Source organism: Carcharodon carcharias, chromosome 3 (assembly GCF_017639515.1).
Source record: "Carcharodon carcharias isolate sCarCar2 chromosome 3, sCarCar2.pri, whole genome shotgun sequence".
Classification (NCBI taxonomy): domain Eukaryota; kingdom Metazoa; phylum Chordata; class Chondrichthyes; order Lamniformes; family Lamnidae; genus Carcharodon; species Carcharodon carcharias.
In genome coordinates, this window is record NC_054469.1 from 159,673,092 (window position 1) to 160,826,524 (window position 1,153,433).

Genomic DNA, 1,153,433 nt, shown 5'->3' on the forward strand with positions numbered 1-1,153,433 from the left:
CATCACACTCCTGAGTTGTGCCATGTAAATGGTAGAAAGGCTTTGGGGATTTATAAGATGAGTTACATTCCCAGCCTCTGACCTGCTTTTTAGCCACAGTATTTATGTGGTTGATATAGTTAAATTTCTGCTCAATGGTGACCCTCAGGGCATTGGTGTGGGATTCAGCAGTGCCAATGCCATTGAATAATGCCACTATGTGCCATGAATGTTACCTGCCACTTATTAACCCAGGCCTGAATATTGTTCAGCTCTTGTTGCGTGCAGGCACAAATTACTTAATTATCTGATTACTGCCCAATCATCAACGAACATCCCAATTTCTGATGTTATGAAAATTTCAATGTAATCAGGGAAAATCAACATGGTTTTGTGAAAGGGGAATCATGTTTGACTAATTTATTAGAGTTCTTTGAGGACGTCACAAGCAATGTGGATGAAGATGTGATGTACATAGATTTCCAGGAGGCACTTGACAAGGTGCCACATCAAAAGTTACTACATAAAGTAAGAACTCATGGTGTAGAGGTTAACATATTAGCATGGATAGAGAATGGTTAGCTAACAGGAAACAGAGAGTAGGCATAAGTGGGTAATTTTCAGGTTGGCAGGATGTAACAAGTGGAGTGCCACAGAGGTCATTGCTGGGACCTCAGCTATTTACAATCTATATCAATGATTTGGATGAAGGGAGTGAATATATAGTTGCTAAAGTTGCTGATGACACAAAGACAAGTAGGAAAGTAAGTTGTGAAGAGGACATAAGTCTGCAAAGATATATAAATAGGTTAAGTAAGTGGGCAAAAATTTGCCAGATAGAGTATAATGTGGGAAAACGTAAATTTGCCTGTGTTGGCAGGAAGAATAGAAAAGCAGCATATTATCCAAATGGAAAGAGAGATTGCAGATCTCTGAGGTACGGAGGGATCAGAGCGTCCTGGTACATGAATCAGGGAAAGTTAGTATGCATGTACATCAAGTGATTAGGAAGGCAAATGGAATGTTATAATTTATTGCAAGAGGAATGGAATATAAAAGTAGGGATGTTTTGCTATAGTTGTACAGGGCATTGGTAAGGCCACATCCAGAATTCTGCATATAGTTTCAGTCTCCTTATTTAAGAAAGGACATAATTGCATTAGAAGCAGTTCAGGGAAGGTTCACTTGACTGATTCCTGGGATGAGGCGGTTATCTCACGAAGAAAGATAGGACAAGTTGGGCCTGTATGCATTGGAGTTTAGAAGAATGAGAAGTGATCTGGTTGAAACATGCTCAGTTTCTGATCTCATTACAGCCTTGGTTCAATCATGGACAAAATGCTGAACTCAAGCAGTGAGGTGAGAGTGACTATCCTTGCCGTCAAGGCAGCACTTGACCGAATGTGTCATCAAGGAGCCCTAGCAAAACTGGAGTCAATGGGAATCAGGGGGAAAACTCTCCGCTGGTTGGAGTCATACCTAGCACAAAGGAAGATGGCTGTGGTTGTTAGAGGTCAATCATCTCAGTTCCAGGACATCACTCCAGGAGTTCCTCAAGGTAGTGTCCTAGGCCCAACTACCTTCAGCTGCTTCATCAATGACCTTACTTTCATCATAAGGTCAGACAGAAGTTGGGATGTTCGGTGATAATTGCACAATGTTCAGCACCATGCGTGACTCCTCAAATATTGAAGCAGTCCATGTTCAAATGCAGCAGACCCGGACAATATCCAGGCTTGGGCTGACAAGTGGCAAGTAACATACATGTCATACAAGTGCCAGGCAATGACCAACTCCAACAACAGAAAATCTAACCATGGCATTCAATGGCTTTGCCAATGCTGAATCTCCCGCTATCAACATCCTGGGGGTTACCATTGACCAGAAAGCGAACTGGACTAGCTGTATAAATACTGTGCCTAAAGAGCAGGTTAGAGGCTAGGAATCCTGCAGTGTGTAACTCACCTCCTGACTCCCCAAAGCCTGTCCACCATCTATAAGGTACAAGTCAGGAGAGTGATAGAATAGTCTCCGCTTGCCTGGATGAGTGCAACTGCAAGAATACTCAAGAAGCTTGATACCATCCAGGACAAAGCAGCCCATTTGATCGGCATCCCTTCCATAAACTCACTCCCTCCACCACCCACGAACAGTGGCAGCAGGGTGTACCATCTACAAGATGTGCTGCGAAAACTCATCAAGGCACCTTAGGCAGCACCTTCCAAACCCACGGCTACTACCATCTAGAAAGACAAGGGCAACAGATACATGGGAACACCACCACCACCTGGAAGTTCCCCTCTAAGCCACTCACCATCCTGACTTGGAAATATATCATTGTTCCTTCATTGTCGCTGGGTCAAAATCCTGGAACTCCCTCCTTAACAGCACTGTAGGTGTACCTACACCACATGGACTGCAGCAGATCAAGAAGGCAGGTCACCATCACCTTCTCATGGGCAATTAGGGATGGGCAATAAATGCTGAATTTTAAAAAATAATATCCTGAGGGGACTTGACAGAGTGGATGCTGAAAGGATGTTTCTCCTTGTGGAGAGACTAGAACCAGAGGACACAGTTTAAAAATAAGGGGTCTCCCATTTAATACAGAGATGCAAGGAATTTTTTTTTTCTTAGTGGTTCATGAGTTTGTGGAACTCTCATCCCTCGAGACCAGTAGAGGCAGAGCCATTGAATATTTTTAAAGCAGAGGTAGATAGATTCTTGACTAACAAAGGAATCAAAGACTGGGTAAGCAGGAAATTGGTGTTGAGGCCACAATCAGATCAGCCAAGATCTCATTGAAAGATGGAGCAGGCTCAAGGGGCTGAATGGCCTACTCTGCTCCTAATTTGTGTGTCAGTATGTTTGTATAATGGAGGGAAGATCTTTGATGATGAAACATTTAATGATGGTTGAGCCTAGGACAATGCCCTGAGGAACTCCAATGATGATTGGCCTTCAACAACCATAACCGTCTTCCTTTGTGATAGGTATGACTTCAGCCAGTGGAGAGTTTTACCTTTGATTTCTATTGACCTCAATTTTATCAGGGATCCTTGATCTCACACTCGGTCAAATGCTATTCTATGTTAAAGGCAGACATTCTCACCTCATACCTGTAATTCAGTTCTTTTGTCCATGTTTGGACTAATACCATTATGAGATCCTAACTGAGCATCGACAACAGAGTCCTAACTGAGCATCAACAAGCAGGCTATTGGTTAGTCACCATTGCTCACCATTGAAGAGGAAATCCACAAAGAATCTGCTGTGCCAACATAGCCTTCCAAAATTCCACAACCGGGTTTCCATAAGAAGACAGAGGTTTTAGTCTCCAAGGCTATTGTCACCATCCTTCTTTATGGCAGTGAAACTTGAGTCACCTACCAAAGGCACCTCCAGATGCTGGGAATTTCTACCAGTGCTGTCTCGCCTAGACTATTCAAAGTGGGAAGCAAGGCAAACAAACTCGAGCAGCCTCACCGAAGCCAATTCCTCCAGCATTGCAACCATAATGATACAAAATCAGCCCTGTTGGTCCGGACACAGCATCTACACGCCAAATAATCGGTTTTTGAAACAAATCCTCTTGTCACACTTAAGGATGACAACAATCTCATGGAGAATAAATACACTCTGAAGGCCTAAATGAAAAGGGGACAAATTGACATTGGTTTATGGAGGGATCTTGCCATAAACTGTGCCGTGTGGCAGCACCTCCTCCAACAAGCCATAACACAGTCGGAAACTGACCACATAAACTCTGCTGTAGAGATGTGACGAAAGCTAAAGGAAAGAGAGCAGAACCTTGGCTCGCGAGCCGCCCCCCCTCCCTCTCCCCCTCCCCTCCACAGCCATTCCACAGGACAAGTCTTGTCCTCTCTGCCCAAAGACCTGTAGCTCCTGGATTGCCTGTGAGTCACCTGAGGACACACAGATCATGAAAACTGATAGACATCATCCTTGGTTAGACGGACTGACGATGACCATGATTAGTTAGTCATTGCCACTTGATAGCACTGGTGTTGACTCTTTCCATTACTTTGTTGATGATTGAAAGTAGGCTGATGGGATGGTAACTGGTCAGGTCAGATTTGTCCTGCTTTTTGAGGGCAGAAGGTCAAAGAGAGGGTATGAGAATAGATTAGTGGCTAATATAAAAGAGAACCCAAAAGTCTTTTATGGACACATAAATACTAAAAAGGCAGTAAAAATAAGGCTGGGGACAAATAGGAACCAAAAATGAGTTCTTCTTGTGGAGATAGAGGGCATGGTTGAGATGCTAAAGGAGTACACAGTATCTGTTTGCACTAGAAAACCAGATGCTGCCAATGTAGCGTTAAGGTCACTGTTTTTTTTCATAGACATGAGGGGAATTGAACACAAATGTAGGTACGTTATGCTTCAGTTATACAGGGAACTGGTGCTGTGTACAGCATTGATCTCTTTATTTAAGGAAGGAGGTAAATGCGTTGGAAGCAGTTCAGAGAAAGTTTACTTGTCCAACACCTGAAATGGGCTGGTTGTTTTACAAGGAAAGGTTGGACAGGCTAGGCTTGTATCTGCTGGAGTTTAGAAGAATAACAGGCAACTTGATTGAAACATATAAGATCCTGAGAGGTCTTGACAGGGTTGACGTGGAAAGAATGTTTCCTCTCGCAGGAGAATCTAGAACTGGATCACTGTTTAAAAATAAGGGGTCACCATTTTTTTTTCATTCATGAGATTTGGGCATCACTGGCTAGGCCAGCATTTATTAACCATCCCTAATTGCGCATGTTCAGAGGGCAGTTAAGAGTCAACCACATTTAAGGCAGAGATGAGGAGAATTTTTTTTCTGTCAGAGGGTCATGAGTCTTTGGAACTCTCTTCTTCAAAAGGTGGTGGAAGCAAAGTCTTTGAATATTTTTAAGGCAGTGGTAGATAGATTCTTCATAAGCAAGGAGGGGAAAGGTTATTGGGGGTAGGCGGGAATGTGGAGTTGAGGTTACAATCAGATCAGCCATGATCTTATTGAATTGCAGAGAAAGCTGAGGGGCAAAGTGGCCTACATCTACTCCTAATTCGTATGTTTGTATATTCGATATTCATGACCTGGACTTGGTATAATTTCAAATTTTGTAGATAACATGAAAGTCAGACATTTAGTAAACGGAGAAGTGGGTAGTAACAAAATTCTGGGCATCACACATTAGAAACAATGTCAAAGCCTAGGAAAGGGTGCAGAGGTAATTTATAGAATGATACCCCAGATGAGCGACTTCATTTATGTGAAAAGGCTGGAGAAACTAGGGTTGTTCTCCTTTAAGCAGAGGAGATTTAATATAGATGTTAAAAAGCAAGGATGATTTTGATAGAATAAATAAAGAGAAACTGTTTCCAGTAGAAAATGTTTTAGTAAACAGAGGACACAGATTTAAGGTGATTGGCAAACAGACCAGATTCATGAGGAAACATTTCTTTTACACAGTGAGTTGTAATCTGGAATGTACCGCCTGAAAAGGTGATAGAAGCAGATTCAACAGTAACAATCAAAAGGGAACTGGATAAATACTTGATGGGAAAATTACAGGGTTATGGGAAAGAGGAGGAGGGTGGGATTAATTGGACACCTCTATCAAAGAATTGGCACAGGCACCAGGGACCAAATCACCTCCTTCTGTGCTGCATCATTTTATGAGTCAGCAGTAGATTTTTGTTAGATAAGGGTACAAGAGGTTTGTAGAACAGATGGATAAATGAAATTGAAGTGCAGATTAGCTATGATTTCATAGAATGGTGGAACAGGCTCAAAGGACTGAATAGCCCCTCCTCCAGCCAGCTGCTGAAAACTAAATGGAGGAAAAATTTACCCAATTACATTTTATTTGTTTTAGCAAGGAACCTAAAACAGAAATCACTTTCAACAGCCGTAAACATAAGCATGCTATGCTTGGGAAAAGAGCGGGGAGTGAAACTAACTGGATTGCGCTTCAAAAGAACCAGCACAAGTTCGAAGGGCCAAATAGCCTTCTTTGGTGTCATATGATTTCTATGACTTCTGAATATACTTTTATGATTTGTTTAAATTCCTATTTTTCCACACTTCATTATTCAGATCACATTTTCAACTGTTACTTTGTGCTGAAAAAGTAGCCATGCTTAATTTGCCTTCCCCAATTAACTCATCTGTGATAAGTCTGAGTTTTCTTGTTGGTGAACCTTCTATGTTTTGTTACAAACATAGGGCTAACAAGGGTTAGTGAATCACATAAAAGAACAGCAGCTTGAATTCTGTCGTTGCATAGTGTTCATTATGTGTAGGCAAAAAAGCCCCTTCGAATTTAGTGATTAGGAAAATGCATTTCCAAATTATGGCTAATCTTCATTTGTGCCAAAACTGGAATAAAGGTTTGGATATTTATACCTTTCTGTATCTTTTGTTGGGAGATAACTAATGATCTAGACTGAATTTGATTCTTAATTTGGTTTAAAAATTACACTTTTCTGAACTTTGGGCGGTATGTCATGACTCCTGGGAGCGGGCTGGCACACTGGGGCGTTTAGTCGGGCAGATGGAGAGCCCGATAATAAATGCCCAGGCTCTATGCAGGTTCTGGTAACAGACCTAACAATAACACAGTACAGTACTGTACCTGTTTTCACCCTGAGCCCAGCTAACCAACTCAGCAGATATGGAATAGGAATCCTGGATGACATCAGCTGCCTCTTGTAACGTAGCCTGCGGGCTAGCGTCGAGCAATTATGACGTCACGGAAGGCCTAAGCGAGCCTCTGATGGCATTGAGGCAGCGAAGGAACAGCAGTTCATCGGGATAGAAAGAGCAAAAAGGGTTAGAGTTCGTGCTGACAATGTCACCATGGCCATGATCAAGGCTGTCTCAGAAAGTAGCTCAAGCTGAGAAGGAGCCGGAACTCGCTGCGGTCGGGTACCTGTAGCTTAGCAACCAGTGGACGTCAGAAGTCCCGGGCCGCCGAGCTGGCACCTGCCTTGCCTGTGTAAAGAGGGAAATAAATCCAAGGGACATGGCGGAAATAACCAAACGCTTAAATAAGAACACGCCGCTCTCTGCCTTATCTGGCTTCAGTTTCATTCCAGAGAGAAGAGACCCCAACGAGCTAACTTACTTCGGTAACCAGAAGAAGGTGAGTGCTCGTTCCAAACAGAAACTTTTCCATAAATTCTACCTGTCACCGTGCCTAACATGCCCCCTGCAGACATGCCAACTCCACCGTCTCATAAATCAAGGACCCCTAAAAGGGGATTTGGTATAAAAATGATGAGCTGTTTTTCAAACATTAGCCTATATGGTCCGAGATTTATAAACTTCCTTAGTGGTTTAATCCTTGACATGCCAGAACTCTACAACATCGAGATGAGTGTACCTGAAAATGCTTTCAAAAAAAACCCTATTTATTATATGGGTATGATCACGAGTATCCCAATTTGTTTCCCTATGCTGCATGTCCACCATATCCCTGCAATTTTCTCTTTTCCCGCCCAGTCAGTCAATATAAAGGTGAGTGAGTAAAGCACTCACTCGGTTTGAAGAAGGATTAATGCACACTGCAAACCAGAACTGGGTGGGACAGAGTAGAAGCCCAGATGGAGTACATGAAGATGTTGAAATTGGCTGTTGGTGAGTTTGGATATTTAAAGCCTGTAGTGTCAGGGAAAGGGCAGAATGGGGGAGGAGGGAGGCGCCCCCAGACTGCTGGTCAAAGAATGTTATTGTTCTGTGTCGCTTTTGTGGTAAATACTGAAGTCAAAACTACCCCCAACAGTCTGAGAGTTGAAGTTGAGGATCCAATTTTCAGAGTGAGAGTCAGCGCTTTTGTACAGTCACACCTCTGAGTGAACATTGGAAACCTAATCGTGTAAAAGGCACAATGAGTTACGGGACAAGATCGATATTCCTTTGAAAGGCAGCTTCACTCGGACTCCAGGTTCGACAAACCAATAGGCTTCAGCAGAGGTGCGCCTCCGATTTCTCCTATATTCGGCTCTCCGGAGTTTAGACGCATGCTCGGCTGTGACCAAATGGGTGTGCATGCTGCAGCGCTCTGCATATGCAGAAGGAGTTAAAATCTTGAGTTTTCAGAACCCCCTTGCGAAATTTTGAGTAAGGCTAAATTTGACTGAGAAACCATGTCTCAGGATTAATTCATGAAAGTTGCCATGTGTGCCCTTGATTGACTGTTAATAATAGGATCGTAGAATGGCGCAGCACAGAAGGAAGCCACACATTCCTGTGCCAGCTCTATGATAGAGCTATCTAATTAGTCTGATTTCCCTTCAAATATTTCTCCAATTCCCTTTGCAAGTTATTAAATCTGCTTCCATTACCCTTTCAGACATTGCATTCCAGATCATCATAACTGGCTGCATAATTTATTTGCACCTCACACCACCAATAGTTCTCTTGCCAATTAACTTTAATCTCTGTCATCTAGTTGCTGACCTTTTGCCACTGGAAACAGTTTATCCTCATTTACATTATCAGAACCAGGGGTCAAAATAACTTTTTCATGAGGACAGTTCTTGAAATTTTCTCAAGGTCTACCTTTTGAGTTTTGGGAGCTCCTTTTTCATTTTCACATGAGAAGTTCAGGATTCCATTCTTCCTTAGCTTCTTGGCATTTTCTCCCATTTGTATTCTAAATACGATTCCCAATTTACAATAATAAACTAAGATCAGATTCATCTCAAATTCCAGCACACAAGGGTCACAATGACGAGACAGTACCCCCCTCTTCCCTAACCACCATTGAGATCCTGGAACTGGCCGTCAACACGGCCTAGGACAAGAAGACCCGCATCATTCTCTGCCATCTCCAGCTCACCAGCCACAATGACGAGGAGCCCAACAAGCTGCTGGAAGGATTCACCATAGTCTCAGGCGGGGTCCTGCCCAACACCCAGCCTGTGCTGCTACCCAAGAAAATGGACAGTTGAAGGCAAAAGAGACAAGATTGGTGGTGGGGGGGGTGGTAAGGCAGAAGAAGGAGATTTGTGAACTGGAGCAACAACATGGGAGAGACAGAACTATGACTGGAGGCGCAGCTCCTCCGAGATTCTGTCTCCTGCGCTCATTGCTCCTCCAACCAAAATGCATGGGGACAACCTTTCATGATTTTTTTGCTCCCATCATTGAGTTTACAGGGCTTTTTATGAAGTTTCCAGGGTGAATTTGCCTGCCTCTGTCATGTAATTTGAACCCTGATCACAACACTTCATGATTTTGTACACCGCTAACAAATCTCCCCTTAAGCTTCCACATAAGAAATAAGAGTTGGAGTAGGCTAGTTTGCCCCTTGAGCCTGTTCTGCCATTCAATAAGCTAATGGCTGATCTGAGTGTGGTTTTAGCTCCACTTTTCTGCCTGCCCCCCTTAACCTTTATCTCCCTTGTAGGTCAAAAATCTGACTAACTCAGCCTTAAATATATTCAATGACCAACCTCCACTGCTCTTTGGGGTAGAGAATTCCAAAGATTAATGGCCCGCTGAGAAAAGAGCTTCCTTCTCATCTCTGTCCTAAATGGGAGACCCCTTATTTTGAAACTGTGCTCCCTAGTTCCAGAGTCCCCAATGAGTGGAAACATCCTCTCAGCTTCTACCCTGTCAAGCACCTTTAGAATCTTATATGAGTTATATGATCACCTCTCATTCTTCTAAACTCCAATGAGTATAGGCCCAGGAATCAACCTGGTGAAACTTCTCTGAACTGCCTCGAGTGCAAGTATATCCTTAAATAAAGAAATAAAAACTGTACAACGTACTCTAGGTGGGTCTCATTACTGCCCTGTACAGTGATAATGAGATAACCCTACTTGTATACTCCATCCCCCTTTCAATAAAAGTCAACATTCCATTTGCCTTCCTAATTACTTACCTCATCCTCAAGCTAACTTTTTGTGATTCATGTACAAGGATACCCAGACTCTCCAATCAGGTCAGGAGGCAGTATGTGGAGCTCTGATTTTGAGCAGAGTCCTCATTTCCATTTCTGCTTTCACGGCCACCCTGCACTTCTATGCTAGCCATTTGTGGCACACCACTCACCTTTCGTGCCTAGCTGAGACCATTGAACCTTTTCCAACATTATACAGGAGCAAGGGACCATACACCTACTTGTTTGAGAGGCAGGATAAACAAGATAAATAAAGCAGGTTGAGTATTGCTGAAAAAAGACAAGTCTAAGCTTTTTGTCTCACACTCATCAGGACGAAAAGCTGTGACGTGTCTCTCTTTTCTCAGCAATACTCATATTCTGCACTACTAAACGACTACCTCTATTACCATTATAATCTTTTTATAATATGGAAACCAGAACTGTTCACTGTATGCCAAGTGGCCTAACCAAGGTTCTTTGCAAGTTTAACATAAGTTCTTTTTTTTCAATCCTGTTCCTCTAGAAATGAATCCTTTGTTTGCATCTTTATAGCTCTGTTAACCTTCGGTGCTACTTTTAGTGATTTGTGTTTCTGTACTGCCAGATCCTTGTCGCTCTACCCAACTTAATTGCCTATTTTCCGTGGAGTACGTGGCCTCCTTATTCCTTGTTCTTCCAACCACACTTATCTATATTGAATTTCCTTGTCAATTGCAGGCCCATTCTGAAAGTTTATTACTCTGTCTTTTATTGTGACATATTCCTCCTCTGTATCACCTGCACCTCCCCAATTTAGTGTTATTCACAAATTTTGAAATTGTACTTGCATTTCGCAAGTTTACATCATTTATGTAAATGGTGAATAGCCATATTCCAATACCAGTCCTTATAGAACACTACTTCCCACTTTTGACAGCCTGAGTAACTATATTTAACTTTAAAATCTTAACCTGCGTTGAATGTTACCTCATTTTTAAACACGTGGATATGGAATTTTGGCCTGTATTGCTAGGAGTTTGGAGTTTAAAAATAGGGAAGTTTTGTTACAACTGTACAGGGTGTTGGTGAGGCCACACCTGGACTACTGCGTACAGTTTTAGTCCCTGTATTTAAGAAAGGATATACTGGCATTGGAGGCAGTTCAAAAGAGATTCACTAGGCTGATTCCTGGGATGAAGGGGTTGACTTATCAAGAACTGCTAAGCAGGTTAGGCCTTTATTTATTAGAGTTTAGAAGAATGGGGGTCACGGGGAGGTGATGGCATAGTGGTATTATTGGACTAGTAATCCAGGGACCCAGGGTAATACTCTGGGGACCCGAGTTCAAATCCCATCATAGCAGATGGCAGAATTTAAATTCAATAAAAATCTGGAATTAAAAAAAATAAATTAAGATGTCTAATGATGACCATGAAACTATTGCCAATTGTTGTAAAAACCCATCTAGTTCACTAATGTCCTTTAGGGAAGGAGATCTGCTGCCCTTAACTGGTCCGGCCTACATGTGACTCCAGACCCACAGCAATGTGGTTGACTCTTAAATGCCAATTGAACAAGGATAATTAGGGATGGGCAATAAATGCTGCCAGTGATGCCCACATCCCATGAAGGAATTAAAAAAAAATCTTATTGAAATGTACAAGATTCTGAGGGAGCTTGACAGGGTAGATGTTGAGAAGATGTTTCCACTAGTGGGGGAATCTCGAATTAAGGGACATAGTTACAGAATAAGGGACCACTCATTTTAAAACTGAGATGTGAAGGAATTTCTTCTCTGAGGGTAGTGAATGTCTGGAATTCTCTACCTCAGAGAGTTGTGGAGGCTAGATCACTGAAAGTATTTAAAGAGGAGGTAAATAGTTTTTTGAAATATCGGGGAGTTGAGGGTTATGAGAAGCTGGCATGAAAGAGGAGTTGAGACCTGGGGCAGATCAGCCATGATATCATTGAATGGTGGGGCAGGCTTGAAGGGCCAAATGGCCTACTCCTGCTCCTATTTCTTATGTTCTTAACTCATCCGGACCAGAGGGTTTTATTCTCACCAAGTTTGAAAAGTTCTTTTTCAGTTACTTCCCTTTTTCTGTCAAAAAGTGTCTTTATCTGTTTTTGATCTCTTCTCTAATATCATGTCCATCATGTTAATTGCTCTGGTAATATTTCTGTCATTTTGCTATAATTATCTTTTACTTTATCATGTATATCTCTTAGCAGCCCTTTCTCCAACTTGACTTTTCTTTTGTTTTTTTTATGTATCTTTCAGGATACTATGGTATGGACATGTTGCCCCAACAGTCCAGGTGTTTAACTTGTTATGATACGTCAGGTAGTATTTGCCAGGCTGACCAAGTCCACAAGGGAAACTTGGCCACGCTATCATAACAGTTTTGCAAGTTGTACTTATTACGAGAAGATTTGTGCACTGAATTCAGAAATAAGGAGTCCACTAACATCTTTAGAGATTTTAAACATTAAATTAAACAGTTATTAACAGAAGAAAAGAATAAAATACATAAACAAGATTACAGTTACATAATTACTTAATATTATAACAATTACCAAAATTCCTAGTTAACCAGACTACCAACTACACACCCCCTTTAAGGCAACAGTACAAAATAGATTTTAAATGTATAGCAACTATCCAGCAAGGTTACCACAAGCACCCATTCGACAGTGAAATTTCAAAGGCTTTCAACACAACTTTGGTTACTGGAACAGTAGACTCCTGCAGTGGCTAGAGGCTTTTCCCCAAGTCTTTTTCACAAGGTGCACCTTTCAGATATTACACGGCCACACACCCATAGCCTTCCAATCATTCTTTAAATATATTCCTTCCACTTTAATCTGTAAATCTCATTGTTCCCCAATGTCTTTGGAATTTACTTTTTCCATCATATAAAAATCTTTCATGTTGTCATTATGGCCAGCAACATAATAACCTGCCTTATTTATCTTGTTAGTTGTAAACATCCTAATATGTCTCTTTTAAAACCAAATATCTCTCTACTTATCTTAAAAGGCAAATTCCATTTGCACCCTATCTGCTGAGACTTTACCCTAGTTCAGTCATTAGCACCTTTTACACCTAACTCTTTTGATAATTTCAATCTTGCAGTCTGTCCATCTCTAATTTAATTAAATCAGCCTCAAAGACAGAATCATCCACATACACACAAACCTAAACCTACTTTACAATGCCCCACAATATTTTATGAAGAATATGATCATTTTGTGACAAACCTCACTATTTTGTGGGAAGACCATGCCTTTTAGTTTCTTTCAGTTGTAGCTTTCTAGTTTCGTTGTACCCAGTTGTCCCTATCTCCTTATTTGTTCCATTGTTTAGCAGTTGCTTCTTCAGAATTATTCATACAAACTACCACCTTTGAGCTTCCATAAACTTCAACTTATCCCAAACTCTACTGCTTGTATTCTTTCCTCCACCATGTCCCATTGCCCATCACCTCATCCTCACTGACTGTATTGGTTCCCAATGCCTTAGTGCTTCCCATTTAAAAGTCTCATGCTTTTGTGTAAAGCCCTTCAGGGCCACAACCATCCATACTTCTAGCCTTTTAGCCTTGCAACCTCTGCCCATCTTACTATATGGCCTCTTGTGCATCTTCAACCCCATCTGCCCCATCCCAGCACTCCACCAATGGTTGCCTTGACCCGCTATTTGGAATGTTGTCCCTAAACTCTTCTGCTTTTGCATCTTCCTTTCCTTTAAGACACTTCTTAAAATCTATCCGTTTGACTAAGCATTTTGTCACCAGTCATTATCTCTCCTTCAGCTCAGCATCCATTTCCTTCATGCTTTTTTAAAGTAACTTGGGATGATTTCCTATGTTAAAAGTGCTATACAAATGCAAGTTTTTATTGTGAAAAATTTTCTGAGCCAAATAGAGAAAGCAAGCATAGAGAAAGAAATAACAAACAGAAAATGGATGATAAACGAAAAGACATAAGCCTGGATTTTCCTTGGAGCTGCTTCTATCCTATCACCAAAGTTTCTCTAAACGTGCAACACAAACTCTACTCATCTCCATATTTAGGGGTTGAGCTGCATTCCTCATGAAGTTACAGTGACAGAGCAGGTGCAGCTCCAAGGAAGTTCAAGGTCATTGAGAGTCATAAAGATTATAGTGGAAAACTAAAAGAAAGGGGTTTTTTGAATGAAGGGATGCATTTAGTTTACATTTGCCCATGAGCAGTACTATGGGAAATCAATTGATGATTATATATTTCTAGTCAACCAAATAATTTGAAGTGGTATTATACTGCAATGCAAGTTGAACACGTTTTTATGTAGCTATTAATCATTTCTTTCAGGAAGTATCCATGCTGCTTTATGATCAAGTTTTTAAAGTACAACAAGGGTATGATAATAAGATTCATCGTGATGATAGAGAACACAGCTTTAGCCAAGGTCTTAATGTAAATGCTGAGGTATGTTACTAGCTTTTTCAGATAAAAATGACAGTGCCATTCTTCTATTCATTGAATTGTTATATTCCAGTGAATGGATATTATCCAGCTTGCAGGACAGTGGGAATAAAAGATGCATCGTCTCTTCAAAAGATGAGTGCCAGTAATGTTGTTCTGATTATAGCAACTCAGTTCTTTTTGTCCCATCATCAGGAGCAATTTATTCTTTTGTTAAAATATGAGGAAACGTTCATTATTTGTTAGAGTTCTTCCATTATTAACTGTATTGAATGGTTTATAATGACTTAGAAAATATTGTAAATCTTTATTTAGGCTCATTGAGAACACAATTATTTCCCTGCTAACCTAACCAAAATCAGGTGGGATAGTGGGACAGTGGGGCAAAGGCCTGCTGTTGCTTCCCCTCCCCTACTTACCAGATTCCCCTTCCTTGAATTTTGCTTCTTACTTACCTTGTTTTCAATGGACGTGGGCAAGCCCTGAATTGCAGACCTACAACCAAAAATGGGGGCAAATGAATTTCACACTCCAGTCCTATACAAGGATGCACACCAATGGTTCCTTTCAGCTTCTTTTCAGATTGAATACTCATTTTCACTCAAAGAATTAGTAACAGCAAAAGCAAATTCAACACTTGACTCTGCTTGCATTGATGATTTGAGAAAACATAATTTAAATATAATTATGTAAAAATTCCTGGGTGATCCTCTTATCGAAGCAACTGAAATGAAGAGAGTGTGGCTGTTAGAAATATACAATTTTTCCTTCAGCTTTCAGAATTGAGATTATAAAAGCTGAGAATTCTCATGAATGCACGGTTCTCTTGTAAGTTAAGCACACATTTAGAAGCAAATTTTTAAAAATGCAAGTTATACTGTAGATATTATGAGATACATTTTTACATCCAGTTAAATGCATTCTAACTTCTGTCAAAATGTCAAAAATATTGAAATATTTTTGAAAATGCCAAATAAATCTATTTGTGTGAATCTGTTAGCAGAACATACATTGGTTCCCTGATCCCCTAGAGAGTGAACACATTACCTGATGCAGTCATAAGTTTTACAGAATGCAAGGTCCTAGGTTTAATTTCTGGTCTCCAATGAATTAGCTGATCTTGCCTAGGAAAACTGTCAGGTTGTTACAATTGGCTTCAATACCTTTTGAACAGGGCAGGGAAAATTCAGCCTGAGTGCCCATTCCTTAGAGCTTTCCTGTAGTTTGGGTTCCGCCAGGGTCTCTCAGCTTCTGACCTCATTACAGCCTTGGTTCAAACATGGACAAAAGAACTGAACTCCAGAGGTGAGGTGAGAGTGACTGCCCTTGGCATCAAGAAGCCCTAGCATTGACTAGAGATTTTTTATATTCGTTCATGGGTTGTTGGCGTCGCTGGCTAGGTCAGCATTTATTACCTTTCCCTAATTGCCCTTGTTCAGAGGGCATTTTTTAAGAGTCATCCACATTGCTGTGGGTCTGGAGTCACATGTAGGCCAGACCAGGTAAGGACAGCAGGTTTCCTTCCCTAAAGGACATTAGAGAACCAATTGGTTTTTACGACAATCAACAATGGCTTCATGGTCATCATTAGGCTTTTAATTCCAGATACTTATTGAATTCAAATTCTACCATCTAACTGGGGCCCAGAGTATCACCCTGGGTCTCTGGATTACCAGTCCAATGACAGTACCACTATGCCACTGCCTCAATCGTCTCAGTCCCAGCTTATCACCACAGGAGTCCCACAGGGTAGTGTCCTAACTTCATCAGTGACCTTCCTTCCATCATAAGGTCACAAGTGGAGATGTTCACTGATGGTCGCACAATGTTCAGCACTATTTGCGACTCTTCATATACTGAAGCAGTCCATGTCCAAATGCAGCAAGACCTGGACAATATCCAGGCTTGGGGTAACAAGTGGCAAGTAACATTCACACCACATTGACCATCTTCAACAAGAGATAATCAAACCATCGCCCTTGACATCCTATGGCATTACCATCACTGAATCCCCCACTGTCAACATCCCAGGGGTTACCATTGACCAGAAACTGAACTGGACTAGCCAGCTACAAGATCAGGTCAGAGGCTAGGTATCCTGCAGTGAGTAACTCACCTCCTGACTCTCTGAAGCCTGTCCACAAGATAGTGTGATGGAATACTCTCCACTTGCCTGGATGAGTGCAGTTCCAACAACATTTAAGAAGCTTGATACCATCCAGGACAAAGCAGCCCACTTTGTTGGCACCCCTTCCACAAACATTCACTCCCTTCACCACCACCGATGAACAGTGGCAGCAGTATGTACCATCTCCAAGGCTCCTTAGGCAGCAACTTACAAACCCACAACCGCTACCATCTAGAAGGACAAGAAAACAGCGGATACATGGGAACATCACTGCCTGCAAGTTCCCCTCCAAGCCACTCACCATCCTGACTTGGAAATATATCACCGTTCCTTCACTGTCGCTGGGTCAAAATCCTAGGACTCCCTTCCTAACAGCACTGTGTGTGTACCTACATCACATGGACTGCAGCAGTTCAAGAAGGCAGCTCACCATCACCTTCTCGAGGGCAATTAGGGATGGGCAATAAATGCTGGCCTAGCCAGCGATGTCCACGTGCTGTAAATGAATTTTAAAAATGCTGCAAATTTGTGAATGTTAGATTGGACAGGATTGGGGATAGCTGCAATGTTCTCCACAGGTGAATGGTTTGATAGTCATCTTGGCTTATTGGATGTCTTGCCACCCAACACCCCATTGGTATCATTTGTCTACAAGAGACTCAAATTGGAACTGAAGAAGCAGGTCACTATTATATCAGAGACTTTGACCTCCTGTGCTACTCCCCTCATGCTAAACACGGCCATGCCACCTACGTCTGATCTGACATTACCGATCTAGCTGCCCTGTCATCAACCACATCCTATGACAATTCAGGTCACAATTTTGTGAACGTGTACAAGCCTCCAAATGCCATCTGGGAACAGCAAGTCCTGTCAATACTGCCCCATCCATGTACCCACCTGGGAGACTTCAACAGCCACTCCTGACTGTGGTTATTCAGCACCAGACAATGATAGTGAACAGCTCCTACAGTGAGTGTCCAGAAATGATGAACAACCCCAAGTAACGTGGAATGACCTATACAGCCAGATGGGGTCGGAATCACTCATCTGACCTGTGCTGAGTCATTTCCCTTGATGGTCACCCCCAACCAACACAGTACCTAGTCGTGGATGACTTCCCACATAGTCAATAAGACCATCGCTCATTCACATTGGCCTTTGCCTTCCAGTCATCAACAGTGTAAAAGAGGTGTGATGGAACTTCGTTAAAACAGGCTAAAGTACAGCGAGACCTTGGACCGCATTACTGTAACTATCCCTATTCATAATATACTTATGTAAGCATTCTTGAAGCACTTTTTGTAGTGCCATTCATAAAGCTGCTCGCACAACCATCCCTCGTGCCTATTGACCCATCCACGTCCCATGCCTTGATGCAGAGAGTGCAGCATTCGCCGTTCCTTCACTGTCGCTGGGTCAAAATCCTGGAATTCCCTATCAGCATTGTGGGTGTACCTACACCACATGGACTGCAGCAGCTCAAGAAGGCAGCTCACCACCACCTTCTCAAGGGCAACTAGGGATGGGCAATAACTGCTAAATGCTGGCCCAGTCAGCAATGCCCACATTCTGTAAATGAATTAAAAATATATATAAATCATCTGGTGAGCCTGATACTGCTCATCAAATCTCTCAATGCTGCACATCTTGCCAGATGGGAGGAAATAAGAGCAGGGCTCAGTTTCACTCATTTCAGTCGGAAGCTCGGAAGCCTGACTTGCTGCCTTGGAGCAGCCCAAAAATCACCTACGTTAAATCACCTGAACCAATTGCTATATTAGGGATGGGCAATAAATGCTGTCTTAGCCAGTGATGCTCAGATCCCATGAACGAATATAAAAAAATTAACAAGACACCATTAGAAAATAAATTAAAACGCATCACTTATAATAAACTAAAACAACAACACCAGCAACGTACAGAACACAGCAGTCCTGATCCCTTCAAGATCACAGAACTGGGGGAAGCATTAAGGGGCCTGAAATGTGGCAAAGCAGCAGGATTTGACAGCATCGCACCAGAATTTTTTAAACAACTTCCGTGAATGAATGAAAAACAACTCTGGACCAGAACTTTAATAAGGACCTTACAAAGTCGATGGACTACTGCAGCACATGGCACCTCATGTTGAATCCCTCTAAAATCATATCCAGTGTATTCCACCTCCACAATGCCAGTGCAAAAAAAATTGCATATCCACATGGATGTCCAGAGACTAAAACAAGATTAAAGCATGATTCCCAACTCAACATTCTTGTGAGTGACTCCAGATAGGATTCTATCCTTCTGGGCATATCTGAAGAAAACAGGAGCAAAGGTCAAAACCAGAAACAACCTACTAATCAAACTTGCTGGATCTACGTGGGGTGCTACAGCCACAGCATTCTGGACATAAGCACTTTCCCTATCCTACTCCGCAGCAGAGTATTGCACACCTATCTGGCAAAGGTGATCACACACACATCTCAATTGAATGCAATAATGCGCATCATAATTTGAACTCTCTGCTCAACATGCCTCCCCTGGCTTCCTGTCCTTACAAACATCACCCCCCCCATATATATACGACCACAGACTAAAACCCACAAGCTGATTGAAACCATCTGTGCTGCACCTCACCACTTCCTGGTGACCTGTTCAATCAACCCAGTGCCCAGCTTCCATCTCGACACCTCATATCCTGAGCAAGATCTACCAATAGACATCTTATGGATCAAGGAATGGAAAACACGGGAAGTCACTAACAAGTTCCTTGTGACAAAACCCTCTGTCAAATGGCAGGCTTTGAACTTTCAACAGTAAACCTTGCTAAATAGGTTCAGAACAGGCCAGAGCCCCTGTTCAGCCAATCTCCACCACTGGGGCCTCAGTACAAACCCCTTATATACTCTTGGAAAGACACAAAAAATGCTGCACATTACTGAGAAATGCCCCCTGTACAGATGAGTAGCAAACTAATCACCTTAAACTCAGCAAATGAGGAGGCTTGGCTTCAGGGATTTGCATTTGCTAAATAAATAAAAACCATCTGGGCTGATGCATGAAGAATGTTTATTTGGGTATAGTACTTTTGGAACCATACTCCAGCATGTTATTTGGGGTCATTTTTATCTTCAGTACATCAGAAGTGATCTGAGAGAATTGATTGAATGGGACAGCTTCTGCAAATAGGCAGGTGATCTGTTCTGCCAGATTACCATCCAGGAAAATTATTCTCAATGTGTTTAGTAAAGGCAAGGAAATAATTGACAAATAAAATTTGAATAATAATTTTACCAAGAATGATTGTGTAATAAATTGTGTTCTTGCATCTTCTCTCCTTGGGCCAAGCTAAATTGTTCCTTCCTATCAGAAAAAATGGCTTTCACTTATCAAGAGTTACAAACTATTTTGAACTGAAAGATAAATGTGTTTACTAAGTTAATGCAGGAAGTATGAAAGATTTCAGAATTAGTTTTGTTTTCTAACTTTAGAGATTTTAGGAGAAAAATCTGAAAAGTTATTACATGCAATGATAACCTGTTGAGAAACATATAACTTGTTTTAAATAATCATTAGTTCAGGATCTAGTTCAGGATCTATTAGCATTCTAATTTTATTTTTCAAAACTTTTGAGTAATAACTACTTATCTGTCTTTCAGGAAAATGCTCGAATAGTTCCAGTCTTGACATCATCATACTATGGTAAACGCCCACCGCTTGAACCACCAAATCGAACATTTGTCAGAATTGCCCGTGTCCAAAAAGAATTTTACAGAAGAAACGGCATTGCCAATTATTTGGAGGAGGATCAGCAATGAGAAACGAGAATAAAGTCAGACTGATATGGTCTCCATTCCTCTGCAATTTTAATATATCCCTTTTTAAATGTATGTTTCGTTTTTTTTATAAAAAGAATTGATTAAAAATTGAAACTCAGTTCAAGCTTGAAAATTTTTTTGAATTTTAGACTTTTTTTACACTGGGTAATTGCTTCACAGATGGCGAGGTCATCTATGTATGTTATCTGTAGCAAGCCATCATTCCAAATACTGTGGGCCAGATTTTGTGAATAACAGTGAAGGAATGTTGTCAGCCATTCATTCCCCTTACATTTTGCATATGGTTTTTATGGACTTTTGCCCTGTATGTTCCTGTCAGCCAACTATCGAAAAAGCAAAGTTCCCTCTGCAGGGTATCTGAACAGTGAGAGCAGGGCAAGGGTCTGTGTATCTCCTTAACCGATCAAATTGAAAGATCATTAATAAATTGGGATGGGCAAGTCCTAACATCTCCTGGTGAGTTTCTCACTTGCTACTGTCTTGAGTCTATGATTTGTGCCTTGGTGGTCAACTTTTGTGCTAAACATGACCTGGTGTGGCTCAGGAGCTGAACAGTGGCATGGTGGTCTCTGCCACACTTCTAGCGGATCAAGGCCGGGGCTGCAAAAGTGCAGGATTCATTGACCTCTGTTTTCTCTGTGCACCTCTTCTCAACTAGCTAAGTTATTTTGTTTCCCGTCACTTCTTCTAATGCCCTTCAAATAACTAGTCAACCTTGAGAGGGTCCAGCCATCAGTGACTGGGTCAATGTCTGCCTTCTTCATACCACGCTTGCAGTACCTTGTTGTGGAGGTATGAGTGTCCTGCAGGTCATTTATATATATCTGTTAAGTAGAGGAACCTCACGTTGTTCAATACATTTGAATGGTGAGTCTCTCAGTGAGGAGCAGGGCATTTCGGACAGCAACTTCTTGATTTCTGTGTTTAACTGTGGTAGCGGGAATTTGCCTGATTTCCACACAACCAATGGAGGGCCCTGTTACCCTCATCATTATTTCTACTGCAAAATACAGCCCTATACAAATGCAAGTTAAAGGTTTTTTTTTGGGGGGTCAGAGTGGTGGGTGGGGGGAAGAGAATAGACATGGTGTGGTGTTAATGTTACTCGACTAGTAATCCAGAAACCTCAACTAAGTTCAAATCTCACCACAGCCAACTGGTGGAATTTAATTTCAATTAGCTAATCTGGAATTTAGGGGAAAAATATAGCTAATCTCAGTAATGGTGACCATGAACCGACCAGATTGTCATTAAAAACCCATCAGATTCACTAATATCCTTTTGGGAAGGAAATCTGCTGTCCTTACCTGGTCTGGCCTGCATGTGACTCCAGACCCAGAATAATGTGGTTGACTCTTAACCCTGAAATGGCCTAGCTAGCTATTCAGTTGTACCAAACTGTTACAGAAAAATCAAAAAAGAACAAAATCAGTCAGGCCATGTGGCATCAACCTAGGTATCAGCAAAGTCAATGGCCTGTCGATCCTGCAAAGTCCTCCTTACTCAAAGCTGGGGACTTGTGCCAAAATTGGGAGAGCTGTCCCACAGATTAGTCAAGCAACATCCTAACATGGTCATATTCTCAAAATCATGCCTTACAGCCAGTGTCCAAGACACCTCCATCACCATAATAAAAACAAAATACTGGAGATCTGAAATAAAAACAGTAAGTGTTGAAAAAAAGTCAGCAGGTCTCGCAACATCTGTGGAGAGAGCAACAGAGTTAACATTTTGAGTCCGATATGACTAATCTTTGGATCTCCATCACCATCCCTGGGTATGTTATGTCCCACTCGCAGCAGAATTACACTAGAGGCTGCAGCACAGTGCTATAGAGTCAGGAAGGGGTTGCCCTGGGAGTCCTCAACACTGATTCAAGACCCCATGAAATCTCATGGCATCAGGTGAAATATGGGCAAGGAAACCTCATGCTGATTACCACCTTCTGCCCTCCCTCAGCTGATGAATTAGTACTCTTGCATGTTGAATACCACTTGGAAGATGCACTGAGGATAGCAAAGGTACAGAATGTACTTTGATGTCAATGCCCATCACCAAAAGTGGCTCGGTAGCACCACTATTGACCAAACTAACCAAGCCCTGAAAGACAAACCTGCCAGATTAGGCATGTGACAGGGGGTGAACAAAAGAGGGAAAAGACTGCTTGCTCTCATTCCCGTCAATCTACCTATTGAAGGTGCATCTGCTTATTACAGTATTGGTAGGAGTGACCATCCATTTTCTTGTATGGCACTACCACCGTGCTAAATGGGAGAGATTCTGAACAGATCTATCAGTTCAAAACTGGGCATCAATGTGACACTGGGCCATCAGCAGCAGTAAAATTGTATTCAACCACAATCTGTAACCTCTTAGCCTGGAAATCGGAATCAGGGAAAGCTCCCCATTGGTTGAAATCATACCTACCACAAAAGAAGATGTTTGTGATTGTTGGAAGCCAATCATTTCAGCCCCAGGACATTGCAGCAGGAGTTCTTCAGTGGAGTGTCCTCAGCCCAACCATCTTCAGCTGCTTCATCAATGACCTTCCCACCATCCAAAGGTCAGGCAAGGGATACAGCCGTTGATATGAAGAAGAACATGAGGCACAAATGGAATCACTCTCAACTCACACACTCACAAACCCATCACACAGTCACAGGGATCTCATACCTCAAGGGACAACACCACTAACTCTCACATACACCCTCACATCTCCATCAGGCTCATATCCTCTCAAGCTTGTGTCCTCATCCCATCTATTGCTCCGCTCACCACACAAACTTTCCACACAGCACCATGCACCCTGCTCACACTCTCTCCATCTGTTTTCATGCAGGAGAAGCTGGCTCACAACAGCAGGGAGAGGTCGCAGACCAGGGGTGGAGTGGCCTACATTAGGCCCCTCACTCACTTTGAGGAGGGTGCCATTGCGCTGACTGGTGAGGATATGGACCCTCCCTGTGGCGACGCTGAGGTCAGCGGTGAACACCCACGTGAGGACCCTGCACCCATCATCGCTCCTTCAACACAACTGTGAGTGCTCTCTCTCCTGCTTTTGTCTCTGCTGACATGAACTAATTATCTCTACTTTGGTTCACAGGGAGCTCTGCCAAGTGACCGACACCCTCAGCCAGACAGTCTCTCAGCTCCATCCATGTCCTCACCTTCAGCCAAGAGGACACATCCTCCATTGAAGAGCTGGAAATAAGTAGCCTGGAAGGCCTGTCACAGTGTTTACCCACACCCTCCACCAGCACAGAGACACACACCTCAGTGGGACCTAGATCTAGAGCAGGCTCAGGTTCACAATCTGGTGGCCACTACATGGACACGTGCCCACAGCAGGAGGAGGCAGGTTCAGCCGAGCTCCCTGACACTCAGAGGATTGCTGGGGAAGAGGCATCTGTGTGATCCGAGTCAGATGACAAGTCTCTGGATTCAGCTTTCCAACTCATCGTGAAGAGTCAGCAGGATGCGGGGGAACATTAGGCAGAGCTGTCAGAAGCCCTCAAAAGTGGCTTGCGAGTCAGAGAAGTGCATGCACCTGCCCTCTCATGAAGTGGTGCCCACATGTACATGTATGGAGGTCTTCATGGGGAGGATGGTGGACACCATGGAGACCCTGTTCCAGCAGAAAGCGGAGATGTGTGCAGACCTGCACTCCCTTGCAGTAGCCATGGGTGAGTTCCTGCAATGGTGACACAAGAGGGAAATGGGGCACCTCAATGTCCCTCCAGGTGCTCCCTCCCCTCAAGGAGTCAGGCCAGGGGCTTCGGGCACCCGAAGGGAGGAGGAGCAGCAGCTGGATGCTCCTGGGTCATCCACTCAGGAATCTCAGAGGCTGTCCGTTCCCTCCTAGTCCCCTTTGTCTGTCTCCCTTTCCAACACGTCCTCTGTCACCACAGAGAGAGCAGCGGGCCCACAGGAGGACAGCCAAAGCAAGCCAGGGCTCCTAAGGCCTCGGCTCTCCAAAGGACGCATGGCAAAGTCATCAGAGGCAAGAGGGCCAACCATTGCACAGACTGTCTCCACCCCTGCTGCAGCTGTCAGAGCAGAACCTAGAGGTCTAAGTTGTTCAAAAGTAAGAAATTTTGATCACGTTGGTTGCACGGGTGAACACATTTTGCCACTTCACAATCTGAAAATATATTCACTTCCACTGAATAATGTGTAATGGTGTCTTTTAGCTTTATTGACAGGCTTCATGAATCATCCCACTGCATCCCCCCCCAACCATTCCCCCACCCCACCATTCCCCCACCACCCTCACTAGCAGTTCAGCTGCACGAAGCCGGCCCACAAGTGATTCTGGCAGGAGAAGTTTGTATGTGGCAGGGCCTTTTTGAGTCTCGTACAAGCTCTCCCCCCACACACGCAGATCCTTCTCGCACCACACTCATCTCAATGTCCTGAGCATTTTCAATGCTGCCTGCTGCAGGTTAGCTTTCAGTTGACCATCTGAGCCGACCTGCATCTCCGCCCACCCCTGATCACACTCCCATGCAGCACCTGTTCTCACCCACCACGATTCTCGTTTCACTTTTGATTTAGCAAGCATGGTGCATCTAACATTTTTCTTCAGGCGCCTCATTCTTCCCCATCCCCCAGTCACCCATTTCCTTTCCCCCATCACAGTCATATCCACTGGCATGACCCTTCACCTCCCCACCATCACCTACCAGCTACAACCCTTTTCCTTCGGGAATGTCCAGATGAACATGCATGTTCCCTTTGTTCCTGAAAATCCCACCCCTGTTCATATTAACCCCCCCAACCTCCTCCTTCCCACTCCCAGGGTCTGCGCCTGCCTCTGAGTCCTCAACCACCACCCTCGCCATTCCTTCTACCGATACTGTCACACCCTAAGACTCCCACTCTACCGCCTCACTCTGCCCTCGGTATTCTCACCATTCTCTCCTACCATGCCCACCTTCAGTTCACTCCCCGGGAGGCAGTCATAGACTCAACAGAGCCCTGCCTTGCATATTCACCTGGACATCGCCCCTCAGGATTCCTTCCCCCCGTTGGAACTCCTTCCCACCTTGGACCTCCTTCCCCCCACCCCATATTCCCTCTCCTCCACTTGGAACTCCTTGTCCCCCCGGACTCCCCACTCAGCCCCACCGGACTCCACCGTCTACTCCTTCCCCCTTCCTGACTCCTTCAGCCATCCTTTGTCCTTCCCCCTTCCCGAATCCTTTCTCTACCCTTACTTCTTCCTCTACACTTACTCCTTCCCCTCTCCAGAATTCTTTTCCCCCCTTGGCTCCTTCCTCCTCCTAGACTCCTTACCTGCTCCGGACTCCTTCCTGCCTCAGGACTCCTTCCTCCTCCTGCACTCCTTCCCCTCTCTGGATTCCGTCCCCCCTTCGAACTCCTTCCCTTCCACCTTCCTATCCTCTTACACCTACCTCCCTAGTTGCTGTCTTCTCCCCCATTAACCCCTCTTACTCTGTACTTCAGCCCTCCCAACCTCACCTCCCCGGACACCTTCGTACCCCTCACCCCAACTCACCTCCTGACACCTTTGTTCTCTCCCTCTCAATCTTACCCCCCACTGACACACCTTCCTCTCCCAATCGAACCTAAACCTTCCCCTCCAGCCTTCTGGTGTATCTTCCTCTCCCAAACATGCTGGGCCTTCCTCTCCACACCCTCGATGATCATCCATTGTGAGCAGACCCTCAATGGTCTGTGTACTGCTTTGGGGCAGAGCCTGTCCATGAGAATACACCCAGCATGCCATGGACATTCCTCCATGATCCCTTTGCTGTCGGGGTCCAGCATTTTCTGCTCCTCGGATGTCTGTGATGTGAGCGACGCCCTGAAGAGAAGTCTTAACTCCTGCATGTCACACTTGTCAAGACGTGTTCTGCACCAGCATGTTTTCCAGCTGATGTGCTCATATGATCCAGCGTGCAGCGATGATCCTGGCCAGGTAGGCTTATAATGATAGGCAGAAGTATTACAGTGAGATTTCTGACGTCCAACGGTGGGAAATGCAGCCCGCCATTGATGGGCAGAGCGGACGATTGCAAACTGGTTTCACAACATTGCAAAACTGATTTTGGCCTTCTCACTATATTGTCTGCTCATGCTATCAAATACGCCTGACGCCAGGAGGCACAGAAAATTCCGCCCTTATAGTTTTTCGTCAATCACTGATTGACTCTCCAATTCCTGTTCCTGATCACTAAGCTTGAGCAGTGCAAAGTATCAGGCAGCCATTTAGAATGATATCTAAAGAAATGCTTAAAGGAATTTTTTTTGGCAGTTGCTCATGGGTTTCATGCCTTAATGGATTTGAAACCTATGCAGTTGCTAGCATAAGCACTGAACTCATATTTCCTGCTGTTGTAAGGTGCTGCTACTCACTGTTTCTGCTCCAAAATAAACCTCTTTAAGCTACTTTGCGGGTCCTTGACAACAAGCTGTACCACCCGATCTCCTAGCTCTTAATCGATGAGATGTGTATGAGTAGCACATTTCCCCTGGCAACTCACCAATCACTTGTAAATGTAAATGAGGGGTGAGCCAGGAATTCACACAGTTCCCCCAGTGTCACCTCCAGGTTGAAGCCACACTTGCTGCATCCACTACTGACCCATTTACTGTATACATATGAGAAGTGGCACCCATGAGTTATTTTAAAGAAGAATTAGAATTAGTTTAAATAAAATGAATAGTAATAGTTATAGTTATGGAGATATTGAATGAAGTTGATCTTTCAGACACCTCCATTCTCCTTCCAAGTACCTTCATTGTCTTACTCATTTTATTCTTGTACAATACCGCAGAACTGTTGCTGTGACTATCAGAAGCACAACAATCTGAATACACTTAGGGGCAATTACAATCAAAGTCTATGGCAGCAATAGAGTACCTTTGGAAAAAATATCTGGATGGTGTAATTATGCTTTAGAGACAAATTGTTGATAAATGGTCCTGTTCGTTTCTGTTGTGGTGTGAAAGGGTAGAGGAAGGAAATTACATTAGTTAACACCAATGGGACATTAGAGATGCTATTGTATTCAACAACACTGGGATAGTGGTACTTCAAAAACAAACACTCATTTACAAGAGCAAGATCAGCTGGTATCAACCAGTTGTTAATATAGAGTGAGGATGTTTCTTGTCTTATTTAAATCAGGAAATGCAAGATAACTGGTGGGAAAAAATTGTCTTTTCACCTCCACAACTGGTTTAGAGTCACTGCGAGACTCCATCAAATTTTACTGAGAGTCTTTCATTCAGTTCATCATTATTACCAAGGGAATTCATAGTTCTTTCTGCAACAGCCCTTTATTTATTTACCATGCAAGTCCAATATTATTTACTGTTAGAATCCTTCACCTTTTACTGGAAAAATTCATTACATGCAATAAAAACTGATCATTTGGCCCAACTGGTCTGTACCTGTGTTTGTGCTCCAAACGAACCTCTGTCCACCCTATTTCATACAATCCTAACTGCATATCTTTCTATTCCTTTCTTTGTTCTGTCCTTCTGTTTGTTGTAACCCCTCAGTCCTGGTATATTTGTAAATCTCTTTTATACCTCTCCGTATTCCTTTGCATGATTAATGACAATCAATTTTGAAATTGAGAGTGAAAGCCAGCTTAAAACATTGCCCGAGCATAACTACAACCTGTGACACTCTATGAACTGATAGGGTTGCCTTACCACTAACATACACATGTATATCTTTAAGTTTTTCTCCCTCTGTTTCAGAATTATTTGCCAGCATCCTTGGCAGAAAAAAATGCTTGCAATTATGCATCCTGTGTATAGCTGTCTATGCCCATGTGTGCTGATGATGCCATGGGCAGTGGCAACTAATCTCAAGGACATGAGGGATGTCATCAAGAGCCAAAGAAAAACTTAAGTAGTTCTGGAACAAAAATGATAAAGACAAGGGAGAAGGCATAAAAATGATTTACAAGGATACCAGGACTGAATGGTTATAATTGTCATGAAAACCTGAACAGAGGGTCAACATGTTCCCTCTAGGGCGATAGGAAGGAGTAACAAACCCAAAGAACCATGGATGACCAGAGATATTCTGGTTACGATAAGAAGGAAAGAGGTTTTTAGCAGGTACAAGGGAAGCAAATCATTAGACGCATTAGTGGAGTACAGAAAGTGCAGAGTGGAGCTTAAAAAAGCAGTTAGGAAAGCAAAGAGGGGATATGAGAAAGCTCTGGCTGGTAAAAGTAAGGAAAACCCCAAGATATTCTATAATTATGTCAAAGGGAAGAGGGTAACCAGGGAAATAGTAGGGCCCATAAGGGACCAAGGGGGCAATCTATGGGTGGAGCCAGAGCACATTGCTAGAGTGTTGAATGACTATTTCATATCTGTCTTCACCCAAGAGAATGAGGATGAAGGTATTGAACTCGGGGAGAGAGACTGTGAGGTTCTTAAGCAAATTGATATAGGGAGTGGCAAGGTATTGGAGACGTTGGCAGGTTTAAAAGTGGACAGTTCTCCAGGTCCAGATGATTTGTGTCCCAGACTGCTGAGGGGCTCTAACCCAAATTTTTAATTCCTCTCTGGCCACGGGGGAGGTGCCAGAGGACTGGAGAACAGCTAATGTGGTTCCGCTATTTAAGAAGGGTTGTAGAGATAAGCCAGGGAACTACAGGCCAGTGATTCTCATGTCAGTGGTAGGGAAACTATTGGAGAAAATTCTGAAGGAGAGTATCTATCTCCACTTGGAGAGGCAAGGTTTGATCAGGGATAGTCAGCATGGCTTTGTTAGAGGGAGGTCACGCCTAACAAATTTGATTGAATTTTTTGAGGAGGTGACCAGGTGTGTAGATGAGGGTAGTGCAGTTGATGTAGTTTAAATGGATTTCAGCAAAGCCTTTGACAAGGTCCCACATGGGAGACTTATAAAGAAGGCAAAGGCACATGGGTCACAGGATAATTTGATAAGGTGGATTCAAAATTGGCTTAGTTGTAGGAGACAGAGGATGATGACAGAAGGATGCTTTAGTGACTGGAAGCCAGTGTCCAGTGGCGTACCACAGGGATCTGTGCTGGGCCCCCTATTATTTATCATTTATATAAATGACATAGATGACTATGTTGGGGGTAGGATTAGTAAGTTTGTGGATGACACAAAGATTGGCTGGGTGGTTAACAGTGAAGTTGAGTGTCTTGGGCAGGAAGATATAGATGGGATTGTCAAATGGGCAGATAAGCGGCAGATGGAATTTAACCCTGAAAATTGTGAGCTAATACACTTTGGAAGGAGTAATTTGACAAGGAAGTATTCAATGAAAGGCATGACACTAGGAAGTTCTGAGGAACAAAAGGACCTTGGCATGTGTGTCCATAGATCTCTGAAGGCAGAGGGGCATGTTAGTGGGGTGGTGAAAAAGGGATATGGGACACTTGCCTTTATCAATCGAAGCATAGATTACAAAAGTAGGGAGGTCATGTTGGAGTTGTATAGAACTTTAGTGAAGCCACAGCTGGAGTACTGTGTGCAGTTCTGGTCACCACATTATAGGAAGGATGTGATTGCACTGGAGGGGGTGCAGAGGAGATTCACCAAGATGTTGCCTGGGATGAAACATTTAAGTTACGAAGAGAGGTTGAATAGACTTGGGTTGTTTTCGTTGGAGCAGAGAAGACTGAGGGGGGACCTGATTGGGGTGTACAAGATTATGAGGGGCATGGACAGGATGGATAGGGAGCAGCTGGTTCCCCTTAGTTGAAGGGTCATTCATGAGAGGACACAAGTTCAAGGTGAGGGGCAGGAGGCTTAGGGGGGATGTGAGGAAAAACTTTTTTACCCAGAGGGTGATGACAGTCTGGAATGCTCTGCCTGAGAGGGTGGTGGAGGTGGGTTGCCTCACATCCTTTAAAAAGTACCTGGATGAGCACTTGGCACATCATAACATTCACGGCTATGGGCCAAGTGCTGGTAAATGGGATTAGGTAGGTAGGTCAGGTGTTTCTCACATGTCGGTGCAGACCTGATGGGCTGAAGGGCCTCTTCTGCACTGTGATTCTGTCCCCCATTTTGAATCTGTTATTTTACCCCGTGCCAGTTTGGATCTTGTTTTTCATGTTTTTGCTTTTGGACAGAGCCAGGGCATTTACACTCTCTATGGACAAAGGCGTTGTTTCTTTACTACAACCATGACCACTCCCTTTGCCTTTTGTTCCATGACATCTTTGTCATTTAATCTCTCCCACCCTCCACCCTATCCCAGACCTTCCCTTTTGTTTTTCCTTCCCCTCCCCACTTTCGACTGTTTTTAGCCCAACACATTTCTACCTTCAGTTTTGATGAAGAGTCATATTTGACTTGAAATATTAATTCTGTTTCTCTCTCCACATATGTTGCTATGCTATACGAGATGAGTATTTCCAGAACTTGATGTTTTTATTTTAAATTTCCAGCAGCCATGGTATTTTGCTTTTAATTTACTGGTACAGACCATTGGGCTGAATGACCTAGCTTGTGTGTTGTGAATTCTATATAACAATGTAACATAGAATCCCACATATTGATTATTCATCATAATAGAGCCAGTATTAAGGGAAATTATGGCTATTTCATACCTGTATCATGCCCAATAAAGATATATCTGATTCCTAATTTTTAAGATACAAACTTTATTCATTGTGAACTCTTTGAAATTAACTTTTGCTGGTTACAATGAACCATATGCTGCTGCAAAGATGCCACTGAAAGTCAGCTGACTTGGCTTTTGTGTACCAGCACTAACTCATATCTCTGGACAGTCATTAAAAGGCAATTGTCTGTGGGTGGAATCCCCTCCTTTGAAAAGGCATTCTGCAAAATCACTTGTGGAATGTACAATTCCTATTGTCTGAATGTTTACCAAAACTCAAATATAAAAGCCCTCCTCTCTGCCAGACACAGTGTTGGCGAACTTGAAACTTAACAAAAAGAGGAATGAAGAAGCCAGTTTATCACAAGCAAGTGTGGACAGCCAACACACATTCCCACATCAACACAAAAACAGAATTACCTGGAAAAACTCAGCAGGTCTGGCAGCATCGGCAGAGAAGAAAAGAGTTGACGTTTCGAGTCCTCATGACCCTTCAACCGAACCAGGTCATGAGGACTCGAAACATCAACTCTTTTCTTCTCCGCCGATGCTGCCAGACCTGCAGAGTTTTTCCAGGTAATTCTGTTTTTGTTTTGGATTTCCAGCATCCACAGTTTTTTGTTTTTGTATCTATACATTCCCACATTGTGTAGCAATGGCTTCTGACTTTAAATCATGTGTTTGGAAAATAGGAGTATTGATCATGTGGTCACATGATCAAAACTGACTTCAGATAACATATCTTGTTATTCGAAGGACCAGCTAGGGGCAGTTCGGTCTGCAGGTCAACAAATACAAGAGGGACCATTAGTTCAGCAAGAAGAACAGAACTCTGTTGAAACAACCAGTCAACCCAAGCAGCGCAAGGGGAACTAAGTTGCCTTCATTTGCAAGGTTTCATCTCTACAGAAACTCAGCCATAATTTCATGTGGAAATGCAGAGACTTCCAACTTTCATTCATCCCAGAGAACCACATGAGAGAACCCATGCAGGCCTGCAACACTGAATCATAGAAAGGATTGATTTAAACAAATGATTTTGCTTCTTGTTATTCTGTTAATAGCCTTGCTTTGTCTTTAGAATTCAACTTTTCTTGTGTGTGTCTGAGCGTGAGAGTATTTTTGTTATGTTTACATTTCAGGGTGTTGTGTGAATACACATTTGTCATTTATTTGATTTAAACTTACCAAGAAGCCTGTTTCATGTCTATTATTACAAGTCATAACACCCAAAAGGGGTTTAAGATGCTCCGTCTAAAAATATAGATCTTGTTGCGAACAACTGAGAGATGAGGGAGCAAGAGAACACCTTTAACTCTCACTGTCCATAAACCTGAAGATAAATCTGGATGAGGAGGAGTTGAGTAAATATGAAGTCAAGCACCACATATGTGTATATGTCTAATGTGACATAGCATTTATTTCTTTTTGCTGCAAATATTGTTGTTTCCCTCTTTTTTGGTATTCTTGCAAAGTGTCCTGATGAATGCAAGACAAAAGGCTTTGACATGTCTCTTTTCCAGCAATACACAAGTTCTGTACTACCAAGCGACTATTTATTTCATAGGTTAATACCAGGAAATATGCTTTGAATGTACACTGTGCCAACTAGCCAAACTTTCTTCTATCTCTGGCATAAAGAGCTAACAGTCCCTCCTAGTGCATCATAATGTACAAAGAATTCTCTAAAGTAATACTTCAAAAATTATTAAATTGATGACACATTTGCTGATTAACATTTCTCTGTATTTTACATTAAAAATTTAATATCAGTGAGATTTGATTTTTCTTCAAAAGATATTGATATACCTATTTGATCTTCTGATGATTATGCCCGACTGCATAAGTTTATATAAATCAGTATGGGATTGTGACTTTAGCTAACTTTATTATATCTTTCAAATTAAACTTCAAATGTTCAAATCTCTGAATTAATTGCTGTCAATGGTAGCAATATCCATGATTGCATTAAGTAGTTTCTGAAGTAGATTATTAAATGCAATGTTCAGCATGGAAATACTCTAATAAATTTTCATACTGTTTTGTGAATTATCCACCACTGATGAAAATCTATTTTGGTTTGTTATTTCCATGAAGGAGCTTTGCTTCACGTCTTTTGAACATGCGTCATCAGTTCTATTAGTATTTTCGTGAAAAAAGTGGTGTCAGTTTTGATTCTCTTTGTTCCATTTCCCAAGCACATCCATCAGGTCTTCATTCTGTCATAATGCTGTGTGATTTTTGGAGTCCACTAGAGAACAGAATTGGGCCTGCAATTGCTGTCGATCATTGCAAACAAAGGATTCTCAGCTTTTGGAGGGGGCCAAGAAAATCAGATCCAGTATTTTCTAGCAACACTGAAATGCATCTCCTAGCTGCACTGATGACAAGGAGATAGATTTTTGCCAGGGGCTGTTTTCTGATCAATCAGCAGATGCCCCAACTGAAAGGCCAGAAAATCCATCAAAATTGGTCCTTGGGCTTCATCAGCATACTTGCAGAAGCTGTTGGCACTGGTCAAATCTCCTAGGCAGCTCACCCAAGTGCAGAAACATAGAAAGATTTATGGCACAGAAGGAGGTAATTTTGCCCACAGTGTCTCTTCTAGTTCTATTGGCTATCAATGTTGGGCTGCCTGTCTCACTACAAGCAGCCCTCAGCTAAGTCCCGGGGCAGGAAGGGGATTATTTTGACCTGGGACACTGAAAAGAAAATGTCCCCCACAAAAATTTAGTAGTGGTGCCAACCTCTGTGCAGATTGGGTGCAGGTTTACCTACTGCTAAATTGATATTATTTGTACCAGTTTACACCTGAAAACAGGCATAGACTTGTCATAGATTAGCTATTCCATTGTCTGTGAGTAAGTTGACTTTTACAAGTAGAAGAGGGTAAGATACATGCACTGAAGTTTATTTAAGAAGCAGAAAAAACAATTAAAACTTTCTTATATGAAGCTAGACTAAAGACAGTTTTATCTTGCTGCAGTGACCTTTATATCTTTGGTAGTGGGTTCTTAGAATGGCACTTGCAGACTTAAATGAGGGTTTTAGCAAAGTACATTTGAACATTTATTTCTGGAGCTGAGTTAACCTTTCACATGCTTCCAATTTGGAAACTCATTACAAAACATCTTAAAATGCTTATGTTTGGTTTAAACCTGCAGATTGATAAGAAAAAGTGCCTCGTTACACATATCCTCATTACACATTATTTTGACTGAATGCTTTTTTGACTTTTACAGTCTTTTTCTATTTTGTGAACATGATTGAACTTTTCTAAGGAGTCTTATCGCTCCATAAATCTCATTTGCAGATTTTACATACACAAAGAATGAAGCAAAATTAAACTTGGCATTTATACCAGGGTCACTGTTGGCAGATTCACAGACCCCAATGAAAATATTTTTGCTGGTGAAGTCAAAATTATGAAAATATCCTTTGGATTTTACATTGAAATTTAATTTATAGCCTAGTTCATCAATGTCCTTGGCTCATCAGCCTGCTCCTATGGATAATTTAATAGATTGTGGCAACTGTGCGTTACATATTCAGGGTGAGGGTTGCCAACTGTGATTAAATATATTCCTGAAGGTTTCAGCACATGACTTGTCCCACACTCCAGCCATTAGTCGGCTAACACATCCATCTTTGAGTATTGCTGAAAAAAAGAGGCATGCTGTTGAAGCTTTTCACCTTGCACCTATCAGAACAGTTCGCAAGAATACCAATAGGAAAGGGAACAACAATTTATACTGCTGATTGGTTGGCAAGTGGACTCTGATTGGTAGAGATGTTGCCAGAATGCACCCGGGAACAGTTAACTGCCAAGCTTTTGTTCAAATTCAGACCGGGCAGGTCGACTTTGAGTGAAAAGGCATTGTCATGGGGAATGAACCAGGGAAACAAGCTTTTGTTTACTTGGAAAAGGCACAATGCATGGACATGCTCCTTCTATCTGCAGAAGACAGGGCTGTGTCTGTGAACATATGTAGTTTTTAGCACACATAAGTGAGCCACACTTTGATCCTGACCGATAATCTTAAATTGGTTTTCAGTTATTCTCGGCACAATCAGGATTGCTTAGCAAATGCTGTCCAATCATGGAATTAAATCAAGAGGAGAATTTTCCACTCGTCAGGCGGGCGTGCGCTCGACCCGACCAGGTGTAAAATGACGCGCGGTGATGTAAGTCGAGCGCCCTGACATCATTGTGCGACATCTCCTTTGGTGGGCACGCGCCAGAGACAGCATCCTATTAGTGTAGACTGCCACCCATGTTACTACAGAGTAATCTGAGGTGGTCTGTGCACTTTTCAGGACTGAAGTTGGCAGCTGTAGGCCCATTCATGAGTTTGCACAATATACAACGAGCAATGCTTTGATGGTCATTATTAAGCTGGATGGCTTTGATGTGCTCTGTTTCAGCACCAAGCTTTCACGGTGAGCAAGTGGCTCGGGCCCTATCTGCCGATAAGGCTAATCTTATAGCGCTTGGAAGTGTAGAAAGCCCAACACGTATATTGAAGATAGGCTTGTGATAGACAGTAGTAGAGAACTATCTGTTTTATTAACACTGTTAATTTCACAATCCTTCAACCTGATTCGTTTAAGATACTTGCCCTGTTGACTGAGGCCCCAGGCTCCCTGTTGCCTTTGCTATGCCATGATCAACTCACACTTTCAGTAACTTATTGGGAAAAAGATATTGAGCTTAAACGTTTCAGGGCAAGTCCAGCTAACAGATGACACCACTAGATGCTCTGCTACAGCAAAATCTGGCCAATACTGGGGACGGATTTCTTCACTTACGTGGACAGACTGGAAAAGCTGAGGCCATTCTTGACAGAGCACAGAAGGTTAAGAGGAGATTTGAAAGAGGTGTTTAAAGTCATGAACATTTTTTATTGAGTAACTAAAGAGAAACTGTTTTCAGTGGCAGAAAGGTCGGTGACCAGAGGAAAGGTGATTTAAGGTAATTAACAAAAAGGCAACGTGAGCAATTTAATTCCTCGCAACAAGTAGTTGTGATCTGGAATGTGTTGCCTACAAGTGGGTGCATAATAACTCATCAAAAGGATGTTGGATAAACTTGAATGGAAAAGTTTTACCAAGCTATGGGGACAAAGTTGGGGAGTGGTACTAGTTGGATATAACAGGAGTGATGGGCCAAATGGCCTCCCTTGTGCTACCGCATCTGATGATCTTACAGCATCTAAAAAAAAAATGTTTGAATAGAACCCATTGGCAGATTTCTCAACCAGCATGTCAAGGAAAGGAAGCTCATTTGACTGCTTCATTTCAAGGTGAATTCAAGTGCAGGATGGAGCCCATTAAGGTGTGATGCAAGTAAGTCCTTACATGTCCAGTCTACCTCAGATTATCCTGGAACGGTAAGGTGTCTAAAAGATTTGAATAACCGATGAAGCTAGCCATTTCATGCTGTTACGATGCAATAGCAACACAAGTGGTATTCTCCACTATCATTACTGTCTATTCACTGTCTATCATCATAGATGAGTAATGTGGTGTATGAAGTTGAGTGTCAGTGTGATGCTAGGTATGTAGGCCATACATCCCAACGACTGGAGGATCGTATCAAACAGCACGTGTTTTCAGCTGTTCGCAACAGGCAAAATACAGACCATGTCTAGCCAGCCCGTACTTGCAAAACACAAATCTTTGGGCAGAATTTTCTGCCTGTCGGGCAGGCTGGTTGGGAGTGGGCATGGAGCTGATCGCCACCCGTGATCGGCTACGTGCCGCCATTTTACATGGGCGGGCCAATTAAGGCCCGGCCAGTGTGACACACAGCCGGTAGCTCTCAGCACTACCTGCGGGTGGGGGGAGGAGGGAGAGTTGGGGCCTGCGTGTGAAAGAGCGTAGAAATCTTCTTGAGGCACGGGGCTGCCTCAGGGAGATTAAGTTCAAATTGAAGATTTCAAATAAAGAAAGATAAAAATTATTTAGACATGTCCCCTCATGTGAGCTGGGCATTATTTATGAATTGTGGAAAAAATATTTATTCATTTAATAAAACCTTCAGGAAGCCTCATCCTGCCCGTAGTTGAGGTTTCCTGAAAAACGCGAAGGCTACTTGGGCCCTTCACCTGCCTGCCAACCTTAAGGTTGGATGAGAAGCATTGATAATTACTGTAATTGGTTTTTAATGGCCTTAACAGGCCTTTGACAGTTTGGTGGGCACAGAGCCACCTCCGGAGTGAATAATGCATGGTAACGTCAGGATGCATGCCCGACGTCACCCCGCGTCATTTTACAAGTCGGTGACCGGGGCCCACCCCCACACACCGACGTGAAAATTCTCCCAATAGTGTCCAAAATTACATGTAATTCTGTGATTGGACAACATTTGCGAAACAATTCTGATTAGGCTAAGAATTACACTGAACACCAATTTAATAGGATCTGTTGGGCTCGCAGTGTGGCTCAGTTACGCATGCTAGATGCTACATATGTTCACACACAGGGCCCTGTCCTCTGTAGACAGAAGGAACATGTCTATGTATTGTGACTTTTTCAACTAAACAAAAACCTGGGGGGAAAGCCATTCCCTGGTTCATTCCCCATGGCAATGCCTTGATCAATCAGAGTCAAACTGCCTGATTTGAATTTGAACAAAAGCTTGGCAGTTAACAATTCCATGATACATTCTCCATGGCAATGCCTCTATCAATCAGAGTCCACTTGACAACCTATTAGCACTCTCTTCTCATGCAGTATAAATTGTTGTTCCCTTTACTACTGGTATTCTTGTGAAGTGCTCTGATGAGGGCAAGATGAAAAGCTTCAACAACATATCTCTTCTTTCAACAATACTCAAGTTCTGTACTACCAAACCACTACATCCATCCTTGTGATGGATAGGCCTCCTACGTCAATTGGAAAGCAAAATGACTCATTACCCAATTGCATGATGCTTGACTGTCAGCCAAACAGCCTCTTTTTTCCAATTTTCAATATTTTTATATCTGGTAAAGAGAAGTGTTCAAAGAAAATGACAACAATTCCAATCTTTTAAAATGCCTCTTATGAGTTTTCTACAGGGTTGTACACAGCAGTGTTCTGGAGATTGATCTTCAATTCCTGGAGACTCCAGGCCAATCCTGGAGGGTTGGCAAACTTATAAATTATATCTTGCTCTGTCCATTTTACAGGCATAATACGGCTGTCTAAGAATCCAAAATGGCAGGCGGCATGTGCTCACGGAATCTACTCTGGAAATGTTCTGCATGCCATGTTAGACTGGGCTACTCAGTAGATGTCCAGGGCATATGCCTGAAACTGACTGTGGTGCTGTGGTTAGTTTTTTAGGGGTGCATGGCTGAAGGCTGCCACTTAAAAGCTAGGTTTCAAGTTTTTCACTTGTACAATCAAGAGGGGCGCTCCAGACATGGCTTGATCCCTTTCCGATTGCCTCCCCTAGACTCTATTGAGGTATTTGCCTTGCACCTAAATTGGGCTGATCTTGCTGCATGTTCCCAACACCCACCCCTCCCACTCCCACCACCACACTCCTCCAGCCCTCACCCCCCAACATGCCTCTGGGGCTGTGGCTGATGTCTGCAGTTTTCTGATACTATCTGATGGATCAATTCATCATCTTGTTGTCAGCCTTACTAGTCAAGAGCAGTGTGACCCACACAGGTATCACAACTTGACTTGGACTTGATCCAATTTTTAGACCAGTTGTTCTTCCCTATGGATATTAGTTATCCCAATGTGCTTAGAGATGCAAAGACAATTTGCAATCGATTTAACCAGTGGAGAAAATGGAGGGAAGGGCAGTTAAAAGTTGACCCCTGGTGGTAGAAGCTGTGGTCCACATATCAAGGTAAATGAGGTTAACCTTAATGCATAAAACATTACGTTTTATTTTTTCCATGGAATAACAACAAATGACAGATTCTGTAAATAAAAGAACATACAAACTTTTAATGAATTAGTTATTACAAAACAATGTAACTTTAAATGCGTAACACATTTGTAAAAACTGGTCCTTGTAAGTGATTCTTTTAGTTTGCTCAATTGAAGGAAATACGGTGTCCACAGCACATGTGATTGTTTCTAAACCTAAGTGTTTAGATATAAGTAGCTCTACATATCCAAAACATAGGCGATGTATGTGCAACTATGGACGTAATCAAATCTATGTACAAACTGTATTTATTTAGAATATTCGTTCAGAGGCTGGTCTTACTTTGCCACTGAACATGTAATCATTGGTGCTGAACATTCTGTTTCTCAGGTCATCAGATTTCCTTGCGACAGCGACCGTGTCATTTCTGTATTTACAAAGTACGTTTTCAGCTCTCCTTTCCCTTTGACATTTATTATTCCTCTACATGTGCAGTTGTAGCCAAGTGTTTGTAAAATCTTACTGGTTTCTTCTGTTATCTAGGAATAATTAAAAATGAACAAAAGATCATTACTACAGTAATTTATCCTACACAGGTAATGCTCTATATTGCTGTAGGTTTGTGTCTCTAACTTAGGGCAGAATTCTGCCGTCGGCGAGCAGGGGGCGGGGCCCGCTCGCCGACATGTACCATGACGCGGGATGACGTTGAGCGGAACCCCCGACGTCATCCCGTCCCATTTAAATTTTCAGGAAGGTGGGGGTGCAGCAAAACCAGCTGTGGGCCCACCGACCTATCAATGGCCAACTGAGGCCATTGACAGGATCATTTAAACAATTAAAGGACCTGCCCATCCAACCTTAAGGTTGGCAGGCAGGCCAGGAGCCCCTGCGGCAACTGGAAAAAACATGAAACCTCATTCATGGGCGCGATGAGATTTCATGCAGGGTTTTAAAAATTTTATTAAAGTTATTCTGTAAATTAGGACATGTTAGGAATTTTTTTTCTATTTTTAATATTTTTCAAAGTGGAAGTGATCTCCCTGAGGCTGCACTTAGCCTCAGGGAGATGTGAAGTCTTTCGTGCACATGCGCGAAATAACGCACTCTCACTTTTAGGGAATGCCCCCCACCTGCACAGGAAGCGAATAGTGCTTCCCAGCGGATGTCACGCTGGGCGGGCCTTAATTGTCACGCTGGGTGGGCCTTAATTGGCCCGCCAACGTAAAACGTCGGCGTGGCCCGCTTCTTCGGCGGGGATCGGCTCCCCACCCACCAGAGATACTTTGCTCTGGGATTTCCTTCTAATTACTGCCCATTTTCCGATGGCTCTATCTATCTATCTATAACTCCAAAGAATTGCACTAAAATTGATGTCCTGAATGTATGCCATTCACTTTTAATGCCTCGAAACTACTCACCACAATTAAACGGTGGTGGATGAGTGTGATCAACATACCTACTCCATTTCCTTTAGTTTCTATGACAAATCTGACACAAATAGGAGTAAATGAGCAATCACAGCTGTATCCTTGAGGCTGACAATGCATTCAGGGGCCATTTTGTTTGCTTGAGCTGCACAGTGATTTCTCTGTTACTCTGGAAGTTCTGTCAACACCCTTCCTGTCACACTAGATATGGATTTCCCAATGGGAATTCCTTTATTCTTATCATTTGAAGAGAGGTTGAAAATATGGAAGAGGCAGTTAGAGTGAGGTATCACAGATGTCATCAGGGTCTCAGTCCTAGTTTTTGCAGTATATCACTTCCTCAGAAGGCTGCACTTCCTCTCAGAGACAACCAAAGACCTGTCACCTATTTCCGCTAGAGGAACAGTACTGTCTCTACTGAAATCAATACTGCCTTAGATTTCTTCGCTACCATATCGTTCCAACAAAAATAACAACTTATATTCATATAATGCCTTTAATGTAATAAAATGCCTCAAGGTCCTTCACAGGAACATTATGAAACAAAATATGACAGCGAGCCACATAGGAGACATTGGGCCACAACGTCCGAATTCCCAAGTGTCATATGGGGGCGGATGCGAGGATAGTGGGGAGTACCCCAAAGATGTGCAGGGGAATCCCCTTCAGAAGTTCTCAGGTAAGGTTTGCAAGATAATTGTCCAGAAGCGCAAACTTCCCCTGGGCAATGAATTTCAAAGCCTGAGGCATGAACCAGGTGAGCCTGTTGATACTTTCTTAATAATATTGAGAAATGTAGCCAGCATGTGTAAATTCAGGGAAACAGATGAAAGACTGGTTAGTTAGCTCATTTGAGGCTCTGTACATATTGGTGTATAAAAATATCTGAGTGGAAAAGACAAGCTCATAATTTCGCAGGATGTTGATATTACCAGAGCACATGCAGCCATGAATAGACAGATGAAATTGTTGACTACCCAAATGGTTAGCCTTCAGTTAAGTCATTGGAAAGGCAGCAAAGTTGATGCAGTGGAACTGCAAGAAAAGAAAACACATCAGAGATAGAGAGAAAGATGTGCAAGAGCTGTGGATCACCACATGAGTTCACAGGCAAAAGGAAATGTCTTGCATACAGATAAAACTATAGAGAATGAGAAATTACCCTGCTGATGAGGAATCCTTCCTGCTGACACCATTCAACACACCCTTTGGACTATACAAATTCACACATCTACCTTTTGGCCTTAAAGTGAGCCAGGATGTTTTCTAGCAGAGAGTAAATGAGACAAATGGGGACAGAAAGGAGCAGTCGGCACAGCTAATGATAACCAGGTCTATGGTGTAAATGACAAAGACCATGGCTACCATCTACACAAAGCCTAGAGAGAACCGGGAAAGCCGTGATCAAACAAAACACAGACAAATGCATAGTGAAGGTGACAAAATGCCAGTTCTTCAGAATGGTGTACACATCTAATGGAATTAAGTCAAGTTATGAAAAAGTCACGGCTATCTCTGAGATGGAAGCTCCAAGAGACAAGAAAGAGCTGGGACGTTTCCTTGACTTGATCCAGCACATGAGTTCTTTCATTCCTCACATGTCAGAACACATGCTAAACCTACGAGAGCTGACGAGAGAAAATGCTGAGTACCAGTGGTCAGAGTCACATGAAAGAAGTTTCAGAAACTTAAAGAAGTAATATGCAAGGAGACAAGTCTGTCTTACTGCAACAGAAGGAAACCTGTCACTCTGCAAGTAGATGCTTCTACAAAAGGACTGGGAGCAGCCCTGGTACAAGAGGGAAAACTTATAGCATTCACATCCAAAATTTTAACATCAGCTGAGGCCTGATATGCCAAATGAGCTTTTGGCAGTTGTGTATGAAGGCAAGAAATTTCATACATATCTTTATGGGAAAGAGTTCATAGTGGAGAATGATCATTGACCACTAGAGCAGATCTACAAGAAGAATCTGTCTAGAGCTCCAGCAAGACTGCAGAGGTTACTCTTGAGGCTTCAGGGTTAAGATTTCACTCTGAAATACAAGTGAGGAAGAGAACTAGTGCTAGCAGATGCCCTGTCTTGGTTTTCATCACATGAGAAACACAAGATAAAATATCTAGCTGTAACGGCCCATCAACTAGTGAACATAACACCACTGAAACTGAGTCAAAGTATAGAGGTGACCAACAAAGATGAAGAATTACAGATGCTTTCTCAGCAAGTGATCCAGGGATGGCCCGAAAAGATACAGCAAACACAGCCAGCAATATGGCAGTACTGGTCTATCAGGAATGGCACCTCATGAGAGGATGGTATTCTTCTAGCCAGATCCAGAACCGTGGTACCAAAAATAAAATGCAAAAGGAACTTTCCCAGAAGATACATGAAGGCCATATGGGAATGGAGAAATGTAATCTTAGAGCCACACAGCTGTGTACTGGATAGGCATCTACAAAGATATCAAACATATGCAGAGCATGTCAGAAATATTGAAATACATATCAGAAATGGAAGATAATAACCATTGAATTACCACCTAGGTAGTGGCACACTGAGGGAACTGATCTATGTGCAAACAATTGTTATGGACAGGAGAGAGAGAAACAGGCCAAAGGCACTTGTTCCCTCTTGCCACTTGACCGTAAGCAGAAGTTGTTTTGAATTATTTTTAAAGCATGTAGTGGCATTTTTTCCCAAACCCTCAGTTTGAGTGCTCCAATTTACTAATAACCCACAGCAAACTCACGTTATAGTTAACTCAGCAGGTTAGTTTATTTCACATTCAAAACCCGGGGTAGGAGTGTTTGCAACTTCCCACTCCACCACAAACACACGTGTACGTACACGCACACAATAAAAGGGGGGATAGAAAAAGGAGTGCTATAACTATGGATAGTGATAGTATAAGGACCACAGAAATGAATATTAGTTCACATGATTTTCAGAGTCCAAAGTCAGAGTCTAATGAGGAATTCTTTCACGTAGTAATTCGACCAGAGTTGTACAATTCGCTTTACAGTTACTGTTTTACACCTCCCATTAAGGGAAGGTGGTGGCATAGTGGAATTGTCACTGGACTGGTATCTAGACACCCAGAGTAATGGGGACCTGGGTTCAAATCTCATCACAGCAGATTCTAGAATTTGAATTCAATAAAAATCTGGAATTAAAATGTATGATGATGATCATGAAACCATTGTCATAAAAACCCATCTGATTCATTAATGTCCTTACCTGGTCTGGCCTACATGTGACTCTAGACCCAAAGCAATGTGGTTGACTCTTAAATGCCCTCTAAATGAGGGCAATGAATGCTGGCCTATACTACAAGGTGAAGTAGGTACACAGAGACTGGGTTGGTTCTACATGTGATGGTAGGAAATCTTCCAGCCGAGACTGGTTGAAGAGCAGGTTGTTGTTTTGCCTGAGGGCTGCTTCTTGGTAGTTCACCAGTTGGATGTTAAACAGCAGACTGTTTGTGAAGCTAAAGATGTAATGTTAAAACTGTCCAAAAAGGCCACAGTCTTGGGTCATGTAGTGTGTCACATTAATGGTTATTTGCAGCTTAACAATCAGTTTATATGCTTCTGGCTGGAATTCCATTGGTCCTCCTTAGGAGAGAGACAAATGATTATTAGCACATCTTCCGGTATACTGAGTTTTGATCTCTTTCTTTTGTGATAGTTCTGGTTGGGGGAGCCAGTTTGCCTGCACTTCCTCTTCTTTTGTTGATTACAAGGGATCTGTACAATGAGGTGTGAGATTCCACAGGCTGAGAGAAGAATTCTTTTGTTCTTATAACTCCTCGTGCTGGCAAATTTATAGCAGCCAGGCTTTTTGGTTCAGCAGAAAATCCATTTTAAACAATGGTAAGGATAAAGTTTTGAACCTAAAATGTTGGAATCCTTTTCGTGTTGTAGGAACTGAATCAAGGATAGTATCTCATAATAGCAGACTATGTCTCAAAGTTCCCATTCATCAAAAAGATGAACTATTTGAAAGCTGCAACAATTGCTACAGCAGTACAAGTTCTGTTTGCTGAACAAGCGGTTCCAGAAGGAATAATATGACAATGAAATTCAATTCACCTCCAGAGAATTTGAGGAATTTGCTCAGCAGTAAGAGTTCAACATCATCACCTCATCACATTACCCAATAGGAGACGGTTTTATAGAAAGACACATCCAGTTGGTCAAGGGAACCTTTATAAAATGCAGAGAAGCAAAGGAATACCCTAACCTTGTCTTATTGTCACTCAGAACTACACCTCTCAAGGCTAACATGAAATAACTTACAGAGCTACTCAATGGCAGAAAGTAAAAGACAACTTTGTCAAGCTAGATGTGCCCTCCAATTGACTAAGAGGAAGTAAGGCAACAATTCGGGGGTGGGGTTGGGACTGGGGGAGTAGACGGGGGCTAGTCAGGGAGTGGGGGGTGGGTGGAGTGTTGGGGGATAGTCGGGTGGTGGGGGAGCAGTCGGGGAGTCAGGGAGGTAGATGGGGGGTCAAGCGGGGGCTTGGGGGGTCAGTAGTATGGTTACCCAAGATTTAGAACTGGTATTAATTCTTCTAACTTTTCCTGGGTAACTATTCTGCTAAAAGAGTCTGAACCAAAAGAGGTCTCCTAACTTTAATTTGAAGTTTCGGAGGGTTTCTGATGCAGGGGAATTTCCCAATGGAAGTTGAAACTTCCCAGGCAATTCCCATGCAGTCTTTGGGTGGGGACCTCCAAAGGGTCTCCAGCGCATCTTCCAGGGTACCTCCAGGGCATGACCCCCTGAGGAACGGAAGATCTGGGCCAGTGTTTAAGAAAAAAGAAAACAAGCTATAAAAAAACTCTTTAAGGTGTTCAGTTTAATTATAGAAGTTGATTGTTAATTTTCTTTCATTTAGACACAAAAAATTAATAACTTGAACAGTTAACGTTGATATAGATGCATTATATATTTTAAAGAGGAATGTTATATTGTTATATTATTCCAATATGATTTAGGAACAATGTTATAATGTGTAGGTGAACACACATATCCAGAATGCCACATCATTCACTGCTGTGCTACATCAGTATACCAAAGCAACAATGTATCAGTCCACCAGCAACATGGAGAGCTGCAAGCAAAACTCTGTATTTGTGTCTAAAAGTGTGATTATTTCAGGCTTCTGGGAACCACAAGACATATATCTATCACTGAATGACCTGCAGGATAAGTTAGACCAGGTGGCCCATGGGTCAGAACATGTGTATGCAGCCTGCCAAGCATTGTCCAAGATACATGGTAGAACAGTTAAGTGCATTTGAAAGAAGCTGTGGAGCTGCTCGTCCAATCGCAGGCTGTTTTCTCTCCACATTTGCTGGTCAGCCTATCAGCAGCACATGCTGGGAGAAGACAGCATATAATAAAGGCAAAATACTCTGGATGCTGGAAATCTGAAGAAAAACAAAAAATGCTGGAAAAACTCAGCAGATCTGACAGCATCTGTGGAGAGAGTGAGACAGAGATAACGTTTTGAGTCCATACGGACCCGAAATATTATCCCTGTCTCTCTCTCCACAGATGCTGTCAGACCTGCTGAGTTTTTCCAGCATTTTTTGTTTTCGTTCGCGAAGACAGCATATGATTGGATAAGCCGCAAGCTGTGGGAAGGTAAGTAGCAGCAATCAGTTTTCAATTTCCAGAGCACTGGAGCATGGTGGTGAGTCTGCAGGGTTGCGATGCGAGTGGGGAAGGGGGAGGGCAGAGAGAAGCCCGCTGGCTGGATGCTGGAGAGATGCAGGAGTGGGGGAGGGCAGAGAAAGGCCCACATGGCCAGAGGCTGGAGAGATGCAGGAGTGGGGGAGGGCAGAGAAAGGCCCACATGACCAGAGGCTGGAGAGACGCAGGAGTGGGGGAGGGCAGAGAAAGGCCCACATGGCCAGAGGCTGGAGAGACGCAGGAGTGGGGGAGGGCAGAGAAAGGCCCCTGCGAGCGAAGAAAAATTTGAAATGTAGTCCCTTATGTGAAAGTGATGGGCAAAATCAAGATCACTCCTGACATATGGGCATCTGTCCGAAATACTCCGTGACGCCACATCAGACGTGCTGGCAGGCATTGACTTCTTGTGCAAGTAAAACCAATGCCAGATATCATCAGTGTTCAATATAGTACAGAAAATGTGAGGTGATAAATTAGTCTTCTCATTGAAGTTTGTTCATAAAGATGCAGATTTTTGTTGTTTGGATTCATAGTGAGATAAATTTTCATTGATCTGATTCTGTTTCCTTTTCTTCCCAAAACTTGCACACCAGCCTCCACAAATGAAAAAAATTTAAATGTGGCCCGTCACACGAAAATTTTGGACAAGCCTGAGTTAGGCCAATAATGCTCTTTGCCTCTTTGTTAGAGCCCCTCACATGACAATCTATATTAAATTGTTAGTGATGATTACTGTCAGTATTTGACTTTGCCTAAGGTGGCTGACACACTTTAAACTGCCACAAAGGTCTTTGTACCACCCTGAATGCAGGGATCTGTCATGAAGCTGATGAGGAAATACTGAGGGGTGGATTTTATGCGGGGAGATGATATTATTCGCCTCCCCCTCCCTGCCCCCCCGCACCCCCAACCAATGCCAAATCTGGCAGCCCTGCCCAGCAGGAAAATACAGTTTAGATCAGTACTTTTATTTCCCAGTTTTTATTGGTGTTCCATTTTAAGGTATATTAGACCATTTTGGACCAGTATTCTTATTTCCCAGTTTCTACTGTTTTTTCCTTCTGGGTGGGGTAGCCTTAACTGAATCGGAGTGGAGCTTCCCCCAACTCAGGGACTGGAATTCCGCCATAGTGAGCTGCTGGCCAATCTCATTGGCCTGAAGAGAATAGTGGCCACTGCTGGGACTACAAGCAGTCCCGAGGAAAAAGTGAAGGTGGATACCGGATTTAGGTACGTCCGGGGATTTTGGGCAGGCACAGCTGAGAGATTCCATCAAGGTGGGGGGAGGGGATGGGAAGTCAGATTAGAGAGGCCAGTGCGAGGAGAGGCAAAGGGGAGGAATACCGTGGAGTGGTGGAGTTAGCCCCCTTCCTGCCTGCCAGCAGTCTTGCAGTGAAAGCTGCCGGGTTGTTCGCCATATCCCTGCCTACCCCACAGACTGAACAATTGTGGCGGAGGCGGAATGAAGCCCTTAAGTGGCAACTAATCATCACGTAAGGGGCCTCAATAGGCATAAGGACAGGTGGGCTGTCCAATGCCTTCATATGGGGGGGGGGTTCAGGTCCGGATTGGAGGAGGGGGGAATGGGGCAAGCTGGCAATCTGCATAATTTTTCGTTCCTCTCTGCCTTCAAATACACTGGAAGGGAGCCATAAAATTCGCCCCCGAAACTTCAGATGGCTTATTGACTGAATTTTCCAGTAGTATATCAAATGGTGACTATTCTCAGTTATCATAAGTTACTTTGGTGTTGGATGCCACTGGCTTTTGCTCATTGTAATGCAAGCTACATTCTCCAATCCATTAATTCCTTATAGAAATAGTGTGTCATTAGAAATCATTCACAAAGCTTTCTGCTAATATTTATGATGATAATTCTGAATGTGATATTTTGTTTGTAGAAGTTACTTGAGTTTATATTGAAAGGTAAAATTACTAGTTGATGCAGGGAGCCATGCTTGAAGGAAGCATGGATCAGAGACAGCGCTAACTTCCTGCTAAGAGTATGGGATAGTGGGCAGCATTTTCCCCCCGTCGGGGGGGTTGTACGGCAGTGGGCACAGGCGGGTGGGTTCCCAATCGGCGCCCCAGATTGGGGGCACGCTGCCATTTTATGTGGGTGGGCCAATTAAGGCCCGCCCAGCGTGACATCTGCTCGGAAGCGCTGAGCGCTCCCTGTGTGGGCGGGTAGGGATTCCCTGAGCTGGGAGTGCACTCTTTCGAGTATGCGCGCAAAAGAGCGCACAGATCTCCCTGCGGCAAAGTGCCACCTCAGGGAGATCGGTTGAAGTTATAAAAAACTTTTAAAGCCTAGAAATAATTTTCCTGACATGTCCCCTCATGTGACACTGTCACATGAGCTGGGACATGTCCGTTACTTTTATTTAAAAATATTCTGAAAATTTTAAATCTCTCATGAAACCTCATCCCGCCCATCCTTAGATAAGAGGACCAGAACTGTTCAGAGTATTCTAGGTGTGGTCTAACTATTGCTTTGTATAGTTTTAGCAAGACTTCCTTATTTTTATACTCTACTCCCTTTGAAATAAAGGCCAACATTCCATTTGCCTTCCCTATTACCTGCTGAACTTGTATGCTAGCTTTTTGTGATTCATGCTCGAGGACCCACAAATCCCTCTGTGCTACAGCTTTCTGCAGTCTTTCTCCACTTAAATAATATTCAGCTCCTCTATTCTTCCTGCCAAAGTGCATAACCTCAAGTTTTCTCACATTATATTCCAACTGCCAAGTTTTTGTTCACTCACTTAACCTGTCTATATCCCTCTGTAAACTCTTTGTGTCATCCTCATCACTTGTCTTCCCACCTATTTTTATGTCATCCGCAAACTTGGAGATAGTGCATTCACTTCCCTCATTCAAGTTATTAATATATATTGTAAATAATTGTGGCCCGAGCACTGATCCCTATGGCACTCTACTAGTTACAGGTTGCCATCCTGAAAATGTCCCATTTATCCCAACTCTTTGTCCTCTATTAATTAGCCAATCCTCTATCCAAGCTAATATACTACCCCCAAAACCACGGGCTCTTATCTTATTAAGTGGCCTTATGAGTGGTACCTTATCACACACCTTTTGGAAATCCAAATATATTACATCTACTGGTTCCCCTTTAACTATCCTGCTTGTTACCTCCTCAAAGAATTTTAATAACTTTATCAGGCATGATTTCCCCTTCATGAAGTCATACTGACTCTGTTTGATTATATTATGCATTTCTAAATGCTCTGCTACTACATCTTTTATAATAGATTCAAACATTTTCCCAATGATGGATGTTAAGCTAACTGGCCTATAGTTACCTGTTTTACCTCTCCCTCCCTTTTTGAATAAGGGTGTTACATTGGCAGTTTTTCAATCCTCTGTTTTTATGTGGGCGGGGCAATTAAGACCCACCCAGCATGACACGTGCCCAGAAGCACTAAGCGCTCCCTGTGCAGGTGGGAATTCCCTGAGTAGCTCCATGCGTGCGAAAGAATGCAATAATCTCCCTGAGACACGAAGGGAGATTTGTTTAACTTATGGAAATTTGAATAAAGGTGGCAAAAAAATTTAAGGACATGTCCCCTCATGTGAAACTGTCACATGAGTTGGGAGAAGTCAATTATTTATTTCAAAAATTTTTATTTAAATAATAAACCCTTTATGAAACCTCATCCCGCGCGTGGATGAGGTTTCATGAAAAATGTGAAGGCCGACTGGGCTCTTTGCCTGCCCGTCAACCTTAAGGTTGGATGGGCAGCTCAGTTAATTATGTTAATTACTTTTTAACAGGTCTTAATAGGTCTTTGACAGTTCGGCGGGTGCGCAGCTTACTCGGCTGTGCACCCACCAAACTGGCAATCTCAACAACACACGGTGACATCGGGACGCCCGCCCGATATCACCACGTGTTATTTGACGTGTCAGTGAGTGGGCCCTGCCCCCCCGCTCACCAATCCGAAAATTCTGCGCCATGTCTCCATAATGGCCATAATATCATACCCATTAACCTATGTTTGTGCTGTTAATTCATTTATTTTGCTCCGAATACTGCATGCATTTAAGTTAAGAGTGGATGAGAATACCTGTATCTTGCCAAGGACTCCTGTGCTGTCCATTCTGCTTGCCACATTGACACTATTTCCCCAGATATCATACTGTGGTTTCTGGGCTCCAATCACTCCAGCAATAACAGGGCCATGGTTAATACCTGCCAGAAAATTAGAGGATCACTTTGCAAGTGATAGTGAAAATAATATTTTCTCACTGTTACTAAAGCTGGGGCAAGAGCAGTGACAGGTAAGTGTGCAACAAAAAATATTTTATCTATATGGCAGACAGGACTAGCGGAAAACCTTTAATTTCTCCATCACAATTACATTGTTACAGCAGGCATGTGCAACTCCAGTCCTTTGATTGGATGATTTATATTTCAGCTACCAGATAAAATAAACATGCAAGCAATTGATTGGATATTTTCAATCAAAAAGGAACACTCTATATTAGGTTAACTGATTATAGGACATAGCTATATTTACAAACATAATGCCATATTTTCTTTTCTCAAACAGCTGTTTTTGGACAGTGTGGGGAAAATGGGTACAGGGAGATCTATCAATGCCCTGTTCCCCATTTCAGGACATAAAAACTTTACCGCCTTGTCATCAGCAGAGATCATGGCTACTTGGCCTTTGGCCATCCTACTACATTCAAAAGATGGTGTGGAAACAAGACTTTACTGCTGCAGTTCCACCAACCCATAACTAGACTGCTACCAGGGTGGCGGTTTACTGACTTTAGTGACAGAATGAGCATGTGATCCAGTAAAGGGGGAGGGAAAGAAATATTTTTGTCCACCTCTCCCTCTCTTAAGAATCCCTACAATTGACATGTCTGTTTTGAACAGTCTTCTTTAAAAGTTGCCTTTTTTAACAGTTTTCTTGATTTTCCTAGGTTGCTGTGCTCTATTCCCTCTGCAGAGAATCAATAATTGATCCTGATTCGGGAAAATGAAATGTCCATCCCCAACTTAACTTCAGCAGCAAAAGCATCCCAGATGAAAATTCAGGTTTATATATCAGAGGATTAAAAGCTCTGCCTAATAACGAGTTGATGAAAGAACAGATCTGTGATTCAATATTTTGTTTACCTGACTGTCATACTTATGGTTAACTTCTAATGAAGCCTTTCTGTCCTGAACAATTTCAAACTGGGTGCTGCAAGTACTGGCTGTACCAATTAAAGTCAATATTAGTTACAAATCCAGAATGAAGAAGCCCTTCTATGTGTGTAAACATTCATGCGTACAGCTTCATTTGTCGATCAGAAAGGGATAAGCAATGGAGTGTCACCAGCTCGTTAACATCTTAAGCAGGTAGCGGTCTCAAATCATAACTGCAAAGCAGCAAAGAAGTACTTTGTACAGGCAGTTTCACCATCACATCATGGAAGCAGACAATATAAACATACATACCAATACGCAGCTTAAAGTCATTGAAAGAATGCTTGTTGATCACATCAAGTTTTATCATCAGTGCGAATGCAAACTCTAACATGGTTCCAATGTGTGTGTACTGTCTATCTGCCTCCTGCCAATCAAGGGAAACTTAGGATCAGGTTAAATTTCATCGTAACAACTCATAGTTTACAAATGAAAGGCATATTGATTTAGAACTGAGCAAAAATAAATCTATGGATGTGAGTTAAAAGTGCACAAAATGCTATTAAGCAACATGATTTTTTTGAGGGAAAATATGGATCAACATTCACGCTAATGGCCAAGTGCTGTGCAGCCTGCATAATGAACAATATGGATGGAGTGATAATGTATAATAAATAATTTACCAAAGGACATTGATCCATGCGGCTCTTCAACCTGAATTTAAATATTTTAAAGACTACCCTGCTTCAAAGTTGTTTGACATTATTTTCCTCTTGTAATTGAGAATTTTTTAAAAAAAGGTAAAGCATTTACTAGGAAACATGTAAATGATTATATTTTTATATTGATGATGTGGCTAACAGTTCACAAATCAAAGAGGTACAATTATGTTAGTTTACTTGTTTTGTCTGCAAAATCTTATATGTCTTACCTGCAGTTCACCTGTTTCTTGTGGTCTCAGTTGCTGAACTTTCCTGAAAATCACCACTTTATCTCATAAGTTGGGAGGATTTCAGATTCATGTTAATTTACATTATTTTGCCTTATTGTGCTTTCCAGTCCAACCAAATTGGTCTGACAGGTTTAGTTAAAAATCATTTAACTGCAAGATTAATGGCAGAATGGAAGTTGCATTCCAATTTGAATTAGATTGGAAGAAAAGAACAGTGCAGGTTTGATGGTGGAAGGAGAAGGACAAAAGTGTCAACTTGAATTGGAGCAGAGAAGGTATGGCAGGCCAAATTGAGGAGGAAGGAAAAGAGTGTTGCACTGAAATGAGATGAGGGGGGAGTGTAAAGTTAAACTGAGGAGACCGAAGCAAATAACATGAACTGGGAGTGTTTGAGGAGGAGCGAGTTGGCTGGATTTTCCTATTTTCATAGCAGGAGATGGATATCACCAGACTTCTACCACTGCCCTGACCTTGCCACGAATGCAATTGATTTTCCTGAGTCAGGCGTGATTAAAGGTTCTGGTAGGATCTCCACCACAGGAAGGGAGCTAAAACATATCTCTGCAGCTAAATTTTGGCCAGAAGAAAGATAAGCCAGCATTAAAAGTGGCACAATCACCTCAAATATTTCAAAAGCAATCTTTACAAAAGGACCTGAATGAAGAACAAATGTTCCAGGAATGGGACAGAAGAGAGGAATTGCTGTCCACAACCAGCTCCTCTCTCTTCTTCAGGACCTCTATTGGTCTTTGTGCCACTGCCCCCATGTTATATGGAAGTGGTGGTACTGCAGCAGGAAGGCAAAGAAATAGAATGGTTCTGTTGCTCTGGCCATCCTGATTTTATTCATTTAAGTGTTGTGGGCCTGAGGCGGGGGTGGGGGTGGGAGGACTTTGGTGGTGGTCAAGATAGGGGGGTCAGTAATTCCAGACCTTGTAGGACTGGAAGGGAATCGTAGGCCTCGGCATGGGAAATTGCAGGGATGGTGGGGTAAATGGAGGTTGTAAGTTGAGAGAATGGGAGTGGGCTATCATAATCTTTGTGGTGGAGGAAACTCAGAGAGTGAAGGGAGATCAGAGGTCAGGTTGGGGGTTGGGGGAGATGCGGTGGTGATGAAGACTTTGGAAGCCTTATGGTGGAATCGGAAGCCTCAGACGAAAAGTCATGGGGGCCTACCAGATCACTGAGGCTCCTTGTATTAAAGACACTCAACTCCTGGATCTGCCAATTAAAATCCTTACCTTGATGAAGCTACTGGGCTTTCAGGTGCTTAGGAAATTCAGCACAGAGCAGTTTAATTCCAAAAGTAGGATGACAGTGAAGCTCACATTATCAAACTTAAAGTACCAACTCACCTACTTTGAGCAGGCTGGTTGCCTGCCCACCTCCTGACCTCAGTTAGAGTCAGAAATTGGTTGGTTAAAGGAGAGTTTGGCTTGAAAAACAGATTTCTCAGATTTTAAGCACCCAACCAACCCAAACTGGCTTGTTTTTTAGGTTTAAATTCCCTTCTCTATTAGTCAACTTTTTCGAAGATATCAATCACCTTTTGCTATTTTTTCTAGTTTGGCAACTATTTATGTAACACTGTTTCAACTAAACAACACAAGTTTATTCATTTTGATATAATTCACATGCAGGGTAAACAAATGATTTCACTTGTATGACAACCATTTTAGTGGAAATAATCTGTATTCATAATAGATGCTATACAGACAAAGCTTTGAAAAGCAAAATGTCAAGTACCTTTTAGCAATGAACAGTTCACTATTGGGAAGATTACAGTGTTTTTTTTACACAACAGATTGCATCACTAGCAATACTGCTGAGATATACTAAACCATGAAGAGGGTGAATAAGGCTCTTCACATTATTTGAATTCTAAGAAACGGCAATAACTAATTTTAATCGGTTGCTATCATTAACACATGAATAAATTTCATATTTAGAATTCTAATTACCAATTCAAATTGATGATGCAATTACTTAATTAAACTCATTTACAGATTCTAATAACGCGCTTACACTTTGAAGTTTAGGTGTCAAAGCATGTCATTCATTTTGTAAAATGGGCATAGATATAGCAATTCCAATGTAACCACGACAATATGTTTAATAACCATACAGACCAATATAATTTGCTCTTGTTTAGTGGAAGTTTGTGCTGTAAATCATAAATAAGAGCATGTCATGCACTTCACTATGTTGGGGAAAAAGTTCAGATGTTTTTGAAAATGCTTTACAAGACAATCATGTCAGGACTATCATAGAACTTTTGCAGTAAAATTAAAGTCAAAAATGATAGTGCATGTGTGGAATTTGACTGAATAAAACTGAACCGATCACTCCTTTTCCATTCTTCTCTTTCAACAACATCATGTGCTCTCTCGTTAATCCTTTATTTATCAACCATGTGCTCCCTGGGCTATCACTCTACCAGATATATCTGAAATTACATTATATCATTTGAAACATTACTATAATTCTTAATTTTCATATCATTTCTATTATACAGAAATTGTGTATGTGATATATACTTTACATTAAAGTGGAAATTGAAGATCAGGTGAATAACAGTCATGCTGATACAATTGTGTTCAGAAAGATCAGTGTTATCCAATGCATTCCCCAGTTGCACATGATGAAGAATAGAAAAGGAGTGATCTGTTCAGTTTCATTCAGTCAAATCTCACACGTACACTATCATTTTTGATTTCAATTTTACTGCAAAACTTCTATCATTGTCCTGAAACTATTTCTTGCAAAGCATTTTAAAACATCTGAACTTTTTCCCAAACATAATGAAGTGCAGGACATGCCCTTGTTCATGTGATAAATCAGCCACAGACAAGTGGTAAACTTGTGTTGTTCATTTTTTGACCTTACACTACAGAGTTATGTTAAAATTGCACCAGTGTGCATGAGTATGGGTGTCATTCATTAGACCATCCATCCCTAATCTAGTAAGGAAGAATCAACCATGTCCTTGTTAGACAAGAGTCAATATCAGTTAGATCTCAGCTGTTTATCAGGATACAAGGTAGTTTAGTTGTCTGGATTCTAGTGACCTGGAAACTGAAGGGCTACTTGCTCAATGAAATAAGAACAATAGTCTGCCTTTTGTTACCTTCTCTGTTCCTGTTTTCTCTGGGTGCCCCTAAATATTGGTACATTTAGATCTGCAGGGCCACTCTGTGAAGCTGTAAAAACAGGGCCGGCCTTTGGAAGGGTAGCAGTCCAATTGCTATCAAAACATTCTTGGGGGCATGAATGAGGCAGTGGATGGTAATTTGGTTTTGTTTAGCTGAAAGTTGGTGGTTTCCACAAGACAGTTGAGATGCTTGAGCATTACTTTCTTGCCGAGAGTTGAAATGTGCAATTGTGGCAAGCTCAGAAGTGCAGCAGTGTTGTGTTCAACCTTCACCTTAACGGATCTTTTGAAACAAGTCACTGAAAGGAATAGGGCACTATTGAACTAAAAGGAGAGATTTGGAGTTTGGCCATGAGCCAATCTTCTATTAAATGCCCAGATGTTGTGTTCGGAAATAGCAGGTGACAGAGCTTAAGCGAGGCAACAGTCAGAGTGCATAAGACTGATAGTGATCTGTTGATTCCTTCCCCCGGGGCCTGAATTTTCGCCATGACAGAGAGCCTCTTCATCCTGGTGAAAATAGCGACCACGGATGAGCATGAAAATCCTAAGTCCTGCCCCTGAACACGGTACTTTATATTTTCATGGATGCTGGCTGGGGTTTGCACGTGCTTGTTTCGCGGAGGTAGCAGGTCATTTGAATTATCAGCTGCCTCAAATTGGATTCTGGCATCCCCGCAGAGTGAAACCTGGCATGTGCAGAGTAGATCCGGTCAGAGCAGTTCTGTTCTTTGTGCATTTCCTTGAATAGCTAAGGTATCCCTTTGGAGAGATAAGGTGCCTCTATAGAGTTATCTTTAAATTTGTATTTACTGCCCCAGCAGTGTCAAGAACTTAACTCCAACTGTCTTCAGGTCACCTAAGGGTGTTGGAGGGTGGGGCTGCAGGTCTCCCAGGGCAATGTTTTGTTGCCCCTACTGAAACTTGCATTGAAGAACTTGGTGCCTTTGAAGGGCACATTGGGCTTCATCCAAGGAAGGATAAAGGATGGGCATGGCATCCTCTCAAATAGAGGCTGTAGAAACCAGTCAACGTGAGCAGTCAGAGTCCAAATGGAGGGCTGAAGGTCAAGAGGAAGAGGCTGTGGCATGAGCACCAGGAAAGAGAAGCAGGAGAGCGATGACAACCAGGCTCTGCCCTGGGGGAAGAGTGTACAGATCTAGGACATCATCCCTTAATATGATGGAAAACCAGTGCCAAAGGAGACTTATGTTGAGCTGTGATGTTGTGACAGAAATCTGTTGCACGGTACAGCAGAACTGGAACCACAATCCATCAACCCCCATTCCCTGCCAGTAGCTGTAACTATCACACTAAACTTCTATGCTTCAGGATCTTTCTAGGGTTTATCCCAGTCAGCAGCACCCAGCTGCATTAAGGATGTAACTAATGCCCTGTTTGCCCATGTAGGGGAGCACACTAGTTACCCTGTAGATTTGGGGCTGCATTTTATGTGCCCCCTCCATGCGTGTTTCCAGTGGGGTGTCATGTAAAAGAAGCAGATGCCCAACCCACCCCTGAGCTCACCCCCATAATACAGGGTGGGCACCGAAATCGGCAGCCCGCCTGCCATATTCAAATAGGTAATCAAGTGTCAATTAGGCTTCTTACCAAGCCAGTTGACCCTGATAATACACTGCCCACTCCATAAATTGTTTGGCGTTGGCAACCGAGTGGAAGCAGGCAACCCATTTTTCAACTACCTTCTTCAAAGGGTGGGAAGGAAGGAGGAATTCAATCTTCGGGGGCTGCCATTTGCCAAATAAGGTCGAACTCCTCCCTTCTTCCTTACCCCCCCATTGTTAAACCCAAACACTCCCATCCCCCGCTCCTCTCGCTGACCAGCCAAGACCATCTCTGGCCAAGGCCCTGGACTTACTGGCTTTGAAAAGCTCTGGGCCTTCTCCGTCAACATCTTTGCAGTCCTGGCAGTGGCCATTAAGGCGCTCCTGGTGCTGCTGGGACTGATGGTGCTGTTGGCCAATTGGATTGGCCAGCAGCTCCAAAGGATAGGACTTCCTCAAGAGTGAGAGGCAAAAGTTCCACGCTGGTTTTGTTAAGCCTGTTTGCAGCATGTTATGGCTGTGGGGCAGGCTGGCATGAAGCGGGTTAGCTCCATGACGACTCTACTTCCATAAGGGTGTGAGCCGCCTGGCACCCCCCCCGCAATGAAATCCGCCCCCCACCACCCCCCCCAACCATTGGTGTCTCAGATGCAGACAGCCATGACCTTTGCTCAAATTGCAGGTTTCCCTCAGGATCAAGGTGTCATAGATTGTACTCGTGTCGCAGTAAAGGACCCAACTTGACATGTGGACACCTTTGTCAACCAGAAGCCCTTCCACTCAATCAATGTCCACGTGGTTTGTGATGTTCATGTGTGTACAAGGTTCCCTGGCAACTGCCATAATTCCTTCATCCAAGGTAGTTCTCAACTCCCTCAGCTATTTCAGCCACCAATACAGGTCTGAGGCTGGATCCTAGAGGACAAGGGCTATCCTTGTCTACAAGGGGTGGTGTGGGGGGGTGGGGGGGGGGGGGGAGGGGGGTGTGGGGATGGAGGAGGGACGTCAAGATCTAAAGTTGTTGAATTCAATATTCAGTCCGGAAGGCTGTAAAGTGCCTAGTCGGAAGATGAGGTGTTGTTCCTCCAGTTTGCATTGGCCTTCACTGGAGCAATGCAGCAAGCCAAGGACAGACGTGTGGGCAAGAGAGCAGGGTGGAGTGTTGAAATGGCAAGCGACAGGGAGGTTTGGGTCATTCTTGCGGACAGACCGCAGGTGTTCTGCAAAGCGGTCGCCCAGTTTACGTTTGGTCTCTCCAATGTAGAGGAGACTGCATTGGGAGCAACGGATGCAGTAGACTAAGTTGGGGGAAATGCAAGTGAAATGTTGCTTCACTTGAAAGGAGTGTTTGGGCCCTTGGACGGTGAGGAGAGAGGAAGTGAAGGGACAGGTGTTACATCTTTTGCGTGGGCATGGGGTGGCGCCATAGATGGGGGTTGGGGAGTAGGGGGTGATGGAGGAGTGGACCAGGGTGTCCCGGAGGGAACGATCCCTACGGAATGCCGACAGTGGGGGTGAAGGGAAGATGTGTTTGGTAGTGGCATCCAGCAAAGAGCAGCAGATATTGGTTGGAGTTGTTTATAGGCCACCAAACAGTATTGGTAATGTGGGGCATGATATTATTTAGGAGATGAGAGAAGCACGTAGCATAGGCAATACAGTAATCATGGGTGACTTCAATCCGCATATAAACTGGGTAAACCAACTAAGCACTAATGCTGTGGAAGACAAGTTTCTGGAGTGCGGTTGGGATGGTTTTTTAGAGCAGTATGTTGAGGAGCCAATTAAAGGACAGATTATTTTAGATCTAGTATTATGTAATGAAAAAGGGCTAATTAATAATCTTGTTGTAAAAGAGCCTTTCGGGATGAGTTTCCATAATATGATAGAATTTTACATTATGTTTGAAAGTGAGCTAGTTCACTTTGAAGCATGTGTGTTAAAGTTGAATAAAGGAACTTATGAAGGCATGAGGGACAAATTGGCTGAGGTGGATTGGGAAAATACATTAAAAGGTATGACTGTACACAGGCAATGGATAGTCTTCAAAAAACTATTACATAGCTTACAGCACCTATACATTCCCTCAAAGTGCAAAAACCCCAAAAAAGTCAGCCAACCATGGCTGACAAAGGAAGTTAAGGATTATATAAAATTATAAGAAAAGACTTATTAAGTTGCCAGAAGTAGCAGTAAACCTGAGGATCGGGAGGTTTTTCAGAATACAGCAAAGGAAGATCAAGAAACTGGTAAAGAAAGGGAGAATAGAATATGAATTCAATCTAGCAAAAAACATAAAAACAGACTGTGAAAGCTTCTATACGTATGTACGTAAAAAGGAAATGTTCGGCTAAGACAAATACGTGTCCATTACAGATAGAGTCAGGAGAATTCATAATGAGGAATAGAGAAATGGCAGAGAAGATAAATGATTACTTTTTGTCGGTTTTCACCGAGGAAGATACAGGAAATCTCCCAGATTTAGAGATCCAAGGGACTAGGTAGAATGAGGAGTTGAAGGAAATTAGTATAAGTCAGAAGGTTGTATTGGAGAAATTAATGGGACTGAAAGTTGATAAGTCCCTGGGACCTAAAATTCTGCATCCCAGTGTTGGAAGAGGTTGTTATAGAGATAGTGGATGCATTGGTGATCATCTTCCAAAATTCTATAGATTCTGGAATGGTTCCTGAAGATTGGAAGGTAGCAAATGTCACCTCACTATTTGTGGAAGGGAGGGAGAGAGAAAACAGGGAACTACAGACCATTCAACCTTACATCAGTAGTGGGGAAAATGCTAGAATCTCCTACCCCACCCCTGCCACATGGAGAGGCCATTAACTCCATGGATGTAGCCTTCCAAGGGCTTTTGGTTTCTGGAGATTCCATGACCCGAAGAGTAGGCTCCCAGCAGCAACAGTCACCCGTGGCTCGACACTGCCACTAGAAAAGTTACCCGTCTGACCAGCAGAGCCTGCCTGCATGGCCCTGGCACAGATATTAATTTTGCAGCCTCCCTGTGAAGGCGCCTCTTTCCCCACGGCTACCTCTATCTGAGCGCTATTGAGGCTGCAGAGTTTCCTGGCCTCTGATTGGACTGGCAGCTCGGAGTGGCTGCCCGCTGTCTTTAACTGGACGGCAGGCCGAGTGGCAGCCTCTTAATTAGCCACTGACGGGAGGGTTGCTCCCTGCAGTGATCTCATTACCCGCTCATGGAGCCTCAGGAAGCACAATGAGTCCCGTGTCAGGAATTAACTTGTGGGAAAATGGTGGCTGTATTCTTTAAAATCAGAGGCCATTCATACAACAAGGCAGTAGAAATCTGAAACGCTCTCCTGGGAAAGGCTGTACATACTAGGACAGTTGGATCTTTCATGACAGAGTTAGATTTTTGTGAGGTAAACCTTTCATAAGATATGGAACAATGGTAGCAAAATAGACCTGAGGTACAGATCAAGCATGATCTAATTGAATAGCAGAGCAGGCTCAATGGATTGAATGGCCGACTTCTGTTCCCAACGGATATATGATCCTAATTATGCAATGAGGATCCATGATCCCTAGCATGGGAATGTAATATTATACCATCCTTAGCTTCCAAAGAGCTAATTATGAGCTCTCAGCACCATCTCACTTACAACCCAAGAATGACAACACCTTCCTTTTAAGAGTGGGGAGCAGCAATCCAGAGAAAGTAGAGTCAGTGGCAGTGACCATGCAGTTTATTGGTTGCCTGCTTGGATCACAGGAAATGTGGTTCCTCAGATTTTAATATGTTTCCACTAGCCACAGCCCCAATCTCCAAGATGCTGCACCATCTCCTTTGCTGCTACTCATGTATAAAAATGTCAAAATATTTTGTGAAAGATTGTTTATAAAATTATAGTGTGCCTTTTTTATGTTTGAATTTGATTACTGATTGGCATCAAAAGTATACCATTAGAAATTAATATTAATGAAAGAGAAAAGAATATATCTTACTTGACTGTACTCTTGAACTGTGGCAGCACTTAACCCAGTTGCTGCCATATATGTGCTCCCAATGGTTTTGATTTTTTCTACTCCACTGAATTTAGGCTTGGACAATAACTGTTGGAAAAAAACAATATTTTTCTGAACATCTAAATGGTAATTTGGGTAATCAGATATTTAATATAATGCATATATTTAAGGGGTTAACATGCTATGATTATTTTAGCACAACAAAAGCAAGAGATTGTTTTATTATAGTACGAAATAAGCTAACAGACAAGCATGATTTCAAGCACATTAAAAATATTAATTTCAATTTCAAACCGACATATTGCAAAAAATGGAGAAATGCAGCAACAACACAACGGACTGTTTAAACGTTACCTTTATCCAACTGAAAGCAGGAATGTACTGAATAAGGATGAGCATTGACAGTGCTTCAAGGCTATTCTGAAAGCAAACTTGTAGGGTTGATGAATCCCCAACATGGTCTGGGAGAAGCAAACTGAATGTTGCATAGCATAGAAAAGATAACCCAAAGTATCTGAATAAAAATGCACACCTTAACTAGCACAAAAAAAACAGCAAAAGGAAAAGAAAAATTGATCACCAAGGACCATATATAATGAATTTCTCCTGCACAAAATCATACAATGGTTACAGCACAAAAGGAGGCCATTTGGCTCATTAAGTCTGTTCCAGCTCCCGTAAGAGTTATTTATCTAGTCCCATTCCTCCGCCCTACCTGTTGTCCTGGAATTTTTTTTCTCTTTATATCCTATTCTCTTTTGAAAGTCATAATTGAATCAGCCTCCACTACCCTCTCAGACAATGCATTCCAGATCCTAACAATTCATGGTGTAAAAAAAGAATTTCTGCATGTCACATTTGGCTCTTTTGCCAATCATCTTCAATCAATGCCCTCTGGTTTTCAACCCTTCCACCAATGCAACAATTTATCGGAGGATCCCATTAGATCTTTTGATACCCAAAGGTCTTCCCCTCCCACCCCAATCATCCACCCCTCCACTCCTCCCACACCAGTTCCCCTCCCAGTAGGCCTGTCCACCCAGTTCCCAATCCCCCTTGCCCCTCTTGCCAGGGCCTGCCAGCCAGATCCCAGTGAGACCATGCATCACCCCCACCACTAACCTCTCACTCTGGCTCTGCTCCTCAGCATTGGGGGCTGGATGCTGTCATAGCTGTTGCCACCACTCCTGGGGATACTGCTGGGACTGGAGTGCTGTCAAGCATTTGAATGGTCAGCAACTCTCAGAGGCAGGGGCAAAAATCTCGCCTCAAGGCAATCAACACTCCTCCAAATGTTAAATGCCTAAAGGTGAGCTGCCAGACTTTTGTGCTGGGTTGCTGGGGACACCAGTGCCCTAACAAGTCCATCCCATTGAGTTCAACAATTTCAAATCATAACCCCCGCCCTTTTCTTTTGCATGTTGTTTTATTGTTTTTGTGAATGCCAGCTGCTGGTGATGATTCTGCTGTCCCCATTTCCACCTCCTTCTTTGTTTCTTCACTTATCCCATTAAAATCTTCTTTTGCATTGCAACATGATATCTTTTGTCATTTAATCTCTCTCCCCTCCACTGTATCATAGTGGAATTCCATTTCAGGTGGAATTTTATGGCAGTGGGATTTTACGTTTCCACTGATGCCAATGGTGTTTAGAATGGCTCGCTGCATTGTACAGCCGCATCCCTGCCGCGATGAGGCCATAACAGTCCGGCCTTCCCCTTGTTTTTATCCCTTCCCATTTTCCCTACTTCTATACTTGATTAAAACCTGTCACATCTCTAGCTTTTCCTGTGTTGCAGCCAGACAGAGTGTTTCTACTATTTTCTGATTTTAGATTTCTAGTGTCTGCAGTATTTTGCTTCTGTGTTAATTGTTAATTCATCTGTCTTATATAAATAAAAGCACTTATTCATTAAAGACTTGGGGCAGGGTTTTCTGGCCCCGCCTGCTGCTGGGATCGTCTGGTCCCACTGAAAGTCAACAGACTTTTGGCTGGGCTATCAAATCTCCCACGGCAAGTCCACCATGATGGGGCCAGAAAACCCTGGCCTTGGTCTGGTATAAGTAGATATTCAGTCTACTTTTGAAGAGGACTACTATATGCAGCAGCAAATGATAGATTCTATTAACTGGGAATGCCTGTTACAATGTGTGGATCTTACCACCAATTACCAATTTCCTAGACATTGGGCTAAAAGAAGAGGCCCTCTGAATCACAGGGGATCCAAGTAAGCAAGGTTTGCTTTCAGAAGTGGCCAATGAAGCTGAAGAACAACTAGTTATTAATTGGTGCCTTTAATGTAGAAATCATCTCAAGGCACAAAAAATGGAGAAATTGGGATAACTGAATGCTTCCTCAAAGAATTAGGTTTTAAGGATGGTCGTTAAGGAGTAGAGAAGGGGTTGAAGTTATGAAAAGGTTTGAACATGACGTTCAGAAAGTTAAATTGGGGGTATGGCAGGGGGGGACTAAGAGCCAATGGGGGTCAGTAATTACTGGAGGGATGGATGAGCAGTATTTGTTGCAGATTAGGATACAGTCAGCAATTTTGAATGAGTTGATGTTTATGGAAGAGAGGGAGGATGGGAAGTTGGCCAGGAGAGCATTGGAATAGTTGAATCTGAAGGTAACAAAGGCATGCATGCATGATCAGATAAGCTTAAGCAGAGAAAGAGATGGGTCATGTTACAGGGAGCTTTATGATGTCAGAAGCTCAACTTGGGGTCAAGAAGGAGACTGGGTGAAAATCACATTCAACCTGAGGCAAGAACAAGAAATGGGGACAGAAATTATGGCAAGGGTATGGGGTGTGGCACATTTGAAGATAATGGTTTTGGTTTTCCCAATATTTAGCTGGAGAAAATTGTGACACTTCCTGGACTGGATATTGGACAAGTATTCTGACAACACAGATGCAGTGGAAGTGGTGATAGAGATTGTGGAGAAGTGGAGTTCAATGTCACCAGGGTAGACCTAGAACCTGATGCCATGTCTTTGGATGATGCCACTGAGGGGCGGTATGTAAAGAGGAATGTTAAGGCTCCATGGATAGATCTTTGGGGACTCCCAGGATACAGAGGCGGGAAGAGCAAGCATTACTGGAGGTGCCCTGGTAACAATTGGACAAAAAAGAGTGGAACTGAATACGCACTGTCCCAGTCAGCTGGATAATGGAAGAGAAACATTGGAGGAGGATGGTGTTGTCAAAAATGGTTTAAAGATTGTAGCAAGGTCAAGAAAGATGAGGAGGATAGTGCACCATGCTCACAGTCATAAAGAATGTCATTGTTTCAATGATTTGGATGTGGTAGAAACCTGATTGTAGAGAATCTACCACTGAATTGTGGGAAAGATGAGCATGGATTTTGTAGGCAACTGCATGTTCTAGTACTTTAGAGATGCAAGGGAAATTGAAGATGGGGCAGTAGTCTACAAGGACTTGAGGGTGGGTTCTTTGAAGAGGGGGAATGCTTTTATGAGTGGGGGATAGTACCTGAGGAGATGGAAGCAATTAGCGATACCTGCTAGCACGGAGACTAGAACGGGAATGTGGGTGTCAGCAAATTATAAAATAGGGAAGAGGGAGCCGGGGGTGGGTCTCATGACAAGATGAACTTGAAGTGACCATAAGGGGAGATAGGACACAGGTTAGAAAAAGACCCGATTCAGACTAGAGCTTGGGAAGCAGAAGTAAGTAGGGTGGATGGGAGAGAAATCCTTTGGACATTTTACCACACCACCCAACCCTCAACCTCCCTCAACCGCATACAGTTGGTAGGATAGGTGAGAAGAAATCCCCATGGGAGCGGACAGAAGGAAATTTCAATCAAGGTTGCGGTTGGCCTTATTGCCCATCATCGTCCTCTGTGATTCCATCCAGTTTGAGATGGGATTGCAGAAGGTTGTCTCAGCTACAACCTTTAATCTTTAACATTATTTTTGATCACATTCCTCATCCAATGTTTCTCTTTTATCGCCTAGCTGATTTGGATAGCCTTCCCTTGGTTCCACTTTTTCTTATCCAATGATTAACAGAGCATCTCCACTAATGGCTTTATTTCCTGCTCTCATATTTTGTACTTGTCTCTAAATTTACAATTACCTTTTTTCTGATGTTGTTAAAAATAAAAACATGAATAAAAAATGGCTTGGGTGAAGAGATTTGCAATGTAATAATTTAGATTAATGCACTTTCTCCACGCAGACTATCATTAGAATATTAATTAAAGATTCCTTGTGTTTGGAAAGTTTACATCTTAATATGTAAAGGCTGACGATATTGCTGTATACTTACATCATCAAAGTCAGCAATTATTTCATTCAGTAACCGTAGACATTCTAAGCCTTCTTTATTTACATCTGACTCTGTATAGAATTCTTTGAAATCTGGGATGGATGCGAACATGACGCAGACACATTCATATGATTGATGGTAAAGGTCCTGCCAAGCAAATGAGAAATGTACAGGCTTATTCTTTTCCACTGAAACTTTAAATCCACCATTCAGTCCAAATATTTTTCATGTCTAACCACAATCATACATTTTTTTCCTGATGTAATAGTTTTTAAAAAATTCTTTCATAGGATGTGGGCAGCACTGGCAAGGTCAGCGATTGTTGCCCTTGCTCAGCCATTTCAGAGGGCAGTTAAGTGTCAACCACATTGCCGTGGGTCTACTGTCACACGGGACATTATTGAACCAGATGGGCTTTTACAACCATCGATGATGGTTTCATAGTCACCATTACTAAGACTAACTTTCAATTCCAGATTTATTTATTCAGTTTAAATTCCACCAGCTGCCATGGTGCAATTGGAAATCATACAACCCCTCACCACCCAACCCCCACCACCCAGATAATTAGCCTGAACCTCTGGATTACTAGTCCAGTGACATTACCATTATGGCACCGTCTCACTTGTTAACTGAGCTTTATTTTTCATTTGATTAAATGTATTTATGTTTTGTGGAAAATGCCATAAAATGACTGTATATCTCTCTAAAGGATCCATGCCCTGAAATTCAATGGAGTTCTGCCTGTGAATGTAATTTAGTGCTGACCATAAGAAGTTTGCAGAATGATGGGGTGGGCATATCACTAACCTAAGGCAGATGGATATAAATGGGTGCTTTTCTGATACTCCTCCCATGCTCACAGAAACTTAGGTGGCCCTCTCACCATTAGACAGGTGGATGGGGTAGGGTAAGTGTTGCCCTGGCTCTTCCTGGCCCTCAAGCAAAGAAGCCAATCTCCAATATGTTTTATAAAACATTCTGGGGTGGCTTCAGGGTCGCAGGCTGCTTCTGTTCCTTGCAATACACTGATGAAACCCACATACCCTTGTAGCAACCATACATTAGGTATATCAGTGACCACATAAACAACAGTTCTGACTGTATATCAGGAATGGAGAATCCCCACTGCAGTCCCTGCCCCTTGTCTGTTATTTTCTTGGTAAGCATTGAGAGAGGTTAGTGATGAAGCCTAGCATAACTGGGTCCTACTGGTTTTTTTTGGAATTCCAGCAGGGATACAGGAGACCCAAGAATCCTAGTAGAATTTATGGCCATAACATTTTGGACTCCCATTTGATCAGTGCAGATATAGACTTTGGAATATGAAAGTGGATAATTGGCAAATTTTACACGTGAATATTACATTCCTCAGTGTACTATTTTCAGGCAGATGTCATGCCTAGTACAGGCATGTCATATTATGAACTTTTGGTCAATACTTTTAAAGATTGGACACAAATGAGCATTTAAGATGGCTGCAGCAAATCAGCTGACTTTTGGCATTTGGGCTACAGACAGTATCAAATCTCTGGGGAATGCTTAATTAAATATGGACATGGGTGAGGGTACATCACAACCACTTGTGGAATTCATGCATCTCAATGTTTAAGGATGGTTCAACACCTAAAGACAATGGGGGTTCCAGACTGCTTGTTATGTTACACACTGGAGAAAAGGGAAGACTGAAACTCAATGGCTATCAACTTCCCGTTTTATCATAATGGCCTCTCCCCATTCAAACTAGGCTGAATGGGCCTCAGATATGTTAACTCAGCTGTCATGTGATTGAAGCTGGTGTCAAGGACAGCGCATTTATTATCCCAGCACCAGCAGATCCATCAGAACAATTAGTCATCAACCAGTCTGAGAACTAGACTCTGAAACTAGCTGCAAGTCATCAAGAAGCCAAAGTGCTTAACCCCTGTTCCAGTTTCAAAATTCACCTGTGAACCAACCTCCTACATATTTGACCAGAAGAAACTTTGCAAACTGCTGTGAACTGTTTGCTTTACAAGACTTTAAATCATCAAATCTATTCAAGAAGTCACAGTCCTGCCAGGTGGGAGACTAGAAATGGTAAATCAGAGACTGAATTAACTGTAATCTGTAAAAGTGCGCAATCTTTATCTGTATCCCACCATTGTGGGCAGAATTTTTCAGTCAGCTTGCAGGGGCGGGCCTGACACACCGACATGTAAAATGATGCGCGATGATGTTGGGTGTGCGTCCCAATGTCATTGCGCTGTCTCACGATGTTTCATTCAGCAGGAGCGCGTTGGAGTTGGCTGCATGCCCACCAATATTTAAATAGCCTATTAAGGCCATTAGGGAAGTAATTAAGGTCATTGTTGACGCTGCCCGTCCAACCATAAGGTGAAAAGGCCAAGCAGCCTTCACATTTTTTAGGAAACCTCATCCATGAGTGGGATGAGGTTTCCTAAAGTTTTTATTAAATAAATTTAAAGATTTTATGAAATATAAAAATATCTCATCTCATGTGACAGTCACATGAGGGGACATGTTTAAACAACTTTTTGATCCATTTATTTATTTGAAAACTGCTTTAATCTCCCTGAGGTACGGAGCATGCACGCGAAAGAGTGCTGGCCCCGAATCTCTCTCCTCCCCTCGCTCGCACAGGTAGCGTTGAGCGCTACAGCTTGCGTCTTACGTTGGGCCGGCCTTAATTGGCCCACCTGCGTAGAATGGTGGCACGGAGCTGATTGTGGGTGGTGACCACCCTCGCCCGCTCCCGCCAAGCCCACCCGCTGACTGAAAATTCAGGCCTGTGTGTCATGTGGCCAGAATTTTCCCATCGACCCCGCCCTGCACGACAATGCATAGAATGACATGCGGTGACGTCGGGCCAGCGTCCCAACGTCACCGTGTGCCATCGCAATATTTAGGTGGGCGGGCGCATGATGTTCTCAGATGTGCGCCCGCCATTAATTAATGATCCACTTAAGGCCCTTGCGGCAGCAATTATTGGGGATCTCTCAGGGTCCGTGAGATCTTCAGGACATCGCATGGGCGCAATGGGCAGGCGGGGAGGCCACATTTGTATAAACCTCATCCATGAGTGGGAAAAAAGCGGTGAGTGAAGTCGCGGGTGGTATTTGGCAGACATTTAATTGTTAAAGTTATTGATACTTGCCTGTGTGAGCAGGATTATTTCAAAACTCTTCACAGCTGCTTGGACAGGAGTAACAGCCTTTAGGTCAGGACACTTGAGTAAACATCATTTCTGGGGCCTTGCGAGTTTCAGGAAGCCTTCCCTTAGCCTGGAAATGGGAGTTGTGCTCTCCACTGGAGGCACCTCCTCTGAGGAGAAAGGGAGGGCCAGAAGGGAGAAGAGGCCAGGAGTCCACATTCAGCCTCCAGGGAAACCATCTTTGGGAGGAGAAGCACAGGCACAAGGGGCGCAGGGCCAACAGGAAGCCCAAGGCGGGAGGGGCCATAGAAGACGTCACTATCCTGCTGCCAGGGACACAGACGGTGAAGCAGCTACCTCAATATGTCTGAGGTGCAGTGTTGAAGGAGGCTCCATCCCTCAAGGGACACAGTCATATCCATCTGCCAGATGATAGGCCCTGAGATCTGTGCCAACTGTGTGGGTGGACACCCCATGTCAGTGGCGCTGAAGGTCATGGATGCCCTCAACTTCTATGCTTCCGGCTCTTTCCAGGGGTCGGTGGGTGATCTTTGCAGAGTCTCCCAATCAGCTGTCAAGCAGGTGATAGATGCTCTGTTCTGGCGTACATTGACTTTCATTCACTACCACTGGGACGAGGCCAGCCAAACAGAGCGAGCCGGAGGCTTTGCAGCGATTGCTGGCTTCCCCTGCATCCAGGGTGCAATTGACCGCACACATGTGGCCATCAAGGCGCCAGCGGGTGAGCCTGGTGCCTTCGTCAACAGGAAGGGATTCCACTCCTTGAATGTGCTAGATGAGATTCTGCAAGTCTGTGCAAGGTAACCAGGCAGCTCCCATGACGCCTACATCCTCAGATGCTCCCAGGTGCCAAGGGTCTTCAGTGCTCTAGCCCGGCTGGACGAATGGCCGCTAGGTGACAAGGGCTATTCCCCTCAAAAGGTGGCTTATGATGCCTCTCCACCATCCAAGAGCAGAGGCCAAGCAGGAGCCAACAGAGGCCAACAGGAGCCACGCCTCCACAAGGGCTGTGGTGGAGAGAACCATCGGTCTTCTCAAGAAGCGTTTCCAATGTCTGGACCGTTCAGGGGGTGCACTCTAATACCCCCCAGATCGTGTGTTGCTGATAGTTGTTGCATATTGTGCTCTCCACAATCTGGCTCTGGAAAGGGCTGATGCAGTGGACAAAAAAGATGTAGATGCAGTTGCTCCAGCTGCACAAGATGAATCCAGTAGCGAGTCCAAGGATGAGCACACACAGGAGAATGCTGAGGGGGTAGATGCTGACTTGGGCATACTCCAGGGAGGCAGGGACACCCAGGAGGCTTTAATCCAGTGAACTTTCAGCTAGCACACCACAGATGGCCAGGGCTCTAGGCTCCATACTCCATACCTGAGTGCAAAATCTGCCTGGGTAGGAAGATTTAATAAGGGCCTTGTCAATAAAGCTCAATGTCAAACAACTCACTCATAACATCGTGGGTAACTGTCCATTTGCAGAAGTAAGGAGTCACCCTGAGCCATGCTCACATAACAAAATTTAATGATTTTACAAAATGAAGAACAAAAAAAATAATTACAAAGGTGTCACACCAAGTGGTCATGAACTAATAGCGGAGCAACATAAAATTACCAGTGAGAAACCCATGGTGTGCCTAAGGTGCCTTAAGTTCATGCTTGTGGGTGCAACGTCTAGGTGGTGCCCCCTCACTGGGAGTGGCATCTGAGACAGCTTGCTCACTGTGCTATCCTGTTGCCCTCGATGACCCTGGCAGCTGTCCTCTGGTCTGTGGAGCCTTTGATGGCCCTGCCTGGGAGGGAGCAGCCAGTTCCACAGCTGACATCTCCCCAGTTGCCTCAGCCTCACCGGATCCCATGGTCACTGGAAGAGGGGCGGAGAAGCTGCTGCCCTCATCATGAAGCACCCTGAGAGGAGCACGCAGAGACAGAGGCAGCTGCTGCATCAATGTGAGTTCACTTTGGACCTCATTGCTCACCGTTGATGGATGGGCACCGAGCTGGGATACTCCGTGCCCAAACCATCTCCCACACTGGCAGTGACAGCTGAGGTCAATGTCGATGTGAGTGCTTGCTGGTCTGTGCGCATCCACAAGAAGCCCTGATTGGTCTCCTGGAGGAGCCTCTCCACAAGAGTCGCCACTCTCTCCATGGAGGAAGCATGGCACTCGGCCATGAGGCTCATTGCATCGGTGATGCTCCGCGTGGACTCCTCCAGCACGGAGACCATGCCACGCATAGCCTCATGTATCTCTGCCAGACCCACCCGCACACCCTGCTGCACTTCCGCCATTTGCTGCCTCACGGACAACTCCAGAGGCACGTCATCTGCCACTGACTGAGCATATGCCTGGTCCCCAGCAGTCCTCTGGCTGCCAGCGCCATGGGCACTCTCTGCCTCCGCCTGCACCTCAAGCGAGTGTGAAGTGCCCTCACCGCTGTGCCCCAGGACAATAGCCGATGATCTAATTCTCAACGAGGTGCTAGTATCTGCGCTGGTGACTGCCTGGTAGGGATGGTGTGACGCTGGTGAGTCCAATTGTTCAGGGGCCTCAGGTGTGAGAGGTGGCCCCTCTGTCTGCTCTTCCCGGCCATGCTCCGGTGATGCTGAAAGGAAGAACAAGGACATTTCATTAGTTAAAGTGGAGACAATGTCAACGTGCACGTCTGTTCCCCAGATCATTATGCATTCATCCTTCCATAACCAGTGGTAAACCCATGTTGCAAGCTTCAATCACTGAGCATTCAGCAGTGCCATGGCTGCTGGAACACACATGGTGACCTCAGTGCTTGGCAATCATACCTCCCCATGCTACCCCTGCCTCACCACCACTGGTGGACCTGGGCGCATGGTGCCTCTTCAGATCCATGGCCTCCTGCTCTAATCTAGTCACGATGGCCATCTGGGCCTGGCCTCCGCCAGTCTGCATCCGCTCTGCGGAATCGTGTGCAGTCATCTCCTGAAAAGGAGAGAGGAGCATTGATTAGTCCAGCCTGTACCTGAATTCCCATTGCATCCCGGCCACCCCAAGCAGAGTGGGACATTATAGGACTCCAGTGCTTCGTCACCCCGCAGCTGCCGCACACTCACACAAAGAAGCCAGGGCTGAACTCCCTCTTGCCCACATGCTGCCTCCAACACATTTGGCACCACACAGTCTAAGCTTGCAAAGCAAGGAGGCACATGCACGTGGAACGCAGATGGATTTGTGCCCCGCCACCTGGAAGCTCCCCTCCCAGCATGTTAGCACCCTGACTTTGACATGTTTCACAGTTCCAGCACTCTGCCTGGGTGCAGATCCTTGAGTTTCCCTCTGATTCTATGCTCCGGGTGTCAGTGTCACACATGCTGTGGGTGCAGAACCCATCTCAGCACAACCCTCTCAGGGTGAACTAGGCATGGGCAATATCTGCCAGCCCACCCAGCGAGGGATACATGCTGTGAATAATTCAATGCTGTAACTGCACTCAGAGTTGCTTGGTTGGTGGGGGGGGGGGTTGCAGTTTGTGGGGAAAGGCTGACGGCTGTATTAAGTGACCTCTGCCGACATGGTCCTCACCCTTCCCGAGTCCAAGTCACTGAATTGCTTGCGGCACTGGACCCATGTGCGTTGCAACACGTCATGGGAGCTGACTATCTGCCTCCTCCTCCCAGGCGCGTTTGATCAGGTCTGGGGGCCTTCGCCTCCTGTCCCACAGAACGAGGACCTCCTGCCACCTTCTCCAGGGGGGCAGCTAGGCACTCATTGAAAAACTGAGGGGCACACTGCCCCCCTGCCCTACCTCCGGCCTGGCCTGCTCTCCAGCAGCGCTTTAGTGAGCCTACTACTGGCTATTATGATCAGCCTTTCCAAGGCTGCCAGTGCTTCATTTAAACAAGCTGCCGGGTCACCATTGGACCCAGTGGTCATTGCACTCCCGCTGCCACCTGCCCACTCCCGCTATCCTTGGGAGACACGCTTCACGCCGGGAGGCCTTAACTGGCACGGAGACGATCACGGGTGGCGAACCACTCCACGCCCGATTTGTGTGTGTGTGTGTGTGTGTGTGTGAGATATTGTGTTAATTTGGGGTAAATGAGTGAGAATAAATAACCTTTATTATAAGCTACAAATGCATGCTGCTGACTTATTTAACTGGAATACACACTCCAAGGGTAAGCAAAGGTACACTTCTTTGCATGCAAAACATACTGATTATGGGCAATAAAAGAGCAAATACATTCTGTCTGTGACTTAGGCATTAACCATTTTATGGGTACATTATCATTTCTACTTGAACTTCATCAACCAGAAAATATAACTAATTCAGACAAAAAGATTTTAGGATCTCTATGATGTTGCAATTGGGCAATAAAAATCCTTAATGTTTTAATTCCCATTTGCATCCAGCAACATTGGACAGCTAAAAACTATGTTGATGGTGGTCTCCAACATGGCATGGATTGTGAATATGTTCTGTGCTGCTTCTGAACTGGTTAATAATTGAGACAAGAATGAATGGTCCCTTTAAGTATTGATAGGTTGTATGGGTGATAATCTCTTTCATACTAGGTAAGTGGTTACATTGTGAAAGTACTCTGGAGGTACTTGTAAATAACAATTTGCGGAGTTATCTATAGTGCTATTTAATGCAAGTTTCTGCCACTACATGCATGACATCCATTTCCATAGTAAAAAAAAAATCAAATGCATTTCTGTTAATACCAACCCTAACTGTAAGTGTAGAATCATGTATAATAAATCTCAAATAAATAACCAAGTCTTGGAAAAAAATAACGTAATATAAATTAAATGCTAAAACTTAGAAAACATTGTTACATGTTTTTTTTCACTAAGTATCTTCATTTTGTTCAGCATCATACTCAAACCCATAAGTCAGTACTTGATCCTTATGACTGTTGCCTAACAGCTAGGTAAGTGCTCTGAGCACTTGGTCCCAAAAAAGATTGCTTATCATTGTACTCTAGGTAACGTGTGCTGCCATGAGACCCTGTCAACTTCAGAAAGAAAAATATACATAATATCAGACCATGGTTTAGATTATAAATAGCTAAGCTGATTTATTAAATAATAAACAGTTAGATGAACAGTATTAAATAGCAACAATAGGTCTATAGTAATAACAAATTTTATTACACCCCTCAAAATCTTGAAAATAACAAAAATTCTGTGCATTATTTCTTCACTTCCACAAACTCTCTGGCTTGATCTACCATTGGCTTCAGAATGACTGCTAACCAGGGAAAAATTAGCCTCAGTTAAATCAATCAAAGTCCTTTCAAAATGCATAAATATTGAAAATATTTAGACATTTGAGTGAGAAATTAGAATCTTTTGTGCTCAGCTCCTGGTGTTGAGTGCTCTTAGGACTGCAAAATGGTGTTCACTCACAAGCGCTTTTGGGGAGAATCATGCCAGATGCCATAGAGGTTAGCATGTACGTAGTGAATGACTGTTGAAAGTACACTGATTAGGCAGACCAAGACATCAATCATTGTGCAAAGCTGATTTAACACCAGAGGGGCCGTTTTGGAACTCAACTCTCCAACTTAAGCCTTCTCTTAGTCTCACTCAGCTGAACACACACTCAGCAAGAGGTGTAGATTAATTAGGCTCCAATGGTGGGAAGAAATTGAATGGAATGAATTGCTTCATCATTTAAAAGTTATTTAAATAGATTTAGCTTAGTTCTTAAACTGGAAGTCTTTTTATTATATTGCATTGCAATAATATATTCTATTATAAGGCTGTAAAATGCTGATGGTTGACATTTGTCTAAGTATTAATAATGTACTGGAGAAAGTAAGAAAGGAGGTGGCTTGAGACTGGAAAACAAAAAAAACTTAAGCAGGTCCCCGCACAAACCAGAGGAGAGAGAGTAGAAAGATCAGCCACATTCTTCCCAAGCTTTTTGTTCAGTGTTGCAGTTCAGGTAGAATAGTTTCCAAGCCAGCAGTGCTTTAAGTGGAGTCAGGACCTGGAAATGGTCCCAGCTCACAATTATTTCCTAAGTCTAGGAGAGAAGGAAAACCCAGGCTGAAAGGCAAATGGCTAACGACCCCTACTTTCAAGGTCAGTTCAGAGGCGAATGTGAGGTTGGTGTTAGTTAAACCAACACTTAGCTCGGCCCTCGTCTCCTCCTGCTTCCCTGGTGGCAAGGACTTGGGGCCTAGTCTGTCTCTCCAGTTCTGCTTCTTAAACAAAAAGGCTAAAAAGGTTTCATTAGTTAGCACTTTTTAATAGTATTTTTAAAAATTAATTACTCGTTTTTAAAAACGATCAATTTATTGCTTTAACATTGATTTTTGTTTTTGCTTAGCAAGTTGTTTATGTTTCTTCATACCTAACTTTTTAAAAAAATCATGTTTAACGTTGCGCCAAACCAGATCTCAGGCAGCTGCTGCTGGGTTTCTTGCTGAAGGGGAAATAAGAGGTTCACAAGGGCTTTGATTGCATTTTGGAAGGCTGGCAAAAGGGGTTATTTTCACTTCAATAGAAAAAAGAAATGTTGGAAATGCTCAGCACATCTGGTGGCATCTGTTCAGGGCAAAACAGAGGTCAGTGACCCTTCATCAGAATTAGTGCAGATCATGGATCTGAAGCATAACTGTTTCTCTCTCCAAAAATGCTCGCTCGTCTGCTGAGTATTTCCAGAGTTTTCTGTTTATATTTCATATTTCCAGCATCCACAGTACTTTACTCTCCTATTACAAGCTCTATGTTAAGTGTGGTTGGTATTAATTTAAAAGGATAAAATATTTATCACTCAATGCAAAGTGTATTTTTTCTGTTAAAGCCCACTTCTGTAGATAGAAGTAGAACACTAGAACAGATGAATAGTTGGTGCTAAATTGCTGAAGGTTGTGCCATTTTTAAGCTTGGAAGTGAAACCAGGAGTTATGCACCAATCGAACATGTCACTGTGAGTTCAAGATATTCTCTTTTGTACATGGGATTGTTGTTTGTGGTGCTTGTGAGGTTCAAGTCTGTTGGATGTTGCTGACTGGAAATTGCGTAGGGCCAGGTTCAAAGGAATAGAGCTGGTTGCATAATATGAATGACGAAGTTGTGTGTAATTGTCTGACAAAGCTGTGTATCAGTGTATCATACTGAAACTTGTACTTTCAATGGGCTTTATAAATAGAGGCATAGTGGACAAAAGCAAAGAAGTTATGCTGAACCTATATAAAACAGTTTGACATTACTATAACTATGGTTTCCAATTCTGAGCACTGGAAGGATGTGAAGGTTTTGTAGATGATTCAGTAGGGATATCCTCCAATGGCTTCAGAGATGAGAGATTCCAGAGAAGCTGGGGGTGTTCTCCTTAAGAGCCAAGAAGCCTGAGGAGATTTGATGGAGGTGTATAAAATTATGAAGGGTGTCACAATGACATGACTTGTGCATGAGTGACAGTAATCTTTAATTTCATTGGCTGATCAAACATATTTTGAACTGCTTAAGAGGGACTTATAAAAAACCAAGCAAAGACACTGACTTAAGATGGCTGCCACAAGTCATCTGACATCTAGTTGATCAGTTTCTGGAAGGTTCAAATATGAATCACAATTAAGCCACAACATTCTTCTGTGGAATTTCACACCTGTTGATGTCTTGGAATACTTCAAAAGGTTTACTGAAATTGTACTGGACTTCACATTTGCATTTCAATAAAGCCAGCTCTCAAGTGAAGACAGAAAGTCCACCGGGATAATAGCTAAATGGAAGGTGTTCTTCCTATCTCATCAAGATAGATGATAGATCATTCAGGAATTAATGGCTGGGAAATTACAAAATCTAATCATCTAGGTCATGGGACAATAGCCTGAGCTAATCAATTACCTTCTGAAATCATTGTGGAGAGGTGGGTCATGTGACTGGAGTACCAATTTTGAATGTCTTTTATTACAACACCTAGCTGCTAAGCAGGAGTCTCAAAGAGATCTGCCAATGGAGTGGTAACAGTTTCTCCCTTCTCTCTCTCGCCCAAATTCAAGACCCTTTCACTATTACAGCTTGACACCCAGCTTAGAGGTAGAGAATTTTCAAAAAAAGGAACATCAGGTGCAAAAATCACTGATTTCTGGAAAAGACAGATGACATTTAAAAAAAGGAGACTGTCTCCAGAAATTGCAGTTTACATGGGCTTCAACTCCACTGCATTCTCAAGACATCATGAAAAGATTCTGTTGCAGCCATGGATTCCAGCAAAGGACTTATAAGCACTGAACTCTCTATTTTTTTTACCTTTTAATATTGAATTTTAATCTGGCCTAAAAGTATCCTCCTACTGTATAACTTGTTAATTTTGTGCATGTGTGTGTGTTGAAAAGGTTGGGGCATGGGTTTACCTTTTAAATATTTTTATATTTTTACCTGAAAGGGTATTTAACTCAATAAAAATGAACCCCTTTGTGTTCTAACCTCAAGAATGCCTGCCAGTCTGTCTTCTTTGCAATTAGCACATAAATAATTAAGCACAGACATTGAGTAATAGGTTCATGCTTATAAGTTCACAAAAAAAACTCTGCAGTGGCCAGACCTGGAGTGGTAGAATAGGGGAGTCATATCACCCCTCCTTACATGGTGCTAATAAGGGTTGGATAGAACAAATAGAACTGTGGCTGAAGGATGACCCAGATTTAACACCATTTAAGTTGATTGGCAAAAGAACCTGAGCTGATACGAGCAAAAAACTTTCACACAAAGAGTGTTTAGGATTTGGAATGCACCCCCTCCTTGATATTGTGGTGGATATAGATTCAAATTCAAGTTCAAAAGGAAATTGGATAAATGCTTGGAGAAAGAAAAAATATAGGGAAAGAACAAGTTGGGAGGTTTGTGTGATGATCGGACTGACAGTGTCTCTTGTCAAAAGAACCGACGCAGATTCAGTGGATGAATGGCCTCCTATGCTGCACTATTCTATTCGATGGGGCTCAAAGCGCATTGTGAAGGCACCTAACAAAAGTTGTCGAAGGTTAAAAGGAGGGGCGGGGGGAGGGGGAGGTGGTGAAATAAGGGACCCAGAAATAGGGGAAGTATCAGGGCCCATGATTTCTCTCCCTGTCCCTGGTGATGCTCAGGATGGCATTCCAGCCATCACCCAAATTGACATCCCGGCTGCTTCCCACCCAGCCTCAATTTTGAGGTTACAATGCTCAGGCCTTGGGTGGGAAAGGGGGGGGGGGGGGGCACATCCCTCAAGGAGCCCCTTTTCACATTGTGCACTCCCTCCACAAGGACCTCAATGGGTATTCCTGCCCACCAGGTCTCTCCATGAAGACCCCACCCTCTCTCCCAAATCCCCTGGGGCATCACCTCCCCTTATCTACCATATTGCTGCAAGATGCCCCCCACCCCCCAGGCCAAATTACCTGATGGTGGACTCTGTGGCTTAGGATGGAATTTTCTGTGCCCGTTGGCAGCGGGCATGTTTGACGGCTCAAGTGGACAATATGGAGAGAAGGGCAAAAATTGGTTAAACGACATCGTGAAACCCTTTGCAATTATCCGCAATGTTTGTAATTGTTTGCAATGGTGGGCTGCATTTTTCACTGTCGGACATCGGGAACTTCATTGTAATACACCTGCATATCATTAAAAGCCCAGCCCGCAGGAATCATCCCCTCAGGCTGGATCATCTGAGCATGTCAGCGTGATTGTACACTGACGTGTTTCACATCTGTACATAAGTGACGTGCACCTGGCGAGCTGCACTTCGCTCGGGGCTTCACTGTTGTTTGCCTACCTTGCTTCGGTCAGCACTCGCAGTCATTAGCACCAGGCTTCGCAGATAGCACAACACCACTTTTAGCAGGGCTCTGGAACAGGTCTCCATATACCAGATCAGCTATAAGACAGGGGTGGCTTTTCGACAGTTGCACGGCTAGAGCTTGCTTGGGCAAGGGAGGGTAGTGGCCTTAGGCAATGGAAGAGACTGCAGGACGAAGGCTGTACAGGAGAAGGGGTATCATAGGGTGTGTGTGGGGACACACATCGATCTGTGCAAGTGGCCTCAAGATGGTGAGGGCTGAGGAGATAGTCTCCAGAGGAGATGAGGCCAGATGGAGATGTGAAGGTGCGTATGCGAGAGTGAGTGTTGATGTCCTTTGAGCTGGCAGTGAGTGAGATGCCAGCGAATGTGTGATGGGCTTGTGCGTGTGTGAGTTTAGAGTGATGGGTTGTTGCCATCCCCTGGCTGCATGGTTGAGGTCATTTGTCCTCTTTCTGCATTGGATGGCCAACCTCTTCTGTGCAGCACTGCCACTGCCATTGCCTGCCAAGCTGGAGTGGTGAGATTGCTGGACCTCCTGTGGCCAGAGCCCATAGAGGACATCACAGTGGGCCTCCACTCATCCAAAAGGCATCCCAGGGACGTATCACTGAGTTGAGCGGCTGCAGTCTTCTTGCCTTTCAGGGCCATGTTTTCTATGCGGCAGTCCTGGGCTGAAAACACTGAGAGGTGTGTGCGCGTGGCTACACTTTAAATGTGGTGCGCGGAGTGAGTGAGCGGCAAGGTGATGGCGTGGCAAGCAAATGAATGTCCGCCATCCATCGAAATGGCTTGTTTCCAGGGAATGCATGATTAATGAGGTGGGATTGGGTCAATGCAGCGTGAAAAGCTGCCATTGTGGCTAGCGGATAAAACGTTCTACCCGCTACCGCACTTAGTGCAAATCTGGGACAATTCTACTCTTAGAATCTGGGGACTGCTTGTAGTCCCAGTCCTAGCTACTGCTCCACCATCCCTGCTGGGACTACAGAGCTGCTGGCCAATCAAATTTTTTGGTAGCTCTCTGAGGCAGGACTTCCACCCTAGTGAGAATGGAAGTCCCGTCTCCAGTCAATTAAAGCTCCTCGGAGTTATAAATGGCTGTGGGGTTGGGCAAGGATGCGTTCCTCACTGGCTCTTCACATGGTGGAGCGGGAAAGAATCCTGCCCTCCAAGTGTTTGGTGCATTCTATAGTTGTTTAATGTTGCATAAGTCTATATGGAATGAACGGTCTGACAGGCGCTAAAGGACTTTTTGCTGAATTCAAGGTCTTGCACAAATGGGTTGCTCCCAAATGTGGACACACCCCTTGGAATACAGAATGGCTTGGAGAATGACTAGATGCCACAGCGAGCAGGACAAGTGGCTGGGTGACAGAGGAGGTGAAGCAAGGAGAAAAAGAGCTCTTCGCTGGGGGTCATATCTGGACAGGGTGATGGGGAGCGTGTTGGCTGCATCTCAATCAATGGGCATGGGCTAACTTCACATTACAATCCTCAAGCCGGTTTTTGGGGGCTACGGAAAATATCCCCCTCTCATAACCCCAATTAGGTGGCCAGCCACTCACAGAGTTCAAGATGGTGTTTGTCCACACACATAGAGTTGCCATTTACAGGAAGGTTCAAAGACATCTCTCAACCTGTTTCTTTGTATCTGACTAAGATGTCAAGCTCATCAAATTGAATGGAATGATAACTGAGCAGATTAATGTTAGGAAATTGCTTTTAGGATTAATGAAGCAGATTTTCCTTCTCTTGTTGCTGAATGCATTGAATAGTCTAGACAGTGCATAGAGGAAAATTGGGAAAAACTGGGCATGCTCACAAGGCAGCCTGTCAGTCTGATGGGCTCCATTTTGGGCAAGTCATCCTCCCTGTTCAATTTTTCTCTATGCACAGTGCCCAGGCAATCTAATGTATTCATGTGCAGCAACAGGAAAATATAGCCCAGTGTCTTTAAAGTGACACAAAAACAGAAAATGCTGGGAAAACTCAGCAGGTCTGACCGCATCTGTGGAGAGAGAAGTAGGGTTGATGTTTTGAATCCGTATGACTCTTCATCTGAAGAAGTAATAAGTCCACCAAGACTTCAGAGATTTTTTTAAAAAACTAAAATTAAAATATTTATTAAGAAAAGAAAGGATTTCAAGCACATACATTGGTCTCCACTATAATAATTCCTAAAATTCCTAATTAACCTTACTCTCAGTTACATCCCTTTAAGGCAACGGTCCAAAAATAAATTTTTAGATTTTAAACAGATCCAACAAATTAACACAATACCCTGGATAGTGAAATTCAAAATGGCTTTCTTCAGCTTTGGTTTCTGCAGACAGCAGCTTTATGTACAAATTATGGAGGCTTCTCACACTTCTGTTAGATCTTACAATGCCTTCTCCTGACACATAGCCTCATTCTCTTTTACACATGTTTCTCCCTTTTTAATATGTAAATTCCATTGTTTCCATATGTCTTTGGAACTTTACCTTCCTTATAATATAAATCTTTTCATGTTGCCACTACTCTCATTAACCTCTTTGAAATTCAAATCCCCCTTCACCTATCTAAAAATGCAAATTCCCTTTATACCTTACATGCTAAGACCCCAACCATCTTTACTCATTAGCATATTAAAGACACTTCTACACCTTACTTCTTTTGATAACTTCAACTTACAGTCTGCTTGGCTACAAAATGTAATTAAATCACACATATAGACAGAAAAACACAACACCCCATAAATCAACTTTACAATAAACCAGAAAAATATTATGAAAATGATTATACTCATGACAATAATATGCAAAAATGTCTGATAGGGCTATAAACTAGACAACTAGAATGACTGTAAAATTTCACTTTCGTTCTGCTTTTCCACAAGAAATATGAAGCTTTCAGGTAAAGCCAGTACTGGTGGGAATCCTTCAGACCAACATCATGATAGTGACGATAATTGTTACAGAATACAATACTAAATAGTACATAGAAATATATGGATTAAAGGAACTTCATTACCTCATTGCATAGTTGTTGATTAACAAATATAAGTATAGCTTGTCCTGAAAATTCAGGTCATTATCTGTCATTTTGGTCAGAGCAAAGTGTTTGTGCTTGACTAGTCTTAACTACAGCTACTTGCTTTTAGTACAGCGCAAAATTCCACAATGCTTCAGAAGCATTTTATACATGCAGAAGTTTTAGAAAAAAATTGCAGGAGTTGTGGCTGGTGAAAGCAATGATCACCTTGTTGTTATGGTAAGGTGTCTTTGCAAGACAGTATTGCCAATCAAAAAGGTGCATAAAATTGGATTGACAAGGCATGGCGGTCACACTTCATGACCTGCCTGCACTCCATGGTATTGAGGTAAGTAGCATGCTAGGTGCAGCATGTTCATTTACTTGATTGTAACATTGGCCTGAGTGGGGTCCATGTGATGGCTGCTAGAGTGCTCAGCAGTGTGCGTTTATAGTGTGTGATGCAGTCAGTCTGCTCATCCCAAAGGATGGCTGTTCCTCTTAAAGGGAAGCTGCACTGAATCATGGAAAGCTGCTCCTAAATTCTACTGCTGCAATTCTAAACAAGAAAAATGGAACACTTGCAGGTTCACAGGTGAGGCACCTGAGGCCTTATTGCTGGAGATGGACAGAAGGAGAGAGGCCAGTTTTTCATGGAAGAGCCAGGACACCCTCAAGGACAACCCTTGGGAGGGAGTTGGAGCAGGTGAAGAGGGAGGTCAATGCAAATAGTATGATCCCAAGGACCTAGCAGCAGTGCCACATGAAGTGTAATTACCTCATGTGGGTGTTCAATGTCAGGGAATGCATCATCATGTGGAATCTCCCATTCATTGCACCACCAACCTCTCACACTGCTCAATGATCCATACTTTCAGCACTCACCCAGCAGCACTTCCTGGCACACAGGACTCACACCTAACATTCAGATACTCCATCTCATCCTCACACACATTCTATTGATGCCAGTTTCATTCTGACCTCTTGTTGCCTCCGCATACCTCCAGTTACTCAATTCTGGTTGGCACATCGCCCAGAGTAGAACTAGTGGGGACAAGGACGCCTGTATCTCTTCAGCTGTCCGGGGGAGATGGCTCATGGGGCCGTTGCATCTAGCATCACTGAGACCATTGAGAATGTTCCTGCCCTATGCCTCTTCCCAACTCCCAGTTTAACCTTATCCTTTCATCTGGCATGACGTGCAAGCTGCTGATAGTGTGACCATGGATCCTTTGCTTTCCACTCCACGCCCTTTGTCTCACCTCAACCTTCCTTTCTCTGACTGACTGTCTGCTTTCAGATGAACTGCCACCTACCTAGCTACAGGACATCCGGGAGGAAGAAAGAGAGCAACACCCAGGTACTGATAAAGAGGCCCAGACACCTGATCTGACACTCAGGGTGGAATGTTCTGTGCCCGTTGACCTCGGGCGTCATGGCAGGCATGAGTGGACAATATGGTGGGAAGGCCAAAAATCGGTTTCACGACATTGCGAAACAGTTTGCAATTGTCCCTTCCAGCCTTCAATGACGGGCCGCCTATCCCACCGCTGGACGTCGGGAACTTCATTGTAATACATCTGCAGATCACTATAAGCCTTGCTTGCAGGAATCACCCTCTCCGCCACCATGCTGGATCATCCGGGCATGTCGGCATGATTCCATGCCGATGTGCTTCACAACTTGGCGAGCTGCACTTCACTCGGGACTGTGAAGCTCGTTTGCATACCTTACTTCTGGCAGCATTCGCAGTCATCAGTGCCAGGCTACACAGGCAGCACCACATCACATTTAGGGGGCTCACAGGCAGGCCTCTTTCAGCTTTTGTTGAAGCTTTTCAATGGCTGCAGGGCTATGGCTTGCTTGGCGAAAGGGGAGAAGTGGCCTCAGGCAGGGGAAGAGGCTGCAGAGCCAGGGCATTTCTGGGGAAGGAGGGTATTCCACGGTCTGTGCGGGGGACACATGTTGATCTGTGCAAGTGGCCTCAAGATGGTGAGGGCTGAGGAGGGAGTCTCTAGGGGAGATGAGGCCAGAAGGAGATGTGAGGATGTGTGAGAGAGTCAGTGGTGATGTCCCTTGAGCTGGCAGTCAGTGAGACGTCAGTGAATGCGTGATGGCCTTGTGAATGTGTGAGTTTTGAGTGATAAAATGGTTGGCTTACCCTAGAGGCACAGATGTGATCATTCATTCTCTTTCTGCGCTGGATGGCGAATCTCCTCTGTGCAGTATTGGCACTGACCACCACTGCCACTGCCTCCGAAGCCAGAGTGGTGATACTGATGGCCCTTCTGCAGCCAGAGTTGGGGTAGAAGACATCACGGCAGGCTCCAACGGTGTCCAGGAGGCATCACTAAATTGGGGTGCTGCAGTCTTCTTGCCTTTCTTCTGTGCAGAAGTCCTGGGCTGGAAGCATTGAGAGGCTTGCGTGCGGCTGCACTTTAAATATGGTGCCCTACGTGAGGAAATGGCGAGATGATGGTGTGGAGCCTGCCCATCAGTGAAATGGCACATTTCCCAGGAATACATGATTAATGAAGCAGGAATGGGACGATAAGGCATGAAAACCCACCATTGCGGCCAGCGGTAAAATGTCCTTTTTCCTGCCCGCTACCACACTTAGTGCAAATCTGGGATGATTCCGCCTTCAGTCATCAGTTCAACTACTGGCACTCCATGTAACTTAAGAATTACTGGGCACAAGTGGGCTGTGGTTAGACCAGAGGCTAATGATATTTGTGTGCCAGCTTGCGTGCAGGGCGTAATTGCTGGTCTGCCAGACACCCTCCTGCCCTGGAGGAGTCCAGCTCTATCTTGGCAGAGGGTATTGTACACACCACTCTCCACACTTTCTGTTCCATCTCCCTGTGATGTTGTAGATTCAGAGACGCTGCAACTGCAACCCTCATATCTGTTGTAGTCTTTGGGTGGAATCGTGTGCTGCTCCTGGTAGCGGAAGCAAAGTGGGTGGGGCAACTTAATTTAGCGGGAGGCCAAAAATCAGCTTCCCATGGCGGGATGAACTTTTGTAATTAAGTTCAGGGAAGTTTGAAGGCGTGTCAAACTTCCTGATGGAGTGAGCCAGGAAGCACATTTGTATGTATCTGAATATCATGCATGCTCATTAAAAGGTCAGCTCACCAGAATTAAGTTCCCCTTCCCAAATAAGTTATCGGCAAGTGAGCAATACATGCCCTCAGATTTACAACTGCAAAAAAGTGTTGTGCAGCACACAAGATAGTCAACTTGCTGGAGTTGGAGTGAGTAGCCAGTGTTTTTGGGGACCGTTGTTCATTGAGGCGATGATGGTAGCAGTCTAAGGGGTTCAGGGAGGGAGGCTGGCAGAGATAGAGAGGGAGTCTGGGGCAGGGAGGTAGCCAAGGAGAGAAGATGAGGGTGCAGGGACGTGGGAGGGAGGGAAGGACCTTGCATGTTGGGTGTGGAGGTCCTGTGAATCGGTTGGGGGGAGTTTCTGGGCAGGAATAGTGGGTCTGAGGTGGTCCTAAAGGGCAGGGTTGGTGCTGTCTACATTGGGGTCCTGGAGGTTGAACGGAGGATATTGCACAGTGGAAGGAACAGTCACAGTGAGATGGGACAGTGGTATGCGGTGTGCTGGCAGGCTCAGGGTCATGGTCAGGCAGCAGATAGTCTCATTTCGGGGGGTGGTGGGTCACAGAAACGGATGAAACAGATGGCACAGATAATGGGAGGGGTGAGAGTCAGGGTGGGCATGGGGACAGTAATAGGTGTAGGCTCAGTGGGGACAGAAGGCATGTGAAGCGTGATGGTTATAGGCTCCAGAATAATAGGGAGAGGTTCAAGGGTAACTAAGGGCAGAGTGGATTGAGTGGGTCAAGGGTGATGGGTGTTGGTGGGTGACAGTAGGAGGGTAAAAGATGGTGGAACATGAATGGAATATTACATGCACTGTTTTCCCAAGGCTTTCCTTCACAACAAAGTTGCTCTGTACGTGTGAATCCTTAAAATGGGAGGAGGGTCTTTTCAGGTTGATGAAGTTAAAGGTGAGCACAATTGGTCAAATAAAGGGATACCCTAATCATCATGAATCACCTGTGTGAGAACCATACTCAGATGTGTTCTCCTTCTCTATGCTGAAGCCCACAAGGTTTGCTCCCTGGCTCATGGGTCTCATAACATCGAGATCACAGCATGTTCAGGTGCTGCAGTAAAGTCTGCGCTGAAGGACAACTCAAGTTGACCAAGACAGGGAGTGGTGGGGGGGCTGTCAGGGAATCGAGAGGGAGAGAGAGAGAGGGAGGGAGGGAGGTAGGGGTTGGCTCCCCTGTGCCCAGGGAGGTGGGGAGAGGCTGACAGCAGTATACTGATTTAGAACCTTGAGGGTCCCAGGTAGATGGTCATGCCTGATAAGGGGGTGGGTGGTACATCTATGATGGCAAGGCAAGTGCCTCTTCAATGCATCTCAAGGGTGATGGAGAGAAGCCCAATAATATTTGAAGGAGGGTCTGCAGACATGGCTTTCATTACTCCGATCAATGCTGCAGTCTCCATGTACATTTGATGTATGAATGAGAGAAGATCTCATCTGTGGCCTCCAGAATGGGCTTCACCATGGTGGGGTGCAGGGAGGCCAGGAGTACATCAGTGCTAGTACAGGGTTTCCAATTGACTGAAATGCTCAGGGCTGGAAGGACAGTTTCAAAGAATATGCTGACTAGATGGGTCACTCCAATTTGTTCACAGATCATCTCAGGCATACATAATGCTGGCTACAGGCAACTCTACACTTCTACTAGCTGTGGTCCAGCTGAGGAAGAAGCAGTGGGGACGTTGACTTCCCGCCCACCGTGCCACAAGATTTGTTGTGTTCCTCATGCATGTGTATCTAAACAGCTGACTAGTGCAAGATCGCACATGCCCAGCCATTCCGCCCCGAGAGAAAATGTCTCTCACTTCTGCTCCCACCTCCCAATTTATACTCCAGACTAGAAGATTCCACCCTTTGTGTGGACAGGTCACGAAATCCTCTGCCCTCCCTATGAGAATGCAGCACACCCCCTGCCAAATCCAGCAACTCACCACAACACCTCCAAAAACACTCCAGAGACTTTGCAATAGCAGTAGTTTCTGTAAGTCAACTTACTACAATTTGGATGCTTGGCCCTTTAAATAATGCTAGTGGCGGGTATCTCTTGCACCTTCATGCCTGTTCTTTTGTGAGTGACAAGCATGGACCTGCATGGTACAGGTTTGTAAATCCTGCATCAAATCAGCTGGTATGGTTGTTTGATATATGACCTGGGCAGTTGGTAAACTTCTAGCACACCCTTGGGACACCATGTGAGTGCCCTTCCCAGCACAGGACACTGTGCAAATCATGCCAGAATTGGTTGGAGAGACTGCAAACCTCACTTAAAGGACCTCCAAATTCTGTTGCATGTGAATTTTGTGCTCTACTTTTTTTGCCCTCTCATTTTCTCGACTTACTTTGTTCGGGTGTTGAATCTTGCTGCAGAAAAAAAAAACAAAGAAATAATTTTTCACATATGACCCTGGACATTGTCAGTGTAACGAATCGCTGTGAAGTTTGATCAAGTCTACACCAGCACAGGACAGCCAAAAGATCCAAGTGGGATGTTAGTGGTCTGCATAGTTTGGTTCCATTTCATATATTTATCCATTGAGCCAGCCACCTTTGATTTTGTCTAGTACGTAAACACATGCAAGAAATATTTTTGTGTAAGTCTGAAGAAACACTTACTTCATTTTTCCAGTTTTCAGCCAAGAAATGTTCAGCTACGTGAGCAGGAAGCACATTTTCCAACAACACTCTGTTGAGGTTTTCCATGGTTTCTATCTCCTCACATTCTCTTTTAAATTTGTTCTTCCACAGGAAATCTAACCTACAGTAATATTCATTCTGTTACAAGAGGACACAAAGGTAAAGAAACAATAGACCACTTATCATCTGACCAAATTACATATGATATTAAAAAGATTCTAAGGCAAATTGAATGCATGTTAACACACATCAGTTAATAATACGAAAGCACTGATTGTATAAGGTCAATGATAGATGCCACAGTGAAACTCATGTCTTTACAGCATATAGGCAGGATGATGCCTTACAACAAATGGCTGTCACTTATTTTGTTTGACTGATACAGGCACAATGCATGTACATGTCCTCTCGGCCTACAAAGAACAGGGCCCTGTGTATTAATATATGTAGCTTCCAGTACATGTAAATGTGCCACACTGCGAGCCCAACTGATAAGCTTAAATTGGTTGCAAGCATAATTCTTAGCACACTAAGGATTATTTAGCAAATGTTGTCTAATCGCGGAATCACATCTAATGTTGGATGCTGTGTTTTGAGTTTTGTAAGCACAGGCTGGTTGGGTACGATCTGTACCCTGCCCGTTGTGAACAGTGGCTGGGACCTACCCTTTGATAAACAAAGTAAGTGACAGCCATTCACTGACGCATTCCTCAGGGCAGTGCCTTGACCAATCAGGGTCAAGCTGCCTGGCTTAAATTTCTGACAATGTTTGGCAGTTAACTGTGAGTCACCATCATTGGTGCATTCTCCAATCAGCACTCTTTTCACATACAGTATAAATTATTGTTTTCCCCTTATTATTGCGAGTGTCCTGATGAGTGCTTAGACATGTCTCTTTTTTCAGCAATACTAAAGGCAAATAAGGTTTTTTGAATAGTTTTTTGAAAGAAGAAAAGTGAGGCAGAGGAAACTGGGTGGGTAAAGAGTCCTAGAGGGCTGTATCACAGAGTGAGAAATTACCTAATACCCGACGAGGCATGAATTGGCAGCATTATTCCAATGTATGCACCAAGAGGTTGGTTTAAAATCCTCAGGCCTCATTATTGTTGTAGGGTATTGGAGACCATTCAGTAGGTCTTAATGAAGTCTTTAAAGTCTTAAGTAGGTTAACTCTATGTATTTATTAACTACAAGAACTGGTACATATACACAGTAAGAGGGTTCAAGCTGGGAGCTGTCCCCATACTTACTTATGCACACAGCTCACTCCAACACTAAACTAACGCTAGATGTGGATCATGTGTTCTCTTACATCACCCTGTGGGTGGTACTGTACTTATCCCACAATAACCCACTACGTGCCAGGCTACATCTCTCCCCAAGCCTTTAACCGGTGCATTTCAAGTTATTCTAGTTTACTTCATGTATTTGCATTATTATTACTACCCCATCAGCCCCTTTCAAGCCTCTGAGTTCATAGCTTCAGTTGGTCTGGAGGCCTCATAATCTTTCCATATCTCATTCATGCTACTCTTCGTGGAATGGTAGGCTCTGTTGTTGCAGGTAAATTCTGATGATTTGGAGGTTGTCCTAGCATCTGGGTATCTTTCCATCCTCTTTTTCCATTCCTTTGTATTGAATCACTCTTTGTCGACTCAGCAGTTGTGATTTTAGGTGGTTGTTGTTCCCTCCTATTTCTTGTGGGATGTACAAATATTGTGCTTGTCATTACAACAAAAGTCAATATCTGTTCAAAATTAAAATATGGCCCAATAGTTCTACCAATGTGGTTTAGAGTCGAAAGCTAACTGGCGTTTGAGCCAGCTATCCTTATTTCTTCAAAGGGTCGAGATCCAATTTTTGCCAGTAAGGGAAAGGGGGTAGGAGGTAATTCACACAGGAGGGAAATCCAAACTCAGCAGACAGATTTGAACTTAGTGTTGAGCTCAAACAGATTCCATTTTGGCTATTTCAAGGGCTTTAACCCACAGCGTGGGAGTTACAAATTGATGGAAGAGCTGTAGATGCGCTTGAAGAGCTGATAAGGTCTGTTTAAGTATCATGATCTGAAGTTTTTAAAGCAACTGCTCTTTAAACATTAATAAAGAAGTCTGAAGCTGTCACTGAGAGTTAGAAAAAAACCTCTCCTGGACCGTTTTGATTGTCAGGCCATCAGGCGTAGATTAAAAAAACAATAGCATCAGATTGTACAGTTTAATGAATGGGAGTTTTATTCACAATCAAGTGTGTATAAGTGGGAACTGTGTTAGATTGTTAGGAGTTATTTTTTATTTCTACATCTGAGGTCTGCCCATGGGAGATACTGGTGTATGGCTACAGAGGTGTCATGGGGGTTATGAGAGGACATGGGGGAGTTGGTGGGTGGGTGGGAGGAGTGAGGGAATAAGGGCTAGGGCTAGGGGGCCTAACAGCTTTTAAAACAACTGTGACAAAGTCCCACAGAATCAAAGTGGGCCTTCTAACCTGCCCACCTCAACACTCGCCCACTCCTATGAATGCCTATACTCTGCTTCTAGGGTTGGTGGGTCTGACTCTATTTCTCCCCTGATTCCCTGGAATGAAAATAGCTCATATTGGGATACTTTTTACTGAGTCATGTCCAGTGAATTGAGAAATTTTCTGACTTGAGCTACCCACCTCGGCAGTGAAAATTCAGCCCATAATGTTCCATTTGGCAACATAACCAACAACAGGAACAATCTGATCAATGAAGGTTAGAATTAAGACAGTGGGCAGAATTTTCCATTCTGGAGACTAAGGTGCAGTGGCAGGTCGGAAAGTCAGCATGATTCCCACTGGTCAGTGGGTCACCTTAATCTATGCAACCTTCTGTTTTCAGCTCTTTAATTATACATCAATGAGGAGCTCGTTGAAGCTTCTGGTGGGACAGGCAGGGATTTGTCCACCTCCCCATTACCCTATAGGGCCAAAGGTCCTGGCATCATATTTAAACAGCACCCGCACAGCCATTCACTCACTACAGGCCAGGGGTGTTGTTTTGTTCTGGTTCTCAATAGCACCCAAAAGCACCAAACTCTCCGCTCCATGGTTCAGCGAGGCATCCCTGGGGATTCTCCTCCAAGTTGTCTAGGAAAGGCGGGAGGTCCTCTTTTCTCAGGATGGGAGCTGGAGGTCCTCCCATCTGACCACATTGGGCTGGGAGGAGGTCGCAAGGGAGGTCAGCACCTGTGGCCAACAAAAATGGACCACCGTGCAGTACAGGAAAAGAATGATTTGCTCTGCCAGGGTAAGTGAAACTTCTATTCACTCCAAACTCACACTCTCAAAGACAGTTGAAGGGTTAGAGTCCACAGGGATATCACACTCTACCAGCAAATGGGATATCAGCATTGTTTGCTTGCCAGCCACTTTCAGCTCAAAATCTCATGTAAGTTCTTGCACCAATGGCTTCTTAATCCCTTACTGGGAAGGGTTCAGCACAGAGAACAGGCATGCATGCTTCTGAACTGTCCTTTCATCCATAGTGCTCACAGTCAACCCATCTGTCTTTATGCAGGACAAGATTGCCTGCAATCAGAAGAGAGAGCACAAAAACCAGAGGGGGACCCCAGAGTTGAGGACGCTCCCCACCCATGAGGAACAGGAGGCAGAGCTCGCTGGTGGGGATAGAAATCGTTCCTGTATGGAAGGCGAGATCAGCCTCCTCCAACAAGTCAGTGAGGATCCACTCAGTATACATGTGGACAATGATTGTGCCTAGTGACCTTTAATGTTGGAGCCTGCCTAATTCTCTATTCTAGCTACGAGCAAGAAAAGATGAAGGCTATCTTCAAGCAAGCGCCTCAACCCCAGCCCCAGACCAGCTCAGGTGAGGATACTGAACACCCATCTGATGAAGATCCATCACTGCATTCACCTGCACCCTCCACCAGTGCAGATACATGCACCTTGGTGGGGCCTAGTTCTAGAGTTGGCTCAGGTTCACAATCTGGTGATCACCTCACCGACTCGGGTTCACAGCACGAGGACTCTGATACTCAGAGGCCTGCTGGAGACCAGGATCCTGCTGATTCCAAATCTGATGATCAGCCTCTGGAATCAGCCCTGAGAGAAATGTTGGAGATGCAGAGACAGAGGAAAATCAGGCAGAGTTGTCAGGGGCCATCACCAGACTGGAATGAAGGATGCATGAGTCTGTCCACGTTCTGTCTGCTGTGATGGCACCGGCATGTAAGCACATTTAAGTCTCCATGGGAAAGATGGAAGCTGCCTTGGACACCCAGGTCCAGCAATTCCTGCCAGATTTGCAGTCAGACCTGCACACCTTCACTTTAGCCATGGATGAATTTCAGCAGTGGCTAGGCGAGAGGGGGATGCAGCACTTCAACCTTCTTCCAGGTGCCCCTTCTCCTCAAGAAGTCGTGGATGGGCCCTTGGACACTCAAAGGGAGGAGGAGAAACACCAGCCAGGCACCCTAGGGGCATTCGCCCAGGACACTACAAGAGTGTCCTGCCTCTCCAAATCCTCTCTGCCAGAGACCCCAGCAACTCCAGCATGACAGGCTGAGGAGTGGGCATCTGCCCCTCAGCAGGAGATTCTTAGCAGGCCAGGGGCTTCCAGGTTTTGAGCCACCAGAGGAAACCCACCTAAGTCATCACAGACAACAGGGCACAGTGGTCAGGAAGCTGTCTCTACCTCTGCTGCAGCTGTCAGGGATGCAGCTAGATGTAGAGGTAGGGTTAGAAAAATTAAGAAGTTTTGAATGCACAATGGTGGAATGAGTGTTCATTCACTGTATATACTCTTTACTATTATAAATATAGTTTGCACTTATCCCTCGCCAAGTCTTAGGTATTCAATGGTTAATTGATGTGACGCATTCATTCAAGGGTCCAAAATGTACACCCCTCAATTATCTCCCATCTGGATTTGCAGTTCCATTAACTCTCATTCAATCTCATCACAATGATTAGTCTTTTTTTCCATATCTGCAAAATTAACAAAGGCACTTCATATGTGAAAATGATGGCTGGACAATATACCCGTGACCCTTGGATCTCAAACAGACATTATCTGGCCTCAGGAGAATTGCTCATAAAGGTTAGCAATTATCCTGATGCTGACGCACTGAAGTCTGTAGTTTGTGAATGCAACAACTGTTTGTCATGACCAGTTTTGGAATCTTATCACCCAAGTGTACTTGTGGTGGTGTTTATTTTGTGACAGTGAGTTTTCGGGAAAAGTAGTATCCGTCATCGAGCAACATAGCCTTTCATGCCTCTCTGCATTGTTTTTTTGTCTCCGCGTTTAAGGCTGAACATTATTCCTTTCTTGTTCCCAGTCACCCCATGCATGACAGTGAACAATTGAAGTATCTTCCATTCAGTGACATTAGAAACGTCTGCTAGAGGGGAATGAGTGTGTGCTGTCAGATGTGTTCTCATCCTGATGAAGCCATCGAATAACCTCTGGGCTTCTTCCTTTGCTCCTAAATGGCTGCCTAGTGGTGCTCTATGGATCTTTCTTTAAAGTCATAGTACACAACTCAATATGAAATTCATTGCATGACTATGCACTCATTGACTTAGGGTAGACCACAAGAGCATAAGACATAGGAGCAGAAATTAGGCCATTCAGCCCATCGAATCTGCTCCGCCATTCAATCATGGCTGATAAGTTTCTCAATCCCATTCTCCCACCTTCTCCACATAACCTTTGATCCCCTTACTAATCAAGAATCTATCTATCTCGGTCTTAAATACACTCAATGACCTGGCCTCCACAGCCTTCTGTGGTAATGAATTCTGTAGATTCACCACCCTCTGGCTAAAGAAGTTTCTCCTCATCTCTGTTCTAAAAGGTCTTCCCTCTACTCTGAGGCTGTGCCCTCGGGTCCTAGTCTCTCCTACTAATGGAAACATCTTCCCCATGTCCACTCTATCCCAGCCTTTCAGTATTCTGTAAGTTTCAATCAGATCCCCCCTCATCCTTCTAAACTCCATCAAGTATAGAGCCAGAGTCCTCAAACTTTCCTCATATGTTAAGCCTTTCATTCCTGGGATCATTCTTGTGAACTTCCTCTGGACCCTCTCCAGGGCTAGCACATCCTTCCTGAGATACGGAGCCCAAAATTGCTCACAATATTAGGGTAGATAGAAAGGATTGGCCTTTGTGAGATGGACAATGTTGAGAACGGTAAAGCTATGAAAGCGATGCTTTGGCACATCTCCTGAGTGCTCTGCAGAATCAATGAAGGGAGGAAGTTGTTAATGACTGCTGTGTCAATACTGACTGGGCCACATCTCTCCAAAATGCCAAGACAATGCAGGGCATAGGGTGGAATCTTCCCAGATTTGCATTAAGTGCAGTAGCGGGCTGGAAAAATCCCAGCGGGTTTTTGTGCCATATCGACCCAATCCAGCATCATTAATCATGCATTCTCAGGAAACACGCCATTTCGTTGGTTGGAGGGAACTGATTCACCTGCCACGCCATCACCTCGCCACTTCCCCATGTTGGGTGCCTTATTTAAAGTGCAGCCACGCACACATCTCTCAGTGCTTCTAGCCCAGGACTGCTGCGCAGAAGACATGGCCCCAAAAGGCAAGAAGACTGCAGCACCCTGATTCAGTGACGAATCCCTGGAATGCCTTCTGGACACTGTTGGAGCTTGCAACGATGTCCTGGCTGCAGGAGGCCCATCAGTGCCGCCACTCCAGCTTGGGAGGCAGTGGCAGTGGTGATCAATGCCAATGTTGCATAGAAGAGATTAGCCATCCAATGCAGAAAGAGGATGAATGTTCTCATCTGTGGCGCCAGGGTAAGTCAACCATCTCATCACTCTAAACTCACATTCAGAAGGCCATCATATTTGCTGGCAACTCACTCACTGCCAACTCATGGGCATCAGCACCCACTCTCTCACACACATACCCTAACATCTCTATCTGGCCTCCTCTCATCTGGAGACAGCCTCCTCAGCCCTGACCCTTGAGGCCACTGGCACAGATCAACATGTGGCCTCACACACTCCCTGGGGCACCCCCTTTCCCCAGTAATGCTCTAGCTCTGCAGCCTCTTCCCTTGCCTGAGGACACTTCCCTTTCCCCAAGCAAGCCATAGCCCAGCGAAAAGCCTAGTGAGAAGAGACCTGCCCTTGATCCCCCCTGAAAGTGATGTGGTGCTGCCTGCGAAGCCTGGCACTGATGACCACCAGTGCTGCCTGAAGCAAGGTAGGCAAACAAGTCTCAAAGTCCCGAGCAAAGTGCAGCTCGCCAGGTGCATCTCACTTATGTTCTGTTCTGAAACATGGCTACATGATGTGCCCAGATGATCCTGTGTGGAGGGATGATTACGGTAAGCTGGGCTTATAATGATATGCAGATGTTTTACAATAACGTTCCTGACGTGTGGCAGTGGAAATGCGGCCTGCCATTGATGGGTGGAGTGGACAATTGCAAATTGGTTTCACAACGTCATGAAAATGACGTTTGGCCTTTCCACCATATTGCATGCTCACGCCCACCATGACGCCCCACATCAGCGGGCAGTCTTCTGGCGAATGCAGGGTCGTAGTGTTTGTAAATAATCAAACAATGGTCCTGCTGAACCACTCTCTGAGGACAATGCTAAAATAACACACAGCTTTAGGTGACTGTTGTAGAATAACAGGTCACTGCATCTTGATGTCTGAAGGCATATTGGGGCTCAGTAGCAAGCTGATACCTCTGCATTATTCATCCTTGAGAGCTGATGTTTGGAGAGATGGGGCTGTCCAGATGTTGAGATGGCCAAGCACTAACCATTGATGAATGTTTTTCCTGTTAGTGCTGCCTTGCTTAGCTGATGTCATACTGTCATGGGTGTATCCATGTGTGCAATGGTGTTTCAGCTGCTTGAAGGCTGCCATGCCATTGCCTTGGTGACAACATGGTTCAAGGGCTGTACTATGTGCAGTTGATTAAGCAGATATGCTAGTGGAGTGTTAATCCACAGGTTCCCTAAGCTACTCCACATTCCAAGGATGACCCCATCGTTAGGGAGGAAGGTGAGATATGCTGCATCCATTGACATTGTGAGGTTGATGACCTTTCCTGATATGTTGGCACTGGCTATCAAATTTTGTTGTGTCCCCTGAATCAAAGCCTGAAGAGAATTTCGATCATAAAATTGTCTTCACCTTAATAGTTTTGAAATGTTGTAGAGGTTGCAGCGGATATGTCTGCCGCGTCCTTCCTGTGCAACAACATCCTCATGTGGCTTGTCTGAATCCTCCCCCTCTTCAGATTCATCCAATTCCAAGTCCTCCGCATTGAAGGAGACGTTCAGCTCCTGAATGTCTCCCTTTAGCAACATGTCTCCCCTTTGCAGTGCAAGGTCGTGCAGGGCGTAGCAAACAGCGATGATACAGGACACACTCTAAGGACCTGAAAGGTCCAAACATCGAAAATGCATCTTTAAGAAGCTAATAGTTTGCCCCATTAAGGACCTTGTGGTGGAACATGCAGCATTGTATCTCTCCTCAGATGCACTCTGTGGCTGATGAATGCGCAACCAAGCAGCCAACTTATCACCGAGGAGCCAACCCTCTAAGTGCTGAGGTCCCTCAAATATCTCTGGCACCTGGAGTGGCTCAAAATGTAAGAGTCATGGGAGTTCCCTGGGTACCTAATACAAACATGCTAGATCTGCTCTCTGTGATCACAAATCTGCTGGATGTTCAGAGAGTGAAATCCTTTTCGATTAATAAATCTCACAGGCCATTGCCAGAGAGCTCTCAAGGCCACACATGTGCAGTCGATGGTGCCCTACACTTGCGGGAAGCCTGAAATTGCAGTGAATCCCACAGTTCTGGTAGCCTGCCTTGCTTCAGCCACGCACAACAGCATGTAATGGTGAGCTTTGCATGTTGATGATTGCAATATTCTGCAAAGGTCCCCAGTGAAGCACTGGAAGGACCCCCAGGCAAAACAAAGTTCAGTACAATGGTAATCTTCAGAGCAACTGGCATTGGATGTCTTCCAAGTCCATGTAGCGTGAGTTCCTCATGGAGTATGTGGCAAATATGAGTTATCACATCCCTAGACAAGCAAAGGCACCTGCGGCACATCCTTTTGCTCATCTCCATGTATGAGCTTCGTCTTCTGTAGACCCTTGGTTGTGCCAAACATCTTCATGGATTTGGCCCCTCCTCATCAGCCTTCGGGAGTTCCTGGGGCCCCGTTGGCTCTTGATCCTCTGTGCGATGGTCATCCCTGAGCTGTGTCAATTTGGCGAAGGGCCCTTCTTCTCTTCATTCTATCCATAGCTATCAACAAGACAGCGGTACATGCAGCCTGCATTCTCCACTCCTCCTTGTATCTGTGAACAGATACAGTTGAGCAATCAGTGGTAGTTCCTGTTGAATGATCTCCCTCCATATACAAGGCAGGAATGCAGTCTCTGGGTCTTGACTTACCCTCAGTCTGTACATGGCACTATCCTGGAGGATGACAGGTGGCTGAGATTTCCCCTCAGACGTGCCTGAATATTCACAATGGGGGTCTTAATTAGGGTCAAAAGACCCATGTTCCATAACTCACAGTCAGGTTTCTGGCAGTTGTCCTCAAGTTGCCTGGACAATAACTATCGAGACCCAATCTTTGCACTTACATCATTACTGCAAACAGGGTGTCCTTGAATGCCATGAGCAGAACACTGGGAACATTAAGGCTTGTAGGGTCCATGCTGCCTCTATGCTGTGGCCGTGGCTCTTGATTGTTTGACCCTACATCCATTCTCACATGCCTCTGTAAGGGTCAGATACCAATTTGTAACATATGGACCGCAGCACCTAAGCTTAATGGATTCTTGCCTAAATGTACAACATTAGAAAAAGGAGCCAAGCTCGTTCATTGTGCATTCGACCCTCGAGTCCAGCGGTCAGCTGAGCCATTCTCTGCATGGTTTGAGCAGGAGATTTAAAGGATGCCCCTTCAATCAGCCAAAAGTTGCTGTGCTGAACTCCTCCCACACACCCAGTGATCCCTCTCTGATCGATTTTTTCTAGCTTGTTTTCTAAACTGCATCATTCTCAGGTGAATGTGAAAAGTCTGCTGCCTTTTGTGCTTGAGACCAGCTTCCAACCCCTATCACCTGAAAAGTTCCTACCATCCTCGTCCATACTCACCTCCTACTAATTCCCATTCCCCTTGTCACTATCCAGCCTCCTGTTACCTTTGGCCACATCATTGTTCATGTGGATATTCCTGTTCTCTCCCCTTAACATTTTAATATTGATGTCCCCATGCTGATTGTCAACCTGACCCCTCACTTTCTCGAGGCCACATGGAACCTTTTCTTTTTGGACTCCCCCTTGAGACCATCCAATAATCCCCCTTGACTTTTCATTTACCAACTTACAGGATCCAGATGCCTCCCCTGAACATTACTGTGCCCTCTGCCTCATAACACCGTGATTAGAAAACCTAGGACCAAATGCCTTAGGTGACTGACCATGCCCTGCACACCACATTGTGATCGACTGTCACTGCCCAGAGAAGCCTTCCCCTACCCAAGACTGGGATGGAGGCATGTGTGCTACGCAGAGCCCTCTAACATGGCCCTAACAGCTCCAGGACAGTCTCTTCAATATGTGGTTCCCAACATAGGTCAGCAGGAAACAATGAAAAACAGTTTACGCGATAATATACAGAATGTGGCTAAAGCCAAAAGAGTTGAAACTTGGGTACTGCTAAAACAATTATCAAATGGTGGTAAGCTGCTCAGGAAAATACTATTCCCTGTATTAATCACCTGAATGTCAACAAAATCAAAGGTGTCCATATCATTGAACTCTGTTTGTTACTATAGTTTTAACTTAATAGTCTTTAAACTTATTTCTGTACATCTCTACAGTTTAGCTCTTTCTGTCTGTTTTGCTTTTATGTTAAAAGAATCAAATGTTTACAGAATGTTTTCCTCACCTGTCTAGCCAGGACAAGAAGTGTGATGAAGAAAATAAAAAGAGAAATTACGCCCATTGTCTTCAGATCCTTCAGCACACCAGGTCTAACAAAGGAGTAGAAAATATAATTCTTAATACATTGAATCAATACGAGAATAAAATTCTGGCACCAGATCAGTGTATAGCTGTTACTATATATATATATATATATATATATATATTGACTTCTTTTTTACCTCACGTTCATTTTCTTCCAGTTTTTAAATGTAATATTTATTGCAAGTTGTAACATTCCAACTGTCTCTTTTCAAGTTATTGTGATAAACATAAAATGATTGAAAACATCATCAAAACTTTAATGTTTTTCATATTCACCACAAAATATATTTATTTCAAGTTGTTCTAAACTTATTCCATCATATTCAATGTTTCAAAATATCTATAACTTCTCTGACATTTTAATTTAAATTTTTTTTTCTTCAACTTTTTCTATCCATGAAATAACGTACATAATATGCATAATAATAGGATGCATAATTAGAGTTCTTTACTTCCTTGAAATAAAATAATGGTAGTAGGTTTAATTCCTTAATGGAGTAGAGGAAGCTAAAAGATGATTTAATATATATTTTAAACATTTTGACCAAGTGAATAGAACAAGGATAATTAATCTGGTTAAATATTCAATGACAAGGGGATTTTAAAAACAATCGTTACCACAAGGCAGAATTGAGGTAGCACTTCTAATAGAAAAGTGGATAAATATTTGAAGCAGAGAAAGGTGTAGGGTTTTGAGGAGAAACAGAGGCCGTTGAATTAGTTTTGGATTTCCCTAGCAAAGAGCTGGCAGACAAATGATGGACTAAATGATGGACTACTTTGCAGTAAACTTCAATGCTGAATGATTCACACATATAACAGGAAAAACTCAACAGACAACTTGCAGAGAATTTACCTTTCCATCTTTACAGTTGTGTATAGCATTTTGCTATACTCATCAAAGAGCGAGCAATGGGTTTGCAGAAGAATTACATTGTAAACCACCACAGCAATCAGCATCATCACCATCTTCAGCTCGTAGTTTACTCGCAGGAACACAGAACACGACATCAATCCCAAAATACAGCTGTATAGAAAATACTGTGGTAGAAAAGTAACACATTGAAACCCTATTATAATGAGCTCTATTAAAAGTAAATTTCCTTAAAAGGTGGAAATCACACTGTATGCTTCTGATATAGTAAAAAGTCTCTTCAAGGAAGATGTCTCTAAAAGATCAAGATTGGTGCTGCAAGACTGAGAATATTTGGATGTATTGCTAGCCCAATCTAATATAAAAGGAACAGCACCATAGTGTCCTTTTACAATTAGCATTGTGGCAACCCCAAGAAAAAAGGGCGATGCTGACAGAAGAAGAAGGAGAAAGTGCTTTTACAAAACCTGAGTTAGAACTCACTTAGAAAATTGCCTCAAGTTATAATCCACTCACATGGTGGGTAACAGAGGCTCTGGAAAAGATTCAGAGGGCTAATAGATTGATCCCTCATTTAAAAGTTCTTAGTTATGAAATGCCTAGAGAGATGGGCCATTTAACTCCAGAAAAGCATAGATTTCGAGCAGATATCCTACATGACAATGCTGACGACAATTCAAAGAAAAAAGTACTTTATTGACTGTGAAACACTTTGAGATGTCTAGTGGTTGTGAATGACACTATATAACTGGAAAGAAGTCTCCTTTTTGTTTAGATTTGACGGTGGTATTTAAAATAATGGAAGAACTACAATGTGTTTGGGTGAATAAATTATTTGAACTTGAAAGGTTAGAGAGGACCAGGCATCATGCATATGAGTTATGTAACCATTGCACCAGATTAGGAGTAAGGTTCTTTTTGCAGAGAGGATCAAGCTACCTGCTTGTGCAGTGAGTGTGGATTCATTGCAAACATGCAAACAGTAGGTGGATGAGTTCTTGATTGGGGCTGATGTTGCTGTGTACAATGTGTAGGATGGATTGGATGATTTGTCTCAAGGCCACTGTAGTCTGGGGAATTGGTTTTGACTGCCTTTGGGAATAAGAGAGGAACTTACCAAAGTGTTTCCCAACTCCCCACCCCTGAATTGGCAGAGAGTTTTAAAAAATCTGTTTTTTTTTGTCTACTGGGCGGATTACCATAACTTCCGGTAGTTAAGAGCAATGAGGGTCAAGCTGCTTAATTGTCTTGATGTGCCAACTGGTTTTTTCCTGCCCATCAATTTTGTAATTTGGAATAAGCAGGATTTTGTTGTAAGAGAGGTTTTACTATGGATGTGCAGTAGAAACATATCTTTAAAAAAGAATTTAATAAATAAATTAAACTATATGACAAAGAATCAGAAATAAAATAGTTACTCTTTTTGACTAGTGTTGTCAACATAAACAGTTGAGTGCTACCTACAAATTGAGGTTTCAAAAATTTTAATGTGCTTAATATGCAGGATTAAAATCAAAGGCAGCAGCAAGTTAACAATATTACTCTGATATTTCTGTACAACCACTGCTGTGTACACCAATCCATCAGTTACCATCAGCTAGAGCTGCAAAATTAATATTGGCCCAATTTTCGCAATGATGGCGAGCTTCTCCAAAATTTCTAAGTCCTGCCACCGAACCCAGCATTTCCCATCTTCCCAGCAGCGGGACTGGAGTTGGGCCAGGGTTCGCACATGTGTGAATTGCCGAGGCAGCTGGCCATTTAAATCGCTAACTGCCTCCCCTGAAGTGGGATTTTAGAAGACCAAGAGTGTGAAATCTGGAGTATGCAGACTAGAACAGGTAAGAAGAGGTTTTAACTTGGTGGATTCATTTGGAGAGCCTACATACCCCTTTGGAAATGTAAAGTACGACTTTGGATAGGGTCCTGAGATACCTTTGGGAGAGGTAAGGCACCATTTGGCAGAGGTAATTTACCCTTTGAGATTGTTGAAAGTCAACATGATTATGCACTTTTTATGCACAAACTCATTGGAACTATGCAGTTGTGAAAGCTATCCAGGAAGTGTCAAAGCTGGTCAAGAAATGTCCAAGGTTACTAGGTGAGTAGGCCAGGAGGGGGTAAGGGCAAAGGGTTGTGGGTGGGAGGCATGGGTTGGCATGAGTTGGCACTAAGTTGGCATAGGGGTATGTGGACAGTGGGGGTGGGCCAAGGGGCATGGGTTAGCAGAGGCGGTGTGAGGGGACAATGGGAGTGGTGGGGGCATGTGTTGGTATAGAGGGGTGAAGGGCCATGAGGGTTGGGTGGGAGACATGGATTTTCGTACATTGGCAAGAATGGGGCATGGGAAGAGGATGGGGTGGAATGGGGGGGGGGTGAGGTCTCGAGGGATGTTTTTTGTTTTATTTTTAAAAATTTTTTTAATTTATTTGAACACGGTGCTGAAACACAGAGGCAGGCCTTGTGCCCAGCCTGCCCCTGCACCTGGCAGCCTCTGCACTCATTCTAGGGTCACCCTTCCTGAATTCTATTTCAGTCCACACCTCAACCCTGACCAAAATCCAACCTGCAAGTGGCCATTTTTAAAGTGCGGGTTCGCCAAGCCGGTAAATCTCCCAACTCTGTGAACCTAACCTCAGTCAAAAATATGGGTCATTACGTAATTTCTCTGAAATGTTGCTACATATGTTCATGGTAAAAGTAAACAAAGGCAAGGGGTGAAAAATGGCCATTCAGTCCATTTGCCTACATCTTGCACAGAGTCTCGATAATTATTTTTATAGTGGACTCTGTGCAGACTATTCATGTCCCCGGGGAATCTTTATCCCTGATTTCTAAAGATAATTGAGCAAAATTGAAAAACATCCTTTTGATGTTATGGGCTGTGAAATTTCTTCACAGCAATAGACAAGTCTACAATCCTCAGGGATATGTAAACATATAACATTTTGTCTTAAATTTCATCCAAATAGTTCTAAAATTTGTCAGCTAATCTCTGAGGAGCTTTTTTATAAATAAAAGTGTCTTTTTTGTGCAGTATGATGTAAGGATTTGTGCTAGGAATAATCTGATGGATTTTCAAGAAGGAAGATAATCAGAGCATGAGTAATGGATGTTCCACTGAAGGTGAAAAATAAGTATAACTCTACATATTTCTATGTATTGAGCTGGTTCTTCTTTTCTTGATTAGAAGTTCTAATATCAAGATGATAGAATAAATATCAAACATGGCCTGCCGGCCACACCAAAATGCACCTTTGAAGGATGGTAAAACTATTAAATTGTAGTTTTTGGTATCCTTTAGTTCAATTAATCTTGAAGCATTTCATTAAAGGTACATTCTTAATATATTTGCTGTCTCTGCTTTTGTTCAGAAAATGGCAATTTAATGCCAACTATCACCTATTAAAAATACTCACTCAACACAATAATGAATGAAGTAGCAGCATATAAAGCAATCAATACATGAAATTTAAATTTTTTTTTTAATCCTTTCATTGGATGTTGGCATCGGTAGCAAGGCCAACATGTGTTGCTCATCCCTAACTAACCTTGAGAAGATGGTGTGAGTCACCGTCTTGACCCTCTGCAGTCCATCTAGTCCAGGTACACCTATAGTGCAGTCAGGAAGGGGGTTCCAGGATTTTGATCCAGTGACAGTGAAGGAACAGCAATATAGTTCCAAGTCAGGATGGTTTGTGTGGTTTGGAAGAGAATTTGCAGGTGGTGGTGTTCCCATGTGTCTGCTGTATTTGTCCTTCTAGGTGGTAGAGGTTGCAGGTTGGGAAGGTGGTGCAGTGCACCTTGTAGGAGGTACACACTATTGCCACTGTGTGCTGGTGGTGGAGGAGTGAATGTTTACGTTGATGGAAGGAGTGAATGTTTACGTTGATGGAAGGAGTGACAATCAAGCAGACTGCTTTGTTCTGGATGCTGTCTTGCTTCTTGAGTGTTGTTGGAGCCGTACTCATTCAGGCAAATAGAGAGTATTCCAACACACTCCTGGTTTGTGCCTTGTATACGGTGCTTAGGCTTTGGGGTGTCAGGAGGTAAAATATTCACCTCAAAATTCCTAGCGCCTGACATGCTCTTGTAGCCACAGTATTTACGTGGCTGGTCCTGTTCAGTTTCTGGTCAATGGTAAACCCCAGGATGTTGATACTGGGGGGATTCAGAAACAGTAATGCCATTGAATGCCAAAGGAAGATGGTTAGATTCTCGCTTGTTGGAGATGGTCATTGCACGGCACTTAAGTGGTGCAAATGTTACTTGCCGCTTATCAGTCCAAGCTTAAATGTTGTCTAGGTCTTGCTGCTTATGGAAGGACTGTCTCAGTTTCTGAGGAGTTATGAATGGTGCTGAACATTGTGCAATCATCAGCGAACAGCCCCAATTCTGACTTTATGATGGAGGGAAAGTCACTCATGAAGCAACTGAAGATTGTTGGGCCTAGGACACTACCCTGCAGCGATATTCTGGTACTGAGATGTTTGGCGTCCAACAACCACAACCATCTTCCTTTGCACGAGGTATGACTCCAAACAGTGGGGAATTTTCTCACAGCTTCCCATTGACTTTAATTTTGTCAGGGCTCATTGATGCCACATTCAGTCAAATGAAGCATTAGCCATTAATACATTTATAAACAGTGAATACACCAACAAATCAATGAAACAATAGGGATAAGCAAATTAATTAATGCAGCATTAGGCACTAGTGAATTAGTAAATTTATACAGCTGCAATCAGATCAACAAATCAATAAAGAAATAGAGCAGATACAGCAATCAAATAATGAAATAATGCAGCAACATGCACACCAACAGATCAATAAAAGTATGAAGGAACAAATACACCAACAAATGAATAATTGGCACACCAACAAATCAAAAAATCCATAGAGCAGCAGACAGCATTGAACTAGTGCAAAACAAATTATTAAATGAATGGAACAGTGCTAGTCAATGATTTAACTGCAGAAGTGAGTATCAACTTATGAATAAATGAATAGAGGTGCAGATACACCAATAGATCAATGCATTAATGGAAAATGGATAGTATATCAGGTGGCAATTAATTCATAGAGCAGTGAGCACACTGAAAAATCATGTATTAATTAATGTAGTTGTGTGCAGTAGTGTTTAATTAATGAAGTAGTATGTACACCAAAGAATCAATAAACTAGTGGAGCTACAAGTGCTGGTGAATTAATATATCCTTCCCATTTTGCAACTGCTGCTCCTGTAGCTGCTAATTTCCTTTCATTGGTTTCACCTCTAGTTTATTTTTCAAAGCACTATTATGTGTAGTTTTATGGAATTGGCACATGTAACAGAAAGTTAAGGAAACTGCAAACCTCTAATATTAAACTAAGAAGAAGCTTTTAGTTTGCCAGGGCACTTGGGGTAATTATCACTACTTAATATGAGGTATGAAATAAGGTGCACCCAAGTCACCCAGAGGTGGGGGCAGTGATGCCAATGGCTAGGGGGTCCCAAGTGCACTGTTTATTGGGGGTGGAAATGTGAAAATTAGGGAGGAGTAATTTTCATCTTCATCCTTTGAGGGCTAAAACAGTGAAGTGGATTAGCCACCAGTTTACAACTCATCCAATTTTATTTTATTGAAATCAAAGAAAACAAGAAGTGAACAAACCTAATAGGTTTGGGAAAACTGTTCCACCCAAGCAGTGAAGATAGAAATTACCCTATTGGTTTTAAATACCTTATATGCAGAGAATCATAGTCTAAAAATAAGTAAAAAAATAAACTGGTGAGTGAACCTAATGACTTTCTTTTTTAATAGGGGGTGGCGATTGCTGGTAAGGCCAGTATATTAGCAAGTAACTGATCTTTAAATATTACACAAACAGTCCTTTATTATTTTTTTCCTGTACTTCCTTCCGTGTCAGCTCCTGGAAGAGGGGAACCTCCCAGTTCAATGTAATTGCACTTTCAAAATCCCAACTATACAGCCTTTGCTCTCCATTGCCTTGTCTCCATTAACACGATTACTCTCTTACCCTGAACATTCTCTCAGTATGGCCCTCAATTTTGCTCCCCCAATTTTGCTCTCTTAAGTCCAAGGGGTGTAGACTAATTTAACAATCTATTGCCAGATCTGACTGTACAACATTACATAATTTCAGGTCCTGCTCTTATCTGACAAAACTGCTCACCAGTGCCAAATGGGGGTGAAGGGGGTTTGGACTTGGTGTTGTAATGGCGCCCAAAGTCAGGAGTCAGACCTGAAAGATTGTTTTTTTTAAAATGGGTACCAGCAGCCTGAGAGTTCTGATTTTTTAAAAGCCAGTTTTTCAGCTTAGTTTCAATCAGCTGCTGCTTCTGACCTTTGGGCAGCTTCGTGGTCCTGATTTTGAAAAACCCACCCAAAAAATACCCCACAAAGTGCCCAAAAGTCAGAAGCAGCAACTGAGGGATGGCATGGGAAGGACAGGATTGAAGATGTGTTTAAAATCTAGTAAGCCCCTTCCAATCATTCTAGAACTAATTAGATGCTGGGGGAAGTGGGGCGTGTGTTTGTGTGTGTGTTGGGTGGGGGGGGTTGAGGTGAAGGGGTGGAGGTGTGTGGGAGTGTGGGGGTGAGGGGAAGGGGGTGGGTGTGAGGTTATTTGGGTGGGGTGTATGGGATGGGGGTGAGGTGAGGGGGTGGGTGCGTATGGGTGAGTTGAGGGGGTGAGGGTGGTGAGGTGAGTTGAGGAGGTGGGATAGGCAGATGAGATGAGGGGCCTGGTGTGTGTGTCGGGGTGAGGGGTGGGGGTTGTGTGGGTAGGTGTCGGGGGCTAGGGTGGGGGTGTGGGTATGTGGATTTGTGGGGGGGGGGCGGTTGGGTGGTGTGGGGGTTTGACGGGTCATCTTTAAGGTTTGGTATCACAAAATTAAATACTGTACATGTCTCAAAATTCAATTTTAAATTTAAACCAACAAACAAACAACAGTCTGAATTTTCATCATGCGCTAAAGTAGACACAATTCTGATGACTTGCTGTGTTGATGTACCAGAGGCTTGAGAATCTTGGGCTTCATCAAAATAAATGTAAGAAACTAAAATCCTGGGGTGATGCAAAACAGGGTGTTGATTCACTATCGCCCATTTTATTACTCTTACAAAGTCTGGGAGTGACTGGGAATCCCTATTTGTCACTAGGAGATTGCTTAAAGAAAGGTTTTACAAATCTCTACTCCATCCTTGGTTCACCCCAGATAGGCTGTAAATTCACAGGGCAGAATTTTACAGCAGTGGGATTTTACGTTCCCGTTGAAGTCAATGGGGTTTATAATGGCTTGCCGCATTTTACAGCCCCTTCCCCGCCAAAACAGGGCCGTAAAATTCTGCCCACAGTGTGCAACACAGTGGCGGGAAGGGAAACAATCCAGTTATTGAGTTAAGGCTGTACTGAGTACCATGTATCATTCTTTTTTGAAAAACTCAGACCAACAATTCAATCTACATTTTTCCTAAGCTGCTAGTACACGTCTGATTGACAAATGACAAATCCTGTGGATAGGGTCTTTAGCGTAAAAGGGACAGATGCCATTTATGGCATATAGTGAGCTGGTGCCAGAGAAGTCAGAATGGTAAGGTATATTAGCTACAGAGTTGAATTGTTTTGTAAATGCAGTGATTTCTTTGTAGCCACTTTCCTAACATCAATTGATTGCTCTGTAATTAATTCTCCTTAGGGAGTCATCACTGGGCCTCCAATTTCACCATTACCATGGCCATTCTGCCAACTCTATGCAGGTGTAATAAAAGAAAGACAAAACCTCTATTTATACAGCACCTTTCACAATGTCCCAAAGCACTTTATAGCCACTTAAGTATTTTTGAGTTGTAGTAGTCACTGCTATAATAGACTCATAGACATCTACAGCACAGAATGAGGCCATTCGGCCCATCATGCTCACGCAGTTCAACAAAGATCTGACTACACTAATCCCATTTTCCAGCGCTTGGCCCATAACCCTGGATGCTACAGCAACACAAGTGAATATCTAAATACTTCTTTAATGGTACGAGAGTTTCTGACTCAACCACCCTTTCAGGTAGAGTTCCAGACTCCCACCACACTCTGGGTGGAAACATTTCTCCTCAACTCCCCTCTTAGCTTAGCCTTCTCCCTCTCACCTTAAACCTATGCCCCTTGCTTATTGACCCCTCTATAAATGGAAAATGTGCCTTCCTATCCACCCTATCCATGCCCCTCATAATCTTATACACCTCTATCAGGTCACCTCTCAACCTTCGTTGCTTCAAGGAATACAACCCCAGCCTATCCAATCTTTCCTCATAGCTCAGACCCTCCAGCCCAGGCAACATCATGGTAAATCTCCTCTGCACCCTCTCCCATGCAATCACATCCTTCCTTTAATGTGGTGACCAGAACTGCACGCAGTACTCCAGTTGCGGCCTAACCATTGTTTTATACAATTCCAGTATAACCTCCCTGCTCTTGTATTATATGCCTCGGCTAATAAAGGCAAGTATCCCTTCTTAACCACCTTATCTACTTGCCCCCTGCTACCTTCTGGGATCTATGGTCATGCACACCAAGGTCCCTCTGATTTGTAGTACTTTCCAGAGTCCCACCATTCATAGTGTAACCCCTTGCCTTGTTAGCCCTCCCCAAGTACATTACCTGACACTCTTCCGGGTTGAATTCTATTTGCCACTGGTCTGCCCACCTGACCAGTCCATTGATATCTTCCTGCAGTTTACGGCTGTCCTCCTCACTATTTACTACCCTATCAATTTTCATTTCATCTATGAACTTCTTGATTATACCCCCTACATTTAAGTCCAGATCATTTATTTACACTACAAACGGCAAGGGCCCCAGCACCAAGCCTTGCAGAACCCCACTGGAAACAGACTTCCAGTCACAGAAACATCCGTCTACTGTCAGCCTCTGCTTCCTGCCTCTCAGCCAATTTTGGATCCACTGTGCCACTTTGCCTTGCATCCCATGGGCTCTTACTTTTTTGACCAGTCTGCCATGAGGGACCTTATCAAAAGCCTTGCTAAAGTCCATATAGACCACATCAAATGCATTACCCTCATCAACATTTCTGGTTACCTCCTCAAAAAATTCAAAAATTCAAAATTCCAAAAATTCAAAAAATATAATGTAGACAATGTTATCAAATGGCAGAGCAGGTTTGAGGGGCTGAATGGCTTACTCCTGCTCCTGATACGTATATTCGTATGTCATTTGCATGGATGAGATGAGCTGGGCTAGATGGTCTTTGTCATCCATAATTATCTTGCAAACAGAGGCTGGAATCATGACTGGAGTTCTGTTTATTTTGTTGTTAATGGATGTTTACTGTTAACAGGTTTTATGGAATTAAATTGACAGAACAGGAGTGCGCAATGGGCTCATAGTAAATCAGTAACCTGTTTTATCCAGCACATGATCCTCAAGAGTCTTTTCCATTGACTGCAATCTTGTCATTTTGTCTACTTACCTATTATCCCATTATATCTTGGGGCTTTTATAAGTTTTTTGAGGTACTGAAACATCATGATAAAGTTGTGTCACGTTGTAGATACCGAAAATATATTATAGTGAGAAGCAGCAATCAGCAGAGTCTTCAGACTTGCTGATCAAAGAAACACAGATACAATTGTGAACCATTCAGTCTTTGTCTTCTAGCCTCTTAAAAGTTGTGTTGCACAGAGACACCTGAGGGCTCCAAATCTTCCGACTGACAGTGAAGACCTATGCTGTTCAATCGTTCCACTTTGTTGCTCAGGAGTCATTTGATCTTTCTACCCTGTGAGATTACTGATAAAACAGAAGCCCTTGTATGAAATAATTATTTTGAATAATATCATGCACCCAGGCAGGAGAAGGTCTTCTACATCTTCTACAGAATGGAAAAGATCTTGTACAGTTTATCTGGGTTGCAAGTATTAATCTTTCCCCAAATATGAATTTACTGTCATCGTGTTCATATGGTGCAATGTGCAGAACATGTTAATGAGGGCTGAGGCAGTCACCAAAATCAGTGTTGTCATCTGCTTGGTGTTATAAATAACTGATGGGATATTTTCCTGTCAAATTGCTAATATCGCATGATGCTGTTAAGATAATATTTGTACTCTCTGGTTTGTTTAATAGTCATGGTGGGATCACCTATAGGGTGCACACAACGCTACATTCATTATATTATTGCTGCTCAATATTGTGACCCATGCTCTCTCTCTCTCTCTCTCTCTATATACATATATATATATGGCATTATCATTTTACTAGGACTTTTCTATGATTGTTTGGTGAACTGATTGATGAATCTGGAAAGGGGAAAAAATATCATGCATGATTGAAGGGGAGGGTTAAAAGGGCGATGGGAATGTGGGCATTGGGGGGGGTGGTGGTGGGCACGGGGGTGTGGAAATAAGGGGCCTGGAAACTGGAGAAGCACTAGGCCCCATGATTTCTCTCCCTAGCCATGCTGCTCACTGTCCCAGGATCATTCCTGGAATGCAAAGATACAACCCGGTTTCTTTTCTCTGTTATAAACTATTTTTTAAACCTTTCTCCCCTGTCTCATCTACCCTCTCCTCCAACAACAAGTGCAAGTGGCTCATGGACGTCTTTGTCACTAAGACCGAGAGGATCTAATGAGCTGCCTCTGTTGCTTCCGTCTTTCCCCTAGCCCACTGGAACAAAATTTCTTTAAGATTCCCCACTGTCCTACCTCTGAACTCACATGTTTAGTTTCTATCTACCCTCATTCCCTCTTCAAGCTCATCTCATCCATGAGACCCATCTCCTGATCCCTTGAACTTATTCGCATTAAACTGTTGACCACCCAACTTTCCTTCTTGGTTCCAATGTTAGTTAATATTGTTGATAGCTCTTTCTCCTCAAGTCTCTCTCTCCTTCAAATCTGCTGCCTTCGCTCCTCTACTTATAAAAGAGAACCTTGACCTCCTTTGACTTTTCAACTATTACTCCATCTCTAACCTCCCTTTCCTCCCCAAAGCCCTTGAATGTTTGTTGACTGAAATAATAAGAATCCATCTTTCCTGGAACACCATTAAGTTCCTCTCATCAGGTTTCCACACTTGCCACAGTACTGAAGCAGCTTTTACCAAAGACATTCTATGCGAGTCTGACAAAGGTAAACTATCCCTCCTCATCCTTCTTAACCTGTCTGTAGTCTTTGACATGGTTGACCATGCTATCCTCTGCCAAATGCCTCTCCATCATTGTCCAGCTGGGTGGGACTGCGGTCACCTGTTTCCATCCTTATCTATCTAATTGTAGCCAAGGAATCATCTGCAATGGCTTCTCTTCTCGCTTGGACACATGACCTCTGGTGCCTCTCTAGGCCTCCTCCTATTTCTCATCTACATGCTGTACGTATGCAATATCATCTGAAAACACAGCATAGTTTCCAATCACAATGATATGCTCAATGATGACACCCAGCTCTACCTCACAAATGGCTTCAATGGATTAATGCTTTTAGCTAAATACTTGGCATTCATATATAAGGTAATTCATAAGGAAGACAGCTGTCAGCAATACTTGTACTTACCGGCAGGAAGAAATAATCATTATGCACAAACCACAGAGCCTTTCCATTTATAAATTGCAAACTTGTATTCGTGCTGTTAACGGAGGCAGAAGGTACCACTGAGTTCTTCAAGAAAAACTGAAGAAAAACATGACAAAGACATCAGCAACAGTAGATAAAAACAGAAGTTTTCATTTTCAACATTAACATCTCTTAAGGCTATTGATGTAAAACATCTCTCTCTATACCTCTATTACATTGTGGAAGCAAGGGAAACAGTTGAATATTTTTTGATCAATTATCCCTCAACTAAAAATTCAGTGAATATATACAGTGAATAAACCTTTTGTCAATGTTTTTAATTGGTATTATATCTGTGCATATTTACATCATAAAGCTGTATTTTTTTCCCTATTTACCTGAATTTCCCCCATCTTATTCTATGGCACATCTATCAGGTTGCAGTTCAATCCAGCCTGGGGAATGATGCGGTGATGCTCCATAATGTATCATCAGAACATGTACAAACTATATAACTTTGCTTGTTGATCATTTGACTGTTTGAGACTCATGTTGTTATTAATGGTGTTTTGTGAGATTTGAATGTACAAAGTGGCTTCTTCAAATGGAATAATCCTTAGGTTAGCCATTTGTTCACTTATAAGAACAAAGTAATTATATGCTAAATAAAGTTAAAACTTGAATGAATTCATCCTTATGTTCCACCAAATTCGTTGAAGTTTTTGAGGCAGTTACTAAGTTGTTGGATTTAAAAGCCGAACGACAAAGTGCAACTTGATATTTAGAAGATCTTTGACAATATGCAGTGTAAAAGGCTACTAAATACGGTTATGTCCTGTGATTGATGGGTAGATATTGGATCAGATAAGAAACAGGTTGCATTCTTATAGTCAGAAAGCAGTTATGAGTAGTGACAATTCTGTTATGGGGGTCAGTCATTAGTGGAATCCAGATGGAATCATATTAGGGCTGTCATTCTTCACTATCATTATCAATGATATGGATGAAGGGAACTGTCCAAGAGATCATGGATGACATATAGACGTAAAGACCTTGGGTCGGATATTCGTCGCCCAATGGAGGTGTAAATTGGGTTGTGAAATACTGAACTTAGTTTTTTTCGCTGGAAAAATAATTTTCCCCGCCTTTCTGACCCTACACCATTTTCATGGGGCCTTTGGTGAGATGGGAAGGCCTTGAGTGCAAAGTGTACATGCACCTCTTCCAAGGTTGGGGTCCCCATTTGAAATCTACAGGAAAATTATATTTCCTCCTGCACATTATTTTTGTGTGTTGGTGTGGATTCTGGAAGCCCTATAAAAATGCACTTCCTTGCAGAGTTCATGGGGGGAGTGAGGAAGCCTGCTGAGGAGTCGGGAACTTTCTGAAAGGTAAGTGTAAAACATTCATATGTTACTATTAGATGCTATATTGTAAAGCATTTGTACATGTGTTTTTAATCCAGTGATTCATCATAGGCATCTATCCTGAAAAGCTAAATTGACCCTTACATTGACAACAATTGTGTAAATGTGGTCATGCATTACAGCACTTTTTCTATTGGAGAAAGTGCCAAAATGCATTAAAAATGTAAAGAAAATGTCCTTTTAGTCCCTTCTATCATGTTTTGTTCTGTGATTTAAATCGACTAATAGCTCTCCCTGTTAAAAAAAAACTCTTGCTTTTCAAAGTTGAAAATAATCTCTGCCTCTGCTCCCCTCCATTAATTGACAGCTTTCAAATGGAAATGAGACACCATTTCATTCTGTCCGTTTCAGACACTGTAGCTGGAAGCTTTTATTCTGATGGCTGTGGCTATTATGAATGTTTGGTGCATTTCAAAAGCTCATAATGGCTTCAGCTCAGCAAGTGGTCTATTGACCCAAGAACCATTGAAACATTTACGAGGTTATAATAACAGAATATGCCTCTGAGGTGGTTATCTGTTTGTTTACAAATCTAATAGGTACTTAAAGGATTACATTTTTTTCACCGGAGTAGTATTTTTTTCCAAGTATCATCGATAGTGTGATTTCAGGATTTTATTAGATTGTTAGAAGCTTTTTATTCAAATGATTTTAAAATAATTCCCATTGCTATTGCATGGCTCCTGAGGACTGTGCATAGTGCATAATGGCTGAGTGGCTATGAAGGATAAATGGATGGCATGAAGGTGGCATGGGGGAATCTGAGGGGACATGGGATGGCATGGGGGTTGATGGGATAAAGGGGCATGGGATGGCATGAGAGATCTGAGGAGGCTTGGGGTGGCATAGGGTGGGTAGGGGGTGAAGGGTGAAGATTAAAAAATGTTGGTAACTAGGCTGCTGTGCTAGAGAACTGAGGCTGACCTAACCAGCCTGCCCCTGCATCCACTCTCCTCATGCGCAGCTTACAAAATGAACTGCAAACCCGTCCCTTGTGTGAAAACACGAACACTTTGGACAAAGCCACATGTGTGCAGGTTGGGTTTTCTCAAGCCCAGATAAAAATCCGGGCCCTTAGACGAGGAAAATAAATTGCAGGCAGGCTTAGATGTGATGTGGGAATGTGCCAATATCTGTCAAGTATCTTTTAATAAAGGTAAATGAAGTGCAAAGGACTTATGTTGGGGCAAATCTAAGCAAACATGATGCAGAGCTACATGCTCAAGGCTGTTTGACTAGTGAAGATGCTGTGTGCTTTAGTGCATGAGTTGTTAAAGGTGCATGATTAATGCTGTGAGGCTACTGATCAAGCAAACCGGATATTTGAATGCATTTCCAGGACAACTAAACATAAAACAAGAAATACTGGAAATGGACAGTTATGCCCTGCATGATATTCTATTAGCTCACATAGAGTGGTTGTAATTTGAGTGCAGCCTAAACAGAATGTAAAAGTTGGGAACTTGGTGCAGAGGGAAAGCAGGTACTGCCTTTTTCTCCCAGCACTTATAAGTTTGTGTAAGCTTGAGGCAGTAAGTGTTTAAAACTTTTTTGTCTGGTGTTCTAGTGCTTAGCACAAGCTAATGTGTACAAAAGAAAACTTACAACAAACTAAAATGTAAATATAAATAATCTGAATTGAAATATGACAGGGCAGGTTGTGTGTCTGGACTACAGTACATGGGAATTTGTGAACAGTTTATCCTGAGGGAATGCATCTGGGGTAGGTTTCTCCATATTGAATCACTCTAGCTCAGAATTATTGAGTTGGAGTGTGAGTTGGATATCACAGAATTACAGAATTGTTATGGCCCAGGAGAAGGTCATTTGGCCCTTTGTGCCTGCACTAGCTCTCTGAATGAGCCACCCACCTATTTCCATTCTCCTTCCTTCTCCCCATAATCCTGCAGATTCTTTCTTTTCAAATAACAGTCCTATTCTCTTTTGAGCCCAGCACATAAGGGAGGGACAGAAGAATCTGAACTGATTTCTGCAGACTTTGGCCACACCTTGTGGAGAGGTGCAGGCTCACAACAGGGTTGGTGTGACCGATAGTGTGCAGAGTAAAGGAACCCAGCTAAGTTAGGGAATGATAATTCACAGAAGCTTGATCCTATTCAACAGGTGCAATGTACTTGCTACCTGTGAGGAAAAAGATAAAGATTGTTGGAAGGACTGCAGAATGTGGACCATAGAGCAGGACAGTGTCCAATGGGGGATACAAGGAGAAAGGGAAGCATAATATGGTAGTTGTAGGGGATTCGATCATTAGAGTACCACATGATATGTTGCCTACTATAGTATATATGATAACAAAATCATCATGCTCTTACTGTAATGGAAAGAGATATCAGGGAAAACAGTATGTAAGGATGGAATTTTCTCAGAACTGCACTAAATGCGGTAGCGGGAGGGTAAAATGGAGTCCTACCCACCGACGAAAATGGCGGGCTTTCATGCCGTATCGTCCCGAGTCCGCCTCATTATTTATTCATCCCCACAAAACACACCATTTCCATGGTGAGTGGGCTCTCATTCGCCCTCCTGCCATCACCCCACTGCTGCATCACACCGGCCACCATCTTTAAAAGGCAGCCACCTGCACACCGCTTATCGCCACCAGCTCACCACCGCTGCCCAGGAGACATGATCAGCAAAGGAAAAAAGACCACAGCCCCCCAGCCTCAATGATGGGTCCTTCGAGTGACTGTCGGATGCCGTGGGGGCCCGCCGGGATGTGCTCTGACCCCGCTCTGGCTGTAGGGTGGGCAGTAAAGTCACCAACCTGGGTTGGGAGGCGGAGGCAGCAGTGGTCAGCGCAAATGCCCTCCAGAAGAGGACAGCCACCCAGTGCTGCAAAAGGATGAATGACCTCCACCGTTTCGCCAGGGTAAGTCACTTTTTACATCACTCCCAACTCACACACTCATAAACCCATCACACATCCACAGGGCCCTCACTCACTGCCAGCGCAAGGGACATCACCATTCACTCTTTCACACATACCTTCATTGTCCTCATCCTGTCCATGGGACCACTCACCACCCACACAGACCAGGCATATTTATCTTCTGGCCTGGCAGGCGCGTCCTGATACATTCTCCCCATCTCCATCCATGCAAGACAAACTGGCTCATAACAGGAGGGAAAAGTTGCAGACAGGTGGAGGGATGCCGGAGATCAAAGTTCTGACAGAATTCGAAAACAGAGCCACCCAGCTGGCTGGCGATGACCAGGACTGGTCCTGTGCTGATGGTGAGGTTGGCGTTGCTCTATAAAGTGAGGATCCAGCAGTGCAACATCCATCAGACAACCATGCCGTGAGCGATGTGTCCTCTTTCACAGGCCAGTGCCATGCACTAATTATCTCCCCTTGTTTTCGCAGGCACATCTGCCAAACAGCCAACAGAGTCCATGACCCAGGGCCTCCAATCAAGCCCCGAAGAAACCTCTGAAGAGGAATCTGAAGGCACCCTCACTGAAGTCTCATCACAACGCACACCCACACCCTCCACCAGCACAGAGACACACTCCTCGGTGGGACCTAGCTTTAGAGTGGCCTTTGCATCACAATCTGGTGAGCATATCGCACTTTTGATCCACAGCAGGCAGAGACAGGGACTTCTCATGTCCCCGGCACTTGGAGGGCTGAAGGCCAGAACGTTGATGAGTCCGAGTCAGATGACAAGTCTCTGGAATCAGTCATGTCACAGTTGTTGGAGCTGCAGAGGCAAACTAGGGAATATCAGGAAGGGATGTCCACTGCAGTTCTCAGATTGCAAGGCACAATAAAGGGGTTCATCCACCTTCAGTCTGAGGTGAGAATGCCGGCGTTGCAACCCACCATGGTCAACACTGGCAGGATGGTGGCCTACATGGAGACCTTGGTCCAGGATGTCACTTCTGCACTGCTGCGCAGGCTTAACTCCATCGCTGATGCCATAGTTGGCCTCCAACCATGTGTACATGAGAGGGGTGCTGGGCAGATTGATTTCACTCCAGCTACCCGTTCCGCTCATGAAGTCAGCCCTTGGGCACCCATAGGGAGAAGGATCAGCAGGTACACTCTCCGGGGCCATCCACCCAGGTGACTCTGCGACTGACTGGCCCATCCGAATCCCCTCTTCCTGTAACCTCTGCAGCTCCAGCTTCACAGGCCGAGGAGGGGTGCCACTGCCACACAGCAGGACCCCGGAAGCAGGCCAGGGGATGTCCACCAAGTCATCGCAGACAGGGTGTCATAATCAGCAGGCTGCCTCTACCTCTGCTATGGATGCTCCAAAAACACCAAGACATAGCAGCAGGGTTAGGAAAGTTAGGTAAAACTGGTTGTGCAGCCTGGGCATGAGTGTTGATCACTTGTACATAATGTTCACTATTGTCAATAAACTCCTAAGAGTGTCTTCCTGCCTATGGCTCCTTGTTCTGATGAGCAGTGTTCTTGTCGCTCAGATGTGAAACCTTTCTGCACAAGATAAAAGGCAGGTGTCCCAGTCCAGGGTCTATTTCCTGTTATCTGTGTAACAATTCAGTACACAGTGATGGTCCAGCCTCACACTCCTTGGAAACATTACTGATGCCTGCACCTCGGCAGTGCTGTTCATTGCTACCTGAATGTAGTGTGCAGGCATCATAGAGTTCTCTCATTCTCTCTGTGTGCACTCAACACATTTAAGGTGGGGCTGGCCGCCATCACAGCAGACCAGTAATGCTGTGCACCATCTGAAGGGTTGAGGTGCTCAACGTGGACACAGCATCAAATGTATCTAAAGTTTCATGGCTGCATCTCTGGGAAGGCCTTGATCATGGTGCGCAAGCGAGCTGCCCTCGGCCAGACAGGAGTTAGACATTCTCGGAGAATATCTGAAGATCTATGGATTGACCTCACTGCATGTTGTCACCATCCTCCTGTGATCGAGCAACTATTAGGGCTTCCACTGCATCTCCATGACAGGAGCATTCTCATAGAGGATATTGGGGCTGCCATAAACCAAACTGGAGTCAAACATTCACAACTGTGATGTGAGGATCTATGGAGACACCTCACTGCATGTCGCCATCAGCCCCAATAAATCTGGCAGCTATGAGGGCCTCCCAAGCATGCCCGCCTCTTCTAGCCAATGCAGGAGCCTCATCCACTCATCATTAACACCAAGGACTCCCTCACCTTCATCCCTGTCAGTGTCAACCTCATCTGAGGAGACCTCTAGCTCCTCCATCTCCTCCTCAGCCAGCTCATCTCCCCATTGGACTGGGTTATAAAGGATGCAGCAGACGATGACGATGCGTGACCCCCTCTGTGGACTGTATTGCAGGGCTCCACCAGACCGGTCCAGGCACCAGAACCGCATCTTCAGCATCCCGATGGTCTGCTCCATCAAGTTGCGAGCTGCTGCATGAGCCTCATTATAGCGTCACTGCTGCAGTCTGAGGCCGCCGCACTGGTGATATCAGCCACAGCCTCTGCGGGTAGCCCTTGAACCCAAGGAGCCAATCCTGCTGCCTCTATGGACCCTAGATGACTGCAGAGATCTGTGAGCGACTCAGGATGTAGGCGTCGTGCGCACTCTGTGGAAACCATGCGCACAGCTGCAGGTTGTGTTTCTGGTGGTCGCATACCCAGCTGCACGTTCAGTGAGTGGAAGCCCTTGCAGTTGATGAAGTCCACTGAGTGTAGCGATGGAGACCTGAGCGCCACATGAGTGCAGTCAATCACACCCTGTACCTGTGGAAACCCCAAGATCAGGGCAAATCCAATAGCACTTGCATCCTGGCTGTCCCGCTCCCGGGCGAAATGCACAAAGCTGTGTGCCATGGAGAAGATGGCATCTGTGATCTCATGGATGCATTTGTGGGTGGTGGACTGTGAAATCCCACAGAGGTCACCTGTGGAGCCCAGAAAGGAGCCACTGGCACAGAAATTTAGCGCCGCAGTCACTTTCACAGTCACTGGCAGTGGATGCCCCCTCTGTCCCCTTGCACCAAGTCCTGCAGTAAATGGCAGATGTGAGTCACCAGGTCCCTAGACATGCGAAATCATCAGCGACACTTGCTCCCAGTCATCTGCAGGAATGGCAGGTGGTGTCTTTCGACCCTGGATGTTGCTAGGCGCCAACCAGCCACGGCTCGCTGTCACTCCTGGTTAGTGTGTGTGGGAGCCCCTGCTGCCCCTTCTTCATGAGGTTCTTGCTCCTGCCTTTGCACAGCCAGGAGCCCCAGTCACTCTCTCCTCCATCTTCTACATTCTCTATAGGCCATCAGGCATACAGCGAGGTCACCAGGATCCATGATCCTGATGTGGTCCTCCTGCAGCATGAGAGAGAGAGAGATGTGGTTATCATGGCTGTACTTAGCACCTTTTCTGGCCCTGTGTGACCGCCCCGGAAGGCCAGAGATGAGTGTGCTGCATGGTTGCCCTGTCAGCCTGCAACATGGGGGACACTAGTCCAAACCAGGATGCTGAGATTGCTTGGGGCTGTGAGCGCCTCCAGCAGTGACTGCTACATGGCCAGTGTTGGTAAGGAGATTGTAGAACATGTGCAGTCCAACTGCTCTGTGGTCCAATAAAGTGGTGGCAGACTCGAAGTTTGTGCCGTGGGTTGGAGGCGGGGGAGGTGGGGGGTAAGGTATGGAGTGTTTTGTGGCCCTTTGGTGCCTCCGCGTAGCTTGCATGGGCAAGCAGGTAGGAGTCTGACCTTAATCATATCACTGTGGCTGCACCTGATCTGTCTCAGTTGCAGAGGCATGGTCAGTTTATACAAGGTGTCCCTAATGAGAGGCCATTTCCCCTGCTTCCCCTGACCCCCACCTTGATTGCCTGTAGGCAGGATGCAGTGCCGGGTCAGCACTTGAACCTCCCACCCCCCACCGACATTGGTCACCTCCAAGGCTGGCCAGCACTTGCTGCAGGACACCCCACTCCCCCTCAGCAGTCACCTGTGGGGCCCGGCATCAGGTACCCCTGCCCCGGTGCCCCTGAGGCCTGTAAACAATGGGTGAGCTGTGGGAGAATGCTCTTGCTCACTCACCTCGGTTCCCCCAAAGTGAAGGCTGTCAAGTGCACGTCACCTGCATTCTGTTGTGAAACACGTTAGCGTGCTTTCCCGCCAATGTGGACGGATGATACGGCAGGGTTCCAAGAGCCTGGCAGGATGGCATTTTAATGATATGCTGATGTATCACAATTAGCTCCCCGCCGACCAATGCCAGGAAACGTAGCTCACTATCGGCAGGCTGACCGGATGATTGTGATCTTCCTTCATGCCGTCGTGAAGCAGGTTGCACCATATTTTCTGTGTACGCCACCTATCACACCTGCCGTCAGTAGGCTCGGTAAATTCTGCCATAAGATTATGAAGAAAGGTGCCAGTAACTGGTGCATAGAAATGTACTTTGTTCTAGGCTTGACTGATCCATTGCATTCTTGGCTGGCCTCTCATCTTCCAGCCTTTATAAACCTGAGATCATCCTAAACTCTGTTGCCTATATCCTAACTCGTACCATGTCCCATCATCCTATTAACTGCTGACCTACATTAGTCTCTGGCCCAGCAATGATTCAGTTTTAACTTTCTAGTTAACTTCCTAGTTTTCAAATCCCTCCATGGTCTCATCTCTCCCTGTCTCTGTAAAATCCTCCAGCCCCACTACTCTCCAATCCCGGCCTCCTGTGCATCCCATACTATGATCATGACCATGCCTTCAGGAGCCTTGACCCTAAGCTTTAGAATTTCTCTAACTTATTCTTCCCTTTTAAGATGCTCCTTAAAATATACCTTTTTCACCAAGCTTTTGGTGCTTGTCCTAATATCTCCTTATGTGGCTCAGTGTCAAATTGTTTCATAATGTTCCTGTAAAGCATTTTGCGAAGCTTTATTAAGTCAAAAACATTATATAGTACAAGTTATCATGGTTGTTGCATATTGGGTCAACATGTGAATTTTCCCAGATATTGTCAGTCTGTGTGGAGGTGAAGGTATGTGTCCTACGCTTGAAACAAAGAGAGTTGTGAATTTAATTTTCTACTTTCCATGCCCAGTGAAATCATTGAGCTTCTGGTAACACTGTAGCCAATTATTTGGAACAATGCTCCTGGCATTCACATGGATGGCTACCTCTTGCCAAGAATCATGCCCAATCATGTGTGATGCCTCTGTAGGGAAGAAAATGCCCCTTTCTCAGCTGCAATTGTGCAAGTAGTATTTCCAAGGCTTTTAAGACTTGCAACAGCAAGAAATTTCCCAATCCCTCATGGATGTGCTGTCAATCCCAAGCATAACTCATGCCTACAGCTTGCCTAAATTATGATAATTGTGTTAATAATAATGAATTTAGAAGCTTAGCTGGATTCTGCACTCTGACATTGGTGTGTGCTGTACCTGTTAGAGGCCCCTCCAGGATTAGATATTTAAATCAGCCTAATATTTTCTCAGAAATTCAGTTGGATGTTTCATTTTGATGAAGAGAAGCTCAACAGATCTGAAGGGATTTAATTCATTAAAACCAAATAGAAAAATGATTTATTTTCCTATCCTCTTTTAAAATGAGGGAGTAGAATCTTATTCAGTTTGCCTCATCATGTACTTTTTATGACACCATAAATAAATGTACTTTTGTTAAAATTTTTAACCATAATGTTCTCATCTTCAAAGAAGCTTCTGAGGCACTAATTGCTCAGCTCAGTGCAACAAAAACTTATTGGAAACTGCTTTGAAAATGTCAGCATTCCCTGTGCTTTCAATTTGGTGCTAATCAAAGTTTTCTTTTACCAAAATAGTGGCATATTAAGAGACTTTGCTGTAAGCAAGGACAAGACAGCATTTTCAGATTGCAAGCTTTTCTTCTGCTGGTGGAGTACTATGTGCACAGGCAATTATAGCTTTCTAGCATACTTCCATAATAATTTTGTAGAGTTACAGAGTAGTGATCATGGGTCTTCAATCATCTTATCTTAGACTAGGAAAATAATAGTGTTAAGGGGAAAAGAGGGAGGAATTCCTGAAATGTTTACAATAGAACTTTCTCAATCAGTATGGTTACAGCCTAACAAGGAAGGGAGCAATGCTGGATCTAGTTTGGAGAATGAGGTGGGGCAAAGTGGAGCATGTTTCGGTGCGGGAGCTTGGGAATCATTAGTCACAAAATCTGGCCCAGTCGTGGCTCTGATTGCAAACCTATGGAAGACAGACAATTTTTAAAATGGTGGGTGATGTTCCACTCCTGACAATTTCAGGCACATTTCATGCCGATTGCCATGTTTTGAGAGCAGTAGCAGGGCCATCCCTATGTGTGCACCAGAAGCACACAGAGTGGGCAGGTCATGAAGACAGCCAAATGCTGATTTGGCACCTTACCTGCCATTTTGGACCTCACAGATCCTGTTAATGCCAGCACTTTAGCACACGCGTGAAGGATGCCCTCCACCAGCTCTTTTTTCAAGTTGGTAGACTGTAACTAGTGGAGCGTTGCCAGGACCAGTTTCTGAAGCATCAGGTATTTACGATCTATATTAACAACTTAGACAATGAGACTGAGTGTAACATACCCAAGTTTGCTGACAGTGCAAAGCTGTGAGGAGGATGCAAAAAGACTGCAGAGATCTAGACAGTTTAAACGAGTGTGCAACAAAGTGGTAGGTGAAGTATAATGTGGGGAAGTGTGAGGTTATTCATTTTTGTTGTAAGAATGGAAAAGCAGAATATTTGCAGAATACTTTTTTAAAGACATGAAACTTCTAAATGTTGATGTTCAGAGGGACTTGGGTGTACTTGTACAAGGAATGTAGAAATAATTACAATAAAAGCAAAAAATGTTGGAAATACTCAGGTCAGGCAGCATCTGTTTCAGGTTGATGATCTTTCATCAGGTCTCTCTGCCTTTGGCCGTCTGCAGTTTCCTAATGAAGCTCAAAGTAAGATCGAGGAACAGCATCTCACCTGTCGGTTAAGCTCTTTGCAGCCTTCAGGAATCGACACTGAGTTTAACAATTCGAGCATAATCTCTGCCCCTATTTTGTTGCCCTTTTCTTTGCAGGTTTTGATATCACTCTTGTTTTTCTCTTTTATCATTCTACCATTTACGCCTCCTCTAGACACATCATTTGACTTAAGCATGTTCCATTTTTACTCCCATTGTGTTTGTACCACCATATTTTTTGTTATTTAATCACTTCTATCTTTCACCCTAACACAGATTTTGCATTTTGTTCTTTTTCCACCCGTTCCCTTTTTACTTGCTTAAGACCGATTAAGTTTCCAACTTTTCCCAGTATTTCCAGTAGTTTCTATTTTTCTTTCAGATTTTCAGCATTTGCTGTATTTTGCTTTTGTCTTACAGAAAGTTAAGATGCAGATGCATTAATCCATTAGGAAGGTTACAAAGGGATTGGAGTACAAGAATAAGGAAGTACTAACAATTGCATAAGGCTTTGGTAACACCACACCTGGAGTGCTGTGCAATATCTTCTTTTTATTCTTTCATGGAATGTGGGTGTTGCTGGCTAGGCCAGCATTTATTGCCCTTCGCTACTTGTCCTTGAGAAGGTGGTGGTGAGCTGCCTTCTTGAACCGCTGCAGTTCATGTGGGTAGGGCCACCCATAATGCTATTAGTGAGGGAGTTCCAGGGTTTTGACCCAGTGACAATGAAGGATAGGCGATAGAGTTCCAAGTCAGGATGGTGAGTGGCTTGGAACTTGTAGGTGGTGGGGTTCTCATGCATCTTGTCCTTCTAAGTGGTAAAGGCTGCAGGTCTGGAAGGTGCTGTTGAGGAGCCTTGGTGAGTTGCTGCAGTACATCTTGTAGAAGATTGTACACACTGCTGCAGCTGTGCGTCGATGCTGGAGGGAATGAATGTTTAAGGTGGTGGATGAAGTGTCAATCAAATGGGCTGCTTTGTTCTGGATGCTATCAAGCTTCTTTAGTGTTGTTGGAGCTGCACTCATCCAGGCAAGTGGTGAGTATTCCATCACACTCCTCACCTATGCCTTGTAGATTGTAGACAGGCTTTAGGGAGTCAGGAGGTGATTTACTTGCTGCAGAATTTCCAGCCTCTGACCTGCTCTTGTAGCCACAGTATTTATATGGCTGGTCCAGTTCAGTTTCTGGTTAATGATAACCCAGGATGCTGATAGTGGGGGATTCAGCGGTGACAAGAAAGGATCTAAGGAGGGATATGTTGCACTGGAGCTGGTACAGCAAAGGCTCCCTGGTTCCTGCAAACAGAGTGTTGTCCTACAATGACAGGCTGAGTAAATATACTCTCTGGAGTTAGAAGATTGAGACGTGATCCAATTGAAACATAGAACAAGGTTGTTATTTGCACTAGAGGAAGTTATATGGTTGAGTTCTTCCAGGGTGGGTTTTTAGGACCACTGCTTTGCTTTGATCTATATTAACGACCTGGACTTGGGGTGTGCAGAACACAATTATAAAATCTGCAAATGACACAGAACTTGGGCCTGAATTTTTTGGATGGCAGGGTCTCGCTTCCCGCCATCCAAAGAGTCAGTGGGGAACACATACTCTCTGACTGAGTGTCCCGCAGACATCTCATGCTCGAATAAAGTGGCTGCCAGTAGGACTTCTGCCCCTCACTCAGGAGGAAGCCCTGCCTTAGCGACCTGCCGGTCAATCTGATTGGCCGCCAGGTCTCCAGTCCCTGCAGCGACAGTGCTGCAGTGGACTGAATAAGAAATGCAGGAAGACTTCGGAGCCCAAGTCCGAGCACTGGAGGACCTACTAAGTTCAAGGGGTCTCAGGTTGGGGAAGGTAGGGAAGGCCTGGAGTGGTGCGAATGGGGCGATCGGCATCTCAGGGGAAAGGCCTGGTGGGGGGCGGAGGGAGGCCTGGAGGCTACCGGACCTTAAGTGGGAGGTGCCCCCAGTCAGAAGGGGGCTTCTGATGGATGCGCCGCATCCCCCCACCTTCCCGCTCGGGAACTAACTATTCTTTTTTTGAGCTTCCCCCATGGACGTTCAATCCTCCAGCCAGTTTAAAAATTGAGACTGGGTGGGAAAGAGCCCTTAAGTGACCAATAATTGACCACTTAAGAGCCTCAAATGGGTTAAGGGTGGGCTTCCCATCCAAGGCCTGTCTGTCCCAGTGTAAAATCACTGTGTAGTTGGGGTGGGCGGGAACCCAGAGAGAATCTCGTCACTTCAGTATCACGCTCCACCCCTGCCTAAAACCCGCCAGTGAGGGAGCATAAAATTCTGGTTAAGGAACTTTTGCCAATTGTGAGGAATATAGTAACAGACTTCAAGAGGATATAGACAGGCTGGTGGAATGTGTGGACATGGGGCAGATGAAATTTAATGCAGAAAAGTATGAAGTGATTCATTTTCGTAGAAAGAATGAGAAAAGGCAACATAAAATAAAGATAAGCTGGTGCTGGACCAGAAGGCCCCGGGGTTATATGTGACAAAACATTGAAGGTGGCAGGGCAATTGAAAAAGAGTTTAATACATCAATCATTTAGGATCGAGATGAAAAGAAATTTCTTTATTCAGAGGGTGTTGTGAACCTTTGGAATTATCTACTCAAGAAGTTTGCAGATGCTCCATCACTGAGCATGTTTAATGCTTAGCTAGACAGATTTTTTTTGTCTCTTGGGGAATCAAAGGATATGGGGAATTGTGGGACAGGGGAGTTGAAGCAGAAGATCAGCCATATTCCTAACGAACGACGGAGTAGGCATGAGGCGCCATATGGTCTACTGCTCCATTTATTTTGTTCTTACTCAAAAGTCTCACCATTCAACTTTCAGGTGAGGTGCTTTTGACTATCTTTGTGCTGCTGCAGTCAGTGGAAGCATTGTGTACTATGTTGTTGGAAGGAGTTGACAGCAGTTTTCCATCGTAAGGGAGTGATGCTGGCTTTTAGGAATTAACGTTTTAACAGTAGAAAATGGGGATGTCTAGTTGAGAATCAGGTGAAAACAACCCTGAAGTAAATGAAATGCAAACACGCTTGGTGTTCATTATACTTAAAAGGTGGGGCCATGTTGACTTAAGAGGTTAACAGCTAGAAGGGTAAGAGTCATAAAACAGCAGGTGAAGAAACTTAAACAATGGATGACCTATCTGTGGGCCTTTTGGTGGAGACATGATGTCTGCAAACCTTGTAGTAAGGGCAGTCCAGAGGGATGTTTTGTTTTGGGAGTTGGAGTTCAATTAATTTAAATGCACGCGCTAAACCCTGAAAGTTTGTAAAATCCACTTTTTCTTCAGATCAAAGAAGGAATTTTAAATGAGGGATACTTAACCTAAAGGTCTGTTTGGGCATATGCCTGAGCATGTCACGTTGTCGTAGAGATGGATGGAGTTTAGGAAGATGGTCTGGTTTCAATTTATCTGGGTGTTTGCTGAGAGAGTTTGTTAACTGTAGCTTGGATTTTGTGTGGTGCAGCTCACTGAGATAACATTGCCAAAGTAAATGACAGTTAGTTAGGCCTGCAATGTAGGCAGAAAGAAAGCTAACTTTATCATTTGCCACATGGAATGCAGCTTAATCTCAGTTTGGATTTCACAAGGGAATATAAGCTGGAAGATTGTCTAGTTTGAAGCTAGTGGAAAAATCTACAGTAGTCCTCACAGAGTCCAGTGGCAAAAGAAAGCAACCAGCAGATTAGCTTGGAAATAGTGAGAAAGTAACCAGAACAAGGGACTGAGGTGCCCACAGTCAAGAAAGGTAAAAGTAGATTTTCCCTCTGAGGATAGCTGGAACACAGGAGAATTAAAATAGTTTCCAGAGAACTGTGGCATATTATTGGGTGGTTTTGACAGAAATAAATAACTCTTAAGATATCACAATGGTAGAAAAGAATTCTTGGGGGAAGTAAGAAGTAAAACTGAATGCATAACATACACAGTTATAACCTATTATATTAAGGCTGCCTGTTTTGTTTAATTATTTAAACACAATATAGCTTGTGTTTTGTTGGAAAACATGGAATCTTTTGGTGTAGTTCTGTTGATTATATTACTGGGTTTTCAGATTTCTCCTTAAACGTTATCGGCCCCTTATTGGGTCATAATAGGCTCCAGCCTGTAAGGATCTGCTGGTGGAGAAATTGAGTGCTGAGTGACATTGTCGACCACTGGTAGTTCTGTGATCACATCTGTGATGAAGCCTTGCTGCCAAAGACAATGTCCTGGCCTGAAGAGATTTATGTTGGTCTGCTGCATTTACAACCACCTTCACCCAGAGGTGCTAGGTGGATGATCTATCTCAGCCTCCTCCTGAGTTCCCCAGCATCACAGATACAAGGCTTCAGCCAATTCAATTCACTCCACATGATATCAAGGAATAACTGAAGGCACTGGATACTGCAAAGGCTATGGGCCCTGACAACTTTCCGGCAACGGTATTGAAGACTTATGTTCCAGAACTAGCCATGCCCCTGGCCAAGCTGTTCCAGTACAGCTACTGGCGTCTACCTGGTAATGTGGAAAATTGCCCAGCAATGTCCTATCCATAAAAACTACAACAAATCCAACTCAGCCAATTACCGTCCCATCAGCTTACTCTTGATCATCATGAAAATGATGGAAGTTGTTAACAACAATGCTATCAAGTGGCACTTACTCAGCAACAAATTGCTTACTGATGCTCAGTTTGGGTTTCTCCAAAGCCACTCAGCTTCTGACCTCATTACAGCCTTGGTTCAAACATAGACAAAAGAGCTGAACTCCAGAGGTGAGATGAGAGTGACTGTCCTTGACAACAAGGCAGCATTTGGCCGAGTGTGGCATCAAGGAGACCTAGCAAAACTGGAGCCAATGGGAATCAGGGGGAAAACTCTCCATTGGTTGGAGTCATACCTAGCACAAGGGAAGATGGTTGTGGTGTTGAAGGTCAATCATCTCAGTTCCAGGACATAGCTGCAGGAGTTCCTCAAGGTAACGTCCTCGGCTCAACCATCTTCAGCTGCTTCATCAATGTCCTTACTTCCATCATAAGGTCAGAAGTGGGGAGTTTCGCTGATGATTGCATAATGTTCAGCACCATTCATGACTCCTCAGATACTGAAGCAATATGTATCCAAACGCAGCAAGACCCGGACAATATTCACACTTGGGCTGATAAGTGGCAAGTAAAATTCATCCCACCAAGTGCCAGGCAATGACTATCTTCAAGAAGAGAGAATCTAACCATTTCGCTTTGACATTCAATGGCATTACCATCTCCGAATCCCCCAAAATCAACATCCTGGAGGTTAACATTGACCAGAAACTGAACAGGACCATCTGTATAAATACTGTGGCTTCAAAAGCAGGTCAGAAGCTGGAAATTCTGTGATGACCAGTCAACTCTTGCCTCCCTAAAGCCTGTCCACCATCTACAAGGCATAAGCCAGGAGTGTGAGGGAATACTCTCCATTTGCCTGGATAAGTGCAGCTTCAACAACATCAAGAAGCTCAGCACCATCCAGGACAAAGCAGCCCACTTGATTGGCACCCCATCTACCACCTTAAACGTTCTCCATTCCACCAGCAATGCACAGTGGCAGCAGTGTGAACCACCTCCAAGGTGTAATGCAGCAACTCACTAAGGCTCCTTTCAAACCCTGACATCTACCACCTAGAAGGGCAAGGGCAGCAGATGCAGGGGGCCATCACCACCTGCACATTCCTCTTCAAGTCGCACACCATCCTGACATGGAACTATATCACTAGTCTTTCACTATCACTGAGTCAGTCTTAGAACTCCCTCCCTAACAGCACTGTGGATGTCCCTGCACCACATGGACTGCAGCGGTTCAAGAAGGCAGCTCACCACCACTTTCTGAAGGGTAATTAAGGATAGGCAATAAGTGCTGGCCCATGAATGAATAAAAAAAAATCCTCCACAACCTGGAATTATCAGGGTGCAGCCCTACCTATCAGGGTTTACTTTACTGTATCAAGAGGTAAAAGCAGGGAAGAAGAGGAAGAAGAGAAGGAGAAAGAAGAGGAGAAAGAGAGGAGGAATCCAGAATGTCCTCACTACAGATGAGCTGTATGTGGGCACCTAATCAACCTCTGGTTTCCCTGAAAGAAAATTCCCATATCACCATTACTCCACACTTCTCCACATTTCCATCCCTCTGCTTTGGATCATCACAGTGTCCCCTTGGTCAAAATCTTAAAGTTAAAGATGCTGCAAGAAAACCATTCCATATTAACTTTCTTCAACTTCCAATAACATATTCAATACTCAACTGCTCACTGTTGAGCTTTTCCTTAGTGCCTGACTTATGAATGGCCTTGCTTGCAAGTGGTCTACACAGTGCTACCTAAATGGTTGCAGCATGGCTGGAGGAAGACCGCTGACTTTCAATGGGCCAGACTGCAGATGGTTTTGCAACTCAGGGTCTTGTGGTTCACGATTTTGCAGCTTTCTGGGCTGGCTGGCTGACAGGCCACAGTACTGGTGGGATATCAGTGGTGTGAGCATGAGTTCTGTCCTCCTACGAGAAAGGACAGCAGAACATGTGCAGTCCAGAGCCACTGCCACTCCCCCGGGGAGCAGCTTTCAATCCTTGAAATCTGCTGGAGCACAGACTACTGGACTGCTGTGTGACCCTGCATTTGCCTTTGAGTACTGGCAGTCGCAGCCATGATGGTAGCAGTCAGAGCCTGCATGACACCAAGCTGGGCTTGCAAGGACAGAGGCAAAGATCTCAAGTCCTTGATTTGAACTTGTGGCACACAGACATTGGGTAGTCAGTCACTAGATGCTGCATCACAGCTGGGTCCATAAATGTTTTCATGGAGTTGGCCAGGACTTCCAAGCTGGAAAGAACGGGTTCAAGCTCTGCATAAAGCTCTGTGTCAAATTGGAACCAGAATCCTCCTTGAAAGTGACAACAGGCTTTCTGTTAGGCCAATGCACCAAGAATTTTGGTGTGCACGTCCATCAGTCTTTTCCTATACGCCACCCCATCCTCATCAAAGTCATTCAGAGCACATGTCTGCAACGTTGCCCTCCAGGAAATTGGCACAAACACTAACCATTTCCTTGGCCTTGCTACAGCTCATCCATGCCTGGTCATATACCAAATGTATACCCCACCTCGATATTACCCTTCGGTATCTGAACTGGCGGCTGTGAGTATTAGACAAGGTGACCATGTTTCTTCATCAGATCTACTCTTGTTCGTGCCTTTCATCATCAGGCTGTGCAGGCTGGCTGGGTGGCAAGTGTTGAGTATCTGATGGCATAAACTTACAATGGGAGGGTTGGAGTGAAGAAAGCAGGGTTGCATGAAAAGCAAGGGGTGTATGGTTACACTATCTGCAATTAGTAATCATACCAGAATACATGTAGTGGCATTTCAGAAGGTGTATAAGGCTGGAACATACCATCATCCTTGAAGACTTTAACAATGCTGGTTGCCACAGTCTCAAGGATGGTCATGCCAATAATGCAGAGCATCATCTCCTCCAAAGGGGTGAGGGCATGCAACCTGCCTGTTTCCTTCTGGTTCTTTGCTGCTGCTTCCCATATGTACTAATTTGTATCACAAGAGAGAGGAATAAGTGTAAGTATGTGTGTTGCAATGTGTTTGGGTTATATGCCTGCCTTAGTTGAATAGCTGAAAGTACGTGAAAGCTGTAAGATGTGTGAGGCAGGCAGCTGTGTAAATTTGTGAGGGTGAGTTGGAACACATCAATATTAGGCACAAGCCCTAATTGGAAGACATTGCTAATGGGTGAGTGTTGGAGGTGTGATGCATTGAACAGTGTCTGATGTTCATGATGCAGTAGGTAGGATCTGGCCTTTGCATTCACTGACCTTGACCATTTGTGTCTGCCCTTTGAGCTTCCTGGCCACTATGGGAAGATGACCTCTCTCCTCCTTTTCACTTCCTGCACTAAAGCCTCCAGTGCTGCACCTGAGAGCTTCTCTCCCTGCTTGCTGCTCCATTGTTACAGTTCCATCCTTCTCAGGAAGACTTCCCAGCTATTTCCAACACCTGCTGCAAGTAGAATGCACCTCTCCTTTAAGAAATGCAGGCTGGTTCGAAGAAGTGCAGGCTAGCTTTAATTGGTGCTAGCCTCATACAAATCTGAGCCCTTGTTGAGTATGCAGCCATTCAGCAGCATGTTGAATGCTGGGCTACACACGAATACCATGGAAATGAGCTGGCAGCATGAAGTTTTCATGCTTCCCGCTTCACTTCCATTGGGTAATTGTGCATCAGATTCCCAACGCCTACTAACAGGCCTGATCAATTTTTTTCTTCCATTACTTTTCCATTGGCTGTTCCAACATCAAAATTAGGTAACTAATGGGATGGCCTCAATTTGATCTCTGCCTGCATGTCAACAGGGTTTATTGTCTTCGATAAAGACTGAGAGTTATTATACCTCTGCTTGGTCTTCTGGAAAAAATGATTCCTGGGATGGTAGGATTGTTATATGAGGAGAGATTGGGTTGACTAGGCCTGTATTCACTGGAGTTTACAAGAATGAGAGGGGGTCTCATTGAAATGTATAAAATTCTCACAGGGCAGATAGACTGGATGCAGGGATGATTTTTCCTCTGGCTGGGGGGTCTGGAACAAGGGGTCACAATCTCAGGATAAGGAGTAGGCCATTTAGGACTGAGATGAGGAGAAACCTCTTCACTCAGGGGGTGGTGAACCTGTGGAATTCTCTACCACAGAAGGCTGCAGAGGCCAAGCCACTGAATATATTTAAGAAGGAAATAGATTTCTGGACTTTAAAAGCATCAAGCGGCATGCGGAGAGAGGGGGAGCACAGCGTTGAGACAGAAGATCAGCCATGATCATGTTGAATGGTGAAGCAGGCTCAAAAGGCCGAATGACCTACTCCTGCTCCTGTTTTCTATGTTTTTATATCTCTATGATCAAATTCCTTGATGGGATAGGGCCTGACAGCAATGTTTATCCTCATCACATCAGGTAAAGTAAAAATCACTTATAAGAAAGCCATAAAAATACTTATCTGGAGGAGGCTTAATTTCAGTGAGTTTAAAGAAGATCTGAATAAGGTGGATTGGAATCAAGGACTGGCAGGTAAAAAAGTAATTGAGCAATGGGAGGCCTACAGGGGAATCTGATGCACAATTACCCAATGGAAGTGAAGCAGGAAGCACGAAAACTTCCATCCTTTCTCAAATTGTTATGATCCCCGTGGAGACCACTAATGTTTAAAAAGAAATTTTAAATTCTAATTAATAGTTGAAAAGGATGGCACGGCAAGATTTCACATTTTAAACTTTTTACTGTAACAATTGACTAGAACTAAATGAACTAAACACTATTTTTATAGGCAACGTATACTTTAAACACAGAAAGGAATGTTCCTCTTCTATACTTATCACACATAACAGGAGGAATTTTCTGTGCCCTCTGGCAGTGGGCGTGTTTGGCAGTGCCTTGAAACCAGTTTCCAGTTGTCTGCTATGCCCGTCAATGGCGGGCTGTGTTTCCCACCATCGGCAACTTGTTGTAATACACCTGCGTATCATTATAAGCCCAGCTTGTGGGCATCATCCCCCCATGCTGGATTATCTGAGCCTATCGGCATGATGGCACTGTAAAGTGTTTCACAACAGCATATATCAGGCATGCACCTGGCAAGCTGCACTTCGAGGGTAACTCAGAGATGAGTGCAGAATAACATTGTGCAGCGTCGCGGGGGTTACCTGTTGGCCTTCAAGGTTGATGCTCTATGCATTCAGGTGAGGGCAAGTTGCTTTTTCCCAGCTGGTTGGCAGTGCAGTGCCAGGGCAAGGGCTGCCCTGCATTTGAGGCAACTTGAGCAGGGGAGGGGGGCAAGGGCTGAACAGTGGTTGAGGTGGCTTGGGGGTGGGGGGCAAGAGCTGCACTGCAATTTATGGTAGGACACAGCACATGTGGGGCTGGGGGAGAGGGAAGTGGTCATGCATTGAGGAAACCTTGTGTAAAGTGACCATTCCTCCGCAGCTGAGACAGATCAGGTACAGCCACATTGACATGCTTAGAGTTGGGCCTCTAGCTTATCTGCCCAATCAAGCAACACAGAGGCATTAAAGTGCCACCATATGATCCAGAGCTTTTCACCCCTCGGGCACAGACTGCAAACTAATGAGTATTTTAGTGGACCATAATAAGGCCATAAGACATTGGAGCAGAAGTAGGTCATTGGGCCCATCGAGTCTGCTCTGCCATTCAATGAGATCACGGCTGATCTGATAACCCTCAACTCCACTTTCCTGCCTTTTCCCCGTAACCTTTGATTCCCTTACTGATTAAAAATCTGTCTATCTCAGCCTTAAATATACAAAATGACCCAGTGTCTACAGCCCTCTGTGGTAAAGAGTTCCATAGATTCACTACCCTCTGAGAGAAGAAATTCCTCCTCATCTTTGTCTTAAATGGGTGACCCCTTATTCTGAGATTATGCCCTCTGGTCCTAGATTCTCCCACCTCTCAGCATCTACTCTGTCAAGCCCCCTAAGAATCTTTTATGTTTCAATAAGGTCGCCTCTCATTCTTCTAAACTCCAATGAGTACAGGCCCAACCTACTCAACCTCTCCTCGTAAGAAAATCCCTCCATACCTGGAATCAACTTAGTAATACTTCTCTGGACTGCCTCCAATGTCAGTATGCCTTTCCTTAGATACAGGAACCAAAACTGTTCAGGGTATTCTAGGTGTCCAACTAGTGCCTTGTATAGTTTTAGCAAGACTTCTCTATTTTTATACTCCAATCCCTCTGAAATAAAGGCCAACATTCCATTTGGCTTCCCTATTATCTGTTGAACTTGTATGCTAGCTTTTTGTGATTTGTGCACGAGGACCCCCAAATCTCTCTGTGCTGCAGTTTTTGCAGTCTTTCTCCATTAAAGTAATATTCAGCTCCTCTATTCTTCCTGCCAAAGTGCATAACCTCACATTTTCCCACATTTATATTCCATCTGTCAAGTTTTTGCTCACTCACATAATCTGTCGAAATCCATTTGTAGGCTCTTTATGTCTACAGAACAATTGGAAGACTGGGCAAGTTGTACAATCTTTGCTAGAGTTGGCCATGGAGCAGGCACTAGTGGAGACTTGCAATGTCATCATTCAGGTTTGGACCAGTCCCCCATTGTTCAAGCTAACAGTGCAGCCTTGCACTGCGGGTTAGGAGAATACCTGCGCCTGAGCTGAGAGCACAGCATGCAGCCCAGTGGGCGAAGCTGCTGCCAACTGGTCAGACGGAGGGGGGAAGTTGGGTGGGGTCCCAGACAGCCATGCAGCGCACTAAACTCTGTCCATCCAAGTGGTGGTCAGCACTGTTTAGAATGCATTAAGGCGCCTTCAGACTTAACCAAGAGGTTCTTAGAACACCCAAGTAACATACATGTCTCTCTCTTTCATCCTACAGGAGGAATACATCAGGAGCATGGAGCCTGGTCATCTGGCTGTATGCTTGATGGCTTACAGAGAGTGGAGACGAAGTAGAAGAGCGCAACGGAGGTGCCTGGCTGGGCAGATGTGGGAGCAGCACCCTCAAGAAGAAGGGGAGACTGGGGTCGCTACACACACCGCTGAAGAGCCACAGCGAGCCGTCATTGGTTGGCACCTAGCTAGACCCAGGATCTATAGATGCCATCTTCCATTCCTGCAGATGATCAAGAAAAAGTGTTGCCAATGACTGCGCATACTCAGGGAACTGGTCGGTTACATCTGCCAGCTACTGCAGGATTTGACAGCATGGGGACATTGAGGGCATCCATTGCCTGTGGCCATGAAAGTGACCACAGCACTCAGATTTTGTGACAGGGGCTCCTTTCACGACTCCACAGGTGCCCTCTGTGGGATATTGCAAGCCTCCACCCATAAATGCATCCATGAGGCCACAGAGACCATTTTCGCGAGGGCACACAATTTTGTGCATTGTGCCCGGGACCAGGAAAGCTAGATGCAAGAGTGCTGGGATTTGCCCAGGCCTCGGGGTTTACACAGGTGCAGAGTGCCATTGACTGCACCCACATGCTGCTCAGATCTATCGCAACAAGCGGTCAACTATGTCAACCACAAGGACTTCCACTCGCTGAATGTTCGGCTGGTGTGCGACCACCACAAACGCAACCTGCAGGTCTGCATTCGGTACCCAGGGAGTGTCCACAACTCCTAAATTCTAAGTTGGTCTGAGATCCCTGACGTCTTCCAGGGTCGATACTGGCTGCAGGGATGGCTCCTCAATGGTGTGGCTATGATACCCATGTGGTGGTCTCAGGCTGGAGCAGAACGAAGATACAACAAAGCTCATGCTGCAACTCGCACCTTGGCGGAGCAAACCATCAGGATGCTGAAAATGAGGTTCCGGTGCCTGGACTGGTCTAGTGGAGCCCTGTAATATAGTCCACGGATAGAGTCACATATCATCATCACCTGTTGCGTTCTTTACAACCTGGCGCTGCAACAGGGAGAGGAGCTGGCTGTGGAGGAGATGGAGGTAGTGAAGGTCTCCTCCGATGATGAGGACGCTGACAGGGATGAGGGTGACAGAGTCCTGGAAGGCAACGATGACCAAGATGAGGCCATTGCACTGGCCAGGCAAGACAGGCATACTCGGGAGGCCCTCATAGCTGATAGATTTGAGGAGGATGATGACAACATGCAGTGAGGAGACACCATAGATCCTCACATTGTATTTCTGACAGTTTGACTCCAGTCTGGCTTATGACAGCGTGAATACCCCCTGCGATAATGCTCATGTCATGGAGATGCAGTGGAGGCCTGAATAGTCGCTCGATTGCAGGAGGATGATGACGACATGTAGTGAGGACACACCATAGAGTTTCACATAGCCTCTGAGAATGTCTGACTCCTGTCTGGCCAAGGGCAGCTTGCTTGTGCTCTGTGATCAGGGTCATATCATGGAGATGCAGCCACGAACTTTTAAATGCACCTGATCCTTTGTCAGCCTTCAGTACCTGACCCCTTCCAGAGCATAGCGTCACCAGTCACAGATGCAGGTGAGATAGGGGGCCAGCCCCACCTTACAGATGCTGAGAGCACACAGAGAGAATGACGGATCCCTGTAATGCCTGCCCACTACATTCTGGCAGCAATGACCAGCACCATCGAGCTGCATGCATCACCAATGTGTCCAGTGAGTGTGAAGCCGGACTATCACTTTGCTCTGAAGATTACACACTGCACAGGAAAGAAGCCCAGGACTGAGACACCTGCCTTTATCTTGTGCAGGAACCAAGGTTTCACATCTGAGTGACATGAACACTGCTCATCAGAACAAAGAGCCATAGGCAGGGAGACATTCTTGGCAGTTTATTTAGGATAGTGAATATTATGCACAAGTGATTAACACTCGTGCCCAGGCTGTGCAAAACTTGGAACGATACAGAAAAGATTAGCATGGCCCCTGCGCAAGGATGACACGCAAATTCGTGAAGCATTCCATATTTTTCTGGAGCAGGACCAGCCTCCTCTACCTGGGGGTCCATCTCTGCCCCGCTGAGGAATCCTGGCTGGCGAACTGGCAGGAACTGGAGACGAAAGTCAACGCTCACCTGCGGCGCTGGACAGGACTGCTCCGAGTGCTGTCTTACCGGGGTTGAGCTCTGGTTATAAACCAGCTGATCGCCGCCATGTTGTGGTATCGGCTGGTCACTTTGACCCCTCCCCCGGACTTTGTCACAAGAATCCAGAAATTGTTAGTCGACTTCTTCTGGGACAAAAGATTGCACTGGGTCGCTGCTGAGGTTCTGAGTGTCCCGCTTAGGGAGGGTGGTCTGGCGCTAGTGTGCCTACGCACACAGGTGGCGACTTTGCGCCTTCAGACCTTGCAGCGATACCTTTACGTCGAGCCTCCTACGAGATGGTGTGCCCTGACGACGTATTTCTTCCGTCAGGTGCACGGCCTGAATTATGACATGCAGCTCCTGTTTATAGAGCAGAGGGGCCTCGGTGGCTCCTTGCAGGCGTTGCCCATCTTTTACCAGGACCTGATCAAAGTCTGGAATGTGGTCGCCTCACGACGCAGCTCTCACCCTTCAGGAGTAACGGCTATCGTCAGAGAGCCGCTGCTCAGGAATCTGCCCCTCCGTCCTTTTCAATGGTTGGCGGAGAGGAGGGCTGTGGCTGCAGGGGTGACCAGGATCGGGGACGTGCTGGGTGGCGGAGGACTAGGCTGGATGCTCCTGCAGGAGTTGGCGCGTCGCGCGTCTGTGAGTGTCCAGGTCGCAGCCGATGCCATCCAAGACCTGAGAACGGTCGTGCTCGGACCCGATGTAATTTTAGGTCTTGAGGTGGCCCAGGTGTGCGGTGGTCTTCCGTCTGAACGTTCCCCTGTTCGGACAGAATTCCACATTGGCTCCAAGCCCCGAACCCTCCCTCGGGTGCTGGTGCCCCGCAATATGAGCCGCCTCGGGGACATGCCCTCTGTGCCATTTGGCACGGCAAAGAGGAACTTTTTGTACGGACTGCTGCTGCACACCTTCCATTTTCTCGCCCTTGTCCGCCGCCTGGACACACCCTGGCGTGCCTTGTTGCCGTCCGGCGGCAGAGGCCCCCGATGGGAGGCCCTCTACGGAGGTGTCCTCCCCCTTTCTATCGGGGACCTGGGTTGGAGGGTGTTGCATGCAGCAGTCCCTTAGGATGCATAGGTTCACGAACTCTCAGGACACATGCCCTTTTTGCGGTCTTGTGGAGTCCGTGGACCATGCATATATAGGGTGTGGTAGGTTGCACTCCCTTTTTAGTTACCTGAAAAACCTGTTATTAACTTTTTGTTTGCACTTCAGCCCCACGCTCCTGATCTATGGGCACCCGGTGCGGAAGGGGGTCGGGAAGGAGGAGGACCTCCTCGTGAACCTGCTCCTGGGTCTGGCCAAGTTGGCTATTAACAGGTCCAGGCAGTGGGCGATCGACAGGGGAGTCCCGCCCAATTGTTTGTCCCTCTTCCGCGGCTATGTTCGCGGCCGGATGTCCCTGGAGAGGGAGCACGTGGTGTCTGCCGGCACTCTTGAGGCCTTCAATGCTCGGTGGGCACCGCGGGGACTGGGGTGCTTTATTGACCCCTTTAATTACATTTTGGTTTAAAGTTTGTAAGTTTCCTTTAAACTTTGCTCTTGGTTTTACAGCTGACCTAAATTAGGGGCTGTGCCGGATTTATCCCAATTTTGTTAATTTGGTTTTATTGGTTTTAGCTCGAAAGAGTTACATCTTCTTAACCCCAATTTTGTTAATTTAATTTAATTGTTTTGACTCTATAAGAGTTACATCTTCTTAACCTTCCTAACCTTGGCGCTAAGTCTTGGTGCTCCCCTGATATCCACAGCAGAGGTGAAGGCAGCCTGCTGACTGCTACACCCTGTCTGTGATGACCTTGGCGCGTGTCATCTGGAGGGCCAAGGCTGGGAGGGCCCCGGTCTGCTTTTGATGTTCTGCTGTGTGGCAGTGGCACCCTCTTCGGCCTGTGGAACTGGAGCCCCAGGATCACAGAAAGAGGGGATTTGTATGGGTCGGACACTCCCGGAGTCACCTGAGTGGATAGCCCCGGGAGCTGCTGATCCACTCCCTAGTGGGTGCCCAAGAACCCCTGGCTGACTCCTTGAGGAGAAAGGGAAGCTAGAGTGAGATTGAGCTACCCTGCACTCCTCTTGCGTTGACACTATTGGAGGCCAACTATGGTGTCAGCAATGGAGTTCAGCCTGCGCTGCAGTGCAGGACCAATGTCCTGGACCAAGGGCTCCATGGCGGCTGCCATCTTGTGTTGATCTTGGTGCATTGGCATGCTGGTGCTATCACCTCAGACTGAAGCTGGACGGATTCCTCCATCGTGCCTTGCAATCTGAGGAAGGCAGCGGACATCCCTTCCTGATGGTCCCAAGCTTGCCTTTTCAGCTCCGGCAACTGAGGTACAACCGAGTCCAGAGGCTTGGCATCTGACTTGGACTCGGCAGATTTCTGGTCTCCAGCAGTCCTCTGAGTGCTGGAAACCTGGGAAGTCCCTGCTGCTGCCTGTGTGGTTCAGACAGTGTGATGTGCTCACCAGATTGTGATCCCGAGGCTACTCTGGAACTAAGTCCCACCGAGGTGTGTGTCTCTGCGCTGGTAGAGGATGAGTGCTGTGATGGGTCTTCAATGTGGGTGCCTTCAGATTCTCCTTCCAATGTGTCTTCAGGGCTTGATTGGAGGTCCTGGATCATGGACACCCTTGGCTGTTTCCCAGATATGCCTGTGAAAGCTAGGAGAGATAATTAGTGCATGGCAGTGGCCTGTGAAACAGGACACATCACTCACAGCATAGTTGTCTGATGGGTGTTGCACTGCTGGATTCTCATTTGGTAGAGCACCACCAATCTCAGAGGGCTGGTCCAGATCCTCGCCAGCCAGCTGAATGTCTCTGTTTCCAAAGTCCGTGAGGACCTTGATTTCTCTACCAGTCTGTCACCTCTACCCCTTGTGTGCCAGCCTGTCTTGCATGAATACAGATGGAGAGAGTGTAAGCAGGATGCCTGCCAGGTCAGTTGATAAGTATGCCTGGCATCTGTGGGTGGTGAGTGGTCCCATGGATGGATGAGGACAATGATGGTGTGTGTGAAAGAGCAAATGGTGATGTCCGTTGAACCAGCAGTGAATGAGGGCCCTGTGGCTGTGTGATGGGCTTATGAGTGTGAGTTGAGAGTGATGAGAAGAATGACTTACCCTGGAGGAACAGAGGAGATCATTCATCCTCTTTCAGCACTGGGTGGCTGTCCTCTTTCGCAAGGTGCTGACACTGACCACAGCTGCCGCTGTTTCCCATGCTGGATTGGTGACGTTGTTGCCCCTCCTGTGGTCAGGGCGAGGCGTAGGGTACATCACGACAGGCCACCACGGTGTCCAAAATGCACTCGAGGGATGTGTAACTAAACTGGGGGAGGGGGTGGGCTTCAGTCTCCTCGCTTTTCGGGGCTATGTCTTCTTTGCAGCAGTCGTGGCATGGAAGCGGCTGCACTTTAAATACGAAGCAGGGAGGTGACAGTGTGGTGGGTGATTCGGAGGCCACCTGCCACTGAGATGGCATGTTTCCCAGGAATGCATAATTAATAAGGTGGGATTGGGTTGATGCAGTGTGAAAAGCCGCCATTGTAGCCTGCGGGTAAAACGTTCTTTTTCCCGCCTGTTACAGCACTTAGTGCAAATCTGGGACATTTCTGCCCTTAATCTGCTCTGCTCAAACAATGACAATTTTCTGCCCCTGGATTAGCACTCATTTTGGCTATCTTTTTTTTGAAGACTTTAAATCAGCAGTTACAATAAATGATGGCTTCCTGCTGTGCTTCCAACAGCTGTGCACTAACAGTTCATTTTTCTACTTTGAGCGCTTCCAAACTTTTAAGCATTGCCAGACAATTCGTTTTTCCTGTTTGTCCCTTTGAAAATTTCATTTTGTTCCTTTCCATGTTGTTAACAATCTCTTCAATGAGCTTAACAGCAAGTTAATTGAAGGCTTGCGGGTTGCAGCTACTCCCCAACCCTCACCCCAACTGCTCTCCCTTTGAAAATTGCAGCGCATCATGGGGGCATTGGAAGACTGACAGCCATCCGAGAGCACGATTTTCAAAGTGTGCCCACACCCAATCTCAACCACAGGGGCAATTGAAAATCCAGCCTCAGGTGTGACCCTCCAGTCATTGTCACCATGGCCACTGCAGAGAAGGCTGTGTTGGAGATCAACAGAGTGGCAAAGTGCTTGGCCATTGGCGATGACCTTGTCAACAACACTTGGTACTGGTGCTCATTGATGTCCTGGAAACTGGTCCTCTTTCTTTATATACAGTGTTAGGGGTTATTGCCTCTTGTGAGCTGGAATTCTGTGTTCATCCCTTCTGTCCTTTGGAGTGGCAGGTGGCAGAGAAGAATACTACTGCTGCTGTTATTCCTGCTGCTGGTGATTTTGCTGGTTCTGCTCCACTTGTGCCTCATCAAAGGTCCAGGGCAGGGCTGTGTAAGTGGCTCCCATACTGATGAGAAAGCTGACAACTGGGAAGTGCAAATCAAAATAAAAAACTTTCCAAGGTGGCAGAAATGACATCCAAACTTTTGGAAATTACTTCTAAAGTAATGAAGGCATACTCTCAGAACTTGTTCTGCAAGGCAAGGACTTTCACTTAGGCAAAGAAATAGCTGTCATAGTTCATTTAAAGGCTTTACAGCCAGTCAATTTCAGTGCCCTGTCAATTCCCACTGTGCTCTTGCCTTGCTGACCCTCGCAATTACAGACACCCGAGGAAATCTGCACTGGCAGTTAAAGCTAGGTCTCAAAGTAAATCTTCAGTTAACTGGTTTTTTGCATATGTAAGATTGCAGACCTTCAGGTTCCATGGTGTATCCCCACTAACTTATAAACTTGAACTAATTAAAAGTAGAAGTAAGCATATTCCTGCTGACTTCCCAACACACAAACATGATGTTTTAATCCCCCATCCGCACTAAGACCCAACCCCTTGCAGGTTAAAATTCCCCCCACAAAGATTGAAATGAAACATAACAAAGAGGCTTATCATAAATATGAGGTTTATAATGCAGTAGAGAACCAATCTGTAGAGGAGAACTGAAAAGGGCAATAAGAATTGTAATGTGGAAGTTTGGCAATAGATTAGTGGGCCAACATAAAAAATTGTCCAAAAGTCCTTTATAAACACATAAATGATAAAATGGTAGCCAAAAGAAGTGTGGGGCTGATTAGGGACCAAAAAGGAGATCCTCATGTTGAGGGAGAGCACATGGCTGACATACTAAATGAATACTTTGCATCCCTCCAACATTAAAGAAGATGCTGTTAGTATCATAGTAAAGGTGGTGGTACCTGATGATTTGATAGGATAAAAATAAACAAACAATACTTAAAAGCTTGGAAGGGCTCAAAGTAGATAAGTCGATGGGATGTATCCTAAATTGCTGAGGGAATACGGGATGGAGTGAGCGAAAGCTCTGATCACTATCTCCCAATGCTCCTAAGATATGGGAGTGGTGTCAGACGACTGGCAGCTTGCAAATATTCCACCCCTGTTCATAAAAGGAGAGAGGAATAAACAGAGCAACTGCAGGCCAGTCAGCTTAATGTCAGTGGCGTGGAAACTTATAGAAATAATAACCCAAGATAAAATGAATTGTAACTTGGAAAATTATGGTTTAATAAATGACAGCCAGTGTGTACTCATTAAAGGCAAATTGTGTTTGATTTCAGTTCTTTGCTGAAGTAGGGGCAGGAGTTGACGAATGTAACAGTGACATCTATGCAGGCTTTCAGAAGACATTTGACAAAGTAGCACATATAGATTTATTAGCAAAGTTGATTAAAGTGGGCAGTGACAGCATGGTTATGAAACTGGTAGCAGACAGAAAGCAGAGTACTGGTGAATGGTGTTTTTCTGTGAAATGTATAATGATGTCTCCCAAGGGCTGGTATTAGGACCTCTGCTCATTTTGATATATATTAATGATCTGATATATAGGGCATAACTTCAACTCAGAAATATAATGTGAGGAAGATAGCAACAGACATTAGGAGGGCATAGACTGGTGAAAAAGACATATGGCAGAGGCCATTTAACACAGAGAAGTGTAAGGTGATGCATTTTTGTAGGTAGAGTGAAGAGAAGCAAAATAAACTAAATTGTATCATTTTGAAAGGGATGCAGGAACCGAGAAACCTGGGAATGTACATAAACAAATCTTTGAAGGTGCTGGGACAAATTGAGAAGACTATTCAAAACCGGGCCCTTGGCTTTATAAGCAAAGGCATAGAGTACAAAAGCAAGGAAGTGATGCTAAAATCATAGGAAATAAGAGCAGGAGCAAGTCATATGGCCACTCAAGTCTGCTCAACTAGGGTGGTACCAGGGAGGAGGAACATCATGTACCTGGAAAGACTAGAGAAGTAGGGGTTGCTCTCCTTAGAACAGAAAAGGATGAGGGAGATTTAATTGAGGTGCTCAAAATCATGACAGTTTTGTTAAGAGTGAATAAAGAGAAATTGTTTCAATTAACAAAAAAATGGTAAGAAGAAAAGATATTTTTACACAATGGCTTGTTATGGTATGAAAAATACTGCTTGAAAGAGCAGTGGAGACACATTCAACAGTAAAGGCTATTGGATAAATACTTAAAGTGGAAAAATTGCAGAGAAATGGGGAAACTGCCCAGGAAATGGGACTAATTAGTAGATGTGTTATTCTACAATTTAACTATTTCATAGAATTTTTTTTGGCAGAGCTCTGTAATTTTATGTCCAAAGGGCTGCATCCTTTGGAAATGCAAGAGAATGGCAATTATAGGTGTTTCCCTCAGGGACAGCAGCTTCATGAAATGAGAATCACTTCAGTTCTCAAGCATTCCAAAGGAATTATCTCTGATACACATGTCTCTCTCCCATCACTAAAGGAATAGCTCACTGAAGTACCTGATTAAGAGCTAGAACAAGGACGGTAGCTAGTTTGAAGGGTAGACACTCTGGTAAGAAATAGCTGCAGTTTTGGCACAGGAATTATACTACTGATGAATTTGCTCTTCTTGTAAGTAAAATTTATTTGACCACAGATTTCAGAGTGCATTTCTTTAGATGTCTACAAAATAGTGGACTACAACTTATGTGAGAGTGTGACTTCTGTATTATGGAAGTAAAGTACAGACCATTGGAAATGCAAATTTTTAATGGCAATTAAACAGAATGCAGAGGCACAGGCAGATGATAGAAGCACTTTTATTGGGTTTCACAACATTTATTAATTGAAATCACTCAGTTATAAGTCGCTGCCTCCTTTCTCTGGTTGCAGGCTAATAGCTCTCTTGCTCTACCTCCTCTCCTTCCTGTGCACTCTATTTCTGATGTACAGAAAGTAGACCTCCTCCATTTTCTTCATTATTATTATTCTATTTCCAGCAAACAACAGCTCTTGCTGTATAAAAATATTGTATAGGGTGCAATAACCCAAGTGCTTTTGGAAAAATTTTGTATTCTCTTTTTTGCGATGTTCCTTTTAAGACCAAAGTGGATTTGGGGGGTATTCTGAGGGAGGGTTAAATGGTTTCCTGATTGTGACATAATTAGATTCCAAGAGATGCCCATATGACCTGAGGTTGCCATGGGGAAGAAAGCTAAGAAGCAAAGTGTTAGTAGAAAGCTAATTGCTGAGGTGTTGGGGTTTCAGTCTGTGTTCGGCAGTTCAGAACACACTAAGAATCATGTAAGACAAAACAAGCAAGATTTTCCCAGAATGGAAGTTTTCTCCTTGGTAGTTTTTGAACAGAACCTTGTGGTAAAGCAAGTCTCTTAGAATAGAGCAGAGACTGTGTTGCTAAGTGTTTTCCAGTTGGAAAGAACAGAAAACTGAAGACAGGAAGGTCCAAGGGACTGTGGATTGGATATGACCCATTGCTGCCATTTCAGTGTCGCTAGAGCCAGCAGACCATTTAAAAGACCTGGAGAAGGGTGTCTCTGGGGATTCCGTGCCATTGGGACTGTTGTGACCTGAGAACGGGTTTGTAGACGTGCACTTTGTTGGTAGTAACCATGTCCAGGGTCTTTGGATGAAATGCAGAAGCTGCTGAATGCTGCTCAGGGGCCAAAATGACTCAGTAGGAAGTAAAAGATCCTATGTAGTAGAGTCAAATTGGAAAGACAGAGATTGCACATGGAACCACATTTGTGAGGGAAGTAATGTGAGTTCTTGTAATTACATGAAACATACCTTTGTTGTATCAACTGCTTAAAGTGAAATTTATCTCTTTATTTGAAATATCCTTCACCTGGATAATTAATGCTTGAATTCTATTGATTTCAGCTGGTTTGTTAAAGTAGAAGTTTTCAAAAATGAAATCTTGCTAGTGGTTTTCTTTCCATTGGGGCCATGGGGATTCCTTTCTTTTTGAGAAGTTATCGGTCTCTATGAAGATCGTAACAATGGCACAACAAGCTAAAATTATTCTGGAGGCCCATGCTGAGCAGTACTGCAGGATTGTACCAGATGTATCCAGGCACTTAAAACAAAACTTCAAAAAGTGCCTAAAGTCTGCTCGTAAAATTCTTGGTTGAGCTAAAATTTGCTCCAATTAAATATTGGTAAGACATTTTACTCCTAACACAAACTCCATTCCTTAGCCTCAAATTCCATCCTATTGCCTGGTCAATACCCATATTTTTGTTATCTCCAGGCTCAATTATTCCAATATCCTCCTTGCTGGTCTTGAATCTTGCACCATCCAAAAACTTAAGCTTATCCAAAACTCTGCTGCCCGTATGCTATCTTGCATCAAGTTCCTTCACTCCCCACAGCAGTACTCAATGACCTACATTGGCCATCACTCCATGAATCCCTCGATTTTAAAATTCTTATTGTTGAGTTTCAATCCTTCCATGACTTTGTTCCTCCATTTCTCTGTAACCGCGCCATAACCGTAATGGATCTCTGCATTCCTTCCATTTGGGTTTCTTATGCATTCCCCCCTTCCTTCTTTCCACCACTCGTAGATGCCTAGTCCCATGTTTTGTAATTTCTTCCTTAAGTCACTCCATTTCTCTACCTCTTTCTCTTCCTTGAAGATGCACTTTAAAATACACTTCTCTGACTAGGTTTTTTGCTCAAATACATATCTCCTTTTGCTTGGTGTAAAATTTGTGACTGATTACATTCTTCTGAAGCATTTTAGCATTTGGAATCTGGGGTGAGGCTTAAAGAGGGTGTATGATCTTGGGGGGGGAGGGGGTTCCTCCAATGGGCACAAGGCATCTCCCAAAGGAGGGACCCCCTTCCTGCCCAACACTAGCCTGCAGAGCGAAAGCTTCTGGCAGCCTGCTTTGCCTCTTCCTTCCCCTGCTGCATGTAATATAGTGGTGAAGGTGGAATAAGACGCTTAAGTGCCTTTGATTGGCCACTTAAGGCTCTCAATTGACCCAAGGGTGGGCTGGCTGCCTGATGTCTGCCCACGCACCAGAATATGGGATATATTCTGGAGGAAGATGGAAAGGCAGCAGGCAGGCCAACCATTCTATTTTATGAGCACCCCCCACCTTCAAATACACCAGCGGGGGGCTGTAAAATCTAGCCCATAGTTCTAAGTCAACAAGATTGGTGCAGGGATTGTTGCAATGATAAAAGCATCAAGACAGCATTCTAGGTAACAGGCAGGTGACTGGCATCACACAGTAGCTAGATACTAATTAAATAAAAATATTTTCTATTCTGGAAATCACATGGGAATTTCAATACCAAGTGTTCCATCAATTGTTCCTTGAATCAGTAGGAACATTGGCATGCTCGCCTAGCTCCACTTACGTTCGTGGGAGTGAGTGGATGCCAATAACAATTTGTGATCTTGTTGGCATACTTTTGAGGGGGGGGGTCTGTGGCAGTTAACCACAATCGCCTCATTTTACTTAATGCCTCAACATTGCTTGAAAATGGGTGCTTTTTCAAAGAAAAATCTAGGCCATTTTCTCCCCATAAACATACCCTATCTGTAGCACATGATGTGATCATTGACATACATACTCCAGCATTTTGTGTCTAAAAGTGTGATTACTTTGAACTGCTGGGAATCACAAGATATAACAGCAGGCGTTACTAGCTGAATGATGAGCAATTGTTGTCCAAAAGTAAAATCAAAAGAGAAACAAGGGTAAGACCAAAACATGCAAAGAAAAGGAAACAAAATGGAGGAAGAGGTCATGCTCTGAAATAATTCAACTCAAATTTCATACTGCTAATAATTGCAAAGATTAACTAGTTGGATTTCAAAGAGCAAACAGATGGCACAGCATGTGAGAACACCTAGACACCATGAAGTGATAGAATGTAGGTTTACCATTTCCCAAATTTCCAAAATCAGTTGTGCCAAGCAGATGCAATATGTTTTTCTACTGGCAGTGAAAACAAATCAGACAGTAAGTCGTTTGTGGCTCATTCATACACAAACCTTGATGACCGACTCAATATTGATTCTGGCAGAAGCCTGGGAGCAAACATTTGTTTATATTCTCAACTATGAATGCTTCATGATACAAAAGGGAAGCAAAATAAATATGGATGATTTAATATAGCAGTAGAAAAATGAATTTAATAAAGATTAATCCGCCAATGTTTAAAAGAATTGAAGGTTTCATTATATAACGTACTTACCATGTTAAATATGGCCATAACTAATATAACTGTGGTGGTTGTCATTGTGAGTGTAAGGCGTGGCAAAGGTCTGTTTGCAATTATCTCTGATGATTTTAAAATCCACAACAACGATGTTGAAGCCTTCTTGCTACAATGCTAGATGCAAAGGAAACAGTAAAATTAAAATTCTTGAAAAGAAAATTGCATTTCATGCTTTCAGCCCACGTTAACAATTTTTGTCAGCATACATGCTTTTGGTTTGGAATGATATGAATTATTTCCAGCAAACGTAGAAAATTAGAAAACTAATTTGTCAAATAAACAATTAGTTATATACTTAATCAGACCCAAATGCTGTTCAAGTAACAGCAGGAAGAACCTCCAACCTCTTTTGATACCAATTATTATTTTTGTATAAAAACATATGACCACTTTAAAACTGTGCCAAAAACGTCTTTTAGATAACACTTGTTGTAAACAATTTTTTTCAAGAAGGCAAAGTTTTAGGGCTAACTTACTTCCTGAAAAGGTGAAAAAAGCAGTAAAGTCTATTTTTTTTATATCTTTGCATTAGTGAATCTAGTTAATTATCAGACCCTAATGTTTCAATTTGAACTGCAGCTCCTACATGCTGCTCACTCAAGCCCACACAACATTGACAGGTACTCAAACCATGAAGATGTGCCCAAATATGCAAAGGCAAGAGATCCATTTGTTTGTACAGTAATTTATGAAGCCCACATTTTCCTGCTGACACCCTGTTCATCAGAATATTCACCACATAGAATCCTAAAATCATAGAATCATAGAATAGCACCAGCATATAAGGAGCCTATTTGGCCCAATGGGTCTGCACCAGCTCTTTAAAGAGCAATCTCAGTCCCCTGCTCTTTCCCCATATCCCTGCAATGATTTCTCCTTCAAGTATTTATCCAATATCTTTTTGAATGCTACTATTGAATCTGTATCCAACATCCTATCAGGCAGTGCAATGCAAATTCTAACTACCTGTTATGTAAAAATAGGTTTTCCTCATTTCACTTCTGGTTCTTTTGCCAATCAATTTAAATCTGTGCCCTCTCATTTTTGGTGCATAAGTCCTCGGAAATAGTTTCCCTTTATTTATTTTATCTAAATTGTTCACAGCTCTTAGCTTTCTCTGCCTCAAGGTGAACAACCTCAGCTTCTCTAGTCCATCCACATAAATGTAATCCTCATCCCAAGAACCACAGTAAATCTCTTCTGTATGTCCTCCAAAACCTTCACATCCTACCTAAAGTGTGTTGCTCAGAATTGGATACAGCAGCTGGATCTGAACTAGTGTTTTATATAGGTTTACCATAAGTTGCTGGCTTTTGTACTCCATGCCTCTATCTATAAAGCCTAGGGTCCCATGTGCTTTATTAACTGCTTTGTTGCCCTGACATGCCACCTTCAGAAATTTGTCCCTAGGTTTCTCTTGTTACAACTGGTCCCTGGGCAAGGTCCCCCAATTTATTATGATCCCAGGCAAGATATCTTAAATTGTTAGCTTCCTGAACGGGACCCCAATTTTGTTATGATCCCGGGTGAGGAGGAATGAGCTGGCTCCCCTTCTTTATTCAACCCCCTCAGTTGGTCGCAAGAAGATTAATTTAAAAAGGATCCCTTCCCTCATGGATACCTTTTCCCAGTCCAAATGTATTTGTTTTAGAAGGAGCCAATTTAACCAGGCTTCCTTGAGTCAAAGAAAGAGTAAGTTTATTAGTTACTTAAAACCTGAGAAGAAATAATAAAAATGCAACACACATACACGCAGATCAGAAACGAGGAGTTGAGTCCAAAAATAAAAGTAAAAAAATATATGAATCAGTCTTTGGCTTATACGTGAGGAGTAGATGGTAAAATGTTGCAGCCATGAAGTTAGGTGATTCTGGTAGAACTGACTGGCAGTTGAGCAGTTGGTTTGGAGACACTTGATTCTGTAGGTTAGCTGAAGGAGTTGTCCTGTTTCCTTTTTGACTGTGGTTTTGCTGACTTGTGACTTGCCTGCAGCAACAGAAAGAGACATTTACCTGCAAGCTGCAGGGATGCCTAGTTGCAGTTCTTCAGCTGTGACCTTCACAGCATACACTAACACACCAGGCCTAGAACAGCAGAACCAGCACACATAGATCAGGATTGCAGCTGGCTTTTTAACCCCTTTTCTTGTGTTTTCCTGGAAGGGGAAACAAACATGTCCTTCACTCAGAATCTGCTTTCTTTCAAATCAGATCACGTCCACATTCTGAGATATAAGTTAACAGGAGATGGCTTCTGCTGAGATGTGGTAATCAGTCTCCATTGTCTCCGCAACCACAGGAGATTAAAATTCATTTTTTTGCATTGCATATCTTAATTTGAAGTGTCTATGTCTGAAATAGGCCTTGACACATTTTTAGGTGCCACATTCCATTCTCTCTGGGCAAGTTGGTCAAGTATAATCCACACAAGAATTTTCCAGAAAGTGGTGGCTTTACATTCTCAGCCAGCTTTTGCTTGTAGGTCTTTTAAATCACGTCTTACTTAAAAGTTCAATACGTCCGTAAGTAATTCAGGCCATGATCCGCTGTTGTGACACCCTCTTCTTGTACCCTCTTTAAAATTATACTATTTAGTATGTATTGCTGAACATTGTGCAATCATCAGCGAACATCCCCACTTCTGATTATGATGAAAGGAAGATCATTGATGAAGCAGCTGAAGATGGTTGGGCTGAGGACACTACGCTGAGTAACTCTGCGGTGATGCCCTGGAACTGAGATGACTGACCTCCAACAGCCACAACTATCTCCCTTTGTGCTAAGTATGACTCCAACCAGTGGAGAGTTTTCCCCCTGATTCCCATTGACTCCAGTTTTGCTTGGGCTTCTTGATGCCACACTCGGTCAAATGCGGCCTTGATGTCGGGAGTTCAGCTCTTTTGTTCACGGTTGAACCAAGGCTCAGGAGCTGAGTGACCCTGGCAGAATGCAATCTGGGTGTCAGTGAGCAGGTTATTGCTCAGCAAGTGCCATTTGATAGCACTGTTGATGACCCCTTCCATTACTTTACTGATGATCGAGAGTAGACTGATGGGGCGGTAATTGGCTGGATTGGATTTGTCCTGCCTTTTGTGTACAGGACATACCTGGGCAATTTTCCATAGCCGGGTAGATGCCAGTGTTGTAGCTGTACTGGAACAGCTTGGCTCAGGGTGCGGCAGTTCTGGAGCACAAATCTTCAGTACTATAGCTGGAATATTGTCAGGGCTGTGCGCCCTGACAATATTCTGGCAATACATAGTGCTAAACTAGGTGAATATATAGTCTCTTGTGGCTTTTCTACTCTTAATACTACATAGTAGTACAAATCCATTGCTCTCTTATATTCTAAGTTCTACAAATTTGCTTGAGCTGTTAGCGAATTATGCTCTCCCTTTGCATTGGTTGAGCTCAACTGTGATTTTAGCCTGTTGGCAATCATTATGTAGACTGAGATCTAAACAATGCCCATTTGAGAACCATAGCATCATTATAATAGCATCCACTGATTTGTAACCCACTTTGAGTTACCAGCTTCAGAAAAAAATGAAAGGAGAATATGATTTTTTAAAAAGGAGCAGCTTGTCTAAAGATGCCATTGTTACTTTTAGCACTGGTTTCTTCAATCAATGATGCATTACATTTTAAGAAAATTAATGTTTTTCTATTTTTGGTGATCTCTTCTTCATAGTCATACACGCACACACAAACACATAAATATATATGAGATATTATCTAACTAATCAATCACACGAATATAAATAGCTGCCTGTTAATGTATTATTTTACACAAATGATTTTTTCACACTAAATAAACGACATGAACACTCACCAGGAGCTGTCCTGCAAAACAGGTAAAGAGGATGAAGATAAGTGTAAGGAAAGCTGTTCCAAATGAAATCCCAAGAATAGAAGTCCTACAACAAATCAAAACAGTTAATTTAAAATAAATGTATTTTTGGTCATTTAAATAAATAATATTAATAGTTTGAGAATTAACCAGTGTGTGTTTCAACTTTTGCCTGCTATCAAAACAGCACCACACATCTCTCAAGATATCCTAATGTGTGCCATAGACCTTTGCATTACCTTTTGAACTGCAGTTACTTTTGTTATACAGATGAATGTGTAACCACATTGTACACAAGGCTCTACAAATAGCAATAATGATGAAATGAATGGCAAATCATTTACTTTTGGTGGTGTTGGTTGAAAGAAGAATGCTGGCTGGGAACCTGCTCATCCTTTGATACTTCCATAGGATCTTTAAAATCTCCCTGAACCACTGCACTAGGTAGAAAGAACCTTGGTTTAATGTCTCATCTGAAATACACACCTGCAACTACATAGCATCTACTGTGCTGAAGGTTATGCAGTCAACAGCCAGAATAGAGCTTGAGTTCACAATCTCCTGACTAGGTGTGAAAATAATTCTAAGTAAGCCAGTTAAAACTTAAAGAGCTCCTGCTAATGGGTAATGGGGTAGTCTAACTTGCTGAATCCTTAAATTGCAACACTATAGAATGGTGTGAATATAAAGTCATGATTCCTCACTTCTCTAAATTCCAACTGTAGCCACTGTGGCAAAGCATTAGCCATGGTACAGCCTTCCTCCAAAAAGGGAAAACTTATTGAAGAGCTGTTCCAAGTTGCTCTCAACAGACTTTACACTTTCGAGCACTAAATTCAAGTGTGCATGGGTGGATGCTGACAAGGTTGGAAGTCGCACTCCGAATTGTTGCTGGTGGCCACATATGGCATGGAGAAGGTAAAACAGAAGTTTACACTCCTACTTAAAACAAAATAGCTCATGTTGACTCTATTCACATGAAACCAAATTTATAACAAGCACGAGATCCCATTTGTAATGTGAGCCTTATATTAAAAGTTTAGCAAATTTCATAAGTAACTTTTCAGATGCACGTAGTCATGCAAAATAGGAAAGCATCAAACAATGCTACCAATCCAATTGAATATATTATCACTGAATAAAAAACAAAGACATAGGCCTGAATGTTTAGGGTGGCGGGGAACACATTCCCGCCACCTCAGAGTGCCCTGCTGCCATTTTATGCGCAAATGAGAATTGATTGGCAAGAGGCAGGATTTCTGCTCATCATTCGGGAGGGAGAGCTGCCGGCCAATTTGCAACAGTGCTGCAATGGCCGACAGGTGAACTGCATGGAGCTGCCTGAGGCTAAGTTCTGGGAATGGGAGACCCAGGTAAGTGTAACAACCCTTTTTATTTCAATCTTATTCCATTCACATTACTATCTTTCCATCAGCATATACCACATCTATGTTTCATGCAGACTGCTTCAATATAATTCGTTGGTTCACCTGCCAGGTTTGGAATCAAGTCTCAAGAAATTTTGTGACAGTTGTCAAGCCTACTAGATTTTTCCTAGAATATCAACAGTCTAGTCTGTTTGTTGGATTGATGTGGGTAGGGAGTCCATGCTGTTTTCCCTTTTCTCAATGACACAGTTGAAATTAGCAAACCAAAGTCAGCGTATGGAAAGGTTAAACCAAATGATTGTTTAAAACTATGGGTGGAATTTTACAGCCCCCACATGGAGGGGGCGGGGCTGTAAAATGAGGTGAGCTGTTCAAAACTCCATTGACTTTGGCGGGACCGGAAAATCCCACGACAGGAGGGGCCAGAAAATTCCGCCCTATGATTTGCACTCAGGTTCATTTGTTGCGAATTAAAATCTCCAGGATCGTAGCTGCTCAATCATGATTAAATCAAGTTTACATATGAAAATTATACAGATTGCTTAAAGCATGGTCAATCCCAATCACTGACCTTATTGGGAGAATAGAATTGGCCTGCAGCTTTGAAAACAGGAAGATGTCTGTGCACTTCCTGGATTTTAAAGATACCAGCACCATTAAAGAGGAGAATTGGTTAATGCTTCATGGAAAACCCAAAAGGATTTAGTTTTTTTAAACATGTAATGGGGAAAATGTTTTATCTGGACACCACCTGATGAAGAAGTTAATAGGGGTCATTTAAACCCCTTTGATAGGCTTGAGAGAGTCAAAGGTTAAATTGGCAAGTATTTGAAACCTAACACCAGTATGTTGCGAACTGCCTACTTCCCTGGTGTGTGTTTAACCACAGGAGGTCCAGAGGTATCTAAGTGCCATGCTGTAAAGAGGAGAATCCATCCTCAGATTTTGGCAGCCATTTTCTTTTAACACTGACCAGCCAGGTTTCCCACAGCTTGGAAAATCATGCACTGGACCAGCTGCAGTATTTAGTTTTGAGAAGCTTGCTTCTGAACTGTTACTCGGCTGCATATGAGTGCAAAGGTCTATGATATTCATTCTAATGTAACTTTTATTGCTAAGCAGTCTTTAGACGCAGCCTTTATAGAAGCCTGGCAGATGGAAACACTGCAGCAGTGCGAATCACCACTGGATACTCACTAAAAAGATCAGACAGAAGCCTTCAGCATTGATTTATCCTTGGAGGTAAAAATAGACTAGACTTTGGCCCTGTTGTCTTTGGTGCCTGCCCCTCCATGATCATTGATTGGAGAATGGCTAGAACTTATTTCCACTGGATGCCTTTGGAGAATGGCCCCCTTTCAGGGTTGGAGAGGAAAATGAAGCAGGAAGGCCAGGAAAACCCCTCCTGTCTTAATACCATGGCAGCCCTTAGCCTGCACCTATTGTGGGCAAAGACACCACTTTTTGGGGAAAGCTCTGAAGTCTTGGAGGAATGTAAAGGGGCAGAGAATAAGCATCTCTGCAGGTAAAGCCAAGGGTAAACGTCCCTCATATCTTAAGCACATTATTACATTTACAGAAATAAATTGTGTACACATACTTACTTTGGCAACACCAGAATCTGAACGATGAAGATACAGAAAAATATGAGACAAGCACAGGTGACATAGTACTTGAAGGCTGGAAGTGTAGTTGCTCGATACTACAGGAGTTAATATAAAAATATTAATTAATCAATGTGATAATGTGACAAAACCCTCCACCGTACTCTAAACTGTTATTTTTCTAAGTATAGGCAGTAAGATAATGGCCCCAGAATTCATGAGGAAGCCCTTGAAAGATCATTCTGGAGTAAATTGTCTACCTATGAAACAATTTTTAAATGCTCCCGAGCAGTCATACAATAACAAAGTACGATGGATGCTGGGGATCTGAAAGAAAAACACAGAGTGCTGGAAATACGCAGCAGGTCAGGCAGCAGCTGTGGACAGAGCAACAGAATTAATGATTCAAGTTTGTCATTAAACTTTACTACAGAGAGCTTTTTAGATGCTACATGCTTGAACCAGGTCCTCGACAAGATGCCCGCCTCCCCTCCACACCCCTCACCCCAACGAATTATTCTCACTTAGAGCTCATTGGTTGGAGCCTCCAAGAACAATCACGTGACCCCTGATAGAGAATAGGGAACGCTATACCTTCGGGTACTACATTTCCTCCCGGTATTAATCATAGTTTTGGGAAACATAGGACTGGAGCTTTAAGAATAATCCTGTGTTGTAAGATCGCATGATCTGTGGAAACCAATGTATTAGCAGTACAGGGGAGCCTCGAAAGGGGAGTTCTTCTTCAGTTATAGAGTTGGATGCACGCACATTGTTGCTGTTGCTATCTTGTAAATAAAGTTAAATGTGTCTACCAAGAAAAGTTGCCTGGAAAAACAAATCTAAACAAGCTGGCAATGAGGATAAATCAGATCCATTGCTGTACCTCACACAGCAATCGTGAGTATCTAAGTTCATTAAATATAAAAGATATACTCATCCAAAACGCCACAGTTTGGCTGAATTGATCCCTTTGAGTTAGCCACAGACAATCGGTCACAATATATAGAATGTCTTGCCCTCTTCTCTCAAGCAAACAAAATCACAGGGGGAGGAAAAGAGGAGAGCGATTCTCCTGAGTATCTGTGGGAGCAAGACCTACAGTTTAATTTGAACATTGACAGCCCCCAGTGCCCCAGATTCATAGGCTTACAGTGAATTAGTAGACCTCATTAGGGACATTTTCAACCCAAGCACTCAGTCACAAAGATTCAGGTTCAATTGGTGGAATAGAGCCCCAGGGGAGACAATTGCTACCTATGTGCTGAAATTAAAATAACTAACAGAACATTGTGATTTTGGTGAAACCCTGAATTACATGCTCAGAGATTGTTTAGTATGTGGCGTGCAGGAAGACACTATACAGCGAAGATTGCTAGCTGAAGTGAATCTTGATTTTAAGCAAGTGTTAGAAATAGTGCTGTGATGGACAGTGCTATAAGGGATTCACAGGAGATTCAAGGAGCCCAAAATGGTGCGGTTCTCCTAGTTGGGTGGGAATAGTCAGTCAAAAGTGGCACAAAACTCCAGGGCTCCGCCACGAAGCGGGAAACAGCCCCCACTAACCAAAAATTGAGAGCAAACAGCTTAGCAACTAAATCAAAAAATAACTTTAATTGATGTGGAAACAATAAGTCTTCTAGCAATTTTTAAAAGTAGAGTGTTATTTTTGTCACAGAAGTGGACACATGATGAGACAGTGCAAATCGAGATTTAAATAGGCCTCCAAACAACAAATGAAGTCTATAGTGTAGAAGAGCCAGAACAACCAATTCAGACATTTTATTCACTATTCAACATGAAAGTTGGGAAGACAGAGCTGATATTTATTACAGTGCAAGTAAATGGTAAACCATTAAAATAGAAGTAGACATGGGAGCTTCTCCCACTGTAATAGGAGAACACATTTTCAAATATTTAAATAAAGGTGATGAACAATTAAATTTGGAACAAACATTTGCCAAGTTGAAAATGTACACAGGTGAAGAAATCCAAGTAAAAGGTATCACTAGAGCAAATGTTCATTATAGACACCAATCAGCATTTCTACTCATGATGCTATTACAAGGCAGAAGACCAAGCATGCTAGGTTGAACTTGGTTGAGGGAAATTAACCTTGATTGGCCAGTGATATTTCAAAAGGAAGCTGGAAGAGTTCCTGTTTTGGAAAGGGAACAAGGTAAGGTACTTCCAAAAGAACCTGGAGAGTCCAAGGACCGCAACAGGATGAAAAAGGAGTGTGTAAGGATTCAACAACCTGAAGAAATGAACACTGTCTTCAGCAACGACATGGAAGAACTGCAGAAGAAATTCAGGGGGACTCTGCTGAATGCCAGAGTTCAAGATGAAGTGAATGAGATTTGCAGAGAAAAGGAAAACCTGTTGAAAGACCTTCACATACTACAAGATTCCCTCAGGTCAAAGTTTGTGGCTCTGAAAAAGTTTGAAGGGAAACAGAAAGAATTTAACATCTTTCTGAACAAACTGAAGAACCAGTTGGCAGAGAAGACACAGCAATGATCAAGTTTCCAGGAGGAAGCCAACAGATATAAGAGGGGGACAGAAGAGCTGAAGAATCAGCTAAATTAAGCTAAAGAGACCTTGAAAGCAAAAGTCGAAGAACTTTCCAAGATGCGAGTAGATAATGAAATTGTGGGTAGCTCAACTACTGAATTAAGACAAGTTGAGATTGCATCTGAGAGAAATCTGGCCGACAGTGAAGTCAAAAAGAAGGCCAAGACTAAATTCTGTTGTAAAAAGAAGGCACGTAGAAAGAGCTTGCAGAATTACTGATAAGGCACCGACTTTAAAAAAAAACATACTGTGTGGGTTTCAACATTGCTCAACGTACTGATTTAATGAATCACTCTAGAACTCTGGATCAGAGGCAACCTATGGCTTTGCATGTATTCACTTGCAACTACCAGAATTACCATACACGAACGCTGGTCAATCACAAGTCAATCCAGCAATACAGGTGCCGGTTCGCACCATTTGCTTACCCAGGAGTTCCAAATATGCCTCTATCTTTTCATCAAGTCATCGTCTTTGGACAAGGCTAGGCCTATTACTTACCAATTTGGAGGGGAAGGTGGATAATAGTCAAGGGAGCCAAAAAACGACTCATGATATGCATAGTTGTGAGCGACAATTTACTGTTGGAGAAGCAGTATATGTAAAGAGTTTCGGAGGAGGGCTGAAATGGTTACCTGGTAAAGTAAGTCCTGTGACCGGACCATTGTGATACCATATGGAAGTGGAGAGCCGGATCACCCGTAAGCATGCAGATGATTCAAGAAAAGAGAGATACTCCAACTAAACGATGTTTCACCTGTAACTATTAGTGAACCAGTGCTTCCTGTTGAAGTTAGTCAACCAAGGACAGACATGCCCGATGTCTCTGTCAGAGTGAAAGACACTGAACTGCAAATGCCTAATGAGGTACCTGATGTTAATGTGGTTCCATTGAATGTGTTCCCTACAAAAGCATCTGAAGTTGTGGAGCTGCGACGTGCCACATGGATTAGGAAGCCACCTGAAAGACTGAACTTGTAATTTTGTGACCTGTATAAATATTATAATGTCATGAGATAAATATCCTTATAAATACAAAATGTACAGAAAAACTTAAGGGGGAGGAATGTAGTAATTATAGTTTTGGAAAACATAGGACTGTAGCTTTAAGAGTAATCTCGTGTTGTAAGATCACTTGATCTGCGCAAACCAATGTATTAACAGCGTGGAAAACCTCCGCAGAGAGAGTTCTTTTTTAGTTATGGAGTTTGATACACATGTGTAGTTGCTGCTGCTGTCTTGTAAATTAAGTTAAATGTTTCCACTAAGAAAAGTTGTCTGAAGACCAACTCTATAACACTCCCCCTTTATTTTTTTTACAGTTTCTATTTACAGAGAACATTTGAATATCCCACAACATATACATGTATACAGCTCAGGTGATTAAAGATTAAATCTCTTAAGTGCTTTCCTTATTCAGTTAGAATCACTTGAGGTTCTTCCACAGAATCGACATGATCAGGATCTACAACACCAGATACATCATTAAAAATTGGAAGTTCAGGGTTTGGCAACTCTACAGAGACATCGGGCATGTCTATTCTAGGTCAATCTGTCACCTCAAGGATTAATGACTTGATGTTAATCACAGGTGGAATAGCTGGCTGTTGGAATGTCTCTTTATCCTGAAGATGGTCGACATGTTTTTGAACAATTTGATCTTCTACTTCCACCTGGAAGGACAAGGGACCAGTTTCGAGACAATTGCTCAAAGTACCCAACAAGGTCCACTTCCAAAATTCTGCATGAAAACCGTGTCTCCAACAATGAATCTGAAAGCTTTGCTATGGATAGCGTGACTCAATTTTTGATTACTCTACTTATTCTCTACCTTCCCCATTAAGTTTGGAAACACCAGACTTAACCTTGTACATAGATGGTGTTTTATCGATAATTCAGACGGTGTTGAACCCATAGTTGAATGAGGCATCGTATGATAATTGAGACAAAAATGGGAAAGTCGAGTTTCTAGAGTACCTTCTGATAACCTCTACATTCCAGATTTGAAAGCTTGCACAGCTCTCTCAGCTAAACCATTTGATGCAGGATGATGTGGTGCTGTTTTAATATGTCTGATTCTATTTAAACTCTGTACTGATAAAGACCATAAGACATAGGAGCAGAAATTAGGCCATTCGGCCCATCGAGTCTGCCCCGCCATTCAATCATGGCTGATAAGTTTCTCAACCACATTCTCCCACCTTCTCCCCGTAACCTTTGATCCCCTTACCAATCAAGAACCTATCTATCTTGGTCTTAAATACCCTCAATGACCTGGTCTCCACAGGCTTCTGTGGCAATGAATTGTACCATTATCAGAAATGACTATTTATGGTAGGCCATGTATGCTAAAACACTGACACAGCTTCTCGATAGTTGAGCTCGATGTCGGTGATCTGACTTCATACGCATCCATCTGTTTAGAATACGCATATATGATCAATAAAAACATGGTACCTAAGAATGGTCCTACATTCTCAGTATGTAGTTTAACCCAGGGTCGACCAGGCCACTCCCATGGATGCAGTGGAGCTGAAACAGGCAACATCTGTTGTTGCTGACAATGGAGAGAGTGCTTGATCATGCTTTCAATGTCACTGTCAATGTCTGGCCACCAGATGTAGCTTCACGCAAGCATATTCACCTTCAATATGCCTGGATGCACACTATGAAGCTCTGTCAATAATAGTTCTCTTCCTTGCGAAGGGACAACAACTCTTAATCCCCAAAACAAGATTCCATCTTGACAATTTAGCTCTGTTTTATGGACATGGAATGGTCTAATCTCTTCAGACACTGGTGAATTTGACCACCCTCGCAATACAAAGTCTCTGACTTGCGACAAAATTGGATCTCTGTTTGTCCAATTTCTAATTTGCTTTGCGCACACAGGCAAAGAATCCAAGAAATTCAGTAATAGCACAACTTTTTGTGGTGTTGGAGTATGTACAATGCTATCTGGTAACGGGAGACGATTGAGTGCACCCGCATTTGCAATATGTAAGCCAGGACGATGCATAAAGGTATACTCACATGCAGATAATATCAAAGCCCAACATTGAATTCTTGCTGGTGCTATTAGCAGAATGGCTTTATCCTCATTGAATAAACCCATTAATAGTTTATGGTCCAACACAATGGTGAAATGTCATCCATGAAGATACTGGTGGAATTTCTTCACTCCAAATACTACCAATAAACCTTCCTTTTCTAGTTGGGAATAACACTTCTTGGCTGTGGCAAGGGTTCTTGACACATAGTCAAATGGCCTTTCTGATCCATCTTCCAGCTGGTGTGATGACACAACTCCCACACCATAAAGAGAAGCATCACATGTTAAAACCAATTCTTTCGATGGATCATAGTTTACAAAACACGATGAATGTAATAGCTTCTTAACCTTCAGAAAGGCTTCTTTCTGTTGTGAATTTCATGACCACGAATCCAATGATGATTTTTTTTGACAACAAGTGTAATGGTGCCAACACTGTTGATAAGTTTGAAAAGAAGTAGCTATAATAGTTCATCATACCCAGAAAAGACATGAGTTTGGTTACACTAGACGGAGATGGCGCATCTTTGATTGTCCTAACTTTCTCTTCTACCAGATGCAAGCCTATGGTATCCAACCTGTGACTCAGTTAAGTAACTTTTGACACTTGGAATGCACATTTCTCTTTGTTTAATCATACGCCGGCTTCCTAGAATCTTCTTAGCACCTTTTCCACGTTGGCCAAGTGTTCAGCTTCAGTTGACCCTGTGATCAGAACACCATCTAGGTATACTACTACTTGGAAGTCCTTGCAAAAGATTCTCCATTGTCCTTTGGAAGATAGCGCAGGCAGATAATACTCGAAAGTGTCAGTGAGCGTATTCAAAAAGACCCTTGTGTGTGTTGATGGTCACGTATCCTCTAGACATGCTATCCAGCTCTAATTGTTGGTAATCATGACTCATATCCAGTTTTGTGTAGGATTTGCCACCAGCTAGCTTTGCATATAAGTCGTTTAGCCTCGGGATAGGATATTTATCTAGTTTGGCTGCCTTGTTCAGGGTCAAGTTATAGTCCATACCAATGCGTATAGTTTGGTCAGGCTTCACCACTGGGATTGTGGATGCTGCCCATTCCAAGAATTGGACTGGTTGGTTTATGCCTAACTTTTCTAATCGGCACAGTTCTGCATCCACCTTCTCCTTTAAGGCATCTGGCCTTGAAGAAACAGGGTGTTGCCTGAGAATCCACATATATTTTTGCCTGCAAGCCTTTTAACTTCCCTAATTCATCATGAAATACACTGTTGTATTTCCTTAGCAGTTCAGGAACTCCTCCTGTTCTCAAGTGAAATATTTCAGACCAGTCAAGTTAGGTTTTTTGTAACCAGTGCCAGCCAGGATTTTCTGGCCCCGTCGCTGGCAGGACTTGCCATAGGCGAAGCAGCACCCCAGCCAGAAGCCCATTGACTTGTGGTGGGACTGGAAGATCGCGGCAGTGGGCAGGTGTGGGATATCCTGCCCTAGGTCCTTCACCTGTCACTATGGTCACTGGAAGCTGAGCTGTCTGTTGCCTATAAGACACAGGTACTGTGGCAATGCCCTTTACGTGTATGTATTCTCCAGTATATGTCTTCAACTGAGCGGTTGTCTGCTCCAGATTTCAATGGCTGGGTACCTTAATTTATATATTTAAATGTGTGCTCTCCCACCACAGTGGCTGAGGCTCCCATATCTACCTCCATTATTAGTGGCTTCCTATTAATGTGGATTGTGATAGTGATTGGTTTAGTTTTTACAGGGTGATGTTATACAGGGAATAGATGTCGGTATCAGCAGCTTCAGGTTCTCTTGTATTATTCAATTCAATCATATTGGTTTGCTGCTTAATGGGCTGTTTAAGTTTCGCCCTGCATTGCTTTACTACGCGACCTTTCTTACGGCAGTAATGGCATTCTGCCTCCTTGAATCTGCAGGTATCCATTTCATGGTCACCCCCACATCTACAACAGATTAACCTTGAAGTCACTGCTGAAATGTTTCTACTAGGCCTTTCCATGTATCTAACAGCAGACATTGCCTCTCACTTAGTTGCTGGGTCTCTGGTTTTCACACCACACCCGGCGGTAGGTTCCCGCCCCCACAGTAAGAACAGCGCCATGCTATATGTGTTGCAAAGCTTATGAGTCTCTCGGGATAGTGCTATTTCCAGGGCGCGCTCCAAATCGATGCCGATTTCTGTGAAGAAACGGCGCTGGATGGCATTGTCGTGAATTCCACAAACTAATCGGTCCCCTAGTGTATCATTTAGTGTGTCTCCAAAGTCACAGTGTTCTGTCAACTACTTCAACTTCACTATACAGGTTGCAATGGACTCTCCCGGAGCCCTAACTCTGGAATTAAACTTAAACCTCTATTATTACGGATAGCTTCGGCTGGCAATGCATTTTCATGAGGTCTACTAATTCATTAAAGGTCTTTGCATTGGGCGCATTCACGGCTGTCAGGCTGCGGATGAAATTGTATGTCTTGCTACCACATACACTGACAAGGATTGCTTTCTGCTTTTCACCCGCGGTAATTTTGTTTGCTACAAAAAAAACCAAGGCGTTCTACATACTGTCTCCAATCTTCCATAGTCACGTTGTGAGGATCAATTCCGCCAAAAAGTGGCAAGACTGGCGAGTAATCTTTTCTTTTTTCTTAAGATTCGATGTACTCACGTTAACAAGATGAAGTACGACGTCGGAGCTATTCTACCCTCATCACCAAATGTAATGACTTGATGTACTGGAGAGGTTTTAACAATGAGGTGACTCGTTAGACAGTAGGAGAGGCTATACCTCAGTTATTACATTGGCCTTTCATTGGAACTGCTAAAGTGTATCAATAAGAATAGGGCGACTGAACAGCTTGAACATTTTCAGCTGATCAGAGACAGCCAGCATGAATTTGTTACAGGTTTGATATGCCTGATAAACCTGACTGAAATTTTGAAGGGATGGTCAGTATGGATAGCGGAATACCTATGGATGTTATTTTTGTGCTCTTCTAGAAGGTATTGGATAAAATCCTTCAAAGGATACTGTTAGGCAAAGTTGAAGTTGATGGAATTAAAGACAAATTATTCACCTGGTTAAGAAATTGGTTGAGCAGAAGGAGACAAAGGGTATGGATAATGAACAGATACTCTAATTGGCAGGATGTGACTAGTGATGTCCTGCAAGAATCTACATTGGGCCCTCATATGTTCACCATTTTTATTGATGAATTAGATGATGGAATAGAAAGCCACATATCCAAATTTGATGATGACCTAAAGATAGGCGGCACTGTAGGCAGTGTAGATGGAAGCATAAAATTACAAAGAGGTGTTGATAGCTTAAATGACTGGATAGAACTGTGGCAAATGGATTTCAATGTATGCAAATATGAGGTCATCTGCTTTGGATCTAAAAAGGATTGAACAGGATAGCTTCTAAATGACGTAGACAGAAGAGATCCAAAGAGATGTGGGGGTCCAGGTACAGTGACCTTTAAAATGTCAGTAACAGGTAATAATCAAAAAGGCTAATGGAACACTGGCCTTTATAGTTAGAGGACTATAATACTAGGAGATAGATCTCATATGTTATCTATTCCCTTGGTTAGGCCACACCTGGAGTAACGTGAACAGTTTGGGGTGTCAAATTTTAGGAAAGGTATGGTTTTGAAGGGAGTGCAGCATAGATCTACCAGAATGATACCTGGACTCCAAGAGTTAAACTACAAGGAAGGATTACACAAACTTGTGTTGTATTGCCTGGAATTTAGAAGGTTAAGGGGTGATTTGATTAAATTTTCCAAGAAATTAGGGGGAACAGATGGAGTAGATGGAGAGAAAATAATTCTGCTCGATAGGGAGCCTGGAACTTTTAGAAAAAAACCAAAAAAACTGCGGATGCTGGAAATCCAAAACAAAAAATAAAAAATACCAGGAAAAACTCAGCAGGTCTGGCAGCATCGGCGAAGAAGAGTGCAGTTGACGTTTTGAGTCCTCATGACCCTTCAACAGAACTAAGTAAAAATAGGAGAGGGCTGAAATATAATCTGGTTTGGTGGGGGAGGGAGCAGAGAGAGAGAGAGAAGGCGGGGGGTGGTTGTTGGGACAAGCAAGCAGTGATAGAAGGAGATAACCAAAAGATGTCACAGATAAAAGAACAAAGAGGTGTTGAAGGTGGTGATATTATCTAAAAGAATGTTCTAATTAAGAATGGATAGCAGGACAAGCAAGGTAGCTCTAGTGGGCGTGGGGTGAAATAAGACTAAAAGGGCATAAAAGGTATAGATAAATGATCGGTGGAATACATTAAAAATAATGGAAATAGGTGGGAAAAGAAAAATCTATATAAATTATTGAAAAAAACAAAAAGGAGGGGGAAGAAATGGAAAGGGGGTGGGAATGGAGGAGGGAGTTTAAGATCTAAAATTGTTGAACTCAATATTCAGTCCGGAAGGCTGTAAAATGCCTAGTCGGAAGATGAGGTGCTGTTCCTCCAGTTTGCATTGAGCTTCACTGGAACAATGCAGCAAGCCAAGGACAGACAAGAGAGCAGGGTGGAGTGCTAAAATAGCAAGCGACAGGGAGGTCTGGGTTATGCTCGTGGACAGACCGAAGGTGTTCCACAAAGCAGTCACCCAGTCTGCGTTTGGTCTCTCGCATTGGGAGCAACGAATGCAGTAAAATAAGTTGAAGGAAATGCAAGTGAAATGCTGCTTCGCTTGAAAGGAGTGTTTGGGCCCTTGGACGGTGAGGAGAGAGGAAGTGAAGGGGCAGGGCGTTCGCATGGGGAGGTGCCGTAGGAGGGGATTGAGGAGTAGGGGGTGATGGAGGAGTGGACCAGGGTGTCCTGGAGGGAACGATCCCTACGGAATGCTGCCGGGGGCGTTGAAGGGAAGATGTGTTTGGTGGTAGCATCATGCTGGAGTTGGCGGAAATGGCGGAGGATGATCCTTTGAATGAGGAGGCTGGTGAGGTGATAAGTGAGGACAAGGGGGACCCTATCATGTTTCTGGGAGGGAGGAGAAGGCATGAGGGCGGATGCGCGGGAGATGGGCCAGACACGGTTGAGGGCCCTGTCAACTACCGTGGGTGGAAAACCTCGGTTAAGGAAGAAGGAGGACATGTCAGAGGAACCGTTTTTGAAGGTAGCATCATCAGAACAGATGCGACGGAGGCGAAGGAACATACCCCATAAAGAGACAGGCATGACCCCACCACTGAACATCACGCCATTGTTTCCAGGACTGTCACTGACCTCATCTCCTCTGGAGATCTTCCTTCCACAGCCATCAACCTGATAGTCGCCAACCTCGGACGGCCTGCTTCTACCTCCTACCCAAAATCCACAAACTGGACTGTCCCGGCAGACCGATCATGTCAGCCTGTTCCTGCCCCATGGAACTCATTTCTTGCTATCTTGACTCCCTTCTCTCTCCCCTTGTCCAGTCCCTTCCCACCTACATTTGTGATTCCTCTGACACCTTACGTCACACCAACAATTTCCAGTTCCCTGGCCCCAACTGCCTCCTCTTCACCATGGACGTCCAATCCCTCTACACTTCCATCCCCCACTGGAATGGTCTGAGGGCTCTCAGCTTCTTCCTCGAACAGAGGCCCGAACAATCCCCATCCACCACTACTCTCCTCCGTCTGGCTGAACTTGTTCTCACACTGAACAATTTCTCCTTCAACTCCTCTCACTTCCTCCAAATAAAAGGTGTGGCTATGGGTACCCGCATGGGCCCCAGCTATGCCTGACTCTTTATGGGGTATGTGGAACATTCCTTGTTCCAGTCCTACTCCGGCCCCCTCCCACAACTCTTTCTCTGGTACATCGATGATTACTTCGGTGCTGCTTCATGCTCTCATTGGGACCTGGAAAAATTTAATAATTTTGCTTCCAATCTCCAACCCTCCATCATTTTCACATGGTCCATCTCTGACACTTCCCTTCCCTTCCTTGACCTCTCTGTCTCAATTTCTGGTGATAGACTGTTCACCAATATCCATTACAAGCCTACCGACTCCTACAGCTACCTCGACTACAGCTCCTCACACCTCGCTTCCAGTAAGGACTCCATCTCATTCTCTCAGTTCCTTCGCCTCCGTTGCATCTGTTCTGATGATGCTACCTTCAAAAACAGTTCCTTTGACATATCCTCCTTCTTCCTTAACTGAGGTTTTCCACCCACGGTAGTTGATAGGGCTCTCAACCGTGTCTGGCCCATCTCCCGCACATCCGCCCTCACGCCTTCTCCTCCCTCCCAGAAAAATGATCGGGTCCCCCTTGTCCTTACTTATCACCACGAGCCTCCGCATTCAAAGGATCATCCTCCCCCAACTCCAGCATGATGCCACCACCAAACACACCTTCCCTTCACCGCACCCCCCCCCCACCCCGCAGCATTCCGTAGGGATCGTTCCCTCCGTGACATCCTGGTCCACTCCTCAATCACCCCCTACTCCTCAACCCCCTCCTACAGCTCCCCATGCGAACGCAAGATACGCAACACCTGCCCCTTCACTTCCTCTCTCCTTACCGTCCAAGGGCCCAAACGCTCCTTTCAAGTGAAGCAGCATTTCACTTGCATTTCCTTCAACTTAGTCTACTGTATTCGTTGCTCCCAATGCGGTTTCCTCTACATTGGAGAGACCAAATGCAGACTGGGTGACCGCTTTGCGGAACACCTTCGGTCTGTCCGCAAGCATAACCCAGACTCCCTGTCGCTTGCCATTTTAACACTCCACCCTGCTCTCTTCTCTTGTCCACACGTCTGTCCTTGGCTTGCTGCATTGTTCCAGTGAAGCTCAACGCAAACTGGAGGAACGGCACCTCATCTTCCGACTAGGCATTTTACAGCCTTCTGGACTGAATATTGAGTTTAACAAGTTTAGATCTTAAACTCCCTCCTCCATCCCCACCCCCTTTCCATTTCTTCCCCCTCCTTTTTGTTTTTTTCAATAATTTATATAGATTTTTCTTTTCCCATCTATTTCCATTATTTTTAATGTATTCCACCGATCATTTATCTATACCTTTTATGCCCTTTTAGCCTTATTTCACCCCACCCCCACTAGAGCTATCTTGCTTGTCCTGCTATCCATTCTTAATTAGCACATTCTTTTAGATAATATCACCACCTTCAACACCTTTTTGTTCTTTTATCTGTGACATCTTTTGGTTATCTCCTTCTATCACTGCTTGCTTGTCCCAACAACCACCCACCCCTTTTCTCTCTCTCTCTCTGCCCACCTCCCCCCCCAAAACAGCTTATATTTCACCCCTCTCCTATTTTTACTTAGTTCTGTTGAAGGGTCATGAGGACTCAAAACGTCAACTGTACTCTTCTTCGCCGATGCTGCCAGACCAGCTGAGTTTTTCCAGGTATTTTTTATTTATTTTTTGTTTGGGACTTTTAGATCTAGACCTTTAGCAGTGAACTAGAACACTTCTATACATAAGGGATGGCAGAAGCTTGGAACTCTCTTTTGCAAATGACAATTGGTGTTTCATCAAATGTTAAGTTTAACTTGAGATTGATAGGTTCTTGTCAACCAAAGGTATTAAGGGATATGGGGTGAAGGCAGGTATATGGAGTTAAGTTACAGATCAGCCATGATCTCATTGAATGGCAGAACAGGTTCAGGGGACTAAATGGGCTTCTCATGTTCCTTCTATTTCTATATGTCTCAAGGGTCACCAGTCACCCAGCCCCAACTCCCCATCCACAGATACAGGATGTCCCTTCTTTTTTCCACGTCTTGCAGCGATGCTTTTCATGCAGCGTCTGAAAACCTTGGTGCAAACTGTCTTGTATGTACAGTCATTCTCCAATATATCAGTCCAGTTTCAATTCACAAAGGACTGCCTCCATCTCTTAAAACCACAATGCACTTCTCCTTTTAAGAGGTGCAGACTGCCCGCTCACCAACCACAATATCGCATCCCCCCCCTGAACTGCGTTCAGTTAATGAACAACATGGGTAGCACTCAGCACGTAGTACCCATTTAAAACAGCAGGCTTTATGAATTTAACATGTGCCTTCAATGCAATGAACAGGTGCCAGTTAATTGTGTACCTCAATCTCCCAGCTTGTTTTTGGGGGTTATCCAATTTAACTTCCAATATATTTCATTTTTGCATCCATATTTGAATAAAAAGTGACACTTACCTCTTTCTCTAATTCTTGATTATGAAAGAAAAGGGAAATTCTTTTAATATCATCAGATTTTAGCCATTGCCTGTAAAACAAATATATTTTCTATAAACTGTCCATTAATTCTCAAACAAATGCCATCTTTTTTTAAATTGAAGTGCAGATATTGTGATCTGGAATTGATTCTAGATAAATGCATAATCTGATCCAAACAAAGACACTAATGTAGTAAACTAAGAGAGGCTAATCCAAGACTACTAATGTTATCTGGTACATGAAGCTCTAACCTTTAACAAAGCTCTCTAACTAGGCCACTGCTAAGTGCAGTGGGCATGTTAATGAAAACATGCTCCCTCTTGAATTCCACAGAGAGAAACAGCCGATTCAAGTGAAATTTAAAAATTTAACAAAAAAACTAGTGCCTTCATTGCTGTAGCAGACTGACAGCTCTGTTTCCAGTAGTAATGCTCTCCACACCTGAGTAACCTGTGCAGGAGGAATCTGTTAAAAGGCAGAGTTCCACAAGCTGGATAAAAGCAGGGAACAGGTTGGATTCGAAATGTGGGCTGAGGATTGGACACCATCACTAACACACGCCAGGATTCGAATGCCCTGAGTCCTGGTGCTACTGTCTCTAACTTGCCTGTTGACCTTAGTCCTGGTTGTTCTATGCACCTTCCTGAGATTCCACCAGATGCTGCTGTCCATCAATTGCGTTGCTGCACTGCTGCTTCTATCCACCTACCCAAATCCCCTACTGATGCTGCTCCATCTAACACACTTGCTGACGTGAATCACTATGCTACTGTCTCTCATTGACTGCAATTTTAGAAAAAAAGGAGGGTGTCAAAAACAGAAGAACGAGAAAAAGTGATAAACGAGAAAAGAGAGTAAAGAGAGGGGGAGAGAGAAGTGAAGAAGCCTGTTTTTTCATTGCACTGGGGAAGTGCCATAAGTCCTTACTCTTCCTAGCCCTGTAAAAAATGTAGAAGTACATAGGATGTGAATTTCATTTCCGTAGTGCTGCCTTTGCTGCAGGACTTGTCTGATACCTTGCCCTCTCGTGAGCTAGCAAACAAACCCCCTGGCCTGGCTGTGGGTCACTTGAGTATGGATGACTCACCACATGTTGATTCCAACCCTATGTTTGCTTCTAAAGTATGTGCACTGCCAGTATCTGAGCTGGTGGATGCTAGTGTCACAACAAATGATGGGGCCTCTTCAGTTGTTCTATACTGTTGCCCTCTGGGGCACCTGCAACCTGTACAGGTGGTATTTCTTGAGTGTCTGGAAACAGGAAACTAGAAGGGGAAGGTTGCTATCAAGAAATTTGGGTGGTGTGCAAAGCAAGAAGTCCATGGTTGCAGTATCTGCAGCTTGCTCATTATGCCATCAGTGTTGTGAGTGGAGAAGAGGAAAAAAGCAGGAACATACTATCACCATCAATGTTCTCAATGATGCCAGATGACACAGGTTCCATCACAGCCGGCCCCATGGTAATCAGAGCCTTCTACTCATTAGGGCTCAGGAGATGTGGGCATCGGAGATGCAGGCGTCCTTGTTCCATGCCTGAGGTGCTTTTGAGGGCCTCCTGCCACCTCATCCCCAATCTCGACTGTGAGACAATGGTATCTCTCCTTCTGCACACCTCTATCGCTAATGCTGCCATCATTCTGGTGTTCCATTTTCCAGGTTTTAAATTCCATTAGTTTTTTTTCAGTGCAGTTTCCCTTTAGGAGGGACAGACTGTCTTTAAGAAGAGTAGGCTATGTGCGCTAAGTGCTCTCACTACAATACTCTTCGGCCTCCTGTTGAGAGCAAAGGCAACCATCAGTCGTGCAGAGGAAGCCAGTAGCAAGGAATCCATTTGGTCCCATGCTACAATCATGGCAATGAGGTGGTAGCAACAAATGTATGTGACTCCTGTGCTAAAAAAGCAGGGAAGACAAATTTTTAGCCGACAAAGTGTGAAATTAGGCTTGGTAGTGCCTGTTGTTTGGCTGCTAAAGGTGCCCTTAGGATTTCAAAATAGTGTCCATGGTGTCGACACTTTTGACAAGAAACATGGTGGACACTGTCATAGTAAAGGGCTTAGTCAGAAGTATGCGGAAATGTGTAACTCTGATTTAAAGCTAGCTCTACCATTTTGGAACTCGACAATCCAGCCAACGCTCTCCATAGCATCATAGACTGAACATAACATTAAACACCATGGACGACCTCCACAATGCTATTTAAAAAGGATTATCAGCTTTCAACATGATACTTGTTGGTTTATTTCTCTTGGCTCTTGCTACAATTTTATATATTTTGGTGTTTTCTGTAGCTGTTTCAAGTTTCAAAAGTCCACAGGAAGTGATGTGGCAACTGCTAAACCTTTTGGGGACTCATCTGTCTTAAATGAATGACCCCTTGTTTTTAAACAGAATAAATGTTATTATTTATTGTGAGGGGAACTGATTACAAAAGTAGGGAGGGTATGCTTCAGTTGTACAGGGCATTTGTGAGACCGCATCTGGAGTATTGTGTACAGTGTTGGTCTTCTTATTTAAAGAAAGATATAAATGCGTTATAAGCAGTTCAGAGAAGATTTTCTAGGTTAATACCAGGAATGGGCAGGTTGTCCTATCAGGAAAGGATGGACAGGTTAGGCTTGTATCCAGTGGAATTTAGAAGAGTAAGAGGCAACTTAATAGAAACATTTAAGATCCTGAGGGGTCTTGACGGGGTGGATGTGAAGAGGATGTTTTCTCTGTGGGAGAATCTAGAACTAGGGGTCACTGTTTAAAAATAAGGGGCCGCTTATTTAAGACAGAGATGAAGAGAAATTTTTTCTCTCAGAGGGTTGTGAATCTTTGTGAATCTCTTCCTCAAAAGCAGGTGGAAGCAGTCTTTGAATATTTTTAAGGCAGAGCTAGATAGATTCTCGATTAACACAAGGGTGAAAGGTTATCAGGGGTAGGAAGGAATGTGGGGTTGAGGTTACATTCTGATCAGTCATGATCTTATTGAGTAGCAGAGTAGGCTCGAGGGGCCAAGTGGCCTACTCCAGCTCCTAATTTGTATGTTCGTATGTATTTGATAAGGTGCCACATCAGAGGATATTGCAGAAAACAAAAGCTCATGGTGCAGGCAGTAACATATTGGCACAGAAGATTGGTTTGCTAACAGTAAGCAGAGAGTTGGCATAAATGGGTCTTTTTCTAGTTGGCTGGGAGGTGACGAGTGGTGTGCCACAGGGATCAGTGCTGAGGTCTCAACTTCTTACAATTTATATAAATGACTTGGATGAAGGGACAGAAGGTATGGTTGCTAAATTTGCTGGTGTCACAAAGATAGGTAAGAAAATAAGTTGTGAGGGGGATATAAGGAGGCTACAAAGTGACAGGTTGAGTGAGTGGGCAAAGACCTGGCAAATGGAGTATAATGTGGGCAAATGTGAAACTGTCCATTTTAGCAGGAAGAATAAAAAATAAGCGCATTATCTAAATAATGAGAGATTGCAGAGCTCTGAGATTCAGAGGGATCTGGGTGTTCCTGTGCATGAATCACAAAAGGCTAATGTGCAGGTACAGCAAGTAATTAGGAAAGCTAATAGAATGTTAATGTTTATTGCGAGGGGAATTGAACATAAAAGTAGAGGGGTTATTCTTCAGCTTTTTTTTATTCATTCAAGGGATGTGGGCTTCACTGGCTAGGCCAGCATTTATTGCCCCTCCCTAATTGCCATTGAGAAGGTGGTGGTGAGCTGCCTTCTTGAACTGCTGCAGTCCATGTGGTGTAGTACGGGGCATTTGTGAGACCACATCTGGAGGACTGTGTACAGCATTGGTCTCGTTATTTAAGGAAGGATATAAATTTGTTGGAAGCAGCTCAGAGAAGGTTTGCTAGGCTAATACCAGGAATGGGTGGGTTGTCTAATGAGGAAAGGCTGGACAGGTTAGGCTTGTATTCACTGGAGTTTAGAAGAGCGAGAGGTGAGTTGAGTGAAACCTTTAAGATCCTGAGGAGTCTTGTCAGAGTGGATTTGGAGAGGAGGTTTCCTCTTGTGGGAGAATCTAGGACTAGGGGTCACTGTTTAAAAATAACGGGTTGCACATTTAAGACAGAGAGGAGGACAATTTTTTTCTCTGAGGGTTGAGAGCCTTTGGAACTCTCTTCCTCAAAAAGCAGTTGAAGCAGTGTCTTTGAATATTTTTAAGGCAGAGCTAGATAGATTCTTGATTAACAAGGGGTGAAAGGTTATCTAGGGTAGGTGAGAGGTTACAATCAGATCAGGCATGATCTTATTGAATGGCGGAGCAGGCTTGAAGGGCTGAGTGGCCGATTCCTGCTCCTGGTTCGTATGTTTGTAAGTACGTATGTTCGTATGTAAGGCTTCCTCATAAAACAGTTGCTCCCAGTATTTTTTCAGTCACTCAAGGGATATGGGTGTCGCTGGGTAGGCTAGCATTTATTGCCCATCCCTAATTGTATTTGAAAAGGCAGTGGTGAACTGCCTTCTTGAACCGCTGCAGTCCAATGTGATGTAGGTACACCCACGGTGCTGTTAAGGAGGGAGTTTCAGGATTTGACCCAGTGACAGTGAAGGAACGGCGATTTATTTCCAAGTCAGGATGCTGAGTGGCTTGGAGGGTAACTTCCTCGTGGTGGTGTTCCATGTGTCTGTTGCCCTTGTCTTCTAGATGCTAGCAGTTGTGGGTTTGGAAGATGCTGTCTAAGAAGCTTGGTGAGTTCCTGCAGTGGATCTTGTATACGGTACACACTGCCGCCACTGTATGTTGGTGGTAGAGAGAGTGAATGTTTGTGGATGAGGTACTAATCAAGCAGGCTGCTTTGCCCTGGATGGTACCCAGCTTCTTGAGTGCTGTTGGGAGCTGCGCTCACCCAGGCAAGTATTCCATCACATTCCTGACTTGTGCCTTGTAGATGGTGGGCAGGCTTTGGGGAGTCAGGAGATGAGTTACTCATCGAGAATTCCTAGACCTGCTTTTGTAGCCACAGTGTTCGTATGGCTAGTCCAGTTAAGTTTCCAGTCAATGGTAACCCCCAGGATGTTGACAGTGGGTGGTTCAGCAATGGTTATGTCATTGAATGTCAAAGGGCAATGGTTAGATTCTCTCTTGTTGGAGATGGTCATTGCCTGGCACTTGTCTGTTGCAAATTTTCCTTGCCACATGATAGCCCAAGCTTGGCTTTTATCCAAGTCTTGCTGTATTTGGACATGGGCTGCTTCAATATCTGTGGAGCAGTGAATGGTGTTGAACATTGTGCAATCATCAGCAAACATCCCCACTTCAGACCTTATGGTGGAAGGAAGGTCATTGATGAATAAGTTGAAAATGGTTGGGCCTAGAACACTACCCTTAGAAACTCCTGGAGTGATGCCCTGCAACTGAGATGATTGGCCTCTAACAACCACAGTCATCTACCTTTGTTCTCGGCATGATTCCAACCAGCGGAGAGTTTTCCCCTTAATTCCCATTGACTTCAGTTTCGTTAGGGCTCCTCGATGTCAAATGCTACCTTGATGTCAAGGCAGTCACTCTCACCCCACCTCTGGAGTTCAGCTTTTTTTTTACATGTTTTAACCAAGGCTGTGATTAGGTCAGGAGCTGAGTGACCCTGGTGGAACCCAAACTCAGCATCAGAGAGCAGATTTTTAAAAATTCATTCATGGGATGTGGGCATCGCTCGCTCGGCCAGTATTTATTGCCCATCCTCAAGTGCCCTTGAGCAGGTGCTGATGAGCTGCCTCCTTGAACTACTGCAGTCTATGTGGTGTAGGTACACCCACAGTGCTGTAAGGGAGGGAGTTCCAGGATTTTGACCCAGTGACAGTGAAGGAACGGCGATACATTTCCAAGTCAGGATGATGAATGACTTGGAGGGGAACTTCCAGCTGAAGATGATCCCATGTGTCTGCTGCCCTTGTCCTTCTAGATGGAAGTGATTCTGGGTTTGGAAGGTACTGTCTAAGGAGCCTTGGTGTGTTCCTGCAATGCATCTTGTAGATGATACATACTGCTGCCACTGTGCATTGATGGTGGAGGGAGTGAATGCTTGTGGATGGGGTGCCTATCAAGCAGTCTGCTAAGGAAGTGCTGCTTGATAACACTGTTGATGAGCACTTCCATCACTTTACTGATGATCAAAAGTTGACTGATGGGCTGGTAATTGGCTGGGTTGGATTTGGCTTGCTTTATGTGTACAGGACATACCTGGGCAAATTTCCACATTGCCGAGCAGATGTCAGTGTGGTAACTGTACTGGAACAGCTTGTCTAGGGGTGCAGCAAGTTCTGGAGCATAGGTCTTCAGTATTATTGCCGGAATACTGTTAGGGCCCATAGCTTTTGCAGTATCCAGTGCCTTCAGCCGTTTCTAGATATCACATGGAATGTATGCCAGTTGGAGTAAAGGAGGTTGAAAGGAGATTTGATAGAGGTGTTTAAGATTCTGACAGGTTTAGAAAGGATAGACAAAGATATGCTGTTCCAATCCTTGTTGCTATAAGGACTAGGGGACATAGATTTAAGGTTTTGGGCAAGAAATGCAGGGGGGCATGAAGAAGCTTTTTTTTATGCAGCAATGGTAATTACTTGAAACTCAATGCCTAAAAGTTAATGGAAACAGTGATGCTGAATGATTTCAAAAGGAAATTGGATAGGCACTTGAGGGAAATAAACTTGCGGGGTTATGGGGATACGGCCAATTAATGGGACCAACTAGATTTCTGTACTGAATGCGGCAGGGACTCAATGGGCAGAATGGCCTCCTCCTGTGCCGTAATGACTCTATGACATGAGTGCGCTAGTAGACTTTCCTCTTGGAAGTGAGCCTGACTGGGAGGATCGACAGAGGCCACACAGAACAGGGCAAGCTAGTAGAAGAGGGTGGGGTGGTAAAGGAGTGTTCTCTGCAGGAGTCTATATCAGCCCAGGGTTTTTAGGGGACAATTCTCCCACCTAAACCTCATTGACGATCAATGTTTGAGCCATCTGTGCTTCATGAAGAAAGTCCTCACTGAAATCTTCCATCTGATGCCAAAACACTAATCTCAGAGCAGGGCAAAGACTGTTGCCAGTGATTGTGAAGGCAGTTATGAAATTTTATGAACCTGGCTTCTTACAGGCTGGTGCTGGAGGTGTTAATGACATCTTGTACTGTGCAGTGCACGATTGCATAAGAGAGCTCTCAAAGGCCCTCTGTTCAAAGAGAGATAACTCTCTTGCATTACATCTTGCCAGAGAGAAGCAGGCAAAGTGAGCAACAGGGTTTGCAAGTATTCCAGGTTTCCCAATAGCACAGGCTGCAACTGATTGCACTTATATTGCTGCAGGCCCCACCTGCCAGCTTTTTCATGTACTGGAACCAAAAGAGATTTCATTACCACAACGTGTAGCTGGTGGTAGCTGCACAGCATGCAGATCAATGCCCTGTATTCCTGGGCAGTCAAGATGTGTTCATTCTGCAGTTGTCTGCTGTACCAGCTATATTTTAGCTGCACAGCAAACCAAAGGTTGGCTACTTGGTGACATAGTCTATCTGCTCATGAAATGCCTGATGACTGGTGTGAAAACCACACACATGTGCACAGAATGCATATAATAAGAGTTGCGCTGCCACAAGAAATATGATATAACAGGCCACTGCCATGTTTAAGCAGTGATTCCACGGCCTGGAATGCTCGGGAGGAGTCTTTCAGTACTTGGTTAAGCAGGTCTCAATATTTGTGATGGTATGTTGCATGCTGTACAATCTTGCCACAAATTACTGGATGAAAAGTTAAGGAGCAAGAGACTTGGATGAGGAGAAGGGGGAAGAAAAAGAAGAGGAATGGAGGCCATTACCGAGAGAGCTCCTTTCTGCCTGGGCTGTACCTAAAGAATTAATTCAAATCTGATACCAGCAGCCTCAATCGCAATTCCTGATTCACCAGCAGTCCCACATTCCTTACCTACCCTCTATCACTGACCATCACATTGCCCTCTTGGCCATAATTAAATTACAGCCAACACAAAATGTATATTTAAACTAAGCTAATAAATTAATTCTCGCCTTATTGCATACAATCTTAAACTAATCATCCTTGTGCATTTCCTTACTGCAAGTCTTCTCCATGTGCTTGCCGACAAGGTGCTACTTCTGTGGCTGCAGCAGTGTTGGTGGAAGGATGCTAACTTTGGCCTTGGAGGATGGCCTCAAGCAGCTCCTGATCTAGAAGGCCCAGCTTCAGACTGCATCATCTCACCCTGGGCTGCAGTAGTCTGTGCTGGCTGGCTGACAAGTGGCTAAGGCATTGGCAAATGGGATCATGGATGTTGACTTCCTGAGAGAGGACAGCAAGTCTGTGCTCCATGGAGCCATGACCGCATATTTGGGGCACCACTTCAGCAGTCCTGTTGAAAAACAATTTACTGGATGACTGTGGCACCCTGCAAACACTTTTTCACACTCTAATCCTCATCCATGATGGAAGCAGACTAAGCTGGCATGACAGTAAGCTGAACTTGAACTGCAGCACTCAGACTTTTGGTGGAAGATGCTTGTGCTGCAATTGAGACATCAGCCAGCAGATGCTGCACTGTTGGTCCACAGGTGTGTTGATAGATTTGCACACTAATTCTTTGCTGGAGACAATGGGCTCCAAACTCTGCACAAAGCCCTGTGCCAAGTTGGTGCTGGACTCCTCCATGTTTCTTGGCATTAAAAGCAGCTTTTCTTGCAGGCTCCCCAATACACCAAAAGAACCAAGCATTTTATTGTGTATGCCACAGTCATCTTCTGTTGCTTGGCCCAATAAAGTTCTGATCTGCATCTTCTACAGCAGAATGTGTGTGTGACCTAGCCCTCCAGTGAGCTGGTACTTGCACCATCTTTGCCCCATGATCTGGCTGCAGTCCACTTATGCCTGATGTCTCAACACATGCAGGTCCTGCCTTTATACTATATATTGTCAGCATCTGAGCTGCAGTAATGAAATCAAGTGACAGCTGTGTGTCTTCATATAACTATTTTCTTGGTCCTCCTTCACTGCCTTGACAGACTGCAATTCTTGGGTATCTGAAAGGAAAAAAGGGACAAAGGCAAGATTGTGTTGAGGCGTGAGAGGGAAGTAAGAGGTGCATGCTTACACCATCTATAGCTTGTAAGTCAGAAGAGATTGTAGGATGTGTGAGAAGCGAGAAGTAAGATTATGTATCCTAATACTATCATCTTTAACAGATTCAGCCCTACCACTGGCTACGGCTTAAGCAATTGCACTTCTCAAAATGGCCATCACTGTCTTCTCCATGGGGGCTAGAACACGCAACTATGCCTGGTGCCCTCCAGTTAGTGCTTGTTGCATCCAGAAACCTGCTGTCCTTACCTGGTCTGGTCTACATGTGATCCAGATCAATAGCAATGTGGTTAACTCTTAACTGCCCTCTGAAATGGCCTAGTAAACCATTCAGTTCAAGGGAAATTAGGGATGGGCAACAAATGCTGGCTTTGCCAGTGACACCCACATTCCATCAAAGCATAAAAAAAATCCTCCAGTCTAAAAGGTAACCATTTACCAAACTCACTGTTTTCTGTGCTTAAGACCATTTATTTTATCCAAGTTTAGCCCTTCTGTTACATGAGTCTCAACTTTGTTAACCAGCCTTTTTATGTGGTACTTTGTCAAACACTTTCTTAAAATCCATACAGACAACATCCACTGCATTCCCTTCATCAACCCTTCATGTTCATTAAAAAATTCAATTAGTCAAGCATGATCTACCATTTACAAATCCATGCTGGTTCTCCTTAATTAACTCAAACCTCTCCAAATGCCTGTTGATTTTTTCCCCTGATTATTGTTTCTAAAACATTACTCCTCTTCTGATGTTAAACTAACTGGTTTCTAGTTGCTAGTAGAGTCCTTACACTTTTCTTGAATTAAGATGCCACATTTGCCACTATACAATCCTCTGGCACCTCATCCATATCTAGGGAAGATAGCAAGAATACAGCAAGCCCTTCTGTTATCTCCCACTTCCTTTAGCAAACTAGGATGCAAGCCATCCGGACCAGGTAATTTATCCACTCAAAGCACAGCCAGCCTTTCTAGTACCCACTTCCTTTCAATTTTCACCCCATCCATTACTTTTACCACCTTCTGTTGCTTTGTCAGATTCCTCCTCCTTAGCAAACACCAATACAAAGAAGTCAATGTATATTCTAGCCTTGTTCTGTGCCTCTAAATGTATAACACCCTCTTTGTTCCTAAAAGGGCCCACTCCAACTCTTACTGCACGCTTACTATTTACATGCTGACAGAAGATTTTTGAGTTCCTTCTCATGTTGACTGCCATTCTATTCTCATATTCTCTCCTGCCAGTCTTTGGTTCTATTTTCCCTTTGCATCCCATTGAAATGAACTGTCTTCTAATTTAGACGTTCTACTTTAGATTGTCCCTTGCTTTTCATTGCTAGTCTAAACCTTATGAACTTATGGGGCAGAATTTTGCAGTCACGAGCATGGGGCGGGGCCTGCTCACCAATGCATAAAATGACGCGGGATGATGTTGCGGGGAACTATTAAGGCCCACCCACATAAAATGGCGGTGCGGTCCGCTTGTCCGGCACAGATCGGCTCCCCACCCACCGGAGATTGGGTCGGGCCCACCTGCCCGGCAGGCAGAAAATTCTGCCCAGGATCTGCTGATCAAAACCAACTTACTCAAGTGATCCCCCGAGACAATGGGTTCACTCGGCCCAACTCATTCCATAGCACCAGATCCAGCGATGCTTCATTTCCGGTTGGGTCATGAATGTACTGATCAAGGAAGTTCTCGTGAACGCATTTCAGAAATTCCTCCCCCTCCTTACCCTTTACCCCAACACTACTCCATTTGATATTTGGGTAATTAAATCCCTCCATTCCATAGTTCTCGCACATCTCTGTGAATTTTCTGCAGCTTTGCTTCTCTATCTCTCTCTCACTAGTTGGGGGCTTATAGAATATCCCCATTAGCATAATTATACTCTTTTCGCTTCTCAAATCTAACCAAATGTCAGGTCATGTGAGGTCCTTAAATTTCTTTAGCACTGCATCAAGGTTCTTGGGGCTAAATCACTGGTATTGGTCTCTGCAGCTACCTGTTCCTGCTGCCTTCACATCATGTGTCTGGAAGATCTCCTGTCCACCTATGCATTCAGGACATCTCTCCTCTTTTCCATCTTTGCCACCTAGACCTTCTGTGCAATGTCATAAAACCTGAGTGTGTATTCTGTCCATTGGTAAGCCATTGTTTTTTGTTGCACAAAATTATTCCCAATGAATGATCTCAGCACCTTTAGCAGCTACAATGCATCTTCCCTTTAAGTGGTGCAAGCTAGCTTCATGTAGCGCTAACAAGAAACAACAGTGGGTCCCCTGCTGATGCATACCATCAGTGAACAATGTGATTCGTGTGACTACACACAGCAATCATTATAATGCACAGGCAGCATGAAGAGGGCGAACTGCCTACGTTACATTGAAAGGGCGCATGCTAATTGTGCATTGTGATCCCCACTGATTCAGGTGTCCAATGGTGTCACTAGATGCTGATCTGATATTTAAAGAAGGATTCTGCCAAAACAGCTGTGTAAATTTGGAACCTGTGGGATCAGTGTGAGATGTTGGCAGGTGAGTCCTACAAGTGATTTAAAAGGCCAGTGAAAGAAATTGCTGCAAAAGTAGAGAAAGGAGGCAGAGTTAGGAAAGAGAAAAATAGACTGAAATAGAAAGAGACACACTGAAAGAGGAGGAAGAGGAGACAGGCAGAAGAAACAGAAATGGAGAAGAGATATGCAGACAATTGTAAAGGGAAAGGAAGGAAAAACAAATAGAATTGAACATATGTGAGGGAGAAAGAGTGGGCAGAAGAGATGGAGATTAATGGATTGGTCCACAGGTTACAAGAAAAGCAAAATAGATTAGCAATTGGATGTAACATCTAATTATGATTACACATAACTCAGAAAGAGTTTAATCAGATTGGCCTAGTCATTAATTATGTCACAAAAAAACTAGTGCTTTGATCCAAAGATGTGTTGTTTGTACTAAACTACTTCTAATCACTTACAAGATAAATAATCATGCCTAAAATGGCCCCTGCATGATCCAGTTTTTAATGTTCATTGACATTCCATGACTAGATTTTACCAGGTGACGATACTTTAGTTTTGCAGTTCAAATTCCTTTTTTGGGAAACATGGGCCCTGACATTTACAGAGGCAGGTTTTGTGAGTGTGTGGGAGGCATTTTGTTAGGATAACAAGTGCTGTAAAGGTACTTAACTTTTCCACAAAGCCGTCCTGCCCACTCAGACCCACTGCCCCTTTTAGTTGCCAGGTTTCTCATGGCCTGGGTTAAACCAGGGTTATTTCTAGAAAATTGGTTAAGTTTCAGGAACACAGGTTCATTATAAAAATGAAATAACTAAACTGCCTCCTGGGAGCAGGTTGACTGCTTGCACTCCCTTTTCACTTCCATTAAACCCAGAAGTGGGTTGGTTGGAGATGGGTTGGAATTGGGTTTGAGAATTTTTTAAACTTTCACATCTCGCCTGACTAAAACCCATCCATTTTGGAGTCTAAATTTCCATGATCAGGATTCTTATCTGAACATTGGCTGTGCACTGCATTTTCCTGATGTGTTAGTATTGGGAATTCTGTGGTAGCTCAAGGCAGGAGTCAAAATATTTATTATGCCCAAGTACTCTGCTTGAGATTTTCCCAAGAGCTACTTTTTGATTTTCGGTGACTACTTTTTGATTTTCAGGGACTCCTTTTTCATTCTTGCTAACTTCTGATGCTGTCAAGTAGTAACATTACCTTCGGTATTTGTGTTGACATATGGGGTATTTGGACTCACACAGAAGCAGATTTAGAATAATTCATCAATATCCTCAATAATCATCACCCCTCCATTAAACTTAAAGCTATAATACACAAAGAAAGCATTAATTTCTTCGATGCCACAGTATTTAAATTGGCATAAGAAAACAACAGGCATAATTTAGCAACAAAAGTTTTTTACAAAATACCTAACACCAACTTCTACACACAAAAAGCCATCATCCTAGACATGCCTTCTGCAGACTGGTAAGGTCATACTTTATGCATTTTCATCACACATGCACAAATCTGGAAGATTTTCACCAGGCAGTTATACCTTTTTTAGTGCATCTCAGATTTAAATTTAACAAATGATCTAGCATTGATATTGATCTAGCATCAATCGGTGTTTACAGAAAAAAGTTCTAAACTTCTACCAAACTTTATTTGTAGATGTGTTTCCTAATTTCACCCCTGAAAGATCTGGTTCTAATTTTTAGATTATGCTCCCTAGTCCTAGACTCCCCTAAATTACTTGATCATTTGTCTCATGACATTTCCTTTATTACAACAGTGACTACACTTCCAAAGTATTTCATTGACTGTAATGTCCTGAGGCCATAAAACACACTATGAAAATGCAATTTATTTAATACTGTTTGGGATCTTGGTATATGCAAATGGTTGCATGTTTGTCTCTAACACTGCATCTCACGAAATTCAAAGAATGTGAAATACTTTGAGATGTGATAACACATAAATGCAAATCTTTCTTGTGAAATAAAATTATTCAGTATTAAATTATTCAATTAATAGCGTTCATTAAAATAGTATCCACTACATTTTTTCCCATGCAGTAGCACTAGCTCCTGAACTTATGTAGCCTTAAGCTCTAGAGACTTCACATTCATTTGTGAAGAATTCATTACCTCAGTGACTTCAAACTTTTCTGGCTGCCATTTAGCTGAGCATTACCTTATTGACAGGTTTAAAACAGTTCCATCTCTCTCAGAGCCTCTCCCCTCCTTCGCAACCCCTTGCCCTTGGTACTTTCTCCCTCACTTCACAGCCTCTCCCCTCCACAGCTCTTGCACCTTTGCAGCCTCGTATCCCCACTGCAGCCTCTCCCTCACCATCTCTACCCCACCCCCCCTGCAGCCATTCCCTTGCTGCTTCTTCCCTCCTGCAGCTGGTCCCTCGCTGTATCCCTCCTTTACAGGCAGCTTCTCCCTTGCCGCCTCTCCCCCTGCTGCAGCCATTTCCTAGCTGTCTTCCCCTCTCCTGCTGCAGCCTGTCCCTCACCAACTCTAAACCCCATTGAAACTGCTCCTTGCTCCCTCTCCACCCTTCTCCCCGCACACCACCCCTCCCACCTCATCCTTCACAGCCTCTCTCATCGCTGCTGCTCTGCTGCTCCGATTCACGTGGTCAGACCTCAGGCTGAGCCCCACCACTCATCTTCCCACTGCTCACTGCTCCTCCAATCTCAGGCTGTTTCTCTCCCATGTTTGCTGCTGATAGGCTCATTATCAGCAGCAAATGCGGGAGTGAAACAGCCTGAGATTGGAGGAGCAGCCTTTACACAATCTCTCACTTGCATGTACTGATTTTCCTCTGTTTGATCACCCCATGATTGAATTTTCCCAGGTGTTTTGGGGACTTTCGAGGGGAAGTTAGCTTATCTGATTCAAGGTCAATTCTGGTGTCAATACCAAATTAATTGCCATTGAGTCATATAGTCATAGAGCTTTACAGCACAGAAAGAGGCCCTCCGGCCCATCGTGTCCACGATGGTCATCAAGCCCCTATTTACTCTAATCCCATTTTCCAGCACTTGGCCCGTTGCATCATATGCTATGGCGTTTCAAGTGTTCATCTAAATACTTCTTAAATGTTGTGAGGGTTCCCACCTCTACCACCCTCTCAGGCAGTGTGTTCCAGATTCCAACCACCCGCTGGGTGAAATTTTTTCCCCCAAATCCCCTGTAAACCTCCTGCCCCTTACCTTAAATCTATGCCCCCTGGTTATTGACCCCCTCCACTAAGGGGAAAAGTTTATTCCTTTCTACCCTATCTATGCCCCTTATAATTTTGTACAACTCAGTCAGGTCCCCCCTCAGCCTTCTCTGCTCCGTTAGCGTGTGTGTCCATAGATCTCTGAAGGCGGAGGGGCATGTTAGTGGGGTGGTGAAAAAGGCATATGGGATACTTGCTTTTATCAATCGAGGCATAGATTACAAAAGTAGGGAGGTCATGTTGGAGTTGTATAGAACCTTGGTGAGGCCACAGCTGGAGTACTGTGTGCAGTTCTGGTTGCCACATTATAGGAATGATGTGACTACACTGGAGGGGGTGCAGAGGAGATTCACCAGGATGTTGCCTGGGATGAAATATTTAAGTTATGAAGAGAGGTTGGATAGACTTGGGTTGTTTTCGTTGGTGCAGAGAAGACTGAGGGGCGATCTGATCGAGGTGTACAAGATTATGAGGGGCATGGGCAGGGTGGATAGGGAGAGCTGTTCCCCTTAGTTGAAGGGTCAGTCACAAGGGAACATAAGTTCAAGGTGAGAGGCAGGAGGTTTAGGGGGATGTGAGGAAAAATTTTTTTACCCAGAAGGTGGTGACGGTCTGGAATGCATTGCCTGGGAGGGTGGTGGAGGCTTCACATCCTTTAAAAATGGATGAGCACTTGGCACGTCATAACACTCAAGGCTATGGGCCAAGTGCTGGTAAATGGGATTAGGTAGGTAGGTCAGGTGTTTCTCACGTGTCGGTGCAGACTCGATTGGCCGAAGGGCCTCTTCTGCACTGTGATTCTGTGATTCTCTAAGGAAAACACCCCCGGCCTATCTAGTCTCTCTTCATAGCTGAAACGTTCCAGCCCAGGCAACATCCTGGTGAATCTCCTCTGCATCCTCTCAAGTTCAATCACATCCTTCCTATAGTGTAGCAACCAGAACTGCACACAGTACTCCAGATGTGGCCTGACTAATGTTTTGTACTGCTGTATCATAGCCTTCCTGTTCTTGTATTCACTGCCTTGATTAATAAAGGCAAGTATCCCATATACCTTTTTAACCACCTTATCTGCTGCCATCAGGGATCTATGGACATGCACACCAAGGTCCCTCTGATCCTCTGTACTTCCTAAAGCCCTACCATTCATCATGTACTCCCTTGCCTTGTTAGTCCTCTCAAAATGCAACACCTCACGCTTTTCAGGATTATATTCCATTTGCCACTGTTCTTCCCATCTGACTATCCCATCTATATCATCTTGTAGTCTAAGGCTTTCCCCCTCTCTATTTACAGTGTCATCAGTGAATTTACTGATCATACCTCCTACATTCATGTCGAGATCATTAATGTACACTACAAACAGTTAGGGACCCAGCACCAAATGCTGCCACTGGACGCAGGCTTCTAATCACAAAAACAACCTTCAACCATCACCCTCTGCCTCCTAACCCTAGGCTAATTTTGGAACCAATTTGCCAAATTGCCCTGGATCCCATGGGCTCTTACTTTCTTGACCAGTCTCCCGTGCGAGACCTTGTCAGAAGCCTTACTGAAGCCCATGTAGGCTACATCAAATGCACTATCCTTATTTACACATCTCGTCACCTCCTTGAAAAATTCAATCAAATTTGTTAGACATGATCTCCACCTGACAAAACCATTCTGACTATCCTTGATTAATCCTTGCCTCTCCAAGTGGAGATTAATCCTGTCCCTCAGAATTTTTTCCAAAAGTTTCCCCATCACTGATCTTAGACTCACTGGCCTATAGTCCCTTGGTTTATCCCTACCACCGTTCTTGAATAATGGTACCACATTAGCTGTCTTCCAGTCCTCTGGCCTGTGGCCAGAGAGGATTTGAAAATTAATGTCAGGGCCCCTGCAATCTCCTCCCTTGCCTCCCACAGCAGCCTGGGATACATCTCATCTGGGTCTGCAGATTTATTCACTTGTAAGCCCACTAAAACCACCAACACCTCCTCCCTTTCAATGCTAATTTGTTCAAGTATATCACAGTCCCCCTCCCTGATTTCTATATCTACATCATATAGTGAACACAGATGCAAAGAACTCATACCTCATCTACGTCCTCTGGTTCCTCACACAGATTGCCACTTTGCTCCCTAATGGTCCCTACTCTTTCCCTGGTTATCCTCTTGCCCCTAATATACTTATAAAACACCTTTGGATTTTCCTTTATTTTACCCACCAGTGTTTTTACCCCTCTTTGCTCTCATAATTTATTTTTTAAGTAACCCCCAGTACTTTCTATACTCCTCTAGGGCTTCTGCTGTTTTGAGCCCTTGGTATCTACCATAAGCTTCCCTTTTTTCCCTTATGCAATCCTGTACATTCCTAGACATCCAGAGTTCTCTGGACTTGTTGGTTCCACCCTTCACCTTTACAGGAACATGTTGTCCCTGCACTCTCATTATTTCCTTTTCGAATGACTCCCACTGCTCTGATGTAGATTTTCCTACAAGTAGCTGCTCCCAGTCCACTTTGGCCAGGTCCTATCTTATCATATTGAAATTGGCCTTCTCCCAAATCAGAACCTTTAGTTCCAGTCCACCTTTGTCCCTTCCATAACTACCTTAAATCTTACTGAGTTATGATCACCAAACTGTTCCCACACTGACACTTCTATCACTTGTCCGGCTTTGTTCCCTAAAATTAGGACTTTCAACGTACTGGCTTAAAAAGCTGTCCTGAATACATTTTAAGAATTCCGCCCTCCTCTAAGCCTTTCACACTTTGTCGATCCCAGTTAATATTGGGGAAGTTGAAATCTCCTATTATTACCCTATTATTTTTACACTTCTCTGAGATTTGCCTACATATCTGCCCTTCTATCGCTCTCTGACTTTTGGGGGTCTATAGTACATTCCCAGCAATGTGATTGCTCCCTTTTTGTTTTTAAGTTCTACCCTTATGGCCTCATTTGAGGAACCTTCCAATATATCATCCCTCCTCATTGCAGTAATTGACTCCTTGATCAATATTGTTAATCCTGCCGCCACGTCTTGATACTACCCCAACATCTACAGTGGAGGTGGAGGCAGCCTGCTGACTGCTATATTGGCAGGAATCCTCTGGAGGCCTGAGACCTGGAGGGCCTGGCCTTCTTTTGAGGGCCTACTCTGTGGCACTGGCACCCTCCTCGGCTGTGGAGCTGGAGCTATTGGGGTTACAGGAAGAGGGGCTGGACAGTGCCGGAGTCACCTGGGTGGATGGCCCTGGGGTGTACACCTACTGATCCTCCTCCCTATGGGTGCCCGAAGGCCCTGGCTGACTCCTTGAGGAGAAGAGGAAGCTGGAGTGAGATTGAGCTGCCCTGCACCCCTCTTGCGTTAACACCGTTGGGGGCTAACTATGATGTCAGTGATGGAGTTCTGCCCTCGCAGCAGTGCAGGACCAACGTCCTCGGACCAAGGTCTCCATGGCAGCCGCCATCCTGCCAGTGTTAACCTAGGTGCATTGGCAGGACGGTGCTATCACCTCGGACTTTAGGGGGATGGACTCTTCCATCGTGCCTTGCAATCTGAGGAGTGCAGCACACATCACTTCCTGATGTTCCCGAGCTTGCCTTTGCAACTCCAGCAAATGAGATATGACCGAGACCAGAGGCTCCTCATCTGACTCTGACTCAGCAGATTTCTGGCCTCCAGCAGTCTTCTGAGTGCCGGATACCTGCGAAGTCCCTGATGCCACCTGCTGTGAATCAGACAGTGCGATGTACTCTCCAGATTGTGACCCCGAGGATACCCTAAAGCTAGGTCCCGAGGTGTGTGTCTCAGTGTTGGTGGAGGGTGTGGGTGAGCCCTGTGATAGGTCTTCAATTAGGGTGTCATCAGATTCTTCTTTTGAGGTTTCTTCGGGGCTTGACTTGAGGACCTGGGTCATGGACCCCCTCGGCTGATTCCCAGATGTGCCTGCGAAAGCAAGGAGAGATAATTACTGCATGGCAGTGGCTTGTGAAACAGGACACATCACTCACGGCATGGTTGTCGGATGGATGTTGCACTGCTGGATCCTCACTTAGTTGAGCAGCGCTGACCTCACCGTCAGCACAGGAATGCTCCAGATCCTCGCCAGCCAGCTGGATGGCTGTTTTCAAAGTCTGTGAGGACCTTTATTTCAGATATTCCTCCATCAATCTGCAACCTCCCCCTTTAATTGTGCGCCAGCTTGTCATGCATGAACAGAGATGGAGAGAATGTAAGCAGGACACCTGCCAGGCCAGATAACAAGGATGCCTTGTATGTGTGTCGGTGGTGAGTGTCACCATGGACTGGATGAGGAAATGATCTGCAGAGCAAATGAAGTTGTGTGTGTGAGAGTGAATGGTGATGTCCCTTGAACTGGCAGTGAGTGAGGATGTGTGATGGGTTTGTGAGCATGAGTTGAGAGTGATGAGAAGAGTGACTTATCCTGGAGGAACAGAGGTGATTATTCATCCTCTCTTAGCATTGGGTGGCTGTCCTCTTTTGCAAGGTGTTGCCACTGACAGGCACTTACCACTGTTGCCACTGCCTCTCATACTGGTTTGGTGATCTTGCTTGCTGGCCTTCGCCCAGAGCAAGAGTAGAGGACATTGTGTTGGGCCTCCACTGCGTCCAGTAGGTGCTCGATGGAGGCATCACTAAATCTGGGGATAACATGCTTCGTCCCTTTGGCAGCCATCAGTTTCCAGCAACTTCCTATACCTTGAATAGTGGTGGTTCTGTGCAGGGGAGGTCTTTAAATATGGCGCCCAATTTACTGAAGGCCTGAGGTAATGGCAAGGCATCCGAATCAGAGGCTGCCCTGCCAGTGCTTCCCAGGAATGAATTATTAATGAGGCAGGACACAGCGGGAATGGAATGATGCAACATGAAAACCCGCCATTGCGGCTGGCAGGTAAAGCGTCCTTTTTCCTGCCTGCTGTCACACTTTGTGCAAACCTGGGATGATTCCACCCATTGATGACAAAATTCATCATCACCTCCGATGAGTCAGTTCAACCTTCGGCAAACTGAGGAAAAGAGTACTTGAGGACTAAGATTTCAAACCCGAGATTATGTTTATGGTTTGCTGGGCAGTAGTGATCCCCGCTCTCCTACATGTCTTGGAGGCTTGGACAACCTATAGCAGACACCTCAAAGCACTGGAAGAAGGCGGTTCAACTGCATAATCCTCTCCCAAGCCAACATGCCTAGCATGAGATGCTCATAGTTGCTCAAAAGCAGCTCCGTTGGGCAGGACTCTTTATTTGTACATCTGACACCAGACTCCGTCTCAGACTCAGAACTCAGTCGTGGCAGGAGACTCCCAGGAGGACAGCAGAAATGCTTTAAGGATGTCCTCAAAGTATTTGTGAACAGGTCAAACATCCCTGCCGCCTCATGGGAGTCCCTGGCTTGTGACCAGCCAAAATTGAGAAGGTTCATTTGGGAAGGCACTGAAACTTATCGATAGACTTTGTTGGGAACCAGCAGAGATGCAGTTGAGGCATTGAAGATAGTGCACAAACCATCAAACAAGTCAACGTTCTTCAAGGACCATCTGCCCACATGTGGCAGAGTCTACAGATCATGCATTGGACTTATCAGCCATCTCAGAACCCACTAAACTGGAGTGTAGGTGAGTCATCTTCGATCCTGAAGGACTGTCTAAAAAGAAGTAGGCCACTCCAGGGAGTTCAACATTGATGTAACACTGAAATTTCTAGCATAGTCCTTGGGGACAAACAGTGCTGTTTATCTTTGAATCATTTCCAGTTTGTTTATAAGGTGGGCTTGAGAGGGGTCCCAGTTTGGGACATGCCAAAGCTTTGTATGCAGCAACCTTGATTGCTTATAGTCGCATTTGATTAGATTTCTCCTTACAAATCATTGGATTTTGTTTGCATCATTTACAGCATGATTTATGGTATGCATATGTCACCTGATAGGAAGATATTGAAACTCAGCTTAACCAATGTAAGTTTGACTCCCATCATGCTATATGTGAAGGTCCTAGGTTGTCTGCATCTTGTTGCATGCATGGTGTGGATTGAAAGTGATTTTCTATCTATGGGACTTCTCTCAGTGCATCTAAGTACTTCTGTACTTGGTTGTCTTGCCCACAAATTTGGCAGTTGTCTGCAAAGAGCTTGATCTTGGCATCAGGGCTGGTTCTATCTCCTATGTCATTTATGTACAGCAGGAACATCAGAGGATTGATGTAACTGATACTGAATGTGACTTCCCCATTATTACCATATTAACTTCTCTTGGCTAGTCAAGTTTCTATCCAGTGTAGGGTTTCACCTCTTTCGCTTAATGACTGATTTTACGCAGGACCTTTTGGTGAGCCATAGAATTCAATGCTTTACTAAGGTCTAACTTCTGCATATCTATTTGTGCTTCAGGTTCTTGGTCAAGGTAATTCATGACCTCTTCCGCAGTGTTCACAAGTTGCAACTCACAGGCACATGTCTTCAAAAATCCACACTGATGAGTTTTCAAGTGTTCTTCTACATGGACCATGAATTTGTGGGAAATTATGTGCTCTAATATTTTACAAGAAACTGAAGTGAGTGAGACTGATCGATAGTTACCAGGAGGTTGTCTTTTTTGAAGGTGGAGCAGATGTTAGTGGTTAACCAATCTGCTAAGAACCCCCTTTCTTTTATTGACAGGTGTATATCTTAATAAGTTCTGACGATAGTTCTTCAGCAAATTTCTTTATTATGTACATTTGTATGTCATCAAGTCCACATGCTTCGTGCTGGTCCGATCTCTTTAGGGAGAGAATTTTCAGCCTGTCAGGGAGAGTGGGGGGGCGGGGGGGGTGTGTGTATGTGTGTGTGTGTGTGTGTGTGTGTGCAGGGGCGGGTGCAGACCCGATTGGCACCCCCGTTCGGGTCCAAGCCACCATTTTACATGGGCGGGCCAATTAAGGCCTGCCCAGCATGATGTACGCCCAGAAGCGCTGTGGGGGGAAGGGGTGTTCCCTGAGTCAGGAGTGCGCATGTGCGCAAAAGAGTGCAGAAATCTCCCTGAGGTACAGAGGTGCCTCAGGGAGATAAGTTTTAAGCTTTAAAAATTTTAATTAAAAAAAATTTAAGACATGAGCTGGGACATGTCACTGAACTTTAATGGAAAAATTTATTTAATTTATAAACCCTTCATGAAACCTTATTTCACCCATGGATGAGGTTCCAAGAAAAATGCGAAGGCCGCCTGGGTTCTTTGCCTGCCCGCCGAACTTAAGGTTGGGCGGGCAGTTTTCTCAATAGGGTTAATTAGTTAACTAATGGCCTTAACAGACCTTTGACAGTTCAGCGGGCGCACAGCCGAGTCGGCTGCGTGTCTGCCGAACTGAAAATCTAAGTGACGCGCAGTGACGTCGTGTCGCATGCCCAACGTCATCCCGTGTCATTTTATGCCTCGGCAAGCGGGCCCTGCCCTGCTCGCTTAGCTGGAAATTCTCCCCAAGGAGTTTTAATGCTCCAGCAATATCTTAATCAAAGTTCAGCATGTTTGGATTGGCGAGACTGGAGGGGGGGTGGGGGAGGGTGTATTAATTGATGGAATTATTGTTGGGTCATTCGGGTGAACATTGATCCATAGTGTTTATTCAGGGCTTCTGTTTCCCCTGAAACATCTGGTATAAGATTAGCGCTGCAGTGGAGGTTGCCTCAGAACTGCCCCTAGTTGCAGGGCATGGGAGGAGGGAAGGCAGGGCACAATCCTGCTTCTCCAGGCCCACAAGGAATCTTCACAAAAAATGAAAAAAAAATGACTTAAGTTGACCTCTTAGGATCATTGCGTGAGCCTTCTGTGATTTTCAGTTAAAAGAGCAGTGTGGTGTCAATGACGTAATGGACCTGCAAATTTCACGTTTCAATTAGGCCCCCTCTGGCCTGGGGCGGGTTGCCTCCATGCCACTTGAATACTGGTAGTTAAAATGACACAGGGTTTTAATGCAGTAGCATATGCTCAGCAATCATTCTGACTCCATCCCTGCCAGTTCCTTTGGATGAAAAATTCGACTATAGGTTCTGAGGCAAGCTTATACGGGGAGTGAGCATATTTCAACTGGAGTTTTATGAGGATTTTAATAATGTAATAATTTAGGATTGGCTGCTTTTGCGAGGCATTCTAAATGATTTAAAAGCATTACTGCGCTTAGCTTTGGAGACCTTGTGCTGCTCAGCTATTAATAATTAGGCTACCACTTAAAAAATAGCTATTCTTGCCAGATAAGAACAATATTGGGTGTACCAAAACCTGGGCAGAATTACCTGAGGACCCTTGCCATTGCACACAATGGGTGATTTAACTGAAAATAGTAGCTACACTGCCAGTTGTATTCCATGACCAGAAAATCTTAGACACCTCCCCAATTTTCTAATTAGCCTCCTGCTGTGAGCAAAACCCCACTGGTGCTTTTGGACCTTGGAAAATTCTGCCTGTAGTGTTCTGAGTCTGAATTAAATCAATCTGCTAATTTCCATTTATTAGCAGCTCATTAATCCTCATGTATCTCACACCTTGCATCTTTCACCTGCTAAACTAGATGCAGAGCATTTGTGGAGCCAATCAAGGAGCTGAGATAGACAAAATTACATTAAATAACATACAGTGTGAAATGCAAGGGGACTTAATGAGTTGTGAATCAGGGGATCTGGCAGAATGGTTTCATGTGGCACCATTTGATTTCCGCATTCAAATTGGGAAAATGGTGGGGGAAAAAAACAATAAAATCCACTACTGACTTCAAAATTCTGTAATAATTTCCATGGTAGTTGAATTGCAGAGCAATACAGGTCCTGGGGAGAATGTATCAAATCAATAGAGGAGAGTGCTTTTTGATTTGCTAATATAAGTATTTTTACTGCTTTAATAGATAATCTGATTCTTACCCATCTGGCTGGTCTCAGCAGTCATTCCCTAATCTCTGCTGCACTAGATGCTATTTGGGGTATGTGTGTGATTTCTGACAGGGCAGTGGCCATACATACAGCTATGCACTCATCTTTGAGAATCAGCAGCACATTGATGACTTTCTTTTCCATCTTCTTACAGTAATTTTAGCTATTTTTGCCCTCCATGTTACACTTCAACAGAGATGGTGAGGGAAGCAAAGCTTTGAATTCCTCCACAGCTGTTAAGGGTATTCTAAGCATCTCAAATACAAATTTACAGTAAATTGTGCAGCATAAATATTTAATTCTGGATTTTAAATTATTAATTTGTCAGCCTCCTCTATTTTTGAAGGAATACTTATTTTCTTTAATGTAAACTTACTTTTGTGAATTAATTCCGTCAATTGCTCGAATCATCCTTTCATTTAATTCCTCCTCAAATCTCCTTTTCTGCGACTTTGTTCTGCAACATTAAAAATGGTCATCTATAAATGTACAGCATGGGATAGTTTTTATCAGGCAAATGTAACACCAAGTATTTCAGAGAAAGAGTCCTAGGATTCCCTTCATGTTTTCTTTATCACCACATGCACAGAACTCTTGCATGTAATTACTTGCTGACATACACTGGCCTACAAATTATGCTCCAGGATATGAAGAGCCATAACTTCAAAAAATGGAGCAGGCCCCTGATACATCAAGTCTTTGCTTGTGCTGCCAGTTAGTGGGGGGCCTTGTGGAGGATAGGAGAGGGACAGAGAGGGAATTGGAGTCCCTGTGACTGTGGGCTAACAGAAGCTGAGGGTATTTTCAGAGGCCAGTGCACCAGAAGAGATGTAACTACCACTTCTGTAGCAGAAGTGTGTGTGTTTGTTTGTGTGTGTTGGGGGATGGGGATGTTTGTGAAATCTAGGTATTGATGATAGTTGGACTTTTGAAGAGATCGTGTGTAGGAATTATTAAGCATTTCACCTGTTTTTCAAGGTAAAATGGGCACAATTTCTGGGCGAGGTCTTCTGTCCCATTAGCAGTGTTGGATTGACCAATGACATGTTGAAATTTCAGGTTTTTCAGAACCGTTGTGAACAAATGCTTAAGACTTTAAATGAAATGTCTCCTTGCTAATTTAGTGGAGATACCAGTTAGTTGGAGTAAATGGGTTAATTCCTCCACCAAATTGTAGTTAAGTAATTTCAGATGAATATGTTAACCATTCCTATGCTAACATCTCATAGCATAATTACAGAACTTCAACAATCCTGAATATGAGAGAAGAACAGATGTATGCTTTGGCAGAGTGATCAAGAAAACAACCAATGGAAGTAATGGATAATAAGCTGGACATGAAGGATGATAGTTGACACTGACCTTTCTGTGCGTCGATGGAAATGGTACTGAACCATAGGTACATCCTGCAAAAGTGGAATATTATTTGATCATTGTTATCTGGAAAAAAATCAAAACAGTAAGAAAACACACCATTTCATGGTGTTGTCAGACAATTGACAATGTTTCACTGCGTTTTTAAACATTCTCAGCTTTATGGGGCTGAAATTTGCGGCAGAACCTAGATCCATTGTTTTATCACTCCATTTCAACGAAGTGTCAAATTCCACTGGGGAAGAGGTGGGTGAGCTGACTACCTGCCCCTATGCTTTGAGAGCATATCTGTGGGAGTTCAGGAATACCTGTGAAATCCATCGATTGTAATCCCATTAGGTCCAACAGAGCTTTCATCGGCTGAGAGCTGGCATGACTTCCATTTTGGGATTAGCAAAGGCTCAGGACTGTATTGATGAAGGGTAAACAATCCCAGAGTGGGTAAATTACCTCATTAAAAATAGCCACTTGCACCATTGGAATCACTAAATTTTAACAGTATAGAAGGAGGCCTTTCAGTCCATCGTGTCTGCAGCGGCTCTCCAAATAAGCATTATGACCTAGTGCCATTGCCCTGCCATTTCCCCGTACCCCTGCACATTGTTTCTATTCAAGTAACCATCTAATGCCCTCTTGAATGCCTGGATTGAACCTGTCTCCACCACACTTCCAGGCAGGGCATTCCAGACCCGAACCACTCGTGGTGTGAAAACGTTGTTCCTCACATCACATTTGCTTCTTTTGCAAATCACTTTGAATCTGTGCCTTCTCATTCTTGATCCTTCTACGAGCGGGAACATCTTCTCTCTATCTACTCTTTCCAGCCCTCTCATGATTTTGAATATCTCTATCAAGTCCCTCTTAGCCTTCTTCTCTCCAAGGAGAACAGACCCAACCTCTCCAATCTATCTTTGTAACTGAAGTTTCTCATTCCTGGAACCATTCATGTAAACCTCTTCTGCACTCTCTCCAATGTGTTCACATCCTCCCTTTAATATGGCGCCCAGAACTGTACACAATACTCCAGCTGCTGACTAACGAGTGTCTTGTATAAATTCAGCATAACCTCCCTGCTTTTGTACTTTATGCCCCTATTAATAAAGCTCAGGATACTATATGCTTTATTAACTGCTCTCTCCACCTGTCCTGCCACCTTCAACAATCTATGCACATAAACACCCAGGTATTTCTGCTCCTGCACCCGCTTCAAAATATCACCCCTTATTTTATATTGCCTCTCCATGTTCTTCCTACCAAAATGCATCATCTCACAATTCTCCACATTGAACTTCATCTGCCACCTATCTGCCCATTGCACCAATTTGTCTATGTCCTTTTGAAGTTCTACACTGTCCTTGCAGTTTACAACACTCCCAAGCTTTGTTTCATCTGCAAACTTTGAAGTTGTCCCCTGCACACCAATATCTAGATCGCTAATATGTATCAGGAAAAGCAAGGGTCCCAATACCGAATCCTGGGGAACTCCACTACAAATTTTCCTCCAACTCGAAAAATATCCATTGACCATTACTCTCTGCTTCCTATTTTTCAGCCAGTTTTGTTTCCACAGTTAACAAATAACGCTAGCATTTTACCTTTGGTCTTTTCTGGACCTTGCTCCCACCACTGATCCTGCATAGCTCCTCTTCAAATTTCCTGGTAGATATTAAGCAGCATCTGTACAGGTGTGGACCACTAGCCTGTAGTATTTAAATAATCTCATCCGCATGATTTGGGACAGGCTTTACAGCGATGGATGATGGCAGACAGGAGTCCTTCTCCATTGCACTTCTACTGTCGAAGTGGAATTCTTGGAATTTTGGCTTTTATTTGTCAGTCTTGCATGGATAGCTTTATTTTGCAATGATCCTTGTCTGTAGCCATATATACAGAAACTTGTCTTTGGTCCTGAATTCACTTAGAATCAGTATTACTTTGTCCTTCGTATTTTTAAATTTAGACTTCACTCTCCCTCTGCCCCCAAACCCACAGCCCCATGCTGTGCATTAATTCCTAAGTGAGAAGCAGGCAGACAACATACCATGAAGCTACTCATTTTCCATACATAACCTGCAGTACTTTAAACAAAACCAGAAGCTTCCTGTCTAGGATTCATAAGTGAAAATGTGCATCTCATTGCTTCACAGCATAGCATGAATAGAAGCCTGCTGTTACCAAAATGAAGCGGCACACTCATATATTTATAGTTTCAGTTCATCAATAGGTTGAAAGTCATTTCATCTTATATTATTTGTAGCTCTCCAGAAGAGAAACAGATTTTGTAAGAAAAGACAAACGGACCTAGACAGATCTTTTTACTTAAACATCATCCTGCACTTTTAAAATATTAATTTCAAGGTGATATGATTAAATTTCTGACAAAAGCTTATCAATATTGTTTTTTAAAGCTAGTATTTCTCTCACTGTATTCTTCTCAGGAGGTTGGGGATATGCTAAACCTGAGTAATGTAGTAGCAAAATTTAAATCCTGGCTCTGGGGCTTTTCGGGTCCCACTGGGGGCAGGCGTGGAGTCAGGCGAGACTCTAAAATACTGGCACTGGCTGGCATTCCTGACACCATTCCCAGAGCCGGCCATGTTAACCAAAGTGTGCGGGGGAAAGCAAAATCGCAATTCCCTCAACTCCTGATATAGGTCAATTAAGCCAATAAGGAGCTCCTTTATAGTTTGTCAATGGATCAATGGGATGCAGTGAGACTGCGGTGAGTTGGGGGTGGGGGGTGGGGAGAGGAATGTGGCAAGGGGATGTTGTGATTTTCATGGGATCACATGAGCTGCACTACTTGTCTGGGGCAGACCAGGTGCAGGGAGGCAGGACACAGTGGGAGCCAGACAGGACCATGCCAGGGAATTAGCTGAGCCCCATAAAAGGGCGAATGGCACAGCGGTTGATTTGGCCATTGACAAACAGGTGTTTGATAAAGTGCAGTTGGAGCGGAGAATGAGTGGTAAGCGCATAGACAGTGCAGGGGGTCCTCACCCACCTGGCATCACAGGACCACAGAACAGAGGGCAAGGATGCCAAGGACAATTGGTCAGCTACTTGATCACAAGAAAGGCAGCAGCTGGTAATGGGGGAATAGTTCTTAGATTTTGGGTTCAGTAGTGATGAGGGGCAACACCCTTCACAGAAAGGGCACAGCCCTGGGCATCAGGGTGGCAGGAGAGAGGGACAAGGGGCAGGGAGGACACGGAGGCCATACTCTCAGCACAGAATCCACTAACGAAGAGGGAGCTATTTGGAGATGACAAAGAACAAGTGCCACAAGAGACTGTCTCTCCAGGCAGATGGTCATAGAGATCCGTGACCTCATCCTGAAGACTTCTTACCTTGCAGTACTGCTCATTACGCTCTGCCAGTAGCCATCAAGGTCATCATAGTCTTCAACTTCTTTGCTTCTGACTCCTTCCAAGGATCAGCTACATACCTTGTGGAATCTTGAAAATGGCAGAACAGCAGTGCATTTCAGAGGTCACTGATGCCCTGTTTGTGGGAGCTAGACAGAACATTCAATTCACAACTGAGCCAGTCTCATAGGCACAGAGGGCAGTAGGTTTCACTGCCATTGCTACGTTCCTCTAGGTGCAGAGTATCATCATAGGCCCATGTGACCATCAAATCACTCAGTGACTAGCCAGTGGGATTCATCTACAGGAAGGGCTTTCACTCCCTCAATGTTCAGCTGATCTGCAACCACAACAAGAGCCTTCTCTATGAGTGGGCTCACTTTCCTGGCAGCTGCCTGACTTCTTTATCCTCGGCCAATCCAGGTGGCTGCAGCTTTTGACTGCAACCCCTAAAGTCTGTGGCTGGACTAGGGATATCTCTGAAGAGATGGCTAAGCATTCCTACAAGAGCCCCAGACAGAGGTGCAGAGGCAATACAACCAAAGCCATCTGCTTACTAAGACAACCTTTGAGTAGGCTATAAGATTCTCAAGATGTGGTTCTGGTGCCTGGACTGATCAGGTGGCACCCTGCAATACACTGCTGCAAATGTCTTGCTCATTGTGGTACTCTGCTGTGTTCTTCATAACATGGCCCTCCAGAGAATTTGGAGCTTGAGGAGAGTGAGGTCCTGGAAAGAGACAGCTCATTGGAGGAAGAGGAAGAGCAGGATATTGTAGTGATGGAGGAAGAGGAGGTGGAGGGAGAGGGTGCAGATCATTTAAATGCCATGGCCGTACGGGGAGGTGGCCTGGTCCAGCATGGGGCAAGCATCCTGTGTAGTTTAGTGAGCAATTCCTGCATGTAGTCTGACATGAACGCGTAGGGCAGAATACTGAGTTCAGTGGACGGGCGGGCATGTGCCCAACCCGGCCGCGCGTAAAACGACATGCGATGACATCAGGCAAGCGTCCCAACGTCATTGTGTAGCCCCCGATATCTCGTTCGGTGGGTGGGCGCCAGAGTCGACAGCGCGCCTGCCAACAATTAAAAGGCCTATTAAGACCATTAAAAAGGTAATTACATTCAAATTTACACCGCCCGTCCAAGCTTATGATGGCCTTTGCACTTTTTAGAAAACCTCATCCACGAGCAGGATGAGGTTTCCTAAAGCAATTAAAAATAAAATAAAAATTTCACACTTGAATTAAAAACATGTCTCTGCTCATAAGACAGGGTCACATGAGGGGACATGTTTTATGACATATTTATTTTGTTCATTACTTTTTTTAAACAGCGCTTCATTCTCCGAGGCAGCTTCGTACCTCAGGGAGATTGAAGTGCTCTTTCGCACGCAAGCACAAAGTTCCCTCCAGGCCCGCTCGCCCTCCTTCCCCCGGCCGTACAGGCAGAGCTGAGCGTTGCTGCTCACATTCCACGCTGGACTGGCCTTGATTGGTCCACCCACATAATATCGCGGTGTGGTGCCAATCGCTGGCAGTGGTCGGCTTCCCCCTACTCGACCCCACCGAGCACCCCCGCTAAGGGCAAAATCCGGCCTGTAGTTATGATATTATAGTATTTTTTAAAAAGCTTAACTTCCTTTTAAGTGGACACAAGAAACCTTAATTATGGCTGCCAAAAGTCACCTGATTTTTTAAAACTGCAATGTGGTCAAGCTCTAAAAGGCTCCAAGCGGATTGCAAGTAGACAGATCCAGACATGTGGAGACATTTGAACTTCAATTCAGATTTCCACAAGGGTAAACAAAAACTCATGTGGCTTCCCTGGAGGTGTGAACAGCCTTTTCCTATCTCCTCAAACCTGGGAGAATGGGAACCATTCAAGTTAATGATGGAGACATTTAAATAATAATTACATTGGCTAAAAAGACAATGGAATAAAAATAAAAAGACTGTGCCCCCCACACTGGGACTGACCCAATACCTAAAACAAAAGCAAGGTTCAATAGTTTGGGATAGCAGACATTTTAATTTTTGGAATGGTATAAAGTCCAGCTGAGAACTGTAATTTTGTGTGCAGAACCCCAGGAAGAACTGTGAGAAAAATCATCAGAGAGAGTTCTTGGCCAAGAGAGAACAAAGAGGAATGTGTAAAAAAACAACTGCTCATTTGCTGAAAGAGTCCAGACAATCTGCAAGTGCTGTAACTGCAGTATTAGCAAGGAATAGGAAACCTCTCTCTCTCAAAGCCTGCTGACCTGCTGAGTCCACCTGCAAAGGAAAAATTCCAAATGGTCGACTGCAGAATACATTGCAGCTACTAAACCAAACCTCAAGTTTCAACTCCTTCACTTGGGAAAGAAGGAATTCGAGAATCGGGCCCCCAACAATGTCTCACAGGGATTAATTTGAAATCTCAAATTAAGTATCTTATATCTTTATCTGCATTCTATTCTTTGTAATTGTATTTTAGTTAATAACTTTATCACTTATATTTAAATAACCTGCAGCAGTATTTTTTGTAATAAACTAACCTATCTTGTTTAAGACTAAAGCTTGTCTGCTGGGCTATTTTTAAAATGAACCATCTATAAAGTAAAAAGGGGCTACATACACATACAAACTCTTAGCTCACATATAAATTCTTAGCTCATGGACCACTTTAAGGAAATGCATTTTATATGGTTGTGACAACCCAATGCTGCTGCCTAAGGCTCTTCATGAGATTGGCCACCCTCTCAGTGAACTCATGCATCCAAAGCCCTGCGCCATGATGGGGCACATGAGCTGGATGGACTTCTCTATTCTATGCCCATAATCTCGCAAATACCTCAGGGAACTCTGGTGTGGTAACATTTTGTTGTTGTTGGTCTAGGTAGAACCACTTTTCCAGTGACTCTGAGGCCCTGCAACTATGGCCAGCTGAGCAGGGTTGTGTCTATCTTGCCTCATTCGAGTAGAACTGCCCCCAGCTGCTTCTGACTCTGGCAACTCCTCCTCCAAACTAGTGCCATGCTACTCATGCAGTGTTATCCTGTCAAACTGCAGATGAGGAGCCACCAAGGTGAGTGTATAAGGTGTGATGATGTTTCTTCGGATCACTGCTATTCCTCTTGGCCCAGTGATGGTGAATGAGAAGCTGTCCTTGGGTTGATGTCTGCACCTGTAGGTGAGACAAGACAAGCTCATAAATGTGAGCCTTGGAGAGCAGAAGCCTTTGCAGTGCAGAGGCTTCACAATGCATCTCAGTGTTCGGCTTGCAATTGAACGAGATGGAGAGCAATGCACTGTCTTGATGAACGCATTGCCCTCTGTAATCACCATCTCCACCATGAGTATCCATTTCACCAAGGTCAACTTGCTCATGAGTCTGTGATCCTGGCTATTTCAATCGCTTCCTCCTTCATTCATGTGACAATCTGAAGCCAGGGTTTCTGTGCACCTGTTTGCGCCCTCTTCCAGGCATTATGTTGTTGTTTCTCCTTCAAGGCAAAAGAGAATGAAATATGGCACTGCAGTCCTCTATGGCTAATGGCAGCTGTTCAGTTCATTGGAGAGTGAGCATTTCAGTGCTGGCAGGTCATCAGTAGCAATATGGCCTTGAGCCATTTTGAGGGGTCAGTAAGTGATCTGTGCACACACCCTTCCCATGTTCAGGAGCAGCATGTGCCCTGAGATTCCACAACTGATGTGTCTGTTGCTGGGTGAATACCCAGTTGTCTGTCCTGAGGTTTGAGGGGTCAGCTTTCACCTTGCTAGGTTGCATCAGGTATTTCGACCTTTTCCTGCACTAGGTCCCGGCTCTTCTCACCATACTTTTGTCGCTGATAGTGGCAGCAATGTCCATCCATACCTGCTTGTACTGTGTAGATGGCCTTCTTCTGCCACCTTCCAGGAAGAGAATCTACCCCCTCTCCCCCGTGGCCTCCAGCATCAGCTCCAAGTCGACATCTGAAAAAGAAGTGGTGTCACGCCACAGGTTCAAGGCCTCTGGCTCTTTTGAAATATTGTGGAAATGAAAACTCTAGTTTCTAGATTCTAGTGGGAATTAATTGCTGCCATGCCTGTCTCCATTTATTCATATCAATTAAGTGACCATCCCCTTGAAACTCAGGGTCCGTTTCTGTTTCCTCTCAGGGCCAGGTTTAGGACCAGAAATGGTCCTGACTTCTATTTCCCATGCCCACACGGAAAATTCAGCCCTAGGATGGAACTTTACGTAGAGGCAGTAGACCCAAAGCCTGAAACTAAAAAAACAGACAAGCCTGCCTCTGCTTGGCCAAGAAGCCCTAAGTCAATTTTATAGCCATTGGCCTGTTAATTAGCTCAGGTTGAGATTTCCGCCCCCATCTGGGAGGAAGTCCCACCTCTGAGAATTGCCAGCCAATCAAATGGCTGCAGCTCTCTGGCCCTAGTAGGGCCACTGGGCACAATGACCACTGCTAGGACAGCAGTCAGTTCCCAATAATGAGTGTCCTTGGAGACAGACACTCCGATAAGTTGGCAGATCAGGGGTGGGGGATGGCAGTGTTCATTGGGGCCAGTGTGGTAGGCTTGGTGAGGGAGAGTAGGGGCACGGGTTTGAGAGGGCAGGGAGTGGGGTGCACATGAGTGTGAGGTGGAGGGGGCCTCCGCTGGGTACAGGTTGTCTGAACAGGAAGGACCCCGTCTAGGTTTAAACTGGTGGCCCACCTCATGGCTGGGCATCTCCTCGCCACTTGTAAAATACCAGCGGCCATGGGCGGAGCCTGTTAAATGGACATTAATCAGTCATTTAAGGGCAGGCCAGCCAATGTTTCCTGCTGTTGGTAAAAAAAAGCAGAGACTGCTAGTGATAGGCACGATGCCCCTGCTATGCCACTTGATTTTATGCCCCTCATACATGCCAGCCCATTCCTGGCAGGGAGTGTAAAATACCATGCATAGTATTTTAATTAGCTTTTAACTAAGGTGAGGTATCTTCTTTTGTTCTACAATTTTTCAGATACTCTGCAAAACTTATAATCATGATTCAGTGCTGCACAATTATTCAATTGCTGACATCTGATTTAAGAGGATAGAACATTATTCCAGAGAAGCCACATCACAATAACCTCTCATAGATTTCAGTCTTTTCCATTTAATTTAGAGTAGTATGAAAACTGCAGCTACAAATTATGGATTGCAGAGATGCACTTTGCAATTCAGCATTCAATAGCACCCATAAAGCACTCATGTGGCTTAAGAGGGTTGTATAAAGCACTAGAGACCTTTTACACCATCACCAATCCATAGCTGTCGCTATAATTTTAAACAACATATAAATAATGTAGATTAATCTAGAAAACTGCTGATGTTATGCCACAACTGTCCAGCATTAAGTGCCTGAGAGAGTGATGCTGAAGAATGAATTGGTTTTCAAGTTTTTTTACATTGTCAGCATCAAGCACCACAGGCCAGGGACAACATAAGTGAGATATTAATGCAAATGTCTTCATATTCCAACAATATTCTCATCAAACATATACTGCCTTGGTGCGATATTGTAGGTCTCCCACATTCTGTGGCTTCTCTGAACAAGAAGGTCAATTTGGTGCAGAGTAATGCTGAATTATAGATAGTTTTAAACTTGTGCCTTTTACCAATGTGAGTTGTATTGAGATGAATTTAAACTTGCTTCATGTTGCAGGGATAGGCTTTGAGCTGGTGGAGGGTGGGGAGTGGCCACAGCCTCCGTAAAAAAATTTCAACCCAAGCTCCTTTCCAGTAATTGTTCAAATTCTCTGCAACCATGGAGCTCTCATACAAGCCTGACCTAAGTTGCTGAAAGTGAAAGTCGCTTTAGTCCCAGAGGACCAAAGGCTGGTCTCTCATTAGACAGCAACAATTGGTGGTGAGTTTAACCTGGGGGTCATCACACTTCAGATGAGGGCAAGGTTGAGAAGGTGGTGCCTTCATGAATGACCCTCAGCCAGTATGGGAATTGAACCTGTGCTCTTGGCATCACTCTGCATCACAAATCAGCCAACTGAGCTAGCTGACCCTCTACTCAAGTTGTTACTCTTGATGTCATGGATGCATCTTCACAAACCATGTAAGAACTACTACAGTTTTGCATATGTTCATTCCACAATATAACTAAATATACGTGTGCAACACATTCATGGTGCCGTGGTCAATAAATACGTTCACAAATGAAACTTATGGTTTTCTTGTAACAGATATTTTCTGTAATAAGCTTTCAATGATAGTAAAACTTATAGAAAAACCTCTCAAAAAATACACCAGCTTGTCCTTACAACGGTGTTGATTTTGCCATTTTCAGTTGTCATACTGTCTCGATGGTGTAAATGTGCAAAGGGTTTGGCTGCTCCCCAGGATTCTAGGTATCTGGTCATACGGACAGAAGCTCTCATCTTAGCTCCATCTGCAGTGTGTCGATGTCTATAATGGTGTTGAGGGCTACGTTTCTCCACCTATAAATTTTAAAACAAAGATACTAACATCAGTGCTTCCTACAGGGCACATAACAAAGATATTCTACAGCTTGCATGAATTCACATTTCAAATACACATTATTAAAGTGATCTCTACAGGGGCATGCCCACCTCAAAGAATTCTCGTTACCAGCATTCTTTCTCAAAATCAAACTGTTACAAACAATAATTATTAACTTTCACTTTTCATGTTCTTTCATCTTTGCCATGAGTCACCTTTGCTCACAAACGGAAAATTTTAAAAACTGTAAGCATGTCAGGAAGCCAGCAGGAACTTGTCAACTTCAGCCTTTAACCTGAATGTGTTCTTCAGCACGCAGGAAAGCCTTGTGGACAGGCAAGTCTACCACTTAAATATGCAAAGTGCTCATTAGCTGCTCTTTTCACTCAGGATTCTGGCTTTAATTCTGTGGGCACATAGTTCCCAGACTTCGTGGAGCTGGTCAGTGACCACAAGTGGAGTTTGACAGAGCTGAGCAATAGACAGGAAAGAAAGACTTTAAATAATGTGATCTGATGTGTGCTTTCTTTTCTGAAAGGATTTTGCTCTCAAAACTTGTTCTGAGAGTGTGCTTTCACTGCTTTGGAGGTGATTTTCCAATCTTTGAAAATCATTTCTGCAATCTTGTGAATGTTGCATTTGATCTGAACTTCCCATTTGTCACCCTTCACAGCAACACAGAGCCACTTATGCAACTCTACCTTGGGCCTCAGAAAAGATATGAGGAACAGCATCACTTTTTTTCTCAACCCATCTATTCATTACCTATTTAACAAACATGTAGCCAACACATTGATATTGCAGGTGATCCATATTCTCGCATGAAAGGAGGCAGAGGCAGAAAAGTTAACAGTCCTGGTATTAGTTACCATCCACCACAGGCAAAACTGTCCTTATGCAAGAGATTGTTGCATGTATCCTTACAGCTGATAGCACAATTATGTAACTAGCCTCAGGATGACCCACAGACCTTTTGGACAGGCAGCCTCAGTCATTACTTGGCAGGTGTCACATGGCAAGCAAATATGGTTGGTGGGCATAACAGGAGCTTTAGGAAGTCCAACTCTGGTAATTGGTTGTTCTTGGTTCGCCTTTTTCACCTTGTACAGCTCAACTTTAAAGCATTCCTTATTGTACTAATTTGTACTGAAAACTGGCACAGCACTCATGCATGTCTTAGATGGTTTGTTACTCCCTGAGCTGGAATGGATTTTTGTGTTTCCATGTCCACTGTTCCTTTGCTAGATTCCTGTTCCCCTGAACTTTTGTAAATGCTTCAAGACTGACTAATTTGTAATTGTATAGTATCTTTCATGACCCTGAATCTCTTAAAGTGCTGTATATCCAATGAAGTACAGCCAGTCTAGCCACTGTTGCAATGTAGGAAACATGGTAGGCAATGTGTGCACAGCAAATTTCCTCAAACAACAATGAGATAAATGACCATTTTAGTGATGTTGGTTAAGAAAGAACACCCCTGCTCTTCTTTCAACAATGCCATAGGATCTTATATGTTCACATGAGGCCAAGCTCTAATGTCTCATTCGAAAGACAGCACCTCTGACAATGCAGCACTTCCTCAGTACTGCACTGGAGTGTCAGTCTAAATTTTATGCTCAAACTTTTGGAATAGGACTTCAACCCAAAATGTTCCGATGTTGTATATGAGTGTTCTGTATAACAGAAAATATCATAAGGAATGAAAGTTACTTTCTCTGCAACTAAATTTAGAACAACTTTCTAGATTCTTTTGGATCAAAATCTTGGAACTCCGATCTAACACCTACACCACATGGACTTCAGCGGTTCAAGAAGGTGGCTCGTCACCACCTGCTCAAGAGTAATTAGGGATGGCAATAAATGCTAGCCTAGCCAGCAACGCCCACATCCCGTGACAGAATTAAAAATATAATTTAAGCTTTCAATTTAGCCAATGTTACAATCCCTGTAGAGAAAGAATTCAAACTTCCAATTAATAGCTGAAAGGATAACATGGCAAGATTTTGGTTTAAGACTTTTACTGTAATACCAGATTTAAAGCACAATGACTAAACACTACTTTTGGAGGCAACTTAATTTTTAGCACAACAGAAGAAACACACCGCACACATGCTATAAACTGTCATTTAAGTAGACATTCAATTCTCCAAGAATCATTCCAAAATGATCCTTAGCTCCCAAGGATTTACTTCCAATCTTTTCCTTTTCCAGCCTGGGAACTACTAATCTCAACTGTCTTCCACAGTTTTTTTCAGAAGTTTTTTCCCCTGGGGATTCTTCTTCTAGGGCAAACTAGGTGAATCTTGCAGCATTGTTTTAACTCTTCATGAATTTGGTCTTTTCAATCCAAGCACAAACTCCCACACACATTCCTGCATGATGAACAACAGTGCCTTGCTGTCCATAGCTGCTCTCCCTCTTCTGTATCCTGGCAGACTGTTTGTGATATTCAGTGGTATTTTAGGGCAGCCTGTAACCCAATTTTTAAAAATTCATTCAAGGGATGTGGGCTTCGCTGGCTAGGCCAGCCTTTATTGTCCAAGCCTAATTGCCCTTGAGAAGGTCACAGTGAGCTACTTTCTTGAACCGCTGCAGTCCATGTGGCATAGGTACACCCACAGTGCTGTTAGGGAGGGAGTTCCAGGATTTTGACCCAACAACAGTGAAGGAACTGCAATATATTTCCAAGTCAGGATGGTGAGTGACTTGCAGGGAAACTTCCAGCTAGTGGTGTTCCCATGTATCTGCTTCCCTTGTCTTCCTAGATGGTGGTGGTCCTAGGTTTGGAAGGTACTGTCTAAGGGGGCTTGGTGTGTTTCTGCAGTAATGGTATACGCTGCTGCTACTGAAATTGGTGGTGGAGGGGGTGAATGTTTGTGGATGGGATGCCAATGAAGCGGGCTATCACAATGACTTTCTCTGTACTCTTCCTATTTCAAAGCCAATCACCATGGCAATTTGAATCATGTAGTCCTTGCATCAGGTAGAACTGCTGATTAGCTATCCTCTCTTTTATCTAGGAAGTAAATGGACAGATTAAAGCATAACTGTTTCCAACCCGACATCCTCAACACTCTTCTGTGACTTTAGAGACTCAGTCTATCCACTGTTAGTACACAGGCTGCTGCCATTGTCTTCAAGTGTAAACATCTTGCACGTGCTTCCCAGTAAAACAATCTGGGCTCCCTTTAATCTTTAACCACCCAAGCTGGCTGTCAGACAAGCATCAGAACAGGTCTCAAGACCCCTTTCTTTTATCTCAAACTAATTAACAATCTTAGAAACCTCATGATTGTAACAACAATAGATTGAATTTTAGCAGCCAATAATTGTATCAATTATATTTTTACTTCACTGGAAGAAAATTCCACAAGGAATACAACTCACAACAAATCTGTCCAACCATTCTCTTTGTGGGTTTCATGGAACCTCAGGGGTCACACAAAAATTTGAGATCATCGCCTCGAACAATCTCCAGCTTTTGATGTCAACGTATCCTGGTACTTTGATTTAAGATTTGTACACCAATGAGTCAACAATGCTAAGTAAAGCACTTCTCAAACCTCTAGGCTCATAAAATGCAAACAGCATAAACAAATAAATAAAAATTGTAAGTGCAAATAGAACAGAGCTCCCTAGGCTTTGAGTGCCATATTGCCAGAAATTGATGGTCATGTGTGGTCGAAGTCAATGGTTTTGAAAAAGATGATTTCAAGAATTCTACCATATAGAGGAGAGGAGGACAATTAATTAACACTTACCTTTGGGTTAATCACCAAGTGGGTCCTGATGTTGTGCTCCTTCAGATAGGGGTCTCTGATGTGGCCATTTCCATCCTCCACTTTATAAGCTCCATTTAAATGTTCCAGTGTGACAGAAGTGATATGCACACGTCTATCATGGTCAAGAATAAGACAAAGTTGAAAAGTATAAGTGTAAGATTGCATAGTGATGTGGAAAGTAAACGTTAAGAATTAAAGACGTACTAAATAGCTGTGAGGTAGTTCAAACTTAGCTTTTAGGCATACATGGAACATAGCCATTAATTTTTGAAAATGGGGCAGACTTTCATTTTCCAATGGAGATGTGAATTGGGTCATGAAACAATTAAATTGGAAAGAACAATTTTTGTGTGCCTCCCCGACCCTACACGATTTTTCTGAGGCCTTTTGGCTGGTTGGTAAGGCTTTGGCTGCAAAGCACACATGTACCTTTTCAGAGGTTGTGGTCCCCATTGTGAGAACCACAGGAAACTTATATTTCCTCCCGCACACTACTTTCATGTGCTGGTATGAGTTTTGCAAGACTTAAAAAAAATGCATCTCTTTGAAGAGTTTGTGACCACTAGGGAAAGCCTACTATGGAGTTTTGAACATGTTGAAAGGTGGATGTAAAATGTTTTGACACCTTCGAATGTCATTATTAGGTGCTGCATTGTAATGTAGATGTGTTTTAATGCAGTGATTCATCATAGGGGTATGCTATGCAGATTTACACTGTGTAAATGTTTTCATGTATTACAACACTTTTCAATTGTCAAAAGTGGCACAATGCATTAGAAATGTGGAACAATTGTGCTGTCAGTCTCTGCTGTCATGTTTTGTGTTGTGGTTTAAATTGACTGACAGCTCTCACTGTTAAAAACACTGCTATTGAAAGATAGAAAAATTCTCTGCACCTGCTCAACCCCATTGATTGAGAGGTACTCTTCTTTGAGATGGAAGTAGGATATCATTCTGTTCTGTCAGATTCAGGCAATGGAACTGGAAGTTTATGTTATGAAAGCTATGGTTATTATGAATGCTTGGCTGGGTTTCAAAACCCAAAGTGGTTTCGACTCTGCTGATGGTCTATTGATCCAAGAACAATTGAAATGTTTAACAGCTCATAATAAAATAATATGCCTTTGATGTAGTTTCTTATTTATTTACAAACCTACTAGGAATTAAACATAGAAGCATAGTAGCTAGGAACAGGAGTAGGCCATTCGGCTCTCCGAGCCTGCTCCACCATTCATTATGATCATGGCTGATCATCCAACTCAATAGCCTGCTCCCATTTTCTCTCCATACCCTTTGATCCCTTTTGCCCCAAGAGCTATATCTAACTCCTTCTTGAGAACATACAATGTTTTGGTCTCAACTACTTTCTGTGGTAACTAATTCCACAGGCTCACCACTCTCTGGGTGAAGAAACTTTTCCTCATCTCAGTCCCAAATGGTTACCCCATATCTCAGATTGTGACCCCTGGTTCTGGACTCCCCCAACATCGGGAACATCTTTCCTGCATCTACCTTGTCTAGTCCTGTTAGAATTTTATAGGTTTCTATGAGATCCCTCCTCATTCTTCTGAACTCCAGCGAATATAATCCTAATTGACTCAATCTCTCCTCATATGTCAGTCCCGCCATCCCAGGAATCAGTTGGGTAAATCTTTGCTGCACTCCCTCTATAGCAAGAACATCCTTCCTCAGAGAAGGAGACCAAAACTGCACACAATATTCCAGGTGTGGTCTCATCAAGGCCCTGTACAATTGCAGCAAGACATCCCTGTTCCTGTACTCGAATCCTCTGGCTATGAAGGCCAACATACCATTTGCCTTCTTTACTGCCTGCTGCATCTGCATGCTTACCTTTAGTGACTGATGTACAAAGACACCCAGGTCTCATTGCACATTCCCCTCTCTCAATTTATAGCCATTCAGATAATAATCTGCCTTCCTGTTTTTGTTACCAAAATGGATAACCTCACATTTATCCACATTATACTGCATCTGCCTTGCATTTCCCCACTCACTCAGCTTGTCCAAATCAAACTCAAGCATCTCTGCATCCTCCTCACAGCTCACCCTCCCACCCAGCTTTGTGTCATGTGCAAATTAGGAGATATTACATTTAATTCCCTCATCTAAATCATTAATATATATTGTGAATAACTGGGGTCCCAGCACCAATCCCTGCGGTACCCCACTAGTCACTGCCTGCCATTCGGATAAAGACCCATTTATTCCTACTCTTTGTTTCCTGTCTGCCAACCAATTTTCTATCCATCTCAATACACTACCCCCAATCCCATGCGCTTTAATTTTACCTGCCAATCTCTTACGTGGGACTTTGTTGAAAGCCTTCTGAAAGTCCAAATAAATCACATCCACTGGCTCCCCCTCAGCAACTCTACTATTACATTCTCGAAAAATTCCAGTAGATTTGTCAAGCATGATTTCCCTTTCATAAATCCATGCTGACTCTGTCCGATCCTGCCACTGTTTTCCACGTGCTCAGCTATTAAATCTTTTATAATAGACTCTAGAATTTTCCCCACTACTGACGTCAGGCTCACTGGTCTATAATTCCCTGTTTTCTCTCTGACTTCCTTTTTAAATAGTGGGGTTACATAGCTGCCCTCCAATCTGTAGGAACTGTTCCAGAGCCTATAGAATCATGGAAGGTGACCACCAATGCATCCACTATTTCTAGGGCCACTTCCTTAAGTACTCTGAGATGTAGATTATCAGACCCTGGGGATTTATCTGCCTTCAATCCCATCAATTTCCCCAACACCTTTTCCCTACTAATACTGATTTCTTTCATTTCCTCTCTCTCACTAAACTTAAAGGATTTCTTTTTGCACTGGATTGGTTTTTGCACTGGAGAATTATCAATGATAGTTGTTTGAATTCAGAGTTTGGTTAGGTTGTTACAGATTTATTTTTTTTCCAATGATTATAAATAATTCCCATTGCTATTGAGGCCTGTACATCCTGCATACTGGTTGAGTGGTTATGGAGGCTACATGGCAGCAATGGAGGTTGCACTCATGGCATGGTGGATCAGAGGGGGCGTGAAGATGGGTGGAGGGTAGAGGGGTGAGGAGGCATGTAGGTGGAATGGGTGATACGAGGGGAAATAGGGTTGCATGGGCATTCTGAGGGGGCTTATGGTGGCATGGGTTGGGTGGAGGATAAGAGGGCATGGAGGTGGAATGGGTGATCTGAGATGGCATGGGGTAGAATGGGTGATCTGAGGGGGAAGGGGCTGGCATGGGATGTGATGTTAGGAGCTGAACTGCTGTTTTGGAGAACCGAGATGTGCTTTCCAAGCAGCCCACCTCTGCCGCCGCCCCCCCCCCCCACCCCACCACCCCCCACCCCCCACCCCGCCCACACCCCCACCTCAGGCGCTCCAATATGGCTTGCAAAATGCACTATGAACCCGACTCCAGTGTGGAAAAAAAAACAAAGGCAAAGCCACACATGGCTAGGATGTACATTTGGGAAACCGCAATAGTATGCATGTCGAGCTTTCCCAAGCTCATATGAAAATCTGGGCTCATGTGTTCACTGGCCCAGGCACCCACGTAAGGAGATTAAATAGTAATGGAGATATTAAGCAGACGAAGATCAAGTTCTACAATTTAGAATTATTTACTAATATTTGAAAGGAGGCCTTGGGATGCAGTGGTAACGTCCCTCCCTCTGAGCAACAAGCTCTGGGTTCAAGTCCCATTTCAGGACTTGACAGTGAAGGAAGACATGTTCATAACATGGCTAAACAGGTTGAGTAACAACTTGTAAATCCTTCCAACATGCACCAATCGCAGGCAGTGAAAGCAGGAGAGATTCCTGGTCAGCCATGTGAAAGAAATTGTAGCCTCTACTACCAATATCCATAGCTCCAGGCTATAACAAGCGTGTAAAAGTGTATGTTGTCGCAGCAACTCGGACCCATTGGGGGGAGGTGGCCTCAGTTGGCTGGATGGCTGGTGTGGATCTGATTGGTACCAACAGCATGGGGACAGTCCCCTTCCGGCTGGGCTGGGGTGGATTCGGCACCTGTATCCTTGCCCTACCCATGGGTGGAGATTGTGGTGCTGTAGGTTGGGCCTGCCTTTGGACAGAGAACTGAAGAAGAAATAGAATGGTTGAAAGTTATAGATCCTGGCGAAAGAGAGAGAAAGAAAGAATGGGAAATCTTGTCAACTGTTTTGGTAAATGTTGATTATCAACATATTGCATACTTCAAGTTTTAAATGCAGATGTAACCTCTGAGCTTTGTCTTTGTCCTGTGACTATCAATATGGTTCAGTTGATAGCACTCTCAGCAAAGTCAGAATGTTACAAGCCCAAGTTCTACTGCAAGGCTTGATTACATAATCTAGGATGGGACATCAGTGTAGTACTGAGGGAATGCTACAGATGAGATGTTAAACTAAGAACATGTCTACCATATCAGGTGGACATAAAAGATCCCATGGCACCATTCGAAAAAGAGCATGAGAGGCCTGTCACCCTGTTTCCCAGCAAAATTTATCCCTCAGCCAGTACCCCCAAAACAAATTATAACATTGTCATTTGTGAAGTCTAGCTATACAAATTGACTGCCACATTTGTCTGTAAAACAACAGTGACTACATTTCAAAATAAGTTTATTAGCTTTGAAACACTTTGGAACTGTAAAAGTTATATGTTAGTTTTTTCCTTAAAGTGCTACTGTCAGCCCATGTTATATCCTGTAAAGCTTGAGAAACATTGCACTTGTAAGTGAATATGTTACTGCATATGGAACAGAAGAAGGCAATTTTGTTCCATTAAAACTAGTTCATCATTTTGCTATGACAGCTCTAACATTTTTGTCCAGGTTTTCATGAGTGGTTGAGACTCTCCAGATCTTTAACAATGGTAGGAAGAATCAAGATTTGGAAGTTGAACCCCCATTTCTGACAGATCCCATTTTCACCAGTTGGAGAAAGGGGTTGGGGTGTGACTCACACATAAGGGAAACTCAAACTCAGCAGGGCCATTTGAACTTCATTTCAACCCGCTGTGTTGGAGTCACAATTTTTTAGAGTAGACGTAAATATTCGTAAAGAGTGGATAAGGGCTGTAGAACTGTCAAACTGACAAGTTATTAAATCCACAGCCCTTTAAAATTAAAGAAAAAACAGTCTGCCTGTGTCAGTGAGAGTTGACAAAATCTGTTCTAGGAATTAGAATAGCTGTTTGTTGACATTTTCCCAAGGGCTATCATAATGTCATTATTAATGCTTGGCTGCTTTCCACAACCTACAATTATCTCAGCAGGTAGTCCTTAGTTCACAGTTTGATGACAGCTCCAAGGTGTTAGTGAAGGAGTAGCTGCCTTTGATGTGGTGTTATCAATACAAGTCTCCTTTTAAAGAAATTAAGTACTTGAGGGTATTTACAAGTTTTGAATGGGCTTTCATAAATGGGAGTTTTTTAAAAAAATATAGTAAAGACTGTAATAAATATTTAGATCTTTATTTTATTTCATCTCATCATGGCTCCTGATATTTGCCCATGGCAGATACTGGGTGAGTTGGCATGAAGGGTGCAAGAGCAAAGGGTGGTGGCTAGGGGTCATGGGCTGGCATGAGTTGACATTATGTTGGCATGGGGGCTATAGAGGACATGGGGGTGTGAGAGGCGCATGGGTTAGCTTGAGTTGACATGGGGTCATGGAGGTGGCATAGGAAACGGATGGGAGTGCTGATAGGCTGTGAGGATGAGGGATAGAAGACCTAAAATGTATGGAAACAAATGGGCTGAAGTCCCTGAGAACTGAGGTGGGCCTTTTAACTAGCCCATCTTGGCATTCGGCAGCCTCTGTGCTGCCTCCGATCTGCTTCCAGCGGTGTCAGGCACATCTCCCACCACCTTGGACTGAAAATCAGGTCTGAAGGGGCATTTTCTCTGGAGAAAGGTGTGGCAAGCTGGAATACTTCCTCGACATGCGCTCCACGCCTTGGGAGTGAAATTCCAGCCCTTATTGCAGATTCCCAGCCACTTCTTCATATTCCTTAATACCCATATCCCATAATTAAGTATCTCCCTCCCTTTTAACCATATCAATTGATTTAGCAGTCAATAGAGTGGAAGAAACCCTGAGGAAATTAAACTATTACAATTTTCTTCTTAATTTCTTATAATTTCATTAAATTGAAAGCATTGGACATGGCAATTTGCCTTTCTTCATTAATTTACAGTCATAAACAATTAGTTTAATTCTAACAAGGAAAATTCAAATGGATAAACTAACTGAATTGAAAGGTTCCTTTACTTCTCTACCTTTGTTAGTGTCTCTTGTATCATACTTTCCTTTCACATTGTGAAGCAACATAGTTATTTAAAGATTATGTGATGTCATCTATCTTTTACTGAAAAGAAATAAATTAATCTGTTTTAATGGATCACCTCCTGCTTTACCAGTTTCATTTTCTTGATGCATTTATAAAAATCTTTGCTATTACCCTGATTGATTTTTCCCTTGATATTTTGTTTCCCTTGGCCTTTCATTTTGTAATATGTTTAAAATGAGTAATTTGAATAACTACTTATTATAGAATTTAACACAAAATCAAAATGTTTCCCTAATTGCTACGATAAACAGACAAAAACATTGACAAGTCTAATCATGGATAAACAAAATTTCATCCATTACTAGCAACTAAATTATTTATGTTGTGCTATTACAAGAATCTTGTTTTGGAAGGCTATAGGATTTTACCAGTTTTTTTAAATTGCAGGATAGTTTGGTACAAACAACAGTGGAGGTATTTCATTACTCCATTTTCCTTGTAATAGGTAGCGAACATTAATAGTTCACAGGGATTTTGCCAGATCCTCTGTGGGAGAATGGTACAACTTACTAAAAATCACAGGGATCACACTTGCACTGGATCTCTGCTGTTCCCCATACTTTCCAGCCTCCTGATCCAGGAACCCCTGCTTTCCAGGCTGATTTGGAACACAGCACAGTGCAGAATCCATTACACTGAGTCAACTGAAGCTTACTGGCTGCGAGATAGGCTATCCTGGGTGGGTATTGGACAGACAATTGTTGAATGAGGCTTTATTTAAAATATCTGGTTGAGCCCTCTTAAATTAGTGTCTGAGGAAGACTTGGCTATTCTCCACAGAGGACAGAAGCAGGATATTCCTACTGCATGGGCAAGGCAGGTACTGGAGATGTGGCCATAGAGGTGCAGCCAACTGCCCCACAGAAATTAGTTGCGTGTAGGGTACATGTCAAATTAAAAGTGCAATCAAGAGAAGAAAAGAAAATAGACAGCCAAAAAGAACCTTCAGCAAGCTCAAGGATAAATAATAGTTTATTTTCAAAATATATTTAATTGTTATAATTTATATACAAATTATATATCTCCATTATTATTTGTATCAAGCTAAGTTATGGCATTAAAAATGATAATACTTACAGCCTTTTAAAACAGATTCTATAATAGCATAAATAATTTAGTTGCTATTTATTAGTGGATTAATTCATTTTTATTCACTATTAAATTCATCAGCATCTGTGACCTACTTATTGTAACACCAGGGAAACCTTTTGGTGCTGTAATAAGTTCTGCTAAAAATATTTTATCTCAATTTTTAATATTATTGAATTAAAACTCATTAGGGTCATATTAATAAAAATCTGGATTCCACATTCTTTAACTTGCCAACTTGTTTCACCTATGGCAATATTTCTTTTGGGCAACTGATTCATTACCCTTAGAATATCGCAGACTAGGACTAATATATGAACTTCATATGAAATTTTAAATCTAAGTCATACTGCAATTTAGCTCTTGGGCTGCAAATAAGTTTCTTGAATAAAGTACCATTAAAAACATCATGTGATTTCTAAATGTTCAATGAAGCATTTTTAGAGGAGTCCTATTGCAATGAGTTGGACAAGACATGAAAGTTTCATTAAAATGAAAACAGTAAAACTTCATAAACTCTTTAAGAACCCACTAAACATACAGATCTAGAAAGCTTAACATATGGCAGGATCTTCCCCCCCGTTGGGGGTGGGTTGTACGGGAGCAGGCCCAAGATGGCAGGTTCCCAGTCGATGCCCCGATTGGGGGCGCACCGCCATTTTATGTGGGCAGGCCAATTAAGGCCTGCCTAGCGTGATGTGTGCCAGGAACCGCAATGGACTCCCTGTGCGGGCGGGGTCCTCTGAGCCGGGAGTACACTCTTTCACGCATGCGCACAGATCTCCCTGAGGCAAAGTGGTGCCGCAGGGAAATTGGCTCAGGTTTCAAACAGAAGCAAAGATGAGAAGAAAAATTCCTGACATGTCCCCTTATGTGACACTGTCACATGAGCTGGGACATGTCAATTTCTTTTATTTCAACATTTTATAAACATTTTAAATCCCTCATGAAACCTCATCCCGCCTGTGGATGAGGTTTCATGTTTTTTTGGAAGGCCGCCTGGGCTCCCGGCCTGCCCGCCAATCTTAAGGTTGGACAGGCAGGTCCATTAATCAATTTAATTACTTTTTTAATGGCCTTAATAGGCCTTTGACAGTTCGGTGGGCGTGCAGCTAATTTGGCTCCGCGCCCACCGAACTGAAAATCTAAACGACAATGATCATTTTACGTGTCGGCGAGCGGACCCCTCTCTCTGCTCGCTGACCGAAAGATGCAGCTCATAAGCATAGTAGGGTTAAAAATCCTCGGAAATAATATTGGACTTGAATGCATTGAGTTTCAACCTACAAAACATAAGTTTTTGTAGGTACTTCTAAAGAGCAGAGCCTCTACCTGCCCCTTACATGGCCAGTGAGTTGGAGGGAGCAGGATTTCATTTAACTGGGAGTCTCCATGATTTCAGTCCTGCAGTCCCTGCCAGATCACTGCATCAAGAAGAAACGCTCTCTCCAGGAATGTCAGTTTTGAGCATGATGCTGAGTTCTTTTTCTGCCGCCTTTGCCTCCGCACCCACATTTTTGGCTAGGAGACATCACCATGCATAGCAGATCCTTTTTTCCTGTCTTCAAAACTCCTGTTCCACCTGGACCCCTCCCTCAGGTCTCTTATGTCTGCCTGATCTTTTAACTAAGGGCTTCCAGCGTAATGTCAAACGTATCAGTTTCTTCACTTGCCTCACTCAAACCTATTTCCCTCTGAGCTTGTTCGCTCAAACGCAACTTGGAGATTGTCATCAAAACTGCTGACAAGGGAAGCATTGTTCTGAGTATAGAAATAGGAAGTTAGTTCAAATGAATGTGTGACTGGAGAGATGGTGAAGGAGGGAGGGCTTTAGATTCCTGGGACATTGGGGCCATTTCAGGGGGCGGTGGGACCTGGACAAGGTGGACGGATTGTACCTGAAGCGGAACGGGACCAATATCCTTGTGGGGACGTTTGCTAGTGCTGTTGGGGAGGGTTTAAACTAACTTGGTAAGGGGGCGTGGGGTCCTGAGAGGAGTTTCAGCACGGGGAGATGCACAGCCAAAATTAGCAGAGAGAGCAAGTGAGTCTAGAAGGCTTAGAAAGTATCAGCCAGCTAAGGCAAAATGGAGTTTGGCAAGGTTGGATGGCATTTATTTTAATGCAAGGAGTCTGACAAATAAGGCAGATGAGTTGAGGGCACAAATTAACACATGGAAGTATGATGTCATTGATGTCACAAAGACATGGTTGAGAGAGGGGCAGGATTGGCAGCTCAATATTCCAGGATATAGGGTCTTCAGGCGAGACAGGGAAGGAGGTAAAAGGCAAGTGGGTATCGCAATATTGATCAAGGAGTCAATTACAGCAGTAAGGAGGGATGACATCTTGGGGGGCTCCTCAAATGAAGCCATATGGGTAGAACTGAAAAACAAAAAGGAGCAATCATGTTGCTGGGAGTGTACTGTCGGCCCCAAACAGTCAGAGAGAAATAGAAGAGCAGATGTATAGGCAAATTTCAGAGAAGTGTAAAAATAATAGGGAAGTAATATTGGGGGATTTCAACTTCCCCAACATTAACTGGGTTAATCATAGTGTGATAGGTTTAGAGGGAGCAGAATTCTTAAAATGCATCCAGAAGAGCCTTTTAAGCCAGCACGTAGAAGGTGCTACATGAGACGGGGCGGTCCTGGACTTAGGGAATGGAGCCGGGCAAATGATATCAATGTGGGAGCATTTTGTAGAAAGTGATCATTACTCCTTTAGATTCAAGTTTGTTATGGAAAAGGACAAGAATGGGCCAGAAATCAGAGTTCTAAATTGGGGGAAGGTGGATTTTAATGAGATCAGATGTGATTTGGCCAGAGTGGACTGGGAGCAGCTACTTTTAGGTAAATCTGCATCAGAGCAGTGGGACTCATTCAAGGGGGAAATAGGGAGAGCACAGGGCCAACATATTCCAGTAAAGTCAAAGGGTGGGACCAACAAATCCAGGGAACGCTTGGTGTCGAGGAATTGGATTAAGAGAAAAAGGAAAGCTTATGGCAGATACCAAGGGCTCAAAACAGCGGGAGCCCTAGAGGGGTATAGAATGTGTAGGAGGGAACTTAAAAAGGAAATTGGGAGAGCAAAAAGGGGGCATGAAAAATCATTGGAAGGTAAAATTAAGAAAATCCCAAGTTATTTTACAAGTACATTAAGAGTAAGAGGATAACTAGGGAAAGAGTAGGGCCCATTAAGGACCATAGTGGCAATTTGTGTGTGGAGCCAGAAGACGTAGGTAGGGTTCTAAATGAATACTTTGTGTCGGTGTTCACAAGTGAGAGGGACAACATGGGTAAGGAAATCAGGCAGAAGGACTGTGATTTAATTAAAGAAATTAGCATAGAAAATGAGGAGTTCTAAGTGGTCTGGCGGGCTTAAAAGTAGATAAATCTCCAGGCCCGGATGAAATGTATCCCAGGCTGTTCAGTGAGGCAAGGGAAGAGATATCAGGGGCGCTGGCAATAATTTTCAATACCTCACTGTCCACAGGAGAGGTGCCAGAGAACTGGAGGACAGCTAATGTGGTACTGTTATTCAAGGAGGGAGGAAGGGATAAACCAGGGAACTACAGGCCAGGCAGTCTAACCTCTGTGGCGGGTAAACCATTGGAAGCAATTCTGAGGGACAGAATTAATTTACACTTGGAGAGGCAGGGATTAATCAAGGACAGTCAGCGTGGTTTTGTTAAGGGGAGGTCATGTCTGACCAATTTGATTGAATTTTTCGAAGAGGTGACCTGGTGTGTTGATGAACAATGCATTTGATGTAGTGTACTAGGACTTCAACAAGGCTTTTGATAAGGTCCCGCATGGGACATTGATAATGAAGGTAAGAGCCTACGGGATCCAAGGCAATTTGGCAAATTGGATCCAGAATTGGCTGAGTGGCAGGAAGCAGAGGGTGATGGTTGAGGGGCGTTTTTGTGACTGGATGCCTGTGTCCAGTGGGGTTCCACAGGGATCGGTGTTGGGTCCCTTGCTGTTTGTGGTATATATAAATAATTTAGACTTGAATGTAGGTGGGTTGATCTGTAAGTTCATGGATGACAGTAAAATTAGTGGGGTGGTAAATAGTGAGGAGGATAGCCTTAGATTACAGGAGAATATAGATGAGCTGGTCAGATGGGCTGATCAGTGGCAAATGCAATTTAATCCGGATAAGTGTGAGGCGATGCACTTGGGCAGGACAAACAAGGTACAGGAATACATGATGAATGGTAGGACCCTGGGAAGTACCGAGGATCAGAGGGACATTGGTGTGCATGTCCACCGGTCCCTTAAGTTAGCAGGACAGGTAGATAAGGTGGTTAAGAAGGCATATGGGTTACTTGCCTTTAGTAGCTGAGGCATAGAATATAAGAGCATGGAGGTTATGCTGGAACTGTATAAAACCCTGGTTAGGCCACAGCTAAAGTATTGTGTGCAGTTCTGGAATCCGCATTACAGGAAGGATGTGATTGCACTAGAGAGAGTGCAGAGATTTACCAGGATGTTGCCTGCGCTGCAGAGTTTTAGTTATGAGGAGAGGTTGGATAGGCTGGGGTTGTTTTCCCTGGAGCAAAGGAGATTGAGGGGGGACATGATTGAGGTGTATAAAATTATGATGGGCATAGATAGAGTAGACAGGAAGGAACTTTTCCCCTTGGTGGAGTGATCAATAACCAGGGGGCATTGATTTAAGGCAAGGGGCAGGAGGTTTAGAGGGGATGTGAAGAATAATCTTTTCACCCAGAGGGTGGTGGGAATCTGGAACTCACTGCCTGAGAGGGTGGTAGAGGCAGAAACCCTCATAACATTTAAGAAGTATTTGGATGTGCACTTGTGATGCCATGGCATACAAGGCTATGGGCCTAGTGCTGGAAAATGGGATTAGAATAGTTAGGTACTTGTTTGACCGACACAGACTCGATGGGCCGAAGGGCCTTTTTCTGTGCTGTAAACCTCTATGACTCTATGGGCTGAATTTTTCCATCGGCGAGCAGGGGGCGGGGCCCGCTCACCAACGCAAAAATGATGTGGGATGGAGTCGGGGGGAACCCCCGATGTCATCCCACCCCATTTAAATTTTCAGGAAGGTGGGGGCACAGCAAAAGCAGCTGCAGGCCTGCCGACATGTCAATGGCCAATTAAGGCCATTGACAGGATAATTAAAACAATTAAAGGCCCTGCCCGTCCAACCTTAAGGTTGATGGGCAGGCCAGAAGCCCGGGCGAGCTTCTGAAAAAAGATGAAACCTCATCCACCAGCGGGATGAGGTTTCATGTAGGGTTTAAAAAAGTTTATCAAAGCTTCAGTGAAATTTATTAACATGTCCCATCTCGTGTGACATTGTCACATGAGGGGGACATGTTAAGGATTTTTTTATTTTTCTATTTTTAAAGTTTATGAACCTGTTAGCGATCTCCCTGAGGCAGCACTTAGTCTCAGGGAGATGTGCGCTCTTTAGTGCGCATGTGTGAAAGAGCGCACTCTCGCATTTGGGGAATCCCCCCCGCCCGCCTGCGGGCAGGCATTTTTCAATATCAGGTTCGCTGAGCTGGGAAATCTCCTGACTTGGTGAACCCGACCCAGGGATGAAAATCTGAGCCTTGTTTTATGACAGAAAAATCTTCCTATTTGAGTGCCAGGCTTAGAAATGTGATATAGCTGCTGACATTAGGACTGGCATTACGAAAAGGGGAAACATTTTGCTTCTGTGTGTTTAAGAGATAGAACATCAACTGGGAACAGTTGCACCTTCTGTTAAATATTTATATGGGTTCCAAATTTAATATAGTACAGTTTTTGATAAACTATTAATCAGATAATTGGGTACAATTGCAATAACGTGGTATTTGACAGGTAGCGAAATAATGAGCAGGATTTTTAGGTCGGCATGCAGATGCGATCGGCGGGCCTGGAAGCGGTCGGGGAACGGATCTCCGTCCATGAACGGCCCCCGACCACGATTTCATGCTGGCTGGCTAATTAATAGCCAGCCAGCATAAAACGCGCACTGAAATGCTCAGCGCTGCCGGAATGGGGGCGGAAGGAGGGCGGGCGCTGACGTGAGCGTGGGCGCAGGGGAGCGCGGAATGAATGCTCCCTGAAGGCAGAGAGCTGGCTCAGGGAGCTGGAGAATTTAAAATAAATAGAGATTTTAAAATCTGGAAAACATCCATGCAATGGAATCAGACACCTGAGCATATACATGATGAAAATTCTGCCAATACATTTTTTTAAATTTAACAACAGAAACCTTATCCCGCCCTTGGATGAGGTTTCACCAAAAATGCAAAGTCCGTCTGGCAGATTTGCCGTTTCGCCAACTGTAAGGATGGAAGGGCCACGAACATTCTGCCCAATGAACAGTAACTAGGAAGTGACTGAGTGGTATTCACTACTTATCCTTAACAACCTATAGCTGAGTCTTCCGAGGAGTGACAATCACCGTTGGGTTGCCACCCCACTCCCACTTTTCTGCGCCATGCCAGAGCTCCTCATTTCTGGCCGAGGCTTCTGCACCTGGCTTCTCCAGAAATGTAGAGCATGCCTGAAATGGAACTGCTTCCTCACAAGCCATGCTCCCTTTTGTGGCACTAGCTGGCCATATTCTAGTAAGTAAAGAGTTTAAATGTCCCAAAGCTTCTTTGAAAATCTATAGAGAGAAAGTAAATGGGTAAGGGGGTAGGGTGGGTCAGGGGATGAGATCAGTAGGTAAGGGGGTCGAGTGGGTAAGAGGGTGGGGTGGGTAAGGTAAGCGGGTAAGGGGATAGAGTGGGTAAGGGTGTAGGGGGTGAGGTAAGTGGTTTAGGGAATAGAGTGGGTAAGGGGTAGGATGGCAGCTGGGTAGGTTGCTGAGCTTGGGTTAGATCTGGTCAGGAGACTCAGTGGGCAAGGGGCTGGGGGGGTTTAGGAGAGTAGATGAGTGGTGGGAGATGGTCAGGTCAGGTCGGGGGTAGAAGAGGGCATCACGGGGGGAGTAGGGCCATTGGGGGGGAGTCGAGGGAATTGGGTGCTGGAGTCAGGTCAGGTTGGATTGTGTGGCGGGGAGTTGGATGGTAGATTGGGGGCTAGTTGTTTAGTTAACCAGTAGTTAGACTAGAATTTTTCTGTCTAATATTTCCTGGGTAACTGTCCGGGTAAATAAGTCAAAACTGTCTGAAGTCTTCAATTCAAACGCAGATGGGAGATGGGAGGAAGGTTAATATCAATGCTACTGTGTCATCTCCTGATATGGTGAAACTCCTGTAAAATGCAATTTTATTTTGATTGCAAACATTATTATAAAAGTAGCACATCCAAAAATGATTACGTATATGTGCCTGAAATGTAACAATTTGCACACAGTAAAAGAAATTAAAATATTTTGCATTCACGCATTTAACTTATTAAACATTAATATATTGCCATACATCAATTACACAGTGTCAAGCATTTCAATTATTCAGATTTAGAAAGTCTTTGAATTACCAAATTACCTAAGTATGAGGCAGCCCACATGTAAGATGGCCTACCAAAATTCCATCATAAAAAATGACCCTTCTGTCAGACAAGAGCCAACACAAGTTTTCTTTAACAAAATTTCACCTTTATATTAGCTGGTTTACACAAACATAATTTTCTCTTCTATTTCTTTACAACTAGTAAAACTGATTAACTGGCGCTCCATTCTTCCAGTGCAGCAATCTGCTCTCCAATTTCAGTACTGGCTTCAGCTGCTGAAGTTAATTTTCTCTCACTGTGTCTATCTATTGCCTTCAATTTTAAACCAGCAGCATAAGCTTGGATTGAAGTTGGTAGCTGAGATAAAAAATTGTCATTGACATTGCAATATTGAAGGATTAGCATGGAATAGCAAGTGACAGCAACAGATGATCAGAATGTATTGGCATTGTGGTGTTACTGGGTCCAGCATTTTTGAAGCAATTGTTTCACTAGGAGGAAAATTATCCAGGAGGGAACCCGTGTGTGGGATATGAAACTTGCATAAGAAAACCTTGGTTGTTACTTTCCAACCCAAATGAGGATATAAGTAGACATGAGAAAATATATCTGGTACTTTCATATTTCAAACATATAAATTAGTGGTGCACTTGCTTACCCTGGAACACCTCCAGCTTCCATGTGATTTGCAAGAGTAACATCATGTGACCAGACATCATATTGCCATTTCTGTAATCCAATGACTCCACAAAGAACATTCCCAGAATGTACTCCAACACGCATGTTTATGTCAACTCCTGTGGCATCCCTTACCTTCCTTAAAAATAAAAGATGAAGATAACTATGAACAACTTTTGTTCTAGAATGAGAACCACTTGCAAATTAAATCCCAGCTATCCATTACAGGATTCTAATGATCAAAGTTCTCTTCAGAGCTGTTAGGCAGACACTGCTAGATGGAAAATGGGTAGGTGTGTTTTTACACCCTCATGAACCCCAGCCCATTTATCTGTGGGCTGACTTGGCAAACCAGCCAGACGATATTGGGGGCTGCATTGTAATGCTCTGATTGCCATCTGCAGCTTGCCAGTGTTGCATAGATGAATCCCAAGAATCAGCTACAAGTGATCTTGGGCCTCCATTTTCAAGACGAGATCCCAGATTTTCCCATTTTGCTCCAGTTTTTGTCTTGGTGCCAATTTCCCAGCCAACATGTTTTTGCGCTAAATATAAACAATTTACATGAGTAGAGCCACTTTTACTTATTCATTCCACTAGTGTTTCCTGGAAATGGGCTCATCAAATAATTACTATTGAGATAGAATGACTTTTTGACTTTCATGTGCAAATTGCTTCTGAATGTCAAGTTTTTTTAGGAAAGTAATGACCTGATAGAAACATCACACATCAACAGTTTGTAATGATTTTATGAAGTATTTATTCATATGTAAATCACATTATATCACCAGTAGTCACTTTCCAATTTTATACCGACCTCAAAAACTGTGAATTTCCACATGGCATTCTGTTTGATCTAACTTAACATGTTAAACAGTTCTGAAGAAAAGAGGAACTTTCTCTCATTTGATGATCTGCAGCTTTTTAATCAGTTGTTCTGGAGGCAGTGATCAAATGTTTAAAATGCTAATCAAAAGGAATGGCACAGCAAGTAATGGAGCCAGAGCCTTCATTGTCAACATAATGTGAAACTACTAGTAAAGTAGCAAAAAGATCCAGGTGACAGTCAGTTATAAGAGGTCAAGGCTGTATCTGTTATTATCATAAATAGCTTGCCATCACCACCTGCTTTCAGACTAAAGAACAAGCAATGAAAATTATTATGGATCTTTCATTCATTTTTTCATCTCACACTTAACTATGGATCTACCTGTTCCCATTACAAAGGATCAAGCAGGATGCGGTACAATTAGTAATCAACTTTAAAAACAAAATAAGGCATACTGAAATCATATGGTATCACATATTAAAATAAATTCTTTCATATTACACAATCAGTATCATATTTTTGTTTCATAGAATCATTGACTGACACAGCACAGGAGTCCTTTTGTCCTATCGTGCCTGTGCTGGATCTTTGAAAGACAGCCTGCTGTTGGGCTCCTACAACATGAGAAGAACTCCAATACCATATCTTCCAAAGTCTATCCTTATTGTTATTTTTAAAAATGGACTTTTTGCCAAACCAAAAAGATGGCTGCTACAAGTCACCTGACTACAGGGGTTGGCCCTTTGTCTGAGAACCACCAACAGGAGTTTCAAGAACAGAAGAATTTTTTCTCAGCTCTGGAATCTCATAACTCATTATACAAACCCCTCGTGATCACAAAAGACCAGGAAACTTGCACTTTAGAACTTGCTATGCCTATACAGCTGCTAACAGACTCATATCACACCTGGGATGGACCAGGCCCAGTTCAGAAGGGATGTCATTTGTATCTGATAAGCTCACCTTGTTGGAGGAGTCAGTGGGTCTGCCTGGACAATGGCTTCCCAAACAACAGGTCCTCAACATAGATGGCAGCTCTTTCAACCACTAATAACTGGTACATTATCAGCCCTGAAATTAAAGCCAGTTCCAGATGTTGGATAAACATATCTTTTGAAGTCATTATAGAAAAGGAAGGTCACATGACTCAAGTGACCACTTTGAAATCCTCATATGGCTTTGAGAACTAAGAAATAGTCAGTCTGCTGTTTTAGCATCCAATTGGTGAGCCACCAAGAAACAAGCTCATCCAGGCATAACAACAGCCTGCTCATCAAGCCTGTCTCTGCTGGAAGATTTTGTACTATCGCCTATGGAACCAACTCACTCTCTGTGTACCTACTTCATCTTGTGATATCAGCACCAACTGAAAAGCAAATACTATAACCCCAGTCTTCAGCCAGTTGAACTTAAACACCTACATGAAAGAATTCCTCATTAGACCCTGACTTTGGACTCTGGAACTCATGGGAACTAATATTCATTTCTATGATTCTTGTACTGTAAAATTCATTTCTACCCCCCCTTACTGTGTGTGAGTGGTAACATTTGGAGTGGAACATTGCAGACACTCCTCCGCTGGGTTTTGAATGTGAAAATAAACTAACTTTCTGAGTTAATCCTAACACAAGTTTGCTGCGGATTATTAATAAACTGGATCACAGAAACTGAAGGATTGGGAAAACACACCACCGCATATTAAAAAAAATTCAAAACACTTTCTGCTTATGGACGGGTGGTAAGAGGAAATAGGTACAGTTTGCCTGTCTCAGTCCTGTCCGTAACACTGCCCTTCTCCATAACCCTGTAAAATGTCCCTTTTCAAGTTTTCATCCAATTGTCTCTTGATAGTAATTGAATCTGCTTCCTCCAAGCTTACAGGCAAACATTCCAGATCAGAACAATGCTCTGTTTTTTTTTATCCGCATGTCACCTCTGGCTCTTTTGCAAATTATCTCATATCTGTACGCTTTGGTTATTGACCTATCTGCCATTGGAAACAGTTTCTCCTTATTTACTCTTTTAAAAACCTGCATAACTTTGAATATCTCTATAAAGGCTTCTCTGCTCTAAGGAAAATAACCCCGGCCTAGTCCCTCTACTTAACTGAAGTCCAAGATTCCTGGTACTATTTTACTAAATCTCTTCTGCACTCCTCTCAAAGGCTTTGCCATCCTTCCAAAAATGTGGTGCCTTGAATTGGACAAAATATTCAAGCTGTGACCTAATCAATAACTTATAAAGATTTAGCATAATTTCTTTGCTGTTGTATAGTAAGGGGGAATTTTAATCCAATAAAATAAGTTGGGGGGACGGATGGTGGTTAAAGTCTTTAAAACAGAATCATGACCGAAAGTCATCTACTTCTGGCTTTAACTGTGGCTGAAAGGGGACAGGCAACCAACCCATGTGTTAAATGTGGAGAGAAAATTGCACGTGACAGAGCCCTTTAATATCAAAAATAAAAATACCTGGAAAAACTCAGCAAGTCTGACAGGATCTGCGGAGAGGAATATTGTTAACGTTTCGAGTCCGAATGACTCTTCAACAGAATTAAGGAAAAATTTATTGACAAAAATTCATTGACAAAAGGACAAAGAGGTGTTGATGGCGGAGATATTACCTAAGAAATAGATGACATTAAGGGTAGAAAGCAGGACGAGCAAGGTTCAGTTAGCCCTAGTCGGGGTGGGGTTGGGGGAAGGGATTGAAATAGGCTAAAAGGTAGAGATAAAACAATGGATGGAAATACTTTTAAAAATAATAGAAATAGATGAGAAAAGAAAAAATATATATAAATTATTGGAAAAAAGGGGGATTGGAAAGGGGTGGGGATGGAGGAGAGATTTCGTGATCTAGAGTTGTTGAACTCAATATTCAGTCCGGAAGTCTGTAAAGTGCCTTGTCGGAAGATGAGGTGCTGTTCCTCCAGTTTGCGTTGAACTTCACTGGGCCTCAACCGTGTCTGGCCCATCTCCCGTGCATCCGCCCTCACACCTTCCTCTCCCTCCCAGAACCATGATAGGGTCCCCCTTGTGCTCACTTATCACCCCACCAGCCTCCGCATTCAAAGGATCATCCTCCGCCATTTCCGCCAACTCCAGCATGATGCCACCACCAAACACATCTTCCCTTCACCCTCCCGGCAGCATTCCGCAGGGATAGTTCCCTCTAGGACACCCTGGTCCACTCCTCCTTCTCCTCCTACACCTCAACCCCCTTCCACGGCACCTTCGCATGCAACCACAGAAGGTGCAACACCTGCCCCTTTACTTCCCCTCTCCTCACTGTCCAAGGGCCCAAACACTCCTTTCAAGTAAAGCATCATTTCACTTGCACTTCCCTCAATTTAGTCTACTGCATTCGCTGCTCCCAATGCGGTTTCCTCACTGTCTCCCTTGAGAGGCAGAGCCTCCTTCTGCATTGCACGTCAGACATATTGAGGTAGCTGCATCGCTGCCTGTAAACCCTGGCAGCAGGATAGTGGCACATTCTGCGGTCCCTTCCACCTTGGACTACCTGCTGGCTCTGTGCCTTTTGTGCCTGCGCCTCTCCTCCCACAGGTCCCTCCCCTGGAAGCTGCATTGGGACACCTGGCCTCCTCTCCCTTCTGCCCCTCTCTTCCTCCTCAGAGGAGGTGCCTCCAGCGGAGACCACAATCCCTATTACCTGTGTAACGGAAGGCTGTCTGATACCTGAAAGGATCCACATGGTCTGAATCCTCTGGGGGCCTTGGAGACACCAATAAGTCCCGAAAAGAAGCCTGGAAATGCTCAGAATGAAGCCCTGAACAGAGATGAAGCTGCCAAGAACCAATAAACATCCAGCAGCAAACTATCTCCAAAACACCTCACTACTCATACTGGCAATGCTGCTGACCCTTTTTATCCTGTCTTTGGATGAGGTTTTTGAAATTGCCAGCTGGCTGCCTGCCCATTTTGCCCATGCGACAAGCACAAAATCGCACAGGCAACGAAAAATCGCCGTCAGTTGGACTGTTAAGGGTCTTAAGTGGCCTGTAATTAATGGTAGGTGCGGCTCCGGCACCCAACGGTCACCCGATGTCATCAGGTACAATTTTACGCCCGACCACGTTGGGCGCATGCATGTCCGTGGGACGTAAAATTCTGCCCATGAAGATCGTCTCTGGTGTGGGACCTAGTCTTTGGATAGCCGACTGGAGAAGAGATCGTAAGTGGAGCCTGCTGAAGTACATTGCCTTATCAAACCTAGAGCTTACATTCAAAAGCTGTTTGCTGCCTACCATATGTGGGTGTGTGTGCTGGTGGTAGACCACCATGTGGTTGGAGTGTAGGAAGCATCTGCTGTATTCCTTGTGGTGAAAGGGCTTCTTACCCATACAGATGCACCAAGGATCACACAGGGCGCCTGACTTACTGAAGCTCTTCCTGCAGTGGAAGGAAAGGCTCCTTGCCTGTGTAGCTGCATTGGTGCACATGTCTGATCAGAAGGTCCACTCACTTCTGTGGCTGCACCTGTGCCAAAACAGCTTGTTGGATTTTAATTAATGTTACTGCTTTAAAGTTGAATCTTGACCATGGCCTCTTCATCCTGATTTTATTACACCCAGATGGAAAAAAGTCCAATAAAATTCGAAAGAAGTAACTCCACTAATTACGGTATGAAGTCTTTTACTTCACCAGCCAAGGACACTGTAATTACAACGGTAAAATTACACTGTAAAAACAGGATATTCCCAAAGCTAACTACAGCTCCACTTTTTGCATTATACCATATCATCGCTTACACATGCTATACCTTCCTCAGCCATGCTGTGGAATCACAGCAGGTCTGTGAGCTCTGAAATCTGCTTGTCTGTCTGACAATGATTGAATCAAATGACACATTGCAGAGGAAATTGAATGACTCCACAGCAGACAGGATCAAATTACACATTCCAGGAAAACTGTTGGTTGAGCCCTGTCTTTGAAGGGGATCAGTCAGAAATCTGGTCCAATCTTTTAGTGTTGCAAATAGACACAGCCTTCAAACTTAAAAGCTCCAACGAGATGTATTTTCTTCTTTCAAGCACCGTCTTATATTTCATCAATGTTTTGACACAGGTCCAAAATTGTTGCAATCCCAAGCTTCTTTCAGTATGGTGTCATGAAGAGGTATTAATGTATAATGTTATTGGAAATTATTTTAAATTGGACTTGGAGTAGGGCCTGTGTCTGTGGGTGTGAGTGTGTGTATGTTAACTGGATTATGGACATGTCTGGGTGCTTTGGTGTATCATAGTTTTCAGATGTTAAACAGTAAGGTAGAGGGTACATTTGCATTTTGTTGAATAAACCATTCAAAAACTGGGGGTGAAATCATGCACCTAGCTAGGGGACACCAAACAATATGTTTATAATACTAATCAAACTGGTATTATAAAAGGGGTTTTATTGTTAGAGGAGGTGGAGTTAAATGAGCCTGGTGATACAATGAGAATTTGCATTCAAGGGGAAGGCTAGGTATATACAGAAGAGTTTTTAGTGTATGGATCAGAGGCACATGAGATCTAAGCCGCCTGTAAACCTACAACTGTCTGCAAAGGAAACAAAGTGCAAGGGACCTCATTTTGAATTCGTAAGATAAAATGTGCTTTACCTGGTGTCTGTTTAAGTTTATGGGTTATTGTTGGGGAAGATTACCAATGAGTGAGTAATTTGGGAATTTGTTTAATCATCATTATGGTAGTAATTTGTAGATGTGTATGTGTTTAATACCTTGTAAAATTAATAAATGTTTAATTTAATTATAAAAACCTCTGGAGGCTTGGTGGTTTCATTTCTGAATTCAGAGTTGCATCTCAAACATTCCAATTGAAAGTGTAGGTTATGACAGTTGTAGGAGACAAAGAGTGATGACAGAAGGATGCTTTAGTGACTGGAAGCCAGTGTCCAGTGGTTTACGACAGGGATCTGTGCTGGGTCCCCTATTATTTGTCACTTATATAAACAACATGGATAACTATGTGGGGGGTAGGATTAGTAAGTTTGCGGAGGACACAAAGATTGGCCAGGTGGTTAACAGTGAGGTTGAGTGCCTTGGGCTATAGGAAATTATAGACAGGATGGCCAAATGGAAGATAAGTGGCAGATGGAATTTAACCCTGAAAAGTGTGAAGTGATACACTTTGGAAGGAATAATTATAAAGGAAGTATTCAAAGAACGGCATGACACTAGGAAGTTCTGAGGAACAAAGGGACCTTGGCGTGTGTGTCCATAGATCTCTGAAGACGGAGGGGTATGTTAGTGGGGTAGTGAAAAAGGCATATGGGACACTTGCCTTTATCAATTGAGGCATAGATTACAAAAGAAGGGAGGTCATGTTGGAGTTGTATAGAATCTTGGTGGGGCCACAGCTGGAGTACTGTGTGCAGCTCTGGTCACCACATTATAGGAAGCATGTGATTGCACTGGAGGGGGTGCAAAGGAGATTCACCAGGATGTTGCCTGGAATGAAACATTTAAGTTATGAAGAGAGTTTGCATAGACTTGGGTTGTTGTCGTTGGAGCAGAGAAGACTGAGGGGTGACCTGATCGAGATGTACAAGATTATGAGGGGCATGGGCAGGGCGGATAGGGAGCAGCTGTTCTCCTTAGTTGAAGGGTCAGTCACAAGAAGGCATAAGTTGAAGGTGGGGGGCAGGAGGTTGAGGAGGGATGTGAGGAAAAACATTTTTATCCAGAGGGTGGTGACGGTCTGAAATATGCTACCTGGGAGGGTGGTGGAGGCGGGTTGACTCACATCCTTTAAAAAGTACCTGGATGAGCACATGGCACGTCATAAAATTCAAGGCTATGGGCCAAGTGCTGGTAAATGGGATTAGGTAGGTAGGTCAGGTGTTTCTCACATGTCGGTGCAGATCGATGGGCCAAAGAGCCTCTTCTGCACTGTGTGATTCTGTGACAGTTGTTTAAAGTTTCCCTCTGGGATTTTAAATAACTCAGCCTTTACCAACTGCTGTGTCATAACAATTGGGGGCTCTTGGCAGGATAATATTTATAATTCCTTGATTGGTTTGGAATTGGTCAATCTTAAGGTTACAAGTACGAGAAAAACATTTTGAATTCAGGAGTTGGTGAGGTTTTTTAGAAGTGGTGAGACTGCAAGGCATTGGCAATTGCTAAGACTTGTATGGAAGTAGAAGACATAACTCTGTTGGGTTGCAAGAAATAACCAAGCATAAGTTGACAAAGTTGGCAGATAAGTTAAAATTGGGGTTACCTGTGGGGCTAGGACATCAGATATAATTAAAAGTATAACACAGCATCTACAGTTGTAAGTGATACCTGACACTAGTGAGTCACAGCTGGAGTGAAGACACTTGAATTTGAACAAACAAAGGAACTGAAAAAACTTGAATTAGAAGCAAAGGAAAGAGAAATTACATTTAAAAGGGAACAAGCAGAAAGGCAGGACAAAGAAAGGAAGCTAGAACTGGAATTTCATGCAAGAGAGAAAGAGAATACCTGCTTAAAAGGCTGGAAGTTAAAAAAGAGATCTGGGATTCTGAGGAGAGTTCTGATGATGAAAAAACCTTTAACCTAAAACCCAGTGGGAAGATGTTTAAATTTGTACAAGTTCTTCCAAAGTTTGAGGAAAAAGATGTTGAAGTGTTCTTTATTTAATTTGAGAAGATAGCTAAACAGATGAAATGGCCACAGGAGTACTGGACATTATTATTACCAGCTAAGTTGCTGGGTAGAGCACATGAGGTATATGCTTCACTGTCTGAAGAGGTATTGGTGAATTATGATGTGATGAAAAAGGCTATTTTGAGTGCACATGATTTGGTTCCTGAGGCAAACAGGCAGAAATTTAGGAAAATGAGAAAACAGCCTGGGCAAACTTATATTGAGTTTGAGAGAGTAAAACAAAGTACTTTTGACTGATGGGTATGGGCATTAAAAATAGAGACAACATATGCAGCTCGTCAGCAGAGATAGCTGATGATTATGAGTTAGTTCATAGAGCTAAACCTTTCTTTCATCACTCTTTTAAATCAGAAAAGGAAGTTAGTGGAATAACAGAAAAATGATTTGCAATTAAAGCAGTTATATCAGAAAGCTTATTCAGAAACAGAAGCAAAATGTGTTCCAGTATGTTATTACCTTCAGGGAGATATTTTAATGAGAAAATGGAGTCTAGATCATGTCTCAGCAAATGAAAGCTGGAGTGAGGTGCATCAGATTGTTATCCCGTTAGAGTTTGGAAATGAGATTCTGTGGATTGCTCATGGAATTCCAATGGGCGGACATTTAGGAATTAGGAAAACAGGGAAAGATAGAGGTTTTTTTGGCCAGGATTGCATAGGGATGTAGTCAAATGCTGTAGAACCTGTCATACATGTCAACTAACAGGGAAATCACAAGCAGCGATTAAGCCGGCACCTTTAATCCCAATACCAGCATTTGAAGAATCTTTTACCAGGTTCATGATTGATTACGTAGGACACCCCCCTAAGACTAAAAGTAGAAATCAGTACTTATTAACAATAATGGATATATCTACCAGGTTTCCTGAAACAATACCTTTAAGAAATTTTACAATTTAGAAGATTGTGGAGGAGTTAATTAATTTTTTGACAACCTATGGTTTACTTAAGGAAATACAATCAGATCAGGGGTCAAATTTCATGTCAAAGCTGTTTAAGGAAGTAATGAACAGTTTGGGGATAAACCAGTTTAAGTTAACAGCTTATCATCTGAATCACAAGGAGCTTTGGAAAGATGGCATCAAATTTTAAAAACTATGATGAGAGCCAGGATTATCCACAGGATTGGAATACAGGAACTCCATTCTTGTTATTTGCTGTTAGAAATGCTCCTAATGCATCGACTGGTTATAGCCCTTTTGAACTAGTTTATGGTTATGAGGTAAGCGGGCCACTGAAATTGATTCCTGAGAAATTGATGGGTCAAAATTCAGAAACTATTCTCTTGGATTAAGTATCAAATTTCAGGGAAAGATTGAACAGAGCAAGTGAGTTAGCTAGAGAACATTTAAAGATATCACAGCAAGTGATGAAAGTGAAGGCAGATAAGAACGCTAAAACTCAGTTTTGTTTCTGGAGTGAAAGAATTAGTTTTGTTACCATTGTTAGGTGATTCATTAAATGCAAGATTTAGTGGGCCTTACAGGATTGAAAAGAAATTGAGTGAAGTAAATTATTTAATAAATACTCCAGATAGAAGAAAGAAGCAGAGGGTGAGTCATTTAAATATGCATAAAAAGTACTTTGACAGGAAAGAGGAACAAAAAGAGATATTAGTGATGGTGGATGATGAGAAAGAAGTAGAAGTGCAGGACTCTGAAATTGATTTTTCTCTAATCAAATTTGATAAGGCGGGGGGGGGGTGGGCGGGGGGTGCTTGAAAATTTAAATGAAATATTGAGTTACCTTCCAAGCAAGTGTTAAAGTAACTGGAAAAGCTATTGCAGTCACACAAGCCTATTTGTGGGAATAAATTAGGAAAGACACATTTAGATATGCAGAATGTCTCTGTACAGGTTTCATCATCAAAAGGCAAAATCCTTATTGATTAAATCTGGAAAAGTTATCACAAGTACAAAAAGAAATTGATTTCCTGCTTCAAAATTATATCATTGAGTCTAGTTGCTGTAACTGGAGTTCACCTATTATTCTGGTAGTGAAACCAGATGGAACACAAAGGCTGTGTGTGGACTATCGAAAGGTGAATGCGGTGACAAAAGCAGATTTCAAGGTTAGAAGATTACATTGAGAAAGTGGGACAATCGAAATTTATCACAAAGATGGACTTGCTAAAAGGATATCGGCAGGTACTATTGTCAGAGATAGCATAGGAGATATCAGCTTTTGTAATGCCAAATGGACAATATCAGATTAAAGTCATGTTGTTTGGTATGAAGAATGTACCTGCGATATTTCAAAGACTGCCAAACAAAGTAACTGTAAGTCGAAGCAATTGTGCTGTTTATATTGATGACTTGATAGTTTTCAGTCCTACATGGGAGGAGCATTTACAGCACCTGGAAGGATTATTTTCTTGATTACAAGAAGCTAATTTGGGTGATGAATTTGGCTAAAAGTGAATTTGCAAAAGCACAAGTTACGTATCTAGAACATACCATTGGACATGGTTGGGTGGATCTGAACAATGCAAAAGTCAAGGCTATCATGGATTTACCAACAAAACAAAAAGTTTTGAGATTTCTGGGCATGAGTGGGTTTTACCAGAAATTTGTACCAAATTTTAGCTATGTGGTTGTTCCACTGATTGAGCTATTAAAAAAGAACCAGAAGTTTCAATGGATACTGGAGTGTCAGAAGTAATTTGCTACTTTGAAAACTGTATTAACTATGACACCAGTTTGGCAGGACCCAATTATGCCAAGCAATTTAAGTTGGCCATTGATGCAAGCAATATAGGCATTGGGGCTGTACTGTTACAAGAAGAATTGAAAAACCGATAGGGCATTTTCCACAGAAGGTAAATGTACCACAGAGAAGATATTCAATGATTGAAAAAGGAGACTGTGGCTTGGTGTTAGCATTGCAGCATTTTGAAATTTATGTTGCCAATAATTCATCAGAAACAATTGTTTATACAGACCACAATCCTTTCAAGTTTTTGGACAAATTTCAAGACAAGAGTGCAATGGTTTTCAGGTGGACTATATTATTACAGCCATTTAATCTACGGATTATACATATTGCTGGAAGAGAGAATTTGTTCGCAGATGTGTTATCAAGAGTTTGAAACTTAAAGGAAAATTGGACAGAAAAAAAAAACCTGGACATTGAACTGAAGTGATTTCTGTTGATATCAAGGACTAGTGTATATATATATTGTTATGTTAATGCATGCATCTGATAATGTAATAGTGTAATAAGCATAGGAAATAGTGTGACCTGGGTTATTAAAAATGAAGCCATCTTTTAGAATTATGATGGTTAATTTTTTGATAGGGAAGGGGATGCCATGAAGAGATATTAAAGTATATAACGTTATTGGAAATTATTTTAAATTGGGCTTGTAGTAGGGTCTGTGTCTGTGGGTGAGAGTGTGTGCGTGTTAATTAGATTAAAGACAGCTCATCTGGGTCATCTTTGATGTATAATAGTTTTGAGATGTAAACAGTAAGGGGTAAAGGGTGCAATTGCATTTTGTTGAATAGAACATTCAAAGACTGGGGGTGAATTCTTGCACCTAGCTAGCAGACACCAAACAATATGTTTATATTACTAATCAAATTGGTATTATAAAAGGGGTTTTATTGTTAGAAGAGGTGGAGTTCAATGGGCCTGATGATACAATGAGAATTTGCATTCAAAGGGAAGGCTAGGTATATACAAAAAAGTTTTTTTGTGTGGAAGTCAGAGGCATGTGAGATCTAAACCGCCTGTAAGCCTACAACTATCTGCAAAGGAAACAAAGTGCAAGCGACCTCATTTTGAATTCGTAAGATAAAATGTGCTTTGCCTGGTGTCTGTTTAATTCTATGGCCTGAATTTTCCCGTTGGCGATTTGGGGGCGGGGTCTGCTCACGGGAAAATGACGTGGGATGATGTCGGGAGGAATCCCCATTTAAATCCTTAGGAATGTGGGCAGACAGCGAAATCAGCTGTCCGCCCGCCAACCTGTCAATGGCCAATCGAGGCCATTGACAAGGTAATTAAGATAATTAAAGACCCTGCCCACCCAAACTTAAGGCTGCCGGGCAGGCCAGGAGCCCAGCGGGCTTCTGTTAATACATAAAACCATATCCACTGGCGGGATGAGGATTCATGTCCGCTTTAAAAATGTTTAATAAATTTTATGTGATATTTATTAACATGTCCCATCACGTGTGACATTGTCACGAGGGGGATATGTTAATAATTTTTAAAAATTTTTATTTTTTAACTTTGTAACACTTTCACTCATCTCCCGAAGACAGCACTTAGTCTCAAAAAGCGCACTTTGATAGATGGGGATTCTCTCCCCCACCCCTGCACAGGAAGTGCATAGCGCTTCCTGTCGGGAAGGCCGCTGGGCGGGCCTTAATTAGCCCACCCACTGAAAATGGCGGCGGGGTCCGCTTCCGTGGCAGAGTTCAGCTGCCCGTGGGGCCCGCCTGCCAACTGAGGGCAAAATTCTGCCCTATGGGTTATTGTTGCCTTGGGGAAGATTACCAATGAGTGATTAATTTGGGGATTTGTCTAATGATTATTATGGTAGCAATTTGTAGATGTGTATGTGTTTAATACCTTGTAAAATTAATAAATGTTTAATTTAATTTATATAAAAACCTCTGGAGGCTTGGTGGTTTCATTTCTCAACTCAGAGTTGCATCTCAAACGTACCAATTGAAAATATAGGTTATGACAGTTGTTTAAGGTTTCCCTCTGGGATTTTAAATAACTCAGTCTTTACCAACTGCTGTGTCATAGCAACAGGCATTGGATAAGACTGCAGTTCCGATAAAGCAAGTGACATATTGGGCCGTAACTTCCTCAGACTGGCAATCAGTGTCGAATTGCCACTCTGTGTCCACTTACCAACATAAATTTTCTTCAGTGCCTGTCTCGCTTCAGCCTCCCACCTCAGGCTGGGCAAGATCCAAGCAGCACAGCTGTCTCTTAAGTCCAGCGTCAAAGTCCACCACCGTTGAATTGAAGGGGGGCACACCCCATTTTTTACTGCATGAGCTCCATAAAGCAGGGAAGTTTAAAGGACCCATTGAAATTGACAGGCTAGGGAGAAGGTAAGTGCCTAAGGCAAATGAAAAGGGTTTGAGAGGTGGGGGTGTTTGAAGGTCAAGCGGGGATGGGGTCAGACATCGGGAGGGGGTGCAGTGGGCTAGACATTTGGGGGGTTGGGGAGGTCAGATATTTGGGGGATCAGATTTCAAGAGGGGTGCAGCGGTCCAGACATTCATGGGGTTGCGGGAGGGTCGGACATCAGGAGGGCTGGGGGTCGGACATCGGGAGGGGTGCAGTAGGTTGGACATACGTGGGGGTTGGCGGCTCAGATATCAGGAGGGTTGGGGGGGATAGGAAATTTGGGAAGGGGATGGGGGTGTTAGACATTTGGTGGGAGCTGGTGGGTTCAGACATTCGGGAGGGGGCGGAGGGATTGGGAAGTGTCCTGCATTCAGCATCATGGTGAAGCAGTCTGGGAAGAGTGTACTGCAGTCAGCATCGTGGTGAAGCAGTCTGGGAATAGTGTCCTGCAGTCAGCATTGTGGTGAAGCAATCTGGGAAGAGTGTCCTGCAGTCAGCATCACGGTGAAGCAGTCTACGAAGAGTGTCCTGCAGTCAGCATCACGGTGAAGCAGCTTGGGAAGAGTGTCCTGCAGTCAGCATCATGGTGAAGCAGTCTGGGAAGTGTGCCCTGCAGTCAGTTCTTGTTGAAATTAACAAGAGTGACATCACGAGAGAGCGACAGAGAGATCAGAACCAGCGAGAATGTGGGGAAACTTCAAAAAGTGACATCAGCGCAAAGGTGAGAGCTGATTGCTGAGTAGTGGGTAAGTGTTTTTCTCCAGTTTAAAAAAGATTAAGCTAAGGAAAGGTAAGGGTTCAAGTTTTTATTTAAACTACATAAATAATTTAACTTTTTTTTTACTGTATTTAACTTAAAATAAGGGTTTTCTTTCAACTGGAGGCATGGCAGGGCAGCTCAGTCCCGTATTATGTATCACCTGCAACATGTGGGAACCCCGAGATGCTCTTTGTGCTCTGACTGACCACAAGTGCAGGAAGTGCCACCAGCTGCAGCTACTTGAGCTGCAAGTTTTGCAGCTTGGGCAGCAGCTGGAGGCACTGAGGTGCATCGGCGAGGCTGAGAGTTTCGTGGATAGCACGTTTTTAGACGTGGTCACCCCACCGCTTACGGAAGTGCAGACAGAGTGGGAATGGGTGAGCATCAGTTAGAAGGACGGTGTCAGACAGGTAGTCAGGAAATCCCCAGGATGCATCTCACTTGAGAACCGTTTTTCTATGTTGGAAAACAGTGAGAGTGATGGGTCCCCTGGGGAGTGCAGAGACGTTCATGGTTCTGTGAGTGGCTCAGCTACACAAGGGAACAGGAAAATGAGGGGAAGAGCAATAATGGTAGGAGACCCGATAGTAAGGGGAACAGACAGGTGTTTCTGCAGCCATAGATGTGACTCCAGGATGGTATGTTGCCTCCCTAGTGCCAGGGTCAAGGACGCCACTGAACAGCTACAGGGCATTCTAAACAGGGAGGAAAAAAAGACAAAGACCGTGGTACCAAGGACATAGGTATTAAGAGGGATGAGGTCCAGCAAGCAGAATTTAGGGAGCTGGGAAACAGATTAAAAAACAGGACCTCAAAGATAGTAATCTCTGGATTACTTCTGGTGTCACACGCTAGTGAGTATGGAAATAGGAGATTAGTCCAGATGAAGGTGTGGCTCGAGAGATGGTGCAGGAGGGAGGGCTTTAGATTTCTGGGGCATTGGGACCTGTACAAGGCGGATGGGTTGCACCTGAACCAGAATGGAAATATCCTTGTGGGGAGGTTTGCTAGTGCTATTGGGGAGGGTTCACACTAACTTGGCAGAGAGATGGGATCCTGAGAGGAGGTTCAGCATGGGGCGATGCATAGCCAAAATTAGAAGAGAGAGCAAGTGAGTCTAGAAGGCATACAAAATATAGGCCAGTTAAGGGACAAGGGAGTTTGGCAAGGTTGGATGGTATTTATTTTAATGCAATGAGTCTGACAAATAAGGCAGATGAGTTGAGGGCACAGATTAACACATGGAAGTATGATGTCATTGCTGTCACAGAGACATCGTTGAGAGAGGGGCAGGATTGGCAGCTCAACATTCCAGGAGATAGGGTCTTCAGGTGAGACAGGGAAGGAGGTAAAAGAGGAAGGGGTATCGCAATATTGATCAAGGAATCAATTACAGCAGTAAGGAGGGATGACATCTTAGAACGCTCCTCAAATGAAGCCTTATGGGTAGAACTGAAAAACAAAAAAGGAGCAATCACATTGCTGGGAGTGTACTATAGACCCCCAAAACAGTCAGAGAGAAATAGAAGAGCAAATATATAGGCAAATTTCAAAGAAGTGTAAAAATAATAGGGTAGTAATAGGGGGGGATTTCAACTTCCCCAACATTAACTGGGTTAGTCATAGTGTGATAGGTTTAAAGGGAGTGGAATTCTTAAAATGCATCCAGGAGAGCCTTTTAAGTGAGTACATAGAAGGTCCTACAAGAGAGGGGGGCGGTCCTTGACTTAATTTTAGGGAATAAAGCCCAGCAAGAGGTAGAGATATCAATGGGGGAGCATTTTGCAGATAGTGATCATAACTCTGTTAGATTCAAGGTTGTTCTGGAAAAGGTCAAGGGTGGGCCAGAAATCAGAGTTCTAAATTGGGGGAAGGCCGGTTTTAATAAGATCAAATACGATTTGGCCAAAGTGGGCTGGAAGCATCCACTTTTAGGTAAATCTGCATCAGAGCAGTAGGACTCATTCAAGAAGGAAATAGGGAGAGTACAGGGCCAACATATTACAGTAAAGACAAAGGGTGGGACCAACAAATCCAGGGAATCCTAGATGTCGAGGGAAATACAGTATTGGATAAAGAGAAAAAGGGAGGCCTATGGCAGAGACCAAGGGCTCAAAACAGCAGAAGCCCTAGAGGAGTATAGAATGTGTAGGAGGAACTTAAAAAGGAGAGCAAAAAAGGGGCATGAAGAAACATTGGCAGGTAGAATAAAGGAAAATCCAAAGTTATTTTACAAGTACACTAAGAGTACGGGGATATCTAAAGAAAGAGTAGGGCCCATTAAGGGCCATAGTGGTAACTTGTGTGTGGAGCTGGAAGACATAGTAGGGTTCTAAATGAATACTTTGTGTCGGTATTCACAAGTGAGAGGGACAACATGGGTGTGGAAATCATGCAGAAGGAAAGTGATATAATTAAAGAAATTAGCATAGAAAGGGAGGAGGTTCTAAGTGGCCTGGTAGCTTAACAGTAGATAAATCTTCCAGTTGAAATGTATCCCAGGCCGCTGAGTGAGGAAAGGGAGGAGATAACAGGGGCGTTGGCAATAATTTTCAATATCTGTCTGGCCACAGGAGAGGTGCCAGAGGACTGGAGGACAGCCAATGTGGTATCGTTATTCAAGAAGGGAGGAAGAGAGAAACCAGGGAACTACAGGCCAGTCTGTCTAACCTCAGTGGTGGCTAAACCATTGGAAGCAATTCTGAGGAACAGTATTAATATACACTTGGAGAGGCAGGGATTAATCAACAACAGTCAGCATGGTTTTGTTAAGGGGAGGTCATGTCTGACCAATATGATTGAATTTTTCGAAGAGGTGACCAGGTGTGTACATGAGGGCAATGCATTTGATGTAGTCTACTTGGACTTCAGCAAGGCTTTTGATTAGGTCCCGCATGGGAGACTGATAATGAAGGTAAGAGCCCATGGGATCCAAGGCAATTTGGCAAATTGGATCCAGAATTGGCTGAGTGGCAGGAAGCAGAGGGTGATGGTCAAGGGGGGCTTTTGTGACTGGATGCCTGTGTCCAAGTGGGGTTCCACAGGGATCGGTGTTGATTCCCTTGCTGTTCGTGGTATATATAAATGATGTAGACTTGAATATAGGTGGGTTGATCAGTAAGTTCGCAGATGACACTAAAATTGGTGGGGTGGTAAATAGTGAGGAGGATAGCCTTAGATTACAGGAGGAAATAGACGGGCTGGTCAGATGGGCTGATCAGTGGCAAATGGAATTTAATCAGATAAGTGTGAGGTGATGCACTTGGGCAGGACAAACAAGGCACGGGAATGCACAATGAATGGTAGGACCCTGGGAACTCCCAAGGACCTTGGCGTGCATGTCCACTAGTCCCCTAAGATAGCGGGACAGGTAGATCAGGTGGTTAAGAAGGCATATGGTATACTTGCCTTTATTAGCTGAGGCATCGGATATAAGAGCAGGGAGGTTATGCTGGAACTGTATAAAATGTTGATTAGGCCACAGCTGGAATATTGCATGCAGTTCTGGAATCCGCATTATAGGAAGGATGTAATTGCACTAGAGAGAGTGCAGAGGACATTTACCAGGATGTTGCCTGGGCTGGAGAGTTTTAATTATGAGGAGAGATTGCATAGACTGGGGTTATTTTCCCTGGAGCAGAGGAGATTGAGGGGGGACAGGATTGAGATGTATAAAATTGTGAGGGGCATAGATAGGGTAGACAGGAAGGAACCTTTCCCCTTGGTGGAGGGATCAGTAACCAGGGGGCATAGATTTAAGGTCAGGGGCAGGAGGTTTAGAGAGGATGTGAGGAAGAATGTTTTCTCTCAGAAGGTGGTGGGAATCTGGAACTCACGGCCTGAAAGGATGGTAGAGGCAGAAACCCACATAACATTTGAGAAATACTTGGATGTGCACTTGCAATGCCATGGCATACAAGGCTATGGGCCAAGTGCTGGAAAATGGGATTAGAATAATTAGGTACTTGTTTGACCGGTGCAGACTTGATGGGCCGAATGGCCTTTTTCTGTGCTGTGGATCTCTATGACTCTATGATTATCCAGATAGGGGGGGCGGGGGTCAGACATTGAGGGGTTTGGAGGGGTGGGGGTCGGACATCTGGAGGGGGTGGGGGATTTGGACATTGGAAGAAGGCGGGCTCTGGATATTTTGGTGGCTGAGTTTCGGACATCTGGGGGGCTGGAGTGGTCAGTCATAGGGATGGGTTGGGGGTGTTGGACACTCAGGAGGCTGTGGAGGGCTGGAATTTCGAGGGGGTGTGGGTCGGACATGGGGGGGAATGAGGTGTTGATTTGTGGGGTGGTGTCAAGTGAGGAATCCCGTAAGGGCGGGCAGAATCCCATGGTGGTGGTGGGGGGGTGGGGGGGGGGGGGTGGTTAGTGCGTGCGGAATACCTTAGGGGGTGCAGTTAGTCGGGGGTGGTGGAGTCCCCTCGGGAGGTTGGGGCTCTGGGGAAGTCCTGTGAGGGGAATCAATCATGGTCTTTACAATAGTTACCCAGAAGTTAGAAGTTTTAACTCTTCTAATTTTTTCTGGGTAACTATTGGCATAACTCTGCCGGAACCATCTGAAGTTTGCAATTTAAGCCACATTTTTGCAGCACAATTGTCCAGAGGAAGTGTGTACTTCTGGGCAATTGCCACGCAACCCTCACCTGGGAACCTACCAGAGTTATTCCCCAGCACATCTTTGGGGAACCCCCCAGATCCAACGCTGGGAGGCTCAGAGTCTACACACCATTATGTTTGTTCCTTTTTTATGTATTTTAATGCTTGAATGCAATAAATAATAAAAAAGAAAGCACTTTCATTCTTGCTACCGAAAATCATTATTCACATTATTTTCATTCTTATCCAATGAGTGCTTTTCAACTTTCAAAGCATAAATGTTTTATGCAATAGAATGGGGACAATTATAGAAATGTAAAAAAAGGATATTTATGTTTCAAAACTAAAACTGATCAACTGTTTTTTTTCCCCTCTGAGGCTATCCTTCTGTGCTCATTCCTGTTTCTCTGGCTTATTTTGTTTTCTGCTCAATTTTTGTATCCAGACAATAGTCAGAATGTTTCCTTGGAAACAAAAAAAATGTTGAATATTAGGGTAGATTTTACTAACTAGTCCTCCTGGCAGAGTGCTTGCTATAATTGCACACATGTTTGCATTTCTACTGCAGAGATCAGAGCACCCTGCAAAATGTTCTACTAATTTGCTTGAAACATCTCTGTTAAGTGCTCTTTAACTGAAACAGAGAAAAGGGGATTATAACAATACCCCAGCTCAGGATGAGATAAGATATCTAATGTTAGCCAGCAGCAGGTCATCTGAAAATGAATGCTGGGGTTACTCTTTACATGCCAAAATTGCACTACTTCATCATTGAAATGGTCCAAGATGAAAGACGACATGTCAGATCCATCAGAAGGCTTCACAGCTGGGCCCCTCCATTATACAATCAACCTGCAGAACCTGTAACTCTTTCGAGTACAAACACGTTTCCATCTGTTTCAGATGAAGTTACATTATTTCATAGTTTGCCATTGTGAGATTTGAACTCTTGATCTTGGGGTCCACTTGGCTATTCAGGCCAAGCTCTGCAGAACCTGTATTCTTACCTGACAATGACCAAGGATAATCAGCACCACTTCATACAGCTATACGTCAGCTGCAAGAACACTTGTAGCCAACATAGAGAAGGCCAGTGGCAATCAAGGTCAGCATTCCCTTCAAGGATTCTGCCTTTTTATTCACTTGAGATATCAACCATTGTGCTGACCACACATGTGGCAGATGGTGACCTAGACATTGGCTCAGATTGTTAGCACATTCATCCACACACTGTATAAGAATGTAACAATGATACTACTGCTAAATGGCCCAGCATTGCTGTATTTTCCAAAGTAAAGGTGACCATTGATAACAGGAGTATAACCACCTGGTCAATGTGAATGCGTTGTCTGCTTGAGTTTTGGTACACAGGTGTACGTGATGAGGCAGCCCAGGTATTAGACTTCATGCCCAATTATAATAAAGCACAATTGGAGCTAACAGCTGTGCAAAAACTGGCTGTTGCAAGGTAAGGGTTTCCAGCTGTTGGTAATGTCCTGAATTGGGGGGATGGGGGTGGCAGGGGTTTGGCTGTGTTTGGTTCTGGAAGCTGGGATCAGTTCTAGAGGTTGGTTTGGGTTGTGGTTTGGTTCAGAGATTGGGTTCAGGATCAGGATAGATCAGCAGTTGGGAGTGAGGGACATCAGAGGTCAGGGGCCAGGGAAATCATGGGTCATGAATGAGAGACATCAGGGACAGGAGTGAGTGGGGTCAGGAGTGAATGGGTTCAGGGATCAGGAGCAAGAGAGATCGGGGGTTAGGAACAAGGGAGATTGTGGATCAGGGGATCAGTGATCAAGTCTCAAATGTTGGCAATGTGGGTCTTGGGAAAGACCAATCTCTTCCTTTTCCCCCAGATTCCATATTCATGATTAACTGACTTTACTTCTTGGCTAGACCTAGGAGGTGATCCTTCACCCAGGTTTCCTTGAGTGCAAACAGTGTGGTCAAGTTTACAGGGCCCGGAATTGTAGGCCCCAGGCCCAGAATTGTCTGAATTCAGGGCTGGAGATGGGTCAAAACGGGGTTGGATCAGATTGGTTTCAGCTCCTGGAGATAGGGTTGGGGCTGGTATCATTGGGGGTCTGGAGAGTGGGAGATTGGGGACTGGGGCTGGGAGATCAGGGGTTGGCCTGAATGGAGCTGGCATTACCACCAGCCATATCAGGACAATCTAAGCTTTGGAGAGGGGGCCTCAAAAAGGCATTAGGCTAAGTATTTGCACATCCAAAGAGCCTAACTCATTCTTAACCTGTTTCAGACATGGGTGAAAGATGCATATTGTTATAACCGGTTCCCAGGTGAGGTTCCCCCAGTTTATTATGATCCCAGATAAGGTACCCCAAATTGTTATACTTCCGGGTGAGGAGGGGTGAATTGTTTCCCCTTCTATGTTCAACCCCCATAGTTGTTTGCAACAAGGTTAATTTTAAAAAGATCCCTTCCTTGATGGATACCTTTTCCCAGTCCAAATACACTTATGTTTTAAAGGGAGCCCATTAACCAGGCCTTCTTGAGCTAAAGAATGACTGAGTTTATTACTTACTAAAACATGAGAAAAAAATAAATAAAAACGCAACACACATACACACAGATTAGGAATGAAAAGTGAGTCCAGAAATAAAAGTTAAAAAGATATACGAATCAGTCTTTGGCTGGTCCATGAGGAGTAGATAATGAAATGTTGCGGCTGTTAAACTGTATGTTTCGGGTTTGGGGCAGGTGAGCAGTTGGTTTGAAGATTCTTGGTTCTGCAGGTCAGATGAAAGGAGTTGCCCTGTTTCCTTCTTGACTGTGGCTTTGCTGATTTGTGACTTGCTCCCACAAATCAGAGAGAGATTTTTTTTTTTACCTGCATTTGATGCCGAGTTGAAGTTCTTCAGCTGTGATCATCACAGCACACCCTCACACAGCACACACTAGAACAACAGACTAGCACACAGAGACCAAGGTTTTAGTTGGCTTTTAACACCTTTTCTTGTGTATTACTGGAAGGGAAAAAACATATCTTTCACCTAGATCTGCTTCCTTTTCAACTCACATCATGTCCACAATCTGGGATATAACTATAGGAGATGGTTTCTGCTGAGATGGTAATCAGCCTTCATTATCTCCACAACCACAAGAGATTACAGTTCAGTTTTTGCATTGTGTCTTTTCCTTTGAAGTGTCTCTGTCTGAAGTAGGCCTTGACACCTTTCTAGGTATGACATTCTGTTATCTGGGCTCATTGATCAAGTGCAATCCACATAGGAATTTTCCAGTAAGTGGTTACTTTACAGACTCAGCCAGCTTTTGCTTGTATATTCTTTTCTTTAAAAAAAAACATGTCTTACTTAAAAGTTCTATATGTCCATAAGTAATTCGGAGCTATGATCCATAGTCATGACAATATCATATTTCCTTACCAAATATGGCAAGCACCACATCCTGGCCAAAAATGTGCATATGCTTCCTTCCCAACTGTACTAACTTGACAGAGCAGACAGGTTTCCACAAAAAACGGAGCTTTTTTAGGTGCTACATGCTCAATCAGGGTTGTCATCAGGAAGCCCCACCCCCTGCTTAAGGCTCATCGGTTGGAGCCTCCAAGGACATCACATGACCCTTGATAGAGAGCAGGAGAGACTATACTTTCAGATATTACATTCCCCCACTTTAGGTTATTTACCGTTTCTATTAACAGGGAACATCTGAATATCTAACAATATATACATATATACAACTTCAGGAGATTAAAGATTCAGTCTCTGAGGTGCTCTCCTTATGCGGCTAGAGCAGCATATCTCTACCACTTGAGATTCATTAACAGGATCGTCACGATGAGGAACTGCAGCAATTCTGAGTTTGGCAACTCTACAGAGGCATTGGGAATGTCTATTTTAGGTTGATCTGTCACCTCAGGAATTGATGGTTCGACATTAATCACAGGCAGAATAGTTAATTGTTGGAATGTCTCTCTATCCTGAATATGGTCCACGTGTTTACGAATAATTCTATGTTCCAATTGCATTTGGAAAGATAGTGGACCAGTCTCTGAGACAAAGGTTCCAGGAACCCAATAAGATCCACTTCCAAAATTTCACACGAATATGTCTCCCATACTGAATGTGCGAGCTTTGCTGTGAATATCGTGATTCAATTTTTGATTATTCTGACTCCTCTCTACCTTTCCCTCTAAATCTGGAAACACCAGACTTAACCTTGTATGTAGGCAGTGTTTCATCAATAATTCAGATGGTGTTGAACCCGTAGTCGAATGTGACATTGTACCATAACTGAGAAGAAAATGGGGTAGTGAAATTTCTAGTGTACATTCTGATAACCTCTTCATACCAGACTTGAAATTTGGATAGCACTCTCAGCTAAAAACCATTTGATGTGAAATGGTAAGAGGCTGTTCTAATATGCCTGATTCTATTCAGATTCATGAATTTCTGAAACTCTGTGCTGGTAAAGGCTGTACCGTTATCAGAAACAACAATTTCAAGGTATGCTAAAACAATGATGCAGCTTGTCGATAGTTGCACTCGATGTTGGTAATTTGACTTCATATACATCCATCCATTTAGAATGTACATCTGCAACCAACAAAAACATGATCCCTAAGAATGGCCCTACATAATCAGTACGCAGTTTAACCCAGGGTCGACCAGGCCACTCCCACAGATGCAGGGGAGCTGAAACAGGCAACTTCTGTTGTTGCTGACAATGGACAGAGTGCTTGACCATGCTTTCAATGTCACTGTCAATGCCTGGCTACTAGGCCAGGCTTTGCGCAAGGATTTTCAACTTTGATATGCCTGAGCACTGTGAAGCTCTGTCAAGAGTGGTTCTCTACCTTGTGAAGGGACTACAATTCTTGATCTCCACAACAAAATTTCATCTTGACAGCTTAACTCTGTTTTTCTGGCATGCAATGGTCTTAACTCTTCTGATGCAGGCTGTCAAGAAGGTATAATAATTCTCATAATGTTATTGGAATTTATTGTAAAATAGAGTAAGAGTGGGATGTGTCTATATGTGTCTGTGAGAGATTTAATTGAATTAGAGGCAGCTGGTTTGGGTGATTTGATCTAAGAAGAGGTTAGGTTTGAAATGTTAATTAGATAAACAGGGAAGTTTAGAAACATAGGTGTTGAGGGAACATTTGCATTTTGAAATAAACCAGACTAGATTGTTTTTGAAGGAGGAGTGAAATGTGTCACCTAGCCAGCTGAAATTTATAAATGGTGTGTTTATTTTTTCCAAAGATTATTGGTAAAACTCAGTGCTATGAGAGGGTTTTATTATCAGGGAGATAAAGTCCAAAGACATAGTGAAACAAGGGGTATTTGCATTCAAAGAGAAAGATATATATTAAGCAGGAGCAAGGGCTGTGTGTAAGGGAAGGAATTTTTAAGATCTTACAGGTGTGTAAAAAGCCTTCAGCATCGATGCCCCAAGCTGCTGCCTTCAAAGGACTGAAGTTCAGAAAACTCACTTGGAAGTCAACTTGTTCAGGGTATTATGTTTCTTTGCCTGGACCTTTTGAAATCTATGTGTCTTACTGTTGCCTTAACAAAAGTATAACTGGGAGTTAGATTAATTAGAGGATTTAGAAATGATCATAGTAGTAATTTGTAGATCTATGTATGTATTTAAAGTCATTTCTTTTAATAAATGTGTAATTTAGTTCTGTAAAAACCTATAAGAGTTATTACTACTACTATAAGAGTTATTACTACTGAATTCAGGGCACGTATCTCAAAATTTATAAAAATTGCACAACAAGTTGTAGCAGTTGTTTCAAGTTTCCCTTTCATATTTGAACAACTCAGCATTTACACAGGCAAATTTGACCATCCTTGCAAAACAAGATCTCTGACTTTCGACAAGGTTGGATTACTGTTCGTCCAATCTCTAATCACAGGTGAATAATCCAAGAATTTCAAATCTAACAGCACTTCTTGTGGCACAGGAGCACGTGCTATGCTATCTTGTAATGTGAGATGACTGACTGCGTCCGCATTTGCTATTGTAAGCCAGGATGGGACATAAAAGTATACTCATACACAGATAATATCAAAGTCCAACATTGAATTCATGATAATAGTATTGGCAGAATATCCTTATCCTCACTGAATAAGCCCATTAATGGTTTATGGGCTGACATAATGGTGAAATGTCATCCATGCAGGCGGGGGGATTTCTTTCCTCTGAATACCCATAAACCTTCCTTTTCTAGCTAGGAATAACCCTTCTCAGCTGTGGAGACATAGCCAATGGGCGTTTCTGATCCATCTTCCATTCTATGTGATAACATGGCTCTTACACCATAAGGAGAGGCATCACATGTTAATACCAACTCTTTTGATGGGTTGTAGTGTACCAATAAACTCAATAAATGTAACAGTTTCTTTACTTTCACAAAGGCTTCTTTCTGTTGTGAATTCCACGACCAACAAGTGCAATGGTACCAACACATTGATATGTTAAGTAAGAAGTGATCATACCCAGGAAGGACCTGAGTTTGGTTACATTGGACGGTGAGGGTGCAGCTTTTATTATCTGAACTTCTCTTCTACTGGGAGCAAACCCATGGCATCCACCCTGTGACCCAGGTAAATAACTTCTGGCACTTGAAATGTGCATTTTTCCTTCTTTAATCACATGCTGGCTTCCATGAACCTTCTTAACACCTCCTCCAGGTTGGCCAAGTGCTCAGTTTCGGTCGACCCTGTGATCAGAACATCATCTAGGTTTACTAATACTCGGAGAAGTCCTTGCAAAAGACTCTCCATTGTTCTTTCGAAGATTGGACATGCAGACAATACTCCAAAGGGTAGATGAGTGTGCTGATAAAGACCCTTGTGTGTGTTAATAGTCACGTATTCTCTAGACGTGCTATCCAGTGCTAATTGTTGGTAGGCATGGCTCATATCCAATTTTGTACAGGATTTGCCTCCAGCCAGCTTTGCATATAAGTCATTTACCCTTGGAATGGGATACCTATCTAGTTTGGCTGCCTTGTTTACGGTCAATTTATAGTCCTCACAAATGCATATGGTTTGGTCAGGCTTAACCATTGGAACTATGGGTGCTGCCCATTCTGAGAATTGGACAAGCTGGATGATGCCCAGCTTTTCTAACTGGCAAAGTTCTGCATCCACCTTCCCCTTCAATGCATCACGCATAGGTTTGGCATTAATAAAATGTGGTGTTACTTGAGGATCTACATATTTTTTGCTTGCTAGCTTTTAACTTCCATAACTTGTCCCGAAATGCATTGCCATATTTCTTTGGCAGTTCAGGAACTTCTCCTGTTTTCAGCTGAAATATCTCAGACCAGTTGAGCTTGATTTTCTGTAACCAGCCTCGGTTTGGAAGACTGCGTCCTTCTCCTTTCACTATTATCACAGGTAGCTCTGGGATGTCTGTTGCCTACAAGGCACTGGTACTGTGGCGATGCCCTTTACCCGAATAGATTCTCCAGTGTATGTCTTTAATTTAGCAGTTGTTTGCTCCAGGTTTAGTGGCTGGGTATCTTCATTAAGGTATTTGAATGTGTGCTCTTGCACCACCGTCGTTAAGGCTCCCATCTCCACCTCCGTTATTAGTGGCTTCCCATTAACTTAGATTGTGACTGTGGTAGGTTTGGTTTTTAAAGTGGTTACGTGATACAAATGTCGTTGTCAGCAACTTCAGGTTCTACTGTATTTTTTAACTCAACCATATTGGTTTGCTGCTTTATCAAAGTTGAAAATCCTTGCGCAAAGCCTGGCCTAGTAGCCAGGCATTGACAGTGACATTGAAAGCATGGTCAAGCACTCTGTCCATTGTCAGCAACAGCAGAAGTTGCCTGTTTCAGCTCCCCTGCATCTGTGGGAGTGGCCTGGTCGACCCTGGGTTAAACTGCGTACTGATTATGTAGGGCCATTCTTAGGGATCATGTTTTTGTTGGTTGCAGATGTACATTCTAAATGGATGGATGTATATGAAGTCAAATTACCAACATCGAGTGCAACTATCGACAAGCTGCATCATTGTTTTAGCATACCTTGAAATTGTTGTTTCTGATAACGGTACAGCCTTTACCAGCACAGAGTTTCAGAAATTCATGAATCTGAATAGAATCAGGCATATTAGAACAGCCTCTTACCATTTCACATCAAATGGTTTTTAGCTGAGAGTGCTATCCAAATTTCAAGTCTGGTATGAAGAGGTTATCAGAATGTACACTAGAAATTTCACTTCCCCATTTTCTTCTCAGGTATGGTACAATGTCACATTCGATTACGGGTTCAACACCATCTGAATTATTGATGAAACGCTGCCTACATACAAGGTTAAGTCTGGTGTTTCCAGATTTAGAGGGAAAGGTAGAGAGGAGTCAGAATAATCAAAAACTGAATCACGATATTCACAGCAAAGCTTGCACATTCAGTATGGGAGACATATTCGTGTGAAATTTTGGAAGTGGATCTTGTTGGGTTCTTGGAACCTTTGGCTCAGAGACTGGTCCACTATCTTTCCAAATGCAATTGGAACATAGAATTATTCAAAAACACGTGGACCATATTCAGGATAAAGAGACATTCCAACAACTAACTATTCTGCCTGTGATTAACATCGAACCATCAATTCCTGAGGTGACAGATCAACCTAAAATAGACATTCCCAATGTCTCTGTAGAGTTGCCAAACCCAGAATTGCTGCAGTTCCTGATTGTGTCGATCCTGTTAATGAATCTCAGAGACTGAATCTTTAATCTCCTGAAGTTGTATATATGTATATATTGTTGTATATTCAAATGTTCCTTCTTAATAGAAACGGTAAATAAACTAAAGTGGGGGAATGTAATAACTGAAAGTATAGTCTCTCCTGCTCTCTATCAAGGGTCATGTGATATCCTTGGAGGCTCCAACTGATGAGCCTTAAGCAGGGGGTGGGGCTTCCTGATGACCACCCTGATTGAGCATGTAGCACCTAAAAAAGCTCCGTTTTTCTGTGGAAACCTGTCTGCTCTGTCAAGTTAGTACAGTTGGGCAGGAAGCATGTGCACATTTCTGGCCAGGATGTGGTGCTTGCCATATCAGGTAAGGAGATATGATATTGTCATGACCATGGATCATAGCTCCGAATTACTTATGGACATAAATAACTTTTAAGTAAGACGTGTCTTTTTTTAAAGAAAAGGATATACAAGCAAAAGCTGGATGAGTCTGTAAAGTAACCACTTACTGGAAATTCCTATGTGGATTGCACTTGATCAACGAGTCCAGATAACAGAATATCATACCTAGAAAGGTGTCAAGTCCTACTTCAGACAGAGACACTTCAAAGGAAAAGACACAATGCAAAAACTGAACTGTAATCTCTTGTGGTTGTGGAGATAATGAAGGCTGATTACCATCTCCTTTGGTTATATCCCAGATTGTGGACATGATGTGAGTTGAAAAGGAAGCAGATCGGGGTGAAAGATATGTTTGTTTTTTTCCCTTCCAGTAATACACAAGAAAAGGTTTTAAAGCCAAGTAAAACCTTGGTCTCTGTGTGCTAGTCTGTTGTTCTAGTGTGTGCTGTGTGAGGGTGTGCTGTGATGATCACAGCTGAAGAACTTCAACCAGGCATCAATTGCAGGTAATAAAAAATCTCTCTCTGATTTGTGGGAGCAAGTCACAAATCAGCAAAGCCACAGTCAAGAAGGAAACAGGGCAACTCCTTTCATCTAACCTGCAGAACCAAGAATCTCCAAACCAACTGCTCAACTGCCCCGAGTCAGCTCCACCCGAAACATACAGTTTAACAGCCACAACATTTCATCATCTACTCCTCATGGACCAGCCAAAGACTGATTTGTATATCTTTTTAACTTTTATTTCTGGACTCACTTCTCATTGAAAGTTGTAACCAGTGGAGTGCCATAAGGATCAATGCCACAGCCTCAATTATTTACTATATACATAAATGATTTGTATGAAGCGACCAAATGTATGATTACTAAATTTGCAGATGACACAAAGATAGATAGGAAAGTAAATTCTGAGGAAGACATAAAGAGTTTACAGAGGGATTTAGATAGCTTAAGTGAATAGGCAAAAAATTGGCAGATGTAATATAATGTGGGAAAATGTGAACTCATCCATTTTGGCAGGAAGAATAGAAAAACCGTATAATATTTAAATGGAGAAAGATTGCAAAACTTGGCCATATGAGGGATCTCGGTGTTTTGGTACATGACTCACAAAAAGTTAGTATGCATGTACAGCAGGTGATGAAGAAGGCAAATGGAATGTTGTCCTTTATTGCAAGTGGAATGGAATATAGAAGTAGGAAAGTTTTGCAACAATTGGATAGAGCATTGGTGAGACTGCATGTGGAGTGCTGTGTACAGTTTTGGTTTCCTTACTTGCATTAGAAGTAGTTCAGAGAAAGTTCACTCGACTGATTCCTGGGATGAGAGGGTTATCTGATGAGGAAAGGATGCACAGGTTGGACCTGTATCCTTTGGAGTTTAGAAGAATGAGAGGTGATCTTATTGAAACATATAAGATCTTAAGGGGAATTGACAGGGTGGATGCTGAGAGGATTTTACCCTTGTGAAAGAGATTAGAACCAGGGACACTTTAAAAGTAAAGGGTCTCCCACTTAAGAGGGAGATGAGGAGAATTCTTTCCTCCCATGGGGCCTTTGCCTGTGGAATTGTCTTCCCCAGAGCGCAGTGGAAGTAGGGTCATTAAATTTTTTTAAGGCTGAGTTAGACAGATTATTGATTCACAAGGGTGTCAAAGGGTGTAGGGGGTAGGAGGGAAATTGACATTGAGGCCACAATCAGATCAGCCATGATCTTATCAAATGGCAAAGGAGGCTTGAGGGACCAATTGGCCGAATCCTTCACCTAATTTGTATGTCCGTATGTGAGAGATGATCCATACCAGAGGCTGAGTTGGAAAGGCTGTGCAATTGCACATGGTGTGGGGAGTGTTGCGGGTGCTTGTGGTTGCGTAAGATGTATCTTTGTTGGGTCTCCAATGAAAGTGAAATTTTCATTTTTATTTGAATACCGGTTGCCTGTTAATTCATGTATAATTTGTGTTGGTTCTGATTCCTGTTAAAGTAAAAGCTACAAAAAGTGGAATCTTGTTGGTAATTTCTTCCTTTGGGGTTCATTCAGTAAATTTGGTTATTTTGGTTTACGTTCATGGCCATGGCGATCATCGCAAAGGATTAATCAGTTGCCTTAATATTATGAAAAATTGGACATTTATCTCTTTGCTGTTGTAGGATCACATGAAGAATTGACTACCACATTTCCTACTCAACAATTACCACTACATGCCAGAAGTGCTTCACTGGCTGTGAGCCTCTTTGGGATGCTGAAGGCCATTGAAAGCATTATATAAGTGACAGGTATTGTTATTTTGCTGATCAGCAAGAAAGAGGGTACAATATTAAAGTAATCACAAAGAGAGGAAAGCAGTGGTTTAGACAAAAAGTCTTTGAGAGTAGTCAAAAAGTTGAGTCTTCTGCCATACTTGAAAAACAATAATATTAAAAGTAGCTAGTATGAGCAGAAGAATGGGTTTAGATGAAGTGGTGAGTGTAGAAAAAATCTGAAGAGCAAAAATTCTTAATTTCTTTGTTAAATCATTCTCTCATTCTTGAAGGGTTAGCCGTCATATACCAAAATGATATTATGTTATCATCTCATGAGAAAACATGTTAAATACTGTCCATTCAAGAAATCCACTCAGATGATCCTCCTCTGCTCCTAAATTGTATTTCTAGCTGTGAGAGTCAGACCACTTATAATGAATGATAGGCTATTGCCAGAAATGGAGAAAGAGAAGACAAAGAAGGGAAGGGAGAGTCAGAGATGGACCAAGCATGTGAACCTGGGAGTTGGGTGGAAATTGGAAGCAAATTTGATTAACTTTTCCAATTCCTATATCAGAGGTCATTGGCCTGAAACATTAATTATGCTGTGAATTTTATGCCTCCCCCCACTCCCACCAATGGGTTTTTAGGCGGGTTGGGGTGGGGAATTGAAGGGATGGGATTCTCTCTGGGTTCCTGCCTGCCCTGACCTCACAAGGACTTTAAGCTGGGGTAGGCAAGGCCTCAAACAGGAAGCCTGCACCCACCCCAATTGAGGCCCTTAAGTAGACAATCAATGGCCACTTAAGGGCTGTTTCCTGCCCAGCTTTAATTTTTCGGCTGGTAGGGAGATTGAGCCTCCATGGGGAAAGCCTGAAATACATTGAAGTTACATCCCGGGCGGGAAGGCCGGGGTTGGGAAGGCGCCTCCATCAGAAGCCCCCTTCTGGGCATGCCTTACACCATTAAAGTCTGGCAGCCTTCAGACCTCCCTTCCCTGCCCCTGGCCTCTCCCCCAAGACCCCAATCACACACTTCGCCCAGGCCTTCCCTACCCTCCCTGCCCTGGGACTCCCTGAACGTACCTGGGCCTCCGGTTCCTGGACTTAGAGGGGAATCGTCCTAGACTTACAGTAGTGGGTGGGCCGCAATGGCGGTTCTGATGCTGTATTGTCCCAAACCCGCCACATTAATTATGCATTCCAGGAAAACACCTTTTTCATGGTGGGCAGTTTTTCATTCGCCCGCTATGTCATCACCTTGCCACTGCATCACGGTGAACGCCATATTTAAATTGCAGCCACGCACATACCTCTCAATGTTTCCAGCCCAGGACTGCTGCATGGAAGATATGGCCCTGAAAGGCAAGAAGACTGCAGACCCAAGTTCAATTATACGTTCCTCGAGCACCTTTTGGACGCAGTGGAGGCTCACCGTGATGTCCTCTATCCCTGCTCTGGCCACAGGATGGGCAGCAATATCAACAATCCGGCTTGGGAGGTGGTGGCAGTGGTGGTCAGTGCCAACACCCTCCAAAAAAGGACAACCACCCAGTGCTGAAAGAGGATGAATGATCTCCTCTGTTCCGCCAGGCTAAGTCATTCACCTAGTCACTCTCAACTTATACATTCACAAACCCATCACACATCCACAGGGCCCTCACTCACTGCCAGTTCAAGGAACATCACCATTCATTCTCTCACACACACATTCTTTGTCCTCATCCCATCCATGGGATCACTCATCACCCACAAATGCCAGGCATACTTATCATCTGTCCTGGCAGGTGTCCTGCTTGTGCTCTCTCTGTCTCTATTCATGCAGGACAAGCTGGCACACAAGAGGGAGAGGTCACAGACTGGTGGAGGAATGCCTGAAGCCAAGCTCCTCATGGACTTTGAAAACAGAGCCAACCAGCCGGCTGGCAACAATCGGGACCATTCCTGTGCTGACGGCGAGGTTGGTGATGCTCTACAAAATGAGGATCCAGCAGCGCAACATCCATCAGACAACTGTGCTGTGAGTGATGTGTCCTGTTTCACAGGCCACTGCCATGCACTAATTATCTCCCCTTGCTTTCACAACTGGGAAACAACCAAGAGAGACCATGACCCAGGGCCACCAATCAAGCCCCGAGGGAAGCTCAGGAGAGGAATCCAGTGAAACCCTCCCTGATGTCCCGTTACAGTGGCAGAGGCACACACCTCGGTGGGACCTAGCTTTAGAGTAGCAGGTGGTTGCAGGGAGTTCCCAGGACATGGAGGACTGCTGGAGGCCAGAAATTTACTGAATCCAAATCAAATGACGAGCCTCTGGAGTCGATCATGTCAGAGTTGCTGGAACTCAGGACCATCAGGAAGGGATGTCCGCTGCACTCCTCAGATTGTAAGGCACGATGGAAGAGGCCCTCTGCCTTCAGTCTGAGGTGATAGCGCTGGCAGGCCAATGAACTGAGGTCAACACTGGGAGGATGGTGGCCGCCATGGAGACCTTGTCCAAGATATTGGTCCTGCACTGCTGCGCGGACTGAACTTCATCGCTGATGCCATAGTTGGCCTCCAATGGTGTGTATGCGAGAGGGGTGTGGGGCAGTCCGATCTCACTCCAGTTTCATTTCCTCCTCAAGGAGTCAGCCAGGGGCTCTCGAGCATGCATAGGGAGGAGGATCAGCAGGTGTACCGTCAGGGTGACTCCAGGAGTGTCCGGTCCATCCGAAACCCCTCTTCCTGTGACCGCAGCAGCTCCAGCTCCACAGGCTGAGGGGGTTGCCACTGCCACACAGCAGGATCTCAAAAGCAGGCTGGGACCCTCCAGGTCTCAGCCCTCCACAGGATGCCTGCCAAGATCATCACAGACAACAGAGCTTTGCAGTCAGCAGGCTGCCTCCACCTCTGCTGTGGATATCTGGGGGAGCACCAATAAGTAGCGGCAAGGTTAGGAAAGTTAAGGAGACGGGTACGGGCATGGGTGTTACTCACTGATGCCTGCACTTCGATGTTGTTTGTCATTGCTGCCAGAATGTTGTGGGCAGGCGTTACAGAGTTCCGTCATTCTCTTTGTGTGCTCTCAGCACCTTTAAGGTGGGGCTGGCCCCCATCTCTTCAGCATCTGTGACCAGTGACACTGCTGCTGAAGGCAGGCAAAGGATCAGGTGCTTTTAAAGTTTCATCGCTGTGTCTCCATGAAATGACCCTGATCACCAAGTGCAGGCGAGCTGCCCTCGGTCAGCCAGGAGTCAGATAGTCTCAGAGGCTAACTGAAGATCTATGGAGCTTCCTCACTGCATGTTGTCATCATCCTCCTGGAATCCAGTGACTGTTAGGGCGTCCACTGCATCTCAATGACAGGAGCAATATCACAGAGGGTACGTGTGTTGCCATAAGCTATATTGGAGTCGTGTTCATAGGTGCAATGTGAGGATCCATGGTGTCTCCACACTGCATGTCGTCATCATTCTCTAGCAGCTATGAGGGCCTCCCAAGCACCTGCCTTGTCTAACCAGTGCGAAGGCCTCATTGCCATCATCCTAGCCTTCAAGGACTTCCTCGCCTTCATCACCATCTTCCTCCTCATCAGAGGAGACCTCCAGCTCTTGCATTTCCTCCTCAGCCAGCTCCTCTCCCCATCGCAGTGCCAGGTGTAAAGGGCGCAGCAGACGGTGATGATGCGTGACACCCACTGTGGACTATATTGCACGGCTCCACCAGTGAATCTCCACCAGAAAATCTCATTTTCAGCATCCCGATGGTCTGCTCCACCAAGTTGCGAGTTGCAGCATGAGCCTCATTATACCTTCGCTCTGCTGCAGTCTGAGGCCACTGCATGGGTGTCATCAGCCATGTCCTCTGCGGGTAGCCCTTGTCCTCTAGGAGCCAACCTGAAGCCTCTGTGGACCCCGCAAGATGTCAGGGATCTGTGACTGACTGAAAATATAGGAGCCGGGACACTCCCTGTATGCAGGATATGTTTGTGGTTATCGCACACTAGCCGCACATTTAGCAAATGGAAGCCCTTGTGGTTGACATAGTTGACCCCTTGTTGCAATGTCGATCTGAGTGCCAGATGAGTGCAGTTGATCGCACTCTGCACCTGTGGGAAACCCAAGACCTGAGCAAATCAAATTGTTCTTGCATCCTGGCTCTCTTGGTCCCAGGCGAAATGCACAAAGCTGTGAGCCCTTATGAAGACGGCATCCGTGACCTCATGGGTGCATTTGTGGGTGGCGGCTTGTGAGGTCGCCTGTGGAGCCCTGAAAGGAGCCACTGGCATAAAAAATTGAGTGCCGCTGTCACTTTCATGGCCACTGGCAGTGGATGCCCTCCATTTACCCATGGCACCTAATCCTGCAGCAGCCAGCAGATGTGACTGACCAGTTCCCTAAACATGCACAGTCTTCGGCAACACTGGTTGTCAGTCATCTGCAAGAATGAAAGGCAGGGTCTATAGACCCTGGGTCTAGCTGGGCATCGACCAATGATGGCTTGCTGTGGCTCTTCAGTAGTGTGTGTGGACCCCCAGCTGCCCCTTCTTCCAAAGGGTGCTGCTCCTCTCTCTGTGCAGCCAGGCACCCCAGTCGCTCTCTTCTGTGAGCGCCTCTTGTCATGAAAATATAATAATTTTCATAATATTATTGTAATTTATTGTAAGGGTAGGTTAATAGTGGTTTTTGGATTAATGTGGGTGTAGGTGTGTCTGTGGGGGGGTTCAACTAAATTACAGACAGCTGGTCTGGGTGCTTTGGTGTATCAGAAGGGAAACTAGGCTTGAAGTGCTAAATACATAAACATGGCTGAAGTTTTAAAATGGGAGGGGTGAAGAACATTTGAATTTTTAGCTAAAACTTAGTAGTGATTTTCAAAGAGATGGTAAGGTGTTACACCTAGCCAACAGAGGCTAAGCCAAACAGTGTGTTTATTTTTCCCAAAGATTACTGATAATATGAGTACTATGAAAGATTTATATTATGGAAAAAGTAAAGTTGCAAAGACATATTGAAACAATGGGATTTACATTAAAAAGGGGGAAACGTGTATAAAGGGGATGAGGTTATGTGTGAGGAAGAAGGCATTCTAAGATCCAACAAGTATGAAAATCTCCAGCCTCTATGTACCAAGCTGCTATCTCCAGGAACCAAAGTTAAGAGAATCCATTTTAAATATCACTGACCAGGGTATTGTGTGCTCTGCCTGGGTGTGTTGAAATTTAAGTTGTTTTACTGTTGCCTTAACGGAGGTGTAACTGGGAGCTAGGTTAATTAGGGGATTTTGGAGTTATTATAGTAGTAATTTGTAGACCTCTGTATGTGCTTAAAATCATTTCTTTTATTAATAAATGTTTAATTTAGTTTTGTAAAAAAAAAACTTCTCAGAATCAATGGACCTATTACTACTGAATTCAAGGCACACATCTCAAAATAAAAATACAAATTGCAAAACAGTTGTGGCAGCTCTTTCAAGTTTCCCTCTGGGATTTCAGCAGCTCAACATTTACCATCTGCTGTGTCATAACACTCCACCAGTGATTGCTCCAATGGCCAGCTTTAGCAAAGAGATTGTACAATTTACCCAGTCATCCAACTGTTCTGCAGTCCATTAAAATGCTCATTAGTTTGCAGTCTGTGCCCAAGGGGTGAAAAGCTCTGGAGCACTTGGTTGCACTTTCAAGCCTCTGCGTTGCTTGAGTGGGCAGATAAGCTAGAGGCCCGACTCCACGCATGTCAATGTGGCTGTGTCTGAATTTTCCCAGCTGCAAAGGAATGGTTGCTTTATACAAGGTTTCCCAAATGCGTGGCCACTTTTCTCCCCCCCACCCCACGCGTGTTTGTGCACTACCTTCAACCGCAAGGCAGCCCTTGCCCCTACCCCTAAGTCACCACAACTGCAGGGCAGCACTTGCCACCATCCCTCAACCTTGAAGTCCAACAGATAACCTGGACAGGCAGTCCGCAACCGTGTACTCACCTTCGAGTTCCCCTCAAAGTGCAGCCCGACAAGTGCACACCTTATATATGCTATTGTGAAACACGCAGATGATCCAACGGGAGGGAGGATGATTGCGGCGGGCTGGCTTTTTCCTGATAATGTAGGTGTATTATAGTGAGATTCCTGACATCCAATGGTGGGGAACGCAGCCCGCCATTTTTTTCTCTCTCCCTCACATCTTAAATAGTGGGGTGACATTTGCTATCTTCCAATCTTCAGGAACCATTCCAGAATCTATAGAATTTTGGATGATCACCAATGCATCCACTATCCCTATAGCAACCTCTTTCAACACTCTGGGATGCAGAGTATCCCGGGGACTTATCAACTTTCAGTCCCATTAATTTCTCCAATACAGCCTTCTAACTTACGCTAATTTCCTTAAACTCCTCATTCTCCCTAATCCCTTGGATCTTGAAATCTGGGTGGTTTTCTGTATCTTCTTCAGTGAAAATAGGCACAAAGTAATCATTTAGCTTCTCCGTCATTTCTCTATTCCCCATTATGAATTCTCCTGACTCTATCTTCAACGGACCCACATTTGTCTTAGCCGAACACTTACTTTTTACATACCTACAGAGGATTTTACAGTCTGTTTTTATGTTTTTTGCGAGATTGCATTCATATTCTATTCTCCCTTTCTTTATCAGTTTCTTGGCCTTCCTTTTCTGTATTCTAAAAACCTCCTAATCCTCAGATTTACTACTACTTCTGGCAACTTTATAAGCCTTTTCTTTTAACCTTATACAATCCTTAACTTCTTTTTCAGCCACGGTTGACTGACTTTTTAGGGTTTTTGCATCTTGAAGGAACGTATAGGTGCTGTAAGTTATGTAATAACTCTTTGAAGACTATCCATTGCCTATGTACAGTCATACCTTTTAATGTATTTTCCCAATCCACCTCAGCCAATTTGTCCCTCAAGCCTTCATAATTTCCTTGATTCAACTTTAACACCCTTGCTTCAGAGTGAACTACCTCACTTTCAAACACAGGGCAGAATCTTCGGCTCGGCAAGCAGGGGTGGGTGTAAAGTGGCGCGCAGTGATGTCGGGTGTGCATCCCGACATCACCGCGCGTCATTTGGATTTTCAGCTTTGCTGGCGCAGCTGAGTCAGCTGTGCATCCACCGAACTGTCATAGGCCTATTAGGCCATTTAAATATCAATTAAACTAATAAATTGAGCTGCCCTTCCAACCTTAAGGTTGGCGGGCAGGTGACGAGCTCAGATGACCTTTGCATTTTTCATGGAACCTCATCCGTAGGCGGGATGAGGTTTCATTGAACATTTTTAAAGTGTTTTAAAAGTTTTTAATAAAATTAATGGACATGTCCCAGCTCATGTGACAGTTTCACATGAGGGGACAGGTCTAAAATTTTTGTTTACCTTTAATCAATGTTTCATAAATGAAACTAATCTCCCTGAGGCACATTGGTGCCTCAGGGAGATTTCTGCGCTCTTTCGCGCACATGCACAAAAGCGCGCACTCCCGCCACAGGGAACGCCCCCTCCCACCCACACAGAAAGTGCACAGCACTTCTGGGTGCGTGTCACACTGGATGGGCCTTAATTGGCCCGCCAACATAAAATGGCAGAGTAGATCCGATTGGGGGCGCCAATTGGGCCCGTGCCCACCCCCACACAACCGCGCATGACGGGGGGGAAATTCTACCCATTATGTAAAATTCTAACATATTATGGTCACTCATCCCTAAAGGTTCTTTTACAACAAGATTATTAATTAGCCTTTTTTCATTACATAATACTAGATATAAAATAGCCTGTCCTCTAGTCGACTCCTCAACATACTGTTCTAGAAAACCAAACAAAGCTGAGATTGTCAACTCAGAGACATGGGAAAATCAAACTTGCAATCCATTACTATGCAGGTGTTGCAGATTGGCATTCCAATGGATTGTGTCATCTTATCAATGCCAAAGCTCATAATAACTTATAAAACATTACCTGAAGGCACTTACCTCTGTCTTGTGTATATTTTCAGTTCATTTATTCAAAAAAAGTTTCATAAAACACATATTACAGAATGAAGTTTGAAAGATGACACCCTCGAAACAGAGGTACATACTTCCTACCAAGTACATATACAAGCTTATAACAAGCAGCAAAGATTACCATTTAGGAATCCATATATACTTTTAGTAGTAAGACAATTGCTGCAAAATCAATTTGACATTATTTCTATTCCTAAAAATGGAAGAGCTTAGCTGTAACTTACTTTATGGCTTCGCACATGTCCAACCCCATTTTGACACAGTTTTTGGCATGATTTGGTAGGGATATTGGTAAACCGGAAACACAGTAGTAGCAGTCCCCTAAAATCTTGATTCTCATACAATCATTTTCCTGAATAAAGCCAAGGGTAAAAGTCACTTGTCAATGCCAATGCATGATAATGCATGTAACTTTCAAGGACTCAGATTCACAGTAGAGCCCTGCTTGTCAGGGTATGAGCTCCTTACCTTTGCAATTTGATCAAACTTGCCAAATAGCTCATTGAGTGTGTGCACAAGCTCCCCAGGTGAACACTCACTGGCCAGACGTGTGAAACCCACAATGTCAGCATACAGTATACTGTAAAAACATAAATATTTGAAACATTTGAATTTCATTGCAAATCAAATTAGTAAAGTAGCACTACAGCATGCTCTGCCTATTAATGGAAAAATCTAGAGAAATTTAAGAGTGCAGTAATATATAGGCTGGCTGATCCAAGTTAGACTGCTGACTGCATCCCATATCGGACTTTGTGACATAACATGTGCAGTTAGATGCATGCTCAGAACTCTGCTTCCTGAGTGTTGTAATGGTAGAGCAAAACCCGCTTATTCACCTGTGCCCACACCATTTCCCATGGACTTAAACACTCTTTTCCTGTGAGACAGCCATTCACTTATGCTTCCCCTTACCTAGTATCTTGTACTTGCAGCTCAATTTGCAGCAACTCTACACTGGGGAGAGCAACTACAGTTTGGAAGATTACTTTTCTGAATGTCATACATGTGTCACCCTGATCTCCTTGTAGCCTGCTGCTTTAATGTGTCATCTCACTCTTGCTCTGGTTTTGGCCTCCAATACCGTTTCAACCAATCTTAACAGAACCACAATTACATCTTTCTTCTGGGTAATTCTTCTGGCAGTCCTCTGATCTGATCATAGGTATGGGTGGGGTTGCTGACATCCAGGGAGAGTGAGGTGAGTTGTAATTTCAATTGTAGGTTATTTGGTAGTTCTTAGTTTTGCCTGAGAAGTGGCAGTGGTGGGGGTGGGGTGGCAGTTGTGGTGTGCCCATTGTGTTGACCTGTCTGATCACTTTTTGAAAATGGCAGATCCTCTTTATATTCTCACCAATTCTATTTTCATTTCAAACCTCCTGCGTCTAAAATTCTGCCCAATCTTTTTCAATCTCCTATAATGTTCCCATCTTTTCTTTTCTGTTCACCAATCTCATGCCTTTGCTCCATTTTAGCTATTTGCATATTTTGTTTAATTAATGGCCAAGATTGTTCTGGAGTCGGACATCTTACAGTAATGCCATATCAGTCAAATTGCATTGCATATGTTTCGGCTTTGAAATCTTTTGACCACAAAATTTCCGGAAGTGCAAGGCTGATTACAGCATGAGAAGGGAGGTTATTTAGGGAGGTCAAACAGTTACAGGGATTACAAAATAAATGGGAATATATTAAGAGGGGTAGATGAAGTGACAGATCTTGGTGTACAAGTACACAGATCCCTGAAGGCAACAGTTCAAGTAGACAAGGTTGTAAAGAAGGCATATGGAATGCTCTCCTTAATTGGCAGAAGTATAGAATATAAAAGTAAGAATATAATGTTGGAACTGTATAAAACATTGGTAAGGCCACAACTGGAGTAATGTGTGCAGTTCTGGTCACCACATTACAGGAAGGATGTAATAGCTCTGGAGAGAGAGTGCAGAGGAGGTTTACAAGAATGTTGCCAGGGTTAGAAAAGTGTAGCTACGAGGAGAGATTGGATAGGTTGGGGTTATTTTCCTTAGAACAAAGAAGGCTGAGAGATGACTTGATTGAGGTGTACAAAATTTTGAGGAGAATAGATAGTGGAGAGGATAAAATTGTTTCCCAGGGTGGAGAATTCTAGAACCAGGGGACATAGATTCAAGATAAGGGGCAGAAAGTGTAGGGGGGACATGAGGAAGAACATTTTTTTATGTAGAGGGTAATGGGCGTCTGGAATTCGCTGCCCAATTGGTGGTAAAGGCAGAAACTCTAACTTTTAAAAAGTGCCTGGATCTGCACCTTAAGTGCTGTAAACTGCAGGGCTATGGGCCGGGTGCAGGAAGGTGGGATTAGAAAGGGCACCTGGGTGTTCTCGGGCTGGCATGGACACGATGGGCCAAATGGCTTCCTTCTGTGCTGTAACTTTTCTATGGTTCTAAGGGCATGAGGCATCTTGGATCTTGGCAAATGGTGGGGCAGAGAGTGTATCTCTTTAGCCAATGAGATTAAAGATTGAAAAATAGAAGGACAGAGAATGTGTGGAGGTGTGAATTAATGTGGATTAATTCCATGTCAAATCCTGTAAAGAAAGAGAAAGAGAGCAAAAGATTGGATTATAAGGGAGAAAAAAACAAAGAAAATTGTACAAATTTAAAAGTTGACATTTTTCAAATTTCAAATAATAATTCACAATCTGAAGGAATAAAACTTTAGGCTTTTAATTATTCACTTCCTGGTCAGGAGAAATGATTGGCAATCATTAACAATTATCACATTGTTAAAATTGTACTTACGTCGTTAGTTGCTAGACAATTGTCTGCAGTGAGATTAATAATCAACTTTGTGACTGTCATGGGAGGTTAAGAGCAAAATGCCATTTTCACAGATTATCTCTTCCTTACCACAGGTTGCTAGCTGATTTGAACATTAATAATGGTGTGGGTTACTGCAGGTGTTCCTCAGGGTAATGTCCAACCATCTTCAGCTGCTTCATCAATGACCTTCCTTCCATCATAAGATCAGAAGTCAGGATGATCACTGATGATTGCACAATGTTCAACACCATTCATGACTCCTCAGATACTGAAGCAATCCATGTCTAAATGCAGCAAGATCTGGACAATATCCAAGTCTGGGCTGACAAATGGCAAGTAACATTTGTATCACACAAGTGCCAGGCAATGACCATCTCCAACCAGGGAGAATCTAACCATTGCCCCTTGACATTCAATGGCATTATCATTGCAGAATCCCCCACTATCAACCCCCTGGAAGTTACCATTGACCAGAAACTGAACAGGATTAGCCATATAAATAAAAACTGTGTTACAAGAGCAGGACAGAGGCTAGGAATCCTGCAGCGTGTAACTCACCTCCTGGCTCCCCAAAGCTTGTCCACCATCTACAAGGCACAGGTCAGGAGTGTGACGGAATACTCTCCACTTGCCTGGATGAGTGCAGCTCCAACAACACTCAAGAAGCTTGACACCATTCAGGACAAAGTAACCCACTTGATCAGCACCCCATCCATAAGCCTTCACTGTCTCCACCACCTACGCACAGTAGTAGCAGTGTGTACCATCTATAAGTTGTACTGCAGGAACTCACCAAGGCTCCTTAGACAGCACCTTACAAACCAACGACTGCTGCCATCTAGACAGACAAGGACAGCAGACACATGGGAACACCACCACCTGGAAGTTCCCCTCTAAGCCATTCACCATCCTGACTTGGAAATATATCGCCGTTCCTTTACTGTTGCTGGGTCAAAATCCTGGAACTCACTCCCTATCAGCACTGTGGGTGCACTTACACCACATGGACTGCAGTGGTTCAAGAAGGCAGCTCACCACCACCTTCTCAAGATTAATTAGGGATGGGCAATTAATGCTGGCCTAGCCAGGGATACCCACATCCCATGAATGAATTAAAAAGAAGGCTGTACACATGGTGTTTCCATCAGCAAATTCTTTGTCAATGACTTTTCATTCTCTCTTCAACATGATCCTTAAAACAGTTTTCTATTTTTCCTGCAGTTTGCAGGTCATTAAACCCATTAACTTCTTCTTTGTGATTGCACTGCCTGTTGTATCTTCCCCACCCTTTTTCCGCTAAAGTGTTGGCTTATTTTTTCCATTTCAGTTCTGACAAAGGGTTACAGCTGAAGTACTGACATAAGGGGTGGAATTTAATGTTGGCATTGGAGGCCCTGCCTGATGTCTAGGAACCCTGCCCCTCAGGCGCTTTGCTAGACACTATCGGGCCTTCCCTGGGATTTGGGGCCCCGGGGGCAGATATCCCTCCCCCTAGAGTTGCCAACCAATCAAAGGCCATCAACTCTCCATTGCCTATCAGCACCACAGGAAATGGTGGCTGCTGCTGGTAAGGCGACAGCAGAAGCCTAGGATCACCGAGGGACCCAGCCCACATGTGAATGAGGATGGGATGGATATCACAGGGAGAGGATTTCTGGTTGGGATTAGTGGAGGGGGTCAGAAAATAGGGAGGGGGGGTGACTCTTAGCTAGCTCCCCCTTCCCAATGCCGGGTCCCCCGATCAGGCACTGTGTGCCTTTGAACGAGGGACCCTCCTCACCCTAGAATACTGCAAGTAAACCCAATGTGGTCTGCTTTTTATGGCCTCACTGCATGGAGAACACCCCCTAACCCCCACCAGCCATGTTGGGATGAGGCCCTTAAGTGGGCATCGATTGCCTATAAAAGACCTCAATTAGCGTCCCGGCAGAAAGGTCCTCCACGAGCCTTCCTGCTCCAGACTTAATCAGGCAGAAGCAGGAAGGCAATTGGGTCCCACGCCCCATCCTCACACCCAATTAAATGACCCCCTGCCTCCAAGCTCGCTGCTGGGGGTCATTAAATTCTGCCCATGATTTCATATGGCTTAATGTGTATACAGAAATTTTCCAGAATTTGCAGGTTTTTCTTTTACTTGTCGTCTCTCTCTGCCACTTCTGTACACTCAAGAATCATATTGCTGACCAAATTATACCACCACTTTGTGCCAATGCAAAACTGAAATTTCTTCCAATGGTGTCAAAGTGCCAATAGAAGTGTCATACCTAAGTTCAATTCATACACATGTATACAAAGCGATAATGATGTTAAACTATTTTCAGTGCAATTGCTTGTATACTACAGAATGGTTCATTTTCTGCTTTCTTCCAATTACTAAACCAAATAAAAATATGTAGACCTTTCAGTATTTTCTAACATTGCCTGAGCTGTTGACCTCCTAAAAGCACAATAGCCTATTAGCCTAGAAATTACTGTAAGTGTTAAGCCTACACATATCACTACCAATTAGTAATACATTCTGTTCCTTTAAATGCAATAGATGTTGCAGGCGAGGATGAGGTGGACAAATTGATATCTTTCAGGTAGATTTTTTTTTACAAATTAGCACTTATGACACAGAGCTTCAGCATTAAACTTCACAGATAGAAGAATCAAGTGGGGTGTCATGACTTCTGTAGCAATGTTTCTGATAGGCATTTCTAGTGTATGGAACCTTTTGCTCGGAACACTAATTTGTAAATTCTAAAGGAGGGTGCTGCAAATTTTCTGTCCATATTCTTGAGTCTGCACACTGTGGGAACTGCTTTCAATGCCTCTCAGCATTGGATTTGGCAGAGGGAGAGCTGCGAGTGTAGGAAAAGGCTGACCATGATGTCAGGTAGCACAAAATCTGAGCCATCAAGCCTTGCCACTGAAGCAAATCTATCTTAACAGGCAAAACTATCTGATGATGATGATGAAGATGTGCATAAGGAGGCTGAGGTTTAGTAGGGACAAAGTGACAGATTTGTATCATCTCCTTTAGTAAATTCTCCAGACAACATGTAATATCTGTTTAGTATCATCAAAGACATGTGGCCTTCAAACTCTATTTGTTGGACTCATCCCGGACTAGCTTTAAGCACTACTCAGCAGTTTGTCACAGCTGCATTATTTAGCAGGTTCAATTATTTCACTTTCCCCATAAACCAATAATATCAAAATGAGATGCCAACTCAATACAATAGAAATTCTACCTTTCCTTGGGTCCAGAGAGGTACGCTCTGAAGGAGTCATACGGTCTCTGCACAGATGCTGCCAGACCTGCTGAGTTTTTCTAGCCTTTTCTATTTTTATTTCATATTTCTAGCATCTGCAGTATTTTGCTTTTGTCTTAACAGTATTCATATTGTCATTCAGGCTTTTGTTTATAATTTTCAGTTATTCATGACCTAAAAAGGATTTTATTCTCTCCATGTTCAAAGTTACACAACCACCATCATTGGACATAGAGAAAGTTCCATGCTGCATTCATTTAAAGAACGCATCAGCGCCACTCTTTTTGAATATGATTAAGAAGTGCAAGCATGATTTTAGCTAGACCAATACTACTCTATGGAGCGCCCTGTGGATACTCAATGGAGAGACAGTGCATTAGTAGTGGGGAGACTGAAAGTCTAATGTGGTGGGTGAGATGCCAATCAAGCCAGATGCTTTGCCCTAGATCGTGTCGAGCTTCATCAGTGTTGTTGGTGCTGCACACTTCCAAGCAAGTCAAGCAATCTCCATCACATTCTTGACTTGTGCCTTGTGTATGATGGACTGTCTTTTGTGAGTCAGGAGGTGAGTTACTTACTGCAGTATAGCCAGCCTCTGACCTGCTTTTGTAGCAGTATTCATGTGGCTGGTTTAGTTAAGTTGCTTGCCTATGGTGGTTCCTGCGATACTGATGCTGGGAATTTGGCAACAGTAAAACTGTAGTCCAAAGTGAATTAAAAACCATCTCCATTCCCAGTTCAGTTAAAATATATTAACGCCAGGAGGATTTTTGTGAGATTTCCTGAATGGCTACCTTAACTTTGGCTGAAGATTAATGTCTATGCTTTTGTCTAGAATTTCCAAAAGTTTTTGCTGATGTTACATTTGGGATCCTGATTTAAATGTAATAGCAAAACAGTGGGAACTGCCACAGAAGGAATGCCAGAAGCTAAATAGAGACAGGAGTATCTAGATCAAATAAGTAAGTGCTTTTTACGATTCCTTGTGAGCAGATTTACTTAAACTGAACCCTTAACCAAATCTTCTGATCACAACGCCCTCTCGTCATGACAAAGGCAAAATACTGCGGATGCTGGAAATCTGAAACAAAAACAAAAAAAAAATGCTGGAAAAACTCAGCAGGTCTGACAGCATCTGTAGAAAGAAAGACAGAGTTAACATTTCGAGTCTATATGACTCTTCTTCACAGCTAAGAGAAGTAAAAATGTGGTGAAATTTATACTGATTAAGGGGGTGGAGCAGGTGAAGCTGGATAGAAGGCCAGCGATAAGTGGAGGCAAAGGAGAGATTGCCAAAGATTGTTATGGCATTCCAGACATTGTGATGAGTGACAATAGCCCTCAGTTCACGAATGAAGAATTCAGCTGCTTCACAAAGGATTGGGAAATTAAATACTACACATCATCTTTGCACTATCCCCAGTCAAATGGAAAGGCTGAGGCGGCAGTGAAAATCGCCAAAGGAATTATCAAGAGATTGAGCAAATCAGAACACACCGACTGAAGGCATGGAAAGTAGTCCAGTCCAAAGACTAATGTCATGCTGCACATAAACTACTCTTCCAATAGTAAAAAGGCTATTGAAACCAAAAGTAGTAACAGGCGTGAGTGAAAAAATCAAGGGGAAATGGCAGAAAATCGCAGGAATTAAAGGCTTAACATATGAGGAACGTTTGAGGACTCTGGGTCTATACTTGATGGAGTTTAGAAGGATGAGGGGAGATCTGATTGAAACTTACAGAATACTGAAAGGCCTGGAGTGGACCTGGGGAAGATGTTTCCATTTGTAGGAGAGACTAGGACCCGAGGGCACAGCCTCAGAGTAAAGGGAAGACCTTTTAGAACAGAGATGAGAAGAAACTTCTTTAGCCAGAGAGTGGTGAATCTATGGAATTCATTGCCACAGAAGGCTGTGGAGGCCAGGCCATTGAGTGTATTTAAGACGGAGATAAATAGGTTCTTGATTGGTATGGGGATCAAAGGTTACGAGGAGAAGGCAGGAGAATAGGGTTGAGAAACTTATCAGCCATGATTGAATGGCGGAGCAGACTTGATGGACCAAATGGCCTAATTTCTGCTTCTATGTCTTATGGTCTTATGAAAAGAAGAGGGATGTTGATGGTGGTGGTACTGGCTAAAGGAGGTGCTAATGGTGACGTTAAGAGTAGAAAGCAGAATGTGATAATAGCCAGACCAGAGTAAGCACTCTGGAAAGAACAACATGAGCAAGTGACAGATAGTCCTAGTGGGGGTCGGCTGGGGGGAGGGGATGGCATGGGAAAAAAGATCAAAAATAGGCTAAAAGATGGGGATAAAACAATGAATAAAAATGAAAATGAATTAAATAATAATAATAATAAAAATATGAAAAAAATAAAAATTCAAAAATAAAAGTGAATATTGAAAAAAGAGGATAAGAAAAGGGATGAGGATGGAGGACAGAGCTCATGATCTGAAGTTGTTGAACTCAATGTTAAGTCTGGAAGGCTGCAAAATGCCTAATCAGAAGGTGAGGTGCTGTTCCACCAGTTTGCACTGAGCTTCACTGGACTAGTGAGGGCGACTCCCTCACTGGAATAGCCCTCTCATCATGCCCTGATATCCAGCCTGCTCAGTGATGGCCTCCTCTCCTCCCTCCATGTTGCCTTCTTTGCCTCCTTCCCTCATCTGTGATCACTGCAAACGCTTATTGCAAGTGTGCACGAGATTTCTAGGAAGCTGCCATAACTCAAACAACTTTAGGCAGTCCCAATTGTCTCAGTGCTTGAAGCCTTCTGAGCACCTTCCTGGCTGGATCCTGGGGGACAAAGGGTATCCACTGAAGTCATGGCTTCCGATACCTGTACATAACCCAACACGCAGACAGAAGACAAATGTATTCACTGCCATATGACTACAGCGACAACCATCGAGCAAGCCATTAGCCTCTTGAAGATAAAGTTTCGATAGATCTGAGGGAACCCTGCAATAAGCACCCTCAAGATTATCCTGCATCATTATCAACTGCTGCATAATGCACAACCTGGTGTTCTAGAGAGGAGGGGAGTAGTGTTAGAGCAAGAGGAAGACAATGAGTGATCCACATCCTCAGAGGAAGAGGAAGATCATGAGGCTCCTTAAGAGGTGCCACTCAATAAACTTGGTTCCGGGGGAGCCCAGGCAACAGGAGGCTGACAAACATAGCTGGGAGATTTGTGACTCTCTGATCATTTCACTTGAGCACAAACATTATGGCAGGCGGATGGTAAATGCCAAACTGCCCAAATCCCAGAGTGAAACTTGAAGCAGCTGCCACAACTATTTGCAATTTGTACTTATTTCAAGATGCATGCTTTGGCCATCAAGTCTTATAGGTTTCTCACAAAACTAAATTAAACATTTATTAGTAGAAGAAATTATTTTAAGCATATATCGAGATCTACAAATTGCTACCATGATAACTTCTAAATCCCCAAATAATCTAAACCCCGGTTACATCCCTGTTAAGACAACAGTGAGATGCATATATTTTAAAAGACCCAAGCAAAGTAACACACAATACCCTGGACAGTCAAATTTAAGGTAAGTTTTTCTCAGCTTCAGTTCCTTGTAGACAGCAGCTTGAGGCTTAGCTGCTGGAGACTTTTCACACTTATGTTAAGTCTTAGGATGTCTGCTCTTATACACAACCTTCACTCCTTTATTCATGTTTTCCCCTTTGAATGTAAATTGGGCAGAATTTTTGGGTCAGCGAGCGGGGGCAGGATCCACTTGCCGACGCATAAAATAATGCGCGATGACGTCGGGCATGCGTCTTGATTTCATTGTGATATTTGTTCGGTGGGCGAGCGCCGGAGTCGGCTGTGCGCCCACCTTAATGTCAATGGCCAATAAAGGCCGTTAAGAAATCAATTAAAGCAGTTAAGAATGCTGCCCATCCAACCTTAAGGGTGACGGGCAGGCAAAGAGCCCAGGCGGTCTTCGCATTTTTCATGAAACCTCATCCACGGATGAGATGAGGTTTCATGAAGTGTTTATAAATTGAATAGAAATTTTTTTGAATATTAATTGACGTGTCCCAGCTCATGTGACACTGTCACATGAGGGGACATGTTTTAAAATTTTTTCTTTCCTTTATTCAGCTTTTTAAAACTTAAACTAATCTCCCTAAGGCACCTCTGTGCCTAAGGGAGATTTCAGCGCTCTTTTGTGTGTGCAGGCCCTGATTCAGGGAACCCTGCCCCGCCCGCACAGGAAGCGCTCAGTGCTTCCAGGTGCGCGTCACGCTGGGCGGGCCTTAATTGGCCCACCCATGTAAAACGGCAGCGCAAACCTGATTGGGGGCGTCGATCAGGTTCGCTCCCGCCCCCGCACCACTCCCCCAAGGGGGGGAAAATTCTCCCCTATGTATTTGTACTTTACCTCTCTAATAATAAAATCTATCATAGTACTATTTTACCAGTAATCCTTGGGAAAAATAAACACATTGGGTTGAACTTTTTGCCTGTCGGGCTATGCGCTTCCTGTGCGGGTGGGAGGGAATCCCCAAAAGCGAGAGTGCGCTCTTTCATGCATGCACACGAAAGAGCGCACATCTCCCTGAGACTAAGTGCTGCCTCAGGGAGATCACCGACAGCTTCATAAACTTTAAAAATAGAAAAATAAAAAAATCCTTAACATGTCCCCCTCATGTGACAATGTCACACGAGATGGGACATGTTAATAAATTTCACAAAAACTTTAATAAATTTTTAAAAAACCTAAATGAAACCTCAGCCCGTCGGTGGATGAGTTTTCACGTTTTCTCTCTTCCCCGCCAGGGCTCCTGGCCAACCTGCCAACCTTAAGGTTGGATGGGCAGGTCCTTTAACTGTTTCAATTATCCTGTCAATGGCCTCAAGCTGATCGCGCTGTGCCCCTGCCTTCCTGAAGATTTAAATGGGATGGGATGAGGCGGGGGCTCAGCACTTAGGGGGTTCCCCCAACGTCATCCCGAGTCATTTTCACGTTGGCAAGCAGACCCCGCCCTCTGCTCGCCGACGGAAAAATTCAGCCCATTGTTTCTTAACTTCTCCTAACTAGGTGTAACATTTCACCCCCTCTTTTGAATTCAAGCTAGTCTGGTTTCTTTAAAAATGCAAATGTTCTCTTTAAACCTTACATTCTAAAACATTCCCCATGTTTACCTATTTAACATTTCAAATCTAGCTTATCTTCTGATACAACAAAACCTTCAGACCAGCTGCCTTTAATTCAAGTAAGATACACACGCGCACACATGCGGAGGGGGATAATGTGCCAAAAATGTCCCTCCCAGAGCCACCGGCTTGTGACCTATCATTGGAGACTTTCATCATCAATGTCTGCCCATGACTACAATGCACAAAGACCATCATCAAAGCAGGTATTATTGAGTGCCTCGTCTTTACAGGCCAGACCCTCGTTGTATTTAACATCTGGCTAATGTCAACTGTTGTATTGAAGCAAATAAACAAATCATTTCAGTTCACAGTTCAACAACATTTTCTTTCATTAAACCATCACACAAATTTACATGTAACATATTAATATCACCCAATGAACCCCCAGTTCTAGACCATGCATTTCAGCATATGCTTACAATAATTTCCATAAGGTGCTCCTCCTGTGACTCGAGTTGATGTGGAAAAGGCTCTTGCCTTTCTTGTTCCATTGCATTAGATGTCCTTGGCCTCGGTCTTCGGGGTGCCTGAACTTTACTGGAGTCTGGCATATTTGGGACCACTTGCATCTGTGCAGGGACTGCCTCAGTCATCAGAGAAATATCCAGCATATACGTCACTATTGAAGGGATTAAGGATGTGTCATTAGCTGTAGAAACACCATGAGAGGAGCACCCATTACCTGAAGCCTACCCCTCCTCTTTCCTTTGAGACGTCACATTCCCTCCTGTGGTCATCTAGAGTGGTTGAGCTCCTAGCTTCACCAACCATTGCTCCACTGACCTTATGGATGAGGCCATGCTCTGGATGTCACCCTACAGCTACTGCATCAATTTGGTGTTACGCTCCATGTGTGTCTCCATCAGGGTCATCAGTCTCTCAATGGAGGATGCCATGTCAGAGATAGGGAGCCACTCGTGTCATGGATGAGTTCGTCAATTGTTTTCTTATGGGACTTCACTGCCTCAGGAAACACCAACAGATTGACAGATTTTATGCATCAGCCGGAGGCCACTTTGCTGATGATCCTCGAGGTTCACCATCAGCGTTGAACGGAGCATCACTGGGCCTCTCCTCAATCCTCCAAGGGAAAGTGGCCGAAGCTGTCACTACCTCTGCTACCTCCTCTTACATACCTGCACAATGCTCACCAGCAAGTGCCACCAATTTTACACGCACAACAGAACCCTCCAATGTGTGTATGTCTGCGCTGGTGCAGGATGCACTGAAATGAACTGATTCTATGTCTTCTGGTGGCATTGCAACCTGTGAGCTTTCCAGTATGGATATATCACTGGTGTGTCCTTCATCTGCTGCTGGACCCGGTGGAGTTAAAATATTAAAATGAAACAATGGGATCTTCAATTGAGGTCTCCGGCCTCCCATTAGTGAGGAGCTTCCAGTGACAGGTTAAGGCCCTCACAGGTGCCTCATGCCATTCAAAGTCTGGTGAGGGAAGTCCTTGTAGAGACGAAGTCCGTCCAGTCCATTGAGGATACCCTCCATTGTATTGTGAGGCACAACCACCATGCTAAATAGGATAGACTTTTAACAGATCTGGCAACTGAAGAATGGGCAACCATGACGTGCTGTGGGCCATCAGTAGCAGCAGAACTGTACTCAACCACAATCTGTAATCTCATGGTCTGGAATATCCTTCACTCTTCCATTACCACCAAGGCAGGGGATCAATGAAAAGTGCAGGAGGACATACCAGGAGCAGCACCAAGCATACCTAACAATGTACTGTCAATATGGTGAAGCTGTAACACAGGACTGCTTACATAAGCATAAACAGCATAGGCAGCAAGTGATACACAGAGCTAAGCAATTCCACAACCAACGGGTCAGATCTAAGCTCTGCAGTCCTGCCACATCCAGCTGTGAATGGTGGTGGACAATTAAGCAACTCACTGGAGGAGGCGGCTCCACAAATATCCCCTTCCTCAATGATGGGGGAGCTCAGCACATCAGTGCAAAAGATAAGGCTGAAGCATTTGCTACAATCTTTAGCCAGACCTCCTCCGGAGGTTCCCAGCATCGCAGATGCCAGTCTTCAGCGAATTTGATTCACTCCACGTGATATTAAGAAACAGTTGAAGGCACTGGATAATGCAAAGGCTATGGGGTCTGACAATATTCCAGCAATAGCACTGAAGACATAAGCTCCAGAAGTTGCCGCCACAAGATGTTCCAGCACAACTACAACACTGGCATCTACCTGGCTAGGTTGAAAATTGCCCAGGTATGTCCTGTATACAAAAAGCAGGACAAATCCAATCCGGCCAATTAACGCCACATCAGTCTAATCTCGATCATCAGTAAAGTAATGGAAGGTGTCATCAACAGTACTATCATGGGGCACATGCTTAGCAATAACCTGCTCACGGACGCCCAGTTTGGGTTCCGCCAGGGCCACTTAGCTTGTGACCTTTTTACAGCCTTGGTTCAAACATGAGCAAAAGAGCTGAACCCTGAGATTAGGTGAGAGTGACTGCCCTTGATATCAAGGCCACATTTGACCAAGTGTGGCATCAAGGAGCCCTAGCAAAACTGGAGTCAATGGGAATCAGGGGGGAAACTCTCCAATGGTTAGAGTCATAACTAGCACAAAGGAAGATGGTTGTGGTTGCTGGAGGTCAATCATCTCAGCTCCAGGACATCACTGCAGGAGTTCCTCAGGGTAGTGTCCTTGGCCTAACCATCTTCAGCTGTTTTATCAATGACCTTCCTTTCATCATAAGGTCAGAAGTGGGGATATTCGTTGACAATTGCACAATGTTCAGCACCATTCATGACTCCTCAGATACCGAAGAAGTCCATGGCCAAATGCAGCAAGACCTGAACAATATCCAGGCTTGGGCTGACAAGCAGCAAGTAACATTCGCGCCACACAAGTGCCAGGCAATGACCATCTCCAACAAGAGAGAATTTAACCATCATCCCTTGACGTTCAATGGCATTAGTATCACTGAATCCCCCATTATCAACATCCTGGGAGTTACCATTGACCAGAAACTGAACTGGACTAGCCATTTAAATACTATGGCAACAAGAGCAGGTCAGAGGCTAGGAATCCTGCGATGAGTAACTCACCTCCTGACTCCTCAAAACCTGTCCACCATCTACAAGGCACAAGTCAGGTGTGTGATTGAAAGCTCTCCACTTGCCTGGATGAGTGCAGTTCCAACAACATTCAAGAAGCTTGACACTGTCCAGGACAAAGTAGCCTGATTGATTGGTGCCACATCCACAAACATTCACTCCCTCCACCACCGATGCACAGTAGCAGCAGTGTGTACCATCTACAAGATGCACAGCAGGAGTTCACCAAAGCAGGCAGTACCTTCCAAACCCATGACCACTGCCATCTAGAAGCACAAGGGCTGCAGACACTTGGGAACAAGACCACCTGGGAGTTCCCCTTCAACTGACTTGGAAATATATCGCCGTTCTTTCACTGTCACTGGGTCAAAATCCTGGAGCTCTCTTCCTGTGGGTGTACCTACACCACATGGACTGCAGCATTTCAAGAAGGCAGCTCACCACCATCTTCTCAAGGGCAACTAGGGATGGGCATTAAATGCTTGCCCAGCTAACGAAGCCCACATCGTGTGAATGAATAAAAAAAAGAAAGCCATGTATTGGCAGCCACCTTTTTCATATTTACATGCTGTCCCTCAGCACATCATCCAAAAGCACAGTGTTAAGTTTTACAAGTACACTGCCAACACTCAGCTCTACCTCACCATCACCTCTCTTGACTTCTCCACGATCGGGCTGCTTATCTGACATCCAGAACTGAATGAGCAGAAGTTTTCTCCAATTAAATATTGGAAGACAGAAGCCATTGCTTCCAATTCCATTTCCAAACTTTGGTCCCTAGCTACCGACACCATCCCTTGCTCTGACAACAGTCTGAGATTAAACTAGTCTGTTCATAACATTGGTGTCACATTTGACCCAGAGATGAACTTCCAACCTCAAATTCATGCCATCACAATTTCCACCTACATAACATCCCCGCAACTTCACCCTTGTCTCAGTTCATCTGGTACTGAAACACTCATCCATGCCTTCATTACCTTGGCTACTCCTAGCTGGACCCCACAATCTACCCTCTGTAAACTTGGGGTCATTCAAAACTCAGCTGCATGTGTCTTAATCCTGTTTACTATTACCTCTGTGCTTGCTGACCTGTATTTATTTCTAATCAATCAACGTCTTGATTTAAAAATTCGCATCTTTATTTTCGAATCTCTCCATTTTTTGTAACCTCCTCCACTTTCACAACTGTCCGAGGTATCTGTGCTCTGCTAATTTTGGCCTCTTGATCCTCGATTTTAATCACTCCACTAAAGACCGTCCCTTTATTGTCTCGGCCCTAAGCTCTGGAATTCCCTGCCTGTACCTCTTTGCCTCTCCTTAAAACCTACCTCTTTGATCAAGTTTTTTGTCATCTGACCTAATATCTCGTTATGTGGCTCGGTAACATATTTTGTTTTATAATGCTCCTGTGAAATGCCTTAGGACATTTTATAGAGGCACTGTGTAGATACAAGTTGCTGGCGTTGTTGAAGAAAGCATAAAGCAGGAATGCTCTTTTGTTCTCAGGGTCAGAGGATGTGCAATTTTATAGCAATAGCAGTGTTATGGCATAAGGTGCCAATATGTTGGTGAACAGAATAGGATACTGTCTTAGTGATAATGCTTTTTACCACTTCTTTTCCAAAAAAAAGTGTAATTACATACTAGCATAAAAAGACAACAGAAGAAAGTTTATGTTGCAGAAGAAAATGTAGTGGAGTACAGTTTTATTTCACAGAATCACACAGTGCAGAAGAGGCCCTTCGGCCCATCGTGTCTGCACCGACACGAGAAACACCTGATCTACCTACCTAATCCCATTTACCAGCACTTGGCCAATAGCCTTGAATGTTATGATGTGTCAAGTGTTCATCCAGGCACTTTTTAAAGGATGTGAGGCAACCAGCCTCCACCACCCTCCCAGGCAGTGCATTCCAGACCATCACCCTTTGGGTAAAAAAGGTTTTCCTCACATCTCCCCTAAACCTCCTGCCCCTCACCTTGAACTTGTGTCCCCTCGTGACTGACCCTTCAACTAAGGGGAACAGCTGCTCCCTATCCACCCTGTCCATGCCCTCATAATCTTGTACAATGTGAGGTCGCCCCTCAGTCTTCTCTGCTCCAATGAAAACAACCCAAGTCTATCCAACCTCTCTTTATAACTTAAATGTTTCATCCCAGGCAACATCCTGGTGAATCTCCTCCAGTGCAATCACATCCTTCCTATAATTGGCAACCAGAACTGCACACAGTACTCCAGTTGTGGCTTCACTAAGGTTCTATACAACTCCAGCATGACCTCCCTACTTATATAATCTATGCCTCTCACAGACAAAGTGAAATGCCGACCTTTAAAATTGCCATCTGCACATCTGTCTGCATTAAAAATGTAATCATCTTTCTGATATGTGACATTTACCATAAGAGGGAAATTTCTTTTTTGTGGGTGGGCACACAGGTTTCCCTTTCCATAATTGTTTATGATGTTCTGTCTGAGTGAATTTTTCAGAATAGGCTATTCTTGCTCATTCGAGGAACATGGAATACTCCAAACTGATTTCCACACAAATATTTGCTGTGTTACCCATAGTAGTTGCTGTCCTTACTTATAGTGTTATACGGTCTCATTTTTCTGCTATCTATCCATTCTGATGTGTGCAAGCTCAAATTTAGTGGAAGCTATGCAGCATTTTAAACCTTGTCACTTTATTAAAATTGCTATATTTACATTATTAATATTTCCATGTGTGCATCTCCACAATGGAGATGCGCACCATTTTTAAAAAAATATTCATGTAGTGTGGAGATCACAGGCAAGAGTAGCATTTATTGCCCATTCTTAACTGGCCTTGAGAAGGTGGTGGTGCGACATCTTTTTCAACTGTTGTGCTACATGCATGTAGGTATACCAAAATGCTGTAGACAAGTCCAGAATTTTGGCCCAACAGCAGCATATTTCCAAGTTAGTATGGTGAGTGACTTGGAGGGGAGCTTGCAGGTGGTGGTGGTTCTACATGCCCACTGCCCCTTTTCTTCTCAGTGGTAGAGGTTGTGCATTTGGGAAGCATATTTGAAGAAGCAATGATGGTTGCCACAATGTCTTGGTGGTGAAGGATCGGAATGTTTAAGGTGGTGGATTTGGTGCCAATGAAAGAGGATGCTTTGTCTGGGATGATGTTGAACTTTTTCTTGAGAATCGCTGGACTTGAGCTCATCCAGTCAAATGGAATATATTCCATCACATTCCTGGCTTGTGCCTTCTATTGATGGAAAGACTTAGGGGTGCCAGGAGCTGAGTTACACAGACCTGCTTCTGACCTGCTCCTGTAGCCAGAGGATTACTACAGCTGTTTCAATTAAGCTTCTGGTCAATGGTATCCCCCTGTGATGTTGATGGTCGGGGATTCAGTGATGGGAATGCCCATTAATGTCGTGGGGAGATGGTTCAGTTATCTCTTGTTGGAGATGGTCTTTGCCTGGCATCTGTGTGGCACTAATGTTAGTTGCACTGGTCATCCTCTAATATCTCAACCAAATAGGAACTATTCATATATGAGCCTTAGTGTCAACTATGATTGCACACCAGCTGTACATTGATGATCTGGAAGCCCTTGCATTTGACAAACACTTCTGGGTGATCCATGGATACCTTAATTGTCACGTGTACTGTCAATGATGCCTTGCACAGAGGGAAGCCAGCCAGAGCTGCAAATCAAGTGCCACTCCTTGCGATTGGCCTCATCACTGATAAAATTCACAACAATGACAGCTGTGGCTCAGATGGCACCAGTCTCGCTTCTCGAGTCACAAAGGTGTGGGTTCAAGTTCTATTTCAGGACTTGAGCACAGAAGTCTAGGCTGACACTCCAATAGGACGCTGAAGGAGTCCTGCACTTACAGAGGTGCCATCTTTTGGATGAAACTACATCTGGCTCTCAGGTGGGTGTAAAAAATTCCATGGCACTATTTCTAAGAAAAGCAGTGGAGGTCTATTTCAAAGAAGAGCAGGGGAGTTATTCCTGGTGGCCTGGCCAATACTTAACCCTCAATCAAAATCACAGAACAAATGATCTAGTCATGATCACTTTGCTGTTTGTGGGGAGCTTGCTGTCCACAAATTGGCTGTCACATTTTCTACATTATAACAGTGACCACACTTCAAAAGTACTTCATTGGTTGTAAAGTGCATTGGGACATGCTGTGGTCATGAATGCACGATACAAATGCAAGTCTTTCCTTTTCATAATTGCCCATTGTGGCAAATAATTGAGCAGTCACGTTTCTTAAGCATTCATGTGCCTTCTGAGAGATCCTGCAAATGTCTCTTGCAAACACCTTAAAGGATCCACATGCAACACAGTTGAGGGAGATGGTGACTTTGGCAGCAACTGGTAAAGTGTGGCTACCAAGTCCAGATGGCAGCAGATCTTGCTGCTATCTGACATCGTTTTGAATTTTATCTGTGATGAGGCCAATCACAAGGAGTGAGCATTCAGCTTGCGGCTCTGGCTGGTTTCTCACAGGTACACAAGATTACCTGCCAAGATAAGGCAGATCTTATTCCAGCAGGCTACAAATATCTGCCTGTACCTAACGTAATACCAAGCCTCAGGCACTGGTGTCCCGACATGCCTAGGGAAGTTTACTCACTGCTTGCACAACCAATGTGCTACCTTTAGCCTCCTGCGAGCTCCACCTATGTGTTGATTCCCTCACTCCTGCAGGGCTGCAGTTCTACCAGTGGCAGATTGGTGCTTATTGTGCACACCTGTTGGTGCATACCCTTCTGCTCCCGCTGCTACTGATGGGCAGCTGGTTGTCACCTTGATCCTCATCTGAGGTTAGCAGTAACACAATGTAATCAGCACTCATACTGTTCTCATAGATCAGACCTCTGAAATGAGACCTCCAAAGTATGTACATTAACTAATTGGCACTTCTTGCAAACAAACCTCCTCACACAAGCAGGTAAGAAGGCAGCTGTGAGTACCGAGTATTTAATGGTATATTTCCATTATGACTTCACCCCCTCAACTGCTGCTGTTTTCTGGCCTTCCTTTCACTAATGAGTTCCAGGAGGCCAGGGAAACTCATAGAGTCAAAGTTAATCGGCAAAATCCATATTAATAATGCTCAAATTGAATGATTAACATATTGAAATTGACAACTCGCTTGTCCGGAGATGATTGCACACATGCAGTCTCACCGTGCCATGTCATTCACCACCTCCTACCCAAATGAAAGGAGGTAATGAAGAAAAAGACAGCGACATATGCTCAATCGGAGAGACAGGGAGAGAAACAGGAGCGTCACTACAATGTCACAGGGGTCCAATAGTATAAAGTATCATTTAAACCTCGAACATGGACTACTCAACATTGAATGTCACATAAAAGATCATAAATGGCTTTAACTTTACACAAAAATGCAACTATACAAATATAACTAAACAGATTATTCAGCTCTAAATTCCACCCATACTTTTGGTCCCAGTTCTATTGAAAGGAGAAATCTTGGGATAAAAATTAGATTGTGTTGTTATTCAGGAATTTGAAGGGGGTGATGAATGAAATGCCCATACAAGTGCCAGTAGAGGTAGGCAACACACAAATGTAGTGCTGCCATCTCATTTCCGTAATTTTAGCCTAGGACTGAGCATCTGCCACACAACTGGCTGCCAGCTGCATGCACCTGCGTTCCCTGCACTCAGCAGGGAGCAGAGTACCACTTGGTGATAGCATGTGCTGCAGCCAGCTTTCTGCTCTTAAAGGCAGTCTGCCCCTGTTAACTGACGTGCACATTACAGGAGGCTTTTGCTGTAATTCTTAACAAGCAGAACAGAGAGATGGTTTCATGCTTACAGGTCTATCCAGGACAGGCAGAAAGGATGATTTGTGTGCCAGCTCCCTGAAGAGTGAAGTCACAAATGAGTTCTGCGTCAGAGGACAAAGATGAGAGCCTCAGTGGAGTGACACACAGGAGAATGCTAATCTGCATTCCAAAATGCTGGGTGAATTGATTAACCTGGCAGACACCCTCCTGTCTCTGTCAAGAGGCACGTAGCTGATTCTGATTCCAACTCAGCAGAGGACATCATGCAGGGCTTGCCCTCTCTGTAGCCTCTATTCCATCTCCCTGTCATGCTGCAGACCCAGAAGCAATGCAAATGCAGCCTCCATACCTGTTGTGTGATTAAGACTTATCCACATAAAAGCTACACAACTACTCCTCTGACCTCTCTTTGAGGATGCAGTAAGATTGCCTAATCCAGGAACCAACCACAACACCTCCAGAAACACTCCACAGTACTTCCAAATGTTCTTCAAAATCCCCTTACCTGCAAGGTGGGTACCTGACTCTTTAACTAATATGAGTGGGGTGCTCATTTTGCAGCTGAAATCTTGACGATTTGCTAGTGGCAAGTCAATTAATCTAATTGAGCTGTGTGCTCCGAATTTAGAAAATAGGCCTTCAAATCAGCCAGCTGGGCTGTGTGATGTAAAGGTGAATTCAGTTCCTTCTGGTGCATGCAGGGAATTCCTAAGTTGATGTGCTATGCAGATTGCTCTGAAAGTGGCTAACGGTGCAGCACACAGCCCCAGGAGGGTGTTCTACTTCAGTTGAACTGTTTCTAGTGGCACTACTAATAGAAATATCTCACCTTTGAGCACAAGTGCTCAGGGTGCAAAACTTCACATAACACAAACTTTGTCATATTCCTAAGGCATGAAAGAGATCACAAACTGTTTAAATAAAACCTTACCTTTTTGGTTATTTAAAAATTGAACCTTGCTGAACCAAAAGATGGCTGCTACAGATCACATGATTCACAAGTTGGTTATGGTTTATGGATATTTCCAACAGTAGTTACAGGACAAAAGCTCAACCCTCATCCTTTTGGAATCTCACACCTCTCATTGTGAGGACACATTACAATCAATGAAACTAGGGACCAGCAACCGATTTGTCTTCCCAACGTGGTCCTACAACAAAGGGAGAGCCATCAAAACTTATACTTGCAGAGGAAGTAATAGCCATCATATATCTCCTAAGCTGAACAATGGATTTTGCACAGAGGCATAGAAACTGCTTGTTAGCCTGAAACTGGCTCATTAATGGGCAACAAAACATGACCTAAGCTTCTGGCCTTCGGAAAGTTTTCGTGTTACATTCCTAGACTCGCAACTCAGTCTGCTGTTTAACCTCCAGCCAGCAAAGACCACAGCAGGATTCCAGGCTGACCAACAGCCTGCATCAAGTCTAAGCTTCCTCAAAGCCTGTTTCTCTGGAAGATTCCTGCCATTGCCTGCTGAACAGGTCAAGGCCAGGATTTTATAGCCCCTCCTGCCCAGTGAGATATTACGATCCCACTGAACTGAATGGAGATTTAAATGGCTCGCCACATCCATAAATTCCTGGCCCAAGTCTCTGTATGCCAACCTTATCTTGCTGCATCACCATCAACTTTAAGGGAATTCTGCAACTCCTCTGTGAAGGAACCCTCACTGGATCTGACATTCTGCACTCTGACAGTCATGTGAATGGATATCCATATCTGTGGTTCTCTTTTTTTTAAAGTTATTCATAATTATAAAAACTCCTCTTTCCTATCTTCTTATGAAAATAAAGGAGCTCAGGTTTGCCTCTTTCCCCTGTCCCTAATTGAAATGTATCAGAATTTGGTCATGGAAATAGTTATGCCTCCTAATACCTTCATGGAAGGAATTCCTGATTTTTCCTTCCATGCTAGCCATTTTGGAAGGGTCAATCAGTTCCTACCTTGTAAAGGAGACTGAACAATAGGCTGAAATCTTTGAAATCCAGACCAAAACCTAGGTTGGGAACTATCTTCGGACCCTAGATCTGCCACTGAATGGGCAGATGCATCTACTTTATCTTGGCTTACTGACCACAAGGTGGATCCCAAGATACACCAGTGATGAAGGAATGTTCAGAATGCTCATTAATGTAATATTATTCTAATATTCTATATAATATTACTCTGGACCGAGCCCTGACAGCATGTATTGAGGCAATACTCCTGACAGCCCAGCTGTGCTGGGTAGGGCATGTAATTAGAATGGAGGACCCATCGCATTCTGAGATAGCTGCTGTATAGAAAGCTAGCGTCTGGCAAAAGAAACCAAGGTCAGCCAGGCAAGCACTACAAAGACAGAATTACCTGGAAAAACTCAGCTCTCTTGCCCACATGTCTGTCCTTGGCTTGCTGCATTGTTCCAGTGAAGCCCAACGCAAACTGGAGGAACAACACCTCATCTTCCGACTAGGCACTTTACAGCCTTCCGGACTGAATATTGAATTCAACAACTTTAGCTCTTGAGCTCCCTCCTCCATCCCCACCCCCTTTCTGTTTCTTCCCCCTTCCTTTTGTTTTTTTCCAATAAATTATATAGATTTTTCTTTTCCCACCTATTTCCATTATTTTTAAATATTTTTAAATCTTTTATGCTCTCCCCACCCCCACTAGAGCTATACCTTGAGTGCCCTACCATCCATTCTTAATTAGCACATTCGTTTAGATAATATCACCAACTTTAACACCTATGTGTTCTTTTGTTCTACTGTCTGTGACATCTTTTGATGATCTGCTTCTATCACTGCTTGTTTGTCCCTACAACCACACCAACCCCCTCCACTTCTCTCCCCCCACCCAACCGCTCCCCCCCCAACCCCCGACACACCTTAAACCAGCTTATATTTCACCCCTTTCTTGGATTCACTCAGTTCTGTCGAAGGGTCATGAGGACTCGAAACGTCAACTCTTTTCTTCTCCGCCAGTGCTGCCAGACCTGCTGAGTTTTTCCAGGTAAATCTGTTTTTGTTTTGGATTTCCAGCATCCGCAGTTTTTTTGTTTTTAAGCACTACAAAGACATGCTCAAGGGAAATCTGAAGTGCTGTGGCATCAAGTATAATCAGCTGGAAGAATCAGCGCAAACAGGAACTTGCTGGAGAGCTCTGATCCACAGGGCTTCTACCACTTTTGAAAAGGATCGATATCAACGTCTCAGTGCTGCCTGTGAACAACGTCATGGAGCAGCATCTGACCATGTCACAACATATAAGTTCCAATGCTCCAACTGTTTCTGACTCTCTACATCGAGACTGGGACTACATAACCATCTCCTTGTTCATTGTTGATGAATCTGCACATCCATCATCTTCTTTGAACTTGAAGGACAACAATCATCATTATATTATTGAGCAGATACATTGCACTGATTGAATTCAATGGATCTGATTATAATTACTGCTCTATATGTTCACTTGCTGTGAAATAAAACATCCTAATGATTCATACTTAGCTTTATCTTGGCAGGTATTATCATTGAATAAATTAGAAAGGCGCATGAGGACATATGTAAAAGTTACAAAATATGGTGCAGATCAGAAAAGGTTAACACTATTCCATGTTATGCTGTTGTATAATTACATATACAGCAGCATGAGTCTACTCCAGCACATAATGGGCATGGGATCCACTTACGAGAGAAACTGACTTCACTGAATTTTAGAAGGTATCTAAGGTAGACCCAAATTAGCAACAGTTGGCAGTAGCTCCTTGGGATATGGAGTAGACTGATGATAAAGGGTTAGGGTTCCGAAATTCATTCACATTATGCAGACTTACATTGATTCCCCGGTGTCAGGCAGTGCTGTAGACACATACGGCGTTCATCATTGCTATCACCGAGGCAGCCATAGGAAATGGATGTAGTCTGTGTAGTGACCAAATTGCTACCTCTACATGTTTAAAGTTTTAAAGTGAATGAAACAGAAGCTATGACACTTAAAAAGGTAACACTGAACTAGGCAGGTTTGTGACCAAAGAGAAAATCAAGGTAGGAGAACAATCCAGACAGGAAGAGAGAAAATATAAATGGGAAGAACAACCAGAACAAGGGCAACACAGTGGGGCTTGCATTGATGAATGAAGATTATAGATTGTGAGAATAGTGGGGAAGGACGAAATTCAAAGGCAACAAATGGGAGGAAAAAAACAGCACTGCTCTCTTGAACTGACAGAGAAACAGGCATCGGTGTCCTATGGTAACATGCTTGTTTAAACTGGGTGGATGAATTCCAAAACCACCATTTTATTAAGTCAAATCTTATTTCAAATTATATAAAGAGAGCTGATACTGATAGCTTCATCCTAGCATCTGACCTGTTAACCGTAATTGGAGCTAAAATAAATGGGCCAGCCAACTCTCAAAATGACAAAGCAGAAAAATGCTCTCTGCATATCATTATTTTAATCTTGATAATAGTTTGGATTATGATATTCTAAAGTTTGCTATTTTCAAGTTTCATGATTTAATGCATGAAGTGTACAGGCAGAAAACATGTGAAAAATAATCATCAGCAACTGGAATGACTGAATAATTTTATGAAGTGTTCCTTGTTACATAAGAGTACAATATTATTGTCAATACATGTTTTTCTTACATCTCTCACACTTTTAAGAAAAAAATGAAAGTACCTCACATTTGTGTGCCTCTTCACATACAAATTGTGAAAGTTATTTGTATTTTCTAGTTGGCAATGACCAGACTTAGGTCCTTGTAATCGCTGGATGATTTCAGCCTTCATCTCCATGGCAATATGTGCAGGAAGCAATGACAGTAACAGGCGTTCCTTTGGAAAGACAAGGAAGAAAAAATACAAATTAAAACGTTATCATGTTATATTTTCTCATCTCTTTTGCTTAACTCATGTGAATAGAAACAGAGGTGGCAAAATTATGCTCCCTAGCGATGGTAATTTCAGGACTATAGGTGCTGTTACAGCATCAAAATGGCAACTGCTGTGCTTCTGCACCTTCCTGAAGTGGTCCATGCTGAATACCATTTGGGTGAGGGCATTAACATAGGCATTATGTGTGTGCACTGGAAATATGCAGAAAAGGCAGATTGTGATGTCAGTTGGAATCTGATGATGGAATCTGCCATTTTGGAAATCGCTGTTCGAGTTAATGCCCTCAATTCAATGTGCACAGCTGAACATTGGTTCAACGGCACAATGGGCACCCCACCAGAGCAGGTAAGTTTCTGATTTTAGATGCGGGTGGTCTAGAGCCAATGCCTTCTGATTTGGCAAAAAATAATCACTTGGTACCTAACTCTAGTGAGGAAGGGGTAGAGTTGCATTTTGTGTCAATTGAGAAAGTTGCCACAAAACTGAAATGGCCAAATGGAGATTGGACTCCCACAGAGTGTTTTCATGGGAAAAGCTTTGAGGTGTACTTATCTCTTTCAGGAGAGCAACAGGTGACTATGACAAAATAAACAATTCTGGCCTCAATGCTTATGAGTTAGTACCAGAAGCGTACAGACAGAAATGTAGAAATTTGAAAAGAACATAAAGTCAAACATTTGTGGAATTTTCTAGAGAGAAGGAAATGGTGTTTGATAGGTGCTGCCTATTGATAATGGTTGAATAAGGCTTTGAGGGACTTAGGGAAAAGATTCTGGTGGAAGAATTAAAAAATAATATTCCTTTGGGAATAAGGTCCCAACAAGATGAACGTAACGTTTGTAAAATAATGGATGCTGCAGAAATGGCAGATGATTACGAATTGACCCACAAGTATATTAGTAATAGGCCCCAGTTTGGAAACTCACAGAGGAATTGGAGAGATAGTGAGAAGAGTGCTGGTTCTGGTGAGAAATATGGCAAAGGTAAAGACACATGCATTCCTCAGTTAGTAAAAGCGAAAGTCCCGAGGGTAAATTTGATTTGAGGGACTAACCTGTTATTTTCTTCATAAACAAGGACATGTAAAGGCTAAATATTGGAAATGGAAAAGCAAGCCTGTAGCATTAGTACGAATGGACAGTGATCTTCAAGAGAATACTGTCCTAAGGGAGTTAAGATTATGACCAGCTGATAAGTTCACCTGTGTTTACTGATTGAGTAAATCAAGGTGCCGGAAATTATAGAAGCTTTTTTGTCTTAAGGGTGAAGTGTCCCCAGTTTTGTTTGGTGAGGCAAGCAAGTTGATTGTTATCTTTAGAGATACAGGAGCAGTATAGTCACTGATGGTGGCAGATGATATTAAACTCTACACAAAAAGGTCACTGAGTAAAGACGTCTTGATACAGGGTATTGTTGGAAATTGTTTACCCTTTCCTTTGTATAAGGTTAATTTAAAATGTGACTACATTAATGGTCTTGTCACCGTGGGAGTCATTCCTAATTACTTATGGAAGAGGTGTAATTTTTATTGGGAAATGACTTGGCTGGGGGTGACTGTTGCTACATCCAATGGTTTAGAGAAAGTCTGCTGAGGCTACTGAAACTCCGAAGTTAAAGGGAAATCTGAGAGGTTCTAAGAATTCAAGCAGGTTGACCTTTAAAACCTAACTGTTACATTTGATTGGTTCTGTTATGGGTTAAGCCTTACAATATTACCAATATAATATGTGTAATTGTAAAATGTGAAAAGGGAAAACATCATCAGTACAGTGTGTAATAAGATAGTTGTTCAGGCGTTCATTATTTTAAAAGGCATTGTATTTTGAAAGGGTTGTGAAAAGATCCAAAATTCAGTCAAAGCTTTTCTCTTTTGAGGTGTGTGTGCGTACGTGTGTGTGTGTGGGGCCGGGGGGTGGGTGGGGGGGGAGGTGGAATTTCTAATGACCTATTTGCTGTATGTGCTTTTTGTGCAATGACACCTTTGAGACCAATGGGAACTGAGAAGTATTCTGAAAGAGAGTTAATTGGTTTTCTGATTATGACATCATTAGGTTCCAAGAAATTCCCATGTGACCTGAGGTTGCCATGGGGATGAACAGCCAGGAAGAAAAGGGTAAATAGAAAGCTAATTGCAGTGGGTTAGGTTTCAGTCAGTGTTTTCAACTTAGCAGTTCAGAACACACTGAGAATTTATGTGAGAGGAAAGAAGCAAGGTTCTCTCTGAATGGAGTTTGGTAGTTTTCAAACAGATCCTTGTGGTAAAGTAAGTCTCTGAGAATAGAGTAGGGACTATTTTATTGTATGCATTATACAGTTGGAAAGGGCAGAACTGAAGACAGGAGGGATATGGAATTGTGGATTGGGCAAGACCATTGCTGCTGTTTCATGTTGTCAGAGTACACCAGAACAGAGAAGGGAATCCCTGGGGATCTAATGCTATCAGCATTGTCATGTCACGAGTGAGAGAATGTTCATAAACATGCGCATTGGTGGTAGTAACCTTGTCCGGGACTTTGGATGGAATACGGCTGCTGGTGAATCTAATTCAAGGGCTGAAACAATTGAGTGGGAAGTGAGAGATCCTACAAGTTGGAAAGACTGTGAGATTGCATGCGGTTCTCCATTTATGTGGGAAGTGATGTGAATGTTTACAAATACGTGAGGTTTACCTTTGTTGTGTCGACTGTTTAAAGTGAAATTTGCCTCTTTGTTTGAAATATCCTTGGCCTGTTAATTAATGTTTGAATTATGTTGATTTTAGTTGGCTTGTTATAGCAAAATTTTTAAAGTGAAATCTTTTCCAGTGGTTTTCTTTCTATTGGCATGGTGAGGATTCCTTTCTTTTTAAAAGGTTATCGGTCTCTACGTGCACTGTAACATTCAAGTAAAATATTGCGAATGGTTTAGATGTTAGTTCATTCAGCGAGCCTGAGTTCTTGTGGCAACATGTATTTTTAATATGCATGTTGTAATCTGGAGCTATGGATAGGGATGGTAGAGGCTCCAACATTCTTTCTTTCCATCACATGGCTCGACAGGAATCTCTCCTGCTCTTATCGCCTGCCATTGGTATGTGCTAGAAGGATTTGCAGGTTGATATTCAACTTGCTTGGCCACATTACAAACACACCTTCCTTGGCCATCAAATCCTGGGGTGGGACTCGAACCCGGAGCTTCTGGCTCAGAGGCAGGAACACCACCCACTGTGCCATAAGGCCTCCATACTATGAATGATTTAGCAATCTAAATTTGCTCTTTTATGTAACTTGGATCACATTCTAATCATTTCAGTATTGAATGGATAATAATATTTTGTTTGAAAAAGCACATTTGCTTTCTTCTTTCACATCACTTTTGATCTTTCCCTCCACTTGGAACATTTTTGATGTACTTATAAAATTCAACAATGGAAAGGCCGGTAAGTATTTGCTTCAACAGCCATCTTTCATCTTAACACAGAAACTGCACCAAACAGACTTATGTACTGAGAATATGATATTACATTCTATGACTTAACATCAAATCAAGGTTATCTTTTTCATGTGGCTGTTAATGATGTTGTGCATCCAAAACTGTTTGATCTGACACAAATCAATATCCTATGTTGGTTCTTTACAGTTTTATTCAAAATTTTGAATTAATTTTCTAGTATATCAATTCCCATTGTAATGCCCGGTAAACAATAAATATGTGGAACAAATAAGAATAATTCCACCTTTATTGCAACCACTGACAGAGTGGACTAAAAATTTGATGGCAATGCAATCATTTCTCAATCACTTATGTTTCCAAAAATGGTGGGCAGGAAGCATCCGCTCATTATGGGTGGAAATACAGTGTTATATTGCTATACTATTCCAGTATGATTTAGAAACAAAATGTTCATGCATATGTATACATAAGCATACAAAGTATCACATCACTCAAAACTGCACTACAGTCTGTGTCAAACTAACAATGGGCAGAATCGTCACAGATTTGCACTAAGTGTGGGAGAGGGCAGGAAAAACGTTTTACCAGCCAGCTGCATTGGCGGCTTTTCACGCCCACTCCCACTTTATTAATGATGCATTCCCAGGAAACACGCTGTTTCAATGGCAGGCAGGACCCAATTCACCTGCTACACCATCACCTCGCTATTTCATCACGCCAGGCGCTACACTTAACTTGCATTCACGCACACATCTCTTGGTGATTCAAGCCCAGGACTGCTGCAAAGAAGACATAGTCCGGGAAGGCAAGAAGACTGCAGTCCTCTGATTTAGTAATGTATCCTTCCAGTGCCTTTAAGATGCCATGGAGGCTCCCTGTAATATCCTCTACCCCATCACTGGCCACAGGAGGTGAAGCAACATCACCAATCTGGCTTGGGAGGTGGTGGCAGTGGTGATCAGTGCCAATGCTGCACAGAAGAAGTTGGCCATCTGATGCAGATAGAGGATGAATGATCTGATCCAAACACAACTGGTGCAGGGCCAGCCACATCGTGAAAATCAGGTCTATATGTAGCCTACCCAGTGCCTTTAAAGGACCCGCTTGAGGCCATCACCAAAAAGTTTTAAGTTTTAAAAAAAATACTTATCTGACTTTGGAGCTGGATGGAGCAGAAATGCATTAAAAATGTAAACCATCATCCTTTCTTTATCTGCCTGCAGTTTGGAACTCTCTATTACCCTGCCTTCAATTATAATCAGGTGGTTCAGCACTGCCACCTGCTGTTGCAGTTTGTATAATGTGTCGGGCTTTTCAAAAATATTTATTTTTGAGACTTCGGAATGTTCTCTGCCTCTCTGGTGCCATCGTGTCGTTTGCTTGGGAATTGTCTTGCACATTTTCGTAGCTTTAATAATGGTTTTCTATCCCTCTTTTTAAGCTCTGCGCACTCCACAAGTGGAAGGTTAAAGTATTTGTCAAAGGCTTTTAAAATTTCATCAAAGCTGGTTGAGGATCCATCAATGCACTGCATTCGGATTACTTCATCAGTAAGTTCACCAAATAAGTTTAAAAACATATTGGCTTGGACTTCTTCTGATTTCCTACTTAGGCCTGATGTACTCAAGTAATTTAAAAAAAAAAATTATTCCAGGATGCCCAATTCTGCATTAGGTTTGGCCCTTGCATGAACCCAAACTGGTCTGGTAAGGTAGATTTTTGACCCATGGTCATTAAATTTTAAATGTGTATATAGCTTTAAATGTTGTTAGGAAATCTAAGATGGCACTGCTGTATGCCTCTCAATTAACTTTCCTGCGCTCGTCAGGTTTGGCACGCTCCTGCAGTGATGGTGTTTACGATTTCTATGTTTCAAAATTCTCAGCAGTTACTCCCTGAATCAACCTTTCTGAGTCTTCCCCACAGTATCTAAATGTTTTTGGGTCATGAAACTGTTGATTCCCAGCTCTTTCTGGGACTTTTAATTGCTGATTATTTGTTATTTACTTTCATTTTTTTTTCATTTGGAGCGAGCTTGGCCACCACATAGTTAGGTGCCTATTTGGAACCCAGTGCTGTTTGCGGCGCTTTTTAAAATGGCAATCTGACTGCTGTTGACCTAAAAGCTTTTTTAAACTTGTTCTGGCCAAGAACTTATATTTTTTAGCTCACCCCTGCTAACTGTTCTGACTCTGCACTCTTTGGGTATTGAAGCTGGACTTCCACAGGATTCGATGATGTTTTCTGCTTCAGTGTGGAATTTTATTTCTGCCTTCTGCTTCCCATCCTGCTTTGGAGCTTTTCTCTGGTGATCTCCTTATGTGGCTTTGCTTCTAGTGCTTTTAACCATTTCAGAATGCTGTTTTTTCAAACTTCCAGATTTTAAATGTCTTCTCCTATTTTTGAGAGATTCTGGGTTGTTCCAAATGCTGCCACCACGTTATAAGATGATGTGTGTAATTCAGTAGGTCTCATAAAGAGCTTCTGAGTCTTGTATAGTTTAACAGTAAGTGTTTATTAACTACTAGTAACAATATACGTATAAAGAGTATAAGATTTAAGCTAGGAGCTGTCTCCACGCTTACCTCTTCTGCCAGTACAAGATGGCTCAAGCAGAAGGCAGAAATAAAACTACACACTGCAGCAGAAATCGCCATTGACTGCCCTCTAGACTTGGGTCACGTCTTGCTTTACATCACACTGTGGCAGTACTGTACCCAGTGCTACTTTAACCCTTTCAATGCCAGACCCTTATATAACACAGATCACTCTTTGGGCGGAATCATCCCAGAATTGCACTAAGTGCGGTAATGGGCATGAAAATGATGTTTTGTCCATTGGCTGCAATGGTGGATTTTTGTGCCATGTCATCCCCTTCCTGCCTCATAAGTTATTCAGTCAAAGGAAACATGCTGTCTCGCTGGTGGGCGGTCTTCAATTTGCCCGCCAAGTCATTACCTCATCACTTCCTCAATCCAGGCACCGTATTTAAACTGCAGCTACGCACGCACACTTCTCAAATGCTTGCGGCCCAGGATTGCTCCAGTGAAGACATAGCCCCAAAAGCTAAGTAGAGAGCAGCCCCTTGATTCAGTGACACATCCCTGGAACACCTTTTGGATGCTGCAGAGTCCTGCCCATGGGTCTTCTACCCATTCTCTGGCTACAGTATCCCCACTTTGGCTTGGGAGGCAGTGGCAGAGGTGGTCAGTGCCAATGCTGCACACAAGAAGTTGGCCATCCAGTGCAGAAAAAGGATGAATGATCTCATCATTGCCACGAGGGTAAGGCAACCATCTCATCACTCTAAGCTCATACGCTCACAAGGCCATCACACATTCACTGGCATCTCACTCATTGTCAGCTCAAGGGACATTGCCACTCACTCTGTCACCCTCACTCTCACATCTCCATCTGGCCTCATCTCCTCTGGAAACTACCTCCTCAGCCCTCACCATCTTGAGGCCACTTGCAAGATCAACATGTGCTCCAACGCACACCCTGGGTTATCCCCCTTCCCCAGTACAGCCCTTGCCCTGCAGCTTCTTCCCTTGCCTGAGGCCATTTCTCCTCCTTCCCCGAGCAAGTTCTGGCACTATAGTCATTGAAAAGCCACCCCTGCTTTGGTCTGGTTGGTAGACACCTGCCTGTGAGCCCCTTTAAAAGTGATCTGGTGCTGCCTGCAAAGTCTGGCACTGATGAGCGTGAGTGCTGCCCAAAGCAAGGTAGACAAACAAATCTCTAGGTCCCAGGTGAAGTGCAGCTCACCAGTGCACATTGCCTATGTATAGTTATGAAACACATCGGCATGCAATTATGACAAAATTCCCGGATGATCCAGCCTGGGGGATGATTCCGGTGAGCAGTGCTTACAATGAGATTCCAAAAATTGAAATTAGGTTTCCGATGGGTGACGGTGGGAAAAGTGGCCCGTCACTAACGTAAACTGGTTTCACGATAGTGTAAAACTGATTTTTGGCCTTCTCGCCATATTGTCCATCACGCCACCAAACACACCCACTGTCAATGGGAGTGAAAAATTCCGCCCTTTGTCTTCTGGTTGCAATCCCTTCCCCAAGCAACGCGAACTCTTGCAAATTTGTCACAAGAGACTTGATATCACAATCAAACCTGCCTCACTTGTGATTTTGCAGGGGCGGGGGGTGGTGTCAGAATGGCTGGCAGCTCTCTGAAGCGCGACTTCCTCCCAAGTGAGGGGTGGAAGTTCCATCTCCAGCTAATTAACCCTTGTTGGAGGGTTAATGGAATGGGGCAGACAATAACGGCGATTCTTCTCCATCAATTCTTCAGATGGCGGGAAGGGCAACCCCGCCATCCTAAAAATCCTGGCCATGGATTCACAGAACAGTACAGCACTTAAGTAGGCTTTTCAGACCATTAAGTCTGCACCAGCTCTTTTGAGGAACAATCTAATTAGTCCAACGTCCCTACTTTCCATATATCCCTGCATTTTTTTCTCCTTCAAGTATTTATCCAATTCCCTTTACTATTGCATCTGTATCCCCCAACTTATCATGCAGTGATTTACAGATCCCAACTACTTGTAGTGTAAAAAGGGTTTTCCTCATGTTGCTTCTGATTCTTTTGTCAATCACCTGAAATTTTTGCCCACTGGTTATCAATCTTTCAGTTATTGGAAACAGTTTCTCTTTACTCACTCTAAACCTTTTATTTTCACATTATCAAATTCTCTCTTAGTCTTCTCTGCTTTAAAGGAGAATATCTTGTATCTCAACTCCACTTGCCCACCCCATCCCCATAATACCTTGATTCTCTTAGTGTAGAAAAGCATATATTTTCTAATAGTTGTACTGCTGGGCTTCAGTTTCCAAGCATGTGCATAGGCCTGGCAGGCAAAGCAAGACAGCTTGAGGCTCAGGCTCGGTTAAGGCAACATTCTTCGGCAGGGTTCACCTCCTATTTCCCCTGCAGTCAACTCTCCAGACTCCAGGCACAGTGCAGCTGTGACTGATCGAGTGCACATTTTCAGTCCCAAATGGGTATGCATGTGCGAAAGGACTAATTTACCTTGCAAATAATCTCTCTGCCCAATTTCAGGAAGATTTTGGATAATCAATCAAAATAAGATATTACCCAGAAACATGCCTCATTCACCAACTCCACAAACCAGAGATACAAGACTGCTCAACATGACGCTCTGCCTGTTGAGACAGAATATACAAATGATAATATGTAGAATAAAAAATTTTTGTAAAGCATTTTCAGATGCAGTAATGTAGGTTTTGTAAGGAGTTCTGACCCATTAGAGATTAAATAAGTCACTAATGAGTTTAAAAACCTCAATGTACTATTGATTTATGTTAAAAAAAAATGCAACATGTTATTTTTATACCAAACCTCTTATTTTTAAGAGTTTATTTCTTGATTTATAAGACCATGGGGTTGGCATCTCTGTTCCACTTAAACAATTTATTTGAGGGATGCTGCTGGTGATGCAGCAGCCTGAAAGTCAAAACCTCTTCATTGGTGAGCCATCTGGGGTTGCTCAGCAGATGCCCACAGCTCATTGGTCTCAGATAAATTAGGTCTTGCCCATTCACATTCAGTGATTGTTCCTTATGCCCAGCTCATTCTAGTCTAGGCCACTAAGTTGAAACCAGTTCAAATATCATAATTCATATATATCAACACTGGGGGCCTGGATTTTGTAGTCCCAAAATGGGATCAAATAGAGGCAGGACAGCCAAGCGACGTGGATGGAAGTCCCACCTTAATTTCCGGCAGTGGCCATTTTGCGGGGCAGGAGGAATGCCCACCGCTATCAATACGCCCAAGGTCAAGATATTTCAGGACTTTCACTGAGCTGGGTGGGCTTCAGAGGCCCACCATGACCCCACCAAATGAGAAGAGGCAGGTGTTGTAATATTGGTTCTTCAGATGTCTCAAGGATGTGATCTTGAGACTTGTATATTTAAACGTGAACCATTTATTGTTAGTCTTTAACTATTTACAGTTCCTAGGTTATTGTCATTCATGGTGCTGTTACCTCTTTGGAGGCTGGTTCCAGAATGTTCTCTCGAGATTGTTCTCTTAATCCATTACCATGTGATTCTATGCATCATACCGTCCCAAGTTAACCTTGCTCTACCGAGCACCTTTACTTTAAAATGACATGCAAGCATATCATACAACAGCAGGAATGGTCATGCAGGCAGGACAGAAGGCCAGGAAACTTCTTGAAAGGTAAGTTAGAGGATTGTTAGGGGCTTTAGAGTGGCAATGGAGGCAAATGACTGTTGTGGGAAGTCAGTAAGGGAGAGATAGAGGCAGCAGGACAATATCATAAAAGGATGAAATTTTGGGCAGGCATCGATTCTCATATCTGCCTTTTAAATGCCAGCAACTGAGGCTGAGACATGTTGCTAACACTTAAAAGGGATCATTGGAACTCTTGAAAAATATGACGGCTGAGACAGGGCTTTCAGCGGGCCCCTCTGGGGCCATTCCACTTTGGTTCCCACCTCAGGTTTGCCGATTGAGATGGCAGACCCACCTCCAGTGCAAAGTGGGGCCTTCCACCAGGAAATTCCTATTTCCTGGCAGCCCAATGGGATTAGTCCTGCATCCTGATTCCCGCCTCTGACATGAAAATACAGGCCAGGAATGAACTCATTCCCCATTAACCTGATATTAATCTACTAATTGACAGGAGAGAAACCAACCAGATATTCAATGCAAATCATATATTTATAATTTTCCTAACTGAAAAGTTTAAATGCATCCTTTCTTTTAACACAGAACACAGCTCATGATTCATGTTACAAGATTGAATGAGACAAAATTGTCATGAATATGAGCTGCTATAAATTATGCAGAATAGTCATTTTCATTTATTGAAACATAAACTACATGCTAGTTTACTTTTTCAATTCCCAGAAGACTTTGGTCTTGATATCTAAGGGATTCTGTGAGGGTATGGTGGAAACTGAAAATGGTCGAAGAACCTGGATGTGGAGGTCCTGTTGATCTTAAAGGCAGGACCTCATTATTACTTTTCTGTTCAGTTTTCTGCCCAACAGTTGACCAAATTGACAGCCTGGCTGGCAGCTAGGAGGGAGAACCAGCGGCACGAGATCACAACACGGGACTCTTGGGGATGGTCCTAGGCGATCAATAGGGATGGTTGAGATAGGATGGGGAATAAGGAAGCTAAGAGATTGGTCAACTTTTCAACTCCCAAGCCCCAATGGTCAATGTGGCTTGTGTGGGAAAGAGATTGGCCATTGTCGCAAGGAGATGGGAAAGGGATCAGACATCAGGGCTGAAAAGGGTCAGTGAGGCTGGAGTGGTTGGGAAGGTCAGTGGGGAAAGAGAAACCATGTGTGTCAGGGAGGTGGCTGACAGTTTCCTTGAGAGGCTGACGGGAGCATCCCTGCTCCTCCAGACCGTTGGCTTGCTGGAAATAGCCCAAATCTCTCAGAACCAGTAATTCCCTTTCACTGTCAGATTTCCCAACTCTGAAAACATTGGCAGCAGCCGTGAATTTTAAGTCGGGCTCCCAATTGCACTGTAGGAGCCTTATTTACATATATTAATGAAGTATTGACCTCTCCACAGTGGGACACTCGGACACCTGACATCTGTTGCTGTAAAATGGGGGTTGGTGAGTGTGTGGTGTACTGGGCACACATTCCCATGTTTAAGTCTTTAACTGTCCTGCCCCACCCCTGATGCTTTCTGCCAATTATGCGGGTCTCAATAATGAGGTCTGCTACCAGAGGACGCAGATCCAGGCTGTTCATGCATCAGTACAAGAGGTACAGTCTACAACAGGTCCTTTCAAGGAATTAGCTGCTGTAAGACCACTTTAAAGCCCACAAGTACCTATTGAAGTGCAGCAGCCAAGCACTTCACACAAGTCAGGGACCATTTAGAAGAAGCACAAAATTCGACTTAACGTGGGACCCATCTTTTGTTTATTCTTTCAAGAGATGTAGGCATTGCTGGCTGGGCCAGCATTTATTGCCCATCTCTAATTTCCCTTGATAAGGTGACGGTGAGCTGTCTTCATGAACCACTGCAGTCCATGTGGCACAAAGGTAAAGCAAAAAATAATTGTACCTATGTATCCAGGAGACAAATAGCTTAGTCATCCATCACCAGATTTCGCTGAACCACATCAAATTCTTTGAGGGCTCACCCTCCTTTTGCCACAAATGTCCACTCCTATCAAATCATCCCAACAAGGATAACCCCATGGCTTCTTATCTCCTTCCATCCATCACCTTAAACCTCTCTCTCTGCTCCTTCCATTTGTTCATCTGTAATAAGCCATAGTCTGCATGGAATAGTAGGCATCTATCTCTGTTTCAGAGGGAGACGTAGTTATAGCTTCAGGGGCACCACTCTGCATCAAGTACAAATCCAGAATTGAACCCAGAGCTTCTGACTCAGAGGAAGAGGCGCTATCCACTGAGCCACAGATCTCCTCCTCCCCATTCCACCTTTAACAATACAATAAGCCCTCACTGTAAGTTGTGGTTGCATTCCTGAAAGTCGTAACTTTAAATGAATCATGGGTTCCCATAGGAGTCAATGTTAAAGCCAGAGTTAAGTTCCTTTGGACATTTCTTGTCTGAAAAACCAATACTGTACCATACATATACATACTGTGCACTCCTAGCTGGAACAACTTGCAAAGTAAAATAAATCACTGAATATAACAGAAGTACTATATACATTGAAATTAAAATAACACTAAATTGCCTAAACAAGTCCTGAGTAACACAGCTTCGTGTCTCACCCACAGCACTCCTGAAACTCACCTCAACTTCTTGCTTGTTTTCCTTTCCCACTCTGTCTTTCTCTGTCTCCCCTTTCCCATTCTGTCTGTCTCTTTCTCTCTCTCTCCCTCTCCTTTTCTGCTGTCCATTTCTCTCTCTCCTTTCCCATTGTCTCTCTCTCTCTCTCTCTCTGTCATTTTCCTTTCCCACTCTGTCTCTGTCTCCAGAGCCCGGACCTTCCTGACAGTTTGCAAGGGCCAAACTCCTGTCCCGTGGGGTGCTTTGGAAGAAGCTGAGGGGAGCGGGACAATGGAGCCGGGGGAACTGCAGAAGGAACCGGGGGGGAGGGTTATGGAAGGAAAGTTAATGTTGCAAGGACATGAATGCTGTGCAGGAAGAAGTTTAATGATCTCACACAAGTTATTGAGTTCGTCTTCAAAAGGCATATCCTACCAACTGCAACACTAGCCTCATCCACTGCTCTGTTCATCACACCGCCATCACCGGCCTTCCAGCAATCTCTATGAATCATTACTTAACCCTAAAATTCATATACTTCAGCTTACCCTCACACAATTAACACTCACACCCAGCAAGCCTCACACCCAAAACTTGCAGCTCACATTCACTGGCAGCTATTTAACCATGACAGACATATCAGCCAAACAGATTATAGATTACTCATCAACACACTTTCCTCTTGCTTTTAGCAGAGGGTGGAACATAAGAGGCAATGGCAAAGAACGAAAGGAGGACAAGCACGAATGCACATTTGGCCCTCGTGGCGGAGACAGTGTTGGTCACCATGGGAAGGAGCATCACTGAGGCCACTGCCACAGGCAGGACTGAAGCAATCAATGATGAGGGATCTGCATACCTAATCCTCCTTTTCTTATCCCATTTCTCCCCCATCCTCAATCTCTTCTGACATAGAAACTGTAGATGATGTTAGCATGCACATTTTACTTTATCCTCCTTATCATAACCCAACACTTGATCCTTTTTCATTTCAGATACCTAAGAACTAGAGCCTTCCCAGCTAGTGAAGGAAGTGGAATAAGGCAGTGAAGATGAAGAGACACTATCATACAACCTTTTCCAGCCACTAGCTCACATACTGGCACTGTGTGTTTATTAAAGATGAAGGTAAAGGGGGCATCTGAACATGGTGAGTCACTGGGCACAAGTGTGCAGTACCAGGGCTGTGGTTAATAATAGCACAAGTGCCACCTCAGCAGCCGATGAGGTCAAACACAAGTTATGTTGCAAGGGACTCAGAAGAGGATTTTTTTTGGCCAGACACAAAATAATGTTGATGGGTGTGTGTAACCAAAGACTTGGTGTACTGGACAGCCTATCAAAAAGCTTATGCTCAATGTCATCAACTTGGTGCAGGTCTTTGAGCAGAACCTGGAAACCATTTTTTTAAACATGGAACAGGCATCAACAGACAACCTGCATCAATACATCTGTGGAACCCATCGAGATGCAGAAGCTGATAGCTGATGTCAGAACTTCTTATGCAGGACAAACAGTGTAAGCTAGACTGCTCATCAGGGCTCTGGGTACAATGTTTAAAGGGGCTTCCAGGGCATCACAGCAGTCCATCAATCTGTTCTCAAACAAATCAGTAGGATTGCTGCAGTACCATCCTAGGCTAGTGGCAATGGCACTATGGAGCATGAACCTGCTGTCCTGTGTCAGGATGACAGCATTCATATTCCCACTCCTGCCACTCTGCCAGTGTCCTTTTAGTTGCCTTTTAGCTCCTGCTGCCCAGGCCAAAATGGTACAGTCTGAAGCCGGGGACTGAGATCCCTGTCCGCAGCCCCCTCTTTTTTACATAAACCTTCCTTCCCTTCACTGCTGGGAAGACACTCAATTTAGCTAGTGGCCTCCTCACGCCACAGAGGGTTGGCCTGCCATGGGCGCTGTGAAATGGCAGCCAATTGGGCCTTTAAATATGGAAATTGGCTGCCCTTACCTTGGAAAGTGCAGCCTGCCTGCCTCTGGTCCTGCTGTATCTAAAAAGCTCAACAACAGGACTGCATTGAGAAGTAAATCTAATGTGTCTCCTGTAATTTTACCAGCCTTCCAGCAGCTTCCCAGGAGCCAGTAAAATTCAGCCTGTGACATTCAAAAATGGCAGTGTGGCATCATATTAGTGTTGCACAATGATTGATGTCATAATCTGCCTACTCTGTCTGTTGCTGGTGGTCATTAGGTGCATGCATACAAATCTCTTTATCAAGATGACATCTGGTGCAGATCTTGCTGGAAGTGAATGGATGCCGTTTTTGTATACTAGGAGGCTGTATAGCAACTTAAGACTGGGATCTACAGACCGCAGTTTCTCCTCCAATAGTTTCATTGAAATCATTTATAAATATTGAAAACAAAAGATACCAAGATTAATCCTTTGGTTGTGCTGCTAATTGATGGTTTTCCTTAGTTTCCTATTAATTACCCTGACAAGTGGCAAGTAACATTTGTGCCACACAAGTTCCAGGCAATGACCATTTCCAACAAGAGAGAATCTAACCATCGCCACTTGACATTCAATGGCATTACCATTGCTGAATCCCCCACTATCAACCTCTTGGAGTTACCACTGACCAGAAACTGAACTGGACCAGCCATATAAATACTGTGGCTACAACAGCAAGTCAGAGGCTAGGAATCCTGTGGTGAGTAACTAACCTCCTGACTTCCCAAAGCCTGCTCACAATCTTCAAGACACAGGCGGGCGTGTGATGGAATACTCTCCACTTGCGTGGATAAGTGCAGCTCCAACAACATTCAAGAAGCTTGACATCATCCAGGACAAAGCAGCCCGCTTGATTGGCACCACATTCACAAACATTCACTTCCTCCACCACCAATGAACAGTAGCAGCAGTGTGTACCATCTACAAGAAGCACTGCGTTAATTCACAAAGGCTTCTTAGATAGCACCTTCCAAACACACGACTATTACCATCAAGAAGGACAAGAGCAGCAGACAGATGGGAACACCACCACCTAGAAGTTCCCTTCCATGCCACTCACCATCCTGACTTGGAAATATATCGCTGATCCTTCACTGTCACTGGGTCAAAATCCTGGAACTCCCTCCCTAACAGCACTGTGGGTGTACCTACACCACATGGACTACACCGCCACCACTTTCTCAAGGGCAATTAGGGATGGGCAATAAATGCTGGCCTGGTCAGTGAAGCCCACATCCCTTGAATGAATAAAATAAATGCATGGAAAAATTAAATCCTGCAGTCTCATCAATTCTTGAAAAATGTTACCTGGAAGGACTGCTCCTCACAAGGAGCACCCAATCTGAAAAACAGTTAATAGCTACCAATTATGTTGTAGCTTTAAAAGGTTCCATTCAGCAGGCAAGGCATGACTTTATCTAAGACTGCAGCTATAGCATGTTGACTAATTTGAGACTTTTCTTGCAAAGCAGACACAAATGATTTTTCTACTAGTAATTTAAAGCCAATATATCTGCAATTAAGTATCACCTTTCAATTTCATAAAACTACAATATTAGTTATTGTATTGCCTTCTGGCACTGCCCCTCTAATTAATTGCTCAAAATTTCAGGTACAACTTTCCTTTCTTGCTTTTGATTTCTAAGCAATGCAGAAAACACCAATCTCTCCGGCCTTCTTCCCAAATCCACATTATTGACTTTCCTTTCTCAAGTCATTTCCACCTTTTGTTTCTCCTAGAATAATTAACTTTATTAAAAGAATTAATACTCATCCTGACTACAATGCTGTAATTCTTAGAAATCGATTGTTTCTGTTAGGGGAACTAATTATTTCTATTTTATTTTTCAATGTCACAATTTTTTGTGTGAAAGGTGCCTGTGAATCAGATTGCTTTTAACATACAAATTATTGCAAATCTTAAACTGAATACTGAACTAAATAATAATGGGTTAAAACATAGAATGGAATTTTGTGCTCTCTCTTGTGACAAGTTTGGTGGCGTTTGGGCATTTAATCGGGCGGGAGAGTGGTGGGTATGGGCTAGATGCAACTTTCCCGCCTCCGCCCCAATTAAGTCCATGCCAGTCAAACCTGTGAACGGCCTTCCTGACTCACCACCAATTGAGATTTCACCTATAGTTTCTGGAGGTGGGATGGGCGTGCAGTTGACCTCTGGCAAAACTGCCAGTGGGCAGCCCTCCATGCTGGAAGCGAAAATACTTGAACTATTACTTCACAGGAAGCTAAATAAAATGGAAAGTTCTGGTCTATTAGTTAATTTCAAGTATAGATTGAGTTTACTAACGGAACAAACATTAAGAATTAATGACTGTAAAAAGCTGATTAATGGTGGGTCATTAAATCATGTTACAACAGCTTTCCTGAAATCAATTTCATTGTACATATTCAAGGTTACATGCCCATCTCTCTTTGAAGTACTCTGTAAAATTTCACCCCCAGCACATCCATTTAGAAAAACAAAACTTTTATTAGGTGGACAAATGTTTGTAAAGCACAGCTGAAACATTGTAATACATTTTAGCCTAAAGCAATGCAACCAAGGCCTGCTTCTCATGTTCAGTCAAAGATGCTAACAAATTGGGGCTGCATTCACTCTACTGTGAAATGAGCAATTGCCTGTAATTAGCAAAGCAACACTGTTGTAGCCGCTGACATATTTTAAAACTAAAATTATTTGAGGTAGAAATACCTTTGCATTTTATAGGCTTTTGGGCAGGAATTCTACTTACCAATTTTGTAGTGGATCCTCATGCTGGAATTGTGCACAAAAATTGACCACTACACTATTGGTTCAGGTACACATTAGGTATCCTTGGAGGCTGCCTGAAATGAACACTGGCAACAAAAAATGCAAATAGCACCCCTGTGCTTGAAATACAAATCCTTTTGGAAAATAGCACCTGAGAACATTTTGTTCGCTCATTCTTATGCCGGCTCAGAGAATTATTGAGCCAACACTCGAGAAGCTAGCTGCTGCAGTGATACTTGAGATCCCACCTCCACTAAAGTAACTCTCTGGAAAGTCAGTTTTGTTTACTGGCAATTCTTGGAGATTTTGTTTCGTTGGTTTTTGGGAACTTTGAAGATTTTCTGGAGAAGAAACACTGAAGGAAGCTGAGAAGAGACTCTATCAGAAAGAGATGGGGCTGTTGAGCTTATTAGGATATTATTCCTAAAAATAATATATATAGATACATGCAAATTAATGCCTTAGACTTGGGTGTACAGGTTTCAAATTTTACAGATGAAATTTAACGCAGAGGTGTGAAGTGATACTTTTTTGGTAGGAACGACGAGGAGAGGCAATACCAACAAAAGGATACAATTCTAACTGAGTGCAGGAGCAGAGGGACCTGGGGGTATCAACGCTCAAATCGTAGAAGCTGACAGGGCAGTTTAGGAAAGCGGTCAATAAGGCATACAGGATCCTGGACTTTATATAACAGTGATTCGACCTCAATTAGAGTAGTGTGCACTATCCTGGCCACGGCAGAAGAATGGATGTGAAGGCTATAGCAATGGTGCAGAAAAGGTTTATGAGAATGGTTCCAGGAATGAGAGACTTCGGTTACATGGACAGATTTGGGAGTAGTTGGAGAAAAACTGTTTCCATTTAACCAAAGGAAACCGATATAAGGCAAGTGGAAGAAAATGATGAGATGAGAAAAAACATTTTTTTAACGCAACAAGCAGTTAGAATCCAGAATGCACTGCCTAACACTGTGGTGGAGGCAGATTCAATCATGGCATTGAAAAGGAAATTGGATAAGCACCTGAACAGAAACAATTTGCACGGTTACAGGGCGGGGGAGTGCGACTTGCTTTATTACCCTTGCTGGGGGTTGGCATGGATATGACAGGCCAAATGGTTTCCTTCTCAGCTGTATCCATTCCATGATTCTATGTTAAGAATAAGCAAATTTCCAGGTGTGAATATGGAGCCAACATTGTATGGCCTGAAATTTTAATGCTCGCCGTGGAAGTGCATTTCGTGCCAATTCTACCTCATCAGACAGCAAATAGATTGATCTGAAGGAACAAGCCTATTACTTCATTTTAGTTAGGAATATATTATTTCCCATGATCAAAGATAGTATTAGAGAATAATTCGTCCAGGAATCCATTCATCCCATCATGCCTGTGCTGGCTCTTAGAAAGGGCTGTCCAATGATTCCCATTCCCCTGCCTCATCCTCATAGCCATGCACTTTAGTTAGGGTCAAATTGGTGCCTATAGCTTGCTGGAAGTATGATGATGAGGCCCGAAATCAGTTTAGGACAGTAATCAGACCTCTCTGAATCATGGTGCTATCCAATTTCTGCTTCAACTGCAGAATATTGTACTCTCTCCACAACAGGTTTTGTGACGGGGTGGGGGCATTTAATCAGACGGGAGGGTGGCAGGTGGAGACCACACCACCTTCCCGTCTACACTCCAAAGGGGGAAGCAGGACAAACAAATCCAAGCAAGTTTATGTCTGGACTCCCAGCAGGGCTGGGGCGAGGGTGGGGTGGTCCCTGTTCAAAGACACTCAGTGCCTGATTGAGGAAACTGGCATTGAGAAGGGTGGAGGCCTGCTGGAAGCCACCCTCCTGCCCTTGCATCACATCTCCTTTCCTTGCGATCCCCTTCCCACCATCACTCATCTCTGCCTGAGTACTCCCTCAACCCTCGGCCTCAGGTGGGAGTCGTATCGGGAGAAGCCACCACCTCCCAGGTAGCGCTGGTGAGTACAGAAGAGCTGCCAGCCTCTGGTTGGCTGGCAGCTCATGGTGGACGGGACTTCCTGCCCCCCGGGTCCTTGATCCTGGGGGAAGTCTTGCTGCTGGCCTTTCGAGTGCCTGTGTGACACAAGATGCAGCCGGCTTTCCCAAAGAGAGGTGACACAGGGCTCTTGAGCAGCGGCTGAGACCCCTGTCACCTCCACAAGATTCCACCCAATGTTTGTGTTTTTACATCTTAATTCTAATGCATATTAGCCATGCAAATAAAATTACTGAAAATTGGATGTACATATTAAAAGAGGACAAAATGTTCAAGAAGTATTTCAATGCCTTCAGGTTAATTAATACATTTTCACAAAAAATTGTTGCATTTTTATTTTTGGCTCCATGCATAATTAAGAGACAAACTTAAAATTAAACTGCAATTTGGCAACTTATCAGAATATTCAGCCTCATGGTGGAATACATAGATTCTTTCAGCATTTAGCCATATTATATCAATGGTGCCCACAGTGTCAAGGTTCAAGTCATTCTTTATAAGGTTCCAAAAACCTGAGTGGCAGATGTCCTGGAGTAATTTTTGGAATATGCTAATCCTGTGACCTCCTGCATTGACTTCACAGGTCAGATATCTGCTCCAGGAGGCCACAAATGGAGCAAGTGGTGTCAGCAATTGCACCGCCCACAACTGCCCCTCCCTTTTTCTTGTTTCATTGAGGGTCCCAGGTAGGCTCTACATTAGTTTTGGGATGGGCTCGTAAGCACATTTTTTCTTGGCACCCTGGACCGTTGATATTCTGCCAGAATGTGGATGTGGAAATCCTTGCTGGGGAGATCCTGCCTCCCCTGCTCAAGCTTGACTGTGAACTCATATTGTGTTAATTGGAGGAAGAACGAGGGTAAGTTTGCAAATAAGTATTACGATGGTTGTGTTGGGAAGATAACAACTTAAGAAGTAGAACAAGATTGAACATACGGCTTCTCAAACCTGCTCTGCCATTTATTATGATCATGGTTGATCTTCCATCCCAATTCCACTTTCCCACCCACTCTCCATATTCCTTGATTCCCTGAGAGACCAAAAATCTGTCTACCTCAGCCTTAAGTATATGCAACATAGTGTAAGCAAATTGTCTATTGCTAGTCTATTAAGACTAGCTTTTTTCCCTGTCTGATTCCTATCACCTAATACCATTAATAGTTGTCTACCACTCTGATCAGAAACATCAGTGGCTGAATTTACCCCCCATCGGGGGCTAAGTTGAAGAGCGGGCGGGCACAGTTGTGCTTCCGATCGGTGCCCCTGATTGGGGGCATGGTGCCATTTTACATGGGCAGGCCAATTAAGGCTCGCCCAGCATGGTGTCTGCACAGAAGCGCGATGAGCTTCCTGTGCGGGCTGGGGGGCTGTGGGGGGGGAAGGTGGAATCCCAAAGTCAAGAGTGCAGCCTCAGGGAGAGCGGCCGTAAATGTTAAAAACCAAAAAATAAAATTCCCCTAACATGTCACCTCATGTGACAATGTCACATGAGTTGGGACATGTCCATTATTTTAACAAATGATTTATTAAAATTTTTTAAAAACCTACATGAAACCTCATCACACTCATGGATGAGGTTTCATGCTTTTTCTAATTCGCACTGGGGCTCCTGGCCTACCCGCCAACCTTAAGGTTGGACGGGCAGGTCCTTTAATTACTTAATTGACTCTGTCAATGGCCTTAATTGGCTATTGACAGGTCGGCGGGCGCACAGCTAATTTCGCTGCGCCCCTGCCTACCTGAAAATTTAAATGGGGCGCAGTGACGTTGGGAGTTTGGCCCGTGCGTCATTTTATGCATCGGCGAGCGGGCCCCGCCCTCGCTCACTGACGCGTAAAATCCTGCACCAGGTTTTGTTAAAGGGATATAATAATGTTCTGACTGGGTTAACTGCAGTTTCACTGACTTTGCAAAAATAATTGGCATATCACACTCTATGTCAAGTTTCATTTACGCCTTTTTCACAGAAAGTTGTCAACAGCATAGGTATCTCACTAAAGACTACATCAGTACTTATAAAATGGCTTAATCTGGCTATCTTACATGGAAATATAACTCGCTTTAGTAACCTGAATGTGTTATCATTACCAAGCCTAAAGCAAGTAATACTTTTATATCCCTTCACTTTGCGTCAATCCTATTTAGTGAATTAAGTTAACAATTTAGCCAATCTGTTCCAGGGAAGGAGATAGAAAGCAGGAAACAATGGGCCAGTTAGCTTAACATCTGTCATAGGGAAAATATGGGAAGCTATTATTAAAGATGTTATGGCAGAGCACTTAGAAAAATTCAAGACAACCAGTCAGAGTCAACATGGTTTTGTGGAAGGAAAATCATGTTCAACCAATTTATTGGAGTTCTTTGAAGGAGTCACATGTGCTATGGATAAATGGGAACTGGTGGATGTACTGTACTTGAATTTCCAGAAGGCATTTGATAAAGTGCTACATCAAAGGTTATTGAGGAAAATAAAACCTCATGGTGTTGGGAGTAACATATTGGCTTGGATAAAAGTTTGGCTAGCTAATAGGAAACAGAGGGTAGGCATAATGGATTTTTTTCTGCTTGGCAGGATGTATGACTGGTATGCCACAGGGATCAGTGCTGGGGCCTCAACTTTTTATAATTTATATAAGGTTGGACAGGCAGCTTATTTAACTATTTTAATTCGTTTTTAACAGGCCTTAATAGGCCTTTGACAGTTGCCGACTCAGCTGCGCGCTCGCTGAACTGAAAATCTAAATGACACGTGGTGATGCCAGGACACCTGCCTGATGTCACCACGCGTCATTTTGCACATCGGCGAGTGGGCCCTGCCCCCGCTCACCGACTGGAAAATTCTCTCCCTTGTGTTATTTTGAGAATCCTATCTCTCCTCTTTGCACACTTCACCTCAACGATATTTTGAGTCTCACCTGAAGCATCTATTAATTGTTCCTTGGGCATTCCTGGGATTCCTTCAACTATTATTGGTGTTCAAATTCTATCTTCTGCTATAATAGCCAGATCTGCTAAAGTTGCTTTCAGCCTCATTCTGCCTGTCATTAATCCTTCCACTGAATTGATGTCTGGGTCCAGTATCAGGACCATTTCATAATCTGGCAACCATTGAGTCCTCTATTCTTTGTGTCACTGGTTTGTTCCATATATCCCATTTGTTCCACAAAGGTTGAAGGAAATGTTGTGCAGGATTTTTTCAAGGCAGTAGACATCTGATCTAACAGTATTTTCCTCTTGAGAACTGAACACCAGTCATAATTAGTTGCCCGTCCATATGAGATGTCTTAGCACAATCCAGAAAATTAAAGGCTAATGCTGATCATCCGATTCCCAATTGAATTTCGTCAATCTTTTATTCAATCCTTTAAAGTCCGTGGCATGTTTTTCCATGGAATAACCATCTGTGTTCTGAAATCTATCAATACTGACCATGCCTCATTGGCATTTTGTAGATCATCTTTCTTGTAGATTTCATGCAAGAACTCTAGCAGAAGGTCCAAACCTTCATCACTGAACAGCCTCCATTTCACAAAATACTTTACTTCTGATTTTACTTCTTGTAGAAAGTGACAATGTCAAGACCATACCTTATTTCCTTGTTAGGTAGTAATGTAACCTGTGTCCACAGACCCACATCATGCTTTTACTGGTTATATGGTCCTGACTCCATGAAAATTGGAGGATAATCATACCTAGAAAATTTATACTTGCTTTCTGCCATCTTCCACAACGGTCACTGACATTGTGTGATTTTTTTCTTAAGTTTCCAAACTTCACTTTTAGGCAAACACACTCTGCTACCATGTTATATTATAGAAAGCCAGCTAATGAAGGATTTATTCACAGAATTACACATTAAGAGCATACACTTCCTAACCCAAGAACTGCAGTTTCAAGTCTGAGGCACATGTGATTCCTCACCAACTGCATGCAATTAAACAGAATTGATGTACAATTAACAGTCACATTCTGTTAACACACATCAGAAAATAGATTTTCCAATGTACACTGATGGTTTCCTAATACCGACACAAACATATAAAGTTACCCATATACATGCAAAAGACAAGATTCAATAAGGCAACTATGGATGAAGGCCATAAAACTGATTCTTTACTATCAGTTTTATTAGTGAAATGCATGTTGGTTTGCCTCCAAAAATGGCATTTGCAATGCACATCCACACTTCTGATGCAATCTGAACAGGACGCCATTTTGGTGAGGGCATTCGCATCTGCATGTGCGCAGCGGCTGTCTGCTGCCAGTCTGCAGAGTAGATAGGTTGTTATGTAAATTAACATGTAACACTAATTTGACCCCAGTGCGGCTACTTTGCGCTTAATTTTCCAGATAGCAGATCATTTTAAAAAGGCACAGTTGAATGTACATTCAGAACAGCAATGATCCCCTACTAGTGGTATTGAAAAGGCACATCAACTACTTTTAAATTAGTTCATGATTGTTTTCCCTTGTCTGTTGCTACAATTGTATTAATGCAGAGTGGATTCTTGAGTTGGTTAAAGTTGCTGAAATACATTTGCCAACTTCTAGGATTCTCCAGAAACCATTTTCTTCCAGATATGGATGCAGCAGTATGTATCTCCTTGGATTCCAGCATGACAGGAAGAATGAGTAGAGGCAACACAAGCTGCTCAATGAGAAGAGGGGGACAGGGAGAAGTGTTCTCAGCGGGAGGTCTCATCTGCCCAGAGGGTTCAGTGAGCAATTCCCCTACCTAAACCTCAACAAGGAACAGTGTGTCAAATGTATCTGCTTCACTAAAGAGGTGCTCACTGAAATCTGCCCTTGGCTAAGAAGATGATCGGGGTCATGAACTACCATGCACCTGACTTCTTGCAGGCTGGAACGGAGGGTATTTGCAACATCTCCTAGTTTGCATAAGGGAGGTCATTGAGACATATTTAATTCTCTCTTGTGAGAGAGAGGCAGGCAAAGCAAGCAATTTCATATACATTGCAGGATCTCCCATGGTGTAGGGTGCCACTGACATCACTTCTTGAGTGCTGCATGTCAACTCCAAGATGTACACAACCAAAAGGATTACACTCCCTTCACATGCAGCTGGTGTGTGACCATGCACACTGTATCATGCAGGTCAATGCCTGTATCCTGGCAGCAGTCATGATGACTTCATTCTACAGCAGTCCACTGTGCCATCTGCATTTGAGTCAGTATGACAAATCAGAGGGTGGCTACGAAGTGATAAGGGTTATTCTTTGATGACAAGGCTTATGACTCACATGGGGAAACACACACATGGGCAACCTGCATGTAACCAAAGCAATGTTGTCACACAAAATGTGATAGAGCAGAACACTGGAGTACTTAAACAACATTTCCACTGCAGAGACTTCTAGACGAGCCCTGCAAAAAATGGTATGCAGGTGTCAAGACTTGTGGTAGTGTGCTGCAAGCTGTACAACCTCACCATCATGCAGGGACAGCTTTTGACACCAGCTATATGGTGATCAGCTGAGAAGGAATAGGAGGAGGAGCAGGAAGAGGCAGAGAAAGAGGAGGAGGAAAAGGAGAAGGAGGAGGAAGGGAGGGGGAACCAACATTGTTCCTTTCTGGTCATGCTGTCTATGATTAACTCATCCAACGACAATGCCAGTGAAAGTACCTAATGCAACAGTCCACATCTTAGCTTTCCTCTGTAATGGATCATCATGGTGTGCACTTGGTCACAATGCAATAATAAAAATTACCACAAAATAAACATTACAAACCAAATTGATGAATTAAACAATGCAATATTGCATTTAATTTCAGCTATCATTCTTGTGCATCCTCTTGGTGGTCATTTCCATATGCCTTTGGTCGTTCCTATTATCCTACACAGTGCTATCTCTGTGGCTGCAGCATAGCTGTTGGCAGACTGTTGACTTTCAGGGGGAGACTGCAGATGGCCTTGCATGTTGATCTGGAGCATCTCTGGCCCTTGAAGACCTAGCTTTGGACTGCATCACTTAAGCATGAGCAGCATAGACTGGGCTGGCCAGCTGAGAGACAACAGTAAAGGCACAGGCAGATGGTAGTAGTTAGAGGAAAACAGATGTCATCCTGTGAGAGGGAATAACGGTGTTCCTTCATCAATGCTTTCATCGATAAGGGAGTTAAAGGCTATGAGGAATAGGCAGAAAAGTGGAGTTAAGGTCACAATCAGCTCAGCGAAGCATTACTGGCACGATGGCCTACTCCTGCTCCTATTTCTTATGACCTTACGAACTTTCTTCCTGCTCTTCCTTCACTACCCAGCCAGTTTGCACTTCCTGTGTGCTGAAAGGAAAAAACGCACAGTGTACCCTATGTAGTGAGTGGAGGGCAGAAAAGTAAGCACATGCTGAAACTACCTGTAGATTAGGAGGGATTGTGCGATGAGGGAATGTGGGAAGTGGGGAAGTGGGAAATGAGAAGGAAGATTAGGTATGAGCATACCGTGACCTTTGATGGTTTCAGCACCGCAATTGGCCATGGTCTCAGCCCTAACTGGTCCAATGGTAGTGACCATCATTCACTCCATGGGGTTAAGGACATGCACCCTTACCTGCCTAATGCTTAGGTCCTGCAAATTCCATTATGTTACCTTGTCCTGCAAGAGAGAAGTAAATGTGTCAGTGAGTGTTTGTGGTTGATGTGGTTGTCATTGTTGAACAGCTGGAGATGTGTGCAAAAGTGTGGGTATGAGGCTTGCAGTATTGCTAACTGTGTGAGGGTCAGGTGAACCTATGTTTTTTAGAAAAGAGTCATGATTATGGAGATTGTCGGTAGGTAAATGATGGGGCTATGATGCATTGAGCAGTTTGTGAGGCTTGTGGTGCAGTTGATGGATTATGGTATTTGAGTATATGTTCACAGAGCTTGACCATTTGTGTGAGGGCACGGAACCTATTACAGCACCGTATAGCAATGGCTTTGATAAAAAGGGTAAGGTCCTGTGGGGAGATTGTAGAAAGCTAGGAAATAAATTAAAAGGTAGGACCTCCAAGATCTGAAAACTCCCAGATTCAGGTGGGAGTACAGAAATAGGTGGATAGTGCACATTAATGTTTTGCAGGAGAGACAGTACAGCATGCAGGACTTTAGATTCCTAGGGCATTGGGACTGATTCTGGAGAAGAAAGGAAATGTGCAAACCAGATAGGCTGCAACTTAACAGAACTTGGGAGCAATATCATTGTGGGGAGGTTTGCTCATGCTTTTTGGGAGAACTTAAACTAGCTTGGCAGGGGGAAGTGAGTCAGAGGCCTGAATTTTCATTCCAGAGCCAGGAGTGCAGAGTTGGGAGAATTCCTAGCTCCGTGAACTCAACTCCTGAAAACTGCCCCGAATGGTCAGAGTTTTGTTCTGGGGAGGGTGTTAGGGAAGACAGGCCTGGCGACCCCAGAGACTGCACAGGGACTGTTGGGTGTGGAGGCGGGCTGTGCGAAAGGCTGGTCTCAGCGATCTGGCATGTTGTCCCAGCTGCAAAAAAAGCAATAAAACAAAAAACAGCCCTCTAATCCTCACCATCTCACACCTCCCTCACCCCCCACATGCTCCCCATGACCCATCTATGCCAACCCATGCCACCTCATGCTTCCCATGGCTCCTCATACCCTCCATTCCCCCACCCATCCCTCAATGCTCTTTATAACCTCTATGCCAACTCATGCCAAGCCATGACCCCACCCACCACTCTTTGCCCTTACACCCTCCATGCCACCTCACCCAGTATCTACCATGGGCAGACCTTAGGACCCATGCTGAGAGGAAATAAACTAAAGGTCTAAGTATCTATTGATGAATTCACTTTTAAAAAAAATCTCATTGATAAAAACCCATTCACTACATTTAAATCCTTTCAACTACTTAATCCCTCATAATAACAAACATTTCTATTCAAAGCCCCAGAACAAAGACTTTATAAGCTCTTGAAGTTGTCAGTCAAACTGTGAACTGACAGGTACCCTAAGCAAACTGATATGTTGTGAAATCATTCAAGCAGCATTTTTTTTAATCCATTTACAAGCTGTGGGCATTGCTGGCTAAACCAGCATTTATTACCCACCTTTAATTGCCCTTGAGAAGGTGGTGGTGAGCTGCCTTCTTGAACTGCTGCAGTTATAGTGCTAATAGCATTAAGTGTTAAGCCTTTTACTGTAACAAACTAAAAGCAACATTGATTAACTATTTTGTAGGCAACTTATATTCTAAATTCATAGATGACCAACATGGCCAAACTTTTTGAGGATGTAACAAGGAGAGTCGATGAGTTTAGTGCATTTGATTAAATATTGATTAACTATTTTGTAGGCAACTTATACTCTAAATTCTTAGCTGACCAACATGGCCGAACTTTTTGAGGATGTAACAAGGAGAGTCAATGAGTTTAGTGCATTTGATTTATCTATAAATGTAAAACTTTTGACAAGGTGCCACATGACAGACTGTTCAGAAAAAGGTAAGAGGCTATGCAGTCCAAGGGTAAGTGGCAAGTTGGATCCAAAATTAGCTCAATGGCAGGAAGTGAAGTGTAATGACTAATGAATGTTTTTGTGACTGGAAAGCTGCTTTCAATGGGGTTCTGCAGGGCTCAGTACTAGGTCCCTTGCTTTTGTGTTACATATCAGTGATTAAGAGTTAAATTTAGAGGGCAGGATTAAGAAGTTTGCAGAAGTTTGAAAGTGATTGTGAGTTCGATGGTGGGGCATAAAATTGTGGATTATATGAAGATATCAATGGACTAGTCAGGGAGAGAGAACAGTGGTAAATGGAATTCTATCTGGAGAAGTGTAAATTTATGCATTTGGGGGGAGGGGAGGACAAACAAGGCAAGGGAATACACTTTGAAGGATACTTTGAATTGTAGAAGAACAGAAAGATCTTGGAATGAATGTCCACAGATTCCTGAAGATAGTATGGCAAATGGATAAGAATTTGGAAGGGCATTGCATTACTTGGACACTTGGGAGCTGACCTAGATTTTTTTTAAAAGGGTCATAAGTTCATCTTGGACTGAAGCAAGCGTGCCTTTTCCAAGAAATCACATGACATCAGCTAAATGACCAGATTGGTAATTGTGGAGGAGAGCTATTTGCTTATTTGAACTGAAATTACTTTAATTGATGGGGAAAAACTGTTCTAAAGGCAAAGGTCTGGTGATTTACTGGAAATCACCTAAAAGAGGAGCTTTATGTTTTGAACTTGTTAGGTGAACTGTTAGGAATGAAAGGAGAAGGGGAAAAGCTGCCCAGCTTGTGCTCTCCTTGCCTTGCTTGAGTTACAGTGTGATTATTAGTATCTAGCTAGGAATCCTCATCACAGGAGAACTTGTCTGTGTTTGGAAACCTGACGGGCTGAGACGAGAAGGATTGATCCAGCTCTATTGCCCTCCAAGCTGAAGCTCCGTTGGTGAGAACCTCCGGACAGCTACTGGGACTAGCGACCTGTCCTCGCATGAGGGAGGACTAGATCAACAGCATCAAAACCCTGCAAACTTAATCCATTTTATAAAGTTTTCTTCTTCAACCGTCCATCTCTGCAGAGATCCTATTTGTTAGTCCTTATTTTGTGTGTGTGTGTTGGGGAGTTTTAAAAGGGATAGGTAGTAACACTTACAGATTACAAATTGTGTGTTACTAGTTCTTGCAATTTGTTTTAAAAAATAAGTTTTATTTTATAATAAATAATCATTCTGAGTTTATTGAAAGAACCCTGGTTAAAGTATCTTTTATTCTGGGTCTAACAGTAGTGAAGGTAAATAATTGGCCATTCTGGTAAGTGAATGAAACATTCACACTAATGGTGTGATCTGTGGAGTAGTGGGGCTAGATAAACTGCGCGCTCCTCCTATCCTGGTCATAACAATACTGTATACTTTGTTTTGTCAGCCAAAACATACATATATAATACTAGGTCGTATATGCTAGACCTGTATAAAACACTAGTTAAGCAACGGCTAGAGAAATGTGCATGGTTCTGGTCACTGCATTATAGAAGGGTGTGATTGCACAAGAGATGATTTAAAGAGACAAAGAAGATTTAACAGGATTTGCCAGGATTGGAGAATTTTAACCATGAGGCAAGATTAAATAAACTGGGATTGTGATTTTTCCCTTTGGAACAGAGGAGGCCAAGGGGAGATTTAATTGATCATAAAATTATCAGGGGCCTTGATAGTGTGCAAAAGAAGGAGCAATTCCCTTAGCAGAGATTAATAACCTGGGGAAAAGTTATCCCCCTTGGAGCGGGCGCGGGCGGGCGCTCCTCCAATCAGCGCCCCCAATCATGGGCACACCGCCATCTTACGTGGGCTGGCCAATTAAAGCCCGCCCATCGTGATGACTGCCAGGAAGCGCTATGCACTCCCTGTGCAGGCGGGGGGGATGATTCCCTCAGCCGGGAGACTCAGTGCTGCCTCAGGGAGATCGGCTCAGAATTAAAATTTGTAATACAAGTGATAGAAAAATTTCCCTGATATGTCCCCCCATGTGACACTGTCACATGAATTGGGACATGTCCGTAACTTTTATTGAAACCTTTATTAAAAATTTAAATACCCCCATGAAACCTCATCCGGCCCATGGATGAAGTTTCATGCTTTTTCCGAAGCCCGCCAGGGCTCCCGGCCTGCCCGCCAACTTTAAGGTTGGACGGGCAAGTCCATTAATGATTTTAGTTAGCTTTTTCAATGGCCTCAATAGGCCGTTGACAGGTTGTTGGGCACAGCTGACTTGGCTACACCCCCACCGACTTGAAAATTGAAATGACGCGGGGTGACGTCGGAAGTTCTACCCGACATCATCTCGCATCATTTTATGCGTCAACGAACGGACCCCGCTCCGAAGATCCTGCCTCCGGGGTCAGAGATTCAAAGTAATAGCTAGAAGGTTTGGAGAAGAGTTGAGGAGAAATGTTTTCACACAGAGGAGGTCTGGAACTTGCTGCCTGAAAGGGTGGTGAAAGCAGAAAATCTCATAACATTTCAGATATACACTTGAAGTGCTGTAACCTACAAGGCTATGTACCAAGAGTTAACAAATCAGATTAAGCTGGTAGCTGTTTTTTGGCTGGTACCGACACAATAAGATGAATGGCCTCCTTTTGTACCTTTCTGTTTCTCTGCATCCAGGCTCCCGGGTTATTACACCTGGTATTGACCTCCATCTCTATGTGGTCCCACTGCCTTTTCAAAGTTTGGCTTTCCCATTGGAGATAGATAACATCTGTCCTCCTCTCCACCTCTTTCAAGACTTGGGGCCTGATTTTCCATTGCCCATGGGGGCAAAAACAGGAATGGGTGGCTTCAAAATTAGTGCTCCCTGATGGCAGGTCAATGTTCTGACACCTCTGGGCCACAGTGTAATTTGAAATCGAGGGTGGGCAGGGGAGTGTTGGTGCATGAGATGGGAACCCGCTCGACTCCAATTAACTGCCTGTTTAACTCCTTGAGAGTCTGCCTTTGAGAATTGTGCTCAGCAGTCAGTTCTTGCCTCCTGGCAGTGCTTGGCATCAGTAATTGGGTGCTGAGTTTGTCTCCGGCCCAATCAGGCCATCTGCATGTTAAAGTTGTATCGCTTAAGCGACACAGATGCAGCACTAGTTCAAGACCCAAAAATGATCCAAGCATCAGGTTCCCAATTCCAGATTTAAAATAGTGGTCTTGAATACAACATCTGGGGTCATACTCCAGTACAATACTGAGGGAATGCTGTAGTGCTGAATGTGTTGTTTCTCAGATGAAATCTTAAAATCGAGGCCACGCCTGCTCTCTCTGATGGACATAAAATATCCCATGGCATTGTTTTGAAGAAAAGCAGCAAAATTCTTCCCAGTGGCTTGGCTAATAAGAAAACATTATCTAGTCATTATCATACTGTTGTTTGTGGGAGTTTGCTGTGCACAAATTACCTGCTGCATTTCCTACAACAGTGACTACACCTCAAAAGTACTCACTGGCTGTAAAATGGTGTGGGATGTCCGTAGTCATGAAAGAATATATATAAATGCAATGAAGCTGACCCAATATGCCACTCTGTGCTATGTAACTGCTGTGAAGCTGCAATATATTTGAAAACCCAACAGAGAATACTTTGAAAATATGGACCTGAATTCTTTTTCTGGTACTCTGGCATAAAAGTTATGTGTAAACTTTGATTTTTAGCCCTCCCTGTGCATAACATTTTACTCCAAAAGTAATAAAGACAAAATTTAAAACTGAACTTTGCTCCCATCACTGGTGCAATTGAAATGGAAATGACAACAATGGGAAATAAAAGATGTATTATAGCAATGCGGATGAGGCATTAGTGTTAATCATAGCCTAGAATATCCAACTCATATAAAATAGAAAGCAATTTAAAGATTACAAATTTGAAGCTGGTTTTAAAGTAGGAATTGTTAAAAGAACTTAAAAGAAAATATGCTGAAGTTAATTAAGACAAATAAATCACCTCCAATCTCTCCATATGGGCAAAAATAAAATGTTGTCCAAACTTACTGTTTTGTGCTATGCATTTTTTAGGAAGGGGAAGGGATGCTGGACAATGGTGTATATAAAATGCATTTGCTTCGGAAAAAGAAAAAAACTTACTCATGGGGAGAATGGTTTCTTGTCAGCAAAGCGGAAAGATTACAAAGCCTTTTCTATATCAATATCTGTTTCTAATCAAGCAGCAGATGTACATAAAAAAAGTTGGATGTCATGAATGTCTTGGACCAGGTTTTGCCAAAAGAAGTATCTGAATAACATGAACCGTCATTATTGTACCGAGGAAGCAATACTCCGTGAATTTTGAATCACCACTAGATGCTGTTAGCTTCCAGAAGGCGGAACTTCATACTTAACCTCCTTGTTGTTAGGAAGTTGTTCCATTGCACATTGATTGCCCATTAAAGTCTCCACAGAAACTAACATCTAGAAGTCTTTCAGCACTGTGCGAATCAACTACCTTTGCCCAAATTATGAACAACTAAGTGTGGAATTTATTTCTGTTTCTGAATTCGATTTGACAATTATGCTCTTCCTCAGTCCGTACTCTGTTTAGTTCTCAATTCTTTAATCTGATTAGTTAAGGAGTTGCATTGTTGTTCACCAAAATCCCTGATGTCCTGGTGCCCTCACAATGCATATCAATTTGCACTTGCAGCAACTTAGTAGGCAAAGATTTTTAAATTTTAAATTTGCATAAACAAGTCTAACTAACAGGGTATGCTGTAAGACGCCCCACTCCAGCAAAATCTGGACACTTGATATAAATAAAGCAAATTAACATCCATTGCCTCAATATTTATCATCATTTACCAAGTGCCAACTTCTTTTACTCAGAAGTAATAAAAAAGATTGCTCTAAATGGATTATAAGAAGATAAGCATATGAGTAAAAATTTGAAATAATGATATTCCTTTGCCAACATTTTACTGTCTGTGGTCAAATAATTTTCATGAAGTTGTGCTGAATGCAATTGGGTACAGGCTATGAACATTTTCTAGTCATCAAATTACAATTTTCTGTACTTCTACTTCAATTTATTAAAGTTCAAACTGGTCTTGGACTGATACTAATGATTTCTTCAGCTGAATATGGTATTTGCCTCATTAAAACGCAACACAAAATCAGACCAGAAAAAAAATGAACAATTACCCAAATTGTACTATTTAACAATACAGTGGGATAGAACACAGACTGTGCTACTGAACCCGTGACTTAAAAAAATATACAGGTAAAAATTGCTGTGTGTTTTCATGCACTGCCCGGATCCCTCTCTTGGATTGCACGTTCAATTATGTGGATGCAAAGAAGGACCCAAGTTTATGCCCCTCGTAATTAAAAGAAAATAGGCAGGCTATCAGCACTATTCAAATTCTTTATTGGTAGCTTGCCTAATCAGGGGCATCAATTGCACACGTTGCTGATGACATTTAAAGGGAGCCTGTACCTCTTAAAGGGCAGGTACTATGGCTGCAGCAACTGTTATTGAAGACTGCACAATGAAAGGCACAGTAGATGCTGCAAAAGTGCCTCTGGTGTTAGATTGGAAGTTTTGATGGAGGAGGTTGACAGAAAGATGAAGATATTCGATCCACCAGAAATAGGAAGACATCAAGACGAGCATCATTAATGGCAGAGGTGGTTGAGTGAAGGAATGCCAGCATTGCCCCAGGACAGGCTAGACTGTTAAAAAAAGTCACATGACCTCACTGGGATAACTAAGTTGGTTTTCTAACCAATATCTTTTAACACTTTTAAAAAATACAGCTCTAACTCTTACCCTAGCACTTTGAACACTTTACCCCTTCACGATCAGCACTCCTCAATAATTACTATAGTATTCCTCATGCCATTGTCTTGCAGTTACCCTCCTCACTGTTACTTCCTTTACCTCTTCTCACCTCAGCCATCCTTCACATACCAGCAACATTATTCAACCCTGGTATGTACATCCTCAAAACTTTTTGCTACTCTGACCATGACACACTTGCTTCAATTTTTCAGGACAAGCTTGCACGCAATAACAAGGAGCAGGCCACAGGAGGAGTGCAACGATTCATCAATGTGCTGGATGCACCTGCAGAATGGGTGATGGACACTGTTGGCAGAGAGTGTCAGGTGTCAGGCATGCAGTGTGTATGCAGCCTGGAGGAGAGACCCTGTGGGGTTTTAAACCACCTATCTCTCCTCACTTAACTATTATCCTTGCACATGATGCACAACATGTCTTTCTTTCAGAAGTCAACCATCTGTCTTTGCTCACTCGTGCCACTAAATGTTAACTCTTGTTCCTTTCATTACGGAGGAAGTTCAGGATCACTGGGAGATGTGGGATTTCAAAGAAAAAACATGAACCTGCTCTCCTCGCATAACAATGGAAAGTAGGATTTCATGGCATTTTCCTTAGTACAGCAAGGTGGGGCTATGGGAGGCTACAAGGATTGGCAGGGGAGAGCCATGTAAGGACTGGAAACAAAGATGAGAATTTTAAAATAGAGGCACTGCTTAACTGGGGACCAATGTATGCCAGCAAGCATAGGGATGATGGCTGAAAGGACCTGGTATGAGTAAGGATACAGCCAACAGAATTTTGGATGACCTCAGCTTTATGGAGGGTAGAATATGGTGGGGTGGGCAGACAGAAATACATTGGAATAGTCAATTCTAGAGGTAACTATGGCATGGATGAGGGTTTTAGTAGCAGATGAACTGAGGCTGGGGTGAGCTAGATGTTATGGAGGTGAAAATAGGCTGTCTTAGTGATGAAAAACAAGAACAGAATTACCTGGAAAAACTCAGCAGGTCTGGCAGCATTGGTGGAGAAGAAAGGAGTTGACATTTCGAGTCCTCATGACCCTTCAACAGAACTGGGTGAATCCAAGGAGAGGGGTGAAATATAAGCTGGTTTAAGGTGGGAGGGGGAGGTGGGTGTTGGGTGGGGGGAGAGAAGTGGAGGGGGGTGGTGTGGTTGTAGGGACAAGCAAGCAGTGATAGGAGCAGATAATCAAAAGATGTCACAGGCAAAAGAACAAAAGAACACAGAGGTGTTGAAGTTGGTGATATTATCTAAACGAATGTGCTAATTAAGAATGGATGGTAGGGCACTCAAGGTACAGCTCTAGTGGGGGTGGGGGGGCATAAAAGATTTAAAAATAATGGAAATATGTGGGAAAAGAAAAATCTATATAAATTATTGGAAAAAACAAAAGGAAGGGGGAAGAAACAGAAAGGGGGTGGGGATGGGCTATCCAACTAGGCACTTTACAGCCTTCCGGACTGAATATTGAATTCAACAACTTTAGATCTTGAACTCCCTCCTCCATCCCCACCCCCTTTCTGTTTCTTCCCCCTTCCTTTTGTTTTTTCCAATAATTTATATAGATTTCTCTTTTCCCACCTATTTCCATTATTTTTAAATCTTTTATGCCCTCTCCCACCCCCAGTAGAGCTGTATCTTGAGTGCCCTACTATCCATTCTTAATTAGCACATTCGTTTAGATAATATCACCAACTTCAACACCTCTGTGTTCTTTTGTCTGTGACATCTTTTGATTATCTGCTTCTATCACTGCTTGCTTATCCCTACAACCACACCACCCCCTCCACTTCTCCCACCCACCCCCCACCCCTTAAACCAGCTTATATTTCACCCCTCTCCTTGGATTCACCCAGTTCTGTTGAAGGGTCATGAGGACTCCAAACGTCAACTCTTTTCTTCTCCACTGATGCTGCCAGACCTGCTGAGTTTTTCCAGGTAGTTCTGTTTTTGTTTTAGATTTCCAGCATCCGCAGTTTTTTATTTTTATGTCTTAGTGATGATGCAGATTTGTGCTGGAAAGCCCATCATGGGATCAAAGTTGACACCAAGGCCTGTAACTTCTGTGGAGTGGCAATCAGATTTGGATTGCCACTCCTCTCCTACTTACCTCAAAATGAAGTTGTTCCTTTCTTGTCTGACCTTCTGACTCAGCCCTAGAGAGAACAGTGTAGTGCAGTGAGTTCCTGAGGCCTTATGTTGAGGGCAGCTGAGTCAGAGGTAAGGAAGCCAAGTCCCCTTTTTGTGCTACTAGCTACAGTTACCCAGAAGTGAAAGCGGTTTTAATTATTCTAACCTTTTCAGTGTAACTATTCTGGTAAGACAGTGTGAATCTTCTGAAGTTTGCGAATTATATCATACTTTCAGATGGTTCCTATTGTAGGGCAATTGCCCAACGAAGATTTGAACTTCCCAGGTAATTGTCGTGCAATCCTTACGCGGGGACATCTGGTGGGCTGGGCAGTGGAGGGAGGGGTGCCCCAATGCATCTTTGGGGTACCCCCACAGATATGATGCCCCGGAGCTCAGAAGTTATGGGCCTATGTTGCAAACAGTCTGATTCAGCCTTCAACAGTTCTCTGGGAAAGTAATGGAGTTAGAAGCTAGGGAACAGTTTGGAGCAGGGACCGAAGACAATGGCTTCAGCCTTCCAAATGTTTAATTGGAAAAAAATTCTGCTCATTCAGTACTGGATGTTGGACAAGCAGTCTGATAATTCAGCAATAGAGAAGGAGTCGAGAGCGGTGGTGGTGAGGTATACCTGGGTGTCTTAAGCGTACATGTGAAAACTAACATTGTACTTTCAGATGATGTCACTGAGGGGGCAGCATGTAGATGAGAAATTGGAAGGGGCTAAGCCTAGAACCTTGGACTACCAGCAGGAGTGGGACGAGAAGCCATTGCAAATGATATTCTGGTTATAATTAGATAGATAATAATTAAATAATTAAAGGAGGGTGTGCAGTCAACTATATCAAAGGTGCATACAGGTCATGGAGGTCAAGGATAGTAACTTTACCTTTGTCACAATCAGACAGGATTTCTTTTCTGACTTTGATAAGAGCTTTTTCAGTACTGTGGCAGGGGCAGAAGCTAATTGGAGGGATTCAAACATGGAAGGCTTTGGGAGGCAACAACAATTCAAGGACTTTGGAGAGGAAAAGGTTGTTGGAGATGGGATGGTACCTTGCAAGGGCAGTGGAGAGGGGATGTTTTTGAGGACAGAGGTGATGACGGCAGATTTAGAGGTGACAGGGTCAACATCTGAAGAGATAGAACTGGTTACAATACTGGCCAACATGGGTGCCAGGAAAGAAAATTGAGTGGTGAGTTTAAGAGGGAGTTTGGTCCCATGCAAAAATTCCTCGGTCCTTCAATAAAATGTCAAATTAGGTTACCTGCTCATTTCTCTAATGGGGCTTGAGCAAACAACCTTCTAACTCAAGAATCAAGATTACTATTACTAAATGAGCTAGGCTGACATGTTGTGGGAAAATCGATGTATGAATGGTTTTTCAGTTTTGTATAAATGCTTCAAATTTACTGCTTGCTTAAAGCTGTGTTGGGTTTGGTGAACCCCTGACCTGAGAAGTGTATATGTGACTTATATCAGTATCATAGTCCGAGGACAAGTTCTAACCAGCTGAACCTGAAACAATGGGATCTTGTCACCAAGGTGTACGTGCAGAATGCCAAGAAGACGGGCTCTGTCTGGGCAAGTTCTGGACAAGTTTGGGCACGAACCAGTAGAGCCCATCACAGCCCAATCTTGTGCTCTAAGAACCAATCACAGATGGTCATGCACCTGGGAAGCTAAATATGTACAGAGCATACAATCTGAAGTCCAATCATCAAGTTAGAAAGGATTGCACATGGGGAGCCAAAAATCCTCGCCACACCACAGAAGGAGACCATCACGATGTACAGCCTCACAGTGGGGCTAAAGATCAAACTTCAAGCAAGAGAAGACATACGGCAAGTCCTAGCATGCTCCACCATCCATGGTTAAAACGGGAAGTTAAGCCTGTCTGACCCTGTAAATTAGTGCCTGGTTTTGTTAAGTTTTATACTTTCATACTTAAATCTTTCTGACTTGTTACAAATTGACAAGTCTCATTATTGATTCCTTGTCAATTTCAAGCCCAAATCCTTACAAGACTGAAAGATGAACATTATTAAGGGGCTCTAGGGATACAATAAAGTAAATCAAGATCAGGTTGCATGGATTATATTAGCTCCACCCCAATGTCAAATTTCACGATAGAAAAACATTGTGTGAAAAATACAAATATGGAATATAAATATTTACCTGTTGTCGCTTTTCAAATTCTAGCTTGATACGTGACTTAATGCAATTGCACGTGTCTTGATATGTCTGCTGCAGGGCTAGTTCCATCAGGTGCTTGTGATAGGCTCCTGCCAGATTTCCACAGATGAAAATGATGACATTGGCCATGATCTAGATAAAATCAAATTAAAGCAATAAAATTTATTTTCAGCAATGCCCATGACTATTAATATCTAAACTGTGTGCCTTTAGTGATTTGATTCCCAGTACAGAATCTTGTTCGATAGTAGTGCAAATTTGGAGAATCAAATGATGAATTCAATATATCCGATTGTATTTCTGACTTTCCAGTCACTGGGGGAGATTTTGAGGCCTCTTGCTTGGTGGAAGTGCTGTGGTAGCACAACAAAAATGACAAGATATAATGCAGGATTTTGTTCCCAACAATGCCATTGCAAAGACTATATTGTGAAGGGTCTACCCACCACTGGGCAGCTACAGTGCCTGTTTAAGTCAGGCAGTAGGCCCTTTTAATATTGTGGTCCTATACTGTACATGGCGATCATTGCCACTTTAGGACTTACTTTGTTGTGGGGTGTTGTGGAGGGGTGCGGTAGTGGCATTCATCAACCACACAGTGTCACTTCTCCACCAGGGCAAAGAGGTACCCTGAGGGTAATTTGGCTATTTGGTGAGGCTGGGAGGAAAAGTGGTGCTCCTCCCTGCACCACATAAGCAACGTGGGCCACTGCAACAACAGATCCCCAACTGGACCTATCATTTTTTGGTCAGGAGGTTGGCCAGGCTGCCTGATATTACCATGGCCCAGAAGCAATGTGGTTCCCTAAGGACTCTTGTTTTCCATCCAAAATAATTGTATATTAATGAAGCAAGCCCTCAAACAGAGCAAACCCTCTGTCAGCACATTCTGCTGTCTGGCTGCCCAGAAAACACATGAAAGATTATTACATTGAATTACATTGAATATATGGCATAGAAACAGCCCATTCAGCCAAACCAGACTATGACTGCTTCACCTAAGCCTTCTCTCATCCTACTCTTCTAACCTTACCAGCATGATCCTCTCTATCTCCCTTTCCTCCTACGGATGCTCCTTAAAATCTACCTTTTCGACCAGACTTTTTGTTATAGGCCCAAAAACTCCTTATGTGGTTCAGTATCAAATTGTGCTTTTTATAGCTTCCATGAAGCAGCTTAGGGTACGTTATTACATGAAAGGTACTAAACAAATACAAATTGTTTTAGCTATTGATTTTGAGGGCCTGTGCATAGAACTTGGGAAGATAAATGGACAATGATATTGGTAAATAATGATATGGGAAACATGTAAAACTATTTAACAGTCCAGGAAAAATATATTCTGATAAAAGACAAGAGCAAACTAAACAGGAATGGGACACCATAGATGAATAAAGACATAAGTGAAAAATTGAGGTAGAAAAACATGCATGCATTAAGTACATGGACAACAGGAGAGAACATGACAAGGAACAAAACAAAGACATTAGGAGAAAAGTTTTTTAAAAAATAAGGCCGATAAACTATGAAATTAAATAACCAAGGAGGATGTACTATTCCACATATGCATAAATAGAATAAAGTAAAGTCCATTTGGGAATAGGGCCACTAAGGGATGGAAGGGTAAAGTCACATGCAGCAATAGTCAAATGGCAGAAATACTAACTAATTACTTTACTTAGTATTTATTAGATAGACCAATCAGGGAGACATGAGATTGTAAAATGGGATCAGAAATGACATAACACATTTAAAGCAAAAGAGGAGAAATATTAAATAAACTAATTAAACTCAAACAGGATAAACCCCTGGTCTGGACAGATTGCTTCCACACATTTTTAAAGGGTCAGCGAAGAGACAGCAGAGGCACTATTACACATATTGAACATGTATATGTGTAGTGCCAGAGGACCAGCATAAACTAATGTTGTTCCTGTATTTAAGAAGGGGAGTGGAAGATGTCCAGGAAACTATAGACCAGTCAGCTTGACATTGGTGGTAGAAAAAGTAATGGGATCCCTAAGAAAGGAGAAAATAAAAGAACATCTAAAAGCCAGAAGTATTATAAGAATAGTCAGTACGGGTTTCAAGAGGGACAGTCTTGCATGACCAACCTCATTGGATTAATTTGAAGATGTAACTGAGAGAGTAGACAAGTGTAATAAAGTGGATGTAATTTATCTAGATTTCCAAAAGGCCTTTGACAGAAGATGCCACATAATAAAAGAATGAATAAGGCCAGGGCATGAAGAGTAAGGGATAAGTAACATAATGGATAGCTAGTTGGCTTCAAGACTGAAAGCAGAGAGTAGGAATTAAGTATAGTTACTCAGAGTGGCAGCAGGTGAGAAATCAGGTGCCACAAGTATCAGTGTTGGAAGTACTATTGTTCGCAATTTATATTAACAATTTAGACTTTGGAATCAAAAGCACAATTTTTTAAATTCGCAGATGACACCAAATTATGTGATTAGTCTACTGAGGAGAAATGGGACGGATTACAAGAAGACATTAACAAACTTACAGAATGAGTGCATAATTGGCAGAAGAATTTCAGCACAGGATAGGTGTAAGGTATTCTATATTAGTAAGAAAAATAGGGAAGCCAGGTATTGCTTGGAAAATCAGAATCTATATGGAGTGGAGGATCAAAAAGATCTGGGAGTACAAATACACAAATCACTAAAAGTAGCAATTCAGTTTAATAATGTGACAAATAAAGCAAAAAAAGCAGCAGATTTTATTTCTAGAAGGATGGAATTGAAAAATGGAGCTGGTTAGCCCAAAACAAAAACAGAATTACCTGGAAAAACTCAGCAGGTCTGGCAGCATTGGCGGAGAAGAAAAGATTTGACGTTTCAAGTCCTCATGACCGTTCCACAGAACTGAGCAAATATAAGGAGAGGGGTGAAATATAAGCTGGTTTAAGGTGGGGTGGGGGGATGGGGGGGGGGGGGGTGGCGAAGAGAAGTGGAGGGGGGCTGTGGTTGTAAGGACAAGCAAGCAGTGATAGGAGCAGATAATCAAAAGATGTCACAGACAAAAGAAAAGAACACAGAGGTGTTGAAGGTAGTGATATTATCTAAACGAATGTGCTAATTAAGAATGGATGGTAGGGCACTCAAGGTACAGCTCTAGTGGGGGTGGGGTGGAAAGACTAGCGGGGCATAAAAGATTTAAAAATAATGGAAATAGGTGGGAAAAGAGAAATCTCTATAAATTATTGGAAAAAAAAAGGAAGGGGGAAGAAACAGAAAGGGGGTGGGGATGGAGGAGGGACGTCAAGACCTAAAGTTGTTGAATTCAATATTCAGTCCGGAAGGCTGTAAAGTGCCTAGTCGGAAGATGAGGTGCTGTTTCTCCAGTTTGCGTTGGGCTTCACTGGAACAATGCAGCAAGCCAAGGACAGACATGTGGGCAAGAGAGCAGGGTGGAGTGTTAAAATGGCAAGCGACAGGGAGGTTTGGGTCATTCTTGTGGACAGACCGCAGGTGTTCTGCAAAGCAGTCGCCCAGTTTACGTTTGGTCTCACCAATGTAGAGGAGACTGCATTGGGAGCAACAAATGCAGTAGACTAAGTTGGGGGAAATGCAAGTGAAATGCTGCTTCACTTGAAAGGAGTGTTTGGGTCCTTGGACGGTGAGGAGAAAGGACTCGAAATGTCAACTCTTTTCTTCTCCGCCGATGCTGCCAGACCTGCTGAGTTTTTCCAGGTAATTCTGCTTTTGTTTTGGATTCCCAGCATCTGCAGTTTTTTGTTTTTATCGCTGGTTAGCCCAGTTAGCTAGATGGCTAGTGTGCGATTCAGAATAACAGTGCTTCCCTTTCCGACTGAGGTATTGACTAAACACTATATTTGTAGGCAACTTGTACTTTAAACACAGAATGGAATACCCTCCTTTTTTCTAGCCCAACCAAAAAAGCACACTTCACAGGTACACATTACATTTTCCTTTAGGTAGTCATTCAATTTTTCCACAATCAAGCCAAAGTGATTCTTAGCTCCCAAGGGTTATGTTTGTTCTTTTATTTTCTCATCTCATAACTTGCAATCTTCAAACTATCTTTCACAGTGAGGTTTGCTTTTACTGGAGATTCTCCTTCTCGCCTAAGCTAGGTGACTCTTCCAGCCTTGTTTTAACTCCCCTCAAATTTGGGTTGGGATTTTCTGGTGCTGCCCATGGCAGGACCAATCTTGGGTGGGAATAGAAAATTTGCAGAGCTAGCCAAAAGCTGACTTTCAATGGCACCAGAGAACCCCGGCCTTCATGCTTTCAATCCGAGCTTCCAACTGCATTCTTGCATGGCAAACATAGAGACTTTTGTGACCTCTTTCTGCTCTCCTGCTCCAGGATCCAGGCAGACTCAAAAATACTGTCTGTGATTTTCAGTGATAATGTAGGAAAGCTTGTAACCTTATCCTTACAATGGTTTCCTTCGAATCCTTCCCCATGGCAATGTGAATCACATCAGCCATGTATCTAGACAGAAATGCTAATTAGCTATCGTTGAGAGCCCAACTGTCTTTCACCTCAGAACTAAATGGACAGTTTAATGCACAACTGCTTACAACCCCACACTCTCAGCACTTTTCTGGGACTTTGAAGACTCACAGGGCGGAATTTCCCCTTCCAGAGACTAAGTGCGGTGGCAGTCGGGTTTCGCTTCCTGCTGGACAATAAGGCTGGAACTCAAGCCCAAGTTCATGCTTGAAAGCTTGTTAATTATGCATTGGCGAGTAGCCCTCCAAATCACTGTGCGGGGCGGCACTGATTCATCTGCCCCACCTTTACCTAATTGAGTCGAAGGTCTGGGCACCATTTTTAAATGCCACCCAAATACATACATTACTTTTAGCAGGTCAGCTGGTTGTCAAGAAACATCTTGGTATGTCTGTATCCAGGAAAAAAGATGTCATGAACAAAAGAACAAAGGGGATGTAAATGGTGATGGTAAGGGCTAAAAGAGATGCTGATGGTGGCATTAAGGTAAGAAAGCAGAATTTGATAATAGCAGGACAAGGGTAATCACTCTGGAAAGAACAACATGAACAAGTGACAGATGGCCCTAGTGGGGGTGGGGTGGGGGGAGGGATGATGGTGGGGAAAAAAGATTGAAAAAAGGATAAAAAGTGGGGATAAAACAATGGATAAAACCATGAATAAAAATGAAAATAAATAACAATAAGTGGATAAAAAATAAAAAAATGAAAATTAAAAAATAAAAATGAATATTGAAAAAAAGAGGTAAAAAGGAGATGCGGGTAGAGGAGAGGAATTCATGATCTGAAGTTGTTGAACTCAATATTCAGTCCAGAAGGCTGTAAAGTGCCTAATCAGAAGAGGAGGTGCTGTTCCTCCAGTTTGCATTGGGCTTCACTGGAACATCGCAGCAGGGCAAGAACGGCCATGTGGGCATGAGACCAGGGTGGTTTGTTGAAATGGCAAGCAGCAGGTAGGTCTGGGTCATGCTTGCGGACAGACTGAAGATGTTCCTCAAAGCAGTCACCCAGTCTGTGTTTCATCCCTCAAATATACAGAAGGCAGCATTGGGAACAGCGAATGCAGTAGACCAAATTGAAGGAGGTGCAGGTGAAACACTTTCAACTGAAAAGAATGTTTGGGCCCTTGGACGGTGAGGAGGGAGGAGGTAAAGGGCAGGTGTTGCACCGTCTGTGATTGCATGGGAAGGTGCCGTGGGAGGGGCATGAAGTGTTGGGGGTGATGGAGGAGTGGACCAGGGTGTCCCGGAGGGAACGGTCCTTATGGAATGCCGACTGGGGGATGAGGGGAAGATGTGTTTGGTGGTGGCATCATGCTGGAGTTGACGGAAATGGTGGAGGATGATCCTTTGAATGTGGAGGCTGGTGGGGCAAAAAATGAGGACAAGGGGACCCTGTCATGGTTCTGGGAGGGAGAGGAAGGTGTGAGGGCAGAGGCACAGGAGATGGGTCGGACACAGTTGAGGGCCCTGTCAACCACAGTGGGTGGGAAACCTCGGTTAAGGAAGAATGAAGACATGTCGGAAGCATCGCTTTGAAAAGTGGCATCATCAGAACAGATGAGATGGAAGTGAAGGAACTGAGAGAACGGGATGGAGTCCTTACAGGAAGCAGGATGTGAGGAGCTGTAGTCGAGGTAGCTGTGAGAGTTGGTGGGCTTGTAATGAATATTGGTGGACAATCTATCACCATTAATTGAGACAGAGAGGTCAAGGAAGGGAAGTGAAGTGTCAGAGATGGACCATGTGAAGGTGATGGAGGGGTGGAAATTGGAAGCAAAATTGATAACTTTTTCCAGGTCCAGACAAGAGCATGAAGCAGCACCGAAACAGTCATCGATGTACCGAGAAAAGAACTGTGGGGGTCCTGAGTAGGACTGGAACAAGGAATGTTCCATATAACCCATAAAGAGACAGGCATAACTGGGACCCATGCGGGTACCCATAGCCACAACTTTTATTTGGAGGAAGTGAGACAAATTTAAGGAGAAATTGTTCAGTGAGAAAACAAGTTCAGCCAAATGGAGGAGAGCGGTGGTGGCTGGGGATTGTTCGGGCCTATGTTCAAGGAAGAAGTGGGGAGCCCTCAGACTATCCTGGTGGGGGATGGAGATGTAGAGGGATTGGATGTCCATGGTGAAGAGGGGGCGGTTAGTGCCAGGGAGCTGGAAATTGTTAATATGACATGGGGCATCAGAGGAATCATGGATGTAGGTGGGAAGAGACTGGACAAGGGGAGAGAGAATGGAGTCAAGACCGGAAGAAATGAGTTCCATGGGGCTGACACAATCAGTCTACCGGGGCAGTCCTGTTTGTGGATTTTGGGGAGGAGGTAGAAGTTGGCTGTCCGGGATTGGGAGACAATGAGGTTGGAAGCTATGGAGAGAAGATCTTCAGACTAGATGAAATCAGTGACAGTCCTGGAAATAATGTCTTGATGTTCGGTGGTGGGGTCATGGTCCAGGGGGAGGTAGGAAGAAGTGTCTGAGAGTTGGCATTCAGCCTCTGCGAGGTAGAAGTCAGTACACCATACAACAACAGAACCAACCCTGTCAGCAAGTTTGAAAACAAAGTCAGGGTTGAACCTAAGAGAACGGAGTGAGGCAAGTTCAGAAGGAGACTGGTTAGAGTGAGTGAGAAGGGCAGAGAAATTGAAATGACCAATGTCACGCCGACAGTTCTCAATGAAAAGATCCAGAGCAGGTCAGAGGCCAGAGGGAGGGGTCCAGGTGGAGGGAGAATACTGGAGGCAGGTGAAAGGATCCGTTGAATGGGGAGAGGACTCCTGCCCAAAGAAGTGAGCATGGAGATGAAGGCAGCGGAAGAAGAGTTCAGCATCGTGCCGAGTCCGAAATTCATTGAGGTAAGGGCATGAGGGTATGAAACTGAATCCAATGCTGAGTACTGAACATTTCTGTTCAGTACTCCACATGTCCGTCCTTGGCCTGCTGCAATGTTCCAGTGAAGTCCAACACAAATTAGTGGAACAGCACCTCATCTTCTGATGAGGCACTTTACAGCCTTCTGGACTTGACATTGAGTTGAACAAATTTAGACCATGAACTGTCTCCTCTGTCCTCACCCATTTTTTACCCCCTTTTTCAATATTCATTTTTATTTTTTAATTTTCAATTTTTATTTTTTACCCATTTTTAAAATTTATTTTAGTTTTTATTCATTTTATCCCCACCTTTTATCCTATTTTCAAATCTTTATCCCCACCACCATCCCTCTCCCTACCCCACCCCACCCCCACAAGGGTCATCTGTCACTTGTTCATGTTGTTCTTTTCAGAGTGCTTATCCTTGTCCTGCTGTTATCACATTCTGCTTTCTTACCTTAATGCCACTATCAGCACCTCCTTTAGCCAGTACCACTACCATTAACACCCCTTTGTCCTTTTGTTCATGACATCTCTGGCAATCTCTCCTTTGCCCCCACCTATTGCTGGCCTTCTATCCAGCTTCACCTGCTCCACCCTCCCTTAAACAGTATAAATTTCATCACATTTTTACTTCTCTTTAGCTCTTAAGAAGAGTCATATGGACTTGAAACGTTAACTCTGTCTTTCTCTCCACAGATGCTGTTAGGCCTGCTGAGTTTCTGCAGCATTTTCTGAAAATCAGGTAGAGTTGTGAGAGACAGAGAGACAGTCAACAGGCTAGAGCAAAGGATGGAGGAGTCCGTCTGCATTCTCTCTGATGTCGTGACTCTGACATGCGAGCGACTCAAGGTCTCCACAGGAAGGGTGGCAACTGCCTTGGAGACCTTGGTCCAGCAGATCTGACCAGATTTGCGCTCGGACCTTCATTCCATCACTATGGCATTAATGAGATCCATCAGTGGCTAAGCAATTGGGGTCTGGGCACTTTGACTTCCATCCAGGAGCCCTTTCTCCTTTGGGAGTCAGGCAGAGGCCCTCGAACACCTACAGGGAGGAGGGCTAACAGCTGGGCACACCGGGGCCATCTACCCAGGTGACTCCGAGAGTGGCCAGCTGATCCCAATTCCCCCTGCCTGTGACCCCATCACTTCCAACTGTACAGGCCAAGGAGGGTGCACTTGTCTCATAACAGGAGACTCAAAGCAGGCCAGGGCCCTCCAGGTCTCAGTCCTGCAGAAGATGCCTGCCAAAATCATCAAAGACAACAGGGCACAGCAGTCAGCGGGCTGCCTGCAGCTCTGCTGCGGATATCGGGGATGCACCTGGACATAGCAGTAGGGTTAGAAAAATTAAGAAACTTTGACCATCTCTTCTGGGTCATTGACGTCCAGTCTCTGTAAATATCATGCACCTTTGTAAATACATTTGCTGCTCATGAGAATGGTCTCGTCATTTGAAAACTTTGTACATATGCATCTCTGTGCCCCCTTAGTCCGAGGGTGATCCATGCTCCCACTCAGGGTTTGCCTCCCTTTGTGAGCCTCACATCTATGTGATGTGTAGCTGAGTCATGACGATTATTTGACTCTTGTACTATGTCAGGGAGATGTGGCGGGTGGTTACCATTGACCCAAAATTTAACTGGACCAGTCATATAAGTACTGTGGCTACAAGAGAAAGTCTGAAGCTGTGAATTCTGAGGTAAGTAACTCACCTCCTGACGCCACAAAGCCTGCCCACTATTTGCAAATCTTAAGTTAGAAGTACGATGGAATACTGGCATTTTGCCTGGATGAGTGCATCTCTAACTACACTTAAGAAGCTCAATGACATACAAAACAAAGCAGCCTCGGCACCCCATCCACCATTTTAAATTTTACCGCCGGTGCACAGTGGCAGCAGTGTGCACCATATACAGGATGCACTGAAGCAACTCGCCAAGGTTCCTTCAACAACACCTTTAAAACCCGAGACCTCTACCACCTAGGCAGGGCAGCAGACCCATGTGAACACTGGCACTTGTAAGTTCCCCTACGTGTCACACACCAACCTAACTTGGAAGCATATCACGATTCCTTCACTGTTGCTGGGTCAAAATCCTGGAGCTCCCTACAGCACTGTGGGTGTACCTATGCCACATGGACTTTTGCACTTCAAGAAAGTGGCTCACAACCACCTTCAAAAGGGCAGTTAGGGATGGGACTAAATGCTAGCCTTGTCAGCGATGTTTGGATCCCAAGATTAATAAAAATGAGGGATCAATTTGCGTTGAGTGTCATCACAAGCATTGAACTAGTCCTGGCTTATAAATCAATTCTAATATTCACTCACTTTAGCCAGAATCATAGAATTTTAATGGCACAGAAGGAAGATACTTAGCCCATCATGTCTGCACCGGCTTTCCAAATGAGCATTACGACCTACTGCCATTACTCTGCCTTTTCTCCGTACACTTGCATATTGTTTCTATTCAAATAATCATCTAATGCTCTCCTGAATGTCTTGATTGAACCTGCCTCCACCACACTTCCATGCAATGCATTCCAGACCCGAACCACTCGTTGTGTGAAAAAGTTTTTTCTCATGACACATTTGCTTCCTTTACAAATCCCTTAAAACTGTGCCCTCTCATTCTTGATTCTTTTATGAGCGGGAACAGCTTCTCCCTATCTACTCTGTCCAGCCTCTCATGATTTTGAACATCTCTATCAAATCTTCTCTTAGCCTTCTTCTCTCCAAGAAGAATTTGCTTTATTAACTGCTCTCTCCACCTGTCCTGCCACCTTCAATGATCTATGCACATATACACCTAGGTCTTTTTGCTCTTGCACCCCCTTCAAAATTTCACCACTTATTTTATATTGTCTGTTAATGTTCTTCCTACCAAAATGCATCACCTCACACTTCCAGTTGTCATTTTGATTAAGCTAATAATCTTTGATTTAAAAGATCAATTTTGCAAGTTAAAGTTATTGGTGTGGAGGCTCACTAAATGAAAGCAAAGTTTGAAGCATTGACCACAGTGGAGCTGATTTTTTGATGCTCCTGATTTTTCTAATTTTATTCTCAACACAATAGTAGATATTATGAAAGAGGGATTGACCTTTGTAATGATTCTCTATATTTAGTTAAAGTAACGAAGAGTAATGTATATAAGTTTGCGATACAAAACTCAGTTGGGATGTAAGCTCTGAAGGGGATATAACGAGGCTGCAAAGAGATATGGGGCAGAATTTTATGTTCTGGAGACTAAGTGCAGTGGTGGGCAGGAAAGTCGGCATGATTTCCGATGGGCAGCAAGACAGATTCTTGTGCCAGGTCACCTGTATTTCAGCTCATTATTTATGCATCAACGAGCAGCTCGCCGAATCTTGTGGCAGGGTGGGCTGGGGTTCATCTGCCCTGCCATTACCTCACGGGATTGAAGGTCTGGGCAGAATGCTGGAACTGCGAAGCATGTCAAAGTCAGGGTGCTAACATGCTGGGAGGGGAGCTTCCAGGTGGCAGGGCACAAATCCATCTGCTGGTCTTTGTGTTCCATGTGCTTGTGCCTCCTTGCTTTGCAAGGTTAGACCTTGTGCTGCCAAATGTGATGGAGGCAGCATGTTGGCAAGGTGGGGGGGGGGTCAGCCCTGGCTTCCTTGTGAGTGTGAAGTAGCTGCAGGGTGTCCCTGCCTCCCTGCAGTATGCCCGGGTCAGCATCTACCCCCTCAGCATTCTCCTGCGTGTGTTCATCCTTAGGCTCACTGTTGGACTCATCATGTGCATCCGGAGCAACTGAGTCTACATCGCCCCTTTTTAGCACCAGATTATGGAGAGTGCAGCATGCAACCACTATCAATGACACACGATCTAGGGGGTGTTGGAATGCGCCCCCTGAACGGTCCAGGCATCGGAAGCACATCTTGCGAAGACTGATGGTTCTCTCCATCACAGCCCTTGTGGAGGCTATTGTAGTGCTGCTCAGCCTTTGTTCTTGGGTGGCGGAGAAGCGATATGAGCCATCTTATGAGGGGATAGCCTTCGTCACCCAGCAGCCATCCATCCAGCCATGCTGGAGCACTGAAGAGCCTTGGCACCTGGGAGTATTTGAGTATGTGAGCCTTGTGGGTGCTGCCTGGGTACCTTGCACAGATTTGCAGAATCTGCATCTTGTGATCACACACTATCTGCACGTTCAAGGAGTGGAATCCCTTCCTGTTGACGAAGGCACCGGGCTTACCCACTGGCGCCTTGATGGCCTCATGTGTGCAGTCGATTGCACCCTGGACACAGGGGAAGCCAGTAATTGCTGCGAAGCCTCTGGCTCGCTCTGTCTATCCGGCCTCATCCCAGCGGTAGTGGATGAAAGTCAATGCACACCTGAACAGAGCATCTGTCACCTGCTTGATACAAGTGTGGACAGATGACTGGGAGACTCTGCAAACATCACTCACCGACCCCTGGAAAGAACCGGAGGCATGGAAGTTGAGGGCAGCCATGACCTTTAGCGCCACTGGCATGGGGTGTCCACCCGCACAGTTGGCGCAGATCTCAGGGCCTATCATCTGATAAAAAGGAGGTGACTGTCTCCCTTGAGAGATGGAGCCTCCTTCAGCAATGGACCTCAGTCATATTGAAGTAGTTGCTTCACTGCCTGTATGCCCTGGCAGCAGGATAGTGGCGTCTTCTGCAGCCCCTTCCGCCTTGGACTTCCTGTTGGCCCTGTGCCCCTTGTGCCTGCATCTCGCCTCAGGTGGCTCCCCTGGAGGCTGAATGTGGACTCCTGGCCTCCTCCCCCTTCCGGCCCTCCCTTCCTCCTCAGAGGAAGTGTCTCCAGTGGATAGCATAACTCCCATTCCCAGGCAAAGGGAAGGCTTCCTGAAACCTGCAGGCCCCAAAGATGATCTTTACTAACCTGAAGGCTGTTACTCCTGTCATAGCAGCTGGTTTGAGTTTTGAAGTATTCCTGCTCACACAGGCAAGCAGCAGTAACTTTAACAATTAAATATCTAACAGATGCCATTTGCCACCCCACTCACCCTTCTTAACCCGCCCATGGATAAGGTTTATCCCGCCCATGGATAAGGTTTATCCCGCCCGTGGATAAGGTTTATCCCACCCGTGGATAAGGTTTATACAAATGTCTCCTATCCACCTGCCTGCTGCGCCTGTGTGATGTCCTGAAGACCGCACGGGCCCCCAGAAATTGCAGACAATTGCTGCATCAAGGGTTTTAAGTACCTGATTAATTAATAGCGGGTGTGCATCTGAGAACATTGTGCGTCCGCCCACCTACATCAGGATGCTCGCCTGACGTCGCCACGTGTCATTTGACATGTCGGCATGCAGGGCCCAACCCCACACGCCAATTATAAAATTCTGGCCATAATTTCCATTTCACACAACCATGTTGACACTGCCTGATTACCCTGAATTTTTCCAAGTGCCTTGCCGTAATGCCTTTTATGATAGCTTTTAACATTTTCCCTTTGTTAACTCTTCTTTTGTTAAATATCTATAGAAACTCTTACTATCTTTCTTGATATTTCTAGCTAGCTTACTCTCGTACTTTGATTTTACCTTCCTTATCAATCTTCTAGTAATTCTTTGCCATTTTTATATTCTGTCCAATTTTCTGATCTGCCATGCATCTTTGTGCAATTATATGCATTTTTTTGAAGTTTGATTCTATCTTTCACTTTTTTAGTTAACCACAGATGGTGAGTCCTCTTCTTGTAAATTTTCTTGCTCATTGGAATGTCTACAGGTGCAATATGTACAAAGCTAATTGCTCTAAAAACATGGTTGTTGGACAATACATATCTAAGACTTGCGTCAGAGGATCCTATAATGTGTCCTCATGAGTATAGATCTTGGAAGTTTTTTATTACTCTGATAATGTTACACTGAAGTCTGTTCTCTGTGGATGTTATAGGTTTTAAATATGACCCACTTTGGAGTCATTCCAACCAAGTGGACTTTTCAATAATTACTGTTAGGTTTGGGTATGGGTTACAGTTTAAGTAATTGTCGGGGACCTTAGCCTTTCATGGTTGTCTGTAGCGTTAATTCGTGACCATATTTACAGCTAAACATTACCCCTATATTAGCTCTCACTCTACACCTGCATGCTGCAGAGCAATGGACTGAGTGCTGCACTTGGTGACACTTGAAATGTCTGCAGGATGGCCATGACTATGTGATGGTTTGGTGTGTGCCTAGCCTTATGCTGCCTCCCACTATATGTGAGGATGCTAGATTGCAACTGAAGGTCTGGCTAGTGTGGCTTGACATAATCCCTGTGCTAGCTCTGATAAGGGCAATCGAGATAGTTCTCTCAGTGTCCTAGGCTTCCTCGTTCATATCTTAATCTCGTAGGATGAAAATGTGGAGGACTGCAATGGGATGAGAGTGAAGCTCCAGCACACCTGCTGAGTGGTCTTTAGTATAAAGATACTAAGTAATTTTTAAATGCTGTGTCGAGACTGACTGGGTCATGCCACTCCCAGATGCCATGGTAATGCCTGATGTGAACATGGGAAACTCCTGATAAAAGCATGATCATGATTGCTTGTCAATGATCAGGCAATGGTGCTGCTGAAACACTGTCTGTGCACACAAAGGTAACCTGACTCGCAGGCTTGCTTCCATGTTGTAGAGTGACAGATCACAGCATCCTGAACAGCAATCTCATCCTAGGGACTCAGTATCAGGATGAAGCCTGAACATTATCCATGCATGAGAGATGGCCTTTGGAGGGATGCTGCTGTCCGGACTCAGATTTGTCCTCAGATGGTCAAATGATAACCAGTGATTGCTGATTGTCCTCCTTGAGGCCTTGCAACACTCCAGGCAAATAACCATGTCTGCATTGATGATTGCAGTGCTGTTCCTGCCTCTTTAAGGCTGCCATATACAGTGAAATGTTGGCGCAATGCTTGAAAGAACTGCAACATGTCACTTGCTGCAGATTGAGCGCTAGTGGAGTCCTTACCCTATAATGGGACGGCCACATGCTCCATAGGCTGCTTAGCCTTCCAAGGATGAGGCCATTATTATGCAGGATTATGACGACTTGTTCTGAGATTGATGTCCTTCATTGAGACTTTGAGGATAACAAAGAAGGTGTTAATATCTACCCTGCATTGAAGGTGAAATGTGTTCATATAAGCTAATCTTCTTCATTGCACTGGAATCTTGTCACTATAAGGGGCTCACGGGCAACCCTGCATTGAAGGTGAAATGTGTTCATATAAGCTAAACTTCTTCATTGCACTGGAATCTTGTCACTATAAGGGGCTCAGGGCATGTCTGCCACATCTGATCCATGCAATAGCCTCTTCCTGTGGGGCAACATCATCCTTTCTTTTTTCGCTGTCTTCCCTTTCGCTGGTGTCCTCCTCAAAAAAGAAAAGCAGCTCCTCCATCTCTCCATGTGGCATCTCATCCCCCCCTTTGGAGCACCAGGTTGTGTGGGGCACAACAAACCATGATGATGTGGGATACCCTCTGTGGAGAGTACTGGAGAGTGCCACCTGATCATTCCAGATATCTGAAACACATCTTCAACAGGACAATGGTCTGTTAAATTAAGGAGTGTGTTGCAGAATGAGCCACACTGTACCTCCCCTCCGAAGCACTCTATGGCGCCAAACAGGTGTTGTTAGCCACGTCTTTTGAGGGTAGCCTTTATCACCACTAAGCCAACCCTGAATGCACTGAGGACCCTCGAAGATCTGTGACACTCACGATGTAAATGTCATGTGAGCTCCCAGTGTACCAGGGTGCCTTGCACAAGCCTGCATAATCTGCTTTCAATGATCACAGATCAGCTGCAAGTTGGCAGAGTGGAAACCCTTTTTATTGATAAATCTTACTGGCTGCCATTAGAAACTCTTAAGGCCACATGCAGTCGATGGCACCCTGCGGTTGTGGGAAGCTGGAGATCGCTGCAAATCCCACTGCTCTGGCAGCCTGGCTGCCTTCATCCAGGTAAAACTGGATGTAATGGTGTGTCCTATTGAAAAGACCATTGGTGACCTCCCTTATATATTTACGAATGGAGGATTGCAATATTCTGCAGAGGCCCCCAGTGAAGCCCTGGGATGAACTGCTTTCAAAAAACCTTTAGAGCTACTCGCAGTGGATGGGCTCCCAATCACTGCGGCATCAGGTCCACTATGGCAGATATGAGCCACCACATCCCTTGACAAGCAAAGGCGTCTGCAGCACTATCTCTCGATCATCTCCAAGTATGAGACGCGTCTTTGGTATACCCTGGGTCGCACCAAACGCCTCCATGGAGTTGGTCTCTCCTTTTCAGCTTCTGGGTCTTCATGGGGTCCCACTGGCACATGTTCCTCAGGGTGAGGCTCTTCCCTTAGCCCTGCCAGATGCATTGGGCCCTTCTTCTCCTCCTCAATTACATCAAAGCCATCAAGTAGGCAGCACTACCGGCAGCCTACATTCTGCATTCATCCTTGTGTTGTCATCTCAGGGGTCACACGAATTACTTATGGACATTTTGAACTTTTTAAAGGAAGATATGTGTTTTTAAATAAGACCTACAGGCAAAAGCTGGCTGAGAATGTTAAGTAACCACTTTCTATAAAATTCATATGTGGATTATATTTGACCGACTAGAGAGAAAATGGAATGTCACAGCCAAAAAAGGTGACAAGGCCTATTTCAGACAGAGACACCTGAAAGGGAGAGATGCAATACAAAAGACTGAACTTTAATCTCCTGTGGTTGCAGAGACAATTGAGACTGATTACCACATCTCAGCAGAAACCATCTCCTGTTGAGTTATATCTCAGAATGTGGAAATGGTCTGAGTTGAGAGAAAGCAAATTCTGGGCAAAAGACATGTTTGTTTTTTCCCTTCCAGGAATACACAAGAAAAGAGGTTAAAAAGCCCGATGCAAACCTGATTTGTGTGTTCTAGTTCTGCTGTGCTAGTGTGTGCAATGAAGGTCACAGCAGAAAAACATCAACTAAACATCCCTGCAGCTTGCAGCTAAAAATCTCTCTCTCTCTGGCTGAAGGCAAGTCAGCAAAGCCACAATCAAAAAGGAAACAGGACAGCCCCTTCAGCTAACCTGCAGAACCAAGTGTCTCCAAACCAACTGTTCAACTTCCAAAGTCAGTTCTACCAGAATCACTCAACTTAAGAAACACAACATTTTGCCACCTACTCCTCATAGACAAGCCAAAGACTGATTTGCATGTATTTTTTAACTTTTATTTTTGGACTCAACTTCTCATTTCTGACCTGTGTGAACTTATGTTGCAGTTTCATTATTTTTTCTTGGGTTTTTAGTAACTAATAAACTTACTCTTTCTTTGACTAAATAAAGCCTGGTTAAATTGACTGGGAAAGAGTATCCGCGAGGGAAGAGATCCCTTCTAAATTAAACCTGAGTGTAACTAACCAAGGGAGTTGAATAAAGAAGGGGAGCCAGCTCATTCCTCCTCACCCAGCAGCATAACAAAATTAGGGTCCCATTCAGCAAATTAACAATTTGAGGTATCTCGTGCAGGATCATAGCAGATTGGGGGACCTTGTCTGGGGACTGATCATAACAAATTGGGTGCTTGGTGCCTGAATAGTTCCCACAGACGAAACAAAAGGATTAGAGTGGGGAACATAAATTGTTCCTTTGAAACCAATTTTTAAAAGTTCAAAAAGGTTTCCTTGAGTCTGTACTACTAAAGAGTAGAAATGTCCACATTTCACGCCAGTGCTTTTCTAAGAGAAGGGGACATTACTTTTGAGGATTTAAAAGCTCTGTCCCTCAAACAGTTAAAAAATTTAGCGAGGCACTTCAGATTAGAATTTCACCCAAAGGCCAGAAAACCTGAAAGCCAGTCTACAGGTGGAAATTGAGGATGATGGAACGGATAAAGAGGTCGAGAGATTAAAATTGGAACAGCAGAAATGAAAATTTCAGGAAAGAGAAAAGGAAATGGAAGGAGAAAGGCAGAAAGAGGAAAGGGAAAGAAAAGTGAGAGAATTTCAGGACAGGGAAAGGGAGTTTAAACTAAAACAGCTTGAGCTGAGGGGCAGGAATCCTCCTGTGCCCCTTGATGACACCACTAGCTCAGACTTAAGGGTTGAGGCAATCCAGTTTGTTCATTTAATTCCTAAGTTTGATGAAGCAGAGGTGGAAGCTTTCTTCATCTATTTCGAGCTGTTAGCTGCTAGTGGCCAGTCCAACATTGGACCTTATTACTGCACAGTAAACTTTCAGGGAAAGCTCATAAGGTTTACTTCCTCTTGCCTGAGGAAAGTGCCACTGACTATGTGGCAGCAAAAAGGGCTATTTTATATGTACACCAGTTAGTGCTGGAAGCATACCGTCAGAAATTCTGTACTCTCAGGAAAAGGCCTGACCAGACGAACCTGGAATTTGAAAGGTTTAAACAACTTACTTTTGACCAGTGGGTGTGGGCATCTCAAACAGAAGCCATTTACAAAAGCCTACGTGAAACAATTCTCCTTGAGGAGTTTAAAAACTCCATACCAATAAGAACACACATAGAGGAACAAACGGTAACAGGGGCCAGGCAGGCAGCCACACTGGCTGATGATTATGAGCTGATCCACAAACCTTTTTTCCAGAAGAGACCCCCCCAGTCACCTCCAGCCAACTGGAAAGGATAGAGATGGGGAGAGAGTGATAGAAAACTGAGCACCCATGGGAGAGAAGGAAATGCTGGGGTTCCTCATCGGGACAGAAAGGGTGGTGCTGAGATGAAAAGTGAGGCCAAGAAGCCTGTGTGTTTGAACTACCAAAAGATAGGACACCTCCAGCCAACTGCTAGATGTTACAGTTATAACCAGTGGAATTTTTCAAGATACATACTTCCCGTGCAGAGAATGGGAGTCGGTCAGAGGGGGTAGCAGACCAGGCTATGGCTCTGACTGCAGCTGTGAACCCTTGTAGATGCACTCCTAAGAGTGTGGATGAGGTCAAACAAATGCCTGAGAGTTACAAGGATTTTGTATCCAAAAGAAGGGTGGCCACATTTCCCCAGGGTGAGGCGAGTAAGCCTGTCGTGATACTGAGGGGCACAGGGGCCAGCTAAACTCTGCTGCTGGGAAAAAGCATGACCTTCCCACCAGTGAGTGCAGTAAGTGCAAAGGTGTTGATAAAGGGGATTCAAGGAGGGTACATGCTTATCCTCTTATACCGGGTGCACCTGGAGTGCGATTTTGCATCGGTGCTAGTGACTGTGGGAGTCGTCCCCTGTTTGCCTGTGTATGGGGCTTTTAGTAACTAATAAAATCACACTTTCTTTGACTCAAGGAAGCCTAAGTCATGTGTCTCTGTCCACTCATTCCCTCCTGGGTCCAGTCACCCCAACCCACCCCCGGCCATTCATGCATCCATCTTCCACCTCTTTACTTGCCTCTCTCCAGTAAACCCCTCCCAGCCACATATCTGCTTTCCACCCCCTCCCTTGCCTCTGTCCAATCACCCCCACCCCCAGGTCACACGTTTACCTTCCACCCCTTCCCTTGCTTCTGTACAGTCAACCCCCCAGTATTGCACCTGCCTTCCACCTCTTCCCGCTGGTCTTGCCTGAGCAGCCTTGGCCCGGAGTCAAAGCAGCTGTGAGAATAGCACAGTGAATGGTAGGCAAATACTGCGTATACAAACCTCGAAGTTGCGAGCGAAGTGCAGTTTGCCAGGGACACACCACTCGTGAATCAGACCGGTCTAATTATCCACTCGCAGGGCAATTAGAGTTGGAGTGAGAATGTGATTCCGTTGAGCTGGATTTTTAATGAGCATTCATGAGATGCAAGGGGATGCAAATATGGTTCCCAACAGGGAGCAGCGTGGAACTCAACCTGCCGTGAAAATCAGGAGGCAAAAATTTCAACTTATTTTCCCACCAGTGGAAAACTGACTTTTGCTATCACATCAAATTTTGTGCCCCTGTCCACTATGATTCCTGCCGCTGGTGTGACCGGAAAATTCTGCCCATAGACAAGCTAATTGAATGGGCAACAAGGTAGCAAATGGACTATCATGTTGGGAAGTGTGATGTTATTCACTTGGTTGTTTCCCCTGGCTGGGCAATCTAGAACACAGTGGCATTGTCTCAGGATAAGGGAGCAATCATTTAGGGCTGAGATGAAGAGAAACTTTTTCACGCAGAGGGCTGTGAATCTTTTGAATTTTCTACTCCAAATGATTGTGGACGTTCCATCAGTGAATATATTTAAGGCTGAGATAGGCAAATCTTTGGTGTCTCAGGGAGTCAAGGAATACAGGGAGCAGGCAGGAAAGTAAATTGAAGCCAAAGATCATCCATGATTGTATTGAATGGTGGAGCAGGTTCGATGGGTCCTAGAGTCTACTCCTGCTTCTATTTCTAATGTTCTTATGTTCTTATTTAGCCCTTTGAGGCTGCTCCAACATTCAGTATGATCATGACTGACCTATGCAACCAATTTGCTGCGATGTAATTGTCTGGCAAGCAACAATTTGTAAATCTATTCCAGGTTTTTCAAAACAAAGTTCTGCATCACCTACATTAATTTACCAAGTAGATAGGCAGTCATTGAGAAAGAATCCTTGACAATTCCTTGGTAATAGTGGCATAAATCTGTTAAATTGCAATTGTTATGTCTCTTTCATATACTACAAGGAGGAAATTAAAGGAGTAATTTTACATAATTACATTCCACTATAGGTGGAAACTTGTGGGCAGTGCACATCTGATTCTTAATATTATCTCCTGGCAACTAAGGCTTCATGACTTTGTAAAATTATCCCTTAAATGTAAAACAGATTTGAGGGTGTTTTGACCAATTTTCTGACTCTTGCTGTGGTGTGGACTCATAGTCTTCCCTGGTCCTCATGTACATCACTCAAGTGATTGTTTGTAATGTCTGAACTCAATGTCAAGAATGTGACTTCCAGTAAGAGCTACTGGATAGTAATTAGAAGAGTACTGACTGTTTTATTCTTCATTACCAGGACCCCAGTTGCTGTCTCAGCAGGGATCATCTAACCAACTACAAATCAAAAAGAACTTTGATTTGGTCTGTATTAATGCATGGGATGTGGTTATAGACTATCAGAGGAGCTGAGTTATATTCTTCATGAAACAAAGAAAGATTTTCCTTATACTATATTTGGACGTAAAAGGACCAGCTCATAACAGCAGATGGAGGAAAATTGGACAAGGAAGGCTACATTCTTATAACGGAGCTCACTTGAGTTTCTGTCCATTTAAATTCTTGGGCAGAAAACCAAACATTTGGGATTAATTACTTTAAAGACATGACCTTTTGCTTCATTGGAAGTGTTCTGATATTTGTACAGCTTTTCTTTGGTCTTAGCTGGGCCTCAGTGTGTACATTCAGAATAGCACTTTTTCTGTGCCACATATCTAAGGCATGTAAATGTATGTAGTACAGATTTCCTACTGGTTGTTGGAGCAGATGGCGCAGATGTGCCCTTATAGGCATGGACTGCTTGCTGTGATTATGGTTATGATCTCATCCACACCAACCACAACCTGCCCCCGGCCCCACAATTCTTTTAACTAGGGGAGAGGCCCCGCATCACTGGCCATAGGGTATAGTGAAAAGAAAACATTCATCAACAACCATCTCACAGAAATTAATAGACCCCCCACCTCCCCCAAGTCAATGAATGAACAGGTACTATATTCTAATGTGGGCTATTACTCATTGGGCGAGATATCCCGCACCCACCAGCCACCGTGGCCTTCTAGTCCTGCTGCAAGTCAATGGACTTCTGGCTGGGACGTTGCCTCGCCCTCGATGGATCCCACCCGTGATAGGGCCGGAAAATCCCGGCCATTATCCGAGACAGTTTTGGAATAACAAGTTGGTTTTTTAAAATTCATTCCTGAGGTGCAGGCATCACTGTCATGGCCAGCATTCACTGCTAATCTCTAGTTGCCTGTAAACAGAGTGGTGTGTTTCTTTATATAATCTAATTGAGATAATTGGTTTTTAACTGCCACAACCACCTTCCTTTAACCTGGTATGACTGCAGCCACTGGAGAAATTTCCCTGAGCCCCATTGACCAGTTTTAACTGGTCCATATCAGTAGGCTGCTTCCTGATACCAAAGGTAGCCATTCATACCTCACCTTTGGAATTCAGCTCTTGTTTGAACTAAGGCTCTAATGAGGTCTGAAGCCAAGTGGTCCTGGCAGTACCCAGTCCTGGCAGGTTATTTGTAAGTATATGTTGCTTGATAGCACTGTTGGCAACTCTATTACCTTTCTGTGATTGGGTGTAGGCTGATAGGGTGATAATCTCTCAGGCTGGACCTGTCCTGCTTTTTGTGGACATCTACAGCCTGCCTTTGAATTCAAATGGAAAACTTAAAGATAATGATGTTAACATTTTTTTTTAAATGTATTCATTCATGGGATACTGGCATCACTGGCTAGACCAGCATTTGATGTCCATCCCAAACTGCCCTTGAGAAAGCAGTGGTAAGTTGAGACAAATCAGGTTTGTGTTTTGTCAATAGTTAGACATGGATTTAAACTTAACTGACCCACTGAGTTTAAACTCCACAGTATGTGTGTGACGTGACTAACTAGCTTCCCACTTGGAAGCCAGCCAGACCAATAAAGAATACAGTAGGTCAGTGGAAGATGCAGGATAAGTTAGTTCCCATCCTGGGGCCGAGACGGGAAGGGGATTGATCCCGGGGAAAGAACAATCCTGCGGCCTGCAAGGAGGAGACTGTCAACTGGGGGCGCGGACAATCTTACAGATGGGGAGAAGAGGGGAATCTATCATTGGGGGAGTGATCTCAGCAGGGAGAAAGGGGATGTCAATCCAGAGGGATGGAAGGGTGATATCAGTTGGGGTGGATAGGAAATGATCTTGTTACTAAGGGGCAGGGTTGATCTCAACACGAGGAGGGTCATTTTTGGACGACTGGAGGGGGTAAGAGGGTGTTGTGCGAGGTTGGAGGCCTCGGTGGAGGGAGTCAGGGAGGGAATCGGAGGCCTTGGACGGGGAAGGGGAATAATTGGGAATCAAAGTCTTGGGAAGGAGATTGGAAAGCTTAGAACTGTGTGGCTGGAGGCCTGGGGGAGATGTGAGTTCAGAGAGCAGAGGGGTGGGGCAGGAGGTTGAAGCCCTACAGGATGGGGTGGGAGTCGGATTTGGGGAATCTGATCACAAGAGTTGCCAAGACAGGCACAATGGGTCCAGCACATAAGCGTAAAGGCAGTTACCACCTGGATCTGGCAGGGACTTTGCCTGGGTGTTGTTTCCTGAGTTTCTGGGTTTCCTGAGGATCGTGCATAGTTAAATGCAAAAGTACAACAACAACGAGGTTTTTAGCCTTGTTATAATATTTAAAGTGCTAGTCTGCCTCCTCAAAGCAAATTGGTTGTCCACCCACCTTCCTGCCTTCATAAAAGTCATAAGTGTCTGGGTTGGAGGTGGGTTGTTGTTGTGATTCTGATTTTAAAGATTTTAACCTCCATCCAACTCAAATCCATCCTTTTTTAAAAATTCACCCCTTAATTTTCAGTCGTGAATGAAATGGCATTCATCGCAAAGTAAAGACACAGTTGCAAAGAATTACATTTCAGATCTTGGTACAGAGCTTCACTATTGCAAGTGCTTATTGGGAATTCAGGTGCACATCCTGCAGAATTTTCCAATTCATTAGTTCTGCTGACAAATGTTCTTTGGTGAGTGATACTATAATAGGTTGAATGGATCTGTGTGGTCCAAGTTTGTAAACCGCAAGGCTTTGGCCAGTTGGGATGCTTCTGGAAACAGACAGAAAGCTGCTGTGAGCACCATTCCTACCACCTTCTCAAGGGCACCTAGGGCTGGTCAATAAATGCTGGCCCAGCCAGCAAAGCCCACATCCCGTGAATGAATAGAAAAAATTCCCAACATGGAGCACCGAGCAGCCCATGCTGGAAGCAGCTGGAATTCCCACTTGGAGTCCCTTGGCTTCCATGGCATCAGCTCCAGCAACACCACAGAGCCCAATTTTGTGCCCAAAATGTTTAAATCATATATCATTATCGAGAATGTCACCACAAAGATGAGTTATTTGCCAAGAACCTGCTCATTGATGCTCAATTTGAGTATTATCAGCATCACTTGGCTCCAAGCCTCATTACTGCTTTGGTCCAAAGAAGAATTCCAGAGATGAGGTAAGAATGGTTATCCTTGTGACTTCCCAAAGCCTTATTACTGCCAACAAGTCATGAGTCAACTATATGATGAAATATTCTTCGTTTGTCCAGATGTGTGCAGTTCCAACAACACTAAAGAAGTTCAGTGCAATCCATGACAAAGCAGCCTGCATGACTGACACTTCATCCGCTACCTTAAACATTCATTCCCTCCACCGCTGATGCAACTTGGCTGCAGTTAGTACCATTTACAAGATGCACTACAGCAACTTGTCAAGGTTTCTTTGACAGCACCTTCCAAATCTGCGACCTCTCCACTTAGAAGGTCAAGGGCAGTGGGCATGTAGGAACACCGTCACCTTTTTTTAAATTATTATTCTTTGATGGGGTGTGGGTGTCGCTGGCAAGGCTAGCATTTATTGCTCATCCCTAAATTCCCTTGAATTGAATGATTTGCTGGGCCAGTTCAGAGGACAGTTAAGAGTCAAACACACTGCTATGGATCTGGAGTCACATGTAGGTCAGGCCAGGTAGGCATGGCAGATTTCCTTCCCTAAAGGACATTAGTGAAGCAGATGGGTTTTTACAATGATCTATGGTAGTTTCATGGCACCTTAACTGAGTGTAGCATCCAATTATTTAATTAATTGATTTTAAATTCTACCAGCCGTCTTGTTGGGATTTGAATCCATGTCTCCACAGAATTATGCATAGGTCTCTGAGTTACCAGTCCAGTGAAATTGCTACCACCCCTCCTGTAAGTCCCCTCAAAATCACAGGCCATCCTGACTTGGAAGTATATCGCCATTCCTTCACAGTCGCTGGGTCAAGATTCGGGAACTTCCTCCCTAACAGCACAGTGGGTGTACCTGCATGGCCTGGACTACAGCAGTTGAAGAAAGTGGCTCATCACAGCCTTTTCAAAGGCAATTAAGGATGGCAATAAATGCTTGCCTTGTCAGCAATGCCCACATCCTGTAAGTGAATAAATTAAAATAAAACATAATACCTTCATTAGAGTCTAGTGTTGGGAAACAAGTACAACAGTTTGCATTGTACTTCACTAGCTGATTGTTCAATTGATTCCCTTCAAATGCATTGAATAGAATGGGATGAATAGGAATTCAAGGAATACTTTGAATTCTTTTCACTTCTTTTAGAGCTCAGTGACAACTACAAGGCTTACGTAACCAGTTCTGAGGTCATTTTTAGTTCAGTTTTGTTAAACCAGTTTCTCATGTTGACACACAGGAAAAGCATCTGCATTAGTTCCAAATCTTTCTGTTTGCTTCACATTCTTTGCAGAGCGTTTCTCACTTTCTTTTGCACTGCACTGACCTTGATTTCTTCTTTCCTTCATCTGTTCTACTTTTCCTGAAGGTAGTGACCATGGCTGGATATGAATTCAAGTGCACGTGTAGTCCACTAGTACCTTGCCAATGAGGCAATTCTTCCTACACAAACCTGAACCATGACTGTCTGCAATCAATTCAACCATTACATTTATGGCATGCAAGACTGATCCTGTCATTGTCACGTGCCCACAAATAAGCACTTCTATCAGGGCCACTATCATAATAATTTTACGAACAACATATTAGTAGTGCTGATTTAACAATGCCCTAGGATTGCTGAAGCTTTACAAGGTGATATACAATAGTATAACAATAGTATACAATGATAGTTTAAAGCTTAGCTTAAATATAAACCAATCGTGGACTGAGTTCATGGAGGTGAGCCTAGAAAATCCATAGGGTGTGGGCACTCCCAGCATTTACACTGAGAACACAGCCCCTTCCTGCACCCAGTGGAACTTGCCACTGACCCACCTGAAATTTTCATGGTTACGGGCAGGATCTACAACTGTGGCCTTGGTGGTAATTAGGGTGGGTGTGGAACAGGTGGTAGGCAGTGGTGCATTGAAAACTCTGGAAATGCTTTCAGTAGGGATGACTCTCTTGGAGGCTGGGATAGATAACTTTTCATGATACTCATCTTCCAGGTCCAAGCCTTGACCATGGCCTGAACCCCAGAGTTATGCCCCGCTTCAGGTGAGACCAGGCATACTTGCATTGATACACACTGGGTGCCGTTACAAAGCCATGGGACAGGAACTTCTGACAGGAAGTTCCCACCCCCTCTTGTGCCAGTGGGAGGTGATTGGTATATTTTACAGTTTCTGTGTAATTCTTTATGCTTATACCTCTAGAAAGACCAACATTATAATGGTGATGAGGATGCAGCATTGCTGCTGAAAGGAAAACAGAATCAGCTGGAAAAAAAATGTCAAAAACAACAAAAACATATTGGGAGCATTTTTCCAGGTTGTTGGGGGCAGGTTTGGTGGACATTTGTTAACAGGATGAAAAGTCCCTGAAAATTACATTGTAGGAAGAATTGTATTGGAATCCTGCCCTCTTCCGGCCTTCCACAGGAAGGAACAGCAGATATATGCATCTTAACATCATAAGAGGAGGAAGGTGCATGGGAATACCACCACCTCCAAGTTCCTAAATCCTAGCAACTCACTAAGTTAATGGTGTAGGGGATGCAGAAAAAGCAGAGAGGCCCTGCACAGTTAAGGCAGTTTGTGCTGGCCAGGTACTAATGACCAGTTGCATTTTCTCTTTTTCAGGTGTCTTACTATAAGGAAATGCTTTCACCAGTCCAACAGTTCTTTTTTAATCATTCACAGGATGTGGCAATTGCTGGCATGGGCAGCAGTTATTGGCCATTCCTAATTGTCTTTGAGAAGGTGGCGGTGAGCCACCTTCTTGAACCACTACAGCTGTATGATCAAGGTACTCCCATTTAGAATTTTGACTCAGTGACAATGAAGGAATGACAATATATTCCCAAGTCAGTATGATGTGACTTGGAAGGGAACTTAGAGGTGGTGGCATTCCCATGCACCTGCTGCCCTTGACAGTGAGGGTTTAGAAGATGATGTCTTGGAAGCCTTGTCAAGTCTTTGCAGTGCATTACATAAAGAATACACACTGCAGCCATGGCGCATCGGCAGTGGAGAGAGTGAATATTTAAGGTTGTGAATGGGGTGTCGATCATGTGGGCTTTGTCCTGGATGCTGTTGAGCTTCTCGTATATTGAAGCTGCACTGAAGAAAATGGAAGTTATTCCATCACACTCCTGACTTTTGCCTTGTAGGCAGCAGAAAGGCTCTGCTGAGTCAGAAGGTGAATCACTTGTTGCAGATTGCCTAGCCTCTGACCTGCTCTTGTAGCCATAGTATTTAAGTGGCTGGTCCAGTTAAGTTTCTGGTGAATCCTATTAAAAACCTGGGGGTTACCATTGACCAGAAACTTAACTGGGCCAGCCGTATAACTTATATGACTACAAGAGTAGGTCAGGGGCTGGGAATTCTGCGGTGAGTAATGCACCACCTGACTCCCCAAAGCCTGTCCCCAACTGCAAGGCACAAGTCAGGAGTGTGATGGAATACTCTCCACTTGCCTGGATGAGTGCAGTTCCAACAACACTCAAGAAACTCAACACCATCCGGGACAAAGCAGCCCACTTGATTGGCATCTCATTCACCACCTTCAACATTCACTCCCTCCACCACCAATGCACCATGGCAGTCGTGTGTATGAGATGCACTGCAGGAACTCACCAAGGATCCTTGGACACACCTTCTAAATCGGTGACCTCTAACACCTAGAAGAACAAGGGCAGCAGCTGCATGGGAGCACCAGCACTTGCTGGCTCCCCTCCAAGTCACACACCATCCTTACTTGGAAATATAACACCATTATTTTACTGTTGCTCGGTCGAAATCCTGGAACCCCCTCCCTAACAGTACTGTGGGTGTACCTATACCAGATGGACTACAGTGGTTCAAGAAGGCAGCTCACCACCACCTTCTCAAGAGCAATTAGGGATGGGCAATAATTGCTGGCCTAGCCAGCGACACCCACATTCCATGGAAAGAAAAAATGGTGACTCCCAAGATGTCGATTATGAGTGATTCAATAGTAATTTCATTGAATGTCAAGGGGAGGTGGTTAGAATTTCTCTTGTGGAGATGTCATTGTCTAAACTTGTGTGGTGTGAATGTTGCTTGTCGCTTTTTAGCCCAAGCGTTACACTATCCAGGTCTTTGTTACATGGGGGCATAGCCTGATTAATTGTCTGAGGAGTTGCGAATAAAAATAAGAGTTGTTCAATTATGCACAAACATCCCCATTTCTGTCCTTACAATGGAGGGCTGTCACTGATGAAGCAGTTGAAGATGCTTGGGCCTGCAGACACTGGCCAGAGGGCCTCCTGCAGCGATGTCTTGGGGTGAGATGAATGGCCTCCATCAATCACAACCATCTTCTTTTGTGCTAGGTAAGACTCCAGCTACTGGAAAGTTTTATTTGTGATCCACACTGGCTTTATTTTTTACTAGAGTTCCTTGGTGCCACATTACATCAAATGCTGCCTTGATATCAAGAACAGCCACTTCCACCTCACCTCTTAAATTCAGTTCTTTAGTCCTTATTGGACCAAAATTCTAATGAGTTCTGAAGCTGAGTGGTCTTGATGTAACTTAAACAGAGTTTCAATGAATAAGTGCCACTCAATAACACTGTCAATGACACCTTCCATCAAGTTGCTGGTGACTGAGAGCAGGCTGATGGTGTCGTAAATAATTGGATTGAATTCGTCCTGCTTTTTTTGTACAGGACATATCTGGGTGATTTTCCATTTTTTTGGGTAGGTGCCAGTGTTGTAGCTGGACTGGAACACAGTAACTAAAGGTGCAACTAGTTCTGGAGCACACATCTTCAGCTCTTTAGCTGGGATATTGTAAGCCCTTTGGCCTTTGTTTATCCAGTGTCCTCAGCTATTTCTTTATAACACATGGAATGAATCAAATTGACTGAAGACTGGCAACTATGACATTGGGAACAGAGGATGCTGAGATGAATCATTTAATCAGAACCTCTGGCTGAAGATGGCTGCAAATGGATCAGCCTTCTCTTTTGCACTCTGCTATTGTTGAAGATGGGCTGTTCTTGGAGCCTTTCTTCCAACACCATTCTCAACCAAATGTGGCATGATTGCAGGGCTTTAAAGTGATCCGTTGACTGTTGGTTCGCTTAGCTTTGTCTTCGCCAGGTCGACACCTCATTTTTAGCTATGCCTGTTGCTGTTCCTGGCATGCTGTTTTACATTCTTCACTGAACTAGGGTTGGGCCCCTGGCCTGACGGTAATGGTAGAGTGAGGGGTATGTTGGATCATGTTTTGGCATTCAGTACTGCTGCTGCTGATGGTCCACAGTGTCTCATGGATGCCCAGTTTTGAGCTGCTAGACCTATTCTGAATCAACGAAATGCATTGAGCATGATGATAATACCAAACAACACGATGGCAATGTGAATACAGAATTTTGTCAAGGACAGGTAGATTGGTGAAGATGTCAAGGTCAGTTAGGTATTTCTTTCACTTCATTTAACAGTGATGTCCTTCAGGACTCAGCAGCTCAGTCAGAAGTGGTGCTACTGGGCTACCCGTGGTGATGGATAGTGAAGCCCCCCCACCTAGAATACATTATGTGCCCTTGGTATCCTTCAACACCACACACCAACTCATCAGTTAAGGGAAGGCAGTAGGTGATAATAAACAGCAGGTTTGGATGCCCATGTCATGGAGTCCCAGGGCCTCTCACTTTATACCACTATGCTGCCATTGGTGGCACAAGACATATCCAGGACGGGTGATGGAGGAGTCTAGGATGTTGACTGATAAGTATGATTCTATGACTATGAATATGTCAGGTTATTTTATAAGATAGTTCTCCAAATTTGGCTCAATTTTCCAGGAGAAGACTTTGCAGGTTCAATTTGACTGGGTGTGCCTTGTTATGTCCGAATCTGATACCATGACTACTGCCTAGTGATCCATCTAGTTTTATTCTTATTGTAATCTTCTAAATCCAACAATGGTTTGATAAGCCCTTTCATAAAACAGTTAAGGAGTTGTCGGTCTGGAGTCACATATAGGCCAGACCTGATGAGGATGACCAGTTTCCTAATGAACATTAAAGTCAAGTTGAGCTTTTTTCTGAGAATTCATGTAAACTTCATGGTTGTCATAACTGATACTTTTTGTAAATTCCAGATCCTTTATGTTTAATTAACTGAATTTTAATCCAAAAGGTGGTGGTTTTTAAACTGGCATAATATTAGTTCTGCCCTCTGAATTCCTGGTCCAGTAAAAAAAATGCCACAATATTACCATTTCCATGTGGTAATTAGCAAGATATTTCATATATTAAAGTCTTGTGTTCAACATGCAAAGAAAGCATGCAATGGACTTACATTTATATAGCACATTTCACAACTTCAGCTTCACAATTAATGAAGTACATTGTTTTGATGTATAGCATAATGTAGGAAACATGGTAGCCAAGTTGCACAAAGTCCTACAAACAGTAATGAGATGAATGACCAGGTAATTTTTAAAAATTCATTCATGGGATGTGGGCATCACTAGCTAGGCCAGCATTTATTTCCCATCCCTAATTGTCCTTGTTCAGACGGCATTTAAGAGTCAACCACATAGCTGTGGGACTGGAGTCACATGTAGGCCCAACCAGATAAGGACGGCAGATTTTCTTCCCTGAAGGATATTAGTGAACCAGATGGGTTTTTACGACAATCAGCAATGGTTTCATGGGGAAGAATTTTCCCCCTGTTGGAGAGGAAGGGTAGGAGCAGGCGCAGCCGGGTGCGCCTCTGCCGCTATTTTAAGTGGGTGGGCCAATTAAGGCCCGCCAAGCGTGACATCCACTATGCGCTCCCTGTGCGGGCGGGGAGGGGGGATTCCCTCAGCATGGGTGCAAAAGAGCGCACTGATCTCCCTCAGACTAAGTGCAGCCTCAGGGAGGTCAGCTCAGAATTAAAACTTTGAAGGTAAATGTAGAAAAAATTTCCCTGACATGTCCCCTCATGTGACACTGTCACATGAGTTGGAACTTGTCCATCATTTTAACTCAAACATTTACTAAATTTTAAAAAACCCTTATGAAATGCTAAGGTTGGACGGGCAAGTCTATTAATTATGTTAATGACTTTTTAAATGGCCTAAATAGGCTGTTGGCAGGTCAGCGGGCGCACAGCTGATTCGGCTGTGCCCTTGCCGACCTGAAAATGGAGATGACGCGGGGTGACGTCAGGAGTTCCACCCGCCGTCATCGCGTGGGCCCAGCCCTAAAGATCCTGCCCTTGGTCGTCATCAGACTTTTAATTCCAGGTTTTTATTGAATTCACACTTCACCATCCATTGTGGTGGGATTTGAACCCGGGTCCCCAGAGCATTACCCTAGGTCTCTGGAATACTAGCCAGTGACAATACCACCGCCTCCTCTGTTTTACTGATGTGGTTGGCTACATTTCTTCAAATATTGCCATGGGAACTTTTATATCTTAGGAAGGCAATTAAGGCCCCAGTTTGACATTACACTGAAAAAGGCAACACCCCTGACAGTGCAATATTGAGGTATCAGTCTGAAATGTGTCCAACTCTCTGGAGTGAAGCTTGAGCCACAATTTACTGAGGCAGATCTAAGAGTACTATCACTGAGCCAAAGTTAATATCAAAAGAAAAAAACTTGTCAAAAAGCTTTCCTGCCAATTATTAGAGTTTATTTTTAATTTACTGACCTCTGCGCCACCCCACTTAAACATCCAACGTCTAGCCTCTCTAATGCTTTTGCTCACGATTTGCATTGCAAACAGCTACAGAGCTTTTTCACATATAAAATCATTTCAAATGCTGCAAGCATTTGGTTGTTTCCAGTTCCATTAATAATGGACAGTGAACAACAGATACAAAGAGTAATTGCAAGGCAGCAATCTAATTGAAGGTTTAGATTTACACTAGTGGTATCCTTACATTTATGGTAGATAATTTAAATAGTAAGAGTGTAGCATCCTTCTCAAAAGCGTAATTATGAATATATTTAAATTGGCATTTTATGTTAGGCTTCATATTTAAAATGCCTCATGATTCAATCCTGAAAAATGTTCAATATTGAAAATGTTAAGGGATCAAGAGTCTATGAGGAATCCATTTTGTATTGAGCTTCAAGGCTTATATCTTGCAGAATTTTGCTGACTGTGGCTGTCTGTATAGCCATCATAAATAGTCTGATCTTGAGGGTAAACAACGTATCAAGAACTTTCAGTTCTGCATCTTTCACAATTCATGGATGCTCAGAGGCTAACTTATATTTAATATAGCCATAATAGATACATGCCAGGTTTTGCTTAACCTTAACATCCGCAGCTGCTGCTCAGCCTTGAAACTAGGGATGAGAGATATGAGACCACAGACCTTCTTGATGAAGACTGGTACAAGCTAGTCCAAAATATAGATAGGTCATGAAACAGAATGTAGTTACAATGATATAAGAAATGTGAGATTGTAAAGTGAAATCATAAGATGAAGCACAGGAAGAGATTTAGAAATAAAAGCAAAATACCGCGGATACTGGAAATCTGAAATAAAAACAGAAAATGCTGGAAAAACTCAGCAGGTCTGGCAGCATCTGTGGAGACAGAAACAGAGTTAATGTCTCAAGTCTGACTGATTCTTCTTCATGGTTAAAGAGAGGTAGAAATATGATGGATTTTATACTGTTTAATAGGGGGTGGAACATGTGGAGCAAAATAGAAGGCCAGGGATAGGTGGGAGCTCAGAAGGTATTTGACAAAGATGTCATGGACACAAAACAAAGGGAGTGTTAATGGTAGTGTTAAAGACTAAAGAAGGTGCAGATAGTGGTGTAAAGGTAATATAGCAGAATACGTTAATAGCAGAACAAGGATCTGCACTCTGTGAAAGTAAAACATAAGAACAAGTGACAGGTAGCCCTGTGAGGGCAGGGTTTGGGGTTGGTGGGGGTTGTTTTAGCAGGAAAAAATTTGGATTAAAAAGGGGTCAAGATGGAGGAAAGAGTTCATGGTCTGAAGTTGTTGAATTCAAAGTTAAACCCAGATGGCTGTAAAGTGCCTAATTGACAAACTGGATGAAAAGCACCTCATCTTCCAATTAGGCATTTTACAGCCTTCTGCAATGTATTTACACATTTTAAAAGAAAAATCCAGTTCATGAAGATATAGCTTTCCCAACAGTAAGTACAAAAATACATTATAAAATTGCCTGATCTTACAATAATGAGTCTGATAAGATTGATTATGGGGTTGGGACTGTGTCTTTAAATTTAGGGTAAAAAGGCAGTCATGTGATCTGTGCTGAAATCTGCCTGGCAACAGGTCTGGGTGATGGGGCTGCTAAAGATTAAAGGAAAGCCTAGACTGTTTAACTGGGAGAAAAGCGCAAGGTGTTCACACTTGCAGACACTGGTGAAGGCAGATGTGAAGCTAGTGGACAGACTTTGAATCTACGAGACCCAAGGAGGTGTTAAGAACGTCAGGTTGTGAAATGTTATACTTTGAACTGTCCATATGATTTCAGGATAAGATAGAGTTGGGCTAAAAATAGCTAATCACCATTTCCGCATTGCTATGATGATGAGCTTTGAGAATGGAAGGATACAGAAGAAGCCAATGTGCTATCAGGATACAGGCTTTCCTAAAGTATGACTGAATTTCACAGACAGGTGGGTTAATCTGCCAAGTTTAGGAGAATGCAGCTAGAGGTCAGATGTCTCAATGGTTGACCATGATAAAATGCAAGTGTAAACTCGTGCTCAGGTTGAAAAGACCAAATTTGTGAAGAGTTAAAATAGCTGGAAGGTTTGTCTAGTTTGCATTAGATGGAGGGTGGAATTGTCCCAGATTTGCACTAAGTGCAGTAACAGCTGGGAAAAAGGACACTTTGCCCGCCGTCAACCATGGCAGGGTCTGATTTGCTGCCCCGCCGTCACCTTAGGCCTTCAGCAAACTGGGTGCCATATTTAAAGGGCGCCAATGCACAGAGTTAGAACTGTTCAGAGATAAGAAGCTGCTGGGAACAGATGGCTGCCAAAGGGAGGAAACATGCTGCCCCCAGATTTAGTGATGCCTCCCACACAGTGGAGGCTCACAGCAAAGTCCTCCACCCCCGCTCTGGGTGAAGGCCAGAAAACAAGGTCACCAACCCAGCATGGGAGGCGAACGGTGGTCAGCACCAGCCCCTTGCAAAAGAGGACAGCCACCCAGTGCCAAAAGTGGATGAATGGTCTCATCTGTTCTGTTCACTCTCTTGTCACTCTCAACTCATACACTCACAAACCCATCACACATCCACAGGGATCTCACACTGCAAGGGACAACACCACTAACTATCACACACACCCTCACATCTCCATCAGGCTCATATCCTTTGGAACTTGCGTCCTCATCCCGTCCATGGCTCCGCTCACCACACAAACATTCTAGGCAGTGCCATGTGTCTTGTTCGTGCTCTTTCCATCTGTTTCCATGCAGGAGAAGCTGTCTCACAACAACAGGGAGAGGACCCAGACTGAGAGTGGAGTAACCCACATTAGGCTCTTCACTCACTTTGACTGGTGAGGATGTAGACCGTGCCTGTGGCGACAGTGAGGTTGGCAACGAATACCCACATGAGGATCCTGTACCACAGCATCCTTCTCTCAATACAACAGTGAGTGCTCTGCCTTCTACATTTGACTCTGTTGCCATGCACTAATTATCTCTACTTTGGTTCACAGGGAGCTCTGTCAGGCAACCAACACTCTCAGCCAGCCAGTCCCTCAGCTCCATCCAGGTCTGCATCTCCAGCCATGGGCACTCCTCCTCCATTGAAGAGCTGGAAATAAGCAGCCTGGAAAACCCGTCACAGTGTTTTCCCACACCCTGCACCCATGCAGAGACACACACCTCAGGTGGGACCTCAATCTCAAGTTCACAATCTGGTGGTCACCACATGAGCATATGTCTGCAGCAGGAGGAGGCAGGTTCAGCCAAGCTCCCCAGCACTCAGAGGACTGCTGGGGAAGAGGCATCTGTGAGGTTGGAGTCTGTTGACGATCCTCTGGATTCGGCCTTCAAATTCATTGTGGAGAGCCAGCAGAAGGTGGGGAAACATCATGCAGAGCTGTTGGAAGCCTTCAACAGAGTGGCATGCAAGTTGGAAGAGTGTGCCTGCCTACTCTCTGAAGTGCGGTCCACATGTGTGGGTATGGAGGTCTCCATGAGAAGGGTGGCGGACGCCACAGAGACCCTGGTCCAGCAGAACATGGAGATGTGTGAAGACCGGCATTCCATCGTGGGAGCCACGGATGAGTTCCTGCAGTGGTAATGCAGAAGGAAATGGGGCACCTCATGTCCCTCCAGGTGCTCCTTCCTCTCAAGGAGTCAGGCCGGGGCCCTCGGGCATTCGAAGGGAGGAGGTGGAGGAGCAGCTGGACACCCTTGGGTCATCCATTTAGGAATCGCAAAGGCTGTCCTCTCCCTCAGAGTCCCTTTTGCCTGTGAGCCCTTGAACCTCATCCTCTTTCACTGCAGAGGAAGCAACTGGCCACAGGAGCACAGCCAAAGCAAACCGGAGCCCACAAGGCCTCAGCTCTCTAAAGGACCTGTACCAAAGCCATCAGGGGTAACAGGGCTAACCATTGACCAGGTTGTCTCCATCCTGCTGAAAATGTCAGGGCAACACCTAGAAGTGGTAGGCCTAGGAAAGTTAAGAATTTCCGATCACAAGTGAATTAGCACATTTTGTCACTTTAGCAACTGAAAATATATTCACTTTTACCGAGTAACGTGTAATGGAGTCTTTCAGCTACATTTACAGGCTTCGCGAGTCCTCCTACTGCATCCCCCACCGCTAGCAGCTCAGCTGCATGCAACCAGACCATGAGTGATTCTGGAGGGAGAAGTGTGTGACAGGGCCTTTCTCCCACCCACATGGAGCCTTTCTCATTCACACTCATTGTAATTTCCGAGCATTTTCGATGCTGCCTGCTGGGGTTCTCTTTCAGTCGCCCAACAGCACTGACCTCCCCGACCTCCTCCTTCCCACTCCCAGGGTCCACGTCTGTCTCCAAGACACCACTCACGGTCCCTACTACCGCTACCATCACACCTCATCCTCCCCCCCTACTGGATCACTCTGCCCTCTCATATTCACCATTCCCTCCTTCCACAGCCAGCCTCAGTTCGTTCTTCAGGAGGCAGCCAATCATCGACGCCACAGAGCCCTCCCTTGCCCATTCACTTGGACATCCCCGTCTTACTCTCCTCCACCCTTACTCCTTCCCCAATGCTTACCCAGTCTTCCCCCAAGATTTCTTCCTCCCCATGGATTCCTCCCCCACTCTGAACTGCCTCTTTCCCCAGGACTCCTTCTCCTTTCCGAACTCCTTGCTCCCTGCAAAATCCTGTCCTCCTCCAAACTCCTTCCTCCTCCTGAACTCCTTCCCTTATACCTTCCTCCCCCTTACACTTATCCCCTCAGTTTCCACATTTTCCCCCATTATACTCTCCTCCCTCCCCATACTCCCTCCCCTGTCCCAACATCACCTCCCGACACCATCCTTCCCCCCCTCATCCTCATTTCCCCCCGGCTACACCTTCCACTCCCACCCCCTCCTAGTACACCATTCTCCCCCAGTCAAACAAAGATCTTCCTCTCCACCCCCTCAATGATGATCCATAGCAGCCCATGGCATCTCGAAGCAGACCCCAGACATCAATGATGACCTTCCACCTTCCATAAGCTGCTTTGCAGCAGAGCCATGTCCATGAAAATCCACCCAGCCTATGATGCACCTGTTCTTCCAAGGTCCAGTAGCTGTAGGGCTCTGGCATCTTCTGCTCCTCAGATGTGGGCAAGGCCCTAATAATAAATGCTGACTTCTGCACATCACACTTGTCAAGATGTACTCTGGGCTGGCGTGTTTTCCTGCTGACGTGCTTAGATGATCCAGCATGGCGAGATGATTCTAGCAAGCAGGGCTTATAAGCTTATATGCAGATATCTTAAATTGACGTACTCGATGTGAGGTGGCAGGAAATGCTGCCCACCATTGACGGGTGGAGCAGACAATTGCAAACTGGTTTCACAACATCGTGAAACTGATTTTTGACCTTCTTGCCGTTTTGTCCACTCACACCTACCATGACACCCGACTCCGATGGGTTCAGAAAATTCTGGCTGGAGGCTCTCCAGTAATATTCACTCAGTGTAGGACAGTTCTGGGGTTAGAAGTTACCAGGCTGAGAAAGGAAAAGAAGTAAACCTGTGGGAACTAAGAATCACTCCAGACGGATTTTGGGAAAACTGAATATCTACTTAAAGGATAGTATAACATATATCTGTGAAGTGTGTTTGTTTGGTTGTGATAAAAATAATGAGGTATTCTGTTCAGTGGTTTAAAATATAAATTGTCTCCAAAGATGGTATTTAGTCAATAGTGCTTTTAGTCTTTTGTTCCAGTAAACATCTTTAAACGTGAAATCTTGTCATGTTATCCTTTCATCTCTCAATTTGGTGTTTGAAATTCTTTTTAAAAGTTATCACTCTAAAGAGAACGTAACAATGGCTTAATGAACTGAGTTTATTCACAACTTGGAATAGTTTGTATTCTATTTTAAAACTTGAATAAAGCTTGAACCCTGATTTTAACTTGTAATGTGAAGTTGGAATGGTGGCAACGGGGATGAGCAAGACGCTTGTTTAGCCACACTGGAGCAAAAGCTCCATTTGAATTTCTGGACCTCAATTTCATCTGTTAAAAGTCTCCCACCTAACCTTAGAACAATGATTGGGGAGGAGGGGAAGCCCAGAGCCAGGGAGGCCTAAGATACCTGCTTGGACCTTTTTAGGCCCGTTCCTATGCAACTGCACATTAAAACCTTGCTAGGGTTTATGCCACTGGATCCCTACATTTGTAAATTATGAGGCTCTTGTCTGCCTGCTGTAGGTCTCACTATTGGAATGGGTTTTCTGTAGAAATATCTGTTTACCAATTATGGACATTTACAGTTACTAACTGCAGTTACCACTTCTATATTGAACTGCAGAAGCAAGATTCATAATGTAGAATATGAATTACATCCACATGTAACTGTGACCAGAATACAGTAATAACTTTGTTGTTCATAAATTGTGGGGATCATCACTTTATATGTGTGGGCATATGTTATACAGTTGTCTAGAATTTGGATGGTGGTACACCTGTTATTTTGGGCCCTAAAAAGATGTCTAATATGGAAACAGGAAACAGGCTTATTACAAATTGTGCTGTCTACCATTTTGGCGCCTTACCAGAGAATAATAGCATGTATTTGGCTAGCCAATAATAATAATTACCCTCCAGCTTTGATCTCTGGTAACATTTGATGCTCACCAAATGAGCAGTTCATACCTAATTTTCATCCAGTTTACAAAAATATTTCATATGCTTGAGTAGTTGACCAAGAACACAGTTCTTATTAACATGTCTTGAGCACTAAATTTTCCATAGTGCAGAAATAGATTTTAGATTATGCAGAAACCTGAGAGCATGAATTAAGAAAATCATTTGCAATTCATGTATCTGATTGGTAGAATACCAGCAGGAATATTGATTCCATTCTCATGATCAATCCTTTTTCAATCCAACTAACTATTATTTCTAACTGTTAAATTAAGAGGGAAATAAAAGGTGTCAGAATTACAGTAAGGATAGCATGGATAGAGTAGCTACTAAAAAAGGCAGCGTTCCCAGTTGGGTGCTGCTGAAAAGTAAAAGTTCTCACAAAGAGCGGAGGTAGGAAATCTTGGGCCTGAAAACTCTAATTCTCATTCCATTAATTTAAATGGATGGAAAATTGGGGGGGGAGAATTTTTCCCATGGCTGGCGGACTGGCTGGGAGTGGGCAGGGGGTGGACATGGGCACTGAGCTGATCGCTGCCCGCGATCAGCTGCGTGCCGCCATTTTACACGGATAGGCCAATTAAGGTCCACCCAATGTGATGTGCGGCCGGTAGCGCCCAGCGCTATCTGTGCGGGTGGGGGGGGAGAAGGGAGAGTCGGTGCAGCAATCTCCCTGAGGCACAAAGCTGCCTCAGGGAGAATGAATGGATTATAAAAGTTTTTAATAAATAAAGTAAAAATTTATTTAAACATGTCCCCTCATGTGACAGTGTCACATGAGCTGGGACATGTTTATGAAGTTTGGAAAATGTATTTATTTATTTTATAAAACCTTCAGGAAACCTCATCCCGCCCGTGAATGGTGTTTCCTGAAAAACGCGAAGGCCGCTTGGGCTCTTCACCTGCCCACCAACCTTAAGGATGGACAGGCAGCGTTCTTAACAACTTTAATTACTTTTTTAATGGCCTTAATAGGCCGTTGACAGTTCGGTGTGCTCACAGTCGCCTTTGTCGCGCGCCCGCCAAACGAAATATCAAAATGAGGCACAATGACGTCGGGATGCACGCCTGACTTCATTGCGCATCATTTTACGTGTTGCCATGTTGGACCCGCCACTGCTCACCGACAGCAACATTCTGCCCCAAGGGTTGTGTGAGTTGCTCCTCTCTGGGATCAGGGCCAGGGAGAGAAATCATAGACCCTGGTGCTTCTCCTGTTTCTGGGCCCTTTTCCACCCTCCTGTCCCCTAAACCCTCCCCTTCAATGCATGATTTTTTTTCCCCCTTTCAAGATTAACCTATCAATTCACCAAATAACCACAGAAAGGCCCTAGTAAGATGTTGGCATCTGGTTACAATTATTGTCCGATTATCCATGCAGCATTGGGCATTAATTTTAAGAGCAGCAATGATATAATGCAGTATTGGTTTGTGTGTGCCCTAAAGATGATCCTATTGCAACTGTTAAACAAGCCAGAGAGTATAAATTGTACTTTAATAGTATTGTGCAATATTGTCAATTTGACAGGAAAATATCCATTAGTTATTCATAACACTGTGAAGATGATAACACAGATTTTAGTGACTGCCTCAGCCCTCATTAATCTGATCTGCACATTGCACCATATGGGCACAGTGACAGTAAATTCATATTTTGGGGAAATCCTCAATACTTGCAACCCAGATAAACTGCATGAGATCATTTCCATTCCGTAGAAGAAGTAAAAGACCTTCTTTTGTTATTATGATATTATTCAATAAAATTATTTCATAGAAGGGTATAATTGGATTTTATTTGATTGGTAACCTAATGGAGTAGAAAGATTAAATGGCACATGAGCAACAAAGTGGAATGATTGAACAGCATAAGTCTTCAGTGTCAGTGAGAAGTGTTGCAGCCCTTAGGTGTCTCTGTGTGACACAACTTTTAAGAGGCCAGAGGACAAGGAATTAAATCAACACAAAAGGCTCTTGAGAATCATGTACAGTATAAAACAAGGCTTTGACTCACTATGAACCCATTATGAGTCCCTTAGTCGGTAATTTCATTCCACAAAGTAAACTTACATTAGCAACAAAACAAACATAACTCCAGCCATGATTCCACCCTCTGTTTGCAAGGTAATTATGGGTGACAAAGGCCATCTAGCATAGCTTATCTCATCCATCTAAAGGACATATGAACATACATATTCGGAGCAGGAGTAAGCCATTCGGCCCCTCAAGTCTGCTCTACCATTTGATAACACTGCTTACATTACGCCAGTGACAGCAACTCAAAAGTACTTAATTGGCTGTAAAGTGATTTGGAACATCATGAATGATGCTGTATAAATGTAGGTTTTGTCTTTCTTTCATTACACCAAATACAGTAGGCAGAATGACTGTAGTAATGGTACAATTGGAGGCTCAGTGTTGATTCTCTAAGGATAATTAATCACAGAACAATCAACTGATGTTAGGAAAGTGGCTACAAAAAGTATATTTACAAAACAACTCACCTCAGCTAAAAACAACCTTAACATTCTGACTTATCTGGAACCAATCCACATTATAGCATAAATGGCATTTGCTCATTTTATGTTAATGATCCTATCACCAGGATTTGTTAATCAGGCATCTACCAGCAGCTTAGGAAAAAGGAAAATATAGATTGAATTGTTGTCCAGAATGTTTCGGAGAGGACTGATACAAGGTACATAAAATCAATGCGGACTGAACTCAAGAACAGGATTGTTTCCCCTCCCCGACCCCACCTCGGAAGCTGTCATACAAATTGTCTTGGGCACTATGAATTTACAGGCTATCTGGGGTGAAGCTAGTATGGTGTAGCGATTTGGAAAACCTTTCTTTAAGCGATCTCCTACAGACAAATAGGGATTTAATTTCCAGACTTTGCAAGAGTAATAAAATGGGCAAAAGTGAGTCAACACTTTAGGGGAAGGTAGTGGCAGTATTGTCACTGGACCAATATTCCAGAAACCAAGGGCGGGATTTTCTGCACCCGCCCGCCACTGCGATTTTCTGGTCCCGCCGCAAATCAATGGATTTCTGACTGAGGCACCACTTTGACCATGGCGGGTCCCGCCTGTGACAGGGTTGGAAAATCCAAGCCCAAGGGTAATGCTCCGGGGACCAGGGTTCAAATCCCTCCACGGCAGATGGTGGAATCTGAGTTCAAAAAGATCTGGAATTAAAAGTCTGATGATGACCATGAAACCATTGCCAATTGTTGTAAAAACCTATCTGGCTCACTAATATCCTTTAGGACAATCTAACGGAATCAGCTATCTTTGCCTGGTCTGGCCTACATGTGACTCCAGACCCATTGCAATATGGTTGACTCTTAAAGTTCCCTCTAAACAAGGGCAATTAGGGATGAGCAATAAATGCTGGCTGAGCTAGTGATGCCCACATTCCATGAATGAATAAAAAAAAAAACACCCTGTTTTCCATCACACAAAGTTTTTATTTTCTTACATTTATTTTGATTCGCAAGCCTCTGGTACGTAAACACAGCATTTCATCAGAATTGTGTCTGAAATTTTAGATCGCTACTTATATGCTGGTTTAAATTCAAAAGAGAATTTTGAGGAGTGCACACCCACTATCCCCCACCAACCCACCAATCCCCCACACCCCCTTACCCCACCTTTCATCCCACAACCACCCCACCCCACACAGCATCCCCACCCACCATGCCCTCGACCCCTGACAGGTGCCAGCTGAGGGGGAGTCTCTAAACTTGTGAGGTCTCTGAAATTGAGGAACTTCAAGCATGGAGGGAAGAGAAAGACACCGGGGAATCAAGGGAAGGCCAGGGAATGGAGATCAGGAGATACATGAAGAGGGACTGGGGGCTTGGGGGAGAGATTAAGAATGGGGAATCCAGGAGAAAAATTCAGACAGGAGACAAAGGAAAGCAATAGGGAATTAAAAGAATCTTTAGTCATGGGAGACAAGGCTCAAGTAGTGGGTAAGAAATGTATTGGCTATAGTGGCGGTGATTATTGTTTTATTATTCCAATATGATTTGGGAACTATATGTTTATTTGTATGTAGATGTAAGTATCCAGAGCGCCACATCACTCACTACTGCACTGGCCTGAGTATCAAACTAACAATGGGCAGAATTTTCTGCCTGTTGGGCAGGCAGAGCAGGAGCAGCCGCGGGCGGGCACAGACCCGATCGGTGCCCGCAGTCAGGGCCGTGCTGCCATTTTGCCCAGGTGTGCCAATTAAGGCCTGCCCAGCGCATTTCCAACTCTCGTGAATAGCGGGAGTGTGTGGGCTGCGGCGGGCATGCACAGACCACCGGGTCCAATGGCGACCCCGCAGTCTGTTTAAAGGAAGGCCTGGCAGCCTCCTGTAGGCTGCTCACAATGACCACTTCTAGGTCACACCGCAGGGGGTCGGCTGAGCAGGGCATGCTGGAGAGAAGGGCAGAGGAGCAAGGCAGGCTGCTGGATCTGCCACAGGAGCAGGGCAGGCTGCAGGGTAGGCCAGCGGGGGGCCAATGCGCCCTTCACTTTTCTGATGACTGCCATGCTGCTCTCCTCGAGGAGGTGGCAGCATGGTGGGAGGTGTTAGTTCCCCAGGATTGGAGGAGAAGCCCCCCCACATGACCAAATATGCCTGGGAGGAGGTGGCGTAGGTGGTGAGCTCCCGCAACATGGTGCAGGGCATCTGCATCCAGTGCCGTAAGCGCTTCAATTATTTGTTGCGCTCTGGAAAGGTTCTCCCCCACATCATGTGTTGCTCTTAGTTGCACATGACTAATCTGGGGGCAACCTGCAGGAGATGCAGCTAGGTGCACAGTCAGACCTCCCAACACATATCCTATTCACAGTGATGAGATTGTAGAAGGGGAGCCTCAAGGTCTCGTGGCCAAGAGCCACCTGCTACCCTTGGCGATGCATGTAGTCACGCCACCTTGCTGTGGGAGGTAAGACCGTGTGATACCTAAAGTGATGGACACAGAATGTGTCCAAGGTGGCCGTTGGGGGGTGGGGGGGGGGGGGGGGGGGCTGTTGGGAGCATGCGTCCTATCTTTGTGTGACTTATCGGCAGCAGTGGGGAGAAGAGGCACTGAAGGCCTGATATGGGCCACTGTGGTTGGGGTGCGGCATGCGCATGCAGAATCCATGTGCGAATTGCCGCAATGAATGGTCTTCTTTGTTTTTCAGGAGAAGAATGCTCACAATGAGTGTGAGCATTCGAGGATTGGAGGCGACCAGGCTCAGATCATTATGTTAAGCTGTTTCGAGCAGGACGCCCTGGCGCTTGAGAGGTGCCACGTGCCCAGGTCCATAGGTGTTGGTGAGGCTGTGGTGGAACAGCCAGGTATTTGAGGCCAACAGTGACATCTGCTATGTCTTCCCATCATCCATAGCACCGATGATTGTTTGATTTATTATCGTTGCAACATTGCTCATTCATGTGGATCATAGACAGAGGTCCCTCGGCCCTTTGAAGATGTGCGTGTCAAGCACCTTCCAAAGTCACCTTATCCCACTTCTGACCACTATCCCCATGGTCTTGTATGCCATGGCATCGCAACTGCTTATCCGTATACTTATTACACGTTAGGAGGGTTTCTGCGTCCACCACCCTTTCAGGCAGTGTGTTCCACATTCCCAACACACTGTGTGTGCAAAAGTTGGTCATCACATCACTTGTCAACCTCACGCCCCTTACATTAAATCAGTGCCACCTGGTTATTCATCCCTCCGCCAAGGGGAAAAGTTCTTTTCTGTTGACCCTATCTATGCCCCTCATAATGTTATAAACCTCAATAATGTCACCCCTCAATCTCCTCTGCTCCAGGGGAAAGATCACCCACTGAGCCCTGGAAGGAACCAGAGGCATAGAAGTTGAGGGCAACTGTGATCTTCAGAGCCACTGGCATGGGGTGTCCACCCACACAGTTAGGGGAGATCTCAGGGCCAATCACCTGACAGATGTAGTTGACTGTCTGCCTTGACATTCGGAGCCTCCTTCAGCACTGCAACTCAGTCATAATGAGGTAGCTGCTTCGCCGCCTGTATACCCTGGCAGCAGGATATTGGCGTCTTCTGCGGCCCCATCCACCTTGGACAAACTCTAGGCCCTGTGCCCTTTGTGCATGCACCTGTACTCCCAAAGGCGGCTCCCCTGACGGCTGATTGTGCACTCCTGGCCTCCTCCTTATTCTAGCCCTCCCTTTCTCCTCAGAGGATCTGCCTCCAGGTGGACATTTTAGAACCCATACCCAGGCTAAAGGGAGGCCTCCGGAAAGCTTCAGGCCCGATAAAGATTACTGACTGCAGGGTGCTGATCTGAAGGTTCAAAGTACACAGAAAGCTGCTGGAATTCATTCTGAACTGCTAAAGATCACACAGGCAAGTTTAAAAAACTTTCTGCAATAAATACTCACAGACCAAATTGACAACCTCACTGAGCCCTCTTATCCCGCCCGTGGATGAGTTTGATTAAAAAGTCTCTTACCTGCCTACCTGTTGCACCCGTGTGCCCACCAGAAGATCGCACAGGCGGCTGAAAATCGCTGTCAATTGGGGATTTAAGAGCCTTAACTGGCTCGTTAACTAATGGCAGGCTTCATTGTGCAATCGCCCAGCAAAATATCACGATGGTGCATGGTGACGTCGGGACGCTCGCCTGACGTAACCATGCATCATTTTACATGCTGACGTGCAGAGCACGTCCCGTGCATGTCAAGCAGAAAATTCTGCCCAATGTATCAGTTCATAACACGTAGCATGATCTGAGAAATATAGTCAATCTAAATTCCAACATGAGCCTAAAAATGTGAGTATTTTGAACTTTCTGGGAACCAGAAGACATAGTATGGTGGCAGCAGATGTGTGTGAGTAAACCCAAGCATTTAAACAAAATAAATGCTGAATCGAGAAAAATCAAGCCAAAGTAATGCCAGTGAAAAAGAAAAAAAAAGTGAATTGTGCAGCAACAATGCATGCACGGCTCCAGTTCAGAATGAATTTGGAGTCTGATGATGTTGTAGAAGCATGTGAGAAGTTTAAACAAAAGTGCAAATTGACATTCTATAGTTTTCTAAAAAACTGTACGTATTTGTGCCACATCACTGGGAGACCATTTCTTGCCAGCGCAATTGCAGTGTCAGTGTCAGAGTAGCAGTTGTGTGTATTAAAACAAACAAGTTGGCTTGACGCAGACTACAATGAAGTTGAAGTTACCCATTTTTCGGTCTGTGCAGTCCATAGCCAACTGCAAATTCTTGTATCTAGTCCACCTTTCATTTAGTAACTTCTGACAATTCAGTAAATGAAGATATATAATCAGGAAATTTCAGTAAATGAGATTCTGAACTTCCAAAGGGGAGGATTGATTTTAGTATTTAGCTTAAGGGTGCTTTTTGGTAAAAGTCAATAAAAAAAGTAATTTGACTAAAATATTTAAGAAAAACATCATCATGCAATGTGGAGCATGAAACAATGACTCTGGGATTAAGAGTCCCATTATTTACCAACTGAGCTACCCAGGCTCTATAGAAACTCCCTGCACAAACCCAGAACAATTGTAACCAAAATGATGATCAGCAAACTTCTCCAGAAGTTACATTAAAGCTCCATGGGAATGGAGAAGCGTAAGCTTAGAGCCACGTCGGTAGTATACTGGACAGGCATCTAACAGACATTGAAAAGTGGTGCCTACATGCTGGCCTGAATATTCACTCAGTTAGAGGGGAATCCTGGTTTAGCCAAAATGGTGCTGGAGGCTCAAATCCAGAAGCTTCTCCCTTGAACCCAGCCCTCATGATTTTCACAGGGGGAGGTGGGGGGCAGGTGATAATGAGGACAGGTTGTACTTTGCACATCTGTGGTTCATGGAGACATCTGCACATGTTAGGCCACCTTAGACCTAGCAGGAGTAGATCTAAAGTTAGTGGGTCTCTTTGAAGAGGTAGGGTACCATTTTGAAGAGGTAGGATACCCTCAAGACACCTTAGGAAAAGGTGAGGTCCCCTTTGGGAGGTGTAAGGTGCTCTTTGGGTTTGTTTATAGTATACATGAATGTGTGTAAAAAATAGATAAACTCCTTGGAACTGTTAATCTCATTGGAACTGTTAAAGTGTCTAAATCTCCTGCCCTTTAAATATTTGAAGAAAACTGCAATGTTAAAAATAATGGTGCTTGCTATTTTACTCTATCAGTTGACATAAGCCTAATATTAGTGCTGCATGACTGATTTAAGAACCCATCATTATGAAAATGGGGCGCCTGTCAGTTCATAGTTTGATTGACAGATGCAAGTGCTTACAAAATCTTTAAAGCAGGATTATGAATACAATTGCTGGTTGTTATAAGTGATTAAGTGTAGTGAATGGTGTTTTATCAATGAGACTTTTTAAAATAATGAATTCACCAACAGACACTTAGAACTTTATTTTATTTCCTCTCAGCATGGGTCCTGAGGTCTGCCCATGCTAGGTACTGGGGTAAGGTGGCACAGTGGATGTAAGAGAAAAGGGTGGTGGATAGGGGGCATGGGTTAGAATGATTTGGTACTAAGTTGGCACAGGAGCTATAAAAGGGCTATTGGGTGGGTGAAGGGGCATCGGTAGGCATGAGTTGACTTTAAGTTAGCATAAAGGCTATAAAGGGCCATATGGATATGTGGAAGTGCATAGGTTGGTATGATTTGACACTAAGTTGGCATAGATGCTATAAAGGGCCATTAGATGGGTGGAGGGGCATAGTTTGCTTGGAAGTTATGAGGGGCCAAGGGGTGTGTGGGGGGCATTGGTTGGCATAAAGGGTATGATGGGCCTTGGGGGTGGGCGAGGGACATAAGTTGAATGAGGCATGGGAAGTACTTTGGGGGTGAGGGGGTGTGAGGAGGTGAGGGTTAACAGGCTGTTTTTTAGGTTTCTTTGCAGCTGAGACAAAGTACCAGATCACCGATACCAGGTTTTTGGCCAGCTCACCTCCATGCCCATCAGCATAAGTGCTGCCTCCGAACTGTTCCGGGGGGTAGCGAGCATGATGCCCATTACACCAGCCCCCACCCCGGAGCAAAAATCTGACCGTCCAGGGCAGTTTTTCAGAAGTTGGGTTTGTGGAGCCAGGAATTCTCCCGACTTTGCGTCTGAGCCCAGGACAGAAATTCAGGCCACGGTGTATGCCAGAAGTATAGAAATGCACAGCAGAAAGATGAGAAGATAGTTACTGAAGTATCACCTAGAGCATGACATACTGGGGGGCCTGATTTATTCACACACAATCAAGAATGATATTCCATGCTAGCAGTCTTTGATTCAAAGCTCCCTTTTATTAGAAAGGTGAAAGATTCAACAGCTACAACAAACATCTCAGCGGTACAAGTTCTGTTTGCTGAGCAAATGATTCCTGAAAAAGTAATATGTGACAATGGAACCCAATTCATATCCAGAGTTTTTAAGCTATTTGCTGAACAGTGTGGTTCAACATCATCAGCTCATCACCCCATTGCCCAAGGGGACACAGGCTTTATAGAAAGCCACGTCCAGGAGGTCAAGAGAACCCTCATGAAATGCTGAAAGACAAAGGAAGACCCAAACCTTGGGCCAGAACTTCTGTTGATTGCCATTTCTTTCCTTTTTACTTAACCAGGTCAGGAGCTGCATATTTCTTCCAACCCGGGCCTAGTGAGAAATGTGCAGTGTAGCAGCTCCAGAGTCCTACTCTGCAGGTTAGCAGCCTGGCAATGGGGGTGGTGGTTCAAGGGTGGGGGCAATGTGTGCTAGTTGGGGGGTTGTGGGTAGGATAATTGGGGTGGTGGGGCTGGGGGTATAGTAGTTGGGGTTGGGGTTAGGTAGGCAAGTGGTGGGGTAGTCAGGAGCATATTTAGGGGTGGGGGGGGTAGTCGGGGTGTTGCGGGTGCAGTTAGGGAGTGGAGGGCAGACTGGGGTCAGGAGGGTAGTCAGGGAGTGTGCATGGTTGGTGAGGTGTTGTGTGTTCGGTGGGGGATGTAGTCAGGGGTCCAGTGCAGGGCTGGGGGTGTATGGGCTGTGGGGGTCAGTGCTATAGTTACCAAGGAGTTACAAGCAATTTTAACCCTAACTTTTTCTGGGTAACTATTCTGCTAAGAGAGTTGGAACCATCCGAAGTTTCTGATTTAAATCAGAATATTGGATAGTTCCAGGTGTAGGACAATTGCCCAAAAGAAGTTTAAACATCCTGGGGTATTCCCGTGAGGTCCTTGCTTGGGAACCTCCAGGGGCGTTCTCCAACACATCTTCTGGAGTACCTTTGGGGTATGAGTCCCCAGGAAACAGAGGTTTTGGGCCCTTCCCTTATTGTCACTCTGACCTACACCTCTCAAGTCTAACATGAAATTGCCTTCAGAACTACTCAATAGCAAAAAGTACTAGACAACTTTTCCAAGACACACCCTGCAATCGAAAGTAAGACAACAATTCATTGATTCACAGGTAGAAAGAGGTCAACACTTTTACAAACATGACAACTCAATGCCCAAGTTGTTGAAAGGACAAACTGTACATGTACAGAATCCAACCAGGATAACCTGCAACCCTGCAAAAGTTGTTGGTGAAGCTAAGACTCCAAGGTCCTAAGACTGAAACCGATAAGCAAATGAGCAGGACAGATTCCATATTCAACCTACATCTGAGCTGGATAAAGCAGAAAATGTCATTTACAACACCAGCAACATCACAAACAAGCGAGACAACATCAGCAGCATTACCAGCATGCAGTTCAACATCAATAACAAGCAACGCAACATCAGAAACAGCACGCACAACTCCTACAGCACCAAGCACAACATCATCAGTACAACATGCCAACTTATCAATGAAAATAATAATGCCAGATCCATGAGATGGAGGCACAACATCCTACCACCTAACTAGGATCACGAGTAATGTTTTGAGAAAAGAAAACAAGTTATAAAGTTTTCAATTTAATTATAAAAGTTGCTTCTTAATCTTCAGTTGCAATATATACAAAAAAAGTTAATGATTGGAATAATTATATTGATATATAGAGAATTTTTTTTTTTTAACAGAAAGAGGTATGTTGTAGTGTTATATCGGTGGGATGGGACATGCCCAGGGATGGTGATGGTGGTGTCAGGGTCATGGTCTATAAGGTATGATTCAGTGAGTATGACTATGTCAGGCTGTTGCTTGACTAGTCTGTGGGACAAACTCTCACACTTTTGGCACAAGCCCCACATGGTTTAAGGAGGACTTTGCAGGGTCGACAGGGCTAGGTGTGCAGCTGTCATTTCCAGCTCCTAGGTCGATGCTACTCGGTCTGTCTAGTTCCATTCCTTTCTTCAGGCCTCACAGCTGTTTGATACAAATGAGTGCCTTGTTAGGCCACTTCAGAGCGTATTTAAGAGTCAACCATATTGCTATGGGTCCAGAGTCACATGTAGGCCAGACCAGATAGGTTTTTACGGCAATTGGCAATGGTTTCACGGTCAATATAAGAACATAAAAAATAGGAGCAGGAGTAGGCCATTCGGCCCCGCAAGCCTGCCCTGCCATTCAATAAGATCATGACTGATCTGTCTCAGGCCTCAACTCTTCTTTCATGCCAGCTCCACACAACCCTCAACTCCCCGATATTTCAAAAATCATAACTCCTCTTTAAATACATTCAGCGATCTAGCCTCCATAACTCTCTGAGATAGAGAATTCCATACATTCACTACCCTCTGAGAGAAATTCCTTTGCATCTCAGTTTTAAATGAGTGTCCCCTTGTTCTGTAACTACGTCCCCTGGTTCGAGATTCCCCCACTAGTGGGAACATCTTCCAAACACCTACTCTGTCAAGCCCCCTCAGAATCTTGAAGGTTTCAATAAGATCACCCCTCATTCTTCTAAACTCTAATAAATAACGGCCTAACCTGGTTCGCTGTTCTTGTTAAGTCAACCCCTTCATCTCAGGAATCAGCCTAGTGATTCTCTTTTGAGCTGCCTCCAATGCCAGTATGTCCTTTCTTAAATACGGGGACCAAAACTGTAAACAGTGCTCCAGGTACAGCCTCACCAACACCCTGTACAGTTGTAACAAGACTTCCCTATTTTTAATCCCCAACCCCTTAGCAATACAGGCCAAAATTCCATTTGCCTTTTTAATTACTTACTGCACCTGCATGCTAACTTTTTGTGTTTCATGCATTAGAACACACAGATCCCTCTGCGCTGTGTTTTTTTGGAGTCTCTCTCCATTTAAATTTTAGTCTGCCTTTTGATTCTTCCTACCAAAGTGCATGACCTCACACTTTCCTACATCATACTCCATCTGCCAAATTTTTGCCCACTCACTTAACCTATCTATATCCCCTTGCAGATTCCTTATGTCCTCATCACAGCATGCCTTCCCACCTATTTTTCTATCAACAACAAATTTGGATACATTACACTCTGCCCCCTCATTAACATAGATAGTAAATAATTGAGGCCGAGGGCTGATCCTTGTGGCACTTCACCAGTTACGTCTTTACAACCTGAAAAAGACCCAATAATCCCAACTCTTTGTCTTCTATTTGTGTTAACTAATCCTCAATCCATACTAATACATTACCTCCAATACCGTGAGCTCCTATCTTGTGCAATAACCTTTTATGTGGCACCTTATTGAAAGCCTTCTGGAAATCCAAATACACTACATCTACTAGTTCTCCTTTATCAACTCTGCTTGTTATATCCTCAAAGAACTCTAGCAAATTTGTGAAACATGATTTCCCTTTCACAAAACCATGTTGGTTTTGTTTGATTGCGTTAAGCTTTTCTAAATGTCTTGCTATTTCTTCCTTAATAATGGTCTCTAGCATTTTCTCAAAGACAGGCGTTAGGCTGAGTGGCCTAAGGTTTCCTGCTTTTTGTCTCCCTCCCTTCTTGAACAGGGGCATCACGTTAGTGGTTTTCCAATCCACTGGGACCCTCCTGGAACCAATACCTCCAATATCTCAGCAGCCACTTCCTTTAAAACCCTTGGATGCAGGTCATTAGGTGCTAGCGACTTGTCTGCCTTTAGTCCCATTAGTTTGTCAAATACTTTGTCCCTCGTGACAGAGACTGTGACAAGATCTTTCCTCCCATTAGCTCCTTGCTTATCTGATATCTTTGGGATGTTTATACTGTCCTCCACCAAGAAGACCGATGCAAAATATTGGTTTAAATTATCTGCCATTTCCCTGTTCCCCATTATCAATTTTCCATTCACATCTGCCAAGGGTCCCATACTCACTTTAGCCACTCTCTTTTTCTATACCCCTAGAACCTCTTGCTGTTTGTTTTTATATTTCTTGCCAATTTACTTGCATAATCAAATTTCTCCCTTTTTATTAGCTTTTTAGTCATCCGCTGCTGATTCCTTAAAAATTCCCAATCCTCTGCCCTACCACTAGTTTTCGCCGCTTTGTATGCCTTAGTTTTTGATTGGATACTCTCCTTGACCACCTTTGTTGGGTGGTTCATCCTTCTCATCAAGTCCTTCTTTTTGACCGAGATAAATTTTTGCTGAGCGTTATGAAATATCTGCTTAAATGTCTACCTCTGCTCATCCACTGACCTTCCCCTTAATCTATTTTCCCAGCCCACTTTAGACAACTCTTTCTTCATACCTCTGTAATTGCCCCTTTTTAAGTTGAGGACACTGGTTTGAGATCCGTGTTCACCCTCAAACTGAATTTGAAATTCTACCATGTTGTGATCGCTACCCCCTAGAGGATCCTTAATTATGATATCTCTTATTAATCCCACCCCATTACACATTACTAGATCTAAAATAGCCTGTTCCTGGATATGTTCTGCAACATATTAATCTAAGAAACAATCCCTGATGCAGTCCACAAATCTGTCTTCCATGTTACCCCTGCCAATCTGATTTATCCAGCTAATATACAAATTAAAATTACCCATGACAATTGTAGCGCCCTTCCTAAATGCCTCCATTATGTCCTGATTTATACGTTGTCCTACGGTGAAGCAACTCGTCGGGGACCTGTAGTCGACTCCCACCTGTGACTTCTTCCCCCTTGCTATTCCTTATTTCCCCCAAACTGATTCCACATCATGATCTATTGCACCTATACCACTATTCACCTCACACCAATACCTTCCTTTATTAACAAAGCTACCCCACCTCCTTTTCCTTTATGCCTATTTTTCTGGAATGTCGAATACCCTTGAATATTGAGTTCCCAGTCTTGTGCACCCTGCAATCACGTCTCTCTAATAGCTATCAAGTCATATTAATTTATTTCTATTTGTGCCGTCATCGATCTTGTTACAAATGCTGCATGCATTCAGATAAAGAGCCTTAAGCTTTGACTCTTTATCATTATTACTCATTCTGGTTTTAATTTCTGCTGCACTCTTCTGCTTATATTTTCTGCCCCTTCTTGTCACACTTTATTGTTCAACTCTTCACTACACTGCACCTCTGCTCTCTCATTTCTTTTTGACTTTTTAAACTTCCTTTTGATTGAACCCTCCCCCCTAACTAATTTGTTTAAAGTCCTATCTCTGACCTTAGTTATACAATTCACTAGGAAGCTGTTCCCAGCCTGGTTCAAATGAAGCCCTTCCCAACGGAACAGTTCTCTCCCTCCCCAGTACTGATGCTAGTGCCCTATGAATCTGAACACATTTCTCCCACACCAATCTTTGAGCCATGCATTTACCTCTCTAATCTAATTTACCCTATGCTAATTTGCACGTGGCTCATGTAGTAATCCGTAGATTATTACCTTTGTGGTTCTGCTTTTTAATTTGGCCCCAAGTTGCTCGTAGTCCCTCAGCAGAACCTCTTTCCTAGTCCCACCTATGTCATTAGTACCTATGTGAACCACAACAACTGGATCCTTCCCCTCCCATTCTAAGTTCCTCTCCAGCCCAGAAGAGATGTCCTTAACCTTGGCACCAGCTAAGCAACACAGCCTTCGGCATTCTGTCTTTTCTGCAGAGAACAGTATCTATTCCCCTAACTATGCTATCCCCTATTACTATGCATTTCTCTTTTTTCCCCCGACTTGAAAGTCACTCTGTATCATGGTGCTGTGGTCAATTTGCTCATCCTCCCTGCAGTCTGTGCCCTCGTCCACACTGGGAGCAAGAATCTTGTACCTATTGGACAAGGGCACTGGCTGAGGCTCCTCCAAAGCTAATTTCTGGATCCCCATACCTGCCCCACTCGCAGTCACACCCTCCTGTCCCTGACCACGATCCAAATTTGATGTAACTGTCTCCTGAAACACAGTGGACTGAATTTTTCAGGCAGCCAGCAGGTGAGCTTGGCGAGAGTGGGTGGGGGTTGTCGCAGAGCCGATCGCTGCCCGCAATCAGCTCTGCAGCCGCCACGGAGCTGCCTCAGAGTGATTGAATTGATATCGAAATAATTAAATAAATAGTTTAAAAATATATTTAAACATGTCCCCTCATGTGGCTGTATCACATGAGATGGGACATGTTTTTATATTTAGGAAAACCTTTTTATTTATTTAATAAAAGCTTTAGAAAACCTTATCCTGCTCATGGTGAAGTTTCCTAAGATCGTGAAGGCCGCTTGGCCTTCTCACCTGCCTGCCTACCTTAAGGTTGGACGGGCAGTGTTAACAATTTCATCAATTACTTTCATATCGGCAGGTGCGCAGCGGACTCCGGCGCACACCCGCCAAATGAAATATCGCGGGACTGCATGATGAGGTCGGGACACATGCCCAACGTCATCGCGCGTCATTTTACGCGTCAGCGTGTCAGGCCCACCCCCACACGCTGACTGAAAAATCCTGCCCAATGTCCAGGTAACTCTTCCCCTCCCTGATGCATTGCAGTGCTCACAGCTCAGACTCTAGCTCATCAACTCTGAGCTGAAGTTCGTCAAGCAGCGAACACTTCCTGCAGATGTGGTCACTGTGAATCCCTCCAGCGTCCACCAGCTCCCACATACTAAGACCAGCTTTTTAAAAAAATTCCAGACTTTATTAATTGAATTTAAATTCTACAAGCTGCCATGGTGGAATTTGAACCTGTGTCCCCAGAACATTATCCTGAGCCTCTGAATTACTAATCCAGTGACATTTCTACCACACTAACATCTCCTGAGGTCCCCAACACCACAGATGCCAGTCTTCAGCCAATTCAATTAATTCCACATGTTATCAGGAAATGGCTGAAAGCACTGGATACTGCAAAGGCTACGGGCCCTGACAACATTCCAGCAATAATACTGAAGATTTGTGCTTCAGAACTAGCCATATCCCGAGCCAGGATGTTCCAGTGCAACTACAACACTGACATCTACCCAACAATGTGTAAAATTGTCCAGGTACGTGCTGTGTATAAAAAGTAGGGAAAATCCAACCCAGCCAATTACTGTCAAATCAGAACAAAAACAGAATTACCTGGAAAAACTCAGCAGGTCTGGCAGCATCGGCGGAGAAGAAAAGAGTTGACGTTTCGAGTCCTCATGACCCTTCGACAGAACTTTACTGTCAAATCAGTCTATTCTTGATCATCAGCAAAATGATGGAAGGGGTCATCAACAGTGCTATCACGTGGCACTAGCTCAGAAATAACCTGCTTGCTGACGCTCAGCTTGGGTTCAGCCAGGGCCACTCAACTCCTGACCTCTTACAGCCGTGGTCCAAACATGGACAAAAGAGCTGAACTCAAAAGGTGAGGTGAGAGTGACTGCACTTGACATCAAGGCCACATTTGACCGAGTGTGGCATCAAAGAGCCCTAGCAAAACTGGAGTCAATGGGCATCAAGAAGAAAACTGCCCATTAGTTGAGTCATACCAAGCACCAAGGAAGATGACTGTGGTTGTTGGAGGTCAATCATCTCAGTCTCAGCACATCACTGCAGCAGTTCCTCAGGATAGTGTCCTCGGCCCAGTCACCTTCAGCTGCTTCATCAATAACCTTCCTTCCATCATAAAGTCAGAAGAGGGGATGTTGGCTGATGATTGCACAATGTTCAGCACCATTCACAACTCCTCAGATAATGAAACAGTCCATGCATAGATGTAGCAAGACCCTGGACAACATTCAGGCTTGAACTGATAAGTGGCAAGTAACATTTGTGTCACACAAGTGTCAGGCAATGACCATCTCCAACAAGACAGAATCCAACCATCTACCCTTGACATTCAATGGCATTACCATTGCGAATCCCCCACTATCAACAACATGGGGGTTACCATTGACCAGGAACTGAACTGGACTAGCAATTATATTATGGCTACAAAAGAAGATCAGAGGCTGGGAATTCTGTGGTGAGTAACTCACATCCTGACTCCCCAAAGCCTGTGCACCCTCTACAAGGCACAAGTCAGGAGTGTGATGGAATACTCTCCACTTGCCTGGATGATTGCAGCTCCAACAACACTCAAGAAGCTTGACACCATCCAGAACAATGGCATCACATTTACGACTTAAGCTTTCATTTCCTCCACCACCGACACACAGTGGTAGCAGTGTGTAAAATCTACAAGATGCACTGCAGCAAATCACCAAGGCTCCTTCAACAGCATCTTCCAAACCCAGGACCTCGAACACTCAGAAGGACAAGGGCAGCAGGCACTTGGGAACACCACCACTTGTAAGTTCCCCATCAAGCCACACACTGTCCTGATTTGGAATATAATCGCTGTTCCTTTAGTGTCGCTGGGCCAAAATCCTGGAAATCTCTTCCTAACGGCACGGTAGGTGTACCCACACTACTTGGACTTCAGTGGTTCAAGAAGTCAGCTCACCACCATCTTCTCAAGGGCGACTAGCGATGGGCAATAAATTCTGGTCTTGCCAGCGATGCTTACATCCTATGAAACAATTTTTTAAAAAAGGAACAATATGTTCATGTGTATGTATACATAGGCATCCAGAGTGCCACAACACTCATTACTGCATTGTCTGTAACAAACTGACAATGTATCAGTGCATTTTGAACTTCTGGGAATCACAAGACATGATGGGCCGTGTAAAATGGGGGTGTGTGGATGGCTTGCGCTTCCCCCCACCCCCCACAATTCCCGTCAGCAAAGTCAGTGTGGAGCTAAACTGCCCAACCCCGGCTCACCCTGCAGCCATAACATGCTGTGGGTGGGTTTAGCAAGGGCCAAGTGGGACTTGCGCCCCTCACTGGGCGAATGGGGCGCCTATCAAGTGGGCTGCTTTGTCCTGGATGGTATTGAGCTTCTCGAGTGTTGCTGGAGCTGAATAACATCCAGAGCGTGTTACTGGCTCCTGCTGGGACTGTAAGAAGGGGTGTAAGAAGGCCCAGAGATTGAAGGAACCGACAAGTATGGGGTCTTGGGCAGGGAGGGTTTCAGCAGGTCAGGGAGAGGGTGGGATGGGGGGTAGTTAGGTTTAAGGCTGTGGGGGGGTAAGAAAGAAAGGGAGGGTTCAATCTTTTTGGGGGGATGGGGGGGGGGCCCGATCCGCAAAGGGCAGATCCCGAAGATCAAACCCCCTTCCTTCCCGCCCTTTGAAGATTGCATTTTTAAAAATCGGTTGCCCAGTCTCACCCTGCTGCCCACACCAAATGTTTTATGGTATGGACAGAGTATTATCAGGTTCGATTGGGTTGGCAACAAGCCTAATTGACCCTTGATTATCTATTTAAATATGGCGGTCGGGCTGCTGATTTCAGTATAAAAAGATGAGCTCTGGGGTGGGTGGAAAGCTGGTGGAGTGGGCACCAGTGCTATTTTATGTGTCCTTCTGCCAGGAATACACCCAGTGAGGGCACGTAAAATGCAGCCTGATATGTGGGAATCAGCATTTTCCACAGAGCTGAGAGCAGCAACAATATGCTAAGTGGGAATGTCACTGAAAAAGGAGCAGCAAAGAAAGGGATAAGTAAAACCTGGGGGCCTTGCTGTGGGTAAATATTGAAAGATTTCTACTGGTGGGCAAATGGGGAACTAGGCAATGGAAAGCAAGGATTCTCACTGGAAGAAACAAGGGACAAGGGAGGGGGAAGTTCTTGAACCGAGGGCTTTAACACAGTGGGATCTTTCAGCACACATGGTGATTGAGGTAGAAACTACAATATCATTTCAAAGGGAACAGAATAAATAGTTAAATAGGTGTTATACCAACAGGTCTTGGAGCATTGGGAATATGGTTACAGGAGACAATGCTCACACCTCAGGCCTTAAGTATTTTCTATAATTCAGTGAAAACTCTCCTTTATTGAGTCCAAATTGAATGAGTGGTTTAGAAACATTGGTGCTGAGCTGAGTTTAGTACCCTGTGGGATGTGCCCCAAACACTTAGCACACTGCCCTTTGAGCAGCTTTATTTTTTGGTTCAGGTTGTTCTGTGCTGCCTGCTTTTGACATGTGAAGTGAAGTGCAGATCAACTCTGGCTGAGGTTCCAAAGAGATAAGATGGAACCTGAGTCCAAAGAGATAAGGAGAAAGGTTCGACCAGTTAAAATTGCAATGGTCTGGATAACCTGATTGTATCATGTGCAGCGCAGAGAAATTCTCGCTATGGCGTCAACAAGGATAGCTGCAGGTTATAGCATTATTACTAGTTACAGGTAGGAAGGACATCAGGACATGACACCAAATGCTAGCAGTTAAACAGCAATTATCAGTGAGTTATTGTGTTACTTTTGGTTATAATGTGAATGTAAGTTTTACCAGTATTACTGTTAGCTATGAATGAGTTACCATTAGTTACTAATGGAATCAAAGTATCTTTGGTTTCACTTCGAATTGCTCCCCAACTTTTAGGTTCCCTGCACTCAGTTTGCCCTTTGCCTCCTCACAGGTGGCGTCCTGGTTCTTGGAACTTGTTGCATAACAGCAGCTGGTGCAAATTCAAGTGCAAAATTACTCAACAGGGGCCCAACCTTTATAAGGTAAATGCAATTTGTAAAAGTCACATGATCAGATCAGATCTGGCATCACATGGTAAAATGTCATATAGTCAGACTGTCATGTGATCAGACTTTTGTGAATGTCCCCAACCAGAAGTGGGAACCATCCCTTGCCCAGCAAAAACGGTGCAATGGAGAGATGAAGACCAGGCCATGTCCGACTTGGGGCCACATTGCTTCCATCTGGTGACATCATAGTTTCCCGACTCTGAAGTCGGGACTCTAGCCGCAGGCAAGCAAGGGCCTGATATAAATTAAAAAATCATGGTCCGATAACATAATCAATGCTTGTCTGTGAAGACTTTAGGTATGCCTGCTCAGTATCAAACTGGACAGGTTTCAGCACAGAGTCCAGAAGAGGCTCATTAAGTAAGATTTCTGATAATTTGGAGGAGCAGGAAGCAATCCTAAGCACCCTTTTGCCTAGCCCCCTCTCTTCCTGCCCATACCAAAATCTGTTTGGGAAACAATCCCCACCATACATCTCCCCCACTCCCCCCACCTCCACTTTCAAGCACCTATTGTATGCCTTAGGGCCCCAGCTAGAATTGGCTGGCTTATTATGCCTTAATTCCCGTGCCTGCAGGCTGGTGTTTATATTCACGCAAATTCTGAGCAGAGGGCCCATTTCAATTGTTCTAATATGGCCCTAGTTAAATTTGGCTGGGCCCCACTTTCTTCATAACTGCTGGGTGCGCTATTCACAATATGCTTCTTACACATAGTACCCTCCCTCACCCACTGAAATCTGGTCCACTGTTTTTGTACCTCACCATGTGAGCCATTATAGTGAGTCTCACCAGATCATTTAACCAGGAGGGACAACAGGGTTGAACATCAGCTTTTCACTTGATACCTTGCATATGCCATTCTATCTTGGGGTTCATTGGATCGGAATCAGGATAAGGAACAGAGACCCTAATCAGTTTCCCAACTCCCAAAACACTGTAACATCATAAACATAGATTACAGCACAGAAGACAGCCATTTGGCCCATCTCATCTGTGCTGGCTTAAGAAGAGTTATCTGGCCTAATCTCACTTTCAAGCTCTAGATTCATAGCTTGGTAGTTTAGGGCACTAAGTGCATAGCCAAATATTCTTTAGATGTCATGAGGGTTTCTTCCTCTCCCTCTCTTTCAGGCAGTGAGTTTCAGATCTTCACCATCTGGTTGAAAAGATTATCCTTAACTCCCCTCTAATCTTTCTGCCAATTAATTTAAGTCTATGCTATTTGGGTAATTAATCTCTGCTAAGTGAAATAAGCCCCTCCTTTCTATTCTAGGCCTGTCATAATTTTATACATCTTAATTAAATCTCCCCTTAGCCTCCCCTGTTCCAAAGGAAACAACTCTAGTCAAACCTATCTTAACTCACAGTTCTGGCAACATCCTCAAAAATCACATTCTTCCTGTGATGTAGTGACTGGAGCTGCATGCAGTACTCTAGCTGTGGCCTAATTAGTGTTTAATGCAGTTCTAGTACATCCTCCCTGCTTCTATATTCCATGCCTCAGCCAGAAGAAAAGCATCCTGTAATCCTTTAACCACCTTCTCAACCTGTCCTACTACCTTCAGGGACCTGCTTTCCCAGATATCTTTGCTCCTCTATATTTCCCAGAATCCCTGCCATCCAGTACAAAGCAGCCTGTTTGATCAGCAGCCCATCCACCACCTTAAACATTCACTCTGTCCACTACCAATGCAGTGGCAGCAGTGTGTACCATCAACAAGATGCACTGCAAAAACCTCACCAATCCCTTTCAATGGCACCATCCAAACCCACGACCTCTACCACCTAGAAGGACAAGCGCAAGTCCCCTCCAAGTCACACACCATCCCGACTTTGAACTATATCGCCATTCCTTCACTATCGCTAGGTCAAAAACCTGAAATTTCCTTCATAACAGCAATGTGGGTGTACCTACACCAGTTGTACTACAGTGGTTCAAGAAGGTGACTCAACATCAACATCTCAAGGGAAATTAGGGATGGGCAATAAATGCTGGCCTTGCCAGCGACGCTTACATTCTATGAAAGAATAATGACCGTGTTGTGTGTTTCACCTCCTGCAAGCTTGAGCTCAGTGCCCACATATTATGCTGTGGAGCAGTGGGTTGTTCAGAAGGCTACTACAGCTAATACTACTTGTACTATTGTTCACCTGAGGTCCAAGGTACAGCTGTATAAACATGCTGCTGCTGTGAAGGCTGACAGCAGTGAAGTGCAGGCGAAAGACAAAACTCCAAGATAACAGAGATAATCTCCAAAGCATTGGAAACACCTCCAAAGCAGTGAAAGCATACTCTCAGAACAAGGTCTATGAACAAAAGCCTTTCAATCAGGCAAGTAAGCAGCTGTCATATCACACCATTTAAAGGCTTTCTTACCTGTCAATGCTCATCCCTATCAATTCCAACTGCGCTCTCACCTTTTGTAACCTGTTTCAGGAAGCCCAGGAAACACGTGCTCAGGATTGAAGTCAGGATCCAAGGTTAAAACTCCACTTAATTGCTTTTTACCATTTAAATGTCACACCCATTTGTGCCATGGGGGTTTCCTGTGTACTAATGAATACATTCCAGTTAAATGTGGATGTCAGTAGTTCCTGCCAGCTTCCCAACGTGTCAGCAGTTTCAGGTCTTTTTGAACTGCTGCCCACACAGAAACATAGCCACTCTGGCAGGTTAAAATTCAGTTCTTCATGTTCATTTGCATTCTAGAAGTGCCTAATATACTGTTCCAAAGGGGTTGTACATTCATGCATCTCCACAGACTTATGGATGAATGCTTGAAGAATACCTGACAATTCTCCCCTAAAATTTTAGATGCGAATCACTATATACATAGAAATAGATCTTGATTTTGAGTGGCCAATCAATGGAGCATGCAGCTGGCAGTAAATAAACCCTGTTGATTGGCAGGCATGGGCATCATTTGAATCTGACTGATGAGGTGTGGGTGCCAGCCAATTTGCCAGTTTGGGCCCATGAGAATATCAGCTGGCAGTGGCCCCAGCAGTAGCTACAGGTAGGCCCTGGAATAGGAAGTGAAAAGGGGAGGCCAAGGGGATGAGCTGGTAGTGGCCCGCAATAATTTTCTGGGACCCAGGGGAACCTTCCTGTTCCTCCAGACGCAAGAAAAACGATATGAAACTTACCCACACAGAGCCTTTTTGGCAATAACACTGAGAAAATTCATTCAAACATGCATGGTGCAACTTGAGACTAGCTCTCTCCTAAATGGTAATCAGGATCCTCGGTGCATCATTGCACCCCAATTTGTTTATTAAAAGGGAGGGACTTATCATCTGAAAGAAGCAGGTCGCCCAATGGCAAGCCCCTTTGAAAGCTGTCTTGAGTTAAGCCAATCAACCCCACTTTGAGGCTGTTAATGCCAATATCAGCAAGTTAAACAGTGTTACCACAGTCAGGAATAGAGAGGCAACCAGCATTTTTCACTCCATTTTTTTCCTTACAGCTGGCTGGATTGAGAGGCTGGCTAGCAGCTGGGTGGGAAAGCCAGAAATAGGAAGCTGCAATTGAAAGCTGCTGGTGACGGTCCATGGCAATCAGAAATGAAACATGCATTGCCAGCTGACATGGAATTTGGAGGGAGGGAAAGATGAAGGCACAATGGTGGGAGGATCATCAAACCTGTTTCTATTTATAGTATCATTATTTGAGTATTGATTTTAAATCGATTGAGTTATGAATTTTGAATGGTCATTGCCTTTTGTTAAGGATAAATGAAAATAATACTGCTCATGACATGATGACAAAAAGAGGAATCAAATTTTTACCAATGTGTGTTTTTATGGATGATTTCACAACGTTTTGTCCACAGCATGGCGAGACTGACCAGGCTAATGCAGCTGAATGTAGTAATTAGATATGGAAGGATGAGTTTTAGAAGGACAATTGGAGTTAAGCCCTTGGGAAAGAATTAATCGCAGATATCAAATTAGATTTTTGTCTTCACTAGCTGGAGGGGTGATCTGTTGGAGCGAATCATCCACCCTTTAAAGAACCTGCCTGATTTTCATTCCATTGAAATTAATGGAATGAAAATCATCTGGTTGTGTAAAGGGCGGGAATGCACTTTGCCAGATCCTCATCCATGTGGTGAGGATGGAAATATATTCCAGTGACATAATTGATATCTCTGGAAAATGGTTTTCAATGGCAAAATATGTGTGGTTTTTATCTGGTTTTACTATCATTTTGTTATGAAACCCAAACTTACCTCGTTGGAGACTGCAGAGGTTGGGGACTTCAACTCTCGATGGGCCTCGGAGTTTTTGCGCATGTGGAGACCGGGAGCAGACATGTGCTGATTGGCATTTTTACATCTTTTTAAGTCCAGTGTGCTTGCGCATAAGAAAATGGCACGTAAAACCCAGGTCAGATGACCAGTAGCTGAGAACCATCGAGAAGGCAAGTGTCCTAGGCAGTGGACAGGGAGAGTTCCTAAAGGGAGAGGGGACAAGGAGAGGTCCCAGTTCAATTAAAGAAAGGAGTGGAGAATGAAAGTTCCAAATAGAAAAAGGGCTGTGGGGAGCAAACGTTAAGTGAAGAGGGCTCAGGAGAAACTCTGGTAATTGAAGACGGCTCAGAAGTCCTGAATATCCAAGAAGGCAGCTGAAGGTTGGTGACTCCATACTATGAGCTGTTGGGGAAAAAGTACACCTTTGGAGCAGTAGTGTTCTGCTTGGTGTGACCAAAGGGCTTAAGTTGTGCTTCTGAGTTGGTGTTTGAATGGATATTTGGGAATCCAGGGAACGGAATCTCAGGAGGCAAGATTGAAATCCTGCAAGGTGGGTCATTGTTGAAGCTATCCAAGTTGCAGCGGCTTTTGGAGAAGGATTTCAAGGTTAGATCTTCAAAGGTAAAGACTGGAATCTTTTGTGAGGGAGGCAAAGTTTCAGTGAGATTGGTTGACTCACAGGGTTATTGACGTCTGGGTGGGTTGTTGAGAAATCCTTGCATTCTGTCTTGGTCGCATCTGCCATTTATTAGTGTAGTATGTTGTGTTTGGTTTATTAATTCACATGTACTTCATACTTACCCTGAATGTTACGAGTATAAGAGACATATTGTAAAGCTTATTATTGTTTGTTCAAAACCCACGGAATCTTGTGGCTTTACTCAATAAGCAAGTGTCTTGAATTTCAAATTTTGTCTCCTTTAAACAAAATGTTACTGAATCCTACCAACAACTAGGGGGTCTGACCAACGATCATAACAATTTTGGGATATCATTTTCTAATTTGTGATAACTGCATAGACTTGCAGCTACCTTCCCCTTTTAGCTGCTCTTGCTAATCCTTTCATTTACTTTTATCCTAAGTACCTGCTGATTTAAAATCTCCACATCAAGGTAAACATATATTATGATAACTTAGGATAATAGAATCTGGAACCCTCCCCTCAAAAGGCTGTGAATGTTGGACTAATTGGAGCTTTCAAAAATGAAATTGGTAGATTTTTATTAGGTAAGAATATCAAAAGAATATAAAACAAAGGTAAGTAAAAGGCATATCAGCCACGATCCAATTGAAGCAGACTTTGGTGGGGGGGGAGGGGGGGGTAATATACTGCCAGGAACATAGGAACAAGAGGAGGCCATTTAACTCCTCAAGCCTGTTCCGCCATTCTACAAAATCATGACTCATCTGTGACCTAACTCTATGTTTGCTCCATATCACTTAATATCTTTGCTAACAAAAAGCTCCTTCCAGCTCCACAAACAGTTTTTTTTATAAATATCGTTTTGGTGGTGGCCTGCAGTGGACCCTTAGGACTGTTGATTAGGACACATGTAGACCCAGTTTTCCTGAATGCAGCCATCCCAGCACCAACAGTGTTCATGGCAGACCAATTTTGGGAAGGGGACTTGAAACACACATTAAGCCCCATATTTACATATACAAAGTGTCTCTTTCAGATGTGGTCCTTGGACACCTCTTTTCCTGCCTTGGCCACACTTTGAATACAGAACGTGCCCTTGCCCATCATGTTGGATACTTAAGTTTCCCATGTTTTGCATCTAAAATGGCTGTGGTGTCATTCAATTTCTAAAGCAATATTTGTAATTAAGATTTGCTTATTCTGGATTTTATTTCAATATAAGACATTGATAAACACAGATCTGGTCTGGGATTCCTTTTTTTAAAATCAGGATTTTAACCAAAATTTTCCAATGTGTAACCAAGATAGTTTATTGACATCCAGGATACCTCACATAAGTTTATTAAAATCTCTTACAATTGAGATCCTGGGAGCGTGGAATCAGACAGCCATGTTTGCTGATAAATCTGGTTTCACCTTCCAACAAGAGACTTCATAGACCAGAAGATTCTTGGTTGCTGGGCCCCTAAAATCCAAAATAAAGGAAGGCCAATTCTAAGGCGATATACCTCATAAGGAAGTCAGATATGTGAAAGTTACAAAAGGTGAGAATATGAAAATGTAAATTAAAACCGTGTAGTGAAAAAGTCAGAGGATGTGCTTCAGACATTTTTGCCAGATATATTCAGGTTCAGATAGAGACTCCATTATTGAAGTATCAGTAGGAAGCAGCAGCATCACTCAGAGCACATCTCAAGAGCCTATGAGCCGGTGGAAACTATTAACACTACCAGAGGCAGTTCCAATCTAAGGTGACATGTTTGCACATTCTGAGATTTGGCTCATGGCCCCATATATCAGCGAGCTGAAAAGAACTTTCTGGAGTTGTGTTAAGGCCTGGACCTCAAGCTGGGTTGGTGTTGTACCTTTGCAGATTTTAAGGCCACCTCGGGAAACTTAAACAAGGTTAAGTAGAATTGAACATTAGCTTGGCTCAGTGATAGCACTCTTACTTCTGAGTTACAAAGCTCTGTATTCAAGTCCCACTTCAGAACTCAAGCATACAATCTAGCCTGATACTTACAGTGCAGTACTGATGTAATGCTGCATTGTGAGAGATACTGGGCTAAAAATTTGATAGGGCAAGTTTGCAGTTCAGGAATTTCAATATGAAATTACCCCCTATCCAATGATGGAGAAGGAATGCAAAATTCCTGGTGCCTCCTCATCACCATTATTGTGAGATGTAGCCCAGCACTAAATGAGCTGCTTATTGCATACTCAGAAAGGGGTCCAGGTGCATGCATGGTTAGACTGAGATAAAGCTAGCCTGTACACCTTAAAGCCAGCCTGCAGTTCTTAAATGGGAGAGGCATTCTAGCTGTAGTACTTGTTGAAGTTACATTTAAACATGTTTCTCACAAGAAGTAAAACAAAGAACCAATGGAGCAGCAACCTAGAGAGAGAGCTCCCAAATTCTCCGCTGCAGCACCAGATTCCTTAATCCAGGAGTTGGAAAGGAAGAGAGACATCATATTTCTGCAAGGTACCAGAAGGCCCTCAAGCCATGCATTACAAAGGGAATGGGAGCAAGTAGCCAAGGAGATCAATTTAAAGAGTCTATTTCCAAGGACCTGGCTCTAGTGCCAGATAAGTTCAATGACCTCACATGAGTGGTCAAGGTCAGTGAATGTATGTTCAAATGTCATCTCCCACTCATCACACCACCAAGCTCACACACTGCTCAACAACCACACCTCCATCACTCACCCATTAAAAATCTCTAACAGTCAGGACTCATGCCAAGTATTCATGAGCTCCAACTCACCCTCACATTTAGCACTGGTGCAAACCTCACATCTTCCACAACTTTCACATACTTACAGTTATTCAGCTGTGACAGGCACATCCCCAAACATATTGCAACACACTCAACGACATTCTTCCCTCTTTCCTGTAGGACAAGGTGGCACATGACAGAAGGGAGCAGCAGAGAATCAGCAGGGCACAGACAGGCCTGCATCTCCTAAGCTCATTGGAAAAGATGCTGTTACAAATTATTGCCATGACAATGACTGAGGCTGTTGCAATAGGTTGCAGGGAACAACCAAGATGAGGATACATTTCTGTCCGATGCACCTTCTCTAATCCCATTTCGCCCTCATTCTGCAATCTGGCATGAAATACAAGCTGCAGACGGTGTGGCCACAGGTCTCTTGCTTTCCATCCAATCCCCTTCCCACACTCCAACCCTCCCCTTCTGCATTTATGCATTCAGGTACCCAGAACCTGCCATGCAGCTAGTCAGTGCAGTCTCACAATGGAGGGTGTAAGCAGCATGCACGATGAAGAAATGCCACCAACTGCTCTCCCATTAACAGCCACCAGCTCAGATATTGACACTGTGCATACCTTAGAGGGCACTACAGAGGCCAATTCACAACATGGTGAGTCGCCAGGCATACGTATACTACATCCAGGCCAAGGGGACAGAACAGAACATATGCCAGGTCTGAGGAAGGTGAAGTCACAGATGAATTCTGCTATAGAGGATTCAGATGAGGATGCCAATGAAGCAGAATACAGGAGAATGCTAATGGACATGCAGACAGAGATGCTTGGTGTACTAGCAGAGCCTGCTATCACTGTCATGAATCGTGGAGGAGTCCGGCTTCAACCTGGCACTGGCTTCGTACAGAGCTTAGAACCCAGCCTTTCCAGCCTGGAAATGTTATCCAACTCCATGGCAGCAGTTGTGGACCCAGCTATGATGCAACACCTGTATCAGCTTTGGCTCAGATGGTAGCATTCTCACCTCTGAGCCACAAGGTTCCAGGTTCACTGTTGATGGTGTGGTCTTTTGGACAAGATGTTAAGCCCCATCTGCCTGCTCAGGTAGATATAAAAGATTACACAGCACTATTTCAAAGAACAGCAGGGGAGCTATCCCCGGTGTCCTGGCCAATATTATCCCTCAGTAACATCACAAAAGCAGATTTTTTTGGTCATTATCATATTGCTTTCCATGGAAGTTTGCTCTGCAAGTATCGACTGCCTTGTTTCCTATATTACAATAGGGACTACACTTCAAAAAAAAGTACTTCATTGGTGATGAAGCACTTTGAGACGTCTGGTGGTCAAGAAAAGTGCCAAATAAAGTAAGTCTTGGTTTCATGTTGTCGTTTCATTTTAATGTTTGTAAGTTAATGGGGCTTGTAACCTCACTGAGTATCGCAAGATTTGTTTTAACATCATTTCCCACATGATCCAATTAGCGCCATTTTGGAGCGGCCTCTCCCCCCACCCACTGACCTCTTAGTTGTGGCCTCTCCCCCCAACCCCCAGCTCGACCCACCCTCTTGCCGAACCTCCCACTTCCTGACTCACCCTCTTGCCGCATCGCCATCCTGGACCTGGGTTCCTGTTAAAGACCCAGGTTCAATCTGAAGCTGGGCCTCTGGCCTTGTGGAAGTACAAGTCCCAATGGTGCAGAAGCGCCAAGGAGAGATTGCTAAGCACATCAATCACTTAAAGTTGATTCTAAGAAATGCAACCACAACTTTAAGTGAGGACTTAATGTAACTGCAAGTTTTTTTTTCTTCTTTATCTGTTAGCTGATGCTAGGCTTCCATTGTATCATAGGCATGAGCCGCAGAACACCTGGGTGTTGCAGTGGAAGCTCAGATGGTGGTCATGAAATCCATGCTTGTTGACACACAAGCCCAGATTAGTGCCATGCAGGCTCAGATTGCTGTCATCATGGCTGTGGATGCCAGAGCTCCAAGGGCATGCAGGCTCTCATTGCAGTCCAGAAACTTGTGCTCTAGCAGATTACTAGGATTGCTGTGGCAGTGACTCCATGGTGCACAACCGGTTGTCTTATCTTAGATGGACAGCATTTATGTTCCTACCACTGCCACTGCTCCATTGCCCCTGTTGGTGCCTCTCAGCCAGTTAGCCTGCCCAGAAGGCTGCTGCCCCTGCTGAGGTGGTGCAGCCCAAGTCAGGGTCTCAAAGCCCAGAGCTGTTCAAGGTGACCTGCAAGATCATCTGCAGTTTCAACCATTGAAAGTCAGCAGCCTTCCATCTGCCATTTTCAGTAACTAAGATAGCACTGTGTAGGAGCACTAGGACAGACAAAGGCATTTTTTGAAACAGGTACAACTGGAATGCACAAGGGTGAATAATTCAGTTTTGGATGTATTATTGGAAGTGCTGTTGGATAAAGTTGTTATTGGATGGTCTTTTGGTGGTGCCTTTTTTTCAGAATTTTGGCCAAAAAGACAATGGCCCTTAGAATGGGATGGAAATGAAGAACCTTTGAACAATGGCTGATGTGGGGATGCTTTTAGAGGAACCAGCATCTGATGAGCTGTTCATGGATAATGTGTTCAAAGCAATGGTGTCTCAGATGCTCCTCCCTTCCTCCTCCTTCTCTTCCTCCTCCTCCTCCTCCTGAGGTGCATACTGAAAGCTTGATGGCAAGGGATGCGCCCTGTTGAGAGCCTGGTTATGTAAAATGCAGCAGACCACCATGAAGTTGGAGGCACATTATGGCGAAAATTGAATAGGTCCCCTCAAAGCAGTCCAGGAAGTGGAGTCATTGTTTTAGAATGATGATAGTTTATACCAGGACATTTTGGGTTGCTGCATGGTTCTCATTGTAAAAGCACTGTCCACATATTGTTGGTGGCAGAGGGAGGCATGTGCCATGCGTAGAGTGGATAGCACGAAGCAGTCAGCCTTTGATTCGTCACAGGGTTCAAATCTGGCAGGAATGGCTCCTGGCTGAAGTGGACGTAGGGGACAAGCTCTCTAAACACTGCAGGTGGGTGTGGCCACTTTGTTAAAAGTCCTCCTGTTCCCTCTGCGCACAGCTTGTTGCCTATGCTCCATCTCCATGTCATGCTGCAGCCCAAGAGGGACTGTTACTATAGCTCCCATTTAGTGATAGCAAGCTTTCTGTTCAGAGGCATTCAACCTCCACTGAAAGTGGAGCAAACGTCAAGCATCAGTCCCTTTTGACTCAAAAAACCCGTGAGAGCTCCTTCAACAGCACAGCACACAGCACTTCCACTAACTGTGCAGCAGCAACAGAAAGTCTCGTGAAAGTGTCATACTGATCTTTTTGAATGATGGAGCAGACTCAAAGAGCAAAAACCTGCTCCTATTTCTTTTAATATTTTTAAATAGGGGTCGAGAGGGGTCCGCCAGGCAGCTGAATGCATGTGTTCAAGAGAGGGCAACAGGACCTATAAGGTCCAGAATGGCAGGCTGGGCATCAAATTAGCATTAGACATTGACTGACATGACAATATTCCCGACCTACATACTTCCGATGCTTGCATGGTACACCTGCGATCTCCCTTCCAAGCATGACAATCCGGGAAGGCCATGCCAGAAATGGCCAGAGGCGGATCAGTTGGCCTTTCTAGACCCTCCAGGCTCCCAAAGCACTGACACAAGCAGTGCTGTCCAGAGCCCAATTTTTTGGGCACTGTGTTAAATGCCACACTTAACTGTGGTTCAACCTGACTGTTCAAATGAACATAAAGATCCTATAGTAATACTCAAAGAAAAGCATGGTGCCCTAGCCAACAGCTATCCTTCCAGTAACACCACCAAAACAATTTAACAGGTTATTATCTCTTTGCAGGACCTTGCTGTGCACAAATTTCTGAATTGTCTAACAACAAACCAACAATGATTATAATGTAAAGTGATTCAATGGCTGTGCAGTTCTTTAGGTTATCCTTAAAATGTAAAGTGCACTAAATAAATGCGAGTTATTTCTTAAGATCCTCACATAAATTGCAAATAAGCAGAACTTGTCAAATTGTGAGAGTTTACAATTATAACACTATTTGCTACCTTTCCTTCACTTTGGCTGCTTGACCAAAAGGACAAGCAAATGACCATCTCTCAATTCTTTGCCAATGATATTGAAGGTGGCCAGGAGGGATGGAGGATCTGCATGGAATGACTATTACTTTTCCTTTCTCACAGGTAACTATGGTGCATCATTTGGTACTTGGCCACATAGCAGCATTTCCTCCAATGAATCTCTTCATAAAATAATCTCTGCAAGTTCATGAGCATCAGAAATTAAGAACCTGAATTGCGTAAACTGAAGTGTAAGAGCCTCTTGTATTCCAACAGTTACCAGCAAACAGAAGGAATCTGTTAGTTGGATCAATTAAAGAAAATACTGGAACTGCCCACAAACTCAAAATAACAAAGCATTCTTTGTTATCATTGCACAGAAAGATTGTCACCTATTTTTGCAGAATAGGGGATTCATTAAAATACTTGGTGCAGGATTGTAATAATCATAAAAAGTGAATTAATGACTTCTAACTATGGATAATCCCTAGTATAGAATTATTGTATTGCCAAGCTACTTAAAGGAGTTGGGCACCTTAATTGGCAAGTCATGTCTTAATACTGGTGACATCTTTTGATTATCTGCTCCTATCACTTCTTGCTTGTCCCTACAACCACACCACCTCCCCACCCCACTTCTCTCCCCACACCCCCCCACCCCCCCACCACCCCCCCCAACCACCACCACCACCACCTTAAACCAGCTTATATTTCACCCCTTTTCTAAGATTCACTCAGTTCTGTTGAAAGGTCATGAGGACACGAAATGTCAACTCTTTTCTTCTCCGCCGATGCTACCAGACCTGCTGAGTTTTTCCAGGTAATTCTGTTTTTGTTTTGGATTTCCAGCATCTGCAGTTTTTTGTTTTTATCTTAATACTAGTGTTGCCCAAATAAAAACATTTTATTAAACCATTCATGAAAAACACTGATAATTATTTATTCATGAATTTTGCTCAACTTGTCGCTCTCGCCCATAGCTGCTTTAGCTGAGCTCAGAGACTTTGAAGAGCAAAAGGTTAAACACTGCATAAGTCCACTCCATGTTGGAACACATTGAGGACCTATTGAGCTGCATGACTATTTGTGTTATTTATGTACTTAAGAACTCAGTTTTTCACATACTGAAGTATAGGAAAATAACAGTTTTCAGCTTTCTTGTTTGTAGATTGGTCACTTTTTTGGAAGAAGAACTTGATTGGTAGCTGGGAAGTGAGTCAAGCAGCAAGTTTACTATCTTAAAATGAAGTGTGTTGCTCCACTACAACTTACTAAAAAGAAAGATTCTGAATAACGTAAAAAATTTCAATATCCATTCTCGACCCATCTGAATTAGTCTATGGATTCTAACAGCTGTCTTTCTAGGGTAATCATAAGAACAGAACTAACAATTCAGCCAATTGAGATAGATCCGGCATATCTTTAAATTCTCTGCAGCCTGCATAACCAATGACCCTCTGATGCTTGGATAATAATCCAGCATCATGTCATGATGGACTTCTAAAGCAGTACATTTACATTAAGCTTTTACTGTTTCTTTTCAAAACAGTAAATTTCAAAAATTTCAAAACATTTCTTTCTGGCCACAAAGTGTGTTTTCACTGAGACTAGCAACAATAAAATTTTCCAGCAAGCTTGTGAACATAAGATTAGAAGTTACTGTCCGTGCAGCATTAAGTGTTAATTGAGCATCACATTGGCTTTTTCAACACAATTAAGCTTGCTCATGAACATGAAATGTTATTGGATTATTTGTTTGTGATGTAGTGGATATTATGACAAATACAGAATGCTGCTGCAGTGGAGCAGAAAGATCAATAATTGTGGCAAAGATCTTAACAGCATTGAACAACCATTTCAACTGCTAAAATAGGTATCAACTCAGTGAATATCCCAATTAAAGCATACAGAAAGCAAAGGAAATAAGTCACTGGGATGGCTAGAAGCACTGCTCAAAAAAATATGAGAAATGAACCAGAGAATATAAATAGGAATGGCTTTCCAACCCTTCTCCTTACTTCAGAAGCACCTGGTGCAGCAGAGGTGCAAATCAATTACTGCAGCCAATGCTGTCTCCCAAACCTGCAGGGTCTGACATAAAGTAAGAAGGAAGATGGTAGAACTGAAGCGATTTGCTAAGGTGAAGTCAACATTAATATGAATGATAAACTATTCCAAGTGGACACTGAAGGACAATTGCCCTGCTGTACTTCTACATCAGAACATTTCCTCTCCTACTTTTTGAATGGTCATCAATTGTCCCTTTAAGGATCAATGGTCAAGCCACTTGGCACCTGTTACAAATAGCAGGACATATGTTCTACAAACTCCACTCATTTGTACCTGAATTTTCATTCTGAGACCTATAACTGGCACAGGATCCTGATTTGCATATTTAGAAAGCCTGATGCCTGTTTTGGTGGCTGGTCTGATGACTAAGCGTCCCTCAGGTCAATTTAAAAAGGGATAGAAAAACTTGCATTTATATAGTGCCTCTTTGAAGAAATATCTTTATATACTGTGATTTACCATTCTCATGTGACCTCTGATGTCATTTTACTTAAATAAGGGTTTTAGGCAGTAGCCAATTTATACATCAAATGAAACATGACATTGTCAGAAGTGTGTAGCTGGGATTGAGTGGATTTTGATAGCGGTAAGAGATCTAGCAGCTGTGAAAAACAGCAGAGAATAATTAAAACTTCAGTTTTCAACTTTGTACAGTACATTAACTGCTGGATAGGTCATTATGGCTTTGAATATTACCTGCTTCTATGGCATTTGAGCGTGAATTGAGCAATCTGTTCTCCTAATAGATTACTTGGACTGTTGAGCTGCTGCACCTTGGGTTTGGCAGTGGCTCTGTGGAACACATACCTGTTGTCCTCAAAATGACAGCAAACATGCTTCCACTACTGTCATTCTAGTGCATCTCACTCAAGAGCACAGACTGCTGCCACCTTACTGAGGTGGTAAATGTGAAGTGGGTCCCTGAAGGCTCAAAGTCGACTCGAGGTTGTTCTGCAAGGCCATTTGCAGTCTTGCCCAATAAAAGTTAGCAGCCTTCCACCAACCAAGTTGCCTTCACTGGGGTAGCACAGCATAGGAGCACTAGCACAGGCAAAGGCACCTGATAAACATGGGAGAGTAAGGGAAGGCACAAGGGTGAATAGTTAATTTCTGTTTGCATAACTGAACGTATATTTGGCTAAAGTTTTAATGGAAAGGTTATTGATGCTGACTTTTATTGCAATATTTTGGCCACTGTGATGGAGCATCCCAGGCGGATGGGAAGATGGAACCATGGTGACGAAGGGATGATCTACTAAGGGAAGCAGATTCTGAGCAGGCACCCTCATACAATCCATCCAGAGTGAACGTGTCCCGGATGCATCCCTCCTTATTCCTCCTCTTCCTTCTAGTTCTCCTCCGAAAGTAGCCTCCAAATGCCTAGTGGCATTGGCTGTGTCCTCATGATGGTTATGTTCCGGATGATGCAGAAGAGCACCACAATGAACGTAATAAATAGGAGCTACTCAACTCTGTTCTGCCATTCATTCCACCATGGCTGACCTTCTGGCTCAGCTCCACTTTCCCACCTGCTCCCCATATACATTGATTCCCTGAGAGATCAAAATCTGTCTTTCACAGCCTAAAATATACTCAACAAAGAAGTATCCACAGAACCCTGGGATAGAAAATACCAAAGATTCAAAATCCTTTGAGTGAAGAAACTTCTCCTCTTCCCTTATTCTGAGATTGCCCCTGTGTCCAAGATACCTCAGCCAGGGAAAACAACCTATAAATATCTACACTGTCAAGCCCATTCAAATCCTGTATGTTTCAATGAGATCACCTCTCATTATTCTAAGCTTCAGAGAGTATAGGCCCAATTCACTCAACCTCTCATCATAGGATAACCCTTTCATTCCAGGAACCAATCTAATGAGCCTTCACTCTACCACCTCTAAGGTAAGTAGGTATGGGGACCAAAACTGCGCACATTAATGCTGGTGTGGACCCATAAAAATCCTGTACAATTGTAGCAAGACTTCTTATTCATGTACTCCAATCCCTTTGCAATAAAGGCCAACATGCCATTTGTCTTCCTGATTGCTTGGTGTACCTGCATGCTAACTTTCTGTGTTCCTGGCATGAGTACACAAATCCCTCTGAACATCAATGTTTACAAGCTTTATGCCTTTTTAAAATATTCTGCTTTTCTATTCTTACTACCAAAGTGAATAACCTCAATAACCACATTATACTCCAACCCTCACGTTGTTGCCTATTCACTTAACCTGTGTTTAAATTTCTTTGCAGTGCCTTACTTTACAGCTTAAATTTCCACCTGGCTTTGTATTGTCAGCGAACTTAGATACATTACTCTCTGACTCTTCATTTAAGTCATTAATATAGATTATAAATAGCTGAGGCCCCAGCACTGATCCTTGCAGCACTTCAGTTACAGTCTGCCAACTTGAAAATGCTCCACTAACTCCTGCCATCTGCTTCCTGTCCATTAACCAGTCCTCCACCCATGCTAATATATTACACCCAGCTCCATGCTACCTTATCTTGCATGGCCTTTTTCAAATGCTTCTTAGAAATCCCAAGTATATTACATCTGCTGGTTCACCATTATCTACCCTACTCGTTTCATTCTCAAAACTCATCCATTTCATGAAACCATGCTGACATTGTCTGATCATATGATGATTTTCGAAGTGCATCATTAAGACTTCCTTAATAATGATATTCAAGCATGTTCCCAATGAGTGATGTCAGGCTAAATGGCCATAGTTCTCTGTTTTCTCTCTCCATCCTTTCATGAATAGTGGTGTTACATTTGCTAACCTCCACTCTGCTGGAACTATTCTAGATCTAGGGAATTTTGGAAAATCATAACCAGTGCATCCCTTATCTATACGGCTATCTCTTTTAGACTCTTGGATGTAGGCCATCAGGTCCTGGGGATTTGTCATCATTTATCCCTTAGGTTTCTCCATTTTTTTTCCTCTATTGATATTAATTATATTAAATTCCTCAATCCTATTAGTCTCTTGGTTACCTTCTATTTCTATATGCAATTTGTGCCTTCTACTGTGGAGCCAGGCACAAAATATTTCTTTAACGTCCCTGTCATTTCCTCATTCCCTGTAATAGTTTCTCTGCCTCTAGCTAGTCCTTTTTAGATTCTTGGAAAACTTTCATAACCTGTTTTTATATTCTGGACTAGTTTACTTTAATTCTTTTCTTTCCTTTTTACTGAATTTTTGAGAATCATTTGCCAGTTTCTAATACAATCCCAATACTCAGGCTTACTACTAATCTTTGTAACATTATAAGCCTCTTCTTTTAATCATATCCAATCCTTAACTTTCCTAGTAAGCTATGGATGGATCTTTCTTGCGAGGTTTTTGGTTTATAATGGAATGCATTTTTGTTGAACATTTTGAATTGTTTCTTTAAATGTTTTGCACTATTTATTTACGGCCATACATTTTAGTTTATTTACCCAACCAAACTTAGCCAGTTCTCCCCTTATTTAAGTTTAAGATTTTTGACTGGAATGTGTCACTTGCAAAATTAATATGGAATTATGTTGCATTATGATCACTTTTTCCAGAGGATCTTTTATAATGATATTACTAATTAAACTTGCCTCATTGCACAATCCTGATCTAAAATAGTTGGTTACACAATGTAATGTTCCAGGAAACTGTTGCAAAAGCATTCTACAAATTAATCTTCCAGACTACTTTTGTCAATTTGATTTGTCCATTCTATATAAAGATTAATGTCCTCGACAATTATGACATTGCTCCAATAATTTCTTGCTTAATGCTCTCTCCAATGATATAACTACTGTTAAGGGGGCCTATAATCTACTCCTACCAGCATTTTCTGACACTTTTTATTCATGATCTCCACCCATATTTATTCTACTTCCTGATCTCCTGAGCCAAGATCCTTTCTCACAACCGTCTTTGTGTCATTCTTTACAATGAGGGTTCCACCTCCTCCTTTCCAATTCTGTCTGTTTTTTCAAAGTGTTGGGCACCCTGAAATATTTACTTCCCAACTTCATTCATTTTGTAACCATGACCTGAATTTTTGTGGGGATGGAAAGGGTCTCCTACTTAGCCAAAATGGTGCCGGAAACCTCATTTCAGAAGTCCCACCCCTGAACTCAGCACCCAGGGGTCAACAGCGGCATAGTGGCAATGTCACTTGAATAGTCATCCAGAGACCCAAATTAATGCTCTGGGGACATGGGTTCAAATCCACCATGGCAGCTGGTGGAATTTAAATTCAATTGATGAAACAAAAACATGGAATTAAAAGCTAACCTTAGTAGTGGTGACCATGAAACTATCAATTGTCATAAAAACCCATCTGGTCCTCCAATGCCCTTTAGGGAAGGAAATCTTTACCCAGTCAGGCCTATATGTGACTCCAGACCCACGGCAATGTGGTTGATTCTTAACTGCCCTCTGAATTGGCATAGCAATCCACTCAGTTCAAGGCCAATTAAAGATGGGCAACAAACGCTGGCCCTGCCAGCGACACTCACATCCCGTCAAAGAAACAAAAACCCACCATTTTCACCAGGGGGTAAGGGAATGGGTTGCAGTCTCCATATCCGTGGTTGATGGAGGTAGCTGCACATGTAAAAGTGCAGGTGACTTCACTCCAATGCGATTTTAATTATCCATGTTTCTGAAATATGAATCATGGGCTTTACACTTTTCAGGAGGATGTCTAAGCTTACCAGAGTTCTTTGGAGAGGTAGGACAGCCTTTCGGAGAGGTGGGGTACCCTTTTGGAGAGATAAGGGACCCTTTTTGATAAGTTCTGGAACCCCTTTGAAGGAGGTCAAGTGTCTTTGGGCTTGTTAAAAGTATACATGAATGTGCTTAAAAAGTGGGCAAATTGTCAAGCTGTCAAGGCATTTAAATCTCATTGGAACTGTCAAATTTCATGAGATTTAAATCTCCTGCCTTTAATTAAAAAGAAAACTGCCGTTTAAAAAACTCAGTATTTTCTATTTCTCTCTGTCTGTTGACATAGGTCTGAGGCCTCTCATTATATGATTTTCAATACTCCCCACTTGTCTGGGTGAGTGCAGCTCTCACATTACTCAAGAAGCTTGACACTGTCCAGGACAAAGCAGCATTCTCTCTGCCACTGACACACAGTAACAGCAGTGTGTACCATCTACAAGATGCACTGTAGGAATTCACCAAGGCTTCTTAGACAGCACCTTCCAAACCCACGACCACTGCCAACTAGAAAGACAAGGGCAGCAGATAGACCACCGACTGGAAGCTCCCCTCACAGTCACTTAACATCCTGACTTGGAAATATATCGCTGCTCCTTCACTCTCACTGGGTCAAAATCCTGGAACTCCTTTCCTAACAACACTGTGGGTGTATCTACACCACATGGACTGCAGCGGTTCAAGAAGGCAGCTCACCACCGCCTTCTCAAAGGCAACTAGGGATGGGCAATAAATGCTGACCCAGCCAGCAAAGCCCACATCCCATGGATGAATAAAAAAAATTGTGCTACATGACTGATTTCACAACCTTTCATTATCACAGTAAGGTGCCTGTCAGTTCACAATTCCAAGAAGTTATAAAGTCTTTGAAGTGGGGCTAAGAATAAAAATGTTTGCTTTTATAAGAGATTTAGTACTTGAATGAATGTTTGCTTTTATAAGGGATTTAGCAGTTGAAATAATTTTAATGTAGTGAATGGGTTTTTATCAGGGTATGTCTTTAAAATAGTGAAATCGTCAAAAGACACTTAAAACTTTATTGTATTTAATCTCAACATGGCTCCTGAGGTAGATACTGGGTGAGTTAGCATGGAGGATGTGTGGGAAAAAGCTGGTGGGAGGAGGGTAAGTGGTTGGCCTGAATTGGCTCTAAGTTGGCATCAGAATTCTTAATGGCCATATGAATGAGTGGTTCATAGGTTGGCATGGATTGGCATATGGTCTGTATAAAGGGTCATGTGGTGGGTAGAGGGACCTAGGTTGGCATACGGAGTCTGAGATGCCATGGTAGGGCGGGTGGGAGCCATGAGTTGGCATGGATGGGGCATGGAAAGTGTATGGTGTTGAAGGGATTTAAGGGGTGAGGGCAAGAGGGATGCATTTTGTTTTAGTCTTTCTCTTAGCAGCTCTGGAGCACTGATGCTGGCCTTTCATGCAGCCTGCCTCTGCATCTGGCAACCCCTGTGTCTGTCTCTGCACTTTTTCTGGGGGAGGTGGGCCCTGGAGGTTATCCTGTTAATAACTGGCTCCGGTTGAAAATTAGAAAATCCGGGGCACTTTCTCCCAAGTCGGGTTTGTGGAGTTGGGAATTTATCTGACTCTGCGCTCCCAACTCAGGAGCAAAAATCCAAGCCCATGTCTCTGTAATAGTGAATAGATCTAAACGAGGCTTGTCCACCTCATGGCCATGGGCCACATTGTGGCCCCCGAGGCCTCTGGACTCCGCCTGCCAATATTGTTGGACATTCAACTGACTTATATTTGAAAAATGCAGTAAAGCTGCTCATCCAATCACAGGGTGGTTCCTCACTTCGTTTGCTGCACTCACGAGTGAGCCTATCAGCAGCAAATTCAGAAAGAAACCAGCCTCTGATTGGACAAGCAGCAAACAGAGGGAAGTTAAGTTTTTAAGTACAGTTCCAGGGCCAGGAAAACCAAGGGAGACAGAGTGGAGCCTGGGAAGCGAATGCAGGGCCCAGGAGAGGGATGGGGGAGAGAGAGGGGTAGAGGGAGAGAGAGGGAGTGGGGAGGGAGGGGGAGAGGGAGGGGGGAGAGGGAGGGATGGGAAAGAGAGGGGGAGAGGAGAGGGCGGGAGAGAGTGAGTGAGGGGATGGAGAGTGACAGACTGTGAAGGGAGAGAGTGTGAGGGGGAGAGAGAATGTGAGGAGAGAGAGAGTGTGAGGGGAGAGAGAGAGAGTGTGTGAGGGGAGAGGGGTAGGGTGTGAGGGTGAGAGAGTGTGAGAGGGGAGAGAGAGGGGGAGAGAAGAGTGTGAGGGGAGAGAGAGAAGAGTGAGAAGGGGGAGAGAGAGAGAGAGTGTGAGAGAGGGGGAGAGGGATGGAGACAGTGTGAGGGGAGAGTGGGGGGAGAGAGAGAGAGAGTGTGAGTGGGAGAGAGAGAGAGTGTGTGTGTTTGTGAGGGGGAGATAAAGTGTCTGAGGGGGATAGAGAGAGTGTGTATCTAGGGGGAGAGTGTGCGGGGGCAGAGTGTGCTCATAAGTCTGGCTCACTCCCAATCTCAAGGTTCTCATTCATCCTCACCCCCACACACCATCATGTACTCTCGTCCACTCTCACAGTGGATGCGAGTGAGTGAGTGAGCACCCTGAGACTCGGAGTCAGCTGGACACACATACTCTCATCCTGTCACACTTTAATACTCATCTTTATTGAAAAATTTTGAAATGTGGTTCCCCATCCCCATGCAAAGAGGTTGGACAAGCCTGATCTAAATCACTTATCTCTACTTGTGCTATTAGCTCACCTATCTTATTGTGAATACTTTGCACGTTCAGATAAAACACCTTTAATTGTTTTAACTACTATTTTTTGCATTATTACCATTAAACACTCTGTTCCTTCACCTCCCACTCTGCTTGTCTTGGAGACATGCTCTGGAAAGTATTGCAGGGCTACACCTGAGTGATCCAGGAAGTGGAACTGTTCCTTTAGAACACCAATATCTGCCCGATGATGTTTGTTATGGCTGCATGCCTTTCATTATATGCTCATTGTCCTCATCAGGCCAGGTGATGGAGAGGGGTCATCAGTTATGTATAGAGTGGATGTCCCTTGCGAGCAGCCACTCTCTGGTCTTCTTCACAAAGTTGCCAAGAACAGCAGAGTGTGACAGGATAAAGGCACCTTGGCAGTTGCCAGGGTGGTGGACATTCATTGATGTAATGGTTTGAGCATGGGGTGCTTGCGGAGCCATGTACATGCAGTCGATGGCTCTCTACACCATTGAGAATCTTGCTATCCTGCCAAAGCCACAGGTCTTTTCATGTTTCTTCTCTATGCTTAGAAAGAGCATGGTAAAAAAGCCTCTCTTCACCTACAGGTACTGATGTGGTGGACTGGGAGATGTTCACAATGTCACTTGCTCCCATCTGGAGTGATTCAATTGTGTAGAAATTCAATGCAACGCTGATCTTAGTGGCTACTGGCAGTATGTCCTCACCCTAGTGTGAGGCTGCAGATCCTCTAGTAGAAGGTGGCAGAGCACTGTGATCACCTCTTTGTTGAATCTGATGTGCTTCGTACATTGTTCCTGCCTGAGATGGAGGTATGATAAGTGCTCTCAGAAAACCTATGGTGGGTCAGGTCTTTTGCGGAGAGCCCTCTACCTCTTCCTTTTTCGCAGAGCTTTCCCATTCTGCAGCCTCTGCTCTATTTATTGGTCATGTTGCTGACTCAGACGCAATGCAATTGCAGCCCTCAGCCCCTTGTACCTCTTACAAACTTGGGCCTGAATCTTATGCTCTCGCTGATGACGATCTTGGAGGAGGGGAGGGCATTTACTTAGGTGGGATGGTGGTGTGCTGGAATCCCTCTGCCTTCCCACCTATGCCAGGATTAAGTTCTGGGTGGGAAGGCCATGCTCAACTCTTCCCACCCCACCACCAGTTGAGGCTCTTAAATAGCCAAATAATGGCTATGTAAAACTGTGTAGCCAGCTTGTCACCTCCGGCAGGTGGGTGGCGGTCTTCCCTCAATCAAACTGATTGAGGGACTGGAGTCATCAGGAAGGGGGGCCTTGGAGAGCCAACCTTCTGCCCTTACAGCCAACCCCACTGCACCCCTCTCCTGGTGACTCCCACCCCATGAAACCCGAGCCCCCCCACGCACATTAGTTACCTGTGGCCTGGGTCACTCTGTGATCCTGGGACTCGGGTGCCTGTTCTTCCAGCAGCAGCCATGGCCTCCCCAGTGGTGCACCTGAGCATGGACTTCCAGCTTCTGATTGGTCGGCAGCTCTCAGTAGGTGAGACCCCTGCCCCTGGGATCCAGGGGAAGGACAGCCTCTGGCTTCACCACTGACTGATTGGCAAGTGGTTAGACGGGCATTCCCGAAAAGAGGCAATGTGTGTGTCTCACCGGTTCTCCAGCTGGCAGGCAAGACTCCGATGCCTCAATAAGATCCCGCCCTTGGTGTGGACAGGTGACTAAATCATCTACCCTCCCTGAATGCCCGCACCAACTCAATAAAACACCTCCAAAAATAAAGCTAAGTGTCCACAAAATTTGCTACAACAGAAATAAATCAAAAGCACCTGATCTGCAAGGTAGATGGCTGGTGTTTTAAATAACGCCCTTTGGGGAGCAGGGGAGGAGAATTCTTTTGTGCAGCTGAATGCATGTTCAGCTGTGAGTGATTATCATAGCTGTTCCCCAGACCCGAAATGAAAGAGTTTCAGAAATAAGGATTAGATCAGCTAGGCAGGCTGTTGCAATCCAACCACTCCTGACACTCCTGGTGCATGCACGGAGTGCTGAATGGGCTGCACAATAACACAGTGTGAACCATCTTTAGATTTTGGGGTTTCTGCTAGCACCAGCGACAGTATAGGGACCCAATTTCCTATCCGTTAACTCATTTAACTAATTAGTGGCATTTCCTAGATATATCAGAGAATGTTGTAAACAAAATAGATCCAGGCTAAAACCAGAAAGCTTAAGGATTATATGGATGTTAGATTTGATTGAAAATACAAAACCATATAAATCTGTGAGTGAACAGTGTTCTAGGAATAGAATTGAGTAAAATCCACTTTGAAAATTATTTTATGGGTCAATTAGCATAGGCAGCATGGAGAATGGATGTCTATATTTAATTTATGGATTACAGTACTCAAGTTCTAAGAATTGCATATTATTTCTTTCTTTGTATTCCTGAACTTTGAGTAATTATATTTTGTAAACATTTTATATTATATTCATTAAACCAGCACTTGATAGATAATTAATGAAACATCTAAGGCCAAGTTACAAATCCAAGGGCAGAATTTTGCCCTTGATGGGCAGGTGGGCCCAACCGACTCGGCGGCGGGCTGGCAGCCAATCGCCGCCACCAAAACGGGCCCCGCTGCAAAATAGGCCCCGCTGCCATTTTAAGTGGGCGGGCCAATTAAGGCCTGCCCAGCGTGTCGCCCGAAAGGAAGTGCTATGCACTTCCTGTGGAGGCGTTGGGCCCATGCGCTGACCCGAAGTTCACACGGGCCCCTCAAAATCCTGGTCGTTTGGAGAGTTAATGGCCTTAACAGGCCTTTAATTAATGGTGGGTGTGGGTCCCATTGCATTGCGCGCCCACCGACCGAAGTATCACGATACCGCGCGCTGACATTGGGACACTTGTGCAACATCAGCGTGCGACATTTTAAGCACTGGCGTGCGGGCTCCGCCACCCGCACGCCAGCCAAAAGATTCTGCCCCAAATACATTCTTCGAGAAAACACTTCAATTAAATTTAACAAAAGCAAAAGATAATGAAAAAACAATGTATCTGGTTGGTATTTTGACATTTCCCTAATCATTCGGCACAAACTACAAGTCTGTTATTTGTTTGTGTCCCACTTTGATCTCCAAGGATACAGGAACTGATGATTAAACAAGGGTGCTCCGTATTATTAGGCATGGCAGGCCAAGGGTCAATGTGCCCAAGTTATCAGCACTCTATAATTTGGCTAACACCACTTCAGCAAAAAATGCTTAATGCCACTATTCAAGTTTTGCAATCACCCCTCACATAATAACCTACTTCATATAAATTAAAATATATAGGGCAGGATTTTTGGGTCATCGGACGGGCGCAGTGGGCGGGCCTGGGAGCAGCCAGGAAATGGGCCACTGCTCATGATTGGCCCCCGAATACAATTTTACACTGGCTGGCCAATTAACGGCAAGAATAAAGGCCTAGTAGGTTCAATCTGTCCTCATACGACAATCCTACCATCCCAGGAACCAGTCTGGTGAACCTTTGCTGCACTCCCTCTATGGCAAGTACATCCTTTCTCAGGTAAGAAGGCCAAAACTGCACACAATACTCCAGGTGTGGTCTCACCAAGGCCCTGCACAGCTGCAGTAAGACATCCTTGCTCCTACGCAAATCCTCTCATAATGAAGGCCAACATACCATTTGCCTTCTTAACTGCTTGCTGCATCTGTATGCTTGCTTTCAGTGATTGATGTACAAGGACACCCAGGTCCCTTTGTACATCAACATTTCCCAATATATCACCATTTTAATAATACTCTGCCATTCTGTTTTTCCAACTGAAGTGGATAATTTCACACTTATCCACATTACACTGCATCTGCCATGTATTTGCCCACTCACTCAACTTGTCTAAATTGCCTTGAAGCCTCTTAACACCCTCCTCATTGCTCACATTCCCATCGAGTTTCATGTCACAAGCAAACTTGGAAATATTACATTTGGTTCCCTCATCCAAATCATAGATACCTATTGTGAATAGCTGGGGCCCAAGCCTTGATCCCTGTGGTACCCCACTAGTCACTGCTACCACTCTGAAAAAGACCCATTTACTCCCACTCTCTGGAGATAGTATGAGTTAAGATTGAGTGCTATATTCACTCATCTAGTGTCACACTAATGAAAATTCTTTAAATGAAGGAGTTCTTGAAAGGGAAGAGTCTATTTAAGCACTGGAATGGGACCAACATCTTTGTGGGGAGGTTTGCTAGTACTGTTGGGAAGGGTTTAAACTAACTTGACAGGGGGATGGGATCCTGAGAGGAGGTTCAGCAGGGGGAGATGCACAGCCAAAATTAGAAGAGAGAGCAAGGGGGTCTGGAAGGCATCGAAATTATAGGCCAGTTAAGGCACAAGGGGGTTTGGCAAGATTGGATGGTATTTATTTTAATGCAAGGAATCTGACGAATGAAGCAGATGAGTTGAGGGCACAAATTAACACATGGAAGTATGATGTCATTGCTGTCATAGAGACATGGTTTGAGAGAGGGGCAGGATTAGCAGCTCAATGTTCCAGGATATAAGGTCTTCAGGCGAGACAGAGGAGGAGGTAAAACAGGAGTGGGTATCACAATATTGATCAAGGGATCAATTACAGCAGTAAGGAGGGATGACATCTTAGAAGGCTCCTCAAAAGAAGCCATATGGGTAGAAGTGAAAAACAAAAAAGGAGCAATCATATTATTGGGAGTGTGCTATAGGCCCCCAAACAGTCAGAATGAAATAGAAGAGCAGATATGTAGCTAAATTTTCAGAGAAGTGTAAAAATGATAGGGTAGTAATATTGGGGGATTTCAACTTCCCCAACATTAACGGGGTTAGTCATAGTGTGATAGGTTTAGAGGGAGCAGAATTCTTAAAATGCATCCAGAAGAGCTTTTTAAGCCAGCATGTAAAAGGTCCTAAAAGAGAAGGGGCGGTCCTGGACATAATTTTAGGGAATGAAGCCGGGCAAGTGGTAGAAGTATCAGTGGGGGGAACATTTTGCAGATAGTGATCATAACTCCATTAGATTTAAGGTTGTTATGGAAAAGGACAAGGATGGGTCAGAAATCAGAGTTATAAATTGGGGGAAGGCCGATTTTAATAAGATCAGATATGATTTGGCCAGAGTGGACTGGGAGCAGCTACTTTTAGGTAAATCTGCATCAGAGCAGTGGGACTCATTCAAGGGGGAAATAGGGAGAGCACAGGGCCAACATATTCCAGTAAAGATAAAGGGTGGGACCAACAAATCCAGGGAACACTGGTTGTCGAGGGATATACAGGATTGGATAAAGAGGAAAAGGAAGGCTTATGGCAAATACCGAGAACTCAAAACAGCGGAAGCCCTAGAGGAGTATAGAATGTGTAGGGGGAACTTAAAAAGGAAATTAGGAGAGCAAAAAGGGGTCATGAAAAAACATTGACAGGTAAAATAAAGGAACGTCCAAAGTTATTTTAAGGGTATATTAAGAGTAAGAGGAAAACTAGGGAAAGGAGAGGGCCCATTAAGGACCATAGTGGTAATTTATGTGTGGAGCCGGAAGACATAGGTAAGGTTCTAAATGAATACTTTGTGTCGATGTTCACAAGTGAGAAGGACAACATGGGTATGGAAATCAGGCAGAAGGACTGTGATATAATTAAAGAAATTAGCATAGAAAGGGAGGAGGTTCAATGGTCTGGCAGGCTTAACAGTAGATAAATCTCCAGGCCCGGTTGAAATGTATCCCAGGCTGTTGAATGAGGCAAGGGAGGTGATAGCAGGGATGCTGGCAATAATTTTAATACCTCTGGCCACAGGAGAGGTGCCAGAGTACTGGAGGACAACCAACATGGTACTGTTATTTCAGAAGGGAGGAAGGGATAAACTAGGGAACGACAGGCCAGTCAGTCTACCTCAGTAGTGGGGAAGCTATTGGAAGCAATTCTGAGGGACAGAATTAATCTACACTTGGAGGGGCAGGAATTAATCAAGGACAGTCAGCATGGTTTTGTTAAGGGGAGGTCACGTCTGACCAATTTGATTGAATTTTTCGAAGAGGTGACCAGGTGTGTAGATGAGGACAATGCATTTGACGTAGTCTACTTGACTTCAGCAAGGCTTTTGATAAGTTCCCGCATGGGAGACTGATAACGAAGGTAAGAGTCCATGGGATCCAAGCCAGTTTTGCAAATTGGATCCAGAATTGGTTGAGTAACAGGAAGCAGAGGGTGATGGTCAAGGGGTGTTTTTGTGACTGGATACCTGTGTCCAGTGGGATTCCACAGGGATCAGTGTTGGGTCCCTTGCTGTTTGTGGTACAAATGATTTAGACTTGAATGTAGGAGGGTTGATCAGTAAGTTCGCGGTTGACATGAAATTGGTGGCGTGGTAAATAGTGAGGAGGATAACCTTAGATTACAGGAGGATATAGATGGGCTGGTCAGATGGGCAAATGAAATTTATTCCAGATAAGTGTGAGGTAATGCACTTGGACAGGACAAACAAGGCACGGGAATACATGATGAATGGTAGGACCCTGGGAAGTACCAAGGATCAGAGGGACCTTGGTGTGTATATCCACTGGATCTTTAAGGTAGCAGGACAGGTAGATCAGGTGGTTAAGAAGGCATATGGGATACTTGCTTTTATTAGCCAAAGCATAGAATATAAGAGCAGGGATGTTATACTGGAACTGTATAAAACACTGGTTAGGCCACAGCTAGAGTATTGCAGTTCTGGAATCCAGCATTATAGGAAGGATGTGGTTGCACTAGAGAGAGTGCAGAGAAGACTTACCAGGATGTTGCCTGGGTTGGAGAGTTTTAGTTGTGAAGAGAGATTGAATAGACTGGGGTTATTTTCCCTGCAGCAGAGGAGGTTGAGGGGGGGACAGGATTGAGGTGTATAAAATTGAGGGGCATAGATAAGGCAGACAGGAAGGAAGTTTTCCCCTTGGTGGAGGGATCAATAACCAGGGGGCATAGATTTAAGGTAAGGGGCAGGAGGTTTAGAGGGGAAGTGAGGAAGAATGTTTTCACCCTGAGGGTGGTGGGAATCTGGAACTCACTGCCTGAGAGGGTGGTAGAGGCAGAAACCCTCATAACATTTTAGAAGTATTTGGATGTGCACTTGTGATGCCATGGCATACAAGGCTATGGGCCTAGTGCTGGAAAATGGGATTAGAATAGTTAGGTACTTGTTTGACTGGCGCAGACTCGATGGGCCGTCGGGCCTTTTTCTGTGCTGTAGACCTCTGTGACTCTATGACACCTTGTTTTTTTTAGTTTATTTTATAGATTTGCAATATGCTCGTAGTTCTGTTTTTTGTATTTTCTGAAAAAATGACTGCATTTTTAAATTAATTTTTATGGAAAGTGCCTTGTTGTAACAGTTGGTAATGTTTTTGTGGAATCTAAATAAGCAAATATTTATTGTTTGCTAATGCACAGGAAAGCCAACCATAACCAAGGTACTCACAATACTGTAGCAGAAGCAAAACAGCTATTAAGAAGGACATGAACAGGAGTTCTGAGAATATAAAATTAAGTGGGGCTTAGCGAGAGCTATTTTATGTGACGCTACAGAATCCTGCAGCAATTGGTTAAAATTAATCAAAGGAATTGGTTTATAAAACAACCTAAATACAGTATTTCACAGTTGCAGCATCACAAGATGAAATAAGGCGGATCAGGGAGATCATTAGGTTCTAAAGCCAGACTTTCACATCTATCCCCTCTGGTACTGTCCCACTTCCTTTCAAATTCTGGTGTTATCACCCCCTTCTTCAAAAAAAGAAAACTCTTGACTCTTCTGTCCTTGCAAATTATCATGCCATCTCCAACTTCCATTTCCTCTCCAAAGTACTTGAGCGTGTTGTCACTTCCCAATTCATCCCAAAGATAGATTTTGATAAGAGCTGAGATACAAAATCACTACACTGTAGTGTTAGCTTGTTATACATACTCAAGATTTGGAGTGGAGCTTGGGAAAGCAATAGAAAAACAACATCCTTCAGAACTGCATTCTCTTCTAGCTTTTTTAATTCTGTGCTTATATACTCTGATAATGTGAGCACAGCATAAGTTCATAACCTGTTTAAATCTGCAATATCTATGACTTTTGCACTTAAAGAACATAGAAACTGGAGTTGGCCATTCAGCCCCTCAAGCCTGTTTCACCATAAAATGAGATAATGGCTGATTTGTATCTAAACTTCTACTTGCTTTAATTACCCTAATTCTCTTTCCTAATACAGATCTATCAATCTCAGTTTTAAAGTTTTCAACTGATGCTTTTACAAGCATATTGTCGTCCACAGTATGCATAATGATGGTACAGGTTCCAATTTCCTTTCCATTCCATCACATGGCTGACCAGGAATCTCCCCAGTCTTAAACGTTAGAAAGATTTACCAGTTGGTACTCAATCTTTGTGGTGACATTATTGGCCATCAAGTCCTGGTATGGGACTTGAACCTGAAACTTTTGAACTTTTGGGCTAGAGGCAGGGACACTACCATGCACCACAAGATCTCCTTGAGGGCATCTATGGAGAATGAAACAGAGTTAATGTTATAGGTTGATGACCCTTCATCAGATTTTGGTACTTTCTCTAAAGATGCCACCAGATCTGTTGCGAATTACCAGCATTTCAGTCTTTACTTAAAATAATATTGCACTTGTGCAAAGATCTTAGGTCACAGAGTACAGTATACAGTTTTGGGCACACCATTATAGGAAGGATGCAAAAGCACTGCACATTATGGAGCATGGATATAGGGTGACCTGATAAAGGTCTTTGAGATTATGAGATTATGGACAATATTATTATTTCCATTGGTTGATCACATGGAAATGAGGGGCCATAGATTTAAGATTATCATGAAAAGAATTAAAGGGGAGATTAGCAAAAGCTCTTCATGCAGAGAGTGGCTAGAATATGTAATTTTCTGTAAAAAACCACTGTTAAAGCAGAACCCATAAATTATTTTATAAGGTAGTTAGCTAGTTGATTCAAAATGAGGAACATTAAAGGTTAAAGGGAGCAAATAAGAGAGGGTGACTAAAATTAGTTGGCTCAGGTGAAGAAAAACACCAGCACAGGCCTGAAGGGTCAAATGATCTAGTATGGGCTGCAACATTCTACAATTCCTGAATTAAATCTGTTCCCTTTATCACCACATTGTATTTTCTATTGCTTAGCAGATTTTCAACCCAGATAAATTACTAGTAATGTATTAATTCTCTTTAAAAGGCTCATATATGAAGAACTTCATTTAATGCCTTAAGTAAATCCAAGTCAACAGTTTCCACTAAAGAGAAGATCTCAAAGACTGATTTCTCACCAAATGATATCAATACCATTGTGTCTAACCAAAGCATACCCTGTAGAGTATTTATCTTTACATATTATTTAATAATTTAAAACCTGAGATGAGGTTCTGAACTCATATACGTACCATCAGTAAGACTATCATTTTCACCTCCATAACATTGTTCAACTTCCACCTCTGTCTCAGCTCACCTGTTCATGCATGAGTTTGTTAATTCTAGATTAGACTATTCCAAGGCTCTCCTTGCTGGCTTCCCACATCCACCCTCCATGAACTTGAGGTCATCCAAAGCCGAGCTGCCCACGACCTTACTTGCAACAACTCCCGTTCACCTATTCCCCCCTCTGTTCACTGACTTACATTAGCTCCCAATCAAGCAACACTTCGATTTAAAAATTCCCATCCTTGTTTTCAAATCTCTCCATGTCCTCAGCCCTCCTTATCTCTGTAAACTCCTCTAGCCTCACAACTTTCTAAGATATTTTGCTCCTCTATTTCTGGCTTCTTGAAAATTTCTGATTTTAATCACTTCACCACTGGTGACCGTTCCTTCAGCAGCCTAGGCTTTAAACTCTGGAACTTGTTCCCTAAACCTCTCTGCTTCTCTAATTGTCTTTCTTTCTTTAAAACACTCCTCGAAACCCATCTCTTTGATCTACTGCCCTAATATTTTGTTTTGTGGCTTGGTGACTAATTGTATTAATTAGTTAGTTAATTAATTAACTATTCTGAGAAGCACCTTGGGACATTTTATTACATTCAAGGCACTATATAAATCTAACTTGTTTAATTAAATATCTGTTATACTGAAGGACTGTTCGAACTGCTGCATAGAGAAGTACAGGCTGCTTAGAACATGAATGTGTATGTATGGTTGAAATTCCACTGCCCCCAGGGGTGGGATGACAGGTGCATTTGCTCCGTAAAATTGGGTGCCATAGCATTGTCTTCTGCCTCTGTCCCTGCCCTCCTGCCCAATTAAGTTGCCTCTGAACTCACCTCAGGGGATGGCCGTAAATTCTGCCACAGTAACAATTACACTCAAAGGCCTTTCATATTACTTTTGCTATTCTTTGATGGAAGTTTCTAGGGTACCTGTAAATTAAAAGCATTTAGTTATTACTCAACTATTACAAGTGTTTATTCAGTTATGAGAGTGTTGACGAGAATAAAGGATGACACATGATTGGCATTGAATACTGGATATCTTTATTATTTAGTAATTGGTTTATGCTGAAAAAAGAAACAAATCAAACATTTTCATCTTGCACTCATCAGTACATTTACAAGAATACCAAATATAAAAGGAACAACAATTTATACTTCGTGAGAAGAGAATGCTGATTGGTTGGCAAGTGAACTCTGATTAGTAGAGGCGTTGAAATGGAGAATGCACCAGTTAACTGATGACTGACAGTTAACTGCCAAGCTTTGTTTAAATTCAAACCAGACAAGTTGACTCTGGTCAAGGCATTGCCCTGGGGAACGAACAATAGAATGACTGTCGCCTACTTTGTTCAGTTGAAGCAGGAGCAATGTACACACATGTACTTTCTGTCTGCAAAGAACAAGGCTCTGTATATTAGTATACATAGGGCAGAACTTTACCCTTGGTGGGGGTGCTGGGCCAGGGTGGGTGGGGCAGTTGGGAAGCCGACTGCTGCCCACGATCAGCAGGGCACCGCAATTTTACATGGATGGGCCAATTATGGCCAGCTCAGCATGAGATGTGGCCTGTGAATGAGCGCAAAGGGCCGGGTAGGGACGGGGGCTTAATGATCCGACGGCCAATTCAAATGTGGCAGTTGGCCCCGTGTTTCTCAGATGATTGCCTCGCTGTCCCCTCGGAGGAGGTGGCAGCCAGGAGAGAAACCCTTGTCCTCAGGGAGAGGAGGAGGAGGTGGCATCCAGGGTCAGCAGTCACAATGTGGTGAGGCTCACACGGTCCAGTGCCGGAAGTGCTTTATCAATTTGCTGTGATCGGGAAGGGTGAGTACCATGTTGGCATAGGTCACTTTGCAGAACAGGTAAGAGCTGTCCATTCCCCATAGACCTCAGAGGTGTTAAAGTGTGAGTAGCAAATGTCATTGAAGCAGGACTTGGCCATGGGGGTGAGCCTGGCTGCTTGCACTGAGTGCCTTGCAGCTCCAGGGTCATGAATCAGCTGAGCCCTGTGAAGTACTCCTCAGGTGGGGTTGGCCAGGCTGCAATGGCAATGCAGGTACAGGGTGGGCTAATCAATGCTCCTCTATCCTTTCAGGAGAAAACATCCCATAACAATGCTGAAAAGTTGTGGACTGGCGGAGGGTCCCCACACTTAATCCTCAGTCGATACGAGCAGGGGGCCCTGGAGCTGGAGAGGCACCATGCACCTCGGTCAAGCGGCCACGGTGAGGTTGGGGTGCCAAAGGGAGGTAAGGGTGCAGTGCACTGAGGTTTATATTTGGCTTTTTGCAACCATTCCAGTGTAGTCTCTATATTTATGTGAGCCTTGATCCTGGAATGCCCACTGATAATGGAAAGATGAGGGCACCATGATGCAGAACTCTGCCTAATGAGTTAAACTAATGACATGTCTTTCTTCTCCTTTTTATGCTCACCAGCAACCCTTAGTTCTGAGGAGCCTGAAGGCCCAGGCCCTGACCCCTGAGGACCACCATGCTGAGCATGACTAGCGGCACACCCTCTCTGTCAAGCAGGCACCAGCGCAGACACTATCACCTCGGTGGGTATAAGATCAGCATCTAGTGTCTTGGTGCACATTGGTGAGGGCATTTCACGCTTGCTTGAGGTGCAGGTAGAGGCAGAGAGTGCTCAGGGCACCGGCAGTCAGAGGACAGTTGGGGAATAGGACAATGCTCAGTCAATGGCTGATGATGGACCTCTGGAGTCGTCCATGAGGCAGCAGCTGCTGGGTGTCCAGCAGGGTGTACGGGAGGATCTGGCGAAGATATGTAGGGAATGCGTGCCATGGTGTCTGTTGTGCTGGAGTCCTTGTAGAGCATAGACACTGTGTTGACCCTCATGGCCAAGCGCAATGCCTCCTCCGTGGAGAGAGTGGCAACTCTCATGGAGAAGGTCCTCCAGGGACTCAGTCAGGGGTTCCTGGGGATGCAGTCGGACCTGCAAGCTCTCACACTGGAATGACCTCAGCTGGTCAGTGTCAGCTTGGGAGATGGTTTGGGCACCCAGTATCCCAGCTAGGTGCCTGTTCATCAATGGTGAGCAGGGAGGTCCAATGCGACCGCACGTTGGCGCACGAGCTGCCTGTAGTTTCTGTGGACTCTCAGGGAGCTCCGGATGATGGCAGCAGCTCCTCTGCCCCTCTGCCAGTGACCGTAGGATCTGATGAGGCTGCGATGACTGGGGAGATGCCAGCCATGGCACAAGCCACTCCCTCCCAGGCCGGGCCAACTCAGCCTCCACTGGCCAGAGGACGACCGTCAAGGTCATCAAGGCCAACAAGTCAGCAGGCTGTCTCCAAGGTTGGTGCCAGCGAGGGGGAAGCACCTAGACGTAACACCCACAAGCGAAAAGATAAAGCATCTTAAACACAACATGGCCTGATCACGGGTGATATCTGCTTCCCCTATTTTTTTGTTCTTTTTTAATGGTATCATGTAAAACACCGGTCAATGTTAATTTCTGCAATGTTTGTCAGTCAACAGTAAATTAGATTTTGTTTTGCAACTGGCCTCTGAATGCTTCATTTGTTCTGTAGGTGCAAGGTAAACCATGATGTTATGATAAACGTTTGACTCCTCACACTATGTGCCAGTACAATGAAGTTTATGTTGTTGACCAAGGAACTGGTCTGTCAGGTATCGAGTATGGAGCCTGCAGCCCTGGCATGCAGTGGTAGTTCTTACTTGGTAGTCTAGCTGAAGGAGATTGGATCAGAGCATCCTGGGTGTCTCTGCCTCCCTGGAGGTTACCCAGGTCAGCATCTATGTCTTCCTCCACTGAGTCCCCCCTTTCTAGTGCCAGGTTGTGTAGGGTGCAGCATGCAACCGCTATCAGTGACACACGATCTGGGGGATATTGCAGTGCACTACCTGAAAGGTCTAGGCATCAGAAGCACATCTTGAGAAGATCTATGATTCTCTTGAACACCACCCTTGTGGAGGCACGGCTCCTGCTGTACCGCTACTTGGCCTCTGTTCTTGGGTGGCGGAGAGGCGTCATAAGCCACCTTGTGAGCAGATAGCTCTTGTCACCCAGCAGCCATCCAACCAGTCAGGCTCTCAGTGAGCACTGAAGAGCCTGGGATTGTCTCAAGGTGTAAGTGTCATGGGAGCTGCCTGGGTACCTTGCACAGACTTGCAGAATCTGCATCCTGTGGTCACATACTATCTGCATGTTCATGGAGTGGAAGCCCTTCCTGCTGATGAAGGCATTGGGCTCACCAGCTGGCGCCTTGATAGCCACATGTGTGCAGTCTATAGCACCCTGGACACATGGGAAGCCAGCAATGGCCGCAAAGCCTCTGGCTTGCTGTGTCTGGCTGGCTTCGTCCATACAGTTATGAATGAAAGTCAATGCACACCTTAACAGAGCGTCTGTCACCAGTTTGACACAACCGTGGACAGCGGAGCGGGACACTACACACAGATCCCCCACTGATCCCTGGAAAGAGCCAGAGGCATAGAAATTTAGGGCCTTAAGTGCCACTGGCATGGGATGTCCACCCACACAGATCTCAGGGCCGATCCTCTGACAGATGGAGGTCACGGTCTCCCTTGAGGGACGGAGCCTCTGTCGGCATTGCATCTCAGACATATTGAGTTAGCTGTATCGCTGCCTGTAAACCCTGGCAGCAGGATATTGGCGTCTTCTGTGGCCCCTTCCGCCTTGGCCTTTCTGTTGGCCCTGTGCCCCTTGAGCCTGCGCCTCCCCTCCCACAGGTTGCTCCTGTTGAATAGAAACACCTGGCCTCCTCCCCCTTCTGGCCCTCTCTTCCTGCTCAGAGGAGGTGCATCCAACGGAGACCACATCCCCATTACCAGGGTAAAGGAAGCCTGTTTGATATCAGGAAGGCCCCATGTGGTGTGAATCCTCCAGGAGCTTGGAAGACAATACTGAGTCCTGAACTGAAGCTTCTAAATTCTCTGAATGCAGCTTTGAAATGAAATGAGGCTGTCCTGTTTACAGAAGCAACCAGCAGCAAATGACATCCAAAACTATTCCCTATTTGCTTGGTCAAGCCCACTGACCCCTCTTATCCCACCAGTGGATGAGGGTTTGAAAATTGTGGCCTGCCCGTTTTGCCCGTGCGACAGCCTGAAAATCGCACGGGCTATGTAAAGTTGGAGACAATTGCTCTCTCAAGGACCTTAACTGGCCATTTAATTAATGGGGGGGGGGTGCACCTCCATCTGCATCACGAGCCTGCTTAGTGAAATATCACGAGAGTGTACATTGATGTCGGCACGCTTGGTTGACATCAACGCGCTTTATTTCACACATGGGTGTGTCGGGTGCGTGTCCGCATGCCAAAGGTAAAATTCTGCCCATAGCTTCTAGCACGCACTAGTGTGCCAAACTGCAAGCCCGACTGAGAGTCCTAAATTGGTTTTCAGCGTAATTCTTAGCACATTTAGGATTGTTTAACAAATGTTGTCCAATCGCAGAATCATATCTAATGTTGGACACTGTGTTTTGAGTTTTGCAAGCATAGGCTAGTTGGGTAGTCAGTTCTTTGCCTGTTGCGAACAGCCAAAGGGACATGCTGTTTGATAGGATCCGCCACCAGTCTTTGGACGTACGGCCTACATACCGAGCATCACACCGGCACTGAAATTCATATATTACATTACTCATTTGTGTGATAGGCAGAATGTCTTTTTGGCTTCAAGGCAGCATTCTGTTATTGGCATAGTAGCCCTGTGAAACAGCTAACTTCAACTAATGCAAGAATTTTTGAGAAATCTTGCCCTTCCAGGGTAACCTGAGGTAGACTGGGCACTTTTCAGGACCGAAACTGGTGGCCTTCAGCCTAATAATGAGTTTGTGCGATTATATAGGGGACAATGATCTGAGCAGGATGGCCATTGTCTCGCAGGATGGCTTTGATGCTCCCTATTTCAGCATCAAGCTTGCACAATGAGCAAATGGCTTGGGCCCTTTTTACAAGGCTGCCAATAAGGCAAATCTTGCAGCGTGTGGAACTGTAGGAAACCCAACACTTATGTTGAACAATGAAGGTAGGCTAGTGGTAGATGTTAGTAGAGAACCCCCTGGAAGACTACAAAACTAGCACATCAAGGAAAGGGAGCTCATTTGACTGTTACATTTCAACGATGTATTTGAGCGCAGGATTCAGTGGATCTAAGGTTGCCATTGCATCCCACCTACATCCCACTTTCTAACGAACATAAAATTAACCTCCAAAAAATGTATAGAGGAGCTGCACCCTACATTTATCTTTAGGCTGCCACCAGCAAGATAATTCACTTCATAAACAGCCAAGATAGCTTTGAGTGTTTGGAGAATCTACACTGATTTTACTTGTCATTTCAATGTGACCAGGTCAAACTACAATGCCCTGAGCCATTTTCTGAAAACCTGGCATTTGGGGCCAATTTTCTTTCAGTTGGGTGATAGGACACAGAACAGAATAAAAGAAAAATACAAAAACATTAAAAAAAAATGAACATGGAATATTAGTTTAAAGTTGTGTAAAATTAAAATAATTGAAGACAGAAATGGGAAAATTGTGAGGGAAAAGATACAACAGAATGAGCTTAAGTAGCCTATAAAAAGTTTTCATGTTTGCAATATAAGGTTTATTTTAGAAAGAAGGAATAAAAATAGTAACTTGCATTTATACAGTTCTATTTAATATAGGGATCAACAGAACATACAAAATAGGGGCAGAAGTAGGCCATTTGGCCCCTCCAGCCTGCTCCACCATTCAATAAGATCATGGCTGATCTGTCTGTGTTTTGAATTCTACATTCCTATCTACCCCTGATAACCTTTGGGTCCCTTGCCTAACAAGAATCTTTCCAACTCCGCCTTAAAAATATTCAGTGACCCTGCCTCCACAGCCCTCAGAGGCAGAGAGTTCCAAGGTCACAAAACCCTCAGAAAAAATTCTCCTCATCTCTGTCCTAAAAGAGCAGCCTAATTTTAAAACAGTGCCCCCTAGTTCTGGATTCATCCACAAGAGAAAACATCCTTTCCACCTTGTCAATACCATTCAGGATCTTATATACTTCAATCAAGTCACCCCTCACTCTTCTAAACTCCAGTCGAAACACGGCCAATCTGTCTAACATTTCCTCATTAGAAAACCCACTCATTCCAGGTGACAATCTAGTAAACCTCTGAATTGCATCAACTCATTTACATCCTTCCTTAGATTAGGAGACCAAAACTGCATATAGTACTCGGGATGTGGTCTCAACAATGCCCTGTATAACTGAAGCATAACATCCTTACTTTTATATTCAATTCCTCACAAAATAAAGGATAGCATTCCATTAGCCTTCTTAACTATTGCTGTACCCGCATACTAACTTTTTGTTATGCATGCACTAGAACACCTAGATCCCTCTGTACCTTGGAATTCTGCAGTTGTTCTCCATTTAAGTAATACTCTGCTCTTTTATTCTTCCTGCCAAAGTGAACAACTTCACATTTTCCTACATTATATGTCATCTACTAGATCTTTTCCCAATCATTCAATCTATCTACCTCCATCTGCAACCTCCTATGTCCTCTTCACAATATTCTTTCCTATCTTTGTGCAAATCTGCAAATTTAGCTACCATGCCTTCACTCCCCTCATCTAAGTCATTGATGTAAATTGTAAAAAGTTGAGGCCCCAGCATAGACCCCTGCGGGACTCCACTCGTCACACCCTGCTAATGAGAAAAAGACCCATTTACGCATATTCTGTTTTCTGCCAGCCAGCCAATCTTCTATCCATGCTAATACGTTACCTCTGACACTGTGAGCATTTATTTTTCACAATAATCTTTGATGTGGTACCTTATCAAATGCCTTCTGGAAATCCAAGTTACAGCCCCTTTATCCACAGTATATGTTACTCCTTCAATGAACTCCAATAAAATGTTTAAACATGATTTCCCTTCCACAAAACCATGCTGACTCTCCCCAATTACCTTGGGTTTCTAGGTGCACAGCTATAACCTAAAACCTTCCCCATGACAGACATCAAGCTAATTGGCCTATAGTTTCCTGCTTTCTGCCTCCCTCTCTTCTTGAATAGAGGGGTTATACTTGCTACTTTTCAGTCTGAAGGAACCTTTCCAGAATCAAGCGAATTTTGGAAAATGAACACCAACGCATCTACTACCCCATTAGCTACCTCTTTTAAGACTCTAGGATGAAGTCCTTCAGGACCTGGAGACTTGTCAGCCTGCAGCTCCATCAGTTTGCTCAGTACTGCTTCCCTAGTGATTGTAATTTCACAAAGTTCCTCCCTCCCTTCCACCTCCTGATATGCAGCTATTACTGGAATGTTTTTGTATCCTTTATAGTAAACATAGAAGCAAAATATTTGTTCATTTCATCCGCCATTTCCTTATTATCCACCATTAACTCCCCACTGTCACTCTCTAGAGGACTGACAAGCACTTTACTTTTTCCTTTTTAAAAACCTGTAGAAACTCTAGCTATCCATCTTTAAATTTCTAGCTTGCTTCCTCTCATACTCTAACTTCTTTCTCTTGATTAACCTTTTAGTCATTCTCTGCTGTTCTTTCTATTCTGGCCAATCATCTTTGCGTAGTCATATGCTTTTTCCTTAAGATTAATGCTTTCCTTAACTTGTTTAATAAACCACAGATGGTGGGTCCTCCCTTTAGAATTTTTCTATCTAGTAGGAATATATTTATTCTGAGTATTCTGCCGCTGCTTCTCTATTGATCTATCCCCTAACCTAGTTTCCCAGTTCACTTAGCTAGCTCAGCTTTCATGCCCACATAGTTGCCCTTATTTAAGTTTAAAATACCAATCTTAGACCTACTCTTCTCCCTTTCAAACTGGATGTAAGATTTGATCATATTGTGGTTGCTTCTACCTAGGGGTGCATTTACTCTGAGGTAATTGATTAATCCTGTCACATTACACAATACCAAGTCGAATATAACCAGCTCTCTGGTTGTTTCCAACATGTGCTGCTCCAAGAAACTATGCCAAAAGCATACTATGAACTACTGCCAGCCTGAACTTGCCAGTTTATATGTAAATTAAAATCACCCATGATTATTGATGCCCCTTTGTCACAAGCACCCAGAATTTCTTCTTATATACTTTGTCCTACATTGTGAGGGGGGCTGTAGACCACTCCCACAAGTGACTTTTTTCCTCTACTATTTCCTCATCTCCACCCAAACCGATTCTACATCCTGATCCCCTGAACCAAGGTCATCCCTAACCATTGCGCCAATACCATCCTTGATCAACAGTGCTACCCCTCCACCTTTACCTAGCTTCCTAGTCTTCTTGAATATCATATATCCCTCAATATTCAGGAACCCAGTCCTTGTCATCCTGCAGCCACATCTCCGTAATGACTAGCAGATCAAATTTATTTACTTCAAAGTGTGCTATCAATTCATTTACCTTGTTATGAATGATATGTGTTCAATACAGAGCCTTTAGTTTTGTATTTTGGTTATCTTTGCAGCATCTAGTCTTGACTATTAGTGTACTGTTAGGTTTTATCTCTCTGTCCCTTCCTGGTATTCTATGACCCTCATTTCCCATGTTACTATTATGGTCTCCTGCTTTGAATCTACACCTTGATTTGCCACATCTACCCAAGCTTGTTCCCACCCCCCCCAACCCCAATTTGTTTAGTTTAAAGCCCTCTCTACTTACTTAGTTACATAATTCAGAAGAACACTCGTCCCTTCAGGGTTCAGGTGCAGACCGTCCCAACAGAAAAGCCCTCACTTTCCCCAGTACTGGTGCCAGTGCCCCACGAACCTGAATCCATTTCTCCCACACCAATCTTTGAGCCATGCATTAATCTCTCTAATCTTATTTGCCCTATGCCAATTTGTATGTGGCTCAGGTAATAATCCATTGATTATTATCTTTGAAGTTCTGCTTCTTAATTTGCTACTTAGCTTCTCATATTGACTATGCAGAATTCCTTCCTTGTCCTGCATATGTCATTGGTACCTACATGGATCACAATGACTGGATCCTTCCCTTCCCACTGCAAGTTCCTCTCCAGCCCTGAGCAGATGTCCCGAATCCTGGCACAATCTTCTGGATTCTCGATCTTTGCTACACAGAACAGTGTCAATCCCTCTCACTATACTGTCGCCTACTATCACTACATTCCTGTTTGCTCCCCAACTTGAACAGCTTCCAAAACCATGGTGCCATTGCTCATCCACCTTGCAGACATCGCTTTCGTCCACACAGGTTGTGAGTGCCTCAAACCTGTTTGACAATTGCAAAGTCTGAGGCTCCTCTACTACTGCCTGCTCAACCCATTACCTGCTTCACTGTCTATCACAGCCTCCTGTCCCTCACTGCTGACCAAAGCAGATGACTCTATTCTAATAGGTGAGACAGTCTTGACTGTCTTTCGGCACAAAGTGTCCAGATATTTATCCCCCTCCCTTATGTTGCGCAGTGTCTGCAGTTCAGCTTCCAGATCAATAATCTTGATCCAGAATTCCTCTAGACACTTACTCTTTCTGCAGATGTGTTTGTCATGGATTGTCTTGACTTCCAAAAGCTCCCACATTCCACAGCTGCAACAAAACACCTGTCCTGCCATTGTTACTTATATTATTTAGTTAACTTAATTTAATTACTCACTTAATTAACTTAGAATAATTCCTATGTTTACCACAATTCTTTGCCCAGTGCACCAAATTCCCACGTGAACCTAAGTTGCTACTCACTCAGTCTCTGTCTCACTCCGGTATCATCACCCGTCTCCTCACACGCCCCTTTAAGACCGTGCAGTTTGAAAAGTATGTCTCGTTCATGGACCCTCTGATGAGTCACTAGCTAGCTTAGCTTCCTGATACAGTAATGAACATTGCCTGAACCAACTATTTTCAGGTGATTGACAGATAACTGCCACTTCAGACAGTTCTCTGTTTAACAAGCTAACCTAACTTACTTGAAGGTTAGTACTATGTCAGATCTTATTCTTAATCTATAGCTAAAACCTGAAAAGGACTTACCACATGAGCCTAATTTGCTCCTTCTCACTCCAGTGTACTTGCCTATCTCCTTGCACACCCCTTATTGACATCCTGAGGTACTTCACAGAGGCATAGTGAACCAAAGAAGGAGTTATTAGGAAGGATGACCAAAAGCTTAGTCAAAGAAGTGGGTTTTAAGAGGCTGTAGAGGAGAATAGGGTGATGGATAGGTTCTGCTTTAGGGAGAGAATTCCAGAGCATTGGGCCTAGGTGGCCACTGACATGGCCATCAATAGTAGCGCAAAAGTAAAAGTGAGCCACCAGATGCCAGAGTCAGGAGTATAATGAGTCTGAATGTGGAGGAGGACTGTCTAGTTAATGGGCTTAAAACCTGGAACAGGGCTCACATTGACAGCCCTGATTTTAGTGATCCAATACTGCTATCTGAATAACTGTATTACTTTAATATTAGTGAATTTTCCGTACTATTGTGTGTGAGCTGGCTGAGAAGTAAGGAAGGTTCAGCGTCTACCAGAATCTAAAGATTAATTCCATGTAACCTGTTCTGATTCTTTTAAGTCAATAGTTTATGTAGTTGGCAAATGTCCTAGTTGATTAAGTAAACATACTAATTAAATATTAAACAAAACTTCAAAAAATCTGCCACTGGTCTATTTGAAGGTTAGATCTCATTATGCTATATAAAATTAAGACTTGCCATTATAAACATTTAATATAATACATTACTGGTTTGTTGGAGCTAGCTAAAGATGCTAAATCATCTTACCATGAAGCCAACTTCAACTATATTCATCAATGCAAGAAATGAGCAGTTCCATTTCACAATCAGCATTCAGTGCTATAAAATACCAGCTGTCTTTTGCTGATAATATGTTTGTGACATTGATGCTGTGTGATTATTTGCTAAAAGCGTAATGTAACACTGCTGATTTTGCAGGAATTTGAATTTTGATATCAATATCTGGAAGAAGTGCTCGTGAAAAAATCTAAGCAGTTCTATTATACATATCAAGGGATAAACTGTTTCTTGCTGTCGATGCACAAATAGAGTTAAATCATAGTAAATAACTTCAATCTGGATTGAGTGGCGTGGTGGTGGAGCGGTGGTGTCCCATCTCTGGGCTGAAGCTCTGGGTTCAAGTCTCACTTCAGGACTTGAAAGTTATGGAAGATGCATTCATAATGTGGCCAAATAGGTTTATTATCAGCCTGTAAATCCTTCCAATATGGTAGGTGGTAAGAGTGGGAAAGTTTCCTGGTCAGCCACACTGCAGAAGGCAAACCACTACACCATAATCATGGACTGATCCATGGGTGCCAATGGCACCTGGTGGAGGAGCTTCAGAATACAGATTTTCTGAAGGAGGGACCAAGCCACTAGTTTCAAATACATTTTGTTAGTTTTATTTGCAGGCATATTTCATTAGAAGCTCTTTTTGAATTTGAAACACATATTTGAATTGGCTTTTTTGAGTAACGTTTTTTGAAAAGCATTTTTCAGTCTGTCTTATTAGAATTTGTCAGTCCATCTGAATTCAGAGGTAAATAGATGAGCTTGAGAGTCACTCCATTGAAGTCAGCAACAAATTGCCTTGCAAAACTTATTCAGGGACCTTGGGATTGAATTACTGCAGGCCTTCCAGTGGTCTCCCACCATAAACTTCTTAAAAATAAGTTCATCCATTTTGAACTTCAATCACCTTGATCTGTACTTCCCTGCTGTCAACCTTCAGTCTGCAGCAGATTATGCAGCTCTACTTTAGAAGAGAAACAAGAAGAGAAACAATAGTAAGGCCAACAGCACCAACAGCAGTAGGAGCAACAGCAGAGGCTGCACCAACTGCCACCTTCTCCACATGCTGCTCCATTGACAAAAGGGGATGGGCACAGAGATCCAGCTCGATGGCTAGACCCCGGTACATGGTCTACAGGCTGGGGATCAACTCTCTCGATGTCTTTGAGCAACAGCCCCTCAGGAAACTCAAGTTTTCACAACAGGTTATTGTTAACATCTGCAGCTTCCTAGAACAGGACCTCCTTCCCGGTGGGACAGCTGGGCATGCATTGCTAGTGGCTAATAAAATGGCTATAACTGGAAGGCATCCCCAGCTCTTTACCTCTCCCTGAAGTTCTGCGGTCTCTTCTCCAGCAGGGAGAGAAAGCAGAGAGTTGTGAGTGTGAGAAATGTACTGTGTAGAGAGGAGGGAAGGACAACATTTGGAGAGGGTGACTGTGAGGCATGGGTGTGAGGTAGTACTAATTTGAGTGTCAATTTCGGTTGTTCAGATGGGGATGTGAGGAGGTGCCTGAAGATAGAGGAATGAATGGAACTGAAAGGTGTGTTGGTCTGAGGAGTGCTGTGCAGTAGAATGCTGGGAAAGTCAGAATGTGGCGGTTGACCTTGGAACGTATTATGTTACCCACCTTTCCTGCCTTCCTGAGTCCTTGGTTCTCTTAAGACACTGTCTCCAGGTTTGAGGGACCACAATCTTGCTTCTCACTTCATCGATTACTTCCATTTACACCTGCCTGTTTGGAGAGGCTGGCCTCTTCCTTCCATCCTTGGCAAACATCATCTCAGATGCCTCAGCAGGAACTCCATGTAAGAGTTATAAACCTGGAGGCAATCTTTCCAGGTTTCCCTTTCATTTCTGTGGTTGCTGAAGTCACAGCAATCGATGCAGAGTTCAGCCATTCTGATCATTGTTGGGGTCCCGATAATGAGAAATCCTTCTTTTGACAGATTCGGCAAATCATCCTGAATGCCTCCTCTAATTGGTCAGGAAGCTTGGAAAAGGGTTCTATTGCTGATACTGAGGTAAAGAGCCACAGAAAAGACCACTGACAGAATAAGCAGGTTCAGGGCCAGTTTCCGGCTTTCCCGCTGTGTATATTGAGAATTTCTGCTCAGGGGTTTTCTGCCCAATCTTTAAGCTTGCTATAAGTTACCAAGATATTGAGTAGTTTAAAGGCACAGTCTAAGTCAAAGGATCACCTGAGACCTTGAACAGCAGAAAGATATCAGTAATGCATCCAAAAATTTCAACATTATCAATGTTTTGGTACCAATGCAGTTCATTTTTTTAAAACTAATTATAAAAATATCTGATGTGATTCATAGTCGCACTTTAAGTTTCTAAAACATAGTTTACTACCCCATGTGGTCATCTCTATTCTATCAATAGAAGTTTTGCAGACAATTGAAATTTGGTAAGTAAATCTTTGTATATGTATTTGAGCATGCACCAAGAGTTTTCTCACCAAGCTCAGCGCTCCTACTATCGGAGACTTCACTGCACTTTGATTTATGCTCATGGTAGAAAAACTTCACCCATTGATCTCCAAACTCAAATTTATGATTTCTGCTCTAGGAGATGAACATATGATGAACATACGGAATACAAAATTGGAAGATCAACTATACTGAGAATAACTAGTTTATAAAACACAAAAAAATGCTTAACCTCTAAATAAATGACTCTATGAATCAGAGCTTTGATCACAAAAAGAATATCATAGGATTCATTAAAATAAATGGACAGAAAATTACAGGCTACATGCTCATGATTTTCCAAGTGTGCCTCCTGTGAGCACTCTCCCTGCTGGTTTGCAGAAAAAACCCTGATGATTGCACCACCAACAGAACCAAGTACTAAAGGATAACATTGGTATAATGTGGTAGCAACAGCTTTAAAAATGTGAATTACTTGACGTGCAGATTTGCTGCAAGATCTTCTTGGCCAACCCAAATGAGAAGCATTCTCTACTAAAAGAATGAGATGATGATGAGATGAAATGAGATGAGATGAAAAGAAGTGGGGCAGTTAACTACTGTTAAATGGCAAATGTTTGAAGGAAGTTATCTGAACTTACTCAATAAACAAAAGGAACCTGAAACTGTTTTCCTCAAACAAATAAAAATGGCATATTTGTGAAAAGTTCCCTGATTTATTAACTAAAAAATCAACTGATATCATTTGATGATAACTCATTTATTCATTGTGGTATCTCCAGCTCCTCCTATTGGCAGGCAGCAAAGTCAATGGAGATTTGAATGGCTCGCCGCATCCAGCCCTGGGAAACTCGCCACAGCGGGAACAGAATCCAGGCTATTGTCTGACATTTTAATGAGCACTATAAAAAGTTCAATATATCAACAATATGCTGAAAAATTGAAAGCTTTGTGTGTCTTTTGACAATCCAATTCCATTCACACATTAAAGGCCCCTGACTATTCCTAAGTTACATGCAATTGTATTTAATGTTTTGTATCCTTGGTTCATATAGACTCTTGTAGCATAATGCTTCATGAATTACATCATCCTTTTTCATAGTGTTATCTCTGCATGATAGAGGATTAAAAAAAATAAAAATAAGAGGGTTGTTGTTATTTTCACTGATTTTCCTTTGATGGGAGGGACAGCAATTGTTTAAAACCAGGTATTTAAACATGGTATCTTTATCAATGATCAATGAAATAAGGAGATAGGCGTAAAAGGGTACGCCATTTAATGCCGATCGTCTGGGGTTCTGTTTGATAATCACTGCAGTTATAGCAAGAGATTGGAAGAATCAACCTATCTATTGAATACCAGGGCTTTCATGTGTTCATTTAATCAGCAGCTGGGTTAGCCATTGGGATGTCTACAATGGCAGGTTGAGCTGCTGCTTTTGCTTCTGGTAACCTTTCTTCTGACTGGGTTTAAGAGCCTGAGGGTTAATGAAAAAACACATGCCATCTTACACTGACATTTAACAACGGCACCTTGCTTTTCTTTACACTCTTGCCTCTAGACGACAGACACCTCAAGGTTATGAAATATTAATGTAAGTAAGGTTTCCACAATCAAACAACACATGATATCTGTAAGAAACAACATACATTTATATGAAAAATTTCACATTCTCAGGACATCCTAAAGCCTGTCATAGTCAATGAAATACTTTTAGAAGTGCAACTACTGCTCTTTTGTAGGATTATACAGCAGTCAATATAGGCAGAGCTAGATCTCAAAACAACAGTGAGATAAATGATCAGATAATCTGTTTTGGTGATGTTAGCTGTGGGATAAATGTTGGTTAGGTCATCAAAAGGTATTTGTTTTGCTATAGAGACAGTGGTGTAGTGGTAATGTCACTAGACTAGTAATCCAGGCTAATACCCTCAGCACATGGATTCAAATCCCATCATGGCAGCTGGTGGAATTTAAATTCAATTGGTAAAAGAAAATCTGGAGCTAAAAGCTAATATCAGAAATGGTGCCATGGAACTATCAATTGTTGTAAAAATCCATCTGCTTCACTAATGTCTTTTAGGTAAGGAATCTGCTGTCCTTAGTTGGTCTGGTCTACATTGACTACAGATCCACAGCAATGTGGTTGACTCTTAACTGTCCTCTGAAATGGCATAGCAAGCCACTCAGTTGTACCAAATGTCAGGAAGATATGATAATTTTCATAACGTTATTGGAATTTATTGTAGAGTAATAGTGGGATCTGTGTCTTTGTCTGTGTGTGAGTGTGTGTGTGTGTGAGATTTAATTGAATTAAAGGCAGCTGGTCTTAAGGCTTGTAGGTAAATATAGGGGCAAAGAGAACATTTGCATTTTTAAATAATCCAGACGAGCTTGAATTCAATAGAGGGGTGAAACATTTCGCCTAGCCAGGAGAAGTTAAGAAACAATGTTGTATTTTTCCCAAAGATTACTGATAAAGTTGGTACTATGAGAGATTTTTATTACTAGAGAGGTAAAGTCCAAAGACATAGTGAAACAACGGGAATTTGCAGTCAAAGGGGAAAATATGTATTCAGGAGGGAAGGCTGTGTGTAAGGGTAGGCATTCTAAGATCTAACAAGTGTGAAAATCCTCCAATATCTAAGCTGTTGTCTACAAAGAACTGAAGTTAAGAAAACTCACTTTGAATTGGATTGTTCAGGGTATCGTGTTTCTTTGCCTGGGTCTTTTAAAACCTATGTGTCTTATTGTTGCCTAAATGATAGTGTAACTGGGAGTTAGATTAACTAGGGGATTTAGAAGTTATCATAGTAGTAATTTGTAAATCTATGTATGTGCTTAAAATTATTTCTTCTGCTCATAAAGGTTTAATTTATTTTTGTAGGAAACCTATAAGACTCGGTGTTCTTATTACTACAGAATTTAAGACACGCATCTCGAAATTTATACAAATTGCAAAACCATTGTGGCAGTTATTTCATGTTTCCCTGGGGATTTAGCAGCTCAGCATTTATCATCGGCTATGCCATTAATGTAAAAGAGTAAAAGAGGAAGACCATCTGGCATTGACTTAGGCACTAGAAACAACAACAGCACACACAGCCCTGTTTACACTGCAAAGCCCTCCTTACAAGCATCTGGGGCTTGTGCCAGAATTGGGAGAGCTGTCCCAAAGGCTAGTAAAGCAACAGCCTGACATAGTCACGCTCACTAGATAATACCTTATAGCTAATGTCTCGGACACCACCATCCAGACCCACAGAGGCAGGAGCACAGTGGTATACAGTCAAGAAGGATTTGCATTAACATTGACTCCAGGTCTCATGAGCTCTCATGGATTCAGGTCAAACAGGGGCAAGGAAACCTCCTACTGCTTAACACCTACTGTGCTCCCTCAGCTGATGAATCAGTACTCCTACATGTTGAACACCAAATGGAAGAAGCACTGAGGGCATCGTGGGCGCAGAATATATTCTGGGTGAGAGACTTCAATGTCCATCACCAGGAGTGGCTCGGTAGCCTCACTACTGACCGAGCTGGCCGAGTCCTAAAGGATATAACTACTAGACTGGGTCTGCAACAGATGGTGAGGAACCAACAAGAGGAAAAAGCCTACTTTATTTTATCCTCACTGATCCACCTGTCGCAGAATCATCTGTCCATGACAGTACCGGTAGAAGTGACCACTGCAAAGTCCTTGTGGAGACGAAGTTCCGCCTTCACTTTGAGGATACCCTCCATCGTGTTGTGTGGCACTACCACCATGCCAAATGGGATAGATTTTGAACAGATCCAGCAGCTCAAAACTGAGCATCCACATGGCTGTGGACCATCAGCAGCAGCAGAATTGTATTCAACCACAATCTGTAACCTCATGGCCCAGCATATCCCCCACTCTACCAATACAATTGCTGCAATTGTACTGGCCTTGGTGAGAGCACACCTGGAATATTGTGTGCAGTTTTGGGTCTCCTGATCTGAGGAAGGATGTACTTGCTATAGAGGGAGTGCAGTGAAGGTTTACCTAACTGATTCCTGGGATGGCGTGACTGATATATGAGGAGAGATTGAGCCGATTAGGATTATAGTCAGGAACAGGGAAATTTATAATAGGGAACAAAGAAATGGCTGACAAACTAAATACATACTTTGGTTCTGTCTTCACAAAGGAGGACACTAATAACATTCCAGAAATGTTGGGGAACACAGGGTTCAGTGAGAGGGAGGAACTGAAAGAAATCAGTATTAGTAGGGAAATGGTGTTGGGAAAATTGATGGGATTGAAGGCCGATAAATCCCCGGGGCCTGATAATCTACATCCCAGAGAATTTAAGGAAGTGGCCCTAGAAATAATGGATGCATTGGTGGTCATCTTCCGATATTCTATAGACTCTGGAACAGATTCCTACAGATTGGAGGGTATCTAATGTAACCCCACTATTTAAAAACGGAAGCAGAGAGAAAACAGGGAATTATAGATTGGTCAGCCTGACGTCGGTAGTGGGGAAAATTCTAGAGTCCATTATAAAAGTTTTAAAAGCTGAGCACGTAGAAAACAGTGGCAGAATTGGACAGAGTCAGCATGGATTTATGAAAGGGAGATCATGCTTGACAAATCTACTGAAATTTTTCGAGGATATAACTAGTAGAGCTGATGAAGGGGAGCCGGTGGATGTGGCTTATTTGGACTTTCAGAAGGCTTTCGACAAAGCCCCACATAAGAGATTAGTGTGTAAAATTAAAGCGCATGGGATTGGTGGTAGTGTATTGAAATGGATAGAAAACTGGTTGGCAGACAGGAAACAAAGAGTAGGAATAAAAGGGTCTTTTTCCGAATGGCAGGCAGTGACTAGTGGGGTACCGCAGGGATCGGTGCTGGAACCCCAATTATTCACAATATATATTAATGATTTGGATGAGGGAATTAAATGTAATATCTCCAAATTTGCACATGACACAAAGCTGGGTGGGAGGGTGAGCTGTGAGGAGGATGCAGCGATGCTTCAGTGTGATTTGGACAAGCTGAGTGAGTGGGCAAATGCATGGCAGATGCAGTATGATGTGGATAAATGTAAGGTTATCCATTTTGGTAGCAAAAACAGGAAGGCAGATTATTATCTGAATGGCTATAAATTGAGAGAGGGGAATGTGCAACGAGACCTGGGTGTCCTTGTACACCAGTCGCTGAAGGTAAGCATGCAGTTGCAGCAGGCAGTAAAGAAGGCAAATGGTATGTTGGCCTTCATAGCCAGAGGATTCGAGTACAGGAACAGGGATGTCTTGCTGCAATTGTACAGGGCCTTGGTGAGACCACACCTGGAATACTGTGTGCAGTTTTGGTCTCCTTATCTAAAGAAGAATGTACTTGCTATAGAGGGATTGCAACAAAGGTTTACCTGACTGATTCCTGGGACGGTGGGACTGACATATGAGGAGAGATTGAGGCAATTAGGATTATAGTCGCTGGAGTTCAGAAGAATGAGGGGGGATCTCACAGCAACCTAAAAAATTCTAACAGGACTAGACAGGGTCGATGCAGGAAAGATGTTCCTGATGGTGGGGGAGTCCAGAACCTGGGGTCACAGTCTGAGGATATGGGGTAGACCATTTGGGACTGAGATGAGGAGAAATTTCTTCACTCAGAGAGTGGTGAGCCTGTGGAATTCGTTACCACAAAAAGTAGTTGAGACAAAAACATTGTATGTTTTCAAGAAGGAGTTGGATATAGCTCTTGGGGCAAAAGGGATCAAAGGGTATGGGGAGAAAGTGGGAGCAGGCTATTGAGTTGGATGATCAGCCATGATCATGATGAATGCCGGAGCAGGCTCAAAGGGCCGAATGGCCTACTCCTGCTCCTAATTTCTATGTTTCAATTATCAACAAGGATCAACCCTGATTCAATGAAGAATGGCATGTCAGGAGCAGCACTAGACAAACCTAAAAATGAGTTAACCTGGTGAAGCTACAACACTTGGCTACTTGTATGCCAAACAGTGAAAGCAGCACATGATAGATGGAGCCAAAAGATCCCACAAATAACAGATCACATCTAAGCTCAGTACATCCAATCGTGAATGGTGGTGGAAAACTAAACAGCTCACTGGAGGAAGAGGCTTCACAAATATCCCCATTCTCAATGATAGGGGAGCCCAGTATGTCAGTGCAAAAGACAAGGCTGAAGTATTTGAAAGGATCTTCAGCCAGAAATGCTGAGCGGATGATCCACCTTGGTCTCCTCCTGAGGTCCCCAGCATGACAGCTGCCAGTCTTCAGCCAATTCAATTCACTCCATGTGATATCAAGAAATGGCTGAAGGCACTGGATACTGCAAAGGCTTTGGGTCCTAACAGCAATGTTACTGAGGTTTTATGCTCCAGAATTGGCGCATCCCTAGTCAAGCTGTTCCAGCACAGCTACAACACTGGCACCTACCCAACAGTATTGATAATTGCCCAGGTATGTCCTGTACACAAAAAGCAGGACAAATTGAACCCAGCCAATTAGCGCCCATCTATCTACTCTCGATAATCAATAAAGTGATGGAAAGTGTCATCAACAGTGCTATCAAGTGGCACTTGCTTAGCAATAACCTGCTCACTGACGGTCAATTTGGGTTCCACCAGGACCACCCAGCTCCTGACTTTGTTGCAGCCTTGTTCCAAACATGGACAAAAGAGCTGAACTCAAGAGGTGAGGTGAGAGTCACTGCCCTTGACATCAAGCAGTATTTGACCGAGTGTGACATCAAGTAGCCCTAGCAAAACTGAATTTGATGTTAAATGAGGGCTGGAGTTACACAAGGTGGTTGGAGTTGCTGGAGCTCCATCATCTCAGTCCTGGGACAGTGCTTCAGGAGTTCCTCAGCGTAGTGTCCTAGGCCTAACCATCTTCAGCTGTTTCATCAATGACATTCCCTCCATCATAAGGTCAGAAGTGGGGATGTTCACTGATGATTGCACAATGTTCAATACTATTCATGACTCCTCAGACACTGAAGCAGACCGTGTCCAAATGCAGCAAGATCTGGACAATATTCAGGCTTGGGCTGATAAGCTGTGAAGTAACATTCACACCACACAAATGCCAGGCAATGATCACCTACAACAAGAGAGAATCTAACCATCTCCCCATGACATTCAATGGCATTGCCATCGCTGAATCCTCCATTATCAACATCCTGGAGTTACCACTGACCAGAAACTGAACTGGATTAGCCATATAAAAACTGTGGCTACAAGAGCAGGTCAGAGGCTGAGAATTCTGTGGAAAGTAACTCATCTCCTGACTCCCCAAAGCCTGTCCACCATCTACAACTCACAAGTCAGGAATCTTATGGAATACTCTCCACTTGTCTGGATGAGTGCAGCTCTAACACTATACAAGCAGCTCAACAACATCCAAGATAAAGCAGCCCACGTGACTTCCACCAACTTCAACATTCACTCCCTCCACCACCAATGCACAGTGGCAGCTGTGTGTACCATCTACAATATGCACTGCAACAACTCACCAAGGATCCTTTGACAGCACCTTCCAAGCCTGTGACCTCAACCAATAGAAGGACAAGGACAGCAGGTTCATGGAAACATCACCACCTGCAAGTTCCCCTCCAAGCCATACACCATCCTGACTTGGACCTATTTCACCATTCCTTCACTGTTGCTTGGTCAAAATCCTGGAACTTTCTTCCTAATAGCTTTGTGGGTGTACCTATACTGCATGTACTGTAGCAATTCAAGAAGGTGGCTCACCATCAACTTCTATTATTAAGCCTACTATTAAGCTCTACATGGCGTTCCCAGGAAGCGGCATAAGCATGTGTGGCGAGGCTCCACTTGCTGCTGTTTTTTTGTGCAGAGAACAGCAAAGAAACAGCAGGTGGTGACCTCATTGAAGATGAGGATTTTCTAAAATCAACAGAAATTCTGTGAAGCCCATTGACATTCATGCTTGAATTCTTGAAATATGTTCCCTGCAGGTGAAGAGGCATGTTGGTACCTCACAAGTTCATAAATATTCTTGCCAAAGAATACAATGTGTGCACATCTAATTTTATTGGAAGCATGCTTTGCAACAACTTATTTTGTAAAGTCCATCCTTGACAGATGACGACTGAAGTCACTCTCACCCTTTATTTTGGTGGGTACCCAGTTCTTGCAATCTCTGTCCCTATGTTTCCTTGATTTTTTTTCCCATTTGCTCTCACTTTCCTTACTGTTCTCCTCCCCTCTGTTCCCACATGTCTATACCTCCAGGAAAAAAAAAATTGAGTTTTGTCATCTACAGGGGAGAATTTTCAGCATGGCGGGCTGTGCGGGAATGGAGCCAATCTCTGCCCCGGATCGGCTCTGTGCCACCATTTTACACGGGCAGGCCAATTAAGGTCTGATGGCGACCCGGTGGCCTGTTTAAAAGCCGCACAGGCAGCCTTCCAAAGGCCAACAACAATGGCGCACAGAATGGTTCCCGAGAGCACTCTCGGAGATCAGGCCAAGCAGGAGAGCAGGTCGGTGGGGCATTGTGCCCTGAGATTCTCGAATGAGTGCCTCGCTGCCCTCCTTGAGGAGGTGGCAGCACTGCGCGAAATCCTCGTGGGACGGGAGGAGGAGGTTCCTCCAAATGATGAAATGTGCCTGGGAGGAGGTGGCAGAAGGGGTCAGCGCACACAATGTGGTGCAACCCACCTGGGTCACAAGCGGTTCACAACCTCTTGCTATCAGGAAGGCTAAGTATCGAGTGGTCATGGGTCACTTAGCACAGCAGTTAGGTTGGCACCCCTGGAACCCCCTCCCCCAGCTCTGAATGTAGTTACTGCATTGAGTCATTCACAGCATGTGGCCTTCACTGAGTGGGTCAGCATTTATTGCCTATCTCTAGTTGCCCCTGAGAGGGTAGTGCTGAGCTGGCTTTTGTATCTGTTGCACGTGGTGCACTTACACCCACAGTACTGTTTTGCAGTGACCTCAAGGATCTGTACCTAGGCGCAGTGCCGGATTGCCAAAACATTTCAAAGTCAGGATGCTGACTGACTGCGAGGGGAACTTCCAGGTAGCGGGACCGCCATCCATCTGCTCCCCTTGTCCTTCTAAGTGGTGGTGCTTCCTTGCTTTGGAAGGTGACACAGTGTGAGTGGCAAATGTGATGGAGGCAGCATCTGGGTAGGGGGTCAGCCCTGGCTGCTTGGTGTGAGTGTATGATGGCTCCATGGTCACGATTCACATGAGTCCTGCAATGTTTCACTCAGGTGGGGGCGGCAGAGCTGCAATGGCAATACAGATACAGGGTCGACTAATCAATGTTACTCTCTCCTTTTCAGGAGAAGACAGCACACAATAATGCAGAATGGCTGTGGACTGGCAGAGGGCAGACCTAATTACACATTCTCAGCAGATATGAGCAGGAGGCTCTTGAGCTGGAGAGGCGCCATGCACCCAGGTCTACAGGCAGCAATGAGGCTGGGGTGCCAGTTGGAGGTAAGAGTGCCGTGCACTGGGGCTACATGTCTGTCATTGCAACCATTCCACTGTTGACTGTGTATTGATTTCAATCTCCAACATGGGTTTCCCATTGATTGTGGAAGGAGGAGTGCATCCTGATCTGGGGGCCAGGCATGCACATTAACAGTGTTATGACTTCAACTAATCAAATGTCCTTGTTCTTCCTTTCAGCCTCATCGGAGCACACCTGGATTGAGGAGGCAGAGGGCCCGCCACTAACACCAGAGGCCTTGAAGAGATACGTGCACCAGCATCACACCATCTCAACCAGGCAGGCACTAGCACAGATACCAGCAACTCAATGAGGATAAGATCATCGGTTAGTATCTCGATGCACAGCAGTGAGGATACTTCACTGTCACTTGAGGTGCAGATGGAGGCAGAGAGTGCCATGGCACTGGAGGTCGGAGGACTGCTGGGCACCAGGAACATGCTCAGTCAGTGGCTGGTGATGTGACTCTGGAGTAGTCCCTGAGGCAGCAGATGCTGGAAGTCCAGCAAGGTCTGCAGGGGGATCTGGCGGAGATACACGAGGGAATACGTGGCATGGTCTCTGTGATGGACGAATCCATGAGGAGCATCAGCAATGTATTGACCCTCATGGCTGAGTGCAATGCTTCCTCCATGGAGAGAGTGGCGATTCTCATGGAGAGGCTCCTCCAGAAGAACAATCAGGGCTTCCTGGGGATGTGCTCGGACCTGCAAGCCCTCACTCCGGCATTGACCTCAGCTGGTCAGTGTCAGTGTGGGAGATGGATTAGACACCCAGTATCCCAGCTAGGTGCCCATCCACCAATGGTGAGCAGGGAGGTCTGAAGCAACCTAACGTTGGCACACGAGCTGCCTGACGTCTCTGCCGGCTCCTCTCAGAGCGCTCGGGATGCGGGCAGCAGCTCTGCCACCCCTCTGCCAGTGACCATGACATCCGATGAGGCTGCGGCAACTGGGGAGATGCCAGCATACCACTGGCCTCTCCCTCCCAGGCGGGGCCATCACAGGCTCCACGGGCCAAAGGATGCCCGCCTAGGTCATCAAGGCCAACAGGACAGCAGAGTGAGCAGGCTGTCTCCAATGCCAGTGCCAGCGAGGGGGGAACACCTAGCTGTAGCACCCGAAAACTGTTCTGAAGGAGATAGCTGAAGAGATAGTGCAGGCGTTTCAGGAATCACTGGAGTCAGGAAGGGTCCCAGAGGGCTGGAAAATCGCTAATGTAACTCCCCTGTTTAAGAAGGGAGTGAGGCAAAAGACGGGAAATTACAGGCCGATTAGCCTGATGTCAGTTGTTGGTAAGATTTTAGAGTCCATTATTAAGGATGAGATTTCAGAATACCTGGAAGTGCATGGTAAAATCGGGCAAAGTCAGCATGGTTTCATCAAGGGGAGGTCATGCCTGACAAATGTTAGAATTCTTTGAGGAGGTAACAAGTAGGTTAGACAAAGGAGAGCCAATGGATGTTATCTACATGGACTTCCAGAAGGCCTTTGACAAGGTGCCGCACAGGAGGCTGCTCAGTAAGATAAGAGCCCTTGGCTTTAGAGGCAAGGTATTAGCATGGATAGAAGATTGGCTGTCTGGCAGGAGGCAGAGAGTAGGGATAAGGGGGTCGTTCTCAGGGCGGTGGCCGGTGACTGGTGGAGTTCTGCAGGGGTCAGTGTTGGGACCACAACTTTTCACTTTATACATTACTGATCTAGATGAAGGAACTGAGGGCATCCTGGCTAAGTTTGCAGATGATAGAAAGATAGGTGGAGGGAAAGGTAGTATTGAGGAGGCGGGGACGCTGCAAAAGGATTTGGACAGATTAGGAGAATGGGCAAAGAAGTGGCAAATAGAATACAACGTGGGGAAGTGTGAGGTCATGCACTTTGGTAGGAAGAATAGAGGCATGGACTATTTTCTAAATGGGCAGAGAATTCAGAAATCTGGAGTGCAAAGGGACTTGGGAGTCCTAGTCCAGGATTCTCTTAAGGTTAACTTGCAGGTTGAGTCGGTAGTTAGGAAGGCAAATGCAATGTTGGCATTTATTTCGAGAGTACTACAATATAAAAGCAGGGATGCGCTGCTGAGGCCACATTTAGAATATTATGAGCAATTTTGGGCCCCATACCTCAGGAAGGATGTGCTGGCCCTGGAGAGGGTCCAGAGGAGGTTCACAAGAATGATCCCAGGAATGAAAGGCTTAACATATGAGGAACGTTTGAGGACTCTGGGTCTATACTCGATGGAGTTTAGAAGGATGAGGGGGGATCTGATTGAAACTTACAGAATACTGAAAGGCCTGGATAGAGTGGACGTGGGGAAGATGTTTCCATTAGTAGGAGAGACTAGGACCCGAGGGCACAGCCTCAGAGTAGAACAGAGATGAGAAGAAACTTCTTTAGCCAGAGAGTGGTGAATCTATGGAATTCATTGCCACAGAAGGCTGTGGAGGCCAGGTCATTGAGTGTATTTAAGACCGAGATAGATAGGTTCTTAATTAGTAAGGGGATCAAAGGTTACGGGAGAAGGCGGGAGAATGGGGTTGAGAAACTTATCAGCCATGATTGAATGTTGGAGCAGATTCGATGGGCCGATTGGCCTAATTTCTGCTTCTATGTCTTATGGTCTTATGGAAAATGTAAGCGTAAGGTATCTTAGGCACAACACGGGCTTTTCGCTGGTGGTTTTCGGTTGGTCCGGTATTAGTTGCTTATTAGTCAGTGTGCAGCTCAACAAGTTTGAATGAACTCTCATTTCTGTTTTGTTTTATGAAATCATTAAATGTTTTAGTTGTGAACAAGGCTCAGGGTGTTTCATTACTTCTACAGGTGTACGGGAACCCATGATGTACTGAGTGACTTGTTTGTCATTGAGCTTTATTGACAAGGCACATAGTTAATGTTCCTAACCAGGCAAATGTCTCAGGTATCAAGTATGGAGCCTGCAGCCCTGGCATGTGTTGGAGGTCCATCTGTGATCAGCTAGCTGAGGGTTCGTTGGATCAAAGCCTCCCAGGTGTCCCTGCCTCCCTGGAGGTTGCCCGGGTCAGCATCGATTCCCTCAACATTCTCCTGAGTGTGCTCATCCTCGGACTCACTACTGGCTCATCATGTGCAGCCAGAGCATCTGCGTCTACGTCGTCTTCTTCCACTGCATCTCCCCTTTCCACAGCCGGATTGTGGAGAGTGCAGCATACAACCACTATCAGTGACACAGGATCTGGCGGGTATTGCAGTGCGGCCCCTGAATGGCCCAGGCATTGTAAGCGCATCTTGAGAAGACTGATGGTTCTCTCTACCACAGCCCTTTTGGTGGCGTGGCTCCTATTGTACCACTGCTCAGTCTCTGTTCTTAGATGGTGGAGAGGCGTCATGAGCCACATTTTGAGGGGATAGCCCTTGTCACCCAGCAGCCATCCATCCAGCCGGGCTGGAGCACTGAAGAGCCTCGGCACTTGGGAGTGTCTGAGGATGTATGCGTCATGACAGCTGCCTGGGAACCTTGCACAAACTTGTAAAATCTGCATCCTGTGATCACACACTATCTGCATGTTCATGGAGTGGAATCCCTTCTTGTTAACGATGGCACCCAGCTCACCTGATGGTGCCTTGATGGCCACATGTGTGCAGTCTATTGCACCCTGGACGCATGGAAAGCCAGCAATTGGCTCGCTCTGTTTGGCTGGCCTTGTCCCAGCGGTAGTGAATGAAAGTCAATGCACGCCTGAACAGAGTGTCTGTCACCAGCTTGACACAACTGTGAACAGCTGACTGTGAGACTCCGCAAAGATCGCCCACCAAACCCTGGAAAGAGCCAGTGGCATAGAAGTTGAGGGCAACCATGATCTTCAACGCTACTGGCATGGGGTGTCCACCCGCACAATTGGAGCTGATCCCAGGGCTGATCATCTGACATTTGGAGGTCATTGTCTCCCTTGAGAGATGGAGCCTCCTTTGGCACTGCATCTCAGACATACTGAGGTAGCTGCTTCGCTGCCTGTAAAGCTGGCAGCAGGATAGTGCCATCTTCTGAGGCCCCTTCCACCTTGGACTTCCTGTTGGCCCCTTGTGCCTGCGCCTGTCCTCCCAAAGGTGGCTCCGCTGAAGGCTGAATACGGACTCCTCCCCCTTCTGGCCCTCTCTTCCTCATGGAGAGCACAACCCTCATTCCCAGGGTAAAGGAAGGCTGCCTGAAACCTGCAAGACCCAAGAATGATGTTTACTCCAGAGTCCTGACTTAAAGCCTGTTATTCCTGTACCAGCAGCTCTGAAGAAGTTTGAAGTTCTCCTGTTCACACAAGCAAGCAGCTGTAAGTTTAAAAAGTAAATGACTAACAAATAGCATTCCCGAGCCCACTCGCCCCTCTTATCCCGCCCGCGGATGAGGTTTTTAAAAATGTGGCCCAGCAGTCTGCCCATTGCGTCCGTGCGATGCTCTGTAGATCGCATGGGCTCTGAAAAATCTTAGTGTATTAATGCTTCAAGAGCCTTAAGTGGCCCAATAATTAATGGTGGGCGCACATCAGAGCTCATAGCGCACCCAATGAAATATCGCGATGGCACACGGTAATGTTGGGACGCACACCCAACGTCACCACGCGTCATTTTACGCATCGGCGTGTCGGGCCCGCCCCAGCACACCGACGTTAAAATTCTGGCCATAGTTTCCAAATACATCCAAATGCACAAGCCCTGATTTTAACTTGGGTTGAGTGATTCGAGGGACCAACAAGGTGGGTACTAAACCCTGGTCAGTTTAACACCTGGAGCTCATTTAAATACACAAGACCCAACTCATCAAGGCACCTTCAACAACACCTTCCAAATCTACAATCTCTGCCACCTGGAAGGACAAGAGCAGCAGACGCATGGGAACACCATCACCTGGAAGTTTCCCTCCAAGTCACTCACTACCCTGACTTGGAAGTATATCATTGTTCCTTCACTGTCGCTGGGTCAAAATCCTGGGACTCCCTTGCTAATGGCACTGTGCGTGTTCCTACAACACATGACTGCAGTGGGTCAACAAGGCAGCTCACCATCACCTCCTCAAGGGCAGTTAGGGACAGGCGATAGATGCTGATCTAGCCAGTGATGCCCACATCCCATAAATAAATGAAAATAAACTTCTACGACAATAACCTGCTCATGAGTGCTCAGTTTGGGTTCCGCCAGGGCCACTCGGTTCTTGATCTCATTATAGCCTTGGTCCAAACATGGCCAAAGGAACTGAATTCCAAAGGTTAGGTGAGAGTGACTGCCTTTGACATCAAGACAGCATTTGACCAATTGTGGCATCAAGGAACCCTGGCAAAATTGAAGCCAATGGGAATCAGGAGGAAAACCCTCCACTGGTTGGAGTCATACCTAACGCAAAGGAAGGTAGTTGTGGTTATTGGAGGCAAATCATCTCAACCCCACGACATCGCCATAGGAATTCCTCAGCGTAGTGTCCTAGACCCAATCATGTTCCCCTGCTTCATCAATGCCCTTCCCTCCATCATAAGATCAGCAGTGGGAATGTTTGCTGATGATTCCATAATGTTTAGTGCCATTTGGAACTTCTCAGATACTGAAGCACTTCCTGTCCAAATGCAGCAAGACCGGGACAACATTTAGGCTTGAGCTGATGCGTGATAAAAACCATTCACTCCACACAAGTGCCAGGCAATGACCATCTCCAGTTAAAACAGAATCTAACCATTTCCCCTTGACATTCAATGGCATTACCATTGCTTAATCCCCCATTATCAACTTCCTGTGGTTTACCATTGTCCAGAAACTGAACTGAACCAAACATATAAATATTGTAAACAGCATAAGCAGCAAGTGATAGACTGAGCTAAGCGATCCAACAACCAACGGATCAGATCTAAGCTCTGCAGTCCTGTCACATCCAGTCGTGAATGGTGGTGGGCAATTAAACAACTCACTGTAGGAGATGGCTTCACAAATATCCCCACCCTCAATGATGGAGGAGCCCAGCACAGCAGTGCAAATGATAAGGCTGAAGCATTCGCAACAATCTTCAGCCAGAAGTGCAGAGTGGATGATCCATCTCAGCACCTTCCAGAGGTCCCCAGCATCACAGATGCCAGTCTTCAGCCAATTCGATTCGTGATATCAAGAAACGGCTGAAGGCACTGGATACTGCAAAGGGTAGGGGCCCTGACAACATTCCGGCAATAGTACTGAAGACTTGTGCTCCAGAACTTGCCGCACCCCTAGCCAAGCTGTTCCAGTACAGCTACAACACTGGCGTCTACTCAGCTATGTGGAAAATTGCCTAGGTATGTCCTGTACACAAAAAGCAGGACAAATCCAACCCAGCCAATTACCGCCCCATCAGCCTACTCTCCATCATCAGTAAAGTAATGGAAGGGGTCATCAACAGTGCTATCAAGCAGCACTTGCTTAGCAATAACCTGCTCACTGATGCCCAGTTTGGGTTCCGCCAGGGTCACTCAGCTCTTGACCTCGTTACTGCCTTGGTTCAAACATGGACAAAAGAGCTGAACTCCAGAGGTGAGGTGAGTGTGACAGCCCTTGACATCAAGGCAGCATTTGAATGAGTGTGGAATCAAGGAGCCCTAGAAAAACTGGAGTCAATAGGAATCAGGGGGAAAACTCTCAGCTGGTTGGAGTCATACCTAGCACAAAGAAAGATGGTTGTGTTTGTTGGAGGTCAGTCATCTCAGCTCCAGGGCATCACTGCAGGAGCACCTCAGGGTAGTGTCCTAGGCCCAGCCATCTTCAGCTGCTTCATTAATGACCTTCCTTCCATCATAAGGTCAGAAGTGGGGATGTTCGCTGATGATTACACAATGTTCAGCACCATTTGCGACTTCTCAGATCCTGAGGCATGTCCATGTGCAAATGCAGCAAGACCTGGACAATATCCAGGCTTGGGATGACAAGCGGCAAGTAACATTCGCGCTACACAAGTGTCAGGCAGTGACCATCACCAACAAGAGAGGATCCAACCATCGCCCCTTGATGTTCAATGGCATTACCATCACTGAATCCCCCACTATCAACATCCTGGGGGTTACCATTGACCAGAAGCTGAACTGGACTAGTCATATAAATGCTGTGGCTACAAGAGCAGGTCAGAGGCCAGGAATCGTGCAATGAGTAACTCGCCTCCTGCCTCCCCAAAGCCTGTCCACCATCTATAAGGCACAAGTTAGGATTGTGATGGAATACTCCCCATTTGCCTGGATAAGTGCAGCTCCTACAAAACTGAAGAAGCTGGATACCATCCAGGACAAAGCAGTCTGCTTGATTGGCACCACATCCACAAACATTCACTCCCTCCACCACCGAAGCACAGTAGCAGCAGTGTGTACCATCTAAAGATGCACTGCAGGAATTCACCAAGGCTCCTTAGACAGCACCTCCCAAACCCATGACCACTACCAATTAGAAGGACAAGGGCAACAGATGGATGGGAACACCACCAGCTGGAAGTTCTCGTCCAACTCACTCACCATCCTGACTTGGAAATATACCGCCGTTCCTTCAGTGTTGCTGGGTCAAAATCCTGGAACTCCCTTCCTGACAGCACTGTGGATGTACCTACACCACATGGACAGCAGCAGTTCAAGAAGGCAGCTCACCATCACCTTCTGAAGGGCAACTAGGGATGGGCAATAACTCCTGGCCCAGCCAGCGAAGCCCACATTCCGTGAATGAATTTTTAAGAAGTATATATATATAAATATTGTAGCTACAAGAACAGGTCAGACCGTGGGAATTCTGAAGCAAGTAACTCACCCATGTTGCCGTTCCTTCGCTGTCGCTGGGTCAGAATTCTGGAATTCCCTTCCTAACAGCATAGTTTGTGTACCTATAGCACATGGACTGCAGCGGTTCAAGATGGCGCTCACCATCACTTTCCCAAGGGTAATTAGGAATGGGTAACAAATGCTGGCCTTGCCAGCGATGCCCACATCCCATGAAAAAAATATTGTCACAGGATCTATTACATCCACCTGAAAAAGCAGATGGGCTATCAATTTATCACCTCATCTGAAAGCTAGTATTTCCAACAATTTATGACTCTTTCAGTACTGCACGAATGGAGGAATTTTTCATATCACGGGAAAAACATATAATGGAATATCTAGTTTGGCTATACATTCAACGGTCTTCTGACATGCCGGATGCAGAAATGAGGTGACTCCAACAACAGATGGGTCATATCGGGCTCATTAGATCATATTGGGCAGGTCATCACTTAACTCAAGATTTGTGGAGCAGGTAGTGGCTTCCTCCATGCCCTGTGCAGATTTGGTTAAGTTCTCTCCACTATCTTCAAGGAAGACCTGTGTTGAGTCATTGATGAGGTGTTGTTTCTTTATTCTGCATGCATTCAACAACTCTGTCTATTTGAATACTGGGTGGTATTAACTACATGAATATTAGCTATGGTTTTCAAGTAATACTGGCATGATTTTATGCACTTTCTTGTGTTTTTCAAGTCTTTGTGAAGCATGAGGTCAATGTTGTTCATGACTTTTGCATCTCATGGAATAAGATGGTATCACAGCAAACAGTGGGTGGGACAATATGGGACAGGACAGGAAATCACTCAGTTAGAGTGGACCTAAACATTTCTGGCATTGTCTTCATGGCAGGGTTGAGTGCATGGCCAAAACCTTTTGTGTGGTGACTGCAGGATCATGAGGCAGAATGGTATTCTGCAGTAGCCCATGGCTACTGTTACGCTGACAAGTGTTCTAGGTTACTTGATATTAGGATAAAATCCTGCAAGTCTTGAACCATTAAGAAGTTTTTGCTGTCCCAAAGCTAGGAAAACCAATCACTGATCCCAACAGATACTGTCCTAACACCCTTCACTCTATAGTCTACCTGGTGGCTGAATAACTTATCCTTAGTCAGATAAAGCAAGTTTTAGAGCCCCCGCCCCCTCACAAACAAGCAGGTGGGCTGCAGAGAAATGAAGAAGCTGCACTGATCAGATCCTTACACTCACTATCAACGTTAAGGCAGGTTTTCAGAAACATCTAAAGACCGAAGCTGCCTTCATTGGCATATGACATTGTATGACATGAAGGTCTCCTACTAAAGTTTTCAACAATCATTCAATGTCTCAAAACTCTTAAGCTTATCAATAGGCTATTGAACAACGTAAGCTGCATGTCTATGTTGCTGTTAAAACTGGCCAACACAGATGTTCAACAACAGTCTGCCACATCCTCCCTAGACCTCTCTACCTCATTTCCCTCCTTTAAAACATTCCTTAAAACCTACCTTTTTGACCAAGCTTTGACCATTAGCTTTGGTTTCTGCTGGCATGATTTTATGCGCTTTCTTGTGTTTTTCAAGTCTTTGTGAAGCATGAGGTCGATGTTGTTCATGATTTTTGCATCTTGTGGAGCAAGATGGTGTTGCAGCAAATAGTGGGTGGGACAATAAAAATTAGTTGTTATGTAGTTGACATCTCTTTTTATCCTTTTTCAATAGATATTTCCATATCTCCTTATGTAGTTCGGTGTCATATTTTACTTTCTAATACTCCTCTGGGGAGCCTTGGGAGATTTTTTTATGGTAAAGGTGTACTTATGTAAGTACAAGACATGTCATTCTTGTTAATGAACATCTTATCTTAAAACATTTTAGACCACTGTATTGAAAAGAATTGTTGTATTGTGAAATTGTAAGCTTTCTTTAATTAAGTTACAAAATGTTACACTTAGCGACTGATTCCCTCTAAACTACTTTCCAAAAATTTTATTTTCAACTATATAACAACTAATTTTGATGCATTTGACTCAATAGTAAAGAATACAGCACATATAAAAGATTAATTGTTAACCTTGCCATTTCAATAGTTCTTTAGTAATTTTCAAGGGGAATTACGTACATAATTCTTCAAGATAGTAATGAGGTATGGGAGTTTAAATGAAAACCCTGAACACCTGCTTAACGGTGCAACAGACCATAAATGTCCAAATAATCTCACTTCTGTCATACTAAAATATTATTACCACCCCTAAGTTTCTTAATCTTAAAAATGTTAATAATTTTAATATTTTTGAAGGCATGTCAAGAAACTTAAACCTCAAGCGCTCTGACTGTAGGAACCTGGCATTTGACTTTGTGGGAGCACTGTTCCTGCTGACTCCCCTCTCACCACCCAGACTTTATGCCGACTCAAGAAATTACATAGATATACACTGAATATGCAACACAGAAACAGACCTTCCAGCCTAATCAGTCCACGCTGGAGTTTATGCTCCACTTGAACCTCCTCCCATCCTTCTTCATCTAACTATCACCTTAACCCTCCATTCCCATTTCCTTCACTTGGTTAGCTAGCTGCCCCTTAAAAGTATGTCATTCATCTCAACTATCCCCTGTGGTAGCAAGTGCACATTCACACTGTTCTTTGGGTAAAGAAGATTCTTCTGAATTCCCTAATTGATTTGTTGGTGACTATCTTATACTAATGGCCCCGAGTATTGTTCTTCCCCACAAGTGGAAGCATTCTCTCACTGTCTATCACAAGCTTTCATTATTTTAAAGATCTCTTTTTGATCACATCCCTGACATCTCTTTTCATCCTTTTACAATAGATATTTCCACACATTTCCAGTGTCATCCATATAAACCATCTTTCCACCCTCTCAAGTACCTCCACATCCTTTCTATAATATGGAAGCTGTTCTGGAACTGTACACAATATTCTACATGCAGTCTAAGTTTAGATACAAGTTTAGCATAACTTCTCTACTTTCCAATTCCATCTAGTCTAGAAAGAAAGGCCCAGATTTTTGCCAAGTCAGTTTGACTTGGGAGCCCTTTAAAACACCAATTCCAGGATGCCTGCCCTCCATTCTTGTTTCCAGCAATTTTTGCTGGCATTGGTTAAGGTTATAGGTAGTGGGATCGCACGTATCACTCCCGCTACCTACCCCCACCCCCGCAACTGTTGTGGAGTCAGGCCTGTTCCATTAGGAGGTATGGTTCTTGGCATCTCAGAGGAGTTGTGAACAAAAATGAAATCCCAGCCCCAAGTACAAGTAGGGAACCAAAAAATAAAGCAGTCAGCATCCTTTGAATGACAGGTTTTGAAATACAAAAAAATCTGTTCTTTCTGTTTCAATAGTTAGATGCTATAGTATAAGTTAGTTGTATTTTTACTGCAGTGATTGGTCATAGATCCATGACCTGCAAAGTTAATTTGACTGTTAAATTGATCAACATTATACAAGTGTTGACATGCATTAGAATACTTTTCCCATTTAGAAAAGTGCTATTATCCATTCAAAACTCAAGAAATCAGTACTTGGGAACTCTAAGTGTCATGATCTGATGTGACTTAAATGTCCACTGTCCTTTAAAATTAAAAAAAAACCTGGGCTGCAGCTATCACTTGGAGTAAAAAAATACATCTGATCGTGGACTACTTTAATTGACAGGCATCTGGTGTAGCTTAGAAAAACCTAGTCATCAATTTTTCTAGTTTTAACAGACACCAGTATTTGCATTTGTAACGGTTTCCTTTGACAAACTGATCCATTATGAATGCTTGGTTGAGTTTTCAAAGTTCCTGAACCACATCTCAACAGGGGTGTTGTGTGTTGACAGATTGATAGATTTAAAAAGTTATTAAAGGATTAGCTGTCTTATTACACTATTCATCACTGAATAGATGTTTGTTTTTACAACAGATTTAACTTTTTTGAATAGTTTTTTTGAATGAGTGTTTTGTAGTATGAAGTGTGTTTGATTGACAGCTCTATTAGATTGTCAGAAGTTTAACTTTTTTGTGTTCTTTTCAAAAACATTCTGAGTTTTGCCCATAGCAAATGCTGGGTAAGTAGTTATGGAGGATACATGGCGGGCATAAAAGGGACATGGGGAGGCATGAGGAGCATGGGTGGGGTATGGAAGGTACATTGGGGGTATAAGAAGGCCTGGGAGGCATGGAGAGTATGAGGAGACATGTGGATATGAAACAGGATGGAGGGTCATGGGGGGAATGTGGGTGGGTTGGGGTGTGAGGGCTAAGGGTTTGAGGGCCAATATTCATCATTACAACTGGACCAAAGTGCCACTGGAGGTGATGGGCCCGATTCGATCCCACACTCAGTTCCCCAGAATGAAAATATGGCAGGATGGGGCCTTTTAATGGAGATGGATCTGCCAAGTTGGGAAGTTTCCCAGCTCGACCTTCCTGTCTCCTCCTTGGCAATCCAGCCCAAACTCTTGTGTTTGGTTTTCTTATATCTGTATTGACCTGCATTGCAACTTTGAGTGATTTGTTTATTTGTACTTCCAGATCCATTTGTTCCTCTTTCCCATTTAGATTCTTATTTTTCACATAAAATGTGAACTTCTTATTTTCCTTACCAAAAGATAATAACTCACACTTATCTATGTTGAAATTAATTTGGCAATAATATGCCCACTCTACAAGATTATTAATATCTTATTACGCTATTTTGCAGTTCTCCTCAGGGTTAACTATTCCCCAATCACCGCCTATAAATTTGAAAATTGTGTTCATAATTATGAAGGCTAAATCATTAATATAAATTATGAACAAATGTGGTCCAAGCACTGATCCTTTTGGACCCCACTCCCCAACTTCTGCCACTCTGAATGGCTGTCCTTTACTATTTTCTGATTCCTATCTTATAGTCAAATACCTATTTATCCTGCCAATTGCCCCCTGAATCTACATTATTTATTAGTCTGCCATGTGGTATCTTATCAAAGGCCTTATTTGAAATCTAGATATATTACATTTACTCTGTTACTTCTTTAAAGAATTCAAGAAGGTTAATAAGGCAAAACTTTCCCTTTTTAAATCCATGCTGACTATTATTATATTTTGATTTCTAGATGTTTTTCTATTTTCTACTTAAGTAGGGATACCATTATTTTTCCCACTACTTGATGTTAATTTGACTGTACCTGTTCTATCTCCCTTATTAAATTTTGGTATAACATTAGGTACTGGCCAGTCCTCTAGCATTACACCTTTTTAAAATGAATCACTAAATATATTTAACAGCCCCTCTGCTATCCCTTCCCTAGATTCCTTTAAAAAGTGCACAGATGCAATGGGCAGAATTTTAATTGAAAAACTTGTGGGTTTAGGTGCTGGGGTGCAGTTTAAATCCCACAAAGAGGCATTGGTTCGGAAACTCAACATGATCCTGCCCAGAACTGATGAAAGTTCATTAATGCAAAATATTAATTCTCTCCCTCACTCTCTCCACAGAAGCTGCCAGGCCTGCTGAGTGCTTCCAGCATTTTTGTTTTTATTATGTTGTTTGCTAATAGTATTGGCTATTTTATTTTCCCAAGTACTTTTCTCAACTCCTCAAAAACCAATATAATTTTTGCCAATCTATCACTCTGATCTTTGCATTGCTTATGTCCTTCTCAATTATTATCCAAAATTATATTGTGGATTATATTATGGTCACTATTGCCTATATGTCCCCCAATTTTACTTCTTCTTCTGCAATGAATCACTTGTTATTACAATATCCAGTAGTTAATCCACCCTTGTTGGTTGTTTAGCATGTTGGCTTAGAAGGAAACATTATAAGAATACCAATCATTTATTCCCTCAACCTACTGCTTTCACCCAATTCATTTCAGGGCAATTGAAATCCTCCATTGTTATTAGTCCAGGTTTTTTACTAACTTCCTTAATTTGGAGGGATGAGGGAAGGTTGGGGGCTGTTGGAGGGGTAGGGGATGTTGGGAGCATTGGTGGGCTGTGGGGAGGTTGAGGGATGTTAGATGGGGGCAGGGAAATTGGGGTTGTTGAAGGTGTAGGTGGGGGAGGTTGGGGGCTGTTGGAGAGTTGGGGTAGGTTGGAGGGGTGGGGGTTAGAGGGAGGTTGGCGAGGTGGGGTGGGATGGCATGGGGTGGGGGTTGTCACTCTTTTTTGCTGTCTTATATATTAATTACATTTCCATTTCAGGCTATAAATTCAGCGTACAACACAATTTGGATGGCAGCTTCTGGGGGGAGGGAGCACAATTTGCTTCTTGAGTTAAGGCAGCACTGAAATTTTGTACCATGTATCATTCTTCTCTGAAAAATTCAGATCTACAATTACATTTTGCCCAAGCTGTTAGTAGATGTCCGATTGACAAATCCAGGGGATAGCGTAATTAGCATAAAAGCGGCAGATGCCATTTATGGTATATTGTGGGTTGGCGCAAGAGAAGTCAGAATGGTAAGGTTCTATTAGCTACAGAGTTGAACTGTTTTGTAAATGCAGCAATTTCTTTGTAGCCACTTTCCTAACATTATCTGGTCACTCTGTGATTAATTATCATTAGAGAATCAGCACTGTGCCTCCAATTTCACCATTGCTACAGTCACTCTGCCAACTGCATGCAGATGCAATGAAAGAAAACAAAACCTACATTTATACAGCACCTTTCATGATGTCTCAAATCATTTTACAGCCAATTAAATACTTTTGAGTTGTTGTCACTGGTTTAATGTAGGCAATGTTATCAAATGGTGGAGCAGCCTCGAGGGGCTGAATGGCTTACTCCTGCTCCTAAGTATGTTCGTATGTCATTCTGGATGGATGAGATGAGCTGAGTTAAATGGCCTTTGTCATCTGTAATTATCTTGAAAATCGAGGATTGAATAATGGCTGGAGTTCTGTTTATTTTGTTGCTAATGGAAGTTTACTATGAATAGGCTTTGTGGTGTGAAATTGCCTGGACGGGAGTGTGTAATAGGCTCATAGTGAATCAGTAACCTGTTTTATCTTGCACATGATTCTCAAGAGCCTTTTGCATTGACCTTAATATTGTCCTTTTGCCTACTTACCTATTATCCCATTCTGTCTTGATGCTTTTGTGAGTTTTTTGAGGAATGAAATATTGTAATAAAGTTGTGTTGCATAGTAGATATTGAAAATATATTGTAGTGAGAAGCAGTAATCAGCAGAGTCTGCAGACTTACTGATCAAGAAAACACAGATACAATTGTGAATAATTCAGTCTTTGGGTGGAATCGTCCCAGAGTTGCACTAAGTGCAGTAGTGGGTGGGAAAATGGAGGTTTTACCTGCCGGCCGCAATGGCGGCTTTTTGAGCCATGTCATCCCCTTCCTGACACATCCCGCCTCTGATTCGCCTGCCCTGCCATCACCTCAGGCCTTCAGTAAGCCGGGCGCCATATTTAAAGGCCACCCCTGCATAGAGCTTGCACTCTTCAAGGGATAGGAAGCTGCTAGGAACTGATGGCTGCCAAAAGAAGGAAACATGCTGTCCCAAATTTAGCGACACCTCCTTCGGACACCTACTGGACACAGTGGAGACCGGCTGTAATATCCTCTTCCCCTGCTTTGGGTGAAGACCAACAAGCAAGATCACCAATCCAACATGGGAGGCAGTGGCAGCAGTGGTCAGAGCCAACACCATGCAAAAGATGACAGCAATTCAGAGCCAAAAGAGGATGAATGATCTACTTCGTTCAGCCAGGGTAATTAGCTCTTCTCATCACTCTCTGCTCACACACTCACAAACCTATCACTCATCCACAGTGACCTCACTCACTACCAGTTCAATGGATATCATCATTCACTCTCTCACAAACACATTCACCTGCCCTGTGGATCATGTCCTCATTCCACACATGGCACCACTCACCACCCACACATGCCAGGCATCCTTATTATCTGTCCTGCTTCTACTCTCTTTATCTGTAGTCATGCAGGACAAGCTGGTGCACAATAAATCGGGGGGGTCGCAGACTGATGGAGGAATACCTGACTTCAAATAGATCATCCAGCTGGACGGTGACAATCTGGGCAGCTCCTGTGCTGACGGTAAGGTCAATGGTGCTCAACCAAATGAGGATCCAGCAGTGCAACATCCATCAGACAACCATGCTTGTGAGTGATGTACCCTGTTTAACAGGCCACTGCCATGCACTAATTATCTCTTCTTGCTTTTGCAGGCACACCTGGGACCCAGGTCATCGACTTGAGCCCTGAAGACACCTCAGAAGACCTGTCACAGCGCTCACCCACACCCTCCGCCAACACAGAGACACACACCTCAGTGGTACCTAGATCTAAAGTAGCTTCGGATCACAATCTGATGAGCACATTGCACTGCCTGATCCACAGCAGGCGGAGGCAGGGACTTCACAGCTCTCCGGTACTCAGAGGATTGCTATAGGCCAGAAATCTGCTAAGTCCAAGTCAGCTGAGGAGCCTCTGGACTTGGTAATAGTGCAGTTTCTGCAGTAGCAAAGACAAGCTTGGGAACATCAGGAAGTGATGTCTATTGCTCTCCTCAGATTGCAAGTCTGAGGTGATAGTGCCGGCATGCCAAAGCACTGAGGTCAACACTGTTAGGATGGCAGCTGTCATGGAGACCTTGGTCCAGGACATCGGTCCTGCACTGTTGCCTCCAACAGTGTCAACGTGAGAAAGGTGCGGGGCAGTTCGATCTCACTCCAGCTTCCCCTTCTCCTCAAGTAGTCAGCCAGGAACCCTCGGGTACCCATAGGGAGGAGGATCAGCAGGTGCACACCCTGGGGCCATCCACCCAAGAGACTCCAGGAGTGTCTGGCCCATCCGAACACCCTCTTCCTGTGACTGCAGTAGCTCCAGCTCCACAGGCCGAGGAGGGTGCCACTGCCATATAGCAGGACCCCAAAAGCAGGCCTGGGCCCTCTAGGTCTCGTCCCTCCAGAGGACACCTGTCAAGGTCATATCAGACAGGACGTAGCAGTCAGTAGGCTGCCTCCACCTCCACTGTGGATGTCTGAGGAGCAACAAGATGTAGCGACAGGGTTAAGAATTTTAAGAAAATGTAATTTCACCACTTCGGCATGGGTGTTAATCACTTGCACATAATGTTAACTATTGTAAATAAACTCCCAACAATGTCACCCTGTCTATGGCTCCTTTGTATGATGAGCAGCGGTCGTGTCAGTCTGAAGTTATAGCTTGGTTCCTGCACAAGATAAAGGCAGGCGTTTTAGTCCAGGGCCTCACCCTGTACTTTGTGCACCCTTCCCAGCACACTGATGGAGGGCCTTCACAATCACTGGACATATCAGTCATGCCTGCATCTCGATGGAGCTTATTATTGCTGCCAGAACGTTCTTGGTCAATAGTACAGAGTTGTCATTTTCTCCGTGTGCTCTCAGCACCTTTGAGGTGCGGCTGGCCCTCCATCTCATCAGCATCTGTGTCCAGCGACTGTGTGATCATGAATGGTTCAGCTCACAAAGGATGCCATAGGATCAGAAGAAGTTAAAGCTTCCCTGTTACATGTCCATTATATGACTCTGATCACAGAGGGCAAGTGAGCTGCCATCTATAACGTTAATGGAAATTATTTTTTAAATTGGACTTGTAGTGCCTATATCTGTGTACTGTCATAGTCTGTGTCTATGTGTGTGCTCAATGTGTGTGTCTGTGTGTGGCTTAATTGGTTTAAAAACATCTAGTCTAGGTATTTTGATGTCTGGTAGTTTTGAGATGTTAATTAGATAAATGTAAGGAAATTAAAAGGTAAAGTGCAATTTGCATTTGTTGAATAAACCATTCAAAAAAATGGGTAAAATCTTGCACCTAGCTGGGAGACGCCAAGCAATGTGTTTATATTAGTAATAAAATTACTAATAAAAGGATTATTGTTAGGAGAGGTAAATTTTTTTAAAAGGCCTAGTCATACAATGGAAAATTTACATTCAACAAGGATTTGTGTGTATAAGTAAAGGGCATTTAAGATCTAACCAGCCTGTAAACCTACCGCTGTCTGCAAAGGAACTAAACTGCAAAGAACCTCGTTTTGAATTCATAAGGTCAAATGTGCTTTGTCTGGTGCCTGTTTAAAGTCTAAGGGTCATTGTTGCCTTGGTAAAGATTTACCTGGGAGTGATTAATTTGGGGATTTGTTATTATGGTAGTAATTTGTAGACATGTGTATGTGTTTAATTCCTTGTTAAATTAATAAACGTTTAATTTAGTTTTACATAAAAACCTCTTGAGGCTTGGTGGTTTTATTCTTGATTATGATAGTTGCTCAAGTTTCCCTCTGGGATTTAAACAATTCAGCCTTTACCAACTGCTGTGTCATAACAGATACTTGAGGACTCCAAAGCTTCTCACTGACAGTGAAGACCTATGTTGTTCAATCATTCCACTTTCTTGCTCAGGACTCATTTGATCTTTCTCACTGTGAGATTTCAGATAAAATAGAATCCAATTACACTCCTTCTACGAAATAGTTATATTGAATAATATCTAGCACTCAGAAAGTGCCAGGAAAAAGACCAGCAGGCCTGACAGCATCTGTGGAATGAAAAGCAGAGTTAACCTTTCGAGTCCATATGACCCTGAAGACTCTGTTTCTCTCTCCACAGGAGCTGTCAGACCTGCTGAGCTTTTCCAGCATTTTCTGTTTGTATTTCACATTTCCGGTATCCAAAGTATTTTTCTTTTATTATAGAAGAAAGTCTTCTACTTCTTCTGCAGAATGGAAATGATCTTGTGCAGTTTATCAGGGTAGCAATCTTTCCCCCAAATATGAATTTACTCTCACCATGTTCATATGCTACAATGTGTAGAACATGTGAATGAGGGCTGAGGCAGTCACTGAAATTGTTATTGTTTGTAGTGTTATAAATAACTAATAGGATATTTTCCTGTCAGATTAACAATATTGCACGATGCTGATAAAGTAAAATTAGTACATTCTGGTTTGCTTAATAGTCACAGTAGGATCATCTATATAGTGCACACAAACTGACACTGCATTATAATGTTACTGCTCTGAATATTAATAACCTATGCTGCTTATATATCGGACAATATCTGTAACCAGATGCTAACAATGGGCATTAGCACTTTACTAGTACCTTTCTGTAATTGGTGAATTTATTGGTGAATCTTGAAAGGGGGAGGGTTAAGTGGGCGGGTGGAGTAAGAGGCCTGGAAACAGGAGAAGTCCCAGGACCCATGATTTCTCTCTCTGACCCTGGGGGCAATAACTGATTTTATTGGATTTGTCCTGATTTTCGTGAACAGGACATATCTGGGAAAATTTTCATTTTGCTGGGTGAACGATAGTGTTGTGGCTGTACTGGAACAGCTTGATTAGAAGTGTAACTAGTTCTGGAGTGCAAGTCTTCAGCACTGCAGCCAGGGTGCTGTTGCAGCCCACAATCTTTGCTGTATATAGGGCACTCAGCTGTTTTTTGATATCACGTGGAAAGAATCATATTGGCTGGAGACTGGCTTCTGTAATGGTAGAGATCTCAGGTAGCAGCAGAGATTGAACACCCACAGCATTTCTGGCTGATGATGGTTGCAAACGTTTCAGCCTGTTCTTTTGCAGTCAAATGCTGGGCTTTGATGATAGGGATCTTCATGGAACCTCCTTCTCCTGTTAATTGTATACCACCATTGAATGTGGCAGGAATGCAGAGCTTTAATTTGATCTGTTGTCTGTGGGATTGTTTAGCTCTGTCTATATGTTGCAACTTCACCAGGTTTGCATCTCATTTTAGGTACACTTAGTGTTGCTCCCAGCACATTCTTCTCCATACCTCATTGGACCAGAGTTGATCCCCTGACTTGATAATAATGATAGTGTGAAAGGCATGGCAGCCCATGAGGTTACAAATTATGATTCGATATAATTATGCTGCTGATGACAGCCCATTGTGCAACATGAATGCCTGAGCTGCTAGATCTGTCGTTAATCTATCACATTTAGAACTGTGGTAGTATCATATGCCATGTAGAGTGTCCTCAGTATGAAAACGGGACTTCATCCCCATAAGGACTGTCCAAAGGTCACTTCTACCAATACTGTCATGCACAGATGTATTTATGTTAGGTGAACTGATGGGGATGAGGTCAAGTAGTTTTTCCTTGTGTTTGTTCTTTCATCACCTGCCATAAGCCCAGTCTTGCAGATATTATGGCACAACGGATAGTAAATGCTGAGCCGCTCAAATCCCAGAGGGAAACTTGAAACAGTTGCCACAACTGTTTTTGCAAATTGTATTTTTATTTTGAGATATGTGCCTTGAATTCAGTAGTAATAAGTCCACTGGGTCTTGAGGTTTTTTTAACAAAACTAAATTAAACATTTATTAATAAAAGAAAAGATTTTAAGCACATACATAGGTCTACAAATTACTACCATAATAATTCTTAAATACCCTAATTTATCTGGCTCCCACCAAACCTATGTTAAGGCAACAGTAAAAACAAATAAATTTCAACAGACCCAGGCAAAGCACACAATACCCCAGACAGTGATATTCACAGAGAGTTTTCTTATCTTTGGTCCCTGTAGACAGCTACTTAATGCAAATAGGCTGGAGGCTTTGCACACTTGTGTTAGATCTTAAAATGCCTTCCTCCTTATACATAACCTCATCTCCTTTATATATGTTTCTCCCTTTTTAATGTAAATTCCATTGTTCCAATACGTTTTTGCAACTTTACTTTTTCAATAATATAAATATTCCATAGTAATTATATTATCAGTAACCTTTGGGAACAATAAACAAACAGCTTGATTTAGCTTCATATGGCTAGGTGTAACACCTTATCATCTCTTTGAAATGCAAACTAACCTAATTTATCTAAAAATGCAAATGTTGCTCACACCTCACATTCTAAAACTTCAACCACTAAACCATCTGAAAATGTAATCCTCCACATTTTAAATTTGTGTTAAGTTTTAGTTAGTGGCTTTGTCTTTAAATCCAGTTACCCCATAAGCAATTGCTTTTCAGATTATTGTATCAAGCTAATTTTGATGCATATGTTGCAAGGTCCGTTGAAACTGGCTTTCAAACTACAGACTTGAAGGGAGAAATCAGCCTATCTTTGAACAAGTACAGGTCACCTTGAATCCTAGTCTTCTCTTCCACCTCTATAATGACCTTGTGCTTTACTCCATATCTCTGCTTAAATGCATGACAAGCAATTATTTTGAATTCGACTTGTCAGTTATGAAGTACACAAATAAGCCACAAAAATCTGTATTGAGTTCACTGAATTATGTTGTTAGAAGGACTTGCATCTATTTGAAAAAAATAGAAAATAACAATAGACTATCACATTTCCATATTCAGAGAAGATTGTGCAAGGGAGGAAATGACAATTTATGAAAGTCCTATGTAAAATAATTTTTTAGTATTAAACCACAACTTGTGGTTTAATGGGTATCAGTCTAAACTTAGAATATAGCTGAATGGTAACACCATCAATAATAGTTACATAATAGGTTACATTCCGAAAAAAATACAGAATAGCACAGTTAGGATTGATGGTTGTGTTAAAAAATGGAAGCATAGATAATGGCCAGAGCACAAGGTCTTTTTTGAGGAGAAAATTAGGATACAATGTGTTAAATAAAATGAAAGAAAATTTGAATTAATCTCGTAATGCTTTAAGTGCTTTAAACAACAAAAGGCATAAAGCTGACAAAGGGAATGAAAATGAACAGAAATGAACAGGCTGCATTTTATTGGGGGCAGGTTGCTACCCACCCCCAGCCCCCACTCTGGAAGGCAAATCAGCTGGAAGCCAACATGACTGGGTCAAGCCTGCCTCGTAGCCATAATACACTGAGGGCAGGCTAAATTGGTTGAGCGTGGGACTTCTGCCCCTCAGTGGGAGGAAGTCCTGCCCTTGGAAGTCCAGCAGTACCAGCAGCGCCAGAACACAGTAATGGGCACTGCTGGGACTGTAGGAAGGAGGATGAAGAAGATCATGGCTGCCTCAGAAAGTAAAATCTCAGGTTTTAGGATGGGGAGGGGTCTGAGAGCCCAGGTAGGGGAGAGAGGGATCTGGGGAGTCGGGTTTTGGAGGGCAGGTGGCGCAGAAGGAATGGGGGGGGTGCGGGGGGGGGGGACATCTTAGGCGGGGGGGGGGGTGGTGTGTGAATGCCCCCAGTGAGCACAGGCATCATCCCCCTGAATGAAAGGCCCCCTTCCTTCCCATCTTTTTCATCTTGGGCTTAAATAATGTCCTGTACATCCTCACTCATCTGCCCTTGCTAGCATATTTTCGCATAGGCAGTATATTATTCAGGTCAATAGGCTTGCTTTCATTGACCTTTAATTATTTATTTACATATGGCAGGCAAGCTGCCGATTTCAACTCCCACCCACCTAGCATATTAAGGTAGTCAGCTCAGCACCCCCCACCCCGGTGGGTGCACATTAAATCGACCCCTATGTAAACAGCATAAAAAATCGTATGGGAAAAGGACCAATGAAAAGCATAGAGATAGGAATGGGGAAGCAGATGGCTGAGCAATAGGACCTGATTTTTAACTAAAGTGAAAAGTCAGGCAATAGGCAATATTATTTTCCAATGATAGCGCCTTGAAAACTACTAAACAAAGAGACCATGAAATATGTAGCTCCATGAATTAGAATAGGTGACAATGACCTTGGAAATTCATTTGTCTTCACAACGCAGTGGCATGCTTTGACTGCATCCCTAAGGTGCTTCTTTGTAGTTGCCTATCGCAATTCCTCTTATCTGCTCTCATGGACATGATCACAGTCAGACACCCTAGGGCAAAAAATGAATATCCATGGCAGGGGAGAGGTGAAGGAAGTGACAAAAAAATTAAGGGAGAAATGCTTTTGAACATGGAGATTGTTTTGCCATGGTATCCCTGACCAGAAACAGTGGTTGAAGCAGAATCTATAATACCTTTAGTAAAAGGAAAGCTGATATATATTTGAAAAATAAAAATAAAACAATATTGACATAGAGCAAGGAACTGTTCTAAGTGGAATGAATGGCTTTCTACTATCTTACAAAATTTTATGATAGTATCTGTATTAAATTGCAACGTATAAGTTGACCAAGTGTATAAGATGACCTCATTTTTCAGCACCAAAAATCATGCTTTTGCATATAATGGGCATATAAGTCAATTCCCCTTTTCAACTATAAAGCTATACTTGCATTAGTAGCTGGCCTCAATTTTTCATCCCAGAAAAGCATGTTTTACTTATCCTGTACTGTAAGTCAGCGCATGGGATCAAGCAGGTGATATGGGCTGTGTTGTGAAGTAGGTGCGCGGGAGTTTAAGACCACAGCCACGCAGAAGCATGTATTGGAATGGGTCCTTAAAGATCATTGGAATGGCTATAGCTAGAAATGTGATGCATAAAAACACACTTAATTGGGCCAAATCTAAACCTGAATCCAGCAAAGATTTCAGACCAAGTGCTAGTTGGAAAAAGTCCAGTGTTGCGACAGAAGACCAAGACTGCCGAGACTACCCAGAGACACCGATGCCAAAATTACCAGTTCCCAGCAATTCATCATCAGACAGCAGTAAAAACTTGGGTACCCATTAAGTCACGTCAGCAATATAGATGAAATGCTCCATGAATTTCAATCTGCCCAGCAGCCAAACTATGGAGTGGAAAGGTATGAAAACAGTTTTAATGAAAATGACAGGACATGCGAAGACAAGATTCACAGTGGTACTAGCCTTCATGACTGACAGAACAAAATTAAGACCAATGGTACTTTCAAACGTAAAAGCATTCCAAACATCGCATTCCATGCTGAAGTTTTTGTGCATATCCACGACAACTGTTGGATGGATGAGGGTGATCGAAGTTATGGATAAGATATTGATAATATGTGGAAAAAGCATCCCGGTGGCCTGCGCAGCTAATTAGCTTATTATCAAGAGCTGCCTGTGAAGAAATAACATCCACATTGGAATTATTCCAGGTGGTCTAACATCTGTAGTTCAACCTTTGGATGGGTGCCTCAACAAGCCATTCAAGGATCATCTTTGTGCTGAATAGAATAGGTGGATGGTTGATGGAGAAAAAGACCTTAACAAAGAATATAAATGTGTGTGCTGCCCACTTGATGTTTTGTGTGGTTTCGTTATCAAATTATGGGATGCTATTAGTGCATGTGATTAGATTGTTCAAAGAAAGTCAGAATATGCAATTCAATGGATGGAGAGGAAGATGATTTATTCTAGAGAAATGATTCTGAAGCACCAAATCTGATTCAAATGAATCATGCTTATGATGATGCCATAGCCAAAATGCCTCAGGTTGAATATGGTAAACTCTCTGCGCCAAGTCGTTCACATTTCACAGGCTCCCGATGACAGAGATTCATTTGAGCCATTAGACAATTCTGTAGACGTGTTGACCAATCATCAAGGCAGCAGATGTGGAGGTTACAGTCCAGAGGCTAGACAACTGCCCTTCAACTTGAGCATCTTTGTTGCTGGCTCTTTCTTGAAGAAAGGATGCCGAGGCTCACTAGTCTACTTTGCCCATTCTACTCTTGATGTGACTTGCCCCTTTACGATGGGTGGAGCAATATCAATAAGCAGGTACAGATCATCCACTTTACTAGATTTCAAGCAGTCAGCAATAGGTCTGTAAGCTGCACTGAGGACAGGATCCAACTTGTTGGCATGGCGAGGGCATTCCTAGCCTGAGCAGACATATTTAGCTGCTGTGTATCACAGGGGAAGGGCAGTTGTTTGTGATGTTCTTGGGTCAGTTCCCTACTTAGAGTAGGCTAGCTCCTTTAAGATATTGCTTCTGGCTCCTAGCTTCACCTTTGCTTTGATGGCATGAGCTTAGGGGTGTGATCTAACATTAATTGAAGGTAAGGAACAAAAACAAAAATAGCTGGAAAAACTCAGGAGGTCTGACAGCATCTGTGGAGAGGAAGACAGAGTTAACGTTTCGAGTGCGTATGACTCTTCATCAGAACTAAAGAGAAATAGAAAAGAGGTGAAATATAAGCTGTTTAAGGGGGGTGGGACAGGTGGAGCTGGATAGAGGGCCTGTGATAGATGGAAGCAAAGGAGAGATTGCTAAAGATGTCATAGACAAAAGGTCAAAGGGGTGTTGATGGTGGTGACATTAGCTGAAGGATGCGCTAAGGGTGACATTAAGGGTAGAAAGCAGGATGAGCAAGAGACAGATGGCCCTAGTGGGGGTGGGGTGGGGCAAAGGGATCGAAAAAGGCTAAAAGGTGGAGATAAAACAATGGATGGAAATAAATTTTAAAATAATAATAGGAATAGGTGGGAAAAGAAAAATATATTTTAAAAATACAATAATTAGTAGAAAAAAAGGGATCGGAAAGGGGGTTGGGGATGGAGGGTAGAGTCCATGATCTGAAGTTGTTAAACTCAATGTTAAGTCTGGAAGGCTGTAAAGTGCCTGATCAGAAGATGAGGTGCTGTTCCTCCAGTTTTCATGGAGCTTCACTAGAACACTGCAGCAGGCCAAGGACGGACATGCGGGTATGAGAGCAGGATGATGTGTTGAAATGGCAAGCCACAGGGAGATCTGGGTCATGCTTGCGGACAGACCGAAGTTGTTCCGCAAAGCGGTCACCCAGTCTGCGTTTGGTCTCTCCAATGTAGAGGAGGCCGCATTGGGAGCAGCAAATGCAGTAGACTAAATTGAGAGAAGTGCAAATGAAGTGCTGCTTCACTTGAAAGGAGTGTTCAGGCCCTTGGATGGTGAGGAGAGGGGAAGTAAAGGGACAGGTATTCCATCTTCTGTGGTTGCATGGTAAGGTGCTGTGGGAGGGGGTTGAGATGTAGGGGGTGATAGAGGAATGGACCAGGGTGTCCCGGAGGGAATAGTCCCTACGGAATGCCGACGGCGGGGGGGGGGGGGAAGGAAGACGTGTTTGGTGGTGGCATCATGCTTGTGATGGCGGAAATGGCAGAGGATGGTCCTTTGATTGCAGAGGCTGGTGGGGTGATGAGTGAGGACAAGGGGGACCCTATCATGGTTCTGGGAGGGAGACGAAGGTGTGAAGGCAGATGTGCGGGAGATGGGCCGGACACGGTTGAGGGCCCTGTCAACCACCGTGGGTGGAAAATCTCGGTTAAGGAAGAAGGAAGGCATGTCAGAAGAACTGTTTTGGAAAGTGGCATCATCGGAACAGACGTGATGGAGGCGAAGGAACTGAGAGAATGGGATGGAGTCCTTACAGGAAGCGGGGCGTGAGGAGCTGTAGTCGAGATAGCTGTGGAAATTGGTGGGCTTGCAATGAATATTGGTGGACAGACTATCACCAACAATTGAGACAGAGAGGTCAAGGAAGGGAAGGGAAGTGTCATTGATGAACCATGTGAAAATGATGGAGGGGTGGAAATTGAAAGCAAAATTAATACATTTTTCTAAGTCCAGATGAGAGCATGAAGCGGCACCGAAGCAGTCATCGATGTACCGGAGAAAGAGTTGTGGGAGGGGGCCTGAGTAGGACTGGAACAAGGAATGTTCCACATACCCCATAAAGAGACACTTCCTCCAAATAAAAGGTGTGGCTATGGGTACCCTCATGGGCCCCAGTTATGCCTGTCTCCCTGTCTCTTTATGGGGTATGTGGAACATTCCTTGTTCCAGTCCCACTCAGGCCCCCTCCCACAACTCTTTCTCCAGTACACTGATGACTGCTTTTGGTGCTACTTCATTCTCTCGTCTGGACTTGGAAAAATTTATTAATTTTGCTTCCAATTTCCACCCCTTCATCATTTTCACATGGTCCATCACTGACACTTCCCTTCCCTTCCTTGACCTCTCTGTCTCAATTTCTGGTGATAGACTGTCCACCAATATTCATTACAAGCCCACCGACTCCCACAGTTACCTCGACTACAGCTCCTCACACCCTGCTTCCTGTAAGGACTACATCCCATTCTCTCAGTTCCTTTGCCTCCATCGCATCCGTTCCAATGACGCCACTTTCCAAAACAGTTCTTCTGTCTTGCCTTTCTTCTTCCTTAATTGAGATTTTCCACCCACGGTGGTTGACAGGGCCCTCAACCATGTCTGGCCCGTCTCCCGCATCTACCTTACACCTTCATCTCCCTCCCAGAACCATGATAGGGTCCCCCTTGTTTTCACTTATCACCCCACCAGCCTCTGCAATCAAAGGACCATTCTCTGCCATTTCCACCAGCAAACACATCTTCCCTTCACCCCCCACCCTTTGGCATTTCATAGGGACTATTGCATCTGGGACACCCTGCTCCATTCCTCCATCACCCCCTACATCTCAACCCCCTCCCACGGCACCTTACCATGCAACCGCAGAAGGTGCAACACCTGCCCCTTTACTTGCCCCCTCCTCACCATCCAAGGGCCCAAATAATCCTTTCAAGTGAAGCAGCACTTCATTTGCAATTCTCTCAATTTAGTCTACTGCATTCACTGCTCCCAATGCGGTCTCCTCTACACTGGAGAGACCAAACGCAGACTGGGTGACCGCTTTGCGGAACATTTTCAGTATGTCCACAAGCATGACTCAGACCTCCCTGTCACCTGCCATTTCAACACATCATCCTGCTCTCATGCCCACATGTCCACCCTTGGCCTGCTGCAATGTTCCAGTGAAGCTCAATGCAAACTGGAGGAACAGCACCTCATCTTCCGACTAGGCACTTTACAGTCTTCCAGACTTAACCCTGAGTTCAACGACTTCAGATCATGAACTCTGTCCTCCATCCCCACCACCTTTCCGATCCCTTTTTCTAATAATTATTATATTTTTAATATATATTTTTCTTTTCCTAACTATTCCTATTATTATTTTTAAATTTATTTCCATCCATTGTTCTATCTCTACCCTTTAGCCTATTTCGATCCCTTCCCCCCACCTTATCCCCACTAGGGCCATCTGTCACTTGTTCATCCTGCTTTCTACCCTTAATGTTACCATTAGCACAACCTTTAGCTAATATCACCACCATCAACACCCCTTTGACCTTTTGTCTATGACATCTTAGGCAATCTCTCCTTTGCCTCCATCTATCACTGGCCTTCTATCCAGCTCCACCTGTCCCACCCCCCTTAAACAGCTTATATTTCACCTCATTTCTATTTCTCTTTAGTTCTGATGAAGAGTCATACGGACTCGAAACGTTAACTCTGTCTTCCTCTCCACAGATGCTGTCAGACCTCCTGAGTTTTTCCTGCTATTTTTGTTTTTTTTCAGATTTCCAGCATCCACAGTATTTTGCTTTTACCTTAATTGAAGGTATACTGGTTTAAAGTTGCAGGCCAGTGTTCTCCCATATCAATGGATGTAAAGTTTTCGCTGTGTATCTCTATGGGGTTGGTTAGCTCAGCTAGTGCATCTCCAAGAGACTCCTCTACTGTATCGACAGATTGGTCCTGAGGTGCTATGCACAGGTCATCAGCATAGAGGAAACTCCTGTGTGTGTAGGTGAATGGGCTGGTTGTTGGAATAAATCTTGAGCAGCAAGCGTGAAAGAACACTACCTTGAGATAAGCAATTTTCTGTCTGCACCATATGCTTCGCTTGCCATTTAGCTCAACCAAGAAATGATGTTGGCCAGAATGCTGCTTATCAGCTCAGTCAATCTGGTATTTTTGGTTATATGGAATAACCTCTGTGCAATAATCAGATGATTGACCGTGTCATATGCAGCAAATAAAACCACAAAGGCAGCACCTGTTATGAATCCTGTCGTGCAGACATCCACAATGAATTGGATGAGATTGGGTGAAGACTAAAGTGCATCCTATACACTCCAGGCCAAACAGGTCTGGAACGCCAGTATCTGCTATTATCCTGAGGAAAGACAACTGATCCCCCACACACCAGATTTCATGGTTCCTATTTATCAGCCATTCATTGCCTGGTCCATGCCTCTTCCCCGCAGTGGGGTCCTTCAGGGAGACAGTATCCCTCTTCTCATTGGAAGTCCTTATCTCCAGAGATGCTGAACACCACTGAGGCTATGGAAGGGTAAGGAGTCACTACCCTCAGACCCAATCCCTCTGACAATGATGACTTCGAGGAACACGGATGTTTTGCCCCAGGCCACCCGGAAATTAGTAACTCCAGCCTGATGTCAGTAATACCAGGTTTGGGGGGAGTTGAGCCTAGTGTATTTAAATGAGTTACAGGAGTTAAATTGACCAAGGCCTCATGTTAGCGAGACAGCGTGAGTTTAGTACACAATTTGCTGGTCCCACACACCCAAGTTAAAATCGGGACTTGTGTGTTTGGAGGTATTTGGAAACTATAAGTAACAAAACCTAAAAGGTTTTTTTTCCGGGAGAAATAGACATGTGGGAACAGAGGGGAGGAGAACAGTAAGGAAAGTGAGAATAAGTGGGAAAAAAAATCAAGGAAATATAGGGACAGGGACTACAAGAACTGGGTGCCCACCAAAATAGAGGGTGAGAGTGATTTCAGTCGTCAGCTGTCAAGGATGGACATTGCAAAATCAGCTGTTGCAAAGCAACTGTATTTTCCTCCAATAAAATTAGATGTGCACACATTGTATTCTTTGGCAAGAATACTTATGAACTTGTGAGGCACCAACATGCCTCTTCACCTGCAGGCAGCATATTTCAAGAATTCAAGCATGAGTGTCAATGGGCTTCACAGAATTTCTGCTGATTTTAGAAAATCCTCATCTTCAATGAGGTCACCACCTGCTGTTTCTTCTCTGTCCTCTGCACAAAAAAACAGCAGCAAGTGCAGCCTCGCCACACATGCTTATGCCGCTTCCTGGGAACACCATGTAGAGCATGGTAGTAGGCCACAGGAAATGACAGTAAATGCCTGAAGCAAAATTACCTTGTAGCAGTCTTTTGTTTATTTATTCTGTTTTTTTTTAGCCATTTGCTGGGTAGGGCAACAATTATTGCCCATTCCTAATTGCTATTCAGCAGGTGGTGGTGAGCTGCATTTTTGAACTGTTGCAGTCCATGAGGTATAGGTACACCCACAATGCTGTTAGGAAGTGAGTACCAAGATTTTAACTTAGCAACAGTGAAGGAATGGTGATATAGATCCAGGCCAGGATGGTGTGTGGCTTGGAGGGGAGCTTGGAGGTGGTGGTGTTCCCATGCATCTGTTGCTTCTTGTTCTTCCAGGTGGTGGAGGTTGTGGGCTTTGAAGGTGCTATCGAAGGAGCCTTGGTGAGTTGGTGCAGCGCATCTTATGGATGTTACACACTGCTGCCACTGTGCATCGGTGGTGGAGAGAGTGAATGTTGATGGTGGTGGATGGGGTGCCAATCAAACAGACTGCTTTGTCCTAAATGGTGTTGAGCTTCTTAAGTATTGTTGCAGATTTAGGGAGTCAGGAGGTGAGTTACTCATCACAGAATTTCCAGCTTCTCATGTGCTCTTGTAGCCACAGTATTTATATAATTGGTTCAGTTCATTTTCTGGTCAGTGATAACCCCCAGGATGTTGATAGTGGGGCATTCAGTGATGGTGACGCCATTGAATGTCAAGAGCAGATGGTTCAGTTCTTTCTTGTTAGAGGTGGTCATCGTCTGGCACTTGTGTGGCACGAACGTTACTTGCCATTTGTCAGTCCAAGCCTGGATATTGTCCAGGCCTTGCTGCATATCGACACAGACTGCTTCAGTATTTGAAGATAAAAGCAAAATACTGCAGATGTGGGAGATCTGAAATAAAAACAGAAAGTTCTGGAAAAATTCAGCATGTCTTGCAGGATGTGTGGGGAGACAAACAGATTTAAGGTTTCGAGTTCAATATGATCCTTCTTCAGAAGCAAATGGTGCTGAACATTGTGCAATAATCAGCAAAAATCCTCACTTCTGATGTTACGGTGGAGGGAAGATCATTGATGAAGCAGCTAAAGATGTTTGGGCTCAGGACACTACCCTGAGGAACTCCTGCAGCAATATCTTTGAACTGAAATGATTGACCTCCAATAATCACAATCATCTTCATTTGTGTTAGGCATGTCTCCAATCATTGGAGAGCTTTGCCCCAATTCTTAATGACTTCAGTTTTACTAGCACTTCTTGATGTCACACTCAGTCAAATTCTGTCTTGTTGTCAAGGACAGTCACCTTCACCTCAGCTCTTTAATTCAGCTCTTTTGTCCATGTTTGAACCAATGCTGTAGTGAAGTTAGGAGCTGAATGGCCCTGACAGAACCAAAACTGAGCATCAGTAAGCAGGTTATTGCTGAGTAAGTGCCGCTCGATAATACTGCCAACTACCCCTTCCATTACTTTGTTGATGATCAAAAATATACTGATGGAGCAGTAATTGGCCGAGTTCAATTTGTCCTGCTTTTTGTGGACAGACATACCTGGACAATTTTCCACACTGCCGGATACTTGTCTGTGTTGTGTACTGGAACAGCTTGCCTAGGGGCACGGATAGTCCTGGAGCACAAGTCTTCAGTACCCATAGAGTATCCAAGGCCTTCAGCCATTTCTTGATATAATGCGGAGTGAATCAAATTGGCTTAAGACTGGTATCTGTGATGCTGGGGACCTCAGGAGGAGGCCAAGATAAATCATCTGTTCTGAACTTCTGGCTAAAGACGGTGGCAAACGCTTCAGCCTTGCTCTTTTGCACTGATATGCTGGGCTGCCCCATCATTGAGGATGGGGATATTTGAGGAGCCTCTTCCTCCTGTTAGTAGTTTAATTGTCCACGATCAGTCCCAACCGGATGTGGCAGGACTGCAGAGCTTAGATCTGATCTGTTGATTGTGGGATCGCTTAGCTCTGTCTACTGCATGCTGCTTTCGTTGTTTGGCATGCAAGTAGTCCTGTGTTGTAGCTTCACTGGGTTGGTACCTCATTTTTAGGTATGTCTGGTGCTGCTCCTGGCAGGCCTTCCTGCACTCTTCATTGAACTACGGTTGATACCCCAGCAGGATGGAAAAGGTAAAGTGGAGGATATGCCATGCTATGAGGTTACGGATTGTGTTTGAATACAATTCTGCTGCTGCTGATGACCCACAGCTCCTCATGGAGGCCCAGCTTTGAGCTGCTAGTTTTTGAGTTTGAAATCTCTCCCCATTTAGCATGGTGGTCGTGCCATACAACACAATGGAGGGTATCCTCAATGTGAAGGCAGGACTTGGCCTCCACAAGGATTGTGTGGTGGTCACATCTACCAATAGTGTCATGGACAGATGTATCTGTGACAGATAGATCAGTGAGCACAAAGTCAAGTAGGTTTTTCCCTCACCACCTGCCACAGGCACGTCTAACAGCTTTGTCCTTTATGTCTCAGCCAGCTTGTTTGAGGCACTCTTGGTGATGGTCAATGATCTCTCCCACCCCCATATTCTTTGCCCTTGCCAACTTCAGCACTTCTTCCAACTGATGTTCAGCATGGAGGGGTACTGGTTCAAAGGCTGAGGGAGGGCAGTAATGCTAATCAGTAGAAAGCTTCCTTACTCACGTATGGACTGATGCCATGAGATTTCTTGGGCACTGGAGTCAAAGTTTAGGGCTCCTAGGGCAACTCCCTCCCAACTGTATACCACGGTGCCGCCACTTCTCGTAGATCTATCCTGCTGGTGGGATAGGATATACCCAGGGATGGTGATGGTGGTGTGGAATGTTGTCTGTAAGATATGATTCCATGAGTATGACTATGTCAAGCTCTTCTTTGAATATTCTGTGGGACAGCTCTCCCAATTTTGGAACAAGCCCCCAAATGATAGTAAGGAGGACTTTGCAGGATCAATACGAAAAGACCGTTGTCATCTCTAGTGCCTAGACCGATGTTGGGTGGTCCATCTGATTCATCCTTTATTGTCTTTTTTCTAGCAGTTTGATAAAATTGAGTGGCTTGCTAAACCATTTCAGAGGGAAGTTAAGAATCAACCACATTGCTGTGGGTCTGGAGTCACATGTAGGCCAGGCTAGGTAAGGACGGCAGGTTTCCCTCCCTAAATGACATTAGTGAACCAGCTGGGTTTTTATGACAATTGGTGATGGCTTCATGTTCAATATTACTGAGACTAGCTTTAATTCAAGATTTATTAATTGAATTCAAAATTCAATGTTCTCTGGGTGGGGGACTTCAATGTCCATCACCAAGAGTGGCTCAGTAGCACCACAACTGACCAAGCTGGCTGAGTCCTAAAGGACATAGCTGCCAGACCGGGTCTGCGGCAGGTGGTGAGGGAACCAACAAGAGGGAAAAACATACTTGAACTCATCCTCACCAACCTGCCTGCCGTAGATGCATCTGTCCATGACTGTCTCAGTAAGGGTGACCACCACACAGTCACTGTGAAGGCAAAGTCCCACCTTCACATTGAGGATAGCTTTCATCGTGTTGTGTGGCACTACCACCATGCTAAATGAGATAGATTTCAAACAGGTCTAGCAACTCAAGACTGGGCATCCATGAGGCACTGTGGGCCATCAGCAGCAGCAAAATTGTACTGGAACACAATCTGTAACTTCGTGGCCCGGCATATCCCTCACTCTACCATTACCATCAAACCAGGAGATCAACTCTGGTTCAATGAAGAGTGCAGGAGGGCATGCCAGGTGCAGCACCAGCCATAACTAAAAATGAGGTGTCAACCTGGAGAAGCTATAAAACAGGACTACTTGCGTGCCAAACTTCATAAGCAGCAAGTGATAGTCAGAGCTAAGTGATCCAACAACCAATGGATCAGATCTAAGCTCTGCAGTCTTGCCACATCCAGCTGTGAAAGATGGTGGACAATTAAACAACTCATTGGAGGAGGTGCCTGCACAAATATCCCCATCCACAATGGAGGAGCCCAGCATAGCAGTGCAAAAGGTAAGGCTGAAGCATTTGCAACAATCTTCAATCAGAAGTGCCAGGTGGATGATCTATCTCGGCATCCTCCGGAGGTCCCCAGCATCACAGATGCTAGTCTTCAGCCAATTCGATACATTTCAAAGAACGGCTGAAGGCATTGGATACTGCAAAAGCTATGGGCCCTGACAACATTCCGGGAATAGTACTGAAGACTTGTGCTCCAGAACTTGCCGCACCCCTAGCCAAGCTGTTCCAGTCCAGCTACAACACTGGCATCTACACGGCTATTTGGGAGATCGCCCAGGTATGTCCTGTACACAAAAAACAGGACAAATCCAACCCGGCCAATTACCACTCCATCAGTCTACTCTCCATCATCAGTAAAGTAATGGAAGGGGTCATCAACAGTGCTATCAAGCGACACTTGCTTAGCAATAACCTGCTCACTGATGCCCAGTTTGGGTTCCACCAGGGCCACTCAGCTCCTGACCTCGTTACAGTCTTGATTCAAACTTAGACAAAAGAGCTGAACTCCCAAGGTGAGGTGAGAGTGACTGCCCTTGACATCAAGGCAGCATTTGAATAAGTGTGGTATCAAGGAGCCCCAGCAAAACTGGAGTCAGTGGCAATGGGGGGAAATCTCTCCTATCAATAACCTTCCTTCCATCATAAGGTCAGAAGGGAATGTTCGCTGATAATTGCGCAATATTCAGCACCATTCGTGACTTCTCAGATACTGAAGCAGTCCATGTCCAAATGTAGCAAGATTTAGACAATATCCAGGCTTGAGCTGACAAGTGGCAAGTAATATTCGCGCCACATTAGTGTCAGGCAATGACCATCTCCAACAAGAGAAAATCCAACCATCGCCCCTTGATGTTAAATGGCATTGCCATCACTGAATCTCCCACTATCAATATCCTGGGGGTTTCTATTGACCAGAAACTGAACTGGATTAGCCATATAAATACTGTGGCTACAAGAGCAGGTCAGAGGCAAGGAATTGTGTGACTAGTAACTCGCCTCCTGACTCCCCAAAGCCTGCCCACTACAAGGCACAAGTCAGGAATGTGATGGAACACTCCCCACTTGCCTGGATGAATGCAGCTCCTACAACACTGAAGAAGCTGGACACCGTCCAGGATAAAGCAGTCCGTTTGAGTGGCACCATATCCACAAACATTCACTCTCTCCACCATCGACGCACAGTAGCAGCAGAGTGTACCATCTACAAGATGCACTGCAGGAATTCACAAAGGCTCTTTGCACACCATCTCCTAAACTCACAACCACTACCACCTAGAAGGACAAGGGCAGCAGATAAATGGGAACACCACCACCTGGAAGTTCCCTTCCAAGTCACTCACCATCCTGACTTGGAAATATATCACAGTTCCTTCAGTGTTGCTGGGTCAAAATCCTGGAACTCCCTTCCTAATAGCATTGTGGGTGTATCTATAGCACATGGACTGCAGTTGTTCAAGAAGGCAGCTCACCACCACCTTCTCAAGGGCAACTAGGGATGGGCAATAAATGCTGGCCCAGCCAGCGAAGCCCACATCCCGTGAATGAATAAAAAAAAATACAAGCTACTTTGGTGGGATTTGAACATATGTCTGCAGAACATTAGCCTGCACTGCTGGATTGCTAGTCCAGTGACATTACCAGTACCTCACCCCCTCCCGGCCTCTTCTTCCTCTAATCTGGCCACTATTAACCTACTTACTTTGGCCTTGGACAATGACCAACCAATGGCCATATCTCTGCTCTCCTTTCTGCACCTTTAAGTGCCTGCTGCCTCTCAGAGTACATCTCTGGATGTGAAGACATTAGAGACTGTGCTGAAAAAACTCACAATAAATGTTCCAAGGAACAGATTAGAGAAGTTAGGGCTGTTTTCCTTGTGGGAGAGAATATTGAGAGGTGATTTCATGGAGGCATTCAAAATCATAAGGGGTTTGGACATTGTGTATAGGAAGAAACTGTTCCCATTGGTGGAAGCAGTGAGAACTGGAAGACATTGATTTAAGTTGATTGGCAAATAAACAATGGTAACATGAAGAACTTTTTTTACACAGCAAGTATTTAAGATCTATATCGCTCTGCGGGAGAGGGTGATGGAGAATCTGAGAAGGGAAAAGAAATACATGGCTACAGGTGAAAAGGCAGGGAGTGGCACTAGGTCAATTACTCTAGCAGAGACCCAGTACTGACACAATGGGCTGTGAATGGCCTTCTGTGCTGTAACTGTTCTATGATTCTATTACCTAAACCACCCAAGGTGGATGCATCTGTGCTGGTGGTTGCAAGCGATAGAGTGAGTGATGGTGTTTCGCGGAAAGGAATGACTTTTTCAGATATTGTGAGCATCAGATTACCAAGTCTGTCACAGATTTGTTTCTATCACCAGGCAAGTCATCTTGTACATCTGCTTATAATAGCAACAACAAATTGCATTTATATAGTGCCTTAAACATAGTAAATTCTACAAAGGTGCTTCACATTATCATTATGAGCATTATCAAAGAAAATCTGACACTGAACCACATCAGGTGATATTAGGGCAGATGATCAAAAACTTGGTCAAAGAGGCAGATTTTAAGGAGCATGTTAAAGGAAGAAAGAGAAGTAGAGAGGTCGAGAGGTTTAGAAGGATATTCCAAAGCTTAGTGTCAAGGTAGCTGAAGATAGTGATCAAAATCTGGAACACACAAAATACCAGAACTAAGGATTGAGGGAACTGAAACTAAGGATAAGAATTTATGATCAGGGCATCACCCAGCCGGTAGTCAATGTAGGTCAGTGAGCCCAATGGTGACGGGCAAGCGGGCCTTGGTCTGAGTTAGGACATGGGCAGCAGAGTTTTAGATTAACTCAAATCTACTTGGCCCCTTCTTCTCCTATGGCACATGGCAGACACCAAAAACTCTTCAAGTGTGGCATGGTGAGCAATGAAACCCATCATTAATTATTAGTTATTACCACGATTCTCTTGACCACATTATAGGCATCAACCCCAATTAAATGATAATTTTACCAGTTGGAGGTGCACAGCTTCTGCAGCAACTGCTTGCTACTCTGCTACCCAGTCACGATAGTCACCAAACCTTGAATACAAAAATACTCATACCTTCCAGCCGCTTTCTTCTACTACCTTATAGCTTCATATAAGCTACAAGTCGGACATCAGCATTCAGCATGGTGGAACAACATAAGCAGAACAGCTTGAAACATTCCACATATCTCCATGTCATAGGTATTTAAGCCTTGTGGTGCACAGAAAACATACTCAACATCATCTCTTTAATCCAGCAGTCTCTTCCACATTCTGCTCACTGGAAACAATTGATCTCATTTTAATTAGGAAGAAAAGAAAGATGCCTCAGAAGGCAATCTAAGGCCTGGGTTTTCACTTCTGATGTGAAATTCCCAGCTTGGCCCACACGCCTCAGGACAAGCAGCCATAAATGGCTGAATGTTTGTTCTGAGGGGATAGGTGCATACTGGAATTGGGCCCCCGCCTCCTGCAACAGTTTGGAGGCAGCCACGAGATCTACCAAGTGCCAAGGTGGGCTGTTTAAAAGACCCACCTTGGTGCTCTGGAACTTCATCTCAGTCGTAATAAAAGTAGTTAGGACTCTAGCCCTCACCTCTCGCACACTCTCAACCCCAACCCACTCCCCAAGTCTCATCCATGCCAACTCATACCCCCACACATCCCTATGACCCCTCATTCCCTCCATGACAACCTATTCCCCTCTACCCCGCCTCCATAGATCCTCATACCCCCATGCCAACCTATGAACCCCCAACCACCACCCTTTGCCCTTACACCTGCTATGCCAACTCACCCATTATCCACCATGGTCTGACCTCAGGAGTCATGCAAAATGGAATAAAGTTCTAAGTATCTAATATAGACTTCACTATATACAAAAGATACTATCATTGATAAAAGCCCATTCAATAAAATTAAATCCCTCCAAGTACTTAATTCCTTATAAAAGCAACATTTGTACTCATAGCCCCACTTTAAGGACAACTAATCGCTTATTAACCTCTTGGAGCTATCAATCAAAATTTGAACTTACAGGCTCCCCATGTGTGAATCACATCCTGCCCTCTTTAATCCCCCCCCCAAATAAAAATAGGATCCGCTGGAAAATGGGAGATGGGACTTCCAGATCCTGGGTCCCGGTGCCATTTTGGCTATGGCATGAAGTGTCCATGACATTGTGAAAATCCAGGCCCAAGTTTATAAAACACCCAAATTAAAAGGTGGGCAATGTGCAGATATGCTGAGAATAACCTGATGTTAAACCATCATTTGCAAGTTAATAAGAGCAAAAGCTGAACTGGCATCAGCAGTACTATACTATAAGACTATAAGTCATCAATATTATTTAAAAAAAACCCTCCAGTGGAGCACAGAAATTTCTGTACAGCGAGTTGTAACAGCTAGTTTTTCAGGTATCTTAAAATGATGGGGAAATGCATGTCACAGATAGACACAAGGCATTCAAATAATATGTTAGCCAATTAAATCAATTTCAATTGACCATCTGGCACTTCCAGGGATTGGTAACAATGTTCTCGTTTTATCAAATTTACAGCTCAAATTAACCCAAGTTGTGCATATGTAAACTGCTTGGAGACATCATTATTAACTTATCTGCATCACCAGAAAAGCTTTCTGCCAGAGGCTCAGATGTCTACTAAGAATTACAAAAAAAAATCATTTGGCTGTTTCACACATTGGGATAATATCTATTACAGCAAGATAATCTCAGATACAACTAAAGAGCTCTTACAGCATTGAAAAGGTGCTTACAATAGCAAGAAAGGAATTTTGACATTACATCTGCAACAAACAGCCAAATCTTTTTACCATTTATTTGTATCATTTTGACACCCTTGTGAGTTATTAAGAAATGTAAGTAAGGCTAGGTCAGTAAGCCTCGTTAAGTTACAGTTGGCTTGTGTCCCATTACAAGTTTAGATATATCTGAAGCAATACCTAATGTGAAATCTATTAAATTTGGTTAAAATGATTTATAATCATTGCTCATCATTCTTACTTTGAAACCAATCTTGATCTTGGAAGAAAAACATTTCATCAAGAAATGGAACCATCATCCATTAACTGCACATACATTTTCATCAGATCTTAAAAAGTCAATAATCAAAGCACGCAAAAATCTGAATCGCCTTATGTTTATAATAGATACTTCTAGCTGACAGAATACTGAAGCCATATTCAAGAAAGGTTTGACAAGAAAAACAGTCGTTTCCATTTAAAACATGCATTGGGCAACACAAGTTTGCCAAGCAGATACATAGTTTGCAATCAAAAAAACAATTTTAAACAACACAATTAGCATTTTGATATACTGCAGCCAAGTTCCTTTCCTGTTTGTATTTTCAACTTAGTTGGTGAATGCATTTAGGTTTCACTTCTAATATTTTGAACTCTTAGTAAATGCTCACCTGCCAAGCCAAATGCTCCTTTATGATAGTTGTGGCTGAGAGGCAGACGCTGAGCACTATGGTATGGGAGGATGATGTCAGCACGCTGGCAACTACAGCATCTCGCATACGAAAGGGCAGCATGGTGTAGACCACAAAGATAATGAATAAGAAGAAGGACACCTGGAAAGAAAATAATATGTTTTTTTAATACTGATGAGAAAATTGGAAAAAAAAACTCCAATCATTTCTACCTCAGAGCTTAAAGGTATCACTCACTAAAACAGTTATTTGGTTTGAAATTGTGATTGGAGATGCCTGAAGTGTTACAGTGCTCCAGTCTCTGTTGCGCATTAGAGGCAAAGACCTGAGGTCTCCTCAATGCTTGGCACAAATATGCATGTTTATGCAACCAGGAAACATGAACATAATGCAAGAGACATACATAAATACCATATTGCATCCCATATGGCAAAACAATGTTTTCAAAATTACATAATATATCATAAATATTGTCCCACTATTGAATTAGTGGTGAATTCAGTGGTTTAGTGGGGGAAAGGGGGAATCAGATAAGGTCTGAAGGCATTGGCAAGGATTGAGATGTGCAATTAACCCATGCTTGTTTCATGCAATGCAGGCAGCATGCAACTTCCTGATTCCTGCTAATTTAAACGATTTTAGTGTGCAGCCGAGTGCTCAGTGCAGCTGGGAGGGATGGGGGTCAAGTTTATGTGAGAATAGCACCACCTAAAGCTAGCATGCACCCCTTAAAGCCAGTCTGTACCTCTGAAATGGGAGGTACAAAGGGATATGCATTCTGGCTGCAGCAACACTGGAAGTCGCTGAGAAAGCACATCTGAGAATAATAGCAAAAATGCGCATAAAGGCATGCTGCATGCTCCAAGGTTCTCTGATGCTGCACAGGAGTCCTTGGTGCAGGAGGTGAACAGGAGGAGAGAGGATCTGTACCCACAGGAGGTCCCAAGGCACTCCACATACTGAGAAGGAAATTGGAACAGATAGCATTCACAATGCAAGCAGTTGAACACTGAAAGCCTGGATGCAATGCAGGAAAAATCTCAATGAACTCACATGAATGGGCGAGGTCAGTGAATGCATCATCAAATGTCATACCTTAGAAATAAACTGCCTGCCTCGTGCACTGCTTCATTCACCACACCCTCTTGAAACACCTATCAACATTCTCTATCAACCAGGACTCATATGCAACATTCACAGCCTTTCCTCACCTTCACTCACTTAGCACTGTTCCAAGCTATACACACACACACATACCTCACAGCTTTGCACAGAATGTTAATTATTGAACCAACTTATGATTCAAATACATTGCACCGCACTCATTGACACATTTCCCTCTTTCATGGAGGACAAAATGATACGAAACCAGAGACAGCAACACCTAACCATTTTGACACAGGCATGGCTATATGCCTTCACTCCCATAGAGGAGATGGTGGTCTCCAAGTGGCAGGGCTGAACCATAGAGGGCGATGGTATGTTTCTAGCTTATCCATTTTTCCACATCACATTTGCCCTTCATCCCACAGTCTCTTCCGATATAAAAGGTACTGATGGTGTCCACAAAAAGCTGAACAAATCCAATCCAGCCAATTACTGCCCCATCAGTCTACTCTTGACCGTCAGCAAAGTGATGCAAAATGTTGTCGGCAGTGCTATCAAGTGGCACTTACTCAACAATAACCTGCTCAATGATGATCAGTTTGGGCCACTCAGCTCCTGACCTCATTACAGCCTTGGGCCAAACATGGACAAAAGAACTGAACTCGAGCTGAGGTGGCAGTGACTGTGTTTGACATCAAGGCAGCTTTTGACTGAGTGTGGCATCAAGGAGCCCTAGCAAAACTGAATTCAATGGGAATCAGCGGGGAATCCGTCCAATGGTTGGAGTAATACCAAGGACAAAGGAAGATGGTTGTGGTTGTAGGAGGTCAATCATCTCAGTCCCACAACATCACTGCAGGAGTTCTTCTGGGTAGTATTCTAGCCCCAACCATCTTCAGTTATTTCATCAGTGACCCTCCTTCCATTATAAGATCAGAAGTGAGGATGTACACAGATGTTTGCACAATGTTCAGCACCATTCATGACTCCTCAGATACTGAAGCATTCTGTGTCCATATGCAGCAAGACCTGAACAAAATTCAGGCTTGAGCTGATAAGTGTGAAGTAACATTCGTGCCACACAAATGCCAAGCATTGATTATCTACAACAAGAGAGGATCTAACCACTTCGCCGTGACATTCAATGACATTACCATCACTGTGTCCCCCACTATCATCATCATAAGGTTAGGCTAACTGAACTGGACCAGCCATATAAATACTGTGGCTAAAAGAGCAGGTCAGAGGCTGGGGATTCTGCAGAGTGTAACTCACCTCCACACTCCCCAAAAGCCTGTCCGCCTCTACAAGTCACAAGCCAGGAGTGCAATGGAATATACTCCACTTGCCTCAATGAGTGCAGCTCCAACAACACTCAAGAAGCTCAACACCATCCAGAATAAAGCAACCCACTTAATTTGCACCCCATCCACATAAACATTCACTCCCTCCACCACCAATGTACAGTAGTAGCAGGGTGTACCATCTACAAGGTGCATTGCAGCAACTCACCAAGGTTCCTTCGACAGCTCCTTCTAAACTTGTGACCTCTACCACCTAGAAGGACAAGGGGAGCAGATGCATGGGAACACCACGACCTGGGAGTTTCCGTCTAGGGCACATACCGTCCTGACTTGGAACTATATTGTCATTCCTTCACTGTCACTGCATCAAAATTCTGGAACTCCCCTCCTAACAGCACTGTGTGTGTTCCTACAAAACATGGACTGCAGCAGTTCAAGAAAGTAGCACACCACCATCTTCTCAACGGCAATGGGTAATAAATGGTGGCCAGCCAGCAACGGCCACATCCCATGAACGAACAAAAAAAAGCATGTATCTCTTGACTTTCCCCCTTTCCTTCACCACAACCTAGCCTTCTGCCTTTCTCCTTTCAGATACCCAAGAACTGGCACTTGGCCAAATACTGGTACAGGAGCATGAAGTTCAAGAGGGGCAGGACACAGATGAACAAACACTATCAATTGATCTCACAGTGATGGCCACCAGTTCAAATACCAACAATGCATGTACTTTTGAGGGATGTATTGAGATGGGATCTGCATCCAGTGAGTCACAAGGCACAAGTAATCTATGGCCAGGGTGGGGAAAAGGCCAGCTGAAGGGCCAACTCTCCTGAGGGCAAGGCTGCAGATGGGCTCTGTTACATAGGACTCAGATGAAGATTTTCATGGGGCAGTGAACAATAAAAGGCCAATGGGCATGCACAATGAAATCCTCAGCACCATGGCAGGCGTCCCAGAAAGCCTGCTACCACTGTCAAGGAGCAGGGAGGAGCCTAGCACCAGCTCAGCATAGAGCTTCATGCAGAACTCAGAACCCATTCTTTCCAAGCATGGGAGTGGTACTCAACCCCATGAGAATACTTGTGAACCTAACCATAATGCAGTGTCTGATAGCCAACATTTCAGCTTCGATTGCAACAGAAGTGGAAGCCATCCAAAATCTAAGAGCTACAGTGGAAGCTTGGACATCATGAAATCTCAGCTTATTGCCAACAAGCACAGTTTGCCATTAAGGCTCAGACTGCTGCTCTCATGGCTGTAGATAGCAGTGCTCAAAGGGCTTGGAGGGTCACATAGCAGTCTAGCAATCTGTCCTACAACAGTATTAAAAAAAATGGGCACTCCTCGGTGTGCTCACCTTAACAAGTGAAAAAAAGTTAAGCTTTTGTAACATTGATCTGACTAGCAGGTTGGGGAGATATAGGGCCTGGTTTTAACTCTGTATAGGTGGATGTGTTCTGCATGAGTTAAAATTGAGCCCTATGTAGATAAGGAACTATGCTTTTTGCCTAATTTCTTCCATGCAATCGTGTTACACAAGCAAATACCTTCTATTGTGGTGCAAAAGGAGAATTTGAAGTCCACAAGTCTAAAAATAATGAAAAACAATCACAATTGTTTCTGGTTATAATCTGTCAGATACAGGGAGAAAGAAAAGATGCAAGTGCAGCATTAAGCAAAAACATCTTAACCATTAACTTTTTTCTTTCACTCCATCTACTATCCTTTATTAATTTATGTTCCCATATTGTTTCCTTCTTTTTCTTGTGAAATTTGTTTTAAATTAAGACTCTTTTATTATCCTATCCCATTTCTTTCATGTGCATGCAGGCATGAAAAAATAAATAGGGCCAAATCTTCCGTGGAGTGATAATCATCATCGGATTGTCACCTTGCCCCTATTTTCTTACTTTAGACTGGAGCTCCACATTTCTTGCCCAGACTTCCAACGTGGTCCTGCAAAGAAATGGGGAGCGTACCTTCTCCTGGAGTCCTTCCCTCGTAGTTTAGGAGTGTCGGGGAAGACAAACCGCACCTCCTTTTTATGGCACTAGCTGCCGTATTCCAGTAAGTTTAAATGTCCCAGCCACTTTGACAAGCTATGGAAAGAAGGTAAGTGTGTAAGGTAAGTGGCTGAAGGGTTAGGGTGGGTTGGGAGTGGGGTTTAGACAGGCAGTCATGGGGGAGTGGTTAGGGGGGTAGTCAGATAGTTGGTGGGGTAGTCAAAGGAGCGTTGGGGGTGGAGGGTTGTCGGGGATGTAGCGGGGGGTGGTCGGGGGGGGTCAGGAGCGTCATTAGTGATTGAGGTGTAGTTGGGGGTTGGGGGTAGTTGGGGGGTTGGCGAAGGTGGTCGGGGCTGGTTCAGGAGGGCAGATGTGGGGTGGGAGGTTAATTGGAAGTTAGGAGGTAGTTGGGTGGTCAGGTGGCAAAGGGGGGAGTAGCTGGGGGATTGGGAGGGTAGTCAAGGTGTCAGAAGGTTGTGTGGGGGTTGGGAGGGTAGTCACAGGGTGGCGGGTTGGTCAGGGGGTGTAGGTGGAAGATCCAATGGCGGGGGTGGGGGGCACGGGCGCCGGGGATTGATCAGTAGCTTAGTTACCTAGGAGATGGAACTGGGTTTAATCCGTCTAACCTTTCCTCAGTAACTATACAACAGATGAATTAGGAGCAGGAGTAGACCATTCGGCCCCTTGAGCCTGCTCCATCATTCAATAAGTTTATGGCTGCATGTTCCCGCCTACCCCCAATAACCTCTGACTCCCTTGATAGTCAAGAACCTATCTAACCTGACTTAAAAATATTCAATGACCCTGCCTCCACCACTGTCTGGGGAAGAGAGTTCCACAGACTCACGACCCTCTGAGAGAAAAAACTTCTCCTCACCACCATCTTAAATGGGATACCCCTTACTTTTTAAACTGTGTCCCCTAGTTCTAGCTTCTCCCACAAGGAGAAACATCTTTTCAGCATCCACCCTGTCAAGACCCCTCAGGATCTTATATGTTTCAACAAGATCAGCTCTCAATCTTCAAAACTCCAATGGACACAGGCCCAGCCTGTCCAACCTTTCCTCGTAAGATACGGCCCCCATCCCTGGTATCAGTTGCGTGAGCCTTCTCTGAACTCCTTCTAATGTATTTATATCCTTTCTTAAACAAGGAGGCCAAAACTATACACAGTATTCCAGATGTGGCCTCACCAATGGCCTGTACAACTGTCACAAATCATCCAAACTTTAATGTTACAATAAATGACAATATTCCATTTGCTTTCCTAATCACTTGCTGTACCTGCATACAAGTCTTTTGTGATTCATGTACCAGGACATCAGATCTCTCTGTACCACAGAGTTTTGCAATCTCTCTCCTTTCGAATAATATTCTGCATTTCTATTCCCCCTACCAAATTGAACAAGTTTACATTTTCCCATTTTATTTTCCATCTGCCAAATTTTGGCCCACTCACTAACCTATCTTTGCAGACTCCTTATGTCATCTTCACGACTTACTTTCCTACATACCTTTGTATAACCATCAAATTTAGCAACCATATATTGGGTCCCTTCATCTAAATCATTGATATAAATTGCAAATATTGTTACAAGTGGTCCCCAGGTGAGATTCTCCCAATTTGTTCTGATCCCGGACAAGGTATCCCAAATTGTTATGCTCCCCGGTGATAAGGGATGAACTGGCTCCCTTTCTTTATTCAAACCCTCAGTTGGCCACAACAAGGTTTATTTAAAAAGGATCCCTTTCCTCGTGGTTATCTTTTCCCAGTCCAACTGTATTTATGTTTTAAAAGGAACCAATTTAACCAAGCTTTCTTGAGTCAAAGAAAAGGTGAGTTTATTCGTTACTAAAACGCAAGAAAAAATAATAAAAATGCAACACACATACACAAAGGTTAAAAATGAGAAGTGAGCCCAGAAATAAAGGTTAGAAAGAAGATATATGAACCAGTCTTTGGCTAGTCCAAGAGGAGCAGACAATGAAACGTTGCAGCTGTTAAATTGAACGATTCCAGTAGAACTGACTTTAGGCAGTTGAGCAGTTGGTTTGGAGATTCTTGTTTCTGTAGATTAGCTGAAAGGAGTTGTCCTGCTTCCTTTTCGACTGTGGCTTTGCTGACTTGTGACTTGCTTCCAGCAATCAGGAAGAAAGGACTTTTTTTTACCTGCAAGCACAGGGACGCCTAGTCAATATTCTTCAGCTGTGACCTTCACAGCACACCCTCACACACCAGGCCTGGAACACCAACACTAGCACACAGAGAGCAGGGTTGCAGTTGGCTTTTAACACCTTTTCTTGTGTACTCCTGGAAGGGAAAAAATAAACGTCCTTCACCCAGATCAACTTTCTTTTCAATTCACATCATGTCCACGACCTGGGGTATAACTCACAGGAGATGGTCTCTGCTGAGTGGTAATCAGCCTCCATTATCTCCACAACCACAGGAGATTACAGTTCAGTTTTCGCATTGCATCTTTTCCTTTGAAGTGTCTCTCTCTGAAGTAGGCCTTGACACATTTTTAGGTGCAACATTCGTTCTTTGGGCTAATTGGTCAAGTGTAATCCACATAGGAATTTTCAAGCAAGTGGTTACTTTATAGTCTCAGGCAGCTTTTGCTTGCAAGTCCTTTTTTAAAAAAATACATGAGTTACTTAAATGAATATGTTCGTAAATAATTTGGGGCTACAATTGCTGGTCATGACAATAGCTGAGGCCCCAGCACTGGTCCATGTGGCACTCCACTTGTCACACCTTGCCAATCCAAAAATGATCCATTTATGCATACTCTCTGTTTCCTGTTGCCAAATCAATCTTCTAACCATGCTAATATGTTGCCCCTACACTGTAAGCTCTTATTTTGCATAGTAATTTTTGATGGGGCACCTTGTCAAATGCCTTCTGGAAACCTAAGTACAGCACATCCAGGGGTTCCTCTTTAACCATGTTGCTTGTCACTTCCTCAAAGAACTCCAATAAATTAGTCAAACATGATTTCACTTTCACAAAACCAGTCTGCCTGACTGCATTGAGATTTTCTAAGTACCCTGCTATATTTGTCTTTTTCATTCATTCATGGGATGGACATCGCTGGCTAGGCCAGCATTTATTGGCCATCCCCAATTGCCCTTGAGAAGCTGGTGGTGAGCTGCCTTCTTGAATCCCTGAAGTCCATATAAACTCCTTAATAATAGAATTTAGCATTTTCCCTTTGACACATGCTAAGCTAACTGGCCTGCAGTTTCCTGCTTTCTGTCTCCCTCCTTTCTTGGATAAAGGAATCACATTCACTATTTTCCAATCTGATGGAACCTTTCCAGAACCGAGAGATTTTTGGAAAATTAAAACCAATGCTTCTACTATCTCAGCAGTCACTTTTTTAAGACCGTAGGATGAAGTCCATCAGGACCTGGGAATTGTCAGTTTTTAGTTCTAATAATGTTCTCAGTACCATTTCCCTGGTGATCGTCATTGTTTTAAGTTCCTCCTTCCCTTTTACCTCCTGATTTATGATTATTACTTGAATGTTATTTGTATCCTCTACAATGAAGACAGATGCAAACTATCAATTCAGTTCATCCGCCATTTCCTTATTTTCCATTATTAATTCCCCAGACTCACTATCTACAGGACCAATGCTCACTTTGCTTACTTGTTTCCTTTTTAAGCATCTGCAGAAACTCTTACTATCTGTTTTCATATTTGCAGCTGGCTTTCTCTCATACTCTAATTTCTCCCTCCTTATTAATCGTTTAGTCATTCTTTGCTGTTCGTCATAGTCTGTCCAATTTCCTGACATGCCACTCATCTTTACGGAATTATACGCTTTTTCTTTCAATTTGATTGAAATTATTCTGCTCAGTAAGTTGGAACTGTGGACTTTTACTGGGGTTTCGGAGGGTTCCAGTTGCAGAGTAATTGCCCAACAGAAGTTGAAACTTCCCAGGCAATTCCCGTGTAGTCCTTGCATGGGGCCTTCTGAGGCACCCCCCCCCCCACCCCGCCAACCCCCCCCACCCCCCCCCCACCACCACCACCACCCGCCCCCCCTCCACACCAGCACATCTTCCAGGGTACCTCTGGGGTACAACAATCTAGAAACTGAAAGAGCTGAACCATAATTTGATTTTCTATATTCACTTCATGCAACTAATTTTCAAGGTAATTTTGAACATTGCTTGTTGCAAAACTTAGATAAGAAGCCAAGTTCATTTTAAAAATGGAGGTAATTATGAATCTGAAAATCATGCTAGTAGCTGTCGGGGCTCAGATTGGGTTCCTTCACCCATTATTTGAGAAAGATAGCAGAAGACCAGTAACTCAAGAGTGCTGGTGCACAGAGAAAATACTTTGGGAGGATGAGGGAAAACATACAAGGTGGCAATGAATGGCCTGAATGGCCACAAACAAAGACATCACTGTTAAGCAGCAGAAGCAAGAGTCGCATACTAGGGAGAAAAAAAATCAGTGAAAATGGCAATCAGGAGTGCACACAGAACGATTTCAAAAATAGTTTCTGCTAATCCATTTCATTCATATGGCAATGTTTTATAGGCTTCTAACACTTGTTTGTGGTAATCTCAAAGGTCCAATACTAAGGTGCTTTTCAGGTATGCAATGTTGCTGCACTAATGAGAATTCAGAAATGGATGCCATGTATTGTTAGACGACAGCCCTCTATAGTCAATGTCTCACATAATGGCCAGAAATTTTAAAGTAAGTAAAGGTAGGCGGGGTTGGAAGCAGGTGGCGATGACGCTCCCATTCCAGTTCCCAATTCACCAAAATCTTGCGGCAGCCAGCCAATTAATGGCCGACAGGATGGGGGATCGATCATTCAGTGGTTGGAGGTAGAGAATAAGGCAGCAGCCATGGTGATGTACTGATGTGCGGATGTGCTGCTACCATCTTTAAGGGACTGTCAGCACCAGAACCACTCACTCCAACTAGCCATCCCAACAACAGCTTTATCACTCCAGCTAGCCATCCCATCAAGGCCCCTAGCCAGCAGTCCAGCCCGGCCAGTGAGAGAAGGCTAAGAGGTCAGTGAGGCAAGCATAGTGAGTAACTGAGGGAAGAGATGCTTGTCAGCATGGCAAGATCCTGGGTGGCCCCACCGTTCAATGACATCTCCCTGCACGTTCTCCTCCTGGCTACTCGAGAAAGCCAGTAGGACCTCTTGCTCAGGTAGAGAAGGAAGAGACCTTTTGACCTAACCTAGCAAACCTGGTTGGAGATTGCAGGGGAGGTCAGCACGTGTGGGATGGTTGGAGAACTTGGCTGCAGTGCTGCAAGCATGTCAAAGACTTTCTCCTTTCCGCCAGGCTGAGTAACTAACACTTTAACACTCTTAGAGGTCAGTAAATGGATAAATATGAGGTAGTGACTTCTGGGGAGGGACAGCCTATCATGTTGGTGGCAATGTGGGGAGGCTGCAGTATCTCCTGTGAAAGGAATGGATTCAGCTCTGTCAGGAGAAGTGAGACTGGCACCGGTGACCACAAGGTCACAAGATTGCTCCAGAGTGACCCAATGCTACATACATTCCAGTTGCCCTAAAGTCAGTGGCTACTGTTGCTGTACTTTGTGGGGCAACGGACATTCCTCTTCCGTGATCCTGCAGTGAAAGAGCCCCCACAATACAAAGAAAAGTGCCCACACCTGTGGCAGTGTCCCATTTCCAGTGATCCTAATGCCAAAGAAGAGGAGGCTTTTACGTTGTAAGGGCAATATGGTGGGCAACATCATGGACAATGAAGCCGAAGTGCAGTCACAAGAGGGTGAATAGATTCATGGGCAGATATAAGGAGCCTTAGGCAAGCATGAGGGATTGTGTTCATGTCTCCACTGTACAAACATCGATCTGAACACCTGTCAATTCTGGAGGCTTGTGTTTGGAGGTTTAAAGTTCAGCATGAGGTGTATAAAGGTCTACTGGGGATTTCGGAGGGAATGCACATCCTGGCTCAAATGGTGGAGGAGTCCATCCAGGCCATGAGTGCTGCCATTTTCCTCTGTGCATATGGTCTCCTCCATAGAGATATTAGCAACTCACTGGAGCCCCATATCCAGTAGATGCTGGAGATACCTACATGCCACCCCCTTGTCCATGAGCTGAAGGGAGCAGAGGCAAGGTGAAAGGTGAACGAGGCACCTGGAGTCTCCCTCAGTTCCTCACCCATCTCTTTTGTCAGCAAGGGTCTCCTGGATTGTGGTCTACACAATCTGGCGCTACAGAGGGGTTAGCCCTGGCTAATAAAGAATTAGTGGAGCATGAGACAGCCTCAGATGAGGAGGATGATGGGGAAGTTAATAATCATCTACAGCATCCAGTAAGACATAAGGGGCCACTTGGAGGGCATATTGACAAATGCGGTAGGGAGACTCAGGAGACACTTTTATATATATGATTCAGATGATTCTCCCCACATAATCCTTCCAGTCGAATAAAGATCCACTTTCACGCTCTACTATTGCTGTTTACCTTGGTTGCACCAGGGGAAATCCAGTGATGGCACAGAATCCTTTGACTCTCACAGACTGACCGCCTGGAACAGTGTGATAATGGGTCTATTGGCTGGCCCTCCTGAAGATGCAGTGATGTGCCGCCAACTGGTAGATACCACACAGGTCTCCAATGGGCCCCTAGATTGAACTGGGGCATAAAGGTTAAGGGCCATGGTTACCTTCACCAGCACTGACATCAATGCCAATGCGGCTCAACTCTTCTTCATGGCACAAAGATCTTTGATGGCCTCTCCTGAGAGGGATAATCTTCTGCAACACTACTGCTCTGATGTTTGGAGATAGCTCATTCTCTGTCTGTATATCCTTGATACAAGGTACCTTTTGCTCTGAGCTGAAGCCTGCTAGCAGTCCCCTTTGTGGCCTTCTGCTGCTTCGTTATCCCAAGGTTGTCCCTCAGGTAACCATGAAGTTGTTGCTGCCCGGATCCCTGTGTCTGCATCCCTCCCACCCAAATTAGGTTCTCCTCCTCACTGTAGGACCCACCTTCTGAGTGAATGATGCCGATGGCAGGTGGGCACTGCCAGTCTCAAGGACCACTCCCCCAGATCCTTCTCCAAACATCCATCCCATTCCCTCTCAAGATCAGCAGCTAGATTGCACTATGGATGCTCGACCCCAAAGCACTGTCGCCTGAACTCCATCTCTACAATGCGAACCTGGCTGTGATGCACCAGCCTTCCACTGAAATAGTCTCACCCAATGGCTGCTGAATGCAGCAATGACCTGACCTGCCCTGTTGCCACTCTGATATACCTGCCAAGGCTCCAACGCCCCATGAGCCCTGGGCACTTTCTGAAAAAATTGGAATGGGCCTGTAAAATACCTTTCAATTCTCACTTTGATCACTTTAACTACAACCTAGTCACCTCTTCTTCGAAAGCACGGACCATTGCCACTTGACTTGCCATACACCTGGATCTGCACCTGGCATGGTGACGTCAGGACTCTGTGCCACATGCAATTTTTCACTCCCTCCTTGCCTCCAAGCCTGATGTTCCAGAAAATCCAGCCAATGTTCCATTGCAGGTGTCGTCTATTGATGCAGCACTGTTAGAACTTGAAAACCACTTACTATTTTTAATATATAGTAGATATTCTAAATATGTTTTAAAAAATAATAATGCATTTTCTAACCTGTCCTCTTTCATTCTGATAAATTTTAGTTTGAAAAGTATCCTTACCATTTTATCATCTATCTACTAATTGATCTTTGATTTGGCTATAATTTGTAGGGTAATAGTTTGTTGATTTGAAAAAATATGGAAATTTACTAACTTTTAACATTCATAATTTTGTGAGGAATATAAAGATATTCAATTGTTTCCAGTTTATCTATTGTGCATTTGTAAATCATTCTTGTTGCTCTGAGCAGAGGGAGTCATCCACCAATGCTTAATGCAATAATAAAGAATTATTTCCTCAGAATTTCTCTTTTTTCAAACACATTTGACAAGTGTTCACTGTTCGTTCCTCAGATGCTCCCAAGGTTAGTTCTTTTGAGAGCTAAAATTGATGATTTTGTCTGCTGCCTCAGTTTGTTCAGGTCAAAATGTAAGCATTGTAGCATTTGTTTTATCTGTAACATTAAAGAGGGAGTATTTCTTCTTTTTAGTGGGGGAAGGTTCCCAAGTTCATAACAATTGCAAACTGAAAAGGCTAATTTGATTATAAAGTCGTTGTGTAAAATTGATTTATGAGCCACTTTTGACATGCTGCTCAGGAAATTACTCATATAGCAAGCAGAAAAGGTCACATTTAATTTCATCTTTCAAAATATCTTATGGTCAAGAAAAGGTTTATTTGGCCTTCTATTTCTTCCTTGGGCAACAAACATTCTTTACTTTCCAAAGTAACAGCTGTACAGCTAAACTTTCTCAATGCACTCTGATAAAATGGGAACTAACTCACAATCTTGTATATGGCTACCTTTCCAACATCAATTACTTACATGCATAACGCTAAAACTGATTCTTACACTTTAATAGTATGATACTGCCATATTTTAAATTCTTGGCACACAGTCATTAATTACTAGCCTTCACTTTAAGTTACTTAATCTGTTGTAGTGGAAAATAACACACAGCCCCTGCTAGAAGCTGGACACTGGAAGGGAAAACTCCCAAGCTGAAGCAACAACATCCAATGAGGAGATGGCTACAAATTCCTTGGGGCAACACTGTTATTGCCATGGAAGGGGTCAAATTCAGTAGCATTCTGCTGGTGCTAGGTTAATGATTGAAACCCAACGATTGTGGCACAATCACAAGCCACCAAACCCTTACCTGTCTCCATACTCCTTAGGTTGCATACATTTTACCTGCAGATTTACAATGACAATAGGGTGCACAGGGGGAAGAACTACTATCCCCTCTATAATGATGCTGGACACGATGTTGCTTGACCTTCTGCTCATCCTGAGTTCTCTGAATCAACTTAAAAATAAAAATCAAATAAATCAATACAATGTTAAGTGCTTCAGCTGATGCACTGTTTTGGCAGTGATTTCTGGATCTACCTCCTTTCCACTACTTACTGCAAACCCAGACCTTTCTCCATCATCAGTTGTTACCTTCTCCCACCCTTTCTTCAAGTGGGATTCATCCTACACAACCTCTTGATTTTCAGACGTAAATTTGAAACTACAGTGAAATTGCGATGAGTCAAACTCAGGAGACAAGCAATTCCGGTCATGTCGAAGTCATCAGCCATTCCCGCCGGCAGAATAGCAAACCCCATAATGCCTGTGATAAGCCAAAATTCCGCACAGCCAACATTGGATTAGCAAAACTTGTCTAAGCTGGAAATATGGCAGCACTGACCAATCAGATCAGGGTTTGACCACACAAGAGCATGAAACCACAGGGTGCTAGGCAAGCCATCATTTGACATAAGACTGCCCTGTAAAAGGACATGCAAAACCTGCGAGTATGGCTAAGCCTATGAAAAAATTTAAAAGTGTTGTTGATTGGAGAGAAGGCAAAGTTAATACAGCAAGTGGAAAACCATAAAACAAAGCAGAAAACAGACATGGCAAAGGAGTGGGAGATTCTGCCATCAAGCTTGTCCACCATTATGAAGCATAAGACAAACATCTTGGAACAGTCCAACATACAGGCATTCTCTCCAGCAAGGAAGAGGATGAAAACAGCTGTCTCTATTGATGGTGAAGAAGCTCTGCTAATGTGGTTCAAGGTAGCCTGAGCAGAGAATGTTGCCATCTCTCGTCCAATCCTGCAGGAAAAGGGGAGTTGCTCTGGCAAAAGTGCTGGGCCACATCGAGTTCACCTACAGCAATGGACTCATAATACGGCAGTGTCTTGCATATGGTAGCGGTGAGGGTGCGGTTTGGCAGCAATGACACTCGATTGGCTCCAAAATGGTCTTGCTCATGGCTTGAACAAGCATGCACCAAGAAACATTTTTAATGCAAATGAAACTGGACTGTTTAGCTATCTTTTGCCAGTCCAATCTTTGATAGTTAAAAGTGAAATATATAATGGTGGAAAGTGGAGCAAGAAACACTGCTGTGGTCTGCACCAACACTGATAGTACCAAAAAGCTGCCACTTCTTGTGATAGGAAATTCCAAGAAGCCCACTTCTTTGTGAATGTCAAGTCACTACCCACAAACTACAAGGCTAACAAAACCATCAGGATAACCTCCAACATTTTTGAGGCGTGAGTCGGGAAACTAGTCAAAATGTCTCAACAAAAGAAAAAGAATATTGTAATCATTACAGGCATCTGCGCCCAGATATCACTGGTCTGAAGAGCATGAAACTGTTGCCCTTGCATCCCAATGCCATGTCCAGGTGTCAGTCAATGGATCAGGGGGTAATTTTTTTTATTTATTCATTCATGGGATGTGGGTGTCATAGGTCAGCATTTATTGCCCATCCCTAATTGCCCTTGTTCAGAGAACATTTAAGAGTCAAACACATTGCTGTGGATCTGGAGTCACATGTAGGCCAGACAAGGTAAGGAGCAGATTTCCTTCCCTAAATGACATTAATGAACCGGATGGGCTTTTACAACAATCAGCAATGGTTTCATGGTCATCATTAGGCTTTTTAATTTCATAATTTTATTGAATTCAAATTTCACTATCTGCCATGATGGGATTCAAGCCTAGTTTCCCCGGAGCTTTACCCTGGGTCTCTGAATTACTTGTCCAGTGACAACACCACACTGCCTCCCCACTGAGTGGCTGAATCCTGAGGCTATCAAGGGCATCAATAAGAAGCTGGAGTACAATTCAACTATATTAAAGGTCATGTTCATGAAGAAAAAGGATGGAAGCCACAATTGCCAGTTGCTTCTACCATGCTGGGTTCAAACACGTTACTACTGCATAAGGCTTTGAGGGTGACATAGAGCAGGGTGAGGCCAAGCAACCTGGTGATGAGGCACTCTTTGCTTGGTTGCGGGAGTCCAGTATGGAAATTGCAGCAGAACTAACCATGGAATCTTACACGGAGGTGAGTGGCGCCGTACGATGCACAAGGGAACTGCCAGATGACGCCTTTGTAGTTTCAGTAAGTTCTTCAACCGAGGAGCCCGATGACCCTGAAAAGGCCAACGAATGCCTGCCCGTTCACCCGACTGTTTCCCTCACCGATGCCACAATGTAGAGATGCTGTGGGATTTTGCACAGCAGCACAAAAGCACTGAAAACATGTTTAGTTGCATTGAGGATATAGCGCATGACCGAAAACAGTATGCTAAGCAGAAAAAGATTACAGATTCAATGCAAAGGCCCAGCCTTTATCAAGGTCAAGGTGTGAACAAATCTTATCAAGACTTTTTCATACATTTACTGCTTTACTATGTTTTCATTCGGCATTCGAATCTGTTGTTTTTGTCATAGACTGCGTTTGTTTGCATATCAGGTTATATATATTTCATGTGGGAATGGGGCCTGAGCTATTACAAAGCTTTATTAACAAAAATTTAGAGACAGATACCGTGGGATTCAACTCATTGAGATTTTACTGTATTTCATATTGTTTCCTCCTTACCTTCAGTTCCTGATCATTACATGTGTTGTATCATGTCTGCGATACCTGTGCAACCCAGAATTCCCTTCATACCCATTTACAAGTACGCTGTGGTTCCAGACTGAAGGTCACTTCTTCTATTTTTCCTTTCATCCTTTAGGCCTCCATCTTCTCTTTCATCTCATGCAACTATTCTATCTTTCATTTTGTCCCTCTCACCTATCTTGAGTTTCTCCTGACCCCACCCATACCTACCACTAAGCAGATTACTCTTATTTTGCACAGGTTTTATGCCAATCACAGCTCCAATGGATATGGAAATGTGCAACCCTTCTTTCTCTTTGGCTGTCAATCAATGCAGAGCAAGCCTTACTCTGCGCCTCTCATGACATTCTCTAACAACTGTCACTTAAGAACCACAGCCTTAATTGTCTTATCCTCAGTCCAGTCCACTCTCCCACCCAGCTTCCTCATTGCGGGCTATCCTTACTAGTCTCCTTCCTGTGTCATTTGTTTCACCCACCATCAACCTTCTGATAAGTGATCAGAAACCATCACCAACTGTCCCTTTCCATATTTCCTTTCAGAATATCCAGTCACTTGTGAACAGAGGCTTCTAAATGCACAACCTTATTATGGATGATTGTGACGACATTTTGGACAGAATTTTCAAGTGGGCTTTGGGTACTAACAGTGTGATCAAATGGGGGTCTTCAGCTGACACTTGCTGGCAGTGAGGCCAGTTTAGCGATATTCCTGGAGCTGCTAGTATGCCAACTAGAGAGAGACTTAAACTGCTCCCTTCACCTTAGAGCGTTATGACTAACTCAACTCAAACTGCTTTTGGTTTCTTTATGTCTGCGTGGGGCCTCCCTCTTTGTACCCTTGTTACTAGGCAACAGCACAGTTTTTTCTGCCTTGTGTTTGTTTTAACTCTCCTTCAATGAGTAAACCTCATTAAAATGCAGACATCTTTTAAAGAAAAACTAAAACTCAAGTACTCCCTTTCTGAACACATAAATACAGAAATACAAATCAAACTTAAACTTAAAAGGTAAAACACATTCCTAACACTCACAAATACAACTTGCTTAAATTCTCTCATTCGTAACACTGGCATTTCACTCGCTGCCAGCTAAGGGGCATCATCACTCTCTCTCACACATTCACATCACCATTTGGCCTCATCTCTTCTGGAGACTGCCTCCTCAGACATCACCCATTTTGAGGCCACTTCACAGATCAACATGTGCCCCACACACACCCTGAGATAGCCCCCTCCCCCAGAATAGCCCTCAACCTGCAGCCTTTTCCCTTGCCTGAGGCCACTTCTCCCCCTTCCCCAAGCAAGCCCTAGCCCTGCAGCAATTGAAAAGCCAATGCCACCTTACGGCTGGTCTGGTAGGTAGAAACCTGCCCGTAAGCCCCCCTAAAAGAGAAATGGTGCTGTCTGCGAAGCCTGGCACTGATGACGATGAGTGCTGCCTGAAGAAAGGTAGGGAAACAAATCTTGAAGTCCCAAGCGAAGTGCAGCTTGCCAGGTGCATGTCGCTTATGTACAGTTGTGAAACATGTCAGTGTGCAACCACGTCGATGTGCCCAGATGATCCATCATGGAGGGATGGTTCTGGTGAACAGGGCTTATAATTAGATGCAAATGTATGAAAATGATGTTCCCAACGCGCGGTGGTGGGAAACGTGGCCTGCCATTGACGGGCGAAGAGGGCGATCACAAACTGGTTTCACAACAGTGTAAAACCAATTTTTGGCCTTCTCACCAAATTGTCTGCTCATGCTGCCATGACGCCTGCAACAACAGGGGCAGAAAATTCTGGCCCTAATTACTGATTATTTTTCCAAGTTGCCAATCAACAGACAATTGAAGGATACCTCGACTCTGTCCATGGCAGACACAATGAGCGGAACAACAGGCCACAAAATACTGGTAGACCTTTTAGGGACATATGTGCTAAATGGGGTATAAATCATGTGACCGCCTCAACACATTATCCCAGGTCTAACAGTCTTGCCAAGTGAACAGTCTGCACCATTAATGCATTAATTATGAAGTGCAGAGAAACAAAATAAAATCTCTGAATTGCCATGTTACACCTGAGGGCGACACCCGTAAACATGGGCTTACAGTCACCAACGGAAAACATGTTTGGGAGGCAGGTTAGGACAACCTTGCCAAGCCATTACCTAAATTCTCAGGAATACAGGAAAAACCTCTCAAAAAACAAGGGAGAATGCGACCAACATGCGGGTCTGGAACAGCCCAGTCTACATGTAGGACAAAAAGTTGGGCCTACCAAGGGAACTTGTTTACCCGCAGAAATATCTGACGTGTTCAGTAAGCCTAGGTCCTAAAGGTCACAACACCGAATGAGGCAATGTTAATTAGAAACAGAAACTAGCTAAGGGAATTGTACAATCGTATAATACCCAGCACTTCAACTGCATCTAGTCCACATTCAAAGATGAACTCGGGAAGTGAAATTGTGGAAGACCATCATTAAAATAACCAGCACTCTGATAATAAACCTACAAGTCAAGGACACTGAAGTGATAAGTTGCAATCTCAGATCACAAAATCTGGGAAGATTAGTAAACTATTATATGGACTCTTAAGCTCTTAAATAATGTTCAGAGATCTAGCCTTTGTGTAAATAGTTTTCTCAACCACTCCACTGTGTATATATTGTTACTCATAATGTATGGGGAAAAAAGAGGATTTTGTGGTAGCACTTTACGAGAATAGGCAATTTATCAAGGAACCAGGATATACAGCAGAATGTGACCAGCAGACAGTTAGTGGTGTGTGTGAGTGGTTGCAGCCATTGCTGTGAGTAATGGTAGTTACTGAATCCCTAGAGTAGACCTGTCTGTTGAGCTATCCTGTAATGTGTGTATATATATATATATAATATATATATAATACATATATTAGTTGTAGTCTTCAAATATTTCAAACTACTTATTGTTTACGAATCCTTTGTGTGTGATTGACGAGTTTGTATAAAGGAGTCAGAAATGCAACACTTCTAGGTGGTAGAGGTTGGTGATTTGGAAGGTGCTCTCGAAGGAGCTGTGGTGAGTTGCTGGAGTGCATCTTGTAGATGGCACATACTGCTGCCACTGTGAAGGGGGTGAATGTTTAAGTTGGTGGTGAAGAGAGTGAATGTTTAAGGTGTCAATTAAGCAGGCTGCTTTGTCCTGGATGGTGTTGAGTTTCTTGAATGTTGTTGGAGCCTCACTGATCCAGACAAGTGGAGAGTATTCTATCACACTCCTGACTTTGCCTTGTAGATGGTCGATAGGCTTTGGGTATTCAGGAGGGGAGTTATTTGCTGCAGAATTCCCAGCCTCTGACCTACTCTTGTAGACACAGTGTTTATATGACTGGGCCAATTCAGTTTCTGGTCAATGGTGACCCTCAGGATGTTGATAGCTGGGGATAAGCAGCTGAAGATGGCTGGGCCTAGGAAACTACCCTGAGGAACTCCTGTAGTGATGTCCAAGGACTGAGATGATTGACCCCAATGACCACAACCATCTTTCTTTGTGATAAATATGACTCCAACTGGTGGCGAGTCTTCCCTGATTCTCATTGACTTCAGTTTTGCTGAGGCTCCTTGATACCAAATTCAGTCAAATGTGGTCTTGATGTCAAGGGCAGACACTTTCACCTCACCTCTTTTGTTCATGTTTGGACCAAGGCTCTAATATGGTCAGGAGCTGAGTGGCCCTGGCAGAATCCAAACTGAGCATCATTGCACAGGTTATTTCTGGAAAAAATGATAGCACCATATCAATGTCACTTTCTATCACTTTGCTGATGATTGAAGGAAGATTGATGGGTTGGTAATTGGATGGGTTGGATTTGTCCTGCTTTTTGCGGACAGCCTGGACAAATTTCAACATCACCAGGCAGACGCCAGTGCTGTAGCTGTACTGGAACAGCCTGGCTAGAGGCGTGGCTGGAATTCAGTGCTACTACCAGACTGTTGTCAGGGCCCACCGCCTTCAGTCATTTCTTGATATCACGTGGAGTAAATTGAATTGGCTGAGGACTGGCATCTGCTACTGGCCTAATCAGAGGGCCGGCACCTCTGAGTCTCGGCAACCCCATTGGGAGAGTTGGACATTGGTGAGGGAGTTAAGAGAGTTCGAGGGTGCCTCAGAGGTGTAAAACTAAATTCCATAAATCACAATAGGTAGGTGGTAGGCCACTTGGATTGGAGGGGTAACTCCTCTGGTTGGATCCTTGGGGCTGGTTGCCTCCACACGTGGCGGGGGAGCTCTGCTGGTAGCAGAATACCGACAAGCCCGCAAAATGGCTCCTAATTGGGGCCTGAACCCATGTAAATTGACTGCCCATCCCTGGGAAAGTCCAGACCAGATGCAGCTCTAACACCCAGCCCCTCACTCCCGCACCATGTGCCCACCACCTCTGCCTCCATGCCTACCACCATGGGGGCCAGGAAAATTCAGCCCTTTGACTTTCGCCAAAATTTGAATCACAATTGGTGACATGTTGACCATTACCAATCCAGTCCTGTCTAACCATGTCACCAAGTCATACCTTGGCTTTTTGCCATACTCCTTTGCGCATTCCACCCAGTCATTTACCGCTCTGTAGGAAATGCTTAAATTCCAGCTCTGTGACAGAATCTTTTACTAACACTACCAATCCATACCTGCTTTTTACCTTCATATTACTCAAAATGTTGTAACAGGAACATTTAAGTTCCCAAATCTGTCCAAACTTAAGCCAATTCTCTTATAGCTATTATTTTCTTCATAGTCATTCATGATTCTAACTCTAATTTTGTATTGAATGATTAGAACATACTACTCAATCATAACTCCATTTTTTGCAACATTGATCTGTATTCTTTTTCCTTTTTCTGATTTAATATTTTATACTCCATGATTCTTATCTTTCACTATCTCAAAGCTTCATCCGTCCCCTTTTTACTCTGATACTTACACAGTATTTTAGCTAAAAAATCTATTTTTATTCCAACAACTTTATTAATCATGTTATTATCCATAGTCTCAAACCTGGACTTTCCCACTTCTTGCCACATTAGTTTACATCTAAATTATTTTAAACCCCTCTATTCTATTGGTCCTCTCCAAAAGGGTATTGGTGTTTTTTTTAGGTGAACACCATAACTTTTATATGGCTTCCCTTTTTCCAGAACTTAGCCCAATAGCTGAAGGAAATGAATCTTTCCTGTTTGCAGCCTCATGTTAACTTTCCTAGTCTCCACTTCCCTGAGAGTCGCTTGAGATCTGTTTCAAAGTCTACAGATCACAGTAATTTTATTCAATCTCTCTAACTTTCCAGTCGGGAGCCCTATAAAAATGGCAGGTGGGACCCGATCATAAAGTAGCATGCAAGGAGACAAGTCTGTCATATTACAAAGAGAGAAACCTGTCACTTTGCAAGTCAATGCTTTTACACAAGGATGGGAAGTGGCCCTGGTACAGGATAGAAAACTGAGAGCATTATTATCCAAAGCTCTCACATTAGCTGGGTCAAAATATGCCAAGATAGAATGAGAGTTTTTGGCCATTGTGTATGAATGCAAGAAATTCCATACATATCTCTATGGGATAAAGTTCATAATGGACTGTGATAATCGTTTGCTAGGAAAGATCTGTTTAGAGCAAAATCTGTGTAGAGCACCAGCAAGACTGCACAGTTTATTCTTGAAGTTTCAGAGTTACATTTCACTCTGAAATACAAGCCAGCAAGGGAAATGGTGCTGACAGATGCACCAACTCATCTGTCGCCACATGAGAAACACAAGATAAAAGTTCTACATGCAAATATCCATCATCTAGTGAATGTAAACCACCAAAACTGAGTCAGATCAGAAATTAGACCAGTAAAGATAAAGAGTTAAACATGCTTTCTCAGCAAGTAATCCGGGGATGGCCTGATAGGATACAGCAAGCACAGCCAGCAATACGGCAGTATTGGTCAATCAGCGATGACAACTTACTAGAAGATGGTGTTCGACTGACCAGATGCAGAGTAACTGTACTCAAAATGACGCAGAGAAAACTTATTCAGAAGATACATGAAGGCCACATTGGAATGGAGAAGTGTAAGTTCAGACCGAGATCATCTGTGTACCTCATAGGCATCTACAAAAGCATCAAAGGAATGGTGTCTATACGCAGCATCTGCCAGAGGTATAGAAATACACAGCAGAAAAAAGAGTCAATACCTAGTGGAGTACCACCAAGAATATAGCACACTGTGGGAGCTGATTTGACCATGCACAACCAAGTATGGTATCTTATAGTAACAGACTATTACTCAAAGTTCCCATTCATCAGGCAGATGAAAGATTTGAAAGCTGCAACAACCACAGCACAGTTCTGTTTGCTGAGCAAGGGATTCCTGAAAGGGTAATACGTGATAATGGAACCTAATTCACCTCCAGAGAGTTTAAGGAATTTGCTGAATAGAATTGATTCAACATTATCACCTCATCACATTACCCAAGGGGAGGTGGTTTCATAGAAAGGCATGCTCAAATGATCAAGAGGACACCAATACCTGCTTGGCATTGGGTCCTCATTATGTCAGGGGGAATTTCCTGCCTCCTAGAGTTGCGGCCAATCAGAGGCCAGCAATTCTCTGGTACTGGCAGCACTACCGGGAGTGGTGGCCACTACTAGTACTGCAGTAGGCCCAGGCTGAATAATATCGCTGGAGCTTGGAGTGTAGGTTTCTGAGGTGGGATCACCGGGACCAGTCAGTGAGGTCCCAGCAAGGAAGGATGTGGGAGCATGTGGGGAGGGGTATTAGTTTCAAGGGCTAAGGGCAGGCTAGGGTTTTCATCATGGGTGGCCCTTGTCACTGGCGGGTCTCTCCATTGTCCAAGTTGGAGAAGACCCTTCTCCCCTCCAACCTCAGGCTGCAAAGTTGCCACTGCTGCTGATTAAATACCATGGTGACAGGCTAAGGTCCTTAAGTGGCCACTCAAGGCCTTCAATAGGCTTCCAGGAAGCAAGGACAGCTTTGACCCATCCTGCCCAGACTTAATCAGGTGGAATCATGCAGATGGCAGAGTCTACACTCTGCACCACCCCACCCAATAATGCACCCCCACCCACCCCCCTCCAAGCCCACCTCCAAGGGAGCACCCCAGGGACTCAACATAACCCTTACAAATTTTCCAGCCTCATTGGTCTCTGTTCAAAATTCATGATATATATACAATAAATGCCTACAACACTTCTAATATAGTAGATTATCATCTGTCCTTACAAGGTGGAAAGTTTTATTTTTAACAAAGTTTCTGTGTTCAATAATTCAATCTGCACTGTCTTCTTCAGGGAAGTAAATTTCACATGCATCAAAATTAGTCTCACATAATGTCCAGTTCTGTGAATGCAGGCATTAAATAAGTTCTTCAATTAATCTCAATGTAGATATTAATAAAAGAATGCATTAGGTGCTAAATTATTTTTAAATATATTTCCTTCTCCAGCTTTCTCCTCTTACCCTTCTCTTCATGCTGGAGTCCTCGAGTACTTTTCTTAAGGCCATACTTCATGTATAAGCCTAATAATGAGTATTGACAGGCTGCTTATTTACCCGATCCTGTCCTCAACAGTCATGCACCCATGACAAGGACTGCTGAATTGCAGTCAGGGCCGAACAACCTTGGCCAATCTTCCCTTCTTTAATCCAGGGAAACAGAAGTCAAATATGGTAGTTCCATCAAGATCAGTTAAAATGGATCAGCAGACAATCTGCATGATGTATGACCACACCATGTGATGCATGTACCCAATGAGCCATCTAATCTTTAAGGAAAGGATAGGCTAATTTGAAGAATGTTAGTTTACCTCTCTTTATCATCACCAATTTTTTTGGATTTTTTCATGATGTATATATATATTTATATATATATATATATATGAGTGAAATAGGAATTATTAACAACTAAAGAAGACAAATCTAAGTTCTAGGTTTCTGTGCTTTAATGATTTTACCATCAAAGACTTTTTTTTTCACATTCTGTGTTCAGTTACCTGCATTATTAAACATTATGAGATCCTCCTGCAGTTCAGTAAGTATGACTGAAACACAAGCAGCAAGAAAACAGGAGATGTTACTTAAAACAGCAGTGTGGCTGAAAGTGCTGAGCGTTTCTCCAAATAATGAAGATTTCCAACAACTCTAAAGCAACCAAAGTAATGTTGTGGACAAGGGGGATGGGTGAAATGGAAAAGATGATCCTGAGACTCAGGTGTATTGTTCCTTCCTACCAATCAATTACTCTATAAATTAATTCTCTAATGTGGAAATTGTCATCAGAGCATTTCTTCACCTAATGTAAAACTTTTCCCTATTAATTTTAATAATGTTCAAGTATACTTTAAATATACAACACTTTATAAAATATACAAGGCAATAAATTATCTATAATCAAATGCAGGTTGTATTTCTTGTTAAACATGCAAATGTAACACTATAAACTTCTTAAAGCCTTTCTGTGAATGTCATATCACACCAATCTTAGCTGTTAACTTTTCACAGAAAACTGCAAAGGACTAAAAATACAGCATCTCAAGATCCTGTTAAAAAAGAATTCAGCATCTGATAATTTTTTTTAGTCACTGTTATCTGTGATAAGAAAGATTTTTTTGTCAACACAAGATTGCAACATACACAGATTCCCAACAAATACTTACAGCCTTCCAGACACCTGGCTCAGTTCCAGACACAAGACATTTTCAAAATTATAAACTTAATTGTAATCTAATCTCTGGGGAAATAATTCAGATGGTTTCTGTAAGCATTCTGTTTATTAGATTACGGACTTGATAATGGTTGTGAGCGTGTGCTTCTTCAAAACATTATTCTATATGAGGTGAGGTGAGAATGACTAGCCTTGACATCAAGGCAGCATCTGACCGAGTGTGGTATCAAAGGGTGCTAACAAAACTGGAGTCAATGGGAATCAGGGGAAAAATTCTCCACTGGTTGGAGTCATGCCCAGCACACAGGAAGATGGTTTGATTGTTGCAGGCCAACCATTTCAGTCCCAGGATAACAGTGCAAGAGATTCTCAGAGTAGTGGCCTAGGCCCAGCAATTTTCATCTGCTTCGTCAATGACCTCCCCTCCATTGTAAGGTCAGAAGTAGGGATGTTCGCTAATGATTGCACAATGTTTAATGCCATTCACAACACCTCAGATACTGAAGCAATCCGTATCCATATGCAGCAAGACCTGGACAACATTCAGGCTTGGGCTGAAAGTAGCAAGTAATGCTTGCACCACACAAGTGCCAGGCAATAACCAGTTCCAACAGGAGAGAATCTAACCATCTCCACTTGACATTCAATGGCATTACCATCACAGAATCCCTCAACTACCAACAGACTAGGGGTTACCGTTGGCCAGAAACTGAACTGGAATACCATATAAATACTGTGGCTATAAGAATAGGTCCGAGGCTGTGAACTCTGCACCAAAGATCACACCTCCTGACTCCCCAAAGCCTGTCCACCATCGACAAAGCACAAACCAAGAGTGTGAAGGAATAATCTCCACTTGCCTGGATGAGTGAAGCTCCAACAACACTCAAGAAACTCAACACCATCCAGTAAGCAGCCTGTTTGATCATCACCCCTTCCATCAATATAAAATTTACTCCCATCACCGCCAATGCACAGTGGCAGCAGTGTGTACCACATACAAGGTACACTGCAGCAACTCACAAATCTCCTTCAATAGCACCTTCCAAATCTGCAAATTCAAGCACCTAGAAATGCAAGGGCAGCAGACGCATGGGAACAGCACCATCTGCAAGTTCCCTGTCAAGCTCTCTTTTTTTTTGCAGGAACATAGACAAGAGTGGCCAGAAACCTAGCCTGAGAATCAGTTCCCCAACTTCTGAGGAGGAAGTGGAGAGTTCAGAGGGTGCACAGTCACATCATTCCCTTGCATCCTCCAACAGCCCAGATATTGTCTTGTCAATGGGTAGTTGAGTGTAGTGAGTAACAGCGGTCTCATTCTGGCAAGCACAGCACAGATGTACTCGAGCAGTTAACAGAGGCTATGACAGTCGAGGTCACTCAAACTCAGAGAATCACAGAATCACACAGTGCAGAAGAGGCCCTTTGGCCCATCGAGTCTGCACCAACATGTGAGAAACACTTGATTTACCTACCTAATCCCATTTACCAGCACTTGGCCCATAGCCTTGAATGTTATGATGTGCCAAGTGCTCATCCAGGTACTTTTTAAAGGACGTGAGGCAACCCGCATCCACCATCCTCCCAGGCAACGCATTGCAGACCATCACCACCCTCTGGGTAAAAAGGTTTTTCCTCACATCCCCTCTAAACCTCCTGCCCCTCACCTTCAACTTATGTCCCCTCGTAGCTGACTCTTCAACTATGGGGAACAGCTGCTACCTATCCATTCAGTCCATGCCCCTCATGTACACCTCGATCAGGTCGCCCCTCAGTCTTCTCTGCTCCAAAGAAAACAACCCAAGTCTATCCAACCTCTCTTCATAACTTACAAGTTTCATCCCAAGCAACATCCTGGTGAATCTCCTCTGCACCCCCTCCAGTGCAATCACATCCTTCCTATAATGTGGCGACCAGAACTGTACACAGTACTCCAGCTGTGGCCTCACCAAGGTTCTATACAACTCCAACATGATCTCCCTAATTTTGTAATCTATGCCTCGATTGATAAAGGCAAGTGTCCCAAGGCCTTTTTCACCACCCCACTAATATGCCCTTCTGCCTTCAGAGATCTATGGACACACACACTAAGGTCCCTTTGTTCCTCAGAACTTCCTATTGTCATGCCGTTCACTGAATACTTCCTTGTCAAATTACTCCTTCCAAAGTGCATCACCTCACACTTTTCAGGGTTAAATTCCATCTGCCACTTATCTGCCCATTTGACCATCCCGTCTATATCTTCCTGTAGACCAAGATACTCAACCTCACTGTTAACCACCTGGCCAATCTTTGTGTCATCCACAAACTTACTAATCCAACCCCCAACATAGTCATCTATGTCGTTTATATAAATGACAAATAATTGGGGACCCAGCACAGATCCCTATGGTACGCAACTGGACACTGGCTTCCAGTCACTAAAGGATCCTTCTGTCATCACACTCTGTCTCCTACAACTAAGCCAATTTTGAATCTACTTTATCAAATTACCCTGTATCCCATGTGCATTTGCCTTCTTTATAAGTCTCCCATGTGGGACCTTGTCAAAGGCTTTGCTGAAATCCACATAAACTACATCAACTGCACTACCCTCATCTACACACCTGGTCACCTCCTCAAAAAATTCAGTCAAATTTGTTAGTCATGACCTCCCTCTAACAAAGCCATGCTGACTATCCCTGATCAAACTTTGCCTCTCCAAGTGGAAATGGATTCTCTCCTTCAGAATTTTCTCCAATAGTTTCCCTACTACTGACGTGAGACTCACTGGCCTGTAATTCCCTGACTTCCCTCCACAACCCTTCTTAAATAACGGAACCACATTAGCTGCTCTCCGGTCCTCTGGCACCTCCCCCATGGCCAGAGAGGAATTATAAATTTGGGTCAGAGCCCCTGTGATCTCCTTCCTTGCCTCCCTCAGCAGTCTGGGACACAAATCATCCGGACCTGGAGATTTGCCCACTTTTAAGCCTGCCAACACCTCCAATACCTTGTCACTCCCTTTTTCAATTTGCTCAAGAACCTGGCAGTCTCTCTCCCCGAGTTCCATAACTTCATCCTCATTTTCTTGGGTGAAGATGGATGTGAAGTATTCATTCAACACTCTACCGATGTCCTCTGACTCCAACCATAGATTGCCCCCTTGGTCCCCAATGGGCCCTACTCTTTCCCTGGTTATCCTCTTCCCATTGATATACTTATAGAATATCTTGGGATTTTCCCTACTTTTACCAGCCAGAGCTTTCTCACATCCCCTCTTCGCTCTCCTAATTGCTTTCTTAAGCTCCACCTTGCACTTTCTGTACTTTACTAATGGCTCTGCTGATTTGCTTCCCTTGTACCTGCTAAAAGCCTCTCTTTTCCTTCTCATCATATCCTGAATATCTCTGGTCATCTATAGTTCTCTGAGCTTGTTACTCCTTCCTATCATCCTGGAGGGAACATGTTGAGCCTGTACCCTCCCCATTTCCTTTTTGAACGCCCCCACTGCTCCTCTGTAGATTTCCCCACAAGTAGCTGTTCCCAGTCTACCTTGGCCAGATCCTGCCTTATTTTACTAAAATCTGCTCTCCCCCAATCCAAAACATTTTTTTGCAACTTGTCTATTTCTTTGTCCATAACAAGCTTAAATTGTACCATGTTGTGGTTGCTATCACTAAAATGCTCCCGCACCACCACCTCATCCACTTGTCTGGCTTCATTCCCCAGAATTAGGCCCAGCACTGCAACATCCCTTGTTGGACCCTCTACATATTGACTTAAAAAGTTCTCCTGTACACATTTCAAGAAATCCACTCCATCCAAGCCCTTAACACTATGTCTATCCCAATTAATGTTGGGAAAGTTGAAATCACCTAATATAATTATCCTATTGTTATTGTTTTTACACACCTCCACAAATTGTGCACATATTTGCTCCTCAATTTCCCACTGACTATCTGGGGGTCTATAATAAACACCTAACAATGTGGCTGCCCCTTTTTTATTCCTAAGCTCTACCCACAAAGCTTCATTCGATGCCCCCTCCAAGATATAATCTCTCCTTACTGCAGTAACTGACTCCTTAACTAATAATGCAATGCCTTCTCCTCTTTTAACCCCTCCCCTAGCTCGCCTGAAGATTCTATATCCCGGAATTTTGAGCTGCCAATCCTGCCACTCCTTCAACCACGTATCAGTGATGGCTACTATATCACTATTCCACGTGTCAAGCCTCACCTTTAACTCATCTGTTTTACCTGCAATACTCCTGGCATTAAAGTAGAGGCCATCCAGTCTTGCCTTACTCCCTTGAAACTTAATGCAGGTGTACTCCCCCTGACTTGATTGTTTTACTGTGTTATGATGTGACCCTATTCTGCTAACATTCTGTGTCCCCTCCTCACAAATGCACTAGCAAACCCACCCACAAGGATGTTAGTCCCGCTTTGGTTCACATATAGACTGTCTTGCTTGTACAAGCCCTACCTTCCACAGAAACGGTCCCACTGATCCAGGAATCTAAAACCCTCCCTCCTGCACCAACTCTTAAGCCATGTATTCATCTGCGATATCTTCTATTTCTGAGCTCGCTAGCACGTGGCACTGGGAGTAATCTAGAGATTACAACCCGAGAGGTCTTGCTTTTTAGTCTACTGCCTAACTCCCAGAATTATTGATGCAAGACCTCATCCCTCTTTCTACCTATGTCATTGGTACCAACATGTACCATGACCTCTGCCTTATCACCCTCCCCCTTCAGGATGCCTTGCTGCTGTTCAGTGACATCCTGGTCCCTGGCACTAGAGAGGCAACGTACCATCCTGGAGTCACATTGACAGCCACAGTAGCACCTATCTGTTCCCCTGATTATGGAATCCCCTATTATTATTGCTCTTCCTCTCTTCCTCCCCTCCTGTACAGACAGACTGCTTGTGGTGTCAGAAGCTTGGCTCTGTCTATACTCCCAGGAGGAACCAGCGCCCTCATCACCCCCCAAAATAGAATATCGATTTGCGAGCAAGACCCCAAGGGACTCCTGAACTACCTGCCTGTTTGGACTGCCTGGTGGTCACCCATTCTCTTCTTTCCTCAAGTCCCTTCAGCTGCGGTGTGACCATTTCTCTAAAGGTGCTATCCACGCTGCCCTCAGACTCGTGGATGCTCCACAGTGTCCCCAGCCACCATTCCAGCTCTGGAACCCGAGCTTCCAGGAGCTGCAGCTGGACACACTTCCTGCACATATGTGGTCCTGGGTACTGGAAATGTTCCTGGCTTCCCACATGGAGCATGAGGAGCAAACCACAGCTTTGAGCTCTCTTGCCATGAATTATCCCTTTAAATTAAACCCTTTAAATCAATTACTCTTGGGCCCTTCTTTCCTGATCCTCATTACTACAGAATATACAAACTATAAATCACAAAAAAACCTTAAACTATAAGCGATAAAAGTAGTAAATACTTACCCGACCTTACCTACTACTTAGCAGTCATTCCTTTCCCTTGTAGCGTCTACTGCTGCAGCAGGGCAAGACCACTCTCTGAAGATTTAAGAAGTTGGATAGCAAAGAAAAAATGCAAAGAGCACCTCTTCCCCTATGCACCAAATTCCCACTGTGCACCAAATTGCCAATACCCACATTCACTCTGGCTGTGTCTCACTCAGGATGAGGTCTCTCCACTTTTTGTGTACAAGCACATTGTAGTCATTCATGTGCAAGCACACTGCAGAGGACTATTGGAAATCCCAGAAATGCTTAACTTCAGGCTGATGACATGCCTCTGGCGTCATCAACAAGGCAGCAGAAGCTGGAGCTGCAGAGTAAAGCATTGGAACATCTCAGGGAGTCTCCAGAGGCTACACTCACCCATGCATGGACATATAAACATAGGAGCAGGAGTTGGCCATTCAGCCCATCGAGCCTGCTCTGCCATTCAGTATGATAATGGCTGATCATGCACTTCAATGCCTTTTTCCCACACTATGCCCATATCCTTTTATGCCATGGACAGATTTCTAAATATCAATCTTTGCTTTAAACATACTCAATGACTGAGTTTTCACAGCCCTCTGGGGTAGAGAATTACAAAGATTCATAACCCCCATTATTTTGAAATTGTTTCCCGAGGCTCTAGACTCCCCAACCAGGGAGAATTTGTAGATTTCAATGAGATCACTTCTCATTCTTCAAAACTCTAAAGAATACAGGCCCAGTTTCCCCTCTTCAAAGGTCAGCTCCGCCATCCCCAGAACAAATCTGGTGAACTTTCATTGCGCTCATTCCATGGCAATAATATCCTTTCTAAGGTAAGGGGATCACTGAGGGCTGCTATTAACATGGCCTGTACATGCATAGTTTCCTCCATCAAAAGACTGACGTCACTCATAGAGAGCCATATCCAGGAGACCACTCAGTGGATACCAGTGATGCACGCAGACCTGCATGCCATCACCACCTCCATACCCTCAAAGGAGAAATGTTGGCAGAGAGGGCATGAGATGCCTGGAGCCACTACCAGGTTTTCAGACTCCTCAGGTGTGCAGAGTGGGATAGTTGTCCCTGAAAGAGTGGAGTGGCGGCTGTCTGCATCATCTGGGGCCTCCTCTCAGGGTGCTCCTCATGTGAACAGTGGCTCCTCAGCACCTCAAAAAGCTGTAGAGACTGAGGGGACTCCTGCACCTGTGGAGAAGATATTCAATAGGCCAGGGCCTGCCAGGACTCAGGCAATTAGACGATGACTGCCATGGTCATCAAAAGCCATGGAGCAGTAAGTTCAGCAGCCTGGCTCCACCTCAGCTGATAGCTTGGGGGGAGGACCACATGGGAGCACCCGAACGTGTGTTAAAAAGTGCACCCAGCTGCACTTGGGTTGCATGGGTTTAGATCATGATAGTAAATGTCATCTTGATGCGTACTTGTCTGAAATGAATTGTGATATTGTACCGCACTGAAAGAATAGTTCACTTCTTTAAACACTTCTCAGCCATTAACAGTTCACTTGCTCCTGCAAGGTGATGGGAATGAGCACACTGAGTGAGGTCACGGCATTCCCATGCTTTCATCTCATGTTATAACAGCTGCAGGAAAATGGTAAGGGCAATCAAGGAAATGACAACAAGTCTGCAGAAGGTGGAAACTTTATTGGATTAAGATGTGTAAGGTTCAAGTGAAAGTTGTCTGTCTTGGTGCAATAGAAGTCTCTCTTGCATGTATGTCATCGTGACTTGCCTGCTGTCCCTCTGGGTCTTTATTCACCATCCCCTTCCATATTCTAATCATCAGAGGAGGCCTTGTGCTCCAGAATGTCCTCAACGTTCAAAGCTTCTCCAAACTGTCGCATCAGGTGATGCACAACACAGCACACCACCACAATGGGTGAGACTGGGTTATTATGAAGGGCACCACAAGATCTATCCAGGCATCTGAATTTCATTTTCAGGTGGCCAATCGTCTATTCAGTGGTCGGTCAAATTGTTCTTTGGCAGATATTGCATCTCTCCTCTGTATCTGTGCTTGGGTTCCTCAAGTGTCAGTAGGCATCTCTTCCGTTAGTAACACTTATTACCCAGTATCCATCCTTGAAGTTGCATGGGGGACCTGAAAGGGTCGGGCACCTGGGACTGCCTTGGTATGTAGTCTTCTTGGCAGTTTTCCAGACCTGCACAGACCTGAATGATTTGTTTGCGATAGTCACAGACCAGATGTACATTGAGAGAACAGAAACAGAATTACCTGGAAAAACTCAGCAGGTCTGGCAGCATCGGCAGAGAAGAACAAAGTTGACGTTTCGAGTCCTCATGACCATTCAACAGAACTGAGTAAAATTAGGAGAGGGGTGGAATATAAGCTCGTTTAAGGTGGGGGGGTGGGGGGGGGCCTGTAGAGACAAGCAAGCAGTGATAGGAGCAGATAATCAAAAGATGTCACAGACAAAAGAACAAAGAGGTGTTGAAGGTGATGATATTATCTAAAAGAATGTGCTAATTAAGAGTGGATGGCAGGACACACAAGGTACAGCTCTAGTGGGGGTGGGGTGAAATAAGACTAACAGGACAAAAAAGGTATAGATTTAAAAATAATGGAAATAGGTGGGAAAAGAAAAACCTATATAAATTATTGGAAAAAACAAAGGGAGGGGGAAGAAACAGAAAGGGGGTGGGGATGGGGGAGGGAGTTCAAAATCTAAAGTTATTGAATTCAATATTCAGTCCGGAAGGCTGTAAAGTGCCTAGTCGGAAGATGAGGTGTTGTTCCTCCAGTTTGCGTTGAGCTTCACTGGAACAATGCAGCAAGCCAAGGACAGACGTGTGGGCAAGAGAGCAGGGTGGAATGTTAAAATGGCAAGCAACAGGGAGGTTTGGGTCATTCTTGCGGACAGACCGCAGGTGTTCTGCAAAGTGGTCGCCCAGTTTGCATTTGGTCTCTCCAATGTAGAGGAGATCGCATTGGGAGCAACGAATGCAGTAGACTAAGTTGGGGGAAATGCAAGTGAAATGCTGCTTCACTTGAAAGGAGTGTTTGGGCCCTTGGACGGTAAGGAGAGAGGAAGTGAAGGGGCAGGTGTTGCATCTTTTGCGTATGCATGAGGAGGTGCCATAGGTGGGGGTTGAGAAGTAGGGGGTGATGGAGGAGTGGACCAGGGTATCCCGGAGGGAACAATTGTACATTGAGAGAGTTGATGAAGGCCACTTCCTGGTGTGTGGGAGCCTTGATGGTCATGTGCATACAGTCATTGACATGCTGCACCTGGCGGAATCTAGTAATGGCCCCGAACCCTAGAGTCCTCTCAGCCTGACTGTCCGGATCGGTGCAGAAGTTCACATATTGGCTAGTCCTCTTGAGCACAGACTGGGAGATCACACAGATAGCTCCAAGAGATTCCTGGAATGATATTAAGACATAGAAATTCAACACCACAATGAATTTCAATGCCACAGGCACTGGGTGCCCGCTCCTCCCCATATAGCTCAGCTCATCCACCATTATAGCTCATAGTTCAGTAACAGTCTCCCTAGAGAGGCACAGTCTTCGGCAGCACTCCTGCTACAATATTTTTTAGCAAGTTAAGTCTTCGATGATAATCCATCTCTTGTTGGGGTGGCGGCCGGTGGCGGTAGGTGAGGGTGGCGGTGGCTTTGGGGTATTGTTGCCTGCGTGGAAGTAGCTAGTTACATCCCTCTCTGCACCCACCTCCTCCCTGGCCTCTTCCAGGCTCTGGGTCCTGGTGTAGCTCAGTTTGCTGCTCCCCCAGTGCCTGCTGCCAAAGTTCTCTTTCAGGTCCTCCTCCTCACTGGAGGTCCCCAAGCTTGAGTGAATGAGGCCCTTGGCAAATAGCCACACTAAGATCTCAGGGTTTCCCACTCCACCCAGCTTAGTAGATACCAGTGCCAATTTCACTCGAGGAATGCTCCTGTTGTGCCTGGCAAGCTACACCAGGCTCCCAATTGCTACTTTTTATTCTTTCATGGGATATGAGCATCACTGGCAACACCAGGATTTGTGACTGATTCGTAATTTCCCTTGAGAAGCTGTCCACCCAGCTCCTCCCTCCCTACCAAGCCAAGGTCACTACTCCTTTCCTAGATCTCTCTACTGTCATCTATGCATAGAAATAACCTAGGTTAGAAAGAATGTAAATCATTGAATTATAGAATTACTACAGCATTGCTTCTATCCTGGCGCTCTGCAAAAGCAATTCATCTAGCCTCATTTACCAGTCTTTTCTACCATAGCACTGTAATAATTTCCTCGTCAGATAATGATCCAATTCCCCTTTGAAAGCCATGATTGAATCTGGCTCCACCACACTCTCTGGCAGTGCAATCCAGATCTTAACCACTTGCTGCATTATAAAGTTCTTCATGTCACCATTGCTTCTTCTGCCAATCACTTGAAATCAATGTCCTCTGTTTCTTGATCTTTCCAGCAATGGGAATAGTGGGCAGAATTTAGTCCTCGATGGGCGGGCTGGCCCCACCGGCTCGGCGGCAGCGGGGAGCCAAACTCCACCGCCAAAACGGGCCCCATCACTATTTTGAGTGGGTGGCCAATTAAGGCCCGCCTAGCGGGCTGCCCGACAGGAAGCACTATGTGTTTCCTGTGCAGGGGGGAAGGGGTTCCCCAACGGTCAAAGTGCACTTTTTCGCGCGCATGCGCATGAAAGAGCGCACTGCTCCCTGAGACTAAGTGCTAACTCAGGGAGATTGGTGACAGTTTAAAAAACCTCAAAAATAGAAAAATAAAAAAATTATTAACATGTCCCCCTCATGTGACAATGTCACATGAGATGGGACATGTTAATAAATTTGACATAAAGTTTATTAAAGATTTTTAAAATGGACATGAAACCTCATCCCACAAGTGGATGAGGTTTCATGTTTTTTCTACTGCCCGCTGGGGCTCTTGGCCTGCCTGCCAACCTTAAGGTTGGACGAGCAGGGCCTTTAATTGGGTTAATTATCCTGTCAATGGTCTCAATTGACCATTAACAGGTCAGCAGGCGGACAGCTGATTTCGCTGTCCGCCTGCCTTCCTGATTATTTAAATGGGGCGGGATGATGTCCTCCCAACGTCATCCCATGTCATTTTCGTGTCGGTGAGCAGGCCCTGCCCCCAACTCGCTGACAGAAATAGTCTGGCCAGTTTCTTCCTATCTACATTGTCCAGACCCCTTATGATTTTAAATTCCTCCATCAAATCTCCTCTCAACCTTCTCTTCAATTTCCATAATTTCCAAGGAGAACAGTATTAGCTTCTCCAATTTATGTAATTGAAGTTCCTCATCTTTGGAACCATTCTTGTAAATTTTTTCACCACCCTCTCTAATGTCTTGACATCCTTCCTGTGGTGCCCAGAACTGGAGACAATACACCATTTAAGGACAAACCAGTGTATTATACAGATTTATCATAACGTCCTTACTTTTGCATACTGTGCCCCTAATTATAAAGCCCAGGATTCTCTATGCTTTTTTAACACTCTCTCAATCAGTCCTGCACCTTCAATGATTTGTGCACATATACGTACTTTTTTGAACAAGTTCCAATTTTTCAGTCCTCTAACACCATTTGTGTATTGAAGGAGGATTGGAAAATTATGACCAGTGCCTCCACAATTTCCACCCTTACTTCTGTCAGTAACCTTGGATACATCTCATTTGATCCTGCTGACTTATCAACTTTAAATGCAGCTAGCCTACCTCTTCCTGATCAGTTTTAAATTGATCAAGTGTCTCAATAGCCTCCCCTTTCACCATGACTTGAGCAGCATTTTCTTCCTTGGTAAAGACAGACACCCTCCCTTCATGCGTAATTCCCCTTTTAAATCCATAATTGGTCCCAATCCTCCTTTTATACCCTTTTACTATTTATGTGCATATAGAAGACTGTAGGATTCTCTTTTATGTTAGCTGCCCGTCTCTTCTCATTCTGTCTCTTTGCATCTCTGACTTGTTCTTTAATTGCCCTTTGAACCTTCTACACTTGGGAACTGGGCATCGCTGGCTAGGCCAGCATTTGTTGCACAACCCTAATTGCCTTTGAGAAGGTGGTGGTGAGTTGCCTTTTTGAACCGCTGGAGTCCATGTGGTGTAGGTACACCCACAGTGCAATTAGGGAGACAGTTCCAGGATTGTTATCCAACAATGAAGGAACAGTGATATAACTCCAAATCAGGATGGTGTATGGTTTGGAGTGGAAATTGAAGGCAGTGGTGTTCCCATGCATCTGCTGCCCTTGTCCTTCTGGGTGGTATAGGTTGCAGGTTTGGAAAATACTGTCAAAGGAGGCCTGATGAGTGGCTTCGCTGCATCTTGTCTATGGTGCATACTCTGCCACTGTTCATTAGGTGGTGAAGGGAGTGAATGTTTAAGGTGGTGGATAGGCTGCCAATCAAGCGGACTGCTTTGTTCAGAATGGTGTCAAGTTTCTTAAGTGTTGTTGGGGCAACATTCATCCAGGCAAGTGAAGAGTATTCCACCACACTCCTGACTTGTGCTTTGTAGATAGCGGTTAGGCTTTAGGGAGTCAGAGGTGAGTTACTCGCCATGTGAATCCCAGCTTCTGATCTACTCTTGTTATCACAGTATTTATATGGCTGGTTCAGTGCAGTTTCTGGTCAATAATAATCCTCAGGACATTGATAGTGGGGGATTCAGTGATCTTAATACCATTGAATGTCAAGGGGGATGCTTGGATTCTATCTTGTTGGAGATGGTCACTGCCTGGCACTTAGGTGGCAAGTAACATTCACGCCACACATCACTCCAAGCCTGAATGTTGTCTAGGTCTTGCTGCATTTGGGCATGGACTGCTTCAGTATCGCAAATGGTGCTGAACATTGTGCAATCATCAGCGAACATCCTACTTCTGACCTTATGATGGAAGGAAGGTCATTAATGAAGCAGCTAAAGATGGTTGTGTCTAGGACAATACCCCGAGAAGCTCCTACAGCGATGTCCTGGGGCTGAGATGCTTGACTTCCAATAACCACAACCATCTTCATTTGTGCTAGGGATGACTCCAACCAGTGGAGAGTTTTCATATTGATCCCCATTGACTTCGGTTTTGCTAGGGCTCCTTGATGCCACACTCAGTCAAATGCTGCCTTGATGTCAAGGGCAGTCACTCTCACCTGACCTCTCGAGTTCAATTCTTTTGTCCATGTTCACACTAAGGCTGTAATGAGGTCAGGAGCTGAGTGGCCCTGGTGGATTAGTGTCTGTGAGCAGGTTATTGCTAAGCAAGTGCCGTTTGATTGCACTGTTGATGATCCCTTGTATCACATTGCTGATGATCAAGAGTAGACTGATGAGGTAATTGGCTGCATTGGAATTTCCTGCTTTTGTGGATAGGGTGTACTGAGGAAATTTTCCACATTGCCTGTCAGATGCCAGTGTTGTAACTGTAATGGAACAGCTTGGATAGGAGTGTGGCTAGCTCTGCAGCAAGTTTTCAGCACTACTGCTGGAATATTGTCAGGTCTCAAAGCCTTTGCAGTATCCACTGACTTCAGCTTTTTCTTGATATCATGTGGAGTGAATCAAATTGGTTGAAGACTGGCATCTGTGGTGCTGGGCATCTCAGGAGGAGGCAGAGGTGGATCATCCACACCACATTTCTGACTGAAGCAATTTGCAAATGCTTCAGCCTTGTCTTTTGTACTCATGTGCTGGGCTCCCTCATCATTGAGAATGGGGATATTTGTGGGGCCTCCTCCTCCAATCAGTTGTTTAATTGTCCATCACCATTCACAGCGAATGGGGCAGGACTGCAGAGTTTTGATCTGATCCATTGGTTGTGGGATCGCTTAGCTCTGTCTATTGCATGCCGTGTCTGCTGTTTGGCACACAAGTAGTCCTGCATTGTAGCTTCACCAGGTGGACTCCTCATTTTTAGGTATGCCTAGTGTTGCTCCTGACATGCTTTTCTCCATTCTTCACTGAACAAGAGTTGATTCCCTGACGTGATGGTAATGGTAGGATGAGGGATATGCCAGATCATGAGGTTGTGGTTGAATTCAATTCTGCTGATGCTGATGGCCCACAGTGCCTGTTGGATGCCCAGTTTTGAATTGCTAGATCTGGTTTAATTTTTAAGCATTTTGCATAGTGGTAGTGCCACACAACACAATGGAGGATATCCTCAATGTGAAGTTGGGACTTCATCTCCACAGGACTGTGTGATAGAAAATCCTACCAATACTGTCATGGATAGATGCATCTGCAACAGGTAGCAGGTAAGGACAAGGTCAAGTAGATTTTTTCCTCTTGTTGGTTCCTTCACCACCTGCCCACAACTAAGTCCTTCAGGACTTGACCATCTCGGTCAGTAGTGGTACTATCCAGTCATTCTTGGTGATAGATATTGAAGTGTGCCACCCAGAGTACATTCACAGTACAGAGTATACCTGACATCTGTGATGTGCAGCCTTTTTTTTGCTTCATCTTACTCACTATTTCTTTTGTCATCCAGGGAGCTCTGGATTTGTTTACTCTACCTTTCCCCCTCATGGGAAGGTACCTTGACCCAAACTGCCTCCTTTAAAGGCCAACATTTGTTTAGTTACAGTCTTGTCTGCCAGTCTTTGTTTCCAATTTATCTGGGCAAGATCTGTTCACAACACATTGATGTTTGCTCTTCCCCAATCAATTATTTTTACTCTGGATTGCTCCTTAACCTTTCCATAGCCAATTGTGATACAATGATTACTGTCTGCTAAATGTTCCCCGACTGACGCCTGATCCACGTGGCCCACCACGTTCCCAAGAACCAGATCCAGCAATGCATCCTTTCTCATTGAAATGGAAACTGACTGATGTCAAAAATTCTCCTGAACAGTCTCTAGGAACTCTTGCCAATCTCTACCCTTTACATTATTACTATCCCAGTTTATATAACTAAAGTCCCCCATTACAATCACTCTACACTTCTTTCAGATAAAAGCAAAAAACTGCCGATGCTGGAAATCCAAAACAAAAATAAAAATACCTCAAAAAACTCAGTAGCTCTGGCAGCATCTGCAGAGAGGAACACAGTTAACGTTTCGAGTCTGTATGACTCTTCAACAGAACTAAGTAAAAATTTTTCCTTAGTTCTGTTGAAGAGTCATACGGACTCGAAACATTAACTGTGTTCCTCTCCGCAGATGCTGCCAGACCTGCTGAGTTTTTCCAGTTATTTTTTATTTTTGTTCTATAATTCTTTCACTTCTCTGTAATTTCCTTGCAAATTTGTTTCTCTACACCTTTCCCACAAGTTGTTGGCCTATAGATTACATTGAAAAATGCAATGGCTCCTTTATTTTTTTCTTAGCTCTAGCCAATTAGATTTTGTCCTTGATCGCTCTGGGACATCCTCTCTCTCCAGTATTTCAATGTTCTCCTTAATCAATACAGCCACTCCTCCTCCTTTCATTCCTTCCCTGTCTTTCCTGAACATCTTGAATCCAGGAATATTTAGTATCCTGTCCTGCCATTCTTTGAGCCAGGTCTGTGTTACTGCGACAAGATTATATTTCCATGTGGTCATCTGCACCTGTAGTTCACCAAGCTTATTTACCACACTCCGCGCATTCACATAAATTGACAGTAATCCCTAATTTAGACTTTATTACATTCTCTCTTACTCTGAATGCACCTAATACCTTCTACTATTTCCTATGCTAGTATGAAGTGTCTCCCCAGTTCTCTGTGCATCTTGGTGTTCCTCACTAATATTATCTTGTTTCTACACCCCTGTCAAATTAGTTTCAATCCTTCTCAACAGCACTGGCATATCGTTTTGAAAGGAATTTAGTCCCACTCTGTTCAGATGCAACTCATTCTGCCTGAACAGGTCCCGTCTACCCCATAACTGGTCCCAATGTCCCAGGAATCTAAAGCCCTCCCTCCTGCACCAACTCTCCAGCCACACATTCATCATCTCTATCCTCCAATTTCTTTTCTCACTTGCACAGGGTACCAGGAGTAATCTGGAGATTACTACCTTTGAGGTCCTGCTTGCTAGTATCCTTCTTAGCTCCTTAAACTGCAGGATCATATTCCTCTTTCTACCTCTGTCATTGGTGCTTATGTGGACCAAGACCACTGGCTGTTCACCCTCACCACTCAGAGTGCTAAGTAGCCGCCCAGTGACATCCTTGACCCTAGCACCAGGAAGGCCATATACCATTCTGGATTCATGTTGGTGGCCACAGAAGTGCCTATCTGTTTCTGTGGTGTCATCATTAAAAGGAAGCAATAGGAGTAGGCTTAGCTGGCAAATGAGGAACGTAAGAGTACAGGTCTGCTAAGAGTGTTTTTTGAAGCCCGAAGAATAGTAATCTGTGTGGCTACAGCAATAGGGGGAACACAGTCACAGCTGAGCATTGCAAGATGTAGGTATTATAGCAGTGCAATTATGTTAAATAAAAGCGGAAAGTGCTGGAAAAACTTAGCAGGTCTGGCAGCATCTGTCGGAGAGAAACAGAGTTAATGTTTTGAGTTCAATATGACTCTTCTTCAGAACTGAAGATGGGTTGATTTCTGTTTTTATTTCAGATTCCCAGGATCCACTGTGTGTTGTTTTTGATGATGGGTTTTATGCTGTCGAAAAAGAGGAGAGAATCAAGTAGAACAAAAAAGGTCAGATATAGGTTAGAGGGTGCGAGAAATTAAATGAAAAGGTGTCATGGAATCAAAGCCAAAGAAAGCATTAATGGCTATAGTAAAGAAACAAAGCATTGATCCAGAGTAAGTGTTAATGGCAGAATCAAGAGCAGCTATGAGTGAAAGCAAAAGCATGAAAACAAAAAACAGACTGGCACTTGGCAAAAAAGGAGCAAAATGGAGAGTGAAGTTCACTGTCTGAAATTGTTGAACTCAATGTTGAGTCCAGAAGTCTGTAAAGTGCCTAATTGGGAGATGAGACATTGTTCCTCACAGTTGTACTGGGCTTCACTGGAACATTGCTGCAGGCTATGGACAGAAATATGAACATGAGAGCATGGTGGCGAATTAAAATGGCAAACAGCCAGAAGCTGTTTGCAGACTGAGTAAAGGTATTCCACCAAGTCGTCACCTAATCTCCGTTTCATCTCTCCAATGTAGAGGAAACTGCATTGTGAGCAGCGAATATAACACTAAATTGAAAGAAGTATGAGTAAAGCGCTACTTCACCTGGAAGGAGTGCCTGGGCCATGGATAGTGAGGAGAGAGGAGGTAAAAAGAGGTGTTGCACCTCCTGCAATTGCATGGGGACGAGATGTTGTGAGTTTTAGAGGATTGGAGAGGGTGTCACAGAGGGTACGGTGCCTTTGGAATGTTGATGGGAAGTTGGGAGGGGGGGAAGGTGTGTTTCATGGTGGCATCATGCCGGAGGTGTTGGAAACTGCAGAGGATGATCCTTTCAATGTGGAGGCTGGTGGGGTGGAAAGTGAGGGCAGGGATACCATATTTCAGTTCCGGGAGGGAGAGGAAGGGGTGAGTGCAGAAGTGCGGGAAATGGGTTGGATGTGGTTGAGGGCCCTGTCAATTACAGTGGGGGAAGAAGTCTTGGTTGAGGAAAAAGGAAGACATGTCGGAAGCATTGTTGTGGATGGTTGCATCATCAGAACAGAAGCAGCAGAAAAACTGGGAGAATAGACTGGAGTACTTACAGGAAGCGGGGTGTGAGGAAGAATAGTCAAGGTAGCTGTGGGAGACAGTGAGTTTATAAGGACTATTAGTGGGCAGCCAATCCCCAGAAATGGACTGAGATAGAGAAGTAAAGGAAGAGAAGGGAAGTATCATTGATGGACCATGTGAAGATGAGAGGAGGATGGAAATTCTAAGTAAAATTGTTTGATTTTTTCCAGTTCCAGGCAAGAACAGGAAGTAGCATCAAAACAATCATCGATGTACTGGAAAAAGAGTTGGGGGAGGAGGCCTTAGTAGGAATGTTCCATATACCCCACAAAAAGACTGGCATAAGAATGGCCCTTGCAGGTATCCATAGCAACACCTTTTATTTGGAGGAAGTGAGACTAGTTAAAGGATGAATTGTTCAAAGAGAGAACAAGTTCAGCCAAGCAGAGGAGGGTGCGTAACTGCAATTATGTTACTGGGTTAGAAATCCAGAGGCCTACACTAATGATCTGGATACACCAGTTCAAATTCCAACAGCACAGCTAGAGAATTTAAATTCAGTGAATTAAATAAATGCGGAATACCAAGTCAGTATTCATGTGACTCTAGACCAACAATAATGTGACTGATTCTTAAGTGCCCTCTGAAGTGGCCTCGCAACCCATTCATTTGTGGCAAACTATTAAGAAAAACCATAATAACTATAATATAGTAATCATACTGACCTCCCTGTCCTTGGTTTCCTGCAATTAAACAAAAGCTCAAGGCTCAAAGCTCAACTCTTCTTTTGATTCAGCACTTAACAGCCTTCTGTATTCAACACTGAGTCCAACAATTTCAATAGGTAACATTTGCCCCCCATTTTGTTTGCTTTTTCTCTGCGGGATTTTGTCTTTCATGTCTTTTTTTCTTTTTCTGCTTTTAGATGGCAGCTGTTCATCACTCTGTCATTCATGCCTCCACTTGACACATCTTTTGTTTCTTTATTTGTTTATTACTATTTCCTTTGACCTAGAACTAACTTTTTTGTTATTCAATCTATCCTGTCTTCCAATATCCGCAGTGTTTTTTAGAACAAGAATAAAATTGCATGGGCTACCAATCATCAATGAAGGCAATAGGCAAAACACTGGCACACCTAGCCCAGTCAACCCTGCCGAATCCACCTTACTAGAATCTGGGGACTTGTACCTAAATTGGGAGAGCTGTCCCACAGCCTAGTGAAGCACAGGCTGTCATGGTCATATTCACCATATCATACCTTTCAATCAAAATCCCAGATTTCTCCATCACCCATCCTTGCAGGAAAGAGACACCAGAAGTGTTGACATAATGGTATACAGTTAGGAGATAGTGACCCTAGGAGTCCTCAACATTGACTCTAGACTCAGTGAAATCTCATGGTATCAAGTCAAACATGGGCAAGAAAACCTGCTGATTACTAATTACCACCCTCACTCAGTTGATGAATCAGTACTCCTCAATGCTGAACACCATTTCAAAGAAACACTAAGGGTATCAAGAGCACAAAATGTAGCCTGGGTTGGGTTGGGTGTTCAATGTTCATTACTAAGAATGCCTCAGTAGCACCATGACTGGTAAGCTGGCCGAATTCTGAGGAAATAGCTGCCAAACTGAGTGTACAGCAGGTAGTGAGAGCATCAACAAAAGGGATAAAGCTACTCGAGCTTGCCCTTACCAATCTACTTCTCACAGATGCATCTGTCCATGACCAGTAAGAGTGATTACTGTGCAGTCCTTGTGGAGACAAAGTCCTATCTTCATATTGTGGGTATCCTCCATGGCATTGTGTGACACTAACATTGTGCTAAATGGGATAGATCCAGAATAGATCTAGCAGTTCAAAACTGGGCATCCATGATACATTGTGGGCCATCAACAGCAGCAGAATTATATTCATCCATAATCAGTAACCTCATGGTAAGGCATATCCCTCACTCTGCCTTTACCATCAAAGGATCAATGCTGGATCAAACAGCAGTGTTGAAGAGCATGCCAGGAGCAGCACCAGGCATACCTTAAAATGGGGTGCTAACCCAATGAAACTACAACAAAGGACTATCTGTATCTAAATAGTGGAAGCAATATGCTATAGACAAAGCTAAGCAACCCATAACCAACAAATCAGATCAGAACTCTGTAGTCCTGTCATATCCAGTCATGGATGATGGTGGGCAATTAAACAACATATGGGAGGAGGAGGCTCACTGTACAACCCATCCTTAATTGGAAAGCAATGGTGGAAGATTGCATTCACAGAAGTATTGAGGAATGTTTCCACTAAGCTGCACAGGCAGCCTGTATACCTCACAGGCTTTTAAAGGGAACACTGGTGTCAAGTGGATAATCCTCCTGAGGTCTTCACCTTCATAGAGCCCAGTCTTCAGCCAATTTGAAATCAAACTGACATAAAAACTGCTGCATGAACTGGATACAGCAAAAATTACAGTCCCAAACAACAACCTGCCTGTAAAGCTGACAACTCGTGTTCCAGAACTATCCATGCCCTTAGCCAAACTGTTTGAGTACAGCCATAATCAACACTTGCTTCTACACAACAATGTGGAAAATTGCCCAAATATATCCTGCCCACAAATGGCATGACAAATCTAATCAAGCCAATTACCAGCCCATCAGTCTACTCTCATTCATCCGCGAAATCATGAAGGTGATTGTTAACAGTGCTACTAATGGCACTTTCTCATCAATAATCTGCTGACCAGTGCTCAGTTTGTGTTCTAATGGGACCACTCAGTTCCAGGTCTCAATGCAGCCTTGATCTCAACATAGGTAAAAAAGCTGAATGCTAAAGGTCAGGTGTATGTGACTGCCCTTGACATCAAGGCTGCATTTGAGTTGACTGGGTATCAAGGAGTCTTAGCAAAATTAAAGTCAAAAGGAATCAGGGAAAACTCTCCAAAGGCTGGAGTCATGACAAAGGAAGATGGTGTGGTTGTTGGAGACCAATCAACTCAACCCCAGGAAATTGCTACAGGAGATCCTCAGGTAGTGTCCTAGGCCCATCATCTTTAGTTGTTTCATCAATGACTTTCCCTCTATCATAAGATTATAAGTGGTTATATCCTTTTACATTGATAATATTTTTGCTTCTTTTGACTCTCTCACTCAAAAATATAATCTGCCCCACACACTTCTTTCACTACTTACAAATCAAAGATTTTGCGCGCAAAAAGAATCATCCAGTTTCCTTTATTGCCCTCTAAATCATCGATAGATATTATGTTAGAATCAAATCTTTTTGTTAGGGGGTTCATTTCCAAATTGTATTCTTTAACTTTTTCATGACACTTCCCTTCGCTTTCAACCTTAAAAACTCTTTGGGTGCAAGATTTTGACTCAGGCTTATCAGAAGATAATGGAAGTCTATTCTCTCTCATGTACATTCCTCATCTGTATGTGCAAAATATGGGTTACTACAATTTAAAATCTCACATCGTATCCACCTATCCAAGGTGATATTGCCTAAGATTGATCCAGATTTTGATCCAACCTGTAATAAATGCCATACTGCCCCAGCCTCTATAATTCATATGTACTGGTCGTGTCCTAAATTGGCTTTGTTATGGTCAGTGATTTTTAGATCACTCTCACATATTTTCAGTAAGCAACATTGAACCTTCTTCTTTTACAGCACTCTTTGGAGTGGAACCAAGTGGCATCCCTCTTACAAAAACTCAGGCTGGTGCACTTGCCATTTCAACATTATTGGCTAGACATATTATTCTATTAAATTGGAAACAGTCTGCCCTGCCTTCTTTTACTAATTGGATATGTGATCCTCTGCAGAATCTTAAACTTGAGAAAATAAAGTACACTAAAGTACACTGAAGGATTTTATGTAGCCTGGCAGCCTTTTTTTACATTACTTTGAGGAACTACAGCTCTCTATTTTCATATCACTGACCCTAATTAGGTTGTATGTATTATATCAAGCAAAACTCTGTCTGACTTATTATTGTTGCTGATTTTCTTTTTATCTAATTTTTGGGAGGTTGGGGAGGGTTTTTTTCTCTTTCCTTTTTCTTCTTCTTCCTCCTACTTCTCTCTTCCTTTCTTTCCCTTTCTCTTCCTATTGAAGTGAATTGAAATATTGCTGTACTGTAAGCTTTTTTTGTATAGTTGCTTATTACGACTGTTGTTTTTTCTTTAAATAACAAATTCATTAAAAAAAAATTTAAAAAGCAGTTATGTTTGCTGATGATTGTACTGCGTTCAGTTCCATTCACAACCCCTCAGATGGTGAAGCTGTCCATGCCCACATATAGCAAGACCTGGACAACATTCAAGCTTGGGCTTATAATTAGTAGTAATATTCATGAAGACAAATACTAGTCAATAACAATCTCCAACAAATGGGAGGCTAAACATCTTTTCTTGACATTCAATTACATTACCATCACTGAATCTCCCACTATCAACATTCTGTGTGTCACCATTGACCAGAAAACTAACTAGACCAGTCACGTAGATACTGTGATGACGAAAGCAGGTTAGTGGTTGGTAATTTTGCAATGAGTGACTTACCTCCTGACTTCTCATAGTGGTTCTATGATATGAATAGTCTTCACGCCTGGATGTATGCTGCTCAAATAACACTCAAGAAGCTGAATGTCATCCAGGACAAGCCAGAACGCTTGAGTGTGTGCCATCCAGAAAAAGCACTGCAGCAAAATCCAAGGTGCAACAGCACCTTCCAAACTCATGACCTCCACCATTAAAAGCACAAGGGCATCAAGTGCATGGGAACATACATCCTGACTTGGGAATGTATCGCCATTGCTTCATCATTGTTTAGCCAAAATCCTGGAACCCCCTCGCTAGCTAACAAGACTACGGGAGTAACTATATCACATAAAGGGCAGCATTTCAAGGAGGTGACTCATCTCCATCTCCTCAAGGGCAATTAAGGGTGGGCAACAAATTCTGGCCCTACCAGCGATGCCCACGTCCCATTAACAAATACAAACATATAAAATGATACAGGGGCTGAACATTCACAATTAGAAAGCAAACTTGTGATAGGGTACTCATCCTACTGGAAACAAATATAAATAAATTATTTAAGACTTTTAATGGATTTTCAATCTTTTTAACACTAGACAGCTTACTTTATTTCTATTTATCGGTGCATTATCCCCAAACAGCTAAGAGGGTATGCAGGTTAGTTGTTGGCTGGCCATCGTTGTTGTGGCAGGTTGTTCTTATAAAGGAGTGCAATGACTGTGAATTTAAGATGAACGTCAAGCTTGCTTGAAGAAACTGAACTATATATTCGGGAGTTTAAGCATCGGTACTCTATTTAAATGTCAGTGATGCTAGTTTTCACATAAGGTGTTGTGGCCTGAATGACATCCATTTTGGATCTCATTGGTGAGTTGTCCACAGATTTTCCAACAGGGACAGTGTCTATTTCAACCAAGGTTGTTTTAGAATAGGTAGAATATCCATAGTAAATGTTTCTATGTATAAGCAGGATATTTTTTTAAATGGTGAGAGATTTGGAATGTTGGCAATCAGAGGGGCCTGGGACTCCTTGTACACGAATCACAGAAAGTTAACATGCAAGTACAGCAAAAAACTTAAGAAAACTAGTAGTATGTTAGCCTTTAATACAAAGGGCTTGAAGTATAGTAGAGAAGTCTTGGTACAATTATATAGGGCCTTGGTTCCCTTGAGATCAATGGGTGAGTGATCTGATTTTACCAGTTTACACTGCTCCCACCCTCTCATTATCCCCACCAAAGTTGAAAGTTATTCCTAGTATATTTTTTTATGTTTATTTTGTTAAATTATGTTGGTACTTATGCATACTGATATGAGCGAATTATGATTTAAAGCAGTTTGGAAAAATACTGCTGTTATTTGATCGGTTCATTTTATGGCATCGGCTGGCAAAACCAGATTACAAACCTTAAAATCTTAGACTTAGCCCCGACAACAAGTATTGAGGCTATGCTTCTGAGAGCCCAACTGTGCTGGGTAGGGCATGTAATTAGAATGGAGGACCATTGCATTCCAAGACAGCTGCTGTATGGAGAGTTAGCATCTGGCAAAAGAAACCAAAGTCAGCCAAGCAAGTGCTACACAGACATGCTTAAAGGAAATCTGAAGTGGTGTGGCATCAAGCCTAATGAGCTGGAAGAATCAGCACGAGAAGGAACACGCTGGAGAGCCCTAGGCCTGAATCTTCCGTTCGGCGGCGTAAAATAACGTGCAGTGACGTCAGGTGTGTGTCCCAATGTCACCGTGCATCATTCCCATCTTCAGTTTGGCGGGCGTGCACCGGACATATCTGCGTGCCTGCCAAACTGTCAAAGGCCTATTAAGGCCAGGCGAAGAGCCCAGGCAGCCTTCTCATTTTTCATGGAACCTCATCCCCTTTCATGAAAGGTTTATAAGTTTAATAAAAATTTTTTCTTAAAATTCATTGACATGTTCCAGCTCATGTGACACTGTCACATAAGGGGACATGTCTGAAATTTTTTTAATTCTTTTATTCAACTTTTCATAATCAAAGTAATCTCCCTGAGGCAGCTCCGTGCCTCAGGGAGATTTCTGTGCTCTTTCGCGCACATGTGCAGGCCCCGGCTCTCCTTCTTCCCCCCACCCGCATAGGTAGCACTAAGCGCTTCTGGATGCATGTCACGCTGGGCGGGCCTTAATTGGCTTGCCCACACAAAATGGCAGCACGCAGCCAATCATGGGCGGTGATCGGCGACACATACACCCACACCCGCTCCCGAACTGCATGCCCGACGGGGAGAAAATTCACCCCCTGTTCTGTAGAGTGTTGCCTTTGAAAAGGATTGACGTCAACATCTTATTGCTGCTTGTGAACAACATCATAGAGCAGCATCTGTCCATGTCACAACAGGGGAGTCCCAATGCCTCAGCTGTTTCCAATTCTGTGTGTCCAGACTGGGACGACATAACCATCTCTGTGTTCATCGTAGATGAGTCTGCACACTCATCGTCTTCTTTGAACTCAAAGGACAAACATCATCATCATCATCAGTAGCAGCAGGTCCCTCTAACACAAGAACAACTTTGAAACTAAACTTCTGGGATTTAATTGACTGGGTTTAGAGAATTACCAGTTTGTGACTCGCAGCTTTTCATTTCTTTCTATAGATTCATGCTTGTTCATTTTTCCTACCTGTTTATGTCTAGAGTTAATCAGAACAGTTAATTTAAGAGTTTATTGTTACTTGAGTCTAATTGGTTAATGCAACACTTCAAAATGCAAATTCTCAGGCACTCTGAGCTTTAATATATGGATAGGTATAATATGTGAAAATGACCAAGAAATGTCAAAACATGAGCAATGTACTGAATGTAAACTGAAAGCTTAACTGAGGTAGACTAACATGTGTTTTTGACACAGCTCATTATCAATGATGCAAAGGAAAAATACTGCAGATTTAGAAATCTGAAATAAAAACGAAAAACATCGGAAACACGTAACAGGTCTGGCAGCAACCCTGGAGACAGAAAAACACTGTTGACAGGCTGAACTTTTGCTGGGTTATGTGGACAAGTATGGAGGAGGGCAGGTATGAGGTGTGTAATTTAATGCCACCAGCCAGTGTGCTGCTTAGCTGCATCATCTACCCTCCAGGCTGGTTTCCTGGAGACGGAAGGGCTATCCACAGCTTAGCCAATCAAGTTAAGGAACAGGTCAATTAATGATAATTATCAGAGGCCAGAGGCTGACTGGAATTTTCCCACAGTATTGGGGACAGGTCAGCTGTCTGGAAGTGCCCTCCTGGGGATGGGGTGGTAGCACTCCAGGCAGCTTAAGGCCCTTCCCACCTTGGTCACAGCTGCATTGCAGGCCCACCTGTTAAGGGGCTTCCCTTCCACAATGGTGGCCCAACAGCTTTGGCCATTTGTTAATTCAAAAGCGTTAAAAGTTGCTAAGAGGGCACCTCAAGATGGAAGCGTCCTCTCTCTCTCCCCCTCATCTGCTAAGACAGGTTGCAGCTCCTTTCATGCAGGAAGGCCTCCTATTGGATGTCCAGCTTCGAGAGACCATCCTCCACTCTCTGGTCACAAATGGGCCAATTCAAGGAAAATCACTGCCGGTGACTGTTCCTGACTCAGTGTGAGGTTGGGACCCCATATGATTTGACGTTGGGGTCTCAATCCAAATCCCAAAATCCGGCTCAAGCGTCTCAGGTGTATTTAAGGTCACAGGCCTTAAGTGTTAACTCTTTTTCTCTTTTCAATTTCAGTTTTTATTTCAATATCATTGATCATCAGCACCTGAACAATTCAATAAGACAGTTCCAGTCTCTTTGGTGATCTCCAGTATCTACATACAAAATCTTTAATTCATCTGGATCTCCAAGAGTGGTTGAAGGCTCTTGCCTCTACTACTGATCAATATCTAAATAATGTGGAATGGGAAACTACTATTAAGTGTCAAGGCATGCAGTCAGAGAAAACCAAAGCTGCACAAAGATGGGTGGTCAAGTCAGATAGAGAGAGCACAAAAAAGCTGGAAAAGCTTAGCAGTTCAGGCATCATCTGTGGAGGGAAACAGAATTAATATTTCAGGTTGATGACCTTTCATCAGAACTGAAGAAAGATAGAAATGTAAAGGTTTTTAGGCCAGTGGTAGGTGGGAGGGGAAAGGAAGAACAAAGAAGGTCTGTAATAGGGTAGACGGCAGAGGGGGATTAAATAACAAAAGATTTCAGGATGCAACAGCCAAACAGAGTGGTAATGGATATAGTAATGAAACAAAGATTACGCCCAAATGAATTGCTACATAAAAACATACCTCTGCTTTCATCCCTTCCCCTCCCTCCCAGAACCATGATAGAGTTCCTCTTGTCCTCACCTTCCCATCCACCAGCCTACGTATTCAAGGGATCATCCTCTGCCATTTCCATCAGCTCCAGCATGATGAAACCACCAATCTCATTTTCCCCTGTCCTCCCCTTTCAGCATTCCGTAGGGACTGTTCCCTCCGCAACACCCTAGTCCACTCCTCAGTCACTCCCAACACCCCCTCCCCTCCCTGCGATACTTTTCCATGCAAATGTAGGAGATGCAACACCTGCCCTTTCACCTCCTTCCTTCTCATGGTGCAAGCGAAACGGAGATTTACCTGTACTTCTTCCAATTCAGTATACTGTATTTACTGCTCATGATGTGGCCTCCTCTAAATTGGGGACACCAAATGCAGACTGAGTAACCACTTTGCAGAACACCTCCATTCAGTCCGCAAGCATGACCCTGAACTTCCAGCTGTCTGTCATTTTAATTTCCCACCTTGCTCCCATGCTGATTTTCTGTCCTGGGCCTGCTATGGTATTCCAGTGAATCTCAACACAAGCTCTATGAACAGCACCTTATCTTTTGATTCAGCAATATACAGTCTTCTGAACTTAACATTGAGTTCAACAATGTTAGAACATAACCCTGCCTCCATCTTATTCTATATGTTTTTTTTATCTTCTCCCATTTTTTGTTTTGCTGGGTCAGCTTTTGTTTTGTTTCTTTCTTTATCCCTTTATCTTCATGTTGCATTCAGATGGATTTTATGTAGCAATTCACACCTCATTGGGGCACAACTTTTGTTTCTTTACTATAACCATTACCCCTCTCTTTGGCTGTTGCATCATGAAATATTTTCCTATTCAATCTCCCCAACCTCCACTGTATCACAGGGCTTCTCCTTTGTTCTTCCTGCCCCCTCCTTGCTTCCACTGGTTAAAAATTCTTACATTTCTACCTTTCTTTAGTTGTGATGAAAGGTCATCAACCTGAAATGTTAGCTCTGTTTCTCCTCACAGATGCTGCCTGGCCTGATGAATTTTTCCAGCTTTTTTTTGTTCTTATTTCAGAGGTTCAGCATCCAAAGTATTTTGCTTTTGTTTCAGATAGAGAGAGGTCTGTTGTAAAGGAACTGAGGTCAAGCCAGAAGAAGAGAACAGGAAATTTTGTGGAGTCAGACCAGAATGTAGGTTACAGCAGTGATTCCTCCGAGAGAGAGAAAATCAGGTCAAAAATTCAGGTGCAGGGTACATTTCCTGCACCTGAATGGTGAAAGCTGCGGCTCTACAGATATTGCGCCTCATGTCTTATTATAATAGAGTCACCTAGCAGAGAGCAATGTAGGATTAGCTGCTGGTAGTATCACAACTATCCTCAGATAAGTGGGTCAAGTCAAGACTGGGTACAGGAATCAGAGGCCCAGGAAGCATGGGGTGGTGGGTGGGTGGGGATTGGAATATGACAAGTGCAGGGGTGCGGGTCTGTGAATTACTGGGCGAGGGCTTAGTGGGCTGAGGATGAATGATAAATCAGGGGTCTGGAGTGATGGAGCTGCTCCTGCTCCTTCTGTCTCCAGATTCAGAATAAGTTATTTATCTTCTTGACTGGACCTAATAGACAATCCATTGGCCTAGTTTCCTTAAGTGTCGACAGGAGGCTGTTATTTCGCACCACCTTGTGGGCAGTGTCACTAGCAATGACCAGAGAGCTGCCTCATGGGCTAGGCCCTCTTGATTTAATTGAAAGGTAATATTCTCTCAGAAAAACAAGAGAAAAATAGTCCTAAAATACAGAATAGTGGTGTCTTCAATTTAAATGCACACATATATTGTGAACTTTACTTCAAAATAATTGCATACAAAAGACAGTTCAGAACGAGAAAGAAGTTTGCACTAATATGGTGCATTTCATACGCTCATGCTATCTCAAAGTGTTTTGTAGCTCCAGTTACTTTCCAGGTGTAGTCATTATTGTTTTGTATCCAGTTTTCACACAGCAAGATCCCACAAACAAAAAAATTAGGTAAATGGCCAGATAATCTGTTGAACAGAATACCAGACAAACTAACTGCTCTTCTTCAAATAGTGCCATATGATCTTTTACACCTACCTGGAACAAGTATATGAGGATTCAGTTTAACACCTCATCAAAAACATGGCACAATGCAGTAATCCTTCAATAGTGCACTGAATTATCAGCCTAGATCATATCCTCACAACTCTTTGTGATGCTGGATGCAAAATAACATTATTTTCCATGACCTACAAAAGCTCTCATGCTAAATTCCATTTATAAAATTTGCATATTTCCCCAGTATGCCCCCCAACCACTAACCCCATCCCCCCACATACACACACGCAACTCAATACATTAAACCAATTGAAGAAAAAATCCTTTTCAGTGGTTAGTTTAACAATACCAACCATTGATAAGGACTTAAAAATCCTGTTGATGATGTTTACAGTTGGTTTGCAGTGATTGTACATTAAATATCAAGCTGATTGGAGATCTTTGTTTCCTACCATTTAATAAATAATTAATCGACAGAAAGTGTTCAATTATTAAAGCCGTATGCTGAGGCGACAGCTTCTAAAATGAAAATGTTTTAACAACAGATTTCCACTGAAACAAAGGGCTGCATTTTTGCAGTCTTCCCGGACTCTGCGGAAGTCTAAAAATGGTGGACTGGATGCAAGTGTGGATGCCCTGTTTCCAACAGATTCTAATTTTGCTGGTGTGGGGAAGAAGGTAGGGCTAGATTCACACAGGCAGGAAACCTGAACTCAGCAGAACCAATTGAACTTAGTGCTGAGTTCAAACAGATCCCATTTTGGCTGTTCCAAGGGCCATAACCTGCAGTGTGGGAGTCACAAGTGGGTGGAGTAGACATAAGTCATCTTGAAGGGCTGGTAAGGTCAGTTTAAGTGTTATGCTTTGAAGATTTTTAAAATCCCCGCTCTCTAACTATGAAAAAAAAACAAGATAAAGTTATTCAGAGTTGCTTTGATTGACAGGTCATTTGATTAGAAAAAAAGAGTTACCATCTGTGTGTGTAGTTTCAATAGAGTTCTTTGTTGATATTTCCAAGGGTTATTATTATATTCTTATGAATGCTTGTCTGAGTTTCAAAAGCTACAATTATCTCAGCAGGAGTTCTGAGTTCACAGTTTGACAGTTAAAGAGGCTATTATAGGATTAGCTGTCTTTGATGTGGGGTCTGAATAAAAGATTTTTTTATAAGATTAGCCACCTGATGAAAGTTAAAAGCTTTGACTGGGTTTCATGAAAGGGTTTTTTCCACAGTTTTTCAAGTGTATATGAATGAGAAATCTATTAAGTTTAATGTTTTCATCCACACATGATTCCTGAGGTCTGCCCATGGCGGATACTGGGTGAGTGGCTATGGAGGCGGCATAGTGATATGAGTGGCATGGGGTGGGTGGGGGCTATGAGGTGGCATTGAGGGTCCATAGAGGGAATGGGGGTATTGGGGTGGGTGGAGTTATCAGTTGACATGTAGGGGCTATGGGGGTAATGAGGGGGCAAGAGGCTGGGTTGGGTGCATGAGTTGGCATGGAGTAGCCTTGGGTGGTATATGGGGGTTGACGACGTGTGAGGGGTGAAGACCAGAGGGCCTAACAGCTTCTAAAGCAGCTGGAACAAAGCCCCAGAGAACCGAGGCAGACCTTCTAGCTAGCCTGCACCAGTGGCCACCTACTATCTGTTTCTGTGGTCAGTGTGTTTGACTCTATCCTGTCCACGCCTTCTGTAGTGAAGATTGGGTCCGATGGGGCCCTAGAAAATAAATTTCCCAGCTCCAGCTACCCACTTTGGTAGCAAAAAGCTGGCCCCAAGTGTTCATTGGTAAAGCACTTCTAATATAGATTTTTAAAGCAAAGTTTTTTCATTGGTCTTCACAGCATTATGCAAACTCTCTGGTATGGAATGTTCTGCCAACAATGATAAAATTATAACTAATACTGATTGTCTCTGTGGTTGGAGTGATATAGATCCATCCACATCTTTCACAAAACATGAGATTTTGTATGATGGTGCAGTTTTTTTCAGCACCAAAGCATTTTATCATGAAATAGTGGGAAATACAGATTCAAATCCCTATTTTGCTGCATTCTGATCTCATCCATACCACTGAATGAAGATGGCAAGAAAACATTCCATTGAAGGGAGGAACACAAACTACTACAGGCTGTTCCTATGCTCACTTGGGGCTGGTTTAAGAGTTGCTTTGGCTGATGGGTAGCCGCCATCTCAGCTGCAAGAGTTCTGAGACATGGGTAAAAATACAAACAGGAACAGCCAGCAATCATGAACAAAAGATAGGTAACAGAGGAAAATAATTGAAAGCCAGCAACCTCACAGCTAACTATTCAAATTTCACAACTCTTCACTTTTTTTTTCAAAATTGTTACTTACCTATTCAGGAATCAGCAGGTGCCATTCAGTAAACCAACCAAGCCACTCATTTTTTTGGTCAGTCATAGCTAACTCAGGTCAATAAGTACAGTTAGCAATAATATTTTTTTAAAACTGAACGATAAAATATTTCATTTGAACAAGGTTTGATGACTGACACGCACATCTTATTCCTTTGTAGAATTCTTACCTGATCCCAAGGAGAAATGACTCCACCAAAGCACATGAAAAGGTAACCCATAGCAACCAGACATGCCCAAACTACAAGGGAAAACACGTGCAGCAGCTTCCTGAAAACAGACTCCACGCAGACCAGAACAAAAATTGTGAGGAATATAGCCAAGGCTGTTGGAACAGTTATTAGGAAAGCCACATGATCCTCAATATCCTGGGGAAAAAAGAAATGAAAAGCTGCCTAAGCACATCATCACAGTATCTCCAGGCTTATTTAATCGTATAATAATCTCAATTATATGTCAAAATCATCTGATCAAGCAGTTTTTTGTCAGTTTCAGAAGTTTGCAATATCTGATCACCATTCACCATTTCAAATAGTAGATTAAATTGGCACAATCTAATTAAGTCTGCACCTTCAATCAAATATGTTTATTTATAGCAATGCATAACAAATCTGTGCATAACAAAAAATAACCTTTGGTTCTAATGAAAGTTCAGCGATCTAAAACTTTTCTCTCTCCAGGTAATTTGAGTGTTTCCAGCATTTTCTGTATTCATTTTCATCACACATTGCAATGTTGTGAAACCGACATTATTGACTCACTACAAGTGCAATTAAAAGTTACATTTATAATGCTGCAATCCAGAATAACTAATTAAATGGCTATAAATAGTACTGTGCCATGGGGGGTTGTTAGTTATTTCTGTGAGAGCTCTAAGTACTGAATTTCCTCTGCATTATTTTGCTAATAAGTGTTTTCAATTGCACAATATTGGCTCACTGAGCTTTCAGTCATCCCTCAGTTTCCCATCAAGATTATAAACTCATTACCTTCAAAACAAGTTGTGCTCACAGACAACCTTTATAACATGTGTAGCTTTCTATCCCTATCAAAGGGGTTTGACCTGGGTTCCCTTCATTGACAAGGACAGACAAGAGGGCAATAAACACATTCTACTTCAAACTGAATGCACATTTGCATTCCTGTTCTTTGAAAAGAAAACATTTGAAAAAGCTTAAACAAAAACAGAAAATGCTGGAAAAACTCAGCAGGTCTAGCAGCGTGTGTGGAGAGAGAAACAGAGTTAACATTTCGAGTCCGTATGACCCTTCTTCAGAGCTGAAGAGAAGTGAAAGTGTAATTAAATTCATACTGTTTAGGGGGGGTGGGGCAGGTGGAGCTAGAAAGAAGGCAAACGATAGGTGGGGACAAAGGAGAGATTGGAAAGATGTTATGGACTAAAGAACAAAGGGAGTGTTAATGGTTATAGTTAGTGTTAAAAAGAGTGCTGATAGTGGCATAAAGGTAAGAAAGCAGAAGGTGATAATAGCAGAACAAGGGTAGCATAGTGTGAAAGAACAACATGGAACAAATAACATAAAGATAAAAGTCAAATCCTGTGGATGCTGGAAATCTGAAACAAAAACATTTTCTGTTTCTAGCATTTTCTGTTTTTATGGAACAACTAACAGATGGCCTTATAGGGAATGAGGTGGGGGGAGGTGGTGGGGAAAAAAGGATAGAAAATAGGATTGAAGGAGGGATAAAAATGGGGATATACCACAGATAAATGGATAAAAATAAAAATGAGTGGATAAAAAATTAAAATGAAGTAGAAAAAAAGGGATTAAATAAAGGGGGTGAGGATGGAGGGGAGAGTTCATGGTCTGAAGTTGTTGAACTCAATATTAAGTTCAGAAGGTTGTAAAGTGCCTAATTGGAAGATGAGGTGCTGTCCCTCCAGTTTGCATTGGGCTTCACTGGAACATTGTAGCAGGCCAAGGACGGACATGTGGGCATGAAAGCAGGATGGTGTGTTGAAATGGCAAGCGCCAGAAGATCTGGGGCATACTTGCAGACGGAGGTGTTCCGCAAAGTGGTCACCCAGTCTGTGTTTGGTCTCCCCGATGTAAAGAGACCACATTGGGAGCAGCAAATGCAGTGGATCAAATTGAAGGAGGTGCAAGTGAAGCGCTGCTTCAACTAAAAAGAGTGTTTGGGTCCTTGGATGGTAAAGAGGGAGAAAGTAAAGGGGCAGGTGTTGCATGGGAAGGTGCCGTGAGAAAGGGGTGAGGTGTTGGGGGTGATGGAGGAGTGGACCAGGGTGTCCCTGAGAGAACGGACCCTGCGGAATGCTGACGGGAGGTGGGGGGGCAGGTGGGGTAAAGGGAAGATGTGTTTGGTGGTGGCATCATGCTGGAGTTGGTGGAAATGGCGGAGGACGATCATTTGAATGTGGAGGCTTGTGGGGTGAAAAGTGAGGACAAGGGGGACCTTAGAGGGAGGGAGGGGAAGGTGTGAGGGTAGAGGTGCGGGAGATGGGTCGGACACGGCTGAGGGCCCTGTCAACCACAGTGGTGGGGAAGCCTCGGTTAAGGAAGAAGGAAAACATGTCAAAAGCACCGTTTTGGAAAGTGGCATCACTGGAACAGATGCGACGAAGGTGAAGGAACTGAGAGAATGGGATGGAGTCCTTACAGGAAGCAGGGTGTGAGGAGCTATAGTTGAGGTAGCTGTGGGAGTTGGTGGGCTTGTAATGAATATTGTTGGACAGACTAGCACTAGAAATGGAGACAGAGGGGTCAAGAAAGGGAAAGGAAGTGTTGGGGATGGACCTTGTGGAGGTGATGGAGGGGTTGAAATTGGAAGCAAAATTGATAAAAAAAAATTTCCAGGTCCAGACGAGAGCATGAAGCAGCACTGAAGCAGTCAATCAATGTACTGAGAAAAGAGTTGTGGGAGGGGGCCTGGGTAGGACTGGAACAAGGAATGTTCCACATACCCCATAAAGAGACAGGGATAACTGGGACCCATGTGGGTACCAATAGCCACACCTTTTATTTGGAGGAAGTGAGACAAGTTTAAGGAGAAATTGTTCAATGAGAGAACAAGTTCAGTCAGTATTTCCACAGTATTTTGCTTTTATATTAGAAAAGGCTTCCCTTGTCACTTAAACACCTACACTTTTGCATTGTTGTGTGCCATGGTTGTCACCGTTTACTATTTCCCTTGTTACCTAAGTTTTAGTATTCAAGCCTAATGGTAAGTATCATTTTTTTGTTTGTTTTATGTCCTTGCACAGATGTTTAGAAACCCCTGTTGCCAATGGCTGTATCTATTTTCAATAAGACACCAAGGGCAGGATTTTCCTCCCGTGTCAGGAAACCTACAATGGGGCCGTTTCCAGGTTCTCACACGAGCCAGCAGGGGAAGCTGCCACAACCCACACTTTTCACCAAGTCCAGCTGCCAAAGAGCTAGAAGCGGGTTGGGCAGCCCGTTAGCTGGTGTGAAAAAGGAGGCAGGACTGGAGAAGTGTGGGTCCCATTCAAACACTTCCTGGGAGCTGTTTCTGCGGCTGCCGTTTTCTGGAGAAAATGGATGCACCATTGAGCTGAAAAGAGAGACTGAGGCTGGCACCCGGGGTACGGCTGCTCCTCGCATCTCCAACGATGACATGGAGGCAGTGCGGGAGAGGAGGGAGGTTGTCTTTCCAGAGGATGGCAGGAGGTGGTCACTCAGCCAAACAAAGTTGACATAGCGGCAGGTTGCTGAGGCCATCAGCAGCAGCAGTGTGGTCAGGAGGAATTGAGTCCAGTGTCAAAGAAGGCTCTGTCACCTTATTCACTCTGGCATGGTGAGTGCAATGCCAAACCTTGGTGACAAGCCTCTGGCTATTCCGCATCCAGCTGTTGCTCCCGCTGTGGAGCCTGAGCATGTATGCTACTCTTGGACATGCGTGTGATGTGTGCCTAGGGCACTTGCAGATCCTTCATAAAGGCTCAGAGCCACAGTGCTGCTGAGGACTGGCCAGCACTAATAAGCTTCTTATATCAGTGAGCCTCTGGCATTGGTCAGAGAAACCAGCAGTGCCTTATCTCTCTCTCTAACTTTTATCTGTGTGGGAGAAAAGGGAGCATAATGCCAGGGAAAGAGCTCTAACTAGAGGAGGAGTGCCCCATCTCTGCATAATGACTGCCATGAAAGGGTGCACACTGCACCCCCTCCTCCCCCCACACCGGGAGCAATCAGGGAAAGAGAGATGAGAATAGCTAGCAGGAAGGGTGAAAAGATACTGCAGTCTGTAGATGAAGTGGGTGGAGTGCATTCATCACTATCCAACAGCATGCCAAAGACTTAGCTTCAAAGGAGAGCCCCAGGACTGCAGAGGCTTCTGCTTACAGAGGCTTGTTTTCACAATCTCTTCTTGCGTCTCCTGCAGGTTCTGACAATGAGAAGAAATGACAAGGTCCTGCAACGATACCAGGACAATTGCAGGAAACAGACAGCAAAGTAAACACCAGTACATCTTATAAGTGCACCCTGCACCCTCCACCAGCACAGATACACTCACATCAGTTGGTCCTCACGTGCATATAGGCACTGGGTGAAGTACAAGTCATGTGTGAGCAGGAGGAGGCGAGAGGCAGTTTTGCGGCACCCCCCTCAGAGGAGGAAAAACAGACACAGCCCTGCTCAGTTGGGCACAGATGCAGGGCTTTGAGAGTCACAAGGAAGGAAACTCTACTTAGACCAACGGCAATTGATGTGCACCCACATGTCAGAGCTCCATGAGGCAAAGTAGGGTCATGGGCCGAGAATGGAGCTCATGTCCCTTCAGCTCATGTGCGCCATCATGCCTCAGGGCTTTGAGCTCAAATCTTCCATTGAAAGAGTGGCCATCCTCATGGAGATCCATATGTGGCAACACTCTGAGCGTATGCAGCAACTTACTAATGTCTACAGAATGCATGCCATGCTCTGTAACATGGACTGCTCAGTGATGATGATAACATAGATGTTTGAAATGGATGCCAATTGCCCCTTCCAGCGATCTCAAGCACCAGCCTAGGGCTGAGGCAGTGACTCTCATGGAGGCCATTATCATCCTCATTAGCCCCTCTGACTGAGGAACCATCTATGCAGCAGGGCCCTGCAATAGAGGTTGCCCTGCATTGTCAACAGTGCAGCAGTCAATTAGACAACGGCCACGTGTATCTCAGCTGCGAGCAGAAACACATAAGTAGGCTGCCTCCAACTCACTTGAGACTGCAAGGGGAGCACTGTGTAGAAGTGGCCAACAGCGGAGGCCATCATATTGGGGAAAGCACCAAATGGGTCACTGGGGTTTGCCTCACCTGTAAATGTGCACTTTTTCACTTTTGGACACAATGTAAATTTGGACACTTGACTTCAGATGTGTGATCTTCCATTCTTAATGGCAAAACTTGAAAAAGAGGGACGAGGGTAGTGAAGGGAAGCAAAGATCTTTGGCAGAGGACAGTGCAACCTCTGAAAATATGTACGTTCTTCATTGGTGGTAAGAGTGGATCCATTTGTCTAAAATGGGAGTGATCTCACAAGCAACTCAAAGTGAGTTCCAGAGCATGTCATCCTCCTGGGTTAGAAGGACTCAGCTAAAATGTTCCTAGATCAGATGAACACTGATGTTGATGGTAACCCAGCCACCTTCTTATATAGCCAAGCACCTCTCTGTTCTGCATCTTCCTGCTCCTCTTCATCAACTTCCTCCTCCCTCAACAAGCTGTGTTGATCCAGAGTTTCACCCCCTTCAAGTTCCACTCCCTTCCGGAGGGCCATACTATGGAGAGTTCAGCAAATCACCACAGTGAGCAAGACACTTCCACAAGCGTATTGCAGGTTTCCACAAGCGTATTGCAGATTGCCACCAGGCCTATCTAGGAACCAGAAGTGCATCTTCAGAAGCCAAAATGCCTGCTGGAGGGTGGTCTTGTGAACAGATGATTTTGGTTGTAGCAACTCTGTGGCTCCCTCTTGAGGTCATGAAAAGAGGAAAGTAGTATCTCTTCAAAGGATAATCCTTATGCCCTAGAATCCATCCATGTAGTTTGGTGATTTTGGGGAAGGGGGGGGGGGGGGGGGGGGGGGGCGCAAGTGGGGGTGGGGGGTAGCAGAATGAAAAGCTGCAGCATCCTGGACTGGAGGAGGATGAAGGGACCCATGGCAGTTGCGAGGAAACTAAGCGCATACAAGAGTGGGAAGTCCTTGTTTGGTTCATAGACCAATTGGATGTTGAGGGAGGGGAATCCCTTTCTGTTGATGAGCGTCACTGGGTGGTCAGTCGGTGCCATCAATGATGCCTTGCACCTGGGGAAGTCCAGAAATGGAGCCAAAACCCACTGCCTTTTGTGCCTGTGAGACTTCACCTGCCTGAAATTATATGTACTTCCCAGCTCTCACAAAAAAGGCATGAGCAATCTGCCAGGCTTACTTGTATGTAGTGTTTGCGAGACGCCAGCCAAAGGTGAAGAAAGTCACAGTGACTTTGATGGCTACAGCAGGGCATGGCAAGTAGTGTTGTGAAGTGTGAGGTCTTCTGCCAAGATGGCACAAGTCTTGGTGATCATCTAGCTGGGGTGGCACACTTTCCTTCAGTACTGGTTCTCAGACATGTCCAGAAAGCTCTGTCTTTAGCAGTAGATTCTGTGCTGAGGGTATGGCCTCTATTGCCTTCCTTGCTCTCATCCCTCCCCTCTGTCCTCCTCATGCTCAGGGGCTCTGCTTTTGCTGCTGAAGATATTCATCCCCATTGTCACTGGACCAAATATCTGAGAATTATAATCCCATCACCAGCTGCTGCCTTTCTTGCGCTCAGCTGAGCTCCCAATAATGTCTGCAATCACTCTCCTCTTATGCTCCCGCAATATCAGGAGGGTCACAACTCCCTGCACTGTCCGAGCATGTTCAGGCCAATCTTCCCGCAACCTCTACACACTCGATGGCATCTGTGTTCCTTTTATGGGCCAACCTATGTTCATGGTGCACCTATGACTGGTTCTCCCGCTCTATTGTCACCTCCATGTACCTGGTTTGACTCTGAACCAGGTTGCAACCTGTGTGCCCCCACCAAAACCCCAAACTGGCCCTTAATGAGCTGACCATGAACTTGTTAATGAGATAATTGGCCTCATTCTCGATTCGGCCAGGATCCAGGGCCCACATTTCTGCGTTCTCAGGAAACTCACTGGAGCCAGAAACAACAACAATAAACCAGCATGCTAGCTGGCACCACTATTTTCAGTATTTGCCCCCCCACCCCCCCATCAAGCTCTAAAGGTCTTGCCCCAGGAGAGGTCTTGGTTTAAAAAGCCAGCATATGTAGTCATTTGGAAGCTCCATAATCTAACTAGTTCCATTAGTATGGCCTATTATAGATTTAGTCTTGTGCAAAGACAGAGGTTTAATTAGTAACCTTGTAGTAAAAGGGATTTTAAATGTTTCTGTAGGTCTGTAAATGGGGATAGTTTAGTGAAAGTAAACTCAATCCCAGTAGAGCCAGAGACAGGTGTAATTATAATTGGGAATAAGGCAATGGCAGAAGCATTAAACAAATACTTTGGGGCTGGATTTTAGCTTGGGGGCAGTAAACAGGAGAGCATTCCCAAATTGCCCCAGCAAAACAGTCACTGTGTTCTTGGCCAGGATTTTCCCTTCAGCGATTTGGGGGCGGGGCCCGCTCGCCGATGGGAAAATGACGCGGGATGATGTCGGGAGGAATCCCTGACGTCATCCCAGACCCTTTAAATTTTTAGGAAGGCGGGCGGACAGCGAAATCAGCTGTTCACCCACCGACCTGTCAATGGCCAATTGAGGCCATTGCCAGGCTAATTAAAGTAATTAAAGACCTGCCCAGCCAACCTCCTGGCGGGCAGGCCAGGAGCCCCAGCAGGCTCTAGATTATTCATGAAACTTCATCCACTGGCAGGATGAACTTTCATGTCCGTTTTGTTATAAAGTAACAAAGTTTATGTGTTTTTTATTAACATGTCCCGTCTCGACATTGTCACATGAGAGGAACGTGTTAATAATGTTTTAATGTTTCTATTTTTACACTTAACTTACCTGTAACGAATCTCCCTGAGACAACACTTTGCCTCAGGGAGAAGTGCGCTCTTTTGCACGCATGCATGAAAGAACGCACTTTGACAGATGGGGAATCTTTCCCCTCCCCCACCGCATAGGAAGCACATAGCCTTAATTGGCCTGTCCATTTAAAATGGCGGCAGGCCCCGCTTCAGTGGTGGGGGTCAGCAGCCAGCCAGGCTGGCTACCTGCTGCCAAGCCGGTGGGGCCCGCATGCCATCCGAGGGAAAAATTCTGCCCCTTGATTGGGTTGACTCCCTAATTATCATGGAGCCAGATTCCCTGCCCAATTAAAGCAGTAGGCCAGTTATCAAAGCTATAGGATCAATCATGAGCATGAGAGGAGCAGCAGGCTGCAATAAAGAGTAAGCACTGAGAGGGTGTTTCAAGTACGAAGGCACCCTCTCATCAACTTTAAAATAAATAAAATGGAAAATGCGGCTAGGCCACACCATGGTAGTAGGGGGGAGGATTGGCGTGCAAGGAGATGTGGCTTGATCTCCAATCCAGCAGGCAGAGAGGACCTGTAGTAGGCCTAATCTGGAGTGTTGGCACCTCCAGCCTATTGATGGGTGCCTGCCTCCATGCAGTTAAACTTCCTCCCCACAGAATCGGGAAACCGGAGACCAACTGGAAAATTAGTCAGCCTCCTTCAGTTGCACTTAGCAAGATCCTTAATGAGTGTAATCGGCTGCCCATAAAATGGTCAGTGCCAGGAACTGATGTCGGGAAATTAGCACACCAGCCAGCGCAGGTATTTTTAGGGCCTGTCCACCTCTGTTCCCGAACTCGGCAGGGCCAGGAATTCTGCCATTTACTTTCTCACAAGACATAGAAGACATTAAAAAATCCGTAAATAACGGGGAACCGAGACTCCAACATGATTGAGGAACTTAGAAAACTCAGTTCAGTGAAATAAATAGTACTGGAGAAATTAACTAAATGGTGACAAATCCCTTGGATCAGACAGTTGGTAACCTAGGGTTTCACAAGAGGCAGGTGCAGTGATGGTGGATGTATTGGTTTTAATATTCCAGAACTCCTCACATTCTAGAACAGTTCCCAAGGAAGGCAGCAAACATGACACCATTACTTTAAAAAGGAGAAAGAGGGAAAACAGAGAGCTACAGGCCAATTAGCCTAACATGACTTGTAAGAAAAATGCTTGAATTTACTATTGGGGACATGGTGAGAGTGCACTTAGAAAATCAAAATAGGATTATACAGAGTCAATGTGAATTTATGAAAGGGAAATCACATTTAACTAATCTATAGAGTTTTTTGAGGATGTAAATATTAAGATAGATAAAAGGGAACCGGTGGACATAATAAATTTGAATTTTCAAAAAGCATTTGAAAGGGTGTCACACAGGAGGTTATTAAACAAAATTAGGACTCATGGTATTTGAAGTGATACACTAGCATGGATTGAAATGGAAATAAAACAGATTTGGAAATAAATAGAATATTTTGGGGTTGGCAAGCTGAGACTGGTTTGGTACCGCAATGATCAGGACTTGGGCCTCAGCTATTTACAATCTACAGTAATGGCTTAGTGTTACATTATTATAGTATTCGTAAAGAGCTAGGAACTAATTGTTGTGAGAACGTACATTCAGGGTGCCACATTTACTCCTACACTGCAGTCAGCTGCCAAGCAACAATGTACCAGTCCACCAGCCACATGGAGAGCAGTAAGAAATGCACTGATAAAGCCCTAGCTTTTTGAGTCTAGAACTATGATTATTTCAAACTTCAAAGAATCAGAAGGAATAATACTTAGACGAGGAAGCTGAGTGTGACCCCAGAATGAAAAAATCACAGTAAAAACTGGGAAATAAGAATACTGGTCCAAACTGGTCTTGTATACCTTAAAATGGAACACCAGTGAAAACTGGGAAATAAGAGTACTGGTCCAAACTGTTTTCTTTTTCCTTCTGCTGGCAATGCAAGTTTGGTGGGAAAGTAAGTGGTGAGTACACAGGAAACTGCAGAGGAATATGGTCAAGTTGGGCAAGACATGGCAGATGAAATACAATGTGGTAAAATGTGAAGATATCCACTTTGATAGGAAAAATAAAAAAGCAGAATATTTTTTGAATTGTGAGAGACTAGGAAACGTTTGCATTCAGAGGGATCTGGTGTCCTTGTACATGAATCACAGAAAGTTAAAATGCAGGTACAGCAAGGAATTTGTAAGGCAAATGGAATGTTAGCTTTCTATTAGAAAGGGATTGAATTATAAGAGTAAGGAAACCTTACTTTAACTATACAGGGCATTGGTGAACTTGCACCTGGAATACTATGTGTAGTTTTAGTCTCCTTATCTAAGGAAGGACTTACCTTAAAGGGAGTTCACGAGACTGGTTTTTATTACTGTCATATGAGGAGAGATTGAATAGATTCCACCTATATTCCCTGGAGTTTGAAAATATGAGGGGTGATCTGATTGAAACATAAAATTCCTAAGGGACTTGACAGGATGAATACTGAGAAAAAATTTTCCCTGGCTAGCAAATCTAGAACACAGGGTCACAGTCTCAGAATAAGGAAATGGCCATTTAGAACTGAGATGAGGAGAAATTTCTTCACTCACAGGGTTGTGAATCTTTGGATTTCTCTGCCTCAGAGAGCTGTGGATGCTCAGTTTTGAGTATATTCAGGACAGAGTTTGATTGATTTTTGGGTACATGTGAATTAAGAGATATGGGGATATTGCGGGAAGGCGGGGTCAAGGTAGGAGACCAACCATGATCTTATTGGATTGTGGGGGGAGGCTCATAGGGTGAAATAGCCTACTCCTGCTTCTATTTCTTATGTTCTTATTTCTAGGAAGTTTACATAACAAGCCAGCAAAATGCAACACCATGCCAGAAGGGGGGACCAATGCACACTACACTCAATGATTTTGGAATGGAAAAATGGATACCAGACACTAAACAAAGAAGAATATTATTGAGTCTTGGGCTTAGTGTTGGCAATCCCACTTCTAGGGTAGAAGGTGCAGGGGTTCAAATGCCACTTTAGACAGTCCTGGTGAGTGATGACTGGGGTTCCAGCTTTGAATTCCAGGATGACATCCAGTAAATAATGCACATCCAATAGTTGTGGGTAGTTCTGCCTCATTGTATGGGTTGTGAGAGCCCAAAAATGGAGAACTAACCACCATATCTACTGGTATAAAGATCATTATGGCCATGGTGCATTCACATCACAGCTGTTTTGTAGCATTTCTGCCAGCATTTTACATACAATAAGGGTATTGTATTATAAGACCAGTTGACAGTTAGATCCTACAGTTTGAAATTAGACTACTCAGTAAATTTTCACGATCTATTTTCTTGAGCTCAAAATAAAGATTGCTGTTCTGTGTCTCCCTGATATATTTCTTTGGGGAAAAATTTCCTCTCTGCATTGTTATGGAACGAGTTTATGATTTTCTTACACATAGCTCAAAATGGAAATTGGACTTTTCATTTTATTCCTTTGTACTGTTCTTTAATTATTCATGAGTTTGTGTGGTTTCATTCTCCTTTAATGACTTTTTGGCCTAGATCTTCCGGTCAGTGTTGATGCTGGCTCATTGACGTTGCCCGCCAAGGTATCTCGACATGACCCTTTTGCCATTTCTCAGCCAGGACTTCTGCTCCTGACTGAAGCATTGATGGGTCAGCGCAGATAATCACAGGGAAGATCGTTGAGCACAAGAAAAGACTGACGAAGAGAGGACGTAACCCCTTTTCAGGCCAGTAGCTGCTGTATTCAGATAAATTTTTAAAGTTCTCAGGTCATTCAGTAAATGACTGATTTAGTGAATGGATGAGTGGGTGAACGGATGGGCTGAATTTTACGTGTCGCCGGCGGGTGTGTTTCCTGTGTTGGGAGAGTGGGGGGATCATGTAAAATAGGGTGGGCTCCCATCTCACCACATTTCCACCCATCCCCGAGCTCACCACCTCATAATCCGGTTTCGGGGGGTGGGGGGGGGGGGGGGGGGGGGGGGACAGTGGCGGAGATAGGTGGGCACCAAAATCTGCAGTCCAACTGTCATATTTAAATGAATAATTAAAGTGTTAATTAGGCTTGTTATCCAGCCAATTGACCCTGATAATACGCTTCCCATTTGGCATGGGAAGCAGGGCTGGAGCAGGGAGCTTGATTTTTAACTTAAATGTTTAAAGGGCAGGAGGGAAGTATGGGGATGCTATTAGGGGGCTGCCTTTTGCCAATCATGGGGTGGCCCCCTCCTTAGGTTAAACACCCCTTTCCTTCCTACCCGCTCTCTCCCTTAAACCCACCCCATCCCCTCTGTCGCCCCTTTCCCTAAGCTACCCAAAGGCCAGGATATTGAGGTCGGCAAGCTGGGGGGTGGGGCCCAATTGCCGAAGTGTAAAATGATGCGTGAAGATGTCAGGCAGAACCCCCGATGTCACCCCGCGTCATTTCAATTTTCAGGTCGGCAGGGGTGCAGCCGAATCGGCTGTGCGCCTACCGGCCATTTAAAAACTAATGCAAGTACTTAACGGACTGCCCATCCAACCTTCAGGGCAGGTCGGGAGTCCTGGTGGGCTTCAGAAAAAGCATGAAACCTCATCCATAGGCGGGATGAGGTTTCATGAAGGTTTTTAAAAATTTTAAAGAAGCTTGAATAAAAGTGTCAGACATGTCCCAACTCATGTGATGGTTGGACACGTCAGGGAAATTTTATGTTTGTGCATTGACCATTTTTGAATTTGGTGCCGATCTCCCTCAGCCAGCACTTAGCCTCAGGGAGATGAGTGTGCTCTTTCACGTGCATGCACGAAAAAGTGCACTCCCGGCTTAGGGAAGCGCATAGCCCTTCTTGGCAGGCCTTAATTGGCCCACCCATGTAAAATGGCAACGCGCCCCAATCAGGGGCACCAATCAGAGGCGCGCCTGCATGCACCCGCTCCTGCGCTTTCCCCCCGATGGGGGGAACATTCTTCCCAAACCCTCCCAGATAAAGACCCCAGGTTTACCTGCTCCAGGAATCCATAAGCCTTGATCTTCTTTTCCTTCTGTAGTCCTGGCAGCAGCCACAGACACCTTCCTGGGACTGCCAGGACAGAATCGAATTGGCCGGCAGCTCCAGAAGGCAGGACTTCTGCCCCAGTGAAGGGCGGAAATCCCACTTGGCCCTCAATAGTCCACCCCACAGCGCTTTAAGGTTGTGGTGCGAGTTGGCATAGAGCCAACGTTTCCAGAGGGGTGGGTGGGGGCAGGGGGTGGGGAGCATGCCATCTGACTTCCTCCCTCACCCCATATTACTCAGCTTGATGAGTGGGATAATTGTGCGAGCTCTAGGTTTTAGAATTGGGCTAATATCCGACCACTCCACTGTACGAGCACTTTGAAGGGAGACCAGTACCATTGATTGGGTAGAAACTATTTTTGATTTTAAAGCTTAGCATAGAAATTTGTGGACTACATTTATGGCATTGTGAACACAAATGAGGTGTTAAAATCTTAGTAAAACAAAGATGCTAGAGAGATCAGAGCAGGCCCTGTGGATCAGGTAGCATGCACAATTCATAAAACTTTGATTATTATTGTGTTTCTCAGTCTTGGGCTTAGTCTAGTCTCATTATCAGAAGGTTGTGCTTTTCCATTTATTTTGTCTTCACCCCAGTTTTGGTTCTTAAGAGCCCTGAAAATTTCTTGTGTTTGTTCAGACTCAATAGCCTTGTGTGGCTCATATTGCAAAACCGCTTCTTGACACTTGGTGCTTTGAAATTTGCTTCATGTACACTAAGAAGGCGATCTCTTGAGTACATTTCAGATTACAGACACATTTCATAGATAACAACAGAAGCTATACTTCTCAAAGCAGCTCATTGGCTGTGAAGAGCTTTAAGATGTCCTGGTTGTGAAGGTGGCTATGGTGTATAAAATTTTTAAATCAATGGCAACAAAAATAAAAGAGATGCATGTTCAAGTTTGCATTTGAATGGTTGTTTAAAAGACAGAATTGCACATTTACTTTTCTGGCCATGGGTCTTCCACAATGGATCATTAACATGTTTCAACGTGTTGCTAAAGAAGGCGTTTATAAATCTGGAGATTTTGATTCTTAATTTACAAGTTTCATGGGCATTCCTCTTAGGTGAAAATTATAATTTTAAAGTCTCCTGTTGCAACAGGAACACATTCTTCCTCTGGCTTTTAGTTTGTTTTAATTTCATGCAATGAGAGAGCACAACTTTGCTCTCCTAACTATGAACTGTGCAGAGCGATTGTATATTTTGCAAGTATGCATTTTCAGCAGGATAGGATCAGTGCTACTTGGCACAGAAAACTTACATGCATTATAGCATCCCTGCCCCCTTCAACTGGAGATTAATGCAAATCTGCATTGTTGCCAGTCATGAGAAATATTAGGTCAACATACATCAGGGAACAATTGTTTCTAGCGTCGTTAGGAATAAACACAATTCTGCCTAATAGTCGGATTAAGATTCAAAAAGGAAAAGGCCACCGTTTTCAGAGATTATTGTCGTAATTGATGTTCTAAAACAGGCAATGTTGAGGAAGATCTTCAGTTGACAAAAGTTTTGTTGCAATAAACTTCTAAAACAGACTGTTTATTCTGTTTCTATTTCTTTGAAAGCAATAATTCATTGTATTCTGAACACATTAACATTTTCTTTGCTCTTCAACATTTTGATAGTATTTTCAAACATTCAGATTTTAAATTCTCACATTATAGTGTTTCTATAATTAACAGGTCTGAACTCTAAACAGTCTTAGGGTGTCAATGTGAGAAGGGAATACATAACTGGATCTAAGGACATGGGCTTAGCAGTTATTTTACATGGTTCTCACAAGCACTGACACTCCAAAGGTGCACAATAAGGCTTTCAATCAGCTTTAAAAATGGTAATATTTATAAAAACATAGAATTTTTATTTGTTTTATTTGCCATCAAGTGTTAGCATTTTATTTTCCTTTCTACATGATACAAAAGTTGTAAGAACTTTGGAACTCATTGTGTGTTGGGATGTTGCATGCACAGAAGTGCATACGCACTGCTCTACATGCATTCTGACTGGCTTTGGATCAGGTAAATAATTATTAGGTGGCCCCACAATTTGACTGTACGTTGTAATACAAGCTATTGATAATTTTCACTGCTGAACATTAGTATACAGTGATTCTCATTGACAATGATAAAAAAATCATAACCCTGACAAAAATGTGTGCAAATAATGAAAAATATACTGTTTAAATACAAAAACAGAAATATTTAACATATGAGTACAATCATGCTTATTTTTTTATAAAAAACTCAAAATAATAGAAGTTGATCTATTTTACAAATAATTTCAGATAGTGTTAAAACAGAAAGGATCTTACCAGCCCTGAAGCAAAGAAGACAGCCAGTAGTGACAAACAGGCTCCCATCACAATCAGAAGCAAGAAAACAATCAAAGGATGCTGCTGGCTCATGCAGTAATACGACTCATACAGCCAGTCGGTTGACTTTTGTTTGACAGGGGCATCATCAGTTCTATTAAGCAAATATCTTCTTCTCCTCATTGTGTCTTGCCACATAGAAATCCGCAATTATGCTTTTAAACTCTCAATTAACTGGTACACAGTCAGCAAGGTGCAGCCGAGGGAGCGCACTTAAATTGTATCGCTGAAGCAACATGTTGAGCTGTGATGAAATAAATGCAGACTGCAAGCTAGACCGGTGTGCAGAGCAGAGGGTGCACTCATCTCAATCGAAGCGCATCATCCTAAAGAACTATTTCCCCTCTAATAATTGATGTCAAACATCAATAGCAAGTGGCTTTCAATGGATGGAAAGCTTCATGAAAGACATTTAGTTCCTGTTTTCTTTTGTGATCAATCCCTCATTTATCTGCAAAAGAAAAGCTAAAAAAAAAATCTACAATTAGTTAACTCATTACTGCATCACATGTAGCTACATGCAAGGAAAAACTAAATTAGATCATGAACCTAATGGACCTTGGAGAGATTTATTCCAAGCCGGTAGAATAATCAAAATGTAATCCTACAAAATGAATAGCAGTTCTGTGTTTTCCCTCCAGTATTTTCAGAATTTATCAGCAAAATCTGAAACAACCACGGATATACATAATACATCACACACAAAAACTTATGTAGTGCAGGTTGCATGTGTATAATAAAAGAACCATATGACATCTGCACAGGAGAAATATTACTTATAACAGGGAATTGTGTGTCATTTCCACAGCTGCTGTAAGAAGCTCAGTAAATAGCAACTCATCCATCAACAACACAGCTTGTTGTGCTTTAAAATACTCAATCTTCCGCTACTGGGGGAATACAACTTTGCACATTTACAGGATACATGTATTGGGGATCTAAAAGACAAACACACTAGCTGCACCATTTGAGATGAGTAATCTGTCAAATTTCACTTAATTACATTTATTGCATTTATTATAGTGCAGTTGAAGTGCTTTCTTTTAAATGGTTCAAATAGATTTTTTTGGTTTGATTATATTGATTCTCATGTTTGTGTTTCATGGAAATCCACAAGGTAGTTTTGTCTGAAGGCAGTTATGCTGCATTAACTTTTCAGAATTCTACCAGCCAGGAATGTAAAACCCATAGTTACAGTTGTGTATGGGATGGAAAGATGAAGAAATTTGAAGATTCTAAGGCTTTAAAGAGTCAGGAAGTACTGCTTGGAGAATTTGCCTTATTTTTGCATTAGATATTGTATTATTAATGACCTTGCATTTTTCTCTCTTGTATTTCTCTGTTTACTCCTCTTTTTCTGATGGCAGTGACTCAGTTGGGTGTAGAATACTAAGAGGTGTCAGTTGCCATCTCATCTAGGTAGCCATTCTTCAGTCCAAACAGCAGATGTTGATAGCCATTAATCATGGGCCTTCACTGCTAAATGAGATGTTTTTTACTCCTCTGTGAGTATCCACACAGTTGGAGTTACTGGATAACGATTAAGAATAAGGGAGCAGATAATTTTCCTACTCCAGGCAGTTTGCATGGATGAAGCACACTCCCAGGACAGGTCCACCCAATGGCTGGAACTTATACCTGAAAATTAAGGAGGAAACAGGATGCAGACCTCTCAGCTCTTGGTCACCAGCATTGGACTTTTTGGAAGCTGCCGTAAAATCATTTGAAGGGCAAGAGGTGGGGAGGTAGGCTTTTAACAAGGTCTGTCACTTTCTGACAAAACCTTCATCCTGTCCTTGGGACTTTCACAAGCCCTCTATTTGGTCCAATGGCAAGCCTTGGCACATGATCTCTTTAGGTGCCCTAGTGGGTCCTGGGATGAACAAACCAATGCAGAACACTGGAAACACTCATTAGGCTCTTAGCACTGGACTGCTTCTAGTTCAGGTATAAGCCTAATACTGCTGGGAACTTCTCTGAAAATCCTAATGAGACCCAAATGGCAGAGCTCTGGCATATTGGGTCACTGTTCTTTTTTACCCTGGGCAACGCTGATATCCCAAGTATGATGAAGAAAAATTCCACCCTTTCTTTACTACAGCTTTTTGACATCAGACAGTATATTTCTCTCAAGTTGGTTTCGCTGGTACTGCTCTATAACTAGCTGCATGAAAGCTTTGCCCAGAAGCAATTTTTGGGTGCCTTGAACCAGAATCATGCTTTGGTGGGAACAAAATCTCTGCACCATAACTTACTGAATGATCTAGACACAGCTTGGATACAAAGGCAGCGCACTACAGACACAGGCAGGGAGGGAACCGGAAGTATGTGCATTTCTGGAGCCTTGAAGACTGCAGCAACCATAAAGAAGCAGGCGCAATGTAAATGTTTTGTCAAAAATAGAAAGATTTGAACTTCAGTATTTATAGAATCAGGATATTTATTTTAGCTTCTGATAAATGCTGACAAGTTTTTAAATCCATTCATGTTAGTAAGAAACTGTAACATGCATATCTCTGGATTTCATATTTATCCCTATAGGTGTATTTGTGCTGGTATACCAAGGCTGGGATTGCAGAAGCATCCCAAGCAAGAATCTGGGTGATTCTGCCTTAATTGGAAGGAAGTGGCAAAAGGGCAGCACTGTGGTACCGAGCAGTAAGTCTAAGTACAGAGAAAGCAGATGTGGGTATAAAAAGTTATGGCACGGGAATAGGAGGAGGACTCCAGTTTAATAATGAAACTTTCCCTTCCAGTCAAGGTGGAGCAGTTGCATGCCTTGGGGAGGAAGGATTTTTTGTGCTGTGGTAGAAGAACAGTTGTTAGTGACCTTTAGCTGAGAGAAAATCAGTGTGCAGAACCATCTGACACTAATTTGCATGTAGTTTGCTTTGCTGTGCCATCTTCAGAGACAGTCAGATGCAGATACCAGAAAAGTCAGAGAAGAGGTTTGAGTGCAGTGCTCTCCAGGCACAGGTTAGAGAAAAATAAATAACAGCCATGTTTTCTCTGTACTTCATCAGTTTTTCTAGTTATATTTGGGATCAAAACAGAGCAAAATCTACCCAACACCTGCTTTCTGCAAGCTAAATCAATGATGAGATCCATTGCCAAATGGGAAAAGTCTTTCTCAAAAACATTTGGCAAGATCTTTTCCACAATTGGAAGCAAAATCAAATTACCTTCCTTTGGTTCTGGATGGTGGGTGGGTGCAAAATTGGTCTACATTAATCACACAATATGAAGCCCATTTCACAGAGCATCTACTTTCCTTTTCCATTGACATTAGATTGGAGTAAAACAGGCTGACGATTTACTATGAGCCCGTTTCACAAAACTGCCATTGACCAATTTTGCCTGCAGCAGTGAAGGAAGAACTCTGTGATACCACAAATTAGATTACAAAATGCCATTTGAATTCTTGAATTTTAATGTTTGTTTGAATTTGTTGAGTTAATGGGCTTGAATTTCCATGTGGTTCTCGCAATATCCCTCTGTACCTAAAGGGGAAGATTGATGGTACCCAGGAGAAATTAAGTGAGTGCATATTTTTAACTATTTATGCAGTTTCTCTGGAATTTTGTAAATCTGTTATCAGAAAATCCCCAATGAAATTCCAGACGTATGTATTTGACATCAGGAATTCTCAATGAGGTTGGGGGGAGGGGTAGGGAGAAAGGTCAGCAGTGCCCTGGGGGTCTGTAAGATAATCTCAGAGGTCCTTAAGCTTGTGTTGAAGCTCAAGGAACAGAACTTCATCTTTCGACCCGGCAATCCACAGTCTTCTACGCTCAGTATTGAATTCAACAGTATTAAATCATAATCTCTGCCTCCAGCGGTGTTCTACATGCTATTTTTTTTTTTTGCTGTTTGGGATTGTCTTGTTTCTTTCTTTATTCTTGCATTCAGACATTTGCTATGTAGTCATTTATACATCATCTGTCCACATCTTTTGTTTCTTTGCTATGCCCAGTACTGTGGGGCGTTGATTTCATCTTGGTAGGTTTTAATGAAGTCTTCATAGTCTGAAGGAGGTTAACTGTTAGTCCTTATTATATCTTTGTAAATAGTTCTAGTAGTTAATAAAGGGTACAAGCTGGGAGCTGTCTCTGTTCTTGGGTCTGCATGCGGCTCTGTCCAACACCACACTAATCCCTAGGTTTTCTTACATCACCGTGTGAGCGGTATACTCAGTCCCATATTAACCTATATTTGTCAGATCCTTTTACTACACCTCCCCCAAGTCTTTATCCAATGTCCTTAGTGTTATACTAGTTGACTTCATATTTTACATTGTTAATACTACATTATCACTACCAAATCTGCGACCTTCAAGTCCTTGAATTCAAAGGTTCAAGTGGCCTGAAAGCCTTATAATCCCTCCATATCTAGTTCACACTACTGTCAAAGGATTGATAGGTTGAGCTGGCATCTGTGTACCTTTTCATCCTTTTCTTCTGTTCCTTCATGTTGAAATTCACTTGGTTGCTTCAGCTGATGTGTTGATCAGTGGTTGCTACTCTAACTCATTTCTTGCAGGATAGGTGAACGTTGTGCTCATCTTCTTGTTGCTTTTTCACGATCGTGTGGATCATCTTGATGTCCTCTGTGGCTGAGGAAATGCATTCCCATGACAAGAATGAAGTTTAGTGGTTCGCTCACCTCTGCGTTTCGCTGTCGCAATGGACATCTGCTACCAGGTTCCAGCATCTTTTATGGCTTTGGCATGCTGGGTGGGAGTTGCAGTGTTGACCTGCTGTATCATTATCAGAGCCAGAGGTTGAGGATCATCGGACCACTGTTGCTCTCTTTTGTATCCTCTTCTGGAGGTGTTGTGGTTACCTCCCGGGTGACTGGCTTTCCAACACTTGTAACAAGAATGGACACCCTGCTCCACAAAGAGAGAAGGCAGTTCACAGTTGGGAGTCCCAGTCAGGTTATTCAATTTTGTTTGAATACTCAGTAAGTTGCAGTTCTGTATCATTAACAACAGTGGTTGTGTTGACATCTTCTGTTGCTTTGAGGAAGTCCAGGGTGACACAGGCACCTCTGTTGAAGGGAGAAAGGCTGGTTATGGATGACATACATCAGCTTGTAGATTTGTTTGCCAGCATACCTTAGCGGTTCCGGAATCATGCCTATGGCTGGAAGTTAGATTCCTCCAGGACCCTAGAGTTGTGGCTAGAGGTTTTCTAGCCACAGTTCTTTGTCTGGCAGGACTGTTATGCTGGTTCCTAATTTATGCTGGCCGCCTAATTTAAAATTTGTTAATGGCAATTGACTGAAATGTCCATATTCCAAAATTAAAAACCAAGATCTTTGACCTCACCCAAGAAGTATAGCTGTGTGTCCTCTGGGCTTTCAGTCTTGACCTTGTGGATGATCTTTGGTCTTCTGTGCATTTCAGAATTTTTGCCATAGTGTCCAATCCTGTTAAACTGGAAGCATTGGGCTGAAATTGCAGGACATTGATCTCATCTGCGAGGACGCTTTGCTCCACAGCATCGGTTTGGTTGCTCTGCTGGCTGGTTCGAGTATTGCTTTTCCTGGCTGGAGTATCCCTGTCTTTGTTGCTTAATTAGCTGAACTGTGGGTTGGCCCTACACCATGATTTACTCTCTTCTCCTGAAAATGGTCCTGTGCTGCTCACAGAGTTTTGACTGTCTAACTGTCTGGATTGCCTTTTCCAATGCTAGATCTTTCTTTGCTTGCAGGAGGTCAGCGAGTGCGTCATCCACTACTCATACCACTATACTGTCCCTGATGAGTTCAGATTTTAAATCCCCGTACTCACGACCTTCTGCCATCCTGTACAGATCCATCAATGAATGAATCAACAGGTTTTCCCGGCTGTTGGACTCTCTTATTGAAATTAGCTCTTTGGAGTATTTTATTGCTTCTATCTAAGAAACTTAAATCTATTAAATAAATATCGAATGATTTTTGTACCACTTCAAATTTTGCGGATGATTCATTAAGTCCCTGTCTTGCAATAATGTCATCCGCAATCTGGCCTGCCAAGTAAAACAGCATGTTCACCTGCTCTTCCGCTGACCTTTTATTTAAACCTGAAGCGATGCTGTATCTTAAGAATCTGTTCCTCCAAAGTCCTCAATTTTGTGATTGACCTGGACCTTGGATTAGTCTAAATTGATTTAGAAGTGTAGAATTCTGATCCATGGTTAAATTTTCATAAGTGCAGGTTTTGCTTTGTGAGCTTTCTGAATTTCAATATGGCATCACCATTCACTTGGAGACAAAGGCAGTTCCTGTGCTTGGTTTTGGTGGGCTCTATTACACTGATGATCGCACTCAGCTTGAAAAAAAGTTTTTCTCAACAATGGCTACCTGGAACAGCTGCCTGCGGAGTTCTCTGGCTCAGCGTTTATGTTTAAAGTTGAAATTTTTTGAATCTTTTGTATCTTGTTTGCCTCTAGCTGGGTTTAAAAAGTTATGATTCTCTTACAGTATTCAATTAATTATTTATATCTTTTTCCGCAGCAAGCTCGATGCCATGCCAACTCAGGGTTTTAGCGAAGGGTTCTTTCAAACTGCATTTCTGACTGAAATATGTAAAGATTTCTCAGGATTTGCTGTAGCCTGGAGTTTTAGAAGATTTAGCTTACCCTACTCACCCTGCACTCTGGGATTTGAAGCTGGACTTCGAAAGGAGCTGTAATGGAGTCTTCTGCTGCAGTATGGAATTTTAAATCTCCGCCTCCAGCTTCAAAGCCTTTCTTTGGAGCTTTTTCCTGGCGATTTGCCCTCTACACCTCTGCTTCTGGAGCTTCTTTTCAGGTCAGAATGTTTTTTGAATTTTTCCTGCCATCCAGCATTTTGGTTTGTCTCTGCATTTTAGTGAGGTGTATGACTTTTTCCATGAGCTGCCACCATGTTGTGGGGTGTTGGTTACATCTCAGTAGGTTTTGATGAAAGCTTTGTAGTCTGAAGTTGGTTAACTGTCTTTATTAACTACTAGAACTATTTACAAAGATAAAGTCAAGGGTACATGCTTGGGTCTGTACACAGCTCTGTCCAGCACCACACTGACCCCCAGGTGCAGGTCATGTGTTCTCTTAAATCACTATGTGGGTGGTACTATACTCAGTCCAACTTTACCCCTATGTGTGACAGACCCTAATACTGCAATTACAACTCCTTTTGATCTTGAACCATGAAACTTTTTGTCATTTAATCTCTCCTGCCCTCCACCATATCATGACCTTCCCTTTTGTTTTTCCTGCTCCCTCCCCATTTCACTGGCTCAAAACCTATTACATTTCTATCTTTCTTCAGTTCTGATGTGAGGTCATTGACCTGAAGCTTTAACTCTGTTTCTCTCTCCACAGATGCTGCATGAACTGCAGACTATTTCCAGCATTTTCTGTTTTTATTTCAGGGGTCCTCTAGTTAAATTGTTCCATAAACATCAGGGGCTGAACTTTCAATCTGGGGTCAGGAACCCATCAACGACACGATGCAATTTTCACATGTAAAGTGCCTATCATTGGCCAGGGGTGGGTTTGGCACCCAATTAGCAACACTAGGGGCTGCTGGAGGCAGGACCGAGTATCAGACAGCCCTTTGAAAAGGCAAACAGTAGCCATTACTGGGCTAGCTGTTTGCTGAAGCAATGGAGCAGTAGGGACCTCAAAGGGCATGGACAAGCATCCTCAGGTGACACCATGGTTTTCAGATACCTCCCTTGAGGCTTTAACTGAAGAAGACGGGAGGTCTTGAAGAACAGGTTCATTTGCTAGCTCTACCTTCAAGCACAGGATGGAGGATACTCTTGCCCACTGTGCACTGTGGCTATACCACCGTTGTCACTATTAGGATGTTCATGCTGAGGCACTTCCTTAGTAGCCTAAGTTTTCATCATCACCTTCTTGTGTTTCCCACAGGACCAGTTGCAGAGCGCAAACAGAATGCTCTAGACCAGTCATCACTGGCCTCCTTGGTGGGTGGGGAAGGATGTTCTAGAGGCAGCACTGTCACAGCATTCTTCCACACTTCCCATCAGCACAGACACAAGGGAAGTACTGGGTGAACTACACCTCCCAAATGAGCAGGAAGAGGAAGGAGAGGCAGAGTCAGCTGTGGGCAATCCTTCTCGGAGGTTGGAGGACAGGCACAACCATGTCCCACTCAGCGAAGATACTAGGCCCTGGGTGACACAAACAAAGAGGGTCTTTCTGGAGCATCACAGGCAGATGAGTTCCCAAAAGTTGGAGATTCCTGAGGCTTTGCAGAGTCATGGACAGACAAAGGAGGAGTCCATGCAGTACATGGGCTCCATTATGACTCAGAGTTTTAAGCAAATGATCTCCTCCATTGAGAGTGTGGCCACTAGAGTCAGCACTGCTCTGACTGGATACAGGAGCAGCATACTGACATGCACAGAAAGAGTGAGACTCTCTGTGGTGTGGACTGCTCAGTGTCACTGATGGCACAGAGAAGCTTGGTGTGGATGTCAGCTGCATTCCAGCTGGTAGCTTCATGCAGCATGCAAAGGGCCCATGAAAGGGCTGAGGCAGTCAAAGAAGTGATTGAGAGGGCCACCTCCCCTCTAAGGAATCATCTATGCAGCAAGGGCCTGTGATAAGAGACAGCTCTTGCAACGACGCAGGTACAGCAGCCTGTCAAGGAGACCCCACACATACTTCACGACAAGGACAGAAGCCATAGGCATCTTAGCCGGGAGCAGTTAATTGGTTGCCTGGGTGGTGATTTCTCTGCATGTTCAATAATGTTAATAATTGCTTTGCCTTCAATCAAACTTGTGTATTACTGTTGCTTAATGTCAAAGGGGACACGGAGTTAAGGGGTGGGGCGGGGGGTCAGGGGCATTAGTTTGTCACGATGACATGATCTAATGTTGTTGGAGAATGTTGGCAGCGGAGACCAAGTTTCCCATCAATTTGAGTATCAGTGGGAGTTGTGAGAGGTGTGTGCTTGCTGGATGATCTTCTCTGAAAGAAGGTGAGTTACAGGTTCATTAATACAAGCAAAATACTGCAGATGCTGGAGATCTGAAATAAAAACAGAGGGCATAATTTTCCATTTATGAGATTAAGCGCGGTGGTGGGTGGTTTTGGCGGTGCCCACCTGGCCACATGGAATGGAGAGAACTTATGCTCGAGTCAGTGTTTTGGAAGATCATTGACACTCACAGAATCTGGATGTTGGCCTGAAGATTTGCAGCAGCTGAGGCTGTCAAAAGATGAAGGCATCATGACAGTTGCCCTTGAACTGAGTACACACCTGCAAGATGTGCTTCCTGTGGTCACAGACCAGCTGGGCATTCATTGAGTGGCAGCTGTTTCTGTGAAGTATCTGGCTGGCTGATCTGTCAGTGTCTCTGTTGGAATGACCCAGATGCATAAAAATTCAGGGAGACGATGACCTTGACAGCTGTAAGTAGAGGACTGCCATGTGGACAGAACGCAAATGTCCAAGACCACCTACAATGGCACTGGCACTCTGTCATTTGAATGTAGCTGACTCTTGGGCAGTACACCTGATATCTTCCCTTTGCAGCCCCTCACTGTGCTCCCCTAGCCTCCTCCCAACAAGGAGAATGCCTCTGCTGAAACTCCTCCTCACTGTCTGTCCAGTGTCAGAACAGACTGCTCCCATCTCAACTCCTTCAGCTTGACATTTGTTCATTCACCAAGATTTCCTCTACCAAACTCCGATGCCCAAATGATGCCAGAAGCCTCATGACCCTCTTAGGAGTCCAGTTACTCACTGTTCATGAATACAAGCTGCTCAGCACCAGCAATGCCAACTCTGTGTCACTGGTTGAGAAGCTGAGTGTAAATTTCCATTTCTTAAATTAGCACTCATGGCTTCCCGTTGTGTTCACAACAGCTGTACAATGACATGTCCCAGATGCTCCGTTTTCCACATGCCTCCTGATTGAAAAATTTAAGCTGCCACTCAAAAGCCTTTTAATGAGATCCACAACAAACGCAACAAACAGTTCATTTGAAGCATGCAGGTTGCCAAGTACCCTCTTTGAAAATCACACCATCCGGAAGTATGGGGATCCAGTGACCCCATATATGAAGGTTATTTTAAATGCACCGGACTCACCCTCACAGGCAATTGAAAAACCCGCCCCAGGAGTCTCCCTTGTCTCAGCAGTAAAAAGACTACATGCGTAGTCAATTTAGGTTCTTACAGTTGGATACCCTTTGTGCAGTGGACAGGTCTCTTCGTGAGTCGCTGACTTTTACAGCAGTCTTTATCTCAGTAAAGCTTTTTTCATCTACTCCTAGTTGCTTCCATGTTCATAAACCATTCACTGCTATTAACTTAAATAGCGGGAGTGATAACATTTTTCTGGGAGATTAAAACCTGAGTTGATGGCAGGGAAAACTACACGCTAGTCCAGTGTTGCTGAGCCGAGGTAGCACAAACCTTTCTGCTAACTCTTTCTTTCCCCTCATGAACAGCCACGCCATGTCAATTGAAGCTCTTGTGCCTTTGAACAAGTCCTTTTTTATTCCTGATTAAACTGGTGTTTGAGATGGAAAGGAGGTTGTCAATGGCGAGGGTGCATATGTCACATGGCCTTTTGAGAGGGGTAGAAAGGGGAGTGAAAAAGAGACTTGCCAATCTCTGAACCTGCAGCAAGGCCATAATAATCAGAGTTTACGACTCCTCTAAGAGGCCAGTGAAACACGATTCTTTAAAAACCTAGTCCGACTCCATGAAAATTGTAGAGCAGTGGGACAATGGAGCCAGCAGGAATGTCGGTATGGGCTCCTGACAGAAACCAGCACACAACTTTTAAAGGCACTCCTGAAGATTATTGAGTTAACAAAATAGTTGAAGACACTATCACCATATATCCATGACAACTTGCTTCTCTGGTAGACAATAAGCATTGTCTGGGCCTTGTAACCTTACAGATAACACCTGCTATTTGTGAAGGAAAGGAGGAAAGAGGTGAGCTGTCTTTTTTATTAAGGGATTTATGGCAATGAGATTGCTCAGGGCACTGTTTTCCTAATATATCATCCGCCTCTGACATTAATGATGCTCTTAATTTAAGTTGCTGGCTTTCATTATCTTATTGTGTTTGGTACTGAAATAAGAGGGAAGTTCTATTTCAAAAATGGAGGCTGTAGAACCAGAATTTTAGCACAGTGTGACAGAGTGGCACAAAATGAACCTTGAGTCAGGACTGCACTTGTTGTTCATTTCTTGTTAAGCTAATGGTTGGTGTGGAGTTGACCTTGGGCAGCAACTGGAAAAATAATTTAAATTTAGGACTTAATAAAATCACCTTTACATAAAGTTTAATAGAACTATTTCTGCAGGAGCAAGATAGATTACTAATCTGTTCCTTTTCACATACCTGAAGAAGTTTTTACATTCCACCTTTATGTTTCTTGCTAGTTTGCATTCATATTCTCTTTTTCATTTCTTCATCAGTTTCTTGATCCTCCTTTGCTGGATTCTATATTGCTCCCAATCCTCTTTTTTTGGCAACCTTATAGATCATTTTCTTTGATCTGATGCAATCTTTAACTTCTTTTATTAGCTAGTTGATTCACCTTTCCTGTCGAATTTTTGTGTTTTAGAGCCATGTACATTTGTAGACAATGTAATACTACTTTAAATACTAGCCACTACCTGTCCACCACCAAATCTTTTAATTTTCCCAATCCACCATAGCTAACCTGCCCCTCATTCCTTCATAGTTTTCTTTGTTCAGATTTAAGACCCTAGTTTCAGAATGAACTATATCACTTTTAAACTTAAAGTAAAATTCTATCATATTATTGTCACTATTTCCTAAAGGCTCCTTTACAGCATGATTATTAATTAGCCCTTTCTCATTACAAATTACTAAACCTAAAATACTCCAATCCCTAGTTGGTTCTTCAATGTACTGCTCCAGAAATTCATCCTCTACAGCAAAAGTGCTAATTGCGTTTACCCAGTCTATATGTAAATCGAAGTCGCCCATTATTACTGTATCACCCATGTTACATGCAGCTCTAATTTCTCAATTTATACCATGCCCAACATTACCACTGCAGTTTGGTGGCCTATAACAATTCCCACCAATGTTTGCTGCCCTTTTTGTTTCTCAACTCTACCCAAACTGATTCTACATCTTGATCCTTCGATTTAAGATTCTCTCTCACTAATATATTGATCTCATCCCTTATTAACAGCTTCACCCCACCTCCTTTTCCTTTTTGCTTATCCTTCCCAAATGATGAATAACCTTGAATATTCAGTTCCCAGCCTTGGTCACCCTGTAACGACATCTCCATCATGGCAATTTAATCTTACCCATTTACCTCTTAGTGCTTTCAAATCATCTATCTTGTTGTGAATGATGCATGCATTTAGATAGCGTGCCCTTAACTTCATCTTTTTTACATTATTCCACATTCTGATCCTAGTTGATGTATGCCTTTGCTTCGTCTGCCTTCTAATTTCGTTTGCTACATTTCTAATACCTGTTACAATCTTGCTTCCCTTCAATCCGAGTTCCCTCTCAGGTTCCAATCCCCCTGCAAATCTAGTTTAAACAGTCACTGATCAAGAAGGTGAACTTGCCATTGTGCTAAAAGATGATATTTTCCTGTTTAAACCAGGTTACTTTGTAGACATATTCAGTGAATATGTGGTTGGAGTGATGGAACTCATACCCAGCATAAAAAAGATGTCTATGCTTGTTGGAGGCCACTCATCTCAGCCCCACGATATCACTGCAGGAATTCATCAGTCCAACAATCTTCCACTGCTTCATCAATGGCTTTTGTTCCGTCATAAGGTCCAAAGTGAATATGCTTGCTGATAAATGTTCAGTTCCATATACAACTCCTCAGATAAAGAAACAGTTTGTGCCCTCATGCAATAAGACCTGAACAGCATTAAGGTTTGGGCTGATAAGTGACAAGTATCATTCATGTTACACAAGTGTCAGGCAATGGCCATGTCCCACAACAGAGAATCTAATCATCTTCCATTGATGGTCAAGAGCATTACCATTGCTGAATCCGCCACCTTCAATTATTGACCAGAATCTTAACTGGGCCGGCCATATAATTACTGTGGCTGCAAGCAGGTTATAAGCTGATAACTCTGCATAAAGTAACTAACCTCTTGCCTCACCAAAGCCTGTCCACCATCTACAAAACACAGATCGGAAATGTGATGGAATACTCTCCGCTTGCCTGTATGAGTGCAGCTTCAACAACATTCAAGAAGCTCAACACCATCCAATAAAGCAGCCCACTTGATTGGCACCACACCCAACACCTTTAGCATTCACTCCCTCCAGCACCAAAGCACAGTGGCAGCAATGTGTACTACTTACAAGATTTATTGCATCACCTCACCTAAGCTTCTTCAACAGCAGCTTTCAAACTCACAATCTCTACCATCTAGAAGAACTTGGGAATAACAATTACAAGTTCCCTTTCAAGGCACATATATTCCTGAATTGGAACTATAGCATCATTCCTTCACTATTGTTGGGTCTAAAGTTTTGGAACTCCCTCCCTAACAGTGCTATGGCTGTATCTACACCACATGGACTTCAGCAATTCAGAAAAGGAGATCACCACCACCTTCTGAAGCAAAATTAGGGATATCCAACAAATGCTGGTCTTGACAGTGTCGCTCACATCCCATGAGCAAATAAGAAAAAAACCTAATAGGCTGAATAAAGATATGTGAGGTGGGAGTACTCTTTCTTTTGGACAGCTTGAAGAAACTGATACATTCGACAGGAAGCTGTAAGTCTGGAAAGCTGTTGTCTTGGGTGGGGAGGAGATTATAATTAAGCTCTTACATTCTTCAATTCAAGGAAAAAAACTGACCTTGTCATAATCAAAGCACGGCTGCTGGTGCTTCTTTCTGATCTACGCCGCAAATTTAACAGATATTTTCCAGAACTCACAGTGGAACAACCTGCTGCACACCCATGGGGTACAAATATTTTAGGGAGAATATTAAAGCTAAACTTCCACCTCTGTTCCGCCAAATCTGTTAGAAGAGCTCAATACCAATTCATCAGACAACTTGCTCAGAACCAAGTTCAGTTAAATGTTGCTGGAGACAGTTTGGTCCGAATATTCAAATGAATGCAGCACTAGAAATGTTATCCCAGTTAGTGCAAGCACTTTTGTAAAGCTGAATTTTCAGAATGATATCAATAAAAACTAAGCCAGGACGAACTTTGCCCATGACATGCATGCATGATTGTCAAAGATATCTTCACGTCTTGAGAGAATCTTTTCTCAGCACCAGCAAGAAGATTCACATAAGCAAAACAAAAACAATACATATATGCTTAATTGCACAGTTAATTGCTATATGCATAGTGTTTGGCCCCCTCATCTAAGTCATCGATATAGATTGTAAATAGCTGAGACCCAAGCATTGACCCTTGCAGCACTCTCAGAAATGACTCGTTTATTCCTCCTTTTTTTCTGTCTGCTAACCAATCCTCAAACCATTGCTAATATGGTTGTCTCAATCTCAGGATTGAGTAATAACTTCTTGTGTGATCCCTTATCAAATGCTTCTTTCTGATCTACACCACAAATTTAACAGCTATTTTCCAGAACTCACAGTGGAACAACCTGCTGCACACCCATGGGGTACAAATATTTTAGGGAGAGCATTAAAGCTAAACTTCCACCCTCTGTTCCATCAAAGCGATAAGAAAATCGTAATAGATTTGACAGACACCGTTCTGTTTCTTAAAACCATTTTGACTCTGCCTAATGACCTGGGTTTTACATCAAATGCCTTCTGAAAATCCAAGTACTCTACACTAACTGGTTCGCCCTTATTCACACATTAGTTACACTTTCAGAAAATCGTAATAGATTTGACAGACACCATTCTGTTTCATAAAACCATTTTGACCCTGCCTAATGACCTGGATTTTACAGATGCAACTGCGCTTACCTCTGACCTTGAAGAAAGTTGCTTAGAAATGTAGTGATCTCTGTGGTGCACATTTCCCTTTTCTAGATGGGATTAAGGTAGCAGATGAAATATTATAAATAATTTTTTATTAAAACTATGAATTTTTACTGGAGTATGCTCTCCTTGAGAGTCACCAGTCTCTCCATGGATGACGCATGGCGCTAGGACATGTGGCTCATTGCTTCAGCGATTGTCTGCGTACAATCCTCCACCACGGAGACCAAGCCAAGCATAGCCTCATGTATCTCTACCATTTGCTCCCGCTCACCCGGCCGCATTTCCTGCCCCAGCTGCGTCGCAGATGACTTCAGAGGCACATCATCAGGCACCAACTGAGCATGTGCCTGGTCCCCTGCAGTACTCCGACTGCTGGCGCCATCGGCACTCTCTGTCTCTGACATCTCCTCCAGTGACTGTGAAGTGCCCTCACCAGCGTGCCCTAGGACACTAGTCAATGTTCGAATTCCCATCGAGGTGCTAATATCTGCGCTGGCGCCTGCCTCGCAGAAATGGTGTGACGCTGGTGAGACTTCAGACCCCTCAGGAGTGAGAGGGGGCATCTGCTGCTCCTCCTCCTGACCCTGCTCTGATGATGCTGAAAGGAAGAACAAGGACAGTGGATCAGTGAGCGTGCAGACACTGACAAACTGCACCCCTGTCCCCCAGGCTCATTATGCACTCAGCCTTCCAGAACCAATGGCCCAACAATGTTGCAACAATAATTAATTTAACAATCTTCAGTACAATGCCTGTTGGGAGGACAATGCAGACCTCACTGTTGGCCTTAAATACTTGGCCATGCCGCCCCAGCCCACCGGCACCAGTAGACCGGGGTGCATGGTGCCTCTCCAGCTTGAGGGCTTCCTGCTTGCAACGGCTTAATATGAAGAGCTGTGCCTGACCGCCTCCAGTCGTCACACGCTCAGACGCAATATGAGCATTCTTCTCCTGAAAAAGAGAGAAGACCATTCATTAAGGGCAAATTGCACATGGATTCTGCTCGTGTACGCCACACCCCAACCAGAGTGGGTCATATCAGGCCTCAAATGCTTCCTCTCCTCGCTGCTGCTGATCACCCAGGCTAAGATACTAGGCCTGCTCCCCACCCCCCAACGCCCCCTTGGACACATGCTGTCGACATCACATTAGGAACCACACGGTACTTCCTCCCATAGCAAGGAGGCGCAACCATGTGCAGCGTAGAGGGCAGCCGATGGTTCTTTGCCACAACACCTTGAGGCTGCCCTTCCACCATCTCATCACCCTGAACAGGACATTCCCTGGAGTTCTGAGTCTGCGCCTAGCTGCAGCTCTTCCAAGTTGCTCCCAGACTAGTCATGTGCAACTAAGATCAACACATGGTGTGGGAGAGAACTCATCTCCTCACAACCTACTCAGGCTGACCTCAGCATGGGCACTGTCTGCTTGGCCACCGAGCGAAGGAAAAATGCCCTAAATGACTTAATGCAGTCATGACAGTAAGACTTTGGGGAGGGGTCATCAGAGGGTAAGGCTACCTGCTGGGTTAAATGCCCAATGCCAAGATGGTACTCACCCTGCCAGAGCACAACAAATCGTTGAAGCGCTTACAGCACTGGATCCAGGTGTGCCACACCACATCACGGGAACTCACCACCTCTGCCATCTCCTCCCCAGGCATGTTTGGTCATGTGGGGGGGCCTCCTCCTCCCATCTCGAGGAGGAAAGCAAGGCAGTCATCAGAAAAAAGAGGGGTGTTTGGCCCCCCCACTGGCCTACCCTGCAGCCTGCTCTGCTCCTCTGGCCTACCCTGCAGCCTGCCCTGCTCCTCTGGCCTTCCCTCCAGCCTGGCCTGCACACCCGAACGCCTTTGGTGTGGCCTAGCACTGGCCATTGTGAGCAGCCTACAGAAGGCTGCCAGGCCTTCTTTTAAACGGACTGCTGGGTTGACATTGGACCTGGCGGTCTATGCACACCTGCTGCCACCCGCACACTCCCGCTATCCATGGGAGTTGGCAAATACGTTGGGTGGGCCGGAGTGGACCTGATCACAGGTGATCAGGCCTGCACCTGCTCCCCCCACACATCCCCAAACAGAAAATCCTGGCCTAGGAGTTACAGAGTAAGACATCCAGAAAAATCATTCCTGGTCTGCTGGGAAGAAACCAGACAATCTTCTAGTGTCGGTATCTCCAGTTTCCAGTAAGGAAAGGAGCCTAGACTCCCTCCCAACATCTGATCTACCTATCAAGTCCACCGATGAAGGAAAACTTGGATTCTTTGACTAAACAAGCCATGACAGTTGCTAAATAGAGTCTCAAATTTCAACCCCTTCACTTCAAAAAGAAGGAATTCAAGCAACAGGCCCACAATGATATCTCAGTCTGATTTGAAATATCGTCTTTAAGTATCTATTTTCTTTCATCTGCATTTTAATCTTTGTATGTGTATTTTAGTTAACAACTTTATCACTTTTACTTAAGTAACTTTCAGTAGTAGTTTTGTAATAAACTAACCTTTATCTTGTTTGAGAGTAAAGCTTGACTGGTGGGTCATTCTTAAATCGCTCGCAAGTTAAAAGTGGGCTCCATACATACACACAAATTCTTAGATCATGGATCACTTTGAGAAAATGTCTTTAACATGGTTGTAACACAAGGTGTAGTTTTTTCAGGTTTTTAAACTGAGACTGATAGCATAAAAGGGCAAGTTCTCATAAGTTCAATGTTTTCTAAACGATTGTAAAGTTCAACAGCATAACCTGTGAAGAAGCATAGAATCACTGACAGCAACTTCTGGATTCCCAATTTTACTGTGCTTGTGTGGACTCCAGCAGTTGCTGTCAGTTTTAGAAGAATAATGATGCTGAACACTGACTAAATCAGCATAATTACTGCCGCAAAATTTCCAGCTGTCTTGTTACATACTTATTAATAGATGCGAGTAGCATTTCCCTACAACTGAGCTCTAGCTAAATGTCCTGTAGTTCCTGATTTCCTCTCTCCCTTTCTTCAATAGACTAAACTCCAAGGTGACTGTTTTAGAACCTAGGGAGTCCTGGGACTTCAAATCCAATGCTTCCACTATCCCTGCAGCTACCACTTTTAATGCCTAAGGATGGAAGCTATCAGGTCCTGGTAACTTGTTGGATTTGACAACTTTTCCCTTTAATTCAATGCTTCCCAAACGTTTTTCCACTGTGACTCCATTTTGAAGCTTGAAAATTAAACGCCTGCCTTTTTGTAGCAGGAATCAGACCTCAAAGATCTGGGCATTAGGCCATGCCCACCATTGGAAAAAAAAACAACGGTTTAAAGGTGTAAAAACAAAAAACTGCAGATGCAGGAAATCCAAAACAAAAACAGAATTACCTGGAAAAACTCAGCAGGTCTGGCAGCATTGGCGGAGAAGAAAAGAGTTGAGGTTTCGAGTCCTCATGACCCTGCCACAGAACTGAGCAAATATAAGGAGAGGGGTGAAATATACGCTGGTTTAAAAGCTGGTTTAAGGTGGGGGTGGGTGGGGGGGGGCCCGCAGTGGGGGAGAATTTGGGGGAGGGTGGTGTGGTTTTAGGGACAAGCAAGCAGTGATAGGAGCAGATAATCAAAAGATGTCACAGACAAAAGAACATAGAGGTGTTGAAGGTGGTGATATTATCTAAATGAACATGCTAATTAAGAATGGATGGTAGGGCACTCAAGGTACAGCACTAGTGGGGGTGAGGTGGAAAGACTAGCAGGGCATAAAAGATTTAAAAATAATGGAAATAGGTGGGAAAAGAGAAATCTATATAAATTATTGGAAAAAACAAAAGGAAGGGGGAAGAAACAGAAAGGGGGTGGGGATGGAGAAGGGAGTTCAAGATCTAAAGTCGTTGAATTCAATATTCAGTCCGGAAGGTTGTAAAGTGCCCAGTCGGAAGATGAGGTGCTGTTCCTCCAGTTTGCGTTGGGCTTCACTGGAACAATGCAGCAAGCCAAGAACAGACATGTGGGCAAGAGAGCAGGGTGGAGTGTTAAAATGGCAAGGGACAGGGAGGTTTGGGTCATTCTTGCGGACAGACCGCATGTGTTCTGCAAAGTGGTCGCCCAGTTTACGTTTGGTCTCTCCAATGTAGAGGAGATCGCATTGGGAGCAACGAATGCAGTAGACTAAGTTGAAGGCAATGCAAGTGAAATGCTGCTTCACTTGAAAGGAGTATTTGGGCCCTTGGACGGTGAGGAGAGAGGAAGTGAAGGGGCAGGTGTTGCATCTTTTGCGTGGGCATGGGGAGGTGCCATAGGTGGGGGTTGAGGAGTAGGGGGTGATGGAGGAGTGGACCAGGGTGTCCCGGAGGGAACGATCCCTATGGAATGCCGCCGGGGGGTGAAGGGAAAATGTGTTTGGTGGTGGCATGATGCTGGAGTTGGCGGAAATGGCGGAGGATGATCCTTTGAATGAGGAGGCTGGTGGGGTGATAAGTGAAGACAAGGGGGACCCTATCATGTTTCTGGGAGGGAGGAGAAGGCGTGAGGGCCGATGCATGGGAGATGGGCAGGACACGGTTGAGGGCCCTGTCAACCACCGTGGGTGGAAAACCTCGGTTAAGGAAGAAGGAGGACATGTCAGAGGAACTGTTTTTGAAGGTAGCATCATCAGAACAGATGCGATGGAGGCGAAGGAACTGAGAGAATGGGATGGAGTCCTTACAGGAAGCGGGGTGTGAGGAGCTGTAGTCGAGGTAGTTGTGGGAGTCGGTAGGCTTGTAATGGATATTGGTGGACAGTCTATCACCAGAGATTGAGACAGAGAGATCAAGGAAGGGAAGGGAAGTTTCAGAGATGGACCATGTGCAAATGATGGAGGGGTGGAGATCGGAAGCAAAATTAATAAATTTTTCCAAGTCCCGACGAGAGCACGAAGCAGCATCGAAGTAATCATCGATGTACCGGAAAAAGAGTTGTGGAAGGGGGCCAGAGTAGGACTGGAACAAGGAATGTTCCACATACCCCATAAAGAGACAGGCATAGCTGGGGCCCATGTGGGTACCCAAAGCCATACCTTTTATTTGGAGGAAGTGAGAGGAGTTAAATGAGAAATTGTTCAGTGTGAGAACAAGTTCAGACAGACGGAAGAGAGTAGTGGTGGATGGGGATTGTTCGGGCCTCTGTTCGAGTAAGAAGCTAAGGGCCCTCAGACCATCCTGGTGGGGGATGGAGGTGTAGAGGGATTGGACGTCCATGGTGAAGAGGAAGCGGTTGGGGCCAGGGAACTGGAAATTGTTGATGTGACGTAAGGTGTCAGAGGAATCACGGATGTAGGTGGGAAGGGACTGGACAAGGGGAGAGAGAAGGGAGTCAAGATAATGAGAAATGAGTTTCGTGGGGCAGGAGCAGGCTGACATGATCGGTCTCCCGGGACAGTTCTGTTTGTGAATTTTGGGTAGGAGGTAGAAGCGGGCCATCCGAGGTTGGACGACTATCAGGTTGGAAGCTGTGGGAGGAAGATCTCCAGAAGAGCTGAGGTCAGTGACAGCCCTGGGTGCCTTACAGCTGATAGCAGTCAGTCCGAGCTCCTCAGTGTTTGCGACCCCAAAATCTTGTCTACTGACCCACTGAGGGCCACCCCCACCCACAAGTTGGGAAGTCCTGCTTTAATTTTTCAGCACTTTTTCTTTGCTAATTGTAGTAACTAGATGTAATGTCCGTCCCTCCTGTCAATCACTCATCATGTGATATGATTACGGGGGCTTCGACCAATAAGCTTGTTGCGTGGGTAATCCTGTGGGCGGGGCTTCCGTCGGAGAGATCGTATCTAGTGTGCAAGCACCTCTACATGTCTCCTAAATGAAGTTCAGCCTTTGCTTCACCAAACCTGCTGCTCCATCAAGCTATTACATTTGACTACGAGGATAAAACTGACTTCTGCATGCTTCACCCTGGTTGATGTGAGAAAAATAAAGTTGAACAATACTTACCAGCCATGTCGCTGTTTGGAAGAATTGATTCATATGATGCTAGCATTGAAGAGTGGAGTCAGTATGTCGAGCAACTCGAGTTCTGTTCGTTGTGAACAAGGTTACTGCTGAAGAAAAACTCAAAGCTATCCTGCTGAGTGCATGTGGAAGCAAAATGTATAACATGATTCGAAACCTGACTGCCCCAAATGTGCCCAGTTCTAAGTCGTACAGTGAGTTAATGGAACTTGTGCAATTGCACTTCCAGCCCAAGCAGTCTGTGATTATGCAGTGCTTCAAGTTTAATTCGAGAGTTTGTGCCCCAGGAGAGTCCATTGCTATCTTTCTGGTGAACCTGGAGCAGTTAACTGAATACTGAGCTTGGGGATGCCTTGAATGATATGCTGCAGAACAGACTTGTACACGGAATCAAGGACAATGCCATACAGCGCTGCTTGCTAGCCGCATCCAACATCGATTTTGAGCATGCCCTGGAACTGTCTTTCACTATGGAAAGTGCCGCGGAAAACTCTCAGGCTTTGATGTATGTGGATAATGGCACCGTACTTCATGTTGGGTGGGAACCTGCTGCTGAGTGTGGTGCGAGAAACAGAGCAGCAGATTTTAAACATGATTCTGTGCCCACTACACGAAGACTAAGGAAGCCTAATGGTAACACATCAGCTAATAAGCTAAGCATTTGCCACAGATGTGGAGGAAATCATGGAGCAGACGTTTGTAATTTCAAAGAGGCAGAATACAATTATTGCCACAGAAAAGGACACCTGGTTAGGCAGTGCAAAACAAAGGATAGGCAAACAGCAAGACAATAAACAAATCTAATTGAGCTAACTGATACAGCAAACGTTGAGGCTGTTACTACTGATGTATACTCTCTGTATCATGTGACTGCTATTAAATCTTAGCCCATTGCAGTGACAGTGCAAGTGAATGGCAAGCAACAGCAAATGGAGGTGCATACCTGTGCTCCAACTACTGTTGTTGGGGAGTGCATGTTCAAGAACCTCATTGAAGGGAGTCAGCCATTGACATTGGAGCAGACGTCTGCCAAGCTGAGAGCTTACACTGGAGAATCCATTCAGGTCAAAGGCATTGCTGCTGTCCCAGTCTGCTACAAACAGCAGACAGCCCAAATGCTTGTGATAAACATAAAGAAGGAGAGGCCCAACCTTTTGGTTGAGATTGGCTGCAGAAAATAAAATTTGACTGGTCAAAAATATTCCATTTGAAGTCCCATGGAATTCCAGAGCTCTTGAAGAAATATGACATTTTTTCAAGACGAATTGGGAAAAACGAAGGGCATGAAAGCCAGAATGCATGTCGATCCCCAGGCAATGTCATATTTCTTCAAGGCCAGGCCAGTGCCTTACTGACTAAAATAAAAAGCAGAATTGTGCAGGTTAGAAAACCTGGGAATAATTCAACCTGTCCAGTTTTCTGAGTGGGCCGCATCCATAGTCTCAGTTGTCAAGCCAGACCAGACTATTGCCAGGATTTTTACCTTGTCGGGCAGGCATGCCGGGCGGGCCCAGGAGCGGTTGCAAAGCCAACCACCGCCCACGATCGGGCCTCAACATCGATTTCGTGCAAGCTGGCCAATTAATGGCCAGCCAGTGTGAAACGCATGCTACAGCGCTCAGCGCTGGCAGGATGGGGATGGGAGGAGAGCGAGCGTGGAAGTTTGCGTGCAGGTGCACACAATGAAAGCTCCCTGATGCACAGAGCTTTATAAACTCAAAAATAAAAAAATACATCAATGTTAAAATAATGTCCCCTCATGTGACTCACATGAGCAGGGACATGTAACAAATGAAATTTCAACATTTTTTATTTAATTTTTAATTGCTGTTGGAAACCTCACCCCACCCAAGGTTTCATAAAAAACCCAAAGACCACTTTCATTCAGTTATTACTTTAATGGCCTTAATAGGCCTGTTAATTGTCAGTGGGCATGCTGCCAACTCATGCATGCGCCCGTCAACCGAAATATCGCACGAGTGCGCAATGACATCAGGATGCTTGCCCGATGTCATCGTGTGTCATTTTATGCTCGAGCAGGTCAGGGGTGCGCCCGCCCGCTCAGCAAAAATTTCAGCCCTTCAGTTCACAGCAGGTGTGCATTTGAAGTGAGAAAAATGCACATTTCAAGCATCGGAGCTAACCTATACCTAGGTCACAGCATGGGAGCTATGGGGTTGCGTCCTATAGAAGACAAGGTCCAAGCAATTAAAGGTGCACCATCACCCTCTAATGTGACCAAGCTTAAATCTTTCCTAGGTGTGATTAATTACTATAGTCGTTTTTTACCTGATCTATTCATTGTACTGGCACCACTACATTTGTTGTTGAGGAAGAACCACCGTTGATCATAGGGTTCACAGCAAAAAGCCTTTGTAACAGCAAAGAAACTGCTTCATTCATCATGTTTTTGGTGCATTATGACCCATCTAAACAGCTTGTGTTAACATGTGATGTTTCGCCTAATGGTGAAGGAGCTGTTCTATCACATCAAATGGAGGACAGATCAGAAAGACTTATTGGCTGCATTTCACGAACACTCTCCCAAGATAAAATGTGCTGATCTCAGTTGGTAAAAGAAGGATTGTCAGTTATATTTGGTGTCAAGAAGTTTCACATATGGGTGACATATTACAAATGTGTCTCACCATAAGCCGCTGACAGGTTTGTTCAGTGACGACAAAGCTATTGAAGCCAATAGCTTCAGTGAGACATTGGGCTTTGACACTATCAGCTTACGAGTACACTTTCATGTATCACCTCGGCTCACAAAAAGCCAATGCAGACGCACTTAGTCATTTTCTGTTACTGCTTGGTCTTGCCAATACACCCATTCCACAAGAATTAGTGTTATTGTTAAATTTCTTGGATTCATCAACTGTATGTGCCAAATAGATCATTAATTGGATGAACAGAGACCTAGTATGTCAAAACCCAAAGACTTTGTTTTACAAGGATGGCCAAGAACACTTGTGCCTGATGACTTATGACCATTTTATTCTAGAAACACTGAACTGAGTTGTCAAGATGGAATTTTGCTGTGGGCTTCAAGACAAGTGGTCCCATCACAGGGTAGACAGTCACTCTGGGCAGAGTTCCACAGTGTACACTCAGGCATGTCGAAGACAAAGATGATGGCACGTAGCTATGTCTGTGGCCAGGAATAGACAGTGACATCATGAGCATGGTTAAACACTGTTCCCTTTGCCAGCAACACCCGAAGCTACCTGCTTCACCCTGCACTCTGCACTCACGGGAATGGCCTGGTTGACCAGGTCCTATAGTAATAGTGTATTGACTATGTGGGACTGTTTCTCAGCACCATGTTCCTATTAATCATTGATGCACATTCAAAATGAAGTAAAAACGCCAGCTTCAGATGCATCATTCCTTCAGTATACATGGTTCACCTGAGATTATTGTTTCTCATAATGGAACAGCTTTCATCAGGTGGAATTTCAGAGATTCGCACACCTGAACGGTATCCAGCACATAAAAACTGCTCTCTGGCATTCTTCTTCCAATGGCCTTGCCGAAAGAGCTGTCCAGATCTTTAATGCTGGTAAGAAGAAGTTACCTGGAGGCACTCTTGGGTCTCACCTTTCCAAATTTCTTCTAAGTTACAGTATGACACCACATACTACTACGGGCTCGACACTATTAGAGTTACTGATGAAACACCCTTTGTGTACGTGTTTACGCTTGGTATTTCCAAATCTAGAGGGGAAGGTGACACAGAGCCAGAATAATCAAAAATTAAACCAGATCTACACAGCAAGGCTTGTACATTCCATGTAGGCGACCCTGGATACGTGTGTAATTTTGGAAGTAGACCCTGTTGGACTCCAGGAGCCATCATTTCAGAGACTGGTCCATTATCTTTTCAAGTGCAAGTCAAAGATAGAATTGTACGTAAACAAACAGATCATATTAGGGCTAGAAAAACATCCCAATGAATGCAAGATTAACCTGTGAGTGATGTTTCGCCATCGACTTCTGAGATGTATGATCATCCCAAAACTGATATTCCAGATATATCTAACAAGTTGCCAAAAACAGAACTACCCAGTTCCAACGATATATTCCCTAGTGCAGCTCCAGATCCCATTTAATCCTGTTCAGGAACTTCCTTTGGTAGAGCTATGCCGCTTTAACTGTCTCCACTGAGCTCCTCAGAGATTTGATTTGCAATCGCCAGAGACCATACAACTATTTGCTGGTTTTTCTAACATTATTTTAATTGTAAATATAAGAAACTTGAAGGGGGAGGAAGTGTAGTAACTAAATGTATTATCCCTCCCTCCTGTCAATCACTCATGTGATGTGGTTATGGGGGCTTCGACCAATAAGCTCATTGTGTAGGTAATCCTGTGGGCAGGGCTTCTGATGGAGCGATCGGGTCTAGAGTGCAAGCACCTCTACCTGTCTCCTAAATAAAGTTTAGCCTTTTCTTCACCAAACCTGCTGTTCCGTCAAGTTAATACACTAATATTAACTGCTTTATGTTCCTCACACTCATTAGACTCTTGGTTCCCCACAATTTCCAATGTGTTCATTCTGTCTTCTACTGTGAAGACAGGCACAAAATATTTGTTTAACATCTCCACAATTTCCTCAGTCCTCATTATAATTTCTCCTCTTTATTGTTGAGAGAGCCACGTTTACTGTCACTAATCTCTCCATTGTAAATATTTTGAAAAGCACTTACAATCTGTTCTTATATTTCTTGCTCATTAACTGTCATGTTTTATTCTCTCCCATTTTATCAAATTCTTATTGTTCCTTTATTGATTTTAAAACCTTCTCAATCATCAGCCTTGCTACTCCTTTTGTCAACATTGTAAGCTTCTTTTAATCTAACACTACCTAACTTTTCTAGTTAGCCATGGTTGTTACACTTTTCCAGCGGAGTTTTCATTCTTCAATGTATATTTGTTGATTTTATTTATTTCTTTAAATGTGTGCCGTTACTAAACTGCCATTGCATCTTTTAGTTTAGTTTCTAATCAACCTCAGCCAATTCACCTTTCATATATCACGACTAGATCTGTTTTTTTGACATAACTGCTTAACCCTCAAGCTTAACATCAAATTTTATCCCAATGTAATCATTCTTCTCCAGAACATTTATCTACCATAAAATTACTAATTAACCCTGCTTCATTACACAATACTAGATTTCAAATGGCTGGTAAACATACCAAACATATTGGCACAGCTGCCCGCAAAGTTTTCTCTGATATTACCCCATTTTCAGCCATGACTTCCAATCCTGGATGAAGCAGAAATGGACTAGCGAACCCTTTCACACAGAAGAACTGCGAGTTGGGGGAAGGTACAACAGTAGCTACCGTACTCAGGTAAGTTTTAAAAGGTCTCAGCTCCTTTATTGAATATCTGGGTGAGTGAATGGAAGAATGGGTGAGTAGGTGAGGTGGGTGGGCACTCGGGTGGCGTGGGTAGTTGTGTCAGGTTGGGGGAGGTGGTGAGGTTGTCGTGAAGGTTGTTGAGTGGCTGGGGATTAGTTGGGTGATCGGAGCAAGTTGGGTGATTGGAGGGGGTGGTGATTGGGGAGAATCAGTTGTGGTGCTCAGTTAAGTTACGCTGGCTAGTCTCTGAGTTAGACCATGTATTAAACTGCGTAACATTTCCCGGGTAAGTATTCAGGTAAGTCCCGCATATCTGGACCAAGTATCTGATCCTGAGGTCAGTGTTGAAGTCTTTCACAGAGGACCCTGGGCATCAGAAATCTGCCCACTGGAAGTTTAAACTTCCCAGTCAATTACTGCACAGATGTGTGTGCCAAGATTTCCATAGGGTCCTGACGCACATCTTCCAACTTACATCCCATCTCCGATGATTCAAATACTGGAAGATTTTGGCTGTTGTTCTAGAAAATTAACTCTAATACATTCCATGGCCTTCCTTTTGTTAATCTGGTTTGTCTATTCCACGTGAAGAGTAAAGGCTCTGATGATAATTGCATTAGCATTACAAACATACAAATACAAACATATGAATTAGGAGCAGGAGTAGGCCATTCAGCCTCTCAAGCTTGCTGTGCTATTTCATTAAATCATGACTGATCTGATTGTGGTCTCAACTCCACTTTCCTGTCTTTGACTCCCTTGTCAATCAATAATCTCCCCAAGCCTTCAAAATATTCAATGACCCCACATCAATTAATCTCTGGGGAAAACAATTCCACATTACAAAGATCCCCCGGGAGAAAAGAATTCTCTTCAACTCTGTATTAAATGGGAGACCCATTACTTTTAAACTGTGTCCCCTAGTTCTAGTCTCTCTCACGAGGGGAAACATCCTCTCAGCATCCACCCTGTCAATTCCCCTCAGAAACTTGTATGTTTCATAAGATCACCTCTCATTCTTCTAAACTCTAACCCAACAGACCCAACCTGTCCAAACTTTCCTCATAAGATAACCCCTCATCCCAGGAATCAGCTGATTGAAATTTCTCTGAACTGTTTCTAATGCTTTGTCAAGTGAGGAAACTAAAACTGTACACAGCACTCCAGATGTGGTCTCACCAATGCCCTATACAATTGTCACAAAACTTCCCTATTTTTGTTCCATTCCCCTTGCAATAAACGACAACATTCAATTTGCCTGCCTAATCGTTTGCTGTACGTGCATATTAGCTTTTTGTGATTGGGCAGAATCCTCCCAGATTTGCACTAAAGTGCGGTAGTGGGCAGGCAAAAGCTGCAATGGCGGCTTTTCAGGCTGTATCATCCCAATCCCGCCTCATTAATCCTGCATTCCCAGAAAACATGTCGATTCAATGGCAGGCAGGCTCTCATTCACCCGCCACACTGTCACCTCGCTGCTTCTTTACACCAGGTTCCATATTTAAAGTGCAGCCGTGCGCACACCTCTCAGTGCTTCCAGCCCAAGACTGATGCAGAGAAGACCTGGCCCCAAAAGGCAAGAAGACTGCAGCCCCCCGATTCAGTGACGCATCCCTGGAATGCCCTTTGGACGCCATGGAAGCCCGCTGTGATGTCTTCCACTGCCGCTCTAGGCAAAGGCCAGCGAGCAATGTCACCAATCCAGCATGGGAGGTGGTGGCAGTGGTGGTCAGTGCCAATGCCCTGCAAAAGAGGACAGCCACCCAGTGCCAAAAGAGGATGAATAGTCTCATCTGTGCCACCAGGATAAGTCACTCTTCTCATCACTTTGAACTCACACTCCTACAAATCCATAACGCATCCACAAGAATCTCATACCTCAAGGGACAACACGACTAACTCTCACACACACCCTCACATCTCCATCAGGCTCACACCCTCTCAAGCTTGCATTCTCAACCCGTCCAGTGCTCTGCTCACCACACAAACATTCCACCCAGTGCTATGTGTCCTACTCACACTCTCTCCATCTGTTTTCATGCAGGAGAAACTGGCCCAAAGCAGCAGTAAGAGGTCACAAAGCGGGGGTGGAGTGGTCCACATCAGGCCCCTCACTCACTTTGAGGAGCGTGTCATCACGCTGACTGGTGAGGACGTGGACCCTGCCTGCTGCGACAGTGAGGTCAACGGTGAACACCCACATGAGGATCCTGTACCACATCATCCCTCTCTTAACGCAGCTGAGTGCTCTCTCTCTCCTGCTTTACACCCTGTTGCCATGCACTAATTATCTCTACTTTGGTTCACAGGGAGTCCTGCCAAGCAACTGATGCCCTCAGCCAGCCAGGCCCTCAGCTCCACCCAGGTCCTCACCTCCAGCAAAAAGGACACCTCCTCCATTGAAGAGCTGGAAATAAATAGCCTGGAAGATCCATCACAGCACTTACTCACACCCTCCACCAGTGCTTAGTGGGACCTAGATCTAGAGCAGGCTCAGGTTCACAATCTGGTGGTCACCACACGGACACGTGTCTGCAGCAGGAGGAGGAGGCAGGCTCAGCCGAGCTCCCCGGAACTCAGAGGACTGCTGGGGAGGAGGTATCCGTGAGGTCTGAGTCAGATGATGAGCCTCTGGATTTGGCCTTCCAACTCATCCTGGAGAGTCAGCAGAAGGTGGGAGAACATCATGCAGAGCTGTCGGAAGCCCTCAACAGAGTAGCATGCGAGTCAGAGGAATGCGTCTGCCTGCTCACACAATTCAGCTGCACCAGCTGGACCACGAGTAATTCTGGAGGGAGAAGTGTGTGTGGCAGGGCCTTTCAGAGTCTCGTGCAAGCACGCAGATCCTTCCTCCATCATATTCATCTCAATGTCTGACCATTTTCAATGCTGCCTGCTGGGGTTCTCTTTCAGTTGTTCACCTGAGCTGACCTGCATCACCGCCCACCCACTGATTACACTCCAATGCTGGACCTGTTCCTGCCCACCATGAGTCTGCTTTCACTGTCGGATTTACAAGCATAGTGTGTGTTACATTCTTTTTTAGCTCCACCGTGTTTTCCCATCCGCCAGTCACCCATGTTTCTTCCCCCATCACTATCAACCTCCCTGGTATCACGTTCCACCTCCCCACTGTCACCTACCAGCCAGGATGTCTAGATGAAATGTGCACTTTCCCTACCTTCCTGAAAATGCCATCCCCATCCAGGTTAACCTCCCCAATCTCCTCCTTCCACACTCCCAGGGTCTGTGTCTGCCTCCGAGTCCCATCAACCACCCTTGTTATCCCTATTACCGATACTGTCACACCCTCACCCTCCCACCCTACTAGCTCACTCTGCCCTCAATATTCCCTCCTGCCACACCCATGTCGCTCCCCAGAGGTTGCCATTGACTCAACAGACCGCTCCCTTGTACGTTTACCTGAACATTCTCCTCCCACCCCTTTACTCCTTCTTCCCTCTGGACTCCTTCCCCCACCGAACTCCTTCCCTTGCACCTTCCTCCCCCCTTACACCTACCTCTCCAGTTGCTGTATTTGCCCCTGTTACACCCTCATCCCCCCATACTCCTCCCCCCACCAACCTCACCCTCCCGACACCTTTGTTTCCCCCCCACCAACCTCACTCACCCCCCCGACACACCTTCCTCCCCTAGTCAAACCTAGGCCTTCCTCTCCCACCCATCACCGGTACATCTTCCTATCCCACTCACAGCTGGAACTTCCTCTTCACCCTTTCGACAACCATCCATAGCAAACCATGGCTGAGACACTGAAGTCCCAAAGCAGACCCTCAATGGTGATTTTCCACCTTCCATGAGCTGCTTCATGGCCGACCCATGTCTATGAGAATCCATCCAGCTTGCGATGGATGTTCCTCCAGTGTTCCATTGCTGTCGCGCTCTAACATCTTCTGTTTCTCGGATGTCTGTGGTGTGAGCAAGGCCCTGATAGCAAGTCCCAACTTCTGCACGTCACACTTGTCAAGATGTGTTCTGCATTGGCATGTTTTCCCGCTGATGTGCACGATAAATCTGATGTGGAGGCTGATTCTGGTGAGCTGGGCTTATAATGGTATGCAGGTGAATCACAATGACGTTCCTGATGTCCAGCGGCGGGAAACGCAGCCCGTCATTGACAGGTGGAGCAAACGATTGCAAGCGTGTTTCACGATGGCGTGAAATCAATTTTTGGTCTTCCTGCCGTATTGTCCACTCACGCTCGCCATGACGCCTGCCGCCAGTGGACAGATACAATTCTACCCATTATATCCTCATGAATTACTTCCCTACTTACATTTGTGTCATCAGCAAATTTAGCAACTGGAAATTCAGTCCCTTCATTCAAGTCACTTATATAGATTGTAAATTCCCCAGCACTGATCTCTATGGCATTCCACTGGTTACAGCTTGCCAACACATTTATGCCTACTCTCTGCTTCCTGTTAGCTAACCAACCCTCTATCTAATATGTTTCCCCCACAACATGAGCTCTTATTTTGTGTGTTAACGTTTGATGTGGCACCTTATCAAATACCTTTTGGAAATCCATGTACACAACTACAGGTTCTCCTTTATCCACATTAATTGTTATTTCCTCAAAGATCTCTCATAAATTAGTCAAACCTGATTTCCATTTCCCTTTCACAAAATCATGTTGACTCTACCAAATTGCATTAAGATTTTCTAAGTCCCCTGCTAGAATCTCCTTCATAATATACTGTAGCAATTTTACATATGACAGATAGTAGACTAATTGGCCTTTGTCACCTGCATTCTGTCTGCTTCCTTTTTTAATAGGATCTTTTCAGAATCAAGGGAATTTTGGAAAATTAAAACCGATGCATCTACTATCTCCGCAGTCACTTCTTTTAGGACCCTAGGATGAAGTCCATCTGGTCCTGGTGACTTGTCAGCCTTTAGTTCTAATAGTTTTCTCAGTACCCTTTCCCTGGTTATTGTAATTGTTTAAAGTTCCTCTCTCCCTTTCACCACTGGACTTACAAGTATTTCTGGGATGTTATTTGAGTGTTCTACAGTGAAGACAGATACAAAATATCAAAACACAGGTGGTGGTGGCATAATGGTAATATCATAGGACTAGTAATCCCGAGGTCCAGGCTAATGCTCTGGGGACATGCATTCAAATCTGATCATGGCAGCTGATGGAATTTAAAAATTCAATTAATAATAGAACTTTGTGTCATCAGTGGTGGCCTAGTAGCATTTTCACTGAACTGGTACTCCAGAGACCCAGAACAATACTCTGGGCACCAGGGTTTAAGTCACATGGCAGATGGTGAAATTTGAATTCACTAAAAATCTGGAATTAAAAGTCTGATGGTGACCATGAAATCATTGTCGACAGTTGTAAAAAGAAAACCCATTTGGTTCACTAATGTCCTTTAGGCTGACGAAAGTGATGTCAGCTCAAAGCAGAGAGCTGAATGGTAGGTAGTGGTTAAGTTGCTTTTTTTCCACTTTAAAATTACATTAAGGAAAGGTAAGAGTTCTAGCTATTTTTTAAAAAAAGGAAAAAAATTAAATAATTTTCTACTTGGCTTAAATTTAGTATAAGAGTACTTTAACTAAAGGTATGGTAGGGGACCTCAGTCCCACGTTTTGCACAACCTGCAGAATATAGGAAGTCTTAGATGCTCCTGGCAGTCTGGATGACCACATCTGCAGGAAGTGGCACCGGTTTGAGTAGCTTGAGCACCGGGTTTCGGAGCTTGAGCGTCAGCTGGAGGCACAGCAGTGCATTCATGATGCTGAAAGTTACATGGATAGCATGTTTTTAGATGTGGTCACCCCGCAGCTTAAGGAATAAGGAAGTGCAGTCAGAGAAGGAATTGGTGACCACCGGTCAGAAGAAGGGAGGCAGGTAGGTAGTCAGGAAAGCACCAGCTGCACAAGGGTGGAGGAGGTGCGTGGGGGGGGGGTGGGGGTGCGCTAGGGGAGGAGAAAGAGCAATAGTGATAGGAGATTCAATAGCGAGGGGTACGGGCAAGCGTTTCTGCAGCCGCAGACATGAGGTCCAGGATGGTGTGTTACCTCCCTAGGGCCAGGGTCAAGGATGTCACTGAACAGTTGCAGGGCATTCTAAACAGTAGGATGAACAGTCAGAGATTGTGGTTCACTTTGGTACCAACGACATAGGTAGAAAGAGGGATGAGATCCTGCAACAAAAATTTAGGGAGCTAGATAGCAGACTGAAAAGCAATTACTCCTGGTGCCACGTGCTAAGTGAGTATAGGAATAGGCGGATAGATCATATGGCTGAAGAGTTGGTGCAGGAGGGAGGGTTTTAGATTCCTGCATCACTGTCCGTTTATGGGGAAGGTGGGACTGTACAAGACTGACGTGTTGCACCTGAGCCGGAATGGGGCCAACATCCTTGCGGGGGGGTTTGCTAGGGGTGTTGGTGGGGGTTTAAAGTAACTTGGCAGGGGGATGGGATACGGAGTGGATGTATACTAGGGGATGATGTACAGACAAGTATTGATGAGAAACCAAGTCAGTCTGGAAGGCAGAGTGTACATTGTCGAGTTAAGGCACAAGGGAGCTTGGCGAGGCTGGGTGGCATTTATTTTAATGCAAGGAGTCTTATGAGTAAGGCAGATGAGTTGAGGGTGTTGATTAACACATGGGGATACGATATCATTGCTAACACGGAGACTTGGTTGAGGGAGTGGCAGGACTGGCAGCTCAATGTTCAAGCGAGATGGGGGCTGGGTGCAGGGGGTGTAAAAGAGAAAATGCTGTCGCAATATTGATCAAGGAGTGAATTACTGCAATAAGGAGCAATGATATCTTAGAAGGTTCCTCAAATGAGGCCATAAGGGTAGAACTTAAAAACAAAAAGGGAGCAATCACATTGTTGGGAATGTACTGTAGACCCCCAAACAGTCAGGGAGAGATAGAAGGGCAGATTTGTAAGCAAATCTCAGAGAATTGTAAAAATAATAGTAAGGGATTTCAACTTCCCAAATATTAACTGGGATAGACAAAGTGTGAAAGGCTTAGAGGGAGTGGAATTCTTAAAATGTGTCCAGGAGAGCTTTTTAAGCCAGCACGTAGCAAGTCCTACAAGAGAGGGGGCGGTGCTGGACCTAGGTTTAGGGAACGAAGCCAGGCAAGTGGTAGAAATGCCAATGATGGAGCAATTCAGTGATAGTGACCATAACTCAGTAACATTTAAGTAGTTATGGAAAAGGACAAAAATGGACCGGAAATAAAGGTTCTGATTTTGGGGAAGGCCGATTTTGATATGATAAGGCAGGATCTGGCCAAAGTGGACTGGCAGCAGCTACATGTAGGAAAATCTACATTAGAGCAGTGGGAGTCATTCAAAAAGGAAATAGTGACAGTGCAGGGCCAATATGTTCCTATAAAGGTGAAGGGTGGGACCAACAAGTCCAGAGAACCCTGGATGTCAAGGAATGTACAGGATTAGATAAGGAAAAAAGGGAAGCTTATGGTAGGCACCGAGTGCTCAAAACAGCAGAAGCCCTAGAGGAGTATAGAAAGTGCAGGGGTTACGCAAAAAAGAAATTAGGAGAGCAAAGAGGGGGCATGAAGAAACACTGGTGCGTAAAATAAAGGAAAATCCAAAGGCATTTTATAAGTATATTAAAGGAAAGAGGATAACTAGGGAAAGAGTAGGGACCATTAGGGACCAAAGTGGCAATCTGTGTGAGGAACCGAAAGACGTAGGTGAGGTTTTAAATTAGTACATTGCCACAGAAGGATGATGTAGATATAGAAATCAGGGAGGGGTTTGTGGTATACTTGAACAAATTAACATTGAGAGGGAGGAGATATTAGCAGTTTTAATGGGCTGAAAAGTGGATAAATCCCCAGGCTCAGTTGAGATGTATCCCAGGCTGCTGTGGGAGGCAAGGGAGGAGATTTCAGGGGCCTTGACATGAATTTTCAAATCCTCTCTGGCCACAGGAGAGGTGCCAGAGGACTGGAGGACACCTAAGGTGGCACCATTATTCAAGAAGGGTGGTAGAGATAAACCAGGGAACGATAGGCCAATGAGGCTAACATCAGTGGTAGGGAATCTTTTGGGAAAAATTCTGTGGGACAGAATTAATCTCCACTTGGAGAGGCAAGGATTAATCAAGGAAAGTCAGCATGTCAGGGGGAGATCATGTCTAACAAATTTTATTGAATTTTTCGAGAAAGTGACTAGGTGTGTAGATGTAGGTAGTGCAGTTGATGTAGTCTACATGAACTTCAGTAAGGCTTTTGACAAGGTCTCACACGGGGGACTGGTCAAGAAGGTAAGACACCATTTGGCAAATTGGATCCAAAATTGGCTTAGTGGTAGGAGGCAGAGGGTGATGGTCGAAGGTTGTTTTTGTGGCTGGAAGCCTGTGTCCAGTGGTGTACCGCACAGTTCGGTGCTGGGTCCCTGGCTGTTCATAGTGTACATTAATGATCTAGACATGAATGTAGGAGGTATAATTAGTAAGTTCGCAGATGACATGAAAATTGCTGGTGTGGTAAATAGCAAGGAGGAAAGCCTTAGACTACAGGACGATATAGACGGGCTAGTCAGATGGGCAGAACAGTGGCAAATGAAATTTAATCCTGAAGGGCGTGAGGTGATGCATTTTGAGAGGACTAACAAGGCAAGGGAGTACACGACAAATGGTGGGACCCTAGGAAGTACAGAGGATCAGAGGGGCCTTGGTGTACATGTCCATAGATCCTTGAAGGCAGCAGGACAGGTAGATAAGGTGGTTAAGAAGGCATATGGTATATTTGCCTTTATTAGTTGAGGCATTGAATTCAAGAGCAGGGAGGTTATGATGGTGCTGTACAAAGCATTATTAGGCCACAACTGGAGCACTGTGTGCAGTTCTGGTTGCACACTATAGGAAGGATATAGTTGCACAGGACAGGATACAGGGGAGATTCCCCAGGATGTTGCCTGGACTGGAGCATTTCAGCTATGAAAAGAGACTAGGTAGGCTGGGGTTGTTTTCCTTAGAGCGGAAAAGGCTGAGGGGGACCTAACTGAGGTGTACAAAATTATGAGGGGCATAGATAGGGTAGAAAGGAAGAAACTTTTCCCCTTACTGGAGGGGTTAATAACCAGGGGGCATAGATTTAAGCTAAGGGGCAGGAGGTTTAGAGGGGTTTTGAGGAAAGATTTTTTTCACCTAGAAGGTGCAGGTGCATCTGGAACTCACTGCCTGAAAGGGCATTAGAAGCGGGAGCCCTCACAACATTTAAGAAGTATTTAGATGAACACTTGAAATACCATAGCATATGATGCTATGGGCCAAATGCTGGAAAATGGGATTAGGGTAGATAGGGGCTTGATTATTGGCGCAGACACGATGGGCCAAAGCGCCTCTTTCTGTGCTGTAAAACTCTATGGGCAGGATCTTCCGGTTGGCGAGTGGGGGCGGATCGCGCTCGCTGACGCGTTAACTGACGCAGGATGACGTTGGGTGGAACTCCTGATGTCACCCCGTGTCATATCCATTTTCAGGCCGGCAGGGGCGCAGCTGACTCAGCTGTACGCCTGCCGACCTGTCAACAGCCATTGAAGCCATTGAAAAACTAATTAAGGTCGTTAATGGACTAGGCCGGGAGCCCTGGCGGGCTTCAGAAAAAGCATGAAACCTCATCCACGGGCGAGATGAGGTTTCATAAGGGTATTTAAATTTTTAAGAAAGGTTTCAATAAAACTTATGGACATGTCCCAACTCATGTGACAGTGTCACATGAAGGGACATGGCAGGGAAAATTTTTAAACATGTTTATTTAAAGTTTTAAGTCGGAGTTAATCTCCCTGAGGCAACACTTAGCCCGCTCCTGCACGTCCCCCCCAACAGCGGAGAGTTTTTCCCTCTGACTCTATCTATTCAATGCTTCCACCAATTCCTTACTTCCCATTTTTAATTCCCCACTCTCACTCTCTACAGGAACCATGCTCACTTTAGTTACATTTTTTCCTTTTAAAATACTTGTAGAAACTGTTATCTGTTTTTATATTTCTGGCTAGCTTCCTCTCATACTTTGATTAATCCTTCTTTACTACTTTCTAATCATTTGCTGCTGTTTTTTAAAAATTCTGTTCAATCTTCTGACCTTCCACTAATCTTCGTAGAATTGTACACCTTTTCTTTCTGATACTACTTTTTAACTTCCTCAGTTAGTCACAGATGGTACATTCGTCTCCTAGAATCTTTCTTTCTCAACTGAACGTATCTTTGCTGACTGTTATGAAATATCTCCATAAATGTCTGCCACTGCATTTCTAATGACCTACCCTTTAACCTATTTTGCCAATTTATTTTAACTAGCTCTATCTTCATACACTTGCCTTTATTCAAGTTTAAACCTTTGGTCTTAGACCCACTCTTCACTTCCTGAATGCGAAATTGAATCATGTAAAATTGAATCATGTTATGATTGCTGCTACTTAGAGGTTCCTTTATTATGAGGCCATTAATTAATCCTGCCTTATTGCACAATACCAGATCTAGAATAGCCTACTTTCTGGTTGCTTCTAGAACTTGCTGATTTAAGAAATTGACTCAAAACACTTTATGAATTTATCTTCCAGGCTAACCTTGCCAATCTGCTCAGTCCATTTTATATGTAGATTAAAATCACCCATGATAATTGCAGTGCTTTTCTTTGAAGCCCCCATTATTTCTCCCTGTATACCACATCCTACATCACTGTTACTGTTAGCAGACCTATAAACTACACTCACAATTGACTTCTCCTTTTTGTTATTTCTTATTTCTACCCAAACTGATTCTACATCTTGATCTTTAAATTGAGGTCATCTCTCACTTTTATGCAAAACATTTAATGTGCTCCTCTAATTTCCTGATTGTCCAAAACTATGATTACCATTAAAAGGTCTTTAATCTACTCCCACAAATGTTTTCTGCCCGCTGTTACTTCGTGGCTCCATTCATACTGACTCTACATCCTGATTTTCTGGGTTAAGATCATTTTTCTCCACTATCTCATATTTTATTATCAGGGCTCTCCCTCCTTTTCCACTTTGCCTATCATTTTTAAAAGTCAAGCGCCTTGGACTATTAAGTTCTCAACCTTGGTTACCCTGCAACCAGTAAAGATGACTTGATCAAACCCATTTATCTGTACGCATGCCATTAATTCATCTATCTTGTTGCATATGCTTTATGCATTCAGATGTACAATCTTTAATTTTAACGTATTGTTATTTCTCCCTGATAAACCTTAGTCATTAATGCGCTACTACCATAATTAAACACTCTGGACCAGATTTTCATCCTTCCGTCTGTGTGAAAACGGAGGTGGGTGAGATTCACAAATGGTGGACAGGACCCGATTCTGAGATTCCTATCCCCATTCCCATTATGTGGGATTTTTAAGGGCACAGGTTAAGGGTGAAGGTTAACAAGCCCACATGTAGCGATCCTGCCCTTGTCTACCCCATTGTGGGGTGGACATTTTACACCACCTGCTATTTCCATGGTGTGGGGTCCATTTTAGTTGGAGACCTGGTTCACAGCATCTCAGTGGAGTTGTGAACCATGGGGAAAGCCTAGTCTGGAATAGGGAACTTTTTGACAGTGAAGTTCAAGCATGCTGACAACTTCACATGTCATAACGTAATGCTGTATGATAAATTACGTATGTTTTAAATAGTGATTAATGAAAGGGCTCTGTTTAGAAAAAGAAAGTCACAATTAAATTGACCAGCATTGTGAAAGTGTTCAGATGCATGAGTACTTTATGCTCTTCTGCATGTGGCTATAATGAGATTCAGATTTTAACGTGTCAATTTTTCCCTATGATTTAATCATTTCTTAGATTGACGGTCCAGTCATCTGTTGAGCCATTGAAACAATGGAACAGATGGCCATCTGTTCCACCACTTCAAAGCTTTTAATGTATTCAGCTCTGAAGGCTCTGTTGACTGAGCAATGCAATAGAGTCCCATTATGAATCCTTGGCTGAACTCCAACCCTCATTAAAGGGACTGTGAGATTTGTTTTGACTGGCAGTTTTAGGAGCTCCTAAGGAGCTTATGTTTTGTTTTTTGAAGATGTCTTTGAATGGCTGTTTTTTTATTTTGACAGTTTTATGACTTCCCAATGTTATTATAGGGCTCATGAGCTCTTTCCGTGGTGGATACTGGATCAGTGGACATGGAGGTCATGGAGACAGTGTGGGGGTATGGATAGGGCAATGGGGCTGTGGATGGGGCCATGGTGGGGGTATGGTGGTGAGAGGGATGAGGTGTGAGGGCTGGGGTGCCTAACAGTCATACACAAAACTTTGCTGATGTGCCAGTAAATGGAGGCGGGCTTTTTAACTTGCCCTTCTCAGCAACCGCCTGCCTCCATTTCTACTTTGGATTTGCTTTCAGAGGAGGCTGCCCTGACTTCAGCCCGTCCCCACCAACCCACTATGGAAATAGCATAGATGGGCACTGTCAGTTAGGCGGAAGGATCGTGATATTGGGAAATGGCCCAACTCACGATTCCCGCCTTGAGAACGAAAATCCGGGCCTCTCCCTATCTAAAACAATCTGCATGATTTCATGCAAATCATTATTCAGCTCTACAGCCTTGACATTTCTCTTCAGACTCAAAAATTTACCCTATCCTGAACAATCCTTCTTGCTTATTAGTTGAAAGCCCTATCTACCATTCTAATTACCTGATTCACCAGGACCATACAGAACAAGGATAGTATATAGGTGGTAGATTTACATGCTGTTTACATATATGGAATAAAGCTTGCCAACCTTTCTCAATAATGACAATTCCTGTTTGATAGTGAAACTCATCATTCATTATTTACTTGGGTATGTTTAGCAAATGCTCAGAATTAGAATTAATTTTTGAAATGTGGTCGTTTTGATTAGTAACAATCAAGGTGAAATTGGTTGGAGTGTAAAATTTTAGTTGGGTGAAGTCTCTAAATTGTCAGACTGCTTGTCTAACATCCAGCATTTGTTGGGCAGATTTGATAGGCAATATTGGGAAGAAATTTTCTCTAATTAAATATTGGGACGACTGAAGCTATTTCTTTGGTACCCACACTGCCTCGATCCTTCTACCAGGCAATGGACTGAGGCTAAACCAAACAATTCGCCATCTTTGTGCCATATTTGAACCCGAGATGAGCTTTCAACCATGTATCCATGCTATTCCACTTTGCATCAAATCCTGCTCACTGACCTGCACTGGCTCTCGGTTTGCAAAGCTTCAATTTTTAAATTTTCACCTTTATTTCAAATCCCTTCATGATCTTGTCCCTCCTTATCTCTGTAATCTCTTCCAGCCCCACAACCGTGTGAGATATCTGCACTCCTCTACTTGACCTCTTCTGTAATCCCAATTTTAATCCTTTCCCAATGTTGTCTGTGTCTTCAGCCGCCTAGGCCATAAACTCAGAAATTCTTTCCCTATACCTCTCCAACTGCCTGCCCTGCTTTCCTCCCTTTGAGGCACTGCTTAAAATCTACTTCATAGACTAACATTTTCGACATCTGCAGTAAACAATCCTTATATGGCTTGGTGTAGTATTTTGTTTTATAATGCCTCTAGTGCGCCTTGGGACATTTTATGACATTAAAGGTGTTATACAAATGCAGATTGTTATTGTTGTAAATGCAATGCTCCAAATTAATTGGAATTAATTACTCCTAAAAAAATTAAAGGTTGTTAATTAAAAGTTTGTTGATGGAGACTAAAAGGTGGCTTTGAGCGATTAAGAGACATTATTTTTTCGAGAAGCTTATTTGTAAACTGAATCTCAAAATGAAAACACAGCCCTAAATTATATTTAAAATCTTACATAAAGCACAAACCTTTTTGCTGCTGTCAAAATTTCAACACTTCATCCATAATTTTATAAAAAGATTCAGGAGCAGAAATTCAGTCGTGTAGCATCACATTTAATGGCACTATGCAGACGTTCCTCAATTCCCCAGGAGCTGGCAACTTTGTGGGCTACTAGCCACACAGCATTCTGCAATGAGCTTTGCATAGAGCTTGAAACCCATCCTTTCTAGTGTGAAGGTGGTGGTCAACTCCAGGTCAGCACTCACAGCTGAGATGTAGTGTCAGGCGGCTGATACTTCAGTTACCATCATAGCATAGGCAGAAGCCACCCAATGTGTCAGTGCTGCAGTGGAAGCTGGGGCTAAGGTCATGAGATTCATGTTTGTTAACATACAAGCCCAGCTTGCTACCATGCAAGCTCAGTCTGCTGCCATCATGCTGTGATAACAGTGTTCAAAGGGGCATGCAGGCACTGACAACAGACAAGCAATCTGTGCTCCAAATTATTAGGATTGCTGGGGCGCCGGCCCGCAAGAATGGCATTGGCTCCATGGAGCATGAACCTGCTGACCTCTCTCAGGAACACAGCATCTGTCCTCCTACCCATGTCATTCTACAGGCTGTTGCCTGTAAACTAGCCAGCCCATAACCGGTTGGTGCAATCCACAGCCAGAGCTGCTAGGTCAGTATAGGGTTACTCACGCAGGTATTAAAGGAATTCACATCGGTGATTTTTGTATGCAATAGGGCATTATATCATATATAAATTTGGTTTGAAATGTTCTAAATGGCCTCTGTTCACTTTCCAAGTCATGCAGTAGTTCAGGGGGAATGCGACATGTGTTCTTGACCAGAAGCAACTAGTTTGTGTTGAACTCTTGAAATCAGCAAAAGGTCCTTCAGCACTTGCCACACGCTGCAGGGTTCTACAACTTTGAAACCTGTAGAAAACATCAACACTTGCAGAATCAAAGCAACAGCCAGAAGAAACTAATCTGTAAATATTTGATAATCCCTTTAAAAAGCACTGGTGTGGCCATTCTTTCTGCTACTGAAAGCATGTTCAGCTGTTCCAAGTTATAATAAGTTGTTAGCTTGAGTGTTGAGCTCCAAAATGGCAACACTGGTATCAAATCATCATTGCATGTCCTCAACAATGTGGCATCCAATGTGAGTCAGCCCAAAATTGTGCATGCAGATTGCAGGCTCCGTTTTGGAGCTCTAAGGGCACAAACAAGTACTAATGAGTCCAATTTCTCACTCTGTGGGCAGAATTTTGCCGTCGGCAAGCAGGGAGTGGGGCCCGCTCGCCGACGCATAAAATGACGCTGGATGACGTTGGGCGGAACCCCCGAAGTCATCCCGCCCCATTTAAATTTTCAGGAAGGCGGCGGCACAGCAAAATCAGCTGTGGGCCAGCCGATCTGTCAATGGCCAATTGAGGCCATTGACAGGATCATTTAAACAATTAAAGGACCTGCCCGTCCAACCCTAAAGTTGGCGGGTCGGCCAGGAGCCCCAGCAGCAAATAGAGAAAACATGAAACCTCATCCACTAGTGGGATGAGGTTTCATGCAGGGTTTTAAAAAGTTTAATAAAGTTATAGTGTAAATTATGAACATGTCCCATCTCATGAGGGGGACATGTTAGGGATTTTTTTTTTTCTATTTTTAATCTTTTTCAAAATGGAAGCGATCTCCCTGAGGTTGCACTTTGCCTCAGGGAGATGTGTGCTCTTTCATGTGCATGCGCGAAAGAGCACACTCTCGCTTTTGGGGAATCCCCCCGTCCGCCCACACAGGAATCGCATAGCGCTTCCCGCCGGACGTAACACTGGGCGGGCCTTAATTGGCCCACCCACATAAAATGGCGGTGTGGCCCGCTTCTCTGGCGGGGATCGGCTCCCCGCCCGACAGGCAGAAAATATGTATTTGCAGTAAATATTTACCTAAACAATCTACACCTGGATGCTAGATATTATGGGTGGAATTTTATGGAACCCACAAGAGAGGGAAACTTGGCATGCGGGGTGACTTGATTAGGCAGGAAGTGAGGTTTTGATTTCTCGATGGCAGGTTCAGATGCAGTGATAAAGTCAGTGGCATCTTTGCAGCATGTCAAAAATTACGGCAGCCTGTGTCAGGTTCCTACTTGTAATACATTTGCGTGCCATGAATTACTCGTTAACATGAAACAGCTTTCAGCAGCACATGAGAATCTTGTGGCACCCAGTTCCTGCTCATTTAGAAGTGGCATGCACCACTTGGCTTTGTGCAATTGTCACTAAGGTCAGCAGATGTTCATGTTGAACTCTGTGGCGCAATGTGCTGGATGTTGAAAGGTTGGAGCTTGTATCAAGGGAGGAGGAAAGAGATGGCGGACAGAGGGTGGTATTTAGGTGAAGGGAGGTGCAGAGGTGGGTGGACAGGGAGGGGCGTTTGTGTGCAGGGAGGTGTGGAGGATGTAAGGGCCTAGGGTCCTTCGCATGGTGGTCCTGAAAAGGTGCGGGAGTGGGTGGATCTAAGGATTGAAAAGTTGGTGAAGGGTCTAAAGGGCAAGGTCAGTGCTATCAATGCTGGAGCCCTGAAGGTTGAACTCAGAGAGCTGGGTGGAGGAGGGAACAATCACAGTCAAAGAGGGAAGTGGTACTCGGTATGTGGGAAGGTCCAGAGTCAGGGTCGGGTATTGAAAGGTCTCATGGGATGGGTCACAGGAGTGAACAAAGCATGGAGGGGATAATGGGAAGGTTCAGGGTAAAGTGGGCATTGGAATGGTAACAGGTATAGGCACAAGGGAAAGAGATGGCAGGTGAAAAGTAATGGTTATGGGGTCCAGGATAATGGAGGGGAGATTCAAGGGTGACAGAGGGGAGAGGAAAGGTTCTCTTGGGTAGGTCAAGGGTGATGGGGAAGCGTGAGGGTGTCAGAGGCAGGGTAGGAGGTAGAGGAGCAGGTTCTGAATATAACACGCACCAGAATTTTAATGTCTATTTTCAAGCACAGTTTCTCTTCATGTATGATTGTTCAAAGTGGGAAGAGGCTGGTTTTGGGTGGGTGGAGTTCATGTTCTGTATAATCAGCTGACCAAAGGGACTCACAAATAATACGCTAAATGGAAAAGAATCATGGATGAACATGCTCTCATATGCAGGTCTGGCCTCTTCACAAAGTACCATTACTGCCATAACCATGGGTCTCATTCACCCAATTTTCCTGCAACGTTGGAAGCAGGAAGAGAGAATGCACAGACAGAGAGCTATTGCTGTTCAACAGTAGAGGCCGCAAAGCCAAGAGCAGGCAGCACCAGAGGGGGAGGCTGGTCCAGAGGCATAGATTCAGGGAAGGTATCGGCAAAGATGGGCTCTGGTGTGTCAATGCATCCAGGGAACAAGAACAAACTACCTCCAGATGTCAAGGAAGTGATGCCAGTCCAGGAAATGGTCACCGAGATATGTCAGATTGTTTATCAAAACACGCAGCCACACAGATTTGGTGGGAACCCCATGTGATTTAGAGTGTGCCAAGGTTACAGCAGCCCTCAATTTCTACTCCTACATTAGTTCCAATGCACGAAGGGTAACATATATGACATCTCACAGGCTGCCACATAGGTGCATAAAGGCAGTGACTGATGTCCTATTTTGTCATGTCAATGATGAAGACAGCCAGGCTGCAAGGTCAGCCGCTTTCGCTGTCAGTGCTGGATTTCCTCGAATGCAAGGTGTTATGGACGGCACTCCATGTTGCCATAAAAGCTCCCTGGGAACAGCCAGCTGCATTTGTAAATTGTAAAGTGTTTCACTTCATCAGCATATAACTGGTGTGTGACCATAGGTGAAGAATAATGCAGGTCTGCTGATTTCCCAGGGAGCAGCCATGACATGTACATCTGGTGCAACTCGTGGCCCCCAGAGCTTTTTGAAGCCCCAGTCCAGGTTGCTGGATGGATCCTCAGCCCTATGGCTGATGCCAGTAAGGCATCTCCAGAGTGAGGCAGAGGAGGGCTACAATTAGACTCATGTGTCCACCATAGTCATCATACAGCACACCATTGAGCTTCTCAAAATGTGCTTCCATTGGCTTGGCCAGTCTGGAGGGGCACTGCAATACACATCCCAGAGGGTGTCATGAATAATAGTGGTCTGCCATGCACTACACAACCTGGTGCTGCAACGCAGATAGATGTTGCAAGGGGAAGAGAGCAAGGAAAATCAGCCCTGCCCAGATGAGAAAAATTTCTTGAAGCATAAGGAGGAGCCCATGAATCCAAATGAGCCTTTCATGGATGCCATGGTCATGGAGAGATGTGCAAGGGATACCTAGGACAACCTGACCTACAAAAGGTTTGCGCAACAAGGATGCATCTGTATGACCATTGTTCCATCACCTGACCTCCATCGCCTTTCTTGGCTTTAGAACTAGCCCTGCAATCCTCCCCTGCCGAGTTACCTCTAAACCTGCTTCTTCTACCACCTCCAATAGTATAGGGAACAGGGCTTTGTCACACATAGTCAATAGTGAATTCTGGTATCAAGGATATCTTAGGTCTATGTGTACCTCGGTGTAGCAGCTTGCCCTGCCCAAAGCATCATCATCCAAGTGCTTTGAATAAAACTGAATCTGTCTCATTTATAGCTGTTGAGAGTTAAGTGGTCCAATATCCTCTAGAGTGCACAGAAAAGGGGCCAGCTGTGCCTGTATTTAAAGCCATGTTCCAGAGTTATCACAAAAGTAACAAATCATATGAACATTCAGTAAAGAATGCATGAAAAAGCAGCCGGTCTTTCAAGATTACTGTCAGTGTCCCTATCTCCTCTCCAGCCAACACGCTTTCAGAAACATGGGGTGGGCCATGACCATTTGATACTATGACAGACCACAACAACTCTCAATAATAATGAACAATTACAGAGTATTAATTATATTGTGCGCATATTTACACGTCCAAACTATGTGGAAGTATCACCTGTGCCATCTTTGTGCTCGTGATCTTAACTTTTCTTTTCCTACCACTATATCTAAGTACACCAACATCTGCAGCTGAGGCTCAGTGACATGCCCCGTTGCCTTGGATGACCAATGTGGGCATCCTCTGGAGGTGTGGGGCCTTGGATGTTCCAGCTTACTGGGGATCTCCTGCACTGGTGTAAGGGTACCCCCTCAGCCTTGCCTGCTCGTTTTGTTGAAGTCAACAGTGGAGGGGATGAGGAACTGCCACTATCCCTAGGGATGTCCTGAGGCGAAGTTCTTGGGGAAGGTGGTATGTATATATTTTCCATTTGGGTGTACAATGGCACCTCCCTGTCTCTCTGAGGGGAAAAGGCTCCTTGAGAGAGGTCCAGGGGTCTCAGCATCCTCTTGCCTAGCCATTGCTGCATGAGCCCATGGTTAAAGCGATGGAATGCAGGTCAGAGCACATATAGAGTGAATGCTCAACTGGCTCCCCAAATATGGTTGAAGCCATACACTCAAATGCTGGAACTTGGCAGAACTCGGCATGCATAGACTCCTCCATATCCTGCACAAAGCTGCGCATAATCCCTGGCATCTCTGCCAAATTTTCCTTCTGCTGCATGTCCAGCAGATTTCTTGTGGCCTGACCAAAGGCTTGTCATCAGCATGGGGCTCAGCAGGGGCCTGAGCCCCAGTATTCCTTCGATTGTCAGGGGCCTCAACTGTCACATCCTCCCTCAGCTGCTGGAATGTGTCTCTGATGTGCTTACCAGTTTGTACTCCCAAATAAAAATGTGAATCCTCCACAGACCGTATGGGTGTATCTGAGCTGGTGCAGGTGGAACATGCTAGCTAGCTAGCTAGGAATATAAAGGCAGAGAGTAAAGGTTCCTATAGATACTTAAGTAAGAAAAGAAATAAAGTGAGTGTTGGTCCTATAGAAAGTGAGTCTAGGGAATTAATAATAGAAAATAAGGAGATGACAGATGAATTGAACAGGTAATTTGCATCGGCCTTCACTGCAGAGGATATAAGTAACATCCCAGAAATAGCTGTAAATCAGGAACTGGAAGGAATGAGGAACTCAGGTAAATAAGAATCACCAGGGAAGTTGTACTTAGCCCGCAGCTCCAACAGTTTGCTGACGTATCCCCAGGTCCTGACGAACTTCATCCTATGGTCTTAACTGAAGTGGCTAGTAAGATAGCTGATGCATTGCTTTTAATTTTCCAAAATTCCCTGGATTCGGGTAAGGTACCATGAGATTGGCAAACAGCAAATGTAACTCCTTTATTCATAAAGGGAGGGAAACAGAATGCAGGAAACTACAGGACAGTTAGCTTAACATTTGCCATTGGGAAAATGTTGGAAGCTATTATTAAAGATGTTCTGGCAGGGCACCTACAAAAAACCAAGGCAATCAGGCAGAGTCAACATGTTTGTGAAGTAGAAATCATGCTTAATCAACTTATTGCAGTTCTTTGAAGGATTCACATATTCTATGGATAAAAGGGAACTGGTGGATGTACTGTACTTAGATTTCCAGAAGGTGCTACATCAAAGGTTATTGCAGAAAATAAAAGCTCCTGGTGTCGGGGTAACAGATTAACATGGATACAAGGTTGGCTAGCTAATAGGAAACAGAGGGTAGTCATAAATGGGTCTTTTTCTGATTGGCAGGATGTAACTGTGTGCCATTGGGATCACCAACTTTTTACAATTAATATAAATAACTTGGGAAGGGAATCAAAGGTATGGTTGCTAAATTTGCTGATGATACAAAGACAGGTAGGAAAGTAAGTTGAGAAGAGGACATAAGAGTGGTACAAAGGGACATAGATAGGTTAAGTGAGTTGGCAAAGATTTGGCAAATGGAGTATAATGTGGGAAAATGTGAAATTGTTCATTTTGGCAGGAAGATTAAAAAAGCATATTACCTAAATGGTGAGAAATTGCAGAGCTCCGAGATTCAGAGGATTCTGGGTGTCCTAGCGCATGAATCACAAAAGGCTAGTATGTAGGTACAGCGAGTAATTACGAAAGATAATAGAATGTTATCATTTATTGTGAGGGGAATTGAATATAAAAGTAGGGAGGTTATGCTTCAGTGGGTGCATCTTCCGGTCAGGGGGTAGGGCCTGCTCATCGATGCGTAAAATGAATCGGGGTGACGTCGGGCGTGTGTCCCGATGTCACCCCATGTCATTTAGATTTTCAGCTCGGTGGGCGCACAGCTGACTCGGCTGTGCACCCGCCGAACTGTCAAAAACCTATTAAGGCCATTAAAAAAGTAATTGAAGTGATTAATGGACCTGCCTAACCAACCTTCAGGTCCTGCCTGACTCTATATGGTGGGCAGGCCAGGAGCCCAGGCGGGCTTCTGAAAAAACATGAAACCTCATCCACGGGTGGGATGAGGTTTCACAAGGTTATTAAAATTTGTGTGAAATCTCTAAATAAAAGAAATTGACATGATCCACCTCATGTGACAGCAGCACATGAGGGGACATCAGTCATTTTTTTTCTCATCTTTATTTAATGTTTCAAACCTCAGCCATTCTCCTTGAGGCAGCACTTTGCCTCAGGGAGCTCTGCGCACTCTTTTGTGCACATGCGCAAAAGAGCGCACTCCCAGCTCAGGGAATTCTGCCCCCCCCCCACCCCCGGCCAGCACAGCAAACGCATAGCGCTTCCTGGCGGACATCACACTGGGCAGGCCTTAATTGGCCTGCCCACGTCTTATGGCGGTGCGCCCCCGACTGGGGGCACCGATCGGGAACACACCCGCTCCCGCAAAACTCCCCCCCGATAGGGGGAAGATCCTGCCCAGTTATACAGGACGCTGCCCAGAAGGAAAAAATAGTTCAGACCAGCACTCTTATTTCCCAATTTTAATGATGTTCCATTTTACAGTATACTAGACCAGTTCAGACCAGTATTCTTATTTCTCAGTTTTTACTGTTTTTTCCTTCTGGGTTGTGAGATCACATCTGGAATACTATGTACGGTATTGGTCTCTTTATTTAAGAAAGGATGTAAATAGAGGCAGTTCAGAGAAGGTTTACTAAACTAACACAAAAACAAAAATACCTGGAAAAACTCAGCAGGTCTGGCAGCATCTGCAGAGAGGAGCACAGTTAACGTTTTGAGTCCGAATGATCCTTCAACAGAACTAAGTAAAAATAGAAGAGAGGTGAAATATAAGCTGGTTTAAGGGGGTGGGGGGATGGTACAAGAAGAGCTGGGGCCAGTGATAGGTGCAGATAACCAAAAGATGTCACAGACAAAGGACAAAAAGGTGTTGAAGGTGGTGATATTATCTAAAGGAATGTTCCTTCTTCTTGTCCCACCACCCCCCCCAACCCCACCCCTTAAACCAGCTTATACTTCACCTATTTTTACTTAGTTCTGTTGAAGGGTCATTCGGACCCGAAACGTTAACTGTGCTCCTCTCCACAGATGCTGCCAGACCCGCTGAGTTTTTCCAGGTATTTTTGTTTTTGTTTTGGATTTCCAGCATCTGCAGTTTTTTGCTTTGTACTAAACTAACACCTGGAATGGGCGAGTTGTCTTATTAGAAAAGGTTGGACAGGCTAGGCTTGTATCCACTGGAGTTTAAAGTAAGAAGCAACTTGATTGAAACATATAAGACCCTGAGGGGTCTTGACAGAGTTGATATGGAAAGCATAATTCCTCTTGTGCGAGAATCTAGAACTAGGGGTCATTGTTTAAAAATAAGGGGTCACCTATTTAAGACAGAGCTGAGAAGAATTTTTTTCTCTCCAAGAGTTGTGAGTGTTTGGAACACTCTTCCTCAAAAGGCAGAGAAAGCAGAGTCTTTGAATGTTTTCAAGGCAGAGGTAGATCGATTCTTCACAAACAAGTGGGTGAAGGGTTACAAGGGGTAGGCAGGAGGTTACAGTCAGATCAACCATGATCTTATTGAATGGCAGGGAAGGCTCAAAGCGCCGAGTGGTCTACTCCTGTTCCTTGTTCGTATGAGGCAGATGACAGTGCTCCCTTTGGGGCACTGGCTGCTTCGGTCCAAGGGTCTTCAGTCTCCTGGCGTGGCCTGGTCCTTGTATGATGATGAGCTGTGATGGAGAACAAAAAGAATAACATTAAAAATCATTGCAGTTTGAGTGCATAACATTTCACCACGTGCATCCTGTGTGCCCATTTGCCACCACCAGAATGGTTGCCTCATCCTCCTTATGCTTGGCCGGTCCAGCTTCCCCATCTGCCGTGGAACTCACTCCCTCCTCTCCAGCAATTGCCATCGTCTCTTCAGCTGCTGGGAGGAACCAAAGGTTGGGCACACCTCCGCCTGTGCATCTCCTCTTCCCATGTTGTGTGCTTGCTTGTCCTGCATGACAAAATGCAGAGTTAGTGACATGTCAAGTGAGACCTAACCCCCTGTCTGCATGCATCCCATCACACATATGGTCCTGGCATTCAAACATTGCATCCAAGCACACACAAAAGGCAAATTTCCATGCACTTTGTCCTTAACTGTCATGTGGCACTAAGGCTGATCATGCACTCGATCTCCTGACATAGCTGTCCACTGACATATACATATTATTGTGACCTGATGAGAAACTCCTTTTGAAGATGTGACACTGGCACTCACCCTTGTGGATTAGCGTAGCAGGTCATTTACCCACTTCCTATATTGGACCTATGTTTGCCTAGTCATGCCTTGGTGATTCACCTCCTCTGTCACCTCCTCCTCCTCCTTCATCTGGAGGGAGGGCCTTTTTATATCACCTTCAGCGAAGACCACCTCTGGTCTCTGCTGACAGCCTGGAGCAGAACCTGCAGGGAAGCATCACTAAAGCATGAAGCCACTCAGCTTCAGCGGTCACTCATCTCTTCAAAGAATATGGCACTCTAAAGCACTGGAGCATCCTGACAGCGATGCACATCCTCCTGTTTGAATAGGAGGCTCTTTAAAAGGCTGCAAATAGATGTCAGCTGATGGTGGGCTTGTCCAATGAAAAGCTTCCCCCAACACTAAATCGCACATGTTTTGCATCCATGCTACTGGCACTTTTTATTAGAATTGCAAGGGAGAAGACAAAAAGAGATAAGGCAGAAGTGTCACTCAGTTCCGGTTACGATGTCAGTAATGACACACTGTAGACAAAATCCTGGCTTATGTTCTTGAAGTAAAATGTGTGAAACTATTACATAAACATCGGGTTGATGTTTCCTTAAATGCTCTGCGAGAGCACTACAAACAGTGACTAATATAAGACATTCCAAAAGCATAAAGTCAAATGTTAAAAATAGAAAAACTTGTATCTCTTGAATTCAGACAAAACTCTCTCTGCGACTAACAACACACTGACAGAATGGAACACAGGCTGTAACAATCATTCATTTGTTCCATTTGAAACAAAATCTAACAACCTATAGTGTATCTGGTACTAAATGAAGAAAGCATTTAAAATTAAGTTAGAATATCAATTTACTAAGGGTGACAATCATAATTTGGCATTAGTTAAAAGCATTAAGGGCTGGATTTTCAGCTCTGCCTTGGGCCAGGAAAGCAGACAGTCAGGAGCTAAAAATAGCCCCATTGGCCAGCATGCCAGTTCTCCAGTTTCATCTTACCTCTGGGCCATTTCTGCAGAGGTAGCATCAGGGGCCAGCAGGACTACCTGCCGCATACAAAGATAGCCTGTCAGGAATCTTATGAGTCTAACTGAGGTAAATTAAAGGAGGCCGACTGGAATTTTCCAGTCCGTTTCCAGGTTCCTGCAGGTGGTGGGGACCAGTTTAGATGCCTGGAGGTGGGCACGCTGCAGCAGGCCGAGAGGCCCTCCCTGCCGTCCTGTGTGCAGGGGCAATCACAGGTCGCCCTGCAGGAGGGAATACCTCCACCCCACCTCAGCCCAAAAATGTAAAACATTTGGAGGGGCGGGGTGGGGGGGGCACCTCCATTTTGAAGCTCCTTCTCTCTTACCTACCTTTCATTATGGCCTGCTGCTCCTCTCAAGCTGGAAGGCGTCTGAGTGGCCCTCCAACTTTGAGAGTCTGCTCGCCTTTCTTAATTGGACAGCCCACAAGACAGCCAAAGCAAGCTGGGGCCCACAAGGCTTCAGCTCTCCAGAGGATCCTTGCTAAAGTCATCAGAGGCAACAGGGCCAACTGTTGCACAGGCTTGGGGTCTCCGCCACTGCTGAGGATGTCAGGGCAGCACCTAGAAGAAGTGGTGGGCCTAGAAAAGTTAAGAATTTCTGATCACAAGTGGTTGCACAAGTGAACACATTTTGTCACTTTCTGAAAATATATTCACTTTCACTGAAAAATGTGTAATGTTGTCTTTCTGCTTCATTGACAGGCTTTGCAAATCCTCCCATTGCATTCCCCCCACTAGCAGTTCAGCTGCACACAGCCGGCCCATGAATGATTCTGGAGGGAGAGACGTATGCGTGGCAGGTCTTTTTGGAGCCTTGTGCATGCACTGTCTCTAACACACGGAGCCTTCATCCTTCACACTCATCCTATTGTCCTGAGCATTTTCAGTGCTGCCTGCTGAGCTTCTCTTTCAGTTGTCCATCTGAGCTGACCTGCCTCTCAGCCCACCCACTGATTGCACTCCCATGCAGCACCTGAGCCAACATGATGTTCCACTTACTTTCGATTTCAACAAGCATGGTAGTAGTGAAGTAAACTGTTAGCTCCCCTGTCCTTTCCCCTGCCCCAGTCACCATGTCCTTTCCCCCATCACTGTTGATCCCCCGACATCACCTTCCACCTCCTCACTGCCATCTACAATCCAAACCCCTGTCTTTCCAGGATGTCCAGGTGAACATATACATTCCCTATCTTCCTGAGAATCCCACCCCCATCCACCTTGATCTCCCCGAACTTCTCCTTCCCACTCCCAGGGCCCGTGTCTGCCTCTGAGTCCCCACCAACCCACCCTTACCGTCCCTTCTACCACTACCAACGTACCCTCACCCTCCAACCCTACTGGCTCACTCTGTCCCTTCTCATACTTACTCCTCCTACCACGCCTGCCCTCAGTTCACTCCTCAGCAGGCAGTCATAGACTCTACAGATCCCTCCCTTGCATATTCATCTGGACATTCCCCCCAACTTACTCCCTCCTCTACCCTTACTCCCTCTTCCACCCTTACTCCCTCCTCCCCCCGGGCACCTTCCCCCCTCCAAACTGCCCCATCCCAACCTTACCACCCAACACCTTCGCCCCGCCCCCACCCCCCCCCCCCGACCCCCTCCAATTCAACCCTCCAGTTCACCTTCTTCTCCCACCCCCATCCATGGTACACCTTCCTCTCCCACTCTTTGCTAGACTTGCCTCTGCCCCATCCATGCTGATCATCCATAGCAGCCCATGGCCAAGACCATGATATTCCAAAGCAGACTCAAAGCATCAACGGAGACTGGGATGTAAGTCGGGTTCACACCAGCCTCCAGTGAGATTCGCGATCCATTATGGCAGACACCATTGGATGATCCTGCTGTGCCTTCAGGCTGGCATGAAACCAATTTCTACCCCTCAGCTGAATTGTGCCCCACCTCACCCTCCATGACTGCTGACGCAACAGAACCAGGCGATTCCGCTCAATGTAAGATGGTACATCTTGGTTTAAAAAGTAAGTTTTATACTTTGCATGGGGAAAGGCTGAATGATCTTGAAAATCAGAGGTACAATAAAGAGTGATTACGTAATAATCCAGCCAAACATGACAATAAATTTAATTGCGTCATGAGTTACATAGAATTATATAGAATATATCGCACAGAAACAGGCTATTCAGCCCAACCAATCCATGTCAGCATTTATGCTCCATTCGAGCCTTCTCACATCCTTTCTCATCTAACTCTTCAGCATAACCTCTATTCTCTTTTCCTTCATGCTTATTACCGTCCATTAAATGCATCTATACTATTAGCCTTAACCACTCCATTGGTAGCGCATTCCTTATTTTCACCATTAGCTGGGTAAACAAATGGCTTCTGAATTCCCTATTTGATTTCTTGCTGACTATTTTATATTGATGGCCTTGAGCTCTGCTCTTCCCCATAAGTGAAAGCACTCCTTCTGTGTCTACTCTATTCAAATCTTCCATAACCTTAAAGACCTCTCTCAGGTCACCTCTCAGTCTGTTCATTCTTTCCTGATAAGTATACTCTTACATTTCTGATGTCACACTTGTAAATCTTTTTTGCACCCTTTACAATGATTCTACATTCTTTTTCTTATATGCTGACCAGAACAGTACACTTATGACCCAACTAATGTTCAATGGAAGTTCAGCATAACGTCTCTAATTTTCAATTCTATCTATAAATAAACCTTGGAGCAAAGTTTGCTTACTTTACGGCCATGTTAGCCTGCATCTCTACTTTAAGTTAGTAGTGTATTTGCGCTGAGGTCCATTTGCTTCTCTATCCCATTTAGATTCTTATTTTCCAAGTAATATGTGACTTCTTTATTTTTCTTATCAAAATATAATATCCTGCATTTAGCTATGTTTAAGTTCATTTGCCAATCAAATGCTGATTCTTCATGTTTATTCATGCCTTCTTGTAATTTGTTGCTGTTCGTCTCAGTATTAACTACTGCCCCCATCCCCACAAAATTGTGTTTTTGATCCCAAAGTCTAAATCATTATCATTAATATAAATTGTGGTTCCAGCACTGATCCTTGTGGGAAATTACTTTCCATCTTCTGCCACTCTGAGTAGCTACCCTTTACCAGTGCTCTTTGCTTTCAGTCTTGCAGCCAGCTAACTATCCAGACTGAAACTTATCCTCTGACTCCACACCCTATTCTGACCTTATTTATTAATCATTATGTGGCACCTTGTCAAAGGCCTTTTGGAAATCTAGATAAATTACATATACTGCATTACTCTTGTCTATTCTCTTTGTTATCTAGCTGTTGGATTGCCATAAAAATGTGTTTGTGAAATTTTTTAGGGAAGGAAACCTACCATCCTTACCTGGTCTGGCCTAATCATGATTCCATTCCCACACCAATATGGTTAACTCTTAACTGCTCCAGCAAGCCAGTCGATTGAACCAAATTGCTGGAAATAATAAGAATTGCTGTGATTCAATAAGTCAAACACCTTCGCAGGATAACCAGACATTTGCATAAAATACTGACCTTGCCAGTAATGTTTACATTTCAAGAATGAATTAAAAAGGAGGGATATGGCATTTCAGATTTACAAGATATTAAAACAGCCCCTCAAGTGAGTGAGGTCATAACAATGCTGTTGGAGTTTATGGCAAGAAATATATGATATAGAATATAAAATGCAAGGTATAAATGGTGAATCTATATAAAACTTTTGTGTGATCATAATTGGAGTACTATGTGTTGTTTTTAGCATTGAGGCAATTGAGTGCAGATACTGCCTTAGATAAAGAAGTATAATTGCAAAGAAACGTGAAAATTTGGGGCTGCTTTCATTAGAGCATTGGATCTTATGGGGTCATTTGATAGAAGTGGTTAAAATAATAAAGGAATGGGACAAAGAACAACCAGACTGTTCCTAGCAGGTTGAGGGGTGCAGAATGAGGGAAACAGATGTAAGGTTAAATATAAGAGATATGGGACAAAGAATGCATTAAGGTAGTGCATTTCAGATCATAACAATTTACTGCATAAAAAAATTCTCCACATCTTCCATCTGCTTCTTTTGCCTCCTTGGATTATGGGAATACTATAGGTACATGGGATTAAGACTATTCATTGTGTGGAGGATAAATACCAACAGATATGGGTTTGCCCATGTTTCTCTGTTGTAATTTCTATGATGTTACCAACTTTGATATCTTTTAATAATTCTCAAAACAGTACTGACGGTTTGCAGTCATCTAGCACTTAGACTTAACAGGTATTATTACTAAAGTAACACATAGGGGATGGTTCCAGTATCCATACTCCCAGCATTCATATAAAACATTTCGCCAGAAGCTATCTGAAAGTTGCCATCCATTCAAATTATTGCCAGTCCTGGTGAAATCATTTTTGCTCATATGAGGAATTAATTGGTCTTTCTTTCATGTTATCAGATTGCATTGGTAACCATCAGATAAGGTTAAATATGTGTTGCTACTTTCCTCCTGACAATAAAGCATTTACTTGTTTGTTATGTCTATTCTACAATTTCACAAGCTTCTGTTTAAATATGCCTCAACTAATTTCAGCTGAATTATGTTACACGCTACTTAAATGGCAAGCAATTTTTGTGACCTAATTCATATATTATCATCACCAGCAGTTCATTGATAAAAAGCTTATGGTTAAATGTCTTGCAAGAATTTTTGTTATGTTTATAATCTTGGCAGCATGATAATTTGATTAAACATGGTATTAAGTAATCAGGCTAACAATTGCTTCTATTGCCACAAACTTATTCACAAAGTCACTTGATAATGCTGTAGCAAATATTGAATTTACAGCTGCTCCCATTTTCTCTCATGGCCAAGATGGCAGCATGACAGCTGGCTGGTTGTATTATCACATTTGGCTCAGGAGAATGCATGAACAAACCCTGCGTGGTGCAGCATAAGTATCATGTAATGTTAGGGTAAATTTTCACCAATGCAGTCACATCTTGCACTATCACAGTACTTTTGTAAAGTTAATACATTGATGAAAATATTTCTGTTGGACTTAATTTTTCAGTCATTGCACTTCCAAATGCAATTTTGACCTATGAGTATTCTAATAAAGTAGTATGCTATAGTAAACATGTGATGTAAACTAATTTCTCTCAATCTGTTAAACTGTTTAGATTTTAACCTGAATTTCCTGTTAAGATTTTTCTGTGTTATTGGATTTGGGCCCCAAATCTACCACTGAACCATAGAAAAGTTACAGCACAGAAAGAGGCCATTCAGCCCATCATGTCTGCACCAGCCAAGAAAGAAAAATATTTTTTTAAAAACTAGATGACCATTTTAATCCCACCTTCCAGCACCTGATCCATAGCCTTACAGGTTACAACACTTTAGGTGCAGATCCAGGTGCTTTTAAAATGAGTTGAGGGTTTGTTTCTGCCTCCACCACCAAACCAAGCAGTGAATTCCAGACACCCACCACCCTCTGGGTGAAGAAGTTTTTCCTCATGTCCCCTTTAATCCTTCTACCAATCACCTTACATCTGTGCCTCCTGGTAATTGACCTCTCTGGTAGGGGAAACAGGGCACCCCTGTCTACTCTATCTTATATTACATGGTCGCTCACAATCTTGTACACCTCAATCAGGTCACCCTTCAGTTTCCTCAGTTCCAAGGAAAACAACCCTAGCCTATCTAATCTTTTCTCATAGCTGCAATTTTCAAGCCCTGGCAACATTCTTATAAATATCCTCTGTGCTCTCTCCACAGCAATTATGTCCTTCCTGTAATGTGGTGTCCAGAACTGTAAACAAAATTCCAGCTGTGGTCTAACTAGTGTTTTATGCAATTCCATCATTACATCCCTGCTTTTGTATTCTATACCTCATCCAATAAAGGAAAGCATTCCATATGCTTTGTTTACCACCTTGCCCACCTGTCCTGCCACATTCAGGGACCTGTGGACATGCACATCTCACTTCCTCTATCCCGCCCAAAATCTTCCCATTAATTGTGTTTTCCCATCTTTGTTTGCCCTCCCCAAATGCATTACCTCACAATTCTCTGAATTGAATTCCATCTGCCACTTTTCTGTCCGCTCAGCCAAACTATTGGCATCATTCTGAAGACAACAGCTATCCTCTTCACTATCAATTACGCAGCCATTTTTGTGTCATCTGCAAATTTCCCAATCATGCCTCCCACATTTAAGTCCAAATCATTAATATATGCAAAAAATAGCAAGGGACCCAAAACTGAGCCCTGTGGAATGCCACTGGAAACAGTTTTCCATTCGCAAAAACATCTATCAACCCTTTGTTTCCTGTTGCCGAGCCAATTTTGAATCCCACTCACCACATTCCCCTGTATCCCATGGGCTTTTACTTTTCTGATCAGTCTGCCATGTGGGACCTTGTCAAATGCCTTACTAAAATCCATGTAGACAACATCAACTGCACTATCCCCATCAATCCTCCTTGTTAATTCCTCAAAAAATGTGATTAAATTAGTAAGACACGACCTTCCCCTAACAAAACCATGCTGACTATCCCTGATTAATTCATTTCCTTTCTAAGTGACAGTTTATCCTGTATCTCAGAATTGAATCTAATAATTTGCCGACCACAGAAGTCAGACTGACCAGCCCATAATTATTTGGTCTATTTCTCGCACCCTTTTTAAATAATGGTATAATGTTCACAGACGTCCGATCCTCTAGGACCTCGCCTGTATCTAGTGAGGATTGGAAAATGATCCTCAGAGCATCTGCTATTTTCTCCCTGCTTTCTTTAACAATCCATCTGGCCCTGGTGACTTATCCGCTTTCAAAGATGTCAGTTCCTCCAGTACATACTCTCTCACTATGCATATTGTATCTAATATTTCATACTCCTCCTCTTTACCTAGAATATCTGCTTCATCCCTCTCCTTAGCGAAGACAGAGACAAACTACTTATTGAGAACTCTGCCTACATCTTCAGCATCAGAGCACAAGTTACCAAATACATCTCTGATCAGCTCTACCCTTTCCTTAGTTTTTTGTGACTGTCATAAGCTTTCTTTTCTGCTTTATCTTACATTGTATAATTCTAGAAAACCAGGGGGTTTTAGATTTGACAGTACCACCTTTTTTCTTTGTGGGGACATGTATACATTGTGCCCGTAGAATCCCACTTTTGAATACTTCCCACTGATTTCCCTTCAAGTAGCAGTAACCAGTCCACTTTCGCTCACCTCTCAGCTCTGTAGAATTTGTCTTTCCCCAATTTAGAACTTTTACTCCTGTTCTCTTTATCCTTTTCCATAATTATATTAAATCTAACTGTATTATCGTTGCGATCTCCAAATTGGTAACCTACTGCTACTTCATCCATTTGCCCAGCTTCATTTCCAAAGACTAAATCTAGAATTGCACCCCGTCTTGTTGGGCTTGTTATGTGCTGGCTAAAAATGTTCTCTTGAATGCAGCTCAAGAATTTTGTGTCTTTTGTGCCTTTCACATTGTTTGTATCCCAATTGATATTAAGGTAGTTGAAGTCCCCAACTATTATTGCCCTATTGTTTTTGCACTCAGAAACTTGCCTACATATTTGCTCTTCTATTTCCCTCACTACTATTTCCCACAACACTTAAGAAGCTTGCCACTATCCAGCACAAAGCAGCCCGCTTGATTGGCACCACATCCACAAACATTCACTCCTTCCACCACTGATGCACAGTAGCAGCAGTGCAGGAATTCGCCAAGGATTTTTCCACAGCACCTTCCAAACCCACAACCACTACTATCTAGAAGGACACCACCACCTGGAAGTTCCCCTCCAAGTCACTCACCATCCTGACTTGGAAATATATCTCCATTCCTTCACTATCACTGGGTCAAAATTCCAGAAATCTTTTCCTAACAGCTCTGTGGGTGTACCTACACCACATGGACTGCAGTGGTTCAAGAAGACAGATCACTACCACCTTCTCAAAGGCAATTAGGGATGGGCAATAAATGCTGGCCCAGCCAGCAAAGTTCACATCCTGTGAATGAATAATAGAAAAACACTTGGGGTCTACAGTACACTCCCAGTAGTTTGGCTGCCCCCTTCTTATTTCTGAGCTCAACATATGTGGCCTCATTTGATGATTAATTGAGTATATCACCCCTCCTCACAACTATAATTGATTCTTTAACCAATAATGCTATACCCTCACCTTTTTAGCCCCCTCTTGATCCTGCTTGAAAATCCTATATCCAGAGAGGTTGAGCTGCCATTTTTGCCCCTCTTTAAGCCAGGTTTCTGTTATAGCAATGATATCATACTGCCATGTGTCTATCTGTGTTCTCAGCTCATTGGCTTTGTTTGCTATACTCCTTGCATTTAAATACATAGCTTTTAGCATTGCCAAATTCCTGTACAGCACAGAAAGAAGAACCTTTGCTTCTTCTGTCTTTCAGAGTCACCTGTTACCTGCTCTGAATTTGTCCTATCTGAATCTTCCCTCAGGTTCCCATCCCTCTGCCAATTTAGTTTAAACCCTCCCCAACAACACTAGTAAATCTCCCTGCAAGGACTTTAGACCTGGTCCTATTCAGGTGTCAATTGTCCAGCTTGTACAAATCCCACCTTCCCCAGAATCAGTCCTAATGCCCCAGAAATCTGAAGCCCTCCTTCCTGCACCATCTCTCCAGCCATGCATTCATCTGGTGTATTCTCCCATTTCCATACTCATTGCATGTGGCCTTGGAAGTAATACGGAGATTACTACTTTTGAAGTCCTGCTTGCTAATCTCTTTCCTAACTCTCTGAGCTTGGCCTGCAGGACCTCATCCCTTTTTCTACCTATATCAATGTGAATCACAACCTCTGGTTGTGCACCCTCACCCTCCAGAATGCTCTGAAGCCACTCAATGATATCCATGATCCTTGCACAAGGAGGCAACATACCATCCTGGAATCACGTCTGCGACCACAGAAGCACCTGTCTGTTCCCCTAACTATAGAATCCCCTACCACTATTGCTCTCCTCTCTTTCCTCCTACCTCCCTGCACAACTGAGCCAACCATGGTGCTCTGGTCATGACTCTCGCTACCCTCTCTAGAGGAGCCCTCTCCCCCATTGGTACTCAGAACTGAGTGCCTGTTAGAAAGTGGGGTGTCCACTACCTGCCTTGCCTTTCTTTTCTGTCTGACGGCCACCCAATCCCCCTCTGCCTGCTCTTTCCTAAGCTGAGGGATGTCTACCTTCTGTGGTATCAAAAAACACAACTTTAATTCTGAGAATTTCTAATTTGCTCATAAGATTTAACTTTGTACTGTTCCCTCATCCCCCTGCCATCATAAACTTCTCCCATTAGAACAAAATTTGTAAAGGACAGTTAGATATGTCCTGGGCATTGTTCTCATAAGATTCCACTTGGCGATGTAGGAAATACAGCCCAGAAATAATGGGTCCTATTCATTTGCACTGAAACACAAAACTTGAATAAAGAGTAGCACGTACAAGTGCAATGAGAGTTGTAACCTATTTGCTGAAGGTTTAGATCAAGGACTACAGCAATCACACAGCACAGGGTATTAAGTACTCACTGGACCTGTCCACAAATATATTCCATTGGTCTAACATTAGTGGTTTTTACAGTAAACTGAAATTGAATCAAGTTTGGGAGTGTCTATGGAGGAGTCCACAACCTTAAATACTTCTTGACCGCCTGACACAGCTGCAAAATGGATGTATCTGAGCAGGTATATGCATTGCAGATGTAACTGATGCAGAATGCAGTGTGATATTAGTCTTGGGTCCTTATTATGGTGGGAGTCTAAACAATCAGAAGATATCACCTGTTACAATGCTGCAGTGAAACACCATGCAAAAACAGGACGTGAAATTCAACAATCCCTGAGAACGGGTATGGACATCATAGGGCAGAATTTTCTGGCTGGCGGGGGTGGGAGGCGGGGCGGAGTGGGTGCAATTAAGGCCTGCCCAACGTACTTCACAACTCCCGTGCAGAGCAGGAGTGGGCGGGTGGTGGCAGGCACGCTCAGCCCACCGGGTCCAATGGCAACCCGATGGCCTGTATAAAGGAAGGCCAGGCAGCCATGGAAAGGCTGCTAACAATGGCTGGGCAAAGAGCTCTGCAGAGGGGCAATGGAGGTGGCGCAAGTCCAGAGGGTAGGCCATTGGGACAGGCCAGGCTGGAGAGTAGACCACTGGGGCAGGCCAGGCCGGAGGATAGAGCAGGGGGGAATTGTGTCCCTCGTTTTTCTGATGACTGTCTTGCTGCCCTCCGAGGAGATGGCAGCAAAGCAGGAGGTGCTGGTTCCCCAGGATGGGAGGAGGCGGCCCCCCCCACATGACGAAATGTGCCTGGGAGGAGGTGGCGGAGGTGGTGAGCTCCCGCGATGTGGTGTGGCGCACCTGGATCCAGTGTCACAAGCACTTCAACGACTTGTTGCGCTCTGGAAGGGTGAGGACAATGTTGGTATTGGTCACTTAACCCAGCAGGTTGACCTTCCCCCTTGCTGCCCCCACCCCCCAAGTTTGAGTGTAGTGACTATATTGAATCATTGACGGCATGTGTTCTTTGCTGGGTGGGCCAGCAGATATTGCCCATGCCGAGGTTAGCCCGAGACGGTGGTGAAGGGATGGGTTCTGCACCCGCAGCATTTGGTACATTGAGACCCACATGACTGTTTTGGGGGCAACTGGGAGGAGCTGTGCCTAGATGCTGTGCTTGAACTCCAGGACATGTTCAAGTCAGGGTGACGACATACTGGGAGGGGAGCTTCAAGGCGGCGAGGCAACGAACCATCTGCTGCATTCTGCACTTCATGTGCTTGTGCATCCTTGCTATGGAAAGATACACCGTGTGGTGCCTAATGTGATGTAGGCAGCATGTGGCCAGGTGGGCGTGGGGGGTGGGGAACAGGCCTAGCACCATTGTGTGAGTGTTCGGAAGCAGCAGGGTGAGGAGGCTCTGGAGCCCTGTAATGTCCTGCTGTGACTGGGGTGGGCCGTGCGCGAAGAGAGTCCATATACAATTTGCACAAGTCAATGCTCTTCTCTCATTTTCAGGAGAAGAATGCTCATAATGGGGCAGAGCATGCGAAGACTGGCAGTGGCCAGGCGCAGATCGCCACTCTCAACCACTTCGAGCAGGAGGCCCTGGATCTGGAGAGGCACCATGCGCCCAGATCCACTGGTGTCGGCGAGGCTGGGGTGCCACAGCCAAGTATTTATGCCCAGCAGAGAGGTCAGCATTGTTCTCCCAACAGCCATAGCACTGCTGGATGTTAAGTGATTTAATTTAGCAACATGGCTTGACCATTGCTTATGGAAGGATGAACGCATAATGATCCAGAGGACAGGAATGCACTTTGTCACTGTCTCCACGTTAACTGATCCAATGTCCTTGTTCTTCCTTTCAGCATCATCGGAGCAGGGCCGGGAGGAGGAGCAGCAGAGGCCCCCTCTCACACCTGAGGGCCCTGAAGTCTCACCAGTGTCACATCATCTCTGCCAGGCAGGCATCAGCGAAGATACTAGCATTTCGGTGGGAATTAGAACATCGGCTAATGTCCTGGGGCACAGCAGTGAAGTCACTTCACAATCGCTGGAGGAGCTGGCAGAGACAGAGAGTGCCGATGGCACCAGCAGTCGGAGGACTGCAGGGGACCAGGCACGGGCTCAGTCGGTGCCTGGTGATGTGCCTCTGTAGTCGTCAGCAACACAGCTGGGGCAGGAAATGCTGCCGGGTGTGCGGGAGCATCTTGGGGAGATACACGAAGCTATGCTTCGCTTGGTCTCCGTGGTGGAGGAGACTACGCGGATAATCGCTGAAGCAATGAGCCACATGTCCGAACACCATGCGTCCTCCATGGAGTGGAGAGGCTCCTCCGTCAGGACTTCCTGGGGATGCGCTCTGACCAGCAAGCCCTCACATTGGCACTGACCTCAGTTGGTCAGTGCCAGTGTGGGAGATGGTGTGGGCACCAAGTTTCCCAGCTCGGTGCCCATCCATCTACGGTGAGCAGGGAGGTCCGAAGCGACCTCACGTGAGTGCAGCAGCTGCCTGTCGTCTCTGCGGGCATCTCTCAGGGCGCTCCGGCAGCTCCTCTGCTCCTCTCCCAGTGAGGCTGCGACGACTGGGGAGATGCCAGCTGTGGAACTGGCTGCTCACTCCCAGGCGGGGCCAGCATTGGCTCCACGGGCAAGAGGACAACCGCCAAGGTCATCAAGGCAAACAGGACAGCAGAGTCAGCAGGCTGTCTCAGATGACATTATCAGTGAGGGGGCAGCACCAAGATGTAGCACCCAGAAATGTAAACATAAGGCACCTTAGGCACACCACGGGGTTCTCACTGGTGCTTTTGTGTTGGCCCGAGATGAGGTCTTTATGATTTGCTTTGAATTGGAACACTATTGTCATTTTTTGTTTTTGCTTAAGTTTCCTTGCTTGTGATATTAAATTCAGACATGTGACCATGGCTGAGGGTGCCTCTTTTCTTCTGCATGTGCATGGTTTTCAAAAATGTTATGAGTGCTTTGTGGAACATTCAGCTTTATTAACAAGGCCCTTAGTTACTGTTCCTAACCTAACAGATTTTACACTCGGGTATCGAGTATGGAGCCTACAGCCCAGGCTTGTCCTGGAGGTCCATCTGTGGTGGGCTAGTTAAAGGATCATTGGATTAAAGCCTCCTGGGTATCCCTGCCTCCCTGGTGTATGCCCGTGTCAGCGTCTACCACCTCAGCATTTCCCTGTGCACGCTCATCCTTGGAATTACTGCTGGACTCATTGTATGCAGCTGCAGCCACTGCTTTGACGTCTTCATCATCCAATGTGTCCCCCTTTCCAGTGCAAGATTGTGGAGAGCGCAACATGCAGCCACTATCAGTGACACATGATCTGGGGGCTACTGTAGTGCGCCTCTGAGCGGTCCAAGCATCAGAAACGCATCTTGAGAAGACCGATGGCTCTCTCCACCACAGCCCGTGTGGAGCGTGGCTCCTATTGTACCGCTGCTCAGCTTCTGTTCTTGGATGGTGGAGAGGCGTCATAAGCTACCTTCTGAGGGGGTAGCCCTTGTCACCCAGCAGCCATCATCCAGCTGGGCTGGAGCACTGAAGAGCCCCAGCACCTGAGCGTGTCTGAGGGTGTAGGCGGTGTGGGAGCTGCTTTGGTACCTTGCACAGACTTGTAGAATCAGCATCCTGTGATCACACACTATCTGCATGTTCATGGAGTGAAAGCCCTTCCTGTTGACGAAGGCACCGGGCTCACCTGCTGGTGCCTTGATGGCCACGTGTGTGCAGTCTATTGCACCCTGGACATGGAGGAAGCCTGCAATGGCCGCAAAGCCTCTGGCTCATTGTGTCTGGCTTGCCTGGTCCCAGCAGTAGTGGGTGAAAGTCAATTCCCGTCTGAACAAAGCATCTGTCAACTGCTTAACACAAGTGTGGAGAGCTGATTGGGAGACACCGCAAAGATCACCCACCAACCCCTGGAAGGAACCGAGGCACAGAAGTTGAGAGCAGCTGTGACCTTCAGAGGCACTGGCATGGGGTGTCCACCCACACAGTTAGTGGAGATCTCAGGCCCAATCATCTGACAGATGTAGTTGACTGTCTCACTTGAGAGATAGAGCCTCCTTCGGCACTGCACCTCAGACATATTGAGGTAGCTGCATTGCCGCCTGTATACCCTGGCAGCAGGATAGTGGTGTCTTCTGCGGCCCCTTCTGCCTTGGTCTACCTCTTGGCCCTGCACCCTTTGTGGCTGGGCTTGTCCTCCCAAAGGCGGCTCCCCTGGAGGTTGAATGTGCACTCCTGGCCTCCTCCCCCTTCTAGCCCTCCCTTCCTCCTCAGAGGAGGTCCCTCCAGTGGATAGCTCAACTCCCATTCCAGGGCTAATGGAACGCTTCCTGAAACCTGCAGGCCCAAAAAAGATTCCTCACTGCAGAGGGCTGACCTGAAAGTTAGGAGTCCAGACAAAGCAGCTGGTATGCGTTTTGAAATATTGCAGATCATACAGGTATGTTTCAATAACTTTGAAAAATCATTATTTGACAGAGCACACTTGCAACCCCACTGAGCCCTCTTATCCCGCCCATGGATCAAGTTCATACAAATGTGTCCTACCCGCCTGCCCATTGCTCCCATGCACCGGGCCAAAGATTGCACGGGCGCCAAAAAATTGACATCGAGTGGTGAGTCAAGGGCCTTAAATGGCCCGTCAATTAATGGCGGGCGCACATCAGATATCATCGCGCGCCTGCCCAACGAAGTATCATGGCGCACGGTGACGTCGGGACACTTGCCCGACATCACCACGTGTAATTTTACATGCGGATGTGCAGGGCCCGCCCCGCACGCCAACGGGAAAATTCTGCCCCAAGATGCACAATTAACCCATGCCCATTCCATCTGATGCAGGCGGCATATAAACTTTGTTAATTTAAATGTTAGTAGCTTAAAATCAGCACTTACTGTACCATGAGTGGCTGCGTGCCAGAGATGGGCTCCAAAATTGCAAGAGGCTAGCACTAGTTAAAGCCAGTTTACACCTCTTAAAAGAGAGGTGCGTTCGGGTGAAAAATGGTGCTGGAAGTCAATCTGAAGTGATTGACATAGGAAAGACACCTGAAGACATAAAATGGCAGAGAGTGTGCTCCAAAATTTTCTGATGCTACCTTGGAGGCCTTGGTGCAAGTGGTGGAGAGAAGGAGCAATGTCTCTAACTAGAGGGGACCAGAGGGCCAGACATCCTGTATACAGTGGTCACAAGAAGTTCAATGACTGCACACAAGTGGCCACCGTCAGTGAATGTATCTTTAAATGCCACATCCTACCAACTGCACCACAAGTCTCACACTGCTCGATGCACCTCATCCACATCACTCACCAATCAAAAATCATGACCCCTACCTAACATTCATAGATTCACCTCACCTTCAGAAGCCTAGTTTTACTGTAAGTCTCACACCAATATCTCACAAACTGCCAGCTATTCAACTATGTCAGCCACCCAAACACATTGCACCACACTCACTGACACACTTTTCTCTCTCTCCCTTGCAGGACAAGATGATACATAACTGGAGGCAGGAGCATCTGACTGGCAGGGATCATGCCCTTGGCCCGATGGAGGGGACGTCATTATTGGCGTGCCCATACCTAAGATCATGGCCAGCAGCAAGACTTGAAACTGTTGAAGAAGACGGTATGCTCACAATTAATCCTCCTTCTCATATCTCACTTCCTCCCCATCCCACAATCTGTTCTAATTTACAAGCAGCAGATGATATAAGCATGCACCTCTTGATATCTCCCATACTATCACCACAACCCTACCTTGTGCCTTACTCTCTTCAGGAACCCAAGAACTGCAACCTGGCCAGGCTGCAGTGGAAGAGCAAGAGCTGGAAAAGCAGGAAGACAGAAGAAAGAAGAAACACCATCTGTTGTTCTCACACTCAGCTCAGATACTGACATTGAACATTAGAAAGAAGGAAAACAAAGTAACTTCCACATGTCCTATGAAAGCACAGGCATAGGCAGACTGACATGGGTGACCATGGAAAAAACTCTCTTATCTGGAAGAAGTGAGTGGTATCAACGTAGAATTTGTTCATTGTGAGAACACGTTCAGCCAGGCAGAGGAGGGTGGTGATGGATGGAGACTGGTTGCAACTCTATTCGAGAAGGAACGGAGAGCTCTTAGGCCATCCCACTGAGGAGTGAAGGTTAGAGGGATTAGACATCCGTGATGAAAAGGAGACAGTTAGGGTCATGAAAAATACTGGATACTGCAAAAGCTATGGGTCCTGACAACATTCAGGAAATAGTACTGAAGACTTGCTCCAAAACTTGCTGCACTCTTAGCCAAGCTGTTCCAGTACAGCTACAACACTGACATCTACCCAGCCAATGTGGAAAATTGCCAGTTATGTCCTGTACACAAAAAGCAGGACAAATCCAATCCGGTCAATTACCGGTCTACTATCGAGCATCAGCAAAGTGCTGGAAGAGGCCATCGGCAGTGCTATCAAGTGGCACTTATTCAGAAACAACCTGCTCACTGACGTTCCGTTTGAGTTTTGCCTGGGCCACTCAGCTCCTGACCTCATTATAGCCTTTGTTCAAACATGGACAAAAGAGCTGAGCTCAAGAGGTGAGGTAAGAGTGACTGCCCTTGACATCAAGGCAACATTTGACTGAATGTGGCATCAAGGAATCCTAGCAAAGCTGGAGTCAATGGGAATCAGGGGGAAAACTCTCCACTGGTTGGAGTCAAACCCAGCACAAAGGAAGATGGTTGTGGTTGTTGGAGGTCAATCGTCTCAGTCTCAGGACATCACTGCTGGAATTCCTCAGGGTAGTGTCCTAGGCACAACCATCTTCAGTTGCTTCATCAATGACCTTCCTTCTATCATAAGGTCAGGAGTGGGAATGTTCGCTGATGATTACACAAAGTTCAGCACCATTCACGTATCCTCAGACACTGAAGCAGTCTGTGCCCTTATGCAGCATGACCTGGGCAACACTCAGACTTGGACTGATAAGTGGCAAGTAACATTCATGCCATACAAGTGCCAGGCAATGACCATCTGCAACAAGAGTGAAGCCAACCATCTCTCCTTGACATTCAATGCCATTAGCACCACTGAATCCCCCACTAACATCATCCTATGGGTTACCTTTGACCAGAAACTGAACTGGGCCAGCCATATGAATACTGTGGCTACAAGGGCAGGTCAGAGGCTAGGAATCCTGCGACAAGTAACTCACCTCCTGACTCCCCAAAGCCTGTCCATCATCTACGAGGTATAAGTTAGGAGTGTGATGGAATACTCTCCGCTTGCCTGGATGAGTACAGCTCCAGCATCACTTAAGAAGCTCGAAGCCATCCAGGACAAAGCTTGATTGGCACCCCATCCACCACCTCCAACTCCCTCCATCACCCACACACATTAGTAGCAGTGTGCACCATCTACAAGATGCACTGCAGCAATTCACCAAGGCTCCTCCGACAGCACCCTCCAAACCTGTGAACTCTACCACCTAAAAAGACAAGGCAGCAGAAGCATGGGAACACCACCACCTACAAGTTCCCCTCCAAGCCACACACCATCTTGACTTGAAACTATATTGTCGTTCCTTCACTGTCGCTGGGTCAAAATCCTGGAACTCCTTCCCTGACAGCATTGTGGGTGTACCTACACCAAATGGACTACAGCAGTTCAGAAAGCGGTTCACCACCACCTTCTCAAGGGCAATTAGAGATGAGCAATAAAAATGTTGAACAAAAACAGAATTACCTAGAAAAACTCAGCAGGGCTGGCAGCATCGGCAGAGAAGGAAAGAGTTGACGTTTCGAGTCCTCATGACCCTTCCACAGAACTGGGACAATAAAATGTTGGCCTAGCCAGCATTCCATAAAATAATTTTAAAAATGGAAGAGGAATCCATGGGTCGGGGTGGGGGGTGGTGCACTGATATATGCAACTATTGTTGCATCAAATGAATATTCAAGTGAGTTACTCATTTTGTGTTTACGCCTAGCCATTTTAAGCAAGAGAAATTTGTCATGTATCATATCTCAGGCAGTTGTACCATAACCTGCACAGTGCCTCCAGTAACGAGAGAAGTTCTGATGACAGTTACCTGCTTGCCTGAATTATTGTTTTCTGTGGTCCTGTCAATCACAAGCTAACAAAAGTAATCTGAAGAAACACATGCCGTCTCGTCACTCAAGTACAATAATTATAGGTATTCTTTAACAGTAGGAGAGGATCTGTGCACATTTCCAAAATATATCATACAAAACAATGTGAACAAAACAAAGGAAAAAATGGCACTGCTGACATTAAAAAAATACAATCTATCTCACATATACGTACATTGGTTCCTATTATTACGTATTAGCTTTGACAAAATTACCATGAATAAAGAACAAATTGAAATGGCCTGAATTGAAATGATGGTACCACTGTTTGATTACACAAAATGTGTTACTCATGCACAGCAACTTTTTAAAAATAACAATCATAGAATTTGCTCTTTAGCGCTGGTCTTTCAATGCTTTATATGCCAATATGCCTTCAAAATGTAATCCGTGGTGTCGGTGCACACCTCTGCTCTTTTTCTGGTCATTTTAGTGAGGGCATTAGCATGCATACAGGGAGCATCCACCAGAAGTATGCAAAATAAGAAGGTCAAGATGTCAATCAGCGTGTAACGTTGAATTAACACCAGTGCTGCTATTTTGTCAATGTCCACTTCAGCTAAGACCCTCTCTTAACCTTGCATACCTCAATATGCAATCAGCAGCAAGAAGAACCACACTGTACCCATGCTCTTTGTAGAGATCATCAAATACTCTCAGGTTAGTTGGTGATTGATATCTACTGGCTCTTGATGTGACTGTAAAAGTACTTAGCCTTCTTAGAATTGTCTAAAGTTGCTAAAGTCTACAGGAAGTGGTCAAACCTGTGCTGCCTTCAAGGATTGTGCACAAACCACTTCCTCCCAGACATGAGTGTGGAAGCTTGCATCCCCCTTGGATACAGCATGATTGAGAGAATGAACAGAGGACAATCTGTTAGGGGATGGAACAGGAGGTGCAGGAGGGCTTTCATCAGGAGGCCTATCTGCCCATTGTGCTCAGGGAGTAATTCTACTACCTGAACTTCAACAAGGAGCAGTGTGTCAGACTTCAGTAAGGACATCCTCACTGAAAACTGGAAAGAGAAATATATGTATTCAAGACCACAATTAGAGGAATGGAGAATTCAGGAGGAGATTCAAGACTGAAGTAGATTATGGATATATATTGTGATCATGCAAGGATGTACAGATGAGAAGGACTTTGAATTTAATACATTGGGGGTGAGGGAACGAGTGTAGGTCAGTCAGGACAAGGTTGATGAATGAGTAGACTTAGCTTAGGACATGATATGTTTAAAAAAAAACAAAATACTGTGAATGCTGGAAATCTGAAAAAGAAACAAAAATGATGCAAATACTCAGCAGGTCATGTAGCAGTGCAGCAGTAACCTTAAGAGCAACCAGCATTGCATACCCTCCCAGTCTATGTGGTGTGAGATCCTCAAAAGAATGGCAAATATGAGCCACTACATCCTGAGACAAGCAAAGGCATCTGTGACTGTCTTTTGCTCATCTCTATGTATGAGCTGGGTCTTCTGTAGACCCTTGGTCATGCAAAACATTTTTGTGGATTTGGTCTCTCCTCATCAACATCTGGGTCTTCCTGGAGCCCTGCTGGTCCTTGTTCCTCAGAGTGTAGGTCTTCCCTGAGTTGTACCAAATGATAGGCCCTTCTTCCCTTTATTCACATCAAAGCTATCAACAAGGCAGCATTGCCTGCAGCTTGCTTTCTCCACTCCTTGTATCTGTGGATAAATAGGTATCAGACATTATTGCACCTTCCCCTTGAATGCTGTCACTTCATCTCAAAGCCAGTGTGAAGCCCTTGGCTTGCCCTCAGTCTAGACATGGCATGCCCTTGCAAATAACCACATCCTGGAGCTCCACAGGTGGCTGAACATCCCCTCCAACATGACTGCGCATTCATAAAGAGGATCTTGATAAGGGTGAATATATCCATGGGCTTAAACCCTCAGTCAGGCTACTGGCAGCTTGCGTCCATTAGCCTAGGCACACACAATCAATAGCCTAGTCTTGTACAAATGCCATGACTGTAAGTATTGTGTCCTGTGAGCCATAGCCATTAAATTGAGAATATTGAGTCTTGTAGTGCGCATAGCTTCTGTCCAGCAGCAGTGGCTCTTGATGGTTTGATCCTTCTCCCCATTTTACATGCCTCTGTCAGGAACCGATGGCCAACTAGACAACTTAAATGTAGCCCCAAAACTTAGTGAATTCGCGTGAATGCACACAATCAGTAAAGAAGCAATGCTCCTTCAATGGACATTTGACCCTCGAAACCAGGGGCAGAACTTTCCCCCCATCGGGGGGGAAGTTCAGAAGCAGGCGCGAGCAGGCACACCTGATCAGGGGCACGCTGCCATTTTACGTGGGCGGGCCAATTAAGGCCTGCCTAGCATGATTTCCGCCAGGAAATGCTATGCGCTCCCTGTGTGGGCTGGGGGCGATTCCCTAAGCCGAGAGTACTCTTTCCTTAAGGTTAGACAGGCAGGTCCTTTAATTACTGCAATTACTTTTTAAATGACCTCAATTGGCCATTGACAGGTCGGCAGGCGCACAGCCGATTTGGCTGCCAACCTGAAAATTGAAATGACGTGGGGTGACATCGGGAGTTCCACCCAACGTCACTCCACATCATTTTACGTGTCGGCATGCGGGTCCTGCCCCCCGTATGCCGACAGGGGAATCCTGCCCCAGTATTCAGCTGAGCCATGTTCTCCATGGCATGAGGATCCCTCTACAATTGGCCCAAAACAGTAGTTGTGAACTCCTCCTACACGCCTTCCGACTCCTTCCACATCGTTTTTAACAAGAACAAAAATAGCTGGAAAAACTCAGCAGGTCTGACAGCATCTGCGGAGAGGAACACAGTTAACGTTTCGAGTCCGTATGACTCTTAATCAGAACTAAAGAAATATAGAAATGTGGTGAAAAGAAAGCTGGTGGAGGGGGGTGGGGCAGGTAGAGCTGGATAGGGGGCTAGTGATAGGTGGAGGCAAAGAAGAGATTGGCAAAGATGTCATAGACAAAACGACAAGGGGGTGTTGACGGTGGTGATATTATCTAAGGAATGTGCTAATGGTGACATTAAGGCTAGAAAGCAGGACAAACAAGTGGCAGATGGCCCTACTGGGGGTGGGGTGGGGGGAAGGGATCGAAATGGGCTAAAAGGTGGAGATAAAACAATAGATCTAAAAATAGGTGGGAAGAGAAAAATATATTTTAAAAATATAAATTATTGGGAAAAGGGGGGATTGGAAAGGGAGTGGGGATGGAGGAGAAAGTTCATGATCTGAAGTTGTTGAACTCAGTGTTAAGTCCGGAAGGCTGTAGAGTGCCTAGTCGGAAGATGAGGTGCTGTTCCTCCAGTTTGCGTTCAGCTTCACTGGAACATTGCAGCAGGCCAAGAATGGACATGTAGGCATGAGAGCAGGATGGTGTGGTGAAATGGCAAGCGACAGGGAGGTCTTGGTCTTGCTTGCGGACAGACTGAAGGTGTTCCACAAAGTGGTCACCCAGCCTGCGTTCAGTTAAGGAAGAAGGATATTCATTACAAGCCTACCGACTCCCACAGCTACCTCAACTACAGCTCCTCACACCCCGCTTCCTGTAAGGACTCCATCCCATTCTCTCAGTTCCTTTGCCTCCATTGCATCTGTTCTGAAATTGCCACTTTCCAAAACAGTCCCTCTGACATGTCTTCCTTCTTCCTTAACCGAGGTTTTCCACCCACAGTGGTTGACAGGGCCCCCAACCGTGTCCAGCCCATCTCCCACGTATCTGCCCCCACTCCTTCCTCTCCTTCCCAGAACCATAATAGGGTCACCCTTGTCCTCACTTATCACTCCACCAGCCTCCACATTCAAGGAATCATCCTCCGCCATTTCCACCAACTCCAGATTGATGCCACCACCAAACACATCTTCCCTTCACCACCCCCTGGCAGCATTCCGCAGGGATCGTTCCTTCTGGGACATCCTGGTCCACTCCTCCATCACCCGCTATACCTCAACCCCCTCCCATGGCACCTCCCATGCAACCGCAGAAGGTGTTACACCTGCCCCTTTACTTCCCCCCTCCTCATCGTCCAAGGGCCCAAACACTCCTTTCAAGTGAAGCAGCACTTCACTTGCACTTCCCTCAATTTAGTCTAGTGCATTCGATGCTCCCAATGCGGTCTCCTCTACATGGGAGAGACCAAACAACAGACTGGGTGATCGCCTTGCGGAACACCTTCGGTCTGTCCACAAGCATGACCAAGACCTCCCTGTCGCTTGCCATTTCAACACACCATCCTGCTCTCACGCCTACATGTCCATTCTTGGCCTGCTGCAATGTTCCAGTGAAGCTGAACGCAAACTGGAGGAACAGCACCTCATCTTCTGACTAGGCACTCTACAGCCTTCCGGACTTAACACTGAGTTCAACAACTTCAGATCATTAACTCCCTCTTCCATCCACACCCCCTTTCTGATCCCCCTTTTTCCCAATAATTTATATTTTTAAAATATATTTTCCTTTTCCCACCTATTTTTAGATCTTTTGTTTTATCTCCACCTTTTAGACCATTTCGATCCCTTCCCCCCACCCCACCCCCACTAGGGCCATCTGCCAATTGTCTGTCCTGCTTTCTAGCCTTAATGTCACCATTAGTACATTCCTTAGATAATATCACCACCGTCAACACCCCTTTGTCCTTTTGTCTATGATATCCTTGCCAATCTCTTCTTTGCCTCTACCTATCACTGGCCCTCTATCCAGCTCTACCTGTCCCACCTGGCCAAAGGTGAGGAAATTGCAAATTTGCAGTAGGTGGGGATGCTATCAAAAAAATCTTATTTTGGCATATCAAGTTTATGGATAACCATTTACCAAAGTTTTACAAAAGGCTGGGCATGGTAAAAGCAAATGTGAAGTTGACCTTGCCTTCCTGCAGTAATACATAGATTTGGTTGATCAGAGCAAAGCATGGCTATGTAAAGCAATGGTAACATTTAATGTGGTCAAGCCAGATCTGGGAGTGATAAACAGGTCAGATATACATCAGATTAAGCTTTCGTTTCTAAGGGCAGGATCTTCCAGTCGGTAAGCGTGGGCCTGGGCCCGCTCACCGACATGTAAAATGACGCGGAGTGACGCTGGGTGGAACTCCCAATGTCACCCCGCGTCATTTCAATTTTCAGGTCAGCGGGGGGGCAGCTGAGTCGGATGAGCGCCCACCGACCTGTCAACGGCCTATTATGGCCATTAGAAAACCAATTCAGCTCATTAATGGACCTGCCCATCCATCCTTAACGTTGCGGGCAGGCCAGGAGCCCAGGCAGGCTTGTGAAAAAACATGAAAGTGGATGGGATTTCACAAGAGTATTACATTTTAATGAAAGGTTTAATTAAAAGTGATGGACATGTTCCAACTCATGCGACAGTGTCACATGAGAGGACATGGCAGGGAAAGTTTTTGAACTCCTTTATTAAAAGTTGAAAATCTGAGCTGATCTCCCTGAGGCAGCACTTAGCCTCAGAGAGATCTGTGCACTCTTTTGCGCAAATGCGCGAAAGAGCACACTCCCGGCTGAGGGAATCCCCCCTCCCTGCCTGCACAGGGAGCACATCACATTTCCTGGTGGATGTCACGTTGGGTAAGCCTTACTTGGCCCGCCCACATAAAATGGTGGCACACCCCTAACCTGGGGAGCCAATTGGGAACATACCCACTCACACCCGCTCCCACTCTTACCCCGTCACCCTAACTTTCTGACTTGAGAAAGTGTAGATGGGGGAGACAGTAATGAATTTGATAAGCTTTGCGCCTCCCTATGTCTGTAATCTCCTCCAGCCCTACAATACTCCAAGATATTTGTGCTCCTCAAATTCTGGCTTTCTGAGCATCCCTGATTCTAATAGCTGCACCATTCATAATCAACAACTGTTTATTTTGTTACCTATTGAAATTGGATGCATTAAGCTGGACATTCACATTTTTTCATACCAGGTTGAACTTGTGACATCTACTTCATGCAAAGTTTTCTTGAACAATAAACTATTAGAAATATTTTGTATATTTACCAATCTGGGTGAGTTCATGGTAACTTACATAACATTTTCTTCTATCATTACAGAAGCACGAGGAGGTCACAAGGCCACTGCTCCTTTTTCATTCAAAACAGGCATTATAATGATCAAACACTTGTATTCAATGAGTGTTTAGTGCACAAGATGATGTTCTCTATATGTGGAGTTGACAGTTTAATGTAAACCTGAATGAAAATATGTATTCTAATCATTGTTCCATCAATCTGAAGTACTGCAAATTATTTCCTGGCATTGGCAGGCAAAACAATGATCTGTAGACTGTTCAGTTATCTTATACATTAGATCAATTACACAACTAAGACTCTAGCTAAAGTTCTGATGAAAGGTCTTTGACTTGAAACAGTAACTCTGTTGCTCTAGCCACAGTTTCTGCCAGACCTGCTGAATATTTCCAGCATTTTCTGCTTTAATTTCAGGTTGCAGCCTGATTATTAAAACAGGCCGTTTCTAGCTATCTTCTGATCATGAATTAATTAAAATTGCACAACAGGAAAAGGAAGAGTAAAATAATGGAAATCCACCACATTGTAGGCAACAACAACTAAGAAAAACCTGTATATTTACTTAATTTCTAGCAACGTTGAAATAAAGGCAGAGAATTTACATGCCATTTTTGGATTAATTTCAGCTTTTAATTGGGAAAAGTAACTTTATTTGGCATAAAAATGGGACAGAAGGCACTTTTACTGATTTTCAGCCCCCACCACCTCCAAATTAAACCCCATCATGAATTTCCTCACATATTTTGGCTCTTCCTGCAGTCTGCCCTAGTAAACTTTTATTATGATGTGGCCAGTGGCAGTGATGCACCAAGTTTCTTGCTTTTACAATTGCAAAGCATTCATAGTAGTTTCAATGGAGAATTCTAAAGTGCAGCTATTTCCAGGGTCAGCTGAGCTGGATGGAAATAAGAAGGCTCTAAGCACAAAGAATGCAGAGAATATTGGTAGAGATTGCTGCTGCTGGGTATGACTTCTTACAGTAATTTCTTTTTGTTGGCATTCTGCCTGCATAAGTTTGGATTTGCTTCTTACTACAGTGAGAAGCCACCAGGAAATGTTCACTTATCCCATCAACTTTGCTGCGATATATACCCTTGTATAACATAGACATGGAGGAAGTGGGGGAAGAACAAAATAGGAGTGTCAAGCAACTCTTATAGAGGATGAATCCATCAGACGTTACTTCTTCACATAGAATACAGCAACAGAAGTCATAGGACGGCTTAGTGAAGAGATGAGTATAAAAAGAGTGCACCACCAAGAATGCTATAGAGTAACTCTGGCAAGCAAAAGCACAAGTGCTTCCACAGTCATTAGCTCAAACTGGCCTGAAGGTCACAGCCACTGCAATTTTTATGGCACAAACCAATTTCAGGTAGCCGCAGAAGAATCTTTGCAAGCTGGTTTGCACTAACCAGAGTACATAGTGATGTAATACAGCCTGTTATTTTTATAGGGTAAAGAATGCTGGTGACCAAGATAGAATCTCTGGTGTGAGAAAGTACCATCCAAATCTATGACCACTACCATCTAGAAGGACAAGGGCAGCAGATAGATGGGAACACCACCATCTGGATGTTCCCATCCAACTCACTCACCATCCTGACTTGGAAATATATCACCGTTCCTTCACTGTCGCTGGGTCGAAATCCTGGAACTCCTTCCCTAACAGCACTGTGGGTGTACCTACACCACATGGACTGCAGCAGTTCAAGAAAGCAGCTCACCACCATTTTCTGAAGGGCAAATGGGGATGGGCAATAAATGCTGGCCCAGCCAGCAAAGCCCACATTCCATGAATGAAAAAAATCCTAGCTGCCCTGGTCCATTAACTTTTCACATCACTTGTTTGCTATTTTGATGGTGAGAAAGTTGGCAGTCAGTGAGTAATATTTTGTGCCATCGTCACCCAACAGTTTATCTCCTGAGCTCAATTTCATTAAGGAGCACTTGCAAGTCAGAAATTGTGACATCTTTCATGCCTCTGTGCCGTGCCTTGGTCTCATGCGTCAACTACACTTTTGGTAGATATTCTTGACAATTTGGCAAAAAAAGATTCCTGAGACATTCTGTCAAACTAACTGAGGGGCAAGTGAGTGAGCCAAGCACTGTCCTCAACTTACCTGCTGCTGCAATCTTCAGCACAAACTGAATTTTTACATGCTGCGCTATACTTTCCATGCAACCTGTCATATTATTCCTATTTTATACCAATCATTATTCCAATTGGTGTGCAAATGAACTGTCCCAGAAATATCTGGTATAAATAGCTCTCCAGATCACTGGCAGGCATACTCATTTTCCATTTTATACCATTGCATATTGAATTACAGTGACAAACTGAATTCGGAAGATATGACATTGTAGCCATTCCTGAGACATGGCTATAAGCCAGGACTGGGAACAAGGGAACTAGGAAAGATAGTGAAAATGGTAAAAGGGGAGTAGTCTTAGTGATTAAGGATGAAATAACTTTAATGATAAGAGAGGATATAGCATGACGTAGTGGAAACGTTATGGGTAGAATTAAGAAATAGGGAAGGATTTGAGACTCTAGTGAGAGTTGTATATAGGCTCCTGGTAATAGCTGTGAAGTGGTAGATTGTATAAATGCAGAAATTAAAATGATTAAAAAGAGGGGAAAAAGACAGAACATCAGTGGCAAGTGTCCAAAAAAATTAATGTACAACAAAACTAGTAAAGAAGGGGCAAGAGCTATACTTGCCAAAAAGACAGCAAATAAAGAGGTAAGAGACAACATAAAGATAGAAAAGCACATACAAACAGATAAAAACAGATTAAAAAAACATACAAGAAAGATGTAATGGATAACAATTGGTGACAAAACAGTTAATAAGAGTTACAATAAAAAGAAGTCTGAAAGGAAACATATAGGATATCAAAATCAACGCAAAAAAATTACAATTATATTAGGAAAAAGGGGCTAGTCAGGAGCAATGTTGGCCCCTTAATAACTGAAAGCGGAACAAAACTGAGTATTGTCAATGGAAATAGAAAATGGTGGACATGCTGAATAATTACTTTTCAATGATTTTTACAGGAGAAGAGGTCAGCATGCTGGAAATCCCAAGGAAATTAATATTGAATAATTTTTCATTGCTTTTTTACTCTTGCATCCTATGTCCCAATACAAGATGCATTGATGAGGCAAACAGAATCCGCCACATCAATCTGTATATATAAATAATGCAATGTTGTAATTTGTTTAATGATATGACTTCTTCACTAAGCCTATTTTGCCAGTGACACAATCAGTTCCTCCATTGCAAATGAAACTACTCAGCCTGATCTGGTATTTGCAAATTTGTTTTATTCTTAGAAGATACCACTGAGTTGCTGATGTTCTAAATTGTGGCTTATTTTGATTTCCTCATGAATATCTGAGGACTTGTGCCAAAACTAGGAAAGCTGTCCTGCAGACAACTAAAACAATACTTGACATAGTCATACACAAAGAATCATACTTTTCAGCCTTCGCCCAGACTCTTCCATCACATCCTTGACTATGAGCTGCTCACCAGCAGGGCAGACAACCAAAAATGGTGGCAGAGTGTTATGCAGTTGGGAGGATCTGGCCCTGAGAGTTCTTGACATTGACTCCAGACCCCATGAAATCTCACAGCATCAGGTCAAACATGGGTGAGGAAACCTCCTGCTAATTATCACCTACCAGCCTCCCTCAGCTGATGAATTCACATTGAACATCACTTGGAAGAAGCACACAGAATGAGTTCTGGGTAGAGGGCTCCAACCTCCATCACCAAGAGTGGCTCAGTAGCACCACCAATGACTGAGCTGGCTGAAACTTTAAGGACATAGCTGCCAGACTGTGCATGCGATTGATGGAGACACAACCAAGAGGAGGGCAAAAAATACTGGACTTCATTCTTACCAATCTACCTGTTGCAGATACATCATTCAATAGCAGTATTGATAGGAGTAACCACCACATATTCCTTGTGGAGATAAGTCTTGTATTCACACTGAAGACACCCTCCATTTTGACATATTGCACTACCACCTGCTAAATGGGGTAGATTCAAAACAGATCCAGAAGCTCAATACTCAGTATTGTGGGTCATCATCAGCAGCAGAATTGTATTCTACAACAATCAATAACAGCAAGGCCTGGACAATATTCTGGCTTGGGCTTATAAGTGGAAAGTTACATGCACACCATACAAGCCCCAGGTAGTGACCACCTCAACAAGAGAGAATCTTACCATCTCCCTATGAGAGTCAAAGAATTTCCATTATGAATCTCCCAACATCAACATCCTACAGGTCAAAGCTGGGTATTCTGCATTGACTAACTCATGTCCTGACTCCCCAAAATCTTTCCACTACCTACATGGCACAGTCAGGAGTGTGATGGAATATGTTCACTTGTCTGGATGAGTGCAACTCCAACACTGAAGGAACTCAACACCATTCAGGTCAGAGCTGCCCACTTGATCAGCGCCCCATAAACACCTTAACCATTATTTCCCTCCACCATTGCCACCATGTGGCAGCAGTATGTACAATCTACAAGATGCACTGCAGCAGCCCACCAAGACTCCTGCAACAGCCGAGGAGAACAAGGACAACAAGGGCATGGGAACACCACCACCTGAAAGTTCCCCTCCAACAAAAACAACAGCTTATATTTATATAGCCACTTTAATGTAATGAATTTCTCCAAGGCTTTTCATAGGAACCTAATGAAACAAAGGGGAGAATTTTCTGCCTGTCGGGGGGGTTGGGCGGGAGCAGGCATGCACGATCGGCTGGGCGCTGCCATTTTACTTCAAATAAGCTGGGGCATGTCTACTAATTTTATTAAAAATTCTTACAAGACTTTAAAATACTTCAAGAAACCTCATCCCACCCACGGATGAAGTTTCATGATAAATGTGAAGGCCGCCTGTGCTCTTCGCCTGCCCGCCAACCTTAAGGTTGGGCGGGCAGCTCAGTTAATTGTTTCAACTGATAGTTAACTGGCCTTAATAGGCCTTTGACAGTTCGGCGGGCACGCAGCTGAGTTGGCTGCGCCCCCGCCAAACTGAAAATCTGAATGACGAGCAGTGCCGTCAGGACACACGCCCAACATCACCGTGCATCATTTTATGCCTCAGCGAGTGGGCCCACCCCCGCTTGCTGAGCCAAAGATTCTGCCCAAAGTATGACACTGAGGGCGGAATTTTCTGTGCCTGCTGGTGTTGGGCATCATGGGGGGTGTCAGCGGACAATATGGCAGGAAGGCCAAAAATCGGTTTCACAAAATCGTAAAACCAGTCTACAATTGTCCACTCAGCCAGTGAATGGCCGGCCGCATTTCCCCCGCCACACCTCGGGAACTTCATGTAATACATCTGCATATCTGCACAAGCCTAGCTCGCTAGAACCATTCCTCATGTCAAATTTCCTGCCCACTTGAGCAGGAAGACACACCGGTGCAGAACACCTCTTGACAAGTGTGACGTGCAGAAGTTAGGGCTTTGGTGACATTGTGGACTTCTGAGGAGCTGAGGATGCTGGAGCCCTATAGCAAAGGAGCCCTGGAGGAATGTGCATCACATGCTGGGTGGATTCTCATGGACAAGGTTCTGCAACAAAGCAGCTCATGGAAGGTGGAAGGTCACTGTTGAGAGTCTGCTTCGGGACATCAGCGTCTTGGCCATGGTCTGCTACGGATGATTGTCGTGGGGGTGGAGAGGGAGGTGTAGGTTGGACTGGGAGAGAAAGGTGTACTGGGGTGGAGGGGTGGGAGGGGAAGGTCTAGGTCTGACTGGGAGAGAAAGGTGTGTTTGGGGGGGGTGGTGGTGAGGTTGGGAGGGGAGGAACGAAGGTGTTGGGGGATGAGATTGGGAGGGTAGGAGCAAAGGTGTTGGGGGTGTGAGGTTGAGAGAGGGTTAACGATGGTGTCAGAAGGGTGGGAGCACTGGCGGGGGGGCAGATATGAAGGTGTAACAGAGGAGAATATGGCAACTGGGGAGGTAAGTGTAAAGGGGATTGGAAGGTGTAAGGGAAGGAGTCCAGAGTGAGGAAGGAATCCAGGGGGAAGAAGGAATCCGATGGGAGGAAGGAGTAAGGGTGGAGGAAGGAGTAAGGAGCAGGCAAGGCGCAAGGGGGGAAGAAGGAGTAGGGGTGGAGGAAGGAGTAAGGAGCAGGCAAGGAGCAAGGGGGGAGGAAGGAGTAAGGGTGGAGGAAGGAGTAAGTAGGTGGAAGGAGTAAGAGAGCAGGGGGGAAGGAGTAAGGGGGAGGAAAGAGTAAGGGGACGAAGGAGTCCTAGGGAGGAAAGAGTAAGGAGTGAGGAAAGAGTCTGGGCAGAGGAAAGAGCAGTGGGTGGGGATTTCCAGGTGAACGTGCAAGGGAGGGGCCTGTAGAGTCGATAACTGCCTCCTAGGGAGTGAGGGTGAGGGTGGTAGGAGGCAATGGTGAGAATGAGAGAGAGCTGGGTGAGCTGGTAGGGTGGGAGGGTGAGGGTGCGACGTTATCAGTAGAAGGGACGGTGAGGGTGGTTTGTGGAGATTTGGAGACAGACACGGACCCTGAGGGTGGGAAGGAGGAAGTTGGCGAGGTCAATGTGGGCGGGGGTGGGATTTTCAGGAAGATAGGGAATGTGCATCACCTGGACATCCCTGAAAGAAAAGAATTCTGACTATAGGTGACAGTGGGGAAGTGGAAGGTGATGCTGGACAGTGATGGGGGAAAGGACATGGGTGACTGGGGAAGGGGAAGGGACGGGGGAGCTAAAGACACATGTGACATGCACCATGCTTCTAAAACCGAAAGTGAAAGGAGACTCGTATTGGGTGGGAACAGATGCTGCATGGGGGGGTGGGCGGAGATGCAAGTCAGCTCAGGTGGACAATTAAAAGAAAACCCAAGCAGGCAGCATTGAAAATGCTGAGGGCATTGAGATGAGTTTGATGCAGGAAGAATCACTCATGGGCTGGCTGCGTGCAACTGAACTGTTGGCGTGGGGGGGGGGGTGGTGGGAGGGGAGGTGGAAATGCAGTGGGAGGACTCACCAAGCCTGTCAATGAAGCTAAAAGGCACCACTACACATTATTCAGTGGAGGAGAATATATTTTCAGATTATAAAGTGACAAAATATGTTCACCCGTGCACCCAGTTGTGATCAGAATTTCTTAGTTTTCTGAGGCCGAACGTTTCTAACTGCTGCCCTGACATCTGCAGCAGGGGTGGAGACAGCCTGTGCAGTGGTTGGCCCTGTTTTCTCTGATGACTTCGACAAGGGTCCTCTGGAGAACCAAGGCCTTGGGAGCGGTGACTTGCTTTGGCTGTCCTCCTGTGGGACAGCTGCTCCCTCTGCAGTGACAGAGGACAAGGTTGAGGGGGTCACTCCAAGTCACAAGGGGACTCAGGGAGAGCAGACAGCCTCAGATTCCTGAGTGGGTGACCCAGGGGTGTCCAGCTGCCACTCCTCCTTCCTTCGGGTGCCCAAGGGCCCCAGCCTGACCCCTTGAGGGGAAGGAGCACTGGGGGGGACGGGGACGTCTAGGTGCCCCATTTCCTTCTTGCCGCTGCTGGAACTCATGGCTGCCATGATGGAGTGCGGATCTGCGCACATCTTTGCATTCTGCTGGACTAGGGTCTCCGTGGCATCGGCCATCCTCCCCAGGGAGACCTCCATATGCGCACGTGGCACCACTTCATCAGAGAGCAGGCAGACGCACTCCTCTGGCTCATGTGCCACTCTGTTGAGGGCTTCAACAGCTCTGCGTGGTGTTTCATCGCCTTCTGCTGACTCTCCACGATGAATTGGAAGACTGAATCCAGAGGCTCGTCAAGTTGTACCTCACAGATGCTTCTTCCCCAGCAGTCCTCCAATGCCAGGGAGCTCGGCTGAACCTGCCCCCTCCTGCTGCGGACAAGTGTCTGGTGACCACCAGATTGTGAACCCAAGCAAGCCTTCTGTCAATCTGGATCCCACCAAGGTATGTGTCTCTGCGCTGGTGGAGGGCGTGGGTAAGCGCTGTGAAGGATCTTTCTGGATGCTTATTTCCAGCTCTTCAATGGAGGAGGTGTCCTCTTCACTGGAGGTGAGGACCTGGATGGAGCTGAGGGACTGGCTGGCTGAGGGCGTCAGTCGATTGACAGAGCTCCCTGTGAACCGAAGTAGAGATAATTAGTACATTATAGCAGACCCAAAAGCAGGAGACAGAGAGCCCTGTTGCGTTGAGACAGATGATGTGGTGCAGGATCCTCAGGTGGGTGTTAGCCATCAACCTCACCTTCGCCACAGGCATGGTCAACATCCTCACTAGTCAGTGCGATGGCACACTCCTCAAAATGAGTGAGGACCCTAATGTGGGCCACTCCACCCCAGCCTGGGACCTCTCCCTGCTGTTGTGAGCCAGCTTCTCCAGTGCGAAAACAGATGGCGAGAGTGTGAGCAGGTCACATGGCCATGCATGGAATGTTTGTGTGGTGAGCGGGGCCATGGACTGGACGAGGACGTGAGCTCGAGAGGATATGAGCCTGATGGAGATGTAAGGGTGTGTGTGAAATTTAGTGGTGTTGTCCCTTGAAGTGTGTGATCCCTGTGGATGTGTGATGGGTTTGTGAGTGTGAATTCAGAGTGATGAGAAGGGTGACGTACCGTGGCAGAACGGATGACAGCATTCATCCTCCTTTGGCACTGGGTGGCTGTCCTATTTTGCAGGGCATTGGCGCTGACCACTACTGCCCCTACCTCCCATGCTGGATTTACCAACTTGCTTGCTGGTTTTTGCCAAGAGCGGTGGTAGAGGACATCACGGCTGGCCGCCACGTCGTCCAAAAGGAGTCCCAGGGACATGTCCCTGAATGAAAGGTCTGCAGTCTTCTTGCCTTTCATGTCTTCTGTGCAGCAGTCCTGGCCTGGAAGCACTGAGAGGTATGCATGTGGCCGCACTTTAAACATGGCGCCCGCCATAAGAAAGCAATGAGGTAATGGCGTGGCGGGCGAATCAGAGGCCACCCGCCAGCAAAATGGCGTGTTTCCTGGGAATGCATGATTAATGAGGCAGGATTGGGATGATATGGTGTGCAAAGCCACCATTGTGGCCAATGGATAAAATGTTCTTTTTCTCGCCCACTACCGCACTTAGTGAAAATCTGGGATGATTCTGCCCTGAGTCACATAAGGAGATATTAGGTAAGATGACTAAAAGATGACCACACATCATCCTGACTTAGAACTATATTACCATTACTTCATTCTGGTCAACAACCTGGAACTCCCTGTCAAACAGCACTGTGGGTGCATCTACACCATGGAGACTACAGCATTTTAACAAGGCAGCTTACCACCTTCTCAAGGGCAATTAGGGAATGGCAATAAATACTGGCCCAGCCATTCCAAGAAGGAATATAAAAAACAGCTTTTACATTGCATTGAAGTGAACATTTGAAGAATGCTACACATGTATTTTTAGGACCTAATTACTTGCACAACAAGATTTAGTTCTGATTATATTTTTTAAGAAATAAATGCTGATTAGAAAAATCCAAGAACTAAAAATACTTAACTGATTAGCAAACAGCATTAAAAAAAACTACCACAGGGAGAAAAACTAGAAATGACTTCACAACTAATACAAAGGTTGAAACCCAAGGAAGCACCAATAGGTATTTAGGGTAAGTGCTTTGAATAAGTATTTAGATGCATTTAGAATACCTATTTAAATATTTAATGAGTTACAATAAACTGTACAAGGGACACTAACAATAAAGGGATCCAACATTTTATAAAATAAGAATCTGGTATATATCATTATTAAATAATAAATTGGAGTTAAAAGGTACTAAGATAAAACGTGTAAACAACATGAGAGGCATACATAAAAGTAGATTAAATAGAATGATGAGATAGCTGAACACATTGCCTATGATTGCTGTGCCATTTGGGAACTGTCTCGATCAGCTAGGGAGTCAAAGGTGATGTGAGCCACACAAGAAAATGGAATTGAGGCCATAATCAGATTAGCCATGATCTTATCAAATAGCGGAGGGGCCAAATGGCCTCTCCTGCTCCTAATTCTTGTGTTCCTGTGTCCAGAATACTTCGAGTGGCTTGGAAGAAAGGTATGAATTATGAGGGTCAGAAAAGTTGAAGGTAAAGGGCATTTAATTTTCATTTCTGTTAGAAAATTCCCGAGAATGCCACATTGTTATGGAGATGGGCTATGAAGGGAGGTGCCCTTTTGTGTTGTGTTTATCTGTCTCTTTTCTCACAGACACAAGCAGTTTTACTTCTGGAGCTAGAACAGCTGGGAAACAGGCAGAAAGAAAGAGTTCTGCCAGGAGCTGTAGACCACTAGGCAAAAAGGTAGTGAGGCCCATGCTTGAGCTGAAGTGTCCACCATCGTGAGGTGCTAAAAAGGGAATTAGAGGGTCACCTGGCTGAATGCTATTGGAAGGATCCCAAGGAATCTCATACCTCAGACAATAGCAGGAACAATAAGGAAAATCAAAGGGAAATCCTAAGAGCGGTGGCAGGCCTGGGTTTGGCCGCAGGATACATGAAAGAACCCTCAAGGGTCTGGAAAGTACAAGGTATTTCTTGGGTAGCATTAAAAACAGAATTAGAAGTGGTCTACTAAAATTTGGGGGGGGTTAAAATCTCATGGCTTACGAAATACGTATGAATTAGTACTACTTCTTTTGTTTAATTCTTTTACAATAAAAGTTTTTGTTTGAAATGTGAGACCTTGTGGTCTAATTTCTTTTGGTTAATAACTGGGACTTCAAATTTACTTTTTAAAGTTATTGCTCTCCCTCAAGACCATAACACCACTGGGGAAATTTTACGGCCTTGCCAGTGGGAATTTCTGATGAAAGGAGACACGTAATAGGACAGGTGACTAATCCACTGCCTTCCTGTGCACCTCCATAATACAGTGGGCTGGTAAGGCACCAGCCAGCTGCCCACCCTTAGGTGGTCTATTGAGGCACTTAACTGCCCAACTAAATGGCAGTTAAGGGCCTTATTCTGCCTCCACCAGCATTTTAAGCTCGGCTGTGGAATGCGGACGAGAGTGGCCAGCTTGCTTTTTCACCAAAGTCGGTGAAAAGCTGGGAACGACAGCAGAGAATCTCCTTTGTGGGGTGGTGCCCTGTGCATATAACGCCCCCCCTAAGATCATACCACCCCCCCCACTTTGTGCCTCCTGGCTTGGTGTACAAAACCCGCCGCCCCCACCCCCTCGCCCTGCTTCCCTGCATCCTAGGGTGCCTCATCCCTCCTCACCCAAAAATCCTGGACTTACCGCAGTCCAGTGTCAATTTTTGACCTTGCATGTCAGCAGTGCTCACTACTCTCTTCTGGCACTCCTGGGGCTGCAAGAGCTGTCGGCCAATCAGGCTGATGAAATAAGCAGACCTACTGGGTGAAATTTTAACCATGGTTTGCTCTTCCCAATGGCAGAACCAGAAGTGGGTGCCACCACCATTCTCCTGCTTCTTTGTCAGTTCCCACATGATTCCAATTAAAATTTAAAGTGCTGATGGCATCAATGGGAGACATGTGTAATCATGCAGCAAGGGAAGCTTTTCAGTGGGGAAATCTGCCATCAGCTGACAATGCAGCAGGTACTATAAAAGAGCCTCCTGGATAAACAGTAAGGCTCTGCATCACGACCACAACTTTGCTGCCAAATGCAATTGTCATTAACATAAGACTTATTGAGAGAACAAAAGTGCCATGAGTGTTTTTTAAATTGAAATTTCACTTGTAATTAGTTCAATTACATTGGTTTCACTTCATCATTACTTGTTGAGACTAGCTTTGTCAGAGAGTGAAATGTATTGGCAGGCCTCATGGTTGGCACACATTGATGGTTACGGGGAGTTAGGGATGTGTCTTCATTGTGAAAAGATCAATGTTGCATTTTTGTGTTCACGCTTTATTGAATGTTCATGTTAGTGTCCAGTGTTGTACTCGCCAATCTGTGGCACAAGGCTGAACTTTCAGGCTCAGCTGGCCCTCCCTTTTATGCTTGTAAAGGATATTGTCTGACATAGCTCTCAGCAGTGATTGTTGAAATGTAGAGGATGAACTCAAAGCCCTGTATGGACTCTGCTAGCCAACACCTAAATAGACTTTCATATGGACAGTACTGACTCCTCCGTTTAGCCCCCTCACTTTCTTACCTTGACTGATGTCCCCAACACCTACCCACAACTACCCTGACCCAACCTTAGCCCTGACTCGCCCTTGACGGTCCTAAGCCTCTATGTAAGCTGCCATTCTCCTGCTCCCCTTTCTGTGCCGCAGAGTTCCACAAGGAAAACCATTAACCTCAGACACAACTGCACAAAGCCGACTGTTGCACACCACTTTTAAATGAATGTGAACCTGGTGCCACAAGATTCTCATACGCTGCTGACTTAACGTTGAAGGTAGGACACTGGACACCAATGCAAATGTTCAATAAAGAGTGAATGTAAAAACACAACATAGTTTCTTCCACAATAAACAAATGTCCTTAACTCCCCTGTAACCATCTATGAATTCCAACCATGAGGCGTGCCAGTACATTTAGCTCTCTGACTAAACTAATCTCAACAAATGACGATGATGCATACATAAATAAAGTAAAATCAATGTAATGTGAAATATCTACAAGTGAAATTACAAAAAGTATTAATATGAGTATTCTTTGCATGCAGAAGTATTACAACCTGTAATACAAGATGTATTAGCCCACCACTAGATGGAGTGAGGCCCGAACTGCCACAAACACACTGCTGACTTAATTTCCAAATTTGAACCTGCCATTGGGAAAGCAAAATTTCGGCTCCTGCGTAATTAAGTCAACGACCTGCCATGTTTCCTGCTCTTACTGGCCTCTTAAAATTCCCCCCACTGTAAATAGAATCCAATGTAGAGGAGTATGAAGTGATATTTCTTCTGGGGAAAAAGAGGACAGATTATATAAACTTAACGGTACAATTTAAAAAAGGGTGCAGGAACAAAGGTATGTTCGCAAATCTTAGAAAGCAGCAGAACAGCTGAGAAGGTTGTTAAAAAAAACAAATTAAATCATTGGCTTTATTAACAGAGAATAGAGTAGAAAAGCAAGGGTGTTATGCTAAATCTTTATAAAACAGTGGTTAGGCCTCAGGTGGAGTATTGTACTTTTTAAAAATTCATTCACGAGATGTGGGCTTTGCTGGATGGGTCAGCATTTTATTGTCCATCCTTAGTTGCCCATGAGAAGGTGGTGGTGAGGTGCTTTCTTGAACCGCTGCAGTCCATGTGTTGTAGGTAAACCCACAGTGCTGTTAGTTCCTCAAGGCAATATCCTTGGCCCTACTATTGTCAACTGCTTCATCAATGACCTCCCTCTATCATAAGGTCAGATGTTGGATTTGTCCACTCAGTTTCCAGAGACAGTATCCTTGAGAAAGCTCACAGTTAAAGTTGTATGAGGAAATAGTACCGTTTTTTTAACTAGGTAAAGGTTGCCAAAAGAAATTGAATCGGATTAGGGGTCAGATTTTATGTCACATATGTTTCAGGAAATCATGTGTACTTTAAGAATAAAGCAGCTCAAGTCACGTACTTATCATCCACAGACAAAGGGGCTTTAGAAAGATAACACCAAACCTTAAAGAATATGATTAAAGCCTATTGTTCTGAGTATCCCCAGGATTGGCATAAGGGGATATCATTCTTGTTCATAACTAGAGACACACCAAATGAGTCAACTGATTTCAGTCCTTTTGAATTAGTCTATGGGCATGAGATTAGGGGCCCACTTAAATTTATGAAGGAGAGATTTTTGGCACAGGAAGAGGAGACTACCTTCCTGGATTATGTGTTGATATTCTGAGAGACACTTTGAAAAACTTTTGCAGCAGCTAGAGAGCATTTCAAATTCCATACAAGTTATATACATTTCTTGTTTTTTGTGTATTTATGAATCTAATTTAACCACTGGTTTCCTAGCCCTAAAAAGATACCTCCTTTATTGACTCAAACTTGTAAAAATTGGGGAAGGGCCTTGACCCATTTGGGCCTGAGACTCAGATGTTTTCTCCAACAAGGACTGAAATTTTCTGACTGACTCTGACTCGTATCAGAATAAGGTTCAGGCACAACTTGTGTTCGAGTAACTATTGGTACTCTACTTATACCCCCACTACCTAATTCATCAGGCTCATCTGATTCTTCCAAACTTCTTTCTTCTTTGTGAAGCTCTGATGGTAAAACATCATTTATATGTACAAATGTAATCTTTCCACTACCAAACATCTTGACCAAATATGTGCAAGGGCCACGTATTTTCACAACTGTTCCTGTAGCCAGTTCAACCACTTATTACGATGATCTTTCACCTTAACCTTCTGGTTCAACTTCAGACTTCTTTCTCTCATTCTACCTTTATCATGACTCTCCCTCGGCCTGCATTGTGTCTCTTCTACTGAATATGCTAAAAGTGGCTCAGCAATAAAAACCTTGTTCAATGCAGTCTTCTAAGAAACAATTAAGCTGGCATTCTGTCGGTGGTAAACAAAATATTTGCCAGTTTGTGATTCAGTGATAACTGATGTTTCTTCCAATCTGTCTAGCATTTTTTTAACAAGAGCATGCTTAACAATTTGTACTGTGCACTTTGTTGCTCCATTTGAACCAGGATAATATGCTGGAACTCTAAGGTGTTTTACCACATTTACTCTCATGAAATTTGAAAACTCTTCTGAACGAAACTGAGGTCCACTGTCAGACACAATTTTCTCTGTGAACCCATAAGCAGCAAACAAAAACTACACAAATATCTAGAGTTTTGCTAGCTGTTGCTCAACTTATTAGAAATCCCTCAACCCACTTAGAATGGCTACTCACAATGAATACCTGTTGTCCTTCAAATTCTGCGAAATATACGTGTAGCCTCTGCCACACCCTAGCTGGCCATTTCCATGGTTGCAAAGGTACTGATGGTGGCTTCTTTTCTACTGCTTGACATGCTCTACACTGTTTCACTGTATGTCCTTATCTAACCCTGGCTACCAAAGATAGCTTCTCACTAGACTCTTTGTCAAGCTCACCCCTAAATGTTTGTCATGAAAATCACATCTATACCAATATCTGTACCTTTTAGGAATTACAACTCTGGCTCCCCTCATAACACGACATTTATCAATTGATAACTCATTTTCACCGTTAAAAAATGGCTCAATTTTTAAATGTAGAATCTGTGTTGGCCACCTATTTGTGATATGGTCATATACCATTGCCAATGCAGGGTCTCTATGGGTTATTCTACCAGTGTCATCTGCTGTGACTAGCAACTCATCTACATGTGAAAAGAAAATTACTTCCTCCCTGTTGGGTTCTACCTCCGATGGGGGTGTATTCAGGGTCTGCCAGTTTGAAACTGAAATAAGTATGTCATCCAAATAGCATGCTACTCCCTGAAATCCTTTTAAAACTTGGTTTATCACCCCTCGGAAAATTCCGGGGGGTGAAGAAACATCAAATGGCAGTCTATGAAACCAAAATTGACTCATGTATGTATTAATAGTCAAATATGACTTAGACTCATTATCTAACCCCGGTTGCAGATAGGCATTTGTCAGATCTAATTCTGAAAAAGTCTGGCCTCCTGGCAAAATTGTGAACAGATCCTCCACTTTTGGCAAAGTATTGGATGGATTACACTCTAGTACCTTATAATCCCCACATATTCTTAAACTACCATCTGACTTTGGTACTATAGGAGTAGCTCAATTACTCCGTTCTACTTTAGAGATAATGGGCTACATTTTACACACCCCCACCAGGCATGTTTTTGGCAGAAGGGCATGTAAAATAGGGCAGGTGCCCAGGAATCACGCTGACTGATGCACCCATGTCAACCACCATGTTTACCGGCGCTCCATCCAATGCTAATTGATACCCTGTGAATTTCCAGTGGACATTCTTGTGCTTCAGATTGCATGGGCCTCAACCAACCCCCTCATTGACCTGGTGCTGTTTGACAACCCTATGCAGTGACTGCCGTTTCCTCAAATCAGCATTTTCTCTGTTTACATTCTTTCAACATGCCTTGGCAAGATGATCCTTCTTCTTGCAGTTGTAGCACTCTGTTTTCACAAATGGGCACTTCTGTGCCCAATGCTGGCCTAAGCACTGGTTTGGGCTTTGCAATTCCACTGTTACTAATAACGTCCTTCACTGGGGCCTTCAGTGTACTCAACTGCAGCTTATTTACTTTAGCAAACGACTGGCAGTTGTTAACCCTGAAGTCACACTCCTCCATTTCCATGAAAAGTGGATAAACTCAAAGGAATTATCAAGGCAGCTGTCAAAAGCAAATGCCAAGATGAACTGCCAAAACTGTCAAAAGCAACTTTCAAGCTGTCCAGGCTTAAAACTCCTGACCTTTAAATCCTTGAAAATACTTTGTGGACTGTTTCAAAAAATGATTGCTTGCTTTTTCGTTCTGTTGACATAAGTCTCAGGGCTATCATTACTAGATATGTGCTGCATGACTGATTTCACAACGTTCCATTATGGGATGCCTTCCATTTCACAGTTTGATCTACAATGCCAAACGGTTACAGACTCTTTGAAGTGGGATTATGGATTCCAATGCTTGTTTTTATATAGGATTAAGCACCTTAATTAAATGTGTGTTCTTATAAAGGATTGTGTAGTTGAAAGAATATAAATGTCCTGGATGAGCTTTTATGAATGAGTGGTTTTTTTTAAGTTCTGAAATAGACACTTAAAACTTTATTTTATTTAATCTCTTGAGATCTACCCATGCTGGATACCGGGTGAGCTGGCATGGTAGGTGTAAGGGCAAAGAATGGTGGATAGGGGCCATGGGTTGGCACTAAGTTGGCAGCAAGTTGACATAGGATCTATAAAGGGCCTGGGGGTGGGTAGAGGGCCATAGGTTGGCATGGAGGGTATGAGTGATTATGGGGGTGGGTAGAGGGACATGGGCTATCATGGAGGGTGTGACAAACCCATTTTTGGAAAATTTGAAGGACATTGAATTTTGGACATTCTTCCTCCTGAGTTATTCTTAAAAGTTTGCAATATTAATTCGGCTGTGAATATGCCATTCTTAAAGAAACCATGGGTCAAGATAGATGTCCAGTGGGGAATACCTTCTAAGAGAAGAGATACTTTGTATATCTAAGTTAAGAAAGAACTGCTGTTGCCAGGCTAAAAACTCTTGCTGATCGGTTAAAAACACCTGGTCTAAAAGAAATATTCTTTGAAAATCTTTGTCTTTAAAAAGGCAGAGAGTGAGTGGGTGTGCCTTAGAAGCAAGCTGCAAGGAAAAGACTCTCTCATTCCCCTTCTCTGCCCCACCTTTGAGTTAAACTTTCCTCAGAAACATTTAATCGGAATAACTCATCTTATTTTTTGTAAGTCTACAAAGTTGCGATAAGTAAGAGTCAACAAGGGCAGTTTCCCCAATAAATCCATCTGAAAGAACTTCCAGATCTATTGTGACCAGAATTCTGTTAGATCAAAAGCATCGAGATCTCTTTGAATTTTATTCTTTTAAAAGAAACATCCCCATCCTCCAGCCTCTGCAGGGGACTGTGTTTATTTTGTGTTTACTGGGGTTCGAATATCTGTGTTTTTAAAAGGGGAAAATCATTACACTTCTAAATTACAACTTGAATGTTTATCAGTTTATTAAATTGTTTCTAAAAAGTAGTTTGTTTTATTATAAGTCAATTTTTTTGTGTTTACTGAAGGAAGCCTGGTTAGGGTCTTTTTATGTTGGGAATAACAATATCAATTGACCAGTTTTGTGGGTGAATTAAACATTTAAACTATTGTTAGGACCTGTGGAGGAGTGGGGCTAGAATTAACTGCACACTCCTCCCATCTTGGTCCATAACAAGGTTACAAGAGGTTATCGGGGGTGGGGATAGGGCATGAAGTGATATGGGGTGGCATGCCTAAAGCATGAGGAGTGGGTGGGGGATTGAGGTGGTACAGGGGGGAGTTGAGGTGGTGTGATGGGTGAGGGCTGGATGGCTGTTTTTTTGTTAATGCTTTTTAAAAAATCTTTAACAAAGTGCTGGTGCACAGAGGCAGGCCTTCTGCCCAGCCCACCTCCGCACCCGGCAACCTTTGCATGTACTCCGGGTTTGTCCAATCCGATTCTCAGAGAACCCTGCCACACCAGAACTAAAATCCCAGCTTCTGGAGCACTTTCTACTGGGTTGGCTTTGCGTGGCCAGGACATGACCTGACTCTGCATTCCCAACCCAGGAGTGAAAACTCAGGCCTATCAGTACAATACTAATTTAGTAAACAGCATACCGAGAAGGGAAAGTCTTCTCTGACCAATCTCCCCATCTGTTTTGAGGAAATAGTATCCTTAATGAATGGTGGCAAACTTTAGCCTGCTACTACCAAAATATGAGTTTGCACTCTGCTGATAAATGAAGCCATGGAAAGCCATCACTCCACGTGGAGCTAAATTTTAATTCCAGGGTCCCAATTCTGACACTGAACTGAATTCTGGGTCGGGAACCCAGAGGTGGCCAATGAAGGATCCTGGAGATTTTCAAGGAGTCGGCCAATTAAGAGGTTATCCCTAGGAGCCCTGTTCAAAACAGTGGGCAGACTCTGCAGCTGAGGGGGCCAATGGGAGTGTCTGAGGTTCTGGGCTAAGCCCCACCAGCTTAGAACCACCCCACTGCAGAACCACCAACAAAAAGGAATTATGATACGCTGAAAGGCTGAGATGGAATTGCAGTAGATTTGTGTGGAGTATGAACACCAGAACTCACTAGTTGAGCCAAATGATTTGTCTCTGTGCTATAAATTCTATGTAATTGGTTTCAAAGAATTAATTATGCCCAGATCAATGTGCTGAAGTGGACATGCTGCTTACTTAATTTCTTGACAGTCTAATTCTTTCAATAACCTAAATATAGATATTCAATTAGATTTTTGCTATCTGCTGAATTGTTTGGTTCAAAACATGGCCTGCTAAATGGTGCAATGCTTGAGAATTGATCATTTTAAAATACTGTAATTCTCAAGTATTCAAAATTTTTGATTATTTGCTCAAAGGGAGTTGAAATAATAAATAATGAGAAAGCTCAGAAGAAAAAACTGCAGAGAGCCAGTTGTTGGTGATGGGGAGACATATAAACATAAGAATGAGGAGCTGGAGTAGGTCACTCGGCCCCTCGAGCCTGCTCCACCATTCAATAAAATAATGGCTGATCTGAATGTAACTTCAACCCCACATTCCTGCCTACCCACAATAACCTTTCACTCCTTTGTTAATCAAAAGTCTACCTAGCTCTGCCTTAAAAATATTCAAGGGCTCTGCTTTCACCACCTTTTCAGGAAGAGAGTTCCAAAGACTCACAAACTCAGAGAAAAAAATTCTCCTCATCTCTGTGCTAAATGAGTGGCCTTTTATTTTTAAACAGTGACCCCCTAGTTCTAGATTCTCCCACAAGAGGAAAGATCCTTTCCACATCCAGCCTGTCAAGACCTCTCAGGATCTTAAAGGTTTCAATTAAGTCACCTCTTAGTCTTCTAAATTCCAGTGGATACAAGCCTAACCTGTCCTCATAAGACAACCCGCCCATTCCTCAGAGTTTCTCCTGCTTCTCCATCAGTTGGGCACAAACTTAGCAGAAATTCCATTTACGTGCACAAATGGGGTAGAATTTTTCACTCATCGGGTGAGCGCGTGCCTGACGTGAATGAGCATAAAATGACGTGCGATGACATCGGGTGAGCCTCCCGACATCATCGCACACTCACGCAATATTTCGATTGGCACATGCATGGAGTTGGCAGTGCGCTCACTGACAATTAAAAGGCCTATTAAGGCCCTTAACAATCCAATTGATTAAAACGTTACACTGCCCGTCGAACCTTACAGTTGGCGGGCAGGCGAAAAGGCCAAGCGACTTCTGCATTTTTTGTGAAACCTTATCCATGGGAAGATGAGGTTTCGATCTATCATTAAAAGAAAAATTTCATACTAATTTCTAACGTGTCCCTGCTCATTAGTCACATGAGGGTACATGTTGTTTAACTTCTTACAATGCTTTATTTTTAATTTTTCACATCTTCATCTCCCTGAGGCAGCTCCGTGAACTTCTGTCCTCGTCCTCCTCACCAGCCACCCCCCCACCCCCCACCAAACACACAGGCAGTGCTGCAGCATGTGTTTCACGCTGGGCGGGCCTTAATTGGTCCACCAGCACAAAATTGCAGTCTGGCCCCGATCATGGGCGGCGGTCAGCTTCCGGCTGCCCCCGCCCACCCCCACCGAGCCTGCCCGACAAGGGCAAAATTCTGCCCATGGAATTTCCACCAATATTACAGCAGTGGAACAGTAAAAACTCTAAGGAAATTCACCTCCCTGGTGTGTTTAGTTATCCTAAAATAACCTGGCTTGAATTTACTGTTTTTCCTTTATTATCATTTTGCATATCCATTAAAGAGGATTGCAGTACCAATCTGGTAAGCAACTGGAGTGAATAAGCAACCAGAAGAAAATTGGGAAATAATATCCACAACCTGACTACATTCATACTGAAGACAGGCAAAGATAAAGAGAAGTCCGTGAAAAAGATGTTGGATTGAAAATTAGCCAATTTCAGGTGAATGAAAGGAAGCTTAACCTAGATTCAGTGGTTAGAAAATAAATCAACAGAACAAATAGCGAACCAACAGGAAGATATTTAAATATTAGATTAATATAGATAAATAACTTATACTATGAGTAAATAGTGTGTGCTAACGGTTTGAATTCAGTGGATAAATAGAAGTTTAAACAAAACTTAGAGCATGATATTTGGGTCAATTGGCTTGGTAACAAGCTCAATTACCTGTTAATTATTCATTTAAAAATGTGGGTGGGCTGCTTATTATGGGGACTTGGTCGGGGGTGGGCTAGCCACCTGTCATATTCTACGTGTCGCCCTGCCGACAAAATACCCAGCTGGGGTAGCCATAAAATCCAGCCCTATGGTACAAGTTTAGTCAGGAAGAAACAGTGCTATTTAGGTCAGGAGGCAGCACTGAAGATTCAGGTAAATATAACAGAAAACAGCAAGGACTTTTATACAGCCTTAGAACAGTAAATAACATGCATTATAATTCATTAAAATAAAACATTATCAAAGTTAGGTATGAGAAAAAGCATCCAGAACAGTAAAACTCATCCCTTGATCACACACCAAGCAGCCCATTAAGTCTACATTGGTAAAAACAAAAAACTGCGGATGCTGGAAATCCAAAACAAAAACAAAATTACCTGGAAAAACTCAGCAGGTCTGGCAGCATCGGCGGAGAAGAAAAGAGTTGACGTTTCGAGTCCTCATGACCCTTCAAGAAGGGTCATGAGGACTCGAAACGTCAACTCTTTTCTTCTCCGCCGATGCTGCCAGACCTGCTGAGTTTTTCCAAGTCTACATTGGTGTTTATCCTCATGACAGTCACGTGATCTGATCTAACTTTTCTGACTGCTTGCCAGAACCTTTAAGATTCCCCTTGGAGCTACTACCCAACATCCTCATGAAGAATTTCTGAACTGGCACAGAATTCCTTATTCCAGTTCTAGAGGAAAATGGGTGAATTTACCGACACATGGAAGAAACTTTAAAAATTCTAACATTCACTGAGGGTTTTTCTGATTGTGACTCAGTAGCAGAAAAGTAGCATTATAGATCTTATTCATTAAAGCCATCATGAAGGAATGAATATAAAAATTAACATTCACAATTGCTGAAGCATTGTGTGCTGTGCTGGTCATTACGCCATTAAAAGGATGTCTGTCCTGGAATTTCCTTAGAGCTGTCCCCACTCTGCCGCTATAACTTATTTGTAAGTGCAGCAGAAGTCCTGTATGCATGTTTAAACCAGTTTTCAACATGCTTCAACAAAGTAAAGGTAGCAGAGAGCAACTCTGAGGAAATTCTAGATCATTACTACCCTTCAGAGAGTAGAGGAAAGAAGTAGCAAAGATCTGTGAAGGGTCAAAGAAGATGCTGAAAGAAGTATGGGTCAAGGAGGCGATACAGCATGCAGGTGACCGGGAACAGGATGTTGTCAACATGTCAGAGGTGTCAGGGCGGTGTATGAAGAGACTGCACTTCAGCGGTCAGGCAGTTGCGGACCAATATTTCAACAGAAATTGGAGCCAAATGTCCAAGCACACACAGCACTGTCTGGTGCTGTGAAAATTACAGTGGCCCTCAACTTCTATGGCCAGGAATTTCCCCTCGATGATTTGGGGGCAGGGCCAGCTCGCCGAGGGGAAAATGACGCGGGATGTCCCGGTCCTTTTAAATTTTTAGGAAGGTGGGTGGACAGCGAAATCAGCTGTCCGCCCGCCGACCTGGTAATGGCCAATTGAGGCCATTGAGAGGCTAGTTAAGATAATTAAAGACCTGCCTGTCCAAGCTTAAGGCCAGGAGCTCCAGCAGGCTCCAGATTATTCATGAAACTTCATCCACTTGCGGGATGAAGTTTCATGTCTGTTTTTTAAAAATGTAATAAATTTTAAGTGTTTATTATTAACATGTCCCATCTTATGTGACATTGTCACATGAGGGGGACATGTTAATAATTTCAATATTTTTCTATTACCTCTCACGAATCTCCCTGAGACAGGACTTAGTCTCAGCGAGCAGTGCGCTCTTTCACATGCATGCGCGAAAGAGCGCACTTTGACAGTTGGGGAATCCCTTCCCCGCCCCTGCACAGTAAGCGCACAGCACTTCCTGTCAGGCAGGCCGCTGGGTGGGCCTTAATTGGCCCGCCCACTCAAAATGGGGTCAGGCCCCGTTTCGGTGGCGGGGGTCAGCTGTCTGTCTGCCGCCGAGCTGGTGGGGCCCACACGCCATCCGAGGGCAAAATTCTGCCCTATGCCACGGGCTCATACAGGTGACCTCAGTGACATCAGTCAGTTTGCTCTCCATACGGCTATGAAGCAAATGATGGATGGTCTCTTTGCAAGAAGAAAGCAATACATCACTTCCCAATCTAGGCTGCCAATCAGGAGGAGAAAGTTCTTGGATTTGCACACTTCACTGGATTTACCCCAATTGTAAGGTCTTATTACTGCACAAACATTGCCCGGCATTTTCCTCATCAAAAATCTGCCATGTCTTATATAACAGGAAGGGGCTCCACTCCTTGAATAGTCAGTTGGTGCCCACTGGCAGCAAATAATAAAGACTTGTGTCCAGTATCCTAACAGTAGTTGTGACACCTTCATACTATGCCAGTCCCCAAACCTCTTCACTCAGGCTCAGACCAGCAGTGTCAGGCTGACTCCTTGGAAAAATGGGTATCCCCATTATACCTGGCTCAGCAACCTGGATACAGATGCAGAGCACCAACACAATGGAAGCCGCCCAAGTACAAGAGCTCTCATTGAGCAAACTGCGTCCTTAAGCAAAAATGCCTGTGCCATTTCAGAGGGGCCCTGCACTATAGCACAGAGAGAGCCTCCAGATTTGTAGTGGTTTGCAAAATGCTATGCAGCAATGCCACTTAGAGATGCCACAGGAAGAAGTAGTGCACTAGCAAGGTGAAGATGGTGCTGAGGAATAAGATGATAATGAGGAAGACCAGGGCTGAGCTTTGGTGCCAGCTGCCAGAGCTGTAAAGCAAAAAATAATTATGTAGACAAGAAATAGGAGCAGGAGCAGGCCATTTGGCCTTTTGAGCCTGCTCTGTCATTTAACATGATCATGGCTTATATTCTGCCTCAACTCTATCTTCCAACACTATCTCCATATTGCTTCAATCCCACAGTAGCCAAAAATCTGTCAAACTCTGCCTTGAATACACACAATGATTGAGCATCGACAGCTTCCTAGGTAAAAGGATCCCCAAGATTCACAACCCTTTGAGTGAAGAAATTTCTCCCCATCTCAGTCCTAAATGGCTGACCCTTTAATCTGAAATGGTGCGCCCATTTTCTAGATTCCCCAGCCTGGAGAAACATTCTCTTAGCATATACCCTGTCAAGCCCCTTAAGAATTTCATATGTTTCAATTAAATCATCTCATTTTTTTAAACTCTGGGGAGTAAAGGGCTAGTCTACTCTATCTCTCCTCATAGGAAAACCCCCTCATCCTGGGAGAGATTCGGCTAAGCAAATTATGTTCCTACCACAAAAACAATCCCATCCTTTGATCCACTCCTTCCACCCACTTTCTGAATGTCCACCAAAGTCAACCTCAATAGCTTTCTACCTTCTTGGCAATAAGCATAACGAGCAGCAGCAAACACAAGCAAATTAAAGCCGTTAACTAATGCTGTGCTTATTCTGTGTTTTACAATATTTTCTGTCTCTTCAGGTTGAAATGAAACCATCGCAGTGCAAACCCTTTGTGCCTAGCCTATTGTCATATTTCCATAAAGCTGAGCTTCTGGGGTGGGATGCTGCTGAACGTACTTGAGATGGCTGTGATAGGTGACAGTGAGCAGCTCTGAGACCTTGAGGGCCATGCACCAGATTGCTGTGTCTCAGCATCAGCCAGAGCAGTCTAGGCCACCTGGCTATGTGGGGCAAATAAAAGCACTGGGTCAGAGGCTGCCAGGGAAGCTGGCTTGCTGTCATCTTATGAAAGGACAGCAGGAGCCCTTCCCATTGAGCTAATGCTACCATAAAGATGGATATCGCTACACACCCTCTGCTCTGTTTGAGAACAATGAGATTGTACTGATGCTTTGGGAGGCACAATTCAGGGTCTCCTTCATTGACTATGACTGAGGAAATGATGCTAAACCTCACTTCCCTCTGAACTCCCAGCAAAACTGTCAGACTGTCCCCCAAAGCTCCATCACTGTAGCCTTTACTGCAATGTTCACTCACTCCATCATTGACTGCATGGCATGAATGCCGAGTTGGAAGATCCCACACGAGCTGGAATTGGTTTGCTCCATGCTTTTTGTCACTGTGCACATGTTCTGAATCACTGCAGTCAATCTGTTGAAGGTGCACCTATAATGCTGTTAGGGAGTTCCAGGAATTTGACCCAGTGACAGTGAAAGAATAGTGATATAGTTCCAAGTCAGGATCATGTGTGGCTTGGTTAGGAACTTGCAGGTGGTGGTGTTCCCAAGTTTCAGCTGTCCTTGCCTTTCTAGATGGTAGAGTTTTTGGGATGTGCTGTCAAAGTAGGCTTGGTGAGTTGCTGTAGTATACGGTACACTCTGCCACCACTGTGCATCAGTGTTGGAGGGAATGAATATTTAAAGTGATGGATGAGGTGCTGATCAAGCAGGTTACTTTGTCTCTGATGGTGTCAAGCTTCGAGTGTTGTTGGAGCTGCGCCCATCCAGGCAAGTAGAGAGTATTCCATCATGCTCTTGACTTTTGCCTTGTAGATGGTGGACAGAATTTGGTGAGTTACTCGCCACAGAATTCCCAACCTCTGACCTGCTTTTGTAGCCACGGTGTTTATATGGCAAGTCCAATTAAGTTTCTGGTCAATGGTAACCCCAGGATTTTGATGGTAGGGGATTCAGCGATGGTAATGCCATTGAATGTCAAGAAGAGATGGTTAGGTTCTCCCTTGTTGGAGATGGTCATTGGTGGCAATTGTGTGGCATGAATGTCACTTGCCACTTATCAGCCCAAGCCTGAATGTTGTCCAGCTCTTGGTGCCTATAGACATGGACTGCTTCAGTATCTGAGGTGAATGATACTGAAAACTGCAGTCATCAGCGAACAGCCCCACTTCTGACCATTTGAATGAGGAAATTGATGACGCAGCTGAAGATGGTTGGCCCTAGGACACTACCCTGAGGAACTCCTGCAGTAATGTCCTGGAGCAGAGATGAAATCAGTAAATGAGCAATGACAGGCCTTAAATGGGGGGATAATTTGGGTCCAAGCATATTACCATACGGAGGAGCAATAGGGAAACCTCAACTACAGTTCATTGGACAACAAAGGAAATGAGGTTAAAATAAAACAAAAAAAAGAGATTAATGAAAAATATCAAGTACAGAATACAGTAAAAAAACAGGCAGGAATGAGAGAGAATGCAGGGGGAAATTGATAAAGGATTTAAGAAAGGCAAAGAAAGAATATGAGAAAAGAATAGTGTGTAACATAAAGGTGTTATGATCCCCAGCTGAGGTTACTCCTGGACGAGCCTGATCCCAGAGTGGAACCCAGCTTGATAAATCCTAACTTTTAATTTGTTTGTTTAGATATGTGGGGAGTAGCTACTGAATAGAGTCACAGGAGTCAGCTGATGAACTTTTAACAAAAGAATAAAACATTTATTCAACAAGAAAAGATGAACTATATTACAATACCCCTTCACCCGCAACTATACGTTTTATAAATATATACAGGTTTGTAAGGATAACACAAGTTACAAAGCTATCTTATACTCACAGTAAGTACACAGTCCATTTAGACCAATAGGCACCCTGTGGTCAGACATACCACACTCCGAAACCAAGCGACTGATGCCACTTCAACCAGATGCTATGGATCTCTCCTCAACTCCCCCCAGACGCTTGTCACAGCATGAGGTCTCACTGCACCCTGTCTTTCACACGAGGGTTTCCAATCTCTGCTTTCCAAGAACTTGCCTTGGAATCTTCTCCCAAACCGACGCTTTCTCTCAGGCACCTTCCGCAAGGGTTCATCTCCAGGGTTTCAAACTCTCCTTCTGATGTTCCTCCCCCCTGGGTCATCACATGCAATCAAGCCATCTGCCATGCACTCTCTCTCACCAACTCAGCCATCAACAGTACCACTGCTTCACATGCCCATAGCAAAGAGTTACAGACCTTCAGCTCTCTCTTTGGACCTTCTTAACTCTTGCAAGCTTTAAACCTGCTTTCTACAGCTTTTGTTTTTTTAAATTTGACGTTTGGAACTTTTCTCTCTGCCCCTCACTCTTAATTTCATTAACAGGACCTTTTCCAGGTTCCCATCCTTCCTTTGACTAGAAGGTCTGCTTGGGACCTTCCCCTCTTTCTGTTCCCTGGATTTTGGGGTATTTTCTTTAGCTCTGGACTTGCCATGTGTCCCTTTTGCTCCAGTCTCTCTCTGACAGCTATTTTCAAGCAATTTTAGCTTTTGACTGGCTATCTGTCCCTTCTAGGTTGCTTCTGCTTGACAGTTGTCTTCAAACCAACTGAACTCCCACAGCTTCCAAATCAAGCTGCTGTTTCTAGTTTTGTGTGTGTGCTTCTGTGGGTAGAGCCTGCTTCTCTGGACCCCTGTTGCTAGGCAATAGCATTGTTTTATTCTACTCTTGTTTGCTTAAATTAGCTTGCAGTCGTAAAACTCTCAATGGAAATACAAGCACCTTTTAAAGTGAAACTAAAACTCAACTTGACCTCTTCTTAATACAGGGATTTAATCAAAATTAAATATTAAAGCTAAAACTCATTCCTATCGTCGACAAATACCAATGTAACTTACTTAAACTATCTCTATTTCCTAACAAAAGGAAACTCAAAAATATTTTATAAATGTACAAAAAATAAAGGGAGAATTGGAGAATTGTTGGGCTGATTTAGGGGCAAAGAAGGAAATCTTTTCTAGAGGCAGAGCACATGATTGAGGTTCTAAATGAGTATTTTGTAACTGTCTTCATAAAAAAAAGGATGAAGGTAATGTCGTAGTATAGGAAGAGTGAGTGGAGATATTGGATAGGATAAAAATTGATAAAAAGGAAGTGCTAAACAGGTTGTCATCACTTAAAGCTAATATATCACCCAGTGTTTAGATTGCTGTAAGAAGCAAGGATGGAGATAGCAGAAGCTCTAACCATAATCTTTCAATTCTTCTTGGATATGGAGTTGTGCTCGAGGCCTGGAGGATTGCAATTGTTTACATCCCAATTCTGAAAAGTGGAGAGATGTAAACCTGGTATCTATGGGCTAATCAGTAATAATGGTGGTGGGAAAATTATTAGAGGCTGTCAAAAACAAAATTAATTCTCACTTAGGGAGACATGGGTTAATAAGGGACAGCCAGCATGGATCTATTGATAGCAAATTGTATCTAACTAACTGATTGAGTTATTTGATGAAATAACAGAGAAGGTTGATGTAGGTAGTGTGGTAGATGTATAAAGACGTTTATTAAAGTACTACATAACAGACTTATTCAGAAAATAGCACTTGGGATTAAAGGGATGATGCTAACATGAATGGATAATTGGCTAAGGATTAGAAGACCAAAAAGTAATGGTGAATATACGTTTTTTGACTGGAGAGACATAAGCGGTGTTTCCCCAAAGATGGGTATTTGAACCTGGCAACAACATAGTAAATCATGAGGAGGACAGTAGATGACTTCAGGAAAACACACAATCACTGCTGAAATGGGAAGAAACATGGCAAATGCAATTTATGTGGACAGGTGTGAAGGGATGCAGCTTGAGAGAAATAACAGAGGAACCTAAATAACTATTTTGTATGGAGCTGGGGGTTGGGTGGTGTGCAAGAGCAGAGAGACCTGGGGTGCATATTCATAAATCTTTGTAACTGGCATGGCAAGTTGGTAATGCAGTTAAAAAACTCTATGGGGAGAATTCTCCCTCCCGTTGGGGAGGGGTTGCGCGATGGCAGGCGTGGACCCGATCAGAGCCCCCGATCGGGTCCGTGTCACCATTTTATGTGGGCAGGCCAGTTAAGGCCTACTCAGTGTGACGCACGCCCAGAAGTGCTGAACGTTCCCCTGTGAGAGTGGGGTTGGGGGCAAGTTCCCTGAGTCGGGGCCTGCGTTCTTCCACGCATGCGTGCAAAAGAGCACAGAAATCTCCCTGAGGCACAGAGCTGCCTCAGGGAGATTAGTTTAAGTTCCCAAAATTTTAATAAAGATGAGAAAAATTTAAGACCATGTCACATGAGCTGGGGCATGTCAATTAAGTTTTATAAACATTTTTATTCAATTTGTAAACACTTCATGAAACCTCATCCCGCCTGTGGATGAGGTTCCATGAAAAATGTGAAAGCCACCTGGGCTCTTTGCCAGATCGCCAAACTTAAAATTGCATGGGCAGCTCAGTTTGTTAGTTTAATTGATATTTAAATGGCTTTAATAAGTCTTTGACAGTTTGGCGGGTGCGCAGCCCAAGTTGGCTACGTGCCCGCCAAACTGAAAATCTAAATGATGTGCGGTGACGTTGGGATGCCTGCCCAACATCACCATACGTTATTTTATGCTTTGACGAGTGGGCCTCGCCCTTGGTCACTGACCCGAAGAGTCAGGCCCTTGCGATACTTGGAATTGTAAATAGGGGCACCAAATGCAAATTCAAGGAAGTCCTGCTAACCTTTTACAAATCACTGATTAAGTCTAAGCTGGAGTTTGTGTACAACTCTGGGCACCACATTTCAGAAAGGATGTCAACTTCTTGGAAAGGGTCGAGAAGTAATTTACTAGGAAAATACCAGGGATGAGGGACTTTGGTATGTGGAAACATTGGAGAAGCTGGATTGTTCTCCTTAGAGCTGAGAAGGTTAAAGAGGCCCAATAGAGGTATTCAAAATTATTAGGGTTTTGATAGAATAAATAAAGAGAAACTGTTTCCAGCAGCAGATGGGTTGTTAATCATTGGCAAGAAATTCAGCTGTATAGCACCGCTTCCAGCTTATGAGAAATGCACGAAGCTGCATTATGTTATTTGAAGGGCCAGGCACCCTCTTTGCAAGTAAGTTAATTTTTTGAACTTCCATTGCAATATGTCTGAAAATACGCTGGAGTGTTTTTGGAATTGTTATTGGTTAGTTCCTGCATTTGTTAGAGAGTGTTGCTGCATCCTCACACAAAGCTGCAACAAGTATTAGGGCAGCAATGGCCGTGACTCTGGTCTGCAGCACGACAGGCAGATGGAGCAGAGGATGTAGAAACAGCGAGGTCTGTGTCATCCCCTCTGCCAAGTTGGAGCCAGACTCCTCCATGCTCCTTGACAGTGATAGGATGCTGTCTGCCAGCCGGTTCTTGTCCTTTGTCCTTTGCTCTTTGCCCATCGATTCTGCTTTGGCGCTTTCTGTTATAGGCCACCTTGTACGACAAAGAAAGGAGACAGAATGTCAGTTGTTTTGTACTCCTGTGCTTGGTTGATGTGTCTGTCATAACTGAGTAGCTGGAGGTATATGGAGGCAGCAAGAGGCATATGTGAAGATGACAGCATGGTAGATGTGCGAAGTTAGTCTGGATGTTAGGCATGAGTGTTGACTACCAGAGTGTAGACAAGCGATGGGGGTGTGATGCAATGAGCATCGTGAGAGATTGGTGTTGTGCAGTGGTGTAGGAGATGTCATGTTAAGACGTTGACTACTTACATGATGTCATTAGATTTCTTGTGGCACTGCTGCCAATGTCCTTGGGTCTGGGAATTAACCTCCTGGCCACCTTCTCCCACTACCTTCTGGGGATGGTCCTTCAGGGTCTCCTGGCCATCCCCCACTGTGGGACCATGGCATCTCTCTTCCTGCCCACCTGTACCAATAATGCGTCCAAAGAATGCATCTATCACTACAGATCCCTCTGTCTGCTTTGGTGTTCACTTTGAAATAATTTACATTGCAACCAAGTTTTTGGGCAGCTTCTCTTTGAGATACAACCTGCCTTTACGAAGAGCAGGCTACCAGTCCTGCATGGTCTATAAGCAATGCTGCTGTGGCCTCCTGCTGTGTGCAGAGCTTGCTGGCAGCATTCAGAGCAGAGAACAGTGCTCCGGATGCACTAGCTGGTACCAGAAGAGGCAGGTGCGTGAATCATGACCCCTGCATCCAAAAAATGGAGCTATCCAATTTCTAGTCCCTTGATTTAAAATAATTGGGAAAAAAACTAAAAGGGAAATGAGGGCAACTTGCTGAAACACATTACCTGAGACAGTTGTACCATGTACATGTTGTACATGTATTTCTTTTTCCCTTAAATTTTCCTTTGATGTTGACCAAAGTGACAAAAATATGTTTAGTGGGAAAAATGTCAAAAGAACGTTTTTGTGGAGTAGAATTATCATAGTCCAGTCACTCATTGTTGTGTTACAATGGTAACAACCATTATTTTTTTAGACAGTTAAAAGTTAGAATGTCTAATAATGAAGTTGCCATCACCACATAAGATGCAAAGGTTACAGATATTAAGGTCTAAATATCCCCATAGCATCTTTGTAATCCATTCACTCAACCTTACAACAATGGTAGCAAATGCTGAAGTTGTAAGTTCAAACTATGGGCAGAATTTTGCCATTGGCAAGCAGGGGGCAGGGCCCGCTCGCTGAAGCGTAAAATGACGCCATCCTGGCCCATTTAAATTTTCAGGAAGGAGGGGGCGCAGCAAAATCAGCTGCGGGCCTGCCGACCTGTCAATGGCAAATTGAGGCCATTGACAGGATCATTTAAACAATTAAAGGACCTGCTCGTCCAACCTTAAGGTTAGCAGGCAGGCCAGGAGCCCTGGCGGGCAATAGATAAAACATGAAACCTCATCCACCAGTGAGATGACGTTTCATGCAGGGTTTTAAACATTTTAATAAAGTTATTATGTAAATTATGAACATATCCCATCTCATGTGATATTGTCACATGAGGGGGGCATGTTAGGGAATTTTTTTTCTATTTTTAATATTTTTAAAAGTGTTAGCAATCTCCCTGAGGCAGCAATTAGCCTCAGGGAGATGTGCGCTCTTTCATGTACACGCGTGAAAGAGCACACATCAAGAAAGAGCTTTTGGGGAATCCCCCTCCGCCTGCACAGGAAGCGCATAGCCAGACGTCATGCTGGGTGGGCCTTAATTGGCCCGCCCATTTAAAATGGCGGTGGGGCCCGCTCCTCTGGCAGGGATCGGCTCCCCGCCCGCCAGAGATTGGGCCGGGCCCGCCTGCCCAACAGGCAGAAAACTCTGCCCTATGAAAAACATTCAACTTGCTGGTCGAAAATGCAAAATTTTTTCAAAAGCTTATTTTTGGAAATTTCTAATTTTATACCACACAAGGTGAGGGTTAAATCTTGGAAATGGACACTTCTAATTTTGAGCATTCAGCATCAGAATGAAGCATTTCTAAGTTACCAATACAGCTCCCTCTGCGCTACACTGTTCTTACAGCACCTATTATCATTTGAGTGTGACATATTATTTAAATCAGCATCCTGTTGCCTCTCAAAGCAAAATTATGACTTCATTAACTGGTACAGTACTGAGTGTAGATGGGAAATCAGGCCTAAAGTTCGATTGCAAAACTTAATCAAGAAGGTAAGTAAAGTATCTGAATGTGGAGCCACAGCATTCTTCCTGACCCCACATTACAGGAACTGATCACTGACACTCCCAGTATCAACTCCCAAACTCCCTCTCCCGTGCATGAGCTGCTCACTACATCATCGCCATTGTATTGAGGCCTAAGTACCTCAGGGGGCAGGGGCAGGGTTGGAGGGGGATTGGTGTTGGTGGCTGCTGTAGGCCTTACCATTAAGGTGGAGGGAATGTACTTTGTGCCCTCTGACCCTTAAATTTCTGGGCCCTGGTGCTTAGCAGTACTTGAATTGAGTTTAGGCATATTTGAAGATAGTCAAGTCCTTTTATAGCAATGGCCAGCAGTTCTTGACCTTAATAGCATTAAGAAATGGTCTTGGGGGTTTTACAGTAATGAGGTAGAGGTCCAGGACTTTGAACACATTGTCCCAATAAACTTTTTCTTTTAATTGAAAATATCTAGTTCTAAAATCTCTTTCTTTCATTTTCTTCAGATTTATTGATAATATGATGCATTTCTAAATGTCTATTTCAATTTTTCATGAGTTAAAGCACATGTAAGCCTAAGATGATTAATTATTTTAGTCAATATGTGTCTGTGACAATTGAACACACTAAATAATTATATTAGGATTATAGGAAGTCTATGGGTGGTGTGAAACAAAGTGTGACTTTTATATATATTTAAGGCTTCAGTTTCAACAATGACAATTACATGTTCTATGAATGTGTAACTGAATACAATCCAAAATACAGTTGCTACGGATTTTTTAAATTCATTCATGGGCTGGGGTTATCGCTGGCTCTAGGCCAGCATTTATTTATAGCCGCAGATGCCAAACCCTCACCGTTAATCTCCCCCCACCCCCGCCAATAATTAGCATCTATCGGAATCGGCTGTTCGCTTTTTGCATCTGTTTCTTGTTTGTTGCCCTTGAGAAGCTCATGATGAGCTGCCTTCTTGAACCACTGCAGTCCATGTGGTGTAGGTACACATGCAGTCCTGTTAGGAAGGGAGTTCCATGATTTTGGCCCAGTGACAGTGAAGGAATGACGATATATTTCCAAGTCAAGATGGTGAGTGGTTTGGAGGGGAACTTCCAGGTGCTGGTGTTCCCATGCACCTGCTTCCCATGTCCTTCTGGATGGTAGTGGTCATGGGTTTGGAAGGTGCTGTCTAAGGAGCCTTGGTGAGCTCCTGCAGTGCATTCTGTAGATGGTACAAACTGCTGCCACTGTGCGTTGGTGGTGGAAGGAGTGAATGTTTGTGGATGGGGTGCCAATCAAATGGGCTGCTTTATCCTGGATTATTTCCAGCTTCTTAAGTGTTATTGGAGCTGCACTCATCCAGGCAAATGCAGAGTATTCCATTACACTCCTGACTTGTACATTGTAGATGGTGGACAGGCTCTGGGGAGTCAGAAGGTGAGTTACTTGCTGCAGAATTCCTAGCTTCTGACCTGCTCTTATAGCCACAGTATTTAAATGGCTAGTCCAGTTCAGTTTCTGGTCAATGGTAACCCCAAGGATGTTGATATTATTGTTGCTCTGGATCTGAATAAGTAACAGTAATTATAATACATTCTCATTGATATAGAATGCACCTCCATATTACAACTGCCACAGATTATTCAGAGTTTTGCAGAAGTTTAGAGATATCAGAGTAGATATCATCTAACATTACTAAGATATTCTTATGCGTTGTATGTAATGTAAAGCACAGAAAGACGTTTGTAAGATATTTAAGTGAACTACAGTAGTTCACTGTTTATATAATGAATACATTAATACAGATTAGCATTATCAATTACATAGCATTATCTCAGCTTTAAAATGCTAATGTGGCAAACTACAGAAATTTTATTGCCACACAGCATGCCGCAAAAGACCAGGAGAAGCAGAATCATGTCACGCTAATGTATTACAGAACTGCAGTTTGCAAAGCAGATTTTCTTGCAAATTCTGGGCCTGATAATGCGGGGCCTAATTTTAACTTGGTTTAGGGTGGCCAAAGTAAGATAGAAACTCCTCCGTTGCAGCAGAAAAAAGGCTCAAGGTCTTCTAACACCCAGGTTTCAGGAGCATGGTGTCATTCGACTTCCCCCCCAGCCTCTGGAAATCGGGCAGCCTGTTTGCATGTAAGAGAAATCAAGGATTTGGATTTTTTTGAGAAGCTTTCAGATGCCAATCCATTGGATTTGCCACTCCGACTTCAAACTTTCTACAGCTTAATTTGTCCTTCCCCTGCTACCTTTTCTTTTCCAATTCTACCCTTTCTCAGTTGTAAAGCTCCACCTCTCAATAATCTTAACAAATACACTCCAAGCTACAAATTTATAGGTAATTTTAATCATGTTATTGTGAAACATTCAATTTTTATATGCTTTTTTTTATAAACGTCACTACTTTCCTTCCCCAACTACTCATTACAGTCTCAAGCTACTGACCAAGATCCCACATGTTAATTTCTCCAAACCCCTAACTATGCCAACAATCCCGCCTTTACAAATTCAGCATCCTTCTCTCAAACAGTAGATCCTGTATTGACCCAAAAATTGTGAGGTTATTAACGCACTGATGTCAAACCTAGGGTTTTAAACAAAGAATACCTATTTCACAAAGATATGCTTAATATTATTCATTAATCTGTCTTTTGTCTTTTAATGCCTTCATTAAAGTTTTTATTGAAGCCTTCTGTTTTCGTAAAAGTCTGAGCTCAAACTGAATATTTTGCCTGGGGGTTGTGACTCTGCTAGATAAAGATTGACAGAACAAGTACAGTGTGCACAATTTCCCACCATTCATCAGTAGCATTCAGGAAAGTCAAATATTAGAATGCTTCTCTTCATCTCTAATCAATCCTACTCATTCCCAGCTCTAAAGCTCTGCATACCAATAATTTCAGTGAATGTATTCAAAGTTATGAGATTTATAGGTAATTTTAGTCATGTTAAAAAGTGTTTTACAGGTAAAATTTATATTGCTGTTGTTTAAATATCCTGTGTGTGTTTGTGAGCAAAAGAGAGGGACAATCGAGACTGTACTAATTATATACCTAATTATATATAGTAAGCAGAAATCCAATTATTCCATTATCATCAAGCATTTTACAGATAGTTAGAAGATATAAACATTCTAATTAATGGCAGTGTGAGACAAAGAGAACAAGACAGAACCATGCACACACACAAATTCCTTTTTCACCTGAATTTGAAGTATTTTAAAAAACCTTTTTTAAAGGGAACAGAAAATCTCTAATTAGTCTTGATTATTATTTGTGTTTTGTTGCTGGCTAGAAAGTATAATTATCTTAACTATTTATCTCTGTACAAAGAGATATACAGGGGATACACTTCCAAGGACAAATCACATCCACTGTTTTCAGGGATCTCTTAGACTGTTATGAACTAGTAGCATGAGAATTGGAATGACCCATTCCCCTAAGATCCCCCCTCACTGCATACAGACAATGGAGTGATTGGCAGAGTGGCTGCTCTGTCCAGCTGTTTGTGGCAGCATGAGGTCAGACTTCAACACACCCCCTGTGAACTGCCGGTGCCCCATTTTAGCTCTCCAATTCTGAGAAAGCAGTAAAGTGGCTGGCTCCCAGGCTGTTGTGGATGGTAGATCAGTATTGGAAATTAAGGGATGCAATGCCAGGAGCTGAGGAACCTTGAACAATGCACTAGAGGTTTTTGTGGGGGGGCAAGGAGCATTCCTCCTAGGCCCGCCAAAAATGCTCTTATTTTCCAAAACTGTTTTTTGAACAGCTACCAGAAAACCTCCTGAGGCCATGGAGATTATTCATCTGAAATTTTACCATGTATTTAAAATTATTCTATCATTTTATTGTATTCCACAATGGAAAGAGTAGACAAGTGTCTGATTCACAATATCAATTTCACTGTCCTGTAGAGAAAGTTAATTCCCAACACCGACCCCCCACCCCCCCACGAGCCCCCCACCTTTGTTACAGTTATAAGTACATATTTTGAAATAGGATGATGACATTTCCTAAAAGGTTTGGTCTCTGCAGGACCACTCAGCTCCTTACTGCAACATTGGTGCAAACATGGACAAAAGAACTGAACTCTTGAATTCAGGTAAGAGTTACTACCTCAAGGCAGCATTTGACTGCATGCGGCATCAAGGAGCCTTAACTGTAGAGAATGGGAATCAGGGGAACAACTCTCCACTAGCTGGAGTCATACATAGCACAAAGGCAGATGGTTGTGATTGCTGGAAGCCGATCATCTCAGCCACAGGACATTGCTGTAGAAGTTCCTCAGGCAGTGTCCTAGGTCAACCACATTCAGCTGTTCTAGCAATGTCCTTCCCTTCACCATAAGGACAGAAGTGGGGATGTTTGCTGATGATTGTCCAGTGCTGTTTCATTTGCAACTCCTCAGATAATGAAGTAGTAAGTGCTTGCATGCTGCAAGACTTGGACAACATTAAGGCTTTGGCTAATGAGTGGAAACTAACATTCACATCACACAAGTGCCAGGCAATGGCTATCTCTAACAAGAAAGAATCAAACCATCTCCAACTCTTCCAATCCCTTACTTCTGCATCTCCATTTCTGAGGATAGACTATCAACAAATGTTCACTATACGTCCACTGAGCATGTTTTCAGCATGCAGGCATGTAAAATAGGCTGGGTGCCCACCACACCAGCTTCCCACCCACCCCCGAGCTAACCCCTATGACATAGACGCTGAAAGCAGCAGCCCGCATAACATATTTAAATAAATGCAGTAAAGTCCCACTGTTCGTGACCATAAAAGAATACATTTAAATGGTGGAGAGCTAGGAACAGTGGAGGTTCAAAGAGATTATGGGGCCATATACACAGATCACTAATTTGTTATAGTCAGGTATAAAAACTACTTTAAAACACTAATGGATTTTTAGCCTTTATAAATTCAGGCCTAGAATATAGAGAAAGAACGGTTTGTACGTATATATGAAGCCCTGGTTATAACATATCTGGAGTATGCCTAGAGTCTGGGCACATGACTTAGAAAGGATATGCTACTTTGGAAGGAGTGCAGCAAACATTCACCAGAATGTTATGGGACTCAAGGGATTAGATTATGAGGAGAGATTATATAAACTAGGCTTGTATTCCCTGGAGTATAGAAGGTTAAAGGGTGACTTAATTGAGGATTTTTTTAAGGATTTTGAAAGGAATTCAGAGGTTAGATAGGAACTATTTCTGCTGGTGATGGAATTTAGGACAAGAAAGCAGACGTAACTTTAAAATCAGAGCTGGCCATCCAGAAGAGGTTAGAGTGGAAGAAGCTGTGTGCAACTCCCACAAAAAGCAGGAAGCTGCCAGCTCAATTAATAAGTTTAAACCTGGGATTGAAAGATCTTTGTTAGAATTTTACAGCCCCTCCCGCTGGCAGGATCTTCCAGAGTTTTGAATGGCTCGTCGCATTTTCCAGACCCGCCCCACCGCAATGGGGCTGTAAAATTCCGTTCACTGTCTCATCATCTGGAGGCAAGTTGATCAATCACTAGGACATAAAGGCATAATCACTATATGGCTTCCATAATGTTGCTCTTTGGTATCTCGTTTGCAGCTAAGTCACTCATGTTGCAAGTCAAAAACTTCAAGTTTGAAACTGATACTTGATTTAGCTTAACGCGGTATTCAGTTTTTATCACAAGCGCATGCTTTGTACACAAGCATGTCTCGCATAAAGAAGGTGAAACTGAAAATTGCTGCTTTATACATAATGGGATGGATAATGTGATTCTAGCTTTATTGCACAGGGACTGCTACTCTTGATGAGTTGGCTACTCCTGCGCCACAAATGAGTGGACCTTTACCCCTTTATTTGCACATTTTAGTGGTAATCCCAGCCTATAACGTATGACGAGCAAGATGTACTATGAGAGACTTGGGGGAGAATCCGCTCTGGCGCTAAGTCCCATGGTGGGGGTGGGAATTCAGAGGGATTCCCGTCTCAGAGAGTAGCGGGCAAACTTGCCAAATTGCACGATGTCAAACTCATTAATTATGCAGCTGCAAGATTCATGTCGAATCTTGCAGTGGGTCAGGCAGGAAGTTGGCCATCCCGCTGTCATATCTGGGTGCCATATTTAAAAGACACCCGGACAGGGATTTATTAACGGCGCCAGGACCCAGGAAGAAGGGTGAGCTGGAGAAGGCATCAACCTCCGGCTCCCCACTTCAACGATGCATCTCTGAAGCATCCACTCCAAGCTGTACAGGAAAGATGGGACCTCCTCTTCCCCAGGGATGGTCGCAAGAGGGTATCTCATCTGACCATGCCAGCCTGGGTGGAGGTCACCAGGGCTGTCAACTACCTTAGGGTCTAGAGGCCCTGCAGTGCAGGAAATGGGTCAATGATCTTATCTGCTCTGCTAGTGTAAGTGAACCTTCAACTAATTGGGCTTACATTTACATCAGCCTATTTCCTTATGCATCTTTCAGCTGCTAGGAATGTGAAGAGAATTTGGACTGTATACTCTGTCACTTCTCCTCTGCACTTCTATTTTCTCCCTCTGACATTGGGGTGTGAGTAGATGCTAGTATGATTCACTGAACAACATGGAGAAAATGAACCTTTTCAAGTTTACTTTCCCTTATTTAAGAAGGGATAATACTCCAAACTTATATCACCACTCATTTTATGACTCTGTCATGGGACATGTATATAACTATCTAGGCCAGCACTTCCCTTGTTCATCCCTAAATGCTTTGAGAATAGTGGGGTGGTGCCTTCTTGAACCCCTGCAGTCCATGTGTTGTGCTGTGAGGGAGGCACCTGCAGGATTCTCACCCAGCCACAGTAAAGGGATAGTCATGGGTTGTGGAGCAGAGGGCAACTTGCAGGTTCTACTGTTCCCATGTGCCTGCTGCCCTTGCCCATTTAGCTGGTTGTGCTCCCGGATTTGGAAGGCGATATCAAAGGAGTCCTGGCGAGATGAGGTACACACCACCGCCAATCTGTGTTGGTGCTGGAGGGACTGAATGTTGAAGGTGGAAGATGAGGTGCCAATCAAACAGGCTGCTTTGTCCTAGGAGCTGTCAAGCTTGTTCAGTCTTTTTGGAGCTGCACTAATGCAGGCAACCGGAGACTACAATCCTGACTTGTGGCTTGTACAAGGTGGTCAAGCTTTGGGGAGTCAGAAGGACAGTTAGTAGCCACAACATGAGGAGCCCATGAACTGCTCTTTCATCAAAGGTGCTCATAATCCATCAATCTGTCTTTGTGCAGGAGAAGACAGCCACAACAAAAGGGAGAGAAAGAAGACAGGAGGTGGGATGCCAGAGCTGCGACCCCTCACTCAGTTTGAACAGCAGGCGGCAGAACTCACAGGGGAGGACAGAGACTGTGCTTGGGCCGAGAGTGAGGTCAGCCCCTCCCAACAATCCAGTGAGGAAGTATGAATTAATGCGAAAATTCAGAAGGTGACTGATGCATGCAATGTCTGAGACAGACCAGGCAGCCACTCATTCTCTCTTTTCATCATTCCAGGTGTCAGTAGGAAGAGAGGGAGGCCAACTGCCTCCTCAGAAGAAAACCCCATTCCCCAACCAACCTCAGAGGAAGAGAATGATGAGGAACAATTCTGATCTGTAGAGCCCATCACAGTATTCACCTGCACCCTCCAAAAGCAGAGAGACACATCTTGGTGGGTCATACTTCTAGTGTAGGCTCTGCGCTCACAATCTGGTGGACACCTCATGCATACATGTCCGCAGCAGGTGGAGGCACCTCGACCTCCCTCCAGGTGCCGCTTCTCCTCTAGGGCTTCTGCTGTTTTTAGCCTTCTGTGTCTGCCATAAGCCTCCTTTTTTTCCCTTATTCAATTCTCCATATCTCTTGACATCCAGGGCTCTCTGGACTTGTTGCTCCTACCCTTTACCTTTACGGGAACATGTTGGCCCTGAACTCTCACTATTTTCTTTTTGGATGACTCTCACTGGCCTGACGTAGACTTTCCTACAAGTAGCTGCTCCCAGTCCACTTTGGCCAGATCCTGTCTTTTCATATTGAAATCGGCCTTCCCCCATTTCAGGACCTTTATTTCCGGGCCATCTTTCCATAACTACCTTAAATCTTACAGAGTTATGACACTATCCCCAAAGTGCTCCCCACTGACACTTCTCCCATTTGCCCTGCTCCATTCCCTAAGATTAAGCCCAGTACCGCCCCTTCTCTTGTGGGACTTTCTATGTGCTGACTCAAAAAGCTCTCCTAGATGCACTTTAAAATTCTGCCCCCTCTAAGCCTTTCACACTAAGACTAACCCAGTTAATATTGGGGAAGTTGAAATTACCCGATTATTTTTACACTTCTCTGAGATTTGCCTATATTTCTGCTTCTCTATCTCCCCCTGACTGTTTGGAGGCCTATAGTACACTCCCAACAAAGTGATTGCCCCCTTTTTGTTTTTAAGCTCTACCCATATGACCTCATTTGAGAAACCTTCTAAGATACCATCCCTCCTTACTGCAGTAATTGACTCCTTGATCAATAATGCAATGCCACCTCCTCTTTTACACCTCCCGCCATCACACCTGAAGATTGGTATCTGAGGAGTCGGGATTGGTACTAAACATTGTGCAATCATCAGCGAACATCCCCACTTCTGACATTACGATGGAAAGAAGGTCGTTAGTGAAGTGGCTTAAGATGGTTGGGCTGAGGGCACTACCTGAGGAACTCCTGCAGTGATGTCCTGGAACTGAGATGACTGACCTTCAACAACCACAACCATCTTCCTTTGTGCCAGGTAAGAGTCCAAACAGCAGAGAGTTTTCCCCCATTGCCTCCAGTTTTGCTAGGACTCCTTGTCACACTTGGTCAAATGCTCCTTTGATGTCAAGGACAGCCACTCTCACCTCACCTTGGGAATTCAGCTCTTTTTGTCCATGTTTGAACAAGGCTGTAATAAAGTCAGGAGATGGGGCCCTGGCAAGACCCAAACTGAGTGTCAGTGAGCAGGTTATAGCTAAGCAAGTACCACTTGACAGCACTGTTGATGATCCCTTCCATCATTTTACTAATGATCGAGAGTAGACTGATGGGGTGGTAAATGGCCAGGTTGGCTTTGTCCTGCTTTTTATGTACAGGACATACCTGGGCAATTTTCCACATTGCTGGGTAGATGGCAGTGTTGTAGCTGTATTAGAACAGTTTGGCTGTGGGCGCAACAAATTCCGCAGCACAAGTCTTCAGTACCATTGCCAGAATATTGTCAGGGCCCATAGCCTTTGCAGTATCCACTGCCTTCAGCTGTTTCTCGATATCACGTGAAGTGAATCGAATTGGCTGAAGACTGGCATCTCTGATGCTGGGCTTCTCTGGAGGAGGCCGAGATGGATCATCCACCCAGCATTTTTGAATGATGATTGCATCATATGCTTCAGACTTATCTTTTGAACTGAAGTGCTGGGCTCCCCCATCATTCAGGATAGGATATTTCTGGAACCTCTTCCTTCAGTGAGTTGGTTAATTGTCCACCAGCATTCATGACTGCAGAGCTTACATCTGATCTATTGGTTGTGGAATCCCTTAGCTTTGCTTAGCATTTGCTGCTCATGCTGTTTGGCATGCAAGTGATAAACAAAGCTAAGGGAGTGCAGCTTCACCAGGTTGACACCTCATTTTTAGTATGCCTGGTACTTCTCCTGACAAGCCCTCCTGCACCCTTCATTGAACCAGAGCTGATCCCCTGGCTTGGTGGTAATGGTAGAGTTGGGGATATGCTGGGCCATGAGGTTACAAATTGTGAGTTGAGTGCAATTCTGCTGCTGGTGGTGGTCTGTCCAATTTTATTCCTTTTTTACTTTTCTGTAGCAGTTTGGTAAAACTGAGTGGCTTGCTGGCCCATTTCAGAGGGGAGTTAAGAATCAACCACATTGCTGTGAATCTGTTGTCCCATATAGGCTAGAACAGGTAAGAACAGCAGATCTGCTTCCCTAAAGTGAACCAGACAGGCTGTGCAACAATCAATGATAACTTCACCTTTACTGAAAATAGCTTTCTATTCTAGATTTTGTTTTACTATTCAATTGAGGTAATTAATTGAATTTAAATTCAATCATCTGTTTTGGTGGGATTTGAACCTATTTCCCGAGAGCATACACCTGAACCTCTGGGTTACTAGTCCAATAACATTATCACTATATCACAGTCTCCCCATAAGTTAAAGAAAAAACTGGTGGACAGACATCCAGTCCCACCACACATTGGATGGCAGAACAGATCTTCAAAATTTTTGATAAAAATCTTCATATATAGTGTAGCTGGCAAGGATAAAATTTTGACTTTACTTAGATTTGGCTTGAAAGATTTTAAGATTCAGCTATTTATAAAACTGAAGTTATGCTGCTGGCCAGCATATGCTTCCTTGGACAACGAGCAAAGATGAATGAAAGTGGCTAAGAGGTATATATATCACTTTTGATTTAGAAGATCATGGCTCAAGACAAAATTTCAGAACTTAAGCATTTGGCTTGGCTGAGGGAGTGCTGCAATGCAGGAGATGTTGTCTTTCAGATGAGATATTAAATTAAGTTCTGTCTGCCTGAAACAAAAATGCTAAACACATAATAAAAATGCAGGTTAGACATCTACGGAGAGAATAAATGAGTTATTGTTTCAGATGTGGACGTCAGAGCATTTCATCATTGTCTGTCTGCTCACGTGGCTGTAAAAGATTCCATTGGCACTATTCCCAAGTACAGAAGTGATGTTTTCTTGGTATACTGGCCAAGATTTATCCATTGGCCAAAATTACCAAAATAGATTATCTTGACATTTATTTCACTGTTACTTGCAGGAACTTGCTGGAAGCTATCCAATCCCTTTAAGGAATCCTGAGAGCTCCCTGCCACCACCCGAGGTCTCAGAATTTGGGCCTCAGCCATTTACAATCTATGTTAAATACTTAGATGAGGGAACCAAATGTAACTTGTCCAACTTTGATGATGATATAAAGCTAGCAGAGAATGTATGCTGTGAGGAAGTTGCAAAGAGATTGCAAAGGGATAAAATCCAGTTAAGTGATTAAGCAAGGTAACAGATGGAAAATAATGTGTGGAAATGAAAAAGCAGAATATTTTTATAAGATGAAAAACTAGGGCTGCATCTTCCGGTCGGCAAGCAGAGGGTGGGGCCCACTCGCTGACGTGTAAAATGATGCAGGGTGATGTCAGGCAGGAATCCCGACGTCACCCCATGATATTTAAATTTTCAGATTGGCGTGCAGGGAGCTGAGTTGGCTGCGTGCCCGCCGACCTGTCAATGGCCACTTAAGGCCATTAATAAAGTAATTGAGGTAAGCAATGGACCTGCCCGTCTAACCTTAAGGTTGGCAGGCAGGCTGGGAGCCCAGGCGGCTTCTGAAAAACATGAAACCTCATCCATGGGTGGGATGAGGTTTCATGAGGGTATTAAAATTTTTCTGAATTGTCTAAATAAAAAAAATTGACATGTCCCAGCTCGTGTGACAGTGGAACATGAGTGGACATGTCAGAATCTTTTTTTCTCATCTTTAATCAAACTTTCAAACCTGAGCCAATCTCCCTGAGGCAGCACTTTGACTCAGGGAGATCTGTGTGCTCTTTTGTGTACATACACGAAAGAGCGCACTCCAGGCATAGCGCTTCCTGGCAGACATCACACTAGGCAGGCTTTAATTGGCCCACCCACATAAAATGGCGGTGCACCCCCAACTGGAGGCACTGATCGGGAACATGCCCACTCGCGCTCACTCCCACACAACCCCCCCAACAGGGGGAAGATCCTGCCCCTAATATATGTTGAGATTCAAAGACATTTGGGTGTCTTTGTACACAAATCCCAGAAAGTTAACTCAGCAAGAAATAAGGAAGGCAACTTGGCCTTTATTGCAAGGGTTTGGAGTATAAGAGTAAATGAATAGCTTGCTGCAATTATATAGGGCTTTGCTCGGACCACACCTGGTTTACAGCTTTGGTCTCTTTAGCTAAGGAAGGATATATTTACTTTGTATTGGGTGTAACAAAAGTTTGCTAAATTGATTACTGCAGTGAGAGGCTGTCTTATGAGAAGAAATTGAGTAGAATGGGCCTTTATTCTCTGGAATTTAGAAGAATGAGAGGTGATCTAACTGAAACAATAAGATTCTGAGAGGACTTAACAGGGTGCTGTAGATGCTGAGAGGCTGTTTCCCCTAACTAGAGAGTTTAAAACTAGGGATCACAGTCTCAGAATAAGAAGTTAGGCCCTTTAGGACTGAAATGAAGAGAAATTTATTTACTCCGGCAATTGTGAAACTTTAGAATTCTCTAACCCAGTCAGCTGTGGATGCTCAGTTGATGAGTATATTCACAACTGAGATTGATAGATTTTTGGGACACGCAGAGAATCGAGGGATATGGGGGTAGGTGGCAAAAGTGGAGTTGAGGCAGAGATTCAGGCACCATCTTATTGAATGGTACAACAAGAGCTGTGCAGTGTACTCCTGCTCCTGTTTCTCATATTCTTAACAAATCCAAGGTACTGAATGGCCTACTCTGGCTGATATGTTAAATTGTTAAATTAGGAAACCTAACCCCAACACACTGTGAATCCACCTATATCCGGTTTAACCATGATTTGGGGGGTTGGCTCTGTAGAAATGGGTCAATAATTATAACATTTAAATAGTCACTGCGTCTCAGATTTTGTCAACAATTTGGAACTAACACCTCCAGCATAGGTTTCCCAAGTGGAGGTGAAGGGGAAAACTGTCCGATCCAGCAGGCAATTATTTTTCTAGCACTGCTTTTGGGCCAGGAACAGAAGGGTGTTTCCTCCTGACCCCTCAAGCAAACTTTTTACCATGTCCTCTAAGCCCACTGCCATTACCCGACCCCCCCACAATCAGCCAACCAGCCATCCACCCCCCACCAATATCTCCTCCCAATATTATCTCAACATTTCCTCACTGCCACAGTAAAAGCATCCCACCACCCCCATCTTCTTGAATGCCAGGAACCGTCCCCAGTAGTCCCTGGTGTTGCCCTCTGCAGCAGGCTTTTCCACCTGGCAGCCAGCCAATTATTCGATTTGGTCAGCTGTGTGATGGAAACAGATTAAAAATATTCTAATGAACTCTTTCCCCACCACCCCATAAATACCAGACACAGAGGACCCAGCTCACCACAATTTTGACAACTTTGCCACTGAGTGGACATTCGTGGCCACTGTATCAGTGCCTGTGAAACCTATTTTAAACTCATTACGCTTTTTATTCTCTGTTTTGTGTTGGAGCAACTGACAGAGGAATAATATAGATCCACAAAAGTTAAGAGAGGAATAGTGTAAGAATGAAGTGATATTTATTTTTTGTGACAGAGTGGAAGGCAGAATCTGCCTGCCTCTGTCTAAAACTGTCCAAGTTATTTCTGTGCCTACTGAATGAAATAGAATGTTGATGAATTTCTGCAGAGACAGGACAGGTCAAACAAATTCATGATTACTTTACATACCCTTTCTGAAGCTTTGCATAATAGATATTAAACGACATTTTTTTCATGAGGATTATGATTACATACATTTGTAAATGTGTTTACTTCTCATGGCTTATTGTATGACACAGCGGTAAAGACAGATTAATTTAATTTCACTATGAAACAGTCCACTTATGTAATTAAATTATAATAATTTAAGATGAAATTTTAGGATGCCATCCAAAAGGCCAAGCGTCAAGTTATAGGGTATTTTGATCCAATTTAAGGATTTAGATTCATGTTATTTTTAAAATGTTTCAAGGCTTGCATTAGGAGAGCTGGTTTCCCTGGACAGCCCCCATGCCTTAGGATACAAATCAGAAATCATACATAGCATCTGGCTAGATGGCCTCAGACGCTGGAAGCTCATTAACTGAAGCAACTATTACATCTTAATGATTCAAATGCATCATGCTTTTTAAACTGTGCACTGAACTAATGTCAAAGCTGACCTATATTCAGGCAGACTTGACTGGCAGCTCTACTGGTCAGTTGGTTTGTCCTGAAATGTGTCAGGAATAAAATGACCTCATTTTCTTGTCAGAGAAGCTTTTGAATCTGTATGGGGTGCAACAATAATAGGTTTTTCGGAAAATGTCAAGTTATAAGGGCCTTCGCTGAAAGAGGTTAAATATGTTGGAATATATTTTGAAGAACTTTTATTTAATTCAAGTAAGGCACCACGAGGCAAATGAGCTAAAGAAATTGGAGGGTCACTTAGCCAAAAGCTAATGAAAGGACCCCATGAAGAGAAATCAGAGTGAATTCTGGAGACCTGTGAAATACCTTATGAGTTGGTCCCAGGACAAGTGAATGAACCTTACAGATTTTGTAAATTAAGAGAACTCTTTGGCTTGGGAGTGCTGGGGGGGGGAGGGTGCGGGGGGGGTGGCGGTGGGAGTGGCGGTTATGGAGTGAGAAGTAGAACTGAGTTCATAGAATAAGTGTTTACAAGCTGTATTCTTATGTAATAGTGCTTACTTTGTTTAATTATTTTTGATATACAATGGTATATACAAATGTGTTTTTGTTTAAATACATGAAATCTTGTGGTGTAATTCTGTCAGTTAATTGCTGGTTGTTCAGATGTCTTCTTTAAAAGTTAACGGTCCCTAACAGGATCATAAAAGTATTTTGCATCTGTCTTCACTAAAGAAGATGCTGTCAATGCCAGAGTAAAGGAGGTGGTAGTACAGAAATTAGATAGGATAAAAATAAAGCAGAAGCACATAAAAGGTTGGCAGCACTCGCAGTACAAAGGTCACCTGGTCCAGATGGACCAAATCCTGTGTTGCTGAGGAAAGTAAGGAATAGTGAGGCTCAAAGGTGTATTTCTGCGGAGGTTTGCAGGGGGTGGGGGGGCGAGTGTATGTGTGTGCAGGTGCAGGCTGCAGCCAGCCCAGGAGAAAGTTCAGAGGCAGCCACAGGGGCTGCAAGATGCCGAGGCGGGTTGTTTAAAAGGCCTGCCTTGGTGAGGTGGGACTTTGTCCCAAATAAAATAAAAACAGGCAAGCCCTCCAGCATTCACCCCCACACACTCCACATGTCCCACCCATACCATCTCATGCCTCTACCCATTCCCTATGGCCCCTCATGCCCTCCATGCCAAGCTAATCCCCCCCAAACTATCTCTATAGCCCCTCATGCACCCCATGCCAAGTTATAGCACTTCCATGCCCATTCATCCACTATATGCTATATAGAACCAATGAACCCTGTAGCAACAAAAGGAAAAGGCTGTAAAAAAAGTTATTCATTCACAATCATTCATTACTGCATCCAATAAGCATCAATCATCCAGATCCTTTAAGTAAAGTTTCAATAGCTGAAACTGAAAGCCTTTGACACCTCTTTATCCTGTGTAAATGAACATTATGAAATTGACAGATCAGAGAGCCAGAGCTGTCAATCAAGCAATGTTTTCTCTGCGGCTCAGGCATTTCAACAGGTTAATGGATTTCTGGGCTTTCAGCCAAGCCTCATTGTGTATTCTTTGTTTGTGCTCTTCATTCTTCTGGGTTCTACTTCATTGCATCATGAGTTCCAAATGGACAGCAGCCTTCAAGAAAATTATCTGACCATTTTGGAAGACAATGAATGGGTGTGAATATAATGTTTGTATTCTTGACAATGGGAATTTCTGTGTTTGGGTGAGTTGAGAGGGTTTATGATTGCACTGCCATATGGCATCACGCACTGAGATTAGCTGAAACCTGCCTGTCCGAGGCCATCACAGGTCTCTATTACAGCTAGGTGAGTAGGCAGCCCAATATCAGGCTGTTCTTCCTCCTCCCTCTCCTCATCAGAAATTGCCAATCATCATCCTCCTCTTGCAGTTCCAGTCCTCTCAAAGCACAGCAGGCTACTATCGTTCTGGAGTCACTTGCTGATGTATACTGAGGAGCGCTCCAGATCTGACCTACAACTTCAGTGACCAAATAGCTTGCAGTGAATACCCTGTTGAGCGTGTGGTTCTTGTTGTATTTCTCCGCTACATCAGTGATTAGGTTCTTCATTGGTGTCATCAGTTGAATCCTCAGACCCAGAGTTCTCCAAAAAGCCACCTGTTCACACTGTTTGTACATACTAAAACTAGTGGGAGATGTGACTGTCACAGAATGAAGCAACACGGGCAGACGTTCATGCTGACCTTGTGGTTGTCACATATGAGTTGGACACTAAGAGAGTGCAATCTCTTTTGATTGATAAACACTGCAAGATGATCTAAGAGTGCATTGATTGTCACCAGTGTGCAGTCAATGACTCCCTGTACCAGTGGGGAATGCAGCCACTGCAACAAATGTGAGAGCCCTGTGTCTGATTGGCCACATCAGTGTCCAATTGGACATAAGTGGCAGCCTTGACAAACATGGCTGGGAGATACACATATGGGTAACAGATTATGATATCCTGCAGCTGTCACCAGCAGATCCCTGGAAAGAGCCAGAGATGAAGATATTCAGGGCTGTGAATATGACAGCCACAGGAAATGCATGCCCAGCTGGTCCAGTTGAAAGGAAGTTTTCTTCCCGGAGTTTTCAAATGTCAACTCCGTGTCCATCTCTTCTGTCCAGTGGAGCAGCATGTGGCTGTGAAGAAGGCAGCTGCTATTGGTATTGTTGCCATACCTGGTGCCATTCTGTTGGTGTAACTCCTGGTATTGCTGATGGGATGTCTCTTCATGCTGTTGGTATGGTATGACTACCTCTCATGTTCCTCATCAGAGATCTAGCCAAGAGCTGCATAAGTTGCTTCCATGCTGCAGTGAAGACTGACAGCAAGGAAGATCAGATCAAGGTTAGTAAAGTCCAACGTAGGTTCAATGACTTCCAAAAAGTTGGAAATCACCTGTAAAGCAGTGAAATCACTTTCTCAGAACAGGTCCTATGAGCACAAGCCTTTCATGTGGGCAGGCCAACAGCAATGCAGCTTCACTTGTCAAAAATGCTTTCCAGCATGTCAGTTATATTGATCAATTATTCGCCACTGTGCTCTCACCTGGTTAGTTCTACTCATCTGGTTAGCTCAGGGAACTCATATATTGTCTGCTAAATCCAGAATCTTGATGGGATTTGCTTGAATATTTAAATTAGTGACCTGAGAGCTGGATTTCCCACTTACCTTGGAAGGGGTAAAACCTGGAAGTGGGCAGGACCGTGTCAGATTTCCAGCACTCCAGTATTTTTCAGACATTTAGCCCTACACCCACACCCAAACCTACCCCACCTTGGCAGTTAAAATTCTGTCAATTGTGTCCAATTCTGTATAAGCATTTGCAGGCATAATGAGGCTTAGCTGGGAGCTCAGACCAATAAAAGCAAGGGGTTCTGTTTTGACAACTGAAGTGAACTGTTGATTTTTCTTGATTGACATTTTTAAGTGGTTATAATAAATTGTTCTTTCTGTCATTTCTTTTGACAATGTCTCAAATTTTATTTGGACAAGATTAAGAGGTGTGAATTGTTTGAAGCCTTTATTGTTGATACTTTAATAGTCATCTGACTGACACCATTACAAGGTTGCAGGAACAGCAGTTTATTTTTTCAAAGAGATTTGTGAATGGATTTTTTTCTCTCTCTCAGCTATCATTATCATATGACTGATAGGTTATGTACATAGGCATACTGGGTGAGTGGGCATGGTAGGGGCATAGGTTGGCATTGAGTTGGCATGGACAGTATAAGGAGCCATGGGGAGTGGCAGGGGCTTGAGTTGGCATGGAGGAGGTATGGAGGACATGGAAGGGCATTTGTACATGGGTAAGATGTTTTGAACTTCCTTTTCAAAAACTTCCCAAATCTGGACTATGGTTCACGACTCCTCAGAGGGACCATGAACCACTGCACGAAAATTGTAGGAGCAAGTAGATGTCAATAACACAATGAAGCTATCTGCACCCCTATCCCATACCAGTGAAAATTGGGGGTGCCAGGAATGGGAGCGGGAATCCTAGAATCAGGTCCTGCTCGATGGCTCTGAGGTCATTCTGACTATGCAAGAATATGGGCCGGGGTATGAGATCAATGGCATAGAGGTAGTGAAGAGTCAAAATTGGTGGTGCAGAGACAGTGTTAGGAATCATTAGCATACGTTGAAGGATTCCTCAGGGCAGATTTGAGCAGATTCTCAGGATGTGGCTGGGGTTTTAAAGGGCTACTTTGTATCTCTGCACTGCAAAACATGATGTTGAGTCAATCAATAACACATCAATGGGTGGATGATAACTTGGAAGTGTCAGTGTTGATATAGAAATAATTCCAGCTAAAATAATGGATCCTAAACAAATCTGGCTGCTGGCCTTAACAGCATTCACAAGAAGGTGCTCAAAAAATGGGGGCTGTGTTCTGCTGGGGAATTCTGGCAAGCTAATTAAAGATAATCAACAGTATCTTAAAAGCGGAGGTGCACAATGGACAGGGACATTCTGCAGCAGCAGACACAATGATCCTTTGATGCAGTGGTGTAGTGGCTCACAGAACACGTCAACAGCCAGAAGGAGGTCCATTCCTTCTCCAATGGAGAATCTCAAACTGCTGCCACAATGGACAGAGATGACAGAACATATAAATACCACAAAACCAAGATTTGACTGTGGTACAGTTTAATGATCTTATCAACATATTCAATGTAAGGCTCATTTTCATGTCTCTCTTATTCTGCATATCCCATCTCTGCATATCCCATGTTGCCCAAATTTCACTATAGAACCTTTGATCCTTTCCTCTTCTGCACCTCCTCCAATCAGAACACTTCATGTGGTGATGGATTACACAAGTTTTTGGTGGGTACTTTCTGAGGTGTGGGCAGCATTGGCAAGGCCAGCATTTATTGTCCATTCTGGTTGCCCTAAAAAAGTGATAGTGGACTTGCTAGGTCATTTCAGAGGGAAAGTAAGGGTCAACCACATTGGCATAGGGCTGGGGTTACATATAGACCAAAAAGATGGCAGGCTTCAGTTTCTAAATGACATTAATAAATCAGTTGGATATCTAATAATAATACTAATACCAGACTTTGTAAACTGAATTAAAATTCTCACACTCATACAAAGGAATTTCAAACGTTTTTTGGATTTTGCCCAGATCCCTAAATTACTAATCCAATAACATGACTACGACAATGACATACACTTGCCAGTCAGCCATTTTTCAAGATCCTCCAGATGACTCAGGTCTTGCCACGTAGATGGAGGCAGATAACACTCCCGAAGATGCTCTGGCCTTTCCAAAAACTGGCAGTCCAGGTATATGGATAGTTAGTGAGAGAGGTCTTTACAAACTGGAAAGGACAGCTCAAGAAAGGGGTCACCACAAGGCAAGCAGAAAGTCCTAGCCCTGATGAAGACAACAGAGATGCAAACTTTATTTGCCCTGTCCTTAAAAGAAAAATGCTTTTTGCGCAGCAATGCATTGGAAGCCTGCCTTGAATTTCTGAAACATGTGAGATGTCAAAAATTAGAGATGTGCGTCAAATTCTGATACAAGTAATGATTATATTAGACCCTGGATTAGGTCGAGGATTAGATTAATGCTGTAAAATATTCTTTACTGGGAATTGCTTAAGTTTCATTTCGCTGGAAACAAGACTAGTGAGAGGAGGCAAAAGATGCCCCTGTGATACTGGGAGGGTAACTGGACAAGTGCAAAAAGAATTAACCAAATTATAAAACTTTGCTTGGATTTTCTTTCAACAAAGCTGCTTGCTAGATTGTGGTAAGTGTGTGAAAACAGAATAGGAGGCACATTACTGAATCATCCCATAGTTCAGTCCTTTGACATGGAATTAGAACTGCTCTAATCATAAATCATAATAAGAAAATATGAACAATGTGGTTGTTGAAAGCAGCTTTCAAGGCTGGAAGTGGTATGTCATGAAGGAGTTTTGAAACTGGTCATGGAGAAACAAAACAGGACAAGATAAGGGAAGCAGTCTTTAGCTTGCTGAAGCAACATAATTAGTTAGGAAAGTCTTGCTAAAACTATGCAAGGAACTAGTTAGACCACACTTAGAATACTGTGAACAGTGTTGGTCCCCTTATCTAAGGAAAGATAGACTGGCATTAGAGGCTGTCTAGAGAAGGTTCACTAGGTTGATCCCGGGAATGAAGGGATTTTCTTGAGTAGGTTGGGCCTGTACTCATTGGAGTTTAGAAGAATGAGAGGCGCCCTTACTGAAACATGTAAGACTCTTAGGGGGCTTGACAGGGTAAATGCTGAGAGGTTGTTTCCCCTTGTGGGAGAGTCTAGGACCAGAGAGCATAACCTCAGAGTAAGGGGGCACCCACTTCAAACAGAGACGAGGAGGAATTTCTTCTCTTAGAGGGTAGTCAATCTGTGGAATTCTTTACCGCAGAGAGCTGTAGATGCTGGATTGTTAAGTATATTCAAGGCTGAGACAGACAGAATTTTAATCAGTAAGGGAATCAAGGGTTAAAGGCAGGAAAATGGAGTTGAGGATTATCAGATCAGCCATGACCTCACTGAATGGGGGAGAAGACTCGATAGTCGAATGGCCTTTTCCTGCTCCTAGTTCGTACAGTTAAGTACATAAATTATGTTTAAAGGCTGTAGGTACCCCTCAGTGGTGAAAGAAAACATAAAGATGGGTTTTTACTCCATGGGTCTTAACATTATGCCCAGTGTGCAGGTGCCATGGGCGGATGCGGATCTTCCAATCCTGCCCACATATGGCCCCACAGCAATTTAATATTCATTGGGATGTTAATTACCTTGAGGCGAGACTTCCAATTCCCAAAAACTGCTGGCTAATTGGAATGATGGCAGCTCTCTGGTCCCAGCAGCGCCAACGGGAGCAGAAGCCACTGGTGGAACTGAAGCAGACCCCAACAACATTCCTCATTGGGGCAGATGCAAGCCAAGTGGAGCAGGGACGGGGGAAGGAGATAGTTATCACCAGGGACAGACTGGCATGTCCCAATGAGTGGAGGAGATGAGGGAGATCAGGTACCAGGGTGGACAGGGCAGGATGGAGAGGCTAACAGCAATGTCTGGAGCTTGGGGAATGGTGGGCCTCTAATGAAAACAGGGAGTCCAGAAAGGAGGCAATTCCCCTTTTCCTCCTTGAGGACCACACAGTGTTACCTGCCAGACTTCCAAACTGTCACCGGCCTTAGCTGCCCATGAAGCAGTGGCAGAGATGGGAAATGGCCCTTAAATAGCCTTTTTTAAATTCATTCATGGGATGTGGGCATTGCTAGCTAAGCCAGCATTCATTGCCCATCACTAATTGCCTTGAGAAAGTGGTGGTGAGCTGCCTTCTTGAACCACTGCAGTCCATGTGGTGTAGGTACACCCACTTTACTGTTAGGGAGGGTGTTCCAGGATTTTGACCCAGGGACAGTGAAGGAACGGCAATATATTTCCAAGTCAGAATGGCTTGAATTGGAATTGCCAGATGGTGGTGTTCCCATGTGTGTGCTGCCCTTGTCCCTCTAGGTGGTAGCAGTGATATGTTTGGAAGGTGCTGCTTAAGGAGCCTTGGAGAGTTTCTGCAGTGCATTTGCAGATGGTATACACTGCTGTCACTGTGTGTCAGTAGTAGAGGGAGTGAATGTTTGTGGATGGGGTGCCGATCAAATGGGCTGCTTTGTCTTGCATGGTGTCGAACTTGAGAGTTGTTGGAGCTGCACTCATCCAGGCAAGTGAAGAGTATTCCATCACACTCCTGATTTGTGCCTTGTAGATGGTTGGCAGGCTTTGGGGAGTCAGGAGGAGTTACTCACCACAGGATTCTTAGCCTCTGACCTGCTCTTGTAGCCACAATATTTATATGGCTAGTTCAGTTCAGTTTTGGTAATGGTAACCCCCCAGGATGTTGATTGTGATGGATTCAGCGATGAAAATGTCATTGAATATCGAGGGACGATGGTTAGATTTTCCCTTGTTGGAGATGGTCTTTGCCTGGCATGTGTGGCAAGAATGTTACTTGCCACTTGTCAGCCCAAGCCTGGATATTGTCCAGGTCTTGCTGCATTTGGGCATGAACTGCTTTAGTATCCGAGGAGTCATGAATGGTGCTGCACATTGTGCAATCATCAGCGGACATCCCCACTTCTGAACTTATGATGGAAGGAAGGTCATTGATGAAACAGCAGAAGACGTTTGGACCTGGCACAATACCCTGAGGAACACTTGCAGTGATATCCTGGAACTGAGATGATTAATCTCCAACAATCACAACCACCTTCCTTTGTGGAAGGTATGACTACAACCCACGGAGAGTTTTCCCCTTGACTCCCATTGATTCCAGTTTTGCTGGGACTCCTTGATGTCACATTCCGTCAAATACTGCCTTGATGTCAAGAGCAGTCGCTATCACCTCAGCTCTGGCGTTCAGCTCTTTTTTCCATGTTTGATCCAAGGTGGTATTGAGGTCAGGAGCTGAGTGGCCCTGGCGGACCCAAACTGAGCGTCAATGAGCAGGTTATTGCCAAGCAAGTGCCACTTGATAGCACTGTTGATGATAGCACTGTTGATGATCCCTTCCATCATTTTACTGATGATGGCGAGTAGACTGACAGATGGTAATTGGCTGGGTTGGATTTTTCCTGCTTTTTGCGTACAGGACATACCTGGGAAAGTTTGCTGGGTAGATGCCAGTGTTGTAGCTGTACTGGAACAGCTTGGCTAGGGGCGTGGCAAGCTCTGGAGCACAGGTCTTCAGTACTATTGCCAGAATGTTGTCAGGGCTCATAGCCTTTGCAGTATCCAGTGCCTTCCATTGTATCTTGATATCACGTGGAGTGAATCGAATTGGCTAAAGAATGGCACCTGAGATGCTGGGAACCTCCGGAGGAGGCCAGGATGGACCATCCACTCGGCACTTTTGGCTGAAGATTGTTGCAAAATCTTCAGTCTTACCTTTTGCTCTGATGTGCTAGGCTCCTCCATCCTTGAGGATGGGGATATTAGTAGGGCCTTCCTGTCCAGTGAGTTGTTTAATTGTTCCCCACCATTCACGACTGGATGTGGTAGGACTGCAGAGCTTAGGTCTGATCCGTTGGTTGTGGAATCGCTTAGCTCTGTCTATCACTTGCTGCTTATGCTGTTTGGCACGCAAGTAGTCCTGTGTTATAGGTTCACCAGGTTGATACCTCATTTTTAGGTATGGCATGCCCTCCTGTACTCTTCATTGAACCAGGGTTGATCTGCTGGCTTGGTGGTAATGGTAGAGTGGGGGATATGCCGGGCCATGAGATTACAGATGGGTTTTTACGACAATCAACAATGGCTTCATGGTTATCGTTAGACTTCTAATTACAGATTTTTTATTGAATTCAAGCTCCACAATTTGCTCTGATTGTATTCGAACACAGGTCCCCAGAGCATTAACCTGGGTCTCTGGATTACTAGTCCAGTGACAATAGCACTACACCATTGGCTCCCCTGTAATTGGTCACTTAAGGTCCTCCATTTGCACAATGGTGGGCTTGCCACCCAACACCTCCCTTGCTGCTCATAATATTGCAGCAGTACAGGCAGGCAGGAGAGACCAGGAAAGGCACCCATGTCATTTTATAGGCCACCCCATTCACAAACCCACCTGCAGGGGACTGTAAAATTCTGCCTGTGGTTTAAATAAAGAACGTGGTATACCATTGGTCATCTTATATTAAGGAGAACCATTATAGGATAATGAGGTCTTGTCAATAATGAACTCCAGGTCCTAAAAAGGAGTATAAAAGGAAAAGGTATGAAAGAAACCAATGCGGAAGATGGTGGAAGGGAAAGTTTCTGAGAGCGGATCCATGATGTCTTTGGTCTAACCCTCTTGGACAGTTTAAGAAGAAGCAAGGAAATACGGAGAGGAAAAGAAGAGCTGTGTGCACATGCTGGCTGTGCTACTGACCTGGTCCAGCATACTGGCTACTTGTCACAGTTGTATGTTTTTGCTGTATAACTAGTGTGTTATAACCATCAAGGGACAGAGCCCTGCTTGTGTCCTTTGCAGACGGAAGGAGCATGTCCATGCCTCGCGCCTCTTCCAACTAAACAAAAACTTAGGGACAGCCATTCGCTGGCTCATTCCCCATGGTAACACTTTGACCAATCAGAGTTGACCTGCCTGGCTTGAATTATAACAAAGGCTTGGCAGCTGTTCTCTGCTGCATTCCCCATGGCAACATTTCTACTAATCAGGGTCCACTTGCCAACCAATTAGCACTCTCTTCTCATGCAGCATAAATTGTTATTCATTTTACTGTTGGTTTATCTTGCAAGCTATCCTGATGATTGCAAGATGAAAAGCTTTGATAGCATCTCTCTTTTTCAGCAACAGGGGGAGTGCTAAATTCAGGACCAACTTGTATGGGAATGCGATGCATATTCATGACATTTTGCAGTTAAGCTGGTGTTGACTTCAATGGATGTTGAAGCTGAGCCCTCCTTTTGTGGGCTTCAGTAGAAACATCTCTGAGTGCTTATATTGGAATCAGGCAGGCTCTGGATTCTACCAGGTTTTCAACCTTGGACCGACTGAGAGACTGAAGGGATAGGAACCTCTGTTGGCATCCTACAGTTGGTTCTCCCACAGATCAGAGAGAGTGCTAAGCTACAATCCAATAGCAAGGATAGTCATGCAATGAAGATGGATCATGCATCTCTCGGTCAGGGTGATCATGTGTCTGCACCCTCACCCCTTCAACCAGTGCGGTGCTGCCAGAAAGCCAGCTGGACCAGACTGCTCAGGCAGCTGCCAAGTATCAACTATCAGCAACCAGGACCTCTCACACCTAGGCTCCTAGAGATTGCTGATATCAAGCATCTCAACAACCTTAGTCTGAGCCACAGCAGCCTTTTGTCTTCATTCTGCAATGAGGGAGCACCTCTACGATCTTAGGGTAGGCAAGAGAGTATTTCAAGACAGTCGCCTTGGGCTCACATATGGATGTTAATGATTGTATACACATTTGTGTAAGCCAGTAAAACAATAATGTTTTTTCAAATCTTTGTGTGCAGAGTGTTTCCGTAGCAGCGGGTGACCTTGCATATTAATGAGTGAACCTCAGTGTTGGCCTTTGGGCAGATGCAAATTATTTGAGAGTGAAATGACAGAGAGACAGAAGTTGGATATGTTTGTTAACGCAGGGTAGTTATGCTCTTCTTTGCTGCTGCTGCAAGAAACAGTTGCAGCCCAACCACTTCATCACTCCCTTATGTCATCAGGGTTATCTCCCTCATCATGCCTACAGTCCTTGTCCAATGTAGCTCCATTTGTTCTCCCTATCGCAGAGCAAAGTTTATAACACACAGCAAACTATTATCATAAAGGACAGTTGTTGTGAGCTGTATTTAAGGAACCCACCAGACCTGCCCAGGAACCAAAATTGTGCTTGAGCGCTGCAATGATTAGTTTGATGAAGGCTCCAGTGGCCCCCTGGATCTGAGTTTAGCATAATTTGGCCACCAAGTATGGGTATCCAAGCAGATTTATGAGTCACATATGTATAACTCTTGTCCTCAAACAGTTTTATTTGCTATGCAGGGTCAAAGAGTGAAATGATGGAAGATTGATGCAATATAAAGATATCATGGCAGCTGCCAAAAGATCAGGTACAGATTTGCAAAATCTGTTGCTGATGATCATACAGTTGCACACTAATGGAATGAAAGGCGTCGATATTCATGGAGACAGCATGGTTGTGAAGGAACCTGCAGAATGACATGGGTCCATCAATGACATCTCAGACTTAGGGTAAGCCTTTGATCTGTGTAAACCACAGAGCCATATCCTGCTGTTTCCAGCTGTCATGGAGGAAAATGATTGAATTGTTTGCTTTAGGAAGCATGCAATCGGTCATACACTTATACAATTGTGAACTGCAGATGGTGTAATGTTAATAATTTCCCCCTGGCAACCTAGAAAGAGCAAGTGGCAAAAAAATGTTCATGGTTTTAGTGGTTTTGACTGCAACAGGCATTGCAATGCTGGCTGTGGTGTTTGGTTGCAGACTTGTTATAGGAGACAACACGACTCTATGACAGCCTCGATACAGAAGCACAGCCCCTTGGGGATCTGCAGGCATGTTGTCCTGGGCATATAAATTCTTTTGGGAAGGTAAAAAATTCCTGTGGACCAGTATCTCCTTCTATTGCTGTTCCTTCCAGGAGCTCCTAATTAGTTCAAGCTATTACAAACGCACAAGAGGGCGGAATCGTCCCAGGTTTGCACTAAGTGCAGTAGCAGGTGGGAAAAAGGACGCTTTACCCAATCCCAATCCCGCCTCCTTAATCATGTATTCCTGGGAAACATGCCGTTTCGATGGCGGGTGGGCTCTGATTCGTCCGCCATGCCCTTCACCTTGCTACTTCCTGATGCCGGGCACCACATTTAAAATGCAGCCACATGCACCCCTCTCAATGCTTCCAGTCCAGGACTGCTGCAAAGAAGACATGGCCCGAAAGGAAAGAAGACTGCAGTCCCCTGGTTTATTGACATGTCTGTCGAGCACCTTTTGGACGCCATGGAGACCCGCTGTGATATCCTCTGCCCCAGCTCTGGCCGCAGGAGGGGCAGCCACATTACCACCCCAGCTTGGTAGGCAATGGCAGTAGTGATCAGTGCTAATGCTGCACAGAAGCGTTTGGCCATCCAATGCAGATAGAGGATGAATGATCTCATCCATGCTCCCAGGGTAAGGCAGCCACCTCATCACTCTAACTCACACACTCACAAGCCCATCACACGTTCACCGGCATCTCACTCACTGCAGTTGAATTGCCCCCCTCATTCTCACACAGAAACCCTCACATCTCTCCCTGGCCTGATCTCCTCTAAAGACTGCATCCTTTGCGCCGACCATCTTGAGGTCATTTGCATAGGTCGACTTGTGCCCCCCCACACACCCTGGGGTACTCCCTTCCCCAGTACAGCCCTCGTCCTGCAGCACCTTCCCTGAGGCCACTTTGCCCCGTTCCCCGAACAAGCCCTAGCCCTACAGCTGTTGAGAAGCCACCCCCACCTTGTGGCTGTGCTGGTGGGTAGAGACATGCCCCAGAGGCCCCCTAAAAGGGATGTGATGCTGTCTATGAAGCCTGGCGCTGACATCTGTGAGTGCTGCCTGAGGCAAGGTAGGCAAACAAACCTCAAAGCCCCGAATGAAGTGCAGTTCACTAGGTGCACGTCGCTTATGTATAGATGTGAAACACGTCAGCGTGCAATCACGCCGAAGTGCTCGGATGATCCAGCGTGGGGGATGATTCTGGGCTGATGATGATATATAGATGTATTACAATGAGGTTCTCGACACCCGACAGTGGGCCTGCCATTGATGGGTAGAGTGGATACTTGCAAACTGGCTTCATAATGTCATGAAACCAATTTTTGGTCTTCTTGCCAAATTGTCCGCTCACACTGCCAAACATGCCGAGCGTCACCGGGCATAGAAAATTACACCCAGAATATCACAATATTGCTAAGATAATTAAAGACAAAACAAAAAAGTACGAGGTTTTCTTTGTATAAGGCCCTGCTTAAGACTCATACAGGGTGCTGTGGACATGTTTAGTTCCCTCAAATGGTAGGTGCTAAAAAGGTTTTAAAAAGGGCCACTCTTCTGACACTTAAAGGCATTTAGTTGGCACAACAGGCTTTGGGGACTGGGGCATTTTATTCTCAACAATGCACTGCAGTCATAGTCACAGATAAACTCATTCATGACTTAAAATATATCACTACAAAATAATCTCTTCAGAAAGATATGGGCCAGGATTTTTCAGTTGGCATACGTGGGCACACCCAATACACCGATGCGTAAAATGATGCGCGATAATGTCGGGCATGCGTCCCAATGTCATCACAATGTTTCGTTCAGCGGGCGAGCGCCAGAGTTGGCTGCACGCCCACCGATATTTAAGAGGCCTATTAAGGCCATTAAGGAAGTAATTAAGGTCAACTTTGTTGGCGGGCAGGCAAAAAGGCCAAGCAGCCTTTACGTTCTTTAGGAAACTTCATCTACAAGTGGGATGAGGTTTCCTAAAGCTTTTATGAAAAAAAGAAAGCATTTTTCTGAAATATAAAAACATGTCCCATCTCATGTGACACAGTCACATGAGGGGCCATGTTTAATTACATTTTTTTCATTTATTTATTTATTTCAAAAGCGCTTCAATCTCCGAGCAAAAGAGCACTGGCCCCAACTTTGCCTCCTCCCTCCTTCTGCACAGGTAGCGCTCAGCACTACCGCTTGCATCTTACGTTGGGCAGGCCTTAATTGGCCCGCCCACGTAAAATGATGGCGTGGAGCCAATCGCAGGCGGCAGTCAGCACTGTGACGACCCCCGCCCGCTCCCACCGAGCCCGCCCAACGTGGGAAAAATTCTGGCCATGGTGTTGACTAATATTCATCTGCTCGAATTTTGTGGTCAGTGACACAGCGACAGTTCTTGCCAATGACCTCGAATCACAAAGATCTAGTGAGCTCAATGGCATCACTTTCCCCTATTACAATGTTAATTTAATTCTGGTGCCAGCTATAGGGGAACTCTGCCACCCAGAAGCAGTGATATCATCAAGTAGGCTGAGCAACCAATCCGATTGAGGAATTCTCGTAGACATCAAACTAACTTTTGGTTAGAGATAGCAGTGATTTACACAGAATAACCCAGTGATAAACATGGATATTTCAAAAGGAATTGTCTAGGCAGCAAACAGTTTGATACTTAATTCTATTGAAAATGCCTGCAATAGCACTATCTATTAGCATAACAAGTACACCACAAAATTAGGTGTCCTAGCCAGCAACTTGTATTAAAATTCTTTCCATGTACACTTACTTTGTTTCTATGCTTTTACTGGATTTGTTTTAAAATGTACAAAAAACATCATCAAAACAGTACAACACAGAAAAAAATAACATTCTGGATGGCAGAGTTTCCTGCCCTGCCACCCGAAGAGTCGGTGGGGATACTGGTTGCCTGTAGCCATTTAACATTTAGCAGATGTCAATTAGCTAAGGGAACGACTTACATCCCATCTGGGAAGAAAGTCCCACTTTAGAGAGCTGCTGGCCAGTCAGGTGGCTGGAAACTCTGTAATCCCAACAGCGCCAAGTTTGAATGGTGGCCACTGCTGGGAATACAGACAATCCCTGAAGAAGAGCAGGTAATGGAGGACAGACTGAAGGTAAGTTCAAGGGGCAGGCCTCAACAAGGGGGGTGAAGGTTTTGTGGGGTGGGTTTTAGAGGCTGGGGAGAGGAGGGTTAAATGGGGGTAGGACCTTGGGAGTTGTCTCCGATGGGCATAGGGGACCACTAAAGGAAATCCCCACATTTCCCAACACCAGCCCGCACAGTTAAAGCTGCTTGTCATAGGCCTCATCTTGCCGAGGGTAAAATAGCTACGGGATGAGAATGGCTACTTAAGGGCCTCAACAGACCCTTAATGGGAGACAAATCAGGGATGGGCAAGCAGAACACATGCTGCATTTTATGAGTGTCCACCTTCAAAGCTGCCAGTGGGGAACCATAAATTATGCTCGCAGTTTACAGGAAACATACTGATATGGGAGAATCTTCTGTGCGTTTAATTGTTTGTGAGCTTATAACTTTTCCCTGTGTAAAGATTAAGTAATCAGCCCTTAATTAGTTGCTTCAAGATCCAAAAGGCTACTACATTAAATATCATTAAAAATGATAATGTTGTTCAGTCATGTTACAAGAGAAAATATGAATTTCCATGCCACTTCAACCAATTGTCAGGGAGGCGATGGCGTAGTGGTATTATTGCTGCCCCAGAAATCCAGGGTAATTCTCTGGGGACCTGGGTTTAATATCCCACCATAGCAGATGGTGGAATTTGAATTTAATAAAAATCTGGAATTAAAAGTCTCATGATGACTGATTTTGTGAAAAACCCATCTGGTTCACTAATGCCCTTTAGGGAAGACTCACATGCTGGTGACTTTAACTGCCTCTGAATGCCACTCAGTTGTAACAAACCACTACAGAAAAGGAATGAAGCTGTACAGACTACGTGGCATCGACCTAGGCACTGGAAATGACAATAGCAATCTCAGCCCTGTCGACTCTGCAAAGCCCTCTTTATTAACATCTGGGGGCTAGTGCCAAAATTGGGAGAGCTGTCTTGCATGCCAGTCAAGCAACAGCCTGACATAGTCATCCTTACGGAATCGACTCCACCATCGCCATCCTGGATATGTCCTGTCCCTTCAGCAGGACAGACCCAGCTGAGGTAGTGGCACAGTGGTATACAGTCAGGAGGGAGTTGCCCTGGGAGTCCTCAACATCGACTCTGGACCCCATGAAGTCTCATGGCATCAAGTCAAACATGGGCAAGGAACCCCCCTGCTGATTACCACGTACTGCCCTCCCTCAGCTGATGAATCAGTGCTCCTCCATGTTGAACATCACTTGAAGATGGCGCTGAGGGTGGCAAGGGTGCAGAATGTATTCTGGATGGGGGACTTCAATGTCCACCACCAAGAGTAGCTCGGTAGCACCACTACTGATTGAGTCCTAAATGACATAACTGCGAGATTGGGTCTGCGGCAGGTGGTGAGGGAAAAACATACTTGACCTCATCCTCACCAACCTGCTTGCCAGAGATGCATCTGTCCATGACAGTATCGGCAAGAGTGACCACCGCACAGTCCTTGTGGAGAAGAAGTCCCGTCTTCACATGGAGAATACCCTCCATCGTGTTTTGTGGCACTACCACTGTGCTAAATGGGATAGATTTCGAATAAATCTAGCAAATCAACTGGGTATCCATGACACGCTATGGGCCATCAGCAGCAGCAGAATTGTACTCGAGCACAATCTGTAACCTCATGGCCTGGCATATCCCCCACTATACCATTACCATCAAGCCAGGGGATCAATCCTGGTTCAATGAAGTGTGCAGGTGGGCATGCCAGGAGCAGCACCAGGCATACTTAAAAATGAGGTGTCAACCTGATCAAACTATAACACAGGACTACTTATGTGCCAAACAGCATAAGCAGCAAGTGATAGACTGAGTTAAGCGATCCCACAACCAACAGGTCAGATCTAAGCTCTGCAGTCCTGCCACATCCAGTCATGAATGGAGGTGGACAATTAAACAACTCACTAGAGGAGGAGGCTCCACAAATATCCCCATCCTCAATGATGGAGGAGCCCAGCACAGCAGTGCAAAAGATAAGGCTGAAGGCACAACAATCTCCAGCCAGAAATGCCAAGGGCATGATCCATCTCTACCTCCTCCGTATGTCCCCAGCATCACAGATGCCAGTCTTCAGATAATTTGATTCACTCCATGTGATATCAAGAAACAGCTGAAGGCATTGGATACTGTAAAGACTATGGGCCCTGACAATATTCCAGCAATGGTACTGAAGATTTGTGCTCCATAAGTTGGCGGGCCCCTAGCCAAGTTGTTCCAGTACAGCTACAACACTGGCATCTATCTGGCTATGTGGAAAATTGCCCAAGTATGTTCTGTACACAAGAAACATGACAAATCCAACCTGACCAATTACCACCCCATCAGTTTACACTCGATTATCAATAAGGTAATGGAAGGAGTCATCAACAGTGCTATCAAGCGGCACTTGCTTAGCAATAACCTACTCACTGATGCCCAGTTTGGGTTTCGCCAGGGCCACTCAGCTCCTGACCTCATTTCAGCCTCGGTTCAAACATGGACAAAAGAGTTGAACTCTTAAGGTGAGGTGAGAATGACTGTCCTTGACATCAAAGCAGCATTTGACCGAATGTGGCATCAAGGAGCCCTAGCAAAACTGGAGTCAGTGGGAATCAGGGGGAAAACTCTCTGATGGTTGGAGTCATACCTAGCACAAAGGAAGATGGTTGTGGTTGTTGGAGTTCAATCATCTCAGTTCCGGGACATCACTGCAGCAGTTCCTCAGGGTTGTGTCCAAGGCCCAACCATCTTCAGCTGCTTCATCGATAACCTTCCTTCCATCATAAGTTCAGAAGTGGTGGTGTTCGCTGATGATTGCACAATGTTCAAGACCATTCACGACTCCTCAGATACTGGAGCAGTCCTGTCCAAATGCAGCAAGACCTAGACAACACTCAGGCTTGGGCTGACAAGTGGCAAGTAACATTCATGCCACCCAAGTGTCAGGCAGTGACCATCTCCAACAAGAGAGAAACCATCGTCCCTTGATGTTCAATGGCATTACCATTGCTGAATCCCCCACTATCAACATCCTGGGGGTTACCATTGACCAAAACTGAACTGGACTAGCCATATAAATACTGTGGCTACAAGAGCAGGTCAGAGGCTAAAAATCGTGTGACGATAACTCACCTCCTGACTCCCCAAAGCCTATGCACCATCCACAAGACACAAGTCAGGAGTGTGATGGAATACTCCCCACTTGCCTGGATGAGTGCAGCTCCCACAACACTGAAGAAACTGGACAACGTCCAGGACAAAGCAACCCACTTGATTGTCACCACAACCACATACATTCACTCCCTCCACCGACACACAGTAGCAGCAGTGTGTACCATCTACAAGATGCACTGCGGGAATACACCAAGGCTCCTTAGGCAGCGCCATCCAAACCTACAACCACTACCACCTAGAAGGACAAGGGCAGCAGAAAGATGGGAACACCACCACCTGGAGGTTCCCCTCCAAGTAACTCACCATCCTGACTTGGAAATATATCGCCGTTCCTTCACTGTCGCTGGGTCAAGATCCTGGAACTCCCTTCCTAACAGCACTGTGGGTGTACCTACAACACATGGACTGCAGTGGTTCAAGAAGGCAGCTCACCACCACCTTCTTAAGGGCAACTAGGGATGGGCAATAAATGCTGGCCTAGCCAGCAAAGCCCAGATCCCGTGAACGAATAAAAGAAAACATCTGTATTTGTTCAATTTAATAAATTACCAGAATTCATGACTTTAGCATTTTAGAACAGAATTACTATCTCAGCAATTTTACAAATCAAAGTTCTTAATTTGTAGTTATTGTCCTGCTAATGTATGATAATGGGGTCTTCAATAATAAAGATATCCTATTTTGAAATTATGGCTTTCATAATCTTAGGCAGATCAATCTACTTTTTTCTTTGAGAAGTTAAAACTGTTTAACACAAATTCTCTAAGCGAAGACTAAATATTAAAGACTGAGCTTTCAGGTGTCATTTGTTCATGCCATTGGACGAATTCTTCACGTAATCCAAATAGCTAAGAAAGTGGGAATACAACAATTTCTGGTTAGCACCGTGAAACTCACCTGATGGTAATTTAAACCTCTCAAATTTAACTCATTTAAACCTCTCAAATTTAACTAGAATAACCACCATTTTTGTTCTGCTAAGCTTCTTGATCCATATCCTAATAGTAATCCAGATGTGGTGATTTGAAACTTGCAAACTATGGCTCTGAAAATGCTTTGTGTAGTGGAAATGTCCTTTAAATATCACCTAAGCAGGCCATGCTCTTTAACAAAAGGATATACCCCTTCAATCTGCATTTAATGAGGTATATCTGGAAGAAAGTAAATGACTGCTTGAATGCCATCACCAGCAATACCTGGTCCGGTTTACATCCTGAACATAATGACAGGTTAAAAAAAAGATTGGCCATTTCTTTCACAAGGAATTCCTTTCTTTCTGTGATTTATGATCAACATGAAACTACCTGACAGGGCTGTTGGTGGTAATTCCCCCTCCCTCTCATTCTATTTACCCCTAATTTCAATTAGCATCAAGAAGTAGAAAGTTTTTGCTGAACACTGACATTTATTTTAAGAGAAGGTTGTACTGAGATAAGTTGATTCCAATGATAGGGAAAATAATTAATTTGTTGCAGCGCTAAATAAATATGCGGATGAGAAGAAGACATCACAGGCTAAATGATGAAAATAATGAGTGGCATTGCAAATCAAAAGGCAGCTTAGAATGTTAACTTTTGGAATGTCTGTGATATGTGAGGAAGACATGCACCTTGTGATACATGTTGTAAAAGTTGAATCTGATTGGACTTATGTGATGGTGATTTTTAAATGGTTTGGAATGTTCTTTCAGATATTTTATGAATGAAGTATATTTTTCAAAAAAAAATAAAATAAAAATATGTTGTTCCAAATTCTAGTTTTATTAAGTGGAAAATATTGTCTACACTAAAGAATCATGTTGCTCAGTTTGTTCAGAAAAAATTCAGCACAATGAACTTCAGTTTATTTATTTCTCGTGAAGCGCCTTGGGATATTCCTCAATGTGAAATGTACTATTTAAACAAATGCAAGCTTTACTGTGCTATAATTTCATTACATCCAGTGTTTCAAATAAAAGTCACCAGAAAATTAAATGCAAGTAATTATGCAATATATATAATAAATTAATAAAAAATAGACACCCGCACATATTTTACAAGGAAATTGCGAGAATGTAAGAAATGGGAGGAGTAAGCCATATAGCCCAAGAAGTGTGCCTCATAATCAAAAAGATTATGGCTGAATTTCTACATCTACAATACTTTCCCACTCTATCTCTATATCCCTGGATTTACTTAACGTCCAAGAACCAACTGATCTCAGTTTTGAATTGAGTTCATCATGAGAATTTTATATGTTTAAATGAGATCACCTCTAATTCTCCTAAACTCCAGAGTATATAGGCCCATTCTACTCTCCTTATAGGACAGCCCTCACTATTAGAATGAATCTAGTGAAACTTGGCTGCAACACCTCGAAGGCAAGGTAAGGAAGCCAAAGGCAGAATCTTCCGGTCCCAGCAGCAGCGGGAAGCTTGGTTGGCAAGGGAGCTTAATTTGGCGGGAGGCCAAAAATCAGTTTCCCAAAGGCAGGATGAGCTTTAACAGCTAAATTCTTGGGATTTTAAAGGTGGGTCAAGCTTCCTGATAAACAATGTCAGGAAGCCCTTTTGCATGCATTGGCATCTATATATGTTCATTAAAATGTCACCTTGCCGGAAATAACTTAGCCCTCCAAATTAAGTTCCCCACCAGCAAAAAATTAGAACATTAAGTTTTACGACTATATATAAGTGGCATGCATGTGGCGAGCTTGACTTCTTCCATGATTTCAAAACGCATAAGCGTTGTTTTGGCCTTCCTAGGGACAGCACACAAATCACAACCTCTTTACTCAGATTGGGTGCTGCTAGACCAAGCTGTGTGAAGGCTGGACATGGGAGCAGGCTAAGGGTGGAGTGGAGGCTGGACACAAGAGGCAAGCAAAGATGGGATAGGGTGGAAGAGTGGAATGGAGGCTGGACACGGTGGGGGGGGAGGGGGGTGGGGGCAGGCTAAGGGCAGCATGCTGTCCGAGGAAGGAAGACGGACTTTCCGGGGCAGGGAAGGAGGCAGCAAGGAAATGCGAGGGTTAAGGGACATGGAATAGAGAGAAAGGCCTTGCTTCTAGGGTCTGAGGGTCCTGTGGTTGGGTGGACGTGGGGGTTTCCAGTCAGGGATGGTGGTAGAAAGATGGTCCTAGAGGGTGGGGTCGGTGCTGTCTACAGTGGGGTCCTGGGGGTTGAACTGAGGGCGCTCAGCGGAGGGAACAGTCACAGTGAGGGGGGAAGTGGGATGCCATAGGGTGACAGGTACAGTCATGTAGCTGAAGGTTTCATGGAGGGGGTTGGGGGTCACAGAAACAGGCAAAACAGGTGGCTCAGGTAACAGGAGGGGTCAGGGTAAGCATGGGGACATTAGGGGGTGTAGGCTCAGAGGGGAGAGAAGGAATCTGGAGGGTGATGGTTATAGATGCATGGCACTTTATCAAATGCCTTCTGGAAATCTAAGTACAGTACATCTACTGGGTCCCTTTTATCCACAGCACATGTTACTTTCTTAAAGAACTCCTATAAGTTGGTTAAACATGATTTCCCTTTCACAAAACCATGTTGACTCTGCCTGATTCCTTTGAACATATCCATAGCTTCTTTAATAATAGCTTCTAACCTTTTCCCTATGACGGATGTTAAGCTAACTGACATGTAGTTTCCTGCTTTCTGTCTCCCTCCCTTTTTGAATAATAGAGTTACATTTGCTATCTTCCAATCTAATGCAGAGAGCTCTTTCAGATGGAACCAGATACACAACGAGGAGCAGCACAAGAACACCTTTTGGCCCCTCGAAATCGCTCCTCCATGCAGGTTGATCAAGCAAAATTGGGTTTCTACCCTCCCTGATTGCCACTCGCCCATGGTAAAACCCTTATCCCTTGACATCTTTATCATGTCAAAAAGTTCCAAGGTTACTTTGTAGTCCAATCACTGAGAGTGCCTCACCTGCACTATGGATTGTTGAGTAGCAACCACTCTGGACCCTTCATTTGCAGAGACTCCAACAAGTCTCAGTCCCAGATGGTCTTAGTATTAGTGCGAGACTGCGATTCGTCATCCCAGCCAAGTTAAACATCTTTCCTGCTTGGACCTGGCAAAGCCCTGTTAGAGCTGTTGATGCTTCACATGGATTCCCTCACAGTCCTCAGCACAGTCTAGCACACAGGCCCATTCTACTCATTCTCACCTCATGGACTAAGACCTTAGTCCTTCAGTGAGGTCCAGTGCACTTTGGTTGCAAACCCTTTATGCGAGGTCTATTGCAACCCTTGAAAAGGAGATGAGCAGGCCAAACAAATCTGCATATGAGGCCTCACAAAGGCTTCAGTCAACTGCATGCGCACACCTCTTCAATCCCTCCTGCAGTCAAGACTAATTTGTCCATTGACTACTTACTTGCAGTCATTCTCTGCATGTTAGCTCAAAATCACAAGACACCAAGGATGGCCGGTTGATGTGCTCACCACAGCTTTCTCCAAACATGTAGGGAAGCCTCTGCTTTTCCACTATTAAGAAGACAATGTAGAGCTTCATTCTTTCAACCCTGAAACTGCATCCACAGTGCTCTCTGCCACTCACATAGAATGTTTAACTCCTCTTGAGTATTCCTTGTATCCACCCACATCAGGCCAACAGCAGCAGGAGATGCAATGACCTCACTGAACACATTTTCAGAGTTCAGAACAAGGTGAGCTGCAAGTTCTGGTTTGCATGATGTTTGCCCAGGCTGCACACTCTCAAATGATGGCCAGTGCTTAACCATGCACATGTGGGATTATTGAGTAATCACTATGTTGATAATGTGAGAGAACTGAATCTATAGGAGTTCATTATCAGACTCTGATGGGGGCCCAAATTCCATACCCTTAAATTTGTGCAGCTATTGAAACAACCTTGACTGTGCGCAAACCATCTCCTCTTTGAAGGTAGCCCACTGTTCAGGTACTACTTTTTCTGCCAACCTTTGGTTCCAGTCTATCTGGCACAGCTCCATTCTTGCCCCCTTGAAGTCTGCTCTCTGCCATTTGATTATTCTTACTCTGGATTGACCAATGTCATTTTCCACCATCATCCTAAACTTTATGATAAATGATCACTGTCCCCTAATGTCACTTGATCTACTTGGCCCACTTCATTCCCAAGAACTAGGTCTAGCAGTGCCTCCTTTCTTGTTGGACTGGACACATACTGTTATACGAAATTCTCCTGAACACAATCTAGGAATTGTTGTCTCTTACTGCCCTTTACACTACCACTATCCCAGTCTATATACGGGTAATTAAAGTCCCCCATTGTAACTACTCTACAATGCTTACACCTCTCTGTAATTTCCTTGCAGATTTGTTCCTCTATATTCTTCCCACTAGCTGGTGGCCTATATGTTACACCAAGCAATGTAACTGCACCCTTCTTATTCCTTAGCTCTAGCCAGATTGATTCTGTCCTTGAATCCTCTGACACATCCTCTTTCTCCAGTACTGCAATATCCTCCTTAGCCAAAAATGCCATCCCTCCTCCTCCTTTCCCTTTCCTATATTTTCTAAAGACTTTGTAACCAGGAATATTTAGCACCCAGATCTGCCCTTCCTTAGGCCAAGTCTCCATTATTGCCACAACATCATAATCCCACAAGGCAATCTGTGCCTGTAACTCCCCAATTTTATTAACTATACTCTGTGCATTCACATACATGCAGTGTTACCCTGATTTAGGCTTCATTACTTGCTCCGCTACTCCAACTTCATCTATTAACTTACTATTCTCTATTTTCGTGCTATCTGCCTCTCCCAACATTCTGTGCACCCTGGTGTTACTATTTAATGTTCTCTCCTGGTTCCTACACCCCTGCTGAGTTAAACCCTCCCAAGAATGTAACTAGTAGTGTAGAAATAGGGGAACTGATACTTGGATTTCCAAAAGGCATTTGATAAGATGCTGCACAAAAAGTTAATAAGCAAAATAAGAGCTCATGGAGTTGGGGATAATATATTAGCATAAATAGAGGATTGGTTCAAGGACAGAAAACAGAGGCCAGAATTTTCCCTTCTTATCAATGGTGGGGTTTGTGGCAGGTGGGGACAGAGAATGTGATCGGTTTCCTGATGGCGAAAATGACAGTGGGAACTGCAGTCCCAACTGTCATGAGGCAATAATGGCAGGTTGCCATTCCCACTAAAGGTCGTTGGCAACCGGATTTGCATATGATTAATGTTATTTAAATCAACAACAGACCGGAATACTCCCCTTGCTGGCATACCCATCGCCCGCCTGCAGGAATTCATGCCAGTCCGATTCAAGACCGGACCGACATGACATTCAAATGGCGAGAGTGCATTTATCTGAGAAGCCGTGGCCTGGAAGAAGACATGAGGGTGGGGAGAGGATTTTGGAACACATAGTGGGGGTAGGGGGTGCGGGGGTGCAGAAGACATTGGGGGGGAACTAGGAAGCCTTAAATGGTGGGGAGTGAGAGGAACCAGAAAGCCTTGAGTGGGGGGAGGGAATATTCAGAAGGAGGGGTCAGTGGTGTCAATGCTGGAACCTTGAAGGGGCAAACCAAGGGTACTGGTGGTGAAAGGGCATTGTGACTCTGAGCGGGGGCAGTGGGATGCAGTAGATTGGGAGGGGGTGGGTGTGGCAGGAGTAGGTCTCTCCTGGGGAGTTATTGGAGGAGATAAGACATTCAATATGGATCTTGAGAGTGGGCAGGATCAGGGTGGACATGGAGATTGTCCAGGCGTGGGCTCACCGCGGAGGGAAGGCATTTGAAGGGTGATGGATATGGGCCCTAAGATGTTGGGTTGACGTTCAATGGTGACTGATGAAGGTAAAGGTAACACCTGGGGGGGTTGATGGTGATGGGGGGGCGGGGAGGAGTGGGTTACAGAAGGAGGATAGGAGGTGTTGGAGATGGTTTGGAAGGTGACATGCAATACTCAAGTTCTGTATGACCAAATGACTATAAGTTCACACTGGCGGCTCTGGTGTACAATCATTGTAAATAGTTATTGCACCTTTGTAAATATATGAATCAGTGAACTTCATGGAGGTCTCCTGAGTTTTTCTTGTTGCTGCTTGTGTTATTGGCTGTGCATATCCATCCTCCCTTCCAAGGGCAGACAAAGGCTGGGTCTATGTCCCCTGAATGATGCCTGTACATGAAGACAAGACTCTTTGCCAAGGTTCATGTGAGTCATGTGTGAGAAGCCTCCCACTCACACTGTTCCCCTTCCCTCCACTGCATTTTATCAAAGCTTTTCACCTTGTACTCATCAGGCAATCACAAGGCTACCAATGTCAGGGGAAGTGCTGATTGGTTGGCAAGTAGACTTTGTTTGGTAGAGATGTTGCCAAGGAGAATGCACAAGTTAATGGTGACTGACAGTTAACTGCCAAGAATTGTTTGAAATGTAAACAAGACACCTTGACTCTGATTGGTCAAAGCATTGCCCCGAGGAATGAACCAGGGAATGGCTATCACTTATTTTGTTTAGCTGAAACAGGCACAACGTTTGTACATGTTCTTTCTGTCTGAAAAGAACAAGGCCCTGTTTATTAATATATGTAGCTTCCAGTACACGCAAATGCACCACACTGCAAGCCCAATTGATTGACTTCCTGCTCCCATCCCTTGGAAAGAGGACATCCCTCCTGTCCTCCACAGCCTGGAGGAGAGTCTCCAGGGAGGCATCGCTGAACAATGGGGCTGGTGTATGCTGTTTTCTGAAGGCTATCCTGGTGCCCTGAGGTCCTGGCGTGCTGTATCACTGGCTGTCCAAATGCTTTTTAAATATGGAACCCGGACATGATGCCAGGGAATGCAACTTCCTGTCCATCCCACCACGCAATGAGACATAATCATCCCGGCTGCATAATTAATCAAGTGAGCAGCGCATGATTCGATGTCCTCACCTGCCCTGCTCCACAGTGGAAGTCACTCCAACTTCCTGGCCCAGAGCAGAAAATTCCGCCCAGAGAGTGGAAATAAACAGGCTTTTTCAAGTTGGCAGGCAGCAAAGAGTGGAATGCCCCAAGGATCAGTGCTAGGACATCAGCTATTTACAATGAGGAATTGTTTAGATGAAGAGACAGATAGTAATATATCTAGGTTTGCTGATGATGCCCAACTATTTGGAAAGGTAAGCTGTGGGGAAGACACAGGGAGGCTGCAAAGGGATATAGACATGTTAGGTGAGTGGGTAAGAAGATGGCAGATGGAGTATAATGTAGGGAAATGTGAAGTTATTTACTTTGGTCATAAGAATAAAAAAGCAGAATATTTTTTGAAAGGTGAGAAATTTGCAAGTGTTGATGTTCAAAGAAACTTGGCTATGCTGGTACAAGAAATGCAGAAAGTTAGCATGCAAAGTGCAGCAAACAATTAGGAAGGCAAATGGCCTGTTGGCCTTTATTGCAAGGGGACTGGAGTAAAAAACAAAGAACTCTTACTACAGTTGTACAGGATTTTGGTGAGACCACATCTGGAGTACTCTGAGCAGTTTTGGTCTCCACATTTAAGAAAGGATTTACTTGCATTGCAGATGGTACAGCAAAGGTTCACTAAATTGGTCCATAGGATTAGGAGTTCCCCTGTGATGAGATGCTGAGTAAATTGGGCTTATATTCACTGGAGTTTAGAAGCATGAGAGGCAACCTCATTGAAACCAACAAAATTCTGAAGGGAGCTCTGAAGAAGAGTCATATGGACTCGAAACATTAACTCTGTTTCTCTCTCCACAGATCAGTTTTCCCAGAATTTTGTTTTTATTTCAGATTTCCAGCATCCACAGTATTTTGCTTTTAAAATTCTGAAGAGGCTTGATAGGGTAGATGCTGAGGGATTGTTTATGCTGGTCAGGGAATCTAAAACACAGGGGCACAGTCTCAGGATAAGGAGTCGATCATTCAGGGCTGAGATGAGGAAAAATTTCTTCGCTCAAAGGATTATGAATCTTTGGAATGCTCTACCCCAGAGGGTTGTGAGTACTCCATTACAGAATACATTTAAAGCTGGGATAGACAGATTTTTGGTCTCTCAGGGAATTAAGGCATATGGGGAGCAGATGGGAAAATGGAGATGAAGCCCAAGATCAGCCATGATCGTATTGCATGGCGGAAAAGGCTGTCTGGGACTTGTGGTCCATTACTGCTCCTGTTTCTTATGTTCTTATGTTCAGCTCAAGGGCAATTAGGGAAGGGCAACAAATGCTGGTCTTACTAGTGACACCCATATCCCATGAAAGAATAAAAATGTCGAACAGAATTTCCTTTTCATAAGACAGTGTTGACTCTATCTGATCATACTGTGATTTTCCAAGTGCCCGTTACCATATCCTGAAAAAAAAAACAGGTTTTAGCATTTTCCCTGCTACTGTTGTCAGGCAAACTGGCCTATTATTCCCTATTTACCCTTCCTCTCCTTTACTGAACAGTAGGGTTACATTTGCTTTCTTACGATACTAGAGGACCATTCTAGAATTTAGGGATTTCTGGAAAATCCACTGCATCCACTATTTTCTGTTGTCACCTAGGCCCTGAGATCATTCTACATTGCAATGTAAAGAAAATGGTTAACAAAAACAGAATTACCTGGAAAAACTCAGAAGGTCTGGCAGCATCAGCGGAGAAGAAAAGAGTTGATGTTTCGAGTCCTCATGACAGAACTTGAGTTCGAGTACAAAAAAGAGTTGAAATATAAGCTGGTTTAAGGTGTGTGTGTGTGTGTGTGTGTGTGTGTGGGGGGGGGGGGGTGGGGGGCAGGCGGAGAGAGAGAGAGAGAGAGAGAAGTGGAGGGGGTTGGTGTGGTTATAGGGACAAACAAGCAGTGATAGAAGCAGATCATCAAAAGATGTCAACAACAATAGAACAAATGAACAAATAGGTGTTAAAGTTGGTGATATTATCTAAACGAATGTGCTAATTAAGAATGGATGGTAGGGCACTCAAGGTATAGCTCTAGTGGGGGTAGGGAGAGCATAAAAGATTTTAAAATATTTAAAAATAATGGAAATAGGTGGGAAAAGAAAAATCTATATAATTTATTGGAAAAAAACAAAAGGAAGGGGGAAGCAGAAAGGGGGTGGGGATGGGGGAGGGAGCTCAAGACCTAAGGTTGTTGAATTCAATATTCAGTCCGGAAGGCTGTAAAGTGCCTAGTCGGAAGATGAGGTATTGTTCCTCCAGTTTGCGTTGGGCTTCACTGGAACAATGCAGCAAGCCAAGGACAGACATGTGGGCAAGAGAGCAGGGTGGAGTGTTAAAATGGCAAGCGACAGGGAGGTTTGGGTCATTCTTGCGGACAGACCGCAGGTGTTCTGCAAAGCGGTCGCCCAGTTTACGTTTGGTCTCTCCAATGTAGAGGAGACCACATTGGGAGCAACGAATGCTGTAGACTAAGTTGGGGGAAATGCAAGTGAAATGCTGCTTCACTTGAAAGGAGTGTTTGGGCCCTTGGACGGTGAGGAGAGAGGAAGTGAAGGGGCAGGTGTTGCATCTTTTGCGTGGGCATGGGGTGGTGCCATAGGAGGGGGTTGAGGAGTAGGGGGTGATGGAGGAGTGGACCAGGGTGTCCGGGAGGGAGCGATCCCTACGGAATGCCAATAGGGGAGGTGAAGGAAAGATGTGTTTGGTGGTGGCATCATGCTGGAGTTGGCGGAAATGGCGGAGGATGATCCTTTGAATGAGGAGGCTGGTCGGGTGATAAGTGAGGACAAGGGGGACCCTATCATGTTTCTGGGAGGGAGGAGAAGGTGTGAGGGCGGATGCGCGGGAGATGGGCCGGACACGGTTGAGGGCCCTGTCAACGACCGTGGGTGGAAAACCTCGGTTAAGGAAGAAGGAGGACATGTCAGAGGAACTGTTTTTGAAGGTAGCATCATCGGAACAGATGCGACGGAGGCGAAGGAACTGAGAGAATGGGATGGAGTCCTTACAGGAAGCGGGGTGTGAGGAGCTGTAGTCGAGGTAGCTGTGGGAGTCGGTGGGTTTGTAATGGATATTGGTGGACAGTCTATCACCAGAGATTGAGACAGAGAGGTCATTGTTGTTATTTAACAATTTTTTAATAAATAGTGTAATTGTTTTATTATGCAGAAATCTTCCTGATTCAGCTCTGTTTATATACACTATTTCTACTTATAGCAATTTAGTGTGGTGCTATCTTCACTTGAATGTATTATCAGTAAGGTGAATGTATTATCAGTAAGGTTAGAATATCCTTACTTATGATTAGAAATATAGCATTCAACTAATCAGAATTCTGTTTTTCACTTGGCTGAGCACAATGTGACACAATTGTAACATTTTCTTCACATCCATTGAGACTAAGCTTAAAAAAATACAAGCTCAGTTTTAGATAATTGTGCCTGAAATGCTCAAACTTAGATATATGGCCAAAGCCATTTTGCCCAGAAAGATCCAATCCAGTGCACATTTAGACCTCATTGACAATACTTTTAGCATTTTAGATTATACAGGGTAAAGTTTATTTACTATGTTCCTTGCTACCTAATATAAACACAGAATCTAATCTTAGTGGAATACATCCATTAAATCAGTAATTGTGTTTACATTAATGGATACTGATCACTTCTCTGGTTACACTGAATCCATGATAGATTACTATAATAAGATTTTTAGTGCACAAATATTAAAAGAACATTATAGTATGAAAATACGGATTGATATCAAGAGTTGCCTGGTATTATTTTAACTTTGCATTTACCAATTAATTTTGAAAATTCAAATGACATCCACTTCTTCCATTCAATGAATTAAAAAAATAGCTTATCAAATGGAAGAAAACTCAGTGAGTAAGAAACCATTACGCATATGTATTTGAACACAAACAAATGAAACTTGGCCAAATCGGACTCCATAGCAGTGATAATAATGTTGCCATGGTTTCCTACTGGCATTACTGTGGAAAATATCAGTGGATTTCAGAACATGACTGAGATCAGTATTACGTGCATCACCTTGACTCAATTAATAGTACTTTCAGCTTTGGGTCAGGAGGTTTTAGGATTTGATTCCCTTACTGGGACTTGAGCGTGTAATCTAAGCTGTGATGCAGTGTTGTATTATTTTTATAATGCCTCTGTGCAGAACTATATAAATGCAAAAGTTATTTAAGTATTCAATTACATTTATGCCGCATTGGGGTAGACAGATGTTAAATATTTCTGTCAATTAACATCATCAACTTGCATTTGTATAACCCTTTTATGTAAATACCAGTGCTCAACAGAGGTGTAAGTGAAAAATGAATGCCAAGCTAAAGGAGGAGATGCTGGGTGACCAAAAGATTGAAATATGGTTTTAGAAAGATTCAAATGATGAGAGAGTGGAGAGATGGAGGAGTTTAGCAAGGGAACTCCAAAATGAACATAGGCAGCTGATGCCAGGGCCACCATCAGTGGGCTAAGGCAGGGGAAGGAGAGGCGGGATGTTGGAGTCAAAGAGTTTGGGAGGGAGGTGAAAGTAACACTGGGGAAGGTAACATCAATATGAAGGAGCAAGACCATGGGGGAATTTAAATACAAGGATGAGAGTTTTGATTTTGAAACACTAGGGACAGAATATTATGTTCCCCCGCCAGCGGGTTTGTAGGCAGGGGGTGATTGTAAAATTTCTCGGACGGCCTTTCCACCAGCATCCATCCATTCCATCATCCATTGTGTCAATAGTGAGAACGGCCTGTTGTGGGTATGTAGTTCATGTATTCCACGAAGGACAGCACTAACACCACCTGCACTCTGGTACAATGACCTTCCCCTCAAACAAACAACTCTAAATGCAAAACAAAAACAGAATTACCTGGAAAAACTCAGCAGGTCTGGCAGCATCGGCGGAGAAGAAAAGAGTTGACGTTTCGAGTCCTCATGACCCTTCGACAGAACTTGAGTTCGACTACTCAAGTTCTGTCGAAGGGTCATGAGGACTCGAAACGTCAACTCTTTTCTTCTCCGCCGATGCTGCCAGACCTGCTGAGTTTTTCCAGGTAATTCTGTTTTTGTTTTGGATTTCCAGCATCCGCAGTTTTTTTGTTTTTTTGTTTTTAACTCTAAATGCATGCTACTTTCCTCTGCAGTGCAAGGTGGATTGTGGGTTGCTAAGATGGGACAGTGCTTCCTCGGACATCTTTTCCTCCTCCTTCTCCTAACGCCTAAGGGACATTCTGGCTCTGCAGGGGGGTTGGGGTGGGGGGATGGTGGAATTGGTGTGCAGTGATGGAATGTGTGGGAGACACAAAAGGACATAATCAGTGTAATCCTTGCTCAGTGTGAGAGCACATACAGTTACAGGACAATATCAGAACCATATGAGCTGAAGTGGCACAATACTCTTCCTTTGTGCTCTACCATGTGACAATAACCATACACCCCAACAATGAAGCCATGCTCTAAGGTGCTTATAACACCTCCTCTGGTGCTTGCAATGGGCAATTACCATCTCCAACACTGGCCTGGGAGGGCACTTGTGCAATTTGCATGGCCCTCTCCAGATCACTCTCAGCTTCATTCTCCCACCTCCTGTTCAGACCATCTCCTTTGCATTTTGTGTTTTCTTCTGCATGTGATCAACAAAAAAAATTTAAGGACATTGACTCATGCATCTAGATACAAATCTCCTCTATTTGGGAGTGTGTAAATTCAGTATTCCATTGCCACCCCATGAATGGTTGGACATACAAGAGTATCATGTCCATTCAGTTATCTTTGATAATGGGGAAATAAGCACCAATTGTGTCCCATCTGATGTCTCATTCACGTGGCACCAAAGCCGGACAGAAATGCATGCTTCAGTCAAACAACTCACCTGGCCTCAGCACAGCAGGTTGTGGAACAGCTTGCAGCACTGTATTTGAGATTTTTGTTGCTCACCTGATGTGTCAACTGTGGCATCCATTGCCTGCCAGTTCCCCTTGGCAATGGGAGGAGGGTCCCTTTTACCTGCTGGATACAATGTTTCTCATCAGCATTCAATCTTCTGCACCAATCTCCAGGTCACTGTCGCAGAACCTGAGTGCATTTAATCCATGAGATGCACTCACCGCGCTCCTCTGGCACATTCTGCCATCACAATGAATAAAGGACATGGATGAATAAGGATTCTTGCTACGTGTGGCGCAACTCAATGCCCATGTGCAATCTCCTGCTGCAACCTTAATCCCGCGTTGTGCACAGACTGATGTTGTTGCAGGGGTTTGTAAGTTGGGTGCAGTGTTGCCAGCTGCAGTAGGACATATTCCTGGAGGTTTCATCATATGAACTCTTGTGGCCAAACAGCCTTTCTGTCCATTGCTGGAGAATCCTGGAGCGTTGGCAACCCTTGTTGTGTGCACTGTGCTTGTGTGTGAGCACTCCAAAATGGCAGTGTTTCCTGGAGTTTATAGGACCTTGCTGGAATGTTCCCTTGGGGTCACAAATGCCAGTAAAGACAGTGGACAGAATTGTCCCAGATTTGCACTAAGTGCAGTAGCGGGCGGATAAAACAATGTTTTACATGATGACCGCAATGCGGGGTCTTCACATCGTATCATCCCAAACCCGCCACATTATTTATGCATTCCCAGGAAACATGCCATTTCCATGATGGCCAGGCTCTAATTCGCCAACCTGCCATCACCTCACTGGTTCATCACGCTGGGCGCCATTTTTAAAGTGCAGCCGTGAGCAAATATCTCAGTGCTTCCAGCCCACGACTACTGCAGGGAAGATGTCCACAAGAGGCAAAAAGGATGCAGCCCCCAGTTTAATGACACGTCACTGGAATGCCATTTGGACACCGTGGAGGCCCGCCATGATGTCCTCTACCCCTGATCTGGTCACAGGGTGGGCAGCGGCATCACCAATCCAGTTTGGCGGCTGTGCAGCGGTGATCAGTGCCAATGCTGCACTGAAAAGAATGGCCATCCAGTGCAGACAGAGGGTGAATGATTTCATCTGCGCAGCCAGGGTATGGCAACCATCTCGTCACTCTAAACTCACACACTCAAGCCCATCACACATTCACTGGCATCTCACTCACTGTCAGCTCAAGGGACATCGCCACCCATTCTCACACACATACCGTCACATATCCATCTGGCCTCATCTCCTCTGGAGACTGCCTCTTCAGTCCTCACCATCTTGAGACCACATGCACAGTTCAACATGTGCCCTCAACATACTCTGGATATCCCCTTCCCCAGTACAGCCCTCGCCCTGCAGCACTTTCCCTTGTCTGAGGTCACTTCTCCCCTTCCACAAGCAAGACCTTGCCCTGCAGCCATTGAAAAGCCGCCCACATATGACTGATCTGGTAGGTACAGACCTATCCACGAGCCCCTCTAAAAGTGATGTGGTGCTATCTGTGAAGCCTGGCGCTGATGACTGCGAATGCTGACCGAAGCAAGGTAGGCAAATTTTGAAGTTTCAAGCAAAGTGCAGCCCGCCAGGTGCTGCTGTGAAACTCATAGGTGTGTTTGCCCGCCAACGTGGGCGAATGAGCCAGTGGGGGGGGGGGGGGGGGGGGGGGGGGGTGGGGCAGGGTGGGAGGGGGATATTCCAGCGGGCTAGCCTTATAAGGATATGCTGATGTATTACAATTAAGTTCCTGCTGTCCAATGACGAGAAGTGTGGCCCGCCATCGACGGGCAGAGTGGATGATTGCAAACCGATTTTTGGCCACCTTGCCATATTGTCTGCTGAAGCCACCGAACACGCCTGATGCTGGTGGGCATGGAAAATCCCAGCGAGTGTGTTGATGTCACAGTTATGGGGGAGGCACTTTTGGGTGCCCATACTTCAAAACAGTTAGATTGTTTACTTAAATTTTATGGCCATCGTTAATTTTACAACTTTAAAGCCGATTGATTTTCTAATGTGGATTTCAAAGGATAAAGTAGGTTTATTGAATACTCCAGTTTAAGAAGCTTTAATGTGTTATTATGGTGCATATAAATAGAATTTACAGCTCATATGGACCGCCATTTCAAGTTGAAAACAATTCAAATATCATATTTTCAATTATTTCAATTCTGAGTGACAATCATCGAATTCATCACAATGGGCGATATCATCCATGTCCGCTGGTGTTGGGCATGTTCAGTGGTGTGAGCAGACAATATGTCGAGAAGGCCAAAAATCAGGCTGTGTTTCCTGCCATCAGACGTCAGGAACATTATTGTAATACATCAGCACGTCATTACAAGGCTAGCCCACTGGATTCATCCCCCACCACTCCCCCACCCACCCCACTGGATCATCCATCTACATTGGAGTGATTGCACGCCGACATGTTTCACAACACCATATAAAAGTCATGCATTTGGTGGATTGTATTTTACGGGGAACTCAGAGGTGAGTGCACCATAACATTGCGGAGAGCTTGCGAGGGGCTCCTGTTGGACTTCAAGGTTGGGGCACGTTGTGGGGTGGGGGGGCCAAGACTGCACTGCAGCTGAGGCGAATTGGGTGGTGGGGGGTGGGGAGTGGGTGAGGGAAACCTTGTATAAAGTAAAAATTCCTCTGCAGCTGGGACAATTCAGGTGCAGCCACATTGAAAAGTGGCGTACAAAGAGCGAAAACAACTGAGAAGAGAGCGACTGAGGCGCCTGGCTGCGCAGAGAGGAGCAGCAGTCTTTGGAAGAAGGGACAACTGGGGCTCCCACACATGCCACCAAAGAGCCACAGGGAGCTGTCGCTGGTCAGCGCCTAGCTAGACCCAGGATCTATAAATGCTGCCTTTCATTCCTGCAGATGACCGAGAACCAGAATTGCCGAAAACTGCGCGTCTAGGGAACTGGTCGGTCACGTCTGGCAGCTACTGCAGGATTTGGCGCCCTGTGGACATGGAGGGCATTCACTGCCAGTGGCTGAGAAAGTGACAGTGGCACTCAATTTCTATGCCACTGGCTCCTTTCAGAGCTCCATAGGTGACCTCTGTGGGATATCACAAGCTTCCACTCACAAATGTATCCATGAGCTCACGGATGCCATCTTTGCGAGGGCACACAACTTTGCGCATTTCACCTGGGACAGGAGAGCCAGGATGCATAACGATTGGCTTTATCCAGATCTCAGGTTTCCCAGAGGTGCAGGGTGTGATCGACTGCACTCATGTGGTGCTCAGATCTCTGTCGCAACACACGGTCAATTATGTCAACCGCAAGGGATTCCATTCACTGAATGTGTAGCTGGTGTGTGACCAACAGAAACGCATCCTGCAGGTATATACAGTTTCCAGGGAGTGTGCACAACTCCTACATTCTCAGTCAGTCAGAGATTCCTGACATCTTCCAGGGTCAACAGAGGCTGCAGGGATGGCTCCTTGGGGACAAGGGCTACCTGCAGAGGATGTGGCTGATGACATCCGTGTGGTGGCCTCAGACTGCAGCAGAGTGAAGGTATAATGAGGCTCTTGCAGCAACTCGCAACTTGGTAGAACAAACCATCAGGATGCTGAAGATGAGGTCTGGTGCGTAGACTGGTCTGGTGGAGCCCTGCAATACAGTCCACAGAGGGTGTCACGCATCGTCGTCATCTGCTGCACCCTTTACAACCTGGCGCTGCAACGGGGAGATGAGCTGGCTGAGGAAGAGATGGAGGAGCTGGAGGTCTCCTCCGATGAGGAGGACATCGGCAGGGATGAGGGTGAGGAGGTCCCCGAAGGCAACGATGATGGCGATGAGGCCCTCGCACCAGCCAGATGGGGCAGGCTCGCTTGGGACGCCCTCATAGCTGCTAGATTTGTGGAGGATGATGACAACATGCAGTGAGGAGACTCGTAAGCTCCTCACATTGCATCCATGAATGTTTGACTCTCGTCTGGTTTGTGGCAGCGCACATATCCTCTGTGATAATGCTCTTGTCATGGAGATGCAATGGTGGCCCTAATAGTCTCTCAATTGCAGGAGGATGATAACGACATGCAGTAAGGACACTCCATAGATCTTCACACAGCTCTTGAGAATGTCTGACTCCTGTCTGGCCGAGGGCAGCTTGCTTGCATTCTGTGATCAGGGTCATATCATGCAGAAGCAGCCATGAAGCTTTAAAAGCAGCTGATCCACTGTCCAACTTCAGCATCTGACTCCTTTAGAGGCACAGCGTCACTGGTCACAGAAGCTGAAGAGCTGGGGGCCAGCCTCATCTTAAAGCTGCTGAGAGCACACAGAGCAAATGACAGAACTCCCTGGTGCTTGCCTTTGACATTCTGGCAGCAATGACAAGCACTTTTGAGGTGCTGGCATCAGTAATATGTCCAGGGAGTGTCAGGCCAGATCATCACTTTGTTCTGAAGGCTGCACAAAGCACAGGGAAGAGGTCCTGGACTGAGACACTTGCCTTTAACTTGTGCAGAAAGGTTTCACATCAGAACAAGGAGTCATAAGCAGGGAGACATTCTTTGGAGTTTATTTACAATAGTGAACATTACGTACAAGTGATTAACACCTGTGCACAGGTCTGCAACTACATCTTCTTAACCTTCCTAACCCTGCCGGTATGTCTTGGTGCTCCCCGGACATCCACAGCGGAGGTGGAGGCACCCTGCTGACTGCTATGCTTTGTCATGCCCTTGATGGGTGTCCTCTGAAGGGCCAAAACCTGGAGGGCCTCAGCCTGCTTTCGGGGTCCTGCTGTGTGGCAGTGGCACCCTCCTCAGCCTATGGAGCTGGAACTGCTGGGGTCACAGGAAGAGGGGATTCAGATGGGCTGGGCACTCCTGGAGTCACCTGGGTGGATGGTCCCGGGGTGTGCAACTACTGATCCTCCTCCCTATGAGTGCCCAAGAACTCCCAGCTGACTCCTTGAGAAGGGGAAGGTGGAATGAGATTGAGCTGCCCTGCACCCCTCTCGCAAACCCACTGTTGGAGGCCAACTATGGTGTCAGGGATGGATTTCAGTCTGCACAACAGTGCAGGGCCAATGTCCTGGACCAAGGTCTCCATGGCAGCCACCATCCTGCCAGTGTTGACATCAGTGCATTGGCATGCTGGCGCTATCTCGTCAGGCTGAAGGTGGACGGACTCCTCCGTCGTGCCTTGCAATTTGAGGAGTGCAGCGGACATCCCTTCCTGATGTTCCCGAACTCGCCTTTGCAGCTCCAGCAACTGAGACATGACCAAGTCCAGAGGCTTGTCATCTGACTCAGACTCAGCAAATTTCTGGCCTCCAGCAGTCCTCCAAGTGCCAGGGACCTGGGAAATCTCTGCCGCTGCCTGCTGTGGATCAGAAAGTGTGATGTGCTCACCAGATTGTGATTCCGAGACTACTCTAAAGCTAGGTCCCACCGAGGTGTGTGTCTCTGTGCTGGTGGAGGGTGTGGGTGAGCGCTGTGACAGGACTTCCGGGAGGGTGTCTTCAGATACTTCTTCAGAGGTTTCTTCCAGGCTTGCTTGTAGGCCCTGAGTCATGGCCTCCATCAGCTGTTCCATAGGTGTGCCTACAAAAGCAACGAGAGATAATTAATGCAGGCAGTGGCCTGGTAAACAGGACACATCACTCACAGCATGGTTGTCTGTTGGATGTTGCACTGTTAGACCTTCACTTGGTGGTGCATCGCTGAACCTCACTATCAGCACAGGGGTAGTCCAGATCCTCGCTGGCCAGCTGGTTCGCCCTGTTTTCAAAGTCTGTGAGGACCCTGTTTCCAGGCATTGCTCCATCGATAAGTGACCATTCCCTCTTGCTGTGCGCCAGCTTGTCCTGTATGAATAGAGATGGAGAGAGTGTAAGCAGGATGCCTGCCAAACCAGATGATAAGTATGCCTGGCACGTGTGGGTGGTGAGTGGTCTCATGGACAGAATGTGGACAATGAAGGTGTGTGTGAGAAAATGAATGATGATATCCCTTGCACTGTCAGTGAGTGAGGGCCCTGTGGATGGGTTTGTGAGTGTGAGAGTTGAGAGTGATGAGAAGAATGACTTACCCTGATGGAATGGAGGATATCATTTTTCCTCTTGTGGTACTGTGGCTGTTCTTTTTTGTAGAATGTTGGTGCTGACCACTGCTGCCACCGCCTCCCATGCCTGATTTGTGATGTTGCTGCCCATCCTGCAGCCAGAGCTGGGGTACAGGACATCACAGCAGGCCTCCACTGTGCCCAAAAGGCGTTCGAGGGATGTGTCATTGAACGTGGGGGCTGCAGTCTTTTTGCCTTTCAGGGCCATGTCTTCTGTGCAGCAGTTGTTGGCTGGAAACACTGAAAGGCATGCGCATGGCTGCACTTTAAATATGGCCCCGGAGTGATGAAGTGATGAGGTGATGGCGTGGCGGATGAATGAGAGCCCGTCTACCATGGAAACGGCATGTTTCCCGGGACTGCATAACTAAAGTGGCGAATTTGGGATGACATGGCATGAAAAGCCTCCATTGCGATTGACAGATAAAACATCGTTTTACCCACCCGCTACTGCATTTAGTGCAAATCTGGGATGATTCCACCCAGTGTTACTATATGTAAAGTCAGTCTGCCCTGATATTCTATTGCAGGGTGCCACACATTTGCTACATATACTTGTATGTAACACCTGTCATATAAAAATAGCTACCACAAATTCCAGCCAAAATGAATTAAAGAGATTACAAAGACAGTTCCATCTTTACTCAGCCAATTGCGATTTTTTTTTATACACAGGTTTTCAATGCAATAGCAGCACCACAAAGAGATCCCAGCCTGGCTTAATCAGTATCACACACATATACAAATATATATGTATGCAAACACACATTTACATATAAACATATACATACTCTAAATCAAACAATTACTCTCTAGGGATTTTAATTGCATTCAGGTACTAAAGCAAAATTACATGACCAAATCACCTTTTTATACATATTTATTCACCAAGCTACAAATCTATCCTGTGCAAAACAGAGGCTAGGGTTTATCTCTGTGATTGAGGAAAAATGTAGATAATTCAATCTGTTTGGTAACTCAAGCCTTCTAATCCAACCTGTGCAATTATTTATGTCTCCCAGTGGTGAGCCAGGGTGCACAGAGTACATAAAGTACAAAAAATTCAACTCATTTGAGGATTTTGGTAACCCTCTATTATGATTAAAAAATTAAGACCATTGGCCTTTTCTGTCAAATTTTCCAGTATGTTGCTTACATTATGAAGGGTAGTACAACTATCAGGACGACACACAGGAACGGAATGTTATTCGTAGGCAAGTATGACAGATAATATTCAGAAATATAATTCACTGCTTAGCACAGAACCAATATCTGTCTTCATTAACAGCTCCTTTGGAGGCTGATAATGTGGTCCAAGCACAGTGCCAATGGAACCACATCTCTTCAATTGCTGCATTGGGTGTCATGAACTGACATGTTATGATCCAAATATAAAAACAAAAAAACTGCAGATGCTGGAAATCCAAAACAAAAACAGAATTACCTGGAAAAACTCAGCAGGTCTGGCAGCATCGGTGGAGGAGAAAAGAGTTGACGTTTCGAGTCCTCATGACCCTTCGACAGAACTTGAGTTCGAGTCCAAGAAAGAGTTGAAATATAAGCTGGTTTAAGATGTGTGAGGGGGGCGGAGAGAGAGAGAGAGAGAGGAGTGGAGGGGGTTGGTGTGGTTGTAGGGACAAACAAGCAGTGATAGAAGCAGATCATCAAAAGATGTCACCAACAATAGAACAAAAGAACACATAGGTGTTAAAGTTGGTGATATTATCTAAATGAATGTGCTAATTAAGAATGGATGGTAGGGCACTCAAGGTATAGCTCTAGTGGGGGTGGGGAGAACATAAAAGATTTTAAAATATTTAAAAATAATGGAAATAGGTGGGAGAAGAAAAATCTATATAATTTATTGGAAAAAAACAAAAGGAAGGACGAAGCAGAAAGGGGGTGGGGATGGGGGAGGGAGCTCAAGACCTAAGGTTGTTGAATTCAATATTCAGTCCGGAAGGCTGTAAAGTGCCTAGTCGGAAGATGAGGTGTTGTTCCTCCAGTTTGAACTGGGCGACCGCTTTGCAGAACACCTGCGGTCTGTCCGCAAGAATGACCCAAACCTCCCTGTCGCTTGCCATTTTAACACTCCAACCTGCTCTCTTGCCCACATGTCTGTCCTTGGCTTGCTGCGTTGTTCCAGTGAAGCCCAACGCAAACTGGAGGAACAACACCCCATCTTCCGACTAGGCACTTTACACCCTTCTGGATTGAATATTGAATTCAACAACTTTAGGTCTTGAGCTCCCTCCCCCATCGCCACCCCCTTTCTGCTTCCCCCTTCCTTTTGTTTTTTTCCAATAAGTTATATAGATTTTTCTTTTCCCACCTATTTCCATTATTTTTAAATATTTTAAAATCTTTTATGCTCTCCCCACCCCCACTAGAGCTATACCTTGAGTGCCCTACCATCCATTCTTAATTAGCACATTCGTTTAGATAATATCACCAACTTTAACACCTATGTGTTCTTTTGTTCTATTGTTGGTGACATCTTTTGATGATCTGCTTCTATCACTGCTTGTTTGTCCCTACAACCACACCAACCCCCTCCACTTCTCTCTCTCCGCTTCCCCCCCCCCCCCCCCCACCCCCCACACACACACCTTAAACCAGCTTATATTTCAACTCTTTCTTGGACTCGAACTCAAGTTCTGTCGAAGGGTCATGAGGACTCGAAACGTCAACTCTTTTCTTCACCGCCGATGCTGCCAGACCTGTTGAGTTTTCCAGGTAATTCTGTTTATGTTATGATCCAAGGTCAGTTCATTTATGATAGAGGAGTGCCTTCTGCGCACAATGCATGATGGCTGGTAATGCACCATGGTCAAGGGGCAAGCTATCTGTTCTTCAAAAGACTGCCAAGTTAATTAAGTTCATCATAGTTTGTTTAACTTTAAAATTTCATTTTACAATGGACCTTAACAGCACTTTGCTTGATTCCAGCTCTTAAATAGCTGTTGATTCTCTTTAAAACTGTCCTTCTATGATGGTGAGAAAGCTTATATTTCAGGATGCAGTTTTGATGGTCTTTTACTGGAAGTCCTAACATGATCTTATATTGGTGTTGTTTAGTTATCAATCCTCCTACCAGTTCCTCCTTATTTGATCTATTAAAACCTTTCACAGTTTTGAACCTTTATAACTACAGGTCATGTATCCTTTATCCGTAAATCCAAAAACTGAACACATCCAAAAACCGCTTTTTTTGAACCTCATTGACTTTTAGCGTAGGAAGTCTAGTTGTTTGTCTGCACACTCTAGCTTGTAATTTTTGTGGTGAACATGTCAAAAAGAAACATATTACAGGTACCTGTATTTATTATTCAGTGGTACATCTCACTTTCCTAGCCATTTTATTTACTTTAGGCTATAGTTCGCCTCTGCTGAGGCTATTGTAATGTAATTTTATGTGTGCTATTGGAAAACCAAAATGATTTGGAACCTGAAATGCAATTGGCCCCGAGGATGTCGGATAAAGGATACTCGACCTGTAGAAGAAGGACTGGGAATTTTAAATACTTGGTGAGGGTGCCTGAGGCTGGGAATATTTTAAGAAGAAAGGAGCCAGGATACAACTGAGTCACTGGTAGCTGAGACACTCCGATCAGAAATACGCAGTTGCCAAGGCCATAGTGGTAATAAAGTCAATAGTTTCAGGTCAGCAGGCTGCACAAAGAGCACCTGCAACAATAAAAAACGTGAAGAGCATATCACATGTACGAAGGCTGAAAAGGGTGGGTGTGGCTAAGATTGGAGGGGACACAGCAGGTTGAAAGAACAGAAAGCATGGAATAAAGGACCTTTCTTAACTTCATCCAACCTCAGAACAAATTTTCAGGAGAAACGGGAGCAAATCAGTGAAAGGAGATTGCAGGATCATGGAAGCTGACCAAAATGACCTCTACAGAACCAAAAATTAGCCTGCTATGATAGGACTGTTCTTCTGAGCTTGTGGATTACAGTTAATAGTGGAGCAGAGGAAGTTTTACTCCACATTGGATTGTGATGTACCTGACCAGGGTGTGCTTGAAAACAGAACCCCCACCCAGAAGGTAATATTTTAAGGAATCCTCAAACTTGAAGACTCCTTCAAGATATAGAGGTTAATGAAAATGTATTAAGTGACCCCTTATTAGAGTAGTTTATGTTTGATTCAGATAAGATACCATGGCTGGAATTTTCCATGAGTCAGTGAGGAGGGGAAGCAGATGTCACTGGTGCTCTCACCCTGATCCTTGTTCTCGGCGGAATCTCACACTAGTTGGCCAACTAACAGCCAGCAAGCGGAGTGGCCAAGCATTCATCAGCGGAGGTACCAGCAACATCATCAGCTGACACAATCGGATGTACTGCCGCTATCTTTAAAGGGCTACCAGCACCTCAGCACTGCTTCAGAGCTGTTTCAGACCTGCTTGTTCACCAGCATCCACGCTGCCTCAGACCTTCTGCTTCAAGACTTCCAACCAGCAGTGCAGACCTGCAATTGGGACAGGGTCAAGAGGTCAGCGAAGGAGGCACAGAGAGAGCTTGAGGAAAGAGACGTTTGTCAGCATGGCAGAAGGAAGATCTCAGGAGGCCCCACAGTCCAGTGACAACTCACTGCTTTTTTTCCTCCAGGCTACTTGCTCAAGTTGGGAAGTCCTCTTTCCAATTTCCTCACATCCTCCTCCCTCGAGAGACTATTGAGTCTCCTGGAGAGCCACATCCAGCAGGCCAGTCAGTGGATGCTAGCGATGCTGGTGATCAGGGGCATCACCTTGTCCCTGAGCTCAAGGCAGCAGTGTCAAGGTGAGCGGGGGATGAGGTGCGTGGAGTCTCCACCAGGTCTTCATCCACTTCAAGTTATCAAGCCGGTCCAAGTGTGTTCAGAGGGAGGTAGAGCGGCTGACATTCGCTTGTGGGGGCTCCTCTCAGGGCACTGCTGCTGTAGACAGCAACTCCTCTCAGCAGGGCCAGGGAAAGAAATCATGGGTCCTGAGGCTTCTCCTCTTTCCAGGCCCCTTATTCCCCACAACCACCCCTCCCCGACAACTTAACCCTCCCCCTCAATCATGCATGATATTTTTCCCCTTTCAACATTCCCCAATCAATTCACCAATCAAAGAAAGGTCCTAGTAAAATGATAACACAGATTGTTGGCATTTGGTTACAAACATTGTCTGATATATGTGTAGCAGGGGTCATTAACATTACAAGCAGCAAGGATATAATGCAGTATTATTTTGTGTGAGCCCTATAGGTGATCCCACTGCAACTATTAAACAAACCAGAGAATGCAAATTTTACTTGAACAGCATTGTGCAATATTGTTCATTTGACAGGAAAATATCCCATCAGTTATTCATAACACTGTGCAGATGATAACACTGATTTTGGTGACTGCCTCAGCCCTTATTAACATGTTCTGTACATTGCACCATATGGACACAGTGGCAGTAAATTCGTATTTGGGGTTGAAGACTCAAATCTTCAATGGTTGCAAACCAGATAAACTGCACAAGATTTTTTCCATTCTGTCGAAGAATGCCTGGGCGCATGACATTATTCAATATAATTATTTCATAAAAGGGGTGTAAATTGGAGTCTATTTAACAGTAATCTCACAGGGTAGAAAGATCAAATGACTCCTGAACAACAAAGCAGATTCACTGTCAGTGAGAAGAATTAGAGCCCTCAGGTGTCCCTGTGTGACACAACCTTTAAGAGGCCAGAGGACACAATTGTATCTGTGTTCACAATTGTATCTGTGTTTTCTTGATCAGCAAGTTTGAAGACTCTGCTGATTGCTGCTTCTCACTACAATATATTTTCAATACTTACCATGCAACACAACTTTATCACAATATTTCATTCCTCGAAAATCTTATAAAAGCACCAAGATAGAATGGATAATAGGTAAATAGACAAAAGAACAAAATTGAAGTCAATGGAAAAGACTCTTGAGAATCATGTGCAGGATAAAGCAGGCTACTGATTCACTATGAGCCCAATATGCATCCTGTCCTAGCAATTTCACCCCACAAAGCATGTTCACAGTAAACTCCTGTTCGCAACAAAATAAACAGAACTTCAATCATAATTCCATCTCTGCAACATAATTACGGATGACAAAGCCATCTAGCCCAGCTCATCTCATCCATCCAGAATGACATATGAACATACATATTAAGAGCAGAGTAAGTCATTCACCCTCAAGCCTGCTCTGCAATTTGATAACATTGCTGACGTTATACATGTGACTACAACTGAAAAGTATTTAATTGGTTATATTGCATTTTAAGACACTGTGAAAGATGCTGTATAAATGTAGATTTTGTATTTCTTTCATTACATCTGCATATAGTCGACAAAGTGTCTGTAGCAATGATGAAATTGGGGGCCTAATACTGACCCTCTTAGGATAATTAGTCATAGAGCAATCAGCTGATGTTAGGGAAGTGGCTACAAAGAAATCACCACATTTATATAACAATTCAACTCTGTAGCTAATACAACTTTACCATTCTGACCTCTCTGTTACCAACCCACAACATACCACAAATGGCATTTGCCACTTTTACATTAATGACACTATCCCCAGGATTTGTCAATCAGGCAGCTACCATCAGCTCAGGAAAAGGTAAATTTAATTGTTGATCTGAATTTTTCAGAGAAGAATGATACATGGTACAAAAATTCAGTGCAGCCTTAACTCAAGAAGTTGATTGTTTCCCATTCCCCCACAAGATGTCATACAAAGTGTGTAGTACACTTGAATTTACAGCCCAAAATAGAAAAAAATAATTAATAAATCAGAAACTCCAACAGCAAAAAAGTGTAACAACAATATCTTGAGAGAAATCATTTCTATAAAGGCCCTTTATGGAAAAATCCTTTTATGCTGTTTGGGATTTCAATGGACTTTTTTTGCCAAGTGGAATGGTTGATTGGGAAGCCTCTCCCAGAGAAATTTTCATCCCAGAATGTGAATACCTTCTGCTAGATTTTAAACAGGATGGTGCAGGGTGGGGTGAACCTAGGATGGGGTAGAGATTCACAAAACCTTTCTTTAAGCAATCTCTTGGTGACAAATAGGGATTTGCAAGATTAATAAAATGGGTGATAGTGAGTCTACACCCTGTTTTGCATCACTCCTGATTTTTAGTTTCTTACATTCACTTTGATTAGATTTCAAGTCTCTGGTACATCAACACAATTTGTCATCAGAATTGTGTCTACTTTAGGGCAAAATGAAAATTTAGATGCTATTTATGTGCTGTTTTAGATTCAAACGATAATTTTGAGAAGTGTATCGTGTTTAATTTTGTGACTTAAAAGTGGCACACACCCCACGATATGCCCCCAACCCCAAGCCCCAAACTCCCCATCCCATTCCCCAACCTCTCCCCCACCTCAACCCATAACCGGCCCCCCAACTGTCCCAAACTCCTTTCCAGCTCTCCAACACCCTCCAACCTTCTCCCAAACCCCAACGCCTCTAAACCCCATTCCCCCAACCACCAAAGTCCACCCCTTCAACCTCCTCCCACCCTCACCCCCCGCCAACCCCCCCTACAGCATCCAACTGGCTTTACAGTAATTAGAGATTTCACTTTACCATTTTTCAACCAAGAACAATCTCAGTTGCTGCGCTGCTGCTACTGCTGACCTTTTGACAGTTTTGTGGTTTTTTGGTGGGCTTTTCAAAAAAATGTGGAATCCCGATGCCACCTGAAGGTCAGGGGCAGCAGCGCAGCAATTCTGTGAAACTGACCTGAAAGACCAGCTTTAAAAGAAAATTGGAACGATCAGGCTGACAGTTCCAATTCTGTCTAAAGCCCATCTTTTAGGTCTGAAGGGCAACAAGAACTCTATTTAAAACGTCAAGTCTGGGTCCCCACCCCTCCCCACCCCCACCCCCTATAGCCCCCGAGCCCCTGTGTTTTACACCATCTGCAACTCCCTCTCCTGGGCCCTGTTCCTCAGCATCTCTACCTGCGATATCACACCTCAGGATGTTGGGGGTTGGGGAGAGTTGGAGGAGTGGGAAGGAGTTTGGGGCAGTTGGGCGGGAGGGGGTGCGGGTGGTAGTTACAGGTAGTTCTGGCAACAGAGAAGATTCAAGACCCTCAGCATGCTGGGGCCTGACAGGCCTCGGGCAGCCAGAGGACAGTCACTGAGGTCATCCCAGACCACAGGGCACCAAGACCAGTAGCCTGCCTCCACCCAGCTGGCAGGGTAAGGGGAGCACGGCATAGAATCAAATGTAAAATAATTATGAAAACACATTAGATGCACTTGGGCTTCACAGGTGAATAGATGATAAAGGTATACAATTTGTGTCTGATTATGTTTGTAAGAAAGTCATCATTTGTTGTCTCAAAATTCCCATCTATTGTTGGAGGTGCTCTGGAAGTGCAAGAGTACCATGGTTCAATCGAAGTGAATAGCAATATTGAGGGTGAAGGTGGACCTTTATTTGGCAGGAAGGATGATGTGTAGGGATCATATGAATCATGTAAGAATGAGCACCTCACGAGCCTCCCTTGCACCAATGTCACGGTGCTCTCCATGTGACTCCTCATGTCTTTCAGATGTTGCAGCTTCCTCATCATCCTCTTTGTCTTAACTATTCATCTCCACCTAATTGGCCGGGGCCTACCCTCCTCTTCAGCTCCAAGTAGTTCAGAGCACAGCAGACCAGACCACCACAATCCAGGAGACCCTTGCTGGGGCATAGTAAAATGCCCGACTGGAACAATCCAGGCACCTGAATCTCATCATCAGGAGACCTGTGGTCTGCTCAATGATGACTTGGGTCACATTATATCGCTTCTCTGCCTCCATCCTGGGTTCCTCACTGGAATCAGTAGCCACCTCTTTATTGGGTTTCCCTTGTTGGCAGGAACTCATCCTTAAAGTGAAAAGTTGTGGCACCTGGGAGGTTCTGAGTATGTAAGCATCATTTTTTTTTTCAGGATACAACGTACACACCTGCAAGATCTGCTAGTGATGGTCATGGACCAGTTGCCCATTGATGGAATGGAATCCCTTCCTGTTAATGGAAGCTATTCATTAGGTTGCGGAAGTAGCTCATCCTCTGTTGGTATACCCTTACTACAGGTATCTTCTTTTCCATACTGGTGACTGCTCATGGTACCCTCAGCAGCTTCCCCATCCTAAGGCTGCACCTGCAGGTAGACATGAGGTTCCTGATATCTGGAACTGTGTACTCACACCTCCTTCCCTCTTAGTTTCTCCTCGCTGGAGGACCTGCCTCTTGACTGGACAATGCCCATGGCATTTGGGCACTGCCAGTCTGAAGAGCTAGACTGCTTGTTGCTTCCTCCACACAGCCCACTGGATCCTCTCTCAAATGACCCATGTGCCAAAAGCTAGATGGCACCTTGGAGGCTTGACCCCAAATACCTGGTAGGTTAATTCCCCCTTCTCGTCGCAAATCATTCTGGCCATGCTACGCCAGCCTTCTTAAGAAAGTAAACTGCCTGGCCGCACAGCTACTGAATGCAGTAATGACCCAAGATGCTGCGCCGTTGCCGGCCTTAAATACCTGCCAGGGCTCTGACACCAGGGGGTCTTGTGCGCCCTCTGTAAAATGCTAATAAGCCCATAAAATATCCTTCAATTGGATGTTTAATCAGCTTAACAAGCTCACAATTTCCAGTTTTGCAGAATCGTCCACCATTCACATTTGACTTGGCGTCCACTGCTGGTAAAATACAGACCTAGCGGTGATGATGTTGGAAGTCCTTGCCAAAAACACCCTCCCCCACCCTCCACCTCCTCCAAGGTCATCTGTCCCATTATGGAACCAGAAAATTCTGGCCCGTGTAATGGTAACTCTACTCAGAAAGCCAGCATGAACAAATGTACTTTTCAAAAGCCAATCAGTTTTAGTTTTGAAAGATAATTAAGTAATTTTACAGTTAAGATAACTGATTATGAAGTAGAGAACTATGTGCAATTTGCAGCATTTATTATAAAAGGCTGTTGAAGCAATTGAAAATCTATGACAAAGGTTTAGGATGATATAGCAATTTAAAGGAAATCTTTAAAAGTGTTCAAAATATTTAAAGGGTTTTGAGATGGTGAATAGGGAAAGATTATTTCCACTGTCAGTAACAAAGGAGTTTTAAGATTATGTTTAGCATTAATGAATAGGAGATAACAAAGTGATATTTTTTCATGCAAACCCATCACACATCCACAGGGATCTCACACCTAAAGGGACAGTACCACTAACTCTCACACACACCCTCACATCTTCCTCAGGCTCATACTCTCTCGAGCTCACAGCCTCATCCTGTCCATATCTCCGCTCACCACATAAACATTCCATGCAGTGCCAGGTGTCCTGCTCACACTCTCTCCACCTGTTCTCATGCAGGAGAAGCCTACTCACAACAGCAGGGAGAGGTCCCAGACTGGGGGTGGAGTAGCCCACATTAGGCCCCTCACTCACTTTGAGAAGTGTGCCATTGCGCTTACTGGTGAGGATGTGGACCGTGCCTGCGGTGACGGTGAGGTCGACAGCGAACACCCTTGCAAGGATCCTGCACCATTTCATCCCTCAGTCAATGCAAATGTGGGTGCTCTCTCCTGCTTTTGATTCTGCTGACATGCACTAATTATCTCTAGTCATACAGGTCCACAGCACAGAAAAAGGCCCTTCGGCCCATCGAGTTTGAGCTGGTCAAACAAGTACCTAACTATTCTAATCCTATTTTCCAGCACTAGGCCCATTGCCTTGTAACCCATGGCATCCATCCAAATGCACATCCAAATACTTCTTTATTGTTATGAGGGTTTCTGCCTCTTCCACCCTTTCAGGCAGTGAGTTCCAGATTCCTACTACCCTCTGAGTAAAAAAATTCGTCCTCACATCCCCGCTATGCCCCCTGCCCCTTACCTTCAATCTAGAGGCTCCACCTCTACTTTGGTTCACAGGGAGCTCTGCCAAGCAACCAATGTCCTCAGCCAGTCAGTCCCTCAGCTCCATTCACGTCCTTACCTCCAGTCAAGAGGACACATCCTCCATTGAAGAGCTGGAAATAAGCAGCCTGGAAGACCTGTCACAGTACTTACCCACACCCTCCATCAATGCACAGACATACACCTCGGTGGAACCTAGACATAGAGCAGGCTCAGGTTCAAAATCTGGTGGTCACCACATGGACATGTGTCCGCAGCAGGAGGAGGAAGGTTCAGCCGAGCTCCCCGGCACTTGGAGGACTGCTGGGGAAGAGGCATCTGTGAGGTCCAAGTCAGATGACGAACCTCTGGAGTTAGCCTTCCAACTCATCGTGGAGAGTCAGCAGGATGCAGGGGAACATCACGCAAAGCTGTTGAAAGCTTTCAACAAAGTGCCATGTGAGTCAGAGCAGTGTGTCCACCTGCTCTCTGATGAAGTGGTGCCCTCATATGCAGGTATGGAGGTCTCCATGGGAAGGATGGTGAACGACATGGAGACCCAGGTCCAGCAGAATGCGGAGATGGGTGCAGACCTGCACTCCATCACAGGAGCCATGGATGAGTTCCTGCAGTGTTGATGCGAGAGGGAAATGGAAATACCTCGACGTCCCTCCAGGAGCTCCTCTCCCTCAAGGAGTCAGACCGGGGCCCCTTGGGCACCCGAAGGGAGGTGGAGCAGCAGCTGGACACCTCTGGGTCATCCACTCAGGAATCTTAGAGGCTGTCTGCTCCCTCCTAGTCCCCTTTGTCTGTGATCATCGCAACCTCATCCTCTGTCACCGCAGACGGAGCAGCTGGCCCCTGGACAGCCAAATCAATTGGGGACCCCAAGGCCTCAGCATTCCAGAGGACCCATGCCGAAGGTGTCACAGGCAACAGGGCCAACCAGTGCACAGGGTTGTCTGCACTCCTGCTGCATACGTCAGGGCAGCAACTAGAAGTCTAAGGTGTTCAAAAGTTAAGAAATACTGATCACAGTTGGTTGCATGGGTGAACACATTTTGTCACTTTACAATCTGGAAATATATTCACTTTCACTGAATAATGTGTAATGGTGTCTTTCAGCTTAATTTCCAGGCTTCACGAGTCCTCCCACCGCATCCCCCCACTAGCAGTTCAGCTGCATGCAACCGGCCCATGATTGATTCTGGAGGGAGAGGTTCATGTGTGGCAGGGCTTTTCAGAGTCTTGTGTAAGCACTCTCCTACACACACGGATGCTTCCCACATTGTACTCATTTCAATGTCCTCAGCATTTTTAATGTTACCTGCTGGGCTTCGCTTACAATTGACCGTCTGAGATAACCTGCATCTCCACCCACCCAATGATCACACTCCCATGCAGTACTGATCTTGCCGACCACAACTTTCATTTCACTTTTGATTTAGTCAGCATGGCAGAAACAGTTTTTCTTTTGCTCCCCCTTCCTTTCCCCTCCCCCAGTCACCCATTTCCTTTCCCCTATCCCTGTCGACCCACCTGGCATCACCTTCCACTTCCCCACCGTGACCTACCAGTCACAACCCTTTTCTTTTAGGGATGTTCAGGTGAACATGCACCTTCCCTTCCTTCCCGAAAATCCAATCCCCATTCATATTAACCTCCCCGGCCTCCTCCTTCCCACCCTCAGGGTCCATGTCTGCCTCTGAGTCCCCACCAACCTTCCTCGCTGTCAGTTCTACCCATACCATCGAACCCTCATCCTCCCACCTCATTCTGCTCTCGGTCATTCTCACTATTCCCTCATGCCACGTTCACCCACAGTTCGCTCCCCAGGAGGTAGTCATGGACTCATCAGAACTCTCCCTTGCATGTTGACCTGGACATCCCCCACTCCGGACTCTTTCTCCCTCTGGACTCCTTCCCCTCTTGGAACCCTTCCCTGTTTGGAACTCCTCCCTCCCCAGAACTCCTTCCACCCTTGGAACTCCTTCCCTCTAGCAACAGCCCCCGCCTTAGTCCTTCTCCCTTCCCAACTCCTTCCTCCACCCTTACTTCTTCCTCCAACCTTAGTCCCTCCCCTCTCCGCACTCCTTCCTCCCTCCTACACTCCTTCCTCCCCTCGGACCCCTGCCTCCCCCTGGATTCCTTCCATCCCCTGAACTCCTTCCACCCCTGGACTCCTTACCTCTCCTCACTCATTTTGCCCTCTGACCTCCTTCTTTTGCTTCTTCCACCCCCCCTTACACCTACATCCACAGTTGCCGTCTTCTCCCCTGTTACCCCCTCCTCCCTTACCCCCAACACCTCTGCCTCTTTCACTTGATCCCAGACCTTCCTCTCCCGCTCCCCATTACATCTTCCTCTCCCAAACACAGCTGGACATTCCTCTTCATCCCCTTGACCATCATCCATTGTGAGCAGACCCTCAATGGTGGCTTTCCACCTTCCATGAGCTGCTTCGCCATGTCCATGAGAACCCACTCAGCATGCCATGGACGTTCCTCCAGGGTCCCATTGCTGTCCAGCTCCAGCATCTTCTGCTCCTCAGACGTTTGCAATGTGAGTAAGGCCCTGGCGGTAAGTCCCAACTTCTGCACATTACACTTGTCAAGACATGTTTCGCATCTGCATGTTTTCCCGCCAACGTGGGCGGACGATCTAGCGTGGTGGGATGATTCTGGGAGGCTGGCCTTATAATGATATGCAGATGCATTACAATGAGGTTCCCAACGTCCAATGGCAGGAAATGCCGTTTGCTATTGATGGGCTGAGTGGGCGATCGCAAACTGGTTTTACGACGTCGTGAAACCGATCTTTGGCTTTCTTCCAATATTGTCTGCTTATGCCACTGACCATGCCCCACACCAGCAGGCATGCAAAATTCCGTCCATTATCTTTCCAGAGGATGGCAAGAAAAGACCAGCCAGCCTCGTTAAACAGGCTTGGCTTGGGGATCACGGAGGAGATGAGCAGCCAGATTATGATGCAGAGGATGTGGATCCAGTGCAGGAAATACTTCAATGATATTTTGAGGTCTGGCAAGGTGAGTGGCATGCAACTCTGAGATGGCAACCATTTCTCCCTTACCTCCATAGCCGTCTCCAGCACACATAACTTTTCAAGGCCTCTCTTTGCAAACATACTGCAACCTCACTCTGTTATCTATAGATAACAATGAAACTCTCCATTAAGTTTGTTGACCTAACTCTCTGCACCCCAAAGAGCCCCTTCAAATTCAAATGTTGCACTTAAATCCTAAGCAAAAATAGCAGCCTTGCACTGGTGAAGAGTGTGCATGAGTCATGTGACAGTGCATCCTCAGAATGCTGCTTCACCTCTGAGGACAACACTTCCTCTTCCTGGTTCTTTCTCTGTATAACAATGGCCTCCATTCGATGATGGCTACCTTGAAAAACACTGAATGAACAGAGAGCTCTGAAGAATAGTCATACGGACTCGATACGTCAGCTCTGTTTTTCCCTCCACAGATGCTGTCAGACCTGCCGAGTTTTTCCAGCATTTTCTGTTTTTCTTTCAGATTTCCAGCATGCAAAGTCTTTTGCTTTTACCTTTGAATAAACAATTGTCTTGATGGTCAAATACTACATTAAAATACATCCTAGTGCTCACCTAGTGGTTAGTAGGGAGATGCAGGTCAGCCCTGGGAGGGAAGAGCTGATGGCATTGGGGGCTCATCATAGGCAGCTCTGAATGTTCATGTTCCACCAGTATGAAAATGGATGTTTTTTTAATATTTTGGGAGTATGGTGGTATTCTGTAAAGTAGGATGTGTGGCTGTGTGTGTCCATGATTAATTAAACTGGGGGAAGGTCAAAAGAGGCAGCTGGTCCATGGGAGTTTAGAGATAAAAGGGTAAAGGTGCTAGCTGCATGCATTTGTAATGAGAGACTTTGGTGATGTTGGATTTACAAGTAAATAGGTTGGATTTTAAAATTTGCATTAGGAGGTAGGTAGGGACTCGGCCTTTCAGCTGTTAAATTTCAAACGGGCGTTTAAGGGACTTTTACAACTTAAAAAGGTTTCATAAGTAAACAAGGGGTTATTAAATTTTATTTAACTCAAAGGGATATTTAAGAAAAGATGTTGAGCTGAGTTGTGGTGGCTGTATGAGAGAGGTGTCCTGGGACCAGCTCTGTGCTGAGAGAAGATGTGAAATCTGAAACAGCCATCCAGTCAAACCAGAAAAGTCTTTGTTTCAGAAAACAGTTTGTTTTCTGTACTTTCTTGGATTTCCACAGCAGAGTGGAAGTGTTTAAGAAGTCATGTGGTATATCTTCACTATAGTAACAGCAGTTTTGCCTTGGGCTAATATTACTGGATTTTTATAGTTAAAAATCTATAAGGGAGCTGTTGCCTAGTGGTTTACTTGTGTGCACTGACCAAGTGGGTTTTTTTGGGGGGGTTGTTTTGTAAGACTATTTCAACTGTTTGTAAGTAATATTATGTGCTTAAATTTTCTTTTTCTTCTTGTTAATAAATCTTTTAACTTTTTTAATTCCTAAAGGTATTATTGGAGTTCTATGTTTCTGGGATCAGTAGCTTTTCCTCCTCAATTTCAAAATACAAAAAAAAGTTTATGATCAGTAAGACAGGTTTCCCTCTGGGATCTGGCTTGCTCAGCAAATAACATCTGCTGTGGTCATAACACCAGTATATCCTCCTCATCATCCCCCTCCTCCATGGAAGCCTGTATGTCCCTGACATGTCCCTGGTACGTCCCTAACATCCTCTGGCACCAGCTCCACTCCTCTTCAAAGAGCCAGGTTGTGCAGGGCAGACACACTACCAATATGTGTGACACCATTGGGGAACAATGCTGAAAAGCCAAATAGACTGCTTAAGGATATCTGAACTGCATTTTCAAGCCAATGCGAGCCAATGGCTTGTTCCATTGTAGCCCTGGTCAGTACAGGGCACCTATTCAACCTCTTTTGTGTCTCTGCGGTGGGATGACACACTGATGTCGGCAGCGAGGTTTTCAGGGAGAACCCCTTGTCAGCCAGAAGGCATCTATTGAGGCTGTGTGCAGGCCTGAAGAGCTGACACACATGAGACTACTGGGAGATAAAGGTGTCATGGCAGCTCCCTGGAAACTTCACACACACCTGTAGGATCCTCTCATGATGGTCGCATAACAGCTGCACAATGAATGAATGGAAGCCCTTACAATTAATAAATACACCTAAGCGGTCCATAGGAGATTTGGGTACAGTCGATGATGCCCTGGAGCTGAGGACAGCTGGCCACTGAGGTGAAGTCTGTAGCTCTCTGGGCTTTATTGGTCACATCCACTATGAACTTGATGCACTGAGATGCCTCTCCAATACAAGGCATCTGTGACCTTGCTAATAATGTTATGGCTGCTAATTGTGAAATTCTATCTGTGGCTGAGCCCTGAAATGAGACGGACACATAAAATGTCAAGGAGATGGTCACCTTCACCATTATAGGTAATGGGTGGTCTCTTCTTCTTAATGGTGTTTTTTCATCCTCCATCAGGTCATACAGGTCAGCGACCTCCTGACACAACAGCTGCAGCCTTTGGAGGCATTGCTGTTCTGACAGATTGAGGAAGCTGACCCTTGGCCTACAGATCTTTCGCTGAGGGTTGCATCTTTTTCAGGGTGCAGCCCTTTGGCCATTCCCTCTGCTGAATGCTGGAGCTGCTGGTCCTGTGGTGCTTGATGTCCCTGGTGGAATGGATGCTAAGCTGCAAAACACTGCAACTCCCCGTCACTGGACCACTTGACCTTGGGGATGCGCAACACATGTCCCTGTTTAAGAAACAGCTTTGAAGGTCAATTCTGCCCTTTATCTCTCCAATTGGCCTCAGTGCCATAGTTCTTCTTATTGCAAACTGTCCAAACTGCTTGCTTCAAGGAGTAGCTTCCATTAGCCCTAGCATTGCACAACTACTAGCCCATTTACTGCCACTTTCAACATTTATGATGCTGCAACGACAGCAGCTTGATGCATTAATGGCTTTCTATTGTGCACTCACCTTCCTTACCTTGCCAGGTTCCTGACAAGGCATGCAACCCATGCAAATTGAGAAAGAGTCATTACACGTGTAAATGGCTCTTTATTTACTTTTAATTTCCTTAATAAGCTTAATTGCCTTAATTCACCCACAGAGCTTCCCAACTGCACTGTCAACCCATCCCTGGGAAAACCAGATGGAGGAGAAATGACATTGGGTTACCAGCCCTATGTCTATTTCCACTATTTTCCCAGCCCACTCAACACCAATTCTGCCTCCATCTGCCAGGAAAAATTCCACCCAATGCATCGCCTTCTGTGCATTCTGGTAAGTCACCATTGTGTGCTATTCTAGAATATTCTCTTAAATGTCACAGTTAAAGCTGATAGAACCACAGACATAAAATACAGTCGTTTGTTCACCAGAATAAACCTGCTATAAATAAAATTCCATAGATCTTTCATAACTCTTCAGAATCAATCTTTCAAAATTTCTTTCATCAGCTAAACCTCCACAGGGACTACTTTCAAAAAGGAAGTTATTTTGTGAATGGTGTTGTGCTTCTACTGAATAATGATCTAACAAATAACTGTGGGATCATCAGAAAGCTTGCAAAGAAGGAAAAGATAGAGCGCTGCCAATAACTAATGCAGCAAGGAGCTCCTTTAATTTCATAAATTTTCCATTCTTATTAAACTCAAGATGAGATTTTGTTCACATGAAGTAAATACACAATGCTATTGATTCCTTTCCTTGAATTCTTTTAAAGTTCAGTCGTCCATAATTTTTTGAAAATAATACAATCACCTCATGAAATAAACCACAGCAAAATATCTGGCAGGATTTATCTTAAAGTACTTCCAATGTCCTTGTCACAGAATCACAGAATTGTTACAGTACAGAAGAAAGCCATTTGGCCCGTCCTGTCTGCACCAGCTCTCTGAAGGAGCATTTTTACTAGTGCCACTCCCCCAACTCCCCGTAGTCCCGCATATTCTTCCTTTTCAGATAATAATCCAATTCTTTCTTGAAGCCTTAATTTTACTTCACAAGACAACAAAATAACAAAATTCAATCGGGTCAGGTCCTTTTCATGACCAAAAATGTCGGGGTAAATTAGATGTGTTTTTATGGTTCTAGTTGTCTTACATTTATAATGTTTTAAATGTCCATAAATGAATGCTGGGCAGTGGCCAAGTTAACTAAAATAATTATAAAGGTGATATTTGTATTCATGGTGAGGAGCTTCACAAACACATAATCAGAGCGCAAAAGTAATGAAATTTTAGTTTAGACTGACACTATAGATTGAAATTTTTATTTTGATTTTCAATACAAAACAGTTTCATTCACTATGATGCAAAAAGCTAATTTATTTAACTGGGGCTAAGTTGTGTTTTTGCCTTAATAAAAACTCCCCATTAGTGCACAGGAACAATATCAGTGTATTAGGGAAGAAAGAGTATCTCACAGTAAAATAAGGTAAAATAAATTGTGCTGATTTTTCCTCCAGGCTGGATTCATTGCCAGAGGTGGGGCATCTTGAAACTTCCTGGGTCCCCACCGCATAGAGGAAGTCTAACACTGTTAGGCAGCTACAGCATTGTAAAGAGTACCATCCAGTTTCAGAGGGCAGAAATGTCCTAAAGATTTTTTCAAACATTTTGGTTCTCTGCAAGCATCTACATCTGGAAACCACCTGGTTCTTCCCCTTCAAGAAAGTCAACAGAGAAATTCCTGCCACACCCCTGGCATGTAGCGTTAACCCTCACCTTGCTAGCACCTGGTATTACCACAGTAGCAGAAAGACAGGAAACTCAGCCAGTTGCCCCATCCCCCACTGTCATTTAAATGTGCCAGGATGGCCAAGGGTCAGATATCCGAGTTCCCTGTTTGGTGGAAGGGGAATTTTCTAGTAATACGTTAAAGAGCAGACTTCGAGAAATACGTCTCACTCCCCTATTTTTCATTTTCTTCCAAATATGGTTGATAGAATCAATGATATCTAGCCCAATATTTCTTCCTCAGTCTGGATTAAATATAAAAAAGCCAAGTATTGAAAACAGCACTACAAATACTGGGGCCAGGATTTTGCAGCCGCATCGTGGTGGGACCCACCACAGGAGATTCAGTGGTCCAGCCAAAAGTCCATTGACTTTCAGTGGGAGCGGATGATTCTGGCGGTGGGTGGGGGCGGAAAATCCTGCCTTGGGTTTATATTCTTGTAATTCTTATTTTTTTAACCATTGTTAATTGTGCCAAGTTTGCATTAGTATAAGAATAGTTGGCATGGGATTGATGCTAAAACTGAAATGAAGGTATATGCCACAAAAATCCAATGGGATGCAAGCCCATTTAATCAAAAAAAAAACATTTTAATCAAATTCACAAGGTTGAGATTCAGAAAACACCAGTGTCACTGTGGGCACATCTCCGATGCCCATCTATGCCATGCAACTGGACAAACAAAAAGTATCTACCCGCCATTTGGGGAGGAAGAGGTTGGGGTGGTCCAGTCTAATGCCCCTCAGATTCTAGTCAGGTCCTTTGATGCCTTGGTGGGGATCCTCATACACCCATCTGCTAGACAGTACGGCTCATCTCAGTGGGAGTACTAGCTGCAAGCATTACTCTGGGTCCCAAATGCATCTGGGAGGAGGGCATAGGAATTCCCTGCAACCTCTCCACTGATATTTGCTTTTTAAGGAGTGAGCAAAGGTCCCACCTCTTACAAGACAGGCTGGAATATCCCAGGAATGGCACATACCCAGTGCAGCCAGATTTCTACTATTTTCTGCTGCCATTACATCAGTCATCCACCAGAGCTCTGGTGGTAAGCTGGCACAAAATTGAGGCCACAAAATTTACAAGTTAGTGCTGATCAGCCAACAGGTATGTAGGTTCGGGTGCCCAATTGACAGCCCTACTAATAAATTTCAGCTATCAATAGATGAAAACTGTGGCTTAGGACCTCTGTCTGAACAATCCAATTTATCATCATCAAATGATGCTCTGTGCTACATGCATTAACTCATGAAATATATTCCCAAATTAAAGTAAAATAACTTATATTTATCTCATACCTTTTATGACCTTAAGACTTTACAGTCAATGAAGTACTTTTGAAGTGTAGCTACAATTCTATTTTAGGAAACATAGCCAATTTACAAACAGCAAAATCTCACAAGCAATAATGCAATATTGACTGAATAATCTGTTTTAGTGATGCTGGTTGAGGGTTAAATACTGGCACTGGGGAGAACTACTTCTCTTAAAATAGTTTTACGTCCACGTAAAAGGACAGACAAGGCCTCGGTTTATCTAAAAGACAAGTACCCATGACACTACTCACTTCATATTGCACTCAATTGTCAGGTTGGGACTTGAACCTATGTGACCCTACAGTTAGAGTGCTACCATTGAGTTACAGCCATAGCTACACAAGGTGATAGCCTAAATGCAGAAACAATACAGAGTAATAAAGTTCTAATTGTAAATTACTTTTTCTAAACTGACTGATTAAGATTGATTACCCAATTTCAAACTGTTGGCAACAGAAGTTTAAATAACAGATGAATTGTTCTGTCACTTGAGCTCGCTAGCAATGCCTAGTTTGCAGGTGTGGATAAGCATTTAACTTTTCATTTTGATCCTGAAACACCCCAGAGTGCTGACATGGTTGTGATAAGGAAACAAGCAAAGCCTTAAAATAGATTTAATTATCAGTTGCCAACAGATGATATGTTTACTGTCTGGCAAATATTATCTGAACAAGATGGTGATAATTACCTGGCATATGGCACGCACTTCTAAGAAGCAACTTGTGCTACTTTTTAAAAGTTATTCGTTCACGGGATGTTGGCATCACTGGTTAGGCCAGCGTCTGTAGCTCATACTTAATTGGCCTTGAGAAGGTGACAGTGAGCTGCCTTCTTGAACCGCTGCAGTCCATGTGGTGTAGGAATATCTACAGTGCTATTAGGAAGGGAGTTCCAGGATTTTGACCTAGTGACAGTGAAGGAACGGCAATATATTTCCAAGTCAAGGAGTGTGGCGTGGCGGGGAACTTTGTGGTATTTGCATGCAACTGCTGCCTTTGTACTTCTAGGTGATAGAGGTTGCGGGTTTGGAAGGAGCTGTCGAAGGAGCCTTGGTGAGTTGCTGCAATGCATCTTTTAGATGGTACACACTATTGCTATTGTGCATCAGTGACAGAGATAGTGAATGTTTAAGGTAGTAGATGGGGTCATCCTTGAGAATTTAATCAAATATTTTATTAATCTTTACAAGAAATAATAAGATGTTTGATTTCAAAAATCCTCTTTTGGATTAGGATTATTAGCTCCCTCATTGAATATAATTAATTCCAAAACAGAACTCTGCTGGTTGGAACACTGAACTAACACCTGGCACCCTCCAAGAAGAATCTAGAGTTGACATGCTTTTCACTGAAGGAAATGGGGAGAATATAAACTAATTTCTCTTTAACACTGTTCCCTAATCAGTTCAGTTCCAACACACCACAGCCTAATAGTCACTCTCTCTACAACAGCTTTTTCCCTCCTGTATTGACTGCTTCTCGTACAAAGATAACACAGCAGGTGATGTGAAGCCCGATGTGAGCTGCTATTTAGGTTACATATCATCATTTTGACAACCTTCAATTTTACAGCCACAGTATATCGCATTACTGGTGATCAACTCTGCAGGGCAGACAATATCACATGGACAATATTACTATGTTTGCAGTTACTATATATGCTAAACTGTGGATGCTCAAAATTAACTTGTACAGAAATACAAGTCGCATGCTATATTCAACTGCAAATTATCCCTTGATAAACTTGTAGCAATATCACCATCATTCATCCTGCAGCATGAATTATCATCATGTATTAGCATGGAGCACGGGAGATAAGGAGTCAAAACTGAATAAATGTCCCATATGAAAAAGTTAACTATAATTGATATTGCAGCAATACACCAATGATATAAAACAAAAACAGAATTACCTGGAAAAACTCAGCAGGTCTGGCAGCATCGGCGGAGAAGAAAAGAGTTGATGTTTCGAGTCCTCATGACCCTTCGACAGAACTTGAGTGTCAGCCTGCTGACTGGCAGGTTGCAAGGAGATGCCAATTGTTTTTATCTCTGGTTTTATCTTGTTTTTATCTCTGTGTTTTTATCTCTCTGTTTTTATCTTTGTTTTTATCTCTGTGTTTTTATCACCAATGATCTAATATAGCTGAAATTCTAACACTAATTACATTAATGTGGAGCTTGGCCTAAATAGCCAAGTGGTTATGGTACTGGGTTTGTAATCCCAAGATCAAGAGTTCAAATCTCACAATGGTAAACTATGAAACAATGTAACTTCATCTGAAACAGATAGAAACAGGTTTATACTCAAAAGAGTTACATTAATGTGGAACCAGTTAGAGCAGTACAGTGCTTTCCTGCAGATTGGCCCACGTCATAGCCTGCTGACTGGCAGGTTGCATGGAGATGCCAATTAGCATTTGCAGCTCATTGGTTTTATGTTAATGAGGCCAATATCCCACTTTTCAGTGAGCCAACATTCCAACCATGGTGCCCAATTCATCTAAATTTTTAGCGCTATGCCAATTTTTACCCCCCTTGGATTCAGTGGTGGTGGTGCTGCTAAAGATCAGGTGATGGTTGGTCTTTCTCTTGCTGAAGTTGCTCGTTAACTGGCACTTACATGACGCAAATTTTACATGCGACTTCGCAGTCCTAGACTTGATTTTGTTCAGGTGCTCTTGTAGGTCAAAGAGGTAGATTTTCATGAAGACCTTAAAAGGAAGAGGCAAGAGAATTCCAAAGTGTGGGGCTTAAATGGCTGAAGGCACAATGGCCAATGGTGCAGCAGGAAAGTAGAGGGGGAAATGGTGGTTGGAAGCACAAAAGGTCAGTGGTGGCCACAATGTATCATCCCCACAATTGTGAGGGTGTAATTAAAACATGAAAAGTTTACAGCTGCCATTTCCATTAAAATCTAGGCATTGGAAGAAGTTAATAGGATGTGCACAAACACATAATGGCCCAGAAATCTTGCAGCAGCTCTGCCAGTTTCCCATCATAACTCCAGCAGGAGTCCAGTGGAACAAACACCATCTCCTCTCCCTGACAAAGGAATGGTGGAAATTGCAGGGATTTCAAGGTAAAACATTTTAATACAGTATATATAGAGTGTAAATATACAATAATTTCACATCTTGCATAAAAAATTATTGTTTAACTTTAGTTATTACTGTCCCCATCCCCCCAAAAAATCTATAGCCACAAAATGTTTTGTGCTTTCCTGTTGGTCAGATTTGACCTTCAAAGTTTCATCATTATTCTTACATTATAATAGCTCACTGATTTGTGGACATGACAAATGGGAATATTGTGTGGCCGGGTAAGTGTGCATCAACAAAATAAACCATGCAGTGTTAGTTGTATTTATGTGATTAATTGCTAGTTAAAAGCTTTATTACAGTTCAGTAACTCAAGTTTGTTTTTGCTCATTGGAGTTATTACTTTTTTTCCAGTAGTGTATTTATAACTGAAAGATTCACAACCTGCAACTGCATTATAGAATTCTGTGTTAATGGATACATTAGGTTTAGTTCTAACATGGTATTTTGTTAATTAAATTAAATAAATCTTGCTAATCTGGAATTTTTATCCACTGTTGATAAAATTATTTTTTAACTTCAAAACATGCAAATAAGTTTTAGCATTTTAAAAATATTGTGGCTCAAAAAATGCAGGTAAGCAGCAAGACATATTTTAGATCACCAGGAGCCACTTTAAACCAGTTTATCAGAAAATCAAAGCTGTTGAAACGATGAGTATAGATTCCACCTTTCTGCTGCATTCCTATTATTCTGTGAGGAGAATTAGGAGATGTTAGGAGATGTTAGTGTTAAAAGCACAAAGTAACAATCCTGCAGCCCATTCTTTACCTGTATCACCACAAGAGCATGCACTATGCAACTAGCTTTTTAAGATGTTACAAGGTGTCAGTATCTCAAGAGTTTCAATGATAATTTGCAGCTAGGATTTGTATTGGAATGTGTTATCAGAATCCAACACATCTGGAAATACCCTTCAGAATGCACCAGCTAGGATCTCCAGAATGGCCATTCTGTGCTGCACTCTGCACAGCACCACGCACTAGAAAGGGGTGGACCTGCACAAGAAACAAGGTGCAAAGTTCAGTTAATTCTCAGAGGAAGAGGAGGAGAAAAGGGCAATCTTGTACAAACTGTTCAATTTGCTGCCTGGGATTCTCTTATTATGGTTCACTTAGGTTGCAGCAATGAACCTATGGTAGAATTGCATACAATGTCTGCTCTTCCCGCTACCCATTTCCCCCCCACCAAAGCCAATGACACGAAGCTGTCCTGCTAACAAACAACCACCTCTTGCACATCCCCCATTGGACGCTATAACTCATGCCATCTCAATCGTCAAACAAGCTAAAAGGTGACTTGTTGCCTGAGAGCCAAGAAAGGACAAGTTGGGAAAGTGGTGCAAAAGAATAAAATTCATGAGCTTTTCCTAAAAAACAGAAGAACCTTATGCAGGCAGCGGGCGATCGAGGGGGGTTGTTTGCTCCTCTTCCGTGGCTACATTCGCAGCCGGGTATCCCTGGAAAGGGAGCACGTGGTGTCTGCTGGCACCGTCGAGGCTTTCCGTGCCTGGTGGGCACCGTGAGGACTGAGGTGCTTTATCGACCCTCTTAATCACATTTTGATTTGATGTTTGTAAGTTTTTTTTGAACGTTGTCTTTGGTTTTACAGCTAACCTAACTTAGGGGCTGTGTTTACTTTATCCCTCATTTTGTTAATTTAGCTTATTAGGTTGGCTTTAAAATAACTATAAAGTTTTACTCTTGCTTCCAGCCTAATGTAGTTCAACCCCTGTGGTTTCAGCAGAAGTAGAGGCAGCAAGCTTCAGATCCTCCCTCTGACTGCTGGAACATGTCCTCTGGTTGATGTCCTCTGGCTTTTTGAGTCCATGAGGGCCCCGCCAAAGACTTTTCGATTTGCATCTGTACTTGGGCAGCCTTGGTCATTGGGACAAGGGGCAGCATATTGGGTACTGACTGAGGGAATGCACGGCAACAGGTGAGAAGTGAAACTGCTTTGGGTGGCATCCCCACTTCATCATCATCTTTCTCATGAATCAGCGTATTTCATTGCTCTCTGCAGGACAGCATATTGGTGGAGATCAGTGTGGCACTGTAAGGCCAAGATATCTGCCATCCTATTTAAGATGTTAGAAAGATTGTCACCCAAGAGTGCGTATGGCCGTGGTCAAGCCATGCATTGACTCAGTTGATTGTAGAGTTTTATGTTCCAGACAGCTGGCCACTATTCATGAAAAATCACACCCATTACAATGTGCTGCGACATTAACCGCACTCATGTTTGAGGCAAACTCCTCCATTCCCACTGCTCAATGATTATCCAGTTCATCAACAGCCCCTAGACTACAGCATCTGTGCCCAGCTGGACAGCGATTGGAGGGCTGTGTCTTCTGTCATGGAGTCTACATTGCTGTCCATGCCACCATGATTCGCTTTTGCTCATTTGTTTAGTGTGAGTCACCAGGTGAAAATCCAACTGTCCGTCTAACTGGTCCCATTGAAGTGCATGTATCTGAGTTGGTTCAAGGTATGTATGAGGCCTCTAGCTCAGCTCCTCTGAAGATCTGTCATCTGTGATCTCCAATGGCTGTAGCTGCACACATGAAGACCCTGACAGATATAATAGATATGAATTTGTATTGGCAAGGTAAGAACGTTGCAAATTTTCATTATGAAAATGATCATATTTCAAACGCTGTTGAATTCAGGCCAACATAATTGAATGCCATATGTCTTGTGGGTCACTGATATTTTGTTCTGTCGACAGTTAGCTGAGAGGTCACTGTTTCCCTGGGCAGGATTTTCCGGCCCCGCCCTCAGCAGGTGACGTGGCGGGTGGGAGTGGAAAATATCGCGAGATAGGAAAAATTAGCTTACTGCCATCATAAAAGCAGTCTGGATCATCCGCTCCAGCAATCAATGGTGAGCTGTGTTTTCTGCCATGGCACATCGGGAGCATCGTTTTAACATATTTGCTTCATATTATAAGGGCTTCTCGCCGGAATCACCCCACACACTGGATCTAAAGAGCACATTGGCATCCAATTAGATTTACATGTTTCACAACAGTATAAAAGTGACTTGCATCTGGCGACCTGCACTTTGCTCGTGACTTTGAGGTTCATTCACCTACCTTGCATGGCACAGCGTTCGCAACCACTCAGACTCAACCCCAGGCTTTACAGGCAGCACCACATCACTCTCAGGGGGCGTCTCAGAGGCAAGTCTCTATCTACCAGACTAGCGGTAAGGCAACAGTGGCTTTTAATGTGCTGCAGAGCTAGGCCTCGACTAGGGAAGGAGAGGAACCAGCCTGAGGCATGGGAAGAGGATGCAAGGGAGGGACTTCACTGGGGGTAAGAGTGGAGGAGGTTGCACTCAGGCACATGACTAGGGGGGTGGGGGGGTGCGGTGAGGAAGCATCCTCAACAATAGAATGGGGAGAGACTCGGTTAGAAAATGGCATGAGCAGCTTTGGGTCAGAATGGGAGGATTGCTGAGTGAAGAAGCACTTCAATGTTGAGCTTGCAAAGGCTGTCCTTGTCATAGTCCAGGCAGGGGGAGGGCATGTCAGTCCAGTCTCAGTCGTGCCCAGCATGTTGTGCCTAGGGCATTGTCATAACATCATGTGCATTGGTCTGGGGAGTTTCTAGCATTGTACAGGCCCACAAATGGCACACTCAATAAGGGGAGACATCTGCAGCCTTTAGATGGGGAAAAGGTACTTTGGGGGCATTCGAGGGTGTTGGTAGGGTGGGGCATATGTCAAGTGTCCTCAAGATGGGGAGGGGTGATGTCCACATAGGCACATCTACCTCACCATGTTCAGGGGGTAACAGAGGGATATCCAACTCAATCACAGTGGGATCAAGGAATACAGGAGGAGGATTGAGAGGTTCTTGAAGGGAGGGAAATCTGAACATTAAGCTCCTCAAGGATGATGGGAGGGATTTCCACACTCACACAGGGAGGGTCCAACCTCGACACACCAAGGTCAACACTGGCAGGTTGGCAGCCGCCATGGAGACCTTGGTCCAGGATATCAGCAGGAGGTGCACTCCATCGTTGTTGCCACTGGTGGCATCCATCAGTGGCCATAGAGAGGTGGGGGTGGGCACCTTGATCTCACTCCAGCTGCCCCTTCTCCTCAAGGGTTCAGCCAGAAGCCGTTGGGCAGCCAGATGGGGAAAATCCCGCCCCCTGTCTGCAATACTCAAAGACACCAAAACGTTTCTAACCTCCAGCGCCTGCTCCTTTGCAGTTATGAGCCACAAGATTTAAGGAGGCTGGCTTCCTGTGCTCTCTCTTCTATCTTGCAACTGGGCAAAGTACAGACCTAAATAATGTAATCTAGTGTAATAGAATGTTTTCACCAGATGGATACAATGCACTTGGTGAGGGTGGCTATCAGGAAGAGGCAAGAAATTTACATACAGATGAGGATGAGTGGCGGTGATGGATGGATTAAATGGGATATGAGAAAGTGTATAGAAAGAGAAGGATGTGTGCACTTGCAAGCTAAGTGGGTGTGAGGACTGATATAAAGGCAAAATACTGTGGTTACTGGAAATCTGAAATAAGAACAAAAGATGCTGGAACAACTCAGCAGCTCAGGCAGCATCTATGGAGAGAAACAGTGTTAACATTTCAGGGTGATGACCTTTCATCAGTACGGTAAAGGGTGATGTGATGGAGTGAGCTTAGTAAAGCAGATTGAGAGGGTGGGCTAATGTACACAGGATTTAGGTGAATGTAAAGTAATGACCCTTCCACTCCTGAATGGCCCGACTTGTGCTTCCTGACTCGTAGGGGAAAATCCTGCTCGGTATTCAGCCCGGAAAGCCAGCAAGAATCTAAGCAACAAATGAGGTGTTGTTCCTGGAGCTTGTGTTGGGCTCCATTGTAACAGTGTAGGAGGCCAAGAACAAGGAGGTCAGAATATGAGTGGAATGGAGAATTAAAATTGTCTTTCTCTGTGAAAGCATTCAGAAACAAGGTACTGTGCATTAAAGCTCCAAGCTATTATTTAAAACTATTTGATGTTTCTGTTATTAGGCAGTGAGCTTGATGGTTAGAATTTTTTTAAGTTGCTGTGTATAAATTCAACAATAGACGTAACAACTAATAAAAGCCTCCAGTGAGTAAATGCAAGTTTGAAATGGTCATATAACTCCAATCAGGTAAAAAGTTTAATATACATTAAATGTGTTACTGCCTGCAAGACCCTGTCTTATTAAGATCAAAGTGCCCTGAGCACTTGGATTTGCTCTGATGCCAGCTTTCAACTAAAGCAGCGTAATCAATTTGCACCAGGTGCAAGAGCCATTACTCCATATCACATCGTACTGGAAACAATCGCAGCTTTTAAATAACACCATCAGTCAGAATATGCTCCATCAAAATTGCATAGCAGGAACAGTGCTGAAAATAGAATAACTGCTGCAGCCTAGTCCCCAACGGTGAACAGGAAAATGAAGTGACAGTCAAAAGCAATTACATGGTACAAGGAATGATGATAAAAGCCTGCTCTTCCACATTTCCTGTACTCTTTTGCCTTCAAGTTCAGATTTCACTTCATATATCTAACTGATCAAAATAAGTTAATATAGAACCAGCTAGTCTCATTACTCCACTATTATTGATTTTGCTAAACCTGTAAGTCTATTTGTGTGAATAGAATGCTAAATATTTTGCAGTAAATCGTTTACATTTCACAATGGCTTCTGAATACAACTCTTTATAATGTGTCTTGACAATAGTCATGATGAATTTGAATAATCTGCTTCCATTCATTTATTATTTATAAATTTAATTGAGTACATGGGGTACAATTTTCATTGAAAACTCATTTTAACGGTCTACAATACTGCTATTCCTGTGAATGGCACGTGTACAGGTATTTTCAATGTTAATGGTGTAGCAGAATTTCCCATGCAGAGGCATCAGAGCCAGTCAGGATAGTAAGATCAAAGTGCCCTGAGCACTGGGATTTGCTCTGATGCCAGCTTTCAACTAAAGCAGCGTAATCAATTTGCATCAGGTGCAAGAGCCATTACTCCATATCTCATCTTCTATTGCTTAGTCTGACAGTGGAATAGTCTACCTCTCCCACATTCAGCAGTCTGAGGGAATCAGCTAGTGAGAACCATGAACCATTAGGCCCACTGTCGAAGCCCGATGAGTACAGATTAATATTCTCTCTTTGGATGGTTGTGTTGTGGCTGATGTCCCTAGTGGCTGCCTGGAATTACTCCAGACCATATAAGTTAAGGGCACTTGTGATTTTTACAGCCACTGACAGTGTCATGCATGTGAGCAACTTTGGCTGCAGGTCACATTTGAAGCATTCTGCACAGCTCTGACTCAGTCTCCCTTGTAAATTCAAATTAATCTTCAAAAAATCAAAGTGTTCATGTTTTGACCTACATGTGCAGATGTGAGGGCACTTTCTCTGCAGAGCACTGATGGTGCCTGCCAACTCTCCATCGGCCATCATCTTCCTCAAAATTGGGGGATTCACATGGTGAAACCCTTTATGTTATTATTATAGGAATTGCAAAACATAATTCAATGCCATAACAGCTGGCACAAAGTCTATGGATCATAGGGCAGAATTTTGCCCTCGTTGGGCAGGCTCAGCGGGGGTGAGTGGATGAGGTCGGGAAGCCGCCTGCCGCCTGCGATCGAGGCCAGACCGTGATTTCACCCTGGCGGGCCAATTAAGCCCAGCCCAGCGTGAAGGCCGGATGAAAACCTCTGAAAAGTTGTCCGCTGGGTCCAATGGTGAGCCAGTGGCCTGTTCAAAAATTGCACAGGCTGCCCACGTCGGAGTTGCAGCAGCGACATGGCTGCCATTGAGGCTGCAGAGACCAGGCGTGAGGTGAGGTCTGCTGGGCACTCGGCCCCCCCCATTTTTCCGACGAGTGCCTCGCTGCCCTCCTGGTGCAGGTGGCTGCCAGGAGCCTTGACCCCAGGGATAGGAGAAGGAGGCCATTGCACCTCACAAAGAGGGCATGGGAGGAGGTGGCAGCCCGGGTGAGCAGCCATAACATGGTGCGGCGCACCTAGGTACAGTACCGGAAACGCTTCAATAACCTGCTGCGCTCAGGAAGGGTGAGTACTGTGAGTACTCAATTGTTTTGGGCTGGCCGTCCCCCCGTGGAGCTCAGGGGTGCTAGAGTCTGAGTGCCAACTGTCAAGCATGCCGACGCTGGCCAAGGGGGTGAGCCCAGGCTGCTTGGGCTGAGTGCCTTGCTACTCGAGGGCCACGACTCGGATATGCCCACAGGTGCTCCACAGCTGGGGTTGGCCACGCTGCAATGGTGCTGCAGGTAGAGAGTGGACTAATCAATGCTTCTCTGTCCTTTCAGGAGAAGACATCCCATAACAATATTGAGAGGTCGCAGACTGGCAGAGGACCCCCACACCTCCTCATCCTCCCCTGGTATGAGCAGGAGGCCATGGAGCTCGAGAGATGCCATGCACCTTGGTCAACAGGTCATGGTGAGGCGGCTGTCAGACAAAAGTAAGATTGCAGTGCACTGAGCTGAGAATTTCGGCTTGGGCAACCATTCTAGTGTAGTCTCTTCATTGTTGTGAGCCTCGAACCTGGAGTCCCTATTGATCATTGAAAGACGATGGCACCATGATGCGGATCTCCATTGTCTCACCAGGGTGCCTGGCATGCACAGTGACAGTGTGATGACTTTAAATAATGACATGTCCTTCTTCTCCCTTTTAATTTCTCTAGCAGGCGTTTGCTCCCTGGACTCTGAAGGGCCACCCCTGACCCTGGAGGACCACAATGCTCCCCAAGCACCTGCCTCACACCCACTCTCTGAACCAGGTACCAGCACAGATACCAGCACCTCGGTGGGTGTTAGTTTGGCAGCTAGAATGTTGGTGCCCATTGGTGAGGGCACTCCACATTCGCTTGAGGCGCAGGTGGAGGCAGAGAGTTCCCAGAGCACTGGCAGGCGGAGGACTGCTAATGACTAGGGCAATGCTCAATCGATGGCTGACGATGGGCCTCTGGAGTCATCCATTAGGCAGCAGATGCAGGATGTCCAGCGGGATGAGTGGGAGGATCTGGCAGAGATCCAAGAGGGTATCATGCCACGGTCTCCATTGTGGAGGAGTCCCTGTGAAGCGTGAACACTGCGCTGACCCTCATGGCCGAGCACACTGCTTCCTCCACGGAGAGAGAGGCGACTCTCATGGAGAGGCTGCTCCAGGAACAGAATCAGGGGTTCCTGGGATTGTGCTCAGACCTGCAAGCCCTCACACAGGCACTGACCTCAGCCGGTCAGTGTCCGTGTGTGAGATGGATGGGGCATCCAGTATCCCAGTTAGATGCCTGTCGATCAATGGTGAGCAGGGAGGTCCACAGCAACCTCACGTTGGCGCGTGAGCTGCTTGTTTCTGCGGACTCCTCTCAGAGTGCCCTGGATGGCGTCAGCAGCTCCTCTGCCCCTCTGTCAGTGACTGTGGCATCTGATGAGGTTGCGGTGACTGGGGAAATGCCAGCCATGCCATTGGCTGCTCCCTCACAGGCAGGGCCAGCACGGGTTTCACTGGCCAGAGAACGACTGCCAAGGTCATCAAGGTCATCAAGGCCAGCAGAGTCAGCAGGCTGTCTCCAATGCCAGTGCCAGCAACTGGGGAGCACCTAGACATAGCACTCGTAAATGTAAGTTTAAAGCGCCTTAAGCACAAGAGGGACTGGTCATGGCTGATCTTTCATTCCCCATTTTGTTTTTCTTTTTTTAATGGTGTGACTACCAACACCAGATATTGTTCAGTACAATACTATGTGAGTTCCAACGTTAAATTACATTTGCTTTTGTGTTATTGGCCTGAGTATGCTTCATTGGTTTTGTAGGTGCAGGGTACGCCAGCATGTAATGCTGGGTGTGGGTGGCTTGAAACTTTATTGCACAGGCACTGAGTGTATCTTGGGGGCCAAGGAAAGGGTCATTTCTGAGATCCAGGATGGTGGTGGCTGCCCTTATTTGGCAGCCTAGCTGAAGGAGCATTGGATCACGGCATCCCTGGTGTCCCTGCCTCCCTAGAGGTTACCAAGGTCTGGCTCCATGCCCTCAGCATTTTTCTCTTCTGACTCATGACTGGACTCGTCATCTGTGGCCTGTGCAGCTGTGTCAACATCTTCTTCCTATAGGATGTGGAGGCCAGGATGTGGAGAGTGTAGCATGTAACCACAATCAGTGACACCTGCTCTGGGGGATATTGCAGTGCGCCCCCGAACAGTCCAGGCATTGGAAGCACATCTTCAGAAAACCTATGGTTCTCTCTACCACCGCTCTTGTGGAGGCATGACTCCTATTATAAAGCTGCTCTGCCTCTGTTCTTGGGTGGCAAAGGGTTTCTTGAGCCACCTGTTCAAGGGATAGCCCTTGTCACCCAGCACCCATCCATCCAGCCGGGCTGAAGCACTGAAGAGCCCCGGCACCTGGGAGCTGCCAGGGTACCTTGCACAGACTTGTAGAATCTGCATCCTGTGGTCACACTCTATCTGCACGTTCATGGAGTGGAAGCCCTTCCTGTTGACGAAGGCACCGAGCTCACCTGCTGGCGCCTTGATGGCCACATGTGTACAGTCTATTGCACCCTGGGCATGGGGGAAGCCAGCAATCGCTGCAAAGCCTCTGGCTCACTCAGCCGGGCTGGCCTCATCCGTACGGTAATGAATGAAGATCAATACCCGCCTGAACAGAGCTCCTGTCAGCAGTTTGAAGCAGCTGTGGACAGCTGATTGGGAGACTCCACACAGATCCCCACTGACCCCTGGAAAGAGCCAGAGGCATAGAATTTGAGGGCCATTGTGACCTTCAGAGCCACTGGTATGGGATGTCCACCCACACAGTTGGAGCTGATCTCAGGCCCAATCATCTGCCAAATGGAGGTCACTGTCTCCCTTGAGAGACAGAGCCTCTTTCGGCATTGCACATCGGACATATTGAGGTAGCTGCATCGCCGTCTGTAAACCCTGGCAGCAGAATAGTGGCATCTTCTGCACCCCCTTCCAACTTTCGCTACCTGCTGGCCCTGCGCTCCTTGTGCCTGTGCTTCTACTCCCACATGTCGTTCCTCTGGAAGCTGCATTGGGACACCTGGCCTCCTCTCACTTCTGCCCCTCCGTTCCTCCTCAGAGGAGGTGTCTCCAGCGGAGATCACAATCCCCATTACCAGGGTAAGGGAAGGTTGTCTGATACCTGGAAAGGTCCACATGGTCCCAGTCCTCAAGGGGCCTGAAAGACACCAATGAGTAAAGAAATGAAGCCTGGAAATGCTAACAACGAAGCCCTGGTCAGAGATTAAGCTGACAAGTACCAATAAGCCACCAGCACAAGTTATCTCCAAAAATCCTCACTACTCACATTGACAATGCTGCTGACCCTTCTTATCCCGACCGTGGATGAGGTTTTGCAAATTGTGGGCTGCCTGCCTGCCCATTTGATGAGTGAAAAATCTCACGGCAACATTAAAGTGCCATCAATTAGGTTGTCAAGGGCCTTAAAAGGCCTCTTAATTGATGGCGGGCACGGCTCTGATTCCCACGCATACCCGAGCAAAATATCGCGCGAGTGCATGGTAACGTCAGGATGCTCGCCCGATGTCATCATGTGTCATTTTATGCTCATTTGGGTCAGGCACAGGGTACCTGTCCACCCGACGAGTGAAAAAAATCTGCCCATAAAGTAGGCAAGGAAATACAATTAAGTAAAAATGTTTAGAAACTCCAAATTCTACCAGTAATCTCCATGTGGGGCTTTTAAATTAAGTTTATAAATAGCATAAATATGGACAGATAGATGAATTGCTATATGGCATTCTGAATGCCAGGAAATTGTACAAATTATGTAATTGCAGCCTTTTTTGCATTCATCCACCAGCAATGTTCCTGGGCCACTAAAAGAAAGAAAACAGGTTTTAAATCTGGATGCAGTATTAGGTGCATGGACATTCAATATAAAAGGTCTCTATCCCATCTTCCAATTAATTATGCTGAGTTTACTCAAATTATTGGCATAACCAATTGGAAGGTGTGCCATAATGTATGAATGGCCAAGGGAGAAACTGAAAGAAAATATCAGATAAAAACAGAAAGCTACAGTATCAAAGCCACTTAAGAGTAACAGACATAATAGCCTAGATTTTCACCGAGTCGGGATGACTCAGGAACCCTTTAAAAGTGGCAGGCAGGTCCCAATTCCAGGATTCCCGACACCATTCCTGGGCTGTGCAATTTTTGGGAGTGCTTTAAAACGATGCGGGCTGCTTCCTGCCAGAAGCCCGCATCCAGCACTCCTGACCTGGCTTGCTCTATTGCAAGGACAGATATCTCCTACTCCTCTGCATTTTTCACAGAGTCGGGCCAGATTTTTAAAGAGCCGTAGTTCGTGGTCCCTTAGAGCAGTCGTGACTTCTGCGCATGAGGGGAACTTTTAAAAGGTTAGATCACAAGGTTCCCCTCATGTCCCCTATGCCGCGTTAAGCTCACTCACCCACCCTTCATGCCCCCATGCCAAGCTCTGCCCTTCCATCCACCCCTTCAGGCCCCTCATGCCTCCTATGCCAAGTTAAGCCTGCTCACCCACCCCTTCATGTCCCATGCCAAGCTAAGCCTGCTCACCCACCCCCTCAAGTCCCCTATGCCAAGCTCTGCCTTCCATCCACCCCCTCAGGCACCTCATGCCCCTGATGCCAAGCTCTGACCATTCCATGCCCATTGACCCACTGTAACTTTCTAGAACCAATAAACACCACAGTGTAAAGTGGAATGTGCAAAAAAAAGCTTGATAAAACGTATTCCTTTGGTTACTTACCCCCCGCTTGAAAAAAAGTCTGGACAAGCTAAAAAGTCAATCATCCAGGCCCTTTGAAGTTTCAAAAACCACAAGCCACAAATGCTTGAAACCACTTACTTATGAGAACAAATATAGTGAAATTGACTGCAGAGATCAGGGAGCCTGAACTGTAAATCAAACAATGTTTCCTCTGGGAACAGTTGTTCTTTTATTCTAATAGCTGTCTAGGCTCTCAGCCAAGCATACATAATGATCTCTGTGGTCAATTTCACAATGTTTGTTGACATAAATCAAGTGGTTTCAAGTGTTTGTGGTTTTTGAACCTTCAAAGGGCCTGGATAATTGACACGTTTATTAGCTTGTCCAGACATTTTTTCAAGCACAGGGGAAAGCGATTAAAGGATTACATTTTTAAAGCTTTTTTTTACTCATAGCACTTTACACTGTGGTGTTCTTTGGTTCAAAAAAGTGTAAAGTTGGTCAATGGGCTTCGAAGTGCCTGAGCTTGGCACAGGGGCTATGAGGGGACATAGGGTGTGGGTAGAAGCGCAGAGTTGGTCACGGGATATGAGGGGCCTCAGGAGTTGGGTGGAAGGGCACAGCTTGGCATAGGGGGCATAAGGGGCCTTGGGCAGTGGGTACGGGACATGGGGTTGCATGAATGGGGCCTGGGTAGTGTTTAGAAGGTGAAGGTGGTGTGAAGGGTGAGGGCTAGAGGGTCTTTGTGTATTTTTTCACTGGGACAAAGCCCATGGCACTCAGGTGGGCCTTTTAAGTAGCCTGGCTTGGCACATGGCAGCCTCTGTTGCGGCCTTCACATTTCTTCCTGGGTTGGCTGGCCCAACTCCAGCTTGTACCCAGCCCCCAGCAATAAAGATCCCGCCTTAGTGGGCACTTTCTCCCAAGGCGAGCAGGCTGAGCCAGAAATTTTCCCATTCCCCCTACTCGCCTCAAGAAAGAAAATCCAGGCCAATACATCAGCAACAATTTATATAGCACCTTTAAAGTAATAAAACATCTCTAGGTGCTTCACAGAAGCACTATAAAACAAAGTATGACATTGAGCCTTATATGGATATGTTAGGTCAGATGACCAAAAGCTTGTCAGAGGTAGGTTTTAAGGAATGTCTTAAAGGAAGAAAGCAAGATAGAGAGGCAGAGAAGTATTGGGAGGGTATTCTAGAGTTTAGGACCTGGGCAACTGAAGGCATAGCAACCAATGGTAATGGTAGAATCAATAATGATCAAAAATGATAGAAAAACTAAGGGAAGAAAAGAAATTCTGAGAGGCATATGTTTTAAAATATTAATGTTGTTGTCTCTCAGGACATTTAGAAGGAAACGGCTTACTTAGAAATCTATGCTGTCTACCAAGATTAATAAATACTTTATTGCTGCTGCACAGTATAAAGCAATAATCAATTCAATTTCAGTTTCCATTCCCTTGCTTCCCTAATGCTCCTGACATTCTTGATAAATTGCCTAATCTAAGCTATTAAGGTAAAAGAAGACTTGCATTTGTATAATGCGACATCACATTTCTCAAAGATCTCAAAGTACTTTTGTTATGACGGTTTAGTGATCCAGTGATGATGTTTTCTTGGCCGCTGCAGCAGCACTCTTCTATAACAGATGCTGTAACCACATCTGATTTATCTCATGGACACATCTGTGAGCAACTTCGGAAAAAAAATGGGAAAGTAAAGTTACTGCAAAGACCAAGCACACCATTGATGGGAGGCAGAGCTTTGCCGTATGAGTGTGGAGATCAATGGGCATGGCGCGAGTTGCTGCTGATCGATCAGGCTGCACTGAAGCCTGTGTAAACACTATAGGCAGTAAAGTTTACCACGTTTTAGATGAAACAGCAACTATTTTAGGTTAGTCTGATGTACAACTTATTTATTTCAATGAGATTGTTTCTCCAAATGTCAACTGCCAATTTCACGGTATTTAGTCCAAATACATAGAGAATCTGTGAGGGAATTTATTTTTTCATGTTCATTCTTTGGATATCGGCTATACTGGGAAGGCTAGCATTTATTGCCGAACCCTAATTGCTTTTGAGAAGTTAGGGGTGAGCTGCCTTCTTCAATTGCTGCAGTCCACCTGGTGGAGGCACACCACAGTGCTGTTAGGGATGGAATTCCAGGGTTTTAACACAGCAACTCTGAAAGAATGGTGATATTCTTCCAAGTTAGGATAGTGAATGATTTGGAGGGGAACTTGCAGGTGGTGGTGGTGTTCCAACTCATCAGATGTCCTTGTCCTTCCAGGTGGCAGGGTTCATGAGTTTGGAATGTGGCTTGGCAAGTTGCTGCAGCACATCATGCAGATGGTACATACTGCTGCCACTGTGTGCCAGTGGTGAAGGGGGCGAATGTTTAAGGTGATGGATGGGGTGCTAATCAAATAGGCTGCTTTGTCCTGAATGGTGTTGAGCTTCTTGTGCGTTGTTGGAACTGCACCCATGGAGAGTATTCCATCACACTCCTCACTTGTACCTTGTAAATGGTGGACAGGCTTTGGGGAGTCAGAAGGTGAGTTACTCGCCTTAGAATTCTCAGCCTGTGACCTGTTCTTGTAGCCACAATATTTATATGGCTGGTCCAGTTCAATCTCTGGTCAGTGGTAAACTCCAGAATGTTGATGGTGGGGGAATTCCGTGATGGTAACATTGTCATGGGAAGATGGTTAGACTCTATTGATGAAGATGGTCATTGCATGGCTCTTGTGTGGCACAAATGTCACCAGCCATTTATCAGCCCAAGCCTAAATATTCTCTAGTTTTTGCTGCATGCAGGCATGGACTGCTTCAGTACCTAATGGATTACAAATGGTACCGAACACCATGCAATCACCAGCGAACATTACCACCTATGGCCTCATGATGGAGGGAAGGACATTGATGAAGCAGCTGAAGATGGCTGGGCTTAGAGCACTACCCCGAGGAACCCTGATGAACTCCAGCCAGTACAGAGTTTTCCTCTTGATTCCCAATGACTTCAATCTTGCTAGGGATCCTTGAGCCACACTCAGTCAAAAGCTGCTTTCATGTCAAGGTCAATAATTTGCACCTCTGGAATGCAGCTCTTTTGTCCATGTTTGGACCAAGGCTATAATGAGGTCTGGAGCTGAGTGGCCCTGGCAGAACCTAAACTGAGCATCAGCAAGCAGCTGTTGTTGATTAGGTTGATAACACTTGATAACACTGTCAACGACATCTTCCATCACTTTGCTGATGATTGAGATTAGACTGTTGGGGTGGTAATTGGCCAGACTGGATTTGCCCTGTTTTTTGTGAACAGAATATAAGTGTGCAATTTTCCCCTTAGTCAGGGAGATGTCTGTGTTGTAATTGTACTGCAACAGCTTGGCTAGGGGCATGGCTAGTTCTGGAGCACAGATCTTCCATACTATTGCTGGAATGTTGTCAGGGCCCATAGTCTTTGAAGTATCCAGTGCCATTAGCAGTTTCTGAAGTCAGGTGGAATGAATCAAATTGGTTCAAGACCGGCATCTAAGATGGTGGGGACCTCAGGAAGAGGCCGAGATGTATCATCCACTTGGCATTTCTGGCTGAAGATGATTGCAAATATTTCAGCCTTACTGTTTGCACTGACGCTGGACACCCATCATTCAGGTTGTGGATGTTTTTGGAGCCTCCTCCTCTGGCTGGTTGTTTCGCTGTCTATCACCGCTCACAACTGGATGAGGCAGGACTGCAGAGTTTTGATCTGATCCGTTAACTGTGGGATGACTTCGCTCTGTCTATAGCACGCTGCTTCTACTGTTTAAAATACATGTGATCCTTCTTTTGCAGCTTCACCAGGTTGGCACCTCAATTTTACATATTCCAGGTGCAGCTCCAGGCATGCTCTTCTACACTCCTCATTGAACCAGGAATGGTCACCTGGTTTGATGAAAATGGTGAGGGATATGTCAGCACGAGGTCCAGAATTTTATGCTAGTTGTGTGGGCTCACGCCCAACCTGGCAGCACATTAAATCGCATGAGAAGACATTGGGTGCACATCCCGATATCGTTGCGCACTAGCGCAATATTTTCCTCGGTGGGCGCGCACGCACAGCAGTAGGAAGCACGCCCACTTACAATTAAGTTGGCAATTAATCCCATTAAGGAAGCAATTGAAATTGATTTTACATGACCCGTCCACTTTTACGATTGGCGGACAGGCCAATCGACCAGGTGGCCTTTAGATTTTCGCTAAAACCTCGATCCCGGACGGAATGAAATGTCTGTGCTGAAATATAATAAAAAATTATATCTGAGATTGATGCTTTTTGAGTTCTGCTATCAAGTGCTTGAATGTGCTGCATAGACACAGTCTGGTGCGTTTTTTGTTGCCATTTAGTCTGTCCAGGTCTGCAGCTCCCTGAGGCAGCAGCTGTCTGCCTTCGGGGAGCTTGCTAGGAACACCCACCTGCACCCTCATTTTTGTCAGCGCCTGCTCTCTTCCAGCCCTAACCCCCTCCCTCCGCAGCGCTTTTTGCATCCACTTCTGGGCCTGCTGATTGCGCCCGCCCGATGAACGTAAGATTCAGGCCAAGGTTACAGATTGTTGTTGAGTATAATTCTATTGCTGCTGATGGACCACAGTGTCTCATGGATGCCCATGATTGAGCTGCAAGATCTGTTCCAAGTCTATTAGCATGGTCGTAGTGCCATATAACATGAAGAAGGGTATCCGCAGTGTGAAGACAGGACTTCATCTCCACAAGGACTGTGGGATGATCACTCCTACCAATATTGTAATGGGCAGATACACCTGTGACAGGTAGATTGGTGAGGACGAGTACATTTTTCCCTCTTGCTGGTTCCCACACTATCTGCTGCAAGCCCAGTATGACTAATATGTCCTGCAGGACTTGGCCAGCTTGATCAGTAATGATGCTACTGAGCCACCCTTGGTGATGGACATTGAAGGTTCCCCACCCAAAGTACATTTTGTGCCTTGCTACCCTCGGTGCTTCTTCCAAGTGGTGTTCAATATGGATTCATAAGCTGAGTGAGAGAGGTAGGTGATAGCCAGTAGGTGGTTTCCTTACCCATGTTTGAGCCAATGCCATCAAACCTCATGGGGTCTGCAGTCAATGTTGATGACTCCCAGACTCAAGATAAAAAGAACAAATTATAACAATACCAATCAAAAATGAAAATGCTAGAAATACCCAGCAAATCAGGTGACAGCTACAAAGGTTAGATTGTTTAGAGTATTAGAATTATAAGAAATGTTAGGTAAATGTAAGTTTTAGAGGTGGTTCTTCATCAGAAGAACTGACTTTGATCAGTGTTCTGACCATTTTCTGCTTTTGTTTGAGGTTAGAATGAATTGGCCATCTCTGATTTCTCAGAGGCTAAGAGAACAGGGGCATTGGGAGCCATTCACTTGAGCACTAGGAACATTAGGAAGTTTCTGAATATGCAATCCATCCCTGGCAGTGAGTAAAGGTATTTCTTCAGGTTCGCAATGAGCAAAGAGACTCAAAATCAAGGGACCAACCCTAAAGGTGAATGCAATTATATCAGCCTTCTAAATCCGGACCATGGTCAAGAGAGGCTGTCTGATAGCGTCCATGCTATTTACAATCTACCTGACAGTGGCTATTCATATCATCAAAGATCAACAGCCCTCTGGTGTCAGTATTAAATACTGCCTATATGGAAAACTCTTTAATGTCAGTCAACTAATGCCATGCCAACTAAACTAACCACCATTGACATACATGATCTACAGTTTGTGGATATTTGCAGTATTGTTGCCCACTCTGCACCAGTTCTGCAATGCCACTCTCAATCTCTTCAATTCTGTGTACAAGAAACTCAGCATGTCCAGGAATGTTGCCAAAACAAAACTCAAATATGTTGAAGGTTAGACTGTGAGCATTTCCCACACATTGACAGCCAGCTCTCTCAATAGGTCGCCATCAACAAGGAGATCCAACACTGGATCATCTGCGTCAGCTCAGCCTTCTACAAACTATGGCAGCAAGTGTTTGACAACAAAAACCTCCACAAGTCAACAAAAGTCCTAGTGTACAGAACAGTTGTCTGCAACAGTACTGCAGTGAGACTGTGTATCAGCAACACATGAGGCAGCTAGAGAAATTCCATCAGCAATACCTCCACTACATCCTCCGTAGTTAATGGGAGGACTATCAAACAAAAACTAATGTCCTTCTTGAAGGCCAGCTCCACAAACATTCAGACAAAACTCGTGCAAAATCAATTTTGATAGGCTAGATAATGTATCCGGATAGCCAAAAAGGATCTTCCCTATCATGTCCAGTTTTCTCAACTCTCAAATAGTCAATGTTCTATGGGAAGATAAAGAAAATGTTTCAAAGATGCTCTGAATCTCTCCTTGAAGTTGGCAGCATTGACATTAAGGCCTGGGAGGAGCTTGCTACCAATTGTTCAAAACGGTGATGAATTATCCATCAAGCTGCATGACACTTTGGGCCACAACATCTTAACAATGAGGTAGAGCGATGGCAGCAAAGGAAGGAAAAGAAGCAAATCTTGAAATCCAGATCCCATTCCTTAGTGGGACATCCTTCCCAATGTGACTAAGAATTGTGTGGGTCAAGAATTACCCTATTCAGTCACGTAAAAACCCAGGGCAGAAACTTGCAACCCTGAGTGGACATCAGCCTGGATTTTTATTCTCAATGTGGGTAGGGGGAGTCAGGAAAATTCCTGACTTGGCCCATCCACCTTGGAAGAAATTGTCTGTCAAGGTAGGATCTTCATTGCTGGGGGCTGGGTCTGAGCTGGAGTTGGGCCAGCCAACCTGGTAGGAAGTGTGGAGGCAGCCACAAGGGCCGCCAGGTGCAAAGGCAGGCTGTTTAAAAGGGGGGTATGAGGGGGCATAGGAAATGGGTGGAAGGGCAGAGTCTGGCATAGAGGGCATGGGGGTGGGTGGAAGGGCAGACCCTGGCAAAGGAAGCATGAAGGGCCTGAGGGGGTGGGTGGAAGGGAAGAGCTTGGCACAGGAGGCATGAGGGGCCTGAGGGGATGGGCAGAGCCTTGCATAGGAAGCATGAGGGAATGGCAGAGCCTGTCAGTGGGGGCATGAGGGGCTTGAGGGGGCAGGTGGAAAGGCAGGGCTTGGCATAGCAGGCATGAAGGGACATAAGGGGATGGGTGGAAAGACAAAGACTGGCATAGGATTCACGAGGGGAGATAGGGGGTGGGTCTGGGGCATAACGGCTTGGGGGGCATGAGGGGAACCTTTTGAGCTTACCTTTTAAAATGTTTTCTCTTGCACACTTAAGTTCACGGCTCCTCTAAGGGGCCATGAACCGTAACTCTTTATAAACCTGACCCAACCCCATGAAAATTGCAGAGACGTAGGAGATACCTATCTCTGCAATGAAGCCGGCCAGGTCAGAAATGTCAGATACAGGCTTCTGACAGGAAGCAGTCTTTAGCCTTTAAAGGCACTCCTGAAAATTAGACTGCCTGGTAAAGGGGTCAGGAATCCCGAAATCAGGATCCGCCTGCCATTTCTACAGGGCTTCTGAGTCAATCCGACTCGGTGAAAACCCAGCGCATTGTCCTCAAATCGAGGGACAGCCAGTGAAGGTGTAGTGATTGTAGGTATAACCTTTCCTACTGCCTTTAAGGGTTCTGACGAATGAGCCCTAAGCATGGGTAATCTTGAAGGTGGAGCTTTCTAGTCGTCGATCTGGTTCAAGCATGTAGCTTCTAAAAAAGCTCTGTAATAAAGCTATCTGTTTCAAGTAAGAAACCTGTCCGGTACATCAAGTTAATAACATTTGGCGACGAGGATAAATAGCACAGGTGCTGCACCTTGCCTTGTGAATGTGAGTAAATTAATTCTTAAGGAAAGAAAGAAACATAAACTCACCTGTCGGCAGAATCGACTCTTATGACGCCTCCATGGAAGACTGCAGCCAATACATAGAGTGCATAGGTTTTTATTTTGTGGCGAATTAAATAACAGTGGAGGAGAAGCAGAAAGCAATTAGTTTAAGTATCTGCAGTAACAAGACATATAACCTCATCCATGGTCTGATGGCCCTGAATGTGCCCAATTCTAAATCTTTTTAATGAACTGGTAAACCTTGTGAAGACGCATTTTCAGCTGAAGCCATCGGTAATAATGCAGAGGTTTTAGTTTAACTCCAAAGTAAGGGGCCTGGGAGATTCTATCACAACTTAAACAGTGAAGTTGAAACAGTTGAACTGAGCACTGCGACTTCGGAGATACTCTTAATGACATGTTGCAGGACTGGTTGGTTTGTGGTGTTCACGACGATGTCATTCAGCACCGCTTACTTGCAGAAGTTAATATTGATTTGAAGCGCACCATGGAAATAGCGCCAGCAATGGAAGGTGCTGAGAGGGACTTGCAGGCTTTACAGAGTGTGCAACATGGCGCCATTCTCCAGTTGGGGCGGGAACCTATCACCGAGCGTATTGTGAAAATCAGAGAGACAGCCGCGAAATGGGAGACAGTCTCTGCTACTTGAAAAATAAAAAGGCAGAGTGGAAGCATTTCAGCAGCGATTCTGAAGTCAATCTGTTACCGATGCGGGGGTAACCATGTAATGGAAACCTGCAGATTTAAAGGGGCAGAATGCCACTACTGCCTGAAAAAAGGCACATAATAAAGCAATATGGGGCAAAATTGAGACAGCTAATCAGACAGCAGACCAAGATGATTGAAGTACACAACGTAACTGAATCAGAAGCTGATAGTGATATCTATTCCCTATATAATGCCAAAGCAGTAAAAACTGAACCAATAACCATTGCTCTTCAAGTGAATGGGAAGCCTCTAGTCATGGAGGTAAACACTGGAGTCTCGGCCACAGTGGTGCGAAAACATACATTTAAATACCTAAATGAAGGTACCCAGCCATTGACTCTAGAGCAAACCACAGCTCAACTGAAGACATACACTGGAGAGTCAATACAGGTAAAGGGCATCGCCACAGTACCTGTGTCCTATAAACAACAAACAGCCCAGCTCCCAGTGATCATTGTGACAAGTGAAGGACCTGGTCTTCTGGGTCGAGATTGGTTACAAAAAATTAAGGTCAGAAATTTTTCAAGTGAGAACAGGAAGAATTCCTGAGTCGATCAGAGAATATGACAGTGTATTTTGGAATAAGTTAGGAGAACCAAAGGACCTTCACAGGATGCAAGGACCCCTCAGGTCAGAGTTGGTTCCACTGGAAAATCATGAAAAGAAACAAAACGAATATAATGCCATCCTGAATAAACTGAAGAAACAGTTGGCAGAAAAGACTCAACAATGGTCAATGTTCCAGGAGGAAGCCAAAAGGTACAAGAAAGAGACTGAAGAGCTGGAGAATCAGCTGAGTGAAACAAAAGAGGCATTAGAAGGAAAAGTTGTGGAACTTTCCAAGATGTGAGTGGGTAACGTAGCCATGGGTAGCTTAAACCACCAAACTGAACCAAGTTAAGGTTTCACTAGAGAGAAATTTGGCCAACTGTGAAATCAAAATGAAGGAAGAGACAAAGTTCTGCAGCAAACAGAAGAAGGACAGAAGTCAAATCCGAAAGCCCAATAGGCTATGTCTCCAGAACTCTCTCTGCAGCTGAGAAGAGTTATTCACAACTTGAAAAGGAAGGTTTATCAGTAATATTTGGAGTGAAGAAATTCCATCAGTATCTGCATGGACGACATTTCACCGTAATATCAGACCATAAACCATTAATGGGTTTATTAAGAGAGGATAAAGCCATTCCGCCTATAGACTTAGCAAGAATTCAACATTGGGCTTTGACTTTATCGGTGTATGAGTACACCTTGATGCACCGTCCTAGAGTGCATATTGCAAATGCAGATGCGCTCGGTCATCTTCCATTACCAGATAACATTGTACATGTACAAGAAGCTGACCTTATGCTGAATTTCTTGGACTCTTAGCTGATATGCGTGAAGGAATTGGACAAACAGGGATCCAATCTTGTCAAGTCAGAGACCAGGTATTGCAAGGATGGTCGAATTCACCAGTGTCTGAAGAGATGAGACCATTCCATGCCTGTAAGACAGAATTAAGTTGTCAAGATGGAACCTTATTGCGGGGATCAAGAGTCATCGCAAGGAAGAAAACCATTCTTGACAGTGGTTCACAGTGCGCATCCATGCATTTCAAAGATGAAGATGCTTGCGTGAAGCTATATCTAGTGGCCAGGCATAGACAGTGACACTGAAAGCATGGTGAAACACTGTCTCCAGCGTCAGCAACAACAGAATTGCCCTTTTCGGCTCCACTGCATCTGCGGGAGTGGCCTGGTTGACCATGGGTTAGACTACACATAGATTATGTAGGTTCATTTTTAGGTACCATGTTTTTATTGATCATTGATGTGCATTTTAAGTGGATGGGTGTGTATGAAGTTAGATCACTGACATTGCATGTAACTATTGAAAATCTACACCAATGTTTTAGTGTATATGGCCTACCAGAAACCATTGTTTTGGATAATGATACAGTCTTTACTTGTACAGAATTTCAGAGATTCATGAGTTTAAATGGAATTAAACATATTAAAACAGCACATCATCCCTCATCCAATGGGTAGCAGAAAGAGCAGTGCAAACTTTCAAATCAGGAATGAAGAAGTTATCCAAAGATATTTTAGAAACTCGACTTTCATGTTTTCTTCTCAATTATCGTATGACTCCTCATGGAACTATGGGCTCAATGTCATCTGAATTACTGACAAAAAGCCGCCTTTGTACAAGATTAAGTCTGGTGTTTCCAACTTAGAGGGGAAGGTAGAGAAGAATCAGAGTAGTCAGAAATTAAATCACGATATTCATAGCAAAGCTCGAAGGTTTACTGTGGGATACAGTTTTCGTGTGGAATTTTGGAAATGGTTCTAATTGGGTTCCTGGTATAATTGTCTCTGAAACTGGACCCTTGTCATTCTAAGTGGAAGTGGAAGACAGGATTGTTGAAAAACATGTGGATCACCTAAAGAGTGACAACCAGCTATTCCACCCGTAATTGATGTTGGACCTTTAATCTCTGAGGTGACAGATCAACCTAGAATAGACATACCTGATGTCTTTGTTGAATTACCTAATCCTGAATTGCCAATGTTTAAGGATGACCCTGATGCTGCAGTTCCTGATCGTGTCGATCCAATGGGAGAATCTCAAGTGGTGGAGCTACGTCGCTCTAACCAAATTAAAAGAAAACCACCTCAGACCCTTAATCTTTAATCACATGACCTGTGTGTGTGTGTATATGTGTTGTGGATTACAATATTCTTTGTAAATAGGAATTTTTTTTTTAAAAAGCTAAAGGGGGAGGAAATGAAGTGACTGAAGGTATAACCTTTCCTACTGCCTTTAAGGGTCATGTGATTGTTCTGATGAATGAACTCTAAGTGCAGGTAATCTTGAGGGGTGGAGCTTGTTAGTCATGGAACTAGTTCAAGCATGTATCTTCTAAAAGAGCTCTGTAATAAAGTTATCTATTTCAAGTAAGAAACCTGTCCGGTACATCAAGTTCATAACAGACGATATCAGCACAGTGGACAAGTGTCATGTGATCAAACATAACGTGACCAAACCTCCAGGAATACATCCAAGCAAACTTGGTAACCCTAAAAGCAGCCCTGGAGATAAATGAATGTTTTAGCGCTTTTAGATTAATTAGGGGGGGAGAATGTTGGTTAGGCCACTGGGAGAGTTTTCTATTCTTCTTTAAATAATACTATGGGATATTTTACTATTGTCTGAACTTGTAGATAGAACCCTGGTTTAGTAACAAAAAAACTGCGGATGCTGGAAATCCAAAACAAAAACAGAATTACCTGGAAAAACTCAGCAGGTCTGGCAGCATCGGCGGAGAAGAAAAGAGTTGACATTTCAAGTCCTCATGACCCTTCAACAGAACTCGAGTCATGAGGACTCGAAACGTCAACTCTTTTCTTCTCCGCCGATGCTGCCAGACCTGCTGAGTTTTTCCAGGTAATTCTGTTTTTGTTTTGGATTTCCAGCATCTGCAGTTTTTTTTTTGTTTTTATCTCTGTGTTTAATTGACTGCCACTGCTCTTCAAGAAATGCCTACCTCCTTGAAGAAGTTCTGTTCGTCTCTGCGACAAGATTTCCGTATCTCTCTTTTGCCTTGCTCACCTTCATTGCTTTCCATTTCTCTCAGTTCTGTCGAGTCATGAGGACTCGAAACATCAACTCTTTTCTTCTCCGCTGATGCTGCCAGATCTGCTGAGTTTTTCCAGGTAATTCTGTCTTTGCCCTGGTTTAGTATCTCATTTGCAGAATGCCATCTTCAACAACCCTGAAGAGTGGAATGAATTATCACCCTAAGGAATGTGCTTAAGGCCTACAATAAAAACCCACAAACTTCTGGCAATATCAACCAATAGTATTTGTGGCATGTTAGGGTAACTAAAGATAATCTGTAATACATAACAGGTATTCAATTTATGCCTTATCTTGTTGATGGTAATCATGTGCTTTGCCAACATGTTTGTCAATCCTGTAAAGGGTATGGCGTAAAGGTTAATATATGGGGCTGACAATCCAAGGTTTGTGTAAAACAAAGTTAAAGTCTTGTTTAACAGTTGCAGGGCATGTTTTCATCTGTTTGAAAATGAAAAATACCAGCTTATCATTTCAAATTTTTTTCCAGCAAAATTGCAGCAACACAATTTAGCTGATTATATGTCTGCGATAATAGTACTTTCACACTTCTCACTGAGCCACTGAATCTAAATATCAAAATGCTGTAGATTCTGACTTTCTGCTATAGTATAAATTGGTTAAAATGAGTCAGTAGCCCATTTTACAACGTGCCTCATTACCTCAGGTAAGTGTAGTAGACACAGGGGAGAAAGGTTTAATGACATGGTTGGCAATGTAGAAAGGAAGACAGAATTACTTTGGTTTTCCAGGATGATACTGGAGTTCTGGTTGATTTACCAGATAAGAGTGAGACACAGGGTGGAATCATCCTAGCTTTGCACTAAATGCAGTAGCAGGTGGGTAAAATGCAATGGTAGCTTTTCATGCCATATCATCCCAAACCCACCGCATTCATTATGCATTCCCAGGATACACGCCGTTTCAAAGTAGAGTGGGCTCCAATTCGCCTGTCATGCCATCAGCTCGGCGCTTCATCACACCAGGCACCACATTTAAAGTATAGCTATGCTTAGTGCTTCCAGCCCAGGACTGCAACAAAGAAGACATGGCTCCGAAAGGCAAGAATTCTGCAGCCCTCATGCACCTTTTGGAAGCTGTGGCGGCCCGCTGTGATGTCCTCTACCCCTGCCCTGACCACAGGAGGGGCAGCTATATTACCATTCTGGCTTGGTAGGCGATAGCAGTGATCAGTGCCAGTGTTGCACAGAAGAGGTTGGTCATCCAATGCAGATAGAGGGGGAATGATCTAATCCATGCAGCTAGGGTATGGCAACCATCTCATCACTCTAAACTCACACACTCGCAAGCCCATCACATATTCACTGGCATCTCACTCATTGCCAGCTCAAGGGACATCACCACCCATTCTCACACATGTATCCTCATATGTCCATCTGGCCTCATCTCTTCTGGAGACTGCCTCCTCAGCCCTCACCATCTTGAGGCCACTTGCACAGATCAATTTGTGTCCCCCCAACAGACATCCTGGGTTACCCTCCTTCCCAGTGCAGCTCTCATCCTGCAGCATCTTCCCTTGCCTGAGGCCACTTCTCCCATTTTCCCAAGCAAGACCTTACCCTGCAGCTGTTGAAAAGCCACCCACTTATGGCTGATCTGGTAGCTAGAGACCTATCCGTGAGCCCCCCTAAAAGTGATGCGGTGCTGTCTGTGAAGCCTGGTGCCGATGACTGCGAGTGCTGACTGAAGAAAGTTAAGCAAACAAACCTTGAAGTCCTAAGAGAAGTGCAGCCTGCCAAATGCATGCCTTACAGATGCTGTTGTGAAACATATTGGCGTGTTTTCCAATGTGGGCGGACGATCCATCGGGGGAGGGGATCAGTCCAGCAGCCTGGCCTTGTAATATTATGCTGATCTATTACAATGAGTTTCCCGATGTCCAATGGCAGGGAACGCAGCTCGTCATTGACGGGCGGAGTGGGCGATCACAAATTGGTTCCACAATAGCGCATCATGTAGTCCAGCCAGATCTGGTGATGAATGACTAAAATAGTTATGCAGATATGCTCAAATCTGCACCCTTTGAGCTTGAGGGAGCAAAGATGGGGACCATATTGGTGGAAATACTCTGTTACAGGCAGGGTTAGAGAGGCTACTGAAATCCCTGTCCCCTTCCCAACTGTCTATAATCAGTGAATTTTTGAGAGGAAGATGTGTGTGTGGTTTTGCAATCCCTGAGTCTGTGGAATAATTTGAATAACCAGCTGGCTTTATTTATTTGGGTTTAAACAAAGAAAGATGCTGTTTATTTAAGCACTTAACCCAAGATTGAATGCAAGAGCATCCATTCACATAAACACACTCAAGGACAGTATAGTTGGAGAGAATAGTGCACAAGTTACAAAAGGAATAGTTCATAATTCACATGGTTGCCTTGTTTTGGAAGGAGTACTTTGCAGGCCTGATGGAAGGTAATCTTCAGACCTGAAGTGTAGTTGAGCTGAGTCCAACAGCTGAAGTCATATGCTGAAGTTGCTTGCAAGATTTTCTCAAAATGATAGCTTTCTCAAAGTCAGCTTCTTCTGGTCTCATTATCTGGGGTTAGACATCTTACAATGTTATAGTCTTCAGATCTTTATCCGGCATCAACTTTATTGACTTTGCTATGTCTTTCTTTCTCTAAAAACAGCATTTCTTAATTAAAGATTCAAAGAGACAAACATGGCTGCTCCACCAAGTAATTGCTCACAATCGTGGGTTTCTTCCCCAACGTTCTTGTGGTGTTCTTAGACGGATGAGCCACATCCTGCTTTATTGTTTCTGGATTACTTTCCCATTTGTTTAAGACATCCAGCTTGATGGGTTAAAACAATTACTTTCTTTTCAAAAAGACCCATTCAATTGAGGAATGCCTTCTGATGGTCTTTCAGGATATGTGTAATTTATACCTTTTTGACTGGAATGCGCCTTTTGTCCTTGTGAGACAGAGTCAGTTCTTGGATTAGTTCTTGAAATACACAGACCAGCTCATATGATCTCTGGTGGCCATTTCAGGGATACATTGTCCATTTTAAGCCATGTCAAAGATTCCACATTGAATAAAGTTTATCTTTTTTAAAAGTTATGAACATGAAATGTCTTTAATGGGGATGACAACTGGATGCGAAAGGACATAAAGGTTAACATTGATAAAGGGGATTCAGTGGACCTAGTATACTTGGATTTTCAGAAAGCTTTTGATAAGGTCCCCCATTGGAGATTGATTAGCAAAATTAAAGCACGTGGGATAGGAGGTAAAATACTGGCATGGATTAAGGATTAGTTAACAGTCAGAAAATGGAGAGTAGGAAAGAACAGGTCATTCTCATGTTGGCAGGCTATTGGGGTACCGCATTGATCAGTCCTTGGGCTCCAACTGTTCACAATATATATCACTGATTTGAATGTGGGGACCAAGTGTAAAATGTCAAAGTTCGTGGATGACATAAAGCTAGGTGAGAGTGTGTGTTGTGAGGAAGATGCAAAGCGGCTTCAAGAAAATTTGGACAGACTTAATGGGCAGAATTTTCCGGTCCTGCCAGCGGTGGGTTAAGTGGTGGGCGGGAGTGGAATATTCAAAGAAAGGCCAAAAATCAGGTTTCCACTGGCAGGAAATCAGTTCGGAATTTTGCCCTCGCCACTTTCATGGCAAGCTGATGGCGGGTCAGGCTTCTCGCTGATTCATGTTGGGAATTCCATTTGCATGCATTACCATGTCATGAATGCTCCATTAAAAATACTATTACAGAATCACAGAGGACTGAATTTTACACTGATTGGACAAGTGCATGCCCGACCCGATCAGGCATGAAGTCGCATGATATTTTGGTCAGCAGGCGCGTATAAAAGTCGGAAATGCACCCACCGACAATTAAGAGGGCAATTAAGCCCATTAACAGCGCAATTGTCTGTCATTTTATGCAGCCCGTCCAACCTTACGGTTGGCAGAAGGGCGAATCAGCCAAGCAGCCTTTACATTTTTCATGAAACCTTATCCAAGGACGGGATGAGGTTTCCATTATTAAATAAAATAAAAATAGAAATCTGTGTCCAGCATTTTTATAATCTGATTATGATACTTGGACATTTTTTTCCTGATTTTAAAAACTTTGTCCAGAATTTTCCGGTCGGCGATTTAGGGGCGGGGCCCGCTCGCCGATGGGAAAATGACGCGGGATGATGTCGGGAGGAACCCCTGACGTCTTCCCGGTCCATTTAAATTTTTAGGAAGGCGGGCGGACAGCGAAATCAGCTGTTCACCCACCGACCTGTCAATGGCCAATTGAGGCCATTGACAGATCATTAAGCTCATTCAAAAACCTGCCCATCCAACCTTAAGGTTGGAGGGCAGGCCAGGAGCCTCGACGGGCTTCTGAAGAAAGATAAAACCTCATCCACTGGCGGGATGAGGTTTCATCTCAGTTTTTAAAAAGTTAATTAAAGTTTCACTCATATTTATTAACATGTCCCATCACGTGTGACGTGTCACGAGGGGGACATGTTAATAATGTTTTTCTTTCTCTATTTTTAAAGTTTTTTAAACATTCAGCACTCTCCCTAAGACAGCATTTAGTCTCAGGGAGCAGTGTGCACTTTGACAGATGGGGAATCGATCACTAAGCCCCCCGCCCCCCCGCACAGGAAGCACACTCAAAATGGCAACCGGCCCTGTTTCGGCGGCAGAGTTCAGCTGCCCGCCCGTTGTCGAGCTGTTGGGGCCCGCCCACCCTTCAAGGGCAAAATTCTGGCTTTTATTTCCCAAGTTTCAGATCTTCAACTCCCTGCGGCAGCTCTCTGCTTTCAGGGAGCTTTCTGTCAGCACTCTCCTGCGCCCGTGTTAACTTCATCATCCTCCATCCTCCCACCCCCACTCCAGCAGCGCTGAGCTTTTTAGTATGTACTCCACGCTGGCTAGCCTTTAATTGACCAGCCAGCGTAAAATCGTGATCAGGGGCCGATCACGGTCAATGATAGTTTCCCGGCCACTCCTGGGTCCGCCGATCGTGCCCACCCGCCAAGCTGAAAATTCAGACTAGAATTTTAACGATACAGGAGGAGGCCATTTGGCCCATCATGTCTGCACCGGCTCTCCAAATGAGCATTATGACCTGCTGCCATTGCCCTGCCTTTTCCCCAGTACCTCTGCACATTGTTTCTATTCAAATAATCATCAAGTGCCCTCTTCAATGCCTCGATTGAACCTGCCTTCACCACACTTCCAGGCAGTGCATTCCAGACCGAACCATTTGTTGTGTGAAAATGTTTTTTCCCATGCCACGTTTGCTTCTTTTGCAAATCACTTTAAATCTGTGCCCACTTTTTCATGATCCTTTTACGAGCAGGAACAGCTTCTCCCTATCTACTCGCTATCAAATCTCCTCTTAGCCTTCTTCTCTCCAAGGAGAACAGTCCCAACCTCTCCAGCCTATCTTCGTAACTGATGTTTCTCAACTCTGGAACCATTGTTGTAAACCTCTTTTTACTCTTCCCAATGTGCTCACATCCTTCCTATAATGTGCCACCCAGGACTGTACACAATACTCCACACACTACTCACTGGAATCACGTTCCCTCTACCAATCTTGTACCATGCCGGAAAGCAGACCGGTTTAAAACATGTTTGGAAATAAGTGCTGTGCAGCTGAGGTACATGAAGCTCTCCTGGGGGGGATTTCCAAGCTGTATGTGACCGTACATACAGCAGTGGCTCCAATTGCACCTTCTCAAGGAAGGGGGAGGGGGAGAGGTGAGGTCCACATGGGGCATGGAGACATCAACAGTGATGGGCTTGGGGGAATGGTTGGAATGTCCACTGCAGTAATAACGGGACCCAAGGTTATTGGGGGAGACTGGAAAATAACCGGAGGGCGGTCTACCTGCACATCGTGAGGTTCCAGGAAGATTGGAGCGACCCGAACACTGACAGGGGGAAGGTCGAAGCTGGTCTCAAAATAAAAATGCAGCACCACCATCCTGAAACCCTGAAGTTATTGAATTTAAATTTGGAACTGGAAAAGAATCTGCACAGGAGGGGCCTGAGATAGTGTGGGAAGAGCCCACCCCCCCCGACCCTGTCCACCAAATCCCACCTCTCAGGGGGCACCCACAATCTGCATAGAGTCACAACATTGAAATAGAGCCAGAGCTAAGAGGAAAGAGGAAGACTTCCTTGAGAAGGTGCAGTTGGAGCCAGTGCCTTTTGGTGCGCTTTAATGAGAGACTGTGGCAGTCATTGGCTTCACAATACAGTTGCTCCATTTGAGCATTAACAGTGAGGGATGTGAGAATAGAAAATGCAGGCAGCCATTAAGGAAGCACAGCTGCTGCATATCTGTCAGATCATCAATGAGAGCCTCTAATGTGTTCTTTCCAATTGGCATGGATAATGGGCCAAAGGGCATCCAGTCATCACTGTAGTGCAAGTGCAGCTTGATCAGTAAACCAGATCAGAGATTGCAGGAGTGTATTTGATAAGGTGGCACATTACATGAATGCATCCAAACCTCTTCCAACCACTGTGGGATTGAGATGTCAAGTATCAGAGTTGACATCTTGCTCACCTAGATCTATGAGCCTGTAACTCAGCTGCAAGGCAAAAAGCTAATAGTGCAGACACAGCTCTAGGGCATGACAGTGCCTTTCTGTTTGTGAGTGGGAGGTCTAATATACTTATCCACTGTTCATTAATCTGTTGCTTCTATCAATCCATAGCGAGAAGGAGGATTGAATAATAGAGCTGGCAGTCAATGCTGCCTTCTTGATGGCAGTGATCAGATTGAGGAGCAGGAGAAGGGCCTGGCACCATCTAGTGCAGCTTTGAGAGGAGGCACAGCCTGAGGTCCATGCTCCAGGGTAGCCTTAGTAAGAACCAGAGGATGAGGAGGTTAGACCCATCTCACGAAGGTGACCCGCACAACCAAGGGTCTACCATAGAAGACTTTCCTATCTGGAAATGAGTGAAGGACAATGCTGCACATGTCTGCACTTGTCAAGAGATGTGATGGATCATATCTGCCACATTTTGCAGGAGGACCTAACACCCCGTTGACTGGGAAGACATCACCTGCCACTGAAGGTCACCACCACACTCAATTTGTTTGACTATAGATCGTTCTAGCGATCTACAGGTAATCCATGTGGCATTTCTCAGTCCTCACCACATAAATATATGGAGGTGACAGATGCCCCCTACAATAAGACCCATCATTACGTGAAGTTCACATTCAATGAAGCTAGCCAGGCTGCTGGGTTTGCAACAATCTCAGGCTTCCCTAAAGTACAGGGTGCAATCACACATTGGCATTGAGGGCTCCATGGCAGCAGCCCCTAATGTTCATTAACAGGAAAGGGTTCCACTCCCTGAACATTTAACTGGTGTGCAATCATCAGAAGCACATCATGCACATTTGTGCCAAGTATCCTTGGGACTCATACATCCTAAGTTACTCCCAGGTGCCTCATATATTCAAAGGGCCTCAGCGGTTACAGGGATGGCTGCTTGAAGATAAGGGTTACACTCAAATGGTTGCTCATGATACCTTTATGTCGTCCTCAGAGTGCCTCAGAACAGAGATACAACACGCGCATAGGTTGACATCATCCATCATTGAGCAGACCATTGGCATCCTGAAGATGCACTTCCGATGTTTGAACCGCTCAGGTGGGGCTCTGCGGTACTCTCCAGAGGGTGTCCTGCATAATTGTGGTCTGTTGCGCCCTTCACAACCTGGCACTTCAATGAGGGGATCTTTACCAGAGGGAGACATGGAGGAGGCTGAAAGCTCCTCAGACGATGAAGAGCAGGAAGGTCAGGAACTTGAAGAGGGAGATGAGTGTCAGCTGGGTCTGCACTGCAGTGTTGCTTTGGGCTGGAGAAGAGTGCTTAAGTTGGAGTTTGGGCTGAAGGAGTTTGGTGAGGAGGGAATGAGGTGATCCTTTGAGTACCGTGAGTAGTGTCTGGTAAGTATTTACTACAATTATCACTTATAGTTTCTAAGGTCTTATTTTCTGGTTCATCGTAACAACGAGGAGCAGGGAAGAAGGGCCCTAGAGTAACTGATATTACTTGATATTAAGTATCTTCCAAAAGGTTTAATTTAATTTAAAGGGGTAAGTCATGGCAGGAGAGCTCAAAGCTGTGGTGTGCTCCTCTTGCTCTATGTGGGAAGCTGGGCACATTTCCAGTGCCCGGGCCCAGCAAGTATGCGGGGAATATCTCTAGCTGCAGCTCCTGGAAGCCCGGGTTTTGGAGCTGGAGTGGTGGCTGGGGACACTGTGGAGCATCCGCAAGGCGGAAAGTATCGTGGATAGCATGTATAGAGAGGTTGTCACACCGCAGGCAGGAAGGGAATGGGTTATAACCAGGCAGAGCAAGAGGACTAGGCAGGCAGTGCAGGAATCTCCTGTGGCTATTCCCCTGCAAAACAGATATACCGCTTTGAATACTGTTGAGGGGAATAGTCTCTCAGTGGAAAGCAGCAACAGCCAAATTCGATGCACCACGGTTGGCTCTGCTGCACAGGCAGGAGTAAAAAGTGTGGGAATGCAATATTATAGGGGATTCAATAATAAGGGGAATAGATAGGCATTTCTGTGGCCAAAAATGAGACTCCAGGATGGTATGTTGCCTTCCTGGTGCTAGGGTCAAGGATGTCTCAGAGCAGCTAGAGGACATTCTGAAATGGTGGTGGTACACATTGGTACAAACGACATAGGTAAAAAAAGGGATAAGATCCTAAAAGCAGAATATAGGGAGTTAGGCAGTAAGTTGAAAAGTAGGACCTCAAAGGTAGTGATCTCAGGATTACTACCAGTGCCACGTACTAGTCAGAGTAGAAATGGCAGGATGAATCAGATGAATGCATGGCTGAAGAGATGGTGTGAGGGGGAGGGTTTCAGATTCCTGGGACATTGGGACCAATTCTGGGGGAGGTGCAACCAGTATAAACTGAACGGGTTATACCTGAGCAGGACCGGGACTGATATCCAAGGGGGAATATTTGCTAGAGTGGTTGGGGAGGGTTTAAACTAAAATGGCAGGGCAATGGGAACCTATGCAAGGATTCAGAGGAGGGGGAATCAAGGACAAGAACAAAAGACAGAAAGGGGGATAACAGAAGTGATAGGCAGATAAATCAAGGGCGAGAATCAAACAGGACCTCAGTGAAAAATACTGGGAAAGGGACAAGTAATATTAAAAAGACAAGCCTTAAGGCTTTGTGCCTTAACGCGAGGAGCATTCGCAATAAAGTGGATGAGTTAACCACGCAAATAGATGTAAACAGGTATGATATAGATGGGATTACGGAGACATAGCTGCAGGGTGACCAGAGATGGGAACTGAACAACCAGGGGTATTCAGTATTTAGGAAGGACAGACAAAAAGGAAAAGGTGGTGGATTTGCATTGCTGGTTAAAGAGGAATTAACGCAATAGTGAGAAAAGATATTAGCTCCAACGATGTGGAATCTTTGTGGGTAGAGCTCAGAAACACTAAGGGGCAAAAAATGTTAGTGGAGGTTGTATATAGATACCCAAACTGTAGTGGTGATGTTGGGAATGGCATTAAACAAGAAATTAGAGATGCATGCAATAAAGGAACATCAGTAATTATGGGTAACTTTAATTTGCATATAGATTGGGCAAATCAAATTATTAACAATACCGTAGAGGACGAATTCCTGGAGTGTGTACGGGATGGTTTTCTGGACCAATACGTTGAATAACCAACTAGAGAACAGGCCATCCTAGATTGGGTATTGTGTAATGATTAAAGATAATTGGCAATCTAGTTGCGAGGCCCCTTGGGGATATGCGACCATAATATGATAGAGTTCTTCATCAAGATGGAGAGTGACATAGTTGATTCTGAGTCTAGGGTCCTGAATCTTAATAAAAGAAACTACGACGGTATGAGACGCAAATTGGCTATGATGGATTGGGAAACATTATTCAAAGGGATGACGATGGATAGGCAATGGCAAACATTCATAGAGTGCATGGGTGAACTGCAACAATTATTTATTCCTGTTTGGTGCAAAAGTAGAACAAGAAAGGTGGCCAAACCAAGGCTTACAAGGGAAATTGGAGATAATATTAGATCCAAGGAAGTGGCATACAAATTGGCCAGAAAAAAACAACTGACCTGAGGATTGGGCGCACTTCAGAATTCAGCAAAGGAGAACCAAGAGATTGATTAAGAAGAGGAAAATAGAGTATGCTTGCGGGAAACATAAAAGCTGACTGCTAAAGTTTCTATAGGTATGTGAAGAGAAAAAGATTGGTGAAGACAAATGGAAATCCCTTACAGTCAGAAACTGGGGAATTTATAATGGGGAACAAAGAAATGGCTGACCATCTAAATACATACTTTTGTTCTGTCTTCATAAAGGGGGACATAAATAACATACCAGAAATGTTGGGGAACCCAGGGTTTAGTGAGAGGGAGGAACTGAAAGAAAACAGTATTAATAGGGAAATGCTGTTGGAGAAATTGCTGGGATTGAGGGCTGATAAATCCCCAGGGCCTGATAATCTACACCCCAGAGTACTTAAGGAAGTGGCCCTTGAAATAGTGGATGCATTGGTGGTCATCTTCCGAGATTCAATAGACTCTGGAACAGTTCCTACAGGTTGAAAGGTAGCTAATGTAACCCCACTATTTAAAAAGGGAGGTAGAGAGAAAACAGGGAATTATAGACCAGTCAGCCTGACATCGGTAGTGGGGAAAATTTTCGAGTCCATTATAAAAGATTTTAAAGCTGAGCACATGGAAAACAGGCAGAATTGGACAGAGTCAGCATGGATATACGAAAGGGAAATCATGCTTGACAAATCTGCTGCAATTTTTCGAGAATGTAACCAGTAGCGTTGATGAAGGGGAGCCAGTGGATGCGGTTTGTTTGGACTTTCTGAAGGCTTTTGACAAAGTCCCACACAAGAGATTAGTGTGTAAAATTAAAGCGCATGGGATTGGGGATAGTGTATTGAGATGGATAGAAAACTGGTTGGCAGATGGGAAACAAAGGGTAGGAATAAATCGGTCTTTTTCCAAATGGCAGACAGAGATTCGTGGGATACTGCAGGGATCAGTGCTGGGACGCCAGCCATTCACAATATATATTAATGATTTAGGTGAGGGAACTAAATGTAATATCTCCAACTTTGCAGATGACACAAAGCTGGGTGGGAGGGTGAGCTGTGAGGAGGATGCAGAGATGCTTCAGTGTGATTTGGACAAGCTGAGTGCATAGGCAAATGCATGGCAGATGCAGTATAATGTGGATAAATGTGAGGTTATCCACTTTGGTAGCAAAAACAGGAAGGCAGGTTATTATCTGAATGGCTATAAATTGAGAGAGGGGAATGTGCAATGAGACCTGGGTGTCCTTGTACACTAGTCACTGAAGGTAAGCATGCAGGTGCGGCAGGCGGTAAAGAAGGCAAATGGTGTGTTGGCCTTCAAAGCGAGAGGATTTGAGTACAGGAGCAGGGGCGACTTACTGCAATTATACAGGGCCTTGGTGAGACCACACCTGGAATATTGTGTGCAGTTTTGGTCTCCTTATCTGAGGAAGGATGTACTTGCTATAGAGGGAGTGCAGTGAAGGTTTACCCAACTGATTCCTGGGATGGCAGGACTGACATATGAGGAGAGATTGAATCAGTTAGGATTATATTCGCTGGAGTTCAGAAGAATGAGGGGGGATCTCCTAGAAACCTATAAAATTCTAACAGGACTAGACAGGGTAGATGCAGGAAGGATGTTCCCGATGGTGGGGGAGTCCAGAACCAGGGATCACAGTCTGAGGATATGGGGTAGACCATTTGGGACTGAGATGAGGAGAAATTTCTTCACCCAGAGAGTGAAGGGCCTGTGGAATTTGCTACCACAGAAAGTAGTTGAGGCCAAAACATTGTGCAGTTCTGGTCGCCACATTATAGGAAGGATGTGATTGCACTGGAGGGGGTGCAGAGGAGATTCACCAGGATGTTGCCTGGGATGAAACATTTAAGTTATGAAGAGAGGTTGGATAGACTAGGGTTGTTTTCACTGGAGCAGAGAAGAATGAGGGGCGACCTGATCGAGGTATACAAGATTATGAGGAGCATGGACAGGGTGGATAGGGAGCAGCTGTTCCCCTTAGTTGAAGGGTCAGTCACAAGGGGACATAAGTTCAAGGTGAGGGGCAGGAGGTTTAGGGGGATGTGAGGAAAAACTTTTTTACCCAGAGGGCAGTGACGGTCTGGAATACACTGCCTGGGAGGGTGGTGGAGGCGGGTTGCCTCACATCCTTTAAAAAGTACCTGGATGAGCACTTGGCACGTCATAACATTCAAAGCTATGGGCCAAGTTCTGGTAAATGGGATTAGGTAGGTAGGTCAGGTGTTCTTACGTGTCGGTGCAGACTTGATGGGCCAAAGGGCCTCTTCTGCACTGTGATTCTGTGATTGTATATTTTTAAGAAGGCGTTAGATATAGCTCTTGGGGCGAAGGGGGTCAAAGGATATGGGGAGAAAGCAGGAGCAGACTATTGAGTTGGATGATCAGCCATGATCATAATGAATGGCGGAGCAGGCTCGAAGGGCTGAATGGCCTCAATCTGCTCCTATTTTTTATGTTTCTTTGTCTATGTTTCCATGGAAGGATGCCATTGAAGAAGCATGGAAGATGTGCCTGTGCCATACTGATAGCCACAAGATTCGAGGAGTAATGTGCAGGGAACAGGATACAGCCACATTCTTCCTGTCCCTTTATGTCATGCCAGTGCAGTGAAAGGCCTTTGCAACCAGTAACATCGAGAGCAATTTCAGCATTCAGACTTGCACCTTCAACCCTCATGATTCACCAGGCCCTAATCTTTGGAAAGGTCAGCAGTGAACCCTGTATCCGTGTGCTCTGAGAAGTGAAAGTCGGCACAATAGTGCAAATGCTTCATCAAAGGACTTGATGCAGTCTTCGCCACCTCAATGAGAAACTTTTAGTGGACACTGAGATGCATGCAGGGTTGGAGAGACCAGCAGGTCTTATGCTCTGGCAATACCAATGAAGACAGCGATCTCATTTTGAGAGAGAATTACAGCTAACCATCCAAGGCTATTGAGCATGCCTAACTCCATGTTGTCCTGTAAGGAGTAGAGATTACTAATGCATTTTGTAGACACTTCCAGTAAAGAGTTTGACACATCTCCCTGACATAGCACAAGGATCAAGTAATTATTATGATTCAGCTCCACATCAGATGAATGTGATGCTCACAAAGGGAGGCGATCACTGAGTGGGAGCATGGCTCACCCTTGCGATAAGAAAGCACATAGATGCATATGCACAATGCTTTCAAATAATAAGACAATTTTCATGAACAACAAATTTATTTACAAAGGTGCATGATATTAACAGTGATTGAACACCCATGACCCAGAAGTGGTGTCAAAGTTTCTTAATTTTTCTAACCCTATTGCTTCATCTTGGCATATGCCCGACATCCACAGCAGAGGTGGTGGCAGCTTGTCGACTGCTACGCCTGTTGTCTTTGATAACTTTGGTGGGGATCTCTAGAAGGCCGAGACCTGGAGGGCCCCAGCCTGCTTTAGGTCTCCTGCTGTAGGGCAGGTGCATTCTCCTCAGCCCATACAGCTGGAAGTGATGTGGTCAAAGGCAGAGAGGATTGGGATCAGCTGGGCACTCTCGGAGGCACCTGGGTGGATGGCTCTGGTCTGTACAGCTGCTGGCCCTCCTCCCTATGAGTGCCTGAGGGCCCCTGCCTGACTTGAGGAGAAGGGGCTCCTGGATGGAAGTCAACGTGTCCCCCCCGCCCCCCCACTTTCACCTTGCCACTGATGGGGCCCACCAATGTCCATAGAGATGGAGTGCAGGTCCGAGCACAAGTCCAGCAGTATCTGCTGGATCAAGGTTCCCAAGGTAGCCATCACCCTTCCCACGGAGGCCTCATGGCGCTCACATGTCAAAGCCATGACATCAGACAGAACACGGACGGACTCCCATTCTGCACTCTAGTCTGTTGACTGCCTCTCGCAACTCTACCTGATTTTCTGCTGCCTGCCATTGCACCTCCAGGATGTTAAAGACGACCATTTCCAGAGGTTCGTCATTTGACTCAGACTCAGCGGATTCCTGATCTCCAACCATCCTCTGAGTGCCTTCGACTGCTGTGGGTGGTGTCCTCCAGAAAGGGACCCCGAGCCTAATCTAGAACTATGACCCACTGGGGTGTGTGCCTCTGAGCTGGTGGACAGTGCAGGTGAACGCAGTGATGGGTCTTCTTCAAATGGCTCTTCATCATCCTCCTCTAAGGTGGCCTAGGGGCTGGGAATTACGTTGCCTGTGCTGGTCTGTCTGGACCTGCTGCTCCCTGTAAGAGAGAGAAGATAGATTTAGTTTATGAATAGCCTGAATACAACATTACATATCACTCACTGAGAATGTCAAGATGTGATCAGCTCATGGAGGCCTCTTCTGTGTTGGCTTGCTGGCAGAGGCTGATCTCACCTTCACCAAAGGAGTGATCTCTGTCCTCACCCGCCAACTCAGTGGCATCCTTCTTGAATTTGGAGAACTCCAGGATGTCAGCCTTCCCTCCTCCAGTCTGGGATCTCTCCATCTTGTTGTGGGCAAGCTTGGCCTACATGCAGACAAATGGATGGAATGTGATGAGAATGGATGGAGCAGGTTGAGAAGCATGCTTGCCTGCCGTGTGTGCTGAGCCCTCCCCAGTTGAGGATGGAGCATGATAGATGCAGCATGCTGGTGATGTTAAAGTCTCCGTCTTACAATCAGTGAAGATGTGTCCCCCGCTAATATTGGGTGAGATTTCTGAGCAGTGTCACCCTTTGAGTGCATGATGCCATTATGAGAGTGTGAGATTGGAATGAGCTGAAGGTTGACTTACCCTGGCGGAGTGGATGAGATCATTCATCCTCTTCCTGCACTGGATGGCGTTTCTCGGGCAGGTGCCCGACGAGCTGACCTCTCTTGCAACCGCCTCCCAGGCCGGTGAGATGATGCTGGTGAGTCTCCTAGATCCAGCCCTTGGATAGAGGACATCCTGGTGTCAGCGGACTCCATGAATGAGGGCCTGAAGGAAGTCATTGCTGAACCTTGGAGCAGCTTTTTCTTGGGTGCAGCCATATCGAGACATTTCCTCCACATAGCTGGGCCGGAGAGAGGTAATGTGTGTGTTTGGGTGGTGTTTAAATATGGTGCCTGGACCTTTGACTCCGTTAGGTAAAGGCGGGATGGATGAATCAATGTCCACCCCATCATGATGATTCAGAGAGCTGCTCACCAATGCATAATTAATAATCTTCCAAGCATGAAATTGGGTGAGAGTTCCCGCCACGCCACCCAGCAGGAAATGCACCGTGAAACTTGCCCGCCGCCGCACTTAGTCTCCAAAATGGAAAATTGCACCCAGTGCATTGGCAAGAATATGGCAAATGAAACATAATGTGGAAAAATGTGAGGTTATCCACTGTAGTAGGAGGAACAGATGTGCAGAGTATTTCTTAAATGGTGAGAGATTAGAAAATGTAGATCTACAAAGGGACCTGGGTGTCCTCATCCTTGCAGGTGCAGCAAGCAATTAGGAAGGCTGATGGTATGTTAGCCTTTATCGCAAGAGGATTTGAGCACAGGAGTAGCAAAGTCTTGCTTCAATTGTATAGAACTTTGGTTAGAGCGCACCTGGAGTCCTGTGTGCAGTTTTGGTCTCCTTACCTTAGGAAGGATACTATTGCTATAGAGGGATTGCAATGAAGGTTCATCAGACTTGTTCCTGGGATGGCAGGACTGTCCTATGAGGAGAGATTGGAGAAACTGGACCTGTATTCTCTAGAGTTTCAAAGAATGACAGGTGATCTCATAGAAATCTACAAAATACTTGAAGGGATAGAAGGTGCAGGTAAGATGTTTTCTCTGGTTGGGGAGTCTAGAACCAGGGGACACAATTTCAAAATAAGGGGGAAGCTACTTAGGACAAAGATGAGGAGAAAGTATTTTACTCGGGTGGTTGTAAATCTTTGGAATTCTCTATCTGAGAGGTCTGTGGAAACTCAGTCATTCAGTATGTTTAAAGCAAAGGTTGACAAATTTCTAAATATCAATGACATAATAGGATATGTGGATTGTGTGGGAAAAAGACATTGAAGTGGATGATCAGTCATGATTGTATTGAATGGCAGAGCAGGCTCAATGGGCTGAATGACCTACTCCTATGCTACCTGCTCCTATGTTCCTAGAAGGATGTGGTTGAAAAATCTAACAAGTATTGTGCAGAAAGGAAGGTTAAATGTTAGGCAGTTAGGACTCAAACAATTTCAAAATGTAGACTCTGCAGTTAAGAGGACAGAGCTTATTGTTAGACTTCATTGATAGACTAAAACAGTGATGAATGACTTGACTGAGCAATTAAGACATGCCCAGGGGGCTGTGAAACACAGGGTGTAAATTAGGACACTATTCTTTCATCTCAGCTATCTAGTAATGGCTTATGGAATGATCATCTCATTTCGAGGCTCTAAGAATCCTACGTGAATGCCTTTAGTCAGCATCAATCCAGTTCCGCGTGATGACATGCTCCCAGAAAAAAGTCCACAAATTGATTCTAAATTTGTAATGTCACTCAAAGAAGCTTTTAAGATACTGACGTGGAAAACTAAAAAAAAAACATATTCTCTTGAGGTTAAGCTTAAAGTTCATTTTTGGTGCCTGAGTTAAGGGAACTTTACCTAATATAAAGATGTTTCATGTTGAAAGTAGGTTCCAAAAATAAAAATAAAAGCTGGCCTCACTCCAAATCTATGTTGTGTGTCCTATACTGTAAATGCCATTGATCCATCCACATGCAAAGACAGGTTTCAACAAAAAAAACTTCTGTACATATAAACATTTTTCACAGTTAAAATGGCAAATTATAAATCTACTGAGAAACTATTGCAAGGTGACTGCTGGACTACTTCTATCAGTGTTAGGGACCTGTGGAACTCAGGCTCACTCAGTTCTGAAGCTTGCAAAAGAACGTGTCTATTTATCTCACAATACTGAGTTAGTAATTGGCTCCTTGACATTTATTGCACAGAACAGTAAAAGCATCACAGTATCAACAGTGAATTACTATTCAAAAGTCCCTAAAACATGCAATCATTACAGAGAGGAGAGAAGGGCCTAACTCAACAGATATTAGAACCAGAACAATATGGAGGAAAAGTCAATATAACTTGATAACTATGGTTATCTGTGACTGTCTAATTTAGCATTTAGTGCCATACAAGTTCCCTTCTAATTTACATTACCAATGTTTATCTTTTTGCTCTGCAGATGCTAATTTAGTACTTAAAAAATACAAAGTACAAGTACAACTTGAACTTGAGCTGTGTTCTATTTATAAAAATAAGTAGAATTACTATTTCCACCAAATGATAACATGTACAAAAAAATGTTGCTTTAGTATCTACTGCTCTGAATGACTCAAAATAATAGTCATTCATTTTTGGTACCAGTCTGGAACATACCAGATAGAATGCAAATTACGCAATTATTTGAAAAATATATGTGATCACAGATTCAGCTGTTTGATCTTTGAAATATTATCCTTCAAATATGAAAACTGTAGACTGATCTCAAATCTTAAAAGAGTTCATAGCATATGTGTTGAGATGAAAAGAAAGACAAAAATTAATTCTAATTAAGGGCAGAATTTTACGTTTGTCGGTCGGGCGGGCGGCCGATTGCCACTGGAGAAACCGGCCGCACTGCCATTTTCCGTGGGCAGGCCAATTAAGGCCCGCCCAGCAGGTAAGCGACTCCTGTGGAGAACAGGAATATAGCCATGGGGGCAGGCGGCCTTAGACTGCCGGTTCCGATGAGGAGCCGGCAGTCTGTATAAAGAGTGGCCAGGTAGCCTGCTTGAGGCAGTGCACCATGATCACTCATAGAGAAGGATATACTGGATTGAAGGCAGAGGAGGAGGAGGAGGGGGTCAGGCTGCAGGGGAGGCCAGCGGGGGGCCACTTTGCCCCCCAATTTTCAGATGCATGCCTTGCTGCCCTCCTCCAAGAGGCGTCTATCCGTCTGCACATTCTGTATCCTGAGGATGGGAGGAGGAGGGCCCCCCATGTCACCAGCCAGGTGTGGGAGAAGGTGGGTGACGCTGTGAGCACCCATGATGATATGCGGCACACTGGCACCCAATGCAGGAAAAGATTCAATGATTTGCTGAGCTCTGGAAGGGTGAGTATCATGTCTGTCTTGACCATTTGACCCAGGAGGCAGCCTTAGCCGTTGAGCCCCCCCACCATGTCTTGCTGTCGTTACCACATAGGGCATCTGTCGCATGCTGGGTGGGCAAATGAGTACTGACCATGCTTACATCAGCCTTAGTGGTTGAGGAGAAGGGTTCTCCCCGCAGCATATGTTGGTGTTTGTGGCATTTGAGTAGTCTGGGGGCAACCTGCAGGGAAGGCTGCATGACACATACTCAGAACTCCAACACATGTCATATTGATGGTAATGAGATGGTGCAAGGTGTTTTGGGCGTGCCATCTGCTGGCATCGGCACCACACCTAGTTGCATCTCCTTGCCATGGGCGCTAAGACCCATGTGCTTTTCAAAGTGATGGACGCCGAATGTGTCCAAGGTGGTCATTGGGGGAGGGGGTTGGGACCAGCCATACTATCTTCTGGGGACTGATCACCAATAGTGTGGACAGGAACCGATGGGCCACAGTGGTTGGGGTGCAGTGTGCACGTGCAGAGTATATGAACGAGCAGCCCCAATAAATCCTCTTCTCTGTTTTGCAGGCAAAATGTCATGACTATGCCCAGGAGTGCCAGAGGACTGGAGGTGGGTGCGCCCTCCTCCAGCGCCTCAGACCCTTTGAAGAGCAGGCCATGGAGCTGGGCAGGAGCCAGGAGGCCAGGGCGGCCGGGGGCAGCGAGGCTGGGGTCCAGCGGCCAGGTATTTGAGGTCCATAGTCCCATCCATTCTGTCTGCCCACCATCCAAGCCACTGATGGTTGTGCAATCATTAATGCTGAAACAATGCTCATTCACATTCTGAGACATTCTGACGTGTGCATCATACAGAAGGGATCCTCATCCGCTTGAAGATTCACGTCTCCACCACCTTCCAAAGTCACCTTATCCCATTTGCGACCACTATCACCACGGTCTAACATGCCATTGGATCGCTGATGCACAGCCAAAGACTTATTGCATCTGAGGGGGTTTGGGACCTCCAGCTCCCTTTCAGCCAGTGAGCCCCACATCACTCTGTCCAAAAGGTCCTTAGCACCTCAGCTGTGAACCTCATGGCGCTCAACTTAGATAAATGCCACCACGTAACTCATCCCTGTGCCAAGGGGAAATGTTGCCTTCTGCCCACCCAGTCTCTGCCCCTCCTAATGGAATGAAGGCCAATAATGTGACCTCTCAATCTCCTGTGATCAACGGCAAATGTCACAAGTGTTTGCGATGTTTCCTCAGCCCCGCAACTATCCAGGCCACAATGCATCCAGGTCAGGTACCTCTGCGCTCTCCCCACTCCTATGGTTCATAACATGCCATGTGGCATTCCTGAGGCCATCTGGCCAGCCTGTCTGCATGTGTGTTTAATGGTTGAGGCTCGTCTTGGCTCTTTTCCACCTCACCAATATTCTTCTCCTTAGGGTCTTGAAGGGTGAGCGACTTATGAGGCTGGGGGGGAAAGGGATGAAAGATTGAACTAAATGTACGCTAACTGATGCACTGTCCTTGTTGTTAATTTCAGCATCACCACCAGAGCGCGCCCCCCCCCTCCCCCCGCAACCCCACCTGAGGGCCAACATGTGCAACTTGCGGCACATCATTTCAGCCAGCCAGGCTCCAGCGCTGACACTTGCTCCTCGGTGGAGACTTAACTGTCGGCTAGTGTTCCAGTTCACAGAGGAGAGGGCACATCACGATCGCTGGAGGAGATGGTAGGGGCAGAGAGTACCGATGGCGCCAGCAGCCGGAGGGCTGCAGGGGATGAGGCACATGCTGAGTCCGGCACTGATGATGTGCCTCTGGAGTTGTCCCCAATGCAGCAGCTGCAGGACAGGCTGCAGGAAGTGCGTTTGCATCTGGCAGGGTTGCATGAGGGAATGCTTCAGTTGCTCTCTGCGACGGAGGAGTCCAGGCAGAGTGCACATGAAGGTTTGGCCCTCAGGGCAGAGCTTCAGGCTTCCTCCAATGCAAACCCTCACAGCAGTACTGGCCACAGGTGGTCATTCCTACTGTGGGAGATGTTGTGGACACCAAGCATCAGCACTTGGTGCCCAAGTATCTGTGGTGAGCAGCGAGGTCGAAAGGGATCTCACGTCGGCACAGCAGCAGCCTATCGTCACTGCGAGCTCTTCTCAGGGCATCCCAGATGAGGGCAGCAGCTCCATCGCCCCTCTGCCAGTCAACGTTTCTTCCGTTGAGGCTGCAACAACTGGGGAGGTGTCAGTTCAGGAACTGGCCACTCCCTCCCAGGCGGGGCCATCACAGGCTCCACGGACCAGAGGATGCCCACCAAGGTCATCGAAGCCAATAGCACAGCAGAGTCAACAGGCTGTCTCTCAAGCCACTTGAAGCAATGCGGCGGCACCTAGACGTAGCATCTGAAAACGTAAGCATAAGGCACCTTAGGCATTCCACGGGTACGTCACTGGTGATTTTGTGTTGGCCTTAGAATAGGGACCCATATTTTTGTGATTGCAAAAAAGTAGTGTGTGCTTTTCTTTTGGACACAATAAAGTCAACCTTTGTTATCATGGCTGAGGGTCTTTTGTTTATGGTGCATTTTTCTTTTTCCCATATTTATCATGAGTGTTTGAGTGGACATTGATGTTTCTGTACTAAGCCCTTATTTGCAGCTGAACAGGTGGAAGATGTGGCACCTAAGTGCCACATGTGGAAGTGCCAGGCAATGCTGTTTCTGCTGATCCTTGTGTGTGGTGCTAGCTGAAGGTTCATTGGATTAAATTGTCCCAGGTGTCCCTGCCTCCTTGGTGTAAATGCAGGTCGTCGTTCTGCCCCATCTCATCGCCCTATGCTTCCTCATCCTCTGAGGCACTGCTGGATTCATCATGTGCAGCCTCATCCAGGGGGTCAAGGTCTTCATCATCAACTGCTTCCCCCCCTTTCCAGCGCAAGATTGTGCAGGGTGCAGCAGACTACCACTATCAGAGAGACGCGATCTGGGGGGTTCTGGAGTGCGCTCCCTGAGCAGTCCAGGCAACGGAAGCGCATCTTGAGAAGACCAATGGCTCTTTCCACCACAGCCCTTGTGGTACCCTGGCTCCTATTGTACTGCTGCTCAGCTTCTGTTCTTGGATGGCGTAGTGGCGTCATGAGCCACCTTCGCAGGGAATAGCCCTTGTCACCCAGCAGCCAATCAGCCAGCCGAGCAGGAGCACTGAAGAGCCCCGGCACCCCCACACCTGGGAGTTTCTGAGGATGGGTACCTTGCACAGACCTGTAAAATCTGCATCCTGTGATCACACACTCTCTGCACGTTCATGGAGTGGAAGCCCTTCCTGTTGACAAAGGAACCGGGCTCACCTGCTGGTGCCTTGATGGCCACATGTGTGCAGTCTATAGCACCCTGGACATGGGGGAAGCCAGCAATGGCCACAAAGCCTCTGGCTCGCTGTGTCTGGCTTGCCTGGTCCCAGTGGAAGTGGATGAAGGTCAATGCACGCTTGAACAGAACGCCTGTGACCTGCTTGACACAAGTGGGGACAGCTGATTGGGAGACACTGCAAAGATCACCCACCGACCCCTGGAAGGAGCCAGTGGCATAGAAGTGGAGGGCAACTGTGAGCTTCAGAGCCGCTAGCATGGGATGTCCACCCACACAGTTATGGGAGATATCAGGGCCAATCATCTGACAGATATAGTTGATTGTCTCCCTTGAGAGTCGGAGCCTCCTTCGGCACTGCACCTCAGACATATTGAGGTAGCTGCTTCACCGCCTGTATACCCTGGCAGCAGGATAGTGGCGTCTTCTGCGGCCCCTTGCACCTTGGACAACCTCTTGGCCCTGCACCCCTTGTGCCTGCGCCTGGCCTCCCAAAGGTGGCTCCCCTGGAGGCTGATTTGCCAGTCCTGGCCTCCTCTTTATTCTAGCTCTCCCATCCTCCTCAGGGAGAGTTCAGAACCCATACCCCTGAGCTAAATGGAGGCCTCCGGAAAGCTGCAGACTGGTTTCAAAGTTCACAAGAAGCTCTTGGAAATTGATGAGAACTGCTAACAATCACACAGGCAACTTTTAAACACTTTCAGCAATTAAAACTTTGTGTAAAACATGAACAACCCCTCTGAGTCCACATATCCCGACATTGCATGAGTTTTCTTAAAAAATCTCCTACCCGCCTACCTGTTGGGCCCGTGCTCCGACCCAAAGTTCGCACGGGCCCCTCAAAATCCAGGGCACTTGGCAAGTTAAGGGCCTTAACGAGGCCTTCAATTAATGGCAGGCGAACGCCCCACTGCTGAGCACACGTACTGACCGAAATATCGCGATGCCGCACACTGATGTTGGCATGCTCGTGCGACGTCAGTGCGCGACATTTTAAGCACTGATGTGCAGGCTCCGCCACCCACACGTCAACTGGAAAATTCTGGCCTCAGAGTTCCATTTGAAATGTTGAGTTTTTCATCTTTCAAATACCTCCTGATATACTGTAAATTTCATGTGTTTATTTGTTTTCAAACTTAAATCCAGATGAATAGCATATATTTTTCTCTTCGTTGAAGAATTAAGTACACTGAAGGCAACTGCTGAGATAATATACATCCAGAAGCTATAAGGAATCAGACAAAAAAAATTAGGTGGGGCTCTGTTCAATATTTTTCAGAGTTCCTTAAGTTTCAAAACTAGCCCTGAACTTATCCCAAGTCAGAAAAGGAACAAGTCATGGGTCAGGATTTTCTGGACCTGCCCATGGCGGGAATCATAACAGGTAGGACAGAAAATTTGACAGACCAGCCAAAGACCCGTTGACTTCCGGTCCTGGCCATGAATCCAAAAATTGCAGTCCAACAGCCAGCCCAGTAGGTTAGGAGAAAAGTAACAAAAGTGTCTTGATGAAGTAACAGAGACGGTTGAGAGGGAAATCTAGTAGATGTTGTCTATATAAATTTTAAGACAGCATTTGACAAAATACCGCATAAAAAGGTTGGTTAACAAAATTAGGGGTGGTGGAGTAGGAGCGTCAATGTCATATTGGCTCACAGAAATTGTCTAACAATTGCCAACAGATCTGTAATGTCACACATGGACACTGCTGCCAGTGACCATGAAGATGACAGTGGCCACAAATTTCTTCACTTGGAGCTCCTCCTGGTTAGAGGAAGCAATTTCTCTAACATCTCCAAGTTTGCTGTCCATTGCTGCACAAAGGAAGTGACCGAAACTCCTCTGGCCAGGAGGGAGGAGTGCATTCTATTCTCTTAGACTGGAGAGAAGCACCTGGAGCATGCACATGGCTTTCCCAGGATAGCGGGTGCAGGGTGCCACCGGCTGGTGTTACATGCGCTGCATCTAATTGCTGAGATGTACAGTAACTGCAAAGCATCCCACTCACTGAATGTGCAGTGTGACCATGCCCAGTATATCGCGTTAAGTGAATGCCTGGCATTTTGGAAGCAGCTTTAATGCATTTTTCTGTGCTGGTCTGCTGCTTCCTCAGTATTTAAGTCACTATATCAAACCTGAGGGTGATTGATGCTCACAGCTACCTGGCACATGACTCCAGTGCATAATCTGTGGCCAGCACGCATATAATGAGAGCCATGTTGCCACAAGTAACATCATTAAGCAGACCACTAGGGTCCACAAGCAATACTTCTACTGTCTGAACAGCTCTGGAGGAACCCTGCAGTTATTGCTGGAGCATGTGTCACAATTCGTCATCATCTGCTATAGATTCCATAAACTGGCCATCATGAATGCACAGCTCTTGCCAACAGGTAAATGGCAAAGACATGAGGAGGAGGAGGAGAAGCAGGAGGAGGATGCAACAAACACATCCTCTTTCCAGCCAGGCTGTCAATGATCTTCTCATCCGACTACGGTTTCACTGGATGCAACCTCAAATCCCCATCAAACAACAATCAGCCTATCCAAATGTCACCTACTTAACAGCATCCTCTTGGCCACAATGCTGAAATGAAAGCCATCACAAAACAAACATTCCAAACAAATTATTCCAACAGACTAATCAGCATTCCATACAAAAATTAAATAATTACCTTTGTAGATTCCCTTAGGGAATATCTTGTGGTGTCTTTGCCTGGCCGAGTGCTACCCCAGCAGCTGCAATATTGATTTGTGAAGGGCAGCTTGCTTTCATTGGGGGAGACTGCAGGTGTCCTTGTCATAATCCAGATAGCTAGTTGGTGAACCAGAGCCAATCTTTACACGCCTTTACAAGCATTTATTTACAGAGTTAGACATTACATGCATTCACAACCTATACACGGCCATTACAGTTTCATTCTGTGTCTATTTATATTTATATTTATAAGGGCAAAGTGCCAGTTTATGCCCACCACGTGCATACAACTGAATACAGTTAACATGCTTGCATGATGCCCCCAAGAAACTTTGGACCAAGACGGCTTTGCTTCAGAATGCACCTTGGTGTGAGCCACAGAAATCTGGGTTGGTTGATGGGCAACAGCAAGGACACTACTGGAGTGGCAGTGATGGAAGGATGGTCAGCAGGTTCATGCTCCATGGAGCCACTGCCGGTCCCGCAGGGAGCACAGATGCTGGGCTGCTGTGAGACCCTGAAAGTCCCTTTGAGCACTGATATCCGCAGCTATGATGGCAGGAGTCTATGCCTGCATGGCAGTAAGCTGTGTGTGCATGGCAACAAACTATGATTGCATGACGTCAGACTAAGCTTCCACTGCAGCACTCAGACTTTCAGTCTCTTCTGCTTGTGGACACCAGTCATCACATGTGCATCATGGTTGGCTCTGCAAGTGTCCTCATGGGGTTGGCCACCACTTCCACACTGGAAAGGAGGGCTCCGCGGTCTGTGCAAAGTCCTGTGCTAAGTTGGTTCCAGGAACCTCCATGCTCCTTGGCAGTGACAACAGACTTTCCAGCAGGTCTGCCAAAGCATCAAGCATTTTGGTTGAATGCCAATCAGCTATTTTCTGTACACCACTCCATCAAAGGTCTCACCTGAACCCTCTGAAGTAGCTTTAATGTACAACCTTGTCCTCCAGCAAGCTGGCACTTGTGCTACACTTTCTCCCTACCCTGGCAGCAGGCTACACATGCCTAGTGACTCCCCATGTTCCGATCCCACTTTTAAGCTTCGCTGTAAAGTTCACACTGTGCCAGTATCTGAGCTAATGGCTGCCAGTGTGTGAGATCAAGTAATGGTGTTTCGTCACCATTAGACTCCTGCTTTTTCTAACCTTCACATGCTCATGTCGCTCCCTGGCAAGGTGGCATTTTTGGGTATCTGAACAGAGGAAAACACAAGGATACGGTTGCAATTAAGGAAGGGGAGGCAGCAAGAAGTGTAGCTTGTAAATCAGACAATCATGGGAAGAGGGGAAAGTAAGATGCTTGAAGATGGATTACATAGGAACATGGCATCATCTTCTATGGTTTCAGCTCTTTGCTGGTGACGATCTCAGTTGTCACCATTCCAGCGATGGCCAGCACCATCTCACCCATGGGGGTAAGGATAGTAGTCATACCTGTCCCCTGCAAGTTAGATGTTGCTATCTGCGGTTATGCGCCACCTTGTTTACAAAGAAAGAAGGAATTGTGTCAGTGTTGCAATGTGTTTGTGTGATGCACTTGGCATAGTTAAATAGCTGGCAGTGAGTACAAGCTGAGAGATCTGGGTCTGAGACTTGCAGCAGTGCTAAATGTGTGAAGGTGAAGTTGAGACTATGAAAATTATGTGTGAGTCGTGCTTGACAGCATGTTGGTAGGTGAGTGAAAGGGGATGGTAATGAATGGAGCACTAGGTAAGCTGAGTGATTCATTCGTAAGAATGTAGCATTTGATGATGTACTCACTGATCTTAACCACTCATGTGAGAGCACTAGAATACTTCAAGCACTGCATCCAGGTCCTTGGGGCTATGCTGCTTGCATTGACAGTAATGGCATCTGTTCCCACTGCTTTCTTACTGTCTGTTTGGAGAACCTCCTAGCCTTCTGTGGGAAGAGGACATCTACCCTGCTTTCTACCACCTGCACCAAGGCCTCCCGTGCTGTGTCAGAGAGTTGGAGCAGACTCAGCCCTCTTAGGCCATTTTCCATTTTCTTATTGCTCAAACACCTTTCCCCAGCCGCTTCCAGCATCTGCTGCAGCCAGAACGCAGCTTCCCTCTTAGAGATGCAGGCTGGCTTTAAATAATTCAGGCTGGCTTTTAAGTGGTGCTAGCCTCGCACAAACGTACGGCCTGTGTTGAGGCATGCAGCCACTCAGCAGCGTGTTTAGGAGTGGGCTGTACGCTGCTATTATTTAGCTTAGCAGGCAGCTGTCCTCACGCAATGGTGTTCCTGATTCTTCCAGCAGGAAGAAGGGTTAGAAACGCTTACATCACACACTTCAAATAAAGATTTAACTACATCTCCCTATCACAGGAATGTGAATCTCACAGTGGGACACTATCACTGAGTGGGAGGATGGCCAAACCCTGAAAAAAGATTCCAAAGAACAAAATCACAATGCCTTCAGTTGCCCAAACATTCACATAACCATCAAATGTATTCACAAAAGTGCAATTTTTTACGTCTAGTACACCCGTGACTCAAAAGTGACATCAATTTTTCTTAACTTTCCTAATTCTACCTCTATGCCTGGGTGCAGCCCTGACATCCACAGCAAAGGTGGAGGCAGCTTGCTGACTGCTACATCCTGATATCTGTGACGACCTTGGCGGGCATCCTCTGGTGGCCTGAGGCCTGGAGAGTCACCAGCCCAGAGGCAGAAGTACCCTCGGTGACCTGAGAAGCTGGAGTGGATGGGGTCACAGGCAGAGGGGGCTGTGAGCGACTGCACAACCTTGCAGTGTCCCAAGAGGAGGCCCCTGCGGCGTCCGGCTAACACTCAACCTCCCTGTAGGTGCCCAAGGACCCTGCCCTGACTCCTGCCGGAGATGGTGCACCTGGAGAGATGTCAAGGTGCCTCGTCCTCATGTCATCTACATCTTCGTGGTGCCCACCAGGATGTATGGCCATGGAGTGCAGGGCCAAGCGCAAATCCAGCAAGTCTTGCTAGACTAAGGTCTCCGTGGTGGTCACCAGCCTTCCCATGGTGACCTCGAGATGCTCGCATGTCGGAGCCGCAACATCAGACAGAACATGGACAGATTCCTCCATCGTTCGCTCTAGTCTGCTGAGTGGCTGCCAAATCTTTGCCTAATGTTCTGCTGCCTGTCGTTTCATCTCCAGCATTGAGTTGGCGGCCACTTCCAGAGGCTCATCATCTGACTCGGGTTGAGTGCGTCGCTGGTCTCCAGCAGCCCTCGGAGTGCCAGAGACCTGGGTTGTCCCTGCCTCCGACTGCTGCGGGTGTCAGTGAGGTGTTCCCCAAAGTGAGCCCAAGCCTAACTTACAGCTGTGCCCCACCAACCTCTGTGTCTCTGAGCTGGTGGAGGATGCGTGTGAGTGCCGTAACAATTCTTACAGAGCTTCGTCTTTGGACATGATCTGGGAGCTCGAACTGCTGCTTGACTGGCTTGGGGGCTTTGATCAGCTGGTGCCTAGAAAATAGAGTTTCAGTTAATGAGCATGAGCTAGATAAGACTGCATGTGACTCACTGTGATTGTCAGGATTTGATGAAGTGATGGAGCTGTGATCAGTAATAAGTTGTTGGGAGAAGCCGACGTCCCCTTCCCCACAATAGAAATTCTTGTCCTCCCCAGCCAACTTGGCTGCAGCCTCCTCAAGCTCAGTAAGGGAAATGATGTTCACTGTCTCTCCCCAGGTCTGTGATCTGTTGTGCCTGTTGCATGCCAGCTAGGCTTGTATGAAGAAGAAAGAAAGGCATGTGGTGAGAAGGGATGGAGCAGATGCATGTTCCTTGCGTGTAGTGAACCCTCCGCAGAAGGGCCAGAAGATGTAGTGTGAGCAACATGATAGATGGGATGATGGTGATGTGAAAGTCTTGTTGAGAGAAGGAGTGTTGACATGTGTCCTCCCTGTAATGGTTGTGTGAGATCCCTGAAGAGAGTAGCCTTCTGAGTGTGTGAAGCCGTGATGAGGGGAATAGATAGAGTGGACAGGATACAATTTTTCCCTTGGTGAAGAATTCTAGAACCAGGGGACATAGATTCAAGATAAGTGGCAGAAGGTGTATGGGGGATATGAGGAAGAATTTTTTTTATGCAGAGGGTAGTGGGTGTCTGAAATTCACTGCCCAAGTTGGTGGTAGAGGTAGAAACTCTAAACTCTTTTAAAAAGTACCTGGATCTGCCCCTTAAGTGCTAAAAGCTGCAGGGCTATGGGCCGGGTGCAGGAAGGTGGGATTAGAAAGGGCACCTGGGTGTCCTTGGGCTGGCATGGACAAGATAGACCGAATGGCTTCCTTCTGTGCTGTAAGTTTTCTATGGTTCTATGAGAGGTTGATATTGAAGGGAGTTGAAGGATGACTTACCCTGGTTGAGCAGATGAGATCGTCCATCCTCTTCCTGCACTGGGTGGCATTTCAGGCATGGTTGCCAACAGCGCTGACCTGCTCTGCGACAGCCTCCCAGGCTGGAGAGGTAAAGCTGCTCCGCTTCCTGCAGCCATCCTTGGGATACAGGACTTGCATGTGTGCCTGCACTCCTCTGATCAAGGTATGGAGGGCCTAGTGGGTGAAGCAGGGTGCTGCCTTCTTCCTGAGGCTCGCAGCCTTCTTCTTCTGGCTGGAAGACATCTCTGCATATGTCTGGAAGACAAATGGGCTGGAGAGAGTGAGATTGTGTATTGGACTGGCCTTTAATTATGGCACCCGGACCATCGACTCTGCCAGCTGACGGCAGGCAGACAAATCAACACCTGACTCGCCAGGTGATTCGGCCCGATACTCGCCGGTATATAATTAATGACCCTCCAAGCATGGAATGGGTGTGAGTTCCTGCCATTCCGGCCATCGGGGTGGGCACCGCTGAAACAGCCCACCACCGGGCATAAATGGAAAATTCTGCCCATAGTGTCCAACGTTAGATGTGATTCTGCAATTGGACAGCACTTTGCTAAACAGTCCTGATTGTGTTAAGATTTACATTGAAAATCATTTTAAGATTATAAATCGGGCTCATGGTTTGGTTCACTTATGCGTGCTAGATACATATATTCACATGCAGGGCCCTGTCCTTTGCAGACTGAAGGAGTATGTCCACGCATTGCACCTTTTTCAACTAAACAAAAGCTTGGGTAACAGTCATTCCCTAGAAATTTAGTCCAAAGTTTTGAATTTAACTTTGTACTTTAAAAACTGTAAATCTGTAAGTTAGGTAACAGTTCACAGCTGTAAATGATTGGCTGTCTCGGAACGAATTACCATGGGCAGGAAACTGAGTTGACACTTGTTTCTTGGGTGTTGTTCATAAAGGTCTATAAAAGTAATCAGCATCTGCACATGGACAGCCTGGTCATAAACCGAGTGCATCATAAACAGTATAATAGAGTAAAAACACAAAAAAAGTTTGCAATTATATTTGGAAAAAGAGGTGGTCAGGAACAATTTGGGCTCCTCAACAAATGAAAATAATGAATTGGCGGACATGTTGAATACTTAATCTGCGTCGGTGTTTACAATAGCCAGCAAAAACTGTGTAGTGTATAGAGCAAAGGCTCCATGCAATTGAATCCTATAACGGCAATCAGCATCCTTTGTACATCATAGGACCCCAGCATGCATATTGAAAAGGACTGATTGCAGCTCCCCAGCCACCAAGTGGTAATCTTTAGGAAGAGAGCATCAACTTCATGATTCATGGAAACAGAGTGTTAAGTGATACCTCATTTTCGAGTCCTTAAAATCTCCCCCATAAATTCTGAAGATCATTTAGTTCAATTTCTATTTATCAAATTGGCCTTGCATGAAAGATTTAAATATTTGACATTGCTATTCCTCTTGAATGCAACATCTAAATCTAATCTTAACAAATGAGAGGGGACAAAGGTTAAGATATTTCTCAAGGGAGAGGTGTAGCTGCTTTCTGTACTTAGTGTTAACATTGTACACTGAACCGTAACAAATGGAAAATAATGCAAAATGACAGGTAGACACTGAACTATATCTGAACTCAGTAGTTTAATACTTGAAACTGATTGCATAACCATAGAATAACTAGTATTCTGATTGTTCGCTGTTATCAGTCACCTTGTAGTTTCACCACTGTAAGAGGTGGCAGAAATTAAGACTGAACTGTCATTTAAATTGAAACTTGAAAGTCAATCCTGAAGAACTACTACAGAAGGCAAATGTAAACACTGGCTGAATTTCACTTGAGTAGGGATGACTTGGGAACCCTTTAAAATGGCAGGCGGGTCTGATTCCAAATTCCCGACCCCATTTGGTTTCCTAGAATGCCTTTCAAGGGTGTGGACTGGTTCCTGTCCAAAGTCCACACCCACTCTCCAGACCTGGTCGACCCCATTGTGGAGATAGGCCTGTCCTACTTCTCCACAAGTTTCATGGAGTACGGCCAGGTTTTTGAACAGTCGTAGTTCACAGCACCTCTGAGGGGACGTAAACCCCAGTCTAATGAGGGGACCTTTGAAAAGGTGAGATTCCAAAGGTCCGCCTTTTGCCTCCTATGCCAAGATAAGGCCCTCCACCACCTGCCACAGCCCCTCATGCCCCCATGCCTAAGTAAGCTCTCCCCCACCCCCCATTGACTCACTAAGCACTGTATAGCACCAATCAACCCTATAGTGACAGTAAGAAGCTAACAAAAAGTTTTTTTAAAAAGTCATTTATGCATTCGGTACTTTCCACTATGTTAAAAAAATCATTTCCCTACAAGGCAATAAAAGTGTCAATTACCCAGGCTTATTAATGTCTCAATAACAAAAAACATAAATCTTTGAAACCACTTAACCCTGTGTGAATTAACATTCTGAAGTTGACAGCAGAGATCAAAGAGCCAGAACTGTCCAACAAGCAATATTTTCTCTGAGATGCAGTTGTTTCAACAAGAGTAATGGATGTCTGGGCTCTCAGCCAAGCCTTATTTTGCATGCTCCCCAATTCTAGGATGAAAATTCAGGCTATTATATGATAAGGATGGCTTACATACCCATCAGGATGTAAAATTCATTTAAAGGAAAAAGTATTTTGAAAAAATAGCAAGGAAATATTGTTCATCCTGTATGTGGTACATTGATAAGGTTTAAGTATAGTATAGTCTATGAAATAACACCAAGGAATGAAGGAATTGGTTGCAAACAAATTAACTGGGCTGTCAAAGAACTAATTTTAATAAAAAGAAAGATTTTTTTTTATTCGTTTATGGAATGTGAGTGTCACTGGCGAGGGCAGCATTTATTTCCCATCCCTAATTATCCTTGAGCAGGTGGTGGTGGACCACCTTTTTGAACTGCTTCAGCCTATGTAGGTACATGCGCAGTGCTATTAGGAGGGACATAAATGCTATAGCACTTTTCACAACTGTCTAAAGTTAATGCTCTTTTTCTTTGAAAATATGATTTTTTAACTTTCAACTGACTGTAACTTTTGCAATTTGAACTGAGACAGAGCAAACTGCTTAAAAGTGCAAGGTCACATTCCAAGGTGAAGGTGGGAAACAAACAAATCACTCTCAGGGGAGTGTCAAGAGAGAGACATTTCCTATAATCCAAACACCCATCGAAACTCATAACTGTCTAATCAGCAAAGTTCAATACATCCAGCAACTTGTCATGGCTTCTTATGTGGCACCTCCTGAAGTAACTCTGCAGGAACAAGTATAAATTTGGAAGCTAAAGTAAGGTAAAAGAAGCTGCTTATAAAATAAATCAGCTTCAATGTTATTCCTATTGATATAAATTCACAGAACAATCTGGGTCATTTTACCTCCTTCTGATAGGAATGTGCAGTACCACCCTGAAAATAATGTGGATGCACTTACCGCTACATTCCCACTCCATTTCACCCACCGCCATTTTTTGGGGGTCCGCCATGTGGCTGGCCCAGCCTGTTTCAGGCAAGAGTCTAATTCTAATGCGCCAAACTGGATTCTATGAACCATCAATGGATGGAATGCACATAATACACTCTCCACCTATTGGTATGGGAAGCATCAGTGGTCCTTAAGCAGACCACTCTAAAGTTCCAGAAGATTAGCTGGTTTTAAATAGATAAGCAGGGAGCAGAAGCAGGAGCTCCACAATAATCTTTACACCTGCAATGATTGCCTGCCCTTGTTTATAGATAAAACCTCTTTCTCTCAGTGGGATGTGATCATAAAGTTGCCAGTAATTGCTCTCACAGCTTGCTAATCAAATATAAATGAAGTCCAGCCCTCAAATGGCTCAGACCTCAGGAAAATGACATTAGGTGGACAGTGCAATTACATTCCCTGCTGCACGTCAACATAAATCCCATTGTCTAACTTGCTCGAAAAATGAAACATATTACTTATTAATTAATTTTTGTCAGTTTGTGCATGAAATCAACTCATGCCAAAGAGTGAAACATATTGAACATTTGGAGTATTTTCCAAAAATTTTGCGATTTTAATCTGAATTCTTAAGTCTCATAACAATATTAGAAGGAATAATCCATTCAGCCCATCGAGTCTTTCCATTAAAGTACATGTCCAATAATATTCAATAATCATATATGAATTGAATGAAGATAAAACTGCTCTATAGCACAAAAATAAATCAATGTGCCTATTTTCTAATTAGCAGTAACTTCCTCTCGTAGTAAAGTACCCGATGCAAAATAGAACTCTTAACGGTAAGACTCATTTTGACAGTTTTAACATAATGTTAGATGATCTAGATTTAATTAATACCACTGGTGTACTGACAACAGTGATTGAGCCACTATTGGGAAGAAACAGGCTATAGCTTCAATATTTCTTCTATTATTTAGAAGCTCAGTTTTTGTAAATCTCAAGGTAGTATCTTCAATCACTATACATAAAATTAAGCATAAATTTAAAGATGAAAGGAAGTGAGGTTTTATATTAAAGGATTTTGAGTATTGCTGAAGAAAAGAGACATTTTTGTCGAAGCTTTTTGTCCTGCACGCATCAGGACAATTCACAAGAATATCAATGTAAGGGAAACAACAAATTTATACTGTATGAGAAGAGAGTGCTGACTGGTTGGCAACTGGACTCTGGTTGAAAGAGGCATTGCCTTGAAGAATGCACCAGTTGACAGTGACTGACAGTTAACTGCCAAGCATTGTTTGAAATTTAAACAAGGCAGCTTGACCCTGATAGGTCAAAGTGTTGCCTTGAGGAATGAACCAGAAAATAGCTGTCACTTAGTTTGTTTAGCTGAAACAGGCGCCATGTGTGCACATGTTCTTTCTGTCTGCAAAGAACAGGGCCCTCCGCCTTAATATATGTGGCTTCCAGTACACGCAACTGCGACACACTGAGCCAAACTGACAATATTAAATTGGTTGTCAGCATAATTCTTAGCACACTGAGGATTATTTAGCAAATGTTGTCCAATTGTGGAATCACATCTAATGTTGGACATTGTGTTTTGAGTTTTGCAAGCACGGGCTGATTGAGTAGTCTGTACCTTGTCCACTGTGAACAGCGGTTGGGACATGCTGTTGATACAATCCACTAGCCATTGAGATGTACAGCCTACATACCTAGCATCACACTGGCGCTGAAATTCATATACCACATTACTCCATTTGTGTGATAGGCAGAACGTCTATTCGGCTTGACTGCAGCATCCTGTTAGTGGTGAATACCACTTGTGCTGCTACTGCATAGTAGCAGCGTGAAACAGCTAGCTTCACCTGCTGCTCAAATTTTTGGGATACTTTTCCTTTCCAGGGTAATCTGAGGTAGACAGGGCACTTTTCAGGACCGAAAGTCACGGGCTTATGCCCGTTCATAGGCCTGAGCAATGTACAGTGTGAAATGATCCGATCAGGGCAGCTATTATCCCACAAGATACCTTTGATGTGCCTACTTCAGCATCAAGTTTGCATGGCGAGAAAATGGCTTGGGGCCCACCCACAAGATTGCCGATAAGGCCAATCTTATAGCATGCGGAACTGGAAGAATCCCAAAGGGTATATTGACCAGTGAAGGTACGCTTACATTAGACCATGTTAGAGAACTCCTTGGCAACTTCTCAACTAGTACATCATGCGTCTTCAATGCATGCTGGTTTGTGGTGGAATAGTTGGGAGTAGGGGAGTTTGAACTCAGCAAATACCACATCATATCAAACAGCATTCCCCCTCCGCTGTCCGCAATGGGCAAGGTACAGACAGGACAGACAGTGTCCGTGCTTGCAAAATTCAAAACACAGCTCAGCATCACCTTCTTAATGGCATTTAGGGATGGGCAATAAATGTTGGCCTACCCAACAATGCCCACATTTTGTAAATGAATTTTTAAAGAATTAGATGTGATTCCTCAGTTGGACAACATTTGCTAAATAACCCTCAGTGTGCTTAGAATTACACTGACAACAAATTTAAGATCATCAGTCGGGCTTGCAGTGCGGCACATTTGTGTGTACTGGGAGCTACATACATTAATACACAGGGCCCTGTTTTTTGAAAACAGAAAGAACATGTACACACATTACACCGGTTTCAGCTAAACAAAATAAATGACAGCCATTTTCTGGTTCATTCCTCAGGGCAATGCCTTGGCTAATCAGAGTCAAGCTGCCTGGTTTAAATTTTAAGCAATGCTTGGCAGTTAACTCTCAGTCACTGTCAACTGTTGCATTCTTCATGGCAAAATCTCTACCAATCAGAGTCCACTTGCCAACCAATCAGCACTCTATTCTCATACAGTACAAATTTGTTGTTTCCCTTACATTGATATTCTTGTGAATTGTCCTGATGCGTGCAGGACAAAATGCTTCAACAAAATTGCCTTGTTTTTCAGCAATACTCAAGTTTTCTACCACCAAATGACTATTAAAGGATTTTGTGTAAAATTATATTTAAGTGATTAAGGGCTATATTTTCTCTAACTTTCCAGCACAAAAGTGGTACTAGGATGATATATTAAGTATTTCCATTGCAGAAATTCGCATGTCCAGTGTTTAGACACCATGGGACTTTTCTTTGAATTTTCATGCTATTCTGGAGCTGTGCCATGGTTCTCCCACAACTTGGTCTTAATTACATGTGGCTGCTCCATCAGCCAGTAGCAATGCAGATGACAGTATTGCACCCAGTGCAAGTTACACCTGTTTGTACGGGGCATAGCAGCTTCTCAGTTCATATACCGGAGGACATTAGCAGTTCCTGGCAGAGAAAAGTACACAAATCATTATCCAAGATTTCTGCAGGTAAGAAATGATTGAAGTGGTTTTCATTTTTACATTCTGCCTACAGATGCCTGCACTCTGACTGAGAATCAGAGGGTTGGAAATTTGGTGGAATTTTTTGATTTCAAAGGAAATGAAAATCAGATAGTTCCATAAGTAGGCAGACAATCTTCTCTACCAGTTTACCACCTCAAGCAATGAAGGTGTACATTATCCCCAATATTTGTCAGAACTATACTTGTGTTACAGTTAATCTTTGCTGTCCAACATCTCGCTTCTCTCTGACATTTTCTCATGTACTTTGTTATAATTCATAGCCCAAAGCCATTTAGGTTGCAGTTGATAACTGCTCTGAAATACTGAGCTACCTCATGCATTTATCTGTCAGCTGTAATATTACTCAGGATTCATGCTAACACAGTAAAAATAAGACTGCTCAGCTAAATGTTCCTGAGTGATCTCAGGCAGGTAAAATTAGTCATAAGAAATTAAGTGCGGGCAGATTGAGCACAGTCTGAACTCTGCCAAACAAACAAACAACCAAAGGAACATGCTAATTGATTCAATCAGCCAATCATTGAAGCGCATGTCCGACATACCTGACATCACACGGCACTGAAATTCATGTACAATTTTGCTCAATTGTGTGATAGGAAGAACCTCTTTTAGAACTGACAACAGACAGTACTCAACCAGCCCGTGCTTGCAAAATCCAAAACAAAACATCTACATATGCGAACATATGAATTAGGAGCAGGAGTAGGCCATTTGGCACCTTGAGCCTGTTCCACCATTCAATAAGATCATGGTTGATCTCATTATGGCCTCAACTCCACGTTCCACCTACCCCCAATAATCTTTGACTCCCCTGTTAGTCAAGAATCTATCTACCTCAGACTTAAAAATATTCAATGACTCTGCTTCCACCGCTCACCGGGGAAGTGAGTTACAAAGACTCACGACTCTTTGAGATAGAAAAAATCCTTCTCATCTCCATCTTATATGGGAGTCCACTGACTTTTAAACCGTTGTGCTGCCTTCTAGGATGCTCCTCTTTCAAAGGCACTTAATGCCCGATTGAGGACCCCAGCATCAGAAAGGAGGAGACCACTGAAAGCCATCCTGTCCCCCCCTCCTCTCCCATGCCCTCGTCCCACAATCCCCATTCCAAGCTCATTCGCCTTTGGCCTGGGGTCCCTTGTTGATCCTGGGTCTTTGGTGGTTGCATTGCCAGCAGCTGCCACTACTCCCAGTGGCGCTGACGGCAATTAGCAGCTGCCGGCCTCTGATTAACTGGCAGTTCTTGGCAGTTGGGCATTCTGCCCCAGAGTTCTCAATCCTGGGGAAAGCCTGATGGTGGCCCGTTAAGTACCAGCTGGGCACTTAATATTGTCAAGCACCCCCACCGGTTCCCTACCGTTGGGTGACACGCTTGTCTGCTGCTCCTCTAGGCTGTTGTCCGTTGGTTCTCCTTCATATGTTGAATTAGCTCAAACGCTCCTACACAAGCTAGTTAATGTCCCCGCAAGGACATGGATCCAAACCCAATTCAAGTGCCATCGATCCAGCTTGTACACATCCCTCCTCCTGCAGAACTGGTCCCAAAGCTTTCCTAATTACATGCTGTACTTGCATACTAACCTTTTGTGATTCATGGACCAGGAAACTCAGATCCCTCTAAATCTCTGAGCTCTGCAATCTCTCATTTGGTAACAAGCTTCTTTCTTATTTCCTGCCAAAATGAACAATTTCACATTTGCACACATTTTACTCCATTTGCCAGATCTTTGCCCACTCACTTAACCTACTCATGTCACTTTGAAGCCTCCTTACATCCTTTTCACAGTTTACTTTCCTATTGTGTTATCAGCAAATTCAGCAGCCATTCTTTCAGTCCCTTCATCCAAGTCATTTATAGAAATTGTAAAAAGTTGAGGCCCCAGCACTGATCCCTGTGGCACACCACTCGTCACATCCTGGCAACCAGAAAAAGGCCCATTTATGCCAACTCTCTGCCTCCTGTTAGCTAGCCAATCTTCTATCCATGCCAATATGTTACCCCTATACCAGAAGCTTTTATTTTCTGCAATAACCTTTGAGGCGGCACCTTATCAAATGCCTTTTGGAAATCTAAGTACAGTACGTCCACTGGTTCTCCTTTATCCACAGCACATGTGACTCCTTCAAAGAACTCCAATAAATTGGTTAAACATGATTTCCATTTCACAAAACCATGTTGACTCTGCCTGATCACCTTAAATTTTCCAAGGTGCCCTGCTATAGCATCTTCATTAATAGCTTCTAACATTTTCCCTATGACAGATGTTAGGCTAACTGGCCTGTAGTTTCCTGTTTTCTGTCTCCCTCCCTTTTTGAATAAAGGCGTTACATTTGCTATTTTCCAATCTAATGGAACCTTCCCCGAATCTGGGGAATTTTGGAAAATTAAAACCAATGCATCAACTATCTCAATAGCCACTTCTTTCAAGGCCTTAAGGTGAAGTCCATTCAGGCTCTGGGGATTTGTCAGCCTGCAGACCCAACATTTGCTTAATATCACTTCCTTGGTGATTGTAATTTTCCCGAGTTCCTCCCTCCCTTCCATTTCCTGATTTACAGCTATTTCTGGGATGTTACTTGTGTCCGCTATAGTGAAGACAGAAGCAAAATACCTGTTTAATTCATCCACCATCTCCCTACTTTCCATTATCAATTCCCCAAACGCACTTAATATAGGGTCAACGCTCACTTTGTTAACTCTAATTATTTAAATATCTATAGAAACACTTACTATCCATCTTTTTATTACTAGTTAGCTTTCTCTCGTACTCGAGGCGAACATTTTCCCCCCGTTGGGGTGGGGGGGAAGTGTGGGAGCGGGCGCTGGTGGCCTGCCTTCCATTTGGCACCCCCGGTTGGGGGGGGTGCCGCCATTTTATGTGGGTGGGCCAATTAAGGCCCACCCAGCATGACATCCGCCAGGAAGCACTTTGCACTCCCTGTGTGGGCGGGGGCGGAGGGATTCCCTCAGCCTGGAGTGTGCTCTTTCGTGCATGCGCGCAAAAGTGTGCACAGATTTCCCTGAGGCAAAGTGCTGCCTCAGGGAGATCGGCTCCGAATAAAAAGTTGACAGAAGGGTAATAAAATCTGTCTAAACTGCAAGAAACAAAGTACTGCTTACACAGTACTTTCCAGTTAATGCTAATTACAGACTAGATTAGATTTTAAGAGTAAAATTTAAGAACAAAATTAACATTTAAAACTCTCCTCTCACCAAACTCTTCACGCAGTTAGCTCAGCTGCACTCCGTTTCCAAGGACTTATATAAGGTAATTGCAGAAACATGTGCCTACCCCCTCCTGTAATAACTATATTTCTACACTTTCCTATACCACCTGTGAAGCAGAGTCTCCCGCAATGTTGAGGATTTGCATCTGACTGCACCCTCCAGATGTCATCACCCTACCATAAGAACATAAGAAATAGGAACTGGAATAGGACATGCAACCCTTTGAACTTGTTCCACATTCAATATGATCATGGCTGATCTTTCGCCTCAACTCCACTTTCCTGTTCACTCTCCTTATCCCTTGATTCCCTGAGAGATCAAATATTTATCTTTCTGAGCCTTGAATACACTCAATGTTGAGGCATCTACACCTCTTTTCAGTAGACAATTCTGAAGATTCGCAACCCTCTGAATGAAGAAATTTCTCCTCATCCCAGCCCTAAATTATCAAACTTTATGCCGAGAAGGCCCCCATATTTCACATTCCTCAGCCAGGGGAAACAATCTCAGTGTTTACCCTGTCAAACCCCTTCAGAATCTTATTAAGAAAATAGAAGTTTCTAAGAGAGTTATGTTTTAAAATGTCTCCTTTAGTTTAAGGAGAAATACAATGGGCTGGATAGGGGTTGGTAATCATACAGGCCCATGTGATCTGGTTGCCATGGGGAAAGAAACCCAAACCGAAACCTCTTGAAAATCAAGAAACATTTTTCACACTTGGATACAAAAAGAGGGACAGCTGCTTGTTAGGCATAGAGATGGAGAGAGAGAAAAAAAGGAATTACTGCGGTGGGGAAAAGTAGCAGCTACAGCTGCAAAGAGCAGCGTGAACTGTTTTTATGTTAACAATTAAGCAGAATACTTGTAAAACTCAAAAGGAAGGGCCAGAATTGACGGAACTTGTAAGATTTAAAGAATGGGAGTAGTCGAGGTGGGCCTTGCTGGTGAAAGTTGGTGCTGGAATACTCCAGCGGAGGAGAATGATTTTCAAAGGGTATTGGAAGATTCCACCTGGCATGGCAGGAAGTAGTGAGCCTGCTGGAAGCCTGGAGTGCCTTGGGACTTAATCTTGTAATACTAAACATCTACCAGAAGTGCAGTACATAGAAAAAGGGGTTAAAAATAATCCTGATTGAGTTAATTAGTTCATGCAAAAATACCTTTTCTTTAGTTTGCTGTATTAGTGCCTCTTAACTAATGTTTGATCTATGTGGATTTTAGCTAGTTACAATAAAAGTCTTAAAGTGTGTAATCTTGTCTTGTGATTCTTCCTGTTGATCACAGGGAAATTCATCTCCTTTTAAAAGTTGTTGGTCTCTTCAAGGTTCATAGCAAATGTTTCAATGAGATCACTTTTCATCCTTCTAAATTTCAGAAAGCATAGGCCATTTTACTCAGCCTTCTTTAATTCATTTGTGGGATGTGAGGGCCACCATCAAGGCTAGCATTTGTTGCTCATCCTCAACTGCCCTTGAGAAGGCGGTGGTGAACTGCCTTCTTGAACTGCTGCAGTCCACGTGCTGTAGGTACACCCACAGCGCTGTTAGGAGGGAATTGCAGGATTTTAACCCAGCGACAGTGAAGAAACAGCAAAACAGTTCCAAATTGCACAGTATAGGAAATCCCCTTCGTCCAGAAGCCAATCTAGTGAACCTTTACAGTACTGTCTCCAATGCAAGTATGCTATAACTTTTCCAGTCCAGAATGAGTGAACCTTTACAGTGTTGTCTGCAATACAAGTACACTATAACTTTTCCAGTCCAGAATGCTTTGGACAAAGTCATTTCTGGACTTCGGACTTTTCAGGATTATAGAATGATGTTAAAATGCCTAACCAAAGCATCTGAACCAGAAAACACTGCAGATATATTTCACCTGAAACATAAAACAATGATAAAAAATTATAAAGCAGTACTAAAAATTGTTTTCTTTATCCAAATAAAGTATCTTCCATGTTTTCAAGCTGCTTTTTGATGTCATAAAGTGTTGACACCCACAGCACACGCCTCACACAAATTTTTCACTGAAGCAACGTTATCTAGTTTCTTTATAATTTCTACTTTTTCCCAATATTATGAGCATATGTTCTGCTGAACTTTTCTTAGATACCAAGGTAAGAGTTTAAAAAACAAAGCTATATACAGAGATGCTTTGGTCTGCCTAAAATCATTGCTGCAAAAGGAGAAGAAGGAGGGAGGGACAGGGGAAAGAGAAAGGGAGACACACAGAAAGAAAGACAGTGAGAGAGAGAGAGAGCCAGAGGCAGAAATCAAGAGAGAGACATTTGTAGAAATAGAGTAGGAGAGAGAGGAAGAGAGAGAGAGAGAATAACACGGGGATAGAGGGAGAGAAAACAATGGAGAAATAGATTGGCAGAGAGAGAGGGAGAGACAGAGAGAAATGAAGAAATCGATTGACAGAAATTGAGAGTAACAGAGAGAGACAGAGACAGTGTAGAGAGAAGTCGAGTGACTTTGTAACCTCATGCTGCGTTTTTCTGCACTCCACAATGACCACGTCAGGTGAGCTGATGCCTTCCTGATTTGTTGCAGTACCTAAACAGTTGAATGGCAAGTCAGTGAGTCTGCTCAAAAAATTTCCACACAACTGGTGTTTCCGAGTGTCAGATTTCCAGACTGGATATCATTTCTTAGATATGGAGACCAAAACTATGTACAGTACAGCAGGTGTGATCTCAACAAAGCCCTAAACAACTGTAGCAAGAATTCCTTACGGGTTTGTTTTCGCATCAGAACCCATCCCCAAGGTGAGGTGGGGTAAGGGGCAATGGGAACACGATCAAAGTTAAGGTTTTCGAGTGGGTGAGCCTTTAATTGGCATGGTGATGTATTCCCTAACCAATTAAGGGCCATGGGCAGGCTCTTGAAACTAGAGCATCAAACAGAGGCAATCCAGCTGCAGGGGAGCACTCAACTCTAGTAAAAGTTAAGAATCTGGGACAATGTCTCATTAAGGTGACCTCTCAGCTACTTTAAAAAAAAAAATTAACAATAAACACAAAAAGCAACCAGGCCATCACTGTGGGGTGGGGGGCCACTCTCCAGGGCTGCCTTTGGCTGCACCAAAACCTAAGTAGTTAGGGAGGGCCTTTTTTTCATTCATTCACGGGATGAGGGCGCGTGGCTGGCTAGACCAGCAGTTATTGCCCATTCCTAAATTCCCTTGAGAAGGCAGTGCTTCATGAACTGCTGCAGTCCATGTGGTGTATATACACCCATAGTGCTGATAGAAAACATAGACAATAGGAGCAGGAGTAGGTTAGGCGGCCCTTCGAGCCTGCTCCGCCATTCAAAATGATCATGGCTGATCTTCTGTTTCAATGCCATGCTCCTGCTTTCTCCCCACAGCCTTTGTGTCACGTTAGAGTCCAGAAATCTATCTATTTCCTTCTAAAAAATGTTCAGTAACCTGTCCTCCACAGCCCTCTGTTGTAGGGAATTCCACAGGTTTACCACGCTCTGAGTGAAGAGGTTTCTCCTCATCTTAGTCCTAATTGACCTATTTCGGATCCTGAGAATGTGATCCCTTGTTCTAGACGCCCCCCCAAGCCAGAGGAAACATCATCTCTACATCCAGTCTGTCCATCCCTGTCAAAATTCTATACGTTTCAATGAGATCCCGTCCCATTCTTTTAAACTCGAGTGAATACAGGCCTAGTCGGCCCAATCTCTCCTCATACGACAATCCTGCCATCCCAGGAATCAGTCTGGTGAACTTTTGCTACACCCCCTCTAAGGCAAGTATATCCTTTCTACGGTAAGGAGACCAAAGCTGCACACAATACTCCAGGTGTGGTCTCACCAGAGCCCTGTAAAGCTGCAGTAAGACATCCTTGCTGCTGTACTCAAGTCCTCTCGCAATGAAGGCCAACATACTATTTGCCTTAACTGCTGCTGCACCTGCACGCTTGCTTTCAGTGATTGCTGTACAAGGACACCCAGATCCCTTCGTACATCAACATTTCCCAATCTATCACCAATTACGTAATACTCTGCCATTTTGTTTTTCCTACTGAAGTGGATAACTTCACACTTATCCACGTTATACTGCATCTGCCATGTATTTGGCAATGCACTCAACCTGTCTAAATTGCCTTGAAGTCTCTTAACACCCTCCTCACAGCTCACATTCCCATCAAGTTTTGTGTCATTAGCAAACTTGGAAACATTACATTTGGTTCCCTCATCCAAATCATTGATATACATATATATAAAAACAAAAAAACTGCGGATGCTGGAAATCCAAAACAAAAACAGAATTACCTGGAAAAACTCAGCAGGTCTGGCAGCATCGGCGGAGAAGAAAAGAGTTGACGTTTCGAGTCCTCATGACCCTTCGACAGAACTTGAGTTCGAGTCCAAGAAAGAGTTGAAATATAAGCTGGTTTAAAGTGTGTGTGTGGGGGGCGGAGAGATAGAGAGTCATTGATATATATTGTAAATAGCTGGGGCCCAAGCACTGATTCCTGTTGTACCCCACTAGTCACTGCTGCCACTCTGAAAAAGACTATTTTATTCCTACCCTCTGTTTCCTGTCTGCTAACCAATTCTCAGTCCATGCCAATATATCAATATATTACCCCCAATCCCATGTGCTTTAATTTCACACACTTATGTGGGACCGTATCAAATGCTTTCTGAAAATCCAAATACACCACAGTCACTGGTTCTCCCTTATCTAATCTGCTAGTTACGTTCTCAAAAAAACTCCAGTAGGTTTGTCAAGCATGATTTCCCTTTCATAAATCCACGTTGATCTTGTCTAATCCCATTGACACTTTCTAAGTGTCCTGTTGTCACATCCTTTATAATAGCATTTTCTAGCATTCTAGCATTTTCCCTACTACTGATGATAAGCTAACTGTTCTATAATTTGCTGTTTTCTCCTTCCACTCTTTTTTAAATAGTGGGGTTATATTTGCCACCCTTCAATGTGCTGGGGCTGTTCCATAAACTATAGAATTTTGGAAGATGGCAAGCAATGCATTCACTATTTCCAAGGCCACCTCTTTCAGTGCCCTGGGAAGTAGATTATCGGGCTCTGGGGATTTATCGGCTTTCAGTCCCATTAATTTCTCCAGTGCTACTGGTTTAGTAATACTATTTTCCTTCAATTGCTCCTTCTCACTAGACCCTTGGTTCTCGTGCATTTCTGGGAAGTTACTTGTGTCTTCCTCTGTGAAGACAGAACGAGAGATACTGTTTAATTTTTCTGCCATTTCCTTGTTCTATATTATAGGCCTGAATTTCACGCTTGACGTATGCACCAAGTTGATGGGAGCTGAAGTAGATGTGGAATCCGCTCCTGGTTACGTTGCAAACGCAATTTTACGCTGGATGGCCACTTAAGGTCCGCTCAGCATGAAACGCGTCTTTTCAATGGTCAGCAACGGGCAGCAGCCCATTGGGCACCGGGTCCAATGGTGACCCAGCGGACGCTTTTAAAGCGGCAGAGGCAGCTCCCTGAAGACTGCCAGGGAGAGTCTTTGGAGTCTGTCCAGGAAACCATTTCATCTGAACAATGGCCTCACCAGAGGTCGGAGATGTCAGGCGGGACGGCAAGTCAGGTGGCACTCGTCCCCCCGTTTCTCAGACGAGTACCTCGCGGTCTTTGTGGAGGAGGTCGGTGTCAGGCGGGATACTCCAGTACCTAGGGATGGCAGGAGGAGGCCACTGCACCTGACCAAAAGAGCCTGAGAGGAGGTGACAGCTGAGGTCAGCGGCCATGACATTGTGTGCCGCATGTGTGTGCAATGCCGCAAAAGTTTCAATGATCTACTGTGCTTGACAAGGGCGAGTACCGAGTTGGCAAGGATCAGTCTGGAGAAGAGTTAAGGGCTGGCCATCCCCCCATGGTGCTTCGGTGTGTTAGAGTCTGAGTGCCATCTGTTACTCACACCGGAGCCAGCCAAGGGGGTGAGTCCTGGCTGTTTGGCCTGAGTGCTTTGCAGGTCGAGGGCTAAGACTTGAATGTGCCCTGCAAGAAGTCTCAGAGGAGGGTGGGGGGTGCGGGGGGTTTGCCAGGCTGAAATGGTGCTACAGATAGAGAGTGGACAAATCAATGTGCCTCAGTCATTTCAGGAGAAGGGAAGCCATAACACCAACAAAAGAACTAAGGCAGGCGGAGGCCCCCCAAATCTCCTCAATATATTACGAGGTACATGATGGATGCCTTGGAGCTGGGGAGCCTCCACCCATCTTGGTCAGCTGGTTGTGGAGAGGCTGGGGTGTCAGATGAAGTTAAAAGTGCAAGTGCACAGAGGTGAGAGTTTTGGATGATGCAAACATTCTTATGTAGTCTCATCATTAATGGAAGTTTCAAACCTGGAGTCCCCATTGATCACTGAAAGACAATGACGCCATGATGCAGATCTCAACTGTCTCATCAAGGCCCCTGGCATGCACAGTGACAGTGTGATGATTTAAATTAATGATATGTCATTGTTTTCCCTAGATTCACCAGCTTGCCCACAAACGCAGAACCCCGAAGAGCCACCCTTGATGCCAGAGGACCACTGGGCTTTAGATGCACCTGTGTCACACCTCCTGTCTGAACTAAGCACCAGCGCAGATACCAGCATCTCAGTGGGCATTAGATCATCGGCTAGAATGTCAGTGCATAGCGTTGAGGGCACTTCACACTCGCTTGAGAAGCAGGTGGAGGCAGAGAGTGCCCAGGGCGCTGGCAGTTAGAGGACTGCTGGAGACCAGGACATCGTTGAATTGGAGTCGTCCATTAGGCAGCAGATGCTAAGTGTCCAGCAGGATGTGCGGGCGGATCTGGCGGAGAATCATGAGGGTCTGCGTGCCATGGTCTCTGTTGTGGAAGAGTCCATGTGGAGCATGAGCACTGCATTGACCCTCATGGCCGAGTGCACTGCCTCCTCCATTGAGAGAGTGGTGACTCTCATGGAGAGGCAGCTCCAGGGACAGAAACAAGTGTCCTGGGGTTGCACTTGGACCTGCAAGCCCTCACACAAGCAATTACCTCAAGTGGTCAGTGTCAGTATGGGAGATGGATGAGGCACCCTGTATCCCAGCTAGGTACCCGTCCATCAATGGCAAGCAGGGAGGTCCAGAGCAACCTTACACTGGCGCATGAGCTGCATGTCATCCCTGCGGGCTCCTCTCAAGGCGCCCTAGATGATGGCAGCAGCTCCTTCACCCACCCCTGCCAGTGACCATGGGAAGATGCCAGCCATGGCACTCGCCACTCCCTCCCAGGCAGGGCCAGCACAGGCTCCACTGGCCAAAGGACGACTGCCAAGGTCATCAAGGCCAACAGAGCAGCAGAGTCAGCAGGCAGTCTCCAATGCTGCTGCCAGCAAAGGGGTGGGGGATTGGGGGGGGGGGGGGGTGGCAACAAGACACAGCGTTCATAAATGTAAGTTGAAGGCACCATGAGCTCAAGAGGACTGTCAAGTGTGATCTTCTGTTCTGCCATGTTTTGTTAATATGTCTACAGGTGTGACCATTAACATTAACTTGGGTTTTCCAGCTCCGCCCACCAGTGGGATCTTCCAGTCCTTGGTTGTCCCGTCATGTTGGCTAACAGCTATCCAAACTGTGTAACTTTAAGGCTATTTATTTACTTACTTGTCCTCAAGGTAGCTACTTTGAGGAACAGATCATCATCCACCTTCTTCTGGAAAATGCCTTTGCAAAGGAGGTCTGAAAGGAGATGCAGTGTGGTTTTTGTTGAGGTTCATACCAAGCTGCTCTGTAACTCAGGGGCTCTGTTCCCAACAGGCTGTTCCCAGGGACACCCAGTGTGACAAACATCAACTGTTGCTGCTCTTTGGTCTTCGCAAAACTTGTTGGTCTTCCAGTGCAAAGTGTTGTCCATGACCACATGCTACAGACTGGCACATTCCAAGGTCCAGGATGATGTGCTGAGGGACGCACTCAAGTTTGGGACAACCACGACAAAGGCCCAACAGGGAAAGGCCACAGTTTAAGGCCCTCTTGCCATAGTACACCATGCTAGAACCATGTAAAAACTGTTGGACTTTGTGCACCAGAGAAAGCTTGAATGAAATGTAAACGGACATTGTAAATATGACCTGTAATTATGTGAAGCAAGGCACCTCATGTACTGTATTGAAAAAAAACTAATCTGTATTGCAGTTTGTTATGTCAAATTTAAAGTGTTATGTAGTGTACTTTTGGAAATCTTATGAATAAAGTTTATATTTTGAAAAAAAATCAGTTTAGTTAACATTAAGATAAACTGAATACTTATCTGTACCTTGCCCTCACCACTCCTCATGTTGCAATGTCAAATTTTGATTTTTTTGTTTGTTTCAGAATCACCAATTTACCCTGATGCAACTTTACACTGGGCTGGGTCTCCACCTTGGCACCATTTTACAATGGGCCAGGTCTCTACCTGCCGCCATTTTACAATGGGTTGGGTCTCCAGCCTGGTTCTATTTTACACTGAGCCATGTCTCTGCACTGGCACTATTTTACACTGGGCTGGGTCTCCTCTATGGTACCAATTTACACTGGACCAGGTCTCCAGCCTGGCACTAATTTACCCTGGGCCAGCTCACTAGCCTAACGCCATTTTACATTGGGCCAGGTCTCTCTTTGGTGCCACTTTACACTAGCTTGGGTCTCTACTTTCCCTTTAAGCACACTGGTTACGGTGCTGTAAAATTGCAAAAACTAATCAAAGTATACACAACCAAAATTGCTTTCAGGCAATAATCAAAAAAATCATAAATAGTAAAACGGATGAGCCTATGCTGACAGCATAGAATAACCTAGAACACTGTGAACAGTTTTGGTCCCCTTCTCTAAGGAAAGATATACTGGCATTGGAGGCCGTCCAGAGAAGGTTCACTAGGTTGATCCCAGATATGGAGGGATTTTCTTATGAGGAGAAGCTGAGTAGGTTGGGTCTGTACTCACTGGAGTTTAGAAGAATGAGAGGTGAGCTTATTGATACATATAAGATTCTTAGGGAACTTGACAGGGTAGATGCTGAGAGGTCGCTTCCCCTTTTGGGAGAGTCTAGGACCAGAAGGTATAATCTTAGAGTAAGGGGTCGCCCATTTAAAACAGAGATGAGGAGGAATTTCTTCTCTCAGAGGGTAGTCAATCTGTGGAATTGTTTACTGCAGAGGCTTTACTGTAGGGGCTGGGTCGTTAAGCATATTCAAGGCTGAGGTAGATAGATTTTTAATGAGTAAGGGAATCAAGGGTTATGGGGAAAAGGCAGGAAAGTGGGATTGAGGATTATCAGATCAGCCACGATCTCGTTGAATGGTGGAGCAGACTCAATGGGCCGAATGGCCTACTTCTGCTCCTACGTCTTATGGCCTTATCACACTCAGAAATTAGTTAATGTTGTGCCTGTTATAGGTTGAAAAGACAGGCACAACATATACCAATTTCTAACCCATTATTTCCACTGCTTAGCACTTACTTTGCATCACCACCCTATGTCATTCCAGCCTCCTTAACCTTCTAAATTTAGCTACTAGAATAATTTGTAATAAGTCACTGCTGTTACTTAAGACAATGATTAAGCCAGTCAGTTATTTGGCAACAGTAAATAATGTTATGATTAGAAACACTCCTCTCTAGAATAAACGAGCAGCAAATTGCCATCCAGGAAATGTTAACATAATTAAACATGCAAATTTGAAATTCACAGTAGAATTCTTTAGCATGTAACATGAATCACTTAATAATGTATGTTACAGGTTTAAAAGACCTGTGTATTGCCACCACAAAGCAATAGAGCAATTGAGGTAGTAGCCCTAGAGTGAAATGAACATTTGTAGGGAATGCTTTTTCACACTTGGGATAATACTGGAAACAAATTGCTTTCATGGTTAATTTTGCAGAAGAAAAATTAAACTGTTGAATTATTCCTTTTACTATAAATTTAACCAATTTACACTGAAGGTACAATTTTCTAATTTCTGGTTCATTTAGCGTACTGTGCAACTCTTCTCTAACTCAGCATTCCCCACCCCTTCTCTCCACAAATCCCATTCCTCAGTTTCAACAAATTAGCATTAAAATCAAAATGATAAAGAGCTGCTAAACCCACCTTCAGACTTCAAAAACTTCAGCCCAGTTAAAGCGTTCATAAGACTACATATTTTATTTCTTTATTGAAAATTTAGATTGCCAGTCTGTTATAGTTAGTAAAATACCTCAGACTTTCTTTTGCAAGTTCCATCAAAACACACTGTGAGAGAATCTGGACATGAAAGTTTATATATTTATCAAATCCAGTTTATATATCGGTTGCAGAATCCCATTGTGAAATTAGACAGCAAATAGGTGGAGCTTGCATAACTAGGTCTTTTGGGTCTAAAGTATTAATTTTTATAAATTCATAGGATGTAAGCATCACTAATACCAGTAATTACTGTCCATCCGTCATTGTTCTTGAGAAGATGGTGGTAAGCCACTTCCTTGAATCTATATGGTATCGATACACCCACAGTGCTGGTAGGAAGGAGGTTCCAGGATTTTGACCTAGTGAAGGAGCAATGATACAGTTTCAAGTCAGGACGGTGTGTGACTTGGAGGGGTACTTGCAGGTGGTGTTCACATGCTTCTGCTGCCTTTGTTCTTCTGGGTGGTAGAAGTCATGTGTTTGGAAGGTGTTATCAAAGGGACCTTGGTGAGTTGCTGCAGCGCATCTAATGGACACAAAGCAGCCACAGAGTGAATGGTGGTGGATGGGGTGTTGATCAAGCAGGCTGCAATGTCATGGATGGAGTCGAACTTCTTGCATGCTATTGGAGCTGCATTCATCCAGGAAAGTGGAGAGAGTTCCATCACACTCCTGACTCGTGCCTTGTAGATGGTGGACAGGTTCTGGGGAGTCAGGAGGTGAGTTACTCGCCACAGGATTCTCAGCTTCTGACTACAATTCTTGCCACAGCATTTATATATTCATTATCGGTAATATTTAACTAGTACAGCAATTCTTCGCTTAACATTGACATGTTGCTTCATTCTAACATTGCTGATAAAATAGGGAACATGTATCGTTTTAACGTTCTGACATTCACAAAGGTGTCTTTTGCCAGAGAATTCCTTTACTTTGGCTATAAGCTCACAACATATCTGCAGATGGCAACCTCAATTCCCACAGTTTTCACTGGTCTGACCTGATGAATTCAGGCATCTCCCATCAACCAGGCCGAGGTGCAACCAGCGGACACTTACTGCTGCCCCCTGCAGCTCACAGAGCCCTTTCACCTGCTGTTGATCCAGAGGAGAATCAACAATCCATTTGCAAGTCACCGCCGCAAAACTGCCCTATGCCCCAGTATGAAGAAGCATCAGTCCTTTGCAATGAGCCATCTCTAGTGGAGCTCAGGAGGTACAAGCCTACAAATCAAAATGCGACAAATGGTTAAACAGAAATCCTTTTCCCAATGCAATACCAACAGCTATCCCACACACCAGTTTCCCCAACACAATCTTCATGTCCATCATCTGCCTTCCCCTCCTTCAGCAAACACGACTACCAAAAACACCATGGAAATACATCCCAAAACATGTCTCTGCACCGCAGTCACTCTCCTCCAACCACACCCTTCAGAACATATCTTGCTAAAAGCTAGCAGCCCAAATTTGAAATCCATGCCAGGAAAGAAACTTTACAAACCAGCTATGCCCATTGTTGCACCACCTCCACAGCTCATAGGAGGTCAGTAAAAGCCAGTGGAGCCCGGTCACTCAGGAATCAGGCGGCTGAGCGAACAAAAGCTCGGCAAGCATCAGTACTGAATATCATTTACATTTATATTTATTATACTTCTATAAATTTATTTTATTCTGAAAGTTATTCATTTAGGAATGTACAGTATTTCATCTTACTATGTTTCTTTTCCTGATGAGAAATACCCAAAAGAATCTAACTCTGGTTTACACATTGGGCGGAATCATCTGGTCCTGTTGGCAGCGGGGGTCATGGCGGACGTGAGCGGTCGATATGGCGAGAAGGCTAAAAATCGGTTTCACGCGATAGTGAAACCAGTTTGCGATCATCTGCTCCACCCGACGAATGGCAGGCCGGGTTTGCCACCATCCAACACTGGGAACTGAACTTTAATGTTTTTGCATCTCATTATTGTGCCTACACGCTAGAATCATTCCGCACATCAAATTTACTGCCCATGTCGGCATGACTTCAGAACGACATGCTTCATGACTGCCTTTAAAAGACATGCACCTGGCAAGCTGAACTTCGAGGGGAACTCGGAGGTGAGTGCAACCAACCTTGCACAGCACTCGTGAGCATCGCCTGTAGGACATCAAGGAAGAGGCGCCGGGCATTCGTCAGGGGCCACACAGGTAAGTCACTATATCCTACCTGTTTTTCAGTGCAGTGCCGGGGCAAGGCTGAAGGAAGTAAACAAGTACAAGCTGGGGGGAGGGGTTGGAGTGGGGGGTGAGGGAAGTAGCCATGCACTTGGAAGAGCTTGTCAAAAATGAGCATTCTTCCGCAGCTGACTGTTCAGCAGCAGCTCCATTAACATCCTTGGAGTCAGGACTCTGAAACTTTTCTACTCACTCAAGCAACGCAAAAGCATAAATTTCCACCAAATGCAACCAGAACTTTTCATCGCTTATGCTCAGACTACAAATTAAAATGCATTTTAGGGGGCAGTAGAACAATTGGCTGACTGGCTAACTTGTAAAATCTCCTTGCAAAAGGTGGCCATGGCGCAGTCAATGGTGGAGGCAGTCAGAACCCCTTACAATGTCTTTATGAAAATTTATACCAGTATTCCTCATGGTTCAAGCTAACAATGCAGCCTTGCAGAGTGGGTTAGGAGAATCCCTGTGCCTGAGCTAAGAGCTCAGTATGCAGTCCGGTGACCAAAGCTGCTGCCAATCGGTCAAGTGGAATGGGGTGGCAATGGATGGGGTTTCAGACAGCCATGAAGCGCACTACAAACTGGCCATCCAAGCAATGGCCAGCACTCTCTGGCATGCATGAAGGGGCCTTCAGCCTTAGCCAAGAGAGGTTCTTAGGACACATATGCTAACCAACGCATCTCTCTCTTTGATCCTGCAGGAGGAGAATATCAGGATCATGGAGCCTGGTGATTTAGCGGTCTGCCTCATGGCTTACAGGGAGCTGAAAAGAAGAAGAGAGCGGCCGAGGCGCCTGGCTCGGCAAAGGGAGGAGCACCTCCCTCAAGATGAAGGGGATGCAGGGCCTGCTGCACAAGCAGCTGAAGATCCACAGCGAGTCGTCGCTCATAGGCTCTCGCTACACCCAGGGTCTACAGGTGGCGCTTGCCATTCCTATTAATGACTGAGAACCTGTGTCGCCTAAGATTGCACATGTCGAAGGTACTGTTCGGTCACATGCGCCACCTGCTGCAGGATTTGACACCACAAGGATATGGAGGGCATCCACTGCCAGTGGCCGTAAAAGTGACCAAGGCACTCAATCTTTACAATCGTGGCTCCTCCCAGGGCTCCACAAGTGGCCTGTTTCGGATCACACAAGCCTCCATTCACAAGTGTATCCAGAAGATCACGGATGACATCTTCGCGATGGCACAGAAATTTGTGCATTTCGCCCAGGATCAGGAAAGCCAGCAAGCAAGAGCACTGGGATCTGCGCAGATCTCTGATTTTCCACAAGTGCAGGATGCTCCTAACTGCACTCATGTGGCGCTTAGATCTCCATGGCAACAAGCAGTCAAGTACATCAACTACAAGGGCTTCCATTCGCTGAATGTTCAGCTAGTCTGCGACTACCGCAGATACATCCTACGGGTTTGCGCACAATTCCAAGGGAATGTCCATGACTCCTACATCCTTAGCAGGTGTCAGATCCCTGATATCTTCCAGGGTGCACAGAGGCTGCAGGGCTAGCTCCTCAGGGACGACGGCTACCGACAGAGGACATGGCTGATGGTACCGTCTGGCGGCCTCAGACTGCAGCAGAGCAATGGTATAACGAGGCTCATGCCCCGACCCGGATTTGGTGGAGCAAATGATAGGCAGCTTGAAAATGAGGTTCCAGTGTCTCAACAGGTCTGGTGGAGCACTGCCATATAATCCACCGAGTTTGTCGCGTATCATCATCGCTTGCTGCATGCTACACAATCTGGCGCTGCAACAGAGGAAGGACATGGCTGAGGAGAAGGTGGAAGAGCTGCACATCTTCTCCGACGAGGAGAATATCAAAAGGGATGACAGAAGTGAGTTCCTCGAAGGTGATGAGGCCACCACAGTGGCCAGGCGAAGCAGGCCCACTTGGGAGGCCCTCATAGCCATACGACTCATGGAGGATGATGACAAGATGCAGTGAGAACAGTCCTAACATCCTCATCTTGCATCTGTGAACGTTTGACTCCTGTGTGGCCAACGGCAGTGCACATGCCCTCAAAGCTCAGGCTCGTGTTATGCAAACACAACAGAGTCCCTAATAGTCCCTAGCTTCCAGGAGGATGACGACGGCATGCAGTGAGGCCACTCCACACATCTTCACATTGCCTCTGAGAATGTCTGACTCCTGTCTGGCCGAGGGCAGCTTGCTTGCGCTCTGTGATCAGGTTCATATCATGGAGACGCAGCTGTGAAATTTTAAATGCACCTGATCCTTTGTCAGCCTTCAGCAATTGTCCCCTTCAGGAGCACAGCATCCCTGGACATAGATGCTGAAGAGATGGGGGCCAGGCCCTCCTGAAAGGTACAGAGGGCACATAGAGAGACCGACAGAACTCTGTGGCACCTGCCCACAATATCCTGGCAGCAATGACAAGCACCACTGAGGACTAATGTGTCCAGTGAGTGTGAAGCCAGATCATCACTTTGCTCTGAAGGTTACACACTACACAGAGAAGAGGCCTTGGACTGAGACACCTGCCTTTAACTTGTGTAGGAACCAAGGTTTTACATCTTAGTGACACAAACACTGCTCATCATAACAAGGTGCCATAGGCAAGGAGACATTCCTGGGAGTTTACAATAGTAAACATTATGTACAAGTGGTTAACACCCGTGCCCACTACATCTTCTTAACCTTCCTAACCCTGTCACTCCATCTTGGTGCTCCCCCGACATCCACAGTGGAGATGGAGGCAGCCTGCTGACTGCTACGCCCTGTCTGTGATGATTTTGGCGTGCGTCCTTGGGCCAAGACCTGGAGGACCCTGGCCTGCTTTCAGGGTCCTGCTGTGGGCTAGCTGCATCCTCCTTGGCCTGTAGAGCTGGAGCTGTGGTGGGGGGCACATGCAGAAGGGATTCCGATGGGCCAGACACTCCCGAAATCATCTGGGTGGAAGGCTCTGTGGTGTCGAGCTGCTGGTCCTCCTCCCTATGGATGTCTGACAGTTCCTGGCTGACACCTTGAGGAGAAGGGGAAGCTGGAGTGAGATCGAGCTTCCGCGCACCCCTCTCGCCTTGAGACAGTTGGAAGCCAACTTTGGAGTCAGCGATGGAGTTCAGCCCACGCAGCAGTGTAGAACCGATATCCAAGGTCTCCATGGCGGCCACCATCCTGCCAGTGTTGACCCCGGTGCATCGGCATGCCAGCGCTATCACCTCAGCATTTATTGCCCATTCCTATTTGCCCTTGAGAAGGTGGTGCTGAGTTGCCTTCTTGAATTGTTGCAGTCCATGTTGTGTAAGTACACCCACAGTGCTGTTAGGGAGCAAGTTCCAGGATTTTGACCCAGCAAGAGTGAAGGAACGGTGATATAGTTCCAAGTCAGGATGGTGAGTGACTTGGAGGGGAACTTCCAGGTTGTGGTGTCCCAATGTGTCTGCTGCCCTTGTCCTTCGAGAAGGCAGTGGTTGTGGGTTTGGAAGAAGCTGTCTAAGGAGGCTTGGTGAGTTCCTGCAGTGCATCTTATAGATGGTACACATTGCTACTACGTAGCAGTGATGGGGGGAGTGAATGTTTGTGCTTGTGGTGCCAATCACGTGGACTGCTTTGTCCTGGATGGTGTAATACTTCTCAAGTGTTGTTGGAACTGCACTCATCGTGGTGAGTGGAGAGTACTCCATCCTACTCCTGACTTATACCTTGTATATGGTGGACAGGCTTTGGGGAGTCAGGAGGGGAGTTACTCACCGCCGGATTCCTAGCCTCTGACCTGCACTTGTAGCCACAGTATTTATGTGGCTAGTCCAGTTCAGTTTCTGGTCAAGGGTGCTGATATTGGGGGATTCAGTGATGCCATTGAATGTCAAGGGACGATGGTTAGATTCTCTCTTGTTGGAGATGGTCATTGCCTGGCACTTGTGCGGTGCACATGTTACTTGCCACTTGTCAGCCCAAGCCTGGATATTGTCCATATCTGGCTGCATTGAACATTGGCTGCTTCAGTATCTGAGGAGTCATGAATGGTGCTGAAAATTGTGCAATCATCAGCAAACATCCCAAGTGCTGTCCTTATGATGAAAGGAAGGTCATTGATGAAGCAGTTGAAGATGATTGGGCCTAGGACACTACCCTGAGGAACTCCTACAGTGATGTCCCAGAACTGAGACGATGGACTTCCAACAACCAAAACCATCTCCCTTTGTGCTAGGTATGACTCCAACCAGCGGAGAGTTTTCCCCTAATTCCCATTGCCTCCAGATTTGCTAGGGCTCCTTGATGCCACACCCGGTCAAATGCTGCCTTGATGTCAAGGGCTGCCACTCTCAGCTCACATCTGGAGTTCAGCTCTTTTGTCCATGTTTGAAACAAGGCTGTAATAACTGGTGATGTCCCTTGAGCTGGCAGTGAGTGAGAGCCAGTGAGTGTGTGATGGGCTTGTAAGTGGGTGAATTGAGATTGATGAGATGATTGACTTACCCTGGCAGCGTGGATGAGGTCATTCATTCATTTTCTACACTGATGGCAGACCCCTTGCGTGCAGCATTGTCACCAACCATCTCTGTTAACGCCTCCCAAGCCAGAGTGGTGAGACTGATGGGTCTCCAGCGGCCAGAGCAGGTGTTGAGGACATCGCGGTGGGCCTCCATGACATCCAGAAGGCAAAGCCAGGGATGTGTCACTGAATTGGTTGGCTGCACGCTTCTTGACTTTCAGGGCTATGTCTTCACCAGAGCAGTCCTGAACTGCAAGCATTAAGAAGTGTGGACATGGCTGCATTTTAAATATTGCGCCCAGCGTGAGGCGGCGCCGAGGTAACGGCGTGGCAGGCCAATCGGTGGCCGGCCGCTTGCAATCTGGCATGTTTCCCATGACTAAATAATTTGAGGCAGGAAGGGCATGACACGGACGTGAGAAACCACCACTGTGGCTGATGATTTAACGCCTTTTTTCACACCCACTACTGCACTTAGTGCTATTCTGGGATGATTTCGCCCTTTAACTCTTATGGAAAAATCTGATTCGCTTAACATTGTTTTGCTTAAAGTTATACATTTCAAGAACACAACTAAGACATTAAAATGAGAAATTGCTGTAGTGCTTGAATGGGACGACTGGAGACCCTTTAAAAAAACACTTCAAAACTTAAGATTTTCATAATTTATGAAATCAGGAGAAGGAGTGCTTCAGAAAATAACTGGGCCACTGCTGTCCTGGGCTCTTCCTTCTCAGCATTGACTCCCGCACCTTGCATGGCCTACCTGAAGGCTGTTGCTGTCATTGATACGAGCAAGCTGCTGCTAGATGCCTGTCAGCACCCCTAGTTCACCGATTAAAAACAGCTGAGGCCAAATGCCGAATTAGGCACGGAGCAATCTTGCAATTGACTTGCAGCCCATTTCAGGCACAAGCACAACTCTTTACCTATCAAGGCGTTCATAGAGCTGATTCAGGTTATTCCTTGCTCTAGTGAAGGTATTGGTGTGACATTGTTTCCTCCACATATGTACAACCCAAAATAAACACAGCTGGATGCAGCTACTGGTTAAATTATTAACACATAAGCACCAAGCTCAAAATTCTCAATGTAACATTCAGAGCAAAAACGCACAGACTGGGAAATCACAAATTATTATTTTTCTTTTAGATGAAGGACTTGGCATGTATGGATTAAATTTCTGCAAGGATTCTCCCAATTGTATTAATGATTTATCTATTATCTGGTATAGTTTACATAATATGACAATTTAGTCTTGGGATACAAGAATAAAAAGTATTCATGCATTGCTGCAGATATTTGGCATAATACCCCCAATGAATCATGTCAACCTACCTCCAAATGACATCATTGTTTAATACAAGTTGAAAAGTAAATTATAATAGAAGTGTTGACCAAATTATATTGGTAAATGGGATTCTATTAACAGGATCAATGAGTAATAATATGGTTCTCATAAAGTTCTCATTAATACTAATCATCAACAGATTGCTGGAGACTCTCCTCTTCCACGGCTAGGCACAAATGTATTCATCAGAGGAGGTTATGCAACATACTTAAAAACTTAAAAACTCTGGCTGGATATTTTGCAATGCATCCCAGGGTGATCAATATATCTAGGTTACTGTTTTAGCAATACCTTATGGTGTGAATTAACATCACCTCAAGGACTGCAGTGGGTTAGAAAAAGACTGACTACCACCTTCTCAGCAGCATGAGAGATGGGCAATCAGTGAAGCCTTTCCAGTGCTTCCCACAACAAGAGAACAATGGCTTTTAATGTTACTAGGAGGATCATTTTCTAACTGAAAGACAGTATCAAAATGTAGGGTGAATAGAAATCATCACAGTTGACGTATTCCTTCTTATAAACAGAAAGGTAAAAGAGGTTAAAAACTTTATGCATCAATGTGCACACCTCTTCTAGCAATGCAATAAGGTTTAGGAACATATTCAAAACACAAACAATCACATACACTTCTGTAAAATGTAGATAGATTAAAACCAATTTTCATTAAGGTCAGTACATTAACTCAGTCCAAAAGAATGCATAGAGCAGATCCTGCTTTTTGCTTACAGTTAGATCTAAGATTATATTTTCAGGCTTCACAACACTAAATTAAATTGAAGGTCAAGTTCACCCATTTGTACCAGTACACTGCACCTTTAGATCAATGTCAACATTTAATTTGTGGTTTTTGCTCACTACTCTATCTGAAGACCAGATTCAAAATAATTCATGCGTTTAAAATAATTGTTAAAATTTCAGTAGAAACTGCTGAGAAGCTGAACATTAGAGAACTCTAGGGCATAAGACCTTCAAGCCAGTTCTGCTATTCAATCAGTATATAGCTAATAATCATTTAGTCACCTTTTCTACATATGCTTTGATGCCCTTATCCACCAAAAATCTATTTTCCAAGAAATATACACTACACATGGGCTTTTAATATATATTTGTATAATATAATTGCTTCAATTGTTAAGAGTTCTACGCTTGGAAGTTAGCATGAGCATTTGATGAGAAGAACCCTAAGGCCGGGTGGAGACAAATAAAGGACTGGTGTGGCAGTCAGGGAAAAGAGTCAGAATGCCCAAGGTGCTATGCTTGAGGTCTAAACACCACTGACAAGACAAAGAAACTGGGTTTGGTAGTGGAGGCGGGGGAGGGGGAGGTTACAAATACAGCCTGGCAGCAAGAAACAAGGGAGTGAATAATAGTTGCATGCCGATAGCGGGTTCCACACCTGGAGGTCGGCGGCATTCCAACTTCCAGGCCCGCCGTCAGCCCGCACCCGATAATAAGTTAACTGCCACCAATTAACAGCAAGGGCGTGTTGTAGACCTTCATCCCGCCCAATGAGTGATGGAGGATGGGCTGTCCGGTCTCGGAGGCTGAAGGCCGTGACCCGGAACAAGGTCATGGCCAGCCCTTTAAAGGACCCACTGGCATGGGACAATGTCAGGGGACTCATCAGATGATCAATCTAGTGGAGTAATTATGAGCAGGTGGTGGTGAGCTTACTTTCTTGAACCGCTGCAGTCCAGGTGGTGTAGGTATGTTCACAGTGATGTTAGGGAGGGAGTTTCAGGATTTTTATCCAGCAACACTGAAGGAATGGTGATATAGTTCTAAGTCAGGGTGGTGTGTGGCTTGGAGAGGAATTTGCTGATGGTGGTGTTCCCAAATATCTGCTGCTCTTGTCCTTCTGGATGGTAGAGGTCGTAGGTTTAGAAGGTGCTAATGAAAGAGCCTTGGTGAGTTGCTGCAGTACATCTTGTAGATGTTACACACTGCAGCCACTGTGGCTTGGTGGTGAAGGGGGTGAATGCTTAAGGTGGTGGATGGGATGCCAATCAAGCGGGCTGCTTTGTCCTGGATGGTTTCAAGCTTCTTGAGTGTTTTTGGAGCTGCACTCATCCAGGCAAATGAAGAGTATTCCATTACACTCTGATTTGTGCCTTGTAGATGGTGGACAAGCTCAGGGGAGTCAGGAGATGAGCTAGTCATTGCAGAACTCCCAGCCTCTAACCTGCTCTTTTAGCCACAGTATTTATATGGCTGGGCAGTTAAATTTCTGGTCAATATGTTGATGGGGGGAATTCAGTGACGGTAATGCCATAGAAAGCTATGGGGAGATGGCTATTACATAACAATACCCCTTTGTAAAACAATACTTAGTATTTAGTACTGAGATAAGGAACAGTTTCTTTACTCAAAGAGTTGTGGATTTTTGGAGTTCTCTACCACAGGAGGATTTGGATTTTCAATCGTTGAGCATATTCAAGACGGATTGACAGATGTTTGAGTATGAAGGGAATTAAGGGATATGGGGATAGTGTGTGATGGTGGATTTGAGATAGAAGATCAGCCATGATCATACCAAATGGTGAAACAGGTTAGAATTGCTGAATGGCCTACTCCTGCTCCTATTTCTCATGTTACTATGTATCACTTATTTAATGCTAATTATTTAGAGCAGGTTTGGGACATAAATTGGGAAAATGTGTCAGAGGGGTTCGCTATGCCCTCATGGCCCCTCTTAGATAAAACAGATTATATTCCCAATGAGCTAAACAGGACAAGCACTTCCTTGGGAAAATAATTAAGGTGCAGGTTATTTTGCAGTGAGTTTGATGTGATCGCCTCTAAGAATGCATTTTACTCTGTTTGCAACTCGGAATGTTAATTTGAAGGAAAGCATAGGCCAGGGCTTTGCCACATTCGAAGTACATATTGACACAAGATTTCCGATTAGAAATTTTGACATAAAAAAATCATTACTAAAAATTAAGACACAGGCAGCAAGTTTAAAATGAAGAGGAAGTACAGGTCATATTTTAATATAAAACAAAAACAGAATTACCTGGAAAAACTCAACAGGTTTTGCAGCATCGGCGGAGAAGAAAAGAGTTGACATTTCGAGTCCTCATGACGATGCTGCCAGACCTGCTGAGTTTTTCCAGGTAATTCTGTTTTTGTTTTGGATTTCCAGCATCCGCAGTTTTTTGTTTTTATCTCATATTTTAATATGTTATGAGTAGACGTCCTATGGAAATACCACAGTGAGGTAGAAGGTTCACTGCTTTAAAACAGTGTTGCTGTCATGCGTGCGGTAATATCACATATGATAATGCTGTGATTGAATAAATCAAATTCCATTTTTTAAAGAGTAAACCAACAACAGAAAATGCCAGAAATACTCAGCAGGTCAGATACGTTATATATTTCAGAATTTCAGCATCCACAATATTTTGCCATTCCGTTTTTATTAAATGATTTTCTCAGATTTTTTCTGATGCTTTGGGAGCATAAATCTGTATATTATTCTCTGGAAACTGTACACAAATCATCTTTGTTTTATACATGTATTCCTTTAATGACTTATTTAATTTTGAATCTGAGTTTTAAAACTGAAAATACACGAGATGGTGTACAGGATGCACCGATTAGAGGTAGGTTTCTGGTACATAGCAATACTAGGAAGAAGAAATAGAGTTCAGCTGCACTTCAGGGCAGCCCCCACTTTTTGGTGGTAATGGGTACAGTTTCTTAGTAGTACTCGAGTGTGATTCTCTGATTTGGCAGAACAGGGTGGAAGTCCTGGACTTTGACAGAATTATAGTAGAACTGTTCCAATTCTGATGAAGCTGAGATTCAGCAGAACTGTTGAACATAAAGTCGAGATTTGGTACAAATGGCAGTAGGATATGAAGTTTGACGGTCTGATTGTTTTGTAATGTTAATGATGGGAGAGCATGTCTGATAGCATCAGTACACAATGACCTAAGGGATCTCTGTGAACTCTAAATTTGATATTTTGTGATTGATTACAAGAGCATGGGCAGAATCTTTGGCTCAATGAGCGGGGGCAGGGCCTGCTCGCCGAGGTGTAAAATGACACGGGGTGACATCAAGCATGCATCCCGACGTCACCGTGCGTCATTTAGATTTTCGGTTCGGCAGATGCGCAGCTGAGTCGGCTGCACGCCCGCCGAACTGTCAAAGGCCTATTAAGGCCATATAAAAAGCCACTTAAGCAATTACCTGAGCTGCCCGTCCAACTTTAAGGTTGGCAGGCAGGCAAAGAGTCCAGGCGGCCTTCACATTTTTGATGGAACCTCATCCACGGGCGGGATGAGGTTTCATGAATGAGTTTAAATTTTCACAAAAATTTTTATTAAAATTAATGCACATGCCCCAGTTGATGTGACAGTTTCACATGAGGGGACATGTCATAAAAAATTTTTCACCACTTTACTAAACTGTTCAACCTCAAAACTTATCGCCTTGAGGCACCTCAGTGCCTCAACGAGATTTCTATGCAGGTAGCTGCACCCCACCTCCACCCCCGCTGCCACACAGGGAGCGCACCACGCTTGCGGGCGCATGTCACACTGGGTGGGCCCGCCCACGTAAAATGGCGGCATGGACCCGATTAGGGGTGCCGATCGGGTCCGTGCCCGCCCCCACACAGCCCCTCCAACGGAGGGAAAATTCTACCCCGTATCTCTGTCCCTGCCTTTGTGTCTGCTTCTCTCTCCCAGTTGCAATATTCTAATTGCTACCAACAACAGTTAATTGTTAGAACTTTCAATCATTTCTTTTGAAAAAAAACTCGAGGAAAGACATGCATATGTATCTGTATCTGTGGGGCAATTTCTCCTTCACTTCAAGGGCAGTGAAGCAATAAATTGGCAGGGAGGGTCACCCATCCATTGCAGAACCAGCTCAATTTTCATCTCAATGAAATTAATGGAAATATGATCAGGCAAGTTCTACAACTGGTGGGTGATATGTTCTCCCACGTTACTGCCCAGCAGTGAAAGTGGAAATTGTCCAGTGTTTCTCCAACTGCTATCAATAATTAGATGTTTATACTTTCTAACTTCAAAAAAACTCTGTGATAATTAGAAGCTGTTCACATGAGCAACATAATTTGGGGTTAATCATATATAATTAGAGATCAAAATTCAATTAACCCATGCTTGCTCAAATTAAAATGCTTTCATGTAATATGTGTTAATTTATAAATTTGAAAAACTGTTAACATAGAAACATAGAAACTAGGAGCAGGAGTAGGCCATTCGGCCCTTTGAGCCTGCTCTGGCTTTCATTATGATCATCCAACTCAATAGCCTGCTCCCACTTTCTCTCCATGTCCTTTGATCACTCTCGCCCCCAAGAGCTAATATATAACTCCTTCTTGAAAACATACAATGTTTTGGTCTCAACTACTTTCTGTGGTAATGAATTCCATAGGCTCACCACTCTCTGGGTAAAGAAATTTCTCCCCATCTCAGTCCCAAATGGTCTACCCCATATCCTCAGACTGTGACCCCTGGTTCTGGACTCCCCCACCATCGGGAATATCCATCCTGCATCTACCCTGTTTAGTCCTGTAATAATTTTATAGGTTTCTGTGAGATCCCCCCTCATCCTTCTGAACTCCAGCGAATATAATCCTAATCGACTCAATCTCTCATATGTCAGTCCCGCCATCCCAGGAATCAGTCAGGTAAACCTTCGCTGCACTCCCTCTATAGCAAGTACATCCTTCCTCAGATAAGGAGACCAAAACTGCACCAAGGCCCTGTACAATTCCAGCAAGACATCCCTGTTCCTGCACTCGAATCCTCTGGCTACGAAGGCCAACATACCATTTGCCTTCTTTACCGCCTGCTGCACCTGCATGCTTACCTTCAGCAACTAGTGTACCGGGTCTCATTGCACATTCGCCTCTCTCAATTTATAGCCATTCAGATAATAATCTGCCTTCCTGTTTTTGCTACCAAAATGGATAACCTCACATTTATCCACATTATACTGCATCTGCCATGCATTTGCCTACACACTCAGCTTGTCCAAATCACACTGAAGCATCTCTGCATCCTCCTCACAGTTCACCCTCCCACCCAGCTTTGTGTCATCTGCAAATTTGGAGATATTACATTTAATTCCCTCATCTAAATCATTAATATATATTGTGAATAGCTGGGGTCCCAGCACCGATCCCTGCAGTATCCCACTAGTCACTGTCTGCCATTCAGAAAAAGACCCGTTTATTCCTACTCTTTGTTTCCTGTCTGCCAACCAGTTTTCTATCCATCTCAATACACTACTCCCAATCCCATGCGCTTTAAATTTACATGCCAATCTCTTATGTGGGACTTTGTCGAAAGCCTTCTGAAAGTCCAAATAAACCACATCCACTGGCTCCCCTTCATCAACTCCACTAGTTACATCCTCGAATAATTCCAGTAGATTTGTCAAGCATGATTTCCCTTTCATAAATCCACGCTGACTCTGTCTGATTCTGCCACTGTTTTCTACATGCTCAGCTATTAAATCTTTTATAACAGACTCTAGAATTTTCCCCACTACCGACATCAGGCTGACCAATCTATACTTCCCAGTTTTCTCTCTGCCTGCCTTTTTAAATAGTGGGGTTACATTAGCTACCCTCCAATCTGTAGGAACTGTTCCAGAGTCAATTGAATCTTGGAAGATGACCACCAATGCTTCCACTATTTTGAGGACCACTTCCTTAAGTACTCTGCGATGTAGATTATCAGGCCCCAGGGATTTATCGGCCTTCAATCCCATCAATTTCCCTAACACCATTTCCCTATTAATACTGATTTCTTTCAGTTCCTCCCTCTCACTAAACTCTGTGTTCCCCAACATTTCTGGTATGTTATTAGTGAAGACAGAACAAAAATATGTATTTAGTTGGTCAGCCATTTCTTTGTTCTCCACTATAAATTCCCCTGTTTCTGACTGTAAGGGACCTACATTTGTCTTCACCAATTTTTTTCTCCTCACATACCTATAGAAAGTTTTACAGTCAGTTTTTATGTTCCCTGCAAGCTTGGTCTCGTACTCTATTTTGCCCTTCTTAATCAATCCCTTGGTCCTCCTTTGCTGAAATCTAAAGTGCTCCCAATCCTCGGGTCTGTTGTTTTTTCTGGCTAATTTGTATGCCTCTTCCTTGCATCTAATACTATCTCTAATCTGGAAAAACTCAGCAGGTCTGGCAGCATCGGCGGAGAAGAAAAGAGTTGACATTTCGAGTCCTCATGACCCTTTAACAGAACTGAGTGAATCTTAGGAAAGGCGTGAAATAAATGCTGCTTCACCTGCTGTCCTCACTTAGCACCCCACCAGCCTCCGCATTCAAAGGATCATTCTCCACCATTTCCACCAACTCCAGCATGATGCCACCACCAAACACATCTTCCCTTCACCCCCCCAGCGGCATTCCGTAGGGATCGTTCCTTCTGGGACACCCTGGTCCACTCCTCCATCACCCCCTACTCCTCAACCCCTACCTATGGCACCTCCCCATGCCCACGCAAAAGATGCAACACCTGCCCCTTCACTTCCTCTCTCTTCACCGTCCAAGGACCCAAACACTCCTTTCAAGTGAAGCAGCATTTCAATTGCATTTCCCCCAACTTAGTCTACTGCATTCGTTGCTCCCAATGCGGTCTCCTCTACATTGGAGAGACCAAACGCAAACTGGGTGACCGCTTTGCAGAACACCTGTGGTCTGTCCGCAAGAATGACCCAAACCTCCCTGTCGCTTGCCATTTTAACACTCCACCCTGCTCTCTTGCCCACATGTCTGTCCTTGGCTTGCAGCATTGTTCCAGTGAAGCCCAACACAAACTGGAGGAATAACACCTCATCTTCCGACTAGGCACTTTACAGCCTTCCGGACTGAATATTGAATTCGACAACTTTAGATCTGGAACTCCCTCCTCCATCCCCACCCACTTTCTGTTTCTTCCCCCTTCCTTTTGTTTTTTCCAATAATTTATATAGATTTTTCTTTTCCCACCTATTTCCATTATTTTTAAATCTTTTATGCCCTGCTAGCCTTTCCACTCCACCCCCACTAGAGCTGTACCTTGAGTGCCCTACCATCCATTCTTAATTAGCACATTCATTTAGATAATATCACCACCTTCAACGCCTCTGTGTTCTTTTATTCTTTTGTCTGTGACATCTTTTGGTTATCTGCTCCTATCACTGCTTACTTGTCCCGACAACCACACCACCCCCCAACTTCTCTCCCCCCACCCAACACCCCCCCCCCCCCCCCCCCCCCCCCCCACCAAACCTTAAACCAGCTTATATTTCACCCCTTTCCTAAGATTCACTCAGTTCTGTTGAAGGGTCATGAGGACTCGAAACGTCAACTCTTTTCTTCTCCGCCGATGCTGCCAGACCTGCTGAGTTTTTCCAGGTAATTCTGTTTTTGTTTTGGATTTCCAGCATCCGCAGTTTTTTGTTTTTATAACTATCTCTAAGCTCTCTTGTAAGCTATGGTTTGGCCACCTTTCCTGTTTTACTTTTGCACCAGACAGCAATAAACAATTGTTGCAGTTCACCCATGCACTCTTTGAATGTTTGCCATTGCCTATCCACTTTCATCCCTTTAAGTAACATTTCCCAATCCATCACAGCCAACTCGTGCCTCATACCATCGTAGTTTCCTTTGTTAAGATTCAGGACCCTAGTCTCAGAATCAGCTACGTCACTCTCCATCTTGATGAAGAATTCTATCATATTATGGTTGCTCATCCCCAAGGGGCCTCGCACAACTAGATTGCCAATTATTCCTTTCTCATGACACAATACCCAGTCGAGGATGGCCTGTTCTCTCATTGGTTCCTCAATGTATTGGTCCAGAAAAACATCCCGTATACACTCCAGGAATTCCTCCTCTATGGTATTGTTACTAATTTGATTTGCCCAATCTATATGCATATTAAAGTCACCCATAATTACAGATATTCCTTTATTACATCCGTCTCTAATTTCCTGCTTAATGCCATTCCCAACATCACCACTATAGTTTGGGGGTCTATATACAACCCCCACTAACGTTTTTTGCTCCTTACTGTTTTTCAGCTCTACCCATACAGATTCCACATCGTCGGAGCTAATATCTTTCCTCACTATTGCCTTAATTTCCTCTTTAACCAGCAATACAACTCCACCGCCTTTTCCTTTTTGTCTGTCCTTCCTAAATACTGAATAGCCCTGGATGATCAGTTCCCATCCCTGGTCACCCTGCAGCCGTCTCCATAATCCCAACTATATCATACCTGTTTACATCTATTTGCGTGGTTAATTCATCCACTTTATTGCGAATGCTCCTCGCGTTAAGGCACTAAGTCTTAAGGCTTGTCTTTTTAACATTATTTGTCCTGTTCCTACTACTTTTCACTGAGGCCCTGTTTGATTCTTGCCCTCGATTTCTCTATCACTTTTCTTATTCTGCTTTCTGTCTTTTGTTCTTGTCTTTGATTCCCCTTCCTCTGACTCCTTGCATAGGTTCCCATCCCCCTGCCATTTTAGTTTAAACCCTCCCCAAACACTCTAGCAAATGTTCCCCCTAGGACATCAGCCCCGGTCCTGCCCAGGTGTAACCCGTCTAGTCTGTACTGGTCCCACCTCCCCCAGAAGCGGTCCCAATGCCCCAGGAATCTGAAACCCTCCCCTTCACACCATCTCTTCAGCCATGTATTCATCCGATATATCCTGCTATTTCTACTCTGTCTTGCACGTGGCACTGGTAGTAATCTTGAGATCACCAGCTTTGAGGTCCTACTTTTCAATTTACTGCCTAAATCCCTATATTGTGCTTTTAGGACCTCATCCCTTTTGTCACCTATGTCATTTGTACCAATGTGTACCACGACCACTGGCTGTTCACCCTCCCCCTTCAGAATGTCCTCTAGCCACTCTAAGACATCCTTGACCCTGGAATCAGGGCGGCAACATACCATCCTGGAGTCTTGTTTGCGGCCACAGAAATGCCTATCAATTCCCCTTATAATTGAATCTCTGATAACTATTGCATTCCCAAACTTTTTACTCCTCCCCTGTGCAGCAGAGTCAACCATGGTGCAACAAATTTGGCTGTTGCCGCTTTCTCCTGAGAGGCCATCCCCCCAACAGTATCCAAAGCAGTATATCTGTTTTGAAGGGGAATAGGCACAGGAGATTCCTGCACTGCCTGCCTAGTCCTCTTGCTTTGCCTGGTGGTCACCCATTCCCTTCCTGCCTGTGGACTCTTAACCATGCGGTGTGACCACCTCTCTATATGTGCTATCCACAATACTCTCCACTTCGCGGATGCTCCACAGTGTCCCCAGCCACCGCTCCAGCTCCAAAACCTGGGCTTCCAGGAGCTGCAGCTAGAGACACTTCCCGCACACATGCTGGCCCCGGGCACTGGAAATGTGACCGGCTTCCCACATAGAGCAGGAGGAGCACACCACGGCTTTGAGCTCTCCTGCCATGACTTACCCCTTTAAATTAAATTAAGCCTTTTGGAAGATGCTTAATATCAATTACTCCTGGGGCTTTCTTCCCTGCTCCTTGTTGTTACAGAACGTAGCCCCTACAAATGATGCACTCACAGTACTCAAAGGATCACCTTGTTCCCTCCTCACCGAACTCCCTCAGTCACCCCGCTGCCCCAGCTTCGTTTCAACTCCCAACTCCTCTCGCGCTCCTCTTCAACTCCAGGCTCCTCTCGCGCTTTTCAATTCCTGACTCCTCTCGCGCTCCTCTTCAACTCCCAACTCCTCTCGCACTCCTCTTCAACTCCTGGCTCTTCTCACACTTTTCTTCAACTCCTGACTCCTCTTGCACTCCTTTTCAACTCCCGACTCCTCTAGGTGCTGCTGACTGCCTGTCCCAGAGTCCTCCTCTCACACTCTCCTCTAGGTGCTGCTGACTGCCTGTCCCAGAGTCTTCCTCTCGCTCTCTCCTCTAGGTGCTGCTGGCTGCCTGTCCCAGAGTCTTCCTCTCGCTCTCTCCTCTAGGTGCTGCTGACTGCCTGTCCCAGAGTCCTCCTCTTGCACTCTCCTCTAGATGCTGCTGACTGCCTGTCCCAGAGTCCTCCTCTCGCACTCTATTTTGGAAAATAGTGACTTCGGTTTTTAAGAAACATTGGATGAATTTTTTTCAAAACACACTTCCAGCAATTTATGAACAAAAGAGCCAGATTGTGCAACAACATGGTGACAAGTTTATATTAGGCGGTTTCTATTATAAATGTAGACAGAGGAATTTTTAAATGAGAAACAATTGACACAAAAATGTGACAACAATGGGACAGCAAAAAGCATGGTTCTGTACACAGGAAGTATATGCAGGTAAAATTAACTAAGAAAAAGATAGGTAGATGAAAAGGTAGTATAACGTATTTGAAAAGCCAACACATATTAAATGACTTCGAGTCCGATTACTAACATGATTTCATGTAATCTCTTTACAATGTGTTTTTCATTAAATTATATTTCAAAACCAAAATGGATTTTAATTAATTATGCGAGTTTTCATTTTGTTGCAAATGTGACCTTCCAATAGCAAACCTGTTGAAAGTTGTTACACTGAAGTTTATCAAAGCTTTAAGTCTACTGGACTGTGACCTCAACTGAGTGTGAGAGTTTGGTGAGCTGAGGGAATCTTAAATCTCTTTCTAAAAATCTAATATTGTTCATATTGAACATTTGACCGCAAGTTGCTGTTTAAATCCTAAGTCTCATCCAGGGGCCTAAGCAGGGATGTAGAAGCTATCCATTGGCAGTAGCTGAAATATTTAATTAAGGAACAAGCTAGAACTGATTTATTTCTGGACCGAGCTCAGTCCCTTTGTATCAGAACCTATATATCCAGGCATTCTCAGTGTGACCACAACGGAGTGTGAGAGTTTGGTGAGCTGAGGGAGTTCGGTGAGAAGGGGAGGGAGGTACTCCTTTCCTTTCTCTCACTTTTCCACCCTATAGGAATTGGTTCTTGCTCCAGTACAGGGAAGAATCTAGCTGTTTGGTGAGTATCCAGTAAGTGATTAAGGTCAACTCTATTCCTAAGGTTCAAATAGCACAGGAGTTTGTGGTAAAATTAATAAGTACATAAAATAAAATAAATAATTGAATAAAATAATTAAGTAATTAATTAAAGTATGTAAGGATGGCAGGGAAGGTTATGTGTCATGGCTGCAGCCTGTGGGAGCTCCTGATGTTAGTATGATCCAGGGCAAACATGTCTGCTGTAAGTGTCTGTGGCTTGAGGAGCTTCCACTCAGAGTCATTGAGGTAGAGGCTGAGCTGCAGACACTGTGACACATCAGAGAGGGGGAAAGTTACCTGGATGCTTTGTACCAGGAGGAGGTCGCACCATTTAGGATAGGGTCTTCTGATATTCAAGATAGGGACAGGAGAATGTGACTACAGATGTGGCAAGTAAGGGGACCCAGTAACCAGGAGTGTCTGCCTCCGCAATTGTCCAACAGATCTGAGGTTCTTTCAGCTTGTTTGGATGGGAGTAGGGACTGTAGGGTGGATGAGCTGACTGATCATGGCACTGTGGTACAGAAAGCCACTCAAGTGGTGGGAGCAAAAAGGAATTTAGTGGTGGTAAGGGACAGTATAGTGAGGGGGTTTGACACTGTTCTCTGTAGCAAAGAACAAAAGTCCAGAAGGCTAAATTGCCTACCTGGTGCAAGGGTTTGGGACATTTACTCAGGGCTGGAGAGGAACTTACAGTGAGGGGGGATTGGGATGGGGGGGGTGGTCCAGTTTCTGTGGTCCATGTAGGTACCAACGACAAAGGCCGGATGAGAAAGGAGGTTCTGCATAGTCAGTATATGGAGTTAGGCATCAAATTAAGAAGCAGAACCTCAAGGGAAATAATCTCTGGATTATTATGTGAGCCAGGTGCAAATTGGCATAGAGAAAATAAGATGAGAGAAATGACATTTCAGAAGGATAGGAAGATAGGAAAAGGTGGAGGAGAGGCTCTGTTAATTAATGATACTATTAGCAGATTAAAAAGGGATGACCTAAGTTCAGGAAACCAGGGTAAAGAAGTGGTTTGGATTGAGATGAGAAATGATAAAGGCAGGAAGTCACCTGTGGGAGTGGTGTACAGGCCCCCTAATTGTAACTACATAGTAGGACAGAGTATAAAGGAAGAAATAATGGGAGCTTGTCAGAAAGGTACAGCAATAATCATGGAGGATTTTAATCTGCATATACACGGAAAAAAATCAGATGGGCAAAGGTAGCATAGATGAGGAGCTCATAGAACATTGTCAGGGTAGTTTCATAGAACAGCATGTTCTGGAGCCAAACAGAGAGCAGGCTATAGTAGACCTGGTATTGTGCAATGAGATATGATTAATTGATAACCTCATAGTGAAGACACATAGTGGCAGTGATCATAATACAATTGAACTTTACATTCAGTTTGAGAAGTGAAGAGTGGGTCTGAGATTAGGATTTTAAACTTAAATAATAGCAATTATAAGGACATGAAAGCAGGGCTAGCTAAAGTGAACTGGCAACTTAGGTTATGGGATAGGTCAACAGAGATGCAGCAGCAGACATTAGAGCAGATATTTTAGAATACACAGGCCTGAAATTTTCAGTTGGCGTGTGGGGGTGGGCCCGACATGCTGGCACGTAAAATGACGCGAGATGACATCGGGCGTGCATCCCGACGTCATCGTGCTGTCCTGCAATGTTTCGTTTGGCAGGCGCACGCCAGAGTCGGCTGCATCAGAGTCGGCTGCATGCTCACCAATATTTAAACGGCCTATTAAGGCCATTAAGGAAGTAACTCAGGTCATTGTTGACGCTTGGAAAGGCTAAGCGGCCTTCACGGTTTTTAGGAAACATCATCCATGAGTGGGATGAGGTTTCCTAAAGCTTTTATGAATTAAATTTTTTAAATTTCTTAAGTATAAAAATACGCATGTGTGAAAGAGCACTGACCCCGACTCTCCCTCCTCCCACTGCCTGCACAGGTAGCGCTGAGCACTACTGCTCGAATCTTATGCTGGGCGGGCCATAATTGGCCCGCCCGCATAAAACGGTGGTGCAGAGCCAATTGTGGGCAGCGGTCGCAGAGCCCTATGGAGCCTGCCCGCCGATTGACAGATTCAGCTACATACCAATGAGAAGGAAAAATTCCAAGGGGAGGGCCCACCATTGGTGGTTAACTAAAAAAGTTAAAAATCACCTGAAAGAAAAAGCATATAGTTGTGCAAAGATGGGTGGCAGGTGGCAAAGACTGGACATAATATAAAGGACAGCAAAGAATGACAAAAGATTAATAAAGAGGGAAACATTAGTGTACAAGAGGAATTAAAAAAGGTGAGTGTTGGTCCTATAGAAAGTGAGTCTGGAGAATCAATAATGGAGAATAAGGAAATGGCAAATGAATTGAACAGGTATTTTGCATTGGTCTTCACTATAGAGGATATTAATAACACCCCTGAAATAGTTGTAAATCAGGAAATGGAAGGAAGGGAGGAACTCAGGAAAATCACAATCACCAGAGAAGTGGTATTAAGCAAATTGTTGGGAGATGCGGGCTGACAAACTCTCGGTTCCTGATAGACTTCATCCTAGGGTCTTGAAAGAAGTGGCTAGAGATAGTTGATGCATTGGTTTTAATTTTCTAAAATTCCTTGGATTCGGGGAAGGTTCCATTAGATTGGAAAATAGCAAACGTAACTCATTTATTCAAAAAGGGGAGTCAGAAAGCTAGAAACTACAGGTCAATTAGCTTAACATCTATCATAGGGAAAATGTTAGAAGTGATCATTAAAGATGTTATAGCAGGACACTTAGAAAAATTCAAGGTGATCAGGCAGAGTCAACATGGTTTTGTGAAAGGGTAATCATGTTTGACCAAGTTATTGGAGTTCTTTGAAGGAGTCACATGTGCGGTGGATAAAGGAGAACCAGTGGATGTACTGTACTTAGATTTCCAAAAGGCATTTGATAAGGTGCTACCTCAAAGGTTATTGCAGAAAATAAAAGCACATGTTGTAAGGGGTAACATATTGGCATGGATAGAAGATTGGCTAGCTAACTGGAAATAGAGGGTAGCCATAAATGATTTTTTTTCCTGGTTGGCGGGATGTAATGAGTGGTGTGCCACAGGGATCAGTGCTGGAGCCTCCACTTTTCACAATTTATATAAATTACTTTATATGAAGGGACCAAAGGAATGAATGTTAAATTTGCTGACGACACCAAGATATGTAGGAAAGTGAGCTGTGAAGAGGAAACAAGGAGGCTTCAAAGGGACATAGGTAGGTTAAGTGAGTGAGCAAAGACCCAGCTAATGGAATATAATATGGAAAAGTGTGAAATTGTCCATTTAGGCAGGGAGAATAAAAAATAAACTTATTATCCAAAAGGTGAGAGGTTGCAGAGCTTTGAGATTCAGAGGGATCTGAATGTCCTGGTGCATGAATCACAAAAGGCGAGTATGCAGGTACAGCAAGTAATGAGGAAAGCTGAAAGAATTGAGAGGAATTGAATGCAAAAGTAGGGAGGTTATGCTTCAGTTGCACAGGGCATTGGCGAGGCCACATCTGGAGTACTGTGTACAGTATTGGTCTCCTTATTTAAGGAAGGATGTAAATGCATTAGAAGAAGTTCAGAGGTTTACTAGATTAATATCAGGAATGTGCGGGTTGTCTTATGAGGAAAGGTTGGACAGGTTAGGCTTGCGTCCACTGGAATTTAGAAGAGTAAGAGGTGACTTGATTGAAGCCTTTAGGATCTTGAGGAGTCCTGACAGAGTGGATGTGGAGAAGATGTTTCCTCTTGTGGGGGAATCTAGAACTAGGGGTCATGGTTTAAAAATAAAGGGTCTCTCATTTAAGGTAGAGATGAGGAGAAATTTTTTCTCTCAGAGGGTTGTGAGTCTTTGGAACTCTTCCTCAAAAGGCAGTGGAAGCAGAGTCTTTGAATATTTCTAAAGCAGAGCTAGGTAGATTCTTCATAAAAAAAATGAGTGAAAGGTTACTGGGGGTAGGCTGGAATGTGGAGTGGAGGTTACAATCAGATCAACCATGATCTTATTGAACGGTGGATCAGGCTTGAGGAGCCAAGTGGCCTACTCCTGCTCCTAATTCGTATGTTCGTATGTAGTTCTTCATCCATGAAAACTCCCATTTCCAGGATCTTTCTCAAAAGTAAGAGCAGAAGTAAGAACAATGAAAAAAACATTCTACACAACAGGAAAAATTAATGGCAATTTCCTATGGGGTGAAATAAGCATGGGGTGAAAAGGCAAATCACAAGTAGAGGCCCAAGAATGGATTTATTTGGCTTCCATCCTAAAAATCAGTAAGTATGGCATGTAAGGTAGTTTCAAACATGAGACATTTTCTTTGGGCAGCAACGAATTGCGACTCTCTGCCTGGATTTTCACAGAGTCAGGTCGACTCCAGTGACCTTTAAATGTGGCAGACAGGACCCAATTCTGGGATTCTCTCCTCCATTCCTGGTGCTGGCAATTCTCACCGGTGTGAAATAAGGTGCATCCTGCACTCCTTATGTGGCAAGTTCCATTTCAGGGGTCAGCATTTCATACACCAGCACACCACCTGCGCCACCACCACCCACCCGCCCCCACCCCACCCGCCCCCCCGCCCCCCCCCCCCCCCCCCCCCCCCCCCCGTCCCACACTTTTCTTGCAATCCAGCTAACTTCTCAAGGACACATGGTTCCCCACTCCTCTAAGGAGTCTTGAACCATAATCTGGATTTGAGAACTTTGTAGGATAAAAAAACTCTTACCCATGCCTCTTCATATTTCCTATGCCCCCATGCCAATTCCATATGCCTTCCAATATCCCTATGCCCTTCCCATCTCCTCATGCCCTTCCATGTCCACTTGCATCCTACAAGCCCACACACGCAGTATGCACTATGTGTAGAACCACTGAACCACATAATAACAATGGCAAGTCTTGAAATGTTTATGGCAAAACATCCAGTAAGATATCTGCTTTGAAAAAAAAACTGCTGCCCTTACAATCTTATACAAGTGTAAATTCAACACAGCTAGCCATAGTTTCAATAACAGAAATTTTACCAAACTTCACACCTCTTAGTCTTGTCCAGATAAATATACAGACATTCAAAAAATGGTTCAAAGAAAGAATAATTTATTATAACTTCATAAAAATGTCAATCAAAACCATCTCTCTAGTTCAGCCTGTGTAAATAGAGCCCAGCTGAGCAAGTACTGGAGCTCAGCCAAGCATTCATAATGAAAACAAGGAAACAGTCTAGTTACCCTGATATCGTTCATCTGGAAAATGCTGGAATCTATTATTAAGGGAATCTTAAAAACGTGCTCAGAAAATCACAGTTTGATTGGACAAAATCAACATGTTTTTACAAAAGGGAATCATGTTTGACAAATTTATCAGAGTTTTTTGAGGATGTAACTAATAGGGAAGATAAAGATGAACCAGTAGATGCAGTATACTTAGATTTCTAAAAGGCATTCTATAAGGTACCACTCAAAAGGTTAAAACACAAGATGAGGGCTCATGGAGTGATATATTAGCAGTAGATGGAAGGTTGGTTAACGAACAGGAAGCAGAGAGCAGAGATAAATAGGACATTTTCAAGCTGGCAAGTTGCGACTAGTGGAGTACTGCAGGGATCAGAAATGGGACATCAGCAATTAACAATCTATATTAATGACTTAGATAAAAAGACCAGAATAATGTATCAACATTGGTTGACGATACAAAATTTGGCAGGAATATAAGCTGTGAGGAGAACATAAGGGGACATAGACAGGTGGGTGGAATTATCCCAGATTTGCACGAAGTGGGGTAGTGGGCAGGTAAAATGATGTTTTACCCGTCTGTCACAATGGAGGCTGTTCACACCGTAACGTCCCAAACCTGCCACATAAATTATGCATTCCTGGGAAACACACCATTTCCATAGCGGGCAGGCTCTCGTTCACCCACCACACCAACATCTTGCCACTTCATCATGCCAGGTGCCATATTTAAAGTGCAGCTGTGTGCACAGCTCAGTGTTTCCAGCACATGACTGCTGCAAAGAAGACATGGCCCTGAATGGCAAAAAGACTGCAGCCCCTAGGTTCAATGATGCGTCCCTCAAGAGCAGCGGAGGCTCGCTGTGATGTCCTCTACCCCTGCTCTGGCTGCAACCTCACTAATCCGACTTGGGAGGTGGTAACAACGGTGCAAAGGAGGACAATATTCCTGTGCCACAAGAGGATGAATCATCTCCTTTCTGCCAGGTAAGTCACTCTTCTCATCATTCTCAACTCACACACTCACAAACCCATCACATCCACAGGGCCCTCACGCACTGTCAGTTCAAGGGGCATCACCATACACTCTAACTGTGAAGCAGCCAACAGAGTCCACGACCCAGGGCCTCCAATCAAGCCTTGAAGAAATCTCTGAAGAGGAATCTGTAGGCACCCTCCTTGAAGTCCCGTCACAACGCTCACCCACACCCTCCACCAGGGCAGAGGTACACACCTCAGTGTAATCTAACTTTAGAATAGCCTCGAGGTCACAATCTGGTGAGCACATCACACTGTCTGATCCACAGCAGATGGCGACAGGGACTTCCCTGGTGTCCGGCACTTGCAGGACTGCTGGAGGTCAGAAATTTGCTGAGTTCAAGTCAGATGGCGAGCCTCTGGACTTGGTCATGTCACCAGGAAGGGATATCTGCTGCACTCGTCAGATTGCAAGGCACGTTGAAGGAGTCCATCTGCCTTCAGCATGAGGTGATAGTGCCGAAATGCCAATGCACCGAGGTCAACACTAGTAGGATGGCGGCCGCCATAGAAAATTTGTTCCAGGACGCCGCTCCTGCACTGCTGCGCATGCTGAACCCCATCGCTGACGCCATAATTGGCTTCCAACATTGTGTATGCGAGATGGGTGCAGGGCAGCTCGATCCCACTCCAGCTACCCCTTCTCCTCAAGGAGTCAGCCAGAGGCACTCGGGCATCCATAGGGAGGAGGATCAGCAGGTGCCATCCACCCAAGTGACTCCGAGTGTCCAGCCCATCTGAATTCCCTCTTCCTGTGGCCCCAGGAGCTCCAGCTCCACAGCTCGAGGAGGGTGCCACTGCCACACAGCAGATCCCCAAAAGCTGGCCAGGACCCTCCAGGTCTTGGCTCTCCAGAGGACACCCAGCAAACTCATCACAGACAGGGCATTGCAGTCAGCAGGCTGTAGCCACCTCCACTGTGGATGTCCAGAGAGCACCAAGACATGGCGGCAGGGTTAGAAAGGTTAAGAAGATGTAGTTACACAGCCTGGGCACAGGTGTTAATCCCTTGTGCATAATGTTCACTATTGTCAATAAACTCTCAACTCTCCCTGTCTTTGGCTCCTTGTTCTGATGTGCCGTGTTGGTGTCATTCAGATGTTGAAACCCTTCTGCACAAGATAAAGGCAGGTACCTCAGTCAAGGGCCTCTACCCTCTGCTTTGTCCAACTTTCAGACCAAAATGATGGTCTGGCCTCATACACCCTGGACACATTACTGATGCCTGCACCTCAACGTTGCAGTCACTGCTGCCAGAATGTCATGGACAGGGTCCATCATTCTCTCTGTGTGCTCTCAGCAGCTTTAAGGTGGGGTTGGCCCCATCTCTTCAGCATCTGTGACCAAAAGGAGTCAGGTACTGAAGACGGACAAAGGATGCTCCTGCATCTCCTCCTCGGACAGCTCCTCTCCCCGTTGCAGCACCAGGTTCTAAAGGGTGCAGCAGGTGACAACAATGTGTGATATCCTCTGTGGACTATATTGCAGGGCTCCACCAGACCTGTCCAGGCACCGGAACCTCATTTTCAGCATCCCAATGGTTTGCTCCACCAAGTTGCAAGTTGCTGCATGAGCCTCGCTATGAACCTTTGCTCTGCTGCACTCTGAGACTGCCGCACGGGTGTCATCAGCCACGTCTTCTGCGGGGAGCCCTTATCCCCGATGCAGCCTCTGTGGACCCTGGAAAATGTCAGGGATCTGTGCCTGACTGGGAACGTAGGGCTTGTGAGCACTTTCTGGAAACCGTGCACAGACCTGCAGGATGAGTTTGTGGTGGTCGCACACTAGCTGAACATTCAGCGAATGGAATCCCTTGCAGTTGACGTAGTTTCCTGCCAAAGAACATTTCACCTGAATACTCTCAGCCAACAGGAATAAACTTACATATGAGACATCTGGATAAAATTCAAACTCAAGTTTCTAGAGGCAAACTATTATATGCCACTTCCTATTTTCTGTCTTCCACTTACGTTTTTTGTCCCTATGTTCACTTTTTAAAAATTCTTTGACGGGATGTGGGCATTGCTGGCAAGGCCAACATTTGTTGGTCATTCCTAATTGCCCTTGAGGAGCTTCCTTCTTGAACCACTGCAATCTATCTGGTGCAGGTGCACCTATAATGATGTTAGGGAGTGAGTTCCAGGATTTTGATCCAGCAACAGTGAACGAACGGCAATATAGTTGCAAGTCAGGATGGTATGTGGCTTGGAGGGGAACTTGTAGGTGGTGGTGTTTCCATGCTTCTGCTGCCCTTGACCTTCTAGGTGGTAGATGTTGCAGGTTTGGAAGGTACTGTTGAAGCAGTCTTGGTGAGTTGCTGCAGTGCATCTTGCATATAGTATGCATTGTTACCACTGTGGTAAAGGGGGTGAATGTTTGGGTAGAGGTAAGAAATAGTAAATGTAAGAAGTCACTTGTCAAAGTAGTTTATAGGCTCCCTAATAGGAGTTACACTATCGGACAGAGCATACAATAAGTAATAAATGAGGTATGTAAGAAAGGTACCACAATAATCATGGGTGACTTTAATCTACATGTAGATTGGGAGAATCAGATTGGCAAACGTAGCCTGGAAAATGAATTCATTAAGTGTTTTCAGGGCAATTTCTTAGAGCAGCACAATCTACAGCCAACCATGGAGCAGACAATCCTAGACCTGGTAATGTGCAATGAGACAGGATTAATCAATAACCTCCTGGAAAAGGAGCCTCAAAGTGATAGTGATCACAACATGAGGGAATTTCATGTTCTGTTTGAAAGCAAGAAGTGTGGGTCCATGACTAAGAATTGCAGTGGCAGACTTTTAAGGAGATATTTAATAAGTCTCAGCAAGATGTACTCCTGTGAGATGAAAGGCTCTTTGAGAAGGATGCATCATCCATGGCTAAATGAGGAAGTCAAGGGTAGCATTAAATTGGAAGAAACGTTGTACAAATCTACAAACATTAGTAGTTGGTCAAAGGATTGGACAGACTTTAAGAACCAGCAAAGAATAACTCAAAAGACGCTGAAAGCAGAGTATGAGAAAAAACTAGCTAGGAGTATGAAAGCAGATGGTAAGAGTTTCTACAAGTGTTTGAATAGGAAAAGAGTAACTAAAGAGAATGATGGCCCTCTAGAGAGTGGGTCTAGGGAATTGATGATGGAAAACAAAGAAATGGCAGAGGCATTGAACAAGTATTTTGCATCTGTCTTCGCAGTAGAGGACATAGAAAATTTACCAAAGGTAATTGAAAATCAATAGGTGATAGGGAGGGATGAACTTAAAACAATCACTATCACCACGGAAAAGGATCAAAGAAAACTATTAGACCTGAAGCCTATCAAGTCCCCAGGACCGAATGGTCTGCATCCTATAGTCTTAAAAGAAGTGGTGGCACAGATAGTGAAGGTAATAGATGGGTTATAATCTTCCAAAATTCCTTAGATTCTGGAAGGGTCCCAGCTGATTGGAAAATAGCTAATGTAATTTAATCAGGATAGGAGGGAGGCAGAAAGCAGGAAACTATAGGCCAGTTAGCCTAACATCTGTCATAGGGAAAGTGCTAGAATCTATCATTAATTAAGGAAGTTATAGCAGGATACATAGAAAATAACACTGTGATCAGACAGAGCCAACATGGCTTTGTGAAGGGGAAATTGTATTTAACTAATCTGTTAGACTTTTTTGATGAAGTAACATTCAAGGTGGATGATGGGGAACTGGTAGGTGTGGTGTCTTTGTATTTCCAAAAGGCATTTGATAAGGTGGCACATCAAAGGTTATTACACAAGATAAGAGCACATGGTGTAGGGGATAACATTGGCATGGGTAAAGGATTGGTTATCTAACAGAAAGCAGACAGTAGGAGAAAATGGGTCTATTTCGGATTGGCAAGCTGTAACTAGTGGAGTATCACAGGGATCAGTGCCGGTCCTCAACTATTTACAATCTGTGTTGATGAAAGGACCAAATGTCTGGTAGCTAAATTTATTGCTGATACCAAGGTAGGTTAAAAAAAAGTCAGTTATCAAGAGGAGATGGCAAGTTTGCAAAGGGATATGGAGAGGTTGGGCAGAATCATCCCAGATTTGCACTAAGTGCAGTAGCAGCCAGGTAAAACGACGTTGTGGGTGTTCATGCCATATCATTCCAAACCCACTGTATTATTTATGCATTCCCAGGAAACACCCCGTTTCTATGATGGGTGGGCTCTCATTTGCCCACCACGCCATCACCTCGCTACTTCATCAAGCCAGGCACCATATTTAAAGTCCAGCTGCGCGCACATATCTCAGTGCTTCCAGCCCATGACTACTGCAGGGAAGATGTCCGTGAAGGGCAAAAAGACTGCAGCCCCCAAGTTTAGTGACGTGACACTGGAATGCCATTTGGACACCATGGAGGCCTGCCGTGATGTCTTCTACCCCAGTTCTGGCCGCAGGAGGGCAGCGGCATCACCAATCCAGCATGGCAGGTGGTGGCAGCAATGGTCACTGCCAATGTTGCACAGAAGAGATTGGCCATCCAATGCAGATAGAGGATGAATGATCTCATCCGTGCAGCCAGGGTATGGTAACCATCTCATCACTCTAAACTTATACACTCAAGCCCATCACACATTCACTGGCATCTCACTCACTGTCAGCTCAAGGTACGTCACCACCCATTCTCACACACAAACCCTCACATGTCCATCTGGCCTCATCTCCTCTGGAGATTTCCTCCTCAGCCCTCACTATCTTGAAGCCATTGCACAGATCAACATGTGTCCCCACATACATCGTGGGATACCCTTCTTCCCCAGTACAGCTCTCGTGGCCTCTTCCTTTGCCTGAGGCCACTTCTCCCCTTTCCCCTAGCAAGACCTTGCCCTGCAGCAGCTGAAAAGCTACCCATATATGGCTGATCTGGTAGGTAGCGACTCACCTGTGAGCGCCTCTAAAAGTGATATGGAGCTGTCTGTGAAGTCTGGTGATGATGACTGCAAGTGCTGACCGAAGCAAGGTAGGCAAACAAACCTTGAAGTCCCGAGCAAAGTGCAGTTCATTAGGTACACAGCGCTTATGTGCTGTGAAACACGTCAGCATGTTTTCCCACCGACGTGGACGGGTGATCCAGCGGGAAGGGATGATTCTGGAGAACTAGCCTTATAATGATATGAAGATGTATTACAATGAGGTTCCTGACGTCCAATGGCGGGAAACGCAGCCCGCCATTGGCGGGCTGAGTGCACGATCACAAACTGGTTTCACGCTGTAGTGAAACCAATCACACCATATTATCTGCTCATGCCACCAAACATGCTTGACACCAGCAGGCACAGAAAATCCCAGCCGTTGAGTGAATGGGCAAAAATTTGGCAGATGGAATATGACATGGGTAAATGTGAAATAAAAACAGAAAATGTTGAAAAAATTCAGGTCTGGCAGCATCTGTGGAGCGGGAAACAGAGTTAATGTTCCGAGTCTGTGTTAAAGAAGTCATAAATATTCAAAACGTTAACTCTGTTTCTCTCTCCACAGATGCTGCCACATCTGTAGAGTTTTTCCAACATTTTCTGTTTTTATTTTAGGTTTCCAGCATCCACAATATTTTGCTTTTATATGGGTAAATGTGAACTCATCCATTTTAGCAGGAAGAATAAAAAGCAGTATACTATTTAAATGGAGAGAGATTGCAGAACTCAGTGGTACCCTAACACTAACGCTAACCCTGAATCACATAAGGTTAGCATGCAGATACAGCAAGTGATTAGGAAGGCAAATCGAATATTCACACTTATTTCAAGAGGAATGGAACATAAAAGTGGGGAAATGTTATTGCAGTTGTACAGGGCCTTGGTCAGACTATATCTGGAGTACTATGTACCGTTTTGGCCTCACTTATTTGAAAAATGATGCAATTCCTTGAGAAGCAGTTCAAAGAAGGTCCACTCAATTCATTAGTGGGATGATGGGCTGATCTTCTGAAGAAAGGTTGAACAGGTTGAGCCTATCCCCATTAGAGTTCAGAAGAATGCAAGGTGATCTTATTGAAACATAAAAGATTTTGAGGGAACTGGATAGGATGGATACCGGGAGGATGTTTTCTCTTGTGAGGTACACTAGAACTCGGGCACATAGTTTAAGATTAAGAGGTCTCCCTTTGAAGACAGAGGTGAGAAGAAATAGTTTCTCTCAGAAGGTCATTAGAGTGTGGAATTCTCTTCCCAGAAGGTAGTGGAGGCTGGGTCTTCAAATTTATTTAAGGCTGAGTTAGATAAGTTTTTGTTAGATAAGGGAGTCAAGGGTTATGGGGGGCAGACAGGAAAGTGGAGCTGAGATCATAACCAGATCAGCCATGAACTTACTGAATGGTGGAGCAGGCTCAAAGGGCTGAATTGCCTACTCCTGCTTCTAAATCCTACATTCCTATGTTTAAGTTGGTGGAAAGGTGCCAATCAAGCAGACTGCTTTGTCCTGGATGATGTCAAGCTTCTTGAGTGTTGCTGGGGCCATGCTTATCCATGCAATTGGACAGTATTCTATCACACTCCTGGCTTTTGCCTTGTTAGGGAGTAAAGAGGTGTGTTACTCATCTCAGGACTCCCAGTCTCTTACGTGCTTTTGTAGCCACAATATTTATATCTTTGGTCCAATTTAGTTTCTGGTCAATAGTACGCCCTAAGATGGTAGTGGGGAATTCAGTCATAGTTACGCCATGGAATGTCATAGGGAGATGGTTAGATTTTCTCTTACAGGAGATGGTCATTGCCTGGCACTTGTATGGCACAAATGTTACTTGCAACTTACTTATCAGGTCAAGCCTGAATGTTATCCAAGTCTTGCTGCATATGGACAAGGGCTTCTTCAGTATCTGGGGAGTCATGAATGGTGCTGAACATTGTGCAATCATCAGTGAAAATCCCCACTTCTGACCTTATGATGGAAGGAAGGTCATTGATGAAGCAGCTGAAGGACACTACCCTGAGGAATTCCTGCACTGATGTCCTGGGACTGAGACAACATGCCTCCAACAACCACAGCCATTAGCATCACCTTTAGTCAGTATCACCACCTTCAACACCCCATCGACCTTTTGTTTATGACATCTTTTCCAATCTCTCCTTTGCCTCCATCTATCACTGGCCTTCTATTCAACTTAACCTGTCCCACCCCCCTTAAACAGTATATGTTTCACCACATTTCTACTTGTCTTTAGTTCTGAAGAGTCATATGGACTCAAAACGTTAACACTGTCTTTCTCTCCACAGATGTTGTCAGACCAGACCGTTTCTATCTCCTCCCCAAAATCCACAAAAAGGACTGTCCTGGTAGACCGATCGTGCCAGCCTGTTCCTGCCCCATGGAACTCATTTCTTCCTTTCTTGACTCCGTCTCTCTCCCCTTGTCCAGTCTCTACCCCCTGATGCTCTACATCATTATCAACAATTTCCAGTTCCCTGGCCCCAACTGCCTCCTCTTCACCATGGACGTCCAATCCTTCTACACCTCCATCCCCCACCAGGATGGTCTGAGGGCTCTCTGCTTCTTCTTTGAACAGAGGCCCAAACAATCCTCATCCACCACCACTCTCCTCGGTCTGGCTGAACTTGTTCTCTCACTGAACAATTTCTCCTTAAACTTCCTCCAAATAAAAGATGTGGTTATGGGTACCCGCACGGGCCCCAATTATGCCTATCTCTTCATGGGTTATGTGGAACATTCCTTGTTCCAGTCCTACTCAGGCCCCCTACCACAGCTCTTTCTCTGGTACATTTCAAATGATCATCCTCCGCTATTTCTGCCAACTCCAGCATGAAGCCACCACCAAACACATCTTCCCTACACCCCCCCTTGTCGGCATACCATAGGGACACCCTGGTCCGCTCCTCCATCACCCCCTACACCTCAATTCCTCCCATGGCACCTTTACATGCAATCGTAGAAGGTGCAACATCTGCCCCTTTACTTCCCCCCTCCTCACCGTCCAAGGGCCCAAATACTCCTTTCAAGTGAAGCAGTGCTTCACTTGCACTTCTCTCAATTCTGTCTACTGCATTCGCTGCTCCCAAAGAGGTCTCCTCTACATTGGAGAGACCAAATACAGACTGGGTGACTGCTTTGCGGAATACCGTCGGTCTGTCGGCAAACATGACCCAGACCTTCCTGTCACTTGCCATTTCCACACACCACCCTGCTTTCATGCCCACATGTCCATTCTTGGCCTGCTGCAATGTTCCAGTGAAGCTCAACACAAACTGGAGAAACAGCACCTCATCTTCCGATTTGGCACTTTACAGCCTTCCAGACTTAACATTGAGTTCAACAACTTCAGATCATGAACTTTCTCTTCCATCCTCACCCCTTTTTGATCCCCTTTTTTCAAATATTTATTTTTAAATTTTTATACATATTTTTTCCCACTATTTCTATTATTATTTTTAAAATTTATTTCCATTCATTGTTTTATCCCCACCTTTTAGCCTATTTCAATCTTTTCTCCCACAGAGTCCCCTCCCTCCACCCACCCCCACTAGGACCATCTGTCACTTGCTCATCCTGTTTTCTACTCTTAATGTCACTATTAGCACCTCCTTTAGCCAGTATCACCACCATCAACACCTCTTCGGCTTTTTGTTTATGAAATCTTTTGCAATCTCTCCTTTGCCTCCACCTATCACTGGCTTTCTATCCAGCTTCACCTGTCCCACCCCTCTTAAACAGTAAATGTTTCACTACATTTCAGCTTCCCTTAGCTCTGAAGAAGTCATATAGACTCAAAACAGTAACTCTGTCTTTCTTTCCACAGGCGCTGTCAGACCTGCTGTGTTTTTCCAGCAATTTTTGTTTTTGTTACCACAGCCATCTTTCTTTGTATTGGGTATGACTAGGAGGAGTGAGGAATTTCAGACAACACAGTAAGTGCTTGTGCACTCTAATGTCTGGCCAATATCCGATCCTTGTGTAGAAGAAAGGCTGAAGCAAAGTGGTACCTATAATTAAATTATGTTGAAGGTTGTTAATTTGCTTCACTAATGTTAAACAGTATAGGAAGCCTTTGTGTAACAGTGAGATGCAAAAGACAAGGCCGAAGCATTTGACATCATCTTCAGCCAGAAGTGCCAAGTAGATGATCCATCTCGGCCTCCCCCTGAGGCCCCCAGCATCACAGATGACAATCTTCAGCCAATTTGATTTACTGCACCTGATATCAAGAAACGGTTGAAGGCACTGGACACTGGAAAGGTCAAAGAAGAGCCTTCCCCCTGATTCCCATTGACTTCAATTTTGCTAGGGCTCCCTGATGCCACTATCAGCCAAATGCTGCCTTGATGTCAAGGCCAGTCATTCTTACCTCTCCTCATGAGTTCAGTTCTCTGGTCCATGTTTGGACCAAGGCTGTAATGAGGTCAGGAGCTGAGTGGCCCTGGTGGAACCCAAACTCAGCATCAGTGAGCAGGTTATTGTTGAGTAAGTGCCATTGATAGCAGCACTGTCGACGACACCTTCCATCACTTTGCCATTCATTGAGAGTAGTATTATGGATAAGAGGGGGTTTAATGTAGATAGCCATGATTTCCCCTTTCTCTACCCGTTCGTAAACAGAAAGGTGTTTTAATTTTGAGTTCCCTCTTTACAGGTGGTAGCATATTCCCCAACTCCTCAGTTTTGGTGTGATCTAATTTTGTATTAATAACTGCACAGCAAACTCGAGATAGGGTGAACTCAGAGGGTTAGTTTATTTGCAAACACTTAAAATGCGGAAGGGTGGTGTTGCTACATAGTCTCCGGTGCATTCATAAAATAAATGCAGGACAGAGAAAGAAAGATTTACAGGGCAAAAATCACAGAATAAAGGTTATTGTTTCACGTGAGTCCTGAGTCCAGAATCAAAAGTCCATTGGTGCATTCCTTTACAGAGGTCAGCAGCTGAAAGCAATGCTGGATAATTCACTTTTCCAAAGAGATGACTTCCATTTCTAGGCATGCAGAGATGAATTAGTCTTGTAGGTGATGGCATAGAAGTTCAGAAGTTCCAGTAGAAACAGTGTAGATGGGGGCCAGGCATTCAAACTTGGACAGAACCCTTTTTCTGTGCTGCTTGCTTGGTAGATGGCAGACTGATTTGCAGTACAGCAAGACAGTATAACTGCTTCTCCCAGCTAGGTGAGTGGGTTGGGGGGGGGGGGGGGGGGGGGGGGGGGGGGTTGTATCACATGGCTCCCACCTCTCCACTTTGGCTTTGACAAAAGGTGTATATTGCTTTACCTGGGGTTCTTGAGATTGTTAGTGTTCAAACCATTAAGAATTTGAAAGGAAGCTTGTAGGGCTCTTTGTCCAAGCAGACTAGTAGACTCCAATTGACCAGGTCTGGCTTATGAAATATACAAGGCCTTTGTATAATTCCCTTTGAATTTGGTCTCTGCAGCCTACAGGGGTTGTTAGCATTTCTTCAGAGATAACGAGACACAAATTTCTTCGATGCTGTCAGATTAGCTCCAATTGTTTGAAGGTCACAGCCAGACATGGCTTCAGTCATTTTTAAAAGGTCATTCTCCAGTTTTTAAAATCTTAGGAATTAGCTGTGATGATATATTTAATAAAAATATAGTGTGAGGTCTTAGCGCCGTTATAGGAGGGTGATGGGGTGGTATTGGCTAGACTGCATTTGTCCTGCTTTTTGCGGGGACATACCTGGGCAACATTCCACATTGTTGGTTAGATGCCAGTGTTGTAGCTGTGCTGGCAGATTGGCCAGGGGTGCAGCTAGCTCTGGAGCACAAGTCTTCAGTACTATTGCTGAGATGCCTGTTAAAGGGGCATCCCGGTCAAAATTCCAACAAGTGACTTATTATCTGAAAAGGAAGAATGTACAAGGTTACGGGGAGAGTTGTACTAAGCAAATTGCTCATTCAGAGAGCTGGTGCAGACACAATGGGCCGAATTGCTTCCTTCTGCACTGTAACAAATCTGTGACCCTGTGAGTGATATTGTCAGAACCCATAGCCTTTTCTGTATCCAGTGCCTTCAGCCATTTTTTAATATCACATGAAGTGACTCAAATAAGCTGAAGATTGTCATCTATGATGCTAGGGTCCTCAGGAGGTCGAGATGGATCATCCGCTTGGTATTTGTGACTGAAGATGGTTGCAAATGCATCCGCCCTGTCTTTTGCAACTCACTGTTACTCAAAGGCTTCCTATACTCTTTAGCATTGGTGAAACAACTTAATAACCTTCAATATAATTTAATTGCAGGTGCTACTTTGATTCAGTCTATCTTCCACGCAAGGATTGGAAATTGGCCAGACATCATAATGGAAAAGCACTTAATGTGTTGTCTGCAATTCCTCACTTTCCACAAAGATAATAAGCCAATCAAAATAAATTAAATAATGGGCCCAATTTTAACTCTGTCAAGTGAGAGATTTTTGAATGGGTTAAAAAATGTCTCAGTTAAGATAATACCAAGAGCAATTTTCAGCAAATTCATTTAAGTGATCATTTGCTAAGATTCCACAGTGTAATTACAGTTCTAAAGAGCAAACATGAGGTAAATATTGGAAAAATATACAGCAGCACAAGCTGGTGAAACAAAATAAGGGCCGGGATTTTCAGCTCGGTACATGGGCTCGTGCCTGACATGCCCGAGTGTGAAATCGCAGTCAGGGCCCGATCTGCCCAAACAGACTGTTTCGCAGCTGCTGCTGGGCCATGCCCACCCGACAAAGGGAAAATACTGCCCAAGAAGGACTGTTAAGAGATACAAACCTGGAAAGCTAATAGAACAAACGATTACAATTTTATATTTAGGCACTCCAGTTAATGAGCTAATCAGGGAGAATGAATATGGATTTGCTAGAACCAAGTCTTGTTGACTAATTAGATTTTTCAAGGAAGTTACCCAATATATAAACAAAGGGGGAGGAGCAGATTTCTTACGTATGGATTTTCAAAAAAATATCTAACAGGAGGAAGGACCTATTGCAAATAAATTCCACATAGAATAAAAATTAACTGCTGGTATAGTGAGAGGGGTGGTTCAGGATGAGTACCAGTAAGTAAATGTTTCTTGGCCTGGCAATATAAAGCTAAGAGTAATTACTGAGGAACTAAAATAACCTTGTTCAGGTGAATGGCAAAGTGTGAAGAAGAATGTAGGAGACGACTAGAGAGGGTCAACAAGATAGAGGTCTAGACAGAAAGGACAGCAAATACAGTTCATAATAGATGAATGGCAGTACAGTTTAAAGAAAGCAGCAAAGAATGGTAAAATTTTCAATGAAGCAGAGAAAGAGACATAAAGGTAATTTTAAAAGTGTGACTGCAAATCAAAAATATTATAGCAGCAAAAGGAATTCTTTAATTCCTCGGGCACAGAACACAAAATCAAGGAAATAGCAAGTAATCTGTAAAGATATTGGTTAAATCATAGTCAAAGTATTAGCTCTGATGTTGCAAGGCTTTCAAGCAGGCAAGGAGATGACCATGCCATCAGGGTTCAAAATACACCAGGCAGTGGGCAAATTCACCCTCAAAACATCACAAGTAGTTTGTGAAAAACAAAAATGGAGGCAAAAAACCCAAGAATGGTTGCCCCCATACATATTACCTTACATAAAGGCTCCTCCATGGTCCAGGTTGAAACAATTACAGGCACAAGTGACTCCCTGAGAGCAGGAGAGCAATGTGGAGTTTGACTAGAGGAGCAGTGAGCATGAGAGAGCTAAAATCGGTGAGTACCTGCTCCTCCAATCACAGGTTCTGTCTCTCCCACTTTACCTGCTCCTCCAGGGACAGACTCCTCCATCATGCCTTGCAATCTGAGGAGTGCAGTGGACATCCCTTCCTGATAATTCCGAACTTGCCTTTGCAGATCCAGCAACTGTGATATGACCAAGTCCAGAGGTTTGTGTACTGACTCGGACCCAGCAACATCCTGGCCTCCAGCAGATCAGGAAGGTCCCTACCACCACCTGCTACGGATCAGACAGTGCAATGTGCTCACCAGATTTTGATCCCAGGGCTATTCTAAAGCTAGGTCCCACTGAGGTGTGGGTCTCTGCGCTGGTGGAGGGTGTGGGTGAGCGCTGTGATGGGACCTTCAGGAGGGTGCCTCCAGATTCCTCTTCAGAGGTTTGTTCGGGGCTTGAATCAAGGCCCTGTGTCATGGGGTCCATTGGCTGTTTGGCAGATGTGTCTGCGAAAGCAAGGAGAGATAATTAGCGCATGGCAGTGGCCTGTGAAGAAGGACACATTACTCACAGCATGGTTGTGTAATAGATGTTGCGCTGCTGGACCTTCGCTTGATACGGCACTGCTGACCTCATCATCAACACAGGAATCCTCGCCAACCAGCTGGATAGTTCTGTCTTCAAAGTCCGTGAGAATCTTGATTTCGGGCATTCCAGCACCGGTCAGTGACCTCTCTCTCTTGTGTGCCAGGTTGGTGTCCTGCATGAATAGAGATGGAGAAAGTGTAAACAGGATGACTGCCAGGCCAGATCGTATGTATATCTGGCCTGTGTGGGAGGCGAGTGGTCCCATGGATGGGATAAGGACAATGATGGTGAGCGTGAGAGACTGAATGGTGATGTCCCTTGAACTGGCAGCGAGTGAGATCCCTGTGGACCTGTGATGGGTTTGCGAGTGTGTGAGTTGGAAGTGATGAGAAGAGTGACTTAGCCAGGTGGATCGAAGGAGATCATTTATCCTCTTGCGGCACTGGATGGCTGTTCTCTTCTGAAGGGCATTGACACTGACCACCGCTGCCACCGCTTCCCAGGCTGGATTACTGTTGTTGCTGCCCATTCTGCGGCCAGGGTGGGAGGTAGAGGACATCCTGGTGGTCCTCTACAGCACCCAAAAGGCACTCAAGGGACACGTCACTGAACCTAGGGTCTGCAGTCTTCTACAGATTCAGGGCCATGTCTTCCATGCAGCCGTGGTGGTCTGGAAACCCTGAGATTTGTGCTTGCGGCTGGACTTTAAATTTGGAGCCTGGTGTGATGCAGCAGTGGGGTGATGGCAGGCGGGCAAATGAGTGGCTGTTCACCATGGAAATGGCGTGTTTCCTGGGAGTGCATAAATAATGTGGCAGATTTGGAACGATATGGTGTGAAAACCCACCGTTGCGGCCGGCGGGTAAAATGTGCAAATCTGGGAAAATTCCGTCCTATGCGCGAAATTTTCCCGCTCCTGTCAATGGCAGAAATCGTGGCAGGCAGGAACACAAAATTGGAGGTTAGGCCGAAAGTCAGATATTCCCTGGCAGGAAAATAAATTGGAATTTTCCCCTCTTTCATGGCAGCCTAATGGCGGGTCGACTTTCCCACTGCTCTATGTCAGGAACCCTATTCGCAAGCATTAGCATGTCACGAATACTCATTAAAATCACAACTTGCCGGAATCACGTTCTCCCTCTCAGTTTAGTGTCAAGTCAGCCGGTAATTAGACCGGTCCGGTTTATGACCGGATATAACTGGTCTGCACCTGCTCACCTTCACTTCACTTGCGTCTTCGTGGGTGTGTGTAACATTGTAAGCCTACCTGCAACGGCACTGCTGCCTCTTTTGTCGCTATTCTGACTCCTGACTGCTGGCAAAGCTGCTCTCTTGGATGATACCAGGGTGAGATGGGCTGGCAGGGCTGGGGATTTCAGATGACCAAGGGAGGGAGTGATTTGATGGCAGGCAAAGGAATGACTGGGAGCGTGTGGAGTTACGAGGAACAGGAGAGGGAACGTGCAGAAGTATGACTGGAGGTTGGGGAGCTGCAGTCCGACATGGAAGGGATAGACACAGACCCATGGGGCAATTAGGTGGGGGTAGTATTGTACAAGAGGGAGAGGGTGCACACCGACTCATGACGGGGGGATGGGGGGGGCGTTATTAGAGCATGAGAGGGAGGGAGTGCAGACAGGTTCATGACTTGGGGAGGGGGTGGTTTGAAGGAACCAGGAGGGTAAGTGTCAGTCAGTTGTTTAGTTCTGGGGCTGAGGCCATATTGTCAGGGTGAGAGATTAAAGGCAGTCCTGGGGCTCTGTGGAATAATTGTCGGGTTGAAAAATTAAAACCAGTCTTGGGGCTATGCGGGCCATGCTACAGCTATGCATGCCACACGTCATGGTCCTAGTCCAGGGAGCGCGAAGGCTTGTCTGCGCAATGGGACTCATGCACAAGGAGTGCCCATTGGAATGATGCAGTTAAAAAGACCCTTAAAATAAAATTGTCAGGGGAGGAGTCAGAGACTGCGTGGGAGGAATCAATGGCTGGACTCCTGGGGCCATTCAAAGGGCTCCCTAATTTTTTCCAAATAAAGATATTCAGATCAAGGCTCAGCTGAAAAAAGTAAAGAAGACTGAATTGAAAACTTAGTGAATCAGGAACCCCAACTCATGGTGCACTTTGACATGATAACATACTAGGGCTTGGGGCGCAGAATTTCGCACTCGTCGGGCAGGCTCGGCGGAGGTGAGCGGGAGCAGTTCGGAAGCCAACCGCTGCCCACGATCAGGCCACGACCACAATTTCACACTGTGGGCCATCAGCAGCAGCAGAATTGTACTCAAAACACAATCACACAATCTGTAACCTCATGGCCTGGCACATGCCGCACTCTACCATTACCATCAAACCAGGGGATTAACCCTGGTTCAATGAAGAGTGCAGGAGGGCATGCCAGGAGCAGCACCAGGCATGCCTAAAAATGAGTCAACCTGGTGAAGCTGTAACACAGGTCTACTTGCGTGCCAAACAGCATAAGCAGCAAGTGATACATGGAGCTAAGTGAGCCCACGACCAACAGATTAGATCTAAGCTCTGCAGTCCTGCCACACCCAGTCGTGAATGGCGGTGGACAATTAAACAACTCACTGGAGGAGATGGTTCCACAAATATCCTCATCCTCAATGATGGAGGAGCCCAGCACAGCAGTGCAAAAGATAAGGCTGAAGCATCCGCAACAATCTTCAGCCAGAAGTGCCGAGTGGATGATCCATCTCGGCCTCCTCCAGAGGTCCCCAGCATCACAGATGCCAGTCTTCAGCCAATTTGATTCACTCCACGTGATATCAAGAAACGGTTGAAGGCACTGGATACTGCAAAGGCAATGGGCCCTGACAACATTCCGGCAATAGTACTGAAGGCTTGTGCTCCAGAACTTGCTGCGCCCCAGCCAAGCTGGTCCAGTACAGCTACAAAACTGGCATCTACCCAGCTATGTGGAAAACTGCCCAGGTATATCCTGTACACAAAAAGCAAGACAAATCCAATCTGGCCAATTACCGCCCCATCAACCTACTCCCTATCATCAGTAAAGTAATGAAAGGGGTCATCAACAGTGCTATCAAGCAGCACTTGCTTAGGAATAACCTGCTCACTGATGCCCAGTTTGGGTTCTGCCAGGACCACTCAACTCCTGACCTCATTACAGCCTTAGTTCAAACATGGACAAATGAGCTGAACTCCCGAGGTGAGGTGAGAGTGACTGCCCTTTACATCAAGGCAGCATTTAACCGAGTGTGGCATCAAGGAGTCCCAGCAAAACTGGAGTCAATGGGAATCGGGAAAACTTTCCGTTGATTGGAGTCATACCTAGTGCAAAGGAAGATGGTTGTGGTTGTTGGAGGTCAGACATCTCAGCTCCAGGACATAACTGCAGGTTTTCCTCAGGGTAGTGTCATAGGCCCAACCATCTTCAGCTGCTTCATCAATGACCTTCCTTCCATTGTAACGTCAGAAGTGGGGATGTTCACCGGTGATTGCACAATGTTCAGCACCATTCGCAACTCCTCAGATACTGAAGCAGTCCTTGTCCAAATGCATCAAGACCTGAACAATATCCAGGCTTGGGCTGACAAGTGGCAAGTAACATTCGTGCCACACAAGTGTCAGGCAACGACCATCCCCAACAAGAGAAAATTCAACCATCGCCCCTTGATGTTCAATGGCATTACCATCACTGAATCCCCCACTACCAACATCCTGGGGGTTACCATTGTCCAGAAACTGAACTGGACTAGCCATACAAATACTATGGCTACAAAAGCAGGTCAGAGGCTAGGAATCGTGCAACGAATAATTCGCCTCCTGGTTCCCAAAGCCTGTCCACTATCCACAAGGCACAAGTCAGGGGAGTGACCACTTGCCTGGATGAGTGCAGCTCCTGCAACACTGAAGAAGCTGGACACTGTCCAGGACAAAGCAATCCGCTTGATTCGCACCACATCCACAAACATTCACTCCCTCCACCACCAACGCACAGTAACAGCAGTGTGTACCATCTCCAAGATGCACTGCAGGAATTCACCAAGGTTTCTTAGACAGCACCTTCCAAACCCATTACCACTACCACCTAGAAGGACAAGGGCAGCAGATAGATGGGACCACCACTACCTGGAAGTTCCCATCCAAGTCACTCACCATTCTGATTTGGGAATATATCGCCATTCCTTCACTGTCGCTGGTTCAAAATCCTGGAACTCCCTTCCTAACAGCACTGTGGGTGTACTTACACCACATGGACTGCAGCGGTTCAAGAAGGCAGCTCACCACCATCTTCTCAAAGGCAACTAGGGATGGGTAATAAATGCTGGCCCAGCTAGCGAAGCCCACATCCCGTGAATGGATAAAAATATGCAAGATGCTCAATGCGACCTTGTGCATTGCACTGTGGGATCGACATGCCTTACAGGGCACAAGGCTTCCAAACATTCAAGATGTGGAAGGAAAGGCTGTATTCAAATCCAAATAAGGCAACCTTGATTGAGGCTGCAATCACATGGCTGTGCTCAACCCTCTCCAATCCTATCTGTGATTGTGCTGTCAACTTGCTGGAGGGATTATTAGGCACCTATGATCCTTGAGTTAGCATCTCAGCTGCAAGGGTGGAACTAGGAATGGCACATATTTAATGAGCGCAGCCCAAGGGCTTCACATTGGAATTCTGCCTTGGAGTGGGAGGTTGATCACTGCAGGGTAAGCTGCATTCATGTGTTTAATCTATCTGTCCACAGGAAGAAGGAGGAGTGCAGAATAGAGCTGAGGACAAAGCTGCCTCCTTGATGGCTGTGTTCAGAATAAGGAGAAGAATAAGAGCCCATCACTGTCTGGTAGGGCTTAGAGAAGAGCCTCGGCCTGGGATGCATCGTCCATGGGGGCCCTAGGAAGACCCAGAGGCTGAGGAGGTGAGACCCATCCTACAGAGGCGACTGGCGCGATCAAGAGTCTACCAAAGACACCTCTCATATTTGAAGATGAGTGAGAGAGAGTGCTGCAGACGCCTTTGTTTGTCAAGGAATGTGGCGGCTTACGTCTACCACATTCTTAGGGAGGATCTGATGCGGCATGGATTGGGAGGCCATTCCTTGCTAGTTGCTGTAAAGGAGACCACCGCAACAATTTTTTTGCAAGCGACTTGTTCTAGGGATCCACTGGGGGCCTATGCGCCATCTCTCATTCATCCACGCATAAACGTATAAGGTAAGTTACGGATACCCTTTACAATAAGGCACATCATTACATCCATTTCACCATGGATGAAGCCAGCCAGGTCACTAGATTTCTGGAACTTGCGGTGATCTCTGGCTTACCACAAGTGCAGGGTGCCATAGATTGCAAACATGTTGCTTTAAGAGCTCCGTGATCTCCATCAACAGGAAAAGGTTCCACTCACTCAACATGCATTTGGTCTGCAATCATTGGAACAAGATCATGCATGTGTGTTCCAGGTTCACTGGAAGTTCTCATGATTCCTACAGCCTGAGTTAGTCTCAGGTGCCACAAATCTTCAAGGGCCTGCAGCATTTGATAAAGGGCACCCACAGAAGACTTGGCTTATGACACCCATGCATTGTCCTCAAAGTGCCTTGGAGGAGAGATACAATGCAACACATTCTGTGACAAGGTCCATCATAAAGCAAACCAATGGCAATCTGAAGATGCACTTCTGTTGTTTGGGCTGTTCAGGTGGGGCTCTATAGCACTCTCCACAGAGGGTGCCCTGCATCATTGTGGTGTTCTGTGCACTGCACAACCTGATGCTTCAAAGGGGAAATCCTTGCCAGTGGGAGACATGGAGGAGACATAGATTTCCTTGCACAAGGAGGAGTTGGAAGGGCTGGAACCTGAAGAGGGCCAGGATGAAGACATTCCATGTGAGGATGCCATCGCAGTGGCACGACGTGGAAGATGTGCCTGTGACATGCTGATTGCCACTAGTTTCCAGGAGGAGTAAGGTTCACACAAGGTGACAAGTTCACATTTCTCCTGTCCCTTGGAGGCATGGAAGTGATCGGGAAGTCCTTTCCAAACACTGACATCTCAAGCAAGCTCATCTTTCAGCCTGGGATCAGTAACCCTCCAGGATAACAAAGGGATCAGCATTGGAAAGGTCTGCAGCTACTGCTGCATGTGGCGCCTGTGCGATGTGAATGGCAGCACATCACCATGCAAATTGAGCCAGCTGCACATTGTGCAGTCTTTGCCATGAGTACTTCACACTTTCAGTAGCTATTGCAAATTGGACTTGGTTTTAGTGAACATAATGCATTCAAGACATGTGCTTTCACACTCACCAGGAACACAGCACAGTGCTGATGCCACAACATTAGATGTCACCCTCTAAAACAGGAGCACACATAATTCAATCATGTGTTGCAAGACTTAAAAGACCATTTCTCTATCTGCATGCGCTTCCAGGCCCTGGCTTGACACATCTCACTTAGATGGCACAAGGGGTGAGTGACTAACATGACTTTGCTATACAAACGTGAATCTGAGGGGCACAAAGGCAGACAATTGAGGAGTGAGAGTTTAGATCATCCTGGAAATAAGACGGCACATGGAATCATATGCAAGAGGTGTTTACATCCTGAGACGTTGGGTCCTAAAATCAAATTGTATTCACAAAGGTGCATTATATATACAGTGAATGAGCACTGGTGTGCATTCATAATTTCTTAACTTTACACATCCTACCACTACGCCTGGGTGCAGACTTGACATCTGCAACAGAGATGGAGGCAGCCTACTGAGTGCTCTGCTCTGCTGTCTGAGATGACTTTGGCAGACATTGTCTGGAGGCTCAGGGCCTGAAGGGCCCTAGCCTGCTTTAGATCTCCTGCTGTGGGGCAGGTGCACCCTCCTTGGCCTGAGCAATAGGAGCCGATAGGGTCATAAACTGAGGGAATTATGAATGGCGAGAGTGTACTGGGCGGATAGCCCAGGGTGTCCAGCAGGCACTCCTCCATCCTTTGGGTGTGCAAGGGCCCCTCCTGACTCCTTTAGGAGAAGGGGCACCTGGAGGGAAGTCGAGGTACTCCGTCCCCTCTTGCCTGGCCATTCATGGATCCTACCTATGCCTAGAGTGATAGTGTGCAGGTCCAAGCACAAATCCAACAGAAACTGCTGGACTGTGGTCTCCAAGGTAGCCACTACTCCATGGAGTCCACAAGGTGCTTACATGTCAGAGCCATGATATCTGTAAGAACGCGAGTGGACTCCTCCATCCTTTGATCTAGTCTGGTGACTGCCTCTGACAACTCCTTCTGATGTTCCCATGCCAGTCTTTGCATCTCCAACATGTGTGCAATAGCTGACTGCAGATGCTCATCATCTGAATCAGGTTCAGCAGGGGGCCTGTTCTCTGGGAGTCCTCCTAGTGCCAGAGACTGGGCTGTCACTGCCTCTGACTGCTGGGGAGGCATGTCCATGAAGTGTTCTCCAGATAGTGAACCTGAGCCTAATCTAGATTGAGGTGTGTTTTTCTGCACTGGTGGATGCAGGTGAATTCAGTGACTGCTCCACATCTACTGAGTCCTCAGCATCATAATCTGAGGTGGACAGGGGGCTGGGGCTGAGGGGCTGGCTGGAGGTGCGTCTCAGCTTGCTCCTGCTGGTATCTGGAATAGAGAGAAGATAAATTTAGTTCCCGAGTAGGCAGAATCCAACATTACATTTAACTCTATGAAGGTCATGATGTGTCCAACTTATGGAAGGTTCATCCATACAGGGTTGCTGGGGAAGCTGATCTCACCTTTGCCACAGGAGGGACCCCTGTCTTCCCCTGCCAACTCGTTTGCCTCCTCCTCGAAGGGAGTCAGCTCCTGGATCTCAGGGCTTCCTCCACCAGTCTGGGATCTCTCCCTCTGTTGTGGGCTACTTTGCCTGCATGAAAACAGGTGGAATGGAATATGATGAGAATAGGTGGAAGAGAAGTTGGGAAACGTGCATGACTGCTGTGTGTACTGAGTAAGGGCAGAAGATGTTGTTTGTGCAGGATGATACATGAGATAGTGGTAATGTTAAAGTCTGTGTGAGACATTCAGTGCAGGTGCCCCTTCTTCTAATACTGTTTGAGATTCCTGTAGACTGTGACCCTTAGAGTCCCTGATGCCCTTACGAGAGTGAGTCTAGAGTGAGTAGAGGGTAGACTTACCCTGTAGGAGCAGATGAGATCATTCATTCTCTTTCTGCATTGCAGGGCATTTCTTTTTTGTGTGCCATGGGCACTGACCTCTCTGGCGACCCCTCCCAGGGCAGTGAGGTCAGGTTGGATGCCCTCCTGCTTCCATCCCTCGGAAAGGGGGCATCTCAACTTTGCAGACAGCCTGGAGGAGAGTCACCGGAGAGTCATGGCTTGCTTCTCCTGCCAGACATTTGGTTGGGTTACACCAGACAGCAGAATAGGTGTTTGGGCACTGCTTAAATATGGCACCACGGTCAAATCAGTGCCTGGCCCGCCACGCAATTTGGCAAGCAGCTTGCTGATGCATAATCAATGAGCTTTCGATCAGAAGATTGGGCGTAAGAACGTCCCCCCCCACCCGCCCTCCCCCCCATCCAGCCAACTATACCGCCCACTACCAATTATTGGAGGAGCAGCGAAGACAGGTGGGGGGATATGTGATTGGGGGAGCCAGAGCAGCAGCATGGGAGAGACAGGTGAGTTAAAAAAATTTACCAGAGTTGAAGAGCAAGAAGACACAGAAACAATTCTCTTCAAAGCAGAACCTCAGGACTTGGGAGTCAATGGATAGTTGACACTTGTTTCCTCTCTTTGGAATCATTTATTTTTTAAAAGCCTTTTAGAGTTGTGCGTTTTGTATTGAGTGGGGAGGGAGCTGTTTCAAGAAGAAGCTGGCAAGGAGGATGCACTACGGTGGTCTTTTTAAAAAGTTATTTATGATTAACTATCCCCTCCCCAACCTTCTCCCAGTTACAACAACCCAACTATTCCAGTGTAAATGAAAAAGAAAAGAACAGAACTGGGATCTCGGCACTGCAATCCGAGAGGGGGAGGCCAGGGTGGCAGCACACTAATGCAGGTAAAATGGCTCCAGCTCCATCTGGGAGAGAGAGGAAATATGAGATGGTGGGGAGGGGAGAGAGGGATCTATATAGAGAGACAAAGAGGAGGGAGAGACAGAGACACTCGGCAGGCGTCCTTCCAACTGATGCCCCCAATCGGAGGAGGAGCGCCATTTTGTGTGGGCGGACCAATTAATGCCCACCCAGCGTGACGTCCGCAGGCAAGCGCTATGCGCTCCCTGTGCGGGCGGGGGAGGGAATTCCTAAAATCGAGAGTGTTCTCTTTTGCGTATACGCGCGAAAGAACGCACTGATCTCCCTGGGGCTAAGTGCAGTCTCAGGGAGATTAGCTCTAAATGTGAAAAAGCTCAAAATAGAAAAATAAAATTTCCCTAACATGTCTCCTCATGTGACAATGTCACATGAGTTGGGACATGTTCATAATTTCCAAGAAAACTTTATTAAATTTTTAAAAACCCTACATGAAACCTCATCCTGCCCATGAATGAGGTTTCATGCTTTTTCTAGTTTGCGCCGGGGCTCCTGGCCTGCCCGCCCAACCTTGTAATTACTAACCAGTAATTACTTTAATTGCCATTGACAGATCGGTGGGCGCGCAGCTGATTTTGCTGCGCCCCTCCCTTCCTGAAAATTTAAATGGGACGCGGTGACGTCGGGAGTTTTGCCTGACCTGCAAGTGAGCCCTGCCCCCACACGTTGACAGTAAAATCCAGCCCACTGAGTCTGGAGAGGGGGGATTCAGAGAGAAAGAGACCTCTCAGGGCAAGAGAGAAAACATTGCTCACTTTCATATTTACAGCTTATTTTATTTATTTATGTATATGATTTCCCAACACTTTTTCTTAATATTTTTATTTTTCTTTCTAAAACCCTCATCCTGGTCCTGGCTTTCACATTTACAAACTACTGCTGGAACAACAATAACCAAACAATAAGTAAAGAGTTAAACCTTTCCAAAGGCTTTCTTCCTCTTTTATATTAATTATATGGATTATATATACATTATTTTGTGAATAACGTTTAAAATAGAGAGATCTGGGATGGAGAGAAAAAAACTACTGTGGAGGAAATCCAATTTTTTTTTGTTGACCTCAGGTTTTTCTTTAAATGTTTCTGCTATAGATATGTCTGTATAAGTTTTTTTTAGGTTGTCGTGTGAGTTTTTTTCAAACAAATTTTTGATGCATAGAAGAAGCTAGGAGTCCAGCTGACACACAGAAGCCAACTTTCCAGGCTTCAGTTTGCTTTAATATCAGCCACTGGAGGACAATGGGGGGGGGGGTGAACATACAAACAAGGAGAAGGAGTAGGCCATTTGGCCCCTCGAGCCTGCTCCACCACTTAATAAGATCACGGCTGATCTGATAGTAACCTCAAATCTGCATCCCACCTACCCTCAGTAACCTATCTCCCCCTTGCTTACCAAAAATCTATCTACCTTTGCCGTCAAGAAATTCAAAGACTCTGCTTCCACTGCCTTTTCAGGAAGAGAGCTCCAAAGACTCACGACCCTCAGAGAAAAAGTTTCTCCTCATCTCCATTTTAAATGGGCAAGCCCTTATTTTTAAACAGTGATCCCTATTTCTAGATTCTCCCACAAGAGGAAACAGCGTCTCCACATCTATCCTGTCAAGTCCCCTCAGGATCTTATATGTTTCAATCAAGTTGCCTCTCAATCTTCTAAGCTCCAGCAGATGGGGAGGGTTGAGGGGGTGGCTGGCATTGGGGGGGAGTAGTGAATGAGGGAAAACTGTTTAATTGTTTTTGGATTCTTGGCCACCTGCCCAGCACGGAGCCTCTCATTTCTTTAGTATCCTTTAGTGGAGGCATAGATGAGTTTGCAAAGTCCTGCTTTGAGACCAGTTTGGTGCCCAACTTAAATCTTTAGATCTGCTTTACTTTCAAGTAGCTCCTTCAAACCAAAAAGTAGCCCCAAAAATCAGAAAGTGGCCCTCAAGAAAATCTCAGAAAGAGCCTTCGAGAAAAAAAATGTTGACCCTACATGCCGGCCTGTAAAACTAATGTAACAAACCATATTTTACAACAAAGAATGCAAGCAAGCATTTTGAAATTTGCCTGGGGTTTTCGGGGTTCTTCTTGAAATATGCAGATTGGAATCTTATGACACTATAGGGCCCAACTGCAATTAATTTTGACTAGCTCATGCATGGAATCCATTGCAACTTTCCCACTAGGTGAAGCCTATCAGAAGTGCATGTGAATCAGAAGCAGCCATTCAAGGTAAGTGCTTTTTGTACTTGCCGTTATGGGCCAGTAGGAGTAGAACTGCTCTTGTGAGCCCTACCAAGAAAGCTTAGACCTCCTCTGCCCTGGCCTCCCCACCTTTTCCCTAGTGCAAGCTGGCAGCAGGCAACCCTTGGCCAACTAATTTACACAGGCCAACAGTCACTTCCTCTGCACAATTGGCCAGTGGCATGTTAACAGGGCCCAGTAGTTAAAATTGCTGCATCCTCATTCTGCCACAGGTGGGAAATTAACTCACTGACTTGATTTCTAGAAATTCACAGCAAACTGAACAAGATTTGGCTCTCCCATACATAACCCAGAATGGAAAGTAAAATTGGGCAAAGTGTAAAAATGGCACCAAATCTGATGCTGTCATTTCTCCCAAGCGAATTAGATTAAAATATCCCAATTGTTTCAGCCAGTTCCTGTGCCACTGAACTTATTTCCTCTCTCGCAACTCTATACTTCTCCCTTCTCTGGTCTCTACACATACACTTATCACTCTTCACATGAACCCTTAAGGTTAAAGACAAGAGAACCTGATAAACAATCATCTTTTTTTTTTGCATGGATGTACAGCTCCGCTACACTGTAGTACTTCACCAGAATATCATTTCTTCCCTAAATAATGATCTAACATGGCCCCATTCTGAATCACCTTCCTGTCCCTAACTGAACTTGCCCTCATCTTGAACAACTTCTTTAAGCCTCCACGCAAGCAAGCAAGGCAATATGCCAGCTGTTCTCCCTTGTCTTACAATATGTGTTCCTATCCCTCCTCAAAGCATGCAGCTCTTGAAATTTCTTTCTTCACTTTAACAATGTGATATCAGCAGCTCTGTAACTCCACCTGAGAGAAATGCCTTAAATTTTAGACAAAGCCTAATACACTCAATTTTGTACAGGAGAAATTAGGACACAATGCCCATGAAGAGTAAGGGGCTGGAGGAAGCAATCTACAGGACTAGGCCATTAAGGCAACTGCCTTAGCAGTGGGAGATAGCGAGTTTGGTGGGACAGAGCATGATGCAGGTGGAATGTGTAACATCATGTCCATAAGACATGAAAGAGATCATAAACTGTTTAAATAAACCTTACTTTCTGCTTATTGAAAAATGGACTTTGCAGGACCAAAAACATGGCTGCTACAGGTCACATGATTTACAAGTTGGCTACAGTTCCGGAAACTTCCAACAGCAATTAGAGGACAAAGCTCAACCCTCATCCCTGTGGAATCTCACACCTATCATTGTGTGGACCCATTATAATCATTGAAACAAGGAAGCAGCAGACAGTCTGTCTCCTGAGCCTGGGCTTATAACAAAGAGAATGAGAGCTATTGAAACTTGATATACCTGCGGAGGTGCTAATAGCCACCACCCATCTCCTAAGGTGAACAATGGATTTTGACCAGTGACATAGAACCTGATTGTTAACCTGAAACTGCCTTGTTAATGGGCAATATCAAGCTCCTCTGGCCTTTGGAAAGTTTTAGTGTTACATTCCTGGACTCCAAACCTGTCAACACCAAAGCAGGACTCCAGGCTGACAACAAAGCCTGCCTCAAGTCTAAACTTCCTCGAAGCCTGGTTCTCTGGGAGATTCCTGACATCACCTGTAGAGCAGACTAAGTCTCTGTATACCAACCTCATTTTGCTGTATGATCACCAACTTTGAAGGAATTTGGCAACTCCTGCTTTCAGCTACCTGAACCCGCCTGAACTTTAACTCCTACATGAAGGAGCCCTCACCGGACTCTGACATTCTGGTCTCTGACATTTACATGAATTAATATCCATATCTTTGCTTGTTTGTGTTTTAAGTTATTTCTAGTTGTAAAATTTTCTTTCCTATCTTCTTCCTGTGTGCTTGTGTGTGTGCATGTAGTTGCAAAGACCATCCCCTAGGTTTGAATGTATGAATAGACAATACTTCTGATTTAACCCTACAGAGAGTTTGTTGCAAATCACTTTAATATTGACCTCACAAACAGAGGCTTTGGGGAAACACGCCACAGTCTATTTCAAAAATTAAAACATCTCTGCTTATGGGCAGACAGCGGGAAAAATAAAGAAGTTCAGTTTATCTCTCTCCCATGTTCATAACAGAAACTGGGGGCTTGCCTTTGATAGAATCTATTACAAATGAGCCAAAATTTGACCAAAGTTCAAACTTAAGTAACGAGCTGAATCTGATATTAAGAGGAAACAACTGGAAGCCAAGAGAGAAAGTTTAGTAGCTGAAACAATCTTTAAAGGAGTTAAATTACCACAGCAAATTCCCTTGCCCTAACATGAGAGCAAAATGGCACATTTCAATGCACAGATGTTTGCAGAACAAGGAGACTTAACTGGCAAAACACATGCATCCCTAAGCACAGAACAGATCATGGCTGTAGCTAGAAAGATAGAATCAAAACTACCCAGTAAGATAAAAAGAACTGAGTTATTCAAGATGCTGGTTGAGCATTTAGGCCTTAGTCCACAACCGGAACAGGTAGAAGAGGAGTTAGAACCTGAATGTGACCAACTTCCTGTAGTCAAAATCAAGCTGAAAAAGCTTAAAATATGGCTAGAGTTTCAGGAGAGAGAAAGGGAAAGGCCAAAAATTGGAAATGAAGTTACAGACTCAGAAAGAGAGAGAGATCAGACAGATGGAAGCTTCTAGGAAAAACCTCTTTCTACCTGGTAACTATCGAAATCTCCCGATCCCAGAACTAAATTTTGAAGTCTTCAAATACATTAGGTTCGTTCTCAAATTTGAAGAGGATATTGGGAATCCTTTTTGCCACTTTTGAGAAGGTAGCAGGACAGCTACCATGTCCACCAGGAATTTGGGTCCTTAAGAAACAAGGTCAGTTGACAGGGAAGGCCCAAGATGCCTATTCTATGCCGACTCCTGAAATATCCGCTAGTTATGAACAGACCAAGGCTGCCACCTTAGTGCTTATGAGTTAGTCCCGGAGGCATATAGCCAGTGATTCCAGAATGTTCAAATGAAACCCATGCAGACCCACCTAGAGTTCCAACAGTTAAAACACTAGGTTAGAAGAACTGATATTGCTAGAGGATTTAAAAACTGCCTACCCTTCAATCTTAGAATGCAGGTAGAGGGGCAAAAAGTCCTCATATCCCAGGATGCAACAGTCACAGCAGATAGCTTTGACCTCACCCATAAGCCTGACAACTCAGGGAGACCCTTTCCAAACCACCCCCAAAACTATTGGAAAGATACGACAGGAGAACTGGATAGGAAGGGGTCTACATCCAGGAAAGAAGTTACAAATGAGGGTGCGAGAAGTCCTCCCCAAGCCCGGAAGCAGAACACCCAGAACTGGGGTGTTCCCAATGTAACAAAATAGGACACTCAAGACCTGAATGCTGGAAACTAAAAGGGAAGCCCATGAGACTTGTTGGGCTCCACAAGAGTAGTCTCAAGAAGGATACCCAGGTAAGTGGTGCAGCAAATCAGGCAGGGAGCCTTACTACAGAAACTAGTCTCTCTGAGAGTATTGCCCTGTGTGTGGCCGAGCTGAACAAAATCCCCAAGAGCTACTGGAGTTTTATCTTCCCACGAACAGTGCCTCCGTACCCTTCCCAGGTTGCAAGTGAGCCTGTTGTCCTGCTCCAGGACACAGAGGCCACTCAGTCTTTGATGTTGGAGAATAACCTAAGCCTTCCCCGCATCCCCCCCGCCCCCCCAAGTCCTCCCTGACAGCCAAGGGACTGATCCGTGGAGTGGGAGCAGGATATATGCCTGTACCCTCCATTGGGTCCACCTACAGTGCGACCTTGTCTCAGGTCCAATGACTGTAGGAATTATCTCTGAACTGCCAGTAGCAGGAATAGATTTCCTATTTGGGGATGAATTGGCTGGCAGTAAGGTGGTAGCATCCCATATAATTCTAGACTAGCCAAGTGAAAAAAGAGAAACTGTACAGCTGCAGGAGGAAGTTCCAGGGACCTTCCCTGATTGTGTAATGACCCAGTCCCAAGCTAGACCAGGCAAGCTTAGACAAGAGGGAACTAGTGCCACAGCTGGAAGAGCTGGAGGCCTGGTTAGTGGAGATCTTTTGCAAAAACCTGCCTGAATGGGAGGAGGTACTCACTCAGCCGAGCCTCCCTCATCAAAACACAGCAAGCAGGCTCTGAAGTAAAGCACATAGCACTGACTGCCTGCTGTGAAGTGACGCCACCCAGACCCCCTGAGTGCTACTGCTTGCAAGATGGGATATTAATTTTGAAGAGCAGAGGAATTCCCCCATTGTAAGGGCTAATATTTATCCCTCAATCAACATCAGTCAAAACAGAAAATCTTATAATTTACCATTGCCTGTCGTAGAATCTTGCTCTGCACAATTTTGTTGCTTACATTACAGCAATGACTGCACTTCAAAACACTACATCAGCTATGAAACTGCTACATAAAATATAAGTTCATTCTGTTGTTCTTTCTGTGAGGCAAAGCAGCTTATCAATTAGTCAGACCTTGTTGCACCAATATTTGTTCTACCTGTCATCAGATATTAAAGAAGCGTTTTTATTTATTTTATGTGGTGCTGCCCCAATCTCCACAATATCACACCCTGAATCACCTGCTTTCTCACTCCTACAGAAGCAGCTCAGATACTATCACCTGGAGGAATTAGATAATGTAAGTGAGACTGTGGCAATGAGTGGTTACAAGTCAGTCAGAGGAGTCAGGGAGGGGAGTGGTTGAGAATGTGTCACCTTGCCAGCAGAAGTAAAGCAGGAATCTGCACACGGTGTCAGAATTGCAGATTCCAAATCTCTACAGTACTTGCCTGAAAAGAATGGCCAAGAAAAAATGCAATTCTGTGAAGGGTCAGAGAGCATCCTCTGGGCATGTGCAACAGTTTAGAGTTTGGATTCTAAAGTCTATTGCAGTATGACAGCAGCATTGAAATCTGTGACAGCACCCCCCACCCCCACCTCAGCAGCAATAAAGGACCAGGGCCAGTTGCTCTGGTGACAGCACAGAATAAACAGCAACTTTTATACCAGCTTTCAGACATGCAACGCTTGTCTCTCAGGGCTTTCATGATCAAATAACTCACACTGAATCAGATCATTGCCCATGGCAACAAGGGCATGCCTAGTCACCCACAAGCCAACTATTCATTCACTTAACTCAGTCAGTGAAAGCAGAATTTCTAGTGTTTCAGGCCTTATGGTGACTTCCAGCAAATCTGGCTTAGTGTATTTGCATGTCATCATACATGACCTAGACATTCAGCAAATGATGCTTCTTTTTATTAAGAAATTTAAGTTGGTTTGGCATCCAGAGAACTGTGGGTGACATCAACTGCATCCTGCATTTTGGGGTACTCACAATGTGATCAAGCTGTCTGTTGTTTGAAATTAACCTGTGACTTATAAATGGATGATCAATTGCAGGGCGGCAGCTTGGGATTTCCAGGCAGATAATTTTGGTCTCAATTTTCAACCAGTGACTAGCACAAGTTTCTACTGCCTCTTTGGTGAAGGGCAGTTTTCTCAAAGAGAGCTCCGCACTAACATCTTCAAAGGACTTAAACAGCCTGCAAAAATAAATGTGGGGTGGGTAATTATATTGTGAGGTGCAACTTCCTCAGATCTAAAATTGGAAATCTTTGGGCATAGGTCAATAAACAACAGTTGTGAAGGAGAATCATCAATGGGGTAATGTTAAAATGAAGAAATACAATGCATGCCCAAAGCAGGATGGTATGTGACTTAGAGCAAAATTTTGACTTAAGTGTTCCTAAGACATTGCAGGTATTGTCCTACACAGTACTAGAAGTATCAGGTTTAAGTATGCATTTGGCTTTTGCACAGGATTAGAAGGTTGAAGGGAGTTCTAATTAAAGTGTTTAAACTGGCAAAAGGATTCAATAGGATAGATACAAAGAATCTATTCTGGTGACAAAATGCTGAACAAAAGGGTATAATCTTAAAATTAGAACTATGTTACTTTGGAATGTAATCAAGAAGCATTTTTTCCACACAAAGAGAAAATGAATGTTAGGCCAGTTAAAATTTTCAGCACTAAGAACAACAGATTTGTAATAGGTAAGCACATCAAGAAATATGAATCAAAAGTGATAACTGGAAAAAAAAGTTACAGGATCTGAATGGCCTACTCTGCTTTTGAGTTCCTTAGTTAAGTTTGGTAAGTTGCTGCAGTTCATTCTACAAATAGTACATCCTGCAGCCAGAGTTTACTGGGTGTGCATACTGAGCTTTGTGGCAGGGACACTGATCAAGCAGATTGTTCTGTTCTGGATGGTGTCAAACCTTGAAATCTTGTTGCAGCTGCACCATCCAAGACAAATCTGACTTCAACTTGTATTGGATGGAATGGCATTGCAGTCAGGAGATAAGGCACCAGAGCACCCAGCCTCTGCCTCGCTTTTATATACATGATATTGATATAGTTAGTCTTATGAAGCTTCAGGTTAGTAGTTACATCAAGATACTGAAACGTGGATGACTTTCTGATGATGATGCTGTTGAAGACAAGGGTGAGAAAGCTGAGTTTTCTCTTATTTGAGACGGTTATTATCTAACACAGGCTTGTCCAACCATGTCGCGTGGGCGGGGGGCACATTTCAAACTTTTTCTCACTCAAAGGGTGAATTTCAGGAAGATTAAAGTTTGGCACAATGTTATACATGAATTTTAAAAAACTGAGGTATGAAAAGCAATAACTTGCTGAGCATAAAAAATCAAAGTAATGGATTGATTAAAAAAATTAGTAATAACTAATGATGCATATTAGAGTGTGATAAGAGTGGGATTGTGTTCAGCTCACTCCCAGTTTCAGGATGCTCACTCACTATCCTGCACCCACTCTGAGAGTGGATGAGAGTGTATGTGTGTGTGTTGGAGTTAGGGTAAATGAGAACCCTGAGACTGGGAGTGAGCCAGACTTATGCACAGACTCTCCCCCCTCACATGCTCTACGCTCTTCCCCCTGCACACACTACCCCCTAGCACTTACTCTATCCCTCCCTCCTCACACTCTCTCTCCCCAGCACACTTTCTCTCCAACCCTCATACTCTCTCTCTCCCCCTCACACTCTCTCTCTTTCTCTCCCTCCCCTCGCAAACACTGTTTCTTCATCCTCCACTCACCCACTCAGACACCAGGGGCTCCACTCAGGCTACCTCACACCCTCCTCCAGCTCACCTTGGCCCCGCTATGGTTCACCCCACTCCAGCTCCCTAGTGCCCTGCTTTCCACCTTTGCTCTCCAGACCCTGGAACTTACCTTACAAACTTGCTTTCCCGCTGTTTGTTGCGCATCCAAACACAGGATAGTTTGTCTGGTTATCAGCAGAAAATGCAGGGGGGGGGGGGGGAGTGGTGGGGACCAGCCTCTGACCAGCTGAGCAGCTTCACAGCACTTTTCAAAGTCCAACAGGTTTGGCAGCAAAGTTCAGAGGCCTCAGGGGCCGCAATGCGGCCTGCGGGCCGTGAGTTGAAAAAGCCTGATCTTGCATGTGGTGCAAGTATATTTCATATATTTAAAATGATTGTTATACCATTAACAAAATATAACAAATCTTTAGTCATAACTTTATTTGATGTCAGTTCAGAGTTTAATTTGAAGACATCGGAGTACACAGAGACTCAGTCTATGATATGTTATTCTTTTGGCACACAGCACATATAATAGATTACATACTGTGTACTAGAACATATAATAGACAACTTACTGTGTGATACCACATTGTAGTGCCCACAGAAGTCCAATAGAACATGCCAATTTTGATTATGTGCCTCAGGTTACACTGCTATCATGATTTAAGGATCCCACGTATAAACAATGGATTATGATAGCAGGGGAGTTACGGTGTCCTGGCCAATATTTATCCCTCACTCAGCATCAAAAAAAGAACAAATTTCCTGATCATTATCATATTGCTGTTTGCGGGAGTTTGCTGTGCGCAAAATTGGCTGCCACATTTCTTACAATATAAACAGTTCCTAATCTTCTAAGGTGCTTCATTGGCTGAAAATTGCTTTGAGACATTCAATAGCATGAAAAGTATTTTACACATGTCTTTCTTTTTATATTTAGGGATGTAGTGTTGCAGGGCTGGTCATTGGTTCTCTGTGTTCATGCAAAATTCTTACAACTTGGGAATCCAAAACCTTTCAAACTTAAGGGAGGAGGTCAGTATTTTTATCTTTATAAGGAAACTCACAACACCAGAAAAAGATGAAAGAAGGGCACTAAATTTCAGTTGCCTGAAGGATTAATGTTAGTTAAGAATAATCGCAACAGCTGCCTAAGGTAACCAGTTTGATACTGTTTCCTGAAATGCTGAATCACAGTACTTGTCATTTAAAATGCTGGAACAAATGCCAAAAATTAAAATTTCCTATACCAGCCCCTGGAAATAAATTTTGAACTGTTAAAACTCACTTACCTCTTTAAAAAAATTCCAAGAACACATCTCTGCACTGCACTTTGAATTTTTTCCTATATCATCCAACTGTGAAATATTAAGTATAGCTGTGACTTAAGTGATGACAAGTTCACAGCTCCCTTCCATCCTGTTGTCACTATTTTTATGGGTAGAATTTAGCCCTTGTTGGACGGGTTCGGTGGGGGCAGGTGGCAGTGGTCGGAAAGCCGCTCGCCGCCACCTGCGTTCGAGGCTGGAAGGTGATTTCACATTGGTGGGCCAACTAAGGCGCGCCCAACGTGAAACACGAGCGGCAGCGCTCAATGCTGCCTATGCAGGTTGGGGGGGAGGGGAGGCGAGCAGGGTTCGCACGATCTTTGCGCATGTGGAGAGCTTTTAGAGAAAAAAATAAAGAATTGAAAAATATAAAAGAACATGTTATTAATTAAACTTTAAAGCTTTTATTTTATTTTTATTTGCTTTTGGAAACCTCAACCCACCCATGACAACTTTCTTAAGTGTGATGGGAGCTAAACCTTTTGGCTTATTACGAAGCCTTGTGCAGCCTGACAAACCTGGCACAAAATTGTAAAATTGTATGAGGACATTGAAAAAGTCCTGGAGATGCATTTTTCCCCTAAGCTACTTGTCATAGCAGAAAGATTTAGGTTTCAAAGAAGAAACCAAGGGCAGAATTTTCCGTGCCCACTGGCATCGGGCATGTTCAGTGGTGTGAGCAGACAAAATGGCGAGATGGCCAAAAATCAGTTTCACAACGTTGTGAAACCAGTTTGCGATCTTCCGCTCAGCCTGTCGATGGAGGGCAGCGTTTCCTGCCATCGGACGTTGGGAATGTCATTGTAATAATATATCTGCATATTATTATAAGACTAGCCTAATGGACTCATCCCCCCATGCTGGATTGTCTGCCACATTGGCGTTATTGCACAAATGCTGCCTTGTGGCTGAGGCGACTTTGGTAGGGAGGTGGGCTAAGGCTGCCCTGTGGTTGAAGGTGGCGCACAAGCACATGCGGGATGGGGGATGGGGGGTGTGGGTGAGGGAATCGGCCATGCATTAGGGGATCCTCGTATAAAATGACCATTCCTCTGCAGCTGAGACAGTTCAGGCGAAACCACATTGATATGATTGAAGTCGGGCTGCTAGCTTACCTGCCCACTCAAGCAACACGGAAGCACCGAAGTGCTAACAAGTGCTCCAGAGCTTTTCATCCCTCAGGCAGTTTTAGTGGACTGCAGAACAATTGGATGACTGGGCATATTGTAAAATCTCCTTGCTAAAGCTGGACATGGAGCAGTCACTGGTGTAGGTGCTCACAGCCCCTTGGAATGTCATCATCCCAGTTTGGATCAGTTTCCTCCATGGTTCAAGCTAACAATGCAGCCTTGCAGCGTGGGTTAGGAGGATACTGCACCTAAGCTGAGAGCACAGCATGCAGTCCAATGGGTAAAGCTTCCGCCAATTGGTCAGGTGGAGTGGAGCAAAGGAAAGTGGGGTGTCAAGCAGCCATCCAGTGCACTAAAATCTGGGCAGCCAAGTGATGGCCAGCACTCTCCAGGATGCATTAAGGGGGTTTCAGCCTTAACCAAGAGAGGTTCTTATTACACCCATGCTAAGCCACTTAACTCTCTCTTTCATCCTGCAGGAGGAGTACATCAGGATCACCTAGCTAGATCCAGGGTCCAAAGATGCCAACTTTCATTCCTGCAGATGACAGAGAACCAGTGTTGCCAAATACTGCGCATATCTAGGGAACTGGTCAGCCACAACTGCCAGCTACTGCATGATTTGGCGCCACGTGGACATAGAGGGCATCCACAGCCAGTGGCTGTGAAAGTGACAGCAGCACTCAATTTCTACGCAAGTGGTTCCTTTCAGGTGACCTCTGTGGGATATCACAAGCCTCCACCCACAAATGCATCCATGAGGTTACGGATGCCATCTTCGCGAGGGCACACAACTTTGTGCATTTCGCCTAGACCCAGGGCAGCCAGGGTGCAAGAGCAATTGGATTTGCCCAGGTCTTGGATTTCCCACAGGTGCAGGGAGCCATTGACTGCACTCACGTGGTGCTCAGATCTCCATTGCAATACAATGTCAACTATGTCAACCGCAAGGGATTCATTTGTTGAATATGCAGCTGGTGTGAAAACACCACAAACATATCCTGCAGGTCTACGCATGGTTTCCAGGGGGCGTGCATGACTCTTACATTCTCAGTCGGTCACAGGTCCCTGACGTCTTCCAAGGTCCACAGAAGCTGCAGGGATGGTTCCCTGGGGACAAGGGCTACCTGCAGAGGATGTAGCTGATGACACCCATACAGCAGCCTCAGACTGCAGCAGAGTGAAGGTATAATGAGGCATATGCTGCATCAGACAACTTGGTGGAGCAAACCATCGGGATGTTGAAAGTGAAGTTCCAGTGCCTGGTCTGGTCTGCTGGAGCCCTGCGATATAGTACACAGAATGTGTCATGCATTGTCATTGCCTGCTGCTCCCTTTACAACCTGACACTGCAATGGGGAGAGCTGGCTGATGAGGAGATGGAGGAGCTGGAGGTCTTCTCCGAGGAGGAGAACATCGAGGGTGATGAGAGTGAGGCCCTCAAAGTCGACGATGACGGTGGTGAGGCCCTTGCACTGGCCAGACACGAGGCAGGCACACTCAGAGGACCCTCATAGCTGCTAGATTTGTGGAGGATGATGACGACATGCAATGAGGAGACACCGTAAGATCCTCACATAGCCTCTGAGAATGTCTGATTCCTGTCTGGCCGAGGATAGCTTGCTTGCACTCTGTGATTAGGGTCATATCATGGAGACGCAGCCATAAAACTTTAAAAGCACCCGATCCTTTGTCAGCCTTCAGCACCTGACCCCTTCAGGAGCACAGTGTCATTGGTCACAAATGCTGAAGAGATGGGGGCCAGAACCGCCTTAAAGGTGCTGAGAGCACACAGAGAGAATGATGGAACTCTGTGATGCCTCCCATGACATTCTGGCAGCAATGACAAGCACCTTCGAGGTGCAGGCATCAGTAATGTGTCCAGGGAGTGTGAGGCCGGACCATCACTTTGGTCTGAAGGCCACACAAAGTACAGGAAAGAGGCCCTTGACTGAGACTTCTGCCTTTATCTTATGCAGAAAGATTTCACATCTGAGTGACACCAACAGTACTCATTAGAAAAAGGAGCCATAGGCAGGGAGACATTTTGGGAGTTTATTGACGATAATGATCATTATGTACAAGTGATTAACACACATGCCCATGCTGTGCAACAACATCTTTATAACCTTCCTAACCCTGCTGCTACGTCTTGGTGCTCCCTGGACATCCATAGCAGAGGTGGAGGCAGCCTGCTGACTGCTACGCCCTGTCTGTGATGACCTTGACGGGCGTCTTCTGGAGGGCCGAGACTTGGAGGGCCCAGGTCTGTTTTTGGGGACCTGCTGTGTGGCAGTGGCACCCTCCTCGAGCTGTGGAACTGGAACTCCTGGGATCACAGGAAGAAGGAATTCGGATGGGCCTGACACTCCCAGAGTCACCTGGGTGGATGGCCCTGGGGTGTGCACCTGCTAATCCTCCTCCCAATGAGGCCAAGGGCCCCTGGCTGACTCCTTGAGGAGAAAGGGTAGCTGGAGTGAGATGGAGCTGCCTGAGACCCCTCTCACGTACACACTGTTGGAGGCCAACTATGGCGTCAGCGATTGAATTGAGCCCGTGCAGCAGTGCAGGAGCGACGTCCTGGACCAAGGTCTCCACAGTGGCTGCCATCTTACCAGTGTTGACCTCAGTGCATTGGCATGCCTGCGCAATCACCTTAACCGGAAGGCAGACAGACTCCTCCATCATGCCTTGCAATCTGAAGAGTGCAGCAGACATCCCTTCCCGATGTTCCCAAGCTTGCCTTTGCAGCTCCAGCAAATGTGACATGATCAAGTTCAGAAGCTCATCATCTCCCCGGACTCAGCAAATTTCTGGCCTCCTGCAGTCCTCTGAGTGCCAGACACCTGAGGAGTCCCTTCCTTCGCCTGCTGTGGATCAAAATGTGCAAAGTGCTCACCAAACAGCTAGGTCCCACCGAGTGTGTGTCTGCGCTTGTGGAGGGTGTGGGTGAGCACTGTGATGGGACTTCAAGGAGGGTGTCCCCAGATTCCTCCTCAGAGATTTCTTCCAGGCTTGATTGGAGGCCGTGGGTCATGGACTCTGTTGGCTGTTTGGCAGATGTGTCTGCGAAAGCAAGGAGAGATAATTAGTGCATAGCAGTCACCTGTGAAAGAGGACACATCACTCACAGCATGGTTATCTAATGGATGTTGCACTGCTGGGCCCTCACTTGGTACAGCATTTCTAACCTCACTGTCAGCACAGGAAGGGTTCAGATCTTCCCTGGCCAGCTTGATAGCTCTGTTTCCAAAGTCTGTGAGGACCCTGATTCCAGGCATTCCTCCACTGGTAAGCGGCCTCTTCCTCTTGTGTGCCAGCTTGTCCTGTAGGAATAGACTTGGAGAGAGTGTCAGCAGGACGTCTGCCGGGCCAGATGATAAGTATACTTGGCATGTGTGTGTGATGAGTGGTCCCATGGACGGGATGAGGACAATGAAGATGTGTGTGAGAGAGTGAATGGTGATGTCCCTTGAACTGCCAGTGAGTGAGGGCCCTGTGGATGTGTGATGAGCTTGTGAGTTGAGAGTGATGAAAAGAGTGACTTACCCTGTCAGAACGGAGGAGATCATTCATCCCCTTGTGGCACCGGGTGGCTGTCCTCTTTTGCAGGGCGTTGGTGCTAACCACCACTGCCACCGCCTTCCAAGCTGGATTAGTGAGGTTGTTGCCCATCCTGCACTCAGAGCTGGGGTAGAGGTCATCACGGTAGGCCTCCACTGTGTCCAAAAGGCATTTGAGGGACGCGTCATTGAACCCGGGGGCTGCAGTCTTCTTGCCTTTCAGGGCTGTATCTTCTGTGCAGCAGACCTGGGCTGCAAGAACTGGGAGGTGTGCGCATGGCTGCACTTTAAATATGGCGTCCAGCATGATGAAGCGGCGATGTGACAGCATGGCAGGCAAATGAGAGCTCGCCTGACATGCAAACGGCATGTTTCCTGGGAATGCATAATTAATGCAGAGGGTTTGGGTCAATACAGTGAGAAAAGCTGCCATTGCAGCCAGCAGGTTAAACGTTGTTTCACATACGCCATATGTTGCAGTACTTAAAAAGCTCACTGAACATTGCGAATTCAAGGAAGTACTGAACTCCATGATAGGTTGGTTTGTTGCCTTCGTACTGAAGCAATCCAGAAACACCTCCTGACAGAGGCTAACCTCACTTTGCAGAAAGTCACAGGGAAGAATTTTTAGGTTGGCGTGTGGGTTCTCACCTGACCCGGTCAGACGCGAAATCGCACGAGATGACTTCAGGCGAGCCGCCCGACGTCGTCCTGCACTTGCGCAATGTTTTGGTCTGCGGAAACTAATTAGTACAATTAAAGTTTTAATGTCTCTCTCTGATTTTTCGTTGTCCGTCCAACCTTACAGTTGGCAGGTGGGCGAATTGACCAGGTGGACTTTGCATTTTTCATGAAACCTCATCCAAGGGTGGGATGAGGTTTCCATTATTAAATTTTAAAAAATAAAAATGTATGGACAGCATTTTTATCATGTATATGTTCAGGGGACTGATTGTGATGCGTGGACATTTTGTTCCTGATTTTAAAAACTTTATTTATTGGTTTTAAAGTCTTCAGCTCCCTGAGGCGGCTCTCTGCCTTCAGGGAGCTTTCATTCCACACTCTCCCACACCCACACTTAAGTCAGAGCTCGCCCCCACCCCAGCATCACTGAGCATTTCAGCACGCGCTTCACGCTGACTGGCTGTCAATTGGCCAGCCAGCATGAAATTGCGGTCAGGGGCCAATCACGGTTGGCGGCCCATTCACTGGCTGATCCCGGGACCGCCGATCACGCCCGCCCGCCGATCTAAAAAATCCTGCCCATAGAGATTACAGTCTCCATGGAGCTGGCTGCAAAAGAAGCACAGCAGCTGAGTGCATCGACTAGAGTGCATAACGTGACAGCTGAGTGTGTACACCAGGTAGCAAGCAGCTGAGAATGTTACCCTTGTGGAAAGCCTGGTCACCATGCGTATGAATGTTGGTGCAGAGAACTTGAGTGCCGTTAGTGTGGCAAGAAGGGACACATTGAGCGTGCCTGTAAAAACAAAAAAGTAGCAATGAATTAAAAAAGCAGAGAAAAAGGAATCTGCCATCTTGCGTAACAAGAAGAAAAATCTGTAAGTCATACAGCAGGAACAGGTGGACCAGGGCGACACTGAGTACAAAGAAGAAGGACCCCTCCACATCTTGTCAGGGGCACGTGGCTCACAGACCCACTGGGTAGCATCACTGCTGGCGAGCCAACCAATATGTATGGAACTGGATACAGGGGCAGAAGTTTCTCTGGTCCCAGATACTGTGTATAAGGAGACCCTTAAACATTTTCCCTTGACGCCTGTAAAAATCATTCTGAAAGCATATACATAGGCATCTGTACCTATGATGGGCAGAACGGAAGAAAAGTGGAAGTAAATGGACAGGCTGCTAAGATACCACTGTTTGTGGTGAAAGATAACTACCCAACTTTAGTTGGCGGTCATGGCTTGAGAAGATCCAGTTAAAGTAAACGGCAGTATAGGTACAATCCCTCGTGTGTTGTGATGGTAAAATAAAGTGAACAGAATTACACAGCCTTGCAAAAGAAGAAACTGGTCTGACAACTGTTATAAAAAAACATGCTGTTGTTTTCAAAGGAGATTTGGGAAGCATGAAGGGAATCACCGTAAAATTGAATATCAAAGCTGACTCTCAATCAAAATTTCTGACAGCCAGAACCGTGCCTTATGCCATACGACCAAAAGTCAAAGCTGACCTGGAGTCTTGGTACCCGTCTCCCATAGCGAATGGGCAACACCCATTATTCAAGTAGTCAAGAAAGACAGCTCCACACTGGAGATTTCAAGGTTACTGTTAACCCCATGTTGCGTACTGAATAATATCCATTTCCCCATATTGAGGGCATTTTTGCTGGCCTGGCTGGTGGACAGAAATTCAGCAAACCAGATCTATACCAGGCCTACTTACAAAGGTACATTGATGAGAAGTCACAAGAATATTTTACCATCACAACACACGAGGGATTGTACCTATACTGCCGTTTGCCTTTTGGAATAACATCAGCTCCAGCCTTGTTTCAGAGGGCCGTGAACCAGATCCTGAGTGGCTTGCCTGGAGTTTAATGCTACCTTGATGACATCTTGGTAATGGACAGGACTGATGAGGATCATCTCAAGAACTTTGATGCCACCCTTCCAAAGGCTAGAGGACAATGGTCTATGGGTTCACAAAGACAAATGCGAGTATTTTCAACGCTCTGTGAAATATTTGGGGCACATCATTGATGCTGCTGGGCTTCACAAAGCACCCTCCAAGGTCAAGGCTATCATGGTTGCTCCAGCTACTCAGAATACCAGCCAGCTTCGCTCGTTCTTAGGGCTGCTGAATTATTACGGGAGATTTATACCACAGATGGCAACCCTGTTGAAACCCCTGCATCAGCTTCTGTGTCAGAACAAAGCTTGGAAATGGGCAGAAGCCTGTGACACTGCGTTCAGTAAGGCTAAAGCAGTGCTGATGACAGATTCCGAGGTACTGACGCACTTTGACCCCTCCTTACCTCTACACCTTGCATGCGATGCATCGCCTTATGGAGTTGGGGCCGTTGTTTCACACATAATACCCTCAGGTGTGGAGAGGTCCATAGCATTCGCTTCACAGACTTTAGGAAAAGCAGATAGCCAATATGCTCAAATCGAACATCAAGCACTGGGAATTATTTTCAGAATCCGGAAATTTCACCAATATCTGTGGAAATTCATGCTGTTGACTTGATCATTGAACACTCATCTCGATATTTGGTCCATACACAGACATCCTTCTTTAGCTGCAAGCAGAATACAGCATTGGGCATTGATGTTGAGTGCTCACACATATGACATCAAATATCGAAAATCTACATTGCATGGCAATGCGAATGGCCTTTCGAGGCTGCTGCTACCAATGAGGACATTGCTCAGAAAGACTTTTTCTACTTTGCATACCTGACGAACACACCCATAACTTCAGTCCAAATTAAGAAGATCACTCGAGTGGACCCAACATTGTCCAAAGTCATGGATCTTGTGATGCACGGCAACTCTTCCCCGAACTTCCCAGTCTCTCCTGACCTTCATCCTTACGTTTCCAGGAGGATGCAGTTATCAGTCATTTCAGGATGTTTGCTTTGCGGAATGCAAGTTGTTATTCCACCAACATTGAGGAAACCAGTGTTGGACCAACTGCATTTTGGGCACTGTAGAGTAGTTCAGATGAAAGAGATTGCAAGAAGCTACTTTTGATGGCCTGGCCTGGAGCAAGACATTGAAGCCAAGGCAAGATCCTGTCCTTCACATCAGTGTGAGAAACATGCCTCAATTGGCACCCCTCCATCCATGGGATTGGCCGCAAAACCCTTGGCAGCGCATTCATGCTGATTTCACTGGTCCATTGAAGGAACAATGCTCATCGTGGCTGTGGATGCTCATTCCAAATAGCCAGAAGTTTCAGTGATGTCTTCTACTACAACTGAGAGTACAATTCAAAGGCTAAGAGAAATGTTCAGTCTTTACCAGAAAAAATTGTGACCAAATGGACCTCAGTTTGTCCCACGGGAGTTTGAGAATTTTTTGAGAAGTAACTGAATTCTTCACATCACCTCAGCACCATACCACCCATCCACCAATGGATTAGCTGAGAGACTTGTTCAAACCATAAAAGGCACTTTAAGTTTGGCACAAGGACATTCCTCCATTCAAAAGTATCTGGACATATTTCTGCTGACATGCCGAAACACACCACATGCTATGACTAAATATTTTAAATTAGTAGCTAAGACCTATTGACTAAGTGTATAAATGCAAAACCTGGCAGGTTTAAAAATATTCACATGTATCTGACTGAAATATGGGAAGAGCATTTGTGGCTTTAACAGGCTGTTTGCGACAGGCAAAGTGCTTACAGTACCCAACCAGCCCACACTTGCAAAACTCAAAACATAGCGTCCAACATTAGATGCGATTCCATGATTGGATAACACCTGCTAAACAATCCTGATTGTGCTAAGAATTACACCAAAAGCCAATTTAAGGTTGTCAGTTGGGTTCGCAGTGTAGCTCATTTATGCATGCTAGAAGCCACGTATATTCACACACAGGGCCCTCTACCTTTGCAAACAAAAGGAACCTGTCCACACATAAACAGGGCAATGCCTTGACCAATTAGAGTCAAACTGCCCAGTTTGAATTTGAACAAAGCTGGGCAGTTAACTGTTCCATGCTACATTCTCCATGGTAACATCTCCACCAATCTGAGTCCACTTGCCAACCAATCAGCACTCTCTCCTCATGTTGTTCCCCTTTACAGCTGGAAAATTCTTGCGAGCTATCCTGACGAGTGCAAGACAAAAAGCTTTGATAGCATGTCTCCTTTTTCAGAAAAACTCAAGTTCTGTACTACCAAATGACTAAACAGAGATACATCTGTTTAATATAATCGTAATTACTAAGACATGGAGTTGAATTTTATCAGCCCCCAATAGGTGAAAAGGGAGACAGGAGACCAGTAAAATCACAGGGAACCAGGTCAGGTCGACTCCCTGACACGGCCCCACCTGTCAGGGCATTTTAGCAATGGCAAGACCAGAAGTGGACAGGCTGCCTGCCCCAAAGAGGCAGGTGGCCAATTTTTATAATCAAAGGCCCTATCAAGGGCCATATTGTTAATGGTTGGTTGATTATGTTGTTAAAGATACACAGGCTTTGTTTGATTAAGGACTAACAGAACAAAGAGAGTTAGAGGGAGATGGTGGCATAATGGCAATGTCACTGAGCTAATGTTCTAAGGATATGGGCTCAAATCCCACCATAATATCTGGTGGAGTTTAAATTCAATGAAAATAGACACGACTGTCTGTTCCTTTTCCATGGTTACATTCACTCCAGGGTGTCCGTGGAGAGAGTGCAGCTGATGTCTGCTGGTGTGCATTGTCAGCCCCAGGAACACTGTTTTAATTTAATTAGCTAAGTTTCCCTTGCAGGTTTTCTTTTTGCTATTAATTTGTTAACTGGCTTAATTTTATTAGGTTCAAAAAGAGCATATAAAGACAGTCAGGATTAGGGACAGCAGTCAGGCGCTGGTATGCCTTCGCATCCAAGTGGTGACTTTCCACCTTTAGAGCCTGCAGCAATACCTTTACGTCGAGCCCCCTCCCCAATAATTTGCACTGGCGACATATTTCTTCTGCCAGGTACATGACCTCAATTATGATCAGCAGCTCCTGTTTATAAAGCTGGGAGGTCTCAGTACTTACTTGCAGGAGTTACCTTGATAAACCCAGATGGCATTTTCCAAAGTTTTAATCGGTCCAACCTGATGGATTCAGATATCTCCCAAACAGCATCCTGGCATCTGATCGGGTGGGTTCCAGTACCCTTCAACGGCCCTTCAACTCGGCTACCAATGGGTACACGGAGCAGGTCGGTCACAGCCAATTAAATTGTGCTGCAGGCCATGTTTAACAGATTTCTGGCATTTTAAACATGAGCTGAATAAAATAGGACTCCTGAACCTGTCACATATGCACCATCTCTGGAGTTGTGTTCTGCTTAGTAATTTAGTTAGCCAAAACTCACTTTATTTGCCCTTCAATTCCTTTTGAAAATGGATTCTAAACTGAAATACAGTGCTGTACTGAAATGCCTGTCCAGATCTCAATCGTAACTCCTAAAGTTTAGAATGGTGCACCAACCCCAAAGGAGTAAAGAAAAATTATGAACCAATGTCCCAACCAGCGGGCCTAGGACACTGGACGGTCTTGAGGCAGTGACTTTGGAACAGAAGGTTGTACCTTTTCTGGGTCAACAGCAGCTAATAGGGCTCTGCCAGCTGTGGAGGGCAATAGCTGTGTCTACTGGCTGCACCTTGGCCCAGCCGAGAGACAGCAGGGAGAGCGGAAACTGCTTTCTGACTGATAAATCTGCCAGAAATCTGTTAGACATGGTCTGCAACACAACTTAATTAGCTGTGACCGACCTGCTCCATGTACCCATTGGTAGCCAAGTTGAAGGGACGTTGAAGGGTACTGGAACCCACCTGATCAGATGCCAGGACGCTGGTTGAGAGATCATGAGTTTAACACAGTGAGAATGCTATAAAAGTAAGAAGATTCAAAGATTTTTGATGAAACCTAAGTGCAGATCATCATATGAAATAAAGGATGAAGAATCAAGCACCATTATCAATCCTCTGTCAGTATCCTGAGTAAGAAAGGTGTTGTTCTACACAGCCTGCAACACAATTTAATTAGCCTGTTACTCGGAAGTTTCAGGCTATTGGTATATGGAAAAACACAGTTGGGCATTAAGATGATTGGGGATCATTTTAATGTACTAGTCCAGTGGGAAAATGACAGGATCAGATCGGTCACCATTTTACAACCTTACTTACTTACTTTCTGACTTTGACAGAAAGTACAACTACCAGGGTATAAAACAAGATATTGTCCCCTCAGTTCCCTACTGGGCCAGTTAGATTAAATTTATCCTGACAGAAAAATAAAAACTACCACAATGTGACTCTTTCTGTTCAATTTTCCTGAAAAAAAATCAACTAGCTTATTAATTTAAAAATGGATGGATCTCTAAGTAATGTCATTTATCTATTTCTGTCAGGCATCTTAAATTGCTTGTCACATTTCTTGTGATAAATAAAGAATGAAACTTTTCTCTATTTTTCCTACAAAAGTACTCATTAGTTCTTGCAAACTGTTGCTGCATCTCCAGCCTCTCTTTCCTCTACCAAGTTCTCGAACAAGTAGTCACCTTTCAAATTTGTACCTTTCTTTCCAGGAATTCCGTGTGTGAACCACACCAATCAGGTTTCTGTCCCTGCCACAGTACTGAAACAGGTCTTACCAAAGTCACAAGTGACATCCTTTGTGTCTGAGGTAAACACAAACTGCTTCTGTGTGTCCTTCTCAACCTGTCTGCAGCCTTTGACACTGTTGATCGCACCATCCTCCTCTGACACCTCTCCACCGTCATCCAACTGGTTGGGTCTGCACTCATCTGGTTCCATTCTTATCTAATCGTAGCCAACCACATAATCATGTCATCATTAAGGCCACCCGTTTCCACTCGTAATAACACTCGTCTTTGCCCCATCTTACCTGTTCTGCTGCAGAAACCCTTATCCAGGTCTTCTCTACCTTCTAATTCAACTATTCTAATGCACTCCTGACGGGGCTCCCTCCCACTTGCTACAAGTTTAAATACAAGTTATTGGTGGTGTCGTTGTTGTATTTATAGCACCTTTAATCTAATAAAATGTCCCAAGGCGCTTTACAGCAGCATTATAAAACAAAATTTGCCACCAAGCCACATTAGGAGGTATTAGGACAGATGACAAAAATTGAAATTTAGAGGTAGGTTAAAGGAATGTCTTAAAGGAGCAAAGTGAGATATAAAAGTGAACAAGTTTAAGGAGGAATTCCAGAGCTTAGGGCACAGATAGCTGAAGCCACAACCATAAATGGTGGAGCAATTAAAATTGGGTGCACTCAAGAGGCAGGAATTAGAGAAGCACAGGTATCTGAGAGTTGTATGGCTAAGGAGGATTTCAGAGATATGGTGGGGGTGAGGTCACGGAAGGATCTGAAAACAAGGATGATGTTGCTGGACCAGGAGCCAAGCCAGGTCAGCGACACAGGGGTGAACAGGATTTGGTGCCAGTTAGGAAAGGAGTAGCAGAAATTTGGAAGACTTCAAGTTTTGTAGGGTAGAAGATGAGAAACCAGTCAAGTGGGCTTTAGAATTATCAAATCTAGAAGTAACAAAGAAATGGAGCTCAATATTCAATCAGTGGTCCAGAACCAGAAATAGGGGCTAGTTCTGGGTCCTGACCCCAATTAATATGTTTTGGGCACATCCACCGCAAACTTCAATGCTCCGACCAATTAAAGGACAGCCAGCAGGCTCACCATCGAATCAGGAATGATGGGTAGGCTCCCATGCTGGAGGGCCAATGGGAGGCCCTCTCGCACTCAGTGATTGCCAGCCCACCAGGCAAGTTGGAGATAGTGAGGGATAAGTGAAGAAAACTGTTTTCACGTTTTAAAAAGCTACAACTGCCTGGCCATGGTCCTGGGAGGGTAACTCCTTCAGGTAGCAGCCAGCAGCCGCAGCTGTAGCCCAGTGGCTGTTATGGGTCAGGTGGGGGCTGCTGGTGAGAGTTCACTTGCTTTTTCAGGTCCTTATCCCACTCCCGCCTTAAGCCCACCAAATTGGCCAGGACATAGTCCATGTCAACGTGGGCTGCCCGCAATGCCCTGTGGGAACGAGGCCTTAATAAGCCCTGTAATTTATAATAATTGTCCTTAATTGACTAACACTGCTTGTCAGTGAGCAGCCAATTCAACCTCAAGCCGCCCTTGTTGAAAATGGCTCAGGGTCAGAATTACGGTGGCAAACCAACACAGAGGACCACACTGCCAAAAAGCATGCCCACCCACCTCTGATCCTGACCCATTTAAAAATCTAGTTCATGGATGAGTGTTTCAGCTGCAGATGAGCTGAGGCAGGGGTGGAACCAGGCAATGTTACGGAGGGTGGAAAGAGATGTTGGTCCTGAAGCAGATATGTGGTTGGAAGCTTATCTCAGGGTCAAATCACATCAAAGTTCCAAACAGTCTGGTTCAGCCTTCGAGAGTGGCCAGGGAAGAGCAATGGAGTCAGCGTTTTCCTAATAATTAGCTGCAGGAAATCTCTGTTCATCCAGTACTGGATATTGGGTGAGCTGTCTGACAAACTACTGATGGTAGAGTGGTAAAGAGAGGTGGTAGTGAGGTAGAGCTGGGTGTCGTAAGCCTACATTTGGAACCTCGTGTTTTCGGAAAACGTTGCCAAGGAGCAGCGCATTGCTGAGAATTGTTGAGAATTGTAGGATAGGTTCTTGGGAACCTCCAGAGACAATGGTCCGGGAACCAGAAGAGCGGCCAATTAAGGTGATTCTCTGACTATGACTGATAAATAAGAATGTACCAGGTGAGGTTATGCTATGGGGATCATTGCATTATGTAATGTAGTCATTCATTGGTTCTACTAAAACCTAAAGTGCTTTGTGATGTCTGATCATATACATGTTCATGAATTTGGTAGATAGCGCCACTTAGTGATTTATTCTGTATATCTTAGAACCTTTATGACATCTATATAAATGATCACTTTCATACAACCTGCACTCACTGAAACCCTAATCTCTTAAGGGCAATATAGTACCATCAATTCCCGTGTGTGTGTCTCAGTAGATTAACAATTTATAATCCACACGGATCACTCCAATAAATAGGTGAATAAACTATTACGAACAAGTGGCCTCCAGCTTAAAGGTCTTTGTTCCAAGGTATGGCGGATTATGCCATTGTTGGTCTTTTATGCTTCTCTTAAGGCAAAATAGTATTTTATTTTTCTGATGGTAGGGGTTCTGTCAGGTTTTGATACTCTTGTTAATGTCTCTTTGGGGGACATTTTCACATGTAAGAAGAGGCAAGTTGGGGCGCATGCTCTACAAGTGATATTAGGTCAGGCTACCTACCTCATCCCAGCCACTTCCAGGTTTCACATGGACAGGTTTGCAGATGAATGGGTAACCCCATTGGAGCTGTTGGAAATGTAATTAGGTTATGCAAACAGGCAATTAAATGTCTTTTTCATTCTGCATTCTAGCTTTAAAAGCCAGCAGACCCATTTCCCGAGCTGTGAGCAACTTGCCAGTGTCACCAAGGTGAGTACACTGCAAGAAGTACTTCTTCAGTGCAAATGACTACCTGGGAAGACTTTGATCAGTGAAACCAAAGTGTTGAGGTCAACACCAGGTGAGTAGACGTTCCTCACAGCATTTCTTCTCACAGCGTACTTTCAGTGCTTGATAGGTGATTGCCAACTTCTTGGAAATCACTTCACCTATCTTGCATCATTCATATTGACCTGCTGCCAGCCTTTTCCACAGTATGGGAGCATATTAAATAGTTCTACCTTGTGCCTCTGATGATGACCAAGAGCAGCAGCAACACCAACTACACAAACAAGAGTAACACCAGCAGCCTTCTCCTCAGCTACATGTTGCTCCAACAGGTTAAAGAGGTGGACATTGAGATCCAGCTTGAAAAAGGCATGACTCCCAACAAAGGCTCTACAGGCAAAGGATCAACTTTCTTGATGTATGGGAGCACCAATGCCATAGGAGGCTCAGGCTTTCTAGGCAGGACATCCGCAGCCTCCTGGTACAAGACCTTCTTCCCAGTGGGTCAGGTGGGCATGCATTGTCAGTGGCCACCTAGATGCCTGATACTTGCACTGGAAGCACTTCAGAAAAGGTTCACTAGCTGATTCGTGGGATGAAGTGGCTGACTTGGGTTGAGGAAAGGTTGAGCAGGTTGAGCCAATACCCACTGGAGTTTAGAAGAATGAGAGATGATCATATTAAAACATAAAAGATTCCAGGGGTGATAGGGTTATAGTGTGGATTCTGAAAACAGGTTCCCCCTCATGGGGGGGATGTAAAACTAGGTGGAATAGTTTAAAAGTAAGGGGTCTTGCATTTAAGATAGGATTGAGGAGGAATTTCTTCTGTCAGAGGGTTATTAGTGTTTGGAATTCTCTTCCACATACAGCAGTGGAACCGAGGTCATTGAACATATTCAAGGCTGAGTTAAACAGATTTTTTGATCTACAAAGGATTTTTGATCTGTAAGGGTTATGGGGGGGGGGGGGGGGGGGGGGGCAGCAGAAAAGTGGGCCCAAGGCCATAATCAGAGTAGCCATGATCTTATTAAACGGTGAAACAGGCTCAAGACGCCAAATGGCCTACTCCTGCTCCTATTTCTTATGATCCTCCCCTAACCCACCCCCATCCCCCACCATGTCTGCCGCTCCCTGAGGTTGTGTGCTATCTTCTTCTACAAGGAGAGAAAGCAGAGAGTCATGAGTGTTAGAAATGGCTTGTATGAATAGGAGGGAAGGACAACATTTGTGGAGGGTTACAGTGAGCACAAGTGCGAGAAGGTAATAGAATGGAGTGACTGCTGGCTGTTTAGATTGGAATGGGAGGTGCCAGAAGAGAGAGGAATGAGTGGAACTGTCAAGTATGTTGTTCTGAGGAGTGCATGTAGGAGAGTGCTGAGAAAATCAGAGTGTGTGACATGGCATCTGTCACGATGACAGGAAACAGTGACTGAGTGAGATCTACCTACAACCTCACCAGCTAACCACAGGTATATTGAACTGTTTAAAGAAGACCCATTTTTTAAAAAAAAGACACTGATCAAATCACCTGATGCCTGATACTGTAAGTTGACCACTTCTCTGGAAAATTTCTATATGAATTGCACTGCAGACCTGTTTTATGGAATTTCACATCTGGATGGTGGCAAACAGGGACTCTCTTGAAATAAAGGTTATTAAAAATGCATAGTGCTGACTTTAATCAACTGTCATTCTATCAAGACAATAGGAACTGCTAACCAGCCAGATACTCATCAGACATTCAAAACCCCCTGTGGAGGACGAAATAACCCTCATCTCCTGTATATTTTGAAATGTGTCAAAAGTTTTGGAGATAAATAATTCAAAAAATGGGATTACTTGGTCTGCAATAATGACTGCAAGACATGTTTCTAGAAGAGAAGGAAGTTACTCATGAGAATTTAAAAGTTCTGCCCCTCAAAGAGCTAAAAGGGTTAGAATTTTGCCTGAAAGCCAGAAAATCAGAAATTTTAAAATGAGCAGCCAAACATCTAGAGGTAGAAATTGAGGACACTGAAACAGATAAATTAGCAGCAGAGAAATTAAGATTGGAGCAGCAGAAATTGGAACTGGAATTTCAGGAAAGGGAAGGAGAGACAGGAAACAAAATTGATAAAAGAGAGAGAATTCCAGGAAAGGGAAAGGGAGTTAAAATTAAAACAGCTAAGAACGGGGATCCCACTGTGTCCTTTGAAGATACCACTAGCTCAGACTTAAGGACTTAGGCAATCAAGTTTGCTCATTTAATCTCTAAATTTGATGAAGCAGAGGTGGGCACCTTCTTTATCTCTTTTGAACGGTTAACACAGCAGTTAAAGTGGCCAGTCCAACACTAGTCCCTGCTGTTGCAAGGTAAGCTTTCAGGAAAAGCTCATGAGGTTTACTCTCTCTTGCCTGAGGAAAAGTGCCACAAGCTATGAGGCAACAAAAAAGGTTATTTTAAGTGCATACCAGTTAGTGCTGGAGGCGCATCATCAGAAATTCCATATCTTCAGGAAACGCCCTGACCAGACATACCTGGAATTTGAAAGGCTTAAACAGCTTGCTTTCGAAGTGGGTCTAACGAAAGCCACCTATGAAAACTTTTGTGAAATAATTCTCCTCAAGGAGTTTAAAACCTCTATACCTTTCCCAATAAGGAAGCACATAGAGGAACAGAGAGTAACCAGGGGCCAGGCAGGCAACAGCGCCGACTGACAATTATAAGCTGATCCACAAACCCCAAATCACAAAGGAAACCCTTCCCTAGTCATTCCCAACCAACTGAAAAGGATAGAAGGTGCGAGAATAATAGGAAACTTAACACCCATGGGAGAGAAGGGACAGCTGGAAATGCTGGGGCCCTCCTGAGGCCAAAAAAGATGGTGCTGAGAAGAAAAGCGAGGCCAGGGAGCCTGTGAGTTTTAACTGCTGAAAGGTAGGACACCTCCTTGCTGACTGCTGGGGGCGACAGGAAAAACCCATGAGATCTATCGGAGCACATAAGCCCCACTTAGAGAATGGGAGTCTGTCAGAGAACAAAGTAGACCAGGCTGTGACTCTGACTGTGGCAGCAAATCCCCATTGATGCACTACTGAGAGTGTGGGTGAGTTTGAACAAATCCCTGAGGCTTACAAGGATTTTGCATCAGAAGGACAAGCGGCCACATTTTCCCAGAGTGAGGTGAGTAAGCCTATAGATACTGAGTGATATAGGGGCCAGCCAAACAATACTGCTGGGAAAAGGCATAACCTTTCCACCAGAGAATGCAGTAAGTACCAAGGTGTTGGTAGAGGGTGTTAAAGTAGGGTACATGACCATCCCCTTATACCAGGTGCATCTGGAGTGCAACCTTGTTTCAAGACTGGCAACCATGGGAGTCGTCTCCAGTTTGCCTGTGGATGGAGTTGACCTGCTCCTTGGCAATGACCTGGCGACATCAAAAGTGACAACATCACCAATGGCCTAAGTGGAGCTAAGTGAGGTCAGGAAGACAGCACAGTTGCAGGAGAACGTGCCAGGCACTTCCCCTGACTGTTTGGTAACCCAGTCTATGGCCAGACAAGCTCTGTCAGTGGAGGCTAATGTGACAAGGTAGATAGGTGACTCCGCTGTCTGGTTATCTGAAACCTTTTTCAGGAGTCCAGATTACCCTAATGAGGTAATAAATAGGTGTTCCTATATCGCGGCTCAGCATGTTGACCTGCTGTTAAAAAAAATTAGCTCAGACTGCCCAAACAGAAGCTGAGGCAGAGGCAATCCTGAATGCTACTATATTAAAAGTCAGATGCTGATTGGAAATGGAGAACCCCCACAAACCTGCAAATGAGGTGTAGACAATGACTCACCAGGTGGTGGTGCTGCTGAGGTACCCTGGGGAAATATTACGGCTAGCACACAAAATTCCAATGGCTGGGCATGTTGGTATATGAAAAACCCAAGCCCCCATCAGCTAACATTTTTACTGACCACACCTCCACAAGGATGAAGCAAGGTTTTGCAGTACCTGCCACAACAACCAGGTTGTGGGGAAAACTCAAAGCACAATAAAAAGCCTACACCTATGATTCCAGGGCAAGCTTTTGGGGAACCATTCAGCAAGGTGCTAGTGGACGGTGTGGAACGCCTGCCCAAAACAAAAGAGGGCAACCAGCATATCCTTACCATCATGGACCTGGCTACCTGTTTCCCAGAGGCTGTTCCCCTGAGAGCCATATATGAACATACAACCGAGGAGCAAGAGTAGACCATTCAGCCCCTCAAGCCTGCTCCACTATTTAATAAGATCATGGCTGATCTGATAATAACCTCAAATCTGCATCCCGCCTACCTCCAGATAACCTAACACCCCCTTGCTTACCAAGAATCTATCCACCTCTGCCTTAAAAATATTCAAAGACTCTGCTTCCACCGACTTTTCAGGAAGAGAGTTCCCAAGATTCACGACCCTTTGAGAGAAAAACTTTTGCCTTATTTCCATTTTAAATGGGCGATCCTCTAATTTTAAACAGTGACCCCTAGTTCTAGATTCTCCCACAAAAGGAAACATCCTCTCCACATCCACCCTGTCAAGACCCCTCAGGATCTTATATGTTTCAGTCAAGTCTCCTCTTACTCCACTAAACTCAAGCAGCTCCAAGCCCAGGATGTCCAACCTTTCCTCGTAAGACAATTTGCCCATTCCAGGTATTAGTCTGGTAAACCTTCTCTGAACAACTTCTTACACATTTACATCCTTCCTTATATAAGGTGACCAATACTGTACATAGTCCTCCAGATGTGGTCTCACTAGTGCGTTGTATAGCTGAAGCATAACCTCCCTACTATTGTATTCAATTCCCCTCGCAATAAATGATAACATTCAATTAGCTTTCCTAATTACTTGCTGAACCTGCATTCTAGCCTTTTGTGATTCATGCACGAAGACACCCAGATCCCTCTGCATTTCAGACACTACAATCTCTCACTATTTAGATAATATGCTTCTCTTTTATTCTTCCTGCCAAAATGGACAATTACACATTTTCTCACATTATGCTTCATTTGCCAGATCTTTGCCACTCACTTAACCTATCTATATCTTTTTGTAGCCTCTTTTGTCCTCTTCACAACTTACTTTCCTACCTATCTTTGTAGCAAAGTTAGCAACCAACCCATCCATCCCTTCATCCAAGTCATTTATATAAATTGTAAACAGTTGAGGTCCCAGCACTGATCCCAACGGCACACCACTCGTTGCCAATCTGAAAAAGACTCATTTACGCCTACTCTCTGCTTCCTGTTAGTCAGCCAAGCTTCTATCCATGCTAATATGTTACCCCCTATACCACAAGCTTTTATGTTACACAATAATCTTTGATGTGGCACTTTATCAAATGCCTTCTGGAAATCTAAATACAGTACAAGCACCTTTTATCCACAGTACATGTTACTTTCTCAAAGAACTCCACTAAGTTGGTTAACCATCATTCCCCTTTCACAAAACCATGTTACCTCTGCCTGATTACCCAGAACTTATCCAAGTGGCCTGCTTTATATAGCTTCTTTAACAATAGCTTCTAACATTTTCCCTATGACAGATGTTAAGCTAATTGGCCTATAGTTTCCTGCTTTCCGTCTCCCTCCTTTTTTAAATAATGGAGTTAAATTTACTATCTTCCAATCTAATGGGACCTTCCCCAAATCTAGGGAGTCTTGGAAAATTAAAACCAATGCATCAACTATCTAACTAGTCACTTGTTTTAATACCCTAGGATGAGGTCCATCAGGACCCAGGCGCTTGTCAGCCTGCAGCTCCAACAATTTACTCAGTAACACTTCTCTGGTGATTGTAATTTTCCTGAGTTCCTCCCTCCATTCCATTTTCTGATTTATAGCTGCATCTGGGATATTACTTCTATCCTCAAAACAGTGGTGGGGGAACTAAGGGGGGAAGATGATAAGGCAATGGTGCAGGGGCAGGAGAGAGGCCATTACTCTGGCTAGAATTCAACAGGAACAAAGCAAACCAAATACGGGCAATCCCACTAAGCTGGAAACAGAAGGAAGGCAGTGGAGAAGGATGGTGTGGTCAACCACGACAGAAAAGGATAATGCACCAGAGTCATAGAGGATACCACTGCAACTTTGTCTAGGGTTGTTTCAGTGCCCTGAAATTCAAACATGGAGCTGTGGATAAGATGGACACCAATAATAATACAATCCATATCAAAGAAATAGTTAAAATATCTCATATTTCACAATAAGGCTCCTCATTGTAGGTTACAAGTGTTAATCTTTTCGTTATCTACTGAGCTGTACTACAATGAACCCTTGCAGTTGGCTCAAGTGAGGATAGAAGATATACGTATAGGGATTGTTTTCGCAATGTTTCATGACAGCCTAAGGAAGTATTGAGCAGGGAATAGCCGGCAACAACTCAGCTGCCTGTTTCACACTGCATCCAATTGTCCTTTCTTCTGAAATCAGTTTTATCAACATTTGACATGTGTGTAGACCCCACAATCAAGCCCTGGTGCCTAGGACTCCTTCCCCTTACCAGTACAGCTAAACAACAGGTACCTATCTGGTACATCTTGTGGTGTATCTCATGGTTGAATGATAAATTGAACAGTTCAAAGCATGACTCATATTTGAGGATTGTGCTGTCAATAAAACTTACACTACTTACTACGTTTAAAAATTCCAACTCCAACAACATTGGTCGTCAATAGATATTATATGGGAGACAGATACAATGGTAAGTATTTGGTGAGCAAAAGGAAGGTTTGTTTCCATTCATTGTCAATGACGACAAAATGATCACAAGCAGTCCTTCGCAGCCGGTGATGTTTCCATTCTTTGTTTGCAAAAGATGCTCTAAAAACACACAACAAATGTGAAACCACTGAAGTCCACTTAAATATTACAACAAGTCCAGTCTTCAGGTTTCGATTTAATCATGTTTTAAATGGGGCCAGTATTCATGTTCAGCGTTGTGGATTTGCATCAATGTCATCTCACGCTGGGTGTGATGTCGAGTCCTGTCACCTGATCAGCACCATTTTGGAGCATCTTCTCCCGCTCCCTGACCCTGCCAGTCATCACTGACCCTCCCAATGGCAGACTGCTGCTCGCCACCACTCCAGCTGGCGGCTTACCTCCGTAATCCTGCAACTTGAAACTGCTGTCACAATGTAGGTTGCTTCCCATCTCTTGTCACTCATCTCCCAAGCCCTCACTCCAACGAGGATCAGCCAGTGGGAATATCAGCAAGCGGGAAAGGGAGCCAGTGGAAAGGCTAGGGAGCACGATCAGTGGTAAGCCAGATGGTTAGGGAGTGGGAAAGATGGCGAGCAGGGGAAGACAAGGAGCAGGAGAGGCAGTGAGCGGGAGAGGTGGCAAGTGGGAGGTTAGTAGAAAGAATTAGCATATTTCTTTTATACCTTTAAATTTATTTTATTTTAAAAGTTATTTCCTTTATGAGTATAATTTTTTTTCTGACGAGAAAGGCCCTGCAGAACCTAACTGAAGCTTTTACATTAGTTGTAATGGAAAAATCTGATTCTTTTAAAATTGTTTCATTTAAAGTTGCACATTTTAGGAACACAGCTACAACATTAAGCAAGGAATTACTGTATTTTGTACTAACTTTGGACTTAGTGGAGACTGACATATTAAAGGACTTGGGTAGAAACAATTACTTGAGGAAATATAACATAAAACAAATTACAATGAACAAAATTTCTGCTGAAATCATCCTATGCTATTTCTTCACTCTCACACTAACAGAAGTGATCTTTCATCCATCCAACAAATGCATAATTGAAACTGTTCATTCGCAAATTATTAATTAAATTGAAATCAGTGATCAACAGTATTATCTTTAGCAAGGCCATTTCACCAGTCTTGTGCCTACGTCAGTAGTGAGCAATAGGCAGCCCACAGGTCATATCCAGCTACAAGTTCTTTTCATCCAACTCCACTTTTCCTCACAGTAAATGTACAAAGTTAATTTCAACTAAGCTGAAATTTTATAGCTGATTTTGTGCTTAATAAAACATGAAGCAGGTGCTCTCAACAACAGCACTAAAACTTCTTAGGCTCAGCTGACTTGCATAAATTGCTTCCACAATGAAGGATTTAAATCACTTTGCAAGCAGCATTTTGTACTGCTCAGTTCTCCAGCCTGGTCAGGTTAAGGACCTGAATGAAGATGAATTTTCACTACCTTAAGCTTTGAGGGAGGTGATTAATGCAGGGGAAAGATGAGAGTGAAGACAGAAGGGAAGAGAAGGAACAAGATGGGAAAAGTGAAAAGAGAGTCAAGCTTGATTTTTTTTTTGCATTTGGCATCTTGGCATTTTTGTGTTATGGAGTTTCACTTTCTGTATGCATCAGGATTCTGACATTTTTGTGAATGGAGTCCTGGGATTATACAAAGGTTTCTGCAAGCACTGCTGCTATTTTTGTATCAGGTCTTGCAAAGTTTCTGTAAGGGTCTCTGAATTTTCTTTCCATTAGGACTTACATTCCTGCAAAATCATTGATTTTGACACAAGCATGCAGCCCTCAACTCCAAAGGTTTGGATATCCATGGCCTATGGTAGGCACATCTGGAACTCTACTTTTTGGTACTTTGGAGAATCATTTGTTAGCACCTTGGACAGCCTTCAACTTGGTCTGGCAGCATGGAGCTCTAAACAACTTACTATTTTAAAAGTTCTGTTAGTTTTTTTCTAATATTTATGCAACACCAATGGATTTTTAAAATTCATTTTATAGGATGTGGGCTTCGCTGGCTAGGCCGTCATTCATTTCCCATCCCTAATTGCCCTTGAGAAGGTGACGGTGAGCTGCCTTCTTGAACTGCTGCAGCCAATATGGCATAGGTTCACCCACAGTGCTGTTAGGGAGGGAGTTCCAAGATTTTGACCCAGCGACAGTGAAGGAACAACGATTATAGTTTCAAGTCAGGATGGTGAGTGGCTTGGAGGGGAACTTCCAGGTGATGGTGTTCCCATGTATCTGCTGCCCTTGTCCTAGATGGTAGCAGTTGTGGGTTTGGAAGGTGCTGCCTAAGTAGCCTTGGTGAGTATCTGCAGCGCATCTTGTAGATGGTACATCTTGTTGCCACTGTTTTTCGGTGGCGGAGGGAGTGAATGTATCTGGAAGGGGTGGCAATCAAACGGGCTGCTTTGTCTTGAATGGTGTCAAGCTTCTTGAGTGTTGTTAGAGCTGCACTCAGCCAAGCAAGTGGAGAGTATTCCATCACATTCCTGACTTATGCACTGTCGATCATCAGTAAAGTGATGGAATCATCAACAGTGCTCTCAAGTGGTATTTACTTAGCAATAACCTGCTCACTGACATTCAGTTTGGGTTCTGCCAGGGCGACTGAGCTCCTAACCCCATTACAGCCTTGGTTCAAACATGGACAAAAGAGCTAAACTCCAGAGGTGAGGTGAGATCTGCCCTTGACATTAAGGCAGCATTTAACCAAGTGTGGCATCAAGGAGCACTAGCAAAACTTGAGTCAATGGGAATCAGACTCCCCCATCTTTGAGGATAGGGATATTTGTGGAGACTCCTCCTCCAGTGAGTTGCTTAATGGTCCATTCACGACTGGATGTGGCAGGACTACAGAGTTTAGATCCGATCCGTTGGTTGTGAAATCACATAGCTCTGTCCATCACTTGCTGCTTATGCTGTTTGAAATGCAAGTAGCCCTGTGTTGTAGCTTCACCAGGTTAACACCTCATTGGTGGACAAGCTTTGGGGAGTCAGGAGGTGAATTACTCTCTGCAGGATTCCTAGCCTCTCACCTGCTCTTGTAGCAACAGTATTTATATGGCTAGTCCAGTTCAGTTTCTGGTCAATGGTAACCCCCAGGATATTGATAGCAGGGGTTTCAGCAATGGTAATGCCATTGAAAATCAGGGGGCGATGATTAGGCTCTCTTTTGTTGGAGATGGTCATTGCCTGGCACTTATGCGGCGTGAATGTTGTTTGGGTTGTCAGTCCAGGCCTAGTTATTGTCCAGGTCTTGCTGCATTTGGACGTGGGCTGCTTCAGTATCTGAGGAGTCATGAATAGTGCTGAACATTGTGCAATCATCAGCGAACATTCCCACTCCTGACCTTATGTTGGAAGGAAGACCATTGATAAAGCAGCTGAAGATGGTTGGGCCTAGGACACTATGAGGAACTCCTGCAATGATGTCTTGGAACTGAGACGATTGACCTTCAACGACCACAACCATCTTCCATTGTGCTCGCAGAGAGTATTCCCCTGATTCCCATTGACTCAAGTTTTGCTAGCGCTCCTTGATGCCACACTTGGTTAAATGCTGCCTTAATGTCAAGGGCAGATCTCACCTCACCTCTGGAGTTTAGCTCTTTTGTCCATGTTTGAACCAAGGCTGTGATGGGGTTAGGGGCTCAGTGGCCCTGGCAGAACCCAAACTGAACGTCAGTGAGCAGGTTATTGCTAAGTAAATACCACTTGATGAACCCTTCCATCACTTTACTGATGATCGACAGTGGACTGATGGGGTGGTATTTGGTTGGGTTGGATTTGTCCCCCTGTTTGTGTACAGGACATATGTGGGTAATTTTCCACATTGCCAGGAAGATGCCACTGTTGTAGCTGTACTGGAACAGTTTGGCTAGAGGCGCAGCAAGTTCTGAAGCACAAGTTTTCAGCACTATTGCCAGAACATTGTCAGGGTCCATAGCCTTTACAGTATTCAGTGCTTTCAGCTGTTTCTTGGTATCGTGTGGAGTGAATTGAATTTGCTGAAGGCTAGCATCTGTGATGCTGGGGACCTCTGGAGGAGGCAGAGATGGATCATCCACTTGGCACTTCTGGCTGAAGACTGTTGCGAATGCTTCTGTCTTAACTTTTGCACTGATGTGCTAGGCTCCCCCATCATTGACGATGGGGATATTTGTGGAGACTCCTCCTCCAGTGTGTTGCTTAATGGTCCATTCACAACTGGACGTGGCAGGACTACAGAGCTTAGATCCGATCCGTTGGTTGTGAAATCGCTTAGCTCTGTCCATCACTTGCTGATAATGCTGTTTGGAATGCAAGTAGTCCTGTGTTGCAGCTTCACCAGGTTAACACCTCATTTTAGGTAAGCCTGATGCTGCTCTTGGCATGCTGTCCTGCAGTCTTTGAACCAGGTTTGATCCCCTGGCTTGGTGGTAATGGTTGAGTAGGGGATATGCCAGGCCATGAGGTTACAGATTGTGGTTGAGTATAATTCTGCTGCTGATGATGGCCCACAGTGCCTCATGGATGCTCAGTCTTGAGTTGCTATATCTGTTTGAAATCTATCCCGTTTAGCATGTTGGTAGTGGAACATAACACAATGGAGGGTATCCTCAATGTGAAGACAGGACTTCATCTCCACAAGGACTGTTCGGTAGTCACTCCTACTGATACTGTCATGGACAGATGCATCTGTGGCAAGCAGGTTGATGAGGATGAGGTCAAATGTGTTTTTCCCTCGTGTTGGTTCCTTTACCACCTGCCACAGACCCAGTCTAGCAGTTATGTCCTTTAGGACTTGGCCAACTCAGTCTGTGGTGATGCTACTCAGCCACTCTTTGTGATGGACATTGAAATCCCCCACCCAGAGTGTATTCTGCACCTTGATGCCCTCTGTGTTTCCTCCAAGTGACGTTCAACATGGAGGAGCACTGATTCATCAGCTGAAGGGGGATGGAAGGTGGTACTCAGCAGGAGATTTCCTTGCTCATGTTTGACCTGATGCCATGAAACTTCATGGGAGCCAGAGTCAATTTTCAGGACTCCCAGGGCATCTCCCTCCCAACCGTATACCTCTTGCTGCCACATCTGCTGGGTCTGTCCTGCCGGTGGACATATCCAGGGAAGGTGAAGGTGGTGTCTGGACATTGTCTGTAAGGTATGATTCTGTAAGTATGACTATGTCAGGCTATTGCTTGATTGGCCTGTGAGACAGCACTCCTAAATTTTGGCACAAGCCCCCAGATGTTATATGTCCAATTGCTTAAAGAATTAAAAACATTATGCTTTTTATCTTTGTCCTAAATTGACACAGCTCTTTTCATACACCAAATTGTAACTTGTTAGCTGTGGCTCAGTTGATAGCATAGTCTGAGTCACAAGGTTCAAGTCTCACTCCAAGGCACAAAACGCTAAGTTAATACTCCAGTGCAGCACTGAGGGGGTCCTAAACTGTTGGAGATGCTGTCTTTCAGATGGGTCATTAAACCAAGGCCCCTTCAGCCTGTTTGGGTAGATGTAAAAGATCCCGTGGCACTATTTCAAAGAAGAGCAGGGGAGTTATCCCTGGTGTCCTGCCCAATATTAATCCCTCAATCAACATCACAAAAAACAGATTATCTGGTCATTATCACATTGCTGTTTGTGGGAGTTTGCAATCCACAAATTGGATGACATGTTTCCTTCTTTACAACAATGACAGCACTTCAAAAGTACTTCATTGGCTGTGAAGCCCTTTGAGACATCCGGTAATTGTGAAAAGTACTGTTATAAATGCAAGTCTTTCTTTCTTAATTTACCACCTTCTTTCTGACCTGGATTCTTAATATATTACTTTAATTTCCTTGTTTAGAAGGAAATCCAATGCTGTAATCCAATCTCAAAATTCAAATTAATATGGACAGATGGTCTGCAACTTCCATCTCACTTGTCCACCCAAAGGAATTTTAAAAGATTACTTAATACAATTTTAAAAATTATTCAGCACTCTCAAGACGTGGCAAATGCTGCATGAGCATAGAACAGAGAAAATAATTGGGAAGAATAAAAACAGTGTGCACAAGTTACCCAAAAATATAACAGCCTGTCTGCTCACAATTTGTACCATAGTGCATCCGAACTGGCATCAAAAGATGCCTATGGATTTGGATTCTGTTGCACCAAAGCAGATTATGCAAACAAATCTGAGTCCACCTTTAGTAGGAAACACAGAAGTCAATTCAGCTGATTTCAGGATGAATTAATATTATCTTTGCAGTTATGCATAGAGCCAGGGGATAAGGAATTGAGCAAACCACAAAGAAGACTGAATTCAGTTAGACCAAAATTGGACTGCAATTCAAGAAGTACACTTCAGGATAAAATTCTGCAAAAAAAGATTCCATAATGGAAAAAACAAAATGCTATGGATACTAGAAATCTGAAATTCAAATAGAAAATGCTAGAAATATACAGCAGGTTAGGCAACATCCGTGGAGAGAGATTAAAAGAGGTGATATATTCCCAAGTCAGGAAGGTGACTTGGAAGGGAACATGGAGGTGGTGGTGTTCCTAAACACCTGTTACATATGTCCTTCTAGGTGATAGAGATCACAGGTTTGGGAGATGCTGTCAGAGAAGCCTTGGTGAATTGCTGCAGTGCATCTTGTAGATGATATATACTGTAGCCATGTTGCACTGAGTGGATGAAGTGAATATTTAAGGTGCTGCATAAAATGCCAATCAAACTGATTGCTTTGTCCTGTTCAGTGCTGATTTTACGGAGTGTTTTTTGATGCTACTCATCCAGGCAAGTAGAGGGTATTCCATCACACTCCTGACTTGTGCCATGTAAGTAGTGGAAATACTCTGGGGAGTCAGGAGATGAGTCACTCGCTGCAGAATACACAACCTCTCACATGCTCTTGTCACCACAGAATTTATTTGGCTGTTCCAGTTTCCAGTCAATTGTGACCCTCTCCTCCTACCACAAGATTTTTATGGTGGGGGCTCTGATGATTGTAATACAATTTAAGTAAAGAGGAGGTTGGAGAAGGTCACTGTAGCCAGATGCTCATTCAAATGCTGCCTTGATGTCAAAGGCAGTCACTCTCGCCTTACCTCTGGAATTCAGCTCTTATGTCCAAGTTTGTACCAAAGCTCTAATGGGGTCTGGAGCTGAGCAGCCTTGGCGGAACCAAACTGAGCATCAGTGCGTAGGTTATTATTAAGTGCTGCTTGATAGCACTGTTAATGACACCTTCCATCACTTTGCTGATGATTGAGAGTAGGCTGATGGGGCAGTAATTGGCCAGTTAGATTTGTCCTGCTTTTTGTGGACAGGACATACCTGGACACTTTTCAAATCATCAGTTAGATGCCAGTATTGTAGCTGTAAATGAACAGCTTGGCTAGGGGCATCTAGTTCTGGAACACAAGTCTCCTGTATTACAGCAGCTCCATCTGTTATCAGGGCCCATAGACTTTGCTGTATCCAGTACTTTCAGCTAATTTTTGATATCATGCGAAGGGAATGAAATTAACTGAAGACTGGCACCTGTGAGGCTGGGAACCACAGGAGAAGGCTGAGCTGGATCATCCACTCTGCACTTCTGAATAAAGGTGGTTGCAAATGTTTCAGCCTTTTCTTTTGCGCTGACATGATAGGTTTCCCTATAATTGAGGACTGAGATGTTGATGGAGCCTCCCCCCTCTGGTTAGTTGTTTAATTGTCCAGCACCATTCATGAGTGGATGTGGCGGGGCTGCAGAGCTTAGATCTGATCTGTTGATTGTGGGCCATATGTTCCATCTAACATATGCTGCTTCTGCTGTTTGTCATGCATTAAACCCGGTGTTGTAGCTTTGCCAGGTTGGCACCTCATTTTTAGTTATTCCTGGTGCTTCTCCTGGCATGCTCTCTTGTGCTCCTTAGAGAGCCAGGGTTGGTCCCAAGACTTCATGGTAATGGTAGAGTGAAGGATTTGCCAGGCCATAAGATTGAAATTGAATATAATTCTGCTGCTGCTGATGGCCTACAGTGCTTCATGGATGTTCAGTTTTAAGCTGCTAGCTCTGTGTGAATCTATTCTTTTTAGCACAGTGGTAATGCAACACAACACAATGGATAAAAACAAAAAACTGCGGATGCTGGAAATCCAAAACAAAAACAGAATTACCTGGAAAAACTCAGCAGGTCTGGCAGCACAACACAATGGAGGTTATCCTCAGTGTGAAGTCTCCAAAAAGTCTGTGCTATGCTCCCTCCTATCAATACTGTCATGGATAGATGCATCTGTGACAGGTAGATTGGTGAGGGCAAAGTCATATAGGTTTTTCCTTCATGTTGGTGGTCTCACTACCTGCCATAGGTCCATTATGGCAGATAAATCTTTCAGGGCTTGGCTAGCTTTACCACCCTTGGTGATGGACATTGAAGTCTCCCACCCAGCATTGTGTGCCCTTGCTACCACCAATGCACCTTCACAGTGGTGTTCAACATGGAGGAGTACTGATTCATCAGCTGAGGAAGGGTAGTAGGTAGCTATCAGCAGGAGATATCATTGCTCATGTTTGACCTACGCAAGAGACTTTAAGGGGTCTGGAGCCAATGTTGAGCACTCCCAGAGCTACTTCCTCCTGACTGAATACTATTGTGTCACTGCCATCTCTGGTGGGTTGTCCTACCCTGGGACAGGACATCCCCAGGGATGGTGATGGAGGGACATTGCCTCTGAGCTTTGATTCTGTAAATATGACTATGTCAGGCTGTTGATTGACTAGTCTGTGGGATAGTTCTCCCAATTTTGCCAGAAGTCCATGATATTAGGGGGAGAACTTTGATGTCAAGGGCAGTCACTCACTAAATTCACTTATTTTGTCCATGCTTGGATCAAGGCCTGAGGTCTGAAGCCAAGTGATCCTGATGAAACCCAAACTGAGCATTGGCGAGCATGGACAGGCTGATGCATCTCAGTGCATGTAGAGGATACAGAATGTACTGATAAGAAGTATCTGTTCAGGCAGTCAATTACCTAGATCAAGATCGAAATGAAGACCAGAAAATGAGCTTAGAATTCACATCATATTTGATTTTTAACTTGTGTAATGAATTACCTAGCACTTTATAGCCCAAATTTACAAGAACAGAAAAGATTTGGGTTGAGCTGGCTCTCTGACACAGGTACACAAATACTGACAATGGAAAGGGTTAGCAAATTCTCCAGAGCTAATTATGTCTTAATTTGAATAAATTTGTGAGACATGAAAAACATACCAAAAAAGCTTGAGCTAAATGGTGGGGGAGGTGGTAAGGCACAAAGGTGCAAAATACAGTGGGCGGAATCATCCCAGATTTGCACTAAGTGCGGAAGTAAGTGTGAAAAAGGACACTTTACTCACTAGCCGCAATGGCAGGTTTTCGGGCCATACCATGCCCTTCCCGACGAACTCCCCGGCACTTGGAAGACTGCTGGGGAAGAGGCATCTGTGAGGTTCAAGTCAGATGCCAAGCCTCTGGATTTGGCCTACCAACTCATCGCGGAGAGTCAGCAGAAGGCAGGGGAACATCACACAGAGCTGTTGGAAGCTCTCAACAGAGTGGCATGTGAGTCGGAAGAGTGCATCCACCTGTTCTCTGGTAAGGTGGCACCCACATCCGTGGATAGGATGATGGGCAGACACCATGGTACCCTGGTCCAGCAGAATGTGAAGATGCGTGCAAAGCTGCACTCCATTGCGGTAGCCATGGGTGAATTCCTGCAGTGGCAATGCGAGAGGGAAACGGGCACCTTGATGTTCCTCCAGGTGCTCCTTCCCCTCAAGGAGCCAGGCCAGGGCCCTCCTGCACCCGATGGGAGGAAGAGTGGAAGATGCCTGGGTCATCCACTCAGGAATCTCAGAGGCTGTTCCCTGCCCCTGAGTCCCCTTTGTCTGTGACCACCACCACCCCCCCAACCTCATCCTCTGTCATCGCACAGGGAGCCGCTGGCCCACAATGCAATCAAAGCAATCTGGGGCCCTTAAGGCCTCGGTTCTCCAGAGGACCCATGCCAAAGTCATCAGAGACAACAGGACCAACCATTGCATAGGCAGTCTCCACCCCTGCTGCGGATGTCAGTTGAAGAAGTGGTAGGCCTAGAAAAGTTAAGAAATTCTGATCACAAGTGGTTGGACAGGTGAACACATTTTGTCACTTTATAATCTGAAAACATATCCACTTTCACTGAATAATGTGTAATGTTGTCTTTCAGCTTAATTTACAAGCTCCCACTGCAACCCCCCACACTCCCCCAGAAGTTCAGCTGCACACAGCCAGACCACGAGTGATTCTGGAGGGAGAAGTGTACGTGTGTGGCAGGGCCTTTCGGAGCCTTGTGCAAGCACTCTTCCACATACATGGAGCCTTCTTCCATCACATTTATCCTAATGTCCTGGGCATTTTCAATGCTGCCTGCTGAGGTTCTTTTTCAGTTGTCCATCTGAGCTGACCTGCATCTCCACCCACCCACTGATAACACTCCCATGCAGCACCTGTGCCCGTCCAACAAGAGGCTCCGCTCACTTTCAATTTGAAAACCATGGCTGTGCTCAAGTATCTCTTCAGCTCCTCCATCCTTTCCCCTCCCCCAGTCACCCATGTCCTTTCCCCCATCGCCGTGGACCCCGCTGGCATCAACTTCCACCTCCCCATCATCACCTACCATCACCTCCTACCAACATGAGCCTTTTCTTTCCAGGATGTCCAGGTGACCCTATCTTCCTGAGAATTCCACCCCCATCCACACTGACCACCCCGACCTCCTCCTTCCCACCCCCAGGGTCCGTGTCTGCCTCCGAGTCCCCACCACTCTTGCTATCCCTTTTACCATTACCAACGCACCTTTATGCTCCCACCCTACCATCTCCATCTGCCCCCTCTCACACTTACCATTCCCTCCTACCACACCAACCCTCAGTTCGTAGTCACTCCAGCAGGAGGGAGTTATTGACTCCACAGACCCCTACCTTGCACATTCACCTGGACATTGCACCCCCCCAACTCCTCCAGGAGACCTTCCCCCCTCCCAACTCCCTCCTCCTCCACTGACACCTTGCCCCCTCCCAACTCCCTCCACCCCTCCAGTGCACCTTCCTCTCCTCCCCCCGCTTCGCTGATCATCCATAGCTGCCCATGGCCAAGACCGTGGTTCCGAAGCATCAACGGAGACCTCCCACCTTCCGTGAGCTGCTTTGTGGCGGAGCCATGTCCATGAGAATCTACCCAGCATGCGATGCACATGTACCTCCAGGGTCTGGTAGGTCCTCAGATATCTGCAATCTGAGCAAGGCCCTAACAATAAGTCCTGACTCCTGCACATCATACTTACCCAGATTTGTTCTGGGCCGGTGTGGTTTCCTGCTGGAGTGACAGCAAATCGGGCATGGGGGGACAACTCTGGTCGGGCCTTACTTAGCATTCCATTACCGGGATGCAAATTGGGTTCGTGCTGGCCTCCAGAAGAATTCGCATTCCACCATAGCGGACAGCACGGATGACCCTGCTGTGATTTCAAGGCAGCATGAAACCAATCTCTTCCCCTCATGCCAAATTGTCCCTCCCCACCACCCGCCATAATGCTGGCTGTTAACAGGAACAGACGATTCTGCCCAGTAAATCAGAACTTCATAAAGGGAAGCAATTAGTTCACCATTAAATAGGAGATTTTGGTGGTGGCAGAAAAGATACCTAATTGGTCAAAATGAGACCTGGGAAGGTTTTGACAAAGTGGCTGATTTGTTGCTGAAGAGTTGGAGGTCTTCGTGCAGGACATTCAGTGAAGTAGGTATTTGGGGATGGCACTGACTCTCCAGGAGCTTACCAACAAGGGAGGCTGCTGACTAAATCAATGTTAGCACATATGCACCTCACATTTGGCTGCAAAATAGCGAAATAGGAACTGGAGAAGGCCATTCAGCCTCTCAAGCCTGTACTGTCATTCAAACAAAGAACAAAGAAAAGCACAGCACAGGAACAGGCCCTTCGGACCTCCAAGCCTGCGCCCATCATATTGCCCGTCAACTAAAACATTTTGCACTTCCGGGGTCCGTATCCCTCTATTCCCATCCTATTCATGTATTTGTCAAGCTGCCTCTTAAACACCACTATCATACCTGCTTCCACCATCTCCTCTGGCAGCGAATTCCAGACACTCACTACCTTCTGCGTAAAAAACTTGCCCCGCACATCTCCTTTATGGTTTTTTCCTCTCACCGTAAATCTATGTCCCCTAGTAATTGACTCTTCCACCCTGGGAAAAAGCTCCTCACTATCTACTCTGTCCATGCCATTCATAATTTTGTAAACTTCTATCAAGTCGTCCCTCAATCTCAGTTGCTCTAGTGAGAACTATCTGAGTTTCTCCAACCTCTCCTCATAGCTAATAACCTCCAGACCAGGCACCATCCTGGTAAACCTCCTCTGCACCCTCTCCAACGCCTACATATCCTTCTGGTAATGTGGTGACCAGAATTGCACGCAATATTCCAAGTGTGGCCTAACCAAGGTTCTATACAGCTGCAGCATGACTTCCCAGCTTTTATACTTAATAGCCCTGCCAATGAAGGCAAGCATGCCATATGCCTTCCTGACTACCTTATCCACCAGCGTTGCCACTTTCAGTGACCTGTGGACCTGTACATCCAGATCCCTCTGCCCGTCGATGCACTTAAGGGCATTTACTGTATAATTCCTGCCTGTATTAGACTTTCCAAAATGCATTACCTCGCATTTGTCCGGATTAAACTCCATCTGCCATTTCTCCGTCCAAGTCTCCAACCGATCTATATCCCGTTGTATCTTTTGACAATCCTCTTCACTATCTGCAACTCCTCCAACCTTAGTGTCGTCTGCAAACTTACTAATTAGTCCAGTTACATTTTCCTCTAAATCATTTATGTATACTACAAACAGCAAAGGTCCCAGCACTGATCCCTGCAGAACTCCACTAGTCACAGCTCTCCATTCAGAAAAGCACCCTTCCACTGCTACCCTCTGTCTTCTATGACCAAGCCAATTCTATATCCATCTTAAATAAAAGCAAAAAACTCAGATGCTGGAAATCCAAAACAAAAACAAAAATACCTGGAAAAACTCAGCAGGTTTGGCAGCATCCGCAGAGAGGAGCACAGTTGACGTTTCAAGTCCGAATGACCCTTGGGGTCATATGGCATGCTTCCCTTCATTGGCAGGGGTATTGAGTATAAAAACTGGGAAGTCATGCTGCAGCTGTATTGAACCTCGGTTAGGCCACACTTGGCATATTGCGTGCAATTCTGGTCACCACATTACCAGAAGGATATGGAGGCATTGGAGAGGGTGCAGAGGAGGTTTACCAGGATGCTGCCTGATCTGGAGGTTATTAGCTATGAGGAGAGGTTGGAGAAACTCGAATTGTTCTCACTAGAGCGACTGAGATTGAGGGACGACTTGATAGAAGTTTACAAAATTATGACCCAAGGGTCATTCAGACTCAAAACGTTAACTGTGCTCCTCTCCGTAGATGCTGCCAGACCTGCTGAGTTTTTCCAGCTATTTTTGTTTTTGTTCTGTATCCATCTTGCCAGCTCACCTCTAATCCCGTGAGACTTCACCTTCTGTACCAGTCTGCCATGAGGGACCTTGTCAAAGGCCTTACTGAAATCCATGTATATAACACCCACTGCCCTTCCATCGTTGATCATCTTTGTCACTTCCTCGAAAACTCGATCAAGTTAGTGAGTCACGACCTCTCCTTCACAAAACCATGCTGCCTCTCGCTAATACGCCCATTTGCTTCCAAATGGTAGTAAATCCTGTCACGAAGAATCTTCTCCAATAATTTCCCTACCGCTGACGTAAGGCTCACCGGCCTGTAATTTCCTGGATTATCCCTGCTACCCTTCTTAAACAATGGAACAACATTGGCCATTCTCCAGTCCACTGGGACCTCACCCATAGCCAGTGAGGAAAGAAAGATTTCTGTCAAGGCCCCAGCAATCTCCTCCCTTGCCTCTCTCAGTACTCTGGGGTAGATCCCATCTGGCCTTGGGGACTTATCCACCTTAATATTCTTCAAGATGCCTAACACCTCCTCTTTTTCGATCTCGACATGATCCAAGCTATCTACACACTCTTCCCTACACAAATCGACCGCTAAGTCCTTCTCTTTGGTGAATACTGATGAGAAGTATTCATTTAGTATCTCTCCCATTTCTTCTGGCTCCACACTGGCTGACCTGTATGATAGCTCCATCCACCTGCCTTGGCTTCATATCCTTTTATATCCTTGTTTTGCAAATATCCATCATCTGAAATAAAAAATTAATTGAGCTTATATTTACTGCTTCTTGAGGAAGAGAATTCCAAATTTCTATTGTCCTTTACATGAAGAAATGTTTCCTAGCTTCTCTCCCAAATATCCTAGCTGTGTTCCTAGCTGCTTTTCACCACATATAAAATATCCATCTACCCTTTTGTCCAAAATGGATAACTTTACTTTTCCCTGTGTTGAAATCAATCCACCAGTTTTTCCTGTTCACTTAATCTAACAAAGTCTCATTGTAATTTTATGCTCCCACCCACCCTCGCAGTATGCAATCTGTATGTTGGCTCTATATATTTAAAAATTCATTCAAAGGATGTGGGCACTGCTGGCTAGGCCAGCATTTATTGCCCATCCCTAATTGCCCTTGAGAAGGTGATAGTGAGTTACCTTCTTCAACTGCTACAGTCCATGTGGTGTAGGTACACCCACAGTGCTTTTAGGAAGGGAGTTCCAAGATTTTGACCCAACAACAATGAAGGAACATCGATATATTTCCAAGTCAGGATGGTGAGTAACTTGAAGGGGAACTTCTGGGTGATGGTGTTCACATGCATCTGCTGTCCTTGTCCTTCTGGGTGGTAGCGGTTGTGGGTTTGGAAGGTCTAAGGAGTCTTGGTGAGTTTCTGCAGTGCATCTTGTAGATGGTACACACAGCTGCTACTGTGTGTTTGTGGTGGAGCAAGTGAATGTTTGTGGATGGGGTACGAATCAAGCGGGCTGCTTTATCCTGGATTGTGTCAAGCTTCTTGAGTGTTGTTGGAGCTGCACTCATCCAGGCAAGTGAGGAGTATTCCATCACGCTGCTGACTTGTGCCTTGTAGATGGTGGACAGGCTTTGGAGAGTCAGGAGATAAGTTACTCGCCACAGGATTTCTAGCCTCTCATCTACTCTTGTAGCCAGAGTATTTATATGGCTAGTCCCGTTCTGTTTCTAGTCAAAGCTAACCTCCAGGATGCTGAGAATGGAGGATTCATTGATGGTAATGCCATTGAATGTTAAGGGGCAATGGTTAGATTCTCTCTTGCTGGAGATGGTCATTATCTGGCACTTGTGTGGTACGAATGTTACTTGACACTTGTCAGCTCAAGCCTGGATATTGTCCAAGTCCTGCTGCATTTGGATATTGACTGCTTCAGTATCTGAGAAGTTGTGAATGATGCTGAACATTGTGCAATCATCAGCGAACATCCCCACTTCTGAACTTATGATGGAAGGAAGATCATCGATGAAGCAGCTGAAGATGGTTGGGCCTTGGACACTACCCTGAGGAACTCCTGCAATGATGTCCTGGAACTGAGATGATTGACCTCCAACAACCATAATCATCTTCCTTTGTTTTCCCCCTGATTCCCATTGTCTCCAGTTTTGCCAGGACATCTTGCTGCCACACTCAGTCAAATGCTGACTTGGTGTAAAGGGCAGTCTTTCTCACCTCACCTCTGGAGTTTGGCTCTTTTGTCCAATTTTGAACCAAGGCTTAATAAGGTTAGGAGCTGAATGATCTTGGCAGAACCCAAATTGAGCATGTGAGCAGGTTATTGCTAAGCAAGTACCACTTGATAGCACTGTTGATGACCCCTTCCATCACTTTACTGATGATCGAGGGTAGACTGATGGGGTGTTAATTGGTTGGTTTGGCTTTGTCCTCCTTTTTGTGTACAGAACATATGTGGGCAATTTTACACATTGCTGAGTTGATGCCAGTGTTATAGCTGTACTGGAACAGATTGGCTAGGAGCGTCCCAAGTTCTGGAGCACAAGTCTTCAGTACTATTGCCAGAATATTGTCAGGGCCCATATCCTTTACACTATCCAGTGCCTTCAACCATTTCTTGATATCATGTGGAATAAATCAAATTGGCTGAAGACTGGCATCCATGATTGGGATCTCCGGAGGATGCTGGGATGGATCATTCACCTGGCCTGTTGCAAATGCTTCAGCCTTATCTTTTGCACTGATGTGCTGGGCTCCGCCATCATTGAAGACGGGGATATTTGGAGAGCTTTGTGGACAACATTTGCTAAATAATCCTGTGTGCTAAAAACTATGGTGACAGCCAATTTAAGATTGTCAGTCTGACTCACAGTGTGGCGCATTTATGTGTACTGGAAGTTACATATATTGATACACAGGACCCTGTTCTTTGCAGACAGAAAGAACATTGCACCTGTTTCAGCTGAACAAAATCAGTGATAGCCTTTCGCTGGTTCATTCCTCAGGGCAATGCCTTAACCAATCAGAGTAAAGCTGCCTGGTTTAAATTTCAAACAACGCTTGGCAGTTGACTGTCAGTCACCATTAACTGGTAACATGGCAGCACCCCTGCCAATTAGAGTCCACTTGCCAACCAATCAGCACTCTCTTCTCATACAGTATAAAGTTGTTGCTTCTTTGGTATTCTTGCAATTGTCCTGCTGAATGCAAGATGAAAAGCTTTGACAAAATGTCTTTTCTCATCAAAACTCAAGTTCTGTAAAATGAAAGGACTATTAGCTAAATGTCTTATGAAATTCATATAAACTGATTACCACTTTAGTTACCCTCTCAAAAAATACAATTGTTTTGAGTCGACAATTTGCTGTAACAGGAAGAAGATGCCCATCAACTATGACCAAATGTAAGTTGGAAATTCCCACATACTGGGAAGTATCATTTAAAACATCACATTTAACTTTTTGTATACACTTTCATTGTTCCTCAGTGACCACATCCATTTGGAAGAACGTTTTATCCACTTTTATTGCATGTTGAAATTTCCAAAGAGCAGCAAGGCACTGCTCTGACTTCCACCAGAAGTAAATTCTCTGTTGTTAGAGAGTTTTGCAGTGGAGTCAGTTGTTATGTAAAAGGAGTTACCTGTCATGAAAGTGGACTGTGAAAAATGGTCTGTTTGGTACACATTGCTGAATTCCGTGATCAGGACAGTTAGAACTAGAATCCTGGGAAAGTTTGTTTGATGCTCAGTGTAAGAGAATACAGATCCAAAGAGTACCTGAAACCAAAAACATCTGCTGGCTGCCAAGGCTATTGATGAATGGGCCATATTGTCTGAAAAGATAAGAAATTTCTGGCAGTTTATCTCAAGAAAGAACACCATCCACTAGCTTTCTGATTATGTATTCACCCATTTGTGATTTGGTCCTGACAAACTCCTTATGTGTCCATACAGCAAAACAAAATCATCTGTAAATGTGAATCACCATGACAAAATAAATCATCTTCAGTAGTCACCTAATAAATAAGAGAAAAAGAGGGTCTTACCTTCTGAGCGTAAAAGAAGGTTGTGCTTTTGATTAGCTTTTCCTCATTGGTGGATTTACCAACAGAAGCGCATTGAAATTGCTTTTAAACCCATTAGTGGTATACCACCAATAACCCATGCAATTTTCCTCAGTGAACCTTTACTATTTAGTTATAACTCCTTTATCTTAGGCAGTCCCTCAATGCAGCGACTGATCTGCTTCCCCAGTTCAATGGGTTATGAGATGGTTGAAAGTCTAACATGCAATCTGCAGGCTCTGTCACATGCGAGGCAGATGGTGCTTGGAGAGTCGTGTCGATGAGTTTGTCCAATGTCTCCGAAGCCTCAACTTCACCTTTACATGTTCCCAACAAAGTCTCTCAATGTGTTCAGTATCTTCCCAAATGAACCTTCTCCATTTTGGTCAGTCACAAGCTTTGAGGGCTTCCTTAAAACATTTCCTTTGTCCTCCTGGGAGTCTCCTTCCATGACCGAGTTCTGAGTAGAGCAGTTGTTTCGGGAGTCTGGTGTCAGGCATACAAACAATATGTCCTGGGCAGTGGAGCTGTTTTTGGGAGATGGGCATGTTGGCTAGGGAGAGGACACTGCAGTTGGACCACCTTTTACAGTTTCTCTTTATAGACTGTCTAGGGAGGAAAGTCCAATGCTGCCACAGCAGATCAAAGGGTCAAGAAAGCCATTTTGTCTCTGCAACGAGGTGGCTCAATGCAATACCTGAGGCTGGTACTTCAAGGGATTGAACTCAAAATTATAAACCTTCTTCAGCTAAAATGCTACTCTTTGCAAACCAGAAAGGACCCAGTTTAAGGCTCCAAAGGAAGGAGGCCCATGAATGTTCGGTTCATCTCCATCTATGGATCATGACAATGAATACCACCTCACTCCTATTAAGGAATGCCTTCTGAAACCAGAATTGTATTCCATATAATGGCATGCACAGTGCATTCACTGTCTCTGCTTCCTCCTTAAGGGGAAAACAGTTCAAAGCAAACTCCCCAAGGCAGCTGATGCAAATCAGCCAGCCACGTCAGAACCTCCTGCCACTGTCAAAAAAGGAAGCTATTGAAAGGACACAGGAATAGGCACTCAGGGGAGCTGTGCTGGCCTTAAGCTGTAGGATGGTTGTCAGTGAGATGGTCTTACCACTGATGTAATATATGCATAATGATTTGAAGCAAGGTGGAAGAATGTGTGCAAAGGAGCAGAATAATGACCTTCAAGTAGTAATCTTGGTACTGTATGTCAGAAAGATACATGTTAACTAGCAACTAAGCTGAGATCATTTCCAAAAAAGAATTGTGACGGCAGGTCTCATTCAACAGTAGCCTCAGATTTTAATCAGTTGAAGGACTCTCTTATAAGTTATTCCCCAGCCAGCTGACACGACTCACTTACTGCTTGAGGGGGGTGCAGCCTAGTGAACCACTTCCAAGGGATTATGGGTGATGATGCCCACCTCTATCTGCAGACAGGGGGGTGTGGGTACTAGCAGGGAGTGGACAGAGCCTGCCTAGAATTCCTGTTCAGCCTGACATCCTGATTCTCCTCCCTCTTAGGAGGAGGAACAGCAGAGAGGCCCCAGGGAGATATCACTCATCTCATACTTTTTAAAATCCTTGGATACTTTATTCATTTTAATACAAAAGCATTTTTTTAAAAATCTGCTTTAAGTAACTAAACAAAATTAGTTGACCCAGTACTAACCCATCCCAAGAAGACCTTATGGCCTCTTTCCTTTAGGCAGTCTTTCCCACCTGCAGAATCAGAACAGAAACAAAGGAAAATGGAAAATGTAGCATTGCAACAACCAGCACAACCAAACACCTTTTACATGTGGTGGGTTACTGTGGCCAATGATGTCTGCCCGAAAGAAACTCCAAAAAAATTAATTGGCCTGAGTTTTTCTCACGTTGAGCGGGCTCAACAGGGGCAGGCGGGGGTGGTCGCGGAGCTGACCGCCGCCCGTGATTGACTCCACACTGCCATTTTACGCAGGCAGGCCAATTAAGGCCAGCCCAGCATAATACGTGAGTGGTAGCACTACCTGTGTGGGCGGGAGGAGGAGAGAGAGTCAGGTCCAGCACTCCTTTGCACATGCACACGAAAGGGCACTTCAATCTCTTGGAGCTGCCTCAGGGAGATTGAAACAATTGTTAAAAAAAATCAGAAAACATTAAAAATTTAATGAAACGTCTCCTCATGTGACTGTGTCACATGAGATGGGACATGTTTCTATTTTTCATAGAAACCTTTTCTTTAAGTATTAAAAGCTTTAGGAAACCTCATCCCGCTCGTGGATGAGGTTTCCTAAAAAATGTAAAGGCCACTTGGCCTTCTCGCCTGCCCGTCAACCATAAGGTTGGACGGGCAGTATAAAGTTGAAATTAATTACTTTGTTAATGGCCTTAATAGGCCTTTCAATTAGCAGCGGGTGTGCATCCAAACGAAATATTGTGAGACAGCGCGATGACGTTGGGACACACACCCATCATTGCACATCATTTTACGTTCCGGCATGTCGGGCCCACCCCCGCACACCGAAAGTAAAATCCTGGCCATTAAAATGTTTCTGTGGGAGTGTACCAGTGGTGGACCTTAAATTCATGATTCTTCTCCATTGGCTACCCCAGTTGTGCCTAAAAACAACTAGCTAAACTGAAGAAAATCCAGCCCTCAAAATTAGAAATTGAATATTGTAACAGTGTCCTGGAAATAAGTCCAAAAGGAATGTTAGAAATGGATTTACATGGAAGATTAAGAAAACTTTTTTTGAGAGTCATAGAGTTAAATCACATCATGCTATTATGTAAAATTGATCATGGCTCTGTACAAATGAACAATAACTTTCTCATCTTTGATTCCAGCCAGGGATAAAGGCCAATAATCCATTAGCCTTTTAATTACACTTTACATTTAGGGGAACATTCCCCCCCCACATCGAGGGGGAAGTGCGGGAGCGGGCGCCGGTGACTGGCCTTCCGAATGGCACCCCCGGTCAGGTGGGGGGGGGGGGGCGCTATTTTACGTGGACAGGCCAATTAAGGCCCGCTCAGTGTAACGTGTGCCAGGAAGCACTATGCGTTCCCTGTGCAGGCGGGGGGGGGAGATTCCCTCAGCCGGGAGTGCGCTCTTTCGCGCATGAGTCACACTGTCACATGAGTTGGGACATGTCCTTAACTTTTATTTAAACATTTGATAAACATTTAAAAGCCCTCATGAAACCTCATCCCACCCGTGGATGAGGTTTCAAGCTTTTTTCAAGGCCTGCCTGGGCTCCTGGCCTGCCTGCCAACCTTAAATTTGGACGGGCAGGTCCATCAATCAAGTTAATTAGTTTTTTAATGGCCTTAATAGGCCGAACTGAAAATCTAAATGACGCGGGGTGACATCGGGACACACGCCCAATGTATCCCCGCATCATTTTATGCGTCGGTAAGCGGGCCTCGCTCCCACTCGCCAACAAGAAAAATCTGCCCTTAGTGATTTGTGTACCTGAAATATCCAAATCCATCTGCTCCTTCCCAGTTCTTAGCTTTTCACTATCAAAGAAAATAGTCTGATGTGTCTTTTTTTGGATCCAAACTGATGATCTCACACTTCAGTACAGTAAACTACATCTACCAGTTTTATCCATTTGCTTAATCTGGCTATATCCCTTTATAGCTTCCTGTTCAATGTACTATGCCTCCTAATAGTCTCATATGCAAACCTGAATATACAACTCTAATCCTTCATCTAGGTCCTTGATTTATATGGTTCTTGACAATGATGCAAATATCTAGTTCATGTCTCATGTGTTTTACAACACAATTTTTTGTTTTAGGAATTAAAGGTTAACTGTAGAAAATGGGATAAATGCAATTAAAATTAGCTTGGAGTCTATTAACTTAAAAGTTTGGGGTCATGTTGCCTTAAAAGGTTAACAGCTAGTAAGGTAAGGTAATTAAAATGCTAGGCTTTGGAGATTGCCAGAATACCTCGAGAAATGGCAGTTCAAAAGGTGACCCATGTTTGTTTAATAAAGTCAGAATTGAAGAGACAGAAGTATAAAACAGCAGGTGGACTTACTCAGCTAGAGCTGCAAATGTGACGTCAACAAAGCTTTCATGAACAATAGCAGTCCAGAGGGATGTTCTTGCTTTGGGAGTTAAGAGCTAAATTAGTTTAAAAGCATTTAAATGCCATTTATTTCATCATATCAAAGATAAAATTGTAAATGAGAGTTAATCAATTTGAAGGTCGGTTTGAGAACAGGCCAGAGCAGGCTACATCGTCATGGAGATGGGTGGAGCTTAGGAAGGTTCTCTGGTTTCAATTTGTTTGCTGATAGAGATTTTAGTTGCAATTTGGGCCTTGTGCAGTTTGCAGCTCAGTGAGAGAGGTTAGCCAGAGTAAATGACAGTTAGATAGGTTTTTAGGCCTAACTTCATTATTTATTATGTGGAATGCAGGGGAGCCTTAATCTCAGTTTGAATTTTATGAGGGAACAGAAGCAGGAAGATTGCCTTGCTTGAAGTTCTGGGAGAATCTTCAGTGGGCATCACAGGGTCTCATTGCAAAATAAAGTAATCAGCTGAATTAGCTTGAAAGTGTTGAAAAGTAACCAGAACAAGGGACAGGGGCATTCACAGTCAAGAGATGGTAAATTAAAGTTTTACCTCTGAGAATAGCTGGAGCCGAGGAGAATTCTCCAGAGGACTGTGGAATATTTATGGGTGGACCCTACAGAAATAAGTAACTTTAAGATTGGTGTGTCCTATAGGAGAATTATTGGGGAAAGTAAGAAGTAAACCTGAGTGCATAACATACATAGTTATAAGCTACAGGGCGGGATTTCCAGCATCCGGGATCTTCCGGTCCTGCTGCAAGTCAATGGGCTTCTGGCTGGGTCGCCGCCTCGCCCACAGCAGGTCCCAACACCGACGGGGCCAGAAAATCCCAGCCATAATGTTAATCATATTTGCTTTATTTAATTCTTTTATGTACAGTTAACTTTGTTAAAAAAAAGTGCAATCTTGTGGCGCAGTTCTATTTTTTAAAATGAGGTATTCAGATTTCTCTTTAAATGTTAACAGTCCCTAACCAGACCATAACAACAGACATTAACACTGCATGTCCAGAGATGGAAACAAGTTGTTCCAGAGGGTGACAGATCTGTCCAACTGTATCACATCCAGTATGAAGGAGTTAAGCTGAATGAAATCAAGAAATAACTTGGCCGGAACTTGAAGTGGGGACATCTTACAGTGTATGCCTGCACCCTTCAGCTCAAAAAATATTCTGCTATAACTCAGTACAAGTTGATAACAGAGCTGATAACAGAAGGCATGGGCAAAAAGGGCATCCGGCACCCTAGTGAATGGTAGTGTCCATAATGTATCTCCTTAACCAAGAGGATTTAAGATCTGGGAAAGAAACACATGAACAATGGAGAAGGACTCAAGGTGAATTAGAGTCAAAATCAGTACAGAAATCAAAAATAAGACTGGATGGAGACAATGAGAGCGAGAATCAGAAAAATAAGAATAAAAATTAAAATTTGATTAAATCTCCTCGAACAATGTACCACCTAAAGGAATCAGTCTCCACAATTTAAACTGTTCCTTTTTGGGCCAGAGATATTGACTGGCAGTCATTAATAATTAGCATGTCTTTAAAAGGATACTTGTGCTATTCATTAGTGGACTTAACGTTGTGGCCAATTTAATGGGTAATTAATGTGCAATACCAGCAAGTTCTTAAAAGTAATGGGAAGCTAAACTGAAATACTATGTGTGAAGCAAATAGGGGAGCAATGTAAATTGACCAGCAAGTTCTGGAGATTCGCGACTCAGTGTATGTCTGAATTGTTGGTCAATTTACACATTTATAACAGCAAGCATCAGTAACATCCCATTATTTTTCCAGTAAGACCCAATACTGTCAAAGCTAATAGCTTATCAGAAATACACAAATAGATTTAATTTTGCTTGAATTTACTTACTGTTCAAAGTTTTTAATCGGTCAGCTATACAAATAATCCAATTTTAAAATAGCCTTTCTGACTTTGTATTGCTCATTTGAGTGCAACTTTCTTTCTGTGTTAATTGAATGCCAGCTAATGCCATATTGCTGCAATACATTTAAATTATGTTTGAGCCTATAATGATTTAAACTTGTGTCAGACAATAAAAGCTACCAAGAACTTTGTGTACTCCTTAATATTTAATCTTAAGGTATTAATTATTTTTTCACAGCAGTGTTTATAAAGTCAGAGATCTCAATATCTGATTCCATTTTTTATGACTTTAGCAAGAAAAGTTTAAGTCACACTCAATAGGCGACTCCAACTTGGCAGGCAATAGTTGATTATTGGAAGTAATAAAGGAACATCTGTAATTATGGGTGACTTTAATATGCATATAGATTGAGCAAATCAATTTAGTAACAATACCATAGAGGAGGAATTCCTGGAGTGTATACAGGATGTTTTTCTGGACCAATACATTGAGGAACCAATGAGAGAACAGGCCATCCATGACTGGGTATTGTGTCATGAGAAAGGAATTATTGGCAATCTAGTTGTGCGAGGCCCCTTGGGGATGAGCGACCATAATATGATAGAATTCTTTATCAAGATGGAGAGTGACGTAGTTGATTCTGAGACTTGTTCCTGAATCTTAATAAAGGAAACTACGATGATATGAGGTGCGAGTTGGCTATGATGGATTGGGAGACGTTACTTACAGGGATGACAGTGGATAGGCAATGGCAAACATTCAAAGGGCGCATGGGTGAACTGAAACAATTGTTTATTCCTGTCTGGTGCAAAAGTGAAACAGGAAAGGTGGCCAAACCATGGCTTACAAGGGAGATTAGAGATAGCACTAGATGCAAGGAAGAGGCATACAAATTGGCCAGAATTTGACCTGAGCATTGGGAGCAGTTTGGAATTCAGCAAAGGAGGACCAAGGGATTGATTAAGAAGGGGAAAATAGAGTACAAGAGTAAGCTTGCGGGGAACATAAAAACTGACTGTAAAATTTCTATAGATATGTGAAGAGAAAAAGATTGGTGAAGACAAATGTAGGTCCCTTACAGTCAGAAACAGGGGAATTTATAATGGGGATCAAAGAAATGGCTGACCAACTAAATACATACTTTCGTTCTGTCTTCACAAAGGAGGACACTAATAACATACCAGAAATGTTAGGGAACACAGGGTTTAGTGAGAGGGAGGAACTGAAAGAAATCAGTATTAGTAGGGAAATTGATGGGATTGAAGGCAGATAAATCCCCGGGGCCTGATAATCTGCATCCCAGAGTACTTAAGGAAGTGGCCCTCAAAATAGTGGATGCATTGGTGGTCATCTTCCAAGATTCTATAGATGCTGGAACAGTTCCTACAGATTGGAGGGTAGCTAATATAACCCCACTATTTAAAAAGGGAGTAGAGAGAAAACAGTGAATTATGGACCAGTCAGCCTGACGTCGGTAGTGGGGAAAATTCTAGAGTCCATTATAAAAGATTTAATAGCTGAGCACTTGGAAAACAGTGGCAGAATCAGACAGATTCAGCATCGATTTATGAAAGGGAAATCATGCTTGACAAATCTACTGGAATTTTTCGAGTTGAGTTTTAGTAGAGTTGATGAGGGGGAGCCAGTGGATGTAGTTTATTTGGACTTTCAGAAGGCTTTCGACAAAGTCCCACATAAGAGATTGAGGTGTAAAATTAGAGCGCATGGGATTGAGGGTAGTGTATTGTGATGGATAGAAAACTGGTTGGCATTCTTACAAAGAGTAAGAATAAATGGGTCTTTTTCCAAATGGCAGGCAGTGACTAGTGGGGTACCGCAGGGATCGGTGCTGGGACCCCAGTTATTCACAATATATATTAATGATTTAGATGAGGGAATTAAATGTAATATCTCCAAATTTGCACATGACACAAAGCTGGGTGGGAGGGTGAGCTGTGAGGAGGATGCAGAGATGCTTCAGTGTGATTTGGACAAGCTGACTGAGTGGGCAAATGCATGGCAGATATAGTATAATGTGGATAAATGTGAGGTTATCCATTTTGGTAGCAAAAACAGGAAGGCAGATTATTATCTGAATGGCTATAAATTGAGAGAGGGGAATGTGCAACGAGATCTGGGTGTCTTTGTACACTAGTCGCTGAAGGTAAGCATGCAGGTGCAGCAGGCGGTAAAGAAGGCAAATGGTATGTTGGCCTTCATAGCCAGAGGATTCGAGTACAGGAACAGGGATGTCTAGCTACAGTTGTACAGGGCCTTGGTGAGACCACACCTGGAATATTGTGTGCAGTTTTGGTCTCCTTATTTGAGGAAGGATGTACTTGCTATAGAGGGAGTGCAGCGAAGGTTTAACGACTGATTGCTGCGATGGCAGGACTGACATATGAGGAGAGATTGAGTCGATTAGGATTATATTTGCTGGAAGAATGAGGGGGGATCTCATAGAAACCTATAAAATTCTAACAGGACTAGACAGGGTAGATGTTCCTGATGGTGGGGGAGTCCAGAACCAGGGGTCACAGTCTGAGGATATGGAGTAGACCATTTAGGACTGAGATGAGGAGAAATTTCTTCACCCAGAGAGTGGTGAGCCTGTGGAATTCGTTACCACAGAAAGTAGTTGAGACCAAAACATTGTATGTTTTCAAGAAGGAGTTAGATATAGCTCTTGGGGGCGAAAGTGATCAAAGAGTATGGGGAGAAAACAGGAGCAGGCTATTGACTTGGATGATCAGCCATGATCATAATGAATGGTGCAGCAGGCTCGAAGGGCCAAATGGCCTACTCCTGCTCCTAGTTTCTATGTTTCTATGATTCCATAAGTGTAATCATTAATACACTAAGTTGAGAATGCAAGAGGGTTCAGAGGCAAGCTAAAATTTTAGACATCTAATATTTTACTTCTACATCTAAAAGTTGTCAGCCAGTTTTTTGATGTAGAATCAAAGAGGATTCCTTAGAGGACTGATGGAATTACCCAGCAAAATTATTACACCCTTGTGTTGAAAGATCTATTGCTACTGTCTCACCTCCTTCAAATTATAAGAGAACAATGGACTGCTGCAAGTATGACTGCTACCAAGATATGGTCATTGATAAATAATAACATTTCACTGGTCAGGTATCACCTGAACACTAGCTTAGTCCACTTTTTTGTTCATGTAGGCAATGGAATAGATATGAAGAACTCTGATCCTCATAACTTCCATATAAATGTCATATATTGGAGAAAACCCGATCAACCAGTGAGAACTCTGCACCTTGTCCTCTTTTATACTGTAAATCTGATGAAAACATTAAATGCTTGTGTCATGTCTGATATATTTACACTGCAGAATAGTGGATCTAGCAGATTACCCATCCTCCCCAGCAACCCCCACCCCCAAACAAAGATCTGCTGCATGAAAGCATCATGGGCTGGTACCCTTCACTGCTACAAGAATTGCCATTCACGACTCCTCAGACAATGAAGCAGTCCATGTCCAAATGCAGCAAGACCTGGACAATATCCAGGCTTGGGCTGACAAATGGCAGTAACATTCGCGTCATACAAGTGCCAGGCAATGACCATCTCCAACAAGAAAGAATCTAACCATCACCCCATGACATTCAATGGCATTACCATTGCCGAATTCTCCCATGATCAACATTCTGGGGGTTACCATTGACCAGAAACTGAACTGGATTAGCCATATAATTACTGTGGCTACAACAGCAGGTCAGAGGCTAGGAATCCTGTGGCAAGTAACTTATCTCCTGACTCCCCAAAGCCTGTCCATTATCTACAAGGTACAAGTCAGGGGCATGATAAAATGCTCTCCATTAGCCTGGATGAGTGCAGTTCCAACAATACTCAAGAAGCTGGACACCATCCAGGACAAAGCAGCCTGTTTGATTGGCACCCCCACCACAAACATTCACTCATTCCACTACCTATGCAAAGTGTCTGCAGTGTGTACCATCTACAGGATGCACTGCAGGAATTCACCAAGGTACCTTAGGTAGCATCTTCCAAACCCACGACCGTTACCATCGAGACATACAAGGGCAGCAGACACATGGGAACACCACCACCTGGAAGTAGCACTCCAAGTCATTCACCATCCTGACTTAGAAATATATCGCTGTTCCTTCACTGTCGCTGAGTCTAAATCCTGGAACTCCCTCCCTAACAGCACTGTGGGTGTACCTATGCCACATGGACTGCAGCGGTTCAAGATGGTAGCTCAGCACCACCCTCCAAAGGGCAATTAGGAATGGACAATAAATGCTGGCCAAGTCAGCGACACCCACATCCTATGAATGAATGAAAAGAAATGCTCAGATACCCAAGGAGGAATTTATAAATACAGGTTCCAGAGCCATGTTGAGTTCCAGAAAAGCACCTCAGCTGTTAATGCACTCATGTTTGTTAGCACTATCTCACCCAAGACATACAGTCCAATTGAAATCCCTAGTGGAGGATCCTTCCATGCAGCCATTATTATAAAGGTGGTAAATCCCCAGAAATTGCAGATAGATATTGCCCAATTGTTAGTACATTATGTTCTGCAAATAATATGTAATGCCTACAAATGAAAATGAAGATGCAATTACCGATTCAAGCAACTTAACTAGGCATAAAGTGAATTGTTCTTCCTCTAAATTATGAGAAAGTAATGGTAATGGCACCTTTAGAAAACCAGTTACTGCATGTACCTTACATTATAATAATATTTCAATTTCATTTAAGGATTCTACTATCATAGAATCACAGAATTGTAACAGTGCAGGAAGAGGCCATTCAGCCCATGTCTGCACTGGCTCTCCAAATGAGCACTATGACCTAGTGCTATTCTCCTGCCTTTTCCCATAACTCTGCACATTATTTAAATGGAAACAATCATCTAATTCCCTCTTGAATGCTTCAATTGAACCTGACTCCACCACACTGCCAGGAGGTACATTCCAGACCTGAACCACTCACTGTATGAAAACATTTTTCCTCACATCGCATTTGCTTCTTTGACAAATCACTTTAAATCTGTGCCCTTTAGTTACTGATCCTTTTGCGAGCAGGTACAGTTTCTCCCTATCTACTTTGTGCAACCCCCTCATGATTTTGAACACCTCTATCAAATCTCCTCTTAGCCTTCTCCTCTCCAAGGAGGACAATCACAACTTCTCCAATCTACCTTCGTACCTGAAGTTTCTTATCTCTGGAACCATTTTTGTAAACCTCTTCTGCACTCTCTCCAATGCATTCATATTCTTCTGAAAGTGTGCCTCCCAGAACTGTACACAATACTCCAGCTGAGGTCTAACTAAAGCCCTATACAAGTTCAGCATAATCTCCTTGCTCTTGTACTTTATGCCCCTATTAATAAAGCCTAGGATACTGTATGCTTTATTAACTGCTCTCTCCAACTGTCCTGCCACCTTTAATGACTTATGCACATATACACCCAGGTCCCTCTGCTTCTGCATACCCTTTAGGGTTGTACCCCTTATTTTATATTGTCCCTCCATGTTCCTCCTACCAAAATCAATCACCTCACACTTCTCTGCATTGAACTTCATCTGCCATCTAACCCCCACCCCACCAACTTGTCTATGTCCTTCTGAAGTTCTACACTGTCCTGCTCACAGCTTACACCTGTTATGATTTTAATAATTAATTCATGGAAAAGTAATCACCAACCAGAATCTAGCCATGCTGTCAATCATCTCTGTAAGCAAAACAAACTTACAGAATTGGAGTTATATTAATCTTGGATGCATGTCATTTGAGACCTAATAATATTTTGTCCAATATAAAATACTTGAATGTTTATCAAATAGAAATCATTTTAATTCATATAGACCAATTCATTTCAGGCAAACTCCCCAATACCATACCCACAAAGTTGAACCCTAGAGGCAAATAATGGCGGGTGAATTGAAATATGCCTTTCTACTTACCCATAATTCCAAGTTAAAATGCAATGAATGATTTAAGTAAGCAAGTCCTTACACTGCTGTTCTATCAATGCCAATTCTTACTAACACTTACTAGTGTTAGTAATCCTTTCATAGATTGTGCATAATCCATTCTCTATTAGAACATCTCAACCCATTAATCTGCTGATGAAAGCTTCTGCAATATTTTTCATTGCCCAAAAATCAATGATGCAAAATTGTAAAACCTAGGTTTTCTGGGTTTCCCCAAATCTTATGGGTGCCCTAAATCGGATTTCCATATGCTTGCATCATTGACTACAAACATGTTATTTCACAAAATCTTTCTCTGCTATAATAACAGCTTTTTTGGGTAGCTGGCTTTCTTTCATAAGGTAAAACAGAGTCTCCTGAGAGATCTGTCAATGTATGCACAACACCCACACTAAAAGTATGAAAATCACTGTATTAGAATGCCTTTTTTTACTTTATGTTCTGCATTATTTATCTTTGACCAGCTGCCTCCCTTTGCATAACATTTCCATAGTCCCAGCAGTTCAAACTGTGACAGCAGTCAATAATCTCTATATCTGCATCAGTATCATTATATTTTCTGTCAGCTGCTGTTTATGTCTATCTCAATATTTTCAGGAACAGGGGCTAAAGAGAGCAATTTAGGTAGCCCAGGAGGTATTGATTCTGTTTCCTGCCAAGTCAAACCAATACAGAGGATTGCCGTAAAACAAAGGAGTCATGACTGCTACCCAGAAAGCATGCATTCATTTGTAAAATACATTTTTGTGGTCACTGGCTATTCATTGGATGAGGCTCTTGTGGCTCAGGAAGAACATAGCACTATTTGCAGGAGCCCCATTAGACTATGTACCTTTATTTTGACTAATCTTATAAGGGGAAAATAAATCTATTTTTTTTCATTCTGCTGGCAGTTTCCTATGAAAATGACGAAGTTGTTTTTTCTAGTTACTGTCTCCCTGTAAAGCAAAGCCTAAAAATGCAAGTATCCTTAAATATTCCGATGTAGGTGTGCCTGGATTTGAACACACAATTGCATGGGCAGGCGCTGCCTCACCTCTAGTGTAAATGAACCTGTCTCACACCTTTCTTTCATCCTCTTCTCACTCTTCCAAATAACAAAATTGGATACTCATCTCTAGAATTTTAATTGAACAGGAAATATGAAAGGGAGCCAAATAAACTAGCAATGAAAAAATTGTGTCTCAGAGCTAATGATGAATTTCACTTTTATGCATGCTAGGATTCAAACAGATTTTTCCCTTTTAAATGCTGAATTATTTGTCGAGAATTTGCATGCCTTCATCACTTGCTTTATTTGGGAAGAACATGTATATGGCTCATTCTCAGCAAGAAAACTGGAGAAATATTGCGCTCACAAATATCAATGTCAGTTTAATTGTAAAAAATTTTAATTCAGCATCACAAACTTTAGCAACTGGGAAATTTACTCCTCTTTTTTGTATACATTCAAATACATTTAACCATCACTTGCTGAACCTCGATTCATGAAGTTTACACTGGGCTTTTGAAAATTTGACTTGTCTGTTTTTACTTTCAAGTCATGTAATGTTAGTGTTCAATAAAGTCAAATTCTGGAGTCATCTATCTGCATTGCAATTTACAAACATACAAATTAGGTGCTGTAAGCCAAGGTATTATTTACCTTTTTAATGTACAAATAGTATCACTAACTATGTAACAGTTTCTTTATTTCTTTTATATTAACTAATGTAGGCTGGTTGTGGTGTAACCGTGTGTGTGGAGTCTGTCTCATGATGGTAATATAGAACATCGAGGAATAAGAAGAACCCAGACGGAAGATATATCTAAAGAGCGGTACTGAATTGCACTTTGCGCTCTAAACACAAAACATGAAGGTTAACTTAGTCAAGTCAAAGCCTTGCCAAAATCAGTAAGTTCTGCAAAACGACTTAACCTGTAGGGAGGATTGTACCAGGGAACATAAACAGACTAAGCATCATTGAGGGCAATAAATTTGCTGTCTTCTCCCAGCTCTGGAGATTGATAACAGTGTTGGGGATAACAAAGCAGAGTCAAGCTGGCTATGGTACCTCAAACGTGACCTTCATAGGGGCCAGGCCAGGGAACGTCTGGAAAAAGCATGGAGATGTACAGTGATGTAATTAAAACCAATTAAATGGCTTTTCATTATATGGCACAGGGTCATAGCAAAGAAAGAGCCCGCAGAACCATCATTACTGCAGTGGTTAGAGCAATTTGGTTGGTTGCTTAGAAGACGCGCATGGAGGATTTGTCATTGGACTGATCACAAGATGGGCTCCGGCTCACAGGGAAGCTAAGCAACCAGTATTATTGTATGTACCCTTGCTTAGTGGTTTAATAAAGGTGTATCATCTTTGGGAAATTTCATTCAAGTTGTTGTGTTCTGTTGATGTCCAAGACACGAACCTTTAGACAAGATAGAGGGTCTGACTGTGCAGTGGTAGGCCACTTGGCCCCTCAAGCCTGCTCCGCCATTCAAGAAGATCAGGGCTGATCTGATCATGGCCTCAAGATACCTTCATATACAGGAACAAAAACAGGAAATGTTGTAACTAGGGGAGATGTTTGCATAGTGGTAATGTTACTGGATTAGTAATCTAGAGGCCCAGGCTAATGTACTGGGGACAATAAGTTCAAATCCCACCATGGTGGAATTTAAATTCAATTAATAAAATCTGGAATTGAAAACTAGTCTCAGTAATGGAAATTGTGAAACTATCATTGACTTTTGTAAAAACTCATCTGGTTCACTAATGTCCTTTAGGGAAGGAAATCTATCATCCTTACCTGGTCTGGCCTACACTTGATTTCAGACCCACAGCTTTGTGAGTTAAATGTGTCTTAAATGCCCTCTGAAATGGCCTAACAAGCCACTCAGCTCACAGCAATTAGGGATGGCAACAAAGGCTGGCCTTGCCAGCAATGTCCACATCCATGAAAGAATAAATAACTCAATAGGTCTGGTAGCATCTGTGGAGAGAGAAACAAAGTTAACGTTTCAGGTTGATGACCTTTCACCAGAACTGGGAAAAGTTAGAGATATATTAGGTTTTAAGCAAAGGCTGGGTGGGACATAGACAAAAGGAAGTATCTGTGATACATTGGAAGAGAGCAGATATTGAATGATAGAATACAGGGATCACAATGCTAACAACGTGGTCCCCTCTACATTAGGGAGACCAAAGACAGATTTGGTGACTGCTTTGCAAAACAGCTCCATTCAGTCCACATGCATGACCCCGAGCTTCTGGTGGGCTGTCATTTCAATTCTCCATCTTGCTCTCAAGCTGGCATCTCTGCCTTTGATCTGCTGCACTGTTCCAGTGAAGCTCAACAAAAGTTTGAGGAGCAGCACCTTATCTTTCAACTAGCCACTTCACAGCCTTCCAGGCTCAACACTTGAGTTCAACAATTTTAGACCATAAACTGTCACCCCCTATTGTTTCCTGTTCTTTGCATGTATTGGTTGTTCTCTTATTTTTGCTTTCTGACAGTAGCTCACCCAGCCTGGGCACATCCTTTTTCCCTTTGTTTTTTTTTCTTGCACCATCACCATTCCCTTTGACCCTGTAAGACTAACTCTTCTGTTATTCAATCCCTTCTGTCTTCCACTCTATCACAGACCTTCAATGGGTCCTTCTCCAACCCACCCCTTGCTCAAAATCTATTACACCACTAATTTTTCCAAGTTCTGATGAAAGGTTAGTGAACTGAAACATTAACTCTCTTTGCACAGATGTTGCCTGACCTACTGAGTATTTCCAGCATTTTATGTTTTTGTTTCAGATTTCAAGCATCTGCCGTGTATTGCTTTTCGATTAGTGCCCTCACATTACAGTATGTCACCTTTGTCATGCAGTTATAGATGACAGAGTGTGGAATTGTCTGCAGCCAAGGCTGGGAAGCAGCCAGAAGCATAAAAATTCAGGGTGACCATGATCTTCACTGCTCAGGCACTGGATATCCAACCGCTCCTTGGGGCCTGAGTACCTCATCCAAAAGTGCGCATATGTTCTCGACAACCTTTCACGAAGGTCGCAGCCTTCCAAAGCATTGCTGTTGCAATACTTCAAGAAAGCTGATCCTTTGCCTATATATCCCCTGGTGAGAGTTGTCCTTTCTTCTGTCTCCTGCCTCTCGGCCAACCCCTCTGTGGCACTCTGCTGCCTGTTGCTGGATGTGCTGCTCCTCTTCCATGGCCCACCTAACCAGTGAATAAGTAGACCCTATGCCTGGATGCACCCCTCAAAGTGTGGTCTGTTCAGCCAAGTTGACTTGGCAGTTTACGCTTTGCACAAGACACCCTAAATTAACACTATCAACATTTGTTCCATCAGCTGTCCCAGCCCGAAGATTCCTTAATGTCAGGTCTCTCGCTATGCAAGGAATTATCTCTGTTGCTTCCCCACTTTAAAATGCTGACTGGATGTCAATTTCTCTAGATAATGGCTTCCCGCTGTGCAGCCATTTCAGCTGAATTGCCATGGTGCTGACTCGGCATACGCCCATGCACTGTCCGTAAGATCTTATTGCAATCAAAAAATATGGGCTTAATACCCTGTTGATCACTCTAAATGGCCACCCACCACTGCCAGGCAGGTAGCTGCTGCTATTGTGAGCCTACCTCTAGCAAAAGTCCACGGAGGCAGAAGAGGTCAAGGGGACAGGAATGCACCAGGGAGCCAACCCAGCCTGTAACAAGGAAGCTTCCTTTTGTCCCAAAAAAACTGCCATAGCTAGGAACAGGAAGGACATTCTGCTGAGGGAGCAGCAGCAGTTACAAGCTAAATTAAAAAGCAAAACCTCAAGGGTGATAATCCCTAGATTATTGCCCAAGCCACACAAAAAAATGCGGACAATTGGAACTTTAGTGGGCTTAACTGCCCTCTTAATTGTTGGCGAGCGCGCTTCCGACTTTTGTGCGCAACCGCCAACTGAAATATCGCGCATGTGTGGGACGATGTCAGGACGCTCGCCCAATGTCATCACGTGCTATTTTACGCTCGAGCGGGTTGGGCGCGCGTCCACGCACGAGCTAAAAATTCTACCCATTGTGAGGAACCAGATAATTGCAGGGATTACGGGATAAGGCTATAGAAAACTCAACACTAGGAATTAAACATCGCAGTGTACAACATATTTAGAAAAGATAGAGGGAAAAATAAGAGGTGGAGTAGCTGTTCTTACTCAAGATAACAACAGCAGTAGGAAAAAAAGTGACAGCCATCATTACAACAGAAACTGAATGTTGTATATTCTATGTAACACAATATAGTAGATTGGAGGAAGTATATGTAAATTGTCTCACCCAGAAGGAATAAAACTGCAAAATACATGTACTTCTTCCAATTTAGAATTCCATACTCTTAATGTTATGGCTAAAATACGATAACACTCTTGTATGTTCATTGAAGAATTCAGTCACGAAATCAAAAATTTTAATGTTACTTTTGTATATTGCAAAATATGCTGCAACCAGAAATAAAATGGATCCTGTCCTTTGCTTCATTTTGAGTTGGCTGACAGACTTGAGAGCAAGGCATCTTTCTAGGGATCTTAGGTTTAGTATAAGGTTTGTTCGGCTTGATATGCTAATGAATGTAGCTGGGCAACCATCAAGTATCAACATGATCTGAAGTCTCTTATTACAGCAGACAGGTTTTTTTTTACCATTGTAAGTGGTATCTTCATACCTCAGTATATTAATTGCATTCACTGCATTTTTAAAAATCTGTATTACTGTATGATGTGCAAAGCCGTGAACTACAGTGTTAGACAACTGTTTTAATTTTGACGGTATCATTCAGATTTTTGCAGTAGTTCACAACAAAGAAAGGGAAACTTAAAACTGGGTGAAAAGATACCTACAGATCCTCTGTGTACTGTTTGAATGCTGGAAAATCAGTTAAAAGATCTTTGTAGCATAAACTGGTAATAAATTTACCAAAATATTGCTATAGGAGTATTGATTGGATAGCGTGCATTAAAACTAAAAAGGAACAAACACCAAGTTATATTGGAGAGGACAATTTAAGATCTTAGAATCTTATTCAAAATCCTCCTCCTCTTTCAGGTGCCATGCCTTAAAAGGATGTTTGCGACCATGGACTTCTATTGGGTTGGTCCATGATTATGCTAGAAAATTATGGCAGGGGTTTGTCATTGCCTTCTACAGTATTGCAGACCAGGAAACTCTCCCCTTCTTATCATCTGCCATCAGACATGTTGAGGATCTACAGGCTGATAATCATCCTGTTTGGCCAAATTATGAACACTTTCTGTGGTCATCAAATCCTGAAGTGGGACTTGAACCAAGAGCTTCAGGCCCAGAGGTAGCAATGCTACCAACTGTGCTACAAGATCCCTCTTATTCAAAATGGATTTACTATTAATTATTACACTCAAATGCCTGTATTTCACCTCTTTCTTCTGCTATATTATGTGGTTTAATGCATATATAAATAAGAATTAGTTTTGTGTGTGTAACTCTGGTACTGTGTTTGATATTTCCATCATTCAAAAAAAATTAGTACTTCAGTAAATGTAGTATGCACAACACTTGGTTTAATTGTTAAATCAAGGTTCCATTAAAGACTGAATGGAAATGATATTTAAAACCAAATACACAGAAGGTTTCAATGTCCCAAACTGTCAATAATCATGTATTAAAAAGATGCAAAGCAAGTATTGGCTATTCCCAAATTCCACGGGTAATCGGATCAAGATTTGCTAAAATTCATAAAAGTTGTTCATTTTGTATTTTCAAAAATATGTAAATAACGGGCCTTCCATTTAAATAATTCTACAGGAAGTCTGGTGCTTTTGCCAGTAGGAATGGTTGAGGAAAATACCATTGGATAAATGAAGCAAAGGAAGATACAATCTAATTTTCCTATAAAATATGCAGTGATGTTTTCTTCAACCATTCCCAGTGGAAAATATTTCACACTCCAGCAACCCTCTGCATAGTTTGTCATAACCTTGCTCTTCAATCAGCAAGGACTTCAACTGATGACTCCTTGTCTCCAACTTCCTAACTAGGGAAAATTGGCTTTTTCTATTCATTCTTTAAAACCTTCAGAAATCTTAAAAGCATTTATTAAATCTCCTCTTAGTTTTTGCTATTTCAGTTGAAGTAGTCACAGTATTTCATGTTGCTCCTTGTAATTTTAATTTCCCATTTTTTATTTGTTCATGGCATACGGGCATCGCTACAATTCCAGCATTTATTGCCCAAATCTTGATATTACCCTGATTAACCTATACTGTGCACTCTATAACAGGTGTCCAAAACTGTATGCATGACATTCAATGTTAGGGAAATTAACTAACTGTACACCTTACCTCACAACCACTATGGATCCAGCCCATTGGACAAGCATGGAGTTACTCAAGCCAATGTCAAGGACGGGGTTAATGCCTTAGATATATAGCAATGATTATTTCACGTGGGGTGAATGAAAGGGGGATAAAACAAAATAGAAATGAACCAGAGTCTTCTGGGTGAAATTTAAAATAAACACATTTTCCATATTACCTAGAAAGGAAAAAGTAGTGAATGAATGGTGACATTCATTTAAGAAAAAGCTTTTCAATGAAAAATTAAATTCAAAAAATATTTTTAAAGATTGAGAAGTTTTTGAGCAGGCTTAGTTTGTGGAACAGGCTGCTCCAAAACACTCGTCAATTTTAGTGCTTAGGGTGTCCCCATTTAAATGTGATATCATAAAGAAGTGATCGCAATGACATGTTAGTGAAATGTGCACACACAATAGTTAATGTAGAATATTATACAATCTGGTACTCAGTTTAATAATGAAAACTGAACAAACATCTAGCAACTACAATGTTCCTTTTGTTATCTTGCAAGGACAAGTTATGTAGCTGTATTTTGGAAAATATAATATATACACTGCTACCACTCATACAATGACGGTAAATGAAGGAGGAGGAATGCTTAAAAATCACACTCATGGATAAAGTGATAAACGTTGAGAATGTAAGTTGTGTTCTGATATTTCGACTATATAAAAGCACACACATATTTATCAACCATTGTGGTGAAGCAAATTAAGGCTATTTAATTCTTCCATTTAACTTCTCCAATAAGCAATATGGCATGCACAACTTTGATATCAAAGGATCATGGTATAAAACCAGCAAGTGGAATTCTGACAAATCAGCTATGATCCTATTGAATGGTGGAGCAGGCTCGAGGGGCCGCATGGCCTGCTCCTGTTCCTATTTCTTATGCATTGATGTTCCAACAAGTTCAAAGTGAAAAATAATTCACAGTCTGTTAAATTAGGATCTGGTGCACTCGTTTGCTAAATAGTAATCATTCTTTATAATCTATAAACCTAGTGCTTCGTTGAGACTGGAGAAATGATCGGGCACAATTACTAAAACTGCGCCTCTGTGGCTGGTCCTTTGAATAACTTCTGCCTGAACACTCTCACTGGGACCCGATGCCATTTCACTCCCGTTTAATGGTGTACGCGCGCAGCAGAACAAACCCATCTGAATCACAAACTGCAAAACGTCAGTAGCCGTGTTTGCTTCGTAAAGTACCCAAAGCTCTTTCCGCATAAACATTTAGTTTCGAATCTATTTTCACCGTTTCATATATCAACTCACATGTGCAATGCGTTGATTTGACCAGATTAAACCCCGATATAGTGCCGACTCTCAATAACCTTTCACTCGATAAAGATACTTCCAAATTAAGATCCCCGCCGACTTCCTCCACTATCAGCTTTAGCTTTCGTTTATTTAGTTTAGGGACAGAATTGATCAGGCCGACAGGTCCCGCTTACCTTTTCCATTGAGGCTTTCCAAGATTTAACTTGCCTGAGCTGACCTAAATGCACCTGAAGTTCAGTGATTCCATTATTTTTTTAAGGGGAGAGTTTGAGACATTCTGGAATAATGATCCTGGGTGCATGGGCTGAATTTTGAAACTGTCGATCACCCACAAACTACAACGAACTCATTGTCATTCAGCACTCCAGACAGCGATCATCCAGCGATGGGGGCAGCGTTAGAATTATTCATTCTAACCTACAGGCTCAAGAAGCCAAGCTGCCCTGCTTTCCTCGTTCCACGCTGTATCGCATACAGACGTTGCACGAAACGTGCTCTTCACATCAAAAATAAGTCCAACCTTATATATGTTAACCTGCTTTAAGTTTGGGGGTCAGCTATATGCGACAGATGGATCAAACTGTTTACATTAAAAAGTATTCAGCTCCCCCGTAAGTGGTCGTCTTGGAAATGGAAACGCGTGAAAACCATTATTTTAATTCATCTGAACTTTACACAGACAACGCCGCGGGTACAGTTTGCACTAAATATTTCTCCTCGCGCATACTGTTGCCTATCCTCAAACAGCATTACATTACTTACGGATCTTCAAACTGAGCGAGTTGTCTCCTTGACTGCCTTGGGAGGTTTTCTTTGCGCTATGCAACTGCGCTATTGCCCGCTCTCTTGCTGGTGAAACCTTCCTGATCCTCCACCCCCTGTCGTCGTTCACAAGATTGCACAGAGCCCTTTGCAATAAGAATGAGAAAGCCTCGCGCCGCCGCTAGCAGAAGTGTTGTTCATCCAGCAAGAAATTGTGGCTCGAGCAAATCTGCAGTTATTGCACAGTCTTTATTCCTTTCAAAAGCGACGTGCCCCAAACACTGTGGCCCCTTTCTGCCCAGGTTATTTTGAGGTGGCGGCCGCTGCCAGGTAAACCAGACTGCGCCCCCCCCCCCCTACTGTGACCTTCTCCCCCACCCCCCAATGTTGTCACCTTCTTCCCCCAACCCCCCATTGTGTGACCTTCTCCCCACCCCCTTATACTGTCACCTTCTCCCCCACCCCCAATTGTGTGACCTACCCCCAGCCGCCCATACTGTGACCTTCCCCCCTCCCAATATTGTGACCTTCCCCCAGCCCCCCCATACTGTGACCTTCCCCCTCCCAATACTGTGACCTTCCCCCAGCGCCCCCCCCCCATACTGTGACTTTCCCCCTCCCAATACTGTGACCTTCTCAATAAGAACAATGGAAACTCTGAGTCAGACCTTGCGAGCTGAGATTGTTTGCTCCATGAGTTTTATTTTAGCGTCAGATATTAGGCAGCCGCGCGTTTCAAATTTGTCCCTTAAAGTGGGAGCAAAACCTCTCGGTCAGCACGAGGGCAAAAAGAGCGGGAGACGGGAAGCGCGAGTCATTCGGCGGCGCGGCTGCTGTCCGCAGGTGGACCTCTCAAATTCAGAGGGTTGGGAATATGTCGGCCCGAAACCTGTGCTTTTGCTCTTCCTATTGGGTAGTACATGGACGGAAAAGCTGGAGCGAGGAGGAATCGGGTTAGGGTTATGTTATCTCAATCGTATAAATGAGAAATTCGGACAATTCATAATCTGCTTCCAAATTTATTTCCCGAAGCCACGTGGAGACCATTTTAATGACGCTTCGCCCTTTGCGAGGTCAGTGTGTCTGGAGGTTTGTAGCTGACAACTTAAATAATCACATAGTATCAATGGTTCCGCTTTGTTTACTGCAGATGAATTTCAGTCAACAAGGCGGCGATTTGATTGTAATATAAAAATAAAACACTGCAGATGCTGGAAATCTGAAACAAAAACAGAAAATGCTGGAAAAACTCAGCAGGATTAACAGCCTTTGTGGCGAGAAAAACAGAATTAACGTTTCGAGTCCGCATGACTCTTCAGAGCTCTGAAGAAGAGTCACATGGACTCCAAACCCAAAGTCTGTTTTTCTGGTCACAGATGCTGTTAGACCTGCTGAGTTTTTCTGGCAGTTTAATTGTGTTAGGGAAAGGACACAGTTGGTATCAATTATCTGATATTCAAGTGCAGCTAAACCTTGGTACCAATCCTTAAAGAAATAGATGCAAGCTTCACGGAAAAATGTTTTGGGAAAACAATTTATTTTTTTGTTTATAAGCACTCTATATGATTATAGGAATCACAGAGATGCAACAAATTGCTTGAGCCTAATGTTGCAATGAAGACTCTTGGTTCTGCTCTCTCCCCAAATAATGAAATATTATGGATATGGGAAGATCTACACTATATACATGATTGTGAGCATACATATACTTAGTTGGACCAGCAGGCATCATGACCCCAAATTTAATGGTGTGGGGGGGAAAGCAATTTTGGGGTAGGGAGACTTGGAAGAATGTGTTTACCTCAGATCTTGCTGAATTTAACAGCTGGGCCTAATTAACATTTTTAGTCTCCATTTTCCAGCTACAGGAAAGCCAGGTCGAGAGGTTGGCTGACTGGCTATTGGCCAGCAAGGTCTGCAAATTGATGGCTTGGAGGGATAAGGAAAAGGGAGAAAAGATCATAGAAGTGGCTGGAATGATTGAGGGAGAAAATCAGGGAGGGCCCCTGCTGTGCATGAGGTGGGTGGAGGTGCAAGAAGATTGCAGGCCATGGATGACCTTGGGAAGGCATTGGATCATTGGAGAAGATAAAAGGTTTCTTTGACAGGGTTGGGGGAGCACCCCTGCTCCTTCAGAACCACAGGCAGTGCTGGAAAAGCACTTCAATGATGGAGTCTGCACCTCCCATTAGCTGCCAGGTTTCCTAAGGTCCGGGAAATGCATTAGTCAGCGTTGAAGTTAGAATGGAGAATCAACCTGGGGCATGTGGTCTCATTAAAATATTTAAATGAGGGATTCATCTCCTGGAAGCACCTTAGACAAAAATTGACATCAAGCCAAAGACAGAAACACTAGGAGTGACTGAAAGCTTGATTAAAGATACAAGTTTTTAAAATTGTCTTAAAGAAGGGTGGAGATCTTTAGAGTGAGTATTCCAAAACATAGAACCAAAATAGCTTAAGACATTGGCACACAAGGAGCATGCGGGGAGAGAGTGATGCTTGAAACAACAGTATTTGCTGACACAGAGAGTGGGTTGCACACAGTAATCATAAACAGAATGCATAGTAGACAGAGTGTAAAAGTTGAGAATTTGGTGAGAGTGGGAATACAGTGTAAAGGGGAAGAAGACATGCTTTTTTGGCCTCCAGTGTGAGGCAGTAGGTGTTTAACATGTTTATCTTATATTTTAATGTGAAAACAGAAACTGAAATAGAAAATAAAGCTTACAACAAACCAAAAAGTAGACATAAATTATCCATTCTAAGATATGGCAGAGCAGGTTGTATGTCTGAACTGCTGTATGTGGGAGTTTGTGGACAGTGAGTCTATCCCTAGCAAATGGTATCTGTAGTACATGTCTAGAATATCTTTGGCTCAGGGTCATTGAGCTTGGAGGCACCTCTGACATATAAGGGAGGATGAAAAGTATCTGAACAGTTTGTTCCAGACCTCAGTCACACCTTGTAGGTCCTATTCTTTAATTTAGTTCCTAGTTCCTGGTGCACTTCCCAGCATTTATCTAGCATTGGTCTGCCCTCAATAAAGAAGCATGCGGGAGAACACGGTGGGCTTCTCAAGATAGTTGAAAGCATAAAGCATTAATAGAAGGAAACCCAGAATACTGCTGTCCTAATTTATACTGAATCAGAAATTTGGGACTTGTTTTATTTTCTACATTGATTTAATTGAAGCAATATTGGTTATTTTAGAACAATGTTGTTTCTGAACTTTTCTTCTTCCAAAATTTTGAACGTTTTTAGCACCATTTGAGACTACATTTTACCATGTCATTATATAATACCTTTGTATGCATTTTGTTGTTAGAGTATGTTAAACCTTATATTATTGGTAACTAGTGTTGTCAACCAACTAACTAATGAGATTATTTTGCAATTGCAGGATGGCGTCAAATTACACATGGTGTGGCAGAATAGAGTCAACGAAAAGAAAATTGCAGCCAGGCCAACATCTCAAAGGTGAAACCAAGATCAAAGGAAATGAGATAATGGCGAACCTAATGTAATAATTTCTGTCACAATCATTAACTGCCTCTCAGTAAGAATTTGCATAGCTTGATAGGATAGTTTTAGATTATGGATTGGCATTGCTTGTTATGTTTACCTAATCCCACTAATGGTTGTGATTTTAATGTGATATTAGTGCAGTGAATAGAAGATTTGGAGAAAACATCAGGCTGCGATTTGAACCAGGAGCAGGTTTTGAGTAGGCCAAGATCTGAGGTGCATGTTAAATTGTCCAGGTGGCAAAGCAGATGGAAAGGTTGGCATCAACTGATGCCATGACAGGTGCTGGCACCATACTTAAAGAGCTGCCAGCCCTGTGTTCACTGGTACCTGAACAAAGAATCCCTTCCTGTTCCTGTTGCCTTGAGTTGTTTTACTACTGCTCCACTGAGTAATCCTGCTACTGCTGCCTTGTGCTGTGACGCCACTGCTGCCTTCAGACATCTTTCTGCTGCTGCTGCTGCTCCTTTCACTGAAGAATTAAAGCAACCAAGGAGCTCACTGGGAGGCAACACCAACAATAGCAGAAGGAAGACCCCAGGTGATTCCACAGTTCAGTGATGCCTCACTGCATATTCTTCTCCAGGCTACAAGGGCAAGACAGGAGTCCTCTTCCCCAGGGATGGCAGTAGGAGAAGGCCTTGCTTGACGAAGAAAGTCTGAACAGAGATTGCAGAGGAAGTCAGCAGCTATGGGGTCATCCCCAGAAACTGGACCTAGTGTTAAAAGCATATCAATGGCCTCATTTCGTATGCCCAGGTGAATACTCCATACCCTTTTCTCTTTAGGGCTTGCATGTGGTAACACGAGAGGCTTGGCGTGGCGCCAAGGGAGTGACCAACCAGTCATAGAAACAAAGTTAGGCAGCAGCCTATCCTGTCAGAAACAATTGCTTTTCCATGAGAGGTGCCTGTCTGTGTTCGCTAAACCGCCGCCACCCCCCCCCCCCAACCACCACAAGTTCCCTTGTAATGGCAACATGAAAGTGGCATACATGTGCCTCCACCATGGGTTGCTGAGTCTCCAGCAGCATGGGTGTTGTGCTTGATTCCATAGGGAAACTAACAATCTTCCTTTTTGTGCTTGCAGGAAAGCACAGCATACATTATTAAAGAAAGGGCAAGACCTGTAGAGGGTGCTGTGCCTCCATATCCTCACCCCCATGGAGGAGGAGACCTTGGCAGGGCAAGACAACAAGTGTGGGTGCACAGGGTTGTATCTGGCATACAGAAGTCAACAATGAACTATTGAGCTCCACAGCAAGTATGGCTGGGATGATGAAATGGCAAGCCCTTAATCCTTACATGCTTATGTTCTCTCATGCAGTTCAAGGTTGAGAGACAAGGGCTCAGCCAGCCACCTCTGAGGGGGAGGAGGGATCGATAGAGGGTGCACTGTCACATCATCCCCCCACCAGTGCAGATACTCTCCCATTGGTTAGTCTATGTTCACGAGCAGATTCAGGATCATAAACTGGTGGGTACATCACAGACATGCAGAGCAGCTGAGGGAGGCTGTGACAAACAAAGCCACTGCTAGCTGAAGGACTGTGGGAGTCCAGTCCCAGGCTGATGATGTGCCTCTGGAGTCAGCTGCGATGCAGCAACTGCTGCAGCTACAGGTGATGTAATATATGGCAGAGCTTCCAGAGGCTATGTGCACCCACGCGCTGATGATGGAGGAGTCCATCAAGGCTATGACTGCTGCCATGTCTCTGATGAGTGCGCATTGGTTTCCTCATTGATTGATAACCCTAATTGAGAGCCAGATCTAGCAGATCACTTGGTGAATAACGGAAATACATGCCATCACCATGTCCAAGAGCTCAATGCAACATTGGCAAGGCGAGAGGGGGATGAGGATTCTCCACCAAGTTCTTGTCCTTCTCAGGTCAGCAGGGAGGTATAAGCCTGACTTGCAAGGGAGGAGGTGCATCTGTTCAGCTTCTGGTGATGCCTCTCAGGGTGCCCCTGAAGTGAACAGCGGCTCCACAGCATTTTGCTATCACCTCAAACCATGACAACAGAGGAGCATCCTGTACCATGCCCTCCTGGCCTCAGGCAGTCAAAACACCATCGCCAAGGTCATCCCAAGCCATAGGGCATCACAGTTAGCATCCTGCAGCCACCTGAGCTGCAAGTGCAAGAGGAGCACCCACTAGGTGCACTTGTTAGAGAGTTAAGAAGAGCACCGAGTTGCATTTTGGGTTCATGGATGATTTAAATAACTAGATATTAAGTTTCCTTTCTAGTGTGTGCCTCAGTAAGCCTTTCACTAACTCTTCCTGACTCTCATTTTGATGCTTGACCTGTGAGATCGCATTCACATCCTTCTTCACTCAATGGGCTGAAGAGATGAGCTAAAGTATGGCCGTTCAGCTCCTCAGCCTTGTCACTATATGTTGTGCTCCTCGAGGTTTGGCGTTGGGGTTCTAAATGAAGGAGGCAACAACAGAGCTGATTAAAGATAAGGTTTTATTAAAAGATTTCTGAAAGGGCAAATGTCTCACAGGAAACATCTCTATAATAGGGTGTCCCAAGCCTCCCTTGTGCCTTGCCTGGACCCAAGAGGTTCCTCATCTTGCGTCGTCTGGTCAACAGGCTCCTCCACATCCTTGTTGTCAGAGGAGGCATTGCACTCAGCAGTGTCCTAATTGTTCAGTGCTGCCCCCTACCTCTGCAGTGCACAGCAGACCGCCATGACACACTAGACCCTTGCTGGGGCATACTCAGTGGCTCCGTTCAAGGCAGCCGAATGACATCTGCAGAAGGCCAGTGGCCTGCTCAATGGCCCCTCTAGTTGACCACTGGCAGGTGTTCTAGTTCTTCTCTGCATCCAGGCATAAGTTCCACACAGGTGTGAATAGCCATGTCTTTGTTACAATTATTCTTCCCTGAAGGTGCATAGGATGTGGTGGTGGTGGTGGTGGTTGGGGGGGGGGGGGGGGGGGGGGGGGGGGGGGGTGACGATAGCTTTTTTGGAGAGCCAGCAGCTCTTTGCCATCCCCCATTACGCTGCCATCTCATTTCACCAAGTTGGACTCCAAAGCCAGGTAATCCTCATGCATTACTGTACTGATAAAATCTAAATCACCCCATAAAATTTCAATTAATTGACCTTTTAAATACCTCGATTGGTGTCCCGCCGCCTCGAAGTTAGAAGCCCACCCCCTGCATGGTTCCCATTGCTGATAAAATTCAGAAGTGAAGTCACAAAGCTCCAAACAAATGCAGTCCACTCTCATTTTACATCCCTTCCCTTCTTCCGAGCTCACACTTCTTGGCTCGATAAAATTCCAGCCTCAGTCTTACTTTGTGAAGCCTACTTTTCTTTGTCCCAAAAAGATGCTTAAAATTTAGCAACTCTGCTTCTTCCCTTACAGGTTTTTATTGAGCAGAGCAGCCGTGGTGGACAGTTAAGGTGGCATCGGAATCCTTAGGCATCAAGGACCCCAATTTTACATATATTATATGAGTTCCTACCTGAGTCAGGATTTACAAAAATGACTCAGTTTAAGGTGGCAGCTGGTGGGAATAGAGCAGTAAGTTGTCAGCAATGATCTTAACTGCATTGAAACTGCATCCCAAGAGATGTGCATAAACTGGTGCTGCTGATATGGAAACAGCTTACAGTAAAGTCACTGCAGGTGATATGCAGTCAGAGTGGTGGTGGATCCATCAAACATTGTATGCAACTATAAAATAAGGAAAGCATAGGACCTTTTTAATTAGTGTAATCCCACTAACAGACTGAGAGAAAATAAATTCTAACAACATTGGATTCAAATGTTCGTCTCAACCTGATGTGTATGCACCCATTATCATAACAGCAAGTGTGCCATGCAAGTGTCCCACCTTGAAGAGGTATCATATTAAAAGGGGCTCCAATAATGCAATTGAGAACCCTATTTAAATTTAACAGTTACCCGTCAGGTTACCCAGGATTTGGAAAAATTGCCTCAAAGTGGAAGCAGGAGCTGTTAACCCTGGAAGCTAAGTGCTTTTCATAGCACTCTTTGAAGGCCAGGAAGAGCTGAGTGCCCCCTCAGCTCCTTGAACAAACGCTTAATCTCCCTTTTGCCATCGTGGCCTCCCTCTCACTATCAGCAACCAACCCCTTCAAGTCTTGATCTGAAGCTTGCCTTGAAATCCCCCAGCCACCCCCACAGATGATGCTTGACCCATGATCGCAATTACCAACACGCCCTAAGCATATCCACAATCTGCTGATCATCTCTCCAACCCCCACAACTGAAGCTTTGTCCCACAATTGCGTTTCCTGGGGACAAAGAGTCCTTTGGCGTTACTAGGTTTCTGCCCGGCAGCCTGCTTCCTCTGCCAACCCCATAACTATCAGGTCCCAAAGGTCAGACTGGCAGGAATGTTCTTATAGCTTATATTAGCAATGAATATAGAAAAATGACTATGTAAAGATATAAAAACAAAAAAACTGCGGATGCTGGAAATCCAAAAACAAAAACAAAAACAGAATTACCTGGAAAAACTCATCAGGTCTCGCAGCATCGGCGGAGAAGAAAAGAGTTGAAGTTTCGAGTCCTCATGACCCTTCGACAGAACTTGAGTCAAGTTCTGTCGAAGGGTCATGAGGACTCGAAACGTCAACTCTTTTCTTCTCCGCCGATGCTGCCAGACCTGCTGAGTTTTTCCAGGTAATTCTATGTAAAGATATTATTGTATGAGCTGTACCACTAAGAAACCTGCACTGCATGTCTTAGTGGCAGATCGTTTGGATATTATGGTTATTCTGACTTTGGAAGTAAAACTGCTTTAAAGTGTTGCAAACATACTTTTATCAGTCTTTGCTACAGCAGAGACCAGTAATGAAAATTCAGAAGAGCACGGTGGAGGAGGGGGGCAACCTGGTGGCTGGTAGCTGCATAACTTCAAAATGCTATCTACGAAAATATCTTCATTAAGAAAATACTTGCAAAAACTTAAATGTATTTAAAAATTAGAAGATCTCATGTATTATGGTAGATTGCTACAAATTGGGAGGGGTTAATATCACTCATGAAAGTTTGTAAGAGATCTTCCTAGAGACAGTGAGGTAAATTAATAAATAATTTCCTTCCTCACTAAAGATAGATAACTCAATCTGTTCGCACATATTACACTTTTATAAATAAATATCCTCATGCATTACAGGGGAGCAATTCTTTACCTTTGCCATGAAAGTCATACCTAAAACAGACAGAAATTAATGGCCAAGAAATATATAAAACTTAAGCGGATAATTCTTTCCCCCTTTCTGCATCAGTAAATAGTTTGGAGAAAAAGTTGGATTAATCCTCATATTGGGCCTGGGAATTGAAAAGTGTGATTACACCACGCTTATTGAAGCAGGCAACACACAAACTTCATGCTACCTGCTAATCAACATGATTCCAATGTACAGCCCAATGCAAAATGCTCTGCTGACTGGCTGATGCCCTGAATGGGCCCAAGTGCACATATGGCTAGTGTGATGCACAGCTAGCCAGAATTTCTTAATGGGGAGCTGCACTCATGCAACAGGAGCTGCTGCCATAGTATCTGGAAGGCTTTACTGGGAGGAAGAGAACTTCAAATAGAGCAACAGGTAAGAGAGAGGGCTCCCAGGTATTTGCATGTGTTTCTTGAAGCCTTAGCATGGCCTACATACCTAGCATCTCACTGGCACAAATTCATACAGCACATTACTCATTTGTGTGATAGAAAGAACTTTTTTTTGGCTTGACAGCAACATCCTGTGCAAGAATGGATGTTATATTTGTTTATATTTTTGGGGAACGTTGTGTTATTCTGTGAAGAACACTGTGCATCTGCATGTGTGTGTAAATGATTTAATTAAGCTGTTTAGATTTAAGACATGAGTGCATAGAGGTGTTAGGTTTGATGTGCAAGTGAATAGGTTGTATCTAACATTTGCATTTTTAGACAAGTTGGGAGTTTGTTTGAATATCAAAGAGAAGTCAGGGATACCAAGAAAGATGTTTCCATCTTGCAGAAGTTCCATAGGTAAACAGAAGATGGCATATTACATTTTGTTGATCCAAAAGCAGAGACAAAAATAGAAACAAGAAAGATTGTATGTTTGGAAGGATTTGTGTCTCAAAGTGTGAGGACAATGAACCTGATGTGAAAGGGGGAGAAAGGTATTTTAGAGTTACTGTGGAAAGCTATTTGAGGAAGATCTCCTGGAAATAGCTCTAGGCTGAGAGAAGATGTAAATTGAATCAGCCATCCAGTCAAGCCAGAAAAATCTAGGGCTGCAAAAAGCAGTCTTGTTCTGATGGCTTGGATTTCCAGAGCAGAGCGGGAGAGAGATTAAGAGATCATGTAATATGCCTTTATTGAAGCTACAGCAGTTTGCCTTGAGTAATATTACTGTATTTTTATCGTTAGACATCTCTAAGGGAGTGTTGCCTGGAAGGTGTTTACTTGTAGTCTGACCAAGTAGGGAGTCTATTGGGGGAATCTGTTGTAAGATTAATTTTAACTGTGCAACTGTAATCTTGTGTGCTTAAGTTTTCTTTTATTCTTGTTAATAAAACTTTTACTTTTAATTTTTAAAATCCCAAAAGTGTTACTGGACTTCTTGCTGCTGAGATCAGTATGTTTTCTTCTTATTTTCAAAATGCGAAAAAAAGGGTAAACCAAGTTCCCCCTGGGGATTTGGTTTGTGCAGCAATTAACATCTGCTGTTGTCATAACACCTGATAGTGGCGAATACCACACCTGTGGCTCAAAGTTTTGAGATACCTTGCCCTTCTGGGGTAATCTGAGGTAGACTGGGCACTTTTCAGGGCCAGAAGTGATGGCCTTAGCCCCGTTCATGTGTTTGTGTGATATACAATCCCAAATGACCTGATCAGGGTAGCCTTTATTCTGCAGGACACCTTTAATGCATCCTATTTCAGCATCAAGCTTGCATGGTGAGCAAATGGCTTGGTCCCTATTTACAAGACCAATCGTATAGCGTGTGGAGCAATAAGAATCCCAAAGAGTTTATCGACTAGTGAAGGTAGGCTTGTGGTAGACCGTGGTTTTGAACCCCCTGGAAATCTACTCTCCATCATCAGTAAAGTAATGGAAGGGGTCATCAACAGTGCTATCAAGTGGCACTTGCTTAGCAATAACCTACTCACTGATGCCCAGTTTGGGTTCCGCCAGGGCCGCCCAGCCCCTGATCTCGTTACAGCCTTGGTTCAAACATGGACAAAAGAGATGAACTCCCAAGGTGAGGTGAGAGTGACTGCCCTTGACATCAAAGCAGCATTTGGCCAAGTGGGGCATCAAGGAGCCCTAGCAAAACTGGAGTCAGTGGGAATCAGGGGGAAAACTCTCTAATGATTGCAATCACACCTAGCACAAGGCTGTTGGAGGTCAGTTATCTCAGCTCCAGGACATTACTGCAAGAGTTTCTACAAAATGCACTGCAGGAATTCACCAAGCTTCCTTAGACAGCACCTTCCAAACCCAAAACCACTACCACCTAGAAGGGCAAGGGCAGCAGATAGATGGGAACACCACCGCCTGGAAATTCCCCTCCAAGTTATTCACCACCCTGACTTGGAAATATATCGCCATTCCTTCACTGTCGCTGGTTCAAAATCCTGGAACTCCCTTCCTAAAAAAAGATTTCTCAACTAGTACGTCAAGGAGGAGGAGTTCATTTGACTGCTCCATTTGATAGGTGAATTTGAGCGCAGAATGGAGCCCATTACATGTAAGGAAATTATTTGATGCAGCTGCAAATTTAAATATAGCAAACATATCATCCACATATCAGAAATATGCAAGGAGTAGAAGGTTAGGTGTCAATCCATCGAAGACACTTTTCTCTTGGAACCCAAAAAAGGTGGACCTAGAGGGAATCCCATGACAACACCATTTATTTGGGCATACATGGTGTCCTTAAAACTGAGCTCAACTGCATGAGTTGCCAAGTTCATAATTCAATGAATACTGATTCACGCAATGGTGGCAGGTCTAAATCACCATAATAGAGTGCTACAGCGCAAATATCTATGGCTTCCTTAAGTGGAACATTGGTGAATAGGCTAGCAATGTCATATTAGCACTTGGACAGCACTTTTCAGCGATTTACATTATCTACCTTATACCCTAACACTCAAGGTATATATGAGGCATGCAGCACAGAGTCACCAACCTTAGACTGCCTTCTTAGATCTTCAGGGCTTCTCCTGAACACTCTTTGATTACCAAGACTTTCCCTGAGTCCTCTTCACTTAAACTCTGCTAACTGCAGCCCTTTAACTACTTTTCAACTTAAATGGGACTTCTTCCTGTCCATTTCTCCTGTCTGGGACTCTTCTTTTGGGACCTCTCCCTGTCCCCTTTCCCTTTGGGACTTCTCCCTGTTACCCCTGTCTGGGACACTTGATTTCAATGATGTACCACTCCTGGTCACATGACCTGGGTTTGCATACCATTTTTCTTAATGCCCAAGTGTGCTGGGCCCAAAGAATGTAAAAAATGATGACCTGTGCATGTGCAACCCACTCCCGATCTGCACGTGTGTGAAAGCTCCGAGGTCTGTAAGGAGTTGAAATCCCTGACCTCTGCTCTCAACGCTGAAGTAAGTTGACTTTCATAACACCTCTCCCCTTGGAAGAAAGAAAACTTCACTATGGGCAGAATTTTCTACCTGTCGGGCGGGCAGGCCCGACCCAATCTCCGGCGAGTGGGGAGCCAATCCCCACCAGTGAAGTGGGCCGCACCGCCATTTTACGTGGTTGGGCCAATTAAGGCCCACCCAGCGTGATGTCCAATGGGAAGCGCTATACACTTCCTGTGTGGGCAGGAGGAATTCCCTAAAAGCGGGAGTGTGCTCTTTCGCGCATGCGCACAAAAGAGCGCACACCTCCCTGAGGCTAAGTGCTGCCTCGGGGAGATTGCTTCCACTTTGAAAAATATTAAAAATAGAAAAAAAATTCCCTAAAATGTCCCCCTCATGTGACATGAGATGGGACATGTTCATAATTTACAGAAAAGCTTTATTAAAATTTTTAAAACCCTGCATGAAACTTCATCCCGCCACTGGATGAACTTTCATGTTTTCTCTATTTGCTGCTGGGGCTCCTGGCCTGCCCGTCAACCTTAAGGTTGGATGGGCAGGTCCTTTAATTGTTTAAGTGATCCTGTCAATGGCCTCAGTTGGCCATTGGCAGGTCGGCGGGCCCACAGCTGATTTTGCTGCGCCCTGGCCATCCTGAAAATTTAAATGGGGCGGGATGACTTCGGGGGTTCCGCCCATCCCGTGTCATTTTATGCGTCGGTGAGTGGGCCCCACCCCCTGCTCGCTGACAGCAAAATTCTGCCCTATAGTTAGGGTTTCCTTATAATGGCTTCACAATTTCTTTACAAGTGCTTAACACCATAAACTTCTAACGATTAACTTATTACACACTGTACAGATAATTTTTTCATTTTGTTTCACAATTACACATATTCTAAAGTTACAAAGGTTTAACCAAAACAAAAGCCAGTACATGTAACAAATAGGATTAGCAGCATTTAAACATCATAGAATTATCATAACTCAGAATCTGCCTTTTCTCCTACACCCTTTCTTTAAAATCTGAATAAAATACCAACAATTACATGGCTTTTGGCCATTATATTTTCATGGTCAGACAAAGGTAGTGAATATACATTAGAGTTTTCTATAGAAACATCATGACTAGCTTGTGTTTCTATTTAGTACGAGGATTTTCAATCTTACCGGTGTGACTACAAACTAATACTCTGGTGGTCTTCACCTCTTCACCTATGGATGCACATTAGTCATACTATGTAATACAAATGACTTTAGCATAGGTTTCTAAACTTTAATACAGAAGAATATGGAGGTTTTCTTACTCTTCTCCTCTATTAACTGAAGCATGTCTTCAGTTGATCCTTTCAGTATACTACGGAAAGCGTGTATGTCCAATTGTCAACCAGCTTCCAAATTATCTTTCTCAATCACTTCCTCCAAAACAGATCTTTTTGTTTCATTTTTCTGATTAACACTAGATGAATAAACTTGCATCAAGAGAGTTCTTCTCTCTTTGCTCAATATTCTGTAGTTTATCCAGGAGATACACTACAGTCTGCACATGTTCATATTCTCCTCGGGTGGGAGAAACAGAGTTAACGTTTCGAGTCCATATGACCCTTCTTCAGAGCTCTTCAACTCCGGACTTGAAACCTTAACTCTGTTTCTCTCTCCACAGATGCTGCTAGACCTGGTGAGCTTTTCCAGCGTTTTTTGTTTTTGTTTCAGATTTCCAGCATCCGCTGTATTTTGTTTTCATATTCTTCTTGTTGATGTTTCAAAAATGGAACCTTCATTTCCACTTCCTTTGCAATTTCACCCAAATATTTGTTCACTCTCTTATTTTCCAATTCTTTTCCTAGCTTGTTAATCTTTTCACTCAGCTCAGCAACTGCTCTGGTCAGTTCAGTTACCTTAGTTTTAGAGTCATTTGTAGAACCTTTATACAAGTCTATCAACTTCACATGGGCATTCAGTTAATTCCGGAATCTTTCTTCCATGATTACTGACTGCTGCTTAGACTTTCCCAATTCACTCATTAGATGTTCAATCTGTTTTTTTTTTAATTTCCTTATCTGCTTTCAAAATCTGGATCTGCTCTTCCATTATGCACATCTCATTCTTTTTGCCCTCCAGATTGTATCGGAGTTCATGAATCTCATTGTTCTTTTCACAATGAAGTTCCAACAGTTCATCAGTTTTGGTTTTACATTCTGCATTCAACCTACTGTTCTAATTCATTAGCAATTGCTCTTCCTGTTCAAGGCATTTTTCATACTTAATAGAGACTTCTGATACTTGAAGTTCATCAAGTTTTACTTGAAGATCTAATTTTGTTCCATTTGCTTTCTATAAGTTTATCGTTTAGACATTTCAAGTCCTCATTAAAGTGTTCCACTTCCTGTGACCACTCAAGTGTTCTCACCAGTTCTCATTTTTCATTAGCAAACTCATCTTTCATACATGAAAATTGGTCTATACACTGATCAGATTTTCCTTCACTTGCTTGTTTGGCCACAGTGATTTTTAGGAGTTTGGCAAGATCAGCATGATCAAGCACCTGCTACGTTACAGTCATCACCATATTACTGTCTACGTGGCCAAATCATTACCCAATATAAAATCTACCCCTTCAATAGATAAACTAGGAGCAATTGCCGCACTAAAAATTCCATTTACTAAGTCACTTCGTGAATTGATTTTACACAAAGGAACAGGTTCATAAATCCCATTAATACCCCCATGGACACTTTTTCCTTTATCAAATCATCTGGAAAACAAATCGTATTGTCAGCCATCATCAATGACTGATCTGCCCCAGTGTCTCTCAAAATATTAACTTGTCCACTTGTTTTGTTGGAGGAGTAAGGGAACAATTCTCCCTTCAAGACAAAACCTCTAAAACCTTGAATAACCTGACTCACTTTACCAATAGCCAATGAAGAATTCCCTTGACTATCCTGAACCATATCCCCCTTTCTAGTAGGTCCTGAGGGAACACTTTTCACTTGTACGATTGCTATGGTTTTAACACCAATTTCCTTTTCTGGTGCAGCATTTTCTAAACTCCTTAAGTGTTCCTATTACTGCCACCAGTTTACTGTTCAGTTTCTAATAATGGGCTTGAGATGCCCTGTCTTATGGTACTAAAAGCATACGGATAACTTTACATCACTTTTATCCTCTACGCTATCATTTTTTTTGACTGGATAAGTTACTGCCTTTTCCATCAAGCTAGACTCTTTTCTATTCCTCCAGCTTCCCGGTGGTTTACAAATGGAGATCAACCACCCCCTAGCTACCTATGTGATTTATCATATCCAACTGCCAGAACCGCTGCTTCCTGTATCTTAGAAAACCTATGGTCTTCCAGGTGTGATCTAATAGCCAATTGGATGCTGTTTTGAAATTCTTCCAGTATCATTCGTTCTCTTATATATTCAAAATTTTGTTCTAACTTAAGTGATCAAAACCACAAATCCCACAATATTTCTTTCTCCCTCATAGAGTTGTAGAGGTCTACAGCACAGAATAAAGCCCTTCAGCCCATCAAGTCTGCGCCGGTCAAACAAGTACATAACTATTCTAATTCCATTTTCCAGCACTAGGCCCATGGCGTTGTATGCCATGGCATCGCAAGTGCACATCCAAATACTTCTTTTATGTTATAAGGGTTTCTGCCTCTACACCGCTTCAGGCAGTGAGTTCCAGATTCCCACCACCCTCTGGGTGAAAGAATTCTTCCTCACATCCCCTCTAAACCTCCTGTCCCGTACCTTTAAATCTATGCCCTCTGGTTATTGATCCCTCCTACAAGGAGAAAAGTTCCTCCCTGTCTACCCTATATGGTATATGTGCCCCTCATAATTTTATACACCTCAATCATGTCGCCCCCTCAATCTCCTCTGCTCCAGGGAAAATAACCCCAGTCTATCCAATTTCTCCTCATAACTAAAACTCCCAAGCCCAGGCAACATCCTGGTAAATCTCTGCACTCTCTAGTGCAATCACATCCTTCCTATAATGCGAATTCCAGAACTGCACGCAATACTCCAGCTGCGGCCTAATCAGCGTTTTATACAGTTCCAGCACAACCTCCCTGCTCTTATATTCTATGCCTGAGCTAATAAAGGCAACCACCTTATCTACCTGTCCTGCTACCTTAAGGGACCGGTGGACATGCACACCAAGGTCCCTCTGATCCTCGGTACTTCCCAGGGTCTTACCATTCATCATGTATTCCTGTGCCTTGTTTGTCCTGCCCAAGTGCATCAACTCACACTTATCCGGATTAAATTCCATTTGCCACTGATCAACCCATCTGACCAGTCCGTATATATCCTCCTGCAATGTAAGGCTATCCTCCTCACTATTTACAACCCCACCAATTTTCGTGTCATCTGCTAACTTACTGATCAACCCTCCGACATTCAAGTCTAAATCGTTTATATATACCACAAACAGCAAGGGACCTAACACTGATCCCTGTGGAACCCCACGGGACACAGGCATCCAGTCACAAAAACACCCCTCAACCATCAGCCTCTGCTTCCTGCCACTCAGCCAAACCTGGCTCCAAACTGCCAAATTGCCTTGGATCCCATGGGCTTTTACTTTGTTATCAGTCTCCCATATGGGACCTTGTCAAAAGCCTTACTGACGTCCAAGTAAACTACATCAAATGCATTGTCCTCATCTATGCGCCTGGTCACCTCTTGGAAAAATTCAGTCAAATTGGTCAGACATGACCTCCCCTTAACAACACCATGCTGACTGTCCTTGATTAATCCCTGCCTCTCTAACTGTAGATTAATTCTTTCCCTCAGAATTGCTTCCAAAAGTTTCCCTACCACTGAGGTTAGACTGACTGGCCTGTAATTCCCTGGTTTATCCTTTCCTCCCTCCTTGAAGAATAGTACCGCATTGGCTGTCCTCAGTCCTCTGGTATTTCTCCTGTGGCCAGAGAGGTATTGAAAATTATTGCCAGCACCCCTGCTATTTCCTCCCTGACCTCACTCAACAGCCTGGGATACATTTCATCCGGGCCTGGAGATTTATCAGCTTTTAAGCCTGCCAGACCACTTAGAACAGCCTCCCTTTCTATGATAATTTCTTTAATTATATCACAGTCCTTCTGTCTGATTTCCATACCCATGTCGTCCCTCTCATTTGTGAACACCATCACAAAGTATTCATTTAGAACCCTGCCTACCTCTTCCGGCTCCACACATAAATTACCACTATGGTCCTTAATGGGCCCTACTCTTTCCATAGTTATCCTCTTAATGTACTCGTAAAATAACTTTGGATTTTCCTTTATTTTACCTGCCAACATTTTTTCATGCCCCCTTTTTTGCTCTCCTAATTACCTTTTTAAGTTCCCCCTACACTCTGGTCAAATCATATCTGATCTTATTAAAATCAGCGTTCCCCCAATTTAGAACTCTGATTTCTGACCCATTCTTGTCCTTTTCCATAACAACCTTGAATCTAATGGAGTTATGATCACTATCTGCAAAATGCTCCCCCACTGATACTTCTACCACTTGTCCGGCTTCATTCCCTAAAATTAATTCCAGGACCGTCCCCTCTCTTGTAGGACCTTCTACATACTGGCTTAAAAAACTCTCCTGGATGCATTTTAAGAATTCCGCTCCTTCTGAACCTATCACACTACGACTAACTCAGTTAATGTTGGGGAAGTTGAAATCCCCCACTATTATTTTTACACTTATCTGAAATTTGCCTACATATCTGCTTTTCTATTTCTCTCTGGCTGTTTGGGGGCCTATAGTACACACCCAGCAATGTGATTGCTCCTTTTTTGTTTTTAAGTTCCACCCATATGGCTTCATTTGAGGAGCCTTCTAAGATGTCATCCCTCTTTACTGCTGCAGTTGATTCCTTGATCAAAATTGTGATACCCCCTCCTCTTTTACCTCCTTCCCTGTCTCACCTGAAGACCCCATATCCTGGAACATTGAGCTGCCAATCCTGCCTCTCTCTCAAACATGTCTCTGTGACAGCAATGGCATCATACTTCCATGTGTTAATTTGTGCCCTCAACTCATCTGCCTTATTCGTCATCAAAATAAATAACATCCAACCTTGCCAAACTCCCTTGTGCCTTAATTGGCCTATAATTTCTGTGCCTTCCAGGCTCACTTGCTCTCTCTTCTAATTTTGGCTGTACATCTCCCCCTGCTGAACCTCCCCTCAGGATCCCATCTGCCTGCCAAGTTAGCTTAAACCCTCCTCAAACAGCACTGGCAAACCGCCCCGCAAGGATGTTGAACCCATTCTGGTTCACGTGCAATCCGTTTACCTTGTACAGGCCCCACCACCCTCAGAAACGGTCCCAATGACTCAGAAATCTAAAGCCCTCCTCCCTGCACCATCTCTCCAGCCACGCATTCATCTGGACTAAACTCCTATCTCTACACTCACTAGCGTGTGGCACCGGAAGTAATCCAAAGATTACTATCCTTGAGGTCCTATTTTTTAATCTGCTTCCTAGCTCCCTTAGTTCTGCTTGCAGGACCTTATCCCTCTTTCTACTTATGTCGTTGGTACCAATATGTACCATGATCTCTGTTTGTTTGCCCTCCCCCTTTAGAATGCCCTGCAGCCGTTCAGTGACATCCTTGACCCTGGCACCAGGGAGGCAACATACCATCCTGGAGTCATGTCTATGGCTGCAGAAACGCCTGTCTGTTCCCCTTACTATCGAGTCTCCTACCACTATTGCTCTTCCCCTCTTTTTCCTCCCCCCCATTGTGCAGCTGAGCTAGACATCGTGACATGAGCGTGGCTGCACTCCCCAGAGGAACCGTCACTCTCACCATTTTCCAATGCACAAAAACGGTTCTCGAGCAAGATGCACCCTGAGGATTTCCTGTCTACCTGCCTGACATCTTTCCTCTGACTGATGGTCACCCATTCCCTCTCTATCTGCACTTCCATTAGCTGTGGTGTGATCACATCTAAGAACGTGCAATCCATGAAATTCTCAGCCTCGCAGATGCACCTCAGTGCCTCCAGCTGCCGCTCAAGCTCCGAAACTCAGAGCACAAGTAGCTGCAGCTGGTGGCACTTTCTGCACACATGGTCGGTCAGCGCAAGGAGCGTCTAGGACTTCCCACATGTTGCAGGCGGTACATAACACGGGACTGAGCTGCCCTGCCATGCCTCTAGTTGAAAAAAAACCCTTTAAGTTAAATACAGTAAAAAAAAGTTAAATTATTGATATACTTTAAATAAAACTACAACTATTACCTTTACTTAGCTTAATCTATTTTAAACTGGAGAAAAAACACTTACCCACTACTCACCAATCAGGTCTCACCTTTGTACCGACGTCAGTTTTTGAAGCTTCCCCGCATTCATGCTGATTCTGATCCCTCTGCGACTCTCTCACACTGTCTTATGATGTCACTCTTGTTATTTTCAACAAGAACTGACTGCAGTACACTCTTCCCAGACTGCTTCACCACAATGCTGACTCCAGAACACTCTTCCCAGACTGCTTCACCGCGATGCTAACTGCAGGACACTCCTCCCAGACTGCTTCACTGCGATGCTGACTGCAGGACACTCTTCCCAGTCTGCTTCGCCACGATGCTGACTGCAGGACACTCTTTCCAGACCTAGCAAATTCTACAAACATTTTGTTTGGTCTTTTCTTTAAAGTCTAAAATTTCAACTGACATGCTTCAGGGATAAGCTCGTAAGCATTAATTACAGCAGTTTTAACTACCTCTTTATCTGAGTATTGTTATTCCAAAGGGCTAGGATTCACATCGGTAGTCTTTTTGACCAAAATGCTTTGCAAAATGAGAGTCCATGTGTCCTCTGGCCACTTCAGCTTCGCAGCCACCCTTTCAAACAAGATACAATAACTCTCAAGTCCATATTGAGTGAATTTAGGCAATAGGAAAAGACTCTTTGTTATATCAAAGCTTGGAATGGGACTCAATTCCTCATCCAAACTACTAGACTCTTTGACCCCATAACCTAAGCTTTTCTCTAGCCAGTTCTGCTGTCCGATTTCCTTCTCTCTTTGAAACTCCCTTTTCCTTTCCTTATCTCCTTCCTCCCTTGCTAACCTCCCTCTCAAGTTCAAGCTTTCACATTTCCATTTCTTGTCTTTTTTTTCCTGTTTTTCAAGCTTTTTCATTTAATTTTCCATCTCAAGTTACTCCATCTGCGTCTGATTTCTAGCTAACTCAACTGAATCATTACCTGGATTAATTTTTCTTCTTCCAATCCTCGTGATATTACTTTAATTGTGTATGTTTTCTTAGCCCCTGCTAAATCTAAGTCTTCTGCTAATGTGATTAACCTAGCCTTGGTTAATTGTTGCATGTCACTCAGGAATAAATTTTCCCTCTCCAGAAAAGTCATAGTAATTGAGAAAGCCATTCTGCTTTTCAATCAGTATAGTAAAATTCACCGTGGAAATCTTATCGGCCTTAATAGGGATCGAATCCCAGTCTGTTGGCATTACTCTGAATCACAAGTTAGCTGTCTAATCAACTGAGCTAACCAACCCCTGACCAATCTTCTATCCATATTACCCCCAACTCCATGAGTATTAAGTTTTAACCTTTTATGTGACACCTTATCGAATGCATTTTGGAAATCCAAGTATACATCTACTGGCTCCTCTTTATTCATCCTATTAGTTACATCCTGAAAATTTCCTAATAAATTTGTTTAACACGATTCCCTTTTCATAAAACCATGTTGACTTTGATTGACTATACTATGATTTTCTAAGTTCATTATTAAGATTCCTTAATAATAAATTCCAGCATTTTCCTGATGGCTGATGTCAGGCTAAGCGGCCTGTATATCCCTCTTTTCGCTCTCCTTCCTTTCTTGAATAGCGGTGTTACATTTCCTAACTTGCAATCTGCTCGGACTGTTCTAGAATCTAAGGAATTTTGGAAAAATATAACAAGATCATCCACTATCTCTGCAGCTCCCTCTTTTAGAACCCTAGGCCATAATTTAACGTTGGGTGTGCGGGAGCATGCCCAACATGCCGAGCGTAATATGATGCGCGATGACATTGGGCGTGCGTCCCGGCGTCACCGTGCACCCTCACAATATTTCATTAGGCAGGCACGCGATGAATACGGAGGTGCGCCTGTCCTTAATTAACAGGCCAGTTAAGACCCTTGACACACCAATTGTCTCAGAGTTTACGTAGCCCGTGCGATTTTCAGGGCGTCGCCGGGCGCAACGTGCAGACAGGTAGGCCTCATTTTCAAAAACCTCATCCACAGTGGGGGGAATAAGAGGGGTGAATGGGCCACCAACGCGAGTTGTTTGTACATTAGCTTATAAGTTGCTGCTGCTTGCTTGTGTGAATAGGACATGCGCTTCAGAGCTGCTTTGACAGAAAGAAGAGGCTTCAGCTCAGGACTCCAGAGGATTCATACCATTTGGAGCCTTCCAGTATCAGACAGCATTCCCTCACCCTGGGAATTGGAATTGTGGCCTCCACTGGAGGCACCTCCTCTGAGGAGGAAGAGAGGGCCAGACGGGGGAGGAGGCCAGGTGTTCCTTATTCAGTCTCCAGGGAAGCGGCCTGTTGGAGCAGGCACAGGGGCACTGGGCCAGCAGGAAGTCCAAGGCACAAGGGGCAGCTAACTCAATATGTCTGATGTGCAATGCCAAAGGCGGCTCCGCCTCTCAAGAGAGACAGTGACCTCCATCTCTCAGATGGTTGGCCCTGAGACCAGCTCCGACTGTGTGGGTGGACACCTCATGCCAGTGGTGCTGAAGGTCACAGTGACCCTCAACTTCTGTGCCTCTGGCTCTTTCCAGGGGTCGGTGGGTGATCTTTTTGGAGTCTCCCAATCAGCTGTCCACAGCTGTGTCAAGCTGCTGACAGATGCTCTGTTCAGGCGTGCATTGACTTTCATTCACTACTGCATGGACAAGGCCAGCCAGGCAGATCGAGCCAGGGGCTTTGCAGCAATTGCTGGGTTCCCCCACATCTAGGGTGCAATCAACTGCACATGTGGCCATCAAGACACCAGCAGGTGAGCCCGGTGCCTTCATCAACAGGAAGGGCTTCCACTCCTTTGACATGTAGATAGGGTGTGACCATAGGATGCAGATTCTGCAAGTCTGTGCAAGGTACCCAGGCAGCTCCCACGACTCTTACATTCTGAGAAACTCCCAGGTGCCAAGGCTCTTCAGTGCTCCAGCCCGACTGGATGGATGGGTGCTGGGTGACAAGGGCTATCCCCTCAAAAGGTGGCTCATAACGCCTCTCCGCCATAGGTCTTCTCAAGATGTGCTTCCGATGCCTGGACTGTTCAAGGGGCACACTGCAATACCCCCCCAGATCGTGTGTCATAAGGGAGGGTTGCAGTGGAGGAAGGAGATCTTGACGCAGCTGCTCTGGCAACAGATGATGAGTCCATTAGTGAGTTCGAGGACGAGCACGGTCAGGAGAATGCTGAGGGGATAGTCGCTGACCTGTGCAACCTTCAGGGAGGCAGGGACACCCAGGATGCTTTGATCCAACACTCCTTCAGCTAGCCTACCAAATAAAAACCACCACCACATGCCAGGGCTGCAGGCTCCATACTCGATCCCTGACAGGACCAGTTCCTTGGTCACCAACATATACTATGTGCCATTTCAGTGAAGTTCAATGACAAATAAGTCACTCATAACATCATGACTCATCCTTCACCTGCAGAAGTAATGAAGCACCCAGAGGCTTGTTGAACAGAAACATATTGATGTGGTGCCTGGCATACATAATGCAAATGAAATTGATAGGTGTTATCCATCACACCAAATAACATTTAACGTAGAAGTGGGGGAAAAAATATCACCAGTGATAAGCCCGTGTTGTGCTTAAGGTGCTTTAAGTTTTCGCTTGCAGGTGCTAGGTCTAGGTGCTCCCGCCTCGCTGGCATTGGAGACAACCTGCTCACTCTGCTGTCATGTTGGCCTTGATGACCTTGGCGGGCGTCCTCTGGCCCATGGAGCTTGTGATGACCCCGACTGGGAGGGAGCTGGCCAGTGCCATGGCTGGCATCTCCCCAGTCGCCGTAGCTTCATCGGATGCCACGGTTACTGGTAGAGCTGCTGCCATCATTCGGAGTATCCTGACAGGATCCCGCAGAGACAACAAGAAGCTAGTGCACCAACGTGAGGTCGCTTTGGACCTCCTGCTCACCATTGATGGATGGGTACCTGGCTGGGATTGTGGCGACCCAATCCATCTCCCACACTGAGGTCATTGCCGGTGTCAGGGCTTGCAGATCCAAACCCCAGGAAGTGACCATGGTAACATGGTACTCACCCTTCCCGATCGCAGGAGATTGTTGGACAGCGTATGGCACTGCACCTATGTGTGCATCACCACATCATGGGACCTCAACCTGGATGTCATCTCCACCCAGGCATTTTTGTTGAGGTGGGGGTCCTTCTCCCGCTGTCCCTGAGGACAAGGATCTCTCTCTGTGCTGCCATCTCCTCCAGGAGGGCAGTGAGACACTCATCAGAAAAACGTGGGGCCAACTGCCCTGCTGACCTGCCCTCCTGCCTGCCATGTTCACCAGTAACAAGCTCCGTAATAAGGTGTGTGTGCTTCACTGGCAGCCTTCGCATGTTTGCTGCAGCCACTTTTGAATTGGCTGCCAGGTCGTTATTAGACCCTGCGGATATTGAGCTTCTGCCCCCACCCGCCCCTTCTCACTGTTGCCACTGTCACATCTTATACTGGACGGGCCTTAATTGGCCCACCCGCATAAAATTGCGGTGCAGTGCTGACTACAGGCGGTCGTGAGCTTCCCGGCTGCACGCTCGCGCTGAGCCCGTACACTGAAAGTAAAATTCTGGCCCTAGGATGTCGGCCGTAGAATTTATCAGATTTTAGTTCTTAAATTTTTCCAATAATTTTGCTCTACTGAAATTAATTACCTGAAGCTCCTCACTCTTGTTAGCACGTTGATTACCCTCTATTTCTGGTATATAATTTGTATCTTCTACTGTGAGGCCAGAAACAAAATATTGATTCACACAAGCTCCAAGACAAGAGAACATAGGTTTAAATTACAGGGCAACAGATAAATGCATAGCTAAAATACCAGTTCACACAGAGGATGTCAAATCTATGGAAAGCCTTTCAACTCGGATGATGCTACAAACTCTGTCGCCAATGGATATAGTTTTGACAGGCACTGCTATTGAAAGACATCAGAAGTAAATTAAGTAAGAAGTCTTGCTGAATGCTCACGCTTGATTTGTTTTCATGTCTTACTTTCCTTGTGTTTGATTCTTACATTCCTTGTCTCTTCAGTTGATTTATTGTTGTTGAATGAGCACAAAATTTGAACCAACAATGTATGATACCCAGGGTTAGTGCACACAAACATGAAATGCAAGAGCTATAGGCTTGAATTTTGCGAATGACAGGGTCTCCCTTCCTGTCATCCGAAGAGTCAGCAGGGAACACATCCCTGCCAACTTGGAGTGCCCTGAAGTCAATTTTTAAAAATTTCATTTATAGGGTGTGGACATTGCTGGCTGGGCCAGCATTTATTGCCCATCCCTAATTGCTCTTGTTCAGAGGGCATTTAAGAGGCAGGTCTGGAGTCACATGGAGGAGGCCAAACCAGGTAAGGACAGCAGATTTCCTTCCCTAAAGGGCATTAGCGAACCAGATGGGTTTGTTTTTTTAACAACAATCATTTTGTGGTCATCATTAGAATTTTAATTCCAGATTTTTATTAAATTCAAATTCCACCATCTGCCATGGCGGGGGGGATTCGAACCCAGATCCCCAGAAAATTACCCTGGGCCTCTAGATTATCAGTCCAGTTATAATACCACTATGCCATTGCCTCCCCTCTCAAATGAGTATCAATTGGCTGCAGGTGGGACTTCCGCCTCTCACTCAGAAGGATGTCCCACCTTGGAAAGCTGCCAGCCAATCTGATTGACTGACAGCTCCCTAGTCCCTGCAGCAACAGCGCCCCAGTGGACAGAAGAGAAAGATCAGGAAGATGTTGGAGCCTAAGTGCAAACCAAGTAAGTTTAAAGGGACGTAGGGGGTGATCGTTGTATCAGGGAAGAGGCTGGGAATGGGGAGGGAGGTCCAGAGGCCACCAGACCTTATGTGGGGGGTGCCTCCTGTCAGAAGTGGGCTTCTGATGGAGGCACCAACCCCACTGCCCCCTCCACAACTCACCCAAGATCTAGGCCCATTGATTTTTGGGCTACCCCCGTACCAGGTCAATCCTCCCACCAGCCAAAAAATTGAGGCTGGGTGAGAAACGGCCTTAAGTGGCCAATAATTGGCTACTTAAGGGCCTCAACTAGAGCAAGGACGGGCTTCCCGTCTAAGGCCATTCCCTCCCCAGCGTACAATAGCTGCATGGGTTGGGGCGGGCTGTCTAATAAACCGGGAAGGGATCATACATTTCTGACCATAGATATTCCTGCATGATTAAAGGTTCAAACTTTAAGCTTCAAGTGAGAAATCCAAAGACACATGAAGGCATTCTTACTGACAGTCGCAGTACTCAGTTGGTGGACTGCAAGAGGTTTGAACTAATCCAAGAGATGTACTAAACAGACCAGTGATTGCATCCAGGGCCGAGATTTTCCATGCCCGCTGGCATCTGGTGTGTTCGGTGGCATAAGTGGACCAATATGGCATGATTAGCTTCATGATGGCATGAAACCAGTTCATGATCATCCGCTCAGCTCATGGGTGGCGGGCCACATTCTCTGCTATCTGACTTCGGGAACCTCATTGTAATACATCAGCATATCATTATTAGGCCTGCCCACCGGAATTATCACCCCCGCCCCCTGCTGGATTGTCCACCCACATCGGTGGGAAAACAGGCCGATAACAACAGCACATAATGACATGCACCTGACAGGCTGCACTTCGCTCGGGGCTTCACTGTTGTTTGCCTACTTTGCTTCGGTCAGCACTTGCAGTCATCAGTGTCAGGCTTCACAGGTAGCACCACATCATTTTAAGGGAGGCTCACAGGTAGGTCTCTACCTTCCAGATCAGCCATATGTGGGTGATTTTTCAATGGCTGCAGGGCTTGGGTTTGCTTGGGGAAGAGGGAGAAGTAGCCTCAGGCAAGGGAGGAGGGCTGTACTGAGGAAGGAGCGTAACGCAGAGAATGTTTGGGGGCACATGTTGATCTGTGAAAGTGGCCTCAAAGTGGGCTGAGGAGGCAGTCTCCAGAGGAGATGAGGCCAGATGGACATGTAGGGGTATTTGTGTGAGAATGGGTGGTGATGTGCCTTGAACTGGCAGTGAGTAAGATGCCAGGGAATGTGTGATGGGCTTGAGTGTGTGAGTTTAGAGTGATGAGATGGTTGCCATACCCTGGCTGCACCGACGAGATCATTCATCCTCTATCTGCATTGGATGGCCAACCTCTTCTGTGCAGCATTGGCACAGATCACCACTGCCACCACCTCCCAAGCCTGGTTGGTCACACCACTGCCCATCCTGCAGCCAGACCAGGAGTGGGGACATTGTGGCAAGCCTCCACGGTGTCCAAAAGGCATTCCAGTGATGCATCACTATACCTAGGGGCTGCAGTCTTTTTGCCTTTCAGAGGACATGTTCCCTGCAGTAGTCGTGGGCTGGAAGCACTGAGATGTGTGCGCACGGCTGGACTTTAAATGTGGCGCCTGACTTGATGAAGCAGCGAGGTGATGGCATGGCAGGCAAATGAGAGCCCGACCACCATGGAAGCGGTGTGTTTCCCAGGAATGCATAAATAATGTGGCGGGATTGGGACGATATGGTGTGAAAACCTACCGTCGCAGCTGGAGAGCAAAACGTTGTTTTACCTGCCCGCTACCACACTTAGTGCAAATCTGGAATGATTCTGCTCCAGGTGTCAAATACTTAGGATATTCCTCATGGGCAGAATTTTCTGCTTAACGTACAGGGGGTGGGCCACACATGTCAGTGCGTAAAATGATGCGCAGTGATGCTTGCCCGACGTCACCGGACACCACATTTTGCTGGGCGGGCGGGCGCATGATGAAGTTTGACGAGCACCCGCCATTAATTAACGGGCAAGTTAAGGCCTTTCATTCGTCATGCGATCTTCAGGTTGGCACACGGGCGCAACGGCAGGCGGGTAAGAGACTTTTTAATGAAACTCATCCACAGGCGGGGTAAGAGGGCTCAGTGGGGTTGTCAATCTGGTCTGTGATTATTTATACCTCCTCAAAGAATTCTAATAAATTTGTCAGGCATGATTTCCCCTTCATGAAGCCATGTTGACTCTACTTGATTAGATAATGTAATTCTATTCCTGCTATTACATCCTTCATAATAGACTCTAACATTTTCCCAATGACAGATATTAAGCTAACTGGCCTTTGGTTCCCGTTTTTTGTCTCCTCCCTTTTTGAATAAGGGTGTTACATTGGCAGCTTTCCAATCCTCTGGGACTTTTCCAGAATCTAAGGATTCTTGGAATATTACTATCAGTGCATCTGCTATCTCTGCAACTACTTCCTTTAATATCCTAGGATGCAACCCATCAGGTCCATGGGACTTATCGGCCTTTAGCTCCATTAGTTTCCCTAGTATTTTTTCTCTAGTGATAGTTATTGTATTTATTTCCTCTCCCTCTTTTGCCCCTTGATTATTTAGTATTGGAATGCTATTAGTGTCTTCTACCGTGAAGATTGAAGCAAAGCATTTACTCAACTCCCCTACCATTTCCGGGTTCCCCATTATTATTTTCCCAGCCTCATTCTGTAAGGGGTCTATGTTCACTTTGGTCTCTCTCTTCCTTTTTATATATTTAAAGAAGCTCTTGCTGCATAAGGTTATAGCAAGGCATTTTAAAATGCAATCAGACAAAGTCAAAAGTCAACATGTTTTCATGAAAGGGAAATCATGTTTAACTTTGAGAAAATAACAAGCAAGGTCGATAAAGGGGAATTTGTAGATGGGGTGTACTTGGATTTTTCAGAAGGCATTTGACAAAGTGCTACATCAAAGGTTACTACATAAAATAAGAGCTCATGGTGTAGGGGGTAATGTGTAGGGATAGAGGATTGGTTGGCTAACAGCAAACAGAGAGTAGGGATAAATGGGTCATTTTTGGGTTGGCAGGTGGAGTGTCATAGGGATCAGTGCGGGGATCTCAACTATTTACAATCTATATCAATGACATGGGTGAAGGGACCGAAAGCATGGTTGCTCACTTTGCTGATGACACAAAGATAAGTAGTGAAGAGGACACAAGGGGCAGAATTTTCTGCCTGTCAGGCAGGCGGGCCTGACCCAATCTCCGGCGGGCGGGGAGATGATCCCCTCCAGAGAAGCGGGCCCTGCCCCCATTTTACGTGGGTGGGCCAATTAAGGCCCGCCCAGCGTGACATCCGGCCGAAAGCACTATGCGCTCCCTGTGTGGGCAGGGAGGGATTCCCCAAAAGCAAGAGTGTGCTCTTTCGCGCATTAGCACGAAAGAGCGCACATCTCCCTGAGGCTAAGTGCTGCCTCAGAGAGATCGCTGATCACATGAGATGGGACATGTTCATAAATTACAGTAAATCTTTATTAATCTTTTTAAAACCCTACATGAAACCTCATCCCGCCGGTGGATAAGGTTTCATGTTTTTTCTATTTGCTGCCGGGGCTTCTGGCCAACCTGCCAACCTTAAGGTTGGACAGGCAGGTCCTTTAATTGTTTAAATGATCCTGTCAATGGCCTCAATTGGCCATTGACAGGTCGGCGGACCCACAGATGATTTTGCTACACCTACTCCTTTCTGAAAATTTAAATGGGGCGGGATGACGTCGGGGGTTCCGCCCGATATTATCCTGCGTCATTTTACGAGTCGGTGAGTGGGCCCCACTCCCTGCTCACCGACGGCAAAATTCTGCCCAAGGAGTATGCAAAGGGATATAGATAGGTTTAGTGAGTGGGCAAAAATTTGGCAGATGGAGTATAATGTGGGAAAGTGTAAACTTGTCCATAAAGCAGCACAGTATTTAAATGCAGAGAGTTTGCAGAACTCTGTGGCACAGAAGGATCTGGATGTCCTGGTGCTTGAATCACAAAATGTTAGTATGCAAGTACAACAAGTGATTAAGAAGACAAATGGAATATTGTCATTTATTGCAAAGGGAAGCTAATATAAAAGTAGGGAAGTTTGCTACAGTTATACAGGGTGTTGGTGAGGCCACATCAGGAGTACCATGTCCAGTTTCAGTCTTCTTATTTAAGAAAGGATATAAGTGCATTGCACACATTTCAGAGAAGGTTCATTCCACTGATTCCTGGGATGAAGGGATTGTCTTATGAGGAAAGGTTGGACAGGCTGGGCCTGTATCCACTAAAGTTTAGAAGATTAGGAGATGACCTTATTGAAACATATAAGATCATGAGGGGATTTGACTGGGTGGATACTGAAAGGATGTTTCGTCTTGTGGCCCTTGTGGAAGAGACTAGAACTAGAGAAAGCAGTTTTAGAATGAGGGGCTGAATTTTACGTTGATCAGCTGACTGGATCGCGTGTGAAATCGCGCAAGATATTTCGGTCGGCGGGCACGCACATAAGTCGGAAGCTTGCCCGCCGACAATTAAGATGGCAATGAAGCCGATTAACAACACAATTGTCTGTCATTTTACGTAGCCCTTCCAACCTTACGGTTGGCAGACGGGCAAATTGGCCTTTGCGTTTTTCAACAAACTTCATCCATGGGCGGGATGAGATTTCTGTGATGGAATAAAATATTAATAAATTTCTATGGACAGCATTTTAATAAGCTAAATTTTTAAGTAACTGATTATGATGAATGGACACTTTTTTTTCAGTTTTTGCTGTTTCAGGTCTTCAGCTCCCTGAGGCAGCTCTCTGCCTTCAGGGAGCTTTCTGTCAGCATTGGCCTACGCCCACATTGAGCTCATCATCAGACCTCCTTCCGCCCCCACCCCAGTAGTGCTGAGCTTTTCAGCATGCGTTTCACCTTGGCTGGTTTTTAATTGGCCAGCCAGTGTGAAATCGTGTTCAGGGGCCAGTCGCGGTCGGCAGTTTGTTTCCCAGCCAATTCCAGGCCCATCAATCATGCCTGCCTGCTGAGCTGGAAATTCAGGCCAAGAGGTCTCGCATTTATGATGGAGATGAGATTTTTTTTTTCTCAGTGTGTCATTAGCCTGTGGAATTCTCTTCTCCAGAGAACAGTGGTGGCAGAGTATATTTTTTTGAATATTTTTAAGGCTGAGTTAGATAGATTCTTGACTAACAAGGGAGTCAAAAGGTATAGGGAGTAAACAGGAAAGTATAAGCCTCAATCAGATCAGCCATGATCTTATCAAATGGCGGAGCAGGTTCGAGGGGCTGAATGACCTACTCCTGCCCCTAATTTGTATGTTCATATGTATACAAAGTGAAAGCTTAGCACTGGAAAATAAGTTTCCTAACATGATTAGTTTAAAGATACTAGATATTTTTCAATATAGACTAAAAACTAGAGGGGTATATATTAATGACTTGGACGAAGAGACCAAGTGTATTGTAGCCAAATTTGCTGGCAATATGAAAATAGGTAGGAAAGTAAGTTGTTAATAGGATACAAAGCGTCAGCAAATGGATATAGATAGATTAAGTGAGTTGGCAAAAATTTGACAGATGGAGTATAATGTGGGAAAATGAGTGATTGTCCATTTTGGCAGGAAAACTAGAAAGGCAGAATATTATTTAAATGGAGAGAGACTGCAGAATGCTCCAGTACAGAGGGATCTATTTGTCTACATGAATCACAAACAGTCAAAATGCAGGTACAGCAAGAAATTAGTAAGGCAAACATGGGGGAATCTCAAATTAGTAAGGCCTTTATTGCAAAGGGGATGGAGCATAAAAGTAGGGAAGTCTTGCTGCAACTGTACAGGGCATTGGTGAGACCACACCAAGAATACTGTGTGCAGTTTTGATCACTTTCCTAAGGCAGGACATTCTTGCATTGGAAGCAATTCTGAGAAGGTTCACTAGGCTTATTCCTGGGATGAGAAGTTTGTCTTATGAGGAAAGGTTAAGCCTATACTCATTGGAGTTTAGAAGAATTAGAGGTGATCTTATTGAAACCATATAAGACGCTGAGGGGGCTTGACAGTGTAGATGCTGAGAGGGTGTTTCCCTTCATGGGGGAATCTCAAACTAGGGGACACAGTTTTAAAATAAGGGGTCTCCCATTTGTTGGACATGCAGAGGAATTTCTTTCAAAGGGTTGTTAGTGTTTGGAATTCTCTTCCCCAGGGAGCAGTGGTCATTGAATATAGTGAAAGCTGAGTGAGACAAATTTTGATTAACAAGGGAGTCTAGGGCTACGGAGGGCAGGCAGGGAAGTAGAGTTAAAGCCACAATCAGATTAATCATGATCTCATTCAATGGCAGAGCAGGCTGGAGAGCCCAAATGACCCTCCCCTGCTCTTAATTCTTATGTTCTTATGTATATCAAGAAATGGCTGAAGGCACTGGATACTGCAAAGGCTATGGGCCCTGACAATATTCCAGCAATTGTACTCAAGACTTGTGCTTCAGAATTTCAGGTGCTCCTAGCCAAGATGTTCCAATACAGCTACAATACTGGCATCTACCCAGCAATATGAAAAATTGCCCAGGTATGTCCTGTACACAAAAAGCAGGACAAATCCAACCAGCCAATTACCGCCCCATCAGTCTTCTCTCCATCATCAGCAAAATGATGGAAGGGGTCATCAACAGTGGAATCAAGCAGCATTTGCTCAGCAACTGAAGCTCAGTTTGTGTTCTGCCAGGGTCACTCAGCTTCTGACCTCATTACAGCCTAGGTTCAAACATGGACAAAAGAGCTGAACTCCCAATGTGAGGTGAGAGTGATTGCCCTTGACATCAAGGCCACATTTGACCCAGTGTCAAGGAGTCCTAATAAAACTGGAGTCAGTGATAATCAAGGGGAAAACCTTCTGCTGGTTGAAATAATACCTAGCACAAAGGAAGATGGTTGTGGTTGTTGAAGGTCGATCATCTCAATTCCAGGACATCACTGCAGGAGTCACTCAGGGTAGTGTCCAAGGCCCAACCATCTCCAGCTGCTTCATTAATGACCTTCCTTCATCATAAGGTCAGAAGTGGGGATGTTCACTGATGATTGCACAATGTTCAGCACCATTCATGATGCCTCAGATACTGAAGTAGTCCATGTTCAAATGCAACAAGACCTGGACAATATCCAGGCTTGGGCTGACAAGTGGCAAATGACATTCATGCCACACAAGTGCCAGGCAATGACCATCTCCAATAAGACAGAATCTAACCATCACTCCTTGACATTCAACTGCATTACCATTGCAGAATCTCCCACTATCAATATCCTGGGCATTACCATTGACCAGAAACTGAACTGGACTAGCCAAAAAATACTGTGGCTACAAGAGCAGGTCAGAAGTCAGGAATCCTGCGGTGAGTAACTCACCTCTTGACTCCCCAAAGCCTATCCACCATCTACAAGGCACAATTCAGGAATGTAGATGGAATACTCTCCGCTTGTCTAGATGAGTATAGCTCCAACAACACTATAGAAGCTTGACAAAGCAGTCCACTTGATTGGCACCCCTTGCACAAACTTTCACTCCCTTCACCGACAAACAGTGGCAGCAGTGTGCACCATCCACAAGATGTACTGCAGAAACTCACCAAGGCTCCTCAGGCAGCACCTTCCAAACCCATGACCACTACCATTTGGAAGGACAAAGGCAGCAGATACATGGGAACACCACCACCAGGAAGATCCCCTCCAAGCCACTCACTATCCTGACTTGGAAATATATCGCGTTCCTTCAGTGTCGCTGGGTCAAAATCCTGGAACACACTCCCTAACAGCACTGTGGGTCTACCTATACCACAGGGACTGCAGCGGCTCAAGAAGGCAGCTTACCACCACCTTTTCAAGGGCAATTAGGGACGGGCAATAAATTCTGGTCTAGCCAGTGATGCCCACATCCCATGAATGAATAATATTTTAAAAAATAAAATTTTACATTTTACAAACTTCAAAATGCAGCTTCAAACCTTAACTTCCACTTGTACTTTACAACATTTCTCTGAAATTCATCCATGTCTGCGATATATTCTGTCTGGCAATAGTACAGTTTATTTCATACACACAGATGGACTGGGCCATTATAGAATAGTTAATCACATATTTGAGACATAATTCAAAAATGAAAGATCATTAGAAAGATGAACATTTATCACACAATCATTAACAACTTCAGTACCAATTATCTTTTCATTAATAAACACATTCGTTTTTGAAGATGTACAAATAAATCAAGTGTTGTTCTAAAAACTATACAATTATTCTTTCGAACATTAAGTGCATGTACCTGATTGGTCGAGAGAGGCATCATAATACACAATGATTTAAATCGAATAGTATGAAGATTGATTGAACCTCCAAATCACAGTCCATTGCTTGGCATGTTTACATACTGATTGAACTCTTACATTTCAGTTTATGTTTGCCAGAGTAATACTGTAAATAATCATTTTAGGAAGAGACAGAGATACTCTGCAGCATTTCATTTCCTTTCTGGGCAATTTTAAAATGAGTTATAATTTACATATTTTACACAATACACATTGTAAAGATCTCCAAGCTAAATTTTTGGCAGATCTACTTGCATATTTGGGCTAACCAAAAACAATAATAAAATATTATTCTAAAACAAAATACTGCAGGAAGCTTGATAACATCCAGAACAAAGCAGCTTGCTTGATTGGCACCACATTCATAAACATTCACTCCCTCCACCACAGATGCACAGTAGCAGCAGTGTGTACCATCTACAAGATGCACTGCAGGAATTCCCAAGGCTCCTTTGACAGCATCTCCCAAACCCATGACCACTACCATCTAGGACAAGGGCAGCAGATAGTTGGGAACACCACTGCCTAGAAGTTCCTTTCCAAGTCACTAGCCATCCTGACTTGGAATTATATCACCGTTCCCTCACTGTCACTGGATCAAAATCCTGGAACTCCCTTCCTAACAGCACTGCGGGTGTACCCACACTACATGCATTGCAGCGGTTCAAATAGGCAGCTCACCACCGCCCCCTTCTCAAGGGCAACTAGGGATGGGCAATAAATGCTGGCACAGCCAGCAAAGCCCACATCCCATGAATGAATTTTTTAAAAAGTGCTGGAAATCTCAGAAGAAAGGTCATCCATCTGAAACGGTAACTCTGTTTCCCTCACCATAGATGCTGCGAGACCTGCTGTGTATTTCCAGGTTTTCTGTTTTTATTATGAGAAAACCTTATGTTTTTGTATTGATATCAACAATGTAATAAACTTAAATATATAAGGGTTCCATTTCATAATCATCCATACATTGTAAAATTTCTCTTATACATAGTACTTATGTGAAAGTGCTGATTGCCATTAATCAGTTCCACACATTTAAGTTATTAAAGGTAAGTTTTGGACATAGTATTGATGCTGATGTTGACTATCAATATATGAGGTCATGATTTCCAAGAATATTTAAGGCCTTTTATTTTCCTGTTTAGAGTCTCAGATCAATCACAAAGTGGTATTACCCCAGGAATGTTCAGAGATTTATGTGAAGTGTGATTCATTTCCATGGAGGCTATTTTGATGAGTTAACTTCAATTATAATAATTGCTGGTCCTGACACCACACATTTGTTATGGGAGGGAACTACCAGTGTAAGCTGGTATTTTCTACAATAGCCTACATACATTTTGACAATATACCACATTGGTTATCCAGAAGGATTTTATATGGGCAGAATTATACAGCAGTGGGATTTTACATTCCCACTGAAGTCAATGGGGATTATAATGGCTCGCTGCATTTTACGACCCCCGTCCCCACCGAAATGGGGCTGTAAAATTCTGCCCTACAGGTCCAGTTATTACAAAACACAACATGGAAAACAGCAAGGTAACAGTAATTCAAAGCAAGCTTGAGGCACAGTACCTCATCTTTCGATGACACACTTTGCAGCCCTCTGGACTCAGCATTGAGTTCAACAATTTCAGACTGAAAACTCTACCTTCCATTTTGTTTCTCTTTTATTTTGCACATGCTGGTTTTAATCTTGTTTTTCATATTTTTGCTTTCAGACACAGCTGTTCATTTTTCTGCTCTTCACATCCACTTTGGACAAATCTTTTTGTTTCTTTTCTACAACCATTAACACTTCCTTTGCCTTTTGTACCATGAAATCTTTTGTCAGTTAATCTCTCCCACTCTCCACCATATCATAGACCTTCCCTTTTGTTCTTCCTTTCCCCACCCCCCCCTCCCCCACCCTTCACTTGCTCGAAACCAATACATTTCTATCTTCCTTCTGAAGATAGGTCCGTGACCTGTAACATTAACTGTTTCTCTCTCCACAGATGTTGCCAGGTCTCCTGAGTATTTCCAGAATTTTCTGCATTTATTTCATATTTCCAGCATCTGCAGTATTTTGCTTCTGAAATAACTGTAGCAATTGTTTTTATTTAGCTGTTTTACAAATCTTGCTTAATTTGTATCATTCATTATTAGGTTCTGCAAGACACTAAGATATCAATTAGATAGCCCCCAAAAATGGGTATGGTGATCGTGATTCGCAATTATTCCGTGCTTGCCCATTGCAGTGCAGGCAGCATGCCAAATTTGTGCTACCTGCTAATTTGAATGATTTCAGTTTAAGCCAGCACTGACACATCAACAGGGGAGCAATATCATGAGTGGTTAGCACCACTTCAAGCTAGCTTGCACTGCATAAAACTAACTTGCACCTTTCAAAATCTAGGTGCATTAAGGCTGGAGCAGATGCTGGCAGTCGTGCAGGATGCAAATCCAACCTGGAAAACATTGAAAAATGTTCAACATAGGGCGGTGGGCTCCAAGATTTTTAGATGCTAACCCAGAGGCCTTGAAGGAGGTGGAAAGGTGCAAAGTTCTTCTGTATCTCTAGGGGATCAGGAGGTCCTGCAGGCACACACCCAAAAGGCAGTGGGAACAAATAACTATGGAGGTCAAGGCCAAGGGTTGGACCGCTCCTTCTCTTTGCTTTCATTGTCCCGAGGAAAACCACTGTGCTGTGTTACTCATGCAGGCCACCACTTTCAGAGACTAGCACTTCAACCAGGGGTGGGCTGTGAGGCGAGGGTTGGGTTGACAAACACTATGTGGGCAAGAGGGAGGGAAGGCAGTGGAATGACAGTGAGTGGTCGACGTTATGGATTCCATTGCAGTGCAACCAGTAGTCACCCTACATGTAGCCTGCTCAGACACCTGCCCCCCATGCCAAGTTGGTGCAGTTCGCAGTCAGACCTTCTAGGTTCATAGCTGCTCATAGTTATACCGCGAGGCTTCTGCAGTTGTCTGCACTGAAAGTCAGCAGTCATGTTGCAGCTACTGGGGTAGTACTGCATAGGCACACTAGGGCAGGCAAAGGCTCATGGAATACACAAGGGTGATTATTTGACTTTTGAATGCAATATGGCATAATTTAATTTATCAGTTTGGTTTGGGATGTTTATGGTGGCTTTGATTTTTGCATTCTCGCCAAACAGACAACCCGATGATCAATAACAGAGGGAAGGCAGGTGTGATTGTTGATGAATGGAGAATCAGGTTGCAGCTACTGACATCACACTTGGATGAGTTCTTCATGGACATCCCAGGCAGAAAATGTCTGCCTAGGTTGCCTCCCCCTCCTCCATATCATCTGCTCGGCATGTAGCTGGTGCCAAGGGTGCCACCTCATGCCAACAAGATCGTGGAGCATGCAACAGGCCACCCTGATTCCTGACACCTGATCTGCTGAGTACTGAAGGACTGCTCCAGAGCTGTACATGCAACAGAACTGTTGGTTCAGAACCCCATTGGTCTGGCCTATCACATTTTGTGCGGTGGCATGGTTTTCATTGTATGCATGCTGTGTTTGTGGGTTGCACACCAAAGTCATCAGTAAAAGCCCCTCTCTTCCAGTAACCACCCTTTGGTATGCCATGGTGGCTGACCTGCAGCTGGCACAGTGCGCTGCCACAGAGTGAAGGCATCATGACTGTTGCCAAGCTATCAAACATTGACCTGTATGATTTACTACCTATGGCCACACACCGGCTGGATGTTGAGGGAATGAAATCCCTTTTAGTTCCAGTATGTGGCAGCAATGGCATGTAGCACCTGCAAAGCAATGTGTATGCAGTCTATGGTACCCTGTACCATGTACCATGGGAAGGCTTGCAATCTGAGAAAGGGCATGTGCTGACTCTGCCTGCTTGTCTCTGGCAAGAGAAAATTAAATGTAATTAGCTTTCTTTGAATAGAGAGCCTTAATGACCACCCTTACGCAACAGTGGATGGCAAATTAAGAGATTTTGCCTACATGTCCAGCTCCAGCCTGGAAGAAGCCAGACACGTAAATTACATGGCCACAGTCACTTTCACATCCACTGGCAATGCATTTCTTACCCAGCTTTGAATTTGCTGTTGTGGCTGCAGCAGGTGACAGATTTCAGTGAGGACACCCTTACTGAAGCATAAACGTTCCATGCATTATAGTTCAGGTAGGAGAATTGGTCCTTAAACACCTGGATGGAAAGCCCTTTTTCCAAACTTCCTCCTTCCAGCAGCTTGTCCTGTATGACATTCTTCAAGTCATGCTGTACCCCAAGGGGAGTGCATACTCATGGCACCTATGTCTGGATCAACTGGTTTATCTGGAAATGTTGAGGTCAGCAACATGTCCTTCAGTCACATCACTCATTGCAGACCTTTTCAACTTGAAACAACTGTAGAAGCCACCAACATTAACAACAGCCAGAATAAATTAACCAGGAACTAGCTTATAAGTAACTTGATGTCAATCATCTTGTTGAAACATACAAAATTCTTACAGGGCTTTACAGGGTAGATGCAGGAAGGTTGTTTCCCCAGCTGGGATGTCTAGAACCATGGGACACAGTCTGAAAATAGGGGGTCGGCCATTTAGGACTGAGATGAGGAGGAATTTTTTCACACAAAGATTGGTGAATCTTTGGAAATCTTTATCCCAGAGGACTGTGGAGGCTCAATAACTGAGTAGGTTCAAGACAGAGATTGATAGATTTATAGATATTAAAGATATTAAGGGATAGTGCGTGAAAACGGCATTGAGCTAAAAGATCAGCCATAATCTAGTTGAATGACAGAGCAGGTTTGAGAGGCCGAATGGCCTACTCCTGCTCCTAATTCCTATGTTCCTTTGATCCTTTTAAATAGCGCTGGTGAAGGGAATCCTTCCCATTGCTGAACACATGGTGACTGTATGAGGTTAGGAGAGGGTGTTAGTTGGATCCCTGAACTCCAAAATAGCATTGCATACTGATTGGTATCATGATCTGCCTGCCCTGAATACACCTGGTGGCTATGCACAGTGTGGCGTCTGGCACCATTCACCCCCAAATTTGTGAGCATGCACTGCAGGTACCATTTTAGAACTCTAAGAACACTTGTCACACACAAAAAACAGGTGCTAATGAGCCCAGTTTTTCATCATCTGTTCTTCTGTGACTTGGCTTTGGTTCCTGTACTAATTAAGTATATGATAGCAGTCTTTTACTCTTTATTGGGATTACAAAAAAAAGCTTCAAATTCAAGGCATATTAACCCACTAAAAAAATCCAACTGATCCATTTCAACTTGTTAGGTTAAGTGAAAAGTGTTTATGTGCAAGGTGATGGTCTTACAGGCTACATACACTCTGTAGAATAATTCAAGTTCACTAAGTAACATCTATTTTCAGATTTTGCTCATTTTTACCTGTTCATCTGACCTGCAAAGGTTTCAGACTTGGTTGATGATTGAGCTCTACTTTGCCCTCCACATTGTTAACAGTGGATAAATGGTCAACCCATAGTGTTATTGCTGATACCATTGGAGTTGTAATCGAACTTATGGTTGGAACGTGGTTGTGTTATTTATTGACTAATTTATATAGTGTATTAAATCTGTTGTGACAGTTGGCTTTCCAAATCTAGATCACCCTAGATCATCTGTGAAGTTATAATGTCTTTTAATAGAATTGTTTCATTGCTTTAACAACAGAAACATGAAAATATATAAAGCTTATGCGTTGAACATTTAATTGGATGCACCATGTAGTTAAAAAGTGATGTAAAGTAACTCTGAAGAAATAATTTAATCAAAAATCTGGACATGTTTATAGAATAGGTGGCTGCGCTATCATGGTGACCTCAGTACAGACTTGAACACATAATTCAGGCTAACATTTCAGTGCAGTTCTGAGCGAGTGCTACCCCTCAGCTACTATCTTTCGAATGAGAAATTGGGCCAGCTTTAGCTTATCAAAGTAATGGTGTCTGAATGGAGCACCTCATTATAAATACATAAATCAACTAGCAACGTATAGGGAGGAAGAAATATCCTCTGACTTACAAATTACCATAAATTGATGACCCATTTGTGTCAATCCACAGTTGCTTTACATAAATGGTATCTTGCACTTAACATACCATTGTGCAGAATGTTCTGTGCCCATTGGCATCAGGCTTCATGAGTGGACAATATGACAGAAAGGCCAAAAATCAGTTTCAGGATGTTGTGAAACCAGTTTGCGATTATCTGCTCCACCAGCCAATGGCAGGCCCCCTTTCCCGCTGCCGGACGTCAGGACCTTCATTTTAACACATCTGCATATCATTATAAGCCCAGCTAACCAGAATCATCACCCCACACTGGATCATCAGGGCATGTCAGCCTGATTGCACGCTGACATGTTTCACAACTGAACATAAGCAATGTGAATCTGGCGAGCTGCATTTCATTCAGGACTTGTTTGCCTACTTTGCTTCGGGCAGCACTTGCGATCATCAGCACCAGGCTTAACTAGCAGTACAACATCACATTTAGGGGCGCTCACAAACAGGTCTCTACTTACGAGACCAGCCGTAAGGCAGGGATGGCTTTTAAATGGCTGCAAGGTAATGGCTTGCTTGCGGAAGGGGGAGAAGTGGCCTCAGACAAGGGAAGAGGCTGCAGGGCTAGGGCTGTACTGGGGAAGGGGAGTATCCCAGGGTGTATGTGTGGGGACACATGTGCAAGTGACATCAAGAGGGTGAAGGCTGAGGAGACAGTCTCCAGAGGAGATGAGGCCAGATGGAGATGAGGGTGTGTGAGAGAGTGAGTGGTGATGTCCCTTGAGCTGGCAGTGAGTAAAATGCCAATGAATGTGTGATAGGCTTGTGGGCACGTGAGTTTAGAGTGATGAATTGGTTGGCTTATCCTGGCAGCGTGTTTCCCGGTGATGCATGATTAACGAGGTGGGATTGGGATTATTTGGCACGAAAACATGCCTTTACAGCCAGCAGGTAAAACATCCTTTTCCCGCCCGCTACCAGACTTAGTGCAAATCTGGGATGATTCCGCCCCGTGGGTTTCATGAAAACACTGCGGTTACTACTAGTAATTAACAGTGGAATTACCTTTAATGATGTGATCATTATTAATTGCTGCCAATCCATCTCTCTTCCCTGGAAAGTAAACAATTAAAAATGCAAAGTCTCAGCAGAATCGTCCCAGATTTGCACAAAGTGCAATAGCAGGTGGGAAAAAAAAATCACAGCTGCAGGAAACATGCCGTCTCACTGGTGGCTGGCCTCTGATTTGTCCACCATGCCATTACCTCGCCGCTTCCTCACGCAGGGCGCCATATTTAAGCTGCAACCACGTGCACACTTCTCAATGCTTGCAGCCCAGGGACACGTGTGCAAGTGTGGAGCCGGTGAAGACATGGCCCCAAATGCCAAGAAGAGTGCAGCTCCCCGATTCAGTGATGCATTCCTGGTATGCCTTCTGGAGGCCGCCGCAACGTCTTCTACCCCGGCTCTGACCTCCGGTTTGGGAGGCTGAGACAGAGGTGGCCAGTGCCAACACTGCATACAAGAGGTCAGCAATCCAGTGCAGAAACCGGACGAATTACCTCATCTGTGTCACCAGGTAAGTCAACCATCTCACACACTCACAAGCCCATCACACACACTCATTGGCATCTCACTCACTGCCAGCTCAAGGGACATCACCACTCACTCTCTCACACACCCTCACATCTCCATCTGGCCTCATCAACCCTAACCATCTTGAGGCAACATCTTGCACAGATCAACATGCACCCCCACACACACCCTGAGATAGCCCCTTCCCCCAGTACAGCCCTCACCCTGCAGCCTCCTCCCTTGCCTGAGGCCACTTTTGTCCCTTCCACAAGCAAGCCCTAGCCCTGCAGCCATTGAAAAGCCAGCCCTGCCTTACGGCTGGTCTGGTAAGTAGATACCTGCCCGTGAACCCCCCCCCCACGCCCCCACCTAAAAGTGATGTGGTGCTGCCTGCGAAGCCTGGTGCTGATGACCATGAGTGCTGCCCGAAGCAAGGTAGGCAAACAAATCTCAAAACCCGGATGATCCAGCGTTGGTATGGTTCCGGCAAGCAGGGTTTATAATGAGATACTAAAGTATTGAAATTCGACTTCCGACGTGTGGAAGCGGGAAATGTGACCTGCCATTGACAGGTGAAGCGGACAATCGCAAACTGGTTTTATGACAGCATGAAATCGATTTTAGGCCATCTTACCATATTGTCATTCCCCCCGTCCACCCACCATGACACCTAACGCTGACGGTGCCATAAAATTCCAGCCTCAGTATTCAGATTCTGAACAGTTTTAGGCAATTTTAAAACCACCAAATTTTAAATTTAATATGTTTCTTTTCCGATTCTTTTTTTCTCTCTCCCTTAATATTCTTTTCCTCACTTTATTTATCTTTTTGTACCTTATTTGACATTGAATTCAGCCACTCTAATTCATCCTCCTTCTTGATCCTTCTTCTGTTTCGATTATTTAATTTAATTGGTTAATGAGATACACTGGTTGTCCGATTGTTGACGAAGATCCGAGATGCCATGTTGCCTTGCTGCACCATGATCAGCTCACATTTACAGTAATTTTATGGACAAAAAATGTTAAAACCTAACTATGAACAAACAAATCTAACTCAAAGGCTACACCAAGTGATGCCCTGCTATAGCAAAATCTGGGCCAATAAGGAAAGGCCTTGTCTGCTGGCTCAGATGGAAGTAAAAGCCATTTGGCATTATTCTAAGGGGCACCGGGCATTTTCCTGCTTTTCTGGCTAACATTCCTCCTTCAGTCAAAGCCGATTAACTGAGTTCTCTTCTTTTCTGGTTTGTGAGATTTTGAATTCAATTGATATTGTTTGGAAGTCAGCTTTGTTTACATTTTTTAAAATACTTCATTGTATAGGTAAAATATTTTGTGCCCTGAGGACAGAATTCATGCAATGATGATATTGGCGATGAACACTAGGATCGCGATTTGAAAACCCTGTCATGGTGGGACCCACCAGAGGAGATTTGACGGCCCAGCCAAAGTCCATTGACTTTCGGCGGACTGAACTATCCTGGTGGCAGACGGAGGTGGAAAATCCCGGCCTATAAATTAGCACATTATGATCTCCATTCTTCCAGTGGAGAATTTTGCTGCTTAGAATACGCTGCGGTAGGCATTGCGGTGCAACCAGAGTCTGATATATATCTGAGGTGCTGGGGCCAGACACAGAATGGAATAATGTCTTATTTAATGCTTTCATAAAAATCATGGTCTGTTATTTTTAACTGTTTTTAACTCCAAATATTTGTTTAAGATTGTTGCCCTTGGAATTGGGTATTTGATCATTTTTTTGTGTAGCAATTCATTCTTAAATCCCAGAATTTGCTTGAGTGGGCCAGCTCACAGCAAGTAGACCAATTTGATTTGTTTTTTATCTCATGCTTTAGTTTTTGAGCCATGAATTGCTGGAAGGGCAAATTATTAAAAACGTGGCATCAGTGACCTTGGCGAATTGACCTATAGTCTTATCTCCTTAAATTTAAGCGATTGAGAAAGATACACTGCTAACAATTTGAGAAAATTCCATATGATTACAGATTTTGACATAAAAGGGTCATGTTAATTACATCAGTGGGAATTGCAGATCCCATTTCTAAAACACTAGTAAAAGATACGTAACAAAAATTGAATTTTACTTAATCACTGCAGAACAGTGGCCTGGGCATTATTCTGGCACTATGATTGCACCATTTCAATTCTGGAAAAGATGGATTATGGAATGATCCACTCCACCAACAAAACCATGGATTTATTGCGTTATACAAAGTTCAGGAGCAAGAAACAAGATTTCTGAATTCTCCTCAATAGGCATATGATGTAGGGTGGATATATACTTTCAGAATACTGAATACTGGTCCAGAATGTTGCCATAACACCGTCCATCAACATTGACAATGTCACACTGGAGATTGTTGATAGCTTCGTATATCTAGGCTCCACGTCAACAGCAATCTGTTTCTTGATGCTGAAATCAATACAAAAGCTGTAGCTGTTATGTCCAAGCTGAGTAAATAGTGTGTGGAACAACAACAGCCTGAGTGAGAACACCGAAGTACAAGTCTACCAAGCCTGCACTACTCTACAATGGTGAAACCCAGACAACGTATGCAAGGCAGAAGAAAAGGCTGAGTGGTTTCAACTGTCTCTGATTTATCCTGGACATCTCTTGACAGGTCAAGGACAGCAAGTCAGAGGTCCTGGAACATGCTGATTCCATTGCTCTGCCATGTTCATCAGATGAATGACAGCCAAAAACCCAAAGACCTTCTGTACAGTGAACTGTACATTGGGTCATGACCTCCTGGGTGTCCCTACCTCTGCTACAAAGTCACCTGCAAGCAAGATATGAAGATACCAGGTGTTGACACAGACAACTAGGGGACAGTCGCTGACAGCTGTGACCTCTGGAGGCTGACTGGAAGGCATTGGAAGAGGTGAGCAGAAAGAAAAAGCTCAAATTCAAATACACAAATTTAAATTATTAATTAAATGACTGCCTTTAATTGCACAAGAAAAATTGCAAGGAAAAACAACTCGTACCAGTGTCCTTTTTAATAGATTCCACTTTGAGATTGTCACATTTTTCACTCTATTTATGTTAGTTTGGCTCACAATGATTTACTGAAGTACATTATGCATTACTGCAGCTCCCTCCATTGGTGATTACATCAAATAGCAAACTAAGGATAAAACATTCAAGCAGTAAATGCACTGTTCCATAAACTACCATTGGCATACTTTATTTGTTATATCTTGTAGACATATAGGGGCTAAATCGGATAGCACCAAAAACAGGTGCAGGAAGCGCAGTGTGCAATTATTGGGTCTCTGTAAATTGCAATGCAGGCAGAGAGCCAATATAATGCTGCCTGCTTACTTTAATGATCTCTGTATCCAGCCAGCGCTGACCACACTATTCATTAGTTGGACACATCAGCAAAGGGTCAATGTCATGAGTGGCTAGCATCCCTTAAAAGTCGCATTCACTGCAAAAGCTAGCCTGAACCTCTTAAGGCGGACCTGCATTGTATCCGGAGCAGATGTTAATGTGGAAGTATGAATTTGGAAAATATCGAGAAGTGAGATATTTTTAAAATAATTTAGTCAATGTAAGATTCCAATGTATGGAGGACAGTGGAAAGAAATGTCAAGCAGTTATATAAACTTAAGTCAGGAAGTATTCTGACCTTTGGCTGACTAGAAGCTTGGATAAGCATTTCCATCTGCTGAATTCTATAAGACAATAGCAAAGATAAAGAACTATGTTAAATTAACTATGTTAGCTAAAGAGTCTCCTGCTTAATAAAGAAAAACATCATGCATGAGGGACATGTAAATTTACAATACAGTAATGGTCAATAATGAAATAATAATAAACTAATCGTGTCAATAATAAAATAATAGTGAACTAATCAGGATGGCTAGGATGAGGTTTCACCCTACCCAAGGGTAAATTAATCAGTCACCTAGTACAGCACAAGGCTGGACTCAAAATGGGTATAAGAAGAGTCTTGTGACCCTCAACACACAACGAAGAGAAGAGGAAAAGGACTTCGGTCAACACAGCAGCAAACAAAGCAGGAGACAACGCCCAGAAGTGTCCAGAATCAGTGTTTGTAAGAACAGATTATGACTACTGCCTTGCTAAGTACAATTTTGTTATACTACTTGTTAGGGGAAAGTTAAAAATGCTAAAAGAGAACACTAAGAATTTACTGAAGAACACTTAAAATCTTCAGGCAGACATGGCTGCTAAACATATTAAGAGTTGAAGATTGCCAGATGGACATTGCACAGCCTTGGGAGTCAGACTGGAGATACAAGAAAGGACATAAGTTAGATTAGGTGTACTCCCCTCTCAAATAGGGAAGGGGCAGATGGTTTTAGCTTAGATATGGGAAGACATACAATAGACAAAGAGGAGGCTTTGATGAAACACAAACAGTCTTGAGTTGTGAGAACCAAGGTCTTTGCATATATGTTTTAATTTTGACTGGATAATATAATTATGTATACAGCCAAAAGAATAATTGGTTAGCAAAATCACATGTTTATGTACTCAATAGGATAGAGTTAGCATGGGACCAGTGTGTTGGTTACCGATTGGATGTATTCAAATGTACTCAAATGTATTATGATAAGAAAATCATGTAATCAATCTGGGAGTTGGGTCTTCATTCTTAGGAATGATTGCGGCTCCCTTGCCTATGCTTGAATAAAACTGGTTAAAGGAAGCCTCTGTGGTTGTTGTGTGATTGGGGATTGTAATTTCTCTTTAACTGGCCTATGCAGTAGTTGCAGGATTGGAGGGAATACCCTCTTCAGTGGCGTAGTCGGCAGGATTCATCTGGACCTCTGTGAAGGCGGAACAATGATCTGGTGCGTATTTTCATTTTGAAAGATACTCTCCGGTTGTTCACGTCAGACGAGAACAAAGGTTTAATAGGGCGAATCTGAACGTTTCAGCCAGGGCGACTCAGGTGGACAGGTGAGGCGATTGAGTCACGGGAGACTCAGATCTCGGGGGAACTGTGGGTCCCTATCTTATTGTGGGGCGGTTGAGTCCTGTTTTATTGTGGGGCGGTTGAGTCCTGTTTTATTGTGGGGCGGTTGAGTTCTGTCTTATTGTGGGGTGGTTGAGTCCTGTTTTATTGTGGGGTGGTTGAGTCCCAGGAGACACAGATCTCGGGCGAACTGTTGGTCCCTGTTTTAGTGTGGGGAGGTTGAGTCCTGTTTTATTGTGGGGCGGTTGAGTCCTGATTTATTTTGGGGAGGTTGAGTCCTGTTTTATTTTGGGGCGGTTGAGTCCTGTTTTATTTTGGGGCGGTTGAGTCCTGTTTTATAATGGGGCGGTTGAGTCCTGTCTTATTGTGGGGTGGTTGAGTCCTGTTTTATTGTGGGGCGGTTGAGTCCTGTTTTATTGTGGGGCGGTTGAGTCCTGTTTTATTGTGGGGCGGTTGAGTCCTGTTTTATTGTGGGGTGGTTGAGTCCTGTTTTATTGTGGGGCGGTTGAGTCCTGTTTTATTTTGGGGTCATGTCCCTTCACCTTGCCAGGAAAGCATAGAAAGCTGATCAGCAAAATGAAACAACAATGGTGACAGTCGAGTGACCCACCGTTACGCTCCAAGAAGTCAGACTAACGATAAAATTGACAAAGCTACAGTACTCATTTTGAGTCTGTATCTGCAACAAACTAAACTAATACAGAAATATCTTGGTTGAGTTGCGCCGGTCGCAGTAGCAGGGGACCTCAAAGGTCCCCTACTGAATTTTTGTAACTTAAAAGAAATGAATTGATCTAAGTTTCAAGAGCTGTTTGTGCTGAAAAGAGAGAGAGAGAGAGAGAGAGAGAGAGAGAAAGGGGGTACCCCTAGGGGAGTTAGTGAGCAGATGACAGGCAGCAGCAGAGAAAATGTGAGCTTCAGTCAGTTTGAGTGTCTCTATAGGCGGAACCTCCAAGATCCCTTTATTCCCCCCACTGCTATTAGAAGCTTCATTTAAGTTAAGTTCAATATTATAGGAATATAAATACATACCTTTATATATGTGTTTGTTTGTGTGCAAGGAAGCATTTGTATATGAGCTTTAATGTGTTTTCATCCCTAAATTGTCATTTGTGTGTGTAGTTGAGCACTTTAGAGTCGAAAGCCCCATATTAGATTAAAGGAAAAGTATACTCAAACATTCCAAAGTTTTGAATATCAGGTTTGAGTTGAGATTTCTGGTAAAAATCGCTATTTGAAGGTATTTTAAAGATAAAACAGGGCTTGCCTTTGTTTGAGATGAACCAACCCTTGTACCACCCCGTTGCAGACTAGTAGGGAGTAACCCTCATCACCAGCTTCCAAGCTGATTGGGATTGATACATACGAGTTGGTATTCTAAAATTCTGAGGAAAAAAAAAATTACCTGAAATTCAGAAGGATTCTAGGAAAACCGAAAGACATAAACACATGGTCTAGGTGGTTCCAATGGATATAAAGGAGTGTCTTTTGAAGAGATTAATTATCAAAGGAAATCTGCATTCCAAAAGTACTGTAATTTGAATTTGGGACAATCTTGAGATGTAAAGTGCAGTGTAATTTTACAGGTTACTTTGAATTACGAGGATGCTATCAAAAGATAAAGAATGTATCGATAAACATATGGGACTTCTAAACTGGATACAAATCATTACACATGAAAAAGGTTGTTTTAATTTTGATAGTGTAAATTACAGTTTTACAGAGTTTAAAATTTTGAGGTTTGGTTCTTGATAAAGTCCTCAAAAGGGAATTTTTTATTTTAAAAGGTTTTTGACAACAATTGGCACTAATTCAAATGCTGCAAGCTTTTGTATTTGTAAGTCTGTTCCCAAAATGTGAAGTTAGGCTCAAGACCTTGACAAAGTTTGGCAGAAATCCAATTTCAGGCTGAGTTAATGAATCTGGGATAGTGCTAAAAAAAAAAGTCAGACATAATTTAGTGGGTTACTTTTGAGACAATAAGATGGTGTTTGAGAAGAAGGTAAGGAAGCAAAACATGTCAATGCTTGATTTCTGTTTTAAAACTGTTAAGAGAATACTTTATTGGACTGTAAAGCCTCTCCAGACAACCTGAACAAGATAAGTTGGTAGTTATTGCATGTGTAAAATGGTATGAGGAAAATAGGGAAAGAGGACAATATAATGTACAAACTGTTTTAAGGGAACTGAATTTGATAATCTGGCCATCAGCTGAGACATTGGAACCGCACAGGGGAAAATAAGCAAAGATCTAGAGACAGAGATCCCCGTTGACATGGAATAGTTAATATGGCCTAAAGAGTAAGGAAACGTTTTAAACGATCAAGACAATAGAGAAACTGACCTCAAGAGACTCTTAGGATGATCGTGGTCAGAAAAAAAACCTTAGGAGGTAAAACTATTCAGTATCTGTAGTTGAGGCAATTGAAGGGTAAGGGGAAATAATACTTAACAATTTACCACAAGATGGATACAGGTAAAGATAAAACTGGGAAAAGACTAAATAGATGTATTACTGACAATATTAATGTGACTGCGAGCTACAAAGAGTAAAACCACAGGATTAACACCTTGATATCAGGCAGAGTTAAGCAGCTCCCAGAGAAAACTGCCACTGGAAGTGAAGATAGTGAGCCATTGAAAGATAGGATAAGAAGGTGCATTGTAGAGTTGTGTAGACAGCTTAAGGAATTGAGGTCCAACATGAGACAGCAGCAGGAGATAGTAAACTGGAAGGAGTGGGGTGCCTACCCAAATGGATTCAGATCAGGGAACTCATTTCACAGGAAGAGTCATTAAAGAATTGTGTTATCTTATGGAGATTAAACAGAAATTCCATATTCCTTACAACCCCTAGAGTTTAGGGATGGTGGAAAGGATGAACCGAACTTTAAAAACATCTATAGCCAAAGCAATTCAGGAGATGGGCAACAGCTGGGCCACCGTATTGCCCAGCATTCTGATCCGCCTTAGGGCTACACCAAATAGGACTATCAGGTTCACCACTTTGAATTGATAATGGGAAGGGCCATACAATTATCTGAAGGCATTGTAGTAGGAGGAGGAGATGTAGGGAGATGAAAGGAAAAATACAGGACTATTTAAGGGAATTAAGTAACCAATTACATGAGTTGAGAGAGGAAGTTAGGGACTGACAGATGACTAAGGATATGGAAACAAGCAAATCCAAAGAGCAAAATGGAACCCCCCCCCAAGTAGGGAATAAGGTGATGGTCAAGGTGAGCCCTTAGCAAACAGGGTTTGGCCAAGGTGGCATGAACCATATGAGATAATTATGACAGGTGATACGTGCGCACTTGTAGATATGAGAATGGGAAATAAATGGAGGCTTAAACACAGAGTTAAAGATATATGATGAATCACCAAGCAGTAACCCAGACAACAGGAGCCAATGTTAATGTCTCCACAGGTCTGTGATCCTGGCTATGGGCATGTCTGCGCTGGCATGGGAAGCACCAATGCAAAGTCAATAATGACACCTGCCTTCACCCTGGGCAGTGCGTACTACTTCCACAAGGAGGAAGTGGGGAACGGATAAGAAAGCCCAGCACCTGGATTACGGATCAAGTCACTACATGGACACATCAAACAAACAATTGGGAACAGGACCCACACGTGTGACCACACAAAGAGTTGTAAGAGTACTTTACATTTAACAGCACCAGAGCAGCCAGTTCAATTGACACCACTCGAGTGTAACAATGGGAACTTCACGGGATGATGGTACTTACCCAAGGGTAAGAACAATGTATAACGTACGTGCCCCCTACCAGTTTTTCATCAACAAGCATTTGGATGTATCAAGAGATTAATGTGACCGCCAGATGGACAGACCTACCACCCTTTGTTTGGAAACCGGGTCTTGAGGGACAATATTGTTAAGAAACATGTAAATATGGCATGATTGTTATGATACGCGATGTTTCACTTGGACGATGTGTAGATATCAAAGACCCACTCAATGTCCAGATGTAGTAAGTCCCCACCCACAGATAGGATAGTCAGGATAGGAAAGTCGAAACCACTACTACATGATATAACAATGGTCTCCTTGGAAGTAACCTACAATATCTCAGGACTACTGTCAATATTGCATACCACGTCACAGTCACCAGAATTCCGTAAGATGGGCTAGAAGCCAACTGGAGAGGGTAGTTAAAGACTATAAATTTCAAATTGTCCCAGGAATTAGAACAAAAGCACATGCTAGGTTAAAAAGAAGTATACTAGGAGACATCGGAGGGCTATTTGGGAATGCCAATTCCATGCTTAATTCAGGTCAGATCTATGACTTAAATGATTATGCCTTCTGGGTGGCTGCTGAGACCGCCCAAGGGTTGCACTACAGTGCGCACGGGACAGGATATGCCCTGACATCCGTGGAGCTACAAGGAGAAGGTCTGCTATGGATCCTTAGGAAGACTGCAGACAGGATAATAGACACAGCTGAATCACAAGCCACAAGGGAGGGCATGTGATATGCTAGCATGAGATTTAATTGATGGGGTAAAATCTGACATTGAAGAAATCAGATTCAGAACAATTCCGAACAATCATGTTCAAGCCAGTATATAAATTAAACCTCACAAATTTACGCAAGGAACGACAGGAATTGGTGGTTACACAACCTCAAGGTGGAGGAGAGGATGGAGTTATAAAATTTATCATGGCCATTCCCCAAGAGCATCATCCAAACGGGGCTTTCCTGAACAGCTATAGGTTCAAGTCTCTAGAAGTAGATAAAGGGGGGATAGTATTCCGTGTAGGACTACGTGGATATATATCCTATTTAAAGGACATGTTACTGAGGAGTACTAGAGACTGTTGTTCAGAATCAAGAAATTACATTGTGTGCTCATACCAAATGCTGCAGGTATTTACAAACGCAAGCAAAGTTACATTCACCACTTTATCGATTCAGGAAACATTTAAGGTGATTCAGGTATCCTCAACTCAATGATAAAAACAAAAAACTGCGGATGCTGGAAATCCAAAACAAAAACAGGATTACCTGGAAAAACTCAGCAGGTCTGGCAGCATCGACCGAGAAAAAAGGAGTTGATGTTTCGAGTCTTCATGACCCTTCAACTCTTTTCTTCTCCGCTGATGCTGCCAGACCTGCTGAGTTTTTCCAGCTAATTCTGTTTTTGTTTTGGATCCTCAACTCAATGGTGCTTCATGACCAGCGAGGCTGAGTTCCTTTATGGGGACTTACTTTGTGCTAGCAACTTGAGGTTCTGCCTACAGGTGACCGATCCATTTACTATAGGAGACTTCCATTTGCCAGGCAGAACCATAGGATACTTGTTTAACCCTTTGTGGGATGACACATTGTGCACTGATCAAACTCCTGTCAGAATAGCACGCCTAGCCATGCAGGAAGCCACAAGAATAGCTCAATTGTATGTGGAAGCTTATAGAGAGCAAATCACAAGGGGGCAACTGCAAGTGGATTTAGCCACCTAATCGGCCAGGAGGTTAGCCCAATCAGCTACTTCCTATGCTATGGCCGGAAGATTGATGAATTGGTGGGAAATTGTTAGAATGGGTATGATGATAGTCACAAGAAATATGCTCTTATGGGCTATTGGACTCTCCTATTACCAATGTAAAACCTGGAAAGGGACTCTACAGGCACAGACAGTAACAAACTAAAGGTGCGCATCAGTTCCCCGACCTATGCATACTTCAAGGGGGAGGACAGGAAAAGGGAAAGTTATGTCATACAACCAGCAGGCTTAGGATTCCTCTGGCGGTCTGGACGACTGGCCACCCGAAGAACAAGAAGGATTCTCAACTTAAGGTGTGGCCAGCTTGGGCTTTGCCCAGAGCCAAAAGGGGGGAGTGTAAGGGGAAAATTAAAAGTACTAAAAGAGAACACTGTAAGAATTTACTGAAGAACACTTAAAATCTCCAGGCAGACATGGCTGCTAAACATATTAAGAGTTGAAGATTGCCAGATGGACATTGCACAGCCTTGGGAGTCAGACTGGAGATACAAGAAAGGACATAAATTAGATTAGGTGTACTCCCCTCTCACATAGGGAAGGGGCAGATGGTTTTAGCTTAGATATGGGAAGACATACAATGGACAAAGAGAAGGCTTTGATGAAACACAAACAGTCTTGAGTTGTAAGAACCAAGGTCTTTGCATACATGTTTTAATTTTGATTGGATAATATAATTATGTATACAGCCAAAAGAATAATTGGTTAGCAAAATCACATGTTTATGTACTCGATAGGATAGAGTTAGCATGGGACCAGTGTGTTGGTTCCCGATTGGATGTATTCAAATGTACTCAAATGTATTATGATAAGAAAATCATGTAATCAGTCTGGGAGTTGGGTCTTCATTCTTAGGAATGATTGCGGCTCCCTTGCCTATGCTTGAATAAAACTGGTTAAAGGAAGCCTGAGTCTCTGTGGTTGTTGTGTGATTGGGGATTGTAACTTCTCTTTAACTGGCCTATGCAGTAGTTGCAGGATTGGAGGGAATACCCTTTTCAGTGGCGTAGTCGGCAGGATTCATCTGGACCTCTGTGAAGGCGGAACAATGATCTGGTGCGTATTTTCATTTTGAAAGATACTCTCCGGTTGTTCACGTCAGACGAGAACAAAGGTTTAATAGGGCGAATCTGAACGTTTCAGCCAGGAAGACTCAGGTGGACAGGTGAGGCGATTGAGTCACGGGAGACTCAGATCTCGGGGGAACTGTGGGTCCCTGTCTTATTGTGGGGCGGTTGAGTCCTGTTTTATTGTGGGGCGGTTGAGTCCTGTTTTATTGTGGGGCGGTTGAGTCCTGTTTTGTTATGGGGCGGTTGAGTCCTGTTTTATTTTGGGGCGGTTGAGTCCTGTCTTATTGTGGGGCAGTTGAGTCCTGTTTTATTGTGGGGCGGTTGAGTCCTGTTTTATTGTGGGGCGGTTGAGTCCTGTTTTATTGTGGGGCGGTTGAGTCCTGTTTTGTTATGGGGCGGTTGAGTCCTGTTTCATTGTGGGGCGGTTGAGTCCTGTTTTATTGTGGGGCGGTTGAGTCCTGTTTCATTGTGGGGCGGTTGAGTCCTGTTTTATTTTGGGGTCATGTCCCTTCACCTCGCCAGGAAGCATAGAAAGCTGATCAGCAAAATGAAACAACAAGGGTGACAGCCGAGTGACCCACCGTTACGCTCCAAGAAGTCAGACTAACAATAAAATTGACAAAGCTACAGTACTCATTTTGAGTCTGTATCTGCAACAAATTAAACTAATACAGAAATATCTTGGTCGAGTTGCGCCGGTCGCAGTGGCAGAGGACCTCAAAGGTCCCCTACTGAATTTCTGTAACTTAAAAGAAATAAATTGATCTAAGTTTCAAGAGTTGTTTGTGCTGAAAAGAGAGAGAGAGAGAGAGAGAGAGAAAGGGGGTACCCCTAGGGGAGTTAGTGAGCAGGTGACAGGCAGCAGCAGAGAAAATGTGAGCTTCAGTCAGTTTGAGTGTCTCTATAGGTGGAACCTCCAAGCTCCCTTTATTCCCCCCACTGCTATTAGAAGCTTCATTTAAGTTAAGTTCAATATTATAGGAATATAAATACATACCTTTATATATGTGTTTGTTTGTGTGCAAGGAAGCATGTGTATATGAGCTTTAATGTGTTTTCATCCCTAAATTGTCATTTGTGTGTATAGTTGAGCACTTTAGAGTCGACAGCCCAATATTAGATTAAAGGAAAAGTATACTCAAACATTCCAAAGTTTTGAGTATCAGGTCTGAGTTGAGATTTCTGGTAAAAATCGCTAATTGAAGGTATTGTAAAGATAAAACAGGTCTTGCCTTTGTTTGAGATGAACCAACCCTTGTACCATCCCCTTGCAGACTAGTAGGGAATAACCCTCATCACCAGCTTCCAAGCTGATTGGGATTGATACATACGAGTTGGTATTCTAAAATTCTGAGGAAAAAAAAATTACCTGAAATTCAGGATTCTAGGAAAACCAAAAGACATAAAACACATGGTCTAGGTGGTTCCAATGGATAAAAAGGAGTATCTTTTGAAGAGATTAATTAAATATCAAAGGAAATCTGCATTCCAAAAGCACTGTAATTTGAATTTGGGACAATCTTGAGATGTAAAGTGCAGTGTAATTTAACAGGTTATTTTGAATAATGAGGATGCTATCCAAAGATAAAGAATGTATCGATAAACATATGGGACTTCTAATCTGGTTACAAATCATTACACATGAAAAAGACATTGTATTAATTTTGATAGTGTAAATGACAGTTCTTACAAAGTTTAAAATTTTGAAGTTTGGTTCTCGTTAAAGTCCTCAAAAGGGAACAGACGGTGATGCATCTATGTGAAGGCGATAGAGGGGTGAAAATTGGAAGCACCAATACATCACCTTCATATGGTCCATCTCCGACACTTCCCTTCCCTGACCTCTCTGTCTCAATTTCTGGTGATAGACTGTCCACCAATATTCAACACAAGCCCACCGTCTCTGCGGCTGGCATCTCCCAAGCAGCCAGGGCTCAACCACCTTGACCAGATGCTGCCTCATTAACATTTGCCACTCACACTCTAACACCTCTGACGTCCATGGTGGGGGGGATGGGCAGCTCTTAACTGTTCTGTAAAGTGACCCATGCCAACACGGTACTCACCCTTCCCAATCGCAGGAGATCGTTGAAGCACTTCCGGCACTGCACCCATGGGCATCTAACCGTTTCTGGCTGCTGACCCTGGATGCCACCTCTCCTCAGGCCTTTTTGGTGAGGTGGGGCGACCTTCTGCTCCCGTCCCTGGGAACAAGGGTTTCCCTCCAGGCTGCCACCTCTTCCAGGAGAAACCCCTGAATGCCCCATAAACCTGCCCTCCCGCCTGCCATGTGTACCCTCAATGCTCTCCATCACGACGTTTGCATCCTTCGGTGGCAGCCTTCCAAGGGCTGCCAAGGCTGCTTTTGAATTGGCTGCCAGGTTGCCATTGGACCCAGCGGACACTGAGCACCCGCCCCCATTCACCCCTTCGATCTCATTCTGCAGCCGCGTCTTACACTGGGCAGGTGTTAATTGGCCTGCCCGCATAAAATCACGGTGCTGCTGATCGCTGTCGGCTTCGCCCCCACCCACTCCCTTCTGATCCCCCATACCAAGGGCAAAATTCTACCCTATATCTGTAAAGAATTTAGTCAACTCTTCTACAATTCTGTTTGCTGTAATATTTCGTAAAGGTATCGCTTCCGGAAATCTTGTAGACACATCCATTATTGTCAGCAATACTGATTTCCACTTTTAGTCTTGCGGAGGGGCCCTACACAAGGTTCCTCAAATGCTTGAATCAGAATTAAAGGTGCCGATTTAATCACTGCCTGAGGTTTTGCTGTCACCTGACTTGAATTTGACTAGGGGAGTGCTGGGCAGCCTCAGAGGCAACTGCTGAGGGGGTCTGGCGTCCGGGGGCAAGTGGTGGTCAGCCTTAGAGGCGACTGCTGAGGGGATCTGGCATTGGGGGGCAAGTGGTGGCCAGCCTCAGAGGTGACCATTGTCGGTGGGCCGGGAGGGGGAGTGGGGAATCAAGCGCTGCCCTGGGACTACATCCTGCACAGAGGACAGGGTAAGTGAGGGAAATGGCCACACGTTAGGGGCATCTGTATAAACTGACCATGCCTCTGCAACTGAGACAGATCAGGCACAGCCACAGTGATATAATTGGGTTCAGGCTCCTAGCCTGCCTGACCATGCGAGCAACACAGAGGCACCAAAGGGCCACCAAGCATTCAGTACCTTACCCCACTGCCCTAGCCAACACCACCCCCCTCCTCAACCCCCGGCCCCCCCTTTACAGATTTTGAGTCTGCCACTACTTTATTGGACCACAGAACAGTTGGACTGCACACATTATACAATCTCCTCGCCAACGCTGGCCATGTAGCAGTCACTGCTGGAGGCGCTCACAGCCCCTTGCAATCTCAGCATCCCAGTGTTCCCCATGTTGCAGGATGACAGGGCAGCCATGCAGTGTATTCATCACTAGCCATCCGAAGGGTGACCATCACTCTCTGGGAAGCATTAAGGGACGGTCACACAGGGCCAGGAAAAGTGCTAAGTACAGCCGTGATAACCACGTCTCTCTCTCTCTTTAATGCTGCAGAAAGGCCATGTTAGGATCATGGATCCTGGTGACCCAGCTGTCTGCCTGATGGCCCGCAGAGAAGACGGAGGAGAGAGTGACTGAGGCACTGGCCATGCAAAGGCAGGAGCAGCAACCTCACGAAGAAGGGGCAGCAGGGGCTCCCGCACATGCTGCCCAGGAGCAATAGTGAGACGTGGCTGGTCGGCACCTAGCGACACCCAGGGTCTACATACGCCACCTGCCATTCTTGCAGATAACTGAGAACCAGTGTTGCTGACGACTGCACATGTCTATGGACCTGGTGGCTCACATGTGCCACTTACTTCAGGACTTGACGCCATGGGACATGGAGGGTATCCACTGCCAGTGGCTGTGAAAGTGACCGCAGCGCTAAATTTCTATGCTATTGGCTCCTTTCAGGGCCCCACAGGTGACCTATGTGGGATTTTACAATCCTCCACCACAAATGCATCCATAAGGTCACCGATGCCATCTTCTCCATAACACACACCTTTGTGCATTTCGCCCGGGACCAGGACAGCCAGGATGCGTGGGCCATTGGATTTGCCATAATCTCAGGATTCCCACAAGTACAGGGTGTGATTGACTGCACTCATGTGGTGCTCAGGTCTTCATCAGTGGACTTCGTCAACTGCAAGGACTTCCACTCACTGAACATGCAGCTGGTATATGACCACCAGAAATGCATCCTGCAGATATGTGCATAGTTTCCAGGGATTGTGCATGATGCCTACATCCTGATTCGCTCACAGATCCCTGCAGTCTTCCAAGGTCCACAGAGGCTGCAGGGTTGGCTCCTTGGGGACAAGGGCTACCCGCAGAGACCATGGCTGATGACACCCATGCAGTGGCCTCAGACTGCAGCAGAGCGACGCTATAATGACGTTCATGTAGCAGCTCACAACTTGGTGCAGCAGACCATCAGAATGCTGGTGATGTGGTTCCAATGCCTGGACCGGTCTGGTGGAGCCCTGCAATACAGTCCGCAGAGGGTGTCACGCATCATCATAGTCTGCTGCGCCCTGTACAACCTAACGCCGCAACTGGGCGAGGAGCTGACTGAGGAGGTGATGGAGGAGCTGCACGTCTCCTCCGATGAGGAGGACGTCAGCAGTGATAACGGTGAGGGGGTCCTCGGTGACGGTGATGGGGATGAGGCTCCCACACTGGCTAGATGAGGAAGGCCCACTCGGGAGGCCCTCATAGCTGGCAGATTTGTGGAGGATAATGATGCCATGCAGTGAAGTGTTCCCGTAGATCCTCACATCACAGCTGTGAATGTTTGACTCCAGTCTGGCTTATCTCAGCGTTAATAACCTCTGTGAGAATGATCCTGTCATGGAGATGCAGTGGAGGCCCTAATAGTGGTTCGATTGCAGGAGGATGACAACGTGCAGTGAGGACACACCATAGATCTTCACATAGCCTCTGAGAATGTCTGACTCCTGTCTGGCCGAGGGCAGCTCGCCTGTGTTCCATGATCAGGGCCATCTCAGAGACACAGCCATGAAACTTTAGGTGCATCTGATGCTGTGTCCGCCTTCAGCACTTCAGCCCTTCAGGAACTGGTGCACAGCATCACTGGTCGCAGATGCTGGTGTGATGGGGGCCAGCCCCATCTTAAAGCTGCTGAGAACACACACAGAGTATGAGAGAACTCTGTGGTGCCTGCCCACTACATTCTGGCAGCAATAACCAGCACTGTCGAGGTTCAGGCATCAGCAATGTTTCTAGGGAGTGTGAGGCTGGACCATCACTTTGGTCTAAAGGCTGCATAAAGCATAGGGAAGAGGCCCTGGGCTAAGACTCCTGCCTTTTCTCTTGTGCAGAAAGATTTCACATCTGAGTGACAAGAACACAGCTCGTCAGAACAAGGAGCCATAGACAGGGTGACATTCTTAGGAGTTTATTGACAAAAGTGAACAGTATGTACAAGTGATCAACACCCCTGCCCAGGTTGTGCAACTACTTTTACCTTACTTTCTTAATCCTGTTGTACGTCGTGGTGCTCCCCAGACATCCACAGCAGAGGTGGAGACAGCCTGCTGATTGTGACGTCCTGTCTGTGATGACTTTGGCGGGCGACCTCTTGGAGGGCCAAGACTTGGAGGGCCCTAGTCTGCTTTTGGGGTCCTGCTATGTGGCAGTGGCACCCTCCTCAGCCTGTGAAGCTGCTGTGAAGCTGGAGCTGCCGAGGTCACAGGAGGATAGGATTTGGATGGGCTGGTCACTTCCAGAGTTACCTGGGTGGATGGCACCGGAGCGTGCACCTGCTAATCCTCCTCCCTGAGTGCCCAAGGGCCCCTGGCTGACTCCATGAGCAGAAGGGGTAGCTGGAGTGAGATTGAGCTGCCTAGCACCCCTCTCGGGTACACACTGTTGGAGGCCAACTATGGTAATAGTGATGGAGTTAAACCCACGCAGCAGTGCAGAAGTGACATCCTGGACCAAGGTTTCCATGGGGGCCGCCATCCTGCCAGTGTTGACCTCAGTGCGTTGCAATGCTGGCCCTATCATCTCAGCCTGAAGATGGACAGGCTCCTCCATTGTGGCTTGCAATCTGAGGAGTGCAGCAGACATCCCCTTCCTGTTGTTCTCTAGCTTGCCCTACAGCTCCAGCAACTGTGACATGACTGAGTCCAGGGGCTCATCATCTGACTCAGACTCAACAATGTTCTGGCCTCCAGCAGTCCTCCGAGTGCTGGATAACTGGGAAGTTCCTGCCTCTGCCTGCTGTGGATCAGAAAGTGTGATGTGCTCATCAGATTGTGATCTCGAGACTACCCTAAAGCTAGGTCCCATCGAGGTGTGGGTCTTTACACTGGCAAAGGGTGTGGGTGAGTGTTGTGATGAGACTTCGGGGAGGGTGCCTTCAGATTCCTCTTCAGGGGTTTCTTTGGAGCTTGACTGAAGGTTCTGGGTCATAGGCTCCGTCAGCTGTTTGGCAGATATGTCTGCAAAAGCAAGGAGAAATAATTAGTACATGACAGTGGCCTGTGAAACAGGACACATCACTCACAGCATGGTTATCTGATGGATGTCGCACTGCTGGATCCTCACTTGGTAGAGCAGCACCGACCTCACCGTCAGCACAGGAATGGTCCTGGTCATCGCCGGCCAGCTGGATGGCTCTGTTTTCGAATTCTGTCAGAACTTTGATCTCCGGCATCCCTCCGCCTGTCTGCGACCTTTCCCTCCTGTTGTCCTGCATGGATAGAGGTGGGGAAAGTGTATCAGGATGCCTGCGGGGCCAGATCATAAGTATACTTGGCCTGTGTGGGTGGTGAATTGTCCCATGGACGAGATGAGGACAATGACGATGTGTGTGAAAGAGTGAATGGTGATGTCCCTTGCACTGGCAGTGAAGTGAGGGCCCTGTGGGTGTGTGATGAGTTTGAGAGTGTGAGAGTTAGGAGTGATGGAAGAGTGACTTACCCTGGCGGAATGGAGGAAATCATTCATCCTTTTGCAGCACTGGGTGGCTGTTGTCCTTTGCAGGGCATTTGTGCTGACCACTACTACCACTGCCTCCCAAGCCAGGTTGGTGATTTTGCTGCGCATCCTGCAGCCAGAGAAGGGGTAGAGCACGTCCCAGTGGGCCTCCACATCATCCAGTAGTCGCTCGAAGGACCTGTTATGGAAGTGGGGGGTGGGGGGAGGGGGGAGGGGGTGGGTGGGTGGGGGGGGGGTGGGGGCGAGGTTGCAGTCTTTTTATCCTTTGCTGGCCATGTCTCCAGGGCAGTGGTGGTGACCTGGTGACAATGAGCACTGGTGGCTGCCTTTTAAAGATGGCGGCCGGCGTGATGCAACAACGGGGTGATGGAGAGTGGGCAAATGAGAACCCGCTTACCATGGAAATGGCATGTTTCGCGGGAGTGAATAAATAATGAAGCGGGCTCAGGATGATATGGTGTGAAAACCCACCATTTTCATCGGTGGGTAGGACTTCATTTTACCTGCCTGCTACCGCACTTAGTGTAATTCTGGGAAAATTCCGCCCTACATCTTTATGCAATCCAGGCCAATAGAAATGTTTTCGTATTTTCGCTTGAGTCTTCTTAATTACTATGTGTCCCCTTATTGGAATTTCATGAACTACTCTCAATATCTCATTTCTGTCTCCAGATGATATAACTATCTGATGGACTTCTATCCATTTTACATCTGTGAAACATGGGACAGCCTCCACTTCCTCATTAACACATTACCTTTAAGGTAATAACATGCTGGAATACATGCAGCCTCTGTTCCTGAGTAAGCTGTCTTACATAGCTGCTTTATTCGTGGATCCTGTGCTGTAACTCCACCAATTTAACTGAAGTAAATACTTCAGCTTCATTCCCCTCCATTCACTCTCCCTAAACAATCTTATCAATGATAGTCTCAGCTAATTGAATATCAGCATCTTTTCCCTGCCCTTCAAATTCTTCCTCTTCCTGTTTTAACTCTGAGTTTGTGATCTTATTATTGCACAACCTGGAAACAATCCAGGATGTTCTTTCTGCAACACCTATGTTGAATGTACCTCCACAGGCTGCTTGACTGCAGTAGGCATCACCAACATCTGTGACCCAGCTATATCATTACCTAAACTAAATTGAACCCCTGCAATAGGCAATTTTTCCACTACTTCAACAATCTCTTTTCCACTGACCGTTTAAATTTTCCTTCCACAATGGAATACTTCTTGCTTTTCCATGAATCCCACTCATTAATACCTTTTTCCTGAAATACTCCCTCTAAACACCAAATATCACCATCCCACAACATTAAGGATTGACTAGCCTCTGTGTCTCTTAAAATTTTAACATCTTTGCCTGCTCTACCCTGTACACATGGAAAGACCTTCCCTTCACATATAAAGCCTTTAAAAATTTCTGTGACCTGGCCTTCAGCATTCCCTTGGGTAAATTATGAACACATTCCCACTTCTTTGCCTTTCACTGATTCTTCCTGGTGCACCTGTACACAAACCACTGGTTTTTCCCGCACCTGGATCTCAGAACCCACAATACTCTTATTTCCAGAACACTTCTGCTTTCCAATTGCAGCAACAGGTTTTCCCTGTAATCTCCAACACATAGTGCAAATCTGCGACGATTCTGCCCAAAGTGCGCCCACCAGCCGCAATGGTGGGTTTTCACGCCGTATTGTCCCAAACCCGCCACATTAATTATGCATTGCCAGGAAACACGCCGTTTTGATGGCGAGTGGGCTCTCATTCGCCCGCCACGCCATCACCTCACCGCTTCATCACATTGGGCATCATATTTAAAGTTCAGCTGCGTGCACATCTCAGTGCTTCCAGCCCACGATTATTGCAGGGAAGATGTCCACGAAAGGCAAAAAGACAGAAGCCCCTAAGTTTAGTGATGAGTCACTGGGATGCCTTTTGGATGCTGTGGAGGCCCGCCAGGATGTCTTCTACCCCGTTCTGGCTGCAGATTGGGCAGCAGCGTAACCAACCAGGCTTGGGAGGCAGTGGCAGTGGTTGTCAGTGCCAATACTGCACAGAAGAAGTTGGCCATCCAATGCAGACATGATGAATGATCTCATTCGTGCAGCCAGGGTATGGCAACCATGTCATCACTCTAAACTCACACACTGAAGCCCATCACACATTCACTGGCATCTCCCTCACTGCCAGCTCAAGGGACATCACCACCCATTCTCATACACATACCCTCACATGTCCATCTGGCCTCATCTCCTCTGGAGACTACCTCCTCAGCTCTCACCATCCTGAGGCCAGTTGCACAAATCAACATGTGCCCCGAAGCACATCCTGGGTTACCCTCCTTCCCCAGTACAGCCCTCGTACTGCAGCCTCTTCCTTTGCCTGAGGCCACTTCTCCCCCTTCTCCAAGCAAGCCCTAGCCCTGCAGCTATTGAAAAGCCAGCCACATATGGCTGATCCGGTAGGTAGAGACCTGCCGTGAGCCCCCCTAAAAGTCATGTGGTGCTGTCTGTGAAGCCTGGCACTGATGACTGAGTGCTGACCAAAGCAAAGTAGGCAAACAAACGTCGAAGTTCTGAGTAAAGTGCAGTCCAGCAGGTGCACGTCGCTTATGTGCTGTTGTGAAACACATTAGTGTTTTTTCCCACCAATGTAGGCGGACAATCCAGCAAGGGATGGGGGTGATGGGGTGGAAATCGACTCCGGCAGGCAGGCCGAATAATGATATGTTGATGTATTACAATAAGGTTCCCAACATCCGATGGGGGAGAACGCAGACCACCACTGGTGGGCTGAGCGAACAATCACAAACTGGTTTCATGCCATCATGAAACTGATCACACCATATTGTCTGCTTATGCCACCAAACACACCCCACACTGATGGGCATGGAAAATCCCAGCCATTGACTTTATGTGCCCAACATTTTTACAATGAAAACACCTCAGGTTTAGGGTGTTACTTCTACCCTCAGCACCTTCCTTTCTGGTCTGAGAAAAAACTTCCTGAGAATTTCCAACAGCTCCTTCTCTCCCATGACTAACTACCTTCCTTTCCTCTTCCCACTTTCTATCCTCAGATTTAAAAGAGTGACGAGAAAAGATTTAGATTTATGAACTAACTCAGAATCATCAGCTATATCTGCTGTTTGCCTTACCATTTTAACCCTCTGTTCCTCTATGAGTTCTCACTACCAAAGGAATTGAATCTTTAAGCTCTTCCAAAAGAATTAATTGTCTTAGAGCTGCATATGTTGTCTCTTATCTTGAATGCCCATATTCACCGGTCAAAATTACTTTGTTTTACTCTCTCAAACTCAACATAAGTTTGACTGTGCTGTTTCCTTATACTCCTAAATTTCCGCCTGTACACCTCAGAAACCAACTCATATGCCTTTTTTTTGCATCATAATCCACCGATACTTCTTCTGACAGTGAAGCATAAACCTCATGAGCTCCACCTGCCAACCTAGGCTGTAAAAGCAATGTCCAGATTTCTTGTGGCCATTTCATCAGCTTACCTAGCTTCTCAAATGAAATGAAGAATGCTTCCACCTCTCTTTCTTCAAACTTCGCAAGAGCCTGCACAAATTTAAACATCTCCCCACTGGGCTTTAGATTGGAAGTGGTCATTTCATCCTCAGAACCTCCCTCAGACTCTGAGATCTCTTTCTTAACTTCCAAACTTTAAGCTGATATTCCCTCTCCTCCTTCTCTCTTTTCTCCCTTGCTAATTTCTCCAGTGCCAATTCCCTTTCCTGTGTCCTTTCTCTCTCCTGCCTTTCTGCTTGCTCCCTTTGAAATGCCCGTTCTCTTTCTTTTCCCTTTTTCTCTACCTCTAACCTTTTCAATTCCATTTTTCTCATTTTCATTGTTTGTTCATGTTCAAGATTCTTCATTTGTAACTGAAGTCTCACTACCTCCAGCTGTGACTCATTAGTTTCAGGTATCCCTTCCAATTTCAAATGCTTTGCGATCACTTCAATTATGTCTGCTTTCTTTGCTCCTACAGTTAACCCCAACTGCAGCTTATCCACAAATTCTGCTAACTTACCCTTAGATACTTTTTGTAAACCAATCAGAGTTATATCTTCTACTCCCAGAAAAGTTTTAGCCATGCAAAAGCCATTTTTGCAGTCTCATCACTTTAAAATCCCTCAACACCAACTCCTAAGTTCAATGTGCTTCTCATACTCATAGCCTTAAGATTCAACAACTCCAAACCAATCAAGGAATTTCAAAAATGCCAAATGAGCCCCAATTTTGTTATGACGTGGCAGGTGATATGTGTCAGGTGGACCCAATCAACAAGGGAAACTCACCCACGCTATCACAATGGTTTTGCAATTTGTATTTATTACAAGAGGATGTGTGCATTGAATTCAGAAAAAAAAATTAGTCCACTAAGGCCTTTAGAGATTTTAAAATTTAAATTAAAATATTTATTAACAAAAGCAAAGATCTCAATCACATACATAAGATTACAGTTACTTAATACTATATCAAATCCTAAAATTCTTAATTAACCTAACTCCCAACTACACATTCCCTTTAAGGCAACAGCTCAAAATAGATTTTAAATTTAAAAAGCAAACCAGCAAGTTACCACAGCAACCACTTGACAGTGGAATTCCAAAGGCTTTTCTCCAACTTTAGTTACTGGACACAGCATACTTTTGCAAAAATGGTTGGAGGCTTCTTCAAGATTGTTTCATACACTCTGTTAGAGCTTACATGGTCCCCCAACATAGCCTTTCATTCCTCTTTATATATGTTTCTCTCTCTTTAATCTGTAAATTCCATTGTTCCATATGTCTTTGCATATTTACTTTTCCCATAATATAAAAATCTTTCATGTTGTCAATATGACCTCTTTCCTTTTGGTACAAATTAACACACTGCTTGGCCTTGCTTACCTTACCAGTTGTAAACATCCAACCATCCCTTTGAAATCCAAACGACTCCTTCACTTATCTAGAAATGCAAATTTCCTTCACACCTTATTTGCTAAGACCACATCCATGTTTACTCATTAGCATTTCAAATGCTCTTCTACAACCTAAATTCTTTTAATAATTTCCAGCTTGCAGTCTAACTGACTCCAACTCAATTAAATCACATGCAGGCAGAATCATTCATACTCAGCCCTATAAACCTACATTACAATAACCCACAATAATATTATAAAACTTATTATAGTTTCGTAACTCATGGTAGAAGAGAACCAGATCTAGAAAAGGGTAAAGGATGGCACAACATGGAAAAAAGTAGGCTCCAAGATTTTTGGGTGCTGTGCTGGAGGCCATGGTGGAGGAGGTGGAAAGGAGGAGAGATGTCCCTATCCACAGATGGAGGGAAACAATCCTGATGCACAGTCAAAAGGCAGTGGGAGCAGATAGCTGTGGAGTTCAATGCCAGGAATCAAGCCCTGAGGACCTAAATGTAGTGCTTCAAGAAGCACAAAGACCTCATATGAATGGTCAAGGGGTTCAGTAAATAAATCTTCAAGTGCCACATCCTACCATCTGCACTACAAACCTCAAATAATGCTCAAATCACCACACCCACATTACAGTAATTCCTTGCTTAACGTTGTAATTGCATTCCTGAAAAGTGCAACTTTAAATTAAATAACCTTCAACAAATCAGATTTTCCCATTACAACCAAAGTAAAATCTGGACTTAGGTTCTGTACGACATTTTTTCGAAACATGAAATCAATTTATTTTTGTACTTGTGATAACTTTGCCAGATTTAATCAATAAGGATGTTGCCTCATTGAAGATGACATTTCTATACATACATCATGTAAAGCTAAATGCGCCTTTCCCAACTTATTTCCGCAAATAGGTTTGTGTGACTGCAATATCTTTTCCAAATCACTTTGACACTTACTTGGAAGGTAACTCAATATCTCATTTAAATTTTCAAGCACCCCCTCATTATCCAATTTGATTTGAGGAAAATCAATTTCAGAGTCCTGCACTTCTACCTCTTTCTCATCATCCACCATCACTAATACCTCTCTTTGTCCCTCTTCCCTGTCAAAGTACTTGTAAGCATATTTACATGACACAGCCTATACTTCTTTCTTCTATCTGGAGTATTTATTAAATAATTTACTACACTCAGTTTGTTTTCAACCCTGTAAGGCCCACTAAATCTTGCCATTTAATGAATCACCTAGTACTGGTAACACAACCAATGCTTTCTCTCCAGAACCAAAACTGCACATTTTAGCTTTCTTATCTGCTTTCGCTTTCATCATTTGCTGTGATATCTTTAAATGTTCCCTTGCCAACTCACATGCTCTGTTCAATCTTTCCCTGAAATTTGATACGTAATCCAGGAGAATAGTTTCTGAATTTTGACCCACCAATTTCTCATGAATCAATTTCAGTGGTCCCCTTACCTCATGACCATAAACTGGTTGAAAAGGGCTAAAACCAGTCAATGCATTAGAAGCATCTCTAATAGCAAGTAACAAAAATGAAATTCCTGTATCCCAATCCTGTGCATAATCCTGACAGTATGCTCTCATCACAGTTTTAAATTTTGATGCCACTTTTCCAAAGCTCCTTGTGACTCCAGATGATAAGCTGTTGACTTAAACTGTTTTATCCCCAAACTGTTCATTACTTCCTTAAACCGCTGCGACATGAAATTTGACCCCTGATCTGATTATTTTTCCTTAGGTAAACCATATCTAGTAAAACATTTAATTAACTCCTCCACAATTTTCTTAGTTGTAATATTTCTTAAAGTTCAGGAAATCTGGTAGGCACATCCATTATTGTCAATAAATACTGATTTCCACTTTTAGTCTTAGGGAGGGGTCCTACACAATAATCATGACCCTGGTAAAAGGTTCTTCAAATGTTGGTATTGGGATTAAAGGTGCTGGCTTAATTACTGCTTGTGGTTTCCTGTTATTTGACACGTATAACAGGTTCTACAGAATTTGACTACATCCCTATGCAATCCTAGCTTTTTCTGTGTTTTCCTAATTCCTAAATGTCCCCCTATGGGAATTTTATGAGCAATCCTCAGAATCTCATTTCTATACCCTAATGGGATAACAATCTGATGCACCTCCATGCAGCTTTCATTTGCTGAGACATGATCTGACTATCACTTTCTCATTAAAATGTCTTCCCAAAGATAATACCATACTGGAATACATTTTGCTTCTGTTTTTGAATAAGCTTACTGATATAACTATTTTAATTGCAAATCACTTTTCTGTAATTCCACTAACCTCTTTGAGTTAAACACTTCAGCTGAACTATCCTGTATTTCTTCCTCCTGAACAATGTTATCAAATACAGTGCCATTGGATTTTGACACCTTCTTCTTGCCTTTGAACTGCCTGCTTATCTTGTTTGTCTTGTTCTTCCCTTTGGTCTCATTACAACACAATCAGGTAACAATCCAGGATACTCCTTCTGTAATACCTCTGTTGAAAACACATCTACAGGCTGCTTAACTATCATAGGCATCACCCACACTTCCAATCCAGCTATATCATTACCCAGAATAAATTGAACCCCTGCAATGTGCAATTTTTCTACCACTCCAACTATAACTTCACCTGACTTCCATTTGCTCTTTAAGTTTGCCTTTCACAATGGAATAGATTTAGCATTTCCATGAACCCCACTTATTATTACCTGCTCCTTCAGTGCTCCCTTTGAGCAAATATCACTATCCCACAACATCAAGGATTGACTAGCCCCTACGTCTCTTAAAATTTTAACACCTTTACCTACTCCACCCTGTACACGTGGAAATACTTTTCCTTCGCAAAGTCTTTAAACATCTCTGCAACCTGCTCCTCAGAATTCTCTTGAGTAAACCGTGAACACATTCCCACTCCTTTACCTTTCTTTGATTCTCCCTGTTTCACCTGTAGACAAACCATTGGTTTCTCCTGTGCCAGAACCTCAGAACCCACAGTACTTTTACTTTCCCAGAGCTTTTCTGTACCCCAAAATTTACAACAGATTTTTTTCCTGCAATCTCCAACACACTGACTTTGTGTGCCCCACTTTATAACAATGAAAACACCTCAATTTTCAAATGTCACTTCTACCTTCAGCACCTTCCTTTTTAATCTGAGAAAAACCTTCCTGGGAACTTCCAGCTACACCTTCTCTTCCCTGACTACCTACCTTCTTTTCACATTCCCACATTTCATCCTTTTCCAATTTGAAAGGGTGACGAGAAAAAGGTTTAGCTCTATGAACTAACTCATAATCATCAGCTATCTCTGCTGCTTGTCTTACAGAATCAACACTCTGTTCCTCCACATTAGTTTTCACTACCGAAGGGATTAAATCTCTAAATTCTTCCAAAAGAATTACTTCCCTAAGAGCTGCATAGGTTGTTTCTATTTTTAATGCCCATATCCACTGGTCTAAATTACTTTGTTTTACTCTTTCAAGCTCAATATAAGTTTGCCCAGGCTGTTTTCTCATATCCCTAATTCCTGCCTGTATGCTTCCGGAACCAACTCATATGCACTCAAAATAACCTTTTTCACCACATCTTAGTTCAACGACATTTCTTCTGATAGCGAAGCATATACCACAAGTGCTCTACCTAACAACTAAGACTTTAAAAATAACGTCCAGTCTTCCTTAAGCCATTTCATCTGTTTAGCTATCTTCTCAAATGAAGTAAAGAATGCTTCAATATCTTTTTCCTCAAACTTTGGAAGAGCTTGTACAAATTGAAACCTATCCCCACTGGGTTCTACTCTAGAGATAAATCCTTCCTCACCTACTGGCATCTTTTCTTTAACTGCCATCATTTCAGTTGGAATTTTTTCTCTCTCTTTTTCTTTTTCCTCCATCTCTATCTTCACAATTTCTAATTCCCTTTTAAAACCTGTTTCTCTGTCCTTTGCTTCTAATTCAAGATTTTTCATTTGCAACCGAAGTTTCACTACTTCCAGCTGTGACTCGCTAGTGTCAGGTTTCACTTCCAACTGTAGATGTTGTGCTACATTTTTAATTATATCTGATTTCCTAGCACCCTCAGGTAACCCCAATTTTAACTTAACTGCCAACTCTGTTAACTTACTTTTGGTTATTTTCTCCAATCCAATCAGAGTTATCTCCTCTACTCCCAAACAAGTCTTAGCAATTGCTAAAGCCTTCTTGCAGTCTCACCGCTTATAAAATAGCTCACCAACTCCAGATTTCAAAGTGCTTTTCGTACTCATAACCCACAGACAAAACTTTGATTGAAAAGAAAAATATTTTCCAATAATATAATATACATTAATAGCTTCATGGCAGCAGGTTATGTGTTGAAACCTCCAGGAAGACATTTAATCACAGTTGGCAACTGTAGTTTTCCATTGTCAGGAAATTTAGAACTAGGGGACACAGTTTTAGAATAAGGGGTCTCCCATTTGAGATGTGGATGATGTTATGTGTTACGGCACAGCCAATGGTAAATGCTGAGTTGTTCAAATCCCAAAGGGAAACTTGAAACAACTGCTGGAAGTTTTTTTGCAATTTGTATAAATTTCGAGATGCGTGCCTTGAATTCAGTAGTAATAAGACCACCAAATACCCATTGTTTCACTAGGTCTTTGGGCTTTATCTTTCAGATCATAAAAACTTAGCATAGTACTCATTTTACCAGTATCCTTTGGAAAAAATAAACACATTGGTCAAAATTTTTATCTCAGCGGGCAAGCACACGCCCAACCTGCTAGAGCGTAAAATGATGTGCATTGACATCAGGCAAGCATTCCGGAGTCAATGTGCAGTTGTGCAACATTTCGGTCGGCAGGCACGTGCGGGAATCGACAGCACACCCACTGACAATTAAAAGGCTTGTGAAGTCCATTAAAATCTCAATTAACTTACATTTTTCACTGCTCATCCAATCTTATGGTTAGATGGGCACGAAAAGACCAAGCAGCCTTTGCACTTTTTAGGCAACCTCATCCATGGGTGGGATGAGGTTTCCAAAAGCAAAAAATAAATAAAAATTTTTAAATGTGATTAATTACATGTCCCTGTTCATGTGACAGAGTCACATGAGGGGACATGTTTTATAACATTTTATGTGCCATTATTTATTTTTATGAAAACTCTTCATCTCCCTGAAGCAGCTCTGTGCCTCTGGGAGATTTGTAAGTGTGTACTCACGTGCATGTGCAAAGTCCGTGCTCACACTCCCCCCATCCCGTCCACCTGCACAGGCAGCACTAAGCACTGCTGCTCGCGTTTCACACTGGGCAGGCCTTAATTCTTTCACCAGCGTGAAATTGTGGTCCGGCCCCAATTGTGGGCAGCGGTCAGCTTCACGACTGCCCTGCCGCACCACCCCCCCCCCCACCCCCAACCTTGCTGGAAAAGGGCTAAATTCTGCCCATTGTTTCTGAACTTCACCTGGCTAGGTGACACATTTCACCCCTCTTTGAAAACAATCTAGTCTAGTTTATTTAAAAATGCAAATGTTCCCTTTACCTCTATGTTTACCTACTTAACCTTTCAAACCAAGTTTCTTTTCTAACACATCAAAGCCTTCAGACCAGCTGCCTTTAATCCAATTAAGTCTCTCACACACACACACACACACACACACACACACACACACACACACACACACACACACACAGAGAGAGACACAGACACATATAGACACAGATACCACTCTTTTACAACAACTTCCAATAACATTATTATATCTTCCTGTCAGATGAGGGATTTATTTTCTCAGAGGATTGTTAATCTATGGGATTCTCTATCCAAGAGAGCTTTGGAGGCTGGGTCATTGAATATATTCAAGGCTGAGTAAAGCAGAGTTTTGATCAACAAGGAAGTCAAGGGATATGGGGGGCAGGCAGGAAAGTGGAGTTAAGGCCACAATCAGATCAGCAATGATATTATTAAATGGTGTAGGAGGCTCGAGGGGCCAACTCCTACTCCTGCTCCTATTTTTATGTCCTTATGTTCACAGCTTTCATGCTCTGCCAGCTGTTCAACTATAAGAACAAAAGAAATAGGAGCACTAGGCCTTTCAGCCCCTCAAGCCTGCCCCGCCATCCAATAAGATCATGGCTGATCCTCTTTCATGCTAGCCCCTCATAGCCCTCAACTCCCCACAATTTCAAAAATCAATCTACTTTCCCTTTAAATACTTTCAGTGATCTAGCCTCCACAGCTCTCTGGGGTAGAGAATTCCAGACATTCAGTACCCTCTGAGAGAAGAAATTCCTTTGCATCTTAGTTTTAAATGAGTGTCCCCTTTTCTGTAACTATGTCCTCTAGTTTGAGATTCCCCCACTAGTGACAACATCTTCTTAACATCTACCCTGCCAAGCCCCTCAGAATTTTGTACATTTCAATAAGATCACCCCTCATTCTTCTAAATTCTAATGAATAAAGGCCTAACCCGTTTAGCTGTGCTTGATAAGTCAATGCCTTCATCCCAGGAATCAGCCTAATGAATCTCTTTTGAACTGCCTCCAATGCCAATATACCCTTTCTTAAATATGGAACCAAAACTGTACATAGTACTCCAGGTGCGGCCTCACCAACATCCTGTACAGTTGTAACAAGACTTCCCTATTCTTAATCTCCAACCCCTTAGCAATATAGGCCAAAATTCTATTTGCCTTCTTAATTACTTGTTGCATCTGCATGCTAACTTTGTGTTTCATGCACAAGAACACCCAGATTCCTCTGTACTACACTTCTTTGGAGTCTCTCTCCATTTAAATAATAGCTTGCCTTTTGATTCTTTCTACCAAAGTGCATGACCTCACACTTTCCTACATTAAACTCCATTGACAGATAACTATAACAGTCACATCGCCCAAACAGAATGCATAATGCTCATTGACACAGTTCCTTTTCTCCTGCTGGACAAGTGGTGGATAACCGGATGCAACAGGAACTAGGCGGATAGGGATGGGGCCCTTGCATGTCCTAATCCCCATAGAGTAGGCTGCAGTGGCCATTATTGGGTTACTGATATTGTACCCAGCAGCAGGGCTGAAAATATCGAAGTAGATGATACTCTCAAACCTAATCCTTCTTCCAACAACCTAATTCTCCCTTGTCACACACCTCCTTCTGATTTCTAAGCTGCACATGGCATAAGTATGCACTTCTTATGTTCTGACCCTCTCTGGAGCACAACCTTACCCTTGTACCTTTTTCCTTTCAGATACCTAAGCGGTCCAACCTGACCAAGTAGCAGTGGAACACCAATGGGACAGTGATGATGAAGGCTTAGTACCATCTCTCGATTTCACATTCACCATCTCAGATACTGGCCCTGTGAATCTCTTAGAAGATAGAGGCAGGATCTGTACATGGTGAGACATTGGACACGAGTGTGCCACAGCCAAGTAAGAGGGCTAGGGCAGCACAGGTTCCAGCTTATCTGAGGCAGAAGTTGCACAAGTGCTCCACTGCAAGGGACTCAGATGAAGACTTTGATGGAGCAGCCTGCAGAAGAATGAAAAAGGGAAAAAACAAAGTCTTGCATTTACATAGCACTTTTCATGACTGGACGTCTCAAAGCATTTACAGACAATGAAGTATTTTGAAGTGTAGTCACTGCTGTAATGGAGGAAATGCAGGAGCCAGCGTGCACACCTCCGTCAAACAGCAATGACCAAATAATCTGTTTTTAGTGATGTTGACAATCATCCCTCAATCATTGCTAATGGCTATGCACGTTAAAGTGTTTGGTACACAAGGAAGACTGCCAGAAAGCCTTCCAACAATAATAAAAACAAAAAAACTGCGGATGCTGGAAATCCAAAACAAAAACAAAAACAGAATTACCTGGAAAAACTCAGCAGGTCTGGCAGCATCGGTGGAGAAGAAAAGAGTTGACGTTTCGAGTCCTCATGACCCTTCGACAGAACTTGAGTTCGAGTCCAAGAAAGAGTTGAAATATAAGCTGGTTTAAGGTGTTGGGGGTGGGGGGGGGGGGAGAGAGAGAGAGAGAGAGAGAGAGAGAGAGAGAGAGAGAGAGAGAGAGAGGTGGAGCCCCTCCACTTCTCTCTCTCTCTCTCTCTCTTCCCCCCCATCCCCCCCAACACCTTAAACCAGCTTATATTTCAACTCTTTCTTGGACTCGAACTCAAGTTCTGTCGAAGGGTCATGAGGACTCGAAACGTCAACTCTTTTCTTCTCCACCGATGCTGCCAGACCTGCTGAGTTTTTCCAGGTAATTCTGTTTTTGTTTTAGCCTTCCAACAATGTCAAGCAGCATGGAGGAGTCCAGTACCAATACGGTACAGAGCTTTGCTGAGACCTTAGACCCATTCTATCTTGCATGAAAGTGGTGGCTGGCTCTGTTTGGATACTTTTGGACTAAATCATGATGCATTGTGTGATAGATAATGGCACAGATTGTGTTGCAACAAAGGCAGTCTGCTTGTTGCCATGAAACTCAGTGCCACGCCCAGTAAAGACATCTCATATTCCTAATTTAAAAATGCAAATTTCATTCAAAGTGGACTCTTTGAAATTGACCTTTTCTTTTTTAAAACGAACAACGTGCTGCTGCAAAGATGGCTGAAGGTCAGCTGACCTGGCCTGTATATTCAATTCACTATCGAACAGAGTCAAAAGGTCACATCTCAGATGAAAAGGTGTTAACTACACATATCCTGAGACGATAAAAGGACATTCCCGAATTGAATGGGTCTTTTTTGAAACAAAGAGTTATCTTAAACAAAAACAGAATTACCTGGAAAAACTCAGCAGGTCTGGCAGCATCGGCGGAGAAGAAAAGAGTTGACGTTTCGAGTCCTCATGACCCTTCGACAGAACTTGAGTTCGAGTCCAAGAAAGAGTTGAAATATAAGCTGGTTTAAGGTATGTGGGGGGGGCGGAGAGAGAGAGAGAGAGAGAGAAGTGGAGGGGGTTGGTGTGGTTGTAGGGACAAACAAGTAGTGATAGAAGCAGATCATCAAAAGATGTCACCAACAATAGAACAAAAGAACACATAGGTGTTAAAGTTGGTGATATTATCTAAACAAATGTGCTAATTAAGAATGGATGGTAGGGCACTCAAGGTATAACTCTAGTGGGGGTGGGGATAGCATAAAAGATTTTAAAATATTTAAAAATAATGGAAATAGGTGGGAAAAGAAAAATCTAATAAGTTATTGGAAAAAAAACAAAAGGAAGGGGGAAGCAGAAAATGGGTGGGGATGGAGGAGGGAGCTCAAGACCTAAAGTTGTTGAATTCAATATTCAGTCCTGAAGGCTGTAAAGTGCCTAGTCGGAAGATGAGGTGTTGTTCCTCCAGTTTGCGTTGGGCTTCACTGGAACAATGCAGCAAGCCAAGGACAGACATGTGGGCAAGAGAACAGGGTGGAGTGTTAAAATGGCAAGTGACAGGGAGGTTTGGGTCATTCTTGCGGACAGACCGCAGGTGTTCTGCAAAGCGGTCGCCCAGTTTACGTTTGGTCTCTCCAATGTAGAGGAGACCATATTGGGAGCAACGAATGCAGTAGACTAAGTTGGGGGAAATGCAAGTGAAATGCTGCTTCACTTGAAAGGAGTGTTTGGGTCCTTGGACGGTGAGGAGAGAGGAAGTGAATGGGCAGGTGTTGCATCTTTTGCGTGGGCATGGGGTGGTGCCATAGGAGGGGGTTGAGGAGTAGGGGGTGATGAAGGAGTGGACCAGGGTGTCCTGGAGGGAGCGATCCCTACGGAATGCCGATAGGGGTGGGTGAAGGGAAGATGTGTTTGGTGGTGGCATCATGCTGGAGTTGGCGGAAATGGCGGAGGATGATCCTTTGAATGCGGAGGCTGGTGGGGTGATAAGTGAGGACAAGGGGGACCCTATCATGTTTCTGGGAGGGAGGAGAAGGCGTGAGGGTGGATACGCGGGAGATGGGCCAGACACGGTTGAGGGCCCTGTCAACGACCGTGGGTGGAAAACCTCGGTTAAGGAAGAAGGAGGACATGTCAGAGGAACTGTTTTTGAAGGTAGCATCATCGGAACGGAGGCGAAGGAACTGAGAGAATGGGATGGAGTCCTTACAGGGAGTGGGGTGTGAGGAGCTGTAGTCGAGGTAGCTGTGGGAGTCGATGGGTTTGTAATGGATATTGGTGGACAGTCTATCACCAGAGATTGAGACAGAGAGGTCGAGGAAGGGAAGGGAAGTGTCAGAGATGGACCATGTGAAAATGATGGAGGGGTGGAGATTGGAAGCAAAATTAATAAATTTTTCCAAGTCCCAACGAGAGCATGAAGCGGCACCTAAGTAATCATCAATATACCGGAGAAAGAGTTGTGGAAGGGGGCCGGAGTAGGACTGGAACAAGGAATGTTCCACATACCCCATAAGGAGACAGGCATAGCTGGGGCCCATGCGGGTATCCATGGCCACACCTTTTATTTGGAGGAAGTGAGAGGAGTTGAAGGAGAGATTGTTCAGTGTGAGAACAAGTTCAGCCAGACGGAGGAGAGTAGTGGTGGATGGGGATTGTTCGGGCCTCTGTTCGAGGAAGAAGCTAAGGGCCCTCAGACCATCCTGGTGGGGGATAGAGGTGTAGAGGGATTGGACGTCCATGGTGAAGAGGAAGCGGTTGGGGCCAGGGAACTGGAAATTGTTGATGTGACGCAAGGTGTCAGAGGAATCACTGATGTAGGTGGGAAGGGACTGGACAAGGGGAGAGAGAAGGGAGTCAAGATAACGAGAAATGAGTTCTGTGGGGCAGGAGCAAGCTGAGACAATCGGTCTACCGGGGAGTTCTGTTTATGGATTTTGGGTAGGAGATAGAAGCGGGCCATCCGAGGTTGGGCGACTATCAGGTTGGAAGCTGTGGGAGGAAGATCCCCAGAGGAGATGAGGTCAGTGACAGTCCTGGAAACAATGGTTTGATGTTCAGTGGTGGGGTCATGGTCCAGGGAGAGGTAGGAGGAAGTAACTGCGAGTTGACGCTCAGCCTCCGCGAGGTAGAGGTCAGTGCGCCAGACAACAACAGCACCACCCTTGTCAGCGGGTTTGATGACAATGTCAGGGTTGGACCTGAGAGAATGGAGTGCAGTAAGTTCAGAGAGAGAGAGATTAGAATGGTTGAGAGGAGCAGAGAAATTGAGATGACTAATGTCGCGCCGACAGTTATCTTAACTCGGTCAGGATGCATATCTTAAGACAAAAAACCAGGATGTGGCTAATTAACCTAAGACCACAACCATATTTGGAAAAGGAACCACAATTGTAAGGAGTCACCTGGTAAGGCAGTCATGTTTGTCTCTTTTAATCTTTAAATGCTGTATGCAGAAAGATGTAGCAGCGGAACGGGCAATAACACCTATGCCTTAAGGACCAGAGGCTATAACATCGTAAGGTCTCCAAGTCTGTTCCTTTTCGGGTCCACCAATACAGCAGACTGACCTCCTGGTACAGAGACTATAAGCAACTAACTTTGTGATCTGCAGAAAATCCATCCCTTCAGGAGACTCCTGAAACAATTCCTTCATAAGACTTCAGCTGTTGAATTCACCCAAACTACACTTCAGGAGTGAACAAAAACAAAAACAGAATTACCTGGAAAAACTCAGCAGGCCTGGCAGCATCGGCGGAGAAGAAAAGAGTTGACGTTTCGAGTCCTCATGACCCTTCGACAGAACTTGAGTTCGAGTCCAAGAAAGAGTTGAAATATAAGCTGGTTTAAGGTGTGTGTGTGGGGGGCAGAGAGAGAGAGAGAGAGAGAGTTGGAGTGGGGGTGTGGTTGTAGGGACAAACAAGCAGTGATAGAAGCAGATCATCAAAAGATGTCAACAACAATAATACAAAAGAACACATAGGTGTTAAAGTTAAAGTTGGTGATATTATCTAAACGAATGTGCTAATTAAGAATGGATGGTAGGGCACTCAAGGTATAGCTCTAGTGGGGGTGGGGAGAGCATAAAAGATGTAAAAAAATATATAAAATAACTAAATAAATAATTTTTTTTTTCTCTTTTTATAATGGAAATAGGTGGGAAAAGGAAAATCTATATAATTTATTGGAAAAGAAAGAGGGAAACAGAAAGGGGGTGGGGATGGGGGAGGGAGCTCATGACCTAAAGTTGTTGAATTCAATATTCAGTCCGGATGGCTGTAAAGTGCCTAGTCGGAAGATGAGCTGTTGTTCCTCCAGTTTGCGTTGGGCTTCACTGGAACAATGCAGCAAGCCAAGGACAGACATGTGGGCAAGAGAGCAAGGTGGGGTGTTAAAATGGCAAGCGACAGGGAAGTTTGGGTCATTCTTGCGGACAGACCGCAGGTGTTCTGCAAAGCGGTCGCCCAGTTTACGTTTGGTCTCTCCAATGTAGAGGAGACCACATTGGGAGCAACGAATGCAGTAGACTAAGTTGGGGGAAATGCAAGTGAAATGCTGCTTCACTTGAAAGGAGTGTTTGGGTCCTTGGACGGTGAGGAGAGAGGAAGTGAATGGGCAGGTATTTCCAGCATCCGCAGTTTTTTTGTTTTTATTTTTGTTTTTACTTCAGGAGTGAAGATGTCTTTTTATTAGGGCTGTCACACATGTTTTCCAGGACAAGACAATCATGTGAACTATCAACTGTTCCTTTAGTTTATAAGTTGTAAAAATGCACTATTCTCTTCAACTATACTTTCCTTGAGCATGTTTGTATGTATGCTTCTGTGAGTGGATGCTATGTGTTAGATTTCACAGTGAGTGCTTAAACAAACAATCATCTATCTTTATCTAAACCAGCAAAACATTTACTGCTAGTTATTCAAACTCTCCTCACCCTCAGGGGTTAAACACATACACATCTTCCTAATAAAAGCTTACAGAAAGCTGGGAAAGGAATAGGGATTTCAGGAGTTCTCTCTCGTCCTGTCCGTAACACTCTGACTGCAGCCATCATGGCTGTATATTTCAGCATACAGAGCAGCTTGCAGGGTGTTACAGCAGTCCAACAGCTTACTAGGATTGCTGAGGCTTTGCCCTGAAGCACTGGCAGAGACAGTGGCTCCATGGGGCACAAACTTGCTTTTCTCTCAGAAGAAGTCCATGTTTCTCCTCCCACCCTGGCCATTCCACCAGTGCCCTTGATAATCTTTTAAATGAAAACCAAATCAACAAAATTGGGATAAATCAGGCACAGCCCCTAATTCAGGTCAGCTGTAAAACCAAGAACAAAGTTTAAAGGAAACTTACAAACTTTAAATCAAAATGTGATTAAAGGGGTCAACAAAACACCCCAGTCCCCGCGGTGCCCACCGAGCACGGAAGGCCTCGAAAGTGCCAGCAGACACCGCGTGCTCCTTCTCCAGGGACATCCGGCACCAGTGCCCTTGATGTTGCCTGACAACCAGTCAGCCCACACTGCTGTTGCCAATGTTGCAATCTGCAGCCAAGCCTTCTAGGCGCAGACCTGCACAGATCACCCTGCAAATCTTCTCCAATGAAAGTTAGCAGCCTTCCACCAAACATGCTGTAGCCACTGGGGCAGCATTGTGTAGCAGCACTAAAATAGGCAAAGATACATGGAAGATAGCCACTAAGGGAATGGCGAATAGTTGATTTTGTATGCAATGAGACATGATTACATTTATAAATTCTGTTTGAGTTATTTATTTTGTGGTGGCTTTTATTTTAGCATTGTGCCAAAGAGATGTTCAAGTAAGCAAATGCTTAATAGTCAGTAAAAAGACAGAAAGGAGTGGGTGGGACCGTTGCTCAATGGGGAATTGGGATTTCCATTATTGCTATCACAGTGAATATGTTGTTCATGGATAGGGCGGAAGAATGGGGCTGTCCAGGTTGCCTCCTCCCTTTCACTCCCTCCTCCTGCTCCTCAGCTGCTCACCAAGCTGACACCAAGAGCTAGCTCCTTGTGATGACAAGATTGTGCGGCGTGCAGCAGGTCACCATGAATCTTGACATTCACTCTGCCAAGTAGTGCAAGGCTCCTCCAGAGTGATCCAGGAAATTGAAATGTTGTTTCTGCATGCCATTGGTCTGTTTTATCTCATTTCGTGTGGCCATATGATTTTATTGTATGCATGCTGCATATTTGTGAATGGGTTGTACACTAGAGTCATCAGTCATGGGCGGAGTGGATACCCCTGTCACCCAGTGACCACCTTATGGTTTGGCATGGTGACCCAAATGCCACAAATTGAAGGCATCATGATTGCTATCAGGATACAGACATGGAGCTGCATGATCCACTGCTATGGTCACATTCAAGGTGAATGTTAAGGGAGTGGAATCCCCTTCAATTCTGGCACAAAGCAGAATATGCCTGCAGAATCTGCAAAGTGAACAGCAAACCGTGAAATGTTGCAAATGTCTAAAACCCTTGCCTGGAAGGAGTCAGGTGCATAAAATTTCACCGTCAGTCACCTTCGCAGCCACTGGCAATGCCGTGCTTGCTCTGAGGTTGCAGCAAGTGGCACATTTCAATGAGGACGCACTTACTGAAGTGCAGATATCTCACTCACTGCTCCTTACTAAGGTTTAAAAAGGGGAATTACTCCCCAAACACACTGGACAGATATGATCTCCTACTGAGAGCTGTTCTCCCCCTCCTCTTTCTTCCAACAGCTTGCTCTGATCTGCATGATCTCTGTTCATTCTCCAATTCTCCAAGTTATATTGTATTCTGAAGGGAATGCCTACTAGTAAACCCTTGTCAATGAGCACCTAGTTTGTACAGAAGCCTTGAAGCCAGCAAAAATCTCCTTCAGCACCTGCCACACCACTTCCTGTAAACTTGCAAGTTGAAACAGCAAACAAAAGCATTAAATACTCATAGAATTGGAGCAACAGTCAGAAATATTAATCAAAAGCTAACCTTTAAAAAGTTATTGATCCCTTTAAATAGGACTGGTGGGGATCCTTCCTGCTGCTGAATGTGAGGTTAAGAGAGGGAATTGGCCACAACAGCACAGCTGGCATCAAATCAACATTGCACATTGATTGTCTTTATCAGCCAATTCTGCATACTTCCAGCAGAAGTTAACTGCAAGTGCACAAAGGCCTCTGAGCAATTCACTATGAGTGTTCATACATGTCATGGACACATTTTTTACGCTAACCACCAGGTCTGGTTGGGCCCCATTAAACATAATTGGACCCTGCTCTCTCCTTTGCTAAAATTTCTCAATATTTAAAGATGATCCTAGAGTGCAATGATAACCCCAGACCCTCTTCTCCATTAAAAACATAGGCCTGAATTTGTCAGATGGTGGGGTCTCGCTTCTCCACCAACTCCAAGTGCCCCATAGCCATTTCACACTTGAATGAACGTTAAATGGCTGCAGGTGGGACTTCCGGTCCTCACTCGGGAGGAAGTCCTGCCTTAGCGATTGGCCAGCAGCTCTTTGGCCCCTGCAGTGACAAGAGCTGCAGTGGACTGGTGAGGAAATGCAGGAGGACTCCTGAGACTAAGTCCGGGCACCGGAGGCCCAGGTAAGTTTAAAGGGCCGCAGGTAGTGAGGGTAGGGAAGGCCTGGGGCAGGGGGGGGTGGTGGTGAAGGGGGCAATCAGGGTCTCAGGAGAGGGGATGGATCCGGGGGTGGTGGGGCGAGAGGTTCAGAGGCCACTGGACCTTAAGAGGGGGGGTGGGGGGGGGGGGGGGGGCACACGACTTCAGAAGGAGTCTCCTGATGGCGGTGCCCACTCCCCCTTCCCACCCGAGATCTAAGTCTGTTGATGTTTGGACTTCCCACACACAACTTCAAACCCCCACCAGCCTAAAAACTGAGGCTGGGCAGGAAACTGCCCTTTAGTGGCCAATTGTTGGCCCCAGCATAAAATCGCTGTGTACTGGCAGTAGGCAGAAACCTGGAGGGAATGCCGGTGACTTCAATTCCACCTTCCCACCTGCCCGTGGGGGAGTGTAAAACTCTGGCCATATGCTCCCATGCCTCCTTCACTCTCACTTCCCAATAACAAGTGTAAGTAGCTCATGGACATTTTTGGCATAAAGATCCAACCACTTTGTTTCCCTCCAGGGCTAGTGCAACCATTAGGCAAACTAGGCGGTCATCTAGGGTGGCAAGATTTGGGAGATGGCATGCTGGCACCATCACTGTGGCAAAAAGACTGAACTGAAATTACATAAAACTTTAAAATGATATGAGCAAATTTCCATGGGCACTCATGGAAAGTTGCTCATATTGTTTCACAGTGCTATATAGTTTCGATTTAGCCCCTCTGGAATTTTCTGAAGCAGGCAGCAGCTCTTTCCTGACCCCCCCCCCTCACCCTGGCATGGTTGTTAATGACAGCCTCCTGGTTCCCTCCATGTGCTTGCTGATCATCCAATTGCATTCCCTTTCTTTGCCCCCTCCTACACATGCTCATTTATCCTCCAATCACTTGAGTTTTCCCCCTTTCAAACAATCTTGGGACCCATTCTCTGCCATCCCTCGTACTTTGTCTGTTGTGCTATTGGTCACCCTTCAGCCCATTTTCAGTTGTCTTCTTAACTCAGCGATCACCTACAGCATTCTCCCCTTTCCCGCAAATCCTATGACCCGTTCTCTGCTGTCACTCGTGCTTGTGTTTGTCCTGTTGCACCACTGGTTCTGAGACTGAGCTAGACTCAGGTGCTTGGAGCCGCCCTGCTCTTCAGCCCAAACAACCGCTTTCATTCAGTGATCTGCAGTGGGCGGACGTTGCGCTCCTCTGCCCTGCAGCTCAAAGTCAAGGAACAGCCTTTGAAATGGAGATCAGAGAATTAATAAAAGGTGGGTCAGGGAAATGGAAAAGCAGAGGGGAAGGGGTGTCTTGACAGACTGGGATAGGGAATGGTGATGAGAGTGTAAAAAGTGAGCTTCCTCTAGTCAGATCAAATCCAGGGAGCAGCTGTGTGAGCGTGGGACTGACGGATGTACAGAATTTTTATTCATATGCACAATACAGTTAATTTTTATTAGCCAGTATGCACAGGGAATGGATGGTACTACCTGTTAATCAAATATGCCCATTACCGAAGAGTTCAGCGTTTTCAACCAATCTGAAAACTCCTGGGTGATCTTGTGGTGATGTGGGTGTTGAGGTCTTGCAAGAGGAGGGGGCAGAGCATGCGAATCTAGTGAGCAGCAGGGTGGGAACATGGTGCTGCGGAACAATAAGGGGCTGAGACCGGAGCCAGGGCAGGCTGTGGATATCAACTGCAATTTTTAGTGGTTGTGAGTAGGGCCATTTTATTGTGTCCATTTTTGAAAGTTAATGGTGGGGGAGGGGGTGCGGCAGGCTGAAGGTTCCCTTAGAGCACAAAATACTCTTGACCCAGCCCTGTTTCTCACCCTTCCCCTAGCCCATTGAGCCTAACTTCCACTAATGTTTGCTACTGTCTTAGCCCTGAACTTACATCTTTATTCTATCCCATCCCCAGTTATGCTCTCTGAACTTGACCTTGAGAGCACCTGCTGCCCTCTGTCTTTTTCCCACCAAACCTTTTCGACAACTCATCTTCACTTCCTAGCCCCATGATAGCCGATGTGTTAACATCCCTCTCCTCAGGTACTGTTCCCCACCCCCTCTAATCTGCCATTGTCACACCCCTCCTCAAACTCCAACCCTTGACACATCTGGATGACTGAGGAAAAGCTTTGCAGGTGGTTGGTGTGGTCCTTGTAAACTACCTTTCTTCTCCAAAGTCCTTGAACATGTTGTTGCCTTCTAAATCCATACCAATCTTTCCTGAAATTATGTTTAATTTTCTACTCAATTATACACTCCTACCCCAGCAGTCCCCTCACTAAATATTAAACAGCCCTTAACAAAATCACGAATTACATCGTGACTGTGATTAGTCCTTGCTCATCCTTCATGACCTATCTGCAGCCTTTGACACAATTGACATCATTAACTTCCAATGCCTATCATCCATCATCCAACTGGATGGCACTGCCCTTGCCTGATTTCATTCTTATCTATCAAGTTATAGCCAGAGAATCACCTTTGCTTCCTAAGTTCTCTTTGTTTCATCTTCTGTCCTTCAATGATCGATCCATCCTCGGCCCCAACTGCTATTTCTCATCTATATACTTCCCCTCAATGACATCATCTGAAAACCTGTCAGGTTCCATATATCATTGATGACACACAGCTTTATCTCACCATTGCATTTCTCGCATCCTCCACTTTGATTTATCACACTGCTTCTCTGACATCCAGTAGAGAGTGAATAGAAATTTCCTCCAGCTAAAGATCAGGAAATCCAAAGTCTCCGTCCAATTGCTCCACCATTGGTCACCATACTTTCAGATGCCTTGACCTAAACTGATTGGCTGGGACAGGATCTGGGGGCCAGTGCCAAAATTGGGAGAGCTGTCTCTCAGACTAGTCAAGCAACAGCCTGACAGTCATACTTATGGAAACATACTTTACTGACAGTGTCCCAGACACCAACATCACCATCCTTGAGTACATCTTGTCTTATGGGCAGGACAGACCTAGCAGAGGTGATGGCACAGTTGTATAGTCAGGAGGGAATTGCCCTGGGAGTCCTCAACATTGTCTTTGGACTCCACGAAATCTTGTGGCATCAGGTTGAATATGGGAAAGGAAACTTCCTGCTGATTTACATCTACCACACCACCCCCTCAGCTGATGAATCAGTACTTCTCCTGTTGAACACCACTTGGAAGAAGCACTGAGGGTGGGAAGGGCACACAATGTACAATGGATGGGGACTTCAACATCCTTCACCAAGAGTGGCTTGGGAGCACGACCACGGATCAAGCTGGCCGAGTCCTAAAGGACCTAGCTGCTAGAGTGGGTCTGCGGCAGGTGGGGAGGGAACCGAAAAGAGGGAAAAACATACTTAACCTCATCCTCACCAACCTTCCTGCCACAGATGCATCTGTCCATGACAGTGTTGGTACAAGTGACCACTGCACAGCCCTTGTGGAGATAAAGTCCCATCTTCACATTCAGGATACCCTCCATCATGTTGTGTTGCATGACCACTGTGCTAAATGAGATAGATTTCGAACAGATCTAGCAACTCAAGGCTGGGCAACTATGAGGCGCTGTGGGTCATCAGCAGCAGCAGAATTGTACTCAACCACAATCTAAGCTCATGGCCCAGCATATCCCTCACTCTACCATTACCACCAAGCCAGAGGATCAACTCTGGTTCAACGAAGTGTGCAGGAGGACATGCCAGGAGCAGCACCAGGTATACCTAAAAATGACATGTCCAGCTGCAACACAGACTACCTGAGTGCCAAACTGGATAAGCAGCAAGCAATAGATAGAGCTAAGCGATTCCACAACCAACAGATCAGATCCAAGTTCTGCAGTCCTGCCACATCCAGCCGTGAATGGTGGTGGACAATTAAATGACTCACTGGAGGAGAAGGGTAACCAAATATCCCCATCCTCAATGATGGAGGAGCCCAGCACATCAGTGCAAAAGGTAAGGCTGAATCATTTGTAACAATCTTCAGCCAGAAGTGCAGAGTGGATGTTCCATCTTGGCCTCCTCTGGAGGTCCGCAGCATCACAGACACCAGTTTTCAGCTAATTCAATTCATTCCACATGATACCAAGAAACGGCTGAAGGCACTGGATACTGCAAAGACTATGGGCCCTGACAATATTCCAGCAATAGTACTGAAGACTTGTGTTCCAGAATGTACCACATCCCTAGCCAAGCTATTCCAGTAAAGCTACAACAGTTGTATCTACCCAGCAATGTGGAAGATTGCCCAGATACGTCCTGTACACAAAATGCAGGATAAATCCAACCCAGCCAATTACTGCCCCATCAGTCTACTCTCAATCATCAGTTAAGTGATAGAAGGAGTCATCAACAATGCTATAAAGCTGCACTTGCTTAGCAATAACCTGCTAACTGATGCTCAGTTTGGGTTTGCTATGATAACTCAGCTCCTGACCTCATTACAGCCATGGTTCAAACATGGACAAAAGAGTTGAACTCCAGGGATGAGGTGAGAATGACTGCCCTTGACATCAAGGTAGCATTTGACCTAGCTGTATAAATATTGTGGCTACAAAAGCAGATCAGAAGCAGTGAGTAACTCACCTCCTGACTGCTCATAGCCTGTCCACCATCTACAAGGCACAAGTCAGGAGTGTGATGGAATACTCTCTACTTGCCTGGATGAGCGTAGATCCAAAAATAGTCAGGAAGCTTGACAAAGCAGCCCGCTTCATTAGCACCCCATCCACGAACATTCACTCCCTCCACCACCAACAAACAATGGCAGCACAAGATGCACAATGGGAACTCACCAAGGCTCCTTAGCTAGCACCTTCCAAACCCACAACTGCTACCATCTAGAAGGACAAGGGCAGCAGACACATGGGAGCACCACCACCTGGAAGTTCCCCTCCAAGCCAGTCACCATCCTGACTTGGAAATATATCTCCGTTCCTTTACTGTTGCTGAGTCAAAATCCTGGAGCTCCCTCCCCAACAGCACTGTGGGTGTACCTTTGCCACATGGTCTGCAGTGTTTCAAGAAGGCAGCTCAGCACCACCCTCTCAAGGGCAATTAGGAATAGGCAATAAACGCTGGCCTAGCCAACAATGCTCTCATCCCATGAACAAATATATAAAAAAAATGTAGGAGGATCCAGAGCAAAGGTAATGGGTATGTACTCAAATTGGCAAGATTGGTGAATGGTATCCTCCCAGGGTCACAGCTTTTCACTATATTTATAAATGACTAGGATGAAGAGAGAGCTATATATCTAACTGTGCTGATGACTCTAAATTGGGATGGCACAATAAACAGATGGGCCAAAAAGTTGCAAGATTAGATGAGTGGGCAGAACTGTAATAGATGGACTTTGATCTAGTTTAGCTCCAAACCCTCAAACTTTCCCACATTAGAGTATCTTCAAAATGGTAAGAAGTTGAGAACTGCATGAGCAGACAAATTTGAGTCTACATGGAGAAATCAATAAAAACTAGTGGATAGATGCAAAAAAATTACTTAATTGCTCGGAAGCCTTGTAGTGGGTACAGTACAAATTCATCAAAATGATACTGGTGCTTAAAGGGTTAAGTTACAAGTATAGGTCGCACATTCTAGGTTTGTATTCCCTCGAATGTAGAAGATTAAAGGGTAACCAATTGAGGTGTCTAAAATGCTTAGAAGGATTTGATAGACTAAACAGATACTTGTTCCACTGGTGGGGGGTGTCCATAAGAAGGTGGTATAACTTTAAAACTAGAAATAGGCTTTTCAGGAGTGATCTTACAAAACATTGCCTCATACAAAAAGTAGTGAAAATCTGGAACTCTCCCTAAAAAGCTTTTGAGGCCACATTAGTTGAAAATTTCCAAGTTGAGATTCTTCCTATGTTTCTAATTCAAAGTAAAAGCTGGTGTGACCAAGGAATTAGGAGGGTGATGTTAAAAAATTGAGAGCTGCAGAAATTGATGCTGAGACCTCTATTGTTTCAAAACTATGTTAATGGATTCAAAAGTCAAACTTGAAGGGAATATTAAACCGATGGCAGTGTGTGAAAGTAATTGAGTTGGAGGATACATCTATAAACTTACACATAAAATTAGATAAAATGTAAAAATTATTAAGGTAGATGAAAAAAATTTGAAAAGCTCAAGCCATTACATAAAAAAATGATTATAAATATACAATGAATGTTGTAATATTGGTGAAAGGTCAAAGGGAAAAGGATCAATGCATGGATATGGCACGTAATGTCAAATTGTGAAGCAGTAAGATACAAAGTTTTTAAATTCTTAAGCAGGAAAATCAGCAAGACTTATGGAGAAACAAGGCTTCTGAAGGCTTTCCAGTGTTTGTGCATGAGAGAGGTTATATTCTTGCTCACTTTTGTGACATTCTGATTTGATCAAAATTGAACAATAGATTACAGAAAAAACCCATAACTTTCATATAACACCCCAGCTCTCAGTAATAAATTCCATCAGCTATACAAAGTACTCCATATTAATAAAGAGGTCGATGTACATTGTTTAGGCCTCAAGTGTGAGACATAGGCAACGTACATTTGAACTATTAGTAGAAAGCACCGCTTATTTCCTTGATTACCGGATAAAGCTGGTTGATCATAAAAATAAACTCTAGTTTCCATTTTGTAGTTAGAAAAAACAGATCATCTTAACTCTACTTAATCCCCAAAACATGTTTACCATAAATACCTTAAAGAATAAATGAACTTGGATTTAACGAATGCCTTTCACAGCCTCAGCAAGACTCAAAGCATTTTACAGCCAACAAACTACTTTTGAAGTATTGTCACTTGTTGTAATTGAGGGAAACATGGCAGACAGTTTGTGCAGAACTAAAAACAGCATTGTGATGAGTGACCAAGTAATCTATTTGTGATTGAGAGATTGATAAAAAGATAGCACCTCTGACAACACAGCATTCTCTCAGGGCTGCACTGAAGTACAAGCCTAGCTTATATTCTCAATTAAGTACAAATTATGGGCAAACATAGAAAATAGGAGCAGGAGTAGGTCATTCAGCCCTTCGAGCCTGCTTCGCCATTCAATATGATCATGGCTGATCCTCTATCTCAACGTCACATGTCCGGTCTCTCCCCATACCCCTTGACGCCTTTAGAGTCTAGAAATCTATTTCTTTCTTAAATATATTCAGTGACTTAACCTCCACAGCCCTCTGTGGTAGAGAATTCCACAGGTTCGCCACCCTCTGAGTGAAGAAATTTTTCTTCATCTCAGCCCTAAATGGCCTACCCCATATACTGAGATCGTGACCCTTTGTTCTAGACCCCTCCGGCCAGAGGAAATATCCTCCAGCCTTGTCAGAATTTTATATGTTTCAATGAGATCCCCTCTCATGTGTCTAAACTCTAGTGAATACAGGCCTAGTCAGCCCAATCTCTCCTTATACGACAATCCTGCCATCCCAGGAATCAGTGTGGTGGACATTTGCTGCACTCCCTCTATGGCAAGTATATCCTTTCTGAGATAAGGAGACCAAAACTGCACATAATACTCCAGGTGTGGTCTCACCAAGGCCCTGCACAGCTGTAGTAAGACATCCTTGCTTCTGTACTCAAACTCTCTTGCAATGAAGGCCGCATATCATTTGCCTTATAACTGCTTGCTGTACCTGCATGCTGGCTTTCAGTGATTGGTGTACACGGACACCCAGATCCCTTTGTACATCAACATTTGCCAATCTACCACCACTATATAATACTCTGCCATTCTGCTTTTCCTACCAAAGTGGATAACTTCACACTTAGCACATTATACTGCATCTGCCATGTATTTGCCCACTCACTCAACTTGTCTAAATTGCCTTGAAACCTTCTTAACATCCTTCTCACCACTCACAGTCCCACCAAGTTTTGTGTCATCAGCAAACGTATAAATACGTCATTGAAATATATTGTGAACAGTTGGGGCTCAAGTACTGATGCCTGCGGAACGCCACTACTCACTGCCTGCCATTTCGAGAAAGACCCATTTATTCCTTCTCTCTCTTTCCTGTCTGCTAACCAATTCTCAATCCATGCCAATTTATTACCCCCAATCCCATGTGCTTTAATTTTGCACACAAACCTCTTATGTGAGACTTTATCAAAAGCTTCCTGAAAATCCAAATATACCACATTCGCTGGTTCTTCTTTATCTATTCTGCTAGTTAAATCCTCAAAAAACTCCAGTAAGTTTGTCAGACATGGTTTCCTTTTTATAAATCCATGTTGACTTTGTCTAATCCCATTGATATTTTCTAAGTGTCCTGTTATCATATCCTTTATAATAGACTCTAGCATTTTCCCTATCACTAATGTTTGGTTGACCAGTCTGTAATTCCGTTTTTTCCTTCCCTCCTTTTTTAAATAGTGGGGTTACATTTGCCACACTTCAATCTGCCGGGACTGTTCCAGAATCTACAGAATATTGAAATATGACAACCAACACATCCACTAGTTCCATGGCTCCCTTCTTTAGTACCCTGGGATGTAGAGTATTAGGCACTGGAGATTTATTGGCTTTCAGCTCCATTAATTTCTCCAGCACTGGTTTTTTTAATAATACTAATTTCCTTCAATTCCTCCTTCTCACTAGGCCCTAGATTCCCTTCATTTCTAGGAGGTTATTTATGTCTTCCTCCATGAAGACAGAAATGAAGTAGTTGTTTAATTGCTCTGCCATTTCTTTGTTCTCTATTATAAATTTTCCATTTCAGACTGTAAGGGACCTATATTTGTCTTCATCAATCTTTTTCTTCTTACGTACTTACAGAAGCTTTTACAGTCCTCTTTTATGTTCCCACATTGCACAGGAGGATCATTCCATGTGACCAAGCTGCCCTACCATGACTTACCCTTAAATTATTGCCTTTACTGTGACAAATGGATTTCAATGCAGACAAATTACTTTTTTTTTAAATAAGTGGTGTAAAACTAGAAACGGCAGAGATCAAAAGAAATTCGGGGATCCATGTACACAGATCACTAAAATGGAGTGGTCATGTACATTTTCCACTAGTAAGATTGTCTAAGATAAGGGGACATGAGATGAAAATCAGTGCCAGAACGTTCAACGAGATTAGGAAACACCTCTTCACACAAAGGGTGGCAGAAGTGTGGAACTCTTTCCCACAAAAGGCTTTAGAAGCTAGTTCAATTCATAATATGAAATCTGAGATCCATAGATATTTGTTAGCCAAGTGTAGAATGGGCTTATGGAGTGAAGATGGAGTTAGGATGGAGTAAGTAAGTCCAAAGATAGAAGCTCATCACTGTGTGCAGCTCGAGACAGCTCCCTGTTTAAGAAGGGAGTGAGGCAAAAGACAGGAAATTACTGGCCAATTAGCCTGACCTCGGTTGTTGGTAAGATTTTAGAGTCCATTATTAAGGATGAGATTTCAGAATACTTGGAAGTGCATGGTAAAATAGGGCAAAGTCAGCATGGTTTCATCAAGGGGCAGTCATGCCTGACAAATCTGTTAGAATTCTTTGAGGAGGTAACGAGTAGGTTAGACACAGGAGAGCCAATAGATGTTATCTACTTGGACTTCCAGAAGGCCTTTGACAAGGTGTCGCAACTCAGCCTGCAAGTTAACCTTAAGAGAATCCTGGACTAGGACTCCCAAGTCCCTTTGCACTCCAGATTTCTGAATTCTCTACCCAAGAGGCTGCTCAGTAAGATAAGAGCCCATGGGGTTAGAGGCAAGGTACTAGCATGGATAGAAGATTGGCTGTCTGGCAGGAGGCAGGGAATGGGGATAAGGGGGTCCTTCTCAGGATGACAGCTGGTGACTAGTGGAGTTCCACAGGGGTCAATGTTGGGACCACAACTTTTCACTTAATGATCTAGATGAAGGAACTGAGTGCATTCTGGTTAAGTTTGCAGATGATACAAAGATAGGTGGAGAGACAGGTAGTATTGAGGAGGCGGGGAGACTGCAGAAGGATTTGGACAGGTTAGAAGATTGGGCAAAGAAGTGGCAGATGGAATACAATGTGGGGAAATGTGAGGTCATGCACTTTGGCAGGAAGAATAGAGGCATAGACTATTTTCCAAATGGGGAGAGAATTCAGAAATCTGGAGTGCAAAGGGACTTGGGAGTCCTAGTCCAGGATTCTCTTAAGGTTAACTTGCAGGTTGAGTCGGTGGTTAGGAAGGCAAATGCAATGTTGGCATTTATTTAGAGGGGATTAGAATATAAAAGCAGGGATGTGCTGCTGAGGCTTTATAAGGCTCTGGTCAGACCACATTTAGAATATTGTGAGCAATTTTGGGTCCCGTACCTCAGGAAGGATGTTCTGGCCCTGGAGAGGGTCTAGAGGAGGTTCATGAGAATGATCCCACGAATGAAAGGCTTAACATATGAGGAATGTTTGAGGACTCTGGGTCTTTACTCGGAGTTTAGAAGGATGAGGGGGGATTTGATTGAAAGGTACAGAATACTGAAAAGCCTGGATAGAGTGGATGTGGGGAAGATGTTTCCATTAGTAGGAGAGACTAGGACCTGAGGGCACAGCCTCAGAGTAAAGGGAAGACCTTTTAGAACAGAGATGAGGAGAAACTTCTTTAGCCAGAGAGTGGTGAATCTATCGAATTCATTGCCACAGAAGGCTGTGGAGGCCAGGTCATTGAGTGTAGTTAAGACCGAGATAGATAAGTTCTTGATTGGTAAGGGGATCAAAAGTTATGGGGAGAAGGTGGGAGAATGGGGTTGAGAAACTTATCAGCCATGATTGAATGGCGGAACAGACTCGATGGGCCGAATGGCCTAATTTCTGCTCCTATGTCTTATGGGTTACGTGATAATCAGTAGGAGGTTTCCTCACCTATGTTTGACCTGATGCCATGAGATTTCATAGGGTCTACTGTCGATGTTGAGTACTCCGAGGGCAGCTCCCTCCTGACTGTATACCACTGTGCCACCACCTCTGCTCGGTCTGTGCTGCCTGTGATGGTGGTGTGTGGGACGTTATCTGTAAGATATGAGTTTGTTAAGTATGACTATGTCAGGCTGTTGCTTGACTAGTCTGTGAGACAGCTCTCCCAATTTTGGCACTAGGCCCCAGGTGTTAGTAAGGAGGACCTTGTAGGGTCAACAGGGCTGAGTTGCATGGGCCTCCTGCGGCTAGAGCATGGGTAGGGGATATCGTGGCGGGCCTCCATGGCATCCAGAAGGCATCCCAGGGATGCGTCATTGAATTGGGGGCCTGCACTCTTCTTGGCTTTTGGGGCCATGTCTTCTCTGGAGCAGTCCTGGGCTGCAAGCATTGAGAAGTATGCATGCGGCTACAGTTTAAATATGGCGCCCTGCGTGAGACACTGTCGAGGTAACAGTGCGTTGTGCAAATCGGAGGCCGCCTGCTAGTGAAACGGCGTGTTTCCTGTGGCTGCTGAATTAATGAGGCGGGAATGGGATGATATGGCACAAAAACCCACCATTGTGCCGGCTGGTAAAATGACTTTTTTCCCGCCTGCTCCTTTGTGCAAATCTGGAAAGAATCCACCGTGCATGACAGACATCATGTCAATAGCAGGTACGAATTGCAAATGTCACAAATAGAGCACAAAATGTATAGACATGGGAAGACGCAACAGCTGTTAAAAAAAAGGAACTGGATAAAACCTGACCAGCAATGCAGTTAGATAGGATAGATACTGGCTTACAGAATGATTTGGCAATGAAGGAGGCCATTCAGTCCATTATGCCTTTGCTGGTTTTTTGGTAAAGCTATCCAATTAATTCCAATCCCCTGTAATTTATTTTTTCCTTCAATTCAATTTTCTGTGTTATAGGTTGCAATAATCAAGTATCTTATTGGACATGGTGGTTTCTCTGTTGATGTGGCAGGACAGGGTAGATGACTCTCTGGGGTATCAAGAGATGAGGAGAAACTTCTTTAGCCAGAGAGTGGAGTGGTGAATCTATGGAATTCATTGCCACAGAAGGCTGTGGAGGTCAGGTCACTGAGTATATTTAAGACTGAGATAGATAGGTTCTTGATTGGTAAGGGGATCAAAGGTTACGGGGAGAAGGCGGGAGAATGGAGTTGAGAAACTTATCAGCCATGATTGAATAGTGGAGCAGACTTGATGGGCCGAATGGCCTAATTTCTGCTCCTATGTTTTATGATCTTATGACAGAGTGTGAGCTTGGGAATTTGATGAATGAGGGAATTTTAAAGCTTAATTTTAATGGTTAATCTCTTCCAAAAATCTAGTCTAGTTTGCATTTAGTACTTAACTACAATTTACTGTTGAAGTTAAATTTCTGACCCTACTGGATATGCCACTATCGTCAGTTAGTTAGCTAGTTAGTTTTCTGGCCAGCAGTGCTGACTCATTTCTGCAGAATTTCAGCAGGTATAAATACAGGCGGTCTTGCTAAACACACTAAATAAACAAGCATGAAGATAGCAGCTTCTCACTGAGAGCAGATTGAGACAGCGTGAGAGCTTGTGAATTTTGAGTGAGGAATTCAGTGTAGTGAGGGAGGAGGTGCTCCTCTGTCCTTTTACATAAAAGACATGGGCCATGAGGGAGACAAAGACCAGCAGCAGAATGTGAGAACTGAGGCCTGGAAGCATTAATTAGATGAGAAGCTAGGTGAGTTTTAATTTTTTTTTCTCTTTCTCTAAATTGGGACAGGAGTTTAAACTGGGGAGATTGAAGTATTGCATTAAATTTATAGCTTAACTAGTTAAATTATTTGATATAACTACAGATAATCATTGTGATATTTCTAAACTTAACTGATCAAATAAACCACAATGAAGGTAGCAGGGAAAGGGATGTGTTGCAGCTGTAGCACATGGAAGCTGGTGTGTGACTCACTGCAACCATATCTGCAGGAAGTGTCTGCAGCTTCAGGAACTTTGGCTCAGAGTTGATGAGTTGGAGCCTTAGCTTTGGACACTGCAATGCATCAGGGAGTGGGAAAAGTTACTGGACGCTTTGTTCCAAGTAGTAGTCACATCCCTTCGACTAGGTGCTTCAAATTTGGTCCTCAGTCAAGGACAGGTGGGTACGACTGTGAATGAAGCAGGCATGGGGATCCAGAGATCACTCTGGAGAAACATCAGCTCTTGCAATTGTCCAACAAGTTTGAAGTTCTTTCAGCTTGTGTAGATGAGTACAGGTATTGCAGATAGGATGAGCAGACCATGGTGCAGGAAGCCATTCAGGTGGCAGGAGTTAGAAGGAATATGGTTGCACTGATAGACAGTATAGTTAGGGAGATAGATACAGTTCTTTGCAGTAGAGAGCGAGAGTCCCAGTGGCTGTGTTGCCTGTCCAGTGCCAGGGTTAAGGACATCTCTTGGGGCTGGAGAGGAACTTTGAGTGGGAGGGAAAGGACCCAGTTGTTGTGGTCCATGTAGGTACCAAAGAAATAGGTAGAACTAAGAAAGAGGTTCTGGTAGACGGATGTGAGCAGCTATTAAAAATTAAAAAGCAGAACCATATAAGTAATAATCTCTGGATTACTACCTGAATCAATTGGCATAGGGTATAAGATCAGAGAGTCAAATGCGTGGCTCAAACACTGGTGTAGGAGAGATGGGATTCGATTCATGGAGCATTGGCACCAGTACTGGGCAAAGAGGGAACTGTACCATTGGGATGGCCTTCACCTGAATCCTGCTGGGACCAGTGTCCAGGTAAACTATAAACTAGGTCTGTCAAAAGGGCTTTAAACTAATTGGTGGGTGGGGGTGGTGGTGGTGGGAAGGTTCTCATGGGTGAGATTTGGAAGTTAAAGAAAAAGGATGAGGCAATAGTGGAAGATAATGACACAGGTAATAATAACCAAAGATTAACAGAAAGGGATAGAATGTACAGACATAAGAATGCACCAGCAAATAAGCAAAAACGGTAAAATGACAGAATTAAAGACTCTTTATCTGACTGCTTGAAGCGTTCATAATAGGATGTATGAATTTCTAACAAATAGAAATAAATGAGTATTATATGATAGCCATTATAGAGACGTGGTTGCAATATGGCCAAGGCTATGACCTAAATATTCAAGGTTATTTGACATTTCAGAAGGGAAGGAGGTAAAGAAAAGGAAGCAGTGTAGCTCTGTTAATAAAGGATGAGATAAGTTCAAAAGTGAGAAATTATCTTGGTTCAGAAGGAGCATGAGTTCATAGAGTGTATTCAGGATAGTTTCTTAGAATACATCCTGAAACATACCAGAGACCAGGCTATTTTGGACCTAGTAATGTGTATTGAGACAGCATTAATTAAGGACCTCATAGTAAAGGATCCTCTAGGCAAGAGTGAAAGTGATCAGACCACAATTGAATTTCACATTCAGTTTGAGGGTGAGAAGTGTGGGTCCATAACTAGTGTCTCAAAATTAAATTAAGGCAATTACAAGGGTATGAAGATAGTTGGCTAAACTGAACTTATGAAAATAGGTTAAAAAATAAGATGGTGGGGGTGCAGTGGCAGACATTTAAGGAGATATTTCATAACACTCAGCAAAGATTGAGAAAGTAAGACTCTAGCAGAAGGATGCACCATCCATGCATCTAAGAAACTAAGGAAGTTAAGGGTGGTATCAACTTGAAAGATACGTTGTACAATGCTGCAAATATTAGTGCTAGAGCAGAAGATTGGGAAATTTTTAGAAACCAGCAAAGGATGACTAAATAAAAGAGGGAGAAATTAGAATACGAGAGAAAACCAGCAATAAATAAAGAGTTAGACAGTAAAAAGCTTCTATAAAACTATAGAAGAAAAAGAGTAGCTAAGTGAGGCTGGGGAATTAACAATGGGAAGTGAGGATATAGCAGAGTCATGGAAAAAATATTTTGTATCTGTCTTCACAATATAAGACAGAAAAAGCATCCCAGGAATGGTTGATAATCAAGAGACAAAAGGGAGGGAGGAACTTAGAACAATCACTATCATTAGAGAAAAAGTACTAGGAAAACTAACAAGACTGAAGGCTTACAAATCCCCAGCAATTGATGGCCTGCATCCTATGGTCTTAAAAGAAGTGGCTGCAGAGATAATGGATGCATTGTTTGTAATCTTACAAAATTCCCTACATACTGGAAAGGTGCTAGTGGATTGGAAAACAACAAATGTGACACCTCAGTTCAAGAAAGGAGGCAGACAGAAAACAGGAAACTATAAGCCAGTTAGCCTGTCATTTACTGGGAAAGCGCTAGAATCCATTATTAAAGAGGTAGTAGCAGGACATTTAAAAAATCATAATATATTCAGGCAGAGTCAGCATGGTTTCGTGAAAGGGAAATAGAGTTTGTGACTGTAAGAGAAGTTGAGCAAACACAAGGCTGTTACCTTGCGACAAGGGTCCAAAGAGGCAGGTCCCTCCCACAGACACACACACAAAGAAACTAGAAACAGTAGTTTTTGAGTTGAATTTTGAAGACAGCTGTCAAGCAGAAGCAACCTAGAAGGGGCAGATAGCCAGTCCCAAGCTAAAGAAGAAACTCTTCAAGAATCCAGGGGAGTTTTTCTACTCTTGTGTTTGCTCAACTTCTCTTACAGTCGCAAACTCTATTTCCCTTTCACAAAACCATGTTGACTCTGCCTGAATATATTATGATTTTTTAAATGTCCTGCTACTACCTCTTTAATAATGGATTCTAGCGCTTTCCCAGTAACAGGAGAAAGCTTCAAGCAGACCTTCTAGTCAAAGGAAGGACAGGAACCTGTATAAGGTCGTTAAGTGAAGTTAAGAGTGAGGGGAAGAGAAAGGCTTTAAGCTTAAAGCTCCAAGCTGCAGGAAGCAAAGTCAAAGTGATATAAAGGCTTGTGAGAAGTCTGAAGGCCCAAAAAAGCAACTGAAGGTCTGTAACTCTTTGCTATGGGCATGTGAAACAGTGGCCTACCGCTGACAGCTAAGTCAGGGAGAAAGAGTGCGTGGAGGGCAGCTTGAATGCATGTGGTGACCCAGGGGATAGGAATATCGGAAGGAGAGTTTGAAGCCCTGGAGGTGAACCCTTACGGAATGCCTCTGAGAGAAAGCGTCAATTTGGGAGAAGATTCCAAGGCTAATTCTTGGAAAGTGGAGATTGGAAATCTTCATGTGAAAGACAGAGTTCAGTGGGACTGGTTGGCTCATGGTGTAACAAGCATCTGGGATGAGTCAAGGAGAGATCCATAGCATCCGTCTTGGGTGGCACCTGTCACTTGGTTTCAGAGTGTGGTGTGTCTGACCACAGGTCACCAGTTGGTTTACATGGACTGTACTTACTATGATCATTCGAGTATAAGATAACTTTTGTAACTTGTGTTATCCTTACAAATCTGTATATATCTGTAAAGGTATAGTTGTGGGTGAAGGAGTATTTTAATATAGTTCATCCTTTCTTGTTTAATAAATGTCTTGTGCTTTTGCTATAATTTCGTCAGCTGACTCTGGTGACTCTGTACAGTAGATACGTGGAGAAGGGCACGTATCTAAACAAACAAATAAAACTTAGGATCCATCAAGCTGGGTTCCACCCTGGGATTAGACTTGTCCAGTGGTAATCTCATCTGGGGATTATAACACCCCCAGCGAGCAGTGGAGGCTGGATCATTGAATGTATTCAGATTAGAGTTGGACAGATTTTTGATTGATAAGGGAGTCAAGGGTTATGGGTACACATAGGAAAGTGGAGTTAAGGCTATAGCAGACCAGCCATGACCTTATTGACTGGCAGAGCAGGCATGAGGGACTGAATGGCCTAATCCTGCTATTTCTTATGTTCTTACAATACAGATCAACAATGATATTGAATGGTGCAACAGGCTAGAGTGGCTGGAAGGCCTACTCCTGTTCCTTATTCACTGCAATGGCACTTGAATGAGAATAAGTCCTCACTTAAAGTTATGGTTATGTTCCTGAAAGTCATGACTTTAAGTGAAACAACTTTAGCATTGATTCCTATGGGAACCCATGATTCACGTAATGCCAGAGTTAGGTTCTGTCGGACGTTTCTTGCCTGGTAAAAAAAAATGTACAAGTTGAAATGCTGTACATGTGCAGCATTGTGCATTCCTAACTGGAATAACTTACAAAATAAATCACTGAATATAATAGAAATATAGTATTAATTCAAATTATATAACACTAAATCACCCACAGAAGCCCTGAGTAGCACAGCTTCTGTGTTTCACCCACAACACTTGTGAAACTCAACTCAGTTTTTTGATTGCTTTCCTTTCTCACTGTGTCTGTCTGTCTCTCATTCCTTTCCTATTCTGTCCCGGTCCCATCCCCCTCATCCTCACCCCAACCCAGGGCAGTGACTCAACAACCCAAGTCTGTGCCAATTCCCAGTCCAGGGGTGGAGCTGGTGAGTAAGTGCTCACTTGCTCCTTCCCCCACCCACCCCACCATTCCCAGGATACTCACTTCACTAACTGCTCGGCAGCCAGCAACTTCCCGTTCCTGCTCCCAGATCTTGGGCTACACGCTCTCCCCGTAGCCTTAGCCTCTGGTGATGGCAGCGGTGGCTCCAGAATCAAAACATGGCAGTGACTGTCCCAGAGTGCAGTGCACAGGGGGCAGGGCCAGAGTGTAGAAGACTCAAAAATGGTGATTTTGATCAGAAAAACAGCTCCAAAAGAATAAATGGTTAAACAAAGTTAAGCAGAGCGACTTAAAGTGAGGACTTACTTTATGTGTGTGTCTCCCTCCACAGCCTTGCTATCTCATGGCCTCTCCTCCCATGGCATCGCCTCTGTGGAGTTTCTAATTGTTTTTTAAAAGTTTATTTTGAACATTAAGAGTTTGCATCAATTGTAAAGGGATCAGTTGCAATTTTCTTTGATAATACTGGTCCACGTGACCTGGTGACCCTTGATCTGGAAGCAGTACCAACGGGAAGGAAGTTAAGACCAGAAGTCATGAGGCCAGACACAAAAAGCAGATAGAAAGAGGAACGCAGAATTCTTGAGAGAAGAAGCAAATCACTCTCAGAGAGGATAATTTTCTTGTTTGTCAGAAAAGGAGATAAGAACTATTTGAGGTACTGTGCAAGCTGGCTAAAAAGGTCTAAAGTTTAGAAATCTGCATGAATAACTCTCAGAGCTGGATGTTTTCTCAGAAGTGATTATGCTGTGAACCGGGGTGTTATTGGTTGGTCAGTTGAATAGGAACTCTGGAAGGCTACACCATCAGGACTGTTCTGGCCTGAAGGAGAGAGGATTTGTGGAAGTGTGCCTTACTGATGATAATCATACCCATAAAACTTGGAGATGGAAGCTGCTGTCGGATAAGATTCCCCGTGTGAATAAAGAACAGCATATTGTGGAACTGTCATTACGTAATGGCATACATGCTGAAGGGAAATAAGTGTGGATTTGTGTAAGACACATCTTTGCTGTATCCACTATTTAAAGTGAGTTACCTGTTCATTTGAAGTATCATTTGACTTAATTCATGTTTAATATGAATCAAAGTAAATTAAAGTAAAAAATCACAAAAATCTTAATCTTTTTGGTAATTTCTTCATTTGGCAGTGGTTTGGTAAATTTGGTTACAGTTCCCTCACAGGGATCGTAACCCATAGAAAAAAGTACATATCCATGGCACCTCCTTCAATGTCCTTGTACTTTACCTTTATTCTCGCCCAACCCAATTGTTCCCTCTTAGCTTAGCTCTCAGTTCTCAAATCCAAGAGGTACAGACTTAAGCATATCTGATGCACAACAGATCTTGTCATCTATCATCAGATTTGACTAGATCACATCCTGCACTGTCGGCCCTATTCTCTTCTGCCAAAACAACCCCCTACTTCAGAATCATTTTGGAAAACAACTATCGCCTTATTTTTTCTACTAACATCTCTTTAAAACATTCTACTCTGTCCCCTTTATCATCATCAGTAAGCACAAGGAGCTCATGAACTTGTTATTAAGGTAGAGATCAGCTGCCTCTGACGCATCCTCCTTTTCCCACCAAGTCAAACCTCCTTAAAGCTCTGTCCCTGTCCTGGTCCCACATTTTCCTTATTTTCTCTCATCTTCCACCTTGTTCATGAGGCTTAATTCCTGTTCCATTGTTCCACATTTCCACTGTTGACCACCCAACTTAGTTTCCTAACTGCTATGCTAGCTGATAATTTTTCACTCATTCCCTTAAAAAATGTTATCAACCCCTTTAAGAAGCCCCTCTGAAACCTCTTTTACAAACTTCTGCCACATTGCCAACATTCTTGAAAACACTGTCACCTCACAAACCCATATCTATCTTTACTGCAGCTTCATGTTTGAGTCTCTGTAATCACAGTTCCACTCCTTCCACAGCACTAAACAAGCTGCACTAAAGTCATAAATGACAGCCTTCATGACTGCAATGCACCATTCCACCTTATTTTCTCTACCTCTCTGCAAACTTTGGCATGGTTGAGCAAAGCACCTTTCTCCAACATCTCTTCTTGATTGTCCAGCTAAAGTTGGATTACCTGCACTGAATTCTATTATATATCTGATAGAAGAGTATTTCCTGAAATAGCCTTTCTTCGCCTCCAACCAACTTCCTCCACGCCCCCCCACCCCCGTGAAACAACTGCAGAATCACAGTGATACAACACAAAACCATTCAGCCCATCTTGCTTGCACCAACTCTGTGAAAGAATCCTAGTGAAATGGCCCCACTTCCCTGCCCTTTCCCCATAGCCCTGAACATTTTGCTCCTTCAAGTATTTCTCCAATTTCCTTTTGAAAGTTACTGACTGTTTCCACCACTGTCTTGTGGAAATGCAGTCCAGATTACAAAATTTGCCGTGTAAAAAGAAAAAATCAATTCACTTTTGTTTTGCTAATTGCTTTGAATCTGTGCTCTTTGGTTGTTGACCCTTCTCCCAGGTGAGAATTCCTCTTTATATACTCTATCAAAATCCTTCATGATTTTGAACACTCTTATTAAGTGTCCCTTTAACCTTCCCCGATTAAAGGACAACAGCTCCAGCTTCTCAAAGTCTTTCCATATAGCTTGTTATATATCTCTGGTACTAGTCTAATAAATCTCCTCTGCGCCATTTCTGGGACCTTAACATCCTTTACACAATTGAGCCCAGTACTTCAGCTGGGACCTAACCACTGATTTATGAGAATGTTGCATAAACCTTGCTTTCATACCCTAAGGATACTGTATGCTTTCTTAAGAGCCTCTCAACTTGCCCTGCCACCATAAGAGATTTGTTTGTACACACCCTCAGGTGTCTGTTCTTGCACCCCCTTAAAAAAGTACCATTTTGTTTACATTGTCTCCCCTCAGTCTTTCTACCAAAATGTATCACTTCAAATTTGTTAAATTTCATCTGTCCATCTCACTAGTTTGTCTGTACCCTTCTGAAGTTTAATAATTATAGAAAAAGATGATATTGTCACCTACACTGAAATTAAGCCAAGTGTGTCCAAGTTGCAAAAAGAGCAGTGATCCTAATGATGACCTGAGATATCATACACTTCCTTCCATCCTGAAATACTGCCATGAGTCACTTCTGCTTTCAGCCCCTTAGCCAATTTTTTAATCCATGCTGCCATTGCCCCTTTGATCCCATGGACGTAAACTTTAATAAGTCTATTATGTGGTACTTTATCAAGCACCTATTGAAATCCATACAGACATCATCAAGTCCATTACCATCTTCAACCCTCCCCATTATTTCAAAGAGCTCTGTCAACTCAGACAAACACAATATGCCTTTAACAAACCTGTGCTGGCTGTCATTTCTAAACCCATACATTTTCAAGTGGCCGTTTACATTTGCCTTGGATAAATGTCTAGAAATTTCTTGGCAACCTCTGGAATTCCCCTAGTAGGTATGCAAATCTACAAGCTGCCTCTTGATAATACTACCCAAAAACAGGAGGTCAGCTTCCAACATGTCTGTACCCTTCTGAAGTTTAATATTTATAGAAAAAGATGAGGATATTGTCATCTACACTGAAATTAGCCATGTATGTCCAACATGTATGATGACATCCAGCTATACCACTTGTCCCATATCGTTCTAATTGGCTCCGGGTTGTCAAATATCCAGTCTTAGAAGAACTGCAATCTTCTTTAAACAGCATGACTACCAAAACCATCATCTTTAGCTACTGCCACAAAATTTATGCCCTCACCATCAATTCCAGCCCTGCCCTCTGGCACTCTCAGGCTTAACAATTTTGTTTGCAACTCTAGTACCCTATCTAACTGTGAGCTGAGGTTCTGACCAGCATTCCAACCCCCCACCCCACCCTCTCTATTCTAAAGACTGTCTATTTGTACCTCCAAAGTATCACTTGCTTCAGCCATCTGCTGCTGAAATTTTCATTCATGCCCTTGTCACCTCCAGATTATTTCAATCCTCCCCACTCCAACTTATTCAAACTGTGCTGCCTGTAACCTATACACACCAGGTCCCACAGACCCATCATCCCTTGCTAGCCTGCAACGGCTCCTGACCCTCAATGCATACAATTTAAATTTAAAATGCTCATCTTTGTGGTTAAATGCTTTCATCAGCTCATCCCACCCAATCGCTATAATTTTCTCCAACCTTAGTACACCCTCAGAGCTATGTTCATTGGAATCTTGCCTCTTGTACATCCTTTCCCTTCACCACCCTTACCCCACATATTAGCAGTCACTCTCAAATTCCCTCTAAAACTTCTCTGCATTCTTCTCAAGATTCACCTCTGACCAAACTTTTGGTCACCCTTTGCTATATCCCCTCCTTTGGCCTTGCATGTAATCTTGCCTGACAATACTTCTTAAATTCAAAAAAGTTTTTAATTTCACAAGTGCAATACAAATTTCCCTAATTTGATTCATGATGAACTCCTTGTTTTTTTCTTTTCTCTCTTCACTTCCACTACTGCAATAAGGATGGCTACTTGGTATCACTTAAGACAACATTCAAGATATTGTCCAACATCTTTCGAGTGAATTGCCTAGCATAATATAGGCAAGTCTTTAGCTAAAATGCTCTGGAAGACACTTGGGAGTTATTTTACAAAACGGTGCCCCTGAAACAAATCTTTGCCCGCTGGTAATACTTTGTTTCTGTGGATGCCCTCCATAATTTTATGTCCATTAATTTTAAACAGATGAAATATCTGAGGGAGTGTACTCCTGGCATTCCAAAGTGCATTCTGGGCAGGTATAGCTCTGTACAAAGAATAGCTTTGTAAAATTACCCACGTGTTCCTTTGAATGATCCCTAATTCATCTCTTGCACTTTTATATTTGTTGGAGTCTCATCAATATGCATTCTCATGTCACTTAGTTATTGCCATCTATGGTTTGCTTTTTGAATAAGCTACCTTGCATGTGCAGCTCTGGCTGGTTGATAGTGGTAGAAGCTCAAGGAGGCCTCCGAGACCTGCTGTCTACTAGAGCAACTTCTTACCAAGGAACTTGCTTTTCTTCAAGTTAATGTACTCCTAGTTATTCTACTGTATCTGGCACTGCCAACATGTCCGCGAGATAAATGACTGAGCTCAGGTTATATGTGGTCAATAATTTTCACCTGCTTCCAAATGGTGTCCTCACAAACTCATTATGCTGAATTTCTAATTGTGTTTAGCACAGATTACCCAGACTTCCCTTGACAATATATACATGAGGTGATTTCTTGTTCTACATCGTGCTCTATACAATGCAGCCAGTCCTTTGCCTTCCAATAGTCAGGTGCTATGAGCTTGTTTAAGTTCAAAGGCCCTGCACATCTGTACTCATGCTGTATGAAATTTGTTTTTTTTAAGCATCCATCTTGCCCTGCATTTACTATAGCTCAATTGACAATTACATCATTTCCAATAGTGGAACATGCTGCACTAATTTCAAGTCTTCGTCCAAAATATTTGACTATCTATCTTCATGTCCATCTTACATCCTCAAAATCATGACTCCAGGATGGTATGTTGCCTCCCTGGTGCCAGGGTCAAGGATGTCGCTGAACGGCTGCAGGGTATTCTGAAGGAGAAGGGCAAACAAAGATCGTGGTACATATTGGCACCAACAACGTAGGTAGAAAGAGGGATGAGGTCCTGCAAGTGGAATTCAGGGAGCTAAGTAACAGATTTAAAAACAGGACCTCAAAAGATAGTAATTTCTGGATTACTTCTGGTGTTACGCGCAAGTGAGTATAGAAATAGGAGGTTAGTCCAGATGAATGCGTAGCTGGAGAGATGGTGCAGGAGGGAGTGCTTTAGATTTCTGGGACATTGGGACCGTTCCTGGGGGCGGTGAGACCTGTACAAGGCGGACGGGTCGCACCTGAATCGGAAAGGGACCAACATCCTTGCGGTGAGGTTTACCAGTGCTGTTAGGGGAGGGTTTAAACTAACTTGGCAGGGGGGTGGAATCCTGAGAGGAGGTTCAGCAGGGGGAGATGCAGTCAAAATTAGAAGAAAGAGCAAGTGAGTCTGGAAGGCACAGAACTTATAGGCCACTTAAGGCACAAGGGAGTTTGGCAAGGTTGGATGGTATTTATTTTAATGCAAGGAGTCTGACGAATAAGGCAGATGAGTTGAGGACACAAATTAACACATGGAAGTGTGATGTCATTGTTGGCAGAGACATGGTTGAGAAAGGGGCAGGACTGGCAGCTCAATATTCCAGGATAGAGGGTCTTCAGGCGAGACAGGGAAGGAGATGAAAACAGGAGGGGGTATCGCAATATTGATCAAGGAATCAATTACAGCAGTAAGGAGGGATGACATCTTAGAAGGCTTCTCAAATGAAGCCATATGGGTAGGACTTAAAAACAAAACAGGGGCAATCATATTGCTGGGAGTGTATTATAGGCTCCCAAACAATCAGAAATAAAAGAGCAGATATGTAGGCAAATTTCAGAGAAGTGTAAAAATAGGGTAGTAATAGTGGGGGATTTCAACTTCCCCAACATTAACTGGGTTAGTCATAGTGTGATAGGTTTAGAGGGAGGGTAATTCTTAAAATGCATCCAGGAAAACTTTTTAAGCCAGTACGTAGAATGTCCTACAAGAGAGGGGGCGGTCCTGGACTTAATTTAGGGAATGAAGCAGGGCAAGTGGTAGGGTTATCAGTGGGGGAGTATTTTGCAGATAGTGATCATAACTCCATTAGATTCAAGGTTGTTATGGAAAAGGACAAGGATGAGCCAGAAATCAGAGTTCTAAATTGGGGGAAGGCCGATTTTAATAAGATCAGATATGATTTGTTCAGAGTGGACTAGGAGCAGCTACTTTTAGGTAAATCTGCATCGGAGCAGTAGGACTCATTCACGAAGGAAATAGGAGAGTACAGGGCCAACATATTTCAGTAAAGACAAAGGGTGGGACCAACAAATCCAGGGAACTCTGGATGTCGAGGGATATGCAGGATTGGATAAAGAGAAAGAGGGAGGCTTTATGGCAGATACCAAGGACTCAAAACAGCAGAAGCGCTAGAGGAGTATAGAATGTTTGTGGTGGGGGGGTGGAATTTAAAAAGGAAATTAGGAGAGCAAAAAGGGGGCATGAAAAAGCATTGGCAGGTAAAATAAAGTCCAAAGTTATTTTACAAGTACATTAAGAGTAAGAGGATAACTAGGGAAAGAGTAGGGTCCCAAATGAATACTTTGTGTTGGTGTTTACAAGTGAGAGGGATGACGTGGTATGGAAATCAGGCAGAAGGACTGTGATATAATTAAATAAATTAGCATAGAAAGGGAGGAGGTTCTAAGTGGTCTGGCAGGCTTAACAGTAGATAAATCTCCAGGCCCGGATGAAATGTATCCAGGCTGTTGAATGAGGCAAGGGAGGAGATAGCAGGGGCGCTGGCAATAATTTTCAATACGTCTCTGGCCACAGGAGAGGTGCCAGAGGACTGGAGGACAGCCAGTGTGGTACCATTATTCAAGACGGTAAAAAGAGATAAACCAGGGAACTACAGGCCAGTCAGTCTAACCTCAGTGGTGGGGAAATTATTGGAAGTAATTCTGAGGGACAGAATTAATCTACACGTAGTGAGGCAGGGACTAATCAAGGACAGTCAGCATAGTTTTGTTAAGGGGTCACGTCTGACCAATTTGATTGAATTTTTTGAAGAGGTGAACTGGTGTGTAGATGAAGGCAATGCATTTGATGTAATCTACTTGGACTTCAGCAAGGCTTTTGATAAGGTCCTGCATGGGAGACTGATAACGAAGGTAAGAGCCCACGGGATCCAAGGCAATTTGGCAAATTGGATCCAGAATTGGCTGAGTGGCAGGAAGCAGAGGGTGATGGTCGAGGGGTGTTTTTGTGATTGGATGCCTGTGTCCAGTGTGGTTCCACAGGAATCGGTGTTGGGTCCCTTGCAAATTAGACTTGAATGTAGGAGGGTTGTTCAGTAAGTTTGCAGATGACACGAAAGTTGGTGGCGTGGTAAATAGTGAGGAGGATAGCCTTAGATTACAGGAAGATATAGACATGCCGGTCAGATGGGTTGACCAATGGCAAATGGAATTTAATCCAAGTGTGAGGTGATGCATTTGGGCAGGACAAACAAGGCATGAGAATATACGATAAATGGTAGGACCCTGGGAAGTACCAAGGATCAGAGAGACCTTGGTGTACATGTCCACTGGCCCTTTAAGGTGCATATGTGATACTTGCCTTTATTAGCCGAGGCATAGAACATAAGAACAGGGAAGTTATGCTGGAACTGTATAAAACACTGGTTAGGCCACAGTTAGAGTATTGCATGCAGTTCTGGAATCCGCATTATAGAAAGGATGTGATTGCACTAGAGAGAGTGCAGAGGCGATTTACCAGGACGTTGCCTGGGCTGGAGAGTTTTAGTTATGAGGAGAGATTGGATAGACTGGAGTTATTTTCCCTCGAGCAGAGGAGATTGAGGGGAGACATGATTGAAGTGTAGAGAATTATGAGGGGCACAGATAGGGTAGAAAGGAAAGAACTTTTTCCCCTTGGTGAAAGATCAATAACCAAGGGGCATAGATTTAAGCTAAGGGGCAGGAGGTTTAGAGGGGATGGGAGGAGGTATTTTTTCACCCAGAGGGTGGTGGGAATCTGGAACTCTGCCTGAAAGGGCAGTAGAGGCAGAAACCCTCATAACGTTTAAGAAATATTTGGATGTGCGCTTGCGATGCCACGGTATACAAAGCTATGGGCGTAGTGTTGGAAAATGAGAGTAGAAGAGTTAGGTATTTGTTTGACCAGTGCAGACTCGATGGGCCGAAGGGCCTTTTTCTGTGCTGTATACCTCTATGACTCTAAAATAGTATGGTTGTGGAAACCTTTACTTTCTAGAAATGGTCTGCCCTACGACAGAGGCAGGGTCTGCCGTGTGCTAGAGACAGGACCATGCCCCAAATTTTGTTCAGTGACTTAAATACTGCACCATATTCTGTGAAATCAGAGCCACCACACCGCTTCCAGAAATTTCATTTCAGTTGTTTTTCATCTAACTCACCTTGCTGTAGTCTTCCTCTAATACTAGCAGTTATTTGCTTTGTGTCCTACTTCATTTAAACAAAATCCAAGTATTGTAGAATACGTTCAGTTAATTCCCTATTGACACACCTCAAACTTATTGAATCACTCAGATCACTTGACTGAGGCTCTTGATCCTTTAATCAAGTTACCATATGCTTACATCATCTGGAACCACTTTGAGCTGATCAACAACCTGAAAAGTTAACTCTGTTTCTCCTTCCACAGATGCTGCCTGATGTGCTGAGTGTTTCCAGTATTTCAGTTTTATTTACCAACAGCTGAATTGTCCACTCACTTGTTTGTAGGATCTCGTTGTGTGCAAACAGCTACCACATTTGCCTACAAAAGAAGTCACTACACTTTAAAGCAATCCATGGAATCCAAAGCATTGTAATACTAGCCGAGTACCTTATTTCAAAGTTTAGAAATGGTCTGTGGCAGTTTCTACATTTAGAAATGACAAAGCAAATTAAGAGTCTCCAGGTGAATAGATCCAGTGTTGACAATTTTAGCAGTAAGTTCACTCAGACAGTAACTCAAACACAGAGGGTGAACTATACCTGCATTTTCCCTGGGAAGAAGCTTGCCCAAGAAGTCTGAAGTGGCAAGAACTGTATCAAGGGAAGTCACAGAGGAGTCCATATCAACTAGTGAACTGAAGTTCCTGAAATTTGAGGTCTCAATCCAGGGTAGCAAGTTACTACACTCCTATTCTTAGGAGGTGGCAGATGATGAAAATCTAGAAACATATGAATCAGCAATAATTCTGGGATAACTTCACCATGTGCAGGCTATAATCTTTTTAATTATGATTTTAAAATTCAAACTAGCGTCCACGAAGGTTAAGTTCACCCTGTTTTCTCCCCAGAAGTCATAGATCTTCTGTCAGGCAAGTTATTGAACAAGAAGTCAGTGTTCGTGCAGGTGTCAAAGCATGCATCATATTGGGCACTTGTATAAACCTGTCCATGTTCTAGAGAGGAAGTGCAAGAATATGGAATCAGCCACCATTGAAATAGTGTTGAATATTATAAACAATGTAAGGTGCTTAAAAGAAAAACAGCTGCCAATTATCTAAGCAGGTGATCAAAAACAAGCCTCAATAGAGAGGCTTTTGAAAACTGGGAGAGTGCAAGGGTTCACAGTAGCAACAAATAATCTAATCAATGGAGGGAGGGAGGGCAGTTACACAGCAGGCCAAAAAGGTAGAAAAGTTGTGGCCATTAAGGGTTACAAAAGAAAGAATGGTTAGAAATCCCTGATGGAGTTGTAAAAGATACAGAATTTGAATTTGACATGTTGGCGACAATGAGCAAATGGAAATTAAGGCAATAAATGACTTGTATCTATGGTGTCGGATGTAGCCGGGAAAGTTGGACAATATGGAGTTCAGTAAGGTGACAAGAAAGCACGGGAGGTAGTAGTGGTGAAGGAGGAATGATTTTTTTTTAAAATTGAATTTGTGTAGTTCCAGTTTAGTAGTTCTTGGTAAGAAATGCTTCGGAATAATGGTAAAAATCAAGGAATTAATATTGATTCAGGAAAAAATAGCTGAATGCCACAAACTTGTACTATAGGTGTGAGCTCAGCCACAAGACACATTTAACAATTGTTTCAGTAAGTTTATTAAAAATAATCAAAGAATAGAAAACTATACATAAAAAATGTTGGATTTTTACTTGCCCCAGTAGAGTCCTAAACACGATTCTTTTTGTACGTATGAACGTACAACCCCACAGTGGTAGTCAGGCCAATTCATTGTTCACCATGACAGAACTTGAACATGATACAGATGGTTATCCAGCACCACAAAATACACAGCGCTTTCAGATATTAATTGCATAAACCAAATCGCTACAAAGTAATGTGTTTCTGCCTTTGCTGAAGCTTATATAGCTAGATGTTATGCATCAATAGAAAACCATTTCAGCACAAATTCACCTTTATCATTTAAGCTTTGGTTTGAGCTGTAGTGTTTGCTGGGATTGCCAGTATGACTTAACTGTTACCTTGTACAGTAATTTCATAAAAATAATTCTTCCCCACCTCGTTTGTAATTGGGTAGATTTTAATTGCAAAAGCACATCTCCAACATAAGTTTAGCCCTCGCAGCTTAGGTCACCAAATGGAACTACATAACCATTGTAGAAAAAAGCCTTAGATTTTATGATCATGAATAATTGTTAGTAAAACCTTCTTAAAATAAACAGAGACCAAAAATAAAATCAAAACTTGTGACTTAGTGTGTTAAAATGGTTCTTTGAAATAGTATCAGAAGATGCTGTGAACTCAGCAAAAGTAGCAATGCCAACAGACAGCACAAATTCAGCAATATTTAAGAGATTTTTCAACATATGAGGATTACAACTGGTCTATTTTGAATGTATCTTTAAACAAGAGGTCACCAATAATTATAGCAGTAATATGGTAAATATACTCTCCATGGATGAATGTTGTGAAACTAAAGACTGCATAACACACTTCCATGGATGCAATGAAACTTCAAGGGTATACAAGCACTCGAACTACAGATTTATGGAAAAACAGTACCCAATATGCTCCAGTTATATGTTATACCAATACAATGTTCTGATTTTGTGCAAGATGCATCATCCTAATTGCATGGCTACCTTTTTTTATAATAGAAACTTTAGCAGAGATCTATTCACCTTCTGTTCAAAATAAGTCACATTTACACTGGTATCTGTGGAGAGTAGGGACAGTAATCCACAATTCTGAAGGCAAATGAAAACCCACACTACACACAGGTACAGTTACGCCCAAATGCTGGTATCCGAATGAACTGCTTCAATGAAATACATGGTTTCAAGCCAGCAGCGGGGCTAAACAGGATAGAGATTGCAGGTGTGTTCCTTGGGGAAGATGTTTTCTCAAATGTGTGGAATATGGTATATCTAAACTGAACATAATATCCAAAATATTGCTCCAAAATTCCTATTTGTGGGCTGGAATATTAAGCCGTGCAACTTCTGCTGCAGCTTTACATTACAGCAATCGTTCTACAGAGCTAAAATGAACAGAATTTTATTGTTCACAATGTTTATGATTGACAAATAAAACAAGCTATTCCCTGGTGCTGCACTGGGTTTATAACGCAAGCACTGAATTCATAACCCCTCGGGTTTGTTGTGCTAATTATACTGGAGAGTTGAAAATCTACGTTGTGAAGTTTCCACTGTATAATAATGTTCGTTTTCATTGGGGAAATTTTGTTAATTTAAACGTCACATCTACAAAGTCCCTACAAATTTGATCCTCATGCGAAATAATTTTACAGGTCCCCATTATTTTCATGAAATTACAGTATGTACAAAGACAAAACGTGGACTTTACTGGAATGCTCTAGAATATAAAGCACACTAGCTAAACAAGTCAATAGCATGCAACAGAAAATCATAGCAGTGAGCTCTCAATATTACACGTTGATAAAAGTAGTAACATTTTACAGATGAAATATCCTTGAATACTGTTGCTGAAAAAAGTCTAAACAACTTGAAAATTTTCCAAGTGTTTTCCTACAAATTCCTGAATGTCATGGCAACATTATCTCAAAACGAAACCACCTCCACAAGTGGACATCATCCACTTTAGTGTTTAGTTGGGTCAGCACTCCTTCATGAGACATTGTCACGTTTAAATTTCAACCTAATTCAGGCAATACAGAAGGCATGACAAATCTCCTAGGACAACTGTGGTACATTCGTTAAAACATAGGGCTAGGCAGGCTGTAATTTTTCTCTCTTCCAAAAAGGTAACAAAAAAACAGTGGTTGTCATGAAAAAATCTTGCATAGTCTAACTGTATGCATCAGTAATTTCCATTAAATGCCAGCAACATAGATGATTTAAAATCTTTGCTGTCCTTTGCAATACTGCATCAAAACACTTTCTACAAATGCATACAGCAGATGAAGTACTTTTTCTTTTTTTGCTCCTAATAGAACATACGCATACTGGTATACAGATTCCTTAATAGAATCAACATAATTCCTTCCACCACATTCTGTTAGCTGGGAACATCATTCATAAATGCCATCTGGACCCCAACATTAACAGGTTACATTTTTATGAACTATCACACTGAACAAAGTTCTCCTAGTTCACACAAAATTTTTGTTTTGTTTGAGTATGCCTTTTCAGTGTTGCAAGGCTTGCGTTTCTGGCTCTTATTCAAATCAGAAGTGAAAGATTCAAGGTGACTATAAACAGACCCTGAGAAAACGCAGCCCAAAACACAAATAATGACCAAAGCAGAAGAAAAGATGGTTCCAGTTGCGCTAAATTCCCTTAAAACTTCTGGTTAGTACTGAGTATTATACTGTGAATCAAGGAGCCAGAACTACTCAACAAAATCCCGTAGGGTATTAGCACACTCAGCTTAAATATCAAACCTGCCAAACTAAGAATCCTCTATAAACTTAGATAATGCAACCTGGGAAAGGATTTGTAAACTTCAAAATGTTTCCCTCCTCCACTTAAATATAACTTAAACATGTGATAATAACATCATATGAAAATTAAATAAAAACTTCTGAAAAACAGTTATTGCACAAATGATACAATATGTACAGAGTAAAAAGTTCTGATATATGTATGAAACAATGACTAAGAAGCGGCAAAAATAATTGCCATGAAAACGTCCATCTAGGTCAGCCATGAGAATGACCCTTGGATTGAAGTATTCCTAAATTTGCCTCTGCTTGTGAAGAATTGCAGAAAGTGCCCATCATCTGCAGAGTGTTGTGGTGAAAGCTCAAGCTCTTGCAGATCTATCACCAGAGCCGTTCAAGCAGTGACTTGAGAACTATGGGAAGCAAAATCTCCATATTCAATAAGGCTTCACAAATACTTAGCACAAGATGATATGTTCTGTAAGATGGAGTCCAACCATCATATCGGATACATGCAAACAGCCAGCTGTAGATATTAACCAATACCCACTAACTGCAGTTAAATGCTGGTCTTTATTTCCAGTCTGATGTCAAGATCATTCCGTTTTTATGTGAAGACTGGGGATGATATATAATGATTTCACACATCTTATCGACTTAAACTAACAGTTATTGGGTCCCGTGTCTGTTTTCTCCTTTTTGTGTTACGATTATTATATTGGTTATGCCCTCTGTGAATGACCTGCTGCTTCATGCCGCCCATTGAATTGTGACTGGAGCCTTGGTTATGGAGTCCCTTCACCGAATATTTTGGGCCACTGTGCTGCTGTTAAAGACAGTTGGAAAATACAAAACAAAAAAAATCAAAAAACAAGAATCCTTTGTCCAAGATCCTACTTAATACCTTATTTAAAATCTCAAGAAAACAAAACCTAAATAATAGCACTCATATTTCATCAGAAATTACATTGTAAAAACAGTCCCCTGGTTTGATCCTTAGTCAGTACCAAGACAGGGTTGCTGCAGCCTTAGCAATGGAAATTTCTTTGTGTGGGTGGGAAGGAGGTAGTGACTGTTAGGATTGGCAGGAAAAAGAGAGAGAAAATCAACTATTGTTCTCACTCATTGCCATTGTGAGACTCTTGCTAGAAAGTGAGGGAGGATATCCATGAAGCACAGGATCTCTTAGCTGTCATGTTCAAGCAGATAAATACCCAGCCAGTACTGACTGTCCAGGCTCATGAATGAGCAAGGCCAAAAAACTGATGCTGGAGGATTGTCGTCCACGTACCAGAATGAGTTGCATTCAAAGAAGGATAGAATAAATCAGATTTGATTGTACTGTGGCTGTACAATACATTGGTCAGATCCCAGTGCTGTGCTGACCATCTAAATGAAGGAATATTAGTCCCGTTAAAAGGGTTACTGAAACATAGTGACTTTGGATATCTAAAAGCTAGTATAAATGTTGATTTGTGGAGATAACCAAAACTCAGATCAAATTCAAAAACTTAGATGAAATATCCCCTCTACATTTCCCAGAATGTTGAGACCTCATATTACTAATAAGCCACCAAATGGAAACAAATAAAATGTGCAAAGGATAGTGGACTAATCTGCTGATTATATAAATAAAAACCAATGGCTGCCTCAGGATGTGGCTGTTACATACCAGAGTTGGAAAGGGCAAAAGGATGATCATACTCACTAAAGATAGGGGTTATTTATTTAAAAGGGAAAACATTTCAAATGACAGTTAAAATGTTACTAATACTGTTTCCACCATTAACTAAATATTGTAACTCACCCGCCCAGAAACAAATTTTAATCCCAAAAGCAGATGGCTGTATTTAACAATCTTGTTATGGTATATTTTGATCATCTAATACCTTACCCAAGTGCCCATTGTGCACATGAATTTATAGCATGATCATGATAGCTTAATTAATCCAAGGAAATATTTGAGTCTGATTCTATCCTCACTTGATGTCTAATTACATGCATATACTTTCTAACAGGGGTCTAGCAATCAGGAATGGGAATCTGGAAGGTATCTTCCTCTCCTTTGCATATGCACACAGAACCCAATTGCAATGAACCAGTGACATGCCATCCAAAATGAAATAATGCAGACTAAGATTCAAATATGAGCCTCTGGGATATGTATTGTTTTGTTAAACTAGTCTAAAGGTTACACAGTGGGACAACATGCAAATATTTAGCATGTACATCTGAAATTCCTCTTTCCTATTTTATAAAAGACATTTATGCCAAAGGAGAGAATTTCAGACAAGTGCATTAAGAATTTCTAGCTAAAATCTGATTGCTTAATTTTAGAGAAATGGTGTTTATAATTGAGCAGCGAGTGAAGCTTGTGTAAGTCAGCTTTAATCCTTTTCAAAGTATTGTGAAAGGAAACAACAATTCCATCAAAATAGTTCTATAGTATTTTAATACTTGGAGGCCAAGGGTGTCCAAATTGTAGCCAGTATGGAATTTCATCCCAAGTCCTGGAACTGCAGCCTGAGGTCCACATGGTTCATTCGCATTATTTGATTTGCCTAGTTTGGATTTTGTGGGTTATTTTCCATGAAAAGGACCGTTTTTATAGCTGTTGCCTAATTTGTGGGCAAAGCCTAAATCAAAACACCAAAGTATGCTAGCATTACTCATTTGGGGCTCATGGAGATTCGTGGACAAACCAACATAAATTTTATGCAACCCAAGGCTGAGTGGTGTGCATATATGCGGCCCACAACGATAATAAGCTTGGACTTCCTGCTTTAGGAAAAACAAAGTGCTTTAGTTTTTCTCTTTTCAAGTTTCCCTGCATCAGGCACTATTCTCCAGCTATAAAGGAAAAGAAGCTGATCTTGGGTTTGTGTTGGATGTACATTAAGATCAAGGTTTTTTTGTATGGAGAGCTCAAGTTAAGAAGCTAATATTTACTTTCTGTGGAGAAAGCATCTGACCTCCCATTCATTGCTTCTCAGACATATCAGCAGACTAGAAACCCGTTTTGTAAAAAAAACAAGTACAAACTATTGCCAAATACTCTATGGCCCAGTGAAAGCCACCTTTTTAGTCAGAAAGAAAAATGTTCCCTAATTTTGCTGCAAAATACTCATGTCCCACTTTTAAATAATTCTGTCACAATTTAGAATATTTGCGAATCATGCATTCTAAAAGTTATTAAGCTCAGTTCGGCACTAGTACTGCAAAGGTCAATTTTTGTTTTGACTTCACTAGTTCCTACCTTGTGATGCATATATAGACTTGGCAGAAGGCTAGGGGATGAAGTAGGGGGAATAGGGTATACAGCAGTGACAGGATTCATTGGCGCTCCTTCAATACAAACCTGCCTGGAAGGGAGTGCAGGGTGTGTGGAAACACCAATACTGGCTGGTGAGACACCAATCCTAGCCTGTATTGGAAGGTAGCAAAATAGACAATATTAACAAACTCTAACAATAACTTGTTTTCTAAGGAATAACTTTAAACAAAATAAAACTAGAGAAAAGCTTTAATTGCAAAGTATATACCAACATTTTTCATTTTACTTTACTGTCCTATACTTTTCAAAACCTTAGCTTTTAAGTGAAGGGACATAAATATTAATTATTCATCAGCATCGGAAGATATGATATACAAAAGCACGCAAATTCTCCAAACATACCAAAACTACACATGGGCTACTCTCATATTAAACATATGCATTAGTGTATGTAAGTAGCTGCATACATGTAAGCAAAGGCTGCAGCAGAACAGATCAGTTACTATTCAAATAAAGACTTTGATCAATAACAGTTGCAGAATGTTACAAAAAAAATACACTGCAGGAATGAAGAGGGACCAGGCAGCTAATTCTGTAAGCTCACTGCAGTTAAGCTCATTAAAATTGATTTTAAAGTAGTTTTGTTTAAGAACATTTTAAAGTATGGAATTACACAATTAATAGACATTCACTTTGGACTACATTTTCTTACAACCTATTAGAACGAGGCCTCGATGACTAAATAATTGTGACTGTTCAAAGAAAATTACATAATTATGAAAGGAGTGGGCTTGATGAGTCAAATAGTTTATTCCATTCATGCTTTGGACACACAATATAGCTCCACTTAGCTCCCCTGATGGGTCAATGAATAAATGCCTCATCTGATGTAGTGCAGAGTCACATAAACCAGGAAAGTCGTGTTCAATCATTATTTTATGCTGAATTAACTGTCCTCAGGCAGAATTATGATGAAAGTGTTATAATTGGCCTCAGCATCCTTGGGTTTTGGGAGGAAAACAGTGTTCCTACTTTAGATCGTCATCGATATGTTTACTTAAATCCTTTACCAAAGACAGCCTGCCACCCCTATGCCAGTCTGGCCTATTTGCAACTCCAGTCCTGCACTACGTGGTTGGCCTTCCCAGTTTTTCCCATGTTTAGAGAAATTTTTTTTAAAATGGCTCAGTCATCAGATATTGAAGTAAAAAATTGGTTTGAAGTTTTACAAATTGGAATAAGGTGCAATCCCCAGCTAAGACATAGCATGAATACAACCTGAGTAGCTGCCACCTCATGAAATTTGTTTTTAAACAATTTTAAATTGTATCAATTTATATTAAACATTTTAAAAGTAGCCCAATAATCTCTTGGCATATTTTAAAATTTATGATTGAATTTCCTTAAATCAACACTTGGTTTGAATTAGACATGAAATGTTTAAAATTAAAACAAATCCCACCAGATGAGCCTCTAGATTACTGAGAGTTCTGTAAGTTAGGAATTTCTTGTTCTCTTACACATTGCCGCTTTATAGCACACAGCAATATAAAGTTTAGATAGGGGTGGCCAATGAACATATGAGCAGCATGCAATTTCATTTTGATTTTGCTGTGAATCATTTCTATTCTCTCCCTATCAATTGGCTGTATCACACTATTTTACTCCCTCCACTATTGGGTGAATCAATTTCTTCACAACTTGCTGCTTCTCAGTTGTGTAGCCCCAGCAGTTATGCTCATTACGCAGAGTGGTGTTCAACACGAAGCAAGAAATGTCATTGATGGTGCACCAGACAGGAGTCTGGGAGGCTTGTCGAGAAGTGCATAAAGTGGAGTCAGTCAAACTATGTTATGGATAGGAATACGGCAAGATAATTTTAGGCTTTGAAAATATTTACAAAGAAAAGATCGGGTGCTTCCTTACAGAACTTTTTCTATAGGTAGTTTTGCATGTTCATAACAGATGGTAGGAGGTTTCAAAATCAGAGCACTACTAGATAGAATGACAATATACAGTGCTGAACTTTTGACCACGTTAATTGCTCTGTTGGGAAAAAAATAAAAGTGAGACCTTCTGTAGAATAAATAAATAATTAACAAAATGTATGAATACAAGGTATGACTATCAGAATAGTCCTCTTTGGAATAGTGGAGGGAAGGATGGCCATAAGGAATGGGGTGAGGTTGCACAGATGTGGCACACAACTGCTTTAAATTATGATGGAGCCTACAGAGCTAATGGATGTGGATACTCACTTAAGTATCATTCTCCCAGAACCCAAGCTGTAATGCACAAGGGACTGAAAACTTGTGTTTCATTTTGCTAGCCCGTGCTCCAAAGATTGGCCACCCCTTGTTTAGATGGCTGCAAATTTGACAGCAAGACCTGCTTATTTTGAAAGGACAACAGCTTTCTCACCTGAGCATTTGAAGTCACTATCAATGCACTTATGTTTGTCTGTGGTTTCCCACTTGGGATGGGTAGTGTAGGTGCTAAAGTTGCCATCAAAGGAGCTAATGCTGGGATGCCAAAGTGGTGAAGGTTTGAAGTTGTGCATGGTGTAGAATCAGAATCCTGTCAAAAGCACCATTAAAAACACTTTCACAGTGCTATTGTAACCAATTATTTCAATATATTAGTATTTTAATACAAATTTGTTCCAACATGATCAGATTTAAATCATGAAATCAATAGATGAGCATTAATGAGCTATTATTCTAAGCAATTCATACATTGCGAATACTAAACTGTATTTTAGCAGCAATATTGAGTACAATATTCATTGCAAACCCCATTAATATAGTTTAGATGGAAGACTGTACTTACTATATCACTTCCAGACAGTGATGAAGCTGATGAAGAGGAGGCAGAGGAGAGCTGCTGTGGGCTAGACAGAGACATAGGCGATGCTTGGCTATAGGGAGATTCCGAATCTCTGTTTTGCTGCTGTTCTCTGATAATGTTACCAGTGGTCTTATCTACTGGTTCAATCTTGACACCATTATCTGATTTGAGGGAAAAAAAAAGTTGACCATGTAGAAATGTATCAGAACAACAATTTAAAAAATGTTAACACTAAATGTTTCTATTTGACTCAGGTTTTTGTTCAAAAATGGGTAATCATTCTAAACTACTTTAGATTTTGCTAGCAAAAGATCTTGCAGCAAAGAAAGGATACTCACCACTGATCATGAAGGAAATCTCATTGAGAGATCAAGCAATCCCTCCAGCAAACATTTAACCTCTAGCCCCGTGCAGTGGTGCAATAACTGATTGCGGCATTCTTGGAACAGCGGTGATATCATCAGGCTGCCATATCAGCCAATCACATTAAGCAAAGATACACAAACAGGAGACTAAAAGCACTAAAATAAAATCACTTTTTTTAAACAAAGAAAATTAAAGATTGGGACATACTCACAGGATTAACATATTAAAATGTTCTCAAAAAAATCTAAAAAAAAACGTAAAAATCTAATTAATCATTTAACAGAACTGTAGGATTTTTAGGGCCATTTCTGTTGTTCACCAAATGTTATCATTCAGCTGTTAAAAGCTCTTACACTTGATTGTAAACTCCTTTTTAAGGAGTTTCAAATGGTGATGTGGGGCAGGAAAGTTGAAATTCTCACTGATTGCCAGATGTGGGCAAAGCCACATTGCAGCCTGTGACACAACCAAATGACAGAGCACAACTTTGGGATTTGTGCACTCATCTGTGCATGTCTGACATCCTAAAGTTGCAGCCATTTTCAGAGGGCAATGACAACGAATGCTGAGAGTTTGTCAACAATACCCACTTCACTACATACCCCCCATCAACAAAATCCGGCCCAGTGTATCAGAAAGACAGTGACACTCCAATACTATGGCAATGATCTAACAATGATAAGCATACAGTCTTGCTTTCCCCTTCTTATAGTCCAAGTCATAATCTTCTACAGATTAAGCCGATGGATAATATCTCCCAGGTAGCTATCGATGCCACTCTAAGACAGTGACCGAGGGATCACTTTGCCATTCTTCCTTCTCAATTAATGGCGCACAGCAATATTCTGCACACTACAGTTGTAGCTGAAAACTCAAAGAATAAGAGCTGAAACTTGTGTCTCACCATTCAGTAGTGTAGCATCATTGTCACCGAGCAAAGTCACACCAAAACTTCCATACAATATACCATTTTACAATTCTTTAGGCTCCCGATAGAGACAGCCATTCGCCTTGCCTCACTTGGAGCTATTTTCCGTTGTGGGAAAGCAATAGGTAGTCATAAAATAAAATCTTTTGCGATCAAAAGAATATAATCTTTTGAAATTAGCAAAATATATTTAGCATCATTCACAAGCATTGAAATCTGATCTTGCTAGGGGTGCCAGAATGGTCAAGCTTCTCTATAGAGGAATGAATGCCTAAGAATTTTTTTCTAAAAATTAGGACGATGTACGTACATTGCTTGACAGCCAATGTAATATATTTAGCTACAACTAGAGGTCCCTTATCCCTCTGCCTGGTTACAGGGCATATAGGGTCCTACACTTTTATGGTCCTTTTTTTTTTAAATATAGGGTAACAAACTTTGAAAGACCTAGAGAATTTTTACTGGCAATAATTACTTCTTCTGGTTTTGGCCAAAGCAGTTCATTTGATTTGGTGGTGTAACCTCCCTGGGGAAGGAAAACAGACATGAGGGGCACCTGGTCACCAGCCATTTAAATCAACTTCAACACTGGACAAATATAACCTATGTTTCACTAACTTCTAACCAAGTGGAAAAGAGGAGGGAAAAGAAAAGCAGGAAGGAGCATACAGATACAGCAAATGCAGCAATTGTATGATAAGAGAGTGACAGCGAGAGATTGAGCATGCAAGAACAACCAAGACAGCAAGTACAAGAGAGTGTGAGGATGAGAGCGCACATAGGGCAAAGGGCAAAGTGTGAAAGGCAAAGGCAAGGAAAAGCAAGGAATGTGAACTAGCACAGAGTCCGGAAAGGAAAAGGGCTCAATCAAATGTAATCCTGGTTTTATCAAACAGCAGGGTTACTAGATGGAAAGTTCAAAGGACCATCAATTTGATTTCCCTGACCCCCACCTCTTGTCCAGAAACACCGAAGCCAAATTTGAGGAGGGTGGAGGATGAGGCCCCTTCTACAAGAGCATTGGCATTGTCAACATGGCTAACAAAAGAAATTAAGGACAATATTAGATCCAAAGAGGAGTCTCAAAGTTGCTCGAAAAAGTAGCAAGCCTGAGGACTGGGAGCAATTAAGAATTTGGCAAAGGAGGACTAAGGGATTGATTAAGAGGGGAAAAATAGAGTATGAGAGTAAATTGCAAGGAACATAAAAGACTGTGAAAGCTTCTATAACTATGTAAGAAGAAAAAGATTGGTAAAGACAAATGTAGGTCCCTTACAGTCTGAAACGGGAGAACTTATAATAGAAAACAAGAAAATGGCAGAGCAATTAAACAACTACTTTTGTTCTGTCTTCACAGAGGAAGACATAAATAAATTCCCAGAGATACTAGGGAACCAAGGGTCTAGTGAGAAGGAGGAATTGAAGCAAATTATTATTAATAAACCAACAGTGCTGGAGAAATTAATGGAACTGAAAGCCGATAAATCCCCAGCGCCTGATAATCTACATCCCAGAGTGCTAAAGGAGGTGGCCAAGGAAATAGTGAATGCGTTGGTTGCCACCTTCCAACATTCTGTAGTTTCTGGAACAGCACATCGGAGGGTGGCAAATGTAACCCCACTATTAAAAAAAGAGGGAGGGAGAAAACAGACCAGTTCGCCTAACCTCAGTAGTAAGGAAAATACTAGAGTCAATTATAAAGGATGTGATAACAGGACACTTAAAAACATCAATAGGATTAGACAAAGTCAATATGGATTTATGAAAGGGAAATCATGTTTGACAAATGTACTGGAGTTTTTTTGAGGATGTAACTAGCAGATTAGATAAGGGAGAACCAGTGGATGTGGTGTATTTGGATTTTCAGAAAGTTTTTGATAAAGTCCCACATGAGAGGTTAGTGTGTAAAATGAAAACACATGGGATTGGGGGTAATATATCGGCATGGATAGAGAATTGGTTAGCAGATTGGAAACAGAGTAGGAATAAATGGGTCTTTTTTGGAGTGGCAGGCAGTGGCTAGTGGGGTACCACAGGGATCAGTGCTTGGGCCCCAGCTATTCACAATAGATATCAATGATTTGGAGGAGGAAAACAAGGGCAGAATCTCGCCCTTGCGTGCGGGCCCAGAAGGCAATTTCACACTGGCTGGTCAATTAAGGCCCATCCAGCATGAAATGTCAGCGGCAGCGCTTTGCGCTGCCTGTGCAGCCGGGGGAGGAGTGCGAGCATGACATTCTCGCATGCGTGCAAGCGCGCTACATAATCTCCCTGAGGCAGCTCACTGTCTTGGAGATGAAGACATATTTTTTAAAAATTTTAAATAAAGTTGTAATGAAATGTGAATCTGTCACATGAGCAGGGACATGTTATTAATGAAAGATTAAAACATTTATTTTTTTTTTGCTTTTGGAGGCCTCATTCCACCTGTGGATGAGGTTTCCAAAAAAGTGCAAAGGCCACTTGGTGTTTTCGCCTGCCTGCCAACCATAAAATTGGACTGGCAGCGAAAAATTTACATTAATTGGTAACTTAATGGCCTTAACAGGCCTTTTAATTGTTGGCAGTCACGCTGCTGGCTCCAGCGCACATCTGCCGACTGAGCTATCGCGTGATTGCGTGTTGATGTCGGCACGCTTGGCTGATGTCAACACACATCATTTCATGCTCAAGCGAAAATTTCTGCCCCTAATGTAATATTTCCAAGTTGCTGACGACAGGAAGCTTGGTGGGAATGTGAGCGATGAGGAGGGTGCTCAGAAACTTCATGGCAATTTAGACAGGCTGGGTTGGCAAGTACATGCAGATGCAATATAATGTGATTAAGTATTAAGTTATCCACCTTATTAGGAAAAACAGAATGGCTGGGTATTATTTAAATGGTGATAGATTGGGAAATATTGATGTACAAAGGGACCTGAGTGTCCTTGTATACAAATCACTGATGGAAGCATGCAGGTGCAGCAAGCAGTTAAGAAGGCAAATGGTCTGTTGGCTTTCATTGCAAGAGGACTTGAGAACAGGAGCAAGGATGTCTTACTGCAAGACCTTGGTGAGACCACACCCAGAGTAGTGTACGCAGTTTTGGTCTCCTTACCCAAGAACGGATATACTTGCCACAGAGGGAGTGCAGCGAAGGTTCACCAGACTGATTCCTGGGATGGCAGAATTGTCGTATGAGGAGAGATTGCCCTGACTAGGCCTGTATCCAATGGAGTTTAGAAGAAGGAGAGGAGATCTCATTGAAACATATAAAATTCTGACAGGGACAGACTGGATGCACGGATGATATTTCCTCTGGCTGGGGGGGTCTAGAACAAGGGATCACAGTCTCAGGATATGGGGAGACCATTTAGGACTGAGAGGAGGAGAAACCTCTTCGCTCAGAGAGCGGTGAACCTATGAAATTCTCTACCACAGAAAGCTGCGGAGATTGTCAGTGAATATATTCAAGGAGGAAATAGATTTCTGATCTCTAAAGACATCAAGGGGTATGGAGAGAATGCAGGAGTACGGCGTTGAGATAGAGGATCAGCCACGATCATGTTGAATGGCAGAGCAGGCTTGTAGGGCCAAATGACGTATTCCTGCTCCTATTTTTTATGTTCCTAAGACTAAATGACAAGGCACAGATGAGAGTTTTGGTGGAGGATAGGCTGAGACACATGGTGTTACAGAGCTAGCAGTGGACAGTTTCTGTGGCTGGAAGCTTAGTTCTGTTTCAAATAGAACACCCAGGTTGCAAACAATTTTATGCAAAGAGTTATTAGCCAGGAAGGGAATGGAAATTGATGGCAAAGGTATGAAGTTAGTGAAGACAATGGCGTTTGGTCTTGTCCAACTGAGGGATAAAAGAACAAAAGGGAAGTTCTGGGATGTGATGCAAGGCTAAAGAGATTAAATAACTAAAGAGATGATTGGTAATGGGACAAGAAACAAGAGGGATCTAGAGAATGTTGAATGTGAACAGCAGAATCAATACAACTGTTACTGCCCAGATAAATGGGGTAATTATCTAAAATTGTTGAACTCAATGTTGAGTCTAGAAGGTTGTAATGGAGCAGTGACCAATCTGTCAAACGTGACCTCCAGCTTCCAGTCGCCTGCCATCTTAATTCTCTAATCTACTCCCAACTCTAGTCTCTCAGTCCTCAAACTCCAATGAAGTTCAAATCAAACTCGAGGAACAGCACATCATCTTTCAATTAGGCACTTGACAGCATTCGTACACAACAAGTTCAACAATTCCAGATCATAACCTCTTGCCCCTATCTTTTCCAGGTGGCAGCTGTTAGTGATGATTCCATGGCTTTTTCCACGTATACCTATACTAGCCCCTTTTGTTCTTCACTTGTTTAATTATCATCTGCTCTTGCCTTGCACAATTACCCCAGGTCATTTAATCTCTCATGCCTTACACCCTACCATAGGCACTTGTTTTTGTTCTCCCACCCATCCTTTCCCTCCCTCTATACTTGTTTAAAACCTAGTACATCACTAACCTTTCCCAGTTCAGACAAAAGATCAACCTGAAACATCAACCTTTTCTCTCTCCACACATGTTGCCTGACTTATGAGTATTCCTGATATTTTCAGTTTTTATTTCAGATGTGCACCAACCAGAGAATTTTACTTTCGTGCCCTCCAGCCTTAGACTCCCCAACTAACAGAAATTGTTTCTCTCCATCTCCCTCTCTATTCCCCATAACATTTCCAAAACCGATCAATCACCCCTTAACCTTCTAAATTCCAGGGAATTTAACCTCACCCTCATAATTCAACCTTGGAGTCCAGGACTTATTCTGATAAATCTATGGTGCACTTTCATCAGGGCAAATATAACATTAAGGTGCGGTGCCCAGAACTGCTCATAGTACTGCAGGTGTGCTCTTTATGTAATGTACAGCTTGAGCACAACTTCGACCCCTTTGTATTCTAATCCTCTAGAAATGAAGGTCAGCATTCCATTAACCTTTCAATTATTTTCTGTCCTTGTCCATGACATTTTCACAATCTATCTACATGGCCTCAAGTCTCTTTGGACATCAGTTTCTAGCTTTTCACCCTTTAGAAAGCACCTTGGTTATATTCTTTTTGGCACCAAGTAGATGACTTCGCTTTTGCATAAACTGAAATCCATCGACCCGTTTTGCCCATTCACTTTTTCTATTTATATCTCTTTGCAATTTTATGCTTCCATCGCCACTGTTTACAATGCAATCTATCTTTGCATCATCAGCAAACTTGGATGCGTGTCTTTCTATCCCATCAATTCAGTCATTAATAAACACAATGAATACATGAGGCCCCAAACACAGATCTTTCTGGGACATCACTAGTCACTTCTTGCCAAAATTAATGTGCATGCCAACTACCTTTATTCCCTGTCGCCTGCCACTCAGCCAATTTCTTAACCAGGTCATATAATAATTTGCCTTCAATTCCATGAGCTTCAACTTTAGCTGTCTCTTATGAGAGACTTTATCAAATGTCTGCTAGAAGTCCATAAAAACAACATCCACAGACATTCCCCACTCCACTACTTTAGTCACTTCTTTAAAAAATTCTATCAATTGTCAGACATGACCTATCCTTTACGAAATCCATGCTCCCTTTCTCTGATCAGTTGAAAAATTTCAAGGTGTTCAGTGACTCTATCCTTAATTATAAGCTCTAGTAGTTTCCCAACAATAGGTGTTAGGCAAATTGGTTTAATTCCAAGGATTCCCTCTCACCTTTCTTAGTTAGTCAAGTGATATGTGCAATTTTCAAATCTAAAGGAATGGTTTCCAAATCCAGAGAACCTTGGAAGATAGCGGTTAAAGCATCTGCAATGTTCTCACCTACTTTCTTTAAAACAGTAGGATGGAAACATATGTTCCTGGGGATTTGTTACTGTTTAGTCCCATTATTTCCTTCATTACTGTTATGATACAGACATCAACTTTGACGAGTCCATGCCCCTTAATTCAATATTAGTTTTCTTGGCATGTCCAGCATGCTAACTTCTTCCTCTACTGACAGAAAGTAATTATTCAATATGTTCATCATTTTCTTATTTTCATCAACATTACCATCATAAATTTACAAAGGGGTCTACAGTGCTCCTGCCAAACCTTTTTTTAATAATGACATTAGAAAAATATGTGTTGATTTTGATATCCCTTGCAAGTTTATCTCTCTCTCATTCACCAGGATCAGCTTTTTATTTTTGCATTTTTGCATGCTTCTTTTAATTTTATTGGATCTCTTACCCCTTCAGTTGTCAATGGCTGTTTTCTTTGGCAAGTACTGCCCTTGTTCCTTAGGGATATAAATTGGTTCTGATATTGCATTAAATTCTTAATACCCCCCACTAATCTTCTGTCGTAATACCAATTAACAGACTTTTCCAGTTTATTACAGACAGTTTGTTTCATTGTATTTAAGCCTGTCTTGCATAAATCTAGAATCTTAGTAACTGTTTCACATTCCTCGCTTTCAAAAATTACACAAAAGAACTCAATCATATTATGATCTCTATTAGATAAATGTTCACACTTGTTAGGCTGTTAACCAAATTTGGCTCATTACTAAATCTAATATGTAGGGCATGTGGCCCAAATAAGCATTCTTGGCACAGAGCTGAAAGAGCAAACTGAATGAATTGCAGGTGCAAGTCCAAATTTAAGTTTATGACTGGGATATGGCTACAAATGGTCAGAACTGGGAACTAAATAGACTAGGTTGCAAGGTCTACAGGAAAGATATGGAAAATGATCGAGGGAGAAGAGTAACCTTAGTGATTAAAGTTAAAGCAGTATTTGCCATTTGCCAGGACGTGTGCTATTTTGGTATGCTTTTTCTTTTTGTTTTATGTTGTCTCGTTTCTTTAGCTGTTCATGGCTCCCACTGAGCTGTCTTTTTACTTATTGGCAGGTTTGCCCAGTTTACTGTTGAAAGTCTCTGCCTCATCAACATTGAAGTCAGCCTCACTGAAATCTAGAACCTTAATAATTGCTCCATGTTTCTCCCTTTCAAACATCATGTCGAATTCAATCAAGTTATGATTGCTATCAGATAAATATTCTCGCACCATTACATTGTTTAGTAAATCTGGCTCGTTAAATCAGAAATGACCTGCCCAATCCCTGCCCACCCCATTGGTTGCCAGACATATTGTTGCAGAACACTGTCCTGAATACACTGAATATACTTACCATCTTTCCGACATGTGCTTATCTCAAACTATATGAAAGTTAAAATCTTTGATTAAAACTGCTATTTTTTTCTACGTGAGGGGAGGGGATGATATACCATTCCCACAACAGTTTCAAATCCTTTTCTAGTTCTTAATTATACCCATCAAGGCTGCAATTCCCGATTAACCTTCATTACAAATGTTTTGGTCATTGAACTGTTTTCAATCTTAATCACTAAGGTTAGTTCCCCCGCCGCCGTACACCATTTTTCCTATCTTTCCTGTAGGCCTTATAGCCTGGAATATTTAGTTCCTATTCCTGAAAGTTTTGCAACCATGTCTCAGTAATGTCGTACTTTCCAAGTTGAATTTACGCTTGCAATTCATTCCATTTGTTCCTCATCCTTCATGCGTTTATAGAAAGAACACTTATTTGGGCCAAACACCCTCATTTGTCCTTATGTTCTCATGTTTTGCTCCCACCGTTCTCATTTCTCTTTCCTGGTTGAATTACTTTCCATCTTTTAGTTTTCAATTTACTCAGTTCCCAAGCACAATTTCTGACTGGTACTCTACTCCTTCCCTTTCATTTGTCCTTGGTGTTGTTCCACCTGGGCTTTGCATATCTGTATCATAACTTGTATTCTAGTCCTCCAGATATAAAAGCCAGAATTGCTTTAGCCTTTTTGATTATTTTCTGTACCTGTTAATGCATTTTAGTGATCCGCGTACATGCAGCCCCAGGTTTCTCAGGAACTATTGTTTCTAGTCTTGCGTTTTTAAGAAAATATACCTTTTAGGTCCAAAGTAGATGACTTCACATTTGCCTACACTGACTTTCAGTTGCTACAGTTTTATCCATTCACTTAATCAGTAACTTTGTCATTTTGCACTTCCAACAACACCGCTTATATTGGCCTCCACAAATTTGGATATGCAGCTCTCTATCCTATTTTCTAAGTCATTAATAAATATTCAAGGCCCCATTTCCTTACTGTATCTCCTGCGTTCAGCCAATTTCTTAAACAGGTCAATAATTTGCCTTTTTGTGATTTGGTTAACTGGTTAACTAAATGGCTGGTCATGGGAAAAAGTCTAAGAATGATCCATTAAAAATTCTGTATCACGATTATTTTACCATTAAAAGTTTAAATGGATCAGAGTACAACTGTAGTACAAGAGGTAAGAACTACAGCTGGAGGAAATATGCATGTCTTGGGTTCATTTCTATCTATGCAGTCACAAACAGAGATTCACCTGAAATAGCTTGTCTTCTGCTCCATCACCCAACCCCCGGATCCCACACCACCCAAGAATCTATCCTCGGTCCCCTCTTATTTCTCATATAGGTGCTGCCACTCAGCACCATTATCCAAAAACACAATGTTAGGCTCCAAAAATACGCTGCTAACACCCAGCTCTGCCTCACCACCATCACTTAACCTCCCCAGTGCCGCTGATTTGTCATACTGCTTGTCCAGAATCCAATAATGGGTGTGTAGAAATTTCTGCCAATTAAATACTGGGAAGGCCTGAGCCATTGCTCTCGGTTTTTGCTACCAACTCCATCCCTCTCCTTGAGAAGTGGCTAAGCTCAACCCTTTGCAACCATTGAGTCCTACTTCACCCTTAGTGAGGTTCTGATGTCCTCTCCATCACAAAGATTGCTCGTTTCCACCTCAATACCATCACCTATCTCCACCCCTGCTCAGATCATCTCCTGCAGAGATCCTCATATCTTTTTTTTCTTATTCATTCACAGGATGTGGGCTTCACTGGATGGGCCAGCATTTATTGCCCATCCCTAAATGCCCTCGAGAAGGTGGTGGTGAGCTGCCTTCGTGATCCGCTGCAGTCCCTGTGGTGTAGGTACATCCACAGAGCTGTTAGAAGGGGAGTTTCAGGGTTTTGACCCAGTGACAGTGAAGGAACAGCGATATATTTCCAAGTCAGGATGGAGAGAGGCTTGGAAGGGAACTTCCAGGTGGGGGTGTTCCCATTGATCTGCTGCCCTTGTCCTTCAAGATAGTAGTGGTCGTGGGTTTGGAAGGTCCTGTCTAAGGAGCCTTGGTGAATTCTTGCAGTGCATCTTGTAGATGGTACACACTGCTGCTACTCTGCATCGGTGGTGGAGGGAATGAATGTTTGTGGATTTGGTGCCAATCAAGCAGGCTGCTTTGGCCTGGTCAATGATAAGCCTCTTGAGTGTTGTGGAAGCTGCACTCATCTAGGCATGTGGGAAGCAATCCATCACACTCCTGACTTGTGCCTTGTAGATGGTGGACAGGCTTTGTGGAGTCAGGAGGCGAGTTACTCGCCGCAGGACTCCTAGCCTCTGACCTGCTCTTGTGGCATATTTATATAGCTAGTCCAGTTCGGTATCTGGTCAATGATGACCCCCTCCCAGGATGTTGATAGTGGGGGATTAAGTGATGGTAATGCCATTGAACATCAGGGTGTAATGGTTAGATTCTCTCTTGTTGAAGATGGTCATTGCATGGCACTTGTATGGCACGAATGTTACTTGCCAGTTGACATTCCAAGCCTGGATACTGTCCAGATCTTGCTGCATTTGGACATGGACTGCTTCAATCCTTGAGTCACCGCAAATGGTGAAGAACATTGTGCAGTCAACAGCAAACATCCCCACTTCTGACCTTATGATGGAAAGTATGTAGGTCATTGATGAAGCAGCTGAAGATGATTGGGCCAAGGACACTACCCTGAGGAACTCGCATTGATGTCCTGGGGCTGAGATGACTGACCTCCAACAACCACGCGCATCTTCCTTTATGCTAGGTGTGACTCCAACCAGTGGAGAGCTCCCCCCACCGATAACCATTGACTCCAGTTTTGGTAGGGCTCCTTGCTGCCACACTTGATCAAATGCAGCGTTGATGTCAAAGGCAGTCACATTCACCTCACCTCGGGAGTTCAGCTCTTTTGTCCATGTTCGAACCAAGGCTGTAAAGAGGTAAGGAGCTGAGTGGCCCTGGCAGAACCCAAACTGGGCGTCAAGAGCAGGTAATTGCTAAGCAAGCGTCGCTTGATAGCATTGTTGATGATCCTTTCCATTACTTTAACGATGGAGAGAAGGCTGATGGAGTGGTAATTGGTAGGGTTGGATTTGTCCTGCTTTGTGCGTACAGGACATAGCTGAGCAATTTTTCCACATAGCCAGGTTATAGCTGTACTGGAACAGCTTGGCTTGGGGTGTGGCACTTTCTGGAGCACAAGTCGAGTACTATTGCCGGAATACAGTCAGGTCCCATAACCTTTGCAGTAGCCAGTCCCTTCAGCAGTTTCTTGATATCACGTGGAGTGAATCAAATTGGCTGTCAACTGGCATTATGATGCTGGGGACCTCCAGAGGAGGCCGAGATGGATCATCCATTTGGCACTTCTGGTTGGAGGTTGTTGCGAATGCTTCAGCTTTATCCTTTATACTGCTATGCTGGGCTCCTCCATCATTGAAGATGGGGATATTTGTGAAGCCGCCTCCTCCAGTGAATTGTTTAATTGTCCACCACCATTCACGACTGGATGTGGCAGGACTGCAGAGCTTAGATCTGATCCACTGGTTGTGGGATTGCTTAGCCCCGTCCACCACTTGCTGCTTATGTTGTTTGACACGCAAGTAGTCCTGTGTTATAGCTTCACCAGATTGACACCTCATTTTTTAGGTGTGCCTGATGCTGCTCCTGGCATGCTGTCCTGCACTCTTCAATGAACCAGGGTTGATCCCGTGGCTTGATGGTGATGGTAGAATGGGGCATATGCTGGGCCACGAGGTTACAGATTATGTCCAAATACAATTCTGCTGCTGCTGAAGGCCCACAGCGCCTCCATGGATGCCCAGTCTTGAGTTGCTCGATCTGTTCAAAATCTATCCCATTTAGCACAGTGGTAGTGCCATACAACACGATGGAGTGTATCCTCAATGTGAAGGCAGGTCTTCGTCTCCAAAATGACTGTGCGGTGGTTACTCCTACTAATATTATCATGAACAGATGCGTCTGCAGCAGATTGGTGTTCTTCCCTCTTGTTGGTTCCCTCACCACCTGCCACAGACCCAGTCTGGCAGCTATATCCTTTAGGACTTGGCCAGCTCGGTCAGTAGAAGTGCTACCGAGCCACTCTTGGTGGACATTGAAGTCCCCCAACAAGAGTACATTCTGCGCCCTTGCGACCCTCAGTGCTTCCTCCAAGTGATGTTCAACGTGGGGAGCAGTGATGCATTAGCTGAACAAGGATGGTACATGGTAATCAGCTGGAGGTTTCCTTGCCCATGTTTGATCTGATGCCATGAAACTTCATGGGGTCCATAGTCGATGTTGAGGACTCCCAGGACAACTCCCTCCCGACTGTATACACTGTGCCACCACCCCTGCTGGGTCTGTCCTGCCAGTGGGACAGGACATGCCCAGGGATGGTGATGGTGGTGTCTGGGACATTATCTGTAAGGTATGATTCCGTGAGGATGACTATGTCAGGCTATTGCTTGACCAGTCTGTGAGACAGCTCCCCGAATTTTGGCATTGGCACCCAGATGTTAGTAAGGACAACTCTGCAGGGTCGACAGGGCCGAGGTTGCCATTGTTGTTTCCGGGTGGTCTGTCTGGTTTCATTCCTTTTTTGTGACTTTGTAGTGGTTTGTTTGAACTGAGTGGTTTGCTAGGCCATTTCAGAGGGCATGTAAGAGTCAACCTCACTGCTGCGGTAAGGACGACAGATTTCCTTCCCTAAAGGACATTAGTGAACCAGATGAGTTTTTACAACAATCGACAATGGTTCCATGGTCATCGTTAGGTTTTTAATTCCAGATTTTTATTGAATTCAAATTCCACCATCTGCCGTGACGGAATTCAAACCTGGGTCCCCAGGGCATTACCAGGACTCTGGATTACTAGTCCAGCAACAATGCCACTACGCCATTGCCTCCCCAGATTCCCAACTTTAGCAGTGTAAACAAAGCACTCTTTTCATGATCACTCTACGCTCCACACTGTCAAGCATTGTGCATCTTTGTCTCTTAATTCTAATAATTGCCATAGGATTCTAAGGAAAATGTTCAGAACTATAGCTTTCGGCACACTGGACTACATTTCAGCACACAATCTCAAAATTTGCTCATTTTCGGTTCCCAAAATAACAGAAATTAAAAGCCAGCTTAGAAAAGCTAAAACTGAAAAATGCTTATAGAACACAGTAGGTTTAGTGGATGAGGCTGTAGGCATTTAAAATACAAAAATACGTGCATAACTATTAAATGCAGTAATAAAAGCAAAAATAATTGCAGCAAGGTAGACTGACAGCCCAGTGTAGGCAGATCATATGAGATGAGGAGAAAGATTCACTTTGTGAGTTAGCCAGTCAGAAATGTAAAAGGCTCAGTAGCATGTTTACCTTACCATTAGGTTGCAAAAGACTGTGACTTACGCTTGGTTTATTTAGATTTAACACTCGAAAACATTACTAACCACATTCAGGTGATCCAAGGATTTTTCCTGCACCCCATTTCTTCCTGATCCACTCCCGGTAATCTATTACCTCTTGGGTCACTTTGATTATTCGTCCAAGAGTGCTGAAACAAAATGAATTACATTTAAATTATAGTCAATGAGAAATGCTTCATTATCTAATTCAGTGCTGCAATATCCTACCTCTCAGAATCTCTGTTTGGATAAGATCTTGCCAGCGGTGACACAGCATGGCTAAGGACAATGTATGCATAGTCGAAGACCTGTTTGACTTGCATGGCTCCATATGAACTCCTCCCCACATCATTTCCTAGCAGGAAACAATATAATTCAACACTCTTTGCTAACCCAATCATCAGTTTTTAACAATAAATACAAAGCTTTTGAACACACAAGACTTGTGACAGCAAAAATGAGCACAAAACAATCTTTACAACTCTGAATAACGTTGATAGTTTCAGGGTCAATTGACATCCTTAAAGTTTGCAAATGCTGGCACTTGATCAAACTGTCCAATTTCAAAATTTATTTTACAAAATCTATTATATCAAATGGATTAATCAAATCACAGCTGTATATTTCCTAAGCATACAACACAGTCAAGATGCATCATTTCATTACAAATTACTTCAGACGGAGTGAAGGAAGGATAAAGCATACTCTCAAAACACTTACTAACAGCACCATCAGGAGGATTGAACGATAACTGAACATTTAAAAATTCCCCATCAGTATTTCTAAAAACAGCAACTTAGTTACCTTTACCAAAAAAGGTATAATCTTCCTTGTAATCTGTCTCAAGAGCTGTATAGCAAGATCAATAAAAAGCAACTGGATAGAAATTGGCATAAGTTGCATCCGTTTATTCGGATGTAAAGCTTACCAATTTGTTGACATTGTGTCTGATTTATTTCTGAGGTGGGCCGAACAGATAATTCTGGATCGGGCATATTTATAGGCAGAGACAAATCAGGGCATATGCATATTTTAGCATCCCAATCTGAAATTAGCCAAGAACTAGGCAGAGTCTGTGCAAGGTCTGACTAGTTCTTCTGGTCTACAATGGCTAAGCAGCAGACCTTTAAATGGAATACTTGAGGGTGCCGGAGAATAGCTAAGTAAACCATTTCTCCCCACTTACCTTAATGTGGAGTTGTAATATTTTCTTTGAATCCACAGCAATACTCATTGCTACTGGCCCATACATGCCCACCCTCCTTCCCCTTCCCCAATTCATCTTCCCATTCCCACCAGAACATATTGCCATTACTGCATCCAAGTTTTTCAATTTGTACTCAGCCTGGACCAACCAAGTAGCAAATGCAGCTTCCTGGTTTCATGGTAGAGGCCGAAGGACCAATTTCAGGCAATCCACAGGCTAATTTCCTTGGGCGGATGTTTCTCCCTTAGTATAGCAAACTGGAGTGCAGTTGCATGCCACAGTAGGTTAGAAAGAAGAAATGGACTAAAGGGAGGATAGGAATTGCAGGCAAAATTTCTTTCAAATAAGATTAAATCCAAGTTGTGTAATGGCTTACCTGCCATAAGCAGTCATCCTATCATTCTCCAGTAAAATAATAATTGCTATTCGATGAAAAATGCTTGTCAGTTGAAAGTGGAAAAGGATAAGCATATGTGGCTGTTACTTAAGAACATCTGTACAGCATAGATAAATCAACTTTCGCAAGAGGATTCCATGGCAACTTTCAAAGGATATTTTGCCCTCAATCACCGCCACCAAAACCAATTTACTCATCTTTTATCACTTGGCTGTTTGTGAGCTTTGCTGTGTGCAACTGACTGTCACATTTACCTCCAAAACAAGTGATTACATTTCAAAAATAATTTATTGGTTGCGAAAGGCTTTATGATGTCTCAAGAATACAAAAGATATTTTATAAATACAATTACTTTCTTTCCGCGACCAAAATAAGGTTATTAGAATATTCCGACAGGAGGAAAATACTGTAGAAACATCTTTGCTTACAAATCAACATACCTCCTCTCCCCTCAAAAAGTACTGCCCTGTACTTTTCTCTTGTTCTTAGGTATGATCCGTTCTCTGATATGGTCATGAAATTAAGTTATTTGTTTTTAAACATTAAAGTATCAAACAAGCAGCATAGTGCTGTAGATAACCAGCGCTGATCCTTTAGATTAGGAAATGCAACGGGAAGGGGAAGAAACCAGAGTTTGCAAGGCATATAAAAAACAATGCATTGTTTGAAATCAATTTGTAGAATTACCTGGAACCAGAGGATCTTCAATGCATAACATAGATGGTCTATATCCATTGGTCATGTTCTTCATGATTTCATCTTTGGCAACATAAGCACCTCCACTTCTTATCCTGATACCAGTTTTCAAGTAATTAAAATGTCTCCCATATAGTTCAAAGAATTCTACCAGTAGAACTCCAAGATTTACACTAGGCCTTCTAGCATCAATCCTCGGATGCAACTGTAATATTCAAAAGATTCAAGGTTCAGCTTGAAGTCATTAATCTTTGCAAAACTAGTTCAGCAATTTTCATATATTGCTCAGTGCAGTCCCAAGAAAAGACAGTTTTAACACATAACCTTACATTGAAGGTAATGAGCTTTTTACCTGTAGGAAACTAATAGCCATCAAAATAAGGCTGTAAGAACTAATTCCTCCAGTAAAGACTTCATTCAAATCCCTCTGAAGAAGAAATTGTTTTAAGACCAGTATTAAGTAAGGCAATACTGGATAACCCTGTGAAGAAAAAACATATTTGCATTAATTCTCAATTTGAGACCAGGAATACTTTTGAGTCATTAAAGCAACCTGAATCAGAACGTACAACTGATTTATAGTGTCACGAAACTCTGCTCATATTACTGACATTTGACTTGTGGAGCAGAAAATACCAGAACAGCATGAACTCAGTAACAGAATGTTCGTTACCTATAGTGGTACCACCTTATAACGGATGGTGTCCAACAAAAAAGTAGGGAAAGCATTGAAAAAAGGTTGATGGGAATGGAGAAGTCAACAAAACTGTGGAATTGCATTAACCGTATCCTAACAGTCAACAGCTGCAAAATGCACATCAGAACAGAAGAATGTTTCAAAAACAGGACTGTGCTTGATGGAAACGTTTATTGCAAATACCCTCCATTTTCACCATTTCAATAAAGCTTCTGCAAACTCCTCCAAAATTACTTTCTAAGGTTTTAAAGTTTTTGTTTTTCAGTATTGAAGTAGTTACTACCTCAGGACCTGATTACTGTCAGTTTGCTGCAGACCACACTGCTTGAAACAGGACAGAATATTTACATAGCATTTCTGTCCAAGAATATAATAGAAGAGAAACAAAGATGCCCAAGAAAATGTTTGGAAGCCAGACAAAATCTATTATTGGCAATAAAAACAGAAAAAGCTGGAAAAACTCAGCAGGTCAAGCAGAATCTGTGGAGAGAGAAATATAGAGTTAATGTTTCGAATCCGTATAATTTCTTCAGAGCTGAAGAGAAGTGGAAATGTGTTGCATTTTATACTGTTTAAGAGGGGGCGGAGCAGGTGGAGCAAAATAGAAGGTCAGGGATAGGTGGGAGCCAAGGAGAAATTTGACAAAGATATCATGGACACAGGACAAAGGGAGTGTTAATGGTAGTGTTAAAGACTAAAGGAGGTGCTGATAGTGGCATAAAGCTAAGACAGCAGAATGTGTTAATAGCAGAATAAGGGTCATTGCTCTGTGAAAGCAAAAAAATGACAGATGTGTGGTGGTTGGGAAAAAAGATTTTTAAAATTTTAAATGAATGAATAAAAATTGGATTAAAAACACAGGTAAAGATGGAGGAGAGAGTTCACGGTCTGAAGTTGTTGAACTCAATGTTAAGTCCGGAAGACTGTAAAGTCCCTAATCAGAAGATGAGATGCTGTTCCTGCAGTTTGCACTGGGCTTCACTGGAACATTGCAGCAGGCCAAGGACAGACATATGGGCATGAGAACAAGATAGTGTGATGAAATGGCAAACCACAGGAAGGTTTGGGTCATGCTTGCAGACTGATCGAAGGTGTTCTGCAAAGCAGTCACCTCGTCTGCGTTTAGTCTCTGCAATTTAGAGGAGATTGCATTGGGAGCAGCAAATACAGTAGATCAAACAAGGGGGTCCAAGTGAAGTGCTGCTTCACTTGAAAGGAGTGTTTGGGGCCTAGGATGGAGGGGGTAAAGGGGTAGGTGCTGCACTTTCTGCGATTGCACAGGAAGGGATTGAGGAGTTGAGGGTGATGGAGGTGTGGACCTTAATCAAGGGAACCCCCCTCCCTCCCCAGTGGTTGACAGGGCCCTCAACCATCAACGACCCATCTCCCGCACTTCTCCCCTCGGCCTTTCCCCACCATCCCAGAGCCAGGATAGGGTCCCCCTTGGCCTCACTTTTCATCTCACCAGCCTCTGCATTCAAAGGATCATCCTCAACATTTTCACCAACTCCAGCATGATGCCACCACTAAACACATCTTCCCCTCATGCACCCCCGTCAGCATTCCATAGGGATCATTCCCCTATGACACCCTGTCCACTCAATTTTTGAAAAAAAAATCCTTTTACTTCCAAACCACTGCCCTCCCCCACCATCAACCACAGGCCCATCTTTCACTTGTTTGTATATTCTGCTTTCAGTGAGCACTAATCCTTTTCTGCTATTAACACATTCTACTATCATACCTTTATGCCACTATCAGCACCTTCTTTAGTCTCTAACACTACCATTAACACTCCTTTTGTCCATGGCATCTTCGTCAAATTTCTCCTTAGCTCCCACCTATCCCTGATCTTCTACTTTGCTCCACCTGCTCCACCCCCTCAAACAGTATAAAATCCAACACATTTCTACTTCTCTTTAGCTCAGGACTTGAAATGTTAACTCTGTCTCTCTCTCCACAGATGCTGCCTGACCTGAGTTTTTCCAGCATTTTCTGTTTTTATTTCAGACTTTCAGCATCTGCAGTATTTTGCTTTTATCTATTACTGGCAAGGTTCTTTGTATGCTCACTAACACAGAAATCAGCTTCATTGTGCTCAATGGAACTGCTAGTCTAAGAGCTGTACAGCGAATTAGAAAAAGAAAAATCAGAATTCCACCCCGTGACAGTGCTGAAACATGACTCAAACATACAAATGTGGCCGTAACTCTATTGGATGATCCTGCCTTGTCCTTCTTGATTGACTTCTGATCTTTTTCCACAGTCGATAATATATACTGGCACCAGAAGCTCAAAAGCTTCTCTTGACCACTCCACTGCCTCAGTTCTGTCAGACCAAAGCCAACATCCTCAACCTGTGCCGTAAACTCCATTCCCTCCCCACCAATTTCACCCCCCCCCCCCCACCTCAGGCCAATATCTCCAGTTGAACCAAACTGTTTGCAGCCTTGGGCTCCAATGTGACCTCTGATCTCTATCACAATGATCACATTCTTCCATCACCGGTCTGACATTATCTGATGAACCCTTCAAACATGCTGTAATAACTTCCAGTCTCAACTACTCCAATGATATCCTGGCTGAAACCCCATCCTTTCAGAAACCTGAACTCATCCAAAACTTTGTTGCCCTTTTCTTATCCCACACCAAGTCCTGCTCACCTACTGCCTGTGCTCACTTACCTACATTGAGCTATTAAGTGAAAGGGAGCCAAACTTAAAATTCTTATCCTTATTTTTAAATCCGTTTATGATCTCCTCCCTCCCTATATCTGTATAACCCTTTCTTTCTCAGTTGCAGAACATGCTGAGAACTCCTTATTCCTCCACTTCTGGACTCTTGTACAGCTCCAATTTCCTTCATGTTACCCCAGAGCCATGCCTTCAGCCATCTGGACCCTGGAATTGTTGCACTAAACCTCTGATTATCTTCTTTTCCTCCTTAAAGCATCCTTAAAACCCACCTCCTGATCAAGATTTCCTGGTTAATGCAAAATTTTAATTAAGTTCTTTAGGCTAGGCCAGGGCCCCAAACAAGATGCTTCCTAGAATCTCAAGGAGGATATGGGAGGAAACTACTGTTAACCTAGAAATATTTCAGAGCTATATTGAGTACGAATGTATGCTGGATGACTGGGGAGTGGCCAAAAGGGAGACAGAATTAATTCAAGCTATTTTCTTTTTTATATAGCGTTTTTATACTAGATATAAAATTACTACGATCTAGATAAGAAAAAGTTAAAAATAGCCAGCATAAAATAATAATACAGGTCGAGTATCCTTTATCCATAAATCCAAAAACCAAACATATCCAAAAACTGCACTTTTTTTGAACCCCGCCGATCTCTAGCACAAAGTCAAGTAATTTGTCTGCAAGGTTTATCTTGCAATTTTTGTGGTGAACATGTCAAAAAGAAAATTACAGGTACCTGTATTTATTATTGTGATACATCTCACTTTCCCAGTCATTCTATTTATTTTCTACTATAGTTATCCTATTGTATCGCAAATTTATATGTTGCACCCGAAAACTGAAATTATCTGAAGTCCGAAATCCGATTGACCCGAGAGCTTCAGATAAAGGGTACTCGACCTGTACTTGAACAATTTTACAGGATTCTTTGAGGTGTGGATATGTTATACATCAACTTGAGGAAAGCCTTTGACAAGTTCCTACAAAAAGAGATTACTAAAGATGATTAAGGAGTATGAAATTAAGGGGTGGATAGCAAACAATTAAAAATTGGTTACATAAAAGGAGGAAGCACTAATAATTAAGTTAAGCTTTTCAGTGTGACTTGAAGTGGGCAGTCGTACCCACAGGGCTTAGATCTGTGGCCACCTCTGTTCACTGTGAACATCAAGGATTTTGGATAGCAAGCCCAGAAAAGGTGGTGTCTTAATTTTGAAAATGATACCCAAATAGAAAGCATAGTTGATTAGAAAACCGAAGAAATATTGATAAGGTGGGGAAAAGAGGCTAAAAAATGGCAGATTAATTCAAGGTGGGCAACTGCAAGATATACATTTTAGCAAAAAAAGCTGTAAACGTATTCTGAATGGAAACGCAATGCCACAGAATATTAAAGGGATTTGAGGGAAAAATCTTCATATAACATAAAAAGTAGCATAAATAGATTAATCGTTAAAGAAAGCCTAGGTTTTACTATATATATATGTATATATATAATATAGAGTATAAAAGTGAAGTAATAATGAGACAATATGAACTTTAATAAGGTTGCAGTTAGGATACTGTGCTGTACTAGTTTCCTTATTTTAGGAAGGATATTGAGGCTTTAGAGACCCAATATATTCACTCAGATGATTCCTGTGTGAAAACATGAAAAATTTAATCTTCTTACATTAGAACAATGCACTCTATACAGAGATCATGCAATGTGTTTAAAATTATGAAAAAGTAGAATAGGGTAAATAAAACCAAAGGGGTCAAGAACACCTGGAACATTTAGTGAACAGAGCAACCCTCCTTTTGACAATTCAGTTACCAGCTAGTGATTCTTGGTCTTTCATTGAAGTCTGTGAAAAAAAAACAGCCAAACTGTAGTTTGCCAGTAAAAACAAAGCCTCAAAATCAAGGCCTTCCAGAAACTTAATGCTAGAATTTGGCAGACCCAAGCAGAGAAAAGGATTGATGAAAAGGTCTCTTCCTGGAATGCTTGAATTTCTTTACATAAAGAACTTCTACAGACAAAAAGGTCACATTAGATATGCATCTGACCTGGATGGGATAAATATATGTGGGAAGGGAAAGTCATACAATAAAATGATGTAGAAGAATAATGCTTTCAAAGGGCACTGCCCTAAGTAAACTGTCTCTAGTGAGATTTATTGGCTGAAGAGAATGCTATGCGGAGAATAATAAATGCTTTCATGCTCTCTAACACTTTACTATATTCATGATTTCATCCACATTGTAATAATGTAAAAGTAAATTGACCTGGCAAATGTATTGAAATTTTATGATTATAATTTGAAGAGTCAGGATGCCAGTTTATATATACACTGATGTTCACTAATTGAGGCAAGAAATCATGATAAATCATACAATCCCTATTACCAATTTTCATAATTGATGGACATTTAAATTTTTAGCTACTGAAATTATTGAAATTTGAAAACGTAAAAGCATAGTCATTCTAAACCTGTGCCACAATGGGCTAGCACTTATATCATCAGCTACACTGGAAATAAAACCTCAAATAGAACACTATTAAAACCACTCTATTCAATCACAGCCTAATTTCTTATCAAATGCAAATGAATCTGATGAGAACCACTCACTCGCTATTTTTGTCACGTGTGTAGTAAACGTGTAAAATAGAATTGTCATACTTACCTTAACAAAGTCTTTGATAAATTGAGCTGCCTTCACACCAGTTTCTACATTAAAACTGATGTCTACTTTGACTTCTGTCTCCTGGTCAGTCAGCTTTATAATTGGTACCTATAAAGTTGAGAAATGTTTCAATCAAGTATCATATTAAAGTAAATAGTTCTAAAAAGATTAGACATTCTCCCAAGTAACCTACTGTAGCTTTGTCAAGTACTTTAATAGAATGCGGCTCAGCAATATTCCGTCTTCGTAGTGCTTGCTCTAAAAGCTGTAAAGGTGGATTCTTCCATTTCCCAAAAACTACCAAGTCTATATCACTGTGAAGCAAAAGACAGTATGAAATAATTACCATAATGCTCAAAGGTTGCAGGTCAAAAAGTTAATTTTTGTCAAGACCAGTTAGCTGGAAACCATAGGCTCAGAAATGGATAAAGTTCTTTTCCTGATCAATACTGGTTAAAAATACCTAGTTGCAGATGTGTCCCTACATCTATTATCCAATTTTATTAAAATCATTGAACTTAAAACTATTGCGAATAAATTTGTTCTTGCCTTCTCATCTGTTGCTCCCACCTAAGATCAAATGGATCTTTTGCAAAATTAGATTAAAATGGACGCCAGAAAGTGGCAGTTTTAAATAATAACAGTTTGAAGTCTGAAGAGCTCATGGGAACAGCACTGGATTTGAAGCTAGCTCCAAATAAGAAATCCTATGTTGGAACAACCTGAAGAGCAAAAGATTGCATCTCTCAGGCACTCCTTACGAAAAACAACATGGAGGGCTGCCTAGCCTTGCATGCTGCAGCGTAATAAGCTGAGTTAGCAGCAATGAGAAGTCTCAGTTGGCATTCAACTTGCACCATCTGAACTATGCGAGGAGGGCTCATACAATTAAAACACCATTCTAATTTTTTGCTGTATCAATTGGAGTTAAGAACATACAGGTTGAGGGCATTGATTGTATGGTTCCTTGAGCCTACGTAAAAAGAGATCTGCTAACATTAGTAGAGTGGAATCAGGAGATACATACCTGTAATGTTTTACTGAATAAAATCTATTCCAAGACTGGCTCTGGTTTCTTTCTTCACTAACTGGCTATCAGGGGTACAACATGGTGGTCCTAACTTTAGGTAAATTGAAGAGTTCCATTTGGCACTACACATTTTCAATGTGGATGCTTTGCTCAAATTCAGCACGTCAGTTCAATCAACTGCTGAAAGCTTCCAGCCTGGGGCTCTCAAAAAATATATCAACCAGAAGTGTTGCAATTGGTAATGCCCGATCTGTCATTTGACGGAATCAGTAATTTACATTATACAGGATTCTTTCAAGCTCATCAGTGCTCACAGCACACGCTGCACGATGAGAATTCTCCTTCTCAACTTGACAAGAGATTTGTACAGAAAATTAAAAAGGCAAATTACAATTCTCCTTATCCCTTAATTCATCCGTCTTTCGTATGAGACATTAAACAGAGGCCCCACATGCCTGCTCAGGTGGATATAAAAGATCCCATGCACTATTTCAGAGAGGTGGGGAGTTATCCCAAGTATCCTGGCCAAATTTATCCCTCAATCAACATAACGGAAAGCACATCACACTGCTGTTTGTGGGAGTTTGCTGAATGCAAATTAGTTACCGTATTTACTATTTACAACAGTGACTATACTTCAAAAAGTACTTCATTGGCCATAAAGTGCCTTGAGATATCTGGTGGCCATGAAAAGTGCCTTTAAATGCAAATCTTTCTTTCTTAATTAAAAGGATTAGTCCACTCAGGGCTCTGCTTTAGACAAAAAGCAACTTATTCTAGAAAATACTGATGAAATCCACTTTTGGAAGATGGCCTGGACAAGCTCCTGGCAGATCACCAACCTTACCCACATTATGGCAACCATCATCCCATTCAGCACCCTTGTTATGGGGCATAATCCCTTGTGCCTAAATCAGACTACTGTGTACACATCTGTTCACACAAGATCAGGGGTCAATTTTCTTATTTCTTCTCCCCTCCAGTTTACACGATGGACCATTGTTAGCCTATATCTTGAAAGCTATTTCCTACATCTGGTTCTCAAAATGGTTGAGAGCCAAAACCCTGAACTGTGCAATAATTTCAGAGAGTTTCTGACACTGAATTCAGCCTCCCTCTCCCATTAGGGTGCCAGTTTGGGTTGCAAACCCTGCCCTGCCCTGTCCCGCTCAAGGGAGAGGTGATTGTGTAGTGGTATTGTTGCTGGACTAGTAATCCAGAGACCCAGGGTAAGGCTCTGGGGACCCACCACGGCAGATGGTGGAATTTGAATTCAATAAATAAAATCTGGAATTAAATTGTGTTGTGCGGCACTACCACTGTGCTAAATGGGAAAGATTTTGAATAGGCCTAGCAACTCAAGACTTGGCATTCATGGAGGTGCTGTGGACCATCAGCAGCAGAATTGCACTCCAACACAATCTGCAACCTCATGGCCCGGCATGTCCCCCACTCTACCATTACCATCAAGCTAGAGGATCAACCTTGGTTCAATGAAGAGTGCAGGAGGGCGAGCCAGGAGCAGCACCTGGCACATCTAATGGTGAAGCTATAAAACAGGACTACTTGCACACCAAACAGCAAGTGATAGACAGAGCTAAGCGATCCCACAACCAACGGATCAGATCTAAGCTCTGCAGTCCTGCCACATCCAGTCATGAATGGTGGTGGACAATTAAACAACTCATTGGAGGAGGTGGCTCCACAAATATCCTTATCCTCAATAATGGAGGAGCCCAGCACAGCAGTGCAAAAGATAAGGCTGAAGCATTCGCAACAATTTTCAGCCAGAAGTGCTGAGTGGATGATCCATCTCTGCCTCCTCTGGAGGTCCCCAGCATCACAGGTGCCAGTCTTCAGCCAATTCGATTCACTCCACTTGATATCAAGAAACAGCTGAAGGTACTGGATACTGCAAAGGCTATGGGCCTTGACAACATTCCGGCAATAGTACTGAAGACTTGTGCTCCAGAACTTGCTGTGCCCCTGGCCGAGCTGGTCCAGTACAGCTACAACACTGGTATCCACCCAGCTATGTGGAAAATTGCTCAAGTACTTCCTGTACACAAAAAGTAGGGCAAATCCAACCCAGCCAATTACCGCCCCATCAGTCTACTCTCCATCATCAGTAAAGTAACGGAAGGGGTCATCAACAGTGCTATCAAGCGACACTTGCTTAGCAATAACCTGCTCACTGGATGCCCAGTTTGGGTTCTGCCAGGGCCACTCCATTCCTGACCTCATTACAGTCTTGGTTCAAACATGGACAAAAGAGCTGAACTCCCGAGGTAAGGTGAGTGTGACTGCCCTTGACATCAAGGCTGCATTTAATCAACTGTGACATCAAGGAACCCTAGCAAAACTGCAGTCAATGGGAATCAGGGGGAAAACTCTCCGCTTGTTGGAGTCATACCTAGCACAAAGTACGATGGTTCCGGTTGTTGGGAGTCAGTCAACTCAGCTCCAGGACATCACTGCAGGAGTTTCGCAGGGTAGTGTCATAGGCCCAACCACCTTCAGCTGCTTCATCAATGACCTTCCTTCCATCATAAAGTCAGAAATGGGGATGTTCGCTAATGATTGCACAATGTACAGTACCATTCGCGACTCCTCAGATACTGAAGCAGTCCAGGTCCAAATACAGCAAGACCTGGACAATATCCAGGCTTGGGCTGAGAAGTGGCAAGTAACATTTGTGCCACATGTGTCAGCCAATGACCATCTCCAACAAAAGAGAATCCAACCATCGCCCCTTGATGTTCAATGGCATTACCATCACTGAATTCCCCACTATCAACATTTTGAGGGTTACCATTGACCAGAAACTGAACTGGACTAGCCATGTAAATACTGTGGCTACAAGAGCAGTTCAGAGGCTAGGAATCGTGCGATGAATAACTCACTTCCTGACTCCCCAAAGCCTGTCCACCATCTACAAGGCACAAGACAGGAGAGTGATGGAATACTCCCCACTTGCCTGGATGAGTGCAGCTCCTACAACACTGAAGAATCTGGGCACCATCCAGGACAAAGCAGTCCGTTTGATTAGCACCACATCCACAAACATTCACTCCCTCCACCAATGACGTACAGTAGCAGCAGTGTGCACCCTCTACAAGATGCACTGCAGGAACTCACTAAGGCTCCTTAGACAGCACCACTACCAACTAGAAGGACAAGATAAGCAGATAGATGGGAACACCATCACCTGGAAGTTCCCCTTCAAGTCACTCACCATCCTGACTTGGAAATATATCACCGTTCCTTCACTGTCGATGGGTCAAAATCCTGGAACTCCCTTCCTAACAGCACTGTGGGTGTGCCTCACCACATGGACTGTAGCAGATCAAGGCAACAGCTCACCACCGCCTTCTCAAGGGCAACTAGGGATGAGTAATAAATGCTGACCCAGCCAGCGAAGCCCACATCCCGTGAAGGAATTTTAAAAACCTTCCCCCTTCCAGAATGTTTTTTGCCACAACTGACACCTTATGGAAACAGTAGGGGGTGGGGTGTCTTTAGAGAACATGGGCATTTGCTAACCTTGGTGACAGTACTAAGCATGGTGCAAATACTTTTGCACTGCTTTTCCCAGCTTTACAGAGTAGGTACGGCCTACTCCCAAATACGGCCTTGCCCAAGGACATCATTGCAATCATCCTATGCTACATACAGCTTAATGGCCAACCCAAAATCATTGGTGAGTAAATCAGCAGGCTATTATCCCTTGGGTACATGTCAAGCATCCTTGACCAACTAGCCAAAAGAATTGGCAGTGTCCTGGGAGCATGGATTGCATCCATCAACAAAGCTGCTTGTACTAGGTGCTTGCAAAATCATAGCAGCAGGGAACCCCTGATGTCTACATCAGGCCCCAGGACTTAGTATTGTGGATCAGGTAACCACCTTGAAGTTTTCTTGCACGATAAACATGATCAAATTTTAACACGGCTATTTAACAGTGTGATACACATCAGTATAAACAACATAGGAAGAAAGAGGAATGTGGTCCTGCAATCAGAATTTAGGGAGGTAGCTAAGAAATTAGCAAGCATGACCTCAAAAGTAGCAATCTCTGGAGTACACCCCATACCACACGCAAGTGAGTACAGAACTAGGAGGAAAAAGAAATAAATGCATGGCTGGAAAGATGGGGCAGGAGGGAGGGCTTTAGATTCCTGGGCCATTGGGATCAGTTCTGAGGGAGATGGAACCTGCACGGACCAGGCGCGTTACACATAAACAAAGCCAGAACCAATTTCTTTATGGGACAATTTGCTAGTACTATTGGGGTAGGTTTAAATTAAATTGACAGAGGTGTGAGAAATCAGGAGGTAAAACAAGAATGGAATACCAAGGTGCACAGAATATTGGGAGAGACAGCTAGCACTAGAGAAGAAATTACTAAGTTATTAAGTGGGTTCAATGTAAGAGGGGAAGCCCAAATTAGGCTTACTGTGCACGAGTGTGATATATGTGGAGTGTGATATATGTGGAGTGTGATATATGTGGAGTGTGATATATGTGGAGTGTGATATATGTGGAGTGTGATATATGTGGAGTGTGATATATGTGGAGTGTGATATATGTGGAGTGTGATATATGTGGAGTGTGATATATGTGGAGTGTGATATATGTGGAGTGTGATATATGTGGAGTGTGATATATGTGGAGTGTGATATATGTGGAGTGTGATATATGTGGAGTGTGATATATGTGGAGTGTGATATATGTGGAGTGTGATATATGTGGAGTGTGATATATGTGGAGTGTGATATATGTGGAGTGTGATATATGTGGAGTGTGATATATGTGGAGTGTGATATAGTGGAGTGTGATATATGTGGAGTGTGATATATGTGGAGTGTGATATATGTGGATGTGATATATGTGGAGTGTGATATATGTGGAGTGTGATATATGTGGAGTGTGATATATGTGGAGTGTGATATATGTGGAGTGTGATATATGTGGAGTGTGATATATGTGGAGTGTGATATATGTGGAGTGTGATATATGTGGAGTGTGATATATGTGGAGTGTGATATATGTGGAGTGTGATATATGTGGAGTGTGATATATGTGGAGTGTGATATATGTGGAGTGTGATATATGTGGAGTGTGATATATGTGGAGTGTGATATATGTGGAGTGTGATATATGTGGAGTGTGATATATGTGGAGTGTGATATATAAGATTGGTGAGTTGCAGGCGCAGATGGTCACATGAAAATATAATGTGGCGATAACGGAGACCTGGCTCAAAGAAGGGCAGGACTAAATATTCCTGGATACAGAATGTTCGTAGGAGGGAAGGAAAGAATGGAGCAGAGGTGGCAGAATTAAGGAGAACATTACAGTGCTTCAAAAGGGGTCAAGGAGAGAATCTATTTGGCTAGAGCTAAGAAACAAAAAAAAAGGTGCAATTACATTGCACAGAGTAGTCTCTATTGGCCATCAACTAGTAGGAAAGATGCAGAGTAAAGGAACAAATTTGGAAGGAAATTACAGAAGTGCAAGAATTATAGAATAGTTATAATGGGGAGACTTAAATTATCCAAATATAGACTGGGATAGTAGTGGTGTAAAGGGCAGAGAGGTGCAAGAGGTATTTTTCTGCAGCAGGAGGTTTCCAGTCCAATGAGAAAGAAAACATTGCTGTACCTGGCTCTTGGGAATAAGGTGGGTTTCAGCAGGGGAACATTTAGAGGATGGTGATCATTTTATCATAAGGCTTAGGTTGGCAATGGAAAAGGACAAAGAACAATTTAGAATAAGAATAATTAACTGACAGAAAGCTAACTTCATTGGGGTAAAAATGATTCCAAATTTATCTGGACCAGATTCCAAATTTATCTGGGCCTGATCCCAAAAGCTGGCTAACAAACTTGTAACTGAATTGTAACAGGTGGCTTTTAAAGAGATAATTTGGGTGCACTCAAGGTATATTTCTATGATGGGAAAAGGCAGGCAGAATCCAGGGCTCCTTGGTTGATGAAAGAGACAAAGAGTAGGGCAAAGTAGAAAAAGTGTGCATATGACAGATGTCAGGCAGATAATACAATTCAGAACCAGGCTGAATATGGAAGGCTCAGAGGGCAATTGAAATAGCAATTAAGCGAAGCAAAGAGTGTGAGAAAAGAGACTAGCAGCTAGCGTAAAAGGGAATGCAAAATTCTCCAATAGGCATATAAATAGTAAAAGGGTGGTAAGAGGAGAAGTAGGGCCAACTAGAGATCAAAAAGGAGATTTATGCATGGAGGAAGGGGCATGGCTGAGGTACTAAATTAATATATTTCATCTATCTTTTACCAAGGAAGAAGATGCTGCCCAGGGCATGGTGAAAAAAGGACAAAGTTCAGACAACCCAAAGGGTTTAAAAATAATAAGATGGTATTGATAGGTTTCTTAAAGTTGATAAGGATTGGACGAGATGCATCCAAGGATACTGGATACAAAGGCACCATTGTTCAAAAAAGGATGTAAGGTTAAGCCCAGCAACTACAAGCCAGTCAGTTTAACCTTGGTGCTGGGAAGCTTTTTTAAATGATAAATCAGGACGAAATTATTAGCCACCTGGGCAAATCCAGATTAATTAGGAAAGCCAACACAATTTAAGGACAAATTGTGTTTAAATAACTTGCATGAATTTTCTGATTAGATAACAGAGGCCTGATGAGGGTAATGCTGTTGATTTGGTGTACATGTACTTCTAAAAGGCATTTGGTAAAGTGCCACAAAAACTTGCAAGCAAAGTGAGAGCTCATGAAATAAGAGACAGTAGCAACAAAGATGCAAAATCGACTTAATGACGTGAAACACAGTAATAGTGAACTGTTTGTTGCACTGGAGGAAGGTTTATTGAGGAGTTCTGTAATTGTCAGTGTTCGGATCCCTGCTCTTCCTAATATATATTTTTTCTAGAAAACACTGAATGGTTAGGATCTGAAATCCATTGCCTGAGAATGTGGTGGAGGCAGGATTAATCCGGGCGTTCATAGGAAATTGGATTGTTATCTGACAAAGAAAAATGTGCAGGGCTAAAGGACACTCGTGAGGGCAATGGTTCCTCAGGCGAGCGCAGCAAAAGTCATGTTCAGGGCACCACGGGTGGCTCAGCTGCACAGGTGGGAAGGAAGAAAGAAGAGTGGAAGAGGAATAGAAGTAGGAGATTCCATAGATAGGGGAGCAGACCAGCGTTTCTGCGGCTGTAGACACAACTCCAGGATGGTATAAAAACAAAAAACTGCGGATGCTGGAAATCCAAAACAAAAACAGAATTACCTGGAAAAACTCAGCAGGTCTGGCAGCATCGGTGGAGAAGAAGAGAGTTGACGTTTCTAGTCCTCATGACCCTTGAACGTCAACTCTTTTCTTCTCTGCCGATGCTGCCAGACCTGCTGAGTTTTTCCAGGTAATTCTGTTTTTGGCCAGGATGGTATGTTGCCTTCCCTTCCTGGTGCTAGGGTCAAGGATATCACAGTGGCTGCAGGACACTCTTAAGGGGTATGGTGAAAAGCCAGAGGTCATGGTTCACATTGGTACCAAAACACAGGTAGAAAGAGGGACAAGGTCCTGAAAGCAGATTTTAGGGAGCTAGGTAATACATTAAAAAGCAGGACCTCAGAAATAGTAATCTCCGATTACTACCAGTGTCACGTGCTAGTGAGCATAGAAACAGGAGGTTAGAACTGATGAATGTGTGGCTGGAGAGATGATGCAGGAGGGAGGGGTTCAGATTCCTGGGGCATTGTGACCGGTTCTAGGGGAGCTGGGACCGATGCAAGCAAGACGGCTTGCACCTCAATGGGGTCTGGACCAATACCCTTGCTGGAAAGTTTGCTAGTGATGTTGAAGAGGGTTTAAAGTAGTTTGGTAGGAGTTGGGAACTTGCAGGTAAGACTCAGATGGGGCAAAATCAGAAATGCTAATGGAAGGCAGAAAATCAATAAGCAAGTCTGGAAGAGAGGAAAGGAAAGATAGAAAAGAGAGCTTGGCAGTGTTCAAAGATATATACTTCAATGCAAGGCGTTTGGCAAATAAAGCAGACGACCTAAGGGCACAGGTAGAAACTTGGCAGCATAATATCATGCAGAAACATGGCTTAAAGGTCAGGAATGGCAGCTCAACATTTCTGGTTACGGGGGTTTTCAAATGTAATGGAGAGGGAGATATGGCAACTTTGGTTGGAGAAAAATTACAGCTGTGAGGAGGGATGATATATTAGAAGGATCATCAATTGAGGCCATATGGATCGAGCTTAGGAACAAAACAAAAGGGGCAGTTACACTACTGGGAGTGTACTATAGAATTTTTTAAGGAAGTAACAAGGAGGATTGATGATGGTCGTGCAGTTGATGTGGACTACATGGATTTTAGTCAGACTTTTAACAAGGTCCCATATGGCAGACTGGTTAAAAAAGTAAAAGCCTGTGGGATCAGGGGGAATGCAGCAAGCTGGATTCAAAATTGGCTCAGTGGCAAGAAACAAAAAGTTATTACTGATGGATGGTTTTGTGACTGAAAGGCTGTTTCCAGTGGAATTCCTCAGAGCTCAATACTCGGTCCCTGCTTTTGGTGGTATATATTAATGATTTGGATGTAAATGTAGGCTTCTGTGGGGGGGGGTGTAACCAAGAAGTTTGCAGATAATGCAAAAATTGGTCATGCAGTAGATAGCGAGAAGGATTACTGTGGACTGCAGGAAGATAGCAATGGACTGATCAGGTGGGCAGAGAAGTGGCAAATGGAATTCAACCCAGAGAAGTTAGATGATGCATTTGGGCAGGTCAAACAAGGCAAGGGATTACACAATAAATGGAAGCATATTGACAGGAGTAGAGGAAGTGAGAGACCCTGGAGTGAATGTCCACAGGTCCCTGAAGGTAGCACGAGAGGTTAATAAGGTGGTTAAGAAAGCATATGGAATCCTTTCATTTATCAGCCGAGGTATAGAATATAAGAGCTGGGAGATTATGCTGGAACTATATAAAACATTAGTTAGGCCACGGGTACTGTGTACAGTTCTGATCATCTCATTGCAGAAAGGATGTAATTGCATTAGAGAGGGTACAGAGGAAATTTTACGGGTATTTTGCCAGGGCTGGAAAATTGCAGCTACGAAGAAAGATTGGATAGGCTGGGATTGTGCTCTTTGGACCAGAGGAGGCTGAGGGGAGATTTGATTGGGATGTACAAAATTGTGAGAAGCCTTGATAGAGTGGATGGGAAGGGCCTATTTACTTTAGCAGACAGGTCAGTGACTAGGGGGCATAGATTTAAAGCGATTGGTAGAAAGATTAAAGCCGAAACGAGGAAACATTATCACCCAGAGGGGGTCTGGAATTCACTGCCTGGAAGGGTAGTAGAGGCAATTCATTTGAAAGGTGTCTGGATATGCACCTCATGTGCCATAACTTGCAGGGCTATGGATCAAATGCTGGCAGTGGGATTAGGCCGGGTGGCTCATTTTTCAGCCAGTGCAGACACAATGGGTCAGGTGGCCTCGTTCTGTACGCAGACTTTCCATGATCCTGAGACGGATGAATGGCACCAGGTAAATTGCTCCTGCACAGGGCCAGCATGGACACAATGGGTCAAATGGCCTCCTTCTGTAGTGTGATTCAATGGTGCCAGGCAAGATTTAAAAAGCCTATTGACACAATTAAGACCTCATCTCATCCAAAAGGAAAGTCTACCCAACCGAGGATTCACAAAAAGCCAGAAGTTACAATGTAGACTATTGGTTGCAAATGAGCACTACACTGTTCTTAACAGTACAGAATAACAATCTAAAACTAAAATCATGTCTTCTTGCATATATTGAGAGAAGTCAATGTTATAACCAGCCAAGAGGAACTGAAGGGTGTTGTCCAAAAGGCCTTATACAATGGAATTAATGGAGGTGGTCACAAACCAACTAAAATGCTGGATTGTGCAATTAACTTTTGACATTGCCGCTGCTGTGAACAAACTCTATTTCAAGCCCTAAAGTTTAACCATTTTTGTGATCCAGCTCTCAACTTCACAACTAAGGGGAGAGGTGCATGATCTACTTCCAGACAGCTATCAATATCCACAGATTGCCTAGGCATAATCCCTCATTCCATAAACTCAGATTGTAAAAAGAACTGAAACCCATACGTTTCATCATGCTAAACTGGGAACAAATTAGGTTTTTAGGTCATTTCTTTCTAACTTATCTTCCTGCTTAAACAAAAATATTGCAAAATTCTAATCAAACATAAGGTTGAACAAATTGGCAAAATACACAAACTTCAAACAGCCTTTCAATTCTGTAATACAGATATAAAGACCTAGAATATGCAAATAGCCTGACCTAGACTTATTTGATCAGACTGAATTCATTTATCTTGCATGAATATAGGAGTGCCCCTCAAGAAATAATTTATTTTAATTAAAAAGCACAAAGACAAAGAGTGAAAATGATACCAATCTGAAGTATCTCAAGTCAAAAAGTGAGTTCCCATTATTGCCTACAATTATTTCACACAACTTGTGAACAAGTTTATAAAACTAGTTTAATTATCAGCTGTGGCTCAGTGGTAGCACTGTCATGCAGCTCAAAAGGTTGTCAGTTCAATTTCCACTCTAGAGATTGGAGCAAATAATTTAGGCTGACACTTCAGGTGCAGTGCTACACTGTCAGAAGTCCAGTCTTTCATAAGAAAGATTAAATTCAGGCCCCATCTGCCAAGTTGAGTTTAAAAAAATGGCACACAGCACTATGCAAAGAAGAGCAGTGCAGACTTCCCTGCTGGCCTGGCTAATATTTACATTTTAACCAATATTACTAAAAAGCAAGATTATCTGATCATCATCTCATTGCTGTCTGTGTGGCATTGCTGTGGACAAACTGGATGCAATATTTCCTGTGTTGCATCAATGACTACACTTCAAAAGCTGTAAAGCACTATAGAACATGTTGAGATTGTTAAAGTAGTGAAAGATGTTATATAAATTTAAGTTATTTCTTCTTTCCTAGATGTTGGTATTAAATTTACTGCTTTGAAATGCAGCTAGTAAACATACTCAAACAAATTCTAACTATAGTACAGTTAACTTATAGGCATTTGTTTGAGATTACTAACATGCCAATACTGGTAGAGAATTTTCACCTACCTAGTTGGGAGGTACAGTCCTGTACTGAAACTCCCAAAAATTTGAACCTGTGGACAAAACATACAGGTATTATTCAGTACAAAATATCACATTTAATTATTTAGGCAATACAACCACAGATTTTAGTTTGTCAGTTTGCTATGTGTCATTCACTGAACATGCAATACCTAATCATTCTGAATTCACAGAACAGAAAAGGGATTCATTATGTTGAGGAAAACTAAATATTTTTCAAAGGGAATGTTATAGCTAGCAACAATATAAATGTATTTCAACTTTTAATCCAGTGTTATATTGATTAGAAACATGAATTTTTTTAAATGTTTTGGTGCATTATAGCTCAGTGAATGTGGCAAGAAGTCCTGATCAGTGCTACAATTAACCCATTTCATTGAAGGCACCATCATTGACTTTAGTAGGCCTAGTCAAGCAAGATGAAATTTGTGCAAATGTACACAGCTGTAAGGATTTCCATGCTCCTGATGCATGTTGATTTCATTTGAAGAAAAGTCTGGGCCTCATACTGTCCAGAAAGAACTTTAGCAAGCTACAAGCTGCTAGCATCCATGGACCCATGGTGTTCCATGAATACCTACCTTCAGAAAAGGTGAAAGGAACTGTTTAGTTTACCTGCATTGGAAAGAATTGGCAATGGAAGTGTATGAAATGTAGAAAATTGCACAAATTTGGACTTGGATTTTTTAAACTAACAATGTCAACTTTGCTTTTCATGATTTGACATTTCTCGCTCTTATTTGATTTGACATTTCTTGCTCTTATTTTTAAAGAGAGAATTCCTGGAATTTTATCTGGCTGCCTTAAAACAGATTTCCTTATGATCTTACAGCACTGGCAGATTCTGTTTTAAGATTCAGCATTCTTATTAGAAAACTCTGCTATGAATTATCACAGAACACCACCTCAGCAGAGTCTCAGTATTTTCTCGTATGTTTCATTCAGTGTAGTCACTCTGTTTTACTTTTGATTCATAAACAATGCAAAACATTTTGTATTGATATTATGGCTTCAGTCGAATATTTGAGTCCCAGATTCTGGAACAGCTAGTCAATCAGGTGACTTAATTTTAACTTAATTTGACCTCTTTGAATATTAATATACATATACACACACACACACACACACACACACACACACACACACACACACAGTTATTCCATATAAAAATACATACAAAAGCACACAGAAAATGCTTTGTAGATGAGGGTAGCATCTAAAATCTAGGTTACTTTTTGGCAAGTAAAATGTTAGTTTTAAAGAACTAAATTTGTTTTACAAATTTAGGATTTCTCCTGTCTGCACAAATAAGAGTTAAGGGAAAAATAGACTCGAGAAAATTATTTCATATTGTAATACTCACATCAGCTGCTGGCCAAAGCTCCTTGATAACAGACTCTATTCGTTTCACTACTTCTTTACGCATGGTTTCTTCTTCAGGACGCGGTGACACAAAATTGTAGAAGTCCATGATTTCTTCATGAAGACTAATAAAATTGAGAGAGAAATTTACATTAGAGCTCTGCAACAAAACTGAATTCTCAAGATGTTTATTTTCATGAGCCTCTCCTTCAAACTTTAAAAATAGTTTTTGATTACATATCGTTTTGTTTTACACGTTTAATTTTAAGTAATGCTTTCAATATGATTCAATTTGTAAGGAATATGTATGTTTTACATTATCCAGAACCACGTTCCAGAAGTTTACAAGCCAAGCTGGAAGAAAACTATGTTTAAAATCATTGTCCATAATTTTTAAATTCTAGCTTTATCAGTTTTGCTTATGTTAATTTGACATATTGATTTATATCCTTCTACCAGTAGCACTGCAGCACTTTAACATCTCCCAACTCCTCAGTCTGTACTGCTGAGAACCTCATACTATTGATGGATTTACAAACAAAATATAGGAGTTGCTCTGTACCTTCTGTTTCATATATGAACAGCATCCATAACCCTTACCATTTTACCTGTCCAGCTATGCCAATACTACCCCAACTCGCAATATTCTACTTATATCTTAGGAATGCATAGGAACCAGAACTATCTGCCTATATGTTTTTTTGTTTTATTCTTCCTTTGATTTGCTCCCTCCCTCCAGGCTCTGACTTGCATCAATGTTTCTAGGCCTCCCCTTTCTGAGCAATCAACTAATTCATAGCACAAAGGAGTGCAATACTTAGCCAGCCCTTGCAGCTGTGGCACAGAATGCCACATTAAGGCCAAATTTATGGAATTTGTCAAACAGGTTGTGATTGGTGTTTTTGTGGTGCAAATGCTTTCATTGTTGTTTCAATCTCAGTAGAGACCAGTAATTTTTTTTAAAGTTGGCAAAATTCAAAATCCCTGCTATTTACTGAAAGAACAAAGCCATAAAATTCCACAGCTTAAAACAGAAAAAATATTTACTATATAAGAATCAACAAAGCAAACACTATCTATCCTATGCTCTAACATCCAGAATTAACAAAAGTTAAACATGAAGTTATTAGGCAAATTGCAGTTGAATATAAACTATAAAATTGCACATTAAATAGCAGATACAACTAAGACAGATCTCACAAATTGGCTCAGCAGTAAACTCAGGTTTTGGTGAACACAGCCACAAAGTCCTTTTAACTCTGCCTTCCTCATGATCCTTCTAGAAGCTAGGATGATTCCGGGCTGGCAGCAACGCACAGCCAACCAGAGGTCCACAGGCATGGTCTGCATCACAAATGGCACACATCTGCAGAACCTGCTCAACTCAATCAGAATGGCGTAGATCCTATGTTATCTTCAAGTAACAGAAACAGCTGCAACAACTTAATCCCAGCTTCTGGAGCTGGACTCTACCTTCTTGAACTTGCCTGTTCTGCACCACTGGACTCATCAGCTGCCACTGCCCAGCTTGGACTAATCGGTGTTCTTATATATCGTTCAACCAGGGTCAGTTTGTCTAAAGTTTTGATTTCCAAACCTGTTTGTTTTTGTTTTGTTAGAAACGGGAAGGATCAGCTTCCTTTCTATGTTCTGCTTCCCTTTTCAGTTCAGTTTCTGTTTTCATTAAGTTCTGCCTCAAAAACTACAAATTTAAACTTAAAAACACAGGTTACCTCATTGTTAAAATGATGAATGCAGCAGGCTAGCTCATAATTATGAAGTCAAGCTAGGCCAATATCAGCCTGCAAAATCATTATCTGGAAACTCGCAGGGTTAAAAGAGAAGTCTAATTCCGCTCCCTTTGTTGGCAGAACATCATAGTGCATTGAGCTTATATTGTAACATTTATATTAATGTTATGGATAAAGTCTGTCATCCAGCCAAGTCAGAATTTGATACAGTGCTTTATCCTCCACCGTATTCTCTCTACCCACAGCCCCCTTCCAATCTGTTAGCCTTGCCCCCTCATTTGTCAGCACAACCCTTACCCTTTTCTAAAATTCCACCACTACTCCAACTGGACTCAGCGCTGCAGTCACAAGTTGCAACAGTGCAGTTGCTTGCTCCAGACTCTAGTCTGCTGTAAAGCTCTTGGATTCTTTCTCTGCCCCAGGACCAAAGCTCAGCAAACGGACCACTTACTAATTTATATTAGCCTCCTCTTCCCAGTCCAACCTTGCTCTCCACACATATTGGGTGAAGTATGGTGCGGACATTGTGAATTCAACATCAAAAGTAGATAAGGCATATAAAGAGAAGTTATGTTGATAATTATTCAGTAGGCAAAGCACTATTTCCCTTGGTAGCACGGTCAACAATATTTAAGACTGCCTTATAACTATTTCCACTTAGTTCTTTAGGGTGGAAATTCCTCAGTTAACTTATCTATTGAATGCAGAACAACCAAAAAATGTGGGACTATTTCATCTCAAGATTCAAATCTTCAAGAATGATGAAGAGTTATGGTATTTGAATTAACACTTTGTCAAACCATACATTCACTCCAGAAATCCTTAGACAACGCCTTCCAAACCCACGACTGCTACCATCTAGAAAGACAAGGGCAGCAGACACATGGGAACACCACCAGCTACAAGTTCCCCTCCAAGCTACTCACCACATTGAAGGAACGACAAATTGCCAAGTCAATGTCACTGGGTCAAAATCATGGAACTCCCTCCCTAACAGCAGTTCAAGGTGACAGCTCACCGCCATCTTCTCAAGGGCAACTAGAGATGGGCAATAAATGCTAGCTTAGCTGGTGATGACCACATCCCAAGAATGATTTTTTTAAACATCCTGTGTGATTATAGAAACAAAGAAAATAGGAGCAGAAGTAGGCCACTCGGCCCTGTGAGCCTGCTCCGCCATTCATTATGATCATGGCTGATCATCCAAGTCAATAGCCTGCTCCCGCTTTCTCCCCATATCCTTTGATCCCTTTTGTCCCAAGAGCTATATCTAACTCCTTCTTGTAAACGTACAACGTTTTGGCCTCAACTACTTTCTGTGAATTCCACAGGCTCACCACTCTCTGGGTGAAGAAATTTCTCCTCATCTCAGACCTAAATGGTCTACCCCATGTCCTCAGACTGTGACCCTTGGTTCTGGACTCCCCTACCATCCTTCTTGCATCTACCCTGTCTAGTTCTGTTAGAATTTTATAGGTTTCTGTGAGATCACCCGCCTCCCCACCAATCATTCTTCTGAACTCCAGCGAATACAATCCTAACCGACTCAATCTCTCCTCATATGTCAGTCCCACCATCCCAAGAATCAGTCTGGTAAACCTTTGCTGCACTCCCTCAAGAGCAAGAACATCCTTCTTCAGATAAGGAGGCCAAAACTGCACACAATATTCTAAGTGTGGTCTCACCAAGGTGCTGTATAATTGCAGCAAGACATCTCTGCTCCTGTACTCAAATCTTTCTCGCTATGAAGGCCAACATACCATCTGCATTCTTTACCGTCTGCTGCACCTGTATGCTTACTTTCAACGACTGGTGTACGAGAACACCCAGGTCTCGTTGCACATTCCCCCCTCTCAATTTATAGCCAGATAATAATCTGCCATCCTGTTTTTGCTACCAAAGTGGATAACCTCACATTTATCCACTTTATTGCACCTACCATGCATTTGCCCACTCACTCAGCTTGTCTAAATCACACTGAAGCATCTCTGCATCCTCCTCACAGCTCACCCTCCTACCTAGTTTTATGTCATCTGCAAATTTGGAGATATTACATTTAGCTCCCTCATCTAAATCATTAAAATATATTGTGAATAGCTGGGGTCCCAGCACCGATCCCTGCGGTACCCCACTAGTCACTGCCTGCCATTCGGAAAAAGACCCATTTATTCCTACTCTGTTTCCTGTCTGCCAATCAGTTTTCTATCCATCTCAATGCACTACCCCCAACCCCATGTGCTTTAATTTTACATGCTAATCTCTTATGTGGGACTTTGTCGAAAGCCTTCTGAAAGTCCAAATAAACCACATCCACTGGCTCCCCTCATCAACTCTACTAGTTATATTCTTGAAAAATACCAGTAGATATGTCAAGCATGATTTCCCTTTCGTAAATCCATGCTGACTCTGACCGATTCTGCCACTGTTTAAGTGCTCAGCTATTAAATCTTTTATAATAGACTCTAGAATTTTCCCCACTACCGATGTCAGGTTGACTGGTCTACATTTCCGTTTTCTCTCCACACCCCACCCCCGCCCACTTTTAAATAGTGGGGTTACATTAGCTACCCTCCAATCTGTAGGAACTGTTCCAGAGTCTATAGAATCTCGAAAGATGACCACCAATGCATCCACTATTTCTAGGGCCACTTCCTTAAGTACTCTGGGATGTAGATTATCAGGCACTGGGGATTTATCAGCCTTCAATCCCATCAATTTCTCCAACACCATTTCCTTACTAATACTGATTTCTTTCAGTTCCTCCCTCTCACTAAACCCTGTGTTCCCCAATATTTCTGGTATGTTATTTGTGTCCTCCCTTGTGAAGACAGAACCAAAGTATGTATTGAGTTGGTCAGCCATTTCTTTGTTCCCCCATTATAAATTCCCGTTCTTCAGACTGTAAGGGACCTACATTTGTCTTCACCAATCTTTTTCTCTTCACATACCTATAGAAACTTTTACAGTCAGTTTTTATGTTCCCCACAAGCTTACTCTCGTATTGTATTTTCCCCTTCTTAATCAATCCTTTAGTCTTCCATTGCTTAATTCTAAAGTGTTCCCAACCCTCAGGTCTGTTGTTTTTTTCTGGCCAATTTGTTTGCCTCTTCCATGGATCTAATACTATCTCTAATTTCCCTTGTAAGCCATGGTTTGGCCACCTTTCCTATTTTACTTTTGCGCCAGACAGGAATAAGCAATTGTTGCAGTTCAGCCATGCGTTCTTTGAACATTTGCCATTGCCTATCCACCATCATCCCTTTAAGTAACATTTCCCAATACATCATAGCCAACTTGCGTCTCATATCTTAGTTTCCCTTATTAGGATTCAGGACACAAGTCTCAGAATCAACTACGTCACTCTCCATCTTGATGAAGAATTCTATCATATTATGGTCGCTCATCCCCAAGGGGCCTCACATAACTAGATTGCCAATTATTCCTTTCTCATTACACAATACCCAGTCAAGGATGGCCTGTTCTTTAGTTGGTTCCTCAACGTATTGGTCCAGAAAACCATCTCATATACACTCCAGGAATTCCTCCTCTACGGTATTGTTACTAATTTGATTTGCCCAATCCATATGCAGATTAAAGTCACCCATAATTACAGATGTTCCTTTATTGCATGCATCTCTAATTTCCTGTTTAATGCCATTCCCAACATCACCACTATAGTTTGGAGGTCTATATACAACTCTCACTAACATTTTTTGCCCCTTAATGTTTCTCAGCTCTACCCATACAGATTCCACATCATCAGAGCTAAAATCTTTCCTCACTATTGTGCTAATTTCCTCTTTAACCAGCAATGCAACTCACCGCCTTTTCCTTTTTGGCTGTCCTTCCTAAATACTGGATACCCCTGGATGTTCAGTTCCCATCCCTGGTCACCCTGCAGCCATGTCTCCATTAACCTGACTATATTATACCTGTTTACATCTATTTGCACAGTTAATTCATCCACTTTATTGCAAATGCTCCTCGCGTTAAGGCACAAAGTCTTAAGGCTTGACTTTTTAACATTACTTGTCCCGTTCTCACTATTTTTCACTGAGGCCCTATTTGCTTCTTTCCCTTGATTTCTCTGCCTCTCACTTTTCTCATTCCCCTGTCTATCGTTCTTGTCCTTGAGTCCCTCTCCTCTGACTCCTTGAATATGTTCCCATCCCCCTACCATTTTAGGTTAAACCCTCCCCAACCACCCAAGCAAACATCCCCCCTAGGGCATCAGTCCTGGTCCTGCCCAGGTGTAGCCCGTCCAGTTTGTACTGGTCCCACCTCCCACAGAACTGGTCCCAACGTCCCAGGAATCTGAAACCCTCCCCCTCACAACATCTCTTCAGCCACGTATTCATCCGATATATCCTGCTATCTCTACTCTGACTAGCACGGGGCACTGGTAGTAATCCTGTGTATTTTATGTTGTATTCTACTTGAACTACAGAGCAGTGAGTGAACGAGCGTGTGAGTGAGGTCATCAGACACTTTCCAAACATGGAACAGTTCTCAAAATGTACTACTTGTTATTGGTGTGTGGAGGTCAAGTGATCCATGATATGCTTGTTCGGATGCTCAATGCATACATCCTTTCCTTGAAAGATAGTAATGTCTACTTGAGGATTAGGAGATTAAACTTTAAAGAAAGTTTTACCAATGTTAAGTAATCTGACAACCACCCAGATCCAGAGAACAAGTATTATTTTGCTTAGTGGATGCCTCAAATTTCTTGCCTTCAAAAGTCCTAAACTTTAAAGAGTATCGTGTGAGTTAGAAAACATTTTGTCTCCTATAATCACTACCATCAACACTTCAATTTAGTTTCTAATGCTATTTATTTTGTGGGGTCTGAAAAGTCACATACCACACTATAGAACTCCTTCCTTTTCCATCATGCAGTAACAGGGAATCATGATATGGCTTGTTTTTCGATAACCCTTGTAGAGAAGTTTCATCTCTGGATCCAAAAAGGCTGCTGCACTTTCAAAGTTCACTCCATTTTTATCAGCCCATTTTTAAACATTGAAGTAACTCTTAGGCTGAGTATTTCTTGAAACAGTCCAAGGCTGCATTTATCTGATTCACAAAGACTCTCCTGAGAAGAGGCACTGAATCAACCAGTTTTGCAGATCAGATAGAAAACCTGAAATCTAGCCACAGAGAAGTAGAACATTGCTGTGCTTACATCAAAGCACCTCTGCCTAAGGCATCCATTGTGAACTGCTGCAAGAAACATTCCACTAGCCAACAAGGCCTGCGAGAGCTTGTGCCTAGTTCCAAGCTATAGCTGGAACTTCTAGATAAACTGCTCATCCACATAACTTTGATAAGCAATTACTTCTGCTAAGTGCATTTGATAAGTAACATGGGGTCTGAGTTTTCGCTGCAAGTTTCTTACCCACTGTGTCAAAATGTTTTAACTCTTCAAGGTGAGCAGAACTTTGCGTATGGAAAAGCCATGTGGTGTGATAGAAAACAATGAGAAACAGGCCTAGGTGAATGTTCATTGCTGGGAAGAACCTGTGAAATAAAACAAATGCTTCACAATGGAACTAACTGGCAACCATAGGAGGTTAAGTCAATACCTATTGCCCAAGCTTGTATACAAGTGTAATCAGGTGGTTTAGCTACCAAATAGTAGCTACCTGCAGTAGCAACCAGCAGGAATGGTAAGCAGAAAAGGCCAGGAATATAGACTCATAGAGGTCTACAGCACAGAAAAAGGCCCTTTGGCCCATCGAGTCTGTGCCGGTCAAACAGGTACCTAACTGTTCTAATCACATTTTCCAGCACTAGGCCTATAGCCTTGTATGCCATGCACATCCAAATACTTCTCAAATGTAATGAGGGTTTCTGCCTCTACCATTTCAGGCAGTGAGTTCCAGATTCCCACTAGATGAAAAAATTCTTCCTCGCATCCCCTCTAAATCTCCTGCCCCTTTCCTTAAATCTATTCCCCCAGTTACTGATGCTTCCACCGAGGGGAAGAGTTCCTTATAGAATATAGAAGAAGTTGTCCAATGAACAAAAGTTGAAAATTTGGAACTGAAGTCAAACAACAACAAAGAAAGAAACAAAATTGCTAAAGAATGATTCAATATTGTGAAAGCAATATTGTTGAGCTGCCGAGTATTGCAGACTGAATTCTGTTTCTGCCAGAGGAGGGTGTGGCTAATTTGGGCATTATGCAAAGGAAGGGAAAGTTCATCATACAACGGAACATCACAAGAGTAAACTTCACCTTTGAGCTAAGTTTTCTTGGCATGGGACCCCTGCAATGCTTCCATAGTAACATATTTCACAGAAAAATATACTGTGCACTGAGAATTAGCAGAAAGTGTCTACTGTTTAAATAGAATATAAGTAATAGCTTTACACAAAGCCAACACATGAAGATGAAAATCAGAGTTTGTACTCCAAAATGTTTTAAATTGAAGATTAAGAGCATCACGTCAATAGGAATTTCCCCCGGTATACTCTGCACTTAGATTCTGCCAAAAAATTTGTTTAAAACTGTAAATTACACACATTTCCTAGCATATGTATATTACACCTATTTTGACAAAATTAAGCTATTATCTTGTGCAACAAGATTCATAATACCATTTATATAGCACAGTGGACCACTGTCAATTGACTATCTTCAAAGTAACATAATGAGTGTACCATTGATGTACTTAAAAGTATATGTAGAATATGCTTGCATGTGAAATAAATGGGACAGTGCTCTGCCTTTAAGATTGACATCCAAGATTTAATTTGCTTAGTAACACTGTTGAAATGATTTTATACATACTACTTCTGCCCCTGTTGCACATATTTTACAGCCAGTTATCAATGCAGAGTGTAATATTATACCCTCATTGAATTGATGCTTTGTTTTTGTTAGCTATATGGAAAATTCAGAGAATACTTGAAGTTGGGCTACTGAAGATTGTAATGATGCAGTGAAGCAAGTGTACTATAACAGGGGTTTTCAACTGGGTGTCAGGAAGCCCCTAAGGTCCAAGGGGTTTCAAAGCATCCACCAAATCTTCAGAAAATCTCTAAAATAATTTCACATTGAAGAAGAAAGCATTATCAAGTCAATGATCCCTGGAGGTATTAGTATTGATGACATGGTTCCCTGGAACTGATGAACTTCCTGTGGACTGATAGATGAATGGCTGAAAGAATTGACAATACTACACCACTGCTCCCCAACCTCAAATCAAAGATGGAGGTCTCCTGAGATTTGTGTGTGTAAACAGAAGAGACAGAGATCAGTTTGTACAGAGGCATCCTGCTGCTCAGGTGGTCGGTTGAAGGACATGAAATTGCTGGTCCAGTCACACCTTTGCCTTTCAAGATTCAGTGACACAGACAGACTGAGAAGCAGTTAATGTTACTCTTGTAACCAGCTTATTAAGTAAAATCAGCAATTTTTGAATATGTCAGAGATGCAAAGGGAATCCTTGAGTATCTTACTCCAAGACACCATAATGATTATTTCTGTGCGGGCTTTTGTAACACATTTCATTTTAATCCTGCACACTAGCTTAATGCCCGTGAAATTATTTTCCAGTCAGCCCATGTAATGTGCTAGCAAACTGCCTGATTTTAAACAGGGTTGCTATGTCAGGGGTATTGATTTTGTGGGGACAGCGTGACAGGCATACAAGTGTGATCTGTTTAATGTCTCACTAAACATGCAGCCGATATAAAAATACATTTCATCTGAAATAATGGCATCACATTTCTTGATTCATGAACATTCATTCCTGGCGAAATCAACAACAAGCAAAAACATCAAACTATAATTTTGTTTTAAAGTCACAAAATGCCACCTTTAACGGTCAAACCTTCTTTGGCATTGCCTCGTTTAGTTCACAAATATTAACATCGTATATTGAGATGTCAAGTTTGACTGGATTGGTGTTCTAACAAGTTTTCAGATGTGAGAAGCAGAATCCAAATTTATCATGGAGAGACTTCCACAAAGCTGGGAGATTGAAATATTTCTCTAATTAAGAAAAGAAGATTTAATAGTTGTCTGGTATTCATTGGCACTTTGAAAGTTTTGGATTACTAATTCGAAACCACATGGATAATTTTTTAACTCATTTACAGGATGTGGGTATTGCTGGTGAGGTCAACATTAATGCCTATTTGCAATTGCCCAAGAAAGTGGCGGCGGGTTGCCTTCCAGAACTGCTTCTGTTCACGGGGATTATATTTCATAATGGTTTGATATAACCGATTAGTTTGCAAGACCATTTAAGAGGGAAGTTACGAGTCAACCATTGTGGTTGAGCACTGTGCTGTGTGTCTGGAATCACAAATAAGCCAGGTTGGGTTAGGACAGCCTGACCTTCCATAAAGGTTATTAGTGAACCAGATGAGTTTTTAAATGGCAACTCGGTAGTTTCATGGTCATCATTGCTGACCCTAGCTTTTTATTCCAGATTTAATTAACAATTTAAATTCCCCAAATGCCATGGGTGGGATTTGAATTTACACCTCCAGATTATTAATCCAGGCCTCTGGATTCCCAGTCTAGCAACATAACCACCTATTCTACTATACACTGAACCATATACTTAAGTGACTGTGTTACAGATAAATTAGTCCTCCCCAATGTGTTCGCCCTGATCTTAACATGGCAGAATTCATCAAATATGTGCATAAATTATATACTATTCAGAATTAAAATCTAAACATAAAGACAATTGTTGACATCTCATGCTGCTGGAGAAGTTTGTGCCTAACACGGCTAAAGTACCAGAATTAGCACCAAATAATGCCAACGTTATGATGACTTCTGGGGGGTCACATTCTATTTTATCGAGATGTCTGGTGGACTGGGTTGGGGCTTCTGTTAATCTGTACTAAAATCATATACCTGATCTTATAAATGGATTCATGATATTGTTACATAAACTGCCTTAAGGATGATGCCTTTTGTACACCTTGTACAGAATAAGAGCACAGGAGGACGACAATTGGCCCATCATGTCTGATGCATAGGTTGTGTTAAAATAGTGGAATTTCTCTAACACAGGAGTGGCGCCACAAAAGGAAAAAACGTGAATACCACTACACTAGAGGACAGAAAGTCATCAAAGGCAGTTTACAAAGGTTTGTGGGCCTTAATGCAGAGTAGGATACAAGAACACAAGAAAGAGGAGTAGGCATGTTACAGAGACACTGTCCTGGGAGGCCCCATGCTCACTTCTCAGTCTGTGCTGAAGTAACTGATTAACATTAAAAGGGACCAGCAGAGGTGCTACAACAGGTGACACGTAGCTTCTCTTTTGTGAAGTCTGGGGGGGGCGGTGCAGAGAGGGAGATGTTGGTGGTGAGGAGAAAGAAAGAAGGTTCGAAATGCTGATAATGGGAGATGGGAAGATGGTGAGAGAGACAGTAAGGCAAAGTTCCCACTATTAGTAATTCCTGCTGGAACATGTACAATGGACAACAGGGCTGGGTTTCGTTGAAATCTTCATAGCCCATTGTAGAGAAGTCGACTCCCATTTGCTTTCAAAGAGGGGGTGGTGGCGTGAGGCGAATGTGAGGGAGCGCGCACGCAAAATGGGGAAGAGGGAGCGCGCGCGCAAGCGTGAGGAGAGCGCGCGCAAGCGTGAGGAGAGCGCGCGCAAGCGTGAGGAGAGCGCGCGCAAGCGTGAGGAGAGCGCGCGCAAGCGTGAGGAGAGAGAACAAGAGGGAGTGAAAGTGAGGAGAGCGTGAGGGGAGAGAGAGGAGGGAGGGTCCCCGTCTCAGATTCTCATTCACCGTAACCACACTCTCCACCACCCCACTGTGCGCACACAATGTGCGAGGGTGAGTAAGCGAGCACCTGGAGACTTGGAGTGAGCTGGATGCACACACACCCACTCACACTCCAATGTTCATCCTTTTTTTAAAAAAAAATATCAATTTATTGCTTTGACATTTTTTTTCTCAACAAGTTGTTTCTTTTCACACCTCAGCAGTGTTTTGAAATTCAGTTTGTGCCAAACCTTACCTTTCTGAAATTTACACATTGGCTTCTTGAGTAGGGAAAAAAATTGAAATCTCTCCCCATCCCCCCACCACGCGAAAGGTTGGACAAGCCTGTCTTGGACTAACTGAAACAGTGAAAAAACTGTAGGAACTTCAGAAAAGGTTTGTCTTAGTACACTGCCTCGTTCTTCAATATATCCCTCCCATTCCTTTTCTTGAAGGTGCCAACTCAAAGGGCAAAGATAAGGTCAGCCTTCGTACAGGGATACCCCCACACCTGCGTCAGTTTGAGGGTTCAAGTCCTACTCTAAAGTATATAACTCAGGTTGAGCCTTCACTGTAGTATTGACGGTGTACCATACTGTTAAAAGTGCCATCTTTCAGGTGGACATATCTTCAGAGCAGCAGATTCTCCTTATGCCCTGGCCACTACAAAAAACAGATTTCAGCTTGTGGGACCTTGCTCTGTCTAGACTGCCTGCCACATGTACCTATGTTACAACAGTGATTACACATCAAAAGTACTAATTGGGTGTGAAGCACTTTGTGAAACCCCCAGGTCATGAAATGCACTATTAAAAGGAACTGCTTTTCTCACTCATTTCACAGAATGTAGAATACAGAAACAGGGTATTCAGCCCAGCTAGTGTTTATGCTCCACTTCAGCCTCCTCCCATCCTTCCTCAACTAATTGTATCAGCATAGTTCTCCACTCCCTTCACCTTCATATGCTTATCTAGCCTCCCCTTAAATGCATCTATACTATTTGCCTTAACTACCCCTTTGGTAGCAAGTTGTGTATTCGCACCATTCTGGGCAAAGAAGTTTCTTTTGAATTTGCTACTGGGTTTCTTGGTAACTACCCTATATTGACAGGCTCTAATTTTGTTTTTGTTCTTCCCAGCATGTGAAAACAATGGCAAGTTCTGTCGAAGGGTCATGAGGACTCGAAACGTCAACTCTTTTCTTCTCCGCCGATGCTGCCAGACCTGCTGAGTTTTTCCAGGTAATTCTGTTTTTGTTTTGGATTTCCAGCATCCGCAGTTTTTTTGTTTCTATCTCTGTGAAAACAATCTGGCTGCTCTCTATCAAAACCTTTTCATAATTTAAAGGACCACTAATATGCCACCCCTCAGATTTCTCTCTTTTGAAGAAAAGAGGCACAGCCTGTTCATTCTTTCCTTGTAAGTTTAACCTCACAGTTCTGGTATCATCCACATAAATCTTTTTTGCACCCTCTCCGGTACTTTCAAATGCTTTTTAAGATATGGCAACCAGAACTGTACATGGTATCCCATGCATGACCCAACCAAGTTTCAATACAAGTTCTGCATAACTTTAACAATTCTATCCCTCTAGAGATAAATCCTAATGTTTGTTCTGATTTTGTTGTAGCCTTCTTGACCTACATCACTACTTTTAGTGATTTGAGTGTTTACACTCCCTGAACCCTTTGTTTCTCTACACCATTTAGATTCTTATTTTTCCAGGTAATATGTGACCTCCTTAATTTCCTTGCCAAAATGTAATACGTCAAACTTAATCTATGTTTAAATTCATTTGCCAATTCTATGTCCATTCTGCAAGTTTACTAATGTCTTCTGTAATTTGTTGCAGTTCTCAGTTTTGACTATCTCTCCCAATTTGATGTTGTCTACAAATTTAGAATTTGTTTGTAATGCCAAAATCTAATTCTTAAGTGTAAATTGCAAACAATAATCCAAGCCCTGATTCTTTTGGGACCCCACATTCCACCTTCTGCCACTCAAATTTACACACTATCTTGTAGCCAGCTAATTATCCATTCTCCAACTTGTTCTCTGACTCTGTGTGGTCTGACCTTATTCATTAGTCCATCATGTAATACCTTATTACAGGCCTTCAGGAAATCCACACAGATTACAACCAATGTTCCCTCAAAGCTGCACAGCAACCCAAAAGCCTTTTCCTTTATATTTTTGTGACCTGATGGCCCTGCACTTTTAAGCAGCGCCCTTCACATATTTCTCAATTAAACTATCAGAAGTATTGGCATGTGAATCAAAATCAACCATGGAAGAAAAAAAAAATCAATTTTCTACTTTTTACTGGTATTTAGGAGAGAGGGGAAAAAGGGAGAAATCCTCAGGTGAAGCAGTGTAGCAGACCATAGGGAAATTAACAGAGTATCCTGGAAGTACACATGATACACAAATTTCAAGATTTGAGTTTTGCTAGAATTCACACACAGGGTCGTCTTTTGAAGACAATAAAATCTTCAAAAGTAAACAATTTCTCAGTACTTATGCTGTACAGCATTATGGAAAAGACACACATTTATATTGTGCTTTTCACAACCACAAGGAGTCTCAAGGTGCTTTACAGCCATTGAAGTATAGTCAATGTTACAGTGTAAGAAACACAGCAGCCAAAGTGCACACAGCAAATTCCCACAAACAGCAATGTGATAATGACCAGATAACTTTTTTCAGATATTGATCAAAGGGTTAATATTGACCCGGACACCAAGAGTAAATTCCCTGGCTCTTCTTTGAAATAGTGCCAAGGAATCTTTTATGTTCACTTGAGAGGGTAAATGGGGCCTGGTTTAATGTCTCATCTAAAATACGGCACCTCAAACAAGGCAGCACTCCCTTAGTGCTGCACTGGAGAAACAGCCTTGATTTTTGTAGTCATGTCCTGGGGTGAAATTTGAACCCAAAATCTTAGAGACAAGAGTGCTGCTAACTGAGTCACAGCTGGTTCCAAAGTGAGTAAGGTCTTTATTATTAAAATTATTAGAATAATAACTTGGTTATAAGGACCCTCAAAGACATGAACTTGATTGTGATAGGTCATGGGAGCCATGAATTTCAGCATTTTTGTTACATTAGTACTTTAGTGTAAGTGCAGGAAAGATATGCTGAACCTAAATAAAGCTCTGGTTAGGCCCCAACTACAGTATTGTGCCCAGATATCGTGACCACGCTTTAGGAAAGATGTGAAAGTCTATAGGGTGCAGAGGAGATTTTCCAGAATGACTCCAGGGGCTGTGGGAAGGACGATACTAGTTTCTGGGTTGGCTTAGAAAGGCTGTTCTCCTTGGAGCAAAGGCAATCGAGGGGAGATTTGATGGAAGTGTACAAAGTTATGACAGGCTTAGGTTAGTCTGATAAGGAAAAACCTTTCCCATTTGCTGATGGTCCCAGGGCTAGGGGACACGGATTTTAAGAACCTGGGCAAGAGACATATGGGGAATGGGAGGACGAACTTTTTTTTTTTTAAGAAACACAGTGAGTGATAATGACCTGAAACTCACTGTGCATGAGAGTGGTGGAAAAAAAATCAATGATTTTAAAAGGAAATTGCATGGGCACTTGAAGGAAATAAACTTGCAGGGCTATAGGACCAAGAGGGGAATATGTTTCATTCCCCAATACCAGTTTTATCATCAAGATGAAACATCTGATGAGCGTAATACTCACTGATGTTAGGGACAATGTTTCATAGTTTGCCATTGTGAGATTTGAACTCTTGATCTTGGGGTTACAAGCCCAGTACCATAACCACTTGGCTATTTAGGCCAAGCACAATCACTGTTGTAACTCTTTCGAGTGTACAAACCCGTTTCCATCTGTTTCAGATGAAGTTACATTGTTTCATAGTTTGCCATTGTGAGATTTGAACTCTTGATACTCTTTTGAGTAAACCTGTTTCCATCTGTTTCAGATGAAGTTACATTGTTTCATAGTTTGCCATTGTGAGATTTGAACTCTTGATCTTGGGGTTACAAACCCAGTACCATAACCACTTGGCTATTTAAGCAAGTGGTACTGACTGGATTGTTCCACAGGGAGCTGGCATGCATTTGATGGGCTGAATGGTCTCCTCCTGTGCCATAAATGACACTACATCTCTAAATGATTCTATGACACTATATTTTGGATCACTGTCTCTGTAGAAAAGAATTGGAAAAAGTCACTTCAACTGTTACTGCTTTCAAAATAAAGTATACTCACACAAGGAATTTTAGTTGAAATAAGCACCTGGACCAAAGATGATTAACATGCTAATGGGAGTTGCTTTCCCCAAAGTTTTGAAACAATAAGCAATTAGTTATTTCATCTCAGCAAGCTGAAAATACCTCACATCCACTGCAATTAAAGGTATCTAGCCCATTTTGTTGTAAACTCGGGGATATATGAAGCACAGACACAAGTTAGTTTTCTTCTTAAAAAGGCTAGCAAGACCTACCACCAATGCTAAGAGGTCAGATATGCAAAAATTCGATGAAAGTTAGAAATTCTCATTTATGTCAATGTTTATGATTTTATATAAAGTTAGGCAACTTGTATTGAATGAATTGATGGATTCAATTGTAATGCTTGTCCTGTATGTTCACATTACTGTGAAATAAACTAGTTTACCAATTCATATCGGCATTGTCTTACCAAGCATTTGGTTGGTCTGTCTTTGGACAGATTAAAGTCGCACAAATGTGAAAGAGACAAATATCCGAGAGGATGATGTGGTTCCACTCCTGGTTATACTTCTGGACATGTGTACTTAGGTCAAAGCAAGCCAACTCCCATCAAAATATACTCAGACTGCCTATGGGAGCATCTAACACCAATGAACCCAAGATCAAGAACCCAAGTCTACCTACAGCTGACCCAAATTAGTAACTTCTTGCAAGTGTACTCTTTTGACAGACTTGCTGTATGTTCATAATATTGGTGATCTGTCACAAAGGTGCATTCACACACACATCCATTTAGGTAATGGCTGCTTTACAGGTATCACAGAAACAAAAGGAGAAACATCAACAAGAGCAATGTGATAATTTGGCCTTTTAGCCTGCTCTGCCACTTAACCTTGGCAGTTCTCTTGAACCCTGATTTCCTATTCTCCTGCCATATCAATACTCTAATTTCCAACTAAGTATTCATCTCTTTTTTTAAAAAGTTAAAGGTTGATCTGGTCGCTTTTTCAACCATCAACTCCAGCAATAAAATTTTACTATCCAATCACTGCTCAACATTTATTTTTTAAAAAAAAAGGTACTCTTGCTCTGTCCTAAAGCTCTTGCATTTGATCTTTTATTATGTGACATTGTTATAGACTCCATAGCTACTGGAAAAAATGTTAATTTACCCTGTCCCATCCCTTTATAATTACAGGCATTTCTGACAAATCATGACAGATTTCACCTGTGCTTTAAGGTTTCTCAAATTGTTCTTCATATTTGTATTTCCTGATACTTGGCAGCATCCTGATGAACCTCTATTACCTGAATATCTTTCCAAGAGTGAGCGCTCAAAACTGCATAGCATCTCAACTGTGATGTTAACTGTGAATTTTATAAATTCACCATTATATCTTCTCTCTCATGTTCTATAGCTCCTGCCTTGAAACACAACATTCAACTTGCTTTTTTAAACGGCCTTACCCACTTCAGGTGCTGCTTTTAAAATCATGTGAATCAAAACCCTCACATCCCTCTGCTCTATGAATTACCCTACACCACAGCTCCACCTCATAACATATCCTGTTTCAAAGAAAATAAATAGTACTTTTCCTTTTAAGACCACAATGCACCAACTCAAATTTACTACCTGTGAATTTCATCTGTCACTTTTTAAGGACCATTAAACCATCTTGTTAATATTCCCCTGCAGGTTTCTTTGGTCCTCAGTTATTTACTATACCTCTTACTTCAGTACTTGCATCTGCGAATTTGGACACTGCTCCCTCTAATTATTGAAATTTATTACCAAAATAAAATACTGCAGATGCTGGAAACCTGAAATAAGAACAAACCATGCTGGAGATACCCAGCAGCTTAGGCAGCATCTGTGGAGAGAAACAGAATTAACAGTTCAGGTCAATGACCTTTCATTTCTATTTTTTTCCTGTTATGAAGAAAGGGTTTTTAAACCAGTAGAAGGGGCAGGAAGAACAAAAAGGAAAGGTTTGTGATAGTTGATCTATCCTGCCCTCCACCCTAACAAAAGATTTAATGATGCAAAAGCGAAAGAGAATGGTAAAGAAACAAAGGCTATGCCCTGATGGGATGATGGCTATGCAGCAGACATCTGAATCCAATATGAAGCGATAAAGAAAGAAAAAAAAACAGAACAAGATGGAGGCAGAGGTTATGATCTAAAGTTGTTGAGGATTCCCAGCATTTTTTGCTTTTATTATGGAAAATTATTGATGCACACAGTGAACAGGGCACCCCAGCCCCAGGGATCATTGAGAAATTGCCTTTCAATTTTATTGTTTCCTCGCCTCTAAACAGTTACTAAACCCTAATTTTCTACACCTTCCCAATTCATAACACCTTGGTTTTCAACAACAGCCCCCTGTGTAATACCTTGTAACTGCATGGGCAATACATTCAATATGTGTCAACTCAAATAACTCTCATCAGATTTGTTAAGCACAAACTTGCATTGACTACTTCTCTACCTCACTACAGATCAAAGCTAATCATCTCTGTGAAGGTCCACTAAATTGGTCCCTGGAATGAGGGGTTGTCCTATGATGAAAGGCTAAATAAATTGGGCCTATATTTTCAGGAGTTTAGAAGAATGAAGGGCAATCTAATTGAAACATACAAGATTCTGAGGGGGCTTGATAGGGCAGAGAGAGATTGTTTCTGCTGGTTGAGAAATCTAAAACATGGGGGCACAGTCTCAGGATAAAGGGGCCGATCATTTAAGACTGAGATGAGGAGAAATTGCTTCACTCAAAGGGTTATGAATCTTTGGAATCTTCTACCCTAGAAAGTTGTGGATGCTCCATTGTTGAATACATTTAAGGCTGGGATAGACAGGCTTTTGGTGTCTCAGGGAATCTGGGATACGGGCAGAAAAGTGGCATTGAAGCCCAAGAACAGCCATGATCATAATGAATGGCAGAGTAGGCTCGACAGACCACATGGTTTACTCCTGCTCCTATTTCTTGTGTACTACCTTTCTGACAAATGCTAGTCTGCTTATCCCAATCTATAAGCAAGTTAAAATTCTTAGTAACACCACCTTCCCTTTGCTATATGCTTGTCCAATCTCAACATTTATGCAATCTACCACCTCACAGCTCATACAAGGGGGACTACACACAAAATGGATCAAAGTGACTCCCCTTCCTGCTCCAATATCCTTTCAAGCCTGTTTGACAAATCCCCCACCCTAGCATCAGGTAGACAATATACCATATGGGGCTCTTGATCCTGCTTACAAAGAATGCTATCTGTCTCCCTAATTATTGGCTGAAGGAGGAGTGGTCTGTGAAGCAGGGAGTTCACTTCATGGGCCAGTGGCACCAGTTCTGGAAGAGCAGGAGCTGCTTGGTTTGGACAGGCTCCACAAAAAATTAGGCTGGGGCAAGTGTCATGGTGAACTGAATAACAAAGGAAGCAGATAGGGCTCTAAGAAAGAGGGCAAGAGGATTCAGCTAAGGGTAAATTCAAAAGTAAGGGAAATGTCAAGGTTCTGGAGTAGAGCAGCATTTTGGGTAAAAAAATAAGCAGAGTGGATCAAAAAGGGACAGCGGGACTAATGGATACATCATTAGCAACTAAGGTGGTGTCAGGAGAAAATTATAAAACAGTCAGGCTAAAGGCACCATATCTGAATTCATGAAGCTTTCGCAATAAATTAGATTAAATAATAGCACAATAAAAACTGTAATCAGTTTGATCTACAGTTAATAGCCATCAAGGAGGCGCAGTTGCAAAAAAATCAAGATTAGAAACTAAATATTCCAGGACACAACTTTTAGATGAGATAGGCAAAATTGAAAAGAAGGGTAGCCTGGATAACAAAGGACAGTTTAAAAACAATAGAGAGAAAGGATCTTAGTTCAGAAAATAAAGAAGTAGAATTAGAACTAAGAAATAGCAACGGGCAGACAACATTGACGGGAGTAGTTTATAGGCTCCTTAACAATAGTAGTGTAGTGTGGGACAGAGTATAAAAATCAGGAAATTTGAGCCAAATGTAATAATCAAATTGGACAAACCAAATTTGCAGCTATATTGTGGAAGACAAGTTCATGGAATGCTGACAAGATAGTTTTCGAGATCAGTATGTCGAGGAACCAACTGGGGAACAGACTATTTTTGATCTATTGTTGTGCAATGAGAAAAGGTTAAATAATTATCTTGTAGAAAAAGGGCTCTACAGGGAAACATGATAGAATTTTTTATTGAATTTGAAAGCAATTTAGTCAAGCCCGAAACTAGGGTCTTAATTCCATACAAAGCAAACTACATAGGTATGATGGAGCGATTAGTCAAGGTACATTGAGAAACTACGTTAAACATGTATGACAATAAACAAGCAATAACTAGTATTTAAAGAATAAATAATTTGGAATAAATATACATTCCTTCCAGGCACAAAACCCCTACTGAAAACGTGGTCCAACCGTGGCAACAAGAGAATATAAAAATAGCATTAGATCAAGGAAGAGGTTTATAATGTTGCCAAAAGAAGTAAGCCTGAGGACTGGGAAAGTTTTAGGAATTCTGCACAGGAGGGCTAGGAAATTGATAAGGAAAGAAAAAAAGTGTAGATTAGCAAGAGATGTGAAAATAGACAGCAAATATTTCTGCTAAAATTCCTAGTTTGTAACTAGAAAGCAATTAGTGAAATTAAATGTGAGCACATTAAAGGCAGAGACAGGTGAAATTGTAATGGGGAATAAGGAAGTTGCAGACACATTAAACAAATACTTTGCATCTGTCTTCACAGTAGAAGACACAAAATTAATTGCACAAGTAATGGTCAATCAAGGGTCTTGCAAAAATGAGGAACTTAGAGAGATATAAATTTTTTTAAAAACTTGAGAAATGAATGGGACCAAGTGGCGACAAATCCTTAGACCCGACAGCCTGCATCCTCAGATTTGAAGAAAAGGTAACTGAAAAGATAGTTCTTGATCTTCAAGAATTCCTTAAATTCTAGAACAGTTCCCAAGGATTGCAAGATAGCAAACATAACTCTATTTCATAAGAAAGGAGGAGAAAATAGGTAACTTTAAGCTAGTTAACTTATCAGTAGTATAAAAAATGCTAGAATCTATTATTAGGGAAGTGGTGACAGGACACTTAGAAAATCATAATATGATTAAGCGGAATCACCACAGATTTAAGAAGGGAAACCATGTTTGACAAATCTGTTGGAGATTTGGATATAGTGTATTTGAATTTTCAAAAAGCATTCAATAACCTCTTGAGGGGCAGTTTACCACACAAAAATGGGGCTTGTGTTTAGAGGGCGTTAATAGCTGAGCATGGATTAAGGATTGATCAATGGACAGAAAGTGGACAATAGGAATAGAGAGGACATTTTCAGACTGGCTGGATGTAGCTAGTAGTGTCCTACAAGGTTAAGTACTTGGGCGTCAGTTATTTACAATCTGTAATCAATGTCTTAGATGAGGCGGTGGGGGGCTCGAGCATAATGTATCCAAGTCTGCTAACAGAGATCAATAGATTTTTGGGTACAATGATTATTAATGGGCTCCATGACTGAGCCCAAATGATTCAAGATGGAGACACCAGGACAGTGTTGCTTTCTGCAAACTCCCACATATGGCAGTCCAGATACATAAATTGCTGCATACCTTAGTCTAGATTATTTATAATAATTTTTTAGCTTGCTAGAAGTTTCCCTCCCTTTTTCTAAACGCTAACTTGCACCAACTACAAGTATACTGGACCAAAAAGTGGAAGCATGCCTATTGCTTGAACAAGCCATTACAAGAATTGGATGTAAAAGTAGCAACTCTCTCTGTACCAAATTGCCAGCTTTTGTGCTATTTATAATGCACTCCTTTTACGACCAGTTTTGCAACCACTGTCAGCAGATACTGCTTACTTTGTGCACCTTTCTGAGTCACACCCAAGTTACAAATGCTCATTCCTGCACATGGTGATAAGTGAGAAAAAACAAAATAAAACTGGAAATATTCTGCAAGTGAGGCAGCATCTGTGGAGAGGAAACAAAGTTAATGTTTCAGATCAAGATAACCTTACATCAGAGCCAGTAATCAGCATCTGTTCAGGCAATCACTTGCATCTGATTGACAGCTAACTGCCACCTACAGTTTCTGCTAACTAGCTTGCAGTTTCTTTTACATTATGATTTTTAAACTTCTAATTTAAATTCAAATTAGAAACTAAATTTCAGTTTGAGATATACCCGCCAATACTTAACAAGAGAATCCCCATTCTCACCAAGTTCCCAATTTTTGCACTCTACTTGTAATTCACTACTTTTGTGACCACTCTGTGACCTTATACAGGATATAATTTCAAAGGCTGAAGATGACAAGAACCAGAGAAATGTTGAAAACAGTGAGGAGACAAGTTACAAATTTCAGGTGTACACATATGGTCTGGTGAAACAGAGAGGCACATGGTAGATAAAATTTAATACAGAGAAGTGACACGTTTTAGTAGGAGGAATGAGGAGAAGTAATAGGAACTAACTGGTGCAACTCTGAAGGAGTGCAGGAACAGAGCAACTTGTAGGTGCATGTCCTGCTACCTTCAAAGATCTGTATACACACTGTTTAGGCCATTAAGAAAACACATGGGATCCTTACCTTCATTACGAGGCAGGGTACACAAAAGCAAGGAAGTTATGCTAAAAATTTATAAAGCACTGGTCAAGTCTCAGCTGGAAAACGTGTTCAATTCTGGGCACCACACTTTAGAACAGATGTCAAGGCCTTTGAGAGGCAGAAGAGATTTGCTGAAATGGTACCAGAGATTAGGGATTTCAGTTATATGGAGACAGTAGTGAAGCTGGGCTTGTTCTCCTTATAACAGAGAAGCTCAAGAGGAGAGTTGATAGTGGGTGCTCAAAATCATGAATGGTTTTGATAGAAAAAATGAGAAAATGTTTCAAATGGCCAAATATTCTCTGTATGCAGAGAACACAGATTTAAGGTGATTGGCAAAATAACCAGAAGCTGACAGGTGGGAGCACAGCGAGTTGTTGTGATCTGGAAAGTACTGCCTGAAAATGGTGGTGGAAGCAAATTCAATATTAACTTATACAAGTGAATTGGATAAACGTGCAAAGGGAAAACAAATTAGAGGACAATGGGAAAGACGAGACAAGAGGGACTAAATAGATAGCTCTGCTAAAGGGCCAGCACAAGCGTAAAAGGCCACACGGCCTCCTTCTGCGATGTGTCATTTTATGATAATCACCCCAAATAGCTCAGAGTCTCTTTTTTTGAAAACAGGTAATACACTGGCTACACTCTGGCCATAAGACAAATCTACTCTTCATAGAGCCCCCAAATCTAATTTCTAGGGTCTCTTCTATTTCTTCTCGCGTTTCTTTCGGCATCCTTGGAAATATACAGTCAAATCCTAGCACATTATCTTCTTTTAGATGAACATCTCTCTAGAGCTTGCATTGATATAATGCCTTGCAATTTTTCAGAATATTCCAAAGCAATGCATAGTCAAGTCAATTAAATACTTTAAGTATAGCCAATGTGGAAGTGTTGGCAAATATAGCGGTTAAATTGTCTACAAAGTGTGATAAATAGTGTTAAATAAATGACCAGACAACTTGCCTCTGATAGTAATGTTCAAGGGATAAATGATGGCAAGAACTCCCAAGCAATATAAGTGGTGTCATGGAATCTTTTACTTCCACCCAAAAGACACCTTCAACCATGCAGCACCCCCTCAGTGCAGCACTAAAATATGTATTCAAGTAATTGGAATAGGGTTTGGACCCACGATCTTCAAACTCAGAAGCAACAACAATTCATTGCCATAGAAGGCTGTGGAGGCCAGGTCATGGAGCGTATTTAAGACCGAGACAGATGGGTTCTTGATTGGTAAGGGGATCAAAGGTTACGGGGAGAAGGCGGGAGAATGGGGTTGAGAAACTTATCAGCCATGATTGAATAGCGGAGCAGGCTCGATGGGCCAAATGGCCTAATTTCTGCTCCTATGTCTTATGGTCTAACAGTGCTACTACTGAGCAAAGGGTGACTTTTATGATACCTCTCTCATACTTTTAACCAATTCAGGATTTACCACCTCACCAATATTTTTTTTCTAAACACTAATGCAAAGTACATGTGCCAACTGTGTTTACCTTCTATTGACTCACAGGAGTCCCAACTCACAATTAACGAGTTTATTTTAAACTGGAATTTGTAATATTCTGAATTGTTATTTTGAGAGATTCTGGCCTCAAATTGTCCTTGCTTTTCTTATTTCCCCTCAATCATATTTATTTTTTCTCTCCCATTTTAATCATGCTTATAATCTCCATTCACCCTATCCTTCAATTTCAATGCATAAAAGGATTGTCATACAATCCCTATGATCTACTGGACTTGTTTTTGGGCATTTGGAGATCAGAGGGAAATTCGCATTTTGCCATGCAGAGCTACGTTATATTTGGGTTTTTCCCTACTTTTCCTTTTGCTCTGCCAAAAGGAATGGGAATCGTGAAGCTCCGTTACATCACAACAGCATGGAGCAGGTTCAAAAGGGACCAGCTCATCTATACCAGCCCATTTTTGTATGCTAGATTTTAAATTCATTATGCAAAGCATCCTGAATTTTACAAGCCTTTAATGGTATATTTCTGTTCTATAACTTGAAAAGCTCATTTTAAAAAAAAAATCCTGCTTTTTAGCTAAGGTGTGTGCCAATTTCCCTTTCCAGCCCTCTCAGCTTCCTCCGTCTTCATCATTCCAAAACTTGGCATAGTCTAATGGTGCACTTATTCTGGTAAAATACTTTTCTTTTCCCCTCCACATATGATATCATTCCACCCACTCTTTTATTCTATGTTTTTTAAAATTGTTTTCTTTACAACTCACTACACCTCTTACATTAGTACCATGCGCCACAACATTCTCAAATGCAGTTTTGTATTTCCCAGCTCTTCAATTTACTGCAGAGAAATTCCTATACTCCAATGAACTCCTTCTCTGCTTCCCAAATTGCACATTTTGCTATTTAACCATATAATGCCTTAATCGTATGGAATTTAAAGTAATTTTATTAGTGTGAAGTATTATATAATTGAAGAATAAAAGTAAGGATAGAATGCACAACTCCAAAATGATGACTGAATTACATCCGGTTACCCTAACCAATTATCTCCTGCTTTCTAATCCTTTCTCAATTGAAGATTACAACTGGTCTTGATTCTTCACATTGTTACGAAGATGTGCTATATAGAATATCAAATTGCAATGTCATCTATTGGATATAAATAAATATATATACATAATTTTAAAATATATATAACTTAACGAAAAGAACATTTTGTGTTAAACAAAGCACACTGACCTGAAGCAGCTACTAAGCTGTATTTGTGAAGGCCACAAGCCAGGTTATGGAGACAAAGTCTACAGAGCTCTGAGACAATGGCTAAAATATGCCTCAGACTGAAACCAGAGAGAGGTCACATGACCCAGCTTTTGGGTGCAAAATATAGCTGATTTGAATAGACGGACTGCCACAGGGACAGTCGGGGCAACAGCCTTACCCTACACCCCCGCTCTGAAACCTCTTTCAACAAAGTTGAGCCCTGTTTGCGGTTTGATAACCCGCCAGAAGGCCTCAGTGCTACAAATCAAGAGTTCTTAAAAGGAGGATTTCAACTCAACACCACTGTCTTCAAAAGAAGAGAGAATCAATCAGCCATGACTGCAGAACGACTGCTTCAGTGAGAAACCAAGTATTAGCAGCCACGGTGGAAAGTGACTCTCTTGCTGTGAAGAAGCATTCTGACAATCCGTGAATAATTTTTTTTGACTTTACCGTTTCTTTTAAAACTTGGCGAAGTTTCAACATCTGAAACTCTGTAAAGTTTTATTTCTTTTGGTGCATGCCTGGGACAGCTGTGTGCGTATTTTCTGCATTATTGGGAAGTTGGACATGTTCATATATTTTAAACCTTTTTGTTAATCTCTATCTTTATCTGAGTTTTAGTAATAAAATTAATTCCTTACTTGTTAACTCAAGGAATCTGGCTGGTTTAATTCTTACACTGAGCTATACATAGTTAAGTACATATTGAACTGGCAATATCACATCTTTTTTAAAATTCAAACTCTTATAACCAGCCCAGGAGTGGGACAAGGAGAGGAATCAGCTCACCCCTCTTAACCTGGTCACAACAATATACAATATAACCATGGGAGATTTACAGATGTGTTATTAAAACGCATCACCTGTTAAAATACAAATAGATTGACCTAGATCACATGTCTTGCTTTCAAACCTTTTGGATAGCTATTTCACACAGGACTGAGGGAAAAAAATATCCAGGTCACTGTAGCTAAATTTTGCACTGAGGGAGACCCATATATGGGATTATCTTCACCATGAGTAACAACACAATAACCAAAAAGATATACAGCGCACTGTCAATGAAAATATCAGCAAAAATTATATTTGTAATGCTGAAAGTATATAATCTCCAACATATAAAAATATGGTCACCCAACTTAAAAATTAACAATTCATATTAAATATTCTAATATTAAAATCCAAACATAAATTCCCCACTGCAGCCATTTATATTCATTGAATAAAAATTAACATTTCACAACCAGCTACAGAACATTTCCAAACTTTTCTCGTGGATCAACACCAGAGTAGGCATTCAAATACATTTAATGATTGTACTCCTCATATTAATGCCCCTCCTATTAAAATAGTTAAGAGATTTGGCCACTTTAGGAAATAATTCTTTACTAGCATTCTTAACCGGGGGAGTGAGTCTCTCTCCTTTAAAAAAAAAAATCGAAAAATTTCTGAAATTACTAGTTAATCTGTTCTGGTGGTGGTGACTGAGGGATGAATGTAGGCTAGGTCATTGGGAGCAGTTCACATGCTTCAAATTGTACAATGGGATCCTTTATGTCTTGCGATTCCCATAAAGTTCAAGATGAAAGATCAGATGAGCCTAACAAACAATACTCAGCCAATCTCAACCTTGGAAAGTCCTCATTAACATCTAGGGATTGATGACCTTATTGGGCAAGCTGGCCAGTAGACTACTGACAGTCCAACATGGTCATACACTCAATTCTGTCAAGCAATCAAAAATCTACGTGCCTCCATCACTATCCCTCAACTGAACAATCAGTACTCCATGTTGATTAATGTTCAGAAGAAGCACTGAGCAAAACAAAGGCATAGAATATTACGTACTTGAATTTCCATAATCAAAAATAGTTTGGTAATGTAATCACAAACCATCCCTTAAGGACAGGCTGTCTGACTAGGCCATCAGCAAATGAGAGGTGGTCACCTCACAGGCAACACCAACCTTAGCCAAAGGTTCCTAGCACAAGTGTAAAAGACATGCCAGCAAATAATGCAGCCATCTTTAGCAAAAGAGCCATGTAAATGATTCTACTCTACCTCCTCCCAAAGTCCCTACCATTATAGGGACCAGTGTCCAATCAAATTTTATTCAATTCTGACATCAAGAAGTGGTAGAGAGCACTGTGCAGAAGGACAGGCCCCAACAAAATCCAGCTGCACACCAAGGACCCACATACCCGAGAACTAGATGCCCCTCGTCCTGCGCAGCTAGGACTGAGAGATTTACTAGGGAAAGAAATGCAGGACAAATCCAATCCAGCCATTTGCCACCATATCAGTATAATAATTAGGAAGGAGACACAGTAAGGACATCAAATAGAATATACTCATTAATAACCCATCTACCAATACTTGGGTCAAGTTCTGTCAAAACCACTTGGCTTCAGATCTCATTAGCCTTAGGCTGAAGAACAGTGTAGAGGAGACACAAGAGCAATTGCTCAAGCATCATGTGCCATAGAGTTCCAGGTCAATAGGGATTAAAAAAGGGAAAACTCTCCAATGGTTGAACTTGTGCCTAAATGCACTAGAGAATCGTATACTGGTCAGCATTCAATCAACACAGCTCTAGGATACTGCTACACGAGTTCTTCACGGACTCTTAAACTCAGTGAAATCACATCCAACTGCATAATTATATCATGCCCCCACCAGGAGCAGGATTGATATTGACAATTCCAGTGTTCATCACCAGGCACAACAGCTTCCAGAATGAAGCAGTCCATGGTATTTCATAGCACTACTTGGACTGACAAGTGACAGGCAATACTTGCACTACAAATGCTGGATAATGACAATTTCCAATAAAAGAAAGTTCAATCACTTTCCTCCGGCGGAGTCACTATTTTCAAGTTCCCCGTGATCAACAGCTTAACTTGAACAGTCGTAATCAACACCAAGGCAAGGGCTGGATACTCTGTTGAGTGTCTCAGTTTCTGAGTACTCCAAGTGTCTCCATCACTGCAAAGTCCAAGTGAGGGATGTGATGTAATACTCATCATTCACCTGAAATGGGTGCAACCATAACACCCCCATCTTTGTCAGAGCAATTTACGATCAGTATAGCTATTGCTAGAGTCAATATTCATTTCTTCACTATTTTCATTTTGTGGCTGCATTATCTACTATCTACAAGATGCACTGCAGCAACTCATTAAGCTAGCTTCAACAGCACAACACAGCCAGAAAACCACACCTGCCACCGTCACCAAAAAGAAGTTTTTTTTCCCACATTACACTTCAGTTGCCCTTGACTCTCAAGTTGGGCATATATCGCCATTTATTGTCATTGAGTCAAAACCCTGGAACTACCTAAACATCATCATGGTAGCACTGATCACCACAAAAATTGTAGCAGCTCAAGGCAGTGGGCCATCACCACCTTGACAGACAACAATAGATCAACAATAAATGACTACCAAAGTTTGCACAGCCCATGATCAAATAAAAAATATTGAGCAAGCAAGCGAGTGGGATTAGTGTAGGTAGCACAGGCAGAGCGAAACAAAGGACTTGATGGGCAAGGATGTCCAATTGCTCGCAACACTGGTGTCACTTTTGATCCCGAAATGAGTTTCTGACATCATACTTATTGACCTCACTAAGACTGCCTAGTTTCACCTCTAACATTGCCCAACTACATCCATGTCTCAGCTCTTCTGCTGCTGAAACCCTCGCCCATCTCTTTGTTACCTTTAGACTTGACCATTCCAAAGCACTCCTGGTTGGTCTCCCAAATTCTACTCTCTCTAAACTAGAAGCCATCCAAAACTCTGCTGCCCATGTCTTAACTCACAGCTGGTCCCATTCTCCTACTGCCCCGTGACCTACATTGGCTCCCAGTTAAGCGATGTTTTGACTTTAAAATTCTCATCCTTGTTTTCAAATTCCTCTATGGCCATGCCCCTCCCCATCTCGGTAATCTCCTCCAGCACCACAATCCTCCAAGATATCTACATTCCTCTAATTCTAGCCTCTTGTGCATTCCCAATTATAATTACTCCAGCACTGGTGGCTGCGTCTTCAGTTGCCTAGGCCCCCCATGCTCCAAGTTCCCTCCCTAAATCTTTCAGTCTCTCTACCTTGCTTTCTTCCTTTAAGACACTCCTTAAAAGATATCTCTTTGACCAAGCTTCTGGTCTTCTGATCTAATACCTCCTTATATGGCTCCGTGTCATGCTTTCATTTATAATGTTCCTATAAAGCTTATTGGGATGTTTCATCACATTAAAGGCACCATATAAACATAAATTGTTATTGCTGTCCTGTTTTTTGTGGACAGGGCTCACCTGGGCAATGTTCCACATTGCTGGCTAGATGCCAGTGTTACAGCTATACTGGAACAGCTTGGCGAGGGCCGCAGCTAGCTCTGAAGCACAGGATTTCAGTATTACTGCCAGGATGTTATCAAGGCCCACAGCCTTTGCTGTATCTAGTGCCTTCAGCAGTTTCTTGATAACACGTGAAGTGAATCAAACTGGTTGCAGACTGATGTTTGTTAGGGATCTTAGGAGGACGACAAAATAAATCACCCACTAGGCAGTTTTGGCTGAAGGTGGATGCAAATGCTGCTGCTTTGTCTTTTGCACTATAAGCTGGGCTCCCAATCGTTGATGATGGGGATATTTATGAAGCTTCCTTCTCTAGTTGGTTGTTAATTGCCCACTAGCATTCAAGAATAGCTGTGGCAGGACTTCAGAGCTTTGATCCAAGCTGTTGGTTGTGGGATTATTTGGCTCAGTCGATCGCATGCTGCTTCCGCTACTTAGTGTGCATGTAGTGCTGTGTGGTAGCTTCACCAGGTTGGTATTTCAGTTTTGAATGTGTCTGGTGCTGCTCCCTCATACTTTTCTACACTGCTCATCGAATCAGAGGTGCTCACAGACTTGCAACATCTACCAAATATCTGTGAATAACTAACAATTTAAATGGAATCTCAGCTTTAGTGATAGACCTTTTTAATAAAAAAAGGGACAGACTTCCAAGGATTTTTGTTAATAAATGTTCCATTAGCAAGGATTTAGCTCCACAAACCATGTAGTTTTCTTTATAAGATTTTTTTTGTTTTCAGCATTGAATCTCAAAAGGTTGATTACAAGTTTGTTTAAACTGCATGTTAAAATAAGGGAGGTGGCGGTATAGTGATATTGTCACTGGGCTAGTGTTCCAGAGACCCAGGGTTCACATCCCACCACAGCAGATGGTGAAATTCGAATTCAATAAAAATCTATAAGTAAAAGTCTGATGATGATCATGAAATCGTCGCCGATTGTTGTAAAAACCCATCTGGTTCACTAATGTACTTTAGAGAAGGAAATCTGCTGTCATTACCTGGTTCGGCCTACATATGATTCCAGACCCACAACAATGTGGTTGACTCTTAAAAACCCTTGCTCAGAGGGCAGTTAGGGGTGGGCAATAAATGCTAGCCTAGCCAGTGATCCACTTGCCACAAACGAATAAAAAGTCAACACTATTTGATCTTGCACAAACCAGTTCAATTAACTTGGCTTTTTTTAATCCAGTGAATAAAGCAATATAAATTAAACAGCACAAGTTATCTCCTCCTCAAAATCAAAATTATAACTGAAATAAACTGTTCAATGCAGAAATTGATCAATTAGTGATGAATCTGAGACTGTAGAAAAAAAATGTGGAGAAACATTTGCATACCACCCCATGAAACTGAAGCATCTACATCTACCAAAATCCAACAAGGGTATGGCTGGTACTCTTGAAATTTATATAGACAGATAGCAAACTAAGCAGGGTTATAAATGTAATTAATACTTAACAGGACATGGGTTGGCAAAGTGCTGGACAGAAGACTTGGGGTCATAAAGGTCAACAGGTAAGCTTTAAGTATCACCAAATCTCACAAAGAAAGCTGCTACAATACTTAAAATTAATTTTGCAAATTGCATCTAACTTTATTAGAAAATGCTCCATTTATTGGTATTGCACCATTCAGATAATTATCAATCCAGAGTGAAAATGGACAATTGAGCCTGCCTTCAAGCTTATCTGAACTATGGAAAGATGGTTACCCTCAGTGCACTTTCAACTACATCCCAACAGCCAGTTTACGGTACAATTAAGGCTCAAGAGCATATTATTAAAAATCATTCAGTTCAACAAATCTCAACTCATGAATTAAAACATGCGCTAAATTATATTCTAACATGCTGCACTGCAAGTAACCGAGTTCCCTAGTCATTCACTAAATTTAATCCAATGAATAGTTAAATTATACAAACTAAACAGTTTCAATCCCTGGTCTGTGGCAATTTAGAGGATTGTAGTCAGAGCAGTGGGACAGGCACTAAAAATGTCTTTGCATCTTTGGATTTGGGAGTAGAAAAGAAAATCTCAGGGCGGTTGTTATTCCTGATCAATATAAAAAGTGTCATTCATGACCTGAGGATGCCCCAAAGCACTTCACCCAGTATAAAGTGAAGTGTAATCATTGTTGTAACATAGAAAAAAGCAGCAGTTTGCACAGAAAGTCCCACAACAGCAATGAGATAATGGCCAGATTATCTGTTTTCTTTCATGTTGACGATGCTTAAGTATTGGCTAGGATATCAGGGCTATTTCCCCTGCTTTTCTTTGAAAAAAGTGCCATGGGAACTTTTACATGCACCCGAGGAGTCAGACAGGGCCTCAGTTTAATGTCTCATCCAAGAGATAACACTTCAAACAGTGCAACACTCCCTAAGTATTGCACTCAAGTGTCAGCCTAGATCATCTTTTGTGCCCAAGACACTGAATACACAACCTTCTGACACAGAGGTGGAATGTTGCTCATTGACCCAGAGTAAGTGAAAATCCAAAATACTGGGAAAACCAAGATAGGCTCTGGCTTGGAAGCTCACTATGGTAGAACTGATTGCCAATTCACTGTCAAGACTTGAATTTGGATAACAGCTGGTTGGCCAAAATACGAGAGAGAATAACAGGAGTCGTCTCTTCATGAAGCAGGGTAACAAGGGGGAGGGGAGACGACTGAAGAGAAGGGAGAGAAACAAGTTAACATTCTTAAAAAGTAGCTTTGAATATTAATCTAAAATTCAGACAAATATAAACTCATTTGTATTAGTAATTCAACAAAATTACTTGTATGTTAGACATATGTTACAGTGCATTTCCAAGGTAAAAAAGATTAATTTAACAGTGGTAAGCCAACACCCCTGAAATGGGAGAATCACTGGTGAAGCTGTATGCAATATCAAACTGGATTTGAGCCTGTGCCCACAAACACGAATAGCACGTTCAAACGCAAATATGCAAGTACCAAATCAACAAGACTCTCTGTTCATATCTAATTCACCCAAGACAGAATCACTAAGAAAAAACAGCCAGAATCATAACATCTTAGCTTTACTTTTTGTTGCTACTGAGTTTATGATGATCCACTACAATACGCTAGGCATGGGATTCAAAAGCGTCACAGCTGATGTAGTGGGGCTCCAGTTTTTGGATCAAAATGGCATTGCTGACATGAAATTCATAACCAAGAATGATAAATAGCAACCCTGGAGTTGTGATTTTGGACGCTTGACTATTCTACATCACCATAGCTACAAAAAAACTTTTCAGACACACTTTAAGTATGTACATGCCTTTGAATGCCATCTCCCAACCCAATAGATTAATTTGCACAAGTTGGCTGAAAACACAGGCTCTAAATCCTGAAACAATCAAGTTCTGCATCTCAGTAAATAACAAGTCTGAAGTCTTGTACACTCCAAATACTTAAAGGAAATTTAATTTCTATTACAGAGGGTTGACTGAAAATTAGTGCAAACTGTGCATCGGCATTTGCTTGGAGCGTGTGTGGCATGCACACAGGGGAAGCAATCTAGTTACTTTTGCAAACTTAAATTCTAATTAATGTTGAAAATAAATTTCTTAGGTTTAAATGCAAAGAGACAATTAAAAAAGGGATTCCACTGTTGGCAAACTGTAACGAATGGAGTGAACCAGACTCAAATTTGAGATATCAATATGATCTGAACATTTGAACTGTAGTCAATTCAGCTGAGGGCCACATCATTAAAACTGTTTTCCTGACAAATACAAATATTCAAATTCACTGGTTGTATGAAAGCCGAATGAAAAAGACGTTATTGCATAAATCAAGATATGTGACCCCAGAGATGATGGTTTCTCCCAATATCCCATGCCAGCCAGAAAACACAGCTAACTTCTTTTATTGTAGCTCTGAACTAGGCACAAAATAAAAGCACAGAATATGGACTGATATAACCAAAGAATACGTTCTGACTTCTCTACGACAATCAATTGCAACAACATTCCGAAAGTGCAGGCCAGTAATTTTTCACACTCAACTAGCATACGTTCAACATCTTGAAGTATTTTCACTAGCTTTGCATCATCTGCAACCTGTGCCTTGCAACATCTGTCTATTCTACTGGTGAAGTCAGCTGCCTTCACTTGGTGGGAATGATCATGAAAATCATTTTTAGCATTACATACAAGGGTAATGTAGTTTACTAGAATGAATTTGAAGATCACCTAGTTTAAATAAAGCTTAAAGTATAAAATTCCTCCATACCTGATTCCTCAAATCACTTTCTGCCACCTGTTTATGCTCTACAATAAAACTTTAATACAGCCTTTCAAACAGAAAACATCTCAAATTCTACAATGAAAACACGTCAAGTAGTGGCGTGACACAGGGATCAGTGCTGGGGCCACAATTATTTACGTATATTAATGACTTGGATGAGGGAAGTTAATGTACCATCTCCAAGTTTGCGGATGACACAAAAATAGGTGGAAAGCAAGTGGTGAGGATCACACAAAGAGTCCACAGAGGGATATAGACAGGTTATGAGAGTGGGCAAAAGCTTGGCAGATGGAATATAATGTGGAAAAATGTGAGATTATGCACTTTGGCAGGAAGAACAGAGGAGCTGAATATTATTTAAATGGAGAAAGACGGCAGAAAGCTGCAGCACAGAAGGGTTTGGGGGTCCTGTCCATGAATCTCAAAAAGCAAGCATACAAGTTCAGCAGGTAATAGGGAAGGCAAATGGAATGTTGGCCTTTACTTCAAAGGGAATGGAGTACAAGAATAGGGAAAAAAGCTTCAGTTCTGTTGAAGGGTCATTCGGACTCGAAACATTAACTGTGCTCCTCTCCGCAGATGCTGCCAGACCTGCTGAGTCTTTCCAGTTATTTTTGTTTTTGATAAGAATAGGGAAGTTTTGCTAAAACTATACAAGGCACTAGTTAGACCACACCTAGAATACTGCAAAAGTTTTGGTCCTCTTATCTAAGGAAAGATATACTGGCACTGGAGGCAGTCCAGAAAAGGTTCACTAGGTTGATCCAGGGTATGAGGGATTTTATGAGGACAGGTTCAGTAGGTTGGGCCTGTACTCACTGGAGTTTAGAAGAATGAGAGGCGACCTTATTAAAACATAAAAGATTCTTAGGGGGCTTGACAGGGTAGATGCTGAGCTTTGTTTCCCCTTGTGGGGGAGTCTAGGATCAGAGGGCATAATCTCAGAGTAAGGAGTCACCCATTTAAGACAGAGGTGAGGAGGAATTTCTTCTCTGAGGATACTGAATCTGTGGAACTCTTTACAGCAGAGGGCTGTAGGAGCTGGGTCATTAAGTATATTGAAGGCTGAGATAGACAGATTTTTAATCAGTAAGGGAATCATGGGTTATGGGGAAAAAGCAGGAAAGTGGAGTTGAGGATTATCAGATCAGCCATGATCTCATTCAAAGGCAGAGCACACTCGAAGGGCCGAATGGCCTACTTCTGTTACTATGTCTTATGGTCTAAAGTACCAATGCGTTGCAATGGAAAACAATTCCCACTAGCTTTGGGAGGGAAACAAACACAGCTTTTCTGCTTGTGTGAGGCAACTTTCAAGAAACAGGTTACTTTGCATCACAAGTGACTGAGTGAACAAGTCACCTGGGTGGTGACGTACCTGGCGGAAATGACCCAACAAGATTCCAGGTTTGATTAAAACAACTTTTATCGGGAAGTGGGGGAGAGGGAGCAGGGGAGACAGAGAGAGAGAAATTCAAAGTTAAAATGTAATTGCCCAATGACCAATTAGTGATTATCCTCTTGGGATGAGTGTGAAGAAAAGAAAGCATAAAATCAATGCCAGAGAGATCTAAGATGTTATAAAACAAAAACAGAATTACCTGGAAAAACTCAGCAGGTCTGGCAGCATCGGCGGAGAAGAAAAGAGTTGACGTTTCGAGTCCTCATGACCCTTCGACAGAACTTGAGTTCAAGTTTTTTTTTGTTTTTATCTAAGATGTTATACTTGGCAGTAAGATAGTGAGAAAGACTTTGCATTAGATTACATTCCATGTCATTCTAACATTCCATTGCGTTTCACAAGTCAATGAAATACTTTGAAATGCAGTCATTTAGGTATTCCAAGCATAGTGGTAGTTTTTCAACAAAGTACCACAGGAAACAATGAAATCAATGATCAGTTAAACTATTGTTCTTGGTAGAGGGAAGAATGTTGGGCAGGACACTTTTGGAAAATACCCAAATCAGTTTCAAAGAACAATGGAATCCAATATGCACCTGAACATGCAGATGATTTAAACATTTCATCAGATAATGTAATACTGCCTCATTTCAGCATGGTGTAGGTGCTCAAACCTTGAAATGATTTCTGACCCAGGGTAGAATGCTATCTACTGATCCAATCCAAACAAAGACTTGTGTCACTCTCCTATGGACATGTCAATAACCTTGCAATACTTCAGGACACTACTGTAAACTTCTTAAACAAAAACAGAATTACCTGGAAAAACTCAGCAGGTCTGGCAGCATCGGCGGAGAAGAAAAGAGTTGACGTTGAGTCCTCATGACCCTTCGACAGAACTGTAAACTTCTTGTTGAGGCTGGGATTTTTCTCATTCGCCTCCAGGTAATTAATAAATGGTGTCCTAACAGCGACAGGAAGCTGGCTGGTGGTCTATGCCATACAACTGCAGAATAACCACTTTATATATTTGTAGGGCTCCAAGGCAATCTATTGTTAACATTTCTGGGCTTAGATAAATGAACATACATCACTGTAGGATTAATGTCCACATCAATATCAAGGAAACAAATACAGCTCATGCAATCTTTTCAGCAGTGTGATGAGCATAGCAATGGGTTTGCCTGAATTCAGAAGCCAGTAAATCCAAAGAAATCAAGAATCAAAGTATTACTTTATTTTATATAAAGTCATGTACCTTTAGCATCAGAACCTATCTGACCCAACTTTTAGCATTGAAAAGAGTGACAGCTCTAGAGACTAAGAGTTAATTACCAACTCACTCTTCACCATACTTTAATCAAAACTTACAGAACCTGAAGCATGCTTAGAAGGAACAGGTCTACTTGGCGCTATGGTTCTCAAAGCTTTCCACAATTCAGGGTTTCCTGATCTATGTCCGGGTTTGTTGACCGCTGATCAATGGAGATAATTAGTCAAGAACAAGAACTCCATTGCTGTTGTACTGAGTCATTACAAGAACGATAAGAGGCGAACTAGCTGGACCATGGGCTTTTTTGTCCAGCAATTTCTCTGATCAACATACAAAAAAAAAGAAAAACAAAAAAACTGCGGATGCTGGAAATCCAAAACAAAAAACAAAAACAGAATTACCTGGAAAAACTCAGCAGGTCTGGCAGCATCGGTGGAGAAGAAAAGAGTTGACGTTTCGAGTCCTCATGACCCTTCGACAGAACTTCAAAAAAAAAACAACCATTCAACTTCAACATGTTAACAGACCAGTGTTTTTAAAAATAGCCAATGAGCAATTTGTCAACTACTGATCCTAAATTTTAAGAACACCAACTTTATAACATAAACACAGAGGTAAACACTAAGAGTAGGAAAAATATTTTGACAACCCACAGCAAGGCCACAAAAGATTGAAATTATGGTCTCGGATTCTCAAACATGACTTGAATAATACTCCACCGCTAGATCAAAGAACAGAAAAAGAATGACAAGCTGATTTTTGTTTTTCTGGAGTTTCTTGGATTGTTACTAAAAACATATTGACCCAAAAACTTCTGGTCAGTGTCAGAATCCCTGCGTCGGACTCTGGTTAGAAAGAAAACTACCCACCCAACTAAGGTTGAAAAGTTCCGACTTCCGATCCACGATGCAGAAGAACTCCCTCAGTGCAGGAGTCCTGGCAGAAAGCAGCGAAGAGAATCAGTGCAGGAACCATGCCCATCTTTTTTACTATAAGGTAAACTTAAACGTAGAGTGTGAATGTTAGAGAGTGGGCAGGGTGGCAGGTGGGTAGTTGAGGCAGTGGGTACCTGATCAGGCCACAAGAGGTCGTCAGGTCAGGTTGGGGTCAGTTGCATAGTTACTCAGGAATTAGACTAGGATTTTGTCGTCTAACATTTCACAGAATCACAGTGCAGAAGAGGCCCTTCGAGACTGCACCGACACATGAGAAACACCTGACCTGCCTACCTAATCCCAATTACCAGCACTTGGCCCATAGCCTTGAATGTTATGATGTGACAAGTGCTCATCCAATTACTTTTTAAAGGATGTGAGGCAATCCACCTCTACCACCCTGCCAGGCAGTACATTCCAGACTGTCACCACCCTCTGGGTAAAAAAAATTTTCCTCACATCCCCCCTAAACCTCCTGTCCCTCACCTCAAACTTATGTCCCCTTGTGACTGATCCTTCAATTAAGGGGAACAACTGCTCCCTATCCACCCTGTCCTTGCCCCTCATAATCTTGTACACCTCGATCAGGTCCCCCCTCAGTCTTCTCTGCTCCAACAAAAACAACCCAAGTCTCTCTTCATAACTTAAACGTTTCATCCCAGGCAACATCCTGGTGAAGCTCCTCTGCACCCCCTCCAGTGCAATCACATCCTTCCTATAATGTGGCAACCAGAACAACAAACAGCACTCCAGCTGTGGCTTCACCAAGGTCCAACTCCAACATGACCTCCCTACTTTTGTAATCTATGCCTCGATTGATAAAGGCAATTGTCCCATAGCCTTTGTCACCAACCCACTAACATGCCCCTCTGCCTTCAGAGATCTATGGACACACATGCCAAGGTCCCTTTGTTCCTCAGAACTTCCTAGTGTCATGCCGTTCATTGAATACTTCCTTGTCAAATTACCCCTTCCAAAGGGAATCACCTCACACTTTTCAGGGTTAAATTCCATCTGCCACTTATCTGCCCATTTGACCATCCCATCTATATCTTCCTGTAGCCCAAGACACTCAACTTCATTGTTAACCGCCCGGCCAATCTTTGTGTTATCCGCAAACTTACTAATCCTACTCCCCACATAGTCATCTATGTCATTTATTTAAATGACAAATAATAGGGGACCCAGCACAGATCCTTGTGGTACGCCACTGGGCACTAGCTTCCAGTCACTAAGCATCCTTCTGTCATCACCTTCTGTCTCCTACAACTAAGCCAATTTTGAATCCACCTTATCAAATTAGCCTGTATCCCATGTTCTTTATAAGTTTCCCATGTGGGACCTTGTCAAAGGCTTTGCTGAAGTCCATTGAAACTACATCAACTGCACTACCCTCATCTACACACCTGGTCACCTCCTCAAAAAATTACCCATTTCCTGGGTAACTATCAAGGCAGGTAAGCCTGAACTGTCCAAAGTCTCTGGCTGTACGTCAGAATTGGAGACTTTCTCGGAGGGTCCCAGGGAGCAGGGGAATTGCCCATAAGTTCACACCTCCAGGCCAATTCTCATGCAGTCAGTGCTTCGGGAATTCTGCAGGGTCCTGACTTGCATCTTGGAGATACATCTGGTCTCCAACAATTAGGAGACTGGAAGATCCGGGCCACAGTTTTGTTCCATCATTTAAGTGTCAGCCATCGCTCATTCTCACCTCAAAGATCAGAACACTGTGGATTCGAGTCCCACTCCAGAAACTTGAGCATATGATCCAGTGCCACACTGGCGAGGTGTTGGAGGCACTATCGTTTAGATGAGCTGAGGCCCCATCTGCCTTAGCAAAGGGATGTAAACGGTTCTACGGCCTTACCTCGATGAAAAGTGGGGGCAACTCTCTCAAGTATCCTGACCAACATCACAAACAGATTATATGGACATTATCTCATTGCTGTGCACAAACTTGATCCACATTTCCTACGTAACAGTAGTGACTACACTTCATTGGCTGTAAAGTGCATTGGGCCTCCCATGGTCACTAAAGGCACTATACATGTTTAAATACTTGCGCCGATTTTACTGTGCAATTGCTGATACTTTGTCCTTCTCTTCTCTACCCACAAAAAACCAAGCTAAATCTCTCAGTGAAAAAGGCATGGGGCAATGTATTGTTCATGCTAATGTACCTATAACCAACTCAACACCCAAATCTTTAAAAGAAAACCTGAACTTTGAGGGGAAAAAAGCAGCAAATTTTCCAAATAATCACTAAATCATTACACATATTGGCTGCTAATAGGTGGACCATAATAAACCTATCATATATCTGAATGTAAGTAATTAGCACTACCACCTTGCTAAATAGATTCAGAACAAATAGAGTAGCTCAAAACTGGACATTCTTGAAGCACTAAGGGCCAATCAGCAGCAGTAGAATTGTACAGCCACAATCTCTAACTCATGGCTCAGCAGGTCCCTCATTCCACCATTACCATCAAACCACTGATCCACCCCTCAATAAGCAGTGTATGACAGCGCGCCAGGAGCAGCACCAAAAACTAAAAGTGAGCTGCAAGCTGGTGAAGCCACTACACAGACCAATAACCATGTTAAAAAGCAGGAGCAGCATGCTATAGACAGAGCTCAGCAATCTCTCAATTAACTGATCAGGTCAAAGCTCAGCATGCCTGCTACATCCAGTCATGAATGGTGGTCGATAATTAAACAACTAACAGGAGGAGGAGGCTGCACAAACATCTACACCCTCAATAATGGCAGAGTCCAACACGTCAGCACAAAAGACAAGGCTGAAGCACTGGCGACCACCTTCAACCAGGAGTGCCAAGTAGATGATCCATCTTGGCCACGTCTTGACGTTGCCAGCATCACAGATGCCAGTCTTCAGTTGACTCAATTCCCTTCATGTGACATCAAGAAATGGCTGAACACATTGGATACAATAACAAAGGTTATGGGCCCAGACAAAATTCTAGCTTTAGTACCAAAGACTTGTGGCCCACAGGTAGCCTCACCCCTAACTAAACTGTTCCAATACAGCTACCGCACTGCCATCTACCTAACAATGTGGGAAAATGCCTGGGTATGTCCTGGCCACAAAAAGTACAAAAGCAATTTATCCAATTATTGCTCCATCAGTCTATTCTCAATCGGCAGCAAACTGATCATCAGCTGCTATCAAATGGCACTTGCTAACCAATAACCAGTTCACTGATGCTCAGTTTGGATTCTGTTAGGGCCACTCAACTCCAGACCACATTACAGCCTTAGTTCAAATATAGGGCTCAGAGGTGAAGTGAGATTGACTGCTCTTGACATCAAGGAATCATTTGACTAAGTGTGGGCCCAGCAAAACTATTATCAATGGGAATCAGGGAGAAAACTTTCCACTGGTTGGAGTCATACCTACAACAAAGGAAGATTGTTGTGGATGTTGGAGGCTAATCACCTCAGCCCCAGGACATTGTTGCAGTAGTTCCTCAGGATCTTCAGCTGCTTCATCAATGAGATTCCCTCAAACATAAGATCAGGAGTGAAGTTTGTTGATGATTGGTACTGAACACTGTATATTCACAACTCCTCAGAGACTGAGGCAGTTTGTGCCTGCATGCAGCAAGACCTGGACAGATAAGTGGTAAGTAACATTTGCACCATGCAAGTGCCAGGCAATGACCATCTCCAACTAGAGAACCTAGCCATCTCCCCATGACATTCAAAAGCATTACCATCGCGGAATCCCCCACCATCAACATCGTATGGGTTACCACTGACCAGAAAGTTAACTGGACCAGCCATATAGATTCTGTGGCTGCAAGAGCAAATCAAAGCTTGGGAATTCTGTGGTGAGTAACTCACATCCCAATTCCCCAAAACCTGTCCACCATCCAAAATATGCAAGTCAGAAGTATGATGGAATACTCCCCACTTGCCTGGGTCAGTGCAACTCCAACAACACTCAAGAAGCCTGACACCATCCAAGACAAAGCAGACCTCTTTGGCAACATACCATCCACCACGTTAAACATTCATACCCTTCAACATCACCACACAATGGCAGAAGTGTGTACCATCTACTAGATGCACTGCAGCAACTTACCAAGGCTCCTTCCACAGCACCTTTCAAATCTACATCCACCACCACCTTGAAGGATAAAGGAAGCAGGCACATGGGAACATCACCACATGCAGGTTCCTCTCCAAGCCACACATCATACTGACGGGACTATAATTGCTGTTCCTTCACTATCACTGGGTCAAAGTATTGAACTCCTCACCTAACAGCACAGAGCATATCTATTGAACATGGACCACAGCGGTTCAAGGTGGCAGCTCACCACCACCTGAAGGGCAGTTAGGGATGCGCAACAAATGCTGGCTTTGCTAGTCATGCTCACATCCTGAGAACAAATAAAAATATAAGGATTGTCAAGGGCAACACTAATCCTCTACTAGGAACAAGTCTGTACATGGAACCTCTACCCTTTGAGAATACAATCAATTCTCCAACCAACTTAGAATCTAGCCTCCAATTTCACAGAACTGTTTTATATAGTAACCATGTCAAAATCAAAATCTACAGCATCTACAGGGCTCCCTTCATCAATTAATCTAGTGACCTTCACGAAGAACTAAACTAATTTCTCAAGGCATGACCCTACCCAGAGACTAGCTTGTGTGTTCCTTACTTGGGCATTGATTCACATCTCTCTCTCATCACTTGGAATTATTTAGTGGCCCTTAATGTAGTTTATTTAATATTCAATCTTTCTATCTTTCCAGATATGAAACACGAATTTGAGAAACTTCAAGCATTACTTCCAATTAGTTATGGATGCTGTAATGAATTATTATAGCACAAAACAGAAATCAGCAGCAAGTGAGGTTCCAAAGAAAAGATTTGGAGAACTACAAGGAGGAATCCGATAACTGTGCTATACCTGAGAATCAAACTTCTACTAATTTGGGAATGCAATAATGTGCAAACATTAAAATTTATCTCAATAGTAAAGTTTGCTTCTTCAGTACATGCATTAAAGCTCCAATGATCTGAAACTGAAAAATAAAGAACCATCCACATTCAATTTAAAATTACCAGTCAACTGCATATTAGCACCTTTAACAATTCCACTGCACAGGTGGCACTACAGAACACCCTGGCTGCCCATGTCCACACTGCACAAGGTTGAAGAAACAAATATTAGAACAGGTATTATCTTAAAACTGATACAAGGAAATAATGTCACAATTAAAATCTAATTTTAGGCTTCAAATTCCTTTTCGTAACTGAGAAATCTAGGTGAACTACCAAAAGCCATACTTCAGCCATCCAACAAGCTTGGATTTGAAAACTTTGGAAACTGCAGAAAACCCTGGGTGGGGGGGGAAAAGAGAGAGAGAGGGAGAGAGAAAAGAGAGAGGTGGTGGACAGTGGCAGTGGTCAGGCCTCTTAAAGCAACCCAATTGCTCTTTTGACAAGAGGTAACCCAGCAACACCTCCCACCCCCCAAACACCAGGCACCTCACCACAGCCTTTCCAAGGACCTCAGAGGAAGGTACTTCAGATCAGCCGCCAATCTGCTGATAGCCTACTTACATGGGTCACTCTTCCCAAACTGTGAAACTTTTGTGGAGTTAGCAATAAAGATCAGGGACAATTCGAATCCTAGTATGTCTGGGATCATACTATGATATTTTACAACAAAATGCTGAATTTCCTCATCAGCATCACCATTAACAAACTTGCTGAAAGAGTGGAGGAGGTAGGTTCGATTGAGGTATTCAAAAGGGAATTGGATTTCTACCTGACAAAAAGAGAATGTGCAAGGTTACGGGGATAAGGCAGGGGAGTAGGACTAGGTGGAATGCTCTTTCAGAGAGCCACTGCAGACCCAATGGGCCAAATGGCATCCTTCTGCAGTGTAAAACTGTGAACATGCACAGCAACAATGTTAAATGTTTCTCACCAACAGGGCATCTGCACATCTAAAAACTAAATCAAATATAATTTTCAGAGCTTGCTTGATTGTCTTTGGGAATTTAATCCCTAACCCCTAGTGTCTTTTTCCCATTATATGGCCTAGAATAAAACATACATACATACATAAATTTCACTCCAATATATTCATTATTCTAGTGTTCATTTGGTTCAAATGCAAAAACCTCATTCTAAATAATGCAATACATATTCCAGGAGATTTGCTTCTAAAAGAAAGATTTATGAAAATGATAATTGTTGTGCATGAATTTACTGGCAATGCAAAGGTGCCTCGTTGCTTTTAACTGAGCATTAGCCAGCACACAACTGCTTTTAAAAATAATGTAAGTTTATAAAACACCGCATTTAACTGTTCATTTCAACTTCCATGTGCATCCTATTGATTGATGTGCCAAAATCAGGAAATTTTAAGTATGATTTTTGACCCATAGAACAGCTTACAAAATACAAAGTTTTAAATTACACCAATCAATTAAAACTCGCCATAAAGTTTCCCCCCAAAATACAGAAATTATTAGAAACTGCTTAATTGAGGCCTGTAACGTTTTTGAACAGTCCGGTGATATTTTTGCTGCTCTGGTCTAGCTGTATTTTACTTCTACTGCTTTAGCAGTTTGCTTCGGATGGCCGCCAGGCACTGAAGGACCAGTAATCTCCACTCAAGACATCTTTACAAAAAGGTTACACACCAACGCCCTCGAATTTCTTTGGAACTAATTGCAATACACTTTCGATTCTGAAATATGACAAAGGCAGCGACGAACCACGCCCTAAAAGAAAACTGTCTTCTTAAATCTCAGATTCCGAGTTAGTACGTGATTAAAATAAATAATCATCACCCCACATGCCAATTTTCCAGGGCGCGAATTAAAAACGATTTTCAGCCAACCCCAGCAGCGTTATCAACATAAGTCATATAATGTGTGTCTCAAAAACGCTTAAACTTTATTGGAAAATTAAACGCAGTCTTTTTAAAAAACGAAGATACGCTTTTGTTTGGCAGCGCCAAACAAATATGAATTCTGTATATTCCCAATTAGCATGAGAAAATTCCAGTCCACGTTTATCACAAGGTTATCTAAATGTACGCCGGCCAATAACTCTGGAAAATACTACTGCATTTACTGGCTATGCTTCATCCACACGGTTTCATCACGACCCTTGCCCTCCAACCACATTTAACGCCATATTTTGCTTTAAGCATCCAACACGGCGACTTACTTCCCCTCCCCCACGATGGGCGTGTAGGAGGAAACATTTACTTAAGTAATAACGCGATCAGCTATAAAAAATATTTAAACACTAAGGTGGGTGCAAGTCGAGCCATTTTTCGGTTTTATATAAAAACTGAAAAATTGCTCCACTTATTAAGTCTTCTCTTTCCGAGTTATATAGTAGTCCGAAATCGTTGTTTTTAATTCCCTTAGAAAGGGGTGAATTAATTTAGTGATTTACATAAGTGTCTTAGCTGGCCTTCCCCATGTGTTCCTACATTGTAGACACTACCTCATCATTTATTCTGTACGTTTCATCCCCTTTTCTCTAGTCCTTGCTTTCTTAAATTTTTTAAGGTTTCTGAGTAATCATGCCTCAGAAATAAGACATATACGACATGCTTCATAGTTAAAACCACAGTAGACACAATACACGCCTCCCCCTGCTCATTTCTCAGGATGCATCTGAAAGACTGATATTCGGAGAGAAGCCTGGGATTTGCACACAAGACACACCGCGGTCTGTATCATCTATGCACTACCGCTCTTACCCAGTCACCCCCATGTTGTACTTCATGGTTTTCCAGGGGGTCCCACTGTAGTAGTTTCCGTTGCTGGAGCTCAGCATGTAATTTATGCCATAAGTGCTCGCCTTGTTCTCCCTTTTCCGCCTCCCTCCCATCATCAGGCTCTTCAAACTGTTATTGTGGTAGTTGTTATTCTTCACGAAGTTGTTCCCATTCCCACCACCGTTCGTCTCGGTGAAATTATGATTGAAATATGGGCCGGCGCCGGCTTTAGTCCTTCCCGAAGAGGAGAAAGAGGAAGAAGAGCAGCACGAAGACGATGAAGAGCTGCCGGTGCCAGATTCAGGGGAAGGGGACGAGGATGACGATGATGAGGCCGAAGATGATTTTTGCAGTCCCCTGCGAACATCCCCGTTCCCCGAGGCCGAGCCGGGCCCCATCCCCATCTCGGGGCCGGCGGCCGAAGGGCCTGTTCTGTGTCCTACTCCGGCCCCCGAGGCCGGGCTGCTGCTTAGGGGGGCGGCGGGGCCGGAGTTGCTGGTGAGGTTGAGATTGCTGCTGTTGCTCGGCTTGCTGTCCAGTGCTGGCGAGTTCAGGTGTAGCAGATGATGGTGACTTGAATTGCTTCGGATTCTTTGAGAGGTTTCCCAGATCTGCATCCACAAGACATTAGCGGGTCCCTTCTGTTCCGGCTGAATCCAAGCCACCCTCGGATCCATTAAATGGTGATCGCTCTCTCTCTCTCCACACACTCACAAACCGACGAAATCTCTTCAAAAATCACTAATTACCTTACAATTCACCGGACCTGGGCTGTGATAGATACACGAGATTTTTTTTCTTACTTGACTTGTTTTTTTCTTTAAACTACTTTTCTTAAATATATAAACTAAAAGCCAAGACCGGTTTCTCTACAAAAAAAAACTAACGCTGGACTTTAACAATATGGCGCCTCCCCTGAGCCCCGGCCCCTAATGCGCATGCGCACACATTTTTAAACTCTTCGCCCGCTTGCTGCTGCCAAACGCGCGCATGCGCGCCCCTCCTTCGACGAGGAGCTGGGCAAGCGCAGTTCTCTTCCTCCTCCGTCGGGAGCTGCTCGGATCTGGTGTTGCGCATGCGCAATTCCAGAATGGGTTGGGTGAAATAAGGAGCCCGGGTAAGTGCTGAGATGTAGAGCAAGTGTGGATTTTTTTCTCTACTCTTCCTTTACAGTACATCATCGCATTCATTTTAGCGGAAATAACGCATGATTTTTGCACGCAGATCTGCATTATATCAACCCATCCTGACTGACATATTCTCAAACAGCGTGTTCTGAAATAAATGCAATTTCTAAATGTTTAGAAACATTTCCAAAATTGCCTCACTTTTAGACGTGAAGCATTTCATCCGCGTTGACGGCACTTCGCAGATTGCTTGGGAAACTACAATGGAAAAAACCTTTCCTCCATCACAGTTTCCAAAATAGTGCCAATTTTTGGGTGATTTGTTTATTCTAATTGCATTTTGTAATACAGTTTGAACTTTCACCAAAAGTGATTGCTTGTCAATATCGGGTCAATGCCCACGTTGGTGACTGGTGCCAAACTTACACATTTAACATTCCAAAGTTAGAAGTCTGGAAATAGTTTTAGGTCGTGACCATTCCAATACCAGTTTTAATGAGGAATTCTGTCCCTACGCTTAATAAATGCAAATTCCTCTACCTTACTTCCCTCTTTTAAAACACAACTCTTTGGCCAAGCTTTGGGTCATCTGACTTAATATGTCCTTATGTGACTTTGTTTTATAATATTCCTGCGAAGTGCTTTGGGAGATTTCATGATGTTAGATATACCATTTTAACATACGAACATACATACGAAATAGAAGCAGAAGTATGCCATTTGGCCCTCGAACCTGCTCCACAATTCAATAAGATCATGGCTGATCTGTTTGTGTTTTGAATTCCTGTCTACCCTCAATAACCTTTGATTCCCTTTCCTAACAATAATCTGTCTACCACCGCCTTAAAAATATTCAATGACCCCCACCTCCACTACCTCCTGAGGTAGAGAGTTCCAAAGTCGCACGACCTTCCGGGAGAGAAGAATTCCCCATATCTCTGCCCTAAAAGGGTGATCCCTAATGTTAAAACAGTGTCCCCTAATTCTGGACTCACCCACAAGAGGAAACATGCTTTCCACATCCACCTTGCCAAGACCATTCAAGATCTTATATACCTTCAATCAAGTCACCCCTCACTCTTCTAAACTCCAGTGGAAACAAGCCCAGTATGTGCAACCTTTCCTCACAAGAAAACCCATTCATTCCAGGTATCAGTCTAGTAAACCTCCTCTGAACCACCACAACCTTCCTTAAGGAGACCAAAACTGCACATAGTATTCGAGATATGGTCTCACCAATGTCCTGTATAACTGAAGCATAACACCCTTACTTTTATGTTCAATTCCTCTCATTATAAAGGATAGCATTCCATTGGCCTTCTTAATAAATTGCTGTACCTGCATACTAACTTTTTGTGACTCATGCACTAGAACACCTAGATCTCTCTGCACCTCGGAGTTTTGCAGTTGTTCTCTGTTTAAGCAATAATCCGCTTTTTTACTCTTCCTGCCAAAGTGAACAACCTCACATTCTCCCACAATATACTCCACCTGCCAGATTTTTGCCCACTCACTTAATCTATCTATATCTGTCTGCAACCCCCTTAGGTCCTCTTCATGACATACTTTCCTACCTTTGTGTCATCTGCAAATTTAGTTACCATGCCTTTGCTCCCCTCATCTAAATCATTGATATAAATTGTGAGGCCCCAGCACAGATCTTGTGGGACTCTACTCATCACATCCTGCCAATCAGAAAAAGACCCACTTATGCATACTCTGTTTCCTGCTAGCCAGCCAATCTTCTATCCACACTAATATGTTACCCCCTACACCATGAGCTTTTATTTTCCAAAATAATTAATGATGTGGCACCTTACTAAATGCCTTCTGGAAATCTAAGTGTAGTACATCTACAGGCTCCCCATTATCCATAGCACATGTTACACTGTCAAAGAAATCCAATAAATTGGTTAAACATGATTTCCCTTGCACAAAACCATGTGGACTCTCCCTGATTACCTTGAGTGTTTCTAAGTGCCCAGCTATAACTTCTTTAATGATTGATTCTAACACCTTGCCCACAACAGACATTTTCTGCCTTCCTCCCTTCTTGAATAGAGGGGTTATATTTGCTACTTTCCACTCTGATGGAACCTTTGCAAAATCAAGGGAATTTTGGAAAATTAACACCACCACATCTACTACCTAATTAGCCACCTCTTTTAAGATCCTAGGCTGAAGTCCATCTGGACCCTGAGACTTGTCAGCCCACAGCTCCATCAGTTTGCTCAGTACCACTTTCCTACTGATTGTAATTTTACCAAGTTCCTCTCTCCCCTCCACGTCCTGATTTACAGCTATTACTGGAATGTTTTTTGTATCCCCTATAGTGAAGACAGAAGCAAAATGTTTGTTCATTTCACCCACCATTTCCTTGTTATCTACTATTAACTCCCCATTCTCACTCTCCAGAGGATTAACACTCTACTTACTCTTTTCCTTTTTAAATACCTGTAGAAACTCGTGCTATCCATTTTCACATTTCTAGCTAGCTTCCTCTCATACCCTAATTTCTTTCTCCTGATTAACCTTTTAGTCATTCTCTGCCAGTCTTTATATTCTGACCAATCATTTGACCTGCCACTCTCATCTTTGTGCAGTTATACACTGTTTCCTTAAGCTTGATTCTTTCCCTAACTTCTTTAGTTAACCACAGATGCTGGTTCCACCCACCCCACCCCCCTCCTTTTAGAACCTTTCTTTATAGCAGGAATATACTTATTCTGAGTATTCTGAAATATCCCCTTAAATGTCTGCTGCTGCTTCTCTATTCCCTAGCCTGGTATCCCAGTTCACTTCAGCTAGCTCAGCTTTCATGCCCACATAATTGCCCTTATTTAAGTTTAAAATACTAGTCTTAGACCCACTCTTCTCCCTTTCAGACTGGATGTAGAATTCAACCATATTGTGATTGCTGCTACCTAGGGGTGCCTTTACCCTGAGGTCATTAATTAATCCTGTCACATTACACAACACCAAGTCTAACATAACTTGCACCCTAGTTGATTTCAGAATGTGCTGCTCTAAGAAACTATCTCAAAAGCATTCTATGAACTCCTCATCCAGGCTACTACTGCCAATCTGATTTTTCCAGTTTATATGTAGATTAAAGTCACCCGTGATTATTGCCATCCCTTTATCACAAGCACCCACTATTTCTTCTTATATACTTTGGCCTACATTTTGGTTACTGTTAGGGACCCTGTAGACCACTCCCACTAGTGACTTCTTTCCCCTACTATTCCTCATTTCCACCCAAACCGATTCTACATCCTGATCTCCTGAACCAAGGTCATCTCTAAATATTGCATAAATGCCATCCTTGATTAACAGTGCTACCCCTCCACCTTTACCTAGCTTTCTATTCTCCTTGAATGTCATATACTCCTCAATATTCAGGACCCAATCCTTGTCATCCTATAGCCACTTCTCCGTAATGGCTATCAGATCATATTTATTTACTTCAATGTGCGCGATCAACTTACTTTGTTATAAATGATACATGCATTCAGATGGAGAGCCTTTAGTTTGGTCTTTTTGTTACGTTTGTGACATATAGTCTTGACTGTTGGTGCATTCTTAGGTTTTTTCTCTGTCCCTTCCTGCCATTCTCTGAAATTCATTTCCCATATTCCAATTTTCCTCTCTTACCTTGTCTCTACACTTTGATATACCACATCATTCCACATTTGATCCCTTGCCCCCACTATTTAGTTTAAAACTCTCTCTACTTCCCCACTTATGCAGTTCACAAGAACACCGGTCTCAGCATGGTTCAGCCCCAATTTCCCCAGTATTGGTGCCAATTCCCCACAAACTGGAACCCACTTCTCCCGCACCAGTCTTTGAGCACCGTATTCATCTTCCAAATTTTATGTACCCTATGCCAATTTGCATGCGGCTCAGGTAATAGTCCAGAAATGATAACCTTTGAGGTTCTGCTTTTTAATTTGGTGCCTAGCTCCCCATACTCTCTACCCAGAACCTCTTTCCTAGTTCTACCATGTCATTGGTACCTACATGGACCACGGCAACAGGCCCCTCCTCCTTCCACTGCAGGTTCCTCTCCAGTCCTGAGCAGATGTCCTGAGCCCTGGCACCAGGCAGGCAACAAAGCTCTTTGCTTCAGAGAACAGTATCGATCCCCCTCACTATACTGTTCCCTACTACCATTACATTCCTTTTTGTTCCCCCTACTTGAATGGCTTCCTGTACTACAGTGCCATGATCAGTTTTCTCATCCACCCTGTAGCCCCCGTTCTCATCCAAACAAACTGAGAGAACCTCAAAACTATTGGACGATTGCAGAGGCTGGAACTCCTGCCCTCTGGGTCCCCTTACCTGCCTCACTTGCAGTCATGCCCTTCTGTCCCTGACCACTGATCAAATCAAAAGAACCTACCCTAAGTGGTGTGACTGCCTCCTAGTACAAAGCATCCAGGTAACTTTCGCCCCCCCCCCCCCCCGCCCCTCCCCCCAAATGTATCACAGAGTCTGCAGCTCAGCTTCCAGCTCAATGACTCTGCGCCAAATTTCCTCGAGCTGCAAAGACTTACTGCAGACGTATTTGCCCTGGATCACAATGGTATCCAGGAGCTTCCACATGCTACAGTCTGGACACAACACCTGTCCTGCCATCCTTAATGTGTTTTAATTATTTAATTATACTATTCACTTATTTATTTTGCTTTTTTATATATTTTATTAACTTTACCATCAATTTATGTACAATTTTAAACCTTAGGAATAGAATAGATCTCAACCGCTTACCAGAAACTCACCAAACAACTAGCTCCTTTCCCTGTAGTAGAGTAAGAACCAGTTCCTATGGGGTGAGAAAGGTAGAAATGCAAAAGGAAACCTCCTCCTTCTTGTCCTCATCATCCTCCTCCTCCCCTCTTCCTCCCACTCCTCCTCCTCTTCCCTCCTCCTCGTCGTCCTCCTCCTTGTCCTCGTCCTCGTTGTCCTCATCCTTGTCATCCTCCTCCTCCTCCTGCTCCTCCTTCCCCTCGTCCTCATCCTCCTCCTCATCCTCCTCCTCCTCTTCCTCTTCCTTCACTCACCAAATTCTCAGGTTTGCACTCAGTTTCCTCAGCTGCACTAAAGAACCCTGAATTTAGAGGCAACTGAACTGAGGGTAGAAAAAAAAGATTCAACCAATAACCTAATTAACTGCTCAGTTCTCATGGCAGAATGTGTTTACCTTGTCTGAGCTGCAAGAAAGAAATAAACTTAGTCTACTTATACAGTACTTCCCAGTTACTGCTAACTACAGACTAGATTAGATTTTAAGAACAAAATTAACACTTTAAACTCTCCCACTCACCAAACTTTCAGGTTTGCACTCAGTGTCCTGGTTGAATATGATAGAATTAGTTCTTAGATTTTCTCATGAACTTTCCATGATTGCATTTTTACATTGACTGTTGAATTTTGTGAGATTGAGAAAATGTGTCCTTGCTTTATTCCTGGTTCTTCATATTCAATGCTGGGTGCACTCAGCCCACTGTCCACTGATTTTCTCTTAAAAATACAGATTATTTTACATTTTAATTTTTTTCAGGGTTCTCTCTGCTGTCTCAACTGCCACAAAATTTACCTGACTTTTTGCTGTCTAACCCAACAATCTTGTTACTGTTCCCACCAGTGTTGCAACTGCTCAACCAGCCATTTTCCTTGTCACTAACATCTGTCTTTGAACAAAATCTTTATGGGTTAGGATTAGAATTGCACTATGTTGTCATGCCCAGTAAATGCATGTCATATCCATAACTTTACACATGCACTGAGCTCATGTGAAAGCTGCTGGAACTGCCTTTTATTTGTTCAAAATGGACAGTGATGAACTATTAAGATGGCTCCCAAGGAATCAGATGACCTTTGCTTATTCAACACCGACTATTAAGCTTGCAAAAGGTTCAGAACTGAATAACTATTGGTTGGAGCCTCCCCTTGGAATTGGCATACCAAGACAACTGTTATCTGTGGAATTCATACCTGCCGTTGTTCAAAGCTTACTCGAAAGGCAGAGTCAGTGAACTCCTAGACTCTATGTTTCCAGGTTTCTAATTCAACAAAGGAAGGCTGATGAGAGACCAGTTATGCACCAGTTACGTGTGAAAGACCACCATCTATCTCCTACTATATATCAATGGCTTTTTAGCTTTAAACCAATTTGGGTGGACGATAGTTGTTACCAGGTGGCTGAAACTGGCTTCTGGTATTTTATTATCCGAAGACCCAGGACAGACCTAGACAGACTGTAGAAGGACACTGACAAAACAACTGCTGCAGAGAAAGGCTGTGCCATCCATGCCTTTTAAGAACCATCCGTCATTAGCTGGTCTGAGTGCCAGACTCTGAAATTAGCTGCACGTCATCAAGCAACCTAAGTACCTAACCTGCTGCAGTTTCAAAGTTTACCTGTGAACCAACCTCCTAGATATTTGACTATAGGAAACATGGCAACCTATTGTGAATGCTTTTTTTGCAAAACCCTCACTTCAACTCTAAATCATCAAATCCATTAAAAAAACCACCACAGGGCCTACTATGTGGGAGACCAGAAATTGTAAATCAGAGACTGAATTAACTGTAATCTATAAAAGTGCAGTATCCTTATCTGTATTCAATCTGTGTGTTTGTGTGTGTGCGTGTGTGTGTGTGTACATGAGACTGAGTATATAATGTTGCTTTAATTTGAGATATGTGAGAATAAATAACCTTCTTTATTATTTAATCCAAGGATAAGAAAATACATACATCTTTCCATACAAAACACTACATTCTGTCCATGACAATGGGTTAGATTGCTTTAGGGGCTAGAATTGGACTGATGACTATGATTTTACCTTAGGGTTAGGATTGGGTTGAGAGCTCTGTTTGGGGTGGAGGTTAGTGTTCAGCTAAGGTTCAGTACTGAGCTGGAGTTGGGGTCACCTTGCCTTAACCATAATCTTGCATCTTCCTCTAGTTTCTCCTATATCGATTGTTATGACTGGGATTGGAGGATTGTGCAATTTATCTAGCCCCACTACTCCACAGGTCGCACGATTTGTTTAAAAGTTTAATTCATTCAGCAAAATAACCAATTATCTACCTTCATTACTGATAGACCCAGAATAAAAGAGACTTTAACAGGCTTCTTTCAATAAACTCAGAATAATTGATTTATTGTAAAACAAAACTTCTTTCTTAAAACAAGTTGCAATAACTGTTTAACACACAAAGGACCAACAGATACGGGTATCTGCAGATATCTGTGGTTGAAGAGTAGACTTTATACAAATAAAGGATAAAGTTCGCAGGATTTTAACATTATTGATCTGGAGTTCCTTAGTGTGAAGACAGATCACTAGTCCCAGTAGAGGCATTGAGCTTCTCCCCAATGGAGATTTGGCGTGGAGGTGTATAGAGCCAGATCAATCCTTCTTGTCTCAGGTTCTCAGGCTTGCAAATACAGAGAAGTTCAATTGAGATGAGGATCCTTAGCTGGATACTAACAATCACACACTTTCAGGCAAGGCAAAGATAGTGGGAGCTGGGCAGCTGTTCCCCTTCTTAATTCAGTCCAAACTGAGTTCAAAAGACAAATTCAAAACTTAAAGCCCATCTCTGTCATGTGATTTCCAGTAAATCATTAGCCTCTGTCTTTAAACCAGTTTTTTTCCCATTATTTAAAATAATTGCAGTGCAAACAAACAAACAGCTCTCCCCCATCAAATGATTTCTTGGAAAAGACATGCTTTCTCCCAGCCCAAAGGTGAATTTATAAGCTTTTTGTAAGTGTCCAAATAATGCAATGCCTTTCCAAATTTTAAAAGAAAATATTATCCTGAAAGATATGATTCTAACACCATCCTCAATGATCTCTCTCCAAGGTCATGTCCATAAGACCCAGCTCTTGCTCTCCTGATGCCATTCCCATTACTCACCATTGAACTTCCCTTTCAGGCCCCCATGCTGGTTGATATTACTGGTAAACTCCACTTTCAAATCTGCCATCATTAGTCCCCTTAAGAAATGCCCTTGGCTCCTCCATCCTTGCAAACTAACGCCTCACCTCCCAACATGCTTCCATCTCCAAAGTTCTTCAACATACTGTCACCATCCAAATCAGTTGATAACTCTCACACAACTCCGTGTTTGAGCTTCACTAGTCAGGTTTCCACCCCTACCACAGCACTGAACCATCCTTTATCACAATCACAAATGGTATTATATGTAATTGTGATCATGGTTCACTTTCCTCGTCATTCCTCTTGATCTGTCTGCCTTTCACACTGCCTATTATACCATACTCTTCTGTTGTCCAACTGAATGGGACTGCTCTCAGCTAGTTCCATTCTTACTATGTAGCCGCAGCCAGAGAATCACTTGCACTGGCTTTTCTTCCCACTGCCACACTGCTACCACCGGAGTCCTCGAAGGATCTATCATTGGTTCCTTCCTGTTTCTCATCTACATGCTGCCCCTCAGCATCATGTTCTACACATATGCTGAAAACACCCGGTTTTACCTCACCACCACCTCTCTTGACATCATCGCAAGTGGCTTGTCACACTGAGTATTTGATATCCAGTATTGGATGAGCATGGATTTCCTCCAATTAAGAACTGGGAAAAGCAAAGCCTTGGACTTCACCACAAACCTCGTTCCCTAGTCATCAATTCCATTCTCTTCCCTGGCCATTTCCTGTGGCTGAACCAAATCCTACCTGAGCCTGATCTGAACTTCTGACACCATTTTCTCCCCACCCTTAACACCATCCAGGACAAAGCAGCCCACTTGATTGGCACCCCACTCACCGCCTCCAAGATCCATTCCCTCCACACCGACACACAGTAGCAGCAGTGTGTACCATCTACAAGATGCACTGTAGCAACTCACCAAGGCTCCTTCAACAGCACCTTCCAAACCCATGACCTCTACCACCTAGAAGGACAAGGGCAGCTGATGCTTGGGAACACCACTGCCTGGAAGTTCCCCTCCAAGACACTCACCATCCTGACTTGGAAATATGTCGTCGTTCCTTCACTGTTGCTGGGTCATAATCCTGGAACTCCCTCCCTAACAGCACTGTGGGTGTACCTACACCATATGGACTGTGGTGGTTCAAGAAGGCAGCTCACCATCACCTACTAAGGGCAATTAAGGATGGACAATAAAAATGCTGGCTGGCCAGCGACACCCACCTCCTTTGAAAGAAAATAAAACCCTCAAGTATGCCGACTTCCACCTCTGCAATATTACCTGTCTCCGCCACTGCCATCAACTGTTGAAACTTCAATCCATGCTTTTGTTAGCTCTGGATAATTATTTCAATGCTCTACTGACTGGCCTCCTGTCTCCCTTCCTCTGTAAACTACAACTCATCCAAAGCAGCATCCTGACTCATACCAAGTCCCGTTCACCCACCACTCTGATGCTCACTGACCTACTTTGCTTCCTGTAGTATAAAGGGTTCCTGTTAAATATATAGTCCACATCATCTGTAATGTAAGATAACATGATAACAGAGCATGGAGAAAGACAGTTCTATGTAGAGCCTCGTATTAAGTCTCTATTGTGCATAGATAGTATTATGTTCAATAAAAGGTTAAGTTTACCAATAGCTTTGCTTCCAGCAGTATCTAAAAGGCAAGATCATGAAGGACCCCACCTAAGACCCACAACCATGATAGCAGAACGCCCACTCCAGAAACACTACAACTTTAAAATTCCCAATCTTGCATTCAAATCTCTCCATGGCTTCTCTCCTCCATATCTGTGTAACCATCAGCCTTCTGTCCTTGAAAGAACTCTGCACTCCTCCACTTATGTACATCTTCAATTTCCTTCACCCCTGCATTGGCATCTGTACATTCAGTTGATGTGGCCCTAAGCTCTGGAATTCGCTCCCTAAACCTTCCAACTCTCGACATTTCTGTCTTCTTTGAAGACAATATTGAAAACCTACCTCTTTGACCAAGGCTGGGATTTTCCATACCAGCCGGCATTGGGTGTGTTCGGTGGCGTGAGCAGACAATATGGCACGAGTGTTTCACAACAGCGTGAAACCAGTTTGTGATTGTCCACTCAGCCTGCCAACGGCTGCATTTCCTGTTCTTGGACATCAGGAATTTAATTGTAATACATCATGTTATTATAAGGCAGCCCCACCGGACTCACCTACCCCCGCTGGATCGTCTCCCCACATTGGCAAGAAAACAGACTGACGCGTTTCATAACAGCACATAAGCAATGTGCACCTGGTGGGCTGCACTTTGCTTGGGACTTCAAGATTTGTTTGCCCACCTTGCTTCGGTCAGCAGCTGCAGTCGTCAGCCCCAGACTTCATAGACAGCACCACATCACCTTTAGGTGGCTCGCGGGTGGGTCTCTAGCTACCAGGTAAGCCATATGTGGGTAGCTTTTCAATGGCTGCAGGGTAAGGTCTTGCTTGGGGAAGGGGGAGAAATGGCCTCAGGCAAGGTAAGGGGCTGCAGGATGAGAGCTGTACTGGGGAAGGAGGGTATCCCAGGGTGTGTGTTGGAGCACATGTTGATCTGTACAAGTGGCTTCAAGATGGTGAGGGCTTAGGAGGCAGTCTCCAGAGAGAAGAGGTCAGATGGACATGTTAGGGTATGTGTGTGAGAATGGGTGGTGATGTCCCTTGAGCTGGCAGTGAGTGAGATGCCAGTGAATGTGTGATGGGCTTGACTGTGTGAGTTTAGAGTGATAAGATGGTTGCCATACCCTGGCTGCATGGATGAGATCATTCATCCTCTATCTGCATTGGATGGCCAACTCTTCTGTGCACACTTGGCACTGACCACCACTGCCACTGCCTGCCATGCTGGATTGGTGATGCCACTGCCCGTCCTGTGGCCAAAGTGGGGGTAGATGACATCACGGCGGGCCTCCAGGATGTCCAAATGGCATTCCAGTGACTCGTCATTAAACCTGGGGGCTGCAGTCTTTTTGCCTTTCGTGGACATCTTCCCTGCAGTAGTCGTGGCCTGGAAGCACTGAGATGTGTGCGTGCGGCTGGACTTTAAATATGGCGCTCGGCGTGATGAAACGGCATGGTGATGGCATGGCAGGTGAATGAGAGCCCCCGCTACCACCGCATTGGCATGTGTTCCGGGAATATATAAGTAATGTAGAGGGTTTGAGATGCTACTGCATGAAAACCCAACGTTGTGACTAAAGGGTAAAATGTTGCTACCGCATTTAGTGCAAATCTGGGATGATTCCGCCCAAAATGTTTGATCATCTTCTAATATTTCCTTATATGACTTAAAGTCAAATTATATTTGATAGCACTCCTATGAAACACCTTGAAACATTTTACTGCATTAAATCCGCTTTAAATTACAAATCTTGCCATATGACTGATGGTTACTATAGGTCAAAGCAAACCATGAGCTTAAGGTTAGGATTAAGGTTGATGTTAGCGTAGAGTTAGATTTGGATATGGCAAACTTGTTGAAGGAGATTTTGGGGAAAAGCTGATCTCCATGAATTTCCTGGAGTGAGCAGAAATGCATTATACGGTGCAATATATTTCCTAAAACTAGATTTAATGTGCCTCCTTTTGACCTCATTGCTGCCTGTATTCCCTCTTATTATTAGCGACATGTGAGTATTAACAAATTCCGTTGTATTTGTGGGTTTAATTTAATCAACAAAACACATTGAGACACACATGGTTAACATCTACAGCAGCACACATTTCCCAATAAATGGCTGCTATGGCAAAGTTCTTGAAGCATGTTGTTTATAATTGTCCTAGGAACTTGTTATTTCTTGAAAACTGCACAATGTGGCCGTAATGCCTTTTAAACAATGCAACATCTGTCAAAGGCATTGTTCATTTGGAGTCTACAGAAGAGATCGTTGTATTCAAACCTGCAGCTGTTTGACAGCCACACGGAGCTGGACAAGGACTTAAGTGTGCTACTGGTGGTACTTAGTGGATGATAGTCCTCCAAGAGCTGGAGCTAGACAATAGCAATGCAAGTATTTATCCATCTAGAGCATGGAAGCTTTAATGAGAGACTCCAAAAAATTTTGGCAGAGACCAGAGGTTGAACAGTGGTGGATGTGATGCTAATAGAGACAACCTGTGAGGAGTTGCTGCCAGAAAGCAACAGCACCAGTAACTGAGTAAACGAGCAAAAACTGGGGCTGGTGACAGCCATCTAAATGCAACAAAACCACTATCAATGGTGATTATCAGTACCCACTGAGATGGTGGTTTCCATGCACAAGGTACCATTGCACTCAGTCACGGGACTGAAATTTGGAGAACTTCAAACATTTTCCTCAGTCTTGCTCATCTGCGGGCTGCAGAAAGTTTCTCTCCTTTACTCAACCGGGAGGGGTGGGGCTAGCCATTATTTTAGATGATAAATAGTAGATCATAGTTTCTTTACTTAGGAGAGGTTGAGGAAAATTTTGATTTTTAACACTTTATTTGATGTGTTTTCCAACATTTGAAGTCAATATTTTTATGCATACAAATATTTCATGAAATATAAAACCATAGCATACAACAAAGGATACAAAACTTGCTCCCCTAATGTCCCAATGTTTAGGTAGTGAGTTGCTGAAACATGCAGATCTTTAATGCACACCAATTCACCAGCCCGCAGTCAGTCCACTAAATCTCAACCAATCACCAGAAATCAACAGGCAGCATTAGAAACCACCCATCTAATCAGTTGATGTTTGGAGTCCTCATGACCCTTCAACAGAACTGATTTTTCTTTACAATGAGAGGGGTGAAATATAAGCTGGTTTAAGGTGGGGGGGGGGGAGAGCAGAAGTGGAGGGGGGGTGTTGTTGTAGGGACAAGCAAGCAGTGATAGGAGCAGATCATCAAAAGATGTCACAGACAAAGGAACAAAAGAACACAGAGGTGTTGAAGTTGGTGATATTATCTAAACTAATGTGCTAATTAAGAATGGATGGTAGGGCACTCAAGGTATAGCTCTAGTGGGGGTGGGGGGGGGCATAAAAGATTTAAAAATAATGGAAATAGGTGTGAAAAGAAAAATCTATATAAATTATTGGAAAAAAAAAACAAAAGGAAGGGGGAAGAAACAGAGGATGGAGGAGGGAGCTCAAGACCTAAAGTTGTTGAATTCAATATTCAGTCCGGAAGGCTGTAAAGTGCCTAGTTGGAAGATGAGGTCCTGTTCCTCCAGTTTGCGTTGGGCTTTACTGGAACAATGCAGCAGGCCAAGGACAGACATGTGGGCAAGAGAGCAGGGTGGAGTGTTAAAATGGCAAGCGACAGGGAGGTTTGGGTCATTCTTGCGGACAGACCGCAGGTGTTCTGCAAAGCGGTTGCCCAGTTTACGTTTGGTCTCTCCAAGGTAGAGGAGACCGCATTGGGAGCAACGAATACAGTAGACTAAGTTGGGGGAAATGCAAGTGGAATGCTGCTTCATTTGAAAGTAATGTTTGGGCCCTTGGACGGTGAGGAGAGAGGAAGTGAAGGGGCAGGTGTTACATCTTTTGTGTGGGCATGGGGAGGTGTCATAGGTGGGGATTGAGGAGTAGGGGGTGATGGAGGAGTGGACCAGGGTGTCCCGGAGGGAACGATCCCTATGGAATGCCGACAGGGGGAGTGCAGGGAAGACGTGTTTGGTGGTGGCATCATGCTGGAGTTGGCAGAAATGGCGGAGGCTGGTGGGTTGATAAGTGAGGACAAGGGGGACCCTATCATGTTTCTGGGAGGGAGGAGAAGGCGTGAGGGCGGATGCATGGGAGATGGGCCGGACACGGTTGAGGGCCCTGTCAACGACTGTGGGTGGAAAACCTCGGTTAAGGAAGAAGGAGGACATGTCAGAGGAACTGTTTTTGAAGGTAGCATCATCAGAACAGATGCGACGGAGGTGAAGGAACTAAGAGAATGGGATGGAGTCCTTACAGGAAGCGGGGTGTGAGGAGCTGTAGCCGAGGTAGCTGTGGGAGTCGGTAGGCTTGTATTGGATATTGGTGGACAGTCTATCACCAGAGATTGAGACAGAGAGGTCAAGGAAGGGAAGGGAAGTGTCAGAGATGGACCACGTGAAAATGACGGAGGGGTGGAGATTGGAAGCAAAATTAATAAATTTTTCCAAGTCCCGACAAGAGCATGAAGCAGCACCGAAGTAATCATTGATGTACCTGAGAAATAGTTGTGGAAGGGGGCCGGAGTAGGACTGGAATATACCCCATAAAGAGACAGGCATAGCTGGGGCCCATACGGGTACCCATAGCCACACCTTTTATTTGGGGGAAGTGAGAGAAGTTGAAGGAGAAATTGTTCAGTGTGAGAACAAGTTCAGCCAGACAGAGGAGAATAGTGGTGGATGGGGATTGTTCGGGCCTCTGTTCGAAGAAGAAGCTAATGGCCCTCAGACCATCCTGCTGGGGAATGGAGGTGTAGAGGGATTGGACGTCCATGGTGAAGAAGAAGCGGTTGGGGCCAGGGAACTGGAAATTGTTGATGTGGCCTAAGGTGTCAGAGGAATCACGGATGTAGGTGGGAAGGGACTGGACAAGGGGAGAGGGCAGGGAGTCAAGATAACGAGAAATGAGTTCCGTGGGGCAGGAGCAGGCTGACACGATCGGTCTACTGGGACAGTTCTGTTTGTGGATTTTGGGTAGGAGGTAGAAGCGGGCGGTCCGAGGTTGGGCGACTATCAGGTTGGAAGCTGTGGGAGGAAGATCCCCAGAGGAGATGAGGTCAGTGACAGTCCTGGAAACAATGGCTTGATATTAAGTGGTGGAGTCATGGTCCAGGGAGATGTAGGAGGAAGTGTCTGCGAGTTGACGCTCAGCCTCCGCGAGGTAGAGGTCAGTGCGCCAGACAACAACAGCACCACCCTTGTCAGCGGGTTTGATGACAATGTCAGGGTTGGACCTGAGAGAACAGCCTTCCGGACTGAATATTGAATTCAACAACTTTAGGTCTTGAGCTCCTTCCTCCATCCCCACCACCTTTCTGTTTCTTCCCCCTTCCTTTTGTTTTTTTTCCAATAATTTATATAGATTTTTCTTTTCCCACCTATTTCCATTATTTTTAAATCTTTTATGCCCCCCACCTCCACTAGAGCTATACCTTGAGTGCCCTACCATCCATTCTTAATTAGCACATTCGTTTAGATAATATCACCAACTTCAACACCTGTGTTCTTTTGTTCCTTTGTCTGTGACATATTTTGATGATCTGCTTCTATCACTGCTTGCTTGTCCCTACAACAACAACCCCCCTCCACTTCTCTCCACACCCCCACCCTCCCCCCACCCCCCCACCCCCTCACCCCCCACCTTAAACCAGCTTATATCTCACCCCTCTCATTGTAAAGAAAAATCAGTTCTGTTGAGGGGTCAAGAGGACTCGAAACATGAACTCTTTTCTTCTCCGCCGATGCTGCCAGACCTGCTGAGTTTTTCCAGGTAATTCTGTTTTTGTTTTGGATTTCCAGCATTCGCAGTTTTTTGTTTTTACCATCTAATCAGTGCCTGAACTTCTTTAGCAATAGTTTCTCTTTTCCCTGTCACCTCAGAAGTCCTGCCAATGGTTCACCTTGATGCTCTCCTTAATGATATGCAGCCCATTGGGGCCATCATCAAAAGCAAGGGCCAGTGTCCTGAATAATTCCTTTAATACTTGCTCTGCACTATCTCTATCCACTCCTTGTCTGTTGCCAATTGAGCGTTGGAAAGACAAAAGCTGTCATCCATAGTCTCTGCCACAAACTTCATGCCCGAGCTACCATACCCCTCTCTAGCCACTATTTCAGACTGAATAAGTCTAATCAACAACCTGTTCAACTCAAAACTGAGTTTCTAACCTAATACCAACTCCATCATAAGGGTGGCCTATTTGATTTTCTGAACCACTGCCTGGTGCTGTCCCTTTCTCAGTATGTCTGCTGCTGAAACCTTTGTTTATGCTTTGTCACTCAGTTACTCCGATGCTCAGCCTTGATTTCATCTCCCATTAACTTCAAATTGTTGTTTGTCCTACTGCCTTTGGTGCATGAAAGATAAGAGGTTAAAAAATATCTCGTGGAAAAATACAGCTTCAGTTCCAAACCCAAGCACAATTTAACATTGGACTCAGACTGAACTGTTTAACTGGGATTTAAATTCAGGTTCACGTGTTTTTTTTTATAATCTAAATTTCCCCCAGGAGCATTCAGCTTTGCTTTAACAGATGCCTTAAGTACATCAGTTCTCAATGCCCAACTGACGAATACAAACTCCAGCAACAGAATAGAAGCCAAACTCCAAGGCCTCTGAGGATGGGAAGGCCAGTGTAGATGGAGTTGTTGGAGATGTTTAAAGATGAAAGTCAATGAATTTATTTCTAAAATTTGTGGTTTTTTAATTTTTAAAAAAATTGTTTTATATTCAATGTGTTTATTTATTGATCATGTTATTTTAGGTGTGTCACCCCACCTCCAGATTCCCTTTCCTCTCTAAAGTCCTGGAATGTGTCATCGCCTCCCAAATTCATGCCCACATTTCCTGGAACTCCCATGTTTGAAACGCTCCAATCTGATTTCCTCCCTGCTGTAGTCTGGAAACAACACTTATTGAAGTCACAAATGACATTATATGTGACTGAGACAAAGGTAAACTATACCCCCCCCACCCCCACCCCCACTGCCTGTCTTTTTACCATGTCTGCAACCTTTGACGTGGTTGATTAAACAATGTGCCAGTTGTAGCTAAGTTGATAGCACTCTTGCCTTGGACTCAGAAGGATATAGATACAATTCCCACTCCAGAGCTCAAACATTTAGGCTGACACTCCAGCTCAGTGCTGTTGTATTGTTGGAGGTGTGGGGTGGAATCATCTGATCTGGAGATTAAGTGTGGTGGTGGACATGGAAGTGAGAGTGATTTCTGTTAAGGGGCAGGATGGCTGACCACACGTGATCTTGTGCTAGTCAGCTCATTACATATGCATCCTCGAGGAGCTCGCTGATTCAAGGCAGGGGCAGGCAGGAAGTCATTGTACCCGCCATTACCTCAAGGGGGTGAAGGTCCACACACTATATTTAAAGGCAGCTGGACAGCTTGCACTATGCCTTCCACTTTTGCATGGCCACTGCTCTACGCTTACTCGCTGACCCTTCCTCCCTTCCTTGGTTATCCTCCATGCAACGTGCACTGCTACCACCCAGCCTCATGCATAGGCTGGCATTTACAGACACTCTGCAAAGAGGACAAGGCAGCGGTAACTCACTATTAATCATGGAAGAAGTCTACCTTACCAGTCAGTGCACAATTATGTGCAGTCATGAATGTGAACATTCTAAGTTCTTGCTGGCAGGGAACTTAATTTGGAGGGGGGGTGTTTAATTTGGCGAGGTGGACTTTTAATGAGTATGCATGACATGCTAATGCATGCAAAAGGGCTTCCCGACATCGTCGGTTGGAAAGCTAGACCTGTGTTTAACCCTCTTTTTAAGTCCCAAGAACATAATTGATAAAGTTCATCCGGCTGTCGGGAAACTGATTTTTGGCTTCACACCAAATTAAGCTTCCCGGTGCTGGCGGGGCTGAAAAATTCCATCTTTTGTCTTTTGAATGAGATGTTAAACCAAGACCCACTTGCCCTCTCAGAGTAAGGTAACAGATCCTATGGCACAATTTGAAGAAAAACGACAAGTAATCCTGGTGTGTGCTGGCCAACATTCATTCCCCAATTAACATTAAAAGAACAGATTATCTGAGAGCTATGAGAGCTTGTTGTGTTCAAATTGGTTGTGGTGCTTCCTACTATACAGTAGTAAATAGATTGTGTATGTCTAATAGAGTGTGAATACTCAGAGACCTGAACCGAGGGCCTAGCATTCACTCATTTTACCTGAGCAAATTAGGTCATTGAATCTCTTCCTACAGTGGAATAGTTTCTGCACACCACATTCCATTTGCTGACTGTGGCCTAGAGTTGTGGAGACTCTGTGGTGTTTCCAAAATGGCACCGGAAACCCAGATCCAGAAGTCCTACCCCATTTCTGACAGATCCTATTTTCACCAGTAGGGGAATGGGGCTGGGACATGAATCACACAAGGGAAACCTGAACTTGACAGGCCCATTTGAACTCAGTGCTGAGTAACAAATGCTCATAAAGGGTGGATAATGTCTGTGAAATTGTCAAGCTGCCAAGTTATTTTAATACCCTGTCCTTTAAAATGATAAAAAAACAGCCTGTATCTGAATTGAATAAGATATTTTCTTGCAGTAGCTGTTTGTTGACATAACCCTAAGCACTATCACTGTAATTATTACTGCCTGACTGCATTCCACAACCTACCATTATCCGGTGGTGAGGGTGGTGCTGTAGGTTTACAATTTCATTGACAGCCTCAAGAAGTTAAAGGATTAGCTGTCTTAAGTGGTGTTATGAATACAATTGTTTGTTTTGATGAAGGATTAAGTACTAGAGGGGATTTAAAGGTATTGAATGGCCTTTCATGAATGAGAGTGTTTTTTATATGGAGAAGTCTGTAACAGATATTTAGAACTTTATTTCATTTCATCTCAGCGTGGCTCCTGATATCTGCACCTGGTGGATATAGGGTGAGTTGGCTTGGAGGATGTAAGGGCAAAGGATGGTGGGTGCGGTGCAGGGGTTGGCATGAGTTGGCACTAAATTAGCATATGGGCTATTAGAGGCCATGGGAGTGGCAGGAGGATCATAGGTTGGCACTAAGTTGGCACAGGTGCTATAAAGGGCCATTGGGTTAGGCGGGGAGAGATTTCCCAACTATGCGCATCTGCCTCGGGAGCAAAAGTCCAGGCCTGTATCGCCTTTCTCCATCCAGGCCTACTTGGTCTGTGAGGGCAGCCACTTCTTGTCACCCTCCAGGAGAGGACCTCCCTCCTCTCCCTCACAGCCTTGAAGAGGACTTCCAGGTCTTGACCTGTGAATCGAGGGGCTGCCCTTCTCTTGGTTCCAAATCTCTGGTTCTCTTCTGACTTCTTTCAAACCGTAAGTAACACAATGAAATGAAAACCACAGTAATGACAGCCAAAGTTTATCTCACCCCAGCGGCACTTGAACAGTCCCAACTCCTTTCCCACCGCTTCCAAATCCAACTTCAGGCCAATTAAAGGAATGCCCCCTTGAAAATCTGGGGTCTGTTTGCGCCAGGGGTGGGATCAGGACCTAGAAACAGTTCTGTTTCTCATCCCTGGAAGGAAAATCCCACCTGAAAGCTTCTTTCAGCTCCATCTTTGACTGTTTCAACACCACTCATGGAGTATGGGCTTTTCCTATCAGTTTATGCTTGTCTACATTAAATGTTGTCTGCCATTATTCTGTCCATGTGCATCCTCTGTCCAATTTATTTTCTAATTTTGGAGCTGCTAATTTCACAGCCCTCCCAGTTTGATATTATCTGCTAATTGGCAACCTCCCATTGAGTTTCTGGACCTTACTCATGCCTGGCTGGTATAGTGAATAGGGTAAACAGATTTTATCTCAACAGTTTTACACTTTTTCAATACATATATCTTTCATGTGCAAAAGATGAACAGAAAATCCAAGCTGCTATAAGAATGAGGAAAATTGTCGGTATTCAGCATTCAGGAAGGTAGTTTAAATAATGCCCAAACAATTGAGCTAGGATGCATTTTTGCCCTACTTTGTTCTGATTTTCAACAAACAAACAAGTAGATTAAAGACAAACTTGCTTTTTAATGAGACTTCGGAAATAGCTGTGCTTAAAATTCCTAGGGCTAAGAAGTGGGAGGATATCATTTGGTCTGGGAGAGCAGTGGGGAGGTTGGAGATTGGAAATTGTGGGCTGCAGAATCCACATCCCTGGAATGTCGGGCCATTTTCCTCAATGAGAAGAAATTCTGATGCGATGAAGTGGTTACAAGAAAAGCTCACCCATATCTGTTCTGACAGTTCCACATCATCCCCTATTGCATGGAAAGTGCCATACCAGCATAATGGAAACAATCTGATGGAAGTTACTGCTCTCCTAACAGCAACTGATCCCAGAATAAGCAACTCTTGCTTAAAAAAATTAAATTTGAAAATTGGCAGGTATTTTAAGGTTGGTAAGTATCTTGTTGTCCAATGGCTAGACAACCAACAAAATAGCTAGACACCCAACAGACTAGCAGGGCTCCACTCTAATATTCCTCACCCCCATAGGGTAGATTTCCAGGAAGTGTTAATGACACTGTCCACAGGTTTGGGACAAGGCCAATTTGACGCTATATTGGCAGATAGATGTCCTGGCCCACCACATTTTGTTTTCAGAAGGAAAGCTCGAGGGTGTTCAGACCCACATAGTTTCCTTCCCAGTTAACAAAAGTCACAACCCAGTAACAGCATATTTTCAATTGCAATTCACATGATTTTGTTGGCAGGTTGCTAATTACAAGGAAAAACAGTATTCCACTATTTACTTTGTTAAAAGTAATTTTGCCCTGTACATCTGTTTGATCCATAACAGGACTTGTACTGTTCAATTGTCATTGTGGCAACATGAGCTGGAGAAGAAACAGAGTGGAAAAAAGAAAGAAAGCAGAATGATTCTAATAAGTCATCATCACAAGTTGAGTCAATCAAGCTGAAGTGTGGTGACTACCTGCCAACATATCTGGAACAATACTTAAGAAATGAGACCGTGCCTTCAGGAATTTATTCAAATGAAGGCAGAATGAATGCATAATTCGATATGCATGTCCATTTGGCACAACCTCTGGATTCATACAGGCCATGTTAGCAAAGCTGCCTGGCACAATATCGGTAGGAAAGCAATTTTTAGCTGCATAATGGGGTGTAAGAAGCGTTTTTTTGGAGTCAGTTGGAATGGCTGTTCAATGGTTCAAAGCTGACTCCACATCGGTAACAATTATAATTTTATTTAAGCATCCGTAAGACTTAATACAGTCAGTATTTGAGCAGCAGTTTCCAGGGTACAATGAGCCTTACATTACTTTCATGATGCCCTGGATAAAGTCACGACTCTCTGTGTCTGCACCTGTTGCTATGGACCATAGCTCATCCTCTGGGAATCTCCTGAATTCTCTCTGAAGTCTCCTAACTGGATTGTTAGTTGGAACCCCTTCCTCATAACTTGCTGTAGTTCAAAAACTATTGAACCTTGTTAACCAATCATTGGCTTTTACCCCAAACTCAATTATCCAATTAAAGAAATGTCATGAACACAATGTCCCTGCTTGTACAGGTTTCAATTTTCTGACCCTCTGATGTCACTTCTTTGATTGCTAGGGCTGTTTTTTTTTGTCGCTCATTGGGAAAGCACACAAAAAATTTGTGCTGAATAATTACACCTGACAATTCCATACTAGCAAACCAAGAGGACAGCATACTGACTCTTCACCTGTTTTTAATGGTAATTATTTCAAAATAGTGGCTTCATTGGCTTCCGCAATGGTTTTGGAATGCGCTCAAGCTCCTCTCATTTCTTTTTTTCCTTCAACCTCAGTTCTCCTCTCCTCTTCAGCAATAGGCTTTAGATAATTGTATTGCTTCTTCCTGTAGATGATACCAACCAGTAATGCTGAATACCTAGCCATCTTGATGAAAGGCAACATCTGCACCGGAGGAACCTTGGCAGTCGTTATTAGTGCAGCTGTAGCAACAAAAAGGGGCATGTTTTTACACTGGTGACAAATGCCATCCTTCACAGTTAATGGTCCTTGTGAAATGTTCATTATCCCAGCCTTTAGCTGAAATATCAGTTTCTACTTTCTATTCATAGCTTTTTAATGAGGCTATGACTGACTTTGGTTCCCATACACAGCTAGCCCTGATCTTTCCCAAGTTCTTGCTGGTGGCTAACACCAACTTTTGCTGAATTACTTACAGCTTGTGATCTTACTCTGCCAGCTCTCTGTCTCTCCTAGTTTGTCTATACTATGTTTTGAAAGTCAGCTAGAAAGACAGAGGGTCATGAAGTCCAATTCATGCAGTGCAGTCAAAGAAATGTTACCCACTGTAGTAGCATATATGATTTTACAGCTATGAAACTCAGGCACTCAAGTTGATCAGAGAGGATATCAGAAAGGAGACTGATTAATTTCCCATGCACGGGTACTGGGAACAAATGTTTTCTATCGTCCTCTCTATCTGCTCCAATAAATACAGTTGCTTTCCAACAAAAAGGATGTACTGTAGTGAAAAAGTCATGAGTAGAGCATGCTTGAATTTCTGAATTGTCCAGTCAGCAGGCAACATTCCCTGCCAGCCGCATGAACTTATACAATTACCCTCAGAAAGTAATCCCGTCGAACCTAGACAGCAGTGCTTAATAAAAGAGAAAAATGACTTCATTTGTCTGCTTATGAATACTAACAATTGGAGCATGATTGGAAACAGCTACAGAGTGCTCTGTGATTTTTTTTTCTCTGCTTCCCATTGCTTGAACATAGGATTAAATAGGATTGCGTAGTATATATGGCACAGAAATAGGCCTTTTGGCCCAACTCTATTATACCGGGGTTTATGCTTCACTTGAGTCTCCTCCAATCTTTCCTCATCTGAGTTTGTAACCCTCTATTCCCTTCTTCCTCATAAACATATCTGGTCTCACCTTAAATACATCTATAGTATTCGCTTCAACCAGTCCCTGTGGTAGCAATTCTGCATTCTAACCACTATTTGGGTAAAGGAGTTTTTTCTGAATTGCCTTTTGGATTTCTTGATGACTATCGTAAATTGATGACCTCTAGTTATGCGCTTTCCCACAGGTGGAAACATTCTCTTTGTATCTGTTGGGATGGTATTGGTTACAGAACGTGTCTGTTAAAGAAGTCTTTGCAGTCTTCTGTATGTTAACAGCATATCTCTATTAACTACTTGTAACGATGTACAATAAATGGTACATGCAAGTTGCTATCTCTATGCCTAGGTCTTAACATGTCCCTGTTCAACATCACACCGATGCTTGGTCTGGGTCATGTGTTTGTCTACAACACTATGTGGATGGTTCTGTACTCAGTCCCACATTAACCCTGTATGTGCCAGTCCCTTATATCACACCTTCAAAGTCTTTATCCCATGGATATGGAATTACACTAATTTACTAAATGTCTTACATTGTTAATAGTTTTATGCATTTACCTTGTTGTTACTGCCTTAATGCTATTCCAATATTCTTGCTATTACTATATTAACATTGTTACAACATTCTCACCACCTCATCTAACCCTGTCAAGTCCTTGAAGTTAGAGATTCAGGTGGTCTAGAGGCCTTGTAACCCTCCCACATTACTTTTTCTGTTCTGTCGGAGGGGAGGTAGGCTCTGTTGGTTCTGGTTCTTGCTGTTGGCTTGGAGATTAGACTGGCATTTGGGTATCATCATTAATAGTCCTCCACTGTGCATTAGGAGGTGCCGGTCTAGGGAGAGAGCAGATACTCCTGTTTTGTCAGACTGTGCCCTCAGCCGTGCCAATCTGGTAGGACCGGGGTTGGTCCTCATTCCATCGGAGCACCTTTCCTTGTCTCCCGAGGTCAGGGATCCAGATCTTGTCACCCTTTTGCAGCTGTGGCAAGTGTCTGGTGCAGTGCCTTCTGTTACAGGCAGAAACTTGCTTCTGTCTGTATGACTGTTCTTTTGCTTGGATGTCTTGGTAGGCCTAAGCTACCAACCCTGGCTGAGTTTTACATCAAGGTTGGAAGTTGGGTGTAAAGTTTCCTGCTCATCAGGGGCTCTGATGGAGACAGGCCGCATTGTTAGAGGGTGGACCTGTAAGTGAGCCCTTGTTTTTCTTCAAGAGAGCTTTCACCATATGGTCCCCTTGTTCCGCTTCCACTATCTTAAGGAGCTGGTGTATTGGTGAAAGCCGGCTAAGGCTGCGATGCGTGCAAAGCGTTCATAAGAGAATTGTGGGCCGTTATCAGATATGAGTCCATCCTGGATGCCATGGCTCGCAAACATCTCTTTTAGCGCTTTGATGACCATCTCTGTGGTGGCTGTATAAAGTTGTTTTACCTCCAACCATCTGGAGAAGTAGTCCACATCATCAGGAAGGATTTGCCATGTAGACAAGTAGGTCTGCACCCAGCCTCTCCCAAGGCCTGCTGGGGGATTGCCTGTGAATGACTTGCTCCCTTTGGTTCTGGCAATGCAACACACAAATCTGACAATTTGCGATGGTTTCTTCTATTGTTTTAGAGATGCCTGACCACCAGACGGTATTGGGGCATTGCTCTGCACTTAGTGATGCCCAGATGACCTTGCAGTATCTGTTGAAGGACACCTGCCCACAGGGAGGCTGGGATGACCAGCTGTTCATCATAGATCAGGAGGTCATCCATAAAGTGGTTCTGCTGCGTGAACCATGTTTTAACTGCACCTGCATTTAGCCTCTGTTGAGGCAACCCTTGTTGGCCTAGGTTCAGATGTGGGTGCACTGTTCATCACGGAGTTGCTTCTGGTGGATCTGTTGGAGCCTGGTTGTGGTTGCTGGCAGGTGCCTGGTAGTGCCTTAGGAGTAGGCCTCGGGCTCTGTGACAAAGTTGACGTAAAAACAGAAAATGCTGGAAAAACTCAGCAGTTCTGGCAGCATCTGTGGAGAGAAAAACAGAATTAACATTTCAAGTCCATAAGAAGAGTGATTCGGACTTGAAATGTTAACTCTGTTACTCTCTCCAAAGATGCTGCCTGGCCTGCTGAGTTTTTCCAGCATTTTCTGTTTTTATTTCAGATTTCTAGCATCTGCAGTATTTTGCTTTGGAGGAAGTTGACATCCTATTTTGTAGGGAGCCCCATGGTGGCCCTTTAAAGTGTGCCTGCAATCATCTGGTTCTTTTTCCTAGGGCATAGACAGTCTCAAAGGTGAATCTCATGAGGCATAGGCAAAACCTTTGGATCCTAGGAGGCATTTTTGCAAGCACTTTCTTATTCAATAAAGAGACCAGTCGTTTATAGCCCATCTTGATTGTGACCTTGAATCCAATGATGTAGTCAGAAAACTTCTCACGTGCCCATGTGACTACAAGAACATCCTTCTCGATGGCAGCAGATATTATCTCCATGTCCAACAGCCCTCTGGAAGCATAGTAGACAGGTTGACAATCACCATCCAATTGTTCCTGAAAGAAGACCACCCCAAGGCCTGTGGATGAAGCATCGGCTACTATGATTGTAGACAGGGCCAGGTCGTAGTGGGCCAGAATATCAGTGGACAGCAGCATCGCCTTGATGTGAGCAAATGCTTGCTCTTGCTGGGAATCCCAGCACCAAGTTTGATCTTTCTTGAGCAGATGTTTCAATGGTTCTGTGACCTGTGCCAAGTTTGTTAAAAACTTTGCCATCTGGTTCACCATCCCTAGGAGATACTGGGGGTCATGGACAGAGGAAGGAGTGTGGAAGTCAGTGATCACATTGGGTTTTTGTGAGTCTGCTGTGATGCCTTTGTTGTTGGCCATGTGGCCAGAGGTCTCGGGAAATTCACATTTGTCATTCAGTGTCAGCCCTGCTTCCTGCTGTCACTTCAAGGCTGCTGTGAGCCTTTGTCATGCTCTTCCACTGTGACCCTGTGAACCAAGAAATTGACCATGTGGCCAACAACCCCCTGAAGACCCTGCAAGATGTCAGACATCATGCATTGGAATATCTCTTGAGCTGACATGATCCCAAAGGGCAGATGGTTGAAGCAAAATTTGCCAAAGAGGATAATAAATGTGGTTAGGAGCTGGGAATCCTCATCAAGGGGAAGCTGCCAGAAACTGCTGTTAGCATCTAATTTGGAAAACGCCATGCTCCTGGAGAGCTTAGTTAGGCTCTTGTCCACTGAGGACATGGATGGACCTCCCTGGATACAGCCTTGTTAAGCTGGGTCAGGTCGATGCAGATGTGGAGGGACAAATTTGTATTTTGGACTGGGGCCATCCCAGAGCACCATACAGTAGATTGTTTGACTGGGGAAATGTGCACCATCTCATTCAGCTGCTGCTGGACTTCCTTCATGAGAGGATAGGAGACATTTTGTGGAGTGAAATGGCACACTGGTTTAGCGTCATTCCTGAGCATAATCCTGTATGCATTTTTCAGTCAACCTGGCCCTTTGAAGAGCTTCGCGAACTCTCAGCTGTATTTGAGCCAGGCCCTTGTCAGTCGACCTCATCAATCCATTGCAGAGGGTTGAGTTTGATACAGGCATTGCGGCTTATTAGAGAGTAGTCCTGGTTGTGGACAATGAAAAGGGTTATTTGGATTGTTTTGTCCTTATATCTCAGTCACCTGTAGGGTGCCCTTGACTGGAAAACGGACTCCTCCTGCTGCATGAAGCGAAGTGTCTGTTGCTGAAGGCAGAGGTCTTTGAGCCATAGTTCCTTGTCTGACAGGCTGTTGTGCTGGTACCTGAATCTAATTTAAAATTTGTCAGATGTCAGGATGTCAACATTCCAAAATGAAGAACCATAATCTTTGACCTTACCCATGAAGCATGGTTGTGTATCTTCTGGGTTTTTGGTCTTAATCTCATGTATTAGCTTTGGGATATCTGTGTACTGCTGGGGTTTTGACTTGCAGTTTACCAAAGTGCCCCTGTTGTAGTAGAAGCATTGGGCTGTACTCACAGGACTCTCCTGTGAAGGTGCTTCACACCACAGTGCTAACAAGGTTGCTCTGCTGGGCTGCTTAGGAATTGTGTTCCCTGAGATGGATTGTCCCTGTGTCTTTTTGACCTGTTAAGCTGGACTGAGGGTTAGGCTCTGCCCCATGTTGTATTCTCTTCCCTTAGAATGGTTCTGTGTTGCCCGCATAGCTCAAACAGTCTAACCAGCTGGATTTTCTTGTCGAGGGTTAGATTATCTTTTGCTTTCAGGTCTGCAGTCTTTTTGCTGAAGTCTGGAGTAATGTTGTCACTTAAAACTCTTTTCCTCCAAAGATCCCAATTTTGCGACTGGTCTGGGCCTTAAGTGAGTTGAGTTGAGTTGGAAATGTGGAATTGTGATCCATGTTACTGATGTTGAAAGTGTGGGTACAGCTTTAAGAGCCTACAGGCTTTCAAGATGGCATTGTCATTCACTGCAGTACAAAGGATTTCCCCCGCTTGCCGGTTTTGGCAGGCTCCGCAAAATAGTGGCGATGCACTTCTGGAAGAAACATTTTTAACAATCGATGCGTGCGTCGCCTGTCTGCCAATTTATTTCATTCAACAATTTACTGTTGTGAACAGCAAGACATTCAAAATTAAATCAGGCTTGCTGTTTTACAAATTGGATAGTCACGTTGCTCCCGAGAGGCTGAATAATTTAATAGTATCTTTTCTTTTTCGAACTTGGAGGCCATGTTTTGAGGCTCCGAGTCAGGGATTGGAATTAGTGATGGGTTTTATTCAAAAGACGCTTCTGACTCTGGGTTAGTAAAAAGGATTCTCAGGACTATCTGCAGCCTGGAACTTAAAAGGATTCAGCTCACCCTTGCAGGCTCTGAACTCTGTGCGCTGAAACTGGGCTTCCAAGGGATATTCTATGGAATCTTCTACTGCAATAAGATCTGTGTCATCAGCTGCCAGGCTCTTTTGTCTGGAGCTTTTTCTGGCGAATTTTTTCAGCAAACTCAGCTTCAGTTGGGAGCTTCTTTCAGGTCAGAATTTCCATGGAAGGTTTTCTTTTTCTTAGTCTTTTCGCATTTTTGTGAGGTTGAAGGTTTTTGATCCCAAGTTGCCACCATGTTGGGATGGCTTTGGTTAAAGAATGTGTCTATTAAGGAAATCCTCATAATCTTCTGTACGTTAACAGCAAATCTTTATTAACTACTTGTAACTATATACATATATGCCAAACAGGCAAGGAGCTATCTCCATGTCTGGGTCTTAACATGTCCCTGTTCAGTACCACACTGACCCTAGGTCTGGGTCATGTGCCTTCTTACATCATTGTGTAGACTGTACTGTTCTCAGTCCCACATTAACCCTGTCCGTGCCAGACTCTTATACTACAGTATCCACTTTATCAAAATATTTCATAATTTTAATGACCTCTATTAGGTTATCCCTCTGCCTTCTTTTTTTCCAAGCGAAAAGAGACCAACCTGTTCTCACTTCCTGATATGCATACCTATATATTTCTGGTATCATCTCTGTGAGGCTTCTCTGCAGTTCCTCAACATCCTTTTTATAATATGGCTTTTGTGCCGCAGAAAGAAATAACTATCAATATTTTAAAAATTGCTTTGTGTGGAAGACATAAGGGCAAATTTTCTGATGGTACTGTATACTGGGAGTGGGGAAGGGTGGTTGGAAGTAAGGCAGTATCACACTCACCAAAATACATCACCTCTGTCCAAAATACACATCATCACTACTTCTTGTTGAGTGGGAAGTTCCTGCCAAAAATATTAGAAGTCAATTTAATATATTATAAAGCATGTATAAAATTCCATGTTTCATGGTGGGAATTGTATGTGCCTTCATTACGCCCACATAAAGTGGGCTGCTATATTTTTTCCATAAGAGTTAAAAGTTTTACCGTCATTTTTTTTATCAAAGGCTCTTAAATCTGCAGAATAAGCCTCTTGTACCTGGTAGGGGCTATTTAATTTATACAGATCCTTGATAGGTTGCATTTGTGTCAAAGCATATTGTCAGAGCATATTGGTTGGTATAAGTTAAATTGTCAATGTGGACTTCCCAGCATCACAGACCGATGGTAATCCATTTGTATTTATGTTATTTGAAATAAGAGGGACTATACCAGAGGGAGACCTACATGCTGTTACCCCCCAACTCCCCGCTCCCCACAGCTTGCATTTATTGACAAAGCTGCATTCTCTAGATTTCTTTTCATGTAATGTGATTGAGTTGTGCATCAACCAGACTTTACCGCATGCAGGACATTGTCAATGACTATGAAGGTCAACACAGCCCTGAATGTTTGCATCTCAAGTTCCTTACAGGGCGTCACAGGAGACATCAGTCAGCAGTGCACAGGTGTGTAAAGCAGGTGACCAATGTGTTGTTTGCAAGAACAAATCATTTATTCTTATTCCGCATAGAAAACCAAGAGCAAGAAGGCTAAATTGTTTTTCTAGATGATAGTATCCCCAGAATTAATGGCATCTATTTGGTTTTACAAACCCATGCCCACAACTCCACCATCATCACAGCCACAATGGCTGACTGTGCCTGAGCATGCAAACTTAAGTTCTGCAACAATTTGAATAAAATAACGCAAGTCTTTGCATACGTTTCCAGCAGCAATTGCAAGGTTTTTATCTCGAGACAATTTATTTGAGTCAGACTTAGGGGGCTGAATTTAACACTGGGGCGGAGTCCCCACCTGCCGACATAAAAGTCGGTGAGCCCTACCTCTGCTTGACTGGCTGGCCCTGCAGTTATTCAGTGACCATCCATCCCCATCAGGGAAAAAGTCCCACCTTTGAGAGCTGCCAGCTAATCAAAAGGCTGGCAGCTCTTTTGTCCCAGCAGCACCACTAGGACCAGTGGCCACTGCTGGGACTGTAAGCAGTCCCGAGAAGGGGGCATGCAGCAATGGAGCCAAATTTAAAGGTAAGTCCAGGGTCTTGCCTGGGCCAGGTTGGCAGGCCCCAGTGAGGGGGCGGGGGATGGGAGGGCTGGAATCATGATGTTGGGGTGGAGGAGGGGAAACATGGGATGGAGAATTATATTGCGAGGGGGCCCTCTGATGAGTCCAGTGGACATGAAAAGGAGGCCTGTCCACCAGTTTCATCGGGTGGTCACTTGGTGCTGGCCTCCCCCACTGCGGGTAGAATTTCAGCGGTGGTTGGCAGAGGCCCTTAGGTGGTCATTAATTGGCCACTTAATGGTCTCTATTGGCACATGGGCAAGTGGGCCACCCGAGGATTTGCCCGCCACTGGTAAAATTGCAGCGTAGGCCTGTGGAGGATGGGCACAGGACAGGTAGGTGCTGGACATGCCACCACTGTCAGGGCACTCAAATAAACGGCTTTCATGCCTGCAAATCCACCTCTCAGAGATATAAAATTCCAGCCAGGAATCAACCAAGGTTGCCTTCTGGAGCTCTGAATCATGACACCTCTCAAATTGTTGCATTGCTGCGTATATCATGAGAACACTGTAAGATGAGTTGTAGCCAGAAATATTATAACACACCACAGACATCCTAAAAAAGCACTTCAACTGCACATGATAGATATGGGGCCTTGGTTCAGCACAATACTGCATCAATACTCTATGCCTTATGCTCAATTTTATCATGCAACAAGGCATGATGGACAATCAGCCACATCTAGAAGATCATGAACAGTAAGTTAGAGAACCTAAACAAAAACAGAATTACCTGGAAAAACTCAGCAGGTCCGGCAGCATCAGCGGAGAAGAACAAAGCCGACATTTCGAGTCCTCATAACCCTTCTCTGCCGATGCTGTTGGACCTGCTGAGTTTTTCCAGGTAATTGTGTGTTTGTTTTGGATCTCCAGCATCCGCAGTTTTTTGTTTTTATTTAAGTTAGAGAACCTGCTGGCTCAAGCTGTATGTCAGGCTCTGCCAGATGGAACCTTCTCATAAATTCCACCGAAAATCTCAAAAGTTATTGCCACATCTTCACAATGCCATGTCCAAATATACACTAATTTACGTTGCCAATTGTATTTATTTACATATAAAACTCCCCATAGATTCTATTAGTTTCCTCTGCAGAACCATTATCCAACACCATAGCAAAAGCAATCTCTAAATGCAGTAGAATTTTTTTTGCAACAAAATTTTAATTCCCACAAGTGTGTGCGTGTGTGTGTGTATGCTTGAGCGTCCCTTATAGCACAATGCTTCCCTTTGGTGACGCTGTGATTAGTGTACTTCAGATCCTAACTTATTGTTTCTCCTAAGTGCTCTCATGAGGTAAGAGTAACAAAAGTGGGTAACAGAACCATAGGGCAGAATTTTTCCATTGGCATGTGGGAACATGCCCTGCAGGCCGACGCGTAAAATGACGTCCGGTGACGTCGGGCGAGTGTCCTGATGTTACCGTGCGCCTTCGTGATATTTAGGTGGGCGGGCGCGCAATGATCTCCGATGTGCACCCACCATTAATTAACAGGCCATTTAAGGCCCTTGAGGCACCAACTGATGGCGATTCTTTGGGACCCGTGCGATCTTCAGGTCGTTGCATGGGTGCAACGGCCAGGCAGGTAGGACACATTTGTATAAATATAAAAGCAAAATACTGCAAATGCTGGAAATCTGAAACAAAAACAAAAATAGTTGGAAAAACTCAGCAGGTCTGACAGCATCTGCAGAGAGAAATACAGTTAACGTTTCGAGTCTGTATGACTCTTCATCAGTTCTGATGAAAAGTCATACAGACTCGAAACGTTAACTGTATTCCTCTCCGCAGATGCTGTCAGACCTGGTGAGTTTTTCCACATTTGTATAAACCTCATCCACAGGTAGGAGAAGAGGGCTCAGTGGAGTCACAAATGTGCTCAGTCAGATATTTATTTTTGAAAGCTAATGATACTTGCCTGTGTGAGCAGAAATACTTAAAAATTCATACCACTGCTTGGACAGGACACACAACCTTCAGGTCAGCACTCTTCAGTGAAGATCCTTTTTGGGGCCTGCAGGTTTCAGGAAGCCTTCCCTTAGCCTGGGAATGGGAATTGTGCTCTCCACTGGAGGCACCTCCTCTGAGGAGGAAGGGAGGGCCAGAAGGGGGAGGAGTCCAGGAGTGCACATTCAGCCTCCAGGGGAACCACCTTTGGGAGGAGAGGCGCAGGCACAAGGGGCGCAGTGCCAACAGGAAGTCCAAGGCGGAAGGGGCCGCAGAAGACGCCACTATCCTGCTGCCAGGATATATATGCGGCAAAGCAGCTACCTCAATATGTCTGAGGTACAGTGCCGAAGGAGGCTCTGTCTCTCAAGGAAGACAGTCAACTATATCTGTCAGATGATTGGCCCTGAGACTTCGCAAACTATGTGGGTGGGCACCCCTTGTCAGTGGCTCTAAAGGTCACAGCTGCCCTTAACTTCTATGCCACTGGCTCTTTCCAGGGCTCGGTGGGTGATCTATGCGGTGTCTCCCAATCAGCTGTCCACACTTGTGTCAAGCAGGTGACAGACGCTCTGTTCAGGCATGCAAAGACATTCATCCACTACCGCTGGGACCAGGCCAGCCAGACAGAGCGAGCTAGAGGCTTTGTGGCAATTGCTGGCTTCCCCCATGTCCAGGGTGCTATAGACTGCACACATATGGCCATCAAGGTGTGAGCAGATGAGCCCGGTTCCTTCGTCAACAGGAAGGGCTTCCACTCCATGAACGTGTAGAAAGTGTGTGATCATGAGCTGCAGATTCTGCAAGTCTGTGCAAAGTACCCAGGCAGCTCCCACGACGCCTACATCCTCAGACACTCCCAGGTGCGGGGGCTCTTCAGTGCTCCAGCTCGGCTGGATGGATGGTTGCTGGGTGACAAGGGCTATCCCCTCAGAAGTTGACTCATGACTACTCTCCGCCATCCAAGAACAGAAGATGAGTAGCGGTACAATAGGAGCCACGCCTCCACAAGGGCTGTGGTGGTGAGAACCATCGATCTATTCAGGATGTGCTTCCAATGCCTGGACCGTTCAGGGGCCGCACTCCAGTATCCCCCAGATCGTGTGTCAGTGATAGTGGCTGCATACTGCACTCTCCACAATCTTGCACTGGAAAGGGGCGACGCTGTGGACAAAGGAGATGTGGACACAGTTGCTGCAGCTGCACACGATGAGTCAAGCAGTGAGTCTGAGGGTGAGCATGCGCAGGGAAATGCTGGAGGGGTGGACGCTGACCCGGCCATACTCCAGGGAGGTAGAGACACCTGGGAAGCTTTAATCCAATGAACATTCAGCTAGAGCACCATAGATGGACCTCCAGCAAAAGCCTGTGCTGCAGGCTCCAAACTCAATACCTGAGTGCTACATCTGCCTGGATAAGAATATTAACTAAGGGCCAAGTCAATAAAACTCAATGAGACACAACTCACTCATAACATCATGGGTAACCATCCCTCTGCAGAGGAAAAGAAACACCCTCAGCCATGGTCACATGTCTAAATTTATATACCAAAATGATTTTAAGTAAACAAAATGTGATAAAGAACACACCAGCTAATCATGACCTCACTGCGGGGCAACACAAAAGCACCAGTGAGAAACGCATGGTGTTCCTTAAATTTACGCTTTCCGGTGCTACGTCTAGGCACTGGCATCTGTGCTATCCTCAATGACCTTGGCAATACTCCTCTGGCCCGTGGAGCCTGCGCTGGCCCTGCCTGGTATGGAGCTGCCAGTTCCAGAGCTGGCACCTCCCCAGTCGTCGCAGCCTCATCAGATGCAACAGTCACTGGCAGAGGGGTGGAGGAGCTGCCGCCCTCATCCTGAGCGCCCTGAGGAGCCCGTGGAGACAACAGGCAGCTGCTGCGCCAACATGAGGTCACTTTGGACCTCATTGCTCACCGTAGATGGATAGACACTGATCAGGGACACTTGGTGCCCAGACCATCTTCCACACTGGCACTGACCAGCTGAAGTCATTGCCGGTGTGAGGGCTTGCTGGTCCAAACGCATCCCCAGGAAGCCCTGATTGGTCTCCTGGAGGAGCCTCTCCATGAGAGTCGCCACTCTCTCCATGAAGGAAGCATAGTGATTGGCCATGAGGCTCAGTGCAATTGCGAGGGTCCATGTGGACTCCTCCACCACGGAGACCAAGCCAAGCAAAGCCTCATGTATCTCGGCCAGATCTTCCTGCACAGCCTGCTAGACTTCCAGCATTTGCTGCCTCATGTACGGCTGCAGAGGCACAATATAAGCCATGAGCATGTGCCTGGTTCCCTGCAGTCCTCTGACTGCTGGTGCCAAGCGCACTTTCTGTTTCTGCCAGTTCCTCCAGCAATTGTGAAATACCCTCACCGTTGTGCCCTGGGACACTAGCCAAAATCCTATTTCCCACTGAGGTGCCAGTATCTGTGCTGGTGCCTGCCTGGCAGAGATGGTGTGATGCTGGTGGCTCAGAGACTTCAGGGCCCTCAGATGTGAGAGGTGGCCCCTGTGCCTCCTCCTCCCAGCCCTGATCTGCTGATGCTGAAAGGAAGAACAAGGATATTTGACTAGTTAATGTGGAGACAATATCAATGTGCATCCCTGTCCCCCGGATCATTAGACGCTCATCCTTCCATAAGCAATGGTCAAACCATGTTGCAAACTTCACTCACTGAACATTCAACAGTACCATGGCTGCTGGGACACTAATGGTGACCTCATTGCTGGGCAAACATACCTGCCCGTGGTACCCCAGCCTCACTGACACCGATGCACCTGGGTGCATGGCGCTGCTCCAGATCGAGGACCTCCTGCTTGACCCTGGAAATGATGGCCAGATGGGCCGGCCCTCCACCAGTCCTCAACCACTCAGTGGTACTGTGAGCATTCTTCTCCTGAAAAGGAGAGAAGAGCATTGATTAGTGCTACTTGTATCTGAAATCTCTTCGCTGCCAACCCACCCCAACCAGAGTGGAACATTAAAGGGCTCCAGTGCCTCCTCACCCCACAGCTGCCACACATTCGTACAAAGATGCCAGGCCTGTCCCCGCAACCCCTTGGCCAAATGCTGCCTACATCACATTTGGCACCACATGGTCCAATCTTGCAAAGAAAGGAGGCGTAAGCACATGGAACGCAAAGAGAAGCAGATGGATCAGTGCTGTGCCACCTGGAAGCTCCCCTCCCAGTATGTCAGCACCCTAACTTTGACATGTTTTGCAGTTACAGCATGGTGCCTAGGTGCAGATCCTCCAGGCTGACCCCAAAACAGTACTGTGGGTGTCACAGTACCACATGCTGCGCATGCAGAACCCATCTCACCAACACCCTCTCAGGTTGACCTTGGCATTACCAATGTTTGCTGCCCCATCCAGTGAAGGACACATGGCGTCAATGATTCAATGCAGTAACTGCACTCAGAGCTGGGGGGATGGTGGTAGGGTGCGGCCATGGGGGAAAGCCTATCTGCTGGGTTCACTGACCAATGGCAACATGATACTCACCCTTCCAGAACGCACAAGAACGTTAAAGCGCTTGCTGCACTGGATCCAGGTGCGCTGAACCATGTTGTGGGTGCTCACCATCTCCATCCAGGCACATCTGGTCATGTGGGGGGCCTCCTCCTCCCGTCCCTTGGAACGAGGGCCTCCCATCTCCTCGAGGAGGGCAGCAAGGCAATCGCCTGAGAAATGAGGGGCACAGTGGCCCCCTGTCCTGCCCTCCTTCCTGGCCTGCTCACCAGCAGTGCTGTAGGGAGCCCTTCGGCTGGCCATGTTTGACAGCCTTTGCAAGGCTGCAGGAGGACTTTTAAACAGGCTGCCAGGTCGCCACTGGACCTGGTGGTCATTCAGGTCCCGCTGCCGCCCGCCCACTCCTGCTGTCTTCAGGAGCTGTGTTTCATGCTGGGTGGGCCTTAATTGGCCTGCCCGTGTAAAATGGTGGCGCGGATCCGATCACGGGCAGCAATCTGGTCCGCGCCCACCCGTACCCACTCCCGTATGGCCCGCCCGACAGGCAGAAAATTCTGACCATGGGTTCAGTAAGCCAATAGTTCACTCCACGATATTCCTAGTTGCTGCATGGCTCTCATTGTAGATGCAATGTTTATGCATGGTTGGGCAGCGGGTGGTGGGGGAGCGGTGTGGGAGCCAGGTGTAGTGAGTGTCCCTTGTTACCCAGCAACTAGTCTCTTGTTTCTCATACTGGGCCACAGATGGCAGATAAGGCT

General features: G+C 43.8%; 3 protein-coding genes, 1 long non-coding RNA gene and 1 pseudogene across 11 annotated transcripts in view; 2 read left to right on the forward strand and 3 right to left on the reverse strand.

Moving 5' to 3' along the window:
- Positions 1–6,721: 6,721 nt before the first annotated feature.
- On the forward strand, positions 6,722–20,370 carry c3h5orf49 (chromosome 3 C5orf49 homolog). The gene is made up of 3 exons (XM_041184523.1): positions 6,722–7,127; positions 14,208–14,324; positions 20,094–20,370. Exons 1-3 carry the CDS (start codon positions 7,008–7,010, stop codon positions 20,250–20,252), a joined length of 396 nt encoding a protein of 131 aa, XP_041040457.1. The 5' UTR covers positions 6,722–7,007; the 3' UTR covers positions 20,253–20,370.
- An 18,757-nt stretch (positions 20,371–39,127) lies between these two features.
- LOC121276246 (adenylate cyclase type 2-like) lies at positions 39,128–543,662 on the reverse strand. Its single transcript, XM_041184445.1, has 25 exons — positions 543,465–543,662; positions 528,198–528,395; positions 472,962–473,123; positions 321,646–321,795; positions 283,842–283,996; positions 259,483–259,594; positions 259,239–259,366; positions 220,678–220,836; positions 205,106–205,238; positions 201,146–201,322; positions 191,486–191,529; positions 190,500–190,580; positions 166,367–166,436; positions 152,587–152,684; positions 149,577–149,661; positions 145,722–145,859; positions 110,189–110,305; positions 98,602–98,786; positions 97,666–97,750; positions 86,698–86,856; positions 64,997–65,143; positions 60,681–60,788; positions 51,346–51,460; positions 49,958–50,082; positions 39,128–39,280 (listed from the first exon to the last, which is right to left on the reverse strand). The coding sequence occupies exons 1-25, from the start codon at positions 543,660–543,662 to the stop codon at positions 39,128–39,130; spliced, it is 3,282 nt and encodes a 1,093-aa protein (XP_041040379.1).
- LOC121276613 lies at positions 134,922–135,022 on the forward strand (annotated as a pseudogene).
- Positions 543,663–1,026,723: 483,061 nt separating the features above from the next.
- On the reverse strand, positions 1,026,724–1,117,436 carry tent4a (terminal nucleotidyltransferase 4A). Of its 8 annotated transcripts, none has more exons than XM_041184504.1 (13): positions 1,116,547–1,117,436; positions 1,071,466–1,071,589; positions 1,070,088–1,070,134; positions 1,058,109–1,058,229; positions 1,057,916–1,058,023; positions 1,052,210–1,052,338; positions 1,051,849–1,052,062; positions 1,049,786–1,049,912; positions 1,049,603–1,049,706; positions 1,035,631–1,035,809; positions 1,035,223–1,035,378; positions 1,032,886–1,032,951; positions 1,026,724–1,030,350 (listed from the first exon to the last, which is right to left on the reverse strand). In XM_041184504.1, the coding sequence occupies exons 1-13, from the start codon at positions 1,117,239–1,117,241 to the stop codon at positions 1,030,177–1,030,179; spliced, it is 2,244 nt and encodes a 747-aa protein (XP_041040438.1). In that variant the 5' UTR covers positions 1,117,242–1,117,436; the 3' UTR covers positions 1,026,724–1,030,176. The 8 variants fall into 8 exon arrangements, with proteins under 8 accessions (XP_041040438.1, XP_041040437.1, XP_041040436.1 ...); XM_041184503.1 differs by having other exon boundaries at positions 1,026,724–1,030,353; XM_041184502.1 differs by having other exon boundaries at positions 1,032,784–1,032,951.
- Positions 1,117,437–1,138,511: 21,075 nt separating this feature from the next.
- LOC121276565 overlaps positions 1,138,512–1,153,433 on the reverse strand; it is a 25,699-nt gene continuing 10,777 nt past the window's right edge. The window contains exons 2-4 of the long non-coding RNA XR_005942683.1: positions 1,151,943–1,152,099; positions 1,145,953–1,146,014; positions 1,138,512–1,139,309 (exon numbers count right to left, since the gene is read on the reverse strand). This is a non-coding gene — a long non-coding RNA (uncharacterized LOC121276565). The remainder of the gene's footprint in view (positions 1,139,310–1,145,952; positions 1,146,015–1,151,942; positions 1,152,100–1,153,433) is intronic.

What these genes read in the sequence shown, in the direction of transcription:
- c3h5orf49 (XM_041184523.1), top strand. Translation starts at nt 7,008, where the DNA reads ATGGCGGAAATAACCAAACGCTTAAATAAGAACACGCCGCTCTCTGCC. An exon ending in ACTTCGGTAACCAGAAGAAG is followed by an intron (nt 7,128 to 14,207) that starts GTGAGTGCTCGT and finishes CATTTCTTTCAG; the next exon opens with GAAGTATCCATGCTGCTTTA. An exon ending in GTCTTAATGTAAATGCTGAG is followed by an intron (nt 14,325 to 20,093) that starts GTATGTTACTAG and finishes TCTGTCTTTCAG; the next exon opens with GAAAATGCTCGAATAGTTCC.
- LOC121276246 (XM_041184445.1), bottom strand. Translation starts at nt 543,662, where the DNA reads ATGTGGCAAGACACAATGAGGAGAAGAAGATATTTGCTTAATAGAACT. An exon ending in GAAGCTGGAGGTGTTCCAGG is followed by an intron (nt 205,239 to 220,677) that starts GTAAGCAAGTGC and finishes TGACCATGATAG; the next exon opens with ACGTGTGCATATCACTTCTG. An exon ending in TAATTGCTGACTTTGATGAT is followed by an intron (nt 60,789 to 64,996) that starts GTAAGTATACAG and finishes TTTTTCCAACAG; the next exon opens with TTATTGTCCAAGCCTAAATT.
- tent4a (XM_041184501.1), bottom strand. Translation starts at nt 1,117,241, where the DNA reads ATGGATCCGAGGGTGGCTTGGATTCAGCCGGAACAGAAGGGACCCGCT. An exon ending in AAGTACTTGACAAAGCTACA is followed by an intron (nt 1,058,024 to 1,058,108) that starts GTAGGTTACTTG and finishes TCAACTTTATAG; the next exon opens with GTACCAATTATAAAGCTGAC. An exon ending in TGAAGATCCTCTGGTTCCAG is followed by an intron (nt 1,049,913 to 1,051,848) that starts GTAATTCTACAA and finishes GTTTCCTGCTAG; the next exon opens with GAAATGATGTGGGGAGGAGT.